Consider the following 965,750-nt stretch of genomic DNA (forward strand, 5'->3'; position numbering starts at 1 on the left):
CAGTGTTTGAGTTCCTATAAATACTGTAGAGGGGGTGTGGTGTATAGCCTCCAATGTTCTGGGCAGATGTTCTGCCCAGAACATTGGAGGCTATACACCACACCCCCTCTACAGTATTTATAGGAACTCAAACACTGAGATCCTGCTCTGTTCCAGTAACAAGAAGCCGAAAGCACCAGCCTGAAGATGACGAGTGAGACCTCGTCGAAACGTCGCCTAGACACCCCAACTTTTACACGGGAAGACACCCGAGGACACCAAAACCTGCATTCCTGTACCCGTGAAAATCTACGAAAGCATATATATATATATATATATATATATAATGCATGTTTATTCAAATGCTGAAAACTGATCAATTCCAAATTGCTCCTTAGAATATGAGAGCTTATTTTTTTAGAAAATTTATCTCCTACTTTTCCATTGCGTGATAACCTTTGAGGTCTTTTCCAGTTCTTTGATCCCAAAGAAGGTTTACAATAGATTGAAATAACACACACACACGTGTTCAGATCTGAAACCTACACAGCCTGGCCGTCCTTATCCTCCTGTCATGGTGGATGTGCCACAGAGTGCTTCCTTTCAACTCCACTGTCTCAGGAAAACTGGCAGCTGGAGCTGGGTGCTCTTTCTGACAGGGTGGGGCAAGCAAACTCCCTGCAGCTCCTTCTTCTTTCAGGCTGGTCCTGCACTCACTGTGTTCTTCTTCCTGCAACTTCTCAGTGACACTTTGGCTCCAGGGTTTATTCTAATGTGCAGCTAGACACATTTTGTGCAGCATCCAAAAAAAGAAAAAATAGTTTGCAGTGTGACATGTGCACTTGGGCATATGGGAATTAACAAGAAGCTAAGTAATTTATTGAAAAAAGAAAAGAAATAGATGAGCAAAGATAAAAAGAAATGGAAAATGAAGATGAATCCTGGTTCCTTTCAAATCTGCACGACCTTTATTGTACTTGATGGGGCTAATTACTTGACTAGTCAAAGGCATTTATTACCTCACATTGAACTCTACTTACACAATATATGTTGGTTTTTAATCGCTACGCACCAGTACAAAAGGAACAGATTACACAATTGTGCCATGGTGCTTCATCTCACATTATGTTGAGCACATTAAGATTTCTTTTGTTTTGAGAAGGGTGGGAGCTCAGCTTCATAGTTATGCTTTGTAGGTTAAGGAATTTAGATCATTTATTCCCCCAAATAATTGGGGGATCTCTTTACTTCCCCCATTCTTTTCAAGGCACATCTCTCTTTCTTGCTCCCTCACTGCCTTTTTTATTATTTTCCCAAACTTTCTTTTTCTGTTACGCTTTTTTTGTTACCCTTCCTATCTATTTCTCTATTAATTCTTATTTTCTCTTCCCTCTTTCATTTTTGTTCTTTTGGTTAGAATAATTCTCAGGGTGGGCAGAGTGATGGCTACATGTGTGCAGCAGGGGGGAAAGTGTATAAATAAACCCTGCTTGGCTCTTTGGCCAATGGCAGGGACCAGAATGAGTTTCCCTTCAGCTCGCATCTGACTCACAGATCAGAGATCTGAACTTCCACAGCTCCAGGCTTTCATTATCTAACCACCCCAGCCCATGGTTTCTCAGCACACCTCCACGCTCCTAGCATGGTTCATGAGCGCCTCAGTGTGCAACACAATAGCTGGTTCATAAAAGTGCATGTGTTCTTCCTTCTCCTCAAAGACGTACCTGGCTGTGAGGTGTTTGGGTGGCACTGTGCAAAGCTCTTTGCAAGCCCTGGACTCAGTACTTCCTGAACTGGTCAAGAGAGGACAGCTCCATGAAAGGAAAACCCCAGATTTTCAAAAGCAAGTAGGCAAACCAATCATCTTCTGCTGGAGGCTTGGCTTGGAACCCACAAGGGGAAGTCAGAAATGTGCTGTCTCAGCAAGAAGCTGGTGCCATTTGAGGCCCTGGGGAGGCAACGTCAATACTGCACTTGACCACACCTCCTGGTGAAGCTGTGCTTCCTCAAAGGGCCCTTTGCCCAGTTCTGCCAGGGCTGACATCTCTAAAGTGATGGAGATGTTACTGGGGACTTGTCCTTATAGTCTGAGGAAGGTGGGAGAGCTATGTCCTCAGGTCAGGAGGTGTTAGGGACTGGCTGGATGCAGAGAAGTGGGAGGCAGCAGCTGGGGAGCGCCCAAGAGAAGAAGGTTCAGAGCCAGGGGGTTGGTGGTGGAACAATGAGTGGTCAGAGAGAGAAGAGGGAGCAGACTGGGGGGAGGAGGTGTCAGAAGCTGGAGAGGTAACAGGGCTTAGTGAGCGGGAAGAGGTTATGGCAGAGAGCAGTCCAGAATCAGAGGCAGAAGCATCGGCTGGAGAGGAGGTGGGCCGAGAGGCAAGAGGTCAGGCAGACTGCTGAAGAAGCCTGGAAGTTCTCTCCCTTCCTGCTGTGGCCTGGGGAAGAGATGCCTGGAGGGCCTCATTTGGCTCCAGGCCTGAGGTTCCCAACCCCTGCTGTAAGAGGTGGAAGATGCACTCTCACTCGGACCACCTTGAATGTTCAGTGCAAAGTGCGAATGATAGCATTGCTGGGATGGTGGGCCTGTTGCCAACTCTTGGACCCTGAAGAAGAAAAATGACATGCTGGAAAGTCACATCCAAAATATACCAACCACAATGGGGGCGGGGGAGAAAATGCCATTAAAACTACCCTGGCACTTCCCTTTCTTGCCACCCTATGGACTTGTCTCAGATCTTTATGATTCTAGACGTACAGCACAACCTAATGCCTGCTTACTCCTAAATTCTATTATGTCTAATGGGGCTTTCTCCCTAGTGTATGCATGCTTTGGGTTCTGCTTTGTTTAAGGCCTATCACCAGCCTTTTAGAAAGCAAATCTTTGTTTGCAGCTAGCACCATTGAGAATTCTTGAATATAGTCTCCAACCATTTGTTATCAAGAGTCACATCACCACCACTTAGATTCTCTGCTTTCCAGTTGCAGTCTGCACAGTTATTTCATTAACCTTGGACCAATACATTTATACCTGCAAGGCACAGAGCAGATTATGCACTTCATTTCCTAAGAGCATCTTGCTAGTAATAGTGAGGAATCTGTTAAATCAATGCAGAGATAGCAAATCATGACAAATGTCCTGAAATAGAAACTGTGATCATTTATTCATTTGACACAAGTCTGTAGGAAAGAGTTGGCTGTAGCTATTTGTAAAGCATGCATTCTTGAGGAAAAATTGAACTTCTCACCCATGTTACACACAGAGTTTGGGAGTGGAAAGGAACACAGTAGTGAACTTTAAAAAACAACAACAACCTTGCTGTGTATGCCACATTGGTCAAGTTAGAAACACACAACTCAGGAATATTTTCTTTGCAAAAGGGAGGTGCAAGGGCATGGGTAGGCAAACTAAGGCCTGGGGGCTGGATCTGGCCCAATCACCTTCTAAATCCGTCCTGCGGACAGTCTGGGAATCAGCGTGTTTTTACATGAGTAGAATGTGTGCTTTTATTTAAAATGCATCTCTGGATTACTTGTGGGGCATAGGAATTCGTTCTTTTTTTCTCTCTTCAAAATATAGTCCAGCCCCCCACAAGGTCTGAGGGACAGTGGACCGGCCCCCTGCTGAAAAAGTTTGCTGACCCCTGTGCAAGGGTATTGGGATATCAGGATAACAATCAGATCAAAGTGACCTCCATAGGGCGCAAACCTGGGCAGTGTGAATAGAGGTCCTGGGCTGCCAAGATGCCAAGACTCCCCTCTCAGCATCAATGATGTGGTCCAAAGGAAAGCAGAGCAATACATCTGGCACTAGCTTGGCTGCAGGAGTTGCTGAAAGGCCCCATTTTAGAGACTCTACTCTGGATTTGTGTAGGGTTTACTCCCTAGCCTTTCCTTCTCCCAAAGATCTTCTGCATGGTGGTGAGCACAGATTTTTCCTCAGAGTTTACTCACAAAGCCTTTCTCACAAATGAATATAGCCACAAGGAAGTGGAAATTTAGGATCAGAGTTTTCCTTCTCTTAGATGGGCTACCTTCCCAGGTTGATGAGCCCCATCTGACCCCACTTCCCTTATTGACTGTTGGACCCACTATTGGTCTCATCCACTTAATCTGCCAGAGCCTGTCTTCACATGGAGGGGAAGTCCCTAACTCACCTTGGGCTTGAGACCCAATGGCTACCCTCCCTTCCCCTTATTAAATAAAGAACAAACATATGTACAGTTAATATTTCCATTGCATTTTTTACGTGGACCGCTTAAAGCCAGTGCTGAAATCGAAGGTCACTCAGATTTCATATTTTCACACCTTTGAGAAAATCTACATGGAACATGTGAACATTTCACAGTAAAATCCACATTTTGAGGTGACACATTCAAACCATGGTCCCATTCTATAGTAACTTGTATCATTCATATGTACAAGTTCCAAATTGTTGCCTTCTATTTGTTTCAGCACTTGTTGTATATTTACTGTTTTTGACACCACATTTTAATTTGCATTTGAAAAAGAGTGAAGGCCCTCCAGTTTTGCTTTTCAATCCTTAAAAATGCCTTTTATAATGCTGAAGAGTTTTAGCCATGTAACAGCTGAGCAATGATAACAGCTTAGTAGAGTATCATATTGTCTTATGTCTCACACATATTACGAAATACCCCAGGAGATGCATAGCTGCCAATCATACACATTTATTTAATTGACTCTGACTTTTAATGAACTTTTACTCAACAGATTTGATAAGAGGTTCATGAATATATTTAAAATTATAATTCAAATTATATGGTACTTTTCTTATTTGCAAGAAGAATCAAGCAATATGCAGCCATTTTTAATAGTATACTCAACTTGCAGAACTGCATTTTTAGCTAATTAATCCCAGTTGGTTTTACATTCATCAGAATTCAATAGGATAGAAATAATAAGGGCAAAAAAACCCACCTTATGATATCTTTACTTTGTCGGTATGATTGAGCTGAGCTGATGATTATATTAATTATCAAAGGATCTGTTTGGCTCTTCATCACAGGCATCATTTAAAATGCATGTCTTTATCTCTAATTGTGCTTCCAAATGGCTCTGTAATTGCTTGTTCACTGTTGGGAGCATGTTTGCATGTGGATGTGGGCACACTGGGGAAATGACTCCTACCTCCTGGACCCTGGTCATCCAACTCAAGCCTTGCATATTCACTAACACCCAAGCTCTGATCTAGCACACAGAGTAATCTTGTGCATTCAGATAGAAACCTCATTGGGTTCAATGTAGTTTACTCCCAGGTGGGTGTGCATAGGACTGTAGCCAAACTGTAGGTGAATTAGGGCCTAAGATGTTTGAGGTGGTACGTAGACGGCATCAATTTTCATGGACTTAACTGCATTCACCTTCCAAACTATAGTTGTCTCCTTTTTCCTACAATACTTGGGACCACTGAGCTCTGGTCCCTGCTTTTAGCTGAACTCCTCCTTTTCCCTTTTCAACCTGTGTTTAACACGCTGATCTGATCACTTATTTGTTCTGCCCTTCTTAAAAAAAAAAGTGCAACACTTTTCATATTAAAAATGCTCCTAAAAGAGGAGTGGAGGCTTTGTGACTGATACAATGGACAGCACTATGCTGTCTGTTGCAAAAAAGAGAAAGAAACGGGTTCTTCTGAAGAGATTGCATGTGTGCAGGCCCATGCAAACAGGCTGGGGTGATAGCCAGGTACACTTGTCTCAGGCCACAGATGCCAGGGAACTGCTGGACTTATGCTGTCATGCCAAGAACTCCCTGTGCCTCCCTATCACTTATGCCTGATGGCAGTGCTTCTCCCTTTAACAAGAATTCTTATCAGGGCTGGGCAGCTGGATCAGGGAGCCCCTATTTTAAGTTTCCCCAATGCCTCTTAGTGCAGCTCTGGGTCACTGGTGGAAATTCTAATGGCTGCTTTCAGAACACTGCTCCTACCCACCAGAGTGGTAGGCAGCAATGTTAGCAAAGACACATCAGAGGGCACCTTGCCAGCACCCCTCTCAAATCTTGAACCAGACTTATTACTGTGATGCAAATAAAATGCACTGAACAAAGACGAGATGGAAAAAAGAACAAAAAAGGGCAGACACACTTTGAATGGAGAGCCAGCTGTAGGATGACAAGAACATTATGATAACTAGTTATTTGCAGCTTGTCATAACTTCTGAAAGCTTTCCTTCCTGCCCTGTCCCTGTTAATATATATATGCATATTCCGTTTCTTTCTCTGTCTCTCTAAGCAGCTGCTGATAATGCTGCTTCTTTCTGGAAATGCTTCTTGTAATCCTGGTTTCTGACTGCTCATATATTTCTTTGCAAAAACTGCAGATCAGACACAAGCTGGGATGAATGTATGGAAATTAGCTAGTCAAGGAGAATCTTGGCAAGGGCATTAACAAATCTGAAGTGGGGGTGGGACATCAAGGAGGCTGAAAGCTTGTCTCCAGGAGTTTGCTGAATGTGTGTGTGTGTGTGTGTGTGTGTGTATTAATCATTGTGCAAATGAATCATTAATTAGAATGAGGTAAACCAGGCAAAAGAGGGGGTGATTCAGTTTGTTAAATGCGGCGGTGTAATTTTTGTGTGATGTTGACAACATTCAGAATTACCTGTTTCAGAATACCAGTGCATCCACCTTGCAGTGCTTAGCTGTATGATGAACCAAACTCTCCTTCCCCAAAAGTTGCTATCTAGCTCAAAATGGAAGATAAGTTTCAGCACATGCTTGATCAGTATTCACAAGGACATGTGCAAAAGTGTTTTTTGACATTAAAGCCCATACTGCTGCTGAAACTACAGTTCATGGTAATCAATTAGCACTGACCAGGTTGCTCAGCCAAGCAACTTTTCTCTGTTCTGGTTGATGTCCTTGGTTGTTTATTGCAAACGTAGTATTTGAGTGTTGTCCCACCCTGACTCATCCAGGTCTAAAAACCTGTCATTCCCAGGTGTGTTTGGTTGAATTTCTCTAGGTAGGCTGATGTTGGGAACAGCCATTCATTCCCAGGGGGCAACAGAATAAGGTGCATGCCCATGACACCATTAATATGCATGTGAAGTTATGAAGAAGTAAAATACTCTTGGAGAACAGCCAGGTTTCCCCAAACACTTACCAAGAAAGCTTGTAATTCCTAAACAGATTCAGAAATGTGATGAGGGCAACTCACCATTTCTTTTTATTTTAAAGTGCCCTTGTTTATTTACAGCTTCATAATGCTGCTCCTTTTTGTGCTCTGAACCTTCCATTTTTCCGAACCTTCCAGTGATTTTCCGTGGCACCCTGGGGTGCCTTGAATGGGGTGCAGTGAGCAACACTGGTCTTGACACTGTCCTTCTTCCCTTCCCTTCCTCCTCTGATGCCTGCTCACATCTCCCAAAGGCTTGTACACCTGTTAGTTGCAGCAGCCCTGGCTACAAGCTCAGCAGACCAATGGTGCCTCTGGGGCTGGTATGGGGCGGCTGGTTGCCATGAGCTGAGGTGGCCTCGGATTAAGTAAGCAAGCGGGCGGTGGAACCCAGCCAGCCAGTCCACCAACCCTTGCTGTTGGGAATGGACAGGCAAGTCCCAGGCCCCTGTGGGGCAGTGTGAGGAGGCACCTCTCTTGGGGGGAGGGGGCAGGGGTGGCAGCAGTAGCTGCCTGGAGGAATCCCAAGGAGAGGGGAGAGGAGAAGAGGCTGAGGAAACACTCCACAAGGGAGGGTAAGAGGCTGCTAGCTCTGCAAGCAAGGGATCCTGAGCCCCACAGGAGTGCCACAGAAAGAATGTAGTTGGTCAAGGGAGCCTTGAACTCTAAAAGGTTGAAAACCTCTGCATTAATATGTAGAGACGGAGGTGTGGAAGGAGGAAGCAGCTAATTTGGGGAGTGTGTATTTGAACAGATGCTTGAATAAAGGAAATGTAATCTCTTCCTTTTAGAGCTGTCAACTTTGTTTAGCTGGCTCTGCTCTTCTCCCTGCTGCTGTTAGCCTAACACCAAGAGCTGCTAGATCAAAGCAGTAATCATTCCAGGATCCTGGCTTCTTTGCAAATTAAGGGTGTGATGATCCTATGCATTCACTGAGATTTACTTTTCAGAGAGAAATGGAACAAGCTGAGTTTGGCTGCAGGTAAAGTACAGTACTTTAGAATGCATGGACTCTGCCTGGGTAGCTGACAGCCAGCGGCATTTATTCTGCCTCCTAGGAGTGTTTGCTCTTTGCCTTTGCTTATGCTCTGCTTATTATTATTTGATAATAAAGCAAATATTACAAGTCTCCAGTATTCTCTACTCCAAATGATATTAAGGCTGCAATCTCACACACACCTGGGGGGAGGAATCCTATTGAACTCAGCGTTGCTTACTTCTAGGTAGATATAGAATTGGAGAATCATAGCATTGCAGAGTTGGAAGGGACCCCTGTTTAAATTAAACTCACATGGTTTAAATAAAAACCAACATAGTATTTTATTGTACGATTTAGCTTATAAAAACCAGAAGTGGCAAGACCTATCTTTAAACAACTGCTCTTCATTCCCACTCATGCAAGAGCAAATGCTTCTTTATCTAAGATGAAGATTTGCATCATCTAAATATATGCACAAACTTACAAAATCTTAAAAACTCCAGAGAAAAAGGTGGGATATATATAAATATAGCAACAAACTTTAAAACTTTATGACTTTCCCCCATTTCTTTTGTTCTACTCATATGAAAATCTAATTAAGGGGAACACACCCAACCCTACTGCCCTGGTATGCATGCCTACTCGAGTCCTATTGATTCATTGGGACTTACTCTCAGGTAACTGCGTCTATGATTGCAGCCTAACTGGGGACCGAGTGAAAGTCCTCATCGGGACTTGTCCTCATCTCTATTAGCAGAGATGTCGCCGCTATGGGAAGAAATCCTGCGGGCTAGCTCAGATTATGCCCTGATCTTTGAACCATTAATTGCACGCGTGCTTTCAAGTACATGCACTTCCACGAACACTGACGGAGCCTCCCACTGATCCAACCCCTCTCATTGGACATCGGCAGCTCCTCTCCTATCACAGCGCCAAGGATTTAACACGATCGAGCAACGCGCTGTAAATCTCCTTTAGATCCCTTGCTCGATCTCGCCTACAAACCAACCGGGATTTATTAATCTTCTCGACAGCTTGCGCGGTGGGGGGAGAGAGAGGGGGGGTGGGAAGAAGGAGAAAACCGGGATCCAAACAAAACGCAAGAGGGCAAGAAACCTCTGGATCGCTTTGCCCCTTGCGTCAGGAGAGCCGGATCCTTGGGGTTTTACGGCGGCCAAGCTGGGAGCGGAAGGCAGGGCTGCCGTCCCTTCCCTTCTGGGGACCGGTAGGAAGGATTTCATAGGATCTTCCCCTGCCGAAGCCGCAGCGAGCGCCGCGCGAGTTCCCGCCTCCTGCCTTCGCTCATTCATTCCCGCCGCCGCCGCCGCCGCCGCCGCCAGCAGCTGCTGCTGCTCCATTATGAGCGGCTCCTTCCTGGTTCCTCGTTGCCAGACGCGCGACTTGGACGGCGAGCCGGAGGCGGCGGGAGCCGGGAAGAGGAGGCGGCAGCAGGAGAAGCCCGGCGAGAAGCCCTCCTTCCCCGCGCCCGGCGCCTCGCGGGGCTCCTGCGCCGCGTAAAGAAGGAAACCCAAACCTCCCGCCACGGGTAAGGACGGGTCGCCGCGAGGGGCTGCTGGGCTCAAAGTTTCCGCCGTGGTCCGGGCACTTTGGGTTTGTTTCTCCCCCCACCCCCACCCCAACACCTCCCTCCCCTCGCGATCTGCCGTCGAGCTTATGCAATAGAGCCAGTCTTGTCCCAGGAGAAAATGGAAGCGCCTTCGGGATTTGTCGCGCTTTTGGCCCCCTAAAGCGCGCCAGTCAAAGGGTCGGCGCGTCTGGTTCGAGCCCAGCCGGGGATGGTTTGTGGGCAGGGTTTCTGCATGGCAGGGGGTTGGACTAGATGATCCTCGGGGACGCCGTCCAACTCTACGATGCTTTGATCCTAAGCCCCGGACAGGGAGGGCTGCCTTGTTTTGCTCGTTTCCAGGGGGAACTCTCCGAAGTAATGGTTTGTGGGGAGGGGGGTTCTGTCCGTCGGGATGGGGGTGAAAGTGGGGAGGTATCGAACTTGCTTTTTCTTCTCAAAAGCGTGGGAGTTTGGTACAGGAGCAAATTGGGTGAGGGGCTATCCCCGCTTTTGCTTCAAGCACATCCTGGTGCCGTTTGATACCTGCTCTTGAAAGTCTCCCGTGCCCAAGTTGTGCGCACGTGTAAATGTTGGTGATTCGTGATAGGAAGCGGACAAGAACCTGGTGTATATGTACGTGTGTGTGTGTGTGTGTGTGTGTGTGTGTTCTAGCTAGTGGAGGGATTATATCTGCAGGTGTAAATATCAACAAGTGCCCGCACTCCCCAGCCAGCAGGTGGGCAATTCAGGACTGCAGTCTTGTACACACTTACTGCTTAGTGAGTCCCGTTGAACTTGGAAGCGCCACAGAATCTGCCTTACATGCAGAAGGCCTCAGGTTGAGTCTGACATCGCCAGGTAAGGGCTGGGAAGAAGCTTGCCTGAAATGCTGGGAAGCTGCTGCCAGTCAGTGTAAAGAATACTGAACTAGATGGACCAGTGCTCTGAGTCAGTATGAGGCAGCTTCCCATGTTCCTTCTGAGATATGCATCGGATTGTGCCATCAGTAGCCATCTTCCAATCCACTGCCCCAAGAGAATTGTCTGTTCCTGTTACCCCTTCTGGAGTAAAAAAAAAAAGTTTATAAACTCATAACGCTCCTGTGATAATTTTGCATGATTCTGTAAGCTTTGTAGCTCTATTTCTGCAATAGGCAGTCATAAAGCACAGGTTCCCAAACTGTGAGCCACCCAAACTTCTTCGAGGTGGTTACAGTGCCTGCATTAAATATCCAGTATAGAGGTGATGATAGCTTTTTGCCTTCCAAGATCATAAACAAGGATTACCAAGCTGGGGCTCTTAGGCTCTAAGGGCTCTTGTGCTGCCTTTCCCATCTTCTATATTCAATCAATACTATCCCAAGCCCTGCTGGGACAGGCTGCTGGTTGTGGGGAGATACTGGCAATGCTGCAGCCAAGGGTAAGGGTCAAAACAGTGGCCGTTTCACAGCCCTCCGTGGTTCATGCTTTTAAAAAATATGTCCTGCACCCAGTTTCTGCCATCTCAGTCTTCTATATTTCACACTTGGTTGCACTGATGAGGTGCTCTTCCAGGTGACTTTCATGTGTGTCAGACAAAATGATGTATTTTCAAAGGATAGTGCTAATAGCACTTTAGTGGAGGTGTTCTTGGAGGTGGGGCAGAGCTGTTGCAACAAGCACTGATAAACCTGCTACTGGCACAGCCTCCCTTAGCCTTGAAGGCAAGTAGGTAGCTGATACGAAGACGTAATTATTTTGTCATGCTGAGTTGCCAGCTGAACAGTGTGCATCTGGAGAGAAGAAGAGTTATTGCCATAAATACTAACAGGATGAGCTAAGCTGGTCCCCCAGTAGCTTAGGAACGAAAGCTTTGGTTTGTTCACAATATTCTCTAAAGCTGTGCATATACTGTAATTAGGAGAGATGTTGGTTGTGCATCACCTTCTGCCCTGGAAACTCTTAACCCTTATCCCAGACTGGAAGCTAGTTCTATTAACGAGTTGCAAAAAAGAAAAAAGAAAAAAAGAGGCAGCTCATGATTGCTTAAGTCTTCCACTTCCTCCTTACTATACCGTATTTCTCCTGTTCTTTTCCAAGATCTGGTGCCGAAATGGCCTCAGCTAATCACTGTATGAACTAATAGTGAACACCAAAAGAAGCACAGTGAGAACTGCGTGTGCTTGGTGGCCATGGAATGCTCATTGACTTTTTTGGGGGGTGTTTGGAAACATGGGGGGAGGGCGGAATGGAATATCTTTTGGGAGGGCGTTGTTGGAACCCTGAACATTCCATATGGCTACATTTTGTCGCAGGCCCCTTGTATGTGTGGATTATTTCTGCAGCCAATCAGAATGCATTCTTCTTTAGGTAATTCATGGATTGCAGAAATATGAAATGGCAAGTTGAAACACAAATCCACCCTGATGGGTGCACACACAGAGAGATTATACTGCTTCTGCACACAGACCTTCCTGGCTGTGTCTGGCAAATACATGCTCAGAAACTCCTTTCGAAAACAGCTCGGGAAGGAAAGAATTGTTTGCTCAGCAATGTATTGATCATAATTAGTGTTTTCCCCCCGTGAAAGTTGCAGTGATATCATAATTAACTACTAGATGTTTTATCAGTTGCAAGTCACGTAGGTCTTCAGTTCTATGCACAGCAAAGGCAGCAAAAGTACATAGAGTACTGTAATCTCCAGTGGTTCATTGAATTACAGCAATAAAACAACACAGTGGATTTGCTCCAGCTCACTGTGGGTGCAACGTCCTTGGGCGGATCCCCGTAGGGCATAATGTAGCTCACTTTCCCCCTTTCCCCCCACTTATGGGCACTCAGTGCACCAGACCATTACAGGAAAGGAGACTTCTAGCTCAAGTTCCATGACTGAGTGGGAAGAGGAAGAGGAAGAGGAAGAGGAGGGCTGGATGGGGTTCCGGAAAGTGTACAACACTTTTCCTCCATAAAACACAAGTCTAGAGTGAGAGTCTAGGGTGATGTCCGCTGTTTCCAGGATCTCTTTCCATTGTGAGACTTTTGTGGGTGAGCTGAGTTTGTTTGAATGCTGAGTGAGAACCCAAGACGGGTTTGTTAGAAGGAAAATGAATTTATGTTGATCTGTATACAGTATATTAGTAACTTTGTATAAATGTACCATTTTTATATGTAACTGTGTATTTTCAGACTGTTCTGTTTAAGTTTCTGTTGTTGCTTCAGTTTTTTTGTACCCCGCTTAGAGATATTTTTATTATGTTAAGTGTTATGGAAATTCAATAATCAATACTCAAAGTGTGCACACTGAAAAGGGTAGTGGGGAGGATGTAGGGCTGTTATTCATTGTCAGGAGCCTTTGCACCCGCAGCATGTAATCTTCAAAAACTGGATCCTGGTCATTGACAGTAATAAAGTGAATGATTCATACTCTTCAAAAATAGATTTTACTGCAGCAATTCAAAACTGTTGTGGCTTACACAGTGGGATTATTGAGTTGTAATCTCCAGAGTACAACAAGCTTATCTTTCTCTTCTGGTTTAATAAATATCTCCACGTGGTGACTATCTTTGGCATTATTTTTTTACTGCCATGTGTCCAGGCAGCAATTCAGGGGGTGCAGCTTCTCTTGCATTGAGTTACAGCAATGGGGAAATGTTTCTTTTGAATTTTTACTTGAAGTACAGACATATGCACTTTTAAAAGGAGCTCCTGATACATCACAGTGACAGAGGTTTGTCCTGACTTATTTAGGACTTGCTCACTTAACCCTGAAAAGGTTAAAACATTTATTAATTTGCCTATCTTTGGGCACCAAGTGAAAACTTTTCTCTATAACCAAGCTTTTGGCTGATTAAACAATATATGGCCTTTTAAGTGTGTTTGTGGGGCAACTGGTTTGTTTGGTTTTTTTGTTCCGTACTTTGTGTTCTCCTTTTGTTTTTTTATGTTGTAAACCACCCTGATATCTTCAGATGAAGGGCAGTTTACAGATTAAAAAATGAAACCTGGGTTGTGTTTGATACTTACTTACTTACTTACTTTTACTAATCTGTTGCTGTTGTTGCTGTTGTTGTAATATTGTGTTTTTATGTGGTGCACAGTCTTGTTATTTTTTATGTAAGTGTGGTTTATAAACATTTAAATTAAAATGTATAATGTTTTGAGGAGAGGGTAATTATTGCCTACCAAAAAGTGCAGAGGTTACATAGTCTCCACGAAACCCAATTTTCTACGCACTTTCTTCCTGTTTGCCTTGCAACCTGTGTGAACTGCTGTTCATTGTTCAATATGACAATGTTTTAAGGACTGAAAAGCACTGGAACCTTTCAAGTTCTTTTTCAGGCATTAGCTTCAGGGTACTTGATCGGTCCCTGCTCCTGCCATCCTAGCAGTTCGAAAGAAAGCACGTCAAAGTGCAAGTAGATAAATAGGTACCTCTCCGGCGGGAAGGTAAACGGCATTTCCGTGCGCTGCTCTGGTTTGCCAGTAGCGGCTTAGTCATGCTGGCCACATGACCCGGAAGCTGTACGCTGGTTCCCTTGGCCAATAAAGCGAGATGAGCACTGCAACCCCAGAGTCGGTCACGACTGGACCTAATGGTCAGGGGCCCCTTTACCTTTTATTAATAAGACTGAATATTTTCCTACCTGGCTGTGCTAGGTTGCTGGTCACTAGGGGCGCTTGGAGATCAAAGAGTGGTCTGGATTACCAATGAAGTGTAGACCTGAAGAGTTATGCCACTACTATTATGGTGTCAAGACTTTTAGTGGCAGTTCTGTTGTCTCATATCTTTCACAAAATGGATTATTGCAATAACGTTTGCATTTGAAAAAAGCAATGATAGTCTTCCAATATTCACCTACAGTGAATCTCTAAAAGCATAATCTCTTTTGTTCTCTAGAATCCTTCCAGTGAGGTGTGATTGAAATATCAAAAGCATTTACCTGCTAGACATTCCAGGTATCTGCTGTCTCATTTAACTGGTGCTTACTGGGCCATTCTCATGTAGCTGCTGATTTGCCTTGGAGCTTGCAGATCACTGGTGCGCTCACATGGCATGCAAATGTCCCAGTGTATTGTGGGGAGCATCTGTTAAATGAAATGTCTGTGATATGAAACACCTTAATGTGCAAATGCTTTCTGCTGGGGGGGGGGGCTTGTCACATCTATGTCTATCCATAACTTTCTGTTGTTGTGGTATAGTTAAATGCATGGCTGCTTTTACCCCCTTTTGTGATGTGGATTAATACTTTGCCATACATTTGCATTTTGGTTTTCCTTTACTGGTTGGTAATCAGGTACATTTTTGCCTAAGAGCAAGTGCATATGGTATTAGAAATAATACCTAGCTTGTAAACAGTAGGATGTTTATAAAACTCTTCATATATGTGGAACACAAAACAGTGGTTTAAAGAAAGGAACTTGCAAAGATACAGTTACTGGTATTCAACTAAGTTCATTGTGTTCATAAATTTCAGTGGGTCTACTTGGAGTCAAACTTTGTTGAATATCACCCAATATCTTTTTAGGGGTTTGATTGATAATTCTTAATGTGGCAGGATGCATCCATGTCTGGTTATGTAATAAAAAAATTCCTTCCAGTAGCACCTTAAAGACCAACTGAGTTAGTTCTAGGTATGAGCTTTCGTGTGCATGCACACTTCTTCAGATACCACACGAAAGCTCATACCTAGAACTAACTCAGTTGGTCTTTAAGGTGCTACTGGAAGAAATTTTTTTATTTTGTTTTGACCATGGCAGACCAACACGGCTACCTATCTGTAACTGGTTATGTAATGGCATTCTCCTAAATGATTAGCTGTCATCTTAGAAACCTAACAAAGTAATTTAAACTGATGTCAGGCAGCTTGCATACTTGGCAGCTTATGGTTCTGAGGATTTTTCAATTCTATGTTGAACGTAACCTCCTTGCAATTTAAACCAATTACAGAAGGATTGAATTACCACCACGCGGGTTATAAACACATGGGCTATGTTTAGCTTGACCTGAAATGCTAGGCAAGGGAATACTGTGATGGTGTCCTCCCTGCACCCTCATGGTCCATCTGCATTCCTGAAACTATCATAAAGAAGTTCACCTTCCTCTTTTCCTGGACATCAGAAACATTGGTCTTTTACCCTCCTTAAGATGATCTGCTTAGCCTACCACTACCCATTCCCTCCGTTTGTGCGACAGCAGAGTGTGTACAGTACTTGGAAACCACAAATCCTAAACCTAGGATATCAGCCAATTGTTCTAGGGACTTACTGACCCCCAAAGAGCCAGGCCACTAAGAAAGAGAAGTCTCTACTTGATGCCTCACCAAAGACAACCTTAAACCTGCTTTTAACCTGCTTTAATGTCATGGCTCTCAAACAAGAAGTGTTGAGACTTTTAGGACCATGAGGGAACTCAAACAAAACTTCTTCAGATCTTTCTAAGCAGCCTCAGAATACCCAGAGTTCTTTGCATAACATCCGTCACTCTCCAGAATGACTCGGTTTTTCTTTTTATGTAGAAGTAACTTACAGAAACCCAAGGTTCAGAATTCCCACTTTACTTTTTCATTATAGCGGTGCATCCCCTTGTTCTTGTTCTCACCAGAACTGGCTGTTCATTGTATACCCTCTGAATACAAGGGAAATTCCTAACTAGAAAACTTTATTAAAGCTACAGATAGAGAAATGTAAAAATGATCCTAGCGCCTTCTCTTGGCGCTCCAATCACAGTGATTGCTGAGCATTTCTAGGCACAAGTTTGGGATTTCCAGGTCCGAGTGCTTTTTATTTTTATCTTTTTGCCCCACCATTTCCCCCACGAAAACCCACTCTTTCCTGCTGAATCAGTGCAAAGAGCAATCCATGGGAAACCTGAATTGCCGTTTGCTCTGATTCAGCAGTAAAGATTGGACTTTCCTGTGGAAAATGTCAGGGCAAAAAAAGAAGTGCTCACATGCAGACTTGGAAAGTGTGGACGTATGCCTAGAAAGCATGGCACAAAAGATAAATGTGGATGGTGCAGGATTGTTTTTCATGCTATATTAAATGCTTAAAGCCACTGCACTCAGGTACTTCCATGTGATAATCTCATAAAATAATGCTTTTACATGTAGTGTACTTTAGACTCATTAGCCATTACCTTTTGAACTTCCACTTTTCTAATTTCCCTATTTACCTCATGGTATCTATTTACCTCATGGTAATTCTCCAGAGCTTTCAATTCTGAAATCTCTTACCTCTTATGACAGCGCTCTGCCTCCTCTCACTTCTCACTTTTGTGCCATTTGTTAAATTTCCTCTTTTTGTCCTACCTGGGGAATGGAAAGAGAGAAGCATTTATTCAACCTTAAGAGAGATTCCTGCAGCCTATGACTCTGAAACTTTGCTTTGTGATCCCAGCCCGATCAGCCAGGTTACAGCCCATGTGACTGCGGTTTGTAGCCAAGCGGATTAGAATTAGCTTTAGAGAGTGGGTTTTATAAGGCACTGAATCAAAAGCTTAACTGAAAATACAACACAGCAACCACTTCCTCAGTTCCTACTAATTTGATTGTCTTGGGGAAATGTGTCAGTTTTGTCTGGGTGGCTCCGTCATCCAAAAATCCATTTTGCTTATCTTGGATGGTTTTGAAATTTCCTAGATATTTTGTGATTTTTCTTCCCCTGTGTTAAAAGCAAATAGTTGGTGTGTCAAGATTGCCCAGGATGCTTTTGTGCCTTTTCCTTTTTTTAAAAAATTAATTCCTAAATATGTGTTCTTTTTTCATTTTGTCATAATTCACTGACATCCCACCCGCAGTCTCTCTCCCAGTTCCTCTCTAGACAAACCAGACATGCTGGTGGTGGCTGTCTTCTTCCCAAGAGGAAGCAGAAGTTGAACTTGTGGGCTGCTGATTTATGCAAATGAAAGTACACATCAATATGCTGAACTGTGCAGACATTTGGTCCCTAATGTATTTTTGATACATCCATTAGGAATGGCTCTCTGATACTATTTATTGGCTCCCCCACCTCATCTGCCAAAGGAGAGCTTTACAAATATTAGTAATAAGACCATTCTTGCCCTCACACTCATGCATACAATCTAGAAGACATGATATGAATGGAAAAGGAATTGGTAGGGAGGAAGAAAAGTACAGTGGTACCTCGGGTTACATATGCTTCAGGTTACAGACTCCGCTAACCCAGAAATAGTGCTTCAGGTTAAGAACTTTGCTTCACGATGAGAACAGAAATCGTGCTCCGGCAGCGTGGTGGCAGCAGGCGGCCCCATTAGCTAAAGTGGTGCTTCAGGTTAAGAACAGTTTCAGGTTAAGTACGGACCTCCGGAAGGAATTAAGTACTTAACCCGAGGTACCACTGTAAATGGGTTTGGACACTCAAACACTTTGTCATGTCCAATGGCTTCCAGTCAGTTTCTGGGTCCAACTCAAGGTGCTTGTTTTGACCTTTAAAAACCCTAAGAGACTTAGGGCTATTTTAGTTGAGGATAATTTCCTTCCACATAGTCCTGCCTGTGAGCCTCCTGAGTGCCTGACCTGGATGACAGTCGAACTGGTGTTAACCAGTTTGGCCAGAGGAGCAAAAGTCATGAAGCTAGCCCAAGTTTTCCAATCTTTCACATGGATTAACCTGGACAAGAAACAATAATATCCTTAAGTGGCTAGTTAGCAAATGGCTGAGAGATGAGAGTCTACAAAGTACCAGTCGTGGTTCATTTGTTCATCGTTGCTGTCTCCACTAAAGTGCTTTCCAGTGTTCAAGCCTATAAAACTAAAGCTTTGCACTCTTGAATTTTGTAGGCATAAGTGTCGAGGACTTCAAATCATGTTATAAGGTCTTGAGTTGTTAACAGTGTTCACTACTTGGCTCCAGTTTGCAAACTTTTCTTTATGCTTCATGGGACTGTAAACTTTGAGGAAAACTTAGAGTTTCAGTGTCCCAATGAGTGAATGTTTCTTCTTGTTCTTCTTCTTCTTCTCCTCGAAATAGTTTGGATTCAACCTAAATTAGGTTAAATTAGAAAACGGGTGAGGGCAGGAATTTCTAATAATTGGGTTGTATCCAATCAGAGTAGACCTACTGAAACTAATACTTTCTCACTTGGGTCCATTAATTTCAATGGGTTTACTTGGAGTAGGATACAACCCATTGTCCTTTCTCCCTTGCTGCTTCTTAACCTGTGTCCTTGAAAATAAGAACTGCAAGTAGAGGCTGTAATCTATACAGTTCTTTCATGTACACCTAGAGACTTGGGCAGAACTTCGATTATTTTATACAACCACATTTCAGGCTACATCATGGACTCTGAAATTCCGCTGTCTGCTATAGGGGCTGACTGGTGGCAGTGACCACTGCTGTTAAAAAAGAAGGTTAGAATAACTTGCTGAGCATGTGGAATTGACAAAACAATACTATTCTTGTTTACGTGGGAGTTCCACTGTGCTCAGTGCTTTAGAACTGGAGCTTCAGAGAACAAAACTTTTGAATAAACATTAAGTGTCTTTCTGTGTTCAATGCATTGAGACACTTTCCAGGTGTAAGCCCCATTGAACAAGTTTGTATACATAAAATTATCTAGAATAACACCATTAAACACAACTTTACTGTTGACTAAATAGTCAGTCTTGCAGTTGTCTAGATTGGAGCCTTAATTCAGATTTGGAATTTAGTTCATATAGATGGAAGATTTATAGGCAACTTTACCAGATTAGGGGCTCTGTGGTGGATTGTACAAAATATAAAACTGGCTTCCTAAATCATTTCTGATACCATCTGTCCCTTTTGCATATTATTATCAATTATTCTGATATTTGAAACTCATGTGTTGAAACCTTAGTTTATGAAAACATGTTGACTTTTCTTTGTTTTATGTTTGTCTCTCTTACCCGACCCCCCTTGTGTGAAAAATGCAGAAATTACTTGAGACTCATGAGCTGAACAGTCTAATTTAGCACAGTGGGCTATCATGAGTCATAATTAGGAAGATCACAGCCAATTTCATACGCATGTTAGGCACACTTTATTGCCACCAGCTGAAACTTTTCCCATTAAAATGTACATGACTACCTAAAAGAGAGGTTTGTTCTCTGTGTGCTTCATACTGGGTTTTCCTTTTATATTTGTACAGCAGTGCTTGCCTTAAGTGGTATTTCTTCATAGTCAAGAATCAATTACTTCCGTGTAATTACTTCCATGTTTCAAAGTACACTCCCACCAGTTGTGTCCCCTCCAAGATGGGAGAACAGAGAGTTCCAGCTTTACTATCAATGTTCAAAACTAATGAATCAGCCTCTTAAGCCATGAGCTGGCTTAGAAATAATTAGTTTTAAAATAATAAGTTTGGGCTTATCTGCCTTTTGGTTCCTGAGCGGAAATTATATGCTCGTCTTTATAATAATCAGGGTTGTGTTGTTGTTTTTAACTAACTTAATCACATCTTTTCTGTTATTTTTTATCAAGGTTCTAGCCTAACTTGTCACACCCAGTTCAGCAATAAAGCAAACTAGCATTGTTTGTATTTGTTGTAACCAGCATGTGGCGGCTTTTGCAATCATTTTGTCAAAAGTCCGTTCCTCAGATTTGTCAGGTTGTCAAAGAAAATTCCTCAAAAATATGTAGGATTTCCGCCCTGTCTTTGCTTGCTTCTGTGCAGGCACAGTCAAAAATTTGTGCTTTGATTCACAGATACTCAGGACAAGCCCTATTGGCTCTGAGTAATAGAATACATAAAGCTTAATGACATTTTATCTGTACATTCTAAAGAGACCTTTCTTTTCTGAGATAAGTGTTTCTTTAAAATATCAGCCAGCTGTTTTTGTACCCTGAGAAGAGCAAATATAAAAAATTCAGCAGCAGCGTTCTTGTTCTTTTTTGCTCTTAACACACAGTCTTTTAAATAGCTTCTCTGGAGTTGGGAGAGTACAGTAAAAGCTCATGCTAATGAAGTCTCCAGAGGAAATGGGAGTTCTTTGCTAATCTGCTATTAGGATTTATTTAAGGCTGCCTGAAAGATGGATTGTGTCTCTTGCTAATCTGGCCACACTTATGTAAACCAGTGGAATCTTGTTCCCTAAAGTTACAGAAGCAGCCTGGCGCTTTTGTGTGTTTGAATGAACATGTGTATGTTATGTATTCAATGGTCTGTGTTTGCCTGAGCTTGAGTCTGGAGTCTGGATTCTGAGCTCCTGTGTTCTGATTCAATACATGATATCCAATCACAGAACAATTCAGGATTTGGACCTCTACCATTGGCCCTTAAACTCTGAGTTATGATTCGCAGCTTGGAAGTCTAGACAGCCAATCACGTTGGGAGTGGGAGTGGCTCAGGCCTTCAGAAATGTATAAGCAGTTGCTTTGCTCATGTTGTCTAGGCCTGTCAGTTCAATAAAGGTTTTTGCTGCTACCACTGTGTCTTGCCTCGTGGGAACCCACCTACACTTCAGTGTACTCTGGGAAAGGTACAAAAACCCACATCTTATAACGCATGTTATATTTATATTTCTGCCTGATTGGTTAAGAAACTTTCCACCCTTAACCTTGGAGTATGAAAGCTCAAAAAGATTTGGACCCAGAAATGGGTGGGTATGGGTGTACATAACTTGAACAAACAGTGATTTCTCTCTACCTTGCCTTGGCAAAATGTTGTAAATGATTCTAATTCTCCCTAAGAAACCTAGAGCATTTCTGATCTACTCATTTCATTCTTTGTGATCCTGCTATCATAAGTTTATTAATCCAAACAAGGTATCAGAACAGGACACTAAGGAATATTTGTGACAGGTTATGTTTTGACTGAACAGATGACCTCTTTTATTCTCTCTCTCTTTAAAAAAAGCTACATTCACATCTTATCCAGAAATAATGACTCATCCAATTTTTATTTTCACTATAAATTAATGGCTTTCTGGATCCTAGCTATAAAAGGTATGAGAAATCACTCGGCATATGAAACATTTAGAGACTGTGCCATGTTAGGGTCACCAGAAGAGCACTGGGCTATGGTGCCAAGAATCATGACATAGATGCCCTTTTTATGTCTTAATAGTGGTATTATATTTTCTGCATTAAGTAGCCATTACATATATAGTAAAAGAGAGAGAGTTCTGAAAAGTAGTGGGGTGGGTGGGGGAGAAGTGCAACTGATTCATACTTCTTCTACCCCCTTTTTCATATCCAAAGTAGCTATGAAACTTCCTGGCCAGAATAGAAGATGTGGGGTGTGGGGTATACTCCATAAATAGTTGAAATGGAGAAATGTTTTGCTCCTACCACATCATTATCTGTATTAGTAAAATGAGGTGCCCATATGCAGGTACTTCAGGATCTTAAATGAGATACAGTATAGGAGAATGGAGAACTTTCGGTGGAAGGTGTCCTACATCCCCACAAACTCCAAAAACCAACAACACACTTGTAGAAAAATCTTGTGCACAAGAACTTTCTTTGAATGTTGGGTGATTTCTGCTGGCTGAGGAACAGGGATACCCAAAGAGCAGCCTCAAGGTCAATGCAATGCAATATAAAGTTCAGTGCTGTGGCCTGAGAAGTTTTCTTTATGACTGATTTGTGGTCTTCCTCTCTGCTTGGGTGCCTGATTCAGTGTCACTGTTCACACAGATGGAATCTACACACATATAAAAAATGCTATGAAAATGCTTTAAGAAAACATTTTGAAAAATGCATTGAATTTTGCATAACTCACTTTCGCCATCTGGTGTCTCATTCATATATTGCACTTTACAACACATTTGAAATGTTTTATTTGCAGCTTTGTAGATGAGTCCACAGGCTTAGCTTAGTTGCTCTTGGGTCAGACCCAATAAAAAGAGGCAAAAATAATAGCCAAGAAATCTTCAGCTCCATAACTCCCTTTAGTTTTGGACACTGGGCATGATCCACCCAAAGTGAAGCATACTTAAAACCAATTCATTTTAATGAGAGAGATAAATTAAACTCTTTCTGTTGAAATGGGTGGGACTTAGATGGGTTGAATAGATTGCACTACATTTCTCCCCACACCATTTCCATATCTTACCATTTTCCTTCCTCCTTTGTGCTACCATCTAAAACTACAAGTCATTGTTCCCTTTGAAACTCATCCTGTGCTGCTTTTCCTCTCATTTTCTTCATCCTTTTTTCATCATAGTTGTCTTTAGCAGAAGGGCTTATGTAGGCTGATAGATTTAGGATTCTAGCGAGAGCATCCATCTTCCTTAAAACACAGTAGGTGTGGCAAGACAGCCCTGAGGTCGATGATAAATCTGTCCATTATGTATCTAGATGGCGATTGATGGATGGTTGTTTGTGAAGCCTTTACTATTAAGTCCTTTAATGAGGAGTTTTATGCAGCAAGCAGGTAGGAGAATCACCTTTAGCCATATACTTGAGTGACTGACTCTTCATGTATAAGTCATTTTTCTTCACCATTATGTATAAAAGTCAAGCATCCTTACATATTAGGCTACAGCATCGTGGAGCCCACTTCAGGTCAGATATAATAAGCACTTGAACAAAAACATTTCCCATGGAGAGGAGGCTGGATGTCAGTTTTCAAAAGCTATTGTAGTAAGCAGGGAGCCTGTTGACAGGCAACAATAATAAGGAGGACAATAACTTTTTTATGGGGCTCTAATAAATAAACCCCTTTTTTCCTCTTTCTGCCCCACAGCCTGTGCCATCACATCCCCCATTTATTTTGCCTCTTGTTGGCTAGATTGCGAATAGTTTTATATTTTAAAAAAAATTACTACACAACATTAGGTGCTTATAAATAATGTAAAACATTTTTTTTGTCAAAGTGAAGACATTAACTGGGTCAACCCTTGTGTTTCTTAAGCTTGATTCACTAAAATAGCAGCAAGAGAGGATATCTGACACCTATCTTAGCCAAGCACTGCTCCCTTGGGAAAGACATGGTCCGAGGACTTCTGCTTCTGAAATGGAAATTGCTGGATTCAGCACATTTATAAAGATTTGGCCCTACATCAGGGATTTGAGCCCACCCAGGAGAATCCAGACCAGTTTTGTGTTTGTTTTTTGTGGGTATATTCTGCAACATGTCAGTAATGCAGTAATACAGTTGGGTTACAGACGCTTCAGGTTACAGACTCTACTAACCCAGAAGTAGTACCTCGGGTTAAGAACTTTGCTTCAGGATGAGAACAGAAATCGTGCTCCGGTGGCGCAGCAGCAGCGGGAGGCCCCATTAGCTAAAGTGGTACCTCAGGTACAGTTTCAGGTTAAGAACGGACCTCTGGAACGAATTAAGTTCTTAACCCAAGGTACCACTGTAGTGCATTTGTGTTGGATGTATACTGGACCATCCAGACATAATTTTTCAATTTTCAATTGGATTTTATTTGCAATTTGATTGTAGCAAGACCTCTCCGTGGTTTACAAGATATATTAAAAGTGTCAGTGAAAACAGTTTAAAACATCTGAAAATGATTAAAGTGAAGGAGATAAAACACGTCAACAGCTATTTGTCTTTGTTCAGGCTTGCCTAAACAAAAATGGTTTAAACAGGCACTGGAAAGAGTACTGATGTTGATCAGCAAAGTACTGTATCTTAAAGATGGATTTCTTGCAACTTCATTAGTTCTGTGATGCTTCCCAAAAGTTTTTGCGTTATTGCTTTCTGGTGGAGGGGCACTCTTGCCCTACAGTGAAATAAAAGGGATGTATGAAGGGCTCTTCAGTTGGCAGTGGGGGGGGGGCAACATTGGATAAGCCTAAATGAACCAGGTGAGTCTTATTAATTTCTGTTAGTTTTAACCTTTGATCTTCAGTGGCAAGAGCTTGGGAAACAATAATGCTTGCAGATACAGAGGATTGCCCCACTCTGGCAGTCTGCAGAAAGTATGAGTATATATGCTGTTCCATATTGCATATATTTGGGGGGGGGGAGGTCTCATTTCCTGGCCTAACCCTGGCACAAATGGGAACTCTGAGTTAGCAGGTCCTCTGCTTGTAGCAGACTAAGGTAGTCTTTGGAGTCTGTCTTGGCCTTAGAGAATCTTTCAGCAGAATGGTGTGCTTGGGAAACTGACTGGGACTCAGATCAAGATGGTTTTATTGTAGTTCCACTTTAGGTTAACCTTGCCACACCAAACCTTATGGGTAGTATTGAAGATTGGAGAGTGGGAAGAAGGATACAGGTATGTACTGTGAGAAAACTGCAGAACAGGTTTAGTGTGTGTGTGTGTGTGTGTGTGTGTGTGTGTGTGTTTGAAAATGGTTGTGTATCTGTGGTAACCAACATGGTTGCTTCTGGATGTGGCGGAGTTGAACCCCCATCAGCCTTATCCAACATAGCCAGTGGCTGGGATAGGAGTTGTAATCCAGCGACATCGAGAGTGTGCCATATTTGCTACCCCTGCTACTTGAAGGATGTTGTTATAGCCCTCAAATCTACCAATTGTCCTTTTATTCTACCCACTGAATCTGCACAATGAGATTATTTGGGGACCTAGTCCAGTGTGAAAGCACGTCAAAGTGCAAGTAGATAAATAGGGACCGAATGGCAGGAAGGTAAACGGCGTTTCCGTGTGCTGCTCTGGTTTGCCAGAAGCAGCTTAGTCATGCTGGCCACATGACCCGGAAGCTGTCTGCGGACAAACGCCGGCTCCCTCGGCCTATAGAGCCAGATGAGCGCGCAACCCCAGAGTCGGTCACGACTGGACCTAATGGTCAGGGGTGCCTTTACCTTTACCTTAGTCCAGTGTTAACTGCCGTTTGACAGGCCCTCTGCTTATTTACAGTGGCTCTTGTGTCCTGGGAAGGGCAAGGTCGGCTGCCATCTTTAAGAGGAGTGCTTGTGTTAGAGGTGGTGATACACCACAACGTTTTGTTGCCAGTCCCAGTTGTACCACATTATTGCTGAGCAGTGACAAACCAAAGGTGATGTGAAACACAATTTGGGAAATGCTGAAGACAATAATTAAACAGAGAGCCAGTAAGGCATGATTTTAAAAATCACAGATATATTAATGAGTTGATGTGTGTGGATGGATTTACTTTGGATGAGCAGCATCCCTCCCACTCAACAATTTTCTAGATGAAAGACTTGTGATTCAGATGAATTAGGCACTCTCGCTACTAACTGTTTGCAGGTTGAAGCTGTAGAGGCAAGGCTACAAGAAAAAAGGTGTTTTTATCATAGCGAGCAAAGCCATTCATTGAACGGTAACTAAGGTAATCACTTATGGATCTGATCTGCAAGCAGAACAATTAAACAAGCAAATAAAATATGTTACCACTACCTGCCCGCCCCCCCAATTGACTTAACAAAGTCAGGGATATTCCAATTAAGTGCCATTTTTATAATTACATACCGGTTAATTAACCTTTTAATTGACATTCTTGAATCTACCTTTATGTGACTTTTTGAATTCCCTCTTTGTTTTTTTATAGTATTTTAAACAAAAATGCATGTTAAGTAATTGCTACTTTTAACCTTTTCAGGAGGAAAACAGGGAAGGAAGCTCAGCGAATGCTTCATTTTGTGATTAAGCGTCAGTTTTGTGGAAAATAATGCAGATGAACTGTGTTTAAATATCCATATGAAGGGAAAAAACCTCATTCTGTTGTCGTATGTTACTTTTCTGTGGGCTAGGTCTCCTTCACTTCTTTTGCAGTGCAGAGACTTTTTAATAAAGTTGTATTCAGGAAGGTTTTCTGAAGATAACTTTGCTTTGTGCTCTGACATCTTTGGGTAAGGAAAAGGGTTTGACAACAGGCTGCTTATATAATAGAAAAGACGTAAAGCAAAAGGTCATGCTTGATGGGGGCTCCAGAAGCATCCTGTGATGGACATCTTGTAGACTTGATTTGTCAGGACCTCGCTACAATTGCTGCTGTGCTCAAATCCTACAAATACAGCTTGTAAGCTTGGGGTTAGTATGACAGCTTGTCGGGGTAGGAATGATAAACTTTTGTTCTCTCATGGAAATTATTGGAAGTATGCTGCCTATGCAGTTAAAGGTTGGGGTTATTGTGCAGATTGAAATGTCTGGGTACTCTGGGGAAGAACCAGTGTCTTACCATCTGAATACAGTACAGTGATACCTCTGGTTAAGTACTTAATTTGTTCCGGAGGTCCGTTCTTAACCTGAAACTGTTCTTAACCTGAAGCACCACTTTAGCTAATGGGGCCTCCTGCTGCTGCTACGCAATTTCTGTTCTCATCCTGAAGCAAAGTTCTTAATCCGAGGTACTATTTCTGGGTTAGCAGTCTCTGTAACCTGAAGTGTATGTAACCTGAAGCGTATGTAACCCTGTATCCATATAGGTTTATGCAATAATGGGTAGGGACCCTTCAGATGTTACTGGACTGCAACCCCCATCAGCCCCAGCCAACTTGTCTAATGATCAGGGATGATGGGAGTTGTGGTCCATCAGCATCTGGAAGGCCACAGGTTCCCCACTCCTGCAGTAAGCAATAAATCATGGCGTAGCATTGGCAGCATGTACTAGTGGTCTGAAGCACTGATATTCTTGGGCTTGCCAATCAGAAGGTCGGTGGTTCGAATCCCCATGACGGGGTGAGCCCCTGTTGCTCGGTCCCTGCTCCTGCCAACCTAGCAGTTCAAAAGCACACCCAAAAGTGCAAGTAGACAAATAGGTACCGTGTTTCCATGCGGTGCTCTGGTTTTGGTGTTCTGTTGCGCCAGAAGCGGCTTAGTCATGCTGGCCACATGATCCGGAAAAACTGTCAGTGGACAAAAACCGGCTCCCTTGGCCTGTAAAGCGAGATGAGCACCGCAACCCCAGAGTTGTCTGTGACTGGACTTAACTGTCAGGGGTCCTTTACCTTTTACCTTTTTTTTTTACTAGTGTACTGCTTATTTGATCACTCCCACTTCGTTCCACTCTGCCTGGAGCAAAGAAAAAGTGAGCCAAGAATAAACCATGGTTTCCTCATAACTTGAGAGAAACAAAGAAACCAGGCAGGGAGACAAACAAACCAGTTCTAGGCAGTATTCAAAATTACTCAGGCACATTTTGCTACTGTCGTGTGTTCAGTTGCAACTACATGGAGATTTCTGGGCATTGGGTTGGCGGCCACAGTTTAAAAACCTCTGCCATAGTCCATAATTAATCCAGTCTCAATTTCCACTGTGTGTGTTTCTCTTTCTTGCACACTGGAACAAGTGAATTGTTGTAAGAGCAAGCTACAGTCAAGCAATGTAGTTGAGATCATAGAATTGTAGATTGCAGCATTGGAAGGGATTCCGAAGCTCATCTAGTCCACCTGCCAAATAGGTGTTCTGTTGCGTGTGGACCTGCACATGGTGTTAACAATTGTGTGGGTTGTTTCCATCTTCTATTTTACTTGCTAATCTTCTAACATACTAATATACTTGTTGATCTCCATGAGCCTGGAAGGAGGGGTACCTTCAACACAAAATGTGTGTGTGTGTGTGTGTGTGTGTGTGTGTGTGTACATACACACACACACGTACATATTTGAGTATACTGTGACCCCCCATACAGACTATTCCACGTGCCTTTCAAATGGTAGTGTGACTCCAGTGCACATGCACTTCCTCTTCCACGCTTCATTCCATGTTTTTGTGTAATATGGATAAATGTATGCAAACACATGAGTAGCTCGCAGGAGCTATTTGATATCTGACAGAACGTGGCATATTGAATAAGCAGCCTTCTGTGTTGCATTTGTTAGCGGCACAATGTATTCATAGTGTCAACCTTCTGAAATCCTTTCCAAGCCTTGCTATTGAGTCATTTGCCTCTGTCCCACATTTCTCTATCAAGACTGATTCTTTGTGTGATTCTTCAGCACCCCCTCCAAAAAAAAATCTATTCACGTTTAATTTCCCTATTGAGTGAGATCATGTTCTTAAGTAACAATGGAATGACTATGCATGTTTGTGGGCTTATTTAGAGATTATGTAGATTCATGCTGAATAATGCCATAAACTGGATATTTTTACTATCACTATCTGTTAGCCCATTCAAGTACTGACGTGGATGATTTGTACTAATGTTTGCACAGTTGATCTGAAATGGTGGGAGAGCCATTACACGCCTTATTTGCTGTGAGTAAACAGCAATCCAAGCTCAATACAGTGGCAGCAATGTTCTTGTCACCCGTTTGTCTAATGTAGGTGTTACTTGAACTTGCTTGTTCTTGGGAATTCATGTGATTCTCTACCCACATTCTGAAATGACACCATTCCAAAAAGGATTGTTATCATGTGCCTTTTTGTCTTAATGAGATGGGGGGGGGGTGATCTAGCAGGTCTCAAGAGGTATTATGCTGCTGACAGAAGAGTATTCTTCAAAGAAATGCCAAATGTATAAACTAGCCTGTTTTTTTGGGTATAGGTGTGTGTCCCATTGCAGCAGAAAGAATTGGGAAATTCAGCAAAATGATACCTTGCAGGGGGTACCACCACCAGTAGCAGCAGCCTGGAAATAGTTTTGAAATGTTATTGAGACATCAAGGAGGATGTTTCAGGAGGGAGAAGGCGGGGAATGACATATATATATTTATTCTGTCCTACAAGGGCTGTGCTGTATTTTCTAGATGATTCAGAAACTTCAACTGGTCCAAAATCCAGTAGCCAGATTACTGGCTGGGATTCCATTTAGATCTCACATAGCCCCCATTTTAAAACAGCTGCCCTGGTTCCAAGTTTGGTTCCAGACCCAATTCAAGGTGGTCACATTAGGGTTTAAAGACCTAAATGACTAAGGCCCCAAATACCTGAAAGACTACAGTACTTGCTTCCCTGCAGACCTCTTTGGATGTTAGGATCAGTGGAGATCTCTTGGTTTCACCATCCTCAGAAGCTCCTGGAACAGCAACTTGAGAGAGGGCATTCTCTGTGGCAACCCCTAAGTTGTAGAACTCCCTCCCCACAGAGGTACCTTGGCTGTTGATAGCTGCAATGTATATTTTCAGGACCTCCCCCCACCCCGCTTACTTCTGTGATCATAAGTTGTTTTAAACTGATTTTCACATTGTGTTTTAATAGTCATAAGCCACCTTGCAGTGGATAGTAATAGTAATAGTAATAATAATAATTAATGGTAACAATGATGGGAGATGTGTCCAGAACATGAGGGCAGCCACTGTTTTCCCCTCCCCTGCTTTGGGATGCAAGCATGCCTGAAGGAGCGAAGTGCCCTAAATTCAACTGCCCCAGATTGGTGTTACTAAACATATCACACTTTAGTTTTTGGAGTGCATCAATAATACATTATACAGAAAGTAAACACACTGCTAGGCAGGGCCTCTCTCGCATTCTTTGATGTAGAGCCAAGTATTGTCATCTCTCTTGATCTATTTCTTACCCTTCCTAATGAGCAAGCTGACATTACAAGCTCATAAATATCTCTCTCCCAGAGCACACATTTCTTTTTGTTGCCTGAATCTCTGAGAAAGCAGTACCTTCTTCCTTGCCACCTAGTTACACTTTTTTCTTTGCTTTCTTTCTTCTGTATTACATGTATATAATACCAAGTAGTGTTATAGTTCACACTCACTAGTTAAAGCGATGTGGGTATATTTATATTGTTCCTTGCAATATCTAACTTGGATGGGGCAAGCACTATATTGCCAGATTTCAATTTTAATCTCTACACCCTGGATGCCAGGCATTCTGTCTCTTACTAAATTTGCATAGGGCCTGGCAAAGATTATTGCTTGATAGGCTTTCTCCTGTTGGCAGGTAGCATGTTTCTAGGCAGTGCTTTTTTCGGGGGGGGGGGCCAGATGCAGAGGTACGTATACCCCTGAACACTTTGTGAATCTTTGTACTTTTGTCCATTTATGGTGATTTTCTTGAGTCAAAATGAGAGCACCTCTAAACATTTTTTTTAGAAAAAAGCACTGTTTCTAGGTAATAAGAAAGTTATTTCACAAGGGCAGCTGTTTCCAAAAAGAAGCTCTCAAAGGATATCATATTTCTCACCCATAATTCGATTTATAATTTTAATATCCATTTCAGTAGAAATGCACTTCGAAAAAAGACCTACACATAAGTGTAAATTATTCCATCACCTGTGTTAAATAATGTGACCTGCAGAACTGATTCTTACTATAATAAATGTCACAATTTGTACATTTTAAAATGCAACACACATTAGTTGATTCAAATTCATCCCCTCTACTTAATACAGTAACAGCACAATCCTACATAGGTCTTCTCAGAAATAAGTCTCATTGAACTCAATGGAACTTTTCCCCCAGGCAGGATTCCAGTCAAAGTTAATTTCAGTGAACCAGTTATTGGCTAGGACTTGTTTAACAACTGCAGGGCAATAAATCTTCCAACATTTATTTTTTGTGTGTGCTGTCAGTAGATGAAACAAGCTCAACTTTGTCCTTTGATTTCTTGCAAATGACTCCATATTACAATTACATAGCAGTTGTGTCCATCAGCTCTTCTTGACTTCTGGTGTGCTGTGAAGACATCGTTCTTTCTGTGGGTGAAAGTTGATTATATAGTTCTAGCTGATGCTTTTGTAGTGCAGTTTCTGCTTTTTTATGATGTGATTTCATTCTCTTTAGGCTGCTTTTTATTGTTCTCCTTTGGAAGCTTGTTAATGTTCTCTTTTGGCTGACATGTTTTTAAATTGTATTACAGGCAACAACCAATTTATGCACGCTCAACTGATGTGCAACCACACACACATGCATCACAGTGACCCGGAAGTGGCTGGAAAAGGGGGGTGGGGTGGAGCAGGCTTATACATGCTTCATCACTGTGTGCAGTGACCCAAAATGCAGCCCCATCACCAGTCAGGGGATTACCTGTATTATGTTGTCTTATTTTTGTTAGCCATCCTGAGAGGTCTTTTCCAATGGAATGGGTTAATCTCTCAGTGAAAAAGAACAATACTGTGTGTGGAATATAGTTTTCCACCACCACAAATAAATGGTGAAGAAGAGCCTTAATTGGGTTTCCTGAGATTAAAGGAGGTATTCACTTGTTAGTTTTGACAAATGTTTCTTCTCTTTGATCCAAGAAATTGTGAGGTGCTCTTTCCCCCCCCCCCATTCATCTCAATGTTATTTCTTCAGCAGATAATACAGATGACATAAGCTGCCAATTATATTCAGTAGAATGGGAAAATATACTAACCCTACGCAAGCAAAACCACTTACATGGTTGGTTGGTTGGTTGTCTGTGTGCAGTGTGAACGTTGTGAAGATTCCTCCATAAATACCAGTGGATGGGGCTAGTTTGCGTAGCCCCACTCAAGTGCTGTGGTTTCATCTGTGTGGTTCTTGTTTTGATTGGCTGGTGAACAAATGTTGGCAGTAATCAAGGTTTTGTTCAATTTGACTGTGCCAGAATCACCTGCAGCCTGTCTCATCCAACCCATACTAATTTTGACACCGGAGCCTTTGTTTCGGGAATATAGTAAGTGGCAGGCTTTAACAAATGTTGGTGGTTTGTTAGGAGAATTGTTGGGCCAGTCACTAGCCCTCAGACCAATCTACCCCCCCCCCCATGGATGCTGTGACGATAAAGGAAAGCCCATGGCCCATGTATGGGACTCTGAGCTTTTTGGAGAAGAGTAAGCTACAAATACCGTTATTTGGCTGAGCTTTCAGTAGTGGCAAGCAAGGCTACAAGTTGATGGAAGTTCGCTTCTCATGATGTTGAATGAGAGGGCAAACAATCCAAATGCCATGTAGGCAGTCCTGAACTGTGATGGATACAGAAGATAGGTTGCCTGGTTGGGTAGCATCTATAGAGTTGACCTTGTAGATTTCTATAGTGTATATTCTGATGTGAAGCAGGTGGTGTTTGTTTATATTCAAGATGAGCTTGATAAAGGGATTTTTTAAGTTTAATTGCACCAGCATTGAAACAGCACATCAGCACCGGGCATTGGGATTGGAAATGATTTATTACCTTTTGATTCGCAGGGGACTTGAGATGCTAAATGTGGTAGTTCACAAATGGAACGGAATGCTGAGCAAGTAACTGTGCAGGTGTGGTTATTTGCAAAGGTATTCCATTTTTGAGACAGAGGCACTCGGGGAAAGTATATTTATGAGGTTTGAGCTTCTAAAGGAGACAGAGCCCCACAACTGCGACCTAATTTGCTGACGTATTACTCGGTTGTGTCAGAATGTGCTGAGTGATAAGTATCCTGAAGTCATGATCCTGAGCGATAAGTATCCTGAAGTTGGCACTAAAGGAGAATGAGGAAAGCATGAACTAATGATTTAATGTTCCCTCAAGTCAACAAAGAGGCTTGAAGGAGGAGACCTTGGATTTATATCCCCCAAATGAGGGCATATTGGCATTCCAACAGGAACTTTGATGCACTATTTTTACCAATGGAAACTACAGGCCCAAACATGATGGGTATTTCATTTGCCACCGGGAAATATTGCATTGAAAAAACATTGTCAATTTTCAGACACAATTTTATCAGCACCAAAGAAGGAAATCTCTTCTTTTCACCTCTCCTGCTTTTCCCCTTCCTTTCTTCTTTGTACTCATTCCCATGCCTCATTTTCTCTCCTGTTCTGCAGTCCCCTTTGCACACAAGCCCCCCAGGATAACCCATTACTCTATCTATAAGGTAAACAGAATCTGAAGAGCTAGCTTGTTCAGTTAGAGACTATTAAATTCAGTTGGCAGATGCTATACACATATGTTATGTGTATACTGCATGGAATCTGGAACTTCTTATAGAAGATAACCCATTTTACCAGGAGTGAAATACACTGTGTGAAGTTACTATGAAATGTATGAGGGCACTGCATCCTTTATCTCTGATGAGGAAGCTGAAGAATGGAAGAGAGAGACATTTGAGTACAGCGAGGAGGGAGTAACGCTGACATATTCCCCTTCATTTCTCCCATTGCCTCTTCTTACTCCACCGCACTGCAAATGCTCCTTTTAACCCTATCCACTTCCACCTGCCTGCTCCCCAATTTTTCCTCCTCTCCAGCTTTCTTCCTTTCTGTCATCAGAGCCCTGAAACTGTCACACACTCGCATCTACCTTCCTACCTCTTCCTTTTCACTGCATCACAAGAGGACTGAAACTGTTGCACACAGAGACACCCTCCCCCTTAGCCCCCCCTAAATAATTTACTACAGACATGAGTCCCTATTTTTTCTTTCTGCCCCCTCCTTCCCCGCCCCTGCCTCTAGAACCTGGGGAAGCAGCCAATTTACTTCAGAGCCATTGCATTTTACAGAAGACCCCTGTTTGCTGCAAGTGTATGCATGCACACTTCTTCTCTCCCTCTCCCTCCTCTTAAGATGTCGTTAAGTCTGATTGGTATCGAGTGTAGAATACAAGGTGATTTAAGAAGTTGCTATGGTAACTTCTCTTTTAAATGGGATGATGAAGTATGTTTGTGCTAGAAAAGCATCAAAACCAGTTTAGGGAATAATAACCAGCAAGCAAACAAGTTCTCCATTTCCCTTCCTGCCACTTTTAAGAAATTGCACTGTCTTTATTTAAAAGCCTTGTGATACATTTGCGACTCCGGTCTCTGAAGCAGGTTGAAGGAGAAGTCTGTCCTCCTTGGCTCTTTCCCCCCCCCCACCTCCAATAATATTTACAGTGGTACCTTGGGTTACAGACGCTTCAGGTTACAGACGCTTCAGATTACAAACTCCGCTAACCCAGAAATAGTACCTCAGGTTAAGAACTTTGCTTCAGGATGAGAACAGAAATTGTGCTCCGGCGGTGCAGCGGCAGCGGGAGGCCCCATTAGCTAAAGTGGTGCTTCAGGTTAAGAACAGTTTCAGGTTAAGAACGGACCTCCGGAATGAATTAAGTTCTTAACCCGAGGTACCACTGTACTGTATTGACACTTGACAGCCTTTTATCTGAGGGCAGAAAACCAGCCTGGCATTACTGTACTGTACTTCATACTCAAAACACTCATGTCTAACATCAGGTTTAGTGGAAGTAGATGCCTTATAAAATGTTAGCAAAGGTGGGACACTGTGTGAGATTGTTGCCTTTTTTTATGAGTAAAGCCAAGACTGTGGCTAACTATAGTAAAGGAAGCTGTTTTTATCGCAAGTCAGACCATGGCCCATTAGCCAGCTCTTGTACTGCTCTATTCCACTCTGTTCTGGGCTTTGCTTACAATGTATGTTCCCAGCCAGTTGCCCCTTGAGGATAAAATATTCTTTAAAGTAAGAAAGAACAGAAAGGTAAGGTGGACCTGAGAATGTGCTCAGTAAATGTAAGAACCGAGGGTGCTGTTTTTAAGGGGAAGAGAGAAACTATTTTGACAGTGAGGGTAACACAAGCAAAGAGAATGGCCAAATTCAGGATTTTATCTTGGAATTGATTTTGGCATTTAAATCGCTGCACTGTGATAAAACTGACTCCTAAACTGGCGTCTCTGTCTATGGCGAAGACAGGGACTCAGGATAAATTATTAAAAAGTGAAGATGCAGTTGTTAGAAGCTACAGTGACAGGTGAAGAAATCTTTCCTTTGGCTGAATGTTAATGGAAACCATATGCTTGTAAGGATTTTGCATAATGTATTTTTGAGAGCAAGCAGATTCCATGTGTGACGTAAAGCCTCAGAGTAGAGGGCAATAATCCAGCTTTTGATAATGCATCCCTGTCTAATTTTGGTTCTCAGCTTTTTCTTTTTGCCCTAAAACAGGTATAGAAGTTCTTCTGTTGTAGTAAAGAGCGAGGTTTCACGGATAAGGAATCGTTATTTCAAAGCGAGGTTATAGGCAATGATACGAAAAATTTATCAAAAATGTATAAACTGTTATTGGATTGGAACCTGGTAGATGAAGAAGTCAAGTCGGTAATGATTAGTTGGGCAAAGGATGTGGGCCACAATATACAATTTGAGGAATGGGAAAAATTATGGAAGGAGGGCTTAAAATTCACTGCATGTATGACGTTAAAAGAGAATACGATGAAGATGTTCTATAGATGGTATATGACACCGGTGAAATTGGCGAAGATGTATAAGACATGCAATAGATGCTGGAAGTGTAAGGATAAGGAGGGCACTTTCTATCACATGTGGTGGGGCTGTGGGAAGGTGAAAGACTTCTGGGAGAAAATATACAATGAGCTAAAGAAGATCTTAAAGTATACGTTCAGAAAGGAGCCAGAAGTCTTTTTATTAGGACTAATAGGAAAGGAAATAAAAAGGGAAGACTGCAAATTCTTTAGATATGCAATCACAGCCGCAAGAGTGGTATTGGCCCAGAGATGGAGACAGCAGGAAATACCGACCATAGAGGATTGGAGAACAAAATTGTTAGAATACGCAGAGTTAGATAAATTGACAGGAAAGATTAGATACTTAAGAGACCAAAAATTCATCGGGGACTGGGAGAAATATGTAGAGTATCTGGAATGTTTATGTAAAGGAAAGATGACGCTTAAGGGATTCAAAGAAGCACTGTAAAAAAGTAATAAGTATTGATTAAAGGGAATAAGAGGAAAAGAGATAAATAATGTCAATACAAGTCTGAGGAATGCGTAATGAAAGTGACGAATACGGATGATTTACGGGACAGCTGAGGGAAGTACGAAAGAAAAAGCAGTGATGAAAATGATGTGAAACTATTGTATATATATATATTATTTTTCGTTGTTGTTGTCGTTTGTCTTGTTTTATGTTTAATAATAAAAATTATATAGAAAAAAAAAAAAGAAGTTCTTCTGTTGTGCTCATAGCACTGAAAGCTTCCACACTGGCTGAGCTGATGGAAAGAGTCCAATAGCACAGGTGTCCCACCCACCACCCAGGAAAACAATGCTTCTACCAGCGTTTTCAGAGGAGACATGGAACTGAGGGAGGAACAGATTGTGAAAAATCTCCTTGACCCTTTGGTTAGAAAAGTAATGTTATGAGAGTGGGGGGGGGGGAAGCAGGAGTTCAAGCAAGGCTGGCTTAGTGAGAGGCTAGGGGCCCATGTGGCAGTCCAGTTCTGGTGAATGCAGATCAGTGTTCAAAGAACCAGAGGCAGGCAATTAAGGCAAAGATGGACCTGTGCTTGGGATCCAGGGCGAGGTGAGAGAAGTCTGTTCAGCAACTTCTTCCAAGAGTTATTTCCTTAGACTGGAGATATGGGGAGGGGAGAATGTAGAGACCAGAATCTATCAGGAGATCTCTGGCTGGTTTGCAGCAGGTGACTAAGGGTTTGACTCCCAGTTGCTTTAACAGTAGAAACCACCTCCACCTTCCCTTCAAGTTAGGCTGCAGAAACTAAGGAAGCTTGGAGAGGAATCCAAGAATGTATGTTTGCATGGTAGAATAGCATGCCCAGTTATGGTGCTGGAAGCATATTCATGGGCTATGATGCCTGGTAGCACATGGGCAGGTCATGCAAGCTTTTGAGCACCAGAACAGAGAGCTGCAGTGAGGAAGACTTTTTGTGAATATAAGGCTAATATTATCTGGGCCAAGAACCAAGCAGGGGTCTTAGAGTTAAACTCCACATACTAATTGAACAAATCAGTTCCTTGTCTGCTGTGCATCTGAATTTCCCACTATGCAATAGAATGGTAAAGATAGCATAGACATGAACTGTCTCCTCCATCTCCATTTTTTCCACCAAGCTTTGGTTTTCCTAGTTCTTTCTGCATTTTGTATTTTAACTATACATGAAAAATAAATGAGGACTGTCTCCCAAACGGATCCAAGGATAGCTACTGGTGCAACAAAAGCCGCTCAAGAATATGCTAATTTATGAAAATAAATGAGGTTGCTTTGCTGACAGGCTGTGAGGCAATACTTGATTTAAGGAAGTTATAGAAGTAGAGTTTTAGAAGCAGATAATTTGACAGCCTTGGCAATTAGTGTATTTTATTCATTCATTCATTCATTCTCCATTTTCAGAAGAGAAGCAAAACCTGTTTTTTGCCAGAATGCAAAGGTTGCCACTACGTCTTTGGCTGTTTTCATACCGCTGTTTGCTGTAGACCCAGTGCCTTTCCATTTCCCCCCTTTTTTTAGGTGGGGCAAATGGTCCAAAAAGGGGACACATTCTTATGTTCTTGGCAAAAAGGGTGTAGATTTGTCTGTAACTTATTTTTCTCAGCAGATGTCCTTCAAGATGCTTGCTGCACAACTCCAGTCCGTATATCAAAGCAGCAGTGTTGTATTACTGAAGGATTTACTGATTATGCAGATCTCCCTTCCCACTTTTCCTTCCTGCTGTTATTAAAGGAAATAAAATGCCATGTAATGAAAACCAACCCATCTAAGCGCAGCTGCATATTAGTAATATGAGAAATCAGTTTGGAGCACTATGCAAGGGACCTGACAGAAAAGGTGTTAAAAGGTCACAGGTATCTAGGTGGAAAAAGCAAGAGCTTAATATCCAGACACTAAGCAGTTACTGTACCATTTGTTACCACAGATGGAGTTGGGTTGGTTATGCTTCATACTAGCAAGCCACGGTTTAGCTAGTCCTGAAATGGCATCGTGGTTTGTTTCTTCCCAAGAAGCCTTCGTCTTCTGTTTGTGGTTTGTTTGGAAGAAATGAACTTTGAGCCTAGGCTGTGTGCCAAACTTTTGCTTGTTTCCTTCCCTGAGTGTCCCAGTCAGGAACAGGTGCAAGCTACGCACTCATGCACATCAAGCTATTGTTGAAAATAAACTGTAATGTTGTGTGCAAATTGGGTCATTTTTGTTTTATCAGTAAGCCTTGGAGCCAGCATTTTCTGGAAAGGAACGTACACATAGGCTGGCAGGAAACCTGTAGGCGTAATTAAGAGGGCTCTTATCTGCATTGTAGAAAGCGAAGTTATAGGGAAGGAAAACAACACTGACAAGTTCATTTGAAAGAAATATAGGGACAATGCATGTGTAGCGATGGAGGTGCAATTCACTGCAAGTGCTAGGACATGATTTGAAGGGATAGCCAAGGATGAAATAAAGGTTGAGAATGGAGGTGAAAAGCAACACTATCAATTTATCAGGAAGTGGGCAGGACTGCACTGGCCCTTTGCATCCAATCATAAGGCCCTACTAACATATTTGCCTGACACAAACCTTGCACCAGCTGTAAACCCCTTTTAGATGTAAGCAGCTGCCTGGATCTGCCTTGTCTCTTGCGCACTGCACTGCTATGGTTTTCACTGGCTCCCCAGAATTATCCAGATGCTAGTATATATGTGTGCGTGTGTTCTAGCTATCTGGAGATTTTAAAACTTCAATTACCAGGTTCTGGATAGACAACAGAGTCAGAATGAGCTTTCTTTGAGGATGAGTTGCATTTCAAATCCAATTTTATGCTGAGTCACCCTTGTGCTAGTCAGATTTCTATTCGTAATTTCATTTAATTCATTAAAGCAGGAAACGCTTGGAGATTTATATTAGAAGAGTACATAAAGTGTTAACATTATAGCTACCATGCATTAAAAAAAGAGAAAAAATGACATTTAGTAGAGAGCTATGGACAGTGGCAACAGAAGCCAATAAGGGAGTGAGGTCTACTCAGGGAAGGGCCCCATGAAGGCATCTCACCCAAAGACCCTCCAGAGCCTGGAGGTCACACTGACTTCAACCAGCCTGTTATAAGATTTTTATTCCAGAGTCTGTGTGTGTGCTGCAGTGCCAATTAGTGAAATGGCTGCCTTGAAGCACTTCTCTGTTTCTTTTTCCACTAAGTAGAGAGAATTCTGCTAGCATCCTGCTGAGGAACCTCAGACCAGGGCCCAAATGTGTGTGCCCCAGGAAAAGACCTTTTTAATGTTGCACCAGCTAACTAGAGTGCACAGCTCTTTTCTTAGAAACTACTAGGGAGGGTAAGTGGGCCTATTTGTGTTTTAGTTATGTATTTTGTGATTACAGTTATATCTCACCTTTGCTCCAAGGAGCAAAAGGTGATGGACGTGGTTTTCCTTCTCCCCATTATATCCTCACAACAACCCTGTGAAGGCAGGTAAGGTTGGGAGACAGTGGCTAGCCCAGTGTTTCTCAGACTTGTAGTCCAACAACAGCTGGAGATCCAACTCCCAACATCTCTGGCCACTGGTCCCACTAGCTAGGGAAGATGGGAGTTGTAATCCAACAACAGCTGGAAACCTGTTGAAACACTGGCTCAGCCTAAGGTGACCCAGTGAGCTTCATGACTGAGTGGGAACTAGAACCCCGGTCTCCGAGGTCTCATGGAATCATGGAAATGTAGAGTTAGAAGAGTCTTGGCTAAATGCAGGAATCCCAACTAAAGAATCACTGGCAGATGGCCATTCAGCCTGTGTTCAAAAAGAAGAAGAGTTTGGATTTGATATCCCGCTTTATCACTACCCGAAGGAGTCTCAAAGCGGCTAACATTCTCTTTTCTCTTCCTCCCCCACAACAAACACTCTGTGAGGTGAGTGGGGCTGAGAGACTTCAAAGAAGTGTGACTAGCCCAAGATCACCCAGCAGCTGCATGTGGAGGAGCGAAGACGCAAACCCGGTTCCCCAGATTATGAGTCTACCGCTCTTAACCACTACACCACAGTGGCTCTCCTCCAATGAAGGAGAGTCCATCACCTTCTGAGATAGCCTGTTCCAAACAGCTCTTGCCATCGAAAAATTCTTCCTAACATTTAGTCTGAATCTCTTTTCTTGCAATTTGAATCCATTAGTCCGGGTCCTACCTGCCACAGCAGCAGGAAACAAGCTTGTTCCATCTTCCTCATGACAGCTCTACATATCTTTGAAGGGGTTTCCTTTGTCAATCAGCCTTCCCCAACTTGAAGCCCCCCAGTCATTAGAGGGAACCACGTTAGGGACACTTGGCAGTTCAATACTAGCCACTATACCAGACTGTCTCTTCTGTTTATAAATAAGAGTAGATAACCTGCAGGTGCCAGTTATTTTTCTATATTTATTATGAGCTATGGGATTTTCAATATATTACATTTATAAAACACTCATATACAGTGGTACCTCGGGTTACATACGCTTCAGGTTCCATACACTTCAGGTTATAGACTCCACTAACCCAGAAATAGTACCTCGGGTTAAGAACTTTGCTTCAGGATGAGAACAGAAATCGTGCTCCAGCGGCGCGGCAGCAGCGGGAGGCCCCATTAGCTAAAGTGGTGCTTCAGGTTAAGAACGGACCTCCGGAACGAATTAAGTTCTTAACCCGAGGTACCACTGTAAATTGTTCTTCTGCGATTTGATTCTGAATATATACAAGAACGACCCTTTAAGCTATGCTGAGAACCCATCCCCCCAAACAAGAAATCTGAACCGTTGCCTCAATCCAAACCTTAGCACATGTCAGCATTGTCTTATCTTTTGAGAGGACAGAATTTACGTCATCTTTGCAGCTGACTGAGAGTGTTTCAAAAGGGACAATCTAAAAACAGCAAGTAGCAATGTGTTTTTTCTTCTCCTTTCAGCACCCTGTGTGGAGTGGAGGCAATTGAGCTTTATAACAATTCCCAAGGAACTGTTTCCTTTCCTGGGTGAACTATTAAGTGTGCATTAGTATCCATCTCTCCCAACAGCACTCTGCACTTGCGTATATGAGCCTTGCATTCAGAGGGGAATAATAGCGGAGGAGAGGGAAACAACGGACCACGTATGTTACAACTTCCTCGTAACAGAGGGGGTGAGTTGGGCACATACATTAAAATATTCCATGGACAAACTCTTCACTCCCATCCACTATGAACCACGTTTGAACCTGAGATAAACTACTGTGATGGTGCTTTGAGAGATCTGTGTTCTTTTTGTTACTTGCTTGAAGTGAATTCTGTGACTCATTTCCCACAATTAAGCTGGCAGTGAGGATAAGCTGCTGACATAGTCCAAATAAAGAATAAGCAATCTCACTCCCTTTCTTGTATCCCTGCTGGAAAATTTGTGCCACATCTGGGCGAACTGTGCTTGCATTTTTTTTATGCTTTAGTTAATAACCATCTTGGAGTGAATCATTAGTGACAGTTGGAGCAAATGCGGTAATATTGACATGTTTATCTTGATCAGGTTTCAGAAGTTTTATTTTACATATTCCCTTGAGGGATAAACACCAGACAGGCAAGACTTGCTCATTTTTAAGCTCACACTGGGGCTGGTACAGTGGTGCCTCGCAAGACGAAATTAATTCGTTCCGCAAGTTTTTTCTTCTTGCGAGTTTTTCGTCTTGCGAAGCACGGTTTCCCATAGGAATGCATTGAAAATCAATTAATGCGTTCCTAGGGAGACCGCCTTCAGACCAGGTCCGGGGACAGTCTTTCCCCGGACCTCTTCTGAAGGCTGGTGGGGGGGGGAGGACTTTTCTCCCCACCGCCAGGCTTCAGAACAGCCTTCTGAAGGCTGGCGGTGGGAAGAAAAGCCCTTCTCCCGCCGCCAGCCTTCAGAAGAGTTCCTGCAGGGCTGCCTAGGCTGCGAATAGCAGCCTGCTGCCGGGTGCGAGGGACGCTCTGAAGCAGAGCGCCCCTCGCCCGGGGCAGACATCTGCAGCTTGGGGAGCCCTGCAGGACTTCCCCGCAGGGCTCTCCAAGCTGCGGATAGCAGCCTGCTGCCCCGCACGAGGGGCGCTCTTAAGCAGAGCGCCCCTCGGGTGGGGCAGACATCTGCAGCTTGGGGAGCCCTGCCGGACTTCCCCACAGGGCTCTCCAAGCTGCGGATAGCAGCCTGCTGCCCCGCACGAGGGGCGCTCTTAAGCAGAGCGCCCCTCGTGCGCGGCAGACATTCACAGCTTGGGGAGCCCTGCGGGGAACTCTTCTGAAGGCTGGAGGCGGGAGAAGGGCTTTTCTTCCCACCGCCAGCCTTCAGAACAGCCTTCTGAATGTTGGCGGTGGGGAGGAAAAACCCTCCTCCCACCGCAAGCCCCGGGAAGAGAGGAGAAGCTGCGCGCCTTCTCCTCTGTTCCCGGACCTCCCACCGCAAGCCTTCAGGACAGGTCCGGGAACAGAGGGGAAGGCGCGCAGCTTCTCCTCTCTTCCCGGGGCTTGCGGTGGGAGGAGGGTTCCCCGCTGTCCCCGGAGATTTCCCTATGGGCTTTCGTTTTGCGAAGCAAGCCCATAGGGAAATTCGTCTTGCGAAGCCGCTAAAAAATTGGAAAACCCTTTCGTCTTGCGGGTTTTTCGTTTAGCGAGGCATTCGTCTTACGGGGCACCACTGTACTTGGCAAAAGAGAATTGTCTTTATGATGACTGGAAGCTTCCGGAAAGATGGATAACTTTTCCAGCTGGAAGTGAATTATTGAGCCATATTTTTATGGTTCAGAATATGGCAGTGAAAATCTTAGTTTTTGTTTTTTACTTGAAGGCTTGCTCTGATGTGTACCAAAGGTTTACAGTGCCAAAGACAATTAGAAAGCACTTATTTATACAGTTGCATCTTTGGTTAAGAACTTACTAATTTGTTCTGGAGGTCTGTTCTTAACCTGAAAGTATTCTTAACCTGAGACACCACTTTAGCTAATGGGGCCTCCCACTGCCGCCGCGCTGCCACCGTGTGATTTCTGTTCTCATCCTGAAACAAAGTTCTTAATCCGAGGTACTATTTCTGGGTTAGCGGAGTCTGTAACCTGAAGCGTCTGTAACCTGAAGCGTCTGTAACCCGAGGCACCACTGTATGTGAATGAATTGGTTGATGGCTTTAAAGCACAATCCTATATGTGTCTACTCAGAACCTCAACTGACATGATTTTATAGACCGATTATGCTCAACATACCCCCCCCCCCCCATAATAGTATGCAACAAAAACCACTGAATACCTATAGGTCTCATACATTTATCTGAGCCAAATAAGATAATAGTAAGAGCCCTGTAGCTGCCTACAGGATTGCAGCCAAAGTCTGTAGTACAGTGGTGCCCCGCAAGACGAATGCCTCGCAAGACGAAAAACTCGCTAGACAAAAGGGTTTTCCGTTTTTCGAGGTGCTTCACAAGACGAATTTCCCTATGGGCTTGCTTCGCAAGACAAAAACGTCTTGCGGGTTTGCTTCCTTTTTCTTAAAGCCATTAATACCCGGGGAATCCGCGCTCCGCAAGACGAAAAAATCGCAAGACGAAAAATTCGCAAGACGAAGCAACTCGCGGAACGAATTAATTTCGTCTTGCGAGGCACCACTGTATTTTGTACAAAAACCTGGGAGTAATCCTTGTTGAACACCATGGGACTTGCACCTGAGTCAACATGCATAGGGTTGCTCCAGAAGAGTGTGAACTAACCAGAGTTTGAATCAAGTTGCTTTCATGACTCGTGGCTTGTTTTCAGCTAGATGGAGTACTTTGTTGACATAGTTTTGAGTGCATGACCTCCACTGCCTTTACGAAGGCCAGATGACAAAAAATATATTTTTATAGCTTGGAATTCTTGTTGTGACTAGAGCCAGTCCTGTGAAGTAATAGCCATGTGCATGAAGGAATTCATACAGCACCACCTACTGCTCCATCTTCAAATCTAGGCAATTCCATATGCAGCTGAGCCCTGTCTTATGTCCTGGTGTGGTCCATGTATCCTAATGTGAGCAAAAGTTTATTTGGTCTGTACGGTTATTTCTCATTTTAAATGAGCTTGAAGCCCCGCTTTTCAACTCGATGCTTTCCTCCCCTGTACAATATTATTTCATATCAGGGAATCGATCTTAAAGGGTAGCACTTGTTGTGGACTGGGGTGTTGCAAAGAGGCCCATCAAATGGAAACTCTGGGGAGGGAGGGAGAACACTAATCTGAATTTATCACCTTATCCTTCCTGATTCTAACTCCTCTTATTATGGGTCTTCACATCCAATCTCCCTTTACGGCTGCATTATTCCTGCTTCATGGGGTCAGATCTTCACAACTGCACTTTTGCACCTGAGCAACCAGATCACTGTTATGGGGAAGAGCACTTTGCAATTCCCAGCAGCCCCAGGAAAGGCTCTAGAAATAATTGGGGGTGTTCTCCCTTGTAGTTCAGGGGTGTTGAACATCTGTGGCTCATCACTGAACCACTGCCCATGCTTGTTGGGGCTGTTAGGAGCTAAAGAGCTGCAGGTCCATCCATCCCATCCCCCCCCCGTCCCCCGCTGTAGTTACATGATAGCGGAGCAGTACTTCTTCCTAACTTCAAAAATGTGCTTCCTGGATTGCAGAGAAAATACGTGTTTTTAATGCTAATACAGTGGTACCTCGGGTTAAGTACTTAATTTGTTCCAGAGGTCCGCACTTAACCTGAAACTGTTCTTAACCTGAAGCACCACTTTAGCTAATGGGGTCTCCTGCTGCTGCTGCGCTGCCGGAGCACAATTTCTGTTCTCATCCTGAAGCAAAGTTCTTAACCTGAAGCACTATTTCTGGGTTAGTGGAGTCTGTAACCTGAAGCGTATGTAACCCAAGGTACTACTGTATTTAAAAAGCTTTTCATATGGTTGTGCAACCAGATCACATTACCATAAAACCGTACTATGAATCCCATTTGTAGCTATTTTCTTCAGACGAAAGCCTGCAGCTAGCTCCCAGCCTGTGCCGTACATTTGAAACAAAAGTTTCCATTCTTTCTTCTCCCCCCAACCCCATATCTTTCAGAATTGTTGGAAAGTTTTCTCTCCAACTTAAAGAAAATCCTCCTCTGAGATAGGACAGTAACAGAAAGCTGGTCATCTTCTATTTGGCTGATCAAACTACCCACAAAATACACAAAACGAAATTGCCTATTCAAGGTTGTGAAAGTCCATGGATGCTTTTCTTTGTACTAGTCATGAATGTGGAGAGTTTTCTATTATGCCTGTTCAGTACTGGTGGTTGAAGAACAAATGGGAAATGGAGAGAAAGGAAAAAGTAGATTCTGAGGATAGAATTTCAGCATTGGTGTGCTGAGCCCCTGACATTTACTAAGGAACAACTGGTTCTGTGCTCCCTTCAGCCAGCTGACATTTGGGTTTTCAAAAGGCGAGCTACCTTCCTCTGTCAAATAGCTGGATTACTTTGTTCTCTGACACTAGACTCTTGAAGCTGACAATCTTCTTTCTACTCTGTGTTTTTCAGTCAATGTTGCTATGAGGAAAGAAGTCAGAGATGACTGATGTGGAGCCTGTGGTCACAGATTTTGCAGCCTCTGGACGGGCCGGTCGCAGAAATGCCTTACCAGACATTCTGGGTTCTTCTGCTGGTGCTGGAACATCGGACCTACCACACAAATTAGCTGAGCTCTCAATGTCTGAAGGTAATGCAGACAAAACAATTGAGAACAAGATGTTACCCCTCATTGATGGCCAAGGGTTGTACTATTTCCTAGCTAGTGACTGCCAACTGTACGGGCCAACTGGTACATGCAATGTGCTCTACGTGGGGCCATCCTTGAAGGTGACTCAGAAACTACAACTAATCCAGAATGCAGCAGCTAGACTGGTGACTGGGAGTGGCCATCGGAACCATATAACACCAGTCCTAAAGGAGCTACACTGGTTCCCAGTACATTCCCAAGCACAATTCAAAGTGTTGGTGCTGACCTTTAAGGAAGGAGCATCTCCGCCACTATCATTCAGCCCAGACACTGAGGTCCAGCTCCAAAGGCCTTCTGGCAGTCTCCTCACTACAAAAAGCAAAGTTACAGGGAACCAGGCAGAGGGCCTCCCATCAGATGTCAAGGAGATAAAGAACTACACAACTTTTAGAAGACATCTGAAGGTGGTCCTGCATTGGGAAGGTTTTAATGTTTGATATTTTATTATGCTTTTATATTTGTTGGAAGCTGCCCAGAGTGGCTGGGACAACCCAGCCAGATGGGCAGGGTATAAATAATAATAACTTTATTTATTTATTTTGGGTGCCAGAGGAGCTCAAGAACTTCTGAAATGTACCGTTATATCCTCACAACAAAAAAAAAGAGACAGGCTACCTTCCATGTAGTATGTAATATATCCATGCTTTTTTCCTGCACAATGAAATTAGTATATCATCTCCATTATCCAAAGCTTTATTGTAGAACCACCCAGATTCTCTGAATTCCGTATGGTCCAATATTAACACAATCCATTTTTAACTTGGAATTCTCTTCACCAAACCTCCTAATGATCAGAATGTTTTGACCAAACTGCTCAGGGTACATCTAACATGTTGTTTCTCTTTAGATGAAGGAGCTGCTGGCGGGGAAACATCCTCTTCCAACACCACAACGGAAAATCAAGAAACGGAAGGGAAGAGCATGGATTCCTAATATTTGTGAAATGCTTGGTTTGTGGAGATCGCCAACAGATTCCACTCCCAGCATATGCAAGACTCTGAAATACAGAATACTTCAAACAGCTGGCAGACATGAATAAGGAGCTGTTGAAGCTTTTCAGTGGTGTTACTTAATCCATGAAATAACAAGTTATTTGTGTGCTATAGTCCACAGCCAATATCTGCAGAATGCATGTCAAGGTTTTAGATTTGTTTTCAGTCCTGTAACAAAATCAGTGCCAGCATATCCTCTCAGATACAGTGTAAATAATCAAATGCAACAACCACCCAAATACTTGCTGCTGTTAGGGTGATCTCTTGGGGGCTTTTCAGAGGATAAATCCAAAACATTTCTATTTGTGTTTAACCTGAAACATTCCTAACCCTGATTGAGAGCCGGAGGCGCACTGTACTAATGTAAAAGATGTAGGGTTCACTGTGCTGCAGCAACGGAGCTTGACCAAGGCTTTAAAAAAGAAAGTAGAAAATGAATCCTGCGAGATGGGAGCTTCAGAGTGGAGCAGGAGAGCTCAAACTCCAGAAATAACAATACATTTCTAAAAGCTGTAAAATGGTAGGGCACTGATGCAGGAAAGGCAGACTTGCCTGTGTGCTTTTTGTTTTAAGAGGTCCCTAAGAACTCTCCTTGCAGCACTTCTGTAGCCCAGCCAAAAGGAGCCGTATCTAAAAATGTAAACAAATGAATAACATGGGAGCGGCCTTATACCAGACCAGATTATTTGCCCATCTAACTCAGTTATTGTCTACATAGACTGGTAGCAGTGTTTATCAGTGTCTCGGGCAGAGATAGGGAGACAATAAATTGTACAACCCCACATTCACACAATGTTTCAGGAATGGGGAATGTTGGGCAGGCACCATGGGGACAATCTAGTAGGTGCCCATGGCTCTCATGCAAGCACAATTCACACAACAACAGCCATTGGCTGATGGGAGCTGTGTTCCACACAGCCGTCACCATGGCAATGGGCTGCTCTGAGTACCACATTTTCCTGGCCAGAGAATACAGAGTGTTCAGAACATGGAAGTATCTGAATCGTACGAAAGGTCTCTGGATCCCTTGTAACAATGGCACAAGTGTTGTGCTACTATCTGGAAAGGCCCTCCTTTCTTCATATCTAAAGTAACCTTTTCTCTCTTCCCCCAGCCCTATCATTTTTTAATTTCTCCAGAATCCGAGGCTATATTAAGCCGTTTATTTTTGACGTAGTAGGCTGTCTAATCTTTGGAGGAAATGGAATGCCACCTGTCTATAACCCCAGGATACCCTTTTGAAGTTTGGACTCTAGAGATGTCCTGGTATACAGAGGAAAATGAAAAACACTCTTTCCTCACTCCTTCAAAATGTCACAAGGCACTGAGATCACTTAGGATTTTAAAATCCTTTTGAGAGCATTCTGCGCTGCCCTTTCTCAAATCTGACTTATCCAGTGATCTCAACCTTCTGTGTATCCATAAGTTTCTAAAGTGAACTAGTGGCATTTGTAATTGATTTAAACTTTTATTTCATTTCAGCATGAAAAATGAAATTGGTTATCTCTTCATTTGGTCTTTGTTTGTCTTTTGTCACTCATGTCTTCACAAGACCCAGGAACGCAAACTTTTCACTTGAGTTAGGATGTGGGTTTATTGGCTCATAACTGATCCTGTTAAAATCAACATTCAAAGCATTTTCTTTCAATATATATTTTGCCTGTACCAAAGGATTGATTCACGTTTTATAATAAAGGTTGTATTTAAAATATACTGCATATGTTATTTGTACAGCAATTCAAGAGCACACTTGTATCAATTCTTGCACCCATAGCAGTATATTTTTGGATGGGGTACCATCCAACTTTGTTATTTGCTCTGGCATCCAAAGTTGTTGTTGTTGGCATCCATCTGTCTTGGGAGACAATGGAAGAGTGTACCTTTAGGGGTAAAGTCAAACCATTGGAGAGTTACAGCACCTGCTGTGGCTGTAGAGACCAGTACGGGAGAGACATGTTTTATTGCAGGTGGGGCAGATGAAGGCATCCAGTTCCGCTGTTACAGATGTTTCTTCTCTCTGCACTCCTTCCAGCAGTCATTCCTCCTCTGGTCACTGCTGTGGATACACAACCTGACTATCTGTCTCCAGGCACTGCCAAAGATGCCTTGGGTAATAAGTTGCAAAATGTAGTGGGTTGTGAAGTTGTGCCAATAATTGCCATCATTACCACATGCCATGCATCAGCATCATACAGAACTATCATGTAATACAGAAATTAGAAACGGGCAAGATGATACCCATCCTTCCTTGCCAAGAATTGACCCAAGTGGAAGTTTGGCTATCAGCTAGGAAAAAATGTATACATTGGATACCTAGCAATTGCTTGTTGTTATAGGCCTTGCCAGTGACAAGTCAGCAAAGCAGAATTTTCTCACTTGTTAGGAACACAGGAAATGGCCTCAGGATCAGTCAGACCATTGGTTCATCAACTGTAGCTCAGTATTGTTCAGGGAGGCCTGTGGCATCATTTGACTGCACCCAGGCTGGGTTCTGCTAGCCAGCCTCTTCATAAAAAGATTGCGTGCAGCTCCAGCATACCTTGGTCTCTGCTGCAAACAACATTCTGTGACAGGGAAATGGATTTTTCCTCCCCTCTATTTCACACCACAGATGCTGCATTCATCCTTCTATGCTCCACGGCAAGTCTGTAGCAATTTGTACCAAATGTTGTGGCCTGCCTCTGGGCAGGATTCAGCTGAGTTGTGTGCATGGAAAAAGGCCTGCCTGCACAATGAGACTTTCTTCCCCTCTTCCCTCCTGTGTGCCCCCCAAGTCTATTCTGGAGGGTTGAGGGGTAAACCAGAACAAGTTTAGGGGAAACTCAGGGCATAGAGGAAGGGAAAGTCTCTTTGTGCAAGCGAACCTCATTCCATGTGCACAGCACCCAGTGCTGGATTGACGTATAAGCTAAACAAGCTATAGCTTACGGCCCCACTCTCTTGGGGGGGGGGGGAAATTAAAGAAAAAAACTGGATGTACATTTCCAAAATATAACACAAAAATAAAATAAAATAAAACATACAGCAACAGTGTTTTGTGTTGTGTAGGCTCCTATTTGTTATGTACAAATGGCTTTAGATACCTATTAGGTCCATAAATTACCATATAGTTTCTATTCAACACAAACAACAGCGACAATTTGTTGTTGACAAAGGACAGATGGACGTATAAAGGGCCCCATTACCTTCAGTAGCTTAGGGCCTCAGCAAACCTAAACCCAGCCCTGTTTCCACCCCACTGAGTCCCACATTTTGGGGAGGGTGGTAATTGACATGTTCGATAGTGGTAGATACTACAGTATTCTGATAATGCTTTCCTACAGGTAAAGGTAAATGCTTTCCTACAATTCACTCAGGAAGGTCACATTTCCTCATCACATGCAAGTCAATCATGTCCTGGATGTCAGTGATTCTGCATCTGTTTCCCAAAGCTAAATGTGATGAACTGGAGTGTATGTTTCATTAATGTTGTAAAATATGAAAACCATTGTGCAAAGTCTTTTACTTGTTTCCACAGTTCTTTACAAGCCGTAAAGTTCCAAGATAAGGCGAAGGGGCCGCAAAGAACAGTCAAAGTTGCTATGGCTTGCTGCAAGCAGTAGATGGCACTCTGCACCCATTTGAAGTGAAGCATGCTACCATTTAATGTCCTGCAGACTAAGCTGTTCCAGGCCTTCCGCTCAATAAGGCTTGTGCTAGCTGAACTTTTGAGGAACAGAACCTGTCTTGGACATGGATTTTCCTCTCTGCACAGTACTTCTGAATACACAGAAACTCCTATGCAAACTGCATTATTGTTTGGTGATCAAGTCGTAGACTAGCAATGCACTTCACACTATTGAGCTGTGGGGAACACATGCTAAACAGCTAGAATATATTAATACATTTTTATGACACCTCCCACATTGGTCTCAAGGGAGTGTACAAAAGTTTTAAAATAACATAACGTTACAACTGCAGTGCAGTTTAAAAGACAGCTCACAACAGCAAGAGTAAAGGAAAAACAATGTAACAGCAAAGGCTGGGGGGATACAAGTAATGTTTTTAGAAGACACTTAAACATCAAGGGTTGTCTGAGCTGGGAGAGAAGATGATCTCAAGAAAAAGGGAGTCACCACATACCATCTCATGCCAGGACACTCTGGGAAGAAGAGGGTATGAGAAAAACTGGATTGAGGGAGCAAAAAGTGTGGGAAGGCAGTGATTTGGAGAAAAACGTCATAAGGGCAGTGGAAAATTGCTGGCGGTATAAGAAGCTTATTATCCACATTAAATGGCAGTATAGATGAGCCAAATAGTAATCTAGCCTTCTGAGTCCTTGGAATTTCACCGAGTCCATGGAATTTCACTGTCAGATAGCTGTGTACACAGGATTTGATCATTTCTAAACAGTTTAGGAGACCTTATCACAGCGGAAAGATTAAGGCAGATTCCTGCAACTATTTGTCTCTTGAGAAATTTCCATTATGGCCCTGGTTCCATCAAAAAGGATGCTTTCAAATGGTGGATGTGCTTAGATAGTAAGGAGATACACAGCCATGCCCCCTTTTGACCATTCAATGGGTGGGGGAGAAATGAAACCAACCCCAAAGTTGGCCACCTAACAGTAAGGTCATAGGAGTGCTGTGAGCTCCTCCTGGGATTGCGTGCTTGCCCCCCAACATTTCCCCGACGAAAATAGGGATGTCCTAAGGAAAAGTGGGACATTCCTGGATTGGATCAGAAACCGTGACAGCTTCTGTAAATCTGTCCCTGGAAAATAGGGACACTTGGAGGGTCTGTTGCATGTATGCATGGATATTTATTTTAAATACTTTTACATTGCCTTTCATTAAAAGTACATCTCAAGGCAATTCACAATAAAACAGTAAAAATATAGTAAAAGCAACAAATACCACAGCAACAGGTGAGGGACGCAGGTGAGGGACGCAGGTGGTGCTGTGGGTTAAACCACAGAGCCTAGGACTTGCCGATCAGAAGGTCGGTGGTTCGAATCCCCACAATGGGGTGAGCTCCTGTTGCTCAGTCCCTGCTCCTGCCAACCTAGCAGTTCGAAAGCACGTCAAAGTGCAAGTAGATAAATAGGTGCCACTCCGGCGGGAAGGTAAACGGCATTTCCGTGTGCTGCTCTGGTTCGCCAGAAGCGGCTTAGTCATACTGGCCACATCACCCAGAAGCTGTATGCCAGCTCCCTCGTCCAATAAAGTGATATGAGTGCCGCAACCCCAGAGTCGGCCACGACTGGACTTAATGGTCAGGGGTCCCTTTACCTTTACCTTTTACCACAGCAACAGAATCCCAGTAAATTCAGCATCCTACACCACAGCATCAACTAGCTTAAAATGGATCAAGTAACTCTGGGGCAGCTGTTTCTGCATAGCAAAAGTGTCGCTCCAGTTCTCTTGATTTCCTTTGGTGACTGGAACAAGAGGCCATTGGATTTGTTATCCCTGAATGCCATGTTCGTATGCGCAAGGTATGACAATGGTGGGAAGCATATACCCAATACTGCCACAGTGGCTATCTACCTAGCAATTTAGGAAGCTGCTTTATCCTGAGTCAGGCCATTAATCCATCCAGCTCAGTATAGTGACTTGCAGTGGCTTTCTAGGATTGCAGACGAGAGACAGTTCTACTGGGAGATGCCAGGGATAAAATCTGGGAACTTCTGCATGCAAAGGAGATGCTCTGCCACTGAGCTAGGACCTTCCCCAAAATTATTGCTACAAACACAGGAAACTGCCTTATGGTCCATCTAACTCAATATTGTCAGCAGTCTTCCAGGGTTTCAGGTGAGGTTCTCACCTAACCCTTCCTTGGAGATACTAAAAGCTGACACCTTTCGAATGCATGTGCTCTATCCCTGAACTACAGATTTATTGCATGTTTTCTTGGTAACCCATACTTCTGCACGCAAGGGCAGGGGGGGGGGGAGCAGTCAGTGTTAAGTCACAGATCTTTGGGCCCGAGTCTATTCAGAGTCAGAAAAAAATATTTTGTGTGCACTGTGTTAAGTGACATTGTTGTAACAATATTTTATACTATATCTCACTTCTTAAATACCCTCCATGTTCCTTGGGGAAACAATGTTGCCTTAGTCGGTGTATATTACTCCACCTATTGATATATTTAATTCCTTTTTGGTATGGGTTGGGGGATTGGAGGGGTGGGCAGATATGCTAATTCTATCTTTCATACTTTCCTCTTTTTAGGGAACAAGGGGTTAATCCCTGGTTTTCTTTGCAAGACAAATAACAGCCCAGTGTCTTTTTAAAATCTTCACCAGCATATAGAGTTTCAGTGGAAACTAATCTGAATGTCTTATTGTGTGGCTCTCCCTTTTGAGGCCGCCACCTCCCTATGCCAAGTTTTCAAACACAACTTAAAAGACCCTCAGACATTTTTACATTCCCCTCACTCACAGAAGAGCCTCTTCTTCTCCCTCCCCTGATTTCCAATCTGAATAGGATGGCTAGTCCAACCAGCTCTGTTGACCCAGTGGCCTGATCCAATCATCTAACAGACTGGAAACCTTCCTCCCCCCACTTTACTCTGCCTCAAAGGAGCAATGAGGAGGCCTGGGTGGAGCCTCCAATTTAAGTTATTTTCGAGTTTGCATGCCTCTTCTCTCAGTAAAGAAGGGGCTGAGCTGGAGTGAAGGTGCAAGATTCTAACACAGGAATAGTAACACCTGCTCTCGCACCAGCAGTTGTCTAACCCTCTCATTCAACAGCTAAAATGGTTGAGGCATTCTGTGCTACCTGGAAGCTGATTGACAGCCAGAACTTTGATGAGTACATGAAGGCACTGGGTATGTAGAAGTAACTGCTTAACTGCTTAAGCCAGGTCATCCTAGGTAATCTACTCATGCGGTTTGTGACTGTTTCTTCTTTAGCACAGTTATAGAGTGTGGGATTCTGCAGCGTGCTAACCCATTACAGTGATGTAAGTCTTGTGATACTGACCGAAAAATGATTTTAATATTTTAAATAAGCATGCATTGCCATAAGGAAGATGAACTATGTTCTGTAATTTAGACCGGTATGAATTAATCCACAAATGCTTGAATTTAAGTACTGGTAAATGCTGTGTTCTGTAATTTAGACCGGTATGAATTAATCCACAAATGCTTGAATTTAAGTACTGGTAAATGCTGTTTGCAAGTCTAAATATGCTTGTGAAGAAGTAAGTCTGAATGAACTAAGGCTGAGATTCTAAGCATGTATGGTTGGAAGTGCACTTATATTTATTAAATCAAGTGGATTTGCTTCAAAGAAAATATAGTTAGGATTGGGGTGTAAATGTACATAGATATTGCTAGCATCATTTGAATGAATGTTACTCCCAAGTAAATATTTTCAGGAATCTTAGCCTAACAATATGATACCCAAGCACACTTATTAAAAAGTTCCATTGGAAATTAATGGACTAAAATGCTCATCGCAGTAAATATTTGAGCATAATAGAATTGGAAACAAAATTCTCTTTCAGTACAGCTGTTGTGGGAACTGTTTTGTGTGTGAATTAAAAAGCAGCTGAGGGACAATGAGGGTGCACTGGCTCAGCTTTGTAATGGACGGCCCATGCTTTGTGTCGCTTTATTTTTTGTGGAAAATAAATGACATCTGTTGCAGTAGCAAAGGCAAATATAAACCTGGTGCTGATTAGAGCAAAAATGTCATCTGTGTGAGCAAAATGCAGCAGTCAGTAGACAAGGTAATGAATTGCATCACTGATGATTCTATATCCTCATTATTGCTTTTCAGTGAGCTAGCTCAAGCAAGTATTGGAAGAGGGGGAAATCTCCATGTGCATAGACAACTCTGCAATGAGTTGCAAAGTAGATGACTGAACAGAAAAATAAAATTCATGAGATCTTCTCCTTTGCAGGTTGACTCTCATGTAAGTCCCATGTAACTGCACCTAGGATTGCAGACTTAACATTCACGTCTTTATTTCAATCACTTTATCTTGATTTGGTGTAATCTCTTGCACAATTCTGATTTTGTGAGCAGTCTTGAACAGAGCAATGGAATGGTGAGCTGTAAATGCAATAAATAAGCAGAAGGAGATCTAAGTACGGTACTTCACTGGGATGGATTTAAGCCAAGGCTGGATGGCTGGATGCCATGAGTGCTGTAGTTGCATTCTGCACTGATTCTACATTGAGCAGGGAACCGGACTAGATGATTGTAAAATTTATTTGTTTCTAGGGCGAACATGTTTTTTTGAATGGGGCGGCAAGTCCTCCTCCACTTTAAACTTCAGAAGCCAATATATAAAATAACCCAGTTTCATTATTTTCATTTTAAATTCTTTTAAAAACCTTAGGAGTTGGCTTTGCTACTCGCCAAGTTGGGAATGTGACCAAACCAACTGTGATCATCTGCCAGGAAGGAGGCAAGGTGGTGATCAGAACCCAGAGTACCTTCAAGAACACAGAAATCAGCTTCAACCTGGGAGAAGAATTTGATGAAACTACCGCAGATGACAGGAACTGCAAAGTAAGTAAGAAACAGCTTTTGCTGCAGCAGAGACTTTTTTTTTAAAAAAGCTAATCTTTCAGAATTGACAGGAAGTAAAAGAATACAGGTAGGTAGCCGTGTTGGTCTGCCGTAGTCGGAAAAAAATAAAATAAAATTTAAAAAATAAGAATACAGATATTTTTTGTCTGTTACTGATGGGACACTAAGTAAATTTTAAGCAGGGCTGTTTTTTCAGCCAGAACTCAGTTCCAGCACTTCTCAGGTAGGCCCCATTGCTATTATAAGAGAACAAGAGAGGCGTTCTTGGTGGGTTCTGGCACCTCTTTGTCAAGAAAAATAGCACTGGTTTTAAGGAAGGCATGAAAAAATGATTGATTTGAACTTATTCAGCACATTGAAATAATGAGGTTATAGGGTTTTATTAAATTTTTGGGCCACCTAAGTTATGACACAAAGCACACCTACTTGGAAGATCTGTTCAAACCAATGAGATCTGGTTCTAAATAAATGCATTCCGTATAGGGATGTGATCATATACTTGCCTTTCAACTTTTCCAAGGCCTCTGGGAGTGGCATCACCCCCTTAGCAGAGACCTCTGGGCATGGTAGGTAAGCATACTGTATCTAAAGAACATTCATGACTCCATTATGCATCACCCCATGACTATGTCTCAAATGGTCCAGAATCTGCTGGATAATAATGGGTCCTTGTTCTGTTCCAGAAATGCTTCTGTTCTGATCAGAAGCTGTGTTCTTGACTTGAGATCAAACTCCACGTTAGTATTTAGCAATCTGACTTTTAGAGTGAAGGATTTCAACTAAACATTGAATCCATTTACTGGATGATGTTAATCATACCCAGAGAAGACCCACTGAAATCAGTGAACTGAAATCTAAGTCCATTGATTTCAGTGAGCCTACACTGAGTATGACTTGGTTGGATGACATCTATTACCATTCACTGAAATGTGTGAATGGTCCCTACACCAGGTCAAATATGAATTCTGGTACAGCTTTATTTGAACCAACTACACATATAAGAATCAAATTATTTTTATATATAGTATGCATTTTATTACCGAGCTGTTTATAACTGTATTGTTACCAAGTTCATTGATCTGAAATAAATGCTTCAGACTAATAATTCAGAGATTTAAACATATGATTAATGTTTCCATTGATAATCAAGAGATTTTGAAAGTCCTTAACTGTGGCTGGATGGGCTCAGAATTATTTGGATAAACTTAATGACACTTGCCCTATTCTAAACGAAACATCTGGTGTGTGTTCTTTATACCCACAGTCAGTGGTGACCATGGATGGTGATAAGTTAGTTCATGTACAGAAATGGGATGGCAAAGAGACAAACTTCGTTAGAGAAATCAAAGATGGTAAAATGGTCATGGTAAGTAAATAAAAGTTTATTGAGGATATATATGCTCATGTTGATAACACTATAAGGTATTATGTCTCAAACTTTCTGATAATTCCCCCCCCCCTTCTGACCACTTATAAAGAACATGTTTCGCAGAAGTAACATCTGCAGTTCCAATGTTAATAATAAACTAAGCTGATAATAAACATTTAAAAAAACAGTCAAGGTGTAGCCATCTTACTTCTGAGTATACATGGTTAGGATTGTGCAGTAAGTCCTACTTAATGCATTGGGGTTTACTCCTAGCTGAATAAGATTAGGATTGCAACCTTAGCTGGAAGTTAGTTGGGAATGTTCTAACAATTCCTCTTCCTGCCGTCACATTGGCGAAAAATCCATTACTTTCTTCTTCGGACATCTAATGAGAATTCTCAACATATCATTGAAAGGTCTGTAAAGAGGCTTTCTCTTCTATTACTCTTCATTCCTTGGTTTCCCTTGAAATTGCATTTTGTTCCATATCTTCTTTCAAACCCTAATGGTTTTCAAAACCTGCAGTGGTACATTCTAATGTGAACTTCTTTGTCCTTGGTAAAATGGTTCTTGACTCGAACCACATTGTGCAATATACTGATGAAATAAATCATAATGCAGTATATTGATAAGGTAATATACTACGCAGGAGGCCCCTCCTCCGTCCCTGTTTGCACAATTTTTGAACGTAAGAGTTGGCTGGATCAGGCTGGCCCATCTAGTGCACTATCCTTCTCTCACAGTGGCCAACCAGTTGCTTGTGGGAAGCCTGCAAGCGGGCTAATTTTTGCAACAATGGCTTGTTGAAGAATCACAGGATCCACATGGTGCTTTGTGTTATGTCCAAATGGCACATACTGGTCCTAATCACCCCATCTCTCCTTGAATTTGCAGACCCTCACCTTTGGTGATATTGTTGCTGTTCGTCAGTATGAAAAAGCATAGAAATGTCAATCTCTTGTTGGAGTTTGTATGAAGAACTGTCTTCAGACTATCATCTCTGAAATGAACAATGCTGACATGGAAAGAAAACCAAGTGCTAGTTTGTTTTTTACCTGTATATCATCAAATTGGCAAACTCTTGCTCTGTAAATTGGCAGCAGTCAAACTTTGCAATAAATTTCTGAAATTCTTGCTTGTCTACTTAAGGATTCCAATAATATTTAACACTTCAAACAAAACTGAGACCAAGAGAATCTTCGGGCTTCATACTAATGGTACAGTTCAGTGAAAATAATTTTGGTGGGATATCCCTTTTATTCAATAGTTGATCACAGGGAGGGACAAACTACATGTTACTCACCCCACTCCATCTGTCTTTAAAACATATACATATTCTCTTACATGAACATCTATATCTTTTCTGTTACTCATACACATGCCAGGTGTGGGATACCTTTGGCCCTCCAGATGTTGCAGGATTACATCTCCCATTATCCCTGGCTTTTGGCCATACCTGATGGGGCTGATGGGAACTGTAGTTCAGCAACATCTGGAGGATCAAAGGCTCTCAATCCCTGTGGCACATGCTTGAATCCCACCTGCAAAATACTGGACACACACAATCCATATTATCAAAGAAAAGAGATTAAATTCGTTTCTATTGCCAATATCCCATCTTATCAAACTTCCCTATGGGATTTTATATGTAGTTATACATCCATATACACAGAGGCTACTGTGTTCTGGCCGATGCACATGGGGAACTTGCAGTCCTCTCCATGATTGTGGCTATTTCTAAAATGCTGCTGTGATTTTGAAAGGTGAGGTCATCATGCACCACTGCAAGAAGTAATTTGATAGTGTATGAATTTATTGTTCACAACTTCATAAGCTGCAACGATTCTGGACGTTTATAGAATCCCAAAGCTTGTAGCACACACTCTAAGTGGCAGAATTGTAAAATCCAAAGTGTACTCAAGATTGGGTAAATGCTTTATCATGGTTGTGTATATTTAGAGGTCCTTGTCTCTAAAGATCTAACAAGAATAAGAATGGTCCTCTCCAGCATTCTTGACAGGCACCCAAGAGCTGTAGTTATTTCTGCTTAACTAAGGGAAGATGAAATAGAGAATCCATGAAACATACAAGAAAGGCACCATATCGATCAGTTCATAGTTGTAAGGCATGAGAAAAAGCTAAGTTATGTAGTGCAGCATTTACATGTGTGGTGCGTGGGGAACACAGTTGAATACCCTTTGAGAAGGTAAGTTTAGTTCAGGGGAGTGCCTATGCTCTCCAGATGTTGCAGGACTACAGCTCCCATCATTCCTCACCATTGGCCATGCTGCTGGGGTTGATGGGAGTCAGAGTCCAACAACATCTGCAAGTCCACAGGCTCCGCACGTTGGTTTAATTGATGGTTCCCTCTGCACATTATTAAAAGGTTGGTTTCTGGAGAACACACATTACTTCTGTCAGTACTACAAGGATGCAGTACTGTACTGCATTCTCAATGCTTTGGGGAAACATTTTTGATTGGATGGGAAGTTATATTCATAAAGCCAGTGATAAGAAGAAATGACCACCCAGTCTAAACAACTCTCTTTGGTATTGGTTCCAGACAGACAGAATCATAAACAGCTTTGGAGACAACTGGACTGAATCTGCTGTGGTGGGGAGTGATGAAAGTGTTGAAGCCGAGCCTTTTCTTTGTTTTAGGGTTTTAAAATACTCCAGCATTTATCCAAGAATCTTCTGTGCATGGGTGCTGAGCTTGCACTTGAACTGGTTTGGGTCCTTATTCATTAACTGCTACACATTTAAATGTATTTATTTATCCAGTTTAACAAGCCAAAGATACTACACTGAGTGTAGTGCCCATTTTATATTTTCTTTGCCATCAATTTGAAATATCTGCAGACTATTTCTTATTCAGCAGCACATGAGAACCAAAGCACCTTACAATGCTGACAACTCATTCCATCCTTTTATTTCATCATATACTTGAACTCAGAGCCATCCTATAAAGCGAAAGCTGTTGTGCCGGTAATGAGGCATGCATACTTAACCAGCTGAAATAACAATTGCATGGTTTTCACATTTTAAAAACTTGTTACAGGCCATTAGTGCTATAGCTGGATTACAGCGTTCCCTTATCATCACTGAGAAAGGAAAAGGTCCTTTAATATTTTACTTAACACATGAAACGTTAGCACCCCATGGGATGCAACAGGAAGTAAAAAGCTCACATTTAAATCAGATAAGTGGTAGCATTGCTTTCAGTTACAGTGGTGAACATAATCATCTTTCACAAGGCTGATCAGAGATATAGCAACATTTGACACTATTTCTCCCAAAGAACGCTGTAAGTGTTGAATGCATATCTCTCCAATGAAATCATTGTTGTCTACAGCTGCCTTTACAAACACTAGTTTTTCCTCACTGCTGTCATCAGCATCACTGGAAGAGCAACCAGTACCACTTTCCTCACTCTTTTGTTATAGCAGTGGCTTTCTTACATGTGCACAGTATGAGCGTATGAATGAGAGGCTACCTTACATTACTTGCTACAAGCTTTGTCCTCAGTTCTGTAACAAAGTTCCCAGTGGTGAAGAACATGCATTTGGCAGGCAGGCCCATCTATGAGACAAGGTAAGGCAACTGCCTCAGACAGCAGGATCCATAGGGACCACAGATCCCGATGTAGAACTTTATTCCCCCTCCTTCACCCCTTCTTTCCTGGTGAGGAGGGAGGCGCCATTTGGTGGTTTGCCTCAGGTGCCAAAATGTCTTGGGCCAACCCTAACATTTGGACAAAAGTCTTGAAGGTAGACAGGTGGGAGAGACCTTTTTAGCCAAAGGGCTGCATTCCAGGAACTGCATGCCAGAGGCAAAAGTTAGTGGGTTAACAGATATGACTCTTAATTGTGTACAGTAGGAGTCAGAGGTTTCTACACACCGAGACACACACACACACACACACACACACACCACATCCTCCATCTAGGCAAACAAGGGGTGTTATCACAGTTCCAGGCCACATTCCATCCATGCAAAAGCACTCAATGAGATTCAGAGCAGGGCTATTGGAGACCATTGCCATGGGATGTGTGGCTGGGGAGGAGTCCTAAAGGCCATGTAGAGAGGCCTGGAGGGCCAAATCCAGATCTCAGGTCTGAGGTTCCCCACGTCTGCCACAATGGAACATAAGGGGCGGTGTCAGATTTATATATACGCTAAGTAGGGCCTCTAAATCTAGGGGGCCTTGCCAGCCCGCCCGCTCCCCAGCGGGCAGTCTCCACTCTCCCAAGATTGCAAACCCAAGACTTCATGCGAGGGCAGGGCAACTCAGGCCTCTAAGTCTAGGAGGCCTCACCAGCCTGCCCTCTCCCCAGTGCCGCAGTCTCCCCTCTCCCAAAATTGCAAACCCAAGACATCATGCAAGGGCAGGGCAACTCAGGCCCAGCAACTATTAGACTCAGGGCTAGCCAGTGGGGCCCACTTTGAAGCAGTGGGGTGTAACTTCATTTTTTTTTTTTTTGTAGGGCCCCAGTTCACAGCCAAAGTCTGCAAAATCTTATAGATATAAATAAAATCCATCTAGGTTGCCCTGGTGCAGAGGCCCCCTTAGGAGCGGCCCAAGGGGTCCAATTTGGCCCAATTGCCTTAAGGTCAGCCCTGATGAGACTGTGCAGGGGTTAGACTAACAAGACCTGCACCTTCTAGGTCCCTGGTGTCACTATTCAGAGTACAGACTCAAGGACTTGTTATGGAAATAAAGGGGGGCACTAACTGGAAATCAGTTTTGTCACCTCTTCCCCCCAAACCCCAAGACAATGAGCCCAGCCACCTTTTATTCACAGTCACATAAGCACTACACTACAGCATGGCCATAAACTTGTACGTTCAACCGCTGAAATATACACCCAATATGTAGCAATGGAAATTTATGTTACTGCTTTATGAATGAACACTGTGTTTTATGAATGGACTCTGTATTTTGTGAATTACCTAAGAGCCACCAATAGGGAGCTCTAGAATCTGACAGCTAACCTATTGGGTACTACCAAACAGCGACACCTATTGCTGAAAGCAGGTAACCAGCAGGGAATGCTTCAGCTCAGCCTTTGCACTGTTGACTGAACACCTCTTGCTGTGCAGATAATGGAGAAAGCTCATAAATTGTATCCCTTCTGGCACCCTGGCCAACTCTATTATGTTGGTGTAAACCCTGGTGCACCAGAAGCACAGAATAGTAGCAAATAAAATCCGCTCATACGTCAGCAACTGATAAGACTAGTCAACCAGTTCTTCCAAAGTCTTCCTAAATTATAAAGCTCCAAAATACAGGCCAAAAAAGAGCAGGTCTGGGAAGAGTGAGGCATACAATGGGCACCACCAGTGAAAAGGCCCTGCTCCGCGTAACTCCTACCGTGTCATTTGCCCTCTTCTTGCCCACTTGCCCTCCTTCTTGCCTTGGAATGCTCTCTATTGGAGTCTCCAGGTCCAGTACAAAGACCATAAGAAGGGAGAGCAGAGACCTTGAAGTTCCCAACAGCTGTTAAGCAAGCAAGCAAGCAAGCAAGCAAGCAAGCAAGCACACAGGGCACCTTTGTCACAGTCAGGATGCCTATGTCCTGGCCAGGCCTGAATCCAATCCTGTTTTTGTACAATCTTGTTTGTTCTCAGTAACCAAAAACATATTATCAACATATACAAGGAGAAAAGTTGTTTTCCTTCATTTGCAAGGAATTGTACAAAACAAAGTGGCACAAATAAAGAAAAGTTCCAAGGTGGCAACAAAAAGCAAACTAAAAATGCTTTTGCAGTTTATCAAAACTATCCAGCAATATCAAGTTATAGGAAAACTGGTGCTATTAACAGTAATCCTTCTAGTTGCTTAATTGGTTCGGCAACTTCCATGCACATGACATATCATGCTAATTATTTCCCCCAAGAGTTAAATGAAAACTAATCAGAGGCAGCTACAGGAGAGCTATGGGATTCAGGTGAGGGTCAGATACCTTGTCAATCCCAGCCGGTATATAAGAGGACGATCTGGCCTGCCCAACTCTTGTCTTTGCCTTGCTCTTGGGTTGGGGCAACTGGCTAAAATGTTTTAAATGGTTTTAATTTTGTTTTTGTTTTTGTTGGGTTGGGGTTGGAGTTATTTTAATTTGGGTATAACTGTGAACTGTTTATTAATTATTATTATTATTTTATAATAATAATAATAATAATAATAATAATAATAATAATAATTTATTGGTTTATTTGTTGTCTGTATAAGACATTGTTTTTTAATGTTTGATGTTTTATTATGTTTTTATATTTGCTGTAAGCCACCCAGAGTGGTTGGGGAAGCCCAGCCAGATGGGTGGGATATTATTATTATGCTGTGATGCAGGGGGTGTGATAGGACAAGAGTCTGGTGAGCATTGTGACCAGCACAGTGCAATGGGTAAGCTTTGGAGATGCATCTGGGGACACTTGAGAGTGTGTCTGCTTTTTTAATATACATTTTAAATTTTTTATTTTGGGGTTGTGTATTTTCACCTCCCCTGCAGGGATATAGCAGCTGTCTACTTGCATAGCTATAGTGTACTTCTACAATCCAGTATAATTGGTGCTCACTAAGGTTGCTCTTAATTATAAGTAGAAATCACTCAATCCTACTGGCATGCAACATGTCTTTCTTCATGTACTTAGTAATTAAAACTGAGTTATGACCCAGATGTTCAAGACCACACTTTTATTATACACTCTTTGAGGCTTTAGGGAAACCACAGTCTCTCTGCTTCAGCCCCACAACTGTAATATAGGGATAATAGTGAGCTACCTTTCAGGGTTGTTGTAACGATTACTGAGATAATGTAAACTGCTGTCAAAATTCTATAGAGCTACATAGAATACTAGGTAAAAAGTTAAGTTAAAGGACCTGTGGACAGTTAAATCCAGTCAAAGGTGACTATGGGGTTGCGGTGCTCATCTCGCTTCGAGGGAGCTGCTGTTTGTCCACAGACAGCTTCCGGGGTCTTGTGGCCAGCATGACTGAACCACTTCGGGCGCAATGGAACACCGTGACAGAAACCAGAGTGCATGGAAATGCTGTTTACCTTTCTGCAGCACCTTTCTGCACCTATTTATCTACTTGCATTGGTGTGCTTTCAAACTGCTAGGTTGCATGGATCCAAACTGCCAAACTTTTGATCAGCAAGCCCAAGAGGCTCAGTGGTTTAGACCACACTGCCACCCGCTCCACTAAGCACCCAGGAACTGCAGTAAACAATGAGGAAGTGTTCATGCCTGCAGAAAGACCTGTATATAGAATTAAAAATATTTCCAGGCTGCTCTCCTATCCAGCACTATATTTGGCAGTGGGTCCTACACTGGGAGCTGCCACTGCTAGTGTACTGGGAAGGTCCAATGTTTGGATGGAATCAATGCTGGAGTGTTCATGACAATAGCATTTAACCCGGAAACTGCACAGTGCTGATGCAGGAAGTTCTGTCAGAACTAGTTTTCAGAAACGGCAGCCCTAGTACAGATGTAGAATCATGATGTATGTGTGTGAATCTATGCAAGACTGTAGCTTATTTGTGTAACCTCATAATACTCTTCTTCAAAGCTTGCAATGTTTTGTGACTGCAGTATGGTAATACACATTGTGTTTGTAATCCATTAATACAGCTCACATCACTGCTGTCTGGCTTGTGAGTTCAAAACAGATGACTGCCTTTCCCAGACCTCCCATTCCCAGGGATGTGAGAACAAGGTTGTTGACTTCATCTCCATGGAAAAAGCCATCATTCGAGTGGCGTTAATTTCCATGGCAACTGATTTATGGTTGTACCAAGCAAAAGAAAAAAGACGGATTAGGTTAAAGGTGGTGAGGAAAGAAAAAAATGGCTGGAAAAGATTCTGGCATATATACTATGTTTAAATGATAAATAAATATTTGACAACGCAGTCTCTTCTGTTGTGTGATATTCTTCACACACATTACAAACATACTGTATTTCAATTCTCCCTTCCCTTTTTTTAACTACACACTTCATGTTATGCATCACAACTTTACTGACTTGCAACTTCATATGTAATTGATAACTGTGAATATCGAAGGACAAGAACATGTTGCTACTTGCCACATCTTTTGGGATGTTTGGGAAATTAGGCTGGCTAGCTGCTTGAAGATGTAAAACTCATGTAAAACACAAACAAGGGAAACTATGTATTTTGCGTGGAAAGTTTACGCAACATGTGAGCCCCTGGAGACCAATAAATCAGCAGGCAAAACGAAAGGAGAAGTGCTCCTCCCGAGTTAGCACGAAGGTTACTCTTCCTCAATCGAGGCAGGCAAAAAGTGAAGAAGTGGATCATTGCCTTCCATGGAAATGCGGGCAAGAGACGGAGGTCGGGCAGCTACACCTGTTGGGCACCTGCCGCCGGTGGAGCCCTTCTAGGAGCGGGGAAAGAGAGAGGCGGCTTTTGCCGACGCTTTGCATTTCCGCGACGCCGCTTCAGGATGCCTTTCCCCGCTTCCTGATTTACGAGGCGTCGGCTGGCTCCCTTCCAAGCTCCTCGGAGCAGGCCGCGCCGTCTCGAGAAGCAACCGCCTTTCCTGGAAAGGGCTTGAGAAAAAGAAACTCCGGCTGCTTCTTCCCCAGCGAAGGGAAGCGAGCCAGGCTTCTCCGCGCGCCTCGCCGAAGGGGAAAAGCCAGCTTGGGAAGGGGAGCCGAGTGTTGCGCTGCCGCAAAGCCCTCGCCTTCCTCCTTCCGCGGGGTTGCGGGAGAGGCCCAGCCGAGCATGGGAGGGCGGCGCGGCTCTCGCGGCCTGGCCCTGTGGGGACTTCTGCTGTGCGGCTCGCTGCGGGACCTGGCCAGCGCCGCCCCGGCCTGCGCGGGGCCCTCGGACGCGGGTGAGTCGGGCTGGAGCCGAGCGCGGCCTTGAGTCAAGCTGGGAGCTGCCAGCCGTGTCGTAGGAGCGGCGACCAAACAAGGCGCCCCCCTCCTTCCCGCCATAACAGAAAAGTAGGTCGAGGGGCCGCTCCAGTTGGAGGCGAGACAGGGCTGTCCGGCTGGCGCTGGGGAGGCTGGCGCGAAAGCGCCGAGGGAGGAGCGCCTTCTTCCCCCGGGCTCAGCGGCAACTCAGCGCCGCAAGGCTTCGCCCTCGCCATTTGCACCCACCTCGGGCAAAGAGCGCACGCTTGCATCGAGGACTCCTCGTAGCAGCGCGTTTTATTGTGCCTCGAGACAGCATTGCGCAGAAGGCGTTAGCAAATTAATACTGATGGTTATGGTTATGGTTTATTGCTATAATAATGATGATGATGATGGCGATGGTGAAGGCAGGTGGTGATAACAGTTCTACATGTTGAATTCAGTGGGCGTTGCTGACAGGTGAGTAGGCAGAGGATTTCAGCCATCCATCCAGTGCTACAAGAGCCTGCTGCAAGTTGCTGCCATATGGAAACTGGCAACAGCAAGGAAGTACTGTCAGACAATCCAGATGGAGCTGATAGAGAAAATATTCCTGTAACTTAGGGTGAAAGAGTGTCAGATAAAGTGTTGGCTGCATGACGGAGATCCCATTACTGATTTCATTATTTCACAGGTGTTGCATACGGAACTATGTACATAACCAAGGGGCTGGGTCACATCAAAAGTCTTGCCTAGTTCAGCATTGTGGCTCTTAAAAGTGGCCAGTCAGATGTCCTTGTGGCATTCATAAGCGAGGGCACCCAAGAAGAGCCTGCTGGATCAGGCCCAGTTGCCCACCTAGTCCAGCATCCTGTTCTTACATGCACCTTAAGTGGTGCTGAATCCAAAGTGGACACAATCTTGCCCAAAATTGGTGCTGATGATGGATGTGCTTCTCTACTAATAGCAAAGATGGCGGGACAGACTCACAGGGGTGCTGCCTCTGGGGCTTCTGCTGTCTGGTGCAATAGCTGCACCCTGTCCCATGGTCTGGCTCTGTGTGTTGCCATAGAGACAAATGAGTGGGCATTCCTCCCTCACCTGGCTGGATGTCATGTTGTCCTATGGGTGAGGAAATAACTGGCCAGGGGGAGCTGCTCTGGATTCAGTGACTGAAGTTGTGATAGGAGCGACAGAGTAGTTTGACTTGCTATGTGTGCTGAATCCAAAGCTATGGCTTTGGGGGACCCCACTAGAAAACTAAGATCTTCTGGAATATCAATGTTGCAAGCCCTTCCACCCTGTTCTCAGGTTGTATATACTTGTAAATAAAACCATATATCCTAAAGACACTACAGTCTCCACTTTTGTTCCAAGGAAACTGAACCTTCAGTAAGCACTGGAACCCTGGAGTCTCTGTTTCTTGGAGATTGGGGTGCACGCAGCAATACTTTGCAGTGAGTTTGGGAGCAGAGCTTGAGTTTGGGAAAATAGGAAAGAGGAAGAGAGGTAATTGATATGCTCAAGCCACTGCCCTGGCAGCTTAAGGGAAGTATCATGAAGGAGGGATTAGAGTCGGGAGAGTGCTTTCCCGTCTCTAGAACTTCATACCCCACAATATTTTTTCTCAGTACAGGGACTTAGACTCAATGACCTTTATGTCCCTTGCATCCCAATAATTCGATGGTTCTTTTATTTCATGTCCTCAAGTAGCTTTTACTATCTGCAACTGCTGTTACAAATAGAACATAACACATGCCAAGCAAATAACTACCTAAAGTACAAAGTAAGTAAATGGATATCTTTTAATTAAATCAGTCTCCATTGTTGAAAGTATGCAAGCTTTTGAGTCTATTGAACTAATCAAGAATTCTGAACTTTTCTCATTATTACATTCCCTTTTGTGATGTCATTCCCAAAGAGCTGAGCAGTGTGCAACTGTTTCCTCTTTTTCCAACAGGTTGCATAATTTCTTATCCTTCTCTATTCTGAAAACAAATAAATCCCAATGTGTAGCAATAAAAGAGCTGGTTGTGTTCTATGCTGTATTAACGTCACCTTGGCTTGGATCCAAATCTGCAATAGCAAAACTCTGCTTGTAATGAGACTTTCCCAACGTCCGCCCTCCTAAAAAGTTTCCCCTGATGATTGGCAAAACCTCAATAAAATGGTGTTTGACGTGGTGCAGAGGAGAGAGTAATTGGTTGAAATTGGAAAGCCCTTTTACATGAGTAGAAGTGCCTTCTGCTAACAAGCACCATTGGATCCTTTTCTTTTTCTTTTGGTCTCAAAGCACAGTCTAATCCTTAAACTGTGAGCAAAGGCAGTTCCTCATTTTCTGTGTGATTTACTTTCCCCATTATTTCTAGAAGTGGCATGTTTGCATGTTCTTCTGACTCATGTTCTCAGATCCATACCACTGAGACAGTATTGATAAAATTTCTTAAGATTGGCCTGAAAAACCCAATTGCCCTGAAAAAAGAATGATTACACTCAAAATGTATTGGACATCAATCTGGTTTGACTAACTGTTCCATTGCTTCTTTTGATATTTGTCTCTTCAACTTTTTGTAATTACACAATGACTTCTGAGGAAGAAATTTAGTTCTCAGAGATTTGCTGCTGTTGCGTCTTCGTCTTCGTCGTCGTCTTCTTTTTAAAAAAGCTCATAAATTTAGGGCTCTGATCCAGTGTTGTTGTCAGTTTTGTCCCAGACAGTGTTAAACTCCATGTAAATCACTTCACCATCTGTATGCCATTTTCAGAACTAAAAATTGTTTCATTAAATTTAAGAGACTTGCCTATTTAAAAAGTGAGTACCAACCGAAAGGTACCAACCGAAAGTATTGCTTAGTGTTAGAAAAAACATTTATTAAATTCCATATTTTTTCAGATCTATGTTTTGGTTAGTCCACTACCTATGCACAAGTGTTTGTGGTATGTTTCAATTTGTCTACTGTCTTGACCTTTGCCTGATCAGAGTGGCTTTCTAGGCAGGAAATTGTTGTCAACAATTGCCATTCCTGGTCAGTTATTTCATAGCCATTGATGGAGAAAATAAACCTTAGTTGCTGTCACCTTTTAAATCTTCTTTTAAAAAAACACAGTTGTGTAGCTGCACAGCTGTGCTTCATGAAGTGCCACAGATTACTTACCATTTTTTATCTCCCCATGCCCTGGAAGTTATGGGATCCAAAAAATCCCCCAAAACACTGCCATCTATGAAGTAGCCTTCCATTGTAATCACTGCCATGTGGCAAGGAGTTCATTGATTAATTTAAGAGGAAGAAAACACTATAGTACAGTGTGTAAAAGCACCAAGAGCATGCCCATTTATAAAAACAAAGCAGTAAAACAATGCCTCAGCAGTGTAAAGCTGACTGGTGGAGATTTGGCCCAAGTCTGGAGAAACAACATAAGTAAACCTAGGATTACTTTCAGAATTGTTGTGATACAATAGTTCATATCTTTCATTCAGAAAGTTCTGTAAATCCAGACAAGAGTTAAAAGAAAAAAGCCTAAAGTTTATAGTGAAAGCTTAAAATTCTGCAGGAGTTGATGATTCAGACTTTGTCCTCACCAGGGAAAAACTTTCTGGTCAAATGAATAAATAATTTCTAGGTACTGACCAAGGTGATGAACAGTAACCCTTAATGGGAACATGGAGTCATAATGGGAGTTTCAGGATTTTTCAGTAGCAGTATTTTTTTACATTTTGCTAAGAAAATGTACATCTAATTCTCAGTTTTTTCTTCTCTTTTGTCTGGAAACAGGCCAGTTCTGGCACATCACCGATTTACACTTGGACCCCACCTACCACATTACAAGTAATCGCACTCAGGTTTGTGCCTCTTCCAAAGGAGTGAATGCCTCAAACCCTGGCCCATTTGGAGATTTCATGTGTGATTCACCATATCAGCTTATTTTATCAGCTTTTCAGCACATGAAGGATTCTGGTCAACAGGCATCCTTCATGATATGGACAGGGTAAGTAAGAAAGACACTAGTATTTCTGATGTAAAGCTAATGAAAGGTTAGAGCAAATGTATTTGGCCATTTCATAGCCTTATTTTAACTTATGGGATTAACTTTAAGGGCCAAGTTACACATTTTATTTGACTTCTGAAGCCTTGATTGACTTGTCCCTGGGCTCAGCATGCAGGCAAGTGTAATGGGGGGAGGGAGCCCAGATAGATCCTGTTTTTGGGACCCGGGATTACAGTCTGGCTGACAGGAAATGTTGTATGCTACATCCTGGGGTTTTTTCCTCTTCATATTGGCAGATTCTCCAGTACGCACAAGTGGGAGGGATAGTAATATTGCTTCCTGTAGGTTAGACAGATTGCAGGTTACAAGGACTGAAGATTGCGTGCATTGAAGCCCAAAATGTCCTTTGAAGGGCCTGCAGTTTCTTTTAACTCTGGTTAGTCATAAAGCAATTTATGTAACACATGAAAACATTTCATGCTTAATTAATTTCTTTGAAACTGTTTGAGTACGTTAATTATAACTTTAATCACTCTCAATATGCAGTACTGAAGTACTTTTAGAGTACTACAGAGAAACTAATGTTTGATTTCAAAAATAATTACACAACTACCAAGTTGAGTTTTTTCTTTTTCTTTGCTTTTCTTAAAGAGACAGCCCTCCACATGTTCCTGTAAAAGAACTCTCCACAAAAATTGTCATTGACATTATTGGTAACATGACTTCTACCATAAGAAGTTTCTTTCCAGATCTCCAAGTTTTCCCTGCATTGGGAAATCATGACTATTGGCCACAGGTAAGACAAATTCTTCAAGAGAGTGAATAATTTGGCAACCTGATCCTATGTTTCTATACTCCTTGGAGGTTGTGGGTGCAAGTATAACTTAGCTGGGCACTATCTGCCTTTGATTAGTAGTCAGCATTATAAAAGATGGCTTAACAATACAACAATGCACATTTGCTTTGAAGAAAGTGCTGCTGAGTTCATTGAGACATACTCTCAAGTCAGTGTAAATAGTATTACAGCCTAATGTTTGTACATCTCTTAAGTCAGGAAAATCCTGTTGCCCCAGAATGAATTGCTCATAGAAACACAGTGTGTTTCAGTGCTAAAGTACAGAGGAGCAAGCAGTTGGATGAAGTGTGTTGTAACGATATGGAGTTAACTGCTTATGGTTGAATTCTTACCTGTTTCAAATACATTTGTCACTATTTGAGGATTCAGATGTTTAGGGTTTTTGTTCTTCAAAGCATCTCATGCACCTATATGAGAATGTGACCTGATCTACCTGTAGTGCAAAATGAGGTGGGGTAACTCTGAGACGATAAAATCAACAATGCTATTTCAGAATGTAGGTGGGGATATAGAATGATACTCTCCTTTCATCCAATGTAGAGTTTGGGGTACATTCTTGGTACATATCCAAACTGAAAAGCTAAGATTTGGACAAATAATGATTAGTAAAGCATATTCTTAAGGGGATGTCTGTATTTTAAAGGATCAGTTGCCTGCATCTGTCAGTGAAGTTTACAATGCTGTAGCGGATTTCTGGAAACCTTGGCTTACGGATGAAGCAGTCAGCACCTTGAGAACAGGTAGGATGGATAGTAAAACAGCACACATTTTCTAGGTCCGCTGTCTTTATTTGGCCGTGCTGGATATGGGTGAATTTGACATGGTAAAATTTATAATATTGGGTTCTTATTGCAAGTGAAAATGTTTCATATTTCAGGGCATTTTCTGTCCCTGAATTGCCAAGGCCTAATCATTCTACTGATTTACCAAACATTAAAGTTATATGTGACAACACCCACGATGTTGTATATTTTGTACTGTATATCGTTGATAGTTTGCATAGGCGTTTCTCAGAGTTTAAAGTGTTTCTAAGTGTTTAAAGTCAATGTTAAGGATGTTGTTTACAGGAACAGAATGGTGTGATACAAGATATAACCCTCCTCTTCGTTGTTGTTGTTGTTTAGTCGTTTAGTCATGTCCGACTCTTCGTGACCCCATGGACCAGAGCACGCCAGGCACTCCTGTCTTCCACTGCCTCCCGCAGTTTGGTCAGGCTCATGTTTGTAGCTTCAAGAACACTCTCCAACCATCTTGTCCTCTGTCATCCCCTTCTCCTTGTGCCCTCCATCTTTCCCAACATCAGGGTCTTTTCCAGGGAGTCTTCTCTTCTCATGAGGTGGCCAAAGTACTGGAGCCTCAACTTCACAATCTGTCCTTCCAGTGAGCACTCAGGGCTGATTTCCTTAAGAATGGATACGTTTGATCTTCTTGCAGTCCATGGGACTCTCAAGAGTCTCCTCCAGCATCATAATTCACAAGCATCAATTCTTCGGCGATCTGCCTTCTTGATGGTCCAGCTCTCACTTCCATACATCACTACTGGGAAAACCATGGCTTTAACTATACGGACCTTTGTCGGCAAGGTGATGTCTCTGCTTTTTAAGATGCTGTCTAGGTTTGCCATCACCTTTCTCCCAAGGAGCAGGCGTCTTTTAATTTCGTGACTGCTGTCACCATCTGCAGTGATCATGGAGCCCAAAAAAGTAAAATCTCTCACTGCCTCCATTTCTTCCCCTTGTATTTGCCAGGAGGTGATGGGACCAGTGGCCATGATCCTCATTTTTTTGATGTTGAGCTTCAGACCATATTTTGCGCTCTCCTCTTTTACCCTCATTAAAAGGTTCTTTAATTCCTCCTCGCTTTCTGCCATCAAGGTTGTGTCATCTGCATATCTGAGGTTGTTGATATTTTTTCCGGCGATTTTAATTGCGGCTTGGGATTCATCCAGCCCAGCCTTTCACATGATGAATTCTGCATATAAGTTAAATAACCAGGGAGACAATATACAGCATTGCCGTACTCCTTTCCCAATTTTGAACCAATCAATTGTTCCATATCCAGTTCTAACTGTAGCTTCTTGTCCCACATAGAGATTTCTCAGGAGACAGATGAGGTGATCAGGCACTCCCATTTCTTTAAGAACTTGCCATAGTTTGCTGTGGTCGACACAGTCAAAGGCTTTTGCATAGTCAATGAAGCAGAAGTAGATGTCTTTCTGGAACTCTCTAACTTTCTCCATAATCCAGCGCATGTTTGCAATTTGGTCTCTGGTTCCTCTGCCCCTTCAAAATCCAGCTTGCACTTTGGGAGTTCTCGGTCCCAGTGGCGTAGCGTGGGGGTGCAGGGGGGGCCGGCTGCACCGGGCGCAACATCGGGGGGGGGGCGCTTGCACTCGCAGCTCTCTGCCCCTACCGGGTTAGGGGGCGCAAATTACTTGCCTTGCCCCGGGTGCTGACAACCCACGCTACGCCACTGCTCGGTCCACATACTGCTTAACCCTGCCTTGTAGAATTTTAAGCATAACCTTGCTAGCGTGTGAAATGAGTGCAATTGTGCGGTAGTTGGAGCATTCTTTGGCACTGCCCTTCTTTGGGATTGGGATATAGACTGATCTTCTCCAATCCTCTGGCCACTGCTGAGTTTTCCAAATTTGTTGGCATACTGAGTGTAGCACCTTGACAGCATCATCGTTTAAAATTTTAAATAGTTCAGCTGGAATATCATCACTTCCACTGGCCTTGTTATTTGCAGTGCTTTCTAAGGCCCATTTGACTTCACTCTCCAGGATGTCTGGCTCAAGGTCAGCAACCACACTACCTGGGGTGTACGAGACATCCATTTCTTTCTGGTATAATTCCTCTGTGTATTCTTGCCACCGCTTCTTGATGTCTTCTGCTTCTGTTAGGTCCTTTCCACTTTTGTCTTTTATTATGGTAATCTTTGTACAAAATGTTCCTTTCATATCTCCAATTTTCTTGAACAGATCTCTGGTTTTTCCCATTCTATTGTTTTCCTCTATACAAATGATCAAACAATAGTTTATTACATAAATATTCAAGCAGTGATCATAGTATTGTAGAGCTGAAATGCACCACAAGGCTCATCTAGTCCAGTGCCTTGCAATGCATTGTAACGAAGCCAAATATTTGAGGTCATCATTTATTTTTCCCTTGGTTAACAGTTTGCAAATAGTTAGCATGATATCTATAGTTAAACTGTTCTATTTTTGCTCTGAGATAAGCAGGAGCTACAACCTGCTTATATAATCGGCAAGCAAATAAATTTCCAAATCTATTGTAGCCTCTTAAGAATTTGAAAATGGAAAAAGGGTTTTTCCCTTGAATTTGATCCTTATTTTGCACATTAAAATTCAGGAAGTAAAATGGAGACCTGTAAATCAAATTTTAGGTTACATATTTTTTCCCAGCAAATGTACAGAAATATGCAGAATTCTTAAATGTTAAAGATGCAGAGTGATCTATCTTAAATGATAGAAATATGCAGAATTCTTAAATGTTAAAGATGTTAGAATTCCTGCTCCATGATTGCAGTTGTGGGATTTTAATCTATCACATGATGGTGTATTTTTGGCTCCACAAAGTGGGAAGTGACGGAGACAGGATGTTTGTGTTACTGTGTTCTGTGAAGTGGGACTATGGTCCTTTGTTCTTTTTCTCTTTGCTGTCTGATGCTAGAGAGAGAGAGGGAGCCATGTTGCAGTGCTCTGTGTGTGTTTATATGTAAATAAAGTAGATTAGCCAAAATGCTGAGTTGCTGAGGTCTGTTATACAAGCTGCGAAGACTCTGCAGATCCCTAAGTGTGCCGATGTCTGTTGGCATCGGTCGCTGTGATGTTCGGGCTGAAGAAAGCTTTTGAAGCTCCCAAACGATCAGCCAGGAGGGAGAGAACATGCCAGTCAGGCATGTGTCTCTGCCAGGGTCCTACTCGAGTGTAGAATGAGCTCCTGACAAAAGATGCAGAAGTTATATTCCATTACTCCTGTTTACCCTTTATTAATTATCCCATTGGAATTATATCCATGGAACATCTTGAAGAATGGTATTACCCAACAGGAATATGTATGTTAGATTTAGGCCCATAGAAAGGATATTGCATTTAATTTGCAAGCCAATTCTTAGATCATTCTGTCCTATTCTATTCTACCTGACTGGAGAAGACAACCAAAAATTGGTGGAACTTATCCATAATAAATTAAAGACATACATCTTCTCTCCACCCTCCCCTAGGTGGTTTTTACACACAAACAATTCAGTCCAACATGACTGCACAACCTCTTAGGATAATTAGTTTAAATACCATCTTATACTACCCTCCCAACACTATGACTCTGAATATGACTGATCCAGCAAACCAGTTTGCATGGCTGGAACGTGTATTAGAGGCGGCACATCAAAACAAGGAAAAGGTAAGGATTTTTTAATAAAAAGTAATATGAATGAGAAAAGGGTAACTATTTGTTTCAAGAAAGTTTGCAGTTGGTGGGACCTTTGAGCAAGGTAGGTATGTCCCCTGAACTTCCACTGTTCTGAGTAGAAAGCATACTAAACTTGTATCAGTTAATCCAGGGGAACTCCTAACTTTGGTAATAAGGGAGCACCCCAAAGGCCCACCCATACACAATGCTAAAGTATGGGGACACTCTTACTCAGTCTGGTATGCTGCCAAAGGTATTCAGAGTGCCAAATACCAGGTCCCACCAAATAGTTTGGTGCTGCCAAATGCCAAGAGTTGGAGTTGCTTTAATCAGTAAATGTGAATGGGTTGAAAGCATGTGAGCTTTTCTGTGTGTGCTTGAGCCTGGAGCAGGTATAGTCCTGAAGTTTGGAGTGTCATCTAATTCTTCATGGTGCTTATGTCTATACTGGGATCATTAGTTCAAGGCTTCTAACTCCTAAATACATCAGTTGTTGTGGCCAAAAAAGGAAGAGACTAATTAAGATAAGTCCCACCTGAAATACTACAAATGCTGTTTGAATGCAACACTTCTTGTAACAAGGGTTTGTGCAGTTAATAGGAAATAAGTTGTAACTCGTGCCTCTAGTCAATGGCATGGTAGAACTTTGGTTTATTCGACCTGTAATCTATATCCTCCAAGCTTGTACGCCTTTATGCCTGTTTCACAAACTCTATGACTTCATTCTTGGTAGGGGGGAAAATGTTTACCTTTCAGAAAGCAACGAATGGAAAAGTGAGATTATAAGCAATTTATTTCACGTCAACAATATAGTATACACCTAATGTATTTGATGTAATATTAAAATGCTTTTTCTGATATGTATATTCTTATCCCCTAGGTTTATGTGATAGGACATGTGCCAGTAGGTTATCTGCCTTTCTCTGAAAATACCACTGCCATAAGAGAACACTACAATGAGAGGTTGATAGAAATATTTCGCCGGTATAGCAGCGTGATTGCTGGGCAGTTTTTTGGACACACTCACCGAGACAGCATCATGGTTCTTCTAGATGAAAAGGGTAATGATGTTTGCAGATGACAGCTTTCTTGGCTGGTGACACAGATTACACAGTAATGGGAGATCTTTTTTATGGTGCTTTGGGGATAGGCAAAGGCCATATTCTCTAATGGGATAAATCAGAGTTAACCCATACAATGCCATTCATATGTTGTCAGGTTGCAACCCCCATCAGCCCCAGCTAGTGTGGTCAGGGAGGATGGGCGCTGCAGTTCAGTAACATGGAAGGCACCACAAAACTTGGCCCTGCAGTTGCCAGCTTGAATCCTCCTCCTCCTTCATACCCTTGCGTCATGATTTTTGTACATTCTTACCCTTCCTAAATCTATCGGTTCTATTTAAAACTATCACAAATAATCAACGTCGCAGAAACTAATTCCACTTTGAAGAAATAGATGGTTAAAAACAAAGGGGCAAAACCAACCACATTGAGTAAATGCATCCCAACAACTTTAAAATTCACACTGGTATTATTACCATCAGTACTTTTCTAAGTACCGAATCGTGTTTTGCAAATGGTTTGGCTTGTGCTTTATTTTCAAATAGGAGCCATAACAGCTCTTTTGTTAGGTTCGCACTTCATCATAAGACAATAGCAGATCCTATACAAAAATCTTTCCTTCCTGTTTCTTCAGAGACAGTCACAAATTACACTGGCCAGTTCCTACCCATTGTAGAATGTGTCAAAAGGAAATGTTCTCAAGCTTGTTAGATACACTCAGTTTTTCTGTGTGTTTCCTGCATCTTTACTAGGTCTCTGTCTTTACTGGGCTCCCTGCTGCTTCAGAGTTAATTAAGACAAGAACAGAGAGTGAAGATAGAAGGAGAGAGGTCTCTTCTAACCCATAATAATCTGTAAAATGTAGCCAACATCCAACTTTCAAGATTATATGCAGTATTATATATTCTTCTCTAAAGTTGTTTCAGATTGAACAAAGAAACTTGCAGCAGCAGGAAGCATTAAAATCTAAGAAACACCACCTAAATATTGTATCCCTTTAAACATCATGGCCTAAACAAACTATAAGCATATTGGCTTAGTGTTGCATTTGCTGGTTCGGACATCATGCTAAACCAAGGCGCGTTGTGGTATAAATGAACAAATCACACAGTGTTATTTGCAAAGGCAGTTGTTATCTCAGTAAGGCACTATATTGAGTTTCCAATAGTGATATAATCATTTGGTCAATTGATTAAAAAGCAGGTGCTTAACTGGATGTTCTTTAATTTGATGTCAATCCCAATACAGTGGTACCTCAGGTTACATACGCTTCAGGTTACAGACTCCACTAACCCAGAAATAGTACCTCGGATTAAGAACTTTGCTTCAGGATGAGAACAGAAATTGCACAGCAGCGGCAGCAGGAGGCCCCATTAGCTAAAGTGGTGCTTCAGGTTAAGAACAGTTTCAGGTTAAGAACAGACCTCCAGAACAAATTAAGTACTTAACCTGAGGTACCACTGTAGTAGCATCCCAAAATGACATAAAAAATAAGAAAGTTCAGTGTCTGTATTGTAGAAGATACACATTTGAGACATGCTGGCATTCATTCCAATTGATGACAGTCTGCTTCAGTTGCCTATGGCTTAGAAGGGAAAGCAAAATCGTTTCACCCAGAAAAGCAGAGCATGTACTGATTTTTTATATACATAGTGATAACCTATCCTCTTCATTTAATCTGGTATCTGTAGATGTAAACCAGTATGCTTGTGTAACCTGAACAACAGCAGGTTTTTGAAGCATCCAAAATCCTTTTGCTTGTTGATAATTGGTGAGCAATTAAATCTTTAGTCCTGGAATCTGGAACTGGAGAGCCTCTGGTTGTTCAACTACAAATCCCATTATCCCTGGGCACTAACCGTGCTGGTTGGGACTGATACAAGTTGGACTCCAACAGCATCCCTTCTTTAGCTGATTAATTCAGTTAATTGATATGCAGCCAAATCCTACCCATGTTTACTTGGAAGTAAGCCTGACTAGTTCCCATGGAACATACTGCCAAGTAAGTATGTGACAGGTTCCAAAAGCTTTGAACTAGTCTAGTTAATAATGCCTGGAAATTTCCACATGTTAAGTAGAAATACAAGTAATTTAATGATGTGAATGCTTATGCAATTTGACTTTTTTTTAAAAAGCGGTCCGTGTATTCTTTATGGACAAACTCAGTGTAAATAATTTTTTAAAACCCTAAGTAGTCTGACTCGCTAGTAAACATGTTTAGGTTTTCAGCCTAAATTCATCTGAAGAAGTCTTGCTTTTACAAAGCTTTCTTAAGTATGGCTTTTGTAGAGATACCTTGACTGCCTTTCAGAGGATTACCCAGAATCAGATCAAGGCAAGGGTCATAAAAGTTGCTTAGGTGCACACAAGGGGCTTTCAGTGGCTTTTTAAGTCTTTTTTACTCTGAACAGTAGACACCCCTCCCAATTTCAAAACTGTGTTCATTGTTATTTAAATCTATCCATTGCCCAAAAATGTGAAATCTCCAAAATAAGTTTTACTTCAGGGAGTTGGCATAACTTTAATGATTGGCAAGCATTGATGGCTGCATCAGAAATTGTGGCGAGGGGTTCCCATGTGTGGTTATTGCATAAATATTTTTAATGATGTGCCGGTGGAAGAGCAGGACACAAAGTACATGTCCTAATGTAGTGAACATATGTGTAAGTTTAAACATTGCCACTTATTAAAACCTTTCTCCATTTCCCCAAACCTTTTGTTTTGTAATCGTTCAGAAAAGCCAGTAAACTCCTTGTTTGTGGCACCTGCTGTGACGCCAGTGAAGGACGTATTTCTGGTAGACTCAAACAATCCTGGAGTGAGATTATATCAGTATGACCCTCTGTCTTATAATCTACTGGTAAGTAAAAAAACAAAAATAAATCAGGTCTCCTGGAAAGTAAAAATTTAATGTGATGGGTTTTGTGATTAGTTTTTCAGCTAACACTAACTTCTAGTTTGTGGTGAAGCCATTTGTGCTTCCCAAAATGTCATTTTCCATGTTTCCATAATTGTGTATCAATGTTTAACGTATATGAACGGAATTGAAACCAGTAGCTAGAAATGTATGAAGAAGTATGGGGAAACGTCTGTACATTTTGTATCCTTACCTGTCTCCCAAGTTTCACATGCTTTAGAATTCCCTTGTTCCTCCCTTCTTCCCCAGTGATTGCACAGTTACTTATTTATTACACTTTTTTCTCCAAAGAGCTCAGTTGCTCCTCTCCCCACTCTTCATTGTTAACTTCACAACAACTTTGTTGAGGTAGGCTGAGGGATTGTGGTTGCTTAAAGGTCACTCAATGAGCTTTTTTGCCAAGTAGGGATATAAACCCTTATCTCTCTAGCCCTAGTCTGGCACCCTAACCTCTACACCACACTTATTAGATATAAGCTACTGTTCTCTTTGCTAATCCTACAAATGGTCTTCTCTTTCATTCAGTGGTGCAGTTTAGACTCTAGACTTAATGGTCTTATGCCCCCTGCATCCCTCTTTAGATGGCAGTGCAAATTACTCCACTTACATTAAAACTTAGTAATCCATCTCTGCTGCATTTGTGGGTCCTCCTGCTCATTCTGCTGCGTGTGGCCCTGGACTCCTCCTGCCCTGAAGGCTCCACTGCTTTTTTCTTCATTCTGCCTTGGTTTCTCAAACTGTTTTCATTTGCAGGAAAGGAAGAGCAGCAATCAATATGAGGCAGCTCTGCAAAGAGGAGGAGGAGGGGTTGGGGTTGGGGAGAACATGCCTTGTTCAAATGTTATTTGTAGTAATTTATTGAGGGAGGTGTAAATCACAGTTCTGCCGGAAGCATTATCCAAAGTGGTGTACATTAATGAACCCTATTATCGCTAAAAACAATGGGATAAAACAAGCCACAGACCAGGATGGGGATGCAAGCTGTAATTAAAGCAGCCAGTAAATCTGCAGGGCTTGCTTGTTAGCAGGCATTTACCAGTTGCTGAAAGACCCATAATGCAAGGACCACCAGACAAGCATTTCCATAGTTTGGAATGTGTCGCCAGAGAGACCGGGAGAATTTGGTTCCACACCTTCACTTTTAAAAAGGAGGACACAGAGCAGGCCTGCCCCAGTGGATCTGAGAACATGGGAATAGATGTATGGGAGGAAGAGACCCTCCCTAAGGTGTGCAGACCTAGAGCATTTGGAGCTTTAAAGGTCAGCAACTGGGCCTGGAAACAAAACATGCCATTGAGCTAGAACTAGAACATTAAATGACATGTTCCCACACATTTTTCACTGGCTGTTGCTGCAGAATCCTCTTAAAGGCAGGCCCATGTCGACCACATTGCAGTGACCCAAACAGATGATTGCTGAAGCATAGATAACTGAGGCCCACTTTCTGTTTGAGAGAAGGGGTTGGAGTCAGCTCCTCAGCCTAAGCTGGAGAAAGTAGCACTCCTGATCACTGACACCATGTAAGAACCTAATACTAAAGCGAGATCCATGGGCATACCAGACTCTCAGCCAGCCTCCGCCAACCTAGTGCCCTCCCATCAGTATCGGCCAGAATGGGCTGGCTGGGGCTGATGGAAATAGTACCCCAGACCAAGAAGGTGCCAGTTTGACAAAGACTACTCTAAGCATTGTCCTTCATGGGGTGTCTTCATAATGGGAATGCCACATTCCCTTCCTGTTTTGGGCTGTCGCAAGGTCATGATGCTTGTTCTGTCTGGATTCAGTTTCAATTTGTTATCCATCTTCCAGCACATAAATACAACAGGGCAATTGTTCAGGAAATCCATTGTTGTTCCTGGATTTGCTGGGAAAGGAAAGCTCATGCTGGATGCTGAGTGACGCAGCACTCCATGCTGTCAAAGAGCTCTCTCAGCAGTTGCCTGTAGATGTTAAAAGTCTTGGGGCCAAGATACAACCCTTTGGTATCTCTGGTTCTGTTGGGTTTATCAGCTGCCTGTCAGGTGGGAGTGAAGCCTCCTGCAGAGCAGTGTCCTTAACTCCCAGCAGTCTCAAGTAGCACAGAGATATCTGATTATATAGTATCAAATGCCACTGAAAGGTTTAGGAGACTGAACAAACGTATAACTCTTTCTATTCCAGACACAGGTAATAGACTGGAGCAGCTAAGGTGCTTTCAGTCACAAACCCTTTTCTGAACTTCTATAATATGGGTCTAGAAAATATTTATCATTCAAGAGGTTTTGTTGGTCTGGTACTTTCTGGTCGAGGAAGGCAAATTTATACTGTACTATATATGTTCAGATCAACTATCTCAAATGAATATATTTTTTTTAAATCACGAGAAGGTGGATTGCAGCATCTCTTAAGCTTATTAGCACCATCCTCATCTCTACTAGTATGTGAGAAGCCAGCACCATGAACTATTGGGTTCTGAGACCTTTATCAATCATGCACATTTGCATAGTTTCACTTCTTTCGCCCAGATTATTCTACCATAATGGAGAGAGAAAAAGAGTCCTGAAATCCTACTACACCAATAAAAATCTACTTGGTCAACAGGCATTGGCCTTGCACACATTCAAATATAATTTTGCACTAATGTGGTGCAAAAAAGTGAAGGTTTTGTTCGCAAGAGGCTATTTTGTGCTCAATTCCACACTCATAGGACACAGAGTGTAATGGGTTATGTTGGTGTGAATTTTCCTTGAGCTGGATATATTGTTTGTCTTATCTGCAGGCCATGCCCAAGAGTGTTGTTTTTGTCTCTTTTCTTCCCATCCGTTCCCTTCGCCCAGTATTAGCATATGACAGAAACTGAGCTATATATGAGTCCACGTCTTGTGGTGGGACATGACCTTTCTCTTCAGTTGTGAATAATAGGCAGTGACGGCTTCTTAATCAATACATCACTCTAGAAGTTTAATGAAGCAGTGGATACAATTGTCCACTTTTTGTTTCCGTTTAATTCCAGGATCTTTGGCAGTTCTACTTGAACCTCACAGAAGCCAATGTGAAAAATGAATCAGTCTGGAAACTTGAGTATGTTATGACCAAAACTTATGGAATCAAGGACTTAACACCAGAAAGCTTGTATGAAATGGCAAATCAACTTAGTGTACCTCACAGCAAATTGTTCCAAAAATATTACAGCCACTACTTTGTGAGTTACGATGATCCAAGCTTGTTCTGTGACGAGCACTGTAGGATCACCCAACTCTGTGCAATTCAATATTTAGACCTCACCTCTTACACTGATTGTATCGAACATAAAGGCAAATTACATGGGTAAAAAGTAGTGCTCATGCTAAAGAATTGTGTCCTCTAGGGCCTGGTTCTGATGTAGCAACTTTAACCGTTGTTTCTTCAGCTGAGAACTAGTGTGGTGTCTACCCACTCCAACCCACTTCTCTCTTCCTTAGTTTTCCATTACAAATGAACTGCTCTTGGTTTTATATTCTGGTTACCAAGCCATGATTAAACCACAGTTTCTCAGTTGAAATGTAGCACTGCCGCCCGGCGCGAGGGGCGCCCTGAAGCAGAGCGCCCCTCGCGCTGGGCAGACATCCGCAGCATTTTTTCCCTTTATTTCCCCCCCAAAAAACCAGGTGTGTCCTATGGGACGGAGCGTCCTATGGGATGAAAAATACGGTAATCAAATGGAATGTTGTAGAAAGAAACCAGGTATTTCATCAACTGAAAGGGGTGGGATGGTGTGCTTCCCTGTACTTTTAAAGCTTAGCTGTTTCTTCAATCAACTCCTGCAGTGTATGCAAACACACAAAATATCTCATTCAGGTGACTGTAAGCGTATATAGCTGCATCTTGCAAGCCTTTTAGAGAATTTTTCTTGAATGTATGATTCATTTTAAAATATTTTTAGAGATATTTATATGGAAATTGTACAATTTGTATGGTAAAATTAATAAATAATATGGCTTGATCCTAAGCATAATTTACTTCTATTGCACACAGGCTTGCAGAAATTAATTGGTGGTGTACTAGCTCAGGGACTTTCACAATCTTATTTTTCATTGTGTTAAAATAAAACTTGCTCATTCCAAGTAGATCTGCTAAAAATGTGTATGTGTAAATGTTTGCGTGTTTATAAAAGAAGATCTATAAGAGAAGCTCCAGTGGAGAAGATGGGGACAAGTTACATATTTTTGTAGCAGATCAGTAATTTCACTTTTGAGTTATTTGGGAACTTTCTGGTGGATGCCATCTGTCAGTTTTTGCTTTGTCAATAAAGTCTAGTACTTATCACCACTATTTGTCTCAGTTCCTCAGGCTCCCTGTGAAAAGTTGGTTAAAGCACATGGTCTACCTTATATCTTCCCCTGTGAAGACAGGTGGAAAACATTTATTCAGTTTCTTTGCAATCTCTGTTGGCACATCTTTGACTCCCTTGTCATCCAAAAGCCCAACTGCCTCTCTAGTCCTGTTCCTGCTACTAATGTATTTAAATATTTTTTGGATCTTGGTCTTCATGTTTTTAGCAATGTGTTCCTCAAATTCTTTTGTTTAGCATCCCTTTTTGCCTGCTTGCATTTCACTGGAAATTACTGAACTATTCAGATCAGTGATGACAACTCAGGGTAAAGCAGCAGCAGTTCCCTTTGGGCCTATTTGTACTATGGAGAAATCAGCTTCCTACATACCTGGGAACACATGCCTGAGTGTCATTTCTGTACTGCAAGGCACATTAGAAATTAGTAACTAGTGCTGGATGTCCCAGCATTAGTGAAACGGCAACAGAATAGGAATCTGTTCCATTTATTTTTATTCAAAAGTAAAATTACAAACTACTTAAAAAAACAACAACTTAACACTGAGAAGGAGTGGATGCTGTAATGCCTGAGTAGTTACACCACTAACATAGTTGTAGCATGGGCACAGATTTAATTTGCCACCAGGGCTTCTTAGGAACTCTGCGCTAATCCTTCAAATGGCCATGCAAGAATGCAGTGAATTAGAAGAATCTTTAAGCAGGCTGTTGTATTCACTCTATGCTCTTAAGATTCAAATCACTTCCACAGCAGAATGCTCTCATTCATTGGAAACTGATGCAGATTTCCTATGTGGATGGACTTTAAGATATCTGCATTTTTCATCAAACATAAATACAGCCTACACAGTTCCTGGAGAATAGCCTAGAAAGCAGAGAGAATCGAAGGATGCGCTTTAGCTACCCATACTATTGCTGCAATCAAGAAAATGAAACTTCTAAGGATCATAAATGTGTATATATGAGTGAACAGCTTAAAATAGGCTAAATTTACTCATTCCTGTGCTTGATTTGTACCTGCTCAAGATTATGTTTCTTATTTTTCTTCTACCAGTGATCCATCCAGGCACTGAACAGACCCATGCACGTGTAACTTCAGCAAAGCGATGGCTTCATGTGCATTTAAATTGTTCTGTGATCCAAGCTGTATTTATTTTAAGGCATTATATATAGTTTTTCAGACATAACAGTTTTCCAGAGTGGGTTGAAAAATGCAACAGAATCAATAAAGATTCCTAAGGCACAAGAAGATCATGGCAGATGAGCAAAAAAAAACAAAACCTCATCACTCAAAAACCGGAGATTCTGAAAAGGCTGTGTGAATAATAATAATTTTGGATGGAATTCAAGATCATGAGAATGTTAGTAGTCCACCAGCTCAAGCATTTCTGCTTGCCAGATGGAACAATATCTTCCCTCTTTCCCCTGCTCACTGTTCTGGGTATTCTCCCAGCCCTTGGGGAATTTATGTTACACTTGCAAGAGTCGTTGCATTCTAGAGCAACGGGTTAGTTGAATCTGGCCCAAAATGTTTTTACTTAACGTGGAAAGCTCCAGGGATGTAGCACCACAATAGAAAGTGAAACTGAAACTCCACCTTCATGCTCGTGCAATGGATTATTGCACATTAAACAATATTCTCTAGTGCAAAAGTAGGACATGTTGTTGCACTACAACTGCCATCAGCCCCAACCATTGACCCTGCTGTCTGGGCCGGTTGGGAACTGAAATTCAACAACATCAAGAGGACCATATGTTCCCCATCTCTGTCCTAGTGATACTTGGAACACCAGCATCCCAATCCCGTGATTACCAGACAAAGGAGATCTGTCATGTACATATATACCTTTTCCATTTAAAAAGACCTCCAGTTCCTTCAGTGGAAGGAAAATGCTCCTCATATAAGCAAAGACACATGTGTCCCCTCCCACCCCCTCCAGTCCAATGAGGTATGACTCTGTTCTGGACTGGACTGGTGCAAATGGGGTCAGGGTGGCAGATAGCAAATCTATATATACCATATCGGCCTGAATATAAGTCTCACTTTTTTTCCAAATTTCGACCAAGAAAAGTTAAAGTGTGGCTTAAATTCGCAACCTTACAAAAATTGACTTTTACAATATTGCTGCTGAAATAGACATACAGTAAAATGGAACAGGTGTTCGTGCCTGCGGAATTTTAAGGGAGTGGCTTATATTCAGGTATTGTCTTTTCTTCTTTTCCCCCTTAGAATTTTAAAGGTGTGGCTTATATTCAGGTGCAACTTATATTCAGGCCAATACGGTACATAGTACAAAAATGAATTACCGGTAACTAAAATTTGTAAGTGAATGGCTGACTTTAAAATATGCATAACAGTGATATGCTCTTAAGTAATATCTGTGCTCAGGTATTCCAAAGGCCACAATAAATGTGGCACTGTTGTCTTCCGTGCACAACTTCATCTTTGAATATGAGAAAATACCAAAGCTGTATAAAAAGCCACAACATTTCCTTAGAACTTTAAGATGATGATGATGATGATTATGCAGAGAAGCTACTTCACCACATACAGATGTGGTACAATTTTTAGCTAAGAGCTTTAAAAGTATCTAAAATCACACTGGCAGAAATCAATGTGATTAAAATGGATCCTTCTACTGTGGAACAAAAACTACACAGGGTTGTCACTAGATAGTTGCTATGGTTTCCTGAGGCCTCCTGGCAGCAATTTGCTAGCTTAGCAGGGAGGAAAAGTGACACAATAGAAGAGAAAAGTGTTCCATCGACTGTTCACAGTCATTGCAAACATGTCCCTCTGCATACATCCTTGAAGGTACGGTTTCAATTTTTAAAAGAAGAAGAAAACATTGTTAATGACAAATATATTTTGAAGTAGGTCACACAAGCAAAATGTTTTTGTTGAAAAGCAATCCCAAAGATTCCATCTGGTAAATAATGGACTAACCATAAGGCCTGGCTGCTCTGGCTAGTGCTGTCCACGAATTTATGATGTAATAAACCAAGATTTAAGTGATTGCTAGATGCCTCAACTTTAATGATGCTTAACAACGATTAACATTTAAAATTGGTTTAGAATTATGTGCAAAGGCTTTTAAATAAACAGCTTTCATTATAACACATAATAGATTATTTAATTGATACATAGGGCAGCACTTCCAATCCTTAATCAGTCCAAGCCTGTCCAGAAAGTTCCATGGTCGATGGTTTTCGAAGCTGCTGAACAATCCAGAAGAATCAGCAAGACAGAAAATTTGACCATAAGAGAAGTTTGAACCAAATACCAATAAAGGCTATGGGAAGTTCCTCTCTGGTGGTATTCGAGCAAACACTTGATGAGTCATTTCCTGGGGATGACTTGGTGCTGGCTTGTTTGCATCAAGGTCAGGATAGCCTACAAGAGTCCTTCAACTCTATGATTCCCCCTGTCTCTCTTCCAGCATAGGCCATCTGTCAGAGTGACCAAAGCAGTTTCAAAGCCAAGCCCAGGCATGAAATCTAGCTGAAATGGATCTAGGAACTCCACCTCATCCAAATAATGGAGGCTATGTGGTAGGCATGAAGCCAGAGTTAGTTAGGTGTGTCATTTTTCATTATTCCTATTAAGAAATAATTACTGTTGCTAATGATCATTTTTGGCTTGGCTTCACTGGTGAGAGAAAGGGAAGAAGCCACACCAAACATAGCACGCTTGCAAGTTTCAAAACATAAGCACAGAAAAGCATTCAAGTTACCACTACATTCACAACCCAGTGATTTGAAGACTGATGTGGATTATTAGGAGAATTAGTTGTCATTTTATGCCATTAGCTATTTACTTATAGCTTCATAAGCTTCCGCTGTGATGTTCGTGTACATGGAGGAAAACTGTAACAAAATCGGTACCTTCACAAATACTCCTCCACCCACCATAAAGACCAAAACAACTTGATCTCACAGAGCTATGAGCCATGTTACAAGAACACAAGGAAACCGTATGTGTATGTTTATTGTACTTAAAGGTTTGTAGTGATGTACATTGGTCTCCAATTCAAGCACTGACCAAATTTGACAGTGTTGAACAGAAGGTTGGTCAGGACCTCCCAGTAGATATCTAAGATACTATTGCACTAGATTAGCCAGAGATTTTACAGTAACAACACACTCTCTCTTGTGCCTCTTAGCATTAAGAGATGTGCTTGTCTCTAACAGTGGAGGCATAACGTAGCCATTTTGGCTAGTAGCCATTGATAACTTACCTTCCACGAATTTGTCTAATCCTCTTTTAAAGCCATTCAAGTTGGTGCCTCCTATGAGAACAAAAATCATAATTTAACTAAGCACTGTGTGAAGAAGCCCTTTTGTCTGTATATTTATCTACTGCCATTAATATGCAAAATGAGCCATGCGTTTCAAAGCTATTTGGGATTTGTGGGTCACACTTCAGAAATTATAGAGAAGGAAGAAATGTGAATCATAGTGTTCTGCTCTTTTTCCTGAAACAGAAAATTGGGAGGGTGGGAGGTGGGTGAGACTAGAGCTAGTTCAAAGGTTAGAAAGAAGAATCTCTCTCTCTCTCTGAAACATTCATGTTTTATTATCCAATGTGTCTATATGAGAAAGAGAGAGCCATAGTTCATTGGGTCATATACTGTACAATATTCCCTTTTAAAATATATTTGGCACTACATTTCAAGGCTTTTTCCCACCCTGGCAGAAATCACTCCTCAAACAATACAACCCTTTGTTAGGTAGGAGCTTAGTAACAATTGGATTGTGTAGAATAGGCTTTCAGGCTCCTTTTCATTGAATCCGCGTCCATCCATTCTCAACACATTTGGCACTGCCTTTAATGAGCCTGCCTGAACTGTAGTAACCCCTCTGGCAATTTGTAAGGAAGAGAAATTAGATGGATCGCTCTCCTCTGTGTGTTGGGGATGAAGCACTCAGCTTTCATTACAGGATTTTCATTTATAGGTAGCAAATCTCACCCAGAAGTTCCAGCACTCTCTATGGGCGTATGGAGTATTTTACCATTCCAAAGGGTCAAACAAATGATCTCGTGTGACTACAGCTGGCCTCCCACTCCACACTCTGCACAGCCAAATTCAACCTTGGCCATTTTCACTATCTTGCAAGTAATTTGGTAACCTTCGAATTTCTAGCATTTAATGATAATTGTTTCATGTTAATGAAGTTAATTTACCTGGCATGGTAAAACCATATGTTAGGGATATATTGATAGCTGCTAAAACAGTATGGAACAAGCACTAGAAAAGAACCTCTTAACCAGGACCAGCCTATGCACGATGCAAGGTGAGACAACAACTTTAGCTGGCAGGATCCACAGGAGCCGTAGATCCTGATTCCCCCACCCTGTTCCTGATTTAGTTCTTCACTCACTCCTTCCTCATCAGTGGGGAGGGAGGTGCCATTTTGTGGTTTGCCTCAGGTGCCAAAATGTATTGGGCCAGCCCTACTCTTAATCTAGCCGCCACCGTTTCAAAATGGATAATTTACCAGACAGAATTGATAAGAAAGGACTACTCTTCCAACCCATTCATGTTGCAGATAAATGGATGGACTTTATAGCTTATCAGAATGTGCCCTGGCATCAGAAAGAGTTAGTGTTTTGCTTCTGAAACCTTTCTTATATTTGATTTTTTTCATTTTGTTTTCCAAGGATATTTGTATTTTTTAAAAAGGGAGATATCTATTTATTTGTTGCATTGATATCTCACCCTATTCTCCAAGGGACTCAAGGTGGCATGCATGGCACACCGCTCTTCATTTGATCCCCACAACAACCCTGTGAGGTAGGTTAGGCTGAGAGGCAGTGAGTGACTAGCCTATGGTTATCCAGTGAGCTTCATGGCCAAGTGGGGATTTGAACCCTGGTCTCCCAGATGCTAGTCCAACACTCAAACCACTACGTCACACTGATGTGCATGTTTCTTCACATGACCTTATTCTCCTTCCAAAAGGGGCCATGCCTTTCTTAAAATAAAACCCAAACTTAGAATGAAAGCACATGGCCAACTGGGCCAAAGCAAGTGAGAATAAGGGAGCAGATGGTGCAGATTAGACCTTGTGGATTTAATAATGCTCTCAGTTGTCACTTGCAGGCACAAAACCTTTGGCTATGTATACATTAGTGGTTTAAAATACAGCTGATGATGTTCCTCCATATCCCCATCGCCCGTGTTTCAAGTTGCTTACTTATATTGCTGTATGCACCGGGGTGGTGGTGATGAGGATGCCTTTGCTTAATGCGCAATTCAATGAAACCATCTTCTGTGCATGTGCAACAGCTGTCTCCACCTTAACTGCAGCTTCCATTTCCTAATGATGGAAGCTGGTTTGAGGCAAACAGCACCAAACAGGAATATTTCTCAAAAAGTGACAGGATACCGATGGGTCGTTTACACCCCTTCAAACACTAGTGGTGGGTGTACACCAGACCTGGGGTAAATGGCAATGTGTACACAGCCTTTGCTTTCTCTGATTGGAATCAGGGCTTTTTTTCAGCCGGAACTCACCAGAATTCAGTTCTGGCCCCTCTCAGGTGGGCACCATTGCCATTATAAGAGAACAAGGGAGGCGTTCATGGCGAGTTCTGGCACCTTTTTCCCCTAGAAAAATAGCACTCACAAGAGTATATGGTTTGTGCAAATGTTTCCATGATCCAATGACATGCTAAAACAGGCTTTGGAAACATTTGAGATATTCATTTCTGCCATTGCTTTCTGCTTTCCGCTCTTATTCAGTAATCGGCAAAAGCTGGCAGAGTGGGGCAGTTGCCTCAATCAGCAAATTCCGAGGGGCAAAAAGTGGACGTATGTTATTCTGAGCTCTTTGAAGAAAGACTGGAATAAGTAAAGCAAGTGAGTAGAACTGGCTATTATAGTCCTGTTCTTAAAGCCAATGGCCCAATGCTGTGCCAGTTCTTGTGCACGCTTTTTGTGGAATGGCACCACCAGCTAGTTTCCGTCTGCGCTTGTTCTTTGGATCCAACCCACAGTGCTCTGCTTTTTGAAAAAGCAGTACAATGCTACCTCAGGTTACATACACTTCAGGTTACATACGCTTCAGGTTACAGACTCCGCTAACCCAGAAATAGTGCTTCAGGTTAAGAACTTTGCTTCAGGATGAGAACAGAAATCGTGTGGTGGTGGTGCGGCAGCAGCTGGAGGCCCCATTAGCTAAAGTGGTGCTTCAGGTTAAGAACAGTTTCAGGTTAAGAACGGACCTCTGGAACAAATTAAGTACTTAACCTGAGGTACCACTGTATTTTCTGAGGGCTTCAGCAGCGACTTATCACGGAAGTGTTTCACTCAGCTATCTTCGTCTGTCTCCCACCTGAAGATCCAGCTTGCATATCACAAGGAGCAGAAAAAATTTGTCGCCTCCTGTTACCACATGGCATAGTCACCGGCCTTTAACTGAAAGAGCTGGCAACTGTCTCTCTACTGAATACAAGATTTCCTTTGCATTCATGCTCGGCTGGTGCTTTGTTAGGCTGTGAATGCTTTTTCTTTAGCCGTCTTTTGTAAGGACAGATTTAGCTTCAGTGTGACAGTGTTGTACACCGACTGCTCTGCCATGTGTGGGCAAAACATGACCAGTTTGGCTGCAGCCAGTCATCGTGGATCTTCTCCATTACATCACCATCAGACGATGGCTTGGCCTAACAACGCAAAACAGACTTCAGCTTGTGGGAGGTGGGTTTTTTGTTTTGTTTTTTTTAAGTTAAGAAGAAAGCCTGGGGGGAAAAAACACTGGTTCCCCAGACTTCTTTTTTGGTGAGGGGAAGAATAGTTGAATATCGTCTGCATGGTAATAAAGAAAACCAAGTTGGAAACATCATATTCTAGATTTACACAAAGCAGCTTCAGAGTGGGGAACGGGACATAGAAATGTTGGGAAGCAATGTCTTCACAATTCCACAATATAATTTATTGGAAGAGAATCTAAGGGATAAATAAGGGATATTGGTTTCATTACTCTCTTAATAAACTTTTCTGTAGGAATACCATGAGCAAGCAACAGAAAATAAAAAGTGATCAAAGGGATTATTTGTAAACTAGTACATTGGTGTTAACCAAATATACAAGTAACACTCGTTTCTAGTCCTGCTATAGCTATAGCAATGGTAGGTTCTGCGTTCTTTGAAAGAGAGATCATGAGAGTCTTACAGATTTTTGTTGTTTTGGTTTTTAATTTTTTACAATTTGTGTATTTAGGAATGAACAGGTTGAGAGGAGTGAGGGGAAGGAAACAACCAATACACACAAACCTTTCTTAAGCCAGGGTGGACAACACATTGCCCTCTAGACTTTGTGGACTACAAGTCCCATCATCCCTTACTATTGGCCATGCTCACTGGACCTGATATGAGTTATCTGAATAATAATAATTTTCTGTTCATCTCCCCAAAGGAGCCCAGGGGAATAAGTAGAATGACTAGAATCCAACAAGTCAATCCAACAGTCGTGCACTATTATTGCGACATACCTTTGGTTTCTTTCTTTAAATCTGAGACAATTCTTCAATTTAATCATAGCAGTGATTCCCCAGTTTTTTCTATCCATTCTTTAATAGGCAGAGTACAAGCTGATTTCCACATTTTTGCAAAAAGAATTCTGACTGCAGGCAGCATGCAGGGAGACCATTTCATGATGTTCTATTAGGTCACTAACACAGGTTTGTGCTAAGTCAGTCTGCTGTGACTGTGGGTCAGTGATGGATCTTGGGGTCTCAAATTTCAGCAGTGCCCTGTTTGGCACAAAAATTCAGCGGCCCTCTGCCTCTCATCATCCATTGTAAATCATAGTTTATATATATATATATATATATATATGCAGGTTTTGGTGTCCTCGGGTGTCTTCCCGTGTAAAAGTTGGGGTGTCTAGGCGACGTTTCGACGAGGTCTCACTCGTCATCTTCAGGCTGGTGCTTTCGGCTTCTTGTTACTGGAACAGAGCTGGATCTCAGTGTTTGAGTTCCTATAAATACTGTAGAGGGGGTGTGGTGTGTAGCCTCCAATGTTCTGGGCAGAGAGGAAGTTCCCAGGCTAGTGTGCCTTTTCTTCTTTTGTTCCTTAATTACTTGAGAGATATCTTGAGTGATTTCTTGAGTGATATCCTGAGTACCACTTAGGTGGGTCATTAGGTGTGGATTAGTTGTTAAAGGTCAAGACACAAAGACTTTAACAACTAATCCACACCTAATGACCCACCTAAGTGGTACTCAGGATATCACTCAAGAAATCACTCAAGATATCTCTCAAGTAATTAAGGAACAAAAGAAGAAAAGGCACACTAGCCTGGGAACTTCCTCTCTGCCCAGAACATTGGAGGCTATACACCACACCCCCTCTACAGTATTTATAGGAACTCAAACACTGAGATCCAGCTCTGTTCCAGTAACAAGAAGCCGAAAGCACCAGCCTGAAGATGACGAGTGAGACCTCGTCGAAACGTCGCCTAGACACCCCAACTTTTACACGGGAAGACACCCGAGGACACCAAAACCTGCATTCCTGTACCCGTGAAAATCTACGAAAGCAAATATATATATATATATATATATATATATATATATATATATATATATATATATATTAAAAACCACATACCTATATTTAAGATAATATCTACTTTGGCACTGGGAGACCACTATTATATACTCTCTGAATATATAATATTGGCAAGGCAAGAAACCTGGCGCAGGATCAGCTGAAGCTTCTGGACAGTGTTCAAGGGGCGTCTCACATAGTGCACATTACAGTAGTCAACTCAAGCGAGGACTGTGGCAAAAAGTAGCTTTGAGGGAGTGTGGCTTTCCCTCATCCCAATCTACAACAGCCAATCCCATCTTCCTTACATCAAACAGCCCACCCATCACCACCACCCATTCATTATAGTGTAGAGATGCAAGTTCACAGCCAATACCATTGCCCTTAAGATAAACAGATGATGGAAAAAGCACTATCATCAGCAGACAGATGACAACAGTCCCCGTGCCCCCAATTTCACTCAAGCGATTTCATATAGATTCTTGAAATTGCTGGGGAAGTTCTTCAAGAGCTGAGATGCCTGCACATTTCACCTCTTGTAACTTTATTTCAGGTCAAATCTGATGTAATGACAGTTGATAGCAGGAACCATTTAAAAGCAGAAATGAGCAAGTGACCTCTAAAAGTACTCTGTGACACAAACAGAATATCCTCTCTCTCTGCCTCTAATAGGTTATTGGAGGTCTAGTAACTGTTAACTGGCCTTTAATGACAGACAAACAGACGGACAGACAGACAGACAGACTCCCTTGATATGCAGGGGAAGGCTATAGTAGCTGATAAGAGAACATGTGCCATGGATCCTGCATTTACAGCAGATAGGGCATGATCTGAGCAGTTAATTGAGCACCATCTGGTGGAAAGGCAAGATACAAATTTAATAAATATACAAGAGACTTCCCATTGACTCCAACAGATAACAGTCAAAGATTTGCTTAACTCTTCAATTAGGATCAATGGGATTTTCATGGACGGGATTTTCATAAGGATACTTTAGAATAGTTCTCCCCCCCCCAAAAAAAAATGTTTAGGGGTACTCTCATTTTCCTACTCATATTGAAATACTGCCCCTCAAAGAGGCCAAAGTTAGATTCACAAAATGTTTAGGGGTATGCGTACCCCTGCGTCCTCCCAGAAAAAAAGCACTGCTTTAGAGTATGCCCCATTAAATAAGTTGGGACTTGCTTCTGAATGAGAGGTTTGCCCTTGTCATGTATACATAAGGCCAATAAAATGATTCCAGCTCCAAAATCTATTTTAACAGCTCTTTCCAGATGAGAAATCGTTGTGCAACTCTTTAGTGCCCTCCTCTGGTCCATTTTAGAAGTGCTACATTCTGTTGAGGAATCTTAATTTTCCGGAAAGAAGCAAAAGAAATATTGTGAGCTATGTGTTATGCAAAAAGTAGCCTTTCCTATATCCAAATATAAGCATATCAACTTTTCTAAGATTAAAATGTGGTGGCAGTGAGATTACTGCACCCAAGCGGAGAACGTTTATTTCAGTGATACACCAGTTCTTATACTTTCCAGAGTGTCTTAGGTATATCCAAACTTTGGTCAGCTCCTGCCAGGACCAGGGTCATAGCCACAGTCCTGCCATTCATGTCAGCCAGGGTGGAGGAGACAAAAGTGATTGGGCCAAGATTGGGTTTGATTGTGTCATGTGATGGTAGTGGGGTCCACTTGGTCTGCATCTAGGCCAGTTTTAGAACTTATATGGAGGAGGAAAGGAAGCCATGTGATCCTGTCTGGTTACAAGTCCAAACCTTGGGCTCCAAGTGCTCTGACACCATTTCAGTCAAGTATCAGATGTGTGAATCTTGAATGTTTTGGGCACCTGTGTCAATAGAAGTGAAGTTATCGTTCCTCAGGTTCTGTCATTTTATTCTCTCCAACCATCCTATCAAATAACACACGTACTTATTAAATTTTGAATTACATTAAGATGGGTAATTAATTCACCATACTTATAATTGTATATTATCTGTTTTAGATCACAGATCAACCCAGAACATGAATGATGTAATGATAGTTTCCTGGAAGGTCATCCTAGAGGAAACAGGATAGGTGATACATATAACTCTGATGTTAAGACAGAGAAATCTGATATCAGAACTTCCCTCCTCCGCAATCCTGCCCCAACTAACATCAGAGCTCCAGGTTGGAGAAGATAAAAGGGGAGCGATTTGGGAAGCAGCTTGGATCCAAGATTTCAAATGCTCCTGGTTTCCAGGTAGCTATTTAGTTATACTCTTGTGCATGACTAAATCTCTCCCTCCCCATTCCTTCCCACTGCTTTCTATGGGAGAGAGGTTTTTTTAAGCAGAAAAATGTATATAGAAATGTAGGGTATTCCCCTCTCTCTCACTTCTGCCTTGCAAATTCAAGCCCAGAGTTGGATATGACAGTGGAATCATCTCCATATTCCCAACTTAGTCACTGTTTATTGATCATAAAGTAATACAATTCCTACTTTTCAAAATATGGAAATATACTGATCAAGCTTTATTTTAAGAATACTTTATAAATTATACATGGTTTGTGTTCCTGCAGTTTCCTTCATAAATAAGTTTCTAATTCACTACATTACAAACTTGACAGAGCCATCATAGCCATATGCTAAAACAATATATTCGTTATGTTTGCCAAACTACGGCGATTGTGCGTGCACAGTGATAAGCACGTGTCCTCAGCCGAAATAAATGGGACTAGTGTAAATGGTTGACTGTGCAGATTGCAGGCAACTGCTTAGGTTATTTAGCTATAAAAATAGTATTTCTTTAGATAATAAATTATTGGAATATCTTTAAATATGATTCTATTCTTGATGTATGATGAACTGCTACATACTTTGAAATGAAGTATGTGTCATTAACCATTCACAAACTGTGTAAACTCCATAATCTGTGAACACTTCAGATATTCATTGTAAAATAGAATTTTACAAAATCATAATTTGTTACAAGAATACTCAGTTGAAAGTGCCTAGCATTAAACCAAGGCCACTTTCCATAAAGAGTAGCACAGGGCCAAAGTTCAATTCTTTCTCTTTACGATCAAATCACAAATGCAAGTGATAGATTTTTAGTATAAACAGTAAATGTTTGTAAACCAAACACTTATGAGTCAAACAGTAATTAGGGCTCAAATCACTTTAGTGTACAGCAATGCAGAGTGAACGCATTACAACCATCTTTTTTTGACACAACACAGTCTGGAATGTTTCCTTAAACTTCATTACAGGCCTCTAAGGAGGCTTGCATTACGTTGCGCATCTAAAGCCATCTGGTCGAATGAATTGCGATTTATCAGGTCTCTCACTTTTTCTCTAAGGTCATAAGATGCTTTGGCTATTCTCCTAGACTCGTCGATAGCTGCGTCCTTGTGCCTTAGAATCTGATTGCTTTTCTGAGCTTTCCTTCTTAAAGCTTCTTGCATTTCCCGTAGGTGACATTTTTCGTCATAATCAAGCTTCTGTTTGCGAAAATGGTGGTTCCGTTCTTTCATACAGTTCAGCTCTCTCACGCGCTGCGATCTGTCTCGGATATTTTTGGACATGATTTCTCTGGCCTGCTGGATCTTCATCTCAGCTATCTGCAGCAACATCTCCTTGCGCCTCCTCTTCTCTTCCTCCGTCTCTTTGGCTCTTACCTTGGCTATCAAGCCCTGCTCTTCTTCCTTCAAAGTCTTCTCCTTCAGTTCCCTGTTCCTTTCTTCAAGCAGCTGCTCTAGGATTTCCTGGGACCTCTGAAGCTTTTGTTCGATACACAGCCTCTTGTACAGCTCGTCGGCTTTGACCCGATCTTCCACCTGGTCCTTAGCGCTCATGTGCTTGGTCTGCTTGTAGTCATCTATCTTCCTCCTCTTCCTTTCCATATCCTTTATCAGCCTCTTCTCCAGGGCCTGCAGCATCCTTTCCTTGTACAAAGCGGAGTTCTGCTCTTTGGTGCGCCTATCGCTTAACCTTTTGTCCCAGAGCTGCTTTTCCTGGCACCGTTTCCGATACTCGGCCTGAAGCCGAGCGCTCTCCAGCTTCTCCCTCCGCCTGCAATCCTGCTCTTTGGCTAGCTTCTTCCACTTCTTGTCGCGAAGCATCACATCCCTCTCCCGGGCTGCCAACAGCTGCTGCTCCTCTAGCCTGAGCTTGGCTTTCCGTTGATCGCGGTCCCTCTGCCACTGGTCCAGGCTGTCAACCAACTGGTACTGCCTCTCCTTCTCCGCCCTGGCTTTGTGCTGCTTCTCCTTCCTCCTCATCTTATCCCAGGCGTCGGAAACCTGCAGCTGACGGTCCTTCATCTCTTCTTCCTCCTGGTGCCTGGCGAGCATGAGGGCCGCGATCTTCTTGTCCCTTTCGGGGATCAGGTCCTCGTACCTTTTGTCTGTCAGGTCCTGCAGGCTGACCTGCGGGTCTCCCTTGCGGGGCTTGCGGCGGGGCTTGCGGCCCAGGAGGCGCTGGTGCAGGTGGGCGCTGGGGTCGCGGGGCAGGTAGGCCTGAGGCTCCTCGTCCTCGTACGGCCTCGCCAAACAGTGCATGAGGTCTGCCAGGCTGTGGCTGCTGTCACAGGGCTCCTGCCAGTCCCTCCTGGGGAGCTCCTTCTTCTCCAGGCGAGGAGAGGCCTTGCTGTCGAACTGGGCGAAGGAGAAGGAAGAGGGGCAGATGGAGGGAGGCTTGCTGGCGTCGGTGGGGAGATCCGTGCCGTACTCCAAGGGCCGAGGCACCGGGCTGGCCCACTGGTCGTCGCGGAGCAGCTCCTCCACGCGGGTGCACCTGCCCACCGGGGAGCGCGCGGGGAGATCGGGGTGCCCCGGGAAGTCCCCGCCGTAGAGCGTGGTGCACGAGGTGGTGCACGGCGTGGCGCAGCCTTCGCCCGCCGGCGCCAGGTGCTGCTGCTGCCAAGCGGACAGGCGCAGAGGGGACGCGCAAGAGGCAGACGCGGCGGGCCGCTTGCCGCGCGGCGCCGTCGAGCAGCCCTTGCCCTTGCGCGGCGGGGGCAGCAGCAGGCCTCCCTCGTCGCGGTACGCTTGCGCCAGGAGGTGTCGCCGCAGGCCGCCCTCGCCGCCCGCCACCTCGGGCTCCGAGCTGTAGGCATCCGGGAAGGGCCGCGGCGGGGAGAAGCGGCCGGGGCTGCTGCGTCGCCGCGCCATCCTGCGCGGGGTCTCGGCGCCCGACAAGCTGCAGCACGACGTGGCGGGCGCCTTCTTGCGGCCCTTGCTGGCGCTGGGCGCGCCTCGGTCGCTCGGGGAGACGCGCCACCCGGGCTCCGCCCCGAGGTACTGGCCCGACCCGCGCCGCGGCCGACGCCGCTGCTGGTGCCGCCTCATGGCCGCTGTGGCCTCGGGCCCTGGCGCACGCCGCCCCCGGCTGCGCAGCAGCACAGTCGGCGCCCGCGCGCGTCACAATGCCCGGCCAAGGAGGGCCTGGGCCGCAGCTGCCTCGGCCCGCCGGCGCCCTCCGCGCAACCCCGCCCGCCCGCGCGGGGACCCTGGTGCCGGCTTGTTCCGCACCAGGCCTCGCGGTGGCCCCCAGCGCCATCTCCTCCCTCTCTTCCTTGGCGCTATCTTCAGACGCGCGCTTGTTCTCGCTGAAACCAATGGGAGGAATGAAGTCATTCTACCCCAAGTTTGCATTCAACCCACTGTTCGGTCCTGGTGGGCACCAAACACGTGAAGGGCACCTTGGCTAGCCCTGCTGCCCCTAGGTGCCCATCCACGTGTAGTTTACCGAGCTACACTTCCCAGGATTTTTCAGGGGAAGCCCTCTGCCTTCAGGCACATGTGGTCTGACACGTTATCATATAGCTTTTTAACATGAACTTTTGTAGGCAAGAGTGAGAAAACTCATTGCACAGTAAAGCAGTTTGGATAATCTGGGATGCTTTCCTGAGTAAACCCAAGTGGTATTAGAGAGAGAGTTAAATTTTGTAAAGCGACTTAATGGGATACACAATGCTATGCTAAATATAGCTATAATGCTAAATATATGAATTTTTCAGTGACCTACATCTTGGTTAACACCATATTCCTATGCAAGTCCCATTAAGTTAAAGGTGCCTTATAAGTAAGCGTGCATGGGATTGCAGCCAGGATTATTGAAGTCACAGGATTACAGTGTTTTAGGCTGCAATCCTCATGAAAGTAAGCCTTATTGAATGCAGTGGGTTTTAACTCTCAGACATAGCAAATGTGCATTTTTAAATACTGTTGGCAGCCTTTTGCAGACAAAAGATCAAGTGTGGTATACTAATGGATAAAGTCTTGGACTTGGATCAGGAAAGAAAATCTGGGTGTATGGCAACCCAAAAGCTTCTTTTTTTAAAGCTGAACAACTTTGGGCAAATCTTTAAAATGTCACAATTTAGTAGCTGAACAGTCATCTCAGTTTATCTGGAAAGTGTTGGTGAAGTTTCCAAAGATAAGGCTATGTCTGGACGAGTTTGTGCAACCAGCCCCTGCAGTTCACATTGCATTGCAGTGTACTTGTATGCAAGGTGCTTTCACCTTGGCTTACCTTGCTTTCACCTTGACTGTGTTCTGTGCTGTTATAAGCCACACTGATTTTTGAGATATGTGTTACTGTATCACCAGTCCATTTGCACCTGCTCTGGAGTAGCAGCACCAAATGGCACTGATTCAGCCTCACCATACTCTGAAGGAGGCTTCTAAGCACTTTCAGATGAAGGTATGTGTGGGAGAAGGATGTTGGAGGCCAGGCTTGCATGCGTGACCCTGCTGCCCTCTTCAGTGACTGTGAATGCTTGAAGAGGACTTTATTTACAACTGAATTACAGCACCTGCTTTTTATGCAGTAAGTTAAAATATGCAAACTACTGCTTTTTAATTTTTAATGTATTGCTGAGTCTCATTTTGACTTTTAATTAAAAATTATTAGTGCTGACAAGCTATTTTGAGAAGATATAATTCCTCATACAGTGATACCTCGGGTTACAGATGCTTCAGGTTACAGACGCTTCAGGTTACAGACTCTGCTAACCCAGAAATAGTACCTCGGGTTAAGAACTTTGCTTCAGGATGAGAACAGAAATTGTGCTCTGGTGGTGGTGCGGCAGCAAGAGGCCCCATTAGCTAAAGTACCTCAGGTTAAGAACAGTTCCAGGTTAAGAACCATAGCTGTCAACTTACAGATTTGGAAATAAGGGACCAGCAGCCTCAAAAAAAAAAAAAAAAAGGATCAGTAGCCAAAATAAGGGATTTTAGTCAACCAGCAGCCAAACGAAGCCTCAAGCGGTGGTTCCCACAGCGCAGCAACCCGGCAAAGGGGATGCAGCTAGGAAAACCACCGTCACCTTTCTGCTGGGAAGCGCTGAGCAAACACGAGTCCCCAGGCAACGCGGCCGATTTGATCGGCACAAGGCATGCAAGCTCCACCCCCCAGTCGTTCTTAGACTCCTTGTTGGGTGAGCAACGCACCAAGCAACACAGTTGGAGCGAGCCTCCCTCCTCCCAGGCCAGCAGGGAAGGAGGGAGAGGAGCTGCTTCCTTTGAAACCCGGGAAATTTACAGGATATCATCAATCCAGGACAGCAGCAGGAAACGGCGCTGGGATAAGGGAATTTCTCGCCAAATAAGGGACGGTTGACAGCTATGGGCCTCCAGAATGAATTAAGTTCTTAACCCGAGGTACCACTGTACCATCAAATCTAGATAACTGGACTAGGATGTAAACTCATTAAGATCGCTTGAAAAGGCTTTCTGTCTTCTTGAGAAGATGATAAATATACCAAGTATTACCACATGTGCAGGAATCAGGCTGTTTCAAAAACGAATAAGCATCCTATAGGAGGTTGGTTTGGAATTAATGGGTTAATTTGTTTCCTGTTATCAAGCCTTGCCTCTCAAGTAATCAAACTGGAAGGTATTATAATTAAATTAGCAAAGTTTGGTACAGATCCTATGGCAGAGCTTTCCCAACTTTTCCTGTTGGTGACTCACTTTTTAGACATGCATCATTTTGCAACACAGTAATTCAGTTTTACAGTGGTACCTCTGGTTACGTACTTAATTCGTTCCGGAGGTCCATTCTTAACCTGAAACTGTTCTTAACCTGAAGCACCACTTTAGCTAATGGGGCCTCGCGCTGCTGCCGCGCCGCTGGAGCACGATTTCTGTTCTCATCCTGAAGCAAAGTTCTTAACCCGAGGTACTATTTCTGGGTTAGCAGAGTCTGTAACCTGAAGCGCATGTAATCTGAAGCATATGTAACCTGAGATACCACTATACTAGCAAACTGAAGGTTAAACTAGCCCCTTTCCAGCCCCGGGAGGAGTGCGGGGAGCATTTATGTGACACACCTACACAATGCAGCTGACACACAGTTTGGAAAGCTCTGTTCTATGGTTTGGTGCCATAGGATCGATACAACTGTATTTTCTTCAATGTTTTGAAATATTTGTGGATTTAAATGTAAATCACGGCTTAATCCGGGCTATAACTAGCTGGTTTATTGCACTGGCATTTAGGTCAGGAAGGATCTCACAGAGGGCTTAAAAAGTTGACCTAACAAGATTCTACCAAGTCTTTAAATGTTAGGGACTGTCTAATTATGGGCTAACCAGATGTGTTTGTTCCTACGTTGATTTCTGTATTTCCACTCCTTTTGGGAATTGCTTTGTATTCACATAACCACTCATCTGCTTAAGCCTCCTCCCCTTCTAAGAACAACTTACCGTTTTAGTAAACATTTAATCATGATTCATAACACCTTGTAGTCTCCATTATTTAAACCACCCTGCATTTATGAGCCAACAAACACCATTCTAGCTAAAGAGAAGGAAGGTTAAGGTAGCCAGGGAAAAGCAGACTTTTGACCTGGTGGCTGTGGACAGCTCATTGTAAGGGAAGGCAAAGTAGAGAAGAACACATTATTTTGGCCAAATCTCCCTTCCCTTCATGGTCCTGGGTGCAGCTGGGGTGCCATGACACCACAGTATGTGAGAAAGTTTAAACAATTGATCTTTATGCCTCTGAAGAAGTGGGGGTTAGGTTAGATGCATAATCTTATTGCAAATGATTACAAGAGCAATAGAAGAAAATGAATGAAAGACATAAGAGCGAGAAAGTCCAGAGACTTCTGATTGTTGCACAATTTTTTTGGTGCAGCTATGGGTGGATAAGATAGTAAATTGCCATGGTGTATGTGCAATTGTTTGGTAAGCCACTGAGTGGATAGAAGAAGAAGAGTTTGGATTTGATATCCCGCTTTATCACTACCCGAAGGAGTCTCAAAGCGGCTAACATTCTCCTTTCCCTTCCTCCCCCACAACAAACACTCTGTGAGGTGAGTGGGGCTGAGAGACTTCAAAGAAGTGTGACTGGCCCAAGGTCACCCAGCAGCTGCATGTGGAGGAGCGGAGACGCGAACCCGGTTCCCCAGATTACAAGACTACTGCTCTTAACCACTACACCACACTGGCTCTATACTGATAAACCTTTCTCTCACACATTTTACCATGTTTTGTGCACCTTCATACTGCTGTGTGGCAGCCATTTTTCTGTGGGACTATCTCATGTTGCAATGGGTAGGCTGATCAACTGAATGGGCTATTTTCATATAACCCATACTGCAGTGTGTGTGTGTGTCTGAATTTCAGCTTTCCATTTGGTAGGGTAATACATTTGATGGGCACATTTTCTAGGACAAACTGAAATTCTTCCCCTTACTAAAAAAGACAGAAAAGAAAATGTGTCTACATGGTGCCAGTACGTTATCCTGGCTGCTTCAAATATTTGTTTCAGTAACAACTGGAAATTCAACAAGCTGCAGAAAGAGCCATATGCCGGAGGAAGACATTTACCAGGAACATAATTGTAATTGAATTTAAAGTTTAATTTTCTGCCTTAGTAACATATCATAGGATTAGCCGTTTTGACCAGACATTTCCTAGCAAAATTTCTCTGTGATACCTGAGGACCCGTCTAACTGTGTGACTGCTATAAAGACTCCACTATTGCATTCAGATCTCTGTGTCTTTTTGCTCACTGCATTTCAGGCAAAGTGACAGTGAATCGATGTGCTACGGATTTGCCAATAGAAAATAAATGATAGGCAAAAATTTGGCACCTATTTTATAAGGGGAAAGATTAGGAGAACTGCAAAACGTATCGGTTGGTTGCCTTTGGGCACTTCCAGACTCTCACTATTCTCATGTGGGCTTCAGTCGCATCCCAACAAGTTCAGGCTGGGCAACTAAAGCTGTCCTGGAGCCCTTACGAAACAAATATGCTTCCCCAAAATGATCATGTTGGGATAAGGAAAGTGATGAATAAATGCACTGGAAAGTGTGGGATAAAACTTGCTTGGTGTAACATCATTTAATATCCCCCAAACAAATCAGGATGAATTTGTTTTAAATAGCCAGTGTTGCCTAAACCAATAAAGTTGAATGATCATTATAACAGGTTGCCTGGAAACAACCTTTGTTACTTCTGTGAATAGGGTGCCTGCATTCCTGAATACAGTTTCATAAAGGCATGGATGGAGAAACTGTGGCCTTCCAGATATTGCTGGATTAAAATGCTTATCACCCCTGAGCATGAGCCATGGCGACTGGGGATGATGGGGGTTGCTATCTGACAATGCCTGGAGGACCACAGGTTCCCTGCATTAAGGTAACTTCCACGTGTCAGAGACTCCATTGCCAGGTTATGCTTCATGCTGTATTGGGAGCCATGGTTTGTTTTAAGTCCGCCTTCTCCCTCCACCCCTTTTCTTATTTTTCTCTAATGTCCTTTACCTATTTATTCATTTTGCCCCTGAAGTCTAGTTTTCATGCAGTTACAACCACTCCCTCTTTTCTGTTTTCTTGTACGATTCTGTAATGAATATTCAAATAAAAAAAAGGGGGGGGGGAATTCTGTGTGTAAGAAATATTCCACAGAGAGTCCAGTAGAGAGCACTAAGGGGCCACTGGAAGTTCACCAATCTGGAACTAAGTTTGTTCTTGCTATAAGCTTTAGTGTGCGTGCTACTGGACATTTTTTTTTTATAATAAAAACATATTAAAGCAGTCCACAAAAGAGTATGCCACAATAAATCTATTAGTCTTTAAGGAACCACAAGAGACTTGTTTTTGCTGCAAGAGATTAACATGCCTACCCCTGTGGAAATGGTTACATTTTGATAATGAAAGATCAGTGTTAGCCTATATAACTGTAGACTGTTAGAACTGTATGTACTACTTAGGACAGATCCCCACCATAAATTTCAAGTACCTCTAGTACACATTTAAAAAGCATGTGGCTTCCCCCAAAGAATCATGGGAGCTATAGTTTTCCCCTCATGGAGACCCTTTCTCAGCATACTTAAAACTACAGTTCTTAGAATTCCAAAGTCACACGCTTCAAATGTGTGTTGCATGAGCTTTAAATGTATGGTGTTGATACATGCAACCTCCCCAAACACTCAGATTTGCCCATAGAAACACAGAAATATAAAAGCAGTATGTTACTGCCAGATTTGTTTTCAATTGCTTTGCAAGTGATCCCCAATACGTAATTCGCCTTTTTCACAGTAGCTACACACCGGGTCAAAATTTTCATTGAGCTATCCTCCACAACTTTAAGATTCCTTCCCTGGTCATTCATTGTCAGCTCAGACATCATCAGTGTATATGTGAAGTTGATATTATTTTGCTCCGATGTGCATAAGTTTACACTTGCTTCCACTGAACTGCACAATTTACTGCTCATTTGGAGATATCCTTTTTGAGCTCTTTGCTATCCCTTCTTGTTATAACCACCCTAAACAATTGGGTTCCATCAGCAAACTTGGACACCTCACTGCTTACCCCAACTCTAGATCATTTATGAACACATTACAAAGCACCAGTCCCAATGCAGATCCATAGGGTACACTACTATTTACATTACTCCATAGCAAGAGCTGTCCATTTATTGGTACTCTCTGATTCTGAAAAACATAAGAAGAGCCCTGATGGATTGGACCAAAGGCTTATCCAGTCCAGAATCCTGTTCTTTTGGTAGCCAACCAGATGCCTATGGAAGTCCAGAAGTAGGGTATGAGCACAATAGATCTGCTTCATTATTTACTTTTGTTATTGTTAAGATGACCTCTCTATGACATGATGGCCAAGTTCAGGAGTTCAGGACTTTGCCAAATGCCTTCTGAAAATTCAGGTAAACAATGTCTCCTGTATCACTCCCTATCCATAAGGTTGTTGACACTCCCAAAGAACTCTGAAAGGAAAGGAGACAGGACTTACTTTTGCAGAAGCCATATTGATTCTTCTTCAGCAATATTTGTACTTCCATATACTTGATAGTTATATCTTTAATAATACTTTACACCAATTTACCCAGAACAGACGTTAAGCTAACTGGTCTTTAATTTCCTGGATCCTCACCCCCACCCCCCTTAAAACAAACCTGGACGCTCAAGTAAGTCCAACTGGACCATCAGTGAAGGCAGAAAAATATCTAATTATGTTACTGCACTGAGGATGACTGGACAAGACACAAATACTCAAGCCACCCCCTTCAGTACAGTATAGCAGTTCTTCTAAATCCAGCTTGGCAGACAGTATGTTTAATGACTGGTACATGATTGACAAGGCGGCATGTTAACACGGGCTAGGACTAATTCTCTGGTCTGATGCCTCCTTCTCTGAATGCTAATGATGGCTGTCCCAGTGAAATGAATGAAAAGTACATCAATCCCTCGTGGCTTTGTGCAGATGCTCAGTTGTGACAGCTGAATTTGCCCAGGAGAAAACTCACAGCTATAGGGCCATCTGGTTATATAGCATAAACTTTAATCTGTCCAGCCAAATGTTTGGCAAATCAGCAGCTGATAGAAAAGGATTTATTGTTTTCATGCTAGATGGTGCCAAAACCTCACAGGGAAGAAACAGCTATAGTTATGTTATGGGAAATGTGTAGGCTAGGTATAAAGGTATAATGAAATTAAGAATCATTTCTGGACTTGGTCGAATAGACATGATTATACCTAGCAAGAAAAGCTGAGAAGTAGTCACCATATAATGAGAATACAAAATAACTGTGTGTTTCTAGTTATTCTGGATAAACTAAGCATTTGCTCTGTTGCAGGCTCCTTAATCATCCTATTATATCCAGCTCCTGTTATAAAACCCATGACATCCCATATTGTATCAATAAATCATAACCTTTTTTTCCCCAATTTTTTTTTTTTTAGGTAGCATTCTCACGGAATATTATTTCTGAGCTGCATAGTCTATCTTTGAGTATGACTTTCAATATTGATGATGGATTCACACTCCTCAGTGCTTATGAAAGGTAGCTGTTCCATCTACTAAGGCAAGGAGACGCAACATGCCATCAAGGACTGAGGCATCTGGGTGGCTAGGAACCTTCAGGAAGGACCAGAACATGGATGACATCCATACCATACACCTTTTGGTGCCAACCTTGCAGTCATGGCTGGCCCAAAGAATCCTGGGAACTGTAGCTTGAACTAGGCACAGTTAGCTATGGAAAGCTCCTGTCTGTGTGCTTCCCACAGATCTCAAGTTGGCCCCTGTGGGAAACAGGATAGTGGTAGTCCTTTGATTGACCTGACTCATCTGAGCTCCTCTTATGTCCCCGTGACATATTTTGTTTGGCATAATGTAAACTCGTAATTTAACAAAGTTGCTCTTCCAGCAATGGGCGATTCCGTTTCCAGAACCAGGCAGCCAGCTAGGTAATTGCTGTAATTCTCCCTCAATCTCAGCAATGAAGTTATCATTCTATTCAGTATCCATTTTGGCCTGGTTTCAGCAAAAGGAGTTGATGGGAGTTGAAGGGGTTTAAAGTAGGAGGTATATCTTGCCTTGCGAATCTGTCATCTTAGTGCCTTTTTAGGGGTGTTTCCAAAGAGGCATGAAATTGTGCTTAGAAAGATGGGATCCCTTCATCTGTGAATATGGCTTATAAGGTGTCATATCTTCATTAGCAGGCTGTTTTGCTTGCTGTGGAAATAATGCACATGGTGGAAGCATATATATATATATATATATATATGCAGGTTTTGGTGTCCTCGGGTGTCTTCCCGTGTAAAAGTTGGGGTGTCTAGGCGACGTTTCGACGAGGTCTCACTCGTCATCTTCAGGCTGGTGCTTTCGGCTTCTTGTTACTGGAACAGAGCAGGATCTCAGTGTTTGAGTTCCTATAAATACTGTAGAGGGGGTGTGGTGTATAGCCTCCAATGTTCTGGGCAGAGAGGAAGTTCCCAGGCTAGTGTGCCTTTTCTTCTTTTGTTCCTTAATTACTTGAGAGATATCTTGAGTGATTTCTTGAGTGATATCCTGAGTACCACTTAGGTGGGTCATTAGGTGTGGATTAGTTGTTAAAGTCTTTGTGTCTTGACCTCTTGAACTTTGTGAAGAGTTTTCCTGAGAAGATGGCTGTACTGTACTTAGTTGTGCTCTGGCTTGGCTTCGTGTATAGGGGCGAGCTGTGGTTTTGTGGCTTGTGTCAGCCAGATCTGTGTAGGGATTGCAGGGGGGTGCAGCATCCGGAGGTGCCACCATGGATTGGCTACTGGATGGTGTCTGTAATTCATCTGTGGAGAGGGTCTGGGTTTGGGTCTGGTGTGGTTGATTGGTGTTGGCGTTCTGTGTGCCTCTGGATCTGGTGTCAGTTTTTGTGGGGAGGGCTAATTTCCAGATGTCTGGCAAGCGGGATGTGTCGTCACGCTTGTTCATGTTGTGAGGGTGTTTCTCTATCTCGATGGCTTCCATGATTATTCTCTTGTGGTGATGTTCCGTGTTATATATACTGACTGTGCTATGCTACTCAGTTTCAGTTTTCCTTCCAATATTTCTTCCATGCCCACATTTTATTTCCTTTTGTTTGATAAATGTAAGCACAGTTTTATTGATTTCCTTTTATCATTCTTGCTTTATGGTGCAAGAACTAGAGTGTCGTCTAAATCAGTTTGATATTGCAACTGTCATCAAACATGTAATGATTTTCCCTCCAACCCTCCCATCTTGAAGTAATATCAAGGGAAGATTTATACATCCACCAGTGCAATATTATTTGCCCAGTGGCAAAGGCAAATTTTACATTACGGAGAGAGCAGCAAAACCAAAGAATTCAGTAGCTTCATATGCTGACTTACAAGGCTATTTAATTTTTATAGAGTCCTGTTTATTCTTCTTCCTTTTCTTATTTGATCCTGATGACCTTTTTTCATTTCACTCCTCCAGCACCAAACACATGCACGCAAGACAGAGAGATTTCCTTCTTACTGCAGTTTGCAATCATTACTGAAGGATGAAATTTCAGTTTATGTTCAGTGCGGGAGCATTTCAGTCTTATGTTTCTAATGCTCCCTAATATTTTCTGAAAAAAGTCTTAACGGCAATAACAAAGCAGGAAGGTCTTCCTGTTGTAGAGCAGTTTATGTTACATAAAGCTGATATTAAATACAAAGCATGAGTGTAACTTTATAGTATCCCAGTTCGCAATATACTTGCTATCGCCAGCTGATCATTTATCATTCCATTTTCAGTAGCCAGGCTGTGAGTGCTGTTGGTTATACACACCATACATCTAAAAGTGCAGCACTTCCCCCAAAGAATCCTGGGACCTGTCGTTTGTTAAAGGTGCTGGGAATCGAAGTTCGGTGAGATAAATTACTGCTCCCAGGATTCTTTGGAGGAAGTCACATGCTTTAAACAAACTATAAGTGTGGGGTGTTGGCAGAGGGTGCTGCTGCTGCTTGCTCACTCACAGAGGAAGCTGAAGAGACGTGGTTTTGAGAAGACTAGCTCTGCTCCTCCAGTGCTGGGAACAAGGCACAGAGCAGATGTGTGGTTTGGGAGAAATGGCTTCACAGGCCAAACTGGACCTCCTGGTATGCCCACAGCTATAGATGCCTCACCCCTAGTGCAGATTCTGCGCTATATGGACCAATGGTTTCACTCAATATAGGAAGGTTTCTATATGTCCGCATTTTACTCACACACACAGATAGAAAGAGAGGGGGAAAAGTATTTGCTCCCCTGCTAAATTTGCCCGTTTGCCCTCTGATGAAGAAATGACCAGTCCATAATTTTAATGGTAGGTTTATTGTAGCTGTGAGAGACAGAATAACAACAATATATATGGAGTGTTTGTGTGTGTGTGTGTGTGTGTGTGTGTGTGTGTGTATTTTTCCATGTATATGACGCCCCCCTATTTTGGGGGACTCAAATTTAAGAAAATGGGGAAGATATATCTGTGTATAAGACACTCCCAAATTCTGGACATTATTTTTTAGGGGGGGGGGACCTAGTCTTATACATGGAAAGATATGGTAATTCTTTTCTACAACATTAAGCTCATCCCCAAGTACATGTGCTTAATATCAAGACACCAGAATCAAACTCTATTATGGTTTAAGTGCGGCTAAAATTCAAAACCGCATATGTATAGAGTATTATTCTTAAAATTCATTGTTGGCAAACTGTGTTTTCTTTGTGTTTCACTCTAAAAATCAGGAATGCAGCAGCAGTTGTAAACTATGGAATGGTTGCTGGATTATGGGGAGAGAAGAGAAATATTAACTGGGTGCTTCACAACCTAAGTAAAACACATGACCACCTAAAAAGAAGCATTAAGGCCAAAGTCTAAAATTACCTTGCTCTATCACTGATCAAGGCAGTAAGTCGTTTTCAAGGGAATACTTAAATTGTGTTGGTTTAAGCAAACTGACTGATGTTTTCACGTTCTAAAATACGGGGCTTATCTAGGCTGCCACCTTGCGGAACACATTAATCTCTTTTACATGTGGCTTTAATGTGTGTCTCATTTGTAAGATCTGCACAGGGCACAGCTGGTTAGAAGTGTAGTCCCTAATGAGTGTAGCCATAGCTCAGTGGGAGAGCATCTGCACTGCATGCCGAGTCCCCGGTTTAATCCCTGGCGCAGCCAGGTAAGGCTGGGAAAGATGCTTGCCTGAAATTCTAGAATGCCACCGTCAGTCAATGCAGACAAAACTGATTAGGTGTGATTCCTGTGTACATTACCAGGGTGTTTGTGTGTTGGACTAGATTACCTTTTCGGACCCTTCCGACTCTATGATTCTGTGAGCTAGACTGGAGGCTTGGCGGCCAAGTTCTAATCCATTATGTGCAAAAACAGGAAGAAATAACAATGTGTGTACTTGCCACTCTGTTTCTGTGAGTACTCAGCTGACGCACAAGTGATGATCTCTGACGATGCCTATAGACAACACATTTATCGAGAAGTTATCCTTATTTTACTTGCACAAAGCTTATTTGGAGGTTAGACCATACCTGAGCTTTATTGAGCATTCACTCTGATTTGTTTGAGGGGAGGTTACAGTATAGGACCGTGAGCATTCATCTTGATTTGCTTGCATGGTGTTTATACGTTCGTTCGTTCCACACTCTTCAATGCCTTTTCAATGTACTTCCCAGTCAGTTTCCTAACAGCAAAAATTGTTGCACTAGGGCAGCAGAGTGCTTTAATTCACTCCAGTTGTGCAAACCTATACATCCTGATATGTTCTCAAATTCCTCCTGCAAAATACTGAGTCTGGTGATGCCCTTAAGGATATTGTGAATTTTATTAAGCTGCTGCGTGCTACCCCAATCTCTGAGCAGTAGAAGATTCCAGGGGTACCAGACACTGACCCAGGATTCCAGCAGAAACCAGCCTTGGCTCACTCTCTCTGCCTTTGCAGCCTGCAGCTTTTGCATCCAGCTTCTAGCTCAGACCACTCAACTCTGGCCTTTTGTCTTTCTAACTAACAGACGATTGAGGGATGGAGGCTCACCCATTTGCCCACAGAGCCACCCCCTTTGTTCCCTTAAAGACTTAACTTTAGTGGGCCATTGCCAGGCTGGCCTGGCTATTCCAGCAGTGGAATTCATGCTGGATCCGGGAATTAAAAATGGGGTTCAGGCACACAGCGCCTCCCAAAAAAACCTCATAACAATACATTTTGTGGATTTTATTTTCATCTTGCAATAATTATTATTTTATGGCGAGCTGTTTACTTACATTAAAAAGTGCAAATACTTCCCCCCCTCTTTTTCCTAGAAAATGAATAGGTGATCAAGGGGGAAAGAGTAAGAAATCACCAGTCCTGGGACCACTGCATTTTCAGTCGTGATTCCTGAGACAGCTTACCTTCTGACTTACAAGAACAAAGTCATGTAGAGAACAGCACTTCAGAAACAGTGGCTTGGTTTTATTCTTCTGTATATTGTCTAATTTTATTTCTGGCTTGCATGCTTGATGACATATTGCTTCTTCCCCACTTTTAATGCTCTGAACACAGGAAAAAATAATCAGTACTTTTAATTGCTGAATTTAAAAACATCCAGATAACAAATGCCCCCTACTTATATAACATTTTGCAACTTCAAAGTGGTACGCAGATCTTAACTCATTAATCTCAAAATATCAGTGTGAGGAAGTTAATTAAATATTACTGTGCATGTTTTAGAGATAGGGAAATGGATTTCAGGAGACCGGTAAGAGCCTCCAGCAAGGTCACAAAGCTATAATTCACAAAACTGCTTCAACTGGAGTCCTTAAATTTGAGGTGTTGGGCAGCGAAAGCGCTCATTCAGCTTCAGCAGGGCGGAAAGAGGTTTGTATTACAATCGACAGAGACTCGTCCATTAGGGCAAATGAGGCACTACCCAACCAGTCTTAGTCTGCCCTCAACCAGCCTCTACCTGCCCACTTTCTTATTTATTACCTCCAGTCCGGGGAGTGGCCTTGGATTCTTCCTCCTTAGCCTCACTGTTGCAGGGATGAGGGCAGGGACAAAACCAGAATTAGTTGGCTTTGCCTGTCATTGGCTCTGGCGTCACCTACTGTTGGCCTCCCAGCCTCCCACCCCACCAGTCCCAATGGCACTAGCCACTACTGATTGTACCAGCCAAAGCAATAGGCTTTGCTTAGCAAATTGGGCCAAGGAAAAGGCAACAATCTCCTTGTAATCAACGAATTGTCACTGAATTTCTCGAAATACTTGTTGGTTTTTTTTAAAAAAGACACCCAGAATTGTGCTGCTTGTGGAGATCTGGGCTTCCAGAGTTTCACGGGACACAATTTAACTGGCCATGGGTAGTGAAAAAGATAACTGTGGGCCAGGTAGCACACAGAAGGTGACCCATGTGAGGTCATAACATGAGGTCCCCTGAGACCACGCATTCCTGAATACACAAGAGAACACAATTTCCTTTCAATGGCAAAAGATGTGTCTAAGCATATGAAAACATGCTGACAATGTTCAAATTTCCTGTCTTGCACTGAAAGAAGATGGCTTTACTGAAACTAATGTCAAATTGAAGAAAAGCATGTGAGTATGGGATTATCCTAGATATTTCCAGAAATTGTTCATAAAATGGAATGCTAAATCTAATACTGCAGAAAACTAGAATTGGATCAAAGGGAGGAGGGATTTAGGCTATGCTTGCAACAACAGATGAAAATGTGAACAATATTGTTCAAGCTAAAAGAATAATTCAGGGCAAGTCATTGCTAACAAAGGTAGAAACTGAATTTAGTCTTAAGAGTCTCTCTTAGTTTGGGCCTTAGTTTGCCTACCCATGTCCTAGGCCACCACCAGTGTAACATTACACCAGCCAACAAAAGATGTGGTAAGTCATAACTCTCTGGAACACAGGGACACAGGAAGCTGCCTCATACGGAGTCAGACCATTGACCCAGCTAGTATTGTCTACACTGACAGGCAGCACCTCTTTGGGGTTTCAGACTGGGGTCTCAGTCCTCCTGGAGATGCTGGGGATTGAAGCTGGGAATTTCTGCATGCAAAGCAGATGCACTACCACTGAATCTCAGCCCTCCCCTACTCTATGGAGAACCACCACGTGGTGTTCTGCAGACCCCCCACTAAGCCAGGAACCTCTTTGCACAGCCAGGCTTGCCCCTATATACCATGGGTAGGCAAAGTAAGGCCCGGGGGCTGGATCCAGCCCAGTCGCCTTCTAAATCCAGCCTGCAGTCCGGGAATCAGTGTGTTTTTACATGAGTAGAATGTGTGCTTTTATTTAAAATGCATCTCTGGGTTATTTGTGGGGCATAGGAATTCGTTCACCCCCCCCCCATATAGTTCAGCCCCCCACAAGGTATAAGGGACAGTGGACTGGCCCCCTGCTGAAAAAGTTTGCTGACCCCTGTATTGCACAACCCCCAATATGTCTAGACCTGTCAGCATAACCGAGCATCCTCTCAAACAATATTTTAGAACAGCGGCTATTTTTCCATGTGTTTACTGGTGATGCATCGCAATGAATAATAGAGAAGCCAGCAGGCAGAGGGGCACCTCTGGCACACTTTCCTCACCAGCAGCGCAAAACATAAATCAAATATTGATAGAGCTTTAGTTTTCAGTTTCACTTTCCACAACTGCAAAGTTCAATAGTTTCTCATTGTGCCTTTCAGCAAGATGTCAATACTGTATTACTAGAGGGGGGGAGGGAATTCCCAATTAACCTCTCTGAAAGCCTCTTCTACCCTAGAGCAGTCTCCATCCCCATAGCAAACTGTAGATGGTGCTGAGCCCCAACTTCCACCAGCTGCAGCTAAAGGTTGACTGCGGTGGGACTTGTAGTCCAAAACAGTTGCCCGAGAGCATTCATTTCCAAGCTAACTGCAACGAATGAACATTTCCTTTTTTGTTTAACACACACTGTGTTTTTATTCCTGCTTTCCTTGTGTAATATTTGGACTGTAACATTTGCTGTTATTCAGTGGAAACTTCACCAATTTTGTTAATATGGAATTAGGCCCATGGATTTTAGGCTAGTTAGCCTAATTGTTGTTGTTGTTGTTTAGTCGTTTAGTCGTGTCCGACTCTTTGTGACCCCATGGACCAGAGCACGCCAGGCACTCCTGTCTTCCACTGCCTCACACAGTTTGGTCAAACTCATGCAGGTAGCTTCGAGAACACTGTCCAACCATCTCATCCTCTGTCGTCCCCTTCTCCTTGTGCCCTCCATCTTTCCCAACATCAGGGTCTTTTCCAGGGAGTCTTCTCTTCTCATGAGGTGGCCAAAGGATTGGAGCCTCAGCTTCACGATCTGTCCTTCCAGTGAGCACTCAGGGCTGATTTCCTTAAGAATGGAGAGGTCTGATCTTGCAGTCCATGGGACTCTCAAGAGTCCCTTCCAACACCATAATTCACAAGCATCAATTCTTTGGCGATCAGCCTTCTTTATGGTCCAGCTCTCACTTCCATACATCACTACTGGCTAATATCGAACGCAATAAGGATTTTAAAACTAAAATCACCAAACTTACAGAATGGCATTTGCCAGCCTGGTAGTCTCATAGCCATGCAGGGGAAATTTTTTTTATTTGTGGGGGAGGGGGGAATGAGGATCATGGCTGGGGATGGGAATGGATAACCGTCCTCTCCCCATGTACTACAGTCTCAATAACAATCCCTCTTCCCACACCTGTAATTAAGTAAAGATGAAAACCAGCTGCATGGTATACACCTTGTATAGTTAGCTTAAGAGGAGTTATAACAGAGGTGTACAAAATTATGCATGGTAGACAATTTTTTCTTTCTCATAACAGAAGAACTTGCTGTTTATAATTTTATAAAGTTCAGGGACAAAACTGTCTTGCAATTCTTAAACTTGATGTTTAACTTGATCAGTTGATTTTCATATTTCTGGGTGGTTAGAGAACTGCAGGAGATGATTCTGACTCCAAAACAACCAAGTTATCAGTGTCATAGTAGCACTGCTCTGGGTGAAGAGATGCAGCAGCAAATATAATTCCGAGTGGAAATATAGCCAAACAAATTGTACAAATCAGCTAGTCAGACTGAGTCATCACATGCAGCCAACTTACTCTTGAGGTTCAGAATAACATAATAAGAATGTTTGCACATATAAAAGAATCAACCTTAAGAAATCAGATGTGAATGTGTGTGTGTGTGTGTGTGTGTGTGTGTGTGTGTGCAGGAGTCTTGCAAACAGAAATTAAAATTATATATCACTTTTATTCCTCTTTTTTTGCCATGCATGTCAAATCAGCAAATCAAGTAATGTTTACAGTGCTTCAGTTCTATAATTTAATGAAAGTCCTTGAGAATATCACATAAAGACTGGCATATTCTTTGGTTTCTTAATTCCATCTAGACCTTTCCTATGCACATACAGTGCATTTGGAGGAGCTGTGGGATATGTCTTAGAGGGGGAAAAGGAATAAATATTCCATAAGTGAATTTTTGCTATGAAACTCATCCAAGTGATTAATCAAAATGATATGCTGAGACTCCCTGTTTATGGCTTCATATTTCAAGGGACAGAGTTAAATATCATGAAACAGTTTAGCATCTTGGCCACCAGACACAAAAATGACAGGCAGCTGCATCTGAATTATATTGCAGATGCACATGTAAAGGTCAGAGAAACCTGGTGACATTTGGAGATACATATTTACTGGAGACTATTTCCTTTGATACAGAACTAACATGTGTCCAGATTGAAAAACCTATTTGTTGTCTTATCCCACGATATAGGGGTTTCAGAAGGTGCAGATTCATCTCTCTCTCTTCTTATTTGTAGACAATATAGCATTTCTATAGATACTATGAACAGGTTGTTAGCAAAATGTATTCTTCAGATTATTGGATTTTTCTGGGAAAGTGTGTATCTACAATAAAAGGGGAAAAACCTGTTGGTACTAACAACCCCGCATGGATGCTTTGAAAAATTTGCATGTGTGAAGAGCACCCATCCCACAAAAACATCTGCCTGGAAACATCCTCCTGTGACAAGCCCTCAGTCTTCTTTGTGTACCACAAAGTCTTGGTTTAGTAGCCGTATATCTATGTAAGAGAAGAACTCTATGTTGGGTATATACAGTATACAATCACAGGGATTTATGGAGTAGAAAGATGTGAATACTGTGAAGAACCCCTTAGGTGAGATGCATCTCCTATGCACAGAAACACTTTCTGGTACCTTGTCAGGTGTACCTCATTGGAGGCTGGGGAACTATTGCCAAGGATGGGCAGATTTTGTCCCTACAGTGAGTGCCCTGGAGTGTGATACTTCTTCCCCGTAAGAGTTATTGGCAGATAACTAAAATGGGATAAATGTGTGAAATCCGGAACAACCATGCCAATATTATTGTAAGGAAGTAAGAAGAGCCTTGCTGCATCAGGCCAATAGCCCACCTAGTCCAGCATCCTCTTCTCACAAAGGTCAACCAGTTGTCAGTGGGAAGCCTGCCAGCAGGAACTGAGTTCAACAGCAATCTCCCCACTTGCAAATCACAACAACCGGTATTCAGAGGCACACGGCCTTCAGCTGTGGCAGCAGAACACAGCCATTGTGACTAGTAGCCACTGGTGTCCACCAGCTTTGAGTGCGCCATTTCAAAAGATGCCTTTTGGCTGCCAAAAAATTATGACATGGTAAGAATGATTCAAGGAATACAGATGAGAGTCGCATCATCTGCTGTCAACCACTGCTCACCTTTTTATGATCGAACAGATAGCCTGATCCCTCCCTTACCATTTATCACATATTACTGGAAGTTACTGAAGCAAAACCTTATTTAATAAGGTGGAAGCACTACTGAAAACATTTTCTTATAGGGAAGATAAATCCATGGGAGAATACACACCACTTTAGGTCAATTTCCAGTTATTGGTTTGGCTATGGCAGTCATGTTTATAGGGCATAAAGCCACTTTTTCAGTATACTGTACAAAGATCTATGCAACGATCATCATGCACAGAGTCAAGGGCAACCATAGCATCATCTAGATTTTCCCCTCAAGTGGAGATTGAACTGCACCTGTCAAACTCTGATCATCATATGGTTGGACATCACATATTTAGCTGTGATTTGACACCTTGTAAGCAACTCCCCTCTCCCACAGTCCCCCGTGATGTGATGTGGTGGGTGCTGGTGTGACACTGTGATGTCCTGGCATCGCATGTGTGAGCATTGTGCCTCCCTTCCTAAGCTGGATAGAAGCTTCCAGGCTCTTGGGAAGGAGGTGCCATACTTTAATACTCTAATTGACCAGGAACATTTAGGGGACAAGCCTAAATATGTGCCTGGCCTAGAGAACCAAGAAACTCTTCCAGGCACTTCCCACTACAGTACTTCCTATATAGCATTGAGCCCATTTTCCTGCCCTTGCCCTCGGGGTCGTGTCCTTTGGTCTACATAGGTACGAATAATCTATCCAATATTTGAGGCTGTTATTGACCGGCTAGCACCACCTTGCTTTCGGCGGCTCCAAACTGCCTTGCCTTTAGCCCCAATCCTGTAAGGCCACGGGCCCCAGGGAGCGCCCCAAAGCAACCGCCCGAAGCAACTCATCCCGCGCCACTTTGCGCACAAAAGCGCAACAGGCAGGGCGCATTGGGGCGCAGGGGGCTTTCTTTTTCGGGTGTTTGTGATCTGGCTTCTGCGTTCCCGATTCCGAGTGTAGATCGAGGAGGGTTGGCAAAGCAGGTGCCGAGAGCGAGGCATGATGCGAGGCGGCTGGTGGGGCTGGGCTCTTCTTGGGAAAACGCCCCTCCTCCCCGCGCCCTTCCTTCAGCTTCCTCCTCCTGGCCAACAAAACCGAAGACTAGCGAGCGAGAGGAAGGGTCGTGCTGGGTAATAACAATGCGCGCGCGGGGGGCGGGGGCTGCATCGGGAGCCACTGGCCGCGGCGACAGCAGCAGCAGCAGCAGCAGCAGCGACGGCTGCCGCCCAGGGAGCCTTGATTGACGTCGACCTGCTCGCGAAGCGGCGCATCGAGCGCCAGGCAGAGCCAAACAGCCGCCGAAGCCACCGGCTGGCTCGCGCCAGAGGAGCACAAAGAGGCGGCAGCTCCATCTTTCCCAGCGGCAGCGAATCGGCCCCTCCGAAGAGGATCGCCGCCCGCCTCCGCGCCCTGTCTGCGGCCAGGCGGCGCCGGCATCTGGGCAGGAGGGCGAGGAGGAGCAGGAGACCCACATGGGCATGTCCTTGGCTCGTCTGACCGCGCTCCTCGCCACTGCTTCCCATCGCAGGGAGCTGCCGTAGCTGATGGATGCCGGAAGGTGCCGCATTGCCTTGTGCGGCTTTGCAGCCTGCTTTGCTGGTGCGGATTACTTGGCTGTTCCCTTTTCGCCCCGGATGCCTTTCTCCTGGCGGATGGCTGTTCTGTTGCGAGGCGACTGAATCCTCGCTTGTCCTGCGACTCTGTCTGTCCTCGCGGGGAGCGGGGCGGGTGGTGGGGAGGAAAGGACCTGGAGGATATTTTTACCCCGTGCCTGAGAAGACCTGGGAGCGAGCGAGAGGGACATGCGACAGTCTTGCTGGTAGTGGATGAGATCACTGTGTACGTAGGAGGGGAACTGGGGTGGGTGGGGGGAGGGCGAATCCATCCCAAGCTCCATGGGCTAAAAGGGGTGGGGTGGGGGTGCAAATAAGAACCTCGGGTTTTTATTTTTATTTTTTAAAAGAAGCACCCTTCAGCAGACCAGTTGCATGCCCTCAGTACCCTGTCACGCACTGACTTCTAAATCCACGAGGATCTGAGTTTCTTATTTTGCGGGAGGGAGGAAGTCCCTGGTGGAAACATTGCATTGCCACCTGATTTATTGATACAGCTCTTCTTGCTATCTCCATTGCACCAGTACCAAGGGTGAGATCACTGGTTTGCACAGAGGAGTGAGGTGGGAATATCTGAAGACAGTGGTGGTGGGGGGAGGGGGAGGAGAGAGATATCCAGTACTGATCGCCCCCAGCTTGGGAAAAGTCACTGTACAGCGGCTGTTTGGCCTTCCTCTCTGCCATCATGTTGCTTTAACAGTACCTGCTGATCAGGGAATCTGGTGATCCAGCCAACATGACTAGTTAACCCAAAGGACAATATTGTGTGGGAGGGAGGCAGGGAGCACCATTGCCGGAGCCAGGCTATAAAGAATACCAGCTCCATCTACTTGGGCCGTGCCAAAGCCATTATTTCTGTCAATCAACAAGCAATTGCAGTGGAAGGATAGCAATTGGGGGTTCGGTTATATGCAAGGTATAGTTATACTTCAGCTTCGAGCTGTTAGTGGGTGTGGGAAGGGTGGGAATTTGAGGGCGAGGAAGAAAAGCAGCAGCTGAGTGGAGTTACTGTGAACGGGCCACCGTGAGATGGAAAGGGGAAACAGGAGCTGAGCGGGTTGTGCACACTGGACGACATCAGGGTATTTGCTTCGGAGAGATTCATGCTGTGAGGCAAAGGAGCACCAAACTTGTCGGTTCTGGAAAGGGAAATAAGGAACTCCCCCCTCTCTCTTTTTTGGAAAGAAGAAGAACAGACTTTGTAGCATTAGGGGCTGTCTCCCTTTTTACTTAAGAGGAGTATTGGACGGAGTGGCACAATGACTCATTTGCAGGCAGGCCTGTCCCCAAAGACGCTGGAGAAAGCCCGGCTAGAACTGAACGAAAACCCGGACACCCTGCACCAGGACATCCAGGAGGTGCGGGACATGGTCATCACCCGGCCAGACATTGGCTTTCTCCGCACGGACGACGCCTTCATTCTCCGCTTCCTTCGGGCCAGGAAGTTCCAGCATTTCGAGGCGTTTCGCTTGTTGGCCCAGTACTTTGAGTACCGCCAGCAGAACCTCGATATGTTCAAGAGCTTCAAAGCCACGGACCCAGGCATCAAGCAGGCACTCAAGGATGGCTTCCCAGGAGGACTGGCTAACCTTGATCACTACGGCAGGAAGATCCTGGTTCTGTTTGCTGCCAACTGGGACCAAAGCAGGTAAACATAAGAGTTTGGGTTGTGGGCAGCTGGGGTCAGATGAGACACTTGCCTGAATTTACCATTGTGCTGCAATCTAGAAATGTCACCTCATCATAGCAAACTGAAATCCTGTTTGGCCCCAGTGATGAAATGATGTTAATATTCCTTTCCCAGCCAGCAGAATGCCAGGCGTAAGGCATCTTGTTTTGTCCTGAGTTCTCCATGTGGCAAATTGCAATTTTGATGATCTGATCCAGATGTCCTGTCATAGTGGGGTGGTTTGATAGGTGTCCTTCAAATTCTTTCCAAATGCAGAGCTCAGAGACAGGGAGAACCAACATTCTTAGGTTCACATTTGCATTGGGCCAGGTTGGGCCATAAAATGTAGGAGAGGGGAACAGACGAATGGAAACTTGTTCTTTTTGTTGGGATACTGTGGATCTTGGATCCTTCACTTGGAGGGCTGTTGGCTAAGGCATTGTAGAGATCCTGCTCAGTAGGGGAAGAGGGATGGTCTTGATATACCACCTTTAATATCTTTCTGTGACAAGAGCTGTGATGCCTGTAAAGGAGCAAAAGTGTTGTCCGTTTGTCCTGTCACTGACATATTTATCCAATGCAGTTTTGCCTGCTTCTGTGAAATAAGCAGTCAGCTGGGACACAAACAGAGGATGACGTTCAGGAGTGCTCATTTGCATGTCAACCATAGTCTCCCAGGTCCTGGTCCTACACTATTCAACCCATAATTACTCAGAATTTTCCCCAGTTTGGAGGTAATTTTTATAGTGTTTCCCTCTGGTCATCTCCCATGTTGTAGCAGCAAAGCCTGAACTTCTGCATCAACATGGGTTGCCCAGAAGATAGAGGTACTTCCTAAGACAACATTCCACTTCTCTTGGTGTCTGCATGATGGAAATTACCCATTGTGATATATAATATCAGATGATACCAATGAAATGTGGGAGCCAATCATAGTGGGACAGAAAATTTGAACTCTGACTTGTTAATTCTACCACTTTGGTTCAGTGGAAGTTGATGGAACTCAGCTGAGATAAGTGCTGCACACATGCTGATTAAGCACTCTGTCACAATGCTACTGAGGCCACAAGGAGCACCCTATGCACTTGATCCAACCCTCTTGCAGGTACCTTGGAAAAGCAAGGACTTTATCTCGGAGGCAAACTTCATGACTCCTGCCAGTAAATCTATTTATCCTAAAATTTATCAGATGCCTTTCCAGGCAATGAACATCAGTTGCTTAAAATGTAGTGAAATGATAATGCAAATGCAAAAGCAGAGTAGTCCTAAAAATATCTTGTAGCAGGAAATTGAATATTCATCCCTAAAGAAATGCCTTTATTCTCATAAAGTCCTGCAAGGCTCCATCAAGTCTCCAGAGCATGCAGACTTCCTGGCCCAGGCTGGTCCCAGTTTCCATTGTCTGGTGTGTGTGAGCACAGGCAAGGGACCAGCCTGGTTTAAACCACTGGAATCTCTGATGTGCTGGGGATGGATATGCTTTAGGGCAATGATGGGGAATCTGTGACCCTCTAAATGCTGCTGTACTAAACTCCCATCATCCCTGACAAGTGGCCACGCTGTTTTGGGTTGATGGACACTGGAGTCAAGCAACATCTGTAGGTTCACAGGTTTGCCACTCCTCCTCCACAGTTAAAAGGGGATTGGCTATCAGGTCTAGCAAAGGCCTTTGCTCAAGGTTTTGGAGGGCAGGAATTACTAGGCATAAACAACCTTGAGTTACATGTTCTGTGCTGTGATTGTTCTCATTTGCTCATTCTCTAATGTATATATTGAATGGATGGAGAATGGAACAGAATTAGTGTTTGGCTCCATCTTCAACAGGAACAGTAAAACAACAAAATAGGCCTTATTATGGCATAGGTTTTCATTGACAACAGCTGTATTAATCAGATGCAGGAACTGAACTGAGACGGTAGGAGGCATGAGGTGAAGTGTAGTAGAAAATAAATCATACTAACCTAGTTCTGAATTTTCATTCAAACCCTTCCATTTATCAAACTAATACATGTAATACAAATGATTGTACATAGAGCAGAGTGAACAATACATATCTTGTCAAAATGACAGCAGAAACAGAAACACAAGGAAGCCATATTTGCTTATAAGCACTTACACTTTGGGGGGGGGGGAGGCAGTTACACCCAGGAGTTGATGTTAAACACTGCCACCATCACAACGGTGGGGGGTTTAATTAAAAAGGTAAAGATGACATCATCAGGATGCTGGATTCTGTAGTGTCAGTTTTGAGCTTTTCCTGCAATTGCACATAACCATGAAATAGGCACAGCCCTGGTTAAAACCTGCTGAAGCATAATTTGTAAATTAAGCCTTTCCAAAAGGAAATTCTACTCTGTCAATAGTTTATCATTTATGCTGGTACAACCCCATGCTGTATCAGTGTGAAAATAACAATAGCACAATCCTATATATCTTTGCTCAGAAAGAAGCCCATTTTGTGCGTGTTGGGGATTACGTACTTTCAGGTAAGTGTGCATGAGACTGCTGCCTCAGTATGTGCATTTACTTTTAAATATGTTTTGAGAGTTGGCAACGGTAAGAGTTAATTTTGCTTATAGCACACAAGTGCTACAACCACTTTACAGATGCGTAATTGGGTCTCTTTTCTTAAGGCATACAACATTTTAGAAATGGGATAAACAGTGGTTTTCTAACAGCATGCATAAATAGGGGGCATTAAGCACAGTTAAATTAATCATGGATCTCAGATTATCCTTAGAAATTAGTTATACACTATTGAGCACATAAATGTGACCCATGAGACACTATAAGAAAACTAAGTTTCAGTGAAGGCGGCTGGACATAAAACAGAATTTAATTTACTGGCATGCTAATGCAAATTTTCTCTATGTTACTGAAAGGCAATAGTTCCTAACTTGCTTTTTCAGCTCTTGACATCCTTTGCTATTTATTTGAGAAAACTTGAAGATGGAGAAGGAAGAGGTTACTCTTACTTAAATTGCGTCTAATTTTGACTTACAGACACCCTACAGTGGCCTTTGGGAAATTACACATAACTTCATATGTGGCAACATACATACTGCTTACTTTTAATCACTTGATAAGTCATTGAAATGGATTGGGTAAACATTTTATAGGCACTCCCAAAGTCAGCAAGTTTGATTTAGCTCTGAAACAAACTCTGGGGCTGGGGGATCCTGAAGCATATTCTCCAAACTTAGTTTGTACACAGAAATCTGAATGCAGTCCTCCCTGCTCCACAAACAGTCCTCTCATGGATAGTTTTTGATGTGGTAGTTGTAAAAGCACTACATTTCCTTCAAAGAGATTTACAGGATTGCAAATTTAAGTGTCCCTCAGCACAGAGCACTTGGGAATTTTTCAGAATTCAAACTCTGAAATGTTGGCAAATTTCAAATTTGAGCAAAACTTTGTTTCAGCTCTACTTCAAACATAACATTTAAGTCCTTAAGGTCTATTTCAGAATGGAGCATGTGTTGTGTTTCATCACTCAGGAGAATACGTTAATGTAATCTGTCACGAGCCTGTGATGGAACTTCAAGTTTACATTCATCCGCCTTACTGTGCTGTCAACATAAATAACGATAAGGATGAGGTGAAATGTTGGATATTGCAAGTCTAGGGTGAATTTATGCAAATAGTTCCTTCTGTGGGAAGACTTCAATGCAGATGTCTTTCATCATAATTTGCTTGATGCTGCCGCTTTGAAAACAAAAGCTTACAATTTGTGATTCCTACAATGTATCATGGGGCTAATGGTTGGGATGTCTTAGCCAGGTCTGGAATCAAGACCTGGTATCCTAACACCAGTTGCTGGGTTTGTCGGCTGCCATTTACACTTCCCAGGACATTCTGGACTAATGTTATGTTGGGCACTTCGCAGCATTGCTAGAAATTTAAATGCCAGCTCTCAACCATCCTTGCGACTGCCCATCCATTTTCAGATATGCCTGAGGGATCCAGCAACATGAGAAGGGAGACACAGAGGGCATTTTGCTCATGCCTCTTCAGACCTAGCTTTGGCCCTGGTTTATCACTGAGCTTTTTTTTTTTTAATAAAAAAATTGCTGCCTTAAATTGTGTCCTGTAGTGGATATTATTATTAGTGGTGGTGCAAAATGAAGCTTCCTTATCCCAATGCCATGTAAGGCAAGGAGAAGGCCACTTAAGAAAACCAAGGTATCCCATGGAGATTGCATATTGACTGCTATTTTTAAGTACTTTTAATAGGTCTTTCTGGATGAACAGGTTCTTTAAATGCTCTGTTCTTTTTAAAGTTAATGACTGCAAACCTGAAAACAGTTACGCTTCAAGAATCCAATTGACTTCCATGAGCTTTAAGCAACTCAACAGGGAGCAGGACTGCAGCCAGTATTGCTACTCTTTCTTGCTAGCTAGCTAATGAAAATTCCACAGTAGGTAAATCATGGAGAGGCATAGAGAAACATACTGAAGGAACATAACTACATGCAAAGAATTCCAGATTCAATCCCTGGCATCTCCAAATAGGTTGGGAAAGATTACCGTACTTCCCCAAATCCTTGAGAGCCACTGCCAGTCAGTACAGACGAGAAAGGGATGGGAAACCTCTGGATATTGTTTGCACCATCCCTGATAGTTGGCCAGCTGGCTGTGGCTGATGGGAGTGAAGTCCAATTGCATCCAGGGGGCCCTGGTTTCCAGACCCTTGAACCTAGTACAGTGGTACGTCGGGTTACATATGCTTCAGGTTACATACGCTTCAGGTTACAGAGTCTGCTAACCCAGAAATATTACCTCAGGTTAAGAACTTTGCTTCAGTATTGGAACAGAAATTGTGCAGCAGCGGTGCAACGGCAGCAGGAGGCCCCATTAGCTACAGTGGTGCTTCAGGTTAAGAACAGTTTCAGGTTAAGAATGGAATGAATTAAGTACTTAACCTGAGGTACCACTGTACTAAGCTAGGCCAATGGTCTGACTAGGTGTAAACACCTTCCTATGTGGATGAGGCTTAGTGAGCCTGAACAAAGTGCTGGGCTTACAAACTCTCCCCTCTCTTCCCCCTCTGCCTCCTCTGAAACTAGAGTAAGGAATTATGCTAAGTTTAGTTTCATATTTAAACATTCTTGCCTTAGTGTTATGTACCAGCCAGGAATCCTAATTTAAAATACAGTGTATTCTAGCCAGTTTACAAGAAGCCAACTTCAAAGCTTGGGCTATTATTAAGCTAGGCAAAGTTTGTTGCAAACCAAGTAAAACTAAGATCAGACTCTTTAAAACTGAAACTATAAACTAGGAAGGGGGGTGGGAGTGTACAAACCTGACACTTCACTCCGACTCATTGAGACTCAGCCACATAGTTTCATGTTTCATACAAATACTGTTGTGTTGCGGTGTCACCCCAGTCTTAAAGGTTTGTGTATTTATCTGATCACATATAGTGAAACTATGATTGCCATACTTTATAATGTGCAAACTGGATACGTTGACAGCAGATTGCAAATAATATCTTTTCTTCTAGCATCGGAATATTGTTAGCTAGCTTAATACGATCTTGTCTTTCTTGGCAGGTACACGCTGGTGGATATTTTGCGTGCCATACTTCTTTCCTTAGAAGCCATGATTGAGGATCCTGAACTTCAAGTAAATGGATTTGTTTTGATTATAGACTGGAGCAACTTCACTTTCAAACAGGCTTCTAAACTGACACCAAGTATGCTTCGATTAGCCATAGAAGGCCTTCAGGTAAAAAACTTTTTAAAAAACATTACTCGTATATCTCCTAATCTTCCCTCCTCCTCACCCCAACCCGCCCCCCCCCCCCAGTTGGTGTGGTTCCATGCTAAAAACAGAACAAGAAGAATATAAATTCAAACAATCCAGTAACTGAAATGTTAGGCTATATATTCATTTCTCTCAATTTGTGACCTAACTGAAGAATAATCAGGTGGTTGTTTATTTTATGGCTGAGAAACTGAGTCTCATATTTGATGGTTGCCTCAAATCAAGCAGTTCTAAATTATTATTGAGGGAAGAGAAAGAACAAAAACTCCCAAAGGAGGCAGAGTTGGATTCCTGATGGATGTTGTGCGTTGTCCAGCCAAAGCAAGTTCCTCTTCAATAGTGGTATTAACTTTGGGATTAACAAATGTGGAGTATAAGTTCATTGCCTATGAACTTGTTTGGAGTCTTCCCTCTGTGTTGTGTCTGCCTCACCTTTACCTGGGGTACATACTAGTCTGGATTGCAGCAGTTGACCTCTTGTGGGTGGGGAAGAGCATCTAAATGCAGGGAGGTGGAGTCAGTGGCATAGCTTCAAGCTCTGGCAGCGGGGCGGAGAACAGGCGGGGGCGTGGCTGGTGTGCATCCTGGGGGTGTGGCACGCCGCCCGCAGGGGCGTAGCACATGTCCTGGGGGTGTGGCGCGCATTCTGGGGACGTGGTGTGCTGCCTGCGGGGGTATGGGGGGGCAGCTGCGATGGCACCCCACCAGGATTGTGCCACCGGAGGCGGTGCGCTCCCCCCGCACCCCTGTTCCTCCGCCAGTGGGTGGAGTAGATGGCATTTTGGCCTCTTCCTTCTGTAACTCATGTTTTTTCACTGATATCTTTTCTAATAACACAGAATAAGTTGGTTGTGCTAGTTGCTATGTATCACATGTAAGAAAACTGAAATTAACCCCCCCCCAACAAACCTATAATGTAACAGATGTGCTACATTAGGTTTCTGGTGTGTTGTGAGGAGAGAGACAGAACACATAACTGGATATCCATGCTTGTATGAATGGTTGCAGAATTAATTTTACACTGGCCACACTTTGGCCACCACAGGACTATGAAGATGCATTTCTGAGATAGTGAAGATCTTACTTTCAGTATGCAAAATGTCATTCCTATGCAAGCTTCCCACCTTGTCTGTTTCTAAGCATTGCTCAGCACATGAGTTGTGTGTGTGTGTGTGTGTATTGCACAGCCCTGCCAGCTGCCACCATGGCCTTGAGTAATGCACAGTGGCCCTGTTTCATGTGGTGAATAAATGCTTCACAGCATTTATTTGGGAGGTAGGAAATTTGCTACTGGGACATTGACCGCTGTGGTGAAAGTAATGTCTAGATTGGCTAAAACATATCTTCATGTCCTCAGGATAGAGTTCTGAGGTGGCCTCAGTAGTTCACAAACCACATGGAGAGCTTATTGTTTGTCGTTTCAGGCTATACAGTAAACTGGCTGTTACCACACACCCAGTTCTCTCAATTTTCTACCATGTTTAGGAGTGGGGTGATTCTTGCCCTGAGGGCAACAGAAAATGAGTTCATTAGTGTGGTTAGAGGCACCACAGCAGAATGTTTTCAGAGGCCACTATGCAGTAAATGGTTGTGTGATTCAACCCTGTATCTTGAGAGTTTGCTGATACCTTAATGCTTAATGGAGGTTGCTGTGAGCTTTTTCTTAGCCATTAACTGCATACTTGATTAAAGTTATCTATAGGTTAAAGTGCTTCTCTTGCAATGTTAAATCATTGAATCATGGTACATAAGTGTTTTATGTTATATTTAATAAATGCAAAACTATCTTCATTAAAGCAAATGTTTATCTAAGAGGGAACTGAATTTTTATATCCAAATATTGAGGGTTTTTTGCCTCATTTCTTACTGCAGTCAGTTCTGCTTTTACTCGAGGAAATGCTTTCATTCCCTTACATTTCAAGCTCTGAAATGTTTTTATGACTCCTATAAAGCAACCATCTCTATGAGCTTTTATGCGCTCTGATATTGCAGTCAATTTTAGCAGGGCCTGCCAGAATTTTCATCGTTCTTCTGTAGAGTTATGATCTAAGGCCACTTTCCCATGTCGATTCTACACCCAATATATATCAGGCTAATGAAATGGATTCGCATGTCCCTGGACTTGACATAAGACTGTTAGATAAATGCCAGGCTGGTTGAGGAAATGCACATTACTTTAGGGCTGGGGCAAAAATGACTCATTTCTCACCCTCATCCCAGAGTGCAGAAAGTCACTTTCCATTTCTGGAAACTTTAGACACGCTTATTTGTTGTTCTGGGCACCATTTTCCTGCTTCTGTGCCCACTCTAGCCCTCTTCAGGTCTTCTAGCTTCTGTATAGAAGAACATAGGAGTAGGGCTGCACTCAGTAGCCCTGCCTCTAATGTGGTGCAAACTGAGAAGCCAGTCTGCTGGTATCCACACATAGAGAGTAGATGTCTGCGGGGAAAGTGCCCCCCCATGCATGCAGCTGGATGTACAAACATCTACAGATGTTCTCACTGTTTGCACAGATGTTGGGAGAGGGCCTTCCCAGAACACATGATATTAGGAGGGGGATACTCCTTGGCCTGTTCCTGCTCCTGTGTCACTGCATGAGTGAGCTAGAATGCCTGAAGGGGGCTCCTGTATTTTGCCCTGTTTGCCCACCCAGTTGTTTAATCTGGTTGGTGGTGGTAAGCCATGTGATGTCCCCATAGTATTCTGACATGATGATGCACAGACACATTGAAACAATATCATCGGAGTCCATACAGTGGTACCTTGGGTTACATACGCTTCAGGTTACATACGCTTCAGGTTACAGACTCCACTAACCCAGAAATAGTACCTTGGGTTAAGAACTTTGCTTCAGGATGAGAACAGAAATCGTGCTCTGGCGGCGCGGCGGCAGCAGGAGGCCCCATTAGCTAAAGTGGTGCTTCAGATTAAGAACAGTTTCAGGTTAAGTACGGACCTCCGGAACGAATTAAGTACTTAACCTGAGGTGCCACTGTAAGTTTATATGACATTGTGGGAAAATCAGAAAGGAAATAGTGTTCAGGAAACAACCAGAAGAACAAAAGGAGCAGCATGGAAACCATGGAAATGTTCAGTTGGAACTTAAATCTGCCTCTTATGTATGTTGTTTTCCTCTTCCATTCCACATGAGCCGTGGTTACTCTTCCCTTGAAAATGCCCACCCTTGGAGTGGATAAAGACATCCCACAGGTTTTTCAAACAAAAACTAATCTAAGGAGGTAGGCTTACTTACAGAGCAATCAATTACATGTCTACTCAGAAGAAGTTAGTTCCATTGTGTTTACTGTGGCTTGTTCCCAGATAAGTGTCTATAGGATTGCCTTCAGTGCCCTTCTCCTGACACCTCACATGTGGATTTGCTTGGGGGTATTATACTTCCTTGAGATACACTGGAATTTGGCTTGGGGACCGTCAGTTGTTCTACAAATCATCTCTTTGTTTATGTTCCTATTTATCAATGTTAAAGCATTCTTGTACATTGCAATATTAATTCAGCATCACCCACCAAAACATTTTAAGGAGCCATTCAGGACTCATGATGACTGCCCTGAATGGGCTAAAGTGTTGTGTTGGGAGGCCACTTGCTGAATCTGAATGAAAACCTTCAGGTGACAGTCAGAAAAAAAGAACATTTATAAACTGGTTCCTTTCCTTTTCTTGCCATGTGACGTGCACATCAGAAACTGGTCTATCTGAGTTACAGAGCAGGTTAGAAAAGTACAGATGGGAGATACTGAAAAAGGAGCATAACCAATAAGTACACATGGCGTACTTGCTGTCTTGATAAACAGCTACGCTATTTAATCAGTGGAATTGTATTTGCTTTGGCTTACAAGACTTTGCCGAGATCACATGGCAGCTGAGGAAGAAAAAAGACTAGCACTCTAGTAAATTAATTGCTTTTACAGAAAAAGAAAAAAGACACAGAGATGGGTGGACGGGCGACTCCAACAGACTAGCACAGGCTGTTTAACACTAAGTGCACCTGTATACCAAATCAGCCTGCTTAAAGATAGCCAACATTTTGTACTCCAGACTCCCATTATCTCTGATTGTTGTCCATATTGGCTGGGGCTGATGGGAGTTGGAGTCCATCTGGAGGCCACCACATTGCCAGTCCCTGATCAGCAGTGACCAGATGGTGTTGGGTGGAGAGCAGTCTACAATAGCTCCTTAAGCTGCAGTTCTAACCCCACTAACCTGGAAGTGAGGTCTGTCGAGGACTTCTGATTGTGCATGATGACGATTGCACTGTTATTCCAAAAAATGGTTGGAATGCATACTGAGTGACTCTTTGGTGACCTTCTTTCCTGCAAGGTACAGAAGCACCTTGGTTGGGTGTGAGAGATAAGGGATAAATACATGGGTCCTCCAGGGTGCCCTATTGTCTTGTCTCACTTTCTGGACCCACATGCATGATTTCCCTCTGGATGTCATTAGGCAATATTTGGTCCACCTCTACCTAGTTACGTTGTATGGATGACATTTGAATTCCATAGAATCATAGAATCATAGAGTTGGAAGAGACCACAAGGGCCATCGAGTCCAACCCCCTGCCAAGCAGGAAACACCATCAGAGCACTCCTGACATATGGTTGTCAAGCCTCTGCTTAAAGACCTCCAAAGAAGGAGACTCCACCACACTCCTTGGCAGCAAATTCCACTGTCGAACAGCTCTTACTGTCAGGAAATTCTTCCTAATGTTTAGGTGGAATCTTCTTTCTTGTAGTTTGGAACCATTGCTCCGTGTCCGCTTCTCTGGAGCAGCAGAAAACAACCTTTCTCCCTCCTCTATGTGACATCCTTTTATATATTTGAACATGGCTATCATATCACCCCTTAACCTCCTCTTCTCCAGGATAAACATGCCCAGCTCCCTTAGCCGTTCCTCATAAGGCATCGTTTCCAGGCCTTTGACCATTTTGGTTGCCCTCCTCTGGACACGTTCCAGTTTCTCAGTGTCCTTCTTGAACTGTGGTGTCCAGAACTGGACACAGTACTCCAGGTGAGGTCTGACCAGAGCAGAATACAGTGGCCCTATTACTTCCCTTGATCTAGATGCTATACTCCTATTGATGCAGCCCAGAATTGCATTGGCTTTTTTAGCTGCCGCGTCACACTGTTGGCTCATGTCAAGTTTGTGGTCAACCAAGACTCCTAGATCCTTTTCACATGTACTGCTCTCAAGCCAGGTGTCACCCATCTTGTATTTGTGCCTCTCATTTTTTTTGCCCAAGTGCAATACTTTACATTTCTCCCTGTTAAAATTCATCTTGTTTGTTTTGGCCCAGTTCTCTAATCTGTCAAGGTCGTTTTGAAGTGTGATCCTGTCCTCTGGGGTGTTAGCCACCCCTCCCAGTTTGGTGTCATCTGCAGAAACATTTCATGAGTTGAAAAATAATTTCATACAAGTAAAAGGGTAGTTTGGTACTCTTCTTTGAAGGACAGCTTGTTGTTTCATGGTTCTTCATTTTCATTGCTTAGCTCAGAAAAATCTTGCTCTTCGTGTAGAATGGTAAGCAGTGTCATTAATCTGATCAATTTTGGTAGTCAATCTGCATAGAAAGTCAGATTCTGAGTGTTGTGATAAACAAATGTGGGGATTTGAACTCTGTTCTCTCGAAAACAGCAGGCATGTTGGTCAGAGGCGAAGACTGAGGGCCACATTTTCTTCTAGGCTGTCTTATACCAGTGCTGGGCAAGGCGAGAAGTCAACGCAAATAGATGCAAGAGGTTGAGCGTTGGGCTTACGCTATGCTCAGTGCTATGGAGCTTGTGGAGTTGAGTCAGTATGGGAGAACTCATTCATTGTGTCTCCTTCTGCATCATAGGGATTATAATAAAGTGCATTTTCATGTAAAAACCTACCACAAGACTCTGAAGCAGTGCTTTGGCAAAGAAAGAAAGAAAAGTGTATCAAATTGTATTGAAGCTTTGTAGGTAACCTGGATTGAAAGTGTGGCGGCTCTACTGTTGAAACAAAAATCACACTGGAGCTTGTTTGTTTGTAGCAAATAGTTTTCAAATAGTGTAAAAGTCTTAAGCACTTACTGCTGCCTGAGCAGGCCACAATGAAGCCAGACAGATCTGATGTTGAGCAGTTCCATGTTGTTGCAGTGGTTGTTACACAGGATTGGGCTCCCAAGTCCCCTCTTGCCCAGCTCCCCTGCCTTCAGGGGTTGGTGAAGGAGGTCTTCTTGTCTGTACAGTGGTACCTCAGGTTACAAACGCTTTGGGTTACACACTCCGCTAACCCGGAAGTAGTTACCTCGGGTTGCAAACTTTGCCCCAGGATGAGAATAGAAATTGCGCGCCGGCAGTATGCTGGCAGCGGGAGGCCCCATTAGCGAAAGTGCGCCTCAGGTTAAGAATGGTTTCGGGTTAAGAACGGACCTATGGAACGAATTAAGTTTTTAACCCGAGGTACCACTGTATTATTAATGCACCCAATAGCTAACAAGCCTAGTGTTTAAAAATCTGTCCCTGTTTCCTTTCCCCTTTTTATGTTATTACATGTAATTGGCCTTCACACATTGCTGAGCATTTCCAAGGAAGTCTGCTAATTAATTAAAGCAAAAATTACTTAATAGGGATCCTTTTAAGAACATACAGCTCTTCCTTGCATGAAAATATTGTGATGTTAATTAACACTACCATAATTTCACACGCATAGGAGAAGCTCTGTGTGTCATGGCGCTTCCTGTTGTCAGTATAACTGAGTGAAGAACAGGGACTTGACACCATGATCCCTGTTCTCCCCCTGTCCCACACTCCCAACACCCTAGCTACTGGGAATACTAGCATTTTCTTCCAGTTCTCAGGAACCTTTTTCAGCCCAAGAGCCACATTCCCTTCCATGCAACCTTCTGGGGGCCACATGCCAGTGGTGGGCAGGGCCAGGGGCAAAAGTGGGCAGAGCAACAAATGGGAATGTGATATTTGTTTCTTCACACACTTGCACACCCCTCCCTCTCCTGCAACCAGGCAAGCAAGAAGTGTTCCAGCTGCACAAAACTGGGCACTCAAAGAGGATACAAAAGCATAGCCAGTAAGGGGTGTGGCATGGGAACAAGGGTGTGGCCTGGAGAGAATCCCAAGGGCCAGACAGAGAGGCTTGAAGGGCCACATTTGGCCCCTGGGCCTGAAGTTCCTCATCATCCCTGCTCTGCTTCCATATTCCCCTTTCCTGCATACAAGCAAAATAACCTATCCCCACTTCTTCTCTCTCTCAGTGCTGAGTGCTTGGCACCTCCCACAGAGCCAGTATTTAGTAGTTACTGTATTTTTTGCTCTATAAGACACACCAGGCCACAAGATGCACCTAGTTTTTGGAGGAGGAAAACAAGAAAAAAAATATTCTGAATCTCAGAAGCCAGAACAGCAAGAGGGATCGCTGCACAGTGAAAGCAGCAATCCCCCTTGCTGTTCTGGCTTCTGGGATAGCTGCGCAGCCTGCATTCACTCCATGACACACACACACATTTCCCCTTACTTTTTAGGAGGGAAAAAGTGAGTCTTATAGAGCAAAAAATACGGTATATTCCCAGGGACTGATGGGTTATTTGAGAATTGTCCAGCATTATACTGATTCCCAGGTACCTCTGTGCATCTCGATGAGATTCATTTATACTTCCCCCTCATCCCTGAGCCCTGCTTTCCCACCATTATGTTGTCCAGATAAGTTTGATATTTGAAAGCCTCCTTAGAGAATGGCATTCAGCACTATGCTTCGGTTCACGGATGGCTGGGACAAGGGGGCAGCCAGGCCTGTTCTGTGCTCCCTCTCTTTCTCCTTCGACTGGTTTTGCTGAGCTTACTGGCTTGTTGCTCACATTATGTCGCAGCATCAAAGGTTAGCGATGAGCTAGCAGATCAACACACTGGATGGATTTCTGTGAAGGTAGCAGTGTAGTAAAAGGTGTTTGTGTGCAATATATATATATAAAAGGATAGTCAGAGTGCCACATTATTAACATGTCAAGGTGATATTTAATTATTTGAGGCAAAGTAAAAGGAAGGGGAGGGAAAAGGATACAGTCGTACCTCGGGTTACATACGCTTCAGGTTACATATGCTTCAGGTTACAGACTCTTCTAACCCAGAAATAGTGCTTCAGGTTAAGAACTTTGCTTCAGGATAAGAACAGAAATCAGGCTCTGGTGGCGCAGCAGCAGCAGGAGGTCCCATTAGCTAAAGTGGTGCTTCGGGTTAAGAACAGTTTCAGGTTAAGAACGGACCTCTGGAACGAATTAAGTACTTAACCCGAGGTACCACTGTATCCAGTTTAGGTTGCCATCCTTCTAAGTGAGCAATCCTAACTGAACACAATGGGATTTTCTTCTGAGCAAACATGCATAGAATTGCATGCTGTGGATGTGTAAATAAATCACGTGATAGGACTACTTTTAAAAATATCACTTCAAATGAGGGAAGGGAAAATAGGGAATGTTCTAGATGTTATAAATTGATTGTGGGTGGACTCTCTAGACAGAATCATTGTTTTTTACATCTTTGTTTGGAAACACATATGGGGGGAGGGGAACTTGCTCTCTTTAAGGGCAAATTTAATGTTACACAAAGGCAGAAGGCAAATGCCAGAAGTTCTTTTTAAAATTATTATTATTCCATCTCTTTGGAAGTATCTTAAAGCGAAACCAGAGAAATGCTAAAGCTGCAATTTAAATTTGAGCTACAGAAAATGTATTAGAAAAATAGAGCAAGTTTGTTTTTAAGAAGCTAAGCTTCCCAGTGTCATTTGTTGAAGTCATTTCTGGGATCTGCTGCAACAGATTAAAAACAAAAACCAAAGTAGGCACAGTGGTACAATACTGCAGCTCTTCATTTGTATGCTGACAGATGGGAGAATGTATTGTTCATGCCTGAGAGGGACAAGGAAGGGCTGTCTGAGTTTGCACTTACAGTAGCTTTCTCTACATTTTGAGCCTTTTTTGTGTAAATATAGTTCTATCTATTCCCCAAAATGATTTTGTAAAAGGCTGGCATAGGCAATGGGAAAGAATCTGTATTTTATCTCAGCTATTCAATTTGTATTCATGTTTGTCTAAGGTAAACCTTCCTTGCTTTTACTTGCTGGGTTTTGATATGATAAGGTATATAATTTTGAAAAGGGTTCCTGCATCTTTATCTTTGTCCAGTGACAACCTATCATCAAACACATACATCCATGAACTCCCATTTCTTTTCAAGTCTATTGAATGGAAAGGAAAGTAATCATCACTCTTGTCAATGAGCAATTAATTACTATTGCTTGTTCTCCTGTAATGGCATAAAAAACCATGCTGATGACATTAACGGCTGTTATTCAAGCCAGGCTAATTAGCAGTTCTGGTCTAAGGTAATGTTGAGTTGCAACGAAAATCATGTCAGGGTAATGCTGGAAATATTTTCAGTAATCTCCATAGTTCTCTGTATACTTGGATGCCAAGCAGTTCCTCACTTAAGCTGACAGTTACCATGGTGAGCCTTGATCAGTTAGTATGCAAACATGCATTAAATTGTGGTACAGGAGAATAAACACAGATCTCAGATGCTTAAAGCGGGAGGCGAATAGTTGTGAACTATGTGAAGAAAATTGCTCCATTTCTTTTTCCCCCTTTCTAACTCATAATGTTTCCAAAGGGCAGCCAGTAGGTTTTTAAGATACAATAGAAAACTTGAAAATAGACAATTTAAAAAAGTAATCTGCCATTCAAACAACCCCCTGCTCTTCCCTGCTAAATGACTGATCAAATTAGGCTTCATGTTGGTTCTAGAGCAGATTTTGGTTGGATTTTCTTAGCCATCTGAAGAAAAAGAGTCACCTAATGAACTTTCCACAATTGGATTTGCTTCTCTGGGGGCACCACACAGAAACCTCTCTCAATTGACAGTAAAGTTTGTAACCAATTGTAGGGAAGGAAATGATTTTTTTATTTTTTTTTTAGTTCCTCCAAATCAAGCAAGCAGGTCAGAATTGTTGTAGCTTTGACCTCAAAGGCAACGTTCAGGCATATTGATTTCTAAAAAGAGAAACTGGAACCTGGAGAAAATGAGTGATAGGTTTCAAAGTTTGGTTTGATTTTCTTTGAAAAATACGAAGGACGGCAACATTCAATTTGTTCTGTTAGGGTTTATAGATGGGGGCTTGGCCTGCTGTCAGAAACTATACAGCAATCAGACAATGCACTATTGGGGTTTTATTGCTATTTTCCTCTTCTGCTTTTCAGGAAATGGGGAGGAGGACAGGTACACTGAATTGTTTTCTGGCCTGTTGGCAACCCTACTACAATTACATGGTGGGGGTGGTTGCAAATTAGCCAGTCGAATAGATTGCAGATGGACCTGGTGGAGCAGAAATTATATAAATCTGTAGCAGGGAAATGACTCTGTAGAGCTGTGACCTCAGTGCTTAAGAAGCAGAGCAGAAATGTAGTGGTAGTAACAGAATCCAGGAAATATGCATAGATTAGGTGACACCTGGAAATAAGATTTCATTGTTGAGAAAATAGCTAAGGGTTATATCCAACACTACAGTTGCACTTGCTCAACAGACCTCGGCTTGTACAACAGAACTTCCTGTCGCCCCTCTCCTCTGCATTCCCTTTCCTCTCAAAATCTTCTCCAGAGCATAGGCAGACCCTCCAGAACCTGTTTTGGGGGCACATAGAAAGAGGAGAGAAAGAGATAGTCCTGTTGTGCAAAGAGAACTATGCATGTTCAGCACTGGACACAATTCTTAAGTACTTGCCTGTTGTTTTAGAGTACAATCTTATGCATACCTACTCATAAGTAAGCCCTTTTATATTCAGTTGGGCTTGCTTCCAGGTAAAAGTCTTAGGCTACAATCCTGTACCCCACTGCTTCTTTTTCTGAGAATATATTTATTTGTTGCTGCTGTTAAACATAGATGGTCGGACAACAACTCAGCATTTTATTGTTTCCCTCCAATATCCATTCACCTCGAAACATGGCCATGAAGGACACAATAAATCCCTCTTTTTCCTCCATAGGAATGATGGATTTTCTTTTGCTTTCACTCACATTATGATGACAAAAAGCCGCAATAATTTTTATTGCTTTGTGTAGGAGAGTAGCATTGAAGGAAACCTTTATGTAAGTGTAACAGAAGAATTATTTAATGACCATATTATTTATTTATTAATATCTTGTGGACCCAGTCTAAGCTTTCAGCTCTTAGACTCTGTGTTCAAATGTTATGATTCCTACAAGAGGGTTTTTCTGTGTGTGACATATATATGATGTAGTTTATATAAGGGCATGTTAACCTGTCAGCACCCTCCGTTTAACAACTGCTGCTTTGAAAAACGACATGGTTTTCAAAGAGCTATATATCTACATTTATTTCTGTGAATAAAAACAAGGTGAAGGAGCTTTGTTCTATCCAGTATTTAGTTCTATTTTTGAGTTGCAGAACCCATTCAAAGACCTGTTGAGGTATTCTGTGTGTAGACACACACACACACATGAGAGAGAGAACTTTGTGTACAAATTACTGAGTATAATTATTATAAATTATATTCATATTTATACTTTTTGTTCTGCCACAGGATGCTTTTTATATGCATGTTATATGCATTATGAAAACCATCCATGTCCATTTGGGGACGAACACTTTTTAAGCCTAGATATTGGTGCTTTTGGTCAACTCCCACCCATATCTGTATAAAAACTTCATGATTAGAGTAAATTTAAAACTTGTCTAAATGCAAGATATTTCAATCCTCTTTAGTTCCAGTACAGATATCCAAATGAGGATGGTAATTATTTTCAAAAATCATTAAGAATCCATAGGGTCATTGCTTTCAGATATGGTGCCAAGACAATGTTTAGGCTTGGCAGTCTCCAAACATCCCCTCAGAGCTTCTTTGTTCATACAATATCTAGCAGTCATGTTTGCACCACCTACACTAATGCTGCAGTGGGGGTTTCCTGCAGGAAACATCTATAGCAGGGATGAGGAACCTGTGGTGCTCCCGATATCGGTGGTCTACTGCTGCAGTCACCTGTGATCATTGTTTGAAGCTGGTGGGAGTTGGAGTCAACACCTGGAAGGTAACAGGTTCCTTGTCCAAGATACATAGTGTGGAGGGCAGGTGTGCATCTCTAAATATTAAAGAACACACATTAGGAAGCCATGATTTGATGCTGCTCCCTTACACATGTCCACCATGCTCATTCAATTCATCCAACCTATTCAAGCCCTGAACAGGGTTCAAGATGATCACCATTAGATCTATGTGAGTTGGCATGTAACATTAGCCTGAGGTTCTTTCATGTCAGTTACTTCGTGACTTTCATCAAACTTAACAAATTGAAATGACAACAACTGAGAAAACCTGAAAATTTTGTTTATTGATTCACCACTGGGCTTTCCGCAACTACTCTTTGGGTGTCTCCAAGTGATAGATTTGTCCCTTAAATAACTTGCCCTCACTAACGGGCAATATATTAATGTGATTAGATTTTCCTGTAATAGTCTGATTTGTGAATGACGTTTCCAAAACCAAGCAATCCTATGATAATGAACAGTGAGTGCATGACGCTCATGTTGTGTGAATGAGCTTGAAGAAACTAAACACAATTAAGTGAATGTTCAGCATCTGGAATAGTTCAGGGTTAATTCATACTTGCACTTTCCAACAGCAGTAAATTAGTCCAGCATTAAAGTACCTTACTCTGGACTTTCCACACAGCCAAATCAGTAGGGAGCTGGCTAGCAATATAGACAGTAATGAGGTGAAACACAACATTGTTGGAGTTACTGCTGGAATAAAGTGATGCTGTTTGATTGCATAGATGCAAACACACAACCCTTGGTGGTTTTCCACCTTTCCTTCCAAACAAGTTTCAGTATATATTCCCACAATAGAGGGTGATTTCTTTTGAATGTGAGAAGAGCTATATGGTGTGCATTTGTTAATATTTATTATTTATCAGGCATTTAGACAGTAGATTGAAACAGCTACTAATCTCTGTAATATGTATTTAAACAGCAGGCGATAACAGCTCCAGAACAAGCATTAAAACCTGTCTAATCAATAGTGTGCAACTTTCTGAATGTTTACTGATTTAAAGCCCATAAACTCATAAATGTAATACTGCTGGGATAGCATTCTGTGCATTTTAAATTCAGGCGTGCAGCTGCAGATACAATCTTCAGACAAAATCTGTGCTGTTCAAACTGCTGTCAGCAGTTAGAACGAACCACTCTGAATGCTTCAGGGAGTTCAGTGTGCCAGGAAAGTTGTTGCAGGATCACTAGGCTAATGGACACAGCCCATTTGTGTCTTCTGGCCATGCAGTTACCATCCAGCAGCCTTTAAATATCAGTCTGTCTTAGTTATGTGATTGGTGCATTTCAGCACCTCCAGGGCTCTGGACAGAGCAAACATGGCTTGGAGTCAATAAGTGACTGCTGAAAATGAGCAGAATACTTGTGAATTCTAGTAAGCAGTTTCTACAACTCTTCCCCAAACCTAGGCCCTTATATCTATTTCTGCTGGAATTTGAATGAGGGCAAGAAATTCTGAGTAAACTTCCTTCCTTCCTCCTTTTGGGGCCCAGATTGATTCATGGAATTTCCCTCTCAGTTTTTGTCAATCTAATGGTTAGGCTAAGGATGCTAATATCATTAAGATTATAGACTCATGTAGCTGGAAGAGAATGAATCACCCCAGGACAGTACATTCACCAGCTCCCTATAATTCAGCCTTGTTGATCAAGGTGACAGCATGTCACATATAGGGGAAAAGGTGAAAATAAACGTGGCTGGAAATAATGCTAGCTTGTCACATCTTTTGTGCACAGGCCATGGAATATGGTAGATTTCAATCAACTTGACCTTTCTGAAGATTTCAAAAGAAGTTCGCATTTCGACTTCCGGTCGGCGCCAGCGTTTGATGGCGGTCCTAGCCTCAAGCTCCGAGGCAGGACTGCTCCGTAAGTTCGGGTCTTACCCGCTACGGCAAGCGGGGGACCCCTAAAATCACAGGCGCTGAAGCCTGTGAGCAAGGAGATTCGGTGGGCACCTTTGCGCCCCCCCGGCATCGTGAAAGAGCCTTTTTAAAGGCTCCGGAGCGGCATCGGGGTGAGCGCGGTGCTGAGGATCGCTACCCAGCTTACGGAGTGAAGCCGCGTCGCCATTAACGGAGAGCGCCGATTCCTTTCTGAAATCAACGATTGGCAACAACAATACCCGTGAGTAAGATTGCAAAAGTAAGACGGGACTTAAAAAATTTAGAAGATTTGGCTGAAAACGGGAAGGCAAAATTAAGGAAGTCAGCCTCCCGGAACTGCATGATTAACGGAGCAATGAAAAGACTAAGCTGTGTTTAAATGGACTTTCCTTTTAACTCTTATTAAACCAGACATCGAAAGGATCTCCCCCCTGTTGTGCAGGAGAAGGGGGGGAGGAAACAGAATTAATTTAACCTGCAAAAGAAAGGGATAAGGAATAAAAAACCTCTGCTGCTGATACTTCTGGCCAGGCTGCCGGAGCAGCGATCGCCTGAAAAAAGGAACTGTCAAGTGAGCTGTCAAAGGACAGCGGCTACAAAATAAGACTTATTTTGAAACATACTCGGGACTTTGGTGGATTACAATTTTAACAGTAAAGTGCTACAAACTAAAGACTTTTAATGGGACTTTTGCCTTTGGACTTTCTGTTTCTTTGTTCTGGGTGCCTTTGGACGGTTACAATTTCCTCCTCTAGAGGGCTTTAGTTACATTACGGAGTATCCAGTGGGATTTTCCACTTGCAACTTTCCTGTGTGAATGACCTTGAGTTATGAGCAACCCGCCAGAAGAGATTTCAACAAGAAGTAAAACAAAGCAGGCTCAAAAACAAGCTCAAAAAAGAGGCTCCTTATCAGGAGCAGCAGCTGCACAAGAAAAAATAACAGCAGCATCAATGGAGTCAATGACACAGGCCCTGCTTAAAATAAATCAGTCACTAGAAGTACTTACCAAGCAATCTGCAGAACTCACTAAACAGTCTACAGAGAACTCAAAGAAATTGACGGAGTTGACAACAAGACTAGACCTGAATACAACAACAATTTCATCTAATACAGATTCTATAAACCGTTTGGTTCAAGAATCTACGGAAACAAGGAGAATAGCTGAGAGTGCTAGGTCCACTGCTGAAGAAACCAAAGGAAAGTTTGCGCCTATTGTAAAAAAAGTACATGAACATGATTCAGCATTAGCCCTACTAGAACTGGAAAGGAAAAGTAAGAATCTGAAATTAAGACTGGTTCCAGAAGAGGAAGAGGACAAGCTCGGGGAATTCCTTACAGACAAATTTCAAGACTTCTGGAATGATGAGCTAGATGGAGAGGAAGATGAATTTATGATAACCTCAGCCTTTCGGATTGGCAGGAAGCAAGGGAAGAAGCCAAGAGATTGTTTAATTACCTTAGGATCAAAGGAACAAAGAGACAAAATATTGAACCTACATTTCCAGAAGGCCTTGGTCATTAAAAATTCTCAGATTCAAATCTTCAAGGATATTCCTAAATACTTTTTGGAGGTTAGATCTCAATTTAAAGAACTAGTTGATCTACTTAAGAAGAATAATATCCCATTCAGGTGGGAATTTCCACAAGGGCTGTCCTTTAGCTACAAAGGGAAGAAAATTAAAATAAAAACAAACCAGGATAAAGAGTTCTTTTTGGAAAGAAATCAAGAGGATCTTCAGAAAGGAACTGTCAGCGAGGAGGAAGTATCGGACATCTCAAATCTATCATTTGGACTGAACCGAGCACCGACCGAGGAGGAACAACAACTTGGTGCAGTCGGTGGAAGGTCTACCCAGTAACCAAAATGTCTCTGCAACTCTTCAGTTGGAACTGCAATGGTTTGAACCACCCTCGAAAAAGGGGCCAAGTATTTCATTTATTAAAGAAGGAACATCTAGACGTAATCTGTTTACAAGAAACTCACATTGCCAGGATACATAGAAAACTTTTAACAAACAAGAGATTAGGACAAGAATTTATATCATCAGATAGAGTCAAGAAAAGAGGAGTTGTGATTTATGTCAAGGAAAAATTTGAACCAAAATTGATCTTTAAGGATGACCAAGGAAGATACCTGGCAGTGGAAATCCAAATTTATGGAGAAAAAATATTGATTGTTGGAGTTTATGCACCAAATGAGGGGAAGGCTGAATTCTTCAAGAAGTTGCATGAGACTTTAATGGACTTTTTGGACTTTAAAATTATAATGATGGGTGACATGAATGGAGTCGTCTCTACAAACATGGATAAGGCCCAAAGACAAACAATATCTAATGACGGAAGACTACCAAAGACTTTTTTTGACCTGACTGACACTATGGATCTGATCGATATTTGGAGAACTAGGAACCCTCTGGAAAGGGAGGGGACTTTCTTCTCTGAAGCAAAAATGACATGGACTAGAATTGATCAAATATGGATTTCTAGTAATCTGGCATCAAAGGTTAAAAAAACAGAAATCTGCCCAAAGACCTGCTCTGACCACAATGCTGTCAAGATGGAAATGAAACTGACAACAGCTGGAACCTTTAGATGGAGAATGAATGACACTCTCTTTGGAGATGGGGAAATTTGCAAAAAGGCCCAAGAAACACTTAAAGACTACTTCGAGATCAATTTGAGATCAGACACAGAAAAAAGAATCATTTGGGACGCAAGTAAAGCCGTGATGCGTGGCTTCCTAATACAACAGAATTCAATAAAGAGGAAAAAGCAGAATGAGAAGAAAGAGAAAATTTGGAATCTAATAAAAGAAGGGGAGAAGAAATTGAGATCTAAGCCTAAATCCCAGGAGATATTAAGAGAAATAAAATTCTATCAAACACAATATATGGAATTGACGAACCAGGAAATAGAATGGAAAATTAAACAAATGAGACAAAAGACTTTTGAATCTGCAGATAAATGTGGGAAGCTACTGTCTTGGCAACTGAAAAAGAGACAAAAATTGAATACAGTGACATCTCTCGAAGTAGATGGGAAGTCTATTAATAAACCAAATGAGATAAGTAATTGTTTTCAAAGTTTCTTTAAGAAATTATACAAACAAGGGCCAAAAAATGAACAGGAGATAGAAGAATTTATTGGAAAATACGGACTGTCAAAAATCTCTGAAAACAACAGAAGGAGTTTAAACGAGAAAATTACAGATCAAGAAATAGAGAGTGCCATCCAGGATATGAAGCTGGGAAAATCACCAGGACCAGATGGATTAACTGCGAGATATTATAAAGTATTGAAGGATTGGTTAATACAACCATTGAAAGAAGTCTGCAATCAAATTTTGGAGGGGAAAAAGGCTCCCGAATCGTGGAAGGAAGCATTCATCTCACTTATACCAAAGACAGAAACTGAGAAACATCAAGTCAAGAATTACCGCCCTATATCACTTTTGAACGTGGATTATAAAATTTTTGCAGACATTCTAGCAAAAAGATTCAAAAAAGTGCTGTTAGAGGAGATTCACAGGGACCAAACAGGCTTTCTACCAGGCAGGCATTTGTCAGACAATGTGAGGAATATTATAGATATTCTAGAACTTTTGGAAACTGACATAAATAGAAAAGCTGTTTTGATTTTTGTGGATGCAGAGAAAGCCTTTGACAATATTTGTTGGAGCTTTATGAAGAGGAATCTCCAAGGAATGGGGGTAGGCAAGAACTTCGAAAATGGTATAAGTGCAATTTATTCTGAGCAAAAGGCCAAACTTATTGTAAATGGTATGGTTATGGATGAAATTCCAATAGAGAAAGGGACACGACAGGGATGCCCAATTTCCCCTCTATTGTTTATATCGGTACTGGAGGTTTTCCTTAACATGATTAGAAGAGACCAGCTGGTTAAAGGTATACAGGTCGGAACTAAACATTATAAGCTAAGAGCATTTGCAGATGACCTAGTTTTGACACTACAACAGCCAGAAACTAGTACAAAAAGAGTTTTGGAACTTATTGAAATATTTGGTCAGGTAGCAGGTTTTAAATTGAATAAACACAAGACAAAGGTGTTGGAAAAAAATCTCACGGTGGAGGAAAAAGATAGTTTTCAAAGAGAAACTGGTTTGGAAATTACTAAAAAGGTAAAATATCTGGGGGTGAACTTAACATCTAAGAATGTGAATCTATTTAAAGATAATTATGAGAAATGCTGGGCTGAAGTGAAGAAAGATTTCGATATATGGTCAAGATTGAGACTTTCCTTGTTAGGCCGAATTGCTGTAATTAAGATGAATGTATTGCCGAGATTGTTGTTTTTGTTCCAGACATTGCAAATTTTAGATAAGATGGACTGTTTCAAGAAGTGGCAGAAAGATATATCTAAATTTGTCTGGCAGGGCAAAAAACCCAGAATTAAATTTAAGATTTTGACTGATGCAAAGGATAGAGGGGGCTTTGCCCTGCCGGACTTAAAACTTTATTATGAAGCAGCAGCTTTTTGCTGGCTGAAACCATGGCTACTTCTTGAGAATACAGACATTCTGGACCTGGAAGGTTATGATAATAGTTTTGGTTGGCATGCATATTTATGGTATGACAAGGTAAAGGTACATAGAAATTTTAAAAATCATATTATTAGGAAAGCATTGTATAATGTATGGAATCGATATAAAGATTTGTTTGAAAGTAAAACCCCCAGGTGGCTGTCACCAATGGAAGCTAAGGCGGTAAAAAGATTGAACATGGATACAGACTGGCCAAAATATTGTGAAATTGTAGAATATGATGGTGAAAAGCTGAAACTACAGAGTTTTGAGAAATTGAAACCTAAAGTCCGAGACTGGTTACATTATTACCAGATTAATGAAACTTTTAAGCAGGACAGAAAACTAGGATTTCAGAAGGAGAGGTCAAAGTTAGAAACAGAATTGCTAGAACCCAATACTAAGAATTTGTCTAGAATGTATAATCTGCTGCTAAAATGGAACACACAAGATGAAACGGTTAAATCAGCCATGATTAAGTGGGCACAAGATATTGGTCATGATATTATGTTTGCTGACTGGGAGCAGTTATGGACCACAGGTATTAAATTTACGGCATGTAGTGCCCTGAAAGAGAACATAATGAAAATGATCTATAGGTGGTACATGACCCCAGTCAAGCTTGCAAAGATATATCATTTGCCCAATAACAATTGCTGGAAGTGTAATGAATGTGAAGGAACTTTTTATCACCTTTGGTGGACCTGCCCAAAGATTAAGGCCTACTGGGAAATGATCTATAATGAAATTAAGAAAATCCTTAAGTGGACATTTGTAAAGAAACCGGAGGCTTTTCTCTTGGGCATGGTCGGCCAATTGGTACCAAAGAAAGATAGGACCTTTTTTATGTACGCAACAACAGCAGCAAGAATCCTTTTGGCGAAGTATTGGAAGACTAAAGAACTACCTACTCTGGAAGAATGGCAGACCAAGGTGACTGAATTTATGGGACTGGCAGAGATGACCGGCAGAATCCGTGACCAGAAGAAAGAGACAGTGGAGGAGGACTGGAAAAAATTTAAAATCTATCTTAAAAATTGTTGTAAAATTTCGGAATGTTAAGATGTCAGGGGATTGGACACTAAGAATTACAGCTATAAATCGAAATTTATAAAGCAGAAACTCTTTTTAAAGAGAATTAAATATAAAAATGGGATGAAGAATTGCTAAAAATTTTGAAATTTGGATGCAGTGAAGGGGAGGTTTGGGGAAGTCGCATTATGTTTGTTTTGTTTTTTCTTTATGTTGTAAAATCAATAAAAATTATTATAAAAAAAAAAAAAAAAAGAAGTTCGCATTTCTGGGGCATAGCCAGCATTTCACTTCAATTTATTAATTGTGATGTCACTGCTGAATTTACAGTTCTTGACCCATTGTTCATTCCATTAAGCAAATGCAACCATTCCTAGTTGCCTTAAAAAAAGAAAGGAAAAAAGTACACAGCAAGTTTTCTTATAACTTCAGGATTCAACGAAAGATTACTTTGTTTATGTGAAGCTAAGGGAGGAATTTTAGACCAAAGAAAATAGCTCAAGCTGGAATCTAAGCTGAATTTCAAAGATACTTTTTGAGGGTTACTTTTCCAAAATTTTCAATCCAAAACTATTGAGAGCCTTTTAGAATTTTGTTACTGGTTTTAACAAGGTGCCATAGAATGCTGTATGATCTCATTCTACATATGTTGTTAGTACTTCAGTTTTAAATGCGTCATGGAAGTAGAAAAGTGTTGCACTGTTGCTTCTTAGAAGAAGCCTTGACAAGGGACATTATTTTTTAATTCTATTAAATCAGAACATTGCATTGTTTTGAATTGCCAACATTAAGTTGAGTAAAAAAATAATACTGCATTTGCAGCTTACAGTGCATTTTTGCTGAAACTACTTCTAGATATGCCCCTACAAGCTGGAGGATATGTACTTGGCGAGCATTAGTTTGACAATAAATTATATCAGGAAACTCCAGCAGTAGGTAGCTTCTGTTTCTCCTTGGATATTTGAAGGGGATGGCTCAAGTGAGTTGGGAGTGTATCAGTACCCTGTACAGTTGCTAGTAGATACTACTAGCATCAATTCTTTACTAAGTAGCGTGTGCAGAATTGCTAGCATAAATGGATTTTCTGTGCCTTTGGTGCAGAAGGGAAATATTAACTTTATACAGTCCTTATTCTGTCACCTTAAATTTATATCAAATGACTAATAAACACCAAATAAAACATGTCAATTTACTCAAGTCTTGATAGTTTGGGGCCAAAAAAATAATAATAAATCACTGCTTTAAATCCCCCTTTATATAAGAAGACAGTTTCAGCCAACATTGCCTTAGATTCAGCACTTTGTCTGGCATTTGCTCTGAATACACCCTGCTGCCGCCAACCATGTGACCTTGCACCTGTTATTGACTCACTCAAGTGTTTGATTGCTGGCTCCTTTTGTCTGTGTATCTGTACGGAGGTGTGAAAATGACTTTTTTTGTGACATGATCTCTAGGCTATCTCAGCACCTGCATCCTCTGTCAATGGCAGATCGGCATAAGCAGAGTCAATTTGCATCAAGCAAGAGCAGTTTTGATTGTGCCTCTGCTTGTCATATGGCCTCACTGACGGAGGCTGCCTGCACCTGGTGAGAATATGCCTCTTTTCTCTGAGGGCGGCTCTTGACTGTTCAGTGAAAAGATGGCAATTCTCATTCTGGGATTAAAGCCTCATCCTCTGGGAATGCTGATGTTGCAGATGTCATTTATTTAAGAGGAGCTTGAGCTCGCAGATCCCTTTAAGGAGCACTCTGGTGCAAATCTTTTTGTTGCACACTTGGGCATTGATCTAGCTCCGGTAATGTTATTTATTTTAAGGCATTCTGTGCCATCTTCCTGTCAAACATGACATTCAAGGCAGCTTATAGTTTCATAAAAGCAGAATGAATTTTTCAAAAAGCAACAACCCTGAAAACCACTGTAAGAACAGAGGGTGATGCCTAGCATGGGCATGCACACAGGGTGTGTCAGGTGTGCAGTAGCAACTGGAAGGCACCATATATCTATTTATATACGGTGCCTCAGCCCTGTGTGTTTAGCAAAATACATACCAGCTCCATTCATATTCAGATGTTCATCTGTGCCCCACTGAAATGATGTGCATCTCCTATCCAGAGCCACCCCTTTAACTGCCTGGTGATCATGTCACAATTTTTATGTAGGGTGGCGTAGAGATTAGGACTAGATGTTGCATTTTTTGTTTGCCTTTCCCATTAATGATACTGCTTTAAACAGCTGCTCCTAGATTCTTATCTGATGCTTCCAATTTATTTTGTGGCCTGAAGTATTTGCTCTGTTCTGCTTCTCCTCAGCATCTGCAGTTTTGCTGTAATTCATTATCTGGATTGTATCCAACTAAGTCATACTCACATAGACCCACTGAAATGAATGTACTTACATTATTCATGCCCACTGACTTCAATGGGTCTTCCCTTATCTCACCAAATTCACAGCATTTCCATGACTTCTGCCACTTCTTACCATTTCTTGCATCGTCTGACCTCTTTGGGGTATTAACTTCTCTTACTTCAGAACCAAGAGAAAAACTCTTAGAAAACAATAAGGAACTTCATAAAGAAAGCACAAATGTTCTTCCATCCTGAAATGGATGGAATGCCCCTAGCTTTTGTCTTCTAGCAGGTCAGTCAAAGATCATTGCCCTTGCAGATCCTGAAGAGCTCCATCTCCAACGCGTCATTTATCTGAGCACTTCTTCCAACTGACATCATGCTTTCTGTGATGGTCTGGTTCTGTGATGGTCTGGTTGTATCTCTCCTAATACAGAAGTTGCTTCTCTGCTAACTCTGCTCTTTGTCCTGGACTCTGATGGCTCCCCACCCCCAGTAATAGACTCCCCAGTCCTCCCTGCCCCTGAGCCTACTCGCTTGATGTCATGGGCGGGCTGGATGCAAAGGAGCGGTGGGAGGTACCAGCTGGGGAACATCCAAGGGAACCCCCAGGGGAAGAAGGCTCAGAGGCAGGGGATTGGTGGTGGGACAAGAATGGTCAGAGAGAGAAGAGGGGGCAGACTGGGAGGAGGAGGTGTTGGAAACTGAAAAGGTAACAGGGTTTAGTGAGCAGGAAAAGGCAGGGATGGAGTGCAGTCCAGAAGCAGAAGCAGAAGCAGAAGCAGAAGCAGAAGCAGAAGCAGAAGCAGAAGCAGAAGCAGAAGCAGAAGCGGAGGCTGGAGAGGAGTGGGGGCAGGACTGAAGAAGCTAGGGAGTATTTGTCTCCTTCTGTGACCATCTCCCTTCCCTTCCAGTGTTCCAGAACACAGAGAGGAATAAAGAACTTGGAGCAAGAGAGACAAGACAAAGGAGCCTCAGGTTGTTGGGGGAGGACCTGGGGGAGGAGTCTTAGAGACTGGTGAGAAGGTGGGGACCTTCAGTTCTTGCAGCTATTGGTGTTGTCTGCTCAATCTACTGGAGCCTGTCTTTGCATGCAGGGGAAGTTCCTAACTTATCCACGGTTTGAGACCCATCAGCTACCCTGGTTTAGCTGGCCAGTCAAAGCCACTTCCCAGGGTGTAGCCACTGTTGCATGCTGACAGCTTCTAGGAGCCACAGATGAGAGCTGAGTGGAGACCAAGGCAGACAAACTACCCCAGAAGGAGCATGACGTGTACCCCACCAGAGATACTAGCCCTACCCCACAAACCTCTGCAATATTATCTAACATACTCTGTCCTGGAGTCTATTGGGTGTTCCCCCTCATTGCACAGGCAATACTGCTTTCACTGCTGAGAGCAAAATCTGCAGAGACTTGTGCTTCCTATTTATCTCTCTGTAAACAAGTGAGGTTCCTTTCTTGCTGCTCTTACTTCCTGCCAAGTGTCATCCTGGCCTTTATGCCCATTCATAATTGCCTCCTTGGCGAGTATCGCAGTGAACAATGATTTTGGTAGACTCCTTCTGTAGGGGTTCTCTTAGCTCGCTCTGAAGGGCTTTCCCAAGGGTAGCCAGCTCTTATGTGGTTTCTTGCCACTTCCTTCATGTTGCTCTTGCCTCTAAGCAGAACCTTTTTTTTTGGTCATCTGTTGTATTTATTTTAAAATGGTTCCCAGAAAGCTTAGCCCTTCAATTATCAGGGCTTGGGGGGCATTCCTTTGGTTGGGTCCTCAGGCTACCAGCCTTTGCCAACCTTTGCCAGCCTTTGCCAACCATGTGGAGGGTATCAGGTTGGTGAACCGTGAGCTGAGGAGCCTTTTCTTATAAAAGGAGACACATGAAAAGACATACCCACAGAAACTTCAGGAGGTATGGATAAATCTAGTCAGTTTATTCAGAGGGCTTCATTTTGAACAAAAGTGAGGTTAAAAAAATTAGCGTTTTTTTTTCTTGCAGATCTATCTGCAAAACACACGAAACACACGAATCAGCTTTCCAACGTATAAAACCTCATTCATCAGTAATGAAATGTGTGACCCATAGCTAATGAAATGTGTAGCAACAGCTGTACACCTGAGGGGATCGTAGAACAGGAACAGAGCTCTAACTAAACTCCTAGATTCTGGTTTTTTCCATTTCTTTCATTGATATGTGTCCCCCCCCCCAATCTGAAGGCATCAGCTGCATGTTATGTCATTCTAGGGTCATGTCAACCGCGCACAGGAACGTAACAGTAAGAGCTGACAGTAAGAGCTGTTTGACAGTGGAATTTGCTGCCAAGGAGTGTGGTGGAGTCTCCTTCTTTGGAGGTCTTTAAGCAGAGGCTTGACAACCATATGTCAGGAGTGCTCTGATGGTGTTTCCTGCTTGGCAGGGGGTTGGACTCGATGGCCCTTGCGGTCTCTTCCAACTCTATGATTCTATGATTCTATGATTCTATGATTCTAACTCCAGAGAAATGATCTGTTGGTCAGTTTAATGAGTCATCAACGTGGATTCCTCAAGCCTTCTCTGAGTTGAAAACAGATCAGGAACACTGCTGGAGTCTACACCATCATCATCAGCAGTGTGGTTGAAGATTTTGTATCCACAGCTTTTAGTACCGATAGAAAACAGAAAATCCAATAACCTAGCCATTAAGCTGCCATAGGAACAAAGGACACAGGTACTCTGGGTTTTATCCAAAGTACCACATTGCCTTCAGGAGAAAGAAAAAGAAAAACCACATGTGAAGATTAGCACTTGTAGACTGATGACCCTTACTGCATCAAACGGCTGGTTCTGCTGTTTTATACTCTCACCAGGTAGCTTTTCCTGTTTTGCTGACCATGCATTCTGCAACTCAGGTGTTCTGTAGGGAGGGGGAGAGAGAGAGGTGGATGATTCAAGAAGATAATAAAAGTCACATTTTAAACTTCTGCTGAAAATAAAAAAGCAAGGCATTCCTAGGAATCAAGGAAAATTTCACATTTAAGTGTGTCTGCTCCACATTAGATAGTGGGTGAAGGGTTTATATATGAGGGCTCTCATGTGAGGAAGGGCAATATATAATGAAATCATGAAATCATCATCAGAAGATGTTGAGCTGAAAAGGGAAACATTGAATCTCTTAGCAGGAAGTTTAGGAAATAGTCAGTGGGATGATTTCTGAGAGAGGCCCTCAGAGTTGGGAAAACATCTTTGCTTGAATTGTTCATCTGAGAATAATCATGGTGCAGGCTTGACTGGAAAGCAGGAAGGTGACAAAGGGTACATGTCTACTGCATAATAGACTTGGCTGTTAAGTTTGAATGAATATGATCCAGCCTCTTCATAAATCTTGACAGTCGGTCAGCAACCAAAAATTTAACCTGATTGTAGTACAAATATATCATAGCATTAAAAATTCCAAGTGCTATTTGTGTTGTTCCCTAATCAGCTCTTGTTACTATACAGTTGTACATGGATATTCAGCAATTACATAAAATTGACATTTAAAAATCCATTGTTCCTTTGCACAATGACTTGTATAATTTCCCTAAGAGCTAGTGAAGTACAACTAGAATATTGCCTGCAGATATAGTAAATAAGGTTCCAATCTTTTACACACACAATACAATGTTTGTTCTGCACCTGCAAGGAATAGATCTTTTAGTGTATATTTGTATATAATAGATATTCATGTATACTGTATTTGATATCTATGTACACATGTTTTTAGTGTATTTGCGTATGATAGATCTTTATGTATATTTGTTTAAAAGTCTGTTAATTTTATTTATATTTTGATAATTTTATGTCTACTTGTTTTTGAAGTCTGTTGATTTTATCAGTGTTTTACTTAAGGTACACAAGGTATTCTTTTTTTATTAAACGGTCAACACATCTTGCTTTTAAAATAATCCCACTTTGCCATGAACAACACTAACTCTTAGTCTGGTCTACCTCACTGTGTTGTTGCGAAAATAAATCAGACACTTTTTTTTTTTTTACACACACTGATGTGGTTATTATAGTGGTTGCCTAAACATCTTTACTTCAATGTAAGACCCACTGAGTTTAATGCAGCTTTCTCCTAGCTGATTAGTTTAGGATTGCAGTCTTGCTAGGAGAAGGTGACATAAATAAATAAAGTTTAAGAGCATATCCCAGGAGCTGGGCATAGCAGTAATGTATGGAAATGCACATTGGGTTGAGGGGCAGTATATAGGCGTGTCTCCCCACTTATGTGGGGGTTACGTTCCCAGGTAGCATGCAGAATTGTGTATAGTGCGAACACTATCTGAAAAGCCTGTAAAACCCTCTAAACTTCTGAAAACTATTGAAAAACCCTGTAAAAACCAGCAGCACTTACCAGACTGGCATGAATAGTGGCAATGATGTCTCTCAGCCTTCCTCATCACTGGAGGATGATGTGAAAATAACGACAAAGGGAGTAGACTCAGTACCCCATAGTGGGATTGCAGTTGCAAAGGTTCCTGGGATTGCTAGCTGTTTTCTTGCTCTTTTCAGGCTGTTTTTGCCCTTTCCATGCCTTTTTGCAGTTTAAACCTATTTATTTACTTATTTCCTGGATTTGCATGTATTTGCTGTTGCATGTAAGTCAAACATGTGTCGGGGTGTGTGTGCCTGTACTGAAGCGTAAATCTTTAAATAACTGAATTTATTACTTGGAACCTGCCAGAAAGGATATTCTTGATCATCAAAGTTCTGTTGAAACTTACGAAATCGCATTTTCTTGCTGCTTAAAATTAATACAAAAACTACAATATGTTGAGAGAAGGATGTGCTTTAAGTGATAACTTGGAAAGATGTTGTAGACAGAGGCTATGATTCTACAGAGAGGATGGATAATTGTGCGCACAGGGAGAGGTGTATACATGGCATGAGAGAAAAAAAGTGAGAGGGATAGATGGACTGGAACATAGATAGGAAGGTTCACCTAGGTTATGTTTTCAAGATTTCCTTTTTTCTTTTGCAACAATGAAGCCTTGGAACTTGCATTTTAATATGAAAACCCAACATTCCAGGGTTTTAACAAAATAATTAGAAACCTCCCCTCTGTACACAGATTCTGTGAGCTGCCAAGTAATGCAGCAGAGTCAAGTATTGCTTGTAAAATTGGTTTGCACGGTTACATTTTCCATTCTTTCATGTTTCTTTAATAGCCGCCTGTAGAGAAACAGCCAAAACCAATTTAGAAAGCAGTTCAGTAGAGAAGCTTCCTCCCTACATTTCTTATAGAAAACTCTCTCTGAGTGTGCAGCATAGACAGAGGTTCATAAATATTCTACAGTCACATTTAAAGAATACATAATGTAGTTTCAGCTTTATGATGTATTGTGAGTACTGAGTAAGTATTTACCTGTAAATCCCTCATCTCTTTTAATAATCTATAACATAGGAAAACAAATATTTAATTGTTAGACCGAGGAATGGGACAAACTACTGTGTTAATTTATTGAAACATTTATAGGTTCCCCCTCCCCATTCAAAGACTCACACGGCAGCTAACAACATATATAAAACAAGAATAGTGTTCATTCATAAAAGATAAACGAAAGTGAATTTGGGTACATGGATGGGGAAAACAACTTTTGATGGCAAATCTTGTATCTAGAATGAACATATTTGAACTGCTACCTAGCAGGCAAAATTGCCATCTCTTTATCTGAAAGATTGAGAGAGAGCTACTGACAGGAAACTGGGCATCTTGGTTATTGCTATCCTGAAATGAAAAATTGGAATTCCATTCTTTAAATATTACCTTACTTTTGTTCTTTGCCTTTTATGTTTAAAATAATGTGGCTATATTTTAGGATAGAGAATTCAAATGCCATGCATGAAATGACTTAGGTGTGATAATTGCCAATAGAATATTGGATTTGGAGTGAGAAGGTCTGGATTCAGATTCGCATTCAAGCATGATTGCACTAGCCAAAATCTCAGCCAAACCTACTGTGCAAGGTTGTGTGAGGGTGCACTTTGTGATGAGAAGGAAGCAAATTGCAACTGTGATGAATAAAACAAAGCCACTAACCATCTTTTATATGTATTATATCCTAGGACAGTTTTCCAGCTCGCTTTGGAGGAATTCATTTTGTAAATCAACCATGGTACATCCATGCCCTCTATACAGTTATACGGCCATTTTTGAAAGAAAAGACAAGGAAAAGGGTATTTTTCTCTTGTTTGTTTGCATGGTTTTGCAAAATTGTTCTTTGTTTCTAGATTGATCACTTTGATTGGCAAGCAACACAAGCAGCAGAGGCAGTGCCCGTAGCATTGAAATAAATTCCTTATGAAACACATTTACTCATTCTAAAACTATGTTTGTTTCATCATGCAATGTGCCAATGGGGAATGGTTTCTGTTGTTCTATTAAGAGTTTTAACTTCCAAGATATTAGGAAGCTTTGCAAAATCATAATACAGTAATCATATTTTTTAAAGAGTAAGAACAATTGTAAATATGTTTTATGTAAGAGATAAAACATTGATACCAATAGACTTTAGCATCCAGATGATAACAGAGACTAAATAAATTCATCTTCAAACACTGTTCCTCAATCAATCAAAGCCTAGCCCCGATTTTATAAGTTTTACAGTGCTTTAAAATGTTCTGAACCTAATGCAGTAAGCATAGTTTAAAAATGCTGTGTGTAAGTTAATAAAGAAGCTGTCATGAAATGGGACATAATCAAATTGCCTGTGTTTTAATTTATGGGGAGGTACATTTTAACAAAGCTTGGTTATGTTGGGTGCAGGTTCCTAACCTATTACTTTTATTGAGGTGCATAATGCTATAAGTAGCCAACATGTGAAGCATTGGAGTAATATACTCCCAGGAAGCACCCCATCAATAACTGGACTATAGTATTTTGTACCAGCTGATACTTCTGAATATCATCTCTGCAGATGATATTCAGAAGTATCAGCTGGTACAGAATACTATGCTGACTAGTCAAAGTTATAAAGTCATGAATGGCTCATGTTAACTTAAGATTAGACAAAAATACGACACCTGTGTTTTAACATATGGTGATGTACATTTTCACAAGAGTCATAAATGGAAATCTGACCTGCTGGCTTAAAAGAGAAATGGTGGTTGGACTCTGGGGCATTGATTACTGCAGCACTCTGTGTTTTCATTGCCCATTTTCATCAGTCCAGTGTACCAATTTGTTTGATGTGGACACTAATCAAACTCCAGGAAAGTACACCAGCAGGAAAACCCACTCATACTGTATGTGTTAGGGCTTTTCCCCATCCTTTCCCCAAGAACAACTCTTGCACCACATTCATACGCTGCCTTTGAAATCCATAGGAAATTCAAAAGCAGCGTGAAGTGACATGCTAAGTAGCACTATTCTTTGAAGGGAAAGAAAAGAAAGTTCCACTGTACATGCTGGAGCCCTTGAGGGTACATGCAAAGACTAGCTAGATGGCAGCTACTAACTATCTAGAAGCAAAATGCGGTGTCCTGCTGTAGTCAGAGCAAGTGGAATTTGATGAAGGAAGAAGAAATAAATTCCATGACACACATCACAGATCCCACTCAGTAGGATATTTAAAAAGACCCTGGCGGGGTGCTGTGGTTTATCTTAGATTTCTGAGAAGCAGAGATGCTGTGTTATCCAACTCATTCTAGGTTTTTCTCTCCAAAAAGACTGTAACGTTTCTCGGTCATATGTCAAATTTTTTATTTTTTAGTCTGGAAAATATGCTTGGGGATATTTGGGGGCACTTATGAACCTTTGATTGCCTATTCTTTTAATATAAAGACACACACACACACACACACTGAAAAGCCATCTTGCTGGATGTATTTGCATTCTCCCTTCAGCTTCTGCCACAAAGTGTCAGCTGCATGAAACTTATTCCGGCATGAGATGTACTGGAAGTGGTCCGAATTTTAAAATTCTGCCCAGCGGGTTTGTATCCAGTGCTGTGTGAATGGAAGTCCACTTGTACCAAGAAGTATTTTTGCAACCATTTGCTTGCACTAGCTACTTCAACCTAATTTTGGCAATCCTCCTTCCCTTTTGTACCCTCCTGGCCCATACCTCAGGCCATACTTGAGAATGCCTGCCCTTGGAGAAGCTTTTCAGTGGGCACAAGAGGCTACATTGGGGAAGAGATATGTGAACTTCTAATCGCACTGGGTACAATCCAGTACTTATGATTTCTAATAAATTAGAAACCTTTAAGTGGTCCTAAAATGCAACATTCCTTAGAGTTTAGCAGAACATATACATACACATTACACACATACATTTATTAGCTAGGATCCATAGAATGAGATGCGTGCACTAGTGGGATTTTTTTTTTTACTTTTCCTCGTTGAACATCAGACATCCCCAGCATAGCTGCTTTTTGAAAACCTTGCATGGATTTGCCTTGTGTCGGGAAGGACTGATATCCGCTGAAGGTGCTGGCTTGTAATGTCTTTGATTCATCCTTTTAACAGATATTTCTCCATGGAAATAACCTCAACAGCCTGCACCAGCTAATCCACCCTGAGATCCTGCCTTCTGAATTTGGTGGAATGCTGCCGCCTTACGATATGGGCACGTGGGCAAGAACGCTGCTTGATCATGAATACGACGACGACAGCGAATACAGTGTGGACTCATACAACACTTCTGCAAAAGAAGTCGAAAAGGACCTGTCTCCCAAATCCATGAAGCGGTAAGTTAGGCCTGTTGAAACAGAAAAGAAGGGTGTAGACATTGACCATTGATGATGCTTGGATGGGGCTGATGGGAGTCGGAGTTCTAAAGGGCATGTCAGTAGCTATCTCTCATGTAGTTGATTTTCTAGACTAAATGACTTCTGCTGAGGGCCAGGACAGTAGCATATTATTTCCTAGGAACATAGGAAGCTGCCATGACTCAGTCATAGTGTTGGTCCATTTAGCTCATCACTGTTGACACTGTCTGGCAGCAGGTTTTCAAGCAGTATTCTTTATCTACTTGGATATATCAGGAATTTTATCTGAGATTTTTGGATACAAAGCATGAGCTGTGGTGCTTCCCCTATGTAATTTAGCCATTCTATTAAACTGTAATGCATATTGATGCAGTAACATTCATTGTTTTGTATTAATGCATTTTGAAGTGGAAAAAGAAAACTCCGCTCAAGGCAGCTTGCAACATAGAACATTACATTTTCATTAATGATGTAAAATACAAAGAGAGAGGGTCAGCAGTTTAAAAAGATTGTAAAAATATTGTCTGTCTCATATAATAAAAGCCTGCCAGAACAGAAAGTAGTGATGGAGAGGGACCAAATGCACTTCATTGATTTGATTGACTATGTATTTCTATGCCACCTTCCATTCAAAGGAGTCCCAACGTGGCTTACCAACAATAAAGAACAGCCACAGCTGTAGGCTACAATTACAATATCTGGGCAATTTAGAGCTGACCCCACCAAGGCATATAATACCATTAACAAATCAACAATCACATGATCATAGGTAATTAGAAAACAATTATAAAACAGCAGCTAAAACACAGGCTAAACATTCACCCTCACCCCTCTGCACATACTGCCTCAATAATCATTTACTCTACTGATTGAAATACAAATCCCAGCAAACAAGAGGACATTGATTCAATAGAAATACCTACAAACAGAACCATACTGCAGCAAATGCCTTGTCTCCTACACACTGATCACAAAGGGGGGTGTTTGTGGGCAGCAGCCCCTCTACTGTTCCCTGAAGTCAAGCTCTCAGCAAGAGATTGGGATAAGCCTCCTCAGAAGCAATCTCAATCCCAGCAACAGACAAAAGCAGTGATATCCTATTACAGATCTATAGGTGGGCTGTCCAGTAACTGGCAGCGGACACACCTCATCTCTCTTCCCAGCTCATCTCTCAGCTCATCAGTGTCCAGGCTGCTAGAGCTGCCACTGAACTGGGTGGGTGGATGGAATTAGTTCCCTTCCCCCCTTCCCTTTGCTTGTACTACCTGGTAGTCTGACAGCCAGTCAGAATTCTCTCCATCCACGTTTCATGCTCCAGCTGCTCACCACTAAGAAATTCCTCTCTTTTGTCCCATGCAGCTGTGCTTCCACACTTAGCAGGACACAGAGGATGGCCTCTCCTTCTGATCTAAGGGAGCAGGCGGGATGGTGTGAAGTTATTGCAAGTCATGGCACTTTCATACCAGCCCTGTGGAGTGTTGTGTGATTCCAGATGTGGAGGGCCACCCATTGGGACACAGATATCAGATATTATCATGAGGAAACCAAGTGAATTCCCCCTTCAGGCATTATGCTGGAAGAACAAAAGCTATAGAATTGAAACACGAATGCAGCAAAGCAAGCCCAACGAGATATGCCCAACTTATCAGTCATTGCTCATACACCTGTGCAAGCCATGCTGTGTGCTACAGAGTTCAGAAATTTAGGAACCAGAGAAATAACCTCTCAATGACAGGTTAGACAGTATTGTTAGGAACCACATATGTGACTACATTATTATGCTGAGATCTGAAGCCATCCAATTCTACAACATCAGTAACAAATATTAAATTACATTTGAAGGGAGGACTTTAGAGAAAAAACAGCATTGCATTTCCAGTGACTGCAGTTTCTTTCGGATGAAAAAAATGTTAATGAAATGTAGCTGCATGAACTCTGAAGCTTTGTTCTCTGCTAGTTGACCAGCTTTGCTGAAGGAAACTGTCCTTGCTCAGTGATAATAGGGTAACATATTTCCCTTTGCGTTGTCAGAAGTATTAGTGCAGGCTGGTTGCCAGTCCATTTAAGTTCAAGTGCAAGGGGTGCCATGTGTCACTATCCCAAAGTATCTGTCTGAATCCTTTCTTCCTAAGCCACAGCCTGAGCTCATCCACCCACTCATGTTTTTAATATCCTCCGTGGGCATTTCCAAGCCATCCACCAGAGATGGATACAAACAATTTGTTTCATTAGTCAAGTAGATTAAGCTTTTCTGTTGCACCTCGGCTAGTGGTCAAGTTAATCTCAAGAAGCTGGCGCATGTATTGCTTCAGCCAAGAATCATTCTGCTCCATGGCTTTGGGGTAAATACTGTTTTGGGTGTCTGCTAATGCTCCTCTTGAAAAGGCCAAGTAGGGCCTCTAGGTAGCATGTGATGCCAGTTTCAGAGCATTATTAGCCAGATGGTGTGTTGGAAATATTCCACTGCCATCAGCTTGCAGCTGGCAAGACTTTGTATGAAATCTAATCCCCTTTCCTCAGCAACAGGACGTTTTTACCTTACTGCTAGCACAAATGCATGAAAATCCTTGCTTGACTTCAGTAATAGCTAGTAAACTTATTTTTTTGTAAGATTCATTGAATTCAGGGGTGTGTGTGCTTTTTAATCTGATATTTCTACAGTCAGAATTTTATTTTTATTATTTCTCAGATTTATATACCGTCCTTCATCACAAGATATCAGGGCAGTTTGTCCTCTTTGATCCATAGCAGTTTCACTTCTACTAGGTAGCTCCTATCCTGTGAATTAATTTGATGTCTCTGTACTTGCTCAGGACACATGCCCCTATAGACATCTGTGCACTGTGTTTAGGAATAAGGCCTTTTGAAACACAAAAGACTGGAAGGGACTTTAGCTCAAATGTGCTCGGAATTACTTACTCGGAACACTGGCTCTTCTCTGCAGGAGGGCAGACTGCTGGCTATTTGGTAGAGATGCTTTTGCCCCACCTTGAACATGATACTTTTGCCCACTTTTGGGTGATGTCCCCTCCTGGTGCAGCTCCAGACCACACAGGAGCCCACTGACCTGCTGGAGGGGCTTTGTGGGTACAGGGGACTGCAGAGGAAGAGAAAGGTTGGTTGCTCAAGATGCCTTCTGCTTGCACCCACCAATGATTTCAATTCCATTTGTATAACTAATGTTTCTCACACTATCTAAAATGAGTAAATTGGATGTTGAAGTGAATTAAAAGAGGTTCATTGATTTGTGCAAGATCAGAAGCCCTTAACTTCTATATGTTTTCATCATGGAGTAAGTGATCATGTAAACTTGAGGGTACCCAACAGAGTGCTCTCCAAATATTGCTGGACTCCAAGCCCTAGAATCTTCGCCCATTGGCCATTCTAATGGGTTGATGAGAATTGTAGTCCACAACATCTGGAGGGCACCACCTTGGTGACCCCTGATATAAAGAATTCAGTGTTGTTCTCTTTGGTGAGTGGATCAGTTTCATCAAGAGAATGGCACATGGATGACCAAAAAAATGTATTCTTTGTTAGTGTAAAATAATGATTGAAAGTGATTTATCTGTTAACGTAGACAGAATTTGTATCTCAGGGTAGCATTCAGGGGTGACAAACCTCAAAAAAATACAGTTTGAATCTGTCCTGAGAAAAGTTTACCAGCTTTCTTTAGAGGAAGTATGGAGAAGCTGTAGCCCTTTAGGCGTTGTTGGACTGTAGCTGCCATCATCTGTGACTTAATAATGACAATTTTATTATTATTGGCCATGCTGGCAGGGTCTGATGGGCATTGATTTCCAACAACATTTGGAGGGCCATAAGTTCCCCACCCCTGATACTATATGGAGGAGAGGTGTACATCTTTAAATATTAAATATACACTGGTTGTAGGTATCACACCATATTTCCCAAGTGATTTTCTGGATACTGGCTAGCTTTTAAAAAATAAATAAATAAGTGAAGTCTACTTTCATTTGTCTTAATATCAGGCTTTTCTTTAATAAAAAAATACTTTTTTCCACAGGTCTCAGTCAGTTGTGGACCCCGGAGTGTTAAAGCGCATGGATAAAAACGAAGAAGAAAACATGCAGCCCTTGCTTTCTCTTGACTAACAATGTCTGAGCATCAAACATGAACTGGGGTGGAAGGTATTGCCTTTCGGCAACAAGCAAACCATTGGGAGGAGAATGTGTACCAGCCGGAATCCTATTTTTCATGTTAATGTAGCATAACATAATGAGGCAGCAGGTTTTGCCAGTCAGCCTGGAACATGCGAGCCCTGGGCTGGAAAACAGGGTGGAAAGAAAGAAGATGAAAAGGAGCAAATATCAATAATATATTCTGTTAAGTGCCAACCTGTTTGTAAATAGAGTCTATTCCTTCTCTCTGCATTTGTAAGTAATGGTAGGGATGTAGTACAGGAAAGGGAAAAAAAGAGTGGCTATTAAAATATGCCAGTTGAATGCACTGTAAAAGAACGAAAAGCACTCTGAGAAAAAAGAAAGAAAGAAATCAGACCTAAGTAACATTCATCCTTTTTATACAAAGCCATATTACACCTTTCATATGGACTGCTTTATTCTGTTCAAACAGTTTTTCTTTAAACGAGAAGATATAGGGTCCTGTAGACATCGTTGTAACTGGTGTGATGTTTCCTGTCAATCAGATTGTATTTCACAGACATTGCTGAGATTCATGATGGAGACTAGAAAGAGAAAGAGAAAGAAAGAAAGAAAGAAAGAAAGAAAGAAAGAAAGAAAGAAAGAAAGAAAAGAAGGTATAGACACAGGGAGCCAAGCACCTTTCTTTGGCATATAAGACAACTGGTTTTTAATCTTTTAATACTAAGTTTGGGGTTTTGAGACCCATTTGGGTCCTGAGCATAAGGTGGGTCTGCCTCTTATCTGGTCCCCATTTGAGAACTTGCCTCCTTGACTGGATCATTTGTAGTAATGCTCAGCATTCCACCCATAATACTCAGCAGCAACAGATCGATGCATTTCTAAACCTTACAAAACTGAAGTCTGAATACATATCTATATATTTTTACCACTCTCTACATATAAAGTGTCATTGGTAGATAAGTATATGTAATCAAGGATTTATAAAAACAAATCATACCTATTTGGTGTGCTTAGAGTTTATTATAGATTGTATATTAAGACAATGTCATCGTTAACATAGTAAAAGATTAAGTACTGCATCCTACTTTGAGCAAGATTTAATTGTTATAAGTACGGTGTAGTACAATACCATGCTAAGGCCATCTTTTGTTTTGTGATGTAATTGTGTAGATGAAACATGTGCCATATTAGACAGAAAATACATTTTTACCTCAAAAGACCAAACAGTCCCTAAAGTGGACTGAACACAGTCAGCTGTAGTTTAGGGGTATATATTCATCTTTGATGTGTGCTGATATGCTTGTGTATTTTCGCCGTACATCAAGACAAGAATGTACCCTACAACTATACAGATCTCTGTCATCAGAATTTAATATGCCACTTGAACAGGAATGACAAGATCTCTTTCTCGCAAAAAAACCAAAACGTTACTACTGAACTCTTAAGGGCTCTGAAGAAATATATTGGAATTAATTATTGGATATTTAAGATGCCTAAGATCAGGCTTAATGCTGCGACAGATTGTGTTTCTATTGAAAATCTTCAGTTTCAAGACAGTAGAATGACTTGTTTGTTTTAAATCACCTCCATACCATTCAGAGAAAACCTTCAGATAATTTTTGGGGAAAGAGGAATTAAAATACATTCTGCCTGTACTGTCTTTGTGTAATTCAGATACTCTGTTGAGACACCATATGCATGTCTGCTATCATTGATTTCCACTGCAAGCTAATGTTTAAACAATGTGAGGCTGTAGTGTATTCTAGACCACTTAATGCTCAGTTAAGAGATTCTTATTTGGTTTAATTTTTCTTTTCCTTATTTAAATTATGACAATGGTGTTCTTTGCAGGCTAGAGCATTATGCTTGGTTACATTATAGAAGCATTCATCATTCTAATAACATGGTAAACAAGCAACCTATCTATTAAGCAGGGAAACCTTCATGGTGGGAACACTATGATGAATGCATTAACCAAAACGGATCTGTTTTTGACAGGAATGGCTTGTAGTTGACAAGAACTATGTTTATCACATCCAGAGAGCTTAAGTTGAAGGCTGTGATCTTAAAACAATGACTGCCTATTGTATGATATCAATTGCCCTTGGGCCACCTCACTGAGTAAACACTTAACAAGCAGCCATGGCCAATCTAGGCTATCTGGCATATGTCCCAGGACCAGCAACTGGATCTGGTTTGATCCTTGGTGGTAAGTAAGCAGCCTAACTTATCACAAGACTGCAGCCTCAGAGTATTCCTAGAAATACAGCTGCAGCACCTTTAGCAACATCAGCAGTAAGAACATTGCATGTCTCTCCATGGGGCTCTACATCAGTTCCCATGGAGTAATTTGATTAGATATGTGTTATTTCTCAATTGAAGCTCGGGTCTCTAACTTTAGAAGTTTCCTGTATAGCACTAATACCTTTTTGCATGGCTCCATAGGAATGAGCAAGCTGTTTAATGATTGGAATCCTTATGCTTCCAAACTGATAAGAGTTAGACAATTTGGAACAGAAAACATGCTAGGCAAAATGAAATGGTAATTTGTTCTTAGCTCTATAGTGGATAAGCTTAACTGCAGATGCAGACATTTGTAGCAATGCCAGACAAGAGGACTCTGTCTTGGTGTAGCACACAAAAAAAGAGTCTGGTGTTGAAAACAAAAATGAAACACACCCGTAGTTGGCACCCGTCTGTCTTGGGAGAGAATGGACGAGTGTTCCTTTACTGGTGAGATCAAACTGTTGGCAGGTTGCAACACTTACTGTGGCTGTAGAGACTGATGTGGGAGAGACATGATCTGTTGCAGCTGGGGCAGATGGTGATGTCCGGTTGTTCTGTTGCAGATGCACCATGGCGTTTCTTCTCTCTGTGATCCTCCCAGAAGTCATTTCTCCTATGCTATGGATACATGACTTGACTGCCTGTCTCCAGGCACTGCAGTCACCTGCAAGGGATTCCCATAGAGCAGGGTTTATGTTGCCAGACTTCATGTCATGTTCACAGACATCTTTATAGCACAGCGTTGGACTGCCAATTGGCCTATGGAATCCAGTTAAGAGATCAGCTCACCTATTATGCAATTTCATCAAACCAGATTGGCAGCAACATATAATGCATGGCTCTGAAATTATATGTGTGCAATGAATAATGGCATTTGTGGTACATCTTGAACTGTGTTGTGTACATAGATCTGGGTAGGTGGTGAATGAATGATCCTTCTGGTGGTTAGAGTCGGGAGATGTTGTGTCATATGGTATGTTAGTCGCTCCGAAGTCTGAAGATTTGAGATCTGCCAAATACATACAAGTTGATAGAGATAGGAAGCTCCAGGAACCCTGGAATTATGCTGCAGTCAGTTTCTCATTGTCCAATAATATCCTGGCTGAGACAGTAGGGAAAGAGCTAAGCAAAGGCTTTGTTGAGTGGGACAGCCTGCTCACTTCATTATGAGCTACAGGAGCTATCCTTTCAGGACCATATGTATGCCAGGGCACCATCTGTTTCCCTATAAATCCTTGTTCTCTGGCAAAAAGCTTTTATTCAAAAAGACTAGGGTTTTTCTGAGGGGGCGGGGGATAAATGAATTCAAGCCTCAAATACTGTGTTTTGTATCACTAGGGCCTGTCCCCATGATTCCTTCCATATATATGCTGTCATGAAATGGATTATAGGTGGGTCTATTTCATAGGTTGAATCACTCTCATTTAGAGCAATAAAAAGATATTTTTTCTTGCAGTGTCAGAACTAATTTGCCCAGAGTTAACATGTTCCATATTTAAGCTTCAGTCAAGTCAGCGGTGCTTAAGCCACAGTTGACAGTTTCTGAATGTACACAGACAGAACTGCTGCTGGTGTGACTGAGCATAGCTTTATTAATTCCACTTTACAAAAGCTGAATTTCATTAAGGCTGTTATCCTGGCCTCACTTACCTGGGAATAAGCTGAATTCAATAGGACTTACCTCTGAGCAGTCATGGTTAGAATTGCAGTGTAACTCACTTTTAACAGCACAATCCCATCTAGGTATACTCATTGGATATTAGGTATAGAAAGTGAGTATAGGTTGGCATCTCTAAAGGTTCTTATTTTTGCAATCTTCATGAAACTTCATAAAGGAAAAATCAATCTTACCTCATGAAACCTCTGTATACTAAGTGGCTCGTTTTAGTATTATTTTTGCATTTGAATTCTTGTCTCTATGTGCAATTTCTGAAATGCATCCCAATGTCTAATTCAGCTATTGCTGTAATGAACACTCAGATAGTCCTCTCAGGAGGTAACACCATGATTTTGCATAATTCAACCTCCATATTTTGCTGAGAATAAACTGATATGTTCCAAAGGAAGTACTCTTGCTGTACAAAATCGGGTCTTCAGAGAGCACCAGCAGATTCTAGGTGCACTGTATGTCCCATAGCCACAAATTAATTCAGCAGCAGATTTTCAGAGGTGGGTGAGGGAAATTAATAGCTTATTCCTAAGCAGGCTTCCTCCTTTTATGAATTCAAGAAGGCTTATGATGCCAGTAGAAAAAGTCCTTTAAATGAGAAAGCCAGCCCCTTTGATAGCGGTGATCTAAAGGAATACAGGACATGATAAAATCTTACTCAGCTGAGCCATCCTTGGGTACAACCTCAAAAGCAGTTTAGGAACCTCCTGTATCTATTTTACATGTTTGCCTGAATTATAAACTAAAACATACTGAGAGCTAGATCCTTGGCAAAGTGATTGTTTTGAATATCACATCATGGATATCTCCAGCCATGGCCTGGAGGTTCAGCACCTAAATCTCACATAAGAACACATGCTGCATATTTTTGTTACAGGACCAGCAATTTCACATTTGAGAGAACTCTTGGGGGGATTCCACACTGACCCAGTGAGTTGTTCATTTTATTTCTTAGAAAAGCCTACGATTTCATCTTTTGTCACCACTGCCTCAGATGCTGACTCCCTTCCCGAGAAAGTTAGTTCAGGCACAGGGATCTGCCTTACATCTTCCACAGTTAAAACAGATGCAAACAATTCATTCAGATTCTCTACGGTCTCCTTTTCCTATTTTAGCAGACCTTTGACTCCTTTGCTGTCTCAACATCCAATTACCTGTCTGCTCCTGGTGTTTTTCTTCTTGGGGATTGTTGGGTTTAACATTTTTAACAACATGCTTCTTAAATTATTTTCCTTCCATCCATTATTGTCTACTTGCATTTCTTTTGCCAAAGTTTGCATTCCTTTTTGTTCTCATTTCGACAACACTTCCATTTTACTTCCTTGACTGCTTGTTACCCATTCTGGCATCCTCTTGGTCTTGGTAGTACCTTTCCAGTTCTAGCTAAGCTTCTATTATTGTGGTTTTTAATAACCCCAAACATTCTGGAGAGAATGGTAGCTTTCTGCCACTCAGGGCACAGCTGGGACCTCTGCCATGGCAATGATTCCATCCCCGCAGTGGTGGTCCCCAGCAGATATGCATATGTGCCATCCTGCCGCCACACCCTCCATCAACATTGGTCACCACCAATATGTGGGTGGCAGCTGTGTTAGGGTCTCTAACTCTATTGGGTTGTGACTGCTAAATCTCAGTGCAAATCATGACTTTGTTGCCATTGTTTTTATTACCACATCTAGTTTATGTGTAGCAAAGGGTTTACTAAACCCCTTGAAACAAGGTCACATTTCAGCCTAAGTTAAGTACATGCTTACTGTTCTGAATGAAATATCTGAATTTTGACTGGCTCATGCCAAATCTCTACCTTTTGGTTTGTTGCCATCAACAGGCTTCTAAGATTTGTTAGAAGATTATGAGACCAGAGGCAGAAACTACAGCCAGGCAGTTTTTTGGTTTTATTTTGGATTAGATGCTTGATAGCAACTGATATGGCATTAACATGGATGACAATATTAAGCATAAGTATGTTAACATGAAATCAAGCTAATGAGATGTCATTTCTTTTAAAGCTTTGAGATGTACTGTAAAGTGCCATATTAATATGTATAGTAGTGCCTGTTAGATATATAAAGATGCGCAAAGCATTGCTTATCATATTGTGCTGGCATTATATCAATATTTTTGTTGTTGTTTGTGTCACCGTTCTTCAGGTGAAAAATAGAAACTGAGGCCTAAATGCATGCAGATTTCAGATCTGTATTCTTTGCCAATTAATGTTTGAGGCTGGTGGAAAAAGTCAAGCTGGTAACTTCCCAATTCTTTTCCTGAAATTGCTCCACGTGGTCCGATTGAGAATTAACAACACCCTAGAAAATTTATCATTGGTCCATCACATAAAGATGGTGGAAACTTCATCACAAAAAAGGGAAAATGCACCTCAGGGTAACTGTTCTGTCGAAAAATGGTGCAAATCAGGCAAATGTTTTCACAGAGGAAATGTTGGATGACTTGTCCATACTCTTAGTTGAGCACTGCTAGTCTGTAGTGATTAGAAGATTACTAATAGCACTGGCATTTGTGCTATTTTTATATACACATCTAACATTATGTATTTTGGTCTTTGTGTGATGTGCAGTACAATCCTTCATATACCTTACTCAAAAGTAAGCCTCGTTGAACTCAATGGGGCTTACTCTCCCAAGTAAGTGGATGTGGGATTGCAGCCAGAAGCACCTTTCACAGTCACTCTCTTTTGTGTTATACGTCTGTGCTACCTGTTCATGTGACGTTTTTGACTAGGATGGGGTTAAGAATGGAAAGCGAATGATGCCGACAATTTACAATGGCTTTGTGTAGACCATATTGCCACCAAGTTACCTAGAACTATACATGCTGGATTTGAAAGAGAAAGAATAATCTTTTTTTTTAAAGGAAACACTGGACGGTTAATTCAGAGAGGGAAATGTAACTGATTATTTTCCAGTGTTATTAAAAGCCAGCCAGTTTTCAGATGAGGCAGGGACCACATTCCCATGTTCGTTTTTGACGAGAAAGTTACCACATAATGACATTACCTTTTCAATTTCACCTGGTGACTGTTCTTATAAAATGCACCTCCACATGGTGCCAGGTGGTATTTATCACATTAGGAAATGTTTGAGGCCTGCCAGGTGCCCCGAGGCGATATTAAATAGCAGGCACATTTATAAGAATGACCCTCCTTATGAAACTGACAGGGTAAAATTGTATTGTGATTGAATCTAGGAATTGGACCAAATCCATGTTGCTAATGAGAGTTCTGCTGAGAGAGATCTTTTTTCTTGTTCACTGTACTGACTGGGAAGAACGTATATTTATTGTACTACATTTGTGCCAAAACTGATCAGTATAAGTACATGGAATAGAATGTTTCATATTCATTTATTCGCGCAAGACTCTTTGAAAAGTTGTAACAAACCTTTTCACTGTTTATATAAACAATATATATTTGAACAAAAATAAACAACTGAAGCTAATTAGTAAGGATGGCTTCAATTTTGTCAAAATAAAGTTTTGATGAAAAAAATGGCTCAGGACATCTTGATTTTGTCTTAATTTGCATGGCTTTTTCCTTTTCTGACAGTACTGAGAATCAACAGTTTTAAGAAAAAGTAGTAACCTTCTGATATGTTGCTTAGATGATATTAAATATAAACACCAGCAAATTTTTGAATTATTTTTGATCCAAACTCAATTTTTTGACCGGACCTTATTATATTTTTAAAAGTTGTTTACATATCATAAATCTGAATTGCCTTCCTTCTAGAAGGAGCTCAGGGCAATGTACAATAAAAATCCCACCAGAACAGAAGAACATATCAAATGAACAAACCATATACATTCCCTGGAGAAAGGGGAAAGAAGGCAGCATGTGATATGCAAAAGGAAGAAGAGATTTTGGGGCTTAAAAAAATAATAATACTGCAGTGTTCTGCATTGTCTAGGAACTATAGGATGAACTCTGCCTCCCTAGAAGGTGAAGCTATGGCAAACCTACTTTGTTGCTGTCTGTTGTCTTTGAGGATGGCTTTGCTGGATCAAATCAGAGTCATCTGGTCAAGCATTCACAAACAGAGCACATTGGAAATAAATACCATCTTCAGTTGTGTGTCTCCAGCCACTCTTAATCAGAAATGTACTGCCTTTGAACACAGAAGCCCCGTTCTGATTTATTATGGCTAACAGAATTTGTTTCATTGATTGCCCCAGAGCTCTGTTTTGACAGATTGATAATAATATCTCTCTATTAGCTCTTTGCACAATTCATTTTTTTTAACCACTATGTTTAGTTGGCCTGATCCACTGGGGCTCTTACGTTCTTAATCCAAGACATATTTTTCCCCATCCTTAATACAGTCACATGCTTAGCTGAGTTGCTTTAAGAATGTTGCTGATGCTATATCTGAATTCCTCTTTCCTTTAGGCAGGCAAACATTTAATTACATCCTCTTTACAACAGTCATGTTTACATCTTGAGCATGCAAGATCAAAAACATAAAGGTTGCCTATTTTACATCATGGATGTAGTGATATCCTAAATTAATTAGCTACAAAAGCATTTCTAGCTTCAGAGTTCATTTGATGTTATCTCCAAGGATGAACTTCCTACCTACTTGCTGCATTAAAAATGATAAAACTAGAACTTAATAATAATGTTTCATTTAAAATATGAATTCACACTTCTGAGAGACAGGACATATCAGCAGAACACAAGCTTAGGGCAAAAGCAGATGTGCAAACATGAAATGTAAATAAACAGCAGTCAGGTTTGGGGTTCAACATTCCGGGGGTTTGAAGGAGGTGAGAGGAAGAAAAGGGGATGAAACCTTAGCCTTGGAGTAAAGGGTGATCTTTCTTCCCTCTGGTTATCTCCCTCCCTGCTCTCCTTCTTGACAAGGTGTCTGAATGGGTTCACACACTGTGTACTAGATCTAGTGGCTTCCTTGGGTGTCTTGCAATCTGTTAGGGAATGGGGGGCCTTGAACTCTTTCCCTTTATTCAATACACACACCTGTCTTTGCCACCATTGCACACATCTTCTGTTATGCCTTTGGTAAGATTCTTTCCAGATCAAGTTTTGCATTCCCACTGTGATGCCCGAGTTCCCTGTTCCAGAACTCAAGGCAATCTGTACTTGCATAGGACTTTATCACTTTTGCCTGTTTCCTTGTGCAGTCTAGTTCAACAGCACCCTAAAGGCTCCAGCTGGAAATTCCCCCCGGATGTTAATTCTGTCTTTGAAATCTCAGATTCAAGCAAATTTCATTGTATTGCCTCATCTGCTGTTACTCCACAGCTTCTTGGTTGCAGCACTGCTCTATAGCCAGCTATGAAGGCTGCTCCTGAACTTAATTCCAAAGCCAGTAGGTGGAGGAGAATTAACAGTTGCCATGGTTTATTTCAATTTTATTGGGCATTGTGTGTGTGTGTGTGTGTGTGTGTGTGTTCCCCAGCAAATGATGAGTCACCATGGAAAGAGTTCATTGCAGGTTGAAAGTTGGAAAGCGACCAATTTATACTGGTGCATATTTCTGTTCCTGAGTGTTGTGGTGGATCACAATGTCTTGCTGCTGCACTGAATTTGAAAGATGCATTATGGCAGCAATTACAGCACATGGCAAGACAATTTTGTCAGGAAGCATGATGAGGTTTCTGGGATGGGGCCATCTAAGGTTAATGAAGAAGAAATAGATGGTGTCGCTAGCAGTTAAGAGGCAATTCGAAAAACATGCCGGCGACACTGATGGGAGAGAGAAAACCACAAGGTGGAAAAGTCACGTATAGAACTGGGATGGAGGTCCACAGGCTGAATACAGCCCTCGGGGCAGGCCATGCCCCACCCCAAGCTCCACCTCTCTCTGCCCCTGCTCCAATCTCTCCTTGAGAGCTTTTGTAAGGTTGGAACGTGTCCTTGAACAGTGGCAACGCTCCTCCTTGCCTGGCTGGAGAGATGCAGAAACCTTTGGCTATTGTGGGGATGGAATGTAGCCTACAGTACAAAGCAAAGAGTCACATCCACTTTAGCTTCTGACCCTGCTAACCTTTGCCTCTGACCAAGCTCTGCATTGTGTTGGCAAAGCAGCAGACATTTCTGGCGCTGATCCTGCACTGTGCTGAGCTCCCAGCTGCCTTGAACCCCCCCTGCCTTGGTAACTTGCAGGAGGGCAATGCTGTCTCACCTGCATCACATTGCTAGCTGCTATTAGCTGCCGTCAAACATGGACAGATAATAAACTCTCCTCTTCCCTTTTTAATGAGAAGCAGCAATCAGGTAAGAACCATAAGATTCAAGTATGGTTTCCTTTTGCTGATTTCTCTTGCCACACCATAAATGTATCCTTCCTCATGTCACATATGGGGAATGGAGGGTGGCTTGCACATCCGTTGAACTCATTAACTGGCTTGAAAAGCTGAACACAAAATGCTAAGCCCCGTGGCAGTGTGTTATAATTGTGCTTTCCCACTGGGAACAGAGTTTAACACTTTGGGGCAGTCTGGCAGAGAGCCAGGGCGTTCTCTAACGAGGATGGTCAGAAATGAGTTACAAAAGAGGATAGAGGAGTCCCCAGAGATAAGAGCTGAATAATATGAATCCAGCCATGACCTACCTGTGAATGTGTTAACTACCATAATAAATCTCCACCCATAGAACCACCTGGATAAAAGCAGGGAGTTTTTTCCAGCTCTGCAAAACCTCCCTTTCTAATAAGCTGCCTGCAAAGGTTGGAAATAAAAGAGCTGCAGTGGTCCACTTCCACCTACCACTATGGCTGAAAGCTTCCAAACATTTCTCAGAGAAGCTGGAAGTTCCCAGGTTAAAAAACAGGAAAACCTAGAAAGGCATTGGAGCCTTAAACTATTAGGGCCCTTTACACTGGTCATGTTTTAGGTTAGGAGAGGGAAATGTGCATGTGTACAAGCACACCTGGATTCAAAGCAAGACCTAGTGTCATACCTAGTGCTTTTCTTCTAGAAAAAATGGCTGGTACCCACTATGAAGTTATTACAGTAAGTGCCACAATTTTAACCCTTGAGTATCTCCAGAAAAAAAGCACTGGTCAAACCCTCTAACACGTCAAGGCGAAAAACTGGGACACTGTCTTCTGGGGCCACGCTTTTTTTGGAGTGAGATTGTGGCACCCAAAATTGCCGCTGTCCTCTCACGTGAAAGAACATGATGTCCCGGTTTTCCCCAGACAGTTGAGGGGTATGCTGCGTGTGCAAGTCTCAATTCCTTCTTCTCGATTAGCTCTGTTATATTACTATTGACATCAAAGGAAATTTAGCATGCCCTCTTAGAAAACAGTTTTATCATTGCTTCTTAAGTGGGCCTATTAAATTTCATTTGAATTCCAAAGTGTTCTTTTACACATACATTACGTGGCTTTGTGCATACATCATTATATTATCACCCCCATATTGTAGATGGGAAACTGAAATGGAGAGAGTTGAACTCACTTAGTGAGTTAAAGGCAGGGGCAGGTTCTGAGCAAGAAACTTCTTGTTAACGCAGCTCTGTTGTTTACCGACAACACTATGTCAGCAGCACTTCTCTAGCCTCACCTCCAACCCCAGTCACCCATGATGCCTAAAAAGGTGTTCCCCAAACCAGGAAGATTTGTTGAGCATAGCAGTATAAGATGATGCTTTTGGGGAAAGAAGGGTAAGTTCAAAGTGCCTAATCTATTGACAAGATAAAGAGAGGAAAAGGAAATAAAGGTAAGTATCTAACTTTGTGTTTAGATTTTGTGAGTTACCATAAAATATGTCATAAAGCCACATGATTATTCCTTCGTGCTCATGTAGCAAAAGTATTGGAGTACTGAGGATTTGGAAACAAGGAAGCAGTGAGGGCATGGATGCCGATATTACGTTGTTTTGTGTGTGTTATAGAAAGGCATTCCACCTTTGCATTAGTCCTTTAATTGCCCTATTACATTAGGTGCCTCTAAAGCAAGAGCAAGAGCCCCACCAAACCTCATAAATATTAATAGTCCAGAAATAACTTTTAGGCTAGTCCCACATGAATGGCTATATTATGCAAAAGAACAGCATGCAAGCACAGACAGGCAGACTTGTGGGAGGCGATTAGAATGTACGAGCGGATCTATCCAGACATCTAAATCACATTTTCTAAATACCATTATTCATTTCAATTTCGGAGCTAGGATTTTTATGAGATTTATTGTAATTTGACTCCCCAGGTGCTAAAAAATTTAGAATGGCTGTCAGAAGCTGTATCTTTGGGGAATTGCAATCTCTAAATAACACTGAAGGGAAACGTGTTTCAAAGTAATGGGAATTACATCAAATATTACCTTGGTCCCTGCACAGCCCAACATTCATTAGCTGAAACAAATGCATCGCTGTGCTGTATTTCCCAAGGGGCCACAGAACCCCCAAAAGTTCTAGCAAATGCAACCCTATGAAGGTTGGGGGAAGAGGGAGATAGTGGTGGAGGGCTCATACCTGGAAGGATGGAAGGGAGCAACATTCCCCCCTCCCCACTCTTGTTTTTCCTTTTTAGGATATTTCCCCTTCAGTTTGTTCCAGTGGGAGGGGAAATGTCTGAACCAGATACAAGGCTGGTGTAGTTTCTGACCCATTCTAGAGCTTGCCTCTGTCCTGGGACAAACTTGCCTCTGTCCTGGGACACCCAGTTTTGACCCTTAATGAGGGTGTATCAGCAATGGCAGCAGAGTTTTATTTGATTGCACAGGGAAGGTATCCAACCATGGATCACCCTCTCCATCTGCAGAAAAGGAGGTTCACCGTATTCTGCAACCTCTTGGCCACTCTCCAGGGGAGTGTAGGATTGCCCTCTTAGTTGCCTTGTGTCAGAAAACAAGTACTTAGGGAAGGGTGGATTCAAATTTGCCTCCATGTTAAATCATAGATGTCAACTTTTCCCTTTTCTTGTGAGGAATCCTATTCAGAATAAGGGAATTTCCCTTAAAAAAAGGAAAACGTTGACAGCTATGTGTTAAATAGATACCAAGGTGGAATGTAAAGATCATGTATGCCTGCCCTCGTGACATCATGAGCATAAATCATCACGGATGCGCAATAAAAGGGGTGGTTGAATAGGTCCTTTGACAACCTGCATAAAGCTCATTCTTAAGTTATCCTGGTGCTGAAAAGATATAAAGACAGCCAGGGCTTCTGTATCACTAATAGAATCATAGACTCACAGAGATGGAAGGGACCACAAGAGTCATCTGGTTGCACTGCTGGAATCTTTTGTACCACAAGGGGCTCAAACCCATGACTCTGAGATTAAGAGTTCCATGCTCTACCGAGTGAGCTATGAACCAACAGTTAGTAGCTTCAGCTTCACTGCTGCCTGATAAACTGGAGCAGCCCAAATATTCTCCTATACATGTATGCAAGGCAGAGGAACCCAGCCCATATTGGCTGCTGCTTGGTGCTGAGAATATAGGACATGGAGGCAGACACTTGTGCTAAATGGGATCCCAAAGAGGTTTGGGTGACCTTAAATATCAGAAAGTCCACGACAAAGAACAGACCATAGCAGTTTAGTTGTGCTGCCAATGTTTGTGAGGGTTGGGAAGCCAAGGAACAGAGAAGAAAGGGAAAACCGAATCTCACATTTCTACTAACAGTGCAATCCTGCGTAAGTATACATAGTAGTAAATCCCACTGTGTTCTATGAAGTTTGTTCCCAAGTAAGAGTGCATAAAGTATGGCAGGCTACATCTTTGGCAACTGGGCTTCAATGGATAAATACAGTGTTTGTGCACAAACTGAATTTGAGATGGACATGGCTCTTTCAGTTACTGGCATGCCTGTGGCTGCCAAGTCAATATCTTAGGTAAGTGTAAATGTTTGAGTGACAAGTACCTATTTGCACATGAATCAAGTATTTACAAAGATCTTGATCTGAATGACATGAAAATATATGCCCTCTGTGTATGTCTTGGCCCTCTACCAAAAAAAAAGTATAGTTTCCTGCTGTGTAGATACCGAAGTGGAAATGCGTGAGCGTTGTAAATTATAAAGCTCATGAATACAGGAAAAGGCAATCATAAAATGCATGGGCTTCCACAGTTTTTATCAAGTTTATGGTACAAATCAAATATATTTACTGGGCAACAGGTTTTATAAAGCTAAATAAAGACAAAAAGTCAACTTGTTCATGTCTGGCATCCTCAAACACTGTAATAATGATGAGGATAAAGAGGAAGCAAATGTGAGATATATTGAAAAATCAGTACTAGTAAAGCAACCACCACCAGTAGTAGTAGTAGTAGTAGTAGAAATAATTGATAATGATGAATTCTACTACTGTGGTGAATGTATCACAACTGGGTCATCATTAAGGGGAACCATCAAATAGCTGAAGGGAGGAAGTTCCCCAGCTAGGGTGCCACTGCAGAGAAGGTCTTGTCCCATGTTGCTGCCAAACATATTTTCCCCATAAGCAGGATCACCAGCAGGGCCTCCAGTATATAAATGATATAGACCATTCATAGAGACCCTGAAAAATTAATGCCAAGTTGCATGGAATTGCATGAGGGCAGTGAAAATATCCAAAGTTCCCCTATATCAGAATTGCTCTTCACTGCTTCCCAATCACTATAGTTTCATAATTCTTCACACATTTTTACAGCAAATGTATTTTAACAAGCATGCTCCTTAAAATGCTGCCAAACCCGTCAATCTTACCCTGATGACTAAAGCATTAATTTTCATCTATTTTTATCTCGTGGCCACTTGCTGTTTTGATTAACTTATGCTGTAAAAACCAGGATCCCTTATCCCCGAGATTATATTTGTCCTGGATTAAGGCAATTAAATGATAACGATGGTTTTGCTTTCACAAGGCTGCTGCTGACACAGATAAAATCTGACAGATCAGATCCCTGACAATGTAATGGTGTCACAATGGAAGCATTTCTGCTCCACTTACATCTGTGAGGAAAAAGCGACATGATTGTTCAGGAGGAGAGAGAAAAAGGCAGCGTATACTGAAGCACCCAATTAAGCCACCTCTTTAAGGCCAGCTTTCTGCTGGTCTGATATCCTTAGGCATGTTATCATAGCTAGGAACCTGTCCAGAGACATATGTGTTGTATTTGGAAGGCACCACACAGGTAAAATCAGTTCACATATGAGCGTGCAACATCATAGCAGCAGGAAAGGGCTCGGTCCCTTTCTATGGAGACCCATATCTGAATGCATCCATATTTCCTGAGTCTGATCTGTGAAGAGCGAAGGCTGTGTTCACTCCACTCCATCATTGTTGTGATGGGTAGGGTGGAGGGAAGCTCTTTCTCTGAAACACTGTCTCAGCATTGGGGAGAGTGTCTGCAAGTGTGTGTGCTGCATGTGTGGGTTTGTGTGTGCTGAATATGTGGTGAGTGTGCATGTATCTGTGTCTCTATGGTGTGTGTCTGCACACATGTAAATAAACATTTGCCACAGTTACCACTGGAGCAACCCTGGTAGAGGTGGCCAACTAGTTAAAAAAAGTTTTGCCGTCCTGGCCCTAAATTGTGATGAAACTTAATTATGGTTTGCTGAAAGGATCCTGCTGCTTAAACTATGGTTTGAAATTAATACGGTCAGTTTGTTGAGGTTAATCTAGATCAGATCAGAGGTTTTCAGACAAAGAAGAGGGAGAGGGGAGAATAGGTGAGGTGAGGCTCATCTCTGCTTGTTCTCTAAATGATAAAATATGATTTAGCAAGCCACTACAAAGGTAACACATACATAGACACAGTAGCTCACCAGGCCCTGGATATTTGAATTCCTTTAAAGTATCTAGGTGTTTCTTTACCACCTCTTTTCTTATCTTGAACTGCAGCTCCCTCCACACAACATTTGTTCTGTTATCACCGGGTTGGGCATCACTTTCCTTTTGGGTAAAGACAAAGACCAGGAAAGTGTTGAGCAGTTCCACCTTCTCTCTGCCACCCAATAGCATTTCTCCATCTTCTCCATGCAGAGGACCTACCACTTTCTGGTTCTTCTTTTTGCTTCGAACATAGCCAGATAAACCTTTTAAATTATTCTTAACCTCTCTTGCAAGCCTGAGCTCATTCTGAGCTTAAGCCTGCCTCATATTCAGCCTGCAACTGTTGGCTACTCATGTATACCCCTTCACGATTTCCCCTTTCTAACATTTCTTATACTTGCCCTTCTAATATCTCAGCTCATCTCCTTATGCAGCCACACTGGTTTCTTTAGATGCCTCCCACTTTTCTTGTTGAATTTGTCTGGATTTGTGCCTTCAGTATTTCACCTTTAAGAAACTCCCATCCATTTTGGACTCCCTTCTCTTTGAGTGTTTCTGACCATGGGATCTCATCCAGTAGGTCCTTAAGCTTTTTGAAATCAGCCTTCTTAAAGTTCAGAGTGCATGTCCAAGTACATTCAGTTCCCTTATCTCTGTATAATGAAACCTAGGATGACATGACCACTTCCTCCCAAGGTTCACAGTACTTTTACTTCATTAATCAGTTCCTCTCTGTTGGAGAGGACCAGGTCCAAGATAAATGATCCTTTGTTGCTTCTTCCACCTTCTGGGACATGAAATTGTCTGTGAGGGGATTGAGAAATCTGTTGGATCTTATATTCTTGGCAGAGCTTGTGTTCCAACAAATATTGTGTTCCAACAGATATTAGGGTAGTTGGAGTCTCCCATGATTACTGTATCTCTCATTTTTGAATGTGTGGTAATCTGCTGTAAGAAGGCATTGTCCAAGTCTTCAGTCTAGCCTGGCAGTCTGTAGTAGACATCCACAATTTTTACCCATATACTCTCAGTCTGCCTCTAAGGTCAAGGATCTCTTCACAAGTCTACACATTCTTTACTTATAATGCTACTTCTCCTCCCTTCCTGTTTGGTCTATTCCTTTTGAATATGTTATATCCCTCAACTTCTACATTCCAGTCATGAGTCTCATCCCACCAGGTTTCAGTAATGCCTATTAGGTTATATTTGCCATCCTGTATTAAGAGCTCAAATTTGTCTTGTTTCCCACACTCTGTGCATTTGGTTTAGATAGGCCTTTGGTTTCATTCAAGAGGACTCATTTGTTTTCATTGATTGCATTAGGCCCATTCATCCCTCCCTCCAAAATATGTGTTTTTGTGATGCAGAAAGAATTGCAGCATTATTCTATTTTTCACACCACAGCAAATATATGGTATATTTATTTCCTTGCCATTTATTTCTTAGCAATTGTGATATTGCAGTAGTAGAACCAATTATAATACACCAGAGAACAATTTTCTCTTTGTGTTAAGACATTTGCTGAAATAATATAGAAAAAAAACCCTAATGCATTGATTTCAATCTATACCGAAGCCTAGGTTTAAAAAATTGCTTCAATTTTAACTTTGGGGTATATATATATATATATATATATGCAGGTTTTGGTGTCCTCGGGTGTCTTCCCGTGTAAAAGTTGGGGTGTCTAGGCGACGTTTCGACGAGGTCTCACTCGTCATCTTCAGGCTGGTGCTTTCGGCTTCTTGTTACTGGAACAGAGCAGGATCTCAGTGTTTGAGTTCCTATAAATACTGTAGAGGGGGTGTGGTGTATAGCCTCCAATGTTCTGGGCAGAGAGGAAGTTCCCAGGCTAGTGTGCCTTTTCTTCTTTTGTTCCTTAATTACTTGAGAGATATCTTGAGTGATTTCTTGAGTGATATCCTGAGTACCACTTAGGTGGGTCATTAGGTGTGGATTAGTTGCTAAAGTCTTTGTGTCTTGACCTCTTGAACTTTGTGAAGAGTTTTCATGAGAAGATGGCTGTACTGTACTTAGTTGTGCTCTGGCTTGGCTTCGTGTATAGGGGCGAGCTGTGGTTTTGTGGCTTGTGTCAGCCAGATCTGTGTAGGGATTGCAGGGGGGTGCAGCATCCGGAGGTGCCACCATGGATTGGCTACTGGATGGTGTCTGTAATTCATCTGTGGAGAGGGTCTGGGTTTGGGTCTGGTGTGGTTGATTGGTGTTGGCGTTCTGTGTGCCTCTGGATCTGGTGTCAGTTTTTGTGGGGAGGGCTAATTTCCAGATGTCTGGCAAGCGGGATGTGTCGTCACGCTTGTTCATGTTGTGAGGGTGTTTCTCTATCTCGATGGCTTCCATGATTATTCTCTTGTGGTGATGTTCCGTGTTAAAGAGCAATTTGGAATCTGCAAAATTAATTTCGTGTCCTGTTTCTTTCATGTGTTGGAAAAGAGAGGAAGTTTTTTCTTCTTTTTTGACGGCATTCTTGTGTTCTGCGATACGTGCATTTATTCGTCTGTTTGTTTGTCCAATGTACGTGGCTGGGCAGACTTTGCAGGGTATTTCATAGATCCCTTGGTTTTCCAACTGGATTTTATCCTTGGGGTTTCTGAGGATATTGGCTATTTTTTGGTTGGTGCAAAAGGCTGTTTTGATATTGTGTTTATGGAGGATTTTGCTAATTTTATCTGTAGTGCCCTTGATATAAGGAAGGAGGGCCATGCCATTGTTTTCTTCTGTGTCTTGGTTTTTGGGGGGTGTTTCCTTTTGGATTAGCTTCGTAATCCTGTTTTGTTTTATAGAAATACATTCTATAAAACAGGGATCTATGAAATACCCTGCAAAGTCTGCCCAGCCACGTACATTGGACAAACAAACAGACGAATAAATGCACGTATCGCAGAACACAAGAATGCCGTCAAAAAAGAAGAAAAAACTTCCTCTCTTTTCCAACACATGAAAGAAACAGGACACGAAATTAATTTTGCAGATTCCAAATTGCTCTTTAACACGGAACATCACCACAAGAGAATAATCATGGAAGCCATCGAGATAGAGAAACACCCTCACAACATGAACAAGCGTGACGACACATCCCGCTTGCCAGACATCTGGAAATTAGCCCTCCCCACAAAAACTGACACCAGATCCAGAGGCACACAGAACGCCAACACCAATCAACCACACCAGACCCAAACCCAGACCCTCTCCACAGATGAATTACAGACACCATCCAGTAGCCAATCCATGGTGGCACCTCCGGATGCTGCACCCCCCTGCAATCCCTACACAGATCTGGCTGACACAAGCCACAAAACCACAGCTCGCCCCTATACACGAAGCCAAGCCAGAGCACAACTAAGTACAGTACAGCCATCTTCTCATGAAAACTCTTCACAAAGTTCAAGAGGTCAAGACACAAAGACTTTAGCAACTAATCCACACCTAATGACCCACCTAAGTGGTACTCAGGATATCACTCAAGAAATCACTCAAGATATCTCTCAAGTAATTAAGGAACAAAAGAAGAAAAGGCACACTAGCCTGGGAACTTCCTCTCTGCCCAGAACATTGGAGGCTATACACCACACCCCCTCTACAGTATTTATAGGAACTCAAACACTGAGATCCTGCTCTGTTCCAGTAACAAGAAGCCGAAAGCACCAGCCTGAAGATGACGAGTGAGACCTCGTCGAAACGTCGCCTAGACACCCCAACTTTTACACGGGAAGACACCCGAGGACACCAAAACCTGCATTCCTGTACCCGTGAAAATCTACGAAAGCAAATATATATATATATATATATAGTAATGAATTTTGAAATATGGTTGCTATCTTAATTTATATAGACTACATTGTGGTAGTGGCTCTGTTTTTAAATTAATATGGCTCAGAGAGGACTAGAAATATTGAGTTAATTTCTTTTATCTCTATTATTTTCTTTTGCTGCTCCACTTAGTTAACAGAGCTGATACATTTAAGCAATTAAATACACAGTCAGTTGCATTCAGATTTTCTCTATGAATGGCTTCAATATATATTTCAGATTCTGCTCCCAATTTAAAAAAGAAGATAAAGAACAAGTTTTTCAGTCCCCTGGGATACAACCTATAAAGGACCGGTTCACATGGTGTGCATCAATTTATGAAACATATCAAATTCCTTCCAGTAGCACCTTAAAGACCAACTAAGTCAGTTCTTGGTATGAGCTTTCGTGTGCATGCACACTTCTTCACATACACTGAAACAGAATTTTCAGTGTATATAACAAGGAACAGAAGTTTCTGGAAACTTCTGTTTCAGTGTATCTGAAGAAGTGTGCATGCACACGAAAGCTCATACCAAGAACTGACTTAGTTGGTCTTTAAGGTGCTACTGGAAGGAATTTGTTTTGTTTTGACTATGGCAGACCAACACGGCTACCTATCTGTAACTGGAATTATGAAACATATATTAGCTTAGGCATAAAATGCATGTTTGCCAATATACATAGTAGCTCTATTTCCAGTTTTGCTTGAGGTCTTCAGATTTAATAAAACAGGCATTGATTAGAGTGAATGTATTTCTATAAAACAAATACACTGTTATTTTGTAAAGGGTCTTGCAATCTAAAATTTGTTTAATAAATGAAAGTTGTGGAGGATAAGTAGCGTAAAACACACTGTCTTAAAGCAGTTCTACATAGTTTGAAGAAGGAACTGTCATCCAGCCCACACACCAACATCACTCTCAGTCTATGCAGTCTAAGTCACATTGTGTCACAGGCTAACACATGATCTAGCAGAGAAAACAGTTCCAGATTCCTCAAACAAGCAAGTAAAGTGGCATGTTGTAGGAGAAGGCAACTTTCCATAGATTCTCTAATCAAGACCGGCTCCACAAGCACAACCTATGACTCAGCCCCTGTTGCTAAGCTCAGGACTCATTTAGGGTCATTTAGATCATCAATCCCAGCTGAGCTCCTTTGCCAGTCAGCGCTGTGGCATGAAGCCCATTGCTCTGGCATGAGTTCAGTGCTCTTGCCTACAGACCTGAATGTCTTGCCATTTGTATGTTGTGCTCTCTGCATCTGATCCAACATTATATCCCAGGCAACTGAACATTGATTGTCACAGCATCAGTCTGAAATAGAGATTCAAAACAGATGTTTACATTGCCCCCATATTTGTTATATCCCTCAACAATAAGAATCAGTGTTTAACTATGATATCTGTGGCCAGCACCCATTTGCTGCAGACTGAATTTTCTTTCATTGTAAAAATGGCTGATGGAAGCTTCTCTTGAAGACAAATAGCTACTTCAACAGGGGCAGGCAGAGGGAGAATTGGCAAAATGGTTTAACCCTCTTCCCACAATTCCAATTCTGTTCAGTTCCCCACCATCTGCTATTTAAAGAACAAAAACTGTGCATATTAAATAGTTACACACATTCAAAATAATGTGTTGTTTGTGTTGTAATATACAGTTACTGACTTGCACTTGCATGCATAAAAGGGTTAACCTGAGCCCTGAGCTCAGTTTCCAGTTGGGAAGGGCTCAGCAGGCCACCAGAAGCCTTTACCTCTTCCTTTCTCTCTATCTTTCCTGAAGCTGGAGCTGCAGTATGGCTCACAGTTGAAGACAAACAATGTGAATGAAAAGTCTCCCTAAATGGAGATTTTTGCTGCTTGCATCTTCCTGCATGATTCTTTTGTAAGGATACCAAGTTCTTTTTAAAAAAAGTCATTTGGAACCTTTCTTCTTCTTCTTCTTCTTCTTCTTCTTCTTCTTCTTCTTCTTCTTCTTCTTCTTCTTCTTTTCTTCTTCTTCATCATCATCATCATCATCATTTTTCTGCCAGTGGTTGGAGAATTGTTTGCTGTAACTCCTGGAACTGTGAGTAAAATTTTCAGATATTTTCAAAGCTAAGTGGCTGTGATTTATTTTAGCCTAAATCTTTTTGTGAGGAATACTTGTTTAAAGGTGGATGAGGGCAGATGTAGATCTAACCAAGTTTTAATATGCTTGGACCGATTGCCATTGTGCCAAGTCTGCTGTGAGACAGTAGGAATCTCTTTTCCAAACCTCTCTCCCCAACAGTTTGACCCTAAGTGATATTCATCCCCACTATCACCAACCCCACCAATTATTGGGGCTTGTTGCGCAAACAGGGACTGGAGGGATGTGCATGATTGGTGGTGATCCTAAGTGTGGGGTTACTAACATGGAGACAGCACCATCACATACCAGGTTGTCTGAGTAAGCACCTTTCCCCATATATACCTCCTAGCCTGCTGAAATTTATTTCTAAAGAACTGCTACAGAGTCTGTCAGAGTCAAGAGTGGACAGAAACAATTAACTATTTTCCTAGTGGAATTTCCCTGTTGACTGAGATGAGAGTCAACAAATTTTAGAGTACAGTGGTACCTCGGGTTAAGAACTTAATTCGTTCCGGAGGTCCGTTCTTAACCTGAAACCGTTCTTAACCTGAAGTACCACTTTAGCTAATGGGGCTTCCCGCTGCCGCCGCAACGCTGAAACACAATTTCTGTTCTCATCCTGAAGCAAAGTTCTTAACCCGAGGTACTATTTCTGGGTTAGCAGAGTATGTAACCTGAAGCATCTGTAACCCAAGGTACCACTGTAGAGCTCATTTAGGAGCCCCCCCCCCAGTTTGAGTAGGTTTAGTTGACAGCAGGTCTATCTGCATTTCAATCCTGCTGCATTATTTGTTGCTTTTCATCAAGATTGTTGCGTGATTGTTATTTTCATTACAGTTTTATTATTCTCCATTCTGAGAATGTTTTCATTGAAATGCAAAGGATATTGTTTTTCAGACACTACCACGACCACACACATCCACACCCAATATTTGGGAAGAGTGCACTTAATGTTCCCTTAATGGATCTACCACCTAAAAGAATCAGTATACAGAGGAAAGAGATGGTCTGGTCTGTTTGGACCAAGTCCCCTATCAACACAGCACCAGCATAACCATCTCTTTGGTGCAGAGATCCTTACATGCGGAGGTATCGATGGGCACCCTTTGAACTGAGCCAAAACAATTCTTTCCCGAAGGCTGTTCTAAAATGGAAAAGTTTAGATCACTATGTATGTATTCAGCTAAAGAAGGAATCTGCCCACTTCCAAGCCATGGCTTTATATCAGAAAGACAGAAAGAAATGCAGTTTGGCTTCAGCTCTCTATTTTTGTCTCTGGATTCTTCCATTATGTGCAGCTGAAAGTTATTTTGGTTTTGCTGTATGTCAGAAAATAACATAGCTCTCCTTAAGGGGCTTTGATTCTGCTGATGCTATTCTGGTGACCTTCAGAAAAGGAGGTTTCTTGTATTCAAGGGCAGAAAGCAATGTCTTTAGTGATAACACCAGCACATTATAGGATGCATGTGTGGCATGAAATGTGTGACTTTCTAATTGCAATTAAATATATTCAGGATGTTAATTGCAGCTGGAGGGCAAAACAGTTTGAAGGCTGCAATAAGGATTAGGAGCTGGGGCTGGTGGTGGTGGTGGGGAAGGAAGGCACTAGTGTCAGGGGTTGGGGGGAAGGCAGAGGGAGATGAAATCCTAAGGGTTACAACAATAAAGACTTTTTATTGCCCCCCCCCCCAGATTCCAATTAACATTCTTCTTAGGAGTACCACAATGATGCTTTCTAGTGTGCTGTGTAACTAAATTGGGGTTAGGGAAAAGAAAGGAAGGAGGATCTGACCTGCCTCCCTGTAATGCAAAAACAGCACAACCAGTGTCTTATGCCCTAAAGGGAAGAGAAGCTGATGGAAAGCAAGCTACTTAAGCGAAATCTGGAATTCTGTAGCTTGTAGAGAGCACTTTAGCTTTATTGTCTAAGGCAAGATTGCTATTATATGGAGGCAACTACCTATTGTATCCATATAATCACTGGAGTTAGGAGAGGTTAAGGGGAATACCTTAACCATTAGCCAGGGCTGTATGTACTTAAAGAAATAAAAACCCCAACTCTTCCTGCAAGGCAGCCCAAAATACAGTACTAAAAGGCGAGTTCTGATTATTTGACCTAAATCAAAGAAAATAAGAAAATTTGCATACTTGATCTCACATTGCATAATTTGCTTTGCTTCTTAAAACTATTATTCATTGTTGGTTCTTGTTCTGTCACAGGAAGAGGCAAGGAAGTATGCAGGGTACTGAAGTCCTGCCTTGCAATCATTGGAAATCTTATCCAGCCAACCTTTTGGCTTCTGAAATGAGAGTGGATCCACTTACCTTTAGAAATATGTTCACAGCCATAAATGTCTAGAAATTCACATTGAAATTATATACAGTCCTGCTGAAAAATGCATCTAAAGCAATGCCCCACTCAGCCCCCAACCCTCAGGTGTTGAGTAGGTGTTGATTTTATTTTTTGTGTGCATCTTTACTTGAATGCAAGTTGAACCCTTCACATGATCAGGAAGATTTCTTTATCAGGATCTTCAAATATTCAGAAAGTTCTGCTTGCATTCAAATGAACATGAATAAAAGCTCTATTTGGAGTTTTGCCACTCAACATGGGAAAGGTCAGGGACTGAGTAGACTAGGTGATGTGACCAGGATGTTAGAGGCAGGGCTTCAGAACATGCCTCTGTCCCCATATACCAGGCACCCCCAAACTCGGCCCTCCAGATGTTTTGGGACTACAGTTCCCATCATCCCTGACCACTGGTCCTGTTAGCTAGGGATGATGGGCATGGTAGTCCCAAAACAGCTGGAGGGCTGAGTTTGGGGATGCCTGCCATATACAGTCAGAGCAGTCACATGCTCTGTCAAATGCTGAAACATGCTTTGGGTGATAATAGAGTCAAGTGTTGGTAGTGTAGTTTGGCTTTTGTGATTCTGAAATACTGTACTCTTTCCTTTAGTACTGGGTACATTAAAAAAAATAGCCATAATTTAACTGGGCACCGTATGAAGAAGTGCTTCCTTATGTCTGTACTGAATTGATTGCCCCACGTTCTAGGATTAAGAGAAGGACTTCTGCATCCACTTTCTACACACAATTAATTGGGCCAACAGTGGCCCATTGGAGCATGCAATAGGCACACTGGTGAGGAGGCCTCAGCATAACTTTCCTTCCTTCTCCACTTCCCCTAAAAATCTATCTTGTTCTAGGGACATGCTTTGCAACAATTGTCTTGATAAGACCATAATTATTTTCCAGGGGAGACAGGAGATAAAATAATCATAGCAGTGTCCCCAAAGAACTCACACATACAATTAGTGTAACTATTAGGTGTGTCTGCAGTGTGCCTTATGCAGAAGGGTTGTTGAGGCAGAAACTATTCAGTTGCATATCAGAGACATGAAGTGCCTTTGAAACCTGCATAACTGTTAATATTCTCAACAACAGGAAAGGGGCTATTGGGTTACCATTACACACAGCTGCAGTGAAATGTGTAGCTTGGCCCTGTTCATCCAAACTCAGGCATGTTTACTCAGAACATCACAAATGAAGCTTACTTCACAACAAAAAGTATTAAAGCTTAGAATGCATAGGTTGGAATGACATCAAAGAATAACATAAGAACTATGTATGAATGTCCAGTTGAAGAATATGGGGCTCTGAGAGTCCAAGTTACACTTCTCCAGCTGAACCATGAAGGTCCAACTCATCCAAAGATCTAAAAACTGGGAATTAGAGTGTCAGCTTTGGCACAAAACTGGTGAAGACCTGTGGAATTGTACCTGCATCATAAATTGTCAACAGCACTGGTAGTATCTCAGAGATATTTCATTGAGAGTTGCTCCTCAGTATCTTGGTATTTGCTAATCTTGTGCATCAAGATGAAGAGGGATGCAGCATGGACCCAAATACCCAGTTAGCTGGACTATCTCCAAATCGAAACCTGTTTAGCACAGAACTGATCCATGTTAAGTTATGGGTGAACATATCAGACGACACAGCAATTCTTCAAACAGCTATTGTTTATTCAAAGGCCAGAACAGAACTGAACTGAAGGGTTCAGCCCGCCTGCTTATATAGAGCTCCACTACAACGCAACAGTAACCACTTTCTGTAACTATCCAATCACTGAACGTCACTTTCAATCCCTTATTTGCATATGTGGACCTGAGTGAAAACTATCTACACTAAAGCCCTGCTGGCCCAGGATGACAACTTCAGTACATAACAATCCACACCTTGCAAATTACCAGGATACCTGGTAGTGTTGCCCCACAAGTACAATGCTAGCAGTATTAGCAATAATAACATGCAGGCTTTTGTCATGTTTGGTGGAGGTGTCCTTTGGGTCAAATATTTGGATTGGTTCATGAGAACTGCTGCAAAATATTTTGGTGGCAACAGATATTAACACAGAACTGGACATCTGGTTTATGCCCCAAAGGAATGGAATGGTTCTTTCAATTTCTTGCAATTGCAGAAATGGGCACGCAACAACATCAGAGAATAATATTAAAATGCTGAAAATATTATAAGAATTATTAATATTTAGGAGAGTGGGCTCACAGAAAACTGGGCCACCCTACTTTCAGCTGCAACAAGAGGTCCTATTTTAATTTTTCTCTATATAGTTACTTCAGGCAGAGCACTTTTTACCAACACTGAGATACAGACTTCAAATTTTCTTGCAGTTGCTGAGAGGCTCAGAGAATATTGTGTGTGAACCTGGAAGAAAACAAACAGCAAGCTATCAAAGTAAATAGCAGTCAGTTGAAAAGGCTGAATAGAGGTTAATTCAATTATTTAATGGATGTCTACTTCTGTTCTTTCCTTCGGGCAGCTGTGCTTTTGCATGTTCTGCTTTCCACTCCAGACATATCTCTTCAGAGTTCTTTTCCCTAACAGCAAGAATATTTCACCTTCCTTCCTATATACCTTAGTCTTCAGCATTATGACAGTCTTCCCATACAGTTGGATGCCTAAATTTTGCTGTGCCCATTGCTAATGTGAATGACACATTCAGTCCAGTAAAAATGTAGGATTTTTTTTAAGTGGAAAGGTTTTTAAAATATTAGTGGACAAAGCTTATGAGCAGGCTGTACCTTTATTTATCAGATGAGTAGTTTTAATAATCTCAGTGTCTAATACCTTTGGCATGCAACAGGGCCTGAAATTTTGGGCAACTTATGCCCATAATTGCTGTACCTTCAGCTCTTGAAACTACTTATTAGAGGCAGAGTCTGGGTATCTTAAGCAGGTCTCATATTTTCAGACTGGGGTGGTTGGACTCACAGTCCAGTCCAAGGATAGGTCCAATGATGGGCCTCCTGACACTTTGCATTTCTTTGTACAGAAGGTATTGATTCAAGAGAGTTCTAGAAGCTTCTCTGTGTGATATAAGCTAGTGCAAGCTGGAAGTTTCCAGCCGACAAGCAAGTTTCTATTCTCAGTGGCGTAGCGTGGGGGGTGCAGGGGGGGCCGGCCGCACCGGGCGCAACTTCTGGGGTTAGGGCAAATCCACGGGTTAGGGGGCGCAAATCCACGGGTTAGGGGGCGCAAATCACTTGCCTTGCCCCGGGTGCTGACAACCCACGCTACGCCACTGTCTATTCTGCCTAGAAAGAGGCAGAAGGTTATGATGTTTGGGTTATTCCTTCAGAGAAGCTGAACAGCTGGTTTAAACTGGTTCTGTTATCTCTTTCACTCAAGGTCATGCTGACTATAATAATAGGCCAGAAGGAGCTTGAGTTTCACTTTCTATCTCTCTTTCCTTCTGGTATGGTGTTCTGTACATAGTATGCTTAGCGTTAAGGTTTTAGTCCTATTGTAAGTTATTGTAAGTTTAAGTTAAGGCTGCTGCAACTGGATTTCTTATGGGCAGTGCCAATCCTTAATGTATGGATTTTTGACCATTATGCTCATTTGCCTTCAGTAGCAGTAAAGCTCTGCCAGATGAAATACAATTGCCTCTGTTGTATTTTTTGGGGAATCCTGCAACGAGCTACGTTTATTTTACTCTGCTAACGATACATTGGAATTTGTTCTGGATCAATACTGAGCAGAATTCTTGACACCTCCATCCTAAATCCACTGAAAAAATCTGGATATTATCAGAGTTCGGAGGTAATTTTGTCCTTATATAACACCTTGCTCCAACATGCTGGTTAGGAGAAGAAAGACAAACCTGCTAGGGGTTGCAACCATTTTGGGCCTTGGAGTTTTGAGAAAAATAGTTGCTGTGATGCATATGGCAGAACACAAATGGTTGCCATGGGGATATGGCATAGCACAAAATGCCTCCCACATGTAAAAGAGCAGGGAAAGAATGACAAGAGCACAAAATGGTGCATTGTTGGTTTTTGTTGGAATATTTACTGAGACCTTTTATAGGCTCTACAAGCAGTGCTGGAGTGGCAAATCTTGCTGTACTTAATGGTAGATGCAGCACTGCCCCATCCTATCAGATTGATGGAGATTCCTGTTCAAAAGGAAAGTGGACTTGCTTAAGGCTTTTGCTTCAGATTGCTTTTTCTAGGCGCAGGACAACAGCTGTAGCAGTAAGGCTAATAGCTAGTTGACACTATGCACTGCACATTTACATGCTTTCCACAGCAGTTGAATGAGATGCTTGGAGAGGGGAGATATATTTTATAATGCAGCTGTCAAGACATTGCCGCCAGAAAGCATAACAGGTGCCGTTATGTGAAATCCTATCCAGCTGTCAGATTTCGCTTAGATTTATGTTAGTTGGTGAAGAGATTGAAAGTAGTAATGGTCCTTCAAAAATAGAGGAAGAAGACCAAAGTTATATCATGGTACTGTGCATGTTTGTTTATTCAGAAGAAAGTTCAGGAGTTCCGTGGGTCTTTCTCCCGAGTATCTTTGCATAGGATGGCAGCCATGATGTTACATAATATATTTGGGATAACATCGGTATGGGAAGGAATGTTCCGCCATGTTGTGTTCTGGCTGGTTGTTAGAAAATGATTGGGGTCTGTTTTAGTAGCTGACCAGAAGTTTAGAAGTTCACAGGAGGGTCAAATGTTTCGTTTCAGGTACTTTGAAGATATAAGAGTGAAAGGTGGAAAGAAGCACAACAGATTTTAGGAATCAAAACTGAACAACCATTCTGCTCGAAGCTTGAACTATTGGAAAGTGTTTGCATAGTTGGAGTACTGTGGCAGAAAGGAGGAAGGAGAAGACCTCTAAGGGACCCAGGGAGGCAAATTGAGAAGTATTGGTAGATTAGGGAAATGGTCCAGAACAGGCATAGCAGTATCAGCCCTCAGTCACTCCAACTGAGCCCCCTAGGAGTGCCCCTCAGAGCCATGTGTGCCATAGATCTGTCACATGCCCCTTAAACTAGCAACTTGCCACCAGGTATACTGGGTTTTTTTTTATCCCATTGCCATTGCTGAAATAAGGTTTCAGTCCAGTCCAGAGAGCTGCTGTACATGGGTTGTGTGGGTGGATGGGTGGGTGCCATCTTGTCATATGCCTCAGGCAGTCAAATTTCTTTGGCCAGCCCTGGGTTATATAGAGAGATAATGGAGCACATAGCAGTGTAGATATAAAAACTTGTGATATTACATTTTGAAAGTTTATTATATATATAGTTTGCTCTGGATTTTGCTGTCCAGAGAATGCTTTTCTGTCACAAACACTTTCTTTGAAACATAAAGTTTGTATAGGCTTGTTGAGGTTTGCTGTTCTGCTTTTGCTAGGTTTTCCTTTAGCCATAAAGTGGCCCTAGAATAGAAGGGGGGGGGACCCATTCACTTTCTGCCTTCTTCATCAATCATACTACGACAACCTATACAATCCATTGCAGAGTAAAAAGACAACCACTGTCTGACTGGGAAATGTAGCAATGGGATAAGGAATGCTTGAGAAATCAGTAGACTGTGACTATCTACGGCTGATGACTTTGCATGTCTCATGCGAGCTCTTTAGTACTGATGCCAATATCCACTGACACTTCCCAGCAAAGGCAAGGAAGAAGCCTTTATTTACATTGTCATTCAACATACGTCAATAACAATAACACAAAATTAGAAAGAACAGTGTGGTCCATTTGATAGAAAGCTGGGGAGACCACATTCAAACAAGAACAGGGGTTCTATAGCTTTAACGAAGATATTTGATATGGTAGAGACTTTTTTTATTACTTCCTTCATTTCTATTATTAAAGACTTCTTTTGTTTTTCATTCTTAAAATTATATTCATTTTCTTATTAATTCAGTATTCTTTTATTTGTTTTCATTATTACATTTCCTTGCCTTTTCCCCACACTCATAACTTATTTTCCACTTCCTGCAGATGTGGTAGCAATCAGAACTGATTTGGCAGGAGCCATGTTTTTTAACCAGAATGCCCCAGAACAATGTAACATACAAGGCATTGGGATGGGGATGTGTGTGTGTGTGTGTGGTAATGGCTGCCACCACATAAAATGGTCTCTGTCTCTGTCTAGAATGCTGACATTTTTTCTCAGAACACCCCAGAATGATTAAACATTGGATATATTCTGGTAAAATAAAATAGCAACTTCTAGGAGGCAACTACTGAGAGGACATTGAGTGCCAATGGGGAAGGCAAGTTCACCCCTCCAAATGAATTATGAATGGGTACGAATTGGGAAATGAAAGCAAACCCATATTGTTTCATAACATATTAAACTTCAACCAACAACAACAACACTTTATAACGGCCGTAGACCAGCGTAAGTAGGGAGGGGTACAATAATTTAAAATCATTTAAAAATAAAGTATAAAAAAACTAAAAAAACCTAAAAGGAGTATAAACAGAATACAGTGTGTGTGTGTGTGTGTGTGTGTGTGTGTGTGTGTGTCCATAAGAATCCAAAAGAGGCTAAGAAAGTCTAAAAGAAGGGTTAGGAACATCAGACAAGAGTGAAAGAGCGCAAAAGGCTAGTATATATAAGACCACAGCTATCAGTCTACAGAGCCCTCCAATATGAGTGCTCATTATATCTAGTTTGTGGCACAGGTCATCATCTGTTGAATCTTGAGCGCGGCTGTGCAGAATCTGGCAACGTTGTATGTTGTAGCAAGATTGGAACTTGAACCAAGCGAACCCCATTCAACACAATTTTTTATTACTTACATAACTATGTGAAAGGTCTTGCATACTCTCAGGAAGGATGAGGTTGAAGCACCAGAAGTGCAGGATGGCTTGTAATTAAAAGAAGTCCATTTAATCTTAATGTTATACAGTACTTAGCTTTTTACCTGGGTGCATGTAAATAGAATATGAGAATCAGAAAGCAGAAGGAAGCCATATAAGAATGAACGTGAGGGAATAGTCTTTGGGTACCTCTGGATGGTACAGGAAGACATCAAGCTCATATCCAGATCTTTTGCAGATTGCAAATAAATGGATAAATAGAATTTTAAAAATGTGGGATGAACAAATACAGTGGTACCTTGGGTTACATACGCTTCAGGTTACAGACGCTTCAGGTTACAGACTCCGCTAACCCACAAATAGTACCTCGGGTTAAGAACTTTGCTTCAGGATGAGAACAAAAATTGTGCTCCGGCGGCGCAGCAGCAGCAGGAGGCCCCATTAGCTAAAGTGGTACCTCAGCTTAAGAACAGTTTCAGGTTAAGAACAGACCTCCAGAACGAATTAAGTACTTAACCCAAGGTACCACTGTAATAAGGAAATGTATAAATTTCCCACAGATAAATTAGGATGTTTACTGTCATATAATCACCCCATATATAAATAAGAATGAATGCTTAATAAAAACTGGGCACGTGCAATTGTCTCCAGTAAAGTTCCCCAGAGGAGTTTTGCAAATTGCCCAGAATTGGCCTTTTAGTTGAATACATGTGTAAGATATTTGTTCATGTGATCAAGAATACAAAAAGGATTGGAAAACATTTGTAGAGTATTTTAAAAATCAGTATAAACAAGTGAACAGATTAGCAGGACTTGAATAAATTCAGCAGTATAAGAGGAAGTAGGAGATAATGAGTAAGAAGTAGAATTTGGTAACTTGGAATATGTGGAAGAGAGGGAAAAGAAAAGATACCAGAGAAGAAGAGGAAGGGAAGTCCTTAGGTGTTTTGTGTTGTGTCCTTGGATTGTCATGGTTTTGTTTCCATTTTTCTTTGTATATTCTTTACTGAACTTTTTTTTAAACTGTGTGTAAAAATGCAAATAATACTTTTTTTTATAAAAAAGGTATTTGTTTATATGAATGTTTGCATTGGTGCACTACAGATCTTGTAACAGTTGAGCCCCTATATGTGAAAAATATTTTTACCTTGTTTATTATTACTATATTCTAATGGTTATGTACTGGGTGGCGAAATTAACTAACTACATCTTAATGTTTACACGCAGATTGATGTATCCATTTCCACTAAGAGATACAATTTCTCACTAAATATTAATTGGTTCCTTTTGACATAATATGTCATTGTTCATACAAGTAACTGCATTCAAATTATTGTTGCAGGTTGTTTTTTCCTCATTTTAAATTGAGATCAGTGATGCCAGTCCAATTCATTACCACCATATTAGTCCATATTCAATACTAGGAACACAAGCTACATGGCTGAATTAGAAAAAATGAAAGTTTGGATTAAATTTTGATCCAGGTAACATTGGGAGATGGTAGCAGTGGGAATATGTTGGTCCCATGAACAGAAGCACAGAATTAAAACTACAGTGGTACCTCGGGTTACATACGCTTCAGGTTACACACTCCGCTAACCTAGAAATAGTGCTTCAGGTTAAGATCTTTGCTTCAGGATTAGAACAGAAATCGGGCTCTGGCGGCGCAGGGGCAGCAGGAGGCCCCATTAGCTAAAGTGGTGCTTCAGGTTAAGAACAGTTTCAGGTTAAGTACGGACCTCTGGAATGAATTAAGTACTTAACCCGAGGTACCACTGTACTTGAGGTTAAAGCCTGGGGGAGGAAACTCCACTTGGGTTAAATGGCTGGTGGGAAAATGTTCAACGCTTCCTCTTCTCTGCTTATGGTCATCCCTGCTTGAAGCAGCTTTCCATGCTGAAAAATGGCCAATGGATTATTATTTGCACTGCAGAATTTGCACAAGATTGAGAGTGGTTTTTCTCCCCGTCTCTGATCAGAACACCAGTTGGCATCCTATTCTATTTTCCTATCCACAGCCTCCCATTTGCTTTGGCTTTCTTTTAATTCCGACTCCCTGCCCTTGATGTTTTTTAAAGTCGCGAAAGGAAGGGGAAACAACATTCAAATGGCAGCGACAGAATGATGAAAAATGCAAGCTCTGAAATACTTGCTGGGGGGCAAGAAGACTTGCGCGTGTCCCATCATCCGCCATAGCTGTGCTTAAACTGACTTTTGTTGCCATGCAAATCACAAACACCTCTTCATCACAAATATGCTCTATTCAACCCTTTTCTTATTTGCAGAGTGGATTGCACAGCCTAGGACAGGGATTAAGTCACAACCATAGGTTGAGAAGATCTTTCTTTCAGCCTGATTAGTATTGGCTATAGCCAAGCCAATGAGAACAAGTGCCTCTGCCACTGAAGGTGCATCTAACAAGGGCAGCTGAGGCAGAGATACTGCACAGTCCTCTTTGCAAGCCCATAAGAACGATCTGCCCTGCAAATTATTACAGGCTCCACCCCTTCATCTTCTTCCACATTTTTCTACGATTCCCAGTTTGCTTTTCCCTCTGCCTCCACCACACCACACATCTATTTCTTAGGACTCAGTTACACAGCTGCAAATAAAACATTTTAAATGTGTTGTAAAGTGCAATATACAAATGTGGCACTAGATGGCGATAGTGAGCTATGCAAAATTCAATGTATTTTTCAAAACGTTTTTTAAAAATGCATTTTCACAGCGTTTCTTTATATGTGTGTAGATTCCACCTTAGACGTATTCACTTTCCGTTAGCTCACTTACTTCTGCTAGCACATCCTCTTCAGTGATTAGGTTTTTTTAATCGTACAGGCAGCTGTGGGTAGAGTGACAGAATTCATCTATTGGCTGCTCTGCTGCAAGACCAGCCATGTTAGCCTGTTCTCTCTCTCTCTCTCTCTCTCTCTCTCTCTGTCTCTCTCTCTCTCTCTCTCTCTCACACACACACACACACACACACACACTGCATTGTAGTTTCTAGATGGGACACTTGAGTGGCCTTGCATACTGAAGATCTTCCATACTGAAGGATATGAATTGGATGCCTGAATATTTGAATGACCAGAAGTAGAATTTTAAATCTGATAAAATGTAAATGGTAATGGGGAATCCTCATATGGGGAGAAAATATACTTCAGAAGGCCAGGAAGTACAAAATCAGCATTTATTTATTTATAAATGTTGGTTTAATTTAAGGCTATTTGTCCCACAGCTTAACAGTATTTAATATTTAGGGAAAGTGTAACTATGCTTGCAAATGCGAAGTATTGAGTTTTTGTGGCAGTTTGTACCTAAGGCATGTTCTAATGCATAATTCATTTAAGCTGTGTCAGAGAACAAACTAGACCTAGAAAATTATTTCCTTAACAGCCTTTGAAAATCTAGAGTAATGCAAGGGGCTAAGATATGTTATTTGCTAAGTTCACAGTGGCTGAAATCTGTAATTGAATGTGCTTGCTAATTTAATTTCTTCTGCTTGCTCATGAGCAAAATAGCATCCTCTCTGATCTGCACAGATTAAAAGTGAAAGGACAGACTATTGGGGTGGGTGGGTCGGTTTGCTTATACCTTTGGAAACTAAAAAGATGTGTAGAATATGTAGAAACTCAGTGAATGTGGACAGCTATAGATCAACATGGGTCCTTAATTTCAACATATGCTGCTATGGTGGAGACACCCACTGAATATTGACTGATATTCCTTCTCCTGTGTCTGACAAACGTACTAGACACACGGTGGCAGAGAGGTCAAAATGCCCGACTGTATCCCTCATGAAATGAATGAATGAATGTTCATGGGCAAGCAGGGAGAGCATCACTGTTGAGGTTCAACCTCCCACTTGCCACAGCTAGTATTGTGCCAGAGGGAGTAAAAGTAGCAAGGCCGATCCTTCACTGTTGCCAGAATTGCCAAGAATACGGAAACATTCCTAGGGAAAAGAAAACAGAAAAAGCAAAGAGCGTGAAGAATGAAGGGAAAGACAGCAGTTGGCCATAAAGGTGGAATGAAACATTGAGCCAGAAACTAGCAAATAGGTACCAAGTGTAAGTCATGTGGTTCCTGTGGCCAGTAATTATGGGGTTTCTGGGAATGGTAGTGGTTGCAACTAGGACTTGATAGTCAGAAAGACACCTCATTTATGGTGGCAAGTTATTACAGGTGGGTTCCTTGTGGCATAGTGTATGTGTGATGGTTTGTTCATGCATAGCCCTGATATTAATGACATATTTGTGGTGGAGCACTGCAGTGTAGGCTGTCCCTGCCCTACTTACACACAGCCCAGTGGAGCATAAGGACGGCACGTGTTGATAGGAACTGCAGACATGTATTGGCTCCACACTACACATCGTGCTTTGCACGTGTGGGGTGGTTGATGGTTTGTGAGCCCTGGGCTTCTGTCACACAGGTCACACACAAGGTATCAGTTTTCCTTCTCTCCTGTTTTCTTGCTCTCAGCTAGTCCTGCTCGTTTAAATTTTGCATTATCTCAGATAATGTGAATTTGTTTATTCAGACTTTGCATAGTCAAAGGGAGTAGACAATAGCAGGTCAAATGCCAAACCCCAAATGACCCTACAGCAAGATGTGAATATCCAAACTTAGGAACGTGAAGCAGTATCATTCTGTAGTAGAGGCTCATCTGTTAGGCTGAGTAGAGCACTGTCCCCACCAATCTCAGTCTGCCTTACGTCAGACTAGTTCAGGTGTGCCACCAGCTATCAGTTTGCTCCTACTTATTCTCAGTGTTGGCCCTTGTAAAATTCGGCAGGGAGAAGATGGAGGACCATTAGTTGGCTCCTATTCTCATTGGCTTGGGCTCCACTTACTGCTGGTCTCTTAGCTTTCCATCCCCCTAGTCCTAATGAGCACAGGCTGCCACTGGCACTCTGAAGAAGATTTTGAATTATGAATAGTATCATTATAAGATAACGAAGCTGTATTTAACTAAAATAAATGGGAAGCATTGTTGAAAGAATCTGCATTTTATTTAGGAGAATAGGTGAGCCTTCTAAATCATGAATCACTGACACGTTTTATAACATTGGGCAGTTTGACATAAACCAAACAGTGCATTTGTTTGTTAAATGCCTCTTTGGGTAAGTACAACCTCAAGTTTCCAAACAAGCATCTCAATCTAAAGGATGATATGCCCCCTCCCTCGTCCCCCCTAAAGTATCACAGAATTAATTACAACATTTAGGAGATGACAAAATATCTGCTATATCAAATATATTTTGAAGAACAAAGATATTGAGGAGGCATACTCCTGGAACAGAAACATTTTAGTAGTATGCCAAGGTGTGTACCAAATAACTATCCAGACGGAGAATGCATTCAAACACACAAAACAAAACAAAACGTTTCCTGTCCTTGGTTAATTTTTCTTTTGAAGAGCCTTTTGGATGCAACCTTCATCACAACAAGAGCCTATTTCTTGCAGCCCACAGATATACAATAGTGAAATGAATTGGGGGTGTGGTGGGCAGGGCTGAAATGTTCTTTTGTGTGTGCGGGAGACTGTTTCTAATTCAGGCACCTGAAATCAACCACTGAGTGCCTACTAGGGCTAAATAATAATGCCCCATTGTCTGTTTAAATTCCCTTATTATGAAATTAATCAGAATTTCCAAGAGAATGAAATAGGCATGATAGGCTTGATGTCCTGACATCTGGAGAAAGCCTGGAATCTAGTTGTGGTTTTGCCTCAGCAGAAAGTTCTGCTCACACAAGTTCTGTGTGGAAAACCTCTGGAGAGAATGGGTATGGAGTGATGACCTACAGGACGTACAGAGGGCTGGTGGAAACCACTAACCAATAGTGATTTAACACTAAGTGCTAAGGAACATAGCATAAACCCATTGTGGGAGCTACACAACAGCACTATCAAACCCTGATAGTGTGTCATTGTTTCTCAAAATTCAAGACCAAACATTTCACTTTCTCATCCAGCTTATACTCAGTGTCTGCATGCCCTTCACTTTCCCTGTGCATCTTCTCTCAAATTTTCTCAGCATTCCTCTCCCAACTTCAAAATGGTGATTTGTCCCCGTTTCCCCCCTCTTACAGCCACTTTTTATGCTTTCATCTTATGACTCTGTTCCCCTCCCATTTGTAAAACATGTCCGCTTCTGTTCACTGTGTAATAATTCTCAGATCTTGTGTCCTTTTCACATAGCTTCCTGGCCATATTTATACTCTTCTTATTTACACACAAGTGCCTCTAAATCTACCAATTCCCACCACAGTATTTCTCTTTGTTTATGCTTGAGCTATTCCCAGAGTGATTCATGTAGTGCTGCTACTTGGGCAACTGGGAGATCCATGTGGCACCTCATACACAGTGGAAGTTGTGGAAAACCAGTCTTAGGCCATATTCAAATGTTTACTTATCAACGTAACAGAATTTTTTTTCCTGTTACCAATAGCTCTATTTTAATTTTATGTGTTCCTCCCCTGACCTTTCTTTCCTTTTCTTGAAGTTCTTAGAGTGCAGTCCTAATCTATTGATGTTAATAGCTACAGTAGGGTTAGAACGACACTTTGCTTCCTCTGTGCTAGTAGGGCAAAAATACTGCCAGGCTTCAGGTGATGGGCCACAAAACAGGGTTTTTCAAGGATGGGGGCAGCTTTGGATCTGCCGGATCCAGTCTCCCCATGCACTCCCCAAAGGGCTACATCTTTTGAATCCCTCAGGTACACCAGCACATGGCATAGTGAAAAGGTAAGGAAAACATATCTGCCACCCGCTTCTATCCTAGTCATTGTTAGCTAGCAGGACCTGATATGTGATGTCTGCTACTCCTTCCTGAACCCACCTAGGGATGCCATACAAGATGTCTAACAAAGCTTTATGCTTCTAATCCCTATCTCCTGTCAGAAATTTAACCATAACATATTTATCTTAAAACACTGGGATCTATATTTTTGCGATGAAGATTTTGTCTTTTAACACCAGGTCTCTGGTAAGAATAGTTCTTAGACAACATCTCTTGTAGTCTTTGCTCTCACACAAAAGCATGGTTTTTTTTTTAAGGATTTTGGCTAAAGATGTTGAGTGAAATTGTAACAATGCACACATTGAACATGACCCATGTAGAAAGAGACTCATTATATTTAATTCTTGGTGATAACAATATGAGCATGGACAGGAAATTTGTTTAGAGCTATACATAAACAAAGCTACTTTTAGGTGCCCCCCCCCCAAATTCTCACACTGATAAGAATGTACCACAGCCACTAGGACACATGCATTTTGTTTTGCAAAATCCCTAGCAACAAATATACCCATCTTTCAAAGTTAAGTTTCTCTGGATAAAACATGCAATTCAAGTAATGGTATATCAAGGTTTCAGATTAATTGGCTTTATGAAGCAACATTCAACTCATCTGCAAAGCAAAGCAATTAATATTTCTGAGATCAAGGGCCAAGGTCTGATTCATACCATTTTGACATTGTGATTAAAGCTAGCTATTTATTTCCTGGTCTAAGCCCTTCTGGTATTGGAAGGAAAAAAAAGAAGGAAATCGGTTCTCAAATGCGCTATAGTACTTTCTACAGTTAAATAACACTGAGAAGGTGAAATCTTCAAAAAGCCCAAATTAAAAAGCTAAAAAAAGTTTTAACTGAAACTCGCAATAATGAGCAACAAATTAAATCCTCAGGAAAACTTGTCCTAATTCTTTGGCTTAAAGAAAGCTAAACTGGCAGGTCTTTGGAAAGCCAATTCATCTATACTACACAATAGACAAAGCTAAGAAAAAAAAATGACAGAACCTTAAGGTTTCTGTGTGTCATAAGGTTGGAGGTAGATGCCATCCATCTACAAGAGGCCAGATCCTGCATTTGGGGTCTGAAACCTCTGCACTCATTGTTTAGCATAGTTCATTCCTGATCTAGGTGGTCTGGTGACAAATTAATCTGACACCAGCTCCGCAATTTCACATCTTGATCAGGCACTGTTAAAAGTCTTGATGTTTCTTATGAGGTATAAAGTATGAATAATTTCACCAAGCGTGACATGATATCAAAAAGGTCAGTCACTTTTGTATCTATAGATACAGTTGCATTGAGAGATATCAGAAATGCCTTTTGTAGATACACTGAAAAGGCACTAGAGTTGTTGTTTTCCAAAACAACTTCGTTGGTTAAAGTTGTTATCCTTACTCATTTTACTTATCCATGGAAAAGTCTATAGCAAAGGAAGCAGTCCTGCAAGTCTGTACTTCCGATGAGCTATTCTTCCCACTGGACAATTTACCATGTAGTTAAATTACTTAGGTCTCTTTTGATTTAGGCTTCTGTCTTATACCCAGTGTCCTGGAAGTAAGCCCCGCTCAACTCAGTGGGACTTACTTTTGAGAAGCCATCCATAGGATTGCATTACCAGGTACCAGTCCAACACATAGTGGACTTCCTCCCTTCCACTAGTGGCAGTAATTGGACTGTTATGAATTCCAGTCACTTCTAGCTTGACCTAGAGGTGAAAAAAAGAGATGTCCAAACATTGTCGTGAACTGGTCAAGTCTTTTAAGGCACAGTTAATCTGAAGAATTGTACCTTCCTATAAAAATAAATGCCAGTTCTTTGGTAATGTTATCTTCCTTCTGGAAACATAGTATACACAATAAAGTTTACATGTGTTAAGTAGATTTGTCTAAAGAAGTATCCTACAAACATTCATGAGGTTTGACATTATAACTACAAGTGTAAAACAACATAGACAAAACACAACTATATGGAACAACTTGTTTGCAAGGACACATTATTATTTACAGACTTACTGTGACTGACAATTGGAATAATGATATTCCGACATCCTCATCTAGACCAATACAGTATTGTGCATTTCATTTTGATGCTAAGAAATCAGTCTCAAAACATAAAATGAAGATAGATTAGGAGTTAGATGCTCATTTCAAGTCTCCAAACTAAAAGTAATTAAGAGTGTAGTGTTTGTGGAAATGCAGCAAAACTGAGCATAATCTTACTTTGTCTAATTGGGACAGTACAGCACAAAATAAGACATATATAGCTGAGTACATAATTTGCTTCAATAATAGTAGCATAGTTTCCCACTGTATCTCTCCAGGGCCAAATAGTTAACTGGTTTTTCCCATTTATACATTGTATGCTAATATTGAATATGATTTGGAATAGTTTGGGGATAATGCATATGAAAAAAATTAAAACACCAAGTCCATGTCTAAAAACCCCTAAACCCTTTATCTTTCATTTAGTTCATTTCTGCTAGCCCGGCATATCCTTGATTTTTTAAAAGAAAACTGGGAAATAATTGAATTTATCTTTACGGATACATAGAAGCAAATATATGGCAGGTTTTCTTTGCATGCCTCCAAAGAGATCATCAGATTGTTATACAGTGTATTCTTTAAGGACAAAAGAAAAGCTCCTGAAACCGAGTTATGATTCAGCAAATAACTTTGGCATTGATCCATTTAAATGAACACAAGCATAGATTGAGAATATTGTCACAAATTTTTCTTCCTATGCCTAAGTATTTTTGAGTGGGACATTTGTTGTAAATTGATACTTGGAAGATGCTTTTTGTTCCAACAAGACTTGAAAAACACAAGACGGAAACACCTACACACACACACACACACACACACACACACAAACAACTTTACTTTTTGTCAAGTACTATTTCAGCACCATGCTTCCCTTCAGGAAAGGAGTACTTGGAGATTCTCTAAAATGCTGTTACATCTCCCCTCTTTTTGCCTCTGCTCCTCTGGAGATGAGCAGACAACCTTTCCAAGTGCATGTGACCTATTGGATCACATTTCTATGATCACAGGTGCCAATGGATTTCACGTGGCCCTCTGTAGAGGGCACAAAGTGCAAAATTGTCATAATGTCGCAGGTTGCGTGACTCTTATTGTTTTGGTGCCTTGGTCTTTGGCCCAGAAGTCTTTGGCTGTCCGGCCTTCCCTTTGTAGTCTGGAGCTGGAGTAACAGGGTGTTGGGATTTATGCCCATTGTATCCATTTACAAAGACACACTGATAGTAGCGGACAGCAGCTGGTAAGGAAAAGAAAAGAAAAAGAATGGTCATTAACATTTGATTTTGGTCACTATTGCATTAAAATGGCATTACAGTGGTACCTCGGGTTACATACGCTTCAGGTTACATACGCTTCAGGTTACAGACTCTGCTAACCCAGAAATAGGGCTTCAGGTTAAGAACTTTGCTTCAGGATGAGAACAGAAATCGTGCTCTGGCAGCGCGGAGGCAGCAGGAGGCCCCATTAGCTAAAGTGGTGCTTCAGGTTAGGAACAGTTTCAGGTTAAGAATGGACCTCCGGAACAAATTAAGTACTTAACCTGAGGTACCACTGTAATTTGAGGAAACGCAAAGTTTACCAAAGTGTAGGTTGACATTCCTACTTTACTTCTATACTGTTGTTTGACTCTAACTCCCATCATTCCTGACCATTCGCCATGCAGGCTGGGGATCAACAACATCTGGAGGGCCACAGGTTCCCCACACTTGATATATAGTATACTCAGATAGCTCCCATATAAATCTATAATATTGTCAGGATTGACTTTCTTCAACATAGTTAGACCTGGTGCCATCACACCAAGGTGAATGCTAACCGCTCCCCCCTGCAATCTCATCTCCCCCATGCTTGTTTACCTCTACACAACAAATCCAATATTATGACCTAGAAATGACATGATCTTTCAAATCAAACTGAAATTGAACCTCACATACACCATTCTCATTTTATTAATAGAAATAAGATACAGTAAGAAAACATTCCAGTTACAAACTCACATTTATCTTTCTTTGTTGCACTTTGATCAGCGTGTCCCTCTATAAAAAAGTAGTAAATACAAGGTTCTTTAGTAAAAAGAAACTTAAAATAATCTCTGTGTTTCTAGGTCAATGATGGAAAAGGGGGAAAATATAAAATCAGCACTATTTGGGAGATAGAATTCAGATATTGCAATAGAAATATAGTTCTTGACCATTTGCATTGATTACTAGTTTGCTTCCAGGTATGGCTCAAAGTGCTGACCATACACTGCACACAGGTGATGTAGTGACAATAAAGGATTATTATTATTATTATTATTATTATTATTATTATTATTATTACACAGACACTGCAGCAGGGTGGCTAACCTTCTCCTGAGTCTTACAGTCAGTTCCCAATTCTAGATTCAGATGACAGGATTGGGCTAAGAGTCTGAAAAAATCAGGCCTCTAGAAGGAAGGCAGTATGTGACCGGCACAACCCCAAAACTATGTATTTACGAGGAACTCTTCCTTATCAAATATATATATGCAAATATATGTTTTTGCATAATAATTATTTGGACTTTCCATCATCTTCTGAAGCAACAAAGCTAAATGGAGTATACCAGTGACCCTGGTTCCTGCAGCTAAAAGTGTAAGCCCTTAGCTGTATGTGTCTGTGTATCCTGTTCAGTTACCATGTATTATACATGTCCTTTCTCATCTGCTCTTGTTTATCATAGAATTATAGAATTGGAAGGGACCCCTGCATTTTATGTATGCAACAACGGCAGCAAGGATACTCATCGCAAAAAACTGGAAAACTCAAGATCTACCCACACTGGAAGAGTGGCAGATGCAACTGATGGACTATATGCAACTGGCCGAGATGACTGGCAGAATCCGTGACCTGGGAGAAGAGAAGATGGAGGAAGACTGGGAGAAATTCAAGAAGTATCTACAAAAACATTGTAATTTGGTTGAATGCTAAGAAGGATGCTAGATTATAAAAAACTGGCCACCACTAAATTAGATTTGAAATTTGATGATAAGTGAGACTAAAGAAAATATAAAATTTTTTGGAAGAAGTGCTAGATTATATTTGAATGAGTGGACATGAGATTGTAAACAAGTTGATAATTTGTTTGGAAAAAACTTTTAACGATGTAAATGGGAGCGGGAGACGTGAGGGAGCCCAAAGAAGTGATGAAATTATGTCTGTGATAGAAGTAAGACTGTTTATTATTTGTGCATTTATATTTAAAAACTTTAATAAATATTTATAAAAAAAAAAAAAAGGAAGGGACCCCTGCAATGTAGGAAAATGTAGCTGGCCTATACAGGGATTGAACCTGAAACCTTGGCATTATCAGCACCATGCTCTAACCAACTGAGCTATCCAGGTCCTGTGTATCAACACAACCAGTCAAGTTTTCCAAGAAAGCTTTCTTCTTTTCTTAAATCCTTGTGCCATGCATTTGTTTCTTGCATGATACATTTTGAACTTGGGCACATACACCCAAGAAAAGATTCTCCATACAAAGGGGAACCTTTATGTGAGTGAGCCTCTGGTGAGGCTAGCCTTTGCAGCCCCACAATGCCCCTTGTGTTATTTCAGTGTTTGTGGAGGGTCACATGAACCTCCCTAAAGACACATATGCATACATTCTCACTCGGCTAATTATTGACGACACACCGATGAATAATTGCCACTTTTCCCTACACACAAAAGGAAGCCAGGTAAGAATGAGGCATCTGTACTTGAGCATAAAACATACCATAAGAAGCTGCCCTGTACCTTCACTTAACCAGTTAAATCCCTGCTCTGTTATGAAAACGCCATAAACTATTGATGCTGGTCTTCAAAGTTGTTTAAAGTTTGAAAGCTGGTCTTCAAAGTTGTTTAAAGACTGTAAAAAAATAAAATCAAGCCATGAATCTTGATTTGAATATAAAAAACTGTTATTTTGGCTAATTAGAGGCATCCCTGGGCAATTCCACCATGAGCAAAATATGTAATGAGTTATGTGTGTCAGAAGCAGGTCACCCAGCAGACATTTTTAATTAAAGCAAAGTAGTTTGGCAGAAATGGCGATGCAGACAGGTTTTTCTTAAGAGACAATGTGAAAAAACAAAATAATTATTCATTTGTATTGACACGTTAATTGAAGACAGGATCAACATTATGGATGGAAAATTCAACATAGTGCTAAGGCAAATATTTCATTAGCACAAGGATTTATTATTGCACAAAGGTAAATGTCCTCCCTTTCCTCCCCGCCCTGCACCCCTGATTACTGACCCTTTATTTGGGTCAAGTCATTTTCTAATGAAATCAAACAATTTCAGTAAATCTATAGTGATGACAGGGCAGAAAACCTCCCTGGGCCTCTGCCTAGGCTACAAAGTACTCAGTCTGGGTATTGGGAGTGTGTTCACCAGCTATTATCCCTTCTTTGAACTCTTCAAATGGTGTGTGAAGGATACCACTGCAGAAGAAATAAGTTGACCAGGAACAAGGGAGGGGGTTTAACCAAAAGAAACTGAGCTGTCCAAGAGGTGGGAGCCCCTGAGAAAGAAGAGGAACAGAAACTCTGCCTCCATCACTGGCAAGCAAACAAACCCTGAAGTCAGGACTGGTAGTCAAGAAGCAGATCATGGATGATGAAGATATGACAAGCAAAGGTGACAATAAGAGCAAAATACAGGCAAGAAGTCAAAAGGTGCTAAGCCCTAACCACTCTCAGCACTCTTAACAAACTACAACTTCCAGGATTTTTTAAGGGAAGCCGCAACTGCGTAAACTGGTATCACGAGTTGAGTGGGGATTTGAACCTTAGTCTAGTTCTACGTGCTAACCAATATATGGTCCCTAAAACGTATGCTGCTCCTTTGACCATATTACAGGGCTAGAAGGAGTCCTTGACTTTTCTTTACACATTTTGTTTAATAAATTAATGTTTTATCCTTATTTCTGAAAAAAACTGACTCATAAATTAAGGGTATCTTGGGGTGCAGCTAAACCTATTGATTTTGTCTTCATTTGGCAACCATGACAGGTTAATTATGGGGATGGCAGGTCTCAATGAAACATGGTTTTATTTGCTAATCATAACATTTGTTTTGTATTCTCTTTATATCAGGTCAGTTTTTGTTTCAACATCTAATTCATTGTGTAATATTATCCCTTGAGAATGTACTTTATGTGGTAACAGCTGTGAACCCCCCCTTTTTCACACAACTTTTCCTTTTGTTTTGTTATTTTATTCTATTCTTTATTTCTTACCAGATTTTTTTTTTTTTAAAGGAAGATGGAGGTCCAAAACATCAGGAGGGGAGCCAGTTGGGAAGGCTGGTTTAGATGCTACATTTATTTATTTATTTATTTATTTATTTATTTATTTATTTATTTTCTTTAGATCCACATATACTTCTACAGCCACCCTAGTCTTTATTGTTCACTGGCACTAAAGCAGGAAAAAAAACCCTCAACCTCTAGGCCACTGTTGGCATATTTCAAGATGCTGGAGGATATGATGAGCAAGTTCTACCTTACATATAACAAAATGAAAGGTCAAAAATGTTCCAAGACAATTCACCCACCTTTTAAAAATGGCAGTCCCTAGAAATACTAAATGTAACCTATTAGGTAGTGGGTTGGGGAAAACCACTCGTTTTTGAGGAAACCCCATTATCCTCTTTTCGGTCTGGAATGTGCACTAAAAGAAACCCTCGAAAAACCACACGCATCTATAATAGAAACTGATGGCTTGTAATTGAAGCACAGTATCGTATGACTTTATGCTGGGAGGTATTTTGCCTAGCTTGGGTTCATGGATGGATGCCTAATGCTGCAGAAGTCTCCCCCCTCCCCTGCCAACAACTGAGGTTAACCAGAGTGTGGTTATATAAGGCTCTCTCTGTGTTCTTCTGATGAAAGGCAAACAGCATTAGGCTCTTTTGTGGGGGTTATGATGGAGGGAGGGTTTTTTTTGGGGGGGGGGAGGCTGTTCTTTACATGAGGAACACACACACAGCAAGAGGCAGGCACCTCCCTCCCCGGCTTCACTAATTGTAAAGGGGCTGCCATATTTGTAATCAAGTAGGCCAGTGGGCAATATTTAAAGGGTTTCTACAACGTGGAAGATGTACCTTTTTTAGATGATCAGGAAACAATAACTACCATTCTGGCCTACAATAAAATTTTGCCGGAGTCCAAAAAGGAAACGAGATTGTCACACCCTCCACACAGAGATATCCTCAGATAATTGCACAGGACCTTAATCTAACGTTAATCTCAACCCCTATTTGGAATTGAAAATATGATTCCTGTTGTGCAGTGTTTATACGTGCCCAGTTTTTAAAGAGTGTTATTGTCCTCCATTTTACTCTGCCATAGGTTGGGTATTGAACAGATCACCTATGTTTTGGGTAGATAAGAACATAATAAAAACAAAACCAGGTCTAATCATTTCTTCAACATGCAAAGTTAACTAATTAGTCTTAGAGCCAGTAGAGGATTATATTCAATACTGGTTTGCAAAGTGCAAGAAGATACACACAGATACCCCTCTCTGTGACAATAATCCCCATCCATTTAAAAGAATGAAAATGCCATCACTGGCCTGTGAATTGCATCATTAAGCTGTCATCTGTCAGGTCTCTTCTTACAGTTTGTAAGTCTTACATTTGCATTGCCCTGAACCTAAGCACTGGTATCAAAGTGGGTTGAAAATTTGTAGTTTTCTAGCCTACTAGCATAAGGGATTTAGTATGCCAAATTATAAGAAAAAACCCAAAATATATTGCAGGATAATGGGGATGAAGACTCATGTCTTTAAGGCAATTCAGTCACTGTAACATTCAATTACCTGCATCTTTCATTTGGTAGGGGTGTGCATTTGTTTCTGTGGGCTTACATTTTCTGTTTTAGCTACCTGCAAACTGCCACCAACCTTAGCAGCAAAATTCAGGAATTCTGTCGAAGCAACTGCAGTGTTCCATGCACCAGAAACCGTTTAGTCATGCTGACCACATGATCCAGAAAAGCTGTCTGAGGACAAATGTTGGCTCCCTTGGCCTGAAAGCGGAGATGAGTGCTGCACCCCATAGTCGAATCTGATTGCACTTAACTGCCCAGGGGTCTGTACCTTTATCTTATTGGAAAGCCTGATTGACTGTCTGGTGTGGTCCACATGGAAACCACAGTGTCTAGAATTTCCCATTATTTCTCATGTGCAAGTGGCAACAAAACAAAACCCTTCGCTCTTATGAAAATTGACTTCTTGTTCAAATCCCATAACAGAATAGCAGCATCAGGAGTAGTACATTTATATTTTAGGGTTAAAAATGTATTACATTTCCCGATAGGCCTATGAAGTTTTCAAGGGCAAATGACTCATTCTTTCTCAGTCCCTGACAGAATAAATAACAATATTTTTTGATAACCCAAGTTGTGTTTTGTACAATACTGACATGTACTATATGTCACCTGAGAATCAAAGAAGTTTGCAGTGTTGTTAACCCTAAGCAGAACTTACTTGCTCTTGCAGCTTTTGAAATCTTGTCTGCAAAGGAAAGAAAGTTGTATGTCAGAGAGACAGAGAGAACTTGAAAGACAATTGAACAACATAACAGCCACCCTCTTTGCTTATTAATACAGGTTTTGATGAACTTAACTCAGATGAATATATGAAGTTGTCAGCAGGGACGCGGACTTATAAAAAATATTGGGGGGGCCCGGGAAAGCTCATGAATAATAAATAAGCTCATGAATATGCAAATAAAGTGGCGCCGCCTCCTCGTGAGCGAATAGGGGAGAGCGTGCTGCGCCTATTAATCAGCTCCAAAGGAAATTGGGTGGAGCTTTTGCTCGGGAGGGAGGGCAGGAGGCATGCAGCCCGCGCCTCCCTGTGCATTTTGGGCTGGGGGAGGGGCGGCGATGGCGCTCTGCTGGAGGGGCGCTGGAGATTATTGGGGGGGCGGAGCCCCCCCAAACGAATTTTTGAGGGGGCTCGGGCCCCCTCAAGCCCCATGGAGTCGGCGCCTATGGTTGTCAGGCAGTGATGATGACAATATGCCCTTGAACAACTTCTTTGATAATGTGATTGGAGAATGTTGCTTTGCCCAGGCAAACATCTAAGAAACCCTACTGTTATCTACCACGGTGGGTGCAAAGGGTAAACGTGTTTGAAAAAACAATAAGCTCCAGCAAGAGACACAGCTTCACTTGTCTTCCTACTTGCTACCTAATTCATTCATCTTTCCCTGTGGTGCAACTTTACTTATTAGAATAAAGAGCAAATGTAAAGCTCCAATTTATGCGATCTGCACTCAGACTGCAACTGATTCGTAATAGTAATTTAAGAAAACACCTTTAATATGATCTAAACATGCATTAGGCAAGTAAAATGGCACATAGGTTGTTATGTAGGGCAAACAGTTGGCTTCTGCCACTGAAAAATGAAGAGAGCCATTGTTGTGAGTGGTGGGATCCTGGGCATGTACCGCACTTGGGAGTAATTATGGGGCTGGCAGATTGGCAATCCAAACTCAAAGTATACATTCATAAACATGCACTTCATTTTTTATTTTATTGGGTTCCACCTGCTCTGGTTGTAGCTCCCAGGTCAGCCAAACAACTAGTGACTACATCTCTTCAAAACCAGTCTATGTTTTATAAACCACATGAACATTTCATTCCTCACAGAATGCTATGGGAGAATCCTGGATGTGTGTGAATTGCACCAACTCATAATCTATCCCTCTATACTTTGGGAAAAGAAATGTGCAGTTAGGTGGATTTGTATTGTAAACAGCATCACTGAGGATTTCCTTCTTTTTCTCATGTGTTTTTGTAGGGTGGACAAAAGGGGAAAGAGGACACACTTTCTGTATTAATCTGTTTTGCTCACTAAAATCCAGCAGGGATATAAGAAATCTGTTTATCTCCAACTACTTCAATTGACATATGTGGTCAATAATTTCAAGTGAATAAGGCTGATTAGCAAAGATTATAATCCAGTGGGATCATGTGCAGGAACAAAGACCACCAGTACAGTGCTGTCAAGTAACATGGGAAATCTTATATGAGCAAAAAAATCTGGTAAAGTAGGGGAGTGATAGAGTTATCCTCGCCAACACACATGATAGTACAGGTGACCAGCTTGCCAAAGTAAGAAACACTGAAAACAAACATGGGAAATCATCGTGTATGATCCTTGGCTCAAACTGAGAGAAAGTTGTTGGTAAGTTCCATTGAATTCAAAAGTAACATTCAATTATGGCATATTATGCCCATTAATAGACAAAACCCATTCATTTTAATTGGATTTAAGAAGGCCTATTTTCTCTGGGTTGGCTAATGTTTATATGTTCATCCTTACTAATATTCAGCTTGAGCAGTACACATGTCGCCATTAGAGAACTGGGTGACTTTGGAAACTTAGAGCAAAAAACTGTTGATTACCTGTTGTCACATTGTGATGGTAGTGGGTTTCCTTTACTGCTGGGACTGTTAAGCAAAACAGAAAGATCCAATTCGTTTACATTCCCAAGGTCAATTTAGGCATTAAAGTTCCTCATTAAACCTACTATGTTTTATATATGTTGTAAGACACCCAGAGTGCCTGGGGAAACCCAGCCAGATGGGTGGGTTATAACAACAACAACAACAACAACAACAACAACAACAACAACAACAACAACAACAGTTGCATATTACCCCCTTAAGTCACACGCATTGTGCAGGTTAAAACAACAACAGCAATAATATTTCTGATGCTAATATCACATTTTGGTGCCCTGTTAAACAAATTTTAATTTCTTAGAAATCACTGGAATTGGGCATTTAAACAAAATGCTCAATTAAAACCAAAACACAAAAAAATAAGGAAAGGGACATTCTTTTGGCAATGTGCTGCAGGATAAGAGGTTCTAATCGGATACTTCATAAGAAGCTATCTAAGCAGCATGATCCTATATAGATTTTGGGCCCCAGAGAAATCAGATTGGCTTCGACCAGAGCCAGTGCCTTCATGGCCGTGGCCTCGGCCTCGTGGAACACTCTCTCACAAGAGACTGTGGGATTTGACATCTTTACGCAGGGCCTGAAAGATGGAGCTGTTCCGCCAGGCCTTTGGTCAGGGTTCAGTCTGACTCATTTTCTCCTTGTATAAGAACAAGCATGATGAAGGTTCCCAGCCCCCTCACAGGTGCTTATAATATCAGTGGAAACAGTTGGTAACAGCCTTCAATTTTAACCTGAAGATTGCCACTTGTCCAGCTTTAATTTTAATTTGTTTGTATTAATTGTGGGATGTATCTTAATTTATTGATCGCTTGTTTGGCAAAAGATTTGATCTAGTTAAAATACAGATTTTGGCATGAAGATTAACATGAAACCTGGGCTCAGCCCTAGTTTAGAGACATTGGTACAAATAATAATAATAAATTTATTTATATCCCACACAAAGCCGGGCTCAGAGCGGCTAACATCATACAAGTAAAACAATGCATAAAAAAAATGCCTACAAATTACACAGAATCGGAATATGTTTGTTCACCCCCACCCCGACAACACAGAGAAAAAGGACTGTTGAGAGGGAGCTTTGTAATGCTACTGTTTAGTTAATGGCAGTAGAAATCTTAAAGCTTCAGGGAGATGAAGGGTAACTGTGAAGTCTCTGAGCTACTCTAGAAGTTGTAAGTTTCATAAATGCTACTATTAATATCTGACATTGTACCATCTTGTGAACATCCACACTTAACAAAGGAGGTCATCTGCAATTCTTCTACAATCTGGACATATGCAATCATGGTTACAATGTGCAGAATTATGGGGAAGAAAAAGCACATCCTGGTCTCTTGGAGCTATCATTTTTGGGTTAGAGAATCATTTAGAGATTATTACTTAAGAGCAGAAAATGTTTCAATTGGCTGAGAACTGAAAATTAAGAACATTATTTCTCGCCTTTTAAAAAGAAATAAATTAAGGGATGCATCCAATGTTATATTTCCCTAGCTGTCATTTGAAAATACTTATAAGGAATCTACTATTAAATATCACACACATCGCTTTCTGTTCTAGTAAAAAAATTATGGGGAGTGCATTTGACAAAGCTCCCAGGAGCACCTCCAAAGTTGCTTCCTCACTAGAATCTTGTAGCATTTCTGAGGTGTTGCACTCCTTGGGTAATTAGCAGAAAGCAGAATTTAAATGGAGCTTTTACAGAAGCTCTTTATACAGCATTATAGCCTATTCCCCCCAATGATTAAGAAGTTTCTATAATGTATGCTCAAAGAAAGTCCTGTTGACAGGGCCTACCCACTTAGTGATAAAGAGCCACACTATTGTGTCTCATTCCGGATAGCTTACGTTTTGGAACATCACAACAAAGTGTGCCAAAAGTTGGGTTGGTCTGAATTCGGTGTGTGGAGATGGCACAGATTCATTTCTCGAAGCATTGGTTGATATGTAAGGTTTATTTGTGTGTGTTTTTGTGTAGCTGCCACAGGTTGGCCCAGTACATATTTCCACTATATATAAAAGATGTACAGAGAGATATTTTCTTCAACATGGAATGTAAATCAGCTCATCACTTCTGGGCTGCCATACGACCGATACTCATGCTTCACACTTCTTTCTACAGAGAGCTGTTCTCCATGCAGGAAAAATAAATAATTGTGTCCAATGTTCCTGATATATCCCGATGATGGAGGGTGGATGGCATATAACAATGTGATGTGCAGGCCAGATAATTCTTTTGAGTATACAGGCATAGAAACATGTGCGTTAGCCATCTCTGTTGGGTGAGTTCTGCAGGAGTTTGATTTAATTGCTTTGTAGGAAAGCTAAGCACACTCTTATTATTTTAGCTGAATATAATACTCTAGAATTTTGCTGTTCTTCCTGTCACTGTAAAGAAAATCCCATGAAATATAAAACCCCTGATTTAAGGCTTACAAGGTTTTATATGTAGCTCTTTGTATTACCTGTGACCTTTTTTTCTTTAAAATGTGCCTTCTCCTCTTTTTTCCCTGTGTAGACCAAGAAGTGAGAAATAAAGTACAGTATAAGAAGCTGAAAATCAAAATACGCAATGCACATTGTTGATTCTTTTTTCGGGATGGGGGGAGGAATTTGCACATCTGCAATATAATGTCCGTTTAAAGAAATCGAGCCCTTACCTTCTTTTTCCTTCAAAGGCGTCTCTTTTTTCTTGGCTGGGGAGATTTCCAAGGCATAATGATTAAACCTTAGTAGCCTTGAATATTTGCACACTTTAGTTTTAAAAGCACCTGAAGGACATGTCTGCTATGTCGCTCCATCAGCAGTAGCAAGAGCGAATGTGACCAGCAGTGGCCTAGTTACTATATTTGCACCATTCTATGCCGCTCTATGGACTTCCATTGAGCCATATCTCAAAACCTTCTGGAATACACATATGCTCTTTTTCAGGCTTCTGAGGACAGAGTCAATCATCTGTGTCTTCACACAAGGAGGCAGATTGAAATTAACAAAGGTGCAGTGCTGCAGGCACTTTTGCCATTCCCTGCTGAGAACAGCAGCAACTATCTGGCACTCTGCCTTGGTTCATCCCCTCCTGCCCCCCCAACCTGATCTGGCTCACTTTAATACAGATTGGTTGAGTGTCTTCTACAGCACAAACCATCTGCTAAACTTCAAGCTGGGCTGCCACTAATCAGACCAACCTAGATCAAACTCCTAAGGACCTGGCGTGCCCAATCCTATGCAGACGCAAATCCCACTGATTTCAATAGGACTTGCTCCCAATAAGTCTCGAGTTACAGTTGCAGCAACAGTGAATGAATATAATAAACTGACAGTTTCAGGCAAATCCTTTGATAAGGCAAGTCTAATCAGTTTTCATGGAGCTCAGTGGATATGGCAGTTTTTATGAGCTAAAGATCTAGAAATGCTAGGCTCCGTTAAGTCAAATGGTGAACCTGTTCTTATTGCTCAATATCTAAGGGGGGGGAATGATGTTTACCTGCTACTGTGATTTCAGCTGATGGTTCTTCGAGGAAGGTATGCATGAGTATATGGAAATAAGAATAAAAAATTAGAAAAAGAGGAAGGAAATAAGCGGAAGATCTTGATAATTGGATATGATGACACTTTTGTTAACATGTGCATGGGCTATTAATTTAACACTGGGCACACGACTTTCCTGGGTCCATGCATAAAAACATCACATTTTAAAGGTAAGCACTAAAACCCTGTGGGGTGTCGCTACCATGCACAAGCACATGTTTGGATTCAAGTCTATGTAATTTGGGAAATGCAAATCTTTAATAATGGACCATCACAATCCTTTTCAGACTCAAAACACTTAAGTCAGACGTTATTCTCCCATGATATAATGAGGCATTGTTTCTGCTTTGGTACATATTCTGGTTTCATTGTGGACCTTCCATCTCTATTACCTTTGAGATCACTGGAAAGAAACAAAACCCAGCACTACCTTGTTCAAATACTTCTTCCAAAATAATCTTGGCATCAATAATGGCATTTCTATGATAATGAGATAATCACTGTTTCATTAGAAAAACATTGTCTCCTATTTTAGGCATCAAGTCACAACAGAACTTCTTTTAAAGCAATCAGCATGCATTAACAATTATTTTAATGTGAATAAAGCTTCTGATGTTGCAAAATTATCAACTCGTGCCACAGGCAATTAATTAAAGATAAATGGAAATAGGATGAATTAGTAATTATTTTTTAAAAAATACAGTGTTAATTAATTTCCTTGATTGCTATTATTATCTATGTGTAGATAATTTAGGGTTTCCTTTAAGTGCAAATATATTTGCATGATCTAGCACAAAGATTACAAAGAGGATATAAATCCATAGTTAATTAACTTGATATATTTTGAAATCCTGCGCTACAACAGTCTGTTGTTATACCAAGAGATGTGAAATAGTCACTGCATTGATAGATTTGGTTGTATAAATATTTCTGACGTTTCACCCTTTCACTTCCCAGTGAGATGCTCAGCAAATCTTTAGTTAGATTGAGCCAGTAAAAAATGTTGGTTGTCATATCAGTAAACTAAAACTACATGAACACACTCTCTGTGTGTTTCCTAGGATAAGGCAGAACAAAGTATGCATTTTGTGGCAATGCATTCTAGACACCAAATTCTGCTAAAGTCTTTAAAACAAACATTCATAAGGATCGCTGCCATCTGCTGGCTCCATTGGGAATAGCACAGCAAGGCTTTGCCAGAAAATTTTCACCAGTCATTCTGTTTTCTGTTTTTTATTTTGCAGCAAAGTGCTATCTGACCACAGTAATTCTCTAATGGATACACACTGTTTCTAACCCACTGGGCAGTCTGCATAAATCATAAAAAGGTATATCTACCAAGAACAGCAGCAGCAGCAGCTCATATTCTATCACGTAATCTATCCAAAACCCTGTTTAATTACATTTAGATTGCAGTGTGGCCAGTTCTTCCTATTTTACTTAATATTGCTTTCCGCAAAGCAGTGAATCATTATACATATTTCATGGACTTTCATCGATGGGAATTGAATCAGGAGTTCTAAATCTAATCCTATGCTGTAGGCCGTGTTATTGCATTTAAATCTCACCCTTCCTCCAAGGAGATGGGAAATTTCTCATTTTACCCTCACGTCAAATCTGTGAGGGAGGTTGGGCTGTGAAGTGGTCAGTTGCCCAAGGTTAGTGTTCTTCATGGGCAAGTGGGGCTTTAACTCGAGATCTCTTCATTTTTAAAAACGCATATGTATAAAACACCTCCTTATAAGTGCAAAAAGTGCAAAATATTCTTCTGCATGCAAATTGCATTTACAACACAATTCTATGCCTGCCTGCTCAGAAGCAGAACTCAGTGAGCCTTCCTTCTGAGCAGAAATGCATAGGATGTGCCATAAACTCGGGAGGTTGGATTCTGCATTCTTTTTACTGCTAGTAGCATTTGCTAAGTTAAGCTCTGCAATTATTATTATTATTATTATTATTATTATTATTATTATTATTATTACTACTACTACTACTACTGCTGCTGCTAACCCACCCTTTACACTATGCTTCCAGGGTGGGTTACAACAACGCAATGTTAATATTAAAACACAATTTTAGTATTACACAATATTAAAACCAGTTTTAAGCAACCCAATGTTACAGAAATAAGGTGGGTCCTAAAAATATCAAGATGTTCTTGCCAGAGAAATGAGGGTAGGGAGAGGTGTTTTTGCCAAGTTCCCTTTCCTTTTGCAGCTCCTAGTGTCACTCTCCACACTGTTCTGAATAGTAACCCCAGTATCTGGAACAGATGTGGGGGCTGCAGGGGGAGGGAGGTAATCAGTGAAATTGCTTCCTCCCCCCCCCCCCATTTCACCTGTGGAGTCCCTCTGCTAGATCAGAATCTTCTGCACATTATTATTATTATTATTATTATTATTATTATTATTATATTTGTAAACCACCCAATACCTGCAGGTCTCAGCAGTAGCATAATTAGCACAACTATTTCAGAGGACTGAATGAAGAAAAGCAGAGAATAGCTCTGTTACTATGCATGCAAAGTTAGTTTTCTATTGTTTCTATTGTTATAAATGTACTATGGCACATACTTTTAGTTTCTTTAGGCTTGGCTGGAAAGAAAAAGAAGAAAGAAGCATATGAGAACAGAATGAAGTGAGAGAGCTAATGCTGAAGTACAGGCCTTGGTTTGAACATACCGCACTGTGTATATTCTTGACATACATATTAGAATGCGGCGGTGCCCTTTAGAAGCATAATTTTAGTGTGATATTTTAATTATTATTTATTATTATTATTGTTTAAATAATAATTAAAATATCAAACTAAACATTTCCAATAGCAAAAGGACTTTTAGCTGGGCAAAAGGACGTTTAGCTGGTTTTTTGGGTGGTGGTGGTGGTGGCGGCAGGAGCGAGCTTGTGAGGAGAGGAGAGGGTTGGGAAGTTAAAACTCATTGTGCTAGTGGAATTGTTTAGATGGATACCACACATTATATTTATGATGGAAACAATCACTGAATATTTGCGGTTGCTCAGATCCCTGCGTAATTCACCTGATTTTTCTGTCCCATTGGAGTCCACCTATACAACATTCCAGAGCATCTCTTGAACCCTCCAGAGCATGCTTTGTGTATGTGTGCAGGGGAAGCAGCCAGAAAAGGACTGCTGTGCAAATAGAGTTCTGCTCAGTATTCTCTGGATCTAACCAGACGCATCTTTTGTCACTCAGTGGGGTTAACCCATCCTGCTACAACTAACTGACCAGAGTAGGGCTGTAACTAGCTGGGCTTCCTCTAGCAGCCACGTATATCCTTTAAGCTCTAACACTTAAAGTTTAAAGGGCCAATGAAGGTTTCTGATCATGTTAAGGCCCTACAAATGGACCCATTATCTTTCCATCACCCCAACTCCCAAATCTAACAGAAAGGAATAGCATGGGGGGGGGGCTATCAAAGCAGTCTGGATGTATTTTAGGTGGGAGCTTGTTTCTAACGAAACTGGAATGTGTCCTGTTTCAGGAGAATACTCTTAATATTTTGCATAGGTCAAATACAATTAGCATTTTTGGTATCGTATATACCACGTGTAATGATATGAGTCAAATGTGTAAGAGGGAATGTTGAATTCATGGACCGTACTTTCATATGTGGTGAGACTTTGTAAAGGTGTCCAAAAATTGGTATGAAGTATATATCAGAATATTCAGAATTACTGGGTGGATGATACAGATCTTTTCAAATAATCTGACAATCTTTCCAGGGTGTTACTCAAAGTTTTGACTGTGTTTGTGCTCATATCCTCTAGGCTTTGAAACATTGTTTCTTTGGCTGTTCTGAGAACTTCTTGTCTGACAACAGATGATGTATAGAATTGCTGGGAACCTTTCCCATCAGCACTGTCTTTCCAAAAGACTAATCAAGCCAAATGCTTTGTATTCAACATGACACCGCTCTACCTGGTGAAAATCTGCTAATCCTTTTGGAAATACTTGTTTTGCTCACTCCTGTCTGACTTTCATCAGAAGAGTTTTTTCTTTTGATCTCCTAACCAATTTCTGTTGGGTTTAGTATTCTTTCCCTTGTTCCCCTCCCTTGTTTCATTGTTTAATTATGTATCAATCGTTTTTAAGATATATGGTAAAAAGAGTTTAAAAAGAGTTTGAATATAGAATGATCACCAAACAGTCTTAGGTAACTGGTAAACATTCTCTATGGAGGTCATTACTGATTTGATTAGAGATGGGAAAGCAGAAGAAGCTGTTTGCTTGTTTGTTTGTTTTTTTGGCATACATTTATGTTGAACAGGAATAATGCCAGGTGCCCAAGGACATATTAGTCTGCTGGATTAGTCAGCTCTCCTTCCTGCTTTGCCAAGTGACTGTGCAACTATTACAATTTTCTTGTTTGTTTCTGTGTATCAAATGGCACTATTTGGAATGGATAGGAACTGAAAATAGACTATACATTAGGCGTGGAGGAGAATTTTGTTTGGTTTGCATTTCAAGCAAACCAATTTAATTCACACCTCCCAGACTAATGGGACATAATTATCCTTCAGATTTCACACTAGAAAGATTATGGGAATATTTCACTGTTGATCATTCCACCAGCACAAGCATATTTACCCGCCAGATGGAATAATCTACCCCTATCCTCCCCCCATGCACTGTACTGTGAGTCGGCCTCCCCCCCTTGAACTGATGGGGACACACACTGTGTGTAGGGTAAGAAGAGGGGGAATAAGTCCCATTGCACTAGCAGCACTCATTGTTCTGGCTCCCACTAAACAACTGTTAAGTTGAATCTGTGCCAATGCATGTAAGGATAAAATACATTTAGTGATGCATAATTTGGGATAAAATACACATTTAAATAAAAATGTCTCCACTTTTTTTTAAGTAATAGATTAACAGGAGTTACAAATGAGCAGGAATGAAACTGAGATGGAATCTACACACATATATAAAAAGCACTGTGGAAATGCTTTTTTTAAAAAAAGTTTTGAAAAATACATTCAATTTGGCATAGCTCACTGTCACCATCTAGTGTCACATTTGCACATTGCACTTTACAACACATTTAAAATGTTTTATTCGCAGCTGAGACCTAACATGGACTGGAAATCCCTCCGTGCTTATACATACCTGGTTTTACTTGAGGAACTTCTTTTTCATGCTTAAGGCTTTCTTGTTCTACAAGACAGAAGCAGCATAAAATAAACAAGGAGCCAGTTTGTCAAATAACCCCTGTCATGTGTCATGAAGAGGGCATCACAGGATAACTGCATGTCCCATCCCCAAATGAGCATGTATTGCTATGCTCATGTATAGAACTTCCCTATGCAGACTGTCCATCCCAATGTGTTGATGTCTAGGGATGAGCCCAGCACCAGGCAAGACATGGCAATCTTAAGACTCATGCAAGAAGGGGGCTTCTTTCTATTCTACTTCCTCTGAAACTAGATAGGACCCATTCAGGCACCAAAAAGACAATATTGTACTGTAGAAAAACACAAATACGAACATTAAGAAATGCTAAAATATTTTCAAATATAAATTTATGTATCCCTACACTACTCCTACCCAAAGTCAGTGGAATAACAGAGGAGGTTACATTACAGAAGGCGGGGGAGGGAAACACAGCATAACTTCTATAATCCAGATGTACATTCCAGAAACAGTTTACTAAAAGAAAAAAGGCAACTACTTCATAATTAGCGAAAGCTTATTTCTGTAAATGGAGCCCATCTTTCTATCTTAATGGGAGTACAGACTTCAAATACTTCTGTTAATCACCTTAATAGGGTAAAATAAACTTGTTAATTTTCCTTTAAACTCCAAAGCCCCAAGAACTGTAATGCATAAACAGTGGACCCCCAACCATGGTTATGATCTAGAGAACAAGGAATTGTATAATGGAAGCAACTGGGCTTCCATTTGTGTGATAATTAAACTTCATAAGATAAGGGTCACATTACTCAAGGGAGATTTAAAGTGAATTGGTTCTGAGGAATCATAATGGATTGCCAATTAGGAATGGCATAGAAGTACTTTTTTATCAGAATGAATCTAGTTAATAAGGACCAGTGGAAGATAGATAATGCTGCTTAAGTCCAAGCAACCATCAGCTGCTACTATAGAGAGAGCATGTTTATATGGCAAGGCCATAATATCATACAAGAATGGTTTGAAAACACATGTGTTAATAGCAAATAGATTTTTCCTACATATTTGCTTTCAAATACAGGTTTGCTTTCAAATTATCACTCAAATGTATTTGCAATTCTAGTGTTTTCGATATCATTTTAAAAAATGCAGCGATTCAGATTCTGCCATGGTAAGATTTTCAAACAGAAAGAGGAGGGGAGTTATTTGAGCTGCCTTAAGAGAAGGATAAAAAATAGATCGATTTGTCAGCTCCAATGCATGATACAGTGGCAGAAAGACCCTTGTAGCCCTGAGAGAAGAGGAACACCAGGGAGGTGGACAGCGTCATTTCATATTTAGGATTGAATTTTTGAAAAGTGTTGCATGGGTTTTCTGAAAGCACCAAAAAGCTCTTTGTCTATTATTGTGCTGTGGAAACCAGGAAATGTTATTGACGGGAGGCAAAATCTCTATTCCAGCACCAGGACAGCATAGTTCTGGTTCCTTTTCTGGAGCAGGCCAGAGGAAAAAGGGCTTTTTGTATCCTGCAGATTGCAGACCACTCTGCCCCAGGATGCCCCTATTTTTTTATTATTTCATTTTATAAAGTATATAAAACAGAGCACACATAACAATGGATGAAAATTAAAAGTTGAGAAACAAAACTGCAAAACAGTCACATAGAATGCACATGAGTTAAAATAACAAAGTCCAAGTAAAAACTATCAGTGTTATCAGATCATCAGGTATGGCTCCAGATTTACCAGGCTTGTGATGAAGACAGTATTGAAAATGATGATTCTGCTGCACATGTCAAATAACACATTCCTTAAAGCTGCTCTGGAGTGCTGGGGGGAAACCCAGAGCAATTTTGTGGGGAGAGTACAGGCAATAAAATCCACTGGAATTTGAAAGAAGGCTTGGCATAAGAAAAAACTAACAACCTCTTGCTTTAATATTCAAAGGAAGGGGCTCATCTATATAAAAAACATAAAGCAAGTGCCTTGTTTTAAGGCGCATGACATTAGCACAAATAAACTTCAAAAACATACATTGACTTCTCTTTAAACTAAAACTGAAAGTCAATATGTTGGGGAGAAGGTGTTTTCTATTTCCCCCAGATTCCTTTCTTTAATTCCTTACTGAGCTCCTTTTGTTCTCTAACACACTTGCCAGCTGATTGTAAGAACTGCATGCTGCAAACTGTGCACTCAGCTCCATTGCACAGCTGCGTAACTCCAACTGACAAGGCAGTTTGGATAGAGTCAAAAATATGAGGAAGCCACTGTTTTACATATTGCAGCTCTTGTCACACGTCAGCTGAATTCTAGTATGTTCACCATCATCCTCAGTGGCTTTAGATTTACTTGGCAATTTTAATAGTGGATAGAAGAGACAGCACTAGCATATAATACCAGGGGCGAAATGAGGCAAAGCAGCAGCAGAGGTTCAAAACTATTGCTTAGCACACAAGGAATCTGCAAGGAGTAGCAGTATTTATTTTATTGATTTTATATCCTGCCCACACCACAAGTAATCACAAGTCACAGTGATTATGTTGTTGGACCCAAAGCATGGTGCTAGGGGGAGAACAAGAGGACTAAGAAAATGGACTAAAAATGGCCACAACTGTATTGTTTATGGGTCTTTGGCCAAGGATCCAGACACTGAACACCCTGATCAGTGAGCCTGAATGCCGGGAAATGCTAGTGGGAGCAAGGTGAGATCATGGCCACTCAAAGGCGGGCAGATACCATGGATATTGCATTCCCAAAACCAGGATTAGGGTTACTAATATGGAACATTTTCATTGACCGAACAATGGCATCTATGACCAGTATGTATAAGCTAAACAAGCTATAACTTAGGGCCCCACTCTCTTGCCCCCCCCCCAAAAGAAAAAAAACCCACTGGATGTACATTTCCAAATTATAAGATAAAAAACAAATAAATAAAATAAAACCTACATATAGTAACAGTGTTTTGTGTTGAATAGGCTCCTATGATGTAAGTAATGGGCCCCACCTGCTAGCCTGCTCCCTAACATATCACTGGTTTGCTCATTTATATATATAGAGTGCTTACATAAAATATGTATTTTATGATAAAATACATATTTTGTTATGTGCAAATGGCTTTAGATACCTATTAGGTCAATAAATTACCATATAGCATATATTCAACACAAAAAACTGTGACAATTTGTTGTTGACAAAGGACAGCTGGACATATAAAGGGCCCATTACCTTCAGTAGCTTAGGGCCTCATCAAACCTAAATCCGGCCCTGTCTATGACAACTGTTCATTATTATTATTTTTTAATGCAGTTTAGCAACTTACTTGCTGGTTTGTGTTCCACTTTCTTGCCTAGAAAAATACAAAGACAACAGTGAGCTACATTCATTCATAAAAATAAAGACTGCAGATGAAACTCATTTGAGCTCTGTAGCTTTACACTGCAATAAGAACACGCACCAGGGGAGCATTTGGGAGACATGGTATAGCCCTGTTTCCATGGTGCCGCATTGTTGTTGGAATTCCTTTCCCTCTCAAGTATGACGGATATTTGGTGCCAGCAAAATACTTCTTTGCCCAGGCCCTGTACAATATGTACAGATTTATGTGAAGTGACAATTGTCTGTCTGTTGCATTGTTAATATTATATCTTTTATGCTTTGGTTTTAAATGTTATATTTTAATTTATAGGGTGTTATGCACCCTCTAGACTGTACATAGAAGGGCGTACTTTGGTGATTTTATGGCATGGGCATGTATGTAGCGGCAGCAGTGTGCTTATTAACACAATGCCTTTTTCCTACAATTGTGTGGGACTGACCCATGCCATATGCATTCTAGAGCTCAAAGTCCTATCTCAGTTGATAGAGTGCAAATGGTGTCTCGTGCTCTTAGCATATCACTACACAGAAACAGCACAAATGGTTGGTTGTGTGCACAGTTGGACAGATAAGTCTTTGTCAGCTCTGCCTTTGTTCATTCATAAATCCACCACGACTCATTTCTACATTAACCTGCATGGTTTATTTATGTTACAAAGGCACAATAAATAAATAAATACACATGTAGATGTGTATTTTTGATTGTATCTTTTTACAAAGTGCACAGCAACAAACATATTTTCTCTCAATATGGTCTTTTAGCTGACAACTATATCTCAAAATTCTGAAAAGGGCACATTAGCACATTAATCTGGGAGGTGCAGATCAGGCTAGTTCTTATCAGAATTCACAAATAAGTAATTCCCCAAGCATCCCAAGTAAAATGCCAACCACACTGAAATGGTTGGAGAATAAACAGGCATGGCTTAAGGATGAATTGATCCTTTTGCAACATGCAGCATCATCCTATTACTTTGTCAGAATGCCAGAAAGATATTAATATAAACAGCACCTTCCCCTCCCACCCATGGACGAATGATTGGGATTCAGGATGAAAATCTTTCAGCCAAGTGAACCATAAATTAGTAAGGCTAAAAACAGAACATATTTTTGGTAACTTGTCAGTTACTAAATCTGTCTGTCGTTTAATAGAATGAATGCCTGTGTCTGTTGCACTTGTGTTCATGGCTGATGCATGCAGTGAAAGAAAGAGGATTTGTTAAGACACAGAATAGCAGCTATTCTAGAACGGGAGTGGGGAACCTCAGGCCCAGTGAGTAATTGTGGCCCTCCAAGCCTCTCCATGGGGGTCATCAGGACATTTCCCAGGTCACACCACTTTCCCCAGACCTACTTCACACCCTCCTTGAGTGTTTTTGCCTGGCTGTGGTGTGCCCTCAGGTAATGCTTCTTACTTGCCTGAATGGAGGATTGACCGGGCTGTGTGTATAGGAACTAGCCTACAGCACAAAGGTAAAACCCACAAATTAACTGCTCTGCCCACTGTTGCTTCTGGCTCTGCCACTTAATGGTATGTGGCCTCCAGAACGTTTTCCATAAGGGAATGCAGGCCTTCAGCTAAAAAAGCCTCCCCACCCCTGCTCTAGAACCATTATTTTTATTCATAAGAACCTAAGGAGAAGCTGCTAGATCAGGCCAGTGGCCCTTCTAGGCCAGCATCCCATTCTCCCAGTGACCAACCAGAACGTGACATAATGGGCTACACAGCTTTTCAGATCTATTTGGTTGCTGGTGCAGTTTAAAGAAAATGGCTTAATTTATTAATAAATTCTTTTTAGTTGTGCAACGCCCTCTGTCAGTTACCATGGCTTTATCAAGTCATCATTATTTCTAAACTGAGACAATCAGCCACCATTTCCCCCTCCCTTCATCTTGGCCTTTACAACATGATCCACAAAACCAATTAAGAGCGTGCCAAAATAACTGAAAATGAAGTAAGACACATGTCGGTATACTTTTGAAAAGTATCCATCCAAAACATATAGCTACTAGATGAAGATAACTTTGTTGCAATAATTTCAATGGTCAACAAAAATTAACACAGCTGTTGGTGTCTGGATTATTTATAGCAACAAGGAAAAAGACTTTACAGGGCACGAAAGGGTTTGTCTCTTGATACTACAATAGTTTTACATGCATTATGTCTATACGTAAGTTGTATCTTATTATCGCAATGGCCACTGCTTAAACCAGAGGTAGCCAAATGGTGTGTTCCAAGTATTGTTGGGCTGAAATTCCCATTATATTTGCCCATTGGCCATTGACTGCGGCTGGTGGGAGATAGCAGGCAACATTTGGAGGGTACCACAATAGCTATCCCTGTTTTAAACAATACAGTTGGTTTTGGATAAGCTGCATTATTATAATGCAAATATGACTGAATAAAAATATACAACTGAACAAAAGTATTTTGAATGCTGGTGTCGCTCCACTGATAATGTCAGGCCCAATTACAAACTTGTGAAAAGTTGTATCTACACAAACAACATGCACATCTAATTATAATATTGCTCTTGTCTATGCAAGCATTATCATGGATGAGATTCTGTTGAGAAACTTTTGCTTTCAAAATTATTCTGCCACTTGGAAAATAAGCTCAATGACCCTACTGGGGGAAAAAACTGCATGGCCAATTTGTGCATTGCACTGATACCACAGTATTTTAAAATGTCATACTGGTTGACAGCTAAGCAAAATGACATGAGTTTGTGAGCTGACATTATGGTAATACATTTGCATGACACACAACATGCAGCAATGCCAGGTCACCCACCGTTACATTTTTATTTTGGATAACAGAGGCTCACAAAATTGCTGCTGAGATGTTGAAGGTGTCCCATTAGAGAAATTAAGAACTGAAAAACATATTGTTAGATATATTGACATTTTCAAATTGAGATTATGCCCTTCAAATTGACCAGTGCAATGCTTTATCTAGAGGAATAATTCAGTCTGTAGAAAACACAAATGCTTTCTGTTAAATACAGAAGTATCCCATTACCTGTTTTAGGTAGACTGACTTCCTTTTTTATGCCAGGTTCTGAGGTAAAAGAGAAACAATTTGTTTAAAAGTCATAACTGCTTGCCATAATTCATTTTACTGTGTTCATTATTTCTTGCTTCCTATATGTGATACTGGTTTTATATTGAGAAATTATCTTTAATTGTCAAGCATATTCAATATAAAAGTTGAAACAAGCAGCTCAGCTCATAAATCACACAATGAATTGAATCTTCACCACAACCCCCCCCCCCAATTATGGAAAGAGATTTGATAAGGTGGGGAATAAGCACCATAGCATCTATTTTATTGTTGGGTGCCTACATGCTATGTAACATTGCCTTGGATTTCCAGTTGCCCCTCCATTAGCAGAAGTGCTTCTCACATTCACCAGTGAAACCAGGGGGAGGCAACTTTTGCTGTTCTGGAAAGTCCCCCAGCCCTGATTTTTTGGAAGGCACGGGGGGAAAGGGAAGTTAGCAAAAAATATAAGTTGTGTGGGAGGGCAACCCCAACCTTTCCACAAGTTCCGCACTTGGGATGTTAGGGTTAGGGATGTCAAAGATAGAAATAGGAGCAGGAATTACCAGCCAATGTTTACTTATTCGTCCAATGTCTAGAATTGAAATCAATACATTTGTTGTTACCACTTTCAGGCTACAAAGCTTGTTGCTTTCAGTTCACACACATTATGTAATTGATTACTTCTCTCTCCCCCCCCCCCACTGAAGTTGCATTAGGTTTCCTTTGCATTAAAATGAATGGGATGGAATAACATAATGAGAATGTAGGTAACCCGTGGTAGCTACCCCATATCAACAGAAAGGGAAGCAGTTTTCCCAACCTTACCTTTCTGTAAAAAGGTAAAGGTAAAGGACCCCTGACAATTAAATCCAGTCACAAACGACTCTCGGGTTGCGGCGCTCATCTCGCTTTACTGGCCGAGGGAGCTGACATTTGTCTACAGACAGTTTTTCTGGGTCATGTGGCCAGCATGACTAAGCTGCTTCTGTTGAACCAGAGCAGTGCATGGAAATGCCATTTACCTTCCCACCGGAGTGGTACCTATTTATCTATTTGCACTTTGATGTGCTTTTGAACTTCTAGGTTGGCAGGAGCTGGGACCGAGCAACGGGAGCTCACCCTGTTGTGGTGATTTGAACCGCCGACCTTCCGATCGGCAAGCCTTAGGCTCAGTGGTTGACACCACAGCACCACCCACATCCCTTACCTTTCTGTACTGGAAGGCAAAAGTGGAAAAAGGGGTGGGGGGTACTCAAGCCAGCGGCACTGTGAAAGTGCGAGGTTGCTGGTGTCGCATGGTTGTTGACATCAGCTGGTGAAATCATCCAGTCAGCAACCATGCATTGCTCAGTGCTGGCTCTGACACCTTTGGCTTCCGCTACCACCTCATAGCTTAGAAAAGCAAGGTTGAGAATGACCCCCCCTTGTTATGACACCATAAACTGCTTCCACTAAATAAAGACACTAGACAATTTCTACAAAGAAATCGCCCACATCTTTTTGCTCATTCTATCTTCATATGCAGCACAGACCTTTAGAGAATGAAACAGCTAAACTGCAAATAGTAAGAAAGCTGTGAACCTTATAATGCTAAATGTCTGTCACAGTCAAAGATGCACGGATGGTGAAATACCTTTAATCTAAACAGCAATGCTATAGCTGCATAGTGCTTCTTTGCATATTGTTATAACTACATGCGAGGAAAAATCAGAGTGTGTCTGTCTCTGTGGGTTTCTACAGGGCACTGAATCTTTATAGTCACCAGAGCTATTCTTTCTTTTTGCAAGGCCCTTTTTAGACCCTATTTTGTAGGATCTGTGTGGTATGTCACTTATTATTGTTTTTTTTTAAAAAGAGAGGTCTAATAAAGCACAGCACTGCACACAAGATGCTTGCAGCCAATTTACACATAGGGGTTATGTTTTTCTGACAAAATGTCAATGTTCTGTCACAGACATTCAACATCACGGTGCACATTCAGTTTACTCTGGAAAATACTGCGTTCATATTATATAAATTCCAGCAGATAAAAATGACTGAGAGCTGGTTCATTGAAATCCCTTGTGTGGCACAAAATGGTTTGAAAAGATGCTTGCATGTGCCATTGTGTAAACAAGTTCATGTGTGAGTTGGACCTATTTGCTCAATATCTTTGAATTTCTCCATCCTACAAGGATCACAGATCTTGGACAAATTGTGCATATGTTCATAGGCATGAATGCTTGACTCACAAATGTGACATAATTTGTGAAGTGCCAGGTACAGATATTTCCAAGGCCCAGATATTTCCATCTATTAGTAAGACCTTCCCTTCCCAAGCTAAATGTCTCAACCTAATTCCATTGCATTGAAAAGGGGAAGTCAACAATTCGTCTCCAGATCAGATTTCAAACTGAGCCAGAGAAGAATTTGGGGGACTTGTAAACATCACCTCTACTTTGGAGTGGGCTATAAGCAGGGGATCTCACCTAATAACATCAGTACTGAAAAGACAATATAATAAGAAGCTAACTTTTTGAACCCTCCTCACCACCATATGCTTACATTCTGGAAGGAAAAGCTTTATTTAAGTTGACAGAAAAGGAGTGTTAAAACATGGATCTGAGTGGGATTTTGCTTAACATATAACATAGCATGATAGTTGCATTTCTGAGCAACTAGGGTCTTCCTTCATTTTTGCTGCCTCTGGAAAAAAAATCCAATTTTCTTAGTTTACAAATATGGAAATGTTATGGTTTAATTAGGTGCACTCTCTGCACCCTGGGAAATAATATACATTCCAGCTTAGCATAAAATGCTTTAGCTGTTGCAGAATGGGTGCAACAGTGCTTTTGCTGGATTAGAATATAGCTAAAGTTGACCATGAAAGTGAAGAATGCAATATACTCCAACATCCATTATTTTTTCTATAATGGAGTCACGGTAGCAGCTCTATAGTCAAAGTGGGTGGGCTTTTCTGTCATTTTGGAGCCTGAACATTCTGTTCATCATAAAGTCAAAACAAGTTCATCTTATGATAGATGTTTCGTTTGTGTGCCTTTAGTTTCTACAGCGAAAGCCCATTATGTAGTCCTAAAGTTTGTGGAGAGGAAGACAACTGAGGTTGATGTGTGGCTGAATGGAGGCTAAGTTGTAAGTGAGCATGCCATGTGTTTAGTGCTTACAAGACACAGAAAATGTGGCCTGGTGCCCTGTAACCAATAAACACATTCTACAGTTACACATACTGTGCTCACTTACAACTTGGCTGACATGCAGTTCAGTTTCCTTCATTTTTATTGATTAGAGTAAAACATCCTTAAACTTTTGATAATTTCTCTGCTTTCTGTTGTGTGCGAATTTGTATATGTCTTAACTCTCAGCAACAAAAGTCATTCTAATCTTAGAACAGTCCTGGTAAATAAATGAATAACAAGTTTGCAGCTATCAATTCTCCTCCATGAAAGAATTCATGAACTTAAAAAGGTATGCAACTTTACAAATAGCACCTTTCTCTTTGGCAGCAACTGGAGGTTTCACTTTTTCTTTTGCAGCATCTAGGGGGAAAATAATAATTAATCCTGTGCTTACAAAATGTTTCTTCTCTACGAGCCCTGAGAAGTATGTGAATAGTTCCAAGTGTTCAGTTTTCAAACTTGCATTGTGAAGTTTTACAGCATCAGAGATCGACAAGCTCAGCTGTACTTATGAGATGATTATAATAACAGTCAATTCGTGTGCCCTGAGTATTTCATTTGATGTAGCAAAATAATCTGGCCACATGAAGTGCCAATTATCAGTAATTCCTCCCACTAATATGGCTTTCCAAGCATCATAACTATCCTTGGAGGCTCAGGAAAGAGATTGGGTCGAGGAAGAAGACTTAAGATGTTTAATGTATACCATTTCCCAATTCCCATGGGGTTCTGGAGTTTTCAGGGTTTTCTTGTTTTACAGCATCTGTGAAGAACTATATTTAGCAAGCGTTAGTCAAACTCAGCCCAATACTGAATCTATGTAAAATGCTGTGAAATATTTTGTGACTGAAACAAAAGGACATTGAAGGATCCAGAAGCTCAAAGCGAATGGAAATGGATAAATGAGATATTAAGCTGAGTATTTTGAAAATTGCAATCAATTAACTTCATAGTGTAAAAACTAAACATTATCCATCCATGAAAGCAAGGAGCTTCCTGTCATGGTAGGAGAGTTGCATTTGTGGAAGGGGCCTTTCCATTCAAATCAATTCAATTCTCCTTCTACTTCTGTCTGTCTGTCTGTCTGTCTGTCTGTCTCACCCCACCCCCATGTGTCGACTTAAAGATTTGCCATAACTGTGTTAATGTGGAGTAAATACGTAATGAACGCAATTAGAAAATATGGGTCTCCACACCTTCCTCTAAAGTCCATTCATGTCTCTCAGTGTTTTAGGATGGAATTCTATACTTTGCTTGGCCAAGGCTAGAGTTTTGTATTTTCTACGTAATTACAGGGTGCACCTATTGCATTGTTTTATTTTGCAGCAGCTGTCTTCAATGCAATTGAACCAAAGCTGGCACTGAATTTTGGTATTTTAAAATTGTCATGACCTTGACACTGCAATTATTTTAGCAATTGAATAAATAGCATGTGGTTCAAATCTTGCTAAATGTCATTTCCTGTTGGTGTTGAACCACTGACCTTTCACATGCCGAGATCAGTGATGCTTTGGTAGGAATAGATTGGGACTGATGTGTCGGAAGCCGCAAAATCGTTTTGGGACTTCCTGAATATCACTTAGTTAGAGTCAAAGAATGCTGTAGCTTATAGCAGCCCTAATTGCATCCGATTATAATCTGCTTGACCTGATATGGTATTTTAAATTCAAGCCTTCTTAAAGGCAATGAATAGGCAAATGTCAAGACAGATGAGCTTCCCTATATAAACTAAATGTACAAATGATCACATTCCTTGTTATCTCACATCCTATTGATACATGCAAATACAAGACTAGTTATGCTGGGTCAAGGCGAAATATTTATTTAGTACCATTGGCAGCTTTGAATGGGACAAACAAATGAAAACCTGTAGAAGCTTTCTACCCATGAAACTAACTGTAAAGTGTGCAGAGGGAAGCCACAAATATATCTTAAGGTGAGAAGAACTGATATGACATCAGTGGTGAGCCTGGTGACACAGGGATTTTAAATTAGAATGGGAAAATGGAAGTCAAGGATATCTGGTCTTTTAACAGACGTGGGTGTTTAAATGGTTAGAGTGAGTGTTTCTTAGCCTCTGCCTTTATGAAGTCCTGAAGGCATGTCAGTCTCAATCACACCTTCACACCAACCCATATGCTGCTGTTTGACTCCATTTATGTTATATTTGGTTTAAACTGTATTTAAACCTCTCACACGTGTGCAGAAATGCTTACAGTTAATTTGTGCAGAAATGCTTACATTTAATTTGGCTTAGTCAATTTTGCGTGAGCTATTTTTCAATTATAGTTTTGATTGCAATCATTCTGACTTACATCTTTGTTTTCGATTGCATGGCATTACCTTTGTCTTTCAATGCTGGATGATGCTTTATTTCTTTTTCTTTGGCTTCTTCTGGAAAAAAAACAAAAAGGACAACCCACCACCAAACAATTTTAAACAAACAATAGGCTTGTTAAAATGTGTGTAAATACATATTGACCAAATGACAAGTAATTTACCGGTAAGTGGGAATGAATTATTATGAGTGGTATCCAGATCGGCTGTTCTGCAAAGTGCTCTTTCTGAAAAGTTCATTCTGTTTACAAAAAGCTCAGAGATCCAGCGGAAGTTCCCTACTGGTCAAAGGGAGGAGAGAATCTTGACAAGTATCTCTTCCTCCTGCTGCCCACTTGCACCACCCCAATGCTGCTCTGAAGAGTACCCCAACCTTCTGGAGTAGCTTTTCAGGAGACAAAGGGGGGTGCAGGGTAAAGGAGGTATCGGTGCAAATTGCCTCCCTAGCCCTTTCCTCCAATGCAAGAAGTCCTTGCTTCTTCATTTAAAAACATAAAAAGGTAATACACACAGAAGACCAATAAAACAGTGAGGATGTCCAATTAGGCAGTTTCTGGAGAATTAGGTAGTTTCTGGAGAAGGTTCCATCTTAGGGAAGGTGATTTCTGTTGGATTCTCTGCTGCCCCATCTTGCCACCTCCCATGTTGTTCTGGAAGGGCTACAGGGAAGCAGGAGTCAACAACAACAACAAAAATCACCCTCCCTCTTCAATAGGCACATCCCATGAACAGCATTCCAGTAATGAGAATTCCAGATCCAAGCTAAATATCTTAAGAGGGCCTACTTAATATTGGGTTGTGAACATTAGCAAAGGTGGTACATCTGAATTTTGATTGTAATTTTTTAAAAAAAAAATATTCATATGATTTTCCTTGATGTAAAAAACCCTCAGCTCTCATATACCATGCACACTGATCCTAAACACATCCTCTTCCAAGATTTCAAATGAGCTAGTTTTTGCTGAGGGTTTTATGATTTTTCTTCTGTCCTCATGAATAATAACATTTAAGTAGAGCTTCCCAATTTATTTCTGGAAACTACAATATTTAAAATCATGGACTAACTTAGCTTATCAATTCAGAAATTTTCTTACAACAACCAACAGGAAATATGCACTGCCATTACTAGGAAGAGCTTTATGGCAATTATTTCAAAGAAAGTCATGCTGATTACTTGATTTTAGGAGATCAAACACTTTTGGAGCCTGACTCATTACTGATGTTGCCTTAAATCCCAAGTGATCTGATAAACCAGAAAATCATGCCGGAAATATTTCAGAAGCTAATGTTGTCTGCAGCAGTAATTTAGCATTTGTGATGCTGTCTTACATGTGCAATACAAATGTGGCTAAGGAACTGGAAATAAGTGATTATGGCTAGCTCAAAAAGAGTTTATTTCAGTAATGAAACATATGACTTACTTTTTACATATATACCATATATATATGTATATATATTTTTAGTCTTTGCTTGATTACATCAGACTACATATATTGCCAGCAAACCTTGCTGAAGCTAACAATTCAAACTATATTTCACTTAAAATTGAAGTACTATGATTTAGGCACAAATCTAAGCACATTTTCTTGAAAGCAAGCACCACTGAAATAATTGTAAATTAGGTAAATCTTTTTAGGACAAGATAAAATAGGAGATACATTTAATCAGTGCTTTTTTCTGGGGGGACACATACCCCTAAATATTTTGTGAATCTAAGTTTAGTCTCATTGAGGGGCAGTATTTCAATATGAATAGGAAAACTAGAGTACCCCTAAACATTTTTTTTTAGAAAAAAAGCACTGCATTTAATTATCACACATGGAACATCACTCCCCTCATTACTTTTATGGAAAATAAAAATCTAATTATCTGAAGTTTGCTCCTCCTGCAGGACAGGATATTGATATATGTTTATTTATATGCTCCTTTATACAGTGTTTTATATTTTGACTCGTATCTATCTGTCTATCTGAACATACTAGGTGAGATTCACCTAAGAAGCCTTGTCACCTCAAACCCTGTGCAAGGCCTTCTGCTTGCACAATGGGGCTCCCCTTTCTCCTCCCTCTGTGCCCACCTCACCCCTGAAATTGGCTCAATGGGGTTGGGAGAATTCCCAGAACATCATGCAGGGGGAGGAGAGGGGGAAGAGTTCCATCTGACAAGCTGCAGCACTTGCAATGATGAGATGTTCACCGAAACGTGATGTTGAATTATATATTTTTTCCACCTACCAATCTAACCAGCAAATCTATCTATCTACAGTGGTACCTCGGGTTAAGTACTTAATTCGTTCCGGAGGTCCATTCTTAACCTGAAACTGTTCTTAACCTGAAGCACCACTTTAGCTAATGGGGCCTCCTGCTGCTGCCACGCCGCCGGAGCACGATTTCTATTCTTACCCTGAAGCAAAGTTCTTAACCCAAGGTACTATTTCTGGGTTAGCAGAGTCTGTAACCTGAAGCGTATGTAACATGAAGCGTATGTAACCTGAGGTACCACTCTATCTATCTATCTATCTATCTATCTATCTATCTATCTATCATCTATCTATCTAATCATCTATCTATCTATCTATCATCATCATCTATCTATCTATCTATCTATCTATCTATCTATCTATCTATCTATCTATCTATCATCTATCTATATCTACTCATGTGAAGTTGTGACCCAGATATTACAAGAGACAAGAAATATGAGATGGTTTATTCATATTGTGTCCCTTTGCAGACATAAAGCTCCTCGATTCCATGGAAGTTTCCATTGGCGGAAAAGGAGGAAGAGAATTTTGATGATTTCCCCTTCTGTCTGCACCCCCCTGCACTCCCAAATCTATTCAAGAGGGTTAGGGAACAGTGTGGAGATGTCTCAGGAGACGGAAGGAGAAAATGTGGATTTGCAAAAGTCACATCCTTACTTTTGGCATATAGACCGCCTCCCCCAACCCAAACAGGAAATCTATGGAAGAAAATTAGTGCAGTGTGGTTTTTCTAATTGTTATGATGATTATTATTACATTGGTGCCCCGCAAGACGAATGCCTCGCAAGACAAAAAACCCGCTAGACGAAAGGGTTTTCCGTTTTGGAGACGCTTCGCAAAATGAATTTCCCTATGGGCTTGCTTCGCAAGACGAAAATGTCTTGAGAGTTCCTGCAGGTTTTTTTTCCCCTTTCCCCCCCTTTTTCTAAGCCGCTAAGCTGCTTATCAGCTGATCCGCTAAGCCGCTAAAAGCAGCTAAAAGCCGCTAAGCCGCTAATAGCGCTAATCCACTAAGCCGTCAATGGGCTTGCTTCGCAAGACGAAAAAACCGCTAGACGAAGAGAATCGCGGAACGGATTCTTTTCATCTTGCGAGGCACCACTGTACTAAAAATCACAATTACAACTATCACACTGCACTTTTGAAATATTGTTGAATTTACCTCATAATACGTGCTTTTTGTGTTGTGGGTTAGCAAAGTGAGCAATTGTGTTATGGATAACTATGCTTCTTGCAAGGCATACTGCATTTACTTGTTGTGCTCCAATTCATGCCTTATTTCTTGTCTCAGTAATGTTCAACATGAAACATTTGTTGAAACAAAAGAGTTTTTGAACATAATAATAATCCTGTGTTATTCTGTGGTTCGTTCAAAGAATGTGTTTGCGTTGATCTTGCTGTTTCTTAAAAGGTAGAAAATGTGAACAAATAGTATATACAGGAAATGTTATTGCATAAGTGATATACAAGAGTCATAGACAATGTCATATGGCTTACTTGATTCCTTTGGTTTTGGTTTCTCTGCAAAAAGAAAAAAAAAGTAACAATCCCTCAATTCTCTTCAAGTTACTAAGGCATATACGGTAATTTATTGTCAGTTTAGGGCTAAGAATAATCTGTTTAGAAATGTTGCATTTGCAGAATAATTTAGTTGCTTCATACTGTTTCCTTGCTCACCAACACATAGCAAAAGCTCTTGAGCTTCTATTTCTTTCAATCAGATCTGACTAATTCCTTAACGCAGTGTCAGCCCCAAGAATCATCATTGGACTGAAACGATGACAGTTGAGTATGATGGATTTCTAACGTTACCCAATGGCATTTCTCTCGGATGAAATGAAAGACCAAATATTTTTCACATAATATTTTATTTCTGTTATTGGTGGTTCATTTCACATAACCAATGTTGAAAGGAAAAGGTCACCATTATGGATGGGACAATTATTCGAATCAGAGATGCTAAACAAGGCGAGAGCCCTGCTCTGCTTGAATGCAGGTGGTCCCCTTTTGAGGCAAACACAGTCAGCCCCACACTGAACTTGTCTGGATTGTCTGGATTGGGACTTGTGACTTGCTTCAACAAACATTTGCAGCTGAACCATTCAGAAAATTAATTCTACAAATCAGATCAGTTAAAATAACTAGGGCCAGAAATGTGGACCATGTCACAGCTAAATAGAATAGTATGGCCACTTCTCCATGAACAAAAATGTGGACAACAGCACCCACAGGTTTGTATAAAATTTGGAAATGCTGATTTATGTGTATAGGTGCACATTTAGAAATAATTACCAGCACATAATGGTAGTTTCATTAGCAGTTTCATAGTGGGGAAGACTGCATAGTGTGGCTGCTTAGCCTGCTGTGCCAACTGCTGGTGAGGCTCTTTAATGATCCCTGTGTCCGCTTCTCAGTAGTGGTGCCCACCTTGTGGAACGCCGTCCCCTCAGACATCAAGGAAATAAACAACTATCTGACTTTCAGAAGACATCTGAAGGCAGCCCTGTTTAGGGAAGTTTTTAACGTTTGATGTTTTATCTTGTTTTAATATTCTGTTGGGAGAGAGTGGCTGGGGAAACCCAGTTGGATGGGTGGGGTATAAATAAATTAATAATAATAATAATAATAATAATAATAATAATAATAATAATTAGTATTAGTATTAGTATTAGTATTAGTATTATTTTAAAGTGGATTTAGAACAGGCACCCATCAAACAGAGGACTGTCTTCTGTGAGATAGGACACAAGGCCACCACAAAATTGAAGATGACTGAATGGGTTAATTCCAGCCACTGCAGAGATATGATTAGTGACACAGAAACTGAATTTCATCAGAAACTTGATCCAGAATTATCTGTCAAGAAAGAATACTAATAGCTAGAGAGACAAAATCAAGATGGTCCACTTTTTGAATGTGATTTTATTTTTAATCGCTATGGTGCTCTCCTTAGATAACATCAGCTTCACTGAGTTTCTCCTTACCTTTCTCTACCACCTTCAGCGGCCTATCTTCTTTCTTTTCATGTACCGCTGCAAAACAAAGATAAGGCTTTTGTAACACTTCCAGTCTCAGGAAGAGTGGCTCATGCAAGCTTTCTCAAAGCACTGAAAACGCTGCTGCTTATTTGAAAGCAACTGACATTATCCTGATATTGATCTAATCTACCTTTCTAATAAATGTTATAAAACTGTAGAGTTACTTTTTTTTGCCTTCCGATAAATCTGCAGGAAGAATGAAGCCTTGCACAGTTGCAAAATGAATCATGGAAAAGTCAGCTCCCTATTTTACTATTATAAATGCTGGTATAAAAACATAGGAAGCTGGCTTATGCCAAATGAGACCGCAGGCTCACTGGTTCATGAACGTCTACAATGGTTGGCCATGGTTGTCAAGGGTTTCAATCAGCTTTACCTGGCCATGCTAGGGAGAAAAGCCAGGACCCAGCTGCACCCCATACTGGTTGAAGGGAGCAAAGCAGCAATAAATCACAAAGAGTTGAAGTTAACTCTTTGTACTGTGCTGACCTCATCGCCATCTTATCCTTGCTCCTCTACCGCCCATACCCTGCTATCTAGTCTGCTACTGATTCATCTGCTTGAGCATGGATTAAGGTTCCAAGATCATTAAATTGCATGGAGGTCCTTCCACAAACCCATCCTATGTTCAGCTTGGCCATGGACTCAGTCCAAACACTATATATTGTGTACATTTAATTTTACTGTAAAATGTAAACAGTACTGACCTTTTGGCTTATGAACTTCTGTGGTCACTGTGAAATGAAACAGAAAAAAACATTGTGAACATTTAATGGACATCTAGGATTTATCCAAAACACTCTTGTTAGGGGCAGCTGTGTAAATGGAGAAAATAAACCAATAAAAAGCAACAGCTTCGAGTTGTTGCAACGAAGGTTTCCCTTCAGTTTTAGCAGAGCTTTCAATGCATATCCTTTTCTGGTTCAGGAAAGGGTTTGCATCAGAATCCCCTGCTAAAATGAAGGTGGTGGTGAGGAAAACATTCATTTTAGCAGCACCATGGGGATCTGAAAACAAAATAAAAAATTCCTTCCAGTAGCACCTTAAAGACCAACTAAGTTAGTTCTTGGTATGAGCTTTCGTGTGCATGCACACTTCTTCAGATACACTGAAACAGAAGTCACCAGACCCTTCTATATAGTGAGAAGGTGGGGAGGGGTATTACTCAGGAGGGTGGTGGGAATGGGTGATTGGCAGATAGCTGTGATGAGCCTGTTGACGACTCTTAACGACTGCAATAGGTCTTACAGGAAAAAGCAAGGGGTGAGAAGTTCATACCAAGAACTAACTTAGTTGGTCTTTAAGGTGCTACTGGAAGGAATTTTTTTATTTTGTTTTGACTATGGCAGACCAACACGGCTACCTATCTGTAACTGGAACTATGGAAGGCACCACATTGAGCCGCATGAAATGGAAGTCCATCAACCTCACCCTCATACCAAGAACTAACTTAGTTGGTCTTTAAGGTGCTACTGGAAGGAATTTTTTTATTTTGTTTTGACTATGGCAGACCAACACGGCTACCTATCTGCATGGGGATCTGGGTTGTGGAGCAAAAAAGCTTGTGCCATCTCCGCTTTAAGGAAAATGAATATGCTTTAAGGAAAAGTAGAGGACTATCAGTAGTAGAGGACAATAAGTAGAAAAGGACAATAAGTAGTAGAGCACCTGCATAGCCAGTGGAATGTCTCTGACACCTCCACTTTTTAAAAAGGAGCACTGGTAGCAAGGCTGGGGAAACCCTTTTCCTAATACAGTGGTACCTTGGGTTACAGACCCTTCAGGTTACAGATGCTTCAGTTTACAGACTCTGCTAACCCAGAAATAGTACCTCAGATTAAGAACTTTGCTTCAGGATGAGAACAGAAATCGTGTGGCGATGGCAGCAGGAGGCCCCATTAGCTAAAGTAGTACCTCAGGTTAAGAATAGTTTCAGGTTAAGAACGGACCTCCAGAACAAATTAAGTTCTTAACTCGAGGTACCACTGTACCTGATATCACTGCCAGGTTGAGCAGCAGTGGATTAGATGGACCCATTATTTGTCTCAATATAATGAAGTATGTGATATTACAAGAAGCCATAACATTATACTGTACATATATTTGGGATATATATTTAAATTTTAATCTCTCACCTTTTGGTTTATGAGCTTCACGTGTCACTGAAAAATTAAACAAAGAATTTAAGTGTGTTCAAACTACATATATACAGCTCAGGGAGGAAGGGGGATAGCTCAGTGGTAGAAGTACATGCCTTGAATGCAGAAAGTCCCAGGTTCAATTCCTATTATCTCCACAAAGGAGAGGGAAAAGATCCCTGTCTGAAACCTTGGAGAATTACTGCTAGTCATGGTAGACAATACAGAACTAAATTATAGACCATTTGGTTTGACTCGGTATACGGCGGCTTCTTATGTTCCTATGTGCCGTGGCCACCTGAAACAAAGCTCTTGTACCCAAGACCTCAAGCAAAGATGCTTTGACCAAAGGACCCACCAGTAAATCATCCCATTTCAAGCTGGTGTATTAATAGTATTGAGGGCCACAATGTAGACATTGTCTGTATGAAATTTACATGCCTTAAAAAAAAAGCTGGCCTGCTGGAAACACTGTGATGGGGGAAACCATTGCAGTGAACAACAGGTTATGATATTTGCTTTTTGGTTAGTTAGTTGGTTTTATAAATATTTTTATTGATTTTTAATTTCAAGTAACAAAAGTAACAAAACATATCCACACTCTTGCTGATTTGTTTGCTCACGGAATTTAGATTCTACTTTTTAACATAAAAAGCACAGGGAACCCATGGTGGTTAGAATCTCCTCCAAATTATTTCTAGCCATGTTCTCCATTTTAATTCACTAGTTAATTGTTGTATGGCATACTGAATTTTATAGCATTTAGTTAATTTAAAATTTTAGATTAGAGATAAAATAGGAGAGCATTATGTTCTATGATAACTTTTCCCTCATGTCTTACCAGCTGCTTTGACAGGCACATCCTTCTTTGGGTGCTTGGCTGAAACACAAACATAAAAGGAGAAATAGTTGGTTATTGCATATCTGGAACAGGTGCATTATCAGTATGTTTGAAGAAAGCAAAGATTTGAAAATATGAGCATATTTACCTGTTTCTACTGGCTTTTCTTTTTTGTGTGGTTCTACAAAGTTGGAGGAACAAAGCCGGATAAATTATTTCTGCATTTTGAGGTTCACAGTGAATATTAGAACCATTACATAGAATGAGATAGCAGACTGAAATTGCAGAACTTTCAGCTGTATTACTTTAGCATGCAGGCAGGTGGCCATATTTTGAGTATTCCCCCCATATAACCAACTTCTGGATGTAATAAGTTGGGGAATGAATGAGCAGGCTATGCAAAATCTTTTTAATGTTTACTAGATGCATGGAGTGGGCAACATTGAGAAATACCTAAACTGAGTTTAATTTTGTACTAGCAGTAGTTTGATTATGATCTTGATCTAACATGGTAGAATGCACTCAAGCACTTTGTTGGATTCCACTCAGAAGTGGGGAATGGGTTTTTTTTTAGCATGAGGGATGGATAATTGTGGTGGCCATGGCCAGAGACAAACATGGGTAGGTTCTGAGGTAAAATGGGTAGATAAATAGATGTGATGTTTTGGCTCCAGCTCCTAAGTGCTGAGACTCTTTTGGTTCCCCCAATGTTTTTTTTTTTTTTTTTTTTTTTTTTTTAAATGGGCCTGGCCTCCTAAATGTTCAGAGGGCATTCATATTCGACCTCTGGCTCTGTGCGATGTCAGGACATTGCAGGATGTCATGTGAGCCATGTCAGGATGTCATGCGACATCATGTGTATGACATCAGGACATCATGTCAGGCCCCCTCAATCATGCTGAGAAGATGCCACCTCTGTTACAGCAGGTTACATTCCAAACATACAAAATTCAAAGGTTTCTACACCCAGCTGTAGAAACATTATCACAGTTCAGGACACATTCCAGTTAGGTAAAAGGACTTGTGGAACAGCACCAGAGAGGGGTATGGCATGTCCAACTCCCAAGTGACAGCGATCTACTCACAGTATTTAAAAAACAGGCGGTGATCTACCCATTGTCACTGGAGAATGGACAAGAGTTGTTGAGGTTTCTTTAGGAAGCCAGAGTTGTTTTTGGAGGAATACCACTAAGGGTTCAAAGATCAACCAAGATCAACCAGGGCACGCTGTGATCAAGCTGTGGATCGCAATCGACCTATTGGACATGCCTGGCCTAGGGAAAGCCCTACGTTCCAGATGGAGAGGCCTGGAGGGCCTTATGTAACTGTTTCTGTGTTTATTATTTTGAAATTCCTCATGTCATAGCCTTTGATTAAGATCAAACTACGTGAACACTCCTCTATGAGCAGACTCTTATTCATTGGGCTCACACCACAACCTGCCATCAATGGCCTTCTACCTTCACACTAGGGGAAGGGATAGCAGGAAGGAGTGTGGGCCATGTCTGTACATGAAAACTGGCAAGAGAACAGAGGATATTTGGATGTCTGGTGAAGATATGCTTGCATGATCTTGAGGACTTGCTAAGCCAATTAGGGAGTTGTTTGTCCTTTCCCGTGAGAGAAGCCTAGGGTTGTCTACCACGTTCAGGGAAGCTATGAACCAATGACTTTATAGATCACAGCTCAGATCTTAGCCTGTATGCTAGAGTAACTCTGAGCTACCATTTACACACAGCAATAGACTAAGTACTTGGTTCTAAATAGTATACCTTGTTTGCAAACCAACCAATTCTCAACAATCTTAATGTATGTTTGGTAGCAGACATGTCCTTTAAATAACCTCTATTGTCAAAAACGCTGACATGTCATTTTAAAATCTCATCAATATAGTTTTGATGTAAATTCATAGTTTGCTGAAATATGCTTCAGGTTTTTTCTCACAGCTAGCTTGCTCCCCCTGCCTGATTCATGCAGTAATCTCATTGTTCAAGTAATGTTTTCAGTGTACTCAATTATGATTGCTGAAAAACATGAATCATGCCATCACATCTGTCAGGTTCTTACAACTGCCCCTGACGACACACACGTATGCTCCCAGTGAAATTATGATAGGAGAAAGATGTTCTGAAGTAAAGCTTTAAATGGAGTTTTGGGCAGATCACTATATATACACCTATGTCCATGTTATTAATAATTAGAGGGAACCAGATTATGTTGCTGAACGTGCTGCAGAAAATCTATAACACACTCTAGGCACTGAGGTTCCATGATGTCCAAACATGGTTTCTTGGAAACAGAAGCATTGGGATTTAGTGGACTCCACAGAAGGACCTCTGTTAGGCCTCTGCTACTGCCATGAGCCTGCACTCTAGTAGCCAAGGCCATGAGGAACTTTGCAGTACATGTTTCTGTACTGCAGTAGCCAATATGGTACCCACAAGATGTTACTCAACTCCACCTCCCATCAACCCTACCAAGCATGGCCAATGGTAAATAAGTGGGAAGTGGATTAAGGCATTTCTTTGAAATCCTATTCCCTCTTCTTTATAAGCCTCTTTAGGCCACAAAATATGGGTATTTAAATTTTACAGTTCAGAGTTTATTTTATGTTTTGCAATTTCTTTTAAATCCTGTATCACTCATACATTTTTAAATTAGATAAACCAAATCTGCAGCTTTGAGTGCCATAACTCTACAAAATTCATCTTTCAGCTTAGACATTTAATTCTTTCAAATTTTCACATTCAAATATCCTCACACATAACTTCGTAGTTTCAACACTGAGGAATGAGAGCTTAGGCTGTAATCCTACCCCTTGGCTGGCAGCAGCAGGGCTTGATGGAATGGCACCACCCATGGTGAAGAGGGTCATATTGGACATGTTGCCAGATTAGACATCATGTGGCAGCAGCAAGGCTGGCTCAGAATCCAGCAGATCCTATGCTGGCCCAACCCCACCTCCTCCCTTCTTTGTTTTAGGGGATTTCATAGGCTATGGGCAGTGGTGATACCATCAGAGGTAGCTTCTGCCTGAGCACTGCTTGGGCAGGCAAACTGTGGTGTACTTTTGTTGGTAGGGATTTACCACTAGCAGAGGCCGGTGAAGCCAGGCAAGCCCCACCCCAGGCAGCACAGTTAGCTATTTTATTTTTATTGTTGCATTCTGGCAAATCATCTATCTTAAAGCAGCATGGTCCTAGAAAAAAATTCACAAATTCTGGCTTATTTTTTTAGTAGGCAAAATATTAAAAAACAGAGATTGGTTCGCATAGCCTCTGCAAGTCTACCTGCTATTGACTTCTTGGCTACTGAAAAAAAAGGGGGGGGGAGGGAAATTGTTTATTTTTCTTGTATGTACCACAGTGGAGTTTTGTACAGTAAATAGTAATTGCTTTATAATGTAGATATAATTCTGCTGTAGGATGTCTTCATTCAGCTGAGAAACGCTTATATAATTCCCCTGAACATGCTTTAAGTGTTGATTTTATATTTCCAAAGGAAACATATACTTCAGAATGTAAGGTCTTCTTTAAAACAAAGGAATCATATGCTGTCAAGGAAGAGTAGTATTTGGACCCGCAGGAGCCTGTAGTTGTTTCATGCTATGCTATCAAGGGAACAGAACTATTAACGATAACTTGCAGTACATTTGTCAACTGCTATGAAGGCTATCCTGGTCAGTAAGTGGCGTGCTAATGAAGTCCCTTCTGACACACAGTGGTTAGATAAAGTCTGGGATATATCCTATAATGTGGAATTGACCCATCAAAGGTTAGTAAGCTTAGACAGGTGTTTATGGCTCATTTCTCACACATGGATAGGATTATGGTCTGCTGTTCCCATTTATGATAGGGGAGGATTAAAAGCAGAAATGCACTCACAGTACGCATCATTGTGTGCACCATGACATGTGAATGCTGTCAACAAGAAGCTCTCCATATAGTCTTTGTTTTGCGCTTATTGATCACTGACCGCTTTATAATATTTTTTGTTGCCATTAGGCTGACTGCACCCTTTTCAATTTCTGTATTAAAAGTTTTATAACTGCTGTTGAATCCATCTGTTTGGTAATTAATTAATAACACAAGACTCTTTAAAACTTACTGCTAAAGTCTCTGTGTTGGGTAACACTGTATCCAGTATTTGGAATGAATCTATCACATTATGTGGATTGTGTGATATATATTGCTTGCAAAAACTATAATAAGTCAAGTGTGTAAAAAAATTAAATAACTTTTCTGTCTTTCTTAACACAGCGGGAGGAAAATAACATTGTTCTGATGTATTTAATTTTGAATTAAAATGGTTAATTTGAGGACAGATAAGTACATCTCCCTCGAGGGTGTATCTCAAGATTGATACCTTATTTGAAGCTCCACCCAATTCAGTCTTCTTCATTTTTAAAAATGTCGTCCTGACAACATGCAGGATGGACAAGAGGGGAGGTCTTCACACAACGTATAAACCAGGCACAGGCAAACTCAGCCCTCTAGATGTTTTGGGACTACAACTCCCATCATCCCTAGCTAACAGGACCAGTGGTCAGGGATGCTGGGAACTGAGGTCCCAAAACAGCTGGAGGGCCGAGTTTGCCTATGCCTGGCATGAACTGTAGGATTCGCTTCTGCAAAATATTGTGGTGACCACCAATATGGATAGCTTTAAAATGGGTTTACACAAATCCATGGAGAACGAGGCTATTGATTGCTACTATTCATCATTGCTGTATGCTATCTACTGGTATCGGAGGTAGTCTTCTTCTATATATCAATTGCTGAGGAGCACAAGAGGCAAGAGGGTTGTTGTACTGATATCCTGTTTGAAGGCTTGCCATAGATATCTTGTTGCCCATTGTAAACACAGGATTCTAGTCTAGATGGGTGCTTCTTTCTCTCTTTTTTTAATAAATATTTATTAACAGTTTTTATTTTAATTACAATACCAATAAACAATACAATATAACACATCTCTTAACATGGTTTTCTTAACTTCTTTGGACTCCCTCACATCTCCCGCTCCTGCGTTCCTATGAAATTTTATCCAGCAAATTTATCCCCTTGTTTCTATTCTTATTATCTAATTTTCCAATGTTATATCTCTAATTTTAAATATCCTTTATTCAAATCTTAAAAATTTAAATATAACCTAAAATTTCCAAAAATTTATCTTTTCTTAAATTTAGCTTATCTTCATATTTCACTTCATCTAGCTTAATGGTGCCAAGTAATTTATACTCTAGCATCCTTCTTAACATTCATACAATTTACAATATTTTTGTAGATAAATCTTGAATTTCTTCCAATCTTCTTCCACCGTCTCTTCTCCCAGGTCTCGGATTCTGCCAGTCATCTCAGCCAGCTCCATATAGTCTATCAGTTGCATCTGCCATTCTTCCAGTGTGGGTAAATCTTGGGTTTTCCAATGCTTAGCGACAAGTATCCTTGCTGCTGTTGTTGCGTACATAAAAAATGTTCGGTCCTTCTTTAACACCCTCTGGCCGACAATACCCAGAAGGAAGGCCTCTGGTTTCTTAGGAAAGGTATACTTGAATACCTTTTTCAGTTCGTTATATATCATTTCCCAGAAAGCCTTCACTCTAGGGCAAGTCCACCAGAGGTGAAAGAATGTTCCTTCATTTTCTTTACATTTCCAACATTTGTTATCAGACAAGTGGTATATTTTTGCAAGTTTGACTGGGGTCATATACCATCTATATATCATTTTCATAACATTTTCTCTCAAAGCATTACATGCAGTGAAATTCAGCCCAGTAGTCCACAATCTCTCCCAGTCCTCAAACATGATGTTATATCCAATGTCCTGTGCCCACTTTATCATAGCCGATTTAACCGTTTCATCTTGTGTATTCCATTTTAACAGCAAGTTATACATTTTTGAAAGTACCTTAGTCTTAGGCTCTAACAATTCCGTTTCTAGCTTCGGTTTTTCCACCTGGAATCCTAACTTTTTGTCAAGTTTAAAAACTTCTTTAATCTGAGCGTAATGTAACCAATCTCGCACTTTGTCTTTCATTTTCTCCTGACTCTGCAATTTCCAATTATCTCCATCTTTTTCTAATATTTCCCAATACTTCGGCCATTTGGCCTCCATATTGAGTCTTTTCCGGGCCTTAGCTTCCAATGGTGAAAGCCACCTTGGAGTTTTATTTTCCAGTAAGTCTTTGTATTTTGTCCAGACATTAAACACTGCTTTTCTGACAATATGGTTCTTGAAAGTCTTATCAATCTTGACCTTGTCATACCATAAATATGCATGCCAACCAAAAGCATTATTAAAACCTTCCAAATCTAATACATCAGTGTTTTCGAGAAGCAGCCAATCTTTTAGCCAGCAGAAAGCTGCTGATTCATAATACAGTCTTAAGTCTGGCAGGGCAAAGCTCCCTCTTTCTTTCGCGTCAGTTAGTATCTTAAACTTAATTCTGGGCTTTTTGCCCTGCCAGACAAATTTGGAAATATCTCTCTGCCACTTCCGAAAGCACTCTGTTTTGTCCACAATCTGCAAAGTTTGAAACAAAAACAACATTTTTGGCAATACATTCATCTTTATAGCGGCGATTCGGCCTAACAAGGAAAGTTTCAATCTTGTCCAACTTTCTAAGTCTCTCTTAATTTCTAACCAACATTTCTCATAGTTGTCCTTAAATAGACTCAATTTTTTTGCTGTTATATTTACCCCTAGGTATTTTACTTTTTTAACCACGTTTAACTCTGTCTCTTTCTGGAACCTTTCTGACTCTGTAACTGTCAAGTTTTTTCCCAATACCTTAGTTTTTTGCTTATTTAGTTTAAATCCCGCCACCCGACCAAACTCTTGAATCAATTGTAATACTCTTTTCGTACTAGATTCTGGCTCCTGTAAAGTCAAAACTAGGTCATCTGCAAAAGCTTTGAGTTTGTACTGTTTTGCTCCGACCTGAATTCCTTCAACCAACCGGTCTCCTCTAATCATGTTCAAGAGCACCTCCAGGACCGAAATAAATAACAATGGGGAAATAGGGCAGCCTTGTCATGTTCCTTTTTCAATTTTAAACTCTTCTGTAACCACATTGTTGACTATCAATTTGGCCTTTTGTTCTGAATAGATTGCATCTATCCCATTTTTGAATCCCCGTCCCACTCCCATCCCTTCCAGGTTTTTCTTCATGAATTTCCAGGAAATATTGTCAAAGGCCTTCTCCGCATCTATAAAAATTAACACAGCTTTTGTATTGATATTTGTTTGCAGAAGTTCCAAAATATCAATAATATTCCTTGTATTAGCAAACAAATGCCTGCCTGGGAGAAAGCCTGCCTGGTCCTTATGAATTACTTCATTTAGAACTTTTTTGAATCTACTTGCTAAAATGTCTGCAAATATTTTGTAATCCACATGTAAGAGGGAGATGGGACGGTAATTCTTAAGTTGTGTCTTTTCCGTTTCCAGTTTGGGTATCAATGTGATGAAGGCCTCTTTCCACGATTCCGGCGCCTTCTTCCCTTCCAAAATTTCGTTGCCTACCTCCATCAGTGGTTGTATCAAATAGTCTTTCAGTGTCTTATAATACTTGGAGGTAAGCCCATCTGGCCCTGGAGATTTGCCCAATTGCATGTTCTGAATGGCTTGTTCAATCTCTTGTCGTGTTATTTTACAATTCAGGATTGATCTGTTTTCTTGTGACAATTTTGGTAATCCATTCTTTATCAAAAATTGTTCTATCTCAGCCTCATCTTGCGGCCCTTGAGTATACAGTTGTTTGAAATATCTCTGGAAACACTTTCTAATCTCCATAGGGTTCTGTATGTTTCTTCCTTCAATCTCTAAATTTGTAACTGTGTTCATTTTTTGTCTCTTCTTCAACTGCCATGCTAGCAGTTTCCCACATTTATTCGCCGATTCAAATGTTCTTTGTTTCATTAGTTTAACTTTCCACTCTATTTCCTGGTTTATCAATTTAGAATATTGTGCTTGATAAAGTTTAATTTCTCTCAGAATCGGCTGTGACTTCGGTTTTGATCTTAATTTCTTCTCACCTTCTTTATTTTTCTCCAAAATCATATCTTTTTTCTCATTTTGTGTCCTTTTCTTTACAGCATTCTGTTGTATCAAGAACCCCCTCATCACGGCCTTGCTTGCGTCCCAGATAATTCTTTTTTCCACCGTAGTGTTCAAATTTATCTCGAAATAATCTTTCAAAGCTTTTTGGGCCTTCTTAATAATCTCCTGATCTCGAAACAAATTGTCATTCATCTTCCATCTGAAGGAGCCGGTTGGTAGTAGTCTCATATCCATCTTTACTGCATTATGGTCGGAGCAGGTCTTTGGGCAGATTTCCACCTTTCTGATCTTAGGTGCCAGACCTCTAGATATCCATATTTGGTCAATTCTTGTCCATGTCAGTTGGGCTTCAGAAAAGAATGTTCCCTCTCTTCCCAAGGGGTTCTTTGTCCTCCAAATGTCAATCAAGTCCATATTGTCAGTCAGTTCGAAAAAAGTCTTAGGTAGTCTGCCATCTTTTGTTACATTTTGGCTTTGTGACTTGTCCATGTTGGTTGATACCACCCCATTCATATCCCCCATCATGATGATGTTGTCATAGTCCAGATAATCCAGCATGCTCTCATGCAACTTCTTGTAAAATTCCGATTTCCCCTCATTTGGTGCATAGATTCCTAGTATTAAAAGCTTCTCTCCTTGATGTTGTATCTCAATTGCCAAAATTCTTCCTTGCTCATCTTTGAATATAAATTTTGGTGAAAGGCTCTCCTTTGCATAAATCACCACTCCTCTTTTCTTCACTCTGTCCGAAGAAATAAATTCTTGGCCTAATCTTTTATTTATTAACACTTTTTTATGGAGCCTAGTCACGTGTGTTTCTTGCAAACAAATAATGTCCAATTGTTCTTTTTTCAATATGTGAAATATCTTCCTCCTTTTTTCCGGGGAGTTGCATCCATTAATATTCCAGCTCAAAAGTTGCAGAGACATCCTGAATAAATCTGTTATTGCTCTGGTGGTGGTATCTTTTTCTCTGGATCTTCAGGTTCCGAAGGTGGGGGTACGACTAATGGTCCAGGCCTCGGGGGTATTTCAATCCCTTTTTGAAGGTCCTCTCCGTAGGCAATCAAAAATTTGTCTCTATCTTCAGCTGTTTTAATTTTAACCTTCTTCCCTCTGAAGGTGAAGGATAGACCCTGAGGAAATTCCCACCTAAAGATAATTGAAGTGCTCCTCAACAATTTAACCAATTCCAGATAGGTGGATCTAAGGTCCAAAAGTTGTTTCGGAATATCTTTGTAAATTTCAGCTCTTTTATCCAAAATGTCCAGTGACTTTTCGTAGTGTAGGCCTAGTATTTTATCTCTTTCCTCCTTCGATCTCAGGGTTATCAAGCAATCTCTGGGCTTGTCCTCGCAAACTTTCCAAGTCTGAAGGCCGACACGATTTTGAAATCCTTTTCCTCTTCTAGAGGCCAAAATTTGGAAAATTCTTTGGTCAGGAACTCAATTAAGTTTCCTTGTTCAAGTTCTGGTATCGACCTCAATCTTAGGTTATTTTCCCGGTTCCGCAGTTCTATCATAGACAAATACATCTGTTGCTCGCCAACTTGTTTGTGCAGTGGCTTTACCTCTTGTTCTAAATTTTCAACTTTTTGGCTAGTTGCCTCAGCCAATTTGCGGTTTTCTGCAGTAGCTTCAGATAACTGTCCGATTGCTTGTACATTCAGAGCCACTTGTTCAGTTATTTTGTTTAAACAGGCTGCATTTTGGTCAATCTTGGCCATTTGTTCATCTACTTTCTTGTCCAAAGTTTCCAATTTTTCCAGGATTTTCTCTAGAGTTGGACCAAATGCTCCTGCAGCCATATCTTCCACCTGTAATTGCTCAGTTTCTTCTTCCCCTGCCAACGGCAGAGTAGGAACAGAAGATCTGCGTGCCTGTGAGGCTAAGGCTAAAGTTGTTTGTCTGGTTCTAACTCTGGCCTCTTTTTTTCTTGCGCCACTCATACCAATTTTGTCTAGCAGTCAAGGTCAAACTAAGTTGTTCCCATGGGAATACAACAGCCCAGAGAGTAAACAGTCAAATAGGAGGAAAGGAAAGAGAAAGTAAAGTTAAGTCACATCTGTAAGTCCAAAATCCTCTAGAGGGAGCTCATAATGTCTTAAGGGAAGAAGCCAAGTCAATAAAAGTCAGTAAAATCCAATTTAGTTTCCAGGAACCTTCAGTTAAATTGTATTTAGCAGAGTTGGTTTAGAAAGCATTACTTTGTCTCTGATAGGTGCCAAAATGGTGTTTCAAAATAACAAGTCCGTAAGCACTCAGATTGTAGCAAGTCCCAGTTACAAAGTATCAAAGTCTGCAATCTGACAGTTCTATTGTTCAGGCAGCCCCAATACCTGGGTTTCTCAGTAGGAAATGTAATTCCGAAAGAAGAAGTTAGCACAGTCCATGTAAAAGGTAGATCACAGAATTAAATTAGGTCTTCACTTTACACAGAAGCAATTTCAAAGAATGCACAGATCAATCTTTCTTTTAACGCCTCTTCAAAGGCTCCAAACGTCCAAATCTTTTGCTTTGATGTTTAAGCAGCAGCGGAAGACGGACTTCCTGTTTGCATCTCTCCGCTTTCAGCCAAATTTGATAATAATTTAAGCTCAAATTTTTGTAATCCCCTCTTACTCACGGGTTGTTGCTTTTGAATCAAATCTTTCCAGGAAAAAAGGTCAGCGCTCACCGACAGCGGCTGTGCGGCTTCACTCCACAGGAATAGCGATCGACTCACAGCGCCGCGATACCCCCTCCACGTTCCGGAGCCCCTTACGGGGTTCCTTCTGCGTTTCGGGAGCCGCTTCTGGTGCCCGCCGAGTCCCAGGGCCACAGGCTCTTGCTGCCTGTGGTTTTTCGGTGCGGGTCCCCGCTTCACCGTGGCGGGCGACCCGTTTCTGCGGAGCCTCCTCCTCACAAAGCAAGGAGGACCACCATTGCCGTTCGCGCCGCCTCCGGAAGTCCTAGATGGGTGCTTCTCTCTGCCCCAACCTTGCCGCCTGCCTGCTTCATCCCAGCCCCATTCAGGTAAGGTGTACTGACAGCAGTGTCGAGAGGTCAGCTCCATGGCTCTGCCCCACCACATAGGCTGTTATTATTCAATGGTCAGCAGACCAAGTTGCTAAGTGCCTCTTTTGAAATAGAAAATACAAGGAAATGGCCAGCAGGAGTTTTTTCAGTAGCTGCCAAACAGCTGGAAAGTCTTGGACTGTTCTGCCTCTGTAGCTCAATATGATGGGATCTAAGTCTGTGGGTGATATTCAACCACGTTTCATTCACAGTTAGCCCACTGAAGTTAATGAACACGACTACATCATGTCTTCTAATTTCATCATGTCTGCTCTGAGTAAAGCTTAGTAGAATACCATTTCATTTAGAATGAAAAGGAATGGGGCGGAGGGGAACTTGAGTGTTGGTGTCAGAACTGAATCAGAAGCAGAAAAATGGCTCTGGCCTCTGGAAGGCACCTTTGGGTGGGGCTTCCTCTCTGGGGATGATGAGGAGCAGTGGGATATACTGCAAATTATACAGTGAGTCGACTTGGGTGCAATACATCTATTATAGAAACATTGTAAGTCTCTGGCGAATTCTTCCTCCAAAGGAAACTAGTCCCTGGTAAGTACTGCTGCTGGGGCTTCCACACTTATCAGAAAGTGTGTTCTCCTTCATGGAGAGCACGTGTTGCGGTGGGGTCTGCTGAGCCACCCCTCTGTTACCAGGCAGGGTCTCTAAAGATGGCCTGGGGAAGTGATTGGTTCACTGGGTTGCTGGGGTAAAAGTTATGTTGCAATTTTGGTGGGAGGGGTAAAATGTTTAAATACTCTGCACGCAGCCTGGAGCTTTCTCTTTGCTGCGTGCAACGGATCACCCGCCCTTGAGTAAGGGGTTGTTGCATTGACCTTGCTATGCCTGTCATGGGGTCATCTGCCGTTGGGGCAGGAGCCTGGTAGGAATTTTGTCCATCTGGCTGATTGGCTGGGCCATTTGGTTTTTGCCTACTGCCTAGCAAATCGTCACAACTTGTAAGGTTGCAGTTAGGAATTGGTTATAAATTGGTGGAGGAGGGGTTAGGACAGGCTGGGCCTGCCCCTCCATGGTTGCTGCAGAAAGGGAATTCCATTAAAGGAATCCTGGGGCTTGCCATCTTTTCGTCCAATCCCTGGAATGGGACTACGGCTGGCAAGCCTTCGGGGAGCATGTGGATGAGAATTGAGGGTCTGTGACTCAGCTCCATTTCTCCCCGACTTGCTTTCCCCCGCACTGTCTTTCGGTGGTGCCCGGAAGTCAGTTCTGTCCCCAGGCAGGGGGACAGATGGTCTTAACCAATGCCTAAACAACCACTCATGGTTTTGTATTTAAATAAAGTTGTGGCCAAAATTATGCCAAAAACCTTAAACAAAAATTAAGTGTGCGTTGTGAGTTATTTGGGGGGTGGCTTGGGGACCTCGACACGCAAAGGTTGTGTGTACATATATCATCAGTGAAGGATTTTCTTTCTTAACATGCAACACTTGTTATGACACATGTTAGGAACTACAGACACATGTTCATAGCAATGACACTGCACCATTATTCTTACCCAACACAAACCAAAAAGAACATTAACTTGCAGAACCCAGCAGATGGTGCTATGATGCAATGAAATGCACCATAACCAGAGCAGTTGATTGAATACATTGAAAATAAAGCAAGAGAAAACAATTTAATCACTTACCTGGTGCTGCTATTTTTACAGAAGCTGGTTGAGCTGCAGGAGCTTTTGCTGGCTCTTAAAATGAGAACAAATTAAAGCAATTACTACAAAGCATTCTACAGCGAAAACACAGGGACATGGGGAAATTTCAGATGAAAAAGATTGCCCTTAGCATCTCTTGCATAGGTGAGCAGAGAAAGAAGATTATTAAAAACAAAGTGCCTATCTGCATTCTACTCAATCAAAGGCATGGAAAAAGTAATGAGCAAAAATGGTTATTTGGAACCACTTGATACTTGCTTTCATTAACAAATATGGTTTTACTATTGTATCACTCTGCGCTGCATCTTAGTACAGTAGTAGTTTTCTTAGTCACATGCAACATTTGCATATATGGCAGAAATAGTTATGGGGAAATGCTCCCCCCCCCAGAAGGAAAGTGCAACCTTCTGAAAACACACAGCATTAAGAGTTTCCAGGATTCTTGAGGATTCAGAAAAAATAATAATACTACTACAGGCTGTTTCCTGAATCTCTAGCCTAGATTAGAGTCACCTGTGCTGTGCTAGTGTCAGAAACACATAGAACTGTGAGGGTAATGTCACTGCAGCATGAAACAGAAGATGTTTCAGTTGCCCTTGTTTTTGTCACAGTTCTCTTTCCCCCTTTTCTTCCGCTGGAATACACGTCTTAAACAATAGGTTAAATAAAAAGGATCCCTTTCGCCAGTCCCAGCCCTATCCTTATGCTGAGCGAGGCAGCTACCTTAGGCAGCTGATTTTGGGTGTCATGAAAGGGAAGCAAATTCTTCGTTGTTTGTTTTATTTTATATTATTTTAATTGCCTGGGAGGTGGCGAGACAATGGCGGGATTTTCTGCCTCTGGTGCCCAAATAACTTGACTGGCCTTGGATATATGCATCCTCATGGCATGGGGTGGGAGCACCATTGGGTACTCTGCTTCAGGCAGCAGAATGCCTTGGGCCAGCTTAGCCATCCATTTTGTGAGGATGGAGTTAGTGCTAATAGCACAGTTCTATGCATGTTTTCTCACAAGCGAGCCCCACTCTGCTCAACAGGGCTTATTCCCAGGTTGCAATAAGAACTGTTATTATACCTCAAGTCAGGTATAGGGAACCTTTGGGCCTACACATGTCGTTGAACTACAACTCCCATCATCCTTGGCCACTGACCATGCTTACTAGGGCTGATGGGAGTTGTAATTCAGCAATATCTGGAGGTATCTTCACACCATTATATTATACCTGTGTAAATAATACATAGAAAGGACTTTAATGAAGAGTCACTTGTTTCCCACTGAATACAGCTCCACTGAAATGGAGACTGAAGAACAGTCAAGCTTAGGCAAGTGCTTCCTATATGTTTAAGGTCACGGCATACACAGAAAAGCACAGATGCACAAGCTTCCCAGCTTTTCTTTCCAGTTCTTGACCACCAAGAACATGTTCAGCTGAGATCACAGCTGACATTTCATTCCCCATGAAAGCTCTGCTTTTTCGAGACGTTAGATTAAAAAAAAATAATGAGGAAGGGAGGCAATAACTGTCAGTCACAAACAGGAATGCGGAATTGGAAATACAGTGTGAATTGATTTAGAATGGAAGAGGCAGCTGAAGTCTAAACATGTCATTTTAGAATTATAAATGGTGTCACCACCTCCTTATTTGCATCTTCTTGCAATTTCATAGCACTATCCTATGAATGCCTCTTCAGACATATGTCCCATTGAGCACAATGGAACCTGCTGTCAGGTAAGGGAATAAACGAACGAGCTGTTTTTAATTTGAGTACATTGAATCACTATCATTTGGGTACATTGGAACAGGCTGTTTTAAAACTGAGCTATATAAAAAACAGGATGTACAACCACAACTAAAAACGAGACATACTTTTGAGGTCTTTTGTCAAAACAGCTTCTTTCTTATCTGCAAGAATAAAACACACACAGAGGAATTAGCAGCGGCATTGTACCGAATGCTATCACATATATTTACAAGTGATTCGATAACACAAATGCCCAAAGAACACATTTGGAGTCTTCATCCTTCATTTTGCAACACAGCACAACCTCAGGTAGAAAGACAGCCAATAGGATTTATCTGATCATCACAAAAAGAACCATATTTATTGTTTTATTTTTTGCAGGATTCTTATTAAATGCCCTTTCTTTGATCAAAAGCAATAAAACGCCCAGAAATTTCAAGGGGAAACTCAATTATTCTTGGGTGTACGTACACTGCTCTCTGAACTAAAAATATTTCTGGGTTAATCTGCTGCCTCTACTAGCATGTTTTCTAGGAATCACTTCAAAGCATGCTAATTACCACATTGAGATGAAATTAATCATAAAGCAGCTTTCGGCCATGGGGGTCTGCTGAAGCATTCAAGAAACGCTTTATAGTTGCCAGATATGGAAATTTTAAAAGGTGTCACTTGTAGTTGATATGAATCATTTATCACAATAATCTGCCATTACTGGAAGCTATAAAACCTGAATACACAGACAGCATTATATGCAATACCAGATGTGAGCTACAATTAAATACCCTGAGCTCACTCAAAAATATTCTGAAATATTGGGATAGTGTGATATGTTTTGGATAAAGAATATATTTTAAATACCTTCTTCATAGCTTCACAGTCCATACAAGTGTATTTCATTGTTGGCCTATTTTTCATACTTAACATCCTGATGCTCCAAAAGAGTCAAATAAGGAGGTGATGGAATACTGCATGAACACTCAGGAGTATTCTCTCTCTCTCTCTTTTTCTCTATCTCTCTACATATATATATGAGGTTTACATAAACACAATAAAATACAATGGCATTTAATAAAATTTCCTTTAAAATAGAAAAAAATGAGGTTAAAAACAAAATTATGTAGCACAAATAAAATTTAGCAGTGTTTTAATAAATTAAGTCTACATCTCCTTCGAATATCTTAAAGATTATCTTGGACTGTGAGTACTCCTCACTATACATTCATTATATGATCAGTTCCTTATTCAACATGCATTGTATCTATTGGAGAATAAGGATCTTAAGTTTTCAAAACTGACCAGTAGTGAGATACAACTATCTGAGCTGCAACAATGAAAAGAAGTTCAATCGCAAATCAGATGTTTATAATGTTGCCAGGATTTTTAGTATGCTGCATGCATTAGTAAATTACTCATCAGTAAATCTCATTTCTTAATCCTTCACAGGTTTATAAAGTTTTGAAGTAGCTTCTTCTTGCTCCTGTCCAGTGATGTTGCACAAATACTGGAGAATTTAATTGAATTCACATTCTGACATGGAAGTAATATAACAATGAAATTATGGCCTGGACAGAGTAGCCACCTTTTGACGAAGGAATCAGCAGGCCACCAGTTCAAGCAGTAAAACTGAAGTCATAGAGGTATATTGTACCTGACTGACAAAAACAGACCAGGATTTCTTAAAATAAGCAGTACTAGCGAAAGTAGTGAAACTAATTACACTGGCACATTTGAAAATAAAAGTAATGCTTTATGAGGGGATCATAAAAACTAGGAATAGTAGCAATAATGTGAACGTTTTCAAGAAATGCAAGCCACACATTAATTATAATGGATTAGGAAATATCAATCATTTTAGCATGTAGGAGGAGGGAATTATATTTTGCAAGGTCAAGTACAGTTTGTCACCTTGCATCCCCCCACCCCAAAATTCTTACATCAAACATGATATTATTATGAACTCTAGAGAAGGGCTTGCCAATATTTTGGGGTCTGTGGACACATTTACAAACTGAATAAACTGCAGTGGGCACCATACAAATGCCACAACTCTCTTCTCCCTATCTATATTCCCCCAAATCCACCTGACACAACTGGACTTGGAAAAAAGCCCTTTGTTGGCTAAGGAAGGCTTTTTTGAAGCATAAATTCAGCTGAGGAACAGGTGGACGATGGGCAGTGGCGTAGCGTGGGTTGTCAGCACCCGGGGCAAGGCAAATAATTTGCGCCCCCTAACCCGTGGATTTGCGCCCCCTAACCCGCGGATTTGCCCTAACCCCAGGTGTTGCGCCCGGTGCGGCCGGCCCCCCCTGCACCCCCCACGCTACGCCACTGACGATGGGACCCTGCAGGCTCCAAGGCATGGGAGTGAGGGACAGAATATCAGGACGAGGGACGGAAGTACTATCTTCACAGTAGTAATAAAAACAACTTGACTACTTTTTTCCAGTTGGAGAACAAGTGGTTCTAGAAAAGAAATAATGTACAGGTAAACACTCTGCTTCTTCATTTTAACAAGCAAATATTTTGACAAACATGATCTGTCTATAACCGTGTGTGTGTGAAAATATATATATGAAAACAGAAAAGCTCAGTCTCCTTCTTTTGGCACAAGCCACTCAATTTTACCTCAGGCCTTGTTCAACATTCCTTTGAAGTAAACTAGCAGCAATACAGTAGCTGCAAATGACATCTAAACAACACACAGGGTGATAAAAACTAAAGCCCCCCCTTTGTGTCTTTCATACAACTATATCCCTAGGTGGTTTATAATAAACTGCTATGCGATACTGCTATTTTTCAGAAAATAGACACTTGGAACATATTTTTTTTTTTAACTGAATCTTGAGTGAGTGTGAATCCCAGGTTTATGTTGCCAAGCCTTCACAAAAATGTTTTGGAGAGTGTGCAATTTAGGACAATGACAGACCAGCTTAGGCCATCTAAGACAGGGATGAGAAACCTTTGGCCCTTCAAATGTTGCTGGACTACAAATCACATCATCCCTGACTATTGGCAATGCTTGCTAAGGTTGGTGGAAATTGGAGTTCAACTGGATGTGGAAGGCCACAGGTAGATTTCCAACCTCTTGATTTAAGATTTCATAGAAAGGCAACTGTCCAAGTAACTATGATGAGGCTTAAACTCAACACCATTCCATTCCATTTCAGCTACCACTATAATGTTTCTTTTGTTTAGTAAATAGCCATGGCCATGACTCTCTTTTATTATGCAGACTTGGGCCAAAGTGTTGCCAGATAAACTAAATTGTTCAATATGTTTCTAGAAGATGAGCAAAAACAGGGAAATGTCTTTCTTCTTCCCTCCCCGGGTTGGAAGTTTGTATCAAGGGGTGTATGCAAGAGGTTAATAGTCTGGCAGTCCTCGAAATGGGTCTGAAAGACACACAGAAGACTTGTTCACTCTATTAAGGCATTGGTGTTTCCCTTGGAAATCTGATGGGGAGCAATATCTGTTGGTGTTCATGCCAAGGACCTTCTGCCATCCAACATATATTGTAAATAAAACCTTGCATGACAGGACTCATGTCCTATACAACTTGGGATGTAAGTACCTAAAAGGGCACATCCCCCAGTATTGACCATCTCAGGTCCTACAATCAGTAGGTGAGGGCCTGTTGATGATGGTTCAATTGGCTACTGCCTGGTTGCACTGATGCATGTCAGGACCTTTTTGGTGGTGGTTCCCCATTTGTAGAATGTCTTCCCTGGTAAGGTGCATCTGTCTCTGTCATTAATGTTAAAGAGGGAGTTAAAAACATTTCTGTTTGTGCAAGCATTTGGTAGCTGGAAGAGAAATTCCTGACCATATTTTGGGGGGTGGGAACATTCCAGCTGTGAGTGGGACTGAAGTCAGTTGAGGGCTTGGCCAGACCTGAAAATGAACAGTGTGCACTCGGCTTTCTCACTCTCCGTTTCTGTCTCTCTCACTCCTTTTTCTTTCTCTCTTGCCTTGCTCTTGCTTAAAAAAATAAATAACTCTCCTGGCCATTCACACAAAATCAGGCTGAGGGCTGTATGTGCCCCTGGGTCCACAGGTCACCCACTGTGCTGTAGAGGCTCAGGTGCTCTAATGGACTGGGAACATAAGAACATGAGGAGCCTGGTGGATAAGTCCAGTTGCCCATCTAGTCCAGCATCCTTTACTCACAGTGGCCAATGAGATGCCTGTGGGAAACCCACAAGCATGATCTGAGCACAACAGCACTGCCCCTTTTTGTGCTTTCCAGCCACTGGTATTCAGAAGCCTACTGCCAGAATGCCAGACATGCTAGAAATAAAGAGGCGCCATACAAGATATTTCACTAGGGAAGGAAGGATCATTTCCCCCTTATATTTCGAATCCATACAGTGCAATCTTATGCATACTTACTGAGGAGTTCCATTTTGTCCAGTAGAACTTATTCCACTGGAAGTGCGCTTAGGATTCTGGCCTTACTGCTATTACTGACTTGCTGCAAAAATAAATTACTAATGAAATGACTGAAGTCTTTCCGACTTTCGGCTCACCGTCTACAAACCGATCAGTGGTTCCACTTACATGGTTATATAAATCTAGCATAACCACTTCCAAGTGCTTCCAAGAAACTAGATAAGCAGAAGGTTTCTAGATACAGTATGTCAGCCACATGTGTGAAATCATTTCCTGCACATTGGACACATTAATGGGGGCTTTTAAACCAATACATCATGCATGGATGGTACTTAACGTTCCATTTGCTGCCCCGAGCAAAGTGTCCAAATGTGTTAAAATACAAGAAGCAGCAGGTGGCATACGTTGTCTGGAAAATAGCTTAGCATCTGAACATTTTAGTCAATGAGAGACCATTCTTCATATAGACCAGTCTTAAATAGCAGATTTGCCTGACTTTATATATTTGTTGCTGAGCAATGTATTTTATTTCTATCCAGCGATCTAAAAGCTAGATATCTATCTGGCCAAAGCCAAGAATGAACTAAAATTAAATCAAAGCCATTACATTTCCAAAGCAACTGTTATCAACTATACAGCAAAACGCTACATCCATGTCTGAGTGTATTTGAAAAGCCTGATAAGAAGAACTTGTTTATATTTGAGATTATGTTGTTGGGATGAAATCAAGGTTATCAAACATACATTTAGGGTTATTGTGGTGGTGGTTGGTTGGGAAGAGGCCTGGTTACAGTTATTTTGTTTTCAGCTGGATCTTAATTGAATATTTTTCAGGCAAATCCAATCTAAAACTGTTTGGAGCTCTAAAAATACAGTAAGCTATACATTTTAACATATAAATACAAGTGTATATTTTCAATGCGACTGCAGTGATTTGCTGCAATTCACAAGCACTCCTGTATACTTAGGCTATCCTATTCCCTGTAATGGAAGATGTAGAACTAGATGCATCTCTCTTTCTGCACTGGAAACTGCCCTGCAGCTACTGGGAAACGCCACTTGTGCAGAAGCTCCAGAAGTGCACCATAAGATGGACCATAAGAAAGGATCTTGATCTAAGCATTTGTTTCCCAATTAGATGCAGACTGACTGGATAAATTGTGATGGAGAAGCTGCTATTGTCCTGCCTTTGTCTGAGGATAATAGTGGCTTCCTAAGAACTTTCAGTGCCCTTAACAAATAACAGTTCCCAGGATTCTTTGGGGGAAGTCATGGCTGTTTAAACTGGTATAACACCACTCTAAATATACAGTGCAGATGGGGCCTCTGTCTTCATTTACAGAACCTCCATTTTTAATCAACAATAAGGATACTCAACACATCATGGCTATGTAAAAATGATTGCCTAGAACATTAGAAAAAATAAGATTAGAAATATATCTGATTATTTTTTAAAATTGTAGTGGGTTACTTTGATTTTTGCCTTGTTAATTTTTGTATTAATTTTATATGTGTTAATTAATAAAACATAGCAACATCCAGAAAGCTATTGCATATGACTCAAAGCAAGATGAGCAAATAGAAAACCATTTCATTCAAATATTTTATAAAAGAAACTATCTGTTATGTGACATTGACCTGTGTTTCTATTTTGCAGTGTTTACTGCTGCTTAGCTTAGAAAATCTTTAACTAAAAAGGAATGAGTATTACTTCCCGTTACTCCAACAGTTACACAAATGGATCCTTGTATACTAGTGTCGCATGTAGAACCCTAAAACTGCACAATCTACAGTCAAGAAGATGAGGACTGAATTCCCATAATGTATTATCTATTTGATGCTGAGCTGGGCAAGTGTATTGGCAAGGCAGCGATGGCAATGGCTCACCTCTCTGAAATGGTATGGGAGAATGAGATGCTAATGTTCAATAGCAAGATGAAGGTCTACCAGGCTGGCGTGTTGAGCACACTGCTTTATGGAAGTGACTTGTGGGCAACTTACAAGCATCAGGAGCAACACCTCAATGCCCGGAAGATTTTAGGCAGGATGCTTTTTCAAATAAGGATGTGCTCTCCCAAGTCCACATTCCCAGGATGTTCATATTCCTGTCTTAGTGACGTCTCTGCTGGCTTGGTCATGTCCATGATGTCCAATATTCCCAAGAATGTGCTCTACAGGGAGCTGACTTCAGGCACCAGGCCCATAGGCAGACCAACTTTCCATTACAGAGATGTCTGCAAACATGACACGAAGGCTGGCAACATCAGCCCCATCCTGTGGGAATCTCTTGCAGATGACCACAGTGCCTGGAGACATACAGGTTGTGTAGGTATAGCAGAGATCAGAGGAGGAATGACCGTTGGGAGGCGAGCAGAGGGAAGAAACGCCATGGTGCATCTGCTGCAGCATAACTGGATGCCTTCCTCTGTCCCAGCTGCAACCAAGCATCTCTCTCCCATATTGGTCTCCACAGCCACAGCAGGCGCTGTGACCTTCCAACATTTTGATTTCACTGCCAGAGGCGCACTCCTCCATTGTCTCCCGAGACTGACAGATACCAACAACAACAGTCTATTTGATATTTGCCACTATTGCTTTGTAAGTTGAAACTAAGGTCTTAGGTCTCCTACCAAGTCATGCACTTGCTTAACAGTTCAAAGCAAGCAGCGGGTTGCTTTATCAACACACGAGCTGAATGTAAGACCTTGTCCCAAGTAACAAAAGGATATAAAGAAGCCACTTGCTCAGGCAAAGTCTCATTAAAGTCAACAGGAGTACATCTGCTGAGGGTCTTCTCTGACATCTATAAAATTTCAAAACTAAATGAAGGTTTGAATTTGCAACAGGAGAAAGGATCTGTCTGATATTCTTTAGATCCAAAAGGGAACAAATATCTGCTGATTTTTTTAAATATTTGCAGTGGGCATGATTGCTTTCTGCTAGGACATTGCAGCAGAATCGTTAAGAATTCTGTTAAAAGTGTAGTGCAGCCTTTATTGTGCCCATTAGCCATCACAGAAGAAGAATATGCAATAATTATGGTTTTCAGTATATTATATCCCAAGCTGTCTCATTAAACCCACAAACATGCTTTGATCAGGGGCAAAAACATTATGAAAGATGTTCATTCTATGCCACAAGACTAGCTCTTCAGATCCTGCCTATCACATATTTCCTGATTGTGTGCATCTCTATGCACAAACAGGGGGGAGTTCAATGCTAATCTAAAATCACTGTTTGTTCATTAGTGCGTATTTAACTCATTTTTGGAGTATACTGTCACATTGTACACAATAATTTGCCAAAATGTGTATTTTATGTGTACTTCAGAACTTTCACACAAGAGCAAGTATGACTAAAATGGTTTCTACTGGCCCATTTTAGAAAGGGGTGTCATACATACTGGTAATTAGAAGTGCACTCTCTTAAGTGCTCAACCACATATATTTACTGCAATTATTTTCAAGAACATCTGCACATACCGCTAAGCCAATCATTATACAACACTTCATAGAACTTAATAGCTCCAAGTCATCAAAAAGAAAAAATGGAGGATGGCGCTGTATGAAAAGGAAGAGAACTACAATTCCAGCTGCCTAAAACTGGGCACACATTGAAATAATCACATAATTAAGGATGCAGTGGAATACCTTCCATTTATCTCTAACAACTTGTGTTGTTTCCATTGATCTCTCAAAGATGAGACATTATCAAATTCAGCAGTACATGGCTTAACATGCAAGAGCTTCAAAGGGACAAATTTCACACAGGACAAAATGGCAGAACTGTGGTTTGAACCACAAATTCTGCACCTGTGGTTTGGATTAATGCACATTAAAATGCAAAGTAAACATAATTCCCCCCCACTACCTACTTGAAGGTACGCATGAGTAGTTTTTAAGACCTCTCTAGTCCTTTTCAGGCACAGAAAAGCATATGTGGGGGCTCAAACTGGATAGGGATGTGCCCATCCTACTACCCAGTTTGAGTCCATATATGGATGAATAGAGCTTCTGGAAAATTCAAATGTACAGGGACACAGATCTGAGCTATACAGTTCAAAAGGATTGTGTGATTCATCTTTTGCCGAGCAGTAAAGATTCAGGCTGCTGAGGACTGACTTACAACTTGCATGCTAACCTGAGGTCTGAAGTGGTACAGTCCAGCAGGACTTGCCAGAGTCTGGAAATGGGAATGGTTAACTCTTTGTAGTCCTTGATAAGATTTGGTAGTTTTGTCTGAAGTTAGTAACTTGCTTTTAAATATTTGCAACCAAAAAATTATGTGGGTCATCACTGGGATTTTTGGGTTATCACCTAGGTACCAATTTCCACTGAGAGGTGGTATGTGTGTGTCTGTCTGTGTGTGAGAGAAAAACACTAGTATTTTGTTGTGTTATGTGTGTGTGTGTGTGTGTGTGTGTGTGTGTGTATATATATATATATATATATATATATATATATATATATAGCATTCCTATATCTGAAAGCAGAAAGGAGCAAAAGCTAGACAATGCCAGAAAACATCAAATGAGGAAAGCTTTGCAGGTGCAGGGGAAGAAGTGTGAAGGAATGGAGATGATAAGTGCTAAGGGCTAGTTGTGAAGTAAGGAGGAATCAGTCAGCAGTCCACAAGCTAAAACTCAAAAGGTAAGAGCATCAGTAAAAACAGATAGCCAAAATGTAAATGTAAGAAATGTAAAGTATTGCACTTGGGCAAAAAAAATGAGAGGCACAAATACAAGATGGGTGACACCTGGCTTGAGAGCAGTACATGTGAAAAGGATCTAGGAGTCCTGGTTGACCACAAACTTGACATGAGCCAACAGTGTGACGCGGCAGCTAAAAAAGCCAATGCAATTCTGGGCTGCATCAATAGGAGTATTGCATCTAGATCAAGGGAAGTAATAGTGCCACTGTATTCTGCTCTGGTCAGACCTCACCTGGAGTACTGTGTCCAGTTCTGGGCACCACAGTTCAAGAAGGACACTGACAAACTGGAACGTGTCCAGAGGAGGGCAACCAAAATGGTCAAAGGCCTGGAAACGATGCCTTATGAAGAACGGCTAAGGGAGCTGGGCATGTTTAGCCTGGAGAAGAGGAGGTTAAGGGGTGATATGATAGCCATGTTCAAATATATAAAAGGATGTCACATAGAGGAGGGAAAAAGGTTGTTTTCTGCTGCTCCAGAGAAGCGGACACGGAGCAATGGTTCCAAACTACAAGAAAAAAGATTCCACCTAAACATTAGGAAGAACTTCCTGACAGTAAGAGCTGTTCGACAGTGGAATTTGCTGCCAAGGAGTGTGGTGGAGTCTCCTTCTTTGGAGGTCTTTAAGCAGAGGCTTGACAACCATATGTCAGGAGTGCTCTGATGGTGTTTCCTGCTTAGCAGGGGGTTGGACTCGATGGCCCTTGTGGTCTCTTCCAACTCTATGATTCTATGATTCTATGATTCTATGATTCTATGAAAATAAAAATTATGCCTTTTGTTGTTATTTGTTATCTCAAAACTTCAATTACCGCAAAGGCCTTAACCCAGTCTCCATTTCATGCTGAGCACTATAAGATATCCCTAATCATCAACTGAACTCCTTGATCTCCCTTCCTCATAAACCATTTGCTTTGGAATATAGTGATATTTAATAGGAAGAAAGCAATAACATAGGCAAATAGAAAAGCCCAAAAGAGAGTAATGGATATTTAGCCACAAGGGGTCACCAACATTTCTTTTGTGAACAAAATCAAATCTATTAACATAACGAAAGTTATATGAGACTTTAAAGAGGTCCTTTCTCCTCAAAACATCAAGAAGTTTAAAAATTGTCACAGGACTTTTTTTTAATGTGTCTATAAAGCAGAGTAACAAAGGCCAACTTGCGAGAGAATGGCTTGGCCTTTTCTCCTCATTTCCCATGTATCGGTGCCCTTTTGAAAGCTGCAGAGATTGGCATTTCAACATCACAGTATTGATGACAATATGCCTGCTGTCGTGCTATGCAAAAAGGCAGCATGGAATGCAAACACAGGCTTGTCTCTGAAGCCTGTTCTGTGCTCAGATGGCAATATGGTAGATCCAAATATAGCCAATGATAGCCATGTATCTCCAGGTCGTAGGACTTGTTAGGCCTAAGCTACGTAAACTGTTCACCATGTGATAAAGCCATCCTTGGACCACACCACTTCAGACTACAGCTCATGTTAATGAATGAACCCTAGTTGTGGTTGTTATTGTTGTTGTTATTTTTAAAAGAGTTTTAAAGTTCAACACTGGGGCTTTAAACCAGTCCCAGAACAAACTGTTATCCATTTGTTTTGGCATTCTCTTCTTGTAATATGACCAGAAAGCATTCACTTAAGAAGATGGAAGGGATCTTTGAGCTCATGTAGTCCAATCCCATGTTCCCAACAGGATTTATAATGCAGGTTGCAACTACTGCATCCCAGACAGACAGCTGTCTAGAGTGAAGGAAAGCCCACTACCTCCCAAGGCAGTATGTTCCACTGTCAGGCAACTCTTACCATTAGGAAGTTTCTTTCAATATTCAGCCCAAATCTACTTGCCTGTGATTTCCACCTATTGGTTCTAACCCTGCCCTCTGAAGCAACAGAGGACAAGTCTACTCAATCAAAGATTCAGGCTTTTGACAGTCACTTAACACTCCAACAGCTGTGAAACAATCTGCCATCTAGACAAGCCTGTGCAACTATCACGCCATGCCCAGAGCAGTAGAAGGCTGTTCTATGTGGATTTTCAAATAGGGTTGTGCCAGATATTTGTTTTGCCGGTTATGTTTGTTTAAACAAGGCTTCTAAGTCAACAACAGAATTGTCTGGTGTTGTGATCGCTGTGTGTTTCCTCCAGACCAATTAGCACCATGTTTTTGCATTATTGAAGGTCAGAGGATTAATGTGTTTTATCTACACGAACATTTTAAAAAGCTAATTAACAATCCTCGGGTTCATTTTGTGTTGAAGAGTGAAACATTCAGTATTAGTTTACACTGCAGGAAATGAAAGCGAATAGAAGGAAGACTGGAATAGAGTAAATACGAATGCAAATACATCTCGCATTTAGAGGGATTTGGTTCAGTGATGCACCATGGATGAAAGAGCCCTATTTCTGAATTGGCAGAAATCTAAATATGTATTTGGCAATTAGAGGAACCTTTTAATGAGCCTGCAAAACAGTGACCTTTAAATACAGAAAACCAGAAGGCTGTATACGGAGAGGTTTTGAAAGGGTGTTGGCAAACCATTTTCTTTTCTTAAAAAAAATATATTTTAGGTGACTGCCTGTCAAAATAGTCTTATATTTTCCAAGGAAAGATGGCTAATGTATGAAATGCAAGAACTCATAGAAGCAACCAGCATATGTGCAATTTGGCAGGGCAGATAGCAGAAGAGGAGCAAGAAAGCTGTTATAATTGACTCCTGTCTTCACATATCTCAACCCTGGGAAAGAAATCAGTATTTTCTAACTGAGCGCCATCTCTTTCCTTTCATAGATTTTCTGTCTGTAGATGTCTCTGCCTTCTCAAAGCTAGTCTGTAACAACTTATGCTTTCCTCCCCTCACTTATATGAACGCTCTTTCCTGCTTATTTCCCCATCTGTTCCTCCAGCAGAGTCTCCCCACTTCGCTCTTTACCTCCTTTGACCCCTATCTAGTATTCCAAGTCCAACACACTCCTGTGTTTGTGCCCTGGAAATTCAAAACCTCCTCCACTCCTTCCATCACACAGGCTTCAGTTACTGCTAGTTTTTGCTTTGATAATAGTGCACAATCAATATTAAAGAGAACTCCTGCCAAGGGAGGCATTAGGGTAAAAAGTCTTCACAAAGAGACACAGCATCGCCTTCCTTTAGTTTTTTTCTTTAGCACAGATGTTGAACTGAAGGAGGTCCTCCTTTCAGCAAGCTGCATTTTTATTATTTTATTATCAGGTTCTGCCTGCAAAATGCTATATGAGGGATTAAAAAAAAAGAAAACAACTGGGAAATCGGTAGATATTTGTGCATGCAAGTGATATATCTTTCATCAGTCCCATATTCATTCATTCATTCTCTCTCATCCTCCTCACAATAAAGCACAAAGGCTGCACACCTACACACACTTACTCATGAGTAAGCCTCACTGAAATTAGTGGGTGTAACACAGAGAGAATGAACACACTATTTAAAGACTTGAGGCATTACCTATAAAAGTAACTTAAACACATGAGGAAGCCAGTGGAGATGAGCGTGCAAGATCCTAGGGATGTAGGACAATTCCAACAAAAATGGAAAATTAAGCAGAAATTCCTGAAGTTTCCAGGTTCTTCTGTGATCAGAAATGGGAATCAACTGAGCAAATACAATTGGTGTTTGTTCACATCGCTGGCTTTTAGAAGTTCACAAATGATGCATACTTAATGGGGGTTTTATACATTGTTTAGACGTTTCCTTTATATTTAATTATATATTTATATTTTTATTTAAATAAGTGTAAATTATGTAATGTGTATTGCATAGCCGACAGCATGACAGAAACATAGTATTTGGCAGATTATTATTTGATGTATAATTTGACAGAAACCAAACTGCAAAAGAATGGAAACAGTGCTGACAAATACATGTTGGAACAGAAATCACGGCCTTCTAACACCCCTACTAGCTCCTTTTGCATCCAGGGAGGCTTCCTGAATATTTTAGAACCCTGGAAAACTTACAGGAGCCTCCACAAATGCAATAAGCTCCCTACTTCAGAGAGCCACCCTCCAAAAGTAATAATAATAATAATAATAATAATAATAATAATAATAATAATACCCTGCCCATCTGGCTGGGTCTACTCAGTCACTCTGGGTGGCTTCCAACAAAGAGTAAAAAATATATTAAAATGTCACGCATTAAAAACTTCCCTAAACAGGGCTGCCTTCAGATGTCTTCTAAATGTCAGGTAGTTCCAGTTACAGATAGGTAGCCGTGTTGGTCTGCCATGGTCAAAACAAAATAAAAAAAATCCTTCCAGTAGCACCTTAAAGACCAACTGAGTTAGTTCTAGGTATGAGCTTTCGTGTGCATGCACACTTCTTCAGATACACTGAAACAGAAGTCACCAGACCCTTCTATATAGTGAGAAGGTGGGGAGGGGTATTACTCAGGAGGGTGGTGGGAATGGGTGATTGGCAGATAGCTGTGATGAGCCTGTTGACGACTCTTGCAGACCTATTGCAGACCTATTGCAGTCGTTAAGAGTCGTCAACAGGCTCATCGCAGCTATCTGCCAATCACCCATTCCCACCACCCTTCTGAGTAATACCCCTCCCCACCTTCTCACTATATAGAAAGGTCCGGTGACTTCTGTTTCAGTGTATCTGAAGAAGTGTGCATGCACACGAAAGCTCATACCTAGAACTAACTCAGTTGGTCTTTAAGGTGCTACTGGAAGGATTTTTTTTATTTTGTTTTGTCAGGTAGTTGTTTATCTTTTTGACATCTGATGGGAGGGCGTTCCACAGGGCGGGCGCCACTACCGAGAAGGCCCTCTGCCTGGTTCCTTGTAGCTTTGCTTCTCGCAGTGAGGGAACTGCCAGAAGGCCCTCGGCGCTGGATCTCAGCGTCCGGGCAGAACGATGGGGGTGGAGACGCTCCTTCAGGTATACTGGGCTGAGGCCGTTTAGGGCAACTGAAAGGCAACTGAAATGATGACAAAAGGGAGAGGAGCTAGTGTGCTTCTCCCCATAGCCTTGCTACTGAGACTGCCTTGATTGAATCTTATTCCCTATGCTACTTAACATCTATATGCTATTTTTGTGCTTTTATATTGTAAACCACCCTGTGATCTTCAGATGAAGGGCGGTATAGAAATTTAAGTGACAATGTTAATAATAAAAATAAGATGATGAAGAAGAAGAGGATGAAGCCACTGGTTCTGTCACTAAGGGATTTGGGGGCTGAGATATTATTAATATGTGGGCTCTAATCCCCCCCCATCTGAATCAGATGTAGAAATAGAGTGTAGACAGTATTGGGCAAGGTGGGCCAATGGTCCCATTAGGCTCAGTTTAAAGCAGCTTTCTATGTTCCTATATTCCTAACTCTTCTTTATATAAGTTGTGTGCAGATGACTCAATGGGGACAAATCAATGTGTCTGAGACCATGCCCTTGGCCTCCTCCAACAGCCTCCATAATTAGGTTTGATCTTCTCCACAGACCCCCAAATTGATTTACCAGCATGAGTTGACTGCACTGGATAATATGTGCTGATTTAATGTGCAAAGTTTCTTTCCATTGGCAAAATCGTTTCAACAACCCATGATAAATAAATAAAAACTGTTAAACACAAGAAATATATATTCCGAAATATGTACCACAGACTCACAACTTGAATTCAGCTTTACGTGCTTGGCTAATAATAAATATAATAATGATAATAATAAGTGGGTTGGCATCTGCGAAGGGGATGCAACCATCCATTGCACTCACCTTGGGAGAGTATCTGCGGTGCATGGAGAGTATTCAGTGGCAAAGGTATGAGCAATCGGAGGTTCCGAGAGAGTCTGCTTTGACTATATACAATTTTGGCTTTAACCCCCATGTAAGTTGAGAGTTGATTGTATATCAGCCATTAAACACATACACACAGTATCAGTCCCAACAAATACTTTGATTTAGCAACTGTTGCGAAAAGCCACAGGCCACGACACAATTAGAGTGTGGACAATGGCCTAACAAATAGACAAACCTTATTCCAACTAAGATGCTGCACTCTGGCTACTCTGTTATCCTTATATAATCCTTCCATCTTGACTGGGTCACATCTTACCTCCTGATTACCATGCCCCCCACTCTTACGATTAGTAGTTCTTTCATCTCTGTCTGCCTTTCTAATATATACACCAGGAGATGTCAAATTCCCCAGGTCTTAGTCATATAAGCACAACAGAATGTTGGGACAGTGGGGTGAAGTATTGATAACCAATGGGGGGGGGGAGAGAGAGAGAGAATATATTTGTATTCAAATCATTGAGAAAACAATGACCTCTGGTTTTGAACTGGTGCACAACCAAAGGGATGTAAACAAATAATTATTTAGCAGTGTTGCCCTCCGAGGGGCATGCACCAGAATAAGACAAGCACTGAAGAAGTTTTAACGAGCTTCTAAGGTGAAATTCCTATCAGAAGCAGCGTTTATACTTCTGTGTTGGACAGATTGTGTTCCGTTGTTTTTAGCAAAATGCTGCAAATAAAAACCAACAATTTATCTAAAAGAATCCCACAAACCATCTCAGGAAATGAGACCTAGTTGCTATGACCACACATTAAAAAGTGCAGTTTGTGCTGCATTATCTGAAGGGTAAATGTGGCAAGAATTATTGGTGTATCAAATCAACAAACAGAGAGAATTTATTTAAAGTGTGACATATATGCAGCATGTGTACCTAGAATATATATATATATATACACTACAGTTTATTAAATTAAGAAAAACACAGATCTGTAGGGGTGGCTTATATCGTGTTTTGGCAGATTCTTTTGGAAAGTGAGTCATAAACTGTTAGTAACTAGACAGATGAATACTTTTACTTCGTATTGCATAATTCTCTTCAAGTGGAATATGAAGGGGAAAAACTGCATTCTTACATAATATGCAGTCTGAAATACAATAAATTGTGAAATGTTGACTGTGATGATCCATTTTAAAAAGGCAGTACAGAATTGGAAAGGTACATTTTCTAAGTACTCATTTGAAAAAAAATATTGTGAAGCAGATTAGAGAAACAAACTAATACACCACTTCTACATCTAATTAACTATGAAAACTCATGCCATTATAGGCAAGTAATCCTGAGCACATGTACTAAGGAGTAAGGCTCCATGAGGAAAGTTGTGCCTACTTCTGATTAAAGGTGTCTGGGATTTCTCTGTTGCTGCTTTCACAGAACACACAGAAATAACTTTTGAATTTTGGGTACCTATTTAATGGAATTTTTATCCCACTACCTTCATTCAGATTTTCCAGTTGCCAATCTGCCACAGCCTCACGGGAGAACCAAGGGAAGGAGCTACACTCAGTTAATTAACATATATTGTTATAACTGAATTAGAAACTTGTGACACCAGATAGCGCTGTGGAGCAGTCAAAAATAGCCTATGGGATTTTACATTATGAGCTTTATGACGTATCTTCCTGTAACATTTTTTTTAAAAGACATGTCTAGATCCAGCCAAGGTCTTTCACTTTGAGCAAGGGCCTATTATTCCTTTTTCAGACTTGTGCCTTTCAGAAGCACATAGATGTGTGCAATGGTTAGATCATGTAGCTGAAACAGCTAGATAGTAGCACTTGCATTTAATATAGCTGTTTTCTGTATTCAATTCATTGACTGCTATTTGTATGGATTACAGTAAAATGCATTCCCCATGTCACTTTTGTTAAGAACTCTTATTATTTATGGCACCACAGTGTTTTGCTTCTTGCTGCTAGACTTACATTATTCCCAGTATAATATTTCTAGTAAGTCTCAATGAAAACATTACTATTTATTGATGTGAGCGTGCATTTAGAAAGGCAATCCAAAGGGATGATTCACAACTAATTCATATGTGGGTACAACTGTTGGAATCAAGAGACCAAGTTGTGGCCTTTGCATGGTTCCCTAGTGAGGCTGTTCCAAAGTCAGCAGTTTGATGAATGCAGCTTAGTAAGTAAGCATTATAGTCCCTGGTATACTTTTCAAAGATATTTTAATCATGGGGAGGGAGGATCTCTGTACCAAGTGATTTTGCATAGGCCAGACTGAAATGGTTCACTGGAAACTTTTCTAGCAAATTTGGGAGATTCAGTGATGGATAAAACGTCTGGAAGGAAATGGGATTGTTTTGAAGAACCACTTCAAACTGCTGCAATCGGCAGCCAGGCAGGCTGTCATATTTTCCCAGCAGAGGCAGTTTCAGTGTAGCACAACTGGTTCCGTCGCACTGGGCAATGTGCTGCAAGGGGTGCCACAACAATACTGTAGAACAGAGTGGGGGGGCACCAAATTTTAGCACCATACAGGGTGCTGCTGAAATTCGAGACCCCAAAGTCCACCACTGCTTCCAGAATGCTTCAGATGCAACAACGCTCTGTCATAATGTGGCATCACTAACTCAGGTACTGTTAGAGAAAATAGATGGTGGCTGTCACTGCTACCCAGGAAGTCTTTTTGGACAATTCTGTAAGGTTAGGAGAGAGTTCTGTTTCTAAATTTCAACGACAGCCTTTATGATTAGTCATGTCAGACTAACCTTATCTCGTTTTTTGACAGAATTACAAGCCTGGTAGATGAAGGGAATGCAGTGGATGTAGCCTACCTTGATTTCAGCAAGGCATTTGACAAGGTGCCCCATGATATTCTTGTAAAGAAGCTGGTAAAATGCGGACTTGACTATGCTACCACTCAGTGGATTTGTAACTGGCTGTCTGACCGAACCCAAAGGGTGCTCATCAATGGTTCCTCTTCATCCTGGAGAAGAGTGACTAGTGGGGTGCCACAGGGTTCTGTCTTGGGCCCCGTCTTATTCAACATCTTTATCAACGACTTGGATGATGGACTCAAGGGCATCCTGATCAAATTTGCAGATGACACCAAACTGGGAGGGGTGGCTAACACCCCAGAGGACAGGATCACACTTCAAGACGACCTTGACAGATTAGAGAACTGGGCCAAAACAAACAAGATGAATTTTAATAGGGAGAAATGTAAAGTATTGCACTTGGGCAAAAAAAATGAGAGGCACAAATACAAGATGGGTGACACCTGGCTTGAGAGCAGTACATGTGAAAAGGATCTAGGAGTCCTGGTTGACCACAAACTTGACATGAGCCAACAGTGTGACGCGGCAGCTAAAAAAGCCAATGCAATTCTGGGCTGCATCAATAGGAGTATTGCATCTAGATCAAGGGAAGTAATAGTGCCACTGTATTCTGCTCTGGTCATACCTCACCTGGAGTACTGTGTCCAGTTCTGGGCACCACAGTTCAAGAAGGACACTGACAAACTGGAACGTGTCCAGAGGAGGGCAACCAAAATGGTCAAAGGCCTGGAAACGATGCCTTATGAAGAATGGCTAAGGGAGCTGGGCATGTTTAGCCTGGAGAAGAGGAGGTTAAGGGGTGATATGATAGCCATGTTCAAATATATAAAAGGATGTCACATAGAGGAGGGAGAAAAGTTGTTTTCTGCTGCTCCAGAGAAGCGGACATGGAGCAATGGTTCCAAACTACAAGAAAAAAGATTCCACCTAAACATTAGGAAGAACTTCCTGACAGTAAGAGCTGTTCGACAGTGGAATTTGCTGCCAAGGAGTGTGGTGGAGTCTCCTTCTTTGGAGGTCTTTAAGCAGAGGCTTGACAACCATATGTCAGGAGTGCTCTGATGGTGTTTCCTGCTTGGCAGGGGGTTGGACTTGATGGCCCTTGTGGTCTCTTCCAACTCTATGATTCTATGATTCTATGATTCTATTCTATGATTTTTAGCTGGATAAGGGTTAAATGGCTGTAGCAATGGTTTCAGTGGCATTTGTTTTTAGTGCTAATGTATTTTAAATGTTCCAGGTAACATATAGCTGCATGGTTTTCAAATACTACATTTTGAGAGGCCTGAGCCTTTGTTGAGTTAAAACTCCAAATAAATGGAAGAACTAACAGCTCACAGTGCTAAACTCCTTTGCATGTAAATAAATATACTTCCCCCGCTTAATGAAACTTAAATCTGGGTAAATCATGTCTAATACTGAAGCTTATTATTGCTTAAGTGCAAGCACACTGTCATTTTTATTTTAGTTTTTTGCTTGTAAATCACAGCCATAGGCTTAGTAGCTATGGAGAGGCTGAATTAATTTGTCACGATTTTGGACTGGTGTGGAAAAACAGAGCTTCAGTTCCACATAGGCAAACCAATTTTTATATATGCCTAGTAGCCATATTGTTATAAATTATATTATACTATAATATCTACATATGACATTTACATAATGTTACAAAAGCCGTTTCTCAATTAAATTTTTTGCCTTCTGGAATTTAAAATGCACTTTCAATAACATCCTTCTTTGTGCAACGAGCATGAGCTTATATCAACATATTGTAATGACTGGGAATGAATTTGTGTAGACACTCCCCAAATCTCCATAAGAGATCAGCTGCTACAGGTATGAATGGCTTCCCCATTTATTGCAATACTGAAGGTAGCTCTGTGCATTTTGGGGGGGGATACACATAGGAGGCTGACTCCAATTCTGCATTGAACAAGGAAGTTCTTAAGAATGCAAGAACTCTGCTGGTTCAGACCAGAGGCCTATTTAGTTCATCATCCTGTTACCACAGTGGCCAACCAGTTGTCTATGAGAAGTCCACAATCAGTACATGAACATACTAAAACTGCCCTGCTTGTGTTGCCCAGCAACTGCTTTTCGGAGGCATGCTGCTTCTAATACAGTACTGGAGATTAATAGTAGCTAGTGACTGTTGATAGCCTTATTCTTCCTGAATGTATCTGAATCTCTTCCACAATCATCCAAGTTGGTGGCCATTACAACATCCTGAGGCAGCAGAAGAACCAACTGATGCAGTGCTGCCTAAGTTTTTATCTTAGCTGAGAACATCTACTTTGGGGAGATTTAGATCCAGTCCTGAGATGACTTTTTACACACATAAATTGAATTAGACTATGAAACCTTTGCTTTGGCAACTCACTCAAGGTAGGTAATACCATTTTACCTCCAAAAACAACCATACTAGGCTAATACATCCACTGACAAACTGACATGAAGGCTAGACACCCATTTCACTCACTTACGACAATGGACCATCAACCTCACTGCCTAACACCAAAATGTTATTATTTAAGTATCACAGAACCACAGCACAGTGTGGTGCTTATGTGGTTTTCGAGTTGACTGCTGAACAGCAAAGGCAAAACTCAAGAGTCATCTTCAATGATAAAAACATTTCAATGGTTCTAAACTACAGCAGTGTCAAAACTAAGAGCAGATGTTTCACATGCAGAACCTGGCAGGGCAGAGAAAGCCTGATGTCTAAAACCCTGGAGAGCCAACACCAGTCAGTATACTGTAATATTGAGCTCAATGGCTTTACAGTGGTGCCTCTGGTTACGTACTTAATTCGTTCTTCAGGTCATTTCTTAACCTGAAACTGTTCTTAACCTGAAGCACCACTTTAGCTAATGGGGCCTCCCACTGCTGCCACGTCGCCACAGTGCGATTTCTGTTCTCATCCTGAAGCAAAGTTCTTAACCCGAGGTACTATTTCTGGGTTAGCGGAGCCAGTAACCTGAAGAGTCTGTAACCTGAAGCGTATGTAACCCGAGGTACCACTGTATTCAGTATTTACGGCATCTCCTTGGGCTCTTAATAATAAAATTAAAATGAAATGATCTCCAGGAACTATCAGCACAGCTGGTGGGTAGGATGGAACAATTTAACCAAATGCAAGTATTCTGAGTATATGGGAGGGAGATATAGCCTCTGCCGGTTCCTCCCAGGGCTCCCAAGGCAATCAGCACAGTTGAGACTAGCAGTGCTCAGTACTAAGTGCACAGATCTTAATCACCAGCCCCAGCTGCTGGATCCAGCAATGGGCATTATGCACAGCACCCTTTTATGAATGAAGCTACTGTGCCACAAGAAGATGCACATGCAAAAGCTTGCATCTATATGAAATGTTGTTGCTGGATGTTTGTGGATGTCCTTGTAGCTAAAAAAGTTTAACATGTTTAAAGCAGCATGAATCTGTGAGCGGGTAAAGGTCAGCAAAGTGAGCGGGTGGTGCTGTGGTCAAAACCAATGAGCCTCTTGGGCTTGCTGATTGGAAGATTGGCGGTTCGAATCCGCATAATGGGGTGAATTCCTGTTGCTCTGTCCCAGCTTCTGTCAACCTAGCAGTTCAAAAGCACACCAGTGCAACTAAATAGGATAAATAGGTACTGCTGCAGCAGGAAGGTAAACAGTGTTTCCGTGTGCTCTGGCTTGCGTCACGGTGTCCCGTTGTGCCAGAAGCAGTTTAGTCATGCTGGCCACATGACCCAGAAAGCTGTCTGTACAAACAAACGCTGATACCCTCTGCCTGAAGCGAGATGAGCGCCACACCCCAGAGTTGCCTTTGACTGGACTTAACTGTCCAGGGGTCCTTTACCTTTACCTTTTAAATCTGTGAGCACAAACATTCACATCTATTTCCTTCTGTTCATTAGGTAACTAAGTATGTTGGTTGGTATTGTGCTCATAGTTATTCTTACGTAGGACTTGGCTTTTATGCTCATTATTTCATCTAAAGAACTGCCTGCATATGTCACTCTCCTAATAGAAATCTTCAACTGACATCTAGAAGTTATTTTGTTTTATTGATTGCAAGCCTAAGCAGACCTGCTCTGTAGATGTAGAGGGTGTAGCAATTTTAAAATATTTAATACTATAAAACAAAATAAAGAACATATTAAAATGCAGTTTAGCTATAAAGCAGAAAACTAGATAAAAGTGAGAAGCATTTCTGTCAAAAACACTGAATTCATAACATTAAAAAAATCAGAATTTAATGAGCTCATAATTTACATACCTACCTAATTTAAACTTTTAATGTCTAAAAATGTACACATATAATAATGGGATTTAAGAGAAGAGAATGACAGATTGATATTTCTTACCTGCTTTTTTAACTTCGGGGACAGCTGTCTTCTCAGGAGCTTTCTTTCTTTCCTCTTTTTTTTCTAAAAAATAATTAAAAGGAAGCCATTTTATATGCTAGAAATATGAATCACACACTTCAATGTGCATTCAACCAAGCACAAGGAAGAAAATGTGACATTCTTTGATCTAAATAGCTTCTCCCCAACTATTTTACTTTCCTAGTCATAGAACAAGGTTTCCAATCCAGATCCCTCTGGGTCAAACTAGGGCTGTATCTGCGCTATATATTTAAAGCAGTACCTTACCACTTTAAACAGTCATGGCTTCTGCCAAAGGAGCCCAGGAACTGTAGTTTGTTATGGGTGCCCAGAGTTGTTATGATTAGGAGACCCTTCTCCCCTCAGAGCCTCAGTTCTCAGATTTCCCTGGAAAGGGGGGTCAATTTTTAAACCACTCTGTAAATTGTAGCTCTGTAAAGGGAATAAGGGTCTCCCTGCTGAGGGAGGGAGAGGGAGGGAGAGGGAAAGAATGTGCACGTTGGAGATCCACGCGGCGATTCCTGGACCGTCCGCAAGCCAGATCCAGAAGGCAATTGGGCCTGATCTGGCTTGCGGTCCTTAGTTTGCTGACCCATGTCGTACAGTATGCTATTGCTGTCGTGAACACACCCACCCCAACTAAAACTGGTTGAATAATATAATATAAAACAAGCACCTTCAAATAGCCCACCTTTTGGTTTAATTTCAGAAACAACCTTCTTCTCATGGGTTACCACCTCCTTTTCTTTTTCTACTTCTAAGAGAAAAATAAAAAGATGGCTTTGTCTCATAAGGACCCCATGTACCAATTTTTGGTTTCATAAAAGGTAGACAAATACTTCATAGGAGCAAAGGGGATGGTGTGTGTGTGTGTGTGTGTGTGTGTGTGTGTGTGTGTGTGACACACACAGACAGAGGGAGAGAGAGAGAGCGCGCTTCTGTATTCCACCCCAAGGCTCACTGGTGCTCATGCATATGTAGTGCTAAACTATGGTTTCTTGTTGCATCTTGGTTCCAAGTAATGTGTTTGTTTATTTTGAAATGCATATCCTGCTTTTCTCTATAAAACAAATGCAAAACAGCTTACAAAAAAGTTTGTAGAATACATAAAGCCCAGTAAAACAGTCCAAATCACTCAATATTTAAAGGCCTTAATGCCAGGTAGATGTACAGTACATTCCCAGGCAAAACTACACAATTAGGTCAGCACTATACCCAAATTGCTTCCACATGCTTTGTTCTTTTTGGGTGAAATTCAGCTGTGTCGATCTATCAGCAGAAGCGACACCATCGTCTGAGCAAATTCCATCCCCAGCCTCACTGTACACCCCAAAATCTGCCCCAGAGGGTTTGAGGAAGCTATGGAGAAGATTTGAGGCATGGGGCTAGGTGTGGCAAATACAATGGGATGCTGCCACAAAGCTTCCCTCCCAACACTGGCATTGCTGTCATTTACCTGGATGGTGCAGGAGCAGGTCAGTGGTGAGGTCAGCATTGCACCTGTACATCGATGGGAGCACCGCATTGCGTCTGCTAATCCACCCAAAAAGGCCTGACCTCACCATTACACCACCCACCCTATTCAGGTAAGTGGCAGCAATTCTGGGGTCAACAACGTAGCTCCATTGCACCACCCCTGCATGGGGGGGGGCAGGGGGAGGAGAGGAAGGGGCTAAAGTGCCTGCTTATCTGAATCCAGCCAACGAGGCAAGTATCCATCATACAAATTCAGTTCAGTAATGATCTAGCAATGTCATACTTGTGCAGATAGCTTACCTTTCTTTTTAATTTCAGGAATAACTTTCTTTTCATGTGTTACCTTTTTCTTTTCTTCCACTTCTAAAACATGAATCAAAAGGTGATGATTTGGCTTTGCATCTTACGGAATTACAGCAGGCAGAGTTCTTTGAACATCAGGTCAATTTACTGCCACACTGTAAAATCAGAAACACCTTACCTTTTGTTTTAACTTCAGGAATAGCTTTCTTCTGTTGAACCACTTTTTTCGCCTTTTCTTCTTCTAAGGAATAAATGCAAAAAGCACTGTTTCACTATGCATGTCTCACTTAAAATGTATAGATCTTTTATTTTGAGGATCAATTTCCACACTTGAGGAAAAATAAGAACTTAAGAGGACCCAAACCCAGAAAGAATGCAAAGGTAGCAAATGTTGCCTGGCCAAGTTGATAGCACATATCAACACAAGGGCGGGGTTCAACTAGGTTGTTGCATGTGTGGAATGAGGTCTGCTCGTGCCATGGAACTTTTCCCCATTCTATTACCCGTGTCCCCTGAATCTGCTCTGAAGAGTTGGGGAAAACTACAGAACTGGCTTAGGGAGCATTTGTGGGGCCTGCAGAGGTGGAAAGGGTGGGAAAGTCTTGTGCACGAGCAGACTTTTATCCCCATGTGCATACCCGCTAAGAACTACATTGAATTCCAACCAATATATGCCAGGGCTGCAATTCAGTGAGGCATTTCCTTATTCATTTTAATGGGAGAAGGAGATGCCTGCATCCCCTTGCATTAGCCAGTCTGCTTCTTCCCTTGAATTTAAAAGGACAGGGCAAGATGTCCAAATGAGAATCCGGTGTGTGCATGGGAAGCTCTGAATCAGGTTGTGTATCCCCGGTGCTTTTTTTCGGGAGGACGCAGGGGTATGTATACCCCTAAACATTTTGTGAATCTAAGTTTGGCCTCAATATGAGTAGGAAAATTAGAGTGCCCCTAAGCACTTGTATTCCAATAGGTTCGCTTATTGTTCAGGTAAGCAGTCATTTACCATGTAGTCTTATTGGAGAAACACTAGACAAGCAACACCTGCAACTTTTGAAAGTAGAAGATATTCATTTTGCATCGTCCCCCTGCTCCCACCCTGGAATGAGTTTGATGAAGAATGTATGTGAGCTCCTGACTCAAGCTTAGTAAACCGTAGCATCTGGCGTGGTCGCTGACACATTGCCAAAAAATTATAGATAAAAGAGACACAAATTTACATTAAAATGGCTTATGTATATGTATAGGTGTAAATTAAGAAATATTTACTTTCCTTTTCAAGAGAAATATAGTATAGCTCACTGCAGTGAGAAAGATATGGACAGTAACCTGTGTGTCTACTGAGACTGTTGTCTGAATACTAGTGGTCGAAAACCTAAAACACCTCCTCTCCTCCCCTTCTATGGTTCTTTAGCTTTTAAACCGGGCCAGCCCTTAAAATAGAGTCAAATAAAGGAATGTCTTCATACAGTTTTTCGAGGACTATACCCTGTAGAACAGTATACATGCCACCCAGTCTGTGCCAGAGTTTTACACCACTGGGCTGCAGATGGTACTTATATAATTGGATGCTCCCATACCATTTTTTAAATCCCCTACATATAGAAAAACTAGGTGTCAAGATATAGTCAAGGCCAGATTCCTTCTCTGGACGCCTGATTTTCTATGTGCATTTGTGTTGGGATAGTGATGGTGTGGAGGCATTGGAGCTGTCATGACTGAAGTAATACACTTTAAGCCCTGTTCATGCAACTGAATATGTGGGAAGAGGATCATGGGAATGCAAGAGGAAGTCCTGCCCCTGAATCTATTCACATCCGTTCAATTAATAAAGTGAACAGGCCCAGTGTAGATTAACACAGATAATCAGAAACTCTGTTTTTCGTTTTCTTCTCTCTTTATCTCTCTCTCTCTCTTGCCGTGTACCTACTCAAATGAGGAAGAACATGCACACAAGGTTTTTGCAGGGTTTTTATCTGTATGTGCAATACAATGCAAACCAACATAGAAATACCAAACCAGCAAAAAGGGGGGGGGCTTAGATCCATATTTTGGGGTGTGATGGCCTGTCTAGAGTAGCATAAGAAGGTGGCACAAGTGGCTGCATTGAGGAGGTAAGAGAAAGCAGCAAATATTCTCATCCTCCTTCCTCTGCAAGGGAACCTCCACTGGATTGCAGTGCCTTCCATGAATGGAAGAAGCCCTTTGCCAGATGGCCAATTTGGATCCAATCCAGTGTCTCCAATAAAACAAACAGAATCTACATGCTCTCAGTATGCATTAGGATTTATTCCTGTGAGCAATTAATGATGCACAGGTCAAGAACTGAGCTTGCTGTTGAATTCCTGCTTTATTCACACACACATGTAGTGTATCTAGACTAGTCATATGAAGAGAGCTTCAGTGAGAACAAGGTATCACTGATAACCTAAAAACAAAAGAAAACAACAATTTATATTACTTACTTATTGGCTTTGTAGTTGTCACATTAGGTTTTCCAACTGCATGAGCAAAATAATATAAATATTATTTTTTAAAAAAATATAGTTAAACCAAGGAATAGAAATAATAAATTACAAAGGCTGAAAAAGCACAGCGTGTGCTCAGAAGCCCTAGCAAATGTGACTGAGAATATTATAAAACAGATATTTTCTCAAGAGCTAGAAACCACATAGTCATTTTGCATATTGCTTCCATAAATATAAGCAAAAACTATAGGGAAGGGTAAGGGAGTGTTTAGAAACTTGACAGAATTTGCACGAAAACCAAATTGAATCTGCCTGTATGACAAACAATACAGTTCGGTGATATCTAAAATGCAATGGTATCTCCATTAAACTGTTTAGTCACATGAGTAACTCCATCTTAGACCATTTTTCTTTTCACTCCACAGTGCATGGGCAACTCAGGTTGATCAGTTCAATCCACCAAAAGTATATCTACAAGACAGATACATTCTGCATGTACAAAGGATACTGCTTGGATTAAAAGTCCTTAAATCTAGCACCTTGGTATAAACCCATGACCTTCAGAAAAGAGCCATCGCTCTGTGGCAGACCAATGCAGAAGGTCCTAGGTTTAAACCCTGGCATCTCCAGATACCTCTGGGAAAAGAGTCCTGTCTGAAATGCTGGAGGGCTGCTGTGAGTCAGTACAGACAATACTGAGCTAGGTGGGCAAATGCTCTGAGTATAAGGCAGTTTCTTACACACACATGCTTGTTAAGGAATGCTTAATATTGTAAGCTCTGACTGTTTATGAACACCTGTTTATAAAATGTAATGTTTCCCCTTGTACGTCCAACAGCAACTACCATCGGTTCTGTGTATGACTGGATTTTTGCCAAGGCCCACTTCCCCCTGCAGCTCCCATGTTGCCTTCCATCTTGTTCTAGAAGATGCCTCTTCTGAACCATAAGTCCTTCCATGTGCGCAAGGACACCAGTTGGATTCCACCCTGTCTGTATAGTGTCCTTACATAGTTTAGTCACTATATGGAACTGGACTTAAGTTATATCTGGATGGTGTGTCCTGTAAGCTTTCATAGACCACTCCAAATACATTGGCAGGCCCAGGAACTTCTTAAGCTTATTCAAAGAAACATGATGTTTGGAGTAAGAAATATTATGCAATAGGCACTGATGTGGGAAGATTTAAAAACAAAACACGGAAGTATGATCTTTGGAAGTGTGGGAGAAATGTATTCAGCATTTGATGGGAACAGGGAATTTTAAGAAGGGCACATTGTGTTTTCTTACAAGCAAGTAGGCTGAAAAGAACTCATTCCAAGGTAAGTGTACATAGGATTTGCAGTCCAGGCCTCTTACATGTCTAGCCTCTTTTTGGAATCTTCCATTGCATTAGCCTGTCTCTGTCTCCCAAACATGTCACAACAGCTTCTTCTTTCACTCCAAGCCTGATACCTCAGAGATGCATAAATGGGAAGAATAAAGCATGCTAACAGCCCACATAAAGAATTACTGGATCAAGGAGATTGCACACTCAGTTTGCCACAATATATGCAGCTTATTTAGGCCTTAGCAGCATTTCCAAGGGTGATCTGTGATATCAAAGAACTGTTTTTAAAGTTTCCCAAACCGCATTTTCTTCTGCAGGCCCTATCCTACCTGCTACTGTGCAGAATCCCAGGTTTATGGGGAAGGTTCCTGGGAAATTGCCTGAATCAAAAAGGTGGTTTTCTAAAGTGAAATTTAACTTTTAAAAGTCACTGAGATTTATTTCTGAAGGAGTAAAGGATTGAAAGATGTGATGAGAAAAATAAGAAGGATTTAATGTTAAGCCTAAAAAGGTCAGGCATATTGTGCTGAATGGTCTTTGGTGGCTTCTGCAGCATCTCATGTTTTCCACCTGTGATGTCAAGTATCTTTTAAGAGATGGAGAGGAGGAGGGGAGTAAGAGTGCTGGCTTTCAGCCAAGTGTCCTTCAAAGTCGATTTGAGTGTAACAACAGCCTGTTGATCTGCTGGTGATGGGAAGCTCTAAATATAGCAATGCACTTGAGTTACAAGGCATGGTGTTACACAAATGAGACCCTCTCTGGAGAAATGCACTGCAAGGATCTGTATTTTCACACTTAAACTTCAAAGATGATACAGGTAGTAAGTCATATTAATGCTGACTCTGAAAGAGCTTGCCTGCCCATCCATCATCTGCAAGAGGAGGAGGTAAGAAAGGTGCTGAAAAAAAGCTATCCTCAATATGCTGTGTTGCTGGGGTAGGGGTGGGGATAACCAGAAGCAAAAATAAACTACGCAGGAGTGAATGCCAAAAGGGCCTACAAGGTGGTCTGGTTCACTTAAGTCTTTGATGCATCAAATGCTTATCTTTTGCTTCTTATCAAAATCCCTGGAAACCGTTATGGAGAGACTTTTGTGGGAGATATTTTATATATTAGCTCAGCTTTTGATAAAATATTGCTTTGAAGTTAGAAATGAAAAAGTACAGGAATATAGAAATGAAATGTATTACTATTAACAGAGTCTTTCAAAACTAATCAGCAACATGCTTTGTGTTTGAGATAGATGTCTGTCCTTGCACTAATCTATATTCATGCCAACTCCAACAACATTGTGTTTATGTGACACAGAGATATTATTAAGCATTACATAAATCTTTAAAACTCCACATTAAGACTATAATTCATTTTGGCTAGGTCAGGCCTATTTAACGGTGCAGGTACAGGTAGCTTTGTGCTACATGCTGTTGAACTTGATTTTGAGGTGAGATAGAATTAAAACCCTGTGGTTTAGGGGACATTTGTAGGAAAATACCACGCATCACAAAGGTGCCCCAGGATAAGTATGATGAAAAATTTCAGAAGGATTGGTGCATGTTTTAAGAAGCTATGATGAATAAAAACAATTTGTGTGGGGGGGTTTGTTTTTTGTTTACTAGACAAGACCCTTCCTTCTACATCCCTCCCAATGATTGGAAATAAAAAAGGGAACCCTGAAAAAGTTATCTTCTAGGTGGACACTAGGCCTGACAGAAGACTACACCCTCATCTCCTTCTCCACTGTCCTTAATTTGAGAACTTGGGGGTATGTTAACGCCCTCCCACCAGATGTCATAGAGAAAAACAACTACCAGACTTTTAGAAGCCCTGTTTAGGGAAGCTTTTAATGTTTAAGAGTTACAGATAGGTAGCCGTGTTGGTCTGCCATGGTCAAAACAAAATAAAAAAATTCCTTCCAGTAGCACCTTAAAGACCAACTGAGTTAGTTCTAGGTATGAGCTTTCGTGTGCATGCACACGAAAGCTTCAGGGTATCTGAAGAAGTGTGCATGCACACGAAAGCTCATACCTAGAACTAACTCAGTTGGTCTTTAAGGTGCTACTGGAAGGAATGTTTAAGAGGTTATTGTATTTTAGGGTTCTGTTGGAAGCCACCCAGAGTGGCTGGGGTATAAATGATGATGATGATGATGATGATGATTATTATTATTATTATTATTACTATTATTATTAAGAGGCAGCCCAAATCTAAGTTCTTTGGGAGCTCTGAAGCAGCCATGGGGCTTTGAGAGCACCCTACTTCCATTTGGCACACCTCAGAGATCATCTATTTTGCCTCAGAAGAGCTCCCAATTCAGACCAAAACTGGGAAACCACTGGCACATGGGCCCACCAGACTTCCCCATCTGACCCACGAGGCATTTTGGTCAAGCTATACCCACCTGCCCCTATACCTGGTATCATATATGACATCAAGTGTGGGGAAGTAGAGAAGAATCAGCTGGCCGCTGGGACTTTGCCTGTACAATTTGCTTTTAAACTGCACAGGCCAAAATGGGTCACCTGACTTCACTGTGATGCCAGGTAGACAACCCTACTGACCTGACAGACTTGGCCCAAGTGGGAATGTGGGAGATATGTCTCTGGCCTGCCAACCAGACCCTTTTCTCCACCCCTGATGTAGATATTGTTTGCATGTGGACATGCTCCTCACTGCGTCTCAGCTCTCTCCGATTTATTATATGTAAAAATAGGGCATAATATGCACACGTTCTGCTCATGTCACACAAAAATAGTTTACTAGAATCCAAGCTCTGTATGTATCTCTGTACTAGTTTTTTAGAATGAATTGCCCTGCACGATATGCACTATCCTTTCAATTCTTGTTAGCAATGAGGTAAGTGAAATTGCTGGAAATGTGAGTAGTACAATTATCCTGATATTTTACAAGTCCAACACTTGCAATAGTATGATTATATATGCATTTATCATCTCTCTCTTTTTCTTTTTTTAAAAAATCCCCTAAACTTATGAAATAACTATTTTAAAACTACAGAAATATTAAGGCAATCTGTGAGCCTTTTAATGTAATTGTTAATGCTTTGAAATGGAAATTTCCCAATACATGCCATGCTGCCCCTGCCAATCAAAATATAAAATCAATCACTTTGATATGCAAGAGAGAAAAAACTGTAGAATGACAAATGCTTGAAACAGCTATTGTTTGCTGTCATAGAACAACAGTCTTAGAGAATTGTATAAAGAAGCATGTTATATATATAATAAGCTTTGTCACACACATGATAGACACACACACACACCACACAAATAACTGAAACAGTAAGCGACAAGACTGCTGTTCAGTAATGATACAATAGTTAACATATCATTCAATTTCAGACATTTCATTTGATTTTTATTCTTCAAGGGACTGTAGATTGATTGATTGACTGAGAACATGAACAGCAGAGTTTTTATTCTCCATTCTGTATTACAAATCCACTTTGTGTTAGGCAACTGAGTCCCAGGGAGGTTTAAAAGTGTGCACTAAAAAAATATACTGGCAAACGGAGTGCAAATGTCCTATAATATGCCAGTTGTCTTAGCTCAGGGATGAGCAAATCTAGGCTCAGGAGTCAAATATACTCCTTCAAACCTCTCTTATTTTTCCTTCAGGGCTTCTGCTAGGGCCACATTCCTCACCAGCCCAGCTTTGCACCCTCCTTGGATATTTTGCCTGGCTGGAATGTGTCCTTAAACTCAGATAAAACCCCTTACTTGCCAAAATGTGGGATAGAGAGGGGTGTGGGAGTATGTGTAGAAATTGCCTGCTGCAAGAAGAGGGGGAAACTTGAAACTTTTCAGTGACAGTCCTGTATTCCGTGTGTAGCTCCCACCTCAATGAGCTCAAAGTCAGAAATGCTCTATTTTCCATGAAGAAAACTGTCATTTATCTCTCCTCTATTTTGTTGCTTTTTTTAACCTACAATTTTGTATGTCAGTTCAGCAAACTGTTTCGTTAATGCTCGCTTTCAAAGAAATAATTATCCTTCCATTTTTAATCATATTTTGTTCATCTTTGCCCGGAGCTTTTCAAATGCAAAGTGTCACTCTTGTTCCAGAGAATACTAAATTTATCTTTCTTGGTCTCTAGAATTATTACTTAGTGCTCCATAATTCCAGACTATGCCCACATAGACTATCCATATGATCCACATTTCTTTCTCAAACTTAAATGCTGGACTACAGCCCCAGACAACCAGCTCTACGCAACATGCTGTTTCTTTATGTCAAATTTTGTAAGGAGCTCATCTATTGCCTTCTTTTGGCTCTCCATTCTTGAATAAATCCCAATGACCTCTGATAACGGAGTTCTTGGGAAGAAAATATGGCCCATTTATTTTTCTATGCCTCGTTCACCATTACTGCAGCTGCATGTATTAAGTAGCTAAAACAATTGCATACAGCCACCACTGATATGAAACATACATTGTTCATTCAATAATGGCTAAAACTCCTCAAGAAGATGCAGAAGTCATAATTCTCAAGAATAGAAACTAAATATTAATTTCATTACTTTTAAAACTTAAAGTAGTGATTACATCTTAAGACAATGCATATTTACTATTACGACAAACAGGTTGAAACAGCAGAATTCCTAAAGGATATGGACCTGCTAATAAGCAGAGGAGGAGCAGAACTGTTGCATCCATCAAAAACAATAAGAAAAAAAATCTGCTTAACACCAGACATTGTAAGGTTCAAACTGGGGATCAAGGATTGGTTTTCCCCCCTTGCTCTAGCCATAGGACAGTCTGTCAGAGGAACTTGCTTTTTAATTAGATAGATAGATAGATAGATAGATAGATAGATAGATAGATAGTGTATGTGTATAGATAGATAAATGATCCTTTAAAACATGCTGATCATTACAAGAAAAGCAGTCTGCTTTCATTTTCATTTTCAATGAATATTTTATACTATTACAAAAACCAAGATTTTTTATTATTAAATGGTATATAAATCTTCCTAAATAATATTTAAAAAATCAGAAGGAGAAATTTTCACAATGCTTCAACAAAACTTTATTGAACTTTATTAAAATGTGGCCATTTTACCCTGAGAGGTTTAGGCATATTGCTGCTGTGTAGGCTGCAAAATGAAGCCTTGAAACATGAAAGAAAATTGAGTAGCTTCACAGATATTACACAAAATTTAAAGGGAAATTGTAGGCAGAGAGTAGGCTGAAAAGATGAGGGAGATAACAGATGGAGTATTGTATTCAGTTCTGAAGAGCACAGTTCAAAAAAGAACATTATTGACAAGTTGGAAGAACTATGAGGATAATAAAAGTTTTAGAAGACAAATCACATCAGGAAACCCTGAAAGAGCTTGGTATGTTAGCTTAGAGAAAAAGAAGATTAAGAGGGAATATGTTGCTAGTTTTAAAATATTGCCACGAAAGAAGAACTGTTTTTCACTCTTCCTCCTGTGTACAGGAGAGCAATGGATTCAAATTAAAATGCGACAGATTCCAGTGAAGCATTAGGAAACGTTTCTAGCTACAAGGATGATTCAGCAAAAGAATAAACTTCTTTAAAAGTTACAGTGAGGCATCTAACCATAAGCCTGCATTTTTATCAAAGCTTCTATATATTTCAATCAAGGCTTGTATTTAAAAATGAGCTTAAAAAAAAAAGGATTTTCAAATGTTTCATGCCAGGCAAAAGACCAGCTGCCTAAAAGAACCTTGGCAAGATGTTTTTCCTCCTAAGACAAGAGGGCCCCATTGATTTATAGTAGAAAAACAATTCTCAAAGTCATAAAAAGGGAGAATTACATATGCTGCCCCAAGGCTGAGAAAACACCATTAGGAATGGGGAAGATAATACTAATGTGCCTCCCAGTAAAATGAGCCAGATCTTCTTTCTAAGGTTGAAAGGCCAGGAGCAAATGGAAGGAAAAACATTTAGCTAGAAAGAAAGAGAGCATTTTTGGGGAAGTCTCTTCTAAAGCTGTTTCTTAAACTGAGAGAGTTAAAAAAGGTTAAAATGTGTTAAATGTTGGAAAGGCAACTGGCTTGGCAGAAGAAGCAGCTTCTTCCTATTTTATTTTGAGGCTGGAGAGGAGGGGGAAAGGGGGAGGTGCAAACTGAAGAGGCTTCTTTTAAAAGCTGTGTTTTATTGAGTTCCTTCCTTTTCACTTTGAGAAGCTTTATTCTTTTAAGAGGCTACCTATGATAAATGTATGAAATATATTAGCTTAAATATATTGGCTTAAATGTAATTATGCAAAGGATTTAAGGAATGCTAGATTCTTATTTCATATGGTTGTAAGAGTTGTATTTATCCTGAAATTAAGTCAGCCACCAGCCCCCCCCCCCCTGCCAGACAGAAGACGCCATCCGGGCAGTCTTGATATATAGTTGTCAGGCATTTTGTTTAGAAACATTAAATGAAGGAAATCTTTCAATGTTGATGTGAAACTCAAGATCCTTGACATCTGTTGAACATAAAAATGTAAGATTAAACATCTGTTTTAGAAGGCAATAGGGCAAGAAGGGCAAGAGGTGAGCTGGTAATTAAGATTCCATGTAAGATATATTATTACTTATATGTCATATATATAGCTCTTTGTCTCCCTTATAAGGGCAAGGAAATGGGTGTATCTTTTGTGGGTGTATCTTTTGTGATTGGCTCTAGCAAACAGCCAATAGGAATTTCAACCAGGCTGATTGGACAGAGGCAGCCACAGGAGGAGCAAAGGGGGCTGGATTAAGGGAATATAAGTGCTGGCCAGAATGGCAGGAGGCCAGGCCAGAGCTTGGTAACCACGTACCACTGAGCCTCTTATTTATTTGTCTGACAAATAAATTACTATTTTAATTTCTCTATTGCTGCGTTGAATATTTCATTCCAGCTAAGCGTTAACCACAAGCAGGGTGCTACATTTTATGGTGCCGTGACTCGGATAAGTGGTCTGCTGGAACGCAGCCCCTTCGCCCTACTGGGCAGGGTACAAGAGAGAGGACAACTGCTTACCCAAAGCGCGCACTGGTAATTTTTTCCAGGGGGAACGCAGAAGACTCGTCTGTCTGATACCCTGCTCACTGGCGGCGACGGACCGGGGGAAACAGGGAACCAACCAAGGGTAAGTGCACAAAGGGATTTTTGGCCCTCCAATTAATTGGGAGGAAGAGAAGTCTTGATCAAACTTCTGCGTCTCAGTAAGGGGAAACTGAGTACGCTAGGTGGTTGGGTACATCAGATGGTGATCTGGTGTAGGGAAAGGGAAGGATTGGGAGGTAGAGTGTGGTGAAGTATCCAGCGCATTGTATGTGTGAGAAAGTACAGAGCAATCTGTAGCTGACCTGAGTGTGGAGTGGGCAGTACTTCGGTTCCTAGTAAGGCCGACTTCACTAGGCAAGGAAACCCACGAAGCGCGTCTGTGAGTGACTGAGTGGATACTTCACAGGGCCATACAATGGGAGTTGGGGGTTCAAAGGGGGAAAATACACCTCTTGAGTGTATGTTAAATAATTTTAAGAAAGCCTTCTCAGGGGCATATGGAGTCAAAATGATGCCAGAGCGCTTGAGAACGTTATGTGAACTAGAATGGCCAAAACAAATTACTGGATGGCCATCTCAGGGAACCTTTGATATAAATTTAGTAAGCAAACTTTGGACTGATATCGCCAAAGAAACTGGAGGGTGCCCAGAACAATTTCCATATATAGATTCCTGGCTGAGCACATTAAATAAAAATCCTCCATGGATAAGGGAATGCAAAGTCAAACGATGCAAATTATTGGCTGTAAAAGCCGAAGCTAGGAAAGGAATCTTGCCAAATAAACTCAAACCCATTTTTGAGGGGCCAGAGGAAGAGGTGCTTCCACCTCCACCCTATGCTCCACATCGAAGGGAGCTTAATCCAAACACTCCACCAGTTGTAACCCCAAGGCAAGAAACTGGAATGAATAATGGGAGTGGAGTCACAGAGCTTGATTCCTTGATAGATTATGATAAATATCTTCAGGAGGCATTGGAGTTCTATAATAAAGCCCAAGCAGAAGTGGTTATTCCACCTGTGACTCCTAATAGACCTCCATCTACAGTCTCCTTTAGTGGAACAACTGATTGCCCACCCCAAACCCCTGTACATCCAAGTCCCAGAGAAATGTTACAGAAGTTACAGGGAGACCTTGCTCGGTCAGCAAGCAATACAGCCAGGCGTATAAAGCTGCTAAAAGAACGCCTTGCGACAGATACCATCCCCTATGATTTGAGGCCCCTAGAGCAAAGTGAAGAGAAAGATCACGTAGTAGCCCCTCTTAGAAGAGTATTTGATGCACTTGAGGAGCCTGCGCTGGTTAATGGGCAACCCGGACCACGGCCACCTCGAACTTCGACCCTGCAATATATTCCATTCACAACTACAGATCTGATGAATTGGAAAACACACACCCCATCTTTTGCAGAAAAACCTCAGGCTATGATGGACTTGGTGACTTCAATAGTAAATACTCATAGCCCTACTTGGACAGATTGTCGCCAGCTCCTAAATACTCTGTTCACCACTGAGGAAAGGAGAGACATAATTGAAAAGGCACAGATATATTTGCGTGAGCAGGCCAGAGCGGGAAATATTTATAATATTGACCGTCATCTCCAAGATAACTTTCCCTTGGAAGATCCTAATTGGGATCCAAACAATGCAATTCACCTGGCCAGACTTACCACCTACCGCCAGACACTTGTGCAAGGTATCCGCAGGGCATGCCAGAAGCCCACTAATATGTCTAAAGTCTCAGAAGGGTAGATGTGTTACCCATAACACTGTTTCGTGTTCGGTGTGCACCCACAAAAAGACTTAAGTTGTCACCTTTTGAGCTCCTGTATGGGAGACCGCCCTCCTTTGTTCAGGATATTCCAGCTGACCTTAAACAAATAGGAGATCATGTGACACAGGGACAAGTGCAATCTCTCTCCCGTGTTTTTGTTTCTCTTAACAGGTGGGCCCTCGAGCGCACGCCGTGCAGCATTGCCGAGCCGATTCATCAGTTCCAGGCTGGCGATAGCGTATGGGTGAAAGAGTGGAAACGTGATCCACTTGCACCTAAGTGGCGTGGACCTTACACCGTCTTGCTCTCTACTCCAACAGCGGTGAAGGTAGCTGAGGTGACCCCCTGGATTCATCACTCTCGTTTGAAGAAGTCTGAAGGCAGTTGGACGTGCAAAGGTGACCCCTCTAATCCTTTAAAACTAACTCTCTCCAAAAACCCCTGTATCTAGCCCTACCGGGAACGGGCTAGGTCACGGGCAACATTTGACGACCGGCCTGCTGCAGCCACAACCTGGAAGCTGGCTGACCTGCGCACGCCTGAAGCTTGAGGAGCGTCTGAACCAGCGACTGTGAACGGAAAGATTCTCTAATACAATTGATTGACTGCCCCCCCCCCTTGTGGAACAATTATCAGAGATATTACTCATTGGGGATCCTCGGGATATATGTTTTGGTCTTGGTGGTTCCCCATTTCTGTCACTGGGGGAATTATATTGGGGCTAATAATTATTTGCTATCACAATAAGGTAATCTTTTGTGGAAGGAATGCATATACTAGACATCAACATGATTTTATTAATCCTGATCCCTTGGGAAGGGGAAGGGTCCTTGAATCTGACCAAATTGGCTAAATATGGATTCAGCCATGACCACAATATGTGGGTAGGTTTAGCTGAAATGGTAGCTAATGTTGCAAATAGGACCAATTGCCTTGTTTGCTCTCTTGGGCCAGATGATTCAGAGGGAGGTATGCCGTTATTACCGATACCATTAGATGCTATTGGTATGGTAAGCGAAATGCCACACCAAACTGAAATACAGAATTTCCCCGGATGGAACTCAACTAAACCATTACGAGTTATACCTGTACAAGGGGAATTCTGTGTACATAAATCATCAGATGCAGCTGATTCTCCCATGATAGGCTCTTCTCATTGTCACTATACTTGGGATTATAAGAAGAATAGTCATACCTGGGCACACGGTACTACCTATCGAACTCGGAATGCCTTGCCCTGTGCACCTCCTTTTATTCATGCATGGAAAGTGGTGTGGAACATAACTGTGACAGAAGAAGGCAATCTAACATACTGCACTGTGAACTCTCTACCCCTTTTGGTATTTCGCCTTCTGTATTCCCCGTACCAAAAACCTCAGACCCGATGGTTGTGGTGGATATGTGGAGAATGGGCATACAAGAAACTCCCTTCCAAATGGAGTGGGACTTGTTTCTTGGGTTGGGTATTACCACCAATGTGGATTATGCCCACTAGTTCGGCCAGGCGAACACGAAGGAATGCTGATATTTCTCATATAGCAGGAGGAAGTACCCAAAGTTGGAGCGGTACTGATGATTGGCCGCCAGAGCGCATTATAGCCTATTATGATCCTGCCTCCTGGAATCCTGGTGAGCTCATACAAGGGGCACGGGATCCTATTTATAATCTAAACAGAATAATTCGATTGCAAGCAGTAGTGGAACTTGTAACCAATGCAACGGCCCAGAGTTTGAGACTTATTGCACAACAGTTGGATGAAAGTAGAGCCGCCATTTTGCAGCTGAAAATGGGAATGGATTATGTACTTGCCAGGCAGGGAGGCCTATGTGGAGTCTTGAATTTGACAGGGAATGCCTGTTGCTTTAACATTTCTGATAATGGTGAGGCAATCCGTGTGTTGGCCACAAAGATGGAGAATATAGCACATGTCCCAGTACAAACATGGGAAGGATGGGATATGGGATGGCTCACCAATTGGTTACCTAATGTCACAGGACTCAAAGGGATACTATTGTCTTGCTTGTTTTTCTTGACAGTAGTAGTATTGGTTTTATGTATGATGCCATGTATCATTTCATGTTTTAGAAGTACAATTAGCAAGATGGTTTCAAATGAAACTCTACCTCATATCATGGCCCTATATAGAGCTTTACCTCAGGAATATGATGAAGGTCAAGCTATCAAGGACACTTGGGATGAAGGTCCTTGAGCTTGAAAGGGGGGAATGAGGCATCTAACCATAAGCCTGCATTTTTATCAAAGCTTCTATATATTTCAATCAAGGCTTGTATTTAAAAATGAGCTTAAAAAAAAAAGGATTTTCAAATGTTTCATGCCAGGCAAAAGACCAGCTGCCTAAAAGAACCTTGGCAAGATGTTTTTCCTCCTAAGACAAGAGGGCCCCATTGATTTATAGTAGAAAAACAATTCTCAAAGTCATAAAAAGGGAGAATTACATATGCTGCCCCAAGGCTGAGAAAACACCATTAGGAATGGGGAAGATAATACTAATGTGCCTCCCAGTAAAATGAGCCAGATCTTCTTTCTAAGGTTGAAAGGCCAGGAGCAAATGGAAGGAAAAACATTTAGCTAGAAAGAAAGAGAGCATTTTTGGGGAAGTCTCTTCTAAAGCTGTTTCTTAAACTGAGAGAGTTAAAAAAGGTTAAAATGTGTTAAATGTTGGAAAGGCAACTGGCTTGGCAGAAGAAGCAGCTTCTTCCTATTTTATTTTGAGGCTGGAGAGGAGGGGGAAAGGGGGAGGTGCAAACTGAAGAGGCTTCTTTTAAAAGCTGTGTTTTATTGAGTTCCTTCCTTTTCACTTTGAGAAGCTTTATTCTTTTAAGAGGCTACCTATGATAAATGTATGAAATATATTAGCTTAAATATATTGGCTTAAATGTAATTATGCAAAGGATTTAAGGAATGCTAGATTCTTATTTCATATGGTTGTAAGAGTTGTATTTATCCTGAAATTAAGTCAGCCACCAGCCCCCCCCCTGCCAGACAGAAGACGCCATCCGGGCAGTCTTGATATATAGTTGTCAGGCATTTTGTTTAGAAACATTAAATGAAGGAAATCTTTCAATGTTGATGTGAAACTCAAGATCCTTGACATCTGTTGAACATAAAAATGTAAGATTAAACATCTGTTTTAGAAGGCAATAGGGCAAGAAGGGCAAGAGGTGAGCTGGTAATTAAGATTCCATGTAAGATATATTATTACTTATATGTCATATATATAGCTCTTTGTCTCCCTTATAAGGGCAAGGAAATGGGTGTATCTTTTGTGGGTGTATCTTTTGTGATTGGCTCTAGCAAACAGCCAATAGGAATTTCAACCAGGCTGATTGGACAGAGGCAGCCACAGGAGGAGCAAAGGGGGCTGGATTAAGGGAATATAAGTGCTGGCCAGAATGGCAGGAGGCCAGGCCAGAGCTTGGTAACCACGTACCACTGAGCCTCTTATTTATTTGTCTGACAAATAAATTACTATTTTAATTTCTCTATTGCTGCGTTGAATATTTCATTCCAGCTAAGCGTTAACCACAAGCAGGGTGCTACAACAGAATCTTTTTCTTTGGGGGGGGGGCAGTTTCAATACAAATTTGAACAGGGTTGTCAGGGCTTGCTATTTAGTTATGGCATGGGACACCCTCTATTTCAGAACACAGGTTATTATCGTCCAGGCAAACCCTATTATTTCTTTCCTGAAAGGGCACACTGAACAACTGCTTTCTGACTCAGAGAAATGGCCTTTGTACTACATACAAATCCCTTCACTTCACAAAGGGTGACTATACTGTGCTCACAACATTGCCATAGTTATTATGAAGTGTAAAATATAATTGCAAAAAAAAAAATGCTCTTAAAATACGCTGCTGTCCTCCCCTCATCAGTAAAAATCTTTGAAGACACCTGCTGTCCAAAGGCCTATGTAGTCCAACATCCTGTTTCTCAAATTAGTCAATCAAGTACCTCTGGGAATCTCATTAAACAGGACATGTTGACAATAGCCACAACCTAAATGTGGATGCTGGGTGTGAAAAGGTTGAAGACACATACAGGCTGCCTTCATGTAGAAAACAGTTCTATGACAGACCTTCAGTGAGAGAATTGTATAAAGTCAGACACAAGGCCAGCCTGTTTTACAGTTAACCTATGAAGCAGCAAATGGTGACTGTTTTCAGATTGAATCCAATTGAATCTATGCTGTCCTCCTATTCACAGAAGCCTCTTTCATCCAGCAGAAGCTTCTGTTAATGGAAGGGGGAAATGAGTGGATTTTTGAAAATTCACCCTTTCTCCTGTAGCCCCCTGTTTCACCTTCCACAGAGTTTCCCAACCCTCTAGAATAGATCTGGTGGTGGCAGCACAAGGAATTGCAGAAGGAAGAGGGGAATAATCGCCTTCCACAAGGGGTACTGTTGGATACAGCTCCTAAAACTGCCGAGAAAAATAATGTATTGATTGAAAAATATAGATGCTTAGAGTCAAGTGTAATTACCAGTAAGTGGCGCAAAAACTGCTTAAAAAGTAAATATTCAAGGCTGCTAATCTGCAGCATGAAGTCTAAAGCAATAGTCTTAAGGATGCAGTAGCAAAAATGAGTGAAGATCTACTTATATAACTTGAACCTGTTTAAAATCCACTAAAGTTATTGGGTTGTTATCAATACTGTGTAAGCAGAAGGCAGATTGTGCAAGGGTCAAGGCAATTGGAAGAGCCCTGCTGGAGCAGAAGAAGGCCTTTCTAGTCAAGCATTTGCTTCTCAAACCTGATGCCTGGGGAAAGCCCACAACAGGGTGCTAGCACAGTAGCACTCTCCTGCTCATGATGCTACTCAAAAGCACAATGTCTTCGATCCCAGACGTAATATAGCCATCATGACTAGCTGCCATTTTCATTCCTGTCTCAGCTCCCTGTACTCCCCATGAAAAGTCATCCCAGAGTGGTGGAGCAGGAGAGGCAGGCAAACATTGCGGACTGTGTCATCTGAGGAATCCACCTGAAATTAGGTGGGAATCCTGCTCTACTTGCTTTTGAGGTGTTCCACTGCAACCTTCAAGACATAGCCCACAATGTTCAGTAGAACCCCCTAAACAGCCAGAGAGACTTTATGGGAAATTCATTCATTGTGTGAGCTTCATTTCTGCTCACACAACACTGGAAACAGTTCGTAAGTCTGGCCTCAGTAAAAGCAGGGTTAGGCTTCCCCATAAGAATCTATGAGTAATCTTTTAAGAACAGAAACTGAACTTGCCTTCAACAGCGGGGATTGCAGGTGTCATTGCTGGGGTCTGTGGAAACCAAAGGTGAGGAGGTGGCCCTGCACATAAGACAGGAATGAGAGAGCATTGATAAACAAAAAACAACAACATTATTTTCAATGTAGTGCCTACTTAAGCACGCATGGAACACACTTTCTTTTTAACAGTCTCTGAGCAGCCTGGACTCTCTTCTGAATTGTTTGTGTTTATTACTAAATACCTGTCAGCAGTGGAATGGAATGGCAGAACAAACAAAACTCATCAGGTCTGTCTTTTAGATTGCTAAGCAAGAAATTGCAGAAGTTAAGTAAAAAGCAGAAACTTATTTTTTGAATTATTTGCCATTCAATATTTATTCAGGACTAAAGAACACAAAAGATCTTTTTTAAAAAATAAATAAATTATTAGGTTTTACATTTTAATATTCAACACATTTATCAAATAAACAAAGAAGATAGAATAGATAGAAGATAGAAATTAAAACAAAACCCAACCCCGTGACTTCCCTCAACTCCCCCTTCTGGTTACTTTGTTACTTCTGCTTGATTTCCCCCCCCCTTGTTTTTCATCTTTTAATTGCACACTCTTATATTCTTATTATTTTTAAACCAAATTTTATTCAAATTACATCTTACATTTAATAATTTTTTATATTATTATCTCTTAACTTTTACTCTTGTTTTCTTAATTGTAAGCGTTTACTCAAACCCTTCTCTAAAGAACACAAAAGATCAATATAATAAAAAGCTTTCACATTCATGCCTCCTTTTATGAGCGACAGTACACTTTCTTCTGCTTTTAACATAAAGGGCCAGTCTCATTACTTTTAAAAATGTAATAGTTGTTTCCTATTATGTATACTGTTCTGCCTAGAACTATAGCACTATGACGATTTAATGGGCTGCTATGTTATGTTCAGATGGTGTGTTCCTCTCAGGACAGCTTTTTACATCACATAGAAAGAAGAAGGAACATGAATGAGTCCCTCTTCCATTTATCACACTTATGAAATAATATGCAATGGAGAAAACAATGTATTTCCCACAGGTGTCCGTGCATCATTGGATCATTGTACAGCATGGTGGAATCTACACACATATTTTTTAAAAATGCTGTTAAAATGCTTTTTTGAAAAATGTTTTGAAATGTATATTGAATTTGGCATAGCTCAGTGTCGCCATCTAGTTTTATTTGTAGCTGTATAGCTGAATCCTATCTCAGCCTGCCCCAACCTAGTGCTTTCAATATGTTATTGGACTCCAGTTCCTATAACCTCTGACCTTTGACCCTGCTGGTGGGGGTGATGGGATGGTTGGGGGTGATGTTCAGGTGTTTGTCCGAACATGTGAACTGTATCTGCGGACTCAGGATGGGCACCTACACAAAAGCCCCACCCTAATTTCAGTGCATGCACCATGCGCCATGCTCAGTTCCCAGCCTTCTTGTGCTGAGCATGGGTCTTTTACTTGTGTTTGCTTGAACATCAGTCGAACTCTCCACAAAAGCCAGGTCTCCCGTTGCACAGCATTCTAGTCATGTTCAAGTGAGCTTGAGTAGAAGCCCCCTGTAGACCTTCACGGCTCAACAAGGTGAGGGGGTGAAAGGTGTGTCTGATGGGTGTGAGAATTTAGCAATGGAGCTTAAGTATGTGCCCCTCCCTCCTTCCACTGATAACAGTGTTTAGAAGTTCAGGCAATGCCTGAACACACCTTATCCTTTGGGGCTTAAATAAAACAAAACTGGAAGTAACAGCTTCTTTCGGAACAGCAATCCATGGGACTAGAATATTCTTGCTCTCTGCTAGTAAATAGCTCCGTCCATGCTTGGAGGGTAATTACAATTAAAAAGCCAATTCTTCACCATCCCACCAGCCCCAATTACATTTGAGATGTGTTGGCAGTCAGTTTGGCAATAAATAGTTCCTGCACCTGTTGGATTTGGTCTCATGCATCTTTCTACGATATGGTACCCCCTTACTCCTTTTGTATTTTCTTTTCGAAACAGATATATTACCCTTTAGCAATATTTTCATAAATATTGAAAACAGGTGCCACTCACAAAAGGAATAGTAATACTTATGACCCAGACACCATGGTGTAATATGGATGCAGAGCTAGGACACTTTTATAGCAGAGATTTCTGCAGGGACTTATAACAGAGTAGCAAAGTAGAAAGTTTCAGAAGCTTTGCTTCTATCATCACATAACAATATTTTTTAATGCCCACATTTGTGGGAAATTATTTTTAAATATACATTATCAACTTTCGTTCTGGTATCCCAGCCTTCAGAGCAGATAATGAATGAACAAAGGTGTGCTTTATATATTTTGAAAATAGATCTGACAGTTGATCTAGGGTTTAATCTGAAATTCCTAATGCTATCCTGAACACACACCAAGGCAATCCTATACACACTTACCTGAAGAAAAGCGTTTGGATTTGATATCCCACTTTATCACTATCCGAAGGAGTCTCAAAGCGGCTAACATTCTCCTTTCCCTTCCTCCCCCACAACAAACACTCTGTGAGGTGAGTGAGGCTGAGAGACTTCAGAGAAGTGTGACTGGCCCAAGGTCACCCAGCAGCTGCATGTGGAGGAGCGGAGACGCGAACCCGGTTCCCCAGATTACGAGTCCACCGCTCTTAACCACTGCACCACACTGGGAGTAAGTCCCACTGAACTCAGCAGAGCTTTCATTTGAATAGAATCTATAGGATTGCACTGTTTAATTCAATAGCTCAATCTTCAAGAGAAATATGGCAAGGTAACCTATTTTACTTTTTTCCTGGGCTTTTTTCTGCAGAATTTGAGTTGAGATTTGAACTGTAGAATTATATCCTAAAGGAGTATACCAAACTTCACCCTCATTCAAGGCAGATGTTTAATTACAACCAATTTAGCACACGGAAACCCAAAACACAGAGCTGGAGGAAGGATGCTTATTTAAACCTGAAATACAGAATTATGGGAATAATTGTAGCCAATTTCATTCTAATATCCTAATGTTCAGCGGAGCTATCACATTATCATCAAACCCAACAGAATGCAGATTGGGCCAGTAGTTATAATACCACACTTTGCTTGGTGCATACTTCCCAAACCCATGCAAATTCATTCTTGCATTTGCCTAAAATGCAAAACATGCAATTCATTTAAAAATGTTATATCCAAATTTATTTTAAAAGCATGTATGTATCCGTTTTGGTGAATAAAGCTCCTACAAGAGTTTTTTATTTCTGCTAATAACGGGGAAAGGCTGCATAGCTCAAGGGGAGAACACATGCTTTGCATGCAAAAGATCCAAAATTCAATCCCTGCCAGCTCCAGTTGCTGCCAATCAGTGTAGACAGTAGTAATCTAGAGGGACCAATGGTCCTACTAGGTGGAAGGCAGCTTCTTATGTTCCTGTGTAATCAGAATACTATGTTCACTGGAGAATTCTAGAAGCTAATGAACCTCCCACACTTTTATACTTTGGAAAATTGCATGGAAGCTTGCAGGCGTTGCTTGGTAAGACATTGCCACAAACATCACAAACATTACTACTATGATATATATATATATATATATATATATATATATATATATATATATATATATATATATATTTGCTTTCGTAGATTTTCACGGGTACAGGAATGCAGGTTTTGGTGTCCTCGGTCGCCTAGACACCCCAACTTTTACACGGGAAGACACCCGAGGACACCAAAACCTGCATATATATATATATATATATATATATATATATATATATATATATAAGTTATTTATTAATTGATATACAGCTTACACGCCAGAATGGCTTCTAAGTGTTTTACAACAATAAAATCAATTATAAAATACATACATAATTTATATACACAACCAAACAGTTCTATCCAAACAGCAACACATAATGAATTAAAATACAAACAAAACAAGGCAGTTAAAAATGTATAGCAACTAAAATGGTTTAGAACAAACAAACAAAAAATAGCTGGTGGGATGCCAATGCTGATGGCACCTCTTGTATTTCAGCAGAGAGGTCATTCTGCAATACTGATGCCACCAGTGGAAAACCCACCTCTGTGTTACTAAAAAGCAATCATCATCAGGTCATAGCAAAACTCAGAACTTTGTTGTTGTCATCCAACTTTGCCATGGAGAGCTGCCTAAACCCATTCTAGAGACACATGTCTCACATCAGAATACTTCTGAATACAATTCATAAGGAATTTTGACCCATGACTTCCCAGCTATTGCCCAAATCTTAAAAACAAGACTGGAAGGCTTTGAAAGCTAATGGTGAGTACATCAGAAGCAATTATTTGCACACATGAATTATTTGCTATAGGGAAGACTAATGATGTCACCAAAACCTAATTACCTGGTTCAGAATACAAACCAAACGGTATTCTGCACCATGCATTCTGCCATCAGCTGATCATACACCCCCAATTAGCTGCATTTTAGGCCCTTATGCAAAAGCTCTGATGTTTTACTCTGAAACTATCCGAGATTACTGCAACATGAAGTGAAGTAGGTATGTGTAGACTGGTTTTTATTGCCCAAATTCTTGTTGATTACTGTGAACTGCTTGCCTGGACCACCTGACCAATTCTTATATTACATGAGTATTTTTCGTTTCAGTCAAATGCATTTAGCTGTTTTCGCTATTTCTATTATTGTTATACCCGATCCAGATCTAGAACCCTCTTTTATTCCTGTTTGTTTTGGGAGTTAGGGTGGTGCTTAAATTGCTAGGCACCATACTTGACAGTGTGCAGATATGGCACCATCCATGTGTACCAAAAATACACGCTAGGAGAGAACTGTAGGAAAATAGACGAGTTCTCTCATGCCTGCATACCCCAAAAGCTAAATGCTCACTGAGGAAGCCAGTTCCAAAAGGAGTTGGTGCATTGCTACATAAAACTCCTCAGACATTTCTTATAATCAGACACCTCATCCAACACGGTTCTTTCAAAGGAGGCAGATTACGTATTCAGCTGCAAATCACTGAATGTTCAGTAATCAAGTGTGAAGATATCAAGTGGACTATGAGCAAGTGTGAACCATTCTGAGGACAGGTGAGGACAGGTGAGCAGAGATCTCTTGTGACTTTCAGGAAAAGTTTTAATAAAGAAATTGAGCTAAAGGTTTTTTTGTGCGTTTTTTAAAAAAATAGTTTGATAAAAATTATTTAAAGCCCAGTTAGTTTGCCCATTGCCATGCAAAGGAAATGTGATAAATTACACAATCAGAATATTTTTTTTGTGGAAGATGATAAAGGGCTGATGCTCAGGAGGTTGAGTAAGCCAGTAATGAAACAAGATGGCTGATCATTAAACTGCCACAGACTTCCCCAGAAGAGGACATGGTCTAGCACCTACAGGTGTTTGCTTTAGGGCCTGAGTATATAAAAAAATTAAAACAGAAAAGAACTTCAACTTGGCAGATGAAAAAAGACCCCTGGGTCAAAATGTTTCTTTTGAAAGGGCCCTCTTCTATCCTGATAAAAGGCCTATCTTATGTTTCCATGTGTTATTAAATGCCTCTCTATTCACTTTGATGAGGAGACACAGAATAGAAGAGCTGAATTAATATTTTATGCATTCTTTTGATTAAATATGTTAAAGGGGGTATCCTAAGTCAATTTGCCCTCCCCTGAATAGGTTCAAAGCAGTTTTAAATTACCTCACAGCCATACTGAGAACTGAGAAAGTGGAATACAAATATCATTATAGTCCATGTCTAAATGGTCCTTGACATTTATGCCATGCTGTATATAAGAAAAGACTGACCACCCGCCACTAGTAACCCTGCTGTTAATAATATGGCAGTCAATCAGATGTTTATTGGAAAAATAAGTGGTGGTCACTCATATTATAGCAGGACCTTGTGGAAAACATATCCATTTAGAGCCTTTGTAATTTTCAACCATGTTGAAAGATTTGAAACCCTTTGGGTAATATCCCTAAGTCATACTCATAGCAGACCCATTGACTAACCACCTGATAACTCTTGCTACTTAACTCGGCACTGAAGCATAATTTTTGTTCTGTTATTCCTATCCTGCCTAATTTGCCTTGCATAGTTAAAACTTAACCATGACAGCCCATCTTCAAAGCTAATGTCAACAGTGGCTGGTCCTAATCTGCTAAATACACCAAGCCTGAACCTACTAGCCATGATTGTCCAAGACTTGCAAAGCTAAAAAAAAAATCACTCCAAAGAGAGGCTGTGCCTAAGAGGAGTTTCAGAAATCATCCACCTAGGTAAAAAGCTGCTTACCTCTGGGAGTTGTCATTTTTAGGGCTTCCTCAGAAAACTACCTTCCCTTCAGAGAAAGATATTATAATTATAGTAACCTTTTATGTTCATTTCTAAATTGTTTGCACTGATTAATACCTTTATCTCTCAATAAAAATATCATTTTTGGAATAACTCTGCAAGCTCAAATCTAACCCCACATGGCTACATCTTCAGGTAACGATAATGATCTTCAGAAGACCATATACATTGAGAATGCAGAAAGAAACCCAGCAACCCAAGTACACCTTCTTTAGTGGTCTTTCCAAGATGTCCATCTTGAGGATAGGAAGCACAATTTAGGGGTACTGGTTGCAGCTAATTACCTCTTTGGCATATTTCACAAATGGAGGTCTTAGAACCTACAAAATCCAGTAAAACAGGGGCATTCAAATCCTCCTTCATGGTCAGGTTTGTGACAGGAGTAATCAAAGGTAAAGCTAAGGCTTTGTACCCAGCCAAAAGGTGAATGCTGCTGATGTTGTCAATGTATACAAAACGCACATGGGGCGGGGGAGGTACTTTGAAGAGAAGATAAGAAACCCATTCTTTGGTGTTGTTTGTTAGTGATGAACTAACTATCCAAGCAGAAAGAGCAGACAGGCAGTGCTGAGAAACATAGCTGGGTGGATGGCGTGTAGAAAGAAAAGAGCAGAAGACCAATAATATACTCCTGTTTCATGAATTCCAACAGATGGAAGGCCTATTCCTGAAGAGGATACAATGACTGAAGAGAGGAGCTGGATTAGAACTGATACATGGAAAGTTAAGGCCTGGTAGAAGCCAAACCAAAGAGGGTACTCAAGTTTATCACCATGCTTTCTCAATGCATCATCTCAGTGCAATGGAACGAGGATACATTTGCAGATACTTTCTCCAAGAACATGAAGAATAAATGAATAAAGTTAACAGCCATCCACAATTTTGCTGATGCAGGGAAGGCTTTCCCACCAAACTGCTAATACTTCTTAGTCTAGCTTCTCAGCTGACACCACAGTTTTATTTAAATAATGGCAAGTCATAAGTTTCTGACTAACTTTGTATCACAAAATCTCAGCTTCTAACTATTACGCAGTGTATTCTCGTAGTTTAAAAGTGGAGTGGTGGGTGAAAAACAAGGAACTCATAATTATGGCTATCTTTAGGAGGCTCAGAGTAGATACAACTCCCATTGCAACCAACTGTTCTGTGCAGCTCAGAACCAAGCACTTAATTAAAAAGATTATTGCTGATATTACAGTATCTCAACCTCTAATGTTCCATGAGGTCAGTGTATCCTGGGGATGCTGTAATAGGACTGGTAAGCTCAGCTATAACAAGCAGCAATGCAATTAATCATTTAAACGTTTATAATCTGGTACACTTGCTATCTACCAGGGAGCACGCAAGCATGCTAATAGGATGACCCCTGCCTCCAGTATGAGGTATTAGATATTGACCATCAAAATATTCAGTATGTTTTGCTTGATTTTTTAAAAAAGAAAATATTTGAGCCACTGGTGGAGGAAGAGGAGTGCAGAGGGAGCTCATTGCCCCCGGCAGCACGATTCTGGCAGGGTGCCATCGTGGCTGCACCCCCCGCCTGTGCTGGTCACCCCGCCCCTGCAGGCATCGCACCCCCCGCCCCCAGGATGTGCGGCAGCCCCGCCCCACCTGCTCTCCACCCCCCCCCCGGTGCCAGAGCATGAAGCTCCGCCACTGATTTGAGCCCAACCTTTCAGAAAATTCCAGGCAGATTCTGGAAAAAAAGAACGGAGTACCATCCTCTTCCTAAACAGCAGGAGACAGGAATAAAGCATGATTGTGGACAAGTGAACACACAGATATATTTAAAAAACGCTTTATACCAAAGCAGACCCTTGGCTAATCTAGCTTTCTATTTCCTATTCAGACTGACAGTGGCTATTCAAGGACTCAAACGCCTTTCTTAACCTTGCTATATGAGAGCCTTTAAGCTGAGCCCTGAGCCCTTGGACCTTCTGCATGCACACTCTATGCCATGTAAACACATTAACATGCTTTATACCAAATCAGACCATTGGTCTATTTAGCCCACTATGATGTACTGGTGCTCTCTAAGGTCTCAGGTAGAAACCTTTTCCAGTCCATTTTTCTTTTAAGTGAAGATCCAGTCACTTTAAAGTGAAGCACCTAGGTCCTTAGTGCAAAATCTGCACTCTTCTCTTGGGCTATTTGCACTGATCTAGAGCTAGATTGGGGCATTTATATTCTGAATAATTATATTAATATATTTTACTATAGGGAAGAAAGTTGTAAAGCATATTTAGAATGAGAAGATGAACATAAATGTATTTCATATACAGTATTGTTCCCAGTTGTGAGCTAATCTCTTCAGATAATGATTGCTGATGGATACATTTTTCAGATGTATTTTCTGAATGGTGCACATAATATGTCATTTATTATTGTGCACTGCAGCCTTCTAGAATTTCTGATTGCAGTTTACAGGATCAATTAGGCACTACTTGACACAAAGTTTTTGCTCTGGTGTGAACTGTCAGCTTCACTAAGCAAATATAAATGAAGCTACCACGAAAGACCAAACTATTTTAAGTCATAAACCAAAGAGGGCAGGTGTACACAATGAAGACAAACTTTAAAAGAGGAAAGCATGGTTTTGAAGAAGAGTCATAAGTTGAGACAATTGCTCGCGACACTATTTCTGGAGCTAATGTGAAGCAGCAGTGGTGAGAATTTCTATATAGCTAGAAAATATTCCATGAATCCTAACAAGATGGATTTAATATGACAAGAAGATGTCATTTGATTCCCTGGGATTCCTTTCTCTTTGTCCCCTCTGCACTCCAGTGGCCTTCTTTGCTGACAGAAGAGCCCTAATAAGCAGCACTCTTCATCATGCTCACACTGCTCAAAAACGACAAGAGCCTATGTGCAAAAAGACAGCATCTTTTTATGCAGTTGCCAATACTAGCTAATGGCAAGTTCACTAAACTGAAAAGAAAACATAGTGAGCAGGACTTCACTTTCAGGACTAAGCTATAAAAGCCAGGGCTGCTTAACTGGGGTACAATTTATTGAGGTCATCATCAGCATCATGATCCCATCCTTCCTTCACTGAGCTCTGCAAGCATGCCTGGATCTTCCCCATTCCATCCTCACAGCAGCCCCATGGTGTAGATCAGGTTGAGTGACAGTGGCTGGCCCTTGCCACCCAGTGAGAGTCATGGCTGAACAGGGTTTGGATCACAGGCCACTCTAGTTCTAGTCCAGCACTGCAACCACTATACAACACTGGCAAGTGGTAGGAGAAAATCACACGCACACTTCTGTTTCGGATCACATATCATTCTTTCTATAAGGAGCATATACTGTATATCTGTTGACAACTCACTGGTTCTGCAGACTGAGCAACTATTGTTAGAAACATGCATACATTTGGAGCTTGCTTCAGGCATTCACTTGCAAACTTGTGAAGGGGCTTTGCAGGGAACCTGTGGGACTAGCTCCACTCAGCCAGTGATGCCACACCTGCCAGCAATACTACTGAGCCAACACGTGATTTTCTGAATCTGAAGGAGAGCACCTTCATTACTTGCAGGGTTTCCAACACTGGGATGGGAAGCTTGTTGGGCAGCCTTGAAAGATTGTGCTGGAGGACATCTATGTGATACCCTGAACACTGGCCTATGTGGTTCCAAGCGGTTCCAACTTGCCCCCCTGCTATTTAATATGAAGGAGTGTTTCCACCCCCATCGTTCAACCCGGACACTGAGGTCCAGTGCCGATGGCCTTCTGGCAGTTCCCTCCCTGCGAGAAGTGAAGTTACAGAGAACCAGGCAGAGGGCCTTCTTGGTAGTGGTGCCCACCCTGTGGAATGCCCTCCCACCAGATGTCAAGGAAATAAACAACTATCTGATGTTTAGAAGACATCTGAAGGCAGCCCTGTTTAGGAAAGTTTTTAATGTTTGATATTTTACTGTATTTTTAATACAGTAGTAGTAGTAGTAGTAGTAGTAGTAGTAGTAGTAGAAGAAGAAGAAGAAGAAGAAGAAGAAGAAGAAGAATTTGTTTGTTTCCACAGGATCAGACGTGCCTTAAGCTAAGTGAGGCTAGTATGATAAATGTGACTTTTGAAAACTGCCGTTTTGGCCAGAACAGCATGTGTTACATCACCCTGGACTACTGTAAAAATGGACCCATGTAGGCTACATAGGAAAAGTATTTGGAAATGGCAATTAGTCCAGAACACTGCCTGGGTTGTTATATTTAAAAATAAATAATAGTGGGCCACAGATAGGGTGCACGTAAGCAGTGGCGTAGCGTGGGGGGTGCAGGGGGGGCCGGCCGCACCAGGCGCAACATCTGGGGTTAGGGCAAATCCACGGGTTAGGGGGCGCAAATCCACGGGTTAGGGGGCGCAAATTACTTGCCTTGCCCCGGGTGCTGACAACCCACGCTACGCCACTGCACGTAAGCCCTTTATAGAAATAACTGCACTGGGTTCTAGTGGCTTCATTTGCATTTGGAAGCAGAACATTTGAAGAAATCCTATTTCCATACCAGCTCTCCCCCCCCCCCCGCTATTCTATTTATCATAGTTCCTCTTGTGTGCATCTGCATTCCCAGATGTATGCTTAGCTGAGACCAGAAAGAAGGTCTATTTAGTGACTGCACCCAGACTTTCCACCAGATAACTAAAACCTAGGTAGGAGAAACAGCAAAGAGTCTTGTGGCTCCTTAAAACTATTTTTAAAGGCATAAGGTCTTGTTGGTTTCATCCCATGCATGAAGTGAAGTATTAATTGGCAGCTATATTTAGGAAGGCTTTGGGAATGTTAACAGTTTAAGATTCTGAACTGATTTGTGTTTTAACTTGCTACACTGAGGCTGTTTTTATCTCAAGAGGATGTCTATATTCACACTAATGGCTAACTTTTATCTTGTTTGTACTCTGCTGCTTTTTGTAATTTTGTTCTTCACTTACTACTGTCAGCAGCCTTGAGAGGTGGGCTATAAATGTTTCAAACAAAGAAATCTTTGTCAAAGAAGATCTACAGTGCAGGGCGTAATATACAGAGATGTTTCTTTGCCCAAGCTCCACTGAACTGAACAGGAGCTGGGTGTAGTTCTGCTACATTTCAATGGGGTTTGCGCAGAAGTACTTCCTGACAAATTGTGATCAAAAAAGGGTTGACACAAAGTAAGCCACTTTTTGATATTTTTTGCATAACTGAATAGAAATATAAAGAAACGTCTCTGGTGCTGGCAATTGTAATTACAGAAAGAATGGTTCGTGATAAATAATACCTGATTAGACTTAAATGATTCAGTGATTAAGTCTTAATTTTCTATGCTTCTCCTAGAATGTGCCTGAAATTATTCTGTATTATGCCTTCCCTTTCAGACAGATTTAAGAATGTGCAGAGAAATGATCTCAGCATGGTATCAAAGGAGGAAAAGACAAAATGTCAAACCAGCAAATAATCCCCAATTTTGTAATCTGCATCGGCCATCAAATAAACGAGAGCTTTGGCAAGGATACTGGAAAGCCAGTTAGCAAAGTCTCATTTGGATTGGGGAAACCTGGGTAGAAATCTCAGCTCAGCCATAAAATGATTTGGGTGGCCTTGGGCAACTCACCATTTCTCTATCTAAACTGTTGTTGTGAACATCAGAAGGAAAAATAAGGCCACACAAATTACCCTGACCTTCTTGGCGAAACACTGGGATACAAATGTAGTGGCTAAATAAAAAACTAGGGCTTTGCAGTGACCACAAGATGTATCTGTAGCATTTGTAAGCAGCCCAACCTGTTTTAGATCCACAACGTGTCATTCCAATTTTATTTGTTACTTGGGTCTGAATCTGATCTGGTAAATCTGAAGCTTTGTTTCATTCCTGTTACCTATAATGAGGAATCTAAAAGCATCTATAAGCCCTTTTTTTGTTTTCACATAAGTGGATGAAACATTTAGGCAAAGTCCTCCCCCCCCCAACTTTGCCCCAAGTGAATTCTGGTAAACCCGTAGGAAACATCAGTTTTAACTTACAGTCTCTTCACAGATCTCTCACATGCCTTAGAAGCACCTCTTATAACCCGTGTCTAACTGAGCCAGGCAGTAGCTTAACATGGAAGAATTTAAGTGCAGCCTTGAGCCTATTCATTTACACTGACTGCAAGTAATCAAAGTCAGCAACACTCTCCCATGGCAGGCAGCAACTCAGATTACTAGGAACTGAATCACCATGGGTATTTTTAAGGTCATGTGAAAAAAGAATGCTCAATGAAACGTTTCTTTTAGAAGCAAACAAGGGCACATGTAAAATGTACACATATATACATTTGTTGTAAGGGAACCATATTTTTTCTTCTTGGATTTGTGTGCATGACAGGCAGGAATTCAACAAGGCCCTAGGAGCGGGAAGGAGACCATGATGTGACTACACAGGAAACCAAACAATGATTACAGGTGAACAATTCTGTTTTCTTTTCTCCATTGTAGCTTTTGTGCAGTCTCAGATATGAGCTATATCAGAGTAGTGTGCTTCCTTACCTGAAAAGGGAAGTAGACATTCTCTTGTTGCATAGTTCCTCTCAAAGACAGCAGAAGAGGACCATTGGATGACATTACTTATATTGAATATTCTTTTACTCTCCACAAAGGAGGAATGGTTAGTTAATGGGTATTTGATAAGAGATTCTGAGATGATATTGTAAGACTCATCTTTTAAACCACCACACCACTTCCCCCAGTGCTAAATAAGATGCTGAATGTTTTACATAAGTAGGAGGAGAGTAGTCTTCTGAATGCACGTGAGAGAAAGTCTTTGTGTTATTTGGAAGTGTGGTGGTGGGAGAAAATCCTGTATGACAATGTCTTGCAGGTCAAAAAAAGTTGTATAGCAAAATAAGATGTCTCAATACCTCCCATGAGAAAACCACTGTAGCCTGACCTTGCAATGCAAAAGCTAATTGAAGTGTTTCAGCATATTTTTAGAGTAATTTATCTGGGCTTGACTGTACTGTTGGGGTATTTTGCATTTTCAGAATTCTGTTAATATATTGGTATCCTTTATTATATTTTATTTAGTTATCTATTTGCACTTTTATAAATTTGTTGTATGCTACCTTATACTTTGGGGGGATACAAAAGAACAAGACAGTGGAAAACAAAACATTAGGTTGTATCCTTCTGCATGTGCAACAGAACTTCCTCTCCAGCCCCCCCCAAACCCCCCAAATGGATACATAGGGTTAGGGGAGGAAATGGAAGTCCTGTTGCATGTGTGCAAATCAGCTTGTGTAGTCTTGGATAAATCGCTAGAAGGAATTTATTTAACTTCTCTAAGTTCAGTTTTTACACAGCATGAAGAACTGTGAAATGCCCATAAATACAAAAGCAATATATTTAGGAGGCATTAATTACTTGGTAAGAATAAGCTAGCAAAAATAAATGGAAGCATCTACCATAATGGTGGAAGTAGTAGTATCTGGGTCCTGATATGGTGGAACAAGTCGCTTGATTTTTGCCAAGATTTAGGAGCCTCACTTTAGACATCTGGCACTGATATTTTTGGCTTCAATCCTATGTGCCTGGGAGCCAGCCCCATGAAACATAATGGGACTTACTTCTGAGCAAGCATACACAGTATTGTTCAGTTTGGCCAGCTTTCTGTGGAACAGACATTCAAAAGTGCAATTGAAATCAATGAGACAAGTAGCTGTGCTGCTCCTGGATCACGAATAGCAACTGTTTTACATCTAACCACTACATTTATTATATAGAGGATCTGAGTTGTTTTCAAGTTTCTTCCATAATTTTCTTGCAAAAATTTTCATTGAACAGTTTCCTAGAACATATTCAGTGAAGGGGCATACCTTCTTTATAAGTGGTCATGGCTCAAACATCAGAATCTCATAAATGGGTGTTTTGTCTAAAGATTATTTATATTTCACATGGGCAAAAAGGCAGATTCTTTCTTCACCATTCATTCTGGTGGTAAGCTCATCACAGAATACAGTTCATTCATTGATACATACCCTATGCACATGTTCAAAGCTGATGCCTGATGGAACTGATACCCTCAGGTACCATAAGGCTTTAAGTTCACTGACAGCTCCAGCATGCAAAACCATCTTAATCAGCAACCATCACAAATTAACAGCAGTGAACACTGGAGTGACATATGATGAATATACTCATTGTGCTGGAGATCCCATTCTAAATTTTTAACAGATGCGTTTCATATGAACGTTGAACATCTGCATGTAACAAAAGGAGTAAGCTTAAATGTGGTGGGCTTTCTTATATTCTTTACACTTTTGAAGATGACGTAAAGAAATTTAAACCAAATCACCTCTTAACTTTACACATCTACCCCATCCTTTCTATGGCATAAATGCATGCAAAAGATATAAATTCCACGCCAACTGATGGTTAAGGCAAATGGTTTAATTCTTTCTTAGGTTTCCACTGGCGTCACCTTTTAAATCACCATTAATCTCAATGCATGCAATTATAGAAAAGAGTATTAGAAGCTTTAATAATATAGCCATTAGTTGATATGCTTTATTTAAACTCGCTTTGCACAGGCTTCATTTCCGCTTTTAACAAATGAAAAAAAGCACACACATTCCAGGAGCACAACAAAGCAGAAGCTCTCCGCGAAACAGAGAGTGCAATGATAGAGTTCAGTTCAAGTACCTGTATACAAATCCCCGTGCGAAAACATGTCAATCATATAACGACAGAATGCATATTGATCTAGCAGAACAGAAAGGGGGGGGGAAGAGTAATAAGACACAGTTTACAGGTCTTTTTCAAATCAAGCACTAAAGAGAGAGCTTAGCACTAAAACAAAACCTTTGCCAGTTTTTCATCTCCTGCTCACAGTAATCAATAACCAAACAGGTGGTGAAATTCATGTTTCTGTTCTTCTTTTTTTAAAAAAGTGAGCTGCCACAGGAAATGCCTTCTGGCTCTCTGCACAGTGATCCCCTGATAGCTCATTGCATCTAATCATGTAGCTGCCAGGACTAGATTTCAGAGGCAAATCTCTAATACAGGCAGATATTCTTACACGCTGAGGGTGCTACTAGTTTGGAAGACCCCACCACAGCCAGGCTGTTAAGGAAGGGGACTTCTGGCCCAGGGAACAAATGCTGCTCACTATTTATCTGGCTCTAGGGGTTCTCACCAGGTCACACACCTTACTGCCCCTGCAGCACACCCTTCTCCAGTTCTCCTGCCTGGCTAGCACATGCCACTGAACTGTCACAATGCATCTTCTGTTTGCCTGGATGGAGAGATGTATGTATGGAACCTCGGACTTTTTATGTGGCTGGGCAATAATCTACGGTACAGAGTCACATCTGTTGCCCCACCCACCAGTGGCATGTGGCCCTCTGAAGGTTTCCCAGTATGGAATGCAGCCCTTGGGCTGAGGAAGGCTACCTATCCATGCTCTAAGGGAAATAAAAATGGCCTATTCTGAAATATCCATGGGACGGGTTAAGGATCGTTCCTCAAACTTCTTATATTGTGATTTATGTTACTGTAAGCAACTTTTTTTATTTCAATAACTAATGACTTTGGCTATGCAAACATATAATATTGTTCTCTCTCTCTCTCTCTAGTCAATGTAGAAAGCCAGACAGAGCCCTGTGCTGGCATTTGCTCACATTATAAACTGGATCATGACATTCTGTGGACTGTGCCTCTCATGTTTTACATACAGCTTCATATACACAAATGCATGCTCCAGTGCAGAACGATGTGTTAAGAATATCACGTTATTGTGTGTTACATGCCATCGTTGCCTGATACTCATATGCCGGGTTATTTTCACTGAGCTGAAGAAGAGACCTGGCCATTTCCAGTATATATTTTAAATAAGTAAATAAATATAGAGGCCAATGCAGAAGGTCAGGCACACCATCATTTTCATTCTACAAAACACACACAGATTCATCAATGAGTATGCATGTATCAAAGAATGAGAAGAACTTACTGATACAGCAGGGAGGTAGGATGGGAGTGGGAAAGGATGCAGTAATCTGAAAGTATTTGTTCAGAAAGCTAGCCAGCCAGCCAGCCTGCCTGCCCTGGAGTCTTAGATGAATTTTGCCCTCGCATCAGTGGACCCAAGGCTTCATGTGCTACCATAACGCTCCTGCAAATGGTCTGATTCATTTATCTAGCAGTGATAGGTGACAGTTTTGGAATCAGTAATGACCATTTGACTGTCAGCAGGGTTTGCAACTGACCATTTCAGAATAGTTTCAGTTTCCTCCTCTGCTACAGCTAGCAGCTTCCCCTTAGGCAGAATTTGTGATCCAGTTATATATTTTCTAAGCTAAGTTATGCAAGCCACTAAGAATTAAGCGTTCAGAGTTGACAGAAAATTAACCGCATGATAAATTCATGTAACAAAAGCGATATATTACTGATTCATTTTCATTTTTCATTCAATAAAACAATATGGATTGGATGCAGATTTAGTTATGCCTGCATCCAGCCCTGTATTTTTTTAAAAATAAAAAATCTGCAGGTGCTACAAAATAAGTAAACAACTGTACTCAAGAGATGGAGAATTCTGGATGCTTAACTAAAGAATTTAGGTCAAGTTTATCTTTCTGAGCTATCACAGTTCCAGAAGGAATTTCCATTAAGTACTACTTCTGCACCAATCCCACAACATAGAATTGAGCTTCAGACAGCATAAGTAAAGCTTTGTGGATCACCTCCTGTGATACTAATCTGGAATAGGGATGTGTAAAACCACTGCCTTTAGTATCACCGATTTGTTTGAAATCGGGGGGGGGGGGGTGACTCTGCATGTTCAAATAATAATAAATAAATAAACCAAAGAGAAGTTGCACACATTGTGGCAAAGGGCTGGTGCAGGCCTGTTCGTATTTTGCATGCACTAATGCGTCTGCAACATTTATTTTATTTAAAATATTTACACCCTGCAGTTCTGATTGCTCACATCATGACTGAGATATCCAGAGCCAATTTGCAGTGCCTCCTCTTCTTCCACAGGATGTAAGGAATAGCAGTAAATCTTATACACTTTACAGTGGGTCCAGAATTGATACTATATCTGTATGTGGAATCTGTTTTGGAAAACTACCACAACATTTGCAATCAGTAAGGATTATTTTGCACTAGCAGTTTTCTGACACAGCAATAAAATGAATGAAAATTGTGAATCAGAAGCATGGGGTGATTTCTAATATTTAAGCACACAATCTAAATGACATGAAAGTAACTGGGGGGGGGGAGAGGGAATCCTTTGACAAACATTAAGTCTTAGATTGAAAATACATATACATGCCTGCTATGGAAGCCCCATTAAGTCCAATGGGACTTTCAAGTAACTGTGTGTAGGATTGCAGCACAAATGCATTTGCTCATTCCTTCTGAACACAGAAGGAGTGCCAGAGGAGTCAACAGACACCCTCGTATTTAATTAATTTTATAAATAATAATAGATTTGTAGAGTTGGAAAGGATCCTGAGGGTCAGCCGAACCCCTTGAAATACAGGAAATCTCAACACGTGGTCCCTTATCTAATTTGAAACCATACTAGCTCCAACTTAGCTTTACAAATATGCTAGATGTTTTAAATACAGTGGTACCTCGGGTTAAGTACTTAATTCATTCCGGAGGTCCGTTCTTAACCTGAAACTGTTCTTAACCTGAAGCACCACTTTAGCTAATGGGGCCTCCTCCTGCTGCTGCTGTGCCGCTGGAGCACGATTTCTGTTCTCATCCTGAAGCAAAGTTCTTAATCTGAAGCACTATTTCTGGGTTAGTGGAGTCTGTAACCTGAAGCGTATGTAACCTGAAGCATATGTAACCCAAGGTACCACTGTAACACTTAACTGCAATAACCTCTAAGTGGCTTACAAGGATTCAATACAAAAAAAGTAAACATCAGTTAAAACTACAAAAACAAACTTCAGTTAAAATCCCTGCTAGATTGTTTTTTTTAAAAGAAGTATTCTGTAGGCACCACAAATTCAGTAGGGAGAGATCCTGTTTGACCTCAGGTGGAAACGAGTTCCATAAAATTGGACCCGTAATACTTAATGCATGGCTTCTGGTGGGTGAAGACTGTGCATCTGAGCCACAGCATTTTGCACTGGCTGGAGCCTCACACAGAGCACATTGCAATAATCTAGTCTTGAGGTTAACTGAGCCTTGGTATCCTACACCTCTGAAGGCACATTAAGCCATGACAGAGAGCATTAGGCTCAGATGACCTGTTATATTCATAGCCAGTACAAATTACTCAAGCTCAGAGCCCACAACCCTTTTTGGTATGAGCACTGGAAGCTGGGAAGCTAGTGGCCCCTCTGTAGGGAAGCTAGTGTACTGCACCCGGCAATCATTCAAAAAATAAAACTTTCTGCACAAGAGGGGAGAATGGCTAGAGCAGGGACTCTTGTCTTTGATGCAGATTTTAGCCCTCTTAAACTCAGGGAATGCCCACTCAACAGAGACACATTTTTAAACTTGTTTCATATTAGACCAAAAGTAAAGGAGGCTGGCTTTCTAATTGGTGGTGTCGCAAAGGGACCTATAACAGCCATGTTCTGTTCCCCTTTTGTTCTGGTTTATGAGGGAGGCCCTCTCTCTGCTGAAAGGTTTCCAATTCCTCCAACTCTCCTGATTACTGTATGCTCTCTCTCTAGCACCTACACAGCAACATGAGAAGAGCCCTCCTGGTTCAGGCCAATGGCCCATCTAGTTTATCATTCTGTTCTCCCACACACCAGACACCCATGGGGAAATATGCAAGCAGAATCCTTGAGTGAAACAGAACTCTCCCCATTTGAGCTTCCCACTGTCTGGCATTCTGAGGCACACACTGCCTCTAACAGCAGAGCTAGAACATAGTCACTGGGACTAGCAGTCACTGATAGCCACATCTCCATGAATTTGTCTAATCCTCTTTTAAAGCCATCCAAGTTAGTGGAGATCACAACCTCTTGTGGGAGCAAATTTCATAGTTCAACTATATTTTATCCCATCCTGAATCTTCCAATATTCAGCTTCCTTGGATGTCCCTGACTTCTAGTATTAGGAGATATGGAGAAAAACTTCTTACCCAACTTTCTGTACATCAGTTTTGTTGACCTCTGTCCTGTCCCCACTTATTCGCCTTTTCTCTAAACTAAAAAGCTCCAAATGCCATAACCTTTCCTCATAGGGGAGTCGAGGAGACGTCTGCCACTCATGCTGGTGAAACAGTTCAGGGGGTGCAAGGAGACACACAGATCTTAAGAGAGTGGAATACTATATAAATGGACTGATGACATAGCTCTTTCTTTCAGCTAAGACTAAAGCCTTTCACCTCTTCGGTCTTATATTGGGAAACCCTTGGGAATGGAAGATGTGTTCCTTAAAGAAACATGTGGATTGCAGAAAGAATCATTAGTCAGAGGAGCAACACATTAGCCTTCCCAGGCATTTTGTTTTCATTTTCATTTTAAATGTGCTAGAATCCAATGTATTCTTAACATTATTTTCCTTCTCATGTGTCAGGGGTAACTCTCTTTTTTTTAGGAGTACGTGTATGTATCTGGACTACTTTTAATTCACTGTCTGAATTTCTTTACCCATGCACTTCAGAGGTCCTCTGCTGCTGTCTGCTAGCATTGTTTACCTTTCTTCTCAGACTTTTCTGTAACCACCAGTGCTGTCTCTTCCTTTGCTTTGACTTTGGCAGGCGCAACTACCTCTGCTTTGGTTTCCTTATGCTTCACTTTTTCGGGTGCCTTGGGTTCTGGTTTTCTTTCCTTCACATCCTTCTTAGCCTTGTCTTCAACCTTTATGCTCTTCTTGTCTGTAGATTATATATATATATATGTAAAAAGTCAATATAATTTTTTGTGCCTGCAGGAAATGTATTTTTAGTAGCTCTTACTGTCCATGCTGCTTTATAGTTTACCATTGATTTTATGAATTGCATGTTGTCATTTGTATTAAAAGAAAAGAAAAATAGTCCCCAAAGAATTTTAATTATTCTCAACAAGCTCCTGGACATATTGAAGAATAAGGAAAGGAAATATCTTTCGGAGCAACTTCCCCTCCTTTTTTCTTTTTCAGGTTCCACCTATTCTGTTACTGAATTATTATTTTTTAGGACACCCCCCCCCAATTGCTATAAAGACAAGCATATTAACTTACTTTTGAAAGGGAAAAAGTAATCTACACATGCTGGGAGACCCATGTCTATAGATATATTGATTTCTTGTTTGTTTTTTGAAAGCTAATTCTATCTAAACTTCATCAGGGATTTTGGTGCACGCAGACATGTACAGTACACTTATAAAACTGACAATGAATCAGTTCACAATTAGTTTCCTTTTAAATGCAATAGTGATGTCTTATCATTTTTCAAAACTGCTGTTAAAATTAAGCCATATTTTATAGGAATCAGATTTAAATGACTGTGGCATAACTTTTGCAATAACAATAGCTTTTAAAAAATCCTATTTCCACTAGCAATTCCAGGAGCATTACACAGGACATATTTATTTTTCTTATGGGGTTTCAACTACATTATTATCATGTTCAGCTTTTCACATTGCATTATATTCAACAGTAGCTCAGAGCACATGGCAAATGCAAATTAGTGCTGTGCTGAAACCTTTCCACCAATTTCTCAAAACCCTTTTTTTCCTGTGCAAAAGGAGTTTCCATTTTTCCTGCCTCTTTCTTAGGGCAGTTTACAATTTGGGGGCATGTGGGGTTGAGCTCACCTCATCATTGTAAGGTGGCTGTGGGTGGTATGTGTTTTTCCTCCTGGTCTGAAGAAGCCACATAGGGAAAAATTCTTCTTCGAGCTTTAATCAAAGCATAGGAAGCTGGGGAGATGGCTTCTGAGTGCCTGAGATAAGTGTACTTGCTGATTTCATATTTTTTAAAAAATAAATCTTTCTGCACTGATTTCTTTAAAAGTAAAGAAGACTGCAATTTTTTAAAAATATCAGACACACAGCTGGCACCCTATCCACCTTCCTTTGCATAATGGAAAGCCCAGGGTGTCACAGGATTATCAGGAAATGGGGGCACTCAGAAAGTGCAGACCGCCAGAGATGATTTGTAGAGCTGGAGAAAGGGCACTAAAAACCAACAACTTTTGGCCACTCTGCAACTAAGGTAAGTGAAAACACACACAAACAAACATGCATCCCACCCATGAGAATTCATCTGAAATTTTCCTGTCCCCTTTAATAAATTTTGATTGCATTTCCCCCCTGATGAATTGCTGGAGAATGGTCAAAAAATAGTGGGGAGAAATTTTCAGCATAGCACCAGTGCAAATTACAGATGACATGGTGTTCTATTGCATGAACAAAGGTAAGTTGTTTTCTCATACACTTCATCAGAAACGGAACATACATTTAAATTCCATTTAACACCGAGGTCTCTAAGAAGATAGCTTGGGCCCCACCATTATCTGAAAAGGGCAAGGAAATGTAGGCTAGAGAGCGAGACAGAACGAATAGAAAAGACTCTAGAAAATAAATGCTATGATTTGGCTGAAGAGTTTCTCAGAGCTAGGTCAAATAAGCTCACCAACTCCACCATTTCTTCCTATCCTCCAAGGCTCTGGAGTTTTCTGGGCTTTGCCAATAGTCACCAAAAGCCTTAAAAATCTCCCTTTGAAATATTTGCTTATCCCTCTTTGAGAAGCATTTTGCACCCAAAACTTGAACAAAAATGTAATAAAATGTAAAACCATGTCATACAGTGCAGGAGACATTATGTGTCGATAATATTCTATTTTTCAAATATTGTCAAATTGGTGACCCATTTATGAATCAAGCTGGGGAGAATTCACCCATCACTAGAGGGTGGTGGAGCTTTGAAGGAGGCTAGATATCACCATATCTAATTAACTAAGGATGTTGGAGATTTGCCTCTATCCTAAAACCTGTGTGTGGAAATGGTGGTCAAGGGTGCATAGCTGTCAACTTTTCCCTTTTCTTGCAAGGAATCCTATTAGGAATAAGGGAATTTCCCTTAAAAAAGGAAAAACATTGACAGCAATGCGAGGGTATGAGGGCGAATAACCTAGAGTTGAATTTAGAGAAAGGAGAAGTAATGCCAGTGGAGAATGCATAGGCCTTGGAGGGAGTTAGCATGCATGTTCTGGATGAAATGGAAGTATCACCATCAGAACTTATTTTGAATCTAGGTGTTCTCTTAGGTCAATCTCTACTCCTGGAAAAGCTGGTTGCTTTGATGGCCAGCGCTAAGTTTTGCAGGCCCTTCTTGGAAAAGGGTACTTGGTTGCATGCTTTTGCAACCTCCAGGACTGATTCTCCAGAACATAATTCTAGACATGTCTACTCAGACTAAGTCTCACTGTTCAGTTGGAACAATTCCCAGGTAGAGATGCACAGTTTCTCTCTCACACACCCATCTTAAGTTCCCTTAAATTTCCACAAAGATTTGTGCTCCCCTGCTTCAAAAACACACCTGTGAAAAGTCCCAAGTAAATTCATCAGAATGGAAAACCATCAGCATTTAGGTGCATAATTCTCCTAATTTTATATGCAATTTTCACTCACATGCATTTTGATGTGCATTTTCTTTTAATATATCCATTTTTCTACAAGAGAACTAGATTGCAAGCACAAATTTTGAAGGACAGCTGTGTTTCAGTTTGTGTATTGTTTTGGGAAGTGCAAATTAGGTAGGTTCTCATTAAAATGTGAACTCCCCCACCCTTACTCCCAGGAAATTATGGAAAGGGGCTGCAAACTTAAATAAATAATTTTATCCTATTTGTAAGGGATTTTTGTCTATCACAAACTTTACGAATCATACATATAAAGGCTGAAAAAAAATTAGATTGATGAGAAAACCTAAAGCTTTTCTTCTTTCAAAGTAAATTTAAAAATAGAACAGAAAAATGAAGAATAGAAGATGTCCTCCTCCTCACAGCCCACTACCCTAGAATGTGTGTGGTAATTTTGAGATAGAAGCATCTTATCCAGGCATCTTTCCTCGCCTTGCTGTAGAAAGAAGTGAAACTGTCAGTGATAGAAACACACATAATCTGCTGGAATGAAAAAGTTGGTGCAGTAAATAAAAGAGGGAAAATGAACGCCTCTTTTTAGATGCTATGAAAGTCACAAACAAAGAGATGGTAAACAACCCCAAAAACATCCTGATCCTCACTAAATAGAAAAGCTTTGTTAGAAACACATCCCTGGAACCAATTTTGGAGGGGTAAGGTAAGGGAAAGGACAACAACCACCTCTTATACAATACCCACAGGATATTACCAGAAAACTCTGGATATTCCCTGTGTTTCCTAAGAAGAAGCACTTCATGAAATGGATATGCTATGTATTAGTACTGGGTGTGTGGGTGGCTGCCGGTGAGCTATGGACAAATGTCATGCAGCTGCTCTAAAATGAACACAAGCCCAGGGAAGGTTATTGCAAAACAAATTTGTTACGCTTTAAGGTGCCCCCAGGACATTTGATCATAATAGAGAAATGTGAGTAATGAAGGGATTAATAGTTCTTCATCAAAACACAACACTAAGTACACCAAACCAAAAGTGTTAAATTCATGATGGGCAGAAAATACAAAATGGCAGCCACTAGTGAACAAAATGACAACAACTGGGAAGTTGCACATGAATTGGAAGCTGCTCATGAATTGGGCACCACGGAGCAAGCCTCCTTGCCTTCCATTCTGCCACAGTCAACGACACCCAAAATTCGCTGCCTCATGTAGGCCATTTTCACTGTGCCTCATGGTAGAGCCACTTCTCCATGAAATATAATGAGCATTACCTTTTGGGGAAGGCGGTGCTTTCTTTTTTGGCTTTTCTTCCTTTGCAGGTTTCTCTTTGGGGGGTTCTAAAAATGAACAGACACGATACAGCACTTATACAAAAAACAGCAACTGAAATCCATTTGTTTCAGTGGGTCTACTCTAATTTAATTGGGTACAATCCTAGTTACATTTTACATATCACCTATGAAAATCCACATGTAGTTTGGTCTATGTTATACACTCTATGCAATGGCAAACAGCCAGGGATGCATTAACATACTTTTAAAAACAAACAAACTAACTAAATCCCACCAATCAGCTGTTCAGGAGGGCATTGGGGGTGTGGATTCAGTGATTGCAATCTAACCTGAAATCTCTCCAAGGAGAGAGATTTCAGAATTTAAACTAAGTATATAGGCTCAGCTACAGCTCATCTTTACACCTCCGTTTGACTGCAGTCATACGTTTGAACTTCTTTTCAGCAGAGAGGGTTATTTGAAACAACCAGAAATTAAAGCTCAACACAACATAAATATGGATTATCACATATGCCTGTGCCACACAGACACTGATAATGAGAACTGGAAATCCTTTTAAACCCTGGTTTATCCATTGAAGTTATTTCAGACAATAGCTGTTTTGTCAATCGATAATCTCATTCCCTGCAGGGTATGAACTTTAACCCCAACTGGCCACTGCAAATACTGAAACATGATTATGCTGGAAGGAAAGTTTAAATTCGATAAGCTAAAATGAAAAATGACCGTAAGTGCTCCTGCAAATACCACATGTCCACTTGCCTTAAGCAAGTCATTTCCTTTTCAGGCAAATACAATGTAATTAGTTTTTCTTTAATTATCATCCATCAACCTTGGAAGTAGAGCACGAGTGGATTCTGTGCCTGGGAGAATACTGTGTTTTCATGACAGTTTCATGGAATAGTCTTATAACGGGTAGCCCATGATTTCTGTGGAATCAGTTAACATAACATTGGACAAGCTACCCCACCTGAATCTTAGAACAGATATCATTTCCCTGTCCCAGGGAAATCTTGAAAATTCTCATGGGAATAACTTCATCATCATTTCCATTTTCCAGATGGAGATCTGAAGCTGAGGAATCAGCTCAGTTCATTCTCTGTCATAGTTCCCATTTATTCCAATGAATGGCACTTGTTCAGGAAGCACTCTTGGTGCATTGGGCCTTTGGTCAATAAGATACAATTCTAGCTATATGTAGATAAAAGTGCTTTTACTTTTCTGAGCCAATGTGAGCTATGCCCGTGAAGCCATGCACCTAAAAATGATTGACAGTGTGCACATGCATTGAAAACTTGTAATTTGTTACTCAAGTCCCTAAAGAATAAGGCAGTTAACATTTTACATAACACTTATCTATAAACAATCCGGCAATCACTAAATTAATTAGCACATCCCCCCTCCCCATCTACTGCCACTGTTGCAACCAGGCTGACTCATTATCTTATTTAATTAAAACCAGTGTTTCATATATATGTTTTCACCTCACTGGCCTTCCCATAATTTTGAAAGCTTGAAACTAATCAGATAAAGTTTTAGGCTTTGCACATATGAATTTTTAAATCTGAAAACAACTACAAAAAAGTCTCTACTCTCTTGCCGCTGAAAGTGTTAGCTTCCTACAAAAAACAGCATTGTGGCTTGATCCCCATTTCGAATAGGGAGCCACCTGAGAAGGTTTGCCACCATCAACAGTCATTCATAACAAATGAGATTTACAGCTACAGCAAATCCTGTTGCCAGCTGATAGGATGAGTGTCCCTGTTCTGCAGCCTTGTAGCACACTCTGGAGCATGGGTAGGCAAATGAAGGCCCGGGGGCCGGGGCAGGATCCGGCCCAATCACCTTCTAAATCCGGCCTGTAGATGGTCCGGGAATCAACGTGTTTTTACATGAGTAGAATGTGTGCTTTTATTTAAAATGCATCTCTGGGTTATTTGTGGGGCATAGGAATACATTCATTCCCCCCCCAAAAAAATATAGTCTGGCCCCCCACAAGGTCCAAGGACAGTGGACTGGCCCCCTGCTGACAAAGTTTGCTGATCCCTGGAGTATACAGGGTCGGGAGGCCTTAGGAGGAAAGGAAGTTTGCATAAAGCTAATGAGGTAGAAATCACAGAGCATTCAGTAGGTGTCAGTCAGCAGTCCAGTCAGATGGGCGGGGTACAAATGATAAAATTATTGTTGTTATTATTATTATTATTATTATTAATTAGAATGTTGGACTAGGATCTGAGATCCAGGCAGCAAAATGTCTTGAGTTTTGCCCTGGCTAGAGTGTCACACAATGGCATTGTTTCACTCCTCCCCAATCTCAACAGTGTGAAATTCCACGGATTCCAGGCACTTACCCAAGGTCTGGTTTCCTCAGAATGAGGGACAGCAAAGACTGTGGTGTAGTCAGGAAATGCGGTTTTTTGCACAGATATACAACCTGAGCCTACTATGGGGGGGACTCGCAGCATTAACACCCTAGAAGGTCTTGCTTCTCCCATAGTCATAGCCTTGGATTCCAGCAGAAACCAGGCATGGCTCTCACTCTCTGGCTTCTGCCTGAAGCCTGTTTCTAGATTTAGTTCACACACATGCCTTTTTCCTTCTCACCAACAGCCAGGTGAGGGAAGGGTCTACCCATTTGCCCTCTGGCAAAAAGCCACTTCTGCTGCTACCCTAATGAGCCCTACATAGGGGACTACTACCCCTATGTGTGGCCTGGCTATTCCAACAATTGAATCTTTGCTGGATCCAGGAATTAGGTGGATCTCAGGCAGACATACAGCCTAACTCTCTGACCCTCCTAACTCACAACAGTATTTCTCTTCCCAGGGGACAACATGAGAGGTTTGCCTGCCATTTCAAGAGACAGGCCCTTTAGTGGCTGGTGGATCATAACTGGTCCCCCCTCCATCCCCCAGCAAACGTAGAGCTTCCTCTCAAAGTAGGGCATCATCTCTCCATATCCCTGGTGGTTTATTATATGAGTCAGAACTCTTGAGTTGCTCTTTATGGAATTCATGAAAAGCAGCGATTACCTTTGGCTTTCCCCACTTTTTCAGGTCGTTCAGGTTTGCCGCTCCTGTCAGGCTTTTCTTTCTTTTCGGGCTTTTCATGTCTTTCGGGCTTTTCTTTGTGTATCGCTACAAAAGGACAAGCATATTTAGGTACAAGATATAAAAACAGCATCTTGGTCAAATGGTACCATAGCACAATGGGACTTTCAGACTAAGCTGAGGACAGATAGCACCCTCCCCCCCTCCAGAACTGCTGCCTTTTACCTTCCCTTTATTTCAGTGAAACTCTGCCATGCTTGCTGAGGGAATCCCATTTAAATGAATGGCTACGGCACAGCAGCAAAGCGTAGGGGAATTTGTTCCTATCTCCCATCTATTACTGGGTTGACCTGCTGTTTGTTTGTTTAATATGGGAAAAGCTAATTATCATTGCCATTTTTTCACAACGCACTGGCTTCCAGTATCTATTTTCCTGACAAAATTAACTACTGACAGCTAGTTTTAATTTTTAAAGTATATCCACACACACACACACACACACACACACACACACACACACAAATTGCTGAGCTACTAAAACACACACATATAAACCCCATAATATAAAACTGGCAGGTGTGGGTGCTAAGAGTGCCAAGAAAAACTGGCTGAGGGCCAAAACAGATGTAGCGTCATGGTCTTGAGGAATACACACACACACACACACACACACACACACACCGCTATTTAAGGACAGGAGGAAAGCTCCCATGAGTGCCAACATAAACGTCCCTCCCAGGATTATCAGGAGAGAGTGCTGTGCTCAGGTTCTGCATGCGGCTCCCTATAGGCATCAGGTTGACCACTGTGAGAAGAGGATGCTGGACTAAATGGGCCTTTGGCTCTTCTTATGTCCCTATGTCCTTCAGGGGAAGCATTTTCATCAGGACCATATTGTGGGTGGAAGATTACCCCGCTTCCCTGGGTCCCATGTTCATGGCCCTGCAACCCACCACCACAGTTGTTGTCTTGAAATAAAAAAACCCACATTAAATTCATTTGCACATTTAGCATCATGTCTATTTCTGCCCCGAACCTCTTGTATAAGAATGTCATTTGAGCTTTTGCTACTATGCAGTAACAATAACAAATCAGCTCTAAACATGGCAGAAATGTCCTAAACCCTGGCCCAGTGTTTTCAGGGGAAATGGGCATTTATGTATTTCCCAGTCTGGCTACCTTTAGCAAGTAAAGATCTAGTCCAAATGACCAGTCAGGGAAGATTTTATAAGCTTGAAAAGAATCATAGACTTGTAGTGTTGGAAGAGACCATGACAGTCATCTAGTCCAATCCTTAGCAATGCAGGAATCTTTTACCCAATGTGGGGCTCAAACTCACAACCCTGAGATTGAGAGTCTCACACTCTACCCCAAGAGTTGTTCCCATTTTCATTTTCAATTGTCTAAGCAGGAAAGCAAAAAGGGTTTGTTGGCCAGCAACTTTTGTGGATTAGAATGGAGCTGACCACACTGACATCACTAGGATTTAGGTATCAAGGTCTGCAGCCGATAATTGCAAGAGATGGAGCTTTAGGTAAAAATCTATATTTTGCTTATTTATATATCCCCCCCCTACTCACTCCTTCAGAATAAGAGGTTTATTTCGCCTGCTTGCTGTGGAGCACTGGAAGCCTGGGGTAGATGCTTGAAGAGCAAGTGGAATGAGAGCGAGGGAGGGGGAGCGGCACAGTAGTAGACATAGTCTCAAATGACTTAAATCAATTTCAGTCAGATCCTGATTCAGGGAAGCAGTTCAAAATGTCAATAAGTGTTTTCATTAATGAATGATCCTGTACACTGCGGCATTATGGTGGTGAAAAATAGCATGCCATTTTCAATGAAAACTATTATCAGTGAGCGGCTTTGCTGGGGTCTAGGACTTTAAGAGAATAGCAAGTTGATACAAAACTGCTTTGTCCAACTATACCACATTAAAAAAGGCTCGCTTGGGGTGTGTTATTTTCACATCAAAGCAAAAGCAAGAGAGGAGGGCTGACTCCGTCTCTGGCCTTGATTAACAGTATGATTGTTGCAGAGCATGCAGGAATGTGAGTGCTTGTTCAAATGACGGATGTTTGTGGAGGCAGCTAATTACCCTCCAATTTTATTCTGGTTATTGTTTTTACACCCGCTTCTTAAGCACTTCACTTGACTGGAAATTAAAACCAGATATTGCTTCCTCTCTGCTGAGTCAAATGAAAGCACACAATACTGTGGCTTTCACAGAGGAATCTCATTGGTGCCACTGGCACAGTGAAGAACTGCACTCTGTGGCACATCGGCCGAGAAAGACTAAAACACTTTCTCATTGGCCTGACTTACAAAACATGATAAACCAGACCAGGCCATACCAGAGGGGCACACACATGTGGGTGCCCAGAAGGGAGCGCACACCTGCTTTCTCCAGTCTTTTTTTTAATCCTGTGGCATGCTGAGCTAGGCCAAGGCTAGGTCTAGTGTGTTGTCCAAACCTAGGCTCATGCTTAAGCTTGCTAACCACAAGCACAGATTCGGTTCACATGCTGAGCTCTTTCCTTGATAACCACAAGTTGTAGTCAGGAATGAATTTTGGGTGCAGCATGTGGTTAGCAAGGAGAGAGTGTAACCACATGCTTAGATTCAGATAACATGCTAAGGTGAACTTTAGCTTAGCTCAGCACGGGAGTAATAACTACCAGGAAGGAGCAAAGCCAGTGGCGGAGCTTCATGCGGATAGCAGGCAGAGGCAGGGCTGGTGGGCATCCTGAGGGTGTGGCACACTGCCTGCGGGGGCATGGTGCCCAGTGTGGGTGGGGGGGTCAGCCACGATGGCACCCCACCAGGATCGTGCTGCCGGGGCGGTGCACTCCCCCCGCACTCCTCTTCCTCTGCCAGTGAGCAAAACAACTGTGAGCCCTTCTCCAAGAGCCTGCACGTTCGCTGAAAGTCATAGTTTGGCTTATCGTGTTGTGTGAACCAGCTCACTGTGTTGGAATTTGGGTCATAGCAATCTTTTATTTATAGCAGCTGTGTTCCTGTGGTTAAGGTCATCACGTTATCATCATTAGTGCCCACAGGGCAAGACTCTGGTGCAGGCATCCAGGGCCCCACTCAGCAAAATGAACAGGAGGACCACCAAGCACAGAAGGACTGGCTTACCACATTTTGAAGCCACACCCGTTGTCATCTGAAGAGGGACCATTTTGCTCACTTACAATAATTTCTCCTGTGCAGAAGTACAGGGGCACATATGCACTGCAGCTATGTCCCTCAACTAATGACTTACCTTTAGAGATTTCTCTTTTTTCAGGTTTTTCTACTTTCTCTGGCTTTTCAGGTTTCTTAGCTTTCTCTGGCTTCTCAGGTCTCTCAGGCTTCTCTGGCTTTTCAGGTTTCTCTTTTGGAATTGCTAGAAATAATAACACCAATATATTCATGTATCTGCAATACACATATAATATATTTTATTATATACATTCATGTATATTCATGTATCTGAAATATACATATATCTTAGAGAGGTACACCAAAGAATAGTGTCTAACTTGAAAACACGCACTTATAGGTCCTGTGATGTCTAAGACATTGAGGAATAGTGACTTGCAGTACAATCGTAAGCATTTTTATTCCAGACACTAATGCACATGATCACGTGCACACCTGCACCCTCCCTCTGCTTTACACACACACAAGCACACACACAGTTGGACAGACACACACTCTCATGGGTGTGCAAACAGACACAACTTGCTAACTTACAATATTGTAATTTATATTGTAATTTAATGTTGTGAACTGCCCTGAGTTCCACAGATGAAGGGTGGTATACAGATTTAATTAATTAATTAACAACTCCCTCACTTGCCTTCCCTCTCATTCAGCTCCCCAATCAGCTGTTGAATGGAAGAAGGCACACAGTGTTAACAAAGAGGGTGAAGATCACAATTGTGCTCTTTGAGCTGTTCCATCGGTGCAAGCAATTGCAGCCAGATGAAACAATTGCCCCTCTCCTTTCCATGCATGCTGTTCCAGGGTTTCTCCTAACTCTCACCCAAGCTAATTTCAAGGGTGACGGGTGTAAGAAGAAGGGGGGGGAGCACTATTGCACAAGTATAAATCTGTGTGCAGAGCTTCTACTGACAGGAATGGAGAGGTGAATTCCACCTTATGATGCCACCATGTGCCTCCTCAGCTAATTGGTGTTGGGAGGAGCTGAAGAGTTCTCTAGTTGGTGTTTGAACACCGACAGTTGTTTGGCTGGCTGAGGAGAATGTCATTGCCATCTTGAGGTGCATGTTGTGGGACAGCTGGGTAACCCACAACCAGGCCCCCAAAAAAGGTCTGTGAGGGCCACAGGAAGTAGGTTATAAGTCTAACCTATTCTGCATTGGTGGTAGTGGTTGTCATTAGAAATTAGTTTAGCTTCATGATGGTGAATTAGCAACAATGTTTCTTTAGTAAGTGTATCTCTTCAGGGAAATCTGCATTTTCAAACACTGCTAGCTCATGGCCTGCCACACAGAATTAACACCCACAGACAGCTGCCAGCTTACACTGGTATTGTTGCAGTTCCCCGTTTCTGCATTAGAGAGATTTAAAAATCTTCAGAAACTACTTGGGAAAATGTTCCCTCAGTGGGGGAAAGCAAGACTTTCCTGATGAAAATAACTTTCCCTTGAACTTAAGCAATATTCCTTATCACAAGAGAATGACTGGTGAGGGATGAGTCTGATGAATTTAGGATTTTAGGCAGCCCTTTCTCCCTTCTTGCAAAAGCTTCTGGCAGACAGCAGAGGACAGTTGTTGCATTATTCTCACCCTGCCCTGAGAATAAACTCCCAGATCCTAGATTTAGTTCCTCAGAGAATAATAACAACGCACCATCAGTTTATAATGAGTCAATAAGAACGTGCATGGAGTTGCCAGAAAGAAAACAATGGAGGGGGCACTGTAATGGCAACAAAGGGAGAAAGGTCCTTAAATAAAAAAGGATGCTTCTTTTTTTGAGAAGCTTTCTTCCTTTGCCTGCAGGAGCTTCCAAAACTCACCCCATCACAATCCATCATTTACATCCTCTACCGTATCTCCAAGCCATCACCTAAGAGCATTTACACCACCACTAACCCAGCATGACACACTCTCCTCCATGGCCCTTTCTGAACCCCTTCTCCTGGTTCCATCCTTGAAGCCTGAATACAACCACCACCATAGCACTCCTTCTCCTACTCCAAGCGCTCCTTAACAACTGCCTGTTCTGGGCTCTGAAGTGCCACTTTAACAACCTATTTTTTGTTACTTGTGGCTTCAGGGACACTGAATCTAGTGGGTGGTAGTGGGTGAAAGGTGGAGAACCACTGACTTTCTTTATTTTGAAAGTCATGCTGAAGCCCCGGCATGCTTCCATAGCCTTGCCCCAGAGAATATTCCATGTCACCAATCCAAGCGATGTCAAAATGTTTAATCATCCCTAGAATTTGAAGTCTCCTATTTTGGCAGCACCTGCCATTCTCAGATAAGCGCATAGCCTTCAGACACGGCTCTTTCTGCGTCCTTATGAGGAAGTGGTGGTCACTGTTGTCCTACAATCCAAGATTAGCATATTGTGCTGTGAGGATGCTGCCAAGGCTAACCAGGCAGGCCTGGCAAACTAATTAGAACAATCCCTTATCCTATATTTGGTGGCAGGAAAAGAGATTTGCTCATCATGCCAATACATTCTGTAGTTATCCACATCCCCCTCTGTTTACCCAGCTAATTGGTTGCACCAAGGAGACCTCGATGCTGCGTAATTCTTTTTGAAACATTTTTAACGGCAAACTGCGTAAATGTTACTGGTCAGTATAAGTGCAAAACAAATGCTTTTGGAATTGGTCCTCTGCATCACAGTAAATGTTTCCGTTTTGGTTTGCACCATGGTTGATTTTAAGCCAGCCTGATATTTGTTTATTTATTTTTGTCCATGGCAAGTTTTTAGTTCCAGCCTCCGAAAGGCTGCTCAGCAACACAGCGAAAGGTCACTCTGTGTTCTCACTGCAGCTGCTTCTGTCTTCATGGGAGAGTGAAAGAGGCAAGATATTTTGCAGTGCTCTCCAATGCCTTATGAACACAAGTGTCTACAATGAAGATTAGCACCTACGAATTTTGCCTCATATATCTGGTTCTACAGGGGCTAGAGACTTGCTTTTCAAACATAAAAATGAAAGCACAGATTCCTGGCCAGCCAATGAAGCTAACAGGCTCTTAATGCTGGGTTAGCAAGTCATATGACTGAGCTGAATGGGCTTAGAGTGCAGTCTAATATCCATTAGGGTCAGCTCATCTGGCTGAGCCCCCTCTGCACTGGATAACCTATTGATTGGTGGGTAAGGCTTTCCACTCCCAGAGCAGATATTTGTGTGTTTTCAACTATTTCTGAGGAGTTCTGCACATTCTTACAAACAGAACACACTTGGAATAAAATACATAGAAATCATCGCCTTTGGGTGGAGGCTTCTTTTCAATTTTCTCATGCTTTACAGGCTTGTCTGTCTGGATTTCTGGAAGCAAAACACCAGTTAGTTCCTGGAAAGCAATTTTAAAAGTATGTTGGAAAAGCAACAGTGCCAGTTAGCTAGTGCACCCAATATTTGAAATTATTACCCTTCTTATTTTGTTTCAAAAAAGTATACCCTACTTTTTTCCATCCACAAAGATGCTGCTCAAAGAGGTTTGCAAATATGCAGCAATGATCTAATCATTAAAATACAAATCATGAAGATAGTGAAAATGGCCACAAAAAGTAAAAGTCAGAAAAACACAACCACTAAATGAAGCAGCAGGATAATTCAACAATGCTTTCAACTGTTGGCAGAGCAGAACATAATTAAGAAGGAAGATGTCCCAACAAACTAATAGGGGGACAGACACAAGGGTGCAACTGCCTATCATAAAGGATGGGCAGATTCACAGAAGAGGAGGTGGTCCTCCAGGTAGCCTGGTTACTTGAAGCCCAGTTTAGAACTTTATTGGTAATATCCGGCGCCTTTAATTGCACGTGGAAATGCACTGGAAACAGAAAAAAGGGAAGAAAACATACCCATAATAATTTAAATAGAAATTATTACCTTTGGGTGGTGGCTTCTTTTCAGTTTTCTCTGGTTTTTCAGGCTTATCTATGTGGATTTCTGGAAGCAAAACATCACTTAGTTATTGAAAGAGATACTATTGTCGCAGGAAGGCAGTGGAGAAAATACGTCAAAAACACATCAAAGTTACCTAGCTTAGAAAGGAAACTTTTGAAATATTGAAAAAGAATATATATTGCTTAGACACAACAGTGTTCTTGATAGTGTTGCTGTTTTCAAAATCCAGTATTTATTCCATGGGGGCGGCGGGGGGGGGGGAACAGTTCACTCTGTAGGGTCAAGCTAACAAGGAAGTGGAAGGGGCAAAGCCACTTACTAGGATAGGGAAAGGCAGTAGAAAGGTAGCAGATGCACAGATGCTCCTCAGAGCCAATCCAATGCTCCGACTGGCGCATCCACACACCACACTGCCAGCAGCGGAGAAAGGGGGTGCGGTGGGGGCAGTTCGCCCCAGGTGTCGTCCTGAGGGGGGTGACATTTGGTGTGCCACCCGCCCATGACTCCCAAGCCTATCCTGATTCCTGAGCGGTCAAAAGGAAGCCTTCCTTTTGACAGCTCAGGAGTCAGGGGAGAGTTGCGGGTGGGTGGCTAGCCCCTGTGTGCAGCTAGCCCCCCTGGGACACATGTGGCTAGCCCCCCTGGGACGCACTCAGCTAGCCCCAAGCACACAGCATGTGCACGGTTCCGGGTGCTGGAGCATCTAGTTCCGCCTCTGCACACTGCCATCTCACACGCTCACCCAGTAAACAAATAATATATATATTTAAATGAATTTATTGTTTCATTCCTTCCTTTAAATTTTCAAAATGGTGCAAGGATGAAATTGTGTGTTAGTGCAACTGTGCAAGACCTCTTGCCTCATGAGTCTTTAGCAGTGAGTTGCTCTTTGCTCCCCACCAGACATTTTTCAGGTGCAGCCTCTTTTGAGCTCCCTGTTGATTTTATATCCAGGGCTATGCATGTAGAACAGACTCCATTGCAAATGACTACCATTGAGTTTTATGGGGCCATGTTCACAGAGAAGAGACAAATTCCTTTGCCACTCCTAAGAGTCCTGATGTTCTTGGGAAAAGGCACTGATTTAAACCCACTACCACATTTGGGTTCCTGATACAACCTGACTGCTACTCAGTGGGGTCAGTTTTATAGCCGAAAAACAGCATCCCTAAAGAACTTGTAACATTTAAGGGGGGAGAGAAATCACATTCCCCCCCCCCATCAGCTTCCTTTCAGTGCCTTTTTTAAACAGCATCTGCTTTATTCTCTATGACAAATAGCTTTAATTTTCTGCTAATCACATCATATCTTTTTTGCTGAGTTGCCAAAGCAGTTGTATTCTCATAGAAGACTTGCATGGCCAGTTGAAAGGATGCAATTTATCTCCATCAGAGAGGCATATTGTTAATAAATCCTAAATATTATGAATTCATGTTTAGAAAACTGACAGAATCCAGCAGCAGCAACGATAATCTCAGTCACCAAGGCAACCATCCTGATTCTCTATAAGATGACAGTACAGTTTATTAAATTATTGTGAGAGAGTATGTATTTTTAAAGAAGTATTTCATTGCTAAATTTTCATTAGCTACCAAGGAAATCCGGGGGGGGGGGGGGGGACCACAGCTTTCTTTCTACACTGCTGGTTTCACAGCAGTTTAGCATTTTTTTCCCTTGATTGTGGATATCACCTTTTCTGATAATAGAAAGATACACATCATCTGTAGGCAAATAATTATTTTATATTCTCTAAGATGAAAAATCAATAACCTGTTCAACTACAATTTTAAAATATTGAGGAGATATGTTTCTATAAAAGTTTAGCAGATCAGCATAGCCTTGCACTGCTCCATTTGGAATTCCCAAGCCACGGCACAGATTTTACAGAATGTGATATGAAATTGTTTTCCACATATACACTGAGGTTTTTAAACAGACTGACTATTCTCCCTGCATTATTGTCCAGGCTTAAACTACAATAGCAAGAAAATGCTTGTGTGCAAACTAGATATATAGATATAGTTTTTGCTTAATTATTATGTTTCATGTATAATTACACAAAAAGTATGGTTCAGCCAAAGTTCAGCACTAATCTCATCCACATGCTACAGTAAGACATAAATTGTGGCTTGCCGTGCATGAGCAAATGGTTCTTACTTCTTTCCATCCTGCTCTCCTGGCCTGCACTTGGGAGAAAACAAACCATGATCCCTGACTCAGCATTACATCTGAACCAGGGTTTGTTTCACTCCCAATAAACAATTATCTATAGCCAATGTTTGGGTTGTTGTTTTTTAGCTTTCTGATCGTGATTTGTTGGACTCAAACCAAACATGATCTCAGCTTCAGTTGTAATATGAACATAATGTAGGATCCAAAATTGCACAGACAAACTTCCACTTGTGCAACAACGCCATACATTTTTCTCCTTCCCCCTGTAGACCCCATGTGCCACCAGATCTTCTCCAGAGTGCCACCCAATCCTCCAGAACAGCTTTTAAGGGCATGTGGTGGGTGCAGGGGGCAGAAGGGGAGGAAAGTGAACTTCTGTTGCACAAGAAGTTTGTTCTTCTCACAGATGGGCAGAATTAGATACAATCCATGGTTTGCTACTTCCCAGCTTGGTGCATTCATGGTAAACCATTAATTATGTTTCACTGTGTTGCATGAACTGAGCCACAGTAAAGTTCCTCCATGCGACAGTAGAATTTCAACTACTTAAAAGCACCTGAGATCTATGGCTATAGGGCAGCATGCAAATTCAGGCATTCAATCAGTTAATTAATAACTCTCCCACTGAGATCAATGGAACTCAAAAGCACAAATATTGCTTGGATTATTTCAGTTTTTCAATACAAAATCCTGGAAGATTAGAGTTTGATTTCAAATGATGAAATATAATCTTACATTGACCTGCTCCTGCACCAATATAACATGAACTATTTAATTTTAAAGCTCATATTTGAGCATTTGGGGGTGAATTCTGACAGCAATATGTCTGTCTTGATTCCTTCATGTCAAATGCATATACTAATATAGGAAAAGGCAGAAAGAAAAAAGCCTATATTATAGAAGTAGTTTGGCAAACAGTGATCAGAATAATTTTAGCTAACCATTGTTCCTCTCCTCTGACTGCAAAAGTGTTGGGCTCAGTGAGTGGGAAATAACATCTTTAGCAATCTAATTAGCTTGATCTTTTTGTAGTTTTAACCACAGATTAACAAGGGTTTATCTCTATGCTGGCTTGCTGCTTTGAAGTCCTATTTTCTGTCAATTCAGGATGCTAACTGCCCCATACTGATGTCTACCAACCATTCAAATTAGAAAAGGATATCAGATTTTGCCTTCTGACATCCAAGACCCCATTCGCCTGTCCTGTAGACATTTTGCTGCTGCCTTCTGAACCACCTTTGTTGCCATCACTGTTCTTGTCCCCTCGGTCTTCCAGTTTAGTCTTTTCAACATCTTTGGGGTGTTTAACAAATGGATAGTGAATGAACACAAGCTGCAACGCAACACTTGTGTACTTGGCATAAAAAGTCAACTTCTGCTGACTTCTGTATGAAAAATGCATTGGCAATCAGCCAATGTACATTCTAGATTCAGAGCAAGCAAAGAGCAGGAGATAGAGGGCATGTGAAAGAGCAGGAGATAGAGGGCATGTATGTTGACTGGGCACATGAAAAACATGGAGCATCTAGAGGATGAATAAGCATGTCTTTAGAAGATGAAGAAAACTAAAGGATGAGATTGAGAAAGAATGGGTGGAAGAATGGTGGTGGCAAAAATCTTTAAGAAACAGAGAAATACCATAGCTAAAAACAAAGACCATCGGCTGGGTGAGGACTGCAGGGCCTGCTCCCTTCCAGGGCCTTTTCCAACTGGCCCAGGGGGCGTGGCCCAGGCCCTCTCTCCTGGCTATAAAGGGACTCCTGCTGCAGTGAGGCCTTGGACCATCGGCTGGGTGAGAACTGCAGGGCCTGCTCCCTTCCAGGGCCTTTTCCAACTGGCCCAGGGGGCGTGGCCCAGGCCCTCTCTCCTGGCTATAAAGGGACTCCTGCTGCAGTGAGGCCTCAGACCATCGGCTGGGTGAGGACTGCAGGGCCTGCTCCCTTCCAGGGCCTTTTCCAACTGGCCCAGGGGGCGTGGCCCAGACCCTCTCTCCTGGCTATAAAGGGACTCCTGCTGCAGTGAGGCCTCGGACCATCGGCTGGGTGAGGACTGCAGGGCCTGCTCCCTTCCAGGGCCTTTTCCAACTGGCCCAGGGGGCGTGGCCCAGGAACAAACTTTTGGAACAAACTCTTGGGAAGGGTGGGAAGTGTTCTGCCATTGCTTCCCGTTCCAGGGGGTTAATGTGCTTTAAAATGTCCTCAAGCAGTCGGTGGCAATTTAAATTTTTATTTCTTTTTTTCTATTGCTGGGGGTGGGTGGGATGGATATTTGGTTGGGGATTAATTTTATTATAATTGTTCTGTTCCTTTTTGTTGTTGTTGTTGTTTTATTGGTTCTGTATAGTTTATGTTTTGTTTTGAAGGGGCTAGACCAGGGCTGCCTGGGAGTGGGGCCCCAGTCATCACGATGGCTTGGACAAGTTCCACAGGGGGGGAAGCACTGGGACATCCGATCTCGGTGATCATGGGCAGGAGGCGGAGTTACGCTAAGACCAGACCATGTCATTACCGAGGAGGCAGGTTTAGTCGTTGTTTGAAGACTATCCCTGCCTCCGGGTCTGGCCTTGACCGGATGGATACTGGAATCAACAGGGGAAACCTACATGACCTGAAGGTGTTGCTGTGTAATGCCAGGTCAATGAGGAATAAAACCACTGCCATCCACGACCTGATTGTGGATGGAGGACTTGACCTGGCATGTGTGACAGAGACCTGGTTGGAGGAAGCAGATGGGCCTGTCCTTGCCGCTGCTTGCCCACCAGGTTTCTCTTACGCACAGCAACCCAGGTCATGTGGGCGGGGAGGGGGGGTTGCAGTGATTTTTAGGAAGTCACTAGCTTGCACCAGGCGTCCTACTGGGAAGATCCAGTTTTCTGAGTGCATGTTCTGGAAGTTGGGCAATAGGGGCAGTACAGGATTCCTTTTGGTGTACCGACCTCCCCGCTGCACCAAGGATTCCCTGTCTGAGCTGCTTCAGGTCGTGGCGGATTTTCTCCTGGAGACACCTAGTTTGGTTGTCCTAGGGGATTTTAACATCCATGCCGACACGACCTTACAAGGGGCTGCTCGGGACTTCGTGGAAAGCATGGCCTCCATGGGGCTGTCCCTGAATAAGTTTGGCCCAACTCATAGTCATGGACATGCCTTAGACCTGGTGTTCACCTCTAGTGACGTGGGTGATCTGACACTAAGTAAAAGTGAAACAAAAGAAGTGCCATGGTCAGATCACTTCCTGGTGCAACTGGACTTCTCCGCGACCCTTCCCCTCTGCAGGGAGGTGGGACCAATTCGGATGGTCCGCCCCCGCCACTTAATGGATCCAAATGGTTTCCAGAGAGTGGTAGGGGATGCCTTATCCCATGTTGATGGCCTTTCAGCTGATTCCCTGGTGGCCCGCTGGAATGCGGAGTTAACCAGGGCTATCGACTGTCTGGCTCCGAAGCGCCCTCTCCGATTGCATGGAGCCCGGACAGCTCCGTGGTTTTCTTCGGAGCTGAGGGCGATGAAACAATCGCTGAGACGGCTAGAGCGTCGGTGGCAAAAAACTCACTCCGAATCTGACCGGACACAGGTTAGAGCTCAACGTCGAGCCTACCAAGTGGCGATAGCGACGGCGAAGAAGACTTTCTTCACCGCCTCTATTGCATCTGCAGAAAATAGTAGCAGGAGACTTTTTCAGGTGGTTCGTAATTTAACGGAACCACCTTTACCACCGGGGCTTTGTAAAGACCCCAAGATCTCCTGCAACGATTTTGCAAAGTTTTTTGCAGATAAAATCACTCATATTCGGAAGGAGCTAGACACCACCGTGGGAGCAGGGCTGGGGCGGGAGAGTGCTAGAGCTCTGTCTGGTCAAGTTGCATGGAATCGATTTCAATCCATTACCCCCGAGGATGTGGACAGGCTGCTTGGACGCGTGAAACCAACCACCTGTCTCCTGGATCCTTGCCCATCCTGGCTAATAAAAGCAAGCCGGGAAGGGCTGGGCGATGGGCTCTGCGGGGTGGTGAATGCTTCCCTCTGTGAGGGAGCATTCCCAGATCCGCTGAAAGAGGCGGTCATCAAACCGCTTCTTAAAAAACCATCTTCAGACCCGGCCAGTATGGCCAACTATCGCCCAGTCTCAAATCTTCCATTCTTGGGCAAGGTGATTGAGCGCGTGGTTGCTGAACAACTCCAGGCACGCCTGGAGGATGCGGACCATTTGGATCCCTTCCAATCGGGATTCAGGCCTCATCATGGGACTGAAACTGCCTTGGTCGCGCTGGTTGATGATCTCCGGCGAGCTAGGGACAAAGGTGAGAGCTGTTTCCTAGTTCTGCTGGATCTCTCAGCGGCCTTTGATACAATCGACCATAACATCCTTCTGGACCGTCTAGAGGGGCTGGGAGCTGGGGGCACTGTTATACAGTGGTTTCGCTCCTTCCTCCTGGGCCGTGTTCAGAAAGTGGTGGTGGGGGATGAGTGTTCAGACCCCTGGGCCCTCACTTGTGGGGTGCCTCAGGGTTCCGTCCTCTCCCCCATGCTTTTTAACATCTATATGAAGCCGCTGGGAGAGATCATCAGGGGGTTTGGACTGGGTGTCCATCAATATGCAGATGATACCCAGCTCTACCTCTCTTTCAAATCAGAACCAGTGAAGGCGGTGAAGGTCCTGTGTGAGTGCCTGGAGGCGGTTGGAGGATGGATGGCGGCTAATGGATTGAGGTTGAATCCTGACAAGACAGAAGTACTGTTTTTGGGGGACAGGGGGCGGGCTGGTGTGGAGGACTCCCTGGTCCTGAATGGGGTAACTGTGCCCCTGAAGGACCAGGTGCGCAGCCTGGGAGTCATTTTGGACTCACAGCTGTCCATGGAGGCGCAGGTCAATTCTGTATCCAGGGCAGCTGTCTACCAACTCCACCTGGTACGCAGGCTGAGACCCTACCTGCCCGCGGACTGTCTCGCCAGAGTGGTGCATGCTCTAGTTATCTCCCGCTTGGACTACTGCAATGCGCTCTACGTGGGGCTACCTTTGAAGGTGACTCGGAAACTACAACTAATCCAGAATGCGGCAGCTAGACTGGTGACTGGGGGCAGCCGCCGAGACCACATAACACCGGTCTTGAAAGACCTACATTGGCTCCCAGTACGTTTCCGAGCACAATTCAAAGTGCTGGTGTTGACCTTTAAAGCCCTAAACGGCCTCGGCCCAGTATACCTGAAGGAGCGTCTCCACCCCCATCGTTCTGCCCGGACGCTGAGGTCCAGCGCCGAGGGCCTTCTGGCGGTTCCCTCATTACGAGAAGCAAAGCTACAGGGAACCAGGCAGAGGGCCTTCTCGGTAGTGGCACCCGCCTTGTGGAACGCCCTCCCATCAGATGTCAAAGCGATAAATAACTACCTGACATTCAGAAGACATCTTAAGGCAGCCCTGTTCAGGGAAGTTTTTAATCTGTGATATTTTAGTGTATTTCTGGTTTTTATGGAAGCCGCCCAGAGTGGCTGGGGAAACCCAGCCAGATGGGCGGGGTACAAATAATAAATTATTATTATTATTATTATGTGTAGGTTAGCAGGGTTAATTTTGTGGTCCCAGTCACAGTGCCACCCTCCCCTAGGTAGTGACTAAAGAAAGGTGCAATAAAATAACCCAATCAGACGATGATCTGGACTAAAATGGCCATTAAAATGTAGGAGGAATTTGGCTCAGGCATTGGGTATATATCCATCCCAGCCTCCTTGCTGGAGGCCTGATACTTTTTCAGGGCCGTGTCAAGGATTATGGTTTCCCCAAAATGCTGATCTATTAAGATGGCTGTCCTAAGATCGCCACTGGAAGCTCTATGGCCTGTCTGCCCCACACTTGGCTTCTGGACATATACTTCCACCAAGACCCCTCTAACAGTGTACCCTGATTACACTTCTGGTTCAGGACAGGGTGATGCACCACTTCACCCAAAAGCAACTGCACTGTGGAAGACACACACAATCAGCTTTTATGTGTTGGCACTGCCCATCCGAGGGGCCTCTGATTGGCCCATTTTGAACTTAAGCTTTTGGCAGGAAGTCGTGCCCTGTGATCCTGCAGGCTGGGGAATTCCCAAGTGGCCAGCCCGCCACATGTATTCTGGCTGCCAGGAATGGTAGCTGAGGGTGAGGGACCACAACTATTGCTCACCCAAGAAAGGGGTGAACGGCCATTTTTGTCTTTTGAAGACACAGAATTACTTTTTTGTGTTTATAGCTATATAAAAGAAGCCCGTCAAATGTGATGTACAGTGGGCAGTTTTGCATTCACGAAATTTCTTGAAGATGGACTTCTGGCAAGCAATGGGCTGCACCTCACAACGGTTGGGAGGAATGTTTTTGCCAAAAATCTGAGAAACCTCATCAGGAGGGCTTTAAACTGACCAACGTGGGGGAGGGAGACAGTGCTCCTGAAGGTAGGAGTCTATCAATTGATGAAGATGATCATCCAAATGTCATAGACCAAATGGAGCAAACAGCACACAGACCTAGTGGTGGGAGGAAAAAATCCTTAAATAAGAGACACGGGGGAATGATTAATGGACTTCAATGTCTGTACACTAATGCGCAAAGCATGAGTAATAAACAAGATGAGCTTGAGCTCTTGGTACAGCAAACTAAATATGACATAATAGGCATCACTGAAACCTGGTGGGATAAGTCCCACGACTGGAATGTAATAATGGAGGGATACAATCTATTTCAGAGAAACAGACCAGACAAGAAAGGAGGAGGAGTGGCGTTATATGTCAGGGATGTGTATACCTGTGAAGAGATCCAAGATTTAGAACCTCAAAGCCAAAGTGAGAGCATTTGGGTCAAAATTAAGGGAGAGAAGAATAACAGGGACCTCATTGTGGGAGTTTACTATAGATCCCCAAGCCAAACGGAGGACATAGATGATGCCTTCCTGGATCAGATGGCCAAGCATGCAAAAGGAAGGGAGATAGTAGTAATGGGGGACTTCAATTACCCGGATATTTGCTGGATGTCAAACTCAGCCAAGAGCATAAGGTCAAACAGATTCCTCACTGGCCTTGCAGACAACTTCGTTGTCCAGAAAGTGGGAGAAGCAACAAGAGGAACAGCCATTTTAGATCTGGTCCTAACCAATGTTGATGACCTGGTTAGTGGGGTAGAAGTGGAAGGATCATTAGGCGCGAGTGATCATGCTCTTCTGAAGTTTACTATACAGCGGAAAGGAGCAGCCAAGCATACTAGGACTCAATTTCTTGACTTTAAGAAAGCCGACTTCCTAAAACTTAGGGAAGTGCTGGGTGATATCCCATGGACAGTAATACTAAAAGGAAAGGGAGTTCATGATGGCTGGGAGTTTGTTAAGAGGGAGATAGTAAAAGCACAACTTCAGGCAATACCAATGAGACGGAAACATGGAAGGTGCCTAAAGAAGCCAGGGTGGCTATCTAAAGAACTTTTAACTGAGTTAAGATTAAAAAAGGATGTGTACAAAAAATGGAAAAGGGAGGAAACCACCAAAGCGGAATTCAAACAAATAGCCAGCACGTGTAGACACAAAGTCAGAAAAGCTAAAGCACAGAATGAACTCAGGCTTGCTAGAGAGGTTAAAAGCAACAAAAAAGGCTTTTATGGATATGTTCGTAGCAAAAGGAAGAAGAAAGAAACAGTGGGGTCACTCAGAGGAGAAGATGGTGAAATGCAAACAGGGGACACAGAAAGGGCTGAACTCCTCAATGCCTTCTTTGCCTCAGTCTTCTCCAATAAAGAAAACAGTGCCCGACGTGAAGAATTTGGAGCAAATGATTCAGCAGAGGAAACACAGCCCAGAATAACTAAGGAGATAGTACAAGAATACTTGGCTAGTTTAGATGTATTCAAGTCTCCAGGGCCAGATGAACTGCATCCAAGAGTATTAAAAGAACTGGCAGATGTGATCTCAGAACCACTGGCAGTCATCTTTGAGAATTCCTGGAGAACAGGCGAAGTCCCGGCAGACTGGAGGAGGGCAAATGTTGTCCCTATTTTCAAAAAGGGGAAAAGAGAGGACCCAAATAATTACCGCCCAGTCAGTCTGACATCAATACCAGGGAAGCTTCTGGAGCAGATCATTAAGCAAACAGTCTGTGAGCACCTAGAAAAGAATACTGTGATCACCAATACTCAGCATGGATTTCTGAAAAATAAGTCATGTCAGACTAACCTGATCTCGTTTTTTGACAGAATTACAAGCCTGGTAGATGAAGGGAGCTCAGTGGATGTAGCCTACCTTGATTTCAGCAAGGCATTTGACAAGGTGCCCCATGATATTCTTGTAAAGAAGCTGGTAAAATGCGGTCTTGACTATGCTACCACTCAGTGGATTTGTAACTGGCTGTCTGACCGAACCCAAAGGGTGCTCATCAATGGTTCCTCTTCATCCTGGAGAAGAGTGACTAGTGGGGTGCCACAGGGTTCTGTCTTGGGCCCCGTCTTATTCAACATCTTTATCAACGACTTGGATGATGGACTCAAGGGCATCCTGATCAAATTTGCAGATGACACCAAACTGGGAGGGGTGGCTAACACCCCAGAGGACAGGATCACACTTCAAAACGACCTTGACAGATTAGAGAACTAGGCCAAAACAAACAAGATGAATTTTAATAGGGAGAAATGTAAAGTATTGCACTTGGGCAAAAAAAAATGAGAGGCACAAATACAAGATGGGTGACACCTGGCTTGAGAGCAGTACATGTGAAAAGGATCTAGGAGTCTTGGTTGACCACAAACTTGACATGAGCCAACAGTGTGACGCGGCAGCTAAAAAAGCCAATGCAATTCTGGGCTGCATCAATAGGAGTATTGCATCTAGATCAAGGGAAGTAATAGTGCCACTGTATTCTGCTCTGGTCAGACCTCACCTGGAGTACTGTGTCCAGTTCTGGGCACCACAGTTCAAGAAGGACACTGACAAACTGGAACGTGTCCAGAGGAGGGCAACCAAAATGGTCAAAGGCCTGGAAACGATGCCTTATGAAGAACGGCTAAGGGAGCTGGGCATGTTTAGCCTGGAGAAGAGGAGGTTAAGGGGTGATATGATAGCCATGTTCAAATATATAAAAGGATGTCACATAGAGGAGGGAGAAAGGTTGTTTTCTGCTGCTCCAGAGAAGCGGACACGGAGCAATGGTTCCAAACTACAAGAAAAAAGATTCCACCTAAACATTAGGAAGAACTTCCTGACAGTAAGAGCTGTTCGACAGTGGAATTTGCTGCCAACAAGTGTGGTGGAGTCTTCTTCTTTGGAGGTCTTTAAGCAGAGGCTTGACAACCATATGTCAGGAGTGCTCTGATGGTGTTTCCTGCTTGGCAGGGGGTTGGACTCGATGGCCCTTGTGGTCTCTTCCAACTCTATGATTCTATGATTCTATGAAATATTCATGTAAATGTCTCTTATGTCTAAGCTATCCTCTTAAACCATAACAGAGCACCTCAACTTCCTGTAGAAACACACAATGCAATTTCAATACAGGAATTCAAAAAGCAGATAAGTTATTGGTAAAAAAAAAAAGGTAAAGGACCCCTGACAGTTAAATCCAGTCGCAAATGACTTTGGGGTTGTGGCACTCACCTTGTTTTACTGGCCGAGGGAGCCGCTTCCGCAGAGAGTTCTTCCAGGTCATGTGTCCAGCATGACTAAGCTGCTTCTGGCGAAACCAGAGCAGTGCACGGAAACACTGTTTACCATCCCGCCGCAGCGGTACCTATTTATCTACTTGCACTTTGATGTGCTTTCTGACTGTTAGGTTGGCAGGAGCTGGGACCGAACAATGGGAGCTTACCCCGTCGCAGGGATACGAACTGCCGACCTTCCAAACGGCAAGCCCAAAGCCACACTAGATATTTGAAAGGTCACTTGACATGCAGCTAATCCAGAGTCCCCACTACAAGCTACACTCCTCCATGTGACTCAGTATGATTGATTGGCTCCTTGTGTTCACTATCAGGCCATTTGACTTTCCACAAGATCCCACTGACATGATGGGAAAGCGAGATGAGCTCCACCTTTGACTGGACTTAACCGTCCAGGGGTCCATTACCTTTAGCTTTACATGCAGATGATTAGAGTTTGTGATCGGTATATGCCTTCTTACTGCTGTGCTGGACGTAGTGTGCTAAGATCAAGCTGTTTGCTCTGTGTACCACAGTAAACAAAAATACTATGGCTGAGAATCTTAACTGTTCTAAAATATTTCCATTGCAGTCCTGGAACCTTTATACAGTACATCCTTCCCTCCCCGAATTACTTTACTTGGATCCACTGAGAAGCAAACAACCACTTTCAGGTCTTAGAAAACCCAGCAGCTCTGTGTTTACCAAAGAGATAGTTGAAATAGTCTGACTTTACAATGCATTCAAATACAAGTCTATTTTGTTTTCAGGAAGAGAGCAATACAGATTTATCATGGATTAAGGCTTTACTGCTGAGAATTTTAAGCGATTTCCCCACTGGGGTGTAGCTCTATTGAAGCCCTCAGTGATGAAAATATTAGTGCCAGCAAGTCAAACACATCCCTTCTTCTCCACAGCAGCAGGTGTTTTGATTTGAGAGATAATAGTTTTGATTATTTCTTTGTTGGGCAATAAGGCAAAAATGGGAGAACTGCATGAAAGTACTTTTGATCCCCCAAAGGGGAACAAATATCACAACCTGTTGTAATGTAATGTAAAAGTGCTGTCTAAAATGCATAAAATATTATTGGAATGGGAGACAAAGGATGAGCAAGTAAAACCCTCAATGATACACTGGGCAATAGATATTGGTCATAATACAGACAGGGAAGCATGGGAAGGATTGTGGAATATGGATATAAAATTTACAGCATGCTATGATCTAAGAGAAAATTATATGAAAATGATATACCGATTGTATCCAACACCAAACAAATTGGCAAAAATGTATAAATCTAAATCAAATAAGTTTAGGAAATGTAAAGAGAAAGAAGGTTCTTTTTATCATATGTGGTGGTCTTGAAGTGAGGTTAAAGCTTACTGGGAAATGATACATAATGAAATGTGAGAACAGAAAGGAAACAAAAGAGCAAAAGGCGTTTACATTGTGTGGAAGCTCTACTATAATGTGGAAAACATCATGAAAATGGAATAAACTGCCCTGTGAATACAGCCTTGGTAGCAGTCCGCATGGAAGGGTGGTGGTGTTTACCTGACCTTCTGCCACCAGCATCACTGTACTGGGAGGGTAACAGGGAGGGATGAGGTGGCAGGGAGGTTGGTGCAGTGCAGATGCACCAGCAGAGCCAATCCAGTACTACTGCTGGTGCACCATGCTGACCTCCTTAATGTTTGACCCTTTCCCTTGTTGGTAAGTATCCAACGGCAGTGACAGGTCAGGAAAACACCACCACCCTTCCACACTGACTGCTACTACTGGTGAGACTAATTGCCACTGCTATATCTCTCTTCCCTGTACCTTCCTTAAATTCCCATCTAATAATTCTGCATAACATAATCTCAGCATGTTGTCTTCTTTTTGCCTAGGATGCAAAAAGAGAACAGGAATTTAAGCTACACGTCCTGTTTTAATTAAGCATACTGTTTTCTTTGACTAAACATGATAATTTCTTTGCTCAGGTGTGGTCCTTTACTCTAGATGTGCTGCTATGGTACGGATGGATCCATGCTGGATTCATTTATGAAGGACATTGATTTTGTGTGTTTTTTTCCTGATGCCTGAAAGGTGGCCACTGATTTCAGGAAGCTTCCCCATGCACAGTTATGCACTACAAAAACAGTTATGCAGTCCTGCAGTCTTCCAAAATAAAAGTGTATATTTTAACACAAAGTGCTTTGCAGGAAGATTCACAAAATTGCCTTCCGGTGAGTAGTAGTTAAGAGGCAGCAAGCCCCCATTGCAGTCCACGGTAAAAGCAATTCACATACAAAAAGAAGCACAGTGCCATATGGAGATATAAAGAGAAAATCAGCTAAACTCTGAAAGCACTAAATATGCAAATTGGGATATTCTTTAGAGACGAGTGAATGGAATAACTAATTACCCAAATGGTGCCAACATCAGCCATACTGGCAAACTCTATAAAACCCCACAGGTTTCAGGAGAGCGTTGTGCTATTCTAGTGCTTGTATTTTAAGTGGCTCTGCAGTTTGAAAGAGGGATTTTGGATTTAGATAAGGACTGGTGGTTTTTGTTGGCTGGTTAAACAATTTCCATAAACATGAACATTACCAAAATGTTACTGCCACCCCTGAATATTATTTAAAGATTGTTGAAGTGAAAGGAGAATAAGAATTTTCAGTCCTAAGCAGGTGGACAGAAAGGGGACAGCAGAATGTCAACAAGGTGTTAACATTTACAGGTGTGTGACACATAGGCCCTGGGACAGTGCAGAGGCCGTATAACATTAGATTTTGTTATGAAAGCAAAGCATTCTCAGTAGTCTTAATGGCATATTAATTTTATTTAACATCTCCTGCCTTACACACAGAGAAAGACACTTTTTCACAGAGCAAAAGATCAGAGGTGTGACTCTAATTCAGGAGTGGGGAACTCGAGAGACATATTTCTTCTTGGGCAGCCTCCTGGATGGCAAAAGTGGGTGTGGCCAGACACACAGCGCTTTCCATCCTCCATCCAGGCAAGCAATGGGTATTATCACAGGACACATTCTAGCCAGGTAAAATCACTAGAGGAGGACACAGAACAGACCTAACAAGAAGGGTAGCAGAACAGGTCAGGTAGAGAGGATTGGCAAACCACATTCAGCCTCTAGGTCTGGGATTCCCCAACTCTTCTCTAAGCAAGAAAGCAGATTCTCAAGAGATTAACTGGCACTGCATATCCCAGTACATTACAAATCCCCTGATCCTCCCTTTCCCCCACCACCCTGCTCTGCATCCCATTGCAGGATTCAGCACACATTGCAAATTCACTTGCAAACCCACAAATCTCCCGATTACACTACTATAAAATGGCAGTATTCTGATGTTACAAGTACTGGTGTTAGCCTTCTTTACTAAGAAGATCAAAAGCTAGGGAGAGGGCTATCATCATCATCAACAACAATTTGGTCCAAAGACCCACAAGGATAGGGCTATCTGCGGACATTAACCATCGCCAGGAATTACATTTGCTACTTGTTTTGGATGTATGGAAGTGAGAGCTGGACCATAAAGAAGGCTGGTCGCCAAATAATTGATGCTTTTGAATTATGGTGCTGGAGGAGACTCTCGAGAGTCCCATGGACTGCAAGAAGATCAAACCTATCCATTCTTAAGGAAATCAGCCCTGAGTGCTCACTGGAAGGACAGAAGCTGAGGCTCCAGTACTTTGGCCACCTCATGAGAAGAGAAGACTCCCTGGAAAAGACCCTGATGTTGGGAAAGATTGAGGGCACAAGGAGAAGGGGACGACAGAGGACGAGATGGTTGGACAGTGTTCTTGAAGCTACCAGCATGAGTTTGACCAAACTGCAGGAGGCAGTGGAAGACAGGAGTTCCTGGCATGCTCTGGTCCATGGGGTCACACAGAGTCGGACACGACTAAACAACAACAACTTGTTTTGGGAAAGATTTAATTTCCAGGCCTTTGCCTAGGTTTTTTGGTTTATGGAAATGAAAAAAGTTGGAGATACAGAACACCCACTGGAAAAAAGTTATCTGGTCTTGATGTTCTTTTTTACTGAAATTGATATGTTGCTCAAGCAGGAAGCTCCAGATTCACCTCCAAGCATTTTGATGTGTCACAATATGTGGAAATGTTATTATTATAGCTGTGGGCAGGGGTGGGGTGTGTGTGATACCTTAATATTCGGTGGAACTGACTGCCATTCTTCATGCATTTACATCTTAATGATTTCAAAGAGTAATGGTAATGGGGTAATGGATTCCAATGGATAATGGATTTCATGAATCCATAGCACTTAATTTTTAAAAAGGTCTTTGGTCAATATTTATTTTTACTTTGGGACAGCAGTGTCAGAGTCTAAATGGCATCTCCTTATTTATAGCACAGCCCTATGCATGTTTACCCAGAAGCAATTCCCACTGAGCTGAGTGAGACTTAGTACCTAGGAAGTTAGGCAGGCTGATACAATAGGTATTAGAACACTGCAATATTTAAAAGAAATTACAATAAATAACTAGTGACTGTAACAAGCTTTTAAGCAGTAGACAAAGCCTGCATGTGGCCATAACTTTATCTAGTTCTATATCTAGTTCTTTCTAACATCATTTATTTCCTAAACATTATAACTAGTGAGCCATACACCAAGTGATGGGAATATGTAGGAAAATATGGCTGTATGATGAGCTTGTGGATGACTGTCAACCCCACAACGTCTCTTCCCAGCTGGTTTTGGCCCACTTTTATTTCCCTTGTTCCTCTCCTCTTCCACACTTGCTCTCCATTCTCTGCCTCATCTTGCCTTTTCCCACCTCCACTTCTATTTCAGCTGTGGCCTTTCTGTCTGAAGTCAGCCACCAATGTATATTCAAATATAAGCATAGAGATGAACTGTAGCTGGGTTAGAGGTAGCCCATCAAAATTTGGCTTTGCCTCCTTGCCCATTTTCTTGGCCTCTACATCCTGCAGCTTGTCACTTCCCACCCCCCTTTTACTGCCCTTGCCACCTGATAGGCCAAATTAAATATCTTATAGCCATTTTGAAATTTGCAGAATAGGCCAATTTAGCAATTGCTGTTTAGAATGCTTGGTCATGCAAAAATGGATATACTGGTTGATGATGTCACAACTGCCCTTTAACTCGGCTCCTAACAGTTTTAACAGTTCTCTCTCAGGCAAAATCTCACATGTTATCCAGATATGTTATATCCACTCTACCATTGTTATCTTTCTGAAGGTAGCTCTCTTGCCCATGGCAGTGAAGCAGTTCAGCAGGGATAAGGCTGGAAAATAGATCCTCTAATTTTGAACATCTGAAATTTTATAGTAGAAGATGAAACTAAACTAGCTTTGAAATTTGCTTACCTTTCTTTTTGACCGATGGTTGGATTCCTTCTAAAAAGAGAGAGAGAAAAAAAAACATACAGTAAGGTTAGTTTGCAGTTTAGGTATATTTCAACAAACTGTTCTTCTGCGTTCCAGTCATAAGCTGTTCATGTAAAAGTAAGTTATATTGGATCTACTTCTGTATGGATAGAGGATGAGGTTATGCATTAGTGGCTACCTTTTGTATCTGAGACACTATGCTGAGAAACACAAGCAGGAGATGGCTATTGCTCTCATGTTCTCCACAGGCATTTGGTTGGCTACTGTGAGATCAGGATGCTAGACAGGATGAGCCTTTGGTTTCACCTAGAGCGGATCTTCTTATGTAGAGTCAGGGTACTAATTGCCAATGCTTTCTCTTTTACCATTAAGCACTGCTTTAGCATTAGTATCTCTGAGATAGTGAGATAGGAACTGATACCCGGGCACAGAAAATCATACAATAATGTATTAGGGGTTGGCCAGACAATAGAACAGGGATGGGAAACCTGTGTCCGTCCAACTGTTGTTGAACTCCAACTCCCATCAGCCCCTGCCAGCATGGGCAGTGGTCAAGGATGGGAATTGTAGTCCAGCAACACTTGGGGGCAGGGCACAGGTTCACCACTGCCCCTGCTGTAAATGAAGGCTCTATCCACCTATCTCAGCTCTACATGGGTCGGGGGGGGGGGGGATGCAGAAATCAGAATGGCTCCTCTTGTGATCACAGCTCTCCTTTCTGAAGTTTTCATAATGGCAGGAGCTGAGCCACCCTAGCTCTGCTACACTCTCACGTGTCACTTGAACTTGAATTCTCATTGTTGGCTGATTCTTCCTACCTCATTCTCACTTCCTCTTAGCTCAACAGATTCAATATATTACATTACTCCTCTTCTGTGCCTTAAATAGTTGTGTAGGAGGGAGATCTTCAGGAAGCTGATATTTTCCTGTCATAGTACTTCAGGAGAAGTGACACTTGTTATGTTATACTATGTGTTATAGGGTTAGATCCAGACTCGCCTTCCATTCACAGAAGAAGGACTGAGATCCAGCAGAGGCTCCTGCTGTTCTTGAGGATCTCCCAACCCCCCACAAGAGTTTTGTTTGTTTGTTTTGAGGATCCAGTGGGCTGCAGGGGAAAGAGGGGAATTAGTGAATATTCCTCCCTCCTTTTCTTCCAGTAGAGCATGGGTAGAGTTCTGGATCAAGCCCACAGTTTATTTCTTTGCTGACATTCAGCTAAAAAAAATGTGGTATGTATATTCAAAATTCAAATATACAGCAAACTATACTTGATACTACTTATTTTCCTTCTGTATAACAACAAGAGGAGCAGAAGGCGTGTCCTCTGTTGATTCTGGCAACCATGTTTCCTTTCCATCCCTGCTCAGTACAGTGGTACCCTGGGTTACATACGCTTCAGGTTACAGACTCCGCTAACCCAGAAATAGTACCTCGGGTTAAGAACTTTGCTTCAGGATGAGAACAGAAATTGTGCTCCAGCGGCGTGGCAGCAACAGGAGGCCCCATTAGCTAAAGTGGTGCTTCAGGTTAAGAACAGTTTCAGGTTAAGAACGGACCTACAGATGAATTAAGTTCTTAACCCAAGGTACCACTGTATATTGTATTGTGTTCTTCAATCTTGGATCCCCCTGTCTTTTACTGCAACTCACGTAATCCCCAGCCAGCTTAGCCAGTGGTCAGGGGTGGTAGGAGCTCCAGTCCAACTACATCCAGGAACCCAAGGTTGAATAACACTGGTATATTGTGTTGTCTCAAGGCCAGGTATAAGCTTTGAACGATAGCACAGGCACATTTTTGTGCTAATTTCCATACCATTTAAATTGTCCCTCTTCAGCACTCAGTAAGGTGTCCTGTAATATCAGGGACCAAGGCTTTTGGTGCCAATAGGAGGCTGTTCAATCTGACTGAAAATGGATCAGGAACCTTTAAGGGCAGACTTTCCCAAATCAAAATGTGGGTTTGATTTCATTTCATTCTAGTCTCCCCTCTGTTCTGTTAAGATAACAAGTCCTGACTACTTGAGCAATGAGTTCCCAAGTATTTCTGCCATGCTCTTTTGCTTGTCAGTCTGTGTATTTGTTCAAGGGACTTAGGGAAACAATCTCTCATTTTTTCCTGCTTCTTTGGGGCTTATTGCCTATAACAGCTGGAAAATAGGCAGAATCCAATATGCTTTTTCCTAATACAGTGAAGGGGGTGGAGGGAATCTACTCTTGAATTAATAAATGCCAGGCTGCTAAAGATATGGGAACTCTGCCAGAAAAAACAAACAAACAAACAGAGCAGTCTAATTCAGGTGTTGTTATTGCAGGTTAGCATTGCATAGGAGGCTCTGAAAATGAACTCTAGTTGCAAACCCTTTGGAGCTTAGTAGCTTGTGTGCATGTATTGTCTCCATTAAGCAGTATCCCTTTGACACTCACATTCAGCAGTCCAGCTTGATACTCCGTGTGTACAGCACAGGAACAAACTATCCAGCATGCCATGCAAATGATTTTAATCTACAGAGAGGATGCTCAATTAGTAGAAAGATGTATGTAATTAGCAATAAGCAGTGGCAGCATACAGCTGCATTGTTCCTGCCTAATACCCATCTAATCAAACAAAGCATGTGACCTTTTATAAAGATGAGCAAAACCAACCTTTTATTTTCAAGGAAGGCGCCACTTCACCTAAACCAAGAGAGAAAAGAATAACCAGATGAATAGCAGCATAATCATATATTAGCAATATATATATATAACTCCATCTGGGTTATCTTCATATTTAAATGCACTCAAGCATTATGAGTTGGACAATGAAAATAGAAAGACTGAGAGATTTTTATTCTGATGCTTCTATTTTCATATGTAGATCAGGGAGTTTGGAGCTTTTTTTGGCTCATGCTTAATGGGAGTTTGAACATTATACCCATGTGGGTCAAGATACATGTGGGTCACATACACTGGAACTGCCTCCCACAATTTCCTATTCCAGTTGCACTCTTTGTGCTCCCCCAAAGGTACCACTCCCCGAACTCAGGTGGGGTGAAGGGACTGCAAAATTCCCTACATTTTTGGATCCCAAAGAGAACTTTGATGCCTTGATAACTTGAAATGTGAAACTGCAAGAACTAGTCATCGTGTATTGAGTCATCACATATTTCCTCCTAAATTTAGAATTACTGAAATCCAAACAGACCATCCTTTTTAGAATGTAGAACAAAACTAAAAATAAAATAAAAATGTATTCCATGCTAACTCTTAAAAGGTATAGGATCTCTTTCAGATTCAGGGCTTGATAAAGTTAATCTCCCAATCCAGATTTTCTAGGCAGAGTGGTTCATAATGTGAAGTTCTTAAAGTCATAAAAGTAGCCCTGAAGTTATTGTTCTGAGCTGTCTTGGTTTTGATAAATTATGACAGGCTTTCTATAATGTTCACGTTTCCCTTTGCAAGTATGTTTGCATTATTGCATTACCTTTGTGTTTATTTCATGATTTATACATAGTATGCTTTTCCCCAGAAGCAGTTTCTGAGATTAGAGCAGAGCCCCAAAAGCCTATTGTTGATGCATTCAAAACTAAAAAATTAAAAATTCTATTTCAAGTTTGCCAAGGATTATACTGAGGAACTGCAGAAGTACACCACAGAATAGGGTCTAGTGTCAGCAAGACCTGCTGGTTAGTATTCACATGTAATTCTTATTTAAGAGCTTTGTGGTGGGAAAAACTGGGTACTATTTCAAACTGATTAATCTTATTTGGAGGAACCCATTTTTTAATTCCAGCTGGGTTTTAATTGTATTTCTTTTGAAGAGTGCTTTCTGAAGCTACAAAACAATACAGTCATACATCGAGTTGAATGTGCTTCGGGTTGAGCACGTTCGAGTTGCGCTCCACGGCAACCTGGAAGTAACAGAGTGCATTACTTTAGTGGTTTCACCACTCACGCATGCACAAATGCTCAAATTGATGTTATGTGCATGCGTAGAAGCGGTGAAAAGTGACCCGCACACGCGCAGTCGCATCTTACATTCGGATCCCGTTTGCATCCTGAGGTATGACAGTAATGACTAGAATCACAGAATTGTAGAGTTGGAAGGACCCATGAGGGTCATCTAGTCCAACCCCCTGCAATGCAGGAATCTTTTGCCCAATGTGAAGCTCAAACCCATGACCCTGAGATTAAGAATCTTATGTTCTACTGACTAAATAATAGGCATTACATACGTCACCTGTGACCCAAGTACCTATCCACTACAAAACTGATTATCGTTTGATGTTCCATTAACAGAGTGTCACAGTAGACTGCAGTCAGGGGTAATGCATTTTAATTACAATCCTAAAGCAACAGAAACACATGCCTACAGAGGCTTTTGATTATTTTGCCCAAGTTGCTGGCTATGCTTACCTGCATTGCAGGAGTTTTTGAAGTGAAATTAACAAAAGGTTTTAAAAAGTGCTAGTTATGTGCTAAGGAGTTCCATTAGAGTTGCACAGGAGACAACAGATATCAGCTTTTTACTTCTTCTGTTTAAGTAGCCCCTGTCACATTGCAACAAAATAATCAAAAGCCTCTTTGGGCTTGCAGAGTTAGTTGTGCAGTTTCCCTGGATTCCAGCCAGTGTTTTTATTGCCTAGACCACAGGTAGCACATTAGAACTCAACCGCTATTGTCAGTTCCAGCCACAATGCCAACTACTACTCAATATCAAATACGAGGTTGGTCTTTGAATTCTAATGTATCCAGTGCCCATTCATTGCTCAAAGGGTATACAAAATTAAGTAGAGAGCCTTGGGAATAGTTGCTACTGTTCCTTGAAGTTAATTCTTTGGCTCTATGCTTGCATTGTACTTTTCCAGTTTTTGTATAATCTAGCACAACTAGAGTTTTAAGTAAAAATAACGGCAACATTGTAATTCTGGCCTCCTTTCCATAATTGGAGTATTAAATACCATGCAAGAGCTGTTCAAATGAGAGGTCAGCTGTCAGGCTATAGTGGTCACTTGATGAATTCTTGCCTCTTAGCTATCTATTTTGCTTGACCCTACTGGACGGCAGGATAAGAATGCAGCTGTATAAAACCAATCACTTGAAAGCATCTGGTTAAAGAATACCTCTTTCACTCTCATCTTCATCTTCAAATATGAGGTCGGTCAAGAATGAAAGAAAGCCATACACCCAGTCTGTTGTATCTTCCACTGCACCATGTACAAGTCTCAGTGGATCAGTGGTGAGCTTGTTTACAGATTGCCCTGAATGCAAAATATAAAGAAGAGAAGTTTGGGAAATAAAACACATTAATTTGACTGACTGATTGATAGCCTTTCGATTAAAAAAAGTTGAATTCTCTAAAAAGTTGACTTTGATGAAGCAATCCTAAATGTGTGGGTGCCTTTTCTTTTGTAGACAACAGATGTGATCCACAAAAATGTGAGCATATTTAAGGGCACCAATAATTTGCCCCTGGCCAGATATGCTAAATACACAGGCAGATTGTTGCCTACCTGATACCACAGACCCTGTTTTGGATCAGGAAGAGTATCTTTAAAAAGTGAAGTGCCCTAACAAATAATCTAGTTACCATATGACGACTTTACTGCCTCAGCTCAGTTCCTATAACCTCAGGGTAGCTAAGATCAGAAGTTACGTTAGTATAAAGCCAATTGGCTTGTTGCTGAATTAGTGATTCTGCCATCGCAGGTCAACTTCTAACAGATATTCTTCTTCAGTCTTCCAGGAAACAAACTTTCTTGCTTCCCATTCCACAGATGGATACAACCCGAACCAATTTGCTGTTTGTTAAAATGCCACATGGATTCTATTTGCACTTCTTCAGAGAACCAAAGCTTTGGCCTAGAGGCAGCCTGTCTATGTATCTAGCATAGACTGGAATAAACCATTGTTATGCTTCCATTATTTGTACAATACTGTATAAAACATATGGAATGAAAAATAAAATATAATGAAAAATAAAATCTGATTAAGAGAATTGTAAGTCAGCTGTGATACAACTGTGCAAAGGGAGGAGCCTGCGGAAGGCAGAACTGTGGTAAACAAAAGGGGAATAGCGCTAGGAATGATGTGTGAGATATACGTATGTACATACATACATACATGCATATATAATCCTGGGTGTCCAGGTTCATAGGTCATCAATAAAACAATAAATCACCCAAGGCTAGTGAAGTTAACTCTTTATTCAAGGGAACAAATCACAGCTCATGCCTAATAGTCTCAGCAACTCTTGCCAGGAGGTCTTACCCCAATGAAGCAGTTGCGAGGACTGAAGGTCCACACCTTTCCTCCACTCTCTAAGGCTCCTCCCCTGGTTCCTTCCCCAGCAGCCTTAGGCTTTGCCTTCTTGCCTCTTGTTCCTCTGCCCTCTTCGTTTCTCGGTGTGTGCTGGGATACCAGAAGGGAGGAGAGCTGGGTGCAGCAGGATGAAAAGACTCTCTGTCTTCTTCCACAGCCTGCCTACACTCAGCTTCTGAGTCTGCACTGCTCTCTGCCACCACCTCTTCCTGCTCATTAAACCCTGTTGCCTCTCCTGACACCTCTTCCTCCCAGTCTGCTCGCTCTTCTCCCTCTGACCACTCACAGTCGTCCCACCACAAATCCCCTGGCTCTGAGCCTTCTTCCCTTGGGGGTTCCCTAAAGGGCTCCCCAGCTTGTGCCTCTCACCACTACTCTGCATCTAGACAGTCCATGACAACCGGTCACCTGTCTTCTGCTAACACAAGCAGTGCAATCAAGGTGTATATGCAGACCCTTATTCGTGCCTCTTAATAATGTGCTTGTAATATGAAAAGACAAGGAGCCTTGGGCTGCCCTGAAAATCAATCAAGCCCACTGAGTGCTCAAAAACCTTTGAGGGAAGTTCAGAGTGTTTGAAAGGAGCATTCATATTGCCCAACTGATGCATTTACTCACCCAAAGTGGTGATGGTGGGGTTTCACTAAAGGGATGACAAGTGATGGGGTGAAGGGTTGGGGTAGCAGGTGGGAAAGGATTTTAAAGGTGAGGTCTGTAAGGCTTCTCCTCTTTCAAGCAAATTATAAAGGCAAAGTCATTTACAGATGGGGATCACAGGGATTGTAGTTCAGCTCAATGATGCCCCAACAACAGAAGACATGGCCAGAATCACTTATCATAAGGAGGAGAGGGGTGTATCTGCATCACTTGCTACCTCATCCCGTTTCAACATGGTTATTCTTCCCATCACCTTGTCCTTGGGAGAGGTGAACAAGGTAGCAGATGGTGCAGGGCTTGGAGTGAAAGCAGAACTGAAGTGGGGAGGCAGCTCAATGTTGGTTGTGTGCCTGCCTTGAGTCAAGAATTCAAGCAGGAGTGTTGAATTTTCAAACCCACCTTTAGATTTTAGCCTTACCAATCCCTATTATTATTATTATTATTATTATTATTATTATTATTCTGCTCAAGCAAGGTAACCAAGTGCAATAGAAAATAGTGGTTCAGCAACTGCAGCGCTTCTTACATTTGTAACACCCTGGACGTACTCTGGGGAGGCACCTGCCAAAATGCCCCCATATGGAAGCTATTGTTGCAATATGTTGCACTTGGTGTTTCCTTCAATAACAGCTCAGAATTTCTAGTTGGATCAAAATAGGGCTACTGGAGCTGGCTGATGAAAAACATTCAACTAGTACTTTTCCACCTACACCAGACTCATTTCCAGACTCATTTCAAAGTGTTCATGTTGTTCTTTAAACTCCTAAACAGCTTTGTCCAGAGTACCTCAAATACTGTCACCTTCCTGGACTCTTAGGTCATCTGCAGAGGTCCCTCTCAGGCTGTCCTCACCATTTAAGGCCCTGTTTGGTGGCAGTGGCACCTTGTTTCTAGAATGCCTTCCCTAGATAGGTTCCCCTTGCACCTACTTATGATCCTCCACAGAACAGGTCTTGCTGCTGCCGTTTTTATGCGTTTTAGTTTTGTGTTGTTTTATTCTTGCTTTAATAGTTATGGTTTAATTGTTCTTCTTGTTCACCACCCAAAGAATGTTAGGTATTGGGCAGTATGGAAATATTGTTATTAAATAGTCTTAATACTAGTAGAAATAAGTAATAAATTAAAGATACAAGAGTCTGGTCTTATTTCCAGCAGAGGAGCAATATTAAACTCTGTGATTATGCACATTCCGTTATCATTTTCTTTTTCACAATTGTGATATCTAAGTATTCAGAAAACCACATACAAATCTGTTTTCTTGTTAATTGTATACCTAATGTTCACAACAAATACTAGTACCACCACTTCACCACCTTAAGCTCCTTATGAATTAAAATATATACCACATAATTTGTGAGTTATTTGAAGAAGACCATAAAAGGTTCTCAGAAAGAGGTAGAAAATGAAGGTTAAAATAAAATGCTGAAAGAAGAAGTAGATAGATAGATAGATAGATAATAGATAGATAGATGATAGAAATAAATAAATAAATAAATAAATAATGACATACAAGTACTCTAATAAAATATGGCATAATGAATTTAATAATGTTTTAAGAACAGTGTTTGATATGGGTGCACAGTAATAAATTGGCTTCTTGCTGCCCAACAAATGGCTGATGGAATGGGAGGCGAGCCAGTCCCAACCCCTTCTAAGATAGGTATCTGATGTTGCAAACCTGACACACTAATTCCAAATCCAGTGTCAGGCTTCATTTGCAAATGATCTCAATAGCTATGATTCAACTCCAGAAACCATGTGCATAGCACACCTTTGTGTATATGATACTTCATCCAACAAGAAAACACACACACAAAAGCCTGCCCAGTTCTACACACACATCACCTTTGGTAGAATGCAGAGATTGTCAACACACTGTGTCAGGTGTGGGGAACCTTTGCCCCCCCCCCCCGCTGTTGCTGAACTACAACTCCCATCAACCCTAGCAAGCATGACCAGTGGCCCTATGTAGTTTTCAAAGGCATTAAAATGACTTTTCTTTTTTAAAAGAAGAAGATGGCATTTAAGCGCAAATAAACCCTATCTATTAATCATATTTATACCACCCTTTACCCCAATGAACTGAGAGCAGCTTACGTGTAATTCCCAGGTGTCTTTGGTTCAGCATTTGAACTGTATTTTTTCAACCATTCTCAGAGCTCAGTGACAGTGTACTTAAGCTGAAGTATTTAATGTGATTTAATGCCAGTTCGCAAATGTACACATAATATTTGTTTTCTCTCCACGACAACTTCCCACTGAGTGTGCAAATTGACTCCATTTACAAGCATTGTGTTTGAAGTGCTATGAAAGTTTGCTTTGTGCTGCTTGACTTGCTATGGTTCATTCATGCATGCAAGCCCCTACTTAATTTTACAGTTATCAAATATAAATAAATGGATATGTGACCCAGTCCTAATAGCTCCATTCTCTTCAATCTGACTACATTGGCTTAATATTTAAGTCTTAAATCTCCCTCCCGGTCTTCCTTAACTGCTTTGTGGATCGGCACTTGTGTCGGTTTTACTCGTTTTACCTCAGAGCATTTAGTTCCCAACAATGTATACTGCAGGTTTATTATGGAGTGTCTATATATGTCCTGTAATTTGGAAAAACAAAAACAAAAACCCTTTGCAGCAGTTGTGCAACTCAAAGAGCGATCAAAGAGCATGACAGATATGTTTGAAACGTGAAAAAAAAATGGGTTCCTTGCCTCTAGGGATCTCAGCTTTCCCCACATCTTTGTCAATATCAAGTTGATGTATTCCTATGAGAACAAAATACACATGAAGTAAGAGTAAGAAGAGGAAAAGTTAAACCTGCCTTCCCAAGCCCCTCCCCTGTTGGCTTCCCACTACCCAGTCCTTCTACTGCCTTCCCAACCCCCCCAGGATTACTGAGCAGTGGGGATGAGGGGCTCACTTCTTATTATTCTTATGGGCATCCAGGGACACTGCAAAGCAAAGTGTCTGCCTGGAGCCATCTACCATCTTTATATCCCAAGGATACCTATGGGGCCCAAAGGCATTCTGGGAAATGAATATGATAGGGGATAGGGACCAGTGCTTCGCTTTGAAATGATCCAGCTGCCCAGAGGGAGGAAAAAAACCTAAAACTCAAAAGGAGTTTTGCTGGGCAGCAAGGATAGTATCTGTAGGTGCTGTGGCAGCAACAGCTGCTGCACTGGGAATCCCAGGGTAAGGCTACATACATTTTATATATGCCATTTTATATATCCCCTAAATTTTCCTGGTGAATGCTACCCTTCCAATCGACAGAATATTCCAGGTCAATTTTGAAGATACACTGAAGAAATGGGGAATTGAGAAACAGGGCCTGTTACATGTAGGAAAGCAGAGTCATATTTCACTTCAGTTGCAAGGTAATTGGAGTTGTTACATGTTATAAGTGAAGACCAATGGAAACATCTTCCACAATATTTGCACATTTCACCAGAAGACCAACCTCTGGATTTGGGCCAGGGCAATGCTTCCAAATTTTCCTATGGAATGAAATATTACATAATATAAGGCTATACAAAGTCCTTAACAGCTTGGGACCAGTTGACTTCCAAGGTTGCCTTGTGCACTATGTGTCTACTTGACAGCTTCAGTCTGTGGAACTGGCACTACTACAGGTGCCCCATGATACTCTGTGCACAGTTGTAAGAAATTATTATTTTAGTGTGGCAGCAGCTACACTTTGGATCTCTGTGCCTACTGACATTAGGCAAACACTCTTTGCTGTACTCTTTCTAGTACATGCTTAAAACATTTTTGTTGAGGCAAGTCTATCTAGACACATAGATGTTGATGCATTTTAATCTCTTTTACTGTTAATTTTAAAAGCTTAAAATTTTTAAAAATTGATCTAAATGATTAATGTCAATTTAAACTGTTTTAATTGACCATTTTACAGTTCTTGTAAAATGCTTAGAGGTTTTGTTACAATTAAGCTGCATATAAATTTGTTATATACAATAAAATAAAATATGATAAAATAAGGTAAGATGACAGGTTATATAGCTGGATCTGCAAATACAGGTCTATGCAGGGCTTTGTAGATAAATGTTTATTTGCCTGATTCTCAAGGCTGGCTAGTTCTGCATTCCACATGAGATCCAGCCACCTTGGAAAATAGGCAAAGAACCAAGGAAGAGAATCATTCCACCTGAAGTTCCAGCACCTGAAAGATTCTTAATTGTCAAAATAGCTAGATGGTCCAGCATATAAGCAAGTTTTATCTGTCCCTTTGCCACCTCCAATTATCAATACTAGATTAGGGCTGAAACAAATGCAAATAGACAAATTCACTTTCAAAATGCATTTGAGAGTCACACAATGCCTGCAGAATCAACAATGAGTCGCTTAAAAACAAACCCCCTGTAATGCAGGAATATGCAGTTGTCCCATAATGGGATTGAACCTGCAACTTTGGCACATTATCAGTACTAAACTCTAACTAACCAAGCTATCCATGTCTGGTCTTAGTCAGAATTAGATCTGACAGAAGTTCCATTACTTTCTTTTTTTCTGAATTTAAATCAGACTTCTTCATTTATTTTTTTTAAAAAAGAAGTAGATACCAACCCCCCCCCCTCAATTAATTGCCAGTAAGTCAAGTCAAATGCAAGTTTAACATAGTATTTGAGCCATATCAGGCAAAATTCAAAATTATGCCTTTAGAGAGCTTGTGCTGCCCGTTTGCTGCAAGAAAGTTGGGAATTTGTTTTGATTTTCTTTGATAAACACATTCAATATGGGCAAAGGTTTTCTTTATCTTCTAGAAATTGCTGTGAGGATTAAGCAATGCTGAATCTCATGAAACCCCAGATGGATTTGAAAACTAGTTCTCATGCTTATTATATCCAAATTGGATTAATCTGTTTCTTTGTCTGTGGTGTTCCATCACTGTTGCTGCAAGGACTGCGGTTTGGTCCAAAACGTGACAGCAAAAATGATTGTATATTCCCAAAGGAAACAGCCACACAAAATACACTTCTCCAACTCTGAATTATTTGTCTCACTTTTTCTTCCTAAGTAGCACAATCTTAAGTAGATTTACCTGGAATTAAACACCACTGCATTTAGTGGGCGTAGTCCACAGGTAGCCCAAATGATAACCGCCAGACACTGTGGACTACAACTCCCATTATCCATGACCATTGGCTACGTTAGCCGAGACTGATGGGAGCTGTAGTTAAAACATCTTGAGGGCAAAACACTGGCTTTTCCTGCCCTGGTTGGTGTGCTTAGGATTGCTGCTCCAATTATTTTAAAATAAAATCTTACATGTTTTTAGTTAATGAACTGGTAATGAACTGGTAGAGCCACACACTGGGGCTTCATAGTTTGAAGTACAACACACACATTGCTCAAAATCCATAAGAAGATCTTAACCTGAGCATTTCATATTGCTATTTTGCATTTTGTCACAAAGCAATTTTGTTTTAGATTCTACCACATCACCACTCGATGCAAGTCTAGTCAGTTTTGTTCCATTCAAGAATGCACCTCATATGTGTCAAACAGTTTGCCTGAATTCTCCATTTATATTGTATTAATACAAAGCTTTTTAAAAAGCTTCTGCCACCTCCCAATATACTTTTCTCTGTTTTTCTTTCTAGTCCTGGAAACAAAAGCCCCTAAAATCTGATTTATAATGAGAAATTAGAGAAATGTGCAGGCTTGATTTAGCCCACCACAGCACACAGCTCACAGATGTTCCCAAACCTTTGGATGAAGGGATCTGTACAATCCTGGCCTGACAGTGGCTGGAGAAGCTGCCAACCTGACTGAGCTAGAGCTAGAAGAAAGTCCTTTTTCTGGCTATGGGGAATCTGATGCAAGCTCCATATCCAGCCCTACCTGAAGTCACATGGCCATGGCAGGATGTGGGGGGGGGGGACAGGTGTCTTACACAATGGATATCATTCAGTTGGGTGAAGCTTACAAAACAATCCTCATGAGAGGCTAGAGACAACCTGAATGGCAGAGCCATCATTGCATCTGAAGAACTGCTAAGTTGGGAAGGCAAATTTGAGGGCCCTGTGTGGGATTTGTGGGGGTTTTGATCCCATGAATGCAAAGCCTCTGGTACTCCAGTCTATCTGGCTGAGGGGAGATCTATCTCTCCACCAACGGGAGCATTGCTGGCAGCAGCTTCCTATCTACTATGGCAGACTTGGCAGAACCTCCCCCCTCCTTCCATCTTGTTCTTCGGCCATGACTTTTGACTTGGGTGTTATTTGTTTAGCTGTTTGAAGAAAGGTCATCCCTTGATGAGTATGCAGATTTCAAAACAAATCTAGAAATTCACAATAGTTCAGCACAGCCCTAATGAGTTCTCACATAGAAGCATGTAAATGACTAACAGATTGGTCTGTGCAAATTATTTTGCTTAATTTTCTAATTTTAATGAGAGCACAGTGGATTAAACCTTGGTCTTCAGTTCATTTCTGTGATTGTTAAATAATTAGAAGAGTCATATTTTAACTGGCTTTGGATGGATTGCAAAGATTTGTTTAATAATTGATTTTTTTTCAATTATATGTGAAGATATCAGTATATTGAGTGCAATTAAAATAACTGTACAAATGAGGGTACTTTATGCAGACAGATTTATTTATTAGATACAATCTAATTCCCTAATAATGGCAAGCTATTGTATGTGTGAATCCTTTTAGACTAATTTCTGTCAGACATGAAAGATATTTAAAGCATTTCAATAGAGTGAGTACTCAGAAGCATTTTAGTAGAGCTTGCCTGCCTGCCTGAAATGAATATACAGTGTTTCACCTAATTAATATTTTGAAAGACTTACATCATTAATGGTATTTAAAAGAAGACCAGTGTATCTTATATGAACTTATTGAATTGAGTAGACCATTAGAGCTATCCCATATCTTGCTTATTGAATTCCATTTAAGTACATGAGGAACACAAACCTTCTACATTTGAAAAACCCCTCAGAAAATCAGAGGGTTTGATCAGATTAACATTTAAGGGAATAATCTGCTGACATCATCTCACAAAGAAAAATAATTCAACACATGTGTGTGTGTGTGTGTGTGTGTGTGTACATACACACATACACAAATTCTTTGAAACAACCTATGAGAAACATATATAGCATAATGTTTTCTGCTCTAGACTGTTTATAACTTATTTCTTATCTCTCTGTCCTGCCTGACACTATAGTACCCCATCACTGGGAATGCAGAAGCTAACATCTACAGTATTGTACAATAAACTGATGGGAATATTCTAGGGGAAAGCTTGTACCTCCCACTTTCCCCAGGACACCATGTTAACCACTAATCATCTACATTTGCAGGCCTAAAATAACATTCGTGATGTCAATATAATGGCAACCTCTGGATATAAATACCAGCTGACTGTACTGAATCTTTTAAAATTAGACAATATACTATTTTCAATTGTTCACTCCCACACTTAGCTTGGAAATAGCAGTCATTTAGTGGTTCTCAGAAGGACCTTACAGACTGTATCTACTTTGAAAGTGATTACCTTACATTTTGTAAGATACACAAGTCTCACCTGCCAGGGTTTTGTAATCTACCAAGTCGAACATGACAATGGCCACAGCTGACCAGGTAACAATGAGTGCAGCGACAAGTAGCCATGCTGCTGGTGAGCTGAATGTAGTGGCAAAGTCTTCTGAAACTTTCTTGGACACTTTCACATGTGGCATGGGGACTGTTCCATTCTTGTTGTCTATCACTGTAGTGGTGGACACAGGTCCTAAGAAACAGGTAAAAGAGATGATATAAATGCACAAGTCTTGACAGTTGCACCTCCCAGCATTAAGGAAACATTTATACATTTGTAGAATTTAAGGCACAATACAAAAAAGAGATTTTGCCCTCAGAGCTCAACAATAACAAAGCTGCGGATGGAATCATGAGAAGAAAATTCAAATTGCATATATCTATAGCAGAGCTTGATTGAAGGACTGGATCACCATGGCTTAGTTCTGGAAACTGCCTTCAGTTCCAGAACAGGCTTTTGAGCATGAACACATGTTCTCTGTCTTGCCACAAATTAACAACATCTGCTCTAGTCTCTACATTTAGGAATATTGGGGCTAAGGTTCAAATTAAACCAAAATAAGTTTTATTGTACAAGCCAAAGGCCATGACAAAGCCCTACACACACTGTCAGGAAAAGAAATAACTATATAAAAAATAGAGCCACTGCCTGAAGTCTAGAGTTCATAAGCTGTAGGGCATGATTGCCTGACACCTTTCAAGTCCTGGCATTTCTCCAGATTCTACTATAGTTTAAGAAATTAAGCACTGATCAGAAGCAGTAAGTATTTAACTTACAAATGGGCAATCTAACAGCATGCTATTATGTACGCAAGTGCAAAGATAACTGAATTCTTATAACACGCTGGCACAGCTGCTGTGTTCCATCACATTACTTCCACAGAAAATAAATTTAACATGGGGAAGATGTCTCAATTGCCCCTTGACCCTTGTATTTAACTAAAATCCGCAACAGAGTTTGATTCCCCCCAAAAAAGTCATAAAATGTTCATGGTGCAAGTGAAATAATGCCAAATGAAGGCTACACATCAACTTTATTTTTGACTTTTAAAAAATTGGACCCTGCCTTTTCCCTAAGGAGCTCAGTGTATTGTGGACTGCATTACACACTTGTATCTTCACAACAACTCATTGAAGTAAGGTTTGTATGAAAGAGAAAGATTGGCTCAATATCACCCAGCAACCATCATGGCAGAAATTTCTACCCAAGTCTTCCTAGTCCAAGTCCAATGCGTTATTTGCCTCATCACACTATTTTTCTAAATATATGCAGATCTAAAGTTATACATTTAAATGAACCTCCAGACCCTTGGAATAATAATTTTAAAAATCACAGCATGTCTATCTAACTGGTAACCACCGAACGTCTTTCAAAATATGAGAGCTAGCTAAGCTGAAGCTCAAGGCTAGATTTCAGCAAAATATAGTAAGGTAATGCCATATGCCAATTTCAAGAAAGTCATCGCCACCTGTCAGCTGGCTAAGTGATAGCTACATCATTATGACACACTAGTATTTAGTATACTTCCATTTTAGCAGTTAAGAACACTATATTCTGCACACAGTTCAAGAGAGCGGTAGTCTCTGGTTTCATTATATAATATTCCATAGTGCTAAAATTAAAATACTTAAAAGCAACAGGCAGAAGGGTACTTTCACATGTTTTTCTCTACTCTAACTACCCCAACCCCACCTTTTTGCTTTTTGTAATGGGAGTGGTGATGCCTACATACATCCACATAGTCTGCATCAGTTCTCCATTCAGTTGGCAATGCCAGCAGTCCATTGTGAGCCTCTGTGTAGCTCTGATTGGCTAAATGTTGTCACTGTTGCCAGGAAAATGTCCAGGTTGAAGACCAATAAGGCACCAAAGCTGCATCCAATCAGATCCGGCTATGTGACTTGATGGCAAAGCTTCTTAAATAGGCATTGTACTCGCTCTAAATGATTTCTTTTGCCCTCTGTGAGCCACAGCTGCGCCATGTATTTAAGGCACTCTTATACCACTTTAGATGATGCCTTCCCCTAAAGGATCCTGGGAGCTGCAGTGTGTTAAGGATGCCGAGGTGTTTTAGGACACCCCCTCACAGAGCTACAATTCTCAGAGCAGTTTAACAATCTTCTTCACAGAAAACTCTGGGATTCTTTGGAAGGAGCTGTGGCTATTAATAAAGTGGTATATAAGTGCTTTATATGGCTGATTGGTTACACAATGATATCAATGTTACCCAGATAGAGAATTATTTTGGGAGAAGGAGAAGATTTAAAGCAGCAGACATTTGGACTGTGAACCCCAGAAAAGAGATGTGAAAAAGGACCCCTTTTGCGGTCTCTCTAAAAATGTTTCGGATTCTTCCAAAGCCTTTATTCCTTGGCTTTAAAAGCTGCCAAGGAAGATTAACTATCTTCATATTGATAAAGAAGTAATCAACCCGACAACAATTGTTTTCAAAGCTACAGAAAGCCCAAGAATTCACACTTTCCTAGTGATCCATTTTAGGAATGTCCTAGTAATTGTATGTTTTTACATTATGTGGATTAATGCACTACCATTTAATAGTCTGCAAAAATATAGCACTAAAACAAATTCCGCATTCAAAAGATTGTAAGGTTGGGTACAGAGGGGAAATGACGAAGATGGTGTCCCATTAGAATTCAAGTGCTATTTTCACAGATTGCCTATTACCCTCAGAGCTAAAATCTTGGAAGCACTTGACTTTCTTATATTAGAAGGTGAGATGCTTATGGAATGCTTCACTATCAAATCCCTCCACAATTTTACAGGATAAAATGTGAATTTACTTTTCTAGAAATGTTTGCTATGAGTACTGTTAGAATCCATGGCTCTTCCGGGCTGAATTTTTGAAGTGGGTAGCAGGTTGGGAGTGAAGGAAGAGGTAGTGGTGCTGCAGTTGTAGAAACCTCTTTGTGTAAAGGAAGTATCTTGACCTCTTTGTGTAAATAAAAGAATTTAGCATGCATCCTAGGGTTAAGAAGCCCTAGCAAGGTTCAAGTCCTCATGAAAATAATTTGATTCTCTATTCAGCTCAGTATTTCAACATGCCTGCTATACTAGGGGGTGGGGAGAGTACAACTTGGTACATATTGGGACAGTAGCACTTCTAATAGGTGCTATAAAGTAGAGTCTATGGGAAAGGTAGGCAAGGTTTCTTGGGATGCCCAAGGGATCATTACAATGTCCTCTACTGGCAGCAGATGCCTGCTGGTCTTGCACCAAGCCTAGGCATTCAGTTTTGACTGACTGGTATCCAGGAGGATCAAGACACCTTGAAGGCCCACAGTCATGGACTGGAAGTCAATCTTCACAATTGGAGCTATTGTCCTTACAATCATTTGTGAAGATCACAGACTCCCTCAGTCTCGCCACAGAAGATTCTAATGGTTTTCAGAGCTGACAAAAGCTATTCTAATTGGCCTCCTTGTCAGCTCGGCAGTTCTAACCCATTTTGCTTTTGTACACAATTTCCCTTGTTCTTTGTCCTCTTTTCATCTCACATTCCTTTCAAACATCCCAATGCTGATCAAATGATTTGTTTTACACTCAAGATTTCTAACTTGTGATGTCATGTAAGCCGAACAATATTGGCATGCTACATAGCTTTTGCCACTTACATGAAATGTGGTCTTATTTATGAATGATGCATTTGGTTCATGAATACTGTCTCATATACTTAGATACAATCCATATGCTTATTTCTTTTTCATTTTAAATACATCTCATATTCCATGTCCCTAAGCATAATTTTGGTTCAGTCAAATTGCACCAGGAGGGAAAGTCTGCTGAGTAACAAACAGTTATAAAGATCTACTACACAATGCAAAATTACAAATCAGTAACATTACACATTCAAAAGTTGAATGTTGGTGATTACGAGAGGTGAGTGTGCATAAGTAATTCTTCTTCTGCTGCTACAGTGGCTGCTACTATATAACAGTTATATAGGTCCATTGGTGCCAATATACGTATAGCATTACCTAAACCAAATAACTAACGGTTTGAAAAATCTACAGGAGCCACATCTTATATTAAACATTAAGAAGCTAAGCATGAAAATCTAGTGTCTGAAATTCTCCTGATCTGATTCACGGCACCACCAAATTTTGGAGTTTCAAGCCCATAGAAAATAAAGGTACAGAAAGGGGCAAATCATTTCATTCCTAAGTAAACTCACCTGACTCCCCATATTTCTCCCATGGAATATCCATATGGTGTCCAGCTTTTTCCAGCTTCACTTCAAGACACAAGAGGTTGAAGAGCAAAGATGCTTGCTAGGCGGAGAGGTGAATCAAGTCTGAATTACATTGCTTGCATGATTGTTCTTCAAACATGAGAAAAGGAGTACTGGGGATAATTCAGTTCTTTCCTCCTGTGCCTCAGTCTCAACAAAAAGCTCCCTTCATTGAAACTGTTATTTGGTATGGTAGGATACTCCTGTTGCCCTCATAACAAACAGCATCTTTAGATGAGTATTTTTTATATAAAAAAAAAGATGTAACCTTGTGCACAGGGCTACAAATGATTTCTACAACACATATCCTTGTTTATTGGTACCAACTGTTGTGAAGTCATCACACTAAAAGCTATTATTAGTTACTAAAAAGCAGGGTTGGATTAATTGTTCTGCCGATAGCACAGTGCTAGACTTCAGCTGAATTATGAAAGGTGTTATGTATTTATCTGGAGCTCGCAGTGTACTGGCTTGCTCATCACTGCAAGTTTCCCCTTGTGGTCTTCAAATGCAGGGTGTGCTCTGGGGGTTGATTTTCAGAGTAAATACAGATGACCATTTACCAAGATGGTAACTTGCTAATGCTGAGGAAGTTATACCATTCACCAGGACGATAACTTGCTGTGATAAGGATATAATCACTGGGAAAATATATATCATTTTGTCAGATGGGGAAGTAAATCTCATCCATATGGGGACAGAGCTGACTTGAGTTCTCACAAGGACTCCACTCAGGTCTGTTTCCAGGGAATAAAAGGGAAAACTCACTTCACCTTCCACCACATCTCCCATACATCCTCCCTGTAGTCAGGCTTGCATGTACCCATCATTGGGGCTAGTGGTTTTGTTTTGTTTTTACCTTGCTACAGATTATAATCAGTTGCGGTTATTTTGGGCCAGAGAAGAATTTTTCCTTCAGGTAAATTGGCCAACATGGGGTTTCTGCCTACCTCATAGCAACTGTCACAACTTTAGCGGGTAAGGCATTGGGTGAAGCCTTAGTCATGGTTGAAGGGGAGGTTTTCTGCCTGCATCTTCAAGGGAATGAGGTATTCTGTTAAAGGGATCCTGGAATAAGTCCTCCTCTCCAAATGCCCAGACAGGGACTAGGGTCATAGCATCCCTTCAAAAGGCAAACCACATGGGGTAGTACCTATTTAATGTATGTCTTGGATTTCCTCACCACTGGTTCAACCTCTGAGAGAATCATCCAGCAGGTGGGCTGGTTGATACGGGTTACACCCAACGCCTAAGCCCAAATGCCTTACATCTGTAATCAATAAAATTGTGGCCTAATTTGAACCAAAGGATTGTTGTCATGAGCGGTCATTCAGTTACATTGTACAGAGCAGGTCGGCAGGCTCACGTATTCTGGGCATGCAAAAATTACCTCCCTTCCTTTTCCATTGATGGAAGCTTCTGCTGGATCAAAATGTTTTCCATCAGCAGAGAACCATGATGCGGCCAAAGTTTCAGGCCTGGAAATTTAAATGTCATGTTCCGGAATGTGCATTGCCCACTGTACAACAAAACATTAGTGAGATCCTGTGCTGCATGAGGGCCTTTGCAAATGAGGGTAAGAGCCATAAGCTCCAAGTACCTATAATTAAAAGGACCTGAGGAAAAGCAGTTGGGAAAAACTTTTGGCAACAATTGCCCATTAGAATAAAGTAGACAATACTAGGTTGCATGTTGTATATGGCAGCTTCACGTGGTCATACTAATGCTTGCAGAGGAATATGTATTATGCTTCCGAGATGAGGGGCAATTCAGAATATGATTTTATCTACTGCAGGATTAAATAGAAAATTGCACTTAACAAATGAATGTACAAGTTGTTATGTAAAATTATACACAAAACCATCTTTCCTACATAAAGGCCTAATAGGGCTTTGCATGGGAAAATCCAACACAGAAGAAATTTGAGAACTGAGCTTTTAAAGGCAGGGGACTACAGACAACACTCTTTAGAAACAGTTTCTGATCTGCTTATTGCCTCTGCCTTCTTTCTTTTTAAAAGGCATTTGCATGAAAACAAGATCTCTCTTTCTAAAGAGTTCATCAGCTCCCGCTGCTTACATCCACCTGGAGTCATAATCCTGCCTTTGTGATATCATAATCATTTTCACATCAATATATTGTGAGGATTATGGTTACTTTAACTGAGAATGAAGCAGTGGGGACGTCTGGTTTTTGTTTTTGTTTAAAAGCAGTATACTATTTTAATGCAAATATGTTTAATAAAAGGCCAAAAATGTAAACTGTGTGAATGTACTTTTCTTTTCTCCTAAACAGAATATTTTTCAATGGCTCCATAGTGCATTCATTTCCTTACAAATTAAAAAGCAACAAAAACCAGAGATTTCCAAAACTTGATAGCCATGTCCGCATTATAGCGGGGGCAGGCAGAAAACTGATGAGGCTCTAATGGTAGAACTCAGTATAATGCACAGTAGATCATCATGGATTTCTGACTCCCAAATACGTAACAAGAGCAACTACAAAACAATGTTTGTTTGCTTTATTCCTAATTAGTCTGAAGATGAAGAAAGGCAGTAGTGGGGAGACCAATAATGGGTTTTTGTGATAAAATGACTGTGTGCTGATTCTGGTACCAAAAAGAATTTTTGCATGTGTTCACAGGCATTCTCTGTCTTAATGCTAACTGCACATCCACCCAACACCCTCAACCACTATTTCACACCTGGTTCTGGTTGGTGGACATCAGCACTGTAATAAAAAGCAAAGTAGTTTTCAAAAGCTTAAAATCTGCTCATCCCTGATCTGAAGAGTATAGGAAATATCTAATTCATGTACCTGTTTCCTAGCATGAAACAGAAGCATCCCATATTCAAATATATTTATTTATAGCCAGCAAAATTCTTGCTAGTGCAAGGGGACTTTGCTTCCACTCCTCCCCACATGTGCCCCATAATCAGCTTCAGGTGGTCAATGGGACCCCCAGAACACTGAGTATAGAGAGAGCAAAAGTGCAATAAGATAATTTTCAGAGAGGAGAAACACTTGCACTGATGGAACGATCTCCTTAGTGCTATGTTGCACACAATTCTTAGTATGGCACAATTCTTAGTATGGCATAAGCCAACTTTGCCAGATACATAGGCTTGAGTCCATAAAAGGTTATGCCTTAATAAATGTGCTAGACTTTAAGGTGCCACAACACCTTTAGATCATTTTTGCTGCAAGAAACATAACAAACACATCTCTGGAAATTTATTTTAAAGCATTTTAGCCAATACCTTCTCCAGGAGCTTAAGGCCACATACATGCTACCTCTCCCCCTGTCTAAAAAAATTTAAAATCCTATGAGGTTGATAAGGCTAAGAAAAAATAACTGGCATTAACTCTCTAATCTATAAGAGCACAGTCACATATTTCTAAACCTCATCTATAACTTCCAGATGGCAAGCATACTACGAAAAGAAGTGATCTGGAAGGCTTTTTTCCCTTAAAACGATTGGAGTAGTAATTTCATGGCCCATTCAAAGGAGAATTTTGAAAAGCACGCTCAGTTTATTGTGAATGTATATGAAGATGAATACTTTTCCTATGAAGACATTTGGACCCCTCTTTTTATGCAACCGTAGGATTTTATGTAAGGGCTTTTTATGCGCTCCAGCTTTATTCATTCGTTACAACTTGGGAAAGGGGATTAGCATCAAAAAGTCTTCAGACGCTATTGTTGATCCTGTCAAAACACTCTCGCACAATTGTGAGTGTATTGTATAGTCCCACACAATCATTTCTGCTTTAAATGACTGTGAAGAGAGCAAAGTCCTAAAGCCTAGGTTTCAAATACTTAAAAGAACATAATAGCAGGTTTTAGCGGGATACTGTGTACACAGTCTATGTCATCCGTAGCTACATCACCTTTGGCAGGTAATCTCTGCAAAGACCACGAGATCAGCAGGATTAACAGTAGCTGGTCCAAGTATTCTTAATAGCACCTTTTCTCTTCAGCAGCATGAAATACTGTGTAGGTTTAAGAGAGCAAAGCATTTTTGAACTTTTGGATGGATAGAAAGCAGGGCTATACAGGAGGAAGAGAGAAAAAGAAATTCCAGAAGCCTGTGGTAGATGAAAATAGGCTCATGAATCCAGGGACAGCAGTGTTAAATGGCAGTAGCCACGTTATTCAAACTTCCAACAGACCCAGCCAGCAGGGCCAATGGTAAGGGTTAACAGAAGTTACAGTCCAGTCAAAGTGGAGGGCAGAAGATTCCCCATCTCCGATTTAAAGGTAAAGGGACCCCTGTCCATTAGGTCCAGTTGTGACCGACTCTGGGGTTGCGGCGCTCATCTCGCTTTACTGGCCGAGGGAGCCGGTGTACAGCTTCCAGGTCATATGGCCAGCATGACTAAGCCGCTTCTGGCGAACCAGAGCACCGCATGGAAATGCCGTTTACCTTCCCGCCGGAGTGGTACCTATTTATCTACTTGCACTTTGACGTGCTTTCGAACTGCTGGGTTGGCAGGAGCAGGGACCAAGCGATGGGAGCTCACCCTGTCGCAGGGATTCGAACCGGCGACCTTCTGATCGGCAAGTCCTAGGCTCTGTGGTTTAACCCACAGTGAAACCTGCATCCCATCTCCGGTTTAGATGCCAGTATATAGTTGATTATGAAATGAAAAAAAGGAGAGTCAGCATTCTAGTTTGGCTACATGGATGAATCTGTCAGTTTTGGTTTCTCTCCATTTCCTATTTTTTCAGTTCTTCACATATCCGAAGAAATTTGTGGTTTGCTTTTATTTATTAAGTTTTTTAGTACTCATGAAAATTTGTCAGCATTTTTGTGATAATTTCTCCTAATATATACATTTTTGTATGGAGTTTTTACCAACATACATATTTGTAAGCAACTTTTCCTAACAGAATGCATTTTGTATGTTACTTTCACTAAAACATGCACTTCTACACATGCTTTCACCCAGATATAAACAGTTTCTTGTTGGAGGACTGTATTGCAAAATTCAGTAAAGTGCAGATTCTGAGCAATAACTGTTTTCTTTCATGCATTGGTTAAGAAGTAAGCAGGTCATCATTAAAAAGCAAATGAAAATTAATTCCTGGCCCCACTCTTCCCCCAACATCCACTCTGTTCTTCAGGGATGAAACAGAACTGATTCATTCTGGAATCCACCAAAACAATTTTGCCTACTCAGTTATAGTGGACAAGACGAAAGTTTCCAAAACTTTGCCTTTTTGAATTTAAAATAACCTGCTGTTATCCTAGCTAAGTTGAAAATAGTCTTCCAAAGTTTCCTTATTACTAGCACAAAACTTTCATAATAATAACTTCACCAGCCTGATGATATTATTCAGATCTTAATCAGACTGTTTGATATTTATAATAAGAATCAAAAATCTACTTATTTATTCAACGTACACCTCTGCATTTCACAGCCTACTGGATTGTGGTCATTCATCATGTCACCTTTCTTTATTCATTTCCTTTCCTGCTATATAAATAGTGCTGGACTTTGACATTAATTAGATAAGCAATAATCATAAAAAATGTGTACTTCCAGTTTTATTGAAACTGGGTATTCACAATACTGTTTTAGCCTCTCACAACTTACTGTTGCATTACAGATTTTACAGTTTACTTCTTTCTTTTCTTTCTTATTTCTTCAAAAGTAAAATAATTATGGGCTAAATCCAACCCAGATAATTTTGTAGCAAAATGAAGAGCTTTATATGTGTGGTATAAAATAAATTAACAGTAATATGGGCTATCATATCCACAAAGCAAAATAATCAGAGATTCAGTTCACAAGAGTACTCCTGTTTTGCCATAAAATTAACGAGCCATAGTCCTGAAATTACAATGAGCTTCTAAAGATATGGAAAACCATCCACTATCTGCATATTCTCCAGAAATGTCACCTGAATCCAATGGAAAATAAAATATAAAATAATGAAACCTTGATTCTCTAGCCATTTGAGCTAGAGCACTTAAATAGACTCACTTAGCTCCACGCAGGAATGAAGAGGAAGAGGGGTGGCAAACTGAATGTGGACTTTCACAGTTGGATTCCATATTAAGCATGGAAGAAATATAGGGATTGAAAGGCCACTTGAGAACAGGGATTACTGGTAAGTAAGAAGACTGAATCATTGCTTATTTCCTATAGACCTCCTTGAGTGTTAAGATCAGCAGTGTGGGCCCTTTTAGTAGTTCTACCACTCTCAGACATTTGGGGGGTACAAGCCAAGAAAAAGCATTCTCTATGGTAGCACCTTAGCTGTGGAATTCCTTCTCCGCAAAGCATCATCACAATGTTCATTTTGTCAGATGCTGAAGACGTACCTCATTATCCTGGCCTTTTACACCTGAGATATATATTTTTGGACCCACCTTATCTTCTTGATTGTAATCAGTTTTGCCTGCTTTGAATGTCTTTTTTAATTGATGTAACGTACCCTGGGACCTCACGGTGAAAGTCAAGTAAGAAATTAATGATAACAATATTCATTACTCCTATTCTTAGAAGAGAAAATTGTAAAATAAAGTGTAGCAAATCTAAAGAACATAACTTAAATGGATAAAAAGCCAAAGAGAAATATTTGCAAACAGAATGTACAGTGGTACTTTGGGTTACAGACGCTTCAGGTTACAGACTCCGCTAACCCAGAAATAGTACCTCAGGTTAAGAACTTTACCTCAGAATGAGAACAGAAATTGCGCGTGGCAGCAGCAGCAGGAGGCCCCATTAGCTAAAGTGATACCTCAGGTTAAGAACAGTTTCATGTTAAGAACAGACCTCCAGAACGAATTAAGTTCTTAACCTGAGGTACCTCTGTTTAAGAAATTGTTCATAAAGACCAGGTCAGCTATGTGTAACATGTTATGCAGCGAGTTGTCTTATGTTTACATAAAATACATACATTGGTGGAGACACATTTCATGTTGAAAATAGCCATGATACGTTGCACTCAAAAGGTCATGCCAGCTCTTGCATACTTAACACAGGTGTAATTAGCTCTTTCAACTTAATTATATGCTGCTCTCATCACAAATTGGGTAACTGTAAATTGTACAACTTATATGTCCTCTTAGAAACCATATACCTATTTCTGTAATGTATGATCTTCAGAAAAATTCAGAGCAGTTCATAATGTGTATCCAGATTTCATAGCTTATTATTTAGTTGTTCCTTGATTGAACAATTTAAAGAAAACCACACAATCAGCAGACCATAATAATAATGAACAATTCATTACCAATTTGATTTGCAGATAATGTCTGAGGGGATTACAAAGTCTGGTTGTGCAGATTGGCAGAAGGAAAACCAGATATAAGGGGTTTAGTTGCATATCCATCTTAAAAGAATGAGTAATGTTTGCTCAGTCTTGAAAAACAAGCCGAATGATTTCAAACAATGGGAAGATTGCAACTGTAAGGCATGGGCTCTGATCCAGATCCAGAGCGTGTTCTGGATTAGACCCCTGTGACTTTTCTTCAAAACAAAAGTAGCATGTCCCCACTTCCCCTCCCCTAGTATTTTTATTGTAAACCATAATTTGACCCTGTGATGTGACTCCTTTCCTTCACACCCTATGCTCTGCTCTGCTCTCCCTTGCCTCTTCCTTATGACATTGTGCTTGTATAGCACTTGTAAAAATTAAAAGATATATTTTAAAATACAGTTGAGTACATAGGAACAAGAACTTACAATCCCCATCACTTAGATGTTTATAGGTTTAGATACACATGCTTTTATCACCTCTCACTGCCAAATGCATTAGTTTATTCAAGCTGACAAGCAAAGGTATGGCAAATATAATTTTGCGAGGAACATTTTTTTAATCAGCTTTAATGAGGAAAGAAACCCCAACACATCACTGCCTTGAATAATCACAGAAAGAGTTACCTTAAATAAATTTATGCTAACTAAATATGATTTTGTAAACCCCTAGAAATCAAATCTGCATGCGTTGATGTGTGTGTTTTCCCTTAAGGCAGCTTTCAACATCAAAAGAATTTTTAGTTGATAAAATTGTTGTTGTCACTGTCAGCAGATCCTCTTAAAAATCAAATAAAGTAACACTGTTTTGTTTTGCTCTTTACAAGACAAAGGGAAAAAACAATCAGCAGCAGCAGCACTTTGGTAATGAATTGCTGTTGAGTGGGAGGGGTGAATTGGTCCATGCCTTTTTAATGTCCAGGACAGATCATTACAGCAGTGGTGGCACTTGGGAAGAGTGGAGCAGGAGCCATCTCCCAACACCTGCACCATACTCACTAAGAAAAGCAGTGGTAAGGCTGGGAGAGCTACAAGTCAGTGGCAGCCTCAGAGGTGTGCATTGCCCCAACGCAAAGCTATCTGGACCTTGCCACCACTTGGACCCAACCCATCAGGGCAAGTGCAGCACCGTGGCTGTCCAGAGGGCACTGCTTCTGCTCCACACACACTTATTCACATGCCACTGCTGTTATAATGCATTCTGTATGGGGCATCCTATGAAAAAAAAAATGAACTGGTTCAAAATCCAGTAGGCAATAGTTAAAAACCTTAATTTGCTACCAGTTCCCCTCTCCTACCCTGGGAATAATTCAAAGAGATAGTTTTAACCTAAAGAGCTCTAAACACACTGGGACCAGAATATCTTAAAGGCAGCCTGCACCAGTCTGAACTTGCTCTTTGGTAAGACCTTCAACTGAGGCATGTCTGTAGGTTTCCCCACCTTCTGAGAGTAGTAGATGGGCGCTTACAAGAACAGGGCCTTTCCTGTGATGGCCCTCAGACTCTAGAACACCATTTCCAAGCACATCCACACAGATACCTACTTTAATTTCTTCTATAACAAAGAGGAAAACAATTATTTTCTCTCTCAAACCTTTGGCAGGATATATGAAGCTACCTTATATTGAATCAGACCATGGGTCTACCTAGCTCAGTACTGTCAATACTGACTTGCAGCATCTCACCAGATTTCAGACAGGGTTCTCTCCCAGCTATATCTGGAGAAGCTGGGGACCAAACCTGGGATGTTCTGCATACAAGGCTGATCTACTGCTGAGCTACGACACCACTACAGAAATGGCTTGCTTAATTTTATCTGCTGGTATGATTCTTGTTGTTGTTTCTATTCTATTGATTTTAATTTTTCGATTTCTTTGTCCTGTAATGCTTGTATGATGCCTTGAAGACTGGCCACCAGAAAGACTGTATATAGACAGACAAATAAATGCCTAAATCAAACTAAACCAATCTGTCCTATGCCTTAATCCTTTATCTATACCAAGCCAAAGCTTAACTCCCATCACAGATACATTCTGCAATATTTTCCCACCGGGGCAACTGCAGCTGCTGTTGATGTAAAACTGTCTGTGCCCCATGAGAGAGGGGAGCTCCAAAGAATGTGTCAGTCCACAATTTTACAAAACTGGGTGCTGACCCATCCTCATCATGACGATTTCCATGAGCCAAGACCTCAAATTAGAAGTCGGGTGGACTAAGAAGTCTATTTTAATGACTCCCTCCACTCAACGTGTGACTTCAAGCCAGATTGCTGAGAACTATTAGATTGCATTAAACGTCTAAGCATATGTCAGTTACATTTCTGAATACCCCAGAGACTACAGGCAAGATCTAGTGTAAGACTTTACCCGTCTCTTGATTTGTTCTGTTTTATGCCTGTGGCAACACTATTGTGGTATTGCAGCAGCATTAAAATGAACGATGAATTACTTCTATGTATCAGTGACAAAGACATTATATTCCATTTATGTGCCACAATGTATAAAATAAATCGTAGTAGTAGTAGTAGTAGTAATACAGTGGTACCTCAGGTTACATACGCTTCAGGTTACATACGCTTCAGGTTACAGACTCCGCTAACCCAGAAATAGTGCTTCAGGTTAAGAACTTTGCTTCAGGATGAGAACAGAAATCGTGCTCCGGCAGTGTGGCAGCAGCAGGAGGCCCCTTTAGCTAAAGTGGTGCTTCAGATTAAGAACAGTTTCAGGTTAAGTACGGACCTCCAGAACGAATTAAGTACTTAACCCAAGGTACCACTGTATATTATTTATACCCCGCCCATCTGGCCGGGTTTCCCCAGCCACTCTGGGTGGCTTCCAACAAAAGATTAAAGGTACATTAAAACATCAGTCATTAAAAACTTCCCTAAACAGGGCTGCCTTCAGATATCTTCTAAACGTCAGGTAGTTGTTTATTTCCTTGACATCTGAAGGGAGGATGTTCCACAGGGTGGGCACCACTACCGAGAAGTCCCTCTGCCTGGTTTCCTGTAACCTCATTTCTCACAGGGAGGGAACTGCCAGAAGGCCCTTACCACAGTCCTCACATCAGGTAGACACGTTGTAACATGTGTGTCCCAACATTCTTGTGGTAATGTCACAGAAGCTGTCATCTAGGCATAATATCTTGATCAATTATTTCTGTTACAGCAATTAGATAAGCACTTCTCAGTTGTGAACTAGGGACCATGGGTGGACCTCAGCCCACTTTCAGGTGGGCATCAGCACTGCAGCCCACCCTCTCTCCTTTCAGCTTCTTGATTACACAGAAACACAAGAGCCAGGCAATAGATCAATCTAACTTAGTACTGTCAACTATGGCTCTTCGGAATTTCAGACAGGAGTCTCTCCCAAACCTAGCTGGAAATGCTGGAAACTGAGCCCAGGATGCAGTTGTTCCACCACTGAGTGAAAATCTTCCCCCAGATACAGGAAGCTGCCTTACACTGAACCAGACCATTGCTGTAGCCCAGCAACAGTTCTCCAAGATTTCAGGCTAGGTTTCTCTCCCAGTGATACCTGGAGGGATTGAACTTGGCACATTCTGCACAAAGCATGTGACCTACCACTTACCAATGCCAACACCAGCAGTCCCCCTGCCCCCATGTACAGTACATAGGCATGCATGGGAGTGAAAGCTGTGCAGGGGAAATAGTGAAAGAATGGAGAGGAAAGAGAGGAGAGGGGCAGGTGGAGAAGACTAGGAGAAGCCAGGCTGCTACATGTTGTGTCTCTGTTACACACAAACACACCGAAAGCGCTTCTCCTTCCTTCCCACTCAGCTGCCTGCCACCTCAGGAGAAAGGGCCAAAACAGGGCATTGAAGGCAATGTGAAAGACTTAGTACAGTGGTACCTCGGGTTAAGAATTTAATTCATTCTGGAGGTCCGTTCTTAACCTGAAATTGTTCTTAACCTGAAGCACCACTTTAGCTAATGGGGCCTCCTGCCGCCGCCGCGTGATTTCTGTTCTCATCCTGAAGCAAAGTTCTTAATCCAAGGTACTATTTCTGGGTTAGTGGAGTCTGTAACCTGAAGCATCTATAACATGAGGTACCACTGTATTTAAAAATAAATAAAGAAGTAAATGTGGAATAGAGAAGAATGGAAGCTGTTGCAGGAAAGAAGTGGATGTAAAAGGAGCAGGGAGGAGGGGTGAAAGAGGGACATTTTTTGGAAGGAGGAAATTGGTACTAGTTACACATGGAAAGAGAAGGGGATAAGAAAAGAAAGGTGAATACTTTGAGAGGTATTTCAGGGAAAGGGGAAAGTAGAAAAGAAAATTCTTCATTCAAAACCTCTGCACTGACAAATTCTGCCTAAAATGACGTGGGCTCTGAACATCTGTTCAGAGCAGGTGAGCAGACTGTTGTTATATTCATGACCTGCTTGCAGGCTTTCCATAGGGATCTCTGTGACTACCATGAGCACAGGCTGGTGGACCAGGTGGGCCACTGGGCTGTTTCAGCAAGCTCTTATGTTCTTAGGAATCGTATCAGCAGAAAACTATTGCTGATACACACCATTGTGTAACTGGCTCCACTCTGCAGCAGCATTTTGTGACTGGTAGGCCTTAGTTCAGCTTTCTCAAGTGGGCCCTGGTTGCAGAAAGTCTGGCATGACACCCTGGCCTAGATGATACCTGTGCAGCTGTCGGTATATAACGAAGGGATAGACGGATAGATGCATCTAAGAATAAAACAAAAATGCATATCCAGCTTGTGAGACAGTGCTTCCATCCCCGGTGTCTCCAAGTATGGCTGGGAAAGGCCACTATTTGAAACCCCAAATAGGCTTTAAGTTTCACTGAAGACAAGGGAACTAAATGGACCAGTGGTAGCATCCTATGTTCTAATGGTTCTTAGAGACCTAAATTCAATACACAGCCAGTTTTTAAACCTTAATAGATCTAACTACTTGGAACTTTTTTTAAAAAAATGGGATCAATATATTTCTTCCCAATAGCTTTGAAAATCTGGTGCAACCTACGTATATGCCAAAATTCACACTTCTCTGAAATGGAAATGTATTGCCACCAAAAGGCCTCCCATACTCTCCATGGTGCAAATTAACAGAAGTTGTAGCAGCAGAATCGAGCCTACAATGCAAAAGATACCTTTCTTTCCCATAATTTATATCCTGCCCATCTTCCAGTACATTCAATCAAAGCTTTAGATTTTAAATTTCTAATTGCAAGACTCAAGCAAAAGCAAATTAACAATGCAGATACTAAAATAGCTCACCTTGTACAAATGCCCAACATATTTGTTTTAACAAAAGAAATAATACTTAATTACAATTTGTTTTACTCTAATTCAAGATCACTCAGATATGACACTTTATTACATTTTCCAGAATTCCTCCCCCCCCCCTTTTTTAGCAACTGAATGCTTGTGTCCCTCCATGTCAGCTTTATCTAACGTAAACAGCACTCCCATTTTTCCAGACATTTTTGAATTGCTGCTTCTCCCTTGACCCACAAGCAGTTAGAATAGGAATTACAAAGTCAAACTGTCTACAGAGCTGGCACATTGGGAATGCTTTACAGTAGGGATCAGCAAAAGGATGTCTCTGGAGCAAAACAGACACACAGACTCCTTTCTGCTCAAATCTATCTTGCCTCTGGCTTAGCAACTCGTGTGTGTGTGTACTTGTCAACCCACAAGCTAGAATTTGGTGAGTAGAGAACTGTGTGTTGACAATGGGACTTGCCAGCATTCTGCTTTAGGAAGCGGGTTTGCATAGTGGTCCACAATCTTCTTTAAACATAGCTACTGGCATAGGAGCCAACTTCTAGAGGCAGAGTTTACTTTGCCCCCCCCTAAAATATTTGAGGGGGCCGTCTCTGCCCCCCCAGTTGATGGGCATTGCCATTCAAATTGTGTGGGTGGGTGTCACGTCTTGTGACTGATTATGTGGGGGCAGGGCTTACCTGCCCACCCCCCCATATTTAATTCAAGTTGTCACTTGAATAAGTTCTTGCCACTTTCTTCCAAATCTATTCATGAATAAAATTAATAGCCTCTTTCTTTCTTTCTTTCTTTCTTTCTGTCTTTCTTTCTTTCTTTCTTTCTTTCTTTCTTTCTTTCTTTCTTTCTTTCTTTCTGTCTTTCTTTCTTTCTTTCTTTCTTTCTTTCTTTCTTTCTTTCTTTCTTCAAAAATGTCCGTAAACCTAAGCCTCCTTGAGTCAGCAATGCAAAAATAAGCTATTAGAGTGAAATAACTTTAAGTATTTTTTATGAAAATGACCTGTCCCTCTGCCCTCTTGCCACACTCTTACTTTTCATCTGCATTTTCTCCCACAAACACTATGCAGGTCCAGGAGACCTCTGATGAAAATTTATAACTGCATCAGCTTTATTATTATTATGCAATGCTATTAGGACTATGAATATGAGCAAAGGTTCCTGGGCTCCATTAATTTTGCAATCTTTACAAAGAAACAGATTCAGTCCCTAATAATGCTTAACACAAATCCTCTTACATGAAGCATATTTTGCTTTCATATTTAATTAATAACGGCAGTGACTTGGGGCACAGTGCCTTGGTTTGGTGAATAAAAAGTGCACAGAATATTATCTGAGAGACTTTTCTTTATATAGAAAAAGCACAGTAATAAGCTTGGGGAAAGAAAATGGAATGATCCACAATGGAAAAGGCTAGTGTTAGATTCCATTGTAAAATTGAATATTTGATTTTTAAAAGCCTGCATTTTAAGGGGGGGAAAAGATTCCCCTTTTTCATTCTGTTGGATAAAATGTTATTTGTATATATTAATGGTCAGGACATATTAAAATTATTCATGAACTATTCATATTTCCCGGATAACCATTTCTTTATTTATAGGATCAGATCTCATTCTTTTTACCCGCTGCTTAGGCAAAGTTCTCAAGGGACTCTAAAAGTGTATTAATTGCTTAAGGCTTCCAGGATTAATATTGTGTAGCCTTGTATCAAGAACTGAACTTATTTTCAATTTGATATGACACATTATGGCACAGTCTGCTATCTTTAAGTCTTGATCATATCTTTAAGTTACCGTCTCTCGGTAGTTAGGATCCCAGTGTTTTGCTCAATCTACTTCATCCTGCACTGGATTAAATATGGAGAAATGGGATGGGGGGGAGGTTGGGGGTGCTCCTGTTTTGAGGGACAGTCCTGTCAAGTTCTGCCCTGGAAGGCACATTTTAAAATTAAGGTTTGCAAGCCTATGCACATTAACTGACAGCAAATCCCATTGAACTCAATGTGACTTACTTCCCAGGAGACATGAGTAGGATGGCACTGTAAAAGTATTCCATAACTGCTAGGCAGTAAGTCAGCCAACACAGATAAGAGAGAAACAGAGAGATAAGGGCCTCTTTACTAGGTATAGGCATATCTGTCCATTTTGGTTTCACTAGGTTTTTCCAGTTCAACTCCCTACATTTCCACATCACATTCTTTAAAAAAGTTCATGAAATTCCATGTGCATTTTAGTGTGATTTCCCCCTAATGTATGCAATTTTGCCCAACATATACAGTGATACCTCGGGTTAAGTATTTAATTCGTTCCGGAGGTCCGTACTTAACCTAAAACTGTTCTTAACCTGAAGCACCACTTTAGCTAATGGGGCCTCCTGCTGCCGCTGCACCACCAGAGCTCGATTTCTGTTCTCATCCTGAAGCAAAGTTCTTAACCTGAAGCAATATTTCTGGGTTAGCGGAGTCTGTAACCCGAAGCTTATGTAACCTGAAGCTTATGTAACCTGAAGCGTATGTAACCCGAGGTACCACTGTACATTTTTGCAAAGCAAGTTCTCCTGATAGAAAGCATTTCTGTATGTTGCTTTCACTAATATATGTATTGCTATGCATGCTTTACCCCACCATGCATTCTGGTACACATTACTTGGCTAGAGAACTGCACTGCCAAATTCAGAAATGTGTGGATCTCAAAAAGTGGCTGTGTTTCAGTTTGCATTTAAAGGGGAACTCGCCTTATTTGCACATTTCAGAAACAATATACTAACTGAAACACAGCCATTCTTTGAGATTCACACATTTCTGAATTTGGCAATGCAGTTTGCATGTTGTTTCTGAAAGTGCAAATAAGGTGAGTTCCCCTTTAAATGCAAACTGAATTCAATTTGTACCTCATCATTTGTCTTCACACTCTACTTTTTTTTAGGTGCACACATCATATTTTATGGGACAGGTTATTTTTAATCACTAACCTAAACATGTAAAGTTACGAGCAGTGCAAAGAGTACCTAAAAACATGTGATCAGATGGGAGATACTCAGATGCCTACTCATCAGTGTATCTCCCAGTGGAAGCATAGAACTGTAGAGTTGGAAGGGACCCTTTGCAATGCAGGAATCTCAACTAAAGCAGAGTGTGTGCTCTGTGGCAAACTCAGCTTTGATGCTCGGCAATGTGTAGAAAGGCACATTGTCAACTTATAGGTGCAAAATGGAATTTATGAAGCAGGAAAGACAAGGTAATGTGGTCTCTTAAAAAAATAAGTTATTCAGCAGGTGAAAGGCAAATTCAAAGAAAAATAAATATTATTCACAAATGTGTGTGTAGCTCCTACAAAAAGCATGAGACCAAACAAGAAGCTAACAAGTTATATATACCGTATCTGTAACTGCAACGTCCAGTTTGGAGATGCTTTATTTCTCCTTACTTTAATCTCTGTGCTCTCTGCCTAAGCGAGCATTGCTGAGGTTATGTGACCAAAGCTATTTTTAGAGGTGTATGATGATCAAGCTTTACTAACTAGTACAAATTCCAGCTGCCGTAGAAGAGCAGCTTCTTGCCTTGAAACTCTCCCTACAGCAAAAACTGCAATTCCCTAGATGCCAGAGATCATGCTCACAGGCTGAGTCTATTAAAAAATGTCAAGGCTGAAATCTTTTTTATTTCCAGGCAGTTAGAACATCAAGATTGTTACAGTACCTTCTGCTGTAATCTCTGTCATAATGGTGACGGCAAGGAACACTCTGGTGAAAAAGGTTAAGTTATACTGGCAGCTGAGAGGATGTGACCAGGGTCAGCGCTGACTTTTACAGGAGACGGCAAACTGAAGGATGGAAAGTCCTCTATAGTTCTGATTTTTCTTTGGGGGTCTTTTCTTCTTCTTTTGAGCTATCTTCTTAGTGAAGCCCTCCCTCCCCACCTCCCAAGACACTAACCCCTTTCCCAAGGCAATGCCTGCAGCCCAGACTAAAGTATCAGCTCCTTACAAAAATAGCCGTGGCTCTCAGCAAATCTCTAGCGCGGCTTTTTTGGCATCCTAGGCACCACGCTCAGGGACCAACGCTTTCCTTGTTTTCTGTAAGTGTCCAGACCCAAATAAGACAGCAAAGAAGGTCAAAGCAGCAGCAGCAGCAGCACAAAGGAACTGAAAAGAACTGTTTTAAGCCCCTGCAGCTTCTTAAATATTATTACAGTTCTTTTGAGGTCTGGATCACAAAATATGAAATATAGACTTGACTGTAATCTTATCCAACCAAGCTCAAATGTATTCTTAGCACACTCTTAGCACATTCTTTCCGGGCCTTATTTGGGTTGGGGAGGGTGCTATGAAGGCAGCCACAATGACTAAAGAAGAAAACAAACCTAGGTAAATTTCACCCTGTTAAATGGCCCGTGGACACTTAAAATCACCGAAGTACACCGTTTTACCCTCTGCTGCTTCTTCTTCAGTTGTGGCTGTTGCATTAGTTCATAAGAAGAAGCCTGCTGGATGTGACCAAGAGTGCATCTATTCCAGCAACTTAATCCTTAAATCTGTGAGCCTGCATATTTAGAATGACAGCGTATAAGCTTCTAGTATGCATTTTAACAAGCGTTTGAGCAGTCAGAAAAATATTAAGCAGTGACTTCTTTGAGATTCAAGTGCACTTATGCCTAAGGTATTTTGTATTAAAAACATGGAGTTTCAAGGGTGTTAATAGATGCATACAACTCCTTATTAAAATACAGGCTGTCTAGTATTCAGCTTTTAAGCTTACAGAAGGATCCCAGGTAGCTAATAAGAATTTGCAAGGTATTGTCCCAATACTCTGGAGGGCCACTGTGGTCAATGACCAGGCTTGACTGTATGTACAAATGGGCTGATTCATTATATTGCAACTTCATATGAGTTTTGCAGAATTAGAAAACTTTAGCTGGATCCTCTATCACTATCTCCTTTCTAGCAAGGAAGTCAGAGGTGGCCCAATACGATTATTACCCCAGCGGCATAGTATCTGCTGCAGCACTAGGGTGGCCATGTGTCCTTATTTGCAGAGAACAGTCCTCTGTTTGAGGGGCTTTTAACATGCAGCCCTCAAATGTCCAATCCAAGTTCAGTGTAAAGATAAAGAACCCTACAAAGAGAGGCTTGCAGGGGCCTTGAGTTGCCCATCAGCTGTAAGCACCTAGACAGGAGACTGACGAGGCACACAGCTAAGTTCGTCACAGTTATCCACTCTATGGGAAGATATTTCTATTTAAATAATAGCAATCATTTCTAAATTTGCACACATTGCATGTGTATTTTTGTGCAGATGTGCATCCTCTTTTCTGTCAATGCACTCTCTCTTTTTAATGTGGTATAAGTAGTTCTCCTGACTGGTGCAGCTCTTTCCTCCAGGCCATCAAGAACCCTGGGCCCTAGACCACACAAAAGAAGCCCATGCTCCAGCATCACTATTATTATTATTATTATTATTATTATTATTATTACTACTACTACTACTACTACTACTACTGCTACTACTACACGATCTCACATACTATAACATACCAGATTTTTCACTCCATAAGACACACTTTTTTCCTTCTAAAAAGTAAGGGGAAATGTGTGTCATATGGCGCTAATGCGTGGTCCCTGGAGCCGAATTGCCCAGGGGCAAAAAGCAGATCGTGCTCTTCTTTTTTAGAAAGAAGGAAGGGAGTGTTGAAACAAAGCTGCTGAGCAGCTGAGCAGCAATCGATTGGGAGGGGAGATAAGGGACACTAGAGATAAAGAAGGCTGCCTGGGAGGGGGGGATGTAAAGACAGCGAACTTGCAAGGAGAGGAGACAGGAAGATTAAAGCAATGAGGAGAGAAATTAGAAGAAAAGGAGGAGCAAAAAACTGGTCCAGCTAAGGAAAAGGCAAACAAGAGGGAAAGGATTGGGAGGGAGATAAGGCCTCAAGATATAAAGGAGGCTGCCTGGGAGGGGGCAGGTAAAAGCACTTGGATCCTCAGGATTTTTAATAATAATAATAATAATAATAAATTTTATTTATATCCCGCCCTCCCCAGCTGAAGCCCGGGCTCAGGGCGGCTAACAAAACTAAAACAGTACAACATTATAAAAACTTTATAAAAATTAATTAAAATCAAAATTGATGGCAACCATAAACTAAAGTTTTGTAAAGATTGCCAAAGGAGGGAGTCAGGCTGCGCCCTGACCAAAGGCCAGGTGGAACAGCTCTGTCTTGCAGGCCCTGCGGAAAGATGTCAAGTCCTGCAGGGCCCTTGTCTCTTGTGACAGAGCATTCCACCAGGTTGGAGCCGCAGCCGAAAAAGCCCTGGCTCTAGTTGAGGCCAGCCTAACCTCTCTGTGGCCTGGGACCTTCAAGGTGTTTTTATTTGAAGACCGTAAGTTCCTCTGTGGGGCATACCAGATCACCCCAAATTCACTATCAGATCACATAGCATGTCCATGGATACAGCCTGCACCAAAAAAACCATGCACCCACTGTTTCGTGGGGCCACAATGGCACAAAAATGTGGTTACAAAGCACGGATCCACATGGATTCTCAGGCTTTTTGCATTGGGCTACCTCAAACTCCCCATCAAATCACATATCATGTCTGTGGCCACAGCATGAACCACAAAAATCATACATCCACTGTTTTGTTAAGAATATTTTTTTTGTGATGTAGTGGTTAAGAGCGGTAGACTCGTAATCTGGGGGAACCGGGTTCGCCTCTCCGCTCTTCCACATGCAGCTGCTGGGTGACCTTGGGCCAGTCACACTTCTTTGAAGTCTCTCAGCCCCACTCACCTCACAGAGTGTTTGTTGTGGGGGAGGAAGGGAAAGGAGAATGTTAGCCGCTTTGAGACTCCTTAAAGGGAGTGAAAGGCGGGATATCAAATCCAAACAACAACTCTTCTTCTTCTTCTTCTTCTTCTTCTTCTTCTTCTTGTTTTCCTCCTCTAAAAACTAGGTGCGTCTTATGGTCAGGTGTGTCTTATGGAGCAAAAAATAAGGTCTTTCTCTCTGTATTTTATTTTTGTTAACTGCCTTGCTGAAGGGCGACATGTCAATCTTTAAAATAACTCATATACATAAATGAGAGTGCATCATCTGGAAACTGAGTTAACTGGTTCCTCCAACCCAATACAGTACTTCTCTAATAATTCAGTAGCCCTGTAAGGACCAGCACCACTGCAGTCTCTGTTCAACTGGAATAATGTCAGTTGCAGCACATATCAGGGGCACCAGCAGAGAATGCCACCTGTTTCCCTGGCTGGAGCGTTGGAGTACTGCTGCCACTGCAATGGTAGAGCAGGCTTACAGCATCATTACCCTTGCAGGAAGATCATAGTGACATGCTCTGGCTGCTATGAGTTCTCTCTCTCTTCCATCCCCCCGCCCACCTCTCTTCTGGCAGAGAGAGGACTCACGCACAGAAGAAGGCAGAGGGAAGGGGATCAGCTAGCTAAGAGCAAGAAACGGGCAAACACCCAGGAGTTTTTTTTAAAGGCCATGCTATCCTTTCTCCCACCCCCAATCCCTGGCACTACCTGACTGCTTAATGGAACTCTGGGCAGGCATTCCGCTCACTGTAAAGGACCCTACTTCCTCTTTTAGCAGTGTAGCTTGCTGACCTTTCATGCTGTGCAGCCAACATTTTGAGTGACGGAGCCCCACGCAAAAATACATATTTAAATATGTATTTTAAATCTGCATTTAATTATATATTTAAATTCTTATTTTAAGTACACAGTTAAATGAACACTCTGTTTCAAAATAAGCATCCAAAGACATTATTTTGATACATTAAAAACTGCTGCGAACCGATTTGCAACATCTGAAGAAGTGTGCACATTGGTAGATAGCCTAATTCCATGCTTTAGTCTAGGAGGTACGCATCAGGTCATCACCATATATATATGTGTGTGTGTGTGTGTGTGTGTGTGTGTAGGAGTTTCAGAAAACCAAATTCCTCAACCACCCTTAAATCAGATTAGGTTGGATCCTAGAGGGGGATGATTATATGGCTGGTGGAAGACAGCTAACAATTCAGTCCTAAAAATACAGTACTCCTGTAAATGGGTTGATAAAATAACATTCATGCATTACACTAGCATCATGAACTGGTTCTGAGTGTTATGCCTGACAGCATCAGTAACAGAAGCAGCAACTTACTATAAAACTAAATTCTTGCAAATCATAGATATGGAATATTATTTAAATATCCGATTAAACCTTTCTACCAGTTGGGTCTCCTAGAGCAGGAACAGCTGATGGGAGGCTCAGGATCCCAAAGATATTCTGTCCACCACTGGAATCCTCATGTCCCGGCAATCCTACACTTGTAGGTCACAGTATGGTACAGGAATTGAATTACGACTGACGTACAGAATGCAGCATGGGTGATGACAAACTCTGTGGCTATTGCCAGCACAGACATTTCAACCCTTGGGTGAATTCTTAACACTCCTGAAGATATGGACATCTCCTTATTAAAACCAAGGATTACACTGCAACTTGGGTCTGAGACTTGTAAAATTATTTGACTTTCAGGTGGGCTGTTGGGCTGACATAGTGTAAAATTAGTCACATACTTATCTTTAGTTTCTGAGATGCAATTAATGCCTCCAGGTTTCACCATACTGTATTTGTATATTGCAAGTAGAACCATAAGTAAATGAAGCATGTGTGTGTGTGTGTGTGTGTGTGTAGGCAAGGCAATATCAGCTTCTCAGCATTGCGGTATATCACCAGCCAAACATATATGACACTACACCACAATGTTGACGAAACAAGTTGCATTGGCCTCAACCTGCAAGGCGCCGGGTGAAATTGCCACAGCTCTCACCATGGAGCTGAGGCAGTTTCACCCCAGTGCCTAGTGGGCTGGGACAAGGCAGCTTCTTTGTACGGCTCAGCTGGGGTGTGGGAGGGCTCCCAATCCCCAGCTGAGCCATCCCCGTGCTGCCCCCACTTGCGCGGGAGACAGCACCGGGCTGGGGTATCCTTTAACTGCTCAGCTGAGGAGAGCAGCAACCGCGCACTTCTCAGCCGAGCAGTTAAAAGATGCAGAGGGAGGAACAAGCTGTATTGGTGTCTCGCCAATGCAACTTTTTTCTGCCTCTGCACAATATTAGGGCAGAGTGGGATGGCAATGTTCACGAGAGAAAGTCGCTAGCAGAGGGACTCAGGAGCAGTGACAGTTTCACCAGCGATATGCCACTGAGTGAAGCTGACATTGCGGTCTGCTCCTCATACTGGTCCTGGGTGATATATTGATATATCGCCCAGGCTACACACACACACACACACACACACACACACACACACACACACCTTGCAAGGAGCTTAAGTTAGAGAGAACATGGAGTTATCTCATTTTAATCTCCACTAAGGATCTATTTACATTAGGTGGAGTTATTTGTGCAGTAATCTGATCATTTTTAAAGTGATCAGAGCTGATCATTTTTGCCACATTGGATTCTATAACCATTACCTGCTAATCACATTTCTGTAACTTCAAATTATACCACCATCCAAAGTTAACACAGGAATGATCTAGAACTTATGGTACCTGAACGTTTAAATAAACATATACATATTTTCAGAGAAAAGTTATGCTTTTAAGATAGACAGAACTACAAAATTCACAAGAACAGGAAATACAGACCTTTGTTATGACCAACCAGTGTTCATTCACTGAAATATGACCGATTTCAGGATACACAGAACTGTTCCTCACAGCAGATATATGCCCACAGAGTGCATTGTAAGCAATGATAAAGGTATTATTTTGCAAATATAAGTTGAGTTGTATTTCAATATATTATTGAAGTGTTATTGTAATATTGTAATTTTATATGCTTATATTTTGTTTACTTTCTTGAGTGGAATTGATTCTGAAAGATAGTTAATATGTATTTAAATTAAACTGAACTAATCCTGTAGTCAAAACAAAACAAATTCCTTCCAGTAGCACCTTAAAGACCAACTAAGTCAGTTCTTGGTATGAGCTTTCGTGTGCATGCACACTTCTTCAGATACACTTCTAATCCTGTAGATTCTGTGTTTATGGAGCAACACAGCCCTCTCTTTTAATCTACTAGATGGCACCCAGAAATCAGCAGTCAATAGTCTGAAGGCAGAAGATGTGGTTTTGTTCTACTGAAACTAGGCAGGCCTAGCCCTGAAAGTGGCCTTGGACCCATCTGCATCCCTCTGGCGAAAGAGCAGGATTTAAGTGGTGAGGGAATCTGTTAAAGTCATTTTGTTTCAGAAATAGATGCAGGTGACAATGTGAGGTGCTCAAGGTCAAAGCTGAAATTGCCAAAGTCAAGAGTCCACTCTCACTTTTGTATTGAAAACCCTGAATGGAGAGCCTATTTTATTTGGCAAGTTGTGGTCTTTGCAGAGTGTGAATGGGAGTCGTGAATTAGCAGATCCTCAGCGTCTCAAGGCAGCTGCAGCTGTTCTGAAGGAGGACAGTGAATAAAGGGCATTTTAAGAGAGGAAGAGAGAGAAAAAGGAGGGGCTAGTTCCTTAATGGCCCTGTCATTCAGTTTGGCTTATGTATTAGTGTCCCTGAACAATATGTCACCACTTGTGATTGTCAATCAACATAAATTCTTGACCACACTCCAATACAGTCAGCTCTCTAATGCACTTGAGCATTTTATAATATTGTGGTCCAAAGAAACAAATCTTTCTTTTTCTGTTCCTCATGCCCATAAAATTCCAGTTGGAAGTGTGATACCAAGATTTCAGAAGGAAGCAAATAAAACCTTAAAAAAAATTCCCAGCTTAATCTAGGAACACAGTAAACTAAAATTATGTAGTGTTCCAACAGACAGGGTACCGGTAGTTTAATACTATATCTTAGTTACAGTCACAGTAACCCTACTAAAATATAGCACTAAACTGCTATTAAGGTGTAAGGAAGAGCCAGGCTGTCCTATTCATCTGAACTTACAAAAATCATTAACATCCACACAAATGCAAAATACGGTAATGTAGACTATTGCCTCAGAGTTGGCTCACTATCTGCCTTGCTGGTGAGGACCAACTTGCATGTACAGTATAAGGAGCACTGATTCTACCAAAAAAACCACACCACCCATCTGAAGCTCCTTAACTACGTATCAGATAACTGAAGCAAAACTAGTTCAAATTTTAATCAACATTCATCAATGTATTAAATTTTATTAGCATTCAGTTGTATCAATATTCAGTATGCAATAGGCAAACTGAGATTAGACCCACTGAAATTGATGGGCATGACTAACATAGTTTATTAATTTTGCTGTGCCTACTTTGAGTAAAATTTAAGTGAATACAGCCCATAATCTTTGATTTCAGACAACCCAAACTGAAAATGTAAGAAATCCATTAAAAGATCCAACCCTATTTTAGTTAGGTTTAAAAATAAAAACAAACATTGTAGCAATATCAATACAAGAGAACAAAAGCTTCATAGTATCGCACAAATAAAGGCTGTATCATTATTGTGTAACAGAGAAACAGTACTTGGAGCTCAGGGAGAAGTTCACAGGCAAGATTGTTTCAGAGTCGTTATGGTTATGGTTGTGCTTTTTGTGACAATGTCTAGAGTGGCCAGGTATTTGAAAAGTGTAAAGACATTTTTGAGACAAATATTTTCATTTCATTGCAGGTTAACTGCTACAAATCAGGATGTACCAAATGCACAAATATAATGCTTTCAGAGGACATCTGCACCCAAAACTAACTGGTGTTTTTATTCATGACTGTTTACAGTCACTGTGTTTTCCCTCTCGGCTTCTCCTTCAATCCTGTTTTTTACTGTTTTTGCTTTACTACGTTGCCATGTAAGGCTTAGGGAGCTTGCCAGAAACCTTGACAATGACTCTATTATCCCTCCCCAACATGTACAGAACAAGAAACCCCAAGTCACTGATATGACCATGTAGTCCACTGCCACCTGGTTACTCAACTATATAACAACATTATCCACAAAACACATGATCATCAAGCTAGGGATCACCTACTGAACATGAATTACAGTGGTACCTCATGTTATGTACTGTCCCCCTTAAGAATGCTGCGGGTTACGCACTCTGCTAACCTGGAAGTAGATGCCCTCTGTTGCGACCTTTGCCCCAGGATACAAACGGAAGTCACGTTCTGGCGGCGCGGCAGCAGTGGGAGGCGCCATTAGTGAAAGCGCACCTCATGTTACAAGTGTTTTCCTGTTATGAACAGACCAACGGAAAGGATTAAGTACGTAACGCGAGGTACCACTGCACCTCAATGCCATACAAGCAGACGGACTTACTACTATGACAACACCACCAAGGAAAAAACAAAGTCCCTTTGTGAAGGCCATGCTTCCAGTATCACAATGCTCTCACTGGCCAGGAGAAGTGTGGTAGAAATAGGGGACATGGAGGAAAGGGGAGCATCAGTAAAAGCTGGACCACTCCAGGCACTGCAGACATTTCATGTCCCACGATGCTGTGATAGCATTTGTAACTGGAAAATCAATGGTTTGGGTGATGCAGGGTAAAGGAACAGGAAAAGGAACTACCTTTTCATTTCTTTGGAAAACCATGCTTAGATAACATGCTTATGGAGGAAAATTAAACTATAATGATGGTTATGAAGTATTGCCACTCTCTCCTCTTTCCTCATGGCCTTCATTTCTTTTCCTTCCTTGCTTTGCTCTCTTCTCTTTCTTCTTTATTGTTGTGTTTATTGCTTTTTTGTGTATGAGAAAATGAAAATAAAAACAATTATAACAAAATAACTGTTTCAAAAAATCTCAGCTAAGCACCAATTATAATTTCCACTATTTATATATAGACTTTGAACAATTATTCAATTTTATTGACCAGCTAACCTATTCTTCCTTCACACCAACTTCCCTTCTCATTTATCAGAACTAGTTATTTTCCTTTACCCTTTGTTCTTTCTGGTTTACATGGGCTATGAGCCTATTCATATGACATCATTCTCCTGTTACTATTCAACTTGATTAAGTTGGAGCAAGGTGATTTTACTAGGTCTATTTCCTATGGTGAGAATTTCATTAGAAAGTGCCCTCATGTGGTGAGCAGTAGTATTTAACACAGTATCTTACAACATGAGGTCACAAATCGAGGGTTCTTTTGTTTTGCTTTTTGCTCTTTACTAGATATAATATTCTTAGATCTGTTGATTGTTATTCTTTATAAAGTGCATGTACTGCCTAAAGACACTTAGCACATGAGCACAGTAACAAAACAAAAAACGTATTGTCTTCTGCACATACCATATAATAGTCAAACATTAAGTTTGATTGTGCTGTCTGATAATCACCATAAGGTATATTATTGCATATATGTTTGTACTACAAGTTGGAAGGACTAAAAGGAACCAAACTGTGAAAAGCATGGCCACCTCAATTGGGGAAATCTTTAAAAGGCAGGCTAGCACTACCTTCAGCAACTGGGGCATTTACTTGGGTGTAAGATTGATGGAACTCAATGGGGCTCACTTCTAGTAGACAATTTCACTGCATCTTCGAGAGCAAATGGAGAGATTTTTGTCAGGAAAATTGCCTGCCTGCCACAATTCTGATCATGAGAGGGGATTATTGCATTGCTATTTCTCAATAAACCAAGCCCGGGAAAGACTGTTTCAAGTAAAACAGCTATTACCCAAAGCAAAATTGTATACCCAATACAAATTCCCCAGCATGCACCTCTACTTTCTTTTAAATCAATGCCAAAATATACAAATTGGAGAAGGCCTTGATCAGGCATACTCACATCTGAGTTTGCTAAATCCATGCAGTGGCCTTTCAACCAAAGTGAAGCTGTACTAACAGGCACTTAGGTTAGGATGCCATCACAACCAGTACTAGCTACCTTGGCAGACACTTTGCTCAAATATAATTGCAGCTGGCATGCACAAACCTGCAGTGACTGCTGCAAGGACAAAGCTATAGCTTTGCTGGTGTGAGTTGATGTACAGCAAGTACATATGTGATGAGGTATCCATCATTATCCATGGAATGCAACTCAACTAAATGCAAAGGTATCACTGTTTCCCTCCCCCATCTGTTAAACCTTTTGAAGCATTCCAGACTCTTTATTTAAGTGTTTCCAGGCAGAGGGCCTTCTCGGTAGTCACACCCACTGGGTGGAACACCATCCTATCAGATGTCAAAAAGATAAATAATTATACAACCTTCCGTAGACATCTGAAGGTGGCCCTGCATCAGGACACTTTTAATGTGTGATGTTCTGTTCTGTTGTTGTTGTTGTGTTTTTGTATACCCTGTTGGAAGCAGCTGACAGTGGCTGGGGCAAGCAGGTCAGATAGGCAGGGTACAAAAAATAAATTAGTAGTAACAGTAGGAGCAGAAGTAGTAAAACCACCACTAAGTAAGACTGTTGTTCAACATCAGAATGACATGGAGAAAATTGATCTGCTGCTACTTCATAAAATATATTAAGCTGGAAGCACATTTTAAGAATTTTAAATGCTTTGACAGATTTCTGAGAGGAAAAAACACCAAACTCATACAAACTACTTTTCAAGTTATTAATGTTGATGATTTCACTAGTAAAATGATTATATGTATAATTTTTGAATATATAAATAACCCAGTGATTTGAATGAACACTTTAGCTTTAAAAGAGCTTCTTTTTTTTAAAAAAAGCCTTTCAAATCAAGTAGGTATTTTGTGTTTTTATAACACAGTGGAAAACGAAAATAAATTAGCACTAAGATGCTGTTAGCTGTTATTCCCAACCAAGCCTACACAAGTTGCAATGTAATCAGTATTGAAGATGACAAACAAATATCTCTCACAAGCTATGTGAATCATTAGAGGCAGTTCAAGTGCAGGAATGATACCCGGGAGATGGCAATGGGCTGGATGTGAGTCAATGAAATGAATCCAAAAATGGTGTTGGTGGTGGTGTGTGTTGTGGGCTCTTGGGTCTGGAGAGTACATAGATCCCTTGCTCTGGAAGGAGGAGCATTCCTTTGGAAAGATCAGGTTCACAGTTTAGGGGTACTCCTTGACACAGCACTGTTGCTCAAGGCCAAGGTGGCTTCAGTGGCTAAGAGAGCCTCTTTCTGACTCCAGCTAGTTCAATTACAGAGACAGAGACAGCTTGGCTATAGAGCTCCATTCTCTGGTCACTTCAAGACCAGACTAGTTTTCAAAGAGAATAGATCCTGAGCAAATTTCAGCAAGTCCAGGACACTTTGGTCTAGAGAACACCTCTAGAGATGTTTTTTGGATGCATGTTTGCTCAGTGTGTCTTGTTTCCTCAGGATTTCACAGAATGTTTAATTTATTTGTTTAAACTATAAAGCTTAATGAGGAAAATGAGAAAGATCATTTGGAGAGGTTTGTTTTTTGTCTGCACCTGTGGAATGCCCTGCAGCAGTTCCATTCTTCTGGCAAAGCAAAAGTGGTCTGAGCTACAAATGCAGCAGAAAAAGGTAGGAATGAGCTCGTAAAGGTCTAAAGTGGAAAAATGGACTATACCATGTCAAACTGCAAGCGGTAGAACCATGTTTATTACTCTCCTTGAAAAAAAAAGTCCTAAAAGTGAAAAATGATGACAGTAAGGAACAAGCTGGGATAGCACCTCTATCTTGCTGTGCTAGAGTTTTACTTGCATGCACATTTTAAAATTAACCCTTTACCTAGAGTCCGATTTGGAATAGCCTTTTCTAACACCTCAGGATTTTCCCCTTTATTCTGCTGCTTGTGTGGATAGACTAAGTCAGTGTCCAAACACCAGATAAAAATGATAAGAGCTCCAAAGTTAAAGTCTTCACTTGTTTTGGACCACAAATGCAGAAATCTTAAGTACTCTGTTCTTAGTATACCATGAATTGTCTCAAACTAGCTAAGGTTATAAAACAAGGCTGAATAAAATATTTCAATGAAAAGCACGTATGCTCTTCAGAGAAAAGATGAGACTCTAGAATAGTGGAATGAGAATTAGTTATTTGCATCTCTTTCCCGTCATTACTGACCTTGATTTTTAAATTAAAACCACAGTATGTCTTCTGATTAGATCTGTAGATGGTCCAACTACAAATTGCAGGCAAATGGAGTTTAGTTGAAGACTCCTTAGGAGAATCCAGCTCTCTCTGGCAAAAAAATGCTGTTGTGCTTTGCCACTCGGATATTTTGTCTGCAGCTGCCCAAAGTGCAATTATCTCTTTGTGCATACTCAGAGACAAGGCTGCTCTGTCGGCTGTGCCACTGCAATCAGGGCAATAGGAGAGCACATACCAGCCAAGCAACAAGGGACTTGCCCTTGATGTGGATCCATGGCAGTTGACCTAGCTGCTGGTGTCTGTACCTGCAAGAGGCAGAAATTAGCAGGCATTCACTTCCCAGCAATATTGATCTAAGTATCCCCCATGCCCTCTGGGAAACCCTTTGCTCCTTGAAGTAAGACTGGGCTCCAACTGAGGAGCACAAGCATTAACAACTGTTTGTGTATTGTGCTTTTGGTTTCTGTTTCAGACAACTGTTTGTGTATTATGCTTTCAGACTCACCTCTGCACTGAAAATCAATGGCCGGGTACAAAGAACATCAGGCTGATACACAGAATGCCAAGAGGGTTCTGAATGGCAGTCAGGGATGGCATGACATAAATAAAGAGCAAATTTCTCTCTCTCTTTCTCTGCAACATGCCGGGAGTCTCTAGTGATACTTTCCACCCAGTATGGAATCATGGGTGCTGCAATTTCATCTAGCATAGCACTCCCATGTGCTCATAAGCACCATTCATCCAAGGCTGCAAGACAAATCTTGTGCATCTTTGTGGGGCCCTGCAATTTAGCCACTTCATCATCAGATTCCTCTAGGGCAAGTTTGCCTGTCGTACATTTAAAAAATCAGGCTCATGTAGTCCAGTTTGAGGAATGAGTTCAAAATCTTCCCCATAATTTGTAATATCCAGAATTTCTTTTTTAAAACTCCTCTTTCTGTTTGCTAGTGGGGGGGGGGAGGTCTGTAATTGCCTTTTTGTAATTCAAAGGAAGCTCAAAGTTCCCTTATCCCAAGGCTTTCTAAAGAAATCTATTTTTAAATAGCAGTGTATCACCTCTCTTTCCAACTTCAGAAAGACCTACCAGCCTCAGATTTAATCTTTTTTCTCATTGTCTTCCAGAGCTACATTTTCTTGTGAGCCTTAACAACAAAAGATTGATTCCAGAGAGTCTGACCTTATTCTGCATTCTATCTACAATATCACCAAATAAGCTCTCATGCTCAAAATGTTTTGGGACATTTCATATACACCAGTTGTTGGCATTTGTTTGTAATTAGTGCATTAAAAAAAAATCCTTAAAGGCAGTCAGTAGAGAGTAACTGGGTGGAACCTAGACTGGGTGGGGTGTCTAGGAGGTCATGTATGGGCAACATCCAGGAGGTCCCCATACTCCTTTCTTGAAAAAGTAGACAAAAAGTAGCATAGCATCAGCTTCCAGCCAGAAATTCTGGGATTAGTAGTCTCAGCCCTAGTCCCTGGTAGAAAAAAAGAATGCTCTACTGGGATCCTGGGAGTGCTCTCTGCAACCTCCACCACTGCCTGTACCTTCCTGGATATGCTCTTGGGTTGGGGAAAAGGGGGAGAGGATTTGCAGGATCCAGGTGAACCACGGAGAGAGAGAGAGAGAGAGAAAGAAAGCACATTTGAAAGCCTGCAGCACTATACTTAAATGCAAAGAAAACTGCATTGGCTATCTAGCATCAACAATGTACTTCCCATGCATTTCAAGCTCCCAGAAGCCTCTGTTCTGGCCTACCCTCATTTGGGAAAACTAGGTTCTTTAAAAAGGCTCAGACTAAGAGAAAGATGACCATGCTGGCTGAGCAGAGACCCTAGATTTCTCTGCCGCAGCCATCTTCCTCTCTACGTTTTTAGATGCTGTCTCCAGCTCCTCAAGAAAAGGCCACAAAGGAAGGCAATGCTTTCCCTATGCAGGCAAGTGTCCCCTTTCTCACAACCCATCTTGGCACAAGAGGAAAGATCTGCTGCTTCATGGCTGCCATTTCTCTCACCCACCCCAGTTTTACAATAAAAGCAAAGGGCTTTACAAGAAAGAAAACATTTTTGCCTTCTTGCCTCAGTGAATAGTTGTCTCCCTGACTGATGCCTTATGGTCAAAAAAAGAAAAATGGAAACTAATCTCTCTCTTTCTCTCACTGCTACAAGCATATGAGATTAAAATGGGCTCACATACTATGTGTCTTTCTCCACACATACAGTTTTGAGAAAGAAATGAAGTAAATAAGTTTACTACATCCTGGCTCCAGGTGAATTGTGTATATCCTAAACACTCAATTGCAGTTTTCTTTAAAAATAAATCTAGAGTTATAAGCTTTGCTGTTGCTGCTGTTGTTCTAAGTAATTAGCACTCATAATTGTCAAAATAACCCTCAACTGCAGAGTGTCTGGATGTCTGAAAAACCCAAAAGCAAATAAGGCAATTCTGAAATGATCATTCTCATATGTTGTTATTGTAAGCCTTCCAGAGAGCTTTGCTACTGAGTGGCATATAAATGCTGTTAATAGCAAAAGCAAACACACCAATATTTCCCAAGTTCAATTTACTGTTTTGAAGAACAGTTACGGAATGTTTAACATTTAGGCTCAGCCCAGCAGTTTGGAATCTTAAATGGTAAAAGGGGGCTTGTTACACGATGGAACATCTTGCACAGCAGCCATCAATGCTATAACATTCTGTAGTCTGCAAATGTAGCTATGTTTGGACGTTGGGGGGGAAAGGGTGTGTGTGCATGAAAACAGCTCATGACACATTTCTTGGATAGCTCAATTCCAAATTATTCCAGCCTGATTCTTCAGTTTCATTTACGAGGCTGAACTTCCTTTGCAGTATGCAGAGTTTTTGCATACTAATTAGACTGCATCCCACCAAAGGGCCCTATTAACCTATTCATGCTGCATTCTAAAGTAAATTGCTTTTAAACTCGTCTTTGCTGTAGATAACAAATGATGATAGCTAGGGGTATGCTATAGAGATCCCTTTCTTTCCAGATTCCTTCATTTCAGCTCTATGTTTTAAGATATCCACAGAAAACCTATCAATGTATTGGTTATCCTCGCTTTCTTGAACAACATCTGCACATGTAACAACCCTTGTTATTTTGTAATCACAAAATATCAGTTGCAAACAAATGTACATTATAGCATAGGGGTGCGAAAACCATGGCTCTCCAACTCTCATTAGCCCCAGTCAGCATGGCCAGTGGTCCAGGGGGATGATGGGAGCTGCAACCATGTTCCAGCAAGTGGCCAGCCATGCATGTCAGCATTTTACATGCGAAAATGCATGCGCACCATCACCGAATATTCACACCATGGTTAGACAATGTTCAGTTAGCACTGAATATATCAGCTACCCTGCAACTTTGAAGTGAGTCTGAAGCTACTTCACTGCAGTGATGAAAAGGGGCTTTCTAGGAAAAAAAATGCCAAGGTGAGAACAAAGCTTTTGAATTTCACCCCTGCTCTTTGCAGCCTCTGAAGATAATTATTCAACCTGGTATTAATCAGCACTGAATTTCCAACTGCACCTCTTTTCCCCGCCTTCTGTGACCAGCATGCATGTGAGGGTTTGTTGTTGTTTTTTGTAATAAATTTCATCAAGGTTTTCAGTATTGCAATAAAATACAAAAAAAGAAAACAGATATAACTTAAAACAAAACACACAAATAGCAGGCAGAGGCAACAGACACCTCTGGATGATATATATAGTGTTATGAGTTTGTGGGTGCTAGACAGCCTACATTCCTGGAACTAGTACGTATTAGAATTTAATTAACGCTCAGGGTGTTAAAACACTGGGTGCAAGATTGATGTGTATTAAGTTGAGTACTGGACACTTATCATCCTGGAATCAGCAGCTAATTAATCCAGGTTAAGGTTCCTGCATGAGGCAATAGCCTCGGGAATGAGCTATTAAGACTAAAAAGGTAAAGGTAAAGGATCCCTGACAGTTAGTCCAGTCACATACGACTCTGGGGTTGCAGCGCTCATCTCGCTTTACAGGCCAATGGAGCCGGCGTTTTTCCGCAGACAGTTTTTCCGGGTCATGTGGCCAGCATGTCTAAGCTGCTTCTGGCACAACAGAACACCGAAACCAGAGCAGCACACGGAAACACTGTTTACCTTCCCACCAGAGCAGTACCTATTTATCTACTTGAACTTTTGGGTGTGCTTTCAAACTGCTAAGGTTGGCAGGAGCTGGGACCGAGCAACAGGAGCTAACCCCATTGCAGGGATTTGAACCGCTGAACTTCTGATTGGCAAGCCCAAGAGGCTCAGTGGTTTAGACCACAGCGCCACCTGTGTCCTGTGCCACCCGCATCCTTAAGACTACAAAGGATCAAATGAACTCTGTGTGAGACAGTAAATGGGAGGGGGCCCTCCCTCAACTCAGTTACAAGATAAAGCCAGAACTTAGAGCTTAGAGTTAGGAGTTATGTGAGCAGGAGAAGAAAAGTAGCAGGCAGAGCACAATGACTAATGGCTGCTTGAATCTAGGGCTCACATATGGAAGAAGTAAGATCTTCTTGGATTGTTGATGTTGTGAACCTCCGTTGTAGGCTCAGGTTGTAAATATGTATAAATAAACCATATATCATGAGGACACCAAAGTCTCTGCTGTGCCCCATTTCAAAAACAACAACCATGACCCCTGGGTAACCTCTGGAACCTTGCACCACTGTGAAGATTGGGGTGGCATGCAGCAATATCACTGAATAGAAATGAGAGAGTGAAAATGTGAAGGAAGAAGTCAAAGTGCAGTAAGTCTTTGCCGTTTTGCAGAGCAACCCATTCAGAAAAAACTCCCTCACCCAGCCTGGACTCCTGGAAGAAACAGCAATAACTTTTCAAAGAAAATACTGTGTGGGTCATTGAAAATATGTGAGTAAAATGATTCTCCAGCCATTTATATTTAAGTTGCCCATCACTAGATTTTCATTCAGCTTCAAAAAGAAACACCAACCCCCTGTAACAGAGTTTATTTTTATGACTAATAAGGAAGAAAGAATTGGATTTTTTTTTTTTATTTGAACAATCTCTTGCTTTTTACCAGTTGACCATGATAACTTGAGATATTTTCAGCTTCCAAGCAGCAAAAAATGTATTTGCTGTTTTCAATGCAAACTGTAATTTGGAGCAAGTGTTTAGAATTCTGTTATAAGCTGCAGCCCATCTCACAGATCTGCAGTTCCTGAGTTACCCTGGTGAGAATGAATGACTGTTAAACAAGTTAAGTAGAAATCTGTGATGTAAATATGACCTAACGCTTCCAATCTTTGTTGCAAAATCAACTTATATAAAAGCTAATGGAAAAAGGAAAACAGCAATCGAAAGTAATTACAGGTCCCTTTTCCAGCACCATAGCTTTGCACTGGGTTACAAACACAATTTTGCATTTCAGGGCTCAGTGTGAAATTAGGAACAAACTCAGCACTATAGCCAGTTTCCAGGAGATAACATGCAGTTGCCAATCTTGTTAAGCAAATCCTTCATATCTAGAACAGCAGCTATAAATAGCTTTTGACTATTAGTCATACGTTTCCATATAGATTCCCTTTAGAGTTTATATTATTCCAGCTCTATACATTATCTACATTAAAGTTATGGATTTTGCCATCATCGAAAGATGATATGTAGTAACCACTATTTCAGGAAACCTTCCTGCAAAGTCTGATATGAATCAGGACTAGTAGTAGTTCAGCCTCCAAATCTGGTTTTCAGTGCCAGGAATCGCCTCTTGAACACATGCATTTCAGCAAAATAGTACCCATAATCATGTAAAAACAGCTTTTCAATAGCACCAAGCTAACAGTACTTATCCCTTGCATTCCCAGAAGTGGCAAGCCTTTCTTTTTATTCATTCAAATGGCATTCGCATTTGAATGTATTAAGTAAAACGATTAATAAACATTACAGAGTGCATCACAAGTCAGTCCTAATGTATTGATTTTCGGTCTAGAATATATGATGGGGAAGTATCCAGAATCTCCCGTATGTTTGCCAGTGGAATCAAGGCATTTGTCCTGAATTCCAGACTCCAAAACAAGGACAGACCTTCATCAAATTTCTAGACAATAAACCTGGGTCCACCAAACCCTCTAGGATGAAACTAAGTGGTTCCTCCCAGCTCTTCCTCCAGCTCTTGGACCACAGTGATCCTAGTTTAGTCTCAAAATGCCCTGAAGCTAATAGAATAACTGATGATACAAAGTTATTAACTGATGATACAAAGTTATTTTATATCACAGCTTGATCCTTTATGCAACTGAACAGGCTATTTTACACTGTGTGAAATGCAAAGTCATGACACCTCTGACTGCTTTGTCAAAGCAGCCAAGTTAGTGCTTTCTAAAGATACAGATTCAGTATAGAAGGCTTGTGCAAAACCACTGGATAGACCAAGTGATAGCTAGGAGGAAGTATAAAAAGAAGTGGGAGGTTTGGGACTAGCTCTCCTAGGTAGAATGCTTAACAAACTTTTGGAGCAACACCTTGGTTTAAAATGTGCTGACAAATTCAACACTGTGGGAAAACAAAAGTTGTGAAACGCTAAGTACCACGCCCCGCTTATTTTATTTCCTGTTTCCCCAATTCAAAAGTATGCCACATCCCACTCCAAAGGGCTGAGAATGCTAAAGTTAAAACAGGCAACAAATTCTATTAATATCTAAGGGGGGGGGGAGAGATAAATGAAGCAACACACCAACACTGAAAGCCCAACAGATTACTTCCAGTCTACACAATTTGTGATCTGCCAAACAAAGTGTGGCTTACCCACTCTGCACTATATACACAGGGCTTTTAAACCAGTTTTTAACAACAACAAACCCTCCTGACAAGTGACCTCTGTCCCCAAATTCACTTGGCGACACCTTTGAAGGAGGGAAATATGTTCCACAGAGAAATCCCATGGAGCGGGTTGGTGGTGTGCAACCCTTACAGCCTGGTTGAGTCAGAGGAAAGTTCCCATAATGCTTCATCAGCTCCCTGGGTCTTACCTTTATGCAGAAGTCCTCTTAGATCAGGCATCCCCAAACTCAGCCCTCCACCTGTTTGGGGACAACTCCCATCACCCCTGACCACTGGTCCTGTAAGCTAGGGATGATGGGAGTTGTAGTCCCAAAACAGCTGGAGGGCCGAGTTTGGGGATGCCTGCCTTAGATCTAGAGGGGAAAGCTCCTCCTTCAGCCACATAGAAAAAAATCAAACACCTGAAATACAAGCTAAAGAAATGCCTTAATTTTCCAGTAGATTTGTACTCCTTCCCCCAGGTGGAGATCTTCCCAGTCATGAAAGAGGCAAGACCACTAATTAACAAGAGGAGTGAGCTTTCCTTATGGGGCTCTTTAATCCCTTAGTTCTTCCTGCTTAAGGACTAACCATTTTCTAGCTAACCTCTCTGCTTTCCCCTTCCCTTTCTCCACACACACACAACACTTTTTCGTCCTCCTCCTCCTCCTCCTCTTTGGGGGAGGTTCTACTCTCTGCTGTGAACTTGTACAGGTTCACAAGGGTTCTGAAAGGAGGGGAAAGAGATAAAACTGTGGACACATGGACAGTTCCCCTCTCCCACTTTCTCATCTAGAGGTGCTGGTTCTGCCTTACTCATTATTATACCTGCTCCCCTGAAACTTGTAGAGATGTAACAGCCCGAATAGAGGACTCTCTTGTACTGGCAGAGACTCCTCACACATCTTTAAAGTATTTTCAGAGCTGTGAAATGTACAGGGAGTGTCCCCCAATACAGAAGTCTCCTCACTTCAGGCTGTTGAACTCCAAATTGTGGAGGTTTGCTAACAATGACAGCAAAGGGGAGCAGAACTAGCACACTTCTGCCCAGATGCCTGCCCATGTGTTTTCTCTACAGTGTACGCTAAGGATGAAGGAGAAAATCCAGGTGAGGCTACCTGATTTGCACTTTCCAAAACAACATGAGAACCCAAGATAAACATCCTTTGACGTTTCCACTTCTTTGAATTTTGCAGTGCAGTTCTCCAGCCAAGTAACATGTACAAAAATGTGTATACACACACACACACACACACACACACACACAGCGAGAGAGAGAGAGAGAGAGAGAGAGAGAGGGTAAAGTGTGTTTAAAAATGCATATATTAGTGAAAATAAAATTAAAAATTCATTCTTCTAGGAGAAATTGCTTTGCAAAAATGTGTATATTAGGCAAAATTGCATACAAATGTGCATATATAGGATAAATTTGCTGGTGAATTTTCCTGATGACTTAAAAAAAATGCAAACTAATGTGGAAATGTGGAGAAATGAGTTTAAGATAGGGCATATGAGAAACTGAGGAAATCCAAAACTGACAGATTTACCCATCCCTACTCTATACTGAAAGGCAACGCCTGAAGCTGACTTATTTTAGAAAAGAAAGTGTGCGACAGACACCAACAGGGGCTCATGGATCACTGTGGAAAGATATGGACGACTGACAGCCTAGGAAAATATGCAATGCTTGATCAACTACTGATTATATAGTTGTATTTACTGTTGTTGTGTTTTATTATTACTAAAATTAAAAATTAGTCATAGAAAATGAAGGGCCTTTGAATGGAGCCCTTTGCTCTCCCCCCAATATATGAGAATCAAGTGAAATGTGTTCTTGAGCAGAAAAGCAGCAATTTTTGTAGTTGCCAGTGAATATCAAACAAGAGTAAGTGAGGTTTGTGTGGTGTGCTACAGACTGTAAGCAACATAGAGGACTCAGATTAAAATTATATACGTGGGCGGTTCAGTATGGATGCAATCTACCTCAAAGGGTTGTTGTGAGAACAAAGGAAATAAACATGCCAAGCACTTTGTTTGTACACTGGAAAGTGCTAGAGAAATGATTTGCAATCATTTAGGCAAGCATGACTAAGCACTCAAGTGCCTCCATTCGGTGCTAATGGCTATTATGTGCATACTTCCCCTGAGCCTTGGTTAACAATTAAAGTTATGTAGTTATTTATGAATCCTCAAGAGTTTAAGAAGTGGACACATGGGTTTAGAAGCAACACAAGAGTAAAGAGGGCTAAGAAATAATTATTTCAGCATATCAGTAATTACAAAATTGGCATTTCACTCTACAGGCACTGTGAAGGAAGGAAGGGGGGAAGCAATTACGAACGTCAAGACAGTTGTTGCTAGAAATAACATTGGAGAGAGGTTAATGAAGGAAATTTCTTAAACTGTAATGCAGGCAGATTGTTGTTGAGAGTGTACTTTTAGAAAACAGTAGGCGGTATCAGTGGAGAATGTGATAACAGGATAGCGGTGGGAATTCAATTTGGAAGGAACTGCCGCATCCTCCATCTGCACCTCTATTAAAGAAAACCCATTTTAAGACTGTTGACAATGAGAAACTCATAGTTGTGAAATTCAAAAAATACATATGGGCAAGGGGTAGACATCCCATAGGTTGAACCACAAAGGATTTTTCTTCTTCCCATGACAGATGGCGAGAATATCTGCATAGTTCATCAACGATGGTGAATCCATACATTTCACAAATCAGATCTAAAATAATGTTCTGACTCAAAATATTCTGAAGCACACCAAATGAAGGGAAATCGGAATTTTACAAGAAGTTGCATGAGAGCATGCTGGATTATCTGGACTATGACAACATCATCATGATGGGAGATATGAATGGGGTGGTATCAACCAACATGGATAAGTCACAAAGTCAAAACGTGACAAAAGATGGCAGACTACCTAAGACCTTTTTCGAACTGACTGACAATATGGACTTGATTGACATTTGGAGGACAAAGAACCCCTTGGGAAGAGAGGGAACATTCTTCTCTGAAGCCCAACTGACATGGACAAGAATTGACCAAATATGGATATCTAGCACCTAAGATTAGAAAGGTGGAAATCTGCCCAAAGACCTGCTCCGACCATAATGCAGTAAAGATGGATATGAGACTACTACCAACCGGCTCCTTTAGATGGAAGATGAATGACAATTTGTTTAGAGATCAGGAGATCACTAAAAAGGCCCAAAAAGCTTTGAAGGACTATTTTGAGATAAATTTGAACACTACGGTGGAAAAAAGAATCATCTGGGATGCAAGTAAGGCTGTGATGAGGGGGTTCTTGATACAACAGAATGCGGTAAAGAAAAGGGCACAAAATGAAAAAAAAAAGACAAGATTCTGGGAAAAATTAAAGAATGTGAGAAGAAGTTAAGATTAAATCCGAAGTCACAGCCGATTCTGAGAGAAATTAAACTCTACCAAGCACAATATTCCAAATTGATAAACCAGGAAATAGAATGGAAAATCAAATTAATGAAACAAAGGACATTTGAATCGGCTAATAAATGTGGGAAACTGCTAGCATGGCAGTTGAAGAAGAGACAAAAATTAAACACAGTTACAAATTTAGAGATTGAAGGAAGGAACATTCAGAACCCTGAGGAGATTATTGTGCTTTCAGAGATATTTCAAAAAATTATATACTCAAGGGCCGGAAGATGAGAACGAGATAAAACAATTTTTGATAAAAAATGGACTACCAAAACTGTCACAAGAAAACAGATCAATCCTGAATTGTAAAATAACACGACAAGAGATTGAACAAGCCATTCAGAACATGCAACTGGGCAAATCTCCAGGGCCGGATGGGCTCACCTCCAAGTACTATAAGACATTGAAAGACTATTTGATACAACCACTGATGGAGGTGGGCAACGAAATTTTGGAGGGGAAGAAGGCACCGGAATCGTGGAAAGAAGCTTTCATCACATTGATACCTAAATTGGAAACTGAAAAGACACAACTTAAGAACTACCGTCCCATCTCCCTTTTAAATGTGGATTACAAAATATTTGCAGACATTTTAGCAAGCAGATTTAAAAAAGTTTTAAATGAAGTAATTCACAAGGACCAGGCGGGCTTTCTCCCAGGCAGACATTTGTTTGCTAACACAAGGAACATTATTGATATTTTGGAACTGCTGCAAACAAATATCAATACAAAAGCTGTATTAATCTTTATAGATGCGGAGAAGGCCTTTGATAATATTTCCTGGAAATTCATGAAGAAAAACTTGGAAGGGATGGGAGCGGGACGGGGGTTTGAAAATGGGATAGATGCAATCTATTCAGAACAAAAAGCTAAATTGATAGTTAACAATGTGGTCACAGAAGAGTTCAAAATTGAAAAGGGAACACGACAAGGTTGCCCTATTTCCCCACTGTTATTCATTTCAGTCCTGGAGGTGCTCTTGAATATGATTAGGGGGGACCAGTTGGTCGAAGGAATTCAGGTCGGAGCGAAACAGTACAAACTTAAAGCTTTTGCAGATGACCTAGTTTTGACTTTACAGGAGCCAGAATCTAGTACGAAAAGAGTACTACAATTGATTCAAGAGTTTGGTCGGGTGGCGGGATTTAAATTAAATAAGCAAAAAACTAAGGTATTAGAAAAAAACTTGACAGTTACAGAGTCAGAACAGTTTCAGAGGGAGACAGAGTTAAATGTGGTCAAAAAAGTAAAATACCTAGGAGTAAATATAACAGCAAAAAACTTGAGTCTTTTTAAGGACAACTATGAGAAATGTTGGTCAGAAATTAAGAGAGATTTAGAAAGTTGGACAAGATTGAAACTTTCCTTGTTAGGCCGAATTGCTGCTATTAAGATGAATGTCTTGCCAAAAATGCTGTTCTTGTTTCAAACATTACAGATTGTGGACAAAACAGAGTGCTTTCGGAAGTGGCAGAGAGATATTTCCAAATTTGTCTGGCAGGGCAAAAAGCCCAGAATTAAGTTTAAGATATTAACTGATGCGAAAGAAAGAGGGGGCTTTGCCCTGCCAGACTTAAGGTTGTATTATGAATCAGCAGCTTTCTGCTGGTTAAAAGACTGGCTACTTCTTGAAGACACTGATGTACTGGATTTGGAAGGTTTTAACAATGCTTTTGGTTGGCATGCATATCTATGGTATGACAAGGTTAAGATTAACAAGGTTTTCAAGAACCATATTGTCAGAAAAGCAGTGTTTAATGTCTGGACAAAATACAAAGACTTATTGGAAAATAAAACTCCAAGGTGGCTTTCACCACTGGAAGCGAAGGCCCGAAAAAGACTCAATATGGAGGCCAATTGGCCAAAGTATTGGGAAATATTAGAAAAAGATGGAGATAATTGGAAATTGCAGAGTATGGATAAAATGAAAGATAAAGTGCGAGATTGGTTACACTACGCTCAGATTAAGGAAGTTTTCAAACTTGACAAAAAGTTAGGATTCCAGGTGGAAAAATCGAAGCTGGAAACGGAATTGTTAGAGCCTAAGACTAAGGTACTTTCAAGAATGTATAACTTGCTGTTAAAATGGAACACACAAGATGAAACGGTAAAATCGGCCATGATAAAGTGGGCACAGGACATTGGGTATAATATCATGTTTGAGGACTGGGAAAGGTTGTGGACCACTGGGCTGAACTTCACTGCATGTAATGCTTTGAAAGAAAATGTTATGAAAATGATATATAGATGGTACATGACCCCAGTCAAACTTGCAAAAATATACCATTTGTCCGATAACAAATGTTGGAAATGTAAAGTAAGCGAAGGAACGTTCTTTCACCTCTGGTGGACCTGCCCTAGAGTGAAGGCTTTCTGGGAAATGATATATAATGAGCTGAAAAAGGTATTTAAGTATACCTTCCCTAAGAAACCAGAGGCCTTCCTTCTGGGTATTGTTGGCCAGAGGGTGTTAAAGAAGGACCGAACATTTTTTATGTATGCAACAACGGCAGCAAGGATACTCGTCGCCAAGCACTGGAAAACCCAAGATTTACCCACACTGGAAGAATGGCAGATGCAACTGATAGACTATATGGAACTGGCCGAGATGACCGGCAGAATCCGAGACCTGGGAGAGGAGACCGTAGAAGAAGACTGGAAGAATTTCAAGATTTATTTGCAAAAATATTGTAAATTGTATGAAGGTTAAGAAAGATGCTAGATTATAAATAACTTGGCACCATTAAAATAGACGAAATGAATTATGAAGATAAGTTAAATTTAGGAAAAGACAAATTTTGGATAACTATTAGGCTAAGCTTAATTTTTTAAGGTATGAAATAAACGTATCTAAAATTTGAGATACAACATTGGAAAATTAGATAATAAGGATGGAAACAAGGTGATAAATTGCTGGTTTAAGTTTTATAATTTGGAATGCTGGAGCGGGAGATGTGAGGAAGTCCAAAGAAGATAAGAAAATATGTTATGATATGTACTATTGTGTTTATTTATTTGTATTGTAATAAAAAAAAACCTTTAATAAATATATATATATATATATATATATATATATATATATATATATATATATATATAAAACAAAATATTCTGAAGCATTTTGGTAATAAGAAGTAAGTTTATTGTTTATGAAGTGAGCAATTAATTTTGCATTTTCTTGTGGCTACCAGATGTTCAGTTGCAGGATCTGAAGGAAGCTGTAGGGGCATGAATAAGGAAGAATGTCACAAACCTTTGCCTTGTTGGTTTCCAGGGTTTCGAAACTCCCTTAGCATTCATTATTTATTTGTATTTTTTCCTACATTCTCTGAGGGTAGAGGAGTAGAGTTGTGAAGAGAAGAAGGCAGAGCATAAGAGTCTCAAATGCTGGGGGGTGGTGCCAGAGATTTTGCTGCAAAGATCTAGATACACAAGTTGGAAACAACAAACATACAAGAAACATTTTCTGCACACAATGCAGAATTTACTTTGAGGTGTAAAAACATGAGCCTTCAACATAGGATAACTGGTGGCCATTTCCTATACCAAAATTGATCCCTTGTAGAAGTGAATACTACCTGAACATCACCCTGACAAATGGGCATATATGTTTCACTTCTACATGAGTGGCACACCACCAACCATCGTGGTTTCCTGCTATGCGTACACACAATTAGACTCATCTGCAGTTATCACGCATATTGAGAACAAAGTTTCAATTCTTGGAGAAGGCAAAAAAACTGGCATTCCTAGCATTGCAAGCCCAGATCAACTTGAGCTAGGTTCTTGCAGGTTAGGTCTCAAACCCCTTGTTGCCAAGGTGGTGGTGGAAGGCAAGTACCTGAATGGGATTGGAAGAATCATCTCACTACCTTGAATAACTGCTTCACCTCCTTCACTCTACTGGAGCAATGGTCTGCCAGATTGCATATGGTTTAAGCATTGCCCTTCTCCACCAGCTTTTTCACCTTTATAGTAAATCAGGCTATTGGAGAGGTGAGCCCATTTTTTTTAATGAACCACAATCAAATCTGCATTCCCTCCCATCCTACTATTCTCATACATACACCATTGATTAGTATAATACAGAACAAAATACATTGAAACCTGGCAAGTTCTTCCCGCCCCATATTTTAACATTAAAAAAACATTAAAACATAAGCTTCAAAGAAGCTCCCTCAATTTAAATATCAGAAAGGAGAAAAAATAATTAAGCAATAAAATACCAGCAAGACAGCTATTACAACATGATAATAATTCTCCAGGGTGTTTTCAGTGGTCTCTAATCCCAGCTATAAATAGCATAAAAACAAATACTGAAGCTTTCGTTTTGCATTCCTTTTCTGTTTTATAACTCTGCAATGCAGGCAAAAGGATGCAAGATGGTGAACGTTTAGGATGGTCTACAAAATGAGCAGTAATGAATGTAACAAGGTTCAGCTGGGCTTACTGAAACCCTTAAAATATATTTAATTTTATCATTGTTTATCTTACATTTCAGATCAAAACATACACAAGACTACTGTCTATCTGTATGCATGTTTTTCTTGGAAACAACTCACAATGGGTTTCGTTGAAATTGCTTTTCAATGAGTATGTAGCCTTAACAGTCCTCGTTTACAGAAGAACTCTTCAGAAGTGACCTATTGATTTCAGTGGGGCTTACTCCTAGGTAAGTGGGTATGATTTGATTGCAAATTCTGTCCTCCTTGGGAATTTAAGAAAGTTTCACCATTTTGTCACTGGTTAACCACATAGATACTAAGGATTAAAAGGACTGCTGCTAATATTTTCTGAATGTCTTTGTGGCAACTGTAATAAGAATCTTGTTTCATATAGCTGGACAAAATCGCTATGTATTTTTCTTATAACCACCAGGTTAGAGTAATGGTCGCTTGCTCCTAAGTTCTGTTGAGGACTTGGAAAGGGGCCATGGCTGTGAAATCTCCACTCTTGATTGTCACCATACCTGCATAACAAATCAGCCTTTGGCTCAAGTCTTTTTCACATGGAAGGCTCCCATGTGTTGAGGCAGGAGCAGGGCTTGTTCTTATCCATGCCTGATATTGCATCCCTAGGCTAGTCCTGCCCCCCAATGTCTACACATTGAAATGGTGTCTACACATTGATGTCACCTAACGTGTGAGCAGCTGCTGATAAACAAGGGCTCCACATGCTTGGAACACCTACACGATTAGGAAGTGGTTTCCTGCTTACGCAGTCAGGACACCAACATCAAGGTGCCTTTTCAGACATCCATACTCATCGTGAGGCTAGCCAACATTGGTGTTGGGCCAAGAACACGAGTCCTTTACACATGAGTGCTTTGCACATGTAATGCTAAAGAGGGCTACAAACAGTTAAATAAGTGAAGCAGGAATGAAATACCGTAATCTCTGTGCACTTAGAAAAGGAGGATTAGACAGGTATTACACCTGCTACCTTTACCTACAAAATTAATTGGTTTAACCTCCTCACCTCAGGCATCCCTACTGCTGCTGAAATTGAGTGATTAACAGAGCCATTATCTAATTAGTGGATGATTTGGCTAAACTATGGCAGCTAGTGGTTTTACTTAAAAACAAAGCCTGTGACAGTCATATTTGCTCTGATAGGTATTGTTCATAGTCCCATAGAGAAACTTAGTCACCTATGAATGATCTCAGCTACTCAAAATCCCCAGTGTGGGGGACTTGTTTTGGTGTAGGCAAACTCCATTTGGATTCAGGGAAAAGCTAAGCCAACGTAGCAAGTTTTGAATAGAGAATTGAAAGTAGAGATGTGCTTTAGGAGAAAAAATCCACCTGCTGGACCTCTTGGTGGCTTTTGAAACAATCAACCATGGTATCCTTCTGGGCTGCCTTGCTGGGATGGGACTTGAGGGCACTGCTTTACAGTGCCTGTCCACACACATACCTATGAAAACGATTTATCCAACAACCTAAATGACAGCAGCAATAAGAAAGAAAGAAATTCCCTTCAATTTGCACTTACTTCCCTCCTGAAGGAGATTCTTATTTGCCCAAAAGTGACCAGAGGAACTGAATAGCTGTCTTATACGGCCTGGTAGCACAGCATTAAATATGTGGTTTTAAAAGTTGGTTTCAGAATGGGTATGGACGCTGTGTGTTCTACATCTTTAGACATGACATTAATAGTTTTACTAAAGAAAACAAACAAAACAGGCACTTTTTTAAAAAAACCCGACACGACTTCCTGCATGATCCTCAAAACAAAGCCAAGCATTGTGTTGTATGGTAAGTGTCATCAGGAGATTGAAATCTGTGTCTGTGATTATGATCTCAGAGACTCAGGCTGAGACAGAAAGGCACACTTCAGCTGCAAATATGTAGCAATTACCATGAAATGAAGTTCCTGGCACTTTTTCTTGGGTTTTTTTTTTCTTTTCCTTTTTGCTAATCACCATGGAAACCTGTATTTTGTGGATTCACCCAGGAAACACTTTAAAGCATTTTAGGTTTTATGTCTGAACAGTTTCTTAGAAGTATGATACTGCAGCCTTGCATTTTTGGCCAATAACCTTTGCATATATCTAGTGGAACTAAACAAATAAATATTGTGAATGCCCCCAATTGCTTCATACTTTATTCAGATTACAGAGGGGAGCTTTATCTGAATCAGAATTTCAGATTCAGAACACTCGTGTACTATGCTAATTCCCCCCCCCCCTTCTATTTCTTTTGAGAAGGCTGAAGGTTGTCTCTTTCTTCCATCTATCAATTTTATGCTAAATCTAAATGCACATTTCTTTCTTTTTAATAAAGACAAGAACAAATGGCCTTCTCATCTAGAACATTATTTGGAAAAAGTATTGCAAACCTGGAAATAGAAAGAACTGAATTTGTATTGAATATGGTCTTTCATGTCATTATCAGGAGCTGTGCATCCACAGAGGTGTCTATGTGGCTATTTCAGTCACAATTTTGGAGGTTTAGCAAGAAAGTCTGTTCGCTTCCACTGTTGGATGAAATTGAGCAGCATTCATTCTGCACACATCTGAATCTGTGTTCTTAATCTTTTGTATATATGTATATGCTCATGTACTTGGATGCACATAAATATGTATCTATGCATATGTGACCAGCAACGTGGAGAACTCGCCTGGGCAGAATAAAATTGTGAAATGGAAGAACTCAGAGGAAGTAGTGTGATTCTGTTTAACACAGAACTTTATTTGAAATAAAGTTAAAAATACAGACAAGAAAAAAGACAAAGATACTTAATAATACCAATGATTTCTAATAAAGTGTGTGTGGGGGGGGGAGAGACTCATTGAGTAAGCTTGTACCACAACTGGGGTGATATAACCTAAAGACTATTGCCCATTGAGAGAGTCCGTGTAATTTATATATATATGGTTGAAAAGTGATCAGAAGCTTAAAAGACTTCTACATAGGAGAAAAACAGTAACACAACATCTATTGTTGACATAGATTTTACTGCTTGTTGCACTTGCTGAATTAAGGAAGTACAGAATCATGATGTCCCATTATGCTGTTCTTTATAAAGTTGCTTGGGAAGCTTCCAAGCGCATGACTTAGCTGCTGTACTGCTGTATACAATTGTTTAAGAAAGTCTTTATGCAGGAATTCAGGATTGTTAGGTTCAAAGTTATGAGAAAGCATAGTTTTAGTAGTTACCTGCAATCTAACGTGGATAACTTTCTAACAATAATTAGTAGCTATGTTCTAGATTCTAGGGATGCGGGTGGCGCTGTAGGTTAAACCACAGAGCCTAGGACTTTCTAATCAGAAGGTCGGCGGTTCGAATCCCCGCGACAGGGTGAGCTCCCATTGCTCGGTCCCAGCTCCTGCCAACCTAGCAGTTCGGAAGCACGTCAAAGTGCAAGTAGATAAATCGATACCGCTCCAGCGGGAAGGTAAACGGCATTTCCGTGCGCTGCTCTGGCTCGTCAGAAGCGGTTCAGTCATGCTGGCCACATGACCCGGAAGCTGTACGCCGGCTCCCTCAGCCAATAAAGTGAGATGAGCACTGCAACCCCATAGTTGGTCATGACTGGACCTAATGGTCAGGGGTCCCTTTACCTTTACCTATGTTCTAGATTCTAGAACATTTGCACTGTTAGACATTCCCACTCAAAGTGAAATTATGAACAGACTAATCTACACCTGTTCCAACAATACTAACTATAGATGCATTAGTTATTCTTTTTTAACCATACCCAGTCAGGTCCCAAGTTAAATAGTTGGATGAATATATGACTTCATTACATCACATGAATCTTTAGAATAATCTGTTCAAAGGACTTATACTCTGGCACATGCCACCCAACATAAATCTAAAACCAGTGCTATTCTTTTTACAGTGAAATACAGTGGTGTCTAAATTGAAATTACTACTAGCTAAGCATTTAGCCAAATAAGAGGTAAAGTGTAGCAGCATCATGATGTCTGAGTGTTCCTAATATGAGAACATTTGCATAGCAAACCAACTGGGATTGCTATACTGTCAATCTATGCACCTAATAAGGGTTTTCTTTTTGTTTCAGAATAATTATGTATACAGAGATTAATGCTTAAATAAAAACAAAAAAACAGAAACATGAATTGCCATACGAACACATATTCTCTGAGAGGCACTGGTAATCTAAATTAAGTTCTATAGGGCAAAATCATATTTCCCTGTAGATCCGAATATCAAAGGAAACTGTACTTAGACGTTGCATAATGTTGACTCTTTTACCCTTGAGACAGATGTGATTGTCTTATCATTAGTGAGGAAACAGCTAGCCAGTCAGTTGGTGTCAATCAAAAGCTGCAAGACATTCACAAATTAGTCCTTATTGATATATAATGATATATGAATCAAAAGCAGGAGAAGGAGCAATTTGTCATTCTAACAGCCAGGTTTCCAATTAGCCTTTTTAGCTATTATTTGCTGCAGATGCCATGCATCTTTTAAATAACTCAATGCATTTTAATTGAATACCAAAAATGCTCAGAGGATATGATATTAATCCCTACCAAAATCTTTGTTTTTAATTTAATAAAGGAGAAGCACTTCTTTTGTGTATTAAACAGAATTATAAAAGGGGACAAAACACTCTTTTCTGATGTTATTCTGCACCTAACTTCAGGAATTACTTTGAATACTGGGGATTGACCCTGGAGTTCAGGCAACATTTTAGGACCCAGTTTTGAATGTTGAGTGGCTGCTGGCAGGAGTGTGTTATGTTCAGGAGTAGAAAGCCATTGTTCTCAATGTTACGACCATAGCTTCATTTTTGAGGGTATTATTGTGAATGCTATCCACACAGATTTTTCTTGTAGCTTCTTCTGCTGGCTTCTGGACATCTGGAAGAGTCGACATTGAGACTAGACTTGCTAGCTGCAACAGATCCAATGAAAACGGGAACTGCATGTAAGGCACTGATGCTGTGCCTTCTCAATCCCTGTCCACCATGACTGATAAAATCTAGCAGGAGGGCATTGACTGGATGGACCCAGGGAGTGTTTAACACATGCTGTCAGTTGGGGACACTTGAAGGACATATTTCCAACAAAGTAACAAGGAACCAGGGAAGGACACTGACAGTGAGACATGGTAGTGCCAACAAAGCACATCCAATATAATACAGAGAATGATCTGTTACAGTGGAAAATACCCATAATTTTGTTTGCATTTGTGGAGTCTTTATCCAAAATACCTAAATCAATATTTGACCAATATGCTTTTCTGTGAAGAGGCCATACAAGAAATCCTTCCTTTCATTCCCAGCAACAGAATAGAAATGGTGTATTCCACAGAACTTTAAAAACAGGTAAGAAATGAGACAAGACTAATGAGTCAAAACTGGAATGACTGGTTTATTTTTTTACTGAGTCCTGAAAATGCATAAAAACTGGATTGAAAGCCACAAAAAGGAGGATAAATCGTTAATGTTTTCTGAAAATGATTCTTCTGTTTAAGCTGTACAGAAAGAAGGATAGATAGTTAATGTTTTCTGAAAATTATTCTTCTGTTTAAGCTATACTTTATTTGGATTGTGGCTTCAGATCAGCAAACCTTTTGATCCTTTTTATTTTTTAAAAATGCAAACTTTCTGTGTGTATTGCAACAGTCCAGTAATCCTACTTAAATTATCCTGAGCTGGTATTATTGTAAATTCTAGCTTTTAGAGTTTCATGTCTCAGCTTTGCAAAAGCACACAGAGTTGCCATTTCTTCAACAACCAGGACTCGCAAACTATGGAAATTTCATTAAGAAATCTTTGGCATAATTTAAAATCAACATAATGCTAAAAGAGAATGAGATGCATATATTTTAAATTAAAAGAATCTGACTAAAGCCTAAACTTTTAGCCACTGAAATGCATTAAATAAATGCATGATACTGTTGAATAATCACAAGTGGGGGGGGGGACACACCAGATAAGATTTGTACAGATGAGGATCTTGCATCTTCCCTCTACATACTGCCATGTCCCCTCAAATTGGCTTGGGGTGGGGAGTTCAGAAAAAAAAACCCAGAACAACATGTGTGGGGAGAAGAGTAGGGATTGTTCTGCTTTAGCACAATGACAAATTTCTCCCCTTATTTCCTTCATTTTAATATTTTGGTGGACCTTTTTTGTTATCCCTTTATGTCAGAGTTTTTCAACCTTTTTGAGTCCATGGCTCCCTTGACCAAGTACATTCCTTCTGTGGCTCTGCTGTGAGGAAACAGGCTTTGGGCCTCAGAAGCCCAGTTATTTCACTCCTTGCCTGCAGAGCCAGCAGCCCTTCACCCCTTTTCGAATCCCTCCATTGTAGACTGTTCCCTCAGCCTCCTCTCCCCTCTCCTTGGGAGTCCCCCAGGCAGCCACCACCTCCCCTGGTCTCTGAGCTGCCTCCCCCCAAAGAGACGTGTCTCCTAGGGGCACTATTCCCTTGCGGAACTTGTAGCCAGGACTGCTGCAACAAACAGCTGTGCAAGCCTTTGGGAGGCAGAGACATGAGAGGGCATCAGAGGAGGGAGAGAAGGAAAGAGGGATAGAGGCCAGAGTTGCCTAAGGCACCCCTGACCATCATTGAAGGCACCCCAGGGTGCCATGGCACACTGGTTGAAAACCACTGCTTTCATGTTAAGGTATGCCAGCACCTTGATACTCATTCAAGTGTCCTCTGTGTCCCCTATTATGAGTGTGTATTTGTTTCAAAATGAGTAGAAAGCTGAACTGAATGGAGATATTCAGTTCAGTTTGCTTTTGTACCAAAACAGATACCACATCTTGTGAATAGATGTGAATGAGGTTCATCACGTTGCCTCATTCACACCAATTTGTCACTTATCAGTGGAGGGTTTCATTATTCAATGGCAAGAGAGGTCTTTTTGGCAGTTGCCTTCTTGCAGCTGCCATTTTTATTTCCCAGAATGCCCCAGACAGTGTGAATTCTGGCTACATATACCCCCAAGCAATGATGGACTTCTATGGTTATAAGATGAAACCAGAAATTTTAGGGGGAAATAATCACCAAAGCCTATCAATGCCTTTTGACTAACCAGACAAATTGATCTCCCTTCTCCTTTCCTGTGTGTACTGGTGGGGGCATGGAAGAATAGAGGGGGGGAGTCCCATTCTGCTAGTGGGAGACTTTGAACTGTTGGTGGGATAGTCTGTCCACAGTTTCCCATTTCATCCAAATCAGGGAACTATGGTTAGCAACTTCAGAACAAGCTAGGATATTAAACCAACTTCAAACCCAGTTTAATATCCTGGCTTGTTCTGAAGCTTGTAACCAATTTCCTATTTGGGCAAAAGTGACAGTGAATTAGAGCTTCCTGGTTTATTCATGGTTCATACAAAAGGAAGAGTAAAGGAGCTCAGGACACAAGAAAAAGGCTCATGCACATTTCAGCTTAATAAACCAAGATATGATCATCCAAAGCAGCTATTAGCAACTTCCTCCATTATCAGTGATAATGAGTTTTTCTCTTAATTAAAACTGAACTTGATATATGACTTATCTGATATCTTTGACTTTTGGGAATATAAATCTGAAAACTGTGCTCCACATCATCTTTATAACATTTGGTGTCAAAATACAATCACAACCTTTGAAGTAGGGTTGATTGGCAAGGGTCAACCCGTAAATAAAAGGACTAGTTAACACACTTTGTACTAACCTTGGTGAAAAGCCACATGTACAAATCTGCAGTTACCAAGTTGTCTGAATCCTGAGAAGAACTGTGAATGGATGGAGCATTAATTTACTGTCTCATGCAACTTACCTCCTTGTGCATTCAGCATGCTTACCATTATAGCGTAGCAATGGCTCACGCTATTTGATAAATATGAAAGAAGAAAATCTTAGTACTTTGTAGACTGTGCAATGTGCTCACAGCCTAGCAAGGGACCGGTTGCCATGACTCCTGACTATAAAAGCAGCTGATTATAGCAATATACTATCTATATACAAGAAAATAAAAATGAGACAGGGAAATAATCTCCATATGTTTGCCTTCTGATGGCATCAGTCTTTGTGGGATGAGCTCTCTTTTTTTTATTCTTGTGTGCCTACTCCCATTTGTGCTACTCAAAGACCAGTCACTCTTCCCAACGGGATTGTGAACAAGTTCTCCATGCAATTCTGACCTTAGGATACAGCTACTGGGTGAGGATAGGATCATAAATCCCTTGCACTGGCATCACATCATTATGCACCTGTGAAAACAGGTGTATAACATTTATTTATACATACATACCCCACTTATCTGACTGGGTTGCCCCAGCCACTCTGGATGGCTTCCAGCATAAGAAAAGCACAGAGAAATGTCAAACGTTTAAAACATGCCAAGAAAGGGCTGCCTTCAGATGTCTTTGGAGAGTTGTGTAATTGTTTATCTGTTTATCTCTTTCACATCTGATGGAAGGGCATTCCACAGGGTGGGTGTGGCATAGCAATATTATTCTGCTGGCATAATGCTATCTGATGCTGGCAGGACACTGCTTCCAGAAGGACTGAATTGCATCATGGGATAGTACTTTCGGTCAAGTCAGTCTTGCATTTATAAAACCCCCTCTATGTGTTATACATGTGAAAGGGGATCCACATTATCAAAGAACAATGAAGCCACAGTGCTAGAACTGGGCCTCTCCCAAGTTCCTCTGAGGTCCATACATAGGCATGGTCACCTGCAGGCAGAAAGTGCTTACGGGAGCTGGAATTTGTGATTGCTAATACATGGACATTGGGGGCAGGGGTAGAGGCAGGACAAAACCACATGATTTCAAGGGCAAAGCATGTAGTGTGGCCCCACTGACCCACATGGACAACGGACCCTCCAAGTGTCCCTATTTTTCAGGGGCATTCCTGATTTAGAGAAGCCATCCTAGTTTCTGATTTGATCCCAGAATGTACCACTTTTCCTTAGGCTGTCCCTATTTTCATTGGAAAAATGTTGGAAGGTATGGAGTTATCTGACCTCCGAGTCATCTGAAGGCAATCCTGTATAGGGAAGGGTTTTTTTAATGTTTAATGTTTTATTATGTTTTTATATATGTTGGAAGCTGCCCTGAGTGGCTGGGGCAAACCAGTCAGAAGGGTGGGGTATAAATAGTAAAAATATCATTACAGAATGGGACATCCCTATTTCCATCGAAAAATGTTGGAGGGTATGGGACAATCCTTTAGTCAAACAGCACATGAAGGGAACTTAGGTCCAATTGCAAATGGAAGTCCTAAAATTCTGATTTGAAGTAGAAAAGATATATAGCTCATTCAGTCTTATGTCAGTAAGGCTTGTGGAAGCTGTTGTGAAAAGTATCTCACGAGGGACTTATGGGCCAAGAAGCCAGGGCAGCATAATGCTTAGATCCTACAAACCTTCTTGTATCTTAAAAAGTTACATGGAAAGGAAAGTTGTGGAAAGCCAGTTGTGGTTCCACCATTGCTACAGCATTGCGAATTTCTAAGACTAAAGGACAATGTGGCTTAACAGATAGCAGGATGGGGTGAAATACCATGTTGCATTTATTGATTTGAACTAACCAGCCTATCCTTGGCCTGAAGCTTTCCAGTCTGTTAAGTACATATTCATGCTTAAAGTGTTATAGTCTCCTTTTTAGTATTCACACACACACAGTTTACAGATATTATTTTTTTGTAATAAATCTCCTTTTAAATTTCATTTCTAAATACAAATTCATGGAGAATGAGGTTCTTACTGGCTACTAACCCTGATGGTCCTATTCCACCTCCACTGCCAGAGGCAGCATGCCTCTGAATACCACTTTCTGGAATGGATGGGAGGGGAGAATGCTATGGCACTCTGGCCCTGCAAGTCTGCCTCCCACGAAATCTGGTTGGTCCCTGTGAATATAGGATGCTGGACTTGCCTCATCCAGCAGACTCTTTTTATGTCCTTATCAATATGTTATTATGTTCTTATCTTCTTATTCATTTCCCAAGGGTGTGCTGCTCTTGGAAGATTTAATAAATAAAAATATTTAGCTAATTCTCCCCCTCCCCCACCTCATCCCATGACAAAAGTTAGAAATGGTGTGGAATAGTGGGGTGTGTGCATGCACACACACACACACACATTTTTATACAACCAAAGAACTGACGCATCAGAATTGCTTGCAGTTGCTTTCTCTTTCTCATTAAAGAGAAGAAAAAAGAACTCACCAATTTCCTCTTAGTAATTTCATAGATCGCCAAATTAGTTACAAGAACAGAAAAGAAAAGAAAAGTTGTTATCTTTCCTCCACTGTATACCAGCTCTATTCTTTCTTCATTCTCAGAACAAAAGTTCAGAGGATGGTTATTTCTTTGATAGCCCAGTCATTACTGATGCTTGTGTGATGTCAGTTTGCTACAGGATTACAAGAAATTTCATGTTCAGCTACAATGAGCTTCAGGAAAACCAGTTGTTTTCTGAGCTTTAGCAGCAACCAGCTAAGTTCCAAATCATTACCCAGACTATATTATATTGCCACAAATGTATAACGGAAGGGTCCCATTCTGCTCTTCCATTTATACCAATGAAGCATCTGTCATTTGCTTTTAGATGGGCTAAATCAGACCCTATTTGCACAGAGATTAGCATTGCAATCTTATGCATTTCTGCTCAGAAGTAAGTCCTTTTAAGTTCAATGGGATGTACTCCCAGGCAGCCTAAAACTTTTTATAGAGGTGCGTCCTTGTATTTCTGTGCTGTGCTGTGTAGATAAGTATTAAACAGCATGAAGCATAAGGAAGACCTTTGTTATACAGTGGTGCCTCGCAAGACGAAATTAATTCGTTCCGCGAGTTTTTTCGTCTTGCAATTTTTTCGTCTTGCAAAGCACGGACTTTGGAAAAGCTTCAAAAATCACCAAAGTCTTCTAAAACCTCAAAAAAGGCTGCCACACCGCGTGCTACGAGTTGCTCCTCGAAGTGAATGCACGGTTTTAAGAAAAAGAAACAAACTTGCAAGACAAAGGAAACAAACTTGCAAGACGTTTTCGTCTTGTGAAGCAAGCCCATAGGGAAATCCGTCTTGTGAAGCAACTCAACAAACGAAAAACTCTTTCGTTTTGCGAGTTTTTCGTCTTACGAGGCATTCGTCTTGCGAGGTACCACTGTAAATGTATTTTATTTTTATTTTTATTTAACAGAATTTGTATAACATATAATTATATAAACCTCTCAGCAGTTTGCATGAAATATAATATAATATATATATATATATTAAAATCATCAATAAAAGTCAAGTCAAAAGGAAGTTGACCTAAAAACATTCAGAATATAAATAAAATCAGTAGTTAAAAATCCGAGGTGGAATTCAATACCACACTATATCAATACTTGTCAACTTTATAGCTTCCTATGAATTAAATGGCCTTCAAGGATCTTCCAGCTCTACAATTTTATACTCCAGGAAAGAGCCTCCATGGAAGCAAAGATATTTACACATAGGGGATAGTCTGTTCAGGAAAATAGTTAAAATTTAAACACATTTCAACTTAGAGATCATGATGACCAAGGAAACCAAAAGTAGATTTATATACCAGGAGAAACATTGATAGACTATTGTTACAACAGGAAGCACGATATATTCATTTGTTTGAAATGATGTCCCCTAAGGGCTTAAATGAACATCAAGACTATAATTCGTTTCTTTAAAAAACCACTACAGATGACCTTGGACTTTATATCTCTTCTTGGTTTACACCTTTAAGAAGGGAGAGCCTATCCTCCTCCCCCACAGACACACATATAAGACAATGATCTCACTCCCTAATAGAAAACGCACAGAGAAACGCAAGAAAATTTGGAATCATTCAACTGAGGTGAGAAAACACTCAACTGATGTCCGTTTTTTACAAACATTTTTACAAACAATTTGACTGGGATAATAACTCTTGTAAATTCTCAATTCTAGACGCATGTTGGAAAAAGAAACACAAAAGAATTGAATGATACAAACTTCCAACAGATTTATATTCCTTAAAAAACTGAGGTATGGAACCAAATATCATGATATGTGTTAATACACTTTAGAATGTATGTACTTCAATATATTTATGATTTATGATATTGGAGAACCTTGATTTATTTTGACATGTTATTTGATATTACCAGCTGAAGAAGGCATTTACTCCGAAACAGGGCCCTGTCCTGGTCACCACTACTGAGTCGTACATCTGATTCATACTACGGATACTTCTTTTTGGCCCTATTTGATTCTTCATTCTGACTTTATATAATATGGACTCTTTTTGACTGCCATTGAGACTTGTATAAAACTATTGTTGTGTACTGGTATTTTATGTACCTTTATACTATATCATTGCATATTTGAAACTACACTATTTCTGTACTTAAACACTGTATTTATTTTAAAACTATCGCACTTACACGTCGTGTTTAAATTTACTATTAGTTTATCACTGGTATTCTTAGCAGAATATACACGTTTACTCTCGAGTAGGAATTATTGCTTGTATTGAAACTTTTGGCCAGAGCTCTTGGTATATCCTGTTCAAGGACTAAGTCTAGCTGAAATCAATGGGACAAATTAGTAATGAATTGTTTTCAATAGAGCTTGGCCATGACTTATTTTAGCTGCATCAGGCTATGTTATCTTGATACTGTGTAAAGTGAGCACTCTTTGTATCCCTAGTGCAGATCTCAGAAGGCTACTAATGATCATACCAAACAAATGTAATGCATATCATGGAGAGCTCAGCAGTTGTGAAGGCTGTGGATTCTTGTTGACCATCCGCTGTCACCAAGATTCTTCTAAGACAGTCCTTATACAAACAGCAGCAACACTGGCACAGTAAACATTATTTCAGAGCGAAGACTATTATCACAACAATCCTCTTATAAATTCTTCTATGGACAGCTGGTAAAGATGGAGCTTTTCCTTTTGATCTGTATGTGATAAGCATTCATCCCTAAAGCAATAGCCACATGAGGTCACTGTTGTTCATATGAGAATTCCAAGTTGAGACCTTTATAGGCAAGTTGACTTTTCCCAGTATGAAATAAACTAATAAAGTCAAGTAGACCATGTAGCAATAAAGGAGATTTCCACTGCTTAAAGTCTGGTTTGCATCTACAAAGGATTAAAATAGGAAGCCAATGGACTAGAAAACAAATGAGAACGTGCAGTTTAACTGTCTTGAAATTATTGTATATATTTCAGGAAAATGTTGTAGAAGTATTATATTTGAATTCTGAATTTCAGTGGTCTAGTTCTCATCATGCTAAACAAAACCATGGCTTAGCATGAATGCATGAATGTGTGGGTTCCCAGGAGGATTTCTCTGCTCCCCCCATGCAGTGATTTTGCTGAGCTAACCAAGTTTTGTTCTTAGCTTAAAGCTTGGGATATGTTCAGGACTGCTAAACCACCAGCTCTTGTTTAGATGACACACTGAGCCAAGCTATGGATTAGCTGAGTGTGGGGCAGAAGCAAAATGACTGAGAAGGAGTGAAGTAGCTGTGATCTCATCTCTGGGAGCCCACACTCTTGCATGTGTGAACCAAGCCAATAAGCAGAAAATGGATTTGCAAAAACTGCTGCCTTCACCTTGGGGCTGTTTGTATAGCCATAGTCATTAGTGTTATTGTGTCATTTGTATGTGTCAACACAGTTGTACCACAGAAAGGAGGCTGAAGAATGAGCCAGCAGCACGAGGGCACTCATGACATGGAAAGCTAGGCTAGCTCTCCAACACTGTTGCTACTATTTCTTTCTTGAACCAAACCAATATACCTGCAGATGTTCAAAAAAATGTTTTGGCTAATTATACACCAAGTCTGTTGTCTTATCTCCTTCCTGCCCACTGGAATTCCAGTCCTTTCTAACTGGTATATCATATGAATTAGGAACGTGACATTTTGAGAACACATCGGTTGCCCTTCACTGCCTTTCACATCAGCTTAAGAAGTCAATTCTAACCTGCTTGACATCTAATTAAGGCACTGCTAATGAGGCTGTAAAAATTGGGGTCTCTAGAGAGCAGCTACTGACATCCACTGCTCACTATATCTGAGCAATATATAGCTGTCTGTTTTTGGTCATTTACAGGGATAACATCCCCTGGTGTAACTTCATTCAATGGTAAGTTTTCAAGGGTGTAGCTATCTGTTGTAAGGAAAAAAAGAACAAAGTAGCGAAGCCAAACAAACTTGTGTTGGATTTGTGGTGGTCTGCACTTTGTATTCAGGCAGAGAGATAATATTTGTGATGTGACTGTTGTAGTTTCAGCACAGCTTGATAGGGCCATATCCAAACAGCGTTCAAAGAAGTGACTATAAACAAATGCATGCTGATGTCATTCTGAAGAATTTCATATGCCTGCAATTTTCTAATTAGGAAAATGAAAGTTATCTAAAAGGCAACATATTGTTCTATGCTAATGGACCATTATGGCATAACTTATTTACTTAACAGAGTTATCTGCTCAAGCTTAAATTCAATTTCAGCAGTTTTGGACACAAAAGCCCCATAGGCTTTTGCAATTTACGTGTCATAAAACCACATCCAAATCCAAGTCACTCTTCGTGTTTTTTTCCACCTCCCTAAAGCTTTGCTAGCAAAGCTCACATATAATGCAGTCTTTAGTAATATATTTAGATAATATAATTTTCCACTCTCGAGGCATTACTGTTGTGGCTATCAGCTCAGAAAACTCACAGCACCAAGAGTCATGTGCCCAGGCATATGCTCACATGCAATGATGAAACAAGTCAGAACAATTGGCACCTTATTACTCTTGCCTCTTGTATTCTGCTTACTTTTCTGCTGGTTTATTTCTTTGCTTCTTCTTTCACCCTCCCACTTTGTCTTGTTCTTTCCATCTCTGACTATTTCACATCTCCTTTTTTTGTTATTCTGTAAGAGTGATCTTTCCCTCCATCAGGAGCTTGGAAATGACAGGGCTGAGAAGCAGGTGATGCAGTTGGCCACAAGCCAGGTGGGAACTTGCCGCAGACAAGAGGTTCCCTAACCCTGATGTAAAGTGCCATTTACACTGATGGGTCTACGTAGGAGTCCTGCTACTCCCACTGCTCTACTACTATTACTAACAGCACAATTCATATGCATAGCTACTCAGAAGCAAGTCTCTTTGAATTTAATTAGTCCCAGAAAAGTGCATACAGGATTGAAGCCTAAGTAAATAATAAAGCTTGGGGAAAAGTTGAATCAAAAATACATTTCTGCAAATCAAACTGAAAAAAGCAATCAAAGATTTGACTGATCTGCTGACCAGAAGGTATAGTACATTCTTTCATTAATGATCATAACCCTCTGTCCTATCCAGCAGGCATTCCCTTTTGTAAAATGCTGAGCCCAAGGCAATGCACTAATTCAACGTCCTGAGTATAACAGAATATTCATCTCACATGTTTCTTAGGGCAATTTAGTTGGGCACCTGGAAAGCTTGTGTAAGGGCTATCCAGCCTTCCTTCTGTGCCTCACTTTCCAGGCAAAGGTCCATGCTTTCCATGTATGTGTCTGAGAGGTGTGGTTTTTTTATTTTTGGTCCCAGCACTTTTCTCAGGAAACCCACTGTTTACTGCTGAATCAGAACAAACAGCAATTTGTAGGCGCTCACTTTAAGCTGCTGACAGTTCCTTTCTAGTCGCATCCTTACCAGCCCCACAGCTAACATCATATATTATGCTGGACCTGATCAGGCTCATAGGCCAGCAGTTCTCCACCCCGATATAATGCATCTGAGGGACCAAGATAGGAAACTGGGAAGATACACCTTTTTTACATTTGCAACATATCATTGACATATCATTGCAAGCCCTATATGCTACCACTGCCAGAGACTACCTGAGAGCTCCTCAAGGAACAAGGACCCTGCTTTTTATTACACCTCCTAACCTAGCTGCTATCAGGGCTAGTTGAACACTGCAAATATGAACAGGCAGGCACACAAGTAATTCTGTTCTGCAATCCCTATTTAGCCAGTGGTTACTCTATGGCAACATCCTGCCATCAAAATCTCTACACAGTTCTGCATCAGTGCAAACCTGACAGTCAGCTGCAAACCTACTCATGCTAGTTTGATCCTATTCCCATAAATATCTGTCAGTCATCCTTCAGTTCAGCAAGAAAAAGCAAGAGGGATGGAGAATGCAGATTGGCCATTAAGAGTTCTTTGAGGTTTCTTTCTGTATACAGTACATGGAATATATATGTTTGGGGTGATGAAGGCTGACTGGTTAATGTACATAACTGTTCACATTCCCCATACTTCATGTAGAATTTGCACATGCCATGAACAGTCCACGAAGAGTGAATTGTGCACATTCCCTGGTCAACATGCATACTCTCCAGCATCTTGACAAATGTGTATACCTCAACAAGTTGTACATTCCCTGAACATTCTGCATAATCTCTAACCGGCCTTTGGACAAAGTGCATATCTGACTGCATTTTGCATATTCTCTGGGCAATGTGCTTACTCTCAGAAAAACAACAACCCTGTAGTTCCGGTCTAGGGTACCTCATTCTCTAATTTATTGTGACTTGTGGTACCCTCTTCTGTCAATCAGTTGAGCAGTGGGGGGAAAAGGGTATGGCTTCAGCCTCTTTTCCCTCACTGCCCAGCTATTCCTCAACAATCCATTGAGATTGTATGGTGGGCAGATGATTGTAAGGTTAAACCTTCCTATAATTCTGAAGCTCCCCAGCACATTTTAGTGGCTGCAACCCCCTTTTTCCTGCTGCATAGGTGTTCCCTGCCAATCAGTTGAGCAGCATGGGGAGGGATGCAGGAGGAAGGACAGTTAAACCAGGGAAACAAAGAGTTAAAGTTCTACCCATGCTGCTCAACTAAGCAGTGGGAGAAGGGTGACAAAAGGCTGCAGTGATGCCTTCCCCCTGCTGCTTTGTTGGTTAGTGGGAAGGAGACCACGCACAACATAAAATTAGACACTGCCTGCAGGAAATTAGGCTACCCACTTCTGAATGAGTGACAGAAACAAAGGGCATGTTTCTTAGGGAGTATTCATACTGTCTAAAAATATACTGCATGCAGGAGATATGCACATTCCTCAAAGCTTATTGGAGATTATGCATAATGACCAGAAAATGTGCATATTTCCTTCTACACAGATACATTATGTGCACATTCTGCATGAAGTATGGTGAATATGTACAATGACCAGTTGTTAAGCACATTAACTCCTCAAGTCCCATTATCCCTAACGTATATGCAATGAGAAATGCCAGAAGATGGTATGTCATGCCTTAAAAGGTAAAGTGATCCCTGACCATTCGGTCCAGTCATGACCGACTCTGGGGTTGTGGCGCTCATCTTGCTTTATTGGCCAAGGGAGCTGGCGTACAACTTCCGGGTCATGTGGCCAGCATTACTAAGCTGCTTCTGGCAAACCAGAGCAATGCACAGAAACGCTGTTTACCTTCCCACTGGAGCGGTACCTATCTACTTGCACTTTGGCGTGCTTTCGAACTGCTAGGTTGGCAGGAGCAGAGACTGAGCAATGGGAGCTCACACCGCCGCGGGGATTCGAACCGCCGACCTTCTGATCGGCAACTCCTAGGCTCTGTGGTTTAACCCACAGCGCCACCTGCGTCCCATGTCATGCCTTATCAGAAATATATACATTATGCACTATGCAGTATGCAACTTTTTAAAATGTTTTAAGTAATTTTTAAAAAGTAGAATAAGTCTGAAGGTGCTCCACCTTCTTTTCCAAATCCCCATTAAAATGTACCCTTCTTATAAGCACCTTGCAATAAAGGCTTTTCTCTAGACTTCCCCCGCTCCCATTGATTAACATTGTTAAAATAATCCATTGTTGTTTTTTTACCCAGGAGCAACTTGACACTCAGGCTATGAATGCACACCACACTTTAAAAGCACTCCTTTGCCTACAAGAATACTGGGAACTGTAGTTTAGCCATCACACAGCTACTTTCCCCAGCACCCTGAGCACAAATTGGTTTTATCTTTGGGAATTACCACCATTCAACCCAATTGTGGAACAGTCCGCCTCACAAGTTGATCTTACTGCCTCCCACAAGTACGGTTAAACAATCCAATAAACTGTTCAATGACACTGGAGAGTGCAAAAATTAAATGTGGCACTGGGCTGTTTAGGGTGAGTAATTTCTTTACACACAACCCAGTGTCTTCTTGAAATCAGTCCTAAGCTATTTTTATTTCATTATAGCCTTTGAGGGAACTGGCTAAGTAACATTTTATTTCTGCTAACTCTCGATGCTTATTAATTTTTGCCCTCCAGTTGTCATTTGTAGTTTTATTGTTTAATTATAACCCCATTTAGAATCTTCTTCAATGGTATTATTACAGGAGCTGCCTTGGGGACTCTCTGTGGGCTGAAACAAAGATTTCAAAAATAAATAAATGACATATTTTAGTATCATATTATAAATTCCGTTTATACCCCACTGTCAGGGTTTGCTAAATACAAATATATTTGCTAGTGAGGTGAGAAGCTTCTACACCTGTTGACTTCCTCTTCCATGCGCAAGCTGGCAGGGCAGCCATTCATGCCTATGATGGGATGGCGTTAACATTCTTGTGGCCTACCAACATGATTAGTTGGAATTCTTTGATTAAAGGAGATTATTATGTTTGATCATTATCCATTTAATTCTGTTAGTGGGGAAGCTGCCCTGTATTATTATTCTGAATTTCTGATTAATGGTCAGTTCTCCAAGAGAAATGTCAATTATGCCAATATTCTAGTTCTCTTGGTGTTTGTCTCTCACCTCTCCTCACTAGTGTATGCAGGCTTAAATTTAGCAAATATTGTGGTTTCATTAGTACCCCAGTCTTCTACTCTCACTTCTATATTGTTAATGAAGGTGTTAAAGAAGATTGACCTATCACTGACTCCAGTGCCACTTCATCATTTTAATTTATCATTACCCTTTGTTTGCAGTAATTTAGCTGGATTTCATGCCATGTGACATATTCATTATTTTCAGATCTGCACCAATTTGAATTAACTTGGGCAAGATTTTGTTAAAGGGTTACTCTAATGCATCACATAAATCAAAATATGCAACTATCACATTACTTACACCCAATATTTCTGTAATTATCAGGTTTGTTCAGGAGAGCCACTTTTAAAGTCACGCTGTCTGAAAAACAACATACACTATAAATAAACATGTGATCATTTGTGGAAAAATTTATAGGCTCATAAGAACATTAAACAGGACACACCTTCCCATTCATGGAGCTTAGGGTGAGAAAAGAAGGTTTTAAAAAATCCAGATAGTTAAATTTTTGAGGAAGTATTGGAAGATTATACCTGAGTTTATAAATAATGATCGGATATGAAAACTCTCATTGTATCTGAAATATTAAAATAGAGAAAAACAATTTAAAATATAATTGCCACTTAGATTTGAGGCATTTACTTCTAATTTACAGAATTAGCAAATTTCAAAGTGATTTGGGGCTTTATGAAGATTTTAAAATAGTTCCCCAAAAATGTCTTACATAAAATGAAACTGATGGGGCATAACAATATGTCTGTCTCTGTCCCCAAACATTGAGATGTGTGATTTGGACCATTAAACCCCACCCTCAATGAGTTATTCATGAATTTACCAACAGCAGCAAACATATTAAATGTAAATAATTAGCACAATGCAAGGCTCTTTGTATGTTCTTATGACTAGCTTAAATTAGGAGTAAAGAATTTATCAGTCCCAAAAGATCTGGAAGGATTCCACCACACAAGCAACAGCTCAGACCTGGGTAGACCACCTCATTTGAGAATTAGAGCTGAGAGTGATATGCCTGAGCCTGTAATTCTATACTCACTGGCCTGGGTGTAAGTCCCATTGAACTAAGAAAATGCTTACAGGATTGCATTGTTAATAGGTCACAAGAATATGAAAGCTTGCTATTAATTTGGCAGGTGCATTGTCTTTTTTGAAATGTCAGAGATGAAATAACGTTGCATCTCTCTCTGCTTTTCCTGAGACACTCTAGATTTTTACATCATGTTAAAATGATGCATGTGTTGTAAGAAATGGGCTTGAAGACAACTAATGACTAAAGGCACTTTCTATGGCAGCTGAAAAAAATGTTCTGCTTTATTGGAAAATAATGATCATGTCTAACAACAAAATATTATACCACTGCATTATTTACAAAGCTTTGAGAAGACATATTAGAATAGTCATTACTAAGGAAGCTTCTCTGTCTCTTCTCCCAACACTTTGCAAATTTAAATACTCCATGGGATAAATATATACAGCATTTGTAATACTGTTTTGTCATCTACCCGGCAGGTGGCAAGCTGCAGTATCAGTTTATAAAAAAAACCAACCCCTGTTATTTCATGATATAAATCCCACTACTCAATTTTTGATATAGTTTTTCTTTCTAGGACTCGTGTCTGTATTTTGAGATCAATCTAGCCTTGTTTGATTAAACCCTATCCCCACAGTCAGAACAATAACAAATCAGCAAAATGCTCACCAAGTGGTGGGGATGTATATGTAACAGCTACGTAGGTTGTTGGGTACCTCGGTGTTCCTAAATTCATTCTTTGCTCCTTTGCTCCTTTGGTCCCTGTGTTGGTTACTGGACATGAAGATATGTCTGAGGGGATGGATATCACGGATGCCTCCCTAAAGAAGGAGGAAGCAACAATATACCACAGTGCAGGGCCAAGGATTAAGGGACATTTGTGAGCTCTCTCCAGGTTAAAATGTTCAGGTTACCTAACCACATTCCGCCTTCTCTCTCATTGCAGATTGTACTTTTCTGACCTAAGTCAACAAAGACATTCAGTAACCGGAGGAGAGTAAAATAGACCTGCATGCAAATAGACCTATAGAAAATTGGAACATGGTTTTATTTATAATAACATCAGATGCTGGGAATTTGCATAGCACTTCAGAATATCATTTATTTATTTATTTAAAATATTTTGATACCACTCAGGGTGGTTTACAACACACAACAAAAACACACAATTAAATTTCAAGAAATGCGGTAAAAACAGCTGGACACAGTCCATGATCAGTTCTCAATAGCATTTCTATCAATGGCTAGAAATGACCTGAGCAAACAAATATGTTTTCAGGAGGTGCTGAAAACTCAGGAGCTTTGGTGCTTGCCTCAAGCTATGTGCCTCCAGCACATTCAGGAATCCCTCAAATTCCAGTAAGTCCTGGGGGTTGATCATCTTAATGTGGGTCCCACAACTCTACCGGGAAGACTACTGCTGTAAGACCAAACTTCAGCAGAAAATATTCTGACCATGACAAGCCACTCACTATCTCCATACCATGCTTCTTGCACTTTAAGGGAAGTCCTAAATTGAGGTTATGTCCTGTTCTTTGTGTATAGCTGTTGTATAGGCCATGAAGTCCTGAGGTGGCTTTGGTGTGTATGTATGTATTCTCCAACACTGCCCTCCCCACTTGAAAACCACTTCTTTCAACTGAGTTGCAGAGGCTGCTAGGCAGTAGGGTGCATCTTCCACCAGAAGCATCCCCAATCTGTATTGGTGACCCAACATCTGGCGCCACCCCTTGAAGTCTGCTGCAGAGCATAGAGGTTCACTGCTAAGAGAGATACAACCTAAATGGACCACTGCAATTTCCTCCAGCCTTCCCAAGCTTAATTGGTGCTGCATGGAGGCACAGCTGTGTTGTATTAACTCCATCCAGCTCGCCATCCAGGTATCCATAATATATGCCAGGTCAGCTACCTCAAATCTTGAATGACTGAGACCTTACTGAAAATTGATTTGGCAAAAAATAACAGTGCCACCAGACTGAAAAACAAAAGAGCAACCCAGCACCTGAAGAATGGAGGAGCATTTCATATTCACTACCTCAATAATTCTGACAACAGCTCTGTGAGATGCTGTTTTTTGTTTTGTTTTGTTTTTGCATACAATTGTACTATGCAAAAATATCTCACAAAAGACAAATTAAATGGTTAAGCTACAAAAACAGTCCTTTCATATAAAATTGCCAGCTTCATTCTCCATGGGGTATATTCCTTAAAAGATGAAAAGAAAGAATGCAGAACCAATTGAAAGTGTAAGTATGATATTAAGTTTCAACGCATAGCCCAAAGCCCAATAAATGGTGAGTAAACAATGAAGCCTGAGGTCTTTCTTTTCCTCTGAACATTTTTGAGTCACACTGATTCTTTCCATCTGTAGTTTGCATTTTCTGAAATAAAAAGCGTATTTTACTGCTGGGCTCCACCTATATAAACTGTGGTTCCTTCTTCTATCTGTGGTTGCTTAGCTGTTCTAACTAGTGTGTAGTTGAAAGGGTGTGATTATGACTAATAAATTTAGTCTTTGTCCACTTTATACTTCCTCTGCCATTGGGGTGGGGAGAGGGAGACTAGCAGTGCCTATGTGGCAAATAGTACTGAATTAAATTCACCCAAGAAAGGCATCTCAGAAAATATGCCCACAGTTACAGAAAAACAGATAAATGAAGCATCACAATCTAAAATGTTAAGAATGTATCACGGTCATCTTCTGCTATCCAAGGATGAATTCACACAACAAAGTAATTTATTTTATCCATCAGCTTGCAGAGAGAACATGATTCTGAGGCTTCCTTTTGTATTGAAGCCTGGAAATTCAATAAGATTCAATTGCACTGGCTCTCAACAAAGGACAATGAAAAGAAAACATGCTGCAGCAGGGGGAAATGTCATATACCTCTCAGGAATGCCTACTCCTCTATAGACCTTCCCATTCCCAGACTAGAAGATAGGTGAATTATCCCTGGCTTCCTCCCCTCAACATTGTGAAATACTTTGGTTTATATCTGAGCCTAACTGAACTCTGGAAACAAGTCATGTCCTCAAGTGAGTCCCAATCCATGAATCACCCCCCCTCCCTCATGCCTCCATAGCCCATTTATTTGCTTGTTTGCAAGCATGAATTAAACTGCTTAACATTTTGTACATCTCTTAAGTGGTGCACAGTCTAAAAGCAAACACTGCCATTAAAACAAGAAATGCAACCTAAAACCAATTAAACAACAGCATGAAAGAATATAAAAAGAAACCGGCAATGGACTTGGGTCATTGAAACACATAAAATGGGGTCCAATCTTGTGGGTGAGGGAAAACCTGGTGGAAATGATAAGTCTTTACAGGGCTAGCTAGAGCAGCAGTGCTCTGGAGCAAGTGGAGACAAAAGCCCCTGGTAGACTTTGGGAAATGGAGTTTTTCCATGGACTACTACACTGACAGTATTGATTGGGGGATCTGCATCTCACTGGGCAGGGGGAGCCTGGTGGCAATGAGGAGAGTGGGGGAAATGCCTCCATTCCTCCCCTGCACTGGCTTGCAGCTAGAGTGGCACTGCTACAACCAGAAAGGAAGGGAGTTGAGGCAGTGGTGGAGCTTCATGCTCCGGCACAGGGAGGCGGAGAGCAGGCGGGGGCATGGCTGATGCACATCCTGGGGGTGTGGTGCACTGCCTGCGGGGGTGGGACACCCAGCGCTGGTGGGGGGCAGCCACGATGGCACCCCACCGGGATCGCACTGCCGGGGGCGGTGCGCTCCCCGCCCCCATACCCCTCTTCCTCCGCTAGTGAGTTGAGGTCCTGGGACTGTAGTGCTAACCTCCTTCTAAAGTAAGCAATTGGAGAATCCTGTTTCCAAGCCTAGAGGTTTCACATACCACCCTCATATATGGGGAGAATGTGCCCACAGGCTAGCCCTGCCCCCGCCCCCGATAGCTGATGTGCGCAGTGGCTATGCTTTCCTGCTGCCCGTGCATTTTGCTGGCATGTGAAAAGGCTCCACATCAGCTCAAGTGCAGAGCTCTTTCTCAAGTCAGCTGAACATGGGGGCAGGGAGTTGTGCATGTCAGTCTCCCACTCAGGCATTTTATTGTTACTGAGTGAGGAGGTCATCTGGACATGCTCCCCCCCCGGGGGGGGGCGGCATCAGGTAATCAAGCTAAAACTTCTCTGTGTAAAGCTAAATCTGCTTGAAAGCAACTTGGGGTGTTTGAGTAGCAGCATCTAAACCCAAAACAGCCTTTCCAATGACATCTATAAGGCCTATTGGTTAGCTGCCTTCCAACAGCAAGCTATGTTATTTTAAAAGACTGCTTTTTAACTGAATTGATATTTCACATGTTGCCTTTAGATTATAACATTTTTAGTTATTATTATTTATTTTGTTGGCCAGTATGTGTTATTTTATGGGAAAAGTGATCCATGGTTGCTGCAAACAAAATAGAAATTGCAGGCACCTTGGTATGCAACTTATAATGAGCCAGGCAAACCTTAACAAATAACGATTACTGTAGAGTTGGTTTTCCAACACAGTCTCTGCCTCGAGACCTTCATGTTTGCCAAAAGATTAGGAACAGTCAGACACAAGCAGAGCTATGGAGCCACTGCATGCTAATTGGAAAATGGGCCCTTGATGTTGTGATGACCAGAAGCTGTTGCCAGGGACAGGTGTAGTATCCCAATATTTTGAATGTTGCAAGGAGCCAGAAGCTAGCACAGAGAAAGATGGACCATCTGGTGCTATTTGGTAGCTTAGTTCCCACACTGAATTCCATTTATCCATATAAATGCAAGTGATTATATTTTTATTTTCTTTTAAAAAATCTACATATAAAGACACTTAACCAAAGGACACTTAAAGATGCTGGCAATATCAGAACTTTCAGTGGCCAGTGCTTCAATCTATGATGTACTTTCCCATGTCATACATTTTATTTGATAATTGGCAAGAATAATAGATAGATAGCCTTTTATATCCCGAAGAGTGCTTCTAATATATCCATTGGCATCCTTTTAAGATGGCTAACTTCCCCTAGAGGGTCAAGATGGATCATCAATTTTTGACAGCAAGATGGTAAAGCTTTTAAGCATTTTCTTTCACAGAGTGCTTAGATCAGGAAAAACTGGGGAACATTTAGCCCTGAGGATGGAAAGGGGAAAATATATGTCAGATTCAAAATGACAAGAAAAATAGAACCACCCAAAATTTATTTATTTTTTCCAGATATATCTGATTGTTAAAATGCTAATAGCAAACTAGCTAATTTGCACTAGGGCTTCATCCCATTTTTAGTGGTCTGGCTCAACCATAGAGTGAGTATAGCAATGATGAAAGCAATGCCTCTGGGCTTGTTCAGAATGCCTGCCTCTAACCACGCAACTAAAGTTCAGGCAAATGGATTACAGGGCAGGGGTATAATTTTTAATATTAGCCTTTCCAAGCAATGTGCATAATTATTCATTTGTTGCAGGGATACTAGACATTTAGGGTAGCACTTCTGCTGCAGGGATATCAAATTTTCTAAGCACTGAAGTCACAAAAAGTTGTTACTTGAAAATGCATTCCTTGCCCTAGATTATCAGGTCTGCTGTGATTGGGAGTGATGTATGGAATGCAGGTGCACAGGTATCACAAGTCCCTAATAAATAGATCTGCAGCATGCTTCAGAGAGAAAAGCAGCAGGCAGCAGGTGTAGCAGGTGTAGGATTGGCCCATTACAGGACCTTGGACAGTTCCTTTATCTCACAAAGAGAGCACAAGAGAGTTGTTATATGCATACAGAGAAGTTGTGACTAGATTTCTTCTGGATATGTCACTGTGTGTGCTGGTGTTTGAGTTTTGTTTGGAAAAGAGAGATAGCAAAAGGCCCCAAAACAGCATGCGTTAAAACTGCTCCAGGGAAATGTGCTGCAGAACCTTGACAGAACCTTGTTCAAAACTCTGACACCCAGGAAACTTGAGGTTATGGTGAGGTAGAATAAAAATTATAAAATAAACCAACCGTCATATATGCAATTGGCATTAGGCTGCATTTGACACTGTAAAGGAGGATTTGTGTTTTTTGTTTTGTTTTGTTTTTTTAAAAAGCAATATGTCTTCATGGAGTTTTAGCTATTTAGAAGAGAAGCAACAATTGTCATGGCATCATTGCTTTCAAATCACCAGTCATTTAGCTTCAGTACAGGAAAATAATTCGCAATACTATTGGACTGTAGGAACAGTCTCAGGATAAAATTCTGTGCACAGTTCCATGGAAATAAGTGACACTGAACATAGCAGGAATTTCTTCTGTGTGAAAATGCACAGGATCGAGTTTTCTCATTTTGCTAGGCTAAACAAGTAATTTGCTAGTTGGTGACAGATTACTTGACATGTCTAATCAATTTCTCTACTAATTGCCACTACCTTGACCACATGGCATACTTTTTGCTGTTTTTATGACTGCTTTTCCAGCTTCTTCACGTCCCACCTTTCTGCAGGTATCAGCATAGTTCCTCATTACTATTTGTTTTTGCTTCAAGTAAATATATATTTACTAGGCGTTCAGGCTTGTTCTGCCACCCACACTCTGTGGATTATGTGAATATTCTGCTCCAATATCTCTCAGGCTATTTTACTGTGGGGTTTGCTAGGCACCAACACAACTCCCACAGTTTCTCTTGTAGCACTCAAGTTCCTATCTTTAGTGCTCACCAGTAAATTCAGGCTACTATCTCTATTCAGGACTGAATTAATTTAAAGCCCTCATGATTAAGTTCACTATATCTGCTGAAAACATTTTCCCCATTGCTCATGAGGTGCAGCCTTGCCCTGGCAGGAATCCTGTGTTAAGGAAGTTCAGATTGTGGCCGCAGGAACTGAATGTCTCTTGTCAACACTGTGTATGTGGCCTGTAATCCACCTTAAGCATTCTTCTCTGTTTGTAGCCATCTACTTTTTGAGGAACAATGACAGGAGCCCCACCTGAGTCCCATGGTCCTTTATTTTCCTCCCCAGAGCATAGAGCAGCAGGCAAAAATGTTTCTCTAGAACCAAACCTTTGGCGATTGAACATTCTATGGTCTTTCAAATGGGGTTACAAGAGGGAGGTTATTGATTTGTTTCTGTTTTGCTTGTTTGATGACACTGAAATAGCTCAGTAGTGCATGAGACCCTTAAGCACAGGGTAATGGGTTTGAGCCCCATGTTGGGCTAAAGATTCCTGCATTGCGGGGGGAGGTTGGCTTAGATGTTCCTAGTGGTCCTTTCCAACTCTAACTCCTAGCTCCTAATACTGCACACTTATGTCCCATACATGAGTAATGTTTGGACAGGGATTAAATGTAGGTATGCATCCCCAATCCCAATGCTTCCCAGAATGGTAATGGATAGATTTGTGTTGATGACATTACTGCAATGGAGATTATCAGTTTCCTTTTCGAGTGTTGGTCCTGCTGCCCCCAGCCTCTTTCATCTCTCTACCTGCTCCACCTGTTGCAACCTTGGACTGGGCAGGAGGCAGGTAGCCTCCTTCTTAGGGGCTTGTCGTTAGCATGGTTCCTGAACATTACCTTGCCATAGGGCAGGACCAAAAGGGTTGGTTCTTGGTAATCCCTGGCAGTCCATCAGAAATTATAACTATGCATAGGATCAGGCTGTTGGACACTACTTGAAATCTAGAACCTTGATGATGTCTACAGATTTACTGTTCACTCAAATAATGGAAAAAAATATTTATTTTTTTAAAAAACTGGGTTACCATCAAGAAATTAAATTTCCTCCAGTTGATGCCTGACTGGTTAAACAATCTTTTAAGCTGTAAAGGGAACAAGTAAATTGCTTCATTTTTGTATTGCTGTCATGTCAGAAAATCGTTGGCATGGTTGCACTGAATTCACTCATATATGTCTTGAGTAATAGGTAGACCCATATTTCAAATTAACAAACAGAATGCCTATTCTGCAAGTATATACTTTCTAATTTGAAATAATAATATTCATCTATGTTTCTGTGGTATATTAACCCTTTCAAGGAGCAGCCCAGACACATTTCAAGGACTGCATCTCCCTTTCAGAACCTCGCCAACCGTTAAGGATTCAGAAGTCATGCATCCCAATCCTTTGTGCTGCATCAAACCCCAAAAAAGTATATCAAAGAAAGGAAAGACAGCGAACACCCACCCTCTGGCTAGAAGATTGAGAAGACAGCACCCTTCTCACCCAGCACAAACTCCATTAGAACTACCAGTTGTCCTCTTGATTGCTGCAGTCACAATTTCTGGATGTTTGGGAGCTCTTCATAGTTCATTGGTGGGACACTGAGTTAACAGAGCTCCCTCCGTCCCTCTGTGTGATTAATGCATGTATTTTCTCCCTCCTAACATTACTACACCTGTGCTAGGTGTAGTTCCCCCTGATCAATGTGCAGGGGTGGGGTGGGGAGTGGGTTCAGTATCCTGTCTATCAGCAAGACATCTATGCTAGCAGGAGTTTTTATGGATGTACTCTAGCAGTGTAAATGCCATCTGGTTTCCTTTAGTCCTGTATCTGTAATTGTAACTCTCTTTGAATCTTAGGATAGAGTAAACCGCATTTTGAAAAATGATAAAGAAACCCACAATCCACCCACCATCAAGCATTGTTGCAATTTATCAGCCATATATGACCATCTGGATTACTATATCAATCCACTCATAAGAAAGAGCCACAATTGAGGCAGTGTTAGAAACTGAGATATGAAAGCTAGGAGCTAAATGGCACCTTAAACCTAGGTTGTGGGCGCAACAACAGAATGTCTAGGCACACTTTTTATAACAAGAATACAAAGCTGTAAGTGAATGAACTGCAGCTAAAATCTTATATTCATTTTTCACATGGTCTAGTCCTCATCTGAAGACTGCAAAAAAACAAAGCCATGCTTCCCCTGCCCACCTCCCTAGTATTCTTAAGAAGTCTCGTCTCCAGTCTTCAGAGAGTGGCTGGAAGTGGGGAGGCAGAAAAAGGTCCTCCTTTCCTTCTACTCTGCAGTTTTAATCTGAAACCTTAGGCGCAGCACTGTGCCCAGAGTTCAGAAACTGCTCGTGCTAATGAAATTCCCTGTCGCAAAATGCACCTAGAACAATGGGAGTTTCGAATGCTGAATAGAGGATTTCAGTTGGTGACTGTTTCCCATAGAAGGTGGGTGAACAGAGCAACAAATCTGTTTTCTTTCACATTACTGGCTAAGTAGTTAAGGCATCAATGATGTTGAAGAGCACAAAAGGTCTCCAGCATGTTTGCAGTTGTCAGAACCAAAGAGGTACCATATGTTGATTTAACTGTTGGAATTTTTGTAAGCCACTTCCTACAAACAGAAGTCAAGAAAACTCCACTTTGCAGCTTGTTTTGTCACCAGGTTAAACTCCTTTCATAAGGTATTTTTTTTATCCCTCCCCCACAACCAATTGATGAATGATTTAATGAGTAAGCATCACTTAATACTTCTTGCTGTTTAGTTAAACAAGGTATTTCATAGGGAACTTCCATATTCATAAAGCCATTTTAATGTACTAAATATCATCATCATTTTTTCAGCAGGATCTGTTACTTAGTTAAATGGATTTGAGACATCAGACTATTATATGACAGACGATTTTGTCACTATGCAAAATGTGAACCCTGTAATCAACTTGTTATGGCATTTCACAAAAGTATGTGACAGTAAAATAAGTAAACTGTCATTTGGGCAATCAAGCTTTGAAATCCTTCAGGACGAGGAAAAAGGCATTTGACACAGTCTTCATCATAGCAATGAGGTTCAAAGATAATTTAAGACTATTACAGTCATACATGACTGCATAGCTGAATACAATAATATAACAGAATGTATTGGAATAGTTGCTTGTGACATAAATGTGAATTCTCAGTAATTTTTCATAATATTTTAATCACATTTTCCTCTTGATTTTAACCCACATATAATAGTAACTATAGACAGATAGAAATACAGATATATAATTGCATGCAGAGGGTGCGTTTCATGAATAAAAGCATTATTTTCCTTTCATGGAGGTAACTCATATTCATGGAGGTTTTTGCTAGAGGAAGCCGGGGAGGAGTTTTTCTCAATTCCCCTTTAAGAACATCATAAGAGCCTGTTGGATCAGGCCAATTGCCCATCTTGTTCTCAGAGAGGGCCAACCTGTGGGAAATCCCCAAGCACAATTCAAGCACAAGAGCACTCTCCGCTGCTGTATTCAGAAGCATACCTGACTCCAGCTGTGGAGGCACAGCATAGTTGACATGGCCTTCAATAGCCCTCTCCTCCATGAATTTATCTAATTCTCTTTTAGAACGATCTAGGTCGGTGGCCATCACTGCCTCCTATACCACCTCCCATACTATTCTGGTGGGGTCTGGTGGGGTCTCCCAACCCTCTAAGACAGTTTTTGAGGGGACAAAGAAGGCTCTGCAGGGAATTCTTGACATGCAATAGACATGCAATGAACTACCAAACAAGCTATGATTCATACTAAAATTGATTTTGTGGGCAAGTATCTTTTCTTGGAACTGTCTACCCAGGAATCAAGATGTATGAATAGGTGAGAGACATGCCTGAATTACTTGTGTTGATATGCAAAACACCCTCTTGGCCACTGCAGATGCAATATTCTCCATCTGCAGTCTATAATAGCTAATGCTGCAAAATGTAATTCATTTCAACTGCCTGAATGGTGCTTGCTTTGGGCTGACATCATCTTTGGTATGGTCTTTAACCAAAGATGGGTTTTTTTTGTAAGCTTGCACAGAATTGGTTCTAATCTTCCAAATGAAAATATAAGGAAATATTTCCTATTGTGATTAAGCAGTAGCCCAATGATGTGTTGAATTTCCTCTTGAGTAAGGTGTCATGAATTACTTTCATGCCTTGATGATGCAGGAAAGAAAGGCGATAGGGCAGGAAAGACAGAAGAGAGCAGCCTAAAGCAGAGCACCCTAGAATGAAAAGGCCAGGAGAATATAAGCACAAAAGGAGCACTGACATGTGGAATAAAAGGAGAAAGATGTATGGATGGAATGAATGTGGGGAAGAGAGCTGAAGATTCAAAGGGTAGGAAGTGGAGGGGAGAAGTAGCAGATAGAACAAAGGAAATTGGAAAGCTGACCTGGAACTAAGAATGGATGAATCTGCCCATTTCAGTTTCTCATTTTCCCAATATTAAATTTAGTTTGCCACACTTCTGCATCACTTTGCATATTTTTTTAAAAAAAAATCTCACACTTATCACTTTATTTCATGTGCATCCTAATATACACATTTTTGTATTCAGTTTCTGCCTAATGTACATATTTTGCAAGCATTTTGCATAATATAATGCACTTCATGAATGAAAGTGTTGTTTATGCATGCTTTCCCCTAATATACTTATTTTGAGTTTGGAGAAGTACATCACAAAATTTGGAGAAGTGCAAGAATCTGGAGAATTTCAAAGGATAGCTGTATTTTTTTGTTCATGTACTGTTTTGCAAAGTTCAAATTAGGTAGGGTCCCACTGAAATTCCTCCCTCCCACTCTTATGTGCACGAAACAGACAAAAACAAAAATGTTGCTAAAATGATTAAAGATGAGTGAGCTTAACCTGAAAATGTATGAGCACCATTTCAATGCTCCTTCCACTTTCCAAAGAGTTGGGAGAAGGAGAGGTCTGGCAGTCCTCTCCCGTCTTTAAGGGAGCCTTCTTCCACCTGCAACCCATTCCTTGGCCCCAAAATAAGTTTTTGCTCCTTGGGTGTGGAGGACAGGAGCTCGAACAAAGACATCTTAAATTTGAGCAGGGGTGTTTGCATTCTTTGCTTTCATTTGACAGCTCAAAATTAATTCAATTGAAAACACATACAACTCTGTTGTGTTGTCTAAATCCTGACCCCACCCCCTCCAAATTTACTGATTCAGGGTGTGGCTGCAGTAGCTCTCTACTGGTGGAGCTCTGCCAACAGGCAATGAAGTACTTGTACGTAGAGGCCCCCACCACACCCAGAGAAACCTGGCATTAGGCCCCCAAATGGAGCATTCCAGGGACACAGTGGATCCAGAGCCCCTCTATTCCCTTGAGAGATGACAGCCTGCTGTTAGTGTGGGTAATCTCCCCTCACCAACCCATTGCAATGTTTATTTTAAAACCCTATCAGGGCTAAAATAAAGAAGCACATTGCTTCCCATCTCTCACCCTTTCTGGTGTTAGCTGGAAGGTGTTTTGACAAGAAATATCATTAACCACTTCCCTCCCACTTAGGGTTGCTTAGTAAGACACTTATAAATTCATTTACGTGCCAAAAAGCATGGGAATTATGCCATGTAAGCAGGAAACACAATTCTGCAATCTCTCACAATTGTGCTTGCTTGCTTGCTTACACTTTAACATCTACACACACACTTGTATAACAATACATGCTATATAACATATTTGGTTGGTTGTTGTTCATCCATTTATTTTTAATAAAAAATAATATTAATGGAGTGAGTGGAGACATTATTGTGAGGTAGATATTTTTAACATGTTACTATACGAAAGGATGATTTTGCCTCAGTAATTTTCAGATAACTCGAGCATCCTTTTTCTTAAAATAGATCCATCTGCAGAGACCTGCTCAGCTGCTGAGGTGGATCGTCCACCTGGAGTCTCTAAGATGACTGTTAAATGAATGAACAGGCATCTTTTATCTCTGTCAATGCAGAACCATGGGCAGAATTAGAGTGTCCTTAAAAAGCAGTATTGTACTGGCTCCTTTTGTATAAATATAAAAGAGAATGTGTATTTATAAAAGGGAGATGCTATATATTTTCCAGTAGCATTTTGATTTGGAATTGAACTCTGTCTCCCACTGACAACAGGCATAACTATATGAGGTTGTCACCATTTCACTGGGTTTTCATCATCATTTGACCAGGTGGAGGTTTAACAAATGTAACAGTAAGTCATCACTAACTGTAGTGGCTACCATTAATGAAAACTGCAAAATTCACTCAGGCAATACTTTTGATGGTGAGGCTGAACAGAATGGAAGAATGCCTAGAAATGCCTATCCATTCATACAAATCACCAAATAGCTCTAGTTCATGCAACTCCTGGTACTATTTTTCTCAAGATACTACATGTGCACTTATGCACAAGTGAACCATGTAATCTGCTCTGTTCTATATCGGTGCATTCAATGTAAAACCAGTAATCACCACAGAACGATACCTGGGCATATGCCAGCTTTGTTGGTTGTTGTGACTCACAAAGGATACTGGTGAGCTGGAAAAGGGCAACCAAAATGGACAAGAGGTTTCAGAAGCTCCCCTCTGGGGAAATGTTGCTTATTTAGGGCTTTTTAGTTTAGAAAAATGGAGTGCAGATTTGTATGAGATTGTGTGGTAGTAGTAGTAGTATCCTGTCTTTTCCTGAGACTGGGACTCAAAGCAGCTTACACAAATGATAACATAGATAAAATACAAAATGCTAAAAACATTTAGACGATAATAGAGAAAAAGTAATTAAACTCTAATAGAATTAAAGCAATTAAAACAAATTTATTAAAGTACAGATTAAACACAGCACTCTCAAAAACCCTTAAAAAACAGTCATAAATCATTTCATTGCTTTTTTGGTGGCAGCGGGGCTTCCTATGATTTTGTTTGTTGCTTTTCTCTATGCATTAATATGAACATAAGAAATGGACATCTAGTCCAGCTGTAGCTAAAAGGGTGCTCTCCAGAAGCTGTGGGATTCCACTTTCCAAAAACCTCAGTTAATGTGACCAACAGTCAGGAATTAACGGAGCTGAAGTCCAAAACCTTCTGCAGGGCACCATGTTGGCCTCCCCTGATCTAGTCTAACATCCTATTTCCCTTGGTAGCAAATCAACCGCCTCCAAGCAGCCTGAAGGAGGGCAAGAAAGAACTAGTCCTCCCATGCTGTCAGTATTTATATTGTACCTGAAAGCTGAGGTTATTGGTGTTATGTAAGCAGCTGTAAGATCCTTTTCAAAAAAAGCAGCTGTAGTATCTTTTTTGGTGTTGATGATGTTATTATCATGTCAAGATGTTTCATGGAACAAATTCATAAATCAAAATATAAATACGTAACAGTATCTTCCATTCATCTCCTCTTAAAGCAATTGCAATCAATTATCGAACTTTGCACTTGACTGCGTAGGTGGAATAATACCATCTCTGAAATGTAATTGTTTTGGTTTTGTTTTGTTTTTAAACCCAATGTTTGAAGTGGCTTCTTTCAAAGTCCCCACAAAAATGAACCAGGCTAGCCTTCCTTTTCTCCTCCTCAGAAAAATAAAAATGACCGCTGTGTCTGTATCCCCTTTGCAGTGTGGTGTGGGAAGGTGGAATTCAGGGGGCCTTGGTAGGTCCAACCTACCTATTCTTTTCTTGAGGTCTTGGTATTTAAACTTTTACTGAGGTTAATAGAAAATGTAGACTTAGAAAGTCAACTCTGTTTGTAAAACTTAATTTTAGTCAGAGGCATATACATATACCCTCACGCTTCATTAAATAGACTGCAGCACATTGCAGAACGCCTTGTTTTGGGGTACCTGTCTGTTTGGCTCGCCCCATAGCCTGGGGTCGAGGAGCCCCACAATTTGACACGATGTGTTGGGCGCCTCATTGTCATCTATGGGGACCTACCTTTTTCTTGAGCCTTTCACAGGCGAACGCCAGGACAACCCTTATGGGGAACCCCTCCTTACTCAAAACTTAGCCCAGCTTTCCTCCCTCAGGAGGGCAAGAATGACAGAGACGTGCTCAGGCCCCCCCCAAAAAACCCCAAAAGAACAACCGAAAATGGAAAAGTTGGACTCCTCTGCGGCTGCTACTGCTTTCGTGTTTTGTTTTGCTGTGGCCACTGCGGCGGCGGCTGCTGCTTCCTCGCCCAAGGCCCAGCAGGCGGCAGCAGAGAACTCCGCGCTGCTCAGCCAGTTTCTCCGCACCTTCCTCCAGAGGCGCCCCCCCCGCCCCCCCATTTCCCCTAGACAGCGAGAGAACGCTCAGAACCAAAGCAGCGTCCTCACGTGCACCGGGTGGGCGCGCGTAGGCGTGACCGCTGGGCGAGGGCGGGCAGAGTCTCTTCCCGCCAACGCCGTACAGTTGCCGGGGCTGGCGAGCCGAGAACAAGGATGCCACCGGCTGTCTGTGTGGGCCGTTGTCTCTAACACGTCCTCTCCTCCCGCTGCCCGCCACCTCTTGTGTGAGGGGAAAAAAACACCCTTCAAAAGCGGCAGAACATCTCCCTCAAGTTCGTTGTTTCCTCAGCGACGCTGGCGGGGGTGGGGGAAAAAAAAAAAACCCGGGGCGGAGAGAAAGAGAGAGAGCGCGCGAGAGGAACGCGAAAGCGTGAGCGGAGGCTGTGTTGGCGCGCGCGCGCCGGCCTCTGACAAGGGAGACGACCCCGAAGTCGAGAGCAGAGCCAAAGTCATAAGGGGATTGGGAGGTCCTCCTCCGCTCCTCTCCCGCTCCCCACCCCACCCGCCGCCGCCGCCGCCGCCCCCTCCCCGCGTTCTCCAAGCTGGGCTGGAGCGGCGGCCGCCGTTGCCTTGCTTACATGGAGAGACAGCGCCTGTCATGCTTGTGAGCAGCGGCAGCCGCCGCCAGCTCCCTGCCTCCTCCTCCTCCTCCTCCTTCTGTTGCTGCGCTGCATTGGGAATAACCGCTCTGCCATTGACGGGAGGTGGACTCGAGCCCTCGCGAGGGGAATAATACCTGGCCGAGCGCGGAGCCTCGGAGGCTTCTCGGCCGCCCGTCTGAGGGGGCACGACCACAGCAGCAGCAGCAGCAGCGAGAAGTGCCCGCGGGAGGAGAGGGGGCTTCCCGCCCGCCGGCATGAGCTGAGTCCACTTTCGCCCGCCTCTCTGCCGGAGTGGGCTGGATGGCTGGCGGGCGGAGCGCAGGCGGCTGGCAAACTTGCAGGGCCCGCCGAATGCCTTCGGGGAGCGCCGCTGCTCCCGCCGGCTTCCGGGACGCCGCCGCCCGCGCCGCTCTTGGCGGAGGCATCTTGGCACAAGGGGAGTGAAGGCTGCAAAGGCGGCGGCTGTCCGCGCAGGGGGGGCTGCTCCTCCCGCGGTCCTAATGCCTGTCACTTCTCGGGACGCGCTGGTGGCAGCGGCGGCGGCGGCGGCTGCAGGCGGGAGCCCCCCGAGTGCTGCTCGGGCTTGCTTGGCTTCTTCCGGCATCTGATTGGATACGGCCGGGCTCTGCGTGGGACAGCGGAGCTGTGGCGAGGGGCCTCCGAGAGACCGAGAGAGAGAGGAAAAAAACATGGGTTATTGCAGCGGCAGGTGCACGCTGATCTTCATCTGTGGCATGCAACTGGTACGTGAGTCGCTGGTCTCCTTGATTTCCCCTTTTTCCTGTCTGAATCTTCTCTCCAATAAAACAAAAGTATAAACAAACCCCCGAGAAGCAAGAGGCCAAATCCGATGGCTGTTTGTCGTTCGTGAGGGGAGAAGAGGTTAGAGAGGAATGGGCTGCAGGAGTGAGCTTAGGGCATGCCTACTCAGAAGTAAGCATCCTTGTTTTCAATGGAGTTTGCTCCCTGGCATGTGCGTATAGGCATTGCGGCTTGTGTTGTAACAGGGACTCCCTGAGTGACATTCACGTGGGCACGGGGTAAACTTGTTTGAGGCTGCAGTTCTGTGCTGGTTTATTTGAGAATGGAAGCGATTGGGACGTAGTGAACATGCATAGGATGCGACTGCTAACCTTAAAAATTGACACACACATCCGCCCTTTCTCCTTGAAGGCTCAAGAGATCTCAAAGAGATTTGGGAATTTTGAAAGACTGAGCATGGTTTTTGTTTGTTTGTTGAAAGGAAGGCAGTTCATAGGTAATTACAATGGATGGAGTGGCTGATGAGAAGCATGTAGCTTTGCGGTGAGGGAGGAAAAGTTAACTCATCTTAAGAAAGGTATGAGGTAGAGACTAGAGGTTTCCTTAATTAAATGGAATGAGCACTGTTTTAGGCATGGTTATGAACTTGAGCCAAGATAATCAGATAAGAGACAAAGGGTGTGTATGAATTCAGCAGGATGATTGTTTTGAAGTATGTGGTAAAAGCTTTCATTGTTTCCAAGCAGTGCTAAAATTATGTTGTTTCCAAACAAGCAAAAGAGAGTAAACTATAAACTCTATGGTGGCCACATATTGAAGATAAGATACTAACTAGAAAATCTGTTGCAGTGCCTATTTAATGCATGTCTAACTTCACAGAGGGAGTTTTTCTGAACACCCTGAATGGATGTTGCTGTTATGCAGTTAGCCAGCCTCAGAAGATGCCACATTCCTGAATGTACCTTGAATGAGTTGTCTATGGTAGAACAGGTTTGGTATGGGGCCTTAAGGGTGCAGTCCTATACACTCTTGACCTGGGAGCAAATCCCACTGAGCCCAGTGGGACTTACTTCTGAGTAGGCATTCACAGGATTGCAGTGTTAAAGCAGTTAACCTTGAAAAGGGAGAAAACAGTTACAGTACACTCTTCCAACTGGCAGAGTACCACCAGTTTTCCCAAAAGACAGGTGCTTAAGAAGACTGCATGGGAAAATAAAATTATCATTCTGGGAACAAAATCAGTACATGGGAAAGATTCACTGACCATCGCAGAGCCTACACATCTGTGATGTTTCAGTGACTCTATCATCTTTGTGTGTAGCAGGAAGCATTCTGCTTGTCTAAACCCTGTTTTTCACAGAAGTATCTGATCCTGTGTGTTTGATTTATTCTTGTGCAAGTTATTTGAAAGAAACCCTCCCCCAACCCTGTTAAATGTAAACAAAATTGTTGGAACGTAAGCTGTTTAACATTATCACTGGAGTTCCTGCCCCAAAGCTAAATGGAACAATAGTTTTAGGCTTTCTATGCCAAAGGTCAGAATACAGAAACTGCCCAGCTGGACCAGACCAAAGATTCACCTGGTCCTGCATCCTGTTTCCAGCAATGGCTAGATAAATGCTTCTGGGAACTTTATAAGCATGATGAGGACAACAGCTTTCCCCTCCTTGCTGTCCCCAGTGTCTGATATTGAAAGGTTTGTGCCCCTTGTTGACTTGACCCAATACAGCTACAACAATGTATTTAAAGGTAGCCACAAGAGTATTCATTGTATCCTAGAGGTTGATTATAAGCTTCTGCATCAACATTAGCTTGGGAGTGAGATGGCAAAAGGCAGATAAATATACATTTACCATTTGGGGGGGGGGTCTATGAAGGAACATAGATTACAGGACTGAGTGTGAGAATAAAAAATACAACCATCCTAATACTGGAGCTTATGAAATATGCCTTACTGTTATTACTTTAGCTCTGCTGGGCCATGGAATGACTCAAATGTAAATGTTACATGGCGCTCATCCATAGAGAGAGAGAAAAGATTTGGTATTTTAAAATAGGACATAATGACAGCCTGGATGGTTAGACTGTTTATAATGCAGGATAAGTAAATATCTTACAGATACGTTCAAGTATTGAAGCAGATTTCATGAACATAGAACAATGATGGAGGGATGTTCCTTTCACACTAAATAAAGCTTATCATTGCAGTGTTGGATCTGATGGAGTTAGGAACTGCAATTGGCTTTCAGTGACCACCAAATTTTATTCCCCAATTCCTCTCATTATGCATTGGCTTTCAAATGCTCTCTCATGAGTAGTCTCAGCACTATGATGGATATCAGTGTGCAAGATGCCACATGTGAGTTCATATTGGGTTGGGGAAGTATGAATAAGGCAAATGCCATGCATACAGCTGTTCTCCTATGAAAACCATGACTGGCTGCAGCTTCCTGTTGAATGTACACTTGGTGACAAGCCTGAGACTGATGCCATAATGTGTGGAATAGCCCTTAAATGGCTTGGGTTTGGATAGCGGTAATCTTGTGAGCCTTATGAGATACTTTGTCTACTATGCTTATCAGGTACTGGACTTGCACAAGAAAAGCTTGAAGAGAGGTGTTAATTTGTAAGAGACTTATTGTGTGGAGGTTGTATGTGGAGGTCTATGTCCAGGAGCAGAGATCTTGTCAATATTATCTCTATGTTCCTACCACTATTAATCATTGTTGTACATTTACTTCATACTCAGTTTGTTGGGAAAACAGGTTCATGCTAAAAACAACACCAGGTTTAAATATAAAATTGAAGCAATAGTTTGTTGTTGCTTTTTAAATGCACTTTACAGTTTGATTCGTTGCAGTGATGCACATGGTTGCTCAGAAGTATTACTCACTCAAGACAGTGTTACAAACTTATGAGCAACTCTGTTTAGTGGGTTTGAGAAACCTGTCACCTTCCAGGTGTTGCTGGATTCCAACTTCCATCCTTCCTGACCATTGATCATGCTGGCTTTGGCTTATGGGATTCGAAGTCCATAAATATATGAATAATCACAGGTTCCCCACCCTTACTGTATAGGATTACAGTCAATTTTATGTATGTATGTATGTATGTGCAGCCTGGAGGCAATGTGTTAATTTCCCCTTTCAAAATATGTAAGTAATTACTGTGGAGGTAAATATCTGATATAATATATAAAGTGGTTTTTCTCTCTCTCTGTTTCCTTTGTCATGGTAGGATGAGGAACAGTATTATGCACTGTATAATGCTTTAAAATTTGAAGAATAATCCACATGCTTGTCTTAGTTGCATTCTCTTCTTTCTTCCATTTTCTTGTTAACACATACCCACATGCCAACCAGCTTTCATGTGTGTCATGGAAAACCATTTCTGACAGCTCATTTTCTTCTGAAACCTATATGAGAAATAATAGAAGGTGATAAGCTTAACCTGCTGATAGCTAATGCTATTAATTGAATCAGCATATTAAAATTTCCTCCTAATTTCTCAAAGTTGTTAAAGTGAGAGGCTATCTTGAAGAGAGGTGATATTCTGGACCAGAGTGGAATATGAAATGCTGTTGTTTATTTTTTTCATTCAAGACTACAGCAGTGGAACACATTGCCTGAGGCCCCCAGTCTTAACACTTAAAACACTCCATAGTGAAATCAGAGCAACTTTAAATTGAATCCAGAAACAAAAAATGAGTACTGAAGGCTGCTGATACAAAATTAGTAATTGTGACCAGGCTCTTTTTTATCCAGATCTGGTTGCAGTTAGTGAACCAACCTAACCTGGTAAAAGACACACCTACCTACTGAGATTGCCTGTGCCTCCATAGATAACACTGGATCCTAGAGTACCTCTAAACTGCACAATAGTGCATCCAAAACCAATTGCAAACCTCAGTCTAGTTCAACTCACAGTATTTCTATCTTATTTTGATTAAGATTTCAGTTTAGCTGCCTATTCTGGAATAGCATCCAGGCACCTGGTTTCTGTTGCATCTCTGTATTTAGTAAATCTGTGTACCATCTGCATACTGGAGATACCTCAGCCTAAATGTCTGGATAACCTCTTTGAGTGAAACTCTGTGACACCCCCAATGCTGGTGGCCATGAGTTGACATAGTAGTCCTTCAATGGAGTGTTCTGGACTCTTCCAGAAAGGATTGTTGTCACTGTAATACTGTGCTTCCAGGCTCCACCATCAGATGGAAACTATGGCTGGTGGTTTTGAAAACCACAAAGAGCTCCAGTGGTTGTTCTTCTTAACATCCAGAGGTGCCAACTTGTGAGAGAGATTGGGTGGAGGAGCAACATCACGGATGCAACATCCCAATGTTGCATCAAGACATCAGAGGAGCCAGGGGGCAGAGCTGAATGTGGCAGCAGTGCAGCTTCAATGGCAGGTGGCTCTTCCTCCTGCCACCACCACTGGCTTCCCCATTCCTTCCCTTCTGTGGCAGGAGAAGGAGGAGAAGGAGCCAGTCACTGAAGCTGTGTGATGCTCAGATCCATGCTTGTGCCCAGATTTTTTTTAACATTGCCCCCACCCATATTGGTGTGAAGGTGATTAAAGAGGGTGACACAACAATTTTAGCCCCATAGTCAGTGTGAAGCAGACTGTATCAAAATAATCAGTGTCATTCAAAGCTACCTGGAGTTGACACATGATAATCTGCTCCCCTATCTTGCCCAAAAGTAATTCTGTGGCTGATAAAAGTTTAAGGGAAAGCAGAGGAATTTAGCTGGGCCATTTTATATTAATGAAGAAAATACAAGTAAAATATAAATGTAAAAGACATAATATGACCGTGTTTACTAATAAGAACATTGTCACTGGCCAAATGTTATGTAGGTGGTGAGTGGTATTTTTAATCGCTATGCACACTGCAAGTTTTCTGCAGTTTACTTTGTGTATCCCTCTATGAATGCAATTTTGTTAAAGCTCTTACGTAAGAGTACTCTTGGAAGTAACAGCCTTTAACAAAATGACTGTGATTACTATGAGTCAGGCATGTAAGTAGCTGCTTGCTTTGTCATCTTTGAAGAAGAAAACTTAGCTCTACATGACTAGGTTCGGAAATATTTTACAATTGTTGAAACTGTCTTACAGTTTTGAAGGGGAGGACCAAAATTATGTGGGCAAGTGGATCAGTAGAAACTTTGTAATATCGTCACTTTCATGAGTCCACTGGCAAAGTTAAAAGGCAGTTAAAAGATCCACACCTATAGTTGTATCTGCGAAACCCCTATTTACTGGCAGGGTTATCATTTTATCAAGTAGTTTCTGTGCCTGTGCCACAGCAGCTTGTTATGTAGACATCAAATACAGTAATTGATTCTTGTTATTCAGTTTATACTCCACTCTTCCTTCTGAAGGACCTTAGGGCAGCAAACACAGCATTGGTTATATATTTTTAATAAAATTCTAAAAACAGTCAGAAACATTCCAAAACAGTTAAACATTCTATCAGCCAGTGATCTCATGTTTGCCAGAAACAGTGTTCTTTAGCCATAAAAAGCTCAAGTGAATGCCAGTGTAGTGTCGTGGTTGAAGTGTTGGGCTAGAACTTGGGAAACTGCCACTGAAAATACCATATTATGGGTCAACACCAATTAGGCAACCCTCAGGCACCACCAGCAAGGGCTCACCTGCTCATTGTAGAGTCTGAAATGGTGATACTGTTTCTTTGCATACTCTGAAAATCTTCCACTGTTGATTTCTCCAACAGCTGTGCTGTTAAAGGCACAACAGCAGGGCTGGCCAGTTTTTCTTCTTCTTCCCTCGATCAATTGGTAGAAATAAAAAAGGGTGTGGTTCTGTGAGGTAGAGCACATGCTTTGCATGCAGAAGGTCCTGGGTTCAAATCCCTGGTACTTCCAGGCAGGGCTGGGACAGATCCCAGCTGAAACCCTGTCTGTCAGTGTAGACCAGGAAAGACGAAACTGAAGAGATGGGCCCTTCAGCTATTGTTGGACTCTAGTTCCCATCATCCCTGGCCATTGACCATGTCGGCTAGGGCTGATGGGAAAGCCAGCAACATCTGGTGGGCAAAATATTGCCCATCGCTCATGTAGGCTATACTGAGCTATGAGAGCCATTTGTCATATGAGAGCCATTTGACAGTATGAGGCAGCTTCCTGTGTTCCTGTGGCAGCACTGTTTACTAGAATTCATTTTGATGCCCACATATAGCGTTATGTAAATATGTCTCTGGCTAATAGCACTTTGGTTTATTTGGGTGCCTGACTATTTCCACACCAAGCATGTCTCCTCCAGACCACTGGAAACTACCATATACTGTAGGTAATCTACCTCATACAAAATGTTCTGGGAAACATTCTCCCCATCCCCTTTTTATTCTCTTTTTCATGGTAACCACAAGATTTTATTTTCAATAGTATGTAGAAATGTAATTTTTAAAGTTAAACTTAGTTATAGTGTATAACCTTTTTTATTTTTTAAGCAAATATAACTCACACTTTCCTGGTCTTTCTTCATGGTGACATCTAATCTGAACATTCACTGAAAAACATTTCGTATCTGGAAAATGCTCTCATCTGAAAATATTTTAAGGCACATTTCTCTACCTTAGTAACTTAAAAGTTACTTTTGAAACTTTATTTAATTGTCATTGCCTTACACAAGTTCTTATACTTGGCTTGCCACAGCTTTCATCCCGGGAACAGGTTTTACAATGGAGCCAAGTTTCCTTTGACATTCCCATGATTCCTTGGGGAAGTCATGACAACTAACTTGCTTTAAATTCATAATGTCCTAAATAATTTGAAAACCAATTATTGTTGAAGTTTTCTTGGGCTAAGTAGCAGAGCTGGGACTCGTGAAACCAAAATTGGACATATTTGGTTACTGGTAATTTGTGTGGTGAAAACAGTAATCAATTTTGTTTCATATGGAGTTTCTAAAGTACTTCATACATCAATACAAGTACAGTTACCAATCTCATGATTAACTGGAATAATTCTACATTGAACTAAAGCTATTGTGTATATGAGCACAGTACTAGCCGTAGATGTATTATTTGTGGTTGCTAAGGTATTATAAACTTGCATATAAAGGACGGCATATGTATAATATTATGTTTGTGCAATCTAGCAATATCGTCAGAGGCATCTAATCTTCAGAAGAAACAGTACTATTATTCATGTCTTACAGCATTTTTAATTGTCTGTATTGCATAAATGGTAAAACAACGACACATTTAACCACATAGAACAGAACTCGATTCTCTATACAACAAGTATGTCTTAGATACCATTTGTGCAAGGGTTATGACAAGCCATTTTTTGCTTAAAGGGCACAGAATCTCATTGTTCATTTAATGTCTCACAAAGCATAGCACTCAGAGATTCATTATTTCTTTCATATGAGACATTTATGAAATTGTCACAGTTCACATGAGAAACTTTGAGACTGCCCATGCCTCAATGATAGATTCAACCAGCTTCATACTATATCATATATTCATGTAGAGTGGCACAGTTTGGTAAGATGAGTGGGGCTGTTCAAGAAAAGGCTATGTTTCATTGTCAGATAGTTTATCAGCTACTCTTGAGAGATGGAACTGCCCATGTCACAGGTGATGTTACTTGTGGAGCAATATCAGACACTTTTTGCAGTTGTATACTTCCCATATAATGTCTGCATGTTCTACAGGATTAAAACAAACCTGTCTCCACATCTTTATAGTTTGGCTATGAAATATTATCATTATCCTTTATTAACATATTTGTAAGCTGCCTTCAATAAGAATTTTCAAAGCAGTGAACATTTTACAACAAAGTACAAAAATAATGCACCAGCAATAAAAACATAATACCATAAGAATTATCAGTTACAGATAGGTAGCCGTGTTGGTCTGCCATAGTCAAAACAAAACAAATTCCTTCCAGTAGCACCTTAAAGACCAACTAAGTCAGTTCTTGGTATGAGCTTTCGTGTGCATGCACACTTCTCAGTTATCGGAATACATAGTCACAAAGCAACAAACTGTGTGCTCATATACTCCCATATACTGAATGAAGCGGACAGATTTTTCAATAGGTGAGCAGAAGATACCACTGAGAACTCCAGTAGGAGGGAATTCCACAACTGGGGAGCCATGACTAAGAAAGCCCCTGTCTATGGCCAGAACTGGCTTTGTCATACTGCATACTGCAGTATTTGAAGGGAGGGCCACTCTGTCTTCATGTGACTGAGATAGGAGCTGGCAGCCTATGAGCCAACACCAGCAATACTTACCATTCAAATGGACAATGTAGCCCTATGCATCTTTACACAGGTCCCACTCTGTTGAATGACATTTACTCTGTGGTAGTCAAGGGTTGCAGCCATAATCTTAATTGAGAAATTCAATTTTAAGGCTCATCTGTGTGCTCTTTCTTGTATTATGAAGCAGTGCTGGAAACTATTGGGGAAAGGACATTTTAGTTTACTTGCTTTTGATATCTCTTGGGTAAGAGGGCAAATCATGCATGTCAAGTTGTCTGCAATGCAAAAGAGAAAATTCAAAGAATTAATATCTGGTAATGAAGGAAATCCTTGGAGGGAGAGAGGAATAAAATTAAGACTGTGTTCTGTTCTCTTCTTGAAATTAAATGCAATGCATTGATAATTATTTACTTCATGAGACTTGGAGGTTTGTGCATAGTTCCAAATAAGGAAAGTTTATAAGCTATTTAGGTAGTGCTTTTTTGTATATAGATAGAATGCAAGTCTAACAGTGCAATATTTACAGTTCAAGGGGACTTCATTCCAGATAAGTGTGCATGGGATTGTAGTCTAAGTGACATTTTTGTGTTTTGGTTTTTCCAATACACTCTGCCTATTTAATATGGAGGCATTCACCTTGTGCTCAAAGATTCAGACATTTGTCTAATACAGCCTAGCGGCACCTGGTGTCCTCCAGGTGCTTTGGATGCAAGTCACATAAACCTTGACCACTGGCTAGGGTTGATGGGTTTTAGACTCAAACACTATCTGGAAGGTGCCACATTGGGGAGCGCTGTGCTACCTTGTAATATTTTCACAGAATTCTATGGAATATTGTTGCAGTGATACTTTTAAAAGACATCTGAAGGCAGCCCTGTTTAGGGAAGTTTTTAATGTTTATTGCTGTATTGTGTTTTTAATATTCGATTGGGAGCCACCCAGAGTGGCTGGGGAAACCCAGCCAGATGGGCGGGGTAATAATAATAATAATAATAATAATATAATTACTACGAAGACCCATTATTACTTTACCAAGCAGTGCTTCTGTACAGCCAGCCCTCATTTCAATAGACTATTATTTGTAACAATAACATATCATTGAGTGTTTCCAGTAGGTTTCATAAAGCTCATTTCAGGTTTTGGACCTGCAGTCACAGTAACCTGGTTGATGGAACTGACAAGGTCAGAAAAAGCAGACCAGCAGAATGGTTTTCTGGATCTGCATGACTGGGCTGTTCATAAGGCTGCATATTTTTTGGAATTTTATAACTTTTTTTGCTGAAATTTTTAGGCCAAGATCCAAGAACCATGCCAACTGTTTCTATGTGCCCAATCCTATATGTGTCAGGGCTGGTTCAGCTGCAGGTCAGCACGGAGATTCAGAGATGAGCAGTAAAGTTGATTCTTTATTAAAAAAAAAACTGAATACAAACAGAGAAACCTATGGTGAGACTGGCCCCGGTTAAGCAGTTGCCAGAATGACAATCTGGGCCTCCCACTTCCCTCTAAGTCTCCTCTCCATCTGACTGTTTTCCCTGGAGTCTTAAACTCCATCAGGCAGAGGCCCCCTGTGCTTTTTGTGCTTGTTGCTCCACTATATCCAAAACTCTTCTAGCTCTTGGAGACAAGGTGGAAGGAGAGCTGAATACAGTAGGACTGGGAGGTTCCTGTGAATCTGTTGCAGCCTCAGCCCCTCGCCCCCATCAACTGCATGTTGTATGTCTGTAATGTTTTCTGCCTCATCTTCCTCTCCATCACTATTTCCTGTTGCATGTTGAGCATCCAACCATTCTGCCCCCATTCCTCCTCTGACCCGTCTTCATTGTCCCACCACCAGTGAATTTTTTATAGGGGAAGTTTGGGTCAGAGGTGCCAGCTTGTGATGGGGGGGGGCGATATCATGCATGTTACATTGTGACATCCTGATGTCACGCACATGACCATCACGCCTTCCTCCCTAATCCGGTCAGAAGCTTCCTGGGCTTTGTGAAGGAGGTGCCAGGGCTCTGACAGCACGCTGAAGCCCTCCTGCCATCTCCTAATAGCCGGATGGGCTTTGGGAAAATGGCAGAATGGATCTTCGACCCATCAGAGCCTCACACTCCCTCCCTAATCAGGGCAGAAGCTTCCTGGGCTTTGGGGAGGAGGCACCGGGGAAACATTTAGGGGACTAGCCTAGTCCTCTTAGTCCAATGACCGCACGCCACTGCCCACTACTCCTCTCCTGCCTCTGAGCCTTAATCTTCTGATGCTTCCCTATGGGTTCTCCAGCTTGAGCCTCCCACCACTCCTTATCTTTCAGGCAGTCCCTGACGTGCCTGTGTTTAGTAAAATACACAACCCTTTTTGTATTTAGCTAGGTTATCAGTGATAGAATATTAATCACTTTTTCTCATGTTATTCTGGCTTACTGTTCAATGTATATTAAATCTAACAAATAATAAAACAGATTATTGTACTAAATGCCATAGCTTTATGGGGGGGGGGATTTAGATGGCACTAGCATAAACAGCCAGCCATTTAACTTTGCTCTGCGTTTAACTCCAAGTAAACATGGATTGGGCAGCTCTTAGTATTAGTTTGCTGGTTCTCAATTTGGATTAAGGAAAGGTACTGTATCCTATAATTGGTTTTGAGCACTCTCTATTTGCAATCTGTGAGATATTATATATATATATATATATTCTATAGAAATACTGGAACAAATTATATATTCTTTGACATTTTGCTGGTGGAAATGATGCTGGGAGAATGAAATTGCCTGTCTTTGTACTTGCTAAAAAGTAAACATGCATAGTGAATAGTTCTATTTCCACATGTATCCCACTTATGCATTTTTAATAATTTCTTGATTTCAGTTCATCCATAACTTATGAGAAATGTTTATCGGTTTACAACTCTGTGAAGGTCCCAGGTAAAATGTGCACACATTTTCTGTATCTCTCAAGTGTCCTTTCTTTTAAAAGCATATTTACCGTTACCACACATTCCCTGTCTTGCATATAAATTGTGGCATAATGCAAATAATTGGGGAGTGGACCATAGCCTAGTGATAAAGAACACAATCTGAATTACAGAAGATCCACATGCTAAAGGGGCCTCCCGCTGCTGCAATTTCTGTTCTCATCCTGAGGTAAAGTTCTTAACCCGAGGTACCACTGGGTTAGCAGAGTCTGTAACCTGAAGCGTTTGTAACCCAAGGTACCACTGTATAGAGATTTTTCCTTCATACAGAGTTTTCTTTAGGTTTAAAAATGCTGGGTATGTTTGTTTGGCTTCTATGATAACAGGGTGCTGGGCTATATGGACCTTTGGCCTGATCCAGCAGGATCTCTCTTATGCAAAGCAGACCCATTGTAGAATCACCTAATGAAATACAGACAGAGGTTCCCCATTGATGAGGCAGATGCACTCTGTGCATGCTCATGCCACTTTTTTCTGAGGTTCATAGTTCCTAATCAGAAGTCTGTAATAGGCAGTGGTTCTTCACAAATAGGACTTGCTAGTACCAATAGTTAACCCTCTTTGGCTGCATCACACTTTGACTGGCTAGAATATAGCCTACACTTTTTCCTTCTCAGTAAACCAATTGTCAAGAGCCTCCTTGTCTTCATACTTAGAAGAAACAAGCACAACAGAGGATCTTCAGATGACTTTAAAACCCTCCTCTCTGTTGCTGGCTCATTGTGTGGTGTTGAGAACATTATCATGGTGTTTTTTCAATCAAAGGGGTAGCCAACTAGACATGGCTTGCAGCTGAAATTGAGCAATAGTCAATCAACACTTTAGAGGTTATATATGTGTAAATAAACCATATATCACAAAGACACCACAGGCTCTGTTTTGCCCCATTTTCCAAAAGGCAACATGTACTGTGGGTAAGCACATTTGGAACTTCCTTGAATTTTGCACTGCTCAAAGATAGTGTGCAACAGTATTATTCAATAAACCTTCATGGATTACCAAGAATGATGCATCTGGTGGACTTTAACCCCCCAAACTTCATGCCATTATGTGCTTTGTTAGTGTTTAAGGTGCTAGTCCTGTTCTTTTTGTTATTTGCTAAACATGCACTATGGTCTATTTTAGATTGTTGTTGTGGGGATAAAAATACTATAAAACACTCTAGCAAACTTAAGATGCTGTTACAAAAAGTATGATGTGCAGAGGATGGTTCAATGAGAACAAAGTGTGTAGAGCCTATATGTAGTAAAAAAAAATTGATTGCACCTTGCTGGCGCACTCTACCCTGGGAAATTTGTCCTAGCAAACAAACAGTCCCTTTATGCCAGGGACTTGTGCATACAGTTCAAAGTTTGTGGGCCTGAATATTCTGATTGTGTCCCAGATTCCTTTTTCTTTGATTTTTAGGTAAGGCTCTCTTTTTTCATGACTCCAAACTTGCCCCTCTCCCCCTAAAATCAAAATCAGGGGCAGGCAGCCTAGAGGGAATTTATTTTATTTTGTTTGTTCCTTATGAAGATTTCATTCACTTTTAAAGTACTTTGCAAACGTTAAATATTATCATTGCTTATTGTTACCCAAGTGTGGTATATAAAATAGTTTACTATAAAACTTCATTATAGGAAGTAGCTTTGTTATAAAACTCTTCCTTGGGGCATTTTTTTTTCTTATTTCTTGCAATAGACAATAAGCTTTTGTTTATGCACTAGTTCTCTCTCTGTGTAGCACTGCATCTGCCACTCTTCTTTGGAGAATCGCTAAAGCACAAAAAAGTGCTAATGCATTAGCATGTGGTACATCTTATTAAACTATTTACTGTCTTTCGGGGATCTGTCAGTTTGATCTGGCTCTGTATTTATGATGCATTGTGATTGGATCATAATTCTGTATTTTTATTTTATTTTACTGTTAGTGGATTTCTATATTCTTTCTGTTTTATGTTTCGGTTTGTTTTAACTTACTTTCTTTACATTTAGTTGTCATTGCTTCTGCTTTGTCCAATATTTAGATGACATATTCCACCATTATTATTTTTTAGAATACTGTATCATAACATTGTATAAACTACAGTCACCGTCACCCAAATTAAATGTGGATGTATTAGTCTTAGGGTCTATCAGTAGGCAAGAACTAAAGCCAACACATGGAGCACAATATTATTCTAGGACAGTCTTAAGGGGGGAAATTGCATTGACATTTGGCATTGTGTACTTCCTATTTGCAGAATAGATATAGCCAGAGTGACCCCATGATTCTCTCCCACCCACTGCAGTCGCTCCACTAGGGCTAATGCTGACATAATGTAGTAAAAAGTTTATGCTCAGCCAGCAGTAAAATCAGAAGCACAACAATATCTGTAGAAACAAGTGCCAACTGAGCAATGCAGATACATTCTCACAGATTGTCTTGGTAACCCAGCTGCCACCACAAAAATGAGTCCATTCACGGACAACATCCTACGTTAGCCATGCAGGGAAGGTACCAATCAACACATGATGGTGGCTCTCTGACCTCATCCAGTATGCACATAGCTTCCACAAACAATGTGTAATCAGGCAGCTAGAAAGAATCCATGAAGCCTGCTGCTGTTTGGAGATACAAGATTGAATCACTTAGCAGTCCAAACATAAGCAGCTTGCGAAGAGTCACCCTTTTGCTAGAAAAAACAGCCAGGGCCACAGGTCACCCACTGAAGTAAGGTATGCCGTTCCACTTGCAACATCCAGCCAGTTCCAGTAAGTTTGAGACACAAATGGAGTGTTTCCCCAGGAGAATTGTTGCAGCATTGCTAAGCAGTCACAGATGAACACCTAGCAGAACATTGCATGCAACTCAGTTCTATTTTCTGCCTATGTGAAGAGAGCTAGTTCTGTTTTTCAACAGAGAGCTGTGCATCAACTAAGAGCTGAAACTACACCACTAGACTCACAGCAACAAACATGGAAGGCTACTTGATGACTCGGAGCATTGCAGTAGAAACTAGGAGCTATGAGTTGAGTACCACCACAGGAAGACGTTCCAGTAATTGTTAACAAGGCAAAGCTTACTTCTGGGTGTTCTGCTATCTCCCTTTTCCATTCCTGAATCACTGTTGCTGGTAGAAATTGAAACCAAACACCCCACTTTACAGAACAACTCCTTAATCACAGGAAAGGACAGAAGACAGAACCTTTAGGCTTCCTTTGTAGAATGAAGTATGTATATCAGAGGCTCCCTTGAAATATCGCCACTAAATTATAGAATGCCTTCCAAAACATGATTATATTATTCATAGCACCTGTGTAATTTCAGAAATTCATAAAACAGTCAGTTTGGTCAAACTACCATAGTTGCGTAGGACAGAGTCACTCCTATAATGGAGTGATCAATATTTCAATGAAGCTTCTAGCATCCTTGCTTCCTGCTATAATCAACCATGTATGTGGTTAATTGCATTTTTAATAGGCATTTACGATATTCCCTACTCCCTGCCCTGATAAGTGTTAGTTTATTCACAGGAGCAGTTTACTCTACATTCATGGAGAAACCTTGAAGTAAATTGTGGCAGGGGCATGTTTTTGCTCTTGAATTTGCAGCTGGCAACAAAGGTGGATTCTTTACTGATTTCAGTAGGTTTTTAGGGGCAAAATTTGGGGTTTGTGTGTTGTGCCATTGCAGCAATGATGGCAGCAGTTATATAAGTGGTCCTGAATAGTGACTACGCTTTTCCAGAATAAATCCTGTAATGTGATGTCATGATATAGGGAGATGTTAAAATAAGTTTTACTCAGATAAGAGCCAATGAAATTAATGACATAACTTATGTTCATTAATTTCAGTGGGTCTACTCTAAATAAAATTACATTGAATACCACCCATAGTGTTTTCTAGAAGGAAATATGGGTTCTTAAAAATATTATTAATTTTATTTATAGGTACCTACTACAAAAATAGTCTGAAGGTGGCTTACAATATACCGGTACATTACAATACAAAATATACAGAAGGTTAGAAAATAGCAAAGCACTATAAATAGTTGGAGATTAACTCTAAAATAATAATGAACTAAACCCTACTTCTCTCCATCACCAAGAAGGTAGACAGTTAAAACACCCATTGAGATAATAAAGAGGTTAACAGTAAAATGCCTGCTAGAAGAGAAAGGTCTTTGCCAGGCACAGAAAATATGTTAATGTAGGTACCAGGTGAACATCTTGAGGAAAGCATTCTACAAATGGGTGACCACCACTGAAAAGGCCGGAACTGGCCCCTATTAATAGTCTGGCTTCTGAGTTCAACACCAGCTGTAGGTTCCATACCCTCCAAAGGCAGCCCCTCATGCACATTGCAATAATTTAATTGGGGTTAGGGATGGCTGAGTCTGTCACTTTCTGTTTCTCTTCATTTCTCAATTTTCCAATCTTCAGTTTAGCTGACTAACAGCCATTGATAGCTGTTCATGTATTTGTATAACTCCCCTTTAAAGTCATCTAAGGTTCCATAGTTTAACTACAAGCTCACACTGGAGACAAGTTGCTTAGATTGAGGAGAAAGCTCTGAGGCAAAGATTCAGGAATGATTGATAATGACAGGCCCAAGGAGTCATCTTATAATACCCTGGTAGGCTGGTACTGTATTTCAGTTTAGATGGTGCCCATGAGCCTCAGACCTCAATCTTGCTGTGAGACCAGAATGCCTGTGGTATACTGCAGGATGCTTATTTCAAGCCCTTTCCCACCCCTGGAGCCCTACAATTCAGCAGTGAGACAACATTAAAACTAAAGAATAAATAAATTTTGTATGTTAAGAATGCATACTCTTTGATTCCTGGAATATTTTTGTTGATCAAGATAAAACATGGTCCACACACATCTTTGAAAGGTCAAGAAGTAAAGATGATTTATTTCATTCAATTGAAATTCAACAAGTCTCGTGTGTAGGAAGAAAGAAATCTAAAATGTTAGATGCATTCATATTTTTCAGATTGAGAACCAATACTTGAAAAATGGTTCAGCCACTGCTGCTTTGCAATGAAATAGCAAATGTCCAGAGCTGCACAAATATTTCTCAGTTGTAATATATTTTGCTATAATGAAGTGTTCCAGTTCCTCCCCCCCCCCTCTTTTTTTTTCTTTGGCCATCTTTCTTCCCTGCCCTTCCCTTGTTGATTACTCACCCACTCTTAAGCAAAACGAATACACTACATGTAACGGTGCCTTCAAAAGAGCAAAATCTCCTTCTGCTCTAGGTGTATGGTAGCAGAAAGGTGGGGTGAGTGGGTGTTATAGATGTAGGGTAAAACCTAGAAATTAATACAATCTAGGATTGTGAGTATTTGGGGTGGAGTGGGAAGGGAGAAATATAAGCTGCAGAGGAAGGGCCATTAAGGGAACAATAAAGGACTATTGAGGATCATTGCCAATGAAAGAGAACTCTCCCAACCCCACTCAGCAGAGAGAGGGGCAGGCACCTGGCTTTTGTAACAGGTGGGAAGTGGGCATTTTTTCCTTTCCTTACATACTTATGTTTTGCTTCCATTCTCCCGCAAACAGCTCCCTGCATAAAGGGTTTTAATGTGTATTTACCACATTTCAACCTGTCTTTTTGGGGGGAAGGGGCGATTACAGTTTGGAGTGGATATATCCTTTCATGAGGGGCCTTAATTGGAGGTGTCCAAGTTTTTTAGTTTTTTTCTTACTTTATATTATTTTTTTGGCCACTTGGCTACCTAGTGTTTTGTACTTATAAGCAAAATTCCTCCTAGATGACACTGCCATTGCCATTACGCTTGAAGTGTGATGTGGTTGCATGAGTATTATAGGTACTTAAGCAAATAAGCAAATCTTAGTAGTCCCTTAGTAGTGCTGTTAGTAGTCCCATCAGTTTCTCCCCTGCATATCTGCATAGTTTTGTGGACCTTACATTTTCCCATGTGGCTATAGATCTTAATGGTACATGTGGGCTCTCTCCCACCTCTTTGCTTGTTCAGCGTGAAAATGCACTAACAGCAAGTTAGTAAAAAGGGCAAACAGATTCATAGTAGATGGTGTTAGGCTGTAAGCCAGCCTTTCTGAATCTGGTGTCCTCCAGATATTTTGAACATGGACTCCCATCAGTCCCAGCAAACATGGTTAGGGATGGTGTGAGTTGTAGCCCCCAACATCTGAAGGGCACCAGATTGGGGAAGGTTGCTGTAAGCTTTGCTCAGTTCTTACCGTGTCTGAATTATTTAGCACAATCAAGTTCTAACCAAAGGGTGTATAAAGGAACCTATTATATGTAAATATATCTCTAATTCTATAAAATGAACTGTTAGTAATTAATGATGAGATGCTAAATTTGTACTCTGGTAGCCCACTGGCCTACTTAGTTGTAAACAAATGACTTTTCCCAGTGCAGTCATGAACTGTTATGACTTAAATATATAATAAAAGTATTAGTAATGATTTCACAGCAAAATCTTTAATTGACTCATAACTGGTTGACTTTACTCATGTGGATTTATGGGCAAGGTTCAATAAAGTTTTATGGCTGGTTTTATATTTAATGCATAAATCAACAATACAAAGGCAACATTTTTCCACCTGCATTTTTTCTGCTTGACTGAATACAGATGTCAATTCCCACCTAATCAGTTGTGCTCAGTACTGGATAGAAATCAGAAAACTGAATGTTGGTAGACTACTGTGAGCATAACTATTCTATATTAACAGGAGCTGATAATTATGTAACCTTTGCAATAAAATATTCAAATCATGCTGAAACTAGGGATTAAGGTTAGAACACGTTACTTAGTTGCTTTGTGATGAGATTGGAAAACAGGGAAAGAGGTCAGCCTAAATACTTGAAATAATGACTGTATTAGATGCTTTGTTAGTAAGGGGGGGGGGACACATGATAGAAAGCTGAAATTAATAGGAAAAAACAGCGCAATCAGATGAATTTGTTTGTTTTATCAAGCTATTTAGCAGACAGGCATAGCTCCGAGATATTGCAAGTTCGGATTCAGACACTGCAATAAAGCAAGTCATACAGTTGTGTTTTGTTTCCCAGTGCATAAGTTTCCCGGTGCCAAGTTATGCTTTATATGTAGTCTGTTAAGTCCATCCTACCTGGCTGAAGGAGCTGCAGGAGAAAAACCTGACTCCAACCCTAGCCAGCTCCATTCCCCTGGCCAGAAGAGGGGTGACAATGGTGACTGGGGGTCAGGCTGCCTGTATGTGCTCCAATGTCCTCATAAGGAACAATATCTGTGAAGCACAATAAAATGAAGTGTATAAATTTTGGACAGCCTCCAGATATGTGCAGATTGACTGCTGCTATTTTTATATCCTTAATAAATTGTGCGATACAATTTGAGAAAAACTTATTTAAGAAATGTTGAAATTAGTATACTAATAACATGTAAGTTTGCAACAATCATATTTTTTTCATGTGTGTGGAATTTCATCATGTACCATCAGTATGCTAATTCCTTAGTGGTAGCCATAAACCCTTTTATACCAAGAACTGAGGTGTGTGAGTAAAGCATTATACATCATGACTCAGGACTGAAGCCCATGAAGTGGAGGACTTGATGTGTCATCATATAAAATCTCACCAGGAAGAGAAACCCTGAACAAAAACTCATATCACTGAATTTCTAGTTATAAACATTCTGACAAGATCTTTGTGTATTTTTCCCCAATGAGATTTTTACACAACCAACCATAAAAAGAGAACTTCTAGAGAAGTATTCTACCATATCCAATGTAAGCACCCCGAGTCGAGTGAGGCTGTGCAGGTTCTGGACCAGTAGCTGGCTCCTATAATAGGTGGCCCAGTGGGATGAAGATGAAAAATTGAAACTGAATCACCATAAGATAGAGATGTCATGATCTGGTGGCTCCCAGGAAAGGGAATGAGGTGAATGGTCTATTCTTGAAAGAGAAGTTGTGTACTGTGGGTATGTACACCTAATTTCCACCCTGTCACTGAAGACCTAGGTGTCTTCAGTGACTCAGAGTACCTTTCTCCAGTTCCTGGACAGAGACAGCCTGGCCACATTAATCCATACTCAGATAATTTCCTGTTTGGATTAATCTATGTAGGGTTGCTCTTGAAGATGTCCTGGAAGCTATTTCTAGTGCAAAAGATGGTAGCTTGACTTCTGAGCGGAGTTGCTAGTCATAATACCCCTAGTCTCAGAGATGTGAGTTTTCAAAAAATCTTGGATTGGTGGGTTGTTGTTGTTTGCAATTCAAATTGGGGTAATTTGCATAGTGTAATTTGCAGGGGATGGGGGGCTTCCATCAGAAAAATATTCTGTTTGCATTAGAAAATTTTCTGATGCCCTAGAAAATGGTTTAATTTAGGATACTTGTTTTATTTGTATTTCGTAAGCAAAGCCAAAAACTTTGAAGCTGCCAAGCTTGCCTACTATTTATTTACAATTAGTATCCATCCATTGTTACTAATGGACTGCTAAAATATTTTCCCCCACAGAAGAATAAAACCCAGAAAATTCCTCCCTTAAAGCTTTGGTAACCAAAATTTGTTCCTGCCATTATTCTCCCCACTACTCCATCTGGGTCACCAATGCCACATTTAAGGAGCAAAGAATTGCAGGTTTCATCTCTTATGGTGAGGAAAACCTGCAGTGATTGATAATGCACATGCCAAAGAAGAGAACATTGCATTCTTGGGGAGGGGGGTTGTTCGTGGAAACTTTCTGCACAGTCTAAGCACTCTTATTATTTAAAATTATTATATAGGAAAGCAATGGAGCACACTACTTTGCCTTTTATTGAGACTAATAAGTGTGAAAGTAATTTCAGAAACTCAGCCTGATCATTTAAAGTTCTCAGCTGGTTCAAGCCCCTAGTGTATTCACTGAAATGAAACAGTCTAACATGGCCAGAGGGAACCAATATTTGCCAGCCTGTCTCACCTATCACATTTTAATCTTTGATTAATTGAACCTCACATGATAGTGTGATTCTAATAGCTATATTGGAGTTTTTATCTTCTTAAGTTCTAAAAGATCTACACAATGTATTTAGTACATAAAGGTAAAGGTACCCCTGACCATTAGGTCCAGTCGCAGACGACTCTGGGGTTGCGTGCTCATCTCACTCTATAGGCCAAGGGAGCCGGCGTTTGTCTGCAGACAGCTTCCAGAGATCATGTGGCCAGCATGACTAAGCCACTTCTGGCAAACCAGAAACTTTCCCCTTAAAAATGGGTTTAGTATTGGAGGTTAATTTAGGAAGTTATTTTGCCCTTCTGAATAAATGGTGTCTTGATATTCAACATCTTTGCATGCCTGCAAGGAAGGAGAGCCCTTACATCAATAGCCAGTCCTTGCATTCCAAAAAGGGATCTTTATTATGTGGAATTTCTGACAATTAAATGCAGACCTTTCTATATTCCCCGGGAATTTACAACAGTGGTGTTAACAGCGGTGTACATAGCACCAACTGCAAATGCATGCAGGGCCATGAGCAGTATGCATGAAAACATCAATGCTAAATTGAGCAGATACCCGGAGGCTGTGCACATTATTGCGGGGGACTTCAATCACACAGATGTGAGGGCAGTACTCCCAAAATTCCATCAGCACATTGAGTGTGCAACAACGGGAGAAAATACTCTTGACAAGGTGTATACGAACATTAGACGGGCATATGAGGTAAAGACCTTGGTGCACCTCGGTGGTTCAGATCATGTGTCCCTGCTTCTGACACCAGTATACACACCCCTCAGGAAACAAGGCCAGATACAAACATGGATGGTTACGGTGTGGCCTGAGGGAGCCTCTCAGCAACTGCAGGACTGTTTCCAGGAGACCGACTGGAATATCTTCGACCATCAAGATCTAGAAACTTATACATCAATGGTCCTGGATTATATTAGATTTTGCACAGCAAATGTCACCAGGGAAAAGTACCGTATTTTTCCCTCTATAACACGCAGATTTTTTCTCCTAAAAGGGAAGGGGAAATGTCTGTGCGTGTTATAGAGCGAATGTGTGGTCCCTGGAGCCAAAAAATCAGGCAAAAATCAAATCGTGGCGCTGCACGGAGAAGCGAAACCTGAAAAGAGGAAGTGGCTGCTTTCCTGCATTCTGCCTCAGGGTCTTACTGCCCACCCTCCTCTGTTTCGTTGCTGTGTTTGCTCAAACGGAACAAAGAGCAGGGAAAGCCCCTCCCCTCCAGGCAAGCAGAGGGGAATTCCTCTCTGTGCTGCTGGGGGAGAGGGAGAGAGAGGGGGGAAGGGAAAGAGAGAGGGGGGAGGGGAGGGAGAGAGAGGGGGAGGGAGAGAGAGAGGGGGAGGGAGGAAGGGAGGGAGGGAGGGAGGGAGAGAGAGAGAGAGAGAGAGAGAGAGAGATATGGCTGGCTTGGGTGGGGGGAAACTTTTGCCTTTCTTTCCTCCCTCCCGTTAAATCCCTCTCCTGCATTCTTAGCCAGCTGCTTCTCTGCACACCCCTCTCATGTCCCTTCTTTGTTTTTCCTTTGCTCCCCACTTAAAATGTGGTTACAAAGCATAGATCCACATGGATCCTCAGGATCTTTGCATTGGGTCACCCCAAATTCACCATCAGATCACATAGCATGTCCATGGCTACAGCCTGCACCAAAAAAATCACGCACCCACTGTTGCCTGGGGCTGCAATGGTGCAAAAACGTGGTTACAAAGCATGGATCCACAGGAATTCTCAGGATTTTGGCATTGGGTCACCCCAAATTCACCATCAGATCACATGTCTGTGGCCACAGCATGAAGCCCAAAAATGATACATCCACTGTTTCATTCAGAATGTTTTTTCCCTTGTTTTCCTCCTCTAAAAACAATGTGCGTGTTATGGTCAGGTGCGTGTTATAGAGCGAAAAATACGGTATGTTAAGTTGTATCCGAATAGGAAGCCCTGGATGACAGGAGAGGTTAGGAAATTATTGAAGGCCATAAATTCTGCTTTTAGAACTGGGGACCGGGTATTGTATGGCATAGAAAGAGCGAACTTGAAGAGGGGTATCAGGAAAGCAAAAGCGGAGTACAAAGGAAAAATTGAGGACCATCTGAGAAATCATGATACTAGACAAATGTGGCAGGGAGTCCAACATCTGACTGGTTATAAATCAAGGAATTCATCAGTGGTAGAGAGTACTGCTTCCTTGGTGGGAGAGTTGAATACCTTCTTTGCCCAATTTGAGGTGACACCAACAGTGACTCCAACAGGGATGCCAGAGCTATTGGCATCACTACTAACAGGAAATGCTGTCAGGGTGGAAGAGGGAGAAGTGAGGCGAATATTAAAGGAGGTAAACACGAGGAAGGCTATGGGCCCGGATGGGGTGGCTGGCAGGGTGCTAAGAGATTGTTCGGACCAACTGGCAGGAATCTTTACGAAGATTTTTGACCAGTCTCTGGCCCAAGCCACTGTTCCACCCTGTCTGAAATCCGCTACCATTATACCCCTGCCAAAAACATCAAAGATAGACAGTCTGAATGATTTTCGCCCTGTGGCGCTGACACCCATTATAATGAAATGTTTTGAAAAACTGGTGAGGAAGCGCATCTTATCTTGTCTGCCAGTGGGAGTTGACCCTTACCAGTTTGCGTACAAGGCAAAGAGATCCACAGAGGATGCTGTGGCAATGGCTTTACATGCTGTCCTGACTCATTTGGAGAAGCAAGGGAACTATGCAAGACTGTTATTTGTAGACTTTAGTTCTGCATTTAATACTATTCTTCCGCATAGATTGGTGCCCAAATTATTAGACCTGGGACTTCCACCATGTTTGTGCAGGTGGATATTAGACTTTCTATCAAACCGTTCCCAAAGGGTCAGGTTGGGTTCCCACGTCTCTGCGGATCTCATCACGAATACGGGGACGCCGTAGGGGTGCGTGTTGAGCCCGCTTTTATACACGCTCTATACAGCTGACTGTGCCCCCAAATACCCCAGTAATAAGATCATTAAGTTCGCAGATGATACAACGGTGGTTGGTTTAATTACGTTGGAGAGGGGGAGACGGCCTATAGGAAGGAAGTTGAGCAGTTGGGGGAGTGGTGCAGGAAAAACAACTTACTGCTTAACTTAAAGAAAACAAAAGAGATCATTGTGGACTTTAGGAAATGTAAATTGAATATTCAGCCACTTATTATTGAGGGGAAGTGTGTGGAACATGTCTCAGTGTTTCGATTTCTGGGAATGGAGTTGAGAGACAACCTAACCTGGGGAGAGAACAGCAAAGACCTGGTGAAGAGAGCACAGCAGAGGTTATATTTTCTGAGAATCCTCCGGAAAAACAATCTCTCAAAGGACCTGTTGATGGCATTCTACCATTGCACTGTGGAGAGCGTACTAACTTATGGTCTGTGCGTGTGGTTTGGGAGCTGCACGGCCAGGGAAAAAACAATGCTATCCAGGGTTGTAAAGACTGCAGGGAGAATTATTGGGTGCACTCTTCCCACCTTAGATCAAATCTATGCTGCCAGGTGCCATAAGAAAGCGGCAGAGATAGCACATGATAGTATGCACCCCGGAAATGATCTCTTTCAGCTTCTGCCTTCTGGAAGAAGGTATAGGGTTATAAAGGCCAGGACTAGCCGCCTGAAAAACAGTTTCTACGCTAATGCAATTCTGGTTCTAAACGCAGCATAAGGGGTCTCTGTAGTATAGTGTATTTTAAAACTGGGTTTTAGAGTTTTTAGGGGTTTTTGAATATTTTATGTAGTTTTGTAGTAGTTTTATGTAGTTTTGTAGTAGTTTTATGTAGTTTTGTGGTAGTTTTATGTAGTTTTTATGTAGTTTTATGTAGTTTTCAATTTCATTGTTCCGCAAGGGACAATGACAATAAAGATGTCATATCATATTGTATCGTATTGTATCGTATCATCGTATCATATTTATTATGCTGCTGATCATCTAAAACTAGAGGCTATAAACTGACTAAGATAAAGCTTATGAGAGCTATGCAGTGTGGATGTTTGTCAGATGCAGATGGTCCTACTATTCCAGGTTTAAAATAAATTGGTAGGAATGTTCATCTTCTCCATAGCAATGGAATCAGAACGCTGTTTCTGTAATTTTTATTTTTTTGCAATTCATAAAATTGAAATCTACATAGTACAGCTGTGACATGCAGTTTAAGAGCCCTGGGCAATCTTTATCAGACTGGTTGGAATAAGCTGGGCCCTGTTTTCCATGGGAGACTGAAATGTAAAAAAGAAAGCCTTAACAAAGCTGTAAGGATACAAATATGAAAGAATGGGTGCTTAAGTACTTGCATTCCACTTTGAACATATGGAATCTCCTCTGTGGCCCCAGTGCAAAAACAAAACAAAAATTTCCCCACCAGACAAGCAACAGGGTGGAAAAGAATGATGATGGAATCATAGACCAATTGGCTAACAGAAAGAACTGAGATATACTGTAGTCTGACCCCTTTGCAAACTATGTTAAAGTGGATTACTGTAATTAGAATTGTCCTGAATTCCCTCAGTGCAGGCATGTCTAAAGTCCATTTTGGGGGCCTCATCCGGCCCGCCGGTCGGTTTAATCAAGCCCCTGTGGCAGTTTATTTCCTGGGGTAAGATCCTCAAAAAAACCTCAATAGCTTCAATCCTAAAAGAAGCTCAACTCCAACCCTAAATAAAGCTCAACAACTGGTTGGCGCTTTGGTCGGCCCCCATGGCCCTCTTTGAAAAAAGTTTGGACATCACTGCCTCAGTGGAAAAGATGACAGCAAGGTACAGCCAGGTCTTTGGCAAAGGATGGGGTCACTCCTTCGCCGGTTCAGAGTTTTTGGAGGGATTAAATTTCCACCTGGTGCTATAACCCTGCTTTGAATCCTAGTGACCCTGAAATAGACTGAGCAGTACTGACTCATATTGACACCACTTTAACAGTTATGGTTTCCCTTAAATAATCCTGGGAACTACAGTTTGTTAAGGGTTCAGGGAATTGTAGCTCTGTGAGGGGTACACTGCAGTTCCCAGGATGGCGACATAGCCATCTTCCCAACACTGGTGTGGCTGTAGCTTAACTAGATGAGGCTTGAATGCAGGGCAGGTGAGGTCAGAGCCACATGGTTGGGTGATATAAAGTTTTATTGAGTTGCTGATTTCCCATTTGATTGCACATACAATTTATTATATCTATCTAATGAATAAACAATGTTTTCCCCGGTGTTGTACAAAGACTATATACCAGCAATCTTCAAAACTGACAAAGATTATATTTTGTGACAATTGCAAATTAATATTGACTCATAAATCAAGATTCTAAAATATTCACTGCCACTTTAGCGGAGCAATTCAAAGAGTAATGAAGACTATAATTCATAACAATCAATCTGGATTCATTAGAGGATGACAGGGATCTGATAACATCTCTCGGTTGATTGATCTGATTGCTATCACTAAACACAAGTGAGACCCAACTGCTGTTTTATAGTAGGATGTGCATAAAGCATTTAGATGCATGGCAATCTGAATTCAGATTGGAATTAATATTTTTTGTTTGCTCTTCTAAAATATGTCACTTTTTTGAATTTTAACTGGATTGAAATTATTTATAATTCTCTAAAGAATTATCAAATTGATTATATTATGTGGCTTTTCTACTTAAATGTGGTACAAGGCATGGATCCCTCCTCTCCCCTATCTTGTAATCAACATTTTTGCCTGGTCAGTTGAACAAGCAGGTAGTACAGTGGTACCTCGGGATAAGTAACTCTGAGCTAGGCAATTTGACCCTTTTTTTTAAGGGCACAAGCATTAGAATAAGTAGCATCCAAGTCATTTCCACAATTGCTGATGCTAGCCTATGGTGTGTAGGGCTGACACTTAAAATCTAATCTCTAACTCTTAGAATCTAATTTAATAGACCAATCCTGACCTGTTGATATGAGGCAAAATATTAGACCACTTGAGAACCTACTATCTTCAGTGAACTAATTGGACCTGGATTTTTTGGGATTTCACTTACATGTGTGTGAGCTTGCTGGGACACCCCAAAAGCAGTATATCCCACTTAAACAACTCCCTTACCTTTACATTTGGACCTCATGGTCTTTCTCTTGTTTCCTGCTCTTGAAGCATTGTTCCCAAGCCTACAATATATATTAATGAGAATTAATGGCATGTTCTAAATTTGACAGAAATAAATGCTGAGCACACTGGGAAGAATTGAGGTCATACATATATATAAAAAGAAAAACAATATTGTTAGCCATAAAACAATTTAGCCTTGATGTTAGATGAAGATTGATCCAGCAGAAATTAATTTGGAGAGGCTATTGGACTTTGTTCAGACTTTATCAAAGGGGTATGCATAGAACAGCTCCTTGTGCAGCTTTGAGTGAGGCATTTAATCCATATGATCTCGTTCTGACAAATAACCCAGCCCCTATGGATGGAAAAACGGGGCCTATGTAGGAGCTTGAACATAATTTTGGAAAATTCACTAACCTCCAAATAGCTGTTCCTGAAACTTTGACTTCTACCTGCATCCTGAACATTAAATGGGAGAAATTTCACTTTGTTAGGGTGTGCTTTGATGGCTACAAGAGACTTCCACTACAGTCTTGGAAGCTTTAAAATTTAACATGGGAAGTAGCCTGATATTTGATAGAACATAGAGCCGATCTAGTTCAGTGTCCTGTTCTCACAGTGGCCAAACAGATGCCATTGAGAAACTCACAAGCAGGAACTGAGTACAAGAGCACACTCCCCTCCTGTGATTTCCAGCAACTAGTATTCAGAAGCATTACTGCCTTCAGTCTTCTCTTAAATTCTGTTGCTGGATTAAAGAAGTGCCTGCCCTTGATTATACTTGATTAAGTCAAGTATAATCACAAAATGAAACTGGACACTTACCTTTCTATCTGGATATAATAATTAAGACATTAACTTATTAGAAGCACTGAATTATAAACGAATATACATGAGTAGCCAAAGAATGCCGGGAGATGGTCAGGTAGGCCAAAGCTCAGAATGATCTCAGGCTTGCAGGAGAGGTTAAAAATAATGATAAAGGTTTATTCAGCTATGTTTGAAACAAGATGAAGAACAAGCAAATAATAGGTCCTCTGCTGAAGACAGAGAAAAGACAGAACTGCTCAACACATACTTTACCTCTGTCATCACCCAAAAGGAAAGCAATTCCCAACTTGGTGACAACAGAATGATACAAGGAGGGAGCTGCAGCACAAAATAGGAAAAGAGATGGTAAGGGAACACCTAGCTACTGTAGATGAATTCAGATCTCCAGGGCCTGATAAACTGCACCCAAAGGAACTTGCAGGTGTAATCTCTGATCCTCTGTCTATAATTTTTGAGAGTTATTGGAAAACAGGTGAGGTTCCTGCAGATTGGAGGTTGTCCCCATCTTCAAATAGGGGAAAAAAGATCCAGGTAACTATTGACTGGTCAGCTTGATAATGATACCAGGAAAGATCCTAGAACAAATAATGAAACAGTCAATATGTGAACATTTAGAAAAGGATGCTGTGATTACTGAGACCCATCATGGGTTTCTCAAAAACAAGTAATGCCAGATGAATCTCATTTTCTTTTTACAAGCTTGGTGGATCAGGGCAATGCTGGGAACGTAGTGTGCCTTGATTTCAGTAAGCCTTTTGACAACTTCCCCTGTGATATTCTTGCAAAGAAGCTGGGGTAACTGTTAGGTAGATTTGTAGCTGGTTGATCGACCAAACCCAAAGAGTGTTCACTAATGGGTCCTTATCAATGAATTTCAATAGGGACAATTGTAAGGTTCTATACTTAAGCAGGAAGAACCAGCTGCACGCATATAAGATGGGGGACACCTGGCTTACTAGTAGTGCATTTGAACATTATCTAAGTGTCTTAGTAGGCCAGAAGCTTAACATTAGTCAACAATGTGATGCAGCAGCAAAAAAAATGCTATTCTAGGTTGCATCAACAGAAGTATAGTGTCATGATCGAGGGAAGTCATAGCTGTGCTCTAGTCTGCCTTGGTTAACCCACCTGCAGTACTGAGTCCAGTTCTAGGCATGACAATTTAAGAAGGATATTAACAAACTGGAACATGTGCAGATGAGAGCAACCAAGATAAAAGGTCCTTGAAATCAAATCTTATGAGGAATGGTTGAGGGAGCTGGGTATGTTTAGCCTGGAAAAGAGGAGACTGAGAAGAGATATGATAGCCATCTTCTAATTCTAAAGGGCTGTCACATGGAAGATAGAGCAAGCTTGTTTTCTCCTGCTCTGGAGGCTAGGACCCAAATCAGTGACTTCAAGTTACAAGAAAGGAGGTTCTGACTAAACATTGGGAAGAAGTTTGTGACAGAGCTGTTTGACAGTGGAACTAACTCCCATGAGAGGTGGTGGACTCTACTTCTTTAGAGTTTTTAAAACAGGGGCTGCTTGACCATTTATCATGTCTAATCTAGCTGAGAATCCTGCATTTCATGGGTTGTATTAGATGATGCCCTGGGTCCCTTCCAACTCTACAATTCTATGATTCTCTAAGGGCAAATAAGGTTCTGAAAGGTCAAGGTCTATCATGCACATGTTGGTTGGAGGGAGAGGAGAAATCTCTTTAGAAATGGTAACAGCAGCAATTCGAACCATGTTTTTTTGACCAGCACCACTAATAGCACCACTACTCATCTGAAAGATGATTAAAGGAGGTGTGACTTTTTTTAAAGGGAGGGAGAATTTTTCTACCAATGTCTCCTAGTGTACTCTCAAGAGACATGGCTCCAAATTTCCTGTTACCCCTATTTCATCCCAGTAGTCCTGGGCATGGGGAAAAAACTCAGAAGAAATGATCCATACATCTGCTCTCCTTAGAAATAAAGTTGCATCAGTATAATGATATTTATCATTTCCACTTGAAAAGCAAGAGTGTAAGAGCTATGAAGAGTACTTGTATTCATGTGTTCTCCTTTAGTGCAAGAAGATCAATGCTTGGTTTTGGTAACTGCATTTAATCTCTGAGATGGTGTTAGCTGCACACTTTTGTCAAAGCAAATTTATGTGAAAAGCAAAAGTGACAGAAATTATGGATCTGACAATGCTAAGTAGTTAAAAGCATACATACAGTATCTGGTATAACTGATGACTTGGAGATGGATGCATTGCAGTTTGCTTCTTGTGGCTGCAGTGTTGAGGGATATGCAAAGCAACTCTTCTTATCAAGCAGCTTACCTCATACAATACCTTCATGACTGGGAGAAATGTAGCAGCTTCAGCATTTTCTGTGCTGGGAAAAGTTCCACCTGTTGTATTCAGTTTTTTAAAAGGCATAGGATTCCTGCCGGGGCAAATTAGGCAGCATTAGTGGGAGGCTAGAAACACCATGGAATTTGAACACACGACAAACAATAATTGTTTTATATCTACCCCAAGACAATACCCACTTCTCCAAACTTTAACATCAGCTTAACATAAAGAAATCATGCAGGTGAAGCTTTTCCTAGCATGAGATAAGGTGATTGGGAAAGCTTTACTCCTCTTATGTTTAAAAATAGGCAAAACATTATAGTAGGTAATTGCATAGGCTGGACAGTTTTAGAAAGCAGAGATCCACAGGTTACAAAAGTGTCAGGTGATCATATACTAAATGGAAAAGGTATCTGTGTCTTTAAGTGGTATACAGAAAGTAAAATTCCACCATCTGCAGCTTCACCTGCTTTGATACACAAAAGAGCCACACCTGGTATAATTTTCACTTCTATGCAGTTCTTACCAGTGAAATTTTAGACAGAGAAGCTCATAGAGACAGTGTGGAGGTAAGATAAAAACTGGAAACTGATTTTTCACTAACGGTTTCATTAATCTACAGAGGGAGGAAGTCAGGGTGGCATGCTGAGCTCTAGTTCAGGCTATGCCTTTGCCCTGCAGACTGGCTCTGTTTGTGGAGCACATAAAGGGCCTAGTGGTTAGCTTGTTGAACTAGCACTTGGGAGACAGAGGATCCTCTGTAAATTAGGATATATGGTCACCCTACCCTGAACTCCTAGGAGGATGGAGGGAATAAAAATATGTGTTAGGGACTGCCAGGGCTATGATGGGTGTGTAGCAGAGGCAGAAGAGGGGACTAGTGACTTATGGGGTGAGATGCTGACTGCAAGGCAGGATACAAGGAAGGTCTGGGCAGACTGAGATGGACGAAGGTGTGCCAGATGTGGTGGAAGAAAAAGAGGCTGTTCAGTTGATAGAGGGATTAGTAGACTCTCCACCTTCTCCCACCCCACTATCTCCTAGGACAGTGCCTTCTGTGTAGGAGAAGTCTCAGGTTGCAGGCATGCAACCCATCATGGGATGGTATATCAAAGCTGGCCGAGGGGTGGGACTCAACTGTTGCTGCAACTGCTCCATTAGGGCCCAGACCTGTGGACAACTGCCTAAAGGCTAGAAGTGTGTATGCATGTATATCTGGAACACCTTATCTGGGATGGGCCGTGCCAATGGTATTATCATTTATGAGAAACCAACATGACCGGCTTAGTTCGGCTCATTCCCTCTGTATCTGGCAATAGTTTTGCTGCTTGAGATACAAATTATGTTATTTGTTGGAGACTGGCAAGGTGAGTAGGAACCCAGGACTCATCTTGTCTCCCCTCATGAGCTCAAATCCACAGATGGACCACAATGGTGGCTCTGGCCTTTTGATAGCATGTATCTAAAGTTAGATGTTGAAGCATCAATTAGGAGTAACAATTCAGTGTCATGTTCTGTAGCTCTTCATCTTTAATTTTATGATGTAGTATAAGTAATATTTCATTAGCTAGCTCATTTATCAATTTACTCCAAGATGCAAAGAACCTATTAAAATCACCAATAAAAGAAACCATCCCTATCAATTATGCTCTTTTTTTTAAAAAAAAAAAAAAGTGTCACCGAGTCAAAAGTGTAGGGCTTCACTCCAATCTCTATAATTGTTATCTCTCTGCTAAATAGCAGAAGTGCCTTGTGTCAGTAAAGAACTAATGTGACTGTATCTTTTTTAGATAGCTTTCGCACTGATCTACTTAGTTATTTTCTACCGAGACTGTATCAAATCAGAGCATGCGTTTTCCCCCCCTTACAGAATCTGTCTCTTCCTGATTCTTTTTGTGTGGCTGGATTATTTGAGTACTTTACAATCTAGTCATAAGTCTTGAAGTGTCTGCACATAATTGCATAGCACAGGCTATGCAGATGAATGACAAAAATTCCAGTGCAATATTGGATATTATTACGTTTTGCTGGCATTGCAGCTGAATATGTTGGAATAGGATATATGTGTTAGTACTGTTACGCAGCTCAATCAGTAGCACAGAACCAATTTACAAAATACATTTTCTACATTTTTTCTAGAATGCTGCACATCCCACCATATGAATTCTGCTTATACAAACAACAACCCTCCCAACTTTTATTTTACATATACAGTGCTCTCAAAGCAGGATTTATTTTTAAACCCAGAAATCTGATATGAATATTTTGAGTGTCCCAATGTATAATGAGCAAGTTTGTACTGTTCATGACCTCAGTTACTTGTAGTGGAGTGTTGGAGAATATAATGGTGCAGGTGTTTGACTTGGTTTCCACCCACAATCCTAACCTTCATGTTCCAGAGCAGCTGAAATCTCAAGACAGCTGCATCGGCTAATAGTAGGGAAATAGCGTAAGTGACAATCACTGTGACATTGTTCCACTTCAGGGGTATAGCTGTTGTCAGAGATAAATGAACACTGAGATGATTTTATTTTTGTCTCTTAGGATCAAATGCTTTTCTTTTTGCCAGAGTATTTATAATATATGTTTTCCACATGAGTTGAATAAATAGTGGATTATTCCATTTTTTGCAGAATATATATATAAAACCCTGTTTTTATGGAATCTCTTGAGTCTTCTAGAACCTCCTCAGTGTCTCCTACTTGAGACACACTCCCTTCCACAGACATGGTAGATGCACAATAGTTGCTCTTGTTTTTCACAGTCTGTCAGGAATCAATAACTGAAGGATGGAAAGTGTTTCTGGAATGTACAAAATAACTCTAAAGAAAAGTATTTCTGAGCATGTGTAGACTACCTTGCACTTCAGAAATGTTGTATTTAGGAATTTAAAAATCGGCATTGACAAATCCACAATGGTGGGTAATTATATGCAGCAGCATATAATGCTATATATATTAAAAAATACAAACTAAGAAAAACTATCAGCACAGTTTAGTGAGGTGAGATTTGGTCCTACACTCTCTGATCCTTCGGTTTGGGTATTTAAGGAGAATCATGAACACTGCTGCTCTGTGTCTCTGGAATGGCAAAGTATTATTCTTTTATTTAATGTAAATCAGTATTCAATACCACAAAAGAGTAATGATGCCTGTATATGGCTTTAGCTTAGGGAAAAAATCCTATATAAAACAACTGATATGATTAAATAACACTATGCTAACTGATTTTTGCATAACAATTACTTTATCACTTTTGGTTTAAGAACAAAACAAGAACTTGTTTCTGCCTTTCAAATATCATACTTATTAATATGATATTTGGCTGCTTGAAGATGTGGTGTCCTTGGCCGTGTCCACTGAGGCACCACAAAATGTACTCCGAGCAATGTTTCATATACTTCTTTCTATACTCTAATTTCTTTTGCCGCTTTGTATTAGTTAGTTCTATTCCCCCATAAGTCATTTTGAATTTCTTAAATTGTAAAGTTTGATGTCATTTTGAAATGCTGCATTTTTAGCAAATTTGGAAACTCTTCCTTTAGGCTTTAAAAATTTGCAGTCTCTCTGGCAGACCACAGTGACAGGTGAGACACCATTTGATACCAACATTGTAAGTGAAATAAAATGAAATTAAAACCTGATGCAGTGAAAAAGTACAGAAATTGCTAAGGCAGCACAGTAGTTTGAAAAGTACTTTTCTGTAGTCAAGACAAATTCTTGGACCGCAATAAAGGAAATTAAAAGAGTTTAGAATGAATTTATGCAAATGCCTGTATACAGGTACTGCTTTCCCTGGAAAGGTGCCAGATTCATTATGGGTCAGGCCTGTGATTTGTCAATTTGGACATTATGCCAAAATAAAATTGCAGTGAAAAGTGTTTTTAAACCATTTGTTGTTGTTGTTCTGGTTTGTTGTCTGTTTGCAAAGAATGTGCTGCAATATGTTCATTATGCCTAAACTTACCTAAGCTTCCTTAAACACAAGCCTCAACTGCTCTTGTGAGAAGTGAAATTAAACCCTCTCTTGAATAGAGGGGGGGGAGGGGGAGGAAGTTGATTTTTATCATGTGATCTCTTAAACAGGTACAATTTTCCTAGACGGAATCTGACCCATTGCCTTTATCAATGATTTAAAAATGGTAAACAGCCTATTAATTTCTTTTGCCAGAACATAAAAACCTGCAAGTGTTTTGAACACCAATGATGAATACAAATAGAGATATCAGCTGAATTTAAAAAAGAGATTCAACCTAGAGAAATAGTACATTAATGCACACTAGGTAATAATGTGCGTATGAGACAAATATTTAGGAAGAGGAAGCTGTTTGGAAAAATGAGGGCAGAAAAATAGGCTTACAATATGCTTTATGAAGAGAAATTAATTCCGAGCTTTTAATTTTGGTTCACATGAAGGAGGATCCTAGGTATTATTATTATTATTATTATTATTATTATTATTATTATTATTATTATTATTATTATTATTTTCAACATCTGTTTATATAGCACCAAAAAAATATTTGTTTGGTAAGGTACTGTTTTGTGGAGATAAGCCAGAATATTAATTTTATAAATCAAAATTGCCCATAAATTTCACCACTAAAAAAGAAAGTCAGTTTTTTTCATTCTGCTATCTTTTATTGCATACATCTCTGGCCTTGAGAAACCCATACACTTTTTGCTTGGGAGTCTTCTCATGCCTCTGTAGAATGTCGTATCATAAGTGGTTCACAGTATGCATTATGAGATGTAAGTCACTCAGTTGAGCTCACAGTTTGGTATTAGGTAAACTGTCACTTCTTCCCCGCCCTTTTGGTAAAATGTGGATAAATAGTGGTTTGTTATTGAGTTAGTATAGGAATAACTGAGGAACACTCCAGCACATAAGTTAAGCATTATTTAAGTCCCATCAGTTTCATGGGATGTTAAAGCATGTATTAAACTCTCTCCCTCTTGAAATAAACTAACTGTAAAAAGGTAAAGGGACCCCTGACCATTAGGTCCAGTCGTGGCTGACTCTGGGGTTGCGGCGCTCATCTCGCTTTATTGGCTGAGGGAGCTGGCGTACAGCTTCCGGGTCATGTGGCCAGCATGACTAAGCTGCTTCTGGCGAACCAGAGCAGCACATGGAAACGCCGTTTACCTTCCTGCCACAGCGGTACCTATTTATCTACTTGCACTTTGATGTGCTTTCAAACTGCTAGGTTGGCAGGAGCAGGGACCGAGCAATGGGAGCTCACCCCGTCATGGGGATTCGAACCGCCGACCTCTGATCGGCAAGTCCTAGGCTCTGTGGTTTAACCCACAGCGCCACCCGCGTCCCTTAAATTAATTGTAAATGATCTTAAATTGATGGGATCCTATACCTAGCATTTATAGAACTTACTTTTTCTTTTACAAACCTAGGACTAATGTTGCCCCATCTAACTCAGTTGTCTACATTTGCTGGCAGCAGTTATACAGGTTCTCTCCCAGCCCTATTGGGAAATGTTGAGGATTGAACTAGGGACCTTCTGTACACAAAGCTGATGCACAACCACTTAACCACAGTCCTTTACTGGGTTGTTGTTTTTCCATATTGCTATGTTGCATTGACCACCCACAAGGTGGCTGGTACTGATAAATCCATTTATTTTCAAATGCTCTGTACTGAGGGAAGAGGGCACTCTGGTGGTGGCGCCAAAGATTTTGGTTGCTTCATTGGTACCGAAGCTGCAGTTCCAGGTATGAGATAAAGTAATTGTGTTTGAACCAGTTTTTCAAAAACAGATGAGAAGGCAATATTGCAGAATAATCCGGCTGTATACACCACAAGCAAAGTCGACTCCTTCATACCACTTTCTAATGTTTCTCCAGCCATAACCAGCTACGCTGTCTCTTATTTCTCCCTTCCTAAGAAACCACCCCCAGCAGTTTGGATTGACTGGGTTGGGTTATTTTATTTAATCTTGTTTCCTAGCCCTCTCTATTTAGTTATTTAAATTCCTTACTCTTTTTTATATATAAAAAGGGCATGGATGCTTATTCCACACCTTATGTGTATTTTTAGCTGAACAAACTAATAACAAAACCTCCTGACAATTGTTGATACCAGTGGCAGATAGTAATTTCCATTGTTGCCTATGATTTGAACATTTTTGTTCTTTCATGACTTAGATCTCTAGCCCTTTAAAATGGTTCAGAATTTGACAAAGAAAACTACTCAGAGGAAAAACACCCTTTTAACTGTTTTTGCTGTCTTAAAGCATGACAAGAAGGTTCCATTAAACTGACCTGAATTTGTTCTAAAATAGACTTCAATTGACCCTACTTATTTGAAGACATTCATATATTTAATGGATGGGGGGGGGAATAGTTTGTTTTCACTTTGATTACTGCAGTCATTTTCCCCCAACCTCTTGAAATATGTTGATGATTTTATTTATTTTTTGTCCTCATGCTGCCAGTGATGACCACAGAGGCCTTCTTCCTACAACTTTAATTCCATCTGATTGTCACAGGATGTAAAAGCTAAATTTTATTACCAGCTGTATTCAAATAGCATTTAAGGTTTAGAACTATTTTATCCAAAAGTAAAATCTAAAGACCTAGATTGCATCCTATGTATGATTTACAGATTATGCATTTTTGTCCTGAAATTTTCAGTGATGCCCCACCTTCTAAATTATTTCAGTATATTGTGAATCTTTTCTGTTTGCTGAATATGTTGTATCTCTCTCTCTCTCTCTCTCTCTTTAAATAATATTTATTACTTTTAAAGCTTACAAAAAAGAAAAAGAAGAAAGAAGACAAAAGGAAAAAAAGAACAAAAAAGAGAAAAAACAATACAATACAATATATAAACAATACAAAACACAACCTTAACACATTAAGCTAACACAATAAACTAAACCAAACCAAACAAAAACAATTTAAAAACATACATCATACCTTCTCCACATTCTATCTTTCATTCCCTTGTATCATCGACCTACTCTCACCTCCCTCTTTGTATTCTACTTCCATTAATTGTTTCAGCAATTCCTTTCTATCTTTCTCTATTTTCTATCATATAAATGTCTTAACATATTTTTAATCTTATTTCCATTAAAATTAGTATATTTATTTAAGCTTAACTCCTTATAGCATTTCAACTAAAGCCATAAAATTTCATTCCAACATTTTTCTATCACTCATTAATTTTACAATATTTCTATATATAGACTTTAAATTTCAAATCTTCTTCCACCATCTCCTCTCCCCAGTCTCGGACTCTGCCAGCCACTTCCATCAACTCCATACAGTCCATCAACCTGGAGATCTTATGTCCGAGGCTCTTAACTCTTTTCCACATCCCTTCTGCCAGTCTTCTTCATATTCTTTGATGCTAAAGAGCAGATCTCGGGGAAACTCCAATCCAACAATACTTTTATTCCTTCTCGACAGGTCAGCCAAATTTCCATAATTAAAGCTAGGATCCATAAAGTATTTCAGGGCATCTTTCAAAATTCCTCCAAATCCAAAGGCCCCCAGAACTCCAATCTCCTCCTGACCCAAGTCCATATTCCAAAAGTCAGTTAATCCCTGCATAGAGGGATCTTTCCAACTTTCCTTTTCTAGTCCAGGCCAGGCTCCGATCTTCAAAATCTGACTTTTTCTAGTCTCAATCATAAAGGTCCTCAACTTGTAGTCCTCAATTTGCCTCTGTAAGGCTAAGGCTCCCCCTTGTATTACTTTAGGTTCGACAACAGCAACTTTCTCCTTCTCCTTTTCAGCAATTTGTCCTGTTAAAATAGATTCCTGTGCCAAATCCTGAATAATTTCTGTATTGGTGCTCACTTTTGGTTCCAAAATGTCAATTTTAGTAGTCATAGAATCCATCTTTTTATGAAGCTGTTCCAACAGATGGCTTATCTTAGAAAATGCAGGCCATAAGGCTTCTCCTGTCGACATTCTTGAATATCCAAGGTCAATCTCTAGTTCTCACAGTTCTTATCAAGGAGCTGGAGATTTCCTAGCTCCACTCTTGTAACAGTTTCAAAAGCTCCCTCTAGAGGGGAACAGTCTCCACTTGTATCAATCTTTTCCAACACAGACCAAAAAGTAAAGTTAGTTTCAATTTTCAGTTACTTTTCCTCCCTTTTATACGCAGAAGCGGACAATGGAAACAATATAGTTCTCTTATTTAACTGACTGTCAACATCCGTTCTCTTTGCTGTCAATGAACTCTTCCGAAACGTCAATCACTGGGAGCCCGTTCCCAGGTTTAGAGCAGTGGTAATTTAATTTTAATCACTCTCTCCTGCAGGATACACAGTCCAAAATTTTCCCCCTCTTCTCCTGCTTCCAAGGGGGGTCTAATAATTTCAATCAATGGAAGTTTAATCCTTTACATAAGGCTTTCCAAGACCTTAACTTGGAAGCTCTTTGCTTCAGTCTATTTACAAAAGGGGAAGGCGGACTTCCTGTTTTGAACCTTCCCCGTTCGATGTCAAATTAAGATATTTAAAGATCCAATTTTCCGTTTTACTCACGGGTTGTTGTTTAAAATCCAATTGTCCACAAGAAAAAGTCAGCGCTCTCCGGCAACAGCAATGCGTCTTCACTCCGTGAAAGAAGCGGTCGATTCAAAGCACTGCGCTGCTCACCCCACGTCGCTCCGGATCCCCAAAACAGGGTTTCCCCACGAGTAGGGGAGGCGCAAAAGGTGCCAGCCGAATCCCAGGTTCACAAGCTTCTGCCTCCTGTGATTTCAATGGGTCTCCGCCTTTGCCGTGGCGGTTCAGACCCAACTTTCCACGGAGCAAGTTCCTCCCGATCGGAGGAGCTCCGCCATTGCCAGGGGCGCCAACTGGGAAGTCCGTGTATCTCTCTCTCTCTCTCTCTCTCTCTTTCTCTCTCTCTCTCTCTCTCTCTCTCTCAATCTCTCTGGTTTTACACAGTTATGCATTTGCACTGAAAACTACTTATTGCGGCTAATAATTCTACAGCCATAGGCTACTGCACTTAATCCTTCCAGATGGTACTGACCAATCCAGTTTTAGACCCTATGGACTAATGCTGATGGCTGGGTTCAGACAGTGGTTAACAAGATATTTTATACCACCCTTCAGACAAATTCTATGTCACTGTACATCAAAAGAAAATATACAGTAAAACAGTTAAAACAGCATATTAAAAATACAAAACAAGCACACACACACACACCTAAAAATGCATCACTTGCCTCAGTTAGATCTGAGGAGAAGCCCCACCTTTTGTGGTAGCCACTGGCTTGGCTTCTCTCCAGTCACAAAGGTAATGGCCTTTTTATTCATTCAGGGTTTTACTTAGTAAAAAAATAAACCTATTTTGTAGATGCTTGGGGTGGTGCCAAAGGTTGTAATTCTTTGGCAACCTAACAACTTAAAATTTGTAATGATTTTAAGAGGGCTACTTAGTCTAGATTAAATTGCATGTAGGAAGAAGTTGGATCCAAAGCACATTTATTTGGAAGTAAATCTCATTTGTTTAAAGTGATGGTTATTCCTACATCCCTCACATAAATGCGGCATTAAATAGTTCTGACATACTACTGCTCAGGTTATTGGCACTGGATATTGCTTAGTACCATCCAGAAGCTGACTGGGGCTTATTGGAGTTGTAGTCCAGATGTTGTTGGACTTCAACTCCCATCATTCCTAATTACCAGCGATCCTGGCTTGGACTGTTGAGGGCTGGAGTACAACATCTGGAGGGCCACAGGTTCTCGCATCACTGCTTTGTAACAACAAACCCATTATCTCTATATAATTATTCATCAGCACCTGTAGGATGCATAGTAGAAAAACAGTCTAACTGAAAATGCTCACAATGCTTTGGAGTTTTCTTCCTTCTTAAGTCCTGTGAGTAGTCTAATGCAGTCCAGGCCTGCCTACACAGCAGGCTTCAATAGCTAGCTCCAGGAACGGAAGAGTAAATGCCACACGTTATGATGGTAAATACAGACGTGCTGGGTTTCTGGTTAGTATTGCTACTAACACAAACACTTTGTTATTATTTATACCCCACCCATCTGGCTGGGTTTCTCCAGCCACTCTGGGTGGCTTCCAGCAAAATATTAAAAATACAATACAACATCAAACATTAAAAACTTCCCTAAACAGGGCTGCTTTCAGATGTCTTCTAAAAGTCAGATAGTTGTTTATTTCCTTGACATCTGATGGGAAGGTGTTTGACAGGGCGTACACCACTACCGAGAAGGCCCTCTGCCTGGTTCCCTGTAACTTCACTAATAATAATAATAATAATAATAATAATAATAATAATAATAATAGCATGGGTTATAGTATGTTTACAAATTAAATGTGAACAACCTGCCTGAAAGCTAATTAGAAGGGGTAATAACATTAGATTTTGCTAGTATGCACGTCTGTGATTTAAATGGCAAAGCTGGTTTGAAGAGCACTGAGGAATTTACAGAGAGTTACTTTAGTGTTATGTCTGTGTTCAACCATTCTCAGTATTGTAAATGTCCTAAGCTCTCTTGCCCAATTATGGATTTTCTCTTTGCTTATCTTCACACAACATACTGAAGCCTTAGCCTGAGCTGGCAAGTTATTGGATTTTTCATTGTATGCCTTTTTATCTAAAAGTGGTGGTGTTCAACTATATTTTGATGGAAACAAACTGTTACTACAATTGTGATTAATCTGTTAGTTTGTTCTTTAAAGGTTTACATTTCCCCCCTGTACTTTTCTTTCTTTGGGATCCAGCTTAGAAAAATTCATTTTTGGAAATCCTTCTTAATGCTTTTTAAACAGGAGGTGTTTGATGACAGGCCAATGCAATTTCAAACCAGAAAGTTTATCACTAATATCTGTCAGAGGGTTAAATGGACAAGAGTCAAGTCCTGCCATTCGAATGATGGTGCCCTAAGGATTGTTCCAGGTTCATGCTAATAAGCTGGAACTAATTTGACTTGGCGTCAGATAAGTTAGAAAAAGAGTTTTTCATTTCCCTTTCAATTCCAAAAAATGTTAAAAGACAATTTAACTAGCTTATATCAATGTCACACACAGCCCTTTTCCTACTGTGTGAAGCTGAAGGCTAAGAATTAAGTATTCATTACTTGCTCCTGTGGGTTAGGGCAGTTCAAGATCAACTTGGAAAATGCCAGTTGAATTCCTTTCTTCCATGTTAGTTTGATTTTCAAATCAGGTTGTACTGTGTTAGCTACAACTATGTTGATTAAGTGGTCTACAAATTGTATGTTGTGTAGAAGAAAATAATCACTTTTCTAGTCTTCCAAAGACTGTATAGTTGAGAAGCTTTTTACATGGGCTAATTTGATTACAGTTTATAGTGCAACCTCTAGAGCAGAGATTGGGAACTTGTGGCCCTTCATATATTGTTGAAATCAAACTCCATCTAGTCCTAGCCAGGGCTAGGGACAATAGGGGTTACATACTAACAACTTGGGGGGGGGCACAGGAAGTTATGATAGTGGGTTTCCATATTTGAGGCTACTTGGCAGTCACTCCAATCTTAATGGCTTTTTGTTGATAACTACTTAGATTGTGGAATCTAGATGGCTTTTAAAATGTTGTAAGTGTCAAGAGTTTATGACTGTATTTGATTATGTGAACAGCTTCAATGTATGGATGAACCATCTCACTTTTTTGATGCCTGATTTGAGCTTTTTTTTCCTGCCCCCCATTTCTATATGCAGTTAAAATATTATTTGCTTATGATAACTTGTCCCAAGATATATTCAAAGTTCCTTAGTCTTAATCACTTATCATCATCAACAAAATCATTCACCTTTTATAACTTTAGATGGAAATTGTGATTGCTTTTAATAAAAAAAAAATGGAATTGGAATTACGGAACAAAAAGCACTTACTAAAGCAGAGCATTGTAAAAATCAATAAGCTTGCTAAATGGCTATGTGAGGTTGGGTAGGAAAAGGCTTGAGAAAGTGTCCAGGGCCTTTGGGGATTTAAAGGCATGGACTAATCCTAGTTTGAGTTCAGTACTCCGTGTGTGCAGCTGAACTCCTGCCTTGTTCATTCTTAATTTGGCAGGGACAGGATTGAGCCAAACCCTTTTAAGACCCATTTATTTCATTGGTGGGGTTCAGCAAATGTTCACATCTTTCCTATTGAAACAAAAATGCTTAACTTTGGCTAAATCATGCTCTAGAATATGCTTCTTCAAAGAAGCATAATTTTCCAAAGCACCCTCACCTCCAGTGATGACTGATCCTGCAAATTTTATTTTTAACATGCTGTAGCTTGAAGATTCCTCCTTCAGAGTATAATGCACTCCTCTGCCTTTTTTCACTTCAGTCACTACCTTGATATGAAGGTATCTTCATCCTCTGCCCTTTAGCCAGGGGTGAATTTGCCTCACACCCTTTCTTGGGATAAGACACAATTCAGTCTATGTAATGTAGAGTTGTTCTTGGGGACCACATGGCAGCAGTGTCCAATAGGTGGGGAATGATCAGACTCCCATGTAAGACTGCTCTGCCTTTACCCCTTCCTTCTTCTATTTTGTAGTGTTCTCCTACACTCTACAATTTGAGGGTGGTTTGTTTTTTTCCTAGTAGCCTTTTCCGGGGACTGAGTACAAAGGTGGTAGCCCCTGATTGGACCTTGGGACTTTTTTGGGTTTTTTGCCTACTGTTGCCTACTGAATAGTACTGTTCTTTGATTTGCTTTTGATATATATTTGGTCTGTTTTGCATTCAGGGCAGGTAAGTAAGGGAACTTAAGAACTTAATTGGCAGGCACGCTGAGGCATTAGGGAGTTTAAGATAACTCTTGAGTCACCTTCCACAGCCTTGGGCTTGGCAAGCCCTTAGGACTGCCCTTTAGGCCTGGCATGCACAGTGTGAACATGTTGGGTTCACACAGGTTCACTTAGCAAGCAAGGAGAATCTTCTCCCAATCCCTTATTGGGGATCCAGGGAATGCCTGGTGGAGTGGAGGGATGCTGCTGTCATATATGAATGTCAGTTCAAACCCAGCTGCCCATGCTAGGTAGTTTGGGTATTGTTTGGCAGATATTCTGTTGTTATATTTGACTAAATATAACATTTTCCACCATTACTCTGTCTCTCAAATCTTCTTAGATGTTGTGTTGGCAAAGCTTCCTGGGCTGCTTCTGAAAACTATTATTTTTCTTCTCACTCCAAAACTGTTGCTTCCTTGTTAATTTAATCCCAAACTGATTTAATCACACACTGGTCTATTGAGGCCTTTGCTACATGATAGAGTGTTGCAGTTCAACTTCCTATTTACCTCCTCTCTTTGGTAAACTAAACGCCTAGACACCAGCAGTGACTATCTAGTGTCAGATCAAGTTAGGCATAAAGGTGTCAGCTTTAAAAAAATATTACCTTGTGCTCCAAAAGTCTGCCATTTTTGCTCTGTTTTGTTTAAAATTGCTGAATAAATTCTGTAATGATTTTGAAAAAAAAGATAAAATTTTGGAACCAACGTCACATGGGCGGATGGCTGCTACGCAGTAGATTGTTCCCTTCTCCCCTCCACACACCTTGTGTCTCCGCTGGGAAATTATGGGAAGTGGATTGAACAGCACAGATGGTGGAGTGAGGGTGTGCAGTGGCAGTAGAAAATTGTCCACTTGCCCAAGGTGTATTTGCATGTGCTGTTCTGGTGAAGCATTTCACAGGGTGCAAGGGACTGCCTGGGGAAAGGCAGGGAAAATCCATTTTATGAGTGGTCATGCACTTGTTAAGTTGGATGCAGTCCACTGCTTCATTTTGTTTTGCCTAACTTTGATAATTTCTTCAGCTCTGTTTTCTATGAGGAGCTGCAGTGTGCTCTTTTGAACTGAAGGCCTGGAGGGTAGAATTTCCTTTTGGTAATTATTATTATTTTTTTTTTTAAGAAACAACCCAAAAAATTGACTGTAGTTTTCAGACTACCTTTAATGACTATAAATGAGATTTGCATATTTCATTTTTAAATAATAACATTTCTATTGCTTCCCCCTCATTAAGACATTATTATTAATCCATTCTTAATAGAATGCTAAGAGCTAGCACTAAAAATAGCATCCTAGATGCACTCCCACCTAAGGTTAAAGAACCAAGCAGTCTAAATCTGAACACTTTAAGCTATATAAAATAATATCAGCTCTGTCTTTATTATTTGCCCTCATTTGATATTTCCTATTGGACCTGGTCTTGTCTTGTAGGCAGCATGGCTTGGTCAATAGAATTCTGAATCGCACCCCCTTTGTTCTGCAGGCGGACATCCAGTCGTGCTGCACCAAAAAATGTATATGTCATAAAAGCAAGACAGCAATGCAACAATATATTTTTGTGCAGTTATGATACCAAGTAAAAAAAATAAACACATGGTGCTTCAAGTCTGAACTGCTTGTGTATTTATTTTCAGCTTGTCTTTTTGTAATACATATGGTTCACTTATCACTTACATGGCTAAAAATACAAATGTGTAGTTCAGTTATGATGCATGGAATGCAAATGTTCAAGGATACACATTAAATTCAAAGTGTCTCCAAGGGCTATGAGTCATAGAGTTTATGGCTCAATATCCCCACCCCACCCCATTGTCACAATTTTCCATTTATTTTCCCTAAAATATGGTTCGCATTATCACACCTATATTGTTTTCTTTTATTCTGATGAGTTTTGAAATGCTGATTCATATGTGCAATATAAGGTGTACAGCATCTGCTATGTAGTTCTGGAGCTTTAGGCTCATTGTGTTAATTTGGGAGTAGAAATTATCTTCATTTCCTGAGACCTACATGAGTGACATATGCTTGGTAGGATAATTGAGGGGAATGGAGAGCAAATAAATTTATTTACCTAAATCTTAGAAGTTCAGATAAGACATTCACAGAGAAGATGTAGAAATTGCTTTCAATATTACTATTGTAGGATAAGATTGCATGCCTCACTGCATAGAATAATTTCCTGTGCCAATTGGAAGCTGCATTTGCAAGTCCAAGTTATTTCTCAAATAGTGCTTGTTCAACCTCTCTTTAAACTTAGTAGATCTTCCTCATCCTTCACTGCCTACTTAAGTATAGAAATCTCTTTGGTTAAATCTGTCTAGCTCATAAAACTATCCCCTGGGCCAAATCAGTCACTCTTGCCTATAATCACTTATTCTTGCAACCTTCACAGTTTGAAGTGGTGTGTGATATGCTATCCTGTTTCTTTTTAATGGATGTAAAACAATATCAGGACCCTATGTAGAGCCACCCAAGGCCTAGGCTTAGGCTTTGGCTGAAACAGCAGCTGTCTATCCAAGTGCCTGCCTGCTGACTCCACAAACAGCTGCAGTCTAGCTAGGCAAACCTAGAAGATGGAAGTGGGACCTGATGAATGCTAAATGTGATAATATTCGAAAGGACCTTCAACCACTTAGAAACAGCTGTTAATACTTCAGTCATGTTAATGACACATTTTTAATGTGCATTCAGTACTATATTATCTCTCTAATAAGAAAACATTTTTCTAAAAATAGCATTCAGTCTGATGTGTATCAGCTTGGCCTTCCATTAAAATCATTTTATGCCTGAAGCTTATGTAAAATGTTTGGGAAATGGACAGTATCATGCTGACTCCACTTTTTTTTCTGAAATGAGATAGTCAGCACTATGGATGCTATCCAGTGAATTGCCTACCCAAAATATCCTCTGAGGATTAGGAAAGCCCCATAACAGATTTAGGGAGCATGGGGAAGAGGAGAAGGTGGGGAAGTTTCATTGTGATGCCAGAGGTCATTGCACTAAAAACAGCACTTTGCTGGATATTGCCAAAGGAGAATATTTGGAAACTTTTTTGAAGGCATGTTGTATGGTATCTAATATTTGGACGCATCCATTAGTGTGTTTGACTTATTATATAGTGACTGTTCATTCTTTGGAATAACTATGTTAATTCTTTGGAATATCAATTGAACACAACTATTTTAAAGCATGAGTGTATTAATTCAAGCTTGTTAGGAAAAGGGTATGTAATTATAAATATGGTAAGTGGACCATAGCCTAAACCGAGTCTCCCTCGTTTCACATGGAACCATCTCATTCCCTTCCCTCTTGGTTGAGCACTCTCCACATTCCTTTGCCACCTCACTTTATCATTTTCCACAATTAACTGAGACTGCAGTATGAACTCCTCATTCCTTCTGAAATCCTAGTGGATTTGCAGGCTGCATGTTTGAAATCCTTAGCTGTGACAGTTTAAATCATAATGTTTGTGCTGTGCTGCCCTTCTTCCCCAAATACTTCAGAAATATATTCGATAATATTATAGATTTGTTTTCTGGCCCAATTTAAAGTGCTTTAAAGCCCTGCAGCTTTGAACCTGGTTTACTGAAAGACTGCCTCATTCCATATCTATCTTACTAAACCTGAAAATCCTCTTTGGAGTCTCTATTCTGGCTGCCAAGTGAAGTGAGGGAGGTAACTACTAAAGAGAAGTTCCTTTTGGTGGTGGCACCCTGCCTGTGGAGTAACTTCCACAGAAAGGTTCACCTGGCACCTTTTCTATTATATTTGTATTTATTTAACATGATTTATATACCACTTAATTAGCAAGAACATGTAAGTGGTGTGTGTGTAAAAAAATGTGAACTATATATAAGAACAATACCAACAAAATCAAACTTAAAAAACATATTTTTTAAAATCAAAGATTAGATAAAACCTTATTTGGCACCTTTTAATTCACCTAGGCTTTTATATTGTATTTTAAAACTAGCCTTGGGCTGCTGTAGCTTAATGTGATTTTAATTTGAGTAGTAAACTGTGTTGTCTCCGTTACAAGTATTATTATTTTTGCTGCACAATATTGCTTATTGATGATTTTTAATTATTGCAAACACTGTAATTTTAATACTTTCTTGTTTGTAAGCTGCTCGGTGAATAGTTATTGATGGGTTGTGATGTAAATTTAATAAGTGAGAATGGGTATAAAATGCCAAATAGATTTGAGTTGGGCCACACTTAATGAAAACGTTTTCTTCATTTATTACTAAAAACATTTAGTTGAAGAAGTGGTGGAGCCAACTTAATGTCACCCTGTGCAAGTAAAGAGAGAGAGAGTGTGTGCTTTAACTGGCAGAAACAAAGCTTCCTTTCTGGGAGGTGGGAGGATGCCTGGCTCTGATGTGTAACTGTTTCAGCAAGGAGACAAACAAAATACCTAGCAGGAGATCATTAAAAAGTACCCTGTCACTTCAGGGAGACCATGTATTGTAATGCAGATTATATTGATTTTCTGCAGATTCATGTGTGAAACTAAAGGCTCCTCCAAGTGAGCATAGGTACTAAATCTCTTTGAGTTACACAATAGGAAGCGGCAGGATGGTTGATGTGGTGCTTCTCTTATCCAAAAGTTGAGATCAGGAGGTTAATAGTGGGAAGCTTCTGGACTTCCTCTTGAAGGCTTAATAAATTATTACATTCACACTTGGTGGATTGCTAAAATGAAGAGATTTGGGCACCAGGGTATTGAGCTTTTTAGCTGGAAGTATACAGTACATTATTATTCTTCCTGCCTCCCCGCCCCACTTTTGTGCACATTAAGTCCCTTTATCTGGGGAGGAAGAACATTATCCTAGATATAAATTCAGAGCTTGTTTTCAGTCTGTCTCTGTAATAACCAAAAAGTCCCCCACCCAAAAAGTATACACATTTTTAAATTTCAGCTGTGCATTTCCAGCTCTCATTACAATTAGGCATATGGAACTAGAGATCATTTTACTAAGAAAAGCTATTGGACAACAGTAGAAAAAGCAGAATGAAGGAATCTTATACTAATAAAAGTGGTAAATTATTTTATTTCATAAAATTTATACACCACTTCAATGTAAAAAAACCCCACACTTTGAAGTGGTTTACAAAAAGATTAAGTCAATAAAATAAAATAAAAATTACAGCCCTACTTTAAAACATAAAAGAGTTAAAATACTAAAACAGGTTAAAAATACCTCAACTTTCTAAGCATCTGGATAGGCATGTCTAAACAAGAATGTTCTTAGCAGGTGCCAAAAAGAGTAAAGTGGAGGTGCCTGCTTGATCTCAATAGGCAGGGAGTTCCAAAGTGCATGTACTGCCACATTAAACAACTAAGTTTAATAAATGCAGAATGGGTATTATGTGACACATGTAGTAGTGCCAATTCCACTGATCAGAGCAGCCAAGTGGACACATGTGGGGTAAGGCGATCTCATAAGTAAACCGGTCCCAAGTTGTTTAGGGCTTTATATACTATTAGTAACACTTTGAATTTTGCCTGGTAGATTTCTGTGTAATTTGCAGGAAACTGGCAAGGATATAAGATACCAAATAATTTTAGTACTGGGCCATATTATTCAGTCCAGACTAGTTTTTAGCATTATGTGGGTAGGGAGTGGATTGAAAACTTTCAGCTGGAGTTGGGCTAACTTTTTAAAGATGAAGTGGCTGAGGGTCTTAACCTTCCTGGGGGGTGACTTTACCAACCCCCTATCCTCCTGCTAGCCAGCCGCTATCCTGTACCTGATTTGGGTTGGTCAACCTAGGGTTTAATTGAAAACGGATCAGCTGTTATTTTATTTACTTGCTGCCATTGTCTTAACTTGTACAGTAAAACTTTAAGGTATAAAAACCTTGCAAAATGCATTGCTAGATGGCAAAATAATTTAATCATTCACCTGCAGACAGTGTTGGACAGTTGTAGCATGTTAACAAGATGAAAGAAAAATACAGTGCCAATTATCTTCCAATTTACAACAAAATCTATGCATGGTTGGCTGGCGGTGATAATTACTTTCCACAGGTCACACCAAAGCTAAAGGGAGCTGGCCAGACCACGTTTTCTGCACTTTGTCAAATGCTGAGATGGACTGATGGAAGTAAGTGATAAAATGAAGCATGACTCTGTAAGGCAAAAGGGGAGAGTGCCATGAAACTGTTGGCGAACACAAACCCCTGTGTTGCAAAATGTAACAATCTACAAAAATGGAAATGCAACACGCTGGCTAATAACTGTTAGTGAATATATAATTGATTATGATGTCATTCAAAATATACAAATAAGCCACTTCAAAATGATGTATATATCATACAACACATCTCACAAAAATACAAGTAACTGCAAGTTGTTATATATATCAGAGTCAAACAAAGAATCAAACAAATCAATGAATAGTGAGGAATGCCAAGCCGACTCTCAAAGGAGGACATCTCACAAAAGTCTCAAAGGAAGATGTCTCTCCAACGTCTCAAAAGGACAGTATATCCAGAATAGTTCAACTGTTTCGGAGTAAAGTCTTAATCAGCGAATAATTATCAATGAAATATTCATACTAGTGGGGATCATGCTAGTGGATCAGTGCTCTGGATTTACTTGTATATTTTGTGAGATGTGTTGTATGATATATACATCATTTTGAAATGGCTTATTCATATATTTTGAATGACATCATAATCAATTATATATTCACTAACAGTTATTAGCCTGGGTGTTGCGTTTGCATTTTTGTAGATGAAACTGCTGGCGGGCACGTGAAAGATCTTTTGGCCTTTCCTTGCTTGTTTGCTCCCAGTTTAGCGTCTAACTTTTGTACCAGGACAAGTAGGCATTAGCTGGAGACTCTACCCATCTTCTGGCTAGGTAAAGGGCCAGTGCAGCTGTGAACTCATTCTGGGTGATGGGGTTTCCAGTTACTGAGATCTTTCCTTGGGGCTCTCTTTATCCCCCACCCATCCGAGTCTACTGACAGAGGTGCCTTCTCAGGCCTCAGGGATCAAAAGTAATGCAAATGCTAGTTTGGTTGTATGAAATACCTAAAAATGCCTTATGTATCTTTTGTATAAACAATAGCATTATGGTTCTGTTGGAAAAGAAGCACACACCAGCAAACAAAAAAAGAGGACACAGAGTTCTTATGCTAACTACATTTTTCATAGTTCTCTGCTCTAATTTGCTCTTCTTGCACATACTTGGTGTGTTTGTGGATTGTGTTATTATTTTCACTACAGGGCGGCACTGGACTTAGTTGTATATGGGTGGAGTGAGGAGTTTCCTGCTGCTGTTGTGTTCTTGTTTAATGGACATACTAAGGTTCTTATCTGGCTTTCTGACTAGTGTGTCCTCTAAGTCTTCCACCCTTTAATTTAGTACCAGAATTTAGTTTTAATGAGCTCAGTTTTGTCTTGGAATGCAAATGCAAATAGCAAACTGTGCAATTTCTAGAGATGTCTTGAGGCATGAGGAGAAATTTTTTAGCTGTCACTTTGAACTGCTTCACATTTATGTAATGGGTCTGCTATAAAAGAGGTAACAAATACTACAATTGGTGTATTCAGAGGGGATTATCTGCTTCATATGCAGTCTGTGGGATTTAGAAAACAGCTGTCAGACAAAATAAAAATACATGATTTTTTTGGACTCATCTCTTTAATTGATTTTAATCTATTTGCATCCGGCCATAAAAAGTTCCTTGTTGATGATATGGCAAATAGTGTGAATGTAATTAGTTAGCAATTCAGTAAGCCTTCCGGGGGAGGGGGGGGGGAGACCTTTCAAGCCTCTAAAAACAGCTATTGTGAGTTCAATCCTGAGAAAGTAAGCATTTCTATGCCTTACAGAAATCAATATTTGCATCCACAGTGAGGCACTTACTCTGTCTTTTGCTCCTAGTTCAGTTTTCTGAGTAGCTTCTGCCCTGTTCAAATGTTCTGTTGAACACACAGGTGTGAAATCGCACATACACTGTCCTGACTCCCAATCCTATAGTATTAAGCATTCATCTTAATGTTTGTAAGAACCTGCATGTGTATAAACTGTTCATATATCATGCAGATCATGCAGATGTTGAGTATATGTGTGCTTTTATCCTAGAAAAAAAGGTGCCTGTAATGTGTGCCCTGAAAAAAATCACTGGAGAGAGACAGCACATGAAATCTCACTTCATATGTAAAATGTAAATAGGCCGAATATTTTTGAGTAGAATAATATAATGAGATATAATAATAATTGAGTTAGAACTAGCATAGCAGTTACTAATTTCTGTACAGCTGGGGTACCAAGAGAGACAATGGATACAGCCAGTAACGTAGCAAGCCAGGGGTGGGGGGGGATGGGGTGCTCCTCACCAGATGGGAGGTGCGTAGGCTGTCATGGGGGTCTGTAAGTGGCACTGGGGTCTGTAGTGTAGCATGTTGGCTACTGTGCATCTGAGGGTGGGATTCTGGGTGACAGGAGCTTGAGGGTGGCACATTGGTAGCTGGGTGTTTCAGGCACTGCCAGGGGGCGGGGGGCGAAGCCACTTCCTGTCCCTGAAATGGGCAGCTACAGAATTCTTGTGGCTGCCTTAGAAAAAGCTCAACAACAACTTTGATTTTCTAAGAAAAGCTCAACAACTTTGGTCAGCTCCAGGTGCTGGTGGGTTTGCTATGCCGCTGGATACAGCCATGTAGTCAGAAGTGTACTAGGGGTTGGTCAGGTTGGCCCCTGCTAAGTGCAAGGGACAAAAAAACTGTGCCTCTCTTGGTGCTTGGGAAGATAAATCTGGATGCTGGCCTGGGCCGTTGCAGCAGCCCTGTGGAGTCCCCTTCCCAGTTGGCCCTGCCCTCTGCTCCCCCAACTTGCCTCGCTGTGGTGATGTGGTGACTGATAAATGTCACGTCAGGCTCTTAATTTACCACAGGTGAGTTGCTTTTCCCTGGTGTTTTTCCTGCATGGGCCACTGCATGCTTATCTCAAAGAGCAAGGGTCATTTACTTAAGCAGGGCTTACTTCCAAGTAAAGTGTGCACGTGGCGCATCCTCTCATTTAGTTCTTTTCTGCGGGTGCCTTGTTGGACGTAACAGGAAAGGCATGCAATATATTGTTAGAAGTTCCTGCCTACGGCTTGCTAGATTTAGGCTGCAGTCCTTTTGGGAGTACGCCCCATTGAGCTTTGTGGGATTTACCATACTTTTGAGTAGACATTTGTAGGATTGTGCTGTTAAACACCCAGTTTAAGAGTAATTTGAGACGATTTAATTATGTCATTTTTTTCTGGACATGGTGGGGAGAGTGTTGGTACATCTTCTTACCAGGAGCGCAAGGGAGCCCAGGTACACCTCTGCATGTAGTTGAGTGCATTTTTCTCTGGAGTCGCATTACTTTCCTTATCTGCAACTTTCCAGGTTCCTTTAGTGTAAACAATGAGCCAAGCTGTCTGAAGATTGATAGAGTCGTCAACAGGCTCATCACAGCTATCTGCCAATCACCCATTCCCACCACCCTTCTGAGTAATACCCCTCCCCACCTTCTCACTATATAGAAGGGTCTGGTGACTTCTGTTTCAGTGTATCTGAAGAAGTGTGCATGCACACGAAAGCTCATACCAAGAACTGACTTAGTTGGTCTTTAAGGTGCTACTGGAAGGAATTTGTTTTGTTTTGACTATGGCAGACCAACACGGCTACCTATCTGTAACTGAAGATTGATAGTACTTAGTGAAGTTTAACAGACAAGCAAAGTGAATTCCTATCTCAGATTATTGGATCCAGGAAATCATACTAACATACCAGAAATTCATTCCTGTGGTGCTTTAGGTTATTTTTCTGTCTCTCACTTTTGTGATCTTATGATTTGAAACAGACAGTCATTATTTCGACTAGAGTGTTCTATGGTAGGTATAGATTTTGCTCTAGATTCATGGTGCTACTGTAGTACCTTAGCCTTGAGCTCATTTAAGGGCATTTAAGGGCAGAGGCAAAAAGAGTGGTATACTGCTGCATTATTCCAGCATTGAACCACTAGGATTATGAGAGTATGTATCATCAGTGAGTCTCTTCTTTGGTTCACTGACTTGAGTGCTTGCAGGAATAAATCATGTTTTGTTTCTACTCCAATTAAAATGATGGATGTTTGAAACCATTTGTAAAGGTTCTACATCCTCTAATCTAATGAAGCCTGTATAAATGAATAGGTGGTCTAAGGATGAGTTTGTGGGGGAACAAAACTTTACTGAACATTGCTGTCTACTGGTAAGTATGTTCCACAATTAAATGAATTAGCAACAGCAAACAGATTACTGCCAGTGTTTTTATAACCCTCTTTAAAAAGTTTTGGGGGAAATGCCAATGGAAACAAGAAGTTACCTGTGTGTTGTATTTTATAATGCTCAACATAGTGAATGAAGGTTAGGTCCTGCATTCATAGATGTTGGCCTGTTCCAGTTCCCAGGTTGCTTTTTTGTTGAGTTCTACAATGATGCAAAACATATCATGGATTGTCATGCTGAATAGCGTTCATCTGCTTTAATTTTTTTTTAAAAAGCATAGTCAGATAATAAGTATCTCAAAGATATTATTATTTCTGCCATCATGAGCAGACCATGTGGAGTTAACACTGGCAAGTTACGCAGAGACAACTGAGTGTTTTTGAGTCCCATTGAAATCCACTGAAGCACAGTTCTACTGCAAGCACCACTCATTTCAATTGGTTTTAAGCCCCCTTCCCTTTCTCTAGATTAGATGTTGCCAATGCAGTGCCCCCCCACCAGATGATCTCCCATCACCCCTGGTTGTTGTTGGCTTATGCTGGCTGCAACCAATAGGAGCTGGGAGACAACATGTGAAAGGCACCAGATTGGTTTTCCTCACTCTAGATCAGGGCTGTCCAATCACGATCTACTGGTCGATCGCAGGATGTACGTGGTCGATCCTGGTCAATCGCGCCCCCCCCCCCGCCAAGCTCAACTGCCAGTTTTTTTTAATAGTGGAAGTAGATCACAGTCTATTGGAAGTTGGACAGCCGTGCTCTAGATTGTGCTCATAGGTTTCAGATGCAAATAAAAATAAAAGACTAGCATTGGGAAAGGAATTATACAAAATCAAATTTGCATGTGAATTCACTACACCATGCTAACCAATGTGTGGATTTGATGTCTGTTGGATGTCAGCTTTCCAGATCACCTAGTTGCACATCTTGTATGAAGTGGGCCAAAGGCTGACTTGCTTGTGCTTAAAGAGCAATTATAGCAGCCTACAAGTAGCTAACTAGCACGTAGGGATGCCGTCACATATTGAAAGCATGGCAGCAAGTTCCCCTGGCAGTGACACATCATTACTGCCATGTGTTTGCTATACAATTTCTCCAGAGAGTGACAACATGTCATAAAGTCCTGGGGGGGGGGGCCTTGCGGCTATGTTTTCATTGCTTTCAAAGTATACAATGGCAAGAGCCCCACATTTGTACACAACTGTAATAATATTTTAAACACAAGCGAGAGAAGACTGAGGCAGCTCTTAGACCAGCTCAAAAGCATGTTACTAGATTTCTGTAAACTAAAAACATTCTCTGGTGGGTTTTTTTTAAAATAAAGAATTTGTGCAAATTCCTTTTAAAATATCTAAATATCTGCATGGAATCAGGACAAGGCAGGCATTACACCAGTCGCATGAGAAACTAGGACCATCTAGAATTTGTTCTTGGTACCATCCATACTTACATCAGAGTATGGATCTTCCTTGAGAATGCTCCCTTCCAAACTTTGTCTATATATGTGACACCAAAAGGCAGTAAAGCAAAGGTGCCAAGGAAAACCTTCCATCTTCTTTATCTGTGCTTCACATTGACACTAACTCTCTGTGTGGCTCCCCTGTAACTAAGCACCCATTAAGATTTCAGGACTGTAGTTTTGTCTGGATTATCTCACTGGTCAGAATTTCAAATAACAAAGTAGGTGTTTCCCAAAAGCCATTCCTTTGTTCAGAAACTTCCATATGCAGATATACACAAACTAGGAACTGATTCAGTTTGACATACTTGTATCTACTATGCAAACAAGTGTGTCGGTATGTAGTAGTAAACCTTCCTCTGTTACAGTAATTTGTTGACTGAAAATGGCAACACAAGAAATGGCTTTGGAAAGATGGCTACATGTATTTAGCTTTTTTCTTCCAGGCTTGTTTACACAACCATTTGACATCATTGAATAGGAATATCTGGCTGAAATGTGAAGAAATGAGCCAGAAATTCCATTAAGGAATAGCTTCCATACTCCCCATGAGGCTTGCGAGAGGAATTGTCTTAGGTAATTATCATTGGCATAGTCTCACCCAACTACCACAAAAGAGTCACGTTTGATTTTGCCAGATAAAAATCTCACATACCATGTAACCTTTTTTTGTACCATCAATACAATTTAGCTGCCATCAATAAAAAGATCTAGAGTTATTTTGATTTTATTTCTTCATTCTGGTCCTGAAACAAAGGTAAAGGACCCCTGGATGGTTAAGTCCAGTCAAAGGCGACTATGGGGTGTGGTGCTCATCTTGCTTTTTAGGCCTAGGGCAAACAAAATTAGGGTGTGAATTGGATGAATTCCTTTAATCTCTTTGAGTACCAGAGACCAGAATGCTTGTATTGCTTGAGTTTTCTGCATTCTAATCTTGACTATTATGGGTTTTGATGCAGTGGGATATTCTCAGTGTAAAAACAGCTGGTCACAGACAGGAGCTGAAGGCTCCTCACCCCACATACTTAATTCTGTCTCTGAAATCTTTATAAAGTATGGCTATCCAGCTCATCTTACTTTATTTATTGGAATGAGTGTACTGAAAAAAGTGTGTGTGTATGTGCTTCCATAGTGATTGCTTGAGAATACATTGAGTAAACTCCGTTTAAATAAAAACAAGGCTCCCAAGCCAGCAACTGCAGCGTTCTTTCAGCTCAAAATTTCATGGCAAAAGTCAAAAATCCTTCCTTTTAAAGTCTTGTTTTAAAGTGAAGCCTTGCTCTAGGTGCATGTCACTGATGAGAAGCTTATTTCACTGGAGGGTCTACATTTTGTAATGCCAGAGCAGTAAATCAAATTCCAGAAGATAAATTAACATGGAGCAAATTTGTACTGGCTCTGTTAATAACTAATCTGGCATTAGGTTTTTATTACATGCACAATAGGAGCTTTGAGAAGCAAAGAGGTTGACGAACAGGCTCATACTTTGGCATTTTATTTAAAAGTTAAATCTCTACTTGCACAAGCACACTTGTTGTTGTTGTTGTTGTTGTTTTCAAAGTGCTGATGTCTGCTTATTTCTCAAAGCATATATTATTGATTGTCCCCCCTCCCCGCATTGACAAACTTTACAACTATTGTTGGGTCAGCCATATATTTCCAATACTTCCTCTTTGGGAAAATGAGAAATAGCAACTGAGTGAACATCATGGTATTTCATGACATTTTCAAATCTGAACATCTGGGAAGTTGAGTGTGACACTGACAACAAAGCTGACAATAAGGTTGATTGTTATACAGCATCTGTATATAGCTGTGTCATTGGTGCCTGCTTTTTTTTTAAAAAAAACCCAGCCTTTCTGTTTTTGCCTTGAATATAAAATAATATACCACATTCATTTTCAGGCTTTACATAGAAGTTTGTGTGTCATGTGGTTCAAAAGAAAGCAATGCAGATATTCACTAGGGGGAGGGTTAGGCATTATTTTATATTGAACGAGGGGAAACTCAGCTGCAGAATTCAGTATAAGTGATGACATTGGGAGGATTTTGACAATCAGCCATCTTTCTGCCTAAAATGAAAATGAAGCAGCTAAACATTAATTACTCATACTATGACTATTATATGTTGTGATATAGAAGAAGATAAAATCAGAGATGGGGAAGGTTTCCCCCCACCCCTGTTATGTTTTGGAAGTCTGGATTGGTTAGTGTGGTTGAATAAGTAAGAGGTTTCATAACAATCAAAAAAAATATTTGATAGGATGCAACGTTTTGTAAACTGCTTTGACGTTTTATTACAATTAAGTGGTATATAAATGTGAAATCAAACAAACTTGTAGAGAGGGTTGAAATGGTTAAATAAAACAACTGCTTTGTCTTTTTCTGCTGTATCTTATGTTAAATATGATTTTTAGTGCTCTTTTGTTTTTTTGTATGTATGTAAAAAAGATACTTTCTTCATTATTGAGAGCCAGTGTGGTGTAGTGGTTAAGAGCGGTGGACTCGTAATCTGGTGAACCGGGTTCGCTTCCCCGCTCCTCCACATGCAGCTGCTGGGTGACCTTGGGCCAGTCACACTTCTCTGAAGTCTCTCAGCCCCACTCACCCCACAGAGTGTTTGTTGTGGGGGAGGAAGGGAAAGGAGAATGTTAGCCGCTTTGAGACTCCTTAAAGGGAGTGAAAGGCGGGATATCAAATCCAAACTCTTCTTCTTCTTCTTCTTCTTATTTTTATTTTAATAAAATTTTAAAAACAATCTTGAAAGGAAGGGAAAGTGAAGGTTGGGGAATTAAGTGAGAATAAAAACACTTATGTAATTTTACTAGTTGCTATATTTGTATTAATTGTAATATGATTTGTTGAAAGCTCTAGATCAGGCTTCCTCAACCTCGGCCCTCCAGATGTTTTTGGCCTACAACTCCCATGATCCCTAGGTAGCAGGACCGGTGGTCAAGGATACTGGGAATTGTAGTCTCAAAACATCTGGAGGGTCGAGGTTGAGGAAACCTGCTCTAGAGTTGTATGGCATGTATATGTAACCTTACTCAGGCTGGGCACCCCATAACCTGCCTCACAGATATAAGAAAAGTGTTTACGTTCCTGGATATGAGCATCACAGTTTGCTGGAAGGTCATCATTCTCTAGTGTTAGCCCTTCTCTCCCTTTCAACAAGGATCATTGCTCAATAAGAGGACATCTGTTTTACACACAGACAATATTGAGTCCCTGGCAACTGCATCCAAAGACCCCTATCTGAAACTCTGTGATCAGTGTGAATGATACTAAACTAGATGGACCCAATGGTCATGAAGCAAGTTACCATGTCATACAAGCGGGAACAAAATGGCTCCTCCATAGCTCAAACAAAATGGCATACCAGTTTATTAGCTCTGTTAAAATTAGCAACTGGTACAGTGGTACCTCAGGTTACAAACACTTCAGGTTACAGACTCCACTAACCCAGAAATAGTACCTCGGGTTAAGAACTTTGCTTCAGGATGAGAACAGAAATTGCGTGGCGGCAGCGGGAGGCCCCATTAGCTAAAGTGGTACCTCAGTTTAAGAACAGTTTCAGGTTAAGAACAGACCTCCAGAACAAATTAAGTTCTTAACCCAAGGTACCACTGTACTGTAATTGGAAGGTTGGTCACATCATACATGACATGCAGATAGGGTGACCTGGTGTCGCATGTTGAAAATATGGTCCTCTGTTTGAAGGGCTGTTAAATCCAATGTTGGTATAGTGATAATCATTAGATGGGAAAGCAGGGATACTGAAGCTGCCCATCAGTAATTAGAACACGGATATTAGAGTAAGCAAGCACACAGGTCACGAACTCATAGCCTTCCCAATTATGGTGAGATTGTTTTCTATGCATATAAATTAGGATATAGATTTAAAAATAAATAAATGTAGAGGTTGTTTTCTTCCCAGGAAGGCATTTTTTCCTTTTTTTTTTTTTTTTAAAAAAAGGGCTTACTGGTCATGGATACACAATCAGTTGCAAAATATGTATTCCATGCTATAAATATTCGTAAGCAACTTCTACAAAATTGTTAGGGGTACTGGCTTTGATTTTGCCCTAATTTTAATTTTTTTGCGCTACATGGAATCAACTTTATTTTGAAGGTCTGCGGACTATTAATACATTTTAATACCAAATTCCTTGGAGGCTTTCTGATTTAGTCTTCTGTGAGTTTTGTCACCCTAATCGTATGGTTTTACAGAATTGCATGCATATGAATTATTAGTCAGCAGCAACAGAACTTTGCATAAGAACATGTCTTGTTTTAAATGTAGCTACTCTGCCATTATACAAGGATGACTCAGTGGAGAGGGTGGCTGTATGTTGGTGAGTAGCAGCTAATGGATGAGTTGATATCTGAAAATGATAAGCTCTAAAAGGTGTTACACAAGTGGTTGGATTTTAAAAAGTGCATTGCCTACTTGCCTTAGCACTTATATAAGTCTTAAAACATTTATTGCAGTAAAAAAAGTATTTATAAAATTGCATGGAAGGAGGAAGTGTGTGTGGTTAATTCTTTAAAATTGTACAGTACTTCAAACCTCATTGATTTTAATATTCATAATTTTGAAGATAACTTGCATTATGATATTGCCAAAACAAAACCAAGCTACTGATATTTGAAGTGCTAGGATGGTATTTGACTAAGTCATACTTGGAGAAGTCCTATTTCAATCAACTGAGTTCGTTCATACACAAGCATAGTCTATGACTTTGTTGGGTACCATCCTAGGCAGCCTAATATATTGAGTTTAGAGAGGCTTTGTCCTCGTTTTCTGTATTAAAAATGCTCCCACAATTCCTATTTTTTTGGGGGGAAATCCACGACAAGAAAACCAGTTTGCTGTAGTTATCATCAATCATTTTCAGCAAACAGGGTGCTTCCAAGAACCATCTATGGGTCCCTAGACATTAGGATTAATTCTGTTAGGGCTGGGAAAGGCTCTTGTCTGGAATCCAGGAAAGCTACTGAGTCAGTATGGGGCAGGTTTGTCCAGTGTGGAATCTCCAGATCTTGTTAGACACAGACTCCCTTCGGCACCAGCCAGTATAGCCAGTGGCCAAGGAAGTGGGCTAGCTTTGGTTTAGACAGTACTGAGCTAGATGTACAAATGATCTGATTGAGGAGCATAAAGCATAAAGCAGCTTGCTATGATATTGTTAGGGTAACTGCTGTTCTAGCTTTGCTTACCAACAAGCATAACAATGCAACATATTACATCTATCAGTGACAAATTCCTGCTGTACACTGAGGTACAGTTATAGGTTATTTATTTTTATAATACACTTTTTTGTTTTTTGGGGGGAGTTTTTCCAACTCTTTTAAGCTTCTTTTGAAAACAAATCCTACTTACTGAACTTTCTAGTTTCTCTATGCTTAGTCATTTTAACTGGGAAGAGTTTGCAAAAATTATTATTCAGCCACCCACATCATGTTTTGCACTTTCTAGCACCATTTTGGATACATTGTCTGCTGTCTTATTTTTACCAAGTATGTTATGATGGTCTGAGTCATGGGTTTCTCAAGGTGTTTCTTTTTTAAAAAAATATGTGAAAGCTTGTGTGGAAAACACATTGCAGTATGTATGATCTGTTTTAAGGGCTTACAGCCTAATCCATATCTTGATTTAGCCAAACTGCTTGGGTTTATGTGAATTTTTGACATTGCCATTAGTGGAGCCAGCAGTTAAAGTTTTTGTCCTACAATACTGACCTAATGTAATGGATCAGGATCAAAAGAACTTGAATTAGCTCTGGGCTGGCATGTGTTTTCCTTACAATTATAGCTCCCTATACCACACTAGAGACCACTTCCAAAGTTCTATTAAAAGAAGAATATAAGAACCTTTTTGGTTCAGGCCTATCTATTGTCAAGACGGCCAACCCAGTCAGTTGTGTGAAATGCTCAACAATATTCTCCTGCCCATGATGCCCAGAAATTATTATTCAGTGGTAATATAGCTTTCATAACTAGTGGCCATTCTTTGCATTTTTTTCTATTAATTTGTCTATTCTGCTTCCAAAGCCATACAACTGGGTGACCATCACTACATCATGTGGAAGTGCATTCCATAGTCTACCTGTTACCTATGTCCTGTTTAAAGACCTACTTCCTCCTGCCTCTCCAGAATCCTCCAACTTTTTGCTTAGTTGAACAATATTCAGGTTCTAGTATTGTCAGAAAGGGAGAAGATTCTCAACATCTACTTTTCTTACACTATACACACTTTTATACACTTCCGTCATGCCCCCACCATTACTCACATATATTTTTTCTAAATTAAAAAGCCTCAAGTATTCTGGCTTGACCTAAAATGACAGTTGCTGATTATTTTTATTTGCCATTTTCTGAATCTTTCCCAGTCCTACAATATCCTTATCTTGAGATATGGTGACCAGAACTGTACATAGTTTTCCAAGCATGGTCGGAATATGAATTTGTATAATGGCATTATGAAATGAGCAGCTTTGCTTTCAGTCTTCTTCCCAATGATCCCCAACATGAACTTCACCTTTTTCACAGCAGCTGCAAGGTGGGTCAACATTTTAATTGAACTATGCACTATGGCCCAAAAATCTCTTTCCTGATTGGTCAGTGTGGATTTATATCCCGTTAATATGTAAGTGAAGTTGGGGGGGGGGAATTTGCCCCAATGTGCATCACTTTACACTTGCTGATATTGAGTGATTTCCCATTTTACTGCCCATTCTCCCAGTTTGGGGAGTCCCTCACAACCCCTTTCAGTTATGAATAAGTTAAAAAGCACCAGTCCTTGAGTCACCATACTTCTTACATTTCTCCATTGTGAGAAATGTCTATATATTCCTGCTGTTTGCTTCCTTTATTTTTAGCCTGTTACTGAACCATAGGAAGATCTGTCCTCTTATCCCATGGCTGTTAGCTTTATTTAGAAGTGTTTCATGTGGAACTTTATCATGAGGTATTTGAAATTCCAAATATAGAACATCTACTGCAGCCTGCCCCAATGTTGTGGACTCCAGAGGTTTCAGACTATGAGTTCTGTTCTGGCTGTTCTGTTCTGGCTGGGGCTGATATGTGGCTTGAGGTTATCCTTGGGGAAGGCTGGTGTCCTGGATCATCCCTATCCACATGCTCTGAAAGGTTAAAAGAATGAAGAGTTTTGATGTGGCACCTTAAATGCATAAGCTTTCATGCAGTAGACTCCATAAAATACCTCAAGTATTACCCTGAGTTACAGGTGCATATACATGTGGATGATGGTGGTGGAAGGGAACTTAAATGCCTAATAGCACAGATGGTAAATTGCATAACTAACAGTGATAATTCATAACTTGAGATGTTTACTCAGAAGTAGGTAGCAAGGCTTATTTCCATGTAAGCATGTACAAAACTCGAGTCTTAAAGCTCATGTTAATCTGGAGTTGAAATCCTAACGTTCAGGCACTGTTTACGGCATACTGCCTAAACTTCCTACATACCTCCCTGCCCCCCTATAAGTGCTCATGTAAAAATATCCCTGGAGCAAAACTAGCACATGTAGCACTATAAATACTGTGAATTTAGTTGTCAAGAAATGCTTGTGGATCTTTTAAACCTCTGAAGCAAGTTGGAATGAATAGGCTATAAAAGTGACATAAAGTTGTGTTTTGCTTTCCATCCTTCGGCTACTAGTTGTCATCTGCCCAGTGAAAATGGTATATAATGAGACCAGCCTTGGTTTAGATTGAAGTTGCAGCTTTGCTTTCCTTGTACTTGCATGTTTTACAGTCACTGTGCAACAAACTGAATTTCTCTCCACTCAAGCTGGTGTCTTGATAGTAGGTTACTTTATAAGTCATTGGACCTAATGCACAGTTCTCTGTCAACATAAAATAGAATCTGAATGGTAACTCTTAAGATAAATTCTCTTGTATCCATTATCAAAAAAGTCTATTTCCATGTGAGGATAGAAGTTTTAAAATATTGCTATTTAACCTAACACTGTGTCTTTGAGTGGCTGGCAATTCCTAATAGAATTGTATGTGACCAATAGTAGTCCAATCCAAACCTTTTATTTGTTATCTTATAATTGTATACATAAAATCAACATAAAATAAGATAACAAATTATAAAACTGTCATAAATATGGGAAACCATGAGTAAATGACAGCTCTGTCTATATGTTCTACCTTTATAGCTATTCAAGCATGTGTGCGCGCGCACACACACACACACACAAATATTCAGGCGTGAGCAGATTTTCTGTTTTTCTTTATTACTCTTTTGGATTGCTCACATCTGCATCTCACATTTTCTAAAAATTAGTTAATATACATGGATTTGTAAAAATCAATCCCAGAATTTGCTTGAAGAAATTGCACCGGTTTTCTCTATTATGTGTATAGGTGCATTCATAAAACAATGCTCCTGTTTTGTTATTCTTGGCATGCTTACATGTATGCGTGAATACAAGGTCCCTTTGTGAGGTGTTTTAGTGATACATGTGCTGCTGCTGCTCAGTGGTTTAAACATTTGTGTGTGTGTGTGTGTGTGTGACAAGTCAAAGGCCAAACTAGATAGTATGGTAGCTTGATGCCCTTTTAGAGCATTTTCTGAGTCTCTGCTCTTCACTCTGTGGGAGCTGCCCGTGGACTACTGCAACATCTGTGCTGCTGTTGCAATCTTGCCTGGGGTTCTGTGAACCCATCTATCTCAGCTGTGGGGCTGCACAACATAAATTCCTAAACTTGTATTTTCTGTCAGAATAGAAGCAACCCTGAAAACGTTATCACAAAGTTAGATTGCTGTGAACCATTCCTGTTCATGCTGTGAATTGCACTGTCTCTAGGTTTAGCTGCCTGCAGTGGCAAGATCAGTGTTTTCCTTTTTAAGTTTCAAGTTTAAATAATAGGTATAAAAAGATACATTACAATAGATCCAAAGCCTTTATTAATTCTACACTCCAGTGAAAGTCAATACCAGCAGGATAACAATGGCACAGCAGAAATTTATTCAGACTGTGTTAGTGTGCCTAATGACAATGCTCTATGGAACATGTATGCCCCCCTTTTTAATATATATTACTTATTTAACCAACAGGTACAGATTGTTGTACACACACACACACACACACACACACACACACACACACGGTTCTCCCCCAGCCCCATCTATAACATATAATGTACCTTGTAACCAAATACTGTGGCATAGCAGTATCTTAAAACCAGTATTCCTCACTTTTTGAACCAGGGTCCACCTTCTGAGCTTATTCTGCCCTGTGTCCCACCCTACCTCATCACCCAAAAGATGTTTTCGACAAATTTTGAACTAAAATTTTCACATTGTTTGATTATAGCTGCCATCTGAGAGGTAACAAAGGTGACTCCTCTCTCTCTCTCACACACAAAATATTTCTACTACTGCTGAAACATGTGCAACACGATCCTTTTCCCTCTCCTGCAAGCACTTGGAGTGCCTGGGTTGCTCTGGTCCATGGGGTCATGAAGAGTCGGACACGACTAAGTGACTAAACAACAACAGCAGCTCTCTTAAGATGAGAGCTGGTCGTGCCCCTAGGCATGAGGCAACAATCTCAGGCAGCAGATGTGGAGGGCAGGGTGGGAGGGAATGGCAGCAATGTGTTGGAGGACAAAGTGGTATGTTTCTGCCATGTGCCTCCTAAGCAAGTTTGCTTCTTTGGGTACAATGGAGGAAGCTGTCCTGTTGCCAATATTGAAGTAAACTCCAACTACCCATCCAGTTGATGTTTTAATCAGGAAATGTAAGGTGATGTAGAATTGATTTGAATAAATAAATAAAATTATTAATAGTGCCTCCGTGGTTAAAGAAGCATTTGCAGAAGTCTGGTGAAGAAATTTATATCTGTCTTCCCTGCATAGGTTACATTGGCTGTGAATGTACAATGAGGGAACCAAGATTTTTTTTTTTAAGCATTGAGATAATTATAATTCGACAGACAATAGCCTCTGTTCCAGCAAGAGACCTCTTCTCTGCTTGATTGTGAATGGCACCATCTTCAAACCCATAGCAGCCTTCCTTCCATTCCACGAGTAAGATATAACTAGCCAAATTGGACACATGTCAAACAAAAATTTTGTGTCATGTTAATGTGCAGTGAAACTAAGTTTTACAAGATGGACCACAGAGAGGTTTGTTAACTTAAGAAGTAGATCATAAATACCTTCTTGCAGAAACAGACAGCTAATTCCAAGAGAGAGGCTGAGCTGTAAAGCAGGACTTGGAACCAGAACGCTTAGAAACTGACAGTTCATATGCAATACCTGCTTCCACAGGAACATAATGTCAAGTTCATTTGGAACTGAGTGAGAAATGATGGTTCATATTTTTCTTCCTTAAAAAAGGGTATGTAGAAAAGTGAATGGAGAACCATAACATGATGGAGGCACATTTTCTCCACCACACAATTGCGTTTAAAGGCTCAGGGACTGATATCAGAAGAGGTGTAAATCCTAGATGTACTGGAATTTCTTTTCTCTGAGTTCTATAGCTTGAGATTGCAGCTATCACTCTCAGCACTCAGAAATGCACGCCAGTGGTTGTAAATATGGAATCGACTTTCAAGTGAGATGGAGCAGTAAAAATGTAAAGCCATAATCATGCCTGTTTCTCTCCAGTGCCCAAATTTTGGCTTCAAAGAGGAACATATATTAGAAACACACACTAACTCTTTCTCTGTCATGTTTTACTATTTCTGCTTGTGAATGATTAAATACTTCCAGGTATGGAATAATATTTGTTGAGAAATGGCAGTAGAATAAAGGCAAAGGAAACAATAACAGAATAATGTGTGCATTTTAATTTTATCAATCTGTTTTATTGGTTTTCTACATAATTATTGTAAAGTCATATTACATGTGTGCAATTCAAAGTTCTTGTTTAAAATAGAATAATCAATAAAATGCACACAGAGGTTATATTGCCCACGTATCTGGATTATCACATTCCTTGTAACCTCAGTCCACCCCACAGCATTAAATGTCATGTTCTGGAATTCCCAAAAACATTTCTTTAAAAATTCCATTTTAAATAGGTATTTAAATTAGACAGAGAGTACTGATACTGTAATAAATTGGTCATAGAACAAAGTATCAAATGGTATTTTGAAGAACTAAATCCACTTGACAAAGCATTGTGGATTAGCAGGATCAGTAACCTGATTCACAGAGCATGCTGAGGACGCATTTGGTTCATCCTTAAGCTACACAGGTTGAGAAAGTGAGACCAAAGAAATTATAAATCTTAGAAAATGTGAACACAGCAACTCAAAGTTCAGCATCCCTTATTGCATTGCTAGCAGTTCTCACCTCACTAATGAATTACACTTTGCATAATTTATTATATTTCTGCCCTTGTATCTCAGTAACAGGAAAGTAACATAGCCATGGAAAACTCTGTGCTGAAGAAGTCATTCTGTTTTAACCCACTATGTAGCCCAAGGAAAGCCAACCTGGTGTCCTTCATCTGGTGTTAAATTCTACCTCCCATCTTCTACAGTCAATATGGGCAATAGCTGAGGATTATGGGAGCTGAATTCCAACATCTGAAGGGCTGCATGTTGGCCATCCCCATTCAAGCCTAATGTTCTTGAATGACTTGAGCTCAGAGGTTGAGGAAAAGTTCCAAGGTTCGATCCCTCGCACTTCCAGGTAGGTTGGAGAGACCAACCCTTTCTGAAATCCTGGCGCGCCACTGGCAGATAGTGTACTGTAGACAATACTGAGCTAGTGGAAGGACCAATGACCTGACTCATTATAAGACTGCTTCCTATGATTATGATTCAGTTTAGATAATAATTAATCATATTGTAAACATTTGACTGCAGTTTTCATAGGGACAATAGCAAGGAATCTCTAACGCCACCTTGGGCTGAATGAAACATATATTTTTATTTAATTGGCCTGAGACAACTGTTGGTATTTTCAGTTAAAAAAAAAAAAAAAGTACACCCCCCCCCCGAAGGACAGCACTTTCTTAGAAGGAATTTGCCTTTCAGTGAAAGATTGGGATCCTGCCCTCACTCTTTGCAAAACACTTGCCAAGGGGATTCTTCTGAGCATTACACTGGAGATTGCTTCTCAAGTGGCTACAACAACTACTTTAAAGAAACTGATCCGTAGTACAGTGGTACGTCTGGTTACGAACTTAATTCATTCTGGAGATCTGTTCTTAACCTGAAACCATTGTTAACCTAAGGAACCACTTTAGCTATGGGGCCTCCCGCTGCCGCCGTGCCGCCAGCATGAGATATCTGCTCTCATCCTGGGGTTCTTAACCTGAGTGAGGCAAGTGAGGCAAAAAAATAGTAAACCACAAAAAGCTAGATTGTTTCCTGTTGCATATTCGTAAGTAACCTTACAGATATAGACATACTGTATCTGTAAAAGTGATGCTTGTTGGGGACATATGGGGTGTTAGAGGAGGGGAAGTACTTCTGCTGGGGGACACAGCATGCTCCTTCTAGGGTAGTTTGTTCATCTTTGGTCCCCACCCTGCAGTCAGCTCCTAGAAGCTGTCAGCTTGCAACAGCCACCAGACACAGGGAGCAGCTTCAACTGATTGGCTAAACCAGGTGAGGGTAGCCAATGGGTCTCAAACCCGTGGTGAGCCAAGGACTCCCCCTGCATGTGAAGCCAGTCTCCATGGGTTGAGCAGATGAGACTAGTAGTGGGTTCAGCAGTCAAGAAGATGGATTCTGCACATGCTGTAGAGGGAAGTGAGGGGCAGATGAGGCTTGTCAACCTGGGAATGTAGCCCATCTAGGAGAAGGAAAACTCTGATCCTAAGCCTCTGCGGTCTTACAGGATATCTTCAGGAGGATAAAAGACCAAGGAGTAAATCCTACACAGATCCAGAGTGGAGTCCCTAAGCTGATTGGATGGCACCTGTATGCCTCGTTCTGGCAACTCCTGCAGCCAAGCTGGTGCCAAATGCATTGCTGTGCTTTCCTTTGGGCCACATTAGTGGGGCCAAGAGGGGGGCATGGGCAGCCCAGACTTCCATATACACTGCTCAGGCTTGTACTCCAGAGAGGTCACTTGTGTGCTGCTAACACAACGATTTGACTTCATCCCTGGAGATGCATTCCATTGTCTCTCAAGACAGATGGATGCCAACAATTATGCTTGTTGAATGATATGTGCTGTCTTCTCTTCTCTTCTTTTCTTTCTAATATAAGCTTTTAAAAACTGACCTGGAATTTCTTATTTTTGCATCTATTTATAACTGGTATTGATTCCAAAAGCATGAAATGATGACATCTTATATTCATTTCTGCTTAAGACATTTTAAAATGACCCATACTTACTTGGTGTATCAGCGTTTTACTGTGCTGCAAATAATATGAAATTATGCTCACAAATTTTACTCAGTGATATTTGGGTCTGAATGCTTTAGTGGTTGGCAGGAATATTATCACAGAACATGCAGAAAAGCTTGAAATTGCTGGTATTAATTTATTTCACAACAATGTATTTTAGCCAGTAAAAGTAATGGGAAAACATTAACTATTTCCAATCTAACCACAGCTGAATATTTTTTATTGCTTTATTGAATATAATTATATATTGTACAGGGATGTATATAATCCAAAAATGGAATCATGCCTAGGTATGAAAACTTAACTGCTAAATGTCCTATCTTTTGAGTAGGAAGCCATACAATTTTATCATTCTTTTGAAAGAAATCATTTGTATTGCATTCTAAAGTATCTGGAGGATTATGAAAACTAAATCCCTTCAGAAATAGGTTACGCTATACTGGATATGACATCAGACGGAAAACCCAAATCAAACTCTTTCTAATCCAGACTACTTGCCATATCCATCACGCTAATGGGTAGGGTAAGAAATCAGCCCAATTAACAGTTTTGTTTGGCCCTATATAGACAATATATTTCTGACTACTACACTACTTTAGATTTCTTCAAAGGCAGATTCACTGGGGTCTTTTTAATGATGATAATGTGTACTGAAGTCTTAAAGAAAATGGAATTGTATAGTCTTATTTAAGACTCCATTTGGTTATTAGATTTCATTTCTGAGCAAATGATCGCTAATTAATTAAGAGATGGTTTCTAATGCTAGAACTTCCTTCTTGTTCAGGTTCATTTAGATCGGTTATCAAGTTATGAATTTCCACCAATATAGTACAGGAGGAGTGTACGGAATGTTAAGTCAGCTTCATCATGCTAATGTCTTGGCCTCTTCTCTTGGCGTAGTAGGAATTAGTTTCATAGTCAGCACATGCCTCTTGACACCTATTAAAAAACAGAAATGTGTGAATACTTAATTCCAGAAGCTGTGATTCATTTAGAAGAAAGTGGCATGGAAAGTCAGAAATGACATTGTCATGTTCTGTCATTTCTTCTGTGCGTGCCTCAACATCAAACCCAACCAAATCCTTATTCTTCCCTAGCAAGAGAGCTAATACCTATCCCAGGAGTTAATTCCCAGTCAATTATTTTATGTTGGATTTAAGTGAATTCACAGTATTTTTTCCAGTTTGACAACATGGTTAGTTGTTCTGCAGCTGCTGGTTTCCTTGCAGCTAACTAAACAAAATGTACCTTACTGTACATTTTCTACTATTTTCTACTATTCAGCTCTACTATTTTCTAATATTCAGCTCTACACACAGATTTGAAGTTAATTCTCCTAATTTCCTTTTGATTTATAGTGTGGCTTAAATTTGTGTTAACATTATAAAAGGAAAATTATTTTTCGTTTCTTTGTTTCTTAAGTTAGATTAGCCAGGAATCTCATCTGTAATGACATAATTTTTGTATAAGATAATGTTACTCCTGGAAATATGGTATATAGGAAAATAAAATAAATACAGTGTTGTGAGTAGGGACACAAGAAGGCATCATTTTTTCTCATTTCACCTTGTATTTGTCACATGCAGGACTGTTTTCATTCTGCTGCAATTCATCTTTCACCAAAAACTTTGTTGTCTCAATGTTCACTGTGTAGAAATTAGGTATTAATTACCTAAGTTATGTTGCCATAATATTCTTACACCCCATTCAGGTCAATGCAGAGGAAGTGCAATACAAATTGGGGGGGGGGCATAATCTATTTTGATTATGTGAACTCACAAGAAATTCCTGAACCATATAAGGATAACAGAATGTCTGGCTATGTCATCTTATGCTTATGTTAATTCAGAGTATTTGTATTTGTAATTTCCTAGTTAGAATGATTGTGGCTATGTTTGTATCATAGCAATTATATTGACCCTCAGCTTAGTTTCTAATTGAACATGATAGATTTTAGATCTTAAAAAACAAACAAACCAGAAAATGTTCCCCTCAGTATATAAACATGCATCTTCTGAGGCTAAACATAACCCATGAATGGAGAGACACACAAGAGAATTGATATGCTAAGTTTCAATAGCTTTGAAGATTATATGAAGAGAATGTGGAAGCCAGTGAGATTAATCATAAACATAGAGAGTGGATAAGTAAAGTTTGGCCAACAATGCAGATAAATAAATTAAGTGAAATTGTCAGACTGAAAGATCTGGAACAGCAGAAAGTGAAATTTAGAATCAAGTGGCAACTTTATTATTATCAATAATAGTTTTGTTGAAAATTTACACATTTGTATTAATATCTAACAAATTAATATCTAACAATTCCTTTTAAAATTTTCACCTCTATGCCTCATAAATAATTAAAATAACTATACTTTAATGTGTGTTATTCTTTTTATTTTATTAATCTATGAATGACTTTATGAATTTGTTGTTGTTGTTTAGTCGTTCAGTCGTGTCCAACTCTTCGTGACCCCATGGACCAGAGCACGCCATTTAGACAACCTATTATAAATAGTTTTGGAAGACTGGATATAATATTATTTGGTTTCTAATTAATTGAATATTAACGGTTCGTTATCATTTAAAACATTGGCATTTTGATTAAATGGATTAAACTTATTTATAATGTTTATCAATCGTGTTATGTGATCATAATATTCAGGGTGAGCAGTATGAATTAGGTGCATGGAAGCGTCTTGAAGCGAATTGAAGTGTGTGGACTAAGAAAGAAAAATGGCAAAACAATGCAAGAAATAATAGCAATCTGAGGATAGGTAAAATAATAGATTTTGAAAAAATGAAGATGGAGGTGCTGAGAGGGGAAAATAAAGAAATAAACCAGTGCCAACATCAATATTGGGAGCTTGTAAAATGAAAAAGGCAATAGTGATACTGAGAAAATGAGAAAGGAAAGATATGTTGAAGGCGGCGGCGGGGGGGGGGACAGTATGATTTTAGAAAAGTTAAACTGAAGGGAAGGTAGGATTAAAACATTGTGGCTGAAAGTTGTTAGCATAAAGGTAATGCAGAATACCTCCATTGGTAGAGTAAAAAGGTAAAGGTAAAGGGACCCCTGACTGTTAAATCCAGTTGCGGACGACTCTGGGGTTGCGGCGCTCATCTCATTTTACTGGCCGAGGGAACCAGCGTACGGCTTCCGGGTCATGTGGCCAGGATGACTAAGCTGCTTCTGGCAAACTAGAGCAGTGCATGGGAACACCGTTTACCTTCCCGCCAGAGTGGTACATATTTATCTCCTTGCACTTTTTGGCGTGCTTTCGAACTGCTAGGTTGGCAGGAGCAGGGACTGAACAACGGCAGCTCACCCCATCATGGGGATTTGAACCGCCGACCTTCTGATCAGCAAGCCCTAGGCTCTGTGGTTTAGACCACAGTGCCACCTGTGTCCCATGTTGTTGGAGTATGAGGCTCTTAATCTCAGGGTCCTGGCTTCGAGCCCCACCTTGGGCAAAATATCCCTGCATTGTAGAGGGATGAACTAGATGACCCCTGTGTTCCCGTTGAACTCTACAGTTTATGATTCCATGAAATGGTACAGCTAAGGAAAAACCATGGTAGAGAAGACCCCAAATGGAGTGTTGAAGCTCATATAAGGGCAAGAGGAAGGAAGAGGCCAAGTAAAAGAATCTATAGAACTGCCTGCATTAGGTACTAATACGCAGTATTAGTAGTATAGTAATAATAGAGTGGCAGGTGAGTTAAGCTTGAAGCCACGAGAAAACCGAACTTTTGAAGAATATGACTGACAATGTCAAAAGCAGAAGACATTTTGAGGAGGAGCAGAACAGAGATGTCTTGAAATTCGGCCTGAAGAAGATTATTTGAAATTCAAGCCAGACTGCTTTTTAGTTGAATATACAGAGCAAAGCTCTGATTGAAAAGGATTGAAAAGAGAGTGACAGAAAAATCTGAGAGAGAGACTGGAAATAACATGTTCTTTGAACTCAGGAAGAAAAGGAAGGACAAATGGGCGAGAAATAAATGAGAATACCTGCTCTGCCATTGAAACATCATTCTAGTATAGATTTTGTTGTTTTTAGTATACTAAATGATTTGGTTATAGTTAAGGGGGGCGAAATGGGTAAATCTTTCTTATTTGAATCAATGAAGAAGAGTTTGGATTTAATGGGACTTAAATTCTTTAATCTCACAAATCCCAGTGTATTTGGAGTTTGTCTTAACTTTATTTCGAAAATGCTCTTATTTTTAGGATGGGGGTGGGGTGCCTTGCTGGATCAGGCCAATGGCCCATCTAGTCGAGCATCCTGTCCTCACAGTGGCCAACTTAATATATATAGGAAGCCCACAAGCAGAAAATGAATGCAAAAGGGCTCTCTCTATTTGTGCTCTCCAGCAACTGTTATTCAGGCTTACACCACCTCCAATACTGGAGGGAGTACATAGCCATTATGACTAGTAGGCCCTGATGGCCTTATTTTCCAAGAATTTGTCTAATCCTGGGTGGCCATGATTGCATCTTGTGGGAGAAGTGGAATTACATAGTTAAATATGTGCTGTGTGAAAAATGTTTCCTTTTGCCTGTCTTTATGTATTCCAACATCCATTTTCATTAATGTTCCCAGGTTCTGGTACTTTGAAAGAGAAGATTTTCTCTTTCCATTTTTAAAAAATACATTATGTGTAATGCTGTGCACAGTCGCACCACCCAACTTCCCTGCTCAGAGGGCAGTTGCTCCAGTCTTTTGATCACTTTGGTTGCACTTTCTGCACCTTTACCATCCCTATCATACCTTTTGGAGGTGTGATGGCCAGAAGTATATAATGGTTTCCTCTCCTAATTATTCCTGACACAAAGTTCACTTATTCTACAGCTGCCGCACACTAGGTCAACATGTTCATCAAGCTATTCATGGCAGCCCCATTATCTCCTTCCTGGTCAGTCACTGCCAATTCAGATTTATTTATTTATTTATTTATTTCTACCTACCTTTCAGCAGCGGGGGTCAGGGAGGGGTACGGCAATTTAAAATTCAGAATTATAAACGGCTAAAATAAACTGCAGTCACAGGAACAGGGAGCACCCTGAGCACACATATTTCAAGTGTCAAAGTCCAGGATAAAGAGGTACATCTTTAGCATGCATTAAAAGCTGTACAGTGAAGGTTCCAGGCGCATCGTTGTGGGGGGTGCAACAGAAAATGTTCTAGGTTACACATGCCCAACTTCTGAAGTGGTGGAACTACCAAGAGCTCCTCCCCATGGTAATCTTAACACCCAAAGGGTCTGTAGGGAAGTTAATATTTACTTGCCCCTGTGGGCATCATTTTACACTTGCACTTGAACCATATTTGCTGTTTTAATGCCATTAAACCCAGTTTGGAGAAATTCTTTTTTTGGTTTTACTACCGCAGTTTTGTGTGTGCCATCAGTGTTTGGCTACCTTGCTGTTTATCCCAACTCCAGATAATCTGTGAACAAATTAAAACAACAACAACATTGGACCTAATACTTATCCTTATAGTTTGATTCCCATTTTAGAAATGATGAAGGAATCATAAGCTCCCAGTGGGAATCAGGGTATCACCCTCCCATCATTTACTATGAAGATGTAGCATATGCCGTATATATTTGTTCTTTCGAAGTTAACTTTTTTGATATCCTTCTTTCATGTCTTTATTCAAATTTGATGTATGTAGGTAACATACTAATCGCTGCTACCAAGAATGGTGTGTAAAACCATTCTGAATATGTAAGTGTTGAAACATAGCATTGTGAAAATTAGGGAATACCAAATGTGATCTTTAAATAGACAGCCACTCTACTGGAAAGATAACATTCAGAAGTCAGCAGGTCAAGGAAATAAGGTGGCTAGGCCATTTTCAGAAACCATTTCTATTCATTATACCAATTGGAAATTTACAAATCCTCTTGTTCTCAAGGTCCACTTTAAATAATTGCAAAGTTTAGAAACGGAATGAATGAATCCCAGAATAGATGTAAGGCTGTTCATTCAATCCAAGGGAAGGTCAAAAGAATCTCAAAGCACAAAAGTATATCTGAAAGTACATATCTTTATTTAGCTATAATGGTTTATTAGAAGAGGAATAGGCAGATCAAAGGAAAAAATGAAGATAAAATTGTCACTTCATATTTTTACATTTACATTATGCTCAGAGCAAGGAAGAACTATTTGTCAGTAATGTCATTTGCCTGGGATTCTGTAATGAAGAGTGTGAATAGGAACATTTCATTTTCCTCTATGCAAGTTATTTTTCATCAGTGGACACAAACAGAAATATGCTTGTGCAGAGACTAGAATGTTTATTGGTCAGAAAATCCTATGCCTACTTTATCATTTATATTCCATAATAATTAACATGCCAAACATTTCCATGCCAGTACCATATATTCTAAATATCTTGCACTATAACAGATATCGTCACATGCAGTTCATGTGGTGAGAACCTTATATAATTTTATATGGTCGCCACTTACCCACATGGTAAGAAGTTTCAAAAGCATAATTACAGGGCATATTTTCACTGGCTGGACCTACCTGAGTTATGCAGTTTCTGCAATATTTGCTTTATTTACAAATACATGAACAGCAAATAACTTTTTTTGGAAGCAAGTAGGCACTGCTGCGGCAGCCAGCAAATCTGAAATCCAGAAATACCCTCTACACACCAAAAATTATACCATGTCAGCCATCCCATAGCTCACGTGTCCCATCCCTGTCCCCCACTGTGTGTGAACCTGCAGTCTCTTGCTCCCTCTCTGTAGCTGGAGGGTGTAACCTTTTGAACTTTGGTGGGTCTTACATTCAAAGACTGGGATTCTGAGATATCAGAACCCCTTGAGATATCAAGGTTTTTCTGTTATATCCCTTGCTCCCATCAGGCAACAATTTATGCAAAATCATAGTGGTAGATTGACATAGTAATCAAAAAGGCCCAAATAATCATATTACAGTGAAATATGCAGTCCTTACAGTGGTTTTTTTTTTCAACTGCAGCTTCCAGTGCTTGCTTTGTTATCTTTATTCATGTGTAGAAAGTGGCAACATTCGTACATCATGTTAAACAATAGTGCTTGGTTAATGAGTCGTTTATGGTTTACCATGAACATTGAGATCACTCATGCTTTTCTCCAACAAACAGTGGTTGGGGAGCCAAGAACAAACATTGGCTTCATATTGTGATTTGTTTGGAGCACAGGAAACACAATTCCAGGTTCAGAGGTAATACTAAGCCAGGGATCATGGTTTGTTGCTCCTGATTATACCGGGGGGGGGGGGGAGCGGAGGGACTAACCAGGAACTGCTAAGAAGAAGCCATCTGAACATCACAAACCATAGTTAATGCACAAATGCAGTAATGAGTTCTTCAAATACTTTAAAAAGTATTTGACGTGGGACAACAGCATTAAGAAGGGATTTTCCTGTTGTTCTTTTCTTTTTACTGACATACCCTAGCAGTCACCAAACATTCATTGTTGCTGTTTTTAAAATGCCTACTTGCAATAATATTAAGTTAGTTCTTAGAGACTATGGGGAGTGGGCACAAGTTATTTCCAAGGATGTGAAGACAAATATTCAGCCAGGGATTTTATAAAGCAGTGATTAATACAAAGTGACAGCCCTTCATTCTTGTCCTCCTCTTTAGAGCTAAAGTTGGAGTGCAAATGCAAACAAACAACCCACCCCAAACATGATACAAAAAATAGGAGTTCTTTGAGCATTCACCTCACTTCTGCTTCAGGACTGGCATCTACTTCTCATTGCTACCTACTTTTCAACATGATGTGCTATGATGCTGTCCACCTGTGCTATGCAACAAAGCCAGATGGTCACATTTCTTCACATTACACCAAAAGATAGCCAACAATGCTAACTGTATTTTGCTAGTATCAACTTCATCCATTTCTTGCTGCATATCAGATCCAATTCAAAATAACTGTTGGGTGGTGTGTCCCTCCCCCCCAAGTGCTCGAAAATGGATGAACTTTCTTATCTTAGTGCAAACCTCACCTCAGGCAGAGACCAAGCTTGGAAAATGTCACTATGAAATATGACTGCTTCAGAAAATGATGAGTGACAGAAATATAGAAATGCAGTTTTGTGCATCAGTATAATATAATAAAGGCAACCTACACTTTTTATTCTGGGTCTTGTGTGCAATGTTTTACATACATTATCATGCAACACTTGGATAACACAGGGTGACTGTTTCTGTCATTTCTCATCAGTGCCAGAAAACAGCTTTATATTATGCAATCATGAATCTGAACACTAGCTGTATTTTTTTTAAAAAATGTTTTAATTATAGTGCTATTATGTTCTGGAAAATATTTAGTTATAAATGCACTTCACTGATCATTTTAATTCTAATGCTATTTAAATATCTGGGCACTGGATTTACTTGGTTACCCCTGTCTTAGCAAAGTTTCCCTTGATCATATGAAAGAAGCATGATTGGAGAGAACAACAGAAAATTGTAAGTTTTCAGAATACTGGTAACATCTGTTAGCAGAACACTGCAGCTGTGCTATGAAAAGACAATCGGAACCTCGTTGTTAGTGCTTCTCAAAATAAAACTATTTCACAAAGTGTTTCAGCACATACTGTTGATGGAAATGTGCTATTGTGAAATGAAAATATTGTGATGCCACCAAATACCAGAAAGCAAGCTGCTTAGAAGATTTTCTGGCCCAGAGGGGGAAAGAGGTGCACAAAATTTCAAGCAGTAGTTCCTCAACTCACCCCGCTCCACGGACCACGTGAAAATTGCTTGAGGGTCTTGGCAGACGACTTTGTGATTTTTCTGCCTTTTGTAACAATTGCAATGCACTGTTGTTAGATGTTGTATGATTTTTAATTGTATTTTTATTGCTTCTTCTGTTTCTTATCTATTGTATTTTCTTATGTTAGAATCCAAATTACAATACAAAAACAACATAAGAAATAATAGAAGCAATAAAAAAACCAAAATAAATATTTAATTTGATAGGTGTGCCAACTCCCACCTTCAACTACAAATTCACAGACAATGTACAGACCACCTGAATGAAGCTTCCAGGCCACTGGTTGTTTGTGGACCACAGTTTAGGAACCCCGGTCTAAAGCATTAAAAATATTAATAGCTGCATCATACCTGGGTAAAGCCAACAGAGAGTATCTACTAAAACAACCCATTTCATTCCATTCTGAACTGAAACTGTATATATCTTGAGCTCAGGAACAACAGATTGCTGTCTGTGCTACATTTGAGGCCTTTCTCTGCTGGCAGATGAGGAAGAGAAAAGACCTAATGTAGAGCAATGCTTTACTTTTTTATTCACTGCAGTTGCCCATGCAAAGACCTTGCCAGGCTGCTTGGGAGCCTCACTACACTGATTTCAAGCCCAGGAAAAGCTACAAGTGCTGGCCTGTTCTTGAGGACTTGCCCGCACTATCAAACTCATGTAATAACTGATAAACTCTATCAGCTTTGACAGTGTTAGGGATGCTGTCAGTGCTGGCCCTTGCCATGAGCAGCTGCCTCAGGTGGCAGGTGCTAAGTGCTGGAGAGGAGGCAGATTTGTGTGAACCATGCAGCCTGCCCTGCACCCCTGGATGCAGAGGAGGACTCTTTCCTATTGTCACTGTTAAATCATTGGTGTTGCTCATGATTAACTGCCCTGGAAGAGCAACAGGTTTGCAAAATGTTTTTCTCAAGAAAAAGCAATGACTTGATGGTGTTATAATTAAGCCATTTGTGTTTTGATTTGGCATTTTTTAAAATCAGATTGGGAGTTTGCTGTGTGTGTTTTTCCTAGGGAGTGAGGTGCAAAATCTAAGTCTGCACATTTCAATTGGAACCATGCATAGTCGGGGGGGGGGGGGGACTGGTATGCACTGGGACCATGGTGTGGAAAGAACAGAGCTTAACTTCTCCCTACTGCTTTCCTGCTGAAAATCCCCCCTCCCAAATGCTACTATTTGCTTGCATTGCAGGTGCAGAAACAAACAGGGTGTTCAATATGGTTTCAAAAGTTAAAGGGGTATGCAGTGCAGTTCAAGAAGGATATATAGATACTCAAACATGTCCAAAGAACAACAAGTCCTGTGAGGAAAGGCTGAAGGAATATAGGATTAACGGGATGGTGATTCAGTGAAGAAGGGTCTCCTGTGCTCTTTAATACTGAACTGCCATTAATGATTTATAATGTGCCATTCCTATCAGATCAACTTCAACATAAAAGCCAAAATACTACCAGTAAAAAAAAAAAAAAGGGAATTGTACAGCATGGCATTTCGGAGGACAGTGAGTGTGCCGAGCAGTTAATGAGACGTAATAGCTTCCTTTTGAAAAGGAGACAAGTTGTTTTAATCAAAAAGGTCATGCATGTCAGATAACATTATTGTTTTCGATGTTAGCTTGACTTAACCTCAATCTGTGGGAATTAGTTTTCAGCGTACATTACTAATAGAAAATAAATTTGTCTGGAGATGTTGGTAGAAGTGATTTTGCTGAAGCTGTGATGTCCATAAATAATAAAGTATTGGCATCAAATTTTAAATTAATAGAAAATTTTGTCCATTGCTAAAGTTCCCAGAGACAAGCAAGTATTAAATATGCAACATGGAAATATGCAACATGGAAATGACCCACCCAAACCCACACACAGCAGAGATGAATGGCATGAAGTTTCAAGGCAGCCCCCTTGGAGTCAAGTTCCTTTATGTTCCAATAACTTTCTGTTGTTCTCCATATTATTATTTGTTCATGTCTTTTATACATGTTGAATGGGTTACATCCCCACTATACACTTAAAGCACATTCAGTGCTCATTTAAAGCACATGACTTCCCCCAAAACTCCTGGGAACTGCAATTTGTTAGGGTACAGAGAATTGCATCAAGCTACAATACCCAGGATTCTTTGGGGGAAGCCATGTGCTTGAAATGTGCTTTTTTTTTTTTACTTTTCTATTTTTTTTAAATAATATTTTATTTGGATTTTTCAAACATAAATGCAAAAAAACAAAAAAAACAAAACAGTATAACATATATCATAACACCTTTTCATAACATCTTTGGACTCCCTCGCGTCTCCCGCTCCCATTTACATCATTGCCAATTCTTGCCAGCAATTTATCATCTTGTTTACACTCTTATGTCAAATTCATTTAAATATAATCTATAAGTTCTCCAAAAGGTTTATAGTTTTTTCTCAAATTTACTTATCATCTTAATTCTCACTAATTTAGTGGTGCACAATTATTTATGATCTAGCATCCTTTCTTAGCATTCAACCAAATTACAGTATTTTTTAAAATAAATCTTGAATTTCTTCCAATCTTCTTCAACCCTCTCCTCTCCCAGGTCTCGGATTCTGCCAGTCATCTCGGCTAGTTCCATATAGTCCATCAGTTGCATCTGCCACTCTTCCAGTGTGGGTAGTTCTTGAGTCTTCCAATTCTTAGCGATGAGTATCCTTGCTGCCGTTGTTGCATACATGAAAAATGTTCGGTCCTTCTTTAACACCTTCTGGCCGACAATGCCCAGAAGGAAGGCCTCTGGTTTCTTAGGGAAGGTATACTTAAATACCTTTTTCAGCTCATTATATATCATTTCCCAGAAAGCCTTCACTCTAGGGCAGGTCCACCAGAGGTGAAAGAATGTTCCTGCATTTTCTTTACATTTCCAACATTTATTATCGGACAAATGGTATATCTTAGCAAGTTTAACTGGGGTCATGTACCATCTACATATCATTTTCATTACATTTTCCTTCAAAGCATTACATGCAGTGAAGTTCAACCCAGTGGTCCACAACCTTTACCAGTCCTCGAACATAATATTATACCCAATGTCCTGTGCCCACTTTATCATAGCTGATTTAACCATTTCGTCTTGTGTATTCTATTTTAACAGCAGGTTATACATTCTTGAAAGTACCTTAGTCTTTGGTTCTAACAATTCTGTTTCTAACTTCGATTTCTCCACCTGGAACCCTAGCTTTTTATCATTTTTAAAAACTTCATTAATCTGAGCATAATGTAACCAGTCTCGCACTCTATCCTTGATTTTCTCCAAACTCTGCAATTTCCAGTTGTCTCCATCTTTTTCTAGTATTTCCCAATATTTTGGCCATTTGGCCTCCATATTGGGTCTTTTCGGGCCTTAGCTTCCAGGGGTGAAAGCCACCTTGGAGTTTTATTCTCCAATAAATGAAATGTGCTTTAAATGCACAGTGTTGAAGTGGCCCTAGTCTTTATATGTCCCCAAACGCATCTGTCCCCAGAAGCAACAGCAGCCTCAAAGGTAGTCTTCTCATAAAGTCATTAAAAGTTCAGGTTTCAACACTAGAATTATTTTCTTAGTCCCTACCCATGGAGAGGATACAAATTCTAGGACTTGAAATAGCTAATTAAGCCTATTAAGCAAATCATGCAAATTAAACCATCATGCAAAGTAAGGGAATGACTTTATTTTGGATTTTGTATAGCTTGATCAAGCTATATCAAGCTATACAAAATCCAAAAGAAAGCCATTTCCTCATTTTGCATGATGGGATATTATGTTCCATAATAGCTTACACACTTTTGAATGTGAAGCAGAAGCCAGTTGCTTTATCCAGCATGTGACCTGACATATTTGTTAACTATAGTGATAAATATTTAGAAATGAGTGGAGATTCTTTGGAATACATTTTCCAAAGGAAATTTCTGAGGTTTTTTCTTTTTCCACCCACACAGAAAATTTTCTCAAATATTGTCCACCATTTTGTGGGTGAGTGTGGCAGTATCATTCACCTCTCATGGTGACCTAGAACAACTCTAGACCGGGTGCATTGTGGGGGATACAAAATGATGGCCAAGCCACCAGTTCACTTGTGGTGGTCGTGGTAAAACACCGAAGGGGGGGGAGAAGTTGTGCAATTGCTACTGCAAAAGCTGAGCCCCACCCTCAAATAAATGTTGAAGAATTTCTCATTCCCTGGATAAATTTGGTGAAATGATTCCCCACCTCTGCTACCTCAGTTTCTCTGCCAGCAAACAGAGTGGAGAACACTGAGATGCTATTCATACACAGCTCTTTATATCCTTCCCTTTAAATAAACCCCCAAATTCCAGTTCCAATACAAAATCAAATACATAAGAAAAAAATAATTACAGACAACACAAAACTGGCTTACGGATGGCTAAGGGGACTAAAAGTGTTTTGTGAGCTCTCCACTCGCTCTCCCAGCAGTTGCTTTTTGGCAGTTGCCTGAATTGGTTTTTGAGGACAGAAGAGAGAAGTGGGAAGCTAAAACATGACTAAAATTCACAGGTTCATTAGCATCGAGGATCCATCTATTCACATCCCTCTAAGATTTGAAGTGAGGTCAGCATCATGCTTGGTGGCTGTAAAGAAAGATGATAAAGTATAAGGTGGCAAACTGTTGCCTCCAAAAACTGATGCACTGATTCTTATCATTACTTAGGAAAGATTGTGGATGTATGTTCCATTCTATAGTCTCCTTTGCTGATGCTTTAATCTTTGCCACCCCCTACCTGTTATAGTTCACTCAAGTGAAAACTGGCAGGTTCTTTCCAATTTTATTCCTCTACTTCCTTTATCTAGGGTTTTTCTCCCCTCTTGGAAAGGAAATTGAATCAAGATATTTTTGGCTCTAAGGAATGTAATCCAGTTTACAAAATGAAGCCTAGTTAAAGTATTGGGAACTAGAAATGAATGCCCATATTGAAGAAAGTCAGGCATAGGTCACATTGGCTTATAAAAAAGATATGAGTATACTGGATACAGTATTGCATTTTTTAAAATGAAAACGTAAATACAGTATGATAAATGAATGTGAACAGTACCTTTGACTGTAATGCTGGCTTTGGGTGGCAACGGGGATCAGAAGAGTGGGACAGCTGTATCTCTTTTCTAAAAAACTGGGGAACTTTAAAAATCTTTCCCTGTATTATTTTTTGAGGATGGAATTTGTCATTTTACAGTGTGCAGAGGTTAATGCACAAGAAAAGGTTGTGAATGTTGCTGAGTTATTAAGTGGCGGCATGGTAAATGTGAGTTTAATTGCAAACTGGGTGCCACACTCTGTATAGGCTTATTCTACTTTCACTCAACACACCAGTTTAGTAGTTTAATTTGCTCCTGAACTGACAGCTGAACAGTAATACAAACACCTTGGACGATCCTGATCAAACACAGATCAATGCCAGGTCACATATTCCAAGGTAATAAATGTGGACTGTAGTGCTTTACTCAGCTATTTATGAGGGGAGGGGAAAGAACTTTAAAGGGGAATTATACAAATCAATTGTGAAGCCTCATATAGTAGAGAAAATGGCCAAATGGCTCTTGACACAGAATCAGTGGCTTCAGACCAACTAGGCAACTGGTACTGAATTACATTAAGATGAAGTTTTGTTCTGATACTAGTAATTGGATATCCAGGGTACAGGTCCACTATATCTTATTCATCTCCCACCCATGCCTGCTGATAACATGGAAGCTATGTAATGTAAGGTGTTTTACACACACACACACACACACACACACACACACACACACATCACTGCATACGTGAATATATCCTGGTTTTGTTATCCCAGCACCCCCTCAAAGTAGTAACAATAATGTAATGTGTGTGTGTCTGAAATCCCAGACTTTTCCTTTGTGCTTGAAAATATCAGGAAATAGTTTTTAAATGTCCTCTTTTTGAAATGTTATTACCTGGGGGTTAAGAAGACAGAGACAGAGAGCAGGCCGCAGCCGATAACCTGATGCCTCAAATGAGCATAGGGACATGCTGCTGAATCGTAACTTGGCTGCAAGTGATGGAATAGCACTGTAGGATGCCTAGTTAAAAGCAAGTTCAGTAATGAGTCTTATGATTCTGTGGTCATGCTTGGTCTTAGAGGGTTGTTAGCAAGGCATCCTGGGGCTTAGATAGAGTTAGCTGGTGCACAGTTTTTTACTTTTAAAAAGCAGATGTGTCTATAAAAGTGCACAGAATGATGAGACCCATTTCATACGTTCAAAAAAATGGGCGAGGAGCATTACACTGGGGAGCAGATACCTTGGCAACACAGGATTCCAGATTGCAGAAAAGCTTATATGCACATTCATTCAATCAAACATACAACCCCTTCTCAGACCTTTCAACTGAACATGGGAAGCTCAGGGCTGGAGTAGGTGTCCTCAGCTACCACACCTGTATTTAAAGCCTTACTCCTTTTTTTGAATGCATAAGTAGGTCCATGGGCACACGTTGATGTAATTCTACTCGACCAGTGTTATGTTTGCTTAAAGTGTTTGTCAATCCAGATTATTTACACAGGCTATCTAATTTAGGGCTTATCCACACTTTCCCCCCACACTTTGCAGGCACTGGTCCACACTTTCAAGCTCAGTGCACTCCCAACCATACCCCCCCCCACTGGAGCTGTCCCCTCAAAAGCCCACTCTTTAAAGCAGAAGTGCAACAAACTGCAGTTGGGGTTTTCTGCTGCTTGCCATTTGCTCCAGTTTAGCGGTAAAGAGCAGGTTTTCATGGGGAAAGCTCCAGAGCAAAAAAATAGAATTAAAAGTCACTCAGACACAGAACTTTAAAGTGTGGACCATGACTGGAAAGCACGGAAGAAAGGTACGCATGGATAATATGTAAACCATATAATGTGGGTAGTGGCAATGCTGCTAATTCTTGTTGAAGGAAATGGCACACAGGCTAAGCATGTAACATAATTGTTGTTGTTAATGTTATTGTTAGGACTACTACTACTACTTTAAAAAAAAAACAAAAACTTTGAATAATACTTCCTGGAGAAAAGTTATGTGTTATTAGGTAGCATGCTTTCAGCATTTTAGATGTTACTCCACTAAGTGAAGTTATTGGTTCACATGCTTTGAATAATATCTGCATTCAGTTCCTCTACTTTCCCCTAATGCTGGTCCAGTTATATTATTTTTTACTTATTTCTCACTTGCTCCCACATATGTCAGCTTGCCTTTCTGTATCGCAGCAGTGTGCTTCAACTAAGAAGGCAGCCATCCATACTTCATACAGTCAAGGGCCAATTTGTAATTAGGATCAAAGTCCTGCTTAGGAGAACGACAGTCAGCGATGCTTCAGTTCTAATAGAAAGAGCATATAAATCCATAGGATTCATTAGCCTTTAAGGCATCTGAAATTAATTGGCTACCATACTGGAGATGCAGATTATCTGTTGCTTTAAAATGGCTGAAGCATTCTTTAGAATGATCCAATTATCCAAGATGTTCAGATAAGTTCTAAACATGAAACGGAGCATATGGCCATCCCTGTGGGAGTTCTCTATGGCCCTCATAATCTCTTTCCATATGACATGTGTCAGTTTAAGTAAGATGCCATCTGTATATTGGATAGCAGAGAAGTATACTATTTACATAGCCATACCATTTTCTTATACAAATGAAAGCCCACATGCAGGTTGTTGCTCGCCTGGTGTAAGTAGCATTTGCAACCACCTTAGAAGAATGGGAATGACATCCATCCCACCTCCCCTCAAGTTTCCCCTTTTATAGTGGACTTTCTGCTGCCTGAAAAAAGAAGAGGAAAACTGTTCTAAATGAAAATTTCTAGTCACTGTTGCAGCAATGTAGCACATACAGTAGTCTGGATCCTAAATCCCTTTCTGTAAGGGGCTTGTAATTTCCACCCCACCTTCCAGCTGCACCCCCCCCCATTCCATATCCTGTACCATTCACATGCGTCTCCAAACTCCCCAAATATATATATTGTTTCCATGCAGGCAAAAGGGTCTGCAGAGAAAAAGAGGAAAAGTTAAAGTCCTCTTCAGTGCTTAGTGAGCATGAACACTGTTCTGTTCATGGAAATATAGGATTCATAACAATATGGATTCAGTGCTTGCCCACACCAGGGTTTACTGTGGTTTTTTTGCAGCTGTTTCCATTTCCATTTAATTTACACAATCCACATGATGCTATTCTCAGACAATACCAGTTTAAATGTAGGTTTACACGATATGGCGATAATCCAAAAAAGGGGGCAGGACATCAAGCTCCAAACTGCTCCACTAAGTGTTGCAGATGATGTGTTTTAGGATGGTGGATTACTCATCACTTTCTGCTACTTTTCTTTTCACATCCACTAGTTCCTCAGGGTTTCCATTTCTTTTCTGGCATACTCATCACTATTTCTGATGCAATCTGGAAAAAAACAAAGTGCATGTGCAACTATTTATCCATGCATGTGCATGTGTGGACTATTGCAGTCTATTTCAATTGGGGAGAAAGTGAACTAACAGTTAAATAATGCTGAGATGTGGAGAAGCCCTTACTAGATTGTCCCTGATTAACAATATAGACAAGTGAAGGAGAACAAAACCCTGTCTGAAATAGATTCTTACTTTGGGAGATAGTGACACTTTTAGCAAAACGAACTGGAATACCCAATAAATATTTTGAAATATTATGCAAATATAATATTTTCCATTATATGTGGTGTGTGTGTGTGTGTGTGTGTGTGTACATATACACATACTTGGCTAATGATGCTTGTTTTTGTGCAGCTGAAGGCTCTCCACATTTACTTATGTTTACTAAGTTCCATGGAGTTTGATAGTAGTTACTTCCAGCTGTGCATAGAATGGCAGCCTTAATAATTATTAGCCCCCTATACATCTCTTTTAAAATGTTTAGTAGTAGTATTTTTGGAGTTTTGGGGTTAAATATATAATATAGTAATTTAAAAGAAACCCCACTTTCCAAATTAAAAACTTCTGTGACATTAGCAGCATTAATTAAATTAGATTCTGCTAGTCTATATTTGGTAACTGGATTAGATTTGATTTCATGTCTGTGAAGTTTTTCAGGAAAACCTGAAGAATGATAAATGGCAGCATTATGCTGCTGTATAAAATATATCAGACTTGTGAAGAAAACCCTACAGAAAGCCTAGAATTCATTAATGGAGTTGCCCCCTCCACCTTTCCATATAATACAGTTGCCAAAACAGCTAGCCGCAACAGCTGCTAATGGATTTAATAGGGTTGACCACTGGGTTTGAATACTTGAGCATGCAGTGCCTTAAAATGAAAACTGTGTTACTACCTCAGGACAAACTGTATGAATTTTTAGTGTTCCATTATGGGACTCTCCACAGCATGGATATAATCTCTAATTCCTTGAAGATTCCATGCTGCTTTTAAGAAACATAGAAGTCTGTTTTGGTGCAAATAAAACTCCAGTGACCTTTTCATGCAAAAGGGAGGCTTTCCATTTAGATAAGCCCTTAAAACCTGAAAAGGTTGTGGAAACTAAGGGGAATAAAAATAATGAATTATTCGAGTGCTCAGACGAGGGATGTTTTAAGGAGCCAACCTGTTCAAAGCTTTCACTGTGTGGTATGTGTGTTTCTGCCAAGTAATATCCTTTCCACAGATAAAGATATTGAGTACAACTCATGTTTAACTTTAAAACAACTTGCCCCATTTTAAGCCACTTTTTGGGGGAACTCACACTCTCCATAGGGGCATAGGCTTATTTTGTACTAATTGTTATCTACCAGTATTTGAATAGGCTTAATGGTAGGCAACTCAATGTAGTTATCTGTGGTGACAGGGTTTTTTTTTTGGGGGGGGGGATTTATGCTCCATCAACAGTTAGAGGCCACCTTTCTTTGCTGTAGCTGCATAGGAAGAGGACTAGAGCCCTATTCTTTATCTTGTCCACTTCTGTGTAATATAACTATGTAGAAAGCTTACTGTGGTTTTAATGCAGACTCCGTGAGAGGTCAGACCACAGGGAAAGGCCCTTTTTGGTAGATATACATAGTAGGTGGGTTCAGGTTTGGGGTAGAGGCTGGATGGTTGAGCTACAGAAGCTTATCATTTGAATATGACTGTGAGGACTGATTAGTTGAGGAGGAGGGTGGGGAGTGGAACCAGGGATTTGTCCATGAGCTAGAATTTGTATCATAGTATTTTAATATTCTTTTGGAAGCCGCCCAGAGTGGCTGGGGAGGCCCAGCCAGATGGGCGGGGTATAAATAATAAATTATTATTATTATTATTATTACTTATCAAGACCAATAGAGGTGCTTACTGAAAAGTGTGGTAGTCATATTGGTTGATATCAGCTATTTTCTATGTGTTTATTTTTCCTAACACAGTTCTATAATTCGAAAACTGTGTCATGATCTTGATTACATAAACAGGAATGTGCTGGAAGTGAATATTTCCCAAATGAAGCTTGCCTTACTTCCTCCTTGCTTTCATCAAAATCTTATTTGGCCATGGTGGCAGCATTCTGAGCAGTGCCTGAATAATGCTCCAAGAGCCAGGGCCCCTGAGATGTGTAACAGGGATTTCAGATGTTCTAGAAGCCACGCGTCCCAGATCTCCTTGTTCCTTGTTCCTGGTGTTCTGCTAAGAAACTCAGAACAAAAGGATAAAGAGCTGTGTGCCATGCAAGGTGCCTAAATCCCTACTGGAAAGCTACACATTCCTTGCTGACTTGTATATACTCTGTATCTCAGTTTACATTCACAGAGGGAGCAGAAATTTTCAGGGAAATTGTGTTCCCTTTGTAGGAGAACAATATGCCATGGACAAAATTGTACCCTTAACAAGGTAAACCTGAACTTCAGTGACCTATCAAACTCTGATACAGATAGGAAATGCCACAAAGAGGATGCTTATAGAAATGAATAAATCTTTTTATTTTGGGAATTGATTGGAAATACGACTAGGACTAGGGCAGGACTATAATTTAAATAGCTCCAGAGTGCCAAATTGCATGAGTGTTACTGTAGCTTTGACCAAAGCCAGAAATTCAGGAGAAAAATTTGCAGCAGAATTATTTTGGGATTTCACCGTTGCTTATTCTGGATGCTGTACACCTTTGAAGATCTGACCCAAAGGGCATATCATTTGAATATGACTGTGAGGACTGATTAGTTGAGGAGGAGGGTGGGGAGTGGAACCAGGGATTTGTCCATGAGCTAGAATTTGCAATTGTATGATAAGAATCATCAACAACATGTAGTGCTCAACATCATTTTTAATTAACATTGCTACCTTTGTCCTCTGAAACTCAGGAGATTAAAAGTCTGTTCTACTAGGAAAGATGACTTTCCCAATCAGCGTCTTGATTCGTAGTTAATCAAGACTGTTGGAAAATGGCAATGGCAAATAAGATATATAGCAGGGACAAGTGGCAGATAATATATATAGGCATGGGTCTTTCAATAAGATTTCTAATGTATACAAATATTTATAAACTGACCATGTATAAAATATCAAGGTAAGCATGAAAACAGTACAAAATAATAGAATTAAAATGGGCTCCTCTTATGAAAGGTTAAGGAACTGAATAGGCCTCCTGGCACAAAAAGGTAATCAAGAGATGCCTGAAAATTAGCAGTGAGAATGCCTGTCAAATATTTGCTAGTAGAGTAACTCACAACATGGGATGCCTAATTTCTAGTTTAAGCTTAATTGGTCATCTGAAACACAGTAGACAACTAACAGCACTCTTCTGGATGATCTCAGTGATAAAGTTGGGATATAAGGGCTCTGGCATTCCTTAAGGTATCCTGGTCTCAAGTTGTTCAGGGCTTTTTATATTGATACCAGAAGTTTGAACCTGGCCTGATACATATGGACAGCCAATTGAGATGTTTTAGCAGAGGTGTCACATGCTGTCAGCTGTCTGCCCCATTCAACAGTTTAGCTGCTGCATTCTGCACTAGCTGGAACTTCTGGGCCAGGCCCAAGGCACTGCAGTACTCTGGTCTTCAGGTTACTAATGCATGGACTCCAGTGGCCAGGCTATTCTAAGCTAAATGCAGCCATAACATATACCAGATAAAGTTGGGGCATCTGAAGCAAATATGTTTCTAGTAGTACCCAACATACATGGTCTTTCATAGGGTGTATACCCCCATCCAGAACAGGCAGTTGACCTGTCTTTCAGACATGGGAACCACCTACTGCTGGAGCTTCTCAAGATTCAACTCACTTTATTGGCCTTAATCCAGTCCACCACTGTATTCTGGCACTTGTCCAAGCCTTGAAGAGCCTTTGCTGATTCAGATATTATGGAGAAACAGAGATACATGCCAGCAGCATACTGATGACACTGTGCTAGAAAACCCCTAAGGACCACTCTCAGTGACTTCATGCACATCTACTAAGAAAACTTAAGAAAGTTCATGGTATGAAAGCTTCTCTCCTCATTCCTTCCTTTCCCAGCAACCATCTTCACTCCCTCAAAAGCCTCTCTGGAGGGTCAGAGGGCCTCTAGCCAATTTGGGTGATTCTTTTCTAGTCCAGCATCACTCCCAATATCATCCTGTAATATTTAGGAAGGCCCTCAACCTTGGTAAAGGTTTTCAGAAAGTTACACTTCCTTGGGTAAATATAAACATGCCTGTGTATCTAATTACTCTGATGCTTCCTGAACTAGACATGCATTAATGATGTTTTGGTGGTTTTGGGGGGAAAATGTGTTGGGGGGAGGTTATGCCATCAGAATAGAATTAACCTATGTGAATAATTGACATAACCATCAGCATGAACTGAGAACCCAAGAAGGCTTGTGCTATGCATTTATAAGCACACCATAGGTGAAAACTGAGTACACTTACATTATGACCAGGCCATTAGTGAGCTTTGGACTGATTGCATTCTACTCCAAGTTTCCAGCAATATGAGGAGATTTGAGGTCCCAGCTGAGAGCTTTAAAGTGGGTTAAGGTAATCAAATTATAGTAGTTCTATTTGAAGCTACGAGAGAGAGAGAACAACACTTCGTTCTGCTGAAAGTGAAGGATTACACTGGAAGCATACTTAGCTCAAACAAAGTCCTCATTCTGTCCTGTATAAGATCCAACAGAAATCTCAAGTAATGGAAGGGGGAAGATGATTTTCAAAAATTATTCCGGTACTGCCTCTCACATTGTACTGCTTGTTCTGCCAACCATCCAGAGCAGAAGAGGAGCTAGAGATGGGAGGGGAGGAATCTGTTAGCATTGGTCTCCACTTGATCAAAAGTCCTTCCACAAGTGGAAGGACATTATTAACTACAACTCTTAGTGCACAGGTTGCCAAGGCAGGACCCATGAGTGTCAGTGCACCTGCTGAAGACTTGTATGGTTTTTCTGAAAGTTTTCAGGAAAATCCCCCCCCCCCCAAAAAAATCACAAATCAATTCACAAGACGCTGTATTACTGTTTGCCTGTTCTGGCTAGATTTCCTCCCAGATTGAGCACACACTCTTAAATATGATTGGATGGCAGGATTAGACTCCCTTCCTCCCGTACGTTCAGAACTTTTGAGTGCTGTGGTAGCTGAGTAGCTTCATTTCCTTTGATGGTGGTAGTAGTTGATGAAAGAGCCTGATGGAGGCAGATGGCATTGCCTGACTGATTTGGGTGGCAACTGGCGACAGGTTGGGTTATTTTCCATTATCTTAGCCTTGCTATGTGCTCAGTGGATCCCCACATCATAGCCAAGTTATGATAGGCCACTTCTTGCAACAGCCATTGTGAGGGTTGTGTCCACAGTATTCTCTCTAATATCCAAATGTGTGCCTAGGCTCCAAAAGGTTGGCAACCAGAGCCTTAGTATTCCCTCCTCCTCCTGTTTTATTACAGTCTTGCATTGTGTTAATAATTGACGCTATAGAGGAATACAGTACTGTATAACCTTTCAGTGCTTGTTTCTGCACCGACCTTTTACATCAGTTAACACTAATCTCTGTTTGTCACACATCTAGAAAAGCTTTCCCCAGCTAGGATCTATTGCAAATAGTAGAGTCAGAACAAATCCTCATCAATTTCTAAGCAGAGAAACATTGTTTCCCTTATGCCATCAGAGAAAGCAGCAAGGAAGCTTCAGAGGGAATGGCCTTTTAAAGGCCCCTTTGCTCTGTCTTTGTCTGAAGCAAAACTGACTTCCCATTTAAAGTGTCAAGGTGCTCATTCTTGTGCAGTCTTTTCCTGAAACTGAAAAGAAGTAAATATATAGTTGCTTTTTACACAGGTATTTCTATGTATATATTTGCTTCTTACACAGGTATTTCTGTCTTTGTCCCGTTCAGCCTGTAAGTGTACTACGGCTCCTAAATTTTAAAGCAGTTGGTTTACAAAAGTGGTAGCAGACATTATAACACTAGTGTTAGTGAACTTTATAGCACTATTTCAAGGAATAGAGTGGGATATTTGTGATCATCCTGTATTAGGCATGTTTTCCGCTGACACGACTATTGAATTTGGGCTCCACACAGGTGTTGGCAACTAAACAAAATTATTAACAGTGTCCACCTTGCCAACAAAGGTCCGTATAGTAAAAGCTATGGTTTTCCCAGTAGTGATGTATGGAAGTGAGAGCTGGACCATAAAGAAGGCTGATCGCCGAAGAATTGATGCTTTTGAATTATGGTGCTGGAGGAGACTCTTGAAAGTCCCATGGACTGCAAGAAGATCAAACCTCTCCATTCTTAAGGAAATCAGCCCTGAGTGCTCACTGGAAGGACAGATCCTGAAGCTGAGGCTCCAATACTTTGGCCACCTCATGAGAAGAGAAGACTCCCTGGAAAAGACCCTGATGTTGGGGAAGATGGAAGGCAGAAGGAGAAGGGGACGACAGAGGACGAGATGGTTGGATAGTCTTCTCGAAGCTACCAGCATGAGTTTGACCACACTGCAGGAGGCGCTGGAAGACAGGAATGCCTCGTGTGCTCTGGTCCATGGGATCACGATGAGTCGGACACGACTAAACAACTAAACAACAACAACAACATCCATGATCTCACTACAGACCTGTAGCACTATTCCTCTTAGTCCATGTAAAGAGTGGAGGGGCGGGGGGATACATCTAGCTTGGACTTAGGGGGATGGTGCACAGTTCATTCAGGGTGCCTGAACTAGAGATGAATGAATCTGCCAGTTTTTATTTTCCTGTTTCTCATTTTTCCACGCTTAGGTTCAGTTCACCACATTTCTACATCAGTTTCTGAATTTTTTAAGAGATTATTTTGCAAAATTGAGAGCATGTAGCCTGCATTTCTCCTAAAACAACATATTTTACTAGCAAATTTCCCTAGGAAAATGAGCCCTTGTATGCCTGCCAGGACTTGCTTGCTGTTGCAGACAGTCACAGGTGAGCAAGGGTGTGTGGCTTGGGAGTGAACCAGAGGGTGCAAAATGGTAATATCTCTTTATTGATATTAGATCCAATTGGCTCTTATCAGGAAAGTAATACTAAACATACAAACCCAATATTCAAAATTCTTTTCAGCACATATTAACTACAGCCTGCAAGCATGCATATGACATTAAAAGTACCAACTTCACAGCAAGGGATGAGGCTTTCAGGCAGGCTTGAATCCCATTTCGTTTCATTAAAAATTATTCTCAGGTGCCCTGGTGACTGTTGTAGGATGATACTAAGGGGACATGGCTACAGCCATCTTCTCTGTTGTTACTGTAGAGAGGTTGGGTGTGTATCAAAGATTTGCTTTACAGTTCCAAACCTCTCTAGTATTTTATATAAAATTTAAATTATAATATATACTAATTTAAAGCTGTGAATTTCAAGGAGATTCCCACTGAGACAATTCAAAGTCTCTCAGTATGAGAGCCCTAGAGAAACTGAGAATAGTTTCTCAATACCACTTTGAAGTGCCATCTAATTTCCTCAAAAATCCAAAATCCTATTTTGCAACATTCCTAGATCTTCCTTCTCAAAATTACCCTGAACAGCACAAACAGAAGTGTGTTGTAGCTATACCATTATAATATATGTTCCTTACATAGTCCCTTTCATATACCATATAGATGACTGTGGGATAATAAGCCTTCTCTATTCACTTATGTGAACCAGGTGTTTAGTGTTGCTCTCTCTCTCGTTTCTTAAGACCTGGTTTAAATGGAAAGTGAAAAGACTCAGAGCAGATGGCAATGAATTTCCATTCCTGCTCTTCACTGTGAGGTCATCAGGCTGGGTTGCAATAATTTAAAAATGCAATATTAAATATATATATATATATATATATATATATATATATATATATATATATATATGGCCAAGAGAATATGGTAGTCCTAACATGTGTGTGAGTGAGTGAGTGAGTGAGTGTGTGTGAGAGAGAGGCATCTTAAACATATAATAAAAGTGACATAATTAAAATGCCAGGTGAACCTCCACAGCTTTGCCATTGAGAATGCCCTTTGGTGCACTGTTCCAACACCCAAATTTATGAGGGCAGTGTACCTGCCAAAAGGGCCTGTCCCTTCCAGGGGAGTGCAACCCTGTCCAGAATATCCATCAGGTTATCTCTCCATCTCCTGGATTCTAGAACTTGGAACACAAAACACCTCTATCTTTATAGGATTCAGCTTAAATATATTGGCCCACATCACCACCACCATGCGTGATTTAACACTTCAGCTGCCTCGCCTGTTTCAGATGGAACAGAGACATGAAGCTAGATAAATGTTCCATTCACTGTGAGTAGCAGTGGCGTAGCGTGGGTTGTCAGCACCCGGGGCAAGGCAAGTAATTTGCGCCCCCTAACCCGTGGATTTGCGCCCCCTAACCCGTGGATTTGCCCTAACCCCAGATGTTGCGCCCGGTGCGGCCGGCCCCCCCTGCACCCCCCACGCTACGCCACTGGTGAGTAGAGCTTCTGCTAGAAAAGTGTGTTAAGGATTTCAGTTACACAAAACAAATTTTGTGTTAAGGATTTCAGTTACACAGAGGGATTGAACTCATGGTGGATACTTTAGACTTTTCAAAATAAGAAAACTTTGCTGGGGACAATAGCAGATAAATGTTTGGGAACCATTCTTAGTGTGGCTAGGATTGTGAAAAACTTTGGACTAAGCTGTTTAGAACAACAACCAATCCTTAGGTCTGCATCCTCAGATGGTTCCCTGCTAAAAAAATATAAAAAGTAAATAGATCACAAATTGGTATTAAGTGATTGACACTATTCCATGTGGGTACATTGTTATTTTATTTATTTATACTTGTTATGAATAGCCAGTTACTAGGCAAGGCAAAAAATGAGGGACAAGAGTTGATGCCCGTAAGACAGACAGATGACAAAAATATACATCTCAGGTTAGACAAACTTGTTTTGCTGTCTCCCAAAAGAGGGGTTTGACACTGTAAATGTCAGTATTGCAAGCAAGCTAGCACCATCAAAAGGATCACAGGAGAATCACCTAAGAGCCTCACCAAGTTTTTCATGGCAATTGGAAAACAGCCTCTTTAAATGAGCATAAGAACTCTGTCTTATGTTCTGTTATGTTCTCTTTCCATGTAGCTAGTAGAGGCCCCTTGCAGAATCCTGATGAGAGGCTTTCTTTAATTTGACTTTCCAGTCACTGCTGGGATCACTCAACATTCTGTTCCCTGCAGGAAGTCAATGTCACCAACCACTGCCTTGGGGAGGGTACTCAGCAGCCGTTTCAGCTAGAGTGTGAAACCTGCTAACCCTTCCTTGCTTTTCCCTACATGATATTCTTTTGATATCATTAAGTGAGCTGTGGACAACCCACAGTATACTTGTATCCCTGAGGTTCTCTTTCAAGAATAATAAAAAATGACTGAAGAAGTATGGAGTCTCTCAAATATTTTAAGAGGTTTTCCAGACCTGAACAGAACACTATTTCTTAAACCAGTCTGCCCCTATAAGTCTTAAGATTTGGGAAATCAGAATAAACTCCACAAATAGAATGCATGTGGGGGGGTTGTTTTAAAAAAGGAAATAAGATCTATTATTTAATCTATGCTGTTTCATACTGGCCTAGTTTGCACATAATGCTAAGCCAAACCCCAGTTATATGTGAACACACAAGACTACAGGTACTCTCAGCAAAAATTGTGGTCACTTACCGTAATTTCCTCCCTGATCTTTCTGCTATCACTGTGCTATCCAGAACTAAGTCCTGGTTTGGCTTTGAATTACATCTGAATCCAGGCTCATGTTTTGTCTTACTTCAGACAAGCACAAGCTGTAACCAAAGTTTGTTTTTGGCTTACCACTTATAGTTTGTCTAGGTGAGATAAACTATAAACCTGGCTTAAAATGTAACACTAAGCCATACCAGGGTTTAACTCTGAAGGCAAGAGAAATTGATGAGGAGTGAAAGAACCATGATTTTTGCCATGAGTACCCACACACTTGTGTATTTGTGCTTAGCCATGTTATGATCCAACTGGTCCACTGTGTCAAATGATTGGTCCAGAAGCATTGGGTGAATGTTGTTGTTGTTGTTGTTTAGTCGTTTAGTCGTGTCCGACTCTTCGTGACCCCATGGACCAGAGCACGCCAGGCACTCCTGTCTTCCACTGCCTCCAGCGGTTTGGTCAGACTCATGTTTGTAGCCTCGAGAACACTGTCCAACCATCTTGTCCTCTGTCGTCCCCTTCTCCTTGTGCCCTCCATCTTTCCCAACATCAGGGTCTTTTCCAAGGAGTCTTCTCTTCTCATGAGGTGGCCAAAGTATTGGAGCCTCAGCTTCACGATCTGTCCTTCCAGTGAGCACTCAGGGCTGATTTCCTTAAGAATGGATACGTTTGATCTTCTTGCAGTCCATGGGACTCTCAAGAGTCTCCTCCAGCACCATAATTCAAAAGCATCAATTCTTCGGCGATCAGCCTTCTTGATGGTCCAGCTCTCACTTCCATACATCACTACTGGGAAAACCATGGCTTTAACTATACGGACCTTTGTTGGCAAGGTGATGTCTCTGCTTTTTAAGACGCTGTCTAGGTTTGCCATCGCCTTGTTATATTCCCTAAATTATGTCAGATCAGCATTAATTCACCCTATCCCAAACACTTATTTGCTAGCATAGCAAGTAAGAGATTGCTTTGTTTGTCTAGGTATGGGTTGATCTGTAAATTTCAGTTTCTTTCAGTTTTTTCATTATTCCAGTCTTAAGTTTAGTACCCCACATTTCTGCATCAGTGTGCAAGTAAACAAGTGTCCTTGGATACCACACTTCTGAAAATACTTGAAAGTGGTAGAAGGAAATGGACAACATTACAGGCTTATCTGAATCTAGTGGTTTGCTATTTAAAGCCCATTAGGAAACTGCTAGACAGGAAGGAAGCAATATCTATAATTTATCACAGTAATTTATCTCTGTGTTAGAACTATATTTGATATTGATATGCTACACACCAGTTTCATCCACAAGGTCAGAAAAACAGAGTGAGGTGATAAGTCAGTGTTAAAATGAAATGAAAAGGTTTGGGTTGAAGTTGACAAGAAATTTTGTAATGGGCACAAGGGCAAATAGGGCAAATAGGACTATGCACATAGGTTCTGGAAAGACCCAGTTCATGAAGCCTTTTTGCAAATCAGGTTCAGGGATTGTGGTCCCAGTCAGCTGTTTTTGTTTACCATATTCCGGGTGTTTTCTGGCCATTATTGTGTTGTGTAGGTGTCATAGTTGCCATATTGGACACAAATAGGAACCTCAGGTCCCCAAACCAAGTGTGGCCCTCCAGGCTTCTCTATGTGGCCCTCAGCACTTTCTGTAGGCCACATCCCTCACTGGCCCTGCATGGAGGATGGAGAGGTGTATGCAGTGCTTTTTTCCTGGGGGGATGCAGGGGTATGCATACCCCTAAACATTTTGTGAATCTAAGTTTGGCCTCATTGTGGGGCAGTATTCCTATATGAGTAGGAAAATGAGAGGACCCCTAAACACTTTTTTAAGGAAAAAAAAGCACTGGGTATATGTGTGCATGTGAATCTGTATGGGTATATGTATGTACCTCTGACTTTTCCATGGATTGAATGTATTCAACTAAATCTAACACATATCTTAACACACACGGGTCTAGCAACTGGTTTTATCACACCAGCCTTAATGATATCCTAACACTAAGTTGATATGGAGAATAGGGTGCCCTGCACCCACAGATTCAAAACACTATGAACCAAAGCATATTTCTCCTCAATCCCTTTTGCTACAGACATATCCTTCTAGGTTGAAAGGAGAGGATAAAAACAGTAAAAAAATGTTTGCAATTGTTTCAGGTGTAAAAAAACAAAAGTGATGAGATGGGGCTTAGGGAGCAGAGACTGGTTAAAACATTGGCCTGAAGAACTGGACATGAGTAATGATTTGGAATCAATATAAAAGGTTGACTGATGCCAATAAGTGGTTTATGGAAGCAATTTATTTTAAAATTAGAATGAGAAAAATTGCACAGTCTAAAGAAACTGCAGCAGATTTTCTTCAAAGCAAAATGAAAGAATAGGGAGCAGTTACATGATTTAGAAAAGAGCAGGGCAGACTCAGCATGGCAAAATGCCAGACCACTGCCATCAGTTAGATATTTGAGTTATAAGTGTTAAGAATAGTATTTTGTACTTGAACGTATGCCATTTGTTCTGCAGGATTGTAATACTATGTGATTATGAATTTATCTGGAACTTAAGGGAATACCATAAATCTAGTTGACTTAGTTAATATGACTGAAAGATGTGGCAAAGGAGGGTACTCTCTCTCTCTCTGGCCTAGGTGTTAAGAAAGTCTCGTGAAGATGCTACTATTCCCTTCACAAGTGTCTCCATTTTGCAACTCCATGTTGTTGAAGTCTCAGACAAAGAGTTTAGTATTCCTACTTTTACGCATATCTAGCACCAGCTGTGCAACTGAAGGAATACAACAAGTAAATGGTAGCTGTCAAAAGGAAAATTATAATTAGCAGCATTTTTACATATTTGGCTATGTTTCTACTCTAGGCTTGGTACTTTTTCCTACTGATAAAAGAGTAATTTAAATGGAAAACAGATTTAAAATTTAACTGTTTTTAAATACATCTCAGTTAGTTTCAAGTTGTTTACAAGATATGTAGCACACAGAAAATAACAACTTCTTTAAAGAATACCCAATGAAACTAGTTATTTGTGGCCCGGTGGGAGTGTAACCCGCCTGTGCTTTAGAGTTCTTCCAAAACTTCCAAAAAATTTTATGTCATTCTGTGGGCCATATACCTGCCTAAAAGAGATAAAACACCTCTTCTTAGGATCAAAGCTAACTTCAAAATGAATATGATCACCACGGCTTATTTCATTGTGCTTTAAGCTTATTTGTTTCCCCTTCTTTTAGTACCACAATTTTTCTTATTAAAGTTTTTTCCCTGGAGTAGAGCCACACCTCCTATTTAAAAATAATTTCATTTCTGCTTCCAGCTCAGTGGTGCAAGCTGATTCTCATTCATCAACAAGAACCAAATTTCAAAGCAAATCTCTCCCCTACTGAACTTAGTAAAATGACCCCCACTAATATCTAGTTTCTTAGACAAAGGGGGGGGGAGTATCAGATTAATGACTGCCCACTGCATAATATTTTATATGATTCACATTTTCTCCAGGTTCCCAGATTTTGTGGAAACACTGGAGTGCCAGTGTGGAATCTTATTTGGAGTGTCTCCTATTTCCCACTTTCTCTCTACACATCTTCTTCTGTAGGTACTCATAAGGAGGATACATTAGCCACTTCCTCTTTGCGATACTCTTTAAATTTGAGGGACTTTCCCCCTTCTAAACAATGGAGTAGTATATGAAAGCAAGGGGACTTCATTGAGCTGTTGTAGGAATTTGGGTTTGTTGCTAAATCTAGAATCGTGAGAATTAAAGCAGTGTGAATATCACTGCTGATACTATGGTTCCTTAAAAGTCATTTAGAGCCAAAAGATCCTTACATAACATGCCTGTATCCTATCTGCATTTGTGAATCAGACCCAAGCACATTCACTGAAAAGAGCAGAACATAGGACTTTACATACATAGCAGGAATAGGAATGGCATTACAGTTCTTGTTGTCGCCTGTCTAAGGATATGATTTTGTCCATTAGATTGCTGACATATCAGGATCCACTGATTAACACTAACCTATTAACTTGGTGAAATCCACTTTCATTCCAGCTAGACCAAAACAAACTGAAAAGCAGGGGTTGGGAAATGTAGACTCTGTGGCTGTCACTCTCCTGTTAGACTCTTCATCCTATTTAGCCTTAGAAAGTCATAAATTGCTTAGGATATTAGAAGTGCCTATTGGTAGAGTTGCCTTGACACATGAAGTGGGACACACAAAGGCCATTGGCATAAAAGCATCCTTCTGGGAGTATGGGAATAGTCAAGTCCTCTCCCCATTGAAAAACAATTTGGGGAAAGTGGCACAGGGAAAACACAGGCTCTGTTTGAAATGCCAGGACCCTGGAGGTTCTGTGGTAGTTTCTTCTCCTATCCTGAGCTGAGCTTCCTTGATCCAGGTTTGGTTAGCTGTCTGTAAGTGTTGATGACAGTTTTTTTAAACATCAGACACAGACACAGAAAAAGGGTTGTGTGTATCCGTTCTGGATGAAGATCCAGTAGGAACTGGAGAAGTGGCAAAATTTGTCCTACGCTCCAGTGATAATAAATCTAAAATATATTATTCTATGGTAAAATATTTTTTCCAGTATAAACTGTTCACATAATATTTTTATAGGATACTAACTAACTAACTAACTAACTAACTTCATTTTAGCTCTTAAGGATTTTGATAGGTATTGTGCAGACTCCTGTATTTTTAAATGAGGTAGCATGCAGTGAGATGAGAGATAGGAAGAGTGCTGGTGAGCAGAAAATTCCTATGCAGCAGAATGATAGTATGTGACCTCTGGAATATTCCTAGAGTAGCACTGGCAGACTAATGGAATAAGCCATACATGTGTGCCTTGGTCAGGTATTTTCAGCTTTAGCATGGCATGATACAATTTTAAATAACTAACAGAATCTAACTGGCTTCTGCATATAATAAACTATTCCATGTGTACCTACTAATAAAGCATTCCATTTGTAACTTATATCATTTTTCTTTCATTTTTCTTTCAGAACTCATTTCTGAAAAACAGTTTCGGGGTGTGTGTGTTTTGGTTGTTTTAAAAAGCATGAGAAATAATAGCCAAGGTACTACGGGAAAGAAATAGCTCTTTGTGTAAGTGATGTGTTTTATCCTTTGTTCTCAGTGTTATTTGATTGAAAGGCATCTGAGGTGATTTAGTTAATTTAACAAAGCTGACATCACATCACACTTGGCACATTAAGATAGAGGACAGAGAGCTGTTTGCTGGTGGTTCACTCATTAGTGACAAATGCCATTCCACCCAAAGAGGGAAACAGACCTCTGAATTATTAAACATCTGGATCAGCAGCTCAGTTGGGAATTTTCTTGGGTCATGAATGTTGGCAGGTTGTCAAGGAAACGGGAATAATGCAACTACATGCTTAGGTTTATTGTGAAATGGCTTCATCTTTCATTTTTTGCTTTTGATTACTAATACTGTCTGCTAGACGAGCTTAGTTAACGGCAAGAAAATAAAACTAATGTGCTTTTTATTTGCTATCAACACCTGCTATGCAATAACATTCATGGGCTTTTTTCTGTTTGTTTTCTTAAACTTTTACTAAATACTTTATTTTAATGTGGCTCTGAATGGCTAATATTCTCCTGTATTTTAATGGCGGTGTAATGAATTAAATGAAATCCTGCAGATTTGGGGCAGGATTCAACAAATTAGTCCCATCAGTGGAAGCCCTGCACAAGGACTTATTGCATCATGGAGCTTTTTCTCTTCCTCCTACATGTCCCCTGTGCCACCCAAAATTGGCTTGGGAGGTTGGGAGATTCCCCCAGAACAGTGCACATGGGGAAGAGAGGGGAGATCATTCCATTTGGCAAGTTAATATGCTTGCTCTGACACAATGATTGCCTTAGCACAATGTTAAGCTCTCCCATTATTTTTTTGCCTTGCACAATATTAAGACTCAGCTACATTGGCAAAGAAAAAGCACTTTATATGCGTTGTATACAATATGTGATATAACACTGTGATACCAGATGGCACTGTGGAGTCCCGTCTTTCCCTAACAGATTTTTCTGTATGAGTTTAAAACACATTTAACCGAATTGCTTCTTTGACATGTCTAGATCCAGCCTTAGAACACCAATTCATTCAAGACATCCACTCAAGACAGCTGTCCTGTAGTATCAGTACAGTGGTACCTCTGGATGCAAATGGGATCCATTCCGGAGCCCCGTTCGCATCCAGAAGTGAACGCAACCCGCGTCTGCGGGTCATGATTCGCCACTTCCACGCATGCACGTGATGTCATTTTGACCATCTGCGCATGTGCTAGTGGCGAAACCCGGAAGTAGCACGCTCCGTTACTTCCGGGTCACAACCCTAAAATACTTATCCTGAAGCTACTTCAACCCGAGGTATGACTGTAATCGATTTATAGCAGAGAAAAAATGTCCTTTAAAGGAAAGGGATCACATTTGATTCTCAGTTTTTGTTTAAGTGAAAACAGAAGGGGAAAATGTGCTTAGATGATTTAAAAAGGGAATTTTAAGAAATGTATGACATTTAATTACAGTGTTTAGTATCAAGTGCAGCAGAATGTGAATTTGTTACTAAAACACCAGAGGTAGTGCAGATGAAGCAGAAATGCCTTATAAATTGCAGGTACTATTTGCAAGGGTTACCAACCTTTGGGTGCCAGTAGGCTCTTTTGGGATTTAGAAAAAGTGCTTTGGGTGTGAATCAAAAAGCATCTGTCTTGAAGGCATGGTACAACACAAAATAGCTGCCATGAGGCATAGCATAACACAGGTGCAATGAACCTGTGGCTCCTACAGATGTTATGGTCCCCATTATTCCTGACCATTGCGTCATGCTTGTTGGGGCTGATGCAAGTTGTGGTTCAGCATCACCTGTCATTACACAAAATGACTGTGGCATCTAAAAGAGCAGAGAAACAGAAAGGGCCACATTGGTATGCACATGCTCCCCTCCCAGAAACCCCTCCATCAATGGGAAAAAGCACCAGCACCAGCCACTGCCATGGTCCTTCACAGAAAATAATATCTTTGCACATCTCCTGTGATCAGAACAGAAGGGAGAGAGGGAGAGTGTCTAGTCCTGGCACCCAAAGAAATACAGGCATGCTTAAGAGGTTGGGCTTGATACAGGAGAGGCTGAGTTGTTGCAAAGAGGCACCAAGCAGGAGGAGCAAGCAGTCCCTCATGTGTTGTGGATTTTTGAAAGGTTATTTACTGAGACCTTTCACAGACACCATCTATGTGTATCTGGTGGTCCTGTACTGTTGACATCAACATTTGTGTTGTGTTGTCAAGACATGGACTGGATTTCCTTTGCTGGGAACTGGTTGAAAAGAGGTTAACATATATCACCTCTATTTATTGCACGATAAAATATGTGTGCGTAGAAATCTCAATTTGTAGACCATTGTAGTTGTCAAGTCGTATGGCTGGTGTTGCTGTCATAAAATCAGTGGCGCAACAGTTTATCACTGAGATGACAGACTGTGGTGCTGTTAATAATAATAAAAATACTAATTCTATGCTTGGAACTCCCCCACAGAACAAGGGACCTCCTCTACCTTCTGTCAAACTTCTTCTTAAAACTCTTTACAGGAAGGCTTTGGCTTATCCCCTTAATCTTCTTCCCTAAATGAAATAAACTCTTGAGTCCGTTTAAATACAGTCATCACTTTGCCTTCTCCACTTCTCTCCTCCCATCTGTGATTCAGGATTGTAACTGTTGGATCAGGAATCTGTTTTTGTTGTTACTTTATAAAGTGCCAATTATGTTGATGGCCCTGTATTAGAAGAAGAATAAACAGTCTTAAGTCCAGGACAATATTGCTTTTCACTGGCAGGTTTTGCAACGAAAATCACTAAAAATAGCTCTAGCATCCCCATTTTTATGTTCACTTTTCAATGCCCTAGTTCCTCTATTTAATTCCTGTGTGAATTGTAGCTTTTGTACATCAGACTTCTCTGGCAGTGATTTCACACCCCAACCTGTGTTTTTGAGATGTGTGTTACCCTTAAGTAATGCTGTTTTCATCTCAACAATTCAATTGCACCAAAAACTAAGAAAATGTCATCTTTTAGAAACCAACCCTTTTATCTCATTTTGTGTCTACATTTGAAAGATCCTTGTACTTTCATTTGACAAGCTATATTATCAATTTCTCTGATAATCTGTTCTACATTACCATATACTGTTTAGTTCTTTACAAGCAAATCTTTTTACAACTATAACAACAGCAAATTTAATTCCCTGTGTTGCCTGTTCATAAAAACTGGGATACAATCTGTACCCCATAGCAATCAGTATCATCAAGCCCATTTCTTATCTGTTTCAAAGGAGTTTCTTTAATGGCTAATGAAAGCTTTGGAAAGATTAGCTTTTGAAGAGGAGAGAAGCTTTCGTTTATATTTCTTCTTGTATTCCCCGTTTGCCATCAGCTAAATTTTATAAACCATTTTGCTACTCAGTATTAAATTCAACTGATGCATTATCAAAGGGTATCTTGGTGATCAAAGTTTCATTTCTGTTGTTATCAAATGGCATTCCCAGGTGGAAACTGGTCAGCCCAGATCTCATAGATAGCCAGTTTCAGTATAAGCGTCAAAGGCTATAGCAGTGAATAACACAACTAAAATTACTGTGGTTATAGTTGTGGAAAATTTCATATGCACAGGCACTGAAGAATAGTTTCACTGCTTCCATTAGCGAATGGAATGGAATTCACTGGTCGGAGAGTCATGCTTCTCCATGTAGTTTTCATGTAAACAATCACAGTGAATAAAACTTACATTATAAGTAATGTTCATTATGCTCTTTATGGCGTTGATGGCATTGCATATACAAAACCTAGCAGGTTCAAAGAAGACAAGTAATAAATAAATGTTTTTGTTTCCCAGTACAATGCTATGAGGAGCTGCCTTCCCTTTTATATTTCAAAAATAGTAATTGGCCCCAACACCCACAGTTACTAAGAACACCACCCCCTGGTCAAAGCTAACACCCAAGAGTGCCTTTAGGGAAGGAAGCATTCTTCTAGGTGCACCCTGGGACTTTAAACACCAAATGAACACTTTAAATTGGGTCCAGAAACAAACTGGCAATCAGGGCAGCTGCTTTAATGCAGGAGTTATAGGAGTTCTAAATCCACAAACTTCATTTTGGAACAGTGAAGTTTATGAGTCGTCTTCAAGAGCAACTGTATGTAGAGCAGGTTGCAATAATAAAATCTGGACATAACCATGGCACGACCAAGTGATCTCTGTTCAGTAGGATCCAAAATGATATCTCCAGGTTGGATGAATAAGAGAATGTGATTTGATGTAAGCAAATGTAAAGTGATGCACAGATTTATTGTTGAGGTCTGAACTGGCAATGAAACCAGCAAGGGAAGGAATTGCAAACTGCCAATATCATAATGCCATTTATACAAATCTATGGTGAGACCTCACTTGGAACACTGTGTACAGTTCTGGTTGCTATACCTCAAAAGTAAAATTGTAGCTGGGAAGGCAGTGTTGCCTGTTGGAAAGTCCTGTAGGCCACACAGAGAGCCATACTCATCTCTCAGGCCTGAGATCCCCCACCACTGCTTTAGATCTTAGGCACCTCCAATGACTAGCCCTTATTTTCTTTTCTTTCCTGAAAACATCTAACTGCAGCTAATCTTGTCCCAGTTTGCCTGTATGGTTCAGGGAATGAACTTAAGGCACACTCAACTTTCAGAGTTCAAAAATGCTGACTGACTGTAATTTCGGAAGAACCTGAGGTAGATAAAGAACAATTCAGCAAGTATTGACTAGGACTGACCTGAAATAGATAGATAGATAGATAGATAGATAGATAGATAGATAGATAGATAGATGCTGCTCCAAATGGCTCCCCACTCATTCTTGACATTTATTTGTTACTCTTTTTGAAATGTTTGCCTACATTTTTCTGTATTTTGAAGTGCACATGTTTCCTTTTCATTGACAAATTGTATAACACTGCTACAACATGTATGTTTGTGTGGTATGTCATTTAGTTCTTTTGGTATACATGACTTCTGTACTACACTGACATAGGAAAAGTCATGTAATGTTATGTCATTTCCAAGTGAACTACGTAGACTGATATGATCCATTTTGAAAGTAAGCCAGCAACATGTTGTAGGAGGAAAAATGATTTAAATTATTAGAAAAACTGATACTGTGTAATTGAAAAGTTAAGTATGGGGAATACTGCACTCAAAAGTGCAGTAACATAGTATTATAATAAAAGAAGGTGTTTTGAAACGGTTTTGCATATTAAGAAAAAATTGTGCCCTTTTGAAAAAGCAGGCTAAAAATCAGCATGGGAAAAGTAATACTGTCCCTGAGAAAAACAATATTTATTTCAATTGGGACTGCATAGAAGGAGTGCTGCTGAGTGAATTAAGGCATTAGTGTCATCATTTACATGCTGAAAAGAACAAAGACGTTTGTACATTAAAAGGACTCAATACACAAGAGATCCAAAAAGACTGGGCACCTTCAGGTGGGTGATAGATTTTGTGTTAACTTCAAAGACTTAGCAGCAGAAAGGTGTTTCATTTACTTTCATTGGTTTCTTGGGCCATCTGCAAAAGCTGTTAAAACACACTTTTCTTCTTCTTTCACAATTCAGAATGGAAATGGAATTTTATGTAAGAGTTTTATAAATAGTAATTTGCATATTTATTAATTAAGCTGAACAATTATACAGTTTAGCCATCTATGGTAATTTATTCCTGTTGCATAGTGTTGAAAAATGTTCACACACCATATATTTCACATATTTTAAGATATATGACTAATTAGTAAACTGGCAGCGCTTACTATTTAAAATTACATCTGCATGGAATTATATTATGAAATGTGACTATTGGTCGATATTATGTATAGCTTCATCAGGTGTATGGATCAGTTTATATAATCCTTCTCAGTTATGTCACAGAGGGTACTAATAAGTTACTGTACGTAAGCAGATAAATTTTAAGGCCTTTATTCACGTGCTTTTCATCTGCTTTCTTTCCATAGTGCATATTTCAATTTGTAGCCTCTTAAGTTAACTCCATCACAAAAAGTATCTTAGTATCTCATTAAAGCAGTAGGTGCATGGACTTTATAAGACATTAATAAATGGAAAATGGAAATAAAGAAGATAGTCAATAACACTGTGCATAGATGCCAAGTCACTGGGGCCACTCACAAATTTTGGTGCTAAGGCCATGCATGCTGCATGGCACCCATGGCCCCAGGCGCCCATGGTCATGGAGCCTAACTGACATTCCTGACACAGTGAAAGCTCAATGAGCCTCAAACCTGGAATAAAAAGCCAGAATGTGAGTGATGGGTGAACTAAAGGACACAACTTTATTCAACTTTCACAATGTAAATCTGCAGCAAAGGCATAACTACCTGTGCAGTAATTGGATAAGACATTGGTCACCTTGCTGCCTCCTCCTTACCTGCATTTTGTGAGCAATGCTAAGCCTGACTAGGCTAATATTGCCTTAAGCATAAGCAGTAGATACTCCCAGTTCTGTCTGACAAGCCACCCTCTCGGATGAGTGGGGCTGGCAAATGCAGTTCATTGTGAACAAGCGTAAAGTGATGCGTAAAGTGGGGGTATATTTTCATATATACGTTTATGGGGTCTGAACTGATGGTGACTGACCAGAATAAGACCTTGGGATCATAGCTGATAGTTTAATGAAGATGTTAACCCAGAGCATGGCAGCTGTGAAAAAGGCAAATTCCATGCTGGGATCATGAAGAAAGGAATTGAAAATAAAACTGAGATAAGGCCATTATATAAATTTAGAATGCGACTGCATTTGGAATGCTGTGTACATTTGTGGCTGCCTCACCACAGAAACAATACAATAGAGCTTGAAAAGGTTCAGATAAGGGCGACCAAAATGATCAAGGACATGGAACAGGTTGAAGGATTTGAGTCTTTTTAGTTTAGAGTAAAGGCAAAGAAGATTCAACATGATAGAACTTTATTAAATTATGCATGGCATGAAGAAAGTGGTTAGAGAAAAGTTTTCTCGCTCTCTGTGTGCAGGATAGCAACCTATGAATTATTGGATGTAAATTATGTTTCATCTGCTTACCCATTGTCATTAAGAATGGGGTTGCCACTTGAGCTTGCCCAAGTGGTGCACTTATCAGTAGAAGATTTTCTTCATGCCCCCTTCCTTCAATCTGATTGATGTGCAATTATAAGATAGAGGACATTTTCAGTAGTGCCAACTTGTATGTGGAATTCTGTCTCCAGGGGAATTTGCCTTGCACTAGCTGCTGAAATTTAGGGATAGGAGGAAGAAAGGGAGAGGTGAAGGAAAACAGGCCAGATATTATAATTGCAGCACCTCCATACCCCCCAACACTGTGAAGCCCAAATGCAGGATGCCATCTTCCCGGACGCCATCTTCCTGGACTCCCTTTTCTCATTTTTTTATCATGAGATCCCGACATCCCTTTGGGTTGCTCTGATCTTGCACAATTTCACACTGTGGTCCCCCCCCCCCCCGAAAGCCAGTGTGATGTAGTGGTTAAGAGCGGTAGATTCATAATCTGGGGAACTGGGTTTGCGACTCTGCTCCTCCACATGCAGCTTCTTTGAAGTCTCTCAGCCCCACTCACCTCACAGAGTGTTTGTTGTGGGGGAGGAAGGGAAAGGAGAATGTTAGCCGCTTTGAGACTCCTTAGGGCAGTGATAAAGCAGGATAGCAAATCCAAAACTACTCTTCTTCTCTTCTCTTTGGGGCATGGTGCCCCAAAACACACATTTTGGAGTACCATAGCAGATCTCAACACTGGAAAGGGGGTTTTTTCCCCACAGGGGGGAAATGCACCTTGAAATCGTATCTGGTCTTGACAACCAAAATGGCTGCTGTTCTCTCACGATAAAATATGGGATGCCCTGTTTTTTTCTGGGACACATGCAGGGTATGTACCACTGGTTTCAAACTTCTAGTAGCCATGCTGCTGTTAGTTGTGCTTTCAACAAATCTGCCTAAAAGACTGGCTGGCACAAACAAGCTTTATGTATTCCAGGGATATAAGCACTCTCACAGTATTTCAACAGTAAATCGTTCATATTCCCACAAGGCCTGATGACAACCATCTTCACCTGTAACAGTTGCAAAGCATGCTGCCTTAGGGTTACAAAGCCTTGATGTGATGCAACCATGAATGAAGTGTACGAGCTCAAAAGCATCCAATATATTAAGTGAAGAAGGAAAAATGTAAATAGAAACCATGTGAAATTGAAATAGGCAGCTTTTATTTTTATTTTTTTTTCCTTGCATAAGAGGCCTGCTCAGGGACAGGAAAAGGGAATTAGAAATATAATTCTACCTATAGGCTTCAGGCATAATTACTTAATAGTGTAGTCTCATGCATGGTTACTCAGAAGCAAGCCCCACAGTTTTTCCTTAGGTTTCCCCCCAAGCAAATGCTCATAGTAGGACTGCTGCTTAAAAGCAGTATGTTGCAAAGATTTTGGCCAAAAGGTATGTATATGAGTTGCTAACTGTAATAACCATAGGGAGCAAGCAGGAGACTAGTGGCTCATCTGAAAGATGTGTTGGCACAAACAGTTATTGTGCCAACACTTTTATTTCCATGAAAATGTAGGGACTAGCAGCTGCTATGCATAATACTCACATTTTCAGCAGATTTTATTCATGTCTGCCCTTGTCTGAACAATCACTGCAAGCATCATGAATAACAGCTTAATACTTAACGGGGGGGGGGGGGCAGGGATGGTAACCTAGTAACCTTTGTGTAGTTGAAGGCTTAAAAATGAGGCTAAGTGGTTCTTTCATGGCAAGAGTGATTATAGTGTTGCAGCTTATTTCACTGTATTACATTTTACCCACATTTTTAAACAAAGTTGATGCATGGTTTTCAGAACCTAATTCACTAGTATAACTTACTGTACTAGTAAAGTTACAATATTACTCAACATAAAAATGGCTGAGGTTACCATGTGGATGGCTACTTTGATCTGCCTGCGTCATCCTCAACCACTAATAATAATACTGTACTTTTCTGTGTATAAGATGCACCCTATTTTTTCGAACCCCAAATTAAGAAATCAGGCCAGATCCTGAACCTGAGCCCAGGCCATCCACACCAGAGGCCAAACCTGAACACCTGTGCATTCACTATTCATGTACAGTGGTACCTCGGGATGCGAACGGGATGCGAACGGGATCCATTCCGGAGTCCCGTTCGCATCCCGAACAGAATGTAAGATGCGACAGCGCGTCTGCACATGAGCAGGTCTTGTTTCGCCACTTCCGCGCATGCGTGTGACGTCATTTTGAGCGTCTGTGCATGTGCAAGCGGCGAAATCCGGAAGTAATGCACTCCGTTACTTCCGGGTCACCGTGGAGTGCTCAACCTGAAGCGTATTTATCCTGAGGTATGACTGTATAAGATGACCCCTCATTTTTGACTATTTTTTTTAGCAAAAAACATTGTCTTATACATGGAAAAATACGATATATTTTTAAACAGACTAAATTATACATGTTAAACAAACAATGCCAAAACGCAGTCCATCCAAAGCAGGATCTAATAGTCTCTTCTTCACCTGCCTCCTTCCCTTTCCTGCTTGACCTTTGATGCCCCTGTGGTAGGGGACAACCTAACTGGAAGTGTCTGATGAGTACCTTTCGCATGAAGGGGTCAATGTTGCTAGGGACAATGGAACTTGTTGGAGAAAAGCAAATACATATCCTTCTGAACTTCTAGTTATTGCATGTGCAAGTTTAAATCACACACGGGCACTGTTTGTGTAGCAATATAGCCAGCATTTGTTTGTAAGCCTCTATGTTTACGTTAACCCCACCTCTAAAAAGCTGAGATTGTTTGTTCTTCTCTCCAGATAAGATAACTGCTATCTATTCTCTCTTATCTCCGCTCATACTGTAAATGGTTTCTGCACGAATAAAGTTTTTGAATTCCAGAAACAGTGAGTGGTTATTTCAGTCTAATTTAACCCAAGCTGCAAGGTCTGCAGTGCTAACAGAACTTGCCATTGGTCCTACTCCTGATATTACATTAGCCCCCTGCCCTCTGGCATCCATTTACTAACTGTGGACAGCTGAGTTGATAGGCTGCATGCATAGGCAGTTTGTATGGTAACTGGAATCCTGTGCAATCGTGGTTCCACCTTCCACAGTCTATGTAATAAGCTTCTCCAGCTCAAGATGCCCATGAACATTAGAGGGTGGGGCCAGGGAGCTTTGCAACCTCAAAGACAGGTCCAGCATCAGGACCAAGATGCTAGACACAGCTCTGCCATGGTTTGTTTAGCCAGGGTGTGGTGTGTTTGGAATATTCCATGGTTCATTTTCTGACTTATGGTTGTTGTTAGCTTATAAACCATGGCCTGCTTTTAACGATAGTTTGGTGTTGTGCCTGAACCCATTGCCTTGTTTAATCATGGTTTATTTGGCCATGCCATCCCAGACAAGCTCCAGAGATGCAAGAGCATCTGGAAAAGAAGCCGAGCTTTGGAGACAGCTTGTGGTTTGTTGAATAAACTATGGGTTTTTTTTAAAAAAAACATATCTTAACAATGACACAACCATTGTCTGGAATAAGTCTACCAGTTAGGTTGTCCCCTAACCAGCTTGAGATTTTTGAATGAGAAAAGTTGCTTTTCATTTTTGCTTCTTACGTTTCAGTACTAACCCATAGCACATAGCACATAAAGTAGGTGGCTGCAAAATGAGGTGATGATTTTTAACATAACCTTTTGAATTATGAGCAGTGTGTTCCTCTCAGACCTCTTGCTGTGCAGTCCAAAAATGATTTCAGTGGCACAGACAAAATGATTTACTACCACCCAAATAATGAATTAAAGAACATAAGCAATGAAATGAATGTGTTGAGGTATAACAGTAGGTCGTCTTTACTTAAGAGTTGTATTTATGAGGGAAGGAACCATAAGTAAAGCAAATAGGTGATTATACAGAATAATCACATCATAAATTGAATATAATCTGTTTTTTATAAGACAGATTTTGGGTCTCTTCTACAGAATCCATCTTATTTAGAAAAGTTTATGGTTTTATTACTTCCTAAGGTAAAAAGTGATACATTTTTAATGTTGGAAAGACCATGAGATGAATAGATTTTCATTAGAATATATTTCTAACTGTGATTAGGGATCTCCAAGGAAATTTCCTCACAGGCTCAGAACACTAACTCTTGATCACATGTATGCAAATAAACTTGAAGAAAGGAGTCTTTGCTCTCATCTAAATAATTCACCTTCAGCTGGAAAGAATAATGGAAGCTGCTAAGGAAGTGCATAAAATTAAATGCAGAGTTTGCTACCATATTTCAGCCACTGAGCATGAACAATTCATCCCTACCATGCAGTATACAAAAGTAGTTGTAGAGAATAGTAGGGATGCTAGATTTCATTTGCAAGGAGACAAGTTGTCTCGTAAAACCCAGCCATGCTTAAGGACAAGGACATGGGGAGACATGAGGAGCGTTCAGGCAAAAATGGTGTCACCTAACTTATGGGTAATACAAGTTACTTGAGACAGACCTTGTTGGTTTTCTCAAATATATATATTTTTAAAAAGGATTGCGGAATGAAAATAAAGCAGTATTGCTGAAAACCTTTATCTGAAGCATTCAATAGGAAGGGATTGGTATCTTGGTTTGATGAATTAGAATTTGTCTGTGTGTCAGTTTTTATCTTGTTTAATAAAATGTGTATTTTGCAGAACAATTCTTATTTTTTGTGAATTAGAAAAGTGTGGGGGAAGCCATAGATCACTGAATTTTTAGAACAGAAAACTGATATTTGGCAGTCATCAATAAATCCTATGTTTGTTGCAATGGAAATACTTTCATTTTGTTTGAGTACGACAAAACTTTCTTCTGTAATATAAATGAGATTGATGATCAACAGTGATCTGTGTTAACTTTTAATAGGTATGGGCAATGCCCTTCCAAATTGCTTTGTTTCTCCATTTGTTTCCATTATATTACAAAAGCTTTGGTTTTATCGCAGACATTTGCTTCCCTCCCCCTCCATTCCCATTTATTTTTGTTACCATTTATTTCAATGTGAAAGCCAGATGTTCTGCTGGTGCCTTTATATTTGGTTTTTTCATACTATTGACACATATTTTCAGGCATCCTACTTCCTATCCCCCCCCCCCAAAAAAAAACCCCCAAGGGATCAAACCTGCAAAATTTCAGAGAGGGGGAATCCCAACTTATAAGCAATTAAAATGGCACACTATCTGGGTACCAGGCTTAAGATGGCAGATTTTACAAGAAAATGGGCACAAATAGGCAGACATGGGGAGCAGACTTGACAAAGCAGAGGACAGAGGCAGATTTAGGGGAATGCAACTGGTTCAGTCGTACTGGGTGTGGAGCCATGTGGTCCCTGCAGGAGTTGTTGCAGCTATGCAGTAGAATGGAAGGCAAGAGGTGGGGAGTGCTGAATATTGGCGTCGCACAGGCACTGCACAGACACACATAAGCAGAAGACAGCATGATAGTAAAGCAGCATTCTTACAATGGCACAGAAGCTAATATAGAGGCAGGCCTAGAAAGCAAGCTAAAAAAGCATAGTCTGCAGGTGCATGAGAGCAAAGGCACTGTGAGAGAATGCTTCTCAGATCATCATAACTATACACAGAGGAAAGATAAATATGTGTGTAGGGTGGTAGTGGATGCAAGCACTTCCCTTTCAATTTCCAGAAGTAACTTATCCCCGCAGCAGAAGGATAACAAGAACTTTCACGCCAGACTATTTCAGCCAGGCAGCGTTGCCGTCACACACACTTCTTGGAGCAGCTTGGGATCAATGTGACAGGTTGCATTGCTCCAAAGCCACTCTAGGAAGCTCAGCTAGCAGGAAGCAACCAATCCGCTTACTGGAATGGTATGGAAGCAATACATTGTGACATTTCATTGAGCTACTCTAGGAAGTGCAGGAAGTGAGATGAGACAAAGAGGGCCCCTTACCACTGTGAGCAACATGGGACCCTTTTTAAAATGAAAGAAAAACACCCCTGCCTTGTCACATGGTTAAGGGAAGGGCATCTCCCTCCACTCTCTAACTATTTAACAGAGAATTATCCCATGCCATATAGTCTTCTGTTGATTAAACACACACTTAAAATGTTGACCCAACCCACGTGGGTTGTTGTTGTTTACCATACAATGCAATAAACATCCCCTATATACCTATCATCATCATCATCAGTATACAAGATCACAGGGTGGTTCACAAAATAAAAATACAAAATGAGAACACAAAATAAATAATACATACATAATAAGACAAGGACAAAAACAAACCAAAAATCCCCTCCCACAAAAACATTTAAAAGGCCATGGAATGTTCAGTCAGCCAAAGGCCTGGTTTTTGCCTGCCGCTTAAAGATATGTAATTATGGAGTATAAAGACAATTTAAAAATAAATAATTTCACAGAGCAATCAGGTGTTTTCGTCAATACTAAATTGAAAACTACTGCCTGGCCACAACTTTTCACTTTCTCTGGCAAAATGTGTATTTTATTTTCTCATGTTCTCATCACCTCAAAACAATTAAGATTAGTTTATCTTCTCTGAAAGATACCTAGTATGTCTTTATCTTTAAAACATGATGTTATAATGCAGGAGTATTATAATGCATTGTGTTAAACCACCTGTTGTTGATGCAGATTTCCTGCCAGATCAATCACCTTTCTACTTTCATATACATTTTTGCCTCTGGCCACAAGTAATTGAAACCAGTGTCTATCTTTGTTTAATTTTCATTGAATGATAAAACATCCATGTCACTCAATACTCTGCATATTTACTTGGAAGTAAGTCTGCTGAGTTTAATGAAGCTGGCTGCCATGTAAGAGTGCATAGGATTTACAGTGATTTGATTTGATTTATTATATTTCTATGCTGCTTTTCAGTCAAATGAATCACAAAGCTGCTTATGAACAATAAATAACAATAACGTAACAATAACGTAATAGACTATCACAAATACAACATAAATCACATAGAATAATTAACAAATCATCAGTGAAACAATTAAACAGTCTATAAAACATTATTAATAAAACAATTGCATACATGTCATCCCCCACCCCCTAATGGAGGACCTACTGTGTTCACTCGGACTTAATTCAAAGTGCCTCTCCCCCTATGGGTGCCAAGGGTAAACTTACTCAGGTTTCCATGTTCCAATAGGTTTTGCATTCTAGTATGCACTCAGCAAAACTGTCATGTACGTTTACAAAACAGCTTCCTTAACTTGAAGCACAAAAAGACAATAACTTTCCTGTAGATAAACCAAGCAGGTCATGCTTTCCACTTACACCAACATTCAAAGGAGAGTCCACTACTTTCTAAGACAGACTGCTCCACTGTTAAACAGCTTATACAGTGGTACCTCAGGTTACATACACTTCAGGTTACATGCACTTCAGGTTACAGACTCTGCTAATCCAGAAAGAGTACCTCGGGTTAAGTACTTTGCTTCAGGATGAGAACAGAAATTGTGGTCCAACGGCGCGGCGGCAGCAGGAGGCCCCATTAGCTAAAGTGGTGCTTCAGGTTAAGAACAGTTTCAGGTTAAGAACGGACCTCTGGAACGTGTAAAGCCTATGTAATTAGTACTTCCATTTATGTGAATTTAGATCACCTGAATGTTCTGGATGTCATCCAATATATAAAGAAAAATGAAGTGATCCAGCAATGCCTCTAGGCTCCCATCCATCATGGTCCATAGTAGTCTCATTGCAGCCAGTATTGGGATCTCCATTTTGTTACACAGCATTCAGATTCACATGAAGATAGGGGCCACATTCAGTAAAAGGCTTTTTGGGAAATTCCTTTCTAGTTAGCAGCAGAGAAGTCCAGTACATTAGTCATGTGAAATCTCTTTTATATTCTAAAGGCCCTTGATGAACTGTGACCCTTCTCTTGGCTGTGGCGACTTTTGGGGGGGGGTTGAAGGTTTCCTATGTTTAAAGAGCAGTTTGCAAACCAAAATCTCATGATTATCCTCTCCCCCAAATTCCTATGCTACATAGCAAATCCAGTTTTTAGTTTTGCCCATCTGTTGTTTCACTGCCACACCGTTATTCTCCAAATATTGGAGATGAAAACAAGTCTTACATATGAGGTAGTTACTCGTACAGCTCAATCTCATTTGTGTTTACTCAGAAATAAATCCCACTTCATTTAATGGAGGTGACCTCTAGGTAAGTGTGCACAGCCCAAATTGTTATGCTGTGTTGTTCTAGTAGACCTGTGTAATCTTTTACTTTTATGAGGTAACCTGAATCATTACTCAGTTAATATTCAGGGAGGGGGGATATCAAAGGTAGTCAGATGACAGCTTGAATGTAGAACATCTCTTTACTGCATTTTTTAAAAAATGCTTTGTTCTGTAGACTTAAGTTCAATTAAAAATATGTCTAGATATAATAATAAAATATAATTCATGCATGTGTGTGTGTGTGTGTGTGTGTGTGTGTGTGTGCAATCGCTCTGCACACTTTTCCCCTTAACCCAGGGGTTGTCAACCTGGTCGCTACCACCCACTAAAGGGCGTTTCAGGATTCTAGGTGGGCGGTAGGGGGTTCTACGACACAAGCTGAATCCTCCTTCCATTGAGCACTGGTGGGTGCTAAGGAAAGTTTACCATCAAGAAAGTTGCATTAGTGGGCAGTGGGTATAAAAAGGTTGACTACTCCTTCCTTAACCTGTGTTTTATCTTGTGAGCCACATTGTATAAAACAAGGCTGTGTTTCCACCTTCATTATAATAGGGTTGATACCTTTCCCCCTTTTGACCAAAGTGGATGCAATTTACATGTACTGGTACTTCTCCAGATTTGCTTGCCAATTGAAGAAAAATAGGTCAAGGGATAATCCCTTATGCAGGGAAGTGGGTTATCTATTTCTTCTTTTAAAATAAGAGCTGGTGAAAGTGTGTGCATTCCTGCTTGTACATTTTAAAAAATATGTTGCAGCTTCATATTGGCCTATTTTCTAGTGGTTTCTTTGTGCCCTCCAATAGGCTTTGCAGCTCTTTGATAGGCCTTGCAATGTGAAACTTTCCAGAATGCTGCCTGCAGAGTTCTGAAGAACTCTCTTTGTTGTTCCTGTTAAAGCAGAACAGTGTAGGATTCTTTAAAAAGTTAGATGAAACTTCTAATTTCAGCTTTAAAAAACCTTCCAGTGCTGTGCTACAACAACAAAACAACAAAAATCAGGAGCTCTTTGGTGCTCCACAGGGAACATTTTCAACAGTGTCACTTCTTGCAAAGCCCATGATTCTAAACAGAGATACTGTGTGGGAAATCATAGAGCTGTATATGCTCAGAAACTATGCTTTTGTAGAGATGTACAATCTAATTTAGGGGGCAGTTAATGACATTGCACTTAAACTAGGGAGTGTCCTCATTCAGTATTCTAAACTTTCCGTTCTGTGCAGTCACTCAAGTTCTTTGTGCAACTACACTCTGTTTGCATCAACAACAAAGGCTATAAAGGTATGTCCTTGTACCACTTAAATATGTTGACGTTAAGGAGGGTGTTGGAAAGGCAGCGGTGCTTTTTTCATGTGGAACACATGGTATCTAAATATAGGCAAATAATAAATCTGTATCATTAATCATTAATGGGTTAGTAACAAAATACAGGCTCAGCATAATCCCTTTGGACATTGACAAGTGCATGCTGCCACCTTAAATAATGGCATAAAAAGGCTGCACAGCTACCTAATATAGATTTACCATAGTAAATGAGTTTGCGTTACTGTATATATTTTGTTGTACATCCCTCTATTATCAATAACATTCTTTATGCCTCATAAAGGGCAGCCCAAGCAGGAAAAGAATAATTGCCATTCTGCATGGAGTAGGTTTATTGATGAGGTGGACAGAAGTAATATTTTTAGCCTGCTGGCTGTCCATCTGTAAGCAGTTTCCTGGAGCTGCCACTTCTCCTTTCTCAGGAAACTGTTATGGCTTTGTCTACCCAAGGAAAATAATGAGACCCATCTATCAAATGGCAAGCAAACAATAAACTCTATACCTTCCAATTAATTTGTTTTTTCACCTCTGTTTACCAATGTGCATGCAGTTAACTATCCATCATATTATAAGCATTTAAAGAAGTACATTTTTCAAAGGCTGAATCCATTAACCCCTTTGCTAGCAAATATATCTGAATGCCCTCCAGCTAAAGAGGGTATTTTACAAAATCAGTCATTTTAGAGAGGCAGCAACTTAACCATATAAAGTGCCTAGTGAAGCATACTGAAATGGTCTCAATCAAACCCATGGGGTGGCCAGGTCTTTATTTTCAGTGAACGTTGGTTTTTAAATGCAACACGTGCTAGATGAGTAAATAATACCTACTTCCTATTCTTATTTTGTACAATGACATCTTTGGATGATGCTAATACTAGCAATGGGGGCATTTGGGGGTTGGTACACACAGATCTACTGGTACACACAGATCTACAGAAATGAATCATACAGTTTCTTAGCTGAAAATGTTTTTCCTCCCTTTAGATTCAAAGTGCCTTTTCAGTTTACTTTTGCTACCACCTCTTTAAGTCCTTAATAGACTTCACATGCCAGCAATAAGTTCTTGGAAGGTAGTGTACAAGCCACCTGTGCAACACTGCAAAAGGCAGCATCATGTTGCGGGCAGCTGGTGCAAGTGTTTGATTGTGGCCTGGTAAAATGCTTGATTTACTCTTCATTCCTAAGATACTCATGCCAACAAATAAGTGCTTAGCCTAAGTAGCAGCTGCTACACCTCCACAAGGTCAAAATTTATGACTTGCACCTTGAAAAATACAAATAAACAGCTAAAAATTTCCTTGGTGGCCTTGAACACTGATGAACATTCCTCACATAGAAAACCCCAATGGTCCCCACACACCCATCTTCTCTGTCTGCTGCAGATTGCAAGCCCTCCTATTCTGCATCCACTATAGCATATAGAGCATTGTACACCAAACAAATATTGACAGAGTAGCAGAAGCTGAAATATACATGATATGTCTTCCACCTAAATGGGGCTGTTTAGATTTTGTCATTATTAGATTGGGGGGGGGGGCATTATGAATAAGTCAATCAAGAGAGGTACTGTTGAACATAATTGCCCAGATCAGAAAACTTACTGTAGGTACACCACGGTATTGTAGGTAGACCATGTCCCCTACAAAATATATAGTGAATTATTTTTATTTACATATTCCATAAAAGGTTTGCCATGCCATTGGGATAAGGAAGGAGCTGCTATTTGCGAAACTCAAGCCTAAGTGTGCAGTTCTTGGGAACCCAGACAGTGGTATGAACAATGGTAAATGCAGCTTATCACAGTATACAGCAGTAACAAAGGAAAGGAGGACTTACAACATCTAACAGTATTTGGAATTTACAATCTTAGGGTGAAATCCAGGTATGAGAGTGAGTGTTGTCCAGGCATGAGTAGAACAGACTTCTGCTCACACATTGGAACTGCATCTTTATCTCCTCCTTTCTGTAGTTCCCACCGCCCACCCCCCAAATTTGTTCCGGGGCTCAGAGCATTGGATTGTGCCCTTGGTTCATTTTTCATTGTGCCTAAGATTGGAAATGTTTTCTCTTGAGGTGCAGTGGTAAATCTGAAGTACACAATGTCATGGTGATAGCCCCTGTAAGCTCTGTCCTCAAGGTGAGACAAGCCCACAAAGAGATTTCAGGCGACTGTGTTGATGCAATATGTGAAATACATACCAAAGAACAACCTGACATACTATAATGCCTCAGTGCAATTCTGCACATAGCTTCCTGGGAGTAAGCTTCACTGTGCTCACCGGTGCTTACTTCTGACTTCACAGGTTCAGCTGCATACATAAAACATACCTCATTTTAGCAAAAGACCTGAAATGCACCCTTTCCCATTTAATTTGAAATTCAATTAATACTATTTAAGCATAGCATGTAGTAAGAATGCCATCAAAGGAACAGTATCTAGCCTTTGCTTCCTCTGTGCTAATATATCAGAAATAGCCTTGAAAGCCTCATTATCACCTTGTTGACTTACTGGAGCAAGGAAGTTCTATCATATGGGTAGATAAACTAAGGCCCAGGAGCCTTCTAAATCCAGCCCACGGATGGTCCTGGAATCAGTGTGTTTTTACATGAGTAGAATGTGTCCTTTTATTTGCTTGGCAAATAGAATGTCCTTTTATTTGCTTGGCAGGGGGTTGGACTCGATGGCCCTTGTGGTCTCTTCCAACTCTATGATTCTATGATTCTATGATTTAAAATGCATCTCTGGGTTATTTGTGGGACCTGTCTGGTGTTTTTACATGAGTAGAATGTGTGTTTTTATTTAAAATGCATCTCTGGGTTATTTGTGGGGCATAGGAATTCATTCATTCCCCCCCCCAAAAAAATATAGTCTGGAATATAGTCTGGCCCCCCACAAGGTCTGAGGGACAGTGGACCAGCCCCCAGCTGAAAAAGTTTGCTGACTCCTGCTCTATCAGTTACCAATTACTCTCTGGCAGATGACGTTATCACTCCTGCTCTGAAGAAAATTGTGAAGCTGTATTCTCTAAATATCTAAATGATATTCTTCCCACATGTGGTGAATGAGAAAGATTGATATTTCACATGCCAGACAGCCACACAAAGCTGTAATATTTAAGTAGCACATACATGCATCCAGCGGAAAAGCACAGTTCATTTCCCTCATATAGCCAAATCTTGGTGTAGATGTATTGTTGTAAAGAGAGTATTGCATATTTGGTTGTTGCTTTATTTTTGTAAGCGTTTGCAATGGTTTGAAAACTATTATGTTACTGATTTTGTTGTTGTTGACAGAAATACACTTGCAGAAAAAATCAGATAGAGGTCAGCTCAGTGTAAGTTAGATAATTAATGGGGCAGATGTATGACCTGGGAAGACATCCAGATCCATCTTTTTAAAAAATGAAACTGTCCAATATTGGCATCACTGAACAGTTTCCCCTCTATTGCTATGCCACTGCAAGTGTAACTAATGGTGTTCAAGCCCTTTGACAATAATCAGCAGTAAAAATATTCTGTCTTTATTTGCAGGTTATGTGCATGTGTGCTTTCTTTTTATTTAAATATGCATTATAAACAATAGCTTCCACTTGTCAAAATTCGCATTACTGGATTCTAACCATTTAATGTATGTGTGAGGCATAAGTAGTTTAATCCTGTTGCCTTTGTTGGTGGGCACACATTTTCTGTTGCTGCCATGTCTGGAATTACAAACGTTAATATGGATTACCCATAATGGGAGCAGCAGTTCACACAAGCATTGGGACAGTTTTGGGGTGGGGAGCAGGGTGGGTGTGAAAAGAGCTCTGAAATAAACTCTCCAAACTGTCCGAAGGGAAACAAAATGGCAAAAGAGATTCAATGTAACTTCTTTTGTTCCAGATTGATTAAGAGTATCAGCTATTAGCCCTAGAGGAATACTTAGAAGGCAAGAATAAGATTTCATAAGAAAAGACTACAACCCCTGCAGTACTCATATTACGTGATCAATTGCAGATTTTTTTTTCTTAAAAAGCTCAAAGGCTGGGAAGTATTTTGTGAGAAAAAAATGCAGTGTGAGTGTCTTCTGCTATTAAATAAATAATTAAATAAATGGCACAGGAAATCAGTGAAGAATGAGCTCTGTTCAAAAGCAAAGCTTCCAGGCAGCTGACGTAGATTGAATCCACGTTATGCTAATAACTACCGATTGATGTAGGGTCATTTTTGAATGAGACACACATTTAACCCTACAACACAAGTATAAATCTCCGTTAATGCTCAGTACAGATGGATCACACATTTGTTGGATTGCTGTAGGCACTTCCCATGCTAGTTTATCTATTTTTCTCTCTCAGGCCCTATATTGGCCATGATTATTGCTCTTCTGAGTTGTGTAGATGGTTGGTTCACAAACCAAGCCTAATATTTTGGCAATATTTAGGTGCTTCAGTGGTTGTGGAGCTGGGGTAATGCAGATATACTGGGTGGTATTAAAACAAACCTCCAGGTGTCTGCCTGTTGTTCTTGCCACTTAGACTATCCTCCTTCCAGTGATTTTATATTTTTGCCTGCTTTGACTACTTGATTGTGATAAATAGGTTTATCTGACCCTTTCACAATGAGAAAAGGCTGCAGTTTTGTGTGCCAGCTTTCAGTCAACATTGGATTGCAGTGGAAAAGCTGAAGGTTCTCTTTTCAATAAATAAGTCAGATGGATCCATTTGCCACTAGCAGCGAGCAGACCAAATCTAGACAGAAGACTGGTAAAGAAGCCACTCATCTCTTACAAAGTTACACATCTTCAGCAGCCTTCCAGTTGAATCACCTGGTGGATTTTATTTTTAAGTACTACAGTAACATAAAAATTGGCCACCAGTAGACCACCTACTCACCCTGAACCTATTAGCCTGAAATTTGGCACGTTTTATCTACTTTTTGAAATTTGCATGCAGGGTAATTCCATCAGTTTATATAGAAATGTGCTGGTGCTGGCAGGGGCTAAAACCATGAATTTTGATTTTGATTTCCCAGTACTGTACTGCACAGATCCAAAGTTGAATTGGGTAGTCCATTAAGCACTTGGGATTCAGATGGTCTGTTTTTCAAAGTGCAAAACTGGGGATTAAACCAATTTGTTTGATGAGTTGAACCCTAGTATAAAGTTTTGTGTGAAATATGCATGTATAAACAGATAGAACTTAGCTTTTCAGAGATCGGCTTAATATGTATTGGCATATTTGAGTGTGTGTGTGTGTGTGTGTGTGTGTGTGTGTGTGTGTGTGTTAGGGTAAGAAGCTTGAAAATAGTAGCTGTGTGTAAGAACAGCCTTGGGTGAAAGGGGTCTGTCTCAAACATTTGTGAGGTCAAACTCTTGATCTTCACAGCTGGCTTTAAGGAATCATTGTAACAGCTTCCCATCAGCCAATTAACCTAAGTCCAGGAAGAATCCCCTTTCTTCATTGCCAAGTAATCTACCTTTAGTACTGCCTGCTGGCTGGTGACTGTGGAAGGATTTTTGAAAAGCTCCTTCCAGGTTTAAAGGATTGGATTCTCTGTTACTGTAGATAATACTTAACACATATAAGAAGATAATATTTGTAAACATCAAGGCCTGTGCTGCCTGATAAATAATTCTACTGAAATAGTAAAGGACTGTTCAAGGATTGCTGTAAATGTCAGCATCTTTCCTCTCATGACATTCCTCAAATTGACTTTTGTTCACAGGAGAAATCATAAATGCCACTATATTTAAAGATGGTATGAACCATTTTAATAATAATAATAATAATAATAATAATAATAATAATAATAATAATTTAAAATTCATTCCATCAGAAAAAATAAACAGAATTTTGTAAGCAAGCAAGCAAGCAAGCAAACAAAGTATATAGGAAGTTGATCATTTCATTCACATAAAATTCAAGGTCATATGTTTCAAAACACACTCACTGTTAAACCTGCAAAGTTTATAGCCCTTGTAGCTTTGTGTTGTTGGTCAAACTGAAACTATAAACTAAATATGAAAAATACACAGTTGTCTAGGTCATTTCACTTGCCAGGATTTAGAGAAAGTATAAAGGAAGCAATAAACGCAAGCTCTTATTCTTTCCAAATAATGGTTTTTATAGCCTGCTAGCATTTGGCCACTTACAGAATAAGTTTATTTGGGGTGATGTCTGCAGCCTTTGCTTCTGTCACATTCCTATCTCAATAAATACATCCATTCTTAAATTAATATATGGCTCCCCTTAAACTCTTTGTAACACTATATCCATCAAATAGATTGAATAAGTAAGTTAAATGACACAAAATCTTAGTGCTCCCCCCCCTTTTTTTTGTTCTAGGTACAAACATAATTTTCTGTAGCCTTAGATTACATTCATACAACCTTTTAAACATATTTCCTGCCTCTACTTCTCTGGGCAGTGAAGCTTAGCTATCTTTGCAAGGCACAATGAGTTAAAAGGTCATGTGAATGCGCCTGTTGAGCATAATTGTGTGTGCGCAAGTGTATGTAGTTCTTAATAGCACAAAATCTGCCAAAATCAATTCATTCTAAATTTGGGGGTGATAAAGCCTATTGTTTAGAGGAAACATTCAAGACACATCACCAGACACCAGATGGTAGCACAGCCTGCTGTCAGTTTCAAAATTCCTAGCCAGCACTTGACACAAAGTAGCACGGTGAGATTAGCATGCCTTATTCATTGGGTAGGAATACTGACAACTTTTTTTTAAAGTAGTTTTTAAATGCTGTTTTAATTTAAAATGCAAATAAATGTCGTCCCCCCCCCAAACTGTAAAATAAAGTTTTCCCAACATCAACACCTTTTGAAAAGTTGCAAATTTAGTTGTTAACAGACAGAGCTTAAACTTGGACGCATCATAGGGATATGCAAAACTTTCACTTTCATAGATTTATTTCCAGTTACCCACATGCTGATGGAGCAACTATAGCAATTAAACTCTGCCAAAGTTTAAATCTGTGTGCATATCTGAATCATTATGGTACATACATGCTTTGTGGGGAATTCTTTGTAGCAATTGGTTGTGGTTAATATTTCAGCATTTCCAGTTGAGAAAGAAACAAGCACAGAAAATTTCACTATTGCATGAGAACTTGTTCATCCAGTTATCACACTAGCAGAGCCAAACCAGCCCTCCTGCCAGTGCATTCACACAACTCTGACCTCCCCCAACATCTCCTCCTCTCCCTCCCCCTCCCAGTAAGTTGTAGTACTTCTGATTATAGGAGGCTACTGCAGCAGCTCCCCCTCAATCAGCAAGCCACTCCTGGTAACTACCAGGACCTTCAGTGATTAATGCTTCAGGATTAGAAGTGGAATTGAAACACGTCCTGTCTGAAGCCCACAGGGCAAAGGGTCACATGTTACTTAAGAAGTTTGAATAACACTGCTTCCCTCAAATTTCTATTGTAAATTCTGGTTATTTGGGGTTTAAACATTTAGCTTAGTATAATACGACATGTTGTTGTTGTTATTGTTTAGTCATTTAGTCGTGTCCAACTCTTCGTGACCCCATGGACCAGAGCACGCCAGGCACTCCTGTCTTCCACTGCCTCCCTCAGTTTGGTCAAATTCATGTTGGTAGCTTCGAGAACACTGTCCAACCATCTCGTCCTCTGTCGTCCCCTTCTCCTTGTGCCCTCCATCTTTCCCAACATCAGGGTCTTTTCTCTTCTCATGAAGTGGCCAAAGTATTGGAGCCTCAGCTTCAGGATCTGTCCTTCCAGTGAGCACTCAGGGCTGATTTCCTTAAGAATGGATAGGTTTGATCATCTTGCAGTCCATGGGACTCTCAAGAGTCTCCTCCAGCATCATAATTCAAAAGCATCAATTCTTTGGAAATCAGCCATGGTCCAGCTTCCATACATCACTACTGGGAAAACCATAGCTTTTACTATACGGACCTTTGTCGGCAAGGTGATGTCAGCACAATACATTTCAAATTCAGACCAAGAATATGGCATTGTATTATCATTAGCATCGTAAAACAACTTACTTTAAGAAGATACTTTTCATTAAATTAAATAGGTTCATTAATGTAAACTAATTCATTGGAATGCAATTTTGCACTGGCAATTTTGCTAGTGTGTTTTTGTGTAAACTTCTATGGGACCAGAAAAGCAGCAGATTTTGTAGCGAAAAGATAGTCATCTCTAGAAATACTATGTTAGGCATTAGTATTATTTAATAGTATAATTTTGCAATAATGAAAGGAAAGTGAGCCAAAATATCTTTTTTCTAGAATATCATGTAGGCGAAATGGTAGAAATGCATGTTTCTGTATACAAGAGAGATCTAAATTAATCCTGGATGGTAGCTCTGTGTGTGTGTGTGTGTGTGTGTGTGTGTGTGTGTAACTCTGCTGCTTGTTAAAATGTCATATGTTTTCCTTGGGGAAAGAAAGAAAAAAGGCTTCCAGGGATAAATATATTAGCAACCTTGAAGGAATTGTGTGCATGGACAAGTTAGATGGCTCATCTGAGTTTGGTTTAAAAAGGAAACAATATATTAAAGTAATGTAATATGGAGGTGGCAAGTAACAGGGTTGCAAAAGTGCATTTATTTTATTTTTATTTTGCTTTGAGATGGCATAGACTGTATGAAAGAAAGAAAAAAGTACTCTCAACCCTTTCCCATCTTGGCTTATAAGATCAATGGATGGGCCCAGTTGGTGGTGCAGATGCTTCCATGTGGCAGGGAGTTGTGCTGTCTGCCTTAAAGGGGAGAGTGGTACATCTTCTCAAGAAGACCTCCCTATCACTCAGAAGTGTGTGACAACAACTGTCCACACTCTGGAATTGTACTGCTGATCCTGCCAGATGTTGCATAAACCCACCCCAAACATCCAAACACTAAGTATGAACATCTGTAAAAGGAACTCAAAATGCACAGATCCTCTACAGCAGGGGTAGTCAACATGATGCCTTTTGATAGACTACAACTCTCATCACCCCTGACCATTAGCCATGCTGACTGCAGCTGGTGGGACTTGTAATCCAACATCTGGAGGGCAGGATTTTGCTTTCCCTGCTTTACAAGACCTGAAATCCTGCACAGTCTCATTTGACATTTTGAACTAGAAACAACTTCTAGAGGAAATAGCACTAAGTTTGTATTCCAGCAGAGCATTATGAACTGCACAGATTCATACACCAAACTAGGTAATTACAGTTTCTGGTGTCATCATTGTCTACAAGTTAAGGACTGAGGTACTAATGTTTCAGCAATCAAGATACTCTCATACATTCTGTGAACATGTTGTAAACCAGTCTTTTCTTAGCAGTGCTACATAGAGTTATATTGTGCTATTTCAAACTTGCAGATTGTAGCATTTTACAGGGATATCACATTTACGTCTAAGTGCTCTCTCTCTCTCTTTGAAGGAGTTTATCAGTAATATTGTAAACAGCTCTCTGGGGACTTCATTTTTATTTTCCTCCTTTGGAAAATAATAGGAAGCAATCATCTTTTTCCACCAAGCGGCACTGTATTAAGCATCAAGTTCAGCAGTCCCCTTGGGGAACTGTTGAATGTGTTGCCTTTATGGCTGGTTTAGAGATTGAAAAACCAGTTGCCAAAATTAGTGTGTCTTTATATTGGCATGTGGTTACACGTAGTTATTGCTTTCATGGGATAGTTTATGGACCCAGCAGCAAGGTCATTTAAAAAGAATCAGCAGCACTTAGTGCTGAATGCCAAAAGAAAATAAAACCTTGAATACACCAAGCATTTATCTAATGAAGTAAATAAGCGTGTTTGCATGAATAAGTTATTGCTCTGTCTCCTTGTTAATCTGTTTGACAGCAGGAAACCAAGGTGATGTATTAGTGCTGTAGTTCTCCTTCTGTTTTAATGTCATGTACTAATCCCCTTTGTATCAGATCAGAAACGTTTGACACAGTATTTTCTGATAACTTCATTTCTCTTATGGTCACTAGTAAATTTGTATGAAAGGCTGTAATAATTTAATTGAACACAAGTGCTTATAGAAAGTGATGAATAACCCCAGGTGCAGACTTTTGATTTATTTATTTTTTTAACCAAAAGCTTCATTAGAGAAATGAACAATGGAATCTAAAATTTAATTCAGTTTATCTATGGCAAGAAGTATGAGGGTCTAAGATCTGTTCAGATGAGTTTACCACAAAGTATTTGGCAAGCATTTCCCCCTCACACTTTTGTGGTCAATTTTTGTGGTCTTTTTGGCAAACAATTTCTTTCAGACTTTGTGGTCAGTTACCTTAAATATTTATTGGAATACTGGACAAGATCAAAGTCTAGCTGGATCTCATTAAAATGTGTTTTTAAATAATTGACTCAATGAATTTTCCCAAAGACAGGGATGTGGCACTTGCAGCCTTTAGGCCAAAATAGCCCTTGTGGGGGTCTTAATTTGGCCTGTGAGGCTGTTTTCCTGAGCCACCAATATCACATGTAGACTATATAAAGTGTGGAGTGGGACAGGTAAAGGACTGATTGGAGGCCTGATTCTTCCAGTTATTCACCTGCAAATAGGGTTTGCATTTGACACTTTGAAAATCTGGTGCCAAACAGAAGCACTCCTGTGATCAGCTCCACTCAGGAAGAATGATTAGGGGTCCCAAGTGGAGTCAAATTGCACAACAGATGTTTTTGGGGTTTTTTCCTTTTAAGACTGACTTGAATTAAGGCCAACCTGCAAAAGGAAACACTTTACATGATGTCATATTGTCACCATGTGATTGGCAGGTGGGTGGTGTTAAACCATCACAGGACCTTCTTGGTAGTGCCCTGTTTGTGGAATGCTCTCCCTGATGAAGTGTTATCTGTCTTCCTCATACAACATCTCTGTTTACCTGGGCATTTGATGATTGAAACACACTGTTCCTGGCAACCTTGAAATCATTAATTGTTAGGGTATGTGACTGTTTTACATAGTTTTATGAATTCCTAATATTTTCAAAGGTTTTATTTATTTATTTATTTATTTATTTTAAACAGTTTTGCTTTATATTTAATAGTATTTTAATCGGTTTGGTGTCTGTTGGCCTGGGTATCTTTGGGAGAAAGGGTAGGATATAAATTTAAATAAATAAATATCCCAGGCTGTTTTTGTGCAGGTTTCCTCTGCATCTGAGGAGCCGCTTCCTAAGTCCCTTACCGACCCACTTCATACTCCCGCAAATGTTCTCCCTCTGATGCTCATACAGGGCTGAGGCTGACCTTATATTCTCTGTTCAGCAGGATTCTCTAGTCAGTCAACATATTTCTGCTGGAATGTGACCTATAATTATGGTCCAGTAGGTTTGAATGGATTGTCAACTCAATGACCAATCATAAGCTGGCCACTTTGGATCCTACTGCTAAATACATAAAAATGGAAGTCTTGCATGGTGCATCACTATCTCTTACACAATGGTAGGGAACTCTGGCAGGCTATAACATCAACAAAGGAAACTAGCTTATATTTTAATACTAGTTGGATCCAGAGGTTAGAAGGATTTCACACGCAGCCTACTCCCATACCCCCCCCCCCAAAAAAACACCCTTCATAAAAGTAAGGCTCCACATAATTGTAATGAAGCATAACTATGTAGGAAAAACACCACACCTTCTGAGTCACAGATCTGATGAAGATACACAGAACGTATTTCCCATTCGGGCTGGAAATGAATAAATGAATGTCATTAGGATGGTACACATTATACCAGGGTTTCTACTCAGTAGTTTCTAAAAGTAAATATATATTTCACATAGGTATCAGGGGAAATCCCAACGGTCTGTAAAAAGGTGAGTTTGGAAAAGTATTAACTGCATTGTCTCAAAACTTTGCAGCTGCTTATTTTTGTGCAAAGGAAGGAATCCCATAGGAACTGCCCTTCAGATTGAAGACAAGAATTATATGTTTAGGACCTCAGTAGTGACGGAGCTATGAAAGAGTGTTGGCCCTGGGGAATGTGTGCCTCATACTCTCAAACTTCAGAGACCACAGTAACTTTTAAATTGCATCCTATTTTTTATTTGTACACTGCAAACTGATATGTGTGTTTCAAAGTAATGGTAATTTGCTCATTCTTAGCAAATGTTGATCTTTTGAATTGTAATAATATTGATTGATTGATTGATTGATTGATTGATTGATAGATTTGATTTCTTACCTGCCCTTCACCATGAAATCCTAGGGCAGGTAACAACAATAACATGTACAATTATAAAACAAATGCAACTGTTAAAACCATAACACACAGAAAGTGTAAAAACAATTAAAAACAGTTTTAAATGTAAAATAACACGAAATCCACACACACAAACACAATGCAAAGAAAATGATTCCATACATAAATGAATCAAAAATAATTCCAATACAGAAGCAGACTGGGGTCTCCACTTAAAAGCCTTATTGAAAGAACAAAGGGGGGGAAACACAACAGAGAAGGAAAACACAATTACAGAATGCAAGGACTTTCCTAAGGGTAGGTGCCAGCACACTAACACCTCAGTTCTTATATAAAAAAGAACAGACCTCCCATACATCTTCTGCAGAGTGTAGTAATTGATTAGGTATCTAAGGGTATATAATGATCATTTAGATATCAAAGTCCCAAGCAGTACTTGTCTCAGTGGCTAATTGGCAGTCAGCTCAATTCTTTCAGCAGCAGTGTAACATGATGGTGAGCAGTGCTTTTTTCTAGAAAAAGAGGTGCAGGAACTCCCACCCTAAGTGGCAGCAATATTAAAAGATGCTAGAACGCACCAAGGTGGTGCTGGAACTCACCATGGAGGTGCCGGAGCTCAGTTCCGGTGAGTTCCAGCTGAAAAAGAAAGCCTTAGTGGTGATAGTCTGCTCTGGTGAGATTACCCACACATGGATGACAGTGGTGAAGCAATCTTGGTCCAGAAACAGCTGCAGATGTCCAACTAAGACACTCCTCGCTGCTGAGGTCACCGGGCCTTTAGTGACTGAGATGGATCTAGACTATGAACATGGTCCCTTAGAAGGAGTATGATCCTGCTGAAAGCAACATGCTATTTTCACACATCAAGCTAAATGTTGTTTTGCCATTCCACACAAAAGTGTGGAATGCCTACGTTGTGTAGAAAGTATGTTTAATATAAAATATACTCCCCTTTTCTGTCCTGTGTTAACAACTTTCACACAGGGACACAAATAGTTCCAGGGAGATTCTGAGGATTTCTTAGTGGCATGTGATGGAGTATCATTAAATTGTTACTGTTCCTTCTTATAGCAAACTCACATAGTGAGTGTCAGTAAGATTTTAGCCAAACTGGGATCACAGAGAAACTAGAGGGAGGTATCAGCATGCTTGGGGAAACTCCGAGGTGCACAATTTATACTTTTCTTTCTTTCTTAAAGAAAACAATCTTTATAACACCTAAAAAGAGTCCAGAGAGGACCAAGCATTCTCAGTAGCCATAGAAGTCATAGAAACACAGAACTGGATGAAGCAAGGAAGAGTGGCAGAAACTGCTTAGAGGACACATTCAGGTCCCACTTTCACTGATAGTTTTAGCATAGGATATGTTCTCTGCAACCATAATTTGCTTGATTGTTGTGTGTTTAAAGGTGTTGTTTGGTCTACATATTGCTTGAAGTGCTGTTGGCAAGATCAGAAGATGGCTTTTTCAGTTTTGTTATCCACTCTTTTGAACTCCTTGCAACATGAGATCTGTTTGACCACTGCTCCTCTGGTGGCATTTTGGTGTCTCTTGAAATCTTCTTTGTCCAGACAGGCCTTTGATTTGAATGTTGATTGATTTTCCTGGTTATCTTCAGTTTCTAGATCTTGTTGCCATTTTATTTGCATTTGTTTGCTTATATCTCGGTATGTTTTATGATTTTAATTTTAATATTCTTTGCTAGGTAGGGTTTATTTTCTTTTTGTTTGGTTGTAAGTTGCTTTGGGTTGCCCTTGCCCTTGGCAAGATAAAGTGACTGACAAATTTAATAAATAAAATAAAATAATGCTGACTGTGTCTTGTTCAAGAATCAGCCTTTCTGTTCATAAAGGTAAAGCTAAAGGGACCCCTGACCGTTAGGTCCAGTCACGGACGACTCTGGGGTTGTGGTGCTCATCTCGCTTCCGGGTCAGCTTTCTGTTTATACCTGAGCATAAATCTGAACCCAGATTTTCAAATTCAGATTCGGCAATCTTGTGTCTCATCCTCCAAGGGAGGAAAGCTAAAATCAAAACATGGAAACTTCATTATTATCTGTTCATTTCTGACTGGTTTCACATGACTTTATTCATGGAATAAATACACTCTGTCTACAATACCAGTAACTAACTTAGTTGGTCTCTAAGGTGCTACTGGAAGGATTTTTAAAAATTATTTTATTTTATTTATTTTGTTTTGTTTCGACTATGGCAAACCTACCTGTAATTAGAGCTTTTTTGAATATATAGCATTAGCATACTTGGGACTGCTGTTGATAAAACACACTTAATCCCTCATTATTGCCACTTCTCTAAAACAGTTTGCTGCCACAAAAACATACTGCATAACTGAAGGGATGCTTTTATCTGTAAATTCTGGATTTACTGGAAGGAGGAAATGTTTTGGCAGGGAAAGCTGGTAAACAGGCTGTGAAAGCCTCCCTTGCTCATTTTTGGTTCCCAATGCTTCTGCTCCTGTCATCTCCTCTGAAGGTGGAGGAATTTGTGCTGATTGAAACCCTGTTGTAGCATGGAAGATGCTCTCACAATCTGTAAGTCTAATTTGCCTGATTCCGGCACCTGGCATATTTTAATTCCACTGAGAAGATTGCAGCTTGTTTTCCTCCAGCTGGTTATGTGTGTCCCCATCCCCCTCCTCAAGTTTTCATAATGGTTCAGTTTTCTATATTAATCAATAATTAAAATTCAAATAAATTCATATTATAAAATGCAGCCAATGGCCACTAATATTTCAGTGTCTGCTAGAGGAAACAATACCTTGATTTCAAACAATAAGCATAGGATTACTTGTAGCAATACCAGAGCTCTAAATTTAGCATTCACAATTTGTGACAGCAATTGTCAATATGGCCAATACATGTATATTCAAAGTTCCCTCTCCTCTCAGTCTCATTTGTATCTGCCTTCCACAGTAATATATATTTATTACCTTATTTATTACATCTATATTCCACCTTTTCTTCAAGGTCACATACAAATTTCTCCCCTCTCCATTTTTATCTTCAAAAGTACCATGTGAGGTAAGTTAGCTGATAGAGGGTGACTGGCCCATGGTCACCCAGTGAGCTTCATGACCAAGTAGGGATTTGAACCCTGGTCTCCCAGGTAATAGTTTAGCACTCTAACCACTATACCACACTGCTTTTCAACTACCATTGATTATTGTAGAGGAGCCTCTTAATTAGACTGTGCTACTGACAGGAGTGCCAGCTTGGCCCCGCGACTGTGGGTGCCCGGGGACGTGGGTGCCATGCAGCATGCATGGCCCTAGCACTGATTGTGGGTGCCTGGTCCCTTCATGGGGAATTTTGTGGGTGTTCAGGCCCCAGGGAGGTGGCACATATGTCTACTGAGCTGTCTTTTCTTCATACTAGAGAGCATCAGCACCCCAAAATGTTCTTGTTCCTCCCACTGCTGCAGCCTTGGATTCAAACAGAAACCAAACATTGTACTCTGCCTCCCTGGCTTTCTAGCTTTGCTACTTTACTTCTAGGTTACATCACAGCCAAGCTCAACTCTCAAACTCTGGCTTTGTCATTCTAACTACCTAAGAGTTCAAGGAGGGGCCCCACCTATTTGCCATCTGGTCCAAAGACCCCTTGATTATCTTAATGGCCCAAGCATTTTCTCACCAGAAAGCTGGTCTGACTTATATTTTAACACTTGCAGGATCCAGGGATTCAGGAAGCTTGCTTAAATCCTAACACTTGCTGAATCCAGGAATGAGAAAGAACTGGCACCCAGAAACTCATAATAATACATTTTAACTGTGCCAAGTCTCTGGGAAAAGAAATACCCTCCTACCCTGAGAGCTCAGTTGGCAGAAGTATTAGAGTTACTTCCTCTGGGAGTGTAAACGGAATATGAACTATAGTTCCATATGGTCAGAGTGCTGTACAGACAAAGAAAAAGTGTAAATGCCACTAAAGTAGAACAGAAAATGTTTTTTGGCAGGTGAATAAATGCTGAAGCCACAAGCTGAAGCATGAGGCATTTTGGAATGAACAGCACTGATCCAGTGATAACACTTTCTCAGTGTGATTTCTGTAAAAGGATTTGATTGGCATAAATGCAATGTCTTCATCAGATATTTTCTAGTGGAACCAAATGGTATTTGCACACAGTGAGTCTAATCCTAGTGGAGCAGATAGGATGTCCATCAGCATCATTAAGGATGTTGAGTAGGAAGGTCTGTTGAAATATCTTTTTTTTAATAAGATGTATTGCCTTATCAAAAAAATAAAAATACCACTCAGAATTTAAACACCCTTGGAGATGGGAACAAGCATTTAGCATCATAAACCCCAGGAAGCTATCAAGCTAATTATAATTTCTTAGCTCTAATCCATCTGGCTAGCATTTAGACCATAGTGTTCTGTGAGATGTGTGCTATAGCTGCTGTTCATGCAATTATGTAAGCCATTTCTGGTTGTTAGCTTGCACTGAGTGTGTGTGTGTGTGTGTAGCTCGCCAACACAATAAGCTTCATCACAGTAGAGGGATGAGGAACCTTTGCTCCTCTGGATGTTGCTGGACTTCCATCAGCCCCAGCTGGCATGGCCAGGTGTCAGGGATGATAGGAGCTATCATCCAACAACATCTGCAAGGCCACAGGCTTCTCATCTCTGACACAGGATGTCATCTTGCATTGTGATCAGTTATTCAGAAGGTCTTTGTCCATGGAGTTTCCTTGACAGGGATACTGGAGTGGCTTGCCGGTTCCTCCTCCAGGTGGCTCACATTTAGTCTAAACTCTCCACTATGACCTGTCCCACTCCTGTGAAATGGCAGCTCCTGCCGTGTCCCCTTTGACTGACCAACTATTTCAGAGTCAAGTTGTTGCTCAGCCTCTGTACCAAGTCGTATGCCTTTCTTCATGACTATTAAAGTGATGGAATACTCCATTAAATGTGTAGTGTGGATGGGGCCTTAGGCTTCAGTTTGCTTATAGCAGTGTCCCATGGAGAGTGAAGCCATGGAATATCCACACTTCACATCTTCCTCAGTGCACATGAGGTGTAGAGCACAAAACATCATTGGTGGGGAATTACCCCACCCACTACCTTTAGAAACACAATAAGAAATTGTTACAGGGGAGAGACAATGAGGAACATCATAGAAGGGGATATTTCTAGGATCAAGGTGAAACTTTCATACTCCTTTGTTATTTTTTACCATTGACAGATGTTTTTACACTTGAAATATTGAAATGCGATTTTGTATTTTGTTATTAATTGTTTTTATTATTTCTCTTATTATGAAATTGTTCTTTAATTTGTTGATTTTGTTACAATAGTGCTTTGTTGTAAGCTGCTCTGAGTTCAAGTGTGTGTGTGTGGACAGGCAACATACCAATATAATGAAAAGGTGAGTTTGCCATGCTCTCATTTTTGCACTTCAAAGGTCAACCCCAAATTCAGGAGAAGAAGAGAAAACCAGAAATCTGTGGCTAATACTACAATGGCTGGGACCAACCCTGTTGGCAAGCTAAAGGTAGCAGGGTTACTGTGGGCCAAGTACCATCTGCTGTGTAAACTGGGGGGATTGAGTGGTACTAAATGAGTGCTTCCAGTTACTTGAAAAAATAACCAGTACAGATATACCTCTGTCTTACCCCAAGCCACATCCATCGATCATTTAGGTGAACGTCCAGACTCAAATTCTCAGTGTCTTAATTTTGTTCTTAAATGAAAAGTATGCTTGCTTTACCCAGTTGTTGAGGATTTATTAGCAAAATACCCATGAACAGATGAAAATCTTTGTAAAAGGTTTATTCCCATTCTTGCTCCTAACAAAGCAATAGATGGATAGAATCAGCTAGTGGCCTGGCATATTGAAAGTTTTCATGATGCTTTCTTTCACTTGGGGAAAACTGAATTTTATTTACAACCTGTTTTGTTTTCTTCCATTCTGCTCTGATCGTTTTGTGGAATGTTCCCTCCATCCCGACTTCCATTTATGTTCAAGCAGGTATATTACAGAGGCTTATGGCTAGCAATCTGTGATAGGAATTAAATATTCATGGGAATGAAAGATTAACAGCACTGACTAGAGGCAGGTACAGAAAAGGGATGGCACTATTCAGTCTCGCTTAGCTGGGTCAGCAAGCACAATACTCCTCATTTCTGACCCACAATAACCCTGATATGCCAGCCAGAGGCCTCTCTTGAGCAAGTCTGGGAAATTATATTAAAAGAGAGGAGTGCAGCTAGAAAAAAATCACGTATTAGCCTCTCAGAAATGACATCAAAAACCTTGTTGACACTGAGGGCGAAGCGAAGCCATGACTCATCTTCACCAGAGATATATGAAATAACTTTCCCTGAATGCATATCTATTTCTTGCCCAAATCTGTACTTCCTGTAAAATGGATCTCAAGAATTACAGCGCAATAAAAGGGTGGGGAGGATTGTCAACTTTTCTCAGTAAAGTTTAAAATAAAGTCTTCCCTTTGTTTTCAATTGTCATATTGATTTGAAGAACTGTAGAGGGGGCACAGATTCCCCACCTCTGGCATGGACCATCATCTGTTCCACGGCCACTTGACTGTCAGCTAGTTATCGGGTGATCCCATTCTTTCATTTTAAATGGTCATATTGATTTGAACTACTTTTCTTGTTGCTAGTATTCAGCTAGACTCACTGTAGCTCCATTAACCTTAGTTACAGTTTGCTCAGTATTTTGTCACGAAGCTGTCTACACATCACCTGCCTCTCTCTCGCTTTTATTTCTGGTCTCAGAGCACTTGTTTACTTTACACATAAATCAAACCCCATAGAGTATGATTGCTGTTAAACACATCAGCGTACACTTGTGACTTGTTTTCTAGGAATCAATTATTTCCCTTCCAATGGGTGTATTTGCAACCAAATATAACCATTTATTTATGACAGTGCTTCATACACTGCTTCATACACAGTTTGAGAATTTGCATGTTAAAGATGAGTAATGGAACCCACTCCCAGAGAAGAGAACATAGGACTGCAGCATAAGTCCCCAGCACTCAGTGTGAGCTACTTTTCAGTAGACATGCACAGGGTTGTGATGTTAGGCACTTGAATGCAGATTAAAGACAGACGTGAATGCAGAATAATGGCAGCATTCCATACATATCCAAGAGTTGGAAAGGTTGCCTGTTCTTGATGGAGTTACATTCCTCCTGAAGGAACAGGTGGCAAGGAATACCTATCCCAGCTTCCGCTGTTCATGAACCAGGATAGTTGAGATACACTAGTACATGCTCTGGTATCCTCATGCTTAGAGTTTTGCAATGTGCTCTCTGTGGGACTCCACTTGAAGCCAGACTGGAAGCTGCAGCTAGTGCAAATTGAGGCTGCCGGGTTACTTACTGGTGTCACAAAATAGGGTCGCATTTCCATAACTCCTAAGGAGCCCAACCAGAATCCTGTTTGTTAAGAAGCCCTATTTAAAGTGCTGACCTTGATGTATAAAGCTGTATATGGTTTAGGACCCAAATAACTGAAGGATTGTTTTTCCCATTATCTGTGGAGGGCCCCTGCTTATGGCTCCGTCAATGATTGTGATTCATTGTGTGGTAATGTGGAACACGGCCTTCTCAGTTGTGCCCCCCTGGCTGTTGACCTCCCTCATTGCAGATATAGCTGTTTCCCACAATTCCTACACCAAGTAAAGTTTGTGGGTTTTTTATTTAGACTTTTAAAATGGCTGAAGTAAAGAACTGGTTTTTTTCCCCTGTTGCTGGATTGTTCTTTATGATAGCTATTAGGTTTATGATTATTAGTTTTGTGATCTTTCTATATGGCTATATTGTATATTTTCTATCTACCGTACTGGGTACCTTTAGGCTGAAGGATGAGATGCAAATTAATTCATTAATAATAATCAGAAATAAAGTGCATTGAGTTCAGACAAACTAACTCCCAGGTAAGTAAGTGTAGTTGGGATTGTAGCCTAAATTTGCACACAGGATTTGTATCATAGCCATTTGCTTCCATCTAGCATATTTAGTATTTAAATGAAAATGCAATTCTCACAGATTTTGCTGCATCCATAGTGCATTAATTGGCAGTGCACCTTCTTGACCTGAAAGGAACACAAAGTGTTCTGCCTTAGGCAGGCAAATTATACAGTCAGGTTTTGCAGCGACATGGAGCTGATGAGCAGCTCTTTCAAATGAGTTCAGTAGAAAGTCATTGAATTACAATATGCTTAACTAATAAAGTCCACATTAGTTAGTGTAGTATTCGTATGCCCTTAAAAATGCAGAGCTAATCCCATCATTAAACTCCTTGTTGGACAGTATTTCTCTATTATATGCATGTTCAGGTTTAAACCTTTCCACATCACTTCTAAGACACTGTAATTTGAGGAATCATTATTAATCTGCTATTTTAATTAGCTAAATGGAGGCTTCAACAAATTAAGGAAATTAGAGATAAAACATAAGGTTTTGGGGTTTTTTTATTTTTGTTGAAAAAAACCTGTAGGAGCAGAGATAATTTGGTCATGACCCACAACAGTATAAAAACTTTCAGGGTGCCAATGAATGTAGTTTCTTGGCTAAAAATATAAGTTTATCTGAAAACCCTACTAATGGTCACTAGTTTCAACCCTATTCCTTGCTCTCTAGCAGCCCATTACAAATGGAAACAGTGGACACCTGGCACCCCCTTAGATTTGATCTTCTTTATTTGTACAGTGCAGAATAAGCAAGTTGTTGAAAAGAAGGTTGTCTGAATCCTCCTTCGAGGAATAGTTTAGACAACCGTCCAAAGGTGATGATATTGGTCGGATAAAATTTTTTTTTACCTGAAGTGAAGTACTCAGGTAAATTAGTTCGGAGCTCAGTATCCAATCTGGTTTCTGAGTTTTTGGTTGGAATTGAGTCTGCTGAAACCATAACTGTTTAGGGAAGTACAAAGGCTATAGTCTGCAAATTACTGACTTAGTTACATTTTTCCACAATATGGCTAGCCTCCTGCTGCGCTAATTACATATTTTAGCCAGAATGGCTGTTAAATTTATCTGTGCAAAGAAGATAGGTGGAAATGAGTTTTCTTTTGCTACCTGTGATTTATATTTCTAGTTGCTATGGTGTCCGGGAATACCTGAATATTTTTGAAGAGGCTATCCCTTTGTAAGCCTTGATGGGTATTTTCCTTTCATACTATTTATTTTAAACATGATTTGCCACAATGTTGCTTTGGGATGAGGGAGTCCTGAGTATGTAGGAGGGATTATTTTTAAGCTATTATTTTTATTACCTTCATCCAGCCTTGAAAGTATTGAGAAAATTAAAGATAAAACTAGAATTTTAATAACTATACCACCCAAAATAATTTCTGAAAAGAACCAAGCAAAAGGATGGAGCAGTTTAAAGTTGTTTTGGCAATTATTTATTTCATATTTAAACATGAAAGCTATGAGAACTTTGTAGACTGAGTAACAATACAGAATAAGGCTGTTGTCCTAACTCTGCTACTTGGGGGTAAGCCCCATTCAGTTGAATAAGACATGTTTAGGATTCGGCTACAACTCTCTCTCTCTCTCTCTCTCTCTCTCTCTCTCTCTGTGTGTGCGCGCGCACACGTGTGTGTGTGTGTGTGTGTGTGTGTGTGTATCTTTAGGCACTATGCAAAAAACTTTCCTCTATAAGGATTCCTTTGGCCTTTAACTATCTGTGGCCTTTGAGAAGTAAGTGGGGTGTTTTTAGTTATTTCTTTTTCCTCTTTGTTTTAATATATCTTTGTGTGTTTTGTCTGTTTGTTTGTAAGTTGCTTTGGTTCCCTTGGGCGGCATAAAGTGACTAACAAACAACAACAACAACTACAACAACATTCTTAGTAAGGGATAAGGATTAATAGGAGGGTAAATGGCAATTCCCTAGGAGCAATATAAATGTACAAAAAGAAAGGTGCAAGCTTTTCAAGAAACAGTAAGGGCAACATCCACCCAATGAAGTGGAGAAAAGGCAAGAAAGGGTAAGAACCACAACCAGTACAAATTATATATATATATATATATATATCTGAGAAATGCTATAATTTTTAATGAAATTGAATAAAATATTCATGCCTAAAAGCCCCTCCAGGGTGAATAAAGACTGCCAAATTACAGGTATATAGGTTCTATGTGTGTGTTGGATACCTTTTAAGGTTTAATATCTTTTTCCAAAAAGGAATACTCTCTCTATCTCTCTCTCTCTCTCTCTATATATATATATATTAAATGTATAACATTTCTAGGTATTGTAGCCCCCTTTGAGGGGATGAATCTTGGCAGATTTAGAAAGGATAGCTGTTTTCCTGTAAAGGCAGCCTTTACAGTTTTGTGGCAATTAAAAAATGAATCGTGTCTTAAAACATTCCTTTAAAACAACATTAATTTATGAGTCATTTGTATGGTGCCTCTAGGAAAGGAACAAGCCAAACTGTAGACAAACAGGTTCAGGTTTGGTGGCTATGTTTGTTTCACTAGACACTTTTAAAGCTATTGGTAGGGGGTAATTAAAAAGTGTTCACTTTCTTCCCAGTGGCTTTGTGGGTAATAACTTTATTAGGAAAACAGCATCTACCAAAGAGGCACCCCATGGTAATTACCCTGCAAAATTTCTATGTAGGGGCTAAATAGTTATGATAAATGGGGTGGGAAGAGAGTTTCAGACTTGTGTTCTGTTAAATTACCACTAAAATTCACAGTAACCAAGTGCAAAGTTGACTTGACATGAATGGATGTGTGGGCCACTGAGGGTGGGACAGAGGGCTACTAATGTATTGGGCCTACAGCAAGCAGGGGGCCCAGACTCTGGGTTTTATTTTTTATTATATTTTAAGTAAGCTTCTAGCCTCTTGAACACAAATGTTTTTAACCAAAATGTGCAGGTATCATTCAGAGTAATTACTTTGTGAGAAATAAGCCTGTCATTTGTCAGTGTTTTTAGCAAATGAGTGAAGTCAGAGCCTGATTGATGAGTAGGGTCACAGAGAAGGGACTTCCTTGCCCATTTTGAAGCTGTTTTGACATCTTTCTTGGGGTTGATTTTTCACTTTAGGTTCAGGAAACGGAAGTCTGCCTGGTTAATTTTGAAGGGACTGCCTTGTTCTTTTCATCTTCCATGGTAGAGAAGTAATTGTTGCCCAGAAAAAAATAGCTGAAAAATCCAGATTTTTTAGTGCAGCTCTCACTGGGCAGTAATAGCAGATCCATCCAAAAACAAGAGGTAGCAGCAAAATATGTTCTCTGTTAACTCTGGTATAATTTCACACACACATACACAAACACAAATACACCATTTTTTCCTAGGCATATAAACATTAAAAATATTACCAAGCTAATGCAAATAAAATTCATCTTTAGTATATTCATATTCCAGGAAGCGCAGGAATTTGGTTGAGAAAGGATGGGTTACACCAGTCCTGTAAAGTAGTGTTGTTTTACAAATATTGCTGAGGGGAGTCTAAGAAAGACTGGTGTATTAGAACCCAGCACAGTAGTCCAATGCAGCAGTATCTGTGTTGGGGGGGGGGGGATGTCATGCTCCTTCTGGGGTAGTCTATCCAACTTTGGTCTCCACCCAGCAGCATTTTCCAAGCAAGCAACTCTAGCAGAACCAGCAAAGAGCATTATGTCTTTTCCCATGGATAGCAATACTGATTTAAGTGTATGGGAACAGGTTTAGAAAAAAATATTCACAATGGGAACAAACAAGGCAAAATTGAATTGGTCTCAGTCCAAAGTTATTTGGAATTCTATATCAGCTGAGCATGATCGTTGATCAGTGGATCGTTGATCTTCCTTTCCCTGGAGTCAATTCCACTGGGGCATTTTGAAAGTCACTGCTTAAAGGGAGACCCACAAACAACTTGTCTGAACTAGTAAGCCCTCTCTCTCTTTCCAAAATTGTTACGGTTTGTCCTTACCATCTCATGAAAAGTCACTGAATATCATCCCAACTTTTGCAAGGGACAGATGATTTATTCCATGCCTGCTATTCCTGGTGCCCTTTAATGCTTTCTCTTTCTTCAGTCAGATAAGGAAGAACAGAGGGAACAGAGACTGGCTTATGGTTTCAAAAGCTTTGTAAATTTAAGTTGCTTAAAAGGGTGTGTTTATTATTTATTTTATAAAAAAGACACAATACTGCCTCAGTGTTCTAGCTCTAACATGCTTTTATTCTCAGGGAAATGGTGTGGGGAGTGGGGAGGTTAAATATAGTGACTCTACCTGGCACAGCAAGTAATTTTGTAAAACTGGGGTGGAGGTAATATAGTCCCCCTCATTTTCAAAGCAGTGATGTCCTCCTATGCATTAGACAACCTGTTCACAGTCTGCAAATTGCCAGGTGCACAGCTGTGCAAGGTAGTTTGCACCTTTCATAACTCTGCAGCATTTTGTAGAGAGAATACAGGGTTGCATACTTAGCCATTTTTGCTGCTTCACTTGCACGACCTTACATCCTCCTTTGTTCTGGATTATTGTATTCATAGAAATAAATAATAATAATTGCTATGTCGGTGACCTAAAGTAAATACCATCATTCACTTAGCTCCCCTTTCTCTACTGTTATCTAAAATAAGTATGAGGCAATGTTGTGCTTAATTTTAGCTACAGAATTCGCTATGAAGTAACAAGGGGTAGGAAGTTTTGTATCTTTTCTAACCTTCATAAAAAGAACCCATTGGGGGCAATTGCTTTGTGGGGAAGGGCTCAAAAAGCACGAAAACACTTGCATGAAAAGGAAGGCATCCCCATCACCAACACATATGAGGTTGGTTCAGCAGCAAGGCATTCCCCATGCTCTCCACACCAGGTTAAAATAAGGACCAAGCATTGGCTTCATTTGCCCTCAGTGATGTTTGTAAAGCAAAGGCTTCCATGCTTGTTTCAACAAGCTTCCCTTTAGAAGTGCGGGCTGTACTTCTTGTTTTCTCCTGTTGCTTTCAGAATGGGAGAGTGGAGTCAAGTATTACTTGCACAGCCTGCTTTATTTTAAGGTGTGGAGGCAGGGGACTCGCCTTAAAATATAGTGTAACAGTTCTACAAGATCTCTTGATATGCATCAATATACACTTTTTCTTCCTTTATGCATCAAGTGTGAACAAGGTTTTTTGTATAGTATGAGAATCAGATATGTGGCTTGAATATCTGCATTTGTTGGTTTATAATGATAGTGCAGCGGGTGTGTATTTGTGAAAGATAGACTCGGGTGTCTTCATGTTCCACATTTCAGTTAAGACTATTGTCCTAGAATTATCTTCTCTAAAAATAAATAAATCAGAAGACTATGCTTTAGTCTTTCATGTGATGTTGCAATTTGGTCAAAACGAATTCAGCAACTGGCAAAGCTGTTCTACTTGTATTTGCTTAGTGCTTCATTATAGATTCATTTATGTTTTATTTAATTAGCAGGGCGCTAGTAGTCATCCCCCTCAAACGCTGCAGTCTAATGTTTATGGAAGTGCATGTGACCTTGGAGACAGACGCATAGCCATTGCTTTTCCCTCTCTTCTGAGAATACAAAACCCATATGGTGCACTCCAAAATGGGCAGCATTTATGCTGCATTGATGCCAAATTAACTGTCATTACATTTGAATAAAAGGTGAACAGTGTAAGGCAGAAATCCAATATTCATCTAGTGCCGCTTAGATTGTTTGTACAAATTGAACATCTACATTTTTAATAACAATGCAGAAGACCAAAGTATATCTTTGTTAGGCTGAATATGTGAAATAAAGATATGAGGCCACAAATGAGGTTAAGTGCCACAGCTTTATTGACTATTAGCACAAGGATCTGCAATGGGAAAGGATTTACTAACTGAATCTGTGCAGGAATCCTAACTGGAAGAGACAGATAGACATATGTCCCACTCTCTCCCGTGAGCTTCATGGCTGAGTGGGGATTTGAACTCTGATCTCCTAGTCCCTAGTCCCTCCTCCCATTGTAACCACAACACCAAACTGGATCTTCAGCAATTGGTTGTGTTGGCAAGGGGCTGATGGGATTTGGAGTCTACTGGCATCTGGATGGCCACAGGTTTCCCATCCTAGTGGATCGTGCAGTGCATTGGGACACATGATGAGATAACAAATTCATTTTTGGGATCAGCAGCTGTTCACATGCCTAGCAAAAATTAGGGCCTCATGGACAGGGGCAGTCTATCCATAAATCTTGTTTGGCCACTGAGACACTTCTTGTTTTCTGTGCCGGCTCCAGAATTTGGGGTGGGGCTCTTGCACAGCACCCTATTGAACATTTTCAAGAATTAAACACAGCAGTTACAAATTTGATTTCAGTTTTTCAACAGGCAGTGTTTTTCTTTTTGTCGCAGAACATTGTTGATTCCTGCTGCTTAACCTGTCTAAAATATGCCTCTTTCTCTCTTATGATAAATAGAAAAATCTTTAGTCACTCTCACTTGGAATACTGTAATTTCTTCAAATATTTTTGAATATACCTTTTTCATGTTTATCTGTTTCTCACTTGAAACCTTTCTCTCTTGCTTTGAATCCAGTTGCTTATCTTTCTTATGCTTGTTGCTTTTTGACCATACTCCCTTTTTTTGTGTGACTTTGGCTTTCTTTTATATTCCCTTTGAGATGCATTTAAGCATCTGTACTCTGATACACTCTTTCCTGGCTTTTCATGGCACTCTTTCAATATTCTCTCATACTCTTCAAAACTTATGTTATCCTTTGTGTTTCTCACCTATATGGGTTTTCTCTCTGGACCTTAGTTTTTGGAATGCTATTCATATATCCTCTTCAATTATAAAATGCCATCTGAAAACCCATTTTCTATCTCAGTTATTTGGTTTTAACAGAGCAGCTTAGTAAAAAAAAAAAAAAAAGCAACAGTAGCAGCAGCAGTATGCACATATTTTTCAGTATAACCTCAGCTCTGATCAATCATAACATGTGTTCTCCTTGAGGTTTTGATCTTTTCATTTATTTATTTATTTAAATTAATTATTCATTGTAAATATTTTAAATATGTATATGTGCCTCTGGACTTAAGGTGCATTGTAAAATCTAATTTATTATTTTCATTAATTATTAATAGCAGAAGCCACTTTTTGAGTGGCATTTAGTATATGGTTTGCATTTTCACATGAGGTTTGCAAAGGACTTGATGACCAGAATTTAGTGTGTGTGTTTGTGTCCAAATTTGTGTGTGTGTGTGTGTGTGTGTATAAACAATATTTTTTAAAATGGAACAGAGCATAGACAAGAGAAGTTAAGCTATCCTTGTCCAGATAGGGGTGCAGCTGCCTTCACTGTCACTTAATAGGCTCGGTAATGAACCCTCACCACTGTTCTATTTCATTCAGCTGGAGTTTTCCTCCACATGAGTTCAAGTTGTCTTCCAACTTGTATCATTGCCCTAAATTCTGGAGTATACCAAGGAACCAAGTGGGCTCTATGAGTGGGAGATGGTGCTCAGGGATCAATGGCCTCAGAGATTCACATGTTCCAGAGGCTGACCAGGACTTTGCAAGAGTGCCAGTCATATCAGCTGGAAAATCCATGAGAGCTATCTGGAAATTTATTGGATCCATCAACCTCCAAAGGCAGACCATACTAATAGGTCCCCCACCTCTGCAGAGGTGGAAGGGTGCTGAAAGCCTACATCTCAACAGGAAATGATCTGACCATGACAAGGGACTGATGTCAATATCCCCCACTTTCAGAGCATCCTCTTCCTGCTCAGTTGAACAAACAAGGTCCAGAGTGTGGCCTGCCACATGCGTTGGGCCAATGACATGATAAAACAGCTCCATGGTTGTCATGGCAGTCACAGTCCTGAGCCACCCTAGAGCCAGTCATGCTAGAGCCAGTTTGGGAGGCCTCAACACCACCTCCAGGAGCAGCTCTGTCAGCTCAGGCAGGGAGACTGCTGGGCAGCAAGGTGGGCAGTAAACCATCAGAAACCCTATTCTGTCTCGATTGCCCAACTCCACGAACACACTAGATCTCTCCTTAACTGGACAGAGAGCCTGGAGAGAAAGAGATGGCATTTCTGTAGACTGCAGCAACCCTCCCCAACCCTCAAAGTCTGCTCTGATGCTGCACCAAGTACCCAGGTTGGCACAGCGGTGTGAAACCAACTCTACCCTGCTCACTCACCCAGGTCTCAGTGATACAGACCAGCCTCCTCATTCACAATCAGATCATGGGTGAGGGATATCTTATTCAGAGCCGACCTGGCATTCAACAGCAGCAGCCACAAACCCGAGGGCTAGCTAATAGGACAACCAGAGTTCCCCAGGTTGGAGGAAGGGCCTGGCCTGCCCCTTACCCACCCTGCTGTACAGCACAAAGTGACTCTCTCAAAGCAAGTAAGGATTCAACCCACTATGCCCCAAACAGCCCACAATACTGGTGTGAATGCCAATTGTCTCTCTTTAAGCTTGTCGGTACTACTGTCATTAAATGCAGTGTATAAGCATGTAGCGGTAATTCCTGGAAAGTATTGTGACAGTTTCTGTTTAGACCTTTTGTGTAACAAGGCTGAGAACTACTGCTATCCAGCTATCTAACAAAGAAAGGAATATATGATAGGGAAAATGGAAGACATTGAAGTGCATGAAATAACAAACATCCTTTCACAATAGTATCGTGGTTCATCTTTTTACATTTTCCTCACCAACAGTAGCTGAGAAGCAAGATTTGGCTCCCTGACAACTTTTGCATTGTGAAAGTTCAAGGCATGCTGATTTGATTATTTATTCACAAGATGTGTACTGTATTAGATGTAAATTCTATAAAATCCCCTTATTGCCAACTATGTATTAGGATAGTACAAAAGAACCACTGAAAAATATCCAGCAGATGAACAATATATCACACACACTTAAGGACCTTAAAAGCACAGGTTGTCCCTTGAAATTAGATTTGGACGGTATAATTGAAGTGCAGTGTGAGTGCATTAGCATCGTATTCAAATAGTACCTTGTAATGGTATCATGGAAAGGTTTTGCTTCTCATCCAGTCACTCTATCTCTGCACCCGTAAATCTTTTGTAGAGCTAAATTGACTTCATTGGTAAATGATTATTGCCTTCCAGAATGGGAGCTTCTCTGCCTCTAAAAATAAAGCATTACAGCTCTCTTCTAACTATGCAAATAGGCCTGCTGCTTGCAGATGTGATCTATAGTCCCTTTTTTGTCAGTGGAAAAATGGCCACAATAAGGGTGCATTTCCTGTATCTTAAAGTATTGCACATTAAATTCCAGAAATCATGAATTCTAATGGAAAAAATATCAGCCTTAATAAATTAACTTTGTACTGTACAATCAGGTAAAGGAACCATCCTAATTCTGACAGAGGATGTCCCTGGACTGTGCACTTCAACAAAATGAGGAAAGATGGCGTGTGTTACTTGCTTCACCTTTCCAGCAAACACTGAAGTGAGCTGGACTTGAGGGGAAAGTCGCAGGTACACTGTTTACACAGAACGTCCCTAGATTGTGACAGCACTGCTTTTAATGATGACAGCTACATTAGTTTGTTCTAGAGCGGTAAAAAAACAACCCTTTTTATCAGTAATCAGAAAGGTTCCTATAATTTTAAAAGCAGGATAAAAGGTAAAGGTAAAGGACCCCTGACAGTTAAGTCCTGTTGCGAACGACTCTGGAGTTGTGGCGCTCATCTGGCTTTACCAGCCGAGGGAGCCGACGTTTGTCCACAGTTAGTTTTTCCAGGTCAGGTGGCCAGCATGACAAAGCCGCTTCTGCTGAAACCAGAGCAGCGCAAGGAAACGCCGTTTACCTTCCTGCCAGAGCGGTACCTATTTACTTGCACTTTGACATGTTTTTGAACTGCAGGAGCTGGGACCAAACAATGGGAGCTCACCCCGTCACGGGGATTCAAACCGCCAACCTTCTGATCGGCAAGCCCAAGGCTCAGTGGTTTATGGCATAAGTTACTTGAGCCCCAGATGCCCTTGAAGATTGCCTGTTTCAATCATACCCCCCATTGCAATCATTAAGATTTTTTATTTTTTTAAAAAACACACCATTTGCTGAACCTGGCACCTTGCTGCCCATGGGCATCACAGCATGCTCAGACACACACACCCTTAGTGCCCATCAAGGCCTACTGCCACTTCCAATTTTAATTCTTTGAAATTCTTACCATGGGTGGCACTGGGTCGGCAGAAAGTAAAGTGCAGGCATCCACTCAGCAAATTCCCTTTACCCTGAATGCTGGGGAGAGACATTTGCTTGCTTTACTGTTTTTGGTTGTATGGAGTGTATTTTGCCTGCTTTTTCTTTTGTTTGGTTGAGTGGAGGTTAGTTTAGGGAGGGGTGTTTCCTGCTTTTTGCTCTGTGTTTTGTTTGATTTAAGTGTGGGGGGGAGGGGGTGTCTGTTGTTTTGAGGGTGTTTCTAGGGATCACAAAATCTGTAAAATAGGTATTTTTATGTGCACACTACATTTTCTTAGATTTCCATTTGTGTCCAAGGTCCATATTGTTTCAGTTCCAGTACCTATGCAACTAGTTTAAATATCAAGACACATAAATATTTTTTCTCATTAGCTGACTTGAATTTAGTTTGCTTCACTTGAGGATTTACCATAATCCTAGCCTAAATTTATTTTGAAAAATTATGGGCTACTGTAAAGCACTCTGTGTGGGGCTGCCTAGAAGGCAGGTCTTGAAGCTGCAGCTAGTGAAGAACACGGTGACTAGATCCACTGACTGGGGCAGTTTACCATGAGCCACTTTTACAAGAATTGCCCTGGCTGCCAGTATGCTACCAATTCAGGTTTAAAGTTTTGTTGCAGAGTCATTAACATCTTCAAACAAGGCCCTGGTCATCCTGCAGCATGAGTCTGCATCAATAGGTCCATCTTTCAAGAATCAGGATGAGAGTCTTTTTGTTATGGTTTTCACCCCATGGAACAACCTCCCCTAAGAGATCAGTTTGTGGGTTTTGGTGCTTCATAAAAACTTGCAACTTCTACCAGGCCTTTGCTGTCTATTAATATTAATGAGCTGACTTTACTTGGAACATTATCATTAAACTGGAAATAAGAGAAGCATCCCTCAAAATGTTTTAACTATTAATGGTTAGAGTGAGAGTTCTGTCATATTCAGTTTCAGATTTGTACTCTCCAAAAGCTAGTACTTAAAAATGTTGGCAGTATTTCCTTTTAGTTCCTGGAAGTGACTCTGGACACACTGAATTTTATGTGAGGCTAAAGAAGTCAATAGTGGCGATTTCTTCTTTATTACAAAAGACAGAGACTAAGGGACTAAGGGACTCAGGGACAGAAGAGGTTGTATTTAAAGGTTTACTTCTCTAGCTTGCTGGTCCAAATATAATCCAAGTCAGAAGCAACAAGATCTTATCACTTTCTAACGGCTGATTTATGGCTTTAGTCCATTCCCAGTGACAACTTATGAAAGCATGCCTGTTGGTATCCAATACAAATAACTGGGGTCAGTGTGGACTATTGACTGAAATCACCTAATGAAACTTTTTGCCCTCCAATTTCAGATGTTTCCTGTTGGTGGAGTGATGACGGAAACAGGCACTGTGGTTTATTGTGTCACAGATGCCTAGCGCACCTGTGTGCAATGTATCCTACTAGCATCTTTCTGCAAGTCCAAGGATTAAATTCTTTTATATTGTTTCAGCGTGTGCCCCACCCATAATATAACCACATTGTAGTACATCATCAACAAATTTTTAAAGGGCTTTGGTGGCATGCAACTCAAAAAGCATATTTTCAGAGGAAGGAAGAACAAAAACCTAAGCCCCAGAAACTGTGCCTCGTTGTCTCAAAATGGATGTGCAAAACCATTTACTTGAGCAATATTATCTTGCGATTCCTTCTGCCATTTGCTTCACATTTCAACAGTACTGCATATGTTTAGTATTATAGCAACCCTGCAGCACTATAGAAAACTATTTTTCACTATCACTTTTAATAGTAGTAGGACTCATAATAGTAATAATCACTATCCTTTTCCTAAATGTGAAAAGCTAGCGCTTACAATAATATTACCAGTATTATTCCCATATCACAGATGTGTGGCTGAAAGACAGCCCTTTCCATAAAGTCATCCAAGTCCAGGGAGCTATTGGCTGTGTTGAGATTTGAACCAATGTCCATCTCTATTGCTTACACTGTTAGCCACCACTCTATACCAACTCAGCACTGTTTGCTTATGGAGAAGACTGAATTAGCACAGAAGCTGAAGCAGTGGAAACAATGTCAGTGTGTGTTCTCACCAAATCCAGAGATGTGCAAATAGATTGGACCTGTTCTATAAATAAATACTGGGATGTAGATTATTCTGTTTTGTTGTTTGTCTAGCACCTTTTCAAAGCTCCTGAGGCTTATTTCAAGCATTGTCATGTGCGGGCAGCAGAAATAAAACCCTCTAGTCAAATCCTTGACTAATTTTCTTGATTCTGTTCTTTGTGGAATGCAGAGTTTATTCTTTTCTAATTAAATACAGAAAAAGGGAATGGTGTTTTTTTTAAAAAAAGTGATATGTAGTTTTATTACACATTTCTGGGCCGTTGACCTGTAACATAAATTGGGTTGCTTTTATTTCAGTTGTTGTCCCAACCTGAATTACTTTTTCATAGCATGTTGCTTTTCTCAGCTTTCAGGCACTCAAATCTGTCTTATTACTTTCATGCCCTTTTCTCAGTAGAATCAATCGATAGAAAGTGTTTTTAGCAGTGACACATGACACCAGTTTACTGCAGTGTAGGTGCTGGATGGTATTAACCCTGTTGACCTCCTTTTACACTGTGTTTTGAGTTAAATAGTAGGTATCATTTGTTGATTCTTTAATATATGTCCTCAAGGTGCTTGAACATGCCTAGAATTAGGCTTGAGTAATATACATGCCTTCTTGAATTCTGAAGGGACTCTTCTTCCACTTCACAATTGCTTCAGATTATGTTTAAAGTACAATACACTCCTGTGTCTAAAAGTCCTTTATTCCACAGGAATAGCCTCCCTCCCCATTCCCAGAACTGCAGTTCTCCACAAAATAATTTGTTGTTGTTATTGTCAAATTTGTGGATTCACATCATAGTCATCCCAGGCTTGTTTTCATCATGCTACAAAAGGTACAGTCACATATACATTTGTTTAAAACAGGCTACTAAAAATAAAAAAAACCATTCAGTAAAACACACTAGCACAGATATATATATGAACTTGGTAAAGTTTGCCCTAAATACCTGGGAGAATAAAAATGTCTTCACTTGCTGACAGAAACTGACCAGAGTTTATCTCATCCATACCTCGAGCAGAAGGGAGTTTCACAGTGATGGGACCACACAGCAGGGCAAGACCAGTAGATACAGTGGGTATTATACTGCTCTAGAGTGATTATTTGTCAGACATGAGAGAAATAGTTATGAAATATGTATCTTGCAGGTGATTTCTGCAGTACGTGAAAGGGACTTCTCTGAAAGGGACTTTTCTGTTAGCCTTAATCCTCAGCTATTGTTTCTTACCATCACACAAATATTCATTGATGTCCATTAGAACTTCAACAATAGTTGTTGGTGTGGTGGGACAGAGCTGCAGAGACACCCTCCTGACACTGCCATCACTACAGCTTACCTGGGTGGGACAGAGTGTTGGCAATGTCAGGAGCTATGTGGATGCATTAGCAGGTGTGCCAGACTGGTTTTACTGGTGCATCTGGGCAGCCCTAATCTTGCCACCATCTTGCCCCACCCAATTCCCATCTAGGAAAATGTAACAGTGGTTGGAGGGCAACTCTGCAGCTCTGTCCCACCACCCTAGCTACTACTAATCTTAAATAATTTTGTTTCTTCTGTGTAAACGGACTGTCAAAAGCTTCTGGAATTTAACTAGATAAAAAATACACATTTCTTTGTGTAGAGAAGTGGTTCTTAATGTGTGATCCATGGACCCTAGGGGATCCATGATGTGCTTCAGGTCTGTGCACTAGGTACACGTACACACACAAACACACACACACACTTTCCAGATTCCTTCCTGTTACTTTGAAAATTGTCTTGGGGGGGGGGACTGGGGAGGGGATCCATAGCTTTCATCAAATGCTCAAAGGGGTCCACGAGTCAAAAAAAGATTAAGAACAAGTGGCCTAGAGTGCATGTGTCTTGTCCTGTTTCTACATAAACAAATACTGAACTGATTTATTAAAAAAAACTCAAGGATATGCTAGTATGAAGAGTGGGTATATAAAAGGACATTAAATGCATGGAATATAAATTCTTTTCATTCAGGCTTAATACGGCATTAATTCTCTTTTAAAGTATTTGTTGTACATATCCCATGGAATGATGCATAAATAACAGGGGAAATAATTATCATATGAATATAGCTTCTGAAAATATTTTCTGTAACTTCTAAGCCCTGAGTTTAGTGACCCTCCTCAGCACACACTAATTTTCCATAGTATATGCAGTTTCTCCTTCACTTCCCTTTTCTTACACCCTTATGAACTTTCATTTATACGATTTGTATACCTTTTGATAAACTGATTGTATTGGCTGAGTTGTGAAGTATAAATTTTCATCTGTCTCAAATCAGCACTTCCTCCGTATTTCAACTTTACAATTCAGAAAAATATTGCAGATACACCACATTATTCAGAAATAATCTCTTCCCTCCTTCCCCCCCTCCATCCCAAGCTAGGAAAGTGCAGTTGATCAAAAATGCATATTAAGACCACCTCAACTTGGAACTCTTTTGATGAGTTTTTATGCTTCTCTGATGGGGGTTGCCAGAGGTTTTTACTGGTGCCCTCAGTGTCCCCTCGCCCCACTAATATTAGCCTTGAAGGAAGCATTATGTTGTAAAGTTGATGTCACCTGTTCCCTGGACTGTTTATGGATGTGTGTTGAAAGCTACAAATATATTTCTGCAGTAAGACCAAATGTGTATCAATTAGCCTGTAACAGTGGAATACCATCTCTTGGGGGGAGGGGCAGCAGCAAACTGCTTAGGAATAAGTTCACTGATTAATTGGAGTTCATTTTGATCCCCACCCCACCTCCCATGAACAGAGGAAAATAATTGACAAAGAAGAAGATGACTACTGTACTTGAGAAAAGAAATAAGGATGTTACCTAATCCCGGGGAAGGTTTCTGATCTGACTGCCTTGAGAGCCAGAAATAAAGGCTATCTCTGAGTGAAACTCCAGGGCTATGAGTTTGGTTCCTAAACTATGCATCGTATTTTCTGTTCTGATGGCTACTTGCTATCAGTTCAACCATAACTGCTGAAAGTATAAGAAGATGTTTTCACACAGAAGCTCTGAAAGCCCAGTATGCTCTCCCATGGAGAAGAAAATAGCCATGAAATGTTCTTTTAAACTCACTTCCACTGAGGAATCAGGAGCAAAACTGTATCTCCCACAAGAAGATCAACAGTATCTTATGTTTTTCCCCATTGCTATGCAGTGGCAGAGGTAGATAGAAGGGTGGTTTGTTTTGTTTGTTTTGCATTTTCCAACCACCTCTTACAAAGAGGTGTCCAAGAAGGAAAAAGGTTCCATTTGCATGGTGGATGCACCAAAACAGAGACCTATCAGCCTGTGCATTGGTGGTTTTAACTAATGTATGCTGCTATAGGTCCTGCACTCACCACCTTCCTTATTTTACAGAGGATTTTGAAAAGTTCTTTCCACAACCTGATAGGCAAGTTATGTTTCTTTACATTTTTCATATGATCATTCAACTTAGCTTCAGCAAGCTGCTAGCCTCATGCGCTCTCAGACCATACCACTTAAATATTATAACACACACACACACACACACACTTAAATATGATAAAGATAATGTTACTGTGAAAGGTATGTTGTTCATAATCTTTTGGGGAAAAAGATTAAGCTAGCATCTGTTTCTTTCCTACAGGATCATTCTCAGCAATTTATTCTTGATCTTTATCTGCTGCACTGTGGTCTAAACCACTGAGCCTCTTGGGCTCGCTGATTGGAAGGTTGGCAGTTGGAATCCCCACTATGGGGTGAGCTCCCGTTGCTCTGTCCCAGCTTCTGTCAACCTAGCAGTTTGAAAGCATGCTAGTGCAAGTAGATGAATAGGTACTGCTGTGGCGGGAAGGTAAACGGCATTTCCATGCACTCTGGTTTCTGTCATGGTGTCCCATTGCACCTGTTTTATCATGCTAGTCACATGACCCAGAAAACTGTCTGTGGACAAACGCCAGCTCCCTCGGCCTGAAAGCGAGATGAGCACCACAACCCCATAGTCACATTTGACTGGACTTAACTGTCCAAGGGTCCTTTACCTTTTTACTTTTATGGACTGGAGGCATCAAATCAAGACAGATATAGTTTGATAAAGGTTACTGGAGATTCTTAATGAAATTCATTTTTCACATTAGAACAAAACAACTAAACCTGCTGCATTCATCAATCTCTTTCATGATGTAAATAAGGTTCTTTGTTTAATACTAAATTATTCCCCCACCCACACCATTTTTAGATAGATTTTGCATCTGAGCAAAATTGGTTTAAGGTCTGAACATCAGGACTTCAGATTCTGACTTTGCTTCTGTATAACACAGAAACCAAAAGTAACTGTACTTTTCACCATGTTTACATAACCATGTTCTAACTGATATACAAACACTCATGCACTTTAGATCCAAAAGAGGTATGTTTGCCTCTCTAATGTTACAGGGTTTTCCTTGTGCATACAAATTCTAAGATATGCCAAGTTATCAGAGGTAATCCTTTAACATAGTTGCATATCATCATTGAATGGTGCTGGCATGACAATTTTGAGAATCTGGAATTTGGTCCTCTTTATGAGTGTCTGCATTTTATCTTAAATCCTGCATGCTACAGTTGTTCTTTTACTTGGTGGTAGTAGTCTGCTGTTTGCGTGTCTATATACTAATGACAGTCTCCACAAAGGAGGCTATTTCCTTGTTAACAGATTCTAGCGGAACAGAAAGTGTGTGTGTAACAATTTCCTACTTTGAAACTCTCGTCAAATTATCCTGTAATGGTGCCTGATGTTCATACCTACTCCACAAACTGAACCAAATTAAACCAGATCATACCAAACCAAAGTTCTAAAATAGGCTGACTTATGCAGAATATGTCAAGCACTAATCCCTTACCACATTGTCACAGGTTCTGCTTAAAGTAATGTTTGTTTCAGCCAGATTTATGATGTAAATATAAAGCCTGCATTGGCTGGAGAGCTCATTCTCATTACTAACACTTCTCATCCACATTAAGGTAAAGGGACCCCTGACCAATAGGTCCAGTCGTGACCGACTCTGGGGTTGCGGCGCTCATGTCGCTTTATTGGCCAAGGGAGCCGGCGTACAGCTTCCGGGTCATGTGGCCAGCATGACTAAGCCGCTTCTGGTGAACCAGAGCAGCGCACAGAAACACTGTTTACCTTCCTGCCGGAGCGGTACCTATTTATCTACTTGCACTTTGATGTGTTTCTGTTCCTGCTTTCTCCCTGTCTTTTCTTCTGCACTGCATATCTTTGATCTTACTGCCATAGCTTGGGAAGTTCCAGGGTTGATTGGATTGACACAGTTATATCAGCTGCTATAGGATCTCTCTGTGAGTTCTCTGCATTGAAGTGACTCATTGAGCAGGGTAGTGGAGGCATGGAGAGATAGATAGATAGATAGATAGATAGATAGATAGATAGATAGATAGATGATAGATATAGTACAACAGCATGCTGGGCTGCTGGGCATGCCTACTGATCACTTTAATTGTATGGAAATTTGTATCATGGGCCTGTGTCCAGAGTCTTTCACATACTAAGCAACACCCTTGGGTCAGTCCTATGCTGATAAAAGTATTGCTCTAGTTTGCACATATCCCGGAGGGCACCAGATTGGTGAAGGCAGAACTAGGGTTACAGAATAGTTCCTGATCTGGAAACCTTCAGATGTGTGTGCCAGCTGCATGTTGTAGCTGCTGATAGCATCTGCCTAGGCAGTTAAGTTCCCTCAGGCCTGGCACTGCCCACTCAGGCCGGCTACTGGGGACTTCTAGACATGTCCTGCTCAATTCTATGCACTCGGCTCAGACCACAGTGTTGATTCAAATGAATAAAACTGAGGTAATGGATGGTAAAAGCAAATATGTGCCAGTAGCAAGGCCCTTGGGATACAGCCAAGATATAAAACCCAGTGCTGAGTCATGATTTTCCAGTTCATATGCTTAGCAAAGAAAACACTTTATAGAAGGACTGATAAAATGTTTAGCAGCTTAGTGCCTCTTTTTTCATGCTGGTTGCTCTAATTGCAGTTATAGCTAAACAATGGAGTACAATCTCTATAATTATTCAAATAAGCATATTTGCTTTTGTGAAGCAGCTGTTAAAAAGGAGGCGGAAAAAAATATTAGCTTTCTATGCAGTTTATTTATTTATTTTAAGATGGAAAACATCAGACTACTCATCATTGTCAAGAGATCTTAGGCTTCTTACTATTATTTGTACTTGGGCTAATTTGATTGTTAAAAGTCCAAATTAGTTTCAGGATGTTTGAAAGAATGAATGGTGGTTCTAAATGAACTGATCCATCTTGGGATGATACATACATGGAAGCAAGGTTCTCCGTGCATCTTCCTAGTTGATGGAGCATAACAATGGGTATTGGCTCCTAATTCCACAGCCAGTCCAGCAAACAAAGATGTGCTCTCGTAAACCCACATTCCCAGCATGTTCACAGTCTCAGTGACGTCTATGCTGGCTTGGTCACATGGAACTGGGAGATAAATGCAGTCAACGCTATTCCCTTTTCCTTTTCAAACAGTTGATTGGTGGATTTGGGATTCATTTGATCGAGAACATTTTGTTCTGTTTCTGCAATAGCGCCAGGTGCAGTACAATGACCTCAAAATAAGGGCTTTTCAGGGACAGCATGCTTTAAAATAAGAGATAGTAGAAGAAAAATAACAAATCTTTATGAAATATTAGACAAGAATAGAACCTGAATATTTTGAAATGGTGTAGAAATAAGTTTTGTTTGTATGCCTTTGACATTTCCTCTCTTTGGTCTGGAGAAGGGCTATGAATCAGGGTTAGTGAATGTGCTTTGCTTGCAAAAGGCTACATTCTCTAGCTTCTTCAAGTAGGGCTCTGGCAGGCCCTTTTCTGAAACCCTGGGGAGCTGATGCCCATCAGTGTACTGCAGACAATATTGAGGTAGATGGACCAATAGTCTGGATATAGTTTTCCCCCCATGTTAGTTTCTTTAAAGCAGGTATGTGGTACCTGTGACCACCCAAATTTTGCACTACAATTTCTCAGCAGCCCCAGCCAGCATGGCTAGTGTTCAGGAATGATGGGAGTTGTAATCCAACCTGTAGTCCAGGTTCCCCATCCCTATTTTATGTAATGAGCAACTTTAGTTAAGCCAATAAACAAACAGGTAAGCAGTGCAAATCCAAAGCCTCTAGCCCATCCCACAGACAGTAGTAATTTGATCTCACATTATCAGACAGTAGTCTAGCAGTGGCATGGCCATCACTGAGGGAGAGATGAGGTAGACAAACAGTGCATACGTTCTGTATTTCTAGCCTTAGGTATTGATCACTTACAGCTTTTCCTCAATTGTTTACATCTCATTTCCTAGCTAGATATTGGTGCCAAGTGTTTGAGCCTCTTAAATCACAATATCTCTGTCAGGGAAGTTATAAAAATAATTACTCTAAAATGGAAAATACACAATTCACTTAGACATTCCTAACTGTTAAGCACTTTACTGAGAGAAGAAAGAGAGATTCTGATATTCGAAGAACCTGAAATGTATCAGATAAAGGTCTGCTGCACTTTGCACATTTTGGATGGCTGAGGGAACTGAACAGAGCAGTGCCTTAATCTTTTGAACATTGACTCTTAACTGCCCTTATGAACATAACGTGAGGAGAAAATGGATTTTGCTGTCAGAAGTCAGTAATATTTTTCAGTAGCAGGCCAATTTGATCTCACATTATCAGACAAAAGCCAGTTTGAAAGCTATTGTTTGTCCTAGATATCTTTCAAGACATGGGTGTCTAACCTGTGGTCCTTCATATATTTTTAGACTCCAACTCCCATCATCTCTGGCCAGTATGGCCAAAGGTTAGAAATGAGGGGCCAAAGGTTAGAAATGAGGGCCACAGATTGCCAACCCCTGCACTAATTTGTAACATTTTTCTTTAGATGTGCTATTAATTGCCCTAAGATCTTATGATGAAGGGTAGTATATAAAGTTAATTAATAATAACAATAAATAAAACAATCTGCAACGTCAAAGAAAGCTGTGGCTTGGAGATCAATTCATCACTCTCTCAGCTTCCCTAATGTGATATTAATCTGTACAAGTCTTCTGACAGTCTTCAGCCATGGCCAAGATTTACCTGGGAGCATCCCAACTAGCCTTTCACTTAAGAACACTCTGGTTGCTGGAGATATAGCAGCACTGTATGCACCAAGTTCTGAACCTGATTTGTGAGCACCTTTGTGAGGACATAAACAGACTGGGTTCATTTTTATTTTTTTTAGGTTAGGGATGGAGAACCTGTGGCTTTCTAGATATTATTGGACTACAGGTCCCATCATTTATGACTATCAACCATGTTGGCTGAGGCTGATGGTAACTGAAGGCCAATAGTATCTGGAAGGTAGTCCTTGACAGTTACAGTATTTCGTTTTGTGGGATTTACCTCTTTTGCTGAATCTACTACCAGAAACCCCCACACCCCTAATACAGAGGGATAAGATGAGGATGTTCTGTGGCAAGTATATATTTTGCATATAGCAACATGAACACATATAGAAAACTCTGGAATTCCATAACTTAAAAAGAAAAAAAACCTGGCACATTTTCACCACATGATAGAATATTTATCTGCCTAAATAAATGCAAGTTTCCCTATTGAGTCATTTAAGGCTTTAAAAAAGTGTTTAACATGTCTATTATATATGTTAGAACTTCAGCATAATAATGCAGAATTATCGAGCAGTACCACAAATTCAATAAGGGAACACGCAGACCAGGCTTGTCAGAAACAATAATGATGTAGACTCGTGCAAAATCAATGATCCAGCAAGAGTTTTGATTTTCAGTTAAACGGTTTCCCTGAATTATTGTAAATCCTTCAAGAGTGGCATTTTTCAATAGGCAGCTTGAACTCACTGTAACTATTACTCTGGTTGGCAAGTCGCTGGGAACACTAAACTGATGCACAAGGTCTATTGATCCTGGCGAGGCTTGAAATGTTAGGTCTTGCAAATCCAAACAATAAAAAGAATAAATTTGGGGTGGGAGATATGCACAAAAGCCACCCTCCTAACATTTCCCTAATTTGAGGTCAGATTTTGATATCGGGATCCTAGGAGGAACAGATTTCCTCATAATCTTGTATTTTATGACCCCATGAAAATAATCTGAAACACCACCACTGTTACGGCTCTAAGAGAAACAAACAGTGAATATAACCTTTGAGCTACTGATTTAGTGAAACTTTTTGAAGGACTCTTCTGAGCTGCTGTTTGTGGTGCTGGGTTGCCAGATGTGTGGTCTACTACAGATTCTGAATCTGGGACCTGAGAGATGCCAGGAGCAGGGAGTCAGACTGATTGGCAGTCTCTAGATATGGCTAAAGAGGGAAAGTAAAAGGAGATAACCTAGGCCAGCAGTAACATGCCGGAACACCTATAGGCCAGTCACCTATTAAAAGTATTCAGGTGAGTCTTGCTCATTAGTATCAGCAACAAGGGCAGGGATGTGCAGAAAGCAGCTTGGAGTCTACGGACAGGTCTCTGGGTGATTTGCAGTAGATCAACAAGGGTTTCTGACTCCCAATTTGTTTAAAAATAGCAGCAAAACAACTTGTTCCACTTAAATTAGGCTGCTGAAATTAAGAAAGCAAAACAGAAGTGGATTTTGTGTGAAAGGAGTGTTTAACTCTGATGTTGAAAGCAATCCCTAGGCTCTAAAGAATGTGCACTTTTAGATTAATTATGGCAAACCTGAAGTCTGTCCATCCCTGACTTGCTCCTGTAGTTCCTTGTGCTGGCTACACTTGGTCCTTTCCCTGCCTTGCCATTGCCTCTGTCTCTTCCATCCCAGCCCTGATACAAAGTGGGCCTGGCACAACACAAGGACTACAACAGCATACTGAACTTCTAATAACATTCTTTGGGTTAGTAATACTTATGAACTATTCCTGATAGAATACTGACTCTCACTCAAACACAATACGCAGACTTTCCACTCAAGGAAACCCAGAAACATTAGTCAAGAAGTCAGCACACAGTGAAAGTATCAGCCCAGATGCTGGAGGCTCCTTGGTGATAAGCCCAGAATCCTATCCTCTTGACTCTCCCATCACCTCTACTTTGGCAAACCTTGAGAGTTCACCAACCATCTCCTCGGTTGCCCTGGGAACCTTGCATTCAGGGGGCAGAGTGGTGACTTTCTCAGGTGGCTCCCCCTCCCCTTCTGTGTTGTTCAGCAACAATGTGGCAGAACCCTCTCCCAAGTCACTGCTCAACCTCTGGTTCCTCTTCCTTTGACATATCTTCCCATCTCATTCCAGGAGGCACTGTGGTAGCCAGAACATAATCTAGTGACTTTCCTTTATTTGGAACTAGCAGTCTTGCACCTGGCCTTGCTTGGGAAATCTAAGAAAAATTAAACCAGTGCAGTTTTGAAAGTTTCCATCCGCCATCTTTATTCAAAATGACATCCAGTTTTATCTATACATAAATGAATACATGCTCCTTGATCTCAGGAACCGTCATTCAGATTTGGTTATGATACTTTAAAGAGTGTCCAAATGCAAAGAAACAAACAAACAGCTTTCCAAAATATATGGTACATGAATGGAGAGTCAGAAAGTCAAGAAAGTAAAGTAAATGCTAGCTGCTGCATGTGAGGATCATTTTGTACATTTTTCTGTATTGGTCATGGTGAGCACAATGCACATAAAACTTATTCGGGTTAATCATATTTAAGTATGGCTTGAGAAGTGATGCTCAGTACCTGCATGTACAATATCAGTAATCTTTAACCAGTAAGTATATAAATACAGTATCGCTTCTCAGCTCATTGAAATCTTTATTTTTAAGCCTGCTGCTTCACCATATGAACCTTTAAGGAGCTCTTCAATAATTGCATGTGGTTTCACAATAGTCGTGAAAAGAGTACTGGTAATCATTTTGTGTGAGTCTATGTGTGTGTGTGTGTTTAATCCTTAATACTTTCACTATGCCTTTGAAATGAAAACATGGAAAGCAGCAAGTGCCTCATTAGCTGTTATTATTTTTCCCCATATTTATTATTTATTTTGATTTATAATACATGAAAAGCTTTCTGTGCTCTTATGCCACGAATGAAAAATGCAGCCATAAAAAGATCAAATCAGCTGCTACTGTTCATGTCTGAAATAGAAAGTAAATTCAGTCAAAATTCATGGGAAAACTTGTGGGAGTGCAAAAGAAATTGAATTTTCATTCAGCATTTCAAGCTGTCTCTTATATAAATGTCACAAGATGACAAGGGATTGAAAGAACAAGCAAACTATGATAGTTGCACACAATACAACTAAAATTAAAAATTGTTTGAATATAGCTTTTCCTTAAATATGAAAAATTGCATGTCAAGATTGCTCCAGTCCTCCCTTAAAGTCCCAAGGATCTTCAGAACCCCACAGTGTCTCTTATTTTCAGAGACCACCTGGTGAGCCCATTGCTCTCAGAAACCTGGATGCTCTTGCCATCATTAATACTGTTTGTTTTACGTTTTATTTCCTCAGCTAAATAGTCCTGATTACAGTCACACAGGGTAGGCTCCCTGCCTCACAAAATTCCTTCTCAACTCCCTTAAGCTTGCCATTGGATGTTTCCTGGTCCCCTGATCTTCTTTCCTTCCTTTCTAATGTAGCCCTGTGGCAATAGTTGCCAGCTGTTCCTCCACATCTCTCCTTATCTCTCTATTCTCTTCTCCCTCAACTTTCTCCTTCCCTTCAGTTCTCCTTTCCTGCACTCTTTGTTTATATATCCCTAAATGCTACCTTTTCATTCTCAGGACCTGCAGAGGATGTGCAGCCAGTGACTCTTGTATCCCCTAGCTCTGTGTGGCCATTTGGCTCCTGCTGTGTTACTGGCCCACATCTCCACTTCTGGTCTATCCTAGCCAGCTCCCAGTTGGGATACAAGATTAAAGGAGTAACAGGAAGGTTGCTGTGATGATCCCTACATGACAGATCAGTCACAAGGTAGAGAATCAAGTTACCATGTGGAGTCTAGAGCTGGCCACGTGCTAGCTGAACACTTTTACAGAGTGCCAGAACAAGCAGGAGCCCCTTGAATTCCATGACAACACCACACTGCTCTCCCCCATGCATTTATTTTCTGCAAATCCATATATTGTTGGGGATATATCTACTTAACCTGGGGTATATCTATTTGGCATAGGATGCTTCTCTTGGTAATGGAGCATCTGGCAACTCCACTGGTGTCACTTAGCAGTCCTTTTCTTCCAATCAAGTCTTGGCCTGCATCTGACTTACTGAAGCCAAATGAAGAAGGGAATATAAGGCAATGAGCCAGCTCCCCACTGCCTCCTCCCACAGTTGAGTTACAGCAAATGCTATGGCTACAGCTCTCTTTCAGTCCTGCTGGAGACATAGTGATCTTCTCACATTAAAGCTATGGAAGACAACAATTAAAAGCAGGTTCAGATAGCAGGAGCAAAAAGTAAAATAAACAAAAACAAAAACCACAATTAGTATGGTGCCTGGGGTTATTTATTTAATTTATTTATTTCCCACCTTCTACTCCAAGAAGCTCAAGGTTCTCCACATGGTTCTCCCTCCCCTCATTTAAATCCCACAACAACCCTATGAGGTAGGTTAGACTAAGAGGCAATGACTGGCCAGGGGCACTGAGTGAGCTTTATAGCTCAGTGGGGATTTGAACCCTGGTTTCTCCCGGATCCAACCACTATACCACACTGGCTCTCAAAATGTAGTGAGGAAGTATGATATTGTGAACTGAGACCTTTCCACAAAGCTTCCATCGTGACATCTGGGGTTTCTCAGCTGTTGCCACCCAGTTGAGAGGACTGACCTGGTTCAGTACACCCGGTGTGAAAGCCAGGCTGATTGCCAAGGCTAGAAGAGGAAAGGATCCATACTTTTAAAATTCAGAATTATACAGCCTTTCATCAGAAGTCTAGGGTAGGAATGGAAAATGTATATAGTAAGCTTCCCTGGCCCACAGCCCTAAGGGACAAAAGACCCTGGACTGAAAGAAAAATGCAGGGCTCCATGCTCCCAGCCCTTATTTTTCACTTTTGATTTGAAGTGCCCTTTCCTTTCATATTAATCAGGAGAGATGCTGCAGCCGTCACATCTCTGCTACTTGTGTCTTTACAGGTAGGGCTCTATAGCTGTTCCCCCACAGAATAGTCACACAGGTACTTCCTCCATGATTGCATCTATCCTTTGGGATCTAAGTCACAGATGTCTTGCAACATATTTGAATCAATCTGTCTCCGGAAGTGAGCGGTGGCCTCTTTCTTTCCATGTCTCCTTGGGTAGTAAGGGAGCACTCTCATTGATCTTCCCTTTGTCCTTATTTTTCTTCTGTTTGCTTTGTTCTCCTTGAATGATGATGTCAGTAAGTATTAGCTTCTTTTGAGGCAACTGGTATGCAGGTCCTGGCTAATGGTGCTATTAATATTGTCATCCCCACTGGCTAGCAAAGGTGAAACACTGCTGTACTTGTACTTTCTTGTATAGAAAGGTCACAGAGCAGTCTATTATTCAACGTCCTTGATCCTGAGGAAAGTCCTCTACTTGATTTATTTGAAAAGGGGCAAAGGATACCTCTGAGCTACCAACATCAGGTCCAGCTCAATCCCAATGTGAAATTTCTTAGGAACCAAATCCCATTTGGGCTATATTGTCAGGAAATGCACGGCAAACCACACTTTGAAATTTTCATGTTGTAAGCCAACTTGAGCATGGTTTGAACTGTGGAAATGCGGCATACAAATAATATTATGTATGTATGTATGTATGTATGTATGTATGTATGTATGCATGTAGTAAATGATGTGGGCAATCAATTCACTCAAGGAGATATTGAGAATTCAGTCTGTTTCAGGGACCTAAATGCCTGAAGAAAAGACTCAAAAATAAATCTTATAAAGATGGGATCATTTTGAAGTAATTCAATTTTTGCTCCTTCTTAAGTTCCAAAAGGGAAGCAGTGTGCCTTGTGCCACACAACAAAAATTGAGTATGTAACTTAACCTATTAAGCCACACACACCCCAATCCCATTACAGTCGTACCTCATTTTGTGGCTGCTAGCTGAAAAGGACACAGGGCAAACCTGTTCCAGTATTTCCGGGTTTGCCGTGGACGTTCGTCGGAATGGATGCTAGACAAGGCAGATGTTCGCGGAGGTATTACTGTAGTGCCATCAGAGCTTAGAAATGTTTTTACTCCTCTGCATATTCTTATAACCCTCAGATAGCTTTGTTTAATGTTGTCAAATAAACATTCTTGTCCAAAAACACAGAGATGCACCAGAACTACCACTGAATTACCACAGACTACCTTCTGTTAGTCTATAGTCATACAACATATGCCAGTGTGAAATCTTTTTCATTCATATATACAAGAATGATTTTATATTGGCTTGTATCAGGAGTTTTGCACGTTGAGACCAAGAACCAAATGCTTCTCTATTGATCTCTAAGGATTCTCCTGAAGGCTGTATCACTTCCTTCCAGTCCATGCCCCTTCCCAGTCTTCTTATGCATCCTCATGTTCTTTTACTTGGACAGAAGGTAAGAGTCTGATCTGTTGCCTCACCAATATTTTACCCTAGGTTCCATCCACTTTTCCCTTCTATCTCCTGCCACCACCAGCATATAACATGTGGAAGCTTCTCTACAAGGGAATATGATCCTAACCCCTGCCATGTATGTCGCTTTTTAAAAAAAAAAAGTATATGAGTTTAGAATATTATTGTGCTATTTAAAAGATGGCGCTTGTGTTTGCAAAACCTAGTCAGACTTCCAGTGGCAGGTGCAGTTTTATAGACTAATTTGTCTCCCCTCCAAACACCTTTAAAAAAACATTTTGGCCAATACATGATTATCTTCTGAAACCAGTGCTTGGACTTTTAAAGGAATTAGGTTTAGGCTTTATTAACGATTCCTACAAAGAATAGTTCTCCTATGCAACCTCATCACTTATGCTTTGTGAATATGAAGGCACAATTTTTCCACTTCTTTTCTGTCACAATACTGTTCTGGCTTGTCCATACTATATTTCAGCCTCCAGATTGCAAAAAGGATTGGCTGTATCTATTATGGCTTTAGTTCTCCTTAGTAACACAACGACTGCTTTCAGACAATTGGTTCATAGAGCTCAGTATTGCTGTCAATGACTAGCTGGAGTTTGCCATGGTTTCAGACAATTTCTTGCATATTCTTATAGTTTTAAATATCTTTCATTCTCTCCCCATTAATGCCATCAAGTTGTGCTAGCTGGGTTTGGTGAGAATTATAGTCCAAAACATTTCAAGGGCACTATATTGAGGAAAGCTGCCTAGACTGAGTCTACTGAGAATATAACATGACATCTACTCTTATAACATGGAACCTGCTATGAGCATATAGATTTGTGTGCGAGAGAGAGAAAGATAAAAGCTGTTGACATAACATCTGCATCTTTATTGACTTCTCCAAATATTCTGAATTGCAGAATATCAGACATTAAAAATCAGATATTTAATGTTTCCTTCTGTGAATAGAAATAGAGAGGACTTTAGAAGAAAAATGGTGGCTAGAGCAATAATTTGTAAGAAATAAAAGATGCCTAAGAATCGATAGGAGCTGCATCAAGCTTGCTTGGCAGCCATATCATTCATATGATCCCTGAGAAAGTTGTAATTGACCTACATCAATGAATGAAGTTTTTCAATCAAAGTATTGCTATAAAGATTAACCATCTGGGGAAGCTTCTAGAATTACATTTGGACAAAACTAAATGGAGTATGGATTTCTGAAAGTTGAGAAGAAACAAAAAACGTGTCCCCCACCACCGGGTATATAAATACTAGGAAGATATATTTGTCCTTTCAGAGCTTTGTTAGAAATGCAACATGCTATGGCTTCCTTCCTAGTCCATGGCCATATAGAATCAGAGGACAGAGAGTGTGGTAGAGTCTCAGTCTTAAATTTAGAACATCTACACTCTCCAGAAACAACGCTTTTCAAAAATTGTATGTTGAAAATGGGCCAAAATCGCCCATGTAACACACATTGAGTAAATACTTTTTCAATAGGTGGTGACGTTTCGCGTCCTTCAACATCACTCCTTCACTCAAGGTGGGTATTAAATTCCTCTAGTCTCTCCTATCTAAAACTAAATATGACATAATAGGCATCACTGAAACCTGGTGGGATAAGTCCCACGACTGGAATGTAATAATGGAGGGTTACAATCTATTTCAGAGAAACAGACCAGACAAGAAAGGAGGAGGAGTGGCGTTATATGTCAGGGATGTGTATACCTGTGAAGAGATCCAAGATTTAGAACCTCAAAGCCAAAGTGAGAGCATTTGGGTCAAAATTAAGGGAGAGATGAATAACAGGGACCTCATTGTGGGAGTTTACTATAGATCCCCAAGCCAAACGGAGGACATAGATGATGCCTTCCTGGAACAGATGGCCAAGCATGCAAAAGGAAGGGAGATAGTAGTAATGGGGGACTTCAATTACCCGGATATTTGCTGGATGTCAAACTCAGCCAAGAGCATAAGGTCAAACAGATTCCTCACTGGCCTTGCAGACAACTTCGTTGTCCAGAAAGTGGGAGAAGCAACAAGAGGAACAGCCATTTTAGATCTGGTCCTAACCAATGTTGATGACCTGGTTAGTGGGGTAGAAGTGGACGGATCATTAGGCGCGAGTGATCGTGCTCTTCTGAAGTTTACTATACAGCGGAAAGGAGCAACCAAGCATACTAGGACTCAATTTCTTGACTTTAGGAAAGCCGACTTCATAAAACTTAGGGAAGTGCTGGGTGAGATCCCATGGACAGTAATATTAAAAGGAAAGGGAGTTCATGATGGCTGGGAGTTTGTTAAGAGAGAGATAGTAAAAGCACAACTTCAGGCAATACCAATGAGACGGAAACATGGAAGGTGCCTAAAGAAGCCAGGGTGGCTATCTAAATAACTTTTAACTGAGTTAAGATTAAAAAAGGATGTGTACAAAAAATGGAAAAGGGGGGAAACCACCAAAGAGGAATTCAAACAAATAGCCAGCACGTGTAGACACAAAGTCAGAAAAGCTAAAGCACAGAATGAACTCAGGCTTGCTAGAGAGGTTAAAAGCAACAAAAAAGGCTTTTGTGGGTATGTTCGTAGCAAAAGGAAGAACAAAGAAACAGTGGGATCACTCAGAGGAGAAGATGGTGAAATGCAAACAGGGGACACAGAAAGGGCTGAACTCCTCAATGCCTTCTTTGCCTCGGTCTTCTCCGATAAAGAAAACAATGCCCGACCTGAAGAATTTGGAGCAAATGATTCAGCAGAGGAAACACAGCCCAGAATAACTAAGGAGATAGTGCAAGAATACTTGGCTAGTTTAGATGTATTCGGGTCTCCAGGGCCAGATGAACTGCATCCAAGAGTATTAAAAGAACTAGCAGATGTGATCTCAGAACCACTGGCAGTCGTCTTCGAGAATTCCTGGAGAACAGGCGAAGTCCCGGCAGACTGGAGGAGGGCAAATGTTGTCCCTATTTTCAAAAAGGGGAAAAGAGAGGACCCAAATAATTACCGCCCAGTCAGTCTGACATCAATACCAGGGAAGATTCTGGAGCAGATCATTAAGCAAACAGTCTGTGAGCACCTAGAAAGGAATGCTGTGATCACCAATAGTCAGCATGGATTTCTGAAAAATAAGTCATGTCAAACTAACCTGATTTCGTTTTTTGACAGAATTACAAACCTGGTAGATGAAGGGAACGCAGTGGATGTAGCCTACCTTGATTTCAGCAAGGCATTTGACAAGGTGCCCCATGATATTCTTGTAAAGAAGCTGGTAAAATGCGGTCTTGACTATGCTACCACTCAGTGGATTTGTAAATGGCTGACTGACCGAACCCAAAGGGTGCTCATCAATGGTTCCTCTTCATCCTGGAGAAGAGTGACTAGTGGGGTGCCACAGGGTTCTGTCTTGGGCCCGGTCTTATTCAACATCTTTATCAACGACTTGGATGATGGACTCAAGGGCATCCTGATCAAATTTGCAGATGACACCAAACTGGGAGGGGTGGCTAACACCCCAGAGGACAGGATCACACTTCAAAACGACCTTGACAGATTAGAGAACTGGGCCAAAACAAACAAGATGAATTTTAACAGGGAGAAATGTAAAGTATTGCACTTGGGCAAAAAAAATGAGAGGCACAAATACAAGATGGGTGACACCTGGCTTGAGAGCAGTACATGTGAAAAGGATCTAGGAGTTTTGGTTGACCACAAACTTGACATGAGCCAACAGTGTGACGCGGCAGCTAAAAAAGCCAATGCAATTCTGGGCTGCATCAATAGGAGTATAGCATCTAGATCAAGGGAAGTAATAGTGCCACTGTATTCTGCTCTGGTCAGACCTCACCTAGAGTACTGTGTCCAGTTCTGGGCACCAAAGTTCAAGAAGGACACTGACAAACTGGAACGTGTCCAGAGGAGGGCAACCAAAATGGTCAAAGGCCTGGAAACGATTCCTTATGAAGAACGGCTAAGGGAGCTGGGCATGTTTAGCCTGAAGAGGAGGTTAAGGGGTGATATGATAGCCATGTTCAAATATATAAAAGGATGTCACATAGAGGAGGGAGAAAGGTTGTTTTCTGCTGCTCCAGAGAAGCGGACACGGAGCAATGGTTCCAAACTACAAGAAAAAAGATTCCACCTAAACATTAGGAAGAACTTCCTGACAGTAAGAGCTGTTCGACAGTGGAATTTGCTGCCAAGGAGTGTGGTGGAGTCTCCTTCTTTGGAGGTCTTTAAGCAGAGGCTTGACAACCATATGTCAGGAGTGCTCTGATGGTGTTTCCTGCTTGGCAGGGGGTTGGACTCGATGGCCCTTGTGGTCTCTTCCAACTCTATGATTCTATGATTCTATGATTCTATGATCTATTCAGTCATGGTAAGCAAGAATCGAGAACACAGATGCTCACCTGTCACTGAGACTTCTGAGACACTGAACTTCTATTTCAGCTCTACAATTTCAGACTCCAGCTGATTGCACAGATAACTGATTCTCCTCTGTATGGAAAACACCCACACATATACAAACACCCTACACATAGGAAATTAGATTTCAAGGAGAAGGATTCTTGCTAAGCCTTTTTCCTAACATGCTAGATTTCTGCAAAGGAACATTCCTTTATCTCAGTTTTCATTTGCAGGCTGAAGTGGTACATCAGGACCCAAGCTTACTAACTCAGTAACAGCTAGGCTTCAATCCATGGTCACTGCAGCAAAAGCATAGGGCCATATACAAAATCTGTTATATACGGTATTCCCAAAAGAAAGGGTTTGAGCTAAGCAGAATTCACTCCCCATGAATGATGATTTGACTTTCAGCAATTTATTTTTGTGTTCATCATTACGTGAATGGCGTGGTTATTTTTTGTTGTTGTGTGAATTTTGTGGATAAATGCTTTTAGTGTATTTGCTTCATTCTGAAGGATTTTTATTGTATATTTTGTCTATTGTCCTTGAAAAACACTCCAGGAGTCCTTCTGGCAGCATGAAGCTGTAGTAATGGGAAATTATAGTGCTAAACATTGTCTCCAGTTATTATAGGTTGGAGTTAAGACTTCTTCCTTTATCTTATTCTTGTAGGTATTTTCATTTTCCTATGCAGATGGGTATTTATTGATGAACAGGTTAACAGCCTCTTTTTCTGGGCCTACAAAGTGAGCAACCCTGCTGTATCTTTCTATATTTGCAGTAGTCCATCATTGCACTGTTTTCATTTACTGTTTTCCAGGGTTCAAAAAGCAAGAAGGGGGAGGAAGGAGCAGTGAAAGGCAGGGGTTCATGTCTGTAGTAAATGACTGGGAGAGCAAGGGAAGAGCTGGGTAAGGAAAAGAAGGATCTGTCTGGCAGTCCTAGCCCTTCAATGACAGAGGGGGACAGAGGATAAGGATGAATTAGGGAAGGGGGTGGTGGAATTGAGTGGGGTAAAGGTAGCATTTGGAGGACTGAAGGGGTATATAGGAGAGGAGGAGGGAGCTTTAGAGCTTTGGTGACAAATGTAAAGAAAAAGAGAAGGAAGGGGAAGATTGAAGTGGATGGGGCACTTGCAGTGCTCTGGATGAGCAAGAGGGTGCATTGAGATAAATGAAGGAGATCCATTTTTGATAGACTCAAACTTCTCTTTCTTCCATTCCTCAGCTGTGTTGTGCAAGAAAAAGAAATGATGTGCACTTCGCACAGTGTATTTCACCCCTGGTACCACGGGTTGTCTTCAACATGAAGACTCAGTATACTAATTTGGAACAGATACCACACTGTGTGCAAGATGGATCTGAGAAAAAGGAAGAGGGAGGAAAAAGGCTGGATGCCAAAGGTGGATGCCAAAAGGGGAGTAGAAGGGATTAGTAATGGGAGTGAAAGTAGGAGTAGAAAAGAGGCTGCAGAATAGGAGAGGATGGTTTGGCTGATTTCCTTATTCAGCCAAAGGTGAAATGGGTGTTTAGATGCAATGTGTGGAAGGAGGAAAATGCAGGCGGTTGCCATGGGATGGTCTGTATGTAAGAGGGGGTTGCAGAAAAGGAGGGGGAGGGAAGGCATGGATGTGGGGATAACACGAAAACAGGTGCACAGCAGGGCTGCAGAACAGAAGAGAAATGTGGCTTCCAAAATAGGGTTGGAAAGGTGTAGCTCTATGGAGTGGGAAGGGGAAGCTCTAGAGGGTTAATGTGGAGAAATGGCAGAGGGCTGGTGAGCAGAGCTGGCAGGGAAAACACACACATACCCCAGTTTTTAAGAACTTAACAAAAGCAATACTGAATTGTTTATGAAATAACTGTGAAAAGTGAACATTGTTGATTGAAAATTCAGTTCATTGGGTATCCAGATTCTAAGATGCTAAGATAAATCTCATATGCTGAGAACAAATGGGATAAGACTGATAAAGCACATTCATGTGCTTAAAAATAATTATTGTGATGTTAGACCAAAGGGTTTAGGACAAAACAGAAAATGAAGTCGAAACAACTTGGATGAGGAGGAGAAGAGTTTTAGATTCACATAAATATTTTCTCCACTGCCTCTGAAGGAGTGAAATTGTAACAATATTAACTTCTGATCTTGACATACTTTAACAAATGAGCAGTGATAAAGAGGGAAAGAATAAGAGAACTTAAGCAAACAATGCTGCCAAGCTCTGCTGGTTTCATTATAGACAATCAATTTTCTACTGTCCTGCTAGCCTAACATATTATTTAATGCTTCTGATACTTTACAAAACAAGTCACTTTTTTCTTCTTAGAATTATTTCATATGCATTCTCAAACTCTGGGTGAGACTCAAAATGTTGCACAGCACAGAGAAGTAGATTGTTTATCTACTGATTTCCAAGCTCTGATTTCCAGGTGTTAGAAACAAACAAGAAAGGCTAGCTATCACCCATTTCTCCCAGCTTTGATCTTCTGAGGGCATCTGGCATGGAAGACAAGATTAACTTTTCTCAGGGTGCATTCAGACCTAGGAGGGTTGTGTGTATACAGATGAGTGAGTACACAGCCATTGTTTGTTTTTCATTTCACCATAATCCACATTAAGATGGGTTGCAACTGCATACATACAGTACACTAGCTATATGAATCAGGCCTGAAAAGGAACAGTGAGGACAACTGTTCTCATGTAAATTAATAGACACAAACAAGAGCCGTTAATTACCTAATTATTGCAGTCTCTTTCTTCCTTCCCCTCTGACCTCGTTGTTACAATCCGCTCCTCCTGAAACCGTGTTTGTGTTTGTATATGTGTGTGTGTACCTGCAACTACATGGACAGAGCAACTTAAAATTCAGTGTAATTTTCACTGGTGCTCAGTCATAGATCCATTCTGGTGTGTAGCTGTGTGCGTGTGTCAGGGTTTTAGGGAGAGAGGAGACAGAGAGCGAGGGCGAGGAGGAAGAGGACGACAACGAGCCGAGGTTGTCCCAAAGTCCGTCTAGCGAATCAGAGGATTCCCAGAAGGGAGCCCCCCTGGTCAGGCCAAGGGGCAATAGAGAGGGAATCAGTCAGAGAGAGGGGAACGAAGAGGGAATCCCCAGTGGGAGTGGCAAAGCGGGACCAGCTCCCCCGTCGGAACGGAGTAGAGGGGGGGGAGTTGCCAGTGTGTCAGAAAGAGCAGGACAGGAAGGAGGAAGGGGGAGGAGTTCGGAGCAAGACGTCCTGCCTGAAAGGGAGGAGTGTAGTACCGAGAGCAGCGTAACTGTAGAAAGGAAGGTCAGAGGCAACGTACGCGCGCCAAGTTCAAATATAGAGGCGCGCGGAAATGAGGAGAGCTCTGAGGAGGAGCCTGGTGCCAAAGCACGAAGGAGGGGGGAGCAGGCGGGAGAAGACTCAGCCTCTGGGGAGTCCCGGAAAGAGGGAAGACAGGGGGGCAGGAAGACCCTGCGGAAAAGGAAAGAGAGGAAAAGGTGGAGCAGTACAAGCCTCTTAAATTGGTGCAGGGGAGGGACGGACTCAGAGGGGACTTCTAACATCTAAGGGTAACAGATGCGGAGCCACGGAGTTTGGGTGTAATGACGACAATGATCTTCAATAAAACCTTTTGTATATAGCTTGGACTGGACTTTGGTCTCTTGTGAGCTGGGACCCAGGGTGGCTCTGACAGAAAGTCCCCTCCAAAGAACGCAAAATTTTTTTTTTGCAAAGCTCACGAACGGTGACAGCCATGACTGCGGAGGAGCAGTTGACAGCGCTGCGAACTACAGTTTCCGAACTCACTGCTGCAGTCCTTGCGTCTCAGAAGAAGCATGACGAAATGGAGAAGCGCTGCCAGGACCTGCAAACAAGGTGGGAACGTGCAAGCAGGGAAGGGTTCCCAGGGTCCAGATCAGAGGGGATTGGACTTGGACGGAGGGGGGGCAGCCTAGTCACCCACTTCGATGGGAACCTGAAGCACTACCCCAGTTTCAGAGCAGACGTTTTGTATGCATTGCACTTGCTTCGTCATGACTTTAAAGATGAGGAGGAGAAAGTGGGGTTTATTGTTTCTCACTTGCATGGGCCGGCCAGAGACTGGTTGCGCAATTTGTGGCGTGAAGATGGCCCTGCCCGCCGCGATGCAGATGAATTCATTAAAGCGATGGATGCCTGCTTCCAGTCTACTGTAGATGTGGATCTTGCACGCAGGGAAATTTTTGGATTGCGGCAAGGCAAAGCCACTGTGCGTCAGTACCATTCTAGATTTTTTGCTTTACTGACTGCGCTAAGCTGGGAGAAGGATTGTGCACCTGTGAGGGATTTGTTCTGGGAGGGGCTCAGCGGTCCCATTAAGGATGAACTTGCCAGGGGAGACAGACCCCAGACCCTGGAGGAGCTTGTGCAGAGGGCTTTGGCGATTGGGATACGGCACGAGGGACGTCCTTGGCACACTGAGGAAGAACGTCAGGTGCGTCCACCAGCGAGGACGTCTTCTTTCATCCCCAGGGAGTTCAGTCAGTCACATCCTTCGCCACTGGGAAGGCAGGGGGAGGAGCCCATGGAACTTGGTGGTGCTAAGGCTCAAGCAACAGCCAGAGCCCCAGCTTCCGGTGCAGTGAAGGCAAAGCCTCCTAGAGGGACCAGGAAGTGTTACATTTGCGACAGTGCACAGCACATGGCGAAAGAGTGTCCCCAGAGGCTGCAGAAACACACTGCAGCTTTAGCAACTGTTGCAGCAGAAATGATGCAAGCAGAGCAACCTCAGGGAAACGACAGTGCCTGGCTGGAAGCAGAGCTGCTGGGGCTCAGCCAGGCGAATCTGTAGAGCAGTCCCCAGCGCTTTTGCAACGCACAGACCCTTTACCACCCAAGCCAGCGGTGCAGCTCACTGCAACACTTCAGTTGCCGAATGGAACCACCCTGGAAGTCCCCATCACGATTGATTCTGGGAGCAACGCAGATTTTGTGGGGACGCACTTTGTCAAGCAGCATCGCATAGCGCTTCTGCCAGCGACAACACCTCTGAACGTAGTCACGGTGGATGGCAGGAAATTGCTAGGAGGACAAGTTGTGCAACAGACGCCTCCCATGGTGATGAGGATTGGAAATCATCGAGAAGTCATCAGCTTCAATGTCACCCGCCTTTCAGACACGCCTATAGTATTAGGCATGAGTTGGCTGGAGAGACACAGTCCTGCTGTAGCGTGGTACCAACGGCAGATCACCTTTTGCTCATCGTACTGTGCTCAACATTGCATCCAGTCCAGCCAGGAGGAGGGAGCTGAGCAGCAGTTGCAACTTGGCATGGTGCAGGCAGTACCCCGCAAGTACGAGGGGTTCCTGGAGGTTTTCTGCGAGAAGGAAGCTGACCAGTTGCCGCCCCACAGGCCTTATGATTGTGCCATCGACCTGGTGCCAGGGGCGCAGTTGCCGACTGCAAAGCTGTATTCCATGTCTGAGGACGAGATGCAAGAACTCAGGGAGTTCATAGAGCACAATTTGAAGCGCGGATTCATCCGAGAATCGAAAGCGGTGGGGGGCAGTCCTGTTTTCTTTGTAAAGAAGAAAGACACGCCCCAGAAAAGACTCATTGTGGACTATCGATTCATAAACAGTAAGACCAAACCCAAGGCCTTCCCCATGCCCAAGATAGATGATCTCCTGGCAACCGTAAGGAAGGGGAAGATCTTCACCAAATTGGATCTGCGTGGAGCGTATAACCTCATACGCATCCGGGAGGGCGATGAGTGGAAGACGGCCATGTTCACGCCTCTGGGCACGTACGAATACAGAGTTATGCCATTTGGTCTCCAAAATGGATCTCACGTCTTCCAAGCATTTATGCATCACGTGCTAGCGGGACTTCTCTACAAGAAATGCGTGTGTTTCCTCGACGACATCCTGATCTTTTCGGAAACGGAGGAGGCCCATGAGAAGGACGTAAAGGAAGTCCTGCAGAGACTACGGGAGAACAAGCTCTACGCCAAGTTAGAGAAGTGCCAGTTTGATGTGACGGACGTGGATTTCCTAGGCTACAAGCTGTCCGACAAGGGGCTGGCCATGGACAGCGCCAAGGTCCGCGCGGTGTTGGACTGGAAGAGCCCTCGCAATCGGAAGGAAGTCCAAAGATTCATCGGCTTCGCCAACTTCTACCGCAAATTCATCAGAGGTTTTGCAAAGGAGACGGCAGCGATCACGGACACTCTCAGTTCCAAGAAAAAGAGGTTCGTGTGGACGGAACAGGCGGAGCGCTCTTTTCAGAAGCTTAAAAGCCTTTTCGCCTCCGAGGAGCAGCTGCTGCACGTGAATCCAGGCAAGCCCATACGACTAGAGACCGACGCGTCAGACAGAGCGGTTGGAGCCGTACTCCTGCAAGAAGATCCACATGGAAACTGGAGACCCGGTGCCTTTTACTCCAGAAAGCTCAGCAAAGCGGAGCAAAACTACACCATATGGGACAGGGAGCTGTTAGCCATTCACGCAGCTTTCAAAGCGTGGCGACACTTCCTCATAGGAGCCAAGCACACAGTACAGGTCCGCACGGATCACAAGAACCTAGAGTATTGGCGCACGGCGAAGCTCCAAAGCCAGAGGCACATGCGCTGGGCGGAATTCTTCGCGGATTTCGACTTTCGGATAGAGTACGTCCCAGGAGATTCCAACGTTATAGCCGATGCGCTATCCAGGAAACCGCAATATCTCGATGAAGCGGCGCCTGTAGCAGCCAAGCACATTTTCGCACCGCAGGCGTGGTCGTGCGCTGCCGCCACAGTAGATCTGGACGCGGTGCGACGCGCGTTGCAAGTGGATCAGTTCGCACAGTCCAAGATGGAGGAATTGCGCAGAGGTGTGCAGAGTGGCGAAGAGTTCCAACTACGCGACGGGCTGCTAACTCGCAAAGGTGCCCTCTACGTGCCAAGCGACGAGCTTCGCGCAAAGGTTCTGCAGCAGTTGCACGACGCCCCCAGTGCGGGCCACTTCGGTAAGGAGAAGACAATAGAACTGGTGGCAAGAGACTTTTGGTGGCCCCGGATGCGTGGAGAGGTAGCGGATTACGTCGCCAGGTGTGACACTTGTCAGAGGTTCAAGCCAGTACACCAGAAGCCAGCGGGGCTGTTGGAACCGCTGGAAACGCCACAGCAACCGTGGGAGAGGGTAGCTCTGGACTTCGTTACTGACCTGCCCAGCTCCAGGGGGAAGACGGCGGTACTGGTGGTTGTGGACCTGTTCACCAAGATGGCGCACTTCATTCCATGCGCAAAGGTGGCGACGGCGGAACAGACTGCCAAACTCTTCATCGATCACGTGTTCAAGGTGCATGGGCTGCCGCAGTCCATCCTGTCCGACAGGGGGCGCCAGTTTGTTTCCAATTTTTGGCAGAAGCTTTTAGGTATCCTGAACGTCAAGATCAACCTCACGTCGGCGAGACACCCACAAACCAACGGCCAAGCTGAGAGGGTCAACGCGATCATGCAGCAGTACCTGAGATGTTACGCCAACCAGCGACCAGCAGTTTGGGTGGACTACCTGCCGATGGCAGAGTTTGCCTATAACAACACGAAGCACGCGTCCACGGGGGTGACGCCGTTTTTCGCGAACAATGGTCGTCACCCCAGAACCTTCCCGGGGTTCGTGGCACCGGGAGAGGGGGTGCCGCAAGGAGCCGACCAGTTTGCAGCGGAGCTGCAGGAGGTGCACGAAGAGTTGCGGAGACATTTAGAGCTGGCCAAGCAAGCATATAAGGTGCAGGCTGACAAAAACAGGAGAGAGGGAGAGGAGATCCAGGTGGGGGACTGGGTGTGGTTAGCGGCCCAAGCGATGCCAGCCAAGTCGTTGGCCAAGAAGAAGCTGGGGCACAGGCAGTTAGGGCCGTACCAGGTGGAGGCTAAAATCAACCCTGTAGCCTTTCGACTAGCCCTCCCCGAAGGTTCCAGAGTGCACCCGGTCTTTCATAGATCGGTGCTCACTCCCTACAAGGCACCGCACAGGTTTCAGGAGTCTGACACAGTCACGCAACAACACACTAAGTCACAGGAGAGGGAGAGGGCGCCTAGGGCCGAACCACTCAACGAGGTCACAGAGATCCTGGACTCGAGATGGGGGCAAGAGGGAGTAGAATATTTTCTAGTCAGAGAGGGTGCCCCAGTCAGTGCCAATGGTTGGGTGCCGGGCTACGCCTTAGACGAACCTCTTTTAAAAGACGAGTTCCATGCCCTTTTCCCTCATAGACCCATGCCAGCCGAGTACTTTGATGACTGGCTCTTTACGCCCACATGTTCAGGCAGCACTTTCCACGGCTTTTCTTCAGCTGAAGAAAGGTCGCCGGACTCCAACTCGCCCAGGGGATCGTGTTCGGGGGTGGACACAGAACCCTCTTATTGGTGGGACGAGCAACCAGAGGAGGACTGGCGCAGGAAATGGCTGACGGGACCTTGGCAGGCAACACCGGACCAGGTACCAATGGAGGAGGGAGAAGAGAACACCTTGGGTCAAGAACCCGAATTCGAACACTCGTACAACGAACTGCAAACAGAGGAGATGGAGGTGCAGAATCTGTATCCTGCGTCCGCCTCCGAAGAGCGGCAGCTTCCACAACCTGCACCCGATGAGCGGAAGGGGGGAAGGGGGGGCTTCGAGGGGGGGATGGATGTCAGGGTTTTAGGGAGAGAGGAGACAGAGAGCGAGGGCGAGGAGGAAGAGGACGACAACGAGCCGAGGTTGTCCCAAAGTCCGTCTAGCGAATCAGAGGATTCCCAGAAGGGAGCCCCCCTGGTCAGGCCAAGGGGCAATAGAGAGGGAATCAGTCAGAGAGAGGGGAACGAAGAGGGAATCCCCAGTGGGAGTGGCAAAGCGGGACCAGCTCCCCCGTCGGAACGGAGTAGAGGGGGGGGAGTTGCCAGTGTGTCAGAAAGAGCAGGACAGGAAGGAGGAAGGGGGAGGAGTTCGGAGCAAGACGTCCTGCCTGAAAGGGAGGAGTGTAGTACCGAGAGCAGCGTAACTGTAGAAAGGAAGGTCAGAGGCAACGTACGCGCGCCAAGTTCAAATATAGAGGCGCGCGGAAATGAGGAGAGCTCTGAGGAGGAGCCTGGTGCCAAAGCACGAAGGAGGGGGGAGCAGGCGGGAGAAGACTCAGCCTCTGGGGAGTCCCGGAAAGAGGGAAGACAGGGGGGCAGGAAGACCCTGCGGAAAAGGAAAGAGAGGAAAAGGTGGAGCAGTACAAGCCTCTTAAATTGGTGCAGGGGAGGGACGGACTCAGAGGGGACTTCTAACATCTAAGGGTAACAGATGCGGAGCCACGGAGTTTGGATGTAATGACGACAATGATCTTCAATAAAACCTTTTGTATATAGCTTGGACTGGACTTTGGTCTCTTGTGAGCTGGGACCCAGGGTGGCTCTGACAGCGTGCATGCTTGGTTTTTCTGAAGTTTTCAAAATAACACACACAAAATCTGCATGTAAAATAATAATAATAATAATAATAATAATAATAATAATAATAATAATAATAATATATTTATACCCCGCCGATCTGGCTGGGCTTCCCCAGCCACTCTGGGCAGCTTCCAACAAAATATTGAAATACAGTAATGCATCAGACATTAAAAGGTTCCCTAAACAGGGCTGCCTTCAAATGTCTTCTAAAATTCTGGTAGTTGTTGTTCTCGTTGACATCTGGTGGGATGGCATTCCACAGGGCAGGCGCCACTACCGGTAGGCGCCACTACTGAGAAGGCCCTCTGCCTGGTCCCCTGTAACTTGGCTACTCGCAGTGAGGGAACCACCAGAAGGCCCTCGGCGCTGGACCTCAGTGTTCAGGTAGAACGATGGGGGTGGAGACACTCCTTCAGATATACTGGACCAAGGCCATTTAGGGCTTTAAAGGTCAGCACCAACACTTTGAATTGTGCTCAGAAACGTACATATTTTGTACGTATTTTGTACACAGTCTCCCCCTAACATTCAACATGTATTTCAGTGCTTTTCAATGCATTTTCATCTGAGGTATGCATTTTTAATGCAGTTCTTACTTAAAATGCATAGTTATGTGCACACTTGTTGGTAGTGAAATAGCAAAATCTGGAGAAGGGCATAATCCAACTGGCATTTGCTCTGCAAGCGAGGTTGATATGCTAAATTGGGTTGGTCCACTGTGAAAAGCGTCCTGAATAAATTTCTATTTTATTCCTACTTTCAACTCAGGATAATGCTTCATGCATCTGGTGAAGTCAACTATAATCCATGAAAATATATGCCATACTATATGTGTTAGTCTAAGGTACCACAAGATTTGTTTTTGCAGCGGAATAGGATGGCTACCTACCCATCTGGAATTAGAAAAGGATTTGTGTTTCTAAGATATGTTGTACCCTGAGAAAGATAGAGACAAAATTGCCCTTAATTGAAATATATAGCTTTAATCAGTAAAACTTCTAAGCTCATTCTGTTTGTTTTCATCAGTCTCAAAATAGCACACCCCGATTTCTTACTTATTAAAATAAAAAACCATTATTTTTTCTGCACATTTTTGCTTCTTCGTCTCTTTTTCATCTGATAGGGAGTAGCAATCCACATGGTTTTTGCTGCTGTTTCTGTGCATCAGATACTATACCAGCATGGGTGCCCATAGTAAAGAAAATCTTATGGGCTGCTGCAACAAGGTGAGCAAATTAGCCCAAGGTCAGTGAGGGCAAAGAATAAGAACATGGTAGGAGAAAACAAAAGGAAGGACACCAAACAGCCTTGAAACAATACACATGCTCAGGTAACGATTTGTTTAAAAAAGAATTTGGCTGTGTGAAATCTGTTACTATGGAGAAAAAAGCATAAAAATTAAATCATCACTGATGAAGCTATTGCTACAATCCTAAATGTTCTTACTAGGGAGTAAGCCTAACTAGACACAGTGGACCTTAAAATGTATGACTACCTGTTGGTGAATCTGGGTTTGGTGTTGTCCTTTAGCTGAAGCCCTGCACCTAAAAACCAAATGAATGTCTGGCTTTTGTTACAGCAAAATCTCTCTCCCTCTCCCTCCTTTGTGAACTGCTCTGTCTCTTTTCACTCCCCCCCCCCCTTGTGAACTGCTCTTTTAAAGATAAATAATACACGCTTTTGTATTGTGAAGAACTGCAGTTCTAAGTTAACTGATATTGAAGGTGTACTGTTGCAAGGCAGATTTTAAAATCAGGCCAAAAAAAGTTAGTATAATAATAATAACTCTTAATAAGGATCATTGCAGTGAAAAGCAGTTAAAGGAAATTAGGTATCTTTTGTTGGAGGTGTAATTTAGGAACCACAGACACTTTACTTAACTTGCAGCCTACCTAATGGCATCTACATCTTCAGGTTCTATTCATGGCAGCTGCTAATTTCTGAGAAAAAGAAAAATGTAGCACATTCATTGAAGGTACCGCTGTTCGTCTTGAGCTTTGCACAGATTTGTAAAATAGCTTTTCAGTGAAGAATCTCTCTATTTTGCCCTAAGCAACAAACCTAGAAGTGCCCTCTTTTCTGTGGTTGGTGCATAGAATGATTCTGAACAAGGACACATTAGGTACCCAAGCATTAGAGTTAAACTATACATCAATTGTGTCATGAACTGGCAAGCCTATGGGGAGGAGGAGGAGGAGGATCCCAGTGAGGGTTGAAGCCGGGACAGGAACACACTGGGACAAGCTGGGGATGAGGAAGGAGAGGTCTAGGAAGTACTTACAGAGTGACAGAGGATGATGAGGGGATGGAGGTCAGTGCACAGGAAACAGAGCAGCAGGACCCATCACCAGAGTCAGAGGGGTCCCTCTCTCCACGAACACGCTCTGAGGTGTAGGGAGCAGTGAGTGGGGTGCTCCAGGAGGCAGAGGCAGGCAAGGGCCCATAGCCTGCTTCACTAGCTGACCAGGTGAGGCTTGCTAGCTCTGGGAGGAGGCATGGGATTCTTCAGCTGGAGTAGGTTTGGAGCAGGTGAGGGTCACATGCCTCATCAAGCCCAGATGCTGCAATCAGCAGGCATAGTAAAAAGGACAGCAGAGCTCAGATACTGAGTCTGCTCATGTTGAAGGACCATAGCTTGGCTGCTTCAGGATCTCTGTGGAATTGCGCTTCAGTTTGGACATGTGGACTGACCCTGGACGGGGGACTTGGCATACTGACTTGCTGCCAGGTAGGCCAGGGGTTCAGGACATCTTGTTTATGAAAGAGGATGAACTGTGGGAGCAATTGCGATTGACACATTATGGCCTAGTCCAAATCAGTGCCCCCAGTCTCCCAACCACTGTTATTGTTAACCATGGCTAGGTAAGAACCAGCATTTACCATTAGAGTTAGAAATAGGATACCCTTAATGTTGCTGAATTATAACTCTGAACTATGGTGATTATCTTTGAAGAAGAATGGTGATGGGTAAATTTGTATGCAGGAGGGAAGGGTACACTACTACACCATAACTGACAGATGAGACTGTGATTGCACTGGACACTTGAACAAATGCAATAAACTGGAGGGAAGTACTTGGAAGTTCATAACGTGTACAAATTACATCCCCAGAATGCATACATTGAGAAATTAAAATGGGATTTATTTATGAAGATGAGCACTGTTTGGGCAGATGTGTGGCAAATTAAGGGTGATAGTGAATCAACTTCAGCATAAGTAGTCAGATTCTAACATTCAACCAATTTAATTAGTTAACTAAAGTCTGGAATCCTACACAAATCTTTCTGGGGGTAAGGTCCATTCAGCTCAATGGAGCTTACTTCTGAGTAGACAAATATAGGACTACAATAAATCTGGAAACATATATCAATGGGGATGAGAATAGACATTTTCTTCTGTGTGTTTTTTACCCTGTGTTACTGTAGTCAGGAATGAAAAAGACAATGTTTTAGCTGTTTCCTTCTACCTCATTTTATTTTGTGTGAACACCCTTATATATTGAGATTTTAGGTGATGTGCACCGTTATTTAAAATGAATTGAGTAACTGGTTAAAAGGCAGATGATTAATCAACTAAAATGTTTTAATTGATTGTCAACCTTAGTTTCCTGGTATTTATTTAGTGATTGCATTGCACTGATACAGTATGCTTTTAGAAACTAAATTGAATTAATGAAGCAATTTGTGAATACAGTTCATGTTCTACAAACCTTTATTTACCCATGCCTCTCTATAATTTATACAAAAGAGATTTCCCTAGGTGAAAACGGGCATTATTCCACAGAAAAATGGTTGTCGTGTTTCTTTTACTTTGTTTATTTAAAATATTTATAGCCTGCTTTTCTTTACCAAACATGCATCCCAACATGGATAAATTCTTAGAATGCAAACATAAAATAACCTAAAAATAAACATCAGGAAAATCAGGAAAGCTTCATAACAGCAAATCAGCAGCAATAATTTCTCAAGTTCTGGAAGTTTCTGCCAAAAAACAGATCATAATGTCAACCTTATTTGATATGGGAAAGAATTCCTTAATCAGGGTGCTTGTATTGGCTTGTGGGTTGAGCATGCTCCTTTATGGGAGGGTGTTGTGGGCAACCTACAACTACCCTGAGCAACGCCTCAACACTTTCCACATGGGTTGTGTCAAGAAGATTTTGAGTGGCAGAACAGATGCGGGGAATGTGGGTTGGGAGAGCGTATGTTCACACTCCAGTTCAATGGCATCTGTGCTGACATGGTCACGTCCACAGAATGGAATATGACAACATCCCCAAGGATGTGCTCTACGGGGATCTGGCTTCAGGCACCAGGCCCGTTGGCAGACCAACTCCGCATTACAAAGATGCCTGCAAATGTGACATGAAGGCTGCCAAGATCAAACCTGTCTTGTGGGAATTCCTTGCAGACAACTGCTGTACCTGGAGATAGTCAGGTCATGTATCCAGGGCAGCAAACATATAAGCAATAAAACAATACAACTGAATACATCTAAATTATGTTTAGGGAGGTTTTTAATCTTTGATGTTTTATCATGTTTTTAATATTCTGTTGGGAGCTGCCCAGAATGGCTGGGGAAACCCAGCCAGATGGGTGGGATATAAATAATAAATTATTACACACACACACACACACACACACACACAGACCACGTATTTTGCAGGACTGTACCATGTTGGTGAAGACCGCTATCAATAAAGTGCAAATAGAACAGTTATTCCCAGTTCTGACAGTAAGTTGAGCAGCAAGAACTCATCCAATTAGGCTGAGCAAGGAAAAAAGAGCAAAACCATTAAATTAAGCCAATTGTCTGCAGGTAGGAAGGAAATATATGCTGAGCTAATTAGGCTGCAGACCTCTGGCGAACTCTGAAGTCAAGTATCACCCATTCTGGTCTGGGATATAATGAAAACTGAGAAAAGTAGCTACCGTAATTAACTCAACTGTAATAAGAACAGTTATCTCAAGATAGGGCTATTATATATATGTATTTGTTTTATTGACCTCAGAGGCCTATGTAGCTTTTTCTCTGGAGATCAAGACAATATCTATCTTCTCTGAAAACTCAAGACACTATTCACAGGGGTTTTTTTTAATGTAACAGGGGCCAAACAGCACTTGTTAAACCCTTTTTATGAAGGATGGTATACTAATAAAAATAATAATTTATGGGAGGGGAGTGGCACTAGCAAGAAATATGTTGCTATTCAGGATTCAAGCCTTCCAGCTATGATATATCTTAGACTACATTCTGTTCCATTCTCCACCTTTTCTATTCCACCCAGCAGTGACAGTGCAATCCCATACATGTGTACTCAGAAGTAAGTCTCATTGACCTCAATGGGCTTACTCCTAGGTAAGTCGATTTAAGATTGCAGACTTAGTGTTCTGTAGCTCATTGGATTGTTAACTTGTGGAAGGGGAGGTTGGTCCCTTAGGGTCCTCTGTCAAATATTTTTTTCTTGTATTTCTACAAACTTTGGTGTACTGTCTGATACCTTCACCTTGATTGTCTGTGGCCTGGCTTTGGCTGCAATTCTGTCTCCCTTCATGCACAGAGCTTGCTATCAGAGGATGTGGTAAATTTCTTTTTTTAACCAATTACCTATTTTTTAATCTTTATATTTTAACGTGTTCAGCTGCTAAGTTTTATAAATTAGAAAGCCCTGATTTGGGCCAATGTCTTGGTCTGTTCCCTGTCTTACATTCACGAAAAAGAAAACTCTGTTTTCAGGAGCCATTGCCAAAAACAAAGGTGTGGGCAGGTACAACTGAGATAGGGCTGTTCAAGTAGGCTAAGACGAGGCAGAATAATTTGTTAATAGTGGTGAAGGGTTATCTGGAAGATATGAGAAAGCTAAACGATGGGCATAGCTACGATAGTGAAAACCACAGTTAAAACCATTAGTAGGTTTAGGTTGCTAGTCCCATTGTAAAAAGCCCAGGGGGCTTTAAAAATTAAGAAATTCCAGTACAACCAGGTATTGTCATTGGATAACAACCCCATATTTCTTTTCCAGACCACAATATATTCTACCTGAAAATAATGAAGTGTTGATGGTTATGCTGCTATGATTATTGTGTGGCATGTAATTCCACAAAGCTAATTGACTCCTACTTGTTGGTGACATAAGTGATCATTAGTGCTATTTTTAAAAAATCAAAATTACTTGATGTTTGTGTGTGCCTCCTCTATAAGAGTAGGGTTTATTAGTTTTGTTAGGTAGTCCTGAAAATGTACAGTTACAAAATATAAGGATTTCAATTATATTTATCATTGTTTGAGAAACAGCGCTTGATTTCTAAACGTAACAGCCCTGGCAGTAAATTCTCCCTGGAAGCAATACGATGTGTCCTATAACCTTTCTTTTTATGATACTATGTCTCCCCTTCTGTATTACTACATCAAATATATTGAACAGGTCTTGAACCTGGCTCCAGAACCAAACCTGGTGAGCCCTGGAACACATTTAATTCTGCTTAAAAGATCAGTACAGGATATACTGCTGCCCTAAAGATTAAAATTCTTCCCTTGGAGCAATTCATTGAAACTAGCTAGATCTTCTCATATGTGTATGCTCTTACTTTGCTCACTGCTTTGCTCCTGATCTCTTTAAACATTGAAAGAGCAAGCAAATGCAGTTGTGTGGTACTACTGCTGTACTTGCATTTTTCCTCAAAACTGTCAGGCTAGTTTGCCAGTATTTGGGTCTTCGAAATTTGTTTCTGTGTGAAGGCTCTAATCCCTTTAAGGGTGAAAAATCAAGGTAACATAACTTTGAAGCGCTTAAGAAATAAAATTACTTGTATTCAAAATGAGTTAAGTTTGAAAAGTATTAGAATACTACAATAATATATTAAAACAATTTAATGTTCACCATTTAGCTTTTGACTTAGGATTTTGTAGATTTATTTTTTGCTTATAGCAGATATTTACCCTTCAAAATAATTTTTTGCTTGCAGAACAAATGGTTATTTTCATGTATTTCAGTCTTCTCCTGTGTTCATCAAATCAAGTACTTGAACACTCATTCTTATTCTTATCTTTATTGTTCAGCTATCAGCGTTAGAAACTGAGATATGAAAGCTAGGAGCTAAATGGCACCTTAAACCTAGGTTGTGGGCGCAACAATGGAATGCCTAGGCACGTTTATTTAATAACACGAATACAAAGCTGAAAATGAACTAACTGCAGCTAAAACACTATGTTCATGTTTCACATGATGTAGTCCTTCCCAACCACCTAATATTCTTAAAATGGTCTTTTCTCCAGTCTTCAGAGAATAGCTGGAAGTGGCAGAAAAAGGTCCTCCTTTCCTTCCACTCTGCAGTTTTAATCTGAAATCTTAGGCACAGTACTGCACCCAGAACTCAAACTGCTCGTGCTAATGAAATTCTCAGTTGCAAAATGTGCCTAGAACAATGGGAGTTTTGAACATTGTCTGCTATCTCATCCATCTCCATTTTATGGTTCTAGAACAGATAATTAAGCAGTCAAACTGTGACCAATTAGAAAAGGATGCTGTGATTACCAAGATCCAGCATGGTTTTCTCAAAAGCAAGAAATGCCAGATGAATCACATTTCTTTTTTTGTTAGAGTTACCGGTACATGCTTGTTGGATCAGGGGAATGCTGTGGACATAGTTTATCTTGATTTAACTATTATATTTTTGTGCAGAAGCTGGTAAAATGTGGACAGGATAAGGTAACTGTTAGGTGGATTTGTATTTGTTTGGCTGACCAAACCCAAAGGGTACTCACTAATGGTTCGTCACCATCCTAGAAAAAAGTGGTAAGTGGATGCTGCAGGGTTCTGCCTGGGCCTGTTGTTGTTCAACATCTTCATAAGTGACTTTGATGAATATATTGAGGGGGTGCTCATTAAATTTGCAGATGACACCAAACCAGAAAGGTAACCAATGCCGCTGAAGGCAGAATCGGGATTCAGGATGACTTTAACAGATTGAGGAATTGGGCCAAAATTAACAAAATGAATTCCAGTCGGGGGAAATGTAAGATTCTACACAGGCAGGAATAGCCAGTTCCACAGATACAAGGGGGAGACACCTGTATTGCGAATAGTAAATGTGAAAAGGATCTTGGGGTCTTAGTAGACCACAAGCTTAACACGAGTTAACAGTGTGGTGCAGCAGCAAAAATGCTAATGCTAATCTAGGCTGCATCAACAAAAGTATAGTGTCCCGATCAAGGGAAGTAACAGTGCTTTCCTTGAACAGTACCTTGCACACCTGAAGTACTGTGCCCAATTCTGAGCACCACAATTTAAGAAGGATATTCACAAGCTGAAATGTGTGCAGAGGAGGGCAACAAAGATGATCACACTTCTGGAAACTAAGTCTTATGAGGAACGGTTGAGGGAGTTGGAAAAGAGGAGTCTGAGAGGGAGATATGATTGTCATCTTCAAATATCTCAAGGGCTGTCACAAAGAAGATGAAACAAACTTGTTTTCTTTAGTTGAGATTCCTGCATTGTAGGGGGTTGGACTAGATGACCCTATGGGTCCCTTCCAGCTCTACAATTCTATGATTCTAAGCATACATTTTGTTTTCAGGTACTACTCACTCTTTCCCTCCCTGTCTCAAGTTTAAAGGATTCAGAATGGTGGTAGAAAATAGAGAGTTGAGAAGAAATTAAAAGCAAATCAGCAGTAATATCTTATAGTTAATTTCATAGGTTTAAGATAGGTCTGTGCCTTTAACAATGTTTTATGAATTAACCGAGCACTGAAGTATCTTGATGTGAATTAATAAGCTATTCTATTTGTGTGTCTGTTCTTAAGTGGAGTTTCTTGAATGGTGTGTGTGAGAGAGAGAGGGGGGGGATAATTGAAAATACATGTCTTGAAAATACCTATGAAGCCATGTTTATACTAACATTGCTCAGTTGGTAGAGCATGGGACTCTTAATTTCAGGGTCATGGGTTGGAAACATGGGAATCTCAGAGAAATAAAAAATGACAGATTTGTTCATCCCTAAGAGCAGAAGTGAGGAAGCATTGGCCACCCAGATGTGGATTTTTAGTTCAACAGAAACATCTGGAGGGCCAAATGTTCCTCACTCCAGGTCGAGGACATTAACAGAATCGAGTTATTAAAAACTCTTCTTCCCATGCTTTACACGGAGGTATATCAACACCAAGCAGATATTCTGTGTGAATGGGTAGTACAGTATTTGAATATTTTAAATAAACAAATTGACAATCATCCTGGAGCAAAAATATCAGTTCTAAGAGAGAGTATTCTATATAAACTTTATACATTGCCTAGAAGTAGAAATATTTTGTTCAAATGCTTTGATTTTCAGTTGAAATTGCTAGAACCTGTAGCCCATTCTAAGTGTTGTTCCATTGTAAAGGTAAGTAATTCAATGCTATACGGGCTACTTCACTTATCCATTCCTTTCACTCCTCACTGCTTTCCTGTCACTCAGCATCCACTCCACATACATCTGGACCCTTATCCTGAACAAATAATAAATGCGGCTTCAGGCACTGACCTTGTTTGTTGCTATTTGTTCCCGTGGTTTTATGATTGATAGTACTGCTGTAGATTTGAGAAATTCCTTAAGTGACAGTCCTGAAACCCATTCTCCGGCGGCCAGTTGTGATTTCTTATTGTTTAGTGGAACAACTCTGAAGCATGTCCCTTCAGGAAGGTACTCACCTGTGTCTGTATTATAGTTATATGACTGCAGTTGGACTTGCATTAAATTTGCAGAACATTAATGATGCAGAGAATATAGAGAAATAATCAAAACAAAATAAAATAAATAAAATAAAATAAAAATAAAAATAAAAAAATCCTTCCAGTAGCACCTTAGAGACCAACTAAGTTAGTTATTTGTATGAGCTTTCGTGTGCATGCACACTTCTTCAGATACACTGAAACAGAAGTCACCAGACCCTTATATATATAGTGAGAGGGTGGGGAGGGGTATTTACTCAGAAGGGTGGTGGGAATGGGTGATTGCCTGACAGGTGTGGTAAACCTGTTGACCGACTGCAATTGGTCTTACAGGAAAAAGCAAGGGGTGAGATGGCTAAAAATAGCTTTATCATGTATAATGAGATAAGAATCCAATGTCTCTATTCAGACCAGGTCTCTCCATGCTTTTAAGTTTGGTAATAAGTTGGAAGCTTCTCTTTCCAGTCCATTTCTGAAATTCTTTTGTAATAAGACAGCTACTGGTTTCTCTGTTTTGTGATTCCTGATACCAGTAGGAGAACACTTCAATCTCCTAGGACATTCTATACAAGATCTCAAAGTAGCTGTCTTATTACAAAAGAATTTCAGATATACTTGCCCTCTCATTGCAAGGAACCACAGTGAATTCTGCTGGCTGTTAATATAATTGTTGCATCCATATTCACTCACTTTTATATTGCGCTTGAAGAATACACACACACACCGCTATATCCAATATTATACATCTACTTCATCTCTTACAAATGGATCTATTTGGGATCATAATAGTAAGAATCACAAAACACAAACATGGTCTCTGGTTATAATGGAAGATTCTTTGTCAAACTTAACTAATGAAAATTGTAATCAAGGGAATTTCAGCTTGTTTAATGACAGTTGGACATACTTTCTGTGCGGGGAGATTAATTTTTTCCATAAAATTAATTGACAACCTACTGAACCTATATAGTAGCACATCAACTTTCCTTTTGTTTTCATTTCCACCCTTGCAGTTCAAGCAATATAAGGGAAATGTATGCTATTGAGTTGATTATTTAATAAGTTGCTATTCCAATGTATATCCGGCCTTTGTGCCCATAGCACTCAAGGCAACTGATGATACACTGAAAATGCAATAAAAGTAAAAGAACATGAATAGGTAAAAAACAATGCGAAGGCCAAATCAGGATACAAGAGTTGCGTATCCAGCTCTGCTCATCTTAAGGTTTTGCATGCCAGAGTTTAAGTCCTTTTCTGTACTAGCTCTGAAAAGAATGATCACTGCAATACAGAAGTTGTTTATTATTATTATTATTATTATTATTATTATTATTATTATTATTCCTATATAATTATCATTAAATATTTATACCATGCCTTTTCCCTGACAGGAACTCAAGGCAGCTTACTACTACTACTACTACTACTACTAATAATAATAATAATAATAATAAAATTTATTTATATCCCACCCTCCCCAGCCGAAGCCGGGCTCAGGGCGGCTAACAACAATCAAATAATCCAACATTCTAAAAACATTTCATTATAAAAATTAATTAAAATCAAATTGATGGCAACCGTTAAGCAAAATTCTGTGCAGATTGCCAGAGGAGGGAGTCATGCTGTGCCCTGACCAAAGGCCTGGTGGAACAACTCTGTCTTGCAGGCCCTGCAGAAAGATGTCGGGTCCCGCAGGGCCCTAGTCTCTTGTGACAGAGCGTTCCACCAGATTGGAGCCGCAGCCGAGAAAGCCCTGGCTCTAGTTGAGGCCAGCCTAACCTCTCTGTGGCCTGGGACCTTCAGGATGTTTTTATTTGCAGACCGTAAGTTCCTCTGTGGGACATACCAGGAGAGGCGGTCCCATAGGTACAAGGGTCCTAGGCCGTATAGGGCTTTAAAGGTTAAAACCAGCACCTTAAACCTGATCCTGTACTCCACCGGGAGCCAGTGCAGCTGGTATAGTACCGGATGAATGTGATCTCGCAGCGAAGACCCCATAAGGAGTCTCGCTGCGGCATTCTGCGCCCGCTGTAGTTTCTGGGTCAGTCTCAAGGGCAGCCCCACATAGAGCGAGTTACAATAATCCAGTCTGGAGGTGACCGTCGCGTGGATCACAGTGGCTAGGTCAGGGCGAGAGAGATAAGGAGCCAACTGCTTAGCTTGGCAGAGATGAAAAAATGCCGCCTTTGTTATAGCTGTAATCTGCACCTCCATAGAGAGGGAGGTATCGAAGATTACACCCAAACTCTTAACGGACCGTGCTGGCACTAATTGCACCCCCGCAAGAGATGGGAGTTGCCCCCTCAATCCCATATCGTCCCATCCCAGCCAGAGGACCTCTGTCTTCAAAGGATTTAACTTCAACTGGATCCCACATTATCCAACTGGTTATCCAGCCACAGCTTCCAGACATCTGGTCAGTGTGTCTGGGGCCGAGTCAGGATGGCCATCCATCAACAGATAGAGTTGAGTGTCATCGGCATACTGATGGCAACCCAGCCCAAAACTCCGGACAAGCTGGGCAAGGGGGCGCATAAAGATGTTAAAAAGCATCGGGGAGAGTATCGCACCCTGAGGCACTCCACACACCAAGGAGTGGCGCGATGACAATTCCCCCCCCAAGCACCACCCTCTGTCCCCGACCAGAGAGAAATGAGCGCAGCCATTGAAGGACTGTGCCCTGGATCCCCACGTCGGCAAGACGGTGGTCCAGGAGTTCGTGATCGACCATGTCAAAGGCTGCTGACAGATCTAGAAGAATCAGCAGCCCTGACCCGCCTCGATCCAGCTGCCTGCGGAGATCATCTGTTAGGGCGACCAGAGCCGTCTCGGTCCCATGACCAGCACGGAAGCCGGACTGGAATGGATCCAGAGCCGATTTCTCATAAAAATAAGAACAACTAAAACATAAGTGGAAAACCCCAATCATTAATTCTGTCTGTAATCTATTAATTCTGTCTATAATCTATTAAACCGTACAGTCAGTTCCCAAAAGTCTGTGAAACAAGAAAGTCTTCACCTACCAACAGAGGTGGGCTACATTTATCCTGTAGTCCAAAAAGAGCTACCAAGATACTTATTCTAGAAAATGGTAGTTTCAAACTTCTTTTTAACTCTCTCAAAAAATAAAAGTTAAATTTATTTCTGTTGCTCACAGTTTTGGAGATAAGCCTGAAGACTGGGGGGCACTGTGCTTACAAGTGATTGCAACCAGCAGGCAAATAACAGAGAATTCCACATTTATACATTTAGAATTTTGTGTGGAGGTAGATTCTGATTCAGATTCATGGGCAATGGCAATTTCAGGACGCTTCATCACCCCAGCTCACTATTAGACTGAGGACATTTTAAACCACATACTTGAGGCAGAATATATTGCAAGGCAGGGAAAGCCTATGGTACTGTATGCAGTCTATTGAGAGGAGGTGGAGTCCATCTACTGTATACAGTCGACTGAAGGAAGGTGGAGGTATCGGTAACTTAGGGAGACCGCGTGCGGGGGAAATGGCACAGTTCCCCAAGAGGAGTGAGGCTTGGCATACCAAAGACAATCTTGAACCAGGCTATATGTTTTCTGGTGCTTCTGCCAGGAAAGTGACCTTTTGCATGAAGCTTACTGATATTACAAAAGTAACTGAAATTTAAGGCATCACTGAAATGCTGACCACATGTGTCTTGCTGGATATGTTATCATAACTGACAGTGCTTTTAAAAATATAGTAGTTTTAAGAATGTGTCTTTTCAGTACATCAGTCAATACAGATTAAGCAAAAGTGACACTGCAGTAAATAAAGTAGGCTATTAGTAGGTCTTAAAGTCCAACCTCCCTCCTCCATAACATTTCATATAATTTGAGCTGCAATAATAATTGCCAGCCTTTTTTTTTTTCCTTACAGGGACAAGAAGTCTCTGAGGTTTGCTTGTGACTCAGTGTGTGTATGTACACACACACACACACACACACACACACACACACAACTATAAATAAATAGCATTTTTATTTTATATTCTATTTTCAGCTTTCAGATAAGAGTGCCAAAACAGCAATAGCCACACACAAACAGGATATACTTGGAAGCTTTGGAAAACAACAAGGTTTCCAAGAAGTACAAAACAATTATAGGAAGAAACAGCCCAGTAAGGACTGAGCATGCTTGATGAGCTTGGAATACTTATTGGCTATTGTGGGGTGGGGTGAGCAGTCAGAAAACAGGATGGGAGGAGGAATAGAATGTAGTGCTTGGAAAACAGACATAGATATCATATATAATACAGCCATCTCATTGGACAGGTCAGCCTGTGGTTCACATTGAGAAGCTATTGTTAAATGAGAGCTTCCTATAGAATTCAGTTGAGAAATCCAAGATTTTAATGAAGCCATGAATAGGAACAAGTAGGTATGCTCCACCACCCCTCCCACACACCCCATCCTCAAGCTAGCACAAAATAAAGCTCTTGGTGTAAAATGTTTTAGAAAAATAAATGGCCCTGCTAATGCAAATTCCAAAGCAAATGCAATTAACTGTCTCAGGTTGGAAAGGTTTGTGCTTGTAAGAGAGAATGATTTAGAACAGTCCTGCAATGTAGTTTATAATATCGCATATCAAGTTCTGAGGGTTTTACAACAATCCTGCAGTTTTGTCTGGATGTTTGGATTAAAGCTGAGAGAGCAGCTGGATTTTATACCCACATTGTGAGTTAAATTTGAGAGTACTAGACAAGAATCCTGGAGGTCATGCTATGACTATACCTCATTGCAGTTTGGAAGATTGGGATTGAGAAAGGGGAAGTGGGAGAGGGAGCACTGCAATGCAGTCCATTATCAATACTGTATTAGGTCTCATATCAGTTAGGATTTCCAGTCAAAACCCCTCCATACCCTTTAGGTTGCACCAAATGTCAGTCTACTTAAATTGCCTCCTCAGACCTCCCACCCAGGCCAAAACAAACACGCAGTTGCATGCAGAAACTTCATGCTCCATTTGTTTGCATGCAGACTTGTTGCACTTTTGAATGTTCAAAAGTTTTTGTTGTTGTTTAGTCATTTAGTCGTGTCCGACTCTTCGTGACCCCATGGACCAGAGCACGCCAGGCATTCCTGTCTTCCACTGCCTCCTGCAGCTAGCTATATAAATAAATAAGCATGAGAAAAGACCCAAGCTACATCAGGGACAACTGTTTTTGATAGTGCTAACATCTGTTTTCAATCCTATTACATGTATTTAAAACACACAAATGCATGTACATGTACAAGGATACCCTGCAACTTTTTATTATGGGGGCCTACTTGTTAAAATAATGTGGCATTGTACAACCACTGGTGTGACAGTATTAGGGACAATGCCCCAGATCACATTGCAGCTTCTGAGTGAAACCAGAACAGCATTCCTGTACCATGAATCAAATGTCTGTGGCTTTTGTCACCTATGCACGTTAAGCTGCATTTGCCAAGAAACACTCTCCTGAAAAGCAGCTAGTGATATAGCTTCAAAGGAGGATGTGAGTTCATTGATAAGGCTCTTAATACAACCAATGTTTTTATCAGAGTTTTAAAATATTGGCTTTATATTGCAGATTGCATGTGGTACAGTATTATTTCTACCTCTCTTACATTCGTTTTGCTTCTCCATTCAGAATTGTTTTACTAGGGTTGCTGTTTTCCATTCAATGTAATGAAAAGAAAGTGCATGCATAAAAACATGAAGTGCACAGAGCTAAAGGAGGTGCTCTTCTAGACTCCTGTAAAGTGTAGATCAAGCACCTGACAGATAAGTACTGGCCACTGTTCCAATAAGTGCTACTTGTTAGAATGAGAGCAAACAGAAGCATTTGTGAAAAAGCATAACATGTTTAGACATGTTCACTCTTTGAGGTTCAGTTCCCTTTCGACCAAGAGGCAAGAATAGTAAATGCACACAAAAGTTAAAGCGCATTCATTTTTCTCTATACACTATACACTGCATGCAGCATAATTGTAGGGGACATTCTACAAGAGGTTTCTGAAAAGGCTTTCAATGCTTATTCTTTAAAATTCTCCCAGGCACCAGTTTTCCATTGCCTGTCTGATAATCTTTGATTAAAGAATTGCACTTGTTGATGTTAATATTTATTTTAACAGGTGGTGGATTTATGGCACTGAGAATAGAGCAGGGAAAACCTGTCTTTCTTTGGTTTCTAGAAAACAGTAACACAAGTGAAAGTTCATGTAAATGAACAAAGTGAATCTATTTGTTACACCATCAACAACTTCATTTCTATACTTAGCTCTTGCTTGGCGGCAACACTTACTCAACCTTTGAACTTTTTACTTAGTGCTGCATGGGCAATTTATTTAGATTGCTCAATAACAAAATACTTTCCAAATACTTAACAAAGTGTAATTAAATATATTGTCTTGAACACATTTACTCTTTAAAGCCTTTTTTTTTATGTGTTGGAATCCAGCAGAATTCTCTGAGCTCATTTCCATAAAGTTTGTGGCCTGTATTATTGCTCCTGTTTGTCTAGAACTGGCGAACTATCTTGGTCTGCAAGTGTTCCTCATATGTCAGACTGTTTTGCAAAACGAGTGCCCATAGGTCGGGGGTGGCTGCCCCTGTAATATGCATGTTTAGCTGCACGTCTGCAATGTGGCTGTGTGCATGCCAATGCACATATGTTGGGGGGTCAGAGCCTGCAGCCCTCACTCTGCACACATATATTGAACACATGGAGGAGAGCCTTCATGTGTGAACACAGCCTGTTTTGCTGAGGTTTGAAGCTTGCAGGGGAAGTGGGCAGTAACTCCTGTTGCAAGAAATATACAAAGCAGAAATTGTTATAGTAATTAGAACTAAGTCAGATGCTAGCAGTGAGGCAAAATTCTAAAGAAAGTAGCCTTTCCCAAGTGCATTGATTAAGGCTAATCAATGTTTTAAAAGGGTATCAGTTAGACAAAGCTCAGACCCAGCCTTGCTAAATTACAGTAAAAAGCACTGGATACAGAAACTGTCCTCAGATATGCTTTCTCTGTCCCAAAGGTCTGCATGTGCTTTAGACCAGTCATGGCTAACACATGACTCTGCAGCTGTTGTTGGACTCCAGTGCCAGCAGTCTGTCAGTATGGCCAATGGTCAAGGATAATGGGAGGTGTAATCCAGAAACACCTGGAGAGCCATAGTCTAGCCACTCCAGCTGTGCATGTGTCCACATAAAAGGTAAAGGTACCCCTGCCCATACGGGCCAGTCGTGACTGACTCTAGGGTTTGCGCGCTCATCTCGCTCTAGAGGCCGGGAGCCGGCGCTGTCCGAAGACACTTCTGGGTCACGTGGCCAGCGTGAATAAGCTGCACTGGCGAGCCAGCACCAGCGCTGTGCACGGAAACGCCGTTTACCTTCCCGCTAAGTAAGCGGTCCCTATTTATCTACTTGCACTTAGGGGTGCTTTCGAACTGCTAGGTGGGCAGGAGCTGGGACCGAATGGCGGGAGCGCACCCCGCCGCGGGGATTTGAACCGCCGACCTTACAATCAGCAAGTCCTAGGCACTGAGGCTTTACCCACAGCGCCACCTGCGTCCACATAACTATTCTCAATTCTCTTTTCGAGGCCAGGGATAGCTATATGGTTGTAAGGCATTCACGCACACAACTGTCAAGGAAATAGGAGTCCCTCATCCCCATGACCTTTGCCAAGTTTAGCCTGAAACATTATCCTATTCAGAATAGATAGGCAAGAAAGAAAGAAAGTGTTTTAAGCTATGAGAAAACAAATCTGAAGTAAACATGAAGGTTGAAAGGCAAATTCCCCCAATTAAACAGCAACATCTTACTAGAAGACTTCAAGGAGAGTGTTCAGAGCATTTCTGCTAAATATTTTAGGTTATGAGTTTTCCCTACAGTGCACAGATTAGGGTGAAATGGTCTTCTGGAGTCACAGTTGTGTGATTCTAGCAAAGAATTTAGTAAATTTTGTTTTGAAGTCCTCTTTTCACACACACACCTTGTTTGGATTGCATCATTTCCCTCCCCACTCCTCCTTGGCAATAATTATGGTTTATCATAATTGTTGCAGACATAAGCACAGTTACTGCTGATCATAGTTTGCACTCATTTTCTTCTCTGATTTGATAGGAAACCAGGGTTAATGGTAACCATAGTTACACTGTTCAAATATCATGGTGAACCATATGATTGCTAACAAGAAATGGGAGAGTGGAGAAAAGACGTCTGGGAGCCACCAGGGCGCTGCCAATTGCCAATCTAAAGGTTAGCAATAGCTGAGCACAATGTCTGAACCATGACACCATAGTTAACACATTCAAACCTTTATGGAAAGTAAACTCCACATGGGTTAGCAAATGACATTTATCCCAGAAGCAAACAGAAAGAATATCCAGTACAACAGGACTGCACTTTTCTGTACTAAATAACAATAAACTGTATCATAGTAAAAGACCTTTTCATTAGCATTGTTTTCATTCCTTTCATGTAATGCATAATGAAAGTGTTGCTATTCATAATAACTCCTTAGGAAACTATTTGCTGCAATGAGCAAATTATTCAATGAATTCAGCTTCATTTTTAAGTTATCCATGCACAGCTTTGCTGCTATTTGTGAATTTGTTAGTAATTTAATATTGTTCAACAAATGCATACGGGAAATAGATTTGGGCATGTGAAATCTGGTTTTTTTTTTATAAAAAAAAGTCTCCAGTGGCCCAGGCTTTAAGTATCTATTATTTCCGCCTTGTAATTAGCCCTCTATAGCTAGGTCCTAAGCAGGGCTTTTTTTCCAGCCAGAACTCACTGGATCTCAGTTCTGGCACCTCTCAGGTGGGCACCATTGCCATTCTAAGAGAACATGGGAGGCTTTCAAGGTGAGTTCCAGCACCTCTTTTTCTAGAAAAACAGCACTGATCCGAAGATTAACTGAGCTAGGAAAGACATTTGTAGGATAAGGAAGACCAGGCTGGTATGCTGTTATGAAGGGTAGTATTACACCAGTATAATATCATTACGCCAGTTAACATATTAGCATGCATAGCTAAGATAGTTGTGTATTCTCATAGTATTGAGAATAATGTAAGAACTGTCAAGTACAGTCAGAGCACTGTCAAGTACAGATCATAGCTGTCAACTTTCAGATTTGAAAATAAGGGATCAGCAGCCTCACCTATCCCAGGGACAGTCTACAGGATATCTAACAATCTGGGATAGCAGTGGGAAACAGCACTGGAATAAGGGAATTTCCTGCAAAAAAAAGGGAAGGTTGACAGCTATGGCACTGATCCCTCTAGGTCATCATTCCATCATGCAGCAGGAATCAGTCACATGCCATAAGGAAGATTGCAACACAAACAAAGCATGATGGTGATGTTTGTTGCCAAGTCTCAAGCTGTCCATGAACAGTTTTTTCTTCTTCTTGCTTGCTTGCTTGGTTGGTTGGTTATTTTCACAATATCTATCCTAACTGTGTATTATCAGATGCTTTTAAAAGTCCTTATATATTAGTGGCCATTCCAATCTTCTATGGCAATTAATTGCATTGGTTAATTATATGTACCAGCAGTGTGCACTGACTGCAATATTTGACTTGTATCTGCATGTGCAGCTTTGGGAGAGTAGTCCACTCTGTTTTGGACTTGTTCTGTCTTTCCAGTTCGACTCATTATCTGTGACTGAATTAGCTCTATTAAAAATGAAGCTGTGCCCCCACCCACCCCATCTAGTATATATTTTGGAGGGTGGTTTTTCTGTCTGTCTGTTTCTTCATCACCAAACTCAGCATGAGGTTTCCCAAGGTCAGATTGATAGTTTCCGTCAGCATTTGGATGCCAGACAGACTTTAGTGTGACTGTGCCCATTTTTTTTATCTGTTTGGCCACCACCAAGATATTGCCAAGCTTGGCACTAAGGTTCCCAAGGTGAGGGGTCTTGTCAACGTTTGAACACTAGGCTCCATTTTGAATCAAGGTGGTAGACCAAAACATGACTTTGGTGTAACTTCACACAAATTTTAGCGTGACAGGTCCAAGCTCATAAATTATACTATCCATTTAAAAATCATAAAAGGTTTTTGGTTTCTAAAAATTCCTGGGCAGTGCTGGGCACTTCCTACTATTTCAATTTAATGGGGACTCTAAAAAGGCTATCTCATTTCCCCGTTTTCACAGAAGTGGATGAATGTTGCAGGCAATCGTCCGCTACAAGTGGATTAATTCTGCAAATTTGTAGGCAGATCTATCTTCCACTCACACAGGCTGCTTTAATGCAGGTGGGAGAGACTGACAGTGAGAGAAAACTGGCCTTGATGCCTGCTTTGCTGACATATAACTGGATTCCCCCCCCTCTTCCTTTTGGAAAATGCACAGGGAAAGTATTTGAGAGAAGAATGAAATGGGGGTAAATAAATTGAAGGGGAATTTGAGTGGTATCTATGGGAGAAATTCTTGCAGATGGCTTTAAAAGGGGATTATACAAATCTTTGGAGGATAAGGCTATCAACATGTAACAACTTATGGCCATGTGCTACCTCCAGTTACTAGGAAACAACAACAGTGCTTACCCTGCTTGTTAGCTTCCAAGAGGCACTTGACTGACCCCTATGGGAAACAGGATGTTGAACTAGATAATCTTTTGCTCTAATCCAAAAGGGCTCATACGTTCTAAATCAGGAGCAGGAATCCATTTGGTAGGCCTCATCCTTAACTTTCTCACCCCCTGCACACCAACTTTGACAGGTTGGTGTGCCATCCACCTGTCAATCACCTGATGTCACAGTGATATCAGGTGACCTTCTTTGCATGGCAATGCACAGAAAAGCTCCAGTGATCAGCTGATCATCATAATTGGCAAAACTTCAAGCACAACTGTATGCAAGCCCTGCTGATCAACTAATTGTGAACGCTTAGAATTCCTTAAGGTATCTGCTCTGCATGTAGGTTATATCATTCTTTCTGAATGCACTGTAGTTTCAGTCTGGATTGTATGGGGGTGGCAATATCTTGTATATCTGACATTGTGTTTCAGCAGTAGACTTGTAAGTATACACTGAGGAGATTTCACCCCTCCCATATCCAAGAATCTCCTGATGAGTCTGCTGATTCTCCAGAGAGGAGGGGCAGTTTTCTACTCTCTACTTATTTAGCTCCAGCACCACATCAAAGAGTCAGTCAGTCAGTGTCGGAGAGAGAGAGAGAGACTGAGTGTTAGAGATAAGGTTGCTGCTAAGAGCAGCTGCAGGCACTCAGTGCGGTTCAGCATTCATTTATGCTTAGACCTCATTAAGCTCTGTATATAGTTGTATAATAGTTGTAGATAGAATAAAGAAGATATTCTACAGAGCTGCTCTCCGAGTCGTTTATGCTCTGCTATACTCTGCTGTACTCTGCTGTGCGACGACTGTCTTCTTGTTGGAGTGAATCTGGTGCTCACAACTCTAAGCTGTGAGTCCACAGCACTTTGACCTGTTCCTGTGCAGAAGGTGGTCTCTGGAAGTGCTACCCAGCTCGCCTAGCCCAGTCGGGGCTGTAGTAGATGATTCCAGTTAGTGGCACTGGCTCAAGGGCGATGCTGACAGCTGTAGATAGTTGACCAGAGTGTTTTCTATAGGCTGCAACTCTTGACCCATCAGACTTCATCACTTGACCTGCCAGGCTTTACTCCTTGACCCAACCAGCCTTTGCTGGTGGGAGATTTGAAGTGATTCAACTTTTGGCACCCAGTGTTTTGGAGATGCAAAATTTCAGCACCAAAATACACATTAAGGCAGCCTTTCTCAACCTGTGGGTCCCCAGATGGTGTTGAACTACAACTCCCATCATCCCTAGCTAGCAAGGCCAGAGCTCAGGGATGATGGGAGTTGTAGTCCAACAACATCTGGGGACCCACAGGTTGAGAACCACTACATTATGGCAATATGCTTAATAGGCCAACCAAAACGATGCAGAAGAGTGTGCAATGTATAGGCTTTCAGGTTCTCTAGAACTCTTCATCAGCCTGGATGGGTGATGCTGGAGGCATGGATCGAATCTGCATGGAGTCAGTTTCAAGATGGAATGTGGGATGAGACAACAGACATTCCAAGGCATCACACTGAAGTGCTCTGCAGGTTTCAGTTTGAACCTACGGCTGATGGGAGGAAGAAACATGCAATATTTGATCCCCCACTTTTGAAAATATAAAATCCAGTTTTTGTGTAGATGGGTGGGCTTTAAATGCCAAGGAGAAAATGTTCTAACAAGAGTAGCAGATTTTATTCGCTTTCTTGGGTCTGCAGTCCCATCAATAGTGTTGCTGATGTTTTTAATTTAGATAGATTAGGGAAGTAGCTAGGAAACACATTCAGTTGCTGTTCTCACAGTTAAGTAATTTTCTAGTTCATTTTAAAAAAAATTTAATTATAACAGCCAGTGGTCCATAAATTACAAGTGCCCTTGGATTGTTAAGGTTGGATTTAATTTTCTGGTTGAACATTTTGTTGAATATTCATTTTGATTGAATATTTGACTCCAAGAAAATAAGTAATCCTGGAAACTAATAGGAATAGTTTTAAAATTACGGATGGAAAAGAGCAGCTCTAGAAAAACATGTTTTTAAAAGATAATGATCCAATTGGCAAAGTTACCGGTATATGTAAAAAGTAGACACAATTAACTCTTATTCATAATACTATTTTCCCTTCTTTTGCAACATGGATAAATGTGAGTTGTTGCTGTTTTAAATACTTCATTTCAGGTGGCAAAACCTGAAGGAGTACCATATAGTGAATGCAGCAACTTACAGATATATCTCTAAGATTTGTTGCCTGATTGGGTCTGTAAAATACAGTTGATGGGGACTGACAGTTTGTGGGCTGTATTTGGCTGGGTGAAGTTCCCAGCTCAGCTGATTTCAGAGGAGATGAATAGGTGATCCCTAAGATGGAGGGAGCAGTTGTGTGAAGCATGAACTCCCACCAAGTGTCCTATTGTCTTCCCAACCCCAAATCATGACCTTTGAAAAGAAGGAGGGGAAACTGGTGGCATTGTGGGCTCTCTAGCAACAGGAGAAACCTTCCTAGCAGCTCCTTAATTAAGAGCAGTGTTACTGAACTTCCACAGTTGTGTTAGTGCTTGCCAGTGAGCATGCAATTTCTTGTCTTCCAAACTAAATCAGGAAAAATTCCTGGTTTTTTTCAGCCAGAACTCACTGGAACTCAGTTCTGGCCCCTCTCAGGTGGATGCCATTGCCATTCTAAGAGAACAAGGGCGAAAATCATGGTGAGCTCCTGAACCTCTTTTTCTAGAAAAATAGCACTGCTAATACTTTGGTATGAAAGGGGAGAAAGGCCTGTCTATATGACATACTCTGCAGCAGGAGTCAATAACCCCTGCCCCCCTCTTCGACTCCACTCTCCATACAGCAATTAGTTTCTGTGGCAGGACATTCTGCTCACATGAATTTAACTGATTATTACTTTATATCTAAACAGAACAAGTGCCACACAAATTATGTGCTAGTTTTTCACATATAATGTGTACAAGATATATGAACTTCCAACATTCATGAAAGCATTGTGCGACAAGATTTACAGGCAGTTTGTGGAGATTAGAGATGGCTGGGTGCATGAGGCAAGGCTGAGAGTTGAAAATCTTGATGTTATAATAATAAAACAAACAAACATTATACCCATTTGGTGGCTTAGTAGGGGCATTTTCTGTGGTAGCCCCTAAGTTGTGGAATTCCTTCCCCACAGAGGTATGTCTGGCACCTTCATAGTAGAGCAAATGCTGAAGACACACCTTTGTGCCCTGGGTTTTGACACTTGATATGTGCCTTTTTAGAACCCACTTTATTTCTTTGATTGTAAACTGTTCTAAGCTGTTTTAAAACGATCTTTAATTTTATATTTTAATCCTTGCCCTGGGATCTTAGGTTGAAGGCTGGGTAATTTTTATTAGTATTAGTATTAGTACAGTGAATCACTACAACTTTCAGTCACTGCCATAAATCTCAAACCCTTACCAGTCTTAACATTTACCCTAGAGTAGCACTGCCAAAGTCAATGGGATTGCTTTAGAATTATGTGTGGCAAATTGAGCAGCAATAGCAACTGTAGTCTCTGTGTTAGTCTGTATTTAAATCTTCCTTTCTTCTCCATAGAAAAATATTCAGTCCTTTGCCAAGCTGTATTAATGTAATAGTTATGAGATAATATTTATCATCGGCGGTATGAATCTTTTGTACATCTATTTTAAACTCTCATTTTCTTTGTGAAATATGTATCTAATAAAATTACTTTCTGGTAAGATAAAATATCATAAATATGTGTACCACTGATGCACTTACTATGTGGCATATTCTTTAGCTTTCATTACTCTTTGATTGATGAAACCTGCTTGGTATCTTAGCCTTTGTACTGAATTAATGTTGGACCCCTCGGCACAGATATCGGTAGCTAAAAAATAATAGCTGGGTAATATTATTCATTCTGGCTCACTGCAGTGCCATTTATTCCATCATTCCTACAAAGACCTAAGTTGCACTTTGCTTGAATATCTGCAAATATACCTCTGGGGCAGTGTTTTCTGGAAAACCACCACTTATTTTTGAGAACTCCTCCCTCCATAGTCATACATTTTCTTAGGCGGCTGATGAGTTTAGTCTAAAATTACTATCGTCAGTGTATATATAAAGTAGCAGTGGGTATCTTTCTCAAATATTATAAATGTAACCAATTCAAACACATACAGTTTATCTTGCAAAAAAACTTCAATTGAGACAGTAAATAACAGGAGGCTAAAGTTGTTTGGATCAGAAGAGCTTCACTGTAGAATTGTGTCTTTGCAGTTCCTTTCAGGAAAACACATTCAAACAGACAATTTGGACCAATGGCTATATTCCGCAATGGGACTTTCCTCCCTCTCTTTCACCTCAAGCACCCTCAAAATTACCTCCAGGTGGGCAAGAGTGTGGCAAGTGGAAGAGATGAGAGTGGATTGTTCTGCATGACATGTTTGGAGTTTGGAGCTTTGGGAAAGTAAATCCAGTGTTCCCCCTCTCTCCCCCCACTACCCCCACCCCAAAGTATTGAAGGGAGGTGTCCTGGGCAATCTTCCAGAGCCTTGTGAACTATCTCTAGAACACAAGAGTGTAGCTTAGTTATGCAGTCTAAAAAACACACACAGGGAAGTTTATAGTGAATAAATGAATAAAATTGATAATCTTTCTTCAATTAAAAAGGATTGTGACAGCTATGCTTGGCTGCAGTAGGAAGTCACAGCCATGTAAGTGTATGAGCATATTCATTAACAGTAACTGAGGCCCCACTTACCTGAAACAATATGGTTTGCACTGAGCTGTAGTTACTTCCACATTCTTAGTCTCCAACATTGTAGATTGCATAGTTACCGGGGATAGTTTTTCTGCCAAATTCCATAATTTAGCAGGGAAATTTAAGACGGCCTCACCAGATTCCATGATGAATTCTGGCTTGCTCATCCAAGTGTGATCAAACATTTCCAGATGATGCAACATCAACGCAAAAATGGGTAGCAGGAGTTTTTGGTGAGCCCTGTGACCTTGTTTATCTGCTGTAACATAGCTGCCAGCCTTATTTCTATTTATTCTGTTCAAAAAAAAATTAAAGCTAGGTATAATCTAATATGACTTGCACCACTTGCATTTTTACATTTCTACATATGGAGCAGCTTTAGAAAAGGATTTTCTCCAGAAGCAACCAGAACATTTTCAAATATTAAAAGTCACCCTTTGGGTGTGCAAGTAAAAGGAGGAAAACGGTCAATTTTCTTAGGAAAGCATTTTAAGAAATAAGCCTTTATCTATAACAGAACATCTTTTCTAATCTTACCAGAACAAATGTGCAGTTAGTTATGGATCTGTTGGCTTCTCTGAAATGTGAGTACATTTCAAAATTTCCTACAGCTGTTGGTTTTATACGGGGGGGGGGGGCAACTGAGTGGCACACCTAATAGCAGACCTTGAGTATTGCATCACAGTAATCACTGGTGGGTTTTCTGATTGCAAATTGAAGGCTGCTTTACATTTACCTGATATCCAGAAGGGTTTTCTTTCTTTCTCGTTTAGCTCTGATTTGAAGCTATAGGAAATAGCACAGCATCTTGTTTTCAAATGTATAAAAAATGATTTCTTAAAATACAAAAACAGGATTTCAAAAAATGAAGTACAACAACCAATTAAATGTTACTTGGTTTCATTTTCAGGTTGGGGCATTGTTTTCCAGATACCCATGATACCTGTGAGAAGGAGGTAGAATTCTGTCACATTGTCCAGGAAATCCTTATCAAAACACAGCTTGGTTCTCTGGTGGCTTGGGGTGTAAGGCTTGATAAGTGAGTTCTGTTTTGTTGCCTGAACACCGGTTCTTTGTTGCAGAGGGCATTTATTAAGGAAACAGATGGAGAGACATCAGTTATCTTTTGTGCCTTCTGTTTTCTATAAAGGCCAGGAATCACAATCAGAATAATTGAAGGCGTCATAGAATAAGTCAGGTATGTCAGGAGAGAGCAGCTTTACTAAACCTTCAAGTCTTGGTGTGGTTCCCAGCAAAGCAAAGAATTTTAATCTTTATGTTTGTGTTTGTGAAGGATGTTGAAGAAACTCAAAAGGATGAAAAGGTTTTTTGTTTCTTCGTTTTTTCATTGATGAATATAGAAAGGCGAATGGGTCTTTAGAACCAACAGTCGGTGTTCAAAAAGCCCTTGTTGCATGCCTAAAGTACTTTATCTAGAATGTGTGCTCCCCCTGCCCCGCATTAAAATTCCTTGTATACTTTAAGATATCACTTTAGAGGTTGCCAGACTTTCAAGGGTGACATTTATGGGCGAATAAGGAAAGGAGCATCTGAATTGCCCTTGTGCACATCTGGGCCCTATCCAATAAGTTTATATCACCTGAATAATTTCTATAGTGCTCCTCCCCCTCCCCCATATTTACTTACTGGTTGCATCAATTATCCTGGAACTTGACAAACTATAATGTCCAAAGACCAAACATTTTTTGCCTTTAGTGCATAGTTAGTTAGTGAAGGGAGTGGAGAAGAGATGACATGTCTCAACCATTTCTTGCCACTCTACATTCTAATGTCACAAGTGAGGGGGCAGGAGGACTGGCTATGTTTACTCATGGACAAGCAAGAGGGGGAGAAAAATGTTTAGGAGTTAATTTACTACCTCACATGTTTCTATTCTAGAATGAATTAGAATTTGTTCAGCTTCAGGATGTCATTTCACCCTCCATGATAATGAATAATTGAATTTGGCAGTTATTTTGGGATAATATTTTTAAGTGTAGATAATAGAGAATATTACTTCTTTATATGGGAGTACATACTATCTCCTTTGAGATGTTTAAATTGAATGGGGCAGCAGACTCTAGATTATTAATAGATTATTAATTTTTATTATTTAGGGTGTTTCTTAATCCACCAAAAGGCCCTGGGAGAGGTTAGAGCATATAAAACACAATACAATGAAAACAATGAAAAACAACTCCTCACACATAACCCCAAAACAATGATTCCACACAACTTATTACAGGGAGGACACCAAAATCCATTCTACAAATTTCAAATGCAAGGATAAAATATGCATTCATAACAGCACACAATGCTAAGCTGTTAAAGCCCTGTACATCCATTCTGGACTGGGCTACCATAGCAACACTTCACAGCTAAAGGATATATGGGTGAGGTATTCTCTGACAATAATGTATTTGTGGTGTTTTCCAGAATTAGTATGACATTTCTATGGCAATTTTATAATTCCATACTTTGTGTGTCACATGTGCAGTATGGAATTTGAAGTGCCTCTATAAGCATATATAACTTAGTTCTAATAGTCCATTCTGCTTTGTTTTAATTTCAGCATGTACACCTTCCCCCCCACCCCCATTTCCTTAGGCCTAGTGTGTTCCCCAAATACAAAACCTCAGGAGTAAACAAACTGAAAGTTTAAGGCTTGGGAGCAGGGAATCACAGATTGCTTGAAGGCTGCCTTAATTTCAGATGTCCTTGCAACTTGGAAACAGTGTTGGCCGGTGTGGTGATATAAAGGAAATGTAGACTACAGAATAGTTAATATATGGATGCTCTTGCTCAGTTGCTATGCTGCAGCGTTCTTAACATAAAAGCTAACTGATGATGAGTTGATTTAGTACAGTATGATGAAGCTTTCTAAAAATGCTTTCTGTGACTCTCCTGTATCACACCCACTGCATATGCATCATTACCCTAAAGCAGCCTGCTCACCCACCAGTCTTTCACCCTGAAACTTAATAAGCAGTGGGTTCATTACTGACCACTTTTAGAGGATGGCAGGTGGCCGATAAAGCACTCCATGGAATTTTCCATCTGGCTTTCAACGTTTGTTCCTATCCAGGATTTGCTAAAAGATACCCTTTCTCCTCAAACTGCACACTTCAAAATGCCAAAAATCATTTCTCTTCTGGTGCTCTGACTTCCATAATGCTTCATCAATCTGACAAGACTTTGTGATGACACACATTTTTGATTTATTTTCTAGAGTGACATTGTATCCTAGGTATACACTCTTCATGGTGCCTTGGCATTTAGTGCTCAGCAGCTGAAAAGCCCTATTAAAACAGAATAAATTCACACCAGGGGCATTTTAAAAACACACACGAAAATCATATTAATTTCAATGGTGTACAGGAAATTCAGCAATCAACCTTTGCCATAGTTAATGCTAACCAAGGTTCCCCATTTAACTGTACTCTGTGGTTCCCTAAAATATAAGAAAAGCAGCATTGCCCCCCTCCACAATAGCCTAGTAATAAGGTTTGAAGGACCCACATAGCTTGATTCATCAATGTGTCACCAGAACTGGGAAATAAAACCATAAAAGGAGTCCACAAAATTGACTGTGATATCTAAAGGATTTCTGAAATGATCTTTAAATCATAATAGGAAACAGGAACTTTGATAGGAAATGGGAATGGTTAGCAGTAAGCATGATTAAAAATGGTGCTGATATTTCCAATAACTCTGGGAGAGGGGGTGAAAGGAGCGGGGGAAGTTATCATGACAGGCTCTCAATCTTTTAACCATGGTGAAGGAGGAGGCATTGAACTGCTTTGTACTAGACACTAAATCAGACTATGGTTTAGCACAAATGTGTGGTTGGTTTGGTTTGGCTTAGCATGTCATCTAAATCCAGGCTCAGGGTTTGTAGAGCTGTGGCCAAGGGTTTTTGTTTGTTTGTTTGTTTTGTTTTTGAGGTATACAAATTTATTATTTGGCTTCTTAAGACAAACCATGAGCCCAGGTACAGATGACATACTAAGCCAAACCATAGTTTAGCTCACTATAGCACAGCAGGAAGAGGACTAGGAGAGAAGCACAGCAGCTATGATATCCTCTAGAAAGTAACACTCTCACTCTCGCATTCATGCTGAGCTATGGTTTGGCTTAATGTTATGTGTGAAGCAGTTCAACATGTCTGCACTGACCCTGCGTGTGGTTTCACTCCTATTCTGCTTACATGTCAATAATTTGTGATGGCATGATATCTTAGACTTTCTGCAAACATGCAAAAAATGAGATTAATGCACTGAGATAACTGTTTCCTGGAGTAGCCTGAATGACATTGACTTAGAAAATAATGCAGTACTTTCATAGGTGAATAAACTGGGTTTTATTTCACAGAAAGCCATGCCACTGCATCTTTCTTTTACAGATAAGTCTTAGAAATAGGTTTTTCCCCAGGCTCTACCACTCAGTTACTTGGGTGACCTGACTCAATTAACTTAATTGATTCTTGGTTAGATTGTCAATGGCAAACACACAGTACTTCAGTGCCTAAAACCTATTAAAAATCAATAGGGATAACTAGACCTGCTAGGAAGCCGAACACTCTCAATCCATGCATGAATCTGTATTCCACTTAATTTAAGAACTGGACAAATTGCAAAGCCCTGAGTATTAGGGGGCAACCCTGAAATGGGCAAATCCAAGAATACTCCTGTAGTGCAAATGGTTTAATTACTGTTCATATCCATTATAGCCTCAAACATTTTGTCAGTGTTGGGACATGAGCAGCCAGGAAGGTAAAGTTGTGGGAAGCTGCAGGGAGTGGGCTGAGGCACAGTGAAGTGCTATAAGCACAGGACAGCCACTTGGGGTTTAAACAAGCCACAGCTTTATTGATTACAGATGTCAACAGGTTTTGGCACAAGCATTGGGTGTGTATTCTGAATCAACCATCTTGTCTGCTGGTAGATCTTTTGGTAGGATTAACCAAGGTTCAGGATAGCTCTATGACGTACAACAAATTGGAAGGCCATTGAGCCCCTGTCTGGGTGTCTGGACAGCACCTCCCTGTGGATCCCTTTAATGAAATACCTTGATTCCTTGGACTGGAGGAGTGTCCTGACCCCTCCCCACCATCCACCTAGATTAAGAATCTAACCCAATGCCTCTAGTGCCAACTGAGGCCGAGGGCTATGCATGGCTGGATTTTATGGCCAGGGAGTGGACCAGAAGGAAGACATTTCTCCTCTGGTTCACTCCCTAAACTGCACTATCAAGCTCATTCACATTTGGCCGCAACCACAGGTGAGCCTCAGGAGCCAGCGCAGCCAGCAGAAGAGCAAGTAACAACCTCCCCTGGCTGCGCTGAAGCCAGAAGATCACGCCACTGCTGCACCAGGCTGCAACCACCACTCTCTATTAACCGGCAGGCAAGCGGCCATTCGCAGCAGACAGAGATGAGATTAGAACCAAATGCAGTGGCGGGGCTAGACAGCAGGTAGAGAGAGACTGGGGCACTAGGCAGGGAAACTGGTAAAGGTAGCAACTTAGAAAGCACCTATAGATTAATAAATTGTGGCTGATAATGGTCTTCCCTGTGCAAAGAATCACAGTTACCTGGAGCCAATTATGGCAAGGCCAGAGGGAAGCAGGCAATGCTTGGGTAGATGAAGCTATGCTAGAACCTGAGGTATAATAGCATTCTGCAACCTTTAATGTTCTGCTCCAATTTGAAGCCACCTGGTTCTAGTTCTGGTTGTCTCTGATACATGATATTTGGATCTTTGAGCTCTGCATCTTTCAGAATAGTTATCATTTATCCAAGGGTATGTGGAATCTGGTTTATTGAAATCTGGCACAGAATACTGAATTGTATATTTTCTCATTTAGGTCATTAAAGGCTGAAGAATTACCTTTTTATTGGTACATTTTGTTTTTAATTAGCAATATTGCCATGAAGAATGTATGTTAGAAATATGTTCAAATTGGCTAGCACACCTAATTTAGCGTTTTCATTGATATGGTCATTTAAGCAAAAAAGCAGCAACTCAATGGCATTCAGTGTATTTTTATATTGCTACCAACTGCTGAGAATTTCTGTTGCTTACGAACTTAAATGGAACATTAGATTTCCCTCATAGCTTTCTTCTCCTAGACTAATCCATGTTAAATGGGTCAAAAACAATTGTAAACACCTAGCTTTTTGCAGGTCATGATTGCATAGATAATTGCTTCTTTCCATTCAAAGAGGGTCATTAGCTAACAAGCCAGAGTACTCAAAATGGACAAATTTAAGTGGCTAACCTGAAATTTTCAGCTCACTTTTTCCCTGATAGGCACTGCAGAATAGTCAGACGCAGACAGTTTAATTTGCCTTTCATAGCCTGTGACAAGGCTCATGATTATTGCATACAACAAATATTCAGAGCAACAAATTAGCAGATTCTGCTGTTTTGGACAGGCAGCATTAAAAACCCTGCCACTGAATTGTTGGCTGCATCCCACATTGCCAGCATAATAATTACTGCTGAGTTTCTGGACCTCATCAAGTCAGCAAGGTGATAACCCTATTGGATCAGATAGGGATATGAGATATGGCCAACAGAAAAAAGGACAGAGTACTGAAATGGCAACATCTCTGCATTAGAACCCTGGCAAGTGCCACTTGAATTATGGCAGTTGTTTGGCAGGGGCAGGACTGTTCTGGAGAATAGCTTGCAGCAACACTAGATTACAGCATTTGTTGCTTCCAAGGGGAATTGCTGTGAGCACTGAAGCAAAGAAACCAAATCGGAGGGTGGGGAAAGTGAGGATTAGAAGGCAAATGTAGTATGGAAAACTGTGATTTGTAACAGTGTTACAAGCTCTTGTTTCACTGGACTTGCTAGCATTTTCTGCCAAGGAACAAAGTCCCTGGTATAAGCTAAAGAGGAATTATATTCTCCTCTATTTTCTCTTATAGTTTAGCAGGATGTGGTTGAAAAATGATTGACAGTGTATAAATTTAATGCTGTTCTTCTAGCCTTATCCAATGGACACTGGTTTTAAAAAAGTGCAGCAGCAAGCAGGATATATAATATCAACTGAACAGATGATTGCACAGTCTGGCTAGACACTGTGGATGACCTATGGGGGTGTCTAACTTCTCTCTCTCATACACACACCAGGTGATCATCATTGTCAGAGCTGGCTATTCATATCATTGTTTAGGAGAATCCTGCGCAAAATCAGTCTAGCACAGATCACTGCATATGAAGCCCTGTGTCAGGTTTTTACCCTTTACCCATACAGCATCCTTTGTTAAATGTATGACAAAATCCAGCAGATATATCCCATTGTGCTAGAGGAGTCCTTATACAGGACTTTCACTTATGCAGCAGGTTAGGTGAATGCCACCCATGGTCAATTTTATAATAAATGTTTAATATATACAACAATATACTTTTCCCCATACAAATCTCTACATTTAATTTGGTTAAAGGGCATCCTGTTTGTCATATACAGCACGTATATATGTTAGTTTTGATATAATCTCTTTCCTTTAGGGTTAAATTTACCCCCATTTAATTTTTGTATGAATGAAAAATATTTTTCCAAAAATAAATGATAGAGGTGTGAGCAAGACATTTCATATTATAAAAATAATAAGTAACATCATATCTTGATAGAATTTCATGTTTTTTATATTTGTCACTTGCAGTAACTTTAAAGATTCAATCTGTTTCCTAGGATGTGTAGAATGCAACAGTGTCTCATTAGATTTGTGCTTGGCTTGTTATTGCAGTTGTTAATGAACAGGAAATCAAATATGGTATGGAGACTACTAGTTCACTGCATCTCAAAGATTATATTACGCACTGCAAGTTTGTAGCATGGAAATTGCAAATAAGCAATATTGAACATCTAACACAGAACAGTTTTCACATGGCTAGCTTTCTCAAGATGCTATTTTTATAATAGATTGATATAAATCTTGTTACTCTGTGTCAGCGAATGCTAGATAGTATGCCGTTCAGACTGTCTTCTAAAACACATTGATATTAATCTTGTCCCTGTATATCAAGTTGGTAACTCAAGTATCCATACATACTAAATGTAGCCTGAATAGCCTCTCTTCATTTGCAGGACCACTTGTCCCTCACTAAAGGGGTATTCAGAAACTTTCAGGATGTGGGTAAAGTTTTAAAGAATTCTCAGAGGATGGTGGTCTTACGCTTTTCACACCTGTGGAACATCAGTATGTCACATTCTACCATTCGGAATCAAAGATCACAAGTCTCCCAAAAATCTACCCCAGGTTATTCTGACAGCCTAATTTAGCAGCTTTAATGCAGCCTCCCTGGGCTTCCCAAAAACTTTTCTAAATCAAAGTCTTTCTTGCATTCTCTCTCTCTCTCAAATATAATTTGTATTGATTTTGAAAATGTGTGTGTGTGTGTGTATGTGTATACCGACATTACAAAATATTCAAAACAAATAAGCCACTCAATAATTTACAGTCCAAACAAGAAAAAGAAAAGAAGGAAAGGAAGGGAAAACAAATTAAAGATTAAGCATCAGAGTCCTTTTAAACTGTTTCATCTTCTTTATAGGGTTTAGCAAATGCAGTTAAGGCACAGAAATCTATTTCAGCTATAAATCATTCCATATACCCACATACTAAGTGAGGGTTACTAGAACCTCCATTTTTCATTAATAAATTTGATAAAATCTCACCACATCAAAAAGTACCTTTTTTGTTATTCCTTTATGTAAATGTATATTTTGGGTTAGCTTTTCAGATAAAGCCCCAAACCAGACTTTATTATGCCAATTTTTGAAGCAATTAGGGGCATTTTCCTGAAGCAATTAGGGGCATTTTCCTAATATTTCCAGAATCTTGTAATGGTTAACCTAGGCACCAGTAAGAGGAAGTGGATTACATCTTTATTCTTACAATCAAGATTTTGCCCATCTCTGATATTTAAAAATGCAATGGATGGAATCACAAGAACATTTAGGTGAGAAATCAAGCACCTAGCACTAGATTCTTTCCACCTTGTGTAAATTTACCACGTGTAAATAAGTCGCTTTTGAGATCTATGTGTGACAGGTGTCAAGTGCCATCCAAAAAACAATGTTAAGGTTTGTTTCCTTACCTAACGCTGAAATTGAATGCATAGGTTTAGTAGCCCAGATTTTTATTTTTATTTTGTCAAGCATCTACCTTGAGTTGAAAGCTAAAGCATTATTTCCAGCAGTCTTTTAGTGCCTGAAGGGAACCCATATTGATTCCAATCAGTTGATAAGTCCAGCCCTTGCTATAATTTCTTTCAGAAAGAACCACATTTCATATGCATTCAAGTTTCTGGTGGCACCTAGTGAGTGGTTTTTGCTGTAGGGGCTACTGAGGTGCTGTTCATAAACTTCGCTAAGCATCTGTAGTACTGAACAAGCTGTTCTGTAGTTACAGTTGCTGATATCTGATTGGTGCCAGTCTTTCCCACTGCCAATAAGCTAATTATACAAATAAAGATTATTGGCAATGTTTCAGTGTTAAAACCTTCTGTAGTGATTGCCCCCTTTCCTTGTATTTATGCCTATATTTCTCAGCATTTCTTTCTTTCTTGTTCAATATTGCACATTTGGTTATATTTGATTTTTGTCTTCATATAGTGAATTCTGATTGGACTTAAGTACTTTGTTCCTGAAACAGATCTTTCCTTCCTGTCCATATAATCTATTTTCCATTTTCTTGAAGCAGTTCTTAATTTCTTGAAGCAACCTCTTGCCCTTACGGTGATCAAATTTTCAACCCTTTCATTGCATTTCAGTTAACAGTTTTGGTCCTCCACCAACCTTCTAGAGCAATTTGGGATTGGTGCAAGGCACATGTGGGGAGCAGAGGTGGGAAATCCTGTTGTACAAGAGGAAGTCATTCTGCTTCCACAACTTAGTTGAACACAGCCCATCATTACCTGCTTCTTAACTTTCTACCCTAGACTTTATAACTCTCAGTAAGTTGTCACAACCCATGCATTATACAGATGCCCCATGATTCCTTTCCTTTGGCAAAGTTGTTTTATATTCCTCCAACAGTGCAACTGAAAAATAATAAGTGTGATTCTGTGCATGTCTCCTTAGAAATAAGTCCCGTTGAGTGGAATGGGATTTATTGCCAGGTAGAAAGGTATAGGATTGCAGCTATAATTGTCTGTTGAGGACTATTTTAGTACTCTCCATTTCTGAAGTGAAAACTGTTGTTTTGCCTTTAAGGGTCATGTGATTACAGAGATTAGTCATCCTTGGAAGAGTACTTTTAAAAACATTGCCTTATACCTAAACATACAACCCATTCCCACAATCATGGCTAATCATACTCTGCTAGGTTCACCAGAAAGATGGGATAAATACAAATAGCATCTTAAGAACAAATCCAATGGTATATGATAGTTCAAACAGAATAGTCCAAAGAGAGATCAACAACTGATGCAAGATACAGAAATGTTCAGCATGTGAAGTTTCCGTCAATGACAACACTGCACATTGATGACCAGATAAACCTTACTTCAGAAGTCCTTAGTACCCACATTTATTGTAGTATATTTTAAAAAGGAAAGTGTATTTTGGACAGTAATTGGCAGCCACTAGGGACACCACTTTCCTCTCAGCACACATACCATCTAGCCAGTTTAATCTTATGGAATTGTCATCTTGAAAACTTAAGTCAGTGGATACATTTTTAATTTACTAACTCAATGCATTATTTACTTACCCATGTTGTTTTCCTATTAGGTTTCTACCTCACAACCTTGGTAATAAAATAGATACAATATGCACATTACTGGTCTATAAAATACTATGTGGGGTGGGGAATGCAAAAAATTAGGAGAGCAAACTGAGCAACCAGAATGAAATACAGAGATTTGAACAATATGTTGTTCTGGGGAGATGTGTTTAAAAGTCATCACAAAAAGGCCCAGTTATCTGTATGGTGCAGGGCTTAACCCCCATCAATCCCACCCAACAAGTTTCTACTTTACTGTGAAAGGGAGGGAGGAAATGTGGTCTCATTCAAGAATGCTTAAGAAAGCTGTATACCTACTATAGAAAGATATGACTGAACCATAAAAGATGCATAGAAGAAGGACCATCAAAATAATTGGAAGCATGAAAAAAAATATTTGGAAGGAAATTCTACCATGTTCAGGGCTTTTCAGCTTAGAAGAAAAGGGATCTTGGAGAGCAGGAGGGTGGAAAAATAGATGTGTCATAAGTAGTGTGGGAAAAGTGACTAAGGTACTATTACCTGCTCTCTTTCTCCACACCAGTTGTGACAAGCTTATCTCTCCAGCCTGTCATAACACACTGTTGAAATAAGCAGTTATTTCTAAGTTGATTATTATAAATCTTGTAATAAATGTCTTCAGTAAAGTACATCTCTGGGATGGGAATGTGAACCACAAATGTAAACATTTTGATCAATGGTCAATGTAATTTTTTTCTGCATTAATTGTGTTTAAGAAGTGAAACACATGATCAGCAAGTTCACATGATGATCAGCTGTTATACGACACCACATCAGACTATAGTTGGAGAACTGAAGACTTGGTTGCTCCCTGATTCAAAATAGTAATAATAAACATCCTTTCACATAACTACTGTGTTTTGGAGAAGACTAGGCTAAAGCTCTTCTCATTGCTATACTGGATTTTTGCATATGCTGTAAGTTTGCTCTCAAACCCCTGAAGATATATACAGTGCAGATCTATTCATGTCTACTCAGAAGTAAGCCCTATTGAGTTCAATGGAATATAGTTCAGGTAACCATGTATAGGAATGTAGTCATAGTCAAGCAACAGACATCAAGTGGAATTGCTGATCATGTCGTTTGACTATAAATTCAGAGCACAAAAACTTCAAAGAAAGAAGATGGGGAAGATGTTCCTTCTAAAAAGTAAGGGGGGGGGCAAAAAATAAATAAATAAAAGCCCAGAAATACACTGTGAATATATCTACCTTGCTCATAAGAGACAATGGATCAATTGAATTAGGCATTTATGTCATGCGGGTACCTTAGTTAATTTAAAAGTTAATATTGGGGCCTGAGATTAAGTATCACCAGAATAATTAATTTTGTTTACTGATTTTATTTTAATTTAGAAAGGCATTGAAGGACATAACCAATCAAACTCTCTGGAGGAAACTAATTCTTATCAGTCTGCTGCTGAATATTTGCCCTCAAAAGCCAAAATTGATTCTCATGTAATCCATTCAGAAATGGTGATGTTTGTGTTTATTCCGCACTGCAGTTGGGTCCAAAAGTACCACATGAAGATGTTTTTATACAGTCTGAAGCAAGAGCCCCTCTTTAGGAGAACTCCACCACTGCGTTTTCTAAAGATTATTAGGAAATCATCACCTCTCTCTATCTTATCAGTTCAGAGAATCCATGGGATCCACTACAGTGCCCCATGTATTTGGTGATAATTGCTGCTAAAAACAGGGCCTCAATGAATGATTTGTTCCAATATGTGTTGCACCTGGAACAAATTTCATTTCAACCACCCTCCTACTCCGTATGGACAAGAGGTTCCTTCCATACAGAGCAGCTGAAAATAAGATAGAAGGTAGAATGTTGGTGAATTTAGTCCATTGTGATGTCCATTCATAGCTGACCTGTAGCTCCCACTGATGGATTGATGCTGTCTGTTATGGAGTTGGAACTTGATTTCTCCATCCAGATGTATGACAAACAGTCTTTGATTGATCAAAATCAGTGCATTGAGCATTGCTTGACATTTTGCAGAAAAGCAGTTTCTGGATTATTCCAGAGTTTGGTGCCGTTTCAAGGATGAATGTATTAAGCACACTTTTTGAACTTAGAGATGGGCAAATTTGTCAGTTTTGGTTTTCTCAGGTTCTCATTTCCCCCCAACCTTGAGTTCTCCACATTTCCATCAGTCTGCAATTAATTTATTTTTAAAAAGAGTCTCTGTGCATTTTAGTGCAAATTTCTCCCAATAAGCACATGTTTTTATTCACTTTTGTCTAATATGCAGTATTGCAAAGCAATATTCTCTAAAACATTATTTTCACTATGATATGCATACTTTTACCTTAGTACAGGGGGGCACAACCTGCGAACCTCCAGATGGTTGTTGGACTACAACTCCCATCATCCATGATCACTGGCTATGCTGGCTGGGAGTTGTAGTCCAGAAACATCTGGAGGGCCACAGATTGTGCACCCCTGCCTTAATAGATACATTTTTGTATACAGTGGTTGGTTGGCGAAATTCATTGCAAAATTCAGAAAAGTGTGAATTTCAAGGGATGTCTGTCTATTGTTTGCCTGTTGTTTCAGAAAAGTGCAGATGAAGGAGGTTCGCCTTTAAATATGAACTGAAAGGAATTTCTTCTCAATCACCTTTTCTATCATGCAGCAGTTAACATCAGCTGTGATTTGATCTGCACAAGAAAAGTGTTAAATCTGGCAGCATATTTTAAAAAGAGCATTTCTTTTTGTCTTATTGATGCACCATTGCTCTTAAGGGGAACTGGACATATTTTACTTTTTTTTTAATTTAATGCCCCCCCCCCAAGACTCAAGGGGAGAATTCAATGTAAAATAGTAAAATGTATGTAAAAAGATGTATGTACTTTACACACATTTTAAGCATTTTATGATTCCCCCTGAGAGCGATGGAAGGTGATCAAATTCTGTAACTTCCAGCAGGCCTTACTACGGTGATTTCAAGCTGCATGGCAACAAACCACTTTTTAGGCTAGCTGTACATAGCTGGATGAAATTGCTTTTTAAAAACAACATGATTAGGCAGACAGCCCCCAGATCACCTTGTGAGAGCTCACAACTTAGACCACCTCATAAGTGGTGTGAGAGTTGTTATTGTTTTACAACCAAGCAGTATATACATTTTATAAAACAAACATTTTTCCCCCTTTGTTTTTTTCATTTAAACAACTTCTGTACAGATTTTAAAGGATATATACTTTGGAAACCTGTCCTGAACAACCCACATGGAAACAGGATGGAATGGAATTTTGTCCTGACCCATGATGACATTGATTTATTCCCTGGTTCTATCCCTAGTTTTTAATAACCCAAGTAGGTGAAAAGATTTGTATGTGATGTGATATAGATAGATAGATAGATAGATAGATAGATAGATAGATAGATAGATATAGATATGGAGATAGATAGATAGATAGATAGATAGATAGATAGATAGATAGATAGAGATATAGAGATATAGAGATATATATATAGAGATATAGATAGATATAGAGATATATAGAGATAGAGATAGATAGAGATAGAGATACACACACATGTTTAAACAATACACACATATCTCTTGGTTATAAGAAATTTATAAGAAATGTATCTGAAGCAAAGGCTAAGAGAAAGGATGAGTTGGTGCAAATAGAGGGGAACGATGGGGTAGCTGTGTCTTTAACTTGGCTTGGACTTCCAAACCAGCTGGTGATAGAGAGCCTGTCAGTAATAACAGTAATAAATGACAGATGTAGTCATGCTATACCTGCTTTAACTAAAGCATCTCCTTGAATGGGAATAATATCTTGGCAAAATTGTCCTTGTGAATATTTTTGCTATCGGATTATAACTCAATGGACTGTCACAGAAATGCTGTTTTCAGTAAAACAAAAGGAGTGAATTGTTGCAAAGTCATCCCAACTTTCCCCCCTGCTTCCTGAACCATATATCTAGTGAGGCAATGTTTCTAGTGGTGGTAAGTGAAGAGGGAAAATGCTTTCCAAAGCCTCTGACTATTTTTTCTCATGAGCTATTCTAATCAAATCATTGTTGCTGTTTAATCCTAGGTATGTGTGCTGGAGAGACAGATATTTGATTTCCTTGGTTATCAGTGGGCACCAATCCTGGCAAATTTTGTACACATTATTATAGTCATACTTGGCTTATTTGGAACCATCCAGTATAGACCTCGCTACATAACAGGAGTAAGTACCATTCACCTTGTATCCTTAACTCTGTATTTGCCATGTATGGTACAAAACAAACAAACTTGGAGTTGGGAAGAAATTTTATTTGGAGATTTGAAGTAATATGCCCAGTATATCTAGGTAATTGTTTTCAACACATTTAAATGTACAGTGTGTGTGTGTTTTTTTTAAGGGGGTGGGAGTATATTTTTAAAAAATCCTACAGAAATATATTGCTACATTATTTATTACTACATTATTGCTATACATATGAAAACTTAAATTATATTCTGCTATTGTTTCTATAGAGAAAGCAGGAATACAATCTGGCTCTCTTCTCTTTGCTTCCAAAATGGTTTAAACTTGAAAACCACCAAACAGCAGAGGAATCCTGCAGAAAATGGCCATAGTAAATACTGAAAGCCAGTGAATAGATGGAGAGAAAAGAAGATTTGCAGCCTGATATTGCACATGTTTGATGGGTTTCAAATTAGATCACAGCCTTAGAACAGTAGGTTAGTAACAAATCTAAGTGTGTGTTGAAAGTCAGGTCGGAGTTAAAGTTGAAGAGTGATCCAAGGAAGACAAAACTGATGAGCTGTAGTGAAGCATGGTAAAAAGAAATCTGTTAACAACCCTACAAAAATACTACATCGCAATTAGGCTATTAAAAGGGGATGCAATGCAATACAGTTAGAACTTGGATCAGTGGTCTCCAACCTTTCTGGTCCTATGGACTTGTCTGCAAACTACAACAACTGTTATGAACACCACACACACTCTGGCTGCAACTTCACAAAATACCCCATACCACAACTAGGCTTGAAGAAAAAGCTTTCTGATGACCAAAGAAGGCTTCTTTCAAGGCTAATTTCAGCGTGAGAGGGAAGACTGGGGGCCCTGGAAAGGCCTCTCTGGGCATATGTGTGCCTGCAGTTGCCACACTGGCAAACCATGAACTAAACCAGTGGCTAGAGATAACATGGATATAATCCTCATAAGAGGGAACTTCTAGATATACCACAGATTTCTGAATTTGGCAAATGATACTGAATAAACAAAATAAAAGTGAACCTGTGATTCCCCTGCAGCAAACTCATTCCCACATTCCTACATTGCAAACTTATTATCCATCTCTGACCATTTCCCCAATTTATGACATGCCTTTTTAATATCAATTTGCAAGCCCTCAAGTCAAGGACTATCCTTAGGCTTGGTTTGCATGTATTTACCAGCTACAGATAAAGGGGATGTGGTACCCTGCCCACTAGTCTGGGGGTGCCTGTCTTCTACTGGGGTGCCTGGTCTTCTACCAGGCTTCTCCTTGTAGGTATCCTTGTTAACACAGAGGCTAGATGTGAAAAATCCAACAAGTGTAGGCTCAGTTGATATAATCTACAACCCACATACATTTTGGAAATTGGCTAAATGATTCAGACCTTGGTGCATCAGCTGTATTCAAATATTATGCCATTGGTAGATGTCCTTTGGGCCCATAGGCATGGATGCTGCCCACGGGCAAGGCAGAACAGTATCATCCCATTGCCCCTGTTGCATATGGCTGGTTTGTCCAAACTAGCTTACTTAGTGCAGATTAAAATCTGGCAATCTTTAAAAGCATAATAAAATCCCATTCCTTAAAAAAAAACCCACCTCTTATTCCTTTCTTTATGATCTTAGAACTTTTATTGCTCAAAAACATTAATAAGACACATTATTCATGATGCCCCTACCTCCTAACCTTTATGAAGATCCTTCTTTCTTTAGAATAAGTCCTGTGAAATAACATCAGAGTGACTTGTGGGTTCTTGACATTTTTACAAGCAATCTCCTTCTGTACTAAATATATAGCACTTTGTACTGGATAAAGCACAGATCAATGAACTATGTGGGTGCTTCACAGATTACAAGCATTGTCACTCAAGGATAAAGAAATCTTTCTTCTGGCTTGGAATGGCTCGCTTTGGTGGTCTTCCTGTAACCAATATAATGAAAAGGAAGTTCCTATTTTTTCACAGCAAGTCAAGTCCCCTTAATTTTTGGTAATGAACTTTGAAAATGTGGAGTCTCTGTTTGCATCTTCAGGTTGCTTTCACCCCAGTGTTTCATACAGCAGCCTATTTCATATTTTCATGTGAAATCAAATGAATACATGTCAGGGAAGTGGCACTGTGTAAGTAGGTTCCATACCTGACCTACATACATTCATTAGAATGCATCTGTAGAGAGCCCACAATGGATATGAACACTGTTGTGTTGGTGTATGCAGGGCCACACTTAGTAGGACAAATTGGCAGTTCACATTTTCTGCCAGAAGCTTTTCCTGTCAATGGCACAAATTCCACTCAAAGTAGTACAAAAGTGGAGAACAGATGCAGTACCATCAAGAGAAGAATGGCACCTTAAAATATTAGAATATAGAACTTGCCAGCATGACAAACAGATTAAGAAATAAAGATGATACTAATTTAAAAGAGGACTGGACATCATATATAGAGAATATATAGAAAAAAATAGTATAACAAGAAATGAAGTGTAACAGACTGAAAAAAATACTCAGCAGTAGATGTGACAAAGTGGGACAGTGTAAGGTAATGAAAATAATTTAGTAGAATAAGAAAATGCAGTCAAAAAGACAACAGATAGGATACCATAGAAACAACAGAAGGGAGTTAAAATTAAGGCTCATAGGCGTCAATTAAATTGGAGGAATAAGCTATGTTACTATTATTATTTACAGATATATGTCTTATACTTATGTTATTTTTCCCTCTTCTTACTATCATGTGTTTGACTGCAACATACTATGCATTGATAATATGATAAAAAAGTTTTTTTTAAAAAAAAATCAATTCAAAGTCTTTTACCTTGTAAAACAGTTTACTATCACCAGTTTGAAGTGGGTAAAACACAGTCTCAAACTATTTGATGGATATTAGGGGTTATGGAACTCACCTATGAGAACAGAACTTCAGTTTATTTGCAGTCTGGTTCTACAAGTCATGGTACTTTTAAGAACAGCAGTTTATCTATCTCATTGATTCCTATCCTTGGTATAAGGATGGATCCTTCATTTGGAATGGCACTTGAATGGCACTTCTGGAGCACCTGTAGTGCCATTTAAGGTTCCAGACTTCCTTTACTGAGGGAACTTCCCTCCCCTTTTAAAATAGCAATACGTCCCATTATGTAAAATCATAGTTTCTTGTTAATATTAATAAAGACTCAAAGAGCATTATTACAGCAGGTACCATTTAGTAATGGACCTTTCAAGCCTCTCGGATGGGAAAAGTAAGTAAACAAATCCTCAGTCTTAAACTGGAGATTAGCAGTTAAAACTAGTCCACCTTTCTATTTTTACAGTGCAAGATGGTGCTTTAACTACTTCTGTGTAATCCTCTGCTTGAGTTTCAAGAGCTAATATGGATTTATAGGATAAGGTTGCAAACTGTCATTTATTAGCCTTAAGCTGCAATCCTAAACACAGATATTTGGAATTAATTTTGGTGAGATCAGTGAGATTTTCTTCCAAGTAAATTGGGATTTTTTTGTTTGTTTCATCTGTCAGTTTTATGGATTAGGTGTGTTGATGAGAGGATAAGTGATGGTGGGGAAATGGTTGGGAGGATGCTTACCATTGGGTGCACATTCCCCTCTGCCAGAATCCTTTAAGCTGTGAGGAGGACTGCCACCTCATCATTTAAAGATGGGGTGTAGGGTGTGGGGTAGGAGTTGTTTTGCTGGGACTTGTTTCCCACTGGATTCACAGATTTACCAGGCAGCTAACAGCTGTATCTCAAACTCTTCTTGCTTCCTAGCTTTGTAGTTTTTTCTAGGTAAATTATTCTAATGTCCTGTCACTATGAGGAGGCAACAGTGCGAAAGAGATGGCAGAAGCGTTCTCTGAGCTGCCCAAGCCATCCTTGTGCTAGAGGAAGGTCAGGACCTTGGACAGGACCCTGGACCTGAGTGCTAGACCACAGTGCAATAACAATAGTTTCAGTACCATGGTTAGCAGTCCTGTAACTGAGAGCAGGAGGGAACAAATTTCCTTGTTACAACTATCCAAGCTTTATAGCCATATCTCGAGGATATAGACTAAAACTCTACTCCCAGTTTGCTTCAGCCTGCTAGTTAAAGGGCCTGTGACCATTAATGCAGCCCCCTCTAGGTGGTAATGCTTTGGGATGTGGGGCCTTAGTTCGTGTATTCTCTGCAGCACTTCCATGATCCTTAAAGGAATCATTTGTTGATTCTTCAGAGTCCCGAGGCAAAGATACATCTTTGGTGTTTGGGTGGCTAGGTGTGGAATCTGATGCTGGTGGGTCTACTCAGAATGAGCTGGGGAGTGGATCCATTTCTTCCCTGGAGCTATTACTTCTCTAGGACTTAGGGTCTGAGGACTCTGGATTTAGAGCCATGGCACTAAGGTGACAGCTGCAACCAAGATATTGGGGCATCACTACCACATGGTTTCACTTGTATACCAACTTAGCAGAGCTGTTAAGAAAGATGGGATTCTATGGGGTGGGAGCTATGCTTGAGCTCCAAGAGCATGGCTCTTTGGACCACTGTTTTGGCCAGTTCCATAGAGCTGTTATGCAAGTGCAGAGCTATTAGCAAAGAGATATAACTTAGTGAGAGAGCACACAATTTGCATGAAAATGGTCCCAGGCTCAACCCCTGGCATCTCCTGGTAGTGCTGAAAAAGACCCCTACCTCAAAGTTCAGACAGCCATTGCCAATCTATGCAGACAACACTGAGCTAAATGACACAAGGCATCACCTTATTTTCCTAGATCTCACAAGACATCAAACATAGAAGAGGTAAAGAGAAGAGGCAGGGGGGTTGTGAATGAGAATATGAGATGAAAATGATGGACAGGGACAGGCAAGGTAGTGGGAGTCGGCAGAGGGAGAGAATGTTAAAGGATTATCTGTCTGTCTATCATCTATCTATCTATCTATCTATCTATCTATCTATCTATCTATCATCTATCATCTATCTATCTATCTGTCATCTATCTTTATGTACCACTCATACAGCATAGCTCTCTCAATTATAAGCCAAAATTTTAATGAATTTCTTGTTGCCTTTGCCTTTCATTCCTCACCCCAAGGATCCTTTAATCAGTGATAGGATTTCTGCCTTGCAGCATAGAGAGTGGCCTAGAGTTTACATTTTTTATAGGTTCTCATCAGCAAAACCATCCCAGAAAACAGTTTCCCCATAGTTCCCCATGTTGCAGTTCATTCAAAGATGTGTGTGCAACAGGGAGAGACTGAATAACTGTATGTTTGAGAAATGCAGTCCTTGTCAATTATGATAGGGACTGACCTGATCTGCACTTCCCAGCCTAATATGTGGACTGAAATGTAATGTATTCATTGGATTTTGCACTTCTCTCAAGGTTGCAACAGGGTTCACAACTCAACATTATTATCTGTGCTCCACTTGCAGGAGAATGAGGAGCATGGGGGGTGGGATAGCATTGAACACACCAATCCAGTAGTGGGTTAAATATGCCCACCACTGTAATACTTCCAGCGTGTCAGAGCTTGGTGTGGCACAGGGCAAGGAGCCTACCATCAGGCAGCCCACCTGCTGCCCAGCTTTTCCTTCTCTTGTCTTCTCACTGGGGGGAACAGGAGGGATCTGCCATGCTCTTAAGTCTACCATGGCGTGTAGCATTCTGGTGATCCTTCCCACAAACTGCTTGTTTGGCAACCAGCCTTAACGCTGTAAATTGGAGCTGAGACTGTCAGGTGGCTCCAGTTAAAACTTTTCATGAAGCTCCTTTTAGCAGGCTGTTGATCCTGCCCAATCTCTCTTGCCATATCAAATTGTGATTAAAAAATATCATAAGAACAAGAAATTCTTTATTCCTATGGGAGTGGTGAACTCTTTATTGCTTTATTGAGGCAAGGTGAGGTGACTGCCTCAGGTGGCAGGATCCACCAGGGCAGCAGATCCCAGTGTTGATATTTCTTCCCCACTTGTTCATGATGTAGATCTTCCCTCGCTCCTTGTTCCTTGGTGTGGAGGGGGAAGCCCCATCAACCAGTGTGGCTGGCCGAAGTCCACAAGCATTCTCTACTTTTTAGGAAGGGTGGTTAAGTTGGGAGCAGGGAATCCTGGCACCCATGGCATCAATTTATAACCTAGGAGTGGGCCAAAGTTCATTCCATTGAATCTTCTGATTGGCACTCTCTGTGTGTCAGGGTTTGTCCTGGGCTCCAGCACCATGGTGCTGTTCCTGCTTGAGTGCTTCCCTGCTGGCTGCAGAGGCAGCACAAAGGAAGTCCCCCATGGAGATAGTGGCGAGCCAACAATTATTTTTTGTAAATATTTATGCTCCATCCTTCTAGGGCCTATGCAGCATTCAGTGCATAGTTTGAGATCAAATACATTTAGGAATGTGTGTTTCTAGAGGAACATATAATTTTTGAGCAAAACTGTGGCAGTACATGTGAACGTCACATGAATCCAAAATAAAATTGCCCATCTATCCCTAGTATATCCATTACAATCCTTCCCTGATATTTTTTGTTTGAGCAGACATTTTCTTCACAATGTGACTGTATCTGCTGGGTGGCCAAGGCAGGTGGGGAAGGGGATGTTCCATTGTTGCCCTGAAGTCAGACTGTGAGACACTCACTCTACCTTTCACTTTTTAGCCACAATGCTTTGTGTAGTAACACACTGGCTGGCTTTAGCTTTGTTTTAAAAGCTGTTTCATGCTGTTTGCCTTTCTTCCATGAACTTATGCACTGAGCCCCCTGTAAATCTTGTTGTTATGATCACTTTAAGTGCTTATTGTTTCAACATGTTCTTCACTTTCTTGGTGGTCTGCAGGAAAATAGCGAATTACTTTTTCAAACCATCCCTGTTGTCATGAGTGCTATTACCAAGAAAGAAACATTTTACAGCTGACACTGAAAAGCAAGATAAACAACATGCATGGTTGTAAAATGCAGCAGTAAAGAGGTTTCAAAACTTCAATTCCTCACCATTTCCATAGTTTGCCTGTCAATTGTGCTGTTTATTTTGAGATTTGCTTTATTGTCTATGCACAGGCCCAAATGATAAGGCTACACATATTCTTGTCAGATAAGCTCAACTGCAGATAACAAATTTGAAACTTAAAGTAATAAGGATCTCAGTGAAGATGCATCTCATGTTATGTGAGTTCAGCAGATACTGTGTGCATTATAAATGCTGACCAAGGAGGCACTTTATATAGTCTTTGACACAGAAATAATTCCACCCCTAAACATTTCTACTGTAGCCTCGTTTTTATCTTTGCGAGTTCCATGATTTGTTAAAAAGAAAAACATTGTGAAGAGATAAAGAGGAGCTACTACTAAAATAGGTTCTTGTCACTCCCTTGTTCAAATCCAGTGAAAAGTCAGCCAATTATGTATCTCAAAACTCTTTATAGCATTTTGCATCCATTGCAGTATTCACTGTTTCTTTGTTTGAACACAGAGCTAAACAATTTCAAGCTTGAAAATCCTCTTCATATATTATTTAAGAAATTAATATCTGCTCTGTAACCAAATTAGAGCACCATTTGTTTATCTGTAAGGTTCAGTGCATGACATGAGTTGCTTAGCTCATCAGTGTGATGAGTTAACAACAGAGATTACTTTGGGTATAATCTTAACATTAGTCAAAGGAGAGGGTATATTTAGATTTAGTCAGTTCATTCTGGCCAAAGTTTGCATATGGAAATAACGTATTTTCTTTCCCAGTAATTGTTTATTTGTATCAGTTTGCTGGAATGTATATTTTAATTATTATATAAAAGTAAATTTGAGAAACTTACTTAGGTGCAAGAAAATTTTGAACAAAAATCATATGTTATTTTCATAATTCTGGACATTTCTCAGCTTATCCTGGTAAATTTACTGCGGCATGATGGAAATCAGGAGGAAATTGGATCACTTGTTGAAGACAAATGTCAGGTCTATTTTGAACACTTACCAATCAGCCATTGTATATGTCATCCTTCACTGCTAAATGAGGGAAATGAGAATGAAATTTGGTTATTAGCCAAAGGCACTTGGCTGACACTGAAATTTACTGGTAATCAGAATGTAGCACCGGTTTTCTATTTTGTTAAAAAATATATTGGTAAATGTCAACATTCTTCATAACATTTATTCTTAATGCATTCTTGGTGTTCTTTATGCATCTGATGAAGTAACCTGTTACCTACAAGAAGTCATATCAAATAAAGTGCTGGTCTGAGTGCTACAACAGCTTTTGCAACCAGACCCAGGCATAAAGAGGTGAAACACAAGTGTTGTGTCAAACTAGGGTTACATTTTGTTAATAACATCTGCAATGTTATTAACAATAATGAGAAGGCCAGGAAGCTAACTTCAAGCTTTGATGATATTATTGAAGGGAAATTATGGGGTGATATCAAAAGTTAGTCATACTCAAAACAGCCCTATTGGAATCAATGGACATACATTGCCTATGACTTAGTTTGATATCAACGCCAATGTGCTAGATGCCCTTTAGATCTGCAGCTGCAATAACTTGCTCTCAGTGAATGTGAATGTCATGTGGCAAGGCAGTTTTAAATCAGCTCTCTGACCTACTGAGTGAACTCTATTGTTTGTTCTTTTTCTAGAAACTGCTTTGTGATCATTTTTCAAAATGAAAAGTGACATACAAACGTGTATGTGTGTGTGGTAAATATAGAATAATTGCCCTCCCTTTAGGAATTAAGCATTTTTTCATATTTCACATTTTCAACAATACTGTTGATAAGCATGAAAATGTGATTTCTTGCACTAGAACAGATAGTGGCTACTTGAAATGACATCAGATGGATGCATATAGAACATATTTCAGAAGTCAAAACAGCAAATAATCTTGTGGCACCTTAAAGACTAATAGATTTATTGTGTCATAAGTTTTCACGGTCCACAGCACACTGTCAGATGCACCAAGTGTTGTCTTCTCTTGGCAGATATATATACACACATGAGTACGGAGGGAAAAAAGAATTCAACAGTAGAGTCAAAAGGCCATGAAATGTAAGAAAGGTTCAGTATACTATGCCAAAGCCCAAATGCTTCTATGATAAGAACCGAGTAACTCATTTCCAGCAGCGATCACAGGGAATAATACTTTCTAGCTATCTGGTAGTTTGTTTCTCATTTGCAAGGATATCATCACCAGCGACTGTAGAATGAGAAACCTTTCCTCTGTGTGGCTACATATCAAATAGCTTTAATTTAGCCTCACATTTTAAAACGATTCATCCTTAAGCAATGTGCAACTGCAAAACCTGTTGCTGCTGTAGATACCAGCTGAGGTCAAGAAGGTTCCCCAGCAACTTCCTTTAATTTTCAGTAATTTTTCTTTCCTTTCTCTGAAGTGGCAGGGATTGTCATGTGCTGCTAATGTGTAGCATTAGATTATATAAGCTGATGCCTAGGAACGCTTTTGTTAAGGTCTTTTGTTAAGGTACAGAATGCATACATACAAAATGAGATACAGGAGTGCCAATATTTCAGCTATGATTTAATTTTCCATTTATATTAGAGCTGCCATCAAAATTTGACAATAAAGGAATTTTTGTTATCTCTATTACTCAGAAAATTTTTAACAAGCCTAATAAAACCTGCATTCTCATCCATAAAGTTCTATTGGTCAACCCCCCCTCCCCCCCGCATGCCAACATTCTGCAGTAATAATTGCTATATATTATTGAATTATTTAACCCTTCTTCAGAAGACCATCTCCTGTAGTTGCATTAAATCCCATGCTATCAGTGAAATGCATAACGTTTAACAATGCATTCCTATACGTATTAACTCAAAAATAAGTTTCACTGGTTGTTTGAAACAAGTGCTCCCATATGGGATGGAGCACAACTACCACATCGGCTCTCAAAAGAACTGATGATCACAAAAGTGTGTGTCCTGTATGCATATTTCCCCATACTCTCAACCTCCTATGAGAGCAACAGGAAGCTTTGGTAGCACAATAATAGCTCAGCCCATCAAGGAGATGAAAGTGTCAACAAAGGCATAAGACAGACCTCACCAGGGAGAGGTCATTCCACAGATAGGGAGCCCCAACTGAAAAGGCCCTCTTTTTTGTCATCACCCTTCAGAGGGGGTTCTAGAGAAGGGCTTCCAGAGAAGAAGATATGTGTGTCCAGGTAGGTTCATATCAGAAGAGGCATCCCAGAAGCTATTGGGACCTGAGCCGTAAAGAGTCCTATAGGTCAAGATCAGCCTTTTGAATTGGTGTTATAAGATCTGTTCTCCTTGAAGAGTTGGGGATCTGCATTCTGTACTAACTGAAGCTTCTGAAAAGCAACCCCATGTGAAGTGCATTGCAATAGTCCACTCTTGATGTTACCATAGCATAGCTAACTGTAGCATATTCCTTTGAATACCTTACTATACATGGAACATGTCCTAAGAAATGTCTCAGTCCTGCTGGGTCAAGTCTGAGGCTTCCATGACTATTAGTCTCAATGAACAATGAACTCCATAACTGTCATTGTATATAATAGCTTGGCTGAATAGTATCAGGACAGAGTGAGGTCTTCAATATTAAAATACTGTGAACTTTTGTCAGAATTGTAAAGGCTCTATGCTATGGCTTGTACTGTGGTTTGGACTTCATTCTCAGGCTTCATTAAAGTTCATAAAAAGACTTTCTGGGACTAAATTACCAGCAGTCATTGAAAATTGTAGCTTGCTGTGTTCCATCAGAGTTACTGGTACAAATTTGTGCTAATGTGTGTAGCCGGGACTCTGCATCTGAGGTTTTCCCTGGTTTTAATCTCTTTTATTTCCTTAGTTGTGAATTAATTGAACATTATCAATATTTTAATTATGTGCATGTGCCTGGAAGGCCTTTGGCTACTGGGCAAACATTTAATTACTGTTAATAATGTTATTGCTGTTGCTACTGTGACTGCTATTATTACTAGACTATAATAATATAAGAAATAACATAAATGGAGATTAAATGAAGTTAAAGAAAGAAGAAAGGGCCTGAATAGGTCTCATGAGGTTACAAATACAAGACATAATCTGTACAAGTAATTTTCTGTTACATCAATACTTCAGTGCCTGCTATATTTAATCCAAAGCAAGTTCTGAGCTTTGACTTTTTTTCACTAGGGAGCTTCTATAATATGGATCATATCATGTATTGGTCACATAAATAGCCCTATTGCTTGCTGTCCAATTTTGATTACTGTTCCATAGTTTCATGCCCTAGGTGCTTCCCCCATCGTAGCCTAAGACAGTGTTTCCCAACCTTGGGCCTCCAGCTGTTTTTGAACTACAATTCCCATCATCCCTGACCACTGGTCTTGCTAGCTAGGGATGATGGGAGTTGTAGTCCAAAAACAGCTGGAGGCCCAAGGTTGGGAAACACTGCCCTAAGAGGACCATTGCAATATTGTTTATCATCTAGGATGGGCAACTGTTACTTGTTCTGTTCCCACTCCAATGGCTACTGCAATAAACTGGAATATTCTCCATATGACATGCAGAAGCCCAAGTTCTCCTGTTTCCTCTTCCCCACACGCTCCCATTCACTTGCTTTCTTCTAGGCAACAGCAACAAGCAACAAACCCTTAGTTTTCTTCCCAGAAAATTGTTTCTGTCTGGGCAATAAAAAATATCAATTTTACAGAAGGTTTAATGGAACTTCTAACTTGGCTCTGCCTGGCATGGTAGGGGCACTTAATGAAATCTGGGAGAGCCATATTTTGATTCTTAGCTTCAGTGAGTCCCACTTACACCCAGGGTAACACTGAATAATAATCAAATTTGAGGGCATCTTGACCGAAAACTAGGGACATAGAGGACAGAACCATTCAAACCCAAATGCTTCCAGTCATTTTTCAGTGAATATCAAATGCATTTCATAAGTAGTCTGTCCCTTCCCTTGTTGCACTACATTGAAAGGATATAGAAAGGATATAGTAAGCTGCCTTAACCAGGTCAAATTATTTGCCATTCTACCCTAATACTATCTGCCCTAACTAGGAAGGACTCAACACTGCTTCAGGCAGAAGTTTGTCAAATCTCTTGCTATCTAATCTTGCCAGAGATTGGATATTGGAGAGATCTTTTGCATGCAATGCATGTACTCTGCCACTGAGTTATGGTTCCTCCCTGTGTCACGGGACTATTTCCACACATCACTTGTCAACAAACTGGCTTTGCCACAAGTGTCTGTTTGACAGGGGCCTGCAAAGAATTGTGGCTCACTGATTAGTCTATCTGTATGATGGTTACATTGTGCTGGAACGTCACTTACTTTTATTTCTCTACATTTTTATACCACTTGTTTGTAATAAAATGCCCAAAGCACTTTACAAAATGAATAAAACAATAACATTGGTCAATTAAGAAAAACTGTTTAAAATCAAGTATTTGAAACATGCAGTAAGCTAATACCAGATGAAAACACACAACAGCTTCTAAACTATGGAAAACAATGTGCGAGGCAGCATTTTATATTGAAACTCATATTTTCTCATTTCTGCATGCCTCTTACCCTGGCACAAGAAACAGGAGGATGAAATGAGAGTTCACCAGGATATTGATCATATTTTAACTGTTAATGAGGTATAGATGAAATATTCATATATACAGTAGAAACCTCTATTATTCTATCCGCCTAAAATAGCCTGCTCCTGACAGCTGTGTAAGTTTTGGGGCTGTCAGTGAGGAAATGTTAACATTTGGAATTGAAATTCTGTTCTTTGTGATACTCAAGGAAAGTATAATTAAACCAATATATGTGCAAGTAACAGAGACAGCTTATGATCAGCTTAACAACATTCACCAGATTTCAATTTAATGTCTTATTGGTTTATCTGATGCCACATTGTATCAGGAAATAATGAGCGTTGGTGAAAAGTTTTGCATAATTCTTCACCAAATAAGAAAAGTTTGGCTATGTATGGTTATAAGTTTATTATTGTTAAATTACCAGGGTTCAGGGTCTAGTCACGTGACTACAGATTCAAGTTTGTAAATCTGTTTAACTTTCCTTGAATGAGTCCCAAAAGAAGGTACCAATTAGGTTAATAAAGAAATCCTTTTAGCTTTAAGCCCTGTTACTGAACATGTAAAAAGGGAACAGAATTGCATCCACTGTGTCAGCCCCCCCATTTTATATGTGTTAGTCATCCCCCCCCTATTTCTTATTGAAGCAACTTTGGTGGAGAAGGACATTGGTCAAGATCCATAGGGGAGTTGGGAATGGCGCCTCAAGGTCTTGAAGCACCTGCCCACATAACTGAACTGGCTGGCAGAACCCACAAGAGCAGCTTGCACCATGGTGGGCCTTAAGAGCTTGGCAAATCCCACATTGTGTCCCCATCAGACAGGCTGAGTGACTAAGCAGCCAGAAGACAGGCTGCCTGATAATTTTTGCCCTATGACAGATCACCCTTTGGTAACCAATCAAGCTGTGGCCTTGTCTGACCCATAATGGCCTTTCTGTGCTCAGTCATTGCTCCCTTGGATTATTCCTAGCTGTGCATGCATGGTGACCAGAATACTGACAATCTGGAGATGACCTAAGCCACAGGTCCTGAGATCCTTCCTTGGATGTTTACAATGTTTAAATGTATGTTCACATTTGAGGATGAAGGCCTAGTTTTAAAAACTTGGTCCCTGTATTTTTATAATTTGCATGTGAATTTTTTTAACACAGTCACCTCTACAAGTAGGTGATAAATTACACATACAGACACCATTTGGAGGATTGCCGACTAATTTCACACCTTTTAACTGCAATTAAGTGCTTGCTTCCAGCATGCTGAAAACGGAAATATCTTCCTGATAGCAATTCATATTTTAAAGGCTGTTGGCTGGCGCTACAGTGGGACAGTCCACCAATTATGTTAAAAATAAGATCTTAATTCTGGGAAGCACTACGAGGTCTACATAATCAAGTGCCCTGCCCTGTGGCAAGATCTTTCCAGCATTGGCACCTATAGGCTCTCTGTATTATATAAATTGCCTGAGTTGCAGTTCTTATTCCAGCTGCCCTTCCAATTAAATCTAATTGGAATAACTCATGATTAGTTCATCCAGGTTTATTCTCAGAACAATTTTGCAGAGCATATATTTACTTATTGCCAGAACAAAATCCCACACAAAACTTCATCTTTTGAAAGACAACATGGTAAAGAACAGCGTAGAGCTGACTCAAACGTTTGTGAGATTCAGCTTTTGTTTCAAGACTTGCATAACTGATGAGGAAGAACCTTTCATCAAACTGCCAAGAAAATGGCCTTTAAAAAACTTGTGATTCTGGGTATTCCAGCCTGGAATGATGATAATGATGATGGTGGTGATAATGATAATATAATTGTTTTCCCACCCTTGCCCTAAGGTTCCAGGCTGGGTTACAACATTAAAACATTAATCACAGCTTGAGGATACAGTGAACTGTACAGTGATTATTATCACTGAGTTATCACAATGGGGCATAGCTCAGAGAAGCTCTGAACCTAGGAAACAAGAGATCTGTACAGCCCTTAAGTTGCTGGGGGGCAATGTTCTGACATACACTTGTATAAAGGGAGTCTATTTGTCATGGCTTCCAAACCTGGCCTCTTACAGTACACTGAGGAAGATACCAGTAGGGAGGACAGATAGACTGCTCCACTTGATGATCATCCTCAACAACGCCTTCCTTGGGGCCCTCTCAGCAGGAGAGGACCTAACTCTTGAACCTTCCTAGGACTCATAGAATGAAGCTCAAATAGCATTCCCATGCCTTGCACAATCTAGAAGTCAGTGTCTCCATACTTACGCAAGAGCCCTTTAAGTCAGCACAACCAGCTCCTTACGGAAGCAGGGCAACTGCAGTACAGGCCATGCTACCCTCCATAAGGCTACAAATGGGTCCAGCTCTTGATTTAGATACCACCTTTGAAAACTCCAAAGCTCAAGTAGCAGGTCCCACTGGGAGCTGCCCAGGGTCCTGACCTATTAAGAAAGTCATGCTTCAAACTGCTTGCCTCGCCAGACTTGTTTCTTGCTTCCACTTGCCCATAAGGTCCACAGAGCAGAAACTCTGGCTCTTTGGAGAACTTGGTCAGATAATTATTGGATTGTCCTGTTTCAATTTTAGAAATTTGTCATCTGACATATTCCAGAAATGATTACAATTAATTTATTTTGCACTCCTAAGTAGAGAGATTGCAGTTCCTTTGTAGCCAGATCATTATATCCATCTATTGCATTTTTTAAAAGTACTTGTTAAACTGAGTCTGAAAGTTTAAAAGCAACATTCTATTATGAACCCATTTTACCCCTAAATTATCTCTACCTACGTGGATTCTCTTCTATCCACCAAAGCTTCATTGGTTTTCTTACTTCCAGCTGTATTTATTTCTCACCTTTTATAATTGCTTCTCTTCCCCCACCCCCTTCTTTCTACTAATCAGTACACACATTACCAGTATGGCTCTAGCTTTCAAGTATCAATACACAATCAGATTTCTATTTATTGTATCCACAAGCTGCTTGCATTAGTAGAAGTATATGATGTTTTATTAGTATTCCAAGAAAGATTGGAAAGTGAGTTAATTACTGGGAAAATCCTTAAGATGTGTACTCAGGAGCATCCATTGCATCTCTGTCTGAAGAGGAGCAACCATTCTTTGCTATGGCTAAAGGAAATAGGGGAGTGAGGCTTCCCTAGCATTGGACTTGATTGTTCCAGCCTCGTGTGTGTAGGAGGGATCACTTTCAATCCTTCTGAGCATACCCCTTCCCCCCCCATACAAGTGAATGGCTACAATTTGCTTCTGGGACACTATTTCAGAGGTAGCCAAACCTCTCCTATCTCCACTGACACTGGACATCTGACTCCCACTGGCATAGATTCCATTGGGGGCAAAGCATTTGTGGATTTAGAAATGCATTGTGTCTCCCCCTCTCCCAGTGGATCTTTACTGTAAAGCTTTTTAGGTCTGTGTTGTGTTTATAAATTTATGCAGTGACTGACACAAATCCAATTCCTAAATGGCAGGAATCTTGCTGAACACTCCGGGAATACAGATGTATGCTAATCATAATGATGAATGCAACTGCCTTTTCCTGCAACACAGGCCACTTTAAATGTTCATAGCCCTGTCTACACATGCATTTACTACGGTCCTGTTCAATGTATGCCTCATTCTAGGATTCCAGCTTTAGATTTGCACATTATACTAGGAAGCATTTAAGATTTTGTTGTTACCTAGTCAAATTCATCTTGGCTCTAAAGTAGGCCACAGTAATATGAATCTCTCATATCATGTATGAATAAATGCTGGCTAAAGTACAGCTAATGTTTTGTTTATCCAGCATCAAATTACTGGTGTCCTAGGACTGTGTGACCCTGTGAGTGCAGAACTGATGTGATAAATGCATTTGCTGCTTCCTTCAAGTGAAATTAGTTTTCATGAAAGAAGCCAGTTTGGGGGCATTAGAAAATGAATCATGGTTTTATCTCCTGAATATTAGCACAGCATGTCCCCGCCTCCCTTGCTCTCCAGCATATGTATCAAAACCTTGGCAAAGGAGGAGGCACACCAGTTCAGCCTTCCTTCTTAGTGTTCATTTATGCAAATTCACCATGACCAAATATTTCAATCTTTGGCCTGTCTGCCACATCCAATCTAATCACAGCAGTTTCTGCTACAGAACTCATTACACTGGTGCAAGTGCTTTATAAAATTATAAGTCAGCAAAATGTGAAAGTGATTTGGCTTATAACAACATCTTCCTTTTTTCAACTGCATCCATTATATTTCCAATTATAATTTATTTACATATTTGCTTTTCTGTTACCTCTTTCCTATTGTTGCCCTTTTCATTTCTAATACCTTCCTTTGTGGACAGCTGATCATCATTAAAACCACCCAAACTTTTTTTCTCAATGTGATGGTTGTTGATTTAATAACAAGACACAGTATTTAGTTTGTTTGCCATGTTGTTGTTGTTGTTGTATTGTTTAAACACACACATATATATGTTGTTGTTGTTGTTGTTTAGTCGTTTAGTCATGTCCGACTCTTCATGACCCCATGGACCAGAGCATGCCAGGCACTCCTGTCTTCTACTGCCTCCCGTGGTTTGGTCAAACTCATGGTGGTAGCTTCGAGAACATTGTCCAACCATCTCATCCTTTGTTGTCCCCTTCTCCTGTGCCCTCAATCTTGTTTGCCATAAAAAGGTAAAGGTAAAGTACCCCTGACCATTAGGTCCATTCGCGGACGACTCTGGGGTTGCACGCTCATCTCGCTCTATAGGCCAAGGAAGCTGGCGTTTGTCCGCAGACAGCTTCTGGGTCATGAGGCCAGCATGACTAAGCCGCTTCTGGTGAACCAGAGCAGCGCACAGAAATGCTGTCTACCTTTCCGCCAGAGCGGAACCTATTTATCTACTTGCACTTTGACATGCTTTCAAACTGCTAGGTGGGCAGGAACTGGGACCAAACAACGGGAGCTCACCCCGTCGCGGGGATTCAAACTGCCAGCCTTCCGATCGGCAACCCCTAGGCTCTGTGGTTTAGACCACAGCACCACCCGCGTCCCTCTTGTTTGCCATAAGGTGTTCTAATTGTGGCCTTTCACTATAGTAGGGTAAAAGAGCATATTGTTTCAGGTTTAGCCTAAAGCACAAGAATTGTGGAATCATACTGCTAAAGAATATATTGTGCCAAACAACCCTGTCTAATCACACATAGCTTTAATTTCCCCCCCAGCATTTTATCAATACTCCATTGTGAGTTTTTCTCACTTACAAATAGCAAGTGCAGGTGTCTTGATCCAGATCAGGGCCACAGTGAGGAACAAATAATTAAAGATCCCTCACCCCTCTCATGCCAGGGCTGCCCATGCCAGCTAAAGTAAAAGCAGCTACACAACAGAAAATTATATTCAAAAGTCACATTTTAAAAAGCAAGTTTGACTCTTACTAATCATGGGAAACATTTCTCAGGTTCTTACCAGACATATTATAGATATGCAAACTTGTGGCAAGTTTGGTTAATTTCATTCTCATATATATGTGTGTGTGTGTGTGTGTGTGTGTGTGTGTGTGTGTATGATATATATTTCCTAAATATATTTCTAATATTGACATGGAAAATTCAGTACTAAAATGCTTTCCAGCTTTCCATTTTAATTATTGAAAGACATGTGGGTAAATTAGGTGAGTTGCATTTTACTGAAGTAGTAAGAATGCTTGAGTCAGGACTTTGAATTTATGGATTCATTGTTGAATCTTTTTTTTTTTTTTTAAGTCACATTTTTCTCTTTGAGATCTAAAGCACTTAAGCATGTTTAAGTGTGAAATAATGTTATTTTTCCTAAACTGAGTCTGAACTTTTGGCTGTTTTGTTTGACAAAGAAGAGACAAATACATATTGAAACACTTTGCATATTGATATCATTAAATCAATAGGGTCCATTTGAAGAGCAATTAATATTTGCCCCCAAAACAAATGCAAAAATCAGCCTTCATTTCAAAATGGGTTGACTATTAAGTCACAAGGGAATTCCTTATAACCTTTGTTAGGAATTCTGACAAGGGAAGGCAACCACACTAATTTGTGCTGCTAAATTGCTGTGGGAAAAAACTGCCCTGTTTGTATGATTGTGGTGCTTGCAAATGAATCAATAAAGCCATCAAAACTGCTCAGGCATTTGGCCACAAAGCAACAGGAGTTTAAAGATAAGGCTATAGATTTTCTTTCAAAAGGACATTACAAGAATATAAGAAGGTTTTTTAAAAAAAAAATGAAAAATGAGTTTACAGTATCAGCAAGAGAAAATAAAGGATACATAGCTGATTTCTCTCTTCCAGCCCCTTGTCCTCAAGTGTAAGCACATGCTGCCATTGCCATACACAAATGGGGTTGTATCCAACAGTTGCTCAGTTGATGCTAAGGCTTCCATCAGTGGAACAGGAAGGGAATCAAATACCTTCCAGATTTAAAGGGGCACAGAAACTGCAGGGGGAGGGAAAGTTGTTGAAAACTACTTTTCTCCCCATTTTGCTGATGGAAGCCTTACTCTCAGCTGAATTACACCATTGAATACAACACAGTTTGTATAAAAAGGTTCAAGGTGCAGTCACTAGTATACAAAGCCTTCGCCACCAATGGCTCTGATGTATGCACTCAGTTGTCAGGGAAGAATCTCATTCATTAAGCAGAGAGTCAGCTTCTTACCTGTAGGAATCAGGAGATCCATTTTTAGAAGGGAGAAGATCTAGCAGTCTGTCCTAGCAACCTTAGCACAATTTGGTATGAAGTAGTTTGCAGGCCAGTATTACCCATCAGAACAAAAGCTGGAAATGGGTCATTTTTAAAAAGTGAATCTTTGCTATTGAAGTTAGTGACAGCCAGCCAATCCATTTTTGCTCCAACATTAGCCTTTAATTCTACCAAGATGCTTGAAGAAGTGACCCCTTCCATTTGAATTTTACCCGTTTGATGTTTAAAATATGGGTACATTCAAAACTGCTGTTTTCACATGTAACTTAAATTTTCATATGTATAATGTACATTTTTTCCATACATTATCATTTATATTATTTATTATTATATATTTCATTTATGAAGCAATTCCTATGAAGCCTCTCATGGTGAGTTCACAGTACAATAAAAACATATCTAAAACAATTGCATATATAAAAACAATTTGAAATTCAATGAAAATACCCACTGGAATAGAAATGGGCACTTCTTGAAAGAAGAAGGTCTTCAGCGGGCATTGAAAAGAACATAGAGGTATGGTGCCTGTCTGAAATGTTACAGGACAGAATTCCTAAAGATAGATGATGCCACACTGAAAGCTTGATTCTGACATTGTGTGTCATTGGCCTCCTGATACGATGGTATCTGCAGGATCTCCTCTCCTGCTGAGCACAGGGATCCGTTGGGTATATTATTAAAGGGATGATATCTGTGTAGTTATTTTAGCGGTTGTAAGTACCGGCACCTGGAGCTTAGCTCACCAAGTTGTAGCTTCCATTAATATATTTATACAAATTTACTTTTCTCCAGTGTAGCAGGCAGTAAAACACAATGGACAGGAAAGAAGTTTTCAGTGCTCGCTTCGGCAGCACATATACTAAAATAGGAAAGGAGTTTTCAGCAATTTCCCCTCCCTCTGCAGGAACAGATAAGTGTGGTTGGTTGAAATAGTAGAGCCATGAAACCAGGTCCTCAGATACTTAAAAGAGTCAGCATGTTCTAGTCTATAGCCATCAGTGGTTCAGGAATGCTTTCCTTGGCCTTTCTTTTTGAAAAAATCATAACCTTTGATTTTCATCATTAATTGTTTGAAATTCATTTCTACAATAATATGCAAATCCAAGTAGTAATCTAGTTATCAGTGGTCTGACTGGTTGAAACAGCGGGCTATTTAAACAGCCAGCATTATTTATTACTACGTCCCCAATGCAGTTTACAGATTCAATAAAACAATCCATCAATTAAAAGGATAAACCAAATACCAATAAAACCACCATAAAATAGATCATTGCAGTACTTTTTCCACCCAGTGCTTCAGGATTTGCATAAGCCTTTACCCATCACCATTTTTCCTATTGCTGTTGAAATCCCCATGAGAACCAGTGATGGGTCTCCATCACTGAGCAATTCCTTTGTTACCAGTAGTCTTGCACACCTGTAAAAGACCCAGACAATTAACTGATAGTATGATGCACAGATGTGGAATGTGCTGTAACATGTATCCTAATGTTGTTGTTTTTTACTTATGCATAAGTCTCATGGAGTTGAGTGGAGGTTATCCCAAAATAAGTGAACATAGGTTTGCAGCCAAACTCATTCTGCAACCTATTGCAGTGACAAACAAAGCTTCCTTTCCCATTTCAGCACCTTATTCATAAGTTTTTCTTCTGTTATTTGTCTTTGGTTTGTTCTGCCTTCAGTTCTTTTTTCATATGCATGTAGGTGCTTCAGCAGCATTCTATTGTTCTTCTGTTCAATAGCATCTTCATTTTATGTTGCTATAATAAATTAGTGCATGCAGTTTCACAAAAGTGGTTGAGAAATGCAAAGGGACCTTGTACACCAGTGTTTTGAGCTTGTCGGGGGGAAACCTACTTTGTGCAAAAGAACTGGCAAAGTTATGGATGCTGCCTGTCAAAGGCCATTACTTGGCGCTAAGACCCAGTCAAACACTCCAACTGCCTGATGAGTGGGCACCAGGCCATCAAAGCAGATGGACGTGAGTGTGCAGAGCCAAAAGACAATGTATGTGCATCAAGTGTAAATGTTGATGGCAGGTTTCCCAGCCAGTGTCTAAGCTTATGCATCTGTAGTTACAGAAATGCCAGGCTTGTTCTGGATTAAATTTTCAAACAATTAAAAGGAATGAGGGCAGGGGAGGAAATGTTTTTTAAAGCCGGCCTGGGTAGAGAAGTGAAAATAGAGAAGGTTTAATGTTGGGGATCTCATCTGCTAAATTCTCTCAGAGACACTTCCGCAGGTTGAGCCACAACCCAAATTACTATTGACTGGATATTATTCAATCAATAGTAAATTGACTGAATAATTGACTGAGCCTAGTCTTAAAATCTTTTTAAGCTTCCTGCTGAGCTGTGTTGATATGCCAAATCCCTAGTATAGAAGCTCATCGGGTCTGATGGCCTCATCTTCATAGCACAGTGAAGATTTTTCTGGTTGGCTTTTGCAGACTGTTGGCTTTAAAGTATTTTTCAATGCAGAGCCCTTTTAATGATAGACATTCACATTTTGCAAAACCACAGGTAGACTTTCTCTCCATTGTCATGGGGGATGGAATGCAGGATTCATTTCAAACATGTTATTTTCAAACGGGCTGGCTTCCTCTCCTATCAGGGTTGCCAGCCCAGGCTTTGAAACCGTTTCTTTAAAAGCAGTGAACCCTAAAAAGTAATATCTAGAAAGAAAACTGCCTAGCCAACTCCTATTGTTTACAGAAATTGTGGATTTTCAAACATTTTACTTTGGACTGAAAATGTTAAAAACTAGTTTTCTCCTTATGAGTGCTATCTTGTTCCTATGGATCTTTTTAAAGCACAGTGGTGTGGCATAAGACTGGCATACTAAATACATTATATTTGCACAATCTCTTTTTAATGAATAATTAGCTTATATTTCTGTCCTTTGCAGAAGCTGCATTGCTGGCTCGTATAGTCCAACATTGTCTCTCTCTCAGTTGACAGTCTAAGTCCTGGTTTCATTCATTCATTCACTCACTCATGTATAATTTCTGTATGTTCAGCTCTTCAAACTACTTTCTAGTTTCCCAATTCATTATTGCAATTATGCCCACAATTTGTACCCTCATTACTTTTATACCCTCTTCCCTTTTCATTCCACTATCTACACTTGCATCATTTCCACCCAGTGTTGCTCATGCCTTTTATAATCTGTGGCATACCTTTGCTTTTATTTTATAATAACCTCACATCTCATACCAAGTGAGTTGGAAGCAGGGTCCTAGAAAACACAAGAGAAGACTGAGCTGGTGATGGCAAAGGCAGGAATGTTCAATGAGTTGGTGGCTGGGAGGCAAACAGACGGTTCATCAGGCAGTATAACAGCTGGGTGGGAGCCTGCTGATTCCTCCTGTCACCTGATCCTGGCTGGGCTGACAGCTATGATCTACCAAGGTGGCTCAGGGATAACTATCTTCCAGAGCTGCCAGAGTCACTAGTTTGAGACTTCTGGTCCCTTAACAAATAAACAGGAAGAGAGAGAGAGAGAGAGAGAGAGAGAGAGAGAGAGAGAGAGAGAGAGAGAGATGAGCCTAAGGAAGGGAACAGCAGCATGCTGAATCCTGCAAAAGATTCCATGAACTCTACAGAGGTTCAAGCAGTCTTTTGTAAGTCTTGCTAGTCATATTTTATCTCATCATGCTGAATGCTGGCAAGCCTGCTGAATCCCTACCTGACTTTCCCAAACTTCAGGACCCTCTGCAGTCTCTCTAGTCCTGAGACTTCAAAGCTTACTTTCAACCTCTCATTTCTGAGACAGTTTCTCATTTCATTTGGAAAATGACAGTGTTGGGTTTTCTCAACCACTGTCTGCATGTGTGCATGATGAACTTGATAGTATTGTGGTTACTCCCCCCCCCATTGGTGCTGTAGCTCTTGTATCATTCCCTGCCTTGCACTTTTGAGCATTTGGCTGGAGAATTCTGTTTATGAGGATCCAACACAGTAGCTGAGCTATAGTGATTAAAATGGTAAAAAGATATGGGACAGAAATATGTCTTGTATTATAGCAATCACTTCTCATGCAGTGATACAATACTGCAACCATCATTGCATGTTTTCTTCCAGACTGAAGGGATTTGTAAGTGTTTACTTCTAAGAAAACAACATTTTGGGGTACCTAAAGCACTCCTGTCTAATGTTGCTAACTTTCACTTAAGTATAATGGTCCTAGCCTGAGCTTTTAAAAAATACAGACACAAAGAGTATTTGATGGCGACATTGTTGATATAATTGCAGTTATCTCATGATAACTTGGGTGTGCAACAAGCTATTATCCATTATGACACAATCAGTCACTGATGGATTGTTGCTTTGTATTAAACAATTTGCCCAAGAACAAGAGCCATACTAGGGGACAATAAGCTTTTTAGAGCTAGGCTATTACCTATTGCATGATGAGTATCACACACTCCAAATATCTTTAATAACCATGGCAGCCTGTGTTTTCTGTTCCATAGTAGAACTCTGCTCCTGTTTTTGCCTTTAGAAATGTTAGTTATTGTTTACACATGTGCACAACAATTATTCACATTTCAGCTATCTCACACACAGCTGTTCAGGTGTGTCAGAGATGTTTGAATTCTAGTGCATGGGCCTAAGAATGAATATCCATTGAACTGCTTCCTTTTTATCCTCTCCTTTATAAGAACATAGCAGTCCTGCTGGATCACACAGAAATAGGATCTTGGCCTTATGCCATGCCATTTTCCTCTGTGAAACTATAGCTAATAAAATGTTACAGTCATCATACGTTCTGGGTTGGTGACTGCTTCAACTATGCTCTTCTGGTTACAGCTATATGTGCAATTGATGAAAATGCCATGCTTTTGTGTAACATGGGGCCACCATGTTCTGCCATGATGGGAATGAGTTTTGGAATCAGGCATTATCCCCTATTTCCTCCAATGTCTCTACACTGAGGAGATTTGAAGCTTTTGCTTTGGTTTTTGATTAGCTACACTTTAATAACAGCTTGAGGTCTGGATATAATTCTAATCTTAACTGTGCTTTGTTGAACAAGCCTGCTACATGTTTTGAAGTTGGCTTGTTTCAACAAACCATAGTTAAGATTAACCACAATTTGTTTGGTTCAAACAAAATAGCAAACTATGGTGAATCAAAAATTGTGACCAAAGTGGAACAAAATGATTTTCATTGAATTGTAGAACAAGAACTACTATTCTTATCAAAACACAACGGGTTGGGTTCAGATTTGCCTGAGATCCAATGAAAACTTCCACTGCAGGAAGAGGGAGGTTATCTTTACAAATACCAACTTTCTCCTATAGCCTACAGCTTCAACCCCCCCCCCCCAGTTGTTCCAATTTTGGAGACTTCTGGAGCATCATTTTAGTGGTGAGGAGGCACAGCCAGAATGCAAAATAACTTTCTCCTTCCTCCACAATGAAGCTCCTGTGCTGGTCTGGATCCAGTTATTCCGCCCACACACAAACACACTTTTATGCAAAGATTGCATTTGAAATATAACATATGGTACACACAGCAATTTATTATTATGAAAAAGGATGTCAAAATGTGGAAGGTGGTCAAAAACAAAAGCACTGTAATGACCACAGAAATATGAGCTATCAAACTAATAAAAAGAATTTAATGATGACAGTGTGTAAAATTAACTAAATGGAATATAATAGCACTGAATAACTAAAACACAGACACAGTGTTTAACATGGATAGAACAAAGAACATTTACTAAATAACAAAATGAGGATGCATAGCCTTATGGCTGTGTTTATAGTAGCTTGGAAAACAATTTTCCACATAAGTGATATAATGGGCCTGTATAATCAATTTAATTATTGTGAAAATGAGGCACATTAGCATAAAGCCCCCCCCCCCCTTAATTTAGTCTTGTAGAAATATCAGAGGTTGTTTTGGAATTTTTGTTTGTTTGTTTTGGCAAAGACTCTAGCAAAGAAATAAAAAGGGGTGCATAGAAGGTTGGTCCATGAATGCAGATGCAATGGAGAGAAGAAGGAGGGTGACAAGGAGTAACAGAAAGCTGTGCTAAATATGGAAGTCCTGCCCCTGTCCTCCTTACACTGTTAGAAACTCTCCATTGACCTAGTTTCTGAATTTCTACACCTGTATCAGGCAGTTTTAGAATTTCAAATATTCATCTGCAGCTATGGCACTTAGAAATATAGAACTTCTTTGTCATAAATACTGAGATACTTAGCTTTATATTACACTAAAGTCTTGCCACAAGCTGCAGTTCTATGTAACATGACATATTAATGCCCCTACAAGTTTTCTAAAACCAGCAGCTATAACTAGTTTGTTCCAAGTGGAATGGAAATATTTTCTTTTATGAATGAAACTCCACATAGCTTTAATGCATCGACAATACTAGGGTGTTGTTGTCATTTGAGATTTGTAGTTTAAGCTTAATTTAAACACCACTGATTTTGGGATTCATGATGCATTATTCCTTTTTTCCTTTTTTTTACAGTACGCTGTCTGGTTAGTCCTCTGGGTTACATGGAATGTATTTGTTATCTGCTTCTACTTGGAGGCTGGGGACCTATCAAAGGTAATTTGCCATCTGATATATCTAAGCCAACTGATGTTAACACCCTCTGAATTCTGAGGATGTTGCTTTGTATCTATTTAAACTCTTTCCATTTTTTTTAAAATGAAGAAATCACCTTGGGAACAATGAATAAATTGCATGCCTTTTGCTGTGCATGTCCTAAATTGTTGCAGAAATCATGTAGGTCTACAAGCTACCTACATGATTTTGTGCAATTTAGGGGGGAGTGTGTGACTTCAGATGTGAGAAATTTCATAGATCTCATACTTTCATTTAATGAGAACTTCATATCTGTAGTTATCAAAGCTGATAGTTAAGCAAAGGATAAATACATTTGTATTATGTAGCTTACTGCTTTCTGGTTCCTTTATAGAGTTGTGAACCTAATGTGAAAACATAAAATAGTTTTGCGAGAACTGAGGCATGATAGTGAGCCAAAGCATTGGAGTGTTACATTCTCTACTCCTTGGCCCCTTGTTAAGATTATTGTGATGGGTTGATTAGTCTGTGATATAAAGGATATTTAAAGGAGTGAAAGTTTTGGTTGTATCTTATATTGTATGTGATTTCAGTGGACTTCCTTTCCCAAATGTAGAAGACACCTGTGGCTGAGCAAGAAGTACTGTTTCCCAATAGTGCTCTTCTGCCTTGAGTTTTATTAGAGAACATAAACACCTGCCTCCTTAAGTATATATTCTACTGCATCTCAATTTACTTGCTGCTCCATCATTTCCACGCTGTAGGAAAATAAGCCATGATCTGGCTTGTGTAGTCTGAACCTATGGCTTCTTCCTCTCCAAACAAGCCACTAGCAAAAGTTAAGGTTTGTTCTTAGCTACAGAAAACAATGGGATCTAAATCTGAATGCTGGTGGCTTTACTGCATTTTGTTACCATTATCACAAAAGTAATGTAAAGTTAGTGCATATGTTTCTTTCCTGGAAGTAGAGACATCTGAGGACATTGATCTTTGCAAATTCCAGTATAAACCAACCTGATCCACATGTCCTGGACTAATTTCAAGATTGGTTTAACAATCAAACCCTCTTCCCAAGGAACTCTGGGAACTGTCGCTCTGCGAGGGGATAGGTGTCTCCTGACAACCCTCAATGCCCTTAGCAAACTACAGTTCCCAAGATTCTTTGGAGGAAGCTACAGCTGTTTAAAATGGTTTGATATTGCCATAAATGTAAAGTGCAGATGGGGCCTAGGTTGTTGAGTTCAATAGCTTCTCCTTTGTCACATATCTTTACATATTTCTGAAACTCCCTGGTAACAGCTGTATCACTGGATGCTGACCTATTCCTGATGTCCTCAATCACCAATCCATCACAGGCCTGCAGATATTAGAATGTTAATATAAAATGTCAGTACAGTATAAGATGGTGATAGAAATAATCTAAAAATGTAGAAAATGATTTGACCTAGCTGTAAACCAGCAACCATCTTGGCTATGAAACTCTAGTGTGCACATTGCAGAAAATATTCAGGCTAGTAATGAGGTAAACTGTGAATTTCATCTAGAAGAGCATCTGTTAGATTGTCTCATAGATATCTCATTGAATTCTTTGGATTACTTGAATTTGCAGCTGAGAATAAATATGACATCAAATGTGTAATGGCACTCCTGAGCATTTCCTCCTGCTGGGAAAGGAAGATTGAATCTTTAAAAAAGAAAGATATTGCACTGAATTAGCTCTAAATAGAGAATAAAAAGTAACCTTTAGGGAAGCATAGGGCTAAGCATTATCTTACACGAGGGACATGGCTGAGGTTGTAAACCATGAGAGATAATCTTGCACAAGATGGTTTTAGGAATTGCTAAGTAAAAATTACAGTCTAATAATTGCCCAGCTGGGTATACTTTGTTGTATATGGGTATGATTTATGGCTCTCTGCCACATAAAATATTTGTGGGGGTGGGGAGAGGTAAGTTTTGAGGCTTACTTCTCTTGCCTAGGTACGGCTGGTTTTCTATCATTACTCAGTAATATCAAGATGCCAGCAACACATTTCAAGCTACTGGGATATCTTCTGTGGAGAAGTTTACTAATGGCTGCTTCCTTCGCCCCCCTTCCCCTTGTCACAGAGGTCATGTCATTTTTTACAGCTGCTCTTTATTGAAGTGAAAAGAGCCCTGATAACGATAATGGGCTATTCAGAACGATGAGATTACCACCTCCTCATAAGATTGAAGCAGTTAAAGAACTGCCAGTGAGGAGCCTAGCAGAGCTGTTCACATCATATTATAGCCTGGGACAGATACATAGTTTGAAGTTTGGCAGTGGACTCAGAACACTTCATGTCACTGTGTCACTGTTAATGTCTTACCTATGACAGCATGGCTTTCACAGCCTGTCAAAATTATTATGATCATGTAGCCTGGTGACAAAAAGAAGGACAAAAGATATGTTTTAGAAAGCCGCTCTATACACATAAAATTTGCTGTCAGGAATTCGTATCACCCAGAGCATATCCTGTTACACAAGTACTTTTAAATCACTAGTCACCATGTTGCCACCACCTCAGTCATATATCTGCCTTACTTAGTAGAAACAGACTAATTTACTATTTTTTAATGTTATTTTTTAAGACAGAAATTATTTCTAATTCACAAACTGGATTCAATGGAGGTGCATCTGGTGCCCTTACTACAAAGCAACACTGGGTGTTTGCATCACATTTTCATTTCCCTCTTACTACCTTTAAAGAAGGTAACTTGAAAGTATTGGCATGGAAAGAGTTTGCAATGTTATACTGAACACAAGATTAACTGAAAATATTTCTTTCTTTCTACTTGCGGAGTCAAACTTGCCATGGCATCAAGTGTAACTTGGCATTAAGAAAGATATATCAAGTGATGCTCCAAAATCTTCTAAGTCTGGAGACAGCACAGTACTATACAGGTCCCATTGAGTTCAGTGAGGCAGTAATTGATGACATAGTGGTGTGGTAGTACTTACCACACCTCAGATTTGTCATGTTGTTGCTGCTTTCCAGGAGATGGATGGGCAAGCCAGTGATGGCAAGGTCAGCATGGTGCAAGCACACTGGCAAAAGCACCAGATTGGATTTGCCCATGGGTTCGCACCATACAGACCTTACTGCCACCCCCTACCTCTCACTTAGCAGCAACATGACCGATGGTTGGTCAGATGACTGATGCCTTACTACACCATCCACTATTCCCTCAGGGCCAGTGTTGACTGTTAATATGGCACAGACATCACACATTTGTCCCACCGCCCTCCTACTTCCAGTCCTCCCCTGTAAGCCCATTTCTTCTTTTATGCATCAGTGTGAACTGCAACAATATAGTTTCATTCAGTATTAACTGAGCTGAAGTTTCTCAGAAAAGGCTTTGCTGAGAATTTTCTCTTCCTTCTCAACACTGACTATTGAAGAAAATCTCCACCATCCTCTTTGATGATATTCAGCTTAATGCCCTACTACTTTCATCCCCATCGAATGGGGCAGACTACTTTTGCTCAGCCTTCCTTTAAAACCTGACTCTTTGGGAAGACTTTTGTGGCTAGTTGATTATATATATTTAGTTTCCAATGGTTTGTTTTTGGTCCTGTTTTGTTTTATGAGTTTCTGCTGCACTGTAGGGTTCATAATTTTTACTATGGTATTATTTTTCTGTGTTTCTGTTTTATTTGTTTTTTTGTAATAGTTCTAAATTACTTAGACTTAAAGAAAACTCAAAGTGGTATACAACAGTAAAAACACGTGTTGAAACAATTTAAAACTAAAAACTAAGAAACTAAAAACTAAGAAACAGATAAGTTTCTAGTTCAATTGTTCAGAGAAAGTCCAAGCAACCAATTGGGGTTTTACTACATAAATTCTGTACCAGCCGCAGCTTCCAGACCATTCTCATGGTAGCCCTGCATAGAGTTCAGTAATTCAAATAGAACATCAGCAATGAATTAATTTTATTGTTTAAATGTTTTGATATCAGTTCCTTGATGTCAGTGCCCTACACATGTAGGTTTTACCTTTTCACACATGTTCAACTCATGCATATCAAGGGGGGCTATTGGGATGGGGCTACCAAGGTCTGCCCAGCTCATATGTTGATTTTAACATGTGAGCTAGCTTCTGAAAAGGACTTTATTCCTAGACTGCTTTACAGACTGCTTTCAACACCAGGTGATTTTGAGCTCAGCCTAGAAAGAAACTGGTAGCCAGTGAAGGCGACTTAATGCATACATAATATGCTCTGCTTTGCAAACACCATCCTCCCTCCCTCCCACCCCAGACAGCAGTCATGCAAACACAGGCTGAACTAGGTGAAGCTTCCTAACTAGATTCAAAGGTATAGTTTGGATTTAAAGATATTAGCTTCTTTCAATGATATTTTACATTGCCTTAATTTTATTGTACATATTTATCTCTCACTATCCCTGTGCTAGAGATATGTAGGCAGAACAATTGTCTGAAGCACTAGTAGCAAGTCACTGAGGATAAACTGTCGCACATTAAAATAAACAATTACTCCAAAGAGACAAATAATTGGAGATACTAAATATCAAGCAGCAGATTATAGTAGCAGAGAATGCCTACATTTGTTGAAAAGGGAGTTATAAACGGAGACATTCCCTCTGCTTGTTTCCCCTTTCTAAATCTTTTTGAATGGGTTTGGGGAGAGCTGTGCTTTCTACTTGAGAGAGTATTGAAACCGAACATGGGAAACCCAACCAACTATGAACATATTAGATGGTAGTGGGCAAACTGCATTGCGACCTGATAGCCGGATAAAGAAGACACATGGGGTGGGTTGAACTAGGACTGCTTTATTTAAGATTAAAACCCATTAAAAAAACCCTGCTGGGGAAACACTATTGGTGCAGGAGCAAGCATGAATCTGAAATAATTTGCAGCCTTTAGGGCAACCAAAAGCCCTGCCTGCAGGACCTGGATGCACAGCTGTCCAGCCTGCCCATTCCCAAGAGCCACCATGAAGGTGAGTAGGAAGGCTATGCTGTTCCACCCCACACACCCTGAGGCCCCATAGCTTTGGTTCAATAAAGCAGTTTAGCTTCAAGGGCAGCCCTAGAGCCCAGAGAGTAAGCTTCAGGATGAGCCCATCACTCAGAAAGGTGCATAAAGGGGGGGGTCACTACTCCTCACCTGAACCACCAGAGGTTATTGGTTTAAAGAGCAGTTTAATCTAATTAACAACATAGGAGTCCTTCTAGTGCCCACCACCCAGTCAGTAGGGCACCCTGGGGTGTCTTGAACGATGGACAGGGGTGCTGTGGGCAACGCTGGCCTCTGTCCCTCTTTCCTTCCCTCCTTCCTCTGATGCCCTCTCAGGTCTCTGCCTCCCAAAGACTTGCACACATGTTTATTGCAGTAGCCCTGGCTATAATCTCCCCAGGCGAACAGTGCCTCTGGGAAATACCTCTCTTTGGGGCACAGGGGGCAGCTCAGAGACCTGGGGTGGCAGTGGCTGCCTGGAGGACTCCGAAGTAGAGGGGAGAGGAGAGGAGGCTGAGGGAACACTCCACAAGGGAGGCTGTTCAAAAGGGGTAAGGGGCTGCCAGTTCTGCAGGCAAGGGGTGACATAACTGGGCTCCTCAGCCCCACAGGGTGCCTCAGAAAGAATGTAGTTGGTCAAGGGAGCCATGGACTCAAAAAGGTTGAAAACCTCTGCAGTAAGGAGCAGGACAGCCCTCCAAATAGAGAATTGTCCTATGTAAAGTAAGACACATGGCCACCCTAGCTGTGATTCAGCCTTATTGATCCAGAGACATCTGCAGCAGCAGTCTACCTTGACATGCTGCTGCTGCTACTGCAGCAGCAGCTGCTGAGATTTCTGGAGTGCAGAAGACTATCTGTAAGGCTAGAACAGCGACAGGGGCTGGATCTCTAGACACATCAAAAAAAAAAACGTGTTGCAGGAAAACACATTGTAAACTTCATAATGAGAAATCACGTTGGCAAAAGACGGGACTCCACATCGCCATCTGGTGTCACAGTGCTATAGCGCATATAAAACACTTTCCTTACTAATGTCTCTTACACTAATAATAATAACAATTTTTTTATTTATACTCCACCCTTCCCGGTTCAGAAAACCGGGCTCAGGGTGGCTATCAACAAAATTAAAACACTTAATTGTAAAAGCAGCATCAAATACAGTATAAAACATGAATAACAATAAAAATCAAAAATCAATTTGGGGAAAATCCATCTAATAAGCATTAGATAGTCACTAGGGCTAGCTGGCTGAATTAGTCCTTCTAGAGAGCCCTGTAGCAGTAAGAGCATAATGAAATGGACTGTTGAGGTTCTCATACACGGCATGCATTGAGGACCTGAGGCCCATACAAATACCTAAGGTAGCACTTCCAGCTTCCTGGTATTAAATTTTCAGTAATGAGTCAGTTAAATGTGACATTTCAAAAGGATGTTTAACACACCAGTTAAAAATACTAAGTGTTTTGTAATGTTTAAAAGGTAGGAAATTAATTTTTTAACATGACAATGTGGTGATTTGTTCATTGTATTAATCCTTCCATATTAGCTACAAGAGTGATTTGGCACTAGAGATGCATTGGTGCCTTATTAGTTTATAACCATCAAAGAAATAATTAAATCGTTGTGGTTCACATTTATAATGAAGTGGTTAGCAGTTAAATTTCAGTGTTGCGTGTATTCTAATAAGGCTACCTGCAGGATATTTAATTTTGAACACATTACTTTCTTTGGATATTGGTTTAACAGATGTTCTGTTAAGATAACAGTGAAATTAAATTAGTTTTCTTCTCAAAGCATCTGGTTAACTTTGTAGGTAAATGCCTTTGAGCACAAAATCTGACCAGGATTTTTTGGACAAATAGCTATCAAAATGTTTTAAGTAAATGACTTCATTTTATTTTTCCAACTTCTATTACTCAGGGCAGATTTGACATGGTTGATCATATATCTAACAAATGAAAATTGAAAATAGTGCTGGGATCCAACAGCGTAGGGTTATATTGAAGGTAGTTTCATGGGCAGATACTATTAAGCATGCTTGTGGTTCCAGTTAAATTGGTTTGCAGCATATTTTTTTTAACCTCAGCATCTCTACCAGTTAGAATGGAACTCATTACAAAATTAAATTCCCCATTACTGTAGATACAGCACATTTGGGCAAGCTTTCATGAACACTTCCATTTTTGTACTCTCAACTAATAATTCATATGGTAAAGGTGATAGAATAGAGGGGAAATTGTACTCATGGTCTGTTAGAAATGGTTAGATACACAGCAGCCTGCATTGGAGGTTTTGGGCTAGTTTTTTTATTATTTAAATGTAAAGATGCCCAACCTTGAAATCATAGGGTGGATAACAATAAGATAAAAAAGAGGAAACTGGCCCTTCTTGAATTTCACATTTGAAATACTATTATTAAAACAGCCAAAAACATATTGCTGCTGAAACTTCCAATACAGTTTAACCACAGTTCCCAAACTTCAGCCCAGATATCACAAAAGGTTTTGGAACAGTTCAAAAAAAGGGGTGCCTTCCATAGTTCCAGTTACAGATAGGTAGCCGTGTTGGTCTGCCATAGTCAAAACAAAACAAATTCCTTCCAGTAGCACCTTAAAGACCAACTAAGTCAGTTCTTGGTATGAGCTTTCGTGTGCATGCACACTTCTTCAGATACACTGAAACAGAAGTTTCCAGACCCTTCTATATAGTGAGAAGGTGGGGAGGGGTATTACTCAGAAGGGTGGTGGGAATGGGTGATTGGCAGATAGCTGTGATGAGCCTGTTGACGACTCTTAACGACTGCAATAGGTCCAGTTACAGATAGGTAGCCGTGTTGGTCTGCCATAGTCAAAACAAAACAAATTCCTTCTAGTAGCACCTTAAAGACCAACTAAGTCAGTTCTTGGTATGAGCTTTCGTGTGCATGCACACTTCTTCAGGTGTATCTGAAGAAGTGTGCATGCACACGAAAGCTCATACCAAGAACTGACTTAGTTGGTCTTTAAGGTGCTACTGGAAGGAATTTGTTTTGTTTCAAAAAAAGGGGGTTACACCAGTAGTAGTTTTTAAGTAGATTCTATGAGAAGGAGTTACACACTTGTAAAACAGCTGTTGAAAATGCTTTTCTATATGATGTAATAAAGTGCCAGACTCTGTTTGTTAGTTGTCTTCCTGCCTTCCCTTTGTATAATCTGCATGCTAATTCATTGGTCAGTGGAAAACTCTAAACAGATTGCTAGTTCTTGGTTAAAAAGAAAAAGAAAATCCATGAAACATCAGGCCTGACAGCCTATCTGTACTCCACATCAGTAGATCCCCTCCTCTGAATAAAAGATCAGGTTGTTATCTGTTTGGTATACTTGATCGATTTTGCTGTCCATGTGGCATACATCTATGTAGAATTGCTTGCTAGAATTAGTGCAGAGACAATAAATTGCTCCAGAATGCATACCCTCCAACATTTCTCCAAAGAAAATAGGGACGTCCTAGTCCATAATGATGATGATGATACTCTGGGTGGCTTCCAACACATATAAAACATAAAACTATATAGGACTGCCTTCAGATGTCTTCTAAAAGTTGTATAGTTACTTATCTCCTTGGCTCTGGGGTCAAATAACTCCATACCCTCCAACAATTCTCCAATGAAAATAGGGACATCCTAAGGAAAAGCGGGACCTTCTGGGGTCAAATAAAAAACTGGGGTGGCTTCTGTAAATTCAGGATGTCCCTGGAAAATAGGGGCAGTTGGACAGTCTGAGACTGGTGTAGCTGAGGGTCCCAATCCTCATATTACACAGAGGCTCAATGGAGCTTTGCAAACATAGGATCCAAAGCCACCAACAATCCTATGTGACAAGCTCCATTTTGATATTATCTGCTGGCAATAGCTTCCTACTCAACTTGGTGAAGCTCAGGTGACCACTGTGGTGGAGCTCTGACAACAAGCAGCATGGTGGAGGCCAGGATAATGTCCTAGCAGCCCCCCACCCCACCCCTACTGCCACACACATCATCCACAAAGGAGTTAGGAGTGCACTGAACATCAGCTAAGTCTAATAAAGCATACTTTTAAATTTATTTTTATATGCCTGAATTACCTTTCTTTCTAAATAAATCTTAATTTTGTTGAGATTATTATTTGTTTTGCCAAGGTTATTCGGCAGTTCTTGACTAAATCTGATATTTAAAAGTGCAGCACTCTGTGTGTAGTAGGGGGGAAAGAAAATAGATATTTGGGAGACCATCCATTAAATACAAAAGGTGTGCATGAACTATACCGGGTCTCCCCTAATAATTTCTGAGTTTCCAGCTCTACAATTCTATGATTCTGTGATCTTGGGAGAGATTGCCCATCTCAATTCTTTAAGCACATCAACTTCACTCCTGGTTGTTATATCTTTTAGAGCTCCCATCAGCCTAGGTATTTAAAAAATGGTATCAGTATTTGATAACTTGAACTTAGCTTAAAAACAGAAAAAAGCAGAGGTGGGGGGGGGAGAGATTTTGAGAATAAGAAGCATATGCCTCATCCAGAACAAACTTCTGGGCTTTTAGGAGACACACCAGAAGGACAAGCTAATGCACCTTAAAATAGAAAAATGGAACTCTACTTTAATATTGGGAAAATAATAATAATAGAGCAGTTACTTAATACATTAAGATGTCCAATTACTTTAAATAAAAACAAGTGCTTAATACATTAAAATAATTACCTAACACATTATTAAATAGGTGTCATTCTGATAAAGTTCATGTGCAATTAATCAGCATCACTATCTTTGTGGTATATTGTACCGGCAGATACCAGTGACTTTCACCACTCAGGGTAAAGTGTTTCATAAACATGCCACAGCTTGCTCAGCTCAACATGTGAATTTAAAATTGTTTATCTGCACAATATCCCAATTTATTGTGATGTGTTTTTTCATGCAAACCTACTGAAAATTTGTGATGGGCTTAAGATGCAGTCCAACACCCATTTGCCTCATTGTTGAACTCAATAAGACTTTCATTTGAGTAGGCATGTAGAGGATTGTACTTTACATTTCTTTAAACTTCCAGAATTACCAAGAACTTTAAGATATGTTTTGCTGCCAAATGAAGGTGGGGGTAGGAAATGGACAAAATCATACTCAGGTGCTCTTTTCCTCAAATGTTTCTTACTATGCTATTTTATAATGGAAAATCAGGTAAAATACACCTTATTCCATTTTGTCATATAATGTCATACATTTGTGAATTCAGTCCTAGAGAGTCCAGGTCGAGCTTAATGCATCTCCTTTCAACATCTGCAGCAACAATTTCAATGGGATTAATTTAAGGTGTATGCTATCTATTCAAGAGTCGATTGCAGTAGTATAGCATTATATTCCACTTATCAAGCTACTGCAAACACCTATTTGGAAAGAAATTGGATTCTGTGTTTTGAGGGTAGGACTTCATTGATTAAGTAACCTTATGAACTGAACAGAAGTGCACTTGATTGTTGGTTTCATACTAAGAGCGTGTTCTTCAACAAGCAACAAAATAACAAAGCCCCTTTCTCCCAAAACAGCTGACTAATCCAGCAATTCTGAGGTGATCAGAACTTTATTAATCTGATTTTTCTTAGTGGTAAATTTGGTCTCACATGCTGCTGATACCATATGGCACAGGCTGTGGGACAGAGGTGTCTAATTAGCCCCTAGCTGTAATTCCTCCAGATGATCCATTAAAGAAGCTTTCAGACCAATTGATAAGTACAGTTTCAATAAGTTAGAAAAGCAATAACTGAAAATCCAAAAGTGGAAGAATTTGCAAATAGCCAAGCTATCATTGGCTGTTCCTGTTTCCTGTATCATTCCTGTATCTTGGTTGCTCCCCTAAGTGTACAGACAAGGGGGGGGCTACTATTAATAACTACTTGATGCTGGTCAACATGGCATTGGTGTAAAGGAAGACATTTCTCTAGTGGGAAAAGGAATTCCCCCCCTCCACTGTTTCGATGGGGGTTAACAATGGAAGCTAGGTCATCAGGGCAAATGGGGCACTGCTCCCCCAACCTCAGTTTGTGCTCTGTCTGCCACCATCTGTCTGCCTTCTTACTTGCAACTATTCCAGGGGGTGGCAATGTTTGTCAACTTCTTCCTTAGTCTCAGGGCTGCCCTGGGACAACTCCAGAGGGAAAAGGATAGGAACAATAACAGAAATAGCTGGCACTACCTGCCATTAACTCTGGTCCCATCTGCTGTTGGTCTCTGCCTTTTGCCCTACCAGCCCCAGTGAGCCCCAGCCACAACTGGGACTCGTTTGCTAGGATGAGCCCAATATATTTTGTGACCTCCACTGGCCAGGGAAGAAGGAATGAGCGAATATCTACATCAGGAACAAAGGTGGGAGGAGATCAGTGGTGCCTCCTATTTGCCAAGAGGCCACTGCAGAGGAAGCATTGAGGGCAAACAGGGTCAGCATTGACGGCCAGCATGGCAACAGCAGTGGACAATACATACTTTGTGTTGATATTGCAGTGTCCCGTGAACAGCGGAATGATGAGAAGTACGTGCACATACTCTAAGTTGCTTTATTTACATTTCAAAGCTGGTAGGTTACAGAAAAACATCTTGCCTCTGCCGGAGCAGAGAAAGCATCCTCTCTCCTCTAAAGCACGGAGAGAACACACACTGAACTGCAAAGAACAGTGAAAAACAGGAAACCAGTGTACGTCACATCCAGTCTCCTTTCCCGTGAGAAACTCCAACAGCAATTGACTGTGGAATGTAAACATTGTCTTGTGACAAGCATTTCGCTGCACAGTGAAGAGAGCAGAAACCAACATCCTCCCCCTTTCTGTGAACATCACTGGGCAGCGTGTTCGTACAATATCAGTACAAACCCAACTTCTGCACATAGGTACAGTGTTGATCCCTTGACACAATCTTGGACAATACATCAGCAGGAATTTCATTACCTGGCATATAGGACACCGTTACGAGTCCCTTCTGAATACGTTCCCTAGCATGTTGCAACTTCAATTGCAAGTGCTTCGTGCTTTGCTTACAACCTTCAGAATTCAGCAAAACCAAACATGCTTTGTTGTCCTGGTAAACCTGGATTGGACATTTGACAGGAATTTTCATGTCTTTGCACAATTGTAACAACCATTCACAATCCTTAAGTGAATAAGACAGTGCATTCAGTTCAGCTTCACAAGTACTTAAGCTAACTATTGTTTGCTTCTTGCATGACCAATCAAATAGACTCTGATTGTACATGTAGCAAACTCCAGACGTACTTTTCCTGTCTGTAGTGTCACTTCCAAAACTTGCATCTGCAAATATCTCAAGACCACCAGACTTCTGATTGTTAAATCTCAGTCTGTAATGCATAGTGCCTTTCAAATACCGCGCTATGCGTTTCAGAGCTTTCCAATCCTTAACAGTAGGATTGTTGACTTGTCTGCTTAGCAAATTACAGCTAACAGCAATGTCTGGTCTTGAACATCTGGCAATGAAGTTTAGCTTGCCTAGCACACTTCTGTACAGTGTAGTGTCAGAAAATGCTTCTTCAGTGTCATCTACCTGATAACCTGTTGTCATCGGTGTGTCTACAGGGTTAGCATCCATCAGGTTCAGTTTGCTTAACACATCAGCAATTTTCCGTGACTGGTGTACTAGAATGTTACCATCTTGATCTCTCTCTATTTCCAGAGATAGGTAGTTGTTTACCTCACCAAGATCTTTCATGTCAAAGTGCTCTTTCAGTTGAGCTAGGGCGTTATTGTACATTGTGACATCCTTCCAAAAGAATAAAAGATCATCAACATAAAACAAACAATACAGTTTCTTTTGCCCCTCCTCTTTGACAAATACACATGGATCAGCTTTCCCTTGCTTAAAACCTAGAGAAAACAATACTTCAGTGAGTTTTGTGTGCCAACACCGTGCACTTTGTTTGAGACCATAAAGGGACTTCTTCAGAGCACAAACAAATCCCTGTTTTACCTGTACGCCATCAGGTGGAAGCATATAAAGTGATTCATCTAGAGATCCGTACAGAAAAGCTGTATTCACATCGTGGTGACTAATGTGTAGATTCTCCTCTGCAGCTAGCTTGAGCATAAGCCTAATGCTCTCATACCTCACTGTGGGTGAGTAGGTCTCGTGATAGTCTTCACCTGGTACCTGTGCAAAACCTCTGGCTACCAATCTGGCTTTGTGTCTGACTATCTTGCCATTTTGATCAGTCTTCGCTTTGAAGACCCATTTGCTTCCAAGCAGTTTCATTCCTGGAACTACTGGAACTAGGTCCCATGTTTTGTTCCTTTCCAAGGAATCAAGCTCAGCCTTCATGGCATTTAACCATGGCTCAGCTTCCTTTGAATCCAAATCCTGGATTTCTTGGAAACTTGAAGGTTCAAATACCTTCTTGGAGCTTTTAACAGCTGTTACTGCTATCTTAGCAAATTCATTAGCAAATCTCTTTGGAGGTCTGCCTTTTGTGGCTCTTTGTGACCTGCGAATTAGCCGTAGGTCTTCAACACTCTCCTCTTCCTTCTTGGGAGAAAAGTGACCTATTGTGAACAATGGTTCCTCCAATTCTTGATCAGAGCTTTCAGAGGGTCGCATAGAGGCTTTCGCACTCTTGAAATCCTCTGAATCACCCGATTCAGTTTCAGACTCAGAATCAGAACCTTCATCAGTGGGTGTGGGTTGCTGTGGCTGCTTTTGACTATCCTCAGTCTCATCACTGTCATCAGGATAACATTGGAAAATTCCCACATTCTCCCCCCACTTGGCATTGTACTCAACACTTCTTGTGAGCTTAATTGCCTTTGAGTCAGTCATCATTATTCTGTAAGACCCTTTCTGATAACCTAGAAAGATACCATGCAATCCACGCTTGTCTAACTTGGAGTTTTGTGGTGAGTGAACCCACATGTCAGAACCAAAAATTTTCATGTGTTTGATGTATGGCTTCTTGCCAAACATCTTCTCATAGGGGGTACAACCAATCGCTGAAGATAACCTGCGATTATAACTGTAAGTGAAACATGAGAGAGCTTCGGCCCAATAACTCTCTGGAAGATTGGCATCATGCAGCAAGGTTTTTAACCCTTGAAGCAAAGTCTGGTTTGCTCGCTCCGCAAGACCATTCATCCATGGCGAGCGAGGACTAGACAAATCGTGTTGAATTCCTTTCTCAGTCAGAAAAGCTTCAAACTGCTGAGAAGTGAATTCTCCCCCGCGATCACTGAAAAGAGTCTTTACCTTCTTACCATGCACATTTTCCAACCAAGCACAGAATTCCTTGAACCTTGGAAATGCCTCTGATTTTTGCTTGAGATTGTACACATAAATATATCTGGAAAATGCATCAATGAGAACCATGAAGTACCTATTTCCACCCAAAGAGGGCGCTAGTGGTCCAACCAAATCAGCATGAACAATTTGGTATGGTTCTGTAGCTTGCCTACTAGACACCTTACCTTTCGCAGCCATTTTCACCTTGTTTGCTGCGCATGCCTTGCACTTCATGTGGTACTTGCAGGGTTTAATAGTCATACCTTCAACCAAGGCAGGCATTTTAGATACTGCCTCAAAATGCAAATGACCAAATTTTCGATGAAAATCATGAATACGTTCTGCATGCAAACTTTTGTTAGTACCTGCAATGCAACAAGTGTCATCCTGCACAACATCATCATAATACAAAACATATAAACGATCAACATATTCAGCATACAATACATAATCATTTTTCTTTGTGATGATGCACCTTTTGTTCTTAAAGGAAACGTCAATATTCCGCTCATTCAGCTGTCCAACGCTGAGCAGATTATGTTTGGCATCCGGCACATAAAGTACATTCTGTATCGATAAGTCCAAACTATGAAGAACAACAGTTCCGTAGCCTTTACTGGGGATTGTGTGGTCATCCGCTTGGTGAATCGCACCTTCCTGCGGTGTAAAAGACACGAACACTCGCTTATCGTTGCACATGTGGTGGGTCGCCGCTGAATCAACAACGAAGAAAGATCTAGACGTCTTCTGGACCTCTGCAACTTTTGGAGTGAAGTGTGAGACCATTGCCTTGGGCTGCGTTGTCCTGGACACTGGACCTTTGCCTTTGCTCTGGCCTCTTCCACGCAATGAGCTTCCACTGCGCTGCTCTGTCTTGGCCCTGGGATATCTGCATTCCCTCTTCATATGGCCTAGACGTCCACACGAGTAACATTTCACTGCCTTCAAAGCTTTGGCGCCATCTGGTGGTTCCACTGCACTATGGGATGACGTCTGTGAAGTCTCCCCCTTGCCCATGCAGCTAGCACCCTGGCGGTCTGCTTCATTCTGAATCATGGCAGTATCACAGACTACTGTGAGTTGAGCATTTGGCTGATCAGTGGTAACAGATTCCCCACTTGCTTCAGCCAGCCTTCTGCAGCTAGCCATCATGACTCTGGCATTAGCCTTCTGCGTCATCTCTGCTGCTTCAAAACCTCATTCCAAAGGCAAGTTCAAAAGTGCTTTCTCTCTGCTGCCTTAAATCATGCTGCGTCACTATTTTCTGCAGCTGCTTTAGTCCAAAAGCACTTTTAAAAGTTACTTTCGATTTCCCCAGCATAGGAACTTGATCCTTTGAGCCTTTGCCTATGCCCGGGAAACGGCTTTAAAAGTTCAAAATCCAACCATAAAGCCATTAATTAGAAGCTGGCAGACTGCCCGGAGCAGTAGCACATACCTCATCAATCATCTTGACGCGCAGAGATATCGTCCGATCCGTCCCTCTGCCGCTGTTCCGATATCTGGAGCCCATTCTTAAGATGACTGCGTTTTTCTGGGCTCAGAACCAAATATTGTTGATATTGCAGTGTCCCGTGCACAGCGGAATGATGAGAAGTACGTGCACATACTCTAAGTTGCTTTATTTACATTTCAAAGCTGGTAGGTTACAGAAAAACATCTTGCCTCTGCCGGAGCAGAGAAAGCATCCTCTCTCCTCTAAAGCACGGAGAGAACACACACTGAACTGCAAAGAACAGTGAAAAACAGGAAACCAGTGTACGTCACATCCAGTCTCCTTTCCCGTGAGAAACTCCAACAGCAATTGACTGTGGAATGTAAACATTGTCTTGTGACAAGCATTTCGCTGCACAGTGAAGAGAGCAGAAACCAACACTTTGGAGGCTGGATTTGCTGCCCCTATTGATTCTGCCACCTGAGGCAGTCACCAATTTGCCTCATGGGTGGGCCAGCACTGACCTTGGCAATAGCATATCTTATTTCTTTTTCCTACGGGATTCCCCCCCCCCCCCGATTCTGCTACTTCAGCTGACAACTGAAACTGTATTGGCAACCTGGTCATAATTTTGTACCCACCACAATCTAGAGTTGTTATGGGAAGAAAAAGATGGGAATATTTTGGGGAAATTCTGCAAAGTGGCCTTCTCTTAGTAGTTTGTGGGAAGTTAGCAAGTGGGGGGAGCTCAGAAATTTCCTCAGACAAATGACTTCTGATCATTTTTTGGCTTAGCTCTACTACTTACTATCAACAGTCTCTACCATTTGGCCTTCCACAAATCCATGCAGGGACACAGCTGAGAACTGCTGGATGCTCAGCTGATTCCCCTTCTCAAAGTAAACATTATGGGTATGTGTGTGTGCATGCTTCGATTTCTCAGTGTGCTAAATTCGTGCTGATCTCTTTTAACCCAAGAAGAGCACATGGAAAGTTCACTGAAAGTAGTTTCATGAAATTAAAGACAGAGAGTTGAGTGAAACTGCTGAGCATTGATCAAAGATGATCAAAGTTCTAATAGCTGGTAAAACTCGACTATTGTTCTTTTAGCTACTTCCTGGGTCATTATGTGTATGTTTTTTCATTTTTAATAAGGGGAAATGTGATGGGCTCTGATGTAATCAGGCATTTGTTTGGAAGGGAGGCTTGGGAAAAGGCTTGCTAGGTAACTGATTACAACTACTATGTAATTAGTTTTTCTTCATTAGCACATATAACCTGTTACAGGAATAAGAATATAATGATAATTGCATGACTCTTGGGTTTTGCTCTCTGAAATACCATAAGGAATGAAACTGTAGTAATTGGGAACTGTTACAAGAAATGTTTCCTTCTCACATATTTAAAGTAGACTTGCTTCCCTGGCTACTGAAATATCTCTCTAATTTTGTATTGACTTTTAAGAATTAAGAACACAATCCACTGATAAATTCTCCTCTGCAGACCCTTCTGAAATTCATGGGAGTTGCACATGAGCACAATAGGATGGATATATATATATAGTGTTTGTGTGTTAAATTTGTATACCATACTACCCTTCATCCAAAGATCACAGGGCAGTTCACAACATAAAAATACAAAATAAGAACACAAAATACAAAAACAAGCCAATAATCCTCCTCCCATAAACACATTTAAAAGGCCATATAACATTAATCAGCCAAAGGTTTGGTTGAAGAGAAACGTTTTCACCAGGTGCCTAAAGATATGTAATGAAGGTTACTGGATGCAGAGTAAACAGTAATATGTACACAGTTTTAACTGGTCAACAGAAAAGGAAGCCACTGCTTCATTGGCTTGTGTTTTGAACTATGGCAATTCTTTTTTTCTTTTTTTTTTAAAGATACCAGTTATACCGCAACAGAGCTCCCAGATTTGACTGGGGCCACACAGCACAAAAGTGAATCCTAATCTGACTTTACTCTGCCAGATCTTTGTTTCTTTCCACTCAACGTTCCCACAATTGCATAAAAGTTCATTCACCATATACTGTGCTTATTTCTACAGAAATTTATTTTAGTTCTCTTCTTCTAGATTTTTTTTAAAAAGTAGGATTGGGGAAGTGTAAGGATTTGGACAATTGTGTTTTGCTTGGCATTTAAAGTAAAATGTTGCAATTGTTGAGAAGTACATCCTTCTGTACTTCCAGAGGCATAAAACAACATGGGGCTAGTTTCAGCAGACAATTTCAGTCAGCTTTAATTAGGGCTTTAGAAGTGTTTACAAGCCAGTTACATATTCATATGTCATTGACAAATAATTGGGACTATAGCTAATAGTTCAAACTCTCATACAGTTTTTGCACCTGTGTTTGGATTCTTGCTAAACTGTTATTAAAAAGCCTGATTGTGAGATTGACTTTGTTCATATTTGGATATTTAATCATAGCTGTCTCTTTCTGGAACATTTGAATATTGCTTGGCAAAGCAGGAATAAATCTTAAGAAATATTAGATGTCCAAAATATATTGAATATAATCCATTTGGAACTGGTTTTTTCACCTAAATCATGTATTTAGAAGTGTTTAGGAGTGTTTAATGGCTTACTACCTCAAGATGTTAACACCAAATGTTTGCTCCAGTATCTATACCTGTGACATTATCGCAGTCCTGAAATATATGTGTAAATAGGATATAGAATTGGCAATTATGCTAGCACTGCTTCAGCAGCCATGAGGGTCGGGCAATGAATCTCCTTAAAGCCTATAATTTTAGCTGTGCTGGGTTGTGGATTGGGCTGCTTGTGATGAACATTATGTTTCCAGGGAGGGATACTGATATAAAAGCTTTTCTAACTTTGCCAGCAAAGTTCATGTGCTTCTGTAATATTCTGAAAGCTGTGCCCTGTGAATTTTGGGTGAGGGAAAATAAGCATCTGGCACTGTGTTCTAGTTTTATGCACATGAGTATCTTGTGTATACAGTATTTTCTTCAGTTTTTAATAACTTCAGGATTTCATAATATTCCCGTTTGTATGAAAAAATACTAACCATGTGAGCTTTGTAACATAAACACAAAGTAAAACACTAATGAATCATTTTACCAACAACTATTCCATGTTCACACCTCGGTCAAGGAAAACAGATTTACAATGGAATCACACAGCCACTGCTTTGAACTTAAAAATGTTTTATTCTTACAAAAGCTTTGGAAGGTGGGTTAGGCTGAAAAGGAGAGGGAGACTGAATTGGGCCAAGGTAATCTAGCTTTTGTGGGAGCCGGGTGGCGCTGTGGGTAAAACCACAGAGCCTAGGACTTGCCGATCGTCAGGTCGGTGGTTCGAATCCCCACGGCGGGGTGCGCTCCCACTGCTCGGTCCCAGCGCCTGCCAACCTAGCAGTTCGAAAGCACCCCCGGGTGCAAGTAGATAAATAGGGACCGCTTACCAGTGGGAAGGTAAACGGCGTTCTGTGTGCTGCGCTGGCTCGCCAGATGCAGCTTGTCACGCTGGCCACGTGACCCGGAAGTGTCTGCGGACAGCGCTGGCTCCCGGCCTCTAGAGTGAGATGAGTGCACAACCCTAGAGTCTGGCAAGACTGGCCCGTACGGGCAGGGCTACCTTTACATTTAATCTAGCTTTGTGTTTGAGCAATCCCCAGTCCCCTGGTACCTCAGTTCATTACTTGAGATTTTATGAGGTTGTTTTGATTATGTTTGTTTTAAAAGAGTATGCATAGTTGTATGCTAATATAAATCAACACAGGTCAGAAGTATTGTGCATGCAATATTAAAGTCACCATCTCTCATACAATTCCATCCTCAAAAGCTGAACATGAGTTGCTAACATTTCAGCACCCTTTTTTGGCCACCGTTTTTATCTGTTGGAAAAAATTGGCATGGAGGAAAGGGTTATTTTCCGTCATAATTGTAAATAATCCCATGGATGGGATAAGCCAACAAGTGCATGGTCAGCCAAGCCAGTTGCTATGGTAATGGCCCAGTGCATGTCAGCTCAGTGTCCAGGGTCTTGTTGTTATGTCAGTCGGAGTAATGAGTAGGAGTCTGTTGCATCCTGAATTGCTGGAGCAATAGAAATACTTCCTATTTGTATATATCTGCATCTGTATCTGCAAAGCCTTCAAGTTGTATGTATATATCAGTGTCCAGAACTGTATTACTGAAGCCTTATCCTCTGTAGCAGTAAACTACTTTGGACCTTAAGCAGCCTGCGTGGTGACTGGAACTGAGGGCAACTTCCACTGTGTGAGTATCTCACCTCAGATTCCCCAAAATATCATCTTAGGGAGACTCGTGACATACTCAGAAAATTAATTATCTGTAAATGAGAACAGATACCTCCCATCCTTCTCCAACTCAATTCATCCTTGAACCATTGGACCATGCTGACTGGCCCAAAACATCTAGATGGCACCTGGTTAATAAAGTCTGCCTTACACACTGACTTCTGTGAAGGGAGCTGTCCAGGTGTTGGTTTAAATTTCTTCCTCTCATGTATGGCTTTAGCTATGTTTATGGTTTTCTATTCAGTTGTGCAGGCAGTGCAACACAGTCAACAGAATGTGTTTTCTGGCACAATCTATGCTCTTTGTATTGGACAGCAAACCAGGTTTTGTTCTGTTTTCTAAGTCTAAGTTTCTCAATTCATGGGAAACAATCCAACCAGTCTGCTTATTGGTCTGATATGAGCTATGGTTTTCTACCCCTTCTAAAAAAAATGCTGTGGTCCCTAACCAATATTTTACAAACAGAACAAAAGATTTGAAGCACAGTATTACCTAACAGGTATATAATGAGCATAGGAAGCTAGCTGGAATGCATTTTACAGTACTGTATAAAGCATAGGAATATTCTACACTTTTCCAAGAGGGAATTTGGTTAGGTTGGCCAGGGCACTGCAGTCCAGCCCAGGGAATTGTGATTTTTGGCAATTTCTTCACTGCAGATTGTCTTGCTTCAGTATCACTTAGTAGTGTTTCTAACATTTTCAAGTGCACATTAGAAATGCATTTAATCTTGTTTCCCTAGTTTTCATTGAAGGCTTAAAATGATACCTTTTTTTAAAAAAATGAATTATAGAAACTTACAATACTTCATCTAAAGAGAAGAAAAGAAAGTTTACAATTGACAATAGGTAGCATCAACAAAATAGTATTTTATGCAAATGTAAGTTAAATAAAAGCATTTCCCCCCATTTACCCCCCAAAAATGATCCCTAAGGGACTCTCCAGAATGGGATGGGGCATGGGTGGAGGCTTCCATTTGCACAAATGGGCTATATTTTTATTGCATCATAAGATGCAATTTGAAAGGTTGTCCTTTTAAAAGAGATGCAAATGTATTTCAACAGTATACCTGCACAGACTTCCTTCTCTCTCTTTCTCTTACTTGCACACACATACACACACACCATATATGTGCCTCAAGTCAGCATTGTTTTGAAAATTTATGCAGCCTTCAAATGGTAACATGAAATGCAGAAATATCAGTTGTAAATATGTGCCTTGTGGGATGTGTATCATCTCTATTCCCCTCAATGGCTTTTGTCTGCAACTTGTATCTGACCCTCCTGGCATTTGTAATGGTCCCCTATAAATGGTTCAAGTATTGTAAAATGAAGAAGAATAAAATGCCTATCACATAATGTTGAGATAGTAAATGTTAGTCAATGGCACTTTTAAAATATATGCCATCTTGGTTGTCAATGGCTACTTTTTAAATGTTATTCATGTTCCATTTAATGGGCTTATGTAAGCTATCTATCACTGATTTAAAACTGTGTGTAATAACTCCAGATTTCTGAAGACAAATGTTCTGGCGTAAGTAACTGCGGTTGCTACTGCAGTGGAATTAAATGCCGAGATGCTTGTGGAATGGATAACGATAGTACTATGAAATATGTCCTTTAGAAGAAGTGGCAGGGCGAGAGTATTTATGAAGCAAAAACTTGCTGTATTTGAACTTAAATACATTTGCACTTTTTTTACAACTTTAGATATGTTGTAATAAGATTAGGATTAAAAAAATCAATTCAATCAAAGTGTTCAAATGTCTGCACTCATTAACAAATTGTGAGGTTTAAATCCTATTTAAGAATGCTCGATTTTTCTCACTTTAATTAATCTCCAGATTAAGATTGGTTTGCTTTTGTGCCCTTTATCCCATTCTTAGTTTCTACCCACAAAACTTTCAATGGAACGTGTTGTGATATATGATTTGGGGACTCATCCCAGGCACTTAGAAGGCCGCCTACTGTTACATTTTGGCTGCTAGAGGCCACATAACAGTTTAGAGAACATTTCTTACAAGGAGTGCAGTGGTGTTTTTTTTTGGTTTTTTTTTTGCAAATATTTAACTAACTCACCTCTTCTTCTTCTTCTTCTTCTTCTTCTTCTTCTTCTTCTTCTTCTTCTTCTTATCTTACTTAGCTATATTTTTTCTTAGCAGAAATGCTACGTATCACTGTAGACTTAACTCATACTGCGGAGCTCTCCTTGATCCTCCTCTTTTCTCTAGCCTGACACAATCTCAGAGAGGGGAAGCACTTCTGAGGGTCAAGGGACTCTCTGGTATGGGGCATTGGGACTGCAGCAACAGGGAAGATTCAATGAAATTTTGGGTGGCTGCCTTGCATAAGCCAAAATGCCTTGTTCAAGGTAGGTTTGACTTGATGCCCACATATCCAGTATCCTTTGAAAGGCTTCAGCAGATAGAAATATTGTCATTCAATTCAAAGGTGAGCCTTCTGCTCACCTATTGCTCTAGTCTAGAGGAGTCTTGAGGGTGCTGAGATATACTGCCACCACTGCCATGTGGTAGGAACAGCCTCTATTGGTCAGATTTGTGGGATTTGCGCTACCTGCACACTAGCCAATGTCTGGCCTGTTTCATGGATCAGCTGTGTTGGGTTTTGGATAATTTGATATATCATATTTCCTTAATTATTATTCTTTCATAAATCACATGTGACAAATGCAATATGGCTACATAAAGGCATACAAATGAATACATGCTGTACCATGCTGTACCATACTGTACTTTATTCAGCAATGAAGAATATTTAGTATCATAGGTCTTGAATACAATGAACACACATTCAAATAAATGTAGAGTATATAGAACAGCACTGTACTGCAAAGAGAGGGAGAGGGAGAGGTACATGGATTAAACAGGATGTAAGTAACTTTGTCATTCCATGCCAGATAGTTTTGCTGGCAAAGATCTGAACAATCACACTGAACAAAGGTAACATCTATATGTAATGTGTCCAAAATAGCAGTATGATTTTGACTACTTAGTCATTCCACCTTTTTATTTATCTGACTCAACATAATGTGATTAAAATGGCATGCATGCAATTAGAAGCAATCATGGGTGATTGCAGACCACTTTAATTATTTATAATTTGCTCTCCATCTCCTTCCAACTCACTAGTTTTATGATCAACCTAATGTAGTATGCCTAACTCTTTCCCAGACCACTCAAGACTAGGAAAAGTAAATGTCTTGCAGTTCTGTCCGAAATCAATATGTGATTTTCCAAATGCCGTGGAAAGGCTTTGCTGTCTAGTTCTTTTATATTGGCACTTAAACTAATCAGAAAGCTAGTGAGGAAAATTAATTTAGGGGCAATTCATATTTTCTCAACGACATTTCTGATCTTCAGGGAAGAAGTCATGTTGGAAATGCACACACATACAAATAGTCTGTGGACTACTAAACAGTCCTAAGGGTGACTGGCTCATTTCTATACACTTGGCATTCCAGTGTACAACACAACACAGGGCTACACTTTTTCTTGGTATAGGTTGTTCCATGCTTTTGCTCTGGCTGGACAGAACAAAAGATGTTTAATGATGGTAGGAATAAAATGGCACATTCTCTGCTGATTTACAACATTTAAAGGCTGCTGCGCTTGGAAGAAAATGCCAGCTTCTTGGCTATAATTGTTGGTAATTTGTTGGAAGGCTTGAAATCTAGTTGACACATGCAAAAGAAGAATAAAGCATCTGCACTGAATCTCTTTTTTTTCTTGTGGCATGGAAGTCCCTTTGTATGAGAAATAATGCACACGGCACTAGGAAATGCACAGCAGTTCAAAAGTCCATTACTGCTCAGTTCCTGAATACATTTCCATGTAGATCAAAGGTTATGTGGCTTTTCACTCATAGATTAGCACTTCGAAAAGTGCGGTGAAACTTTTACCGTGGATAATAATATGCCATAGTTGAGCATGTACTCTAATCAACAACTTCTGAATACCTCCAGGGCCTCCAGAATAATTGTATTCAGTCATTTCATAGAATATATCTCTAATAGGGAAAGCTCCCCCCCAATAGTTGCTAGAGACAGGTTCCCTAGCAGTGCACATAATATTTATAAGAAATGTTCAGTCCTCATTGGAAAAAAGGGGCAGGGGATCTGGTAAATATGTAGCAGGTATTTAGTATGTCAGTGTGAACCAGATGAAATGTAGAGAAAATGAAGACTGCACCCACTATTTAAATCTCACCTGTGCTGCCTTTTAGCTGCCTGGGCAGAGCAATCCAGTGAGAAGGGGCTGAAGTGAATGAATCACCCAATCCCATCCTGCTGGGCTCATGCTAGCTGAAAGTAGGTGGAGATAATCAGATAGGAAATCAGTACATTAACTCCAGGGGACACGGGTGGCATTGTGGGTTAAACCACAGAGCCTAGGGCTTGCCGATCAGAAGGTCGGCGGTTCGAATCCTCGCGACGGGGTGAGCTCCCATTGCTCGGTCCCTGCTCCTGCCAACCTAGCAGTTCAAAAACACGTCAAAAAGTGCAAGTAGATAAATAGGTACTGTTCCGGCGGGAAGGTAAACGGCGTTTCCGTGCGTTGCTCTGGTTCGCCATGCTGGCCACATGACCTGGAAGCTGTCTGCGGAGAAACGCCAGCTCCCTCAGCCAATAAAGCGAGATGAGCGCCGCAACCCCAGAGTCGGCCACGACTGGACCTAATGGTCAGGGGTCCCTTTACCTTACATTAACTCCAGAGCTGGCATTTCCCTCTTGTTCAGGAAATGTGCCAAGATAACATGAGAGCTGTGGATCCAGAGCCTCTCCTGATCATAAGAACGTAAGAAGAGGCCTGCTGAATCAAGCCAAATACCTATGTAGTCCAGTATTATTATGGGAAGGTTGATGAATATATAATACATTGTGTTTTAGGATGCTGCTTACTTATAATGAGGTTGTGATCCTATTCCATTAAAATCACTGGAAGTCTTGCCTGTAATTTCAGTTGGATACGGCTTGCATATGATACTCACTTTGGGGCTTTCATTTGCCTTTATGGTGGTATTAGCCATTACATCCCATGATACCCTGAACTTATGTATTTCCATAATCACCCATTGAATCAAAATTTTATTATGGTGTGAATGCGTCACTGAGGCCCACTTTTATAACTTTGGGGAAAATATCTGTTTTCTGAGTCAGTTATGCATATAACCTGATAGTTGGGGACATCACTAGCATGATGTGGTGTCTTTCCTGAACTGGAATTTAGAACTACGAATTTCTGAAATGAAACGTACATGCTAGTGTAGCAATACATTATTGCTTCCCATGCAAATCTTGCAAATAAATTACCCATTCTTCCAGAGAACTCTCAATATGCTATCAAAAATTGTTTCTGTTGTAAGCAAGAAATTTATTACCACTGCTCACTTAGTTAGCGATGATTCCCTCCCTGTTAAAGATTACATTAAGGTGTCTAATTTTAATGCAGCAGAAAGCGCTACAGTAATTGCATGGCATCCTCCCAAATGTTTCTGCTATCTTAAAGTTTAGTGTTTGCTCTGGGCCTGGAGAGCTTCCAACTTACTGCAGATGAATGTATCAAGAAGTGTGCCCTGTACCAAATGCCTGGAAGGGGAAATGCAAGGAAAATCAACAACCAAAATGTCATGCTTATCCTATCAGCGGCACCTTCAAGAATGCATTCCTTGAAGTCATTAATTTAGCTGTCTTTCATGTGGTGAACGGTGAAGAGATAAAAAGGGTATCTCATTTTGGTTTTCCCCTTTCAGTCAGTACAAATTATAAATGTCTAATTCATAATAAGTTACTATCTCAATTTTGGCAACCCCTGATAAAGTGATTTGCTTTATAGATCTTGTCAAGAATGTGAAAATGGAGAAAGCGTGGTCATATAGAGCAGAAAGTACTCAGGAAAACCTAGCGTTTTGGATACAGTCTAGTCTAGATGCAGGTGAGAAAAGATCAAGTGGACTTGCATCAGTTCTGGAATAGGATGGCTGTGAGATATTCCCAGGTTCAATCCCCAACATCTCCAGGTAGGGCAAGCAAAAATTCCTGCCTGAAACCCTGGACAGCTGCTGCCAGTCAGTGTAGACAATACTGAACTAGACTAACCAATTAGTGTGGTGTGGTATAAGGCAGCTTCCTATGTTCCTAAATACTAGCATATGCTCTTAGGAATTTTAATATACTGAATGCTGATTTGTATTGTTTTGAAACATAGAGAATGCTAAAAATATTTCATAGCAAACATGCTTCCTGTTCAAATGGGGAAAGCGTCACCTAACCTCTTACCACCATAAATTATTCTACCGTTAGCAGCTTTGGCTTAAGCAGTGCTCAGAGCCAGTACATAGAAACAGACCATAGATAAAATATTAAGTATCTAGAATGGAAAGAGACAGCAGAATCCCTTGGGTTTTAAGAACTGGTCTGTTGTTAAACTAGTGAAAGGGAGTGTGAATTAATTTGTGACTGAAATGGATGATGGAGAAATGCATTAGCAAAATGAACTATTACTTAGAAGATTCTCTCTGTGGAAGGACTGAGTCAAAGAAATAGTTTAATAGTAACCAAATGTGTTTCATGGGCAGGAATGCCACAAAAGTAGGGCATTCATTTCCATTTTTGAGGCTTAAACCTGTTGTGTTAGTAGGGAGTAAGAGCCATTGAATATAGTGGGACTTAAATCTAAGTAGACATGCATAGCATTGCACTGTAAATAAGCTTTGACTTAGTTTCATCCTGGAACATAAATGCAAACCCTACATTGATTAGAGCAGGGGATTTTTTCTAGGCTATATCCTGCATTTAGGGTTTACCAACACTTTCACTTGTCCCATGTCTAGAAAGCATGGATCCAAGAGGTTTTCTGCTTGTCCTGCTGCTTTCTCTGGGAAAACCTACTGTTTACTGCTGAATCGGGACAAATGTCAAACCACAGAAAAACTGATTTATGATTGTTCTGATTCAGGGGTAAACAGCAGGTTTTCCTGGGGGAAAGTAGCTGGACAATTGGAAGTGTGAATGAGTCCTTAATGATGGAGCAAAGGACAAATAAGAGGCTCAGATTAATATTGTGCCAAAATCTGTCCTCCAGTTTCTCAAAAGATTTCTTCCCTTGCAAAATTGGCTTCTATTTTTCTTCCTTGTTTTCAGCATACTTTAAATTTCTTTAGCATTTGTTTCTGAATTTTGGTGATTGTGAGGTTAGGCTTATTGTTGTGAGCAATGTGTAGCCTCTGATCCAAAAAAGCTGCACTCTCTTCCTCTGAGCTTTAACTAAGGTGCAGGAAGCTAGGGAGGCTGACTACTGAATGCCAAAGACTGGTGCTGTTCCTGTTTTTGTTTTTAAGGGAACTTATTCCTTTCAGCTTTGAAAAAAATCTTTCCACACTGATTTCTTTAGAAGTCTAAAGGCTTCACTTTAGAAAAATAACTATTAACAACTAGCAGATGCACAGTAGGCAGCCTTCCCCGCCTTACCATGCTGACAGGAAAGCCCAGCTAAAGATGTCATGGGCTTTTCAGAAAGCAGCCAGGAAGGCTGCAAAATGCAGGCCACTGGAGAGCTTATTTGTTGAATGAAAGAACACTCACAAACAACTTTTGGCCAAGCACAGTAAACCACTGCAACCCATCCATCAGAATTTCTCCGATTTTTTCTCTTCTCTTTGATGCTTTTAAAAAGCAATTTCTTTTCCAATTAACTGGTGGAGAACATTTAAAAATGCAGGATTTGGGGGGCGGGTGGAGTATCACACTAGAAAGTAGCAGCCTGCAGGGTGCTATTGCTTTGGTCTTCTGGCTTCTGAATGCTGCATGTCACTGCCAGTTATCAAGTGGGCTGCAGGGGCAAGGAAGTGGGGAGCTTTGTGCATTGCAAGCACAGTGGTACAGCCAATCCAGTGTTCCCAAAGCTGCTCTGTGCTGAGCTCACTGTCTCCCTCTCAAATACCAGCAATGATGCACAGCATTGGGAAGCCAAAATAGCAAGGTAGCCGTGACCCCCACCAGCTTTTACTGGCACTATACCAAATATCCATAAATTCTGTCAACTATTACATCCATCCAATGATGTTTTTTGAGTTCTCCTGTCCTGGTCCATCTCATACACATAACAGTTTTGTCGTTCATTTAAACTGAAATAGCTAATCCATATGTATGTAACTCTGTGCATTCAAATCAGCTTCCACAACTTACATGAATAGGGAACTTTGTATATCAGGTTTGGGGAACCTCCACCCCCGTCTGTTTGTTGAACTATAATTTATATACTGCTATATCATAACAAAAAAATCAAAGCAGTTTGTAATAGTATCCATATAATATATATAAAAAAATTTAAAATCAGAGACCATAGACTGTTTTGGAAAATTATTGTTGCAGGGACACATGAGATATGACTACAATATTTGTTTACCAAATGAATTGGGAAGGATTAGGGGCATAGTGTAGTTCTTTGTTACTTATATGGGAAACCTTGACAGTAAGAGGTAGAATTATTCATTCTTTAGAGGCCAAATCCAATCAATGTTACATTTTTCAAGTCTTTTGAACTGCATGATAAAGCAACATGTTGAATTTCTATGAGTAGATTCACAACCAACACATTTTTTTTAACGATCTATATAATTTGCCTTCTGTTACAGCTATTGGCCGAAATCCTAAAATGATCTGAGAAGCAGCTATTGTTAAGAACTTAAGACCCTGTGAATTTCTAAAACCCTCACTCAGCTATAGTGACATTTCAATCCATCTCTTCTTGTAATTGCCAAATATATCTTACTGCATTATTTAAAACACACAGAAGAAACACATGTATACATTTCCACATAGAGTACCTCAAAGAGTCTTTAGTAGGTAAAGTGTACACACCTTGGTCCCCCTAACTGTCTGGGAACCAAACTGGGCAAGACACTAGACATGCTGGTTAGCAGCAGGGAAGGAAAAGGGGGAAGAAACCCCCTCTTTACCCTTTGCTGCTTGACTGATGCACCAGCATAGGGCACATGTAGCTCATTTCCCCAGACTGCTGTGGCAAGATGTACGATTTCTAGGAGACTCCACAGACTAACTTGAGAGCGACTGACTGTGTCTACTTATCTCAAATCAATATGTGAAATTTAGTCCCTTCTCCCCTTGCCCCTCTGATATACTCAGTTTCTCTTCCTCTTTTATGCTTAGCCTTTTGTATCACTAAAATCCCAATTCTGTCTTTCCTTCAACTCCCTGCCTCTTCTTTAGTATTCCCCACTGCAAATCCTATGGGTCCTTCTGCCCTCTTTCCGCCTGCTTCTCAGGTCACTGCACATGTGTTCTCCTTTCTCCTTTTCATTCTTTGTTATCTCCTGGGCCCTCTTCCTATTCAGCTTCCCCCAGCATCCTCCGTTTCGGAGGACCCTTCTTTCAGTCCTCTACCTTTGTCTTCTGCCAGCAGCACACCAACTCTTTTCCTGTAGGGCAAGAGGCAGGTTATCTGATCATGCTAAATGAATAGAGAACCCAAGCCACAAAAATTATAGTTTATTCAGAAACAGATTTAAAACATTTTGAAAATAGGTTAATCATCTAAATTTTCATGTACAGATAGAAGGAGTGTACTGTTCTTCGGTCAAGGGTATACGATAGCTGCGCTCCCCTTCTAGAAGCTCCAAACCAGCTAAATTTTCATGTATGATTCAGCATTGTTAGGGTTTAATTTTCTCCCTATTATTTAGATATTCAACCTGTGACTTTAAAGGGTTAAAAAAGTAATGTAGCCATTCCTTTTCAAACTACTTTTCATTTGACTTTCTCCTTCTTGTCCGTGGCTTCGTAAATGTGCCCCAATGTTGCCCCTACTTTATTATTATTTGCATATTTATATTCCATTGGCACAGAATGACTAGTCTAGATTACTGCCCCAGTGCTGTTGACCTTTTTCAGTAATCTGATTTGCATACTGTTAATTGTGTAGGGAAGGAAAGATGCAGGCACAGTGCCCTTTCCGCTTCTGTCTCCAGCATTATTGTGAAATGGCAAGATAAGCACAGATATTAACTCTTTTCTGTTACATAGAACTGAGAAAATAAAGACAACCTTTATATATAATCTCTGTCCCCATTAGGGTTTCAATGAATTAAAGCAGTTTAGATGACTAATTGCCTTTTTATTTTATTAGGAAAATGCAAATAGGCAAGTACAAAAAGTCATTCTAACATATATTGATCCTTTATTTAAATCAAAATATAATACTATTTTTGACTAAAATAAACAAAATCAGTGTAAGTCAGACTGTATCAGTGAAGATAATATCTATAGTTGAATATTATATTTATGTTTTGTATTCCAATGATTTGTAAATAAGCTCCACTTTTCAATAAAGTAGCTTTCTTGTAATTTTAAGTTGTTGGTTTTTTTTAAAAAAAATATTGCCCAAACCTCACTCATATGAGGATGATCATGAGGTTTTCCAAAGCTATCTGGTTTTTTTACCTGTTAATCAATTACATAATAAATTTGAATAGTACCCAGATATTATAAAAGTTGTTGACGATAGGCTATTTGCAGGACTGTAGGTGGTCATATGAATCTATCCATGCCTCAAGGCATCAAAAGTTATTTTTATTGACCCACCTTTAAGATAATTTAGACTGACAACTACAAGTGACAGGGTTGTCTCTGCAGTGTTCCCTGTGTTATAAAATTCCTCCAAAGGGAATGTATGGTTGACTCCTTCAGTTGAAGTATTGAAAACAGCTACTAAAACAACACCGGTTTAGATTGTAATTTGGACATACTGCTGCTGATTTTTTTTTTTTTTACTGCTTTGGAAATGGGTTTATACTGGGGTCCTTTATTAGTAGTAAGGTAAAGGTATAGGGACCCCTGACCATTAGGTCCAGTCATGACCGACTCTGGGGTTGCAGAGCTCATCTCACTTTATTGGCCAAGGGAGCCGACGTACAGCTTCTGGGTCATGTGGCCAGCATGACTAAGCCACTTCTGGTGAACCAGAGCAGCACACGGAAATGCCGTTTACCTTCCCGTCGGAGCGGTACCTATTTATCTACTTGCACTTTGACAGGCTTTCGAACCGCTAGGTTGGCAGGAGCAGAGACCAAGCAACGGGAGCTCACCCCGTCACAGGGATTCAGAACGCCGACCTTCTGATTGGCAAGTCCTAGGCTCTGTGGTTTAACACACAGCACCACCCGCGTCCCTTCTTATTAGCATTCATTTTTATTTGGGTTCTTTATCAATTTAAATTTTATCAGATAATATGCTTTTTGTCCCACAGTGGAGTGGCAAAGATGAACCCTGTTAACATTGTTTTTTTTTTAATAATAATAATAATAATAATAATAATAATAATAATAACAACAACAACAACAACAACAACAACAACAACAATAACAATAACAATAATAAACATAACAGGAGCCTGCTGGAATGGGCCAATGGCCCATTTAGTCCAATATCCTGTTCTCTCAGTGGCCAACCAGATGACAGTGGCAAGCAGGATTATGTGAGCACAAATGCATTCTGCCCACCTGGGATTCCCAGTAACTAGTATTCAGAAGCATGTTGCCTTTGGACAGTGGAAGTGGAGCATAGCCATTGTGGCTAACAGTCATTGACAGTCTTGTCCTTCATGAATTTGTCCAATCCTTCTTTAAAACTCATCCTCCTGCAGGAGCAAGTTCCATAGTTTATGTGCTGCATGATGAACAACTTTATTTTATCTGTCCTAAATCTTCCAACATTCAGCTTCTTTGGATGTCTATGATCTCTAGTGTTGCGTGTTGAGTCCCACAAGTCACCCCCCCAAAAAATCACACTTCACGCATCAATTTTGTTTAAGGTTTTTGGCATAATTTTGGCCACAACTTTATTCAAATACAAAAAAATGTGAGTGGTTGCTTAGGCATTGGTTATGACTATCTGTCCTTGCCCTCAGGGACAGAGCTGGCCTTCTGGACACCAACGGAAGCCAGCGTGGGAAACAAGTATTGGGTGAGAAAATGAAGCTGGGCAACAGTCCCTCACTTCTCACCCTCATGTTCCAGTGGGGCTTGCACGGCCCAAGTCCGACTCCGTGGACAAGGATGAAAAGAATGGCAAGCCCCTGGATTCCTTTAACGGAATTCCCTTTCCGCATCATTTGGAGGGGTAGGCACTTACCCCTCCAAGCACCAATTTAACCAATGCCTAACCGCCAACCTTACAAGTTGTGACGATTTGCTACGCAGTAGGCAAAAACCAAATGGCACCAGCCAATTAGCAAGATGGCAAAATTCCTACCAGGCCCCCGCTCAAAGGCGGACGACCCCCTTGACAGGCATAGCAAGGTCAAGCGAGCAGGAAAAAACCACCTTTTAAAGGGAGGGAGGGAGGGCGGGTGATCCGGTGCAAATCGGCCAAGAGGACGTCCAACGTCTGGCCCCTGTATTTAAAGACTCTGACCCCTCCTCCAAATTGGCAACAATCAAAACTCCCCAGCAACCCAGTTTTAACCACTTAAAGGCTTGGGTTCCTAAATAAAATCTCCAATAACTGCAGGGTGGCTTGTTTCCCCAACCGCAACACATGCTCTCTGTTAGGGAGAACACGCTTTATGAGAGAGTGGGGAAATTAGCACTAGCACTTTATGTTAGTGGAGAGGGGGTAGAATATACAAACGCTAAGCTGGTGCCAAACGTATTGCTCTGCTTTCTTTTGGACCACATCAGCAAGGCTGAGAAGAGGGTCTTGTCGTCTGGGCAGCCCAGGACCTCCATACACACTGCCCAGTCTTGCACCCCAAGGAGATCACTTCAGTGCTGCTAACACAATGGTTTGATTTCACTCCCAGAGGTGTACTCCATTCTATTTCAAAACAAATGGATGCCAACAACAACAACAACTAGATGTAAATACTTTGATTTAAAGACTTTAGTTAAACTATCCAATACCCAATTCTGAGTTCATTGATCCTGTCACACTGTTGATGATGAAATTGGGTGTGCAAAGGGGCCTCTGAACACTTTTCTTCCCATGAACTCTTAAACTCTGCCACACCACCCTTTCCTCCTCCATATCACAAGTACTAAGAATCATGGGGAACTACACTTCTCAGGCTCCTTGGCACCTAGAATGCTGCAACAGTAGCACCCCAGACACCAGGAACCTCAATTTTATCACAAAAGTTCAAAATGCAGTGGTACCTTGGTTTGCATAAGTCTCGGTTTGCATACGTTTTGGATTACAAACATGTCAAACCCGGAAGTGCTTGTCCCGGTTTGCAACCTTTTTTTTCTTTTTCTTTTTTTATTATTACTACCCTTTTTTTTTATTTCGAACAATAATTTTTTGGAGGCTCCATTGGCGAAAGTGAGCCTTGGGTTACAACCTGTTTTGGTTTACAAACGGACCTCTGGAACAGATTATGGTTGAAAACCAAGGTACCACTGTACTTCAGAAGCCTTTCTTTCTTTGAAATATATTATTTTCCTTTTCACATATCCCAGTCTAATTTCTCCCCTCCTCAGATTGCCTTCTACCTGCAATAGAATTTCAGTACTTTGGTACAGATACTTTATATTCAGCTTCATTGATCCCAATCTGTGATAGTCACAAAGCATCAACAGTACATCTACAAGCTGCAAAAACAACTCTGCCTTGATCCCATTCAGCTGTCATCTGCTTTATGATATCTTTTTCGGCCTTTGGGGTCTCTCTTTCACAAGCAGTGGAACTACACTAACTGCTCTCACACTTCTATCAAAAACAGAGATAAAAGACACAGTAGAAAATCAGGTTGTTTAAGTTATGACTGGAAATATAATTCTGCTTGCCTCAATGTGCACTGCAGGGTGAACCCTGCACAGGCAAGATACAGAGAGAGAAAGAAGACACTTTAGGTGTTTTGTATCCCATAAATACATTTAGCAACATATATTTATCTTTTCTGGGGGAAGCTCCTTGACAGCATCCACAACTTCAAACGCAGGGCTGTTTGTACACAGCATGTGGCACAGGTGCACATCTTTATAGTTTTATTGAGAATTCTATCTTAGCCAGCCCCTGCACATTTTGCTGGATTGTTATGTATGCCGATCTGGAGTGCCTGCAGGGCTGCATTGCACATTGCTCCCCAAGGGCCCAACAGCCAACTGGTTTAAGATGTTTGGGAAGCACTGAGCCTGCAAAGCACTTCCTGCAGCATTTCCCAAATGCCTGGCAGCAGCGCTTCTGAAGTTGGTTGTCCAGTGTTTGGGAAGCACTGCGCAAGGGACTTAGTATATGGCCTACTGAGACCAAAATTTTCCCACTCCTGCTATGTATCATGGAATAATATTTGTGGGACTATATGCTATCGCATGGTATCCATAGGAATGTCACCAAAACTGGCATACCTGCAGTAAGTTCCCTTTACAGATGTACTGTTTATCACTATTGGTTGATGGGAGTGTTGTGGGGTTTTGCCTTGGGTTTTGTTTTTTTACTGTGTCTGTTCCCACCTTTCTAAAAACAGATGTTTTCTCTCATAGCCAAAATACAGCTACCCAGTGACTGCCACTGCAATCATTGTTCCATTTTAGTTTACAGAGATTCATCAATTAGCTTCTCTAAATGGACCTAGTTTACAACTGAACATTTGGTTCTAATTTGTCCCAATTTTTATTTTATGAAAATCCACTTTGATAATGCATTGCTTCCGGGTATTGCAAACTTACATAAACGCCTAAAAACTCCTGAAGCACAGAAGAAAATGCACAGCATGTAAGCTTACTGGGCTGGGATTTCTGGTGGCTTCAACAATTCTTCAGATTATCCATATCGAACACCAATAAGCTTCAGGACAGTGTCTTTATGGCCATTGGTTCTTTAGACATTATTTTGTCTCGTGAACACAAAACATAGGAAGCTGCCTTATACTGAGTAAGAGCATTGATCCATCTAGTTCAAGACAGTCTACACCAGGGGTCAGCAAACCTTTTCAGCAAGGGGATGGTCCACTGTCTCTCAGACCTTGTGGGGGGCCGGACTATATTTTGGGAAAAGTAATGAACGAATTCCTATGCCCCACAAATAACCCAGAGATGCATTTTAAATAAAAGCACGCATTCTACTCATGTAATAACATGCTGATTCCTGGACCATCCACGGGCTGGATTTAGAAGATGATTGGGCCAAATCTGGCCCCCGGGCCTTAGTTTGCCTACCCATGGTCTATACTGTCTGGCAGCAGCTTTTTCATTTTATGGTGGGGGTCTCTCTTAGCCCTACCAGAAGATGCCAGGAAGTGCACATGGAACCTTCTGCCTGCAAAGTATATGCTCTACCCACTGATCTGCCACCCTTCCCCAAAATACCTAAGGGTATTGTTCAATTCAAGCATATCTGCATTAACATAAAAAACAAATATATATTTGAAAACACCTCTGACATTCTATCAGAGTTGGCTTTTTAATGCCAATTGGTTAAAGCAAGTTATTATTTTTATGCTTGTATGTAAAATCAGCATAGGCAAATTATTTTGCTTTGACAATACTGTCAACTCTTAAGAATACATGACATGTAGTAAAAGAGTAAAGTAAATCAATTATCTTTATCCATAGCAGCTATAACCCACACTGTTATTTCCTTTAAGTGGGTAGTGTAGCCTCTCTTCCAAAGCTGTTTCTTTTTGTTGCTGCTAAGTCAGCCTCTTTCATATATGAAACACTATTTATTCACAGAAATGCCACCATGATTTTGTCAGGTTTAGTGCCTAGCATTTCATTGGTTGATGATCCCCCTCATCTTCTGTTACCCAAAAAGTTTCCACCAGAGATTTTACATAGCTCAGGATCAAAAGGGACCACACAACCATCTATTTCTAGCATCTACAGTATTGCATAGATTTCTGCCCCCCAAAATAAGATTCTGAAACCCACAAATGGATTATGATAATATGATGTTTCACAATTATATTATAAACCTTACAATTAGATTGCAAACTCTTTGGGGACATAGCGCCATCTCTTTTAATTTTCTAATATCAAATTGTAAAGATCATGCAATCCATTTTCAGCTATGGCTTTAGCATGTGCTGCGAAGTGTTTTTCAAAGCCTTCCCTGGACTTCCAGAGCCTCACAACTTAACCCTCCTCTACCCAATCTTCAGTACTCCCTTGTCAAGCCCTACACCCTCACTTCACCTTTGTTCTGCCAATCTCAGATTGTATGCCCTGTAGGCAAGAACTGTGTCAACTTCTGTGTTTTATGCTACCTCTCAGCGCTCCATGAGTGCTTTGATGCCAAAGAGACAGTGTCTTCACCCCAGGCTCTCTTGGATAATTACTCAGCATTTGGGTCCCAGCTTTGAATCAGGTTTGATACTTAATTGAGCCCTGAATCTCTTGCATGATGACATTCTGTGTTTGAAGCTTCCCATGGCATGTGATTCATTTTTCATGCGTTGCACAGGGTTGGCATTGCAGAGTCACCTTTTCATGTGCTGTGCCTTCTCTTTCCAAGTCACTTCTTGCTGCTGCTGCTACTGATGTTGTTGTGTCTGCAGATTCCGTCTTTACTCGAGTACTTCAAATGTGTTCCTTGGTAGTGTTTTTAATTAAACATCTTCTTGCAAAAACCTGTAAACACAGGCTTGGCACTAGCTATTGTCTGAAAGAGGATAAACTTCACATATGCAGATGCACATACACACAGGTGCACATACAGGCGCTCTAGCAGCTTGATAGTATTCCTATAAATTACCATAACCACACAAAAATCACAAACGAAGGTGACAGGGTTATGTAGGATTTGTAACATGCTTCTGCCCTAACTCCTAGAAATAGAAAGGCTTTATTTTTCCTCACTGTATACTATTCTATAGATGGCTAGTACTAGAAATGAATTATTACTTAATAATGCAAGGCATATGCCACAACATGTGAGAGCCAGTGTGGAATAGTTGTTAGAGTGTTGGATTAGGACCTGGGAGACCAGGGTTCAAATCCCCACTCAGTCATGAAGTGCACAGGGTGACTTTGGGCCAGTCACTATCTCTCAGCCCTAACCACCTCACAGGGTTCTTGTGATGGTAAAATGGAGAGGGGGAGAAGTGTGCAAGCTACTTTGACTTCTTTGGATCAAAGGTGTAATATAAATGCAATAATATATAAATATATAATAAACTATAGGTGGGGAGGGAATAAAAGAGCCAAGGGGGAAATTCTGGCTACCAGTACTTAGAGGGTTGAAGTCTGCTTTCTGGAGCTTTGCTTGTGCAGGCACATATAAACACATGGTACGGAGAACAGTTTTTATGAGGTCTCTCAAGGTTTTATGGGCAGGGGCCGCACTCCTGGAATATGGGATTGCATGTAAGTCATCTTCTGCATCGACACCCTCTATGACTTCATATAAAATTCCAGAATTCTGATAAACTGTCACAAAGAAAAATGATAAAGGGGTTTATGCTCAATTTTGCTGGAAGGGAGAAATGCGAGGGCTGTCAGTCTGGGTCTTTAGAACAAATGAGTCACAGTTCGTAAGGCAGCTCAATAAGGCTATCATTTCCCATCAGCTCCCATCCCCTGACAGTCACAAATTTATTGTCTGGGGAAAGCGAAAAACGGCTAGGTTTTGGTGCCAGGTGAGTCCGACACTATTACTCCATCAAACCAGACTTGTATAGACAAGAGCCTACCATGAATATTTGATATAACCTTCTTCCCAGAAAGAACACAGTGAAAGTGTTCTCTCATTTGCTGAGAAATGTTTCCTTTGTGTCAGCTTGAATCTCTTTGAAAAAAGGCCATTTGTAAACCACAAAGCTTTCTCTGGTGTTTTCACTTTTTGCTTGGATTGTTTGGCAGTGCATTTGTGGCATGCTTCTTATTTATAGCTGCAGAGAAATGAAACAAAAGAATCCTCGGCCTGCTAGATTTTTCTCTTTTTTTTCTTTTATCCAGTGCATTTGTCATTATCCTTCTCACATGGTAGCATTATGCATATTGCAACGCAGCCACCTGTCTACCCAAAGAAAATAGACTTTGCCATGCTTAATACTTGTGCTTAAAATGTGCTGCTTTCTCAAGTAGAAAAATAAGGCTCTGGATAAAAATAAAGCATGGTATTTTTATCTTCTTACTAAAGGTAAGCATTAAAAAATAACTTTCAGTTTACTTTCCACTTACAATTGGTGGTGATCAAAGTCTTCTGCTGGAGATAAACTGTAGGCTCTTATTGAAAAGCTCTACATTATTGGGGTTTCTTAACTGAAATCTGTATCTCCTTCATCACCGAAGGTGTAATTTATGTTTTGAAGTTGAATGAAGTTTTATGTATATATTTTGTTTAATGTATAACTTACATTAGTCCTACTTTAGTTGTATTTCTCTACTCTGTCTAATTTAAGCTCTTCAGAGTCACTGACCAAAGTCTTTAATACTTGATCCTTAAAAAAAATTATAGAGTTACTAGGGAGTGGACCGGAGACCTTCCACATGTAAATCTTGTGCTCTAACACTGGTTGGTGATTCCTCCCTATCGCCAAGTTCTGCTGTGAACTGAAATAAATAATTACAGCATCTGTATTTAGCAGGTTACCAACATCACTAATGTATGCTGCACCAGAGAAGCAGGAGCTCAGTGAAAAACCACAGCATCTTTATGGGCTCATATGCAAGTACATTTGATATGGTCAGAGTATAACGCAATTCAAGAGATCGTAAAATGCTTTCAAATTATCACTCAGCATACCTTAAGGGGAAAGAAAATCACGCATATGAGCCAGGTCTTTTATAGGTTTTTAATAACCCAAATATTTTCCAATCAAGCTGCTTATTAAATTATATCTGTATAACTAGTCTTCAAATCACGTTTTTTCCTGAGTGCTTATGTTCATCGTTTTCATTTCAAAAAAAGAGTCCACGGTCAATTTACAGACTTCAGCCTTATAAAACTTTGTATCAATGTATTCTGCCTTTTTTTTTTTTACTAGCAACAATGAATAATATGGCATACATTTCAGGCCACTACAAGCTAGAGCAAAATAGTGTACAATCACAAGAACATAAGTAAAGGTAAAGGGACCCCTGACCATTAGGTCCAGTCGTGGCCGAGTCTGAGGTTGCGGCGCTCATCTTGCTTTATCGGCACAGGATGTGAGCTCAGTGTGTGTCATATGACCTGTACAGGATGTACATGGGTGGAGTTTGGGAGTTTCTCTCTGTTTGTTGAAGAGAGCAGACATCTTTGACTGTATGGCTGCTAAAGACAGGAATAAAGACATGTAGATACATTTCTGTCTGTGTCTGATTCCCCTCCCTGGGGATATGCAGGGAGGAGGAGGAGGAGAAGATGCAGTGGTGTGTTTTTCTCACAGCCTGAGGAAAATCGCCGGAACAGACCTCATGTGTTTTTCCTGCCGGGAGTCGCCGGAGGGAGGTCAAAGGAATTCAGCCGGTGCCTGAACAGATAGGCAAACACCTCTGACCGAGGCAGAATTTCTAACAGTGGTACCAGAGGATGGTTTCTACGATCCATGGAAGTCTGCAGAAATAGTAGCAGAGCTGCTGTTTTCATCCCTCTCCATGGAAGCCTGAGATGGAGGCTGATTCTCTGCAGCCAGAAGCTGACCAGAAGAAGCTGAAAGCCAAGCTACGGAGCCCAGGTATGAGATTTTCGGGCTTAGAAGTGTGAATGCAGATTCTCTGCTTCAAGGGAGCAACGTTTGGGAAAAACAGCTCCGAGAGAGAAGAGCTCTGCATTCCAGACATTCTTGTGGTTTTTCCTGTCCAAGGAAAGGAATGCAGTTGCTTAGCAACGCAGGCCAGTTTCACGATAAGGGCTGTACAGTCAGGCTGTGCCTCAGAGAGGCAAAAACAGCCTTATGTTTTGACTAGGCCCTTATGAACACTTGAAAGGGACTTTCCAAGCAGCCAGTGTTACAGCTGCCAGGTGCACAAGAGTGTAAACAAGCCAGCTATTGGATTTTAGAGGCTTGTGTTTGAGAGTTAATGCAAGGACTCAAAATGGATGCCAAGAAGGGGGGGGCCTGCCTTCTCCAAACCTCCTGACCAATGACTATTATGCATCTTGGTCTATTAAGATGAAGGCCCTGCTGCAGAATCAGAGACTGTTTGGGGTGATTGAGAACCCCATCCCTGCAGCACCAACGCGTGCTTGGGAGTCACAGGATGTGAAGGCCAGAACTGCTATAATTCTGTGCGTGTCAGACTCGCAGCTTATTCATATACAAGATTTACAGCACGCGAGAGATGTTTGGGACACGCTGAGAAGGACACATCAGAGAGATGCAGGTTCTTCAGCGTTGCTGTATTTTGAGAAGCTGACCAACCTGAGGCTTGTGCCTGATGGAGATCTTCAAGCGCACCTGACGGAAATGAAATATCTGCGTCAACAGATGGTGGAACGTAATTTCCGTCTGCAGGAGGAAGTGTTTTGCTTCATGGTGATAAACAGCCTGAATCGGACTTACAAAACCGTTGCCAGTCAGCTGGGGTCCCTCCCAGCGAATGAATTAACGTCGGAGAGGGTCTTCGCCGTGGTTCTGAACGAACATGACAGACTTGCTGCCCTGGAAGTCAAGGACAGGGGGAGACAAGAACGGAATTCTGACACCCCCACTGCTGTAGCTACTGGAGGAGACGCTGTAGCTTTGAACGTTGTCCGATGCTACAATTGTGGACAGACTGGGCATCTTCAGCGGTACTGCAAGAAGCTACGTCAGAACAAAGGAGCCAAGGGAAGCTCCGAAAAGTCTGAGGCATCAGGCAAAAGTCATACCATCTCAAAGGTGAAGCCTGCAAAGGCCTTGATGTCGAAAGGAACCAAGCCGGAAGTGGAGAACGCTTTTGTCGTAGACACGGGCGCCACATTTCATATGTCCCCGAACAGACAGCTATTTTCGTCGTTTAAGAAGCAAAGCTTCGCTGTACAACAAGCCAACGGTCAAGAGCTGGAAGCCACCGGAATTGGGACTGTGTATCTTAAAAGTCTGAACTTGACAATTAACAATGTTTATTTGGTTCCAGAGTTGAAGTACAATCTGCTCAGCATTTCGCAGATTGCCAAGAAGGGACTAAAACTGTCCTATGATGATCAGAACTGCGAGATCTACAAAGATGGAGAGTTGTATCTTTCTGCCAAAGAGAAAGATGGACTGTATTTGTTGACTTTTGCTCAAAGTGATTACATGAATTGTAATTCTAACATGATCTCTTTTGCAGGTGTAGCCAAGAAGAACGCCAAGCAGGTCACCTCGAGGGTCGACAAGGCATTTCAGCAGGTGTATGCTTATGTGATTGGTCCTCTAGCACCATCTAGAGGCAACGCAAAATATTACCTAATATGTGTTGATTCTTTCACAGGTTTTGTCTGGATTTATCTTTTGGAGAGACCGAAAGAAGCCTTAGAAAGGTTTAAAGAGTTTTGTGACAAGGTTAAAAATATGCATGATGCTGACATAAATTGTCTTTGCACAGATGAGAAGCCAATTTTTCTTTTACAGGATTTCCAGAGGTTCCTGAAGAAGAAAGGGATAAGACACAAAATTGCAGCTTCCGAAGAAGCTTGGAACAGATGTGTCTGTGTTAGGGTGAACAAAGAATTGCAAAAGGGAATGGAAGCGCAATTGCTTAGTTCACATCTGCCACATGAGTACTGGGCTGAGTCGCTAACGTCATTTTGTTATACGTGGTTGAGAAAGTTTTCAAAAGAGTTGGGAAGTTCTCCTTTGGTGTTCCATAGAAAACCTTCTGTTGCCCATTTCAAGGTTTTTGGGTCTCATGTGAGAACAGAAGCTCCGGGTGGAGTAAAGAATGCCAGAGGCATTTTTGTGGGTTATGAAAAGGGTCTCTACAGAGTAATTTTGTCTGAATCTGGTAAGGTGATTCTCACAAAATTCCTAGAGAGTGCTCCTGAACAGGAGAGAGTGATTGTTCACACATTTCCCACAGGAGATGATGATGATTCTGATGATGATGATGATGATGATGATGATGATGTTGATTTTATTGAATTCAGTAGTACTGATGATGACAACGATAGCTCAGACAGCTCAGTTGTCACAGTCATTGAGAGGAAATCTCACGTAATGACTAGACCCTCAGAAGAGGAGGATGAACCACTGATTAAGCTTAGTACTGGTTCTCCAGAGAGTTCAGAGGCTGAACCAGAAAGCAAGGGAGAGCAGCAACTCTTACGTAGGTCTGAGAGAGCAACGAAGGGTGTACCACCCAAAAGGTATTCAAAGGAGTTTGCTAACCTAGCTATTGCATGTGTTGCTGTTGTAAACGACCAAGGTCAAATTAAAGCTGTGTCTGAGTCAGAGACAAAGGCACAAAAGAGAGTTGTTAACCAAGGTAATGCAGATGCACTCATTCCTTGGAAGTCACACAACCAGAGAGGTACATTGGTAAAACCAGTGGCGGGTAGTTCCAAGGGTGGAACTGAAACAACAGGGGAGTGTTATACATATAACAACTGTTTGTTTTCTTCTCTGGGTGACGCTTTGCTCGCAGCACGCATTGATACTTTAGGGGGAGTATGTTATTCTAAAGCAGCAATGCTGCAGCAAGCAAAGGCTCTAGCAGCTCAGTCAGCTGCTTGTGGCTGCAAAGCCAGACAGGATGTTTGTGACTGTTGCCATGGAAACAAAGGGGCAGTCCGTTCTCCTTATTGAGCACAGGATGTGAGCTCAGTGTGTGTCATATGACCTGTACAGGATGTACATGGGTGGAGTTTGGGAGTTTCTCTCTGTTTGTTGAAGAGAGCAGACATCTTTGACTGTATGGCTGCTAAAGACAGGAATAAAGGCATGTAGATACATTTCTGTCTGTGTCTGATTCCCCTCCCTGGGGATATGCAGGGAGGAGGAGGAGGAGAAGATGCAGTGGTGTGTTTTTCTCACAGCCTGAGGAAAATCGCCGGAATGGACCTCGTGTGTTTTTCCTGCCGGGAGTTGCCGGAGGGAGGTCAAAGGAATTCAGCCGGTGCCTGAACAGATAGGCAAACACCTCTGACCGAGGCAGAATTTATAACAAGAAGGTCTTCAGAGACAATAATGTAATCAATAGCACTCATCCTGATTCCAGACAGAAAAGTGAACTCAGCTGGATGGTCCTTTCCAAGAGCACCATTTATAATGTAGAGGCTTAGTTTGAAAGACATTTGCGCTGGGCAGAGACCCACAAAGCTCGACATTTGGTCTTTTGAGGCTCAAGTTGTAAGTGGGCCTTCAACCTCCAATCTGGTGGGGTATGGCGAAACTATGTGTATAAGGTCTGGTTGTTTGGCCCTAGTCTGGCATTTAGGTCCCCTCCCAATATCACCATTGTGTTTGAATTTTGCAGTTTAAGGTCTGCAACATATACTTTCAGATCACCCCATTGGGCTCTGATCTCTGATTTCTGATGCATTGGGGGCATGTAGGCATTTATAATTAACAAAGCCTTCTCAAGATGGAGCAGAGTAGCCATGGTGTATGTCTTAAGTGAAGGCCTTGGTGTGGAACCAATGTTGGTAGAAATAAGGATCCCCAATCCCCCTTTTGCTCTGCCATGCCTCTTCCCTGGTACAGCTCCCAATATAAAGGAGAGGAATCCATTTAATGATATGTCATCCCTGGTCCAGGTTTCCTGTATCAGTAAGATGTGATGTTGTGATAGAAAATCAGTTAAACAGGTGTTCCTGGTATATGCAGACCATCTGATTACATTCCATATTACGAGGGTAACTCTATGTTGGCCTGTTGCCTGTCAATCCCTTTTTCCCTCACAGGGTTGTTGGGGGGCTGTTAATTCCACCTGTGCCTTTGGAAATATTAAAGAGTCAAAGTGGGGGTCACTGGCTAGCAATGAGCCAGCTTTGTAAGCAGGGACATCATTTGTCCTGTTCTGCCAGAGATGTAATGGGGATAACTGATCCTCTTGTGTCTGTGCCTCAATAAGTTCCTGAGTCGTGGAGGTGTTGGTCAGAAGTCGGTATGTAGCCTGGATACTGTTATGTGGCTTCAGCTGTCTGTCAGTAGCATGGGATTTCTTGGTTTCCTTAAAGATTATTAGCATAAGGGTAGCAGGGTTGCCAAGCCAGCCAGGGGAGGGCTGGCAGGGGTCTGCCAGACTTCTGCTGTCATGTCAAGAACAAGACTCCACCCTGGGCCTCAGAGAAGCTCTGCATGGGCCTGCCACGTGTTTCAGCCTGGTGACCCCCTTTTGGCACCTGGCCCTCTCTGGGCTCTGGAGTGGGGCTGTCCTTGAGGATAAACTGCTTTATCAGCCTGGAGCGATGGGGCCTTGAAGGGGGAGCAACATAGGCCTTCCTACCACCTTCATGGTGTGGCCTGAAAATTGGGGTGTAGGCAGTGGGTTTCAATCCCCTACAGCAGTGGTTCCCAAACTTTTTTCTCTGAGCCACACTTTCAGAATAAAAATTTGCTCGCACACCAAATTTTTTATTGCCAAGAAATACATTGGAGAACAAAAAGAAACAACTTGATAGAACACAACTACTTTATAAGATGATCATGGGACATATAGAAAGCCTAAAACAATGCAGCTACATAATAACATGAATCCTTCCCAGCACTCTATTTTAACTGCGATTCTGGATCACAACTAGGATTGCCCTCAGTATCACTTGATACTCTGGCTCTCATTTTGAAAATATATTTATCCACATTCTGCAATTATTATTATTATTATTATTATTATTATTATTATTATTATTATTATTATATACAGTGGTACTTTGGGTTAAGAACTTAATTCGTTCCGGAGGTCTGTTCTTAACCTGAAACTGTTCTTAACCTAAGGTACCACTTTAGCTAATGGGGCTTCCTGCTGCCGCCGCAGCACGATTTCTGTTCTCATCCTGAAGCAAAGTTCTTAACCCGAGGTACTATATCTGGATTAGCGGAGTCTGTAACCTGAAGCGTCTGTAACCTGAGGTACCACTGTACTTTACTATGCTATACTGCAGGCATAGGCAAACTCGGCCCTCCAGATGTTTTGGGACTATAGCTCCCATCATCCCTAGCTAGTAGGACCAGTGGTCAGGGATGATGGGAGTTGTAGTCCCAAAACATCTGGACGGCCAAGTTTGCCTATGCCTGCTATCCTGCATGTAAATTTTAAAATGTTTCTTTCATCGTCCTTGAATCTTCCTGCCACATTTGCCATCCTCTCTTGCCATACCTTTTGAGAACCACTGCCCTATAGGCTGCCGTTTCCTCCATTTGAAGTTTCCTCTCACACCAATAGTGTTCCCTCTGCAGGGTTTTTTGTTACTAGTTTAATCTTAAATAAAGTGGCCCTTTTTCAATCCAACCTCTGTGTGTCTCTTTATTCGGCCATCAGGTCACAATGTGTGAAGTGGGTCAGTGTCAGCTCTGTGAAACGTTTTTTATTCTCATGCACGTTAAAGGGGTTTGGCTTTCTTTCGTTCATTATCAGCTTAATTTTCTCTGTGCTTTCTCCAAAATGCCACTGAGTTCAGCACGCCTCACTCCCAAGTAAGAGTACAGAGAATTTCAGTTTTAGCCTAGAGTTTTAATCAAAATCTATGCACACTCCCAGTGTCCCTTTATATCTGCATTATATTGCTCTTCTGCTTCTCAGAGTTGGAGAATTTCAGCCATACATGTTTCAGATTGCTCAAGGCTTGTAAATCTGCCTTCTAGGAAGACAACGGAAGAGTCAGTAATGATGCATAAAATATAGACTTTGCCCAACTGTGCAGCAGAATAGAAGTTAGGTAAAATAATATGCATCACCGGAGGGGGGGGGGACTGACATAAAATAATGGCCTTTCTCTATGCAACTCTCTCTGCAGCAATTTAAGCATGAATGCACAAGGCCCCTCTCTATGAATCACTTATCTGTATTCATAGACAAGTGATCCAGGAACCCATAAGTAGCACCCAGGTGGTTCAAAATCTTGGATATAATATTTCAGAAAATATTTCTATTAACACATATTCAACACAAAGGTAATTGGCCTTAGAGAGCTAGAATGTATCTCTAGACTTCTCATTGATTAACAGAATAGCCTCATTTGGTTTACATTGCCTCTGTTTAAAGTTTGTAAATTTTTCAGATGATTTCAAAATCCATGTTTTGCCTGTCAATATAAGCACTATGATTATTTTCTGTGCTTAAGTGTTGCCAGAGACCATTTCTTTAACGCATCAACCATAAACATTCTGATCCTTTTTTATATAGGCTTCGGTCACAATCCTAAATGTATGTAAATAAAAGTAGGTTCTTACTACAGTTTCCTAGCTGATGAAGTCTGATCTGCACTCTGTTCAGAATGGTTTGCTTGCAACACTGAACCATTGCTTGGTGTTCTCTGAATGAGCTTATCAAGTCTCTGGCCACCTTCCCTTTTCTTCAACAGTCACTAGAGCACTAGAAGCATCTGCTTTCTGTTTTCGAATAGCCACACTTTGCTGTTATGTTCAGACTGGGTGTGAGTTAGTTTAAATGTTAATATATGGTTTATTGGAACAAGCTGGTAACTGGAACTAACTTTAAACTCAGCACAGGACATGCTGAGTCTAAACCTGGAAGTGAAAACTTCAGATCTCTTCCTCTAGCACAAGAAGAAAGGGGAAACTTGAACAGTATCACTTGCATATTGCTGAACTATGTTTTAGTAGTGCACCCAATACAAGGTTTTGCTTCCAAAATACAATACAATTTTGCTTCCAGAGCCTGTCCTTGCACAGAGTATAGGTGATTCTTGGGCTTCCATACTCTCTTTTTGCCTCCTCACTGTGCATAGGTGGTACCAGGCAACCTGGAAGAACAGAATTCTTTAACAAGGGCTTTCCTAGACTCTGTTTGAAAGCAAGCCTGGAGTCACAGGACCAGAAAGAGATCTTTTTTATGATTATTAGAACCTTTGGCCTTTAGTTATTATATTCAAGATTTAGGGATGGGGGCAGCAGCATGTGATAGCTAGCTGCCCTTGAATCAGCAGCTGGTCTTTTGGAGTGTGCGTGAAATTCCACAGGAACTGAAGTGTGTTTTCTGTGCAATACACAGATGATATAAAGCTGATCTTTAGCTAAAATGGTTCGGTTCAAAGATGAAAGAAGTACCTCCAGTTTCATGTTATCTGGTATCTACTTCCATGCTCCATAAAACATCTCTGTGAATTCTGACATTTTTCAGTGCCTGTTTCCCCAGACAGAATTGGTTTGTCCTGTCTCACATGGCTATTGAGAAGAAAACTGCAGTCAGTATAATAAACTGCTGAGATGGGATCAAAAGAAACCCTAGTTATATAAGAGCATGTGCCAAATTGTGAAAAGGCCTGTTATAAGCATTATAATTTTCAAGTGTGTCAGGCACTTAACAGATACTACCTCCATCTTTGGTTAATCAAGGTTCAGCTTCTCCACCACACAGAGAACATCAGTGGGAACAGTTGCCAGGCAGTTGACAACTACCAGAAAGAGACGTTTTACCTCCTTTATGGGTTGAGTGAGTTCTACTGCTCACCTCTGTTCTATGCCTTAGAAGCATCAGTAGACTCTGCTGCCTCATAGGCAGAGGCCAAAGGGCAACACTAAGGAGGACCAGGGATGAGGGCAGGAAATGGTTCCTGATTAATCCTCATGCTTTTTCAGTTCCTAATAGCAGATTTGGAAGATAGTGATGATTTAATTGCCTTCCACATATATGTCTCAATGTGATGTACAGAATATAATTCAAAATAGTTAAAAACAGCATAGAACAGAAGATGAATAAAATATAATGCAGTTGTCATAAACCCTGCAGCATTTTTAGGGTTGAGCTTGAGTTGGCAGAGGGAGAGGAGGAGGAGGAAACTAGGGTGGAGGAGACTGATTGGTGGAAACTAGGGCCAGAGGAGGGGGGCTGTCCCTAGTGGGTCTTGTCTTTAAGAGATTGGTGGGCAGGGTGTGGTAACTGTTGAGACATCTTAGCTGCTTCCATCCAAGCCTAATTCCAGAACTTCTGAATTGTGACTCTTGATTCTGTGCCTGTTGCTTATACCATTACTTGCATGAACAAATATTTCTTTCTTACTTGCACTTAAGAGTCTCTGTCTGCATATGTTAGGATGGATGCAAGTGAGTTATCTTTATTACGAGATTTATTTATTTTCTGTAAGCCACTTTTATAGCTGCTCAGGGCTATAAAGTGGGATATTATTATTCCAAATAAAGAAATAAATATTGCTGACCATCGTCAATTTTATACAGAGGGACAATGTTTACATAAGCTGGTTATTTGCCAAGCTCCTATAACAACAACAACATCCCTATACTGAACAAAATACAGTGATACCTCAGGTTAAGTACTTAATTCGTTCCGGAGGTCTGTACTTAACCTGAAACTGTTCTTAACCTGAAGCACCACTTTAGCTAATGGGGCCTCCTGCTGCCACCGCACCGCCGGAACACAATTTCTGTTCTTATCCTGAAGCAAAGTTCTTAACCTGAAGCACTATTTCTGGGTTAGCAGAGTCTGTAACCTGAAGCTTATGTAACCTGAAGCGTATGTAACCTGAGGTACCATTGTACAGAGTTAACATTGATAATACAGCAAAATGACAAGACTTGTTAGCCATATTAATATTAATACTTTCATACTCTGCCACAAAATTAATTGTGTATGTAAATGTGAATGATTTAATAAAGGTGCAATGGAAGGAAAACCAGCCTGTCATATGTAGGGTCACTTTAAATTTCACCCGAAGTTTTAACCACAATTAGCTCAGCAGTTTGGGGTTATTACCTGATAGGCAGCAGGGGCCTATTAGAATTAACAAGCAGCTCATAATCTATTACAATTAGGCTTAATTGGCCTTCTCAGTCTCTGTTCAACAATGACAATCATTTCAAAATCTTAAAAGGTGGTTTTTCCCCTTTGGCCACTGCCAAGATCAGTGAAAGATATTGTAAGAATCAATTGCTAAGGAATGTAGGATTTTAATCTAGACGTCTGAAATTCTAAGGTTTACTCTTTCATGCTTTTCAAAATTACGATGCAATTAATTCTCAATACATGTCAACAGAGCCAAGGTAAATATATGGGATTAATAAAAGCTGTTTGCGCAACACCATCTTTATATGCCCCCCCCCCCACGTTGAGCAGTTGCACTTGATGGAACCTGTATACGATGATCATTAGAGCTGGCCTCTGAAATTTTAAACATCCGCAAGTATAGTAATAGGTTATGTGGCATGTTTATAAGGTATTTGTTAAAGCACCTGGCTTCAGTTGGTGCAGTTGCTTTGTGGAGGTTCCTGAATAATAGACATGGAGAGTGTTGAATGGCTCTAGGAAGACGGACGTTGCCTGTGAATGCCTTCATGTGGAACATGACACAGATTTCGTTGTGGATACATTAAAAATAAAAGCATAGGTGGTTTTAGCATGTTGAACACATTAGGTGTAAATAAATTAGCCTATTATGAACTGCTTTCATTCAAAGCATGCTAAGGCAATCACTCTGTCAACACAAGCGTTTCTGCTTGCCTGGCGGAATAATCTGTTCTCCCTCAGCACATTGTTCTATGGGTTCTCTCTACCCACCCCCAGGCAATCAGAGGACACTGGGGCATGCGGGGGGGGGAGAGAGAAGAGAAAGCCCTATTGCACTGGCTCCCAATAGTGCACACTGTTTGGTTGAATTCAGACCATTGTATTCAGAAATGATTGTTTCTAATACTGACCATTCCTATTAATCCAGCATCAAAGTGATTGTTGTGATGTTAAAGCCAATCTGAAATGGACATAGTTTTATGTAAGCTTAGCAATGACAAGAGGAGAGGCCCCTTTGTGGACCAGGAACTGGTTACCTAACAGGAACCAGAGTAAGACTAAATGGACAGTTCTCCCAATATCCAGTTTGGGGACCAGCACTTACATAGTTCTTTGGATTGGTTTTCTGGTTTTCTTCATGTCAACAAAAAGCAAAACAGACTGGCGATAAAAATGATCCTTTCAATATTTCCGATTCTGTCTTAACTGTACACACACAAACACACAATTATGCAGGATCTTCTTAGCTTTGTTCCAGTATAAATTATTGATCAATTTGGTTTATTGTTAAATGTATGTAGTGTGTGTCCCTGTGCTGAGTGCTCCCTTCTTCTGAAAGAAATGTTCTTCATTCACTGTGACCTCTAGGTATTGTCCCTGGTCAATCACTGCCATGTGAGCATGTATCTGAAATTTATTTATTGCCATGGCATGCACCACTTTATACTTGTTTACGTTGAGTTAAACAGGTCCTTCTGGAGCTCTTCGCAATCCTTTTTTGGTTTAATAACCCTGAACAATTTAGTATCATCAGCAAACTTGGCTGCCTTATGGTTCACCCCAAACTCTAAACCATTTACGAACAAGTTAAAAAGCATATGTCGTAGGGATATGTTACCATTTTTGTTAGAAGATCAGCAATTTCACACAGAGTTCATTGAGAATTCTCAGGTGGATGCCATCTGGGTCCAGTGAATTGTCAGTTTTTATTTTGTCTGTTAGGCATAGAACTTCATCTCTCATCACCACCTCAGTTCTTGTGATGGGAATGGCGGAAGATTAAATAAGCGTGCTGGTGTACAGCCTATGCTACAGGAATAAACTAAGGACAGTGGTTGAAGTTTTCCACTGCTGCAAATTATGTTAAAATTGGACCCAAATTCACCATCTGAACAGCATGGTATAAATACAACATAGTGTACTTGCCATGTAGCCTGCTGCATGTTTCACTGCACATGGCACATTTGAGTCTAGATTAGGTTAACCCCACCAGACTCCATCTGTCCAAGCTCTCGTGCCTGGAACCTCAAGCTCTCATGCCTGGAAGTGTCCCTGTTTTTAAACAATTGATTCTAACTGTGGTCAGTGAATGCATTGTCATACCTATTTTTTTCACTAAGCTTTTTCTGAAATGGTTGGTCTGCATTTTTCTGTGGGACTACCAGATTCCTTTTCTTTTAGTTCAGTTTCCTCCCAGAGATTTATTCATCGGTGCTTGATACAGCTTTCTAGCTTTGATTTGGTTTTTATTTCATGGGGGGAAATTGTTCTCCTGGTATTGTAGCAGTTACTTTTAAATATGAATAACTTCAAGCATCAGCATTAAATGGCTGTATGCCTAGTTTCTTCCTTTAAAAAAAACACCACGAAAAAAAAAAACACCCGTCGCCTCCAAGGATGAGATCTGCTCTGTAAGAGAAATTTATGGATGAGGTCTTGAACAATTCCTTTAACAGTGGCATGCACAGCTTCCTCCTGAAGCTTTGAGCCAGAAATGTGAGAAAATGAAGGTGACTGAAGCCTGCCCGATAGGGAAAGAAATGCCCGAAGAGTGATTATATGGATCCACAGATAGCAAAACTGAATCTGCTGCCTTCACTGCATTTATTATTCAACTGGATGAAAACCTTTATTGAAACCATGATAGGTTGGAAATGCACAATTTTAAAAACTGTCCATCCAAGAATAATTGTGAAGCCCTGAATTAAGCAGCTAATTTCTTGTGTCATGGTGAAATCTCATCATTCAAGTAGCTTTTGCATTTATTGGATTTCTTCCTCATATATTAGCAGAGAACCACTCTCTTTCCATGGCTTCATTAGGTATGCAATCCAATGTGAATTTAGAACTCCACTGTTCAGTGATGAGTATTACTCCACATGCACTGTCTCTCAATATGCATAAGGCATCCCATGACATCAAGCTCTCCAGCACTTACTCACTACATGTGCACACCAGAGTCCTGTGAAGTTTTGAGCTGTGGTCAATAAAGTAGTATTCTTTTCTCATGGTGGAAGACTGAGCCAAAGATAAGACTTTATGAGGGTACCAGAAGAGATGGTTAGAAGGTGACTCGTGGGAAATAAAGTTTGTTCCTTGAGATCTGAGAACAAACATAACCTCATGGCCACAGTATTATAATTCACCTAGCACAAAATGATTCTGGGCCACCCCCCTTGTAGATCAACATGGCTGTAGACTTTTTGCAAAGAATGAATTCAAAGCATTCTCTCTGGCAGCAACTTTGGGAGAGAGCTACTTCACACATTTGGCTTCCTATGAGAAAATCAGATGATAAAGACAGTGCCAGCCCAAAACAATATGCTCCCTACTTCCTGCCTTCCTCTATTTCCCAATCTTCTGCCATCTGAAGCTGGTTGCTGCACCCTGCTGCAGCCCTGGGAAAATCCACCATATGAAGGCTTTCTACATGACGCCGACCCTTGAGGGAGATGCCTTTATAAATTGCTATTTAAATTTTGGACAGGGTTTTCCTCTGTATTCCCGCATAGGGTGATTTCTAATTTATCTCCCTTGTTTTTCTACTCCAGCTATCAAATCAATTCTGCAATAAAAGCACCTCAAGTGCCAAAATCCTTCCCTTTAGGCAGTGCTTTTTTGGTAAAAAGAAAACAGTGAAGTGCTGATACTCATATATCAATAAAAGTGTTGCGGGTGCCAGCACCAAATAACTACTATGCCAATACTCTGTTCCATTTAGTACTATCATAAAAAGTCCTGTCTTTAGTTCTGTTGCACCAGTAGAGGTTTTCTTGTGTCCCCGCACCCCGATCATGGTAGAACTGGATATTGTGCTAGTAACTTTTGTGAACCACTCACCTGTTATTTTCCAATGGCCTTTGGGGAATGTCAAAGGAAAAGATTGGCTAGTAATTCCCTATGTGCCATTCTGAGCTGCTTTAAGAGGCAGGGTGGAAACATAAGAAATCAAAGTAAAGCTGAGGGTTTTTCGCTCACAAACTTAACAACTGAGCATGAGCAATGCTAATAAATCTGCAATTCGCCTCTTTCAAATACAAGCTTCTATATAGCTTCTAATTGCATGCAGTTCTTGAAGCATAAAACCTTTTTTCAGCTGTGTAGATAGGCTGAAGACATTTCTTTCTCCTGTTCCAGAATTAATAATGAGAAATGAGGTTAAAGATCATTTTAACCAGATTAGGGCAAACTGAAGTTACAACTCAAACCTTTTTTTAAAAAAAGTTTAATCTTATATAGTAAGGGACTGAACACAAACACAGTTCTTAAAAAGAAATGCAACAGCATGTATAAGGCGATAGTGTGGTTCTCTCTCTCTCTCTCTCTCTCTCTCTCTCTCTCTCTCTCTCTTTTTCTCATGTGTGTGTGTGTGTGTGTGTGTGTGTGTGGTTATGAAGGAAAGTTGGTCAAATCTTGTTGGATGTGAAAGTGTCTGTTTTTATATGAAAATGCTTGTCAGTTTCCAGAATATGTATCACCACCAGCATTCAGTTTCAGGTTATCTTGAGAGGAGGATGATATTGTAATTTCTTTTCATTTTACAACAATTTCTAGAAATTGTAGAGTATTGATACACACACACAAACACAAATACCAAAAAAGAACCTATGTAGGTGTGAATTGATTTACCTCAGATGTATTGCCAAGGTTTGTTCAAAGACTGTAAATTTGCAGGTTCTTTTCTTCAGAGTTAAAAACCCCACCCAAGTGTGAACAAACAATGTAGGCAGGACATTAACAGCTAGATACACAAACACAAGAGGTAGAGTTCTGTTGAGCTCAAAGTGCTGAATACTTTGCTGATATTATTTTGCTAGGAAATACTAGTCTCTGTTCCTTATAAAGATTTAAAAGAACACATCATTGCTCAGCAGATCATGCATCTATCAAAATGAGCCGTGCAAACATTGCATTCATGCCCCCCCTAAATACTCCATGTACACAATTTGTACAATTAAACCTTAACCCACCTTTTAATGAATTTACCATGTCTAATGCTTTTTGTTTCAAATATGTCAACATCTATCATGTTAAATGTATTGGTTTTAGCCTGCTGCAGAAAAATAGCAACAAATCCTAGAAAGTAAGGAATACCAATCTATGACTGGCAGATGGTAAATGGATGTTGACATTGTGATTTATCAGTCTAGGTGATGGCAAGGACATAAGTCACTAGAAGTGTGTGTCAAAAGGCAAACAAACAGCAACAGTGATCATAAAAAGTGTGTTACCGGTACCCTTACCAAAGCCTTATGACATAAATTGGATCACTGCAGTGTATTAGGGATGGGGCTGCCTTGAAGATTGTTTGGAAACTTCACTTGGTACAGAATAACATGGCACTATCTCTGGGCACTATTCAAAAGGCTCATTCTGGCCTAATAACATTCTTAGTGGCCTGTGACATAAGAGTGTCTGAAACACCTCACATATTTAATGTGGTAAGATTTTAATTGCTTCTTCTGATATCCTCCTTCTGTTGCTTCCATCTTTGTATTCATTTTTTTGTTAACAGGAAAAATGCTAGGTATAATAAATAGAGAATTGCCTGTCTGACTAAGATCCAGGTTTGGAACAACTATACTTTGGTGAGAGAACCCCAGCAGAGATTTAAAATCACAAAACATGCAGCAAAGTAAAGCATGGAAACATAGGCTGTTACATCTTTAAAACATCCCTTTCTTGCTTCCAAAGTTCCCTTGTTCCCTTAGCATAGAAAGTTAAAATGGTTTACTTACAAACTTCTCAAAGGTCAGATTCTGGGGTTTTTTTTCATACAGTAGTAAGAAAACACAGACAGTAGAACTTAGGTGCCAAAGTGATAAAATTTCTGTATAGGAACAGAAAGATGGCTTGCTTAAGCCATGCAGGCTGAGCATGGAGCAACCAGCCCAGACTGGTGGGGTTCACATAGTGGAAGTGGAAAAACATAGGCTTGATAACCCTTCCTCCCAAGGTGGGGGGGGGGGGTGATCTAGCAAAACCTTGCAGAACAGCTTACTCTATGGTCCTTACCCCTTCATGCATTAATTAAACAAGCATTTTGGTTATATGACGCTGCTTATCCCATCCTTTGGAGTTTAAGCCAGTGGAAATCAGGGGGAAAATATTTTTATGGTGATGTCTTATTGTCGACCGGCCTCCCCATATATGTTTGCCAGGGACCATCATTGTCAATTTTCAGGCTTCAGATCTGAACCATCCATTTTGCCTGAGTATTAAAGAATAATTTATTATATCGTTTTTGTTTTCTGGGCATCAGTTAATATTTTTCTCTGCTGCTTCTGCCATTTCTTGTGCTGCCTGACTTTGCTGCTATTACTGTTTGCTGTTATGTGATTTTGTAAACTGTATTTATTATTTGGTTTTATTGTTACATGCTTTAAGCTGCCCTGGGAGGCAAATGCTGAAAGCTGGAATACAAATACTGTAGGCAGGCAAGCAAACAAACAAACACATATTAAACACTTCCCAGTGCCTGAAAATAAAGTGTTATAGAATTCAATTCAAAGCAAGAGTTGGCAGTGGAATTTTGGTTCTGCAAGTCCTGAGCCAGAACACTGGAGCAACCTCAGCAAGGATCATGAAGTAATCCAGAGCTATCATTATTGGTTCCTCTGTCACCACATCTGAGACTGACGATGCCAGTTTGATCAAAGAAGCCACTGAGCAACAGGGTGAACCAGCCACAGCCCTCATTTGAGGGGTCCTTGGCTCAATATCGGGCATAGACCCTCACAGCCAGTTCTAGGATGGAGGGGTTTCCTGGTGATGGAGATGCGTCTTGGGTACCACAACCCCCTCCATCCATCCATCCATCCATCCATCCCTAAAGCCTATGTTGATGCTGCACCAGGTACCCCAGCTGGGTGCAGCTGAGTCAAGTCTACTCCCAGCCTGCCCATCCAGGTCTTGGTAATGCATGCCAGATCATTCATGATTTAGTCATGGGTGAGTAAGTTCTACAGGTTGAATTAGTGCAATGTGCTCTTTGTAGAGCTGCCCCTGAGACTGGCCTAGAACTTGCATCTAATGCAAAACATTCTTCCTGCTGAAAGGATTACAGTGACTACCACCAGTTAGCTACTATGCTACTTTCAAAGCCTTATAAAGCTCAGGACCAGGATGCCTAAAAGTTCATCTCACCTCTTATATCCCCAATTGATCACTGTACTCTGCAGAAGAGGTCCGTCTGCAGACAATGTAGGAATCAGACTTATGTGGGGTAGTGGAACTCACTCCTGTTATATATCACACTGGCACCATCTTGATTGTCTTTTTGGTGCCTATTGAGGACCTTCCTCTTCCAGCAAGCCTTATAAGTGCATTTTAAAATCACAATCTTTATCTGCATTAGAAATTATATTTGTATATATTTTAATATTGATAGTTTTTATTGTTTAATAATGCTTTAGGATATTTAATGCAAAGTGATCCATAAATGAACTAATAATAATAAAACCAAGTGATCTCTTAAGATTTCAGGAAATGCTTTGGATGGAGTAAACTCTGTTGGGATGTGCCTCAAAATAAGCACATACACTAGACTGAGTATGAATTGAGATTCTGAACTCATTGTCAGTAGATTAATCAACAAGCCTCCAAACCATGAATTAGCTAAAAACAACAACCCAAAGCTGTATACTTTACAAAGTATGTTATTGTACTTCACTAAATCTTAACCTATTACAATATTTGTAGGAATGTATTCCAAATATCATTGAATTTGTCCATGACAAGTCTATGTTTATATGCAAGTTGTTCATATGTTACGAGTTTGTATAAGTCTTCAATCCAATCACAGAAGGAAGCCATATTTTTATTTTTTCAATTCATCAGTATCAGTCTTTTTGCTGTGGTAAGGGCACAGAGAGTCCACCCATATTGTCCTTTTGTAATGTGCTGGGCATATAATTCAAAAGGATATTTTGCTCAGTAAATGTAAGGTTTTTCCGTACAGTACTGTTCATAGTTTCAGTTACTTTCTGCCAAAAGATTTTCAATATAGGACAATGAAAAAATGCTTTAGAGAAGCATTATTGCTCTTGCATCTCCAGTGGTTAGATACCTTAGATAGCCCTTTTTTAAACAAATGTAATGGGGTCCAGTATATTCTAAACATTATTTTTTGTTGTATGAACCTCAATTTAAGGTCCAGACACACCCTTGTCATAGCACTTAAAACAGTCTCCTACTGCGTAGTCAAAATTGAGATCTCTAATTCTTTATTCCATTACTCCCTCAATACTTGTATATCAAATTGGTTTGCTAGTACAGTAACAAACGTTCCATGTTGCAATAGCTTATGACTAACGTTGTTAGCTTGGGTAAAATGATGTCATGGGACTGAACAATATAACATAAGGAGTACTGGGAGTGTGAAATGGTCTATGAAGTAACTTATCCTGAAGGGTTTGTGCAACTAAGTGAAAACTAGGAAAAAACAATTTTTTGTCATTTTGCATTATTTTTTCTCTCAATCTGTATTTTTGAATGGGCAGTACTACAGCTGGTAGTTAATGTAGAATTTGATCTGCTCTTATATTAGTTGTGCTACTGGGGTATATAAAATGTTGCCAGAATGGGGTTATTTAAAAATAAATAAGTAGCAGCTTGAATACAGATAAAGGTAGCAAATCCAATTAGGAAGTACATTTTGAAAAAATCTGAAAGCCAGCTTTATCCTCCTTTGCTAGAGAAACACAGCTGTGTGGAATTGTGCTACTAATACAGCCTGCATTAAGCAGATTGCAGAGGAAAACAGATACCCTTATTTTGGACACAATTCAAATCATCTTCTGAGGTCACTTGCTCTACTTCATTATCATGCATAGAACTTGTTCATATGTTGTTATACACCTATCAACTCTAAGTGAGATATTTTCATGCTGCTTCTGTATTGAGAGGCATTGCATTTTGCAATTTACAATATTTAGTGTCCAAGTGGATAACTGCCAACTACAATTTACCACATAGCTACACATTTTGCAGAGCAAAAGCCTCTGTAAAAGTTGTTCATTATGCTGGACAGGCAATGTGCAGATGTTCCATGTAGGGCTACAACACTTAATTGATTAATAAGTCAAATCAAGGGAGGGGATGATCCAGTCCACAGGCCTAATTAGGCTTAATATGAGTCCCAGTTTGGCCCACAGGCCTGCTTTCCCCAAACATTCACCTGCCCCACAGCCAATGTCATGTCTGCAAAAGAAAGATGTCCATTTGCAGGCATATCTTGATTCCAAATTGCCTGCATACAGACTTTAAAAGGGCTCCCTGGAACAGCTGACTGGCACCGACAGTGCATCTTCAGAGAGGTTTGCTGTAATGGTTGATCATATGACTGTCAGATACAACAAGCCCCTTTGAACTTTGACACTGGTATTCTGGGGACAGAGAAGGGGTGTGCCGCCCTGGGTCCACTCCTGTCGCTTGTCAGCACTGGGCCCAATTCAGGCCCAATCAATGCACCATCTCCAGGGCTGAGTGGTAATTTATGTACTTGTCCCCCAGCTTCTGCCCAGGTTAGCATGAACAGCAGGGCTGCAGATGCAGCCATTGTTTGGCCGCTCTGTTGAACCCTACTGCTCCACAGGTGGGGTTTGGATTGCACCGCTAAACACAATTCTCAGTAGGAAGTCCCGCTGCATTCAATTGTAGTTACTTTAAGGTAAGTGGTACTGGATTTCAGCCTAAAACATGTACAATTAATTTGTAGCACCCTGCTTGTGGTTAACGCTTAGCTGGAATGAAATATTCAACGCAGCAATAGAGAAATTAAAATAGTAATTTATTTGTCAGACAAATAAATAAGAGGCACAGTGGTACATGGTTACCAAGCTCTGGCCTGGCCTCCTGCCATTCTGGCCAGCACTTATATTCCCTTAATCCAGCCCCCTTTGCTCCTCCTGTGGCTGCCTCTGTCCAATCAGCCTGGTTGAAATTCCTATTGGCTGTTTGCTAGAGCCAATCACAAAAGATACACCCACAAAAGATACACCCACTTCCTTGCCCTTATATGGGAGACAAAGAGCTATATATAAATGACAAATAAGTAATAATATATCTTACATGGAATCTTAATTACCAGCTCACCTCTTGCCCTTCTTGCCCTATTGCCTTCTAAAACAAATGGTTTAATCTTACATTTTATGTTCAACAGATGTCAAGGATCTTGAGTTTCACATAAACATTGAAAGATTTCCTTCATTTAATGTTTCTAAACAAAATGCCTGACAACTATATATCAAGACTGCCCGGATGGCGTCTTCTGTCTGGCAAGGGGGGGGGGCTGGTGGCTGACTTAATTTCAGGATAAATACAACTCTTACAACCATATGAAATAAGAATCTAGCATTCCTTAAATCCTTTGCATAATTACATTTAAGCCAATATATTTAAGCTAATATATTTCATACATTTATCATAGGTAGCCTCTTAAAAGAATAAAGCTTCTCAAAGTGAAAAGGAAGGAACTCAATAAAACACAGCTTTTAAAAGAAGCCTCTTCAGTTTGCACCTCCCCCTTTCCCCCTCCTCTCCAGCCTCAAAATAAAATAGGAAGAAGCTGCTTCTTCTGCCAAGCCAGTTGCCTTTCCAACATTTAACACATTTTAACCTTTTTTAACTCTCTCAGTTTAAGAAACAGCTTTAGAAGAGACTTCCCCAAAAATGCTCTCTTTCTTTCTAGCTAAATGTTTTTCCTTCCATTTGCTCCTGGCCTTTCAACCTTAGAAAGAAGATCTGGCTCATTTTACTGGGAGGCACATTAGTATTATCTTTCCCCATTCCTAATGGTGTTTTCTCAGCCTTGGGGCAGCATATGTAATTCTCCCTTTTTATGACTTTGAGAATTGTTTTTCTACTATAAATCAATGGGGCCCTTCTTGTCTTAGGAGGAAAAACATCTTGCCAAGGTTCTTTTAGGCAGCTGGTCTTTTGCCTGGCATGAAACATTTGAAAATCCTTTTTTTAAGCTCATTTTTAAATACAAGCCTTGATTGAAATATATAGAAGCTTTGATAAACATGCAGGCTTATGATTAGATGCCTCATTCCCCCCTTTCAAGCTCAAGGACCTTCATCCCAAGTGTCCTTGATAGCTTGACCTTCATCATATTCCTGAGGTAAAGCTCTGTATAGGGCCATGATATGAGGTAGAGTTTCATTTGAAACCATCTTGCTAATTGTACTTCTAAAACATGAAATGATACATGGCATCATACATAAAACCAATACTACTACTGTCAAGAAAAACAAGACAATAGTATCCCTTTGAGTCCTGTGACATTAGGTAACCAATTGGTGAGCCATCCCATATCCCATCCTTCCCATGTTTGTACTGGGACATGTGCTATATTCTCCATCTTTGTGGCCAACACACGGATTGCCTCACCATTATCAGAAATGTTAAAGCAACAGGCATTCCCTGTCAAGTTCAAGACTCCACATAGGCCTCCCTGCCTGGCAAGTACATAATCCATTCCCATTTTCAGCTGCAAAATGGCGGCTCTACTTTCATCCAACTGTTGTGCAATAAGTCTCAAACTCTGGGCCGTTGCATTGGTCACAAGTTCCACTACTGCTTGCAATCGAATTATTCTGTTTAGATTATAAATAGGATCCCGTGCCCCTTGTATGAGCTCACCAGGATTCCAGGAGGCAGGATCATAATAGGCTATAATGCGCTCTGGCGGCCAATCATCAGTACCGCTCCAACTTTGGGTACTTCCTCCTGCTATATGAGAAATATCAGCATTCCTTCGTGTTCGCCTGGCCGAACTAGTGGGCATAATCCACATTGGTGGTAATACCCAACCCAAGAAACAAGTCCCACTCCATTTGGAAGGGAGTTTCTTGTATGCCCATTCTCCACATATCCACCACAACCATCGGGTCTGAGGTTTTTGGTACGGGGAATACAGAAGGCGAAATACCAAAAGGGGTAGAGAGTTCACAGTGCAGTATGTTAGATTGCCTTTTTCTGTCACAGTTATGTTCCACACCACTTTCCATGCATGAATAAAAGGAGGTGCACAGGGCAAGGCATTCCGAGTTCGATAGGTAGTACCGTGTGCCCAGGTATGACTATTCTTCTTATAATCCCAAGTATAGTGACAATGAGAAGAGCCTATCATGGGAGAATCAGCTGCATCTGATGATTTATGTACACAGAATTCCCCTTGTACAGGTATAACTCGTAATGGTTTAGTTGAGTTCCATCCGGGGAAATTCTGTATTTCAGTTTGGTGTGGCATTTCGCTTACCATACCAATAGCATCTAATGGTATCGGTAATAAGGGCATACCTCCCTCTGAATCATCTGGCCCAAGAGAGCAAACAAGGCAATTGGTCCTATTTGCAACATTAGCTACCATTTCAGCTAAACCTACCCACATATTGTGGTCATGGCTGAATCCATATTTAGCCAATTTGGTCAGATTCAAGGACCCTTCCCCTTCCCAAGGGATCAGGATTAATAAAATCATGTTGATGTCTAGTATATGCATTCCTTCCACAAAAGATTACCTTATTGTGATAGCAAATAATTATTAGCCCCAATATAATTCCCCCAGTGACAGAAATGGGGAACCACCAAGACCAAAACATATATCCCGAGGATCCCCAATGAGTAATATCTCTGATAATTGTTCCACAAGGGGGGGGGCAGTCAATCAATTGTATTAGAGAATCTTTCCGTTCACAGTCGCTGGTTCAGACGCTCCTCAAGCTTCAGGCGTGCGCAGGTCAGCCAGCTTCCAGGTTGTGGCTGCAGCAGGCCGGTCGTCAAATGTTGCCCGTGACCTAGCCCGTTCCCGGTAGGGCTAGATACAGGGGTTTTTGGAGAGAGTTAGTTTTAAAGGATTAGAGGGGTCACCTTTGCACGTCCAACTGCCTTCAGACTTCTTCAAACGAGAGTGATGAATCCAGGGGGTCACCTCAGCTACCTTCACCGCTGTTGGAGTAGAGAGCAAGACGGTGTAAGGTCCACGCCACTTAGGTGCAAGTGGATCACGTTTCCACTCTTTCACCCATACGCTATCGCCAGCCTGGAACTGATGAATCGGCTCGGCAATGCTGCACGGCGTGCGCTCGAGGGCCCACCTGTTAAGAGAAACAAAAACACGGGAGAGAGATTGCACTTGTTCCTGTGTCACATGGTCTCCTATTTGTTTAAGGTCAGCTGGAATATCCTGAACAAAGGAGGGCGGTCTCCCATACAGGAGCTCAAAAGGTGACAACTTAAGTCTTTTTGTGGGTGCACACCGAACACGAAACAGTGTTATGGGTAACACATCTACCCATCCCAATCCCGTTTCCTGGGTTAATTTTGCCAATTGGGTTTTCAGAGTCCGATTCATTCTTTCAGTTTTCCCTGAACTCTGAGGCCTATATGCTGTATGCAGTCTCCATTTTACTTGTAGGACTCGACATACATCTTGTACTACTTGATCAATGAACGCTGGCCCATTATCACTTCCAATGCATCTAGGTAATCCAAACCTTGGGATCAATTCAGTGAGGAGTCTTTTAGTTACCTCTCGTGCCTTTTCAGTTCGGGTGGGAAAAGCTTCAACCCATCCGGTAAAAGTATCTACAAACACAAGGAGATACTTGAATCCCTTAGAAGGGACCAGCTCTGTGAAGTCCACAATTAGGCTTTCCATGGGGACGTATCCCACATGCTGAATTCCAGGAGGTTGTACCGGTCCCTGCCTGGGATTGTTTTTAGCACAAAGAACACATTTCTGTGAAATGCAAGTTGCTAATTGTGATAGATTAATAATATACAACTTCCGACTGAGACTCTCTCTAGTTGCAGTACCGCCAAGGTGAGTAGATTCATGATAATTTCTTACAATTGTGCCTGCTAGATGATGAGGTACATAAATCCTATTGTCCGGCAGGATCATCCAACCGTCCTTCACAACTGCTCTTTCCTGTTCAGCCCACTTCCTCTCTTCTGGGGTATAGTGAGGTTTAACATCTTCTGGAACTACCTCTGGTATGAGGGCTGCTATAAATCCTCCCACAGGCTTTTGGGCTGCCTCTCGGGCTGCTTTGTCAGCAGCATGATTTCCTCTGGTTATTGGATCCCTTCCTCGTCCATGACCTTTGCAGTGCATTACAGCAATCTGTTCTGGAGCCCATACTGCTTCTAACAGGATTTCTACTTCAGGTCCATATTTCAAAGCCTTCCCGTGGGCTCCGATTAGACCTCTTTCTTTCCATAGAGCTCCATGTGCATGCAGGGTTAAGAAGGCATATTTTGAATCAGTATAGATGTTTGCCTTACATCCGGCTGCCAATTGCAGAGCTCTAGTTAAACCTATAAGTTCAGCCTTTTGTGCTGAGGTGCCAGCAGGCAAAGCTTCAGCTTCCACAACTTCCTCATTGGTAACCACAGCATATCCTGCTCGTCTGGCACCTTCATGCAGGTAACTGCTACCATCCGTATAATATACAACATCTGGATTTTTCAATGGCTCATCTTTCAGATCAGGTCTACTGGAATAAACTTCATCCATTACTTGGAGACAATCATGTGATTCCTCATCATCTACCTCTGGTAGGGGCAGCAAAGTCGCTGGATTGAGCATATTCACTACTCGTAGATGAATCCTGGGATTTTCACACAATAGGCCTTGGTATCTAGCCATCCTTGGGTTCGTTAGCCAATAACTACCCTTATATTCCATGAGTGTCAGAACAGCATGAGGTACATTCACATACATCGTCTGGCCAAAGGTAAATTTATCAGCTTCTTTGACAAGGCTCGCAGTGGCCGCTACTGCCCTTAGGCATGGAGGCCATCCTTTTGCTACTGAGTCCAATTGTTTAGACAAATAAGCTACTGGACGGTTCCAACTTCCTAATCTCTGGGTCAGGACTGCCGCTGCAATCCCATTCTGTTCATGTACATACAGCTGAAAGGGTTTTTCCGAATTAGGCAATCCAAGGGCTGGTGCCTCCATAAGTCGCTGTTTGATAACTAAAAAGGCTTGTTTCTGCTCAGGTCCCCATACGAATGGGTCCTTTTCTGCACCTCGAGTGCTTTCATGTAAGGGCTTGGCCAGACTACTGAAATCAGGTATCCATAGTCTACAAAACCCTGCTGTTCCCAGGAATCCCCTAAGTTGTTTTCTTGTGGTAGGTTCCTTGATAAGGCAAATAGCTTCTTTCCTCTCTGGTCTCAATGCTCGTTGTTGGTGTGAGATGTCAAAGCCCAAATATTTGACCTTTTCTAAACATAACTGTGCCTTTTTCTGGGAAACTCGGTAGCCAGCTTCCCAGAGCAAGTGGAGCAGTTCCTCTGTCCCTTCTTTACAGGTATCAAAATCCTTTGCAGCTAGTATAAGATCATCCACATATTGCAGAACCACCTTTTCTCCCGGTGTTGAGGGGTAACTTGTTAGATCCCTCGCCAAGGCAGTGCCAAATAAAGTTGGGGAATTTTTGAATCCTTGGGGCAATCTTGTCCAGGTTAGCTGGCCTTTTGTTCCTGTCAAAGGGTCTTCCCACTGGAAGGCAAATATAGGTTGGCTCTGTGGTGCCAGCCGGCAACAGAAGAATGCATCTTTCAAGTCCAATACAGTAAAAAATGTTGCTTCTGGTGGGATCAAACTCAGCAAGGTATATGGGTTTGGCACATTTGGGTGCAAGGTCTCGATAGCCTGGTTTACGAGCCTCAAGTCCTGCACTGGCCTATATTCATCTGTCCCAGGTTTTCGAACAGGCAAAAGGGGTGTGTTCCATTCTGATTGGCAAGGCTTAAGCAGACCATATTTTAATAGGCGGTCCAAATGTTTCTGGATGCCCTCCGCTGCTCGCCGGGGTAAGGGATATTGCTTTACAGATACAGGGGTAGCCATAGGTTTTAGGGTTACTACAATTGGAGCTATATTCTTAGCCATTCCTGGTGGGCTATTTTCGGCCCATACTCCTGGTGGCACCTGTAGAGTTCGGAGGAGCTTGTTTAATTCTGTATCCAATGTGGGTTGGACTTGCAAGGCTGACATTAGGCGCCATGATTGTTCCTTAGGTACTGAGAGGGTAATTATTCCTGCTGCTTTTGATGGCAGTTTCATTTCTGGACCTCGAGGAGTGAAAGTGATTTGGGCCTGCAATTTGGACAGCATATCTCTACCTAAGAGAGGTATTGGACACTCAGGTATATACAAAAACTGATGGGTTAAACGATGTCCCCCAATCTGGCATTCCAAAGGTTGGAGGAAAGACCTCTTAGCTGACTGTCCAGTGGCACTTTTAATGATTACACTTTTGGATGCCTTTTTCTGCAATAGTTCTGGGAGTACTGAGTATTCAGCCCCAGTATCAATCATAAAATCTATTAAATGGCTTCCTAATTGAATCGTGACCGTGGGCTCCTGGAAGCCTAACTTTATGGAGTCCGGTCGTTCCTAGTCTTGGGTAAAATCCTCTTCTGCCAGTCCAATGAAATTGTCTCTACTCCGTCCCTGTCCTGGTCTCTGATATCTTCCATCTCGGATCATTCCCCGTCCCCGTCCCTGGTTTCTTGGGCCGGAGCCGGAGCCTGGGCCTGGGCCTGGGCGTACTTCTTCCAACCTCAGGGGTTCAGGACACTCCCGCTTCCAATGACCCTCCTTCTTGCAATTTGCACATTGATTCCTTCCCAGTGGTGGATTCCTTCCTCGCCCTCGCCCTCCATTTAAGGGGCGGTGGTCTTGCTTCACTGCTGTGGCTAGCATTACCATCTTTTCCTTCTGCCACTTCTTCTTCTCTTGCTTCTCAGCCTCATCCCTATTCCGATAAACTCGGCGTGCAATGGCCATAATTTGGCTCATCAGCATCCCTTCCCATCCTTCTGATTTCTGAATTTTCTTACGAATGTCAGAAGCGCACTGGGCCACAAATGTAGCAGTAATCATTCTGCTGTTTTCAGGGGCTTCAGGGTCAAAAGGAGTCCATATACGATAGGCTTCTTGCAGCCTCTCTAAAAAGTCTCCCGGACTCTCATTTGGTTTTTGTTCTACTTCTGAAACTTTAGACATATTAGTGGGCTTCTGGCATGCCCTGCGGATACCTTGCACAAGTGTCTGGCGGTAGGTGGTGAGTCTGGCCAGGTGAATTGCATTGTTTGGATCCCAATTAGGATCTTCCAAGGGAAAGTTATCTTGGAGATGACGGTCAATATTATAAATATTTCCCGCTCTGGCCTGCTCACGCAAATATATCTGTGCCTTTTCAATTATGTCTCTCCTTTCCTCAGTGGTGAACAGAGTATTTAGGAGCTGGCGACAATCTGTCCAAGTAGGGCTATGAGTATTTACTATTGAAGTCACCAAGTCCATCATAGCCTGAGGTTTTTCTGCAAAAGATGGGGTGTGTGTTTTCCAATTCATCAGATCTGTAGTTGTGAATGGAATATATTGCAGGGTCGAAGTTCGAGGTGGCCGTGGTCCGGGTTGCCCATTAACCAGCGCAGGCTCCTCAAGTGCATCAAATACTCTTCTAAGAGGGGCTACTACGTGACCTTTCTCTTCACTTTGCTCTAGGGGCCTCAAATCATAGGGGATGGTATCTGTCGCAAGGCGTTCTTTTAGCAGCTTTATACGCCTGGCTGTATTGCTTGCTGACCGAGCAAGGTCTCCCTGTAACTTCTGTAATATTTCTCTGGGACTTGGATGCACAGGGGTTTGGGGTGGGCAATCAGTTGTTCCACTAAAGGAGACTGTAGATGGAGGTCTATTAGGAGTCACAGGTGGAATAACCACTTCTGCTTGGGCTTTATTATAGGACTCCAATGCCTCCTGAAGATATTTATCATAATCTATCAAGGAATCAAACTCTGTGACTCCACTCCCATTATTCATTCCAGTTTCTTGCCTTGGGGTTACAACTGGTGGAGTGTTTGGATTAAGCTCCCTTCGATGTGGAGCATAGGGTGGAGGTGGAAGCACCTCTTCCTCTGGCCCCTCAAAAATGGGTTTGAGTTTATTTGGCAAGATTCCTTTCCTAGCTTCGGCTTTTACAGCCAATAATTTGCATCGTTTGACTTTGCATTCCCTTATCCATGGAGGATTTTTATTTAATGTGCTCAGCCAGGAATCTATATATGGAAATTGTTCTGGGCACCCTCCAGTTTCTTTGGCGATATCAGTCCAAAGTTTGCTTACTAAATTTATATCAAAGGTTCCCTGGGATGGCCATCCAGTAATTTGTTTTGGCCATTCTAGTTCACATAACGTTCTCAAGCGCTCTGGCGTCATTTTGACTCCATATGCCCCTGAGAAGGCTTTCTTAAAATTATTTAACATACACTCAAGAGGTGTATTTTCCCCCTTTGAACCCCCAACTCCCATTGTATGGCCCTGTGAAGTATCCACTCAGTCACTCACAGACGCGCTTCGTGGGTTTCCTTGCCTAGTGAAGTCGCCTTACTAGGAACCGAAGTACTGCCCACTCCACACTCGGGTCAGCTACAGATTGCTCTGTACTTTCTCACACATACAATGCGCTGGATACTTCACCACACTCTACCTCCCAATCCTTCCCTTTCCCTACACCAGATCACCATCTGATGTACCCAACCACCTAGCGTACTCAGTTTCCCCTTACTGAGACGCAGAAGTTTGATCAAGACTTCTCTTCCTCCCAATTAATTGGAGGGCCAAAAATCCCTTTGTGCACTTACCCTTGGTTGGTTCCCTGTTTCCCCCGGTCCGTCGCCGCCAGTGAGCAGGGTATCAGACAGACGAGTCTTCTGCGTTCCCCCTGGAAAAAAATTACCAGTGCGCGCTTTGGGTAAGCAGTTGTCCTCTCTCTTGTACCCTGCCCAGTAGGGCGAAGGGGCTGCGTTCCAGCAGACCACTTATCCGAGTCACAGGGCACCATAAAATGTAGCACCCTGCTTGTGGTTAACGCTTAGCTGGAATGAAATATTCAACGCAGCAATAGAGAAATTAAAATAGTAATTTATTTGTCAGACAAATAAATAAGAGGCACAGTGGTACATGGTTACCAAGCTCTGGCCTGGCCTCCTGCCATTCTGGCCAGCACTTATATTCCCTTAATCCAGCCCCCTTTGCTCCTCCTGTGGCTGCCTCTGTCCAATCAGCCTGGTTGAAATTCCTATTGGCTGTTTGCTAGAGCCAATCACAAAAGATACACCCACAAAAGATACACCCACTTCCTTGCCCTTATATGGGAGACAAAGAGCTATATATAAATGACAAATAAGTAATAATATATCTTACATGGAATCTTAATTACCAGCTCACCTCTTGCCCTTCTTGCCCTATTGCCTTCTAAAACAAATGGTTTAATCTTACATTTTATGTTCAACAGATGTCAAGGATCTTGAGTTTCACATAAACATTGAAAGATTTCCTTCATTTAATGTTTCTAAACAAAATGCCTGACAACTATATATCAAGACTGCCCGGATGGCGTCTTCTGTCTGGCAAGGGGGGGGGGCTGGTGGCTGACTTAATTTCAGGATAAATACAACTCTTACAACCATATGAAATAAGAATCTAGCATTCCTTAAATCCTTTGCATAATTACATTTAAGCCAATATATTTAAGCTAATATATTTCATACATTTATCATAGGTAGCCTCTTAAAAGAATAAAGCTTCTCAAAGTGAAAAGGAAGGAACTCAATAAAACACAGCTTTTAAAAGAAGCCTCTTCAGTTTGCACCTCCCCCTTTCCCCCTCCTCTCCAGCCTCAAAATAAAATAGGAAGAAGCTGCTTCTTCTGCCAAGCCAGTTGCCTTTCCAACATTTAACACATTTTAACCTTTTTTAACTCTCTCAGTTTAAGAAACAGCTTTAGAAGAGACTTCCCCAAAAATGCTCTCTTTCTTTCTAGCTAAATGTTTTTCCTTCCATTTGCTCCTGGCCTTTCAACCTTAGAAAGAAGATCTGGCTCATTTTACTGGGAGGCACATTAGTATTATCTTTCCCCATTCCTAATGGTGTTTTCTCAGCCTTGGGGCAGCATATGTAATTCTCCCTTTTTATGACTTTGAGAATTGTTTTTCTACTATAAATCAATGGGGCCCTTCTTGTCTTAGGAGGAAAAACATCTTGCCAAGGTTCTTTTAGGCAGCTGGTCTTTTGCCTGGCATGAAACATTTGAAAATCCTTTTTTTAAGCTCATTTTTAAATACAAGCCTTGATTGAAATATATAGAAGCTTTGATAAACATGCAGGCTTATGATTAGATGCCTCAAATTGACTAGAGTGCTTTAATCAGGTGAGAGCCATAATTTCAACCGTTGTTAATTTGGTTCTAATTTGCTGTAGTGAGGAGCAGAATTTATGCTGATGATACTGTGAAAATGGTTGCTCTAACTTGGACTGAACACTTGGCTTAACACTTTAAATAAGACGGTAGAATGCAGTCATTACCAGCCCAGAAGAAGTGCAAGATGGTTTCACCAGCTGGTTTCTTGATGATAATAGAAATAAGAGTGTTTCAGTTTCACAAATCTGATACCTGAAGTTTAGATAATCAACCACACTACATCTCCGTACAACATATTTCTTCCAACGTTATCAAAGGAATGGATACTGGATTTAACAGGAAAATGTAATTTATTTCTGTAAACTTATCCTACAGCTGTTTCTGTCAGCTTAAGGCCTGTAGGCCTTATCAGGCCAACTACCACTTTTCACCTCTGAGTAACTGGCTATTGGTTGTGCTGCCATGCAAAGCTAAGGGATAATCCTGTTTAAACTAATCAGCTTGTTAACTGCTTATTGCAGAAGCTGAGTTTGAATAGATGTAAGCCCCTATAAATGAATGCCCCTTACACCCGTCTACTTATATTTGATTCCTGGTCACTAAACAGCTGCTGGTTGTAAGGGAGTTACTAAAGCTGCCATTCTCTTTGCAGCTACCAGGAAGCTGTCCCATGAACAACTATCTGTGACCAAATATCAAGTGCAAGAACTCTTAACTAGATCAGTGCTTGCATGTAACTAAGCCAGCTACTAAAGTTCTGGAATCAAACTCACAAGATGCTCATTGGTTGGGTATATTAGGCTTTAAATTCCTGTCATTACAAGCTGTATGTTTGGAACTACATGCATGTTCACCCAATGCACACTCCCAAGAGGGTATCTGTTATTCATATGTGTTTACCCTTAGCCTTAAGCCCAGAAGTTCACACGCCAGAGGAATGAAGAAAGAATGGTGTATGGTTTGAAATAAAAGTGGCAAAATATATGGATGTTGCTTTCAGACAGAAAAATTGCAATATAAGCAAGCAGCAAATCACACAGCATGCACACCTTGAACTCAAGAGGAAAAAAGGGATCCCTGTCAAAAGCCTAGCGAGAGCACGATCATTTGCCATGGTACCAACACACTAAAAATAAAATGAGAAAGGGAGGGGAAGGATATCCCTGTCTTGAAGCAAGCATGAAGTTGGCTCATTGTGAATGTAGAGTAAAAAGGGTTCCCTTGTTAGAGCTTGTAAGCTACCCAGCCATCAAGAATCTGGGACTTGAGTATTATTCTGGACCAGTGTTACATTATAGAGGGAAGAGGGGTTATATTGGATATATTTGTCATATGCCATACTGTACTGAGTATGTCATACTGAGTAGAATAAAAAGGGGGTGTTTGAATACAACTATCAGTTCTTGGCTGTGGTCAGCAATCTAAGGTGAGTCAGCAGCCCAGCAGCCAGGGGACAAGCAAGGGCCATAGGATCTGTAAGAACCAAAGGCAGAATCAAGGAGCAAGCCAGATCAGGGCCAGGAGGCAGGACCAAGGAGCAAAGCAGAAGTTGGGACAAAAGAATAACCAAGAGTGCCAGAACAAAGGAGGATCTACAGTAGTTGTTCAAGGAAGAGCCAGCTGGACACAGGAAGTCCCAAATGCTCCTCTGGCCAGACTGGATGGGTTGAGTCAGTCCAGAAGTTTTATTTGAGAAGGCTAGTAGCCTCAGTTCATGAATTCACCACATTTTTATTTCAATGTCCTTCCCCCAGTCTGGGGTTCAGGGAAGCTAAAAAGAGGGTTAAGCAAAGCAACTGTACAGAAATGAAATATTTTAAAACCACAGGATCATAATAGCATCGGTAGAACCCTGTCTTTGTGGGGCAGCTTTTCCTGACAGCAACTGAGGGGAACAGCTCTTTCTTTTGAGACTTGGTTGAACAATAGATGAAGACAATTTGTAAATGAAGTTCAAGGCCTTTGGACAGTGGGTTGGGGGTGGGGAACGTGAAAGCCTGTGAGTTCTAAAACTGTGATTAGATGGTGATTACAGCATAACTTGGATGTAAAGATGTGCTGAACAAGCAGGGGGGGAGAGAGAGAGAAAGGGCTTGAAATAACCAAGACTAAGCTGGATTGCTTTCAAAAAGTAGTATGGGACAGAATTTTCTTAGTTATTGACTGTTCTCTTTTACCTAATAACAGATATAAACAGAAAACATACTTCTTTCTTAGTTATGAGCCACTCAAGCCCAACTTCCAGACATCTTGCCTGCCTCTGAGAGGGTATGCATTGTTAGGTATAATGTGCTGGGGGAAGAAAATTATTGCCCCCCTGTTACTATCTCTTCCACTCAAATACAATGTCCCTGGGAAGTAAAGCATATCATCTTGTCCCATTACTTCCAGGGGCATTTGTGGTCACTTGATAAAATACTTTTTTCAATACAGGAAAATACAGAATAAGGGTACAATCCTATAATGGAGTGGTGTGCCCTGTTTTGGGCAGTATCACCAGTAGTAGAGGTAGCGCAGCAGGACTTTCCACCAGCATACCATTCACTCCTCCGGCAGCTTGTCGTTCCTCTCGACTGGAAGAGCAGATTTGACACTGCTTCCAACTGCTTTCCATGTAGCCCATGGCCATCTTTTAGATTGCTCTGCCAATGAACACATCCATCTCAAGTTGCTCTTTCCTAAACAGTTCCTTCTGTGGGAGGATGGGTCATGCCTTTAACAAAGACAGTGCTGGATTTACGTATAAGCTAAACAAGCTATAGCTTAGGACCCCACTCTCTTGGGCTCCCCAAAAAAATTAAAGATAAAAAAACTAGATGTACATTTCTAAAATATAAGATGAAAAAAACAAATAAAATAAAACCTACATACAGCAACAGTGTTTTGTGTTGTGTAGGCTCCTATTTTGTTATGTGCAAATGGCTTTAGATACCTTTTAGGTCCATAAATTACCATATAGCTTATATTCAACACAAAAACAGTGACAATTTGTTGTTGACAAAGGACAGCTGGACATATAAAGGGCCCCATCACCTTCAGTAGCTTAGGGCCTCATCAAACCTAAATCCGGCCCTGAACAAAGTTCATAATATTAATATATTTTCTTAAGCATAACCTGTAGCTTTTATCTCTACAAATATTTATTCTGGTGATGATTTCATTGTTTGGAATGCAACAAATCTGTCTGTCTTCTTCAGGAAACAGATGTTTTCAGTGCTGGGAGAGTCCTATGTTAGGATGTCTAGTCTTACATAGATTAGCCCTCTCTGTATTCTCAGCTGATTGGTCTAAGGTTCTCTGAAACTTAGTCACTACATATTAGAAAATACATTATCTATTGAAAAAACAATACAGTGAGGAAAAAATACAGTGGCCTTTTTCTGCACAGATTTGAAACATTTTAAGTGGTTAATTATCTGCTGTAGATTTTTTTAAAGGAAAATAAAAAGGTTATTCACATCAAAACCTTTATCATTCCTCCCCCAATTATTTTGAATTGTGAGAGCCATCCCATGTAGTGGTGGTGCATATTTGTATTCCTGGGTTACTTACAAGAAGCAATGGTAAAGTATTTTCCTAAAATGAAATTGCTGCCAAAGAGCTTATGTTGTTTATTATTTATGTTTATATAAAATTATGAGTAGTGCCATACACATAAAAATAAACTCTCTCCTGATTCCAAAGCTTGAGGGAGAAAAGATGTGAAGCTGCAATAACAGACTCCTAACATTTAATGATTCAATGATAAAAAATAGATTTAATTTAGTTAAAATGTTCACTGCCAGTCTGTCAGCCAAAAGACTCCAGCAGTGTCTCCTTGTTTCTACTTCTCTCTTGTTTAGCAAGCATATGCAACAAATCCATACATCAGCATAGTTCAGTTTGAAAAGAACCTTAACTGGGCAATATGGGTCTTTTGACTTTTCTGCCATAGTTATGTTCACTATTTTACAGAGAAATGGTAAGTTGTGAAAACAATGACCTAGTTATTGTCTATATCATGAAATTAGGTGGTAAAACAACAAACACAGACCAAAACCTACAGACTTGGAAGTATATAGTTAAAAGGTGAGGGCTGTTCATAGCTAAATACAGGGTGCCTTTTATTCATCCATAGGCTCTGATTGTTCTATTAGTGACCTTCCACTGTCTAACATTCAAGATACTAACACATGTTAGTAATTATACTGTAGATAGTTATAGATATTCAGGGTGCTTGTTGGCTTTGTATTCCCCAAATAATGAGTCCAATTGATTCGAGACATTTCTAAATCAGACAGTACAGTACCAAGATGCCTTGAGGTGGACTATTTTTCCCCTAAAAGTTAAAATGCATGAACTCCCTGCCTTCAACCATTGTCTTTTCTGAGAAATCAAGCTGTCTGGGGAAACACCCAGAGCTTGAGAGCGGAAGGTGGATAGGAAAGGAGAAGAGAGAGTGTGTGTGAGAGAGGTGGGGGTATATTACATTTGGACAGACAGGACTACTTTTCATCACAGCAAATTATTTTTCGGTATCACTCCAATCAGAGTGATCTGAAGAAGAGATACTGAGGGAGAGAGAATGAAGAACCCAGGTTGTTCCGCATGTGGGTTGTCATTCTCCTTTGTGGTTTGGCTGTGAGAGCATAAGCAGTGGAGTTAGACTATTGAGGTGGCCTGCTTTTTCCCATTTGTTCTTTTTACTGAAAAACAAAAAGAAATAAAAGCTCTTTCTTTTATTTTCATCATGAAGGGTACTTCCAGGAAAAAGGGGTGGTGGAAAAACCCTGTGCCTTCCCCCCCCCCTTTAAAAACAAAGCTAAAATTCACCTAGCAAAATAGCCACTGAGCCCATTTGTCTGAACTTCTTACTTGGGGTACCTCCCTGATGTTCCCACATTTGGAAATTGATGTACCATCAAAAATTATGGGATGAAATATGTCCAATGCCCGTCCTTGCAAGAGAACCACCTAATTTGGCAGGTTTAATATCCTCAAAGGGGCAAGAATGCCAGCAATTTGCATCTAATTCAGGCAGAAAATACTAATTTAAAAAGTTGGGTACTTTTTTTTACAAAAAAGTAAAGCATTTGTACAAGAAAACTCCTGTCTGGGTCTGACTGAAACATGGCAGACTTAATCCTCAGGAGGGGTACATTTGCCTACAAATTTCATCCACGTGCACAAAAAGGAATAAAGTTACAGTTTCAGATTTAACAGATGAGATCCGGACCCAATAACTAATGTAATTGGGATGGCACAGAACAGATTCAAAACAGATCGGGCTGCTTTCAAATGTTGCAAATAAAGATAAAAGGCAACTCTTGTGGTGGATTCACATAATTTACATGTCCATCTGTTAGTAAAAAGGAAGAAAGGAAACAACATAAATGTTGAACCACTTAGTTGGGTATGAAGTTAGCCAAAATTGTTGGACCCCTGGAGATCCACTGTATTAAAATACCCACATTTTAGAATTGTTTAAAGTCATTTAACTGGCATTGTTGTTAACATTTCCCATCCACCATTAACAGTCAAATTTTTGGTAAACCAGCTGGCATTTTGACTGGGATGAGTTAACTGCACCAATAGTTTATATGTTTTGGCCATTAGTTATATTTTGAGCAATTTTTAAGTCAGGAAAAGAATGAAAGATTATTCTCATTTTTGCCTCACCTATCTTGTACTAATATGGGAACTGTGGGCCAATAAAAATATCCATATTTTTTACCATCCTGAACTTTTCCTCTCTTTCTCTATGTGAAGCTATTACTGTCAGACCTATACATTTAAATCTGTCTCTAGAGACACATATGCAGAGTGAAGGTTGAAGTTCCAGCTTTCAATTTTATTTTGTATTTATTTTGGTACTACATTAACGATGTTGTTGACATAAACGTTCCTAATAACCTCGAGATTTCGCCTTTCAGTTGTTTTTTATGTCATCATCACAGATTGATATTGGCCATTTGGTGATACTGAAAATGGAAAAAAAGAAGATTGCTCTTCACTGGAGCAGATGTAGAATTGCTGTTGGAAGGTCTTGAACGAAAATATCTTATATACTGGCTATAATTCAGGGCTCGAGACAGCTAGTCTTGAGGAGTATCAAAATCAGTGAGATGGCATTGTTTTCCTCCTCAGCAAAACAAAGTTTCAGGGCCAGTTCATAGGAAGACATTTTTTATATAACTGTAACTATCACATTATACTTTGGTTGTGCCAAATGCCTATTAAAGGTAAAGTCCTAGGTGAAAGAAAGGGCTTTATCTGTCTTATTCTGGGACTTGGGTAATAATATATTACTTGTACCCTGCCCATCATACATTAAAATCTTCACGATACAGCTCTGCCTTCAGAGGTCTATGGAAGGTTGTATAATCGTTTTTCTTTTTGACATCTGAAGGGAGGGCATTCCACAGGGTGGGCGCCACTACCGAGAAGGCCCTCCGCCTGGCTCCCTGTAACTTCACTTTGCACAGAAAGGGAACTGCCAGAAAGCCCTCAGAGATGGACCTCATTATTATGCCTTCCAGTGCGCAAACACATATATTATGTAGTTGGGGGGGCATGGAACTGGAAAAGGGACAGAGAGCTTGTTCTTCTATACAGCATGGTAACTTCACACATGTATACACACCCTTACTTACCTAGTTCTACATGTGCGCATACAAAGGTTTTTGTGCATCTTATTGTGTAGAGCAATCCTGAGCATTTAGCTGAGCATGCTTAGGATTGCAGTCTTAGCTTTGTAGACACAGGCTATCCACAAGTGTGAGTGGTAAAGTGAAGAAAATAGCAGGTTGACCCTGCCAGGGTTCTTCCCATAGCTTTCCTGGTGCATTTTAAGGGTGTTTAGGCTGTTCCATCATTCTAATCTCCAGTAATAGCTAATCTTTTTTGCCATAGATTTGCAAACAGTCTGGGGATTGATATGCTTAGCACTCTCAGTGGACTCATTTAAATATAATTAGATATGCTTTCTTACAGAAGTTTTTTGGAACTGTTGGAACAGTTCCACAGAAATGAACGCTCGGGGGGGAAATCTCTCTAATTGTATGTATGTTCATTTACAAAGTATTCTTTTTAGTGAAAATAGTGGCAGATGGAGCTTCTTTTCAGGGAGAAAGGGCTTGAGAGGGCAAGTGGACTGAAGGGGTCTCTCCTATGGCTGTGTCACTTGACTGTTTCATAAATAACCTTGAAAAATAGTTAGCACTAGAGGAATGAAGAGTGATATATCCCTGCCCTGTCTTAGGACACGTTTCACAACTAAGATCAAGCTTGTGCTGCCTTTTAGTTCCAAGGCCTGGTATTCATGTTGCCCTGGCAGTGTGGCAGCTACCAGAATAGTGTGAAATGCCCCATATAAGCAGGAAGAGTTCAGTTTGTGGCTTGCCTCCACACTATCATTTAGCCCTGGGCAACTAGCTTTAACTCTAGCATCGAATGGACTCCTGCCATGTATGTGTTCTTGAGCTTCTCCTGTTACCCAAGTGCCATAGGAACAGTGGCGTAGCGTGGGGGTGCAGGGGGGGCCGGCCGCACCGGGCGCAACATCTGGGGGGGGCGCTCGCCGCCTCCGGAGTCGCCGAAGAGCCTCAGGCGCAGGCTGTAGCAGAGCCCCATGTCTCGCGGAACCGACGAGCTGTGCACGTGTCCGGGCTGAAGGCGTCCGGCAGGCAGCGGCTCTCAGCGCTCGCCGCGGTCCCCGCGCGTCAGGGCCGTGGAGGGCGCGCCAGGCAGCCCCTCTTCACAGCCCCGCCGCCGCCGCCACTGCTGCTGCAGCTGCTGGGCCATGTTGCATTTTCCTCGCCTCTCTGCCCTCCTCCTCCGGGCAAGCGGCGTCGTTTGGACGGCAGCGCCAGCAGCAACTCGCCTCAGATCACCTGACACGGACCCGCCGCCGCCGCCATAGCTACCTTACCGTAAATACCCCAGCCCAGGCAGCAGCAAGAAGAAGCTGGCAGCGGCGGCAGGTTAGGGGTTAGGGGCGCAAATTACTTGCCTTACCCCGGGTTAGGGGGCGCAAATTACTTGCCTTGCCCCGGGTGCTGACAACCCACGCTACACCGCTGCATAGGTTGTAGGAGAGATATAGGTGAACACTTTCAAGATGAACACTTTCCAGCTTCATCTTGAAACATTGCTTTGGATCGAAAGTTTATCTCCACACAGCCTTAAATCCACAGCTTAAGTCCTTAATTTCTGACTCATTAGGGGAGCGGGTTCTTGTTAAATCACATAGAAAAGGGAAAGGCAGGTTTTTTTCCCCTCCCCCCTCAGTCATTTATCATACCATATCTTGACGTATCTTCTCGTATTTTATTGTTGTCTTGTTATCAGAGATCTCTTCTGTCAGCAGTCTTTACTCCCCTTTTTCCTCGATGTATGTGCAATTAATCTCGTCCAAATTGTTTCTTTTAAAGATCATTGCAACCAGCGGCGTGAATCAGGGATGGCGTCAAGGAGTGCCGAAAATCCCACAGGAGGCCTTTGTGCCTAGTGCCCCCACCCCCACAAATTCGGGGGTGGTATAGGGCACAGCAGGCAAGGGCCGTCCCCACCACAATCCTGGTGGGGTTAAGGAGGCTAATTACCCCCATCATAGCCTCCAAATTACCTCGTGTGGGTCGGAGAGATGTTATTGTCAGCCATCTTCCAATGCGCCACCTACTCCAATGCACCACTGTACTTCTTGACTGTGTCAAAGTCTAGTTATAAGCCATACTGATCTAAGATGAGAGTCCTGCTGAAAGTGGTGGCAAAGTGCAAAATAAGTTCCCAACCCCACTCCCACCACCCCTAAAAAGTATCCACGGACCCAGTACTGGTACTGTAGATGTTTGTGATGTCCATATTCTTTAAGTAACACTTCCTGAAGGGCCGGCATTACTTGTTCTTGATTGATCAATGTGAGATAGATATATATATATATATATATAAAACTTCATCCTTGACAGAGTATCATTTCTGAGAAAGTATTGTGCCCCTGTTTTGGTATCTACATATTTTTGTACCTTTTCACTCCTTGGCGCACAGCCTTACTTCAATGCCAGCTGCTGACCATTGACCCAGAAGAGCTCGGTGAGAAGGTCTCTTGTCCCCAACTCTTTCATTTCCCTAGGTAGACATGAGTTAGAACTGTTAGGTTCTTCTTCCTCTTATGTGATTAAGAGTCAAATGTCCTTGTTGTCTATCTTTGGTCTGTGCTGCCGCATTGTCTGGCTGATTGATTTGCAGGGCACTGTTTAACGGAGCACTGGCTATTTGTACTGTGGAGGGCACAGTGTGTGTGTCATTTGTCTCATTTTTGCCTTAGTGGATGGAGGCTTTGTTTATCTGAAAGTAGCATTGTCTAGGGACAGAGGAAAAGCAGCTAGTGCTAATTTAAGGAAGCCAAGAGGGACTGCTGTGGGCTCTAGTGGTAACTAATGAAGATGTAGAAAGCCAAATAAAAAAATCTGCTTCCTCGGCCAGCAAGAACAGGAAATATGTTTTTAGGTTGCTGTGAAGCCAAGTAGCTAATGAAGCTTCTGAGGGCAAATGCTCAACAGAAGGCCAAATGCCAGAAAGATTAAAGTCACAGTGTGATTCTAAGAGATGGAACACAGTCTCAAGAAATCAAATCACCATCTGCTGATACCCCCCCCCCAGTGAGCATTACCTCTGCTACAGAATTCTCTCCAGAAAGAAGTTAAGTTAGCCCTAACCATGGTGGTTTCTAGGCTGAAATAAACCCCTTTTTATTTTGCCTGGCTTTCTTTTTTTAAAATAATATTTATTAAGTTTTCCAATTTAACAATCCAATGAAAACCACATTAAAACATTCCACATTATAATACAATAAAAAAAGCCAAATTCATGCCAAATTATATGTCTTTGGGTGACTTCCATTTATTTTGCCTGGCTTTCAGTCATGTTAGAATTCCGACTTTTTTTCATTTCTCTGCTCTCTCAAGCTTTTAACAAACTTTTAAGTCTGATTGATTTCACTGGATCTGCTCTAAACAGAACTAAATATGAATCCACCCAATGTTTTAAACTGTTAACGAGCCTATTGTTTTAGGGCAGTGGTTTTCAACCAGTGTGGCATGGCACCCTGGAGTACCTTGAATGATGGTCAGGAATGCCACAGGCAACACTGGCCTCTGTCCCTCTTTCCTTCCTGCCTTCCTCTGGTGCCCTCTTGCATATCTGCCTCCCAGAGGCTTGCACAGCTGTTTGTTGCAGCGGCCCCTGGCTACAAGCTCTCCAGGCAAATTGTGCCTTACCATCTAATAAAAGAAATCTGATTTAAATATTTCTAAAATTAAGGCATCATTATTTCTACTGTATTTCTCTCCTGCACATAAGTGCCACCTTACTAAAGCATTCTAGCAACCTGTAAATACTATCTTTAATTTCTTTCTTTCTTGGGGGAAAACACCAGTACTTTAGTACATAAAGAGGTTGCTTATATACCTTGCTTTGAATTAAGTGTAATTTTGTTCTCTGAAAGCAGCCTTCCTAACAGCTTCTCACACTTGTGCAACTTCTCTCTAGTATAAATTGACATTGATTATCTAAGTGACTCTGGACAGGACATGCTTGCCGACAGAAATAATAAGAGGCTCTACTAATGCTTCTTAAGACTGAATGCCAAAGCATGCCCTTGAGGGACTTAAACAAAGGAGTTCAAAATTAGCTGGAGCACTGAGTTGGTCACTTGTTAAATAATTATCATTTACTTATCCTGCTGAATCTCCCCTATGCTAGGCTCCCCATTGGGCACATAAATTCTTTCCCATAGCTCAAATACAAATTATACATATGTGCTCAGCAGCTTAAGCCATCATGCACAGAAGCATGCTAGCAAAACTTTTATGATGTTCTTAAAATATTTATGCCACTGGATTCAGCGAGAGGTAGCGCTTCACCCTCTTAAGATAACGTGCTTCTATCAGCTATTGGCTCACATTAAAAAATAAAAGACATGTACCTTTGGGCAAAGCTTTTCACATTTATGGTGTCCAAGCATACCAGAGTGTGCAATTCATTTAAAATGCAGCACATTCTCATGGTATTTGAAAAATGTATCAGAAATCAAAGGAGTTTTTATAAGACTGGTTTCCAAAGGAGCCCTGGGATTCCTGAACAATATCAGTAGTGGTTGACACATTTAAGTGAAAGACAGTTAGTGGACCACCACCCAGCCTTTCCTGTCAGATGTACAACTGCAGAGAGCTTGCCACATTCTAGACTTGGAATGACAGCTAGGCCTGAACAGTAGCCCCACTGAAATGAATATGCCCCATAGAATAGTTTGTAAAGTGTTATGTGTGTAGGTGATGCTGCATAAACACCTAAATCAATGATACAAGTCAGTACGGAAAGATTTCTCTGAAGGCAGGTTTGAAAACCACTGCCATGGTAATATTGGTGTTGATGTTCATATGTCTTTTTGTGTCTAGACCAGAAGTTCCCAAACTTAGGTCCATTGACCACCAGTGGGCTGTGAGCTTCAATCAGATATCCACCATGTGTCTGTGGATTTATGGTTGTAGATGGGAGAAAGCATAGCCATTGCACTGAATATTCATGTAGATTTTAAATTGTGTATTTATTTTATTCGTGTGTGTGTGTGTGTGTGTAGTATTGTTTTACTGTCAATTTGGGCTGGTGGCCCAGCTACACCTCTATCTGGACAGGGATAGCCTAATGTTTGTCACCTACGTTCTGGTAACCTCTAGGTAGGATCAGTGCAATGCATTATATGTGGGGCCGCATCTGAAGACAGTTCAGTAAGTGCTGCAAAATTTTGCAGCCAGACTGCTCACCTGTACAAGACAATTTGAGAATATAATGCTGATCCTGGCTTGACTGCACTAGCTCCCAATTCAAAGTGCTGGTGCTGACCAAAAAGCCTTACAGGGCTCAGGGCCTCAATACCTTAAGGACTGCCTCTCTTCATACCAACTAGCCCAGATCCTGTGCTTGTCATCCAAAGCCCTTTTCTCTGTCTCCCATCCCAGAGGGGTTCAGAGGGTGTCAGCATGAGAGCAGGCCTTTTCTGTGGTGGCTCCTCATCTGTGGAATGCTCTTCCTAGAGAGGCTCGCCTCGTGCCATCATTACGTGTCTTCAAGCACCAGGCGAAAACATTCCTCTTTATCCAGGCCTTTTGTCATTAAATAATATATGGCCTGTTAAATTATGATTTTTATTTTTTTATTATCCTGTATGTTATTATGCTGTGTACTGTGGTTTTTTTTATTATGCTGTGTAAAATATGTTCTTAATGTTGTACGCCATCCTGGGATCTTTGGATAAAGGGCAATCTAACAACTGGATAAATAATAATAGCATCTGTATGCTCTCAGCCTTTGAAATTCATAGTCTTGGACCTTGTGGCTTTGGGATTTTTCATGTTATTTTTCTTTTAATTTACAAACTTGCATTTCTGCATACCTAAAAACATCCCCTGAGTATTTAGAAACCAGGCTCTTATTTTTTTGAATGATACACAAAGGGCATTAAATAAGTGAAAATTTCTAGCTAGACTAACAGAATCAGTTGCAGGGCAGTGCACTTGACTGGCAGCTCGCTCTTTATAGTATAGATGCCCTTGTCCTATAAAACCCTTGAACTATTATTGCTTGTTTGAATCTTGCTGATATTTTTAGAAATACAGCACTATAGTAGAGTTACAAATAAAATGCTCTGCGCATGTATACTAGGTTCTGGTTTGTGGCCATATTTCTACTCATACAGGAAATAATTGCATTTACATATGCAAACCCAATCATCTCCAGTAACCTAGGACTCTGGAAGCAAGGTTGTTTCATCGTAATAATTATGTTTGTAAAGCTATCCTTAGCACAAATGAAAGGACAGACTACTGAAGGTGTCATTGGCCTTTGTGGCAACCTTTAGTGTAAAATTATAATTGCCTTGAAGGGAAGCTGAGTTCTGATCAATTGTTTTTATTTCCATAGGACAACTCAATGACTGTGGAAGATTAATGAGACAAGAAAAATAGAAATGAAAGTTTTAGTGTTTTAGTTATACTCAATGCACCCATGGATATTAATGGACATGAACACGAGGTTGTAGGTTAGCTCCCCGTATGGGACAGCTGTATATTCCTGTATTGCAGGGAGCTGGACTAGATGATCCTCAGGGTCCCTTCCAGCGCTACAATTCTATGATTCTATGACTAAGTTAGGCTCATAATTTCAATGAATCTATGTGTTTGTTTTTACATTTGTACAACACTTGTCCAGCAAGAAACTGGAGAGAGCACTGAAGCAGTGGGTGACATGAGCTCAGAGTCCAGCAGTGATCAGGACACTGAGTTAGAAGCTCAGAGACAGTTCTGTTAGTGACCAGGAGCCCCCTGAATCTGAGGCTGGAGCTCACTAAAGCAGACCCTACAGCACCATGGGCACCTTCCTCTAGTCCTGAGGAGCTGAATGCCTGCAACCCTACCTTAATTCAGATTCAGGGCCAACATCCCAGGCTTTTTCTCCAGAGTTATATATCTAGAGGTCTGAAGCACAATGTACTGTTGCTTTTAACAGCTAACTGGTGTAGCTGGGAAATGACTGTAGAGTGGAAAATTGGCTTTCTGTTTACTAAGTAGAGCTTTCTGTTTACTAAGTAGAGCTTATTGGGCTTGAGAAGGGGAAAACAAGCAGAGGGGAAGAATGCATATATTAATAAGACTTATTTGTCTTTTCATTAAAAATTGTTTTGATCTCTTTGAGTATAAAGAATATTGAATCTAAATCTTTGATCTGAGACCTTTAGCACAGCAGACATTTCTGCTTTGTGACATTTTCCCTCGCATTTAATTGATAAAAGGAGTGGTATAAAACGTCAGATATGCATTTCATCACAAATGTTAAGAGCTTGATTTTAATAAATATTATACAGCTTTCAATTATGCTGTTCTTTATGCCTTTAAGGATTTTCTTAGCACTAAAAGGCCCACTACTTTCAGCAATCTGGTTCGCAGCAAGGTGTTGAACTTGACATTTTATACAGCATAGATATTTGCATCCTTTGCCTTTTCAATTCCAAGCATGCTAATTGTGCATTTTCAGATGTGTGTGCATTTTTTTCACTGATCTTACTTCTGCTTTACTTCTACTTCTTACTGCTCTTCTGATATGATGAAGAAAGAGGATAGGATAAATGTAAGCTGCTGTTACACATTTCAGTGGCCTCTTCTTCCCCAAGATCCTCCATGAGCTACCAGGTGAATAAGGAATCTGCTTTAAATTGCTATCAAAACATCAAATAATGTAGAGCCCAAGACATTCACAAGTTTGTAGATCAAAAACAGCATCTTACATTGGAAGACCATAAAAAGCAAGACTTTACAGTATTCTGTTTTAAATGCTCCCTACCATAGGACTGCGTCGTGGGACGCAGGTGGCGCTGTGGGTTAAACCACAGAGCCTAGGACTTGCCAATCAGAAGGTTGGCGGTTCGAATCCCTGCGACGGGGTGAGCTCCCGTTGTTCAGTCCCAGCTCCTGCCAACCTAGCAGTTCAAAAGCACAAAGTGCAAGTAGATAAACAGGTACTGCTCCAGCGGGAAGGTAAACAGTGTTTCCATGTGCTGTTCTGGTTCGCCAGAAGTGGCTTAGTCATGCTGGCCACATGACCCGGAAGCTGTCTGCAGACAAACGCCAGCTCCCTTGGCCAATAAAGCGAGATGAGCGCCGCAACCCCAGAGTCGGTCACGACTGGTCCTAATGGTCAGGGGTCCCTTTACCTTTACCTTTTTACCATAGGACTAATCTCCTATGGTCTTCTACTGCTGCAGATGCCAATCAGCCTTCAAACATTGAAGATTGTAATTGAGTCACAAGGTTACATCTGATGAATTGAACCTTAGTCCATGAGAGCTTATGCTAAGGTGAAGAAAGACCCTGTTGCTACTGCTGTAGCAGACTAACACGGTTATAGCTCTGCAAAGTCACAAGGGAACTTGTGTTTAACTAGCATGGCTATGGGTTTCTGGGCCCTAGTTTTAGTTTTCCAAAGTTGTTGAACTTTTTTTAGCAAAACCTCAAAAAATGGCTTGCTATATGTCCGGATTTTCCCAGACATTTGGCCGATTTCCACCCAGATACTGCTTGCGACAACAGTTTTCTGGTTATGTCCAGCAAATTCCAGACGTATAGCAACCCTAATCTATGCACAAATTTTGGGTGCGGTAGTACCCTGAGCTCTACCCTGGAACTATTTCCCATCCATCTCATATGCTTTGTCATTTTTCATTCTGCAAAAAAAGACTTCCAGACTGTCACTGTATTGGGATAGGATTCAGTCACATGCTGAGAAATTCTGGTTGTGCAGTGGTAGGTGAGTGGTAGGAGCTCTTGTACAACAACAACAACACACACACCCCGTTGGATTTTTTTACAATGGCAGAAAACACACTGGAAAGTACGTAACACTTGTTTTGATGAAACATCATCTAGCCTCCCTGCAAACAAATCAGAATGAGGGCTTATTAAAGAGCCAGCATCATGTAATCTCCCCACAGACAAATCGAGAACAATGCTCAATAAAATATATTGTATGGAAGTACCCATAGTTTATATTTTGCTAAGTTTACTACTTCCAAACAACTTTCTAAGCATTAGCTACTATGACAACAAATTACCTGACATTGGTCATCTCTTTAGTTCTGCTAAGACCCATTTCCCCATCAAAGGAAAATGTGCCAGACTATCTACTTAGCAAAAGGAACTGCTCTGGACATGTTTTGCAATCCTCCTTGTCTGAGGATTCAAATCTTACAGCTAACAAATCACAGGGCTGGATGGTGTTGTTCAATTTTTTTAAAAAAAATAAATAAATAGGGGGTTCACAACTTTTAGCAGGCTCAGCCTCATTGAGGCACTTCACCCATAATGTGTTATAGCTGTCAAATGACATCTCTGACCATTAACTACTATGGCAACAAATAACCCATGCCTGGCCAACTCTTTATACAAAGTCCCATTCTCCAAACAAAATGGAAATGTGCTGAATGGCTCTATTCAGTAGGCAAGAAGATTGTGTTTATGAGTGAGAGAAGGAAAGGTTTGTACTGCAGAAATTTGTTTTATAATCCTAAACTGATAGTTCGCCATAATTGATTAAATGTTTGGGTTTAGATGATTCCCTGCTCTGTATCAAATATTCAGAAACACAAGATGGAGCCAAGCAGTCACAGTATTTGGAAACGAATTGGCTCAAATTGGGTCTTTGTCAGTTTCTTCATTCCCTTTTCTGAAATATCATTGAAAAGTCTCCTTGTCTCACCTTTGTAAATGACTGGACAGTTCCTGCAAAGCATCAGGCACACTAGTTGATTGGAAATGTAAGTGAACTCCCTTGTGGTATGGAAAGAGGTTGTTTCTGACAAATGGAAATGTCTGCCAGCAGATACATAAAATACCTAGAGAGCACCTGATGGGCATCTATCGATGTCATCTTGTCTATTGCAGGAGAAATCACATTGTGGGAGGCAAAATATCTGCAACCCTATTGTCCTTTGAAACAGGTTTTGTTACCAAGACAGAGTGAATCCTTGATATTCTGGTCAGGAAAACAAAGAAATGAAATCTAAAGTTAATAATTAACATCTCTCTTTCTCTCCCTTGTGTTATTTTTATGTGTCAGTATGTACATGTACATTTATTTCATCAGTAAAAACAAGCCACCATATTTCACCTATGATGTTACTTTATATCGCTGTAACTTTCCCCTGCCTCGTTTCTTCCTGTCTTTTGCTGTGTTCCCATAGCTGGGGGAAATTCATGAAGAAGGTTGGGTTCTCTGCAACACGTTACAGCTGAAGTTCCCAAAGCATACCATTACCTTTGGGGATAACAAAATGCATTTATCTTCTATGGCATTTTAGATAGTTTCACAGCCTGCTGTGTATTCTAATGAAACCTGTATCGCTACCAATTAGACACCTGCAGTAGAAGTGGGCTATGCAAATGCAATGTCCCAAATGCTATTTTCCATCTCGCATTAAGGTTTCAAACTAAATTTCATTGCAGATAATGGCTAAAGGCCTTCTCCCCCAAATTTCAGAGTGCTACATGGAATGTCGCCAAATATCTCCTACTGATTTTAATGGAGGTGGTGTGTTCGCATGTCTTTGAAAGTGCATTTGCATTGCCTCCTACATTAATAAACTTCCCCCTTTCAGGGAACCCCCCCCCTACACTTTGATAGGCTTGGCAGAACTGTAGGTTATTGCTTCAAGCTTTTCATCTTCAGAGGCATGGAGTTCAAATGTGACTTAATATAAGTCACAGAAGACGTGAACAAACGCTCCCTAGTAATATAAATATGGTGCAAAATAAACAGCAGGTAACTGATTTATGGAACTGCATTTCTATCTAGGGGTTCAGGTGATAAAATAAACGATGAGAATTCAGCACACTTGATTTATGCTACATCCAGAATACCAAAATAAAATTATAGCTTCATAATTCAAAGTTACTTGCTTCGTTCTTCCCAGACATAGGTCTGAGCCTAAAGTCACAAGACACAACCTGTTTTTTGCTATCTTCATCTTTCACCCTGTCACTGCTGCTGGCCTTCTCCCAAGCTGTACTAGTCATTTTTAATTGCTGTCCCCCCACCCCACGCCCTGGAAAATTTAAATTACCTTCATCATTGGCAAACAGCAGAAGCCCTCTCCTGCCTCCCAATTTGTTTTGGGTTTTTGGCTGGGGGTTTTTATTAGACAATTGCCATTTTCTCATAGACGCTGTGTTGAAGTCAATAGCAGCTCATGAAGAACGGCAGAGGGGCTGAACTCTTATCTACCTTCCCAATGCCAGCTTTGCTGTCAGCTACTGAGAGGGGAGCAGCAAGACAGCAAAGGCTGTCACAGTGTGGGCACAGTGGAAGGAGCATAGGGTTGACTCTACTGTTGTGTGATAACACCGCAGCTAACCAACTAACCAACAGTGACTCCAGCATTGGGAAGCCTGGTAAGTAGCTGCAACCACGACCCTGCCCTGCCAGATGCTACTGAATGAAGTATAGTCTCTAACAGGATTTGCTTTGTAACCACAGAAACACAAGCAATGCAAGCAATGTGGAGACTTCCAGAAAGTCATCAATGTGGGCTAGAGCAGGGGTCACCAACCTTTTCAGGCCCATGCAGACATTGCAATTTGTGCTGGGCACTATGGAATGTGAGCCTTGGAAAGTATATAGAGCTAAAACAGGAAGCGGGAAAGGCAAAACAACATACATATTGCATGGTCCTAAGAAAAGGGAAGTCTTTGGGATGTATCCAACTAAGTCGCACTCAGAGCAGACCCATTGAGCTGAAATAATTTTACAGTAGGGCAGGGGACATTGGTGACTGCATGCTTATGAAAGTTTGTCTGAGGAGTAAAATAGTGGCATGCAGGTTTATAAAGCATTGTGTCAATATACCCCATTGAAAGCAAGGTAATAGCTTCACAGCTATTTAGATGTTCATTCCAATCCATGTCCACTTGCCAATCATTCCTAAAAGTAGAATGAGACATATGGCAATATCTCCACAAGTAGCTGAGATCAGCTGGGGTAGAAAAGCAGGGGGAGAGGGGAAATGTACCAAGAAAGTAGATACTGATACCCAGAAGCATATACAGTGGTACCTTGGGTTACATACGCTTCAGGTTACAGACTCCGCTAACCCAGAAATAGTGCTTCAGGTTAAGAAATAGTGCTTCAGGATGAGAACAGAAATCATGCTCTGGTGGCACGGCAGCAGCAGGAGGCCCCATTAGCTAAAGTGGTGCTTCAGGTTAAGAACAGTTTCAGGTTAAGTACGGACCTCCGGAACGAATAAAGTACTTAACCCGAGGTACCACTGTACTGTATAGATTTGAGAAATGTCCAGCTGCTTTAATATATTTGGTAACAACTGTATTTGGGAAGAGAGTAAATCATTTTGCTATGTACTTTCAGTTCCATAAATAATTCTCAGGTTAAAGAGCACTGCAACATGTGTTGGCCAAGAATATACAGTCTTGATTATGGTACTTTGTAGTTGCTGCTTGCAGAATAGAAGAGGGAAGATTGGTTATTTTTTAATGAAAACTTGTATCAGTTTTCTTTTCTTTTGGGAAGAGCCTGGGAGTATGACAACTTTGTCTTATTGGACCAAAACTGCTTTGCATAGGGGTCCAGTTGGGACAGCAGATAGACCAAAGGGACTGAAGGGACTATGTTTCATTCCCCTGGCATGGATAATTATTGTATAACAGGAGAAGCAGCATCTGAGCCAGCATTTATCCTTGCTTAATGTATGCGTTATCAGTGTGATTGCATTAGCATCCCCCTTCATGGGTTCTGAGACTGAGCCCCAGCATTTAAAAGATATGCTGGCAAACTTTAGCTTCGTAATTAGGAAGAAAGGAAGCCTCTCCATACCAAGTTGGACCACTGTCTGCACCACCTGGCTGGGGCTCTCCAGGGCTTCAGACAGGATCTATTTCCATTCCTAACCAGGAGGTGCTAGAGATTGAATCTGGGGCCTTTCATTGAAGCATTCACCTTTTAATACTTGCTAGATATGGCCAGATCACCTTTTATGTCACAGAGCTCAGTTAATAAGAAAAAACTGCATTTGGACAATATTTCGCAACTGTTACAGATACAAGATTTTCAGAACCGGACTTTTTAACCCTTAGCTATGAATGTATCGAGCACATGCCTTTTAGCTATTTTTGTCCATTATTTTTGTCCAGTTGGAAGGCATGTCTTCTATAGCCTTTTCAATATTGTGGCCTTTTATTTATGCATACAACATGGAAAGGAATGCTTTTCACAAAATAATACCTACTTTCACTTCACCGCTTTAGGTTTTATCTCATTATAGGAGCAGAAAATCAAAATAAAATAAGAATCAATGCATTATTGGAGAAATAAATCAGATGCAAGCAGAGAGAGAGATCAGAGTGGCCTGTGTAATATATTCATAAGCACCACAATAATAAGGGGGAAGTGGTGGAGGGAACCCCATAGCCTGCTTGTACACTCTATAGTCACTGGGCAGTACTGGGTTTATCTGGGTGGAGTCAGGAGTTTCCTGCTGCTGCTCTGTTCTTGTTTAAGAGACAAAATAAGCTCTTGGCTAGCTCAGTGATATATGTTTTATAAGCAAGCATACTTGTGAGCTCATCCTACTGCTGCTAGGAGCCAGTTTGATATTTCCTAGCAATTTCGCACCTTGTGCTTTACAGAAGTCCTTTGGCCGAAGTACATCTTCTTCCCAACAGATGGTTCTGAGGTTTCAAGCATAACTGCCTCAAAAGTATTTTAATCTGAGGCACAATGGGGGCAATACAGCAGATGCCCTGTAGCAAACCTTGTGAATTTCACCTTCCTAGTGTGGCTTTGCTTCCTCAAAGCAAATGGGCAATCTATACGTGAAGGAGATTATTTATCACTGTTTGTGCATACAATAAAAGGAACAATGCTGTGCTAGAAATCTGTTAGGCTGGAAAGGCTAGAACCTATTTGTGTCCACTTGCTGTGCTGGGTCAATGAACAAGTCCTGAGGGATTTTATCTTACAGTGGAGTGCTGTAATGTAACACTGGAACTCCTAAAGTACCAACTGAAAAGCTTCCTCTTGAGCTAGAAATTGCTCGATGCAGTAAACTTCCTTCTTCAAGATTACTCCAAAGCATTCTCTGGAATAATAGAGCCAGCAGAGATTTTCATTTCACAACATTTTTAATTTCTTTTAGCTTTTAGCTTGTTTTTAAGTTTTTATGGTGTTTTTGTTTGGTTTTATGTTTCCATATGGTTGTAACCCACTGTAATATATGTTTATGATACAGCAATCTATACATATTTTAAATAAATAATGAACATGGATAGGAAATGTAGTCTTATCTACCAGTGTTCTAAAAGGCAAAGCAAGAGGTGCTTACTGGTTTACTCTTGCCAGCCTTGGAGAGGGTCCTTCCTCTCTTCCAAACCATCATCACTAGTTGCAACTACTTGTCATTTGGACCACCACAATTAGGTACTGTCGGAAGGCATGATGAACAGGTTTTCTACAAAGCAATTGTCAAGGACAGCATAATGATGGGTAAGCAGTGGTGATGTCACTCTTTCATCCTCAAGAAAATGTTGACAACTGGTCAGTACAGTTTCCCATCAGCTGTTCTTAGTATTCCGAAGGAGTACTGCTATACAGATGGTGGGATGGAAATGTCTGAATATCATCTAGGAACATATGCTGATGCCTTATACTCACATAAGCCTAATTGTCCATTCCCCTTCAGCTGGTTTATATAATACTAGTCTGTGCTCTTGGTAACAGAATATGCAAAATCCCTGTTAGCATTCAACTACTGCGCCATTCCCAGTGGATTGTTTTGACAGAACTCCTGTCTGGAGTGGACAGACTGACCACCTCATCAAGCTTTCCACCTTTCATACATTGACGAATCAGACCTTGAATTAGGTTACATAGGTCTTCTAAACACATCAGAAACATACTTGGGGACAAATCTTCATTCTTAATATGAACATTTTCAAAAACTTCAGAAATACTTCAGAGTTCGTTCTAAAGAATATATAGTAAGTTGATTATTGTGAAATCAAACTGTTTTTCTAAAGCAATAATAGTGGGCAAGAAGGGCATATGAGCTTCCTCTAATATATGATGCACCCCCCCCAAAAAAAATCCTTACACTGTAGCATGCCAAGAAACGTTCCCGTTCAACACCACGAACCATGATGTTACTTTAGCTTTTTGAAAGCATTGCATTGGCTCTGCAGATACAAATAGTGGAAAATGTTTCTCATGGGCAGGCCAGACATCTCAATAGATACTTTGCAATAATAATAAAGAATCACTCATACAAATGGCTCTTTCCCCATATCTACTTTGCATATTTTAAAAAGAAACCTTGGGTGAAATAAACAGTACATTCTCATCAGAGTACATGTATTTTAAAAAGTCAATGCCAAAAGTCTTTCTCTTACTTGAATAGATTGTCACATATTTAGAGCCCAGACACTAGCATACCTTTATTTTCAGGGTCACAATCCATTTATAAATATTTAGGATGCTGTATACCAGGATAAGTACCAGTGCTACAGTTGGATGTTTCCTATTTTCAGTATCAAACATTAAATCAAACAATTAACAGGAACATGGGGAATTTTTTAAAAAAGTTTATATTCACTTGCTTTTTTGAAGTGTGGGAGCAGCTTTTTACTTGCCCTAACATATTTTCTGTGCTTTTGAGCTAAATGCCATTAAGTAAGGCTATTGTCCTCCCAGGGGACACCCGGTTGTTGAAGTCTCCATCAAAAAGGGGGCTTCTTAGAGTATGACAATAGCTGTCTGTGCACAGGCCCAGTTTTCATGATTCCTATTTAAAGAAGAAGGGAATGATGGTGCAGTATTAATAGTGGTGTGCCCACTTCTCTGTGCTATGATGCAGCCAGGGCTCATAGTGAGGCAAATATGTGAATCGCCAGCTCATTGTATTAGGTGGGTTTACTGACCCAATCACAGAACAGCTAGGGTAAGCCCTGAAAGAAGTAGGTTTGCCAGGAGGACTGAAATGTGCTGCCATGTTATGATGACCTTGTTTGGGTCCCAGTGGTTGTCTGAACTGACAAGCTATCCTCTCATGCTGGTGCTGGGACACCTTACGCTGGTTCATGGGAACTGCTGCCTCATGACTGGGATGCAAGATACAAATTCAGCTTCTGACTGCAACATTCAGGCTTGTGGTTATATATGGCTCATAAATAACCTGATTTTATTTTGTGCTAATGACTCATTGAACTTATGAGTGCTTCCTGGAAATTGGGGACTGTTACTGGAATCCATTAATGCATCAGAAGACTCATTAAGTCCCTGCATGACTACAAAAAATTAAAAAAAATGCTCATCTTCCTGTACCTAGGGCAGAACATTGTTTTCTGGGCTTTGGTTGTCTGCATATTAAATATAAAAATGTCTCTATATATGGTATTGTAGGAAATCTTCCAAGGGGAATGGCAGAGGTGTTCCTGAGCTCCCAGGCCTGGCAATTAAAATCTGGGCTCATGATACTTGCTTCAGTTACTGAATAAGTATTAACTCGCATCACTTTCCCACGTCCATTTTATATATATTCCTCTCCAGTTGTAGCAACGGTGTGGTGGTGAAGCAGTGGTTCAGACCTGCCCTCCTAATGGCTGAGTTACTACTGCTTACTGTGTGGGAGGAACAGAGGGGCAAGGTTGTGGGGAGGTCAGCACAGTACAGATGCCTTTGATTTCCCTTCCTGCCCAGCCTCTTTCCTTTAAATCCCACTGCTGGCAGAGCCAAGTAGCCACAGGGAGAGGGAAGAAGAAGGTAGTTCCCTCTCTACCATCTCTGGTGCCTGGCACATTGCACAACAGCACACCAAGAGTTAAGGCCCCAGTATACCCCTTGGGGACCATGCCATAGTCATTGAGAAAACAATACATCCAAGGGGCACTGATGCCTTGTGTCTGCTATGCATCATTCCAGGAACCCAAGAAAGAAGGGAGGGATCCTCTCTTTTTCCTCCTCCTGTGGCTGCTCACAATCCAAGAAGTGCTGCCAGCAACACCAGCCAGTAAGTGGAGTTTGAGGAAAAGGTGGATCTGGGCCTGAAAGTGAAAGAGCCAGGCAGGGAGTGAATATTGGAGCCTCACATTGGCTCAGAAATTAGCAAAGCTGCATCCGGATTTGTTTGGAACTAGCTCAGCTTAATTCAAACTGGGCAGAAGGAAGAGGCCCAATGCAAACTGGGCAGAAGGAAGAGGAGCTGCCCACTTCTAATCTTTTATGGATGATGGTTGCAGAAAGATGCTAAGTTTCACCAAAGATGCTAAGTAAATATTACCTACCTTTGTTCAGCTTTCTTTCAGGCTGTCAATATAATAGACCAGAACATCTGGAATCTGGCACCAGATCAGGTCCTTATTATCAGATGGCACACAGTGTTTTCAGGCTTCATTTTGGAGGAAAGGGGGGAATTCCTGTCTATGCACTACAATCGGGAGCCAGGAATTAGTTTTTATGGAATTTCGCATGAACCTGTTTAATTATTACACGGCTTCTAGAGAAGAAATTAAGCTGAATGGCCATAAAATGCACTTAAATCATATTCTAATCAACCTTAAGGATTCTGTTTACACTGTGAAGCTTTAAAATGTTCATTAAATATGCACAGCATTTTGCAAAAGCAGTATGAATTGCAACTTTTGATTTCTGAGGAAACAGTCTATTAAAAAGTATAGAATATTACAGTACAGGGCTTCTGTGGAAACCCACTGAGGCAATTTGTACTGGTGCTTAAACATTTTGTGAGACACATTTCAGATAACTTCCAGGAAACAAAGTCTACACATACTTAAAAGAGCTGAATATATCTTTCCCTGATTGGTTTTGCTGAGATATTTTCATTTTCTTTGTGAAGGCAAATATAAAATTAGAAGCAATCCTAATCTTTTGAAACATCGATAGAAAGTTGATTTCATGGCATGTGGATAATGTCTGCAAGAATGAAGCATCATTCTTGCATTCCATACAATAACTGAGAAGGAAAAGCTCTCTATATAAGAGTTGGTACATTAATTTGCTTATTTTCTTCTTTCCTACCTGTTACTTTTAACCTTTAGTGTAATGTCTTTTAAATTACTAGCTGGCCTCATTCCTTGCATGTATTTATTTGAATGCAGACAGAGTACAATGAGTGATATATGGCAGAATACCTCAAAATTGGGTCTATAATCTAGCACTTATGTTCTTTATCACCAGTATGAGGGCTATGCTTTTTTACCTAATGCTCCTGTTTTGTTTTGTTTTTTTATTGTGTTTTGTTTTGGTTTTGTTTGTTTTGTTTTGTTTTGGATTTATGTTTTCTAAATCCTCACATGTTCCAGTTATGTTTGCTTGCTTGCTTTGTTCTGTAAGAATAGCATGTGCAAGGAATGCTACTTTATTTGTAGACAGTAAACAGGTAGTTTAAAGATGAGGCAGTACTAGAACCGCAACAATCAATTGTCAAGCTTAAGTGCTCCTGGCTTGCAAAAGCCTCTCCAAAACAGCCCAAAGGAAAGCCACACTACATAATTAAAGCATATGATTTGTGATTACTAAAATGCAGCTGTGACGGTTCAAGGAGAAGCTTGACCTGGTTGAATGTTGTGCTTGGTAAGCATGGCAAGTTTACTTTAGCATGCTGCTTGTCAGTCGCTCCTGGTACTAGGTGTCTGTTTCCTACTGTCTTTTGGAAGATAGCAAGAGATTTTGGCCAAAATCTATTGGGAACTACTTAGAATGTGCTTCACTGAGTAACTTATCTCCATTCTGCTACTAAGCCAGCCCCGTCCTCTGGATCTGACCTCAAATAAGGGAGTTCTCTCCTAGCGGCGCAGACCTCAGCTAGTGATGTGTGAAACAATGCTAATCATGCCTCAAAAGCCATTTGTGGTTTTCACATCTCCTTTTAAATGCTGAGGGGGGCGACGATGACTCAAAAGGGTTTTCGCACAGCCTTCTCTCATGCAAGCTCCCACCTGCCCCCATTTGCCAAAAAAGACCTTCCCTCAGCAGAGGAAGAACTGGTAGCAAGATCGTGAGTTCCTGTTTTTGCTGCTAGTTTTTGTTCTTAATTTGACAGGATTTACCCCAATGACAAATACACTAATATTCTGGATACTTGAATTGTTTCATCTGGAGCAGCAATCACAAACAGAAAAGGTTTAAGAACAAACCAGTAATACCCTTCTCTAGATTCTAGATTGGAAGTGACTAACTGCTTTTCAGGGGCCCAAGCATATCCTCACTCCGGCATCATGATGCAGTTTCCCTCCCTGATCATCAGATTGATCATGTACAAATCAGCTGAGAAAGTGGTCCTGGGTGCACAATTGAGAAAGTAGAAACCCACTTTTGACCACACCCAAGGTCAAGGGTAAATGTGACCCATAGGCAGTAAGGGTTTCACTCTAGCCTTCTCTTTGTCTAATTGGCAAGACCTGTTTTCCTAAATCTCAGTTATTGCTGTGATTTTATTCATTGGATAAAAACACAGAAAGGCAGGAACAGACTTATTTCTCACAAAACATGATAGTAAGAGGATAGTGGCTGTACCTTTTGCCTCCTATCTTTGGTTGAAGAGATGCTAAGAACTTGTTTTAAAAAATAAAGAAAGCTGGGCATCAGGGGAATGCAGGCCCAGGTGCAGCGAGGCTGTGGGAAGCCTGCAACTAACATGGGAAGATGAAAAAAAATCACAGGACAATCACTTTGGGATAAAATAGACCACAACTTTATTGATTACAGGTGAACATAGATCTTGGCATAAGCGCAGTACCTTGGCATAGCACCTATCCCCGCTACTGGTTGATTTCTGAGCAGGGTTAATCCCAGATCACCCCTTGACATCCATCGTATTGGGGTGATTTCTCTAAGATCACAATTGGGGGGGGTTGTCATGGCTCATCAGCCCCCATCTGGGCATCAGAATGGAAACACATCCCCTAGACCCATTCAATGGAGTACATTAAATGGAGTACACCAATGGAGTACACCAATCCCTTTGAATGAGAGGGGGTCCCAACCCCCTTTGTCTTATTTCCTCATCCTCTTCTTTGGAAGTCAAGCGCCAACTGGACCTTGGGCAGAAGGTGCAACCTCGCTTTGTAGCCAGGGAGAAGACCTGAAGGGTAAGGTTCCTACTCTGGTCTGTTCCAAAGTCCCACCCCCACTGACCCACCCATTATTGGTCAAAATCACGGGTGAGCCACTATAAGCCCCTGCTCAGTGAGGAAACTGGTGTCCCCACCACCACCGTTGTTGCTGCACCAGCCCACAATCACTGCAGTTCTTACAGCTCATATTGGGAGGAAATAGCTTTCTTCTTCCTTGCAGACAAGCCATTCTTGTTCAATTGATAACTCCTGCAATGTCATGACATGCAGGGTTACAGCAGCATTATGGGATAACTTTGGGCATTCACAAACTGCCTTAAGGTTGGCACTGCTATGGCAGGAACAACCACTATTTTATTGGCATGCCCTCACCACATTACTTTTTAAACACTTTAGCACCCAGTTGTGTATATAATACATCTGGAATCAGTAGTAGTTTCAGTGCCTATCCCAAGCTTTGGTTTGGATGCTATGCCTAGGTTTATCCTATAATGCTTATGAAATACTGTGGGTCATAATGTCTCTTTGCAAGGTCAGTGGTTCATACCATTGGGCTATAAATTGTATTATCGCTTATTTGTACAATATAATTTCCAGAGTCCTCCTGTGTAAATATGAAATAATCCATTCTATAGAAAGAGGTAAAAATTAAACACTTTCCTTCAAATGAATGGGGTAGTGTTTTGTTTTGTTTTGTTTTGTTTTGTTTTGTTTTGTTTTGTTTTGTTTTGTTTTGTTTTGTTTTGTTTTGTTTTGTTTTGTTTTGTTTTGTTTGTTTAATATCTTGGCACAATATTGAAGGTATCAATTTCTATAGTGTTATTTTGCTAAAATAAATTTCCTTCAAAATAATACAGGAATGTTCTGGGTTCCCCACACACAAATATATTTTGAACCATCTTTGCTTTGGAAAGAAAAGACTCCAATTTCTTCACATAAAAGCTATTTTTCCAATAGTGTCATCTGTTTCCTAGGAGACTCGATCACACTTGTGTTAACCTCTTTCAAGTTCCCCCTGGATGGATCTGTCATGCAATTAGGTTACTGAGGGGCTTCCATGACAAATAGGATTCTGTTTGCTTTTGATATACTTACGATCTGGAAGCTTTACTTAAGCTTTTCTGCTAGTAGATGGTGTCTTAGGAGTGCTGCATGCTGTTTTAACTAACAAACAAGCAAGCAAGCAAACACATAAAAATCTACCCCATTAACTATCCAGCAACTTTGTTTCATTATTTTTCATTTATTTTTTTATTTATGGTTTTTTAGACATTCTGTCCATCTTTTCCCTCCACTGGAGTCACACAAAGTGGCTAACAGAAGATTAAGAAGCAAAGAATAAAAACAGCAATAATTGTATCCAGTTCATTAACAGAATCTAAATACTGCTTAATCATCAAAGCCTCTAAGCAGTTTATATAATATGGCCAATAATCCAGCCATTCACACAAATGAAATGCAAACACAACATATCTCAATACTAGAAGCAGCATTTTATTTTTATTTTTTTAAGGAACCAAGAGAACCAGAACTCACAATATCTGAAATACAAACAGTGTTTGATGAAGGGGGTGGGGTGGGGAGACAGGCCGCCTGATGCCGGCAACAGAAACAAAGATACAGATGTTCTAGCTTCTTGTGAAAGTGAGTTCCACATACTGGGTGCTGCCACTGAAAAGGTCCTCTCACACATTGCAACCAAACACACCTCAGATGTCAGTGGCCTGCAGGGCCACATCAGCAGATATCAAATGATGCACTCAGGGAGAGGTGTTTTTTTCAAGGACTTTGGTTCCAAACGATTTAGGGCTTTAACGGTAATAACCAGCACTTTGAATTGCACTCTGTCATGAGCTGGCTGCCAATGAAATTGATGCCATAAAGGGCTTACATTATCTCAGCTGGTCAAGATTTCAGCAGCATTTGGCGCCGACTGAAATGTCCAAGTGGTTTTTGAGGACCACTCCTCACAGTGTGTGTTAATGTATGTCCAGCTGAGCTGTAACTAGTACATGTATGGCAATGAAGCCAGGGGCAAATGTGGGTGAAGCAATAGATGTAGCTATTGCCTTTGTATAGTATGTGGCTTCCAGCCACAAAAAGTCGGAGATTTATACACACACAGATCCATATGCATCGCTCCAAGCAAGCAGAAGTCTGTACCAGTTGCAGTTCCCAGACTATTTTCAAAAACAGCCCCAAGTTTACCAAAGCATGGGACACTGTGGCCAGGCCCTCTGTGGCCAGGAATGACTACAGATGGCAAATCAGCCAAAGCTGAGAATAGGCAATGCCAATGACACCACGCGGGCTTCCAGGGACAAAGCTGAATCAGTGAATACCCTCAGACAATACACCTTATTCCTTCAGAGGTCATACAACTCTGTCCAGAATAGGAGACCTTCTTTTTTTTTTTTTTAAGAAATATTTATTAAAGTTTTCAAAAATAAAACAAAAAAAAGAAACAACAAAAATACAAAAATACAGAAATAAAAACAATTTAAAAACACATAAAATTTCCATCCACTTATTTTCTTTTAACTTATTTTCCCGACCTCCTCACACCTCCCTTTCTTATATTCCAGTTCCAATTGTTTGTTCAGCAAATCCTCCACTAATTCTTTTAATTATTTCAAATCCTTATTTTCCCTATCTCTTAAGCATTACAGCTGAAAACCACTTAATTACTCTCCAACATCATTCTAACATTCCTTAATTTTACAATATTTCTGAGGATAGTCTTTAAACTTTATCCAGTCTTCTTCCGCCGCCTCTTTTCCCTGGTCTCGGATTCTGCCAGTCATTTCTGCCAGTCCCATATAGTCGATCATCTTCATCTGCCATTCTTCCAGAGTGGGTAAATCTTGCGTCTTCCAGTATTTTGCAATGAGTATTCTTGCCACTGTTGTCGCATACATAAAAAAAGTTCTGTCCTTCTTTGACACCAATTGGCCAACCATGCCCAGAAGAAAGGCCTCTGGTTTCTTAAGGAAGGTATATTTAAATACCTTCTAATTCACAGACCCTAAGACCCACCAACACAGCACTTCCACTTTGTTGGGGATTCAAACGCAGTATATTGGTCCTCATCCAGTTCATTATTGCTCTTGTTCAAAATGCATACTGTTAACCTATTCTGCACCAGCTCTGTCATTTATTTATTCATCATTTAGCATATACAGTGGTACCTTGGGTTACGAACACCTCGGGTTACAGACTCCGCTAACTGGAAGTAGTACCTTGGGTTAAGAACTTTACCTCAGGATGAGAACAGAAATCGCACGACGGCAGTGGGAGGCTCCATTAGCTAAAGTGGTGCCTCAGGTTAAGAACAGTTCCAGGTTAAGAACGGACCTCCAGAATGAATTAAGTTCGTAACCAGAGGTACCACTGTACTCAGATACTCTCGGAAGGCACTTTTGCTAGTAGCTGCAAAGAAAAAAATACTTTGTTGGGGATCTGCTGTTAGGTCTGCTAATGTGAACTCCACCACAACATTAATCACATAATGCCCCCACACAAATTCCAACTGACTAATGGTATTATGAGTTAGCGATGAGGAAATACAAAAACTGTTTGTCTCATGCTGAATTGTAATTCTTCTTAGAAAATTATGCTGCGCAAATGCTGCATTGATCTTGGGAAAATATAACAGTAATAATATCTAGGGGGTTAATATTCTAATGATGTACGTTCAGTAATATTTTTCACAATTAGTATTTCATGATGGATGTCAGTGGTATTAATTTTTTTCACTTTAGCGAGCAAGGGATTAGCTGTAAATAGCCTGAGAAAGGACTGTAGAACTTTCTTATGAATAAATTAAGTGTGAATATTCATCAAAATAATAAATGTAACTTCTAATACCAGCTTGCATTGTTTTATGAACTACTCAAGTATATATATATATATATAATTCAAACACATATAAAAATGTAGCACTGAAAGTAATTGTAATAATTAAGTTTTAAGACTTTTTATTTTTTCAGAGAAATGTGATAAAGAATCTGGATATTGTTCGGTTTTTGTAAATATATCACAACTTGTTACATAGTTTTATAAGCCATTTAACTTATATAAAGCTCTACAATATACTTGAGACAAGAGTTGCCGAAAGTGGAAGGTCACTTCCTAAGTGGTGCTGATGCTTAATGCTTAATGCATCAATGTGGTGTGTGTGCCAATTTGCTGCATATGAGAAGTTTACTGTATGAGTCAAACGAACAAAAAAAACCCTTCTCATTTGACAGGTTTTCTTTCCAGGGCACCCTTTTCTGAGGAGCATAGTGTAGCCAGTTGCCAACCCTACAACCTTAATTACTTCCAAACTGGATGATTTTAATGAGTTCTGCATTTGGCTGCCTTTGAAACATCTCTAGAAACTTTGCTTGATCCCAGTATACAGCAGTGATGATGTTAGTGGGTGTACACCTGTGGGAGACTACTGTATTTTGCAATAGCTGCACTGGTTGCTGGTATGTTTCTGGGCACAACTGAAAGGACTGGAGATTACTTTTGGAAAAAGAAATGGTTTGAGCCTACTTAGGATACTTAGGATCCATCTTTTCCCAAACTAGCCTATCCACTCCCTAAGATCTGTGAGGGTGGGATTCTTTTTTGTGTCCCAGTAATGGCTGTCGGTTTGCAAGCCCCCTCTCACTGTCCTCGGAGCTTGCTTACCGGTAACCTCCTCTGGCTGATATCCAGACAGACCAGGGAGATTTTGATAGGCGACATTTTCCCAAGCGTGGGTAAAATGCACAACCCCTCCCTCCTGCTTCCGCAGGGGAAAGAAAAGTAGTCAGAAATCTATTTACATGATGTTTATTTCTGACATTACAGCACTAAAGGAAAACACGTCCTTTCAGTTCAGTTCTTCTAGCACGTCTGACAAACTTCCTGAACATGCACAGTCGGAATGGCTGAGGGAAGGCTGCTCAGGAAATAGTAGGGGGCTTCCCTGTAGCCATGCCTAAACTGTGGGACTTCCTGCCTCACAGGTCTTTTGGGCCTCTTTCCTTATTATTCGCTGCCTGGCCAAGTCATTTATTGCTATTACCGTTATCATTCGTATTCTGCAAGGCTTTTGACCTGCTAGATTTACTTCTGTTTTATTATTGCTTATTGCGTGATTTTCATTGGACTTGATTGGGGGGGGGGGTTATTAACAAATGATGTAAGCTGTTCTGAGTGTTGCAGACATAGTAGAAAAGCTAAGAAGAATTCATTGTGTCCAGTCCGTTAGACTAACAAAAGCTGCAGTTGGTATCTGAAGAAGTGTGCATGCACACGAAAGCTCATACCAAGAACTGACTTAGTTGGTTTTTAAGGTGCTACTGGAAGGAAAAGCTGCAGTGAAATGTTAGTCATTCCATGTACCCTTCTTTTTCCATTTGAGGATAAAATGATTTCTCCCCACCCCATAAAAATAAAAATTGACACACAATGCTAACATTTCCAAATATTTTCAAAATAATGTGGCAGCCATCAATAAGACTGCATTGAATTTTGCAAAACAGAACCCTGAGCTCCCTAGTGCTATTCAAGAAACATGCTCCTGTGCCCTAACAAGATACACTGACAAGTACAGAAAGACCTCTGACAATGCTTGGATGAACTGAAGATTTACCAATACACTGGAAGAGCTTTCCTGATAAGAGGACTATTTTATTTTATTTTTACTATCTAGTATGGGAAGGACCTACTCTACTGTAAAACACTGGGATATTCTGAATCTAAAGCTGCAGTCTGGATACAAGGTTTCCAGGTAATGCAATGGCTGAGTAGGTATGCGTGGGATTGTACTGTAACACATTGCACATGTCTTCACAAAATAAGCTAAGTTATGCTCATGAAAAGGGAAAAAAATGACCCCCTGTGGATCTGGTGTGCTTGGAAGGAATTGTAGTGTGTGCAGGGGGTGGGGAATTCCCCTGCCAACATAAGCACCACAAAATCCTTTGCAAGCATCCATGTCCCATGGGGGGGGGGGTAATCCTTAATAATTTATGGATTTCCTGTGTTAACAGCTGAGGCCACAGGTGCCAGCTCTTAGGGGTCAAGCCCTTTTGGTCCCCACCTATTTTTTGGGGTAGGGGCCAGATCTCCTCCCCCCAATGTTCCAAAAGCATGGAGCTGAAGTGCAGAGCTGATTGTGGTGTGCCTCCAACGGCCTTCTCCTTCTCCTTCTCCTTCTTATTCTTATTCTGCTTCTCCTCCTTCTGCAGAGGGGAAGAAGGGTCGAAGCAGCCTTCCACCAGTGGTGGTGCCAAGAGCAGGAGGAGCCTTTGGCCACTAAGCCATGTGGCCACCACGTTCAGCTCCACCCCCAGCTCCTCCCAATGTCCTGACATCACACACGTGACTTTGCCTCTCCCCCGTCCCCATTTGCCCTTGAAAGCTGGCACCTTTGACAGAGGCTGAAAATCCTCATAATTAGTTTATGATGACAGAATGGCTGTAAAAGCTGTTGCTGCTGGATTTTATCGTGCATTGAAGCAGATTGTGGTACCTTTTCCCATTATGAGTAGGACCTTAACTTTGTAAGGGCAATTAATGATAAAACAGTCTTATTCAAGAGAATGAGACACTGGAAAATCTGCCTAGTTCCAAAATCTTTTTTCATCATTTGCAGCATATGTATTGTTTTAATGGTCAAATAGACTATCTATTTTTGTTTAAGCATAATGAAAGAAAGAAAGAAATCTTTACAGAGCAAACTGCTTAGAGCCTGCTGCTGCTTGGTGACCACTAGTCTCATAAAATGCAGAGACGTCCATGGTAAAATCCGTGTGGAACCTTGTGAAAGACCCAATGCACATTCAGCTCAGCTTTGTGGTTCATGTGGCAGAAACACAGAAATCCGTCTTAAAGGAAATTTGAAAACGCCAAGCTGTCTCTTTGTTGTGCTGGTCAGAGTGGGGAAATCATCAAGGGTTTAAAATATGCAGAAGCCTCAAAAGTCAGCAACTAAATAATTCTAGATGATGTTCAGCATGGCCATAAGGAAAACACTGCTGACAGTGAGGACTGGAATGGTACGATGTGAACAGTGAATATATGAGCTGGAATTATCTGATCAACATGTCTCAAATAAGGGGCATATAGGAGCTGTGTGTAGAGCAGGGATGGCTAACCTGTGGCCCTCTGGATGTTATTGGACTCCAACCCCCAACTGCCCTAGCAAGCATGGCTAATGGTGAGGGGTGAGGGGAGCCCAGCAACATCTGGAAGCACACGGATTAGACACTTCTGGGGTAGACGGTATACAGAATGCAATATGGAATGCATGTTAGCAGACCTTGGAACTTAGTTGAATTAGACTGGAATAATCACTTACAGCTTTCAGAGTTCAAAGGCTCATCTCCTTCAGCATTCTGTTCTCACAATAGCCAACCAGATGTCTATGGAAAGCCTGCAAGTAGGCCATGAGTCCAAGAGCTTTGAAAGCTAACGCCATGCCAAGTCCTTCCCAATTTATTGCAGGGAAGTTGTGGGATTTGAACCCATGTCTCCAAGATTAAGACCTAAATCCCACACATTCTGTACTGCAAAATACTGGCTTATTTCCCCCTTTCTTCTCCTATACTCTGAGGAATAGATTAGATTGCTTTTATTTTATTAAACTGACTCCTGGAAATGTTTTCCTTAATGCATGTAACTGTAGAAATTCAGTTCAAAGAGATGCTCTTTAACTCTTCCCTACTGTTATAAAGGTTCTGATTGCTCTGTGTCCCCATTGGGTATCTGCAGAAATAAAAAATGTGAGGCAGGAATCAGATGTATGCTTCTCTTTCATGATGAAGGGAGAATAACGTACTCTATGAAGTAGAGAAACATTAATAAAACCATTCAAGAGTGGTGGGATGCATAACAGGATTCATCCAGGACTAAGATTTTTATTGCATGTTTAGAGAAAACATTATTTGCAAGAGAATTGCACTGCTTTGCATCAGCGGCAAAGAACATTTTTCAAACAGAGAGTTACATTCCCATCTGGGCAACCTTCCAGGACCATATGTCAGTGGTGGATGGGTCTAGTAGCAAAAGAACAATTGCTTTGTATAGTAAGCCTGTTTGACTTTGTATAGTAAGCCTGTTTCTGCATATACACACCCTTCTCTGTCATCCAGGCCACCAGGAGGCATCTTCAGAGATCAAAGACACATTGCAGCCAAGCAAACACTCAAGGAAGGTGAGAAATAGGGGTAGAGATGAATGTGAACTGGAGAGAAAGGGATGTGGCTTTGGGAGAATGCTAAGGGCCAGGTAAAGAGGTCTAGAGAGTCACATTTGGCCCTCACATCTGGGATTCCCCACCCCTGCTTACAATATTAAAACCTGGGTGCTATGATCACGTTCCTCCTATGTTTCACCAACTGCCTGGCTTCCAGTTCATTTCTCTACCCCATTCAGTAAAAACCTGGTTGCTACCACTATCAAAGCTGCCTTGCCGCTTCTGCTGTTGTGTTTATTTATCTACTGTCTTGTTGATGGCTAGGTAGTGAATTGGCAGAGTTGTAGATGAAAGCCTGTTTCTGAAATTGGATTAATATTGGTTTCCGTCCCCACTTTCAGGCAACCTTGCAATTTGTAAAATTGAGTCCTTGATCATGTTCTTTAGAGCACAGCCTGGAGATAGCAAGCACTCCTCCCCATGTCAGCCTTTCTGTCATCGCAACATTTTATATACGTTTCCTCTGTTGGGGAGAAAAGATCAATTTACAGTGCAATCCTATGTATGTTTACTCAAACATATGTGCAACTGAGTTCAATAGCAAGTAAGTGGGTACAGGATTGCATATATATTAGGAATGTGCACAAACCACAAGATTTCCCATTTCAGTGCTTTGGGAAAGAGCAAGGTTCAATCCAAAGCTGTTCCAATTTGACCCATTGTCTGATTCTGACTCCAATATGGAATAAGAAAGCTCTGTGCTGCTCCTATTCACTATTATGAGGGAATAAAAAATGGCTATAGCCTTTTCCCCTTTTGACAGAATTGAATGTAATTTGCAAGCATATTTCTCCTTTTTTAAAAGGGGCCATCTGTAACTTTGGAGAGGATTGTTTTTGGCAGAATATGATTAAATTTGCAAGTCCATTCTGAGGGGATGAATATTGTCAGATTTCAGAAGGATGTATGCAGCAGTTTATGTGCAGGGATAACCTTTACAGTTTGGAGTGGTCAAAAAAAGACTCACTTAATCTCTCCTGTTGTTTTATAGGCAATTTGTATGAAAGTAGCATACATTAGACATGTGTTCCTGTGTGAGAAACCTGCCAAATTGAAGACTAATCAGTCCAGGAGTTTTGTACTGGGTATCTCGAAACATTGATTTGGCTGAAAACTTTTGCTTCCCGTTTTGTGTTTTGTGGCTATGACTGGCAACCACGGCATAGGTTTCCTTAAAAAATAAATAAATACCCGGCACAAGGATGGAGGATAATGCTCAGGAACCCCCAGGAATCCAAGGGAGGGTACACCTTGCATCCCCATCTGTAATATCATTAAAAATAACCCCTCCCTCTGCTGCAATTAGTATTTGGTGGGAAACTTTCACTGGTGCCAACTGGAGGTTTTTTCCTATTGCTAACTGCCACATGGGAGAAGGCCACTCCCCCCACCAAATATTGCAGCTGTAGATCTACCCTCCCAATGCACTGCATTTCTGAGAACAATACACACATACACACAGAGAGTGCTTGGTATTTAATTTTTTAAGACCTTCTGTGATTGCTAAAAGCTTTGCGGCCATAATTGTCTCAATGATTTAGATGCCACATACAATATAAAAAGGCACAGTACCTACAAAATCATACTGAATCCTTATTCTGTCTTCAGCAGATTGACTACCCCTTCCAGTTTGGTGTCATCTGCAAATTTGATGAGCATCCCAATACCTTCATCCAAGTCATTTATAAAGACTTTGAACAACAAAGGGCACAGGACAGAACCCTGCGACACTCTACTTGTCACTTTTTTCCAGGATGACGAGGAACCATTAGTGAGCACTCTTTGCATTCAATCAGCCAGCTACAAATCCACCTAAAAGTAACCTTGCCCAGCCCACATCTTACCAGCTTCTCCACAAAAATATAGGGGACTTTGTCACGAGCCTTGCTGAAATCAAGATACACTATGACCACAGCATCCCCAGATCCACAAAGCTTGTAACTATCAAAAAAAGAAACAAGATTTGTCCAGGCTTAGTTGTTTCTGAGAAACACATACTGGGTCTTAGTAATTACAGCATCCTTTTCTAAGTGCTGGTAGACTGACTGTTGAATTATCTGTCCTAGATAATTGGTATTGATGTCAAGCTGACTGGCCAGTAGTTACCTGGATATTCTTTTCCCCTCTTTTTGAAGATGGAGACAACATTTGCTTCTCTCCAGTCCACAGGGACCTCACCTGTTCTCCAGGAATTCTCAAAGATTATAGACAAAGTCTCTAATATTACATTCACAAGCTCCTTCAGTACCCTTAGGTGCAGCTCATCAGGCCCTGGAAATCTAAATTCATTTAAAGTAGCTAGGTGCTCCCTTACCACCTCTTTGCCTATCTTGGGCTGTAGCTCCCTCCTTGCATCATTTATTCTGTTATTAGGTTGGGCACTGCTTTTGCATGAAGAGGCTAAGTGGATGTTGCGCAATTTTGCCCTATCCTTATCACCCAATAGCGTTTCTCCATGCTAGGGACCTACTCCTTGCTTGTTCTTCTTGCTTTGAACATAACCAAAGAAACCTTTATTGTTACATTTAAACTCTCTTGCAAGCCTGAGTTTATTCGGAACTTTGCTCACCTGACCTCCTTGCAAGTGTTAGCTACTTGTGTATGCTCTTCTTTCATGATTTCTCCTTTCTTCCATTTCTTATACATGCCATTCTTAAATCTCAGCTTATCTGTAAACTCCTTATGCAGCCACACTGGTTTCTTTAGGTTCCCCCCACTTTTCTTTGTTGTTAGAATTGTCTGCCTTTGTGCCTTCAATATTTCGCCTTTAAGAAACTTCCATCTACCCTGTACTTCCTTCTCTTTAAGCATTTGTGATCATGGGATTTCACCCAGTAGTTCCTTTAGCTTTTTGAAATCGACCTTAAAGTCCAGAGAATACATGTCTGACTACACGAAGTTTCCCCTTGCCTTTGTATAATGAGAGTAGATTAAAAAGTGTTTCATTTATGTGGTACAGTTCTCACATGGGGACTTTGAAGAAGCACATATGTGAAAATTTCACTCGCTATGAAATATCTGCCACAACAAACAGGTAGACTGAGCTTACTCAAACATAGGTTTGATGGGGAAGCTGGTAAACAAAAGAAGCATGAACTGCAGGTTGCTCTGAAACAAATATTTATGAAAATGTCATGATGTTTGTAATCCCACTTGAAGTTTACACAAGGCTTTTGTTCTTCCTTGTGACTCCCTGGTTTGTAGAATCATAAAATCCTAGGGCCATAATCTGGAGAACTTCTCAAATCCACATCATAGTGTTACATTTATTAGGCCAAGTAAATGTAATAAAAGTGTGCAAGCTTTCAAGTTCTTTGTTTGAGAGAGGGTCTGACTATAGGTGCACCCAAAGCCTTGTGCATGCACAGCAAGACTTCAGTTTTTGCCTTTGATGAGCCAGATGTTGGCGCTCTTATTCCCCTGCTATCTCAGAAACTGGCCCTGAAACCACCCCTTTTGTAATTGTGAACATTATCACTCTACAGCAGGGGTAAACAGAGTAGTACCCTCCAAATCAATTCAACCATTGGTCCTGCTGGCTGTGGGGGATGGGAGTTGGAGTCAAAAAATATCTGGAGAATACGATATTGGCTACCAGTGCTCTACATAAATTATTTTAGCAGGTTCTGATGAAAAGTTGAGATTATGAATCAGATACACATTCATTATTATACTATATTATGCATTGTGATGATTTTGTGAATGCTCTGGCATGATTCAGATGGTCAGTTACACACACACACACACACACACACACACACACACATTACAGCATTCTTTCTAAAGCTGTTTGATTTCAGACTTCAAAGCATAGTTCATTGTTATTCAAAGTGTTTTATTTTAACTGTACTATCTGACATCCCCAAATCTACACAAATCTACACATCTTGAGCTGAAATGAGTCCATTATAAAATAGTCTCAAATTCAAAGTGTCAAAATAGCAACTCATGGGTATTGGTAGATCAGGGTGGAGGGATTAGAAATGTCATCAAGGTCAAAATCAAAATTGATTTAATCTTCAGCATTCTTGTGCCTAGTGTCACACTAATATTTGCAAGTTTTATAGAGTAATAGGCCACATAAAATAAAATTTTCCTGAGGAAGAGAAGAAGAGACTCTCTCAGTAGTTTCTTAAACCCGTTTGTCAGGTTTAAAAAGCTACCAGGGACTCTGGACATGGACCTGCTGCTAGAGAAAGTGAGTTCAGGGATAAACAGAGATCATACCAATTTGGGACTATAATGGACCTCTTTGATTCTATTACATGCATGACAGGCTTCCTGGTGTACCCCAGCAGAAATCTTCTTTGAAATGAGCATCAAGGACTATGGAGAGATTGGTCATTTATCTGAAATAATGTTATTTCTCTGGTTTATTCTGTTTGTGCAACCACTGGAAAAATATTTCCTTTCTTGACAGAAGCATCTAACAGAGCTTATCAACTTCGGGGGGTGGGGATTATTCTGCCACAATAAATGGGTTCCTTATTAAATATTTTTTTTCTGTTATGTTAATACTAACATTGCAAATTAAGTACCTTCTAAAACATCTCCTTGTTATAAGTTGTATAACTTGTTTCTTTGTTCGTCAAGGCTGAAGGCTTCAGCTTTTTGATTCGTTTTTGAGCAAGGAAACAGAAAGGTTGTGCTATTGGCCTAGAAAAAGTGGAATATTAACCCATTGTGAACTATATCATAGAGCAGTGGGTTCATGTCGTGCTTGGCAGCCTTTCATAGGAAACTACGAACTGTTCCCAGGAGAAGGGTCAGTTCTTCCCTAGCCCTTCCAAATGGATGCTTTGCTTTGCTTTTGAAAAAGCAACCTCAACCTACTGCTAGACACTTCCAATCAATGTCTATTCCGTGCTCATTTATATTTTTTTATTGACAAGGACATGCCAGTTTCATTTGTGAAGAGCAGATGGGACAGCTCTCCATAACCAGCTTATTCTTGTTTGTGTGTAGTGAATATATGCACAAGAATGTTGGTGAGCACACCTAGCAATCATCTCCTAGGATAATTTAACCAACAGTGCTAGAGGAGGAAAGAGGTGGATGGTGCATTATGCAATTCTCTTCCCACCTCCAACCCCTGCTAGTTGCTTCTGATCTGTTTACATGCCTAAAGGGAAGAACCCTCCCTTTCAGCATTTTCACCAGGATGCATACATTTTGTCCCCTAACCCTATTTTAGGTATTTCTTTGGGACACTAAGGCAGTAGCTGTTCTTCATCTTCTACAAAGGCAGTTAAAAAAAGTTGTTATCATCTGACGTGCAGCTGAACAGCTAGTGTTAACAATTAAAGCAACCCTTTTTATTTTATTTTTATTGTCTGGAAACACACACCAGGCAACCAAATTCCACATGGCAGTAAAGAGCATGTTCAATAAAATCTCTTGCAGGGTGGTGCATATGTAGGCAAGGAAATTCAGTGCTCCTGCAGTGCACATGCTAGCAGAGAGACTAAACATTTGGATCCAGAACAACTATAGTGTACCGTTGTACAGCCATTGCACAAGAATATGCCCTAGGTTTGGCACAGAGACACACAATTACATGTGACCTGGATTTATTTTTACTTCTGTAACAGAATGGCAAAGCGCCCTTATTTATATAACGGACTGATGGGAAAGAACCAAGCTGCTATTCAATTGCATAGGCAAGAAGGGCTAGTCTAACCTTATGCACAGTAGTAGAAAGAGGGTTTGCTGGAATTGCAGACCCTTATTCTGCCAAAGTTGACTTCCCTAGCAAATCTAGTAATTAGGATCACCTCAGTTCAGAAAGGCACCTAAGCATTAAAGAAGATTTAAGCACATGCCTAAAAGTTCAAGCATGCCCTTAAGTATGCTAATGATTGAGTTGTGCATGTGATTAACTCATTTCATGAGTTTAGACTGTGGTAAATTGAAAGGCAGGCTAGGCAGAGAGATTACGATAGAGAGAGAGAAGTTTAGGCATATCTGTGTGGGGTCATGAATATTAATAGTTTTGTCTCTCTCCATCTTTCAGCAAGCAGTTGTGATTTTACTTATCAGTCAAACACCTACGTGATTGTGCCTTGTCTTAATCAAGTAATAGGCACTATTATGAATCACATAACTCATCAACATACCACCCACCACTCCCATCCCATATTCACCTTAGGAGCCCACCCTAGGACTACTATCCTTAAGCATCCAAAATCATAAAATGGCTTTCGAAATGATGAGTTTTGAAGACATGTAGGTTCATTGATTTATAGATCCTGCACATTTTCAGAATTCCACCACCATATGTTGGAATATTTGACTGCTTCAGGGGCTTCAAGTTATGACAATATTTTGCTACCAGGTATTACTTAAAAGTAGAGGACATGAAAGGATTCATATTTATACAATGAAATTGAGGTAGCCACATTTCCCTAAACTTTAAAAATGTTTTGAGTTGAGAGGTTTTTGTGGAATATGTTTTATCAGCATCAGTTGGTGGGAACTTTGGGGAGCTGCACATATTCAAAACAGAGGTTTTACTAGGGTAGATAACTTACATAAATTACAAAATGCAGCTAAGAATTGACAAAATAGCAAGGCAACATACTTGTGACTCTTCATGGCAGAGTGGAAGGTAATAAAATAGGGGAAACAAAGAGATATATCCATCTCTAATTTGTTGTATACATATAGCAGGCAGATGTTAACAGTGTAAGAGAGACTTCTTTTCAGTCACTAAAAAGTTTACAGTGGTAGCTTGGGTTACAGACGCTTCAAGTTACAGACACTTCAGGTTACAGACTCCGCTAACCCAGAAATAGTACCCTGGGTTAAGAACTTTGCTTCAGTATGAGAACAGAAATTGGGTGGCGGCGGCACGGCAGCAGCAGGAGGCCCCATTAGCTAAAGTGGTACCTGAGGTTTCAGGTTAAGAACGAACCTCCAGAACGAATTAAGTTCTTAACCCGAGGTACTACTGTACTGTATTGCTTCAGCACAGATACACATCCCGCCATCTATCCTGGAGACCCATTTTTACACCTGAGGTGAAACAGGAGGGTGCTTCCCACCTGCTGCCCCCATCCCATCCCACTGTGGCCAAAGCTGGGTGTTGCACAACAGTGGCTTCTGGAGAGATCCATACCCATCAACATAAAAAAAACACCAACAATTTCCCTATACAGTATTGCTTTCAGACAGATTGGGGGATGGATAACTCCATACCCTCCAACATTTCTCCAATGAAATAGGGACCTCCTAAGGAAAAGTGGGACATTCTGGGATCAAATCAGAAACTGGAATGGCTTCTCTAAATCAGGGATGTCCCTGGAAAATAGACACACTTGGACGGTCTAGAGATCTCTCTGGAAGCCACCACCACTTTTACAGCAGCGGCAGGGGTAGATGGGGTGCCATGTGGGTGCTGCCTCACAGGATTCTACCACCTGAAGTGGCTGCCTCCGTCTGCCTCATGGGTGGGGCGGGACAGCCCTGCTGAAGAGTTATAGGACACTTTTGCAACCTGGGTGCAGAAGAGATGGGTGCCTGGCATGTGATGTCAAGGCACATCTGTCTGATATGCTGGGGGACAGAGCCAGGACCTGTGCTTTTTTTTACCGTTTTCCCTTTCTTTCTTTCTTTCTTTCTTTCTTTCTTTCTTTTTGCAAGTTACGCCCCATCTCTGATATTATGAAATGGACATTAAGAATGAGGGGAATCCGTAAACTTCTATCCTAGAAAACCAAATCCTTCAAGATTTTAACATGGGATTATTGAAGTATCAGATTAGAAGGCATTGAATATTACATCTCAAATTAAATTACAGTGGTTCCCCGCAAGACGAATGCCTCGCAAGACGAAAAACTCGCTAGACGAAAGGGTTTTCCGTTTTTCGAGGTGCTTTGCAAGATGAATTTCCCTATGGGCTTGCTTCTTGCTTCTTGCTTCTTGAGTCTTGCGAGTTTTTTCCCTTTTTTCCCCTTTTTCTAAGCCGCTAAGCCGCTAATAGTGCTAAACCGCTAAACCGCTAAACCGCTAATGGCCGTGCTTCGCAAGACGAAAAAACCGCTAGACGAAGAGACTCGCGGAACGGATTATTTTCGTCTTGCAAGGCACCACTGTAAATTAAATTGCCTCCTTCTGTGACTTTTTCATTAGCTTAATCATAGCCTTTGTCCTGGAAAATGATTTTAGCATTCTTTCTTACAGAGTTTTACTTTTCTGATGAGTAGAAAATAATCTGATTTCTAGCCTCAATGTATTCATGGTCATGTTTGTATCCTTGATACTTGCAAAACATATTTTTCCCCTCTACATTCTCCTTTTGCTTCACATTCTTTCAACGATTGTGTTCTAATTGGAAGTGAATTTTTAAAAAAGAAAAGCCCTGCTACTCACAGGGGGGAAATTAGGTACAGTAATTACTAATAGCAGTCCTGACAATAAAAACACACCATCTGCATCTGTCATGGGGCACACTTTTTTTTTTCCTTTGAAGCTTTAAGCTGCAATTCATGAAATTTGTTGCATTCATTGATTGGCTTAAGAGGAGTTTGGCAATAGCTTTAAACTCCAAAAACCTGCTTTGAAGCCAAAATGTAGCTGTCAGTGAATTGAATTTGATGTTCTAGCTTCCTTGAGAACAATGCCTTGCCTTTCAGAAGAGTCTCATGAAATTTAATATAATTGTCAATCTGATCAAGGGAGACAGAGAGAGCAGTTTATTAACATACTGTAGAAACCAGAGCCTCTTGTCAATCTACAAGGAGTAGGACATGTTGAGAACAGTATGGTGCATAGTTTAGTGTGAAACCACTGAACACACATACAAACTTCTCTCTCTCTCTATATATATATATGATTCATATTCAGTGATCCCCAATAAAACGTATAATCTTTAGTGAAAATCATGTTTGAACCATGTAACTTTTTTCATCACGTTCTTATTTCCTTTAGTAACAATTTAAAAGCAATTATGAATGATTGGTTTAAAAATATATTTGAAGAGTGCAGCAATTCAGGGGGAAATGTTAGCATACTTTGAATTGCCCTACTACACATGATCCAGTGGTAACTATGCAGAGATCTATCACCACATATTTCTGTAAACATGGAGATATGCTTCCACTGCTGAACTGAGCAGGGAAACCCACTTGTGTAAGTACTATGTTGCTGTATTGCAATGACTGTAGAATTCTGGACTAGGCTACAGTTCTGAAATTCTTAGACTGTGCATTGTGTGTCATTAGATCTATTCATGCCTTCAATATTCATGAATACTACAGTGGTACCTCGGATTGAGAACAGCCCTGCTTACGAACTATTCGGTTTAAGAACTCCGCAAAACCGGAAGTAGTGTCCCGGTTTGCGAACTTTACCTCGGTCTAAGAAGAGAAGCTGAACAGTGGAAGGGCACCGGCGGCAGGAGGCTCATTAGGGAAAGTGCTCCTCAGTTTAAAAACGGTTTCAGTTTAAGAGCGGACTTCTAGAACGGATTAAGTTCATAAACCAAGGTACCACTGTAATTGCATAAAGAGGTTCTCAATAATGAGTCTCTTCCCCTACATACTGATGCATGCACCAGTCATGCCCCCTGCCAGGTAATGGGCATTCAGAATCAGTCTGAAGGGGGCCTATTCACATAGGGTTTATTCACAGGAATGGTAACTTGGGTTGACAGGTTACCATTTCTTTAGAGGAAGCCCTTTGCACATACATCTGCCTACCTTTAGGTTTCTTCAGCTTAATGCTCATGGCATTAGGTCATAAAGTAGATTGTTAACATGCCTGGTCCTTGTTTTAAAGATAATACTGTTAATGCAGTTCCATCAGCATTGGGACCATGCCACACAAGGAGAGTTTTTTTTAAAAACCCTTTCCTTCTGTTTCAGTGAAATTTTCCCTGCAAGTTGCTAAGCTGTTATATGTTCTAGTTGCAGCTTATCCCCCACTGATAATAGTAGCTTCAGGGAAAATAGTTTTCAATAGGACTGTGGCACATAAGGAAAGGGTTGCTGTCCATACACTGCAGCCACAATCCTGATCGGACGCCGCCACACACACCCAGCTGCTGTTTTTATAAGCTGAAAATAAGGCATGTTTAATGCATGCACACATTCAATATATTGTCTGCTATGGTTCTTTCATTCTTGTCATGCAGAATTTAATGGTGAGATTTATAGTATCTCTTGCAAAATAAGACCTATTTATGGCAAAATAATGCAGAGTGTGGTGCATAGGTTTCAGAAACCAGGATGAGTCAGAGAAATAAAATTAAATTATCAGCAGAAAATGATGGTGTTGAATGTCTCATATTGTCCTTCCACTATGTATATTTGGGGGTGGCCATCAAGACTTCTCATAAGCTTCTCTTAGTTTTCCCCTTCTGTAGCATTTGCTATGTTTATGAATAGCAATCATACCTCAGGGCAGCAATTAATTCAAAAAGCTAAGTGCAGTTATTAAATCACTAAGCAAAATAATCTGTCTAAATAAATTTTAAAAGAATAATTAGCAGTTAAGCAGGATGCGGTCTTTGCCATGAGATTAAGAACCAGAGAATTCTATTTGAATACAACAGTAAGCAGGAATGGTGACTGATTTCCATAAAAGTTTGAGCCATATTTCCATATCTGTTTATTAAAACATAGAGACAGCTCATTTTTCAATGAGCATTCATTCACCTAAATAATGGAATTAATATCTACTGCTGCCCTTGTCTGAAGGGCTTAATTTCTCACCACGCTTAAACACCAGTCCTGTTTTCAATACTGCAGCTCAACACAGAAAGTCACAATAAATGTGAAAAGATAATTGGAATGATATCCATTTCCTTTTTGTTCCTTTTTGCACTGTTTAGTTTTTCTGCAGGTGCCCTTTGTATATTAAAACATTGGACTATGAATGAAGGAATGTTCTAAAATAAAATATTATTCAGTTAAAGAGAACTAAGAAGCTAGTGGGAGTCCCACTGATGAACAGTCACAAAGGTTGCCAGAAGATGTGACTTGAGAAAATTGAGAAAATTTAAAAATGGAGGTGTGATTTCCTAAGGAAAACTGTATTTAAACTAATAATTATACATGGAAATTAGTGACAATGTAAAAGCTATAAGGAAAATCTATGTGCTATTTCATTTTCCAATTATGCATTTTTAAAAACAGTCATTTTGGATTTTTATCAGACTTTTTTTAGGGGGGGACACCCCATTTCTGTCTTTTAGGAAGTATGTATCCCTTTCCCAGCTTCGTAAAGTGTGAATTTCTAAAAGTAATCACTATCTTAAAGTGTGGTAACTAGCAAAAGCCTTTCAAGGGAAGTTTCACCTAATAACTTTCCTAATGTTTTTATGATCAAAGAGTTCATTCAAAGTTCAAAACAGTAGGGTGTAAGAGAAAAGAGTCCCTGAATAATTAGTGGTTCACAACACTTGTTTCTCTTTATATTAAGTGATAGAGTAGAGGAGTAGAGCTAAAAATCACAGCAAGCATACGATCTCTAGGATAAAAGAGAGAGGGGCACGCGATACCTAGGCTTCCTCAAACAGAAGTGGATTTGGAATATTTCATCATCTGCAGACACAGCAGGTAAACTAGACCAATTAGCTTCTGAAAAATATGCTCCACATTCCCACTTTCCAGCTCTCTTTCGGTCACTGTAACCCTCCCACTGATTTTTGGGTACATGCACGCATATGTGAAAACATGCGCACATACATACAACAGACACATGTGAGCATACTGGTCCCAACAAAACACTGGCATTCTGAATTGTGTTTGCTGGTAGGCATGGCTTGGGAGTCATCATTTTGCGCCACTTCCCTCTATCCGTTTCATGAGGAAATGGCAGAAAGCAGTGGGAGTTCCAGGACCAGCCATACCTCAGGCAACCACAGGTAATTCCTCTCATCTAGACTCTTCTATTTCCTATACACCCACAACATTAGAATTCTAGACTATACCCCCATTACAGTGGTACCTCGGGTTACATATGCTTCGGGTTACATACGCTTCAGGTTACAGACTCTGCTAACCCAGAAATAGTACTTCGGGTTAAGAACTTTGCTTCAGGATGAGAACAGAAATTGTGCTCTGGCAGCGCGGCAGCAGCAGGAGGCCCCATTAGCTAAAGTGGTGCTTCAGGTTTAAGAACAGTTTCAGATTAAGAACGGACCTCCAGAATGAATTAAATACTTAACCCGAGGTAGAAGAAGAAGAGTTTGGATTTGATATCCCGCTTTATCACTACCCGAAGGAGTCTCAAAGCAGCTAACATTCTCCTTTCCCTTCCTCCCCCACAACAAATACTCTGTGAGGTGAGTGGGGCTGAGAGACTTCAGAGAAGTGTGACTGGCCCAAGATCACCCAGCAGCTGCATGTGGAGGAGCGGAGACGCGGACCCGGTTCCCCAGATTACGAGTCTACCGCTCTTAACCACTACACCACACTGGCTCTCACTGTACCACTGTATATATACATTCCTGTGCACATGCTCATAATTCTGACATTTAGTGGCTGGAGGAACACAAGGTTATGTAAGGGGTGTGACTACAGGAATGGAACTCTTCCCAATTCAAGCACAGTGTTCCATTAATGTGGAAGGGAAAAATCACACTCACTCTCTATTAACAGTGATATGTGACCAACAGTGCAAAGAATTAGTGCCAAATTCACTCTTAAAAGCAGCCATACCATTATAAAAGAGAAGTGCAGAAAGGCCTAAAGACAGTGGCTACATCCTATAATGCAGTGTTTCCCAACCTTGGGCCTCCAGCTGTTTTTGGACTACAATTCCCATCATCCCTTGTCACTGGTCTTGCTAGTCAGGGATGATGGGAGTTGTAGTTCAAAAACAGCTGGAGGCCCAAGGTTGGGAAACACTGCTATAATGGAATCATGTGTGCATCATAATAAAAACAAAATAAAATAAAAAAATTCCTTCCAGTAGCACCTTAAAGACCAACTGAGTTAGTTCTAGGTATGAGCTTTCGTGTGCATGCACACTTCTTCAGATACACTGAAACAGAAGTCACCGGACCTTTCTATATAGTGAGAAGGTGGGGAGGGGTATTACTCCCCACCTTCTCACTATATAGAAAGGTCCGGTGACTTCTGTTTCAGTGTATCTGAAGAAGTGTGCATGCACACGAAAGCTCATACCTAGAACTAACTCAGTTGGTCTTTAAGGTGCTACTGGAAGGAATTTTTTTATTTTATTTTGTTTTGACCATGGCAGACCAACACGGCTACCTATCTGTAACTGCATCATAATAAGCCATGAATCATGGCTTACTACCAAGGAGCAGTGTGCTAATGCATGCTGGTCAATTGCTCTGTCCTGCCTGGCCTGGGAGAAATAAACCATGAGGCACAGCTTAGCACTGCATGTGAACTCTGGCTTTGCTTCTCCACCCCCTGCTCCCCAAAAAACCCATAACTGCAAGGAAAGTTTTGTTCTTGGCTTACTGGAGCCAGGCAACAAACAGCAAAGCAGCAGCAACTTAACAGCATTCATGGCAAACATTGGTTTATTAGTATAATTTTTATTTTTTTTATATCTTGCCTTTTTCCCAGACCAGGACTCACGGCGGCCAACACAAATTAAAACAACACAGATAAAATACAAAAAGCTAAGAACAGATAAAAGACAATTGTTTTAAAGTAATTAAACTCTAATAGGATTAAAATAATATAAAAGAAACCTTATTAGAATACCGATTATTAAAATATAGATATTTATTAGAATACAGATAGGTTTATTTGCCTCGGCTTACTACAACATTTGAAGAAACCCACTTATTCAGAGAGCTATAGAGAAATGATGACCTTGTTGGCAATGCCTGTTCCTCCTGTTGTTCTGGTTCAGCCCCCGCTTGGCTTTGGCGTAGCAGGAGTAGGCACTTCTGCCTCATGGACCTGCGAGGAGGTGTGGCTTGGAAGTGGACCTGAGGAGAACCTCTTCCCTCTGGTCCACTCTCCGGCCATATAAAGCCAGCCATGCTGGAGCTTTGGGTTGAATCCTTAGTCCCTGCTCTTCTGTCTTGGGGTATCCCCTTATGGGAGCCTGAAGAGGTGCTTCATGTCCAGATTCCCTGCTCGGGTGTTGATGGGCCCTATCACCTCCACTTGCAGTAATCTTGGCCAGTCACTGGGATGTGATATATTTTGCAGGGTCAACCCTGTTTAACCATCAACCAGCCAATGGTTGGATAAACACCCATTGGATACACACCCAATGGGCCAGACCATCAAACATCTGTAATCAATAAAGATTTGGTCTTATTTTATTCCAATACTGTTGTCCTGTCTGTTTTGTTGTGCAATAGTATGTCCCCCTCACTCCACCACTGCCTCTACCATGCCTGGGCCCATGCCTGGGCCTCTTTGCATTTCTAGAATGTGCAAACTAGGCCAACAATATCTAGAGTTACACTTGCACTCTCCTTACAGAAAAGTAATAGGCACTGTTCCACTACATATGCTGTGTTTGTTAATAATTCCTTTCCCTATAATTTGCCTTTCACTTTTGTGCACACATCTGCTAGATCCTAAGATTTACATTTTTTTGTAAAAGATGAATGATCAAATATAACTAAATATGCTCTCTATTTTTTGAAAGAACATAACTCTGCAAGGACAAGACAAAATGCTGAGAATGCCAGAGATATTGTTGAATTGTATATCTGTTGAAGGCAGTTTCTAAAAAAATCATTAGAACAAAGCGCATTTGAGATGAAATCAGCATGGTGACATCAGAAGTGATAATGCTATATGAATCACAAAAAGGAATGATTAATGGTATAAAGGAGTCACAGTTCCTCATACTGCATCCACCTTTTGGGCTGACTTATTATGAGTAAGAAGAGCAAACAGTGAGAAACATTAAAGGGTAAATAGAGAGAAAACCCATTTGGTGCCTTATTGGCCACCTCCTGTTTTTGAATAATATTCAGTAACAAAGGGGAATAGATCTTTCTCTCTCTTCTCCATGAGATCCATTATCTCTGATTAATTTCACATGTTTTATAAAACTGAGTCTCAAAAAAACCCCAACTATTCCATTATGTTCTGAGCAGAATACTGATGGGGCATTATCAGCCTTTTCCAAATAAAAGCTTAATGGTTTGGATGGCAAGGTTAGTTAGGCCAGGTCAGAGCACACTAAGCCTTTTAGCATTGTGTACGGACAATTCAAATTTATTCATATCTAATGAAATAACTGGCTCAGAAGCTTGGAAAGCTTTAAGTACTGAATAAAAGTGTAAACTCTCAAAGCTGGAAAGCTTCAGTTTAAAATCTTGAAGAATAAAATCTTCTAGAAGCAGTCTGGCAGTGAGATCAAAGGTTCATAGGCAAGTTTAAACATAATAGAGATGAACTTGATGGTATTGTATCAAAGAATATATATGAACAGTTTGTGTAGTCACCCATAAGTGGCTCCATAAGAAACATGGATGGTGGGTGTTTCAGGTAACATAATCTACAGTTGTGTCATCAGCCAGTTATACATTTGCACAATAGGTGCAAGAATTGTGCATAGAATAATGTATAACATTTCCAGCAATTAAGGACACTGTAAGGTTATATCCATTAGGGTTAGACAGCTTGCATACATTTTATATGTAAATGATCACCTGATGTACATGATAGTCCATTAAGAATAATCTTTGGTGAACTTTATCTTATTTTTCCTATGTAAAGGGATTGATGATGATATTAGTCGCTTTATTTTACAAACAGTAATTCAAAGTGACTTACAATGACAATTACAGCAAAAAGGATTCTAAGGATTTTCTTTCTCATGCCTTTGGAAAAGCAGACCCCTGTAAGGTCATCAGTATCTGCTTGTGCGTTTTATTGGGTCTAGACTTCAAATCCCATTCAGAGGTTCCCTGGAGCTGTCTACTGAGCACAAATCCCCCTCCAGGTATTCTAAGATCCAAAAAGGGATCCCAGCTGTGTATCTTAATCTTCCCATTATCTCACCCTGAGGACCCCTCAGAAATGACTCCTCATCCCCTTAACTGTCTTTGTCAAAGTGTGACAGAGATCCTTGTAGTTGTGACCTCTCCAGGTGCCTTTCTGAGGTAACATTTTGGCTGTCCTCATTCTCTCTTGAAGAGTGGAATCCACTTGAAGGCAATAAACTAGCTTCACACTTCTAATTGCACATATTCAGCCCTGTATTGGGAAAATTTTAATGTCTGATGTTTTCCAAAACAAAACAAATTCCTTCCAGTAGCACCTTAAAGACCAACTAAGTCAGTTCTTGGTATGAGCTTTCGTGTGCATGCACACTTCTTCAGATACACTGAAACAGAAGTTTCCAGACCCTTCTATATAGTGAGAAGGTGGGGAGGGGTATTACTCAGAAGGGTGGTGGGAATGGGTGATTGGCAGATAGCTGTGATGAGCCTGTTGACGACTCTTAACGACTGCAATAGGTCTTACAGGAAGAAGCAAGGGGTGAGAAGGTGAAAAATGGCTTTGTCATGTATAATGAGATAAGAATCCAAGGTCTTTGTTCAGACCAGGTTTTTCCATTGTTTTGAGTTTGGTGATAAGTTGTAATTCAGCAGCTTCTCTTTCCAGTCTATTTCTGAAATTCCTTTGTAGTAAAACAGCTACTTTGAGATCTTGTATAGAATGTCCTGGGAGATTGAAATGTTCTCCTACTGGTTTCTCTGTCTTGTGATTCCTGATGTCCGATTTATGTCCGTTTATTCTTTGGCGTAAGGTCTGGCCTGTTTGTCCAATATAGAGAGCTGAAGGACACTGTTGGCATTTTATGGCATACACAATGTTAGACGATGAACAATTAAATAGTCCCGAGATGGTATGTGTGATGTTGTTGGGGCCAGTAATGGTGTTGTCCGGGTGTATGTGGCAGCAAAGTTGGCATCTGGGTTTATTGCAGGCTCTGGTGCCAGTGTCCGTGTTAGGTCTGGTTGTAGTATTATTGTGGGTTAGGAGTTGTTTAAGACTGGGTGGCTGTCTGTAGGCAATGAAAGGTCTTCCTCCCAGAGCTTGAGAAAGAGAACTGTCATTGTCCAGGAGAGGTTGTAGATCTCTGATGATGCGTTGTACTGTTTTAACTTGGGAGCTGTATGTGATGACTAGAGGTGTTCTGTTATTTTCTTTTTTGGGTCTGTCTTGCAGCAAGTTCTCTCTGGGTATCAGTCTGGCTCTGTTGATCTGTTGTCTAACTTCATCTGTTGGGTATTTTAGTTCTAAAAAGGTTTGCTGTAGATCTCTTAGGTGAGAGTCTCTGTCTGTAGAATTGGAACAGATGCGGCTGTAACGTAGTGCCTGGCTATATACAATGGACTGTTTGGTATGTTTGGGATGGTAGCTAGAGGCATGTAGATATGTTTGTCGGTCAGTTGGTTTACGGTATAAGGTGGTGTCTATGTGCCCATCCTGTATTTTTATAGTAGTGTCCAAAAAATGTATTTCTTGCATAGATTGATTCATTGTTAGGTTGATTGTGGGGTGAAAATCATTGAATTTCTGGTGGAAGGTGTCCAGGGTCTGTTGACCATGTGTCCAGATGATAAAAATATCGTCAATGTATCGCAGGTACAAGAGAGGTTTGAGTGGGTAGGAGTTTAGGAAACGTTGTTCTAAATCTGTCATGAAGATGTTGGCATACTGTGGGGCCATGCGGGTGCCCATTGCTGTGCCGCTGATCTGAAGGAACAGGTCATCACCGAATTTGAAGTTGTTGTGGGTAAGGACAAATTGGCAGAGTTTGGTGGCAAAGTCCGCTGTGGTTTTATCTGAAATGGTGTTCCTTATAGCTTGTAAACCATCGTTGTGTGGGATGTTGGTATACAGAGATTCCACATCCATAGTAGCTAGTATAGTATTGTTGGGAAGATTATTTAAAGATTGTATTTTCCTCAGAAAATCTGTGGTGTCACGTACATAGCTGGGAGCACTGATGGCATATGGTTTCAGAACAGAGTCCATATAACCGGAGACACCCACTGTAATAGTGCCAATACCTGAAATGATGGGGCGTCCTGGATTTCCTGGTTTGTGTATTTTAGGTAGAAGATAGAAAGTTCCTGGTCGAGGTTCTGTTGGTGTGTTAGTGAGGATCTGTTCTTGGATGTGTGGGGGTAGCTCCTTAACAATCTTGTTCAGTTCTTTTTTGTATTCTTGTGTGGGGTCTGAGTCCAATTTTATGTAAAAGGCGGTATTGGAAAGTTGTCTGTGAGCCTCCTGAATGTAGTCAGTTTTGTTCATGATGACGACAGCTCCACCTTTGTCCGCTTCTTTAATTATAATGTCTGGGTTGTTTCTGAGATTATCTATGGCTCTCCTTTCAGCACGGTTTAGATTTTGTTGTAAGCGATGGTGTTTTCTGGTCACATCTGTTTGGATTCTGTGGCGGAAGCAGTCAATGTACAAGTCCAGTGTGGTATTGCGTCCATCAGGAGGGGTCCATGTGGAGTCCCTTTTTGTGTAACACTTTTTCGGTGGTAGTTGGTGGTCAGTGTTCTGTTGGGAGGGTGGTTGTTGTTCTCCAGTGGGTTGAGAGGTGTTGTGTTGTGAAGTTGTTGCTTGTTCTGCTTTGTCTTGTTGTTGTGTGTGTTGAAAATACTCCTTCAGGCGTAAACGGCGGAAAAATGCTTCCAAGTCCCCGCAGAACTGGATCATGTGTGGGGATTTGGCAGGGCAGAATGACAGTCCACGTGAAAGGACTGATTCCTCAGCTGGGCTGAGTGCTTGCTGTGAGAGATTGACAATATTGTTGATCTTGTTTTGATTTGTAGCCTGTAGGTTGGAAAGGTTAGAGAGTTTCTTGTTTTTCTGTTTTTTCAGTAGCTCCAGTTGAGAGTGGTAAATGTTTTGTTTTTCCTTTTGGAACTCTTGCCAAGCTTGGTGGTTCCTGATAGAGTTGTCCAATACAAGGAGTTCCTCCTTTATTAGCTTCTGTTTAGAGTAGAGAACGCTGATCAGATGTTTGAGCAGCTTCTTAGATGTTTTCCAGTCTTTTATATATGCTGTAAGCCTCCCAGAGGGGCTGGGAAAACCCAGTCAGATGGATGGGGTATAAATAAACATATTATTATTATTATTATTATTATTATTATTATTATTATTATTAGCCTTGCCTCCTTCCTCTTGACAATAGTTCTTATACAGCACGTACTTAGGAAAGTGTGCCACTGTTTTTTCACTAAAAAAAAGTCAATTATTCCCTGGATAGAGGAAGAGCTTTCATGTAAGAGGACCCAAGTATGAATTTCAGATAAAATTGACTCCATACCTTATATTTAAAAATTAAGCCATGCCACAGGACGTACATTTTTGAATTCATGTATTAGTTATACTTGCATATCCATTGCCAAAAAACAATTAAAAAACCACTGTGTGCTATGAAACACTGCCTAAGAAAGGTGCCTAACTATGTAAGGGAACTTTGGCTCTGTAGGAATAACAAACAACAAACAAGAAGGATTGCCAGACAGCTTCCTAGCAAAGATCAGGTGATTTGAAGGGAGATGAAGGTACAGATATTGCCCATACATTGTGATGAAAACAGCAAGGTTAAAAATTGCAGCCCTGCCAAGTCAAAATGTCACCAGCTTCCGCTGCTGCTAAGAAGACCCACCAACCTAAGTGCTGTCATTGGTGAACACACAAATCGGGCTTCTAAAGCGGTTGTGCTGATATGAGTGAAGACAGTCCTTTGGTAACCCAGTCCCAAATCATCTAGTGTTTTAAAAGTCAATACCAGCACTATAACTTGGATCCCGAAACACACTCGCAACCAGCGCAACTGGTGCAAGACAGGTGTCACATGTTTCAAGCACCTAGGCTGGGCAGCCACATTTTGCACCAGTTAAAGATTCTAAATCATCTCTAAAGGAGCCTGTGCAGAGCATGTTATAGCAGTCCAGTCTGGTATGACAAGTTGCTGAGAGGTCTGGGAGAGCCAATAGTATTCCAGTGTCATTTACCCTTGTATAAGGCATTCACCAGGGCAACCAAAGCTAGTTCCTTCCTGAAACCAGGTTTGAAATTAGCCTGGATTGGACTGGATCCAAACAAGGTACATGTCACTGCAGGAGCCAATTCATTAGCAATATCATATACAATTCAGTGCAAGGAAATTAACATTCTATCACTTATTCTCAGTAATTTAATAGTTATGGTGCTTGGGCATTGTTTGTTGGAATGTTGCATTTCCTTTACTGGATAAACGTATATTCTTTTCATGAAATCTATATTTCATCACATTCTGTTAAACTACCAGAAGTATACTATTAATTCTGCTACTTTGAGTTCACATTTCCTAATGTTTTACAAGATTCTGAATTCTCTGAAGAAAGGGAGGAAGGAAGCTCTCAATATCATTTTCCCCAGCCAGAGCCCTATTGAATAAGACCAGCTTTCCAATTCAGAGTAATAAAAGCATCGATCTTCTAGCTCTCTGACACAGTAGTCCCTCTAATTCTGCATTAGCACTAAACACAAACAAAAAATTTAGTATAAGAAGCCCCAGGAGACAGTTCAACCACATTTCTGCATTTCCCAAGGCCAAATCAGCTACGGAAAACTTAATTTAAGAAACTGACACAGACACCACAGTTAGAATGGTAAATCTGCCGTCTGCCAGATACCGAAATAAAGTTTTCAATCACTGATTCAGCCTTCAGAAATAGGGAGTTTGGTTTCTAGCTGCCTCTCCAGGAAGTCATTCTTAATTAAAGTTCATTGCTTTTAGTGCTGAAAGGTATCTATCTGGAAGGACTTCGGGGAGTGAGGGCTGGTGGCTGAACAGCTTTTTCTTTTATGGACTCAGTTGATTAAAAAACTGGGGTGCAGAAAACGTTGCTTTAGAAGCTTCATTGTAAAGATAATGGAAGCCCTCCTGCGCCATGGGGTGTGCCATTTAGTGGGGAGAAGCTGTGTAGAAGGAGGCTGCTGGGCTGCCATAGCAAGGAAGGTGAGAGGACTTCCAAAACTTGTTCCGCAAGCTGTGTGACCAATCAAGATGCCTTTGCACACTTGCTTCTGGATGTTCCGTTTTATGGATAGAGAGGACGGAAGCAAAGTTCATTGACTTTCTCCCTTTCCTAGGGATGGGGGATAAATTCAGTTCAGTTTGCATTTAAAAGTGACCTTGCTTAACTGGCACTTTTCGAAACAATGCATGAAAGGAAATACAGCAATTATTCAAAATATGAACTTTTGCAATGCAGTTCTCCAGCCAAGTAATATGTACAAAAATGTATATATTAGAGTAAAGTGTCTGTAAAACTCCACATAGTGAAAATATACAAAAATATTACGGGAAACAGATTTGCAAAGAAAAATGTGTGTATTGGGCAAAATTACACAAAAATGTGTATATTAAAAGTAATTTGCACTAAAATGCTGATAAATTTTCATAAGAACATGTTTTGTAAAAAAATAAAAAAATAAACGTATGTAGAAATGAATTTAATGGAAAATGAGAAACTGAAATAAGCAAAATTGACATATTCTCCCAACGTTACCCTATGCTTACATAGCTGCAAGTTTGAGTGGACTTCTAACTCAGTATTCATCTAAGAGAGTTTCCAAGCAAGAACACATAAAGAGCTGAAACAGTCCAGGTTTGTGGCTTCATTCTAGTTGAGCTACATTTTCACTTCCTACAGGGCTGTATCTGCAACTGGACAAGTCAGAGGGCAAATTTCTTCTCACATCACAGGATGACTGGATGTACTTGGCAGCCTTCTGTATTTCCCAGTACTGCCAGATTTGGGGGGGCATGTCTCTGTTTTATAACAACTAGCAGAACTAAGCAATGAATCCATGGTTCTGCATCATTCATGTTTGTGCTATGTTGCTTGATTTATCTATATTTGATAACTGTACTCTTGACCCAATGGAAGCAGAATGTGTGAACTTGATCCACTGAAAAGGCCTTGGCTTATGGCTATGGGAGGTAATATGAAAAATCTGTCTGTGGTGATAGAGTCTTCAAAGAATATAGCAAATTCCCAGTAGATTCCAGTCTCTAATGGCTGTAGAACGCCTTGAGTGATTAACATGCATGTGTGAATCACACCAAGAAATTTGCAGAGTAGTGACGGACTGTGGGAAGGTCAAAGATCTACTGTTTTCAGTGAGACTTTAAACATCAGGACATATCAAGAGACTTCTGAGTGCTTGCCAGCAGGGCCTCAGAATTGTAGTTGGGCTGGAAAGTCCTGTCAAGTTCTTGCTGGGATTACAGTGCCGACCAGGACTATCTTTTCTCTAATGCAGAGCCCTGAGTCTACAGTGGAGTACTTTTGCACATTGACTACTCCTTTGCATCAACATCCTCCATTGAAGTTCATAGGTCTGCACATTTGAAAATTGGCCATCTGTGGCAGTAATAAATCATAATAACATACAGCCTGTTAGACCAGCCGATAGCTCATCTAGTCCAGCATCCTGTTCCAACGGTGGCCAACCAGATGCCTGTTGGAATTCTTCTGAGCACAAGAGCACTCTCATTTCCTCTGGTTTCCAGCAACTGGCATTCAGAAGCATACTGCCTCTGACCATGGAGACAGCATATCATGGCTAGTAGTCACTGATAAGACTTATCACTGGATTGAACAAAGGGTTTGTAACCTTGAAAGACCTCAGTCTCAGAGTCATGTGTTCAGAATTGTTTAAATTAATGGACCTTCAACAGAGCTAGAGTTTATATCATACAGTGATGATTAGATTTCAGTTGTGTAGGAGAAGAGGTGAATAGCACATCAATTGCGGTCCCCTGGTGGAGCCCCTATGGCCTGCTGGTATACATGCAAAGAATACTAAAATATTAGGTGGGCCTTGATGTATTCACCAATATATTTCTCATGTTCTTAAAAAGATCCTGGGCGCTTATGCCTTAACTTTTAAGAGATTGTCTGTATGCATTCTTGGTTTGTGAATTTAAAACACATTGGCAAATCGCATTGATCCTAATAAAGAAGAAAAAATGGGGACCATAAAGGACTGAAGCCAGTTCACATGTTCATTCCAGGCCACGTCTTCCTCCTTCTATTTTTTTCACGGCCAAAGCTGCCAGCAGGCTATGCACAAATGAAGATTTATGGATCAAGGCCAGTTATGTGGGTTCAACAATACCGAACCCTGTAACAAAAGTGTTTATCCAAACATCTGCTTTTCTGAATGTTTAGAATCTACATTTTCTCCAATCGCACAAATGAAAATAAACAGCATCCAGACCTATGCTAGGAAACGTGGCACATTTGAATGTGTCCTTTTAATTTTAATGACACATTAAAAATTTAAATAGTTACATTCTTTGTCTCTGCCCTTGAATTTATCACATCCAGGTAGAAGCTCAAGATTATTATTATTTTCTTAAATGGCCATAAATATTTAGGTGGCTTTTGCCATTCTTCAGCAGCAGCACAGAGGATGATTGTGACATGTTCGCAATGTTAGCTTTTTGGTGCTGCATTTTGAAGCCTCCATTGACCTTTTATTTTCTACAGTAATTGCAATATTTCTCCAGACTGTTTGGATAATGCCCAGAGGATAGGAAGAATCACAGATCGAGGGTTTTTTGGAAGAGCGGGTGGATGGGCTTGCAAAGTTTCTGTTTATAATTGCAAGTCATGGGTAGAGACAGAGAGCATCTTCTTTAAAAAAAATCCACTTAATTGATTACTACTTCTGCAACATGCACAGTATTTAGGAATGCCAATACCTAAAACTCCACCTATCCAGATAGAAGACCCCACAACAACTCACAGTGCCATGCTATTCTGGCTTAGTGTGGTTACAGTGGAGACAGAACTGGCTATAGGCATTCAGATGGTTCAGAGGGGATGGGAGCATCAAGTGGAGCACCCACCTCAAATAAACCAAGGCTTTGCTCTTACAGGTTTCATAGTTCAACTCTGAAGACCTGTTGTTGTTTAGTCGTTTAGTCATGTCTGACTCTTTGTGACCCCATGGACCAGAGCACGCCAGGCTCTCCTGTCTTCCACTGCCTCCCACAGTTTGGTCAGACTCATGCTGGTAGCTTCAAGAACACCATCCAACCACCTCATCCTCTGTCGTCCCCTTCTCCTTGTGCCCTCCATCTTTCCCAGCATCAGGGTCTTTTCCAGGGAGTCTTCTCTTCTCTTGAGGTGGCCAAAGTATTGGAGCCTCAGCTTCATGATCTGGCCTTCCCCTTCTAGGGAGCACTCAGGGCTGATTTCCTTAAGAATGGATACGTTTGATCTTGTTGCAGTCCATGGGACTCTCAAGAATTTCCTCCAGCACCATAATTCAAAAGCATCAATTCTTCGGCGATCAGCCTTCTTTATGGTCCAGCTCTCACTTCCATACATCACTACTGGGAAAACCATGGCTTTAACTATACGGACCTTTGTTGGCAAGGTGATGTCTCTGCTTTTTAGGATGCTGTCTAGGTTCGTCATTGCTTTTCTGAAGACCTAAAGAAAGGGAAAACCTGACCTCCTTTGGGACCAAAGTAGCAACAGCCTCTGTATTTCAAGCAGGAGGCTGGAGCTGAGGAAGGCTGTCTGGATCGAAACGCCTCCTGCTACACTCTTAATAACCTGCAGCCCATCCTAAAGTACATTGAGGGCAGCAGTGTGAAGCCCCTGCCCCTCTTAACAAGCACCAACAAGGAGAAAGAAGTTCCCTGACGCCCTGAAAAAAATCTCAATTGCCTCACAACCTTGCTAACTCTAAGGTTCTCCTATTAAACTGCCATGAAGATGGGGTTTTATTCCCACCACTCCCTGTTTTCCCTTAGGGAAACTGGTTTCTTCTCTTTTGTGGGCCATTGAAGTCAAGGCCCTAATGTCACCTGGGTCCCAGCCTTCAGCCCCACAGTAACTGAAAGCAGGAACCAGATCAACAAATCCCTTCCAGTCCCATGAAGTAAATCCTTGCTACTCTGCAATATGTTGGGGTGCTGGTTCAGTTTCAATAGAAATGACACTCCTGTATGGAAGGAGAGATCAAATACTTGCCAACAGGTCTTGGCACAAAGAATGTCAAGGTATGTGCAGTTTTGAAACCAGAAGTCAGGAATCAAGTCCCTCTTCTCTCAGTGGAAAAACCTCAGCTCTAAGGCATTTATAGTAACATAACTAATAAATTGTGTGTTAATAATTGAAGTGAGTGCCATGAGAGAGTATTTGCAGATCAGCTTTATCGCATCAACTAAAAATAAAGGTCTTAGAGACTTGACTGCTGGGCAGGCAGTGCCTAGAATCTTTCCATTTATACATCAGTAAATACAAAATTTGAATAGTGTGCTTGCAAAGTTCGCTCTCAATCATGGCCGGCATATAATGACTTTGTTTCACCTAACTGCCATTCTGAAGCTGGTAAGATTTTCCTAGAAAGGTATATGCTGTGACTCACTGTGAAGCATACGATCCCTCTCCTTTAGATTAACGTAGTTTCAACCTTGAAATAGGATGAAAATAATGTGCTGAAGTCCCACTGTTCTCACCATGGGCTATACTCCTGCACTGGTTTTCTCCCTGGCCTCTTGCCATAGTGGATGTTTCAGTGGCCAGTAAACCCACTAACCTATTTTTATGGAGGTTTCCTGGGACTCTTCTTTTTTGTACACTTGCTTCTTGCCCACCCAGAATGCACTTTAAGTCAGAGTTGGAGAACTCACATGCTTGAGTATTCTATAGTGCACATTTTTATCTTTAATACAGTTGTAACCTCTTTCAATTATTTATTAACTCTTTATAAAATATTGATGAAATGGAGCCTTGCCACAAAGCAATTTGCCATCTTGGCTGTTGTTAAGATATTTCACATATTAACTGAAGCAAATGTCAAGTGCAGGGAGCCAAGCAACCACTGCACACACTTTTTAATTTTAAATTCACTTAACAACTAACTGTAGATTTATTTATTTGTATTTTATCCTTCTCCGCTCTTCTGTTGGCTAACCACATTGCTTATAACAAAACGAAGGCCTTTGAAAGTGCACCAAATCAGAGATGAGTTGGAGTAAACAGGCTGTGGGTGAACCTTATATTGAACTGTATTCTAGGGCACATCACCTTTTTCCTAGCTATCACACAGCAACCACTTTCTTGTGTCTATTTCTAAAGATATGTGCAGTAGCAAGAGCTGTGTTCTGCCACTCCCTTCTAGCAGACACTTGTCATAGCATGGCCCAGGGGCCAAAGCCATCACTCTGGATCCCTGGACCAGGCCACAGCCCACACTGGCCCTGCTTTGAACACTCCTTGAGTGTTATTTCTGGGCTAGAAAATACTTTTCGCTTGCTGCTTTATAGTATTTTGAAATCACTTCAAATGTTTCATAGGAACTGATTTAATAATACTAATACTAAAAAATACAAACAAGCCTACTGCACAAAGGTGTCCTTAACCCCTGGCCTACCTGGCAGCTAGTCAGTATGCCAAGTCCAAAATCTGAGATTCAATCCACACAAGCAAAGTCCAAAGACACAGTCCAGGGTCAATCCAAGAAGCCAGGTCTGAAGTCCAACAGTCAAGATACAACCCAGAGTCAAACCCAAAGGACAGTTTCTGTAGAAATCCATGAACATCCAAGTCAAAATCCATCAACACGGGCAGTTGAGCAGACATCTGGGTTTGACCCTCACCTGTTCCAAGTCTGCTCCAGCTGAGGAATCACACAATTCCTCCCAGAGCTAGCGAACCCCACCTGGCTAGCTAGGACCTGGGCTGTGGTCCCTTGCCTTGCTTCAGCCTCCTAGAGCACCCGTCCTGCTGCTCCCTATGCCTCAGAGCCCGCTGTGTTTGTGGAGACAGGGGCCTCTCTGGCTCTAGGTCCTGCGGCTCTGGATCCTGTGCACTGACCCTCATTGCCTTGTCATCCTCTGTCACCCCATGAGAACTTCCTTCACCATCCCCTGCTTGCCCAGTGTTCCAGTCCCAGCTAAACCCCTCACCAGGTTCCTCTTCCTCTTCTCCATTGTCCTGCAAGTTCATGGCAAAAGGTGACTTGTTGCTTCTGGTCCTGTCCGCCACTGGGATACTGGCCTCAGAAGGTTACCTAGAAAGAAATGCAGCCCTCATGTTGAAAAATGCCCCCTGCCCCTATGTTTCAATGTAGGAAATGTGGTGGTGCAATTCCATATGCTAGGCAGTTAACTGGCATTTTACATTTTCATTTTAAGTAGAGTATGAAAGCTGTTCTCCTTTCATATGGTAAGGGACCAGCTGCCATGTTCCATGCTGCTAGAGATTTTAAGGGAGTTCAATGCAACATATCAAGAGATATTCTCTCCACTAAGAGATGTTCCTCATAGCAACATGTCGATTCATGCCCTAGTCGGGCTCAGCTAGTATTCAATTGCCCAATGGTTAATCTAGTCTTGAATGAAAGAGCAGAATTCACGTTGTTAAATTTATTGTGGCATGTAGAGCGAAATGAGATGACATATCATGGCAGAAAATTAGAGCTGAGTTGATGTAGTTTTCTTAGTTTCATGTTTGCTTTTATTGTTGAGAAGCACATCTGTTTTCCAGGGTGTTTTCAGCAGTTCCCAGAAATTAAATCTAGTTTTTATTTAATTTGTGGACACTAGAAGGAAATGTACAAAAACTCCTCAATACCGTTTTTAAGAATTGTGCTGTCCTTGAACTAGCTCACAGGGCAGTTGTACAATCTCTTAGGCTATCAGACCAAGTCTAAGGAAGCATAGTTCTAAGGAATTTAAGCAAAATCCTTTTTTATACTCCCTGTACCGCCTTCTCTCCCCAGCATATATGCTGAATAGCCGCTGCCCCCAGCCCTAACAACAATATCGCAATCAATATAAAGGGTGTTTTCATTTAGGTCAGGGAACTTCATCAGGTTTGGCCAGACATACTCAGGAATTGTACAGTTCCCTTACTCCAAAGATCCACGAGCTTTCCTGAATTGTGGGCAAAATTAGAAGCAGCACAGTACTTGGAACTTTAAAAATAAGCTTTTGTGGCTTTTTTTCCAGTGCTTTTGTGAATGACTCTTACAAAAATCGGAGAAACAGTTCCATTTTCTTAATATTTGCTTAGCTGTTCAAAACTGCTTCCCATCATTGACTAAGCAAATTCCATCTTGAAACTCGGCAAACAGTTCAGTTCAGCTCTACTAGACTTGCATTTTTGTGTTTGATACAAGTTGGAATCACTAAGGGTAGGAACGAATTGTTTTGGTGAGGGACTTAATAGTGTGAGGGAAATACAGTGTTTACTGGATCAACTTACCCACTTGCCTGTTGACACTATCAAAGATTTCTGAAGAGTTACTATCTAGTTTCAACTGTTCCAACATCAACTGTTCATCTGACATGAACTTGTCTCATCTAATATGTGATTCTTCTTGGTTGTGACTTTGTTTGAGCCTGAGGGGTGTGTGTGTGTGTGTGTGTGTAACCAGCAGTCATCTCTGCAGGATGATTTTTCTATAGAATGATTGGCAAACACCCTATGCTGCTCTACCAGTATCTCTTCCGGAAAATCAAGGGCACTATTTCTATATGGATTGCTTTTCAACTGGGCTGGGGAAGAAATTCAGTTCAGGTTGCACTGAAAGGCTAGCCTACCTAATTTGAACCTTCCAAAACAACACATGAACCAAAACAGAGCCATCCATTGAAAGGCACACTTTTCCAGCTGTTGCAAAGCATTTCTCCAGCCAAGTAACTTATTTTTAAGAATCATATACTTCGGTAAAGTGTACATGCTTCTGTTCGTGAAAATAGCATAATGCATTATACGTGGGGAAACTGATTAGCAAAACTTGTGTAGTAGGCAAAAAATGCAGACAAAATGTAGCTATTAAGATAAGTTTGCACTAAAATGCTGGTTTGTTTTCCTGTAGACTTTTTAAAAAATCACAAACTGATGAGGAAATGTGGAAAACAGAACCAGAGACTGGAAACCGAGAAAAACCAAAACTGACGGATTTGACCATGTCTACTTCCCGAGGGTGGGTGGGGAATCTGATCACAGGTGTTTAAAATTATAGTTTCTAGGCTAGAATTCATGAGAGGAGGCATGCCTAGATAAATTCTTTCTTTAAAAAAAATATGTTACATTCTCACAGGCAGGCCACTTGTGAAGTTGTCTAAGCAAACCCTGTTTCTAAGACTCCAGCTTATGCCTTTCCATTGAAATAAACCCATACCTAACCCATTTAGAATCATCTTTTGCCACCTTAAGAATGCCAAGCAAGACACATTTTTGTATATCACCCCCACTCCTGTTTCTCACTTGGACAGAATGCTAAATATACTTTAATACAGTCATTTTCATTAGCAGGGCTTTCAAATATCATCAGGATTTACAAAAGATTGACTATATTCATAGGCAATAAATAAAACTTGCACAGATGTAGCTCTGTGTCCTGAAGAGGAAGCAACTGTTTGTTGAACTGGGATTATAAATTCATCCTCAACATGAATGCTAGTAAGAATACAATATTGACATGCCAAATGTGTATCAACACTTCCTGTTAAGTTCTACAGCTTCAGGGCAGCTGTTTCCCTGGCAGTCTTTGAAACACAGATGTTAAACAGAAAACATACGGCAACTACTCAAGGCAGGGTGGGAGAGGTCCCTTGCTATTATTGCAGACATTTTTAGAGTCCACTCAATATTCATTCAGCCTGTGGTATGCACAGCTGTGTTTTAAGCAACACCTATATTAATAGTGTGTACAACAGTGGTACGTATACACAGCACAGTTGTAATAGTGGTGTTTCATCTTGAATTTTGATGCTCCAAAATAATAGATGCGAACAATAATAAATTAATCCACTGGTTTTTGTGCTTTAGTACCAGTTGTTTTATTTAGTTACTAATAAGTTGAGCCTAAGCTGTGCCCTCAGCATACTTGTACTACCTAGAAGCGATCTGCACTGTTAGAATTGACAGCATCAATTGCTTGTTGAGTGTTGCAGGGAATGAAAGCTGGTTTCAGTGATCAGTGGAATCTGAGGAGACAGCAGTGATCTCTTGGGGCTGTGAAGAGCAGCAGCAGAGATGCTGCCTTCTGCTGCATTGAAGTTCCCTTGATCAGTGCTCCCCCCCCCAAAAAAAAAAAATCTTAACTTGATTTGCAAAATGTTAATGATAAAAATAGTGGGATTGTCTGCATGATATGTGGGATTGATTGGGTTCAGAGAGGGCATTTGTGATGTGAGGCTTTGCCTATCCTCTGCATGACTGAGCACATGTGCTGGTTCTCTTTCTCTGGATATTCCTTTCTACTGAATGTGCCAGCTGGTGGCAGACTTTCTTTTCACTGAAAATACATGAGACAGCCACGGTGCCTTGGGAAATAGCTTTCGGCAATAAGTGTTGCCTTGTGAAGGGTTAGGAAAATAATAAAACGGAGCTGTGTATAAACATTTCTTTGGAAGCAGAAGGGGAAAAGACAAGAGCTTGGTGTGATTACAATGTCACATGTATTATACATACATTTTAAGGACATAAGAAGAACCCTGTTGGATCAAGCCAAAAACGCACCTAGTCCAGCTTCATGTTCTCACAGTGGCCAAAGAGATGCCTATGAGATGCCTACAAGCAGGACATGAGCACAACAGCACTCTCCCCTCTTGTAATTCTCAGAAACTGACATTCAGAGGCACACCTGCCAGTGGACACATTTATAAATGTGACATCCTCTTTGGAACATAAATGGAATGGAAACGATTCAAATTCCAAATTCAGATTCAATTTTTATTTGCGGGTCATGAGTGAATGAGACTTTGAACCCCATACAGTGGTACCTCGGGTTACATATGCTTCAGGTTACATACGATTCAGGTTACAGACTCCACTAACCCAGAAATAGTACCTCGGGTTAAGAACTTTGCTTCAGGATGAGAACAGAAATCGTGCTCCGGCGGCACGGCGGCAGCAGGAGGCCCCATTAGCTAAAGTGGTACTTCAGGTTAAGAACAGTTTCAGGTTAAGAACGGACCTCCGGAACAAATTAAGTACTTAACCTGAGGTACCACTGTACTTCATTCAACTCTCATGCTTCTTCTTAATGGATCTATGTAGATGCCTGTTCTTTCTAATGATAACAGAAAATTGGACCTTGATCCATAATACTACTACTTCTTCTTTTATCCTCTTGACAGGAAACAGATCTTATACTGACCTTTAATATCTCAATGCACCGTTCTTGGTGGATGGAGAATGGGCCGGGCTGCACAGTGACATCTGTGACCCCAGCCCCAGACTGGGCACCGGAGGACCATCGCTACATCACTGTCTCAGGTTGTGTTCTTGAATACCAATATATAGAAGTGGCTCACAGTTCCCTACAGATCTTTCTTGCAGTAAGTATCCAATTATCTCCTCTTTCAGCACCCTTTTGTGTAGTATATCCCAACAGAGTACATGTAACTATATAGCTAGATAGGCATGGTTTAAGCAATCATTAAGCTTTGAGCATCTGTTTTCAGTATGAATCTCATTCTTAAAGGATTACTGGTTAGCTGGCATCCGTCTGTCTCAGGAGACAATGGAGGAGTGTGCCTTTAGGGGTGAAGTAAAATTGTTGGAAAGTTACAGCATCTGCTGTTACTGTAGAGACTGATATGGGAAAGACATGTTTTGTTGCAGCTGGGGCAGATGAAGGCATCTGGTTGCGCTGCTGTGGATGCACCAAGGCGTTTCTTCTCTCTGCACTCCTCCCAGTGGTCATTTGTCCTCTGGTCACTGCTATGGATTCACAACCTTACTTCCTGTCTCCAGGCACTACATTCTAATATTAATTGAGGGTGAAAAGTTAAGCAGTGTACTTCAGAATAACTGTAAATTATAGGTGTGGAATGCAAGCATGAGGGTGCCTTGTACACATTCCACACAACATTTGTGTATTACTACAAAATTATCACCAAAATGAATGCAACCCACTAGACAGTTAATTGACACCTGCCAAGTATGTGAGAAGCTCTCTCCTGCCAAGCTTTGTGGTCTATCTGTGCAATCCTATGTTGGTTTATTCAGTTTTACTTGAGTTCATGAACTTGTTGCCTAGTAAATGTGTATATAATGTAGCATGGATGGCATAGCAGTTGTGTGCCCAACAATGATGGCAAATAGCAACTGAGGGAGGGGTTACACTGGAATCCAATGAGGAGCTTGTCTCTGCCTTGCTATTCATATGTGGACCGAGTAGAATCAGTGTGTTGGAAAGACTTCCTGCAGTCTTTTTTATTTGCATCTAGTGTTTCTATCATGGGACGCATGTGGCGCTGTGTGTTAAACCACAGAGCCTAGGACTTGCCAATCAGAAGGTCGCGGTTCAAATCCCCGCGACGGGGTGAGCTCCTGTTGCTTGGTTCCTGCTCCTGCCAACCTAGCAGTTTGAAAGCATGTCAAAGTGCAAGTAGATAAATAGGTACCACTCCAGCGGGAAGGTAAATGGCGTTTCCATGCGCTGCTCTGGTTTGCCAGAAGCGGCTTAGTCATGCTGGCCACATGACCCAGAAGCTGTACGCCAGCTCCCTCGGCCAATAAAGCGAGATGAGCGCCGCAACCCCAGAGTCCTGGACCTAATGGTCAGGGGTCCCTTTACCTTTACTAGTGTTTCTATCATCTATGTTTCTGCAGATAGGAGATACCTAAATGAAGTAATCCACATATGTGTCCTTCAGTTCTAATATACCAAATTTCCCCTAGTTACTTTCTTTGATTTAGAATGACCACAAATAATTCTCGGTTTCGTGGTACACTTCACTTGGTTCAAAATGATGGATTCTTCTTTCTTTCTTTGGCTCCTCTGTTTGACCAAAACAAATGTCTGAGGTATGAGCTGGTTTGGTGATAAAAGTATATTAACTCATGTTGCTCTATGCATTAAAATGTCCTCATTCACTTAATGGCTATTGATTTTGCCCACTTGTTTCAAAGTCACCATTTCATTTTCAAATCCCTTGAGTTAACAAATATAATTCCATCAAAATAAAATAATCTGAGTTGAGATATCTTCACTACACATTTCAAGTCCTGAACAATAGCCTTATAAAAAGTAGACAAAGCAAAAAAAATTTTAAAAAACCATCATTGTATGACATTTTCTTGTTGGCATCTACCTGTCTTGGGAGACAATGAAGGAGTGTGCCTTTGGGGAGTGAAGTCAAGCTGTTGGAAAGTTAAAGCACTTGCTGTGACTGTAGAGACTTGGTGCAGGAGAGACATGTTTTGTTGCAGCTGGAGCAGATGAAGGCATCCAGTTGTGGTGCATTTCTTCTCTCTGTGCCCCCCCCCCCCCCGTGGTCATTCCTCCTCTGGTCACTGTTATGTGTTGATGACCTGTCTGTCTCCAGGCACTGCAGTCATATGTAAGCACTTGATGTTGCCAGCCTTCATGTCATGTTTGCAGACATCTTTATTTTTGAAGTGTGCATTTCAAAGAATGCCTGTGTTTTGGTTTGCATACTGTTTATTAAACTGCAAATTACGTAGGTTTGTCTGCAAATGCAAACCAGATTGAATTCCCTCCCTAACACTACTATCTATATCCTTACGATGGCATGCAGCAGTCATAGGATGAGCAAGTAGAGGAGGATTAAAACATTTACTCACTTTGTCTGTGTTTATTTGCCTGTTGTGTGATTTATGCTATTTTTTCACATTCTTATCAATAATTTCTGGACCAAACAGCAGGAATTTTCATCCACTGTTAGGTTACCACTCTCCTACCACTCTCTGCAACAGTAGTGTTTTGGCTGGGTGGATTATACAAATATATGGCAGATGGGCATAGGTCACAAACATATATAATTTTGTATCCTTCAAGTGATTTATTTTATGTTAAAATAAGATAAGCCACATAATATTTGCAAAGCACAATCTATTGTCGTTATAAATCAGATTTATCATTGACTCTAGTAGGAAGAAAATCACACCTACAAACTGTTTTTACACAGAAATAATAATAATAATAATAATAATAATAATAATAATAATAATAATTACTGCCCTTCATCTGAGGATCACAGGGCAGTGTGTGTGTGTGTGTGTGTGTGTGTGTTTCTATATTTTGTATATGGTTCAATGTTATCCTTTCGTAGGAAAACAAAAATCATTTTTATGGGAATTATTTCCAGTTTACCATTCAGTTCTACCAGACTAAAGGGATAAAGTGGCTGTGTGTAGGGATGGATGGATCTGTCAATTCCAGTTTCTCTCATTGTTCCCGCCTTGATTTTAGTTTGCCACATGGCTGCCTTGGAGACATGGCATAACACAAAGTGGCTGCCAGATCTAAAAGGGCAGAAAAGGAAACAGGACCACAAAATGGAGCAGATATGCCCCTCATCAACTCCATCCCACCACCAGTGGGGGGGGAGGGCATTTATATCAGCCGCCGCCACTGTTGCTCACAGTTGAAAAGCACTTTGCACCTCTGTTCAGTTCTTGGTGTCCGGTCCTGCCATCCAATGAAATGTGGGCATTTATAAAGGTGTGTGTTTAATGTAGGAAACACTGGACCACTGCAAATAGGAACTGAGCAGGAAGAGCAAACATTCTCTCGTGCACTCGTGTGAATTTTGGAGAGGATAATTATTAAGACCTTTCACAGGTGCCATAGTAGATTCTCCTGGGCACACTGGCACCCATGGGCACTGTGTTGGAAACCTTGTCCTAATATGTGTATTTTTGTACACATTGTTTGGTTTGAGAACTGCATCACAAAATTCAGAGAATTTGAATTTTGAAGGATGGCTGCATTTCTGTTTGTATATTGTTTCAGGGAGCGTGAACAAGGTAGGTTCACATGAAAATGCAAACCAAACCAAATTCCTGATCCACCCGTAGCTGTGACAGATGGATCTTATGTGTAACTTGTGTACTGAACTCCACTGACTCCCTTTTCGTGCTACAGGTCTCTGTCATACTAGGCATCCAGTGTGTACACACACTCCCTACAGGGGATAATTCAGTCAGTAGAGCATGAGACTTTTAATCTCAAGGTCATGAGTTCGAGCCCCACATTGGGGAAAAGATTCCTGCAATGCAAGAGGTTAGACCCTTGTGGTCCCTTCCAGTTCCATGATTCTATTTGCGAACAGCAGCCCTAAGTTGCACTAACTGAACCAAAGAAAAATTATTTATCAGCTGCCCTTCAGGTGCTGCCTTTTCTCTAAATGCAAATGTAAATAAATGTGCTACATATGCTACTAAGCATAATTCAACAGTACTATAACAGAAAAAAATGAGCAAAAGTCCTTCCTTCATATACTGTAAATACATCATCACTAACAACTTAAATACAACCAACTACAATAATTTATATAAAGGCTGGCCATTTCCATATTGATCCTGCTGAGTGCCTTCCTATATAACATGCTATGTATTGACCACAATTTCTCTTTGCTTGCACTGAAACTAACGTAATACACTGCAAGAGTTATCATGGTACCATTAGTAACTTTCCTTTCTGTTTAAAAAACAAATCCCGTAATCAAGTTAGCGATTCTAGAGCTTTACAGTAAGTGCTTGCGTTTCAGGACAGCATAATTAATTTTAGGGCTGAGATGAGTATTTAGGACCTTGTAGTTTCGGTGTGCAAAGGGGGCCTAATATGTTTCTCCAAAGTCCTGCAAAAATTCAGATTGTTACTGTAAAAGGATCAAGCATCTGCAACCTCAGGGCCATTTTTGCCCTTGAATATTACCACCAAGCAAACTCTTATTGTGATGACATTACCATAACTAGAAGGACTGTTTTCAAACAAAAAGCAGCAGCTGCAAAGAGGTCAGCCATTGGGGTGGTGCTGGTTGAATGCAAGCGCTGCAGCAGTGTGGGCTGCATAGTTTATGTGCTGAAGATACACTTTTTCACCACCTTTTGTACTTTTCCTCCTGAAAAGTCACTCAAACGTACCCACACTATGCATTTAAGGTGCACTTATGGCACATTCGAAGCACATGACTTCACCCCAGGAATTCTGGGAAGCGTGGCGTGTTAAAGGTGCTGGGAATTGTAGCCCTGTGAGGCATTAACCAGCACCATGACCAGGCCCAAAGGCAGACTGCAGTGGAGCCAAGTAATATCTTCAGAAGGACACAGATTCTCAGTTCAGAATCATTACCTTATGTTCACACTTGCAGAGAAATTTCTAGAAAACCTTGTGGTTTCTATGAATCCTAGTTTCAAAACAAGTAGTTTTTAAAATGCAGGTTATGCAACTCTAAGATCAGCAAGACAGATCAGCCAAATAAAACAGGGCAAGCAATGTGACACTGAATGTACTTTAACAAACAGCTGTTTACTGATTGTGGCAGATGTTATGGGCATTGTCACATGGATCCATTCGTTATAGGCTAAATGGTGGAGTGGTCAGTGTTTCCTTGTAGTGGTGGGATCCTATTTAGATCTAGGTCCCTTCCAGCTCTTTGATTCTAGGACTTTGAGCACTGCTGGCACTTCTGAGCACTGGTTCAGATCAGAACAAAAAGCAATGGCTACAGTTTTAAGCAAGGGCACAATTTCCCCCACAAACTAAGGAGCCAATTCGGTTTTGTAGAGCCAGTGGGGAAAGAAGAAGAAATGTGACCTGAAGTCAAATGTAGCTTGCCAGTAAAATGAGAGATATCCTATTCTTTTTTCTCAGGTCTAAACAAGAAGTTCCAAGGCTCAGATTTATTAGTCCCTAACTTTGGGACCTTTCCTCCAATCTCTGGTTGGAATTAGGCACTAAAGTAGAAGTGAAGACAGCCACATATGGCTGGCTGGAAGACAAACATGCTTCCTTCCCTCTTTAGTGTCCCAGCCACGAAGGGCATGCTCTTAGTTATGAAAAGTGCCTAGGTTTGGTTTGGTTTTTGCAACCGTGTTTGACTAGGTATTGCTCCCATTTCATTGCATTGTGTCTTTTGTTCTGAATATTTTGCTGTATGCAAATGAGAAAAGAGTCAGATTTGTCAGAACTTCAGCTCCAGTGCCTGAACCACTTAAAATCAAGTTTATGATGAATGTCAGTATGGTTACTTTCTGTTAACCCTTCTCAGAACAGCCAAAGACCTCTAGCATCCAGATGGTGAGAGTGGGGGCAGGGTGGGTGTGACAATTGTAGATTTCTCTTTCGCTAGAAGAAATTTTCATTATACTTCTGTCAATCAAACACTGCAAGAGGCTTTCAAATAGCAGGTGCTATCTATATATCCTTGGCTCACATCCTGCTGAAATGAGTGGCTTTCATGCCAACTTTTATAAGGAACATGTACATATTACATATCTGCAGCTTACAAGTGAACGTTCATCTTGAAGAATTTTCTTACAATGTATTGAAGAGAACCCACCAAGGCTTTCTGTGAATCAACAGACTGGCAATAATTTGTCATGTTAAATGAACCAAGATCTTTTGTAATCAAGTTTGGGCTCACTGGGCATGGTGGAGAAAAAGAACCTTATTTGATTAAGATGGAGCTCTTAGCTAGGTCAATACAATTCTTTTATTATTATTATTTTTAAAAAAGCAGAACTATTGATTCTAACTGATACAGATAGGTGCCATAGAAACACTAGTCCTTAAGTCACGAACGAGTGAAATTAGTAGAAGGGAAGAAGGATTTGAGCCACCCCCCAATGATAATGTAATAACACCGTCATGTCTTATTAGCAAAGAAGTGACCAGCTTTAGGCTGCTGTGACATTGCCTCAGAGCATGGTATATTCCTGAGAGTCTGCTTCACAGTAATATTAAGGAACACCTCATTAGGGGTGGAAGTACTGAAAAAGAAGCTTCTTTTTTACCTAGCCACATTAATGTATTGTTTATCAGGTCTGATTTACCTAGTTACCACAAGCCCTTCCTTTTTAAAGGGAATTTCATATACAAAACCTGCCCTTGATCTTTTACAAAGAATTTTTATTTTAAATTGGGTTTGATGGAAACTATATGGAATAATTCAACACTTTTGTCAGCTTCGCAATGAATTCCATGCCTTGGGCTCAGGGAGACTAATCCTGGACTGTTATCATTTTATCTTGCAGTTCATCATTACTATAATGCACTTGCCAAATGACTTTCATGATGATGGATTGGCTGTATTAGGAAGGAGGGCATTTATATTGCAAGGGCCCTTGGGAAAGTACAGAATGGTGCCTTGCACCCACCTATAGAAACTCAGTGAGGGCTTCACTTCACTTAGTTGTGCTTCCCATGTACTTACCATTACCTCCAGCAACCAGAGAAGGAACCTGGCATCTTTACACAGTTCAAGGAAAGTATAATAATAATAATAATAGTGCAAGTGCACCTGCTTTTTGTGCTTCTTGGAAAATATATGAATAGTGAAATCACACTTATTGAGATGTGCTAGTTCCCCATCCACTCATTACTATGAATGTCTCCAAATGTAGGTGCACAAATCACTAGGATATCAATTTTGCATACTTCCGGTGTAATGTGCAAAGCTCTCCCTTGCTGTGCGTGTTTATGAATGAAAACGCTGCATGTATTATATAGAGGCAGGTTTGGGGTAGAGTGAATGGTAGAGAGCAAAAATAATTATGGTTGTCATATTACTTTCTCTGAGAGATGCCTTTATTAAGCCCAAGTGCAGATTCTGTGGATAGCAGCTAATGGATTAAAAATTATGGAAGTTTAAGATGCAATTAGAAAACCACTTACTATGGAGCAGTCCCAAAGGCATTCCACAATAAGTCGTTTTGGTAATGGTGAGAGTAAATAATCAGCTCCTGACTATATGGTTTCAGGACTGCAGTATAAGTGGGAATAAGAATTGCAAAGTTGGAGCCTCTAACATAATGAAATACCTTGTGGAAGTATTAACCACAAAAGATGCACAGTCTTTACTTTCTCTTTTGGCTTCTTACCAAATAATTTGGGCCACTCCTTTGTAGATATGTGTACATAAAAGATAGGATGTTGAACCAGGGTTCAAATCCCAACTCAGCCATGAAGTTCACTAGATAACTTTGGGCCATTTCACTGTCTCTCAGCTCTACCTGCTTCACAGGGCTAGTGTGATAGTAAAAGTAGCATGGGGGCAAGGAAGCTCATGCTTTTTTATTCTGTCTTTCCCAATCTAGTTCCCCTGGGGGGGATCTCAGGGGGGTCAATACTGAAGGATTAGGTAGGAAAGCTGCTGAGGGAAAGGAAATTGCCCCAAATGGTACAGAAATACCTTGCACAGGCAGAACTTGCCTCTTCTCCAGCAGTATCCCCTTTTCTCAAGAGAGTCCTCCAAATGTCCAGAGAGCTTTTTCAGAGGATACATATAGCTAAAGGCAGGAGTGGGTGAGAAAGTCTCCTTGCATGATCTTCCTTCCAGTTGCACTACTTGGGATGCGAACTTTATGGGGCATAGAGTATGTCGTGCCCTTTGGGCATGATTTTGATTTCTCTCTCCCTGATAAGTAAGAAAAATAATAACTTAGTGGTTCAGTCAGAAGTGGCTAGCCTGGGGGGATGGAACTGCAACACTAGCTTCCCAGCATCAGGGTTATTATTAAATCTCTATACCCCCCTTCATCCAAAGATCACAGGGCATTTTATAATATAAGAATTTCTGCGGCTTACTAGGTGAAGAAGTTGGGACACTATTGGCACAACAGCAGAAACAATCTTGCACTGCACCACATCCCCCTTCCTGCTTCCTCAACCCTCTCCCAGGAAGTGGCAGTTCCATTGCTGCCAGGAAGCTAGTCTTGCCCCTCTGCTGTAACAGGTTAGCCATTTCTGAATGTAGTGATTAGAGTGCTAGACAAAGAACAGAGAGACCAAGATCAAATATCCATACTGCAACGAAGTCACTTAGGCAAGTCACTCTTTCAGCCTAATCTACCTCCCAGGCCATCTTGAGGCCCTTGGGGTTGAAGGCAGGGTATAAATATTAAGTATTTAATTAATAACAGAGAGCTGTACCTTACAGTCACCAGAATATGCTGCTGAAAGGGGGGGGGGGAATCCATGGTGTGATTTGCTCTGGCACCTAGGAGCAATCATCGCATGGAACCATGTAACGATAAAACAGTACCATGAGTTGCGGCACACCCATAACCGCAATGGGTGGTGGTGAGAATAAACTCACAGTGTGTTGCTGATCAATGCAGTGCACGGCCCTGAATGATATGGCAGGATGGCAGTAAATTCATGGGATTGCTGATGGCTTTGCATGAGGGTCATGTCTCATTTCTACAAAAGGAGTAAGTTTGACTAACATCTATGAGAACCTTCGTCGTTTTTGTTATAGGCTCTTGGGACTCGTCTTAAAAATATATTTTTTAAAATGTTCTGCAGGCTTCAGTGAATTATCATCAGCTAGTTACTAGATTTTCATCTGGTCTGCACTGTAGCACTGGAGTCTGCCTTCTCTCATGTCACTCACTGTGCCTTCTCAGGCAGGCATTCCTTCATTCTGCCTCTGCTGCTAGAAAGAGGCAGCGGCAGGCAGCTTGAAGTGAGCAGCTGTCCTCAAACAAAGAAGGTAGAAATGGAGGAAGGGCTGTCGAATCCATAACAATAAGCGCATCATGACATAATTACAGTAAATCTCCAGAGTGATCTTTATGCACATAATGCCATATGTTTTCAGAAGAGGAGATGTGCCAGTGTGTGTATTATAGTGGAATGTAAGCATCTTTTAACAATATTCCTGGTAGTGCTGAATTGATTTTTTTTTTTTAATCCAGGAAAGTAGTTTATATGTGATGAGAGAACAAATCAGTTAAGTAAGCTGTAGGTAAAATTTTAATAATGATTTTTTTTAAGGCTGAAGGGCATAAAAAGACAAGAGGAAATGATTGACAGACATAATAAATATTGTCCTGTACAGATCATCAATTTAACCCTTCTGAGCACTCATAAGTAATCATTTTTCTGGTACTTGTGTAATATCCTTTCATTAGGTTATGCCACTATGCTATAACAACAGTTATGGGAACAATTCTTTATCACTGGTGTTTTCATTTCACAGATCAAGAACTTATTGTCACTCATCCAGATACTCTCAGTTCTTGTTTTTATTTGAATGTGGTATATTTACTCCAAAAGGGAACACAAATTGGGTCCACTTTATTCTCATCAACACTGTGTGTGAGAGTGACTCAAAATATTTTATCAGAATCTGAAGCTAGTTCACCCTGGTCCGAGTCCACAATACTATCCTTAATGCCACTGTGTCGCAAATGCTTTGTCACAGAAAAGCTCAAAGTTTACAGGCACGCAACAACTTTTGCAGCACAAATTCATCGGGTAGAAAGCATCCTTTATTAAAAGAAAACTGTCAAGGTTCTCCACATACAAAAACTGGATTGGGGGGAAACAAGGAATTTGTGCCAACTTTGGGGGAGAACCACCCCATATTCTAAGTCATGGAACCTGCTCAAAGCCATTCAGTGAATTCCTAATTGAAGGGGCATTTGGATCTTCTATACCAGAGTGGGGAAATATTTTTTTTTTCTTGCCAAAAGCCACATTTCCTTGGAGGTAATTTGTTTGGGGCTGTATGCTATTGGAGGCATTAATTTTAAAAGGGCATTGTTGTTCAGCATCTTTGGGGTTTATTCTCTGTTTTTATCATTTCCACTGGATGCTTCAAGGTGGAAGGGGGCTGCATGCCAGAAAGAAGTGGAACCAAAAGTGGGTAGGGACCCCCTCTTTTCAGTCTCTTACTGCCACCCCATTCTCTCTCACTCTGTTACTTGCTCTCCCACTTCTTCCCACCTGGCATGCTGGGGGGGGGGGGATGTTCTTCCCAGAGGTCTGACTCATCGCATCCAGAGGGCTTTTACTTTTTCCTTCATCTATTTCAGATTTCCCATTTTCCCTCTTTCCTTCCCTCTTCCATTCTCCAAGCTTCCCATCTCCCTGCGTGAAATTAGGTCAAGGGCTACATGTTGCCCTCAGTTCACTGGTTGGTCACCCATGCTTTATACATTGTATGACCCAGGTTACAAATGCCAATTCAATGTCCTTCTAACAATGCATATAATAGATGTTTCACTGTTCGTTTTTTTCAATGTCTTTGTTTGACTTTGAGTCAGTTAACAGCATTTAATGCTCCTACATACAAAGCACTTGTCAATATATGCAATAGCTTGTGGTCCGTCAAAGATTAATAAACTGCACTCTCCATGCCTGCTTCAGGAAATAACTTAGTCTTCTGAAGATTCAAACAGGATGGTATTTTGTTTTAAATATGGGTGGAACAGCTTAAAAGCCAATTGATATTTTCAGTATTAGCTGGTTAGACTACCCTGTTTTTCAGAAGATAAACAGCCTAATGTCCATTAGAAAGAAGCTGGCAGTGGACCTAAGTGGTAACAAATCAAAAGATCAGCCAGCTAAAGTTCAGTGACTCCAAAGGTTTACAAACTTCAGTTTTCAGGAATCAATGTTCTTTTTAGCTGGAGTGTTTATATTTGATATAGAGCTGTCCTAAATCAAGAGACAACATCATTCCATCTCTTTTCCCTTATTCCAGAATTTTTAGAATCATGCTAGTCTGAAATGAAAACATACAGTATTTGTTATATTGAACCATCACAATGTGAATGTATTTTTCTTATTTAAAACCAAGATGCCAGACTTGATGCTGGGTAGTATAAATCCTAAATGCTACAAGAGCCTATGATCCTACAAGCTTGGTGCATCTTAGATTTCCTACTCCCATTCTTCTTTGCCAATCCTTTTGCTTTCTTAAAATTCATGTTTCAGATTTCCTTGAATAATCATTTCCTGAAAAGCTGGGCATAGCTGTCTTTCCCAGTTGTCTGTGATAGCACATTAATTATTCTCACAAGAAAAAGTGTTTAGGCTTAACACAACTATTCCTATGTTTTCATCATGACGAAATGAAATAAATCCTGAGACTGAATCTGACATGACATTTTAAAGGCACAGAGTTTGCTCCATTATCTGTAAAACAGTGAATGCAGGTGTCATCCAGTGTTGTAACCCGAAAAGCAGCACTTTAGTCTATTCAAGCCATATACTGCAGTTCTAGAAGGAAGTTACCAGGAATAATGAAACTATACCCATCAATATCACTGAAGGACAAAGTTGCAACTTAAGTTCTGTTTTTTCCTGGGCACTTTGCTAATCAAAAGGTCCACCACCAGGTTCAGAATGCTTGAGAACAAGAACCCACATTTGATCTTAATGTCCTTTGTGGTTGCATAATAAGAACAGGTGTAGGAGTAGATTAAGATGAGTTTTCCTTTGGGGGCAGGTTAGAAGCAATTTCAACTTTTAGCTGTATCTTATGATGATTTAAGAGAACTTTTGAAGTCAGGTTATATAGTCGGAGAAATCACCCTTTCAAAAGTTTTGTAATTCCTACTTGAGCTAAGAAGCAGCTCTATCAAAGGTTTAAACCATGCTTATTGAAACCAAAGGCATTGCTGGCATGCATTGAACTACTACCATGTGACAAGCTGTGTTTAACCAAAAGGACACACTACGGAGCAACTTTTTCATCTTAATGAGGAAGCTAATGTATCCAGCATGACATGACAGTAGAAGATGGACGAGAGAAATCAGTCTTCTAGAGTGAGCAACAACAAATAGCAGGGCAGAAAGGGGAATACCAGGATGAATGATGTTGCACTAAGTAAATGCAGTTACACATGCGCTGGATTAATTACCAAGTTCTGCAAACATAAGCAGGAAAATAGTCTTATTTAGGAATCACTACCAGGGATCAAAAGATGTGCTGTGGCAAATCAAGCAAAACCAACATTATGAATCCCTGGAAAGTCCAATGGTGCAAATTCATCACAAGCAGAATAACTGTATGCAAATTGCACCAATTAAGCAAGCAGTAGTACTTTGATCTATTTGATCTAATAAATCAGTAAGAGTTAATCTATTAGACATTAGCAGATGATGCTAACAATTTATTTGAGATGCATTATTCTCGGGTCTCTGTCATAATAGAAAAAATATTACAATAGTAATATTATGAGATACAGGCACACAGAAAAAAATAAATTGGAATTAGAAAGCATGGAGTGGTTTTACATCCCAGGCCTATGACTGTTTACTTGCAGGTAAGTTTTACTTTGCTAGTGGGGTTCACTCCTGGATTAAGTGTACATAGGACTGCAGCCCTGAAGAAAGCTGGCAACTCCAGATCCTGTCTGCTCTAAGTGTCTTCAGTGGATATGGCCCTCATTAAATCACACTCCACAAAAAAAGGGTTTTCCAATACCGAGCTGCCAGGTTTATCGAAGTACACCTCACACTGAGTACAGGAAAAGGGAAGTGGGGAAGGTACAGGCCAAAGCCAATGAGCAGCAGTTCTGTGCATTCAAAAGCTCCTCAGTGATAAGGCAGCCCTCCTGGAGATACTGCTGGGACAAAGAAGAGGGTAGAGGAAGAAACCAATCAAACACTGGCTGGAGGAGCATTATTCGTGGACCCCTTGGGACGACTCCACAGCCCCCACAGATCCACAGGCCACACAGGTTGCGAACCACTGGTTTAAGAAGCATTATATTTATGTATTATTTATTTATTTGAAGCATTTATGTCGTGCTCTTTAGCCAAAAGGCTCCCAGAGTGGCTTACATATAATCAAAAACAAGACAGTCCCTACCTACAGGCTCACAATCTTACAAACCATGACACACAAGGGAAAGAGGACAAGGAGGGAAGAGGAAAGTCAAAATCAAAACTCATTACCTCCATGTGTGTGAGAGAAGTATAGACCAGCAGGTAGAGGTGATGCTTAACCATTTATCTCCTGGTGTGTGTTTTTTCTGAGCAAAATCCATTCCCAAAGTTCTTTTTCATTCTGCCCCCTGCAAAGTGTCTGGTTTGGTCTGAAGGTATTTACAGTCCAATTTCACATAACATCATTATGGAGACTCCAGCCTTTGTATTTGTGAAGAATGATTTGTCTGTTTGTTTATTGTTCTAAGTTGCTTTGAATTACTTTGGTTTAAAAAAAAGGTAACTAGTAAAGTTTAATAAATGAAATAAATAAATTGTCCCTGCTCTCATTATCAGGCAGTTTTATCAGTTTCCATCAGTTACTACTATTCAATATGGCAAGTACATGTAGGCACAATTTAAATATTTTATTTACAATCTGTATAATTTTTACCACATAAATGACATATCTCACATTGGCAAATCAAAACTTGAAATGTAAAGTAAGGTGAAATTAATGTGTGCATGTGTGTGTTTAAAAAATGCAAATTGCTATATTAGCAATGGTAAAATCACTTTTTCAGGCAGGGAAATGTGCTGCTTGTATATTGATGTGTTGTGCTATTCACTGTGAACTAATGCTTTCCCCAGAAGTTAATTAGCAAACTGCAGGCTTGCATTGTTGCATTACCTTTATTTAAAATGTGATGCATAATGGAAAATTGGCTCCTGGAAGCAAACCTAGATATCATTCAGCAAGTTCCCTACACAATGCAGAACTAGAGATGTGCTACAAGGCAATATATGACCTTAATTTATTTTGTTTACTGACAAATAAATGCCTCTAAAGCTGTAGAGATAAGCAAGCTGAGATGCTGTGGTATCTTGCTATTTGGAATGTTTGTTCAGTAAGGAATTTTCCATCTCCTGTCGCAGAATAATGCACCTGTGACCATAGCAGCTGATTGGAACTGGAGTGGATGCACAGAGGCAGATGGATTAAAACTGTAATAATTGTGGGGTTTCCTGCCCCCCTTTCCTGGATTATAATTTTAACAGGCTCCAGGTGATTTCTATTTCTTTGTAGCATCACTCATCTCAAATAAGTCCCAGCAGGCTTGGAAAGAGAAGATAGATGCATTTGGATTCCCCCCCCCCCATATGAACCCATTTGCATTGTGAGCACTTAAGAGAGTTGTGCTGTGAAAAAAGCAATTAGCTGCTTTAGTCTAGGGTGCCATTTAGAATATCCAGGTCTGTGCGCTTCATCATAAAATTGACCTTTTAATTTTTTTATGTCTAAGATTCTCTCTCTCTCTATATATATATATGATAGAGCCTAGAGGGCAGGAAAAAGAACTGGTTGCACATATAGATTTTATTAAAAGAAGTCTAGCCCTAAAGTACTGCTGCAGCTTTCTTCCTATTACTATGAATACCAAGCATATGGTATTGCAGCCTTACTGTTTAAATAACTGGTGTAATTAAGTAACATAATGACACCCATGATAGATAGATGATAGATAGATAGATAGATAGATAGATAGATAGATAGATAGATAGATAGATAGATAGATATAGATAGATGATAGATAGATAGATATAGATATAGATATAGATATAGATATAGATAGATAGATAGATAGATAGATGATAGATAGATAGATAGATAGATAGATAGATAGATGTTGATAGATTAGATAGATAGATAGATAGATAGATAGATAGATGATAGATAGATAGATTAGATAGATAGATAGATAGATAGATGATAGATAGATAGAGATAGATAGATGATAGATAGATAGATAGATAGATAGATAGATAGATAGATAGATGATAGATAGATGATAGATAGTTAGATGATAGATAGATAGATATAGATAGATGATAGATAGATAGATAGATGATAGATAGATAGATAGATAGATGATAGATAGATAGATAGATAGATAGATAGATAGATAGATAGATATAGATATAGATATAGATATAGATATAGATATAGATATAGATATAGATATAGATATAGATATAGATATAGATAGATGATGATAGATTAGATAGATATAGATAGATAGATAACATAGTCAAGCTATTCTCAAGGGAGTTAACAGTAATTTTTTTACATGTGGCTCAGAAACTTTGTGTCATCCTCATGACACCGCCAACACTATCACACACACACACACACACACACATTTGCTTTGTGATCATTGAAAGATGTTCTCTAAGAACTGCTCTATATTGCCACAGTCATGTGGCTGGTGCTGAGAAATCCTTCCATGTGGCATGAACAGAATGTGCAGGGGGCGGGGAGTGCTGTGTTGTATGTAAGTGTCTTTGCCAAATGGATGTATCCACTGCTGTTGTCATGGCAACCCAGTAGGACCAATCCACACAACAAGCATCTTATGTTTGGCAGGACCTGTTTAAGAGGATTGCTATGTGGATTGCCCCTGATGTGCTTTCACACCACTGGACATTCAGTTGCAAATGCTCGCAATCCCAGGTGGCTTTTTTAAAAAATGTCTTAAAATAGTTTCCCTCACATTTCATATATTAAACATTAATGAGGGCTGAGCTTCAATTTGAGGGTGGTTTCACACAGGGCATTTTTAAGGTGGCACTGGTAATGTATGCATTCAACAAATGCAGTTTTTCAACCACAGTGGGTTACAACATATCAGAAAACCCAGGATTGGCTTGGGCTTGTTGCTACATAACATTCAGTTGATCCAGAACAAACACCTATTTTATGCCATGGGGCATGTGAAGTATCCCTTAATCAGAGTGTGTCTAGTGTGGAAATGGACTGGCTTGTGGAAGAGCTACAGAGTCATCAACCTGGAGCAGGCACCTTCTTGCAGAATGCATATGTTTAAGTTAGCTGCTTTTGCAGCACATTTGTGTACATGTTGCTTTAAGAAGTATGGCAAGATTATATTTCTGCACATGCTCAATAGGAAGCTGAAGTGTAGAGTAGCTACCTTTTTCTTTATCTTTTTAGAATTATACCCTGCTTTTCACTATCCGGGTCTCCTTGGGCCACAGGGAGAAACAAATATGATTTCATTTGCCATGCAGTTAGGAGCTGGTGTTTAGATAAGGAACAGTTGGTCACCTCCTTACTGTAAAGCCCCAGGAGGAGGCCCTTTTCCTTTACAGAGCTTGTTTTAAGAAGCCTGCTTTGGAACAGCAGAGAGTGAAGAATAAGGTTTCCTTTTAGTGAACAGCTGGACTAGGCTGCAAAAGTAAACTTATGGAACGGTTAGGGAACCTAATAAAAGAGATTACGTGGCATTATTCTGGAAGAGAGAACTTTAAGTCATCTAATGCAGTGTTTCCCAACCTTGTGCCTCCAGCTGTTTTTGGACTACAATTCCCATCATCCCTTGCCACTGGTCTTGCTAGTCAGGGATGATGGGAGTTGTAGTTCAAAAACAGCTGGCGGCACAAGGTTGGGAAACACTGATCTAATGCATGTTTTATTGTGCCTTTTACATAGAATCCAGACATGCATATATGTTCAAGACAGTATATTGCTTTATTTATGAATGTTGCATCCAGTGCTTTTTTTCCTTAAAAAAATGTTTAGGGGTACTCTCATTTTCCTACTCATATTGAAATATTGCCCCTTAATGAGGCCAAACTTAGATTCACAAAATGTTTAGGGGTATGCGTACCCCTGCGTACCCCTAGAAAAAAGCACTGGTTACATCATGTTTGGCTTTGCATCATTGTAAGTCCCTCCAGAGACCCTGAATTGGTTGAAATTAAATAAAAGCAGAACAGAATTTGGGAAAGTGTCACACTTTCACCATGTTTGCTATGACTAGGGGTATCAGATGCAAATAAAGGAAGTGAAAGCTTTATGTAGAAGAGAATTTCGGGAGAAGCATTTTTTCACTTCCTCTGTAAGACAGACTGCACCTGCCTGAGTTCTGTCTTTTATAGATTAATTAAAGGTAGTAGAGCTCTATGTCCCTTTTGTATATGGCCAGCCTATCTGCAGCCATTTTAATTTTCCCAGCTCAATTGCTTTAGCTGCAAACTTCAAGACAAGATTTAGGTTGGTGTGATGGTATCAGGTAGCAGTAATATTTGACTATGCTCTCTCTCAAATGAAGGTGATATTTTTCACTTCTCTGAGCTAGTGGTGAACAGATGGGAAGGAGGGGACCATAACAAAGAATCATACTTTATTATGTGGTGGATGTGTGTGTTCCATTTAGAATATTGTTGCAGCTGAAAACATTAAAAACTGTTTAGCAGAACACCTTAAAATATGAAAAGGAAAATGGTGGCATAAATATCTCAATGACATAAAAATGACCACGTGAAATATATTTTTTATCTAGGCCACCAGTTCAAATCTAGCATGATTAAAATCAATATAACTGTGTGCAACAGTTATATTCCTACTCTGGTGATTAATTGCTGGAAATCCAAACAATAGTTTATGCAGTTACATTAAAAGCAAAAGAGGAGTCACGTGTAAGCCAGCAGTCAATAAATGTGAACAAGATGAAAGGCTTGTTCTCACTAGTTATACCCTAGGCATGGAACAGAGCCAGGAGGACAGTGAGAATTGGAAGTGTGAACATCAGTCTGTCGTGGAGTGTAGGAATAAAAAATAGACCAGGATCTTCCTTTGAGGAAACATAAGCCATAAACCAAAAGCACTTTCAAAAAGCCAAGGTACACTGTAAGTGCTCCCACTGGAGTTTCAAAGATATGGCAAGGAAGAATCAAACAGAGGGATGTAAGATGCTTATAAAACTCAGTTTCCAAGCAGAAGAAGTGCCAGAGAAAGAGCTTGACCTGGATCATATTCTGGACACAAAAGAAGATCAGAACCCCTGACAGAAAACCAGGACCCATGAAATACTTGTGGAAGCAAGAGAGCAGGAGCTCTGAGAGCAGAAGAGAGAAAACAACAGCACTGTTGCTCAGTTTGGGAAGCCTGTATGTTTTTCAAGCCTAAATGAAGAGGAGATTCCCTCAAAGACTCAGCTGTATCACACAAATATTCAAGGCATTATAGGATATTGGCAGGATAAGAATGGAGTAAAGTGTCACTGAAATGTCCAGATGTAAGGTGTTAGCCATGAAATGCTACAGTTCACTAGCAGACCTGAGAAACAGTACTCTTTATCCTCTAGTTCAGTAGTGGAGAAATTGGTGCACAGGCCTGATCTCTCCCCTCCCCTCAGTATTTTTATGATTTCCCCAAGCAGCAGAAACAAAAATTATATTGTATGGACTGCATTGGTAGACATTTTGCTTGGACAGAACTGCATGGAGTCTAAGCTGTACCTAACTAGACCAGGAATAGTGCTCTGGACTCATCCCATGTATTATAAGCAGATGTATTATAAGCTGAATTTTAAATAACTCCATAAAGACGTTATTAATTTCCCTGCCCCGTGCCTTTAATGAAGTACTTACCTCAAGTGCTCTTCCACCTTCCTGGAAAATGTCTAAAATGATGGTGATACCTAAACCAAATGGAGGGGAAATCATATATTTAGAAAGTTCTGTTTAACTTGCTAAGATACCTAAATATTCACAGCTTCTTTAGCAAGGAACTTGAATACAATAATTAATCATGCCACAGTGAAAGATCAATGTTGTTTTGACCTTACAAGACAATTAATGGACAATGTCAGAAATACTTTAAATGTACTACATCAGGCAGAGCAAACAAAAAAACTGACCTATTTGTAGTCTTGTTTGGTGATGTAGACAACAGACATGATAGCAAACAGCTTGGGCAGCATTTTGGAAGTAACCTTCAAAATTTCTTACAGTTTGGGTCTATATTCTTGAGGACATGAACTTGGTACACAGCTAGTTAAAAGCCACACTAAAGAAAACTGTCACAAAGCTCATTTGGGTGGGGTGGGCGGGTGGACAATAGTTCTGCCCTGCCCAGCTTAAAAGCACACACACACTTTCCTCAGGTGGAGAGCACAAAGGAACCTGCAGCAGAGCACAAAGGAACCTGCAGCTTCCATTCACAAAGTTAATCTAAACAGGTTGGTTGATGCTGCATCACTGAGGTTTTCCAAGTGTTCCAATTGTTGAAGTGTCTCCTGGTGTCTTCCCTCATAGAAGCTTCTGGCCCTTGGAGCTTCAACCTGGACAACCCCTCTGCAGTGCAACATGGAAGAAAGAGTGCTCAGGCAGAAATCTTTTTGTTCTGGAAGCCTCCTAAAGTTTAAATTTTGGGCAACAGCTCAGGGATAGATTGGCTACTTCCATCCATGCTGGTCAGGACAGGCCCTGACTCCCTCTCACCAGGGCTTTGTAGTGACTTTAGGGCTCAGCAGGGGATAGCCTAGCTACAGTGTATATATGTCCCCTGTGTTTTCCCAGTACATTTATAACAATAGGTTGGATCCAGACTTAGTCATATTTGGGGCAGATGCATTGAAATGAATGGGGCATAAGTAATGTAATGACCAACTGTTTTCATTGAGTCCCACTGATTTCACTGAGTAACTAAACCTGTATCCAACACATTAAGAGTCCTTAAGAGGCATGTACAATTTGTCACCCAACAAACCCAAAAGCAGGCAGCAGAAGCATGAGCTTTATTGAACTCCTGGTGGACCACCACGTGGCTGGTAGCTTGCATCTTATGAAGTGTGCCAAAAGCTTTATAGGCCTACCTCTGTGTCAAACCTTTGGGACAAAGGTTTCTTCTTTCCTGTGCTATGATGCAATAGTTTCAGACTCCGGAGTCAGCCTAGCTCTCTTCTGTGAGTCAGGAAATGCTGTCCATGCATAATGAAGGTTTCCTATTGTGAAGGTAGACTAGCATGGGAGGAAACATATTCTGAACATGTGCCCATCAAAACTATGCAGAACTTGGGTTTGTGTGTCTAGTCTCCTTAGACTTTCTTCTTTCCAGATGGACAGCCTTTAATCCCTATGTTATTTTAGTGCCCTGCTTAGTATTTTTACCCCTGTTTTATTTTATCCTTCTGGAGGTGAGATGATCTGAATTAGTTAATTCAAATTGTACAAGCACTTCAGACTGGCTGTGATGTCCTTGAGCTCTGAAGGAAACCAGTGCCCCTTGCATTAACTTAAATAGCACAGCACTGAAGATATAAAATGGAATTTTACTCAGGGCTGTTGTGGCAGCTCTCCAAATGGTTCCTTTTACTTTTAAAATATAAATGATTGTATAAGACTTGATCTGCTCTACTGCTTCACATGTATTACATTTAACAACAGATAAGGAAAGAAAAGCTACTTCAGTCGCAGCTCCAACAGCTGATCTGCAATGGAATGCAACCATATCAGAAGCCATTCTAATTGCTTATGTCATTTTAATGGGTTGTGTGAATATTTATCATGCACTTTGTGTGCTTCTGTCAACATCCCACAGCTGCCTTCCTTTAAGGGTATGGATCTGATATTTCAGATACATCCAGGGGTCAGTCTTTTCCCAATACTCTGACTCTGAAGGCAGCCAGTGCAGATTATTTTGGAGGCTTCATTCTTTGGTAGGGTTGCCATATGCCTGGGATTTGGCTGTTGAGAATTGCATCTGGGTGGCAAGCCATGTCAGCAGCCCCGAACTCCACAAAAATAGCTCAACAACTTATTGGGGTTTTTTGAGATTTTTCAACAACAACAACAACAAAGCTCAACAACTTTTTCTTAAAATCGCAATAAATAACTTTTGTGTCTGGATTTTCACTTTCTGAAATATGGCAACCTTATTCTTTAGTAAATGTTATTTCACCTGAGATGTTCCAAATGTAGTAATAACAATTTATTTCACTAGATAATCAGGCTGCAATCCTGTGCCATGGCAGGCTGCTTAATTCCCACTCACTTTGGGATTTAAGCAGTCCGTGTACAGGATTGCAGCTAGTTATACTGAGTCAGCTTTGGTCAGTGATATGTCACACATCACTTTTATCATTTTTACATTAGAGAAATGTGATAAATGCATTTGATAAACTGGATGAGAATTTTGTACTGTAGGTTGTCTAAATTTTCTGGTTTTTAATTGATTGTCACTTTGAGACTTCTTTTGTAAAAAGCAACTAATAAATGTATATTACTTCTTCTTCTACTACTACTAGTACTCCACGCAATATGTAAAATCCACTCCTAAACACCTTTATTTGGAATTTGTACTGATTTCAGTAGGTCTTGCTTTCAGACAAATATACTTAGCAACCCAATCTACATACATATTTACTCTCAACACAAACTGAGTTCAACTAGAGTGAAAAGGTTGAGATTGGGGAAGAGTGTGCAACCATGCTATCTCTTTCCATGCCATGGAAATAACCTGGATATAAATTGTTGAAGAGGACTATTGTTTTCATTAAATTATTAGTGTTGTTTTGATGTTTACTTTCTTTAAAAATGCTGTAATGAGGTTGTCCACGATACTTCCACAATTCAGCCTAAATGATGAAGAACTTACTACTGAAGTACAGTGGTACCTTGGTTTACAACCATAATCCATTCCGGAGGTCCATTTGTAAACCAAAACAGGTTGCAACACAAGGCGCGCTTTTGCTAATCGGGCTTCCCCAAAAAAAATTGTTCGTAATTTAAAAAAAAATGGGTTGTAATCCAAAAAAAGGTTGCAAACTGGGACACGCACTTCCGGATTTGACATGTTTGTAATCCAAAACGTATGCAAACCACAGTACCACTGTATTAAAAACTGGAAGTGCCCAAGCTTATTTTTGAAGGATGGATTGATTTAACATTTAAGAGCTATCTCACAGTGGTTGGCTACTCTGTTTCCATTCCAAGATTTTACAACGTTGCTGAAATGTTTTGCATGTATTCTTATTTCCCTCTAGTCAAACTCCAGTCTATCATTCTCTTAGTTTACAGTGGTACCTCTACTTACAAGCACCTCTGGTTACGTATCCTTCAGGATACGCATGCAGCAAATGTGGAAGTATTTTTCCAGGTTTCATGGCATGTGCATGTGCAGAAGCGCTCTACTGCACCGCACACATGCGCAGAAAAGGCACCTCCTGTTGCTAAAACCTCGGGATTCAACTGGAGCTCCAGAATGGATCCCGTCCGCAACTGGAGGCACCCCTGTATTTCAAAAATGTTCATCCTGCTTCCCAATCAGTGGAAGTCTTATAAAGAGGCGGCCCCTACCATAACAAATATGGTATATAGATTTATAAATCCATTCCATACAACTAAAAGATGGATGGACATAAAACCACAAAATATACTGGTAATCATAAAAATATAATTATCCTATGATTCCACTGTCCTATGATTCCACTGTTCCCTCATCTCCACTTGTAGCTTCCCAGGCCTATCTGATTGGCCATTGTGGGAAGAGGATGCTGGACTAGATGGGATTTGGGATGATCCAGTAGGGCTATTGTTAGAATTTGCCATTTTTTATTCTGTGGTAAAACTTGTTACTCACCTGATAATAAATCAAGAGTCTAGGAATTGTGCCATGCTGAAACAATATAAGAGCCCAGCAGGAAGTGGCTGGAGGAAGCCAAGGACAGTCAGCCAACATAACTGGTACTGCCTTGCACAGGATAAAGGTTCATGGACCAAAAGAGAGGCCTAGGCAACTGCAAGCTTGAATCAACAAATTAAAGTTCTACTCCTCTATTTTTAAAGCACAGTGCAGGTTTATGCCATTGGATAATTGTATTAAACTTGGGGTAAAGACATAGTTGCTTGATTGATAAACCAATCAGAAGGAATGCTTTGTGTGATTAATGACTATGCCATATCTAATGGGGCACATGTTTAATAGTCTCCAAGGTTCTGACAAGTAAAATAGCAACTAATTGTGGTGCCTAAGAATTATTCAGTCCTCGAGGCCTAAACAAAAGTTTTCATTTGAGTTTAGGAAGGGTGGAGGTGTTGAGAAAGTTTACTTATCTTCTTTTCTTCAAACCACACCAGCTGTCATAATACATATTTATTTTCTGAATTTTGCTTATTAATGGCTTATTTCACTTTAAGCTCTTTCAACCTACGCAGCAAGAAGCAGGCAAACACGGAGGTTTTTGCAAGCAGACAACAAAGGAAAGCGCTGTACTTACAAATCTAATTTTCATCTAAGTACTGTAGATTGCAGTTCCCTGAGGCAAAGTCCTTGATATCAGAAAACCAATTTCTGGCAGATTGGAGGGGTTATTCCCCTTTGGTTTTCCAGCATCAGCAAGGAGATGGGAATAGAGGACCCATTCTCAGGAGGCTGGCAACTTCACAAAAGAAAAAACAGATGGGACCTGACAGGCTATTTCCAGGAGATGGAGTCTCTGAAGCAGGAAGCAGCGATGCCTGAGTGACTACTGGGAGGCCCTTGCTTTTAAACTGGGAGAGTCAAGGACTCTGATGAGATGACAGCAGGCAGCATGCATTGTCAGGCTTCCACCTGTCCCGTCAACATTTACACTCCCCACCCCCTTCCTAATATATAATTTGCAGATTGTCTTGTGAGTGCTATATTGTTTAACCCTATATAGCACCCTTAGCTGTACTCTGTGAATATTTTTTATTTATTTGTTTTTGCAGCTTTGCAGAATTTGAGGCTGCACTATGTAGGCATAGAACCTTCAGCTATTTCTATTCTATCTCTGATTTCCTATCCTTTCCCTATCTTTTTCCAATGAAAGAACATGTAAGGATAAGAACACTGGGGTGAATTCTGTATTCAGAGTCCACCTCAGAATATCCTACATTCTGAGAGAAAATAATATTAGGCAGCTGTTTTCCCTGCTCTCTAAATCCTTCTGAAGCAAGCCCTGTTTCCCACTTCCTCTTGGTATTTGAAATCAGGTTTTGTTTTCCTCTTCAAAGTCATATGTCATCAACTTTCCTGAGCCAATCATGAAAATCATCTGCTGGCATGATTTGTGCAGTGAAAACACTTTATCTACCGTTAAAGTTTGTATTTTGAAATAACTTTGGAATTTTGTACATGATTATCATTAGCTCTCAACAAGTTGTTTAGAGTCCATTTGACCCAAGCTTGTTCAGTTATCTTCTCCCAGAGACCAATGAGGGGGAAATTATGCCCAGTTGTGAAGATACTTGATTCAGCCCTTTATATTGTTGACTATGAGCTCCTGCTGTTGCTGCTGCATCTAAGGAAACTGATAAGCAAATTCTTGGCTGTGATTAAGTCTAAGCTGGTGAGAGAGAGGGCAGGGTTGGGTCACTTTTAGGTGATTACCAGTTTCCCATGACATAAATGCACGAAAACTTTCCAACCATTTCAGAATCTGATAGCATGAGAGACTGGGTACTCCACTTCCCAGTCATCTTCTAAGTAGGATCCAGTTTTGGCTGGTAAAGGTAAAGGACCCTGTGACAGTTAAGTCCAGTCAAAGGCAACTATGGGGTGCGGCACTCATCTCGCTTCAGGCTGAGGGAGCAGGCACTTGTCCACAAACAGCTTTCCAGGTCATGTGGCCAGCATGACTAAATCGCTTCTGGTGCAACGGAACACTGTGACAGAAACCAGAGCACACGGAAATGCCGTTTGCCTTCCCACCACAGTGGTACCTATTTATCTACTTGCACTGGTGTGCTTTCGAACTGCTAGGTTGACCGGAGCTGGGACAGAGCAACAGGAGCTCACCCCATTGTGCAGATTCAAACCACCAACCTTCTGATTTGCAAGTCCAAGAGGCTCAGTGATTTAGACCACAGTGCCACCTGCACCCCTGTTTTGGCTGTACATCCTTTGAGAACCACCTTTTTCTTGTGGTAAGTTTTTTAACAGACATTGTCCCCTAGACTAACACTGCATAGCAAGATCACAATTTGATAACTGACCCCAAACTGTGGAACTCCATTCCCCTAATGATATCTGAGCCTGTACAACTTCAGTAGCTCTGCAGGGCCTTCTTGTTTGGTACTGCTCATATACAGTATTTTATGGATTACAAGAACAGGAGACTGCAGACACTGCAGTTTTACACTTTATGCACTGTTATTCATCATCGGGCAATATTTCCGAATTCACTCTCTCTGAATCAGTAACCCCCAGTTTACACACATCCTCCTGTAAAGCCTTTTCATCTTCAATCGTAACAGTCATGTCTTTCTCAACAGTAGATGCTACCACTACATCAGGAGTCTCTGCTTTGGCAGCCGTTCTGCATATCACGAGAAAACAAACATTAGCAGTGTAATAAGCGATAGTGCTCCACACATTGACGTCCCAATGGCAACCAGTCAACAGGGCAGAAATTAACAGCTTCAGCAGATTTGAAACCTTGGTTAAAGCTACTATGAGAGGCTCTTGGAAACGTAATCACAAATTTACCAGCACACCATGAGACATTAATGTGTTGGGATTCATAATTGTAACCAGCTGATGTAAAAGCTCAGCTGAGATTCAAATAGCTCAGGAGCTTCTTCATTACATCTTCTGGTTGTTCAGCTACATATCCTGGGGCTCCATACCAAATAGATGATGGAATAGCTCCAGTGATCCTCAATACGCCAGTGAAATGAGGAAAAACAAATCCCTACATGTAGCCAAGGCGACTTCCTTCCACATATATCTACAGTGATGTGAGCAAGTACAGACTGTTCCATCACAGGCATATTCAAATTCCATAACCTATCAATATACTCCTCTTCTTCTGGTTTTAATTTGATTTTACCATCTCTCACCGGAAACTCACTGCCAAACTCCTTTGAAGCAATATCAGCACCATATTCTACTGTAACATCTTCTTCAATTGTGCTGACAAGATGCCAGAACTATTTCTTAACCAATTCTGTAGGAACCATATGCACTGGCATATTAAAATAATCTGACTTGCAGGCACCTGCCATTTCTCCAAATGTGCAAAGTGTGTAGTCTCGTGCTGCCTGTTCAAAACCCAAATGCTTTTTGTGGTTTATTACACTCCTGAGCTAGGCCTCAGGGGCGTCTCCAGTCGCCCTCAGGGAACATCACAAAGAGGTGGTATTAAGCAAAAGGTATGGTAACTGTCATCACAGCCATCACATAGGAGCAGACTATCCTCATCATTACCACTGCCGCACAACAGACAAACATACAAATCCATGGCATTAAAGCTTTTCTTAGAACTTCCCTTTGGTTGTTCTCTTTCTGTTTCCCAGATGGCTTGCCTTTTTTCAACCATTTCCCATTTTACTAGGTCATGAGACTCTTTAACACTGTCAGGCTCAAGCTTTGGAGGGGTGGTTCCCATTATATGTCTCAGATTGTGAGTTTTTGTTTCTGTAAAGGTAAAGGGTCCCCTGACCATTAAGTCCAGTTGCAGACAACTCTGGGGTTGTGGCACCCATCTTGCTTTATTGGCCGAGGGAGCCGGCGTACAGCTTCCGGGTCATGTGGCCAGCATGACTAAGCCGCTTCTGGCGAACAAGAGCAGTGCATGGAAACGCCGTTTACCTTCCGCGAGAGCAGTACCTATTTATCTACTTGCACTTTGACGTGCTTTCAAACTGCTAGCTTGGCAGGAGCAGGGACCGAGCAACGGGAGCTCACCCCGTCGCAGGGATTCGAACCGCCGACCTTCTGATCAGCAAGCCCTAAGCTCTGTGGTTTAGACCACAACGCCACTCACGTCCCCTTTTTGTTTCTGTAGCGTCCTCCAAATCAGTTTTAATATTAGTAGCCTCTGCTCTCATGCGCTTTGCTCAATGAGCAGGTGAACAAGTTTCAGGCAGCTGAATAGGCTTGTCTTTGAGGAATATAATGGGGTTTATATTCCTTGTCCTTTGTGCTGCTGGTGATATCTGGCTTCTGAAGACACTTTTCCAGAACTGCATCATCCACTAAACACATCAATTTGGAACAAATGTCTGGCGCCAGCAGACTAGCTCCAGTCTGAAATAAGTTATATGGGTAAAGAATGTGCTAATAATGAGCACAAATACGTGAGCCAACAGCTTTGCCAGGAACAAACCCCATCTTGGTAGCTATATTAGTCCATTTTCTGTCCTCACACACCAAGTCAAATCTACCTTCTTCTGCAACTAGTCTATTAAACTGGAATAAATCCAAGATCTTTCTTTCTACATGTGGAATTTTCATTGTGCATCCCTGAAGTTCCCAAAACTTTGCAGTCTGGTATTTTACGTTTCCAAGTGTCTTGTACTACTTCTTTTATTATTGTCCTCTCATTTGTGTTATTACCTGGGTAAGAAGCTGCTGGAATGTAATAAATAAGAAAAATGTGTGGGCAGCTTCTTGAGAGTGGAGAGCACAAACTGTTTGACCTTTGCTTGTAACATTGATTGATAGGCTGGAAGCAATTGAACCAACTTGCTATTTTTCATCGCATCTTTTTTTCTCACTTCAGCTGCCCATCTTTATTTCGTCTTCATTAGTCTTAGAGTGGCTTGTGCAACTGGCTCTTGATTTAGACATGCTCACTAGCACAAAGTTTGCAAACCTCTGAAACAAGTGATTGTAACCAAGCTAGACATATCAGCCGTGAAGCTAGTGTAAGGTTCTAAATCAAGAATTTTAATGTGCTTTTCTGGCAAGAGATTTTCCTTTTCCTACATTGAGCAAATTTTAATCCCTTGACACTTAATCCCTTAAATTTGGCTCTCTGTTATACTCACATAGGGCAAAAGAGCAAGGTGGAAGACTGCTGGAACGTAAGTGGAGAAAAACTCCAAATGACTATAGTGAAACACTGGTGAGTGTGCATTTTCAAGCATACTTATTGGCAATGAAAGCAGCAAAGAAGGCATACTTTGCTACCTCCATTGCATCCTCAGTATGCCATCCTGCACAACTTCACTGGGTAGCAGGGCCTTTAGCATATTGGCCTGAAAGAGGTGGTAGAACAGACAGAGGTTTGCTGTAACTTGTTTGCTAAGCATTTTGAGAATAAAATAGCTTGCATACATGGGACCTTGACACTGTTGCTATAGCAGTTGAATCTTGAGAGATGTCCAGAGCACTGTCTAATTCTGTTTTGTTGGATGGATTTCAGCTGATGAGACTCGGAGGTGTGGACAAGGTGCTTGGACCCTTGCCCCTCCTTGACTCATAAAATCCAGCAGGGAAGAGAAAGCTATCAGGGCCAGGCAGGTGGTCAATGCCTCTTTACAAGAGGGGGTCATTCCTGGCTATTTTAAGGTGGCAGTAATAAGACTGCTTCTAAAGAAACCATCCCTAGATTCTGAGAACCTAAGTAATTCCCAGCCAGTTACACTGTTAGTGGGTGGTTCTCTAGACTGGATAGATGGGAGACTGCCTGCTCTTGAGGGAGTTACACTGCCTTTTAAGGGGGTCTCTTGGCTCCATTACTGTCACTTGAGGCTCAGGTGGCCTCGGTGGCTCAGGGTGTCTTTTGTCAGCTTCGGTTGGTGGCCCAGCTATGCCCCTATCTGGACAGGGATAGTGTAACTTCTGTGGCCTACATTCTGGTAACATCTATGTTGGATTTATTCAATGCATTATGCATGTGGCTGCCTCTGAAGATGGTTTGGAAACTTCAGCTGGCCAGACTGCTCACCAGAACAAAATGATTTGAGCATATAAAACCAACCCTGGCCCAACTGCACTGGCTGCCATTAACATTCCGGGCCCAATTCAAAGTGTTGGTGTTGACCTATAAAGCCTTACACAGCTCAGGACCTCAGTGCCTTAAGGACTACCTTTCTCCATACAAACCAACCTGAACCCTGCACTTGTCATTCGAGGCCCTTTTCAATGTCCCTACTCAGAGAAGTTTGGAGGGTGGCAACATGAGAATAGGCCTTCTCTATGGTGGCTCCCCATCTGTGGAATGTTCTTCCCAGAGAGGCTCATCTGGCGCCTTCATTTGATGTCTTTAGGCACCAAGCAAAAACGTTCTTCTTTACCAAGGCCCTCAGCCATTAAATAATCTATGGCCTGTTAAATGTTGGGGGGACTGCTATTATGATTATTTTATTATTATGTTGTCTATTATTATTCTGTCCGTTATGTTTTAATTATTATGCTCCATAGAATGTTCTTAATGCTATAAACTGCCCTGGGATCATATGATAAGGGGTGGGATATTAATCAAATAAATAATAAATAACAATAAGAGAGAGAGTATATACACACTAGGGATGGGGAAGAAATTCAATTCACATTTAAATAGAAACCTAAATAATTCTCACTTTCAAAACAGCAGGGAGATTAAAACACAACCATTCTTCAACATTCACACTTCTCTGAATTTTGCAGTGCAGTTCTCCAGTCAAGCAGTGTTTTCAAAAATGCATATACTGGAGTAAAGTGTCCATAAAAGTGTGTATAGTAGTTAAAATAACACACAAATATATTATTTCATAGGAAATTACTTTGCAAAAATCTGTATATTAGGCAAAATTGTATGCAAGCATGTTTATATTAGGAGAAATTCACATTAAAATGCTGGTAGTTTAATGAGGATTTTTTTAAAAAAAATGACAAGCTGATCTGAAAATTTGGAGGGCTTAATTTAAGTTTTGGGGGGGGGGAATGACAAACTGAGAGAAACTAAGATTGACAAATTCACCCATCCCTAAAACACACACACACATTCCAACACTGCTCAAAGTCTTGCCTTATATGGAAACCAACTCTAAAGTTTTGTGTTGTGATGCTTAAATAATTTTTTCACATCTTCAGATTCAGATCGCTCTCCAAAGAACTAGCCCATATCTTCATTTTTTTAAAAAAAAACCCCACCTGCATTTCTATAGTGCTCTAAGGCTTTCAGAAGAAAATTAATTGTGTAAAAAATATGAAAAAGGAGCCAGTCACAGCCTGTCTCCTTCCAGGGTCCATCATCAGCCAGCACCATTTCACTGCCAGGGAGGGTGAGACACACTCTGTCGGCCAGCTGAAACCAATTTTATTATATCATGTTAGCCAACTTCAGTTTTTCTTTCAAAAAGGGCAGGATATAAAAATGAAAAATATGAATTAAACGTGGTGATTTAAAGATGGAGTCAGATATCCTTCCTGTCCAAGTAGCTGCCTGTAGGGATGCAACTACATCATCTAGAAAGAAGAATGCAGACCCAGACATGGCCTTATGAATCACAGCATCTTTTGCCAAATGATCTTGTCATCTTGATCAAATCATTTAACTCTCCCTTGTCCCCAGTTTTATATGCACTTCAGTAGGCCCATCAATTGGTATACTTTTAATGTTGAGAATTTGCCTGTTGGGTTGAAGAGGTGAAGCTGAAGTGAATCCTTTATCCTATTTGCTGCCCTCCTAGAGCCACTGTTAGCAACCCAATGACTCACCAGATTTATACCGATATTTTAGGTCTTAATTAACTTATGTAGAACTTACAGGCAGTTAGATTGTCAAGGAATATGAAAGCAGTGCGGATTCAAAAGGGCAAGTATTATATATTGTAATGTGAGGAACATATGTTCAGATGTCTAGTTCCTTCTGTTATCAAGACCATGGTGGTTTAGATAAGCTGTAAGCCAGAAGCAGGTCATTAACTACCAGATTGAAATTCTGTGGACAAGGATTTTCTCATGTTCTTCCTTAGATACTGACAAGCCAGGCAATGTGCTATTTCACTGCAATAACACTGATCATGTGAAAAAGAAATATATGCTTGTGTGCATTCAGTTCTAATTAGTATACCCTTTACCAAATCACTCTTTGGATGCCTGGTATCAAGTTCTTCGGGGTTTGTTCCTTAATGTGTGCTCCATTTATCACTTTTTAAAAAAAATATATACCAATTTAGTGTCATAATTGGAATGTATAATTGAATTTGCCAGCCTGACAGATGAATGAAACTGCTGCAAAACTCAAGTAACTTTTTTCAGTAGGGTTATGAAGGCAGCCAATCTGCCATCAGCGGCAAGCCACGGCTATCTCTTGGATTTGTACTGTTTAAATATTCGTGCCTTGCAAATAATAGAATAAACACTCCTTCCACCACCACCCCTTTATTCCCCTCCAAGCCCTCAAGATAAATATTAATAATACAAGAGATTGTGGGAAGATGAATAAAGCATAATTTGAGCTAAAAGCCTACAGATGGCAAAGAAATGAAAAAAGCTAAGTGAGGTGGAAGAGAAATGTGTAATTGAGCAACACCAGCGCCATATGTCAGATGCTGCCATAAAACAAGACAGCAAAAGGAAACCTTTGCCTTTGCTCTGTGGAAAACACCAAAATGAGTGCTTGGGTGAATGTCTTTCTAACTCTGATGCATTAAGCTCATCAGGGAGATCTTACCTGATCTTGCATTTGACAAGTTAGTATCTCTTTTTATATAGAGAGTGACAGTCCGTTGGTCTTCTTTTCCTTTCTTGATAAGGCGAGAGAGCCATTCAAATTTAGCTGTAGCCAAAGTGATGAAAGTGAATTAGGCTGAAAGCACACACATCTCCTGTTAGATATCCTGGAGAGCTGCTTCCTTCAAAGCCCCCTCAAAATGTTTGAATTGTTTCCTCTTGCATATTTCTAAGCTGTGTGTCAGAGAGGATTTCAAAAGACGGGGAATGATCTGCCAGTCTGTCTGTCTAGTCTGTGATTGTGTGCATTGCTTCCCAAGGAAGATCAAAGAAAATGCTAGCTTTTCCGGAAAATATTACTTTGAAAAATAAATAAATAAATAGAAGAATGTGATACTGTGGCCTTAGTTCTGCATGTATGAATAGGGGGATTTCTCATGGGCAAGCACACAGCTGAAGTTTCATTATAAAACTCTGGTGCTGAAGTTCTGCTCACATACAATATTTCTATTACCAAATGGATAAAATCACTAGTGTTGCTTGAATTAAGATCAGATAATTTATGGAGTCATTCCACTTGACACAGATGAAGCACAAAGAAAGAGAAAGAGAATGGTAAGTACATGTAATGATGATTCCTTATGATTGTTTCAGGGCATGAACCTTTGCCTGGCCCTCATTTTCTCAATAAGAAACTAATGTGATGCTAAATATTGGTCAGAGGCTGACTTAAATGCATCAAATTAACTCCAAGTTCCTGTTCCTGTTTGGCATGCAAGTTTGTCCCTTGAAAGTTTCTGTAGGCTGACTACAGATTTCTTGTTTACTTCAGAGATGGGGTGGATGAAAGTCAATGCTCAATCAATGCTTGGTGGCGGTCTGTGTTGAAGTGAATTTGGAAGGCCACTCATAGCAAAGCTTTGGAATGGACCATGGCTTGCACCATTAGTCTGGCACAGTGGTGGATGCTTAGCATCCTACGGAGTATGGCTTCCTACTGGATTTGTTTGAGCATCATCACAAAGAAGCCTCCTTTCTCATTAGGATGTTTGCATATTATGATGCCACCATCCAGCAATGTACCTGAAGCATCTATTATGCCTGCATCTCCATACCAGCTCACCATGATTAAAGTATAACAGTGCAAGGACTGTGTCCCTGCAATCCTCCTTCCCTCCTTGCAGGGTTCCCAGCGTCCACTGCTGCTGAAATTTAAATGCAGGCTTCTAGCTCATGCTCCCCACAGCAGCAGGGCGGGAGAGGAAAGAGGAAAATAAGCTTCTTTCTCCCCTTTGTTTCCCTCACTTCCATCACTGCTGCAGGAAGGGAGACAAGAAACTTTTAACGTGCAGGCTTTTTCTCTCCCTACAGCAACAGTTGGGGCAGCAGCAAGGAGGGTAAGGTAACACAATAAGGAAAATAGCAGCGCGGGGAGTGCAGGAAGGCTTGCAAAGCCTGTCCCACAGCAGTCTTTTCAACAATGAAGGTTGAAAAGAACAGCACAGGGGGGCTTAGACCTTCTTCTTTCCATCTCATACCATTGCCCCTGCTGCAGATCATGAGGCCTGCCAGCTGGCACTTCAGGGTGCCTTCCTCCTCCCTCATCGCTCCTCCTTCTGTTCTTTATGATGATCGGTAGTGGTGGTAGCAGGGGATTCTGAGGCCAGCTATAGAGGAGGAAAGTGAGCAACAGCAGCACCAGCTGGCCTAAAGATCTGGATCTGACAGTCGAGGGCTCCAAGTCTGGCAGGCAGAAGAGCCAGAGGAGCTGACCACAGTTCATTCTGACTGTTCCTCTGCAGCAAGCCTGGCTGCCATCTCTCATCATGTCGTAGTTCACAGCACCACCTATTGGCAAGCATGCAAACTACTGCATGACAACAGTGCAATGCAAATGTGTATTATATAGTGTATTTTATAACTAAACTAAATTAAAGTAAGGAATAGTCACCAGCTAATTAAGCATATATTCACAGTATCTCTGAATGTGTCACACATAATAAAGACAGTATGCCTTACACATTCCACTAAATGCTTCAACACTGTAATATTTTTTTCTCTTTTATCTCCATTAAGCAATTAAAAAGAGAGATTGCATTTTAATTCCTTTATGTTTATTTAATGGTTCTTTCGGAATAATTGGTGCAGTTGGTACTACAGATTAATGGAAAAGCAGGAGGGAATGAAAAAGGATGGCATATTTTCAAGTTTATTTTCAATGGAAAAAAAGTCTAGGAAGAAATTAAGGTCTCCCAAAAGCATACAAGCAGTCTTTTTACTGTTTACTTTTGGAACTTTTTGTCCTAAATTAGAAACTCTATGGAAGTGAACCATTATTATATTTCACCAGGTTTAAAGTAACAGTGTGGGGGAAATGACATGCCGGGGGTGGGGGGGGGAGAGAGAGAATGGGAGGGAGGGAGGGAGGGAGAGAGGGGGAGAGAGAGAGAGAGAGAGAGAGAGAGAGAGAGAGAGAGAGAGACCAAGTTCATTTTATGAGTAAGTGAAGCTGTACTTAGTGTCAGAGCTTCAATTAACAAGATCTGGGAAATAACCACTTCAAGTTAAGATCTAAAATGCATGGCTCAGGCTGATTTTGCTTCAATGAAATTACTTTTAAAAGTGTGTATGATCAGACTTTTAACAGGCAGGGAACTGGGCTTATTTCCAAATTGCAACTTTAAGATTTATTGTATTTTCACCCTCCTCTCTTTAGCCCAAGCCTTTCTGGCTGGCTGCAATTAATACAGATGTTATGGTTTTTGATTTGCATTGCTACAGCATATGAACTCAATTACTTTTCATTTGTAGCCCTGAAAATGGCATAAACCCCCTTTGTGATGAAGTTTTTCACTGCATTGGTAGAAGTTACTGAACCATGGAAGCAGGCAGATATCAAGTGAGCCACAGAGAGTGCCTTCCTTTTGTTTCTGTTTAATATACTTCGCTTTCCTTATGTGTTCTGCTATGGCAAGAGGTCATTGAGGCAAGTGCTGCAGCTGATTTTTAAATGGCTCATTATAAGATTTTCTCATGGGGAAAAATAAGAGGATGTCTAATTTTTGAATGCTATGACAAGGATAACTAAATCCATGCATAAAAATGCACAGGTCAAGATTTTCTTCCCATATTATCTACATATCTTTAAGAAAGCTTTGCTAATGAGTGGCAATTTTTACTAGCCTGCTTTCCCTCCTCCTGCTCTGCAGCTCTAATAAGCCCCTTTTTCAAATGCTATGGCAATCCCCTCAGATTATGTACTTGGTTTCTGAGCTGTAGTCCTAGTAATCAGTAGTAGTCAGTGAGAAGGGCTGGCACCACCCATGTGGCCTCACGGTTTACCAGAAGAGAGCGAGAAAGATGGCAAGGAGGTTGGGACTGTGTTGGCATATTGGGGAAACTAATCCATCATTCTTTCTAATGTACAGTGGTACCTCGGGATGCGAATGGGATCCGTTCCGGAGCCCTGTTCGCATCCAGAAGCAAATGTAACTAGCGACAGCACATCTGCGCACGCACGCGTCGCTTTTCGCTGCTTCTGCGCATGTGCGTGATGCCATTTTGAACATCTGCGCATGTGCGAGCGGCGAAACCCGGACGTAACGCGCTCCATTACTTCCAGGTTGCCGCGGAGCACAACTCGAATGTGCTCAACATGAAGCATATTCAACCCTAGGTATGACTGTACCTGCATAGAGCTGACCTCCCTGCCTCCTCATTTCTCTACCTCTTGGTACATCTCAACAACTCTACTTCTGAGAAGCTAGGTGTGTGGAGGTAGCTGTCCTTACCTACCACTCCTACCAGTAACCTCCAGGAACAAAAACAGTTTCAAGTAGTGCTATGGCAGCTCAGGACTTCATGGCCTCCATGACAACCAGTGATGGCCAAACTTGGCCCTCTAGCTGGTTTTGGACTACAACTCCCATCATCCCTAGCTAACAGGACCAGTGGTCAGGGATGATGGGAATTGTAGTCCCAAAACAGCTGGAGTTTGGCCATCACTGACTTAAAGCATCAAAAGTCCTGACTTTAAATAGTTTTGAATGCCATTTTCCTATTTTTTCAGGCTTGTGGCTGGTGGCTTAAGTCATTTTTATTATGCTCTAACTGTTATGTATGTAAATTATGACAATGATTTCTAATGATTTTGCTTATGGGGTACTTTATTTTATTTGTAAACTGTCCTATGACCATTTTGGTGAAGAGAGAAATATTTTAAAAATTATAGAAACCTCCAACTCCCAACAACCCCAGCCTGCATAGTCAACAATTAGGTCAGGAATTATAGCAGTTGGGAGTCTAACAACGGATGCTTCCAGAATATCACTGTTTTTAAGGAGGATTCAGTAGCATACCAGGAAATTCAGACTGAATGATTAAAGCTGATCTGGAGCTCTTGTGAAACAAAACTGCTTCCCCAAACTTCAGACTTTTGTGATATGGAAGTAATGGGGAAATGTACTAGAAAAGGTGTGATAACACCTGCTTGATTCAGTGGCACCTGATCTCTCTGCAAACAAATAATAGTGAATGTTCATTAAATAGTCAGTGCTGTCTAATTCCCCCTGCAAACAAATCAGGATGGATGCTCATTGAACAGGTCATCTGGAAGTGACCAACATCTGGACAGAGACAGATTCCCCATCATCCCCAAAGTGACAAATCTCTTCTGTTTTGAGCCTAATCAGTGTCCTTTTTGTGTTCAGAATGATACATTTGACTGAGATTCAGCCAAAGATAATTATTGTAAAATATCCTAGTTTGTAACTTTCTGCAAATCCTTTGACATTATTTAATCTCTGGATGGGTTGAAACATATCATCAGTTTCTAACACAGTCTCCTTTCCCCTCTAATACAAGGTTATTTTCTTTCTTTTCCTTTAGTTAGGGCAGAGGTCAATTATCATTCAGTCCAACTATAAATGGACTTCTGTCTCATTCTCATTGGCGAAAGTGAAGCCTAGCAAAGCATCCACCACAGTTCAGATGCAGTTCAAATCATGACCTACAGAAGGCTTATTTTTAACCACCCAGCTATAATTTCTCCTGTCATTCAAATTGCTCAAACTATAAAGCACATGAATTGTAGGAACTTAAAGTCACAATAACACTGTTATACTTAACGTTTATCTAATAATAGTGCCATTTTTTTTGTTGCTGGGGAAAATGGTTTAGGAGGAAATAAAGCTGGACAACAGCCTGTGAACACAGCTGCCAAGCAAGGAAGCAAATCAACTAATCACATCAACACTTAAACCAATGATAGCTGTTTTACAATAGAGGGAAATTGAATCAGACACATCAAACACCTGGCACAGTAGGGCACTTGCTAGCCCCATAGAGATTTGTGTTCATGGTGGAATAAATTTCACCATCATTACTGGCAAGGATTTATGATCATAGGATTTAATTGCTGTTGCTAGGATTAACATGGTCTGTACTGACAGAACATACATTAGTGGTCTTCTCAACTATAAGCAACCAGATCTGCTAGGTAGAATCACATGCATGAGAGTGTTCAGAACATTTCACAAGAATTACCTCAGCAGTTCTTACAACAGGCCTGATGATGTGTGGCATTCTAGGCCAGATACAGCTCACTTCCATACATGGCTGCTCACATAGAGCTCAAGGACCCACCTGATGTTCCTGCCTGTTTGGGACAGTAAAAGCAGCAGTGGGCTGTCAAATGCTTGGTAGGCCACAATACCAAACAAAGGCATCCTTTAGCTGTGTGTCTTACAAGTTGTGCAGCCTGCCTTACAACATCTCCATAAGGGAGTGCAGCATTATTGCCTCTTTGTTACAGATATCAAGGACTGGAGAGTGAGAGATAAACCACCATGTGGGATAGTGCCAAGGAAATATTTGGACAAAGGCTCCCATACGGACAAAAGCATTAGGAGTTGTGCTGGCCATGCTACCTCCTCACACACCATAGTCTGTGATTTTGCCACATCCACCCATTTACAAGGAAGTGGCTCAGGACGGAACAGATTTTCATGAGACTAACATTTTTAATTTCATTTTTTGTTCTCAAAATAGTATATAATGAAATAGAAGAAATGGCAAAGGAGCCCAAGGAAACATATGAAGCAATTAATGAAGCAATTCATGTTGTATATTATAAAAGGAAAATTATCAGCATTAAACCCTAGAACTAAGGACTTTCATCCACATTCTGCAGGAAAGAACCATGGCCCCATTTTGTTTGTGGAGGCTCCGTAGTGCCTCCCTGCTGTACAAAATGCACCCAGGGATAACTCTGGCATTCAAGACAGGCACTTGGGCAAAGGTCTGATGTTCCCTGGTACATATTAAAGCTTACAAGGCAGTAATTGTGTTGATACAACTGCCTGTAATGTCAAAGAACCATGTGTGCAGTGCCAAACCTCACATTTATGATATTTCTGTGGTGCATTGACTAGGGCTTGTCTTCTGGAATGCACCGAAAGTGTGGGATCAGTATGCAACTTTGTTCAATTACAACCCTGTTCAACTATGCTCTGAATAGATCAATGACATGATTTATGAATGTTACAAAAGCATGACATGAACTTATGGTATATTATTATTGCATTATATCAATAAGACTGTTCCTGCAAGCTCAACTAGGTGAAGAACCAGACCTTGTGCTCATTTTAACAATGGCATGAACCTTGTGGGAATTCTCAATTATGTATAGCAGGCATTCCCAAACTCGGCCCACCAGATGTTTTGGGACTACAACTCCCATCATCCCCAGCTAACAGGACCAGTGGTCAGGGATGATGGGAACTGTAGTCCCAAAACATCTGGAGGGCCGAGTTTGGGGATGCCTGATGTATAGGCTACATTTCTCAAAATACTGTGCATGACAGCCTAACAGCGCAATCTTAAAATTCGCAATACCAGCAAATAAATGCAGGATACTGTGTTGAGGGTGAGTTTAGTACTGAGCTACATGAAATGTGAACCATAGGAGGTCAGGTATAAAGCTGAAGCACTGCTGATCTTTCTTTTGGGTTTGCAAAACAAAATGCACAAGTTTATAGGTGCAAGCACCTGGGAATTTTCACTCCAAATGTTAATCTCCAAACTGCCTTGATCCATTTGAAAGAGTAATAGTGAGAAGGCAAATGAAATTCAATATAAAGTAATGTGTATTGGAGCAAAACACCCCAAATTTACAGACACGCTGATGGGATCTGAGCCGGCTGATGCTCTTCAGGAAAGAGATATTGGAGTTGTGGTAATGATCAATGAAATCACCAACTGAATGAGTAGTGACAGTGGAAAATGCAAATTCCATATTAGGAATTATTGGGGGGGGGATTGAAAGTAAAATGACCAGAATCAAAATGTAGAGGTGTACATTGGTTCCGTGTGCAGCTCAAATTACAAAGCAAGTAGAAACGATCTGGGTAAGGTTTTCAAATGCCCAAGTCAGACTGTGTCATTAACAAGTCAAATCAACAACTCCCTAAAGTCCCAAGTTACTCTATAGACTCAGGTGTCCAAAAACACTGCATTTCCTTTTTTAAGTGAAACCAAACTGACTAGGGAAATGACCTGAATTTGAACAGGGAGAGGTAGAGAGGTTGGGTTGGATCTTTCATTTGATGGACAGGCCTAAAGTAGGTTTTAATCACAGTGAATTATTTTTCCAGGATGCTCCAATGACATTGATTTAGGGGAGAAAAGTTGAAGAAAACAAAAGTGTTTGCTTTTCACTTGGCTGTTGTTTTGCCTGGGACAGTAGGGTGTTTAGAAAGGCAGCAGATTATTAGTGTCCTTCCCAATCACCTGGTTCCTAACAAGCAATTAAAATACTTCCATTGATTTGTGTTCATTCCACTCTATTTATTTTTCCTCCCACCCTGGATCCTGGTTTGTGTTGGTTTGGCTACTAGTTTTCAGACTTTTGGAGAGCTCAGTATAGGGTAATTCTATTTTCCTGTCCCTCAGATCCATTATTGGGCTTTGCCTGTGATTTATTTTTCTTCCCAGTTTTAGTTCGCTTGCTAGAAGTTTTATTCTCTTCCTTTCATGTTTTAGAGTACCTGTGAATTTTGTACACTGAATTTTGTACACTGAATTTTGTTTTTGCTCTCCAATAATACAAATAATTTTATTAGAGTTTTCTCCCTTCCACCTCTGGGCCTGGTACTTTCCCACCACTCAACTGAACCTGCTTGCCCCTTAAGTTAGTGCCCAGGGGCTCCATGTCACCAGTTTTTAGACTGATTGTCCAGAAAACACTAGCAAAGGTTAATTGAGTTCACTTCCACCCACCCCAAAATGGCGAAGTTTGCCCTTGTGAGAGAACCACTGCACCTATCATTCCAAATTTGGCATGCTCCATCCCCAGAAGGGGTGACCAATGCATGCAAATTACACCCAATTCTGGCAGAAAAATGAAAGCTAGCGACTTTTTTCTTTTAAAAAAATAAAATAAAGGTTTCCCGTGCAAACTCTCCTGACTGGATCTGTTTGCAATTTGGCAGGCTTAGTACACACTGGAGGGGCTCTTTTCACTGAAATTTTTATCTACTTCTGTAGGGAGCAAACAATTCTTAAGGTTATAGCTGTTTTCAGATTCCCCACTACAGTCAATGAGGGAAAACAGAGCTTCAGGTTCAACAGATCTGATTTGGAGCAGATTAACATGTGGAATCAGAAAGAGCCTGAGTGAACTGGAAACAGTTTGGGTTGCTTCCCAATGCTGCAGATGCTGGGGGTGGGGGGACAACGTGCCCTGTGTCTGAGCTTCTCAGAGGCATCTGGCTAGCAAGATCCTTGAAGTTAGGGTGCTAGATGCTTTTTGTTTCAGCTTGGATTCACAGGATACATGGAGGCAAGTAGGTGTGCAAATGGCTTGCTGAACACACAAAGTGTTGTTTAGCATGTAACAGCAGAACAGATGGGTGTAACTTGCGAGACAGCATGCCAAATAGAGATTTATGCCCATGACAAGTATTTCAAATTAGTTGGTGATATGGTGTGGATGGGGAGAGGATGGCTTTTGCATATACAGGAAGCAGATATGTGATTTTAAACAAAGATTGGGAAGGATCTGGTTGCTAGTTTATGCACAGAATATCTGTGAGTAGTGCATATCGGATCTAATTCAAACGTCAGAAAAGTGCATCTTCTTGCAAATAAAGCTCATATTAAAAATGTACCAGAGTTATGCAAAACTTTTGTTGTGTTTGAACTGGCCACAAGTCCTCATCATAGATGTATGATAGTTAATGGTGACAGATTATTGTTCTATTCTAGAATGAGTATTTTCTGTAGCCTTAAGTAGTATTCATCATTCTAACTGTATATTGCTATTATTGCAGTATTCCCAAACATCCCAAGAAGATAAAAACCCACAACCCTTTGTATTTAGGGCTAAAAAACCTTGGCTAGAGGCCACACCTTCAGCTACCATGGAAGTTCTCCCATTTGAGATGAACTCAGATATACCAAATGGCTAGAGAAATTTGTTCAGTCTAAGCAAGTTGTTTTAAGAATGAATATTAGAAAGGGAGGATATTGCAGGCTGTCTTCTAAAGCTTTTCAGTAGATACAGCCGAGAAATGAATTTTTAGACAGATATCAGCTTCAGATGAATCCATAATGTACTTTTTTATACGTAATGCTCTCAAGACTAAGCAATATCACAATGACTAGTAATCATAACTTTTCCTCTCTCTCTCTTGCTCTCTCTCTCTGCATGAGAATGAATTCAATAGCTGCATTTAAGTCTCCTCCTGCTACCTTTTAGAACCTGATGCATAGATCTTTTCCACACTGTCCTTATAAAATAAAAAGGTTGAGGGCCGAGTCTCTTGAGTAGCTTTATGGCTTGGCTTGGCATTTTAGTCTTATCATGCAGCTGCACAGATCATCTGTCCTCAAAGATGGTTACATGACTTGGACACTACTGTGTGATGTCCTATTCCATTCTCTTATGTTCTGCCAATTAGATTATCCTGTTTCTCCTTTGATTCCACTAAGGCAATGAATCCCTGTAATAAGGTCATACTTTCACTTTAGCTTAGACATTTTAAAATATATTCACACACATACATAAGGCAGTGCTCAGCAGAGCCATCTTCCATTTACTCAGTCTTAGAATGCACCTATGATAGCACCTTCTCTGGCCATAACATTTCTTAATCATTTCTTTCTTGCCATTTTGTTTTCCATCTATGACTTATTGTCTACAGTGTCTGGCATATTCTCAGTCTAATGATTGATAGGCCATTTAGAGTTGGTTGTTGTTGTTGTTGTTGTTGTTGTTGTTTGTTTCAAACAGGGAGGAATGAAGTGTGCAGGGTTGTGGAATCTGGGGTCCTTGATTGAAGAGTTTTAAAATTCTAGCTGCACAGAATATTTTGTTGTGGTTTTTTTAAAACAGAAACTAAGAATTTGGAGTAGAGTTTGTTTGTTTGTTTGTTTGTTTGTTTTAAAAAAAGTGTATTTGTGAATTTTCACTTTTTTCGATTATGTCTGCTGCCTCTTCTGAGATTCCCCACCCCACCCCTTGTTTTACTACATATTCCTGGCTCCTAGCTCCTTCCTGGATTAGCAGTCTGCATAATTGCATGCAATCAGAGTTATTCAGTAAACAAGATAATATTGTGTCGGACTTCCGGGTTAGCGCGAACGGCTAATGGCGGATTCCCTCCGAGCTCCGGAGGGAATCGGCTCTGCTGAAGACGGGTCTTGCCGTGCCGGCGACACGGGGACCCTCAGAAACCGCAGGCGCGGAAGCCTGCGGACTTGGTGACTCGGTGGGCACCTTAAGCGCCCTCCCCGACCCACGAAGAGCCTTTTTAAAGGCTACGGAGAGGGTACGGAGAGTGGCGTGGTGCTGAGAGTAGACCGCTACTTCAGTGGAGCGAAGCCGCAAGCCATGGCCGGAGAGCGCTGACTTTCTTCCCAAAATTTGGACTGGATAACAAAGGACCCGTGAGTAGTGGAATTTGGACTTTAAAAATTTTTTATCCTTTGAATTCGGCACGATCGGGGGATGTGTTAAAGGGAAGTCCGCACCCCCTCTACTTATAGACTATTTAAAGCAAGGAACGGAGAATTAAGGCGGAATGAATACTGTTTTGATGATTTAAAAGTTTTTCACAAATTTGATAGAAGAAAATTTTGTGCTGGAGAGAAAGGGAGGAACTTTGGAACTTTGTGTGTAATCCCCCCCAAAACCCGGGAGTGTCCTGTTTGGGTGCCGGAGGAAGAAGTGAAAGGAGTTTGACAGCTGTCAAAGAAGCTGTCAAACGGGCGGACAAAGTAAAGAATTTTGTTATTTAACAACTCTCTGAATTAAAGGTGATACATTTGAACTGAGGCGATTGGAAACAAAGTACTGATAATAACAAAGTAACAGATTATTGGAAAAGGACTACTAAATAACTGAAAGCCCCCTAGGGGGAATTAGTGACATTACAATGGCTGCAGAGGGAAAATTACTGGCGGAGATAGAAAAAATGTTCTTTCTCATGGGAATCCTGCAAGAGCAGAGTATGGCTCTGAGTAAAGTATTTATGACCTTGAATTCTGAAACAAACAACTCTGCTGATTGCACAAAGGAGACGTATGACAAAAACTCTGCAGCTGAGCAGGAAGAGATGCCTTTGGAATTGACAGAGAAGAAAGAAGGAGTGCAGACACTACAAGTGGAAAATATCAACCAGGAATCTACATTGTTAGAGTATGAGCAAGAAGACCTTTGGATTACAAACCTGCGAAAGATGAGAAAGAAGAAGAGGGAAGTCCCTGGAGTACTTGGAATATTAAAACTAAAAAGAATAAAGCAACATGATTGGGACTTTCCTCTTGAGTATGGAAAAGTAGATGATCCTTCGCAGCAAACACTTTTTAACATTCTGGATGAAAGAAAATATGATGTGACTCTGACTGAACTCCTTCGGGGTCTTAGGACCAACAAAGAGGACTACCAATATAGTTGGCAGAGAGGGACTGACAGAGAATCAGACGCCTCGGACGTGAGGAATCCGGGCTAAGAACTATTTTTTGTTTGTTTTTTGGACATTTGTTTGGGAAGGGACAGAAACCGGGGCGGGGGGGGAGAGAGAGAATAGAACTATAAAATGTTATGATTTGTTTTATTTGGTCAATGTGACCTATAATTAATATAATAAAGGGAAAATTTGTGGAAGGGAAGTTAGATTGACCTTAAAAAAAAAAGAAATTAATGATTATAAGAGAATTGGATAAGTTGAATATAGATAAACAAAAAGAATTAAATCTTTAAAAGCAATATGAATATGTTTAAGAGGTTAGGTAAGAACTTGCTGAATTAACTATTGGAACTGGGATGTAAGAGGAGGGGGTGGGGGAAGTCAATGAAAGTGGGTAAAGAAAATTAGGGTATGTAATTGTATTTGTGTGTTTTTGTCTTTGTGTGTGTGTTTGTTGTTATAAAATGTAAAAACCCAATAAAAATTATTGTAAAAAAAAAAACAAAAAACAAGATAATATTGTGTCATGCTTTTCTGGACTATATCACTGAAAGAAATGAGAGTTAGGGCGATCCTAAGGATGTTAAAAAGGTAAAGGGTAAAGGGACCCCTGACCATTAGGTCCAATCGTGACCGACTCTGGGGTTGCGGCGCTCATCTCGCTTTACTGGCTGAGGGTGCTGGCGTACAGCTTCCGGGTCATGTGGCCAGCATGACTAAGCTGCTTCTGGCTAACCAGAGCAGTGCACGGAAATGCTGTTTACCTTCCCGCCAGAGCGGTACCTATTTATCTACTTGCACTTTGATGTGCTTTCAAACTGCTAGGATGTTTACTCAGAAGTAAAACCAACTGAATCAGCTGGGTGCAAGAAAATTGTGCAGTGGCAGCCTCAGGCAACAGATTTGGTGTGTCATATGAAGGCAGCAAGTTGCTGGTTAAAAAAATTATTGTTATTGTATTTTTAGTCCTAAGGAGAGCCTAGAGGTGCTCTTTCTCAGATGCCAGAATAACTTGGCTGGCCTTAGGTACCTTGACTTGGTGGGATTTGGACATTAGCTGGCTCTGCCTTAGGCTAGCTGTGGTTGAATGAGACATGGGCTGCTTGCACGCCACACATTTAAGGTACTTTTAAGTCACATAACTTTTCTCAAAGAATCCTGGGAACTGTAGTTTGCTAAGCATGCTGGCAATTGTAGCAATTGCGGGGGAATCCACGTGCTTGGAATGTATTGTGTGGAATGCATGCTGCCTCACTCCTTTGGAGCAGTGCTTACGATTACAGCCTAGTCTAACACTTTCACAAGGAGTACTGAAGGAGAAGCATTTTTTCAACACTGCTAAAAACGCTCAGTAAAAATGGAACGGCTTTGGCTCAGCTGTGTGTAACATTATTAACCTTGCTGGGCTTTCTACATTTAAAACATAAATAAGGGCAGGAACATCTCTATAAAAGGGAGGGAGGGAACAAAGTGGACATAGAAACCTAAGTGGATGTCTGGGCAGATTAATTTTTTTATTAAAATAGAGGAAGACGCCAGTAAATTTGGAGGAAGAGAATTGAGATAATGAATTGGATTAAATCCAATAGCTATCCAATGATAAGGGAGGGAGGGTGTTACATTACTCCCCCTTTTGTAGACACCTACCTTTTTGGAGATAAGATAGTGCTCTGCAACACCCCATAATATAACCACCAGAGGGCCAAAAAGCCTAATGCTACTTTCCAGACTCACTCCCAGATGTAAGATTGTAACCACTGTAACCCAGGGCCCCCAATTCCCATTCCCTGGAGCTGGTCCTGGAGGATACCATGGTCAGTGATATCAAAAACCAACAAGAGATTAAGAAGCAAGAGCAAGGTCACACTCCCCTTGTCCTGCTCTACAGAGCAACCAAGGCCAACTCTGTCACATCACCAGGCCTTGAGATTGGAATGGATCTATGTAATCAGCGCCAGCAAATAATGCTTGCAGTTGCCCACACACACCCCTTTAAAGCAACATTTTTTCCATTACAAAAAAATAAAATAAAATGCAGCTTAAATCCCCCTCTCTGAAAGAGACAATGCCAACCACTGTAGGCACTCCTGAGCAACATGAGCCCTTACCTTTCCCGCCCCGCCCTGGCCACAGTGATCCATGCGACGGTCATCTCCAGGCTTGACTACTGTAATTCGCTCTACACAGGGCTGCCCTTGAAGCTGACCCAGAAACTCCAGAGGATGCAGAATGCTGCAGCGAGGCTCCTCACGGGGTTTGTGCCATGGGAGCATATTCACCCAGTGCTTTTCAAACTGCACTGGCTCCCGACAGAGTACAGGGTCAGATTTAAGGTGCTGCTTTTGACCTTTAAAGCCCTTCAAGGCCTAGGACTCTCGTACCTACGGGACCACCTCTCCCGGTATGCCCCATGGAGAGCCTCAAGGTCCATAAATAGCAACACCCTAGTGGTCCCGGGCCCTAACGAAGTTAGATTGGCTTCAACCAGAGCCAGGGCCTTTTCAACTCTGGCTCCAGTCTGGTGGAATGCTCTGCCTCATGAGAACAGGGCCCTGCAGGATCTGATTTCTTTCCACAGGGCCTGTAAGACAGAGTTGTTCCACCTGGCCTTTGGCTTGGAGCCAGTTTGATTCCCTCCCTCTCTTTCTTTTTTCCTTTCTTTCTCCTCCTGCGATGAGGCTATATTTTTATATTTTAATGTTTCAATATTTTAATGTTGTATTTTAATTTTGTTTTTAAGTTGTAATCATTCAACTTGTTTTTATTATTGCTTGTAAGCTGCTCTGAGCCCGGCCTTGGCTGGGGAGGGCGGGGTATAAATAAAAATTATTATTATTATTATTATTATTATTATTGGTCTGGCATGAAGTAAGGGGCATTCTGTAGCTCCCATAAAATCTCATTATAGCTCAGCGCAGTCAGCCATTCTAAGACTTTTTTTTTTTTTTTGCATGCAAGCCTGTTAGCAATTATTTAGAAGATAATTGCAGAGTAATTAATATGTAAAGGTATTTGAGGTTGTTAGAAGTTATTCTGAGTTGCTTTAATGTGGGTGCCATTAGTGCAAGTTCCTTCCCTCCTGAGATCGTTCAGGATAAGAGAACAGTATCAACCACTTTCCTAATATATTCTCTTATCATAGTTCCCTAATATCAAACTCAGATGGTAGAGTGCCCAACAGGACCGTAACCAAAATAGCACACAACCACACCCATGAAACAAGGGGGAAGTATCAGCATGCTCGAGTAACAAAAACTCAAAGGGGAGGGGCGTTAAAGTTCAACGGAGACCGAGCATGCTCAGTTGCCTCAAGAAGTCAGCAATAATTCCATAGGGTCAATGGAAAAGAAGAACAAGCTGATATCTGATTATGTTTATCTCCAATCCCATGGAATATCTCCTTTACCCCACCTCCCATACCATTTTTATACTAGAAATGAAAAGTAAGGGGCTGTGTAAAAAATAGAAGAAAGTGTGCTAAGGGGGAATTTGAAGGAGGTGAGAGAAGGGGGGACCATACATGTGTACAGGGAGGGAGCTGCATGTAGAACTCAAACCTTATTTCTCTTGTTGTTGGTATCCATCCGTGTCAGGAAAAGAGTGTATTTGGGGGTCACATAGTCACCAACACAAACTCCATATGTTAACTTTGACTTGTGCAATTATGTCCTTTTAAAACGAAGCAAAAGAATGGCCAAAAGCAGTAAGGCTGAGTAAGTCTCAGCAGAGCATGACTGGTAACAACTATAGGATAGGATTTACAGAACCTTAACTTCAGAACACAAATGCTAGCCTGATTCCGCAAAACTCCCATATTCAGTATTCAAAGTAAACCTTTAAATATAACAAATCCTCCTGTGTTAATTTTAACATAAGCCCATACCAAATACATGTTTATGTTGCAGACTGTTCCTTGATCCATATTTATGTTTAATTACAGATAGGTAGCCATGTTGGTCTGCCATAGTCAAAACAAAATAAAAAAATTCCTTCCAGTAGCACCTTAAAGACCAACTAAGTTAGTTCTTGGTATGAGCTTTCGTGTGCATCTGAAGAAGTGTGCATGCACACGAAAGCTCATACCAAGAACTAACTTAGTTGGTCTTTAAGGTGCTACTGGAAGGAATTTTTTTATTTCGTTATGTTTAATTAATTACTTCTGCATTTCTGAGTCATGAATGTGTAAACAAACAATTCCCATCTACCTGCAATTTCACAAGACAAAATCAACTGCAGGGGGGTTGGACTAGACAACCCTTTGTGTCTCCTCCAACTTGGTGCCCTCCAGATGTTTTGGGACTACAGCTCCCATCATTCCTGGCCTTGGTCATTCTGACTGTTGCTGAAGGAAGTTTCAGTCCAGAACACCTGTAGAACATCAAGTTGGGGAAGGCTGCCCAAAATAAATATGATACATAGTGACCATGCCCACTGCAAACCAGCTTTTTCATCATTGACCTTGCACAACAATATGTTTAAAATCATTTGAAGCCAATATTTTCAATTAAAAGACGACCATAGGGGAAGTCAAGAGTAGATTCTCTAAATGTCCCTGGATTATTGTTTTTTCAGAAAACTGAGACCCACAAATTATTATGCCTACAAGCCCAAGGGTTTCAGGCTGAATATTACTGATTTAGTCAGCAGCAGAAGAGACTGTCTCAGCTGAAGCAGTTGGTGTTAAATAGGTCTCTGATGTCTGACAGGCTGGGGTCTAATTTTGACTTCCCTGGATCCTCCTAGCTGGCACCTTCCCAGACATCACATTATATTAACAAGGCTCATAAACTGTCAGAAATAACTCGTCCACTTAACTGGCTGGAATGATGCAGATTTTAAGGACATGGCCTTTCCGAGAATTGTCTGTCTTTATAATTTGTCATCTCCACAGCCAGTAATATAGTGTTGCTGGATTCCTCAGCTAAAAGTCTTTGCCACATTAATTTCTCAGGAGACTATGGCCTCTTTTGACCATTTACCCTTAGGGTGTCCTCTCACACCAGACTCTGAGGGTGATGCCCTCCAACAGAACGATTCCACATTATACTTCCTGACAAACAAATTACTGTCTTGTCAGGTATAGTAAGTACCAATGTGATTCTCCATTACATCTTTATAAGTGTCAGAGGCTGTAGATTTCTAAAATAGCTCTTTCTCAAAAGGGCTAACTACACATTGCATGGAAAACAGACCCCATTGGTTTTTTAAATGAAAAGCAACTTGGCAAGAGGTACATGGTGAACAGAGAGTGACAGGGAGGGGGGCTTAATCCTTCTTTGCCCACTCTTCAGAATAATGCCCAGGATATCTTAGGAATATCCTTACCTAAAGACCTACCTGTGAATTGGTGTCTCCCATTTATTCTTCAAGTTTAGAAGAATGCTGGAGATGCCATGCTGGTTTTGGTGGCAATTCTTGAAGGATAGCCTCTAAATGTGCCTTGCCTTGTGGCTGACTTAATTTTGATTCAGACTACAATGTTCTATGTTCTTTCCTCCTTCTCCCTGAACCTTTCATATACAGTGTGCCCGTTGTCCTTGTCATACCACCATCACAAGCCAATCACAGTAGTACTCTTATTAGAATCACATCAGGATCTTAGACTAAAGCCATCCACCATGGAGGTAGTGTAATGGTAAGTCTGTCATGCAGCTCTAGGTTTCTAAAACTATTAACTGTCACCAGAGCTTTGAAGTGCACTGAGAGCTTTGAAGTGCACTGCTTTTCATCATACTAAAAGGGAATCAGTAAAGGAATCAATCATTGCCAAAAAGTCTTCTTCATTTCATTACATATGTTAGGATTCATAGTGCTTATTTGGTCACATTTGTTCAGCTGACCATGAGTTCAACCACAACCATGTGGATAACCAAGAGGGCTTTTTGAGCATTCTGTGGGGCAGCCTACCATTGGTAGAGACTCTAGAAATGGTAGAGGAACAACCCAACCACCAACAGTCAGTGGCAATGACTGAAGCCCTGTGTATGTCACAGTGACCTTGCTTCAAAAATAGCCCCATTTTTGTGTTACTCTCAGAAAGCAGCAAATTAAGTCAAAGGGGGCTGTATGTCCGCATATTTGTTGCTCATCCCATCCCTGCTGTCCACGTGTTAACACATTTATCAAACCCTAATTAACATTATTCCCTCATTAACATCTTTCTCATAAAAATTCTTATTACAAAATAACAGGCCTACAATGCACATGACACTATATTAAAGGCATGTAATGAATTTGGATGGATTTGTATGTTTGGTTGGTATGGGTTAAATTGGTCTTTTGAATAACTGAAAATCACAGCTTAGCATATCATACTTCAAAAAACTTCCCTGAAGCAATTTCAGGACACATGAAGTCACAGTCACAACACTACTGAGTCATCTCAGCATATGTCAATTCACTGATTCAAAAGTCAATTTGTGCTGATTTCCAAAAAAAAGACGAAGAAAATAATGACAAGAGTACAATGGATTTTTTTAAAAAAAATGTAGACCATTAAGGTGTTGCCATTTTCAGTAATGCTTTTTCTGGGGGTTTTAAGCCATCTTTAAAAAATATACCACTGAAACTTGAATCAGGAGAAGAGCTTGTAGGTAACAATGTGCAAACAATTCTTTCTTTCCCTACTCCTGTGGCCACAATGCTAGGCTGTTGTGATTTTAAGATGAAAGAATGCTCAAATCTAGGCACCCATCATTCCTATGCAAATCTCTCACCATATGTGTTTCCTGCAAGTGAAGGAGTTTGTACTCAGCAGATAGGAGCTTGTCAGAGCTTGTCTTTGTTTACCAGAAAGCTTTGGGGTGTTCTTTTTTTTTTTTGCTGCCATCAGAAATACATCTCTGCAAACAATCACCACTGTCCTCAGAATATGCAGATCTTCTATATCCACAGGCCCTCAAATAAGTACCTAGCATTTATAATCATCCATTTCATCTAATCCAGGTGGTTGCTGGGTGTTTTTTCCTCCTAACGCTAGGCATTTATTTGGAGGGCTGTGAGCAGTAGGTGGTTTTGTCAGATCTGCAGTAGCATAAAGAACCAATTTTTCTTATCCTAATCCTATAGCTGTCTGGAAAAGGTGACACACAGTGAGACATAATGATAAGAAAAGCTCAAGCTGCCCAAGGCGGTCAGATACCAAAGCCGAATGATTAAACTATTCTGTAACATTCCCAGAGTCCCAGGGTGGGGGAGGGAGATGTGAATGGTTACTTCTCCAAAACCACCAGAGAAGAATGGACAGAGACAGGCAATGTCCTCCTTGCCTTCATATTCCTCCATACATAGAAAGTGGAGCCGGATGGGTGGGGGAGAACCACCACACTTCTCTGTAATGTGTTTGGAGAACTAAAGGGCACACAGCACCTACTTGCTCCATTTAGCTAAGCTGGGAATGTGTCAGTATTAAGCACTGACAGCTCTTACACTCAGCCAGTGCTGGGTAGGGAGAGGAAGGGACAGATGAGAAAGGAAGAGAAGGAATAGCAGCAGTTTCAGCAACTTCCCCTCTCAAGCGGCATCTCAAGCACAGGCCCTAAAATAAGAGGGAAAGATATTGCTGTCCACATGTAGGGCCAAATGTAGGGGCAGGATGTAAGCCCTTCTGGCTCTACCCATGACCACACATTTCCAGCTGCCCTGTTTGGATAAAGCAACACTTATCAAGCCAGGCAGGCCAGTGGTTTCAGCACCATGGAAAGCTCCAGTAAAGCCTGGATGTGAATAGAGGCCATTTGAATCCCTTCACACAGTCTACCTCTCCCAAGCTCCACACACAGTCCCACCTGAAGAGTGTGAATCATTAAACGACCAACTCCCTGGCCCTAACATGAGTGCTTCTCCTCTATTCTATGACCTCCCACCTAACCTGCTCCCATAGTTGGGCGGGGAGTGGGTGGTATTTGACTACTCGTGTCTCAATTAAGGCATCCCCAAGGGCCCTGGCTCGGGTTCCACAGTATCCAGAATCTGTTCCAGTTTCCCAGCCAGTGGTACAGCAGCCTCAGACCTGCTCAGCTTATTCTGAGATTGACGCTGATGCCACTCCCCAAATACCCATGTGTTGATATGGATATCTTCAAAGAAGCTGCTTTTGTGCAGGGTACTGGTTAAATTGAATCATTCATGCAGACAGCTATACACACAAAGCCTTTCCATTTGCAGATATCTGCATCAACCCATGAGCATCAGGTGCAGGACCAAGACCTGTGGTTTAGACCTAAGCTTGGATGCTGGAGGCAACATCCAAAAAGGAAAACAGGGCCAGCTGTAGTATTGCCAGTGACTTCAGGGAAGAGGGCAAGTACAGACTCCTCTGTAGGTTTTAAATACAAACATAAATGAAAATGTGTCAGCAGAGGATATCTCTAACATCCTTTAGAGTACCATTACCTCATCTAACAGTGATCTGTGACATTAACTCTGTTCTCACATTTGAAAGTCACATTGAAAATGTTAAGGAGGAAGCAGGGCTATTGTCCCTGACCTCCATTCATTCAGATGAATATGAGAATGCTGTTGTATGCATGCTTGGGATCTCTGACCTTGTGCACACTCTCTACTGTATTTCATAACTTCCACTTAACATTCAGGGGACAGAGTCACTAGATGCAATCCCCCTCACCCATCCACGTGCTGAGGGTAGGTTTGAAGCTCTAGGATAATGATCGAAAACAATCGTTATTGCATTGTGCCTTCCAAATCCCCTTAACACTGATCTAATTCTACTCATATTAATAGAATAATATCTTGTCTCTTTTGTTCTAGTACTGAAAAAAATCAGTATAGTATGTTTTCTCCATGGTAACCCATCAGTCCCAAAATCGAAAATTTTGCATAATTCAGAATTCAGCATATTTCCATCATTATTTTTTTAAATAAATATTTATTAACAATTTTTGAATACAATACACAAAAAAGAAACAATATAACATGTATCTTAACATAATTTCTTAACTTCTTTGGACTCCCTCACGTCTCCCGCTCCTGCATTCCTCACAATAAAATTTTGCCAGCAATTTATCACCTTGTTTCGATTCTTATTATCTAGTTTTCCCATGTTATTTCTCTAATTTTAGATATCCTTTGTTCAAATCCTAAAAAATTAATTGTAACCTAGTAATTATCAAAAAAAAAATTATCTTTTCTTAGAGCTCACTTATCTTCATAACTCCATCTAACTTAGTGGTGCCAAATTATTTATGATCTAGCATCCTTCTTAACATTCATACAATTTACAATATTTTTGTAGATAAATCTTGAATTTCTTCCAGTCTTCTTCAACCGTCTCCTCTCCCAGGTCTCGGATTCTGCCGGTCATCTCGGCCAGTTCCATATAGTCTATCAGTTGCATCTGCCATTCTTCCAGTGTGGGTAAATCTTGGGTTTTCCAGTGCTTGGCGACGAGTATCCTTGCTGCCGTTGTTGCATACATAAAAAATGTTCGGTCCTTCTTTAACACCCTCTGGCCGACAATACCCAGGAGGAAGGCCTCTGGTTTCTTAGGGAAGGTATACTTAAATACCTTTTTCAGCTCATTGTATATCATCTCCCAGAAAGCCTTCACTCTAGGGCAGGTCCACCAGAGGTGAAAGAACATTCCTTCGCTTACTTTACATTTCCAACATTTGTTATCAGACAAATGGTATATTTTTGCAAGTTTGACTGGGGTCATGTACCATCTATATATCATTTTCATAACATTTTCTTTCAAAGCATTACATGCAGTGAAGTTCAGCCCAGTGGTCCACAACCTTTCCCAGTCCTCAAACATGATATTATACCCGATGTCCTGTGCCCACTTTATCATAGCCGATTTTACCGTTTCATCTTGTGTGTTCCATTTTAACAGCAAGTTATACATTCTTGAAAGTACCTTAGTCATAGGCTCTAACAATTCCGTTTCCAGCTTCGATTTTTCCACCTGGAATCCTAACTTTTTGTCAAGTTTAAAAACTTCCTTAATCTGAGCGTAGTGTAACCAATCTCGCACTTTATCTTTCATTTTCTCCAAACTCTGCAATTTCCAATTATCTCCATCTTTTTCTAGTATTTCCCAATACTTTGGCCAATTGGCCTCCATATTGAGTCTTTTTCGGGCCTTAGCTTCCAATGGTGAAAGCCACCTTGGAGTTTTATTTTCCAATAAGTCTTTCTATTTTGTCCAGACGTTAAACACTGCTTTTCTGACAATATGGTTCTTGAAAACCTTGTTAATCTTAACCTTGTCATACCATAAATATGCATGCCAACCAAAAGCATTGTTAAAACCTTCCAAATCCAATACATCAGTGTCTTCAAGAAGTAGCCAGTCTTTTAACCAGCAGAAAGCTGCTGATTCATAATACAACCTTAAGTCTGGCAGGGCAAAGCCCCCTCTTTCTTTCGCATCAGTTAATATCTTAAACTTAATTCTGGGCTTTTTGCCCTGCCAGACAAATTTGGAAATATCTCTCTGCCACTTCCGAAAGCACTCTGTTTTGTCCACAATCTGTAATGTTTGAAACAAAAACAGCATTTTTGGCAATACATTCATCTTAATAGCAGCAATTCGGCCTAACAAGGAAAGTTTCAATCTTGTCCAACTTTCTAAATCTCTCTTAATTTCTGACCAACATTTCTCATAGTTGTCCTTAAATAGACTCAAGTTTTTTGCTGTTATATTCACCCCTAGGTATATTACTTTTTTAACCACTTTTAACTCTGTCTCTCTCTGAAACCGTTCTGACTCTGTAACTGTCAAGTTTTTTTCTAGTACCTTAGTTTTCTGCTTGTTTAGTTTAAATCCCGCCACCTGACCAAACTCTTGAATCAATTGTAATACTCTTTTCGTACTAGGTTCTGGCTCCTGTAAAGTCAAAACTAGGTCATCTGCAAAAGCTTTAAGTTTGTACTGTTTCACTTCGACCTGAATTCCTTCAACCAACCGGTCCCCCCTAATCATATTCAAGAGCACCTCCAGGACTGAAATGAATAACAGTGGGGAAATAGGGCAACCTTGTCGTGTTCCTTTTTCAATTTTGAACTCTTCTGTAACCACATTGTTAACTATCAATTTAGCTTTTTGTTCTGAATAAATTGCATCTATCCCATTTTCAAAACCCCGTCCCACTCCCATCCCTTCCAAATTTTTCTTCATGAACTTCCAAGAAATATTATCAAAGGCCTTCTCCGCATCTATAAAAATTAACACAGCTTTTGTATTGATGTTTGTTTGCAGAAGTTCCAAAATATCAATAATGTTCCTTGTGTTAGCAAACAAGTGTCTGCCTGGGAGAAAGCCTGCCTGATCCTTGTGAATTACTTCATTTAAAACTTTTTTTAAATCTGCTTGCTAAAATGTCTGCAAATATTTTATAATCCACATTTAAAAGGGAGATGGGACGGTAGTTCTTAAGTTGTGTCTTTTCAGTTTCCAGTTTAGGTATCAATGTGATAAAAGCTTCTTTCCACGATTCTGGTGCCTTCTTCCCCTCCAAAATTTCATTGCCCACCTCCATCAGTGGTTGTATCAGATAGTCTTTCAGTGTCTTATAGTACTTGGAGGTGAGCCCATCTGGCCCTGGAGACTTGCCCAATTGCATGTTCTGAATGGCTTGTTCAATCTCTTGTCGTGTTATTTTACAATTCAGGATTGATCTGTTTTCTTGTGACAGTTTTGGTAGTCCATTCTTTATCAAAAATTGTTCTATCTCGGTCTCATCTTCCGGCCCTTGAGTATATAATTTTTTGAAGTATCGCTGAAAGCACTTTCTAATCTCCCCAGGGCTCTGAATGTTCTTTCCTTCAATCTCTAAATTTGTAACTGTATTTAATTTTTGTCTCTTCTTCAACTGCCATGCTAGCAGTTTCCCACATTTATTAGCCAATTCAAATGACCTTTGTTTCATTAGTTTGACTTTCCACTCTATTTCCTGGTTTATCAATTTGGAATATTGTGCTTGATAGAGTTTAATTTCTCTCAGAATCGGCTGTGACTTCGGATTTAATCTTAACTTTTTCTCACATTCTTTAATTTTTCCCAAAATCTTATCTTTTTTCTCATTTTGTGTCCTTTTCTTTACAGCATTCTGTTGTATCAAGAATCACAGCCTTACTTGCATCCCAGATGATTCTTTTTTCCACCGTAGTGTTCAAATTTATCTCAAAGTAATCCTTCAAAGCTTTTTGGGCCTTCTTGGTGATCTCCTGATCTCTAAACAGATTGTCATTCATCTTCCATCTAAAGGAGCCGGTTGGTAGTAGTCTCATATCCATCTTTACTGCATTATGGTCGGAGCAGGTTTTTGGGCAGATTTCCACCTTTCTGGTCTTAGGTGCCAGACCTCTAGATATCCATATTTGGTCAATTCTTGTCCATGTCAGTTGGGCTTCAGAAAAGAATGTTCCCTCTCTTCCCAAGGGGTTCTTTGTCCTCCAAATGTCAATCAAGTCCATACTGTCAGTCAATTCGAAAAAAGTCTTAGGTAGTCTGCCATCTTTTGTCACGTTTTGACTTTGTGACTTATCCATGTTGGTTGATACCACCCCATTCATATCTCCCATCATAATGATGTTATCATAGTCCAGATAATCCAGCATGCTCTCCTGCAGCTTCTTGTAAAATTCTGATCTCCCCTCATTTGGTGCATAGATTCCTAATATCAAAAGCTTCTCTCCTTGATGTTGTATCTCTATTGCCAAAATTCTTCCTTGCTCATCTTTAAATAAAAGTTTAGGTGACAGGCTCTCCTTTGCATAAATCACCACTCCTCTTTTCTTCACTCGATCCGAAGAAATAAATTCTTGGCCTAATCTTTTGTTTATTAGCACTTTTTTATGGAGCCTAGTCACGTGTGTTTCTTGCAGACAAATAATGTCCAATTGTTCTTTTTTCAATATGTGAAATATTTTCCTCCTTTTTTTCCGGGGAGTTACATCCGTTAATATTCCAACTCAGAAGTTGCAGAGACATCCTGAATAAATCTGTTATTCCTCTGGTGGTGGTATCTTTTTCTCTGGATCTTCAGGTTCCAAGGATGGGGGTACAGCTAATGGTCCAGGCCCCAAAGGTGTTTCAATTCCTTTCTGAAGGTCCTCTCCGTGGGCAATCAAAAATTTATCTCTGTCTTCAAGTGTTTTGATTTTAACCTTCTTCCCTCTGAAAGTGAAGGATAATCCCTGAGGAAATTCCCACCTAAAGATAATTGAGTTACTCCTTAACAGTCTAACCAGTTCAAGATAGGTGGATCTAAGGTCCAAAAGTTGTTTCGGGATATCTTTGTACATCTCAGCTCTTCTATCCAAAAAGTCCAGTGACTTTTCGTAGTGTAGGCCCAATATCTTGTCTCTTTCCTCCTTCGATCTCAAAGTTATCAAACAGTCTCTGGGCTTGTCTTTCCTTGCAAATTTTCCAAGTCTAAAAGCCGACACAATTTTAAAGTCCTTTTCCTCCTCTAAAGACCAAAATTTAGCAAATTCTTTAGTCAGGAACTCAATTAAGTTTCCTTGTTCAAGCTCTGGTATAGACCTTAACCTTAAGTTATTTTCCCGATTCCGCAGTTCTATCATAGACAAATACATCTGTTGCTCTCTGACTTGTTTATGCAGTGGTTTTACCTCTTGTTCTAGATTTTCAACTTTTTGGCTAGTTGCCTCAGCCAATTTACGATTTTCTACAGTGGCCTCAGCTAACTGTCCAATTGATTTTACGTTCAAGGCCACTTGTTCAGTTATTTTGTTTAGACAGGCTGTATTTTGGTCAATCTTGGACGTTTGTTCATCTGCTTTCTTGTCCAAAGATTCCAATTTTTCAAAGATTTTCTCTAAAATTGAAGCAGTTGCTCCTGCAGCCATATCTTCCAACTGTAATTGCTCAGTTTCTTCTTCCCCTGCCAGCGGCAGAGTAGGCACAGTTTCTTCCTCCCCTGCCGACGGCAGTGTAGGCACAGAAGATCTACGTGTCTGTAAGGCTGAGGTTAGAGTTGTTTGTCTAGTTTTTACTTTAGGCTCCTTTTTTCTTGCGCCACTCATTCCAGTTTTATCTAATAGTCAAGGTCAAACCAAGTTGTTCCCATGGGAGTGCAGCAGCCCAGAGAATAAGCAGTCAAATAGGAGGAAAGGAAAGAGAAAGTAAAGTCACAGCTGTAAATCCAAAATCCTCTAGAGGGAGCTCAGAATGTCTTGAGGGAAGAAGCCAATTCAATATAAAAAACAGTAACATCCAATTTAATGTCCAGGTACCTTCAATAACTTGTATTTAGCAGAGTTGGTTTAGACAGCATTACATTGTCTCTAACAAGTGCCAAGTAATGTTTCAAAGTAGCAAGTCCATCAGCACTCAGGTTGTAACAAGCCCCAGATACAAAGTAGCCAAATCTGCAGGCTGACAGTTCTGTTATTCAGGCAGTCCAAATACCTGGGTTTCTCAGTCAAAATTGTAATTCCCGAAGAAGAAGATTAACACGGTCCAAATAATAGATAAATCACTTATAAGCACTAAGTCCTTCCTTTACACAAAAGCAGCTTCAATGAATGCTCAGATCAGTTAGCTTTAGCGCCTCTTCAAAGGCTCCACGTCAAAATCTTTTGCTTTGAACTTTAAGCAACAGCGGAAGACGGACTTCCTGTTTGCATCTCTCCGCTTTTAGCCAAATTTCTAGTAATTTAGGTTCAAATTTATTATGGTCCTTCCTTACTCACGGGTTGTTACTCTTCAGGATCCGATATTTCCAGGAAAAAAGGTCAGCGCTCACCGACAGCAGCTGTGCGGCTTCACTCCAGAGAAATAGCGATCGACTCAAAGCGCCGCGACCCCCTCCGTGATCAGAGGCTCCTTACGGGGTCCCTTCTCAGTTTCAGGAGCCGCTTCTGGCGCCCGCCGAGTCCCACGGCCACAGGCTCTTGCCGCCTGTGGTTTTTCAATGCGGGTCTCCGCTTTGCCGTAGCGGGCGACCCGTTTCTGCGGAGCTTCCTCCTCAGCGCAAGAGGAGAACCGCCATTGCCATTCGCGCCGCCTCCGGAAGTCTATTTCCATCATTATAACCTCTGTTTTTGAGTAAAGGATTTGATCTTACCCCTACATGACAAAGCTTGCTTTTTTTATTTGATAAAAATTATGTATGAATGAATGAAGCTGATTTAAAATTTGCTAAATTTTATTGAAACTCGTTTATCAGGTATTGTCATGTACTAAATGTCAGCTGTCAAATAATTACTCTGCATGTCAAATACAGTCAAGCACTGACTGCTACCTGGCAGATACTGTCAAAACTACTGCTTCATGCTCGTTGTCCAATACTGTTAAATGTTCATTGCTCTGTGTCAGAGTACCAACAGTAGCTGTGTATTAGATACTGTAACATGTCGGCATAAGAACATAAGAGGCCTGCTGGGTCAGGCCACAATGGCCCATCTAGTAAAGCTTCCTGTTCTCACAGTTGCAAACCAGGTGGACACGTGGGAAGTCCTATATCATGTTGCAAATACAGATACAGAATAATGAATGTTCAGGGAATATTTGGAAACTGTCTGCCAACATTTTCAAAGGACTCATTTCAATTCTGATTTCTCATAGAACAGGGAGTGTCCTGAGGAATAGCTCAGATGGTAAGAGCATGGGACTCTTAATCTCTGGGTCATTGGTTTGAGCTGGTTGTAGTGTTGGGCACTACAGGCAGTTAGACTAGGTATCCATTCCAACTCTACAGTTCTTTAAGTCTATATATTTAATGGTTTTAAGGATGTGTTGATTTATGTTTTATTGTGTCTTGCGTTGTTGTAAGCTCACTTGTGGGCCCTTCGAGGCAGGGTATAAACATGATTGAAAACCACACATTTTATAAAGATGGAAGAGTAGTGCTGAGGTGACTGCTTGCAGAGATTGTTGTGCTCTTCCATGTCTTCTCAAACATGTTATTATGTGAGTTTTCAAAAGAAGCAGCATCACTATGCTTTTGCTAGACTAACAAGCAGATGATGAGAAACAGAAAAACTATCACCATGCCCTGCCTTACTGTACACTTCAATACAAAACCATAGAAGAGTTTTGTGGTGCTTTTTAGTTTGGGGTTTTATTTTTGGTTGGGCTTCTTTTTTCCTTGAAGTGGAATCAAAGAATGGTTATTAAAGGAGATAAACATTATTCATCTTCACAGAAAGCAAAAGCCTGTTTCTGCTTCCAGATACTCCAAGTCATTCATCTTCATTTTCACAGCTTCCTCTTCCTCGCCTCCTTCATCTAACCTCCGTGGTCTGTTCAGCTTCTCTTTTCTTCCTTGCCCCAATACTTTGGGCTTGACTGTCTGGCTTAATAAAGTTACTTCCTTTTGATGATCAATCTACTGTTTGAGTATTAAAAGGAAATAAGAGCATATATAAGAATTATGTGCTTTCATAGAGGGTCTCTCCCTAAATCCAACGGTGTTCTCAGTGTATGAAAACAATTTGTCTCCATAAAGAGGGTCAGGGGAAGTAGTGAGACAGTATTTTGATAAATATTGATTTTGCTTTAGTATGATCACAGCACTTGATGACCTTGGGACTCCAGAAGTATACTCAGACTAGAGTCAAGAAAACTTTTAGCTTCCAAAACACTGTAAGATTAGATTGCTTAAGAAACATTATTTGAGATTTTCATAATCCGCTACTAGTTTATTGTGTAATGTTTATATGACAGAAATCTAAGTGGGACAGAATATCAATTTCTAGTTATTGCATTTGCTTTTTGCTTTGGGTGCTCCCTCCACACAATTGTAATCATATGGAGAGGAAGGAGCTGTGACAACTGGCCCCACCTTTACTGTCACATCCCAATGTGTCTCACTCTTCATGTGTTTGAGGGGGAATGTCTTGAATATACATAGGCTCCCCCACTATATGGTCTAGAACTCTACAATTATGTGGAATGAGTGCCATTTCGTGAAAATGGCCCATCCCCATCAAACCCTTGCCATTTGAATACTGAACACTGTCCATCTATATTGGGCGGGGGGGGAGCATGCATACTCACAGTGGGTCAATGTGTTAATTGCAAAGTGGGCTCTAGTCCATGAAAGTTTATACCAGAAATCATTATCCTTTTGGGCCCATGGATTTTCTTAGTGAGTGCTGTACCTGCCACCAGCACCCCTCTGATCACTTCTCTCCTGCCTCACCCAGATCAGAGACAAAAAGGGGGAAAGTACACACACAAAGTTTGTTTTCCAGAGGATCTGGAGTTAAATCCAGCAGAATTAAGATGAGCCTTGAAAAGCAGATCGGTTGTAAAGGGGAAGGGGAAAGGAGTCTCATTCTTCCAATTTTATCCTTGTATCCTTATCAATGTACTTTCAAAGGGCATAAAAGATAATCACCCTTATCACCTTGTATGGGGAAGTGGCAGAAATTGGGAGAAGGAGCTCAGAGGCTTTGTGGACACCAAGGAAAACCTCAAGGGCGCCATTGCACCCACAGACACCACATTGGCAACTGCTGGCTTATTCCACAATAAATGTGTTACACTTTAGTGTCACAAAACTGTTGTTTTTTCTACCATTGACTAAAGCTGCATACATTCTTTCCCTCAATGAACTCTAGACATTGTAGTTCACCCCTCACGGAATTACAATTTCCAGTAACCCTTAATAAACTACAGTGTCCAGAACTGTGGGGTTTTTTTGGAGGGAGGTGCGTCAAATGTGTTGGTTTTTTTTTTTTTTAATAATTTTTATTAATTTTACAACATAAACAAAAAACAAACAAACATAACACGACTTCCCCAAACCTCCCCTTCACTGCATCCTTATTTTAAAATTTTTTTAGCAATCCTTCATCCCTTTTTATATTTAATTCTCTTTAAAGCTTTTTTTTTAAATTTCAATTTTTACAGCTGTAATTCTTTATATCCAATCCCTTGACATCTTAACATTCCGAAATTTTGCAACAATTTTTAAGATAGATTTTGAATTTTTTCCAGTCTTCTTCCACTGTCTCTCTCTTCTGGTCACGGATTCTGCCGGTCATCTCTGCCAGTCCCATAAATTCAGTCACTTTGGTCTGCCATTCTTCCAGAGTAGGTACTTCTTTAGTCTTCCAATACTTCGCCAAAAGAATTCTTGCTGCTGTTGTTGCGTACATAAAGAATGTTCTATCTTTCTTTGGAACCGTTTGGCCCACCATGCCCAAGAGAAAAGCCTCTGGTTTCTTTATAAATGTCCACTTAAGGATTTTCTTAATTTCATTATAGATCATTTCCCAGTAGGCCTTAATCTTCGGGCAGGTCCACCAAAGATGATAAAAAGTTCCTTCGCATTCATTACACTTCCAGCAATTGTTATTGGGCAAATGATATATCTTTGCAAGCTTGACTGGGGTCATGTACCACCTATAGATCATTTTCATTATATTCTCTTTCAAGGCACTACATGCCGTCAATTTAATACCTGTGGTCCATAACTGCTCCCAGTCAGCAAACATAATATCATGACCAACATCTTGTGCCCACTTAATCATAGCTGATTTAACCGTTTCATCCTGTGTGTTCCATTTTAGCAGCAAATTATACATTCTAGACAAATTCTTAGTATTGGGTTCTAGCAATTCTGTTTCTAACTTTGACCTCTCCTTCTGAAATCCTAGTTTCCTGTCCTGCTTAAAGGTTTCATTAATCTGGTAATAATGTAACCAGTGTCTCGGACTTTAGGTTTCAATTTCTCAAAACTCTGTAGTTTCAGGTTTTCACCATCATATTCTATAATTTCACAATATATTGGCCAATCTGAGTCCATGTTCAGTCTTTTTACCGCCTTGGCTTCCATTGGTGACAACCACCTGGGGGTTTTACTCTCTAACAAATCTTTATATCTATTCCATACATTATACAGTGCTTTCCTCAAATGTGTTTTAAAGGTAGAGTGTTTACACAGCATAAACATGCTATCCTCTTGAGTTTCTGTTGAGTAGTTTGAGAAGTAACAGTAGGGGAAGGGATGCTTAACCATTAGGACTTCACTATCAGTGGCATATGCACTCTGGTTCATAGTCTGAGTTGTTTCAAGGGAAGGGATGCCATAGGGCACTTCTTGAACTGTTTCTGGGAGACTTTTCACACAATTTGAGGTGTGCATCCAGTATACAAGTATACAGTAAACCTATAAATGATCCACAAATGGGACAACAATCATGTGTTTGCAAAGAGATGTATCATACATCATATTATATCATACAAGTACCCCCATCAAGTAGCTAAGATTAGCTAAAACTCTTTGTAAAGTGTGTGTGTGTGTGTGTGTGTGTGTGTGTGTGTGTGTGTGTATTAGAAAATGAGAAATTGTTCGGTGCCTCTGAATGGTTTGTGATACCTCTGGACCAGGCTGCAATCCTGACCACAACTCATCTGGAAGAAAGCCCCACTGGATTCAATAAGACTTGTATTTGAGTACACATTGTTAGGTTTTTATTTTACTTGATCTCCATAACATCTGAATTCTCTCAAAGCTGGGGAGCTATGGATTGACTCTAGGCAGTATGCCTTCTTACAGCTCTTCTAATCATTGCATTCTCCACAAAAGGAGCAGAGGTTTCAGGCAAGTTCTCAAAGGGCCGAAGTGTTTCCATGGCAGCATTTCTATCTTTAGGGTAATTCTCTTAAGGCAGAGATAGGGTCCTTCTCTCCATCATCCCCCAAAGACTCATTATCTCCTTTCTAATGGTGACTTTTAAAAAAATCAGACTCAGAACCTAAAAGGTAACTCAAGGCTGGTGGCATAATACACATACACACAAAAGTTGAGGTCTGTTTTCCTGAAATACACTTCCTCATTGAAAACACTATAAATCTGGTTGTATCAGATTCACACACACACAGCTGACCTGTCATTGCTTCTCCTTTCTATGCATAAACACTATTGGGAAGCAACTGAATACCTATCCCTATGTGTGAACTAATAACCAATTATTAGAGAAAACAGAGTTGCAGATGTGAACTTTAACCAAAACTTGATTTAAAAATCAAGTTTAAATACTGGGGACACCTGTACAGAAGTGGTTTGCTAGATGGGGCAGAACCCCTATGCTAGCTCCTAGCAGGTGGTTCAGTGTTGCTTACCAGGAGGGAGGGACAATAAAGCAAGGAGGTCCGTGTGGTGCAAATGCACCAGCAGAGTCAACCCAGCACACCTGTCACGCACTTGAATCAGACTAATCTTCCTGCTACTTTGTGTCTCCCAATCAACAATGGTGATCCACCTGCCATGAAGCTAGTGGAGTCACTCCACCTCACGCAGTAAGCCACTTCTGGGTTTGTTTCATGACTCTGCATATCCAAGCAGAAGCCAGCGTCCATGTGAACATATGAGAATGTTCACTGGTAAAAAAAATGTAAGAGTGAAAATATAATGAAAATTCTCTTAATCTTTCACTTGCTGCTTACCACTTGTTTGGAGCTTCTTCTTCCTTTGAACTGCAACTTCAATATGATTTTTGCTTAAATGGGTTCTTTGTAAGACAGGAGTTACTAATTATTTGGGCTTGGTTGCCTAAATAATGAGAAACTGTAGTCAGCATGACACATACACCACAACCCTAGACACACTGCAACCACACACGCATGCATGTACACATGGCAACCACACATACATGCACGTACTCACTTTCCCCGTTCTGCTTGAAAAATGTGTGTTTGCTACCTGCCCCCAGGTTGATCTTCTTGGAGACTGCAGCTGGGGAGGCAAGAGTTAACCTGTGCTCAGCAACTGCAAGGAAGATCACACACAGCGTATGCAACAACTACATCATTAGAGAGGGGTGGGGTCACAGCCAGAAAGATAAAAGTCGAGCCTTATTCCCCAGTTGCAACCCTCAAAATTGTTATTAGGCTTCATTTTTAGTTTTAGTTTGTAATAAAAAACCTCCCATCTTACATTAGCCCTAATATTTAGAGAAGAGAACGCATTCTAGTTGAAAAAGGTATGTCGTTAATCAGTAAGATTGCCTCCTGAAATTTATTTAATGAGTTTTTGCAATACTTAAGGGGATGCAACTGGAAACAATTAAAAGATCAGTGGTATGTACAATTTGTGCTACAGTACATTTGCTATGCGGTATGTGGGCGAAGGTTAGTTAAGAAGATATTAACTTTTGACATTTTAGCAACAGGCGTGTGGCAAACTCTGTTAATAAGAACATCCTCATCCCTGTAATTTTAGACCACTTTGGGGACTGTTGAGCTGTAAGTGTGATCCATTGATTTGCAAAAATAAATCAAAGAGCCAGGACTTGCACATGTGTGGGTTAAACAACCCTTCAACTTTTGGTCACGTTAAGTAAAGGCTATAATAGCTCAATGAGGCAAAGACGGCCTGCTGACAATCACACAAGGTTTCACTGTTCTTTGCTACAGTGCATGTTAGCTCCTGCAGTGAATTCTCATCCCTGCTAGTGTGAAAACCTCCCAGCAGAGCCTCATGATAGATGTGAAATAAATGTGGTATTTAGCTCTGATGTAACATAGAATTGTTGGTAAGATACAACCAAGACTATAAATGCTATTTTCAAGGACAATGTCCTACATATCAGCAGGTCTGTGTTTTTGGACTTGTGTAAATGAGATGGGCACTACCTGAAAGGGAAGATTATAGTATCTGAGAAACCTGCAGCTTTTCACCTGGAAGCTAACCCCCCCTCCAAAAAAAAAGGTTCATTTTTTCATGGGAAGTAGTGCCATTTTCTTTTTTCGAGGGATTCATTTAGGTCTTTACAAAGAGTAGCACCTGTGGGAAGATTTGGATTGCGGCCAAGGGGATCAAAACTCTGGCCATATGCCTTGGGAGAGGGTGAGTCTGCAGTAGGAAACAGAACAGGGGAAGTGTGTGTGATTTTTTTAAAAAATACTTGCCTGCTATCCATGTTTATTATTTACTTTCAATGTCAGGAATCCAAACAGATCACAGAGCCTTGTGCATTCCCTTTAAGCCACCCTGCCAATATCATCATGCTGCTATACAAATACGTGGTGCAACCACATTAGGAATACTGTGTACAGTTCTGGCTGCCTCGCCTCAAAAGTGATACTATAGAGTTGTAAAAAGTTTAGACAAGGGTAACCAGAATGCTCAAGGGGGTTGAGCAACTCCCACAAGGTGAAGCCACTTCTGCTATTGAAGCTCATCTAAGGAGCATTGTAAGATAAGCTGCAGGCAGGAAGGGTTGGGATTCCCATCCATGCGCCCCTTTTGTTCTAAAAATTGTCCCCTGGCATATAAATGATTGGACAGAGCTGGGCAGGAACAAAGGGGTTTGCTGTCTTCACATCTAAACTGGCCCTCAATTTTGACCTATTTTTAAAGCCACATTTCCATACCTGTTCCCACCATCTGGTGGGCATATTTATAGTGAACAATAATTACTTAATGGCAATGTTGTGTCTGTAATCAGATTGGCATGAAGAGATCTCTGAAAGTAGGTTTTATCTTAGCAAGACAACCTGCTGTAACACAAATGTACTATTGCATTTCATGCCTCAGAAGTGATTGAATCAATAACTGCATCATTCCAAGAACTGGAATAAATTATTCATGCTAGCCATTTTGGATATTAACATACAAGGCAGGTGGAGACCTTGTGTAATCCTGATCCTTGTTTAGATGCGTATTATCTTAAAGTTGTGTACTCTGGCTATTAATGAACTAACATACTGTACAGAGTTTGTGAAAATGTGACTCATCATTTTAGTTTTTTACTATATTTCCTTCCCATTCTTTTCTTTACTATTGCCTGATATCTTTACCTGTCAGATGTGATCATACACCTTTTAACACACCTTTATTCACATAGTGTTTAGTGTGGGAATTGTGGTAAATTTCAGGTCTGCTAAGTGCTCACTGTATTAGCTGAAGCCAGGTAATATAATAAATAAATGATTCCTAAAACTGTACAGCAGAATTTCTCAAATTTTTCAGCCTAGTGAGCTTGGGGATGTCTCCCACCACTTTTCACTGCACAACTGCGCTCATTTAGCACTCTTGCCAATGGCTATGTTAGAAAGATGTGAACATTTTCCGCGCAATGGCCAAAAGGTCAGAAAGTGCCATTGCTGTGCCGACCAGCCTCTATACACCCATCTAGGGCTGATCACCAGCTGAGAAATGGCAATGAAGAGGATGCTTCAGTGAGCAATTATAATTGGATCTATTTTGAGGCATGCTTGACAAGCTGTGTTGAGCCACAGCAGTGAGTCTCCTTATGCTGGTTGGGAAGTACTGTTCTACAGAACTCAGCTGGTGACTATGTTCAAAATGTGACTCTGCTATCATACACCATTAAAATGATCAGCCCTATCTAGTAGCTGCAATATCCATGCAGGGCTCCAAAAGAGCAGGGATGTCCCATCCTGATGTGAGGAACAGCTTGGTCTGCACATCCACCTTGCTCATATGAAGTCTTCCGAGCATCAAAGAGAATAGAAGCTCTGTTTGTAGAGCACACCATTTTAACACTTAGGTCCTATTGAGCTTTGAAACGTTGTCAGCATTATAAAGTGTTGAAGAAAACATATCCTGTAGTACTAGTTTTAGTAGAAATAAATGCAGGTGCAGAGAATCAAGTGATAGGAAGTTCTTCTGATCACAGTAATATCAAAGAAAAGATCAAAATGGCCATTGATTTATAAGGAACAATTTTCCCTGATGCAATATGTGAAGCAGAATCATATAATTCTACCAAATTTTGTTGGGTGAGAAAACAGCAGCTCTTAATTTCGCCCCTTATTTTTTACCAGCACTTGGGAAATGTTTGCACATAGCCTTGGTTGTCTATCTACACAAGGAACCTAGGAGTGAACCCTGCGGTAGTGCATCTCCCACTCTGTGTATACCCTGTAAGAACAAGGAAAGGTTATGTGACACTGCAAACAGGGCCTGTGCACGTAGGCCTAGTATCATGACGTTGTATACACTGGGGAGGAGATTGTGAGCCTGAAGGTTTTTCTCACACTCCACTGCATTGATAGCCTACAATAATAATCATAATAATCATAATAATTTATACCCCGCCCATCTGGCTGGGTCAAATCATGTGCAAAACAGCCAACATGGTGCTCTCCAGAAGCTTTGGGCTCCAGCTCCCATCATCTCCAGCCTATAGTCAGGAATGATGGGGACTGGAGTCCCCAGCAACTGGAAGACACCAGGTTGACTACCTCCCTTTGGCATGATTCGCAAAGGGAATGTGCTGGAGCAACTGTCACAGACTTCTATTTGAAATTCCTTGCAATACTACTAATGATGAGCCACACAGCCCAATTTCTTCACCGTTTGGAGAACTTCCAGATTTTAGATGTTGCTTTTTTATTCTTCAGTGAACATATATTCCTCCACTATAGAACCTAATGAATATGTATGTTACACCTCTGCTCAATAATCTGCAGTGACTGCTAATTTGTTTCTGGGCAGTTTCAAAGTTTTACTGTTAGTATATCCAGCTTAAGACAAGCTTACTTGCCCCATACATGCCTAGCCAACTGCTTCTAACTGTGGATCTTGCACTTGGTAAAGTGCCATATGATGTTTGTTCTGCATCTGTTAGTAATTTATTGTGGCAGCATCTTCTTTGTTTCAGCTAGCCTATTCATGCACAAAATTTTGTTATGTATACTTGTTTTTAATGTCTGCCGATTTTATGTTTACTGTTGATAATTGTTGTATGTATACTTCTTAGAGGGTTCTTTTAATTAAGTGGTTTATAGTTCTTTCTTAAACAAACATTTTTAAGTATTCAAAGCAATTCACACTCTTCATTTCGGTAACCCTATTATCAGCATTTTACAAATGGCAGAGGGGCTGACACTGCTGAGTTGGATGGCTGGCCCAAGACTTTGCTCATTCAGCAGTATTGTTTTTCCTTTGCCACTTTAATGTTTTGTTGCGGGGTTTTTTTTTAAGAGTCTTTGGCAGCTTGGCATTTCCTCCACCCCTCTTCTTTTCTGGAATATGCAGCCATGCAGATATTTATAAAAAGATGGGGCAGATCTCAACACAACAAGGCCATTCACTCATTCATTATATGCACGTGGCTATGATGCTATTGTCTCCGGATTCAGGCTCGCAGGAGTGTCATGGATAGTATAAAACAAAATAAAAAAATTCCTTCCAGTAGCACCTTAAAGACCAACTGAGTTAGTTCTAGGTATGAGCTTTCGTGTGCATGCACACTTCTTCAGATACACAGTATCTGAAGAAGTGTGCATGCACACGAAAGCTCATACCTAGAACTAACTCAGTTGGTCTTTAAGGTGCTACTGGAAGGAATTTTTTTATTTTGTTTTGACCATGGCAGACCAACACGGCTACCTATCTGTAAATGGATAGTATAATAATGTTAGGGTGCATTTTTTACAATGCGAAAAAGCCTTCACTGGGAAAGTGGGCGGTATTATTGTATACTGATTTTCTATATGAATTTCATTTCTGAGTGAAAGGGAAAAAATGAGTGAATTCTTAAAAGAATTTTCCAGCATCACAGTACACCAATGCAGCCATTATGGATATTTATCACTGCGGCAAACGTATAATTATGTTAAAGTATTGCAATTTTCATAGCAAAAATGAGTAAATGCAGGGAAGATTGTTTTTGTCTTATAAGCGCACACCATTGTTGAGAATTCCAGCCACTTTTACTGTATATCTAATTCTGTTCCCTTTTGTTTAAGCTGGCAGGATTCATCTACGCCTGTTATGTTGTGAAATGTATCACCGAAGAAGAGGACAGCTGTAAGTAATAAAGGTTTATTACATGCCAGTTGAAACTAATTTTTATATCATCCATCTCACTCATCCATCCCACTCCAATATCATTCTGAATACTTTGTCATACTGTAAAATGAGAAATGGGTTGGGGGCAGGGGGTAGAATATTTGAACTGAGGCCATGACAGTTCGGAGCAAATGGTGGAAATGGTAAAATGCAGCAACAGAAAATAATTACTTTCTGAAGTGAAACACTACAAAACAAAACTTCCTCTAAAAATACTTCACAAAGATCATGTTTCTTGCTTCTCACCCATCTTAATTCTTGCCCTACTAATGTGTGGGTAAAAGTTCTTGTAAGGTGACTATTCAGATTTGTTGTAGCAGTTTTGGCAAAAATAGAATGCAACAGTTTCATTTCAAACTTGTTAGTTCATGTTTCTTCCAATCAAAAATAGTCAAGGAAAGGGGTTAAATGCTTGGAGTTTCTCCTGGTTTGTTGTGTCTGAATAACCCTGTTGAGTGGAATGAAGTGCATAAACATAATGCAGTAACTTTAGCTTATATTCCTATAATCTTGCTTTTTACCTAATCACTTCTATTGCTTTGGTTCAGTTTGCTATCAATATCAATCAATTAATCTTTATTTGCATTTTCACTGGCCAGTTTCTCCTGTATATATGAGCATATATCAATAGACAAACTTTATAAATTAATGTAAATATCATAGCCAGACAAAAACATAGCCGCCACAGAAATCAAAAATACACTTCCTATTAAGAACAGTTTACTCACTCCTTTCTGATAATATTTGTGTCAGTCTAGCAAACACATGCTGGGGAGGAACAAACTGCAACCCCTGGCTTATGTCTGAACCAGAGATTGTGATTCATTTAGCTCAAACACATGATGATCAGTAACTCCCAAACAAACCTTGGCTTATCTCTGTGGAGTGAAACAAAGCACATCCCCTCTTTCAGACACAACACCAAGCCAGTGATTATGGTTTGTTTCTCTGCAGCACAAATGGGGTGCAGTGAAGAGGGTACAGTTGGCTTGTGTATGGTATACCAGGAGTGGAGAACCTTTGGCCCTCTAGATGTTCCTGAACTACAACTCCCATCAGCCCTAGTAAGCATACCCAATGATCACGGATGATAGGAGTTGTAGTTCAGCAACTTCATGAGCTGGTTTACTGTGATCTCCAAATGTGGCCAATCACACAGGGGTCAAGAAAGAGGAAGTTCCATGTTCTCTCCCCCTCCCCAATATTTATACACACCTTTACCTGTGTTGTTTCCCAACCTCTGCCAGAAGCAGCCATGTATGTGGAGCACAGTGTAATGATGTCATGATACAGATAAGTATTCCTAAATGTTGTAGGAAAGCACAGGGGTGAAACTGCCATGGAACTGCCATTTTCAGCAGCAGTCTGCTGAAGAGGTCATCTAGCTATATCCTGAATACATACAAATTCAGTTTAGACTATTTCAGTAACCACACACATAGTTCAACACTCTGAAATTGCACTAATTTCAGCAGGAGAAATTTAAGAACTAGCTGGATTTAACCACATGTGGTTTTCTCGTTATCAAACCAAAATTCTTTCCCTGTTGTCATTAAAATAAAAAAGTGAGATTAAAGGAAAATGCATGAAATTTGGGAACAGAATACATGCATATCTTATGGCCAGAGGAGTGATAGAAAAGCAATGCAGAAAGGTGTCTAGATGTGTTGGCATCATCTGCCAGAGCACTATGGTAATCCATGGGTCCTACTTGCTCTGGATTCAGTGAGGTAATAATGGGGCTTTCAGGTTTGTTTGTGATAAGTTAGAGTAGAGGAAGCCAGAGAATAAAGAAAATGGACAAGCCAAGTCTGGATGCCTCTTTCTTTTTGATGGGAACCCTACTTCATGCTAGCAGTTTAAACAGCAGCACTTCTTTACAAGATTGTTTGGATTTCAAATTAAAATTTAAAAGGTTGCATTTTAGCTGGCTGAAGATGTTTTGTTGAAGTTCAATGCATTGTGCAAGTTGAACCTATGCAGTCAGAAGTAAGCATCACTGGATTCAGTTGAGCTTATTTAAAAAAAAAAAAAACCCAATACATAGGATTGCAGACATCTCATCCCAATAAATTAGATATTGTGTTATGTACTGTAGTTGCTTTCTCTGTGTATGATAAGGGAATAACACATCCAACTTCATTTTTAGACTTTCCTTGGAATTTGGCTATGAGGAGAAGCTTTCATGATGTATTCTTGAACTTCAAAATTTATCACTACACCACTGCTTAAGGCTGCTCTTTTCCTCTCTCACATTTTACATGCAGCCTAGGGTTTGCTATGAGGAAATTCACTCTCAACAGTAGTTCAGGGTCTGACATAAAACATCATGTTTTAATGATCAGAGAATGTGCCAGTGTGTGCAGTCTGAATTGATTTGCCTGTCTGTTCAGTTGTTTACGTCCTGACCTGTCTTAAAGGTGTAGGGCAAGTAATCAACATGCTTTCAATTATTGCTATCCATATGGATAATATTTCAATAGATCTATGACTTGTCTGGGCACCATCCTGCATGTCTGCCATGAGAATGATGTTTGCCAGTTTCAATCTCTTGGTTACCTTCATTTTCCTATAAAAATTAGATGATGTGGAGCTCCTGGTGTCCAGAACATACCCAAATAGTACATTAAATACAGTGGTCTGTGCTTGTTCAAAAAGTTTATATTCCATGGCTAATTTGTGGCCCTCCAGATATTGTTGGGCTATAGCTCCCATCATCACTGACCACCTTGTCTGCATCTGACCACTGAGAATTAGAAGCCAACAACAGGATTACAGGTTAGCCACACCTGCTATAGAACTTCTAAGGGAACTTTTTATTTATTTTACATAACAGGTTAGGGAAATTCCTATTCTCACCAGGTAATCACAAATTCTGCAACATCAATATACGGGTCCAGCACTTAAATTATCACTTTAAGGGCTATTCTTTCCAAGCAATCCCCTGAATCTCACTAGGAAGTGTTTGTGGAAACCTGAGATTCTTGGGTGAACACTTGGGTAGAACAAAAGCTACATGAGCCAAAACAAAAAAATGCAACAGCAACTGTACATTTTAAGGCAGCAGTGGGAAGTTTGATCCAGCTAGTGGGCTGGATCCATAACTGCCCCACCCTCCATGGCCCACTTTGACAGGGCCACGGAAAAGGCTGCCAAATTCAAAAAGTGCTGGATCAACTGGAAATACTCAGAAGTGGACTGAGAGCGCACCCACACTTACTCCTTTTTGCATGGTCCTGTGGGCCATCCCAATCCCAATCAGATGATGTCACGAGATGGACAGGCAGGCATGTTTGGGGCCAAAACGTGCCATGGCTCAAATGTGGAGGCCTGGAAGCCACAGGACACAGGTTCCCCGGTACTATTTTAAGGGTTAGGGTTAGGATTCAACTGAGTAGATGCACAGAAGGGAGGGTCATGGAAAGTGGATGGAAAATAGCAAAGGTGAGCCAAGGTATCAAAATAGGATATAAATCTCTATGAGAAATTCTGTGGAAGTAATTATGGGGTAGAGATAAGAGACCCATTAAGGGAATAGGAAACCCAAGATCTGTGTTGCCCCAGTCCCTTTCTCTCTGCATCACTCTCTGCAGATATTGATATCGTAAAGCATTTGTCTTCCTAAAGTCATTGGCATTATTAGCTGCAGCAATTTAAAACCACTAAAATGTCAACACCTATCTTTCCTGGGTGGGATATAATCTTTCCCAAGCATCTTGTTTGTGTGTGTGTGTGTTTGGAAATCTTATTAGAGCTACATTTTCTTAAAATTGCACAGTAATTCTATTACTTTGAAATATTCATTTAATCAGTTTAAACTCTCTAGCAATTTGACTCCTCTAGTACAAGCTTTATGTCAGGAATTTCCAACAATTCAATATGTTTTTTTGAAAACATCATTAAATATTTAGTTACTTAGTGAAAAGCTCTCGAGGGTCATCAATAAAACAGCAGCCTTGTGGGATTTGTAGGTTACATGAAATTAAAAGAAGAGACTTACTATTTCACTGAATTCTTTCCCTCCGGGCTCTACTCTGCCTGAGGAAGAAGGGCTGATGCAAACCGGGCATTCAGAAGACACTGCCATGACTGTCTAGAGAAGCACAGTATGATTGGCCATGCAGATGCCATCTTAGCTCACAAGAGCAATGTCTTCTTTCAGTGTTCACGACTCCATCTTTGGATGTACACACTGGCTTCCCCCAAGTAGCAATATTTGGCTTAAAGCAGGGGTCAGGAAGGGAGAATCCAATGCAGAGTTTTTGTTGCATTTCAGTATTTTGCATTACTGCTTGTTACTCTGCATCACCTCCCTTGCTTTCTTCCCCTTGTTTTATTTGAAGCAAACACCAAAAAATGGCTGAACTATTAATGCCACAATTACTATTAGAAAACATGATCTGCTCTTTGTGTGACTTCTATCCTCCTTTTCTACTATGAAATCAGATCTTGAGGAATACTTCACCTTGTGACTGTTGTGTTGAAGCACCTTAATAAAAGTAGTCAATAATCAAATTATTAATTTAATAATAAATTAATATATTTATAAAGAAAAGTCTATCTACTGAGTTCAGTTGGGCTTATTCCCAGGTAAGTGTTTGCGTCTCGAGGCCCCAAAACCCACCCCCAAAATAAATACACACAGACACTTATATTAGTTTAAGTTTTGGGGCAAATTTTGGCCACAACTTTATTGAAATACAATCACATGAGTGGTATTGGCTTAGGCATTGACTTCCCACTATAACTGACTCCACCTCTCAGGGTGATCATCCAATGGGGTAAACCAAATGAGGGAACTAGGTCAGTGATGACAAACCTAAGCTCACCCTGGGGTTCCTGTGGTCCTGCCATGGCTCTAGCCCCTCAAGCAGACTTCAGATGAGATCCAGGACCCCCAGATTCCTTTAACGGAATACCCAGTTCCTGGAGGGGCAGGTGATGGCCTCACCTCCCCTCCCCACAATCCAACTGAGCCAATGCCTAACCACCACCTTACAAGTTGTGACCATTTCCTAAGGGGTAGGCAAAAACCAAATGGCTAAAAGCCAATCTGCCAAATGGAAAAATTCCTACCCAGCCCCTGTTCCAAAACAGGCGACCCAACCAAAGCAAGGTCAAGCGACTCTACCTAAGCTAGGGAGGGTGGGCAGGTGTTCAACAGTGCAAAGCAAGTGCCCCTCCTTGCGTCACACTGCTGTTTTTAAAGCCCCTGGGATGAGGCCGCCCACTGGCTATTGGCTAAAATCGCCTGGCATGATTCCAGGGGAATGGCCAGGACACCTTGCTCCCACCCCCCATTTTAACCCTGTCAGGTGAGCTCTTGGGTCCCGTGCACAATCAGGACCCTCTGTTATGAGGATCCCATTTGTAGGAGTATACCTTAATGCCTTAATTCTATATATATATTCTTGGAAATAAATCTTATTAGAACCAGGCAGAGGTCCTTCTTGGTAGTGGCACCCACCCTGTGGAAAACCCTCCCATCAGATGTCAAGGAAATAAACAACTACCTGACTTTTAGAAGACATCTGAAGGCAGCCCTGTTTAGGGAAGGTTTTAATGTTTGATGTTTTATCATCTTTTTACTATTCTGCTATGAACCGCCCAGAGTGGCTAGGGAAACCCAGCCAGATGGGTGTGGTATAAATAATAAAAGTAGTAGTAGTAGTAGTAGTAGTAGTAGTAGTAGTATTTCAGAGTAACGTGATTAGGAGCTGGCTGAACACTGCCAGCCTAAATTCACTTACTGGAGAGGAAGTCCCATGAAAATCAGTGGGACTTGCTTCAGATGTAGTAAATCAGACAGAAAGGTATATAACATTAAATCTTCTGATTTGTTTAGTTCATACTAGCTGATCCATGCCTTGTTGATTTCTTGCTGAACATGTTCCAGGACACTAGAATCATAGAATCATAGAATCATAGAGTTGGAAGAGACCACAAGGGCCATCGAGTCCAACCCCCTGCCAAGCAGGAAACACCATCAGAGTACTCCTGACATATGGTTGTCAAGCCTCTGCTTAAAGACCTCCAAAGAAGGAGACTCCACCACACTCCTTGGCAGCAAATTCCACTGTCAAACAGCTCTTACTGTCAGGAAGTTCTTCCTAATGTTTAGGTGGAATCTTTTTTCTTGTAGTTTGGAACCATTCCTCCGTGTCCGCTTCTCTGGAGCAGCAGAAAACAACCTTTCTCCCTCCTCTATGTGACATCCTTTTATATATTTGAACATGGCTATCATATCACCCCTTAACCTCCTCTTCTCCAGGCTAAACATGCCCAGCTCCCTTAGCCATTCCTCATAAGGCATCGTTTCCAGGCCTTTGACCATTTTGGTTGCCCTCCTCTGGACACGTTCCAGTTTGTCAGTGTCCTTCTTGAACTGTGGTGCCCAGAACTGGACACAGTACTCCAGGTGAGGTCTGACCAGAGCAGAATACAGTGGCACTATTACTTCCCTTGATCTAGATGCTATACTCCTATTGATGCAGCCCAGAATTGCATTGGCTTTTTTAGCTGCCGCGTCACACTGTTGGCTCATGTCAAGTTTGTGGTCAACCAAGACTCCTAGATCCTTTTCACATGTACTGCTCTCAAGCCACGTGTCACCCATCTTGTATTTGTGCCTCTCATTTTTTTTTGCCCAAGTGCAATACTTTACATTTCTCCCTATTAAAATTCATCTTGTTTGTTTTGGCCCAGTTCTCTAATCTGTCAAGGTCGTTTTGAAGTGTGATCCTGTCCTCTGGGGTGTTAGCCACCCCTCCCAGTTTGGTGTCATCTGCAAATTTGATCAGGATGCCCTTGAGTCCATCATCCAAGTCGTTGATAAAGATGTTGAATAAGACCGGGCCCAAGACAGAACCCTGTGGCACCCCACTAGTCACTCTTCTCCAGGATGAAGAGGAACCATTCATGAGCACCCTTTGGGTTCGGTCAGTCAGCCAGTTACAAATCCACTGAGTGGTAGCATAGTCAAGACCGCATTTTACCAGCTTCTTTACAAGAATATCATGGGGCACCTTGTCAAATGCCTTGCTGAAATCAAGGTAGGCTACATCCACTGCGTTCCCTTCATCTACCAGGCTTGTAATTCTGTCGAAAAAGGAGATCAGGTTAGTCTGACACGACTTATTTTTCAGAAATCCATGCTGACTATTGGTGATCACAGTATTCCTTTCTAGGTGCTCACAAACTGTTTGCTTAATGATCTGCTCCAGAATCTTCCCTGGTATTGATGTCAGACTGACTGGGCGGTAATTATTTGGGTCCTCTCTTTTCCCCTTTTTGAAAATAGGGACAACATTTGCCCTCCTCCAGTCTGCCGGGACTTCGCCTGTTCTCCAGGAATTCTCAAAGATGACTGCCAGTGGTTCTGAGATCACATCTGCCAGTTCTTTTAATACTCTTGGATGCAGTTCATCTGGCCCTGGAGACTTGAATACATCTAAACTAGCCAAGTATTCTTGTACTATCTCCTTAGTTATTCTGGGCTGTGTTTCCTCTGCTGAATCATTTGCTCCAAATTCTTCAGGTCGGGCATTGTTTTCTTTATCGGAGAAGACTGAGGCAAAGAAGGCATTGAGGAGTTCAGCCCTTTCTGTGTCCCCTGTTTGCATTTCACCATCTTCTCCTCTGAGTGACCCCACTGTTTCTTTGTTCTTCCTTTTGCTACGAACATACCCATAAAAGCCTTTTTTGTTGCTTTTAACCTCTCTAGCAAGCCTGAGTTCATTCTGTGCTTTAGCTTTTCTGACTTTGTGTCTACACGTGCTGGCTATTTGTTTGAATTATTCTTTGGTGGTTTCCCCCCTTTTCCATTTTTTGTACACATCCTTTTTTAATCCTAACTCAGTTAAAAGTTATTTAGATAGCCACCCTGGCTTCTTTAGGCACCTTCCGTGTTTCCGTCTCATTGGTATTGCCTGAAGTTGTGCTTTTACTATCTCCCTCTTAAGAAACTCCCAGCCATCATGAACTCCCTTTCCTTTTAGTATTACTGTCCATGGGATCTCACCCAGCACTTCCCTAAGTTTTATGAAGTCGGCTTTCTTAAAGTCAAGAAATTGAGTCCTAGTATGCTTGGCTGCTCCTTTCCACTGTATAGTAAACTTCAGAAGAGCATGATCACTCGCGCCTAATGATCCTTCCACTTCTACCCCACTAACCAGGTCATCAACATTGGTTAGGACCAGATCTAAAATGGCTGTTCCTCTTGTTGCTTCTCCCACTTTCTGGACAATGAAGTTGTCTGCAAGGCCAGTGAGGAATCTGTTTGACCTTATGCTCTTGGCTGAGTTTGACATCCAGCAAATATCCGGGTAATTGAAGTCCCCCATTACTACTATCTCCCTTCCTTTTGCATGCTTGGCCATCTGTTCCAGGAAGGCATCATTTATGTCCTCCATTTGGCTTGGGGATCTATAGTAAACTCCCACAATGAGGTCCCTGTTATTCTTTTCTCCCTTAATTTTGACCCAAATGCTCTCACTTTGGCTTTGAGGTTCTAAATCTTGGATCTCTTCACAGGTATACACATCCCTGACATATAACGCCACTCCTCCTCCTTTCTTGTCTGGTCTGTTTCTCTGAAATAGATTGTAACCCTCCATTATTACATTCCAGTCGTGGGACTTATCCCACCAGGTTTCAGTGATGCCTATTATGTCATATTTAGTTTGCTGTACCAAGAGCTCAAGCTCATCTTGTTTATTACCCATGCTTTGCGCATTAGTGTACAGACATTGAAGTCCATTAATCATTCCCCCGTGTCTCTTATTTAAGGATTTTTTCCTCCCACCACTAGGTCTGCGTGCTGTTTGCTCCATTTGGTCTATGACATTTGGATGATCATGTTCATCAATTGATAGACTCCTACCTTCAGGAGCACTGTCTTCCTCCCCCACATTAGTCAGTTTAAAGCCCTCCTGATGAGGTTTCTGAGATTTTTGGCAAAAACATTCCTCCCAACCGTTGTGAGGTGCAGCCCATCGCTTGCCAGAAGTCCATCTTCAAGAAACTGCAGTCCGTGATCTAAGAATCCAAACCGTTCCTGTTTACACCATTTGCGAAGCCAGCTGTTCACTTCCACTATTTTTCTCTCTCTCCCTGGGCCACGTCGTTCAACTGGGAGGACAGATGAGATGACAATTTGTGCATTTAATTGCTTCAATTTCCTGCCCAGAGCCTCATAGTCTCTTTTGATCTTCTGGAGGCTATTGCTTGCAGTGTCATTGGTTCCCACATGAACCAAGAGGAAGGGGTATTTGTCAGTGGGTTTTATGATTCCTTGTAGTCGTTCAGTTACATCTTGGATCTTAGCCCCGGGGAGACAGCAAACTTCCCGAGACATCTTGTCAGGCCCACAGATCACTGCTTCTGTTCCCCTCAGTAGGGAATCCCCTATCACCACTACACGCCTCCTCTTAGGTTTGGTCGGGGTTCTTCCGTGATCTGTCCGTTCCAAGGTCGCCTGCACATTCCCTGAGGACTGACTTTGCTGCTCGTCTTCATATGCCTGATCGACTGTAACGAGGGAGAGATCCTCAAATGGAGTCTGCTCTTCGTCTTCCATTCTAGGGGAGAGGACCTCAAAGCGATTGTGTATTTCTAAACAATCAGAGCGAACCCTGGGCCTCCTACTTCTTTGAGTCACGTTTCTCCATATATCTGGCTCCTGTGTTGGTGAACTAGCCTCCTTCTCAGGGGAGTCCCCTGTCTCCTCCTTGGTGGAGACAGTGTGCTCTGTTGCTTCCAAGAAGAGCTCCAGCTCTCTAATTCTAAATACCAATATCTGTTAATGTGGATGCTCAATATTTCTTGGGAATCCATACTAGATTGGGTTAAAGTGTTGTTAGAATGTGGATTTCTTCCAGCCATTTAAGCCACACCTTATAGTGAAGCATGCATTTTAATCCATGTCAGTGACTTTTAGTGCAGACCTAGGAATGTCGTTTATTCCGCATTAATGCATGTTGCACATCTGACATCAGAATTTAACAAGTATCTTTTTTAACTTACTGAAGATTGCAATATTATGCTACTCATGTTCTAGTGCATTCTATTGTTGCACTAAAGATGCAAAGATGTTATATTTTCTGTCTTTAAATTTCAGTAACTGATAGCTATACATCACACCCCCTTCAGACAACTGATCCAGGGACAGTGATTGCATTTGGCAGCAGGCTCTCTTCTGAATTTATGCATGTTCAGTGGAACAGGAACACTCACCTATTCAAAATGCTGAGTTTGCTATTTAAAGCCCTTCATGAGGCACGACTGTGGCTCCAGGGGAAAGGGGCTTCTCAGTAGTGGCACCCCAGCTGTGGAATGATGGCACTGCGGCACCTAAGACCTTTGTATTTTTTCCAGGCTTTTAAAGAGCTTCCAGGTGGCAGTTTAGGATTATAAACATTGAGCTATCATAAACTAGTCATTGACAACAGGCTTTATTATTACAGGTTTTTACCTGGAAAGGGTTAATCTTGATTAAACAGGGGGAAATACAGGATGACATTTTAATAATGACACTATGTAGATGAAATAAATTGCATGCGTGAGGAGCACCTTTCTGAAAAGCACCCTTAATTTCTATCCTTTGTTTTTATGCTGTTCGTTTTTGGGGGAGGGGTTGTTTGTGTTTTGTTTTGTTTTTTGCAGACTGCTGTTTTATGTTGTGGTATGTTTACATTCTTCTTTTAATTTGTTTGATTGTGATTTAAACTTTTTGTATGCTGCCCTGAAAGCTGGTTGAAGGGGAGTACATGAAAATAATAATAATATGCCCACACAAATTATATGAGAGATTGGGTATATAGCAGGGTCCCCAGTGATAGGAGACAAGCTCATGTGTTCTCACATTCTTCTGAACCCAAGTAAAGTAAGAGATGGAGCTTGCTGCTTTGAGCCTGCTCCTTTCTCCCAGACTCTGGATCAGTTGTCTCTATAGGGCTGCTTGTGTTTATACAATGGTGTATATACATTTACTTAGGCTTTTCCCTTCACACTTCTTCTGAGTCTTTGATCTACTCCATAGTTGGTATTCCAGACTTTTATACAATGTCAGTGCTAAATGCCCCACTCAGTCAGTCAGTAGGACATAGCTGAAAAATAAACAGTTGAACACTGGACTCTTTCTTTAAAAGCTGTAAAACTAGGATGCAAAAGAGAGATACAGAAATAGACAGCAAACATTGCATTGTCAGGGGAGTAGTTTGTTATATGGATCCATGTTCCTGTTTTGTATGCATTTCCTCCCTCCCTTCTCCTCAGGGATCCTTTTATGTGGCCAGAATAATTCAAGATCATGCAGAATTTGCAGCCTAACAAACTAGAATGCTCTGAGATTACTATCGCTTACATTGTTTTGGTCCTATAAATGGTTCCTTGAGGCACAGAAAAACCAAACCAAATGTATGCATGTATTTGAAGCTCTAACACAATTTCAAAAGCTTGAATATTTTCCTCAGCAGTTCAGCAAGCCTTTAATAAGAAATCATGATGTTGGGGGAAAATGAGAAAGGTTATCGGAGCAATCCTATACTCACATAACCTCAGGTCTGGAGATATACTGCTGCTACAGCCAACATATCTCATGTGTACTAAGTCCAGGTGGGGAGGGGAGGGTAAGAAACCCACAACTGGAAAATTTAAAACAGCATAAAAATGACAGATATAACCCCAGTGTCCAAAAGAACACTGCCAAAGCCCTCCAGTTGGAAATGATGTCATCTATAGCACCCACATGCTACCCACACGTGGCAGGAGCCAGCAAACTGTTGGAAATGGGGGAAAACACACTGCAGTTCATTGCATCACTATACAGCATACAAGATGATGCTGAAGCAGCCATCAGCCCCAGTGGCTTAGCCAGCAATGACCCTGCTACTGCTAGACAATCTCCCATCTCTATAGACAAGGGTTCAAATCAACTTATGTTCCTCTAATTTACTTTTTTTTATGAGCACAACACACACGGCCTTCAGTGGCTCACTCCATAGGTCTCAGGGTTGGGAAGCAGGAGAGTTCAAGCCCCAGCAAGGGAGAAGGGAAAATATGGCTCAAGTCTTCTCTTGCATGCCTGGCTTTAAAAAAATGTCATGGTGCCTCAAACTTACACTGCAGGCTCCACAGAACAGCTCCCTAACAACTCAGCCACAGCAGCAGGCATCAGACACCTCCTAGAGTATCCTATCTTTCTGCTGCCCTCAGACTCAACCCCAGGAGTACAGAAGCTGCAAGATGAGCCCTGGTTGGATGGAATAGGCCATGGTTTCAATGCAGGGAATACATGGTTCAAAGCCAAGGTATAACACCAAACCCCAGACACATCTGAGCCCATTGGAACACCACACGGACCAATGCCCACCCCTTTTGGTCCATTCCTGGTAGTCCATGTGACCAATGGAAACCTGCCCTGATATCTTGCCTAATAGGCTGACACAACTAGGTAGGATCCCAGCAGGTTACATAACTCCATCTCCATTTTCTCCCACATCCTCAACTCATAGCACCCTCGCAGCAGCCTTCATTCCACTTGTGCTCCCTGATATGCCTGCTCCCTCGCTGTCCATGTGTCTGACTGAGCAAAGACGGAAGAGAGTCATTGCCCCTAGCCCATCAAGCCTTACAGTCCCATGCCAGTCTGGCATAGGGGTGCCTAGTAACAGAAGGTGGGAGAGAGAGTAGCAACTTCATTGTGCTCAGATGGAGGATCCAGAAAGCGGAAAGCATATATGTGGAGTTAGCACTCCCACAGGTCCCCTATGTCTTGGACAGTGCCTCAACAAACAGCAAGGGTAGCAAGTTTCATGTCCCCTGTGGCATCTACAAGAATACAGGAACCTGACTAAAACAAGTAGGTTAACAACCCCATGGAGAAACATTCAGGAGCATCCCAGTCACCGCTGCTAGTTATGGGGTAGGTCTCATCTGCATGGAATGGGGGTGGGAGTAAGGGCGCTTCCAGATAAGCTATTTATCGAGCATTCGTTCTGATTTGCTTGCAGGTAGATTAGGTGGCTTTTGGTGTTCACAAATGCTCATAAATCTTTGCAGGGTGGATTAGATGACATTGCGTGAAAGCAAGTGTTATGCCACACTGCCCAGTATATTATATCACTTTCCTTATTGCAAAAAGCCATCATTTGGGTAAGCGGCTTCATTGCACAAGACCTCCCAATCAGCTCAAGTTGTGCAGCCTGAATTCGCTGGCATGTGTTTGCATGCCACCTGAAAATGGTGACTGCCTGGAAGTGCCAGGAGAGCAAGGAGAAGCAGGAAGCAGTTGGACCCTATGGTCCCTGAACCTGAGTACACAGTAGATGCTTGTGAGGGAAGCAGAGATCAAGTGGATCCAGTGCTACCTCTACCTCATCCCCCTGCCTCACCTCAGAGTGCTCTGTTTCAGGAGTGCTGAATGCCAACTGCTGTCAGTGGTAGATATTTGCCTATGGAGCTTTCCATGGGCACAGCAGAGGCTTCCTTAGCAAGCGTGGGTGTTACACCTGCAGACCTTTCTGCCAGCAGAGGCACCCACCTAGCCTGTGAATTAAGATTGCTCTGTCCATCCTAATGTTTGCAGAGCCACAAATAGACCAGCCTGGTCACAGACATAAGCACACACCTTGATTTGTTGACAAGGTGTAACTGTGAGAAACCTAAACTTAAAGCTCAGCTGAGGTGCAGCTGGTTTAAATAATAGCAAGCAATTAGGCTGAAGACAAAATCAGCGGTGGCATTTTATAATTACAATTAATTTAAAGGTTAATTTCCTTTGGTGCTAAAATCTTATTTAAAACATTTACCAGGAAAGGAAATTAGGATGTTACTATTAAGATGCATGGAGTGCTTCTGGGAATCCATGCCTATTATCAGTAGAAAATTAGGTTAGGCTCAAAGTGGGAATTTCAATTCATTTTAGTGTATAATAGGTGGCGATCAGGGCCTTGAGTTGGTGGGTTTTGGTTAGGGAGACTGTAAGATTTGCATTTCTTTTGTTTGAGGGATTAATTGCAAATGTTTTTAACAAAGGGGCTGGTTTAATATGTGAACAAGCACAACATGAAAAGAAAATTGGTTATGGATTGCTGCCTTCCTAACTTATGAAGTTGATGTTAAGGAAATCCCTGAGAGACATTAATGTGCTATGAAAAAATATTAATAAATAGATTCACACACTGAAAGTGGTGCTGTCACTACCTTCCTATATGTTAATTTTCCTTTTCCCTTATTACCTGGTCCATCCCTCCCCGAACATCCATCACCATCTCCTAAGGGAGCTGCCAAGCCTGTGTTTCAAATATGTCTAAATAATAGTGGTGCTTTGATGGAAGAAACGTTTGCATTGGTTTCTCATCATCATAACAGAATACTGTTTAATAAAATCAATTCCTGATCACTATAAGCGAAGAGGGATTGTGATCACCATGAATTTTATTATGTTTTATGTTTTTCTTCTTCATCTGTCATATAGTCTTATTACATGAAATAATTTTTAAAATTACTATCTTTTAATGGCAGGGGAATCTTCAGTAGAAATAAACCGCAGCCTTGAATGGTTGGCAAATGTCACGAGCAGTTATTAATAAAAACACCTTTTAGAAAGAAATAAATGTTACAAGCTAACTCTTTAAAATTAAAAATTGTAGATTCAGCTAATAACATAATAATTGTTTTAGGATTGTAGTAACTGGGAGATTTCTTTAACCTGATTAATTTGCCTCAGTCATTTCTGCTGTTATTCCTCATACTGTTCCTAGCTGGTACTGTCATAACAATAACCAAATGCAAACCGGGATTTAAAGGCTGGGAGTGTATTGGGGATTCCAAACCAGGGTTTCAAAGAAACCTTAGCCATGGCCAGCAAAGGTCAGATGTAATGCCAAACCAGGGTTTAGGCAGGCAAAAATAATTCATACGGCCTAAAAGAAGAGAGCTGGGGGGGTGCAGTACCATAACCTGCTCCTGACTGCTAAACCGTGGCTAACCTTTGGGTAGCATTACATTGCAGCTGCCCTAGGCAGCAAATCTAGGATTCCAGTCTTCTGGGTGATATAAGTCCACATCCCCATGGCCACAAAAAGTTCTGCATCTCCCACTACATAATACTTTATTTCTCATACCCTTCATCCACCCCCCAAAAATAACTTTTGAAAACTTAATGGGCTAATGCAGCTAAAGTAGCATCCAAGTCTTTAATAAATATTTATTTAAAAATGCACTGCCTAGCAAAATTCTATTTCTCTCAAACTCTCATCTGAGTTTTGGCCTGCTAAAATTTACAGCTGAATACCCGATGATGGGAGGAAGAATGGCCTACTGGCTCCCTGGAGCAAACCAGAGTATGTATTCCTTTAAAAATTTGAATGTTTTCTTAGAGTCTCCTTTGTTCAGGAGGTTTGGTTGGGGGGGGGGACCCTTGCAGGGCCTTTTCTCTAGTGCTTCTTACCCTGTGGAATCAACTCACCTCTGATATTTGCCTTAGTTTGACCCTTCTAGTACTTCACAGGCACTAGGAGACATGCTTGTTCGGTGTGTTTTTGAAGGGATTTTATGTCATCTGTTTGCGGGGAATTTTTAAATGTTTGACCTGTATGTGTATTTTTATTGTCTTTGATGTTGTTCTGTTGCCTTTGTATAAGCTGATTCTTTGGTAGACAGAACAGGATAAAATGCTTGCATAGACTACATGTTTGCATGTATATATTGTTGTCTGCCAGCCCAATCTCCAAGTGGTGTGCAATTCCAGGGGTTCCAGGTGCTTACACCAGGGTTCAGTGTCCTTGTAATGAGGGGCAGTGGAGACTGTGATGTCTTTATAATACATGGCTTATTTACACATACATATAACCTGAGGCTACAATGGAGGGTCTCACAGCATTAACACCACAGAAGGTCTTGCTTCTCCCAACATCACAGCAGAAATCCAGCATTACTCTCCCTCTCAGGCTTCTGCCTGCAGCCTGCTTCTTACCAGCTCTCACAAACACAAGACTGGCTATTGTCCTTCTCACTACCAGCCAAGTGAGGGAAGGAGCCCATCCATTTGCCCTCCAGCACAAAGATTCGTACTTGGGGTCATTACCAAAATATTGCACAGAGGTATTACGTAACTTGTCTATGCCTCAAAGTGACCAGCCTCTCTTTTACACAAACTCTCTCTCTCTCTATGCTATCCTTTGAAATGTGTACTTATCTGAATTGTGTAATGCAGTTCTCCAATCAATTACAAAACTCTATTCCAGTATTTCTACAGCGATTTGATTTGTGCTAAAACACTGATCAATTGCTTAATTTTATTGCAGGAATTGTAATTATAAAAATAGGTATCCCTTTGACCATAATATCTCCAACTTTTTCATACATTTGATTTTAGAATCATAGAATCATAGAATCATAGAGTTGGAAGAGACCACAAGGGCCATTGAGTCCAACCCCCTGCCAAGCAGGAAACACCATCAGAGCACTCCTGACATATGGTTGTCAAGCCTCTGCTTAAAGACCTCCAAAGAAGGAGACTCCACCACACTCCTTGGCAGCAAATTCCACTGTCGAACAGCTCTTACTGTCAGGAAGTTCTTCCTAATGTTTAGGTGGAATCTTCTTTCTTGTAGTTTGGAACCATTGCTCCGTGTCTGCTTCTCTGGAGCAGCAGAAAACAACCTTTAATTTTGCTTTTCTTTGATGGGCTGCTTTATTTTTGTTTGCTTCTTTTCATGAGACTCTGGGGCTTCTTGAAAGTGTATCTAGGGTTCCTCAGTGAAATCAGTAATAGTGTAGACAAGCCTCCCTGAAGAACAGCTGGCTCTGTTCACAACTTATTTTGCCCTGTAATCTGAGAAGTTAGGGGGATGGTTGGTGTCTTCTAGAGCACTTGTAGTTTATATGAGCAACACTGAAGTTCAACAGAGTTTACCAGTGCCCTGCAGGAATTGAGTGTGTACCCTAGGACAAAGCCCAGGGTTCTCTGTGGCACACAACAACTTCATGGGAGATTGTCAAGGGCTCCTCTACAGCCAAGTCAATAGGGAAATTGCTTTAGATTCTGTCTCACTTTTGGTCTTCAGAAATCTCCTTCTCCTGCTGGAATTTTCCTCCATTTATAGCAGTTGTAGCTCTCTCTTGCCTCCAACCCCCTTCTTTATCTCTTTACTTGTCCAGTAATAAGATAGCCTACAGCAATCTCCTGCTAACAATTTGTTCCATTAGGGACACAATGATCCTACCATGCTTGCATTTCCTCTAGATGACACTGATTGGGAACAACCTGCAGATTTTTCCAGGCTATTTGAAGCATCTTGGCAGTTTGAAAGTCCTTCAAGGGCAGTTTTAGAATGCCCCATGTGTAAAATGGTGCATTATAGTGGAAATTGTCCTAGAAATATCCTAGCTCAACTGAAACTTGATTCAGGAAGGGAAAAGAATATATATATTTGCATGTATCATATTTCCTCACGGAGGTCTTTATTACAGGCTGTTAACAATACTTTGCATTTATAAAAAGTTCCATGTTCATAGACCAGTAAATTCTGCATGCATTTGTGTGTTGGGGAAAATTTGTGTAGACTTTTGCAGCACTAAACGTACCTGTAGGAATGAAAAATAGAGACCCAAAAGGTATTGTTTGCTGTGGGTTTTGGGGCATGCTGGTGGTAATCCCCAAAATAGGTACTATGTCGATGAGCTCTAAGGCAAAAAACAACCAACAGACTTTCCAAACCAAAATGTGCAGTTGCTTATTAATTGCTGTAAATATTTTTTCCCACATGTAACATTTCTTTGGTCAGGAAATTACTGTAAGTTTTGAGTTACAGGCCAATGTATGCTACTGGAAAGATTTGTTTCCCAATTCTTTTGAGACCCAGTAAAGCCCAGTTTATTTTAAATATTTGTGGAATTTTTTTTTCTCTCTCTTGATGTCAAGTGAAACTTCAACAACAACATCAACATATTTACTAAGTCAAAAGTAAGAATAAGTGTGCAAGAAAAGAAAGTTTACATGATGTGCAGCCCATTCCTGTGCATGTTTATTTGGAAATAGGTCCCAGGGTTCAATGGGATTTACTCCAAGTAAGTGTGCTGGGGGGGGGCAACTATTCCAAAGATGTGTTTGTGAATAAAGGTTTAGTTTGGTTTTAGATTGTAAAATGGTTGCTTTTTGCTTTAGACATTCTTCTACATAGGAGAGTCAAAAGTTCACAGGAGAAAGGAAAAACTGTTCTGAAATCAGGTTCAGTGAAGATGCTTAAATTACTACAGTATTTCATCTATTGTCAAAAGGTTACTATATACTGATAGATTCTTGTTTTTTCTTTGTTTTCATTAACTCCTTTTCAGTTAAAATTTGTACACTAATTTTGCAGACATTTCATGACTCTGATTTGGCAAATGTTCAATCTAAACATTTAAGACTTCCCTTTTTCTTTTTTTAAATTATAATTATAAGTATCGTTGTGTAGTTTTAATAGAAACAAAAAATGAAAGTTCACAAGAGACTAATGTGCACAGGAGAGTCAGAGTATCAGCCTATGAACCTGGCAATTAAGGAGAAATAGAAACATAATCAAGACTTGATTCTCCTCCTGTTGGCTAAAAGGTTGAGAGCAAAAATACTGTAAAGCTAGTAAGTTAAAGAATGGAAGAGTTGCAGGAGAGAGAAAGGACCAAAACATTAAGATGAAGGATCAGAGAACCCAATTGGAACATTATAGCAGAAAGGAGCCAGGAAAAGACCACAAAGGGATCCAAAAGCTGAACCCATAAGAAACAGTGTAGAACAGTTTTGTATGCATTTCTCTGTTTATTTATATATATATTCTAAAAGCATGTTTTCTGAAACTGCCTCTAAGTGTTGCCTCACTAAGACACTAAGTAAAAGCATAGCTTCAGGGAGGGGTCCCTGAAGCCTTCACACCTGTGTGCCTGTGCCATATTACTCCACCCGGTATTGATAGACAGAGTCTGCTTCGTGGATGTAAAGAGGGAGAATACATCAAATTTGTGGCAGTGGTGAGGACGATGGGTTGGTTTGGCTATTTTTGCTTTCTTCCCTTCCCTCTCATAGTGTAGACCACAACAGCCCATGGTGCCACTATGTCTGAAGTGTGACTTCTGGGCCACTATATGACTAGGGAAGGAAGACTCAAGAATTGAATCTACATCTGTGAAACAAGTCTTCCATTGTCCCTCTTCTCTGATATGAGCTTTTTAATAGCTGTGTGTGTTCACATTTGATATCTGGAAATGGAGAAATGGGCAGGACAATCCTCACTGTATTCTGCAGGGCTGTAAGTGTTGAATATATCACCAGTTTGGAAACAGTCCAAAGCTCAGGGAAATCTCGGAGAAGAGGAGGGCCTTTCTGATACGGATGTTATTTTATTTACATTTTATTGATCCAGAGTTTCTGAAGGAAAATTAAATGAAACTGCCCTCAGTCACAGTCTGTTAAACATATCAAAGTTTTACTAGAAAATCATTTATATGACTATTCCCATGATAATCTTGATCATACAACCTTGCCCTCATCACTGCAACATTTTAAACATTTTAGAATACATGCCTATGCATGTCTAGTCAGAAGTAAGTCCCATTGCATTCAAGTAGGTTTCCTCCCAGGTTACTGGATATGGGATTGCCACCACAACCAAATTATTTTGTAGAGATGGATATTTAAGGCCAAGTCATACGTTACTTTCCCCCATGCAGAGGTTCATAAATATGGTTCCCGCCTGGTGGTCTCTGCACAATTGGGACTTATTTGAACTTGGACTTACAGCAGTGATAAGCCAAGCACAGAAATGCTACATGTCTATGTTGGTGGGACTCCCACACTAAACTCAACACATAAATGTTGTATTCTACTATATATAGTGCTGTCATGAGGAAGCAGTGATTAACAGCCTCCACACTGAATGGGTGATGTATGATTCAAGTCATCTGATTTCTTACAATTCTGTTAACATTTGCTACTAGGCTGACTACTTGGTTGAAAATGAGATGGATGATTGTGTTGTTTTACACCATATTGCTTTCCTTCTGTCTGCTCATCTGCTTTTTTCCAGCTGATTCACTGCTGCCCTTTGTGAGGCCTGTAAAAACCCCACATCTATAAGCTGTGCTAATGAAAGCCCTTCTTTTCCAGGGAGTTGCTATTCCTTGTGAAAAAAGCTTTTGCAAACATTCCTACAGATAGCAAAACCCAATTTAGGGTATGTTTTAGTGAAGTTGCATAGGTCTGATCCATGTCTTTAGTGGAGGATTTGCTGAGCAGTTGCTGCCACTGCACGCTATTTCTAAAAATTTGCAAAGGTTAGAAGGTGGTTTTGTTTGTTCCAAGAAAGCTACTACCAGGGGGGAGGGAACAGCTTAGCAACCTCAGAGTGTGTGTGTGTGTGTGTGTGTGTGTGTGTGTGTGTGTGTGTTCCCATTTGCATGAATGCAAAACATTTGTTGAGGGTTTGCTCAGTAAGTGCAGTGGTTTGGAAAGTGAGCAGTGGCAACTGCATTAGGTGACTTCAAGACATTTGTATTGGAGTTGCCAACCTTTTGAGACATGTGGGAGCAATTGGGAGTGTGCCATGCAGTGCCATGCAGTAAAGTTTTTTGTAGGGGAACAGTTAGGGCCAAAGATATCAACTTATGAGGGCGATTGGGAAGAGTGATGTTGTATGTGTGAACATCGTGCCTCCCTTTCTAAGTCAGGCAGAAGCTTCCTGGGCTTTGGGAAGAAGGTGCCAGCTTTAATAATTTAATACTTTAATTTACTAGGAACATTTAGGGGACTAGCCTAGTCCCCCTAGTCCACTGACCACATGTCACTGGTTCCATGTACACCAACTCCTCTGGTTACTTCTCTCTCTTCCATTCCTGGGTCACTCTCCCCCAGGCAGACATAAAGAGGGAAAGCGCATGCGCACACACACACCCTACATCATTTGCTTTTCAAAAAGGTTTGAGTAAAAAGACCGATCCAGTGGAATTAAAATAGATCCTCTTGCTTTTGCATGATTTTACATTGAGTCAACCTCCCCACCCTAACACCATCAAATAAATGCTTACATTAGTAGACTGCACAGTAAAAATCACAGTGCTTTCCAGGGTTGCTATGGCACAAATGCATCTATCCAAGGCACAGATCCTCCTGAATCAGGGCTCTTAAACAGGATGACAATAAAACCGCCACTAAATGACAGGACACATGAATGGACACAGATTTAAAGATGGTTCTGAGAGGATCAGTCTTAAAAATTATGGTGATCTACATGGATTTTTTTGCTTTGGATCCATTTTTTGTTACCATGGTAGTGTTGGAAAGCACCAGATGCATTATTTTTATGGTTCAGCCAACGAGATAAGTGGTTTGCATGGTGGCGACCCCAAGAGGAGGGAATCTGTTTTGATGAATCTGTGTGTGTGTGTGTGTGTGTGAGAGAGAGAGAGAGAGAGAGAGAGACCATGACTGATCACTTTTCCCTGCCATTCTCTCTTCCCTGACTCCTGCAGCATCTCACTTTATCCCCCTGCCACTGCCTGTCTCCCCACAGTCTCCCAGATCAGTTACCTTTTCCTCCTACAACCTTGGTCATTCCAATCAGAGCTGAAAGAGGAAGTGGGGAGTAGCTTTTCACTTCCAGTCTCCCTCCCTTAGCACTACGTGTTTTGGGGGGCGGGAAATAAGGGCACAGTGAGTGAAGGCAGCACTAACTTTCACAGGTGAAACAAAACAAATTCCTTCCAGTAGCACCTTAAAGACCAACTAAGTCAGTTCTTGGTATGAGCTTAAGTGTGCATGCACACTTCTTCAGATACACTGAAACAGAAGTTTCCAGACCCTTCTATATAGTGAGAAGGTGGGGAGGGGTATTACTCAGAAGGGTGGTGGGAATGGGTGATTGGCAGATAGCTGTGATGAGCCTGTTGACGACTCTTAACGACTGCAATAGGTCTTACAGGAAAAAGCAAGGGGTGAAAAGGTGAAAAATGGCTTTGTCATGTATAATGAGATAAGAATCCAAGGTCTTTGTTCAGACCAGGTTTCTCCATTGTTTTGAGTTTGGTGATAAGTTGTAATTCAGCAGCTTCTCTTTCCAGTCTATTTCTGAAATTCCTTTGTAGTAAAACAGCTACTTTGAGATCTTGTATAGAATGTCCTGGGAGATTGAAATGTTCTCCTACTGGTTTCTCTGTCTTGTGATTCCTGATGTCTGATTTATGTCCGTTTATTCTTTGGCGTAAGGTCTGGCCTGTTTGTCCAATATAGAGAGCTGAAGGACACTGTTGGCATTTTATGGCATACACAATGTTAGACGATGAGCAATTAAATAGTCCCGAGATGGTATGTGTGATGTTGTTGGGGCCAGTAATGGTGTTGTCCGGGTGTATGTGGCAGCAAACTTGGCATCTGGGTTTATTGCAGGCTCTGGTGCCAGTGTCCGTGTTAGGTCTGGTTGTAGTATTATTGTGGGTTAGGAGTTGTTTAAGACTGGGTGGCTGTCTGTAGGCAATGAAAGGTCTTCCTCCCAGAGCTTGAGAAAGAGAACTGTCATTGTCCAGGAGAGGTTGTAGATCTCTGATGATGCGTTGTACTGTTTTAACTTGGGAGCTGTATGTGATGACTAGAGGTGTTCTGTTATTTTCTTTTTTGGGTCTGTCTTGCAGCAAGTTCTCTCTGGGTATCAGTCTGGCTCTGTTGATCTGTTGTCTAACTTCATCTGTTGGGTATTTTAGTTCTAAAAAGGTTTGCTGTAGATCTCTTAGGTGAGAGTCTCTGTCTGTAGAATTGGAACAGATGCGGCTGTAACGTAGTGCCTGGCTATATACAATGGACTGTTTGGTATGTTTGGGATGGTAGCTAGAGGCATGTAGATATGTTTGTCGGTCAGTTGGTTTACGGTATAAGGTGGTGTCTATGTGCCCATCCTGTATTTTTATAGTAGTGTCCAAAAAATGTATTTCTTGCATAGATTGATTCATTGTTAGGTTGATTGTGGGGTGAAAATCATTGAATTTCTGGTGGAAGGTGTCCAGGGTCTGTTGACCATGTGTCCAGATGATAAAAATATCGTCAATGTATCGCAGGTACAAGAGAGGTTTGAGTGGGTAGGAGTTTAGGAAACGTTGTTCTAAATCTGCCATGAAGATGTTGGCATACTGTGGGGCCATGCGGGTGCCCATTGCTGTGCCGCTGATCTGAAGGAACAGGTCATCACCGAATTTGAAGTTGTTGTGGGTAAGGACAAATTGGCAGAGTTTGGTGGCAAAGTCCGCTGTGGTTTTATCTGAAATGGTGTTCCTTATAGCTTGTAAACCATCGTTGTGTGGGATGTTGGTATACAGAGATTCCACATCCATAGTAGCTAGTATAGTATTGTTGGGAAGATTATTTAAAGATTGTATTTTCCTCAGAAAATCTGTGGTGTCACGTACATAGCTGGGAGCACTGATGGCATATGGTTTCAGAACAGAGTCCATATAACCGGAGACACCCACTGTAATAGTGCCAATACCTGAAATGATGGGGCGTCCTGGATTTCCTGGTTTGTGTATTTTAGGTAGAAGATAGAAAGTTCCTGGTCGAGGTTCTGTTGGTGTGTTAGTGAGGATCTGTTCTTGGATGTGTGGGGGTAGCTCCTTAACAATCTTGTTCAGTTCTTTTTTGTATTCTTGTGTGGGGTCTGAATCCAATTTTATGTAAAAGGCGGTATTGGAAAGTTGTCTGTGAGCCTCCTGAATGTAGTCAGTTTTGTTCATGATGACGACAGCTCCACCTTTGTCCGCTTCTTTAATTATAATGTCTGGTTACAGATAGGTAGCCGTGTTGGTCTGCCATAGTCAAAACAAAACAAATTCCTTCCAGTAGCACCTTAAAGACCAACTAAGTCAGTTCTTGGTATGAGCTTTCGTGTGCATGCACACTTCTTCAGATACACTGAAACAGAAGTTTCCAGACCCTTCTATATAGTGAGAAGGTGGGGAGGGGTATTACTCAGAAGGGTGGTGGGAATGGGTGATTGGCAGATAGCTGTGATGAGCCTGTTGACGGCTCTTAACGACTGCAATAGGTCTTACAGGAAAAAGCAAGGGGTGAAAAGGTGAAAAATGGCTTTGTCATGTAAAGCCATGTAAAGCTTTGTCATGTAAAGCTTTGTCATGTAAAGACATGACAAAGCCATTTTTCACCTTTTCACCCCTTGCTTTTTCCTGTAAGACCTATTGCAGTCGTTAAGAGCCGTCAACAGGCTCATCACAGCTATCTGCCAATCACCCATTCCCACCACCCTTCTGAGTAATACCCCTCCCCACCTTCTCACTATATAGAAGGGTCTGGAAACTTCTGTTTCAGTGTATCTGAAGAAGTGTGCATGCACACGAAAGCTCATACCAAGAACTGACTTAGTTGGTCTTTAAGGTGCTACTGGAAGGAATTTGTTTTGTTTTTATAATGTCTGGGTTGTTTCTGAGATTATCTATGGCTCTCCTTTCAGCATGGTTTAGATTAATACCGCCTTTTACATAAAATTGGACTCAGACCCCACACAAGAATACAAAAAAGAACTGAACAAGATTGTTAAGGAGCTACCCCCACACATCCAAGAACAGATCCTCACTAACACACCAACAGAACCTCGACCAGGAACTTTCTATCTTCTACCTAAAATACACAAACCAGGAAATCCAGGACGCCCCATCATTTCAGGTATTGGCACTATTACAGTGGGTGTCTCCGGTTATATGGACTCTGTTCTGAAACCATATGCCATCAGTGCTCCCAGCTATGTACGTGACACCACAGATTTTCTGAGGAAAATACAATCTTTAAATAATCTTCCCAACAATACTATACTAGCTACTATGGATGTGGAATCTCTGTATACCAACATCCCACACAACGATGGTTTACAAGCTATAAGGAACACCATTTCAGATAAAACCACAGCGGACTTTGCCACCAAACTCTGCCAATTTGTCCTTACCCACAACAACTTCAAATTCGGTGATGACCTGTTCCTTCAGATCAGCGGCACAGCAATGGGCACCCGCATGGCCCCACAGTATGCCAACATCTTCATGGCAGATTTAGAACAACGTTTCCTAAACTCCTACCCACTCAAACCTCTCTTGTACCTGCGATACATTGACGATATTTTTATCATCTGGACACATGGTCAACAGACCCTGGACACCTTCCACCAGAAATTCAATGATTTTCACCCCACAATCAACCTAACAATGAATCAATCTATGCAAGAAATACATTTTTTGGACACTACTATAAAAATACAGGATGGGCACATAGACACCACCTTATACCGTAAACCAACTGACCGACAAACATATCTACATGCCTCTAGCTACCATCCCAAACATACCAAACAGTCCATTGTATATAGCCAGGCACTACGTTACAGCCGCATCTGTTCCAATTCTACAGACAGAGACTCTCACCTAAGAGATCTACAGCAAACCTTTTTAGAACTAAAATACCCAACAGATGAAGTTAGACAACAGATCAACAGAGCCAGACTGATACCCAGAGAGAACTTGCTGCAAGACAGACCCAAAAAAGAAAACAACAGAACACCTCTAGTCATCACATACAGCTCCCAAGTTAAAACAGTACAACGCATCATCAGAGATCTACAACCTCTCCTGGACAATGACAGTTCTCTTTCTCAAGCTCTGGGAGGAAGACCTTTCATTGCCTACAGACAGCCACCCAGTCTTAAACAACTCCTAACCCACAATAATACTACAACCAGACCTAACACGGACACTGGCACCAGAGCCTGCAATAAACCCAGATGCCAACTTTGCTGCCACATACACCCGGACAACACCATTACTGGCCCCAACAACATCACACATACCATCTCGGGACTATTTAATTGCTCATCGTCTAACATTGTGTATGCCATAAAATGCCAACAGTGTCCTTCAGCTCTCTATATTGGACAAACAGGCCAGACCTTACGCCAAAGAATAAACGGACATAAATCGGACATCAGGAATCACAAGACAGAGAAACCAGTAGGAGAACATTTCAATCTCCCAGGACATTCTATACAAGATCTCAAAGTAGCTGTTTTACTACAAAGGAATTTCAGAAATAGACTGGAAAGAGAAGCTGCTGAATTACAACTTATCACCAAACTCAAAACAATGGAGAAACCTGGTCTGAACAAAGACCTTGGATTCTTATCTCATTATACATGACAAAGCCATTTTTCACCTTTTCACCCCTTGCTTTTTCCTGTAAGACCTATTGCAGTCGTTAAGAGTCGTCAACAGGCTCATCACAGCTATCTGCCAATCACCCATTCCCACCACCCTTCTGAGTAATACCCCTCCCCACCTTCTCACTATATAGAAGGGTCTGGAAACTTCTGTTTCAGTGTATCTGAAGAAGTGTGCATGCACACGAAAGCTCATACCAAGAACTGACTTAGTTGGTCTTTAAGGTGCTACTGGAAGGAATTTGTTTTGTTTTGACTATGGCAGACCAACACGGCTACCTATCTGTAACTTTCACAGGTGATGTATTGTGCTTACAGGCGCCACATTGGTGATCCCAGCTTTAAAAGCACCAGTTGAAGGATTATGATCTAGAGCCCTATTTTAGCATTCAATTTAGGGCCAACAAAATAGTATGGTAGATTTTTGCAACAATGTTTTTAATGCAACAGTCCCAACATGAGATAATGGTTGATTATCTGAGACTTACGTCAAGGCTCAGCTAACAAGGCCTTTTCATCGGACCCAGGCAGTATTTGTCACAAGATAAGTCACAAGTGCTACATGATGGTTGTGCAAATCTACCCTTGTCTCCATCAGGATACAAAAGAAATCCTGATTCCCAACATAACAACATGTTGCCCATTGCAAAGTACAGATAAAGACCACAAAGATTCATTTTGTCTTTCTTTAGTGGTAAAGTACATTAACTAAGGCCCATTTGGCAAATATCCAAAATAAAACCTGTGACACAGTCATTTATAGCATGTGTGGGTACATCTCAAAAACCAGCCTCCTCAACAATAAACTCAATGTTTTCACCATTGTCACCATCTGTCTCAGGACTGGGTGGCAAATATGCAGCCTTGTAAAGAAATGAATCTGTTTTCCCAGGCTTTTGAGGAAGCAGGATTATGATTTCTCTAAAGACACTGTGGATGCATTAATATTTATTACAACAAATAAATTACCATTGCAATCTAATAATATTTTATCCCTTTCTACTGGACTTGAAGGAACAGATGTGAATTATTTATCCCCCAACTAGAAGGTTGCAGTGGACACTTGCCAGCCCATTCTGCTTTATCTGCCGTCTGCGAAAGATACTAATGTGATGTCAGAACAGGCACTTTGACCACTGCTGCCATCTCCAGAGGAGGAATAAATACAGATATACACAGAGGCAACTTATTTAGGCATTAGCATGCCTGAATAATCTACATGTTTTCTGATAAACTAATTGTGCAATCTTGTAAATAGAGGAGTAAATCACATTGGAAACTACCAGTGTGACTTCCAGATAAGCATGCATATGACGGGTCTGTAAGAAATTTTAAAATCATGCCTCCATGAAAGAAGTGACTGTAAGCTTTTGATGTTTCACATCAATGGGATTATGCCTCTGCACTTTCAGATTTGCTCCTGAAGAAACATAGTTAAGAACCCTAACTGGTGGTGATGTTCTTAAAAGTTCAAAAGCAACTTTTCAGTGTGTTTGATGAATCAGTTTAGGATTAGAACATCTGTGGTCATTCAGTCAATAAGGTTTATTTATTCAATCCCATGCCAATACTATGAGACATTAGAAGCTGCACGACACTTTTAGTGACCTTTTAGGTTCTGCCAAAATAAAATGCCCAGTAGAAAGGACATCAATTGGCATGGGGTTTGGAGACTATAATAAACCCACGAGCAACTTTTAGATCAATCTGGTCACCACCACAGATTCAGCAAAGCTAAGTAGGAGTGTGTCATGAATAAGGGGGACAAGATTGCATTGTACTGCTAGTTTGCATACATTGTGAACTGTCCTTCTGGAACCTCTCTTCTGTGCTCAAGTCTTTATGGACTTACAACATCCTAAAACAGATGCCCACCTCCAGGCTTCTTTTGTGATGGTACTCACCTATACAGAGTACCAACACCACTTTTCTTGCTGCCCATAGCATCTATTTTATGCTGGCACCCATGGAATGTTTGTCAATATACAAGAACCATCATGCCATTTTTTATGCCCCCCCCCCAAAGCACTGCACACCCCTTTCCCCATATGAACCTGCTTGGACCCAGAGATTGACTTTTGATGCCCTTCTCTGCATGCTGCCTTCAAGGGGGGTCTGGAGGGTGGCGGTAAGAGAACGCATATTTTCAGTGGTAACTTCCTAATTATGAAATGCTTTCCCAAGGGAGGCCCACCAGGTCCCAACTTGGTCATTGTTTCAGTGCCAGACATTTTTTTGTTTGCTTGTTTTCCTGGGCCCTTGATGGGATGCTTTTATTCTCACTATGTTTTTCATATGTTTATGCTTTTATATTATTGCTATGTTGCTGTATTTTATTCATCTTGTAAATCTTTTGGGGATCTTGTTGTGGCGTAATTCACAAATTTAGTAACTTAACCATTCTGCTGAAGAATCTCCCAGAATTCTAGTACTTAGGCCATCCAAAGCAACTAACTAGAAGCAAAAAAAGAATCACTTTATGCTATGAAATTCATTGCCACAGAACATTAAAACTAACAAGTAGTTAGTAGTGATAGTTTCCTTGAGTACCTGACAGAATAAATTAGGAAGATGGCATATAAATTCACTGGTTCCAAAGCAGTCTACTGGAACAAAGAAACAATGCAATTGCTCCCTTGGAAAATATAAGGTCTGACCATGTCCATCTAGGCTGTCTTTAGCACTTACTGGAATTCACAGGTTCCTTGTAAAACCTGGGATAATTTTTCAAAGAGCATAGATCTATTTCCTTTCATCTGTTGCTCACAGAACCAGTGTGGCAGCCTGAGGTGACACAATAATCACAACCAGTTAAAACATGGAGGCTGCAAATTATTGGTTTACAGCCTCCAACAAATGTGTAATTTATACATTCCAGTCAGGTGGGCTGCTCATAAACAAGAAGAGCAATGGTATATAGATAAATTGTTATAATCTGTGACTGGCACGCTGATGAAAACTTGCTCTCTATATAGTCATTACCCTGTAGATTCTGTACTTTGTTTGCATTCTCCAGAATCAATCACTTCCATTTTAATAAACTATTAAGGGCGGGGGAGGTTAGCCAATGTAATATGCATGAAAGCTTGTTTTAAAAGGAAAATGCCTATCACTTCAGAGAATGTCAGCAATGAATGCAATTTCCTCCTTTTCAGTTGACTTCATAGGTGGATTTGACTCTTACGGCTATCAAGGCCCACAGAAGACATCTCATTTACAGCTACAGCCCATGTATATGTGAGTACCTAACTTTCAAGTTACTCTATCAACTGCTAGATGTGTATTAATGATTAAAAAGTACTGTAGCACTTTTTAGGGAATATCCAAGCACTCCTTTAAAAGTACATCTGCTTGATATGCATTACTTACATTACAATGCTGTTGTATGAGTAGGGAATCTCAGGTTTGCATTTTTACCACATGGATTGCACTGAATGTCATTTCCAGCAACAGCCAAGCATATTCACCGCTTGCATGGAGAGTCCATGAAATTTTACCATCTACATCATCTTTCAAACAACTATTCCTGTGGATCTTTCTCTCCCAGCAGCTTCTTGGTTGATGAATGTACATTAGCCCTAATTTACCTCTGGGTGAACGCCACAAATAGTGATCCTATTATTATGCTCAGCTGTCAGACTATTTGTGAAACATGGCAGCTTTCTCAAAATACAGTTTCTCATCTGTGTGTGCCCAAAGAAATGCTTTTTCACTTTTGTCACAGTGTTCTACACTTACAAAATGTTATTTCTTCCTGTCACTGTTTGTGGCTCCCAGGTACTCAGAACAATTCAAATCCCATTTCTTCCTTCATATAGTATACCTTGCCATCAACATATGGAGCCTTCTAGCTGAGATATTATCCCATTCTCTTTATGTCCTCTGCTTTGAGAGTAGCTGATTGCATTTACAGAGTTTACAAACACTGGCTGGGAAAAAAGCTGAAGCTGTAGGGCAAAGAAGTCAATATAAATTTTGAAGCTTGTAGTTGAGAACAAGGAAACACAGGAGGAACATCTGAAACTCAGTGCAGGTTTGTTGCCATTTTGCTCCAGTACTGCTCACTGACATTGGCTATATGCAGAAGACAACAGAGCTGTTGATATTTCTAGTAAAGTGACAAAGGACACAATGGCTGCATTTGGATGTCATGATAAATTTGTCCAAATTTATCATATTAGGCATGAGAATTGTCCATGTTGGGAAAGAGAATAGGAGAGACTTGCATTTGCTTGCTCTCCTTTCCCCTAACCCACATCAGTAAGACTGCAAGGAGTTCAGAAGCTGTTGTGCTTCTGTCCTGCTTGCAGGCTTCCCATAGGGATCTGGCTGGCAAATGTGAGAACGGGATGCTGGACTAGAGACCAGCAGAACCTTTCTTCCACTCATAAGCTTTTGCTGCTTCTTTTTTATTATTAAGTGCAGCTTGTCACATCATCCAAACCCAATAAACTGTGGTTAACAGTAACTGGCATGTCTTTTGAAACAAGCCAACATCAAACCATGGTTTACGAAGCTGACTTATTTTCAACAGGCCACAGCTAAGATGAACCACAGTTTGGGCTGTGTCATGCTAAAGCTTCCAATCTCCTTCTCATGGCCATGTCAGCGAACATGTAAGCCCAAGGTTCACCTAGACTCACAATAGTCAGCCACTGTCATAATCCAATAAAACCCTTAAGACCAAATTTATACAGATATTTGTATTTAAATATATAAAATACTAATTAAATGTTTTGTGTTGAAATATTTATTTAAATACATTTTATTCTAGCTCAAGATATGCAGTTCTACACATATTTTATCCTAAAGCACATTTTATGCATTTTGGTACATTTTTTTTTTTTTTTTTTTTTTGAGCCAAAGGCCATATAGCAAAACTGAAAAAAGTACTAAATTGAAAGTATAATTATAGGCTTGTTCATGTGCTACCCTGAGAGGTGCGAATTAGGTCACTTTGCTTTAAAATGCAGAGCAAACAAAGTTCTCCTTGTAGGGGATATAGTAGGAAAGCAGTAAGCATTTAAAAAATCATTTCTGAAGGGCTTGGGAGTTGTTTTCTACCCTTCTTGGGGATTTTCAGGATTCTGAACCAGCTGTCATAATCAGCCAAATTTCAAGCAAAATTATGTATGTGTTGATGCATGATCAACTAGCATTCTTGCTTATGCCCAATGCATTGCTCTGTGGCATTCTACCATGATAGAGCCTGCTTTCATCTAATAGCACCGAAATACTTTTGACTTGTCAATGAGAGCAACAATATGGAACCACTAGTGCAAAAGATAACTGAACCCCCCGTAGAAACCTTGCAACGTTGGATTATTAAAAATGCATGCCGCCAAATATTTGAATAGTAGAATAAGCAAGTACATGACGTCAATATTTTTGGTAGTCTAGGAAATAATTTGAAGGAAAGAGACGCTCAAATAGACAATAGAAAGCCAGACTCCTTCAGTGCTTCACTATAGAAACATTGGTTTAAAGAGAGAGAGGGCTGATCACAGTATGTAATATCAAATGCATAATGTGTTGGAAAAAATTGCTCAAGAACAGCTCGCCATTACAGAAGAATTTTCCTGTCATTCTCTGAGGACTTTCAGGCATGAAATGATCTGCCTTCTATACAGAGCCAGTGTCATGAAGGCATGCAGTTTGCTTTATGAAGCCGAATTCCTGCGACTAGTGAGATTCTCAGATCTTATGGCCTGATTAAAACTCATTAGGATTTACTCATTAGGGTCATTTTCCCCTTCATGTCATTGCTATAATCTGGACATTTACATTAAATCCAATGTTTCTCTTGATGTATTTGTTTCCCAAACAAAAGAACTCCTCTACATCTGAGGCCTGCTGCAGGGCATGGCATCCTTCCTTAATTATGTCATTTGCATTTTCCTCTTCTTCCAGAGGAGAAATGCCAGGGTGCTATGCTGTTGTGTCATTTATAGTACACCAAATCCTTTGGCAACCCCAATGCTGTCATATTTACCTTCGCATAGCTCCATTTAAATGGATAGCCATTCTGATCCAGGCAATGAACAGGGCTAATCTGACAGGGTGATGGGGAGAAGGTAGACCTGAAGCAACACTCACACTGATCACCTGTGAGGGAGAAAAATGCTATAGTGAGGGGGGCTGCTACAGCCCAGCTCTTCTCTCCTCACACTTGACAGATGTGTGAGGCTGTCAACCTCCCTGTGATCTTCAGATGAAGGCCAGTATATATTATTATTATTATTATCATGGCTAGTCACCTATTAAGATAGGAGTGTGGAGGGGAAAAGGTGGGGCCCAGACTCATACTTGGCATTCTCTCTCTGCTCTCTAACCTGTGATTGTTGGTGCCATTGTCTGAAGAAGATTAGGTGTTTCTTAGAGTATACACATGATTTCCATGAACATCACCTTAAAAGTGTTTGATGAGTTGTGAACTATATATGCCAGTGGGCAATGACAACTAAATCTCTCCTGTATGTATATTATTTTGAAAATTCAACAAAAAATAATTCCCTCAAAAAAGTGCTTGATGGGTATACAAACCTTTGTGCTGATTATATATATATATATATATATATATATATATATATATATATATTTCTGTCTCTTTCTTTTAGGTCAAAGTAGACAAAACAAAGTCTGTGGTTGGGGTCGAAGGACTAGTCAAAGAACTTATTCCAGCACGGCCTCCTGTGGGTGCAAAAGAAGGAAGAAGTCTTAACTTTTCTGTTTCAAAATATAATACTAGAAGAATGCTGGGACACGGAGACCTCACTTTCTCACAAGTACAGACTGCAATGCACAAGATCCTTTCTCTCCCATCTTGGATTTTCCAAATTCTTATACAGAAAGTTCAGAAGGAGAAGCGGTGGCACCATCTTCTGGTCACTGCCTGTCTTCTCTTCCCTTTGCTCCTGCCTCTGAATTATGAAACATATCTCATCCATTTTGGTTCTGTCTGGAGCCGTGTCCTCTTAGTCAATAAACACTAACGATACCATGATGACCTTGAAACAGAAGTCAATAGACAGCAAGTTGTTTGCCCTAAAGGCTGTATAATACATACTTGCCTTAACCTATCCTAAGTTACACATCAGAGAAATTCGGTGTGGACTTTCTGAAGTAACTTCCTTTAGGCTCAACCATGCTGTTCATTAATTGTTAAAGATTTCTAAGGCTGTGTCAGGTAATAGACTCTGCTCCCAGTAGTTCCAGAGTTGGCTGTGTAAGAAAACCACCCGCTGGCAGACAGAAGAGGTGCTTTAAGTCTCCAGAAGGGCTGGGATGCAAATACACTTTAAAATACTTCTAACAGAACTGGGCTCTTTGGGGAGCTGAAAAATTCTGAGGGGAAAAGGAACATTTACTAAAGTAATAACTGTAAAGAAACAACAAAAACAGTGCTCCTTAACCCCACTGTTTTTATTTACTGCACTCTAGGTGCTTTTATAAATGACTCTAAATATGTCTTTTACTAATGACAGAGACGTCTGCATTATTTCTATCAGCAGAGGGCAACTGAATATGTATTAACTATGTTTACTCTTTTATAACTTAATTCCAGTTGAAAATCCTATGTAGGTGAGCTTTTTTAAAAAAAGAAAAACCTGCAGCATATAAGATATTTCTTTCTGGGTTTGGTTTTGTTTTTTTAGTTGGGGTGGGAGTAGTTGCATTGGTAACATTTTTGAAGACCTTTTTGTGATATTTGGGGGATCTGTTGTGTGTTAGAATGTGTATCTTAACTTTCTGTATTATCGTGGCTGAAAAAAAAAGCTGTGCTGTTATGTAGTTGGCAACAAGATGCCTTTGGAAACTTTGCTAGTAGATCAATGTCTTTATGAAATACTCTTGGAGTCCTAGAAATGTCTGTTTGTTCTGAATTTGAGCTGTATATTCAGCCACTTCATTGGCTTTTCAATGGGAAGAGATATTTTGCTCAGGATTTTTTGGAACCGGAATTGCCCTCATTTCTTTATTTAAAACTTACATGGGTATTCCAGCTGTAGGCACTTGATGGGGGAGAGGTTCTTCTACAAATTAGCAAATTGCCCATCAAGTCGTCTTCAGGCAACTTTTTTCTACACTTGCCAAATGTTTGCATTCTGTGTGGCCTATAAAAACCATCATTCCCCATGACAACTTTCAAAGTCTGTTCCTATAGAAACACCAGTCCAGCTCACTCCACCTCACATTTTTGTATCTTTCAGTGGATGTAACATGTCACAGACAAAAATAAATCTGGATGCGTCCAGGACAGACATGCACTATAAACATAATCAGATTCCAGCAACTAAAGTGGAATGGGTGTAACCAAACTGTACTATGAGGAAATCTGCATATTTTAGTGGATAATACATGTAAATTTCAAAACTGTATTCCTGCAAGATCAAGCATCCTACTCTTAAGCAGTTGCATAATTGTATCTACACTGCACTGGTGCAGATTTTCAAGGTGCTCTATAATTCTTGTTGGCTTGTTCGTCATTTTAGGCTCGGACCAGAAGTCACTGTAAACCTAACATTCACTCACTATCAGTGGAATTAGTCTGGGATATGATGCATGAAGTATTGCATCCTTAACCTTACTTTTCACATAGGTGAACATGGACCATGTTACATAGTGAAGCAGCAGCACTGACCAAGCAGCAACTCACTGACATTCTATCTCCACTTATGGGGATAAACACAGCATATCAGCAAAGTTATATATGTATTCTGGCTCTGGAGTAGAGTTTTGATCTCCTGAATGCATATCCATAGCTCAGACTCCTGGTCTATTAAAGAATGATGACTATACTTAACTACACAATTTTTGGATAATCCATTGCTTTATATAGGTTCAATCTTGCTAAACACCATAAAGACCTAATTACTTTAAAAATAATTGTGTTTATTTTTACTGTTTGTATAATCATATATATATGGGAGTGTACCAACACCAAGCTTCCTCAAATTCCCTATCAGGAAATATTTGTGAAGTTTGTGGTTCAGTTCAGTGTTAGCAAATATGAGCAAGCTAGCCAGCCAGTGCTATTTCACTGGCCTATAGAATGAAGGCACTTCTCTACCTTTGCTTCCCATGCCTGCACCAGTATCTACTAGGAAACAGCCATCTTGCTGCAAATAAATGGTATTCTTTCCTAGAATGTATCCTGCTACCCCTGCTGCCAAATATTCCTGTATGTTTTTAAAAACAACTGCATCCACTGTAGAACAAAGCTGAATGAGAAGAGGGAAGTATGTTCCCTTATTTCCTGTGAGCTGTATCACCCCTGGTGCAAAAGCCTCCATGAAAGATATAGAGTTTCTCGAGCTCGTGTGCAGGTTTACAAGGATCCAGACTTGCTCTTATAGCAGCACTAACACCAAGTGCCAGCTGCTTTTCAAAGTGCAGTGCAATAGTATGACTAGTGAGTGTCCAGAAAGGAGAAGTGCTCAGTGGCGTAGCGTGGGTTGTCAGCACCCGGGGCAAGGCAAGTAATGTGCGCCCCCTAACCCGTGGATTTGCGCCCCCTAACCCGTGGATTTGCACCCCCTAACCCATGGATTTGCGCCCCCTAACCCTAACCCCCAGATGTTGCGCCCGGTGCGGCCGGCCCCCCATGCACCCCCCACGCTACGCCACTGGAAGTGCTCGTAGGAGAGGGGATGTCGGGTAAGGGAACCACTTTCTCTGCTTTAGTGTGGGCACTGTCCCAACAAGAGATGGGTTTTCACTATAAAAGGGACTCCCAACTGAGTTCTTCTCCTGTAGGAATATATTTGGCTAGAACGTCTTTCCCTGAATTTGTCTAGGTGTATTGCAGGCTTCTTCCCTCTAGCAATGCCCCTGGGGAAATGGAGTTGAAAAATGACAGTGAGGTGTTTTATTTCGGTTTGGTTTTTTTGCAAGAGATCAGAGAAAAGAGAAAGCTACTCACATTTAAAATGGATTGGCATGCAGAGGAGCAGAGACGCCTGGGGTTGCTACTGCCTGGAGGTAAGACGAGAAAGTCGCTGAAGACCATGGTCTTCGAGAAGTGAGATGGTTCTGCTATGACTGTAAGAGGAGAAAGAAAGTTAGAGTGCCTCTTCTCCTAGTGCAAGAGTAAGCAAAAACAGAGAATTTTGAGGCATTGCGATGAAAATTCTACACTTTCGATGCTGTCATACAAACACAAACACACAAACACTAATAGGCCTTCATACTTGCTTACGGTACATTGCAGCTAAATCACTACCACCAAAACAATTTCAAGACTGTTGACTACTACAGTGGATAAATTAATGGACACATCTGCTATGGAAAGAGTTTTAGAGCACAGTAGTGTGAGAATATCTGAAATGCTGTTGTTGAATTGTACAGCTGTATCCTCCTAAAAAATCCAGTGAAGAATGTTATTTTTCTAGACTGGGCTTTTTGTTGTTGTTATAAATCCAAATATTTAGAAGGCAAGTGTTAACAATCCAAATGTCCTTTTTTTCTTATAGTCATTTGTTAATTCTGAATGTATTTTTAACAGAAGGTGGATTTTTTTTGACTAACTAGTGTAATTTGCATTTTAAAAAAATAAATGGAAAAATATAGGTTTCCAAGTGTTTCATGGATTCCTGCTGCTTTTCACAAGTTTCATAGATTGCAGTAGATTCCCAGAAGAGCAAAAATACAAAAAGGAACAATCCTATTATATTTACATGAAGGCAATTTTGAGCTGTGCTCCACACAGATGTGTCAGCACTGAACAGAAATTGCCAGGTCATGACATCATTTTAACTCAGTCATAGGTAACTGGTATTTTCATTATCTACTGACACTAAAAGGCTACTTTTACAAGGCTGACTGTAATAGACTCTCTGTCATTTAGAATACGCCTTTTTTATTTTGTTCTCTCATCAGTGAATGTAAGCATGTGATAGGTTTACAGCAGCCAACAATGTTAACTACTGCATTAAGTAATCCCTGTTAAGAGGGAGTAATATTCTATTTTAGTACTGAATCCTCATTCAGGTTTTAAAATACTCATCCCTTGCACAGTCCAAGGGGGGAATAGTAGAAAGTAGTTAAGAGACAGGCCAAAACCAAAACCTAACCTAGGACGTTTGCTGATGGGACCACAAACTACCCTGGGATTAATATCCCAATTTATGCCAGTAAGTCTGAGGTCCAGAAGGAGGCATGGTCAGATGGACATCCTTGATCTCTTGACAAAGTAGCACTGCATCCTGATAAACTCAGCACACACACCCTGATTGCTGCTGCCAGAATAGTAATACAAAGCTACCCAAGTACTTACGGCCTAAATTTGTCAATACATGGGCAGGCGGTAGGAAAAGCTGGCAAATATACCGTATGTTCCAACTGCCCCTGTTTACCATATGTTCTGGTTCCTTTCTCTGGAAAAATCACTCTATTTTGTCCCTATGTTTTATCTTTTTGTGCATTGCTATCATTCCCATTCTTCTCAAGGTCTCTAGAAGGTAAATTGTGAAGGAATGGATGCTTCTTATCCCTAGCAAATATGCATGTCTGTGAGCAATAAGGCAGCATGAAGTGCACAGCCTCCCATTTCACACACTGCACCTGTTGGGATCAATTTTAAACCACTAATGACATATTGTGGGACTTTTCTGTTTTCCTGATATATATTTAATCCCAAGGATGACCACCCTCCTGATTTTTAAATCAGGCACTGTGCAAAATAAATAAATATTGTGTGCAACAGATGGATTAAAAAGCATTATATGATGGAGGGATCTCAGGCTTCAATGTGATAACAGGGATGCTAAAAAACAATTTCCTGTCTCCATCCACAACATGTTCCATACACACTTTGTCTACTCAGGAGGTTCTCTTATCTTGGCTGCCTGTTGACAGCCTCAGAGCAAGCAAGCAAGCAGGCAGGCAGGCAATGGAGCCCAGCCAGCCAGTCCTTGCTGTTGGGAATGGACAGACAAGTGGGAGGCCAGGTAGGCAGGCAGGCACTATGAGCCTTACTGCCATGCAGGCCCAGCAGCGCCCGCTGTTGCCACTGCTGCCTCCCAAGGTAAAGTGCTGGCCTCACGTTCACCTTGGGCCACTAAGGCTGGGGGCATCCTCATTCCAGGCCCCTGTGGGGCAGTGTGAGGAGGCACTTCTCTTTGGGGCAAGGGAGAGGCAGCTCAGAGGCCAGGGTCAGCAGCAGCTGCCCAGAGGACCCCCAAGGAGAGAAGAGAGGGAAGAGGAGGCTGAGGGTGTTCGAAAAAGGGTGAGGGGCTGCCTGAGCCACAGTGGTGCCACAGAAATAATGTAGTTGGTCAAGGGAGCTGTGGACTCAAAAATGTTGAAAACCTCTGTCCTAAGACTTCCAAACTGGATCTCATCACTTAATCTGAAACTCCTGTTTTTAAATCTTACTACAAACAAAAGTCCCTTCCTTCTTATTCATGTCGGTACCACCAATACTGCCAGACACTGCCTTGAATGTACAGCAAGAAACCATGAGACTCTGGGTAGAAAGCTGGGGCACAGGTGGTTTTTTTCATCACTCTTTCCTATTGAAGGTCATGGCCCCGGAAGAGAGAGGAAAATACTGGAAGTAAACAACTGGCTGTGCAAGAGGTGTTGTCAGGAATGATTTGGCTATAGTGGTTGGCAAGAATGTCTTATCTTGCAAACCTGGGAGCGGTAGTCAATGCAGAAGACAGAATCGGGATTCAAAATGACTTTAACTGATTGTGGGCCAAAACTAACAAAATTATTTTCAATAGGGACAAATGTAAGATTCTACACTTAGGTGGGAAGAACCGACTGCACAGATATAAGATGGAGGACACCTGGTTTGCTAGTAGTACAGGTGAAAAGGATGTAGAGGTTTTGGTAGACCACAAACTTAACATGAGTCAACAGTGTGATGCAGCAGCAAAAAAGCTAATGTTATTCTAGGCTGCATCAACAAAAGTATAGTGTCATGGAAAGTCATAGTACTGCTCTATTCTGCTTCTGACAGACCGCACTCAAGAGTACTATGTCCAAGCTGGAATATGTGCAGAGGGGGGCGACCAACATATTCAAGGGTCTGGAAACCAAGGGAGGGAATTAGGTTGTTTAATCTGGTAAAGAGGAGACTGAGAAGAGATATGATAGGCTAGCCATTTTCAAATATCTAAAGGGCTGTCTTGTGGAAGATGCAGACAGCTTGTTTTCTCCTCCTCCAGAGGGTAGGACCCAAACCAATGGCTTTAAGCTACAAGAAAGGAGCTGCCAACTTTCTGATGGCAAGAGCTGTTTGACAGTGATGGACTCCCTTCAGTGGAGGTTTTTAAGCAAAGATTGGATGGCTGTCATAGATGCTTTTACTGAGCTTCCTGCATGGCAGGAGGTTGGGCCAAATGACTCTCAGCACCCCTTCCAACTCTCTGATTCCATGATTTTAATAGTTGAATTCAAATTATAAAAATCATTCTAAATCCTAACCTCTACAATCAAGCAAACCTCGACCTAATTTTTCCAATAAAACTAGACAATGCTGACCTTCAGTACAGCATCAAAAAAGAGAAAGCAAATGTAGATTTAATACACTGCAGAATTTATCATAGCTGCAATAAAAGCCTTCAGCGCCAGTTGACTAAACTGATTTGATGTTTTGGAATTTCAAGCAAAACTCAGTCCTGCACAGCTTGTGACTTTTCCAATTGAATGGTACTCACCTGCCATGTTTGGTGGCTTTCAAGGTGCTTGAGAAAGCAGCTTTTCTTGCCAAAATATGGCAGTTGTAAAGCATTTGGTCTTGGACTGAAGCCCACACGAAGCTTAAAGACAGGAGGAGCCGTGGGGCAGCAGACCTGAAATACTGAGTTGAAAAAGGATCCAGGTAACAGGGAAATTAACAGGAAGCCTGGAGGCAGGGTGTCTCAGGAAGTGAGCCAAGGCAGTGATGAACTTCAGGTTCCTGTTGCTAAGAAACAGGAATCTGAGGGCTAAACTTCATGCCTACCTGGCTGCTATCTGCAGTAAACAGTACCTTTTGGAGGCAAATAACGAGGGAGGGTGGAATAACAGTAGGCAACTTAAACACACTATTCTAGAAACATGAGCAACATCACACACAACTCGGCCATTTGAGAGAGCAAGGTGGAAGAGGTTGAGACCTAAGAAAACACTACCATGATATTTGTTTCTTTATGAGTTGACAGATTTCAAATATTCTTATAAATAAAATAAAGACAGGAATGAAAAAGACGATGAATTGAGGAAAGAAGGGCCAATCAGGGGGAAGTGTAGAAAAAACTCACAAGAGAGTCAGAGGAAGTGGTACATTTTAGGCAGGCAGAGAAATGTGGCAGATAACTAGAGTCCTGGGTAATAAAGGATGCTAGCCTAGACATTTCTCTGATAACTAGTCTTCCATGTTCATAATTTCGTTGTTGCATGACAGAGCATTTAGCCATGTGGACCCTTCTCAGCCCAAAGTGGTGTTCCAGGCCAGGTTTATGGCCTTAGTGAAAACTAGGCATCAAGGTCTATACTGAGAAAGTATAATCTTTATAATAACGTAGGGGTTGACAACCTTTTTGGGGCTGTGTGCACATTTGCTAACTGGAGAAACTGTCATGGGTATAACCAATGTCAATGGCAACAATAGAAGGCTTCTTTTGAGCCTTATTACAGCAGGCAGAAGGGAACCTGTGGGCATCGGGGCAAATCCTGCCATAAAGAAACATTTATATCAAAAAGGAAAGAAGCTAGGAGATCAATTTCCCAAACTGAAGAACACAATTCATAATCATGGGAAGCAAAATAAACCTCAGACTTGGCTGCTAGGTGCCTTCTGTAGGATAGGAAAACAACAAGCTATCTACATCATTCTGTCTGCACGCTCTTGCTAAATTCCAACTTATTAGGGGCCAGAAAAAATGTTGGCAGCCTGATTTCTGACTCTTAACCCAGGAGTGCACTTCCTTCTGTCAGCTCACTTCAGAATCCTAAACACTAAAAACTGGGGGAAACGGCAATATAGCCAACAGTGCTTTTTAGTTACATAATTGAATCCCACACTATCTGACATAAAAGAAATTATACACATGTGTACTTTCAGATTAATGCATTCCATACTTCATTTTACCCTGATGTGCTTTTATACTGGTAACTCTGACGGTGCCACACACACCAAAAAGTCTGCAAATTGATGCTGTCACCAAAAGATGATAGACTGATTCAATTAACCAATAAGTCATTTTAAGAGTGCTGCTGGGAGTTACTTACTAAAGCCATACACAGCTTAGTCTCTCTTCAAGAGTTTGCATTCTGTCATTCTGCTTCATTATTCTTACAGTTTCATTAATAAACCTTTGGAAAACATCCTCTTCTCTTTTTTATTTTTTTTAATTCAAAATTAAAACAAAACATATTGTCCAGAAACATATCATCCTTATTTTTCCCCCCATTTTTCCTCCCTCCCCCCACCCTCCCAACACAACCCCACCCCACCCCACCCCCGCTTCCCTCAGTTCCAGTTTTGATTTCTCTGAGAATGCTGTTTTCTGCATGTTACAAAGTTGTATAGATCCTCAAACTATTTAGCTGATTACTATCAATAAAAAGTTTGTGAATGTTTATTCAAAGCCAGCCAAGGAGTCCAGCTGGAAAACATCCTCTTCTCAGAGGATAGCAGAGTCTGCGCAAATCTGCTTCTCATTTGCTACAGTGCTGCTTTGCACCTTGCATGAAGCAGAGGTTTGAGAAGAATATGCCCACTTCTGAGAACTTCCTCAGAATCTGACGCAACTTGAATCCAAGGCAAAACAAGCTAGTCCCCAAACTCCAGAACCGCCTCAGAAGGGTATTTTATTTTTTTATGACCCAATTTCATACATTTTTGTACCTCCCTCAAGCTCTCTATGTGGTTACATTTACTCCTTCATACTAATAGATAAGATCTCTTTGTATAACGCAGTAGGAAAGAGTGTGAAATATAAACACCATGGAGGTACAGGTGGTAAATCAATCTCTAAGGATATATTAAACTGGAAATTAATTTGCAATTTTTAAATTGCTAAACTGAGATTTCTCAAATTTGTTCATTTGTGTTGTTTTTTTTAAATTGAAAACTTAATAAAAATTAATTGGCAAAATAAATAAATATTACTCCTTCATACATATGCTAAAGGTTGTGCATTTCAGGCCAAAAGGAGGAGAAAGAGGCCGCAGAGAGTGGATGCTGCTTTGTGATTGACAATTCTAGGGAATGCCCTTACCAGGCTCTCTATTTTACTCTCAATAGCATTGTTTTTAGGAGGGATGTAGAAGGAACATATCAGAAACTCCTCTCTGCAGGCTGACTGTGTCTGTCTGGCAGTGGGGCAGCACTCTGTGGCTTCCAAGTATAGTTTGAGAACCGCAACTAACTTGGGAGACCAGAAAGCAGTTCGGCTGAAACCAAACTGCACAATCCGGACTACCTTGCAAATGGTTCCCTATTTTTCAGCCAGCCCCTCTGCTGCCAGACAAAGGTTATTATTTATTTTATATATCTATTAACGTTATATCCTACCATTCCTCCCAAAGAAGTCTAAATAAACATTTTCAAGTTATCTGCAATATCCCCTGGCGGCTACAGGCTTGATGGTGGTTGTAACATGCTCATGTTTATAAGAATATAAAAAGCAGCACTTACAAAGGCCTTATTGCTTCCTCTGGGCGTGACTCCGACAGCTTCTAGTTGTATGTTCAGAAAACTGCTTCCAGTGGATTCAGTGCACTTCTGACCCATGTAATGGCTCTGGGTACACAAGACAAAACAAGAGGAAGGGCTTGAAACAGCTGTGCTCTCCAGAACCTCCAAGACAAACTTGTGCTTCAGTTTCTAGGTCTTGATCTTGTGACCTTAGGGCAAGTCCTCAAATTACCAGCTTCTTAATACTAAGGCCACATTCACACCACGCATTTAAAACACGAGGGTACCACTTTGAACAGTCACGGCTTCCTCCAAAGTACAGTCATACCTCATGTTACGTTTGCTTCATGTTACATTCTTTCAGGTTATGTCCCGCGGTGACCTGGAAGTACCGGGAAGGGTTACTTCCGGGTTTCGCCATGCACGCATGCGCAGAAGCGCAAAATGATGTCACGCGCATGCACAGAAGCACCGAAGTGCAACCCGTGCGTGCGCAGACGTGCCGCTGCGGGTTGCGCTCTTTTCATGTTGCAAACAGGCCTCCGGAACGGATCCCATTTGCAACCAGAGGTACCACTGTATAGGGACCATAAACACCAGGATTTTTCTGCATCAAAGTTAGCAAAACAATAGATGGTGGCATTCCTCTTGTACTAGGGTCAGGATCTTGCATTAAACAGATAAATGTCAGGACTTTAAAACTGGATCGCCGGCTCCCTTTCTGGTCCAGGCCCAGCAAATTATTTATTTATTATTTGGTTTTAAAGGGTTTGCATTCACTTTCAATAAAATTTGCAGTTTACAAAAATTCCTAACAAGTTGACAACAAATTAGAAACATACAAAAATATATTAAAACCATAAAATTCAATTGGAGTGTCATACAAACAAGCCCAGCTTGTGGGGGCAGGGGGAGGATCAAATTGAATTTAAATATTATGGCTATTTTTAAAGCCTCATTTCTCAGGATCTGTAACCGATATATGAACTTGTTCCTTACTTCATAATTATAAAAAAAAATATGACACAGATGACAAGTAGAAGGACTCTTTTAGTTGTGTGTTCCTCATTTGAGTAGCAAAATGTTAGACTGTTAACATGTAGGCTGATACATGAACAGATTGTTATTACAAGGCAGAAATGGTTCTATGAGGAGTAAACTGGAACAATGTGATTCAGAGTATCTGAAGTCAGGCTTTTTGGGCCAGACAAAATACATCTGGAATACAATCAATACAATTTATATCATATTTTCCTAGAACAGCACCTAATAGCAGCATTGTAGAATAATCTTGATTAGGGAAATGACTTAGTGGGAAACAGTTGAGCCTAAAGAGATTAGCAGCCCTGCAACTGTTTTGAACTATAAATGGATCTTCCATATATAGATTAGCCTACCCCTGTGTTAGAACAGAGTTGTCACTGAATTCTAATAAAGTGAGGGAATGAGGCAGTTTAAAGCATAACATGGGCATAGCAGGAGAGAGTACTAAAACACGCATATATTCCTCCCTCCTGTTATCTCCAACCATTTTTTTCCTGGTGGGCCTCCCTCCAAGACTGGAAGTAACTCTGAACTTCTTTGTGAGCCCCCCCCCCCCCCGAATTAATAGCCATTAATTTGTGCAGCTTAAAGAACACAGGGCAAATACATTAATAAGGCAGTTGCCATCAGCAAGAAATTAAAAATTCCCTTTCAAGCACACCACCATCAACTGCAAGCTTAGTGTTGTATCAAAACACATGAGTGTATTGCTGAAATGCCAGAAAGTGGGGGGGGCCTCCACATGGGAAATATGTCACAGACCAGCGGCTGTCTAGTTGCAGGCACATTCGCATCAGGATAATAATGCTACTGCTGACAGATTTTTTGACATATTTGGAGCAAGTGAAAGGTTTTAGACAATGGGAGAAGAAACTGCTCTCTATTCATTTGGGTTCTTTCGCTTGGGGAATGAGTATAAAACAATTCCCTCATCGTATGCAATGGGAAAGTGTTTTAATGTCAATTAGATCCCAAGAAAGTCCCAAACAAATCCAAGTTCTTTCTGATTGCCGCCCCCCTTCATTTCCTTTTTTTCTCTTTCCTTTTTACCTCCAGACTGGTCTACCTAAGGGAGAGACTGATGTGCTACTCTGTTATTTGCAAGAGAACTTACTGAGCTCGTTAGCCTTCATCCAAGGTATTATGCATTCACATACTGGCTCAAAACTTCCACTACTTCCTTGGCATCAGTTAAATGGGAAAGCTAGAACTGCATACCATCCATATTTTGAAGACAGCTAACACCCAAATCCCAGTATAAATTCTCCTAGCAGTGTGTTTATATGTTAAACAGCATGAGGAACAAGGTAGTATACTGAGTGTCACTCTGGATCACCAGAAGTCCCCTGGCAGCATCTTTTGGAATCAACTAGAGCAGGGGGTCAGCAAACTTTTTCAGCAGGGGGCTGGTCCACTATCCCTCAGACCTTGTGGGGGCCGGACTATACTTTGGGGAAAAAATGAATGAATTCCTATGCCCCACAAATAACCCAGAGATGCATTTTAAATAAAAGGACACATTCTACTCATGTAAAAACACACTGATTCTGGGACTGTCTGCGGGCTGGATTTAGAAGGTGATTGGGCCGGATTCGGCCCCCGGGCCTTAGTTTGCCTACCCATGAACTAGAGATATAGGATGAGTGCCCCCCCACCCCCAACTGGCCCTGTATTGCATCTTGCTCACTGCAGCACCAGTGCTATGGAACTCCCTCCCTAGAAAGGTTTGGTTGACCCTCATCATTTTAATGTTTGAGCGGCTAATACTATTGTTCCCACCCAGCTTAAGTGTTGTTTAACCTTTTGTCTCCTTGTTTTTATACTTACTTGTTTTACCTTGTTCTTGGTTTTAATTTAAGAAATCGATTTTAGCAAATTATTTTAAACTTCTTTATATACTATGTCGAGTATACCACATTTATAAATAAAATATATCCAGTTCCTCTTGTCTCTGCACTGTTTTAGCTCCTTAATAACTGGGAGAAACAAAGCAAACGAGAAGCATAAAGCAATAATGAAATTTACAAACTAGCTGAATCGATGTTCATTTTACTTAAACAATAGATTGAAAATGTGGGTTAGCAAGGAGTGGGTAGCGGCCGTAGGTGTGAAATCAGCTTGTGTATTTATTTCATAATGAATTAAAACTTGAAACCAATGGGCCCCATTCAGTTCATTTTCTATTCATTACTCAATTAATTGTATCAATAACAAATGGGCACCAGTGCTGTTTGTTTTCATTACACCATGCAGTGCTTATTTCAAGCTGGGGTCTCTGCTTTGTTTTAGTTGTAGTGGAGCTAATTTCAGTGGTAGCTCCCTGACAGCAGCCATGTTATTTTTCCAGATGCCCTAGACATTGCACTTGCTCTGGTATATTAAAACTAGAAAAATAAAACTAGGAAAGAAAAAAAGAAATAAATGGAACAAAAGTGAATGTATGTAGTGAAATGAATGTACGGTAACTTTAATGTATAAGGAACCAAAATGAAGCCCCCTTACAAATGAGCAATGAAATGAATGAAGTTTTTAATAATAAAAAGGAATGAAATAATCTTGTATATCACTACTTCTCCCTAAGCCTTAACAGGTGCCAGCAAAGTTAATTGAACAAGCTGCAAAATGTTGATCAGCTTCAGTTGAAATTATTTCTTTACAGACATTCATGGCATCTTCAACGGTAATGACTATATATCTTTTTTTTCCAAATTTTTTATTAAATTTTTCCATAAAAACTCCAATCATACCAATTTCCACATCACATATTTTAACTTATTTGACCTCCCTCAACTTCTCTGACAATCATTCGTAATTAAAATCCTCTCTTCACATTCCTTAATTTTAGTATTGCCCTTAAATACTATATTTCTATCCTTTTTACTTTCTTACAATATTCCTTATACTTTCACAAAGCTTCTTTAAAACACACTAGCGTTGTATATTCCTCACATACAGTTTTCAAATACTCTGTAAATTTTCCCCAGTCCTCAAAAAACTTGTGATCCTTTTGGAATCTAATTTTTCCAGTTAGTTTGTCCAGTTCTGCATACTCTGTTAATTTTGTTCTCCATTCTTCCAAGGTCGGTACTTCCTCTTGTTTCCATTTCTGGGCCATCAATGTTCTTGCTGCTGTTATTGCATACTGAAAAAGTTTACAGTCCCTCCTATTTATATCCATTCTTGTTATTCCCAGCAAAAAGGTTTCTGGTTTCAGTAATGACTATATATCAGAGGAATTGCAACCTGCCTTAGCTGGCAAGTTCTTCTATTTAACCTGTAAATTGATGCATAAACAGGTTTATGGAAAAGCCCAAGTGTCCAATTCTTGTCCCACAAAAGAGAGCCGAGTCTTCAGAAGGCTCCTAAATCTTTCTACCACTTGGGGAAAAGGCAACCTTACCACAGAAGCAAAGGTAACTAAGATTAATGGGAAGGGAAGAAAAGGGGGGGAAGCAAGCCCATTTTACAAAAGAAAAGAAACTGAGAAGAAGCTAACAGTTGTATTTTAATGTTTGTGCAGTGCCATAACTAGCCAGTTCTTCACACCTATATTGGCTCATAATTCAACTGCCCTCCCGTTCTGTTTCCATCTGGAAATCAGCATTGTGTGGCCATTTGAGGATGGCTGTGGAAATAATCCTGCTGAAATTCTAAGTTCTCAGGTCATTCAGCTCATAGCTCTTGCAAACACACATAGACACACACCAGCTGGCATGTTTGTCTCCTTCCCTGCCAACAGTATTCAACAGCTGAGTGTACTTTACTGTCAGTTGATGCTTATGCACTGAGGCTACAGGGACACAGTGCTCCCATGGAAAGTGCCAGGAGTTTTGTTTAAAAATATATTTTAAAATCCCCCAAAATCTCAAAGCTGCCTACTCTTTCCTGTCCCCACCCCCATTTAATACCTCTTTTTGAACTGAGAGAAAAACTCCTGGAGACATTTATCCGAATCGTCTGTTCTCTGGATAATCAGCTCCCTATACCAGTCAGCTGATCCTAATCCAAAAGTATTACTATGGTAACAAGGTCCTTTCCATGTGTCTCTCTGGGCAGAAAAGCCATGTGAAATTTGAATATTAGGATGGCTGCCTATTCTGCCCATATTCTGCAGTTTCCCACTTTTCCCTGTTGTTATAACGGCCAACCAGCCAGCAAGCCCATGCACGAGGTGGGGCAGCCAAGGACACTTGCCCTGGGTCACAGAGGGCTAAACTGGCTGGGGGACCTGCCAGGGACCAGCTGCTTTTTTTGTTTGAGTGCATAACTTTATTTTTTTAAAAAATTCCCAATCTGGTCCTCAGACAAGCTCTGCATAGACCTGCCATCCACAACATCAGACTAGGTAGGACTGCTTGAAGAATAGCCCTACTGGTCTCTAATAGGGTCTTTCTGAATCATACATCTGTTCTGAGCATGCTCAGAGTTCTTTCCTTGAAGTCCATATCTTATGTTCTGGTAATCAGAGAAGCAACAGGGCATGTTTCTTACTTTGAGGAGCTTTTGTTGTTTTGTTGTATTTGTTTTGTGACCAAGAGAGAGAGATTGCACGCAAGCAGCAATGGACACTGTGTGAATCTCTTTCTGTAATAAATATCTACTTTTATTTAATAGTTTTGCCTTTATTTTCTTCTGAATTGGGGAATTAGGAAGAGAAATGGTGGACCTTGTGTATGTGTTGCAACAAATTCTGTACTGTACTATGTTAACCACTTCCCAGCATTCACTCATTAAAAGCTACAGCAGCAGCTGGTTTGGGCAGGACAGGTACATTTTCCATGCAAACCATGTGCTCTACAACTGAGCTACAGCTCCTCTCCAAGTGTAAAAAGGAGATTATGGGGGGAAATGACAATATACTAGGCCTGCATATCATGGTAATGTTCAAAAGATGCCAAGCAGGAGACTCGTATGTGGTGCCAATTTCATCAATATAACACTTAAGGTTCATGTTCCTCAATTAAGGCTGTATCTTTATCAAACCTTCCCTACTGACTCGCAGCCACTTTGACCATTAAAATAGTGAAGAGAAAGTGAAGCCAATGTACCACAACTAATAGCAGCACATGGAAGTACAGGCAGTTGCATTTTTCATTATTACTTTTGGGTCACCTCCAACTTAAAAGATTCCCAGTGAATATCCTTTGCCAAGTCTGGAATGAATGGATCATTCCACAAACATAACGAGAGAGAGAACCAGTGAATGACAATCAGAGCCCTCAAACTGCTTAGAAAACAAATATGTGGGTCGCTGTTGGGAAGATTTAATGGCAAAGAACTAACACCGATTCTTCTTCCCCTCTCACCATCGTAACTGCTCTCATGCAGCATGTATGGCTGATTACCACGTTGTCATTTTAAATGAAGTTGAAAACATGCTGACAACTCAGTAATGTTTTCCTTTCAGCTCTACAAATGCTGCAGCAACTGATTACAACTGGATTGTAAGTACCTAACAAGAGCATTACAAAAAGAAAAAGACTAATGAGGAGAGAGGAAGTGGGGGAAATGGGGTGGGGGGAGAATTGCAACACAAAAATAAATTAAATTAATGAAAAGAGAAGAGGAAAAAGAAGCCATTTAAGTAGTGTTCATTATGCTATAATTTAGAGCTACAATGGCAGTAAAAAAAACAATTCTGTAATGTATTCTCTTTATGGTTTCATGTCCCAATTTGTAAATTGTCTTTCTGCCTCCATTCTTCTCTCTCTGGGGGCAAAATGGATGCCTGAACTACTCCAAGCCATGATTACAATGCGAAACAGAAGCAGCCACAAACACTCTCCCTTCTGCCCCATCAAAAGAAGAGGTCTTGCTCACATGTGGGAATATTTGACATTATTTTGAATGTGCTCCTTAGAAGGTGGTGAAAAGAAGATGTGCAAATGACTTCTGCTTCTACTGCCATTCTTCTAGTATAAAGTGGAAATGAGGAATTTGTGCATGTTTCACCACTCCTTGTAATGCATAAAGTGGGCTTCAGCAAACATTTTGCAGACCTTCAAATGTAAAAATTAGATGATACCAGTGTCAGCTATGACTTGCAGTTAAAAATGAAAAACAAAATCTAAATTAAACCCATCTGTGATGCCATGAAGGTATTTCCGGCACAAATGGCTGATTAGAGGAGTTAAGTGCAGGAATGCCAATTAACTGGCATAATTGCATCTCTTGTTTTTAAAGGGAAACGGTGGTGCTTTTGTGAGAGCAAACTGCGCTTTAATTATGGTAGAATCCTATTTGCGAAAAGTGAGAGTTATTCTCCACACCTCAGGGGTTCTCAAACTAATATATCAGTTCTGTTTGGGCCTCCCTAATTGTAATTAAGGGCTTGTCCGGACAATCCCGATTGTTGAGCTCCGGCGCATCAGCTTCCTGTAGTTTAGGTATGTGGCGTGTGTCTCACAGCCCCCAGTGGTTTCCTGCTGGTCTGCCTCCTGCTGTTTTATTCAGTTTGCAAGCCTAGATGTGATCCTTGCCCATGAGCTGGCTTCCCATGCTCCTAATTCATGCTACAGTTGCCTGCATGTGCCCAAGCAAAACAATGACAGACACTTTATTTGATGGTGCTTGTCTCATCTCAGTCCCAGGAGGAACAGATCAAAGGAGCAAGGAAGCAAGGTCACATATGCTGCTTGCATGTTTAAGAATCCCACAGGAGAAATGCTACAGAAAGAGACAAATGCCATTGGTCTAGTGCAGGAACAGCCAACTGGCTGCCTTCAGGCATCATTCAATCTGCAAGATGAAGGCTGCCATTTTTGCCCTTTCAAATGATGATTTCACTCCCCAACCCCCATGTTTTAAAATGTGTTTGGTAGCTCCTGAAAAGAGAAATAAATGGTGACACTAATATAGTTCTATATCCCCAACACACTTTTCACAAATCCTACCAAAACGTTGGGGTATAAACAAGTAAAGAAACGGCAGCCTCGTGGTGTTGCTGTTGCACCAGAACCAACAGCCAGGGTTTCTCAGTTATTACAGTTTGCAAGCACGGATTCAGAGCTTCTATAACTGATATACATTCCTATTCCACATAGAACTTGCTGCTCTAGAGTCAGTAGCTAATTTCTTAGAGAACTGCAGGAAAGGATGAAAATACAAGAATGACCTGATTAATGTCATTTCTTCAAAAGTGGGGGGGGGATGGGAACCCACATTGCTAAGTTTTAAATATTCAGACTGATCCTTGGGAAGTGTAGTTACATCAGAAAGCTAAATGTTTTCCTACAGCTGAAACAATCTAATTGGGGAATTAGAATTCAGAGTATGTGCAAAGTCCTATTACGTTGCTATTTGCAATATAAATCTTAACACAATTTTTACTACCCTACTCAAAGCTCTGTAAATAACCACTTTAAAACCTGCATCTCAGGTAAATGCCATTAATTCCCCAGAGACACAATGCAGTCACATTATTTCAGTTTTTATTGTGTCTTTATTATTCAGCGGTGTGGAGCTTGATCCTTGTGTAAACATTAGATTTCATTGTCTATAGTTGTCCTCAGCAAAAGCAGTTTTAGCTACAAATAACCCAAAGTATCTATTCTGCTCAAACACTTTCCTGCAGCCTCGATGGTTATTTCTTAGGTTCTATAAAGGGGGAAACAGAAGCACTAAGAATTCTGTATAGGAAGGAATCCTCATAGGGCGTAGAGGATTCATTTTCCACATCCTCTCCAGCCATTGTATGCAGACCCTGGACCAGGACTATGCCCTTAAACACTGTGGGTGCTAAGCACACACTGCTAATATCTGCACCTAGCTTGCTCCATCTATTCAATGAGCTGCCACTCAGAGTTCATGTTGCTTGACTGATCATAATGCAGAAGCTTCAACAGGTTAAGGAAAGTACGTACAGACCTCTCATTGTCCCTGAGGAGCGGGTGCACTGACATTGGTCCATCAAGCCAAGTACATGTTAGGATTTTACGTAAGCCGATGCTGGCTGGTGTGATTAGTATAAATCACATAAGATGGCTGAGAAGAGTGTGGGAACTGTCTTCTCTCTTCTGTCTGAGAATGTTAGTGGACTGTACTTTCGCTTTTGCTGTATTTTTTTTCTGCCAGCATTTGGAGAACACAGACGTGATTATGGACTCTCTGTATATATTGTGAATAAAACATAGTTTAGATCTACAGTGGTACCTCAGGTTAAGTACTTAATTCGTTCCGGAGGTCCGTTCTTAACCTGAAGCACCACTTTAGCTAATGGGGCCTCCCGCTGCCGCTGCGCCACTGTAGCACGATTTCTGTTCTCACCCTGAAGCAAAGTTCTTAACCTGAAACACTATTTCTGAGTTAGCAGAGTGTAACCTGAAGCGTATGTAACCCGAGGTACCACTGTACAGATGTTTCTATCTTCTTGCTGCGTGATGCCAGAAGACTTGTGTGCACTTTTCATATGAGAAGTGTCGCAGAGGGGCACTCTGGAGTGAAGGGACATGCCATTCCAGAGACCTGCCTACTGGGAGATGCTCGGAGGTCCTGGGGGTCTGCCGTCCCCCCAGGAGCGCTTACCCTCAACAATAGAGTCTACTGCAATTCTCCAAGTTTCAGGATGGAATGTTTCCTAGTCTTGCCACAAGAGATTCCAAGGATTGTATCTAGGACCTTCTGCATGTGGAGCATTAAGGTTACTCCCCATCAAGAAAATCATTTGCACCTGCAGCAGCTGCACCTTTTACTTGCCTAATGGGGTGGAGCTTCTTCACAAGCTTCCTGACAGGTGGGCCGCTGTGGCATATCAGGATGGAGAGAGACAAGATGGAGAGGGAGATGGCACCAGGAGAGCCAATCTGGCACTGCTGCCAGTGTGTTTCTAGTGTGCCAGCCTCCCTCCTGCCACCTTACCCCTCCTCCTCTCGGTATGCAACAGCGCCCCACCTTCCAGTGAGCTAGCATAGCAGCTCCCCTCCACTGGCCAGCCTCTCCTGCTGTAGGTTCCAGTATCATTCATTGGCAAATGCTTCCTTATGTGTGGTATACTGTGTGGTGTCTATGTGGCATAGTGGTCAGTGTGTTGGGACTAGGAGAGAGGAGTGCAAACCCCCGTTTAGCCTGACTGTAGGTCAGGAATCAGCTTTCAGCCTAACCTACCTCACCATGTTATTTTGAGGATAAAATGTGGAATAGGACCATGTCTGTTGCCTTGAGTTCTTCAAAAAAAAGGGGAGGATATGATATAAATACATATAAATCAATTCTCTCCTCTGTCTTCCACCTCCTGGCTTGCTGTGGAAATTCTGTGCATGTGACAGTGTATTTGTCACATAAATTCTACTGTATTCTGCTCTGGTCAGACCTCACCTGGAGTACTGTGTCCAGTTCTGGGCACAACAGTTCAAGAAGGACACTGACAAACTGGAACATGTCCAGAGGAGGGCAACCAAAATGGTCAAAGGCCTGGAAACGATGCCTTATGAGGAACGGCTAAGGGAGCTGTGATTGTTTAGCCTGGAGAAGAGGAGGTTAAGGGGTGATATGATAGCCATGTTCAAATATATAAAAGGATGTCACATAGAGGAGGGAGAAAGGTTGTTTTCTGCTGCTCCAGAGAAGCGGACACGGAGCAATGGATCCAAACTACAAGAAAGAAGATTCCACCTTAACATTAGGAAGAACTTCCTGACAGTAAGAGCTGTTCGACAGTGGAATTTGCTGCCAAGGAGTGTGGTGGAGTCTCCTTCTTTGAAGGTCTTTAAGCAGAGGCTTGACAACCATATGTCAGGAGTGCTCTGATGGTGTTTCCTGCTTGGCAGGGGGTTGGACTCAATGGCCCTTGTGGTCTCTTCCAACTCTATGATTCTATGATTCTATGATTTGGCCTTTGGTGGGGATTAGAATCCCCTTGAAATACTACAAGTGCTTTGCAGAAGCATTCTTGGAATCAGCCACCCCACTTCTTCTTTAAACATCAGAGCAAGCAGACAGATGGCGCCTGGGAGAGAGGGGACTCCCCCCATCCTCTTGCCCCCTGCTTTCTCTTTCTCCCCAAGGTTTAAAAAATAAAGGGGGTGGCTGCTTCAAATAGAAGTTTGCAAAGGACCTTAAAACAGCCTGCCAGAGGCCTGAAGAGGAGCAAGTGGACTGCCTTAAAGCCTTTACAAGTCTCCCCAGTCTCCCCTTTTAATCCACCAAGATGGTAAATTTAAAGGGGGAGGGGGAGATTTGCAAAGCCATGCAAGGGTTTTGATAAATAAGCGACCCTACCCACCTGCCAATCATGTGACACCATAGTGACACTGTTATGCACTGAGTTGAATAGGATCCAAAATGTAGCAGTCTGATTGGTCCTAGAACAATAGGACCCAGAATGCAGCAGTCTGGTTGGTCCACAGGAGCCACCCAATCCAGCTCCAGGTGGAAGTGAATCCGCAACCTGATTGGCCTACAGGAGAATCCCGGAATTAGCCAATCACATGGGGCCCATTGTGTAAATAATTTATATAAAGCAGACATTCTGGGGGAACTTCATCCTCACCACTATGAGCTGAATAAAGAGCATTAAATCCACTCTCGACTCTGAGTATATTTCAGACACCATGTAATTGACAGCCCCACCTACTTGTCAAATTTGGCCTCCAAGGCCACAATCCCATGGAGCCGAAAAGTTTCCCCATGCGTGTCTTAAAGCAAGAAGCAAGTGTTCTAGCCTGAGCAAGAAGGAAACATCTTTGCCACTAGCGTTCAAGAAAAACCCTGAAAAGACTGGAAGATGCTGGAATAAGTAATTTAAAAGTTGTCTTGCCCATAACTATAGGCTGCCTATGTCACCAGTGGGCTCTTTCAAGCACTGGGAAATGATCATATTGTGCTTTATTGTGTCAACATCAACAATTGTGTCCACACTTAGAGATATACTTCACTTTATATCACAGAAGACTGAAAATCTGCTTCTATCAGTACCTGTGTACACTGTCTGAATTTTTTGATGAATTCCTATCTTGATCCCATCAAAAGACCTTAATCCTGGTCTACAGAGGGTTTGCATAAAAGCTAGAAGTACCTTATCTGTCTTCCTTCTGCCTTTCTTCTGCACACACAGGTAGCAGAAGAGTGAAAAACACACACTGTGGAAGAGCAATAAAGGATAGCTTTGCTACAGTACTGGATATCAGAAGATGAAACATTTTAACTCATAAATGAAGCATCCCCACCACCAAAGAACACCTCTGAATTCTTCAAATCTTGTGACACAGAACTCAAGCCCTGCTTGAACTATTTCATAATCTGTTCAGCAGATCTTTTTTTCAAACAAATGCCATTCAAATGGGAGCCTAAGAGCACACCCATTTATGGGATTAAAGCAAGAGTGCTGGCCCATCACCCTACATTGCCCAAAATTTCTTCTCAGGAAAACTAGTTGCTGACCAAGACTTTATACATTCATGATTATCCATATAAAACAGGAGTAGCCAACCAGATGTGATTGGACCACACCTCTCAACAGCCCCAGCCAAAATGGTCAACGGTCATTAGCCATTTCCCAAAATTTTGTATTAGAGCACAGTTTGAACTGAGACTGGTGCCCCCATGGTGATGCTTTCCTGGGAAGAGTGTGTCTAGGCATCCATGTTTGGGTAGCCTCCAGCTTAGGTTACTATCGTGTGTTATATGTAGGACTGTCTTTGAAGACTACTCCAAAGCTTCAGTTAATCCAAAATACAGCAGCAAGCTAACTATCTGGGAGCAGTTCAACGGAACACCTCTTCCTAGTCTTCACAGGCTACCATTAACTGCCTCACATTGGGGGGCGCTAGGGGGCGCATCGGAAGATGGCCGACAATCTCCGGCTCACACGAGGTAATTAAGAGGCTGTTATGGGAGTATGCAGCCTCCCTCGTTACCCCAAGGGAATGGGGAACACTGCCTTGCCTGCTGTGCCCATAATTCACCCCCAGATTCAAAAGGGGGTGAGGGCACTAGGCACAAAAGCCCTCGTGTGGGTCGGCTCTCCTGGACGCTGTCTCTGATCTGCGCAGCTAGTTGCGGGAGCTCAAAATAAACAATCAGAACAGAAGCAAACGCACATACTTCAAGCGATGATTGGGAGTAAGGACTGCTAACTAAAGGGATCTCTGGGAAGAGGAGCAACGGGCTGGACTTAACAATAAATCAAGAAGAGGAATAAATCAAGAAGAAGATTCATCAAAGGATAGGTATGTCAGAGCGAGACTGAAAAGGTGGGGCGAGAAAAACTTTTCTTTTTTTGTCTTATGTGAGTACCCAATAATCCCCCCCCCCCAAAAAAAGATTCGTTGCAATTACTGATCACAAGCAGGAGGAATAAGAACTGTGTGGAAATTAATTACTATGTAAGGACGTGGCTTATGGGAGCATCGGGAAACGAAAGTAAGTCCTTTGTGACGCAGTTATAAAAAGAGATTTATCATGGCAGGCCCGCCCGCAGGAATCCAGGGGGGGGAGGACTATGGCTGTTACTATGTTGGAGTGTGGATTCGGCCTAGCAGGGCCCCCTGAGAAAATTTATGAGGGAGCGGCGGGCCTGGGGAGATCAGGACAGACTGTCGGAAAGTTTTGTACGGAGGTGTTGAAATGGCGTCTGTCTACTTTTATGGTTCTTGGATGAGTGTAAAATCCACACAGGAAATAAGGACGTTTGTCTTCAACCCGCTTGTGGAGATTATCAGAGATCACAAAGAAAGGAGATAACAAGAAGAAGATGAGGAAAACAACAAAGAGAAGATTGAACAGAACTGTGAATATTATTTTGACAGAACTGTGTAATTAAAGCAGCAGTAAGAGAGATGATCGGATCCCTTTCGGAGCTTGAAGCATGGGTACCCCCAACAAAAATTTTAAAAATTTGGCTGTGTAATTTGGAATTATTGTTATTTGGAATTAATGTGATGTGATTGGCCTGTTAATAAAAAATATTTTTTAAAAAAAAATTAACTGCCTCACATTGGAAGCCTTTCTGGAGATGCTCTCAGCTTTAGAGGTTAGACTGGTGGCACCAGAGCAAAGGTGTTCTTGACTGTGATGCCACATTTGCAAAGCACTGTCTCTTCAAAGAGGATCATAGAATCATAGAGTTGGAAGGAGCTCCAAGGGTCATCTAGACCAAACTCCTGACATACAGGAATTTCAACCAAATCATACATGACAGTTTGGATAGCTCAGTTGGTTAGAGTGTGGTGCTGATAATACCAAGGTCGCAGGTTTGATCCCCATATGGGAAAACTGCATATTCCTAGATGATCCTCAGGGTTCCTTCCAACTCTACCATTCTATGACAGATGGCCATCCAGCTCTGCTTAGAAACAACCAAGGAAGGAGAGTCCACCAACTCTCAAGGGAATCCATTCCACTGTCAAACAGGTCTTACTGCCAGAAAGTTCTTACTAATGTTTAGTCAGAATCTCCTTTCTTGTAACTTGAAGCCATTGGTTCAGATCCTAGCCTACAGAGCAGGGGGAAACAAGCTTGCCCCATTCTCCATGTGACAACCCTTTAGATATTGAAGATGGCTATCATATCTCCTCTCAGTCTCCTCTTTTCCAGACTAAACATACCCAATTCCCTCAACCATTCCTCATAAGGTTTGGTTTCCAGACTCTTGATCATCTTGGTCGCCCCCTTCGGCATGTGTTCCAGCTTATCAATATCCTTCTTAAATTGTGGTGCCCAGAATTGGACTCTGCACTCCAGATGTGGTTTGATCAAGGCAGACTAGAGGATGGCTATGATTTCCATTGATCTAGACACTATACTTGTGTTGATGCAGCCTAGAATAGCATTAGCTGTTTTACTGCTGCATCACACTGTTGACTCATGTCAAGCTTGTGATTTACTAAGACCCCAAGATCCTTTTCAAATATACTACTGGCAAACCACATGTCCCCTGTCTTATATTTGTGCAGCTGGTTTTTCCTGCCCAAGTGAATAACCTTACATTTGTCCCTATTGAAATTCATTCTGTTAGTTTGAGCCCAGTTCTATAATATGTTAAGGTCATATTGAATTCTGATTATGCCTTCAATGGCATTGACTACCCCTCCCCGTCTGGTGTCATTTGCAAATCTGATGAGCACCCCCTCAATTCCTTCATACATGTCATTTATAAAGATGATGAACAACAATGGGCTCAGGACAGAACCCTGGAGCACCCCATTTGTCACTTTTTTCCAAGATGACAAGGAACCGTTAGTAAGCACCCTTTGGGTTCGGTCAGCCAACCAGCTACAAATCCACCTGGCAATTATCTCACCCCTCCCACTTTTTAACCAGCTTCTCCACAAGAATATCATGGAGGACTTTGTCAAAAGCCTTAATGACATCAAGATACACTATGTCCGCAACATTCCCCTGATCCACCAAGCTTGTAACTCTATCAAAAAAAGACATGAGATTCATCTGGCATGACTTGTTTTTAAGAAACCCATGCTGGATCACAGCATCCTTTTCTAAATGCTCACAGACCGACTGTTCATCAGGTGCCAAATCTAATCTGAGAGTATGTAAGGGCAACTGAAGAGTGGGACCTACATTTTAGAAATAAATGTCCTTTCAGTACGAGCTGAATGCATTTTTATGTTCCCAGGCCTTTTTAAATGTCATATAATTGCTTTTATTCTTCTGCTGTGGTGTTTTTATTCTCTTGCTTCAGCTGCTTTTATATATTTTGCTATTTTTTGGGAGGTATTGTTCTAATTGTTGTTGTTTTTATTGGCTCTTCTCTACCCACCCTGAGAGCATTATTGCTGAAAAATTGTATATACATTTTAATAAATTACAAAATACATAGTCAGGACTGAGTAAAAGTGTGCATATTAACAACTCCAATTTTGATGGATTAATAATTTCATGTACGTATATCCCCTAAGAGAAGGCACACAAGTCTTTTTATTAGTGATGGTCTGCTACAAAGTATACCTGCAAACAAGGAAACATGCTAGAAGGCATCAACACTATTAATTTTAGTAGAATTCAAAGCACCTGGATGTTACTGAGGTAGCTCAGTACCTTCTGAAATAAATAAAATGGAGCACATAACTCTTTGTGATTTACCAGCACCACCTATTGGCAAAATATAACATTAAAAAGGGAGTTCCTCTTAAGAGTTTCCTTACCAAAGTGTATCTGTACAGGTTACAGATTTTATCCAGATTCACACTGTTGGTCCTTGTTCTATACCAGATCTGTTCAGCCAGTCCTTTTAGAATGGCCCCAAAAACCTCCCCACTCTCCAAGAGGCCTTTGAAATGTATTTAAAAGCCATTGCTTTGAATCAACCACACTTTGCTTGCCTCTTTAGGCAGCCCCCCTCCCCTTCCTTCTCCCTTTCTATCACTTGGCTGTGTCAGACTCTAGATTATGGGTGCCTCAGAGCAGGGGGCCTATCCCCTTGTACTCTGTAAAGAGCCAGTCTGATGGCACTCTGTAATATGATTTCCATACATATGTTAATAATAAAACAATAATATTTAAAGTAAGTATTTTTAAAATAAAAAAAAAATCATTGGGATGAGGATGACCACAGCCAGAATGATGAGTAGTGGTGGGGGGGACATGATAGAGATATAAATTTCTCATGGTGGAGAGAAAGTGAATAGAAATTCATTTTCCTCATTCTCTCCTTAGGCCACCCATGAAGATGAGTGTTAGAACACCCAGGACAGACAAAATAACATGTTTTTTTCGCACAGTACAGAGTTAAACTATGGAATTCGCTCCCAACTTGGATAGCTTTAGAAAAGGGTTAGGGAAATTCCTGAAGGGTAAGGCTCCTAGCCATGATGACTATGTTCTGCCTTCAGTGTTGGAGACAGTGTGCCAATTACTGGGAATCACAAGTGGGGAGAGAGTGTGGGGTTGTGTTTGGGTCCTGCTCATGGGCTTCCCATAGGCAACTGGTTGGTCACTGTGGGAACAGAATGAGATTTTGGTCTGATCCAACAGGGCTTTCTTATGTACTAAATATGCTCATGTCTCATTGGGAGTGAGAGCGGTGGATTGGCACATCCGGATTGTTGTTATCATTGTTGTTTTGTTGGCCACTGTGAGAAGAGGATGCTGGCCTAGATGGGCCACGGGCTGCATCCAGCACGCTCTGCTTACGTTCCTACTTCTGCAGAACTCAGGCTCCCTGCAACATGCCACTACTTCCCTCTTTGTTTTCAGTGGTCCCATTTCAGTCCCATTTCTGTTGGCGCTCAGCACTTGAGTTCACTCTTAGAGTGACAGTTCATGTGATAAAAAAAAAAAAGAATTAAGCAGGTGCATTTATGAAATAAGCTAATGTTACGGAAGAGACTTCAGTGCTGTAGCATTTCTTATACTAACAAGCATACACAAGAGGGAGCTCCAGGACTGATGAGAAATTCACTGTATCAAACTGATTTTAAATCCGAACAAAATAACCCGCACTTCATTTTTCCCCACCCGGAAAACGATAAGGGCAATACAAAATACATGGAATGAGAATGGGTAGGGAAAGGCAGATTGAGGATTATATCACTGATTGGTTTGATGAAAGGCCAACCTATGCAGCTGTCTTTGAAACATATTTGTAACTTTCTTATGACTGTGTCTTTGTTTCAAGAGCCTACACGGTTGAAGTAAGCTGGAGTAAAACTGATAATAAAATGCTTATTAACTAGTCTTTGTTTCAAGAAATTGTAAGAGAAAGCAACTGTGTTTATTCCAAGCCTAACTATTTAGGCAAATTGTTTAGTTAATGGCTCGATTCAGGAAATAAAAAGCACATTTGGGCACATCTCTTAGGTGCAGGAAATAATACATTTCAGAAGGGCAAGGGCACATATTTTCAACTTAGTTGTAATTCTAAGTGGTACAGGGTTGCATTAACGGGATTTCCAGGTGCTGATATATCCTTGTTATTTCATTTTTTATTTTGTTATCTATCTATCACCATGGGAACAATACAGAAAAGTAACTCAGGAAAGCAATGCAGTCATTAAAATGACATGCAATATTATTTTTGACCAGGATGCTCTTGTCTAGATGCTTTCCAAAAACGTACAGCTATATTTGAGCCTGTTTTATCATCTTTTTTTAGTCATCTTTTTCCTTGTTTTGCATTCAGGAACATTTAACAGACTTATCAGAAAGGAAATTAAATATTGACATATTTCTGGGTTCCTTCCCCCCCCCCAACCCAGGACTTCTTGTGCCAGCAGTTCTCATTGGCTATAAGCAAGTTCATGTTCTGTTATGGAAACTTAGAAAACATATACTCTGCTTACATTCCAGCTTTCTGCAGCCATATACCTACATAACCAAAAGCCAGATCCCAACATTCCATCACACTCCAGCATGACCAAGTCCACACATGTCTATGCAGATATGAGCAGATTTATGTCTTAACAGATGAGGTCACATGGGACGTGGGGGGAAATTAAGCATCCACCCCAATGGTATGTCTGAGTATGCCCTTTATGTAAAAACCTATATGTTGTTTGCCATAGAGAATAAAGAAAGGGGTTCTTTATAAATGCTTCATAAGCTTCTGAACCGTACAAGAATATTCACCAAGCATGGGCATTCAGATCAAAGCGATCTTTATTTTCACCTATTCATGCTCCCAAGGGACACGGGTGGCGCTGTGGGTTAAACCACAGAGCCTAGGACTTGCCGATCAGAAGGTTGGCGGTTTGAATCCCCGCGACATGGTGAGCTCCCATTGCTCAGTCCCTGCTCCTGCCAACCTAGCAGTTCGAAAGCACCTCAAAGTGCAAGTAGATAAATAGGTACTGCTCCAGCGGGAAGGTAAACAGCATTTCCGTGCACTGCTCTGGTTCGCCAGAAGCAGCTTAGTCATGCTGGCCACATGACCCAGAAGCTGTACGCCGGCTCCCTTGGCCAATAAAGCAAGATGAGTGCCACAACCCCAGAGTCGGCCACGACTGGACCTAATGGTCAGGGGTCCCTTTACCTTTTTTTATTCATGCTCCCAGGCTGGCCACCTAGTTTGGTTGCTCTGAGAACAAAGAAGGTCTGTGGTGGGCTATTAGGTTAACTAGATTAAAATTAATTTTGGCTAGCCCAGCAATGTCATAATGATTCTGGCTTCTAACAAATTTAAGATTGTACGTGTGGCTTAGTGGTTAGAGTGTCAGGCTAGGACCTTGGAGATCAAAGTTCAAATCTCTGCTCAGCCATGAATCTCACTGGGTGATTTTGGGCCGGTTGCCGCCTCCTAGTCTAAGCTACCTCACAGGGTTGCTTTTTTGTAAGGGTAAAACAGATGGGAAGGACCATGTATGCCACAAACTTACAAATAAACCAAACTTGCAAATAAAATAGCATAATAAAAACCATGTGGACATTATTGTGGTGTGCAAATAAATTTGTATGTGTAAGAATGTCAAAGATTAAACTAACACATTCTTGCAGGAACAAAACCAACTATTTAAAGGTTATTTAATAGTTTAGGTGTCAGAACTCACTCCTGTGCCCTTGAGCTAAATTTCTGATGATGAAGAGACAATGAGAAGGTTCTCAGAAACAGAGTGCAGATCTTGAAGCAGCTTCATATGGGCTATTTTCTGCTGTGTACCCTGCAGTTTTCTCATTGCATGCTGTGACTAGCTACAATCATAAATTGACATGACCTTTGCTTGCTATTAAAATATATCTTGCCGCACACACACACTCCCCAGGAGATTCCATAACATTAATGGAACTTTTAAAGGTTTACAGTAGTGTGTTGCAATGCCTCCCCCCCCCCACCAACGGACATTTCTTTATGAGAGAAGCAGAGGAGATGGAGAAGTAAGTGGCACATTGCGTGCCATGAAAGTTCCAGTGCTAACCTGAATTTGGAAATCAAAACCAGGAAGCACCTTTAGCACCCTTTCATTTTAAGGGTTCACTGAACATCTTAGATTCTGGGTTTCCTTCCCTTTGCTACTTCCCATGCTGTTCTTACACTATAGCGAACACCACTCAATATATGGTTAAAGGGAGTCGCTCGTAGCCTGGTGTGGTTGTCACTAGGGTAGCCTGCTTCAGGCTGGTGCCTTCCAGATGTCGTGGGCTGCGACTCCCATCAATGCCAGGCAGCATGGGCTGTAGGTCAGGGCTCATGAAAGCAGTAGTCCATCTGCAGGGCACCATGCTTGCAAAAGTGTCTCCAGGGAGAACAATAACACCACAGGAACTGATGGGATTCTCCCCCCCCCCCCCACTGGCCCCATCTCCAACCTCTGTAAATTGAGCTGAACTCTGTACAGAACTTATGGAAGCTCTACACATGTGTAAGCTGTCCATGGAGCCTTTATCCATGTAGTGTGTATCCCACAAATAGAAATTCCTCTGAACTTCTGTTTGTTCAGAGGAACTGCAGAGGAACTTCTTTGCTGCAATCACTGCTGCCCAGTCACTTGTCCTCAGTGCACAGAAGATGCTCTTCCTTCTTGCTGCCATCAATACTCACTCGTGCTTAGGCAGAGGGGACAAGTGAAGATGCAGGGACTGCAAGGAGAAGGAAACGCAGGGGCAGGACCCCTGTTAGGGGGTGGTCCTTGGCAGGTGCCCAACAATTCAGGCTCCGTGCTAGTACTGTCTACATTCGCTCCTCCCCCTTCAGTTGCTTTTTCACTCTGCGTGGTTGCTGCCTCAGGGTGTCCAATTTAGATGGTCTTGGAAAAGCCAGTAAAAGGCTTCCCCTAAGCCAGTGGTTCCCAATTGAGAGTCCACAGACCCAACCAGGGGGTACATGGCACCATTCACATAACAAAAACTACCAGAGAGAAATCAAAATTTTAAAAAGTAGGGGGTCCGTGGCTTGGCTTTTGAAAGTCACGGGGTCCGGATTACTTAGCTAATTGGGAACCTCTGCCCTAGGCAACTCTTTCAGAACAGCATAGATTAGTGACCCTCCCAAACTGAAAAAGACTTATCTGAGAGCTTTAAAAAGCCACATAGGTTTATAAGCTGTTATGCAGGATTGTGTGTTTGTGACAATCTGTGTGACGAGCAGTTTGTAAATGTCTAGTCTGAGAAGGAAGAAATGGGGTCAGTTATTGCAACAGGCAGTACCAGCCCCAAGGTGGCATCAGGATGAACCCCTAGCCCAGAACACAAGCTCAGAGTGAAGCAAGATGCTGTGTCAAGCATGTACTGCCACAACCTGAGGCCACCAGTTGAATCAAAACTAGCAACTTCCTTCAGGGAAGGGCTGCAGAGCACATACCTGGCATTCAGAAGGTCTCAGGTCCGTTACTGACCTCTTCAGGTAAGGCTGGGGAAAATCCCTGCCTGAAGTTCTGGAGAGCTGCTACCAGACAGTGGAGGCAATACTGAGCCAGATGAAACAGTGTTCTGACTCACTTTAAAGGCAGCTTCTAGTGTCCCACCCCACCCCAACCTGCACCTGCAGTGTCTGCGACTGATGTCACCAGTAACCACATTCCATGCAGCTGGCCAACCAAAGCAAGTTTAGAGGAAAGCGACTATTTAATTCCTCAGAACTGTTTCCTTTAATCAGTGAAAGAATCTGAACAGCCTGGAGCATCATGACAGAGGTGATGGAACTAGACTTGCTGCAAGTGTAAGCGTTGTGGTTTCTGCATATTTCATACTTTGTGTAATATTATTTTGACTAAGTAGTATTGCAGCAGAGATTGTGTTTAAGGGGTACTTAGAGTATGATCCCCATGTCAAGCAATTTCACCTATGCGCAGGGAGCGGAGCATAACCGCCCACATAAGTGGGGGGATGCCTGTATTGGCTAAAGTTATTGCATTATTGTAGGGACAGCCCAATGGCTGCAGCTTTCAAACTCTTCATACTGACTTATCTGCTGAGGAACCACCACTCTGCATATTCAGAGGACCCTAGCATCATGTTCTAGGGTTGCCAAGTCTGTCTTCAACCTAAAGTGTTAGCAGTTTAGCTGCCTTCTCAGGTTCTTCTGGGGAAGGACTAAAAATCTCAGGCTGAGTGCACAGAATCAAGGGAATGAACTTGAGAGCATATTGCTTTTAATTTTGTCCTTTCTACATCAAGATCTACTTTAGAAGTCAGGCTATGTTCCCTTTCTCATCTGACTCCACTGTCTAACCTATGAACATGTCCTGCCCTCCCATGAGGCGTGATGAGGCAGCCACCTCAGGCATCAGATCTGGCCTCCTCCATGGCTACCCACCAGTGCAGCCACCGTCTCCACACCCATCTGCCACTGCTGCCTCCCTTAAGCCCAGCTTCCATGTATATCTTAACTCCCGGATGAGTCTCAGGATGTGGGTCCTGTCTGACAACTCACTGAAGCCACATGTAAACACGTACAACCTAGTACATACCCAAAACTACTATGTGTTTGTGCACTGATTAGTGTAGGTGGTTAGGTTGTCTATCAGGGAAGCTTATCTGCTATTCTTGATCATCTCCTTGAGGAATCTCTCAGAACTCCCCAGATGCATTTTTTAAACCGTCGATTAAGTATTCTGAACCAGAAATGGTTAATCCAGAGCCAAATTGAAATTAACTCAATTTTTATTGCCTGAATAAGGCCCTTCGCCAAACAGGGCGGTCCTGAGAGTCAGCATACTGCTTCCTTCAAAACTGGCTCTTTAGATAATGTAGCAACAAAATCTAAACACTGTCAACAGTCCTGTGCATTCCAAGCATGTAAACCCTATACTCTCCTAGATTTGGTTTCCCTAAGGCAGCAGCTGAAACTGCTCAAATTTCTCTAGACTCCACAATAACAATGCCCTCCTGTCTACAGCAAAGCTTTCTTTTCTGAACGGGGATCAAAGAGACTATGTCAATTCTTTCTGTTGATACACAGATTAAATAAGATCAGCAGCAGGGTAAGCTTAATGTGTGGGCCACCACAAGTAAATTCAGGAAACGAGGAATGTGCAGCAGACCACAACTTAGTGAACTAATGTATTGCATGGGTTCAGGAGTGAGAATAATAGAGTGTCTCTGGTTTCAAGAGGAAATCCCGCAGCCAAATACATCTGTATTGACACCTACCTCAAGAGAAATAGCATTTCAGGAAATGGGCTTGTTAGGGGTGGGCATCTAGAAAAATGAGTAAATAGCCACATTCTTGTTTTCCTTCTTCATGCTTCTCAACAGGATTTCCTTCTTCCATCACGAGGAACTCTTTGGTTCAGTAGCAGGAATAATTTCCTCTTTCTTTCTTGAAAGAGAAGCCAAAACAGAGATCAGGAGCTTGGGACAGAGACAGCACTTTAGTCAAGAAGAGGAGGAAGATTACTAACGACAAGCTGCTGTTATTTATTTGCACTCCTCCTTTATCTACGAATAGTATTAGAGAACGTAGCTTCCAGAATTACATACACATGTTAGCACATTAACATCTGCAATTCCTTATGTCTGAACCTATACTAGTCGAGACAATTGTGGTCATTTCCAAAGGAGCCACAGGCTCCCTATGTCACATTCTCTCATTTTGCCAGATGGAATATACCCATTTACTTATTTTTAAAAAGATTGATAAACCACTTAATATTCACCAAACCACTTATGCTAGAGCCAGTGTGGTGCACTGTGGAGATTACAGTGCCGGACTGAGACCTGAGAGACCAGGGTTCAAATTCCCTACTCAGCCATGAAGCTCACTGGATGACCTTGGGCCAGCCACCACCTCTCAGCTTCACCTAACACACAGGGTTGTTTGTGAGCATAAAATGGCGGGCGGCGGGGGGGAGAGAGAGAGACAGGGAGAACTGTGCATGCCACCTTGAGCTCTTTGGAGGAAAGGTGAGCTATAAATGTAATATTGTTGCACACCACCCCAACGTCCAAGTAGTATGAGATTCCTGGAGTTCCAGGCACTTACCTGTCATGAACTGGCACGATGACGGGGACAAGAAAGAGGATCCTGGTGAGGGGTGTAGCCGGAGACAAGCAGGGGATAGGGAAGGAAGTATTCAGAGTGATGGAGGATGGCAAGGGATGGGGTCGGTGCACAGGAACCAGGGCAGCAGGACCCAGAGCCAGAGGGGCCTCTGTCTCCACAAACACAGTGGGCTCTGAGGCATAGGGAGCAGCAGGAGTGGTGCTTTAGGAGGCTGAGGCAGCTCCCTGGCTGGCCAGGTGGGGCTTGTTAGCCCTGGGAGGAAGTGTGTGATTCCTCAGCTGGAGTGGGCTTGGAGCAGGTGAGGGTCACATGCCTCATCAAGCCCAGATGCTGCAATCAGCATGCAAAGTACAGAAGGGAAGCAGAGCTGAGGGTGCTGTGTCTGCTCAACTGCTCCTGCACCTCCACAGAACTGTGCTTTGGGTTTGACTCTGGATTGTATCCTGACTGCTGGACTTCAGACCTGGCTACTTGGATTGACCCTGGACTATGTGTCTTTGGACTTTGCTTGTGTGGATTGAACCTCAGACTTTGGACTTGGCATACTGACTTGCTGCCAGGTAGGCCAGGGGTTGTATTTCCATTTGGATTGTGGTTGTGTCTTTATGATATATGATTTATTCACACGTATATACAACCTAAGCCTATGCTGGAGAGGTTCACAGCATTAACACCCCAAAGAGTCTTTTTTTCTCCCATAGTCATAGCCTTGGGATTCAAACATAAATAAAATGTTGCTCTCAAATGTTGCTCTGACACTCTCTCTTCCCCTTCCTCCTTCCCTCTCCATCTTGCTGATTTACCTTTAGGTCACTTCCACTTTTCAACTCTAAACTTGGGCTTTGTCTTTCTAACTTTCTCCCCTTTCCTTTGTTCTCTTAACGGTCCATCACCCAGGTGATCACCGCAACACAGGAAGCTAGCCTGCCTTACATTTTAACATGCAGGATACAGGGGTTAGGAAGATTTCACATACAGCCTACTTCTTACCCTGCAAACTCAGAACTGTATGTATGTATGTATGTATGTATAAAGTGGTGCTGTATGATCTAAAAAACAAAGAATAGATTTGAAAAATGCAACAATGCAACCTGTGCACCAATTTAAAACAACTAGGTTTTTTCATGTTTAGATTTATTTTCCTGGTTGCTACTGCAGAGCCCCCTCCTCCAAAGGGGGTGTGTGTGGAGATTATTCCAGTGTATGAAGGGGGAATTAATACAGCCCAAAGACACTTTGTCCCCTCTGTGCCGTCAGTTGCTCCTTGATGAAAGCTGTAACAAGGGTCACAATGATGCTTCTGAAGCCTGAGGCAGAGCTCAGAATATTGGGTTTTAAAGTTGTAAGGTATTTTTTTTTCCAGTGCTTGAAACATTTCAACATAACACTTCTATCTTGAGTTATTGTTGTCAGAAACAGTAGAAATTGGAATAGCTGGTAAACTTTCTGGAGAATATGTCATTTGTCAACTGGATTTGGGTCAGAGATGGGCGAGGATAAAGGGAAACACATACAGAAGCTAACCAACACTGTGGATATAAATAAAGTCTGGATAACAAGAGAGACTTTTGGATAAGGGAAGTTTCACCAAGCTGGTTGACTAGAAATCAGATTATGCAAGTGAATGCAGGGCCATGATTTCTCAAAGAGAGAAATGTTTTGTCCCTATAATGGTCTATTTGATACCTGACATTTATCTTATCTATCTAATATAAAAACAAAACACTCTGAAAAACATTTTTCACTCTGAAACAACATCTGGCTCTTTTGGCAGGCTGTGTAAGGCTAAGCAGCTTAAATCTGGGAGGGAAAATGTTTCTCTAATAATCCTCTTATTTGCAAGTGGCCTAAAGAACCAGACAAATGCTGGCCTTATTGATTAACCTGTCTGATTTTAATTATTTATATTGTTTTTCACAGACCCAATTGCATTTTTAGTGATGTGATAAAACTGCATCTCTCATCAACTACCCATACATTTCAATTTTAAACAAATACTGTAGCTGTAAACACGTTTGAGACAGACTGCAAAAATCCCACTAAAATCTCTGGGGATTTAAGTAGCCTAACTGTATGCAGGGCTGTGGTAAATATATTTTACAGGTGCTCTTAATCAAAACCAGTGTTTGGCAACCCCAAATGTTTTCCCAGGATCCGAGGATCGGGATCACGCTTACCCTCCTGGGTTGGGTGGTTTAGACTAGCCAGTAAACCAGGGGTCAGCAAACTAAGGCCCAGGGCCCAGATCAGGCCCAATTGCCTTTAGGATTTGGCCCACGGACTGTCAGTGGATCGGTGTGGGTATTCTGTTTGTTTGGGCTGCACCATTTCCCCTACACACACACACACACACACACACACACACACACACACACCCCGTGGCGACACCTCCTCCCTCCCTCCCTGCTTCTCGCCGTCCTGCCTAGAGGAGGAAGGGGGCTGGGCTGAGCTGGCTGAGCACAATTTTAAACAGCCCCTCCTTGGAGCCAGCCCTTTCATGCCACTCATCTTCCTTCCCACCCCCACCCCCCACCCCCACCGCCCTGGTGCTCCTGTGGGCCAGAGAGCAGAGCGGATGAGCTTCCTCTGCCTACCTACGAGAAGCAGCGACAGCAGTGGTGGCGGCAGCCCCTGGGAAGGTAAATGCAGCAGCTGTGGCTGGGGGTGGGGAAAGGACTTTCAGCTCCCCCCCCCCCCCCCGGTGCCGCTTCTCCGGCCCACCACAAGGTCTGAGGGACAGTGGACCGGCCTGCGGCTAAAATATTTTGCCGACCCCTGCAGTAAACCATTCAGGTTCAAGCATAGCTCAGATGGTTAGGGCATGGTGATGATAATGCTAAGGTTGCAGGTTCAATCCCTGTATGGGACAGTTGCATATTCCTGCTGGACCAGATTATCCTAAGGCTTCCTTCCAACTCCACAATTCTATGATTCTAAATCCTATGGTGGGAGGGGGAACAGGAGGTCCATTTGGCTCATAGTCCCAACATTTAGCCACTTGATTTTTTGTGTGTATTTGGAAAGTTTTGCAAATTCTTTTCTAAAAGATGTTCTTTGGTTAAAAAGGAAAAAAAATGTTTGTTGATAGTTGGCCGTATTAAAGAGTTAAAATGTTAATAGCTTGGTATAAGGCCCAGCCCCTTCCACTCTGAGTGGTTGTGAAGTAAACCCCTTCCATTCTCTTTGGCAGGAACTCCATGCGGAAGTAGTTTGTGGATGAAGAGGGTGCCTTGGCATCAAAAGCAGGCCTATACACCACTTGCTCTTATTATTATTATTTATTGAAATTATATACCACCCCATACCAGGAGGTCTCAGGGTGGTTCACAAAAAAAGATCACAATATATAAAATCAAAAATTGGAAGAGTCTGCAGCTTTCCTTCTCCCCTCTGCTTATTGTGATCTGCTGCTTCAGCTAGGGGGGCTTTGAAGAAGGGGAGGGGGAAGAAAGGGGCAGCTTTGTTATCACCTCCTGTCCCAAGCCTATCCTTGGGTACTTGAGTACATATTGCCCTGGTGGATCATAAGAGCAGACCTGCTGAATCACACCAAAGGCTCATCCAACATCCTGTGGCCAACTAGATGACTATGGGAAGCCTACAAGCAGGACCTAAATACAACAACACTTTCCACACTTGTGAAGCAGCTGGCATTCAAGAAAGTAGAGGCAGAACACAGCCATCATGGCTAGCAGCCATAGATCATAAAGTGTTATATTTTATAGTAGGATCATAAATGGATGGCATCTTAACATACCAAAGTAGTAGGGCCTTCCATACTCAGTCTACATCTGTAACAGAATGCTGAAGTGCAGTTCATACATAATTAACTTGCATCTGTTATACATTTGAATTTCACAAGTAATTCACAAGCGTTCTGTATTGCCAAGTCTGTACCATTGGGGCTCTATCCATAATTTGCTCTGTTAATTGACAATAAATTCCCCATCTATATGGCCATATGCACAGAATACTTGATAATGAAAGAGTGGTTTCTTCATCGATGGGCGATGTATAATAACAAATTTCCTGAAGAGTGATGCCTGCATAAAACTGCCAACCTTTTTAGGTAGTTTATCAGTAGTCTGACAACTGCAGAATTTAAGAGAGCAAAGCTTCTGCCTGCAACCATTGCTACATCCTAATGCCAGGGACAGCTGTGCATGCCAAAATTCCTGCATGTTGGGGACGCAGAAGAGAGACCAGATAAAAAGCTGACAACCCCTACAGTTAGAGTTTGTCCATATTTGAGCATTAATTTAGCTGTTAATCCACCCCACCACATTCAGATTAGACAGGATACTCCATTCCACACACAACATAGTTTCCCATTTCTCATTTTCAGCTGGCTGGCAACACTCTTGAGGCTACTGAGCATAATCAGTTCTCATTTGGCCATGCAGTTTTTGTTTGCTTGTCCCCTTACAGCACAGGTGGGAATCTTATAGCCCTAGGGCCACATGTAGTTCTTTGCTTAATTCTGGTGGCTCTTGATAGCAAGAAGGGGGAAATGAGGGAAGGCGGGGAGGGGCAGACTGACAAAGGGAAAGGAAAGAATGCACCCTACGCCTGACTTAGGGGTGTTGTTTAATTGTTATTTAGTGTCCCAAACCTCTCACTTCTTCATGTCCTCTATCCTCACCTGTGCTTCCACCTCTCCCCCTTGCCAATTCACTCCATTTTCTGCTTTCTCCCTTCTCCTTCCTTTTTTTCTCTTCTCCCACCAAGCAACACATGCATTTATTCTCATTTGGTTCAAATCTGGCTCATGCTCTGGAAAGGTGGCTTCATTCATCAAAACTTCCAAATCTGCTCTTCACACCCCCTACTCGTACCCCTTTTCTTCTGTGTAGTCACACACATCCACAGTCTTGTTGTTTTCTTGTCTCGAAGAGCTTTTGCTCCCCAAGAGTTGACTTTGTCAATTTTGTTTGTTTTGTTTTTTTGCTTCTGCAGACATCATGTTTCTCTCGAGCGTGGCACAATACCTTCCTCCTCTTCTTCATGGCAGCTTAGGCTACCTAATGACTGGCAAACATCCCCACATTTTGCTGCTGCTTGGAACAATTGGTATAGCCATTACCACCAGCTACTGGAAAAATGAAGGGGAGGAGAACGCAAAGGTGCTGCACAGATGGCATCATTTCGCTCAATGAATTTCAAATTAAAATGTGCCTTAGGGGCAAGATATATGTTCAACTGAATAAAATTCATCTCTTGAAAAATTATGGTAAACATAGAAATGAATACATATATAGAATACCACATCATATGCTAGCTATTCTCTGTATTACTTGGGAAGGAATCGCAGATCAGTGCTGGAGCATATGCTTTATATGCATAAAGTCCTAGGCTCCGTCCAGGTCAAAGGTGGTTGAGCAGCAGGGTTGGGGCAGACCTCCACTTGAGACTTTGGAACATTGCTGCCTGCCAAAGGAGATATAAATGTTACCTGAAAACATAACTTGCAGTTATGAGTTGGTGCTGTCTGACAACAAGCAAGGTGGATGGGTTCATCTATTATAAAGGCTCCTACACTCTGGTGGACCACCTGTGGTCCACAAGCTTCCTTCAGGTGATCCGTGGTGTGTCTGTAGGTTTGTGCTTGAAGACGGCAGACAGCATATCCCTTGCATTAATGGTCATATGGATTTTAACTGTATTTTAATTGCTTCTTCTATTTCTTCTATTGCATTTTATTATTCTGAGTTACAAAGATGTCTACAAATGATACCTGAAGGAGGTTGGCAACATCAACCCCGCCAGGAGGGAATCCCTTGCAGATGACTACAGTGTCTGGAGACAGACAGTCATGTATCCAGAGGAGGAATGACTGCTGGGAGGAACGCAGAGAGAATAAACATCATAGTGCATCTGCAGCAGCACAACTGGATGCCTTCATCTGCCCCAGTTGCAACAAAACATGTCTCTCCCACATTAGTCTCTACAGCCACCGCAGGCACTGTAATTCAACAGTTTGACTTCACTCCCAATGGCACACTCCTCCATTGTCTCCCAAGACAGAAGGGTACCAATAATTTTGTTACAGTTTGAATTCTATTGAATACAAGTTGTAAGAGAATAAATGCAATTTATAAGAAATAATATGCCTGTTGTCTTTGTCCATGGAGTTTTCTTGGCAGGGATACTGGAGTGGCTTGCCGGTTCCTCCTCCATGCTTTTGAATTATGGTGCTGGAGGAGACTCTTGAGAGTCCCATGGACTGCAAGAAGATCAAACCCCTCCATTCTGAAGGAAATCAGCCCTGATTGCTCACTGGAAGGACAGATCGTGAAGCTGAGGCTCCAATACTTTGGCCACCTCATAAGAAGAGAAGACTCCCTGGAAAAGACCCTGATGTTGGGAAAGATGGAGGGCACAAGGAGAAGGGGATGACAGAGGACAAGGTGGTTGGATGGTGTTCTTAAAGCTACCAGCATGAGTTTGACCAAACTGTGGGAGGCAGTGGAGGACAGAAGTGCCTGGCGTGCTCTGGTCCATGGGGTCACGAAGAGTTGGACATGACTAAACAACAACAAAACATAAGAAATAAAATAAGCAAAAAAACCCCTAATGATCCTACTGCATCTAGCACAGTGCATTACACTTGTTCATGGAGGAGAGGGCTATTAGCAGCTATTAACCATTATGGCTATGCTCTACCTCCACAATTGGAGACAGCAATATTTCCGAATGCCAGTTGCTGGAAACCAAGGGAGGAGAGTGTGCTCTTGTGCTCGTGTTCTATTCGCTGGTTTCCCATAGGCAACTGGTTAACTACTGTGAGAACAGGATGCTAGACTAGATGGGCCATTGGTCTGATCCAACATTATGTTCTCATTTACAATAGCCAGAAAAATCATTAAGTGGTCCACCAGGCCCCTTGTAATTTTCAAGTGGCCAGTATGGGAAAAGTTTGGGAACCACTGATCTATTATTTAATCAATGTCCAAATTCTCCACCCATCTATATATTGCCATTGTCCAGCAATGTGGCTCGAGAATGCTTTACATTTGAAGGGTGGGATACAAAGATATAAATATTAAAAATCAATTAACCAATAACATGAATTGGTTGCAACTTAAAATGAGCTCTCTTAAGAGTTTTGCTTTTTCTGATAAGCAAACACAACAGTGTGGTACTTGTCTGTGCACACACAAAGGAAATCAATTGTATTTCTTACAGTGGCGTAGCGTGGGTTGTCAGCACCCGGGGCAAGGCAAGTAATTTGCGCCCCCTAACCCGTGGATTTGCCCTAACCCCAGATGTTGCGCCCGGTGCGGCCGGCACCCCCTGCACCCCCCACGCTACGCCACTGATTTCTTAAGAATGTCAGGGGGGAGCATTATTGCTGTCACCTGTGGGGAATCTGTCATCAGTCCCAGATACCATGGCCAGTGGTCAGGGGTGATAGGAGTTGTAGTCCAGCAACATCTGGAGGTTCCAGAGCCATGATCTTTGTGATGGGGGTTGTAAGTAAAGAAGAAAAGGAAGAAGAGAAGTGAATGAACTAATTTGTCCCCCATACACACACCTATTGTTTTTAAACGTCAGCTCTAGAATTAAGAGGATGATATAACTTACAAATATCACAGCTCGGATTTCAGATTCATGCTCTAGTTAGAAATCTGTGAAAGGAAGACGCTAACAGTTATTTCAGATTTACGAAATGAGTAACTGGGCGTGACCTTGGGTGTGCGAGAAGGGACATTAAGGCTTTAATCCTAAACAAAGTAAGTTCAGATCGAACCCCTCTGAACTCCATAACTATGCACAGATCAGATTACGCATTACGCGTCAAGGAGAAGGGGAGACACCCTATGTTAATTTTTGAAAAATAAAAATCGTAACGCTTTAGAAGAAAGTGGGGGGTGGGGAATCTATATGAGAGATATAATTATCATAAAATGTAATAATAATATAAAGGGCGGGCGGGGGGAAGCTCGTCGGTGGGAGAGGGCGGCGCGCGCGTGCCGGAGGCGCTAGGTAGCGCCGAGAGGTGTGCGCGGCTCCGGGCGGGGCTGGTCCTCCTCTTTGAACTCGGCTCGCCTGGCAGGATGAGGCGGTCCCTGTCCGGGCGGCGGGCCCTACGTGCGCGGGGCTGGCGAGGCGGTGAGCGAGCGCTCCCTTAGCTGGCTCCGGCGGGCGCAGGAGGGATCCCCGCGGGGGGACAGAGCCAGGTGGCGGCGGCGGCGGCGGCGCTGCTGTACGCCGTGCGGATCCGGCTGGGGCGCCACACGTCCGGGGAGGCGGCTGGATGGGAAGCGGCGGCGAGGGCGGCTGCAGCGGCGCCGGCGGGCATGGGGGAGCAGCTGA

General features: G+C 41.0%; 7 protein-coding genes and 3 long non-coding RNA genes across 26 annotated transcripts; 5 read left to right on the forward strand and 5 right to left on the reverse strand.

Moving 5' to 3' along the window:
* Window positions 1–9,166: 9,166 nt before the first annotated feature.
* On the forward strand, window positions 9,167–48,503 carry PKIB (cAMP-dependent protein kinase inhibitor beta). Its single transcript, XM_081856273.1, has 3 exons — window positions 9,167–9,636; window positions 45,563–45,740; window positions 46,648–48,503. The coding sequence occupies exons 2-3, from the start codon at window positions 45,593–45,595 to the stop codon at window positions 46,731–46,733; spliced, it is 234 nt and encodes a 77-aa protein (XP_081712399.1). The 5' UTR covers window positions 9,167–9,636; window positions 45,563–45,592; the 3' UTR covers window positions 46,734–48,503.
* A 4,894-nt stretch (window positions 48,504–53,397) lies between these two features.
* Window positions 53,398–57,820, forward strand: FABP7 (fatty acid binding protein 7). Its single transcript, XM_081856490.1, has 4 exons — window positions 53,398–53,603; window positions 55,124–55,296; window positions 56,582–56,683; window positions 57,581–57,820. Exons 1-4 carry the CDS (start codon window positions 53,531–53,533, stop codon window positions 57,629–57,631), a joined length of 399 nt encoding a protein of 132 aa, XP_081712616.1. The 5' UTR covers window positions 53,398–53,530; the 3' UTR covers window positions 57,632–57,820.
* Window positions 57,821–65,294: 7,474 nt separating this feature from the next.
* SMPDL3A (sphingomyelin phosphodiesterase acid like 3A) lies at window positions 65,295–82,325 on the forward strand. 2 transcript variants are annotated; one of them, XM_081856206.1, is made up of 8 exons: window positions 65,295–65,546; window positions 69,321–69,534; window positions 70,186–70,330; window positions 71,034–71,130; window positions 74,639–74,817; window positions 75,707–75,887; window positions 78,623–78,747; window positions 81,797–82,325. In XM_081856206.1, exons 1-8 carry the CDS (start codon window positions 65,435–65,437, stop codon window positions 82,112–82,114), a joined length of 1,371 nt encoding a protein of 456 aa, XP_081712332.1. In that variant the 5' UTR covers window positions 65,295–65,434; the 3' UTR covers window positions 82,115–82,325. The 2 variants fall into 2 exon arrangements, with proteins under 2 accessions (XP_081712332.1, XP_081712333.1); XM_081856207.1 differs by lacking the exon at window positions 65,295–65,546 and adding an exon at window positions 66,012–66,027.
* Window positions 82,326–95,805: 13,480 nt separating this feature from the next.
* Window positions 95,806–98,007, reverse strand: CCDC185 (coiled-coil domain containing 185). The gene has a single exon (XM_081856183.1). It carries the CDS (start codon window positions 97,988–97,990, stop codon window positions 95,906–95,908), a length of 2,085 nt encoding a protein of 694 aa, XP_081712309.1. The 5' UTR covers window positions 97,991–98,007; the 3' UTR covers window positions 95,806–95,905.
* Window positions 98,008–118,024: 20,017 nt separating this feature from the next.
* On the forward strand, window positions 118,025–165,828 carry CLVS2 (clavesin 2). Its single transcript, XM_081855929.1, has 5 exons — window positions 118,025–119,419; window positions 124,993–125,167; window positions 153,208–153,318; window positions 155,611–155,831; window positions 159,880–165,828. Exons 1-5 carry the CDS (start codon window positions 119,031–119,033, stop codon window positions 159,965–159,967), a joined length of 984 nt encoding a protein of 327 aa, XP_081712055.1. The 5' UTR covers window positions 118,025–119,030; the 3' UTR covers window positions 159,968–165,828.
* A 30,436-nt stretch (window positions 165,829–196,264) lies between these two features.
* On the reverse strand, window positions 196,265–381,192 carry TRDN (triadin). 11 transcript variants are annotated; one of them, XM_081856167.1, is made up of 41 exons: window positions 380,676–381,192; window positions 360,187–360,390; window positions 355,341–355,394; window positions 350,773–350,910; window positions 348,317–348,346; window positions 345,651–345,680; window positions 328,470–328,529; window positions 327,829–327,902; window positions 324,653–324,707; window positions 321,370–321,474; window positions 318,317–318,382; window positions 314,161–314,340; window positions 309,189–309,248; window positions 294,203–294,268; window positions 278,814–278,849; window positions 276,530–276,592; window positions 276,349–276,411; window positions 275,264–275,329; window positions 274,552–274,614; window positions 252,602–252,637; window positions 250,714–250,767; window positions 241,242–241,262; window positions 238,100–238,132; window positions 237,952–237,990; window positions 237,108–237,134; window positions 235,680–235,706; window positions 234,919–234,966; window positions 233,432–233,455; window positions 229,678–229,728; window positions 227,647–227,694; window positions 224,135–224,173; window positions 221,057–221,083; window positions 217,715–217,762; window positions 215,161–215,181; window positions 212,544–212,570; window positions 211,720–211,755; window positions 211,525–211,569; window positions 209,000–209,044; window positions 207,072–207,098; window positions 201,568–201,606; window positions 196,265–200,807 (listed from the first exon to the last, which is right to left on the reverse strand). In XM_081856167.1, the coding sequence occupies exons 1-41, from the start codon at window positions 380,695–380,697 to the stop codon at window positions 200,662–200,664; spliced, it is 2,343 nt and encodes a 780-aa protein (XP_081712293.1). In that variant the 5' UTR covers window positions 380,698–381,192; the 3' UTR covers window positions 196,265–200,661. The 11 variants fall into 11 exon arrangements, with proteins under 11 accessions (XP_081712293.1, XP_081712298.1, XP_081712292.1 ...); XM_081856172.1 differs by having other exon boundaries at window positions 324,653–324,734; XM_081856166.1 differs by having other exon boundaries at window positions 324,653–324,775; window positions 327,843–327,902; window positions 380,676–381,191.
* Window positions 381,193–443,115: 61,923 nt separating this feature from the next.
* On the forward strand, window positions 443,116–927,511 carry NKAIN2 (sodium/potassium transporting ATPase interacting 2; the record flags this gene model as incomplete). Of its 5 annotated transcripts, XR_014155048.1 has the most annotated exons (9): window positions 443,405–443,876; window positions 660,242–660,379; window positions 686,133–686,213; window positions 821,248–821,448; window positions 890,590–890,650; window positions 905,980–906,036; window positions 920,085–920,166; window positions 923,547–926,369; window positions 926,572–927,511. XR_014155048.1 is itself a non-coding variant. In XM_081856260.1 (7 exons), the coding sequence occupies exons 1-7, from the start codon at window positions 443,823–443,825 to the stop codon at window positions 920,168–920,170; spliced, it is 678 nt and encodes a 225-aa protein (XP_081712386.1). In that variant the 5' UTR covers window positions 443,128–443,822. The 5 variants fall into 5 exon arrangements, 2 of the variants coding, with proteins under 2 accessions (XP_081712386.1, XP_081712387.1); XR_014155047.1 differs by lacking the exon at window positions 660,242–660,379 and having other exon boundaries at window positions 443,116–443,876; XR_014155049.1 differs by lacking the exon at window positions 905,980–906,036 and having other exon boundaries at window positions 443,453–443,876.
* Window positions 880,110–920,570, reverse strand: LOC309338828. Its single transcript, XR_014155074.1, has 3 exons — window positions 920,299–920,570; window positions 885,316–885,421; window positions 880,110–881,248 (listed from the first exon to the last, which is right to left on the reverse strand). It is a non-coding gene; the product is annotated as an uncharacterized lncRNA (long non-coding RNA).
* Window positions 927,512–929,156: 1,645 nt separating the features above from the next.
* Window positions 929,157–956,948, reverse strand: LOC309338820. The gene is made up of 3 exons (XR_014155064.1): window positions 956,582–956,948; window positions 933,563–933,667; window positions 929,157–930,739 (listed from the first exon to the last, which is right to left on the reverse strand). It is a non-coding gene; the product is annotated as an uncharacterized lncRNA (long non-coding RNA).
* Window positions 956,949–961,132: 4,184 nt separating this feature from the next.
* Window positions 961,133–965,700, reverse strand: LOC309338821. 2 transcript variants are annotated; one of them, XR_014155065.1, is made up of 3 exons: window positions 965,019–965,700; window positions 964,793–964,890; window positions 961,133–963,959 (listed from the first exon to the last, which is right to left on the reverse strand). It is a non-coding gene; the product is annotated as an uncharacterized lncRNA (long non-coding RNA). The 2 variants fall into 2 exon arrangements; XR_014155066.1 differs by lacking the exon at window positions 965,019–965,700 and having other exon boundaries at window positions 964,793–964,979.
* Between the last annotated feature and the right edge of the window lie 50 nt (window positions 965,701–965,750).

The sequence above is a fragment of the Podarcis erhardii genome (assembly GCF_964252035.2).
Source record: "Podarcis erhardii genome assembly, chromosome: 3".
Classification (NCBI taxonomy): domain Eukaryota; kingdom Metazoa; phylum Chordata; class Lepidosauria; order Squamata; family Lacertidae; genus Podarcis; species Podarcis erhardii.

What these genes read in the sequence shown, in the direction of transcription:
- TRDN (XM_081856166.1), bottom strand. Translation starts at nt 380,697, where the DNA reads ATGACAGAGATTACAGCAGAAG. An exon ending in TGAAGCTCATAAACCAAAAG is followed by an intron (nt 235,707 to 237,107) that starts GTGAGAGATTAA and finishes TTCATTTCACAG; the next exon opens with TGACCACAGAAGTTCATAAG. An exon ending in ACCAAAACCAAAGGAATCAA is followed by an intron (nt 229,729 to 233,431) that starts GTAAGCCATATG and finishes TTTTTTTTCCAG; the next exon opens with AAGAAGCCAAAGAAAAAGAA.
- FABP7 (XM_081856490.1), top strand. Translation starts at nt 53,531, where the DNA reads ATGGTTGAGGCATTCTGTGCTACCTGGAAGCTGATTGACAGCCAGAAC. An exon ending in CAGATGACAGGAACTGCAAA is followed by an intron (nt 55,297 to 56,581) that starts GTAAGTAAGAAA and finishes TTATACCCACAG; the next exon opens with TCAGTGGTGACCATGGATGG. An exon ending in AAGATGGTAAAATGGTCATG is followed by an intron (nt 56,684 to 57,580) that starts GTAAGTAAATAA and finishes TTGAATTTGCAG; the next exon opens with ACCCTCACCTTTGGTGATAT.
- SMPDL3A (XM_081856206.1), top strand. Translation starts at nt 65,435, where the DNA reads ATGGGAGGGCGGCGCGGCTCTCGCGGCCTGGCCCTGTGGGGACTTCTG. An exon ending in TCCTTCATGATATGGACAGG is followed by an intron (nt 69,535 to 70,185) that starts GTAAGTAAGAAA and finishes CTTTTCTTAAAG; the next exon opens with AGACAGCCCTCCACATGTTC. An exon ending in CTCTGTCTTATAATCTACTG is followed by an intron (nt 78,748 to 81,796) that starts GTAAGTAAAAAA and finishes GTTTAATTCCAG; the next exon opens with GATCTTTGGCAGTTCTACTT.
- CLVS2 (XM_081855929.1), top strand. Translation starts at nt 119,031, where the DNA reads ATGACTCATTTGCAGGCAGGCCTGTCCCCAAAGACGCTGGAGAAAGCC. An exon ending in GCCAACTGGGACCAAAGCAG is followed by an intron (nt 119,420 to 124,992) that starts GTAAACATAAGA and finishes CTTTCTTGGCAG; the next exon opens with GTACACGCTGGTGGATATTT. An exon ending in AAGAAAAGACAAGGAAAAGG is followed by an intron (nt 153,319 to 155,610) that starts GTATTTTTCTCT and finishes TCCTTTTAACAG; the next exon opens with ATATTTCTCCATGGAAATAA.
- PKIB (XM_081856273.1), top strand. Translation starts at nt 45,593, where the DNA reads ATGACTGATGTGGAGCCTGTGGTCACAGATTTTGCAGCCTCTGGACGG. An exon ending in TGAGCTCTCAATGTCTGAAG is followed by an intron (nt 45,741 to 46,647) that starts GTAATGCAGACA and finishes GTTTCTCTTTAG; the next exon opens with ATGAAGGAGCTGCTGGCGGG.
- CCDC185 (XM_081856183.1), bottom strand. Translation starts at nt 97,990, where the DNA reads ATGAGGCGGCACCAGCAGCGGCGTCGGCCGCGGCGCGGGTCGGGCCAG.